Genomic DNA, 954,408 nt, shown 5'->3' with positions numbered 1-954,408 from the left:
CAATGGGAGTTTGTAGGCTGTATGGATGGCACTGTCACCATTGTAAGTGATAGAACTCACTGAAATTTTGTGGATTTACCACCTGATAAAAGGACAGAACCCCAAGGTCAGCATGATTGGCTGGACTTCAGGTAGTCATCTTAGCACTGGATGCCCTGGTCAGCAAATTGCCTCACAAGCAAATGTTCACACATTATTTGGTCATTGCCTAGGAGTTGTCCCTTCAGAATAAAGAACTCTGTGAATCCCTTGCTTCACAGATATCCAAAATATAATCAAAATCACACACATCTCTCTGTATACTAAGGCTGTAATATGAAGCTTCTCTAGGACACTCCTTTTTCCCCTTGGAGTTCCAGACATTAGTGGTAGTAATCAAAGCACACATTTCATTTCTCAGAATCACACCAGGCTCTCGAAGAAGGCATTCAATATAACTTTCATATCCCAAATATGTCCAAGAAAACTGGTTTAACTGTGAGGCCTAATGGGCTACTCAAAGAACTTGTATTTAAGTTGCAAAATAACCAATTAACCCCTAAATGGATATCTCAGTCCTGCCCCAGGCATTAATATCTCTCAACTCAAGGCCCTTCAGCCAACTCACACCCACTTTAAACAAACCTTCTTTTGGTGTTTTAGCCATGTAGCCTTTGCTCGTGCCTATGTCCTGAATGGTATTGCCTAGGTTTTCTTCTAGGGTTTTTATGGTTTTAGGTCTTATGTCTAAGTCTTTAATTCATCTTGAGTTAATTTTTATATAAGGTGTAAGGGAGGGGTCCAGTTTAAGTTTTCTACATATGGCTAGCCAGTTTTCCCAACACCATTTATTAAATAGGGAATCCTTTCCCCATTGCTTGTTTTTGTCAGGTTTTCAAAGATCAGATGCTTGTTAATGTGTGGTGTTATTTCTGAGGCCTCTTTCTGTTTCACTGGTCTATATATCTGTTTTGGTACCAGTACCATGCTGTTTAGGTTACTGTAGCATTGTAGTATAGTTTGAAGTCAGGTCGCATGATGCCTCCAGCTTTGTTCTTTTCGCTTAGGATTGTCTTGGCTATATGGGCTCTTTTGTGGTACCATATGAGATTTAGAGTAGTTTTTTTCTAATTCTGTGAAGAAAGTCAATGATAGCTTGATGGAGATAGCATTGAATCTATATATTACTTTGGGCAGTGTGGCCATTTTCATGATATTGATTCTTCCTATCCATGAGCATGGAATGTTTTTCCATTTGTTTGTGTCCTCTTTTATTTCCTTGAGCAGTGTTTTGTAGCTCTCCTTGAAGAGGTCCTTCACATCCCTTGTAAGTTGTCTTCCTAGGCATTTTATTCTCTTTGCAGCAATTGTCAATGGGAGTTCACTCATGATTTGGCTCTCTGTCTATTATTGGTATATAGGAACCTGGATCTAATTAAACTAAAGAACTTCTGCATAGCAAAAGAAGCTATCATCAGAGTGAATAGGCAACCTACAGAATGGGAGAAAATTTTTGCAATCTCTCCATCTGACAAAGGGCTAATATCCACAATCTATAAGGAACTTAAACAAATTTATAAGAAAAAGACAACCCCATCAAAAAGTGGGCAAAGGATATGAACAGACACTTCTCAAAAGGACGTTTATGTGGCCAAAAACATATGAGAAAAAGCTCATCATCACTGGTCATTAGAGAAATGCAAATCAAAACCACAATGAGATACCATCTTACACCAGCTACAATGCCAATCATTAAAAAGTCAGGAAACAACAGATGTTGGAGAGGATGCAGAGAAATAGGAATGCTTTTACACTGTTGGTGGGAGTGTAAATTAGTTCAACCATTGTGGAAGACAGTGTGGCAATTTCTCAAGGATCTAGAACCAGAAAAACCATTTGACCTAGCAATCCCATTACTGGGTATAAACCCAAAGGATTATAAATCATTCTACTATGAAGACACATGCACAGATACGTTTATTGCAGCACTGTTCACAATAGCAAAGACTTGCAACCAACCCAAATGCCCATCAATGATAGACTGGATAAAGAAAATATGGTACATATACACCATGGAATACTATGCAGCCATAAAAAAGGATGAGTTCATGTCCTTTGCAGGGACATCGATGAAGCTGGAAACCATCATTCTCAGCAAAATAACACAGGAACAGAAAACCAAACACTACATGTTCTCACTTATAAGTGGGAGTTGAACAATGAGAACACGTGGACATAGGGAGGGGAACTACACACTGGGGCCTGTCAGGGGATGGGGGCTAGGGGATGGATAACATTAGGAGAAATACCTAATGTAGATGACGGGTTGATGGGTGCAGCGAACCACCAAGGCACGTGTATACATTTGTAACAAGCCTGCATGTTCAGCACATGTATCCCAGAACTTAAAGTGTAATTAAAAGAATAAAAAAATAAAAAAAATTTCTTATCACCCTCTGCTATATGTAAAGAGAGGGAAATGTCTCATTTCCATTATTATGAAGACTCATTATATATGTGGCCCCTTATTAATGTCTCCTATCTTTTTAGATTTTCTATTTTGCTTCTACCCCATAAAGGCAATACGCCAGATCTAATCAAAAACTCCTTTGAAACCCATTAACCATGGATTGTTCCATAGGCCAGAACACTGCCCATGTGCTATAGGAAGCATTTGAGTCAAAATTTCCACCATCCAATTGACTTTCTTTAATATTTACATTGTACGGAGTGGATGATTACTTCAGGCTCTCCCTCTGATTCTCTCTAGAAAAATTAAAATTGGTTTTCCAGGGCCATTCCAATAGACAGTGTGGACTACCAAGAAAAGAGACAGAAAACCACACTTACTGAATAAAATAAAAGTAACTTTCAAAGATAATAGTGAAATCAATGTCATATCTCATAATGACAAAAGCAGACAACACCTCACTGGCAATAATATGTCCTGGTGGAAAATGAGTGTCAGACAACAAAGTCCTGTCAAGTGCAGCTACACACCATTCTGTTGACCATTGGTTTCCCTACTATAGGTCTGGATACTTCCATCGGTTTACAGCCCAGGGGCTCAAACTCTCCAAGTTAGCCATTGTTTGACCACAGCAAATGCTTAGGTCCACATTCCATTGAGTTTGGCAAGGCGAGTAGAAGCCCTACAAACAAAACACTCACCTGGTTTGCTCATCTGCAACCAAACCAGCAAATGAGGCAAAAGGCTCATTGGCTAAATTGGAGGGCCTGCCTACAGGCTGATGCTGATCCTCCAAGCTCAACCACAGTATTTTAATAGGCAAAATTGTGACACCCTATTAACCACATGCATGCAAATCTGGCCATATCATTTAAAACCTATTTGCAGCAAAACCCTCCCCATCACCCATCCAGACAAAACCTTGGACTATTGGGGGATTTTTGGTTCAGCCACTCTAAAGGCCTTAATTGTGCCAGCCAGGTTACAGGGCTTTGGTTTAATTACAACAACATCACAAATGCCAGTATCACCATTCTTAGCTATGTACTCATAAAACCTTGTCTTAAAACATATGTGTAAGTCAAATTTCCAGGTGCAACGTTGCCTTAAAATTTCTCAAGAGATTCAGTCTTACCATAATACTGGTGAACAAGACCCACAACAACTCAATAACTCGATAACTACTTATGGAAGTACCTACTATGAAACCCTAGTTTCATAGACCAGATCACATTGACCTGTCCCAGGAGTTCACCGCTGGGGATGACATCACCTCAGGCAATGTCAACCCAGCCTGAGACCACAGAATTGGCGATGGCTTCATCCCCTGTGCCAAAGACAACTTCATCTCAACTCCAAGACTACCACATCAACAACACTCCCAGGATACCTCCCCTGACGCTCTTTCAAATGGAACCCTGGACATTTATTACTATTTTTTTCTTTTGATATTAGGTTTTATACTGCATTTCCTGAGCTTACTGTTTGCTTAGCCCAGAATCCTGGCATGCTCCTTGCTCTTTATCTATACTCCCATTCCTAAAAGGAAACCTTGTGAGGTTGCTACTGTCTGTGCCATTCTAAAATTAATGTATGTTATTGCCTCATACTGGTCCATACTTGGACTGGACCTCTCACTCCTCAGAAAACTTCTCCTACCCTCCTGCACCCGCCAGGTTGCCACTGCAACTTCCTGCCTTGCTTATCTGACCATGACCACCACAACTACTCCTCCCCTCGGTTACAAATACTGCTAACCTTTACATATACCTTATTAAATTTTCAGTTCACATTCTCCAGCAACAAAACTGCTGCACCTGCCACCTTGATTTGAGAAATACACTGAGTTATTATTACCACAAAAACATAATAAAACTCATAATTTAAACATACTTTATTGGATGTCTCTGAGCCTACTCTGGCTTAAGAGGCTTTCAATATACAATAATAGTGAAGAGAAAACACAATAACTCCACCAAGATACTGTTAGAGACCCCAGAATTTCAGACTGTTTTTGCCATATGCATGGGAAACTTGGTAACAGGATGGCCTGCAAGGACTCCTTACATTTCTACTTGTTTGCTTCCTTTCTACTCTTATACTAAAATGTTTTTCTATACTGCTTAGGGGAGCTTATACCCTACTGTTTAAAAGTCTCCATTACTCTTTGGGCCACTGTAATACCCCTAATAATTGAGTTTATTACTAATGTCAAGACAACAAGGGGTCCAACTAGGTATCTTAACCTAGTTTTGAGTCTCTGGCTAGAGGCCAGTCAGTTCCTCTTCTGAGAAGTTAATGAAATCCACACTCCAACCCCAACTTATCAGGCTCTTATACTCTGGGACCAATATACACCCCCTTATGCCCAGAGCCTACAAACTTATTAACCAGCAAATTTGCAGGGGGCCCATGTAACTAGCTAAACCCATCCTACTTGCCCCTACAACTATAGATTGTCATTACCCTGTTCCTGCATACAATTTCCTATCTGGCCCTACCTGGCAGTCACACCTTGTTTTGAGCAGTAAATAGCAGAGTTCTGCCTTTATTTATCCTAGTATCAATGTGCTGTGTCCCACCATCAAAAAAGTATTTACATCTCATAAAACATGTAACTTATCTTCTTTTACTGTAAAGCAATTAGAGGAACGCCCTGCCCAAATCTGAAATTTTCTAAATGTTTAGAATCGTCCTCAGATTAAAAAAAGTCATGTCATTTAAACAGAAATTGATAATATGACATTTCCACCTTAATAAGGGCATGTAACCCAAATGTCAAAAGATTAAACTGATATTGATTCTTCATAAATATTCTTTTTTTGTCTTAGTGTTTATTTTTTTCCTTCTGTTCAAATCTATTGTGTCTGTTTCTTCTGGCCTCAAGTTTTTTTTATCATTGGTATTCTAACTTGCATTCCTCAATACAGTAGCTACTAGTCAAAATTAAATACAATTAAAGCATTTAAAATTTTAAATTAACCAAAAATTAATTTGTAAATAAAATTAAAAATTAATTTCCTAGTGACTAGCTGTATTTCAAAGGCTCAATAGGCACATATGACTAGTTGCTATGATATTAGCCAGTGCTGGAGAGCCTTTTTTTTCATAGCAGAAAGTATGATTGGAGATCTTTTCTCTAGAATATGTGTGCCTATTAATTCTTTCATTTACTACTGGCATTATTTGTTAGGAAGAGTTTTTATGGAGTATACCAGAGATATTTTATTTGAATATATGTTAACCTAAGTGTAAGATCAGATAGTCTGGGAGAAAAAGTTATGGGAAGTAAGACACAAAACACAGTTATCAGAAACTTTTTTTTCATTTTTTTAAGCTAAAGAAAACAGAGATAAAGTGTCTGTTATGATAGACCAGAAATAACACATTATCTTAGATTTGACCTCTAATCTTCTGGGTGGTAAAGGTTTTCCTTAACATGTTTGGAAAAAAAAAAAAAGAAAGAAAAACCAAGCATACGCTGTTTCACAAAGCCAAGAAGACTTCCTTGGATGACTCTGAAAATGTGTTCATCACAAGATGGTTAGCCCTCCAGACACGGCTTGTTCATAACGTAAATAGTCCATCCTCTGGGATTAGACTTTCTGGCAAGGCCTGCTGAATTGAAGGATGGTTACTTTCCCAATTATATATGCATTGCAGCCAGACATATTTACTTTGACTGAATAAATTACATGCCCATATATGTCTTATATAACCTATAAGAAACAGTGTTCAACACTGGTACTGGTTTTGAGGTAGCCTAGTTTTCATTGTCTGAAAACTAGGATGGTGCGTCGCATGCCATGTTTAAGATTAAGCTTTGTTACATTAACATCCTTATAAGATGCAAATGATCCGATCTGCTCTTTAGAGTAAATGAATGTGGCCCTTATTATCATTCAGTTTTATATATCCTGTATGTGTGTGTGTATGTGTGTATGTCTATAGCAGTGTTTCCCAACTTTGGCACTGTTGATATTTGAAGCATTTGAGACAGTATAATTCCTTGTTGTCAGGGTCATAATGTCCTATGTATTGCAAGATGTTTGGCAGCAACATGGCCTCTACCCACTAGATGCCAGCAGCACCCCTCCACCTCACCCATTTGTGACAATGAAAAATGTCTCTGGACATTGCAAATGTCTCCAGGAGGGCAAAATAGTCTGTATTTGGGAAGCACTGATCTATGGTAACCTTTTAAAAGTGAGACTGTAGAAGAAGTGATAATGACTAAATACAAATGATGCAAAAAAAGTACATTTTATTAGATGGTATAAGTATGTTTATGAATACGTTTCTATAAGTGAAAATATAATGTGCTATTAATAACAGGTATTTAGTGCTGCTTTTCGCCTTCAATACCTCCTTACTAACAATGTAGTAGAGCTACTGGGGATGGGAGGTATTTATTTAAGGTCTGGATCTCAACTTTCCATTCTTTCATGATAATTTTTTAAATTTGTTAAAAATATTATATAAATTACATAATATTCTTTACTACATGGTCAAATCTCTGTATTAGATCTTTTAATAACAAGGAATAACCATTTCACTCTCACTTTAAGCATAGTTGCATGAATTTGTAGTGAGGCTTCCTCCTCTGTTTTTAGTTATCTGGTATGAACTTGGAAATAGTGGGAAAAAACACAAAACACAAAACAAAAAACCTTCAATCCGTTGCTAGGCTCACAGAGGGATGTCTAGTAGGTCTTTTGGTTTGAGTGGAAGGAAAGCACACTCTGAGTTGAGAATCCTAGGTCAAGGTCTCTATTGCTATGCAAAAATCATTAACTCCTTGATGCCTCCTGTATTGCAATAGCAAATGTCTCTCTTGAGTATAGCCACACAAAGTTATACTGTTTAAAGCAGACATGGCTACACACTGTATGGCACAGTATTATAGAAGAGTAAAAAGTGATTTTTCTTTATGACTTCAGAGCTTTACTCATCTACTTTTTTTTAGTTACAATAATGTACTGACTTAGACATGGTTTAATCAGCCTTCTCTAATTCCATATGACATTGGGCTGGGCACATTGTAATAAGAACTTTGTTTTCTTGCGTATAAAATAAAAATCAGATACCTGTTTCTGAGATTGTTAGGATTTGAAAAGCTAGCCCTGGCCTAGTGGCATTCAGGGAAGGTCGAGTCCTTTTTCCTAATAAAGGAAAGATAGAGAAAGTAGTTCTTATATGTTATGCTCTAGAAGTCCCTTCTTAGACTCCGGTAATATAAGGAAGCAATCCTCCTGTCTGGCTGAAATAGACCTGGACTCAGATTTCATAGCAGTTGTAGGTAATGGCAGAGTAGCAATGGTTGCCAATGAACCTCATCTCTGGCTCAACTCTGTTGGAAACAGTTGCAACTTTCTGCTTCAGTGGCAGCCCCAACAAACATTAAGGTAGGAGGATCAGGCCTTATGAAATGTGAGAGACTGGCAGGGATTCAGGCTGTACTGGAGTGTCAGATCAACTAAGAAAGAGATGATGCTTAGCAGCCTAAATAGCCACACCATCTTCTGCCTCTTTTGTCTCAAATGGCTCACACTAAAACAGTCTGAGACTGTGTGGCATAAAATACATATTCAAAACATCATATGTCAAATCTGTGGCTTGTGAAAATTTCCTGTACAAAAAGAAAATTCTTTATTAACAGTATGGAATCAAAATCAGCTCTATGAAAACCTTTCTTAATAGAGCCCTTAGTAAACACATCAATTTTTTAATCATCTCGAAGATGGCCTTTTCAATGTAGACTATTATATATGATCATATCTAAGTCATTATTTTTGAAGTAAAATTACAAGGGTGACAAAGGAGCAATGCTACTTTTCAGAGTTCAACCAAAGAGAACAATAAATGAGGCGAATAGTTAATTGAAAGTAGTCACATTGCAATTCTCGTGTTTTATCTTCTACAAACTGAGAGTTTTAACACAAATCAAAAAATCTCTATGAAAATAATGTTACTTTGCCCAGAGAGCCTCTGATACCCCTTTATTTAATTATAATTAGTTAAAATTATCTTAGCAGATAAGGAATCGATGTCTGGCCAGATTCACACATTCATGAACGACATAATGGTCTTCTGAAAATGAGGCTGCACAAGCCATCAGAGATATGCCTCCAAGACTAGAACAGGGAGTAACTTTCTTCCAGATGTCATCATGGGACCAATATGACCAAAATCCATGATTGATACAGTTTGAATATTTGTTCCCACCTAAATTTCATGTTGAATTCTAATACCCGCTGTTGGAGGTGGGGCCTGGTGGGAGGTGTTGGATCATGAGGACGAATGCCTCATGAATGGCTTGTGCCATCCCCTTGGTGATAAGGGAGCTCTTACTCTGAGTTTACATGAGATCTGGTCGTTTAAAAGTGTGTGGCCCCTTCCTTCCCATACTCTCTCTCACTTGTTCCTGCTTTTGCCATGTGACGTGTCTGCACCCCCTTTACCTTCCGCCATGATTGTAAGCTTCCTGAGGCCTCCCCCAAAGCCAGGTAGATGTTGGCACCATGCTTCCTGTAAAGCCTGCAGAACCATGAGCCAATTAAGCCTCTTTTATTTATAAATTACCCAGTCAGGTATTTCTTTATAGCAATGAAATAATGGCCTAACACAATGGTTCATTATTAATTATTATTTCAAAAATAAATCTTACAACATTTGTCTGAGAAGTTCAATTATTTTGTATTATAGTTTAGTGTTAGAATGGTTTATAGAAAAATATTTAAATATTAAAAAAATTATAACACTTTTTTTTTCATTTTTGATATGATGGTGACCTAAAAATTGGAGTTTTCTATCTCTGACAGGCTCTGCGAATGTCATTCTTATTGTTTATTGTAATGGCAACCTGCATAGCACCAAGAGGTAATTGGACCACTAAATAACATCTGAAGTTTCAGTAACAGCCCTTTGTCATGAAAGATGATGACCGAAAGCATTTTGTCAATGTTCTGTAGGATAGAATCCAGAATTCTGGACTATCACCACTACTATATCACTCCTGGAGTCCAAAAAACATTAAAAAGGATTTAACAAAATAATTAAATTGAGCTCATAACTTGAGGAGATTTTGTATTTGGCAAAGGCACTTGAGAGCAAAATCTTCCTTAGCAACCGGTTAATTATGATCTCTTGGCTATGTTCACCAATACCCCCATCATCCATTCAGACACTGTTTTTGTCTGCATTTCACAGACACATATAGCCATCAATTCATCTAAAGTCCTGGGTGCTCTACTTAAGAAATCAATTTACCTGTAGTAGATTAAATAGTATACTTGATGGCATTTTGAAATGTAAAATACACTAGAAATCGGTGCTGTTATTTTTCTCAGATAAATCGCCGCACTGATTACCATGAAGTACATTGATGTCACTATCACTATGACAACATTGTGACAAGAACTAGTCACTCTAAGCTACCTAGTAAAAGGAAATGTCATCTATATTTCTGAATAAAATATAACACACAGAACCTCTGCTTTTGTACATAAATTAGTACCTTACTGGCTAGGGAATGTTGAATCACAGTGGGATGAAGAAACAATTCATGTTAATGTTTCTCTAAAGGTAAGATTTGAATATTTGGAAAATGTATACTTTAACTTTTTGATCAATTTAAAGGGAAGCATGGTTTTATCATTATAATATAAAGACCTATTTGATGGAATAAATGCCCTTCTCTTTATTTGCTTATATTTTGCAGTTAAAGTACAATTCAGTTATAGGAACAAATAGTCTAAATAGGTGAGTTTTGAGATATATTTGAAGATTATTATGTGAAGCAACATTTGAATCAGTCTTTATACTTTTAGGATATTGCATAATTTTTAATTTTCAGCTTTTAAAGATAGAAGTGAGTCATCTACTTGTACTATTCCTTTTTTAATTAAGCAAAGATTTTAAATCTTTGTTGTTGTTGTTAACTTTAAAAATAACCTGTCTCTCATGTGTTTTCTGCCCCCTTTCCCCAGGGGTGTCCTATAGAAAATAAACACAGTGCGTTATAACCATAGGAAGAAAATATTAGTCATCACAAACACCATTCATTTACAAATGCACAGCTGCCAGTATTTTTGGGTTATTTATGCTCAATTTTGTACTTGTTTTAGTTTGTACAGTATAGTGTCAGTATTCTGACATTTGGTGTTTAAAGAACTGTATTACCACATGATATGACATGGAACAGTTGACAAATGGCAATTTTCCCAGTAATGTTTGCCTTTTTATTTGATCTGAGCCAAATCCGAAACTCTTAAGAGGAATTCCTTCCTGGTAACACTTGTTTAATTTAAATAATATATTTTAAATAGTATGTTTTAATTTTATTTTAAATAATTTTAAATTTATATGTTTTAAATTTAAGTATTTATAAATTTAAATATCTTAAATTTATTATTATAAAATAATATATTTTAGATTTATTTTTATATGTAATTTATATATACACAACCTGTCTGAAATTTAAAATTTTACTATTTATTTTGGTCAATTAAGACAATGTGACTGTTATGCATCATATATAATACGGGCTGTAATCTCAGAGATGGTCACTTTGATGTCTTATAATTTCTTAGTTGCATAAACATGATTAAAAGGCTATTTTTTTTTCTAATGCATAATTTGGTGCTAGAGACACTGAAAGAAAAACAGAAATATCTTTGGTGAAGGGTGTGTTATTCTGAGTGTATTAACTAACACAAAAACTCAAGTATGTTTTTAGTATTACGCAAATATCTATTTAGAACAATTGAGAAAAAGAAAAATTGAGCATGGAAAATAAGTAGCTCCAGGTCTGTCTGAGAAATAGTATGATTCAGTCTATTTTCAATCCATATGTTATTGTATCAATTTCTGTTTTAGAGTCCAGATATACATATTTTGATTATATTAATTTTAACTAAACAGTATTTTCTAACTTATATTGACTGTGGCTATAATATACACAATATAGACGAGGAAGAAAATACATTTAATTTCAATTAAAAATGTTTTGAATATTCCTTAATAGTATTTTAAATAAAAATTAAATAGAGGTAAGCCTAGAGATAAGCAGAGAAGAAATATATTCAAAAGTCTATTGGATATGTAGAAACTCCGAGAAGGGAGGATTTCAGACTTGTATTTTTAGTGAAAAAACTTCAAAATTGATTGCCTTGTAAGAGATTTATTTTCAAGAGGCATACTTCCCCTACAAATTATAGTTTCTATTTTAAAATAAGCCTTTAGCAGAGCATATTGTATATCATTAAAAAAATCTGTTCCAAACCATCCATCTAACCTATTTTTAACATGTAATACAAGCATTAGTTGGATTTCCTAGACCCTATATAACATTAACCCACTTTCTGCAAGCTCCCACCTATATGTATATATACACACATATGCAAACACACATTCACATGCTTTGTGTTTAGAGTGGAAAGATAAGTATGTGCATATTCTTCTCTGTAATCCAAATGATATATTTCACTATAACTACATTTTAATCTCTCTGTTAAAAATTTTTAAAGAGGTAAACAAACTTAGAATCCAATTTCCTAAGAATAATTTTTTATTTGAAGATTTAAGAAACAGCAGATTTTGTCTGTTTTTTTTTTTTTAACAATCTTTGAGAGGACATCAGCAATCATCATCTTGTAAGAGGCATTCAAATCTTAAGAAATTGAATTCAGATCTAATGGAATACTAGTCATATCTTTAACTCATCACTTCAGTGTGATGATTACTCCTTCATCTAATGTTTTAAATTTATTTAAGTTCAGTGATTTTATAGCAAGTCAGAAAGAGAAGATAGCAAGTTATTTTTTTCTTTTCCTTTCCTGTGGATTTGAAAACAAATGTTTTAGTTAACTGATCTGGAAATGAATAAAAATTGTTGCTTATAAATTTAGGATAAAAGGAGAAGCACAATCTCTGTTAGTCCCAAAATGATTTAGTCCAGTTTGCCAGCAAAAGTTACATCAAAGAGCTTTTAGAGTACATAAGGAATTCCAAAATTTAGAAATATATTAAATCTAAAATGGATATTTTTACTAGTATTTATGTTATAGTATGATGATATATTAAGCTTTAGTTTATTTGCAATACATGGTGAAAGTGGCACTTGTGAATAAAATAGACATTCCAGACTCTAATTTCTTTCACACCTAGAATCTAATGTAAACTGGCCTGCCCTTATTTTCTGTAGCAATATAATCTTGAGTTTCTTTAAAAATGCCTTCAATAGGCCAGGCGTGGCAGCTCACACCTGTAATCCCAGCACTTTGGGAGGCCTAAGCAGGCAGATCACCTGAGGTCAGGAGTTCGAGGCCATTTTGGCCAACACGGTGAAACCCCATCTCTACTAAAAGTACAAAAAATTAGCCAGGCGTGGTGGTGCGTGCCTGTAATCACAGCTACACAGGAGGCTGAGTCAGGAGAATCACTTGAACCCTGGAGGCTGAGGCTACAGTGAGCCGAGATTGTGCCACTGCACTTCAGCCTGGGCAACAAGAGTGAAACTCCATCTCAAAAAAAAAAAAAAAAAAAATGCTTTCAATATCTTTTCGTAGGCAAGTTTAGGCATTGCTGTTACTTTTTGAAAAAAATAAAAATAAATTAAAGATTTTAATCTATCCAGGAATTTTTCCACAGTGTTGCATTTGATACGTTTAATTTTAATGCACTTATTCTTTCTTTTTTCATTCTTTTTCCTAAATAAGCCTAGTTGATTTCAGAAATGTTGCTTTAAATTCAATTGACTGTCTTGCCGTTAGAATATGAAAAATTGACTAGGAATTTTTACTCAGCTACAAATCTTGAACCAAATAATTCTTGTAAAAGTACTGTATTTAATGTTCATACAGTCAGCTATCTTGTGGCTAGAGTTTTCTGCCAAGAGTACACCAAAAGCTTTTTGTTAATATTATTCAGAAGTGGGAACGGAGGTAGGAAACTTGATTTCCTGCAATACGAATGAGATTTTTTCCTCTAATATCTCAGAGCTCAGTCAACATAGGGCACTTTGAAATATATTTATCTATGACTATTGTTCCTTTCATGAGCCCAAGAATTCTCCGGCTTCTGAAATACACGTCTTATTTACTTGCTATCACCATCTGTCAGAAAATATTTTGAGTTGAACAGAAGCAGCAGAAGAATAATCCCACCTGCAGATGCTGTTCAACTGAGAAATTAATCCCAACAATTGAAGTCATCACGAAGAGAGCTCTGACTTAGTTGTCTTTTCATTGTGACACAAAAGTTTACCTTATTTGACTCCTTGGGAAAATGAAAGTAAATGCTAATTATATTTCATTCAGATTTGCATTTGAAACTTTAGGGCTTTACAAAAAAGTGGTTCAAGAATTCTGTGACACCTTCCCTGCCACTTCCTGGCCTTATTTCCCTGGTATCTGTGCCATCCTAGTGTACGCTGTCCATCTGCACTCCAGCCTGCCATTCAGAAATGGTGTCCATGGCTGAGGAGGAGTTTGGGGTTAACATTTGAAAGAGAGATTCAAAGAATACTATGCAGTGTATTCTCAGCTTCAAGATTTACATCCCTGTTAAAGCAAGATAAAAGTATAGCCTTTGGGAGTCAGGGGGAGAATTACAGAAAGGCAGTCATTCACCTTTGGGGAAGGGATGTGAAAGCAAGAGGGCAATTTTCCCCGCTTTCACTTTGTGACTGATGACACGGGAGCATTTTGAGGATATGCTATGTGTTTTTTTCTCCTCTGGTTCATTTATTTATTTATTCCTTCATTCCTTTATTTCATTTTTCCTATGAGCAACTCATTTTTTTCATGTATTCAATCGACTAACATTCATTGAACATTACAGCTTTATAAATCTTTTTTTTTTTTTACTTTATTTGCCAAACCTGTTTCTGCCTCAAGGTTTTACAGTTTCACATTACCCTGTTTTATTTCTTCATAGCAGTTGTCACTTCTGGAAACCATACTATTTGTTTGCTATGTTGTCTGGTTCCCTCTTAGGAAGTGTTAAATTTCATGAGTAAAGAAACTCTATGTTGTTCAATGCTGAATTCCCCAGATGTAGGAGGATGCCTGGCATGTGATGCTGATAGTTAATCATCATCATCATCATCATCATCATCATTGGTAGCAGCCAATCTTTACAAAACTTTTATTTATTTTCAGTAAATGAAATAATGAATGATTGAAGTCATATCATATAATTTATTGGGATTAATTAAGCCCAACTCGTGTTACTGCACTTAATGATCTATTGATCCCATAAATTTTCACTTTCAAATACAGTCACATGCCATATAATGATGTTTCAGTCAAGGATGGACTGCATGTTCAAGGAGGTCCCATAAAATTCTAGTGAAAATGAAAATTTTCTATAGTCTAGCAATGCCTTAGACTTCATAATGTCATAATGTGTCAGTATAACACATTGCCTTTTCTATGTTTAGATACGTTTCAATACACAAGTACTTAACATTGTGTTATAATTGCCTACAGTGTTCAGTTTAGAAACGTGTTATACAGTTTTGCAGCCTAGGGGCAATAGGCTATAACATTTAGCTTAGTTGTATAGTAGACCAATAGTCCCAACCTTTTTGGCATGAGGGACCTGTTTCATGAAAGACAGCTTTTCCATGGGGGTTGGGGGATGCATGGTTTTGGGATCATCAGGCATCATCAGGCATTAGACCCTCCTAAGGAGCACACAACCTAGATCCCTCGCATGCTTAGTTTACTTACAATAGGGTTCATGCTCCTATGAGAATTTAATGCTGCTGCTGACCTGACAGAACGCAGAACTCAGGCAGTAATGCTCATTGGCCCACCACTCACCTTCTGCTGTGCAAACTGGTTCCTAACAAGCCACAGACTGATGCTGATCCCTGGCCTGGGGTTGGGGACCCCTGCAGTAGTCTGTGCCATCTAGGTTTGTGTGAGTACTGTTACAACGTTTATACAAAGAGGAAATCACCTAACAACAGGCTTCTCAGAAAGCATCCCCATTGTTCATTGAAGCCTGACTGTAACTCAGTTTCCTAAGCTGGAGGGTATCTGCAATCACCCTTCTTTAGTATCACCCAGGCATATTTGTGTTAGACAGGGATTAGCATCAGTATTTTGCAACATCTGAAAGTATGAAGTTGATATTCATTTAAATTTTTTGTGATACTAGAAGTCTTAAGAAAAACTGATAGACGGTAATATCAAGATTCTACCTACCTTTGGTTGTTCTCTGATATCACCATAATCTGTTGCTGCAATTGTTATGATTGTTTTTGTTAACTCTTTTACAAATAGCATAATGCTGGTCAAGACAATAAATCATCAAAATAAGTGACAGACTGGAAAACCAGTAAAATGAATTCTGCAAAATTGAATGGACTCTCTTATATTTAGTTTTAAATATCTAGCTGATAATACATAGTAAGAAAAAGCCCAAAATGACAGTATTAACTTTTAAACAAATACGTCACATTATTTGCATGATGCAAATGTATGGTCAGTATGCTAAAAACATTAAATTACCTGTGATTTAATAAATGTATATGCTCAAATAAAGAATGTCATGTACTACATTTCAAGAGAAATATCACATTTTACTTCCATTTTGACAGGGTCTGCTTTTCCAGAGCAAAGGGCCTGAATTTTGTCACTGGGAATTTTTGGGTAAAGAATGAGTAACTCTCTCCGGGTGGCCTTGTAGGGAGAATCCAAACAATGGCTAATAGAAACAGCTGGATGACACTCAGGTTCCTTCAAAGTCTGAGATTTGGTTATTAGGTAAATTACTCAAGGCAAAAAGGGAATCCCAGGAAAGTGAATGGAAAAAGACAGTTAGGATTTTTATATTTCCAATCATCAAAGAACTTATTAAATTTTTTTTCACAAAGAGCCCTCTTGAAATCTTATAATTTTGATTCCATCTATATTTAAAGAAGCCACAAATAGGTAATTTATTACCACAGATTTTTTTACTGTGAATACAATATTACATTTAGCTTGATTCAAGTAGTCATATACACAAACACAATAGATCAAAGATTATTCAAATAAAATGTTCTAAAGCCTCAAGGTAGAAACTAATTTAAAAAAATTGTTCACGTTCTAATTGTTACTTATCAACTAAAAGCAAGCTTAGTGTTCCTTCACTAATGTGAAAGTACGTCAATGGCAGTTTGTTTTTATAATCTCCATACTTTAATGTTTTGTTGAAAAAAAAAAAGAGACGAGAACAAAGATCAAACTTGTCTTGAGATAAAAAGATGTAAAGTGGATCATATAAATATTTATTACCTATTTGCAACCGGTAGCATTAAGCAGAAATGGACACAGGTATTTCAGTTTTGAATTTCTCTACTATATAGAGTGCGGCTGAATGAGCTGTCACTCCTTTTTCCTCACTATATGTTTGTCAGAAATAGAAATACTCATTGATCCTCAGCAATTATTAGAGTAGGTTATTGCTTTGCACTAACTTTAGGTTTCTTTCCCTCTCTCTCTCTTGATCTAATACATTTTGCTCTAATTATTTTATCTGACTAAAATTTTCCACTGCAATTCATTAGTCTTACGTAAGTTACTTACTTTTAGCATTTTAAACAATTCACCAGTAAAAATATTTCAAGTTTTTTAAGCTCTATAATTACATTTTTGCAGAAAAATAAGCATAAAATTAGGCCAAAAAATTAGTTTTGTTTTTAATTATGAAAGACTTTTTTTTTTTTAAAGAGTCAATCACATGCTTCTAAAGTCAGAAAACAGGGGCTGGGTGCAGTGGCTGGCACCTGTAATCCCAGCACTGTGGGAGGCCGAGGTGGGTGAATCACTTGAGGCCAGGAGCTCAAGACCAGCCTGGCCAACATGGTGAAACCTTGTCTCTACTAAAAGTACAAAAATTAGTCAGGCGTGGTGATGCATGCTTATAATCCCAGCTACTTGGAAGGCTGAGGCAGGAGAATTGCTTGAACTCAGCAGGCAGAAGTTCCAGTGAGCTGAGATAGTGCCATTGCACTCCAGCCTGGGCAACAGAGACTGCATTTCAAAAAAATAAAAATAAAAATAAAAATAAATCAAGTCATGAAACACTTATTCTTTAGGATGTGCTGTGAATGAAATAGTTTGTTTGCATTCTTATGTAGGAGTTTTGAAATCCTCCTAGATTTTCTCCAGCACATATGGATTAAGGTTTTCATTTAAAATTTTCCATCTTTCAAGTAAAAAATTCTGCAGCTAACCAGCTAAAGTTTCAGTCTAAAAATAAAAGTTAAAATCAATTCAGTAGTTTAAGTGAACCAATAACTACCATAAAGCATTTCACTAAATTGGTTCATTTCAAATAACTGGTTTATTGCAAAGGTTTGCATTATATATAAAATGAATAAAATACATCAAAATCTATTGTACAATGTACAATTCATGCATAATATTTCCTTAAGATGAAATTTGAAAGAGCTTTAGATATTAAGCATCTTGCATTATTTTACTTTTATTTAACATTTTGCAATGTAGATTTTATATGGTACGTAATGAAATCTCAGTAATTATATATAGCCCCTTCTCTGATTCTCAATTATTTATCTTTATAATATCTCTATATTTGAGCTGACAAAAAAAGGAAAGAAAATAAAAAATTAATTAGATTGCCTGAGGTTATTCCACGGAATGGGGCCAAAAATAAAAATCCAAACAAATCTCTCATCTGGTCAGTCTGTTCTAATGGAAGCAGCACAAGCTCAGGCAGTAAACAACTTTGATTGAACGTTCCCTTAAAGGCCAGGCATGGTGGCTCAAGCCTGTAATCTCAGCACTTTAGGATGCTGAAATGGGAGGATTGCTTGAGGCCAGGAGTTCGAGACCAGCAGCCTGGGCAACACGGTGAGACCCTGTTTCTATTAAAAAATAATAATGCACATATATACCCACACACATATGTATGTATTCCCTTGAAACTGCCACCATTTCTATCTAATTAGAATTTCCCCTTGAATAAGGAAAAGGATGGGAATCCATTCCAATAGTACCACCTTGAATCATCAAAAATTATTTAGTAAGTTTTTATTATGTCTTTCATGTTGTGCTATGTGAGATATAAAAAAGCCTCTTAAGACTTGGTTCATCAGTGTACTATATATCTAACTAGGGGGACAAATTTAAGAGTCAAATTATATTTTACTTTTTAGCCAGTAGAAAATAGGAGAAGGAAATTGTTAGCATGGACTGTTGTAATAAAATTTTATGGATGAAAAATCTTCAACCAATATTAAGATTTTATTTCAACCATTAAACAGAAAATTTTAGACATTTTAAGTTTAAGAAATTTTGAAATTGTTTTAGAATATTTATAAAATTATTGTCAATAAACCTATTCTTAAAGAAAAAAAAACTCCAACCAGGGTATCAGATTTGGGAGGATATAGTTTTTTTGACAGAAGTGTAGAGCCATATCATGATGCACAAAAATGTAATCAAAAGAGCAAAATGGAAATGGCTGTTTTAGAGTATGCCTATGTGTGAGTTGAAAAATGATTTTCATTATGTAGGACCAGTGCCAAATAAAAGAGAGCATTGAGGGGCCAAACATGTGATTTTTGAACTAATGAGACTTCTTTTTTAATAGTTTTATATTCTTTTGATGTCAGGCCAAAGTAAGTTTAACAAGGCATGAAGGGTGGTTTTGCTATATTATTATCACTCAGTTCTATTTCACTGGTATGTGTTAAACCAAATTATAATTTTACTTATGAATGTATGTGAGATTAGTAATCATTAATTGATAACCATGAATATACACTGCTACTAATCCATAATAAAAAAGTGTTTTGTTTTATTTAATGTTCTAAGACTTGGGGCACATTTTTCTTAGAAACCATGCTATAAATGGTGTTCAAGTTTCTATTAGCAATTTTCACAAGAACTTCTTAATAAATTCCATCTACTTGAGATAAGTTAGTTATTCATATAAAAATATGCTCTGAGTTCTACTTGGGGTATTAAAAACTATTCTCCTACTCATACTTGCATATTAGTTGCATACTAATTTTTATAACTCCTCTCATTCTTAACTATATACTTATGGCAATATATTTATTTTCAAAGTACAGTGTACACAACTGTCTCCCAAATCTATGTCTTTAAAATGACTTAACCCCATTCAAGTATAAATCAATATAATCTACTGCTTCTAGGATTTTTCTACTTGCATATCTAGAGTATATTCAATTCTACATATCAAAATAAAATGTATTCTCTTCCAACTAGCCCTATATCTTATATTCTTCTGATCCTCCCAAATGAAATTTGTGTTAACATCATAAAACCAATCCTGAAGAAGGAAATATTGTGAATCCATTCCCTCTACCTCTACTTTTTTCACTACTCAGATCTAGTCCATCCATATCCCTTATTTATTTTGTCTTCTTTGTGCTATTCAAATTGTAATCATAGTTAGGTTATGATCCAGTACTATCTGTTGCATAAGCCATTCTTAGTTGGGTTTCAGTCACTTGCAACTAATATAACCCTGAATACCATAAAAGCCTGTAATGTAAATCTTGAGTGTCATTGATTTGGTTCAAGAAATTATCCCTTTTGCATCTTATCTCATTTAATGACCAACAGTCAATTCCTCCTCAATATTTTTTCCTCAATCTTGCCAGCAAGATCTCTTAAAAATGAGAACTTGATCTTCTCACTTCCCCCTAACTAGCCCAACTCCTGTTTACAAACTTCCAATTATGACAGATTAAATTGTAGTGCCCTCTGCATAACCTGCAAGATCATTGATTTACTGGCCTTTACTAACCATCTAAATTCTGTCTGTAATACTCATGTGTTTTATTTTCCATTTATCTTATTTATTTATTTATTTATTTATTTTTGAGACAACATCTAGCTCTGTCACCTAGGCTGGAGTGCAATGGTGCGATCTTGGCTCGCTGCAGACTCTGCCTTCTGGGCTCATGTGATTCTCCCACCTCAGCTTCTCAAGTAGCTGGGACCACAGGTGCAATCTTCCCAGCTAATTTTTATATTTTTGTAGAGATGAGATTTTGCTATGTTGCCCAGGCTGATCTCAAACTCCTGAGCTCAAGCCATCTGCCTATCTGGCCTCCTAAAGTGCTGGGATTACAGGTGTGAGCCACTGGGCTGGGCAATCTTAAATATTTATAACTCTTCAAAATATGATGTCATTTTGTGACTCTATGCCTTAGCACATATTATGTGACTCTATTCCTTATTCTCATTCATAACTCAACTGATAAGGAGATTGATTCTTCTAAATGTTCACTGGGCATCACCTCCAAAGTAAAACCTCTCCCTATTCCCAAATTTCCACACTTTTTCTTATAAATAATTTTCCTACTGCAAATTTTTCTGAATATCTTTATTATAACAAATATCATACATCTGTGTATATATATGTATACATAATTTTATTTTTACCTTCGTGTCTTCCTAATTGTGCTATGTGCAGCTACAGAGCAAGATCTGTGTTATATTTATTCATATTTATTCATGTTTGCCAGTGCTTGACTGTAACATGGTAAATTTTATTAATATTGATCAAATTAGAGCGAATCTCCCACCTACTGCAAGGAAGACGAAAAAATCTCAATAAACGTTAGCTAAGAAATGGGAATTTATCACATATTTAAAACCAGGAGCGCTACAACAAACCTATCTGGCAATCAAATCTTTCTCCATCACTCCGTAGCATATCAAATGACTGTCCAACCATTGTCTGTGAATTTTAGTAAGTGAATTAATTCTCAACAGGCAGACCCACCATTCCTCCACTCCGATGTGAATTTACTTTCAAGGAAACACCTGATTAATTATTCATAAAAGGGTTAAACACTTTTTTGAATTCTCAAATATTTGTTCATCTTACCATTTACAAACTAAATAAATTGAATTCTAACTGTTCCACTGAACTTTTAGTTTGGCAAATTTGATTACTTCAATCAAATACTTAGTAGGAACTTCCACTGAAATAGATCAAAGGAACAAATGTGCACATCAACTGATTTTCCCTGGCTACCACACTTCCCATCTTTTGTTAGACAATGAAAAGTACATTTTGTGTATTTGTGTATTTATTTTGTCCTTCTGAAGCTCAGGGTTTCCAGAGCAACTATTTAGTTTTATATAAGGTTCTCCTTTTAGTAACCCCCCTCTTGGACACAGAAGAGAGCATCCACCAAGCAAAATAACAAAACGTTTCTGCTCATGTATTTTTAAAGCTGGGGTTATGGGATAAGGATCCTTTATTTTGGAATGGAAACCTAAGAGGGGAGAGCCTGAAAACCGTCTGGTCAATGTTTCTAGCTTTATAAAGACAGTTTGAGAGAATAAGACAAGCAGGGCAAGAGAAACTAATATGAGAAATGAAGAGAGAGAATGAAAGTGCTCAACTGAGCAAGTGGCTTATAGATTTTTGGCTCTGGTTGCTTTGAGATCTATAGTTTAATTAATGAGTCAATATAGTTTATATCTTGCCTAAGCTCATTTTTGTTGAGTTTCTGTCACTTGCAACTGGTAGAATCCTGAATCATATAATAGCTTATACATTAGTAGCTGTGACATTGTATGTTTAATGAAAATATTAAAATGGAAAAGGAAAAATTGTATCTCACTTGAAATCATTGTAAGAAATTTTATTAGCCTTGCCGATTTTACTAACATGTTTTCTAGTCATTTGCCTGTGTATGTGCATACACACACACACACACACACACACAGACAGCTATAGCTATTTACAAAGCACTCCATAAATATTAATCTCTTATGTGAAAGCACAAGTAGATATTTCATTACATTTTAAATGAGTAAAAAGAAAGAGACAAAATTTGACCTATCAGGATCATGATGAAAGGCGTCTATTTATAAATATGAACACATACTCTCTACCTCAGAATAAATTATTTCATTCAAAATCTAAAAATATTAATGCAATTTTGATCTTTAAAAAAGGCAACACAATGCTTATGTTGTTGCTGCTATTACTTTAATCACTACAGTAGGAAGGGTCGGATGTCTTAAAATTCTGTTGCTGAAGTAAAAAATGCAAATAGAAACAGCCATTCTCACACTGAAAATTACCTTATTCACTTCTGAAATTGAAGAAATGGTACTCAGAATATGGATATACAAGATTTTTCTCTATTTCGAATATCTGGAAATGCCTCATAAAATATGTAAACCATTTCATACATAATGAATTAAACCGATGATTGAGAATTATACACCTGTGTCAGATACTATTCAAAGTTACAATTATTTTTAAAATTCTAGACAAACGGTTTTGTGACTGGTGATAATGTAATTTTAAAGAATTCGTAAATATATCATCCCACTTAATATCAAGGCTGAGAGGACATGTTTTTACCCATTGGATAGATAGCATAGTTAATTAGTCTGCAATACTTTGGGCTGCATTACTAGTAGATCATTTCTGCATTGTGTGAAGCTTAGATCCTCTGCGCAGCAGAGGCTGAAACTGAAGTTTAGAGGGCTAGCAAAGTTTATTGGAGAGTAACCCCTATTAAAAAAAAAGGGCTGTGGGTGGGGTGAGAAAGAAGCAGGATTGTGTAGGAGGAACTTTCAGACCACATTTTGGATTTTATAAAATCTACCAGCCCAACAGGGAGGTCTGAAAGAAACATTGCTGGTTAGGAGAGTTCCGTGTGAAACAAAAATGGCCCAACATTTGTGTCATAGTTTGCTCAATTATCTGCTGTGGCCACTTCAAGAAGAGTGACCCCAGCTCAAAAGCTGTGATGAAACAGAAGGAGCTAATAGGTGGAAGCTGTTGCTCTCACCCACACTTTTCAGATCTGGGCAGGTGGTTCTCCCCTGCATCTCCATAGGCATGGCCCTGACTGCCACATTTCAGCCACGTGAGGCTAATAAAATGGAGTGCACTTTAATCATTTTACTAAACACAATTCATTGAGACAGAACCATTTAATAAAATCCTACATTACATGTGCTTAAATTAGAAAGGTTTTGTTACTAAAGAGTCTTGACATTATCACCAGGGTGTGTCTGAAGAGAAAATGGAGGAATATGGAAATAAAATCAATATTTTGTTCAAAAAACTTTATTATATGGAAAAAAAAAAGCTAAGCTGCATGCACACAAGTCTTCAAAACAAATACAATAAAATGCAAATATTTTCAAAATATGTTAAAAATTCAGGAAAAGCAGAAATAGAAAGCATTATAACTGAACATATGTCAAAGATGGATGGAATGGAAGGCTCCCCTGTATACACATTAAATAGATTTGTATGCTTTTTCTCCTTAGTCAGTCCACGTCATGTCAGTGATTTTTAGTGAGCCTTTAGGGAAAAGAGCCTATAGCCCTCACAATAACCTGTAATAAATCTTTAAATTGGGATGTCATGTTCTCTGATGTTTGTCCTAAGCCCTCTGCCCACGCCCGAGATCATGGGTAATAAAACATTTACTAATGGCTTATCTTTGGCTTAATTTGACAAGAGAAATATTTGTTAGTATAAATTATAACATCTGGGAGGAAGATAAGATAAATGTATTCACGGTACAAAGTATACAGTATTCACATTGATGTCAGAATGGGCAAAAAGATGATCTGTGATGTGAAATTGGTAATAATAACACAGATTGACCTTAGTTGGTATCATATAAAGTTTAGGGAAATTCCTCACTTTCATTGTCAGTTTCACTGTTTGACTGGATTTTCTCTAACTTCATTATACAAAATTATATTTGTATAATAAATTTTTCTCAAATTACAATATACAGGAGCTTATATTTATATTATTCCTATTCTTTTTTACCTTTACTACAGTATTATTTCTTTATTGATGATACCTTCAAAATATATTTTATTTAAAAATAATATAGTTCTTAGGTCCATCTTGTAAAACACAGTAAAAAATAAAGTCAGAAGATTACCTGTAGTTTTAGTATATAAATGTAAGCCCTGGTAATATTTTTGGTTCATTAAAAAACCTTTTTAGGTGAAAACTTCTTTTCTGTAATCAAGTAGTATAAAAAATTCAGATTTTGCTTTTTTAAATAGATCACAATTTTCCAAGCTGTTGTATATTCTTTAAGTACTGTTTTAAATGGCAGCAAAATATTCAAAGTGAACTAAACGCATTTGTCACACCTCACGCTTGATTCTTATGTTTCACAAATTGATCTTCAAAATATATAAATACATCCAAGTTAAGAGGCTGATCTTAGTTATCATATATCTGTAACTTCGCAGTTAAGTTAGTCTTCCAAAAGTCACACTGAGGTAAATTTCTAATTTGTATCTCATGCCTGTGTTCTTAAATGACTGATGATGAAGTTGTCTTCCCTGTAAAGATACAGCCAATGTGACCACTTTGTGTAAAAGTGATGAAAGAAAATGTTATGTTTTCCCTCATGATTGAATATTAGAATCATTTTGCTTAAGGAAAAGCATGAATAATTCTTATAAATAAGTATATGTGTACATATTTAGATATTTTTATGTATATAGACATTTTCATATGAAGTGGGATAAAATCTTTTAGGTAAATAGATTTAAAGCAAAGGATAAATACTATAGAAAACTGCCTTTTTTTTAATCTCAGTGATAAAATCTAATGTTATATAGCTTTTCACTCATTTCTCCCCACAGATATGATTGTGGAGGAAATACAATCACCTCTCCAGAAATGACATTCTTAAATTTTTACTGAGCTTTCCAGTTACTTCTTTCAGGCACACTGAAAGAGCACACTGGAGCAGTTACTTAGTAAGCATGGCAATATGTAATTTGGTGACAAACATGGTTACTAGGTTACAAATGAGTTATGTTGTCCTTAGTGAATCCAAGGGCTGTAAATACCCAAATTAGTTTCCTCCCCCAAATTTAAAAATATTAAATTCAAGAAACTGGATTATGATGTCAGATCGAAGGAACAAAGGCATATAACTCCCCTCCCATCTAAAATGCCCTGAGGATAAAACACACATTAAAAAAAAAACTCTCTATTTCACTGAAAAATGCAGGTATAAAATTAGTCAGCTAGGTATAAAATCGGTCTGTCAAAATCAATAGCTTTCGCATAAACCAGCTATAACCCATTAGCAAATGTAACTGAAAAAAAAACTATAAAGTACCTAGAAATAAACTTATCAATAAATGTACTAATTATGTGATGAAATGTATAATATTTTTTCTGAAGAATATAAAATAACTGAACAAATGGTAAAATATTCAATATTCCTAAATAAGAAGACACATTTTTAAAGATGTCACATTTTATCCACCTGTCCTCCTGTTGATCTATACAACAATAAAATCCCAAACAAAATATCATATAAAACACCACATCAATATCAGTGGTGATTCCTCAACCAAATGACAGAGGTAAATTCCAGAATAAAACTTTGGAATCATGTGGTTAGCTTTTTATTTGGATTCTGATATTCTGAATCCGGATTATTTATTCAGAAATAAACACAGTCATTTTCTCATATATAGGATTTTAATCCACCTAAAGGCTTGTTCTTAAGGGAGGCTCCCATGGAGGAGAGAGAGATTCCAGCATGCTATGTGGGGACAACATCCTCACAACATCCAGCTCTGTGCCCAGCAGGTGTCAGGAAACTTGCTTTATGAAAACAGTTACATTTACATCTGAGGAGGTGATAAAAACATGGCCAAGGATGTGTATAATACTCCTGCAGTCATATGCCACAAACAGGCTAAGGTTGAAAAGGCTTGAAGCAATGAAAATACTGGTTACTTTGCAGGGAGGGACAGCATTAGGAGATATACCTAATGCTAAATGATGAGTTAATGGGTGCAGCAAACCAACATGGCACATGGATACATATGTAACAAACCTGCACATTGTGCACATGTACCCTAAAACCTAAAGTATAATAATAAAAAAATAAAAAAGAAAAAAAAGAAAAGAAAAGGAAATGGCATTTTTGGGACATTTGGTCATAAAGCCAGTAATTAAAGGAAGAATATTGAAAGAGAAATTTCCCGAAGCTTAGGCTTCTTTTTTGTTTTTCTGACTTTATTAACATCTAGTGTAGGGTGTGTGTGTGTGTGTGTGTGTGTGTGTGTGTGTGTGTGTGTGTGTTGGGAGAGGTGCTGGTGTGGGGTTTGGGCTTAACAGGAAAACTCGTAACTGTGTAACACGTTCACTGCCTGACATCTACTCCCTTTATTTGTCTAAAATAAAACCATTGTGTTGTATGTAGGTTTCCCTCAAGGAATGAGCTCTTCCTCATGAGACCATTCAGGCCTCTCAGAAGCTTTCTTCATTCTATCCTGGAAAACTTTGCATCTCTAAGAAAAACTAACCTGTTAGATGTGTGAGTCTCCTCTATACAGTAATATGGACACTAGGATTGACTGGATGTTGACTTAATTTTTATAAACCGATGCTGCCAAAATTGTTTGAATAAGAACAATCTAAAATTTGTATAAGGGTTACAAATTAATGCATTTAAATTCTACATATATGATATAACAGATTCTACCCTAAACTGATTCTACATAAACACAATATTTATCAAGTAGTTATTTGTTAACAAGGTTTGTTTTCTATTAAAAAACATTTTAAAGAAATACTTTTAAAATTTATGATTTTATACTGCTATGAGTGTCAACTAAATTTTGAACTTTCACTATCTTTTTATTTGTATCATTCATTTAAGACTATAAATGAATCCATTTGCTTTATCGTCAAATAATTTCAGGTACACTATATGAAATACTTTGGGGCAAGTAAGAAAAAACCATGAAAAAAGTAATAAATACAAATGGTAATACAGAAAAAGTAATTACAGAAAAAGTAATAAATAGAAATAGGCATGGTTATATATTGTGGCAGTCTTATATGAAATAGAAACAGTTAACAAAGCAACATATAGTGTATAAATGGCAACATGTAACTTATAAAGAAGGAGTTTCAAGATCATTGTTAGGTGCACAAAAGCTAGCCTCAGGAAATATATTCATATATTCCTCCTGATTGTTTGAGGCACATTTCTATAGCCTTTCTTCAACTTCTTAGTTGAAATTATTCTCTCAACTTCTTATATTCTCATGCTCTTTTGTATATCAATTATCACATTCTACTTTGTATTATAGTTGGCTACATAAGAAACTGTCTCCAATGCTAGATCACATTATTTATTGTATCACTCCCATTGGTACCACACAATAAATAACTCTTCAAATAGACCAAAGCAGCATTCTAAGTCTTTCTTCTCGGTATATCACTAGAAAACTCCATAAGTAATGTAGTCTTTTTAAACAAAGGATTGTTAGAGATGTTCAAATTCTGTCTGGGGAACCCTCTTTTTAGTCATTGAATCAGGCTAAGCGTTTAAAAAAATTTTTTCACGCCCTTTGTTTTTTTAAAAACTGGGATATTCGATTTAATTAGATGCTAAACTTTGAAACAGAAAATTTTCAACCATGAAACTAGAAAGCTCAAAAGGTTCTCAAGTTCCTATTTGGGCATTTGATAGCCTTTGAAAAATGTTTGTGTATGACTGACAGGCTTTAAGTGAAAATTTCAATTCCTCTGCAATGGATATGTGAAGGTTGGGTTGGAGGGAGGAAGCCAGGAGGTAGCAGACAGGAAGAAAGGCTACAAGAATGTTTAACTTCGTGTTAACTGCTCATTTGCCTTAAAAAAAAAAAAATGAAATGACTTTTCCCTCTAGTAGAAGTATCACACTTCAGATACAAACAAAAATTCACCTTGATGCTGACACCTACTGATCCTTACGTACATCTGCTCTGTTGCACTCATGGGTATATTTATCTTCTTTTCTTCAAGTGCCTTTATATTTATATGCAACCACATTGGTCTTTGATGTTACAATAATATTTCTTGTATAGACAATGAAATTTTGCTGAAAGCTAAGAACTTCTAGAGGTTAAGAAGCTGTCTTATTCATGTAGCCTCTTTGATACTAATATAATGAGTATTAATTCTTGGTTAAAAGGAATTTTCACATCCCCTAAAGATATGAGCCCGTTAGTAAATTACTTACTACTTTTTAAAACCTTTTGATTTTTAACAAAGGCTTCCTAAAATCCTTACCAAATATTGACCAAAACTTTCATTTATTAAATTGCAGCACATAGTTCTGTGCTGGTAGTGAACTTTGCTGAGTAATAGAACTCAAACTTCCAACAAATTTATTGAGTCCTTTACTATGTGGACACAAGAGTCATTGTAGGGGGCAAGATTCATTCTGGTTTGGGGAGGATCCTACTACTCAAGTGCACTGCATTTGAAATTATCAAAATGTGTGAAATCTCCTTTATGCATAAATGGAAAAGGCAGTTAGTTAATTTCCTAATCTCTATTTGAAAAATTTTTACATCTATCAGTTATCATTTTTCTTAAAGTTACCCTGAGATGAGTCTTAGCATATTTTGAATTGCTATTTATTTGTTTTATATTTTGATATACCTTGTTATCATGAGTTTTGCCAATGTTATTTGTGTATCTGTCTTAGAAGGATCATATTTACTCCATGACAGGTGCTACCCTCATTCAGGCTATACACACCTCATGCCTACCTCTTCAATGTCATTCTAGTAGTTCTTGCAAAGTAGTTAATCTCCAATGGCCTAAAATCAAATTAGGTTATGAGGATCCTTCAAATACACCGTCTGTTTATATTATTTGTAACAAGAATTACTTACATGGTGATTACCTATATACTTATGATTACACACATCATCTGTGACGTTTTCTCTAAAGAGAGGAGCTACGTTTATCAGCAGCAGCATTGTTTCAGCCAGATATTTTAACTAGGTTTATCATTGCTTTCCTGTTTCTTTTGTGTGTTCAAGTTTTCAAGCATTTCTTTCTATTCTTTCAGCTACTTCCTTCTTTCCTTCCAGCATCTTGTTGGGCAGGGAGCTTTAGGCTTTACTTAAACTGAACGTTTACATCAGTGCTGTTAGTTATTTCCCTCTGAGATGACTACATTCTTCTGAGATGCCTCTGAGATATGTTTATCCTCAGTCACTTGAGGCTTCCAGAAGGAAGTTAGTTGAATATAAATAGCTCTGAGGACAAAGTTTTGCTTAAAGGAAAGTGTATAGTTCAGATAGCTTAGGAAAAGTGTATACAATAAGAGAAAAAAAGAGAGGAATCCTAACATTTTGGAAACTGAAAGAATGTGATTCTTATGAAGGAAATTAAGAAGCACTAATTTTGGCAAGAATTGTTCACTCACATTTTATTTCTTCTCTTATTCACTCTGAAACTGGAACAATGGTAACAAAAAATCTTGGTTCTGCCCTAAATTTTTCATTAGATTTGTTCTTGCAAATGAGTTTGGTTAAATTAAATGTCCACATTTATCTCCTAATTTTATTCAATTTCTCAGCAATTTTTTTATAGTGTTGGTCTCACCATTATTCCAGAAGCTTTATTTGCTTGCCTTTCACAACCCTACAGTCAGCTGGGAGCTCTTCCAGACTCCTTAGCTGATTCTCTTGTCTCCTCTATTGTACTCTTCCTCTTCCAAATCTCTTAATGTTGAAGTTTGTTCAGGCTCAGTTGTAGATCAGTGTATCTTTGTATGCTCTATCTATAGTTTGTCATTGATTTAGAAAAAATATATACATACAAAGTATATGATATGTAGACTCTCAAATTTGAACTTGAACCTAAACTTATCTTGAGCATTTCAGCTCTATGTAACCAACTATTTACTGGTTATCTTCACTTGGCGATCTAGTAGGTATCTACAATTTTATATATTTTATTACACATATGTCTTATTGTCCATATCTCCTTTTCTTTCACCTTATATCCAACACATAAATAATTATTTGTTCTTCCTGCAGAATGCATCTTAAATATGTTCACATTTGTATATCTTGCCACCATATTTGTAACCCCCCCAAAAAAATCACACTTGCCTGGATGTCTATAATAGCCTCCTAATCTTCTACCCTTCAAGTTTGGTTTCTTTTGAATTTATTCTCAATTCAGTGGCTGGAGTAATTTTTTAAAATGCAAATCGAGTCAAATCACAATACTGCTTAAATCATTAATGATTTGCTTTAACTTAGGATAAATTAGAGGCCTTGCAAGGCTTTGCATGATTTTGCTTTTTTTTCTTTTTAAAGTCTTATCCCATACCTCTCTGACACTTAATGTATTTCTCCCAGCTTTTTCATCTTCAGTGCTCACCTACCTGAAATGCTCTACATCCCCTCTACCAATAGACTGTTCTTTTACGGTCAGCACCATGGGCATCAGTCGCCAACTTGTTAGAAATGCAGAATCTCAGCACGGAATGAACAATTCAGTTTGAAGGTAGAGAAGACAGAGAGGATGTCAAGGTTATTGACTTAGGCAAACAGGCCCACACCTCCTTCACTTTCTACACCTATTGTAGGCCTCAGAACAGATAAAACATCTTCAAGAAAGCCTTGTTTGATCCCCTAATAAAGTGATTAGACCGGTATCAAAATCACCTGGAGGGCTTAGTAAAACACAAATTGCTGGGCCCCAGTCCCAGAATTTCTTCTTCAGTTGGGCTGGTGGGGAAGGCTCAGAATTTGCATTTCTAACAAGTTTCCCGGTGATGCTGATGCTGCAGGTCTGGGGGCCCATACATTAAGAACCAGTGGTGCTCTCATAAGCACTTCTTAGCCTTTGCTGTGCAGTAGAGTCAACTGGGGGAGGATTTTTATTTTAACCCTCACGTTTGGATTCTTTACAGTTCTTGTCTAGTATGAATAATGTTACTATGAACATTTGTGCACAAGTTTATGCATGAGCATATGTTCTCATTTTTCTTGGGTCTACACCTAAGAGCAGATTTGCTAGGTGAACTGGTAACTCAAGGTTTAACTCTGAGGATCTGCCAAAATGTTTTCCAGTGTGGCTGCACTGTTACATGTTCCCATCAGCAGTGTATGAATTTTCTAATGTCTCCATTTATGGCAACACCTGTTATTATCTGTCTTTATTATAGTCATCCTCGTGTGTGGGAAGTGATTATCTCATTGTGGATTTGATTTGCATTTTCCTGATGTCCAGATATTTTGAGCATTGTTTTATGTGCTTATCAGCCATTTGTATATATTATTTGGAGAAATGTCTGTTAAGAGCTTTCTCCCATTTAAAAATGATCAGTCTTTTATTATTGAGTTGTAAGGATTCTTTACATGATCTTTATAGAATTCCTTTATCAGGTAAATAATTTACGAATACTTTATCCATTCAGTAGTTTGTGCTTCAGTTTTTTTGATGATGTTCTTTGAAGCACAGAACTTTAAAATTTTGAAGTCCGGTTCACTTATATATTTTCTTTTTTTGCTTATGTTTTAGTAAAGTATCTAAGAAGCTATTGGCAAATCCAAAGTGAGAAATTTTACCCTGATACTTTCTGTAATAATTATATAGTTTTTATACTTACATGTAGGCCTATGGTATATTTTTAGAAAATTTTTATATTGGGTGTGAGGTAGGTAGGGGTCTAATTCTATACTTTTGCATGTTCAATTGCTAAAACACCATTTGTTGAAATGACCGTATTTCCCCCGATGAATTGTTTTGTCACTGTTGTTGAAACAAATTGTAAATGTGATGGTTTATTTCTAGATTTCCAATTATATTCCATTGATTTATATAATATCCGCATGCCAGAACCACTTTCTTAATTACTGTTGCTTTGTGCTAAGTTTTGAAATCAGGAACTATAGGTCCTCAGACTTTATTTTGTTTTATTTTTATTGTTTTTGAGACAGACTCTCGCTTTGTCACCCAGGCTGGAGTGCAGTGGCACGATCTCTTCTCACTGCTGCAACCTCTTCCTCCTAGGTTCAAGCAATTTTCATGTCTCAGCCTCCTGAGTAGCTGGCATTAGAGACGTGTGCCACCAAGCCTGGCTAATTTTTGTATTTTTAGAAGAGATGGGATTTCACCATGTTGCTCAGGCTGTATTTTTTTTTTTTTTTGAGGATTATTTCAACTCTTCCAGCTTCCTTGAATATTTATATGAATTTTAGAATCACTATATTAATTTCTTCAGAGAATTCAGCCAAACTTCTGAGTTCTTAGATGTCAGTGATTCTGTAGATCAATTGGCGAAGCATTGCTATATTAGCAATATTAAGTCATTCGATCCATGTACATGCGATGTTATGTCAGTTTGCTAGGACTGTCATATCAAAGTACCATAAATTGGGTGGCTTGGGCAACAGAGATTTATAGTCTTATAATTTTGGAGGCTAGAAGTCTAAGATTAAGGTATCATCGGGGTCTTGCTCCTCTGAAGGTGCTGAGGAAGAATCTGTTCCAGGTCTCTCTCCTGGTAGTTCCTTAAATTGTACCAGTATAACTCCATTCTTCACATAGCATTCCTCTCTGTATATGTTATGTGTCCAAATTTTCCATTTTTGTAAGGATAAAGTCATACTAGATTAACTGCAAGCAATTGTCTGACCTCATCTACACCAATAATATCCTTAAAAACCCTATTTCCAAATAGGTTCACCTATTAAAGTACTGAGAGTTAATACTTCAGCATATCAATGGGGTAGGGGGACACTGTAACCTATAGCATATCTTTCCTTTTATTTAGATCCTCTTTAATTTGTTTCAACAATGTTTTATGGTTTTCAGAGAATGGATTTTTTAACTTGTTTTGTTTTTATTTTTAATAGACTTTATTATTTGAGCACTTTAATGTTTATAGGAAAAATGAATAGAAAATAGAGTTCGATATACCCCCCTCAATGCCTCTTCTCCCCAGTTTTCTCTATTAATAACATCTTGCATTCATGTGGTAATTTTTTTATAATTGATGAGCTAACATTGATACATTATTATTAACTAAAGCACATAGTTTACATTGAGATTTGCTCTACATTGTACATTCTGTTGGTTTTGACAAATATATAATGATATGTATTCACCATTATTGTATTATATAGAATAATTTTACTGCTCTAACAACTTCCTGTGCCGCGATTGTTCATCTCTTTTTCCTCCATCTTATCCCCAAACCTCTGCAACCCACTGATGTTTTTACTGTCTTCATAGCCTTTTCCAGGATCTTATATAATTTGAATAATACAGTACGTAGTCTTTACAGATTGTCATCTTTCACTTAACTTACATTTAATATTCTTCCATGTCTTTATGTGGCTTTGTCCATTCCTATTGCCATTGTGTTTATCCATTCACCGTTAAAGGATATCTTGGTTGCTGCTAAGTTTTGGCAATTATGAACAAAGCTGCCGGAAACATTTCTGTGAAGGATTTTCTGTGGAGTAGAAGTGGCAACAGCAGCCACCCTTGTGTTGTTCTCAGGAAAAATTTAGTCTTACCACTATTAAGCGGGATGTTAGCTGTGGAATTTTTATAGATGCCCTTTATCAGACTGAGGAAGTTACCTTCTGTTCCTAGTTTTAGTGATTTTTCCACTAATCACGAATTTTGTCTAATGTTTTTACTGTGTCTATTGACATGATCATATAGTTTCTGTTTTTATTCTATTAATATGATATATTATATTAAATGATGTTTGGATGTAAACCAAGCTTACATACATGGAACAGATCCCACTTGAGCATGGGGTATAATCAACTTTCTGTTTTACTGGATTTGATTTGCTAGTATCTAGTTGAGGATATTTGTATTGATATTCACAAAATATATTGGGCTATAATATTTTTTCTTGTGATATCTTTGTCTAGTTTTGTTATCAATGCAATCCTGTCTTAATTGAATGAGTTAGAGAGTGTTTATTTCTCTTCTATTTTTCGGAAAGAATTAATATTTATTCGTTAATGTTTGGTAGAACCCACCAGTGAAGCAATGTATGCCTGGACTTTTCTTGGTAAGTAATTTTCTGTACTTGATTTAACCTTTTTCCTTATTGTAGGTCTATTTGGATTTTCTACTTAATTCTTGATTTTAGTAATTTGTGACTTTTTCCTTTTTTCTTGATCAATCCAACTAAAATTTTGTCAATACCTGATCATTATAAATAAAAAGGTTTATGGATTTATTAATTTTCTCTACAGCTTTTCTGTTCTCCATTTCATCAATTTCTGCTCTAATCTTTATAATTTTCTTTCTTCTGATTGGTGAAGCTTTAATTTTTCTCTTCTTTTTTCTGGTGACTAAGCTGAAAATTTAGGTTATTAATTTGAGCTATTACTTCTTTTTAACATAGGAGTTTACAGCTATAAATATCACTTTAGACATTGTATTAGCTGCATTTTATTGGGGTTTCCTTGTAAGAGATGAGTCATGTTTTTCTAACTGCTTTCAAGTTCTTCTGCAATCCCAGCATGTTGGATTTTCTCTTTGTCTTGGTCTTTCCAACATTTTTTTTCTTGTTTTTTTATTATTATACTTTTAAGTTCTAGGGTACATGTGCACAATATGCAGGTTTGATACATATGTATACATGTGCCATGTTGGTGTGCTGCACCCATTAACTCGTCGTTTACATTAGGTATATCTCCTAATGCTATCCCTCCCCACTCCCCCCACCCCACAACAGGCCCCAGTGTGTGATGTTTCCCTTCTTGTGTCCAAGTGTTCTCATTGTTCAATTCCCACCTATGAGTGAGAACATGCAGTATTTGGTTTTCTTTCCTTGCGATAGTTTGCTGAGAATGATGGTTTCCAGCTTCATCCATGTCCCTACGAAGGACATGAATTCATCCTTTTTTATGGCTGCATAGTATTCCATGGTGTATATGTGCCACATTTTCTTAATCCAGTCTATCATTTTTACTATAGTATGCCTGTGTTGATCTCTTTGTATTTATACTATTTGGAGTTTGTTGTACCTCTTAAATTTGTAGATCAATGTTTTTCATCAAATTTGGTAAGTGTTCAGGTATTATTACTTTGAATATTTTATTGCTTCTAAATCTCCTCCACTCTTATTACTTCTGTTATGCATATATTGATTTCCTTAGTGAGATACCACATTTCTCTGAGCATGTGTTAATATTTCTCCTCTTTTTCCTCTTTATTTTTTGACTATAATGTTTCTATATTATGTTTACAATTTTCTGTATGATGTGTGTAATTTTTCTGTTAAAGCATCTCTAAGATAAAACTTATTAAAAATACAATTAGAAGTGGTTTTCCAAAATACTCGTACCAATTTAATACAATCATATGCTACAATACAACCCTTTGCTATAAGTCATCTCCAACATGTGATACTGATATTTGCTTAAGCAATGAGTGTAAACTAGCATCTTATTGCTTACTTAATTTGCATTTCCCTATTATAAATGAGATTGAATATTTCTATATTGATTTTTTTATTAATGTTTCTTTTGTAAAATACCTGTTTTTTCATATTTTTAAAAAATATTGTTTGGCTTACAAAATTTCACTTTGTATACTGAATATAAATTCTGTGTTGCTCATATGAGTTGCAAATGTCTTTTCTCAATTCGTATTTTGTTTCTTCATTATTCCTTTTTGTATCTTAAATCTCTCATCTGGGTTCACTTTATTATATCTTGCAATATATCATTTAGTTGTTTCTTGTTTTTTGATTTTTTAAATGCAAATCTTTTGGCATATTTCTTTCTATTTCTTTATTTTTCTCTCTCTTTTTAAGGAGTTTGTTCTCTCTTTATTGAAGATATTACCCCCCTATCTTCTAGATTCTATTTTTGCTGTTGAGAAGTCTGATATTAACTTATTACGTTGTTAATGTTTTTGTTCTTATTCTTAGTAGTAATTTTTATTGTAGCTCATATTTTACTAAATGTAATAGAGAATACCACAATCTTAAATTGGTAGTAGATTGGAAATCTCTACTTCCTGACAGAATTTTAGTCTGTTTCTGATGATGACCAGAGATGCTACTGACAAGTTTGATCTTTTTCATGGTCTTTAGATTAATGTGAAAGATTTAGCTTCAACTTCTTCACATTCCTGGAAGATCTGTTTTTTAGTATACAGATCTCTGATTGCTTATATCTTATGGTGGACCATTTTATGTTTTATATTTTTCTTGCCGTGTATCACTGCTAAATTTGTTGCTGTTGTTTTAAGCTTCAGAAATTTCCTTAACATTCTAATGAAACCAGTAGTGCATGACACTTATTGTACGTTGTAGTTCATGCAGAGGCTTAGTTGTGTCTGACAAAATATGATTTAAATGTCATACTTCTAAATCTGAAATTTTACAAGGAAAATTCAGTGCAAAGACAAGGGCTAGGAGTTGTTAAACATTTTTATAATAAATAAAGTTAAAATAAATTATCCCTTAGTATAGATAAGGAAAAGAAATCTGGTAAGATTTGCTATTCTATTTCAGATGCTTTGTAACATTCTTGCTCCTGAATTTCATTCTCAGTGTGCCATAAAAATTATTTGCTTTTGTTGATACGGTCCCCTTCAGATAAGGAAAATAAAATTGCCAATATATTAACTTCAAATTTGTGAAAATGTAACCATTCTCTCTGAGCAACCATGTAAAGTGTTGCTTCAGGTGTGTTGGTTGAGCGAATGTCTGAAATCCGTTCCCTGAAGGGAGGGATTGTTTATATTTTTCCTTCCAATCATCACAATATTTTGGTTTGGTATGGAAGTCAATTAATTGGAAAGAATAAGAATAAGTAAGGGGAGAAGTTCTGCAATGAAAGTAGTAGATGAATGATAACGGGTATGTTGGAATTATGGAACGTGTTGCTCTGAGAAAGAATAACATGCTTGGACCAAAAAGGTTCTGGGGAACTGAGTATATACCACTCATCTAATGCAACTCTTTCCCCAACTTCTATTTGAACAGACATGTTAACACATATATGATATAAATTCAGATACTTACACACAGAGACACACATACAAACTTTCAGGTTTGTTTTTAAAGCTCTTCATATGTCTATATGAGGAAGAACATTTTTCTCCTATGAGTATCTTTAATATATCCTATTGTACGACCATATAATTACATTAAATTGACTCTTTTATGACTCTTTATTTTAACATAAATGCTTCAGTTAAAGATATGTATAATTTCTATATATGTTTCAAAAAATTAAGGGTTGAAGAATAAATCTTTTAAAGTAAAAGTTTACATGTCGACAATAATTCAACCAGAAACAAGTGGAATGCCAGAAACATAAATTAAAAGATCCTTAACAGAACAGTTTTGTTTTTCCATTTCTATATAAAGAAGTTTGTTTTACAAGCAAAGTAACAAATGGCTTAAAACAATCTTCTTGTTGCTAGGCTCTCAGATACCTAAACAGACCTTATACTTTTTAGGTTTAAACATAACAAACTGAAACATTATAAAGATACTTAGTAAAATAAGAAGGTGAATCATCTCAAAAATTAGAATTTTGCTTTCCTAGTAAATGTCCTTGATATCATATACAATAAATATTGATTTCTTTTTTTGATTTTCTCCCTTTTTAATTCTTCTCTTAAGTAAAACAAACTCTCTATTTTAATTAATTATTAATGCGAATTAATTATTAATGCTAATTAATCTTTTTAAAAATACAACACTTCTTAAAATATGTTCTTAGAGTATAACTTATTTCCTAATTGTTATAAATAAACTATTTCATTTTGAAGTGTTTTAAAATTATTTATATCAGGTAATAAATGTGAGTTTGATGATTTGTTGGATTATACAATGCCAAGTATAATATAAAAATAGATTGAAGAACTTGATTCAAATGTTAGAGGAATCTTACTAAATAGTACAGATACAGTGGTAAATAATATTGAGAAATGAGCTTAGAACTACACTTTCAGAAGACTCAAGAGGCTTTCCAGTTTCTATTCTTCAATGGCTAGGATATTTGGTACAAGTCACATTCCGTTTGAAAACTTCTTTGTTTCCCACTCATATAATGACAGATTCCTTTGTGGTGCAAGACATTTGGAAACATGAGGGCCTGATATCTGTGTGTATGTGTGTAGTTTGTAAGTGGGGACAAGGATGCTGTTATTGAACTATGTTATCTTAAAAGGTAGGATTAAATATCTTATTGTAGATTTTATTTTATTCTATATGCTGTGTGTATATATGTTGGATGAGGGGATTCAGTTTGAATAAAATAGTGCCATGATCACGATGCAAAGAAATATATTAAGAAGACAGTGTAAAAACAAATGGGAGTTTGGCTTGGATAGATATACTTAAGGAAATGGAGGGTCCATTCATTTTCTCTGCAAGCCTTGGTCTATGATTTCTTTTTTTCCTTAAAACTCTGTCAAAAGTCAAGATTAAATTCTACTGGAAATGTTAAGCAGATTATGAAAAACCAAAAGCACAAATGCTGTAGAACCTATATGGAATAAAACTACAAAATCAACTGGGAAAATTATGGAAAACTTAGCAAGAAACACTTAATACTAAACAGTATATAGATTTTCAACAAATCAAAATGAAAGAGATCTCAAGAATACCCATATATTAACAATATTTTATCTATTAATGTCAAAATAATACATTAGATGTTTAATATATATTCATTTTGATACATCTGATAGGAAAATATTTACGCAACGTCTCAGTAATATTAGTAATGAAATATTCTCCCCTTGAAATTCAAGATTTTTCTTTTAGATTACAGATGTAGAAAACTTCAGGAAAAAGTTGTGACTTGTCTACTATAAATAAAATTTGTTAATTTACCTAATGGAAATATATTACATATGATATTGATAAGTAATCAAAGAATAGGAATTTTACTAATTCTAAATAATAACAAAAGTACAATAAATAAACATAAATAGCTGGAATATTGATGTTTGATTCTACTTTGTTTTTTCATTTATCTTCATTTTAAAAAGTTGTATTTCTATTAATAGAATATTTTTAATAACATCTGTTAGTTGCCTCTGTTTAGTGGCATGTGTTCTGATTTAGTTGCTTCTGATATGTGTGGTCTTGTACTTCTGCGTGTGCCTGTGTGTGAATGTATAGGAGAACAATTACTACAGTTGCTAACAATAATGGATATTTATAAAAGATCTGATTATGTATGTTTATTTGTAACCAGATCAGTTTTTAACATTGTAAGTACATGTTTAATTTATAACATAAAATAAAGAAAGTGGGCAAATTGTAAGTGTACAGAGCAATACAATTTTACAAATGAAACGCACCCATGTAACCAGAACCACGTTCATGAACTAGAACAGGACAAATGTGCCTACTTCCTTCTGGTTACTACCGCCTCTCCAAAGACAAACACACCTCCACCTTCTAACTCTATAGATGAATTTTGCCTGCTTTTATGTTTCATGTAAACACAATTATATAATATATACATTATTATATCTTTCTCAGCATTATGCCTGTGAAGACTTATCCCTGTCAGTGCTTGTAGTTGTAGCTGATTACATTTTTGGTGTGTAGTATCCATTATGTGAATTATACCGCAATTGATTTTTCCATTCTTCTGATGTGAATATTTAGGTTATTCCCACTCTTATGTTATTATGAATATGCTGTTATAAGCACATGTATATGTCCTTTAGAGAACACATATAAATCATTCTGTTACATATCTACTTCAACGCTTGTTATTTTTCTACTAGATTATTTTCAGGTGATAATCATATGATTATGGTATGATTATCACCTGACAAAATTATTCTGATTCTAAGATTTATGCTTCTAATATTACCTTATGATATACTTATGGTATATACAAACCAAATAAAATGCAGATTTAATTCAGTTTTTTTCCATCAATTTTAGCATTATTGATATTTTTGATAGCATATCTATTGATTGTGGGGGTCTGTCCTGTACATTGTAGGCTAGTTAGCAGATCTCTGGCCTCTACCTTTGAGATGTCCCTATGAGTAGCAACTTCCTCACATGCACAGTCATGATCAAAATTGTCTCCAGAAATGCCAAATAACCTGGTCAAGGAGGGGAGAAATCACCATCCATTAGGAGTCACTGGGATAAAATTTCCAGAAAAATTAATAAGTAATAGTGATTTATGTATTACAGGAGAGAAATTATGTGATTTACTTCTCAAGAAAGTTCATAGACAAATTCTTTAAAAATTTTTTATTCTAAAGGCAAATGTGATTATGAACTTCTCATTTTCAAAAATAATTCCAAAAGAACAATGTTTAGTTACTCTAGATTTCAAAATCCTTTGTCATCAGCTGTTACTGCCTTCTGTTCTCTTCACAAATATCACAAATTCCTATTTCATTAGGTAATTTCAATACTGACAATTCTATTACTTGCTATTGGTGTTAAATGATACAAAATAAATTCGTATTCCTGGATCTATCGTTTACTAATTTTATGATCAAAAGTGAGCTGGTTAGTCTCTGCAGTTCTCAGTTCTTCCAGCTGCAGAACATTTTTGCCACTAGCATGTAGAATTACGACAGCTAAGTGTAATTCTGTATATAAGGTATTGGGATAAGCAAAACAACACTAATTAATTTATTAGGTAATAGAATGAAATATTATTGTAACAATAGCATCATGATGAGCTCTAATTCATTGTATCAGCTTGCAGAAAACTCCGCTGTGTTAACAAATTGGACTATAATGAATACACTTTTCAAGAGGGTGAGAAATAGCCTCGTAGGGTAGTGAGTTAAGAGTGATCCACTGCTAGAGAAAACAGATGAAACCTTAAAAGAAAATAACGAGTTGTGGGGGCCAGGTAAGGAGTTAATTGATTTAATAATAGTGAAATGTAGTAAAGAATTCAGAAGTAATAGATTTTTAATATTCATTCCATTTTATTTTTAATATAACAAATATAAGTTAATTTAATTTTAATGATAGTTGTGTTAGACAACTGCATCACAAAATTCTTGAAAATTTAATGATTGGCTCTTGTCTCTTCTGAGTAGTTACTGTGGAAACACATGAGATGTGTGTGTGTGTGTGTGTGTGTGTTTCACTTCAAAACTGGTTATTACAAATCAAAGTTCTTTATAACAAATGTCTGGCCAAAAAATATCTCTGGATTATCAAAACATCTAAAAACCCAAGTTTAATACTTATATTCATTATTCCAGAACAATAAAAATAATGAGGACGATTTCTTCTCAGAATTGTCTGTTTAAGCTTATCTACTGGAGTGGTCCATGAACACAAAATGTGTCTATTCAATAAGTGTCTAGAAGTAATCATTTTATCTATTGTACACTTCGTTTGATTTATTATGTCAATATGACTTTTAATTATAGAGGTTTTTTTCTTATGGCATATTGTGCATAATACTAGAATTGAGGAAAGAAATTAATTGATGTATACGAACATGATTTTTCTCATTATAAAACTGGGACTTCATTAACTTTAGTAATGTATAATATTTGTATCTAAGAACAATGTTATAACACAACAGATAGACAAGTTTAAATATATCTAAAGTGAAGGAATGCAAGCATGACATTTTAAAATCATCTTTCCATGTAGAATATAAAAAGAAAGAAAATAAAGCACATCATTATCAATAAGTCAATCAGTCATACAACTAATATTTAATGAACAATTACAACGTGGTCATTTAATTATTCTACGTATGTATGAAATAGACTACATCCCTGTACTCAAACAGATTTTATTCTAGGGATAAAAACAGACATTGAGCAAATGAAAAAAATCACATATAATGCTAGGTCAGGCTTTGAGACAAATTAAGTAAGTGCTATGAAAATAAAATAATTCGTGATATGAAGATTGCAAGTGAAATGCAAAAGGTATTTTAGGTAAAGGGATAAGGAGAAGACTTTTGAAAAAAATATTGACTTTGTATTAAGGACTAAATTAAATAAGGAATTGAGTCATGCAAATATCTGGGGAAAGAGAATTCCAGACAGACAAAAATGGAAAAGTCAAAGAACCTGAAAGGGAAGCATGTTTGGAGAGTTCAGGGAACAGAAAGAAGTGAGTAAAGCCAGAGCACTTTAAACTGGAGAAAGAGTGGTAGAGGGAAGAGATACCAGGTGCAAAATCACAGCCTGAAGCTGTAATTACTTCAGCACTGTTAGAATATATCCCACTATTAAGCCACAAATAAGGAGACTATGACCGTAATCATCCACTTGTAAAAACATAGAAACATAAAAGAACTTTAAAATAAGGTTAAGTGATTAATATTAATAATATAAATATAATGTAATAATGTAAATGAAGAGGAATGGAAATAATGTTATTACTGTTAAATTAAGTTGTATCCTGTTGCTGAATATATCATGTTTTAAACCAGCCTAAAAGAGAAGTAAATTATAATGCATGCCTTTCTCGCCCCTCTTTTTCTTTTGAAAAGGGATGAAGCCTTCTCTTCATTTCCAGTGGTAAATTAGTCATTAGCAATAGTCAGATTACCATTTAGGACAAATCTGATTCAGGATCCGGAATGAGGAAAAGAGGCTACCTTAATTAAACAAATTGTTTTGCCTAATTAAAAAAAAAATTTTTTAATCTGGGGTCTGCTAACAAGCAGGGATTGAACAAAATAGTGGTTGAGTGGACAAACAATAAATCTGCCATTTTATGTTACTTAATTTACTTAAATTGACAAGTCTTTCATTCAGTTGCAAAGATAGGTTTATGAACCAATCAGCAAAAATGAATGAGGCTCCAAATATATGATTACTTACTGAATTCTAAAATTAACTGTTACTAAAGGTTGAGTTGAAAGTAATGATTTAAAATGTTTTGAAATTATAACTTATTATGTCTATTTTGCTTCTAATCATCCCTTTTATTCATCTGTATCTAAATTATTTAGCACAATCTTTCAGTGTCTTTCCGTTATATTCAAATCTGAAATCTAGCATCATTAAAAAATTTTATGTAGTCTTATTATATGATTAGGAATTGACTCCTTTTGCTACCTGGCTTCTCAAAATGAGTAAATCAATTGGTTTTTACATTTAGTAGCATTCACCAATATTTAAATCACCCTCATTAATTGTTTGAGTGCCATTTCAAGAATTTTAGGTAAACTGTAAACCATCTCCACAAATAACTATATATGTTTAAAAATTATGCATACAGTTTTTGGAATGAACACTGACTTTGCATGAAACCCATTTAATTATGCTATAAGTCCATGGACCACAGGATAAGAATCTTCATGTAAATTAATATTTGAAAAACATATCTCTTTCCTATTCAATTCATTCGGCTAATTTTAATTAACTGGATCCCAAAATGATATAGTTCTATCCAAAAATCACATATCCAATACTTTTGTGGATAAGGCTGTTCGTAAGACCAGACTCCACACAATCTCAGATTAAGATCCTTTTTCATCACATAGAGCACTACTGTTTTAGTAATTTATTTTTTTGCAAGTACTTGAAAAGTGGTAATTTTTAATGACAAAATCAGTTCTATTTATATTCATTCCTGCTATCCCTTCCCTACTGAAGTTAGTTGGCTTTTGTTTTCAGCAAGAATAAGTAATTCACCTCATATATTTTTATGAAAAAATATAACTCTGTTTTCCTCACATCTAGTATTTAAATGATGGTCCTTACCATAACAAGAGGTATGATCTGTACACTTTGAAAATTCAATAATACATTTATGTTCTCCCCTATCAAAGTCTTATTTCAGACCTAAGCTATTTGAGAGAGACAGTCTAATAAATTTTTAAAAATCAGTAAATATCATGCTATGTCTTCATAAAATAAAATACTTGGAATCTCATCTCACTGTCCAAAGCTACATACCTAAACTGAAATAAAGTTTATCAATGTTAATAGTTTTTATAGAATAATAATACAAAAAATAAATAAAGGAAGAATAAAGAGGAAACAAAGCAAATTATAGTTGGTTTTGATATAAAAATTCACGTGTGCTAATATACATATTCTTATGCACGTAAATTATTATATTATCTGAGTATATACTCTTTCCAATTTGGCCTTATGGATCTATTTAACAAATAGAACAAAGGTTGGCAAACTACATGTGGCCTGTGGGCCAAAACTGGATCACCAGTTGTTTTTGTATGACCTCAAGCTGGATATGGTTATTAAAGGAAAATTTTTGCAGTCAATTTTGATGATGGGGCACATTAACTTTGAGCCCAATTAAGTGAAATGTTATCCCAGAAAAAAATAATTCTGTTCTTCTCTGCAGAATAGTATTACAAAAAAATTGTACTCAATTATTACATTTTGAATTTTGTCAATAAAAACTTGTGGAAATAAAAAAGAAAAAAGGCTTGAAGACCCTGGAGGTATCTGTCATCTTACAAAGGTCTTACCTGAAAGTACATTCCCTCTTTGAGAATAAAAAACTGTCACATGCCCTATTTGTATTCTTGTGAGAACAGAGCGACTTTGGCAACTTGTAACTACATATAAAGCCATTCATTAAATATTTGCTGAGTGTGTGTAAGGCACACAGTACTGAAATGAGCACATTTGAATTTTTGATTCAAATAAGACCATAATTTTTTAGCAGGTTGGGGCTTAGTGTGGAGACTGTGTATAAGAGAAAATTCAATCTAAAGGGAAATTTTACTCTGGCCTGGTGCAGAAGCCAAGTCACCACACAGTGTTCTTACATCCCTGTTCAGTGGTAAAACCATAAGAAAAAAGAAGTCAACATTCAAATTAAATACAGTTTTCCAATTTTATAAATATGTATTGGCTGGGCGCGGTGGCTCACGCCCGTAATCCCAGCACTTTGGGAGGCCGAGGCGGGTGGATCACAAGGTCAGGAGATCGAGACCATCCTGGCTCACACAGTGAAATCCCGTCTCTACTAAAAATACAAAAAAATTAGCTGGGAGTGGTGGTGGGTACCTATAATCCCAGTTACTCAGGAGGCTGAGGCAGGAGAATGGCATGAACCCAGGAGGCACAACTTGCAGTGCCACTGCACTCCAGCCTGGGCAGAAGGAGACTCCGTCTCAAAAAAAAAAAAAGTATTATATTTTCATGATAGCAGTTTCATTTACTTTGTGCTTTATTTCCTCAAGTATGTTTTAAACTTCTAAAAATGGCAGGGAACATGCTTTCAACTTCTCTGAGCCTCTGCTCTACCTGTCAGAGTGCTCAATTTCCAAGAGTTAGAATGCCAGGTCAAGATGCCACCTAAGTGATGGAGTTGGAGCCATCACAACAGGAGAGGGGATTTTGTCTACTCTCTAGTTCAACTTCACGGAGAAAGGGTATTTCTATTTGATAATGCAATAAGCACTACTTTTTTCCACACTCAACAAATATTTACTGAACATCTATTGTAGGCTTGGCATGCACTGGACTCTGGGCATGAGGTAAATTCTATATATCAAAATTTGAACTTATAAAACATATACATTAAGAAATTCATTTTTATGTATGCCAGTAGATATTTTTTGGACACGTACTATGTACAAAGTACTAATGCAAAGCCTAATTTAGGGTAATATAGGCAGAGGCACCACAGGTAACATGATATTAAAGATAAATAGAAAAAACAGTTTAAGAACAGAAAAAAATAAATCAGAGAAAGTCTTATGGTCTTTATAGGACAGCAATGTGTGTGAATCTGGTAGTTAAATGCCTTGCCTCCTTTTATTCTCATAGTAATGTGTTAGGTGGTCACTGTGATTAACCTCATTTCATAGAGAATTAAAGAGGTTAGATCACATGACCAAGGTCATGCAGGTATTAATTACATGGTAGGGCCAGGATTTGTTTAATGCTGACACCTATGCTTTTAATTTTTATGATACTATACTGGAAATTAAGAATAATTTTTTGAAAGGAATAAATATAAGCAAATAGTTACACATTACATTTCTCAGCAAGTACAGCACTAGTAACCTAATACATTGACTTTTAACTCACAATATGTTTTCAATTCTGTCTTCTGCGAACTATTTTTCCTTTGGAATACACCTTTACTTTTAAAATAAAAAGCAATCAGAAAACTAAAAAAAAAAAGAAAAGAAAAGAATAATAATACAAGAAATGTTAGATTTTGAATAGTGATTTTGGGTTCTTGATAAAATGTGGTCCCAGACAAATGTGCCTTACAGAAAATTCCAGAAATATGTTTGTCTTTCTCTCTACAGATTTGTTTATACATTTTATCAGGTAAGAAAAATAATGCAACTGAAAGTTTTCTTTATTTATATTAGTTCAGAAGGAAACTCAGTGCCTAATTGTGTGCTTATCTGTTGTCAGTCCATCTCAAACGCCTAAACATGTTTACCCTCCAGCTCTTCTTACTTGCTCTGTATTCTGTTTAATCTCTTAGATACCACCTTGAAAATTATATTTGGAGCCATTTCAGCATCAGTAGGCAACATATGCACATTTTTAAAGCACTTTGGTATTTTGTGTGTTCTGAGGACTAGGAGACCACATGCAGAATATCCATAGTTTTCTAGATTCCTCTTTGCATATGGGCACACACACAGATGTGTACCTGCTTAAATACTTGTGTATTTGTATGCACATATTCATATACAATTGACCCTTAAACAATGTATGGGTTAGGGGGTCCCATCCCCAGCACAACAAAAAATTTACATATAACTTTTGACTCCCCAAAACCTTAACTGTTGGCCGTAGCCTTAATAAACAGTCAAATAACACGTTTGTTGTATTACACACTGCATTTACGACAAAGTAAGCTAGAGAAGAGAAAATGTTATTAAGAAAATCCTTAAAGAAGAGGAAGTATATTTACTATTCATTAAGTGAAAGTGGATCATCATAAAGATCATCATCCTGTTGTCCTCACAATGAGTAGGCAGAAGAGGAGGAGGAAGTATATGGTTGTTTTTGCTGTCTCAGGGGTAGCAGAGGCAGAAGAAAATTGCATATGAGTGGACCCGCAAAGTTTAAACCTGTGTTGTTCAAGGGCCAACTGTATATTAGAGCAAGGAAGAAGGAGAAACCACAAAAACAGTAGGGAAAAGAAAAGTCAAGAAACACATACATATTTCTCATTGTGTGTCAGATGCTAAGATTACTTCCTTTAATATTAGCAATGATGCTTTGAAGCTGGTATTAATCATCTTCCTATTTTGCAAATTATACATATACACACAGACTATATATAGTAATGTTATTTTAAAAAATAAACTTGGAGTCTCCATTAATATGTACCTGTGAATGTGATAGTTCAGTGGTTGGAGCTGATTTGCCCATATTATGCTGAAAATATGCAATGTACCTGGATTCTTATAAATATAGATATACATGATTGTCTCCTTTCTTTGAAAGCAGAGTGTCTTTTTATAGGAGAGTCTTCATATAAACTTTATATTAAATCAGAATTTGAATACACTTAAAAAAACCAAGCTATATTTGGAAACATGAAAACTTATTTAAATTCTATTAGTAGATTAATTGATTAATACATTGATAGTATATACATTGGAAAAGCCATGAAGACATGTATTACATGGACAATAAAAATGTAAAAAATATAGCAAAATTATAAATTTAACAAAAGATGTGTGTGTGTGTGTGTGTGTGTGTGTGTGTAGTAAATGGACATAATCAGATCAATAGCTGGTTTTATAACCCTGAAGCAGAAAGTCATTACAAGGAGATATTTAATCATTTTCATCATGTGAGAAACAAAGACAGGGCAGGGACCACCGTGAAATAAATTAAAGCCTAGTCCCCTCCAAGTGTCACCACTGCAATGATTTAAGTATTCTCTGCCCTTTTGTAACACTGCTCAAGGTTCACATTCCTAGAAAGGTAAGTTTTATTGGCCTGGAAACTTGGAAGCCTGAGAAACAACGCAGGAGGATGACATGGGAATGGGAGAGTAATCATTTACCAAAGGAAAGTCTAAGTCTGCTGCCAAAAGAAGGTGGGGGTGGAGGATGCTGAGCCCGCAAACAGGCCTGCCCTGTGTTTCCCTGCAACCCTGAGCTATGACCACCTCCATTCCTAAGTTTTTTTCCTTCCTTTCCTGCTTCTTTTTGAAGACATATGAAAAATCATTATAGACAAGTCAAAGCAAGGCACTTGAGACATTTAAGGATTGGTAAAGAAATAGAAAGAGTACTTTAGAGGTATTTGTCTGCCACTTTATGAGTTCCTCCTACTGTACCCTTCAGAAGGTTCCAAGCCCTGTCTTTAATTACTCTCTAAAACTGGGGACAGTGTACAAGGAAATTATGAACCTCCCATGTTAGTTTGCAAAAAGTAATGACCTCATGCTCAATTTTAGCCTCCTTTTCATTTTGCTCCTGAAATAAGAGTTTCTCTTGATTCAAATGTAATACTTCTACGTGTGATTTTGATCCAATTTAGTCTATTTTTACAAAGATAAGTTCTTCATCGCTTTTCTACATTCTTGTTTGTACAGTCCAATCTCCATCTAGCGACCTCAGTTTCCTCTGAAAATATATTAGAGTTTACCGATATAAACCATGTTAAAAACCTAGAGGCTCCTTATCGCTCAAACTCAAGGCTCTGAAAAATCACGTGTCTTAATTTCTTCTTTCTGAGACTCATAGTCAACATCCTCTGATTAGCCACCCATTCATTACTTGCTGCCTGGATTAGCATTTCCCACACTGAGTTCTATAGTCTTGCTACTCAAAATGTAGTTGATGGACAACCAATGTGGGCATCACCAGACGAAGTTTTTGGAAATGTAAAATCCCTAAACATTTAGAATTAGAATCTACATTTCAACAAGGATCTAGGGTGACTTGTTTTGAGAAGTACTTTTCTACAAAATATTAGTTCCATGAGATTTTTGGGAGGAAATGGGGAGAAAGAGAGAGTGAGAAATGAGAGAAAGGGAGAGAAAAGAGAGGAGAGGAAAGGAGACGAGAAGAGGAGAAAAAGTTACTTGCTTCTTAGGTATCCACAATATAATTCGTCTGTAAAGTCTTACCATACAGAAGTAGTATTCTGCATGTATATACATTGAAGATCTTGTAAAGATCATCATATACATAGTAACTATTTTACATTCACTAATTTCCTCATTTTCTATAAAATTACTGCTGTTATTTATGATTACTATGACCTGACTGAAAATAACTAATGAAAACGTGTATTTGCATGCATTCAGTAGAAAATGCATGTAATAGTTTCATTTATTTTATATAAACTTCTTTTTTTGTCGAAAATTGTCTGATGGGATATTTTAATTAAAAAAAAAAAACATTTTGCTTGGCATTCTAATCACTGATGCCTGTTATTAAGCCTTGGTGAAACTCTTGTAATTCAATCAAAACCCAAAGAGTTCATCTTGCTGTTGCTATAAAAGAAATGTTTTTCTCCTTGATAAATAACTCAGTGTGACACACCTACCTCTTTTACAATAAATGCTCTCTTTTTTGTTAGTTATTCCCTTTAAAAACAGCTACAATTCACAGATCGATAAGCCTGCCAAAGCCACTTTAAATTGGAAAACCATTTGCAGTCTCATTAGAGCACATAAAGAGACAGGCCCCAGCACCACGATTTGTCAGCTGATATTCTCAGAAAGAAGCAGGCGCTTGAATGCTTTCCTGTATAATAATACTCAAATTAGCTCTAAGGCTTCTCTCAATGTTAGTACATAATGTGCTTTCAGAACCAGGAGCCTCTACATGTAACATTAGGCTGTAGGTAGAATTATGACTGCAAAGAAATTCAGTTATGTGGATTTACTTTCATTGGTTTCAGTCACTGATAAAAATGCTTTAAATTTAAAAAGTTGGACAGATGTCAAAGGACAGATCAATAACCACATGGAGTTTTAAATCAAGTTAGGGGATTGATTGAAATAGACATTCTTTATTATAATCATTTCACTTTGTTTCTCACCTGCTTCAGTATTAATTCTGAAATATACCCTTCTTTGCATTTTAATTTTAAATGATAAATTTTATTATGTCAGGTAGAATATTATTTTAGAGTTATAAACAAAACAAAGATTGGTAGAATGTATGTATAAAGATCACTTTTACTTGTTAAAATTAGTATCTGATGATTTCTTGTTGCTTGTCTCTTCTCTAGTTTGACGTCTACTTTGCACTTTCAGAAAGTAATAGCTTAACCGTAAAATGATTAAAAATAAATAAATGAAAACCAATTTTTTTTTATTATACTTTAGGTTTTAGGGTACATGTGCACAATGTGCAGGTTTGTTACATATGTATCCATGTGCCATGTTGATTTCCTGCACCCATTAACTCGTCATTTAGCATTAGGTATATCTCCTAATGCTGTCCCTCCCCTCTCCCCCCACCCCACAACAGTCCCTGGAATGTGATGTTCCCCTTCCTGTGTCCATGAGTTCTCATTGTTCAATTCCCACCTATGAGTGAGAACATGCGGTGTTTGGTTTTTTGTCCTTGCGATAGTTTACTGAGAATGATGTTTTCCAGTTTCATCCATGTCCCTACAAAGGACACGAACTCATCATTTTTTATGGCTGCATAGTATTCCATGGTGTATATGTGCCACATTTTCTTAATCCAGTCTATCGTTGTTGGACATTTGGGTTGGTTCCAACTCTTTGCTATTGTGAATAGTGCCGCAATAAACATACGTGTGCATGTGTCTTTATAGCAGCATGATTTATAGTCCTTTGGGTATATACCCAGTAACGGGATGGCTGGGTCAAATGGTATTTCTAGTTCTAGATCCCTGAGGAATCGCCACACTGACTTCCACAATGGTTGAACTAGTTTACAGTCCCACCAACAGTGTAAAAGTGTTCCTATTTCTCCACATCCTCTCCAGCACCTGTTGTTTCCTGTTTTTTTAATGATGGCCATTCTAACTGGTGTGAGATGGTATCTCACTGTGGTTTTGATTTGCATTTCTCTGATGGCCAGTGATGATGAGCATTTCTTCATGTGTTTTTTGGCTGCATAAATGTCTTCTTTTGAGAAGTGTCTGTTCATGTCCTTTGCCCACCTTTTGATGGGGTTGTTTGTTTTTTTCTTGTAAATTTGTTTGAGTTCATTGTAGATTCTGGATATTAGCCCTTTGTCAGATGAGTAGGTTGCAAAAATTTTCTCCCGTTCTGTAGGTTGCCTGTTCACTCTGATGGTAGTTTCTTTTGCTGTGCAGAAGCTCTTTAGTTTAATTAGATCCCATTTGTCAATTTTAGCTTTTGTTGCCATTGGTTTTGGTGTTTTAGACATGAAGTCCTTGCCCACGCCTATGTCCTGAATGGTATTGCCTAGGTCTTCTTGTAGGATTTTAATGGTTTTAGGTCTAACATTTAAGTCTTTAATCCATCTTGAATTAATTTTTGTATAAGGTGTAAGGAAGAATGAGATTATAGTATGCCAAGTACTCCGGCACTCACAGAATTGATAATCTAGCATATTTTCACATAATTGCTTGCTTTTCTCTATATTACACTTTTAATTCATATTACAAACACTTATTTAGAACATCAACACACAAATACATAATGTTTCTGTTGAAACTTTTTAAAAAGAGACATTTCTGTCCTGTGAGCAATTTATTACGTAAGTAATTTTGGATATTAGTGAAGTCAAGAGGGAAACATAATTCAAATTATTTCTCTGCTGATCAAATAAAAGGAAGTTGAAATTATTCATGGGGTTGAAGCACTGAAATCTTGTTAATTGAATCCAGAGCTGACAAGTCATTCAAATGCTCAGTTTTTCCTGAAGAAATTGATCTTCTGCAGAAATAAAACAACAAAAGGGTATTCAGGCCCATAGTATTTTGCTATGCTATGGAAAAAAATTTTTACTGACAGATCATCATTTTCCTACAGACTCAATGGGTGAATTTCAGAGAGGAACATATTGGGATATCATATAGTCAAGAGCACAAGCTTTCATAGTTCTTGGCTTATGTGCTGTAATTGATTAAAAAAAAACAATTTTTTGTAATTTTCAGATATCAACCAAACAGAGGAACTTCTAGGGCTGTTGAAAATTAGGTATTTTTAATATCTTAAATATTAATCATAATTGAAGAGCAGCAAAACATAAAAGAGACAAACTAGGAAATTTGTGTTCTGTAGAAGCTTGTTAAACTTTTCAGTTTCCTAAAATTTAAATTCATATATTAATAAGACCTTAGTTCCTTTTTTATCTTTGTATACATTAGTTTTGGAAATTGCATAGGTTAATAAACATTTAAATTCTGAGGACTGCAGAGAGGAGTAAGACATAATTTCTATCCTGAAGGAACTTTTGGAGTGATGCAATTAGCACAACAATAATTGTTTGAAGAAAGAGGCAGAAGAGAGATACAAATGTCAATGAAAAATGCATTCTATTCATTCAATACATAGAGTACACATATATGATATGCAAAGCACTATGCTAAGAGTAAGAATTTAACTGGGGGCACAGGGAGAATTTTTATAGGCCCATCAGATTTAAGAGAGGAACTGAAGGATTGATAGATCCAATTTGCAGTTATAGAGAAGGAATAGGACATGTCCTCCAGCGATACGAAATGGTTGTGATATAATGAGCATTATGGAAAAGTTTTAAAATGTTCTGTTGATAGAAAATAATTGAATAGAAAACAATTAGTGATGCTTTAGTAGTAGATTAACAGGGAAACAAAGATTTATTGTAAGGGAGGGAAATTCTGGTGGGTAGTGCCTCTCAATGCCAAGTTCATCATTTTTATAATATGCTCTGACAACAAAGGTGGGAGTTTGCAAACCCATCTCTAAGATTCTCTTACCATCCAAGAGGTAATAGTTTTGAGATTGAAAGGACAGAGGAGCAGATAGGAGACTATTCTTGCCCCCAAGTTATTTCAGCTTCAGCAGATAGTAGCAGCTTCAGTGCCATTTGGTATTACTGGACGGACCAAATAGCACTTTCCAAGGTGGCCCAAGACCACCCATAAAGTTCCTATCACTCACTGCCCCTTTTTACCCCCAGCCTCCCACTAGGTACCAACGCCAATTTCCTGGAAGCCCTTTGGTGGTCAACAGATTAACTTTGATAAACTCCTAGTTTCTGGCGACCCTTATGATACTTTGGTTCTCAAGCCTTAGGTGCTATAGCTGCTTCTTTTAGATCCTATATTGTTTTGCATTTTTAATACCTGAGGAACCAATTATTTACATTAAGTGACTTATGTTTGAAATTCCTAGCATGATGTCTATGTTTTGAATGTGCCTTACCTGATATGGAAAGCGTTGAGATATTTTGCCCGTAGGGGTGGCATAAAGTGATGTACTTTTAAAAGTGTAATTTTGTGGTTTGCAGTATTAACAGAATATACAATAATCTGGCTAATGATGCTCATTAGAAGGAACTATTAGTAGTTTAGGTAAAGATAAACAGTCTTTATTTTTTCCAAGATGGCTGAGTGGAAGCATTTCCATCATGCTTCATCTACCTAAAAGAACCAAAACAGTGTGTGGTCAATCACACTTTCAATACATTATCAAAGAGAAAACATGGGAATTCAACAGAAAAGCAAAGGGAAGATTTGAAATCTAGGAGGAAGAAGGAAAATAGGTAGCCTGAGTGTCTGGGACTGGCTGGGAATCAGGAGTAAATCCCCACCACAGGAGAGAGAGAGTGAGTGCCTTTCTGCAGCCCATCTTCCCACATGGGATTTGTACAGTCCAGAACATGGGAGAGCACCTTGACCCTCCCAAGCTATAAGCCATACTTGGGTAGCAGCTGGGAGACTGTGAGAAGAAACTCCTCCAATCTAGGCAGCTGTTCTGGAGTGTCATTTTCAATCCTAACTCTTAGCAGTCTGTCCATGGTCCTGGGAAAAAGCAGCATTGATTGCAGCTGTTGGAGAAACTCAGGTAGTACTTGAAAACCAGGGCTTGAGCAGGGGATGGACTCCTGCAGCCAGTTCTGAGAAGTGAGTGTGGAGTGGGCTCCAGAAGCTGGCAATGAAACCAGGTATCACCACCCTCCACCTACCCCGCTCCCTGGGACCTGAACAGGAGAAGAGTTGCTACTGAGGCTTAGTCTTGAGCCACGTGGTGTATCTTATAATCCAGGACTTAGAGGCAGAAGAGACACAAACTGCTAGAAGTGACTGGTTGGCAGATTTTCTGCCACAGCCATGGCCTGAGAGGAATCCATGCTGGGACTAGGTCATAAGAGGAATGCAAGTTCCACTCCCTCCAGCCAAAGCTGTGGCTATGGGGACTGTTCCACCATCCACATGCCCAGACCTCAGCACAGCAATAGTCACTTCACACCCAAGCATTTTCACCAAAGGTCTGAGGACTGCCCCACTCCCTCTATCTAGATACCAAAACCAGACAAGGACACAACAAAAAATAAAACCCTACAAACCAATATTTCAGATCAACATAGATACAAATATGCTTTAAAAATATTAGCAAACTGCTGGGCACGGTGGCTCACACCTGTAATCCCAGCACTTTGGGAGGCCGAGGCAGGTGGATCACGAGGTCAGGAGTTTGAGACCAGCCTGGCCAACATGGTGAAACTCCGTTTCTACTAAAAATACAAAAATTAGCTGGGTGTGGAGGCGTGCACCTGTAAACCCAGATACTTGGGAGGCTGAGGCAGGAGAATCACTTGAACTCAGGAGGCGGAGGTTGCAATGAGCTGAGATAGCACCATTGCACTCTAGCCTGGGCAACAGGACGAGACTCCATCTCAAAAAAAAAAAAAAAATACTGGCAAACTGAATCTAACAGCACATCAAAACGTTAATACACTATAACCGAGTAGGTTTAATACCAGTGATGCAAGATGGTTTAACATATATACAAATTAATAAATGTGATACAACACATAAACAGAATTAAGGACAGAATCATATGATCATCTCAACAGACAAAGAAAAAGCATTCCATAAAATTCAACACACCTTCATGGTAAAAATACTCAACAAACCAGACATAGAAGAAACATCCCTCAAAATACTGAACATCATGTACAACAAACCCACAACCAACATCATACTGAACAGGGAAAAGTTGAAATCATTCCCTCTAAGAACTGGAACAAGACGAGGATGCCTATTCTCACCACTCCTATTTAACATACTACTGGAAGTCCTAGGCAGAGCAATTAGGCAAGAGAAAGAAATACAAGGCATACAAATTGGAAAAGTGGAAGAGAAACTATCCCTGTTTACTGATGACATAACATTATATCTACAAGAACCTAAACACTCCACCAAAGAACTTTTATATTGATAAATGAATTCAGCAAAGTTTCAAAATAAAAATCAACTTACAAAAATCATTAGCATTTTTATATAATAATGACCTAGCTGAAAACAAATTCAAAAAGGCAATCCCATTTACAATAGCTATAAAAAATAAATACTTAGGAATATATTCAAACAAGGAATAAAAGGTCTCTACAAGAAAAACTACAAAACACTGATTAAAAGAATTATAGATTGCACAACCAAATAGGAAAACATTCCATGCTTATGAATTGGAAGAAATACTGTCATTGAAATGACCACTCTGTCTAAAGCAATGTACAGATTTAATGCAATCCCTATCAAAATGCAAATTTCATTTTTTATAGAATTAGAAAAAAAATCCTAAAATTCACATGGAACCAAAAAGGCCCGAAAGACCAAATCAATCCTGAGCAAAAAGAACAAAGCTGGAGGAATCACATGACCTGACCTCAAATTATGCTATAAGTCTATAGTAACAAAAACAGCATGGTACTGGTGTAAAAAATAGACACACAGATCAATGGAACAGAATAGAGAACCCAGAAATAAAGCCACATATTCTCAGCCAAGTGATCTTTGATGAAGCTGACAAGAACATATATTGGGGAAAGGACACAGTTTTCAATAAATGATGCTGGAAAAATTGGATTGCTGTAAGCAAAAGCATGAAACTGAACCCCTATCTCTCAACATATACAAAAATCAACTCAAAATGGACTAAAGACTTAAATGTAAGACCATAAACTGCAATAATACTAGAAGAAAACTTAGGGAAAATTCTTCTGGACATTAGTCTAGGCAAAGAATTCATGACTAAGACCTCAAAATTATAGGCAACAGCAATAAAAATAAATAAATGGGACTTAAGTAAATTAAACAGCTTCTACACAGCAAAGGAAATAATCAACAGAGTGAACAGACAGCCTGCAGAATGGAGGAAAATATGTGCTAACTGCATTCTGCAAGGGTCTAATATCCAGAATATACAAATAACTCAAATAACTCAACAACAACGAAACAAATAATCTTATTAAAAAGTGGGCAAATAAGATGAATAGACATTTTCCAAAAGAAGGCATACAAATGGCCAACAGGTATGTGAAAAAATGCTCAACATCACTAACCATCAGAGAAGTACAAATTAAAACCATAACCTTACTCCAATCAGAATGGCTACTATTAACACATCAAAAAATAACACACGTTGGTGAGGATGTGGAGATAATGGAACATTTATACACTGTTGATGGGAAAGTACTTTAGTACAACTTCTATGAAAACAGTGCAGAGATTTCTCAATCAACTAAAAATTGAACTCCCAATTTATTCGACAATCCCACTATTGGTTATCTACCCAAAGGAAATAATATCTTTGTACCAAAAAGATATGTGCACTCATATGTTTATGACAGCATTATTCACAAGACTAAAGCTACAGAATCAACCTAAGTGTTTATCAATGGATGACTGTATAAAGAAATGTGATGTATATACATAATGTAGTACTAGACTGTATAAAGAAAATGTGGTGTGTGTGTGTATACATAATGCAGTACTTTTCAGCCATAAAAAAGAATGGAATTATGTCTTTTGCAGGAACAAGCCATTATCTTGTCAGACTCAGAAAGATAAATATTGCATGTTCTCATTTGTAAGTTAGAGCTAGATAATATGTACACATGGATGTCGAGTGTGGAATAATAGGCAATGGAGACTCAGATGGATGAGGGAGTAGGAGGGGGATGGATGATGAGAAGTTACTTAATCAGTACAATATACATTATTCTGATGATGTATATCCTAAAAGCCCTAACTTCACCCCCATGCAATCTACACATGTAAAAAAGTATTGCATTTGTCCCCCATAAATCTGTGCAAATAAAAATATTAAAATAAAATACATAAAAAATGAACATACACTCAGAAAGAAACAGTGTGATTCTGTTTTGACAAGAGGTCACTGATAACATTCTTAAAAGCAATTTCGCTGACAAATTGAACACAGATTGCAGATAACAGTAGGATGAGGCACTGGAGAAGTTAATATAGCATGTGTATATCACTAATTAGAGAAAAAGTATTTATTTGTGAAAGAACAGAGAAATTCTATAACATAAACATATGTGTGATCAGAGATTATTTTTGAGTGAACAGAGGAAACAAGATACATATTTATTCATTATTTTAAGAAACTAACTCTTAAGTGAAATTCTGAGAAAATTTTAGTAAAATCAATGTATCAGTAGGATCACTAGGTATTTAGATGGTTAAAGTTTTTTGAATATTTGAAAATTCCTTGTGTCTCTCTGATTACAACTAAATAGATTTCTATAAACTCATGCACTAGGATGCAAGCTCTACAAGTTCAGGGCTGTATGTTCACATCTGCTCATTAAATATCTGTTGAAAGAATCTAAATTTTAGCATATTTATCTTAACTCTTATAAATATAATGTTTAATGTATTTTGTTTTCAAGTTGAAAAGACATATTTAATTAGATTTTTCAAATTCACAGACTATTTCATTAGTTACACTTGTCATATCATCTAGATGCAGCACTATGAAGGGTATATTTGTAGTAACTATCTTGCCTTTTTATAGACTTGCTCAGAATTTACCATAAATTGCCTCCAAGATACTAGCCAATAATGTAATTCTTGTAAATTGAATCTTTACTGAGATCTCAAAATTAGAAATTTTAGAGCAGATTTTACATATAAATATTTAGGAAAAAAGATGCAAAATGTAAGTCAGCTGCTACTTTATGTACAACTTGTTATCATGTTTTGAAATATTCTTTTGATGATCCTGAGTTTGTTTTCCATTCTCTGATATTTTTCTATGAACACAGATATTGTAGCTTATGGAGAAAATGGGGAAATGGTAATTGAAAAAGGTATATTTTTCTTCATAAAAAGCAGAAAACAATACACCTTTTTAAAAGTATATATAATTCAACCCTTATTTTAATATTCTTTGACCATGACTTCTGTGTTTAATACTGCCAGATTTGTGTAGGAGTTTGCTTTGATTTTTTTATAGTTTTAAAATGTTTCAATTAGAGAGCTGATACAAAGCAAAGCAAAACAAAACCTACCTAGCATCCTCATAGATCAGGATGGATATTTTTTAAAAGATAAGGATAATGTGTGGTAGAACAGATGTTTTGCCATACCCACTTTCAGAAAGCAAACAAACAAAAAAGTTAAATAAAATGTTTCAAACTTAAATCAATGAACTGGAAATAAAATTAATTCTTAGTGGTTCAAACTAAGGAAAGGGAGGAAGCTCAAACTAAGGAAAAGAAGGAAGTCATAGTTAAGGAGACCATTCTAATGAACTACTGTCCTTCTTATCCCTTAATAAAATCAAACCCCACAAATTCTAAATCATCATTTATATAGATAAGTAAAAATATCTACCAGCCAACCACTCCAACAAGAAACTCCGAGAAACATGGCCTGTCTTGAAAGTTGATGCTTGGTGTAGACAAATAATCATCATCATCATCATTCCAGTGAATCTGTAATAATAAACATGCTCCTTCAAGAGTCTGCAGGCCAAATTTTCACTAATCTGGTATTTCAAAACCGAAAGCTCAGAATTATATTCAAATGCAAGGGTCACCAGAACCCTTCCAACTGGATGGAAGCAAATGCAAATCTTCTGTAGGGAACCAATTCAGCAAAGCATCAAAGGATTTCCATGGTATATTTTAAAGGAAAATGAGCAGATTGCTGAAAATTACAAAACACAAAAAAAGAAAAGAAAGCAGGCATTACCAACAAGAGCCAGAAGAAATAATTAATACCAGATTCACCTTCAGAGATATTACATATTGGGTATATCAGAAATAAAATATAAAATACTTATGTTAAATATATTTAAAGAAATAAAAATTATTGTTGAGAATATGAGACAGCAGCACAAGTCATAAAAATTGACCAATTAAATTTGTAAAAACAAACCAAAAACATAAAAAAAAATCTTCAAATATGGGACTTCTGGTTCCATGACGATAGAGAAGCTTATGCTTCACAGATCCTCCCACTTACCACTAAAAAAAAAACACTAAACATAATGCAAAACAATGAGAAAAAAATAGGAAGATTCCGAAAGGTGGAAAAAAAGTAGGCGAGCTGTCTAGGAACTGCAGGACTTGAAAAATGAAATATTCAAATATTCAATCAAAAATGACTCATTATATATCAAGAGCAAGGGAAATCACAAATTAAATGAGAAAAGAAAGTCAACAGATGCCAATATGAAAATGAATCAAATGGTGTGGTTTTCTGACAAGAATTTCAAAGCAGCCATAATAATTTCTTTAAAAAGCAGTAATAAGGTCTCTTAAAACAAGTGAAAAAAATGTATGAAATGTAATCCATCCAGAAACAGTTTAAAGAAAAATCATGATTATATTAATAGATGCAAAAAAAGTTTTGAAAAAAATCTATTCATGATAAAAACTCCCTGCAAACTAGGATTATAGGATTTTTCTTTCAATTTGGTAAAGAAAATCTACAAAAATCTACAGTTAACTTCATACTCAATGGTGAAAAACCGAATGTTCAAGATCAGGCAAAGATTTCTGTTCTCTCTACTCTTATTCAACACAATATCAGAACTTTTCTACCCACTGTGATAAACCAAAGAAAAGAAATAAAGACATGCACATTGGAAGTGGGGGGGAACCCAATTACTCCTATTTGCAAATGACATGAAGGTCCACATAGAAAATCACATAGAAACTAAAAAACTAAACCAAACAAAACCTTGGAACAATAAGTGAATTTTGCAAGATTATAGGATGTAAGATCAAAATATAAAATAACTTGGATTTGTATATACTAATTATGAACATATGACAACTGAAATTAAAAACACAATACAATTTACAATTGCTCTAAAGAAGACGAAATATTCAGGTACAAATCTCACCAAAGATGTGTAGAATATATATGCTGAAACTTAAAAATTTTTGATGCAATAACTCAAAGAAGACCTAAATAAGACATTCCATATTTATGAATTAGACAACTCAACATAATAAAATCTATCAATACTCCATAAATTGGCCTATAAGTTTAATCCCTTTCCTATAAAAATTCAAGCAAAGCCTTGCATCTGGAATACATTTTAAAAATCTCCAAACTCAGCAGTAAAAATAAGGCAATCTGCCTAAAAATCTGTGCAAAATACATGAATAGATATTCATCAAAGAAGATATACTGATGACAACTGCCATGTGACTCAACAGTTTTACTCTTCAGCATCCCAGAGAAGTAAAGCATATGTTCACACAAAAACTTTTTCAATGATGGCCACAGTAGCTTTCTTTGTAATAGGCAAAAACTGGAAAAAACTTAGGTATCCTTCAGCGGACGAATAGTTGAGCAGACTTTGGGGCAACCATATCATCAGATACTACTGGGCAATCAAAATGAAAACATTATTAATACATACAAAAACTTGAGTGAATCTACAGAGAATTATGGTGAGTGAAAAAAGCCAATCATTATAAGTTACCTATTGTATGATTCTATTTGTATAACAAATTTAAAAAGACAACATTTGAGAATTAGAGAAACCGTTTATGGTTGCCAGGTTGGGGACAGGGGGAGGAGAAAAGCTGTGCAGCAGGGAGGTTGATGTGATTATCTAAAGGCAACCTGAGGAATCACTGTAAATCTATATAAATGTAATAAAATTGTAAAGTTTCCCATAAGAGGAACTGGGTAAAGGGTACTGTGGTGTTTCTGTATTATATCTTATAACTGTGTGGGACTCTACAATAACCATAATAGAAAGTTTAATTTCAAAAATATCATGCTGTGGCAAATTACACAAAAGTCAATGATTACTATTGAAACAAAACAATCTAGAAATAAAAAAAATTGGAAACCTTTGATGGATGAATTTTTATTAGATTAAACCTAGCTGAAGAGAGCACTAGTGCCAACTATAAGATAGATCTGACCAAGTCATCAACAGCGCAACCCGGAGAGGAAAAATATGAGAGTTTCAGGATTGTAGAATGAGAAAGAAAGAGTCTAATGGATATCTGATTAAAACTCCAAAAGGAGAGAAGAAAAAAAGTACCACAGGGGAAATCTCTGAAGATATAACACCTGAGAACTTTTTATAACTTTGGAAAGATTCAGGAACTCCGTAAGATAAAAAGAGAACTAAATTTCATAGTGAAATTAGAAAATACCAAAGAAAATAGAATTTGCCTTGTAGGAAATCACAATTTGACTGACAGCTGAATCAATAGCAATGTTAGAACCCATAGAACTGTGGAATAAAAGCTTCAAATTGCGTAGAGAAAATACCTGTTTAGAACTGCATACCCAGCAAAAATATTTTTAAGAAGTATGGAAAAATAAATACAATTCTATAACAAAAATAGAAATCCACAAAACCAAGAAACTAAACAGCTGGAATGAGGACAGTGTCGTTAGAGCTCAGTTACAATTAGTTGGTAACCAAGACAGACCTGCCTTCTGCCTTCAGGTCATATTCAGAAACTTTATTGTGAGAATAGGACAAAGCTTTTTTTTTTTTTTTTTTTTTTTTTGAGATGGAGTCTCACTGTGTTACCCAGGTTGGAGTGCAGTAGTGGCATGATCTCGGCTCACTGCAACTTCTGCCTCCCAGGTTCAAGAGACTCTCCTGCCTCAGCCTCCCAAGTAGCTGGGATTACAGGCATGCATCACCACACCCAGCTAATTTCTGTATTTTTAGTAGAGACGGGGTTTCCTCATGTTGGCCACGCTGGTCTCGAACTCCTGACCTCAGGTGATTCGCCCGCCTCGACCGCCAAAAGTGCTGGGATTACAGGCATGAGCCACCGTGCCCAGCCAGGACAAAGCTTTTATATAGAGGAGTTTAAAAAGATTTTGATGGTTGCTTCATGGAGAATGGATTGGAGAAATGCAAGAATGAATGCCAGATATCGAAAGGGATAAATACAATGTTTCAAGGAGGAAACAATGATGGTTTGAATCACAACACAGAAAAGGAAAAGGAAAATATATTTGAGATTATGAATTTCAAATAATTTTAGATAATTTGTCTTCTAACTTACATATATGACAAATAAGGAAACAGAGCTTTGAGTGGAAAAGTGACTTGTTTAAAAATCACAAAAGCATATAATCTCATTTATATGTGGAATCAACAAAAGACAATCTCATAAAAATAAATAGAAAGGGTCTCACAGATATCTGATTGGAGCTCCAAAAAGAGAAAAAGAACAAAACTACAACAGGGGAATAACTGAAGATATAGCACCTGAGAACTTTTTATAACTTTGGAAAGATTCAGAAAGTCCATAAACTAAAAGCAGGAATAAATATTATAGTGAAATTAGAAGACACCAAAGAAAATATAAATTGCCTTCTAAAAAATCACAATTTGACTGACAGCTGACTCAATAGCAATATCAGAACCCACAGGAGAGTGGAATAAAAGCTTCAAACTGTGTACTCAAAATACCTGTTTATAATTGGATACCCAGCAATTCTAGAAGAATGGTTACCAGAGGCTGTGGTGGAAAAGGAGGGATGGAGAAAAGGGAGATACTAATCCAAAGAATACAAAGTTTCAGTTAGACTGAAGGAATACATTTTAGTGCTCTATAGACTGCATAGTGTTCACAGTAATAATATGTTGTCTATTTCAAAATTGCTAAAATAATAGATTTTTTAATGTTCTCATCACAAAAAATGATGAGTTGGTGAAGTGACTGGTGTGGTTTTTAGCTTGACTCAATCTATCTTCAATTTACACATAGCTCAAAACAGAACATTGTATCTCATAAATATACTCAATTATTATTGGTCAATTTAATGAGTTTTAAAATCACACAACTATTTAGAAGCAGAGACAGGATAAAAATTCAGGCTAACAACTGAGGATGTTCTTGGCTACACCATGCTGAAATGAAGCAAGGATATATGCTTCTGCCTCTTGTCTTCTAAACCCTGCTGGTATTCTAAATCATTTCTGTAAAGAATTCCCCACCTTCTCTGTCTTTCTCTCTCTCTCCCCATACCCACCCTCTTTGAGTGACGGCAGTAGCTAGAACAATGTAGTATGACAATATTTATTTTTATGAAGAGCCATACTATTCCCCTAATAAGTCTGATACACACACACACACACGATGGATACACATATATATGTAGAAACACATACACACATAGTCTTCATGTTATACTAGAGACAGTGGGAGTATAGAGGTACATGGCACCCCATCCCTGGAATCTATTAAATTAATCACCTACTCTCCCTTCCTCTTGTAAATATCATTGCTTTGGTTTAGCCTTTTTAATTATCTGCTTTGGTCATAGAAACAGTTTGTAATTGCTCTTCCATCTTGCTTTTCTTTCCATTTTTTCTACATCAATATTTATGAACATAATTCTACCTCTACTAAACATCATGGTGCATATCATTCAGAAAAGACACTCTTTGTCGAAGTCACCATTTTAGCGTCTCTTCTGAAAAATGCACTTATTGTAGGGTTTTGGTAAGGATTTGCAAAGCTCTGATTGAATGATAAGTAACAAATAGTTTGCAACATACCTCCTAATCAGAACACAGTGGACTGGGAAGATGCTGAGGTTAAGAAAAGCTTTTCTATACTGCTACTGAAATGACTGTTATAAAATGGAAATTTAATCACATTGTATCTTGCTAAAATTCCTTTGAAAGACATCCACAGTATTTAGGGTAAGTTTCAAATTCCTTAGTATAGTTGTCAAAATAATCTATGGTTTAAGTCTTGCCTTCCATTCTTGGGCCCACAAAACACATTAGCCCAAGTTTTCTCAATTTCTGCCATGCGGATATTTTAGGCCGATTATTTTGAGGAGCTTTCCTGTGTATTATAGGATGGTTAACAGAATCCCTGGCCTTTACTTACTTTATGTCACTAGCACTGCCTGTGCCCTAGTCATGACAATCAAAAACATTTGCAGACATTGCAAATTTTTCCTGGGGAGCAAAATAACCCTTGGTGGAGAACCACTGTGATACACAAACAGCTTACATTTTTCACATAGGTTATGTTATTTTCTAATTATGTTCGGTTTGGTATAAATATCACCTTTTAAGAATTAATACCCTTTATTTTTTAGGACAATATTACCTTTGCAGAGAAATTAAGCAAATAGTTCAGAATTCGTATATACCCTTCTCCTTCCCCATTTTGCCAGTACACATCTTGCATTAGTGTCCTACATCTCTTATAATTAATGAACCAATATTGGTACAATGTTATTTCATTCATCCACAATTACAGTTTCATGTAGAATAGTTTTGACACCCTAAAAATCTCACCTACTCACCACTTCCCCTCTCCCTCCAAAACTTCTGGAAACCACTGATTATTTTACTATCTCTCTAGTTTTGCCTTTTCGAAAATGTCAGATGGGAGGAGGTGAGGATTGAAAAACTACTTATTGGCTACTGTGCTCATTACCCAGGTGACAAAATAATCTGTACACCAACTCTTCACAACACACAATTTACCTATGTAACAAATCTGCACATGTATCCCTGAACCTAAAGTGGGAATGGAAAATTTAAAGTGGGAATGAAAAAAAAATTAATTTAAAAAGAAAATGTGATTTAGTATGAGAGCCTTTTCAGGCTTACTCAGAAAAATACATGTAAGTTTATTTATGTCTTTCCTTGGCTTCACAGCTCATTTCCCTTTATCACCAAATAATATTTCATTTTAGAGACGTACCATAGTTTACTTATCTTTTCGTCTGTTGAAAAACATCTTGGTTGCTTTCAGTTTTTTGCAATTATGTATAAAGCTGCTATAAACATTCCTGTGAAGGGTTTTGTGTGGACATAAGTTTTCAACTCAGTTGGGTATATACTTAGGAGTGTGATTGCTGGATCATATGACAAGACTATGTTTAGCTTTGTAAGAAACTGCCAAACTGTCTTCCAAAGTCACATTTACATTTTGTATTCCCACTAGCAATGAATGAAGTTCTGGTTGTTCTACTTCCTTACCAGCATCGCGTATTGGAGAATTTTTTGGATTATAGACATTATAATAAGCGTATCATGGCACCTTATTGTTCTTATAATTTGCAATTACCTAATAACACATGATATTTTATATATTTTCATGTGTTTATTTGCCATCTGTATACCTTCTTTTATGAGGTGTCTTTTATATATTTTTCCCATTTTTTAAATTGTTTCCTTATGATTGAGTTTCAAGAATTCCTTGTATATTTTTAATAAAAGCGCTTTATCAGATATGTAATTTGCAAATACTGTCTTTGAGGCTGTAGCATGTCTTTTTATTCTCTTAACAGTATCTTTTGCACATATGTTTTAAATTTAATGTCCAAATTATCATTTTTCTTTTCTTGCATGGATTTCACCTTTGGCAGTGTATCTAAAATCTCATCAGGAAACACAAAGTTACCTAGATTTTCTGTGTTATCCTCTACATGTTTGTATTCATTAGTTTGTTTTGTGTTGCTATAAATGAATACCTGAGACAGGGTAATTTATATAGGAACGAGGTTTATTTTGGCTCATGGTTTGCAGACTGTATAAGAAGCATAGTGCCGGCATCTACTTCTGGTGAGGGCCTCAGGAAACTTACAGTCATGGTGGAGGGGGAGCAAGCATGTCACATGGAGAGGAAAGGAGCAAGAGAGAGGGGAGGAGGTGCCAGGCTCTTTTAAACAACCAGCTCACATGTGAACTAATGGAGTGAGAACTCACTCATCATGAAGGGGATGGCACCAAGCCATTCATGAGAGATACACCCCATGACCCTAACACTTTCCACTGTGCCCCACCTCCAACATTGGGGATCACGTTTCATAGCTCGTTTCCCTTTATCACCAAATAATATTTCATTTTAGAGACGTACCGTAGTTTACTTATTATCTTTTTGTCTGTTGAAAAACACCTTGGTTGCTTTCAGTTTTTTGCAATTAAAAACTTGCAATTGGAGGGGACAAATATCTAAGTAATATCAATGATTTATAATTTTGTGTCCTACATTTATTTCTATAATCTGTTCTGAATTATTTTTTGTGAAACATGTAAGGTCTCTGTGTAGGTTTCTACATGTATGTATGTATACATTTGCCTATGGATGTCTAATTTTTCCAGCAGCACTTGTTGAAAAGACTATTTTTTCTCCATTGAATTTCCTTCACTCTTTTCTCAAGTATCAGTTGACTATATTTCTGTGGGTGTATTTCTTGGCTCTCTGTTGTATTCCATATCTAATTTGGCTATTCTTTGTCAATAACGTGCTGCCCTGATTACAGTAGCTGTATAGTAAATATTGAAGTTGGGTGGTGTCAGTCCTCCGACTTTGTTTTTCTTCAGTATTGAGTCACCTATTTCTGGGTCTTTTTTGTCTTTCCATATAAACTGTGTGTGTGTGTGTGTGTGTGTGTGTGTGTGTGTGTGTGTGTGTGTGGTGGAGTCTCGCTCTGTCACCCAGGCTGGAGTGCAGTGGCATGATCTCAGCTCACTGGAACCTCTGCCTCCTGGGTTCAAACGATTCTCCTGCCTCAGCCTCCTGAGTAGCTGGGATAACAGGCACCCACCACCACACCAGGCTAATTTTTTGTATTTTCAGTAGAGGCGGGGTTTCACTGTGTTGGCCAGGCTGGTTTTGAACTCCTGACCTCGTGATCCACCCACCTTGGCCTCCCAAAGTGCTGGGATTACAGATGGGAGCCACCACGCCCAGCCCCATATAAACTTAAGAATCATTTTGTTAATATCTGAAAATAACTTGCTGAAATTTTTATTGGGATTGCATTGATTCTATAGACCAAGTTGGCATATAGATCAATATTGACATCAAAACAATATTGAATATTCCTACTATGGATATGAAACATCTTTCTATTTATTTAGCTCTCCTTTGATTCTTTTAGAATTTGTAGGTTTCATCATATAAATCCTGTATATATTTTGTTAAATTTATACTTAAGAATTTCACTTTACTATTTCACTAATTTTAGGGTAAATGGCATTATGTTTTAAAATTCAAATTCCAATTGTTCATTGTCAGTGTATAGAAAGGCAATTTAATTTTATATATTACCTTTGTATCCCACAACCTTACTACATTTGTTTATTAGTTTCAGGAAGCTTTTCCTTTGTTTCATTTTTGTTTTTTTTTTTTTTTTTGTACTTTTACACAACGATGTCTCCTATAAGAGTTTTGTTTTTCACTTCCCAGTATGAATGCCTTTTGTTTTCTTTTCTTATCTACGATGTTACCTAGAACTTTTAGTACAATGTTGAGTAAGAATGGTAAGAGGAGACATATTTTTATTGTTTGGGATTTTAGAAATAAGCACTTATTTTCTCATTGTTAAGTATGATGTTACCTGAAGATTTATTGTAGATATTCTTTATCAAATAGGGGAATTTCTCTCCTGTTAGCAATTGAGATTTTTCAGGAAGAATGGGTGTTGAATTCTGGCAAATGCTTTTTCTGCATCAATTAATATGATCGTATAATTTTTTCTCCTTTAGCTTGTTGATGGGATTGATTGTATTATTGATTTTCAAATGTTCAACTAGCCTTGCATTACTGGAATAAATCTCACTTGGTAGTGCTGTACAGTTCTTTCTATACATTTTTGTATTCAATTTGCTAATATGTGGTTGAGGATCATTTATGATATATAATTGTCTGTAGTTTTTCATTCTTGTAAAAGTCGGATTTGGATATGAGGGTAATTCTAGCTTCATAGAATGAGTTGGGAAGTGGTCTTTCTGCTTGTATTTTTTTGCAACGGATTTTAGAGAATTTGTATTATTTCTTCCTTAAATGTTAAACTGTCTGGGAATGGTGTTTCTGCTTTAAAAGGTTATTCATTGTTCATTTAATTTCTTTAGTAAAAATAAGCCTATTTGGATTATCTGTTCCTGCTTATGTGAGTTTTGATAGATCATATCTTTCAAGGAATCAGTCCGTTTTAATTAAACTATAAAATTTGTGAGAATAGAGTTGTGTATAGCATTTCTTTCTTTTTTTTTTTTTTGAGACGGAGTCTCGCTCTGTCGCCCAGGCTGGAGTGCAGTGGCGCAATCTCGGCTCACTGCAAGCTCCGCCTCCCGGGTTCACGCCATTCTCCTGCCTCAGCCTCTCCGAGTAGCTGGGACTACAGGCGCCCGCCACCATGCCTGGCTAATTTTTTTTTGTATTTTTAGTAGAGACGGGGTTTCACCGTGGTCTCGATCTCCTGACCTTGTGATCTGCCCGCCTCGGCCTCCCAAAGTGCTGGGATTACAAGCGTGAGCCACCGCGCCCGGCCAGCATTTCTTTATTATCTTTTTATTGTAGATGGGATCAGTGATGACCGCTATTTTGCTGCAGATGTTAGTAATTTGCATCTTCTCTTTCTTTCTCTTGTTAGTGGCCTGGCTAGAAGTTCACTAATTTTATTGCTCTGAGATCTAACTTTTGCTTTCATTGATTTTTTTTCTATTGATTTCATGTTTTCCATTCTGTTTACCTCTGCTCTAACTTTTATTTTTTTTGCTTCTGATTGTTTTACATTTATATAGCTTTACTGTCCCTAGTCCTAAGATGGAAGCCTCGATTGTTGATTTTAGATCTCTCTTCTTTTATAATATATCAATCAGTGCTACAAACTTCCCCTCTTAGCCTGCTTTTGTTGTGTTCCACATATTTTCACATAAATATTGTTTTCCTAGTCATTTGGTTTAAAATATTTTAAAATTTCTTCTGAGACATTTTATTGACTCCTGTTATTTAAAAATGCTGTTTAATTTCTAAATATTTTATTATTTTCTAGCTATCTTTCTGTTATTGATTTCTGTGTAGTTCCATTTGAGAGCATACTTTGCTTGACTTATAACCTCTTAAATTTGTTAACGTGTGTTTTATGGCCCAGAATGTAGTCTATCTTGGTGAGTGCCCCATGGGAATGTGAAAAGAATGTGTATTCTGTTGTTGTTGGACAAAATCTTTTATAAATGTCAATTAGATACAGTTGATTGATGGTGATATTCAGTTCAATTGTATCCTTACAGATTTTCTGCCTGTTGGAGCTGTCAATAGCAGTTATAGAGGTGTTGAACTCTCCGACTATAATAATGAATTTTCTATTTCTCTTTCTATTTCTATCATTTTTGCCTCATGTTCTTTAATGCTCTGTTTTTAGGTGCACACACATAAAGAACAGTTATGCCTTCTTAGGGAATTGTCAACTTTATCCTTATATAATGCCTCTTTTATCGCTTATAATTTTTCTTGCTCTAAAATAGACTTCGTCTGAAATTAACACAGTTAATCCAGCTTTACTTTGATTAGCATTAGCATGATTTATCTTTCTCCATCCCTTTAATATATTTGTTGAATCTTTTTTTACATGTCCTCTGACAAGTTTTTATTGTATGTATTTAGACCAATCATATTAAAAATGACTATATAATGGGACTGGTGTCTAGCTTGATTGTAACTGCTTTTTACACATTGCACTTGCTCTTTTTTAAAAAAAAAAAATCTTTCCCTCTTTCACTGCTTTCACTTCTTTTAATTGACTGTTTGATAAGATTATATTATTTTCTTCTATTTTATTATATTAATTATACTTCTTCAGAAATGTTAGGGGTTATCTCAGAGTTTGCAATATGTATTAGCAACTAATCTGTGTTCACTTTGAAGTATAGTATGCTGTTTCAAAGATGGTATATGCATGTACTGAATAACAGCATATATCCTATTTTTCACTTTTATTCCATATAACATTGTTGTCATCCATCTTACTTATCCATAAACTATTATCACTCCATACATTATTCTTATTATTATGTTGAATAGTTATCTATTAGATTAATTAAGAATAAGAAAAGCAAAACATTTTATTTTACCTTCATTCATGCCTTCTCTGATACTCTTTCTTTGATAAATTCAAACTTCTGAACTATGTATTTTTATTCTCTCTGAGGAACTTGTTTTAACATTTCCTGCAAGACAGTATTACAAGTAACAAATTCCCTGTTTCTCTTTTGTTTGTTGTTTGTTTTTTTCTGAGACAGTCTTTATTTCTTCTTCCCCTTTGAAGGATAATTTTACTGGATATAGAATCCTAGGTTGGTGGGTTTTTTTCTTTCCACACTTTAAATACTTGACTCCACTTTCTTCTTGCTTGCATTGTTTCTGATTAGAGGTCCAATGTAATTCGTATTCTTGTTCTTCTATAGGCAAAGCATTTATTTTCTCTGACGTTTGTCAAGATTTTCTCTTTGTCTTTGCTTTTCTGCAGCTTGAATATAATATGCCTGGGAATATATCCTGCTTAGTGTTCTCTGAGCTTCTTGGATCTGTGGTTTAGCGTCTGCCATTAATTTTGGAAGACATCAACAAATTTTTCTTGTTCTTTCTTCCTTTTTTTATGGTGATAGGGTCACATTCGGTGATTCAGGCCAGGCTGGAGTGCAGGGGCTTGATCATAGCTCACTGAAGCCTTGAATTCCTGGGCTCAAGTGATTCTCCCATTCCAGCCTCCCAAGTAGCTGGGTGGGACTAGAGGCATGTGTCACCAAGCCTGGCTAATTTTTATTTATTTTATTTTTTGTCAAGACAGGGTCTTGCTGTATTTCCCAGGCTGGTCTCAAACTCCTCAGCTCAAACAATTCTTTCAATGTGGCCTCCCCAAATTCTGGAATCACAGGTGTGAGCCACCATGCCTGGCCTCTTGTTGTTTCTTATTTCTTCTCTTTCAGATGATGCTTATGTTTGTAATTGTCCCATAATTCTTGGTTAGTCTGTTATACTTTTTAAATTATTTTCCTTCTTTGTATTTTATTTCAGAAAACCTTCTTTTCCTCCTATCTTCAAGCTCATTGATTCTCTCCTCAGTTCTGTCCAGTCTACTGATGAGGCCATCTTAAATCTTCTCCATTTCTATTACAGTGTTGGTATTGTTTTGTTTTGTTTTAATTTCTAGCATTTCCTTTTGATTCTTTGTTAGAGCAGTCTTCTCTCTGTTTACATTCATTGTCTGTTCTTGAATGTTGTCTACCTTTTCCCATTAGATCCTTTAACATATTAGTCCTAGTTATTTTAAATTCCCTATTTAATAATTTTAAAAATCTGTGTCATATCTGAGTCTAGTTCTGATGCTTGCTTTGTCTCTTCAGACTTTGTTTTTTTCTTGCTTCTAGTATGCTTTACAATTTTTTGTTGAAACCCAGACATGCTGTATTTGGTAACTGAGGTAACTTAGCCATTGGTGTGATCATTTATGTTAATGTGGCTAGGAGTGAGGGTTGTGCTTAATATTTGCTATATTGTATGTGCTAAAGGATTTAGTTTCTCCTAGTTTCATTTTCTTTCCTTTTGTTATTGGGTTTCCCAAAGAACTTCTTCTTAGTTAGAGTCTGAGTCTTGTAGCTCTTTCAGTGGTAAGCCCTGTTGATGAAGTTCTAAGTATTTGGGCGTGTAGTTTTCTATAATCTTATGATTAAATCTCAGTTTTCTTAGTGGATCTGAATCCTTTGGCAGAGACCTCAGATGGGTATATCAGCCTTTCTTTTCCTTCCCCTTATGTGAAACAAGAAGGGATGATGGAGCTGAGCTTTTTAACTGATGTTTTTCCAGGTCAGAGAAGGCTCTGGCAAAGTATTTCTCCTGAGAGCAATTCTTCATTATAAATACTCTGGACTTATTTCAAAATCATTAATTTCCCCTGTGATATTTTAAAACAATTACTTTTTCCCTTCCTCTCCCTAAAGCATGAGGGAAAGTAATTTTTCTCCAGTCTTCACCACGAGAACCTAGTAGGGCTACATTTAACTATTGATACCAGTTACTTGCTCAAGTGTTTTTTTCTAGATAGGCTGATCTCAGCTGTGATTCTCTGTGTTTGCTTGTCTCTTCGATTTTGTGGGTAGTATTTACTCTGTGAACTCCATTTGCTGATTAACCTAAGAAAAGTTATTGATTAGCTTATTTAGCTTTGTCTTGATGTGTGGATGAGAGTGATGACTTCCATGACCTTTATATGTTGGAGTGAGTTGAAACTATAAGTCAAAAGATTTTACCATTATTTTTTATCTAGCAAGTCATCCTTGAAAATTCTTCCCAAATGTCAACTACCCCAGGAAAAACTTCCATGTCATTTTCTTCCCATTTTAATTTAGTTTGCCTGCTTCTTTGCTCTTCCAGACCTACTTTTCCTATTGTTATCACTCTCCTCTGAAATATTAGAATTGTTCCTTGGGTTCCACGTAGTTAAAGGTCCTTAATGTCAGAGAAATATGTGGCATTTGTGTTTGTATTTACAGTGATTAGCACAATATCTAGTACGTAGGACACAATTTTCTTAATCAAAGGTAGGAAATATTATGATGATTAGGATACATAACCTCAAGAAGTTACGTGTTTTAGTGGGAGCAACAGGAGCATTCACAGAAATTTTCTAGAAAATGTACAAAGTGCCATAGTGGTGAAAACAGAATAACTGCTCAGTATGCATGTGCAAATGTAGTCAACAGAGGGTGAAATCGTATATTTTCCAGAGGAGAAGAGAACAGAGCTGAGTATGAAATAAGGAGTTACTGTGTGCCAAACAAAGCAAGGAAAGGTCACAGCACCATCAATCTTTCAGGGCAGAGAAGACATCTTGAGTAAGGGTATGATGGTGAATGACAGGACGGTAGTATGAAGACTCACTGATCCACAATGCTGGAACACTGTGAGTGAGGCTGGCAAAGCTAAGAAGAGTGCTAACCAGCACCACCTTTCTTGATGAAACTGAAGGAAATGACATCTTCTGAGAAAGAAGGTTGAACAAAGTGGGGCACTTGACGAGAACCACAAAATCAGAAAGAAATGGTGGAGAATAGTTACCTTTGACAAGTGAAATAAGGAACATTCATTTAAAATAATGAGGGACAACTTAAAAGGAACAGAGAAGTGCTTTCTGTACAAACCAATATGAAAGATGGTCTATCTGCAGGTAAGAGGTAGACATATGGGACACTCATATGTGTGGGAAACTCTGCACCCTACAAGAGAAATGGAGCCTGGAGCCACAATTAACATCATAAAATGACATAAGCGATAAAACCTATGATGATAGATTTCCACGACAATATTTAGCCTTGACACTGGCATCCACTTAGTCCTACTTTGTTGCAGCTAAGGAAAGAAATAATGATGAATTTTGTGGCTGAATCTACATAACACTAAATACTTCTTATTTTAACTCCATGAAAACAGTTCTGACTTCTCATGTAAGCTATTCAACAGCCTCCTATGTGGTCTTCCAGGTGCTTTTCTCATTTTGTTCCAGCACATTCTACCTATTGCTATCCGATGAATTGCCCCTACCAGTCCCGCAGTGAACTCATTCCTCTGAGGCACACTCTAAACGTTTCATTGTTGCTTGATCTAACTGCTAATGTTCTTACTGCAGGAAAATTGAATGAATTCTGCTTACTTGATGCAAAATTATAATATTCAACAAATATGAAGTAGTTGACTGACTAAAAGAAACCACCATAGGACTGGGCTTAGAAACATTAGGAAATAGGCCTATTTGGAGATCTAGATATGAAACATATGAGGATGTTTCTTGTGGAATTTATCACCTCCAACAGCTTTGCATACTTTGGAAAGCTTAAATTTCTAGAGAGAGAATCCGGTTCATCTAATATATGTCCACTTGGCCTTGGAAACAAAGTTGCCTCTATTTATATTCCAATAAAATTGTATTCAAAGAAAAATCAGAATTTGTTACCAGAAGAAGGGCGCAGGACACTGAGTAGAAGCAAACAAACGAAAACAAGTACAAAACAATCAGAACTCAGATGTGTTTTGAACATAGTCCAAACATTTTAGATATTAGCCAGACTTTCCTTTTTTCTGGCATCTGCATACTGTTTTATTGACATATAATATTCTAACATGTTATTATGTAAACAAAGTTAGAAACTCTATAACAGAGAATGGTCCATTAATTTTACTAATTGCCTTCATTTTTATTTTCATATCTTTCGTCTCCCACCTGAGGTTAAATGAAACAGCGTTGTTGCAGTTTTGCTGTCCTGGTTCATAGTACCCAGATGCTTTTCCTATAGCTAAGGTACTTGTGAAAACCCCAGGTGGACACATACATCTTTCTCAGGTGATATAGATTTGAAAAAGCCAGTCTGTTTTTTAAAGGGAAACACAGAAAAAGAAGAGATTTATCAACAGTTCCTGAATTTGTTAATTCAATTTACACTTGGGTAGTTAATAAATCATTAAACTTCAGTGACAAAGCACCAGGCATTGAGCTGAGTGTTGGAGCCCCAGTGGGAGGAAAAAAACTCTGAGAATCCTGGTACTTATAGAGCTTATAAGTTAATGACATTGAAAAATATTTAAAATAATAAATATACTGTATAATTAATTATCCTAAGTGCAATAAAAAAATGAAAATATAAATACTTATATTCCAACACCAGAATATGAAATAACTTAAGATCAATTATTTAAAATATTTTCAGCATTTGGACAGATCCTTACACAATTACATTTATTGATACAGTGATAATTTTGGTAGTGCTTCTAATTCCATTATTTTTTTCAAAGAACTAAAGATAAGCAAATAAAATATGGCCCTTCTGTCAATGAGCTCATACTGTAATTGGAAATCACTACAAAAAATTGATAACTATAATAGCATAACATGTTTTACTACATGTATACATCACAAGGTCAATATATATATATTAAGATTAATGAATTAATGGCTGTATACAGTTATTTCTTACTTTGGCATAAAGTATATGATACATACTATACATGGCAGTAAATATGCATATGCTTGAGATAGATTACAACATGAAAAAATGAAAGAAAGCTTGAATGTGGAGTTTAATTAGGTTATTAAATTATCACCCCCAGGTGATTTAAAGCTAATATAACATATCAATATTTCAAGCATAAGTGATATTCTATACTGATTAAACATAGATTAATCAACTAACTGTTGTGTTGCCCTCAGCATTCAAATTTCAAATCTTAAATAATATATGTCTCTTTAAACTGGAGAAGCAATGTAGCAGAGGTGTTAAGAATAGGAATTTTGGAGCCAGATTACAGAGATTCAGTGCTTTTGTCATTCTCACAGGTTGTATATCTTTGAATAAATTAGTTAAGTTCTTTGTACTTCTGTTTGTTCATCTGAAAATTGAAAGTAACAAGAGTATCTTCTTCATAAGATAGTTATAATAGTTAAATAATGTGTTATTTGTTGATCATATATCTTAGATTAAATCCTAACATAAAAGTATTTTTTCTCACTAAAATGAACAATTTTGGTGGACAAAAAAGAAAACCAAAAGTTTCCATAAAGGTGTATTTCTTCCAGTTTTTTTCTTTTAATATATTTTGGAAAAAATCTTTTCAATGCATAATAAATTACTTATCATAGGTGTGTTTTTTGTTTTGTTTTCTTTTTTGCCTTCTCCTAGTATATAGGGTTCTTTCTTTCTTTTTTTTTTTTTTTTTTTTTTTGATGGAGTCTCGCTCTGTCACCCAGTCTGGAGTGCAATGATCACTTGGATCACTGCAACCTCCACCTCCCGGGTTCAAGCAATTCTCCTGCCTCAGCCTCCCAAGTCGCTAGGGACTACATTAGTCACTAGTCCCAAGTAGTTGAGACTACAGGGATGAACCATCATGCCCGGCTAATTTTTTGTATTTTTAGTAGAGACAAGGTTTCACCATGTTAGCCAGGCTGGTCTCGAACTCCTGACCTCAAGTGATCCACCCACCTCGGCCTCTCAAAGTGCTGGGATTACAGGTGTGACCCACCGTGCCCAGCTAATACATGATTTTGATTATTTAAAGCATCATTAAATCACAGTGTCCCAAGATTATCCCAATGGAACATAATTTTCCCCTCTTAATTTTGATGTCAGTTTCTATTGATGTAAAAGTACACATTATGTGCTAATGTTTTATAAAAAAACTATTCAACCTCAAAAGCCATTTTTAGATAAATCACCCAAGACAAATATGGTTTCTGAATTCAGGTCATCCCAATTGAGGAATAAAGTGACTGATTTTTAAATATATATTTAATCATTGTTTTAATTATGCAATGTATTCTTATTTTGCAATCTGACATGTGATAAAGGCCATTTGCAGATTTAAATTTTTATACTAGCCAAGAAACCTCAGTTTTAAACATTGGGCTGGGTATAACTATTTTAAACATGTTAAATGAAAAACTTTTTTTTCAATTTCTACAAATTATTAAAGTGCTTCTTAACAACACTCTGCATAGACCTATGAAGCTAAATCCCAATAATATAGTGCATGCATAATATTGATATTCATAAGAATAAAGAGGCTATTAAAAGCATGTAAGAATGATTAGTAAAAGGCAACATTGCACAAAACACCCCCTCTTTCAGCATGTCTTTCTTTATGCTGAGTTTTTTTGAGAATCTGACATTTTAAAATATAGTTACAATATAAAGATAAGACATTATTCACCATAGGATGAAACAAATTGGCTTTAACAGACATAGCTGTGTGAGCTACACCGTACATACATGATTAAGTTTTTCTTCTTCAATTCTTCAAGTTGGTTGCAGGAAATGTACAATAGAAAGCCATCGCTAAAAACAAGAGTTCAATTTTAAGGACATTTAACTGAGGCTTAGAATGAGCCTTTCTATTTTACAAACACATTTTATTATTTTAATATCCATATTTATCTTCCAGCCAGTCATAGACTGAGAAGGTTAATTGAAGAAATGCATCCTTACTTTTTCAAACTAACTTCAAGGACAAATACCACACAGATGGCTGATTTACAACAGTGAAGATAATGATAATGAATTTTGTTATTAAATTTCCACAATTACATAGCATCTGTTTTTTCAACAAAGTGCTTTATTAAAGTCACCCCAAAACCAGTCTATATGTATATGCATTTTGATGCATACTGCATGAGGCTATCATTACTGTTACAAATTTTTCCACTCTTCCTTTCAAGTTATCTGTCTTTATAGAAGTTACAGAAATGTAAGATTTCATTTAATAAAAAATAGCTCTAAGGTTAAATCACATATAAGATATAATAGAAAGCTATTCAAGCCCTCCCCATCTCGGCCAAAAAAAATCTGCTTTTATCTTAAGGCATTCTTCTCTAAATTGTAAACAATATAAACAGATTTAATCATTTAGATGGCATAAAGCTAATGTATTTATTTGCAATTTATAGCATGGTGTTTTAAAGATTTAGCTATTAGATGGAGGTTTTCTGTTCTCTTTCAAAACTGACATTTAAAATGATTATTTGATACAAGTCCATATCAATGCAACTGAAAATCTTTTGAGTGCCTTCTGTGAGTAGGGCTCTGTGTAAATATGAATATAATTTGGCCTCTAAGTCTGTAGAGACACCTAAATGCCTCCAGCGTGTTAGGAAGAGTGCTGAGATATTGCTCAAGGGTTAGAGTGGGTATAGAAGAACTAGTTAAATTGGCCTATGTAGTTTCTCAGAAAAAATAAAATAAAATAAAAAGTCACAACAATATGTATGTCTTCTCTTTTTTTAAACAATTGGTCCAAAGAATAAAGGGAGGTCATGCAGTATAAAACATGGACATCTTCAGGAACACTGTGTGGATGACCATTGTTAAATCAATTATAGTTTACTCCACATCCATCACTGAGACAGCCAAATAAATGGCTGGGCTATATTACAGTCTGCTAATTTTCCACATAAAACTTCAGTTGGACAACTACAATTTCTCTGTCACAGAATTTCTATGCTGTGCTTTAAATCGTGTTTTGCTGCATTTTCTGTGGTTCCTTAATTATGTGTCCAGCTTAGGACTTCACACACTGTGGGTGGCTCAGAAAGTTTTACTGAATATCTTCTTCACTAATTCATATTATTTATCATTGCTCAGAGCACTTTATAATACCAGGTACCTTCATCGAAGCAGAGGAAGAATTGTCTTTCTGATTTAAAATTGCCTACTAGGCCAACAATAAGCTTGCTGCCCCTAAGAATCATTCAGATTCTGCCATCACCATTCAGTTACGTATTTATGTATAAAGAAATAAGAATAATTTGTAAGTCATATACTTAAATATTAACCTCAGAAATTGTGGTTTCAATGAAGACAGGGTACACAGTTATGAAAACCATTACCCCGTGCACATGTGTGTGTGTTCATGCACGTATACATGTAAGTGCACATGCAGAATGCTGCCAGGCACTGTGCTATGTGCTTCACACATGACACATTATTTGATTCTCTCAACCACTCTGTGGGGTAGGTGCTATAGGCATCCTCATCTCATAGGTGAGAAAACTAAGGTGTAGGAAAAAATTATTTTCCCAAGGTCATGGAGCCAGTAATTGACCTAATTGGGAATTGAAGCACATCTGTTTTGTGACAAAGCCAGGAAGTCCAGTGGAAAGACCTGTAAATGGCCTGCCCAGAAATAAGTGATGGTGATCTATTTTGTTAGTTTCCTCTCCTGTAAAAGAGGAGAATTGGACCCAAAGAGATCTGAAGGCCTATCAAATCCCATATTTTATGATCATTATTCTTTTCAAGGGGAGTGCAATAATATCATGTCTTTTCCGAATTTCTCCTAGTCTTTCAGCTTATGTCCCACTGATTCATTGATTTAAAACCAGTGGAAAAGTTCCCGTATGACACTTTGTTAAATTTAGGAAGTAGCTATCCTCTCATGATTAAAGCCAAAGTTGGTGAGGATTTAAATTATTGAGCAATTTAATTTTTTTTGAAAGATAAAATACTTATATAAAAAATTTAAAATGAGAATACCTTTATTTACGGGATTGTATATTCTTTAAAAGATAAAGCTATATTCTATTGAACTATGTTTCTTTTCCCAATGCTTTGCAGATAATAGATGTTTAATAAATGTTTGTTGAAAAACATTAACATGACAAAGTAATTTTTAAGCACCAGTTTACATACAGTGCTGTGATTAAAGATGGATTTCTGGAGGCCGGGTACTGTGGCTCACACCTGTAATCCCAGCACTTTGGGAGGCTGATGTGGGTGGATCATGAGGTCAGGAGTTCGAGACCAGCCTGACCAACATGGTGAAACCCTGTCTCCACTAAAATACAAAAATTAGCTGGGCATGGTGGCATGCGCCTGTAATCCCGGTTATTTGGGAGGCTGAGGCAGGAGAATCGCTAGAACCCGGGAGGCAGATGTTGCAGTGAGCCGAGATCGCATCATTGCACTCCAGCCTGGGCAATAGAGCGAGAATCCATCTCAAAAAAAAAAAAAAAAGAAAGAAAGAAAAAAGAAAAAAGATAGATTTCTATCTAATGTCAGTAACTTCTGATACTTCACAATTTAAGCTCTGTCTCTCATCATTTATTTTGTTTAAGAATTAATTTATTAAGAGTAATGAAAGGTAAATGAAAGTTGTCTTGTTGTAATCCTTGATATAAGGCTAACATTTTAGGAACAAGCACACATAAATGTGCAACAATCTTTTTTTTTTTTTTTTTTTTTTTTTTTTTTAAGGCTCTAGTCCAGTAATCACAAGACTAGGTAGGGATTTAGAAGTCAAAAGGGGAGTAGAGAGAGAGCTGTGAATTTCTTAGGGATTAAATAGGACCTTGAAAATGGTCAGGAAATTAGATTCTAGATAACTTTATTGATTGCATTTGCATAGTAGAAAATTCATTTTGGAGGAATCTTAAGGACAGGCATTATCGTGCAGTTTTGTGGAGCCTGTGAATGATAGATATGAAAGGACACTTAGAGACCCTGAGAAGTGAGTCACATCCTTAAAGTGCCAGTTATTTAGCAGCAGAAAAAAGACGAAAAGAATTCAAACACCCTTATTTCCAGCTCACTTATCTTCCCAATGCCCTGCACTCATAGATTAATTCATTCACTCACGTATTCAAAAGTTATTTTACTGTGCACATACCACTTTCTAAGCACTTTGGTAGCTGCTAGAGACACATGAATGAACTAAGCAAACATGGCTTGCTTCTGCTGTTGTACAGTTTGCAAACTTTTGGGTTCTCTTCAGTAAATGACTATCATTAAATTACAAAATTTAGTTTGGGAATACTTGTTTTGATGATGAAGGAGATGTAGATGAAAATTAATATGATTCATTTCTATATATTTTCACAAATTGATGATTATGTTGAGTAATGAGTATTTATAGAGCAAGTTCATTTTTCTCTTACTTATTTTTTAGATTGATGAATGATAAATAGATTCCCATGAAGTTTCTGAAAATCTAGTGATGGGAGCAGAGAAGCATCTTGGAGAAATGGGCACAGTGTTGTAAGGGAGTGATTTGTAAGTTTTACCACAAAATGGAAAATCTGGAGTTATGAGTCAGGAATAAGATTCAATCACCAATCCTTAACTGAAAATTTTCTTCATTACCAAACCTTGTAATTTTAAGAGAGTGGTTTTTTCTTAAAGTGAATCTTAGTAATGCTATAAGCTGTTAAAAAAAAAAAAAAAAAAACTAACAAGATGGACGTTAAATACTCATTACCAATTATTTTAACATCTTGTGGTTCTTCCAGCTCTACCCAGACCAGATGTTTAGACTCCTTCTTATTTATAATGAAGATAGCTAATAAATTACGTCTCTCAATAATGTCTAAAGTGTTAGTACTCTTCCTAAATATGATTTAATTTCAAAATAGGAGTAAAGGTAAAAACAAAAAACAATAACCAAAAAATCAAAAAGAAATCCCTGCTAAACTACAAATGGCAAGATCCTGGTAGTTATAGTAAGGGATGAATTTGTGGAGCAGGGTAGGTTTAAAATCGTACCATTTGTGGATAAAGTTGGCCTTTTGTATCAAAATATATTTCTATGTGCTAGAGACTTCTTTTGCCTACTTCCTTACACTGTAGTGTACACAAGAATAAAAAGGTACTCTTCAGACTGTTAATAATATTAATTGTGTGATATAATAATTATTTAGTGGACAGACAACAAATGAAGAGAAAAAATAGGTATTTGGCATCATGTTAATTAGAATTTTGACATTAAAAATTTCTGGATACTATTTGCATTTAAGGTATTATATGATTTTTAAAACAAAATATTAGCCTCTGATAAAATCTGTTAAAATTGAAGTTAGGCTGGCTTTGGCAAATTGATATTTGTTGGATAATTGATAAATGCTTTGCTCATTAACTGGTCTTTGTTTAGCTAAAGGCAGTAATTTTCTAATATAAACACATCAGGAAAAGATGTATTATTTAATCCTTTTGGGTTATTTTCTTCCTTCTGGGTCTTTTCTTATATTTTCTTTCTTCCGTGTTCCCCTCTGTTTAATTTAACCCTGATTAACCCTGATTACACAAGCCCTAACACCTGGGAAAAAATATGGCCAATAAGAAAGTACTCAGAGGCAGAAATAATTAAAGGCGTGCATTACAAATAAAATCAAAAGGAATTAAGTTTATTTTTAGCTCAGACAACTGGAGGCTGACAGTGGATTAAAAGTACTATTCAATTAAGTGGGGTGTGTGTGTGTGTGTGTGTGTCTTTAGGAGGGGTTTTTCATGATTACTCAATCTACAGAACAAGAAAGTGAAGACAGACTATTACTAGAGCAAATGTTACTAGTAATTAAGAAGTATTCTATTCTTTGGGGGATTTGAGAACGTCTTCCATTTCTAAGTTCTGCCAAATGTCATATTTTTTATGAGAATATGTTGGAGATTAAAGAGAGCAGCCAATAAGGACAGCAAATGAAAGTTAATAGAAGACAGAATCAAGTTGATTTTACCAGAGTCTGTAGCTTACGGAGAGATGTTAATGCATTGAAATCATTGAGAATATTATATAGATAAGTTAAGAGCAACCACGGGACTTCTATGTCAAGATACCCTGTGTATAAGCTATAAGTGGTAAGCACACTGCTTGATAACTGTCTGGTTTTGTACACAGTCCACAAAAATCTTGATTATTGACTTACTTACATTTTTCTTACCCTAATACACTATTTTACACACATGCCTCAAAATTGTTATTTTTATCTGTGCCCTGATTGGTTACACATGCATAGAGTTTCTCTCAATATTTAACTGCCTTTCTACTTCATCCATCCTCTAGTCACCTGTTCCGAGGTTACCAAGCCGGAATGCAGCAAGAGCGTCTGCAGCTGCTACAATTGGTAGAAGTGGGTTAGGCAGATGATTGCTGAACAATGACCCATCAAGGACTACAGTTGTAGAAGGGAGAGGGGAGACACGTATCATATTTCCTGCCTGAGATGTATAGTGAGTGGTAGTAATTGCAGTGAATCCAGCTCACTGTCTCAACAGACTCTCACCTGCACCGTCTCCTCCCCTGTCTTATAACTGGACCAGCAGTTAAACAGCTGTATAGCCTTGTCTCCCTGTCTCATTTTCCCCTGAGCTCCATCAGCAAGAGTAGCAACAGCAGCTGGAGAAGCGGCAGCCAGAGAGAGGCAGGGCTGGTGCTTGCAGCCGCGCAAATCGCCTCCTCCTCAACACACACACACACACACACACACACACACACACACACACACACACACACACACACACACCACAGAATTCCAATATCAACGCGTCTTGAAATAAATCAAGGACTAAGAGAGACTAAAGAAGAGCGTTAGTCATGGACAACAGGTATTTCATCTCTGACAAATTGTTTCCTTCAGCTGCTTACTGGTTTGGATGATAAAATAATCATTTGTGATAGCTAGCTTGAGTGGGAGACTGGAGGACTGGGGGTGGACGCGATAGAGGAGCGGGGATGAAGTGGGAGGAGTGAGAGGTGGGGAAGGGGGACGCCAAAGACGACTTTCAGGCTCCGGAAACCTACGTCTTTCAGCCTCCGCTGTTTTTGAGTTGCAAATGATCAGAGACGGGTGAACTGCAGGCAGCCTGTGTTGCTGCCTGGAAGTAGACTTCCATCTTTCAGACACTAGTTCCAATGGGCCGGGTGTTCTGGAAGGGGGTGGCAGTGGGGAGGAGGATGCTGTGAGCAGAGTTCTTGAAGCTCCACTCCTCTGGGGAAGCCGAGCTGTGTGGGAGCCTTCTTACTGTGCGGGGAGCGTGTGAATTGGAAAGGATCCTGAGAGCTGGCTAGTCCCAGTTCCTCTCCGGAAAAGCAGTGGCTCTCGCTTCAGAGATGTGCCCAGCTTTCGCCTGCATCACACTGCAGTAAGTTAAACTGGACATGGTTGGCAAATTGAGTGGCTTCTGGGTATGTGGTGCGGGGGAAGGGAAGCTGAGAAGAAATGGGGAGAAAGTTAGAGAAGCATAGCTTTGAATTCTCCATGAAATGTTAAATCGGTTCGTCTCCCTGACTCCTGTCCTAGTTATGCTATAGTAGGGGTGCTCTGTGATTTGCAGGCGGATGCCGCTTGTGTATTAGCTATGCAGAAAGTGCCCTGTTCATTGTGATTTTAGGCAACACAAGTGGTAAATGTTTTCTAAATTTAACTCCAAGAGTGGTCTCCTGAAACTTACCAATGAGATAGCAGCTTGCCTTTTCAAAAGGTAATTCATAAAGAGGCTGGCTTAGACTTTCAAATGCCCTAGTTAATTGCTACAAGTTCCAGTCCAGATTTATTCCTAATCTGTGAACTAAACAAGCAAGCAAGCAAACAAAAGTCTTTGATTTACCTTATTAAATTAAAATAAAATGTGAAGTAGGTCTCTAGATAACTGCTAGGCAACAGCCTAGGCCACACTGATGATACGATAAACATTCAAATACTCTTTAGTGGGTGCCACATGGAGGGTTCCCTCAGTTTCTTCCTGCTGCAACAATCTCCTCCACTTGCTGAACAGTCTCTTTCTTGTGATTTTAAAGTGGCGATTTTTACATAGATGGCTCTATACTTAGAAACCAAGCAGCATTGTGTTCACTGGCAGAAAATGAAGGCTTAAAACTTTTAAAAAACAACTTCAGCTGGTTGCTCAAATTGCAGATAACCAACTCTTTTAAAAACAGGTCAGCAAGGACCAGTCCATTGTAAAGCAAATGACCGAATAAACATGAATGCAAGCAGAATACTGAAGGTCTTTTCTCGAAAAGAAATCAGAAATAATCTAAAAATGTTGGGGTACCTAACCAGGTCCTCTTGCACTGACCAGATTTTTATAGTGGTGGTGGGGCAGCGGGGGGGAAATCCCTCAAGCAGAAAGGATATATTACACAAAAATGTTAGACTTAATTGGAGGATCATTGGAGAAAACACTGTATTAGTACATTTTTCTCCAAGAAAAATTATTGACAAAACAGAAATTAGCTAAAAGAGAATGTAGGATTTTAATCTGGATACGTCCATAGGCTAGCATATATTCCATAGGAGAAGCAGCTTCAAAATTTGTGAAATAACAATTGTGAAAAACAAAGTAATTCTGAAATCCTCTGTCTTTAGCAAATAGGTAACCAAGGTCTACTCTTATCCTATAATTTCAGTTTTAAATTGTGCTACCCTTTCTCTAATCCACCAAATCTTCATGCTTTTACCAAAAATAAAACATGTCAAGAATGTCATTGGAATTGTGTTGGCTAATTTTCTACTCATCATGGGCATCTCCAGGTGTAAAGGCTTACTTAATATTTTTTGGCATTGTTGGAGTACCCAATTTGTTATAGGCCATCCATCCCACACACATACATAGTATCCCTGTACATAAAGTCTACATGTGACTTTGTGAATCACTGAGTAAAATATAATGCAGGGAATATATTTGCTACAATAGTGCATACATGAGGGTGATTAAAAATTTTTGACAGCAATGAGAAAGAAAACGAAAAGTCTATATGAAGAATGGAAGAATATGGTTGGAGCAAATTTGCAAGCAGTTCCCTAATACTCTAGAGTCAACTGTTATTACCTGAAACCTGTATGTAGCTAAAGAGAAGGAAAATTAGGTTAAGAGCACTGATAAAAAATTGACAAAATTTTTTTTAAATATAGAAACTTAGGTAGTTGGAGTTGAGTGGTGGCAATGCCTTTGCTTCATACTTTCTTGTCCTACTGGTAAGCAAAGCTCATGTTATGACTGGGAAGAAGATTATCAAAATCATTTGTGTAATAAAACAATTATTTAAATTGTTTTAACGATTTAAGTTAAAACCATTGGTAAGTTTTGCTGGGATAGTGTCTGAACTAGTATCCTATGACTGATGTTTTTTCTTGCACACTATTGAAAGAAGGGAGAGTTGTAGTCCGACAAGCCAGATGAAGATAGCTGCTGATCGCGAAATCTATTTCTGCCTATTAATAACAACTGCGATGGATGGATAGGCTTGAAATGACATCTTAAGATGATCCTCTCCTGGATGCTTCTTCTGGCTGCCTTCAGGAACAGAGCTGTATTTATATATGCACAGTACTGTTGCAGTATTCTCTAAAGAGTAATACCTCTAGCCGAGGAGCACTTGCCCAGGGCAAACTCCAGGAAAAATAGTGAAGAAGCCTATTCCTATTGCCTCTCTCCCAGCAATAGCATTTTCTTTCTCTTGTAAAACACCAGTGCAAATTCTGACCAAGTGAGTCACATATGGTGTGTCCCAATACCATAGTCAATATCTTGGGTATTTACTATGAAGTAGGTTCAACTACTTGATAGCCCTGGATTATTTCCTCATGTGCTTTGTTTGTCACACAATGAATGAATAGTGGGCGGTTATTTTGAGTGCAGCAGTTGCACATACTGGGTCAAGAGCTTTACATAGGCTCTCTCATTTACATATGCCCCTCACAGGAGAGAGATGGCCTTTTCTCCTCTTTAGAAAAAACTCAGACTCAGAGGGAATAAACAAATTTCTGAAAGCAACATATTTAGTGAATGCTGGGTTAGAATTTACCACTAGGTGTGACTACCTCTAATTCTTAATTGCTTTGCTACTTTAAAAAAAATTAAAATGGCACTCTACTATGGATCGGGGTGGGGTTGAGCATATTATTTTGTGGATGCCATGGGTGGATAGTGCTTCAGAGATCTTCCTTCTCTGATGATATCCAAGATTGGATCCACCTAAACTGGAATCCACCTGCATTGACCCCAGATCCAAAGTTGGCACACTCACCATTCCAATTTCAGGCTTTGCTTTGGCTACACAAACTCTGAAAATGAACATGCGGACGTTGCCAGAATGGAAGATAATGCAGTTAATATGAGAGGAGGAAAGTTGGAAGATCTAAACACAGAGGGTATAAAAAGAAAATAAGGCAATCATATAGTGGAAGGCTGGTCCAAAAATATGTCCACATTCTTTGTCCTGAGGGACACTAAATAACAAACTCTTTGGAGAGTGTGTGCGGGGTAGAGAGCTTTAGTCACAGATAAAGTGCAAACTCAAAATATCTCTTTAAATAGTTGTAAGATCTTCTCACAAAAATTAGATTATTCTTGTCATCAGATAATCTCCTTTACATACTCTTTTTAAAAGTGGAAAAACAATGATTCAAAGAAAAGTGGGGGAGAAAGGCCAGATGCTGACTGAAGAGGTAAAAGAGTAATTGGAAATATCACTGGTTCTTGCACAATCACTTTCCGAAAATTTGCCAGGAAGCAAAAGGCCATCTTTAACTGGTGAGGATAAAAACAAAATGGTTCATTTAGGTAAAATGTGAAGTGTTACAGAGACTAACATGATTACTGTCACTTGTCTTCTTATCACAGAAGACAAACACTAACAAAGAATAAAGCGAAAATGTTATGGGCCTAGAGCCAAACAATATTTTAAGATTGGTCTTTCTCAGCATGCTAAATTTAAACAGCCGAAATTCTTTTTTAAGGATTTTCTGAGTCAACAATTTGAAATGAAGGATTTGCCTTTTAACAGGGAATTTGTATTGCATTGTAAATTTGAAACACAATGTCCTCAACTCAGTTATTTTTGACTGGCAATATGCCGATCACTATAGATGCAAGGAGCACAAAAGCTGTTACCTTCAAAATCAGAGAATAAATGGACACGCTCCATAAGGGAACCTGATGCTCCTGAGCTATTGTCAGATGTGTATGTGGAGACAGAGCTTTGCAAATACGTTCACGTTGTTGGCCCTGATTCATTCTCTTGTCATTTGTGACACTTCAGGTTAGGGTTGGGAATAGAGTTAGTTTTCAGGATTGATTTTTGAATGTGGTGCTAAAATCAGCTCTCTTGCCCATTGGCTCCCTTCATCTTCTAGTTTAAAAATAATGATAGTGACTTTCATTGAGTGCTTACTACATGGCATTTGCCTTTATAAATATCTTGCATATTTAATCTTGATCATACCCTTATGGGATAATTTTATTATTATCCTCATTCCTGTTTTATAAAAGAGCAAACTGAAGGACAACAGGGTAAAATGACTTGTCACAGTTACAAACTGGTAGGAATAGAGCCAGAGTTTGAACCCAGGCAGTCTAGCTCTGGAGACCACTCTTCTAACCAAAAGGTTCTAAATCCACTGTTAATGACCACTGGCTTATTATAACCCTCCACAGTTCCCACAATGTTGCACCTTCTTTGTCTCTGCTTACATTTGCCTCTCTGTAATTTACTTTTGGACACCCAAACTCCTCTGCCCTCTCTCCAGGCTAATGTTTTCATTTGATAATGTGTCTTTGTCCTTTAATCTCCTACTCTAGTATCATGCATGACACTTTGAGGTATCTAGTTGGATTCTACCACGGGCCCAACAGTCTTTCTATATGCTTCCACTGAAACTTGTGCTTGCCTTTATTATTGAATATGCCACAGAGAATTGAAATAATCTGTTTTCTACATTGAGGAAGGGGTTCAACCTTAATCTTTGGAAGTTTAGTGCTTAACACAGTGTCTAACATAATCTTGGAGCTTAATAAACACTTCTTTTAATAAACTGTATTACAGGCTCTAATTCTATCCACTGAAGGAATAGGTAGTCCCACTTCCACAATATTTAGCCTTTGCCCCCTGCCCACCAAAGACTAGAGAACTGGCTTTCAAATAAAAACTATGATGTCTGAGAGCAAGTGTGTATTTTAAAAAGTAGAAGTCATGATTAGTATAAAATTACTCAGAACACATTTATTACCTTCTATGGTGTTACATATTTAGAATACATGGGGCAATATTTTGGAATATGACAGATAAAATATTTATTTCCAGATCACAAAATTAAAATTTTTACTGATACCTATTTTCTAGTTTCAGGTTATTAATGTAGCTTTAGAGGGGAAAAAAACCCCAAACAGCAGAATAAGTGGTTCATCAAAGATGTTTTGCTCTTGTGGGACAATAGAGTGAAGTTGTGAAAAGGTAATTTTTAATTGTTTCTTAAACTCTTATTTCCCTTGAGAAAAAACACACTGATTTTAATTCAATCATAGCTCATAAATAGTGAATCATATCTGCAAGCAGACATTCAAGACTTCACTACCACTAGAGAAGAGAAAAGTGATGGCTGATGGTGGGAAATTCAATCCAGAAACCCTGTCCTACAAATTATCAGGTTATGTGATAATTCAAATTCTAATTTTAAATTCTATTTTTATACATTGATTTCATTTAGTATTCAAATATTGTATCTATGTGAGCTGTGTAACACCTAGGGCTTTCCAAATACGTTTTTTTTTAAAGTACCATCTTAGGTCAAACTATTCTATTTTAGTCTTCTTTCTAATCCACATGAATCAGTTATCAAATAATCAGGGGAAGGACAGATGGGATGAGGAATGCGTAGCTATTTAAAATGTCTTTAGAGTTCCATCAATAGAGTAATCTCAGAATGAGTTTCCCCCAGCGAGGCAGCTGGGCCATGCTTTATAATACACTTTCTTTTAGAATCCCAAGTTGTATATTTTGTTTTGATTGTTCATAATGAAATGGAATTGTGAATAAGGGTATGGAGAAGTCAACTCTATATATAATTTCACAATTTGAAAAGAAGCTTTATTGAGTTTCATCATTTTCTTAGGTTTGACGATATAGGACTTGAAACTTAGTTTCTGCGTTCAAACTGTCTGGATGTAAAATCCTTACTATTTGGATGAATTTAAGCAAGTAACTTAAATTCTATGCTTTAGACTTCTCCTTATAAAACAGGAATAATGAAAATGCAATCCATTTCATAGAATTAAATGATGTAATCATGGATGTAAGGGGCTTAAACAGAATACACATAATAAACATTTAAAAATATTAGCTATTATTTCCAACTCACTTGGAATATTGTCTCAGAGAAAAAGTATCAGTAGTAAAGAAAATGTTCTAAATAAAATCTAAATCTAAAAATATGTCTTAGTTTTATATTAATAAAATATTTATTGAGGCAACAAAAGTTATTAAATATTATAAACACTTTGTAAGATTTCATTACTTACTGTTGTGCTCCAAATATTCTTATTAAAATATAAAAAAAGGTAACTATTAACATAGATAAGTTAAACAACACACGTAAACTACCCAGAAGAACGTCTGGCATGCAATTAATCCTCAGAAATTTTAACTCCCTTTCCCTTACCTAAAATGATGAGGAAAGGTCTTTCATTCTTCCTCCTCTGATCTTCTTAAAACATAGTCATAGCTATCATCCTTTAATATACAATAGGATATTCTGTTTTGCTCTATATTGGCTACTCTGCTATTTATACCTAAGCATGTTGGGGAAACATGACCTCTGATGTGAGGAAACCTATTAGTTTCTAGATCAAACTCCCTTTGGGTTATATGAACTGGAAAGGAAGAAGAAACAGAGGTGCTATAGAAAAGCATGACAAGATCCTTGACCTGAAAACAAAACTTGAGGCAGAAAAGATGAGTTTGTAGTTTATTCAGTAACTTGTTTTGCTGAGACAGAAAATATAAGGAAGTGTTTCTTGTTTAGCTCTTGTTTGGCTCTCTGTTTGTTGGTTCCTTAATGAAAAGAAATAAGGACTGGGGAATTCTCACTTGTCTTGCCTTTCCTAGTGTGTATGATGGAGATTGTCAGTCATATTCAGCTAGTTCTGGGAAGTCTAAGATTCATGTAGAGATATGAAAACTATCCCTTAGGAGACAGAAGTACTTACTTATACTACGGCCCTGTATCCTATTCATCCTTTAGTCATTGATGGGCTACTCTGTGTCAAGCATTCTGTCAGGATCAGTGAAAGAAGAGGAATGGATGGAAAAGTTCCTACAGTACTAAAGGTTGCACTTTGGTGAAAGACAAATGTGAACAGACCTAAACAAGGAAACAAGTGCATGATTTGTTGTTGTAATAGTGCTGTGAAAGGAACAAAGAGCTGATGTTGAGATAAGCAGAAGATCCTATTTACATAATAGGAATAATATAATTAATAGGCAAACAAGCTGGTTTCAGGAGGCATAAGGACCACTCCTGCCCCACCTGCAAACCTCCATTATGCTTTTTTTCATTGTAGACCTGGTCTGTCTTGTTGACAGTGAGTATAAGATGTGACAGTGAGTAGAAGAGGCTTATATACACCTGAAGTAATTTTTAAGACTAAAACAGATGAACTCATAGTGAATCAGAATTTTAGAATTATTAAACAAAACATTTTCACTCAGTCAAAAACTTACCTCCCACATTGCTTTTCCTGTTACCTGTATATTATAGGATTATTCAGCTTTGGACAGCTTTTAAAGATTAGAAAAATGCAAGTACTTAAGGTTGCTTAGTAACTTCTCTTGCCTGTCATTTTGGGCTGCACACAAACAACCTGTAACTTCCTCACACTTGTCCCAAATAGAAAAAGAGCACAACAAGCTGATGAGTCGTTTTGCTATCATGTTGTTCTTAATGAGAATTCTGATTACTAGGAGGGGTGCTCTATTATTGTTATATAATGTTGTTTGTCATGATATATATTAGAAGTTTCTATTTGGCAAATAGAGATTTCTTCTTTGTTACACATTAAAGATAACATAGCATAAAAGCCATTTAGGGGAGGACTGTTGTTTTGGGTGTCTGGTTTTGAATATATTCTATCCAAACTACTAGACAACGTATTCTGAAAGTGAAGTGATAAGGCTTTTGAGCTTCAAGTGGAAATTTTGTTTTAGAGCTATTGATGCTTTTTTTGTCCAAGCTACTCGCCTAACTGCATGGTGGTACATTTGGTGCTTAGGCAACTATATTATCAAAAAGATAATATCAAAAGTGAAAGAGCACTTTCAGTAAACAAAACAAAACAATGGCTTGAATGTGGCTGTAATTATATTGCTATTCTTTATGGCTAGGCAATGTCCTGAATTAGTGACTTTGTAGAAAACAAAACACAAAAAGACTATGTTAGATTTGATGTTTTTATCAATATATAGCAATGCCATATTGATAAAAAATTTTTCTCCACTAAGAAGTTTCAAAGCTACATTAAAGGAATTAGCGCCTGTGTCTTATCATCATGGAGCATCCTGATCAAAGAGAAGATGACATCCTCTCTTGTTCTCTAATATGTGTTTTGCTCATCCTCATGAGTTAAAATTCAAACTATGTTAAGAGATAAAGAAAGGCTGTTTGAGGAATGCTAATACGTATGTTAAAAGAGGAAAAGAGGAAGACATCTTCCTTATTTAAATATTAAATAAAGTTGAACAGTTTTTTTATTTTAGGAACTTCTTATAGTCCTTCACATGAGAATCGGCATCTCTAAAACAGGATTTAGTATAAACTTCCCTGGCCTTATTTAACCACAGAATCCCTCCTTCTGGGAGCAGCTATTAATATATATTTGAAAACCCTGGAGCACATTTTAGGAAGTACTGGTCTACTGGCATTTAAATGTTCACTTAAAATTTTTGAGCACCTACCATACATCAGAGTAGCAGGTTCTGGAAAAAATATGTGAACAGAACCTGATTTTGACATTATGGAGATCCTATACTGGGATTTGGAGGAAGACATATGTATAAATTATAATACCATGGGCTATGTGCAGTTGTAGAAGTAGGCACATGTTGCTATAGGAGATGGGGAGAACAAGAGACTCAGGAATTAATCACAGATAATTTAGAATTTGAGTTAGATCTTGAGGGAAGAATAGAAATTTACTCAAGAGGGGAAAATAAAAGCAATTCTCAAGATATATCTAGAAATCATTATTCTTTTATCCTCCTGTAAAAATGAGTATTTCTTTCATTTATTCAAGCATAATTCTAGAGTGAACAGTTGGCTATATAATTAAAGAGATAACGGCAATGAACCAGGAAAGAGATATAAAAATTTGGTGGCATAGATGGGGAATGAAGTCTTGGCATCGCTACAAATCCCTGGGAAGAGAATGTAGAGTGAAAAAGGAGGTAATTTTAGGAACAAATCTTAACATATCCTAATACTTTTAAAGTAAATTGGAATAGATGAGTTTGCAAAGAATGAAAATGAATTGTCATAGAGGAAGAAAACAACAACAGAAACCTGGCACATTCTAAAGACCAGGAAAAAACGTCTTATAAGAATGGCAAAGTAATCATCACTGTTGGATGTTGCTGAGAGGTTAATTGAGATAAGAACTAAAACATACCCATTGGATTTGAACACTGGAAGATCACTGGTGATTATAGCTAAACATGTATTGCTGGAGTGATGAGGGGTGAAACCCAGGCAAAAACTTGTGAGTAGGAGTTCAGGAAATGGAGACAGAGTGACTCATTCAAAGAGTTAATCTATGATGGTTTAAAGAAAGGTAGAGCTGTTTCTGGAGAATAATAGAAGTTTGAAAGAGCTTTTACTTTTCTGAATTGGGAATTTTTGATTGTGTTTAAATATCTATGAAAAGTGTATATACACATATATACATATATACACACATATATGTATGTATATATATACACATATATATGTATGTATATATATATACATACATATATATGTGTATATATACACATACATATATGTATATATACACACATATATGTATATATACACACATATATGTATATATACGAACATATATATGTAGGGTATTAGTTGACTTTGACCAGAAGTTACACTGCCTATAAAGAAAAAGCAGAGAAAAGAAAGAATATAACAATTTGAACAGGTATTTAGGTTTTATAGTTGTAAGTTAGGGATATTTCTGGAATTTAAATTTTCTCTGTAGAGTTTGAACAAGGTAGAGAAAATTTGAAGTTTATGGATAAAATTAGACAGGTTTTGGACCACAGTCATGTACCATGATCTAGGTTGTATTGTGGGGGCAGGTGGGGGTGGATATTTGACAAGATGATCATGAATTTATAATGATAACAATTTACCTCAGTGTGTAACTTTATTCATATTTATATATAAATATTTATATATAAATATATGTATATGTTTTTCATTTTGCCTTGACTTACATTACCACCATCTACCCCTGAGTGTCATCTATTATCTTCCTTATTACTCTTTCTGATTTAGAGGTCTGTATGGCAATTTTCCTTTATTTATATCTCTTGTAATCTTTAGGACTGGTTAAAGTACATAGGTAAGGTAAGTCAATTATCCTTGGCAGAAATCCCTTAATCGCCTTACCTTTATTGACATTCCACTTCTTTCCATGTTATCCACTGGGCATTGCCTCCATTCTGGATCTTGGTATTACCTGTAACTTCTCCACTTTGAAATCATGAGATACACTAAATGTTCACATTGCTCTCTCTTCCTCCCACCAATATCCAGTAGCTTGACCCACCTCATTTTCTTCCATGACTTTTTTCTCATTCTCCCTCCCCTTACTGTCCAAACAAGACCTAGTATACAATATAAATATATAATATAATTTGTATACAAAATAAATTTAAATATAATTTGTATACAAATTAAATATAATTTGTATACAAAATAAATATAAATATAATTTGTGCTCGTTGCACAAATCTTTATTTCCCTTTATTACTCTTTTCCTTCCTTTTTCTGTCTGGCAAAATCCTTACCCTTTCTCAATTGAGTAATCTGGCTTTGCATTTTTCAACTGGGGTATTGAATGCTATTGAAAATCACAAAACTATGAAAACTGGTGTCATAATAAGTCTATGATCTCTCATCTCAGTCTGACCCTGGTAATTCTTCTAAATGTCCATGTTTTATTTTTCTTTTCACTGTCCACAGCAGTTTTCTTACAGAGCCCTGCCACCCAGTTACTTCATATTTTCTTATGAAAAGAGAGATAAGTATTTTGACTTCTTCTTTGTGTCATTTATTTTTATTTTGGGTACTAGCGTTTAGACATTTGAAATAAATTTGGATTTTAATTTAAAAAATCATTAATATCCACAACGACTTTAACCCTACTTCTCTCTACTCACCACCTTCTCTGTATCTCTTGCTTTTAGGCAAAGCTTCATAACATAGTCCCTCTTTATCTCTTCAACAATACCAATTGTCACTTTGTTCTCTTCCAATCTAATGTTCCTTTCACATTAAGCTGCTTAAAGTATTCATTCTTTCAGTGCTGCTTTTCCACTTTACTTGCACTCCTATTGTGTCTTTGGTTCTTTGTTTTTTTTCCAGTGGTTTGAACATGCCTGGCATAAAACAGGTACCTAAAAAGCACTGAATACATAGGTGAACTCTGATAATGCCCCTTTCTTGATTAGATATGATGAGTTATCTCATAAAGCATCTCTCTGGGTCAACAGTGTTTTTATCATTTTGTCTACTTTATTAAAGAGGTAAGTGACTATCTTCTTCATTCTCTGAAATGTACTATATTGTAGTATATATAGAGTTTGATACTATTAGCGGTTTCGGGCATCTACTTGGTGCTTTGGAACGTATTCCCTGTGGATAAGATGGGAGTACTGGTACCTCCTCTTGGCCCATTTATCAGTATGGTTTGTACTGATGCTGAACAACTACTTGTACATTACCATATTTTCCCCTCTTTTATATTTAACAGTAATATTTATATTTTCTTGTTCTGGAAATAATACTCAATAATGTTATTCTATTTTGAGATAATGAAATTATTTTTAATTCGACTAAGTGTAGTCATTGGAGCTTTCGTTAATCAATTTCAGAAGCATAAGTTAGATTTAGGGATTTTTTTTTCATTTGTGGCATTCTGTGAATTGGTCATTGGTATTCAGATTGTGAACCTGGATATAAAGAGGAGGGATGAACGTTATTTTCAGTGTCTGACAAGAACAAGCATGGAGTCTTCGAGGTTTTACAGGAAGTAAACAGAAGGCTAAGAGGTCACACACGTAAGGAGAATGGATGATTAGCCGGTGTATTTTCCCCAGTGCAATGTCACTTTCTCAGAGTCTCATTTAAATGATAATATGTCCATAGTAACAGAAAGAAAATATTTTTCTCAGACACATCCCATATTTACTATATGAAGTGTGGAGAAATGCTTATTAAAGATTTTTGTCGTCATTTCCAGGTTCAGTTCAGGAGTGGGTGGTCACTTGTGCTAGGACTTCGTTTCTTACAGCCCTATCCCCACATCATTCTTTCCATGAAAGTAAATATTATCTAATGAGATAAGTGAAGGCATGTTAGAGGAAAAGCATGATTTATAGCAAACTGTAGCTTCAAATGGATTTATCCATAGTAGTATACTAGTCTATTTTGCAAGTGTACATTTCTCATCTATCAAAAATCATGTTATTTAGCTTCAGAAATCATAAAATGAGATTGTCCCTGGAATAACTTTTAAATATCTGGCATTTCTTTCCTATGTAATTTTATGTAAGCTATATAAATAGGGTTAGCTGTGACCTAAAAAAAGTATACTCAGTCATTTTGTCTGAAACACAATATAGCATGTGCCCTCATTAATTCTATTTGTGGGATTTTTAATGGTATAACTTTGCAAGATAATGAAAACTGTATGGAATGAAAAGACTCTCAGAATGAGGAATATCATTAGATTTTATGATTAGGTAAATTCTGACAAGTTGATGCATTTTTTAATGCATACATGTTTTACTTTTCCTCTTTTTCATTGGTTTTAGACATCACCCAAAGGGGTTAACATATTTCTCTATTGTATTTATCCCAGGCCAATCAGGAAATAATTGAAAAACTTATTTTGACTTTGCAGAAATACTTCCTTGACAGGTCTGGGTTAAAAATTATGTCTACTTCTATCAAGTCAAAGTTGTCCCTATCTTATGCTGTTCAGATTCCAATTCCATACTTTTTGTTTTATCTGTTTGGAGTGGAATTTTATGTCTTTATTTTAGACCCTTTTCCTTTCCATTTCTACTTTAGATTGCTTAGAGATTGAGTATAAACTATTAATTAATCCCTATGAAACATGTTTTTTCTTTTACAATGAGAAAAACTTTGGTGGTCTGTTACTACTCAAGGATTATTTATTCTTAGCTAGCTGGATACACAACTTCAGTTTCCCAAACCAAGCACTGATTTGTGAGATGAGCTTCCTCTCCCATCTCCCATCTCCTTTTCAAGTGGGTTTTTCGGTGGGCCATAACTAGGCCTACTACACTGGAAGTTTAGATGGTCTAAGAAAGCACTAAGAAATAAAATGCAGAGGTGTTTATCTGAAATGTGACAAGAAGCTACCTTAAAGGGGCTAGCCCTTTAGTCCTGATACAACCTCCCATTCAGATGGTTATAAGAGATCAAATTCCCATATTCTGCACTTTGCTGACTGAGAGGATTGCTTCCTCTACATGGAATGCTGGTAGAGCTGAACTTTGAATATGCCCTTGTGTGGAATAAAATAAAGCCTCAGGGAGCATCTACTCACTTGCATTCTTAATCTTGTGTTTATTCTTCACAAGGATAATTTGCTCGTATGATAGTAAATCAAAGTGAATGCTAAACATAGCTGAGTCATGGTCCTCGTTCTTGCCAGTGCTAGAACCTGAACAGCCTTTTTATTCTGACCAGTTTAGAGTCTTTTGTGGACTGGCTCCTACACTTGTAGCTGCTTTTTTAAATAATGTAATTAACATTTCCTGGCTGCTACAATCCATAGTGCTACTCTTTTACCCAGAGTCAAACACCCAGATGCAAGCTACATAGTCTAGCTAAGAGTTTTCAAAATCATTAAACTTAGAAAATTATGACAGGCCAGGAAATATTACACTTACCAAATCCTTGTGTACTTATACTTCCCAATTTCAATATTTGAATAAGAAGCTTCAAACACTACCTAAATGTAGCCAACTTTGAAACTTAATTTCACAACAATGTTCTACCCTGACAATTTTCAGACGTACAAAACCTTCTTTACACAAAGATGAAAGTGAAGGAACAGAACCAAGGGAAATTTTGAAGAATTAACAAATATTCTCTTTTAGATTGCTCAGTCTTTTATTGGTATTCCAGTTTCACTTTGCTTTTAAATCTACCAGTGACATTTTATTTTCCTTACACTAACAAATAAGTAAGGGGGATATCATTTATATTTTCACTATAAAGTCTGAAATGCAGAATGCAATGTAATGTATTCTAAGCAATGATCAATCCTCACAACTTTCAGATGTATGGCTCCTTATTCACACAAAGAGGAAAATGAAGAGGGACAATCCTTTAGGATTTAAGATGCCCAGTAAGGAAGAGGACTTTTTAAGTATGGGTGAGAGGGGTATGGCTATGTTTGTGTGGGGAATTTCAACACTGGTGTATGGAATGAAAAGAACCCATGTGTTTAGAATAGTATATACCGTATCATGCCTACCTTTGGAGCCTGTGTCTCTGTGCCTCCTTAGCCAATTACCATCTGCTATCAGTATGCATCATACTTAAATTGGCCTTAAAATGATTTGATAACTCCATAATTAATAAATACTTTTTCCTTTTACCAGTTCTTGTCGTTCTCGCATTTCCTGTTTTTACTAGATTTACACCTTGTTGCAACTCTGTCCTCCTTTGTCATTGGTAAGATTGCACTACCCTGATATTATTTCTACTTATTCAAGCAGCTAAAAAGCATTTAATAATCTCCATTCAACAGGTGTTGGGAAAACAATGGTAATTAAACACTTAAGAAGTTTCTGTCTCCGTTGAGTTTTCAGTGTAGTGACAGTGATTGATATTATCTGTGATGTAATTTCACAAATATATTTTGAGCAGTTACTTGATGCCAGGTGCTGTTCTAGACACTGGAAATGCAGTTTTAAAGTAGCATATTTTAAAATTTGCATTTTGTTGGAGAAGATAGAGAGTAAAAATTAAATATATGATACAATTTTATATATATGGCATGAAGAAAATAAGTCAGGGCAAGAGGAAAAAGAGTGATGCAGAGTGGGTGCTATTTTAAATAATGTGCTATTTTAGATTTATTTTTAAAATGTGTTCCATTCTTCTATCGACATAATATATTAGAAATGTCTCTAAGATCTCCAAGTGATGATGTTAAGTAGACAGTGGATATATGAGGCTGAAATTAAGGGGAGTTGTTGGAGACAAAAATCTGGGGGTTGTTTGTAGACCTGTAACCAGAAGAGACCCCTTAGGGACTGAGTGTACATAGAGAAGAAGGTCCAATGCTAAGCTTTGGAGTAAACAAATTTTTTGCAATAGAGAAGAGGTAGAGAAATCTGCAAAGTAATTAAGAAGGAACAGGAAGAGAAAGCCAAGAGAACGCACTGCCCCTGGTGCCAAGAAAGGAAAGGTTTCAAGAAGAAAGAGCTGTGTCAATTGCTGCTGAGAAGATCAGCAAGATGATTGCAGATCAACTACAGGATTGGGAAAGATGGATCTTTGCTGGCCTTTTAAAGGGGAATTTCAGTGGTGTGGTGGAGCAAAAGCCTGATTGAGGCAGGTTAAGTGTGAATTGTTGGTGTTAAAGTTGAGAGAAAACATATATAATAACCACACAAATAAATAGGAAATCACACCAGAAATGTTCTAAATATGACAGTATTATCTGACCTAGTCAAGAGAATTTGAAAGGCTTTTTGAAGAAATAATTAAAAATTGCGATTTGAAGGATGAGTCGGTATTAACTAGATAATAAAGAGAATGCAGAAAAGCATGTAAAAAACTTTATTGCAAGGCTGACTTAAGAGCTAGAAGTCCATTTTGGCTGGAGTGGGTATGATAGGAGATTAAGCAGGAGTCATGGTACAAGGCTGTTTTATCTTTAACCTTAGAGCATTGGAAATAATTGAGGATTTAAGGGAGGTGAGGATATGTGGACAACATAATTTATGTTTCGATGGGATTACTCTAGCTGCAATGTGCTGGATGAACTGCAGGTCGGCCAGATGGAAGGTGGTAGCCAGCCAGCTATTGTAGTAATAAAGGTGAGTGATTATTTTAGCCCAGATTACTGCAGTAATGGTGTCAACGGTGAGAAAGAGAAATTGTAGTGATATTTATGAAGTGAAATTGACAGGGCTTGTGATAGTCTGAAATTAGTATATGAGGAAATGATGCAGAAAAGTCAAGAATGACCTTTAGCCTTCTGGTATTTGCAACAGGGGAGCCAGTGCCTTGTACCATTTGAGAGAGAGAGTTCGAGCAGGAGTCTGGTTTGCTGTTATTTTTGTGTCTCATGAATTCAGTTTAAACGTGTTGAATATGAAGGACTTTTGAGCCGTCCTCATCTGCCTACTAGATTTTTCTGTGTATATATCTTGCTGTCACCTCAAGAATAGTATCAAAACTGAGTTTATCTGCATCTTTCCAAACACTTCTTCCCATGTTCAGTTCTCCATCAGCTTGAAATGGTCCCTCTTTCTAGTAACCTCCCAGCTTCCATATTGGCTAATTGAAATTCTAACTTTCAATCTTTTCTGTCTCTGTTGCCTCTCACATTTGTCCTTTTCCTTCAATTTCTGCCCATACTAGACAGTTACAAACTCTTACATTTCACTCGACTGTATTCTTAACTTGCTATATGGTCTTTTCATTTTTAATCCATTCTTGCTTAATACTTGTATTCTATCCTCCTCACTATCAATTTTCTTGTATAGGGCTTTGATTTTCCCATGTTCTTGCACAAAATAATTCAGTAGATCCTCCCTTTATTTTTTCTAAATTAGCCATAGATTCACCTTGGCCTGGCATTCAAGCAAAAAGAAAAAAAAATTCTGTAGATTTAGCTTGCTACAATTGTTTAGCACAGTGATTAAGAACTACTTGGCTTAAATCCTGACTTTAGCACTTACTAGTTGTCTGATTTTTATTAAATCATTTAATCACAATGTTCACTTTTTCAAATGGGATTAATAACAGCAACTCATTTAAATGATTGTTTTAAGGCCTAAATCCATGGAATTATCTTAGCACAGTCCATGGTACAAAATTAGCATCAATTGATGCAACTCCTATTATTATTCTATTAATAATAGAATAATTTTTAACTGTGCCCCATCCATGTATGTAGGCACATTTAATCGCTTAATGAAGCACACCTTTTATTTTGTCTCTATGTGCCACTTTGTAGTCCTTGCATTCTCCTTCTTGTCTCATAGCAGTTGACCCTCCTCACAACAGTTTCTTCCTGTCTAATTTCTTCCATCTTTCCAGGAGCAGTTCTATTCTCACTGTCTCCAAGAAACATTGCTTTCTCTCCCAACCCTTTCTTCATCCACTACTCCAGGTTCTGTTATTCCACCTTTGTATGTATTTTGATGTTAATCTTGTTTGCCTCCTGTATGTCTGTAGCTTTCTTAGATCTTCTACTTGTCCTTGAGTGCGGGAAATTTATTTGTGTAGTGCCCATAGTTATAACAACATTTGAGAATAAGTGATTGCAGTGTTAGCAATCCCTTCAGTAACATGTAGATATTCTCTCCTTTCCTTCCTACACAGACTGTTTTTGGCTACACTCATCATTCAAGGAACATCAAGTTACCTCGCTCCGATGTTTCTTAAAAATAGGAGCTTTCAAGTCAGCAATCGTCTAAACCAATCAAGGCTAATGCATTTTTCTGTGCTCCCAGGAAGTCTAAGAGCATTTCAACTAAGCCCTTCTGTCAGTGATGGGCCTGCTTTTGCGTTCTAAGTCCTTAGTTTTTTGTTGTTTTTCATTTTCTCTGAGTTTTACGTAATTTAAGGAAAGCAGGCTTAGGAGAAATCATGAGGTTAATACTGTTTCACTCAGATATCTCTAATCATTGGCTTCTTAACAAAAAGTGGCATGAAAGAGAATATTTAGTATCTTTTCTGTTTCCTACCTAATTTTCTCTGGTCTAAATTCTGACAATGGCCTTTGGAGCATGAGTTGCCGTTTTGTGGGATGTTCTAAAACATGAATCAGGATTGATTCTTATTTTATTCATGGCTATACTTGGTGGTAATTTACAGAGCCTGAGACGAGGGTTTATTTTTCCCCTCTGAAGGTTTCAGGGATGTTTTTGTCAGGATTTGGAAAATGTGCTCAAGGAACAGAGTGATAAATTGAGTGCTGCCTCAGAAAAAGTCAGGCTGTCAGGGAACATATTTATCTCCACGTTTGGGAAGCAGAGCAGGAGAAGTACAGATATTTTAAAAAGCTGTGTGAAAACCTTCTAAGGTAAGGGACAAGGTCAATCTGCCATGGCTTTCTGTTCATTTTATTTATAACTAAAGGCTGCCTGGACATAAAGAATGAACTGAAATTCACAATCATTCAACGATGGACTTCTTTTTTCCTGTAATACTGAGGGAAAATGGATAGTTAAATGGTTCAGTTTCAGTAATGGATATAGTATGAGAAATGAATAATTATATTAAAAATTATCTCAGTGTTGCCTAGAACAAGGGTCTGATTGTATTTGTAAATAAAGTTTTATTGGAACATGGCTGAATTCTTTTGTTTACATATTTTTAGGGCTGCTTTTGCACTGCAACAACAGAGCTCACTAGTTGCAACAGAGACCTATTGGCCCACAAACTCTAAAATATTTTCTACCCGGTACTTTAAGAAAAAGTTAATTGACCACAGGCCTAGAAGGACACTTTAAGATTCACCGATGTTTATTCGTTTTGGTTCACTTTGTTTTCTATAATGACATTAATACAAAGTTGGCTCTCATTGTGATAAGTGACAGAATGGTGATGGAAGCAGCTATTTATTAATTGGTGGTCTTGTTCTACTAATCCACTTGTTTGTTGGGTATCATTGTGTTTAGAACAGGGATAAAAGTGTAAAGAAAATAAATTTATACGTGCTTCATTCACTACAGCATTTGTTATGACCTTAGTTAGATGTGGGACATAATTAGGTATTATCTGCAGAGCTCCTGAATCCACTTATGTGTGCAAAATGCCAATTAAACCTTTAGGTTCAGGTCTCTTCTTTTCATAAGAGGTTCTGAAAAAGGGACTCTCAAATTTGTTCAAAAGTATGAATAGTCACAGTGGTTAATATAAAACCACATGGCTCTGAGTGTACACGCCAAGGAAAAATCTCGCAACTATCTCAATCTCCATATAACTAACTCTATCATCTCTATATCTCTATCTCTATGTATATATGTGTGTATTCTCCCACTTTAATATTTATTTTAAAAAGCTAGAAATTTTGATTTCATTCAATATATTCTAGATCTACGTATTTTGTGTTATAGTATGCATTTGTTTGTGGTTCACTGGCATTCAGAGATACTCATTTAATCAAACATTACCACTGTGCTCCGTCCCAAAGGGGAGCAAAATGGCTTGCTTCCTAATTTTATTGAGGCTTCATACTTTAGGGGAAGATAGACTCTTAAAACTTTGCAAACAGATGTATAGGTATATATTGTATATGTGTATACATATATGTATATATGTAAAATTTATAAGTAAATTACAAATCTAAGTTAGGCAAAGACAAGAAAGGAGGAGGAGAAAATATATCCCAGAAAATATCTTTATACATTCATGATTACAACCAAGTACTCCACTGTAATAATGTTACATTTTTTCCGGAAAGCATGCTTTCATGTCATCAAAAATGACACAACTTTTCTATTCTTCTTAAATCTTCAGCCATTGTCTTTCACCCCACTCTCAGATAGCCATATTCCATATTTCATATAGAAATAGAAAATGAATAATATGTCAAAAGATACCTGCACTCCTGTGTTTATTGCAGCACTATTTAAAATAGCAAAGATAGGCTGGGTGCGGTGGCTCACGCCTGTAGTCCCAGCACTTTGGGAGGCCGTGGCAGGCGGATCACTAGGTCAGGAGATCGAGACCATCCTGGCTAACACGGTGAAACCCCATCTCTACTAAAAATACAAAAAATTAGCTGGGCGTGGTGGCAGGCGCCTATAGTTCCAGCTACTCAGGAGGCTGAGGCAGGAGAATGGTGTGAACCCGGGAGGCGGAGCTTGCAGTGAGCCAAGATCACGCTACTGCACTCCAGCCTGGGCGACAGAGCGAGACTCCGTCTCAAAAATAAAAATAAAAATAAAAATGAAATAGCAAAGATATCAACCTAAGTGTCCATCAGCAGATGATAAGATAAAGAAAATGTGGCATATATACACAATCAATTTATAGAGGTGACTCTAATGGCCAAATATGTGAAAAGATGCTCAACTTCAATAATAGTTATTGAACTGAAATAATGATCATAATACCAAAAACAACATTATAAGCCAAAGTTCTCTCATCAGATTGGCAAAATTTTAAAACATTTGGTAGCATCTATTCTGGCAATGGTGTAAGGAAATGGTTTCTTATAAATTGTCATAACTCTGTAAATTACTGTAAAATATTAGAAATATATTTTATCATAACATTAAAATTCAAATTTCCTATAATCTTTGGCCTAACAGCCTTATTGTTATTTATTTATTCAATAAAATGGACACTTGAATAGAAAGACATATGACAAGGAATTTTTATTGCAGCATTGTTTACTATAACATAAAACTGGAAACGAGCAAATAAACATAAATAGGAATATGGTTGAATTAGTAGCAAAACATTATTCCCTATATATTATGTAGTTGTATAAGCAAATATAAATCTATACACTAAGTTTTAATGGTGATTAAAGTTACGAGCTTGGTATGCAGCTCCTAGAGACATCGTTAGTTTTGATACTTAAGCATTTTGTTAAGAAGAGCATTAATTTCACAATTATAGCTATGGATAATTATAAGTTATTATACATTATTTATATCTCAGCTTCCCTGCTCAAAGTCTTTTGAGGGGCTTCTTATGGCATGAGGATGCAATCCAAACCTCTTCCATTTTGTAAGTTCCTTGCAATTCAACTAGATATTGTTCCAACTTGACCTTAAGTAACTCTAGCAATCCGTTGCTTCATCTAGAAGCAATATACAACTTTTATTTGCTTTATTTATTTATTTATTTGAGATGGAATCTCACTCTGTTGCCAAGGCTGGAGTGCAATGGCATGGTCTTGGCTCTCAGCAACCTATACCTCCCAGGTTCAAGCAATTCTTCTACCTCAGCCTCCTGAGTAGCTGGGACTACAGGTGTGTACCACGACACCCGGCTAATTTTTGTATTTTTAGTAGAGACAGGGTTTCACCTGTTGTCCAGGCTGGTCTTGAACTCCTGACCTCATGATCTGCCTGCCTCAGCCTCCCAAAATGCTGACCAACTTTTATTTTATTTTGAAAGAATGCAATTCTTTCTTACCTTAGAACCTGCCCTTCCCTGACTCACTCCCTCTGGCCAGATCCACTTTTTCCATATTCTACTACTTCCCTTTAAGTATCACTTTCCTGAAATTACCACTTTGATCCTTCAACTGAAATTATTTCCCCCAGTTATGAATTCTCATAAGGATTCTTAGGGACACAGTTTTTTAAATAGAAACCAAATTGGCATCTTGTGAGGCTGAGAAATGCTAAGTAATAGGAAGATTTTGAGTATGCTGGGCATGATGAACTAGAAATTAAATATAATTTTTTAAAACTAGATTCCTATTATGAGAGGAAACAAGAATCAGACATACAATTGTCATTTATTAGTGATTTTGCACAGTTTCGGGATTATTTCACTTTAAGAGAATTTTAACTTGTCATACAAAAGTGTTATGAGGAAAGATTCTTTCAGCATTGAGGTATTTTACCGTGGAGAAGAATGAATGGCTTGTTGATTATTCTTCCCAACTGAAGGGACTGTTACTATGAATGTTTTTGTTGGGTCAAAGAAAAGGGTTTTACAAGTTTGTGTACTAACAGAAATATTAAAGATCATAGGGAGATACTTGGGGCTTCATAGCCTTAGGTCATTTCAGATATTTTTAAAACTTTCTGCCACTCAGGTTAGTACCTTTTAAAGACATAAATATTTACATAGAAAGCAAGTTTTACTTTAAGAGAGCCTGACAAGATAACATATGAAATAGCCAAATAACCTGAAAGAAAAGCAAAGTGTTTTATATTTAAAGAGCAAACTCACATCTGAAGTGATAGAAACAGTCATTCGACTGATACAACTGATCCTGACCACATTCATTTACTGAATGCAAAGCATGGAAGTTTACCATATTAAATATTCTTTTAGATAGACTGAGCTCCCTAACATAGACAAATCAGGAATCTAAACAGAATATTCTATACCTCAGGTCATGAATATTTTGAAATACACTAAAGTAGATTATTTTTATTTGTCGTTATTTGAGAAGAGCTACTTTACCTTAATCTGTGAATCATTGTCTTGATATACATTAGTTCTTTGCTAAAACAAATATATCAAGGATCTGTGTGACATTTTGCTCTGTCTAGTAACAAGACCGTGAGTATTTAATTTAGTATAACATAAAAGCATGTGTTTTTGAGCACCAAAATATAATGATTTATAGAGCTATAAAATTTATTTTGGTAGTGATGTTTAAATAGATATTGATGACTTTCGCTATGAAGTAGAATGGCCGGCAGATCTTATAACCTATAGCCCATATGATAAAACATATGCAAGACTTGCAATGGATTCAATAGAAGGAAAGCAAAATTGGTTTGTGAGATGTTTTAATAAATCACATGACATAAATAATAAATATTTAAGTCTTTGATTTTTTTTTTTTTTTTTTTTTTTTGAGACAGAGTCTCACTCTGTTGCCCAGGCTGGAGTGCAGTGGCCCAATCTTGGCTCACTCACTGTAAGCTCCGCCTCCTGGGTTCACGCCATTTTCCTGCCTCAGTCTCCCGAGTAGCTGGGACTACAGGTGCCCACCACCACGCCCAGCTAATTTTGTTTTTGTATTCTTAGTAGAGACGGGGTTTCACTGTGTTAGCCAGGATGGTCTTGATCTCCTGACCTCGTGATCCACCTGCCTCAGCCTGCCAAAATGCTGGGATTACAGGCGTGAGCCACCATGCCGGGCCAACTCTTTGATATTTTTAATATCCAAATAAAATTATAGTTTATAAGTGATTCTTCACCTACTTTCGAATTATGGAGTGAAATGTATAGTCACATAAGTGCTCTGGCTGCTGACAATCTTTTAAAGCTATGGTGCAGAGACATTAGAGCAATTGCAAAAGAGAGAGATAAAGCAGTCAGTAAAAATTTTACTCTACATTTCCATTTATGAATGCAGGTAAAATCAAAAGGTGGATGTAAAAACTATTGTTAACTTGTGAATTATTATTGCCATGAAATTTTCTTGTCAACTTGGTTTGTAGATTTATATGTGCAAGGGTAATACACAAATAATTTTTGTGGACAGGCTCTATTTGTTTATGTACATATTTCACTGATAAAATGCTGTTGGCTTTTTTTTTTTTTCTGTTTTGGTGCAATCCTAAAGTCACCAGAAGTTCGATGAATTAAAAGTGTCTATATTTGTCCTTCTATAAGAATTATTGTCACAAATAGAGATTCTTTATTTGAACAAATACATACAAATCGGCACTAAAGATATAAAAATTCATAACATGATAATCAGCCCCTCAAAGCTGGGAGTTTGATTTAATTTTTCTATATATGATTTTTCCTGATAGCAAGTCAGTATATTTTCAAAAGCTTCAAGGATCTATTGTTTGTGGAACTTAGCATTGTGAAGAATTATTTATTTCTTGGTAAAAGGTTAAAATTTGAAGTCAACTTGGTAAATAAACATTCCTCAAGCATTTATCATAAGCTCAGTTTTCTGCAGAACATTTGAAAACAAAGGTTATAAGTTATAAACCATTTATTTACGCAAACCTCACAGGGTGATGGAAATGCAATGCCAGAGGGGTCACCCAAAATAAAATTTTTCTTTACTTTTCTTTCTTTTTTTTTGTTTTTTGAGACAGAGTTGCGCTATTTTTCCCCAGGCTGGAGTGCAATGGCTCTATCTCAGCTCACCGCAACCTCCGCCTCCTGGGTTCAAGCGATTCTCCTGCCTCAGCCTCCCAGGTAGCTGGGATTACAGGCATGCGCCACCACACCTGGCTAATTTTTATTTTCAGTAGAGACAGGGTTTCTCCATGTTGGTCAGGCTAGTCTCGAACTCCTGACCTCAGGTGATCCGCCAGCCTCAGCCTCCCAAAGTGCTGGGATTACAGGCATGAGCCACCACACCCAGCCATAAAATTTTTCAAAAGGATATTTAAGTAAGAATGAAACCAAAAATTTGGCCAGCTCTCAGCAATAATATAATAGAGGGTAAACCACATGTGAATTCTGAATTCTCTGAGATTAAAAAGAGTGACAACATGTGGTATATAGTTATAAAACTTCCCTAGCATCTCAGCATTGTTATATGAGAAAAAAGTTCTTGATTAACTGTGGTCATATGAGTTCTTTTATGTATTTTCCACATATTTAGTGCTTCTTTGTAGCACTAAACACAGTTTTAGCACATAAAATGTGCAAGATACTGAAATCACAGGCATGGTCTAATTTTTCTATTCTGTAAACAGAATTTGGAGGATATTACTAATCTTGTTTAGTAAACAACATATAAGAAAAGTAATTTGAAATATAGGTTTTTATTTATAATTTGATTCAACTGAATACAAATATTTACACGGAATGTATGATAATTTTGCTAGGCACAATGTACTTTTAACACATGTTGCCTAGTTAGTTGAGGAGGTATGTAGAATATTGAGTCTATGTCATTGATTGACAATATGTAGCATCACATGATTGAGTCTCAACATCAGTTGTACAGCTAACAAGTCCAGGAAAGCAACCAAGTTGTATGAGCTGAATTTGATGCTACTTGTAAAAACAACAATATAAAACTTACGCCGTAGAACTGATAGGAAATAAGCAACAAAATCTAAGAAACCTAAGAAGTTTAGGAAAGTTGATTGAGTGCTAGCTTGATCAGTAACCAAGGTGATGCTGCAAAGGCGAGCTCCAAAGTGAGGCTTAGCCCGCGAGTGTTCTTGGCCTTGCCCAGGAAAGGATTCAAAGGCAAGCCAGAGGCAGAAGAAAACAGCTTTACTGAACAGGCAGTGTTATGTTTCTGGCCTTGTTACAGCTCTGTCCCTGCTCCTGCAGAGCAGGGCTACCTACCCCTTAGGCAGAGAGTGGCAGTTCAGTGCAGTTTTGCAGTCATATTTATATCCTTTAATTACATGTAGATTAGAGGCCATTTATGCAGAAATTTTTTAAAAAGGGGTAGTAACTTTTGGGTCATTGTGTCATTGCCATAGAAAAAGGCAGTAACTCCCTGGTGTTGCCATGGCAATGGTAAACAGACATGGCACACTGGTGGGCATGTCTTACGGAAAGCTGCTTCCACTCCGCCCTGTTTTAGCTGGTCCTCAATTTGATATGGTGTCCAAACCCTGCCGCTGGAGTGGAGTCTTGCCTCCTACCTCAAAGGCAGAAATGTAGATATGATAGTTATAAAGGTCTTATTTTTTACCTGAATAATGCTTAACCGTGTAAGGAGATGATTTCCTTTTATCCCAAGGGTGTCCAATCTTTTGGCTCCCCTGGGCCACATTGGAAGAAGAATTGTCTTGGGCCACACATAAAATACAACTAACACTAACGATAGCTGATGAACAACAACAACAAAAACAATCACAAAAAAAACCTCATAATGTTTTAAGAAAGTTTACAAATTTGTGTTGGGTCACAATCAAAGCTGTCCTGGGCCACATGTGGCCCAAGGTGGGTTAGAAAAGCTTGTTTTATCCTAATCTGTTCACTGGGATTAAAATGTCACAGGCACACAAATATGCAATGTATTCAACATGTACACACTTACTAATTTTCATGAATTTCATAATGATCTTCACTGATAATTATTGAGCAACAAGATCAACAGCGGTCCTAACAGCTTTGCCTTATCTACTTTTACCAATAAATAAACAAAGGTGAAAGCAAAAGACATTATATTATGCTTGACACAGGCATTCTTATTTCACAATGTTGCAAATTGGTATATTTCAGATTATAGTGTTTAATCACCTATGTGGCTTAATTTTTTAAAAAAGCATGGTGACTCCTAAAAAGCAAACGATTAAAATACTCCCAGATTTTAAGTTATAAGCAGGTAGAAGCAGCAGAATTTTGTTTTTGAATTAAAGAAAATAGCATCCAGCAGTCAACGAGGATGTTAGAAACAGCCAGGTGGCAAATAAATATAGAGGTATGAAACTTATTTCGTTTGTAGTTTATAGAGACAGCTTCATTTCTTCATAATCATTTATCTTACTGTGATATTGATCAAACTGTTTGATCAGTTATTGTTATTGTTATTATTATTATTTTGATATCTTCCCTATGGCTTTCAGGGAAATTCATCTTAGCTCCATCACATCTATTTAATGGCACACCAAATTCCTCCCTGAACAATGGGTATTTTTTTCTAACAGAAGAAAAACCGCTTACCATGTAAAGGCCCTTGTGGAATTATATAAAATATCTAGCTGTTTAATTCTTTTTTATTTCCCCATTACGCTAGAAAAATAAAAAAGAGTTTGGGAAGGGAAGATACTGTAAAGCTGCTTTTTCCTACTTCTTTTGGAAAACCAACTTGAATATTTACATGCAGGGGACTGTGTGATCTAAAACTTGATATTGTATCTACTAATAAATCTGTGTGGGGGAATTGATTTTGAATAATGCCTAGAAGATCGGCATAAAATTTTGTTGCAGTTCTTGCTTTTTTCAGTTGTTACTGTAAAAAGCAGTATGTCAGATGGCTTTAATCTTTTATAGCAATATTCTCCCACATCTTTTATTATTGTTTTTCCATACAGAGGAAACATATTAACTACCCCATTTATATATAGATATGTGTGTGTATATATATCCTTCTATATATAGAAAAAGAGAGAGAGAGAAAATTATATGATATGTGCTTTGTAAAATATTGTAGTGGAGTTTCCTCACTATAATCTCATAAGATTTTGTAGATACAAAAATTGGAATTCTCATAGATTATGTTCATCTGATAATATTAATACAAATGAATGAAAACTATACATTAATATTAGTGGATTAATCTGAAATGTGGAAAATGCATGCTGTTTCCAATGCTAAGCTATCAACTAACTTGTCTCTCTAAAAATTGTATTTTTGTAAATGTATGTCTGCTTAAATTATCAATGAGTTCAAGTGTGGTTTAGTAACTCCTAATTAAAGAAAAGTGAGTAAGGCAGCCAAAGAGCCTGAGACATACCAGAGAATATCAGGCTCTGAATTTGTATGTATTTTAAAACAAGTTTCTCAAGGAAATGTTTGTGCTTGTGTATGTGTAAGTGGTGCTGCTGGATAACTGAGTACATCCCTTCTTCATCTTCAACTGGAGAAACTCAACCTTTGTTTGATACATAGGTGTACTGGTAGAATTTTATTTAAAGAGAGATTACTGTTACTAAAAATGTTTTAAAATTAGTATTGCATATTATTTGTTTCATTCTTAGTAATACAGCATTTTATTTTTGTTTTGATTAATAAGATTATTATTCCATATTTTATACCAACTACTTGTGTAATATTTTACAAAGAGGTTACCAACATAATACATAGAGCCGTTACTAAATTCTAACTATTATATTTATTTTTAGAAACTGAATAATTTTAAAATGATTTTCACTTAATTCAGACTTCTGGCAATCGTGAATCTATAATTTTGGAATGTAAGGGCAACTTTGCTAGAAACAGTGGACTCAAAGTTAACTATAAATTGTTGTGTATGTACATATTATTGAAAAACGTGCATACATATGTATGTGTGTATATATATAGTATATATAAACTTCTATAATAAGAAGTTAATGGAGATTAGGTTGGTAATATTTATCTTTATTCTTTTGATTTGAATCTTTTCCCACCAAAATTATAGATATATTGTTCAAAATAAAAATCTAATGTTCTTGAATTTCTATAGTTTGTTATACTTGAGTAAATTTCTAAACTTATAGCAGCCTTATTATCTTCCTGCCTTATATCTTTACTTTGTGATCAGAATATAGAAAAATTAAATTACATGTTTTAAGACATTTTCAGTTATGGTACTATTAAACAGGCTATTATCATGATTAAGAACAAAATATGAAAGTGCCTATTTGTCTTTTATACTTGAACAAGTAAAAATGGGCTAAACCAAGTGAGTATTTGAATGCAAGACCACAGGAAGTGTAATAGAAAAGGGTGTTAGCCCCATTGACCTTATGTCAGGAAAGTTATTACCAGACAAGAACTTCCCAAAGATAAAAAGTTATTCCTGAGAAGTTTAACAAACACTCATGAAAATTCTATTTCTCAGCCAGGATGCTTTCTGATAACAAAATCTTTTAGGGTAGTTTGAATTTCCCATTACCTGAGTCAATTATTGTAGATTATTTTCCTTTTTGGATACTTTTTAGAACTTACACTTTGGCATCAGAGGCAAGGGATTACATTTTAATGTGTTATGATTATCATTAAATATTTGTGTTCTTACTCTCTTGATTATCAAATAAAATGTTGAATTCTTAGCTCCTTTTGTATCAGCTCTGATTTTTAAATTGGAAAATCTTTTATATATTAAAGGTTTATTAAATATATTATGTAATATATATTATAAATATAAATTATATTATATAAATATATGTTACATAAACAATCAAATTTAGAATTTTAGGAAGCAGGTCCCCTTTCCCAGAATCCAAGAGTGAAGCTAGAAGAGTGTCCTTGAGTAAAGAAAACTTGAGGCTGCACAGTATCTAATGTCTGTGAAAAAAGCTTCGATTTCAGAATTTTTGCAGCAACTTAGTTTCCTTAAACAGTGAATGTAATGGTGTCACTGTGCTTCATAAACATTCACCAAAATACTACATTATTCATTTAACCAAAATTTATCCAGTATCTACCTTAAATAGGACCTATGTTAAGCATAGAGAGTGCATATAACATAAGGCAGAAACTTAGCTATGAAGTTACTTTCTGTAAATTCTGTAATTCTAGAGCAGGTGTTGACAAATAGTTTTCATCACATATGCCAACATCAGTCAACTGGTAGTAGTATTTGCCTATAGTGTGCTCTGTGGAGATCCTGAGTCTCCTGCTTCTGGAATCATCAGCAAAATGTTTTAATCATTTATTTATGATTGTCGCTAGTGGTAGCAGGTATAGCGTATGTTTGTTATTCCTGTTCTACCACTCTTATTTAGAAATAACATTTCATTGGAGAAATTGGTGTCATTTATAGGTTGCATATTTATGCAATGAGAAATATGAACAGATTAATATATGACAGGTTCTTATTATATTAAACCCTAGAGATGACTTATGATGCTTGATCCTTCATCTTGAAAAATTCATATTTATTTTTAGATCTAGTGAATCATCACTTTGCCCTTTGCTTCACAAAGAACTTGCAGAGGTTAATGTTCTTGAGAATCCCAGTCCTGTCTCGAAGATTGCTTTATTTAGGGCAAAGTGCCGTATAAATCATAGAAGTTTTAACAAAAACTTCAGAGAATACTTGTATTTCAAACTTCTAAAGGTTATTTAAAATAAAAGTATGAAAACTAAATGGGTAAAATTGAAAATTCATTTTAATTATAATCCACTAATGTCTGCATGATGCCATCCATGACGACACCTCCCCATATATAGCAATCTGCATAATAAATATGTTAATATTTTTGTAAAATAAAAACAGTGCTAGGCACTTAGAAAAAGCTCATAAAATGTTTATTAATGATTTGATAGATGAGTGAGCTGCGTGTTCCTAATATATTTTCTCAGCATTGTGTTATGCATGTTTTATAAGAAACAAAAGGCCTGATTCTTCTCAGTCAGTCTACATTCCAGGTGATCATAGCATACCAAGTATCTAGGCATATTAGCATCCCCATACCAGAGAACAGCAACAGCTTCATAAGTAAGTGATAAACTGTACAAGATTGAGGATAGTAAATTGGAGTAGGGTAGATCATGGTAACTAAAGACAATCTTTTTCAAAATGATTAGACTATTTACTCTTTGACCAGCATCTCCCCTTTCCCATCACATTTTGTCAACCCCCACCAACCTCTGGTAATAGGAGGAGTGAGTTCCGGTGATCTATTGCACAGCATGGCGACTACAGTTAATAAAAATGTATTATATACTTTGAAATTGCTAAAAGAATGGATTTTAAGTGCTCTCACTACGAAGAAATGATACATATATGAGGTGATGCATATGCTAATTAGCCTGATGTGATCATTCTACAGTGTATATATGTACCAAAACATCACATTTTACCCCATAAATATATAGTTATTATTTGTTAATTTTTTTTTTTAAGACAAAGTCTCGCTCTGTCACCCAGGCTGGAGTGCAGTGGTGCTGTCTTGGCTCACTGCATCCTCCCCTTCCTGGGTTCAAGCGATTCTTCTGCCTCAGCCTCCTGAGTAGCTGGGATTACAGGTACAAGCCACCATGCCCGGGTGTTTTTGTATTTTTAGTAGAGACGGAGTTTCACCATGTTTGTCAGGCTGATCTCAAACTCCTGATCTCACGATCTGCCCTCCTCAGCCTCCTAAAGTGCTGGGATTACAGGCATAAGCCATCACACCCGGCCAATTATTTGTTAATTTAAAGTAAAATATAATGTTAACAAAAGTTCGTACTTAAGTCTTTGTCAGGATTTCCATAATTAGAGAAAACAGGAAAATAATTTTTCAGAGATGGTTGGGAATTTTCTGAGCAGAAGGCAAAGGCATTTTCTAAAGAATTAACTCATTAATTATGCGTTTACTCATTTCATTTTACTCATTTATTCAATATCTATTGTTTGAGCACATAAAATGCAGATTACAGGAAGCTACGAGGTAGAAGAAACAGGAGAGTGGAGAGGGCACTTTATCTGAGGTATCTGTAGGCTACCTAGTTAAAGATCTCCAGTGAGTATATGGCTCTGTGGGCCTGGATGTTAGGTGAGAATGGTGGGCTGCAGTTAAGTTTAGAAAGGTTTTTCACACAGGTGGCAATGGAATCCATAGATGTGAATAAGACCACTCAGGGAATAGCATCTAGAACCAAGACACCCAAGATGCAACTCTGGGTCTCAATATTTAACATGTTGATAGAAAAAACTGCTAAAGAAAAATTTTAAAATAGAGAGGTTGGAGAAGTCAGGAGAGAGTGTAATAAAAAAATCATGGGTTATAAAACATTATTTAAATTGTCTTCCAAATCATAAACTAGATCTGGTATAGCATGAGCATTAGTGAGTTATCTCTTGTTTGTTTATTACTGTGTCATAACCAATCAATAATGACTGGATATGTGTAAATGTATGTAAATACATAGCAAAATTAATTTAAATATATGAATATACATTGTGTATATAACTGTTGAAAAACATTAGTAACTTAAGTATAGAATAGAGAAGTGCCCATGCATAGTAATTATGTATAATATATTCTTCCCTATTAATGATCTATTTTCACATAGTTCAGTGAGAATAAACTCACAGAAAAGCTTTTGTTGAAGTACCATTGATTGTATTTCATTTTAAAAGTAAAGCATGTAATTGCTTGATATGAATTAATTTATTTTTTCAAGAATGAGCATTAATAAAAAATACCATGGTAGCACATGACAGTTTAAACACTTTTCTAAAAATACAAAGAATGTTTCTTAATTGGAGGAGTGTATATTGATTGTAAAGTTGTAATACAATGTGTCAGGAAAAAAATAAAAGAAAACCTTTAAGCTTTAAAATATACAAGAAATTACGGACCCAATTAAACCTTAAGTGTATAATCCTGTCAAAATCTGACAGGATTTCAAAGTCTCCAAAGTAAACCCCAATGTGAAGTAAAAGGCAAGGCTAAAATCTAAATTGAATTTTGTTTTCTAAGAACTACAATAGGTTATTTTTAGTTTTCATTACTCATTTTGATGAAGAACAATTTTTTTAATGTAATATTCCCTTTGGCAAGTTGCCATTCCTTATCTGTATGGGCTTGGTTATTTTAGAGATTGCCATGCCAGGTCAGAAATGATAACATTTAGTCATGAAGAATTCTGACAATGTTTGGATTATAACACCTAGAAGGACTGTCCTTACAATTTGATAAAAATGTTCTATCTTTACCTCTAAGACAAACAGTGGTGAGGATTTCTTTCTCCAAGTGTCTTCATGGAGCTGTTTATGTCTTGATCTTCCCTGAGGAATTTAAAATTTGCATCCATGCAAGGAAGCAAAGAACTAACAGTTTGCTAACACTGATTTAGTGCTTAAATATGCAACAGAATCTGCTAGATTCTGAAGTATTGCCTTTAATTTCACCTCAGCTTTTGAGGTAGGCATCATTTTCCCACATTATATTTAAGAGGGAAAATTTACCTTCTCTTCCATTTCTAAAGAGGAAGAATGGAAAGTGGAAAATTGGAGAAATTGAGGAGAAGGGCAATTTCTCATTAAAGGTAAAATGATGGGGAGAGTTAAAGGGAAGAAGTGAGAAGAAATTGGGATGAGGGGCAGAGCTAGAGCTACCATTCCACATAGAAGGTCTGTGAAGTCCGAGGTCAGGAGTTCGAGACCAGCCTAGCCAACATGGTGAAACCCCATCTCCACTGAAGATACAAAAAATTAGCTGGGCATTGTGGCACATGCCTGTAATCCCAGCTACTCAGGAGGCTGGGGCAGGAGAATCGCTTGAACCCAGGAGGCGGACATTGCAGTGAGCCGAGATCCTCCACTGCACTCCAGCCTGGGTGACAGAGAGAGATGCCATCTTGAAAAAAAAAAAATAGAGAAAAGAAAAAAGAAAGTCTGTGAAGTCTGACTATATAAAAAAGTGGCAAGAGGCAAGCATAGGGGGCAGTGACAGAACGGGCATTTTGCTTTAAAAAATGTGTACCATAGCTGCTGCCTCTGTATTTTTCCACAAAAGCATCCACAAAATTCACACTATTGTCAGTGAAAGACTGACCCTAGGAGGGTTCTTGGTTACATTAAAGCCAGAAGAAGAAGGTCTAGTTACATGGACATATGTTGATGATGAAATGGAGACTCAGAGGTGTTAATTAGGATTAAAAATTAGGATTCAATCCACGCCGGTCTGACTTCAAATCTCAATTGTTTTGTTCCCATATCTCTTTTTGTGCAATTTGAAATCATCTATAAATCCAATGGGAAGCACCTCAAGAATGCTGCAGGATTCTTCGCTGAAGCTACCTTAATTAGTGCTAATGATGTTTGACTGGGACAGCTGATTTGGTTGTTTTGGCAGATACCTCAGTTAAAGTTAGACATAGGTTAAGGAATCCATGCTAATTGTTTTTACATGCATATGCTAAGGAACCGTATTTTCTCTGCTCAGCTAGTATATTTAGAAAGAGCGTTCTCAAAGGAGTAAACAGAAGCTTAAATTAGTTTTACGATCTATTAAAAGAAAATGAAAATATGATTCATTAGGGTTTTTATATGAGTTAATTACATTTATATTTTAATAATTTATACATATTTAGAGCTTTATAATTAGTTTTCACAAACAGTATGCAGCAAATGAGGTTGAAAAAAGTTGTGCTCCACTATCAGGAAACAAAAAATCAGTTTTTAAACGTAAGGAGTATACACTGGAGCAAAGATAGTCTTTCAACAAATGAACATCCACATTAAAAAAATGTGGAACAAGTGAACATCCACATTAAAAATAAAAAAAACAGAATCTAGACACAGACCTTACATTCTTCACAAAAAATTAACTTGAAATTAATTATAGACCTAAAAATCCAATGCAGTAGTACAGAAATCTCAGAAGATAAGACAATGCTTAGATGACCTTGAATATGGTAATGACTTTTTAGATACAACACCATAGGCAGAGTCCATGAAAAAAATTGATAAACTGAATTTCATTAAAATTAAAAGAAAAACTTCTGTGAAAGACAATTTTCAGTGATTGAGAAGACAAGGCACAGACTGAGAGAAAATATTTGCAAAACACACATCTCATAAAAGACTTTTATCCAAATTACAAAGAACTCTTACAACTCAACAATACGAAAACGAATAACTCAATTAAAAATGGGCCAAAGACTTCAGCAGACACTTAATCAAAGAAAACATACAGACGTTAAATAAGCATGTGAGAAGATGCTCTACCTCATATGTAATCAGGGAAATGCAAATTAAACAACCAGTGAGATATTACTACACACCTATTAAAATGGCCAAAGTCTGGAACACTGACAACATCAAATGCTAATGAGGATGTGGAGAAACTGGAACTCTCACTCATTGCTGGCGGGAAGCAAAATGGTATAGTCACTTTGAAAAACAGTTTGGTGGTTTCTAACGAAATGAAACATATTCTTTCTGTGTGATCCAATCATCAAGTGCCTTAGTATTTACCCAAAGGATTTGAAGAATTCTTTCCACAAAAATCTGCATGTGAATGTTTATAGCAGTTTCATTAATAATTGCCAAAACTTGAAAGCCACCAAAATGTCCTTCTAGGGTAACTAGATAAATAAATGATGATATATCCAGACAACGGAATATTATTCAGTGCTAAAAAGAAATTAGCTATCAAGCCATGAAAAGACATAGAGGAAACTTAAATGCAAATTACTAAGTGAACAGCTATATGCTGTTCACTTAGTAATGATTCCAAGTGTATATAACATTCTGAAAAAGGCAGAATTACAGAACAGTACAAAAGATTAGTGTTTGCGAGGGGTTGTGGGGAGGGAGGGGTAAATAAGTGGAACAATAAGCATTTTTAAGGCAATAAAACTACTCTATAAAATGAAGAACACAAGTCATTATACATTTGTCCAAACCCATAGAATGTGCAAGAGAGATCCTAATGTAAACTATGGACTTTGGGTGATTATGATGTCTCATTGTAAGCTCATCAGTTGCAACAAATGTACCACTCTGGTGGGGAATTTTAAAGAGAGTGGAAGCTAGGGATGTATATGGGCAGGGATATATGAAAAATTGCTGTACATTCCTCTTAGTTTTGCTATGAATCTAAAATTGCTCTTTAAAAAAAATTAAGTCTTTAAAAAATAAGTCTATGCTCCTCTTAGCCAGGACTCTTGTGTTGGAAGTAACCTTCCTCTATTACCACTTCTCATCTCCCTTCTATTATTATCTGTATTTTTGTATTCATCTCTGTGTCTTTGGTTATACAGTGAAATGCCTTATTTTCTACCTTAACTCATGAAAGTTATATTTTCAGTGGTCTCTTTAGGTTTTACTTTTTCTTGAGTACATTTCAAATTATTCTGAGCCATACAAAGTCCTCTATCCCTCAACTTTACCTCTATCATTTTAGCTTAACTCTATTCACGGTCTTCTTTTTACCTAGCACATGCTCTTGGAGTAATTCTGTCTCCTATGCACATGATGACTCCCAAATCTTTAAATTTGACCTCAACTCCACCCTGGATTACCACTCTGGCATTTACTCATTCTCACTGTATATGATGGCTTGAATATTCTACAGAGAATCTACCAAAGTTCAGCCAAGATAGAGGAACCATTTTAGGCATTTGGTAACAAAGACAATGGAAAAAAGAAGCCAAACAGAGAATAGCAACAGCGGGAAGCCACTACTACTTTAGAATTAAAGACAGTAAAGAGAAGTTTTAACAATAATCCAAATGTTAAAGCTGTCCTGGGGGAGCCTAGTCCACAGTGGGATGGCCAATAAGGTGAGGAGCTAGAATTATAAATGAGATGCAGCCAACTGACAGAAATAGAACTATCCACATGCAGGCAGGGCAAGAGAAAGAAATACCTTGAGTACTCCTACTTCTTTCATTCCTATGAGATAGTTTGGTAAACCCAGATGGCAAGGGCGCCCAGGAAATGTAGTAGGAGAAAAGGCAATGGACCTGAGCATAAGTAAGCAAGAACTGGGATTCACAGACAGAGAAATGAAACATAATTTTTATTCAGCTCATTTTTTCTTAACCCTAATACAAGTCTGTTGCTCCTCCAGAGTTCCATTAATGGAATTAACATTTACATGGGTCATCTTGATCACATTTTAGTTCACCAATAGGTCATCAATTCTTTACAGTTTTAACTCTGGAATTGCCTTTTCCTCTTTGTCCCTCATCTCTGTTGCTGTGGCTTTTGCGTCTACTCTTAATATGTCTCTTCTAGTACCCATGCAAGGCATTCTCATTAGCAGCTCCACCTCCAGTCTTTCCTTAAATGCTAGCAGAATTCTGTCTGGAAAATGAATGAAACCATGAAATTCTCCCACTTGTATTTTAAAAATAGTTACCCATCCCTAAAGGATTAAGTCTTAAGACCTGATTTGGCTTCTGGCCCCATTTTTTTTTTTTTTTTTGGTCATCATCTCTTATCCCTTTGTCCATAGCCTTTGCTCAGTCCTATTACATGGCTTGTAACACCCCGACTGTTGTACATTTCTCTGCCTTTAAGTATATTGTTCTTTCTGCCTGGCTAATCGCTACTGCTTCTAGAGGATTCTGCTCTGATATCGTATTTTCTGTGAAACCTCTTCTCTAAAGCCCGGAATCAATTGTTTCCTATCACTCAATATACCTGGGCATAACTCTATTTATATTTTTCTTTCTATATTTAAAATACATATATAACATTTATTTCCAATCAGACTGTATAATTTTCAAGGGCAAATATTGTGTTTCATTTACCTTTGTATCACTAGAATGTGGTAACATGCTAGATGTATTGTGGACGCTACAAAAAGGCATATTGATTGAAGGATGGTGCATTTCAAGTGCTCATATGATCCGTTAAGATAGCTGTACTCTGATTACATGGGTGTGTTTGTATGTGCATGTGTATGTTTGTTGTTACTGTTTTTTGGTGAATATTTGACATAGATTCTGCTATTTAAGTGATTTAAACACAGCTAGGAAAACACAGAAAGTTATCTGTACAAAACTATTATGTAAAATAAAAATCATATAATTATAAAATAACAAATACAGTTGGTTATACATTTTCAGATAGTTTCAATTTTCCAGTGTCAATGTTCTTTTTTTTTTTTTTTTTTTTGAGACAGAGTTTTGCTCCTGTTGCCCAGGCTGGAGTGCAATGGCATGATCTTGGCTGATTGCAACCTCTGCCTCCCGGGTTCAAGCGATTATCCTGCCTCAGCCTCCGCAGTAGCTGGGATTGCAGGCGTGTGCCACCACGCCTGGCTAATTTTGTATTTTTAGCAGTGATGGGATTTCTCCATGTTGGTCAGGCTGGTCTCGAACTCCCGACCTCACATGATCCACCCTCCTCGGCCTCCCAAAGTGCCAGGATTAGAGACATGAGCCACCACACCTGGCCTCCATTTTTAAGTTATTTTTTTTTTTAATTTAACATATACTGCCCCAGAGTCATTCTTACCACAAAAAAAGTGGAAAGTTAATGAGGTGATGGATGTGTTAATTAGCTTAACTGAATCTTTCTATAATGTATATGTAGATCAAAACATTTCATCGTACCCCATAAATATACACAATTATTATTTGTCAATTACAAATAAATTTAAAACTTTAAACTATACTTTAATTCATATTACAGCATTCTTATTTAGCTAGCACTATAAATATGTAGTATATGCCCATCTCTATTATGTTTACAGTGATTTTCCACTTTCTGCTGTATTAAAGTGATGTGGTTTGGAATTAATATAAAGATGAAATTTTCCAAATAGTGTATTGGGAAATTTTAGTTTTATAGTTAATTTAAATTATTTAATTTTTAATATAAATATTATTACCTTCTTGACCGTAGTTTAAAAATATGACTAATAATTTTTAAATCTAAATGAGAAAAATATTTATAAAACATAAAAGACACAGATGGTTAGTACCTAATATAAATATTATATTAAGAAAATTGGTAGAAAAAATTCAAAAATTTGAAGAGACAATTCACACACAAACTCACACACACACACACAATTACCAATGCTTAATAAATATGAAAAGTTTCACAACATCTCTAAAATTTAAGGGGATACAATTTAAATGATTTGGCATTTTAAACCACCACATGAAAATAAATTAAAAATAATATTATTAAAAATGATATCAAGCATTCAATTTCAGCCCTCCACCATGACCAAATCTACATTTCCTGACTTTTTATACAAGTGTTCCTATTGTGACCTCTTACAGTATCTAATGTAAAATGAGTTCTGTCGAAAGTCATTTAAAATAATCATTCAGAGGGAAAGCACAGAAAAAAATCAAAGGTTAGTATACTACATTTTGTGGCTGTATAATATGTTTAACATAGTAGAATTAAAGTGGCTGAGATAAAACACAAATATCCAAAATAATTCAACGTTGAATGAGGATGTAAAGTTGCATTATCTGTTAAAAAACAGTGAACAATTTGTACAGAGAAGTTATAAGTGTTCCTGATTCTTTTCTTTTGCCTTTTTTCTCTTTGAATTCTGTACTTTTAAATACAAGCAAAAAACATTTAGTCCGTATATAAGGGAGGCAACAGAGTATGGTGTAATTACAATTGGCTAAGAGTTGAGGCTTCTTTATTGAACTCCAAGAGTTTGAATTCTGGCTTCATTGCTTATTAACTGTGTGACTTTTGGCAAATAATTTAAACTCTTCATGTCAGTTTTCTTATCTGTAAAATGAAAATAAGATTATTATAATACCTCACCCAGAAAGTTGTTATAACCACTAAATAAACATAAATTCTAAAAAATGTACTTAGGTTATAGAGAACACTTAAAAATCATTAGTAGCTATTGTATTGTACAGCATGGTGATTATAGTTAAGAATACTGGATTATTTACTTGAAATTTGATAAGAGGGTAACATTAAGTGTCCCTATCATGTACATACACATACATACACACAGTGGTAACTATGTCTGGTGATGAATGTGTTAATTAATTTGATTGTGGTAATCATTTCACTATGTGTACACATATCAAATCATCTCCTTGTATGCCTTGAGTATACACAATTTTTATTTGTCAATTTTACCTCAGTGCAGCTGGGGGCGGGGGCAGAAAATAAGATTCTCAAGTTCATTAATAGTTAAGGAAGCAAAAATTTAAAATCACAGTATCATTTCATATGGATCATGTTGACTAAATATAAGAAGCCAGATATTATCAAGTATTGGTGATAATGTGGATCAGTGGTAAGTGCTGATGGTCATATAAATGAGAAACACTCTTTGGAAAATGGTGACTCATCACCTTACAGGTACAAGAATATTCCTAACAGCATTTCCATAAGAACAAATCTTGCAAGCAGCTCAAATGTCCTTCAACAGTAGAAAAGAATAATTAAGATGTATTCAGACAATGGAATTGTCACAGCAGTGAAAATGAAGGAATTCAGTTCTATGCCTCAATGTAGATGAATCTCAAAAAACATAATACTGAGGAAATGAAGCAAGCACAGACAAATAAATAGAGTATGATTTCATCACTGTAAAGTTCAAAACAGGCCAGGCCATAATAGGTGGTAAAACTATATAGATAATCATAAAAACATAATGAGAAACAGTGTGAAAGGGAGTGCTCTATGAGACAGGCAAACAGGCATCTAATGTGCTGGTAATGTTCTATTTCATAAACTGCGTAGCAAGTACAAGGGAGTGTATTTTATTATTTTTCTTTCAACTTTTTATATAATCCTATACATTTCCTGTATGTACAATATATTTCACAAGTGGAATGTTTAAATAATGAAAAAAAGATCAGCTATGTTTACTATATTTGAAAGCTTATTGCTAACAATTTTTTTTGGTTTTTATTTTTAGCTATATCAGAAACTTCTTAAATATGGATTATATTGAAAGTCAAATATTTTAATACATTTTTATGCTTAAAAAATCTATGTAGTAATGGTATTTTCTTTTTGAACATATAACTGAGCAGAAATAGTTTTGTACATCTTATTGGATGCCTCAAGGTTAGAGAATATGAAATATAAAATATAAAATACACAAACAGTGTGACATATACCAAGTATGGTGGTCAGAGAATTTCAGTGGTCTAGGATTTATTATACACATATGCCAGATACCTGGAAATACAAAGAGATTGTGTGAAAATCACTTAGGTTTTGCATTCTGAGTCTGAATTCTCACTATATTGATCTCTTACATCACTGCTAAGAAAGTGATTATTAATAGCAACTAATTGCCAGGGATATAGTGTGGCATGCAGTGTTTATGAAGGACATACATTGTGTCTTTTTTAATTCTCAGAAAAATCTATTATCTTAATATTTATAATTGTATTTTCCTAAGAAAATGTCGCAAAATCTATAAATTTTCTAGGTATGCATCCATATTCATAAAGTTTTGCACATAAAATCAGGTTGTTCAAAGACCCCCTGAAAATATACATGAACAACTTAATGCCCTAGGGAAAGACTCAAGCCAAGGAGGTTGTTATTGCAATCCTCTAAACATAGTATAACTGTGTGCTTTGCAACTCCAAAATCAATAAATAACTAACAGTAAAAATCATTTAATTAAAATTTTTCTCTAGATAAATGTTCGGCCGCTGAAATACTCATTTCTTGGGATTTACATATTATTCATTTATAAGAGGTGACAAAAAGAGAATGGAGCATATATCTTTGGAAAATTACAGTAAAATACCATTTTTAAAATCCTCTTTTCCTTACCTACTTATCTTGGGTTTTGTCTGCCCTTCATGAAATAATTTCCTGAATATTAATTTGTTAGGCATCAAGCACACATACAAAAGAAACAAACAATGGAAGACATATGTGAAGGTATGCAATTGTCATCAAAATTCAAATTTGATCTAAGAAACACTTATGTTACAGGGCAGGTGATGAATTAGAAAGAATGAAATAAATTTTTGTAAGAAAATGCTTACTTCTTTATAGATTTGAAATCTAAAATATTTTTAAGTAAGTGATTTATGCTCTGAAATTTCACAATTTCTAAAATGATAGATATTTTAAGTATATGTCATGCTGTCCTTTTTAGTCAAAGACAGTATTTAACAAGGAAAATACCTGGCATATTGTTGTTAGAGTGTGTCATGTAAGTATGAAAATACAGAGCTGCTTTTTCCATTATTTCAGTGCTTAAAGAAACTGTTTTCTTTTTGTCGTTTTGTTTTCAACAGTGAAAAATAAGTAAGTAGGTATCATCAAATTCCTTCTTATTTCTTAAGAAGAAAACTTTCTGGGTCATATTGCCTAACTTTTTATTTGTGGGCTTTGGGTACAACTTCGGTGAAAGTTGGTGCTGTGTCCAATCAACTGCCCATGTTGTGTATTATAAAGTGACATTATAACATAGACGGGGTCACTGGCTTCAACACAAGCTATTGTGAGATGCACAGTTATGCATTTCAGGTATTTGCATTTAGTCAGGAAAGAAGGTAAGGGGAGATAGGAAAATATTTATTAAACAACATGTAAATTTCATAATTAAAGTTCCAAAGTAAATGTTGCATCAAGATAATGAAGTTACTTTCAGAGGGCTGGATAGAGAATGGAAAAGAAAATTTGTGAATTCCAACAACGAGGAAAACGAAAAACCAGAAAATGTGTATTTTCTCCCATTCTCAGCTTTTTCTTTTATGCCATTACTTCTATATCTATTGTAACCCACTAGTTACCTCCTCTTTGTCACTCTTGCACATTCTAAAGATAGAGTGCAGTGTTCCCCTGTACTTGAGCTCTCTGCTTCACCTTTTGAAGTCATTTTCTTATCTTATTTCTGACTCACCTATATAGTCTGTTTCTGATTCTGAACAAATACATCTAATGAAGTAATAACATTTTGTGGCTTTCACATATAACTGGGAAATCAAATCTCGTTACTGAGACTGACAAAGGAGCCTCAGACTTTGACTCTGCCTCCCTTTTTACCTTCCTCTTTTCTTGATATTCAGGTCTTTTGTCCAGGTACAAACCACTTTTTTCCCAGACTTCAGTTTCTATTTCCAACATCCACCCACACCCCATACTCTCTGCCTCGATCATTTCTTGATTACTGATCATGACATTTCTGCTGCCTGGACTTTGCCTTCTCTCCTGTTCTCTCTTTTGCTCCTGGTGAACAACACATAATCCCAGGTCAAACTTTGATTCCACTTCCTCTTTGTTGGTTTCTCTAATCACTCCGGTTAGAATCACACTTTCACCTCTATGCTTCCCAAGCATTCTGTTATTTATCAAGCTGTCTCATATGAAGATGAATATGTTTGTCTGTTTTCCCTAATAGACTGAGATTACTGAAATCTGAGGCACTGCTTAATCATGTTTACTTTTCTCAGAACCTATGACAGTGACATGCACTTGTCACTCAATAAATGTTTGGTTAGAATATCCGTACTCTGTTTTGCTGGCTAGTCTTTATCAACTGCCTTGATGATTTACTTTGTCTCTGTCTTTTGGTCAATTACCTACAGCTCCTACTCATATCTCGGCTTTCTGCTGATCTGGTTGATCTTTCTCTTTTTCTTTACTCCTTGATGTCTTGCCATTTGACACTGTGACAACTTAATATCCCTCACGGTGCTCTGCCACCTAATGATAATCCACCTTCTGCAGGCCCAGTAATTACTAAATAACCCTTTGAAGCTGCCACCCCACTTAACAAATCTTGTTTGTTCCTGCTCCACAGGGCAATATCCTAATCAAATATGGAGCTTATTGTCCCCTTTTACAAAAGTCTTTCATTGCTTTTGCATATATTCATATTTTTCTGTACATATTTTCTATTTTATTTTCTCAGAATACATTCATATCCTAAAATAAGTAAGAGAAAAGTATATTCATATTTTTTCTTTGATGTGTATTACTATTTATTTTCAAAGTCCTACAGTTAAATTGTAGTCATTCTTGAACATAGGTATCTGCTGTAGACAATTTGGTTGTGGCAATTAGACCCAAGAACATAAACACGTTGAAATACTGGCTGTTTCCAGTCAAGCAGCATTGTGTTGTGGCAATTTAAAGCAAAACGGAAGCCCTAAAATTGGTTCCAGGGTATGTTTTTAAACTGCTGAGTGTTAATATTGGAAAACAACTTTACCATCACATACCCATTCCTCACTCCTGTCATGAATATCCATTTGCATTACAACGAAAAATGCTGTTATATGTGACTGAAATAAAAGCCTTAATTATGGCTGAGAACTACTATCATTTGAACATTAAAGGTTCACCAGTCAAGTAAATAATTATCCATATGGCCAAAGATACATTCACATTGGACACATATTTTCTAGACTTCATGTTTCTTAACTGAGATAGTTAAAACTGAATGTGGTATGAAAAAAGTGTATAATAAATTATAAAATATATATTGATACATTTAAATAAAGTAAAATTTAAAATCCTAACAAAAAAGGCACCAGCTAGTACCACCAACTGAAAAATGCTTTAAACAAAGAAGCTATGTATGAAAAACCCCTATATATAAAAAAGAAAAAGGAAAGCATCCCAATAGAAACATGGAAAAATGATATAAATAGGCAGTTTATTGAACAGAATATTTGATGTTTCAAAAAGCACACAAAAATATGTTCAGTGTTTTAGAATTTGAAATACGGAAATTAAAACAAAAAATAAGATGCCATCTCATAACCATTCTATTACTTTATGTTTTAACAAATTACCACAATTTTTGCAGCTTCGAACATCCTCTATTTATTATTGCAGTTTCTGTAGATCAGGAATCTGAGCCTGGTGTAGGTGAATTCTCTGCTTAACGTCTAACAAGGCTGAAATCAAAGTGTCTGTGGGCTGTATTCTCATCTGAAGGTTTGACTAGAGAAAGATCGACTTTGGAGGTCCTTCAGGTTGTTGACAGAATGTATTCCCTTGAACCTGTGGAATTTGTAGAAGCTTGCTCCTTCAGTGCCAGCAACACACACACACACAAACACACACACACAAACACACACAGCAGGGGGTTAGGTGGAAGAGAGAGAGAGAGAGAGAGAGAGAATCTTCCTTGCTGCTTCAATTCTCTGACCTCTAGACCTTATTTTTAAAAATTCATCTACTAGATGGAGTTCACCCAGAATAAGCTTCTTTTGATGAACTTAAAGTCAACTGAGTAGGAATTCTGATTGCACCCGAGCTTGGACATATAATGTCATCTAATGTAGGGAATGACATCCCATTCATGTTGCCATGTTCTATTGGTTAGGAACATGTTTCAGGTTTTACCCACATGTACGGGGAGCTGAGGTTAGGGGTGACTCATGGGTGCTTACCCTAAGGTGTGTTCCCCATACGCATTTATGGGCAAATACTTAAGAAGCTGACTAAAGTAAGTCCAGTTTGAGAGGAATTTGGCAGCCTATAATAAGGCATACCTTAAAACCCAGTAATACTATGCATAATAATGTGTCCAACAGAAGTGTGGTTAGGTTTATTGCATTATTGGTTTTAATAATGAAAAATTAAAAATAAAGCCTAAATCTTCATTAATAGAATGCTAGATGAATAAATTATATATATATATATACACACACACACACACAATGAATACTTTTACTCTACAGCAGTGACATCAGTGAGACAGAGCCACATGCGCTAATATGAATACATCTGAAAAACTTGAGTAAAAAATGCAAGTTGCATTAAAGGGCCATCTGATACAAGTTTTATAAAAGTTCAAACATGTAAAATGGTACTATAAAGTGTGGATACTATATATATTTCACATTCAGTAAAAGAATAAAGGAAGCATAGAAATAATAAACAGTGGTATTAACATCTGGAATTTAAAAGGTGTGAGTTTTCTGGGAATGTGGAATAAAATGTAGGCTCACCAATTGAAAAAACATCAATCATAGTTGTATACTTTTATTTTTGTATTTCAGTGAGAATCTTATTTCAAAGGATAGTTCAGGATCTTTGTGTTTTCTGTTCTACTGAGATAGTTTTCAAATTTTAATCTGGAATTTTACAACTCTTAGAAATAAGCCTCAGGAGACTAATAAGGAAACATTCATAAGTTGAAAGTGATTCACTTATGGGTTCCTTATAAAAAGTATTCTTAATGCCATTAGACTTATATCTGACTTTTAGATCTGATTTTTCTGTCATTAAACTTGACAGGCATATGTGCTTCCAAATTCAAGTGCACTGTAGAGGTTTAGGGGTATGTTAATTATTGGTGTATATATATATATATTTATACATTATCTAAATTAGTATGTTGTCACTAAATACTACCAGTGTTACTAGAAAAGTAACAACATTTTAATATAGTGTGTCCTACATACTTCATATTAAAGGTTTATGTTTCTATTATTTATGATATGTTAATCAGGATAAATATTTTTTAAAGATAGATATGAGTTGCTCTTTACAGAAATAGAATTGAAGTTATATCAAAAGTCCTATCTAATCTACATCAAATAAGGTGTTAATATTTAGGAATGAAAATGAGGACAAGAAATTAAATATGAAAAGAATCTGGGCTTTCCAAAAACATTATGATCAAAAGAATCTTTTGGTAAGTAAAGCAATAACTGAGGCTTTCCTTAAAGAGCTTACTCACCTATCACCTATGAAGGCAAAATGCTGAATCAGCATCTGACAAAATGTGTGCATATGCATGGGGGTATGTGTGTATTGTGTGTGGGTGTGTTTGTGCGTGCATGCATGTGTGCTTATTTGGGTTGGAGGTCAGCTATGTCTGTTGGTCAATGCAAATACAGATCTATGTAATCAAATTTTCAGTTCTATATCTTTTTTGTAGTATGTCCTACTATGTTATATATAGCACATATTTATAATAAATACCTCAAGATTAAAACTATATACCTAAGTAGAAGGGATATATATTTTGTCTCTGAAGGAACCTTGAAGAAGGAATCTGTTAGTTGAAAGTCAATGTCACGGTGTGATTTAGGCTCTCCCTGGATTTCCAAGTGTTGCTAAATTTAGTTCATTCTAACCAGGAGAGGCTGAGGCATGCTATTTCTCCGCTGATCTCCAAACAGCTGCTGCTGTGCACCAATCTTTTTTTGAGATAGACCTAATTTAAAATATTACAACCTCATTTCACACCTTGAATTTGTCTTAAAAAGGAGTAATTTATTTCTAGTTAGCTTTTTTTTAGAAACCTACATTAGAACCTTTATAATATGGTTCAGTTTTTAGAGTTTCTGTTCATTTGAAGGGTGTCTCTTGGGTTCTCTTGAATGCATTACATCTCATCACGCAATTATTCCAGTTCAGAATTTGTTCATTTTTTTAAATCATTCTTTGGTTTTAAGAGCTATTACATGTCTTTTTCCTTTCATATAGGCCACGTAACATAGAGTAGACCAATTTTATTAATCAATCAGTTATTTTGTAATTCTGTGGATAAACTTCTATAGATTAAAAAGAAAATCATAGCTTGTACTAACAACCCCTCTTTCAGTTCTGTCATCTACTACAGGGGTCCCCAACCCCCAGGCTGCATACCAGTACTGGTCTGTGGCCTGTTAGGAACTGGGCCGCACAGCAGGAGGTGAGCAGTGGGCCAGGAAGTATTACTGCCTGAGCTCTGCCTCCTGTTAGATCAGCAGTGCATTAGATTATCATAAGAGCACAAACCCTATTGTGAACTGTGTATGTGAAGGATCTAGGTTATGTACTCCTTATGAGAATCTAATGCCTGATGATCTGAGGTGGAACAGTTTCATCCCAAAACCATCTCCCCCACTCCATAACCACCTGCCTTCACCGCCCCGTCCATGGAAAAATTGTCTTTCACGAAACCAGTCCCTGGTTTCAAAAAGGTTGGGGACTGCTGATCTACTGTAATAAACATTATGGCAGGTATTAAGTGGCTTACACAACAGATTTAGTCCTCCTGAGATCATTTATATTATCCTTTTGTTCACCATGAGAATCAGGTATAAAGAATTTAAATATCAAACTGACAGTTTTAGGCAGATTAAGCTCCAGAGTTACCTTACTGAAATGTCACATGCTAATCAGTTCAGAGTGTATGGCTAAATTACATACATTTAACTTTGCAAATCGCATATAATCCTATAGGTAATATAAAACTATTAAAAGATACCAGATGAGGAAATCATATGCAGATGGACTTTTAGAAACAGTATTTGGATTCTACTGCAGATAATGAAATAAAGGGAGCTTACTGCTAATGAGTCAGGCAAGATGTGATAAAGGTGTGAAGTAATTCAATGACCAGAGGGATAAAAGCAAAATATATTTTACTAATAGAATGTCATGTGAAGTTTCTACCAATTACCATTTTATGATTTTTTTTTTTTTTTTTTTTTTTTTGAGATTGAGTCTCACTCTGTCACCCAGGCTGGAGTGCAGTGGCCCAATCTCTGCTCACTGCAAGCTCTGCCTCCCGGGTTCATGCCATTCTCCTGCCTCAGCCTCCCGAGTAGCTGGGACTACAGGTGCCCACCACCACGCCTGGCTAAATTTTTGTTGTTGTATTTTTAGTAGAGATGGGGTTTCGCCGTGTTAGCCAGGATGGTCTCGATGTCCTGACCACGTGATCCGCCCACCTCAGCCTCCCAAAGTGCTGGGATTACAGGCGTGAGCCACCGTGCCTGCCCTGATAAATTTTAAAGAATAATTATATTTCAAAAATTTCTTAAACGCACTTCTAAAAGTGTTCGCAATTTATGGTTTAAACATTCCTAGTCATGTATAATTTTTAAAAAAACAAAGCATGCTTAATATTCTATCAAGCAGAAAAAGGCAATATTATAGATTTTAGTACTAGCAACAATACAGAAAACCAGTGAGAAAATGATACTGTAAATGTTTCTTAGTGGTATATACGGTGAACCAGTATGTACATGAAAGGTATAAGGCAATGCTTTTAGAAGAAAATAAAACCATATACAGTCAAAATATGTATTTTTCTATTGGTGACATCTATGCTGTGTAAATTGAGTCCATTTCTCTGTTTCTATACTGTGAATTTACTACAAGCGTTATTTGTTTCTCAGTGCAGACATCAAATATCGTTTGGTGAAAAAGTCCCTCGCGTACTCCAGTAGTGATTTTCCTTAGGCAATTTTGTACTCTGTTTTGAGGTTGAATAACAGCATTAGAGTAGATTATTTTCCAGGGATTAAAGGTTTGAAAGATATTAGTTCCTTGCCAGCAATCATCAATTTCCAGGAAGTGCTCATTACTGAATTTATTATTTTTTAATTAATAGAAAAAATTGTATAATTGGTTAGCACATGAATTCCTAATTCAATACAAAGTCAGAATATGTATTATATCCTAGTTTCCTTGGGAAAGGAGTTTTTCACTGGAAAATTATTTTTAGTAAGTTTCTGTTTTCTTAAGCTGGGGATGGAAAATAGAGATAAATTTATCAACTTGCGATAATCAACATTCTAGGAAATATCTGTTTCTGTTGAAAAAGCCCCAGGTCAGACAGATTGAGAAAGCCATTCAACCGCATTCTTCCTTAATCGGTATTCTATCCTGGCGGGGAAGGAAAGAGTTATCCTTTATTCGTAGTCATTTTTCTCCTCTTCAGTTGGGCTCATATTTGAATTAGGAAAATTTTTATGAAAGACACAAACAAATATAACAAAAATAACAAAACATGTCCTACAAAATGGATCTTTTCTCTTTCTGGGTTTAGAACCTTTTTCTTTTTCCAGTGTACTATGCTTGATTTCTGTTTTTTATTTTTTGGCTTTCACTATTTTAGTTATTCCTCTCTGCAAAGTCCAAAGCAAGAAGAAAACTCAGATTAAATATTTATATTCAACTACCAAAGCCCTTCCTTATTCTTCACTTCAGAGGAAGATGAGAATTGATAAACAATATGCACCTGGCTATATAATGTAAGAATGGTAAATTCAATTAAACACACACGCACACACACACACACACACTTCTTTCAGCATACGCTAAAATGTAAAAATGCTAACAATAATAACTTAATACATTAAGAGTTAAACATACACACACATATACTTCTTTCAGCATATATTAAAATATAATAATAATAACTGGAATAGTAACAGTATTTTAATTTCATTTTATATGTGTCAAATGTTGCCTGAAGTAACTTGTTCTAGTTACTATTGCTTAACCAACTACCAATAATTAGTGCTGTAAAATAATCGTTTTACTGTGTTTATAGATTTGGTAGGCCAGGAATTCAGAATGGGCATAGTAGAATTGGCTTGTTTCTGTTCTATGGTATCCTGGTAGCTCAGCTGAGAAAACTTCAAGGTTGGAGAATGGGGCTACTAGGCAGACAGCTTGGGCTGCAATCATCTGAAGGCATCTTTACTCATGTTTGGGGGTGGAAGCTGGCTTGCTGACTGGGACTTCAGCTGGGCTGTTTCCTGGTACACTTATACATGGCTTCTTCGAGTGATCTCTTCACATGAGCTACTTTGAGCATTCTTAGGATATGTTGGCAAGCTTCCAAGAACAGGTATCCCAAGAAAGAAAGGCTGAAGTGTGTGACAATTTATGATGTACATACAGAGCATCACTTCTGCTATAAGTTATAGCTTCAGAAAGTCACAAAGGTATTAAGTGCAAGGGGAGAAGCCATAGACATCACCTGCTGAAGAAGTATAACAGTGTTCCTGAAGACCATGTGAGATGAAAGGTATTGTATCATCATTCTCGGAAAATAGGATCTATCATAGCATTTTACATTATTTCATATTGAGAAGATTCTATCCCTATGGATAGAATCTATCTTTATTTTCACCTAACCTGCCAGTCACAATACTAAAAGATATTTTAAAATCATATGTAAAAAGGAAGAGAATAGAAAATTCACTTGAAGTAACTTTCTTAACAAGAATAAAATAATAAACCAAATTCAAAATCTTAACTTTAAAAACATACACAGTACAAAGCTTGCTATATTTTCCTCTTTTGCATCACCAAAGATTTCCCTTGAATTTTTTATTTTAGATTTTTTGTGTCAGCAGAGTCCAAAAATAACACAATTATGAATTTTATATTAAGCCACCCACATACTCCTCTAAAAGTTTAGATTTCCAATCTTTTCCCCCATATATGTACTGTATATATGTCCAATTTCAATTCTACTAATAAAAGCAATTCTGCTTGTAAAAGCAAAGAGAAAATAACCATTATTGAGAATCTCTTATTTGTTATGTATTGTGCACATGCTATTTCTTTAAATGCTAGTGCTCTGTGAAGTGGGTGGTATTATCTACTTTTCATGAGAAATAAAATTGAGGCTCAGATCGATTTAATGATTCACTACACAGTGAAGACACATAGCTCAGAAATTGAATAAGGATGCAGGTCTATCTTACTCAAATGTGTAAGAATATGATTTTTTGTCCTTTAGATTCCTTAGTCTATAAATTAATCATTAAGAGCAAGCTGATTGTTATAGCTCTAAGTTAATGAATAGTAATATACAATTGGCTTTTAACTCTGCTGTTTTTACTATGTCTTTAGTGAGATCACTTCACCATGTTTTTATGTAATTTTTTCATATAGTCACACTGTTATTCCCTCTTCCCTCATCATTTCCTTCTAATTCAATCCTCAGTTCATCACTAAGACTTATATACATCATTGAGAAAACAGAAGTAATCAACCAGACATACTCCATTTCCTAAAGACTAAGTCCACAAAACTACTTGCATCTGTATCCATCCTTAAGATTAATTTTGGCCCTCACAGACTTTCTGGGACTTATCTCCCCCTCCTTTCTAAGGAGTTTAAAACACTACTCAGCTTCTCTCTCCTGAAGTTTGAACCAGTCTCACTAATAAACTCTTCTCATTAACTTTAAAATAGATTCCAGTAATTTCTACAGGAAAAAAAAGTTTCTTTATTTCACATTTTTTCTCTGGATAACTACTTCTGTCTCTCTGCTTCTCACAATCATACTCTCCAAGGGTTGATGAGTCAGTCTTCATTTCCTGTACTCAGTTTTACCATGCCACCTTTACTGTCTAACTTGCCCAGCTTCAAAGAAATTGCTATTGCTAAAGTCACCAGTGACCACCATTTTGCCAATGGATGCTTCAATTGTCATTTAATTGCTCAGAAACTTTTTTAAAGTGTCTTCTAGTCTCTCCTTGAGGGATTCTTTTCTTTCTCCTCTGTTGTCTTTTTTGACACCATATTCTTTCAGTTGTTTTTAGGGGATGAGGTGGGGTAGGATAAAGCGGGGGAGGCTTTTTTCACCTCTAATCTCTAAATATAACAATCATCTCCTCAGAGCTTTGTTCTGTGTCTCTCTCTTCCACTACACTTTTGCCCCATATGTTATAGATAGCATATATTTTTCCCCTTTAGGTCCTCCCTTTATCCTTGTCCTGAGGCTCTGTGCCTCATGAGATTGTTTGAAATTGGTGAGACTGATCAGTGGTGGTCTGTGTCCTCTGGCTTATGGTGAGGTTTGGTCAGCGTGAGGCACTGGAGGAAAATGGAGATTTGGAGAAGGATAACATTAGGGAATTTATTACTCCACCTCATGCCCAGCTAGGTCATCCAAAAAGAAATGTGTCCTGTTATCAAAGGAAATGACTCCTGTCTCAGTCCATTTTGTGCTGCTCTTAACAGAATTACTGATACTGGGTGATTTATAATAAACAGAAATTTATTTTATAACAGTTTTGGAGGCTGGGAAATCCAAGATCTAGGTGCCAGCATCTGGTGAGGGCCTTCTTGCTGCATCGTCACATGGTGGAATATGGAAGGGCAAAGGGGCAAAGGGGCAAAGGAGGCTGAACTTGCCCTTTTATAAAGGCATTAATCCCATCTAGAAGGGTGGAACCCTCCTGGCCTAAATACCCCTCAAAGGTCCCACTTGTTAATATTGTTACAATGGCAATTAAATTTCAACATCAGTGAAGGGGACAAATATTAAAATCATAGCTACTCCTATCAGATGACCCTCTATATGCAGCTACTCTGGGGTTTGTTAGCTAAAACATCCTTAGTCCCTTCAGGAGGTTCAATAAGTTTCCTACTATTGCTAGTTCAGGATACTGCATTAGTCTCCAATAGCTTTCCTTACCTGTCCACATTTCCTAAATAATCTTTTCATTAAACTCTTAATTATCAATTTTAAGTGTGCCATCTGTTTCCTACTGGGATCCTGACATGTGGGATTCTTCACTAGGAAACAAACACCAAGATGGAGATAGGGATGCAAACACATATCAGATAATTATTCCTATGAAACATAAAAAGGGGAAGAAAGCAAGCAGAGTTGGGCAAGGAAAACTTTCAGATTGTAATACAAAACTGATGCTTGTGAAAAGAGAAGGGGATATGCAGGGTTGGTCAGAAATAGCCTCAGACCACAGTGCAGACCTGATAAATTCTCAACCAGCCCATTGGGGAGCTCTGGAACAAATATGGACCATTTAGGGGGTCTCCATTGGACAAAAATATCATGGTCCTAGTACATCCATCATCTTTTTGTCATTGATTCTTGTCTGGGAAAAGTGTGACCTCAGTTCAAAACCTAAGTTGACTTCTGAAGACAAGAAAAAGTACAGGCTGTCAGAAGTACAGACTGCTAATTGCCATCTTTGCCCTGAATGACAAGTTCTATTTTGAAGCAGAGCTTAGGGGCATAGCTTCTTTGTCACCACATCAGGCAAACAGCCATTCCCAATTCTTGAAATATCATCCATACAGAAAACTCATAATATTATACCTCTTATCTCTTATCCTTAGCTCTAAGCTTAACTCAAAATCTACTAGTACATTCAATTCAGATATATGATAATCATCTCAAGTTTAATACATCCCAAAACAACATAGTGATTTTTCTGTTCTCATCAATCCTGGTTCTATTCTAGTATTTGGAAATTGTTTAAATTCTACCTTTCCATTTCCCGAACTCAAGCCAAAATACAGGAGTCACTCTTGATCCCCTCTTTCTGCACAGAGCTTATCCTATTCATTTTCAAGTCCTACTTCAAAAATATGTCTTGAGTTCAGTTTTTAACCTTGATCTTTATTGCCATTCCCTAAAGCCACCAGCTCTCACACAATATTGGAACAGCCTCTTAATTGGTCTTCCCTCTTCCATTCTTGTCCTATTCATATCCACTGATTAAAGTGGACTTCTTAAAATATAAATCAATCATGTTAATCTCCTGCACAAAAATATTTCAATGGTTTCATAATTTACTTATGACAAATTGTACTGTCCTTAACAGGGCCTCTAATAATCTCAATTATGTAGCTCTTTTTAATTTTTCCAGTCTAATCATGTGCTCCTTTACTTCTTGCTTACCAAGATCCAGTCATAACTGACTTCTTTTGAGATCTTATAATATTTGTAGTTTTTTTCTTTACTTCTAAGTTTCTGCTCAGAATGTTCTTAATCTTCATTCAAGTTTAAAATTATTTAACTTTTGTCAGTTAGTTTAAATAAACCTGGTTTTCTGAATTGCTCTCTGAATCTCTTAAATGAAATCAGGACTTCCTGTTGTAGTTTTATAGACTTTGTTGCCTTTTTTCATATAACTTATCACAGTTTGCATTTATTTATGGGTGTAGTTGGTTTAGTTATTGTAGCTCTTTCCCCCTGAACACAATTTAATAGCTCATGTATCATATCTGTTTAGCATAACACTACATCCCCAGTGTCTGGCATGATGCCTTGCATCTCATTCATTGAGTCTCAAATTTAGACTTCTTTTTATGGTTAAATGAACAAGCAATTATAAACCAACCTATAGAATTTATATTCCATGTAATTTCATCCTACTTTTTCTTCAGCAATTCTGTAGTTTTTATTTTGGCTCTGCATCCTTTCCCATCCCTAGGATTTTTTTCTGTTGGAAATCTTACAGTTTGGAGTTTATGACCCTTGAGACCCAGTATACATATATTCTTCAGTATGTCTTTTTTTTTTTTTTTTGAGACGGAGTCTCGCTCTGTCGCCCAGGCTGGAGTGCAGTGGCACCATCTCGGCTCAATGCAAGCTCTGCCTCCCGGGTTCATGCCATTCTCCTGCCTCAGCCTCCCTAGTAGCTGGGACTACAGGTGCCCACCACCACGCTTTGCTAATTTTTTTGTATTTTTAGTAGAGACGGGGTTTCACAGTGTTAGCCAGGATGGTCTTGATCTCCTGACCTCGTGATCCACCCGTCTCGGCCTCCCAAAGTGCTGGGACTACAGGCGTGAGCCACCGTGCCCAGCCCAGTCTGTCTTAATGTTTATTAACTTCTCTTCAATTATTGAAGTCATGAAATATTGACTTATAATAATTACTTATAAATCTACACTTAATGTGACTTACAGATAACACGTCCAACCCAACAGATTGATTCATCTAGATATTGCCGAATGGCTTCTTCATGAGGAGGTTGATTTCCCCCCTAATTATAGGGATTGTGCTTTAGCCCACGTACAATGGCCCAAAGAGCCTTCTTCAGCTCTTCCAACGTAATTATTTCCTGCTACAAACTAAGCAAAGTGGCACATCCACTGACTAGAAGAGAAAGCCAGAATTAGACTGCTTGCTAAAAGCCAGCAAAGTGGATCCCTCCTGACACTCATTTTATGTGCTTAAAGAAAGACTTCTGCAGGGGAACAGGAGATTTGTGAATGCACCGTAGGGAATCTCAGCTGAATATTGTCACATTCTTTCTACCCATTTGTGAAGAGGCGGAGACTATAAGAATGTGCTGCCATCAGTTTCATTACCTTCTGAGGCATGAGATATACCTGTGCCTCTGTATTTAAAATTATACGTGAAATATTTCTTTTTTCATAGGCTTGTGTATGCCAGTTCAACTAGTAAAAAGATTTGACTAAGAAAAAATTCCTCCCTTGTAACTCACCCTTATTTATACTATTTAGCTACATGTTATATCACATGATGAGAGTTAGAACTATGAGAATTATGAGAAACCAATGGCTTACGCTAGAAGAAAGGTGAGAAAGAGAGGATTTATTCAAAGCATTTTGGTATTGGAATAAACCAAATCCAACAGCCAAAGTAAATTTACTTTGAGCCCCTCAGAGATACCATTATTTTGTAAATACCACTTGTCAAAACGCAAATAGGGGTAGATCAATCCAGAGAAGCTGTTCTTGTTATAAAAAGTGAAGACCTAAGTTGACCAAGTCATGCTAAATCAAAGAAAGTTAAGTGGTGTTTTTGTTAGATATTGATAAATAATTTAAAAATATACTTGGTGGTCATGTGTAAGTGTTGTTATGGTAAATTGGTTAGCTGGCATCACAAGGCATCCCTTGGGAATGATGCTTATTTATATGGAGTTAGTTATACTTAAAAAATTCACAAAATATGTGAAATAATGCCATCCATTTTCAACTCTAAAAGCTTTGTACCTGAAAGTACACTTCTTTTTTTTTTTTTTTAATCCCCATTCAGTTGAAGAAAATGGATGTAGTCCCTAGGAAAACTGAAGCCCAGAGTGACTTCTGTTCTTGTCTCCTTTATGCACTATTTTCTCTTTCTCAACCTCAGGGCCTCCTTCTAATTAATTCTTCTACTCAACCTTTTCTTTATGAACAAAAAGGAAATAAGTGAATTCATTCAAATAATATTCATTGACCTGAGACTATATACCAAGCACTGTTCTAAGCACTGGGAAAACAGCAGTGAAAAAATGAACAAAAATTCCTGCCTTCCATGGGGCTTACATCATGGAGTGTAGCACAGGATGGTGATGCAGAATCTAATATATAGGTTGGATGAAAACCAAGGGCAAACCTAGTACTTTTAGCTGCTTTGTCCTTTTTGTGAAATTCCATCAGGGTGCAAAACAACTTACATTTCCCCTAATTGTAGTGTGTGGAGACAAATGTTAAATAATATAAATAAATGAAGTATTTGATGTTAAAATGTTATATTCAAAACGAAAAAAATGAATGAAGGGATGGTCTGTATGAGTGTGGAATTTTAAATTCAATAACTAGGTGAGCCTTGATACATGGTTAGCATTCCTCTACAGATCTAAGGATGGCAGTTCACCAGTCATTTTAAATTTGAATTTCTCATAATGAACTGGGGGATATTTTTCTTCCTTTCTTTCTTTCTTTTTTTTTTTTGGACACAGGGCCTTGCTCTGTCACTGAGGATGGAGTACAGTGGTGCAATCAAAGCTCACTGCAACCTCTACCTCCTGGGCCCCTGCAATCCTCCCACCTCAGCCTCCTGAGTAGCTAGGACTACAGGCACGTGCTACCATGCCCAGCTAATTTTTGTATTTTTGGTAGAGACAGGGTTTCTCCATGTTGCCCAGGCTGGTCTAGAACTCCTGGGCTCAAGTGATCCACCCACTTTGGCCTCCCAAAGTGCTGGGATTACAGGCTTGTGCCACCGTGCCCAGCTGGGGGATTTTAATTAATTTCAGAGCAGGTAGGCAGGTGGAAAGATATAATTAAGACAATTATTACAATTATAACTTATTAATTAACTTGTTGTTGGTAATTTGTCAGACAGGCCTTAGGAATCATCCTAGTTCATGACCATCCAAGGACACCAAGGGGGTTTGGGAAATGGCCATGTTAGGAAAGGGAGAGAGCTCAGGGAGTGAGTGAAGAAGCTTTCACAACAATGCAAGTAAGAGAGAAAGGAACTCAATGAAGATACTGACATTTCAGAAATGTAAGAGTGATCAGCTTCCTGGGTTTTTTTGTAGTCCTTTTGTTGTATCTTATTTCCCTGAGGATAATGCCCAGGCCTCTTTATTTCGTATTGAAATCCCTTCAAAAACAACCTAGTGCTGGTTTCTCTTATGGACGCGTGCTCCAATCACCTGTATTTACAAAAACAGGAGGTGGACCAATTTGTTCCCTGATTGGTTATTTGCTTACCCCTGTCTAGTTTATGTGGGCCTCCTATCCTTAACACATTGCTTCCATATTAAAGTTATCTATTTAGTACAAGAAACTTCTGGATTTGCAGCCAACATGTCACCATTTCAGGTAGTAAGGTAGAGGAAAAGAATAAATGGTTGAAAGGGCACTTGTCTGCAACTATTTCCTCTAATAGTACTTTTCTATATGCTTCACCAACATCTACTTACATCTCATTGGCCACTTCTTCATGTAAGGAACCTAGGGAATGCAGTCATTTAAACAGATTTCTTTTCACCGTCTTTCTTGTTACCAAGTAAGCAAAAGAGAATGGATACTGGGTGGGCTTGGAGCAGTCTGTTCTACACCTACCAGATTCAGTCACCAATGTCACTTTCTCCATTTGTCAAAAGGGGAGACTATTAGCACCTACCTCGCAGAGTTGCTTTCTGAAGATTGAATGACCTAATACAGTAATGTGATTAGGAGACTGCCTTTTGCTAACTGTAAGCTCTCAATAAGGCTGACACATTGTTGGAATAGCATTATTTTCATCTTTTTATGTTTTGATCTTTGCTCTATCTTCATTGCCTAGAAAGCTTTCTGGCAGACAGCAAGGCTCAACAAATATTTGAATAAACAAATAAACCGTTATTATTACCAGTTAAGATTTTTGCATTGTTGGCAATTAAAAACTTATTCTGGCTCACTTAATCCTTGACTTTAAAAAAAGTTATTAAAATTTAATTAACAAATAATAATTGTATATATTTATAGGGTACAGTGTGATGTCTTGGTATATGTATACATTTAATCCTTTTTTTTTTTTTTTAGACAGAGTCTTGCTCTGTTGCCCAGGCTGGAGTACAGCAGCATGATCACAGCTCACTGCAGCCTCAACCTCCTGGGCTCCAGTGATTCTCCCACCTCAGCTCCCCCACTATTCCCCCTGAGTAGCTGAGACCACAGATGTGCACCACTACATCCAACTAATTTTTTTTTAATTTTTTTTTTTTGTAGAGATGAGGTCTCATTATGTTGTCCAGGCTGGTCTCAAACACCTGGGCTCATTCCATCCTCTTGCCTCAGCCTCCCAGTGTGCTGGGATTATAGGCATTAGCCACCTGCCTGGCCTTAATCCTTTATTAAAAGAATATCACAAGCTTCTGGAAGTGACAAGATAGCTGGAGAGTCAGGTTTAGACAGGAATGAGTATCCAATTATTTCTGTTATGATTTAGGTACAGCTGTTTTCACCCTGTCATTGAATCACTCCACTCAACATTTAAAGCCCTAGGAGACAGGGTGTAATGTGCTAGTGTGACAGAATCATCTGTCTCCCTTCGATTAGAGGAGGACAGAACACATCATTTCACAGTCCCACCAAAACTGCCTGTAACCAGAGAGAGACAGACAGTTAGGATGAAATTAGTGTGAAGGATGAAATCAGCAGAAGGAAACTGGGTAGAAGATGTCCACAATTGTCATTGCATATTCCCATTCTCTTTCACTTGTGTCGCTTCCCCAAACCCATGGTTGCCTCTGGGAGAGAAAAGAGAAAAGATATCCAGCAGTTTGGTCTCTGTGAGCACATCAATACCATCATTTTCCCCATTGTATAGTAAACTACCATATTGTAAAACAGAGCACAGGGACGTGACCCCACGAGGCCAAAAAGAACAATTTTTAAAGACAAGGATGACAGGATTTGACAGTGAGGTCCTGGGGTTGATATTGGAAGACAGTAAATAGATGTTGAAGAAAGGCAAGGCACTAAGACCAAATGAGTCTTATCTGTAGAAGTAAGGTGACTTTAAGTAATGACATCTGTATAAATAAACCTTGCAATGATTACAATTTTACAAAAAAGTAACTCTTACTAAATACTTCATTTTCTATAAAGAATACAGTGCCAATCTGGCTGATTATTGAGCAATTGATTATAGTCTCTGATAAAAATGTTGAAACCAGATGGTTTTTCATTTTGTTTGCCTTTACAGATATAGCCAGTGAATGTAGGTCCATGACAACCTAGAGATTTATTTTAAAGCGTGATTCACAATAGAATCATCTACTGTCATTACACAAGTCTTTCAGACATTTGGAATTGCTTTAATTTGGCCAATATTTGAATTTTTTTAAATCATAAAACTAAAACTTAATCTTTATTTGATTGCGAGAAAAAATTATATGACTTCTCCAAAATTAATTCATATGATTGGAAATATATATACTAGTGCTGATGAACATTCCAAGCAATTATTGGCAGTCTATACTGTAAACTAGCAAATCATATGTATAGGGAGCTAGAGAGCTTATTTTAGCCTCCTTGGATAATTTAGGTCTAGATTTTATATGTAATGTTTACATATTAAAAAATTGGTACAGACTGATAAAAATGATACCAGTGTCAACTCTCGGAATGTGGAGTTCGTAAAACTGGACATAAAAATTTACGTTTATGAAAATGTATTTTATAAGATTCTTTTCACAATTTGTACTCTTTTATATGATTTAAAAAATATTTAACATTCAATACCTTGAATTTTTTTTCCTTTGTGCAATCATGTTAATCTTTTGATCTTGATCTGTTTTTTTTTTGCAGTTCTTTAACACATTATTGAAATTACAAGCATCCAAAGCAGTTTCATGTAGACAGATTGCATATTTTGAAAGCCTGAGGTATTTTATCATGAAACATGCCATGTGGAATCTTTGAAGCATAGACCTCTGCGCAACACCTGAATAAAGAATCTTTTACCTGGTATGTGACAGAGCTTCTCATCACCACCATGACAAACCAGGAAAAATGGGCCCACCTCAGCCCTTCGGAATTTTCCCAACTTCAGAAATATGCTGAGTGTAAGTATTCATATTGATATTATGAGATTATTTGACATTTGTGCTAGACAAAGTATCATTTATTTATAAGAATGGATCATAGATCCTGTTCATCATGGGGATAGATCCAGCTCTGCCTTTTGTGTTTACAAGTCAGGTTGACTTGAGACTACCTTTTTGACATGAGAGAAAGGAAAAGGTAAATTAAATCAAGTATTACCTCTTGAAGGAAAGGAACTAAAATGTTAGATGCAAAATTAGGCTTGGAAAACACTCTAGCTGTAATAGAAATAAAGCAGAGGATGAGACAGCCTGGCAAAATGGAGAGTGGTAATACTGTAACAGACAGGGAGAAGGACAAATGGACGCGGAGAGTGAGAAGGAAGGAAAAAGAGGAGAAAAAAGCAATGCTGTGCTTAAGACAGTATGGTCTGACTCGTAGATATCAAGAGGGAAGGAAAAGGGAGAGGTGTGTATGTGTGTGTGTGTGTGTGTGTGTGTGCGCGCGTGTTTGTTAAACGAGAGAGGAAGCAGGGAGTCATAGATACATTATGGAATTAGAATCAGAGGTTGTAAAAGAAAGAGGTGTCAGGACCTCAAGTTAGGACCGCACAACTTTTTTAGTGTGTGCATTGATACAAGTGATAGGCTATGATCATTCACTTCACTGTAAGTTTTTTTTAAAATATTGTTTCTTTGCATATGTAGAGTAAGATTTTATTTTTAAGAAATTTGTTTTTACTCTAGATTTTCAGGAATATGTCTATTTCATAAAGTGACTTTCAACTATAAATATGAACAGCAGTTGGGTCAGGTGTTGAAGAGAGAAAAAGAAACAACTAATTAATAGCAGGCACCAAAAGCTTGGAAAATGATGAGTACAGAAAAAGCAATATATAGAGAATGCAATAAGAATGGTAAGAATAGAAAGAATAACATGGTGACAGGGAGAATAAAATGCAAGAAGTGGAAAGGAGAAAAAGAACCAAACAGCACATGATAGTGAAAGAGGTAAAAATTAAGGCATCTGGGCGACTTATGCAGAAAGATGTTGTGGGATATAAGAGATGTGTATCAGGAATGAGTTGGATGATATTATAAAGTAGAAGCAGAGAAAAGGGTTAAACACATATAGGGACTTAGAACATGAAGATAGATGTGATGGTAATAGTGAATACTATCACTCACATTAATTACAGAGTACATATGAGCCAGGAACACTAATAAATGCTTCATGTATATTATCTGAAAAGACCAGTTTCAAAGGTATTCTAGAAGCTTCCTAATCTGTGGATTGAATGAGGGTATGAGAATGCTGCTGGGTATTTGTAAGGAAGTTCCAAATCTATAATTTCACAGGCATTTTAAAAAACTTTAAAAAAATGCCTATGATTATTGACTGAGTCAATAATAATAAAAATATGATTAGAAAATATATGATATTTGGAAATTTTGACATAACTTATGGTTCTCACACTCAAAACTGTTGAAAGCCTCTGAATGTACAATATATGCATTTATCATATTACGAATATTTACATTTAGGTTTTGGAAGCATAGACAGAAGGATTGTTTGAGCCCAGCAGTTCATGACTAGACCGGGCAAAACAGTGAGACCCTGTCTCTATGAAAAAAAAAAATTAGCCCAGCATGGTGGCACGCACATGTAGTCCCAGCTACTTGGCAGGCTGAGGTGAGAGGATTGCTGGAGCCCAGGAGGATGAGGCTGCAGTGAGCCATTGTGCCACTGCACTCTACCGTGGCTGGCAGCCAGACCCTGTCAAAAAAAAAAAAGAGGAAGAAGAAGACTAAAGAAAATTTAGTTCAGAATGGCCTAATTCTTCTTCTTCACTTGCAGTCTTATACTCAATACTTTCTAAGTTGGTTAAAAATTGATTTGCCTATGATTTCAAATTTCCACACGCTCTGCTCTTTGCTGCTGTGGTAACCCAATCATTAAGTAAATATTTCTGAGCATCTTCTTTAGAGTGAGTTTTCTGCTTGGTGCTGCAGGAGATGCAAATATGAAGGGATATGTGTCCTCCCTTCAAGGAATTTATAGTTTAAAGAAGGCTAGAAACTAATAGATAAATAATTCTATGTCTAGCCAGAATATTGTATGTGATACAAGCAGACTTTAAGGTTATATGGGGTTTTACAATTCCATTGGAGATAGGAAAGGAAAGGGAAGTCTTCATACAAGAGGGAGGATTAGAAACAAATCTTTAAAAATTCGGTTTAAGGTAAATGACAAAGGAAATGATATGGATAAAAAGGAAAATTTAGCATAAATTTGAGGAAGGGAGGTGAGGCACATTTAGCCCATCACAATTGAAGGGAGTGAGTGAAGTCTGTAAGAATGAAATGGTATCAAAATATGCCATACTTGAGTCAAACAATGAAGTCATTGTACAGTTATAAGTGGTAGAGTAACAGAAACAATGTTATGCTTCGAGAAGTTTACTTTGACGACTGAGAAGATGGTATATGGTGATGGAAAGATGCTAGAGACTAGAGACTAGTTAGCCGGGTATTGGCGTAGACTGCATGACGTAGATCATGAAAGACGGCTGGAAAAGTGGGGATGCAGATTTTATAATATTGAAATTCACAGAGGATATCTTGGAAAATAATAAAATACAACAACTGAGAGACACACAGAGAGAGAGAGAGAGAGGAAAAGAGAGAGTGATCTGAAATTTTCCTCCAGCTTTAAAAGAAGGGATTATGGTGATATCTGTCAAGTAAAGAAAGCACCGAGTTTGGCTTAGGTTATGTTGAATTTGGCTTGTTTATTAAAATATATTTTCCAGTGTTTGAGTACTTATAAGAAAAGTTCCTGTATTATATGAAACATTAATATAAAATATATAAATTATTGCTATGATAGCTAACATTCATAATTGCTATTAAATTGCTCAGATATAGAAATTCCATTTGAATTGATTAGCAGAAAGACATCTCTACTAAATTATTAAATGTATTATAGGCTGCTACTTATATTTCATTGGCTAATGAATATGGAGGTACATTTAATTATATCATAAGAATGCACAAATTAGTAATAAATTTGTGAAAATTCCTAAAACAAGTGGTAATAAAAATTATCATAAATGTAAAACTCATACTGAGACAAAGATCAATGGATGTTCAATAAATTGGTAATATGAAATGTCACACTGAGTGGAAGAGCATTATTAAAATGGATTCTATGAGAAGACAAATTAACAGATTAACTGTGACTTTTAAAAAAATAGTGCCAATTCCATGATTATTATGCTCTTTTTAAATAACGAAGACAACATGAAAAGTGCTAGATTTACTGCTCCAAAGACTTTCCTGAATTTTTAGGAAGCAAAGAATATCATGATTAGAACGTATTCTTGTGTAATAAATTGCCAGTGCCAAAATATAACAGGAAACAAACATCATCCTGAAGATTATAGAAGTCATTCATTTTTCATGCTGTTCAATATGCATGATCAGTTTATCGGGGCTTTAAAGATTAGATTTTTCATGTTGCAATGCAGTATTGGTAAGTGACGTTCCTCCATACTCTATTAGAAAAATGATACAATGCATTCACTTTCTTGAGTTTAGTTGATTTGTGTCTTTTCATAAGAATTTCTTTATGTGCATTAAAGAAGTATAAAAAATCAAGTTATTGATTTAAAGTTAAATTTGCAACATGCTAAGATTATATTTGGTATATATCAAATAAGTGTTTTATTTGCTTTCTTGGGATAAGGCGGGGCTGTGGAACTATTGGGCAAGATAAGTGAGCTCATGGGACCCCAATTCCAGCAAAACCAAATCATTCAATGTTGGACCTAGAGAATACCAAAAAGATAATTGTCTCAAATTATCTGATTTTACATTTTCTCCACAATTGCCAGAATGCACCCTGTAACTATGATTGTTCTCCTAAACGCTAGGCTTTTCTTAAAAATAATTAAGGATAAGTAGGGTGATACTGGCACAGCATTCCTGGATAGGTATCTAGCATACCAGACTGCTTGTGTTTAAATACTGATCCTACCATACTTCAGATATCTGACTTTGGGTAACTTAATATATCTGTGTTGTATATGGAAAAAAATATGTCCAGTGCTGTAAGTATTAAGTTGAATGAATTAGTATATATTAAGTATGAATTAGTATATATGAAGTAATGAGAGCTGTGCCTGGCAAACTGCTAGTAATATGACTGTTTACAATTATTATCTTACTAGAGAGGGAGTGTGTTCTTCTGGCTGTTTGAACATATTGTTGATGATCAAGTAGAAAAGAGCCGCAGTTTGGAGCATGAAGAGTCAGTGTCTGTTTTTCTGCCACTAGATTAGACTTTTCTCACAAGGTAGAAGCTTCTGGTGTAATTGGCAGCCTCTGCTCTGTGTTGTCCCTACAAATGCCGAAGGCAGCTGATATGGAGCCTGCTGTGGCTACCTACAGCATGCTGTGACCGCGCTGGTTTAAGGTTTCAGGCTGAGTCACTCCATGGGAAGCATTTCCCTTGATATGTGGGAGAGGAGGATAATTTTCTTCCTCACTCTTGATATAAAGTCATCCAAACTGTTGTTATAGGACAGAAAGCTCTCACTCCTGCCCTTTAGAGAATTAAGCTTATCACGTTATTGGTCTGTCAGTGCTTTCTGCTGTGGTTCCATGGCACAGCAAAGGGTTAAGAAACTCCTGGACTTTTCATGGATAACAATATTTTCTATGTGAAATCTACATGATATTTCCAAATGATTCATTATCTGCCCACATATTGTCACTTAGGGTTAGCTTTTTATTTGCTCTATATAATGTGTGTTATATAGCATGCAAATTATTTTTGAAAAATATTGTGTTATTATGGTGGGAACCTTTCCAAACTTTCATTAATTTCATACAGTTTATAGCAGCTGGCATTGTGAGGAGTTGCAAAATTACGGTGAATTTGTTCTTTTCAATAAGGACCAGTGTGCATAATGTTTGGACCTGGTGTGTAGTTTCTTCCACTGCAGTGAGGCATGTGGTGTGACTTAGTGGAAAGAGCTTTGGCTTTGCAGGCAAATATTTGACGGTGTGGAATCCCAGCCCTGTTTCCTACTTATTAGTGGTATGGCCTTCGTAATGTAACATAAACTACCTGAGCCTCAGCTTTCTCACTTGAAAAAGTAGAATCCCACCTCAAAATCTTGTTGTAGGATTTAATGAGACAATAATCAGCGTCATACTAAATAATGGATTTTTAGTGCCTTACTGTAAATAGTATACAAGTGTTAACTCATTTAATCATCGCAGTAAGCCTCAGAGGGAGACAAATTATTGCTGTTTATAGCAGAGTAGCTGGACCAGAACTGTGGCACAATAAGTGATAACAAAGGTCAAAACAGTAATAATTTGTTTATGTTTTTCATGAAGATTGATATGTTAATAAACAGGTTCTTAGTCATGTTTCTAAAGTAGAAAAAGCTAGAATCCAGGATTCAGATAATATGATATCTTGGTCATGAAAGGGGAGAGAGAGAGAGACTTGACCTCCTCACAGGTGTGTAGTTAATTTATTTTTAGGCAAATTTAGATCACACGCTAGTCCTCTTGCCCATTTGTCATGCTGAGATTAGCTTTTACTTCTGTCCTGAGCCCTGTGTTAGATTGGCTCTATTTTGGGAGGCCCAGCCACTTATTGATAATTACCCTCTTTGTATGAGACAGAAGGATAAATGGCACAGGGCCATTTCGCAGTGTCTGAGAACACATAATTTGATGTCAGACAAAACTGGGTTTGAAGGCTAGTGCTGTGATGTATACTTCAGTTTCCTCATGGAGTTGCCTTGCTGATTAAATATGGAAATGTATGTGAAGTGCTTAGAATTCAATATATTACTGTTATAATTAGGATTGTGATAGTGGTGGCTGAGGCAGTTGAATATGAAATGTGGACTTTTAAAATATTTAAGGCTTTTCAATTAAAACACTTATCTGAAATGTTTTGACTTACCAGAAATGTCTTGACTTTACCCTGACACTTGGTCTGAAACTTGAGTCTGCAACTGTTTCAGGTAGCGCATGTCTCTCATTTCTGACTCTTTCTTCGGATTCACACTGATTAACTCAGCAGTTCCTGGCTCTGACCCAGATTATATTTCTAGAATGTATGTTGGCTTCATACATTCTTTTGCCTCATCTCTGGCTCTGGTTCCTATTTGTTGTACTGCTTCAGACACAATTTCCTGTTGGTGGCTTCTCTGTGTCCATATGTCTTAAATCTTTCAATACCTAAATTTTGCAATAGTAAAAGAAAAAAGTAACTATGAATGTCTAAACTCCCATAATTTTTGTACCCTAAAGATGCAAAATGTTGGGTAAGCTCTTTTCGGACTTGACCCCCCGCCCAAAAAAAAATCCATTTCAGTCCAATTTATGGTCAAGCAAACATTGATATTGAAGTAATGGCATCTGTGGAATATTGGTCAAAGTGAGCCAAATCATGCCATGTCTGAAAAATTTACAAAGTCTCAGTGGGCTAACACAGCAGAAGTTTATTTTTTGCTCATATTACATTTCCAATCTGAGTCAGCAAGTGGTTTAATCTCACATTGTATACAATGAAGTCCCAGTCAGATGGGGCAGCCATGAGCTTTAAAAATTGGCAGTTGCTGTGACAGAGAGAGAAAGAGAGAGAGAGAGACAGCACTCGTGACTATGTGCTGACTCTGAGACCTTCTCCCTAGAAATGATACGCTAATATTTCTTTGGCCTAAGCAATTCACGTAACCATATTTAATTTTAAGGGAGTAGCATTTCTTCCATCTGCCCAGTGCCAGGGGAGAACTGAGATATTTGGTGAAAACTACTAATTTGGCCATTATCACAGGAGTAAAATAGAACCTACCATTTACCTTGGGACATTAGCCAAGTCATCACAATTTCTTTATACTTTCATTTCATCCCCTCAGTTTATACTGAAGATAATAATCCCTACCTATAAAATGATAGCTCTTATTTTTATTAGTCATATTATTATAACAATTTATAACAAAAATTATCACTAAGGCTTATGTATCTTAAGTTGATACTTTATCCTTAACTCAATTATGGTTTAAAGGTTGTGATTCACTAGAATTTTCCAAGTTTCCTTAGTTACCACTTTCTACATTATTATAGGAAGTGCCACAATAAATAATAAATAAATAGAGTACACAAGCTAGAGGAACTTAACTGTACTCATTATTCAGCAGCCTGTTCAGAGAAACAGATCCCAAGGCAAATGATGACAAAGCAATGAAATGCATTCTCTGAATGTTATGTATGCAAGATTCTTGGAGAGCTTTTAACTCTGTGCATATGGATAGAAGTTCAGAGTGGAATGGGGTTTTAATTTGAATAGAAAGTATTGAGTAGAGGTGGGGGAAGAAAAGAAACTCCAAGCAGTTATCAGAGCATGCGGAGAAGCAGGAATGAATGTTACATATCAGGGAAGAACTTGATGTGTGTGTTGGTGTATAGACATATTTGTGTATGAGCATGCATGTGATGCATGTGTGTACATGGGCATGAGTCTAAGCACTGAAGGTAAGGCTGAAGAATTTAGCAATAGTCACAAAAAGTGGGTCTTTAGATGCCATTGATAAAATATTGTCCATCAATATTGCCTAACAATGAAATGAGTACACTCGAGAAGAAGTCAAGCCCCTCTCCCCTTTCCTTATGGAGATGTTAAAATCCAAATCCTGGAGTCTAGTTTTTCCTATTCCTGAAACATGATTAAGAACCTATTTATTAACAAATCAATCTTCATAAAAACACAAACATAAATATAAAAACATAAACGTAAATCTTCATAAAGACATAAACAAACATAAATCAATCTCTTCAATATTAATTCTGGAGATAGTAAAATATCTGAAGATATTGAAGATTTTAATTCTGGAGATAGCAAAATTATAAGATTTAAATTTCAGAAAGAAGTAAATAAATTGTATCTTTGATGAAAAGGAGACTAAAAACCTATTAGGAGGTTATTTTACTAGGGCAGCCTATTGAATATGTGGGGTTCCATGAAGGTTAAGGCATTGTTAACAGAGAGAGAGATAAGCACATATTACAGGGAGTATCTAGAGGCAGAATGAACCAAATTCAATCACCAATTGAATATGGAGACTAAGGAAGAAGGATGGGGCATTTCAGCTTTTAGATGTAAGTCAGTGTGGTTCACCCAATCCAGGAAAGGAAAACAAAAAGAAATAATTTAGAGGGAAAGTAGAGTGGTTTGATTTTGGACATACTGAACCTTAAGTTCACAGGTTATCAGATTGAGATATAAATTAGAGACTTGGAAATACATATCTGAAGCTGAAGAAAGAAATCAGTGCCAGACATAGAGAATGGGTGTGCCTTTGCATTGTGAATAGTTATCAAATCATGGGCATAGATGAGATGGTTTAGTGGAAGCAGATTGAGCAAGGAGAGAAAGATGGAGATGAAACTCTAGAAAGATTTATTTATAAGACAGTTGGAAGATGAGATCTTCATGAAAACAACTGAGAAATTGTAACCAGAAGGAAAGAAGAGAATAAGTGAAAGTATTCCACAATCCAAAGAAGAAATGTGTTTTCAAAAAATGAGATTGAACTTGAGATAATAACCAAAATGCATCCAGAGTCTTTATCATTTAGAATGTCATTGGTGATTTTAATATGGATTTTTTTAAAAAACAATAATAGATGAAATGGATGGAAAACAGGAAAGACAGAGAGAACACACGTAAGCTACTCTTTATATAATTTCACCATGAAAACAAAGTGGAAGGATTATAACTAAAGTAAACAGTGTAAATAGAAGGATTTTGTTCTTCCACATAGGAGAGAAAGACATGTTCACAGGGGACAAGTGAAAGATTTAAAACAGAAAGGACATAATTTGTAACAAAAGATTGTGATCCTAGGACCAAATCTTGATTTTTCTTTTTTGGTTTTATTCAGTTTGCTTGAGTCTATATCAATTGTTTATTTCCTTAACTTATTAGTTTTGGCCATCAGCAAGTTATGTAACCTTTTCTAAACTTTAATTTTCTCAACTGTGTAATTAAGAAAATAAAAAAGACTATTTCAAAGGTTGTTATAAGACCCAAATAAAATAATGTGTGGAAATGCATTGTAAACTGCAAACCACCATATGTAAGTTAATTATTGCTTTTGTTGTTATTATTAGGATGTACTGAGTTATTGTTCTACTATCTTTTCCTTTTCTATAGTTCTATATCTTGGCTTCTCCGAGATATATTATTTATTGAATTTTGCAATTTGCTTTGATAAGACTATGTGAGAAATGTCTTTCTGCTTATAGTGGTCTGATTTTCTTCTCTTACCTCTTGGAACGTAAATAAACGTAGTTTATCTTCAAATCCATTATTTTCTGATACTCAAAAACGATTATTTTCTGATACTCAAAAAGATATTTTACAAGAAAGACCATTGCCCAGACTGTGGAAGGTCTGAGATATTTCTGTAATAACTGTGTAATAAGATAGCCTGCTGCAGATCCTCGGATGCTAGGAGAAGACATGAGACTCCTGGCTCTGAGACAAAGAACTGTATTAATTATGTCATAGCAAACAGCATGTGCCTCATGTTTTTTTCTATTCCCCTACTTTAGTTTTATTGGGAACATGAAAAGGGCCAGGTCACATCTGCACAAGCAGAGTTGTGTCAGGAGGAAATCCCCAAATTTAGGGAATCTGAGTATTTTATAAAGCACAATAAACACATCTTCTTTTTGCTCAAGGGAGAGTTATAATCTCTGTCTCCCAAGGTTGTCCACTACAGGAACATCCTTGAAATGACAGTCTGGAACATAGGCTGTAGATGCTTCTGCTTGTGAAATGTACAGAAACATGAAGGAAACATTGAGAATTATCTTTCAATAAATATTAGCATATAGTAGCCATTAGCATCATTATCAGTGTCCAGAAGGTAATCAAAATACATATTTCCCCATCAGGTTGCCTTTTGGTCCATGTAAATATATCCTCAGATTTGTGCACAGAAGTCTCCTTGTCTTGGTCTCTCACTGCTTTTTTTCTCCCTTTGCCCTATGACTAGGTTCTCAGATACATCTTATTTGTGCCCTACTTTTTCAAAGTAGAAGGAGATTTACTCACTTTTCTATATTTATCTAGGAAGGATGAAGGGGAATTCATGTAATTGCTGTGTTTAGTAGAACCTAGCCATGAAAAATAGTCTTAATTCTTCCATTTCATTTAAAAAAACTGAGTCTCTTAACACACAGATATTCACACACACGTGCATGTGTGTGCACACAGTTGTTCGTACAAATATTAGTTATCATTAAGTTATTTTCAGTACTTTATTATAAAATTAACATAGAAAAATAAAGAATTTGGGGCAAGAGGTCAAATGGCCCTAATCCAGCTGCAGTAACTCCTTTTGTAAGATGCCTTGAAAACTCTTGCAAGTGAAAGAATCTCCAGCATGCCATTGATATCCCACATGGTGTCGTAGTGTCTTTAGAGCAGGCTGTGTTGCTTTTTGAGTGACTGCAGCTGCCAAATGATGAAAAACTTCTAGAATATTTTTCAGGTTAGTTTCTTACTGAATTAAGACAATCCATTGTCTCTTGAAACATACCCCCAAAACTGAGGTCAGTGGAAAATGAAAGCTTTGGGGTAGGATATCAGGAAAGGAATAAAATGCTAGTAACTACAGCTTTGACTTTGAGAGGAGAGTTCCCCAGATATTTACAAAGTTCTGCTAAATATTTCTGGTTTACAGCCTCACTATGGATATTAGAGAATAGTCATGGTATTTTTTTTTGAAATTTCTGCCTAATAAAATTATTTCTCTAGAAATGGGCTCTTAAAAGCTCTGCCTTGGTCAGAAGGAATTCAGAGAGGAAGTATGTAATGAACAAACTCCCACAGCATCCATGGAACAGAGAGAATAGATTCTGATTATTCATAGGATATGATTTGGTATGACTGCCGTAAAACTCTGTTACTAATATCAGATCAGCTATTTCTAATGGGAAAAAAATCAACACATACAATTTTTTTAAAAAGTACTGGTCAGATGCATTTTAAATAAACCTTCCTGGAGGGCACATTTTACTTTCCACTCTCCTTCCCATACTCATCTTGCAGGTGCCAGAATTAAAGACAATGGTCCTTAAACATTTTGTATTTCCGGGGCCAGAAATACTGCCCAGTGATCTCTAGAGCCTTCTCTCTTCCTAGATATCAGATGATATCCAGTGCCTTCTCTCTCCCTTTGTTTCAAAGACATGAGGCATTGCTCTCAGCATCTCTGGGAAGTATTTCTGAAGTAGCAATAACTGCTGCCACAAGCCACTTATCAGGCACTACTACGTGATACCCCTCAATTAATAATATTTTTTGTCTTTTCCAAAGCTGCTTTCTAGTGAAGGCATATTGAAGGATTTTTTCTTCTTCTATTAGCTGCCATAATCATAGAGTTCTGTGTTAATATTCCTCTTGTTACCTTATCTACAGTATGATCAAAAAAGCATGGAGTTCAGAATTTAAAAATAACACCATTAACATAAGAATTGCTTCATGCAATCCCTCAAAGAATCCACCTTGGAGAAACAGACATTCCTAAAATGTTCACTGATAAAATTCCATGTGTCCTAGAATTGCATATTGCTCCACTGTTCCTGAGTCTACATTTCACAAAACATGACAGAGCTTTTCCTCCTGCCTTCTAGTTTCCCTGTCACAGATTCTTTCAAGTGCTTGGGTATCTAAAATCTTCCAGTGTCAAAAAAGCTTATACTTTGTGTGTGACTTCTTTTCCCGACAGCCTGTAGGCTGAGATATCTGAAAATTTTCTCATGGTACTTTCTGACTTCTATCTGATTATACAAGTAGGCACAAAGGCATTTAAGGGGAGCATGATAAGATGTCAGACACTTTCTTCCATAAGTGGTAATGAATAATGGGTCAATACCAAAAAGAAGTTAGAATTTGCAGACAGCACTGGTAGCAGAAGGTGGGGTGCCTTTTTGAGGAGAATGCCATGAGCTTGCCCATGATGCACCCCTACCCATGAAGGTAAAGATTGGAAATTCTCATTCCAACCGTCTAACACATCTACCAACCTGTCAGCTTTCAATAAGACACATCATCTGAGTTGATTTATGATCTTTGCCTCGTGAACCATTTCTATTTTTTTTCTAGGTTGTTGATAAACTTCCGACTTATATTCTTGCTTAGCAACATTAGTTAGCAACATTAGTCTGGTTGCAAGTTCTGGCTCCACATGTGTCACTTCTCTGATCTCCTCTGGCAACTTCAGGGGCTCTTCAGCACAGTTTGCCCAGGTGCAGATAATGTCCTACATTCGGACTACTGAGTGTTATGTCAATAATCACTGTGGGAAAATGTGGACACTGATGCCCAGAAATGGACTAAATAATAATGGTGACTTGAGAGTCTTTGTCCAGAATTTGTCTTCATCTGTTAATGCAGAAACTTTAGACTGCTTACACTTTTCTCAGAGTATTGCAAGATAGGAGCTCCTGTAGTATGCTATTGCCAGAATCCAAGTAAATCCAATACTGTGACATTTTGTCCGACTCTAGGAAATAATTTCTTAGAAGTATAATTTACTAGTATGTACTAAATGCTCTCTCAGATAGATAGTACTGGTAGCAGGAGGTGGGGTGTCGTTTTGAGGGGAATTCATGAGCTTGCCCATGTTGTTACACCCCTCCCCATGAAGGTGAGGATTGGAAATTCTTATTCCAACTGTCTAAGGCATCTACCAATATGTCAGCTTTCAGTAAGACACATCACATGAGTTGATTTATGATTTTTGCCTCTTCAACTGTTTCATTTTTTTTTCTTGGTTGTCAGTAACCTCTGACTTCTCATCTTGCTTCTGTCTGAATTAATGAAAATCACAGGGATGCTCAGACATCGTGGAGAGATTTATGTTGTTCGGCAGAGCTTGGCACTAGGCTATATATTACTCTCACCAGCTCTTAACTGAGTCTCATTTGGTTCTATTTTCCTAAGCCTTCCTCTCTAATGTCCTTTTTAAAAACTTTCTAGTGTATCACAAAATTGCATTTATTTTATCTGCTCTTGTCTAGGTTGTTAAGAACTTGCATATGTATCTTGGCATTTTCTAAACTACTGAAGATTTACTTTATAAACTACTGATTACACAGACCTCAGTAAAACAGTGGTGCTGCCACCTTCTCCAAGTTTCTCCAGATTTTCCTCCATAAGCCACCTTGAAGCTGACATTCCAGCCTCCCACATTTCACATTCATTTCAGAGTTCATATTTCTGTTGCGTATCTACTGCTTCTTCAAATTTTCCTTACCTATAACTTTCTCAATAGCCTGACAAATATTTAAAGTTTTCAGTGCCTACTGACATGTAGCAGAAGCTATGCTACTTATCCACCATTGTCCACAACACAGGGTCTGTGTGGAGATTACCCAGATATTATGTAGACCACCAAACTAAACCATACCCCCCATAAGTCTTTCTTCTCCATAAGGCGTCTGCACATTTTAAAAATAAACAATGCACAATAAGTAAGGGATAAGTTATTCTATAACAGGCTCCTTGACCCAACATTTCCTAGAAGAAATTTCTTTGAGGGATAAATCTGATAAACATACATAATATGGGTTAGTTATGACTTTGGAGTAGAAACAGCACTTTCAAAGAGTAGGTTCTTTCAGCAAGTCCACTGCTAGAGGCTGAGATTTCTCTGTGTAGTCTCTCTCTCTCTCTCTCTGTCTCTCTCTCGCTCTCCCTCTCCCTCTCTTTCTGCCCAGCAAATGCTCTAGGCCTCTCTATTATTCAGTTTAAATGCCACAGAAGAGGCTTCTGAAACTTTCAGTGGCATACTTGGATTCAGGTGTGACCATTCCACAGGTCAAAAATTCTGGGCAATGCCTTATCTAGTTGTTCTCATGCTATTTATTAGTTTACACAATGTTTTAAAGGTAGTCGCTGTACAGTCCACATTCCACAAATAATGTGATACTATGAGAAGCTAATCAAAAACACCCCTAGAATACACAGGATGGGTCAAAACACTTGCTTATTTGTCGTGTGGTCTTTCTTCTGTTTCCCTTCCTTCTTTCTTCTTGTAGACCATTCTTAGTATTTTGACTCCATCCTGCCTGAGTCCCACAATGTTAAAACTGGCAACGCCATTGTTTTGGCATCATGTACATTCAGGGCTAGCCATTATTCATGGATGTGCCCATAAGAGCAAAAGATGGCTCACTAGGCTATTTTAGAGTATTCACAGTAGTGCATTTTCAAGACAAGCTGAGTGTTTACATGCTGATATTTATTATCACTCAGAGCATATCTTAGATGGCAAATATAATATCTAACACTTATAAAGAGCTTATTATTATAGGTCACATTATGCCTAAATTTTAACTATGTTAATACATTTAGTCTCCATAGCAACTCTACCAAACCAGTACTTATTATTATTATTGCCATTTTTCAGATGAGGAAATTAAAGCCCAGAGAAGTTCAATAATTTCTCTGCCTAAGGTCAAAGGGATCTTAAACTATAGGGTCATGGTTCAAATCAGGTGGATTGTTTCCAGAATCCATGCTCTTAGTCACTCTGCTATACTGGCTTTTGATATATTATCTTTTAGGTGATCATTATAATAAAAACAAACCACAAACTAGCAAAACTGCTTTCCAACAGGAATGCAAATAGAAAGAAAGAAAATGAATATAGGGACCAGGAAGCCCTATTCTGCTTTAAGTTGAAATTATTCATAAAAGGTGAAAATGTTTGATATGACTAAGACAAAATATAAAGTATGGTAATTCCTGGAATCAACTGGGCCAAGAAAGGATAATTTTGAAAGTGTTTCCTTTAAGAGAGGTTTAAGATAGTTCTGATTGACAGGGAATATGGACTCATTTTGAAAGCGTCGAGAGTCCCACGAAATAATTAGAAGTTATAGGCAGAAGCTTCCATGAAGAAAAGGATCTATTTCTCCCAGGCAGAATCCATTTCCACGTGTTAGTAGGAAGAAGGATGATGAGGTCAGCCAAGTTGTTTGAGTAGGCACTTAAAGGCTTGGCTCACTTTCACTGCAAGTTTAACACTGCTACTTTGTGCAAGCCCCAGAGCAATGTAGGCAAAATCAAATAGGCTGCCTCAGGCAGCAGCAGTAAGGAGAAATGCTGAAGTTATAATCCAATAAGTGGGCAAAGGGAACTTTGGAGAGTTAATGCAATTGACAAAAATGACAAGAATTAGTCAGAAAGCCCAAGGGACCTCTGTGTTTGTGTTCCTTCAATCCTCCTCGTAATAGTGTATCATTTGTTGATATAATACAGAGGTAAGAGCTCACTTACAGTTTTGTTTTGCATAGAGAGTTAATTTTAAGGAAGGGAAAAATTGCCTGGATCATTTGTTTAAATTGTGAACTTTTTCTAATGTATTTATGGAGAGCTTAGTTGATCTAAATCAGGGGTCCTCAATACCCCTGCCACTGACCTGTACTGGTACCATGGCCTGTTAGGAACCAGGCTGCACAGCAAAAGCTGAGTGGCAGGTGAGCCAGTGAAATTTCCTCTGTATTTACAGCCACTCGCCATTGCTTGCATTACCACCTGAGCCTCGCCTCCTGTCAGATCAGGGGTGGCATTAGATGTCACAGGAGCACAAACCCTATTGTAAACTGCACATGCAAGGGACTAGGTTGTGTGCTCCTTATGAAAATATAATATCTGATGGTCTGTCATCGTCTCCCATCACCCCCAATGGGACCATCCAGTTGCAGGAAAACAAGCATAGGGCTCCCACTGATTCTATATTATGGTGAGTTGTATAGTTATTTCATTATATATTACAATGAAATAATAATAGAAATAAAGTGCACAATAAATGTAATGCACTTGAATTATCCCGAAACCATTTCCCCACTCCCTGGTCCATGGAAAAATTATCTTCCATGACACTGGTCCCTGGTGCCAAAAAGTCTGGGGACCAGTGATTTAGAAGACAGCCCTGCTCTGAAGGGCAGCTCCTCAATTCAAGCCAATTGCATGCCAGACATTTCACACCACTCAGGAACACATATAGAACAACAGTGTTGATAAATTAATGCTCTATATATCTCTGCTTACCTAGTACATGTTATATATATATATATATACACATACACACACACACATATATATACACATATATGAGATAAATATGTGTATATGGATTTATGTACATATTTGTTAGTTTGGCTTCAGTTTATGTGTCCAGCAAATCAGCTATTTTTCTTGGGACTGGTCAATATGGGATAGATTATATTATTACAATAATCAAAAAAATCTAAAATTATGTAACATTGTAATCAATAAAAATAGACCTCTAGATGACATTTTATATAACTTCATATGCTATGATCTTGAAAGACAAAGACTAGATCAATTTAATAATTTTCAAAAGGGTAAATGTACATAAACAATACATTTTCTAATTTCTCATGTAACTCACCTTGGATCAGAGCTCAGAAAATATGTTGTGACATGCTGTGACAAAGCAAATCTTTACCAATATTTCTTTAAGTCTAGGCTAATGAAAACATTTTTGAGGATCTTGATTATTTTTTCAACTATATTATGTAATGTAGCTTTCTGAATTCTGATTAGGAATAAAAATAACTTGGTAATTTCATTTCACAAAATATCTAAATTTGATCTATCTCCCACTCTCTCTTTTGCTCAGTCTGTCTTCTCACTTACTTCTATTTCTCTCCTATTTTTTCTCCCTTACACCTTCTATGTCCTTACTGAATTCTAAAGCCAGACAGAACAAAACAAGTATTCTAAAAGGCAAAAACAAAATTATTATATTTTTAACATGAAAACTTAATTTATCAATTACTGTTTAGAGAGAAAAAAATGAGGAGAACAAGGTTATGCAATGATATGATTTGTCTGTCTCCACCCAAATCTCATCTTGAATTGTAGTTGCCGTAATTACCATGCGTCCTGGGAGGGACCTGGTGAGAGGTAATTGAATCATGGGGGTGGGTCTTTCCCATGCGCTTCCCCATGCGCTTCCCCATGATAGTGAATAAGTCTCATGAGATCTGATGGTTTTATAAAGGGGAGTTCCCTTACACAAGCTCTCTTGCCTGCAGCCATGTAAGACTTGACTTTGACCCTCATTCACCTTCTGCCATGATTGTGAGGCCTCCCCAGCCATGTGGAACTATAAGTCAATTAAACCTCTTTCTTTTATAAATTACCCAGTCTCAGGTATGTCTTTATTAGCACCATGAGAACAGATGAATACATAGAGCTAAAAGAAAAGTCAATGGTGATACAGGTTATGTTAATTTAGTTTAGTAGGCAAGGGCAACTGATGAAATTACATTTTATTTTTAAAAGCTATATGAATTCCTTTTAGGTAACCTGCAGTATATGGAGAAGCAGGGAAAAATTTAATACCCTTAGCCTCACTTTCTTCTAAGATGTTTTCAATCACAGTTTTACTGCTGTGTTTTTTAATTGCTGTTATTTTGTTTGGGGTAACAAATTTTAGACATTGTTTTTTTCTTTTTCCCAGTGTCAAAAATAATGATGTCTTTAGTGCAGAGATAAATTTTAAAATCTGACATTTTAAAGCATGGATAGTCAACTCTTTCAATTATTTCTCTCAGTTTTCCCAAACAGTTCTCTCAGTAGAAATTAGCAAAAAAATCTGAAATTCTCTATGTCTTAGTGATTTTTACCTTGAATAATACGTTACAATAACTGTGTTTTCTCTCCAAAGGCTAATTTCTAACACAGCAAAAACATTCTATGTTTAGTTTTACTACAGAGATCAAATTTTTAAATTGAGAAAATATTTTTAATCTGCTGGTTTGAGAAATAAAAAGTAGTAATTAAGCAGAAGTAGGTCTTAAAATCAATTAATTATATGTTGTAGCTTATCTACATATTTCAATACTGTATCCATTAATTTGCCTAATTTTATACCCTACCTAATTTATTTTATATAGAAATCTCACTGTTTCTTTACAAATTTTGAATAGTTTTTTAACTTAATTTTCTTTTAACATACAAAGATATCTTAGACTCTTTGTAATTGTATGAGATAATTAGACATATATGTAATTCTTAAATTTTTTTTAAAAAGTACCGTTTACAATAGAATAAGTAAATTGGGTTAAATGCTTCGTAAATTCAGCTGAAAATGGATTGAATTATCCAATTATAATTAAGATATTAAGTAGAAAAATATTATTTGAAGACATCTCTGATTTCTGAGATGAAAGAACAAGGTAGGTAGAAATAGACTGTCATAATCAGAAGTTCAAGTCTTTAATTTGCAATTTTGAGTCTGTTAGAACAATTGTGGAAGAAACTAACACTTCGATCTGTTATTTGGTAGTTAATATTTAACCTTCTATCAACTCACTAGCTCTAAAGTTGATTGATTTCAAGGACTTCCTCTATTCTGTACACCCACACCTACAATTCTTATTTTCTCTATGATACTATCAACCTCTAAATACACTGTAGAATAGCCTGTGATATAACAGCTTGACCAAACATATCTACTCCCTGTTCTACTTATCTGTCTGGCTTCTGCTCTTAACAATCTCTAAAACTATTAAGGCTAAGGTTCTAATGGTCAATAGTTTTAACTTCATTACCTGAGCTCTTCAAATTATTTGACTTAGTAACCAATCATTTCTCCCCCAAACCCTCAACTGTCTCGCTTCTAGATCCATAATTTCTTCTTTCCTACTCTATATCTGATTATCCTTTTCATTCTCCTTTTTAGAGTCTTCCTTCTAAACCTGACCTCTAAATCTTGGCTGGTTCCTGGATTATGTTCCCTTTTAAAACCTAACTTTCATTTCCTCTGTGATCATCTGTTCCAAAGCTTTAAATATCACATGTGTGACAATGACTTCCAAATGTTTCTAACCCAAACCTCTCCTCTCAATTTCAGGTTTGAATAAGCAGCTGTCTAATTGACATCTTCAATTGGATAGCTCACTGGAATTATACATTTAACAGTTAAAAATGCATTATTTATTCCCTTTCTGCCTCATTAAAATAAACTGAAAATTAAATACATCTCTATCTCTCCCTTAGGCTGTTGCATTTTTAATTTGTGCTACCATCATTCCATAACTTTGGGGGAAAATAAAGTTACGACTCAACCTTAATGCATCCAAGATGACTTGTCATCACTCTCAACATACTAACTACCAGCAGGTCAACTCTCTAAAATAATTTCACCATTTCTCTTAATTTATGCTGTTCCCACTGTAAGCTCAGTCACCACTCTTTCCTGAACTGCCACAGGATCCTCCTTCTTGGTCTTCTTGCCTCTTCTCCATGTCTGTCTCCAATATGTCCTCCACACAGAAAGGCCAATAAAATCCTTGAAAAATATAAATCCAACTATGTCATTCCCCTGCCTAAAATCTTCATGTCCTGATGTATGTAAAGCAAGATTCAGAATCCCTATCATGTCCTGTAAGACGTATGTGGATGTTCTCTGGCCCACCTTTGAAACCCATCTGAAAACCACTCTCTTTTGCCTTCTACGATTAGCCACACTAGTCTTGTCGTATTCTGCTCCCTTTTTCTGAATATATTTTTATTTTTATTTTTCCCAAGCTTCCTTTTGACTTTTCAGTTTTCAGCTGAAGTGCCGGCCACTCTATGAGACCTCTCTTGGCCACTTGAAGTTCCTCCTCCCTGAAATTGTCTACATCTATGCCCTGTTCATTTTCTTCAACACAGTTAATGTGATTGTATTTATGTATTTCCTATTTAAATTATTTGTGTTCATCATCCTTAGTTTCTGAAGATAGTTTACGTATTCACAAATATATATCCCATGTATAAACATGGCATTTAATATATAATGGGCACTCAATAAGTATGGGTCAAATGAATCAATGACACCTAGGGTAAACAGAAAAAATAGCTCTAGTCTTCATACATAGAAAGAAACTTGTTAGGGGATAAAAGATGCTTTGATACAAAAATAAACTCTTCTAACTTTAAGATTTTACCCTTTTTAGTCAAAGGTATATTATTGACTTAAATGTGAATAGACTTTTTTTTTTTTTTTATCTCTAAGTAACTAAGTGATTATGGGGTAGGAGCAGAGACCTTTCTGGAATCTGGTGAAACATGTCCCTAGAGAGGACAGATAATTCAGTGTATTTACTATATATACCTAAGTTGTTTCTAAAAAGCCTGGTCTAAGATAATAACTAAAATTTGGCCTAAAAAGTCTTCTGTGGACCCAATGCAGTTCTCTGGATCCAGCTTGATTTAATTACCGAGTCACATTGTGCTCCAGAATTTTTCAAAGTTCTATCTCTGAGATAACACACTATGTTAATTTTAGGTTAACATAGTTAGAGTTTCTTTCCTTAAACCCAACAGAATGGTCATGTCAAGGAAGGAGCATTATCCTCCATAGAATTTCATATACAACATACTCACATGAAACATTCCCCAACTATCCATCCAATGATATTTAGACCATTTGCTGTTTTCTTGTACTTTTCTTGATTAAATTTGAAATAGTTTGAAGTTTGCAATAAGCTTAGCTAATGTAAAACTTTAATTAATTGGAAACCATAAATGGTAAAACACAATTTCCTGATTATATGTGCAGTTTAAAATGATTTGAAATGTTCTGAAATGCCCAACCTAAGAAAATTGTTGCATGCACTGTAATAAGAGGCACTGCAGAATAACATTGCCAGGGTTTGTATAGGATTTTAGCATTTGGCACACCATACTATAGCATTTAAACAATACACTACAGCACAAGCAATTTGGAAAATAATGAAAAAACATTACTAAATTCCAAGTTTATTTAACATGAGATTGCCTAGATATTATTATAATAATAAAGGAGTAGTATTTTCTAAAAGGTGTTTTTAAAAAACATGAATTTAAATTTGGTTTAGAAGGTTTTTTTTTATGGATCTAAGATCTATATTATTTATATAAAAGGTGACCAAGCATGGCTTAAAGCCATAAAGCATCATTAGATGATTGAGTGTTACTAGGTAATTCCTACTACAATGAGCTAGCATCAGACCAGTATTAAAAGAAAGAGAGAAAAAAATTGTAATTTCTACCTCTCTTTTCTTTACCTTCTCTTTTTTTCAAAAATCTGTCTCCCTAAAAGAACCCAAAACATGATATGGATTGTACGGTTGTTGGGGTGGAGGGTGGCTGTTAAAAAAACCTCTCTGAATATTTATACCTATTCTAATCTTGATCTCTGGAATTCATTGCATTTCTTGGCTATGCCATTTATTTGACCCTTCCATTAGTTTTAATATTTTACCTAGTGTATTTACTTCATATAATTTTTTGACTCTTAAAGATGTATGGTAAAGATATTAAGAACATGGGCTTGGAATTTAACTGCCTAGGTTTAAATTTTAACTCTACAAACCATACAACTTTGTTCAAGTTACTTCATCTCTGTGTGTCAGATTTTTCATCCGTAAAATGTGGGTAATTATAGTACCATATGTATGTCATAGGGATGTAGTACTAGCAATTATTATTATTATTTTATTTTTACATTTTTAAGACTGTGTCTCACTCTGTCACCCATGCTGGAATGCAGTGGTGCGATCTCAGCTCACTGCAACCTCTGCATCCCGGGCTCAAGTAATCCTCCCACCTTAGCCTCCTGAATAGCCGGGACCACAGGCATAGGCCACCATGACTGGCCAATTTGTTTTTTGTATTTTTTGTAAAGATGGGGTTTCCCTTTGTTGCCCAAGCTGGTCTTGAACTTCTGAGCTCAAGCGATCGCCCACCTCTGCCTCCCAAAGTGCTGGGATTACAGTCGTGAGCCACCGCACCCAGCCAGCAATTATTATTATCATTACTCACTATTGTTATACACTTAGGAAATTATTTATTTATCCAGAAAGAACACGTATAACTTAAATGCAGGGCCCCTATGTCCCACTTATCCAGCAGGGTTATACATACTGGGTACTCTGTATGTATTAGATGAATGGAAGAGAGTGGAAAAAAATAAATAGAATATGAAAACAGAATGAATCATTGGCATCTGGAAATGATGGGGCGTAGACTAAGAGAAAACCAGTAGGAAGTGGAAGGTGGACATAGGAGTTGTGCAGAGGAGACAGCAAATAGCCTAAAGATTTGATACACTCAGTTCCATAATCAGTAATTAAATATTTGCTGTCATATTCATTCTTAGATTGCAGAGCTATGCCTATTTGTGTAGTAGACAGTTAAATCTGACTTCAAGTCTTGGTGCTTCCACATAACACCATCCTCTCTATCGTTTTTTCTCTCTTCCTCAAATCCTACCACCCCTAATATATAGAATTTTGAGCATACAGTAGTCCAAATATAGATTCAACTGCAATTAACATATTATTGCCTTTATCCTCATTCCCTTCTCCTCACTAGAAAACTTGCATTTCACAACTAAAAGTTGAATTTAGAATCCTGACTGATAAACTAATCTGACTGGATTGTATTCTTCGGTTCTTTTTCTTTTCCAAACAGCCATTGCCTCTATTTCTGTTTCCATTATGTCGTAGCTGTTCTATAGTTCCTTTCTTCATGTCCTCTACTCACAGTTTTACCCAATTTTTGGATACTGTGGCAATAGGGCAGAAAGCAGAAGGGAAAGGGTACCTACAGAAGTATAGTAGGCTGTTTCTCCTTTCCACTGGGGAACACAGTGGGCCACACAGCCTGGCTATTTATCACTCACCCTTTATGTTTGCAGGCTGCCATTCCCATCAGAGCCTGCTGGTTCGAGATTCTAGAACTGCATGCATTAGAGGGGCAGAGTTACGTATCTGAATTAATAAAGAATAGAAATTCGGCCTCCCTTGACTTAGTCATTTTATTTATATTTCTGGAAAATACCTTTAAACTACTTTCAATAGTCACTTGTAGGAGGATTATTCAATGGCCCATGATGTTTTTGAAATAAATGTATCTTAGTTGTTAAGGGACCCCCTTCAATGAGCATATACAGGTATAAGGCTCTTAAGAATTCACGTTATAATCTTCTGGAATATTGTTATTATCATGGTTTCCTAGCAGAAGTCATAATTTGTGTACCCAAGAGAAAATCTGGAGTTTTTCCCAGTTGGTATCTGGGTTGCTCTCTCTTATATTAGCACCTAGTAGAGAAAGTCAGAATTAGGCTTGGCAGATACATGAAACGCCTACTGATTTTTTTTTTTTGTCACCAGAATTGATTCTTGCTGTCAGCATCATGCCATAATTTGTGTGCTGCTATATGTACATGTACATTTGCTTTATTACATTTCAATAGGAAGCGTTTAAAAATAGACTTCACTTTGCGCTATATCATTATTGTCAATATCTGTGGCAGGGATATGGAAATAGACACTAAGTAGACAATTGGTTTTGACAATATAATCTAAACATTGTGTCATTTGTGCTTATTTTAGATGAAAACATGCATTTCCCTGGCAAGAAGGAAAAATGTATGTTAATTAAAAGACCTAACTCTTATTCAAATTCTAAAAATGAGTAAATTAGTGTAGAAGCAGCATATATATGAAATGCCTCAATAAAGAGAAAAATTTTTAAAACCTTACAAATCAAAACCCAATGTTTGCTTCATTTTTAAATTACTTTGTTACCATTCTCTGATTGTTTTATCGTTGTTAATACCTTAGAAGCGTTTATGTTTTTATTTCTATTTGGTTTTGTTTGACTTTTTAAAAAATATAATAGCATCTGGCTAGATTTCATCTTTTTTGTTTGTTGTTTTCAAACTAAAACCAAATTTTGAGCCTAGACACTTGCCAATCAATTCTTATTCTGGTGTAACTATACATGTATTATAACTGACAAATTAAAACTTTACAACATTCATCAGACTATGAGATGCACTCTCAATGGAAGAAGTAACTAAAATATCTCAATAACATCTAGTCAGATATGTGCATGTGTTAGGGGCAACCATAAAGTAATATTATCAGAAGTGAAAGTCAAGATCTCTGAGGAAGATGATCTTCTAATCAAAATAACCTGGAGATGGACTTCAGGAAACTATTAGCCCTTAGCTATTTCCTGAAATCTCAAAAACTGGCACTGGATCTGAGCTTTAGAAGGGATTAGAAAGTAGGAAAATAAAAAGATAAAATATTAGTGCATATTATGAAAAGAAACATCTTACATACAGAAAACTGTGTTAATAATCTGCAAGTTTTTATATTAGTGTGTCCCACTAGCAGCAGAGAACACAAACTCACCAGCTTATCCCTGAATAACATTACATAAATATGTTGGGTACCTGGAGAAAGTCATTGTTATTATCAGCATATATTGGTTCACAGGTGGTTTTATTTTTGCTATTACAAAGTGTTGACAGAATGTAGATATCATCCTATTTGAATAATTAAATTCATGCATATTAAAAAACATGTTAAAACCTTTGCTCTCGTCATCTCATTTAATCATTACATCAAATCTATGAGATAGTATTGTTTTGCTATTTTTTTCAACCAAGAAAATTAAGGTTTAGAGAGGTGGCACAGTTATAACATGCAGTCAGAAGTGTAAATCTGGTCTGATTCCATAATCCATGCTCTTTATTCACTTGCTATTTTGATGAGGAGCCACAAATCCTTTTGCCTAACAACAACTAGAGACTAAAAGCAATGATCAAGGATTGTTTCAATAACTTCCAGGATTCAACATGGACAAGAGTTGAGAAAAACAAACAGCAAATTGGCAGTCTGGGTGGAGAATGAAAAGGAACATGAGGATTATTTCTTTTTCTTTTTAGATGGAGGTTCGCTCTTGTCACCCAGGCTGGAGTGCAGTGGCATGATCTCGGCTCACTGCAACCTCTGCCTCCCAGGTTCAAAGATTCAATCGATTCTCCTGCCTCGGCCTCCAGAGTAGCTGGGACTACAGAACAATGCCACCATGCCCAGCTAATTTTTGTATTTTTATTAGTAGAGACGGGGTTTCACCGTGTTAGCCAGGCTGGTCTCGCACTCCTGACCTCAAGTGATCTGCTCACCTTGGCCTCCCAAAGTGCTGGGATTACAGACGTGAGCCACTGCGCCCACCTGAGATAATTTTTAATAAAAGAGTAGGACTTTGTGGTTACTCTCTACAGAGATAAAATATAGCCCTGCCTAATATTATAACAGCTTGCAGCCTGAGCCATTCACATTTAAAAGCTGCATATTCTTCCTTTAGTTTCACCTGAGCAGTTCTATTTTATCCATCCCCTGGTGCCCAACAAATCTGGTCCAGGGAATGCTTTCCCCCAGTGCGTTCCCAGCAATGTGTTCTTATCACGATTGTACATAGTCTGTGACCTCCTCATGACCTCTTTTTGTGCTGCTGTTGAATAAGGAAATAATCAAAGGGAGGAAGAGGGAGTTCTGAACCTGCTTGGTGGGTGGTTCTGTGGTTTGAAGTTCTCTATCCCCAACACTAAACCCAGGGGATGGGGTCTCTAAGAGAGCCACTCCTAGAGATCAGGATGGCTAGAAGAGAAAAAGGCACGTAACTCTGTCAGATCTCCGGTTAGACTTAGGTAATGTGCCATAGCACCTACGTAAGCAAGAGAAAAAAATAATCATGTGGACTGAATAGCTGCAAAAAGAGAGGGCAGAAATGGGGCAACCTGTATCTCATCTTTTGGCATGGCAAGGATGTGTGAGTTCCCCATAGGTGAAATGGATTTGCCAAAAGATATCCAGACTTGAGCTATTTTGTGTGTGCCATAATCAACAGGGAGACCTGCTGTAAGGGGACCTGGGAGCAAGGACTCTACTAATTTAGGATGAGCAAGAGAGGATGAGCTGGAGACACATTTTCTGTATCAGGGTCTGTGAATGGGATGCCCTGAATGCAGACTTTACCTACAGAAGAGATTGCTGACATTTGATACCTGTCCCAGTGAATAGTGACAGCCAGCAGTCACAGTTAGATAAGCAGCCACTGTAAAGATGGAAACAAGGAGACTTCAATAAACATAAAAGCAAAGTGGAACATGTTTTCTTACTTTCTATATCAATCCATTTCCTGTTTATACCCCTCTGTATTCATTCATAATTCATAATATTTCATGTGTAATAATGTAGAATGACAGGAAAAGGATTAATATTCGAAAAAAGAAGAAATATGGAAGTTAGAGAAACTATAAAATGCTGTAATTAAAATGCCAGAATAAAAGAGCAAAAGGAATAGATCACAAATGTTAATTAGTTATGTATTAGAATAAAACTTTTCTGAGCTGAAGAAGAGCATAACTCTGTTGATCAAAAGGGTTAAATGAATAAAGTTACCTAGAGTATGTTCATAACACTTTAGAATTTGAAGGGTAAAGAAAACATTCACAAGCACCTTAAGCAAGTAATCTAAAGGAGGACTATTTGGTCAGATTTCATAATTTACCTCTTCAGAACCAATTTTCAGAGAAAAATAACGTTTGTCAGTTGAATGTTGAGTGGGAAATGACTCCAGAATTCTTAGCTCAATCACATTTCCATTAATAAATGCATGTAACAGACACCAATACCCAAACATTTATATAAGTCTTTTGATCTTGAAAATTACTCATTTTAATAAAAAATTAATTTAAAAAATTCTTATTGTAGAGAATGTTTCAGCCACAATAATAATCCTGACTCAAAGTGACTACAATACATATCTCTGTGTTTTTTCATACAACAAGAAGGGAGAGGTAATGTAGGCTTCAGGCTTGATAAAAATAGCTCAGTGTTATCATTTTAAAAATCCCATTTTTTTCTCTCACTTTACTTTGCTGTTCTTGGTACTGGTTTTACCTCACTCTGGTAATAAAGTGGTTGTGACAGTCATAGCCAATGTCCAGAGAAAGAAAAGAGCCAACTTTTCTTGTGGTTATATCTTAAGAGAGAAGACACTTTTTCTGGAAGCTCTCTGAAAGATATCCTTTTATATCCCATTAAATAGAATTGGGTCACTCACCATCCCTGAACCAGTCTCTAGTTGGCTTGGATTACCCATCTTGGGTGGAATAAATATTGAGGAATCAATTGTAATGTTCACTATGGTCTTCCAACAACTAGAAAATAAACTAAAATACAGAATTGAGAAAATGTATGGAATATAAAGATTAATAGCAGTTACTAAAATTGAATATAAATAGAATGAATTGTAAATATTTAAAATATGGTGATAGAATAGAAATTTTCCAAATTGTTCATCAAAAGCAAACACATAATACAAAAACACAAGTAATAATTTCGTTTCTTAGTTTTCAGATAACACCAATAAAAATGTGTAAATAGTATAACGAATGGGTCATAACTACTCAAGTTAATGAAGGATTTTAAAAAATCACTAGAGTAAAAGATTCAATGAAAGAAAACATTATATATCACAAAATATATAAGACAAAACAGCCTAAAAGCATAAAGCAAGATGACAGGAGTAAGTTATTACAATAAATATAAATAGATGTAATTTTTCTATTAAATGGCATAGTTTAATTTTCAGTTAAAAATAACATACTGCTATATACAGTCTATAAGAGACAAAGGTAATACAAGGTGAAGCAAAAAGGTTAGATAAGAAAGAGGAGAGAAATGTTCTTTGGGGAGAAAATATCTGGTGGCTGCTAAAGGGCTCCACAGCCATCAATTCTGGTGGCTCTCAGGCACACTCCGCCAGCCTGAGGTTGTGCTGCAGATTACTTTTTTTCCATGTTATCTCTCTCATTGCTACTCATTTATGTGGTTGCTTGACATTCCCAAGAGCAATCCTCATTGGGGAAAGTTGGAGAAATTTGTTTCATAGGTATACTAAATAGGAGAGTAGTTTGTTTATTGAACTTGAAGCAAAAATTAAATGTTGCATTATTTACAACTGCTTACTATATACTTTTTCCTTTTTTTCTAAGACTTGCAAATAAAAATAGCTTAAAGCAAGGAATGCAGAGAGTTAGAAATTCAGGCGGTGAAGGTCCTTTGAATAGTTCTGGTTATTAATAAAATTACTGAATGCTTCTCACACATCTTTGAACATTCCAAATATGGCAGTGAAAAAGTTAGAGAAAAGTCTACTTTTTCTCAGGATTTTATGAGCTTTGCTCTCCTATTTTTAGATCATATTTGTTGCTTCACTGTGTTTATTTTTTTTTTTCCTTGGTTTGGATCATGTGTTCTCAAAGTCGTATTTACTAGAGGGGAAGAAATCACAACGGAAAGTGAGTGGTGGATTGGGAATCAAAGGGAATTGGAGACAGGGGAAGCACTTAACTGATGCTGCAAAATTGCTAAGGTGCAGTTTCATAGGGCTAAATTTACCCTAATCAAGCACACATGGTATTTTAGTTGTTGAAATTGTATTGCTTTAAAAATGAGTTTTTAATACCAAGAATAGTTCACGTGTGGGAGCTAAGAGAAGAGATTAATAGAGTGAAGAGGGTTGAAAGATTGAAGCCTGGGATATTTGACAAGATAAATTCTGACAGAAAATGTGAAACTGGGATAATTTATCTGGGACCCTGGGAGCTGTAGCTTAGAATATTCTATAGACATTTTTAATTTTTGGAATTCAGTATGCTAATATTTCTACAGGTGAAATAGTTTAATATTAAAGAAGAATGACTTTAGAAAATATAGTGGAATCAGAACTAGAAAATAAGGGGCAGAAAAAATGTAAATATCCACGTGAGTGAATGTGTCTGTTCTATTAGGAAGAAGGACTATAAATACTATCAACACACACACACAAAATGGCTTTATTTTATTTCATTCTAAAGTGAAAGAAAACTTCAATACCATTTTAATGAGACAAAAGCATGAAAAATAACTGGGCCCCAAACTAAAGACAGGTAATAAAAGTGAAAGCCCATGACTCAAACAGATATTTGGAAATTATGTTCAAAGCAGCATTATTCATAATAACTAAAAGCTCCAAAAGCGACCCACGTGTCCATAGAAGCATGATTTGAAAATGTAGCTCATACATGTAAAGAAATATCAGCCTTAAAAAAGAAGGAAATTTTGACACATACTACAACATGAATGAAGCTTGATGACATTATGCTAAGTGAAACAAGCCAGTTCTCAAAAATACAAATGTATGATTCCACATACACAAGATACCTAGAGTAGTCAAATTCACAGAAACACAAGTAGAATGGTGGTGGCTAGGGCTGAGGAGTGGAAGAGAGGGAGTTAGTCTGATGAGTAAAGAGGTTCCTGCTGGGGAAAATTAAAAAGTTCTAAAGATACATAGTGCTGATGGTTGCACAATAATGTGAATATACTTAATGTCACATAACTGTACCCTTAAAATGGTTAAAATAATACAATTTTTATGTATGTGTATATATACATATATATATTTATGTTACATATATGTATTTACTTACCCCAAAATAAGTGATAGCCCAATTCTTAAAACTCTAGTGACAGGCTAAAAATGATCAACTCAGGGAATTCTGACAATAGAATATTGTTTTAATCAATTACATAAGTAATTCGAATTATCACCTTCACCTGAAGTTGATATGATATACTCATTTTTCCATTTCCATGATTATGTATTTGGAATAATTAAAAATCATATGAAAAGAATTTCACGTTGAATAATTTGAATAATTTCACATTTGAATAATAAGAATTTCATGAGAAGCATGGGTTTTCATCTAGAAAAGCCAATGTTTAAAAGCATGTAATCTTTCTTATTTTGTAATTCTGAGTAAATAATTTAAAACTGAGAGCAACTTAAGTATTATTAAAAATTTCTGTTACTAGGCCAGGTGTGGTGGAGTTCTTCTGTAGTGCCGGCCACTCAGGAAACTGAAGTGGGAGGATCACTTGATCCTGGAAGTTTGAAGCTGCAGTGAGCTATAATCACACCACTGCACTCCAGCCTGGGCGACAGAGCAAGACTACATCTCTAAAATAAATAAATAGATAATTTTTTACAGGGATTATGCTCATAAATATTGAGAAATCTAACGTATTTCAGTGAGATCTATTCTGAGCTTCCAGAATGCCACTTTTTAGTTATATCATCACAATCAAAGAGCATTTTAATAATCTTCAAGCTCATGGTGCTCTGCTTGGACTGTTTAAAACATTTGAAACTGTAACTTCATCGTCTCAAATGGTAGCCACTAGCCACACATGGCTATAGAGGTGAAAGGTGCCTACTCCAAATTGAGATGTCCCATAAATATAAAATGAACATCACATGTCAAAGACTTTGTAAGTAGGCCGGGCGCCGTGACTCACACTTGTAATCCCAGCACTTTGGGAGGCCAAGGCAGGCAGATCACTTGAGTCCAGGAGTTCGAAATCAGCCTGGCCAACATGGCGAAACAGCATCTCTACCAAAAATACAAATGATAGCCTGGCATGGTGGCGCATGCCTGTAGTCCCAGCTCCTTGAGAGGCTGGGACACAAGAATTGCTTGAGCCTGGGAGATGGAGGCCATAGTGAGCCAAGATCGTGCCAAGATTGTGCCGCTGCACTTCAGCAGGCTACATGACAGTGTGAGACTCTGTCTCAAGAAAAAAAAAAAAGGCTTAGTAAGAAAAATTTATTCCTTAGTATTTTAAAAATATAAGTGTCATTTTGAACTGTTAATATATGGGGTATGTTGAATAAAATAAATTATTAAAATTAATATTATCTGTTTTTATGTTTCTAATGTGGCTACTACAAAGCTTTAACTTGACATTTGCAGAACACAGCTGTGGTTTGCATTATATTTAAATGTCAGAGAGCTATCCCATAATGTTGTAGCCTAAACATGGCTGAGAATAACAATGAGAGTCAAGTTCAAACCAAGATCCAATCAGTCTGGATATAGATTAATTGCCATGAGTGACTAGGTTTCACTAGATTGGTAGAAACCAGACAATAGGTCACTTGTTTCCAAATCATTGTAGCATCTTGAGAATGGCACCATGGGTGCTTGTGTCATTGACCTCTGAGCCTAGTCTTTAAGGATCATATTTCCTAGTTTCAGGCCAATTCCCAAATATAAAAAGGAATTCGTGTTTGCAATGTGCACGAATTCTTTCAAGTCTCCAGGAAAAACTTAGATAAATTAAAGGACTCGATGAAGAAGAATCTGATTTGAAGGAGTTAGCGCAGAATCCGAACATGTTTAACAGTGCTTGTGCATCAGATTTAGTGGAAAACAGGGAAGTAAATGCAATCCTAAAAGTTTCAGATTGAAAATCAACAGAAATACATTTTTCTTGTAAAACACCCTGATATTCCTAAAATTTGCTAGGGGATGCTGAATAAAGGATCTATTGTTCACTTTTATACATGTAGTTTAGAGCAACAAGACTACAAGTTTTTTGAGGTAACAACTACATTCACCATTTTTAATGTTCCCCATTCCTTGCGTTTTTATGGTCGAAGCCACTGCTACATCATTGGCACTGAATTATTATACACATTTGATTGAGATGTTTGTCAGGCAGAGATTCAAGTTAATTATGCAAAAGATATTAAAACTTAAGAACAATACTTCCGGCAAAAAAAATTGTCCCAGTGTTATGCATTCTTTACTCATAAAAACTTAGTGGGGGACTCCAAATTTCTTACATGTCTCTTGGAAAAGCCTTACATTTCTTACATGGATGCTATTAAAATATGACCTCCACGTCCTTGGGGATGGTGGCGTCTCCTACGTAGTCCGTACACTCCTTGGTCCTAGCTTCACTTGAACTTGAAGTCTTTAACTTCATGACTTCCTCCCTCCTTCATGTTTCACTCCCATGTTTCATAACCTTGAAAACATGGCCTCTATTCATATTTGACCTGAAATGCTAGAGATTAAGGAGGACTAGGACTATAGCAGGAATCCAAGTGCTACCAGGTGAGTAGTTAAAACTATTGTAAATTAAATCACAGTCTGTACATATAAAATACTATTAAGTGCCTGATATAAATAATATAGTTAGAATTCTTAAATTTCGGGATAAAATTTCTTCTGAGATATTCTGATCACATGTTGCTTTTTTAAACTTGTTTTATAATGCAGTAGCTGCAAAGATAATACTAAGAGAAAACTCAACCTACATTAAAGTTATCACTTTCTCTTGATTTGTTTCTAGAGTTCTCTTTAACCTCTGTTAAAAATAAATGCTTTTATTTCTACAGTAGTTGCAAAATTCAAGCAGCTCCAAGTATAATGGAGGATGGCTGATGTGGCAAAGGTATTCTGGAATTAGCAGGAATTTAGAGCTGTACGTTAGTTGTCATCTATTTCATTCCTCTATTTTCAGTTGAGGAATAGATCTACTTCTTGAGTTACACAAGGCTACACAGCTGATTGCAGATCTAAGATAAGGACTCGGAGTACCTATACCCTAGTGTATTAATTCCACTGTTTCATGAAGAGCCTCTTGGCATTTGCTGGCCAAATGAAACCTATGAATTAAAAGCAAACATTCTATTCTCATCAGTTTTCACCCGGGTTACTGTAACAGCCTGTGTTTTACTTCTTTTTAGCAATCTCTTCTGCTGCATTCATTTTTTACGCAATTATTATTTCCATGAAGTCTTTATCTTGTGCAAAACTTCTTTACTAAAGACAGGTTCAAGTTCAGTGTCCTTATTCTATCCTTGAAACTCTTTACAGTGAAATCTCTCTTTTTTTTCTAGTTAATCTTATCTTATTACATTTCATTTGGACTCTTCGTAGTTATAGTGAAGGATGATGAACATTTAGGAAGTATTAATGTGTGATTTTTGAATAGTTTGGGATATTTTCTGCAACTACCTCAACACGCAAGTCTATTTACCCTTTTCATGTTTCTAAGTATTTATTAGTTTTGTATAGGATTTCCTACTGTAAAAACTTATTTGCTTCATAATACTATTTTCTGTGTAGCAAATATTTTCACTTTTGGGACTAGCATTTTGGGGAACATTAAGGAAATGATCATCTAATCTATTTGTTCATATAAACGTCACTTACAAAAGACTTGTTAGTCTATAATAAAACAACAATTTGCAGTACTTCTGTCTATCTAAAAGAGGAACCTCTAAAGAGCATGCTTATGACAATTGAAGGTATTAGAATATGGCTTGGATATTACATTGTAAATGATTGACAATTATTTTAGTCATTATTATGACATTGTAGCTTTGTAAGAGAACATCTCCATTCCTAGGAGTTACATATTAAAGAATTTATGATGAGACATCATGATATCTATTCCTGGCTTTAAAATAACACCAAAATATAAATGACCACAAATGAAACATAAACAAATATGGCAAAATATTAAAATTGTTAAAGCTATTTTGGGGACATGCTTTTCATAATATACAATTTTTTATAACAAAAACAAATTTTAAAAACCCCAAAAGGAGATGCTTTAAAGAGCAATAATACTCAAAATTATTCTACCATAAAATGTCTGGTTGATGACATCATCATCGAAAGCAAGAGGCCGGGCGCGGTGGCTCACGCTTTTAATCCCAGCACTTTGGGAGGCCGAGGCGGGCGGATCACGAGGTCAGGAGATCGAGACCACGGTGAAACCCCGTCTCTACTAAAAATACAAAAAATTACCCGGGCGTGGTGGCGGGCGCCTGCAGTCCCAGCTACTCAGAGAGGCTGAGGCGGGAGAATGGCGTGAACCCGGGAGGCGGAGCTTGCAGTGAGCCGAGATTGCGCCACTGCACTCCAGCCTGGGCGACAGAGCGAGACTTCGTCTCAAAAAAAAAAAAAAAAAAAAAAAAAGAAAGCAAGAGCTTCTGTGTCAGGGAAGAGAGGATGCATATTGAGCTGTTTCCGGGACTATATTTTCAAATCCAACCCTTTCTACATTATTTTATATCACTTGTGAAACACAACAATACTGATCTTAATTTAGTCAATATGATTTGACATCATAGTTGATAACTATTTTTCTAATTTGAATTCTAATTCTTCATAATGATTTCCCATGGGACAGAGTAGGAGAAAAATCATGTTTATTTTCTGCCAACTTAATATATTGAGCTGAGAATTATACAAAAAATTATCTAATGATAATTTTACTTAATAACTAGAGTAATGTATCTATGGAAATTAGTATATTTATTCATTTATTCTTTATTAAATACTTAAGTTGGTCATTAGGATAAGAACTGTGCATAAAACAGATAATAAGAAATCATCTCTGTTCTCAAGAAACATAAAATATAGTAGGTGAAACAGAGGAAAGACCAGACAATTATATGTGTGAGGTAGAACTCCTGCAGTTAGAGAGAAACAAAACTCTAATTGACTACTATAGAAAGAGACACGGAGGGAATTTATAGACTTAACTGAAAAATACCAGAACTGTTACAGCTTCAGGCATAGTTTCATGCCCTCAGGAATTTGTCTTCATCTCTCAGCTTTTTTTTTTTTTTTTCTCCAAGAGCTTCGTTGTCTCTCCTTCTGACAACAGGATTACTCCAGCAGTGATAGATGAATACCCTACTAGTTTGCAAACTTGGCAGAATGGGCTATCATGTTTTTAATTTTTCAGGGAAAGTCCTGAAATTGGCATCTCAGCACACTTGCTTATCCCTACAACAAATGCCCTGACTCTAATTTTCTGGGCCTAGGTTATATTTATCCCTGTTGCCCTGTAATAAAGGAGACTTCTGGAGCAAAATGATCTGCGAATAGGAGCATCAGGGATTCTTAAAGGAAATTTATATGTTGTCAGAAAAGGAGGGCAGCTTATGAATACTGAATAGGCAAATATAACAGATATTCATTGTCTAGAAAAAGAAGATGTGACTGTTACAAGGTACTACAGAAAAACATAAAAGACACACTATATATCCATAAAGGAGGTGCCACATGAGTTAAGAACATGAGTACAATGCCTTATTTTAAATATTTTCACGTTAAAATCTAAAACAATATCGATGCTGTTCACATTTTTACAAAATAGGGAATAATTGTTACTTGCCCATTTATGTTTACTATTTTCTCAATTTGAAATTAATATTTACATCACTAGTAGTAAAGAGTCAGGTATTAAATGTTATGAGCTTAACTAAATTTTAATTTATACATGTACAAGACCCAGATTATTTTTACGATTTTTAGTGCAGACTCTATAGCTATATAATATATACATAGTATAATGTGAGGTAATAATCCTAACATATATATGAAAGTGTTAATTAAAACCATTCAAATATCAATTGGATGAAGAATATATTTTGATCTTTATAAACAGCATAACATAGCACTTTGAGTTAAAGTTACTCATGAAGACTGCAAATTAAGCTAGAGTCATAACAAGAATAGAAACTAAGCTTCTCTGCAAACCTACGATGCAGGAAGCAAAGAATTTTATGCCATTTTGTAATGTAAATTTATAAAAAAATAGATTTCAACTACTTTCTGGGTAAAAGATGATGAACTGTAATCTTTATATCCTAGAATGTATATAAATATTGTGAAATTATTACATGAAAATTTTTAGAAAAAGAATGAAAGAATAATCAGAAACCATTTGAACTGGTATGAGATATTTTCTAAAATATTATTATAAATATAAAATATATTTAATTAAAGGATATAAATATACTTTAGATTCAAACTCTCTAAATTTTTGGTAAATTTACTCTATATGGAAGTTTCGGCTTAGAAAATCTGAGAACCAGAAAGAAGCATAAGGATAATTTCCTTGAGATTCTTGCCAAGATAGAATGGCAAGTTCATTTCATTTTATTACAAACATTTACTATGTTGATAAACTGGATACTTTAAAAATTAGAAAAAAATATATTTCTCTAAAGAATAAGATAGACATCTCCATGGACTAAAAATTGGGAGAAATAAAAAGTAATATATGTAACCAAATACGCACACATGTTGGACTTTGCTTTTTGTTCAAATAAAAGAGGCTGAAGCTTCAGTTGCTTTAAATCCATGGCAACTGAAAAAAAAAAAAAAAAACACACAAAAAGTGAGACACCAGAAGCAGGTTCAAAGGTCAGATCCAGGTACTATGATGAATTTAACCAGTTAATGAAAAGAACTTTAAAAATGAAGTGCCTGCTGCTTGGTACAGTATATACAGAGAAAAAGAAAGAAGCAGCTAGAATCGTGCACTAATCCACTCACAGGTTTATTCTCACTTTTACTGTTGGATGGTGTCCCCTAAGGCAGCAGCCTACAGTGTGTAGATGGCGTATTACACAATTCTCAGGGCTATCACTCACTTTGGAGTTTAATTAAATGGGTCCATTGGAGTTGTGTAGTGATAGCGCTATGCTGCAGTCCTGGAAATAGCAATTCACTAACATAAATTTTGTTTTTTGGCAGTTGGATTTAGGACTGAATGGAGGCAACTAAATATTTCTATAACGGAAGAAGTGAGAAAAATACAAGGAGAAGAATATCTTCTACTCAAAATGTGCCTAAAACATCAAAGCACAGTAACTAATAAAACCAATTGAATGAAAATCAGACAATAAAAATCAGCTCTAAGACCAGAATTAATAATTATATAATGACTAAACATTTTGAGAGGTAGGAAAGAAGACATATAAATAGATAACAGCAATAAGAAATAATGAATTAAACAGAAATGAAAAAATAACAGTTGTACTTGAAAAGAGACAAATCTAAGAAAATATAGTCATTGAGGTGCTATAACCTCATTAGATGGGAAAAATTGGAAACAATCAAAGAGATTAGTGGATTGAAAGAGGGTAGAGGATTATTCCCTAAAAGTAGCATAGGTGAAGTTAAAGTAACAAAGGAACAGTTAACAGATACCAACAATAGTTTGAAAATAGGCAAAATAAGACTGTTAGGAGTGCCAAGTAAAGAGAATGGAGGTTGAGAGTTGATATTTGAAAGATGATTTCCATGAATTGTCTAGAATTGAAAGAGGACACACGTTCTCTACCTAAAAGTGAACACCTAGTGCTGACCTGGAAAGATAGACATGAATGGACAAATGATGGATGGATGAATTAACAGAAATAGGTCGAAATAATAATACATACATACATAGGTATTCATGTTTGTGGAGTAATAGAAAGATAAAAATATAAGCGTAGAAAATATATACTTAGACTATCATGCTGAAACTGCAAAATATATAGGATAAGGAGAAAAATCTTAAAACTAGAGAAAAAAAGCATGTTACCTACGTTTTTTAAAGATAGAAGATATCCCCTGCAATAAGAGACATCAGAAGACAATGGAAAAATAATCCAAAATTGTCAAGCAAATTAACTGTAAAATAGAATTCTATAAATTGATAATAACTAGTCCAGGAATGGAGGGAAATAACGCATGCAGTCACAAAGTTCAGTACAACTAGGCTCTCAGTGAAAAAATTCCTAAACACACACGCACCCCCAAAAGGTGAAGTCAATGTGAAGAAATAACTGGCAAATGAAATGAATTATTGAGTGGTATAAATAATAACAATAAGTAATTTCTTTATGTTTCAAAAGAAAGTACTAAAATTCTGGATAATGATTCCACGGAAACTAAGGGAGACGTTCATTTGCGAATAAAACATGCTAAGTATCTTTTAGAACAGTAATAAAGATATTGAGCTACGTTAGACTTAGTTGAAAATTATATTGATTATTTGTATTAAGCACATAAGGGTAATTAACTTGAAAAGTGGTATACACAGTTTTCAAAGCCCATAGTAAATACTAAGAAAATACAAAAAGCTTTATCTATCCTCAGAAGCCAGAGAGGAAAAACAAATGAGCGAGGAAAGATCTCAGTAGACCAAAACACATGGATACACAACAGGTGGCAGAAATAAATTACATTAAAAAGCAATCATAATAAATTCAAACATACCTAACTCAGCCCGAAAGGGATAGTGTCTAACAGTGTTGAAGAAACAGAAAGCCATTTGATTCTTTAAAATCAACCAGAAATTAACAAATGAGAAATATACAATTAAAAATAAACAGGTAAAAATAAAATAATGATGAGAGATGTTTACATTGTAATCACTTTTTACACTTCTTACATCTTACACACAAACACACATAGAATTAACTGGCATAATAATATTAGTATTAGATACAAGGATTAAAACATAAAAGCATCAATAAGGAAAAAGAGGGTTTTATCCTTGTATTTGGAGACCCAGACCAATGTAATAATAGATGAGGAAAATAAATCACTTTCTCTCTTCTCTTTTAATTGTTTGCTCCAGCCTGGTGCTGTGACTCACACTTATAAGCTCAACTACTCCAGAAGTTGAGGCAGGAGGATCGCTTAAGGCCAGGAGTTCAAGACCAGCCTAGACAACATAATAAGATCCTGTCTCTAAAATAAATAAATGAGTAAATGGAAAAAAAAAAGTTTGTGCAAATGACACCAAGAGGCTTACATTCACATCTCTATTTAAACTGCAACATGTTCCCAGTTCACATACTCCAAATTTTCCTTATGTGCTTTGTTTATTACAGCACTATCATTTTCTAATTTTTTAAATTATTTTTTAATTGTATGAGTGAGATAAGTTTTTGAAAATTTTTATAACCATTTACGTAAATATTAGAAAAATAAGCATTCTCTATGTGAGCATAAAAATCTGCAGTAAACATATAAAAAATTAGCATGGCGAAGAGACACTTTACTTTCAGGAATGTAGCTATTTTCAGGGAAGGTGAGAGGAATGAATGTATGTGCAGATTTTAGTAAATCTGTGATTTTTATGTTGATATTTATAAATGAACTGAAGAAAATGAAACATTTAACATTTGTTAAATCTTTGTGGTAGGTTCACAACTATTCATGGTTTTATTCTCTAAACTTTTCTGTATATTTGAAATATTTCTAATAGGATGATAATTTCATCTACCATAATTTGGTAAGACTTCAATTCAGCATTGGTTTATAAATGTTATAAATGTAAAGAATGTCAACAAACTTTTTAAAATCTTCAGAGACATTGCAGAAATTAAAAATAATACTTACAAAATCTTCAAAAAATAGTCTGAAAGAAGCCAGAAAACATACTACTGACATTATTAAGCTGACTAGTTTTTAGTGGGTCTACTAATTTAAATGCTATAACACTCACTGTTGCCTACTGTTTGAAGTGGATATTTCCAGAAAAATGATTGCTTTTGTAAAATTAATAAGAAAAGAAAACATAAGAAAGCCAAAAATGAATTATAGACATAACTACTACTTAAAAAATTCGATTTCAGTATTAGTGGTGGCAGTAATTGGAATCATTGGAAATTAAATCAAGATTAGCAATGATTAAAATTATCTTTATAGTTTGTAATAAAAGTTAAAGTAAGCCAACTCTTACTTTAAAAGGACTATAAATAAGTGAGACAATTCCCAGACTTGGACAGCAATCGTAATATTACATATTAGCCAAGGATCTCTGGAAAACCTGAACCAATAGCATATATTTGTGTTTCTCTCCAGAAAAACAAAACCAGAAAGACATATGTGTATGTGTGTGTATGTATGGGGTGTATATGTGTGTATGTGTGTTTGTGTGTGTATATATATATACACACACACACATATATATACATACATATATACATATATACATATGTATGTATACATACGTATATATACATGTATATATAGATACACCCACGCACATAAACATATATGGGGGGAGAGAGAGAAACTAATTTATTATGAGTAATAGGCTAATAAGATTATGGAGGTTGTAAGTCCCTCAATATGCCTTCTACAAGCTGGTGATCCAGGAAAGATGGTGGTGTAATTAATTCAGACCCAGTTCAAAAGCCTGAGATGGGGGGAACTGATCGTGTAACTGTTAGTCCCAGGACTAGAGAAAATAAGAGACGATGTCCCAGCTCAATCAGGCAGGCAGAAAAAAAGGGGCAAATTCTTCCTTCCTACACCTTTTGTTCTATTAAAGCTCTGAGTAGACTGGATGATGTCCACTCACATTAGGGAGGGCAATCTATTTTACTAAGCTCACCAATTCAAATGCTAGTCTCATATGGAAACATCTTCACAGACACACTCAGAAACAATGTTTAATTTGGGAACCCCATGCCCAGTCAAATTGACACACAAAGCTAACCATCAGATGTCCACTTCTTGTCAGCTGAGCACCCATGCACACCCCTTAAACCATTCTTAATCTCCAAACAAAGACAGTAACAAGATCATAATTCTGCCTAACGTGATGCAACTATCGTGCATACAACCGAAAATGCACTGGCCTTTTCCCAGAAAACGAAGTAAAGTTCGTGGAGTGATGTCTACTCTTCTCCTCAGTATCCTGCAACTTAAGTCCTATGATGTAGAATTAATGCATCTTATGCCACATGATAAGGGAATAAAAAAGGGAAGGAATCAAATATACATATGCACATACACGTACACTTATTCATAACAAAGTAAGGAGGAAACACTTGTGACCATCACAGTCCTTGTTTCCTTGTTTCTATAGCTGATCACATGGTTTTAGGTGGTGTTTATAGATACCTTCTTCTACTACTCATGCTGTATTCTCTTTGCTTTCAATATGTACCTCAACTGGTCATGGCTCTTTTCCTGGTGGGGTGACTCACACTCCATTCCTGAAGGATTGGGGCCATTACTATTTCTGCCTGGATGGGATTGTTGTAGTTTTCCATTGATAGGACATGGTAATACTAAGCCACCATTGTAACTCAATTCTTTACCTGTTGACTCAAAGGCATGAAAAGTCCAAGTGGCCTGGCAGTCTTAACTTCCGGTTCAGTAGAAACATTGGGTCTCCTGGTAGAAGCGTTTCTCCCTCTAGAACCAAACCTCTAGACCAGCATAGCATAAAGTCAGGATAACAGAAAAACAATTTTTTTTTGCTAGTGGGTCTTACAAGTAAGAGTAAGTAATACCACCCACATTTCCACCCCTTGATTCATGGACTCAAGAATCCTGGCCATGAAAGAAAGGGCACCTTTATTGCACATTGATTCAGAGCATAAACAGCTTTCTGAAAAACTTTGCTCCAGCCCTGCAAAGTATTGTTACGCACCCGATGTCATAACTAAATCTTTAAAAGGCCTTTACACCAGTATATAAAGCCAGTTCCTTCAGGATGGTGGGGAACATGGTAAAACCAGTGAATTTCATGAGCATGGATGGGTTCATTGCCACACTTCCTTTGCTGTGGAGTTCCTTGATCAGAAGCAATGATGTTGTGGACTACTCTGATGGTGGAGAAGGCATTCTGAAAGTTCACAGATGGTAGTTCGGGCAAAAGCATGGTATGTAATGAAGGCAAATCCATATCAGAATAAGTGTTGATTCCAGTTAGAGCAAAATTCTATCCTCTCGACATGGAAGCAGTCAAATTTAGTCAACTCGCCACCAGGTAGCTGGCTGATTATCCAGGAGAAAGGTGCCATATTATGGATTCAGAGTTGATCTCTGCTACTAGTGGATTGGGCACTCAGTGGTGGCCACAGTCAAGCTGGTCTGAGCAAGTGGAAGTTCTTGTTGCGGAATCCGTACATAACCTCCATCCCTCCCACATGGCCACCTTGTTCATAGGCCTGTTGAGTGATGACAGGCGTGGCTGGGAAAAGAGGCTGACTAATATCCACAGAAATGGTCAGCCTATCCACTTTATTATTTAAATCTTCCTGTGCTGAGGTCACCCTTTGGTAAGCATTCATGTGGGACACAAATATCTTTATGTGTTTTGCCCATTCAAGGACTATCCACATACCTCTTCCCAAAAACTTCTTTGTCACTAATTTTCAAATCATATTCCTTCAAAGTTCCTGACCATCCAGCCAAATTACTGACCGCAACCCATGAGTTGGTATATAATCACAATACTGGCCATTTCTCCATCTAACAAAGTGAACATCCAGGTACACTGCTCCAAGTTCTGCCCCTGCGAAGATTTCCCTTCACTACTGCCATTCAGGAATATTCCAGCGATGGGCTGTAGTGCCGTATCTGTCCACTTTGGGGTGGTGATTGCATATCCTGCAGAACTATATGGAAATCAGGCTGGAGTCTTTTCTCCCTATGCCAGCTTATATTAGGGAACTCCCCATGCAGCCATAGATGCGGGCTTGGGAATAGAAAACAGTGTAGCAGGAATGGGGAACTTGGGCACTTGGGTCAAGAGCTGCTCAAACCTGATCATGTGATGAAGTGTTGCCGTAAATGCCAACTTTATAGCTTGATGAATCAGGTAACATCCAGTTCGTGCACATCTCAGGTTGCGTGGTAGCTTTGTGACACATGGTTAAGTATTTAGTCTCTACTCATTGTAAAAGGCAGGGTTCTCCAGAGGGACAGAACCAATAGAATATATATATATATCGTATATATATGTGTGTATATTTATATATGTATATACACACACATATATGTACACACACACACATATATATATAAAGGGAAGTTTACTAAGTATTAACTTATACAATCACAAGGTCCCACGGTAGGCTGTCTGCAAGCTGAAGAGCAAGGACAGCCAGCCTGAGTCCCAAATCTGAAGAACTTGGAGCCCAATGTCTGAGGGCAGGAAGCATCCAGCACAGGAGAAAGATGTAGGCTGGGAGGCTAGGCCAGTCTCTCCTTTTCACGTTTTTCTGCCTGCTTTTTGTTTGATGACAGCTGATTAGATTTTACCCACCAGATTAAGGGTGGATCCACCTTCCCCAGCACACTGACTCAAATGTTAATTTCTTTTGGCAACACCCTCACAGACACACCCAGGATTAATACTTTGGATCCTTCAATCCAATCAAGTTGACACTCAGTATTAACCATCACACTCGGGCCTAGTAGCAGGACCAGAGCTGTTTTTGAAAAGGAGACTAGACCGGGCCCGGCGGCTCACGCCTGCAATTCCAGCACTTTGGGAGGCCAAGGTGGGCGGATCATGAGGTCAGGAGATTGAGACCATCCTGGCTAAAACGGTGAAACCCCGTCTCTACTAAAAACACAAAAAGTTAGCCGGGCGTGGTGGTGTGCACCTGTAATCCCAGCTACTCGGAAGGCTGAGGCAGGAGAATCACTTGAACCCAGGAGGCGGAGGTCACAGTGAGCCAAGATGGCACCACTGCACTCTGGCCTGGGCAACAGAGTGAGACTCTGTCAAAAAAAAAAAAAAAAAAAATGAAAGAAAAGAAAAGGAGAATAATTATCTGCAGGCCATTGCATCAAAATACCAAAGGTCTGCACTGTGCTTCACCAGTAGAATTCTACCAGAGGCTCCTCACACCATCCCAATCTGCTGGTTCATATGGCCCAATTGTCATGGCAGCTCATGCAGCAGCCTGTACTTGCTGCAAAGCCTTCTCTTATTCTGGGCCCCATTTAAAACTAGCAGCTTTTCAGGTCATTCATTAAATGAGCTGAGGTAACACATCCAAATGAAGAATACGTTCCTTCTAAAATCCAAATAGGCCATTAGAGGTACTGCTTTCTTAGTTGTAGGGAGAGCCAAATGCAACAACTTTTTCTTCACCTTAGAAGGGGTATCTTGAACTTCCCCACACCACTGGAGCTCTAAAAATCCCATTGAGACAGAAGGATCTTGAATTTTAGTCAGATTTACTTTTTACCTTCTGAAATACAAGTGTTTTACTAATAAATCTAGAGTAGTTCCTAATTCTTGCCCCCTACATCCAGTTAGCATGATGTCATCAATGTAATGGAACGCTGTGGTATCTTGTAGAAGGGAAAGGTGATCAAGATCCCTGTGAACTAAATTATGAGGCAGAGTGGGGAATTTATCTATCCCTGAGGTAGGACAGTGAGAATGTATTTCTGGCCCAGCCAGCTAAATGCAAACAGCTTCTGATGGGCTTTATGGACAGGGATGGAGAAAAAGGCCTTTGTCAGATTAATAGCTCTATACCAGGTACCAGGAGATGTTTTAATTTGCTCAAGCATTAAAACCACATCTGGTACTGAAGTTTCAATTGGAGTAACCACCTGGTTAAGTTTATAATAATGCACTATCATTCTCCAAAGTTCATCTGTCTTCTGCATGAGCCAAATACACAAATTGAATGAGGATATGGTGGGAATTGCCACCCTTATATCTTGCAAGTTCTTGATGATGGCACTAATTTCTGTAATCCCTCAGGGATGCAGTATTGCTTTTGATTTACTATTTTCCTAGATATTGACAGTAGTATTGTCTTCCACTTGGCCTTTGCCACAATAGTAGTCCTCATTCCATAGGTCAGGGAACAAATGTGGGCAGCTGCTGACTGTATCTGTTACAATTATGCATTCTGGAACTGGGGAAATAACCACAGAATGGGTGTGGGGACCCACTGGACCTGCTGTGAGATGAACCTGAGCTAAAATTCCACTGAGAACCATAAGTCCTGTTATAACTGGTGGGCCCAAGTCATGTTTTGGGTGTCCTGGGATTAGTGTCAATCTAGAGTCAGTGTCTAGCAGTCCCCAAAAGTCTGATTATTTTCTTTTCCTCAGTGTACTGTAGGGACCAAGGGAAAACTTCCCCTTTGCTCCCTAATGATTCACTGAAAAATCAACTGACGAAAGTCAGCTTAACAGGATGGAAAGTGTACAAATTTATCAACATGCAAAGGAGGTTTACAAAATATAAGAACTCAAATAAAAGACCAGATGGTGGACACTTTTATACTCATCTTGTCGTTACAGCAGTAATGTGGAGCTTGAAGCATGGCAACACAGGTTATACGGGCAAAATAGGTTATGGGAGAGGGAGAAGATGCCTGACCAACAAAGGTAGTCTTATTGATAGCCATAGGAAACAGACAAATTCCTAGGCAGACAGGGACAAGTCCCTGGTAAAAACCCAGTCTTCAAGCCAAGGACAGTTTAAATCCTGAAAACACAACTGACAGTTCCAGATAGAGTCCAAGACCGGAGTGAGAACTTCCATCCCTGTCGTACCCATTCTCTCTCGATTGCTGCCTTCTGAATTATGGCTTTTAACTAATCAAATGATGCTTTTTCCAAGACCACCCATGGACCAATCAGCACACATTCCCCCATTCTAAGCCCATAAAACTGTGGACTCGGCCTCACAGACAGCAACCTGATTTCAGGTCCCCTCTCCCTGCTGAGAGCTTTCTTTCTGCTGCTCAAAAAAGTTCCACTTGCCTTACTCACTCTCTGGTGTCCGTGTACCTTATTCCACTTGGTCATGGGACAAGAACCCAGAACTTGCCAAGGTGCGGGCAGTGGGAGTGAAAGAGATGTAACCCTCCCTCCTGCTCTGTGAAAAACAGGAGAAGGAGCCACTGGGTGCCATTCCCTCCCACTCACCAAACAATGGGAGAGAAGAAGAAAAGCCACTGGATGCCACTCCCTCCCGCTCACTGAACTACAGGAGAGAACAAACCCCAACATTATTATGTAGATGAAACCTCACAGATGGCAGCCCTCAGAAAAAAAAAAAAATAGATGGTAAATATTCCTTTCAGAATTTTAAAGGTTTCAGACTCTCAGTTATAACTTTCTGAGATCCAGACAAGGAGAGCCTCTGAAAAAGCCTGATTTTATCCATGCAGATTTGGATATATATTTCATGGAATATATTTCATGGAAATATATTCCACGAAAGACAGCTTTTCAGTTATTCTTATATTTGTAGCACTTTTGGATAAGCATCTTGAAATATGTCTAAGAAGTATATTTGTGAGTGAATTATTTTGGTTTCCTTGTGTATAATTATCCTGATAAAATGCCATAGGTCCTTTGGGGAAAGGCTAGAAGAAATATTAACATTATAATATTTTGGAAATGCATTAAGGTCCTTCCTCAAGAGGACCTGGACTACCTTTCATTCAAGGAGTTCTAGGTTTGTAAACTGGCTCAAATATTGGAAATGATTGAGGGGCCATGACTCAGGTGAGACTTTTGTTCACTTGACCTAGAACTTTTCTGCTTTCACAAGAAGACTTCAAAAAGATCATGAAAAACATGAAAGTAAAAGGTAAACATTAAATACCTTGACTTTATTTTTCAACATAAACTCCACCAGTCAAGTTGCATTTGTAAGCAATGATACCAGCCATTTAGTCCATCCTTAAAAGACTGAGGGTTTTCAGAATTTAGCCATGTCAGTATAGTCTCTTTGCATTATTAGCTAAAGAAAAGTGAGTAATTTTGCCTTTAAAGATTTTTTTTAAGGTTTGGAAACAAAAAGATGTCAAAGGAGCCAAATCAAGACTATAAGGTGGATGATTAATGATTTCCCATCAAAATTCTTGCAAAATTGCCTTTATTTAATAAGAGGAATGACCGGGAACATTGTCATGGTGGAGAAGGACTCTCTGGTTAAGATTTTCTGGGAGATATTTTGCAAAAGCTTTGGCTAACTTTCTCAAAACTTTCTCATAATAAGAAAATACATTTTTTTTTTTACTTTCTAGAAAGTTTACCACTCAAATGCCTCAGCATTCCAAAGACTGTTACAATGATCTTTGCTTTTGAGCAGTTCACTTTTGCTTTGAGTGGACCACTTCCACCTCTTGGTATTCATTGCTTTAATTATGCTTTTGTCTTCAGAATTGTATGGGTAAAGCCATGTTTCATCTCCGATTACAATTTTTCAAAGAGATGCTTTAGTATCTCTATCCCACTTGTTTAAAATTTCCATTGAAAGCTTTGGTCTGGTCTGCAGCTGATCTGGGCACAACAGTTTTGGCACCAATCAAGTGGAAAGTGTGTTCACCTTTAATTTTTTGGGCAGAATTGTATAAGCTGAAACAATTGAGGTGTCTATGGTGTTGGCTACTGTCTTTGCTGTTAATTATTGATCTTCTTCAAGTAAAGAATGCAAAAGATAAATTTTTCCATCAAAAATTGATGTGTATGGTCCTCTGCTGTGGGCCTTGTTGTCAAAATTGTCTTGCTCCTTCTTAAAGCAAGTTACCTGTTTGTAAACTGCTGTTTTATTCTGGAAATTGCACCCATCACCTTTTTGTAAAGCATCAGTGATTTCACCATTCTTCCACCCAAGCTTTACCATAAATTTGGAGTTTGTTCTTACTTCCATTTTAGCAGAATTAATTTTGAGAGCAAAATTAATTCCTATTAAAGATAAGGGCTATTTTCAAACTGATGTCTTATCCTCCTTTCCTCGTTAGTGCCTCAAATTAGATCCTGTTAAGACATGTCATAACGTTAGTACAAGTTTATTTTGGTGCAAACATTTTTTAAATTCATGCATAATTTTTCATAATATGCTTTTAAATAAACTTTTACAAGACCCCTTGTACAGATTAAGTAACAATTTGACAGATTTTCTATTTCACGTCTAGAAATGCCATAATCAGTAAGCCTAGTCCATAGGACCATAGGTCAACATATCAGACTATTCTGATTGCTGCTTTAACTCTACTGTCCATTACAGTAGCCAGGTAACCAGCTCTACCTTGTATGTGGTGGCTGAGGGGCCCCTCCCTCTCCAGGATCCAATTACTCCAATTACCTTTAGGCTTCTCAATTCAGTGACTTCAGTTCCCACTCTGAGGTCTGGCCTACAGACAGTGATCACAGAGATCTTTAAGGATGACAAGGCTCCACTCACAAATTTATTATTCACAGTATTGGTGAAAGGTATGCCTTCTGGACTCTCCCACTATGGGTAAGTAGGCCTTAAATGACAAATCTACCCTAACATTACAATATATCCCTAAGCCTTTGTATTTCTTCTACATTACAATAAGGCATGCCAAGTATTTTCAACTTTCTCATGCCAGGCTACCTTTTGGTCCATATCTCAACAGTTAACCAACCAACCTGTTAGAACCAAACTCCACAAGCTGCAACATTTAATGCAAAACCTTTGCTTAATGAGTCCATGCCAAATTCAGCCTGATCCAACATTAAGTTCCTTCCACCATTATCCCACATCCTTAGTTATCAATTCCTGTACATGTTCTCCAGATTTCTGTCTGTATAAATTAAAAACTCAAGTAGTTTGTTTGAGTTTAACATACCTCCTCATGGGTCACACATTGTACCTCACCTTTAGGAGACTGATGAGATTTGAGTCTAATTATAGGCCTAGAAGCAAAGAGCTGGGATGAGGGTCGGTTCTGCAGAGAATCAGCATTGTCTTGTATGGCAACTGCCTGGGGGGAGGTCATTACAGTTTCCTTAGGCAATGTAAGGTCAATCTTTTATAACTATAGAGGCAGAGAGGCCAGTACCACTATGGGCAGGAATACTGCTGTCACTGTGGGTAGAGGAGGCCAATTCTGCTGGAGGTTGGGGAGATCTCTTTTCCTGGTAATGAAGACTCATCAGAATTTAGGGGCTCAATGTACACAGCTTCATCAGGATCTATCCCACATGTTCCCTTTCCAACTTAGAGGATCCCATTCTTTTTCAATTAAACGCCTTCATTTTAACTGTAGACCTCCTGCCAGACTGAAAGCTCAACTTGCTTTGTAATTCAGCCAGTTGCAAGATAATGCTCGGCTTTGGATTTTTGACAATTTCAGTCCTGCAGCTGTAGGAGAAAAGGCTATACTTCAGGGCACACACGGAAGCTCTTAAGTCATTTATGCGGCACTTGAGCTGGGAATTCAAATCCTTAGCTTATGTTTTTCTTTTACCACTTGATCAGCAACATCAGGAACAACCAACCAGTGTCATTTTATTAGTTATTTTTCTGAAAATCTTCAAAAGTATTTTATACAGAGGTATCTAGCTCTTTACTTCTTGTAAGTAGTTGATTAGGAGTATCCAATGCAGCTATTTTCTATAGCTCTATAAAAATTAGGCCATTTTACTCCTGAGAATAGAGTTATTCGTGTCTTGAAATATTATCATATACAGAATTGATTCTAGAAACTCCAGAACCAATTTTGAAAACTCATCTTTAAAATTATGTTCCTCTAGAACCACTCTTGGTTCCAAAATCTGTGTTAGTCAGTTAGTCAGTGTTCTTCAGAGAAACAGAACAGATTTATTATGAACAATGATTTACAAGATTATAGAGGCTGAGAAGTCTCACAATGTGCTTTCTGCAAGCTGTTGACCCAGGAAAGCTGATGGAGTAATTCAGTCCAAGTCTGAATGTCTAAGAACTAGTGGAGTAGTTGGTTAATTCCTATCTGAGGGCTGGAGAAAATAAGATGAGTTCAGTCAGGCAGACAGAAAGCAAAAAGAAGCAAGTTCTTTCTTCCTGCACCTTCTGTCTTACTCAGGCCCTCAGTGGATTGGGTAATGCTCACTTACAGTGGGGTGGCAATCTACTTTATTGAATCCACAGATTTAGATGCTAATCTCATACCAAAACTCCCGCACAGAGACACCCAAAAATAATGCTTAATCTGGGTATTCCATGGCCAGCCAAGTTGACATACAAAACTAACCATCACAGATGTAGTAGGATAATTTCTCATAGAGATAGTTAATTTTGTCACAATTTTTCTGTCAGCTTATGCATATACTCTTCATAAACACAGAGAGTTCTGTACATTCTTCTCCTCCTGGCAAGCAGTATTGATTATCATCATAAAAACTATTGAGTATTAATTACAGAAAATGTTTGAGTGATACTTTAAAAAGTATGTAGTCATCCCTGATTTCTAACAGCTGAAGATCCTGAGGCTCAGGAACCTAGGCATAGAATACAAAGCAGACAGAAGGCAAAGCATCTTCAATCCTTTCAGGAAATAGAAAGGAGCAATATGGTATTTAGAGTGTCCTAACTGAGATGTGTAGGGGAAAAGGCAGGAATATTTTCTTGGGGTAGCTGTGGTAGGAATGCACGTCCCAATCAGGCAGGATTGGCAGGGGAGCAATTCAACCATTGTCTTTTCTGAATCTAAACAATTTTACATGACATTTCTATCTTATAGAATGCATTTCTAATAGTCTTCTATGAGAATAATGCCAGTATTTTTCTTAAGTGTCATTATAGTATTTATGTAGAATTGTTATTAAACCCACTAAGCATTCTAAGAAGTCTGTGGCTCCTGTGTTTACCTTCTTTCCTCTAAAATGTGTATTACATACACATATGTTTGGTAGGGGCAGTCTTTTTGCAAAAATCTCACTTGGTGATTTTGCCTCAGATGACTTTTTTTGTCTATCTTCACATACCTGTGTTTTTCTTCTCTATTTAATTCAAATATTAGTCTTTCTGCCAAAAGAGCATTTTTATAGAGTTAATCTATATGTTCATTAATTGATGAATTCAAGGAATTTAAAGTAGCAGTAATTTCCTATAGAATTTCCTTTTATGGGACTAGTATTATGAGACACATTTCTTCAAGTGGATTGAAATGGAAGTATCTGAATAGAACAAAATGCCAGGGGATAATAATCAAACTGTAGATATGGTGTCTTTTCGTAAAAGATTATGCAAACAGATGAAGTGTAACTATATTAAGCAAGCAAAACATATTTTAACTTACGTTTGCAAAGTAATCTTCAAACTTTGCTCAACAGATATTTTTTTGTTTGGTTTAGTGTTCCTCTTTTCACTTGACTCTCTGCCAGCCTATTTTTACTGTAGGTATGAAGATATTTCAGGGAACTAGGGTTGTCATTTACAGAAAGATTAGAAAAAAAGATTCATGTTGCCCAAAACAGATGAGTACCTTTTCTTAGTTCTGCCTATCACTGTCCACCTACTTGAGTTGAGACTTTCCTAGTCCCAGGCCTTTCCTGAGTGACTTCCAAGAGATATATTATCTATTCCCTTTCTACTTCTATTACCTGAATTTAGGAATAAAGGATAAGAGTGCTGGTGATAATAATGGATATTTTAGAACACCAATAAAGCACGTAATATATACCAAATACCTTACATTCATTATTATATTTAACTTTCATTACATTCTTTTGAATTCAATAGCATAATTACTGCAAATAATATAGTTGAAGCTCACAGAGATGCTAAGTAACCTGTAGATGTCATGTAGCTAGAAAACACAAAAGGTAGATTTTAAATTCAGGGTTGTTTGATCTAGTGTCCAATCTTGTTCCAACTGCGATGTCAGTGATGCCTCCTAACCATTCATTTGAATGAAACAAAAATTAGTTATGGCAAGTCTCATTTCCATAGCAACAAGGGGGTTTCCCTATTCATCCCTTTCCTCACCTCTGCTTCTCTATTGGTAACTCTTTGTATTAGTTTCTTATTTACCATTCCAATATTTTGTCTTGAAAATACAAGCAAAATCTAAATATACATTATCATATTTCCCCCTTCTTAAACACAGCTTTTCTAAGCTAGATGTTCTCTTTCACTTTGCTTTTTTACTTAAACCCTGGAACTATTCTTATAGCAGTCTACAAAATCCGTTCTCATTTTTTTTCTTTATAGCCATATTGTATTCATTATTACTTAATGGAATTTTCTCTCTAACAGTCCTTTGCTTCGTATCCACAAAGCTATGTATATTTGTTTTATTAATTGGGCAGTATCCTTCTTTGACTTATGGCAGTTATGAAATTAATTTTACAGAGGAGGTAAATGAAAATCAAAGAGGCTATCTTCTTTGTAAAATGGGGGAAATAACATTTATCTTCGAATTTATCTTCATTAAATGAATTCATTTAATATGAATTCATTTGTTCATTATAAAGTTATTTAAAATAGATATCTCAAAGACTCAGCAAGGTTATTGAAAGAAGGTATAATTATTGAGAAGCAAAGAATTTAATTGATAAATTAGAAGATAGAAATACATAAAGGTAGGTATGGAATACCAACCATACCTACCTTAATCACACCTTGGTCTTTATCACACCTTGGTCTTAAAGAAACCTATATTTGAAGTCTGCTCTGCTACTTACTGGATCCACAAACATAGATAAGTTGTTTAGCCTCCTTCATTTTTCGTTTATCTCCTCTATAAAATGGGGAAAATAACATGTATCTTAGAGGACCATTATAAAGATGAATGAGATGATTAATATGATTCTAAACAATATGTGATATATAGTAGGTACAATAATTATGTTTTTTTCATTCTAGGTCATATTGTTCAAATTGATATTTTAATAATATGAGTATTATATATTTTTACATTTCCTCATATAATTTTATCAATGAATTGTTTAAGGCAAAAAATGTCTTTCTTGGAATACATCAATGTGGTTTCCTTTTCAGCTATTATGTAGTCTCTGTCCTTCTGTTGGATCTTTTTCTCTGCTAGGCTCCCAACGATTTTATAAGAGACATCATAAGTGATCAAGGCCACCCACTGTTTTTAATCAGAACTCCAGAACCGCTGAATGCTAATTGGATTTGGGGATTAGGGTGGCATGAATAAACAGCAGGGCTTCCTCATTCTTATATTTGGTGACTATTAGAACATTTTGCTCCGGGAAGGGAAAACAAATGATAGGTCTGAAACAAGGTGAGTGACTGTAAAACTATCAATCAGAATTCTGTCAAGGCTCCCTGACTTTTGTAAGCAAATCTATTTCTAGAACAGTAATAACAACCCCACCCACCTAGCTGGCTATTTTAAGGAACACACTACTGAAAACTTTGTCAGAATATTCTTTAGACAATTCCAACTGGCTAGATGCCCTTTGATCTGTGTTCCATCTTACTATCTGTTTTTGCCACAAAAAAAGTGATCACTTTGAAACATTTGACAAAAGAAGAGCCAATAAGAAGAATGACGTGCCCATATTTAATTTCCAGTAGAAAGTATTAGATGCTTTATATTAAAGCTGATAATAACCTCTGTGGACTATTCGGAAAACTAGATTGAAGACCTAATTTATAAGATGTGCCAAATAGATTTGTTTTAAAATTTATTTAAACTATACGTATACATATCAGCAAAATCAAGCTGATTATTCTGGCTTTATCATGCTTCTGTTATTTCTCTTCAAGGACTGGTTTGTGCCTTCATAGGCCTCTCCTTGTTAATATCTCACCCCATTGCTCCAGTGGCCTTCCCTGTAAAAGCCTTCTTTTACAAAATGTGGTTGGATTTGTTGACTTATAAGGAACACCCACTCTACTTCAGGTGTAAAGTTTTATTAAACATATACTAGCATAGTATAGCATACTAGTATAAATATTATAAGTGATCGATACATAGAAAACTTACAGATAAGCCTGTTCAATTGCAGCCTTACTGCATTTATTTCCTTTCCCACAATTATGAATAATGCTGCTTTGAACATTTGAATACAAGTCTTTGTATCCATAAATATGTTCATTTCCTTTGGCAAGTACATAAAGGTATGTAGAGTAAATATTTAAAACAATTATATTATTAACAAAGGCTGGTAAAGAGATGTAAGGGAAGGTATAGAACTGAACAGATAGCCAAGAAATAAACCCACACATTTACAGCCAACTGACTTTTGACAAAATCACAAGAACGCACAATAAGAAAATGAGTCTTTTCAATACATGGTGCTGAGAAAATTAGATATCCATATGCAAAAGAATGAAATTAGATATTTTTCTCACAACACATACAAAAGTCAATTCAAAGTGGGTTAAAGGCGTAAATGTAATACTTTAAACTGTAAAGCTACTAGAGGAAAACAGGGGAAAATCTCCATGACATTAATCTAGGCAATGGCTTTATGGATAAGACCCTGAAAGCACAAGCAACAAAAGCAAAACTAGGCAAAGGGGATTACATGAAACCAAAAGGACTCTCCCCAGTGAAGATAGGAATCAACAATATAAAGACACAATCTATAGAATGGGGGAAAATATTTATAAACTATGCATCCAATAAGTGGTTAATATCTACAATATAGAGAATGACAACTAAATAGGAAGAAAACAACCTGACTGAAAAATGGGCAAAGGAGCTGAATAGACACTTCTTAAAAAGAGACATGCAAATGGTCAAGAGGGATATGAAAAGAAAATGCTCAACATCACCAGTTACTAGGGAAATGCATGTTAAAACCACAATGAAATATATTTTCACACCTATTAGACAAAAGGTAACAAGTTTTTTGAGAATGTGGAGAAAAGAGAATATTTGTAAACTGCTGGTGGGGATAGAAATTATAATAGTATAGCCATTACAGAAAAGTGTATGGAGGTTTTTCAAAAAATTAAAAATAGAAATACCATATGATCCAGCAAACCCACTATTAGGTATATATAGAAAGGAAATGAAATCAATGTGTCTAAAAGCTATTTGTATTTCCATGTTTATTGCAGCTTTATTCACAATAACCAAGGTATGGAATCAACCTAAGTGTCCAACAAACGATGAATGTCTAAGAAAATATAGTATATATACAGAATGGGATACTGTTCAGCCATAAAAAGAAGGAAATTTTGTCATTTGCAACAACATGGATAAACCTGGAGGACATTAGGTTAAGTGATATAAGCCAGGCACAGAAAATCAAGCACCACATGATCTGACTCGTAGGTGGACTCTAAGAACATAAATGTCATAGAAGTAGAGAGTAGAATGATGGTTACCAGGGCTGGGGTGGTTGGAGTTAGTGATTGTAGAGATATTGGTCAAATGATACAATATTTCAGTTGTATAGGAGCAGTAAATTCAAGAAGTCTTTAATACAACATGGTGAATATAGTTAATAAGGTATTTTATTCCTGAGAAATGCAAAGAGAGTGAATGTGAAGTGTTCTCACCACAGAAATGGTAATGAGGTAATGCATATGGTGATTAGTTAGATTTAGTCGTTCCACAGTGTATATGTACTCCAAAAAATCATATTGTACATGGCAAATACATACAATTTTATCTGTCAATTTAAAAACATTTTTAAAATGTAAAGAAAAAACTGAGAGAACTGAAATTACAAACACGTACATGTTCCATTACAGTTGAAGAATTCAATACTCTTATCTCAACAATTGATAGAACATTATATAACAAAGAAACAAGGATATAAAAGAACTATCAACCAACAGGATCCAATCACTATTTATTGAATTGTCCGTGCAACAATAGCAGAATACACATTTGTTTCAAGTGGCCCTAGACCATATCAATAGACATATCCTGGGCCATAAAACAAACCTTAACAAAAGAATCGAAATAAACATTGTGTTTTCCTAACCACAATGGAATCAAACTAGAAATCAATAATGGCAATATAATAAGAAATCTTAAACAGATTGAAAACTTAACAAACACTTCCAAATACACAACTAGTCAAAGGGGAGCTCTCAAGGGAAATGACACATATTGAACTGAATTAAAATACAAATATATCAATATTTGTGGAAGACAGCTAATGAAGTATTGAGGGGCAAATTTATAGCACTAAATGGATATATTAAAAAAAAGAAAAAGAAAAATTCCAAATCAATACTCTAAGCTCTCACTGCAAGAACCTAGAAAAACAAGAGCTAAGTAACCTAAAAGTAAGGAGCAGGGGTGAAATAATAAAGGTAAGAACAGAAATCAATGAAATTAAAAACAGAAAGGCAGTAGGGAAATTAAATTTTTAAAAAAGATGATTCTTTGAATACATCAGTAAAATTCACAAACCTCTGGGCAGAGTGACAAAGTAAAAAGAGAGAAACAGAAATTATGTCAGAGATGATACAGCATATACTACTATGGATTCATTACACAGAAAAAGGATAAGGAAATATTATGAACAACGCTTCACACAGAAATTTGATGACATATAAAATAGACCAATTCTTGGAAAAAAAGAAACTACCATAACTTACCAAATATGACATGGGGAATTTGAATATTCCAACAACTATTAAGCAAACTAAATTGATAATTTAATATCTTCCAAAAAAGAAATCCCTAGGCACACATGGTTTCACTGAGGAATTTTATCAAAAATTTAAAGAAGAATTAATACAAAGTCTACACAGTCTCTACCAATAAATAGAAGGGAAGGGAATACTTAGCAATTCATATTATAAAGCTTGTATTACCCTGATACCAGAACCAAAGAGTAAAAATGTGGAAAACCACAGACCAACATCCCTCAGCAATACAATGAAAAAATGCGTAATAAAATCCCTAGTGTAGAATTCAGGAATACATAAAATGATATGTCATGTCCGATTATGGTTTAGTGCAGGGATATGAAGTTAGTTCAATATTAGAAAATCAATCAGTGTGATCTTTCATATCAACAGGATGAAAATAAAAATTTCATAGTTATATTAACAAGTACAGAAAATGTTTCTGACAAAATCCAACACCCATTTGTAAAATAACAAGAAACAAAACAAAACTTCTCTGATAAAACAGAAAAAGAAGGGAATTTCCTCAACTTGACAAAGAGCATCTATACAATACCCACAGCTAACATCTACATAATGGTAAAAGAAGGCTTTTCTCCAAACATTGGGAAGAAGAGAAAGATGTCCATTATCCCTTTTTTAATTCAACATAGTGCTTGAATTTCTAGCCAGTGCAATAAGACAAGTAAAGAAAATAAAAAAAAAAATCAGAAATAAAGAAATAAAACTACCACTGTTTACAGATGACATGATTATTTTGAAAATCTCCAGCAATCTCCAAAAATAGCTTCTTAGAATTACTGAGTTTAGAAAGTTTGCAGGATAGAAGATAAACATCTCAAAGCCAATTGTATTTCTATATATTGACAATGAAATTCAAAATACAATATCAATTATAATTCCCCCAAATACTTAGGTGTAAGTCTAACAAAATATGTACAAGACTTGTGTGGTGAAAACTAAAAAATTCTGCCAGGCACAGTGACTCACGCCTGTAATCCCAGCATTTAAGGCAGCAGAAGTAGAGGATCGCTTGAGCGTAGGAGTTCAAGACCAGCTTGGGCAACATAGTGAGACCCCGTTCTTTACAAAAAGAAAAAAATTTAAAAAAATCTGATGGAAGAAATCTAATAAAATCTAAATAAATGGATAGATATACAATTCATAGTTGGGATTCTAAACATAGCAAAGATGGCAATTCTCCCTAAAATAATATAAAGATTTTAATGTAACTGTAATCAAAATGCCAGGAATTTTTTTTGGTAGATATAGACAAGGTTATTCAAAGTGTATGCTAAAAAGGCAAAGAAACTAGAATGGCCAAAATTATTTAGAAAAATAAGAATAAAATGGGAGGAATTTGCCTACCCAATTTTAAGACCTTACTATGTACAAGCTATATTAATCAAGCCTGTGATATTTGCAGGATTAAAACATAGATCAAAAATGACAGAGAGAACCCTAAAATAAACCCATAAAAATATGCCCAACTAATTTCTGACAAAAGGACAAGAGCTCAATATTAGAAAGATACCCTTTTAAACAAATGTGCTTGAGTAATTGAACATCCATTAAATAAATAAACCAGCCAACAAAAAAAAATGAGCCTAAATTGTACACCTCAGAAAAATTAAACAAAATGGATGTGGCCTTATATTTAAAACATAAAACTGAACAGTTTTTGGGTGAAAAATGTAACATAAAAGAAAATCTTTGGGAACTAATGCTAGGCAAAGATTTCTTAGACTTGATATTGAAAGTGCAATCCATCAAAGGAAAAATAAATTAGACTTCATCAAAATAAAAAACTCGTGGTCTTCAATAGATTCTGTTAAGAGAAATGAAGAAAAAGGTAGACAATGGGAGAACATACTTGCAAAACACGTATAAATCACAGGACTAGCATGTAAAATATATAATGAACTTGCAAAATTCAGAAGTAAAAACAAAACAAACAATCTAATTAGAAAATGAGCCAAAGGCGTGAACAGATATTGTCCTGAAGAGAATATTCAGATGCTAAATAAGCACATGGAAAGCTATTGAACATCATTACCCGTTAGGGAAATGCAAATCAAAACCAAAAAGAGATATCATCATTCAGCTATTAGAATAGCTAAACAAAAAGTGGTAATGACATCAACTACTGGAAAGGGTGTGGAGACACTGTATGGGTCATCCTCTGCTGGTGGGAATTCAAAATGGAAAACATTTTGGCCGTTTCGTAACAAACTAAATATGGCACTACTATATAACTCAGTAAATGCATTCCTAGGCAAATGCACTCTGGGAGGAATGAAAATATGTTCATATAAAAGCCTGTATCAGACCCTAACTCTGCAAAAATTTTTAAAAATTAGCCAGATGTTGTAACATGCACCTGTAAGTCCCAGCTACTGGGGAGGCTGAGGTAGGAGGATCACTTGAGTCAGGAGGTCGAGGCTTCAGTGTGCAAAGATTGTGTCTTTTTTTATGAGACAGGATGAGGCTGTCTCATAAAAAGAGAAAAAGCCCTATACACAAATTTTTAAAAGCACTTCATTCATAATAGCCCAAAACTGAAAACAACCCAGATAGTCTTCAACTGGTGAATGCTTAAACACACTGTGGTGGCCCTATATCACAGAATAGTATTCAGTGATAAAAAATGGATGGATCAATAATAAATGCAACAACATGGATGCACATAGAATTTTTGAAATGACACAATTATAGAAATGAAGAACAGATGAATGTTTGCCAGAGGTTGAGGAGGAAGTGAGAGACAGAGGGAATTGTGTATGATTACTAAAGGGCAGCATGAAGGACCTTTGTGGTGACAGTGTTGATCTGTATATTGACCATATCAATGTCAATATTCTGCTTGTAATGTTGTACTATAATTTTGCAAGACATTACCATTTAGAGAAAATGGGGAAAGGACACACGAGATCTCTATGCCTTATATCTATAAGTGAATCTGCAGTTATCTCAAATTGCAACATTTAATTAAAAAAAAAAATTCCTCCAGTGGTAAGCTGCAGCTTTTTTGTGCTTAAGGTTGGATCTGGAGTACTGAGTTTTTCTGTGTTGCTGCTACACTGTTCTCTTTCGGCAGGCCTGGAGTGCCTGTGACACAGAGGGGGCTTTATCTGTGCTGCCTCCCACCTTTGGGGAGAAGACTGCTATTGGATTTTCCTGGGCATACGGTTTTTTAAAAAGCAGGTTTTATTATTTAGGCATCACAAGGCCAACAGATTAGGAGCTGACTGCCATTGGGAAGGTAGTTTGTTGTACTCACAAATCCCAAGAGAAAGGAACCCACTGTACCATGGGGCAGGCAGTACACAGCGAAGCATCAGGAGAGACGAGGGGGAGAGAGGGTGAGAAGAAAAGGTGGGAAAGAAACTTGATTGTGTTTTCCAGGGGAAGTAAGAGGCTCAACAGGCTTGGGATGGGCTAGTTTAAATAATTTCTGCAGGTTCCGAGTGATATGGGCTACCCATAGTTGTCTGGTACCCGGCCCTGAGGTGATTAGGGCAGGTGGATAGTGGCACAGAGTGTGAAAGCCCAGTTAAAAAAGGTGCTGGAGTGTAGACTGGATTCATTGGTTTGTGTTTGATAGGAACGCTCACAGGCAACTATTTTGCTGTCCCTAGGAATTAGCTAACCTGAGAGGAACACTTGCCCCAGCATTAGCAAGATCCCAAGATGTCAAAGCATGAAAACACAGAAATAAAGGGCATAGTTAATAGACAAGGCTTTGGTGGATTTTGAGGTGATGGTGGAAGCTTTCAGATCTGCTGCTGCATCCTCAGACTTAGAAAGATTCTGTACACCTGACCTTCAGGGATGGGGCTCTTTCTGTGTTCCTGACCCTTCTCCAGATGCAAACAGATCTGTTTTGTATCAGGGCAACGCCATGGGCATTAGAGCTATTTGTGCCCATCCTCCAATAGCAACAAGGTTTTGTCTGTGATGAAGGTACCAGAGGATACCCTTTCCCAACAGCCACCCTGCTGTGGCTTGTTACTCAATGCGATGCTGCAAGGGGCCTGGACCTTGTCTTTACTCTCCTGTCATAGCCTCAGTCTTAGCCAGGCCCTTAGCCAGGCCCTATGTGCCTCACCGTCAAAGGTAGTCAAATGCTGACCTGTAATGGTGGTGGATCTTGGGCGAGAGGGAGTTTCCTCCCCTTTGCCAGCAGCAGAAAACTGCTTTGTTTCATTGCAGGATGCAGGCAGGAGAGGTTTTCCTGTCCCTTCTCCAGCAACAGACAGTTTTTCCCTGTGTGAAGAATCTATGCAAAATTTGTATTTGATTCCTGGCAAAAACCAATCACTAGGGGTTTGCTCACGTCACCTGGAGGAGGGAGGCCCTCTCAACCACCTGCCTGCCCACATTATTTCTTGTCAGCACCTGCAGAGAGGGGTGGAGAAGAGCTGGTGAATCTTGGTTCTCCAGGCTAAACTGTTACCCCTGACCATAATTCGCCTTTAAGAATTTAAAAAAATATATCTGTTGTTTTCTTTTTATGCATCTCTATGTCTATCACTCTTTCTTCTTGGCCTCTTTCAGTGGTGAAACAATGCATGTTTCCTTCAAGGATCTTATCACTCTCTGGAATTAATTTCACCATATTGCTTTGAAGTCTCAGCTAACTTATGGCATTAACATAAAAGATATATAGTGTTTTAGATTAAAAGGCTTTTTATTCTGTTTGATAGGAGTGACATTCTCTTGCAGATTTCTGTGTAATAAGTAGAACTTTGAACTTAGCTTTATTTCTAAATAATTTCATTGCTGGTGAAATGCTAATTAATTTTTAATAAATTGCTAATGTATAAAAAATTAAAATGGTACATCTTCTGCCCCAACATTCCACTATAAAATTTTGTCCTACTGTTATTGCTTAAGCTGGTCCTGAGTTCTTGTCCCGCATCCAGGAAGAATGAGGTATGCAGACAACTGGAGGGTGAGTAAGGTGAAGAGGTGCTTTATTGAGTGACAGTACAGCTCTCAGGACACCCAAACGGGGTAGCTCCTATCTACTGGCAGGTTGTCCCAAAATCTGCTCCACTCTCAGCTAAGAAGAGACCTACAGTGGATAGCTCCTCTCCACAGTCAGGTCGTCCTGATGTCTGCAGCTCTCAGTGGAGAGGAGATCCACAGTGCGTAGCTCTTCTCCACAGGTAGTCACCCTGTCGTCTGCCTGAGTCTGACTGAGTCTCGGGTTTTTAGCTGTTCATGCAAAGGGGCACCTGCAGGCCTACGCCGAGCCATCCTCAGTGGCCCCTTGGCTTCCCTGCCATGCTCATCGGCACCCAAAGTCTGGAAGGGGCTGAGGTGGCAGGGGGCTGATGTGTCAGTGGCACCCCAAGTGCATGCACATCTGGCCAGGTTGTGACACAGGCTAAGCCACAACTTTGCTCTGAAATCAGAGTGGGTGCCAGGAGCGAGGAGAAGCCAGGCAGTGAGAGCAGGTACTTCTGAGCGCAGGATCTGCAGCTGCGCCTGGGAGTGCAGGGCTGCTGGCCCACCAACTCTTAAGGGGATGGGCCTTCGGTCTGTTCCTGGTTCCTGCCGGCTCCAGGGAATACACAGCCCTGGCCATGCCTCCCCCACTGCAGCCAGCTCTTTTGCAGCAGCCACTCCAGATGGGCCACAGCTGCCATCAATTTTACAGGAGTTGATCAGTCTGTTTTGGGAAGTAATTGACATGGTCTTTAGGTATTTTCAGTTTAAATATGGAGGAATGGCAAAAATGTTCCAAAGACATTACAACCTGATTGGTAAAATATAAACATACACACAAACATACACACATTCAACCAATTATAACCAGTTAGGATTAGTTGGAAATTAGTTATTTGTAGATATCCAAGTTCATAGGAAACTAGCCACTATATACTGGAATATAATATTGTAAGGCTGTGTGTGTGTGTGTGGTGTGTGTGTGTGTGTGTGTGTGTGTGTACATGTTCCTGGAAATTTTTCTAATCTTTGATTCCTATGAAGTTTGTGACACAGGAAATCGCTGTACAATTACTTGCTAATGTCATGAAGACCAAAAAAAGGAAAGATGGATGACTTTCAAAAAGGATTTTCTGTCAAGGAATATAAAAACTATTTTGTAAATAATTCTTTAAGCTTATGGAATAAAAACTTGAAAGATGACTTTCTTTATCCATAGCTCTTACAGCTCTTGCAAAAAAATAAAAGAAAAACTTCTTCCTTTAATGTCTGAAAATTGTACTTTCTAATAATATTCAGATAAATTTGATGTAGTCTACATTTGGGAGTGTAAAATAAATGGTTAATTTCATGTGGTGTTTCCGAAATAATAGCCCTCATGGCTTTTGAATGTACAATGGCTGTGTATTTCAAGGTTATGTTTCAATATTTAATTTTCTATTTTAGAATTTCAGCTTGGCAGAGCAGGCTTACATTTCTCTGTGACATGCTCTTCCAGTTATGTGCTTTCTCCCACATGTTTTTGATGCAGGTGGCCTTGAATTTTTAATTTGGTTCTAAGGAAACCTCTGTCTCTTTCAGTTCTGCAGACAAAAGTACAGCAGTGAATGGATTTAATTTAATTTAATTTAATCGTGATGTTTGAGGTTTATGCCATGTGTGCACATAATTATATACATATACATGTATGTACATACATGTATACATATGATTTTAATGAACTAATCTATGAGTGACTAGATATTAAGAGCCAAAATAAATCAAATGACAAGGCAAGATTATAAAATGACACTGAAACTATTTTAATGAGCTAGTGAGTTTGCCTGACATTTTGTACACTTTTTACAAAATACTTATAATAAGATACCTGAAAAGAATTTCAAAATGCCAATTTGTTATTTATAAACCTTTAAAGTGCCATATTTTATATAACATTACTTTTTCTTTATATTTTTTCTGAGACTTTCAAAGTCATGTGATAAAATAAGTGTAAAATGTCAAGGGGAAATGAAAAATATAGATAAAATCGTTCGTGATATTTAGTTGACTCTTTATTGCCCTTTCTTTATAGAAAGCACATTGTGACCTCCATCTCACAGTTAACAGAGATAATGGACATGTTACTGTGATACATACATAACCTTAGTTTATAATAGCTGTGCTGTCATAAAAGAATGAGAGACCGGTAGTGTGGCAGACTGGACATATTGAAAAGTATTTCAGCAACAAATATACATAGAAATATATTGTTGGGATCACAAGAAGTATAAAAAATTCCCAAAGGCCAAAAAACATTAAAAAAAAAAAAACAGCAGTTGACACAGGAGGTAAAATAATGAAGCCAGGTTGCCCTGGGGCAAACAAAATTAAACAGATCGTAAGTGCATAAGTAATTGTAATAATTTCTAACAATGACTAAAAAATAGATAACAAAAATCCTAATCAAAAATAGCATATAAACTGGGTGCGGTGGCTCACACCTGTAATCTCAGCACTTTGGGAGGCTGAGGTGGGCGGATTGCTTGAGGCCAAGAGGTTGAGACTAATCTGGCCAACATAACAAATAAAACCACATCTTTACTCAAAATACAGAATTAACCGGGCATGGTGGTGTGCACCTGTACCCAGCTACTGGGGAGGCTGAGGTGGGAGAATCGCTTGAACCTGGGAACCTGGGAGGCAGAGGCTGCATTGAGCCAAGATCAAACCACTGCATTCCAGCCTGGGCTACAGAGTGAGACTCCATCTCAAAAAAAAAAAAAAAAAAAAAAAAAAAAATAATTTGGAGGTGAACCTGGTCAAAAACGTTTTTATATTGTTCTGATATGATTAAAAATAGACTTTGATAATGTAAGAATGTATGTTGTTCTCTCCAGTATAACCAAAGAAAAGCTTAGAGGATAGAACATACAGAGCAGTAAAGTAAAAGAACAAAAAAGAGCTTCAGCTGAAAAGGATAAGTCAGTAGATTGTAGTAAAAAACAAAAATGCAATACATATCATAATCTAATTATATTTACTTCAAGAATGCAAGGGTGTTTTACCACTTAAAATACGACAACCACAATTTACATTAAAAGATTCATGTTTATCCTTGCAATAGTTTACTGAGAATGATGGTTTCCAGTTTCATCCATGTCCCTACAAAGGACATGAACTCATCATTTTTTATGGCTGCATAGTATTCCATGGTGTATATGTGCCACATTTTCTTAATTCAGTCTATCGTTGTTGGACATTTGGGTTGGTTCCAAGTCTTTGCTATTGTGAATAGTGCCGCAATAAACATACGTGTGCATGTGTCTTTATAGCAGCATGATTTATAGTCCTTTGGGTATATACCCAGTAATAGGATGGCTGGGTCAAATGGTATTTCTAGTTCTAGATCCCTGAGGAATTGCCACACTGACTTCCACAATGGTTGAACTAGTTTACAGTCCCACCAACAGTGTAAAAGTGTTCCTATTTCTCCACATCCTCTCCAGCACCTGTTGTTTCCTGACTTTTTAATGATGGCCATTCTAACTGGTGTGAGATGGTATCTCATTGTGGTTTTGATTTGCATTTCTCTGATGGCCAGTGATGATGGGCATTTTTTCATGTGTCTTTTGGCTGCATAAATGTCTTCTTTTGAGAAGTGTCTGTTCATGTCCTTCGCCCACTTTTTGATGGCGTTGTTTGTTTTTTTCTTGTAAATTTGTTGGAGTTCATTGTAGATTCTGGATATTAGCCCTTTGTCAGATGAGTAGGTTGCAAAAATTCTCTCCCATTCAGTAGGTTGCCTGTTCACTCTGATGGTAGTTTCTTTTGCTGTGCGGAAGCTCTTTAGTTTAATTAGATCCCATTTGTCAATTTTGGCTTTTGTTGCCATTGCTTTTGGTGTTTTAGACGTGAAGTCCTTGCCCATGCCTATGTCCTGAATGGTATTGCCTAGGTTTTCTTCTAGGGTTTTTATGGTTTTAGGTCTAACATTTAAGTCTTTAATCCATCTTGAATTAATTTTTGTATAAGGTGTAAGGAAGGGATCCAGTTTCAGCTTTCTACATATGGCTAGCCAGTTTTCCCAGCACCATTTATTAAATAGGGAATCCTTTCCCCATTGCTTGTTTTTGTCAGGTTTGTCAAAGATCAGATAGTTGTAGATATGCGGCATCATTTCTGAGGGCTCTGTTTTGATGCATTGATCTATGTCTCTGTTGTGGTACCAGTACCATGCTGTTTTGGTTACTGTAGCCTTGTAGTATAGTTTGAAGTCAGGTAGCATGATGCCTCCAGCTTTGTTCTTTTGGCTTAGGATTGACTTGGCGATGCGGGCTCTTTTTTGGTTCCATATGAACTTTAAAGTAGTTTTTTCCAATTCTGTGAAGAAAGTCATTGGTAGCTTGATGGGGATGGCATTAAATCTATAAATTACCTTGGGCAGTATGGCCATTTTCACGATATTGATTCTTCCTACCCATGAGCATGGAATGTTCTTCCATTTGTTTGTATCCTCTTTTATTTCATTGACCACTGGTTTGTAGTTCTCCTTGAAGAGGTCCCTCACGTCCCTTGTAAGTTGGATTCCTAGGTATTTTATTCTCTTTGAAGCAATTGTGAATGGGAGTTCACTCATGATTTGGCTCTCTGTTTGTCTGTGATTGGTGTACAAGAATGCTTGTGATTTTTGTACATTGATTTTGTATCCTGAGACTTTGCTAAAGTTGCTTATCAGCTTAAGGAGATTTTGGGCTGAGACAATGGGGTTTTCTAGATATACAATCATATCATCTGCAAACAGGGACAATTTGACTTCCTCTTTTCCTAATTGAATACCCTTTATTTCCTTCTCCTGCCTGATTGCCCTGGCCAGAACTTCCACCAAACACCTAATGTTCTCACTCATAGGTGGGAATTGAACAATGAAAACACATGGACACAGGAAGGGGAACATCACACTCTGGGGACTGTTGTGGGGTGGGGGGAGGGGGGAGGGACAGCATTAGGAGATATACCTTATGCTAAATGAGGAGTTAATGGGTGCAGCACACCAACATGGCACATGGATACATATGTAACAAACCTGCACATTGTGCACATGTACCCTAAAACTTAAAGTAAAATAATAATAATTAAAAAAAAGAAAAAAAAGATTCATGTTTAAAAAATTAAAAGCATTCAATAAAACAACATTATATTTATGATTCAAAATTCAATATTGAATACTTACGATTCTTGTAATTCTTTGTAAACCAGGAAAACAAGAAAATTTCCTCAAATCAATTTTAAGTATTTAACAGAAATTTAACAAGGGATCATTTTTATGCTTATTCTTTTATGTGTGTGAAATATTTTATAATAAAAATAATTACTTACTATGAAAAAGATCCAATCTCTTTCATTCTCTACTTTAGAAGCCATCAGGAAATCATTGAATCTATCAAGGCCTGTTTTCTCATCTGAAAAAAAATTGCACTAAACATCCTTGGTATTTGCTTTTTCCCTTTCTTTATATATGTACAGTCTGTGGAGAAAGGTAATTGCCAAATTTAATGATGACAAAAGGAAGGACAAAATATTTGCACTTGTCAATGTCAATAATAATTCTTGTATTGGAGTTTTATAATGAGCAGAATTTATTGAGATAGAAATGACCATATATAACCATTCCATTAATTGCCTAATGTCAAACAACAAAATCAGGCAGCTAAAGCAGGATGAATTGGCTTCAATAAGTGAGAGGAAATTCAGGTATAAGGGCAAGTTGCAGTGGGAAGGCAAATTAACTTTATTCCACATTCATACTTGCAAGTGTTTCAAAACCTTCAAAAATCTTTGAAATGTCTTGTGATCAGTAATTCAGGAGTACATATTTCTTCCTCTTTCATTTATGTGGTGTGACAAGTGAATCCGAGTTTTGAAATTCTTGCTTAATGTATTCTCTTTGGTATAAGAATGAGCCATATTTTGAATAACCATATCGTGTAGATGTGCCTAAAATTCACGTAATTTGATCAGGTCGACAATCAGCTCTTGTATTCATTATTTCAAGTAATATTTAATCCTGTTACTATATGTTTCTTAGTAGGGATGGTGAAAAGGATTGAAATGATCGAGCCTTCAAAAAACTTACGGAAGACTTACATAATAGCCAAATGGAAAGTTAAGAAAGGCAAAGTTCATAAACTCTTATAGAGAATAGTATAAAATAATATGTTCACATAACCAGACATTGTGGCTCACATCTGTAATCCCAGTGACTTGGGAGGCTGAGGCTGGGGGATTTCTTGAGCCCAGAATTTCGAGGAAGAAGGAAGCTATGATCATCACTGCACTCCTGCCTGGGCCGCAGAACAAGACGCCATCTGTCTTAAATATATATATATATATAATCATGTGAGCAAACTGAGGTACAATCACACCAGCCTCCTTACTTTGCCTTTATGCTAACCTACAATAGACTTTCTCATCTTCTGTGGGGCTTTCTCCTTTATATCTTTGCTGAATTGTCACTTCTTCAGAAGGACATTCTCCAATCCCCCTATTTAATTCACTCTCCACCATACATTCACTCTCTCCTTCATCACCTGTAATTCTTTATTACAATTTTATCACTATTGGTGTAATATTTGTCTTCTTTTCCTCCAATCCCTTCCCCATGAGTTTTTCCAAGAAGTTAGTATTTCTTTTGGTTTCTTATGCTTTTATTCCACATGCCTAGAGCAAAGGACAGAGTAGGCACTGAATAAATATTCTTGAAAAAAATAAAATTATCACAAACGAGATATACCCAGTTAGAGGGTGAAAGTTTTTTTTCCAAGGTTGAAGAAACAAAATATTAAAGTCTAAGTATGGTGCAATCATAGTATTCATTACTTAACTCATTCATTTAAAAATTCAGGCCGGGGGCACTGTGGCTCACACCTGTAATCCCAGCACTTTGAGAGGCTGAGGAGAGCACAGATCACTTGAGGCCAGAATTTCAAGACCAGCCTAGACAACAAGGCAAAACCCATTCTGTACTGAAAATACAAAAAATTGCCTGGATTTGGTGGCACAGGCCTATAGTCCCAGTTAGTCAGGAGACTGAGGCATGAGAATTGCTTGAGCCTGAGAGGCAGAGGTTGCAGTGAGCCGAGATCTCACCACTGCACTTCAGCCTGGGATACACAGCAAGATTCTGTCTCAAATGAAATAAAATATTTCCATCAATCATGTTTTTTTAAAAATGCTGTCTACTTTTGGCCAGATATTGTGCTAAATACTAGGGATTAAAGATGGCAAAACTCTGTGTCTTCCTGGAAGGAAGGAAAGAAGAAAAAGAAGGACAGAGAGAGGAAAGAAAACACCATTTTCTGATTTAGCTGGTTATGGCCTTACACAAAAACTGCATTATTCGAAAGGATTGTAAGGATATAAACTTGAGAAATATATTATCTTAGGGTATAGTAATGAGGACAAGCCAAGAGTTATATGTTATAATACAAATATTACATATAAGAATGGTGCTTAAAAATAACTACATACTTTTCAAGTAGAATGGTTTGTTTGAATAAAGACAGACGAGCTCAAGTTTCCTGATTAAAAACAAGTCTCTGAGTAATTTCTATTACAACTGCAAAATAAATGTGATTTAATTGACAGCCCAGAGCAAAGAAAGGAAAACCAAGGAAAAACTGTGATTAAGAGAAAATGAATATAGAAACCACTGGCTTTAGACAGAATGTTAGCAGGTGAGGAGAGCTGTGAGGAGGCAAGCAGAATAGTTCGTAGAAAGGATAATGGTGAGTGAGTTGCAGCAGTTTCCTCTCTTCTAGTATACTCAAAGATGTTGGATGTGGAGTATTTGCATTTAGCTGGTGTAAAGAATACTAATTTCTAATTTGAAAATCAAAGTGTACTTATGGAGGACCCAGAATGTGAATACTGAATGAAAGATAAGCAGGATAAAGCAAATCCCATGTATGAATGAAATATACAAAAGCACTTTATATCAGTATATTGCCTTCCATCCCTGTTATTTTTGAAGGCTGTGAGCTAGTCAGCCCCTGGCTCAACCACACATCTTAAGGGGAACGTACCTTTTGATAGAACCAGCCTTTTATGGTTAAATAGACTTACAAAACTGTGAAAGAAATCGACCATAGGTACTTATTGCCATCAAGTTGGAATGTTTAATCAAGAATCACAAAATATTTGAAGAAAATGAACAGCCAGGAAGAGAAACATCAAAATAAGAAGTGACACAAATGAATCTGAACAAACACATGACAACAAGGAAAAGAAACCACTGGGAAGCAAAATGCATTTCTATGTATTATTGTTAGAGCTACATCATAAAAAAAGGCAAGTAAGTGTATGCTGAGGTGGGGACAAAGATTAGCAAGACTTCTCAGAAATTACATTATGATGCCAGCATAAAGAATGTTAAATAATGCAACTTATATGGGTGAATAAGATCTTAATTATCTAAATATAAAACCCTGGATCTATTTTGCACATAGAACAGAATATGAGAAGTATGGAAGGTCTAGTGTTCATATAGTAAGCACCTCAGTAAGAATAAAGAAAGGCACATAAGCAGTGTGAAAAAAAAATCTGTAGAACATCATGCTCAAAATGCTATGCAAACTAAAATACAGCATGGGTTGAGCTACTGATTGAATATAAGAATAAGAAAATGGAATTTACCTGATGCTTGGAACATTCTCCAAGTGGCATAGAATTAACCTAGCATCACAACTGCTCTCTCAGGGGCCAGCCACACTATTTGGTTAAGAAATAAATAACACTATTATATGCCTATTGTTGTAAATGGTGCTAAGTGGTTTTGAAATTGTAGAATAAAAAAGTAGGCAAAATACGGAAATGTGTTTTTTAGGGTGGGCGAAGATGCTAAAGCAGAGAGACCAAAAATTCCGAGATTTAAAGAACAAAGACATTTATATCCTTCCTGCACAAAAGAGTCAGCTGGAGAATTTTCCAGATCTGTGGGTGGCTCTCCATCACAGGGTCATTTATAGACTCATGTTACTTTCATCATGTGCCTTAGGCTGGGCCTAGGTCCCGCTCATTTCCCAGCTGGCAAAAGCAGGGCAGAGAAAGCATGCAGAAGGCACATCACCTATTTAAGTGTCCCAACATAGAATCAGCATAGATCACTTCCATACTTTCCATGCCCCATTTCTACAGCTTAACTGGCCATGCACCCAGCAACAAAATTAAATATAGAAGAAGAGGAATCTCCATGGAGGAATACAAATGTAAAAATAAAGGTATAGTTAAGAAAAGGTGGAAAAAGAGTGGTGAGAGAAAGAAAAAGCTAGCTCAAACCATTTTTTGCAGAGTTGGTAGAGAACAGACAATAGATACTCTGGAGTTGAAGAATTAACAAATAAAGTTCTTAGTAAAATATTTACAGTTATAAAGTGCCAATCAGAAGACTAAAACCAGAAATATAACCAGTAAAATTTTGAATCTCTCTGTGTATGTTGGATGTATATTTCTCACCTTTTATAGCAGGAAATAAATAGATATTGTGACAAGAAACAGATGGTTAAACAGAACAGAAATGGATAAAATATTCAATTCTGGAATTTGTGGGAGCCTTTACTTTTTATTTTATACCTTTCGTTATTTTTGAATATTTTGATTATTTTGCTTAAACTGGCTGAATCTTAATTGATGGTTATAATCATATTCTTTTTTTTCTGTTGCCCAGGCTAGAATACAGTGGCACAATCTTGGCTCACTACAGCCTCAAACTCCTGGTCTCAAACCGTCCTCAGCCTCAACCTTCTGCGTAGTTGGGACTATAGGCATGTGCTACCAGACCCAGCTAATTTTTGTATTTTTTTATAGAGACCGGGTTTCACCATGTTTCCCAGACTGGTCTTGAACTCCTGGGCTCAAGCAATTGACCAGCCTTGGCCTCCCAAAGTTCTGGGATTACAGGCATGAACCCCACCCCTCTCCACCTGCTTTTACAATTAAAAATAGAATAATGTTAAAACAGGGCAACTATATGTCTTAAATAAAGATGACAAACTTTTCATATTTTATCTATTTATTTTTGAGATGGAGTCTCACTCTGTCTTCCAGGCTGGAGAGCAGTGGCACGATCTTGGCTCACTGCAACCTCTCCCTCCCATGTTCAAGCAATTCTCCTGACTCAACCTCCTGAGTTGCTTGGACTACAGGCATGTGCCACCACGCCTAGCTAATTTTTGTATTTTTAGTAGAGGTGGGGTTTCACCATGTTGGCCAGGTTGGTCTCGAACTCCTGACCTCAGGCATTCTGCCCACCTCAGCCTCCCAAAATGCTGGGATTACAGGTGTGAGCCACTGTGCCTGGCACATAATTTATTTTGATTAATTTAAGCAATTGGCATAAAAATAAAAAGAAATATTTTCTCTTTCTACTATGTAACTCATACTTAAAAGTCACAAAAATGTGCTAAAAACTACATTTAAAATACTTGGTTATCTATGAGAGTCAAGGTTACAAGTCAACTCCCTCTTCACCTCTCCCTTGTAACTGAATAAAACCAATCCTTTCTTAGTTTAGGCATATTTTTCTGTTAGTAAACTTTGCATGAGACCTCAATTAACTAGTTTATCTCTACCTTCTAGTTTCTCTTTACCTTCTAAAAAATCAAGCAACTGGAACAATGATTCCATCTGCCAAGGGCTACAGAGTAATTAATACTGGAAAATCAATTATCATTTTATTTTTACAATCCTATGAAATGAAATCTGATTAATAAGCAGCCTAGCATGCTCATTTAAAAATAGATTGTAATGTGGAGCGTGTAGCACATAAAAATGACTGTTTTGCAAGTTACTTTATGCACTAGGTTCTATGAAAAAAACTAAGAAAACAAGTCATGGGTATTAGCTTAATGGAGACTGCAATATAGCATACAGGGAATGTTTTAGAACTGGAAAGGCCTTGAAATTGCTCAATCTGTCATCTTTGAACTCCTGGGAGTTACAGATAAAATAGCAATAAGGTCCAAGGAATGTATTTGCCCCACTTGTACAGGTCTTTTAACTCTGAATCCTGTTCTCTTTCTGCTTCAAAGCAATTTTCTTCTTCAGTCTTTTATCTTTAAGAACATGTTGTTCAGTAATCACTCTACTACAATGCAAGTAAGTCAGAAAATTTACTAATACTGATGTATCCTTAATTAATTCATGGTGATATGAAATCTGAATTAATGTGACATTTTTACTTAAGCATGTGATTATTGTAGCTAGATTTAAATAGATTTGCTTCACATTAGAATTATTTCCAGATTCTATACACAACAGCCAACATTTCCCTCTAATACACTGCTATGACAAATTAAATTAGTTCAAACTTGCTGAAGGGCAAATTAAGCAGGATATTAAAAAAGAAAAAAACACCTTAAATTCTGTGAGCCTGTTGACCCATTCACACTACCTTTAGGAATTTATGGTAAGGTTCAGATGAAATATGTTCTAAATGTGTATGTATTAGTCCGTTGTCACACTAATAAAGACATACCTGAGACTGTAATTTATAAAGGAAAGAGATTTAATGGACTCACAGTTCAGCCTGGCTAGGGAAGCCTCAGGAAACTTACAATCATGGCAGAAGGAGAAGCAAACATGCCCTTCTTCACATGGCAGCAGCAAGGAGAAGTGCCGAGGAAAGAGGGAGAAAAGCCCCTTATTAAACCATCAGATCTTTTGAGAATTCACTATCATGAGAACAGCATGGAGTTAACTGCCATCATGATTCAGTTACCTCCCACCAGGTCCCTCCCATGACATGTGGGGATTATGGAAACTACAATTCATGATGAGATTTGGGTGGTGACATAGCCAAACCATGTCATTCTGCCCTGGGTCTCCCAAATCTCATATCCTCACATTTCAAAACATAACCATGCCTTCCCAACAGTCCCCAAAAGTCTTAACTCATTCCAGCATTAACTCAAAAGTCCAAGTCCAAAGTCTCATCTGAGACAAGGCAAGTCCCTTTTGCCTATGAGCCTATAAAATCAAAAGCAAGTGAGTCACTTCCTAGATACAATGGGGTTACAGGCGTTGGGTAAAAACACCTCTTCCAAATAGGAGAAATTGGCCAAAACAAAGGAGCTACAGGGCCCATGCAAGTTTGTAGTCCAATAGGGAAGTCATTAAACCTCAAAATTCAAAAATGATCTCCTTTGACTCCATGTCTCACATCCAGGTCATACTGATGCAAGAGGTGGACTCACACAGCCTTGGGAATCTCCACCGCTGTTGCTTGCAGAATACAGCTTCCCTCCTGGCTGATTTCACAGCTGGCATTGAGTGTCTGTGGCTTTTCCAGGCATGTGATGCAAGCTGTTGATGGACCTACCATTCTGGGGTCTGGAGGATGGTGGCACTCTTCTCACAGCTCCACTAGGTCATGCCACAGTAGGCACTCTGTGCTGTATAAGGGCTTCAACCCCACTTTTCCCTTCTCCACTGCCCTAGCAGAGGTTCTCCATGAGGGCTCTGGCTGTGCAGCAGACTTCTGCCTGGACATCCAGGCATTTCCATACATTCTCTGAAATTCAGGCAGAGGTTTCCAAATCTCAATTCTTGACTTCTGTGTACCCACAGGACCAACACCACATGGAAGCTGCCAAGGCTTGGGGCTTGCACCCTCTGAAGCCAAGTCCCGAGTCATACCTTGGCCCCTTTCAGCCATAGCTGGAGCAGCTGGAATGCAGGGCCCCAAGTCCCTAGGCTGCATACAGCAGGTGGGCCCTGGGCCCAGTCCAGGAAACCATTTTTTCCTCCAAGTCCTCCGGGCCTATGATGGTAGGGGCTGCCATAAAGGTCTATGACATGCCCTGGAGACATTTTCCCCATTGTCTTGGTGATGAACATTCAGCTCCTTGTTACTTATACAAATTTCTGCTGCTGGATTGTATTTCTCCGCAAAAAATGGATTTTTATTTTTTTATCACATCATCAGGCTGCAAATTTTTCAAACTTTTATTCTCTGCTTCCTGTTGAGTGCTTTGCTGCTTAGAAATTTCTTCCACCAGATACACTAAATCATTTCTCTCAAGTTCAAATTTCCACAGATCTCTACAGCAGGGGCAAAATGCTGCCAGTCCCTTTGGCTAGCAAAAGTAGTCTTTACTCCAGTTCCCAACAGTTCCTCATCTCCATCTGAGACCACCTCAGCTTGGACTTCATTGTCAATATCACTATTAGCAATTTGGTCAAAGCCATTCCACAAGTCTCTAGAAAGTTCCAGACTTTCCCACATTCTTCTGACTTCTCTGAGCCCTCCAAATTCTTCCAACCTCTTCCTGTTACCCAGTTCCAAAGTCACTTCCACATTTTCGGATACCTTTACAGCAGCACCCCACTCTTCCCATTACCAATTTACTGTTTTAGTCCATTCTCACACTACTAATAAAAACATACCTGAAAATGGGCAAATTATAAAGGAAAGAGGTTTAACTGACTCAAAATTCAGCAGGGCTGGGGAGGCCTCAGGAAACTTACAATCATGGCAGAAAAAGAATTAAACACATCCTTCTTCACATGGTGGCAGCAAGAAGTGCAGAGCAGAGTTGGGGAGAAGCTCCTTATAAAACCACCAGGTCTCATGAGAACTCACCCACTATCACAAAAACAGCATGGAGGTAACCATCCCCATGATTCAATTATCTCCCATTAGGTCCCTCCCACAACATGTGGAGATTATGGGAATTATTAGGTTGATGCACAACTAATTGCAGTTTTGGCCTTCACTTTCAATGGCAAAAACTGCAATTACTTTTGCACCAACCTAATACAATTCAAGATGAGATTTGGGTGGGGACACAGCCAAACCATATCAATGTATGTATATCACATTTATTTTACTGTTAATATGAATACAAATTTAACAGTTATTTAAATGCTCAAAATAAGAGGCTGGTTGATAAATGAAATTGTGGTACAGCTATAAAGGAATTACCATTCAAGCAATACTGTTGATAGTATGAATATATATATATTAACATGAAAATAAATTTAAATATATTAAATTAAAAAGTAGCTTCAAAATGCCATGTAATCCCTAATTCCATTTTAGTAATTTGGATCCCAATTTTCTAAATATGTATTTATGCTCACAAATTCAAAATATTCTAGAAGGATATCAATACAGTGACAATAGTAGTCATTTCCAGGTAGAGAAATCATGAAAGGTTATATATTCTTATATTTAAGTGCTTTTAGTTTTTATGAAATGGGCATTGTTAATTATACAATCATAAAAAATGCGATGATCTTGCCTTTAAACACAAAAGCCACTTCAGCTTAACAGCAAAGAAACACATGCCACTTAATACGATGTCAATCTGGACAATACAGCCAAGGCATGCAAAGAAATCTGTGATGGAAAGATTTAAGACAGGGAGGAAAGAAATTAGAGAATTCTAAAACAATAACAAATTGTTTTTTAAAAATCTCACAAATTGAGATAAATTTGCTGCCAATTTCACTTAGTTCACCATCTGTCTGTATTAACTTGGATTTCCTGAGAAAATCTAATAATTTGGAGAAGACTGTTGCATATGACTATATATATTCTAAGATTGAAAAAAGAATAATTGATATTCAATTATGATCTAAGTTTTAAATAACATTTTCAAAGCACCAGTGGTTTAAGTCATTAATCAGATAACCTCATTCATAGCAACATTCAAGTAAAATCATCAGTATGCTATAGCAAAATAATAGTGATAATAATATGTGAATAAGAGGAGACCTAAGATTTTTGACATTTTCCATTTCATACAGCCTCTTTTTGGCTTTTCTGTAACTTCAGATTTCAAGTGGAACAAATATCCAATCAAGTTAGAATCTTCTTTATACTTCTGTAGTGCTTGGACAATGTGCCTTAGGCAAAGTTTTTGCAAGGTAACAATCAAAGTTTATGTAATTTCTTGAAATACTCTCTATTTAGATGGCTTTTCTCCAGTTCGACTGTAACTTTGGAGGAGATACTTTCCAAGTGTTTTCTCGGCTCTTCCTATTAGAGAAACAACAATGCCTAAGACATTTCTCTGTGGCTTGAAAATCTTTTCTGCCCAGTCATTCAGACAGATTTTTAACTTGTCCTTCCACTCCTCCGAAGCCTATGAGTGAGAATAAATAACACTAATGGAGTGTCAGGGCGAAAACAAACAAACAATCAAACAAAAACCCAAGGCAGCTGGCTGTCACACATTCTAGTAATTTAAGTCCATTTGCAAAAGCCACACCCTCAGGAAAATGAGCTTATTGTGTAGGAGCTTTTTTTCCCCCTTTGCAGAGAGACTACAAAACACTTAAAAGGCAATGTGGGTTCATGAAAATGTAACTGTTTAGCACTAACAATACAGGATGCAATGTAAAAGAATTTCCCACAAAATGTAGGCCAAGTATATATATATTTTTATTTATGACCCATCTACATGTCCTGGTGATCTCAGCTTTTGCCCACAGCAAAAGCCATCCCATTCTTCTTTCTGGAACTTTTTCTAAGGTAGAGGGTTTTGATCATGTGTTTTTGTGCCTCTCATTGTTGATTATATTACTATATATATGAAGATAGAACCCCTTATTTAGAGCAGCTAACAAAGGGGACTACACTGTTCCAGTTTAGTCGGACTGTCCTATCTGCTTGGTTAACTTCCAATGCTATTTTTTGCTTTTCTCACTCTTGTGGTCTCTTCACTACCTTCTCTGTCATTCTTCATTTACTTTAAATTCACTGACTCTATACTTTCTAGCTCTACATAATAAGTGTAATGCATATAACCTTCATTATCTGAATCTAATACATTATTGTAAACATGTTAAACACTGATTTTTTTAATAGTAGGGGCCTGTATGCTGTTATTTTTAGTAGGGAAAATAAGAATGCATTCTCAACCTATGAAAACACCCAACCAAATTTTCCCAAGTAATAATAAATACTGAAACATGTATATAAAACTCAACAAAGACTTTTTCATAATATAAAGCTCTAAAGTATCAATTATTTAATCATTTAACACCTAATTATTTAGCACTTTATGTGCTTATTAGTACATATCCATGCAATGTACAATGATGCTGTCTTGTAAAGTATTAGATACAAATTACGTTTTTCTTCTAAGCAGAAGCTTGAAGAATAAATAATAAGTTAAAAACACAAGGAATAGAATTAACTCTTAACAAAGCAACATAGGAGACGAGGCATGTTTTGTTTCTTTTGAAAATTAAAGCACTGAAGATATCCCAATTGAGGTACAGTGGTGAAAAGAGAAAGCTGGAAGATTAGTCAGTGCTGCTGCTTGCTGAAGGGGAAGGATGAGCAGGAGGGAGCTGGTGAGGGGTGAGAAAGGCAGAAAGTAAATGCCTGAGGTCTGGCCATGTCCAAATACAAGGAAACAATGGATGACTTCCTCCTGGTTGTTTTGACTCTGGAAATGGATGGCTGTCCGTTATCAACTATGAGCCGATGCCCTAGACAACAACAATGGGAGGATTAAAGTTCACATTCCATGTCTCCTTCCATTCACTTTCCTGGTGTCAGTTTAACAGGTGACAGGGAGAGTGTGTGATGCATTCATGTCATAATCATATCCAATTGCTACATTATTTTATCTATATGATCAAAACTTTAAAGATTTTCATCAAATATGCGTGCTTTCTCTTCTAATTCACAAGAATTAAGTTTAGTAATTCTTTTCTGTAATTGTATTGCATAAAAATTCTTCAACATTTTTACTATCCAATGTGGTAAAACAGGCCTCCACACCAGATTAACGTATCTGTTTTGTGTAGTTCTCTTCAAAAAAATTTTGGAAGTTTAGCGACAAATCGTAGAACCATTTCTATTTTCCATACTTTATTTATTGTTAGGCATGAGATTCTTTTCACAGCCCAGTTGACCAATTTGAGTACCTACTTGCTGTCGATGAAAAGAGTCAAACTCTGTAAAATGTTTTAAGAGATTTATTCTGAGCCAAATGTGAATGACCATGACCCTTGACACAGCCCTCAGGAGGTTCTGAGAACATGTGCCTAAGGTGATTGGGGTACAGCTTGGTTTTATATATTTTTAGGGAGGCATGAGACATCAATCAAATACATTTAAGAAATACATTGGTTTGGTTCAGAAAGGCGGGACAGCTCAAAACCGGGGGCTTCTAGGCTCTTGGTAAATTCAAACATTTTCTGGTTGACAATTGGTTGAGTTGACCTGGAGACCTGGGATCAATGGAAAGGAATGTTCAGGTTAAGATAAAGAATTGTGGAGATCAAGTATTACTGTGCAGAGAAATCTCTCAGATATCAGACTTCAGGGAGAGAGCAGGTTGTGAAATATTTCTTATCAGACCTAAAAGGGTGCCTGGAACTTAGTTGATTATCTCCTGGATCTGGAAAGAAAGGAAAGAAAACAAAGGGGGAAGGGGATCCTCTATTGAATGTGGATTTTTCCCACAAGAGACTTTGCAGGGCAATTTCAAGGTATGGCAAGGAAATATATTTTGGGGAAAATATATTTTGATTTTTTCTCTTGTTATGCTAGAGTCAGATTGGAAAATAAGTCACAATATACAGGGTTAAATAAGACCCATCTGATGATGAGAATTTATGGTTTGTAGGGCCTGATTCCCTAGACCCAATAGAAAAGAATTTGGGCAAGACAAAAAAATCAGAGCTTAGTCCTCAGTGCTATCAAGACCATTTAATTAATCCTTCATCAAAGCAAATTCATCTATATAAGCACCCCCTTTAGATACTGCATCACCAACATTGGGTAATATTGTTCCCAGACTAAAGTGAGGGTCAGGCTGCTTATTCTTGCCGCCCAATAATGAGATGCAGACGAACTGGGAAAGAAGAGAGTTTATTTCTGTTACCAGGTACAGGGAGAATGCCGGGAAAATATCACCAGACCAACTCAAAATTAGAGTTTCCCAGAGCTTATATACCTTCTTAGCTATATGTCTACATGTAAGTTTGTATTTATCTAAAGACATATGTGATTAACTTCTAATCTATAACTAAGGTCTGAGAGTCCTGAAGACCTTCCTCTGGAGCCTCAGTAAATTTACTTTATCCAGATAGGTCTAGGTGCCAGGGGTGACTACCCTTATTTTGCTCATGCTAAATCAAGGAGATTTGGGGAGTTCATTTAGACCCCAATAAAACTTGTTTGTGGAGGTGTGAGGAGTTCCTTCAGATACCCCAATAAAACTTGTTTAATTCTAAACAGATCCTGTGAAGAATTCCTTCATTATCTCGTTATGCTTCAAGGCCCAGGAATGGTCTAGGCAAAACTCTTGGTGGGTTTTTGTTACATTCCACTCTTTGTATAAGAGCACTGGCTCTATCCACTTTTAATATTTAAATTAACAACTCAGTCAGTGCCAAAACAGTTGTCATGGAGGCCTGTCTGTTCAGCTGTTAGTGAAAACTGGCCTGCCACAATATGCCTTCAAGGTTGCCAATACCTCTTGGCTGTAATCATAACAGTGGCGCTAAGAGACATGAAGATCTCTTGGATATTGTCTCATAATCACCAATTCTAGAAGGAAGTCCTGGGATGTTCTAGAATTCCCTAGAGATATCAAAGGATCTAATCACCGATTCTAGAAGGAAGTCCTGGGATGTTCTAGAATTTCCTAGAGATATCAAAGGAACTATATTTGCAAAATTTTCCTTCTTCAATTTTTCTTGGAATTTTGATGAACGGTTACAGAAAACTTCTCTTATGAGCTTTGACTATCTATTCTTGATTTAGGCATGACACTTTAGATTTGCTACAGTTCTGACATGGAGGCATGCTCTCCCTGGACTGCTCCCAGGCAATGATCAAATGTAGTTGTGATGGTAAATCCAGGACATTTCTTTATAACAGAGAATCCCAACAATGGACGATGTTTGCTGGAGAACCCCTCACTGGCCTGGTGGAGACATTCTCAGAGCTAGACCACAGTATGAAGCCTAGCTACCCGATCCGCGACCTTCTTGTCCCCTCTCGCTGCTGTTAGACCAGCGTCACAGTCTGAAGGTGCTCCTTGCCTACTCCTGCTCCTCTTTATCCTTCACAGGTGTTTCTACCAGCTTCTTGCAACTTAAGGCTTCTCAGAGGCCCTAAATGAACATACCACATAACAATTTTACAAAATGCCATAGGATTTTAGGGCTATGCATCAGAGAAGGTTTGGTTGAACATCATCTTTCAAGTTTTGCCCACTGAGTTCAATTAGTTTCCCCTTTCAAAGAGATATGTCCAAATCCTAACCCCTGGATACTGTTAAGGTGACTTTATATTTGGGAAAAGTAATGTAAATTACTTTTGTAATTACATTTAATGTGATTCGTAAGTATAATCAAATTAAATATATCAAGATGAGATTATCCTGGATTTCTGATAGGCTCTAAGCCTAATGTGAAAGACAGAAAGGGAGAAGATCATGTGACGACAGGGCAGCCACTGGAGGGATGAGTTTGCAAGCCAAAGGTTGCCAGGGATTTCCAGCAGCCACCAGAAACTAGAGGAGAGGCGTGAAACAAATTCTCCATGAGAGCCTTCAGAAAAAACAACCCTGCTGACACCTTGATTTCAGACCTCTGGCCTCCAGAATTATGCAAAAGTTAATTTCTGCAGTTTTAAATCACCAGGTTTATGGTAACTTTTTATAGCAGCCCTAGGAAACAAATAAATAGCGTTCGCTTTCCTTTGGCAGATTTTATGTTTGATGTTCTTGGCAGTTTTTTTTTTTCATTACTGAATGAATTTATGAGATGGTGCTTGTTAAAAAAAATCCCAATATCAATATGACTGAGAATGTTCTTTGTAATATAAGCACATCGGTCAAAGGAATTCTACAATTCACTTTGAAGACTGCTGCAGCCTTACACAATGGAACTGCTCATCTTTGATTTTCAGATAGTGCAATGTTGCATGGACTATAAATCTCTAAAACCATCTCAAACTAGCTTTGTAACTGAACTCCTTTACAAAATCTTTCTTTCTTTCTTTCTTTTTCTTTCTTTCCTTCCTCTCTTTCTTTTCTTTCTTTCTTTTCTTTCTCTTTCCTTCCCTTCCTTCCTTCCTTTCTTTTCTTTCTCTTTCTTTTTTCTTTCTTTCTTTCTTTTTCTTTCTTTCTTTCTTTCCTTTCTTTCTTTCTTTATTTATCTTTCTTTCTTTCTTTTTCTTTCTTCTTTCTTTCTTTAAAAATGTTTAAATAATGTAGGGCTAGCTTTGTTTTTACCAGATGAATGTCTGAAATACAGCTAAGATACATCATAAATCACCTCGCTTACAATACCCTACACATTTAGCTAGTATTTGAACAGGTATTTTTTAATTTGATAGCAAATTATGACAAAGCTTGTTATAACAAATATTCCAGTGTAAGAACATAGATTGTGAAAGGTGCCATTTTGTACAAATCAAGATTATAGATTTCCCTTCTAAATACTATTTCACAGGGATTTTCAGAACTAAGAAACAATATGCATACCTGCAGTGTTTTGACTCTGGTCAGTTCTCCTCCCCTACATTTTTTAAAAAATATAAAGATTGATTGTCACATTGTAGGCAATGTTCACAGCTTAATACAGTCAATATAAGCTTTTAGAGAGCTTGATCAAATGATTATTTTTAGAGTAATAACTATAATTCTGAAGATATTCCTGAAATATAACACCAGTGCCAATATCACTGGAGGTACTGATACCATTGGGGAATTTGACGTGCTAGAAAATTATCTCTTTCTGAACTGAAATATTTTCTTTGCCTTCCTCATATTTTTCAGTTTACCTGGTGGTGGGATTAGAAATTGGCAAGTTCCTCAATGTAAACTTGCTCTTTAAAAGTGTGGTGGGGATTGAGAGGAGTGAAAATTAGAGAGGAATATTAGGAAGGGAATGTTTAGGAGATGTGGGGCTGCAAGTTCTAGTAAGTATCTGGAGATATGCACTATCATAGAATCAGAGAATGCTGTAGCTAGAAAAGTCCTTAAGTATTGTTTCTTTGAAGTATTCGAAAGAGAAAATGAAGGTCTACTTTGTGAGAAGACTATCCTATAGATCATCTAAGAGCCAAGATCTGGAAGCAAATTCTTCAACTACATTTAATTATTTGTCCAGTTAGTTATAGCCTCCTTCTCACATTAAAGCTTCATGTCTCCTGACATACCATAAAGATGAGTGGGTGCATAAAACCACAAGATAAATATGACACATTCCTGAGTTTTGTTCTCAATGTAAGATTTGGGGACAATATTTTGGAGTTTTATGTTCTTTAAAATATGTATGTGAGCAAATAATATTCCTTAAAATGTATATGCTCACAGGAGAAATATACTTTGTTTTCTCCACATTGCCTAATATTGTGTTTGTTGGTAAGTGTACAGAGAGCTGAATCTTTTTATGTTAAGAAACTAGCTGGAAACTTTAGTAATTTTGTATTGTCTTAAAACAGGATGCTATTAGTGCCATGACTGGAGAGTACAGAATTGTTGCCAGAATGTTTGGTTTCTCAGTAAGTGTTTTGCAACCCACATAAGAACTTAAAAAATAAAATAAAATGAAATTGTCATCTTCTGAATTAGCGTGGGTTTAAATATTTTTAATGTACACATTCAAAAATGTAACTCATACTTGCATTTCCTTAAACATTTTGATTTAAACACATAAAATGTCTGCATTTAATTCTATTGCCCGCAAAAGTGAATTTTCCAACACAAAAAATATACAATTTCTATTTTACATATAACTTTAAGACATCTTATATTGTATTCAAGTTGTTGGTTAAAGAGAGGAAGTTAAAAGCATCTAGTGAAAATGTAAAAGAAAATTAAGAAAATTGTGAATAATCTGAAATTAAGGTTATAGAAAAATGAAATCCCCAGAGCTTAGCTTAAGCCTGATGGCACAGATGATGATAAGGGCTGACTGTCAATGAATATATACTATGCACCAGCTACTAATCCCAGCCTACGGACAAAGAAAACATTATTATTATATCCACTTACCAGTAGCAATGATGTCACCACAAATAGTGAATGGTAGTTAAGCAGCACTTGTCAATCTGCCTTCCTACTTAGGTAAACTGTCCATGCCTCCACTCTAAGCCAGACCTTCTGCTGTGAAGAAGATTGCATTCTCTCTCACCCACTAAAGGACAACATTCTAGTGGGTGTTTTAAAACTTTTTTTAAATTTTTTTTATTTTTTTCACTCTCGACTGAATGATTTCTATTAGCTTGCTATTTTTTTTCTCTTTTCTTAAAAAATTTATCTTGTCTTCACTTCTTGCAGTCTAGCTACTGCCCAAATTCTTTCCTTCTATTGCAAAAAAAAATGTTTTTGAATGAGTTGCCTGTATTTGCTGCCTCCCATTCCTCTCATCATATTTTCTCTTAAACTCACTCTGGTGTTTTTTTGTTGTTGTTGTTTTGTTTTTTTTTTCCCAGCTACTGAATTGAAACAGCCATTGAAAGGGACACAAATGATTTCCTTCTGGCTAAACTTAAAAGTCTTGCTAAATCTGCTCCTCATTTAACTTGATATTACATGACACTTTGCTTTTAGGATACATTATTTTTCCTGGTATTCTTGCTATTTCACTAGGCATTCATTCTTAGTTTCCTTGCAGATTGCTTCTCTTTTCCTGGTACTTGAACTGCAGAGTGCTCCAAAACTCAGTCCTTGCTATCTTTTCTATCTACAATCACTATCCATGTGATGTCATCCAGTTAAATACGGTTTATATAGAAATTACATTCAAATTTAGTTCTTCAGCCCAGGCTTCTCTATTGGGTTCCACACTCATAAATAATTGCTTTCCTATTGGCTACACTTGGATATCTAATAGATTTATTAAATATAAAATGCCTAAAACTAAAATTGAAGACTCCCCATTCCAAACATGCTTCCTCTGCAGTGTTCCTCATTTTACTTATTGGCAAGTTTATCCCTCCAATTGCTCATTTCTACAACTTTGGGACTCCTGATACATTACTTTCACAACCCATATCCAATCAATAAGGAAATCCTTTTGGCTCTACTTTCAAAATAATTCCTCTTTCCTACTCCACCACTCCACCACTAACACTTTCATGCCATCACATCTCTATACTGCATTGATATAAGAATGTCTTAATAATGTACTATGTCTGTAATCTATCTTCTTGCACTAGAATACAAACTATAGGATTAGGCATATTTTCTGTTTTGTTCAATGATATATTCCAATAGTTAGAACAGTACTTGTTCTAAACTCAATAGGTGGCTTGAGAGTATTTGAAAGAATGATTAAGCAGTCATAGCTGCAGGCTTTTATTTCTGTTCTTTATCTCCAGATTTGTCTTTAAAGACCTATTTATTGTTTCTAAAGTACAAAAAAATCACATATAGATTGATTCATTAATTATTGCTTATCAGAGCTGAATGTTAGCATTCTTTCCCAACTCCACATTAATGATGTCATGTGGGAGGCTTGAAATTGTCATGGTGGAAATATTTACAAGACAGCAATTGGCAAACACTACAGTAAGCACCCTTCACATCCTGAACAGTTGTTAAACATTTACCAGCACGCTATTGGTCCACACCAGTCAATTCTGTCCCTAATAATATCTCTTAATTAGCAATTATGTTTTCAATAGAAATTTTTAGTTATAGTATAGATGAGTGGCTCGAAGGCAAGTATACTCTTTTTCTTAATGTATTTTCTACACAATAAAATATGTATAAAGGTGGAAATTATTTCACAGGTTCCTAGTGTCTGGATAGGGTTGCTGGCCAAATTAGCAGATATTTGTCTATCAGAAAAATCACTCTTACAAATATTTTGTGCAAGGCATTGGATTACAGTCATACATCAAAACATTAGATGTAGATAGATGGAGTAAAAATTACTAGCAAATACAAGAAAGAGTTAATAAAAACTGATGTTTAAGAGGATTAACAATAATAATAAATATGAAAAGGAGAAAGGAAATTTTCTTCATATTCTCATTTTGGAATTAACTAGTTTTTGTTTTTGGTAAGTAGAAATACTTATTGCTATATGTATAACAGTTTGCTCAAAGATATTATGCCCATTATCTTTTTAAGCTAACGATGATCCCAAGAGCTTAGCAGGAACAGGTAGAGAGTGACTTGCACTCAGAGCAGCTTAAAGGATTTTCCCAGAATCCTGTGGTGAGCCCGGAGCAAAGACCTGAACAGAGGGTTTGGTTTTTGTACAGCTTTTCCCAGTGTAGCAGTATCATTACAATATTATTTTTAAGATTTTTAAAAATCCAAGTGTATAGATTTCAAATAGCATATAAACTGCTACAATATGGCTGTTATTATTTTTAACAATAGTTCCATATTTCTTTTTCGATCTCTTTGTACTTTTATGAAAATTCTCACACAAGTAGATAAAAACTTCTGTTTCTTAGTGACTAGTTCTCTAAATCTCTTATTCTATAGTCCCGTAGGTATTTATTTTCTGCTGCTGGCTCTAAGTAGAACTTCTTTTGTATCATCTGGGGAATTTCATTTAATGACAATATTATTTTCTGGATCTCTCTGCTGGATTCCAAAATGCTATTTTTGCTATTGTGACCTAAGGTGAGAGTAAATAAATCTTTAAATAAAATGTTCTCATGAGGTTCTTTTTTTTCTTCCCTAAAAGAAGTTCCCCGTGTAGCAATCAGACAAAATATATATTCAGACATAGGAAAATTCAGCAGGACAAAAATTGCTGATTAACTCTCACTTTCTTTATGCATGTATTTAAGTATGAGAGCAGTGATTAATTCCGTCTCAGTTGCATATAAGACTCAACTGAGAGGCTTTTTTAAAGGTCCTCATGACTAGCCAGTCATGGAGATGTAGGCTAATTAAATCTGCCTCACTGTGTTTTGAGCGCAAACATCAGCGTATATTAAAAGCTCCCCGGATGATCCTGATATGGATCCAGGTTTGAGTATTACTGGGTTAGATGAAGATAAAGCACTATTTCACTACTTTTAAGTACTATATAGCTAAGGGAAACTTTATGAAATGTAACATTGGACTGAATGCTACTATGTTGTCTGCACAACAATTATACAATTTAACTGTACACTTATACAATTAAATTATATAAATTCATTATAACTTTAAATTTAACATTGACATAATTGATAAAGATTTTTCTAATTTAAATACATTAATGTGTCTGCACATTAATGCTAGCTAAGTATTTAAATTAGAAAAATCTTCTCTTTAAACAGTTGAAGTTGCAGAGCCCTCTCTACTACAGGGTTAATATAGTTCCTGAAAAAATGCTTTTTTGCTGAGCACAGGAAAAGTCTCCTAGACCATGAATATCTTTTGTGATAAGAGGAAAAAGCTATGTGGGGAGGCTTAGATTTTAAAGGAAACTTTTGAAAGCACTGAATTAAGAGACCCAAAAGATGACTTTTCCATGGTCCCATTGAGCCTCTCTCACTTTGTAAAAACTACCATATTGGCCTGAAAAACTGAACGTGGGAAACATGGCACTATTTTGGTTAAAAAAAAAACACCAGATAATGAACTTACAGTCAGTCCACTAAAAACACATTATTTACAAAAATGACAAATGCATTTTGTAAGTTGGGTCTTGGCTTTAACAGTAGAATATATGATAGTCTTCTCACAGCAGCTATGACTAGTATTTAGGTGGCAAAATTATTGGCCTTGACCTTTAAAATATATTTACTGTACAGAAGTTTGAATCACTACTGCACATTATTTTGGCTGTGTGATTTTAGCTGTGTAATAACAAGCTTCCTAAGCCAAATTATAAACTTGTATTTGTTCTTTTTCCAAAGTGACGAGAATGGGTTTGGGTCATATACAATAGCTTGAATCATTATGTCAAACTTTTTAGCTGTGTGATCCTAAGTAGGTAATAATTTCCTTAACTTTGATTTCTTCATGCGTTAAGTGGAGTGAATATTTGTTAACATTACTGTGAATTTTAAATGAGATAATAGAACACTTTGCAAACCCTAAAATGCTCATGCATTCAAGCTATAATTAATAGTGTTGCTAGTGCCCAATGCACAAATCAGATGTAGATTCTAAGAGAATTATTATGGGGTGTCCCATGGAGGATGAGTTACGACCTACTGTGTTTGAGGAGGTCCTGAGAGATTTTGTGGATAAGTTGACAGATAAACCATGCCATACATTATGTTGAACTTCACTCGACATTGGAGGGATTCCTGAGGAAAAAAAAAATCATCAGCAAAAGAAGAGCTCTAAAATCATGGGATGATGAGATGTCTTCAGAATTGGATGAATGGATATTGAATAGTAAATATGGAAGATACAGAAAATAACTGTTGGAAGATAGATTTGGATCATATTTTGACACACCTATGGTGCCAAGAGGAGGAGTTTGTGCTTCAATCCAAAGGCAACAGGAAACTGTTGAAGGGTGATGATTTGTTTAAAGTCACGTTTAGGATGAAACAAAGGAACAAGGATTTATTGGGCACCAGACACTTTGCTAGACACAGTATTGCCAGATCCCTATCATTATTCTCATTTTAAATATTAGAAAACTGAACCATAGGGAGGTTAAAAATATGCCCAGGGACATTCAGCCAAGAATTCCGGAGCCAAGATTCAAATCTAAATCTAGCTGGCTTTGAATCTCTCCATTACTTCATGGGTCCTTTGAGATTAATCTGACAAGTATGTGTTGAGTTTTTTGGAATAAAGAGACAAAGAGGCAGGAAAATCACAAAGGAGGCTCACTCAAGATGTAACAGATGCCTAAAGAGATGTGAGAGGAACTAAAACGGTTTCATTTTTCATGTAGTACTTTTTAGGATCCATTTGCATTTTCTAAATATTACTAAATGCTATTAGTCATTTATTTATTTTCAATTCAGACGAATGTAAAGGGTCTTTAATTTTTCTTGAAAATCGTGTAAAAATTCTGAATGTTGTAAAAGTAAATAAAAATTTAATGTTGGTCCCTAAAATGTAGCTCATTTAACTCTCATAATATTGTTTATTACATGACTCAGCCAAAATGAGAAGATTCACAGGGTGTGTGCATTTTGGGGGGCCCCTGCGATTACTCAAGTACCAGAGCAGGTGATAGAAAGGTAAAGTATAGGAGAAAGTCAACTCATCTCCCCATAAACATTTTCTTTGTTCTTTCCCAGCTCATTCCAAGAATGTTTGCTTAATAAAACACCTCCCACTTTCATGCTCAGTACCATTTTCAGCTCTAAGGTGATTCTGACAGTGATGAAAAAGACAGCCCATTGTCTCAGCTGTAGTTATTGGCATAGTATTAAATTACTTGCTGGGAAAATGGATATGTTAGTCAAAGGGCAGTAATTTGTATTCACTGTTGTTTTCCAAGTATCCTGCCCTGCTAGTCAAGCAAGCATAGGAACCTCTGAAATTAGCCCCATGTTTCAGAATTTCCCCAAGTCATACCCCTCCTTTGCTTTCCAGGAGACCCAATCTTTTGCATTGAGCATCTGTCCAGCTCCCTTATCCCAAGAACTAAACCTGCTCTTTTCAACCTGGCTGCTCAGCACTGGGATGCCTAGCACTTCACTGGCCAGTCTTCCAGGTTCTTTCTCCCATTACAGACATGTATTTACTAAACTGATCTCCAAGCTCACAGCTGCCTGCCTGGCTGGCTGCTTGCCTGGATTTCTCAGCATTGCTCAGCCTAGTATCTGTCACTGTGCTCTTTCCTGAAGCTCTATTATTAGCTGAATTATGGCTGAGGCCACGTCTTACTATCTGTTCATCCAGGTATAACTTCCTCTGTTTATTTTGTCCTAGAAGGCAGGTCAGGCCTAGTTATAGATCCTTTCCCCTCTCCACTGCCCCAATGTAATTTTGGACAGAATGTAACTCAGAGTTGGCACAATAAAAAAGATAGGAATGTTTATGGTGATAGGCCATAGGAAGAAATTTGGACAAGCAATTAAGTTACAAATAAGATAAATGTGTGTTCCCCCCCAAAAAAAGGTAAAACATAGCAGTAGGATTTTCACAACCTAGTGCAATTTGGGTGCCCAAGAAGACATGTAGATAATTCATGTAAAAACAATGCTGTTGGAAGGTTATGGATATCCTGAACTCTCTGGTGTTCCATACTCAAATCCTTATCTTTAGAAGATTGACCGGTCAAGTCAGGGCCTCAGCCTTAGAGAAACTGGGCCCAATAAATGTTATTGAGACAGGCATATAAGAACAAGATAATGCTCCAGTTTCCAAACTAGATTGTGAAGTGGAGATCAGGTCATAGTTAAACTTCAGATATTAAGATATTAGAACTGGAACTTGAGAATTGGAGAGGCAGTGAGTTGAATTGATAGTGATTCATCTGAATATCAACTAGAGCACCTTAAATTGTCTCAGACCAAGTCATTATTGAGCCCTAGTTCACGGAAAGGGCAGTCATATACCTAGAGGTTTTTGGCTGTTAATTTAGCTCATGATTTCTCTACTAAGAATATTCAGTATAAACTGTGACCAGTACACTAGTAAAATATTGTAGAAATAATTTTATGAGCTTTCCCCTTCTCTGAGTCATTTATAAATAATTATTGAATGTGTTTTTTACTCTCATAGAAACCTGAAACGAAAAGGCTATCTAAGCAGTGTCTCTAAAGTTGTGTGGCAGGCCTATGTGGGAGAAACCAAAATTGTTTTCTCTGCCTTCCATTTTATCATTGGCCTAAGATATGGTTAAAATAAACATAGTCTCTTGAGATATGATATTCCAGAATGTATGCATCTGTATATGTGTGTGTCTCTGTGGGTCTGCACAGTATGGGTTGCATCTATGATTATGGATAAAAAGAAGTAAAAGCAGTTCTGCTAACTTAGAATAGTGCCTTATTATCCACAAAGAAGGATTTGAGAATAAGGGGTCAGCTTCATGTCTCTTTTTAATATACAGTTTGGTCTCTCTCTGCAGTGTAAGTTTCTAACAAAGTCCATATAGAAGCAATTATTGTAATTTATTGCCATTTAGGAATAGCTCTGATTAATTTAATCTCAATATTTATTGCAATTCTATTGTTTCAACTTTGTGATAAAGTTGAAAGGTGTGCAAAAATGAAAACACACATTTTCTGCCCTAGAACAACCTCCAATCTAGCAAGGGACATGACATAAAAAATTAACTCTGATCACAACATGGAAAATGCCAGCAAATTATATGCCAAAAAAGAAATACATAGGAAGCTGTATGGGCATCAAGCAAATATGCGTGAGCACGCGTGCACGCGCGCGCACACACACACACACACACACTCCCCAGAGGATGTCTACAACAAAAAGACAAACCGTCCAATTAAAAAATGGTCAAAGAACTTGAATAGACATTTTGCCAAAGAATACACAAATGACCAATATGCATATAAAAAGATGCTCAACATTATTAGTCATTAGCGAATGACTAATCAGATGTGACTCAAATCATTTCACATCCACTAGGATGGCTATAATCGTTAGAAAATAACAAGTGGCTATAACGAAAAAATGGTTAGAAAATAACAAGTGTTGGCAAGGATATGGAGAGACTGGAACCATTATACCTTACTGGTGGGAATGTAAAATGGTATAGTTGTTGTGAAAATCAATTTGGCAGTTCCTCAAAACATTAAACATAGAGTTACTGTACGATCTGGCAATTTTACTGTCAGGTATATAGCCAAGAGAATTGAAATATATGTTTATACAAAAACTTGTATACTTGAATGTTCATAGCAGCATTCTTAACAGCCAAAACCTGGAAACAAGTCGAATGTATATCAGCTGATAAATAGATTTTTTAAATAGAATATATTCATTATAATGGAATATTATTCAGCTATAAAAAGGAGTGAAGTACTGATACATGTTATAACATGGAAAAACCTTGAAAACACTAAGCTAAATGGAAGAAGCCAGACACAAAGGAAACATATTATATGATTCAATTTACATGAAACATCCAGAATAGGCAAATCCATAGACACAGAAAATAGATTAATGATAGCCAGAGGTTAGAGGGGAGAAAATACAGGGAGTGACTGTTTAATGGGTATAAAGTTTCTTTACAGGGTGATGAAAATATTATGGGATTAATTAGTGGTAATAATTGCACAATATCATGAATATGCTAAAAATTACTGAATTGTACACTTTGAAATTGTTAATGTAGTCAATTTTATGTGACACGAATTTTATCTCACTTAAAAGTACTGTTTCACAGGCTGAGCATGGTGGCTCATGCCTGTAATCCCAGTTCTTTGGGTGGCCGAGGCGAGTGGATCACCTGAGGTCAGGGGTTCGAGACCAGCCTGGCCAATGTGGTGAAACCCTGTCTCTACTAAAATTATAAAAATTAGCCAGGCATGGTGGTGGGCCCCTGTAATCCCAGCTACTTGGGAGGCTGAGGCAGGAGAATCAGTTGAACCCAGGAGATGGAGGTTGCAGTGAGCCGAGACTATGCCATTGCACTCCAGCCTGGGCAACAAGAGCAAAACTCCTATCTATGTATCTATGTATCTATCTATCTATCTATCTATCTATCTATCTATCTATCTATCTATTGTTTCACACACATACACAAACCCACAGAACTTACAATATAAAGAAAGGAAATGGTACACTTCAAGTAAAAGTATAATTCACAAAATATAGGCATTATGTATTCAATGGGCATCTATGAGAGAGTTTTCTAGCAGGATGTTTCCAAAGCTAATTTGTGAATTAGTTTTCTGGAACTAGGAAATATTTTGTGGTAGTCCAAGTATCACTGACTCTTAGGGAAGGTCAATAAGAATTATATTCAAATGGTAGCCAATAATTTTCCATGCTCCGTTCCATAAAAGAAAACTGGGAAATCCACGTATTTCCTACATTTTAATTTTGAGGTTTTTTCATTATTATTCAAACTTGATTAAATATTTAGATGACTTACCCATATTTGTTAGCTATTATTTCCTTCTAACTTAAAAATGCATTGTATTTTTAGTAGAGACGGGGTTTCACCGTGTTAGCCAGGATGGTCTCGATTTCCTGACCTCGTGGATCCGCCCGCCGGGCGCAGTGGCGGGCGCCTGTAGTCCCAGCTACTCCGGAGGCTGAGGCAGAAGAATGGCGTGAACCCGGGAGGCGGAGCTTGCAGTGAGCCGAGATAGTGCCACTGCAGTCCGGCCTGGGCGAAAGAGCGAGACTCCATCTCAAAAAAAAAAAACAAAAAACAAAGCATTGTAATTCTGAGATTTCTAAATCAAAAATTATATTTCAATAAGTATAATGAGCATATTTTAGTAGACTGAATGAATATATCTATATCATATTGATGTATTTAACTTTAATTGTAATACTGATAATTCTTTTATGACATTATTTTATTAAAATTTGTTGTTACCAACTAATAAGATGAAAGGCTTAAAAATAATAGTACTTTTGAAGAAAATAATTTATAATTCTTTTGGTAATATGTCTAAACTTTGTTTCTTCATTGAATAGAGTAAGCTTTAATTTATACATAACAAAACTAAAATGTTATTCATAATGCATATATAAGGTAAAATATGTGACACAACTACATTAAAGCTTACTTACTAAAGCTTTAATTACTAAAGTAGGCTTTAGTTTAGTTGTGCTATGTATACAGAGAAAAGTCTCCTTAAAAATATCTACAAGATACTAAAATGTATAGCTTCCCTCTAAATGGATTCACCATTGAGGCTTAGCTACTCATTTTATTTTTCTTATCCAGCAGTATTGTTTTTATTTAACGCAGTGATCTTTTTGTTTCTTTGCAATTTCTTTTCCAATTAAATAGCCTTTCAAAAATGGCAAGAGACATTTTATATGTTGGTTTTTAAATTTAGTTTCTGCTGATGCTTATTTACATTTTAAGTGGTCTCTGTTTCTGGACTGGGCTACACAACCACAGTATGTGCATATAAACAATTTTTGTGTTTTCTGTTTTTTATAGATTCTACAAAGAAATTAAAGGATGTTCTTGAAGAATTCCATGGTAATGGTGTGCTTGCAAAGTATAATCCTGAAGGGGTAAAACTTCTTTTTCTTTATATCAGTTTCATATATATGCTTGGAAGAGGGTATTTCTTAATAAAAAATTCTTGGATAAATGTATGTGTGTGTGTGTGTGTATGTATATGTACACATATACATTATATATGTATGATACAGATGTATGTATATGTGTATGTGTGTATGCATATATATGCACACCATAAACCATTTACCATGTGTCATAACATAAACTAAATGAAGTTCATAATGCAATGCTATTCTAGAAGATATATTAAATGTTGTACATTTTTCATTCAAATAACTTTTCTATATTGTATGCTTGAAAGAATATGAATCATTTAAGTGTAGGGTTGGTTTTTTTCCTAGAAGTCAGGAAACAGCATTGGATAAAATAGACAAGGAGTGTGCTTGGCTCTCAGTCTATGACTCACAAATTTCAATCCAAAATGGATATTGGTGTAGGGGTAGGGAATTACCCCTTTCAGGCACTTCCTTCCTTGACCAAAGAAGGATTTTGTGTTGCTTATACCTGGTTTGTTACCTTAAGGAGCCAACTTGTACAAAAAGGGAGGAATTTTTTTAATCTTCTATTTTACCTTTTACCAGTAAGCTTAAGATTTCTTTAAGATTTTCTTGTGAAAACTTTGCATGTCTTGTCAATTGCTTTTGAACACCATGCTGGAATGAATGCCCTTTCCTTCCTAATTTGTTTGTTAAATAACCTATTTAGTATTAGTTGAGAGATGTTACATTTTAAATGTTTGATCATCATTACTGTTAGTTCATTTGCAGCTTCAGAAGGCAACATTTACGTTGCTTCAAACTTCTCTTTGCAAAAGACCCTTTTGTCAGGATGTATTAACTAGATAGATTTGTTTGCTGACTAAAATGTGACTTATTTTTTGCTATTATTGTTTTGTTTTTGTATGCTTGCAAGAACACACTTCTTAGTTATCTTTCAATATTGTACTTCCCCGGGATTTCTAGAACTTAATTTTAGTTACCATAACCCTCAAGATATTCAAATTGTTTTGAAATTTCCTGTCAGTATTTCTCATAGCTAGCTATTTTTCATGTCATATTTTCTTATTCTCTCTACATTCTGGTACATTACTGTAACTTTTAAAACTCTTTAGCCTGGAATTTATTTTCTTCTTAAAAAATAAAATTAATATTTGGTGCCTATAAATGATGGAGAAAATAAAGGCTATTTAAAGCCGTTCCCATTTTTCTGTATTAGAAAAAAAAATAGATGTTTGGCCTACATTTCCGTTGTATTTTTCTAGACACCATAGAGGAGGAGGAAAAAAAAAGTTAGCAGCTAAACTCACAAAACTGAGACTCTCAAAGCCTAAGAAAGCAGAGTGGGAAAAGTAAAGATGAATTATAGCACTGAATTGCTATAAGACACAAAAATTGTCATTAATATTCATATTCACAACAATATTTGAAAACTTATCTAATCTATATACAGAGATAAAACCTGTTTTTCTCCATAATGATAGCTGCTGGCAACAAACTCAGTTAAATGATCTTGTTTGCAAAGCAGCCTTTTTGCTTCAATTATTTTTTTATTTATAGGACTCTCAAGACTTAGTTTTACTGTAATTATGTATTTCATGAGAATTATCAGTCACCATATGCTGCATTTATTAAGGTAGTTATTAGATTCATTATTAGACTCACATATCACCCTTTTCAACAATGTAATATGTTTCATAAATGTACAGATCTATTGTTGAAACGTGTTATTAAAATAATGAACAGTTGAAAAACAAAAAGATCTCATTACAACCCAAGAACAATTCTAAATTAAGAGCAAAACCACTCTCTGATCTTAATGAATTTTCATAAAATTTTTCCTTCAGAAGAAAATTTTAAGGCTAATATAACCATTTAAAAAACTAGTATGTATCTTCTAAAAGCCAATTGAAAATAATTAAGAATATCTAATGATGAGAAATAAATCTTTATGCCCTTTAAGTTCTCTTCAATACATGACCTCATCCAATTTATAAAAAATTACTCTTACAATATGACAGAATTCCTAATGTCAATTCACATGTGAAGTTATCACTCTCCATTGGCTGGTCAATTTGACCCCCAAGTTGTTTGCACTGATGACTAATTAATGATGCTCGATTACACAAGAAAAAATGGACAATTGAGTAATGCAACCTGAATTTGGAATGAATAATTAATTCATTGTTTTCTAAAAGGAACACAGCTTGTATCATTTATATAAAATGTATTTGCAAAAATTAAATTGCTTATCCTCCTACAACATAAAGCTGTTTAAATCATAGATGTATTATTTTGCTTTTAATTCACTTGAATTACTGAAGTTTTAAAGTGCTGGGGATAAAAATTTAACCCAAAAAAGATATGACCTGTTGAAGTCTATTTTAATAGAGAAAAAATATTAAGTATAATATGTGAATAAATCATTTATTTTTAATTCCTATCTTTTAAAGATCATTTGATAATCATTCCTTGAAGAAATGAATAAGAGAAGTCTAAACAATAGCCTTAAAGATTCTGTAGGAATAAAAACCATTCAAAGGTCTTGAGATTCCCAAATTAATAAAATTACAAAGTTTTTAAATAAAGAAACTATTTTAAGAAAAGTGAAATGATTTGTCCAAGATTCACCAGCTAGCTTGTGACAGTAACCACAACAAAAACCTAATTGACTAGAATCCCAGTTTAAGGCTAATGCCCTGTGCTCTTCACTTCATTGACCAAGCCATAGGGGAGAGGAACGTCCTCTTAGATAGGAAGGAGAAAGGTTAGGGGAAGGCATGGGAAAACATTGCTTTTGTAGTGAGTGTGGCACTTCCCAGTACACATACATATTAATGACTCATGCCTGACTAGGGGAGAGGGTCTTATCAGCCTCCACCTACTCTTGTGTAAATAATATAATGTTAAGAACATTATTACAGCTAGTTTGTAGCAGAGATCCAGTCTCAGTGAGGTTATTCTCAGTAAAACATAGGCCATATAAATAGTCTCCTGAGAGCAGTAGAATTTGGTAGTATGAGGGGAAGCCAGTTTAGCATTCCACACATTTTTTTTTTCTTTTGATCTTGGACTTCAAGTTCAATTCCAAATTATTCCACTCACAGCTGAGATATGGGAAGAAAGTGGCAGATGTATATAGAAATATATTTTAATCTTTAAGAGTATGGAGAGATGCTAGGTGTGATGCTAATAGAAGGAAATCTTAGAAATGGGAAATACATATTCAAAATCTAATATACCTTTATATAGATGGTTATATTTCTATTAATCCTCTAAAATATTTTAATCACACTCTATGTGTTACATATTATATTTATCTAATGTCAGAACAGTTTGCTTATTATATACAAAGATTGATGTAGTCATTGATTCTGAAATTTTAGTGTATCTCAGAATCAGCCGGGGGTCTTGTTAAAACATGGATTGCTGCCTGCCTGCCCCCAACCCCACGCAGTTTTAGATTCAGTGTTTCTGAGGTGGGGGTCAAGAATTTGCATTTCTATCAGTTTTCTAACTTATGCTGATGCCGCTATGGATCTAGGGTATGTTTTAAAATCAACCTGTAAACTTGAACTTTTAGCTAAATAATCAGAGATATGAGATAATGAGTATAAATTATCTTACATTAACACATGTATTCTTTCTTTCCTTGCATGCACAGAAACAAGACATTCTTAACCAAGTAAGACATTTTCTTTTCTATTAAAGTCTGTCTTTTCTTTCTTTATTCTGATATGATCTATGAATTTCTCATCCATATCACTGAACTATACTTCTGTACCAATATGATTTCTATAGTATACAAGATTGCCTATAATACTCATAGGTTATAACTGAGTTGGATGTGACAATTTTTTTTTAATCCATCAGAGGATTTGGTGCCTTAATAGGAGCTGGTACCTTAATAGACAAAAAGGGTCTCAAGTGTGGCCTTCAGTTTTGTAGACTCTGGAATTTATTTTTCTAATTTCATGAAGATATATAAGGCTGTGCTATTATATTTTATTTAGTAAAAGTCTTAATTTATTAATTTACCATGGGAAATTTTAAAATTGCATTTAAAATGCAATGATAAGGTTTTGTTTTGTTTTGTTTTGTCTACAGTGCTGTGATAGAATCTGTGGGGGAAACATAAGCAAAGAGTTGCTGATTTTGCCCTCCTGGGAAGATTATTCCATCTGTTGCTTCAACCACTCTCCCTGAAAATCTGTTTTGTAAATTAAGTTTTAGATCAGTAGTTCAGTCGAGTGCACAGATTACAACACATTTTCAGGTGCTCTAAATGGATATTTTTAATCACACTAGAGTAGCTATATCAATTGTCTTCGCCACTGTAGAAATATTTCTTACTAAAATGCATGAGTTGTCTAAAACTGTAATATTATCTCCTTTGGGCAATCTTGGATATGTACTAGCTTCTTCTTATTCTTAAATTGTTTGATGGTTTTAATGACAACAGCCACTGTAATTTCATGTCCAACACGTAAAGTACAATTATAACATCAGAATGATACTGGTGGACTTAGATACAGATCCTACATCTTACAGTATTGTATAAAGAGGCATTGGTAATATGGCAACTCATTGACTGTGGCAAGATTTACTAGCCTCCGTTTCAGAGGATGGCCTTTTCCTGATTTCATCTGTGACTTTTCTGGAAACTTGTTTCCCCAAATATGGACTAAGTAGGCTTTATGACACTTAAGAGGCAATCCCTTGGAGTAAATGATTGTTTTCATTTACTCCAATGTAGTCATTCAAGAATGTCTACATTTTCAGGACTTGGCTATTAAATGACTTCCGTTGAGCACCCAACAAACACACCTTTCTGCACAACCTACATCCTTACTAGAGGCTGTCTGAAAACTCATGTCAAAATAAGCTCTAACTTTTTGGAGGGTCAGCAGAATGAGTGTCTTCCTTCCTTTTCCTTGCCCAGTCTTTTTTTCATGTGCAGTGGCTTAGCAGGCAAGAAATTGCAGTTACAGAATAGAAAGAATTGACAAAACTGAGGGTATTCAAGGGGAGAAGAATGAGAGCCTGCACATGTTACTGCTCTATGTGTGCTCTTTGTCTATCAGTGTTCTCTGAGTAGGATTTTCTCCGTACATGTTTCCTGTCAGTAGATGTTCCTTGGCCTGAGGCTGAGTTACGCTTGCATAACTCCACAGGGGCTTGCTTTATTTTTGCACTTTGTACTCTGTACTGTAGTTTCTCTTAATGTGTATACCCTTTACATTCAGACAATATGCTTTTACCCCTTAATAAGGAACCTGGGGATTCAAAACCTACCTTTTGTAGTGCTGCTGCCTAAAGTAATATTTTAAATGTCTTTAACAAGGATAATGACACTGATATAATTATTAACAATGATATAAAAACCTTTTTACTGTAATCTATAATTATCCTTCTAGAACCAAATTCAACCCTTTCCATTATGGAAAGCATAAAGAAAGTATAACAGAGAAAATATGGTCTGAGGAGTCTGACTGAACCGAATTCATCTTAACAGAACTTGGACAAGTTTTCTATCGTTAGTTTGTTCACTTATAAAAGGAAGAGAGCATCAGCCCTATTGGACTGTTAAAAGGGTTAGGTTCTAAAGTGTATGTATAATAAATAGCTCTGTGTCTTGCACATAACAGGTGTTCCACTAACGTTTAGAGACAGTGGCTGTGGTCATACTTTAATGACCAATGTGATTTCATAGAAAAGTTCTAGAGCACATGCCAAAGATGAGAGTGAGAATATTGGCGATATACCACCAACAAATTCTGTTTCCTTTATTTTCTCATTTTAAATTGAGGAACTATAACTCTGATGTCTTCTGCACACAAAAATAATTTCCTTCCACCATGTGGTAGGAGTGGGGAACATGACATGTAATTTGCTTCCCCTCCCAAACCTGGCCACAATCCTGAGTGCTGTCCTGATAGCAGAGCTATTGTCTGTTGTATTGCTTCACTTCCTCCAACTACATGGTGCTAGGACAGTTAGTTAGCAAGAACAGAAATAGTATGTTAACCAGTATTTCTGCTTCTCTTCACTATTACCATCAATATAGTTTCAGTGATGTTCCTCTTCTTATCAAGTCTACCTACAATTATAAAATACAATTATACCAATTGTGACCAATTGCTTTCTTTAGAAACAAGTTTTGAAATCAAGCATAAATACATTTGGGAAATAAATAGACAAGTAACTCTCCTTAGTTTAATGATAAATGCCAACTTTGAAAAGTGGTATTTAAATTCACATTGTAGAATGTTTGTTCTTTCATCTCTTTAATAACATTTATTAAACGATATAGAAGTTAAAAACTAATGCTGGGGTTTTTAGGTGATCTTTTTGTACTTTTCCAGTATAAGTTAAAACCAACATTACTCTGTCACATCTAAATTTTATTTTTAGGGTTTATCTGTTGTTTTTACTTGTGCTTTTTCATCGTTAGAAATGGCTTTTTTGGCCAGGTATGGTGGCTCACACCTGTAATCCCAGCACTTTGGGAGGCCAACGCGGGCCAATCATTTGGGGATCAGGAGTTCAAAACCAGCCTGCCAGCCTGGCCAACATGGTAAAATACCAACTCCACTAAAAATACAAAAATTAGCTGAGTGAGGAAGTGAGCGCTTGTAGTGTCAGATACTTGGGAGGCTGAGGCAGGAGAATCACTTGAAGCCAGGAGGTGGAGATTGCAATGAACGGAGATCGTGCCATTGCACTCTAGCCTGGGCAACAACAGAGTAAGACTCTGTCTCAAAAAGTAAAAAGAGATAGAAATAGCTTTTTCAAGCGAAAGAGCACTGCAGGGTACTAAATGAATATAAATCTAGACATTTTGGTAAAAAGGCTTATAATGTCTACGAATTTTAAGTTTTATAGGTGAAAGAAATTATAAATCATATTCTTAGGTGAACAAGTTAAATTCTCCATTTAGAAAAATACCTCCAGTAGCAATGTGGGGCATGGACTTGCGTAGAAGAGAAGACTAGATATGAGTTATGGAAGCAGCCCAATCAAATAAGAACACTAGATGACAATGGGCATCAGAACGGAGATGGGGGCGGGCAGATTTGAACACATTTCAGGTATATGACCCGAAGTAATAGGTTATACTTTGAACATCAAAGGGTACAAAAACAGTTACAGTCAACACAGCGTTTTCAAGAGTGGGAAACTGAATACTCGTACCATTACTTCTAATTGTTATACCTTATTTGTGTGTATCTTTTTTTTCTGAAATGGTAGACCAATTTGACGCAGCTGTAAATGCATCCAATACTGATAAACCAGTGGGAAATTACCTTGTACCATGTGTTAATATTGCAAAATCTGTTTAGAAAATTATACTTTAACTATAACATAATGCACATCGAAGTTAGAAATATTTATGTCTTCAGTGTCAATTAGAAGCTTTTGGTGTTGGGCAATTTAAGGAAGTTTTCTGAGCCTCAGTTTCTTTGTCCATAGGTATTGTGATGATTAAATGATAGCACACATATAACATATTTAATGCAGTTCCTGAAACATGGTAACATTTGGATAGTGTTACATAATGAGGACCTATAAGGTAAAAGACCGTGTCATACACTTAGTGTTGCAAAGTCGTGTTGGATCATATAGCCCTTCAGGAAAGAGAAGTTTTGCATGGAATCTGCCTGCTCATATGTGCATTATAAAACCCCCCTGTGGAGATTTTCTTTAAAAGTGAACATACAAGTAACGAATAATTAAAACCTAATCTTATTAATTGAAATTATATATACAAAGGTGTCCAAGACATTTTTATTGGGTTTTATTTTTCAAGGAGAAAATGTTAGAGGATTTATGTTTGTGTTTCAGTAACACTCACTCCTGTCCTAGTGACAACACCAAAAAATGTTTAGTGTGACAAGACAGTGTCACACCAGATTAAAATAGATTTCAGCTGAAGTATAAAACAGTTAGCTACAGATCCTTGATTAAAAGACATACTGAAATCATAGTAAAAATATTCTGCTTAAACTTTTTCCAATCCATTATTTGCTTTTTGCAATTAATAGAATGTAGTAGCATTATCTTTCTGCCATTTCCTATTTTTTACTAAAATAATATGTTTATAATTGTCTTTCTACTGAGTCTTCATAATTCTAGTCTTAGGTAAAGCTAGAGTTAATGGAGTATGTGACTCTGAAGTGCTAAAATAGTTTTCATTTGCCAAAACTAATATAAAAATTTAAATTCAAGGTTTTCACACTTTGTACTCTTTCTCTTCAAAGGAACTATCTATATGACAGCTTTAGGGGACTATCAAGGAACTCTCTGAAATTTGAAATAATGAATAGTCAATTGCAGTGCAAGATAAGCATAAGAAATGCAATATTTAAAATATAAATTTTTCTAAATGAATTTTAATATAAAAAATTGTATTTTGAAATCTCAGTAAGATAGCCATGCTGCATATTTAATCAATATACTTTTGCTCAGTGACCTTCATATCAATTTTTAAGTTTGATATATTTAGTTAATGATATAAATTAGAATGCAAAATAGAAATGGAAACTGTAAAAAAAACTCTTATTAATTTAAATTGTTATCTACTTAATTTCATCAGAGTTCTTTGCCTAGTAAACGCATAGTATTTTACACATATAGGTACTCGGTCAACATTTGTTGATAGATAAAGTGATTTATTTGTGGTTTCAAACAGTTACTTTATCTATAATAGTTGAGTGATTCATTTTGTGTTTTAGGGGTAATTTATTAATTAGTGGTGAATACAAGCTAGTTAGAAAAACATAACAACTGACGATAGGCTGTCTTTTGTCTGATACAAATAAGTGTTATTATGGTCACATGGTTCTGTTAAAATATGAGTCAGATCATGGAATTTCCTACCAAAAACTCACTCCACGTTAAAGCTATAACTCTCTTTTGATGATCTAATATCCTGTATGCTCTGCCCAGTCCACACATCGCCACAGCTTGAGTCTTTGACCTTGTATTCTACTACTCTAGTCCTCCCTCACTCCTGCTCCAATTTTCTGCTCCTCCTCACTGGCTCCAGTGAAAATTTCTCTAGAACAGGGGCATCCTTATACCTCAGGGCCATTGTACTAGCTAGCTGTCTTCTCTGCCTGAAATGTGCTTTCTCCAAATATGTGCAAGTGTGTGCCTCATCACCTTTAAATCTTTACTCAAAGAATAGCTTCTCATTTCCTGATAATTGGATTTAAAAAACTGCAAGCACATTCCCCCAAGAAATCTTTTTCTTCTTTATTTTTTTTTCTATAGCACTTAATACCATTAGACATTGTGGATTTAGCACATTAATGTTGCTGTTTTCTTATTCCCTTCATTAGAAGATAAGCTCCCTCATGGAAGGAATTTTATGTGTTCTAGTAACATTTTTACCCAAACACCTAGAACAGAGCCTGGCGCAGAGTGGGTGCTCAAAGAACACTTTCTGAATACGAGAAAATCTACAACCCAAAACTACCAAAAGAAATTAAGGATAGAGTGATGACATTTATTTTCATTCACTTTGAATCTGCGTGGATGAATACTAGTATCTTCTCTTTAGTATTAACAGGGATTTAAAAACAAAGGATCCAGATGGTCAGAAATAATAATGAAAGGCATATAGAAATGTGCCTTGAATCTGTGCCAATTTGGCAGCAACATCTGAGCAGCTCCCTCAGTCAGTATTCTTTACAAATTCTCTGTTATCTCCCTAAATAGTCTGTGGCTGCTCCTTAAGGAAAAAAAAAATGAAAAAGCAGTTTTTAAAATTTTGAACATTTGTGCGTGTGTGTGTGCGCACATGTGTTTGAGCCTACGGCAATTCAATTTTTGAATAGTCATTCAGTTAAGTCTGACCCAATTTTTATCACTAATGGCTTCATTGATATGCATATAAATGATCTCATTCTATTTAAAGGTCACAGTCTTCAAAAAGCAATTCTAATGCTGTTATGTGACAGCAGTAGAAACTCTGATGCCTAAATTTGGAAATTTTCTTGTAAGTCATGATCTAAGGAAAATGTACAGATGAGGATATCATCCATTTATCAGAAATGTTTAATAATGTGGACAACATAGAATTTTAGGAGATATTTGAAAAGATTTTACTAACAAGAGAAGAAAAGGGACGGGTTAACCAGGAAACACATTGAAGAAACATTTCTCAATGAATTGAAAACTCTGAGTTAGAAAATTAAAAAAAAAAAACTATTAGTCAGGCATAGTGGCACAATCCTGTGGTCCCAGATACTGGTGAGGCTGAGGTGGAAGGATTGCTTGAGTCTGGGAGATTGAGGCTGCAGTGAGCTATGATTGGGCCACAGTACTCCAATCTGAGCAACAGAGAGAGAGAGATCTTGTCTCAGGAAAAAAAAAAAAAAAAAAAGAGGTTTGTGTTTTCCCACATTGCAAGCCCTATCTAATGCCAGAAAATGTGAGATAAATTAATTTTGCTCCAAAGAACACAGTGAAGAAGTTTAAGAGAGAAACTTACATTGTCACTAACACCTCAGCAATAAATAATGTGATATCATCTTGTAGAAATAATTTAAGAATTGAGGAAATTTTTACTCCGTTCTTATATCTGTAATAGGCTTTTATTTTTCAAAGGAAGATTTTTTTTTTTTTAGAATTATTGCCTTATAAAAGTTGTTATTTGTCTCTGTTATCTGACACAGAAATGTTATAGCAAAGTATTTGAGACACACAAAACCTGAAGTTTTTATTCAGAAAGATGCAATGAACTTTACAGTTTTCTGTACCAATAAAAAGGCAAATTGGCTGGGCATGATGGCTCACACCTGTAATCCCAGTATTTTGGGAGGCCGAGGCAGATGGATCACCTGAGGCTAGGAGTTCATGACCAGCCTGGTCAACATGGTGAAACCCTATCTCTACTAAAAATACAAAAATTAGCTGGGCGTGGTGGTGGGCACCTATGATCCCAACTATTCGGGAGGCTGAGGCAGAAGAATCGCTTGAACCCAGGAGGCGGAAGTTGCAGTGAGCCAAGATCACGCCATTGAACCCCAGCATGGGGAAGAAGAGCAAGACTTTGTCTCAAAAAAATACAAAAGGCAAATTAAGATAACTTAAAAATGTATCTAAGCTGAGGACAGTTCTTCCTTTAACCTAATCCTTTTATTTATTTTATATATTATGTGCCCAAGTGTATGTTAAGTGCTTTACATCAATTTTTATTATATTGAGACAACTCTGAATGATTGATTCCTTTTTTTTGTATATGGAGTCTCACTCTGACACCCAGGCTAGAGTGCAGTGGTGCGATCTCAGCTCACTGCAACCTCTGCCTCTAAGGTTCAAGTGATTCTCCTGTCTCAGCCTCCCGAGTAGCTGTGACAATAGGCACATGCCACCATGCCTGGCTAATTTTTTTATTTTTAGTAGAGATGGGGTTTTGCCACGTTTGCCAGGCTGGTCTTGAACTCCTGACCTCAGGTGATCTGCCTGCCTCAGCCTCCCAAAGTGCCAGGCATGAGCCAGCACACCCAGCCTGAATGATTGATTTCATATACCACTTTATATGGAGGGAATTAAGGCTTAGAGCTGTCAGAAAATAAAACAGTATTTTGCTTGCTGAGCCAGAGAGAACTACACTTCAGAAATTTCAGAAAGTCTTCCTGAGTGCTGAAAAAAGAAGAGTCAAGAAGAAATGTATTGCCTATTAGGAGAAATGCCAGTGATGCAGGAATTTTTGCTCCTTAGTTCAGCTAAATCCAGGTTCTTGTCTCATGACCAGGAAAAATTAAGCATGCGGACACATTGAAGGCTGAGGAGGGCAGAATTTATTAAGTGAAAGGAAAGTGCTCAGAAAAGAGAGGGGTCCTGCACACAGGTTTTCACCTCACAAATTGAATACCAGGCCACCACACATGAGCTGAAGAGGTCAGGCTCCTCCCCTACATAAAGCACAAATTTTTGGTGGCTCTGCCCCATCATTCCAGTGCACATGTGGGCCCTGAGTCTGAGCCACTACACATTGATTTATTTCCCTACTGAGCATGTGTGAAGGGACAGAATTTTTCTCTGTGATCATGCTTAGGCAAGCCCCCCTGTGCACAATAACCTGAGTGGTTCAGAGGTTCTCTGCAGACCCTTCTTTATCTGCCTAGGCATTTGCCTCCTACCTCTATTATTCTCCCCTCTAAAGTGGTACACAAGAGGTATGCAGTTAGAATACGGACAAAGACTGATCTTAACTGCTTCCTGCTCTTAGGGGGTGCTGTTTTGGAAATATGGCAGTCATAACTCTCTCGAAAGCCTATTTAAGGGTCTCTGTTAAAAGGAGCCATTGTTTCGAGACTCTGGTTGCATGATCGCTTGGAGTTTGATGGCCTGAAGGTGAGAAGAGACAAACGGGATTATTAGAAGACGTATATTAAAACCAAATAAAGAGGGATGGGTAAGGGCAGCTGAAAAATCCCAAGGCTGCCAGCATGCCCAAATAACTGGTGGCTATAATTATGCATGCTAAGATTTGGTTGCATGGGGCTTGGCTTTGTTTAGTTCCTTTGGTCTTATTTTCCCAGAGGAACCTCTGGGTTATGATAATCCTATCATCTGTTGGGATTTGCAGGATAACTGCTCAGAATTAAAATATTGATCCAGATTATTACATTACCCATGCCTTTTGTTTCTTCTGAGTTGCAGCCAGAAATTGCTGGTTGGTTCACAAGAATAAGAGGGTTAATCTAAAATGTAGGCAAAAAAAAATTAAAAACAACTAATGAGAATAGAATTTAATGACAAATGTGTGATAAGTTTCGAAACATAATTTTTCTCTCCCCAGTCCTCATTTTTGTTAAAAACAATTCATGATAGGACTGAGTTGTTTGCAAAATAGACTTCAGTCTTATACTTGGCCTGACAGTTTGCATAAAGTGCAGCAAGAATAATTATTTTTACATACACTTTTAAAATTACTTTTGATGGAATTCTGTTCCATAAGGAATCTCAGACAGGACTTTGGAAAGCCCAGCCCAGCCATGGGTTAGCACCCTCAAATACCTATGAATTGGGTGAATTCCTCTCTTCTTGAGGTTCCTAGAATATGGAGTTCCTGGGCCCATTAGAAAGTGACATTTTTTACTCATCACAGATTAGGAACCCTGTATGAGGACGGTGTAGACAAGGTATGAGGCCAGTTTTCCAAAGGGGATTTTATTGGCTCTGCAAGTCGAGCTTGAGTCCTTAAAAGGAAGCACACCTCTCCAGTCAAAGCCTTGGTAAAACAACCAATTTCTCTAATTGTGTACTGTTGCCAAAGAAAATGAATTCCTATCGCACTGATACAAATAACCATATTGCTGTAAGTTAAGAATATTCACAGATAGTTTCCAAATTCTAGAGGAACCAGGCAAAGGGAAAGAAGTGTGCTCCAAATTTTATTCACATGAGTATACCTTACTCAATTATTAAAGACTGTAAATAGCTCAAAATAAAAGTTTTCTTGACTCTGAATAACAAAACAAGGATCAGCAATGTTTCAAGGAAAAAGTTTAAAAAAAAAGATTACTTCAGTTTTCTATTAGTTCAGCCCATTCAGTTAACTCATGCTCTGCTTGATATTCATGAATGTTTGAGCTCTTTCATGAGTCCTGTACGTTTTCCCTTTAGTCCAATGTTACAATCTCCAAAGTTATCAGAAACTTGTATTTAAGAACACCCATCAAAGTTTTATAGCTGATTATAAACCATCTTTTGAAGAGGATCAAAATAAGACAATTGTTTGTGAATAACAAAATGACCAGGGTAGTTACAGTCAGAAATGTGATTGACAAAATGTGTGGTTTACAATAACTTAATATAACAACCTTAATTGTGATTAATAGCATATACTCTAACATTAGAATTTTAGAAATCCCATAAAATTTTGGAACGTATGTTAGCATTATTCACTAAAATATAACCTGAAGAAAATTACACATCATTTTGGAGATCCCATGTACCTAACCATGTTAAATTATTCTGTTTACCTCTCTTCTTCTGGATGCTCTAGGGACCCTCTGTAGCATCCAAAAGCTAGGGGTCAGGAAAGACAACCTTGGAGCTGAAATTTGATTTGGGGAAGCCTGTTAAATATTAGAGGTTTAAAACGCTTGATAATTTGAAATAAAATCCCAGTTAGTTATTTTGTTAAAATGATGACTCAAAAATTTTAAAACAGGGAAAACCTTTAGTCATCAAGAGGAAAGACTTACCTTTCCAAACAGTTTGTCTCCTGTCTTCTCTTTCTTTTCCTTGGCAGTCTATTTACAAGGCAAATGAAAATCTTTCATTATTCATTAATATTACATAAAAATCTTGAACAAGGAAGAGAGAGAGCCAAATTTTACCCTTACATTAGTTTACTATTAATCCCAATTTTCTAATGAAACCTTATAGACAATTGTATCCAATCTAAGCCAGTTTGACCATGAGGTAAGATTCTTAAAAACCTTTTATAACCCTTTACACATTTTGCTAAAGAACAGATTAGTACCTTAAGAAAACTTTGTTGTGCTTTTATTTCATTGCTCAGTTTACAGAAAAAAAATATAATATCCTTTGAATTTAGTCAATGTTCATACACAGAATTTCTTTTGCAATATTAAATTTAGAAACCTTCCACAACTATTTAAACCTTTAGCTTGACCTTATCTAATTTAAAACAATCCTTTAACCCTATGCAAAAATTTACTTGCATTTCCATGCCTTCTTATAATCTTTTCCCGAAAACACATTTTACTCTTCTTACACACCTTGCATGTAAATCTGTTTTCAATGGTGGTCTCAATTACATGTTATAATGGTAACTCTTAGCAATTTTAAACTTTAATGTAATATCTTATAAGTTGTTTTAATTATGCACTAGGCACCAATAAAGTTTGATTCCTTCTAGCCTGTTCAAGGGCTTGGTTAATTCAGTATGTCCTCAGGCCTTACCAAGTTGTAAAGCAGGCAAATTGAACAGTTCTCAAAGGCCAAAGAATCAGTTTACAACCTTAAAACATTTAGCAAACCTAGTATCTGACTTCCATAATTTAGACCACCTATTTAAATTTTAATGACATTTGAATTTTACCAATAATCTTTAAGATTTTTTATTTCTCAAAGATTAAAGCTACATGAACTGAAAGTTACTACAGCTTGTATTTTCCTTGAAAAAAATTTGATCTAATGCTTATTTTTCTTTAGGCCAATTAATTAGAGTGCTTTTATATACAAATCACATATATAACTACATAGACAGAAGAAGATCCAGTAGTTGTAAGATTTTTCATTTCCCAATCTCCTAATTGGATAATTGGCCTGAGGGTGGAGCCCTTCAAGAAACAGAGGTAACAGTACCTAATAAGCAGACACAGGTGGAAGACAAAAACAGATTTTGAAAGGGATCTATCTGCCTCTAATTACTGGGGTTCCATGAGGAAAACAGGTTTCTCCAAAAATGGAATACATTATACCTTTTCCATTTTTCCCAAGTAGTCTCCGTTCATCAGAAATTATCTTAGGGTCTCTCATGGGTTCATTAAGAGTGGCAAGACAAAATGGAGGAAAACAATTTGGTTGACTGGGGTAAAAACCTTTCTCAGAAAAACAAGATCTACGAAGAAAAAAGCATAAAGGTCTTTTAAATATACCTATAGCTTGGATATCCACTTTTAATTAACTTGAGCGTTCTTTAAGAAAATCCTTTTAAATCCCTAGCTACCCAACTTTAGCCATGCCAGATGGCTCATATTTCTGGCTTTTGAAATTTACCAACAGTAACCTTTACAGGTGAAACCAACAAGCCCCAAAAAGTTATGATTTAACTGCGAGTGTATGAGGTATTTTCAAAGGGGTGGTAAGCAGTTTTTACAAAAACTAGAACCTTTAAGTGTAGCTCAGAGAAAGGAAGATTCACTAAAGAAAGCTAGAAATTGTTCATGGAGTGGGAGAGAATCAGCAAATGGTAGAAGTCACACAGGTATTTACCAGAAACTACTCATTCCCTAAGCCAGGATTGATCCCAGGCTGCCACCATAAAATAGCAGAGATGAAAACAATATACTGGGCAGTTTGCCAGGCTGACTTGAACAGTGGGCTATGGGGTCCTAGGTCCTTATCCCATCCTAAGGTACTCCTCTTTCTGACAGAACCATATAGAAAGACATGCAAAGCACAACAGATTGGCTACAGCTTGAGACCAACCTCATAAATACTTTTTGATTAATCAAAACTTTACAGAGAATATAACAGTGATCCTTACAATTCCTTTTTACTGGTTTGCACAGGGAGAGGGAGGCCAAAAGTCTGACTGTTAAAAAATATTTTGTCTCTTTGCCAGCATGTCAGCCTTCTGGGTTCCCCTCCCCTGAGCTCAATTCTAAGCCAACCAGTTTAAGGTTTGAGAAATAAACTTTTCACAGTTTGAAGGATGCATCCGAGAGGAGTGTCCTGTAGTATGGAGACACGATAACCACCTGTGAAGAGAGGACCAAGGGGGACAAAGAAGGCATTTTTTTCAAAGGAGCCCCCCGGCTCAGAATGAATCTGTAAGGGGCACAGACTAAAGACAAATGGCTACTCATCTAGAAAGAGAGGAGCAAGGTGTCCCTGGTTCCTTTCTCTTCATATCAAATGCCCAGGGTACATGAGAGAGAGAAGGAAAAAGCTTCCTCTTTCTTTCTTTCATCCTTATATCCCTGAGGCCTGGTGACCACAACAGGGTGCCACCCATGGGTGTAAATGCAGCTTTCACTCATGTTAACAGGTGGGCCTAGGGTGTGGGATTATCCGCACTTCCCCATGCACTCACTGCCTTTCCCCCTGCTATAAGTAGCCTTTCAGTTCCCTACACCTAATTTATGCCGTGGATGCTAGTATGACCTCTATCCATGATATGGGAGGCTTGGCTTAATCAGCAGGAATTAGTCATGCTCATCTGTGGTGTGTGCCTTTTAACTTCCATTGTTGTCTGCCTCCAGATCCCTAAGATCCAGTTTTCTTCCCTAGGGCTTCAACCCAAAGCTTGGAATTGAGTTTGGGACAAAAGAATTGCCTCCCTATCATAAGCCAAATGCTAAGGTGAAGCTCTAAAATTGGGTCCTCTCAAACAAGGGAGAGAAAAGGGTGTCCTGTGAATTGGAGCCCTGGCCTGATAAAACACTTTTCAAGAAAAATCCTCTGGCATTGAGAAGCCCCCTGTACTCACAGGGCTGTGTTATTAGGTGGGTGCAAAATCAACTGTGGTCCCTGCCAATCTAGGTAATAGCAAAAACTGTAACTACCTTCACACTAATCCATCAACTATTGACCTGGTGGAGAAAAGAAAAAAAAAAAAAAAAAAAGCTTAAGCATAGGGCAGGGAAATGCCTGGGGAAGAAACCTCTTGTTCTTATGCAAACAGAGAGAAACTTAATTGTTGTCCCCACCGAGCTGGACTCCTTGGAAAGGGGAGGGGAAGACTGTATGGATGTGTGGCAGGGAACACTGGCCAGCTGTCTGCATGGGGCCTCTAGCCCCCAAGATTACCCTGGGGCCCAGGAAGCAGCTGTGGCTCAGTCTTGCCCTGCATGGCTGTTGGATGCCAAAAGTACATACAGTAGACATGGCCATGTGCCCCGGCAGGGCGGGAATGCAGGGGAGGGCAGGGAGCCACCACTTCCGCATCTATCCTATGTGGCAGCCTTTGGGGTTGTGGTGGAACACCCCTGATATTGTAAAAGAAAAGATAGGTGCCATTACAGTCCTGAAAAAAAAAAGAAGAAAAATGGCATAGCAAAGACTAGGTTGGACCAAGGCTGACATTCCCAAATCGAAGAGTGACTCAGGGGGTTCAGTTTCCTCTGCCTTCAGAAAAAGTCTGAGGACTGGAAGGCCCGGAAACGAAAGTGAAAGGGATTCTTGGGTTCTCATTTTACTCACCCTTCCTCATATCCCCATATAGGCCATCAAATGGTGCAGGAATTTTTGCTTCTTAATTTAGCTAAATCTGGGTACTTGTCTCATGATCAGGAAAAATTAAGCATGCGGATACATTAAAGGGTAAAGAAGGTGGAATTTATTAAGAGAAAGGAAAGCTCTCAACAAAGAGAGGGTCCTGCATTCAGGTTTCCACCTCACAAATTGAATACCAGGCCACCACACATGAGCTGAAGAGGCCAAGATTCTCCCCTGCATAGAGCATGAATTTCTGGTAGCTCCACCCCATTTTTCCAGTGTACATGTGAGCCCTTAGTCTGAGCCACTCCACATTGATTTATTTCCCTTACTGAGCATGTGTTAAGGGAAATAATTCTTCACCATGGGCGTGTTTAGACAGGCCTCCTGTGCACAATGACCTGGGCAGGTTGCAGGTTCTGCAGGGACCCTCCCTTACCTGCCTAGACCTTTGTCTGTGTCCTGACTCTGTTGTTAGATAATAAAGTTCATTTTTCCTTTTGGTTGGTTATTTTTCTGGCTTTCTTCATTAAATTACAGGCAGCGATTTTAATGAGCATTGACATGGGTTCTGAAAGGCTCTGTAAAGACCATACACTTGGGATTTGGCATATTTTTCCTTCAAAAGAGCAGATAAATTCCTTGCCCCATATCAGTTAGGTGGTGAGTGGAAGTATTAGAATTTGAAACACAATTGCTTTATTCTGAACTCTTTGTTTTTGTTTGTTTTGTTTGTTTGTTATGTTACCAAGTTAAAATCTTGGCTTGAAAGAGCTGTTTTAAGGTACAATTATGGTCCAAAAGCAGATCCAGAGAAAAACTTTCACCAATTTCTAGTCCTTTACTACTTCTGGAAGTTCACATTTTATTACTAGCTTTTAAAGCAGCAACAAGGACAACAATGAACAATGCATGGTTTGTTAAATGCGTATGAAAACATGTGAAGAAATGTGGCTTGAGGCTTCTTCTTCAAATATTGTTTGGAATTATGAATTTTTAAAATGGAGATTCTTTACACAAAAATTTATTTAATTACATACAATGTTTACTATATGCCAGATGTCATTCAGATGCTTTAAAAATAGTAAATAATATGTTCCTCCTAACAAATCAAGAAGTAGGTGCTATTATTCTCATTTTATAGATGAAGAAATTGAGGCACAGAGAGCTTAAATTGTCCACAGTCACACAGCTTGTGTTGGATTCAAGAGTTGATCCAGGTAGTCTGACTTCAAAGACCATGCTCCTTATCATCTGTTATGTTGCTAAACAAAATACTGACTATGGAAGACCTAGGAACAGAAGGAAGTGCTACCATAAGTAACTTTGCTTCTAAACACAAATGCTTGTGAATATTTTCATCCCACAGACTTCCTGCAACTTTGCAATAAAATCAACTCCCGGTTCCTCATGGGCCTTCATACATGTTGAAGATTAGCTATCAATTTTGGTCACTCACCCAAATGAATGTGGAATACTTCTCTTTAATAGGCCATCTCTAAGGAGCTCTCTTAGTAAGAGTAGGTGCTCCTTTTCAAGGAAACTATTTGGATCCTGTGTCTGACTGTTGTCCTAATCGCCATGTTTTTAAGTGTTGGCTGAATTCATTGTAGCAAATTGCTTTTTTGGAAGTACTTCTCCTACCTGAGGCTATTCTTCACATTTTTTATATTATTCAGAGTTTTTAGTTATGTAGTTCACTCTACTACTAGAATTGACAATATTCTTTTTTTTTTTTTTTTTTTTTTTGAGACGGAGTCTTGCTCTATCGCCAGGCCGGAGTGTAGTGGCACAATCTCAGCTGACTGCAACCTCCACCTCCTGGGCTAGAATTGACAATATTCTATGGTGGTGGTGGTAATTTATGAAATACAGAAGAAAATGAAGTCTTTTTACTACCACCAAATAAATATCTGAAGTGTCCTTATGAGAATCAATAAGCAAAGTGAAACTAAATTAAAAAGTTAGATTAACGTATAGGCAGGATCTTGGGACTATTAATAAATAAAGTGTTTGGTTTCATTGTTTTATTGCCTGAGATTCTATTAGGTAAAAAGCAAACATCGTATGTAAACTTAATTGGCACATGATCAAATCTATAAAAATTTACTATGTCTAATGATATTCCTGAATGTCATGTTTAATATTAGGTTTGTCCCAAATAATACAATAATAAATTCGGTCATTCTCCATGTCTTTCCCCCAGTATTATTACATAGGAAAAACAAACTTTCTATTCCAAAGTTAATTTTATTCTTACCTGCCAGCAATGTGGACAAAACTAAGAGCATCAGCCAGCCAAATTTCCTCTTTGTCCTATTTTTAGTTGCATCTTAGCACATTAAACTGGGTAAAAAAAAAAAAAAAAAAAAAAATTGGCCTTCAAGGGCTCCCTATAAAGCCTATCCCTTGCACTCTCTTGATCTGGACATATGTGGCTTTATTCCAGCCTCTTCTCTGTAGGTCTTCCAGTCCTTTCAAATGCCCTACTGGATAGAAACCAAGACCACTCCACTGGCCTTCTCCTCCATGTGGTCTACATCTGTTTCCCAGAAAATACTCATACACCATTTTTCCTGCAGTCCAAAATGAGGAGTTTTGGCCAACTTAAAATAGTACCATTTTCCTGCCTTTGTCCCCAAAGCACCCATGTGCTTGTCCTCAATTTCCTAGGCAGAGTCAGATCCTGGTCCACTGCCTTCGTCTGCAAGGAGAAACCAAGCTCTTCACTATGGCTCCTGTGAAACGCTCTCATTAAGCTTGAGGTTGGAAGTTGTCTTCCATCACCATTTCCACTAATGGGCATGGTGATCCTCAACACCGTCACAATTCTCTCCAAATAAATGTCTAATCATTTATGTAGTTCTGCAATGAGTATCAGAGAGTAATATCTTAAAATATGTTTCTTTGGAAAGTCTGCATTTGAAGTTTTAGAAGGTTTATCAATAGAGCTTGGCATTTAGTTGAAACATTAAGATTAACCTCTTTTTACATTGTCAAAAGCAATAATCACCATTAGTGACATGCAAAAAATATGGAAAATTCCTTTCTCTCTGAGTGCCTGCTGTGTATATATGACTCTGTATTGGCTTGTTCACAGTGATATCCTGATTTAATCACTGCAACAGCTATGTGGGGTGGGATTATTATTCCCAATTTAGAGAGGAGGAAACTAAGTTTCAAACAGTACATTTTTCAAGGCATTACAGATACTGTGGAAATAGAAATATCTAACTAGAAACTTCTTCCTCTTCCTGCTATGCCATCACAGGTAAGACATACATATCCCATTGCCAATGTTAGCCCAGGACGGCCCACCCTGTTTCTCAAATAGGCACTTTCCTTTTGTTAAACTTAGATATAAAAATGGTTTGAGGTCGTTTCTACTTCTAATGATTTTGAACACAGCAAAAAATCTTAACATTTGGTTGGATCTTAAAATACATGTTTACATTTTTTTTTCCAGACAATAGATTTTGAAGGTTTCAAACTATTCATGAAGACATTCCTGGAAGCCGAGCTTCCTGATGATTTCACTGCACACCTTTTCATGTCATTTAGCAACAAGTTTCCTCATTCTAGTCCAATGGTAAAAAGTAAGCCTGCTCTCCTATCAGGCGGTAAGTTTACTTACTTTAAACATTTATGTAGTACAAATTTCAAAGGCTAAATAAATATCGAGTTATCATAAAAGATGAATGATGATTTGCATAAAAATTGTTTGTTACAGGGTTTAGACTTTCACAATAAGATTGTGTGACTCATTTAAAATGTTTCCAGTATAATTATAGCTAGAGAAAATATAATTTATCCTTATCTATCACTTGCTTTAGAATTCTATGTATAGGTAATAATTTGAAGACATATTTCCATCAAATTTGGAAAACTGCTCTTGTGAAATAACTAGATAAGTATAGATTGCTGAGTATTTGAAAATGTGGTCACAAAGCAACTATATCTAAAAAACGTATAAAATTTAATATCTATTTTGCTAATTGCCAATTCACATGTTTAGATTTGTAAGCTCAGAACAGAGATTTGATTTTTCTTTTAGATACCTTAAATTTGTGTCACCATAGAGATGGTGGTTCTTTCATTATGGGTAGCTTTTTAGAGATGCATAATTACATTAATACCTGTTGTATTAATCTCCCTCCAGTCAAGAAAACAGAAATTTCACTGTATTACCCAATGTAAAACAGTGTAATTGGTTAAGCTGTTTCAAAGGATTGAAAAAAAGCAAAAAGAGAAGACAGGTGATGTAGATAGACTCAAGGAAACATGTGCTGCCCTTAGATGGCAGTAAGCACAACCTAGAAGCCCTGAGGAAGGATTCCTTGGAGCTAGGATGCAATTCTGAGGTGAGGGGTTGCCTAGCTGACCTAGCCCTTGGACTTTTGCGGAAGTGATACTTCCTGGCTGCCTCTGGTAGCTGGGGAATTCAAGACTAGTCTATAGCCCAGGAACTCAGACCTCTGAGGAGGGTGCATCACCGTGGCCTGTCCCAGATTGCTTAGCAGGGAGCTCATTGTGCCTTTGTTGGTGTGGACATGAGCTAGAGACTAGAGCATACACTGGACAACCTGCTACCATGCTGAAACGCTGCAGAGATTCAACAGGAGCAGCAGGTTCTATTGCTGGGTCCAGCCCCTTCTCCCGCGACTCCCCACCCCATCGCCCCAACCCCTGTGCCTTCTCATCTCTCTCTAGTGCCCTCTATGGACGGAACAGGAACCATTGGCAATGAAGAAATGTCTGCAGCAGTGTTTCTCACTCTTTGAGTCTTTGAACTCTTTTTTTTTTTTTTTTTTTTTTTTGAGACGGAGTCTCGCTCTGTCGCCCAGGCTGGAGTGCAGTGGCGTGATCTTGGCTCACTGCAAGCTCCACCTCCCGGGTTCACGCCATTCTCCTGTCTCAGCCTCTGGAGTAGCTGGGACTACAGGCCACCGCCCCCGGCTAATTTCTTTTTTGTATTTTTAGTAGAGATGGGGTTTCACCGTGGTCTTGATCTCCTGACCTCGTGATCCACCCGCCTCGGCCTCCCAAAGTGCTAGGATTACAGGCATGAGCCACTGCGCCCAGCCATTGAACTCTTAAAAATTGCAGACCTGAAGGAACTTATGTTTATGTGGATGATATCTATTGATATTTACCATATTAAAGATGAGACATTCCAAAAATAACAAGAATCAAACCACTACCTGTTAACAAAAAATAACCCATTCTTATGAAAACTAACTATTTTCAAAAACAAACAAAAACTAGTGAGAAGGATAGCATTATTTTGCATAATTGCAAATCTCTTTGATGCCTGGCTTCATGGAAGACAGCTGGGTAAATTATATCTGGTGCTGTTTCTGTGGCTGGATCATATGTCATATAGCCTCTTGAAAACTTCACTGTACACTCAAAAGAGAATAAGAGTAAGAAAAGCAAATAATATCTTAACACCATTATGAAAATTATTTTGACCTTAAAAATCTGCAAGGAGCTCAGGGATCCCAGGACAGCCACAAGTCTAGAGAGTCCCAGCTCTAGTATCACAAAGTAGAATATAGAATTGTTGGTATAGAGGCCGGACACGGGTGGATCACACCTGTAATCCCAGCACTTTCGGAGGTTGAGGTGGGCAGATCACAAGGTCAGGAGTTTGAGACCAGCCTGGCCAACACGGTGAAAACCCATCTCTACTAAAAATACTAAAAAAAAAAATTAGCCAGGCATGGTGGCAGTCGCCTGTAGTCCCAGCTACTCGGGAGGCTGAGACAGGAGAATCACTTGAACCCAGGAAGCAGAGGTTGCAGTGAGCCGAGATTGCATCACTGCACTCCAGGCTGGCAACAGAGCGAGACTCCATTTCACACACTGCACACACACACACACACACATACACACACACACGTGTTGGTAAAGAGGTAAGTTCAATAATGGACATTCCGATAAATAAAAATGCAAGAACATGTAATTAAGAAATAGATGGTTGAGCCATAAATGAAACTTAGACAGTATGATGAAGAGTCCATAATATTAAGCCTTATGTTGTACTGCTTCCCTTTCTTCCTTCCTTCCTTCCCTCCTTTCTTCCTTCTTTCCTTCCTTTCTTCCCTCCCTCCCTCCTTCCCTCCCTCCCTCCTTTCTTTCTTTCTTTCTTTCTTTCTTTCTTTCTTTCTTTCCTTCCTTCCTTCCTTCCTTCCTTCCTTCCTTCCTTCCTTCCTTCTTTTTCTTTCTTTCCTTCTCTTTCTCTCTTTTGTTCTTTCATTCTTTTGTTCTTTCTTTCTTTCTGAGACAGGGTCTCAGGCTCGAGTGCAGTGGCGTGATCTTGGCTCACTGCAACCTCTGCCTTCTGGGTTCAAGGGATCCTCATGCCCCAACCTCCCAAGTAGCTGGGAACTACAGGATCATGCCAACATGCTCGGCCAATTTTTGTATTTTTAGTAGAGACAGGGTTTTACCATGTTGACCAGGCTGGTCTCGAACTCCTGGCCCTCAAGCAATCTGCCCACCTCAGCCTCCCAAAGTGCTGAGATTACAGGCATGAGCCATGGCATCTGGCCTTCCCATCTATTAATGATGTAACATTTTTCTTAAAGTAATCACATGTTGATAGAAGCTTTTTTAAAACAAGTGTACATATTCCACATGATAGCCCTTTAAGATGTATGGTGACTAATACATTTATCATCATTTTTCTCTTCTTATAAAATATTTTTAGATTCTTAAATAATTCTCTTTCAATCATGAATTGAGAGGCCTCACCACACTTGCTGTTTTTCTCGGAATGAGTTTCAGTGGATCTATTCCTAATGTGTAGTATTACAGTTTAATAGTGTTTTGGGTTGAACATTTTTAAATGATTCTAGAAATTAAAACTTCCTTGTTCTCTGCTGCATGCTATGAATGTATCACACATACCTTAAATTGAATTAAATGAGAAAGTTGTCCTGTATTTAATTCTACATGATACAATATTGTCCTTGAGTTTTGAGAAAGAAGAGAAAATATTTCTAGATAATGTTGTCTGTCTAAATAACTGTATCACATATGGAAGAAAGAGAACAATTCTGATAATTTAGGTGATTTTGTAAGAAATTCAAACCTAAAACTTCCTTTTCTTCTAATAGCCTATATTATCTACTGAATAGAAGATGCCAGATTTATTAGGGGTAAAAATCAAATCAGGTTTAAAATGGAAAAAAAAAAGGAAAAACAGATTGTACTTGAATTTGGGAAAATTACACATTCTACACAGGCTACATGAAAGGAATATGGGCTATGTAATCCTCATGCAGCAATGATTAATTAAACTCTGATTCCTTTTCAAAGCTTGGCCTCCACATTTTAGAACTAAGTACATAGTGTCTTGTCCAGGACTATTTCTTTTTTTTTTTTTTTTTTTTTGAGACGGAGTCTCGCTCTGTCGCCCAGGCTGGAGTGCAGTGGCGCAGTCTTGGCTCACTGCAAGCTCCGCCTCCCAGGTTCACGCCATTCTCCTGCCTCAGCCTCTCCGAGTAGCTGGGACTACAGGCGCCCGCCACCACGCCCGGCTAATTTTTTGTATTTTTAGTAGAGACGGGGTTTCACCGTGGTCTCGATCTCCTGACCTCGTGATCCACCCGCCTCAGCCTCCCAAAGTGCTGGGATTACAAGCGTGAGCCACTGCGCCCGGCCTGACTATTTCTAACTCTATTTTTTTTTCAGACCCACCTTTGATAGTTATTGTTTTTTTTTCCTAAGGAAGAAGGAACAATAGACAACAATAAAATTTTCAAGGCTGAGGTAGCCTTGACTCAGAAACTGACAAAAGAAATGCCTTTCCATTCATAGAATCTTGCTTTGCAATAATCTGTTATCTAATGTATAACAAGGTGCTTTGTGGCTGAAAAATAACAGACTTTTGAACAGAGAGGGGCTATAATCTGGTTTGGTTTATGCTGTTATAGTTCACCATATTTCATTACCACAGTTCCAGCAGGAATAGAGTAGGTAGTCTTTTACTCTATACAGCAACTAAAAAATAAGGGCTTCTCAAGAAAAAACAAAACTGAAAAGGAAAAATAATTATGCTCACTACTGAATGATAATCAATTACAAGATATATAGTAAAAGTAAAACATTTAGTTTTTATATAATAAAAATTTAAAAATAATTATAAATAGGCATAAAGATTGTATGTATTTATACATATGCATATGTATAGCTGGGTTTTGTTTGATTGTAATATGTAATGATCCATCTGGCATTTCATGAAGAAGATGACTTATTTTTGTAATATAATTTGTTGTAATATAAGTGCCTCTTATCACCTATTTAAAAATGATGTCACTACTACTCTTTCCATATTTGACTTTTGATTTTTGAAGATATCCCTAATGCATTATCTCTTCAGCATTTTCGTACACTTCTGCGTCATTGCAAATGTCAGGTCTCTAATCCCTCATCTCTGCCAGTTCAATGACCAATTTCTGATATTGCTTTCATCCTTGGGGTCCACCATTTGTTAATTTCCTACTTTATACACTTTTAAAATCAGCTGGAATCTTTCTTTTTCTACAACATGGTTGAGAAAGATGGTTGAGGTTCACAACCACAACCATCAATCAAAATTGTCATCTCCTATATCAGTCCCTACAACTTGAACGCTCAACATAACTTAAGGTAAATTTAATAAATATGCAGATTTCTGTCACTATAAATTCCTACTACCCGATATTTATATGACCTTAACACTTCTTCAGTTTTTTAAAAACAATGTAAAAATTATTTATTATTGGCACTGTATCCTAGATCAATTATGTTGATTTTTTAAACTTTTTAAAGTTTATCTAAATATGTCTTCTCATTTCAACACATGACTTTTTTTGCATCATATAACCAACTGGCACTGTCAGACGTAATGTGCCTCAGTTACTCCCCACACAACCCACACAGCTCACAAATAATATTTATTTACTGTATTTTAGATGGAACACTTTGTCTGAATGTCGAAATCTTTCAAACAGTTAGATACCAAATTAACTGTGTTTGAAAGTTCATTAATTAGATTCTACCCAAACCTGCTACCATTCCTACCTTCTATTTTGGTAAATAGCATCCAAGAATCTATCCACTTCCCAGTCCTAAAATATTGGAATCCTCCTACCTTCCACTGCGTCACTTCTCATATTTAGTTAATCACAAAATACTCTCTAGTACTCACTATAACTGCTTCTTCCCAAACGTTCTGCCAGTGTCATAGTTTAATTCATCATTGCATCATAAACTATCAATTAGCAGGCTCTCAGAGCAGGCCCTCACTTCCCATCTCCAAAGCATTCTTTCAAACGGAAGCCTGATTATATTACTCCTGGGTTTCTAAATTTCAGGCCTTCATTGTCAACTATCATAGCATATTTTAGTTAAACTTATTTTTCAAGCAAACTTAAATCCTCAATATGTAAAGCTAACTAAAGCAGAGTTGCTTTAGTGCAGGGCATGGGTGCAGGAGATACATGAGTACATGGAGTCGTAGTCATCCCCACCTTTTGAGACATTCATTCCCACCTGAAATTACCTTTATGAGACTCCAGGATCCAGAGTCTCAGTGAAGGTGATAAAATCAGAGTTCCATGGCCATGAAGCTCAATGTCACGTAGGTTATAGCATCTGCCTACAGCCCTATTCACTCCATCTCCCTGCCCTATGCACCCCATATCCAACTATTTGCTGTGACTTAAACCTGCTCTTCTCACTCAGGACTGAGTTTTCTTACATAATGTTTCTTTGCCCTTATCGCATGAAAACCCAATGCTTCCTTAAAGCCTCAGCTAAAGTGTCACTCTTAATTAAATAGCACGCAATGTGTTCCATACTAGGAATTCAATGATTAATAAGATGGCACACCTGGAGTGTGCAACTGGGAAGAAACTCTGGCACTCTGGTACTTTTACAAGACACCATTTGTCCCTTGTAGCATCCCTGTCCCTTCTCCATCCCCACCCATGACAACTCCAACCATTTAGTATTCATTAACTGAATTAACTGCCTTCAGAGAAATTATCTTTCTTTACCTATAAGATAGCAGTCAACAGCAATTATTAGTAACTGTTAGTTTTTTGAATAATATAGTAATTAAAATAGGACATAATATAGTATATTAACTCATTTAAAGACTCATACTGTTTGTTTCTGTTGGACTACACAATGTCCAAAATGTTGCATCTGTAATAGAAAATGTCTGGTACTTGTTGCAGGTCAGTGTAACAGTTTTTGTTGTTGTTTCTTCCTAATTGTTTTATAAGAAAGAAAGAGAAGATTTTCCTAGCCCCCTTTAAATAATAATAGGCACTCAATTGATAGGTGTGCCATTTAGTAATTTATTTTATTCATTCATTAATTCATGCATCCTATCTATTTATTTAAACTCATATGCTAGAACTTCCACAGGAAAGCTGAAGATCCTTTAAAGTCAAGCAGAAAGATGAAGAATTATGTGATCAATTATATTATAATACAGTAAATATTGTAACCCACTGTTGAACTGACTATGTGGAGAAAACAGTGAGGTGCCTACAGGATCCCAAATAAAACTAGAGGAAAGGAGGAGGTGAACCATTGCAGGAGTCATCTAGTGTAAATTGGAGTTATCCAGGTAAAGTTGGGGAGGGGAGTAGGTACGGGTGGGAAAGGATGCGAAAGGAGTTCCAAGGACAGAAATCAACATATACATTTCTATTCAATTTTTTTTAATGTCCCATCAAAGGGCAATGTATGAACTGTAAGACATTCAGTATTCATTGATTCAAATTTCATCACTTACAAATTGATATTTACTGTTCAAGTTGTTAGGGATACATCAGTGAGCAAAATGATGGCTCACGCCTGTAATCCCAGCACTTTGGGAGGCCGAGGCAGGTGGATCACGAGGTCAGGAGATCGAGACCATCCTGGCTAACACGGTGAAACCCGGTCTCTACTAAAAATACAAAAAATTAGCCAGATGTGGTGGCAGGCGCCCGTAGTCCCAGCTACTCCGCAGCCTGAGGCAGGACAATGGCGTGAACCCGGGAGGCAGAGCTTGCAGTGAGCCGAGATCATGCCACTGCACTCCAGCCTGGGTGACAGAGTGAGACTCCGTCAAAAAAAAAAAAAAAAAAAAAAAAAAAAGAAAATGAAACCCTTTTCCATAGTCATTTACATTCTAGTGGGGAGAGGCAGACATACAGAAAAGTAAATATGTGAACCATATCAGATGGTAGTAAGTAGTATTGGCAAAAATGTATACAAAAAGAGGCTGGAGGCCGGGCATAGTGGTTCATGCTTGTAATCCCAGCACTTTGGGAGGCCGAGGTGGGGGCATCACGAGGTCAGGAGTTTGAGACCAGCCTGGCCAACATAGTGAAACCCATCTCTACTGAAAATACAAAAATCAGCTGGGCGTGGTGGTACACACCTGTACTCCTAGTTACTCAGGAGTCTGAGGCAGGAGAATTGCTTGAACCTGCGAGGCAGAGTTGCAGTGAGCTGAGATGGCGCCACTGCACTCCAGCCTGGGCGACAGAGCGAGACTCCATCTCAGAGAAAAAAAAAAAAAAAAAAAAACCAAAAAAAAAACAAGGCTGGAAAGTGCAGTTTGAGGCTGAAGATGACTGGGAATCTGGGATTCTCATGATTCACTTGAACTAAGATATGAGTTCAAAAAGGTCATTTCTGTTCATCCCAGAGCAGATGATGCTCATGACCTTGTAAGTATTGGGCATGGCCTGGAGTGGAATGAGGAAAGAGGGCCTGGCAAGGTCAAAGCCCCAAGGACCTTAAGAGACTGGAGGAAGATAGACTTGTTAGGAGCACTGAGAGGTCTGGGTCTGGCCTGGACTCCAGTTGTGCTTCTGCAGAAGAGGCGAGAGGTAGCGAAGGCCAGGTGGGGAAGAGTTTTGCCTGTCATGCTAAGTTATGAATTTTATCCAGAAGAAATTGGAAAGCCATTATGAGATTTTAAGCCAGAAAATAATTACACTGCTAGTGATGTGGAAGCTATCAAGAAGGAGAATGAGGCTGACGGTATAAAAGGGTCCAGAAGATATTTCAGATTGAGAGTAGTAACAGCTATCTTTGAAAAAAATTAGATGCCTTATCATTGGTCCCAAACTCTCCCATTGCTTGTTTGATGAGGCAATGGTTAATTTGCACTGTGATGCTACACATATCAATAAGCTATAATATCAATAGGAGGGTTATGTCATTTTATGTTTTCTGTGCATTTGAGTCACACCCCAAGTACTTATTTTAGATAGAAAAGGAAAAACGATTCCTTTATGTCTGTCAAGAAGTTAATCAATTAAGAACAGAAAATTGTACAATGAGAATGAGACACTTGAACCTTGGGAGAAATGTTCTTTTACCAAATAGACTTACTGAATGTTCTTGCTGAAAGGTAGACTTTATTAATTGTGCTGAGAAGAAGATATTTCTCTTATTAGGACTCTCTTGAGGATATTAAATATATATGTGTGTATGTGTATTTTTTATTACTGTGCTCTACCTTAACAGGTCTTTTATTACTGATAAGTTATTTCAGTTTACACAATGCAAACAAGGAGAGACAGGGTCCCCAAAACACAAACTGAACAGACTACATAGCTTGTGTGACTATGAGATAGGGGATTTCCTGACACATAGTAGATATTTAAAATATATTGGTGTATTTCTTAATGTCGATCTACTTATTACTGTTGAGGTAATAAACTTGCTGACATAGAAATGCTTCAGGAATAAAGATGAAATAAATTCTGTCTACTGGCCAGTTCATATTTATTTATATCAACCTTTACATTTGATGTACCTCTGTAGTATTGAATTCATACTTCTAATTATTATCATTAGAAGTAATGATCCACAGATTATTTTACTTCAAAAAATATTTTATCCTGCCAACCTCTTCCTTGCAATAACTTTGTGATCCTGTTTTTAACACAATTACTGCCAGTAAGGGATGATTTCTCTTCAAGTCTCTCCTTAATCATTAAATGGTTTTTAATATATTAGACTTGAATAATCATGTTTCTTTTTTCTTCCATCTGAATATTCCAAGTAAAATTTGGTCCTCAAATTTTCCACCTTTACTTTATTATTAGATGTATTCACCCAACACACAGGGGTTTCCATATTTTCATTTTCGTCTGAATGATTGCATACTAAATGATAGTGTTGTCTTAACATTTTTGTACTTTCATGTTCAAAAATATTTATTTACAGTTTGTAATATTCTAGTAAAAGGAAATAAGAGATTTAATACCCTGCAGAGGCCCAAATCTATCATAACATTATTTCACTCATAAAAACACCTAGTCATAGCTAGAAAATATGCAAGGGTGTTGGACACTTGCTTTGATCCCCTGGAATGAAAGCTCTGTGGAAATGGGATTTTCCTGCTTTGTTCAATGCTTTATCCTCGGTACCTGGGATCTGGTTTTACATGACTAATCTTAAGGGTCCTGAATATTTATTGTGTTTATGATTATAATGGGCTAGTTGTATATCTATCAAAAACACAGATGAGCAATAAGAAAAATCATACATAAATATTTGGCAAATATATGTGCATGTTTACACATGCAAGCACACATATAAATACATGTTCACAAACATATTATGATGGATGGCCCAAGACATGGGCCAAATGGAAGATGAAAATTTAGAGTTCTTAGCTCTGGCTATGGTTTCTAATTTTCTTTCAAATGTTTATGATTTAATCAATGTATCCACCCTTAAGAGTCTAGAAAACCAGACTCTTAAAACAAAGGTCTTTTATTGAGAGGCAGAAGACAGTTTCTTCTGACTTATTTTTCTCTGTCCAGCCTCACAGAACCATGCTTAGAGAATAAAACTTCAATTCTGGCCAGGCACGGTGGCTGACGTCTGTAATCCCAGCACTTTGGGAGGCCAAGGTGGGTAGATCACCTGAGGTCAGGAGTTAGAAACCAGCCTGGCCAACATAGCAAAACCCCATCTCTACTAAGAATACAAAAATTAGCTGGGCATGATGGCAGGTGCCTATAATCCCAGCTACCTGGGAGGCCGAGGCAGGAGAATTGCTTGAACCTGGGAGGCAGAGGTTGCCGTGAGCCCAGATGGCACTACTGCACTCCAGCCTGGGTGACAGAGTGAGACTCCAACTCAAAAATAAATGAATAAATAAATATAAATAAATAAATAATAAAACTCCAATTCAGACTGCATTTTGAGTCATACCTGTGCAACTTGTTCTCACCTCTGTTTTCTTAAATGTAAAATGGGGATAATATATGTATGTATTTTATTAACTATTGTGAGACTGAAAAAAACCATGATGCATGTACATCATTTGAAATAGTATTGTGTACATTATAAATGCTTAATAAATGCCAGTCATTACCATTATTCATTAAATAAATCGTGTTTCAATGTTTTGGTGTGCATACATAGCATAAAGTTCAATTTCAACATATTGGTTGTGCATGGTTGCTCAAGCCTGTAATCCCAGCACTTTGGGAGGCCGAGGTGCATAGATCACTTGAGGTCAGAAGTTTGAGACCAGCCTGGCCAACATGGTGAAACTCCATCTCTACCAAAAAATACAAAAATTAGCTGGATGTGGTGGCTCACACCTGTAATTCCAGCTTCTTGGAGGCTGAGGTGGGAGAATCCCTTGAAACCTGGAGGTGGAGGTTGTAGTGAACACGCCACTGCACTCCAGCCTGGGCATCACAGAGTGAGACCCTATCTCAAAAAAAAAAAATCAACATATCCTTTTTGTTTTAAAGATATTATACATTCTGAACAATATCTGTACAGTAAAATTTAAAGAGATTATTGGAATTTCTTTTCATTTGATAAATACAGAAAATTTCGCATCATGGACTCTTTTAATATGTAGCGGTTTAATTATTTTTGTCCCATACTTATATATATTCAAATTACTGAGAATAATTTAAATAACTTTCAATTATCCACCTGCATACAGTGTATAGCCTACACAACCTGATACGGTAACCACTAGCTATCCATTGCTATTTAAATTTAAATTCATTAATAATTTTGGTCAAATAGCCATATGTAGTTAATTTTATTGTATTGAAGAGTGCAGAAAGGTTTTTTTTTGTTTTTTTTTTTTCAAGAGACAGAATCTTGCTCTGTTTGTTGCCCAGACTGCAGTGGTGTGATCATAGCTTACTGTAACTTTGAATTGCTGGACTCAAGTGATTCTCTTGCTCAGCCCCCCAGGTAGCTGGGACTACAAATGCATGCCCCCAATGGGTAATTTTAAATTTTTTTTATAGAGATGAAGTTTCCCTATTTTGCCCAGGTTGGGCTTGAACTCCTGGACTCAAGTGACCTTTTTGCCTTGGCCTCCCAAAACACTAGGATTACAGGTGTGAACCACTGAACTCAGCCTTCAGAAAATTTTATTGGATAACACTGGTGTAGACAGATCTCATTTTTACTGCTTCTAAAAAGAGCCCAAAGTTTGGAATGAGATGATTGTCTTCACCTTTTTGCTCCATTGACTGACTGGTATATGATCACGAATAGTTTACTTACTGACTTTTCACTTTCTCATCTTTAAAACAGAATTGTAGGGTCAAATAAGACCACTGTACAAAAGTATTGTTTGCACACAACCAGAGCTGTTATTAATGTTGTTCCTTCACAGAGGTTACTCTGCTCTTAAAACATTATCCCCAAACACCTACACTTTAAGTCCTTCTCCCTGTAATTGCTCATTTGGGGTTTTTGCCAATGTCCAAACAGATGAAAACCAGAGTATGTTCTCAGAGAGGTTTGTCTGATCCCAGTTTCATATCGGGGACTGTCTCTCACAGTCTGTCTTCTCTTTATAAGGAATCACCATCTCTATTACGTTTCTTATTCACTGGAAATGCCATCTACCTCATTTTGCTGCTGGTTTGGGTAAACATAAAGAATGAAAGATAATTATAATATACTACAACAAGCATTGTTGAAAGATTAAGTGTAAAAATCATGAAACATATGACAATACTAATATCAACTATTTTTATTCTGATTATCTATGCTACTCATTATAACCAATAGTATTGATGTTGGAAATATAATTATACTATGTGATAAATAAATCTGATACATTTCTGTAAGTTGAACCAATATTTTAAAAGAAAAAGCTAAATTGCCAGTGTTTTACTGCCTTATAAATTTAGAAATGTAATCCATGTTATTGTTTTTGACTATTTCCTTAAGAAATAGAGAAAATGTCACTGTTTACATTATATGAAATGCAAGTGTTTGAAAATAAAACAAACTGGACCAGAGGCACTAATTTAACAGGTACCCAAAACTTATCTGCTAATAATTGAACCTGAGGCTGGAATTGAAATTATCTATTAAATACAACTTTTGAGGTTATTGTTTCAAGAAGTGAAGTGTCTAGATTGGAGTATAATGAAAATCATGTGATTAGAAATATGATAATAGTAGGCAACATTCAATTTGACTAATGCTAACTACTTTTTATAACTAAAGCTTTGAAGAAAAGAATGTGTATGTGTGTATGTATGTGTATATATAACGAAATTATTTTAACAGAAATAAATGCTAAGTACAAGATAATTATTCCTAATAAGACTAATACATTCTGATTACAATGCTTATTTTTCACTTTATTTTGTACTATTGTAATATATACATACACACACACACACACACATATATATACACACACACACATTTGCTTCACTTTTGTGATGAAATATTTAAAGTAGTATAGCCTAGGGCAAGTAGAAGAATCTGCAGATTATACTACTTTAAGTGTCAATTGCAATATTTACCCTGAAGCAATATTTAGCTCTGATCACTTGAGGCCAAAAAACAAACAAACCCTTTTGTTTTGCCCAGCTTTATGTTTCATTTTAGTTATAAAGAGAGAATTTCACTGATGACTGGGTGTGTAAAATTGGCCTTTGTTAATTAAAAATAGAATTTTGAGCTTCCTCACAAGAGGCTATTGCTGCTAGAGAGGATCTCACTTACTATTTCATGTTATTATTTTACCATCTCAGCTGTAGTCAAGAAGTCAAGCTTGCAACTTCTTGGTTGCCGTACGTGTTGTCTCCTAAGCTTCTGAATAACCATTAGATTAGTGCAAACTTCTTAAAAGGAAAAAGGACTTTTCTTCAGGGTAGTGAACTGCAATCGAGGAAGATAAGTAGTGAGCTTCAGCCAGATTTAGGGAAAGGGCAAAAGAAAAAATAAATAAAAAAATAATAAAATAAATAAATAAATAAATAAAGGGTAGAATAGGGTGTAAAAATAACTCCTATGGAGACAGATTGAGGACCAGGGCCTGCTTTCAGAAAACGAAATGAAAACATAATATAAAGAAACATTAAAAAAAAAGTGGGCTGATCTTGGGGAGGTGGTGGGAGCAGGAATAAATCTGTGAGCTTTTTTATTTTTATTTTTTTATTTTTATGTATTTATTTTTTGAGACAGTCTCGCTCTGCCGCCCAGGCTGGAGTGCAGTGGCGTGATCTTGGCTCACTACAACCTCCGCCTCCTGGGTTCATGCGATTCTCCTGCCTCAACCTCCCAAGTATCTGTGACTACAAGCATGCACCACCACGCCCAGCTAAGTTTTGTATTTTTAGTAGAGACGAGGTTTCACCATGTTGGCCAGGATGTTCTCGATCTCCTCACCTTGTGATCCGCCCACCTCGGCCTCCCAAAATGCTGGGATTACAGGCATGAGTCCCTGTGCCTGGCCGAGCTTTTTTATTAGTTAAACACCTCAAAATTTAATCAAGTTGATGAATGCATAAACTGTAGTACATCCAGACAATGCAATGTTATTCAGTGATAAAAAGAAATGAGCTATCAGGCCATAAGAAGACATGGAGGAAATGTAAATGCATATTAATAACAGAAAAAAGCCAGTCTAAATAACCAGTCTGCATGATTTCAACTCTGTGACACTATGGGAAAGGCAAAATCAGGGAGAAAATAAAAGTTTCAGAGGTTTTTGGGAGGGCAGAGATAAATAAACAGAGTAGAAATATTTTAGGGCAGTGAAACTTCTCTGAAAGACACTATAATGGTGGACACATCATTATACACGTGTCCAAACTCATAGAATATACAACTAAAAGAGAACCCTAATGTATATTATAGAGATTGGACAGTAATGAGGAGTCATTAACGTACTACTCTGGTGGAGAATGTTGGTAGTGGGGAAGAATATACATGTGTACTGGGTAATAACTTTATAAACAGAAGCAGAATTAATGTGAAACACAGATATTTGAAATAAGCAAGACTTTAGTAAAGAAAATGAAGGAAAGATATAAAGCAATGTTCAATCTCTGTACAGTCTCAATTTTGTTGTGAGCCTCAAACTTTTTAAAAAAGAATAGAGTCTTTAAAAAATTAAGTCCTGTTCTACAATTTTCTTTTTATCAAGTAATAATAATAAAAGGTCTTTGACATTTTATCTTCTTCTTCAGTGCACTCTATAAATCATTCCAAAAGTATATATTTTACCTCTCAAATTTGGCTGCTATTGGACTTAAGGAAGAGTTGATTAGTTCTTCAATGTATAGATTGAATATATGCCCTTATTTCTGTTATATAAGCTTTAAGCTATTTAAATGTAAAACTGTGACACAAATACTTGATACAGCTTTTATATTCAGTTAATATTTCATGGAAATAAATACATGATACAGCTTTAAATATTCATTTAACCATATTTCATGTAATAAATACATGATGCAGCTTTAAATGTTCAGTTAACAATATTTCATGAAAAGAAAATGGAAAATATACTCATTTTTCCAAATAAAAATAATTTTAGTACAGTAGCATATTCCTTCAAAAACGTGATGCTAAATACAAATTATATGTGTACATTCATACTCAATTTATACATTACATACAGAAAAGACAAAATTATGTGGTCCTTACATTCTCAATTGTTTGTGTTCAGTATGATGAAAGCTGATAATTAAACACCATGTACCTTAGTTGTATAAGTACAAATGATCGTGCCATGTTCTAAATAAGTGAAGATCTATAATATATTTGGCTTTCTTTCAAATAAGTGTCAGAACATATTCTTTTCTTTCTTTTTTGTTTTGTTCTGAATTTTTCTATAAAAGAGTTAAATCAAGCTGATTAAATCATTTCAGTACCACAGGGGGAAACGGTGGAAAAGAGGATTAGCTCATCAGCAGGATGAGTTAGGTCATAGCTTATCCGACCATAATTCAAGTGCTGTGTTCTCCAAGTCTGAAAGTTATGGTCATGTCAAGGGTCAGCGCCAAAATGTTTTTTATCATGAGTTGGAACTGCTTATTCCTGCAGCTGGCTAAGCTTTAGTTGGCTAGTTTCATTTATTCCGGTTATTTTTTTTATTTTTTATTATTTATTTATTTTTTTTATTTTTATTTTTTTTAATTTTTTTATTATACTTTAGGTTTTAGGGTACATGTGCACAATGTGCAGGTTTGTTACATATGTATCCATGTGCCATGTTGATTTTCTGCACCCATTAACTCGTCATTTAGCATTAGGTATATCTCCTAATGCTGTCCCTCCCCACTCCCCCCACCCCACAACAGTCCCCGGAGTGTGACGTTCCCCTTCCTCTGTCCATGAGTTCTCATTGTTCAATTCCCACCTATGAGTGAGAACATGCGGTGTTTGGTTTTTTGTCCTTGCAATAGTCTACTAAGAATGATGTTTTCCAGTTTCATCCATGTCCCTACAAAGGACACGAACTCATCATTTTTTATGGCTGCATAGTATTCCATGGTGTATATGTGCCACATTTTCTTAATCCAGTCTATTGTTGTTGGACATTTGGGTTGGTTCCAATGCTTTGCTATTGTGAATAGTGCCACAATAAACATACGTGTGCATGTGTCTTTATAGCAGCATGGTTTATAGTCCTTTGGGTATATACCCAGTAATGGGATGGCTGGGTCAAATGGTATTTCTAGTTCTAGATCCTTGAGGAATCGCCACACTGACTTCCACAATGGTTGAACTAGTTTACAGTCCCACCAACAGTGTAAAAGTGTTCCTATTTCTCCACATCCTCTCCAGCACCTGTTGTTTCCTGCTTTTTTAATGATGGCCATTCTAACTGGTGTGAGATGGTATCTCACTGTGGTTTTGATTTGCATTTCTCTGATGGCCAGTGATGATGAGCATTTCTTCATGTGTTTTTTTGGCTGCATAAATGTCTTCTTTTGAGAAGTGTCTGTTCATGTCCTTTGCCCACTTTTTGATGGGGTTGTCTTCAATTCCCTGCCTTCTTTGGTTCATAAATAACTATTAGTTTGTATTAGATATACATTGATACTTCTATTAAGAAGGAAATTCCATTTACAATATATGTCTCTGTTGATAACTTTATAAACAGGAGTAGAATTAATGTAAAACATAAAGCCACATTTGAAATAAGTAAGACTTCATTTTAAAAAGAAAGGCATGGTGGCTCACACCTGTAATCCCAGCACTTTGGGAGGCCGAGGTGGATGGATCACGAGGTCAGGAATTCGAGACCAGCCTGACCAACATGGTGAAACACCATCTCTACTAAAAATACACACACAAAAAAAATCAACCAGGCGTGGTGGCCCGCACCGGTAATCCCAGCTACTCAGGAGGCTGAGGCAGGAGAATCACTTGAACCCAGGAGGCAGAGGTTGCAGTGAGCCAAGATCGCGCCATTGCACTCCAGTCCCTGGGTTACAGAGTGAGACTCCATCTCAAAAAAAAAAAAAAAAAAAAAAAAAAGGGTGGAAAGACCCAAAGCAGTGTTTTTTCAAACTGTGATTTTTGATCCATTGGTGGCTAATAAATTCAATTTAGATGGTCTTTGAAAAAAAATTTTAAGAATAGGATAGAATAGGAGTAGGTTAATATAGAAAAGAAAATATTTGGGCAATTATGAATCCCACTAATGTGTGTGTGTGTGTGTGCATGCGTGTGTGTGCGTGCATGCATGTGCGCAGTGTTAAGATGTAAATTATTTTTCTTACACTTTTATGATTGGCCTTGAACAAAAATAGTTTGTAAGCTGCCAGTGTAGAAAAAAGAAGATGGATTTGTCTTGCTGGTTATGAAACTCTGGGAAGTTAAAATCTGTAAGACAGTTCCTAATCTGTAAAATGGGGAAAATGCACTCTACCTCACAGGGTTCATGTAAGAATAATGTGAGATAATATGTGTTAAAGCTGCTGCCATGATTTCAGCCACATATTAGGCACTCAGTAAATAGTTCCCTTTATTAGTGACAACATCACCAATGATAAAACTAACTTGGGACATTTCACAACACATTGAATTATATGCCTGGGAATCTTGAGATGGCTTGACAAGATGATGGGTATTCATGGAAAGTTACAAATTGAAAAACTAAAGTAGAGTGAGAGACACGCAGTCAGGTAGATCTGTGCTAAGAACAGGGTTCTAGAACGGTGTTTGGTTCAAATTATTCCTTACAGTAGCTCCTGGTTCATTAGGAATCTAGTAGCCTCTCAATCCATTAGTTATTTCTCCCAAATACCTCTAAAAATGCCATATATCCCTCAAGGGATAATTGCGGTTTATCTTCAGGCCTTGTCAGATACACACAATCTGACTTCAGTGGCTTCTGGGTAAGATAGAACTAACAAGTTATTATGAACATATTTCAGTTAGATTATCACCAGACAGGTAATAAGCAACCTATATCCTTGTCATAGAAAAGACACAGATAATGGGTTTCAGAAATAAAGTGAGAACCGTTTAAAAACCAAACCACTCACGTGTTTTTACCTCTCTAATATCCATCATGTTTATCCAGCGTTTTGCTTATGTTCTCTTTATTCTTACTCATGGGCAAATCCCTTGATGGTAAAAAAGGATGTCTTCTTCATGGTATTGGCAAATATTTGAAACAAATACATGACTTTATGAATGGATGATTACTTATTATCAATAGAGAAATTATATTGTGAAAGACTGACATTTTTTTCTTCAGTATTTTGTGAAAAAGTCCATTTTAAATATCTTCCCGAATGATTTATAGCTGTCACTACCTAAAGCAGAGAAAAGTGGAATAGGGAAGTGGGTCTTCAAGCATTCAAATGTGTACCGACTCACCTGGGGTAATATTATTCTGACCCAAATACCATCCAGTGGGTGACAGGGCAGTGCCATGTCTGTGGATCCCTAAGAACTCTCTCCATCTACAACAGTCGTAGGCTATGTCTAGCTGCTGTACTGATATTACAGAGAATTTGGTTATTCTATGCCTAAAAAATATAAATTTCTATGTAGCCTGTGTGTTCTCTATTTTCTTAATTTGTTTTCTGTTTGAGATCACTGTAAATAATTAACAAAATATAAAGACAATTTTTTTTCCAGGTCTGAGAATGAATAAAGGTGCCATCACCCCTCCCCGGACTACTTCTCCTGCAAATACGTGTTCCCCAGAAGTAATCCACCTGAAGGACATTGTCTGTTACCTGTCTCTGCTTGAAAGAGGAAGACCTGAGGATAAGCTTGAGTGTATGTGTTTCTTCATTTTGTTTACTTATCATGCTTGGGGGCAGGAGAAAGGACTGGATATTGATTAAATTAAAATTGCATTAGTATAGTTGCATAATTTTTGTTGAATAAAGTGATCCTGTTTAATAGTAAAAATTTCCTCCTGCTGAGAATCAGACAAAAGATATTAAAATCTATTAATTTCAGATTCTTATTTATCAAGTTCCATTTATTACTGATTATTTCTTGATTATGTTTGTCATATGACTTTAAAAAGCTCTTCCTCAGTTCTCTGGAGTTAACAAGATGCTATTAGAAAATAGCCTTTGAGCTGTTTTCATAAAGCATTTATTTCTAGTGTGTGAAGAAACTTTCCCATTAGTGAGTGAGAAAATTGCCTATAAATATGCAACCTGCACCTTTTCCCCAGTGGAAATCTCCCTTGCAATCTTCAGCACTAACACTCTTGTTGGCAGAGACACATTATCTCTCAAATGCTAAACCTGAAAGTGTCATTTACAGTATTTGATTCTGGATATTATAAATCATTAAACAATAGCTTTGTTTCTTTTAGGATATGGCGGATAGAGAATTTCTATTCACTTGAAAGTAAATAATTACTGTCTTTAATAAAACATAGTGACTGAGCTCTCTCTGGTGGCTAACTACACTCATTGCAATATAAGAAAATATTTTTCAAGCATTTACTCTAAACCTGATCATTTGATCATCTATTCTATCTCTGAGGCTCTTTCTAAATATAGTCCTGGCAGCTTACTCAATAATCTGATAAATTTGATTATACAGGATATGGTAAATTTAATGAAAAATGCTTGCTACTAGAATGATAGTGAAGATAATAAATCTAAACTTTAGTACTTCTAAAGCAAATACAAATAATCATGATGTCTCAGAATTATTATTGGGAGGCATTTTTAGTTAAATTTAATAGTAATTTTTGATAATATTTCTCCTTCCAATAAAGGATTTACTCTAATGTGATTATTTAAGAGTCACACCTGCTTAGGTTATGAATAAACCATATGAATATCAACTTTAAATATATATTTATTATTCATAAATGTTGAATATTTGCATTTCAAGATTTATTTTGTATTCCTAAGAACTTACAGAAATCTGTCTCATTCCAAAGTAAATATTAATGTTCAGTGAATTTCTATTGAAGTGACAGCCAGAGAGAAAGTTTGCTCAGGTGTTATCAGGAGCACATTTGGGATGATTATAAACATATAAAGACAAACATTTTTTCCACATCTGAAAATGAATAAAGGCACCATCCATCCTCCCCAAGATAGTATTTGGTCTTGCTGCTTAACTATTTCCAGGTCAGCTGGATGTATATTGCTTTTAAGGTGGAATTCCGAAGAAGAATGCTTTTGAGTTTTCAGTGTGCATCCTTGAACCCACATAGATTTTGTCTACAGTTGCAGATAGAATGTTAACTCCCCACACTATTCAAAAAGATATGATGAATCTTGTCCAATTGACCTGCCATTTACTTTTCTTTAGTGTTCTCAACCCCCTTCTCTCCGTTTTTTTTTTTTTTTTTGAGTTTCCCAGCTTTTTTTCAAGCTTACACTGGATGCGTTGCCTTTTCCTTTTGTTTTAAACCATTTCTTCAGAATCTTCTTATAGGCAGTCTTGTTATGGCCCAGAATCACCACTATCATTTTCACCAAACTCTTCAAAATACATGAGGCTGTAGCTTTCTTTTCTCCTATCCTCTAATTTGGTGATTCTTACCCTGGCTATACATCAGAATCATCCTAAGTTTGGTTTTCTTTCTTTTTCTTTTCTAATGCCAATGCCTGGCCCTTTCCTGTGTCAATTAAATAACAATCAATCTTCCTCATCCACTTTTTTAACAATTTACCACATATGTTTACCCTTCTAAAATTGCATATGTAAAAGTTACTAACATGTATTCTTTTTCAGTTACAGTTTTTTAAAAACAAATTCTCAGTAAGACTTCAAAAATTTGTATTGATTGTTAGTTTAATAAATACTTACTCCAAAAGGATTACAATTTATTAAATACAATATAGACCAGAAGAATGAAAATAATAAAAAGCAATTATAATTAACACAGAAACAGACTTAATTTCAGACATTCAACTTATTTGCTCCTATACTATACTGAGTGGCAGAGACTTAGTGAAATAAAAATTTAATTCTTTGGGTTATAGCTCTACTCAAAACCTCAACTGGCCTTCAGTGCTCAGTGTTTCTCTTGTCTAGTTTTCTAGTTAAAAGTTAATCCAGATAATGTTTTTCTTTTCCAAACACCTACCTATTTAATCATCATCTTACTCATTAAGTATATGTTCTTGCAACTTCCTTTTATTTTACTTAAAACCTTATCAACTAATATACTTTTTTTTCTGTTTCTCTTCTGATTCAGAGTGAAAAATTCCCTTTGATAGTTCCTGATTTCATAATGTGTAAAATTGAAACCCTAAACTTGGCGTGCATACACTGATCTGATTCCACAGTTTGACCCCAACCTACTCTGCCAGGCTTGCTTTGGCTGTGACCTGCACACATATGCACAAACCATGTCCTAGTCACATGGGTCAACTTTTCTATCATCAGACAAACCCTGAACTTTTCCACTTTCATCCCTTTGATTACAATGTGCAATTGCTGGGTTTCAACCCCCTGCCTCCCCACAGTGTATATTTGATCGAGTCTAGTCCACATTTGAGGCTTACCCTGCATCATGAATCTTCTTGCCATCTCCTAATTGGATTTATTTTGCTCTGTTTTGTACCCTTGCACCCACATCAGTCTGTGTGTGTGTGTGTGTGTGTCAACAGGTAGATGCTCAATAAATGATAGTTAAATGGAAGTGTATTAAAGTCAATGGGTAAAAATAAAGTCAATGAGTGCTTGAAAAAATAAAAATAACATCAACTATTTAAGATATCGAATAATACTAACTTTATATTTTTGACTTTAAAATACATGATATTCACATTTGAATTTGTGCTTATCAAGTTATTAATGATTTAACAAGAATTTTTTATATTATCTTACATTTCCTTAAAATGTATCACTAAAGAGAAAATCAATAGGGAAATATCCAGAAAGTAGATAACTGACATACGGAGACTGAACAGTAACCTACATGTTAAAAGTTACTTCCCTGTGCAGTATTAACCTTAGAAACAATGAGATTTAATAATGAAGAGACCTTAAAGATCACCTAGTCAACTTTCCTATAGTTTGTCAATGAAAAAAAAAAAAAAAAAGACCAAGAGAGGGTGGTTATTAATTACACCACCAGTTTATCTAGCTATGACTAAAATCCATAATTTCTGAGCTACTTTATAGGGCTCTTTTTATTTTGAAAAGCCGTCTTTTGTTGTTTTTATTGTTTCTCTTATGAATAAAAGGTGAAAGTATCTCTCCATTATACTGGATGTCAAACACACCTAAGCAGCTGATTGTTTTCACCTCTGCTTTTAAAGTTTATTAAATCAGTATCAAAATATACAAGAGTGGAAAAAAGTGAACTAAAGAAATTCCAGTTTAAATGCCTTTTATAAATATATTTTACATTGTTTATATTAATAACATATCATATCATATAATGCTCACATCAACAACATATGATGGCAAGTGCAAAACACCAGAGTATATATAGTAGGATAGATCCATTATGAAAACAGATAGAAACTTGCAAATCTTTTGGAAGAGAAAAAAATTTGGATATAAAAAATTATCTTGCATAATATACCTTTGCTCTGATCTTTTAACTAAATACATGTGTGGGCATATAATTGTTTCTATATAAAGTGAAATTACATGAGCATAAAAATAGGAAAAACGGTGGGTTAAACTAGTTTATAACATTGAAGCAGGTACCCGTATTTGGAAGCTGTCGTGTTATCGGAATAATTTTAATATTGGGCTTTTTAAATTTTTGCAAACAAACAGCTATATATTTATTTTGTTTTTAAAAATATGATCCTTTTGTTCAGTGATTCCCTTGACCTTTGGGGCTGACTTTACTTTTAAATACTAAGAAATAGCCTTACTATATAATTTGAAAATTCAATATTAATAATGTCAATATTATTTTTAAATATAGTTTTAAAAGGGAAAGGTTTTATAGGCTCACCAGGCCAAACAACTTTTATTTTCTATGGAGTTAATAATTGCCTTTTTTCTAACTTAATTAATTATTTTTATATTTATTTATTTATTTATTTTGAAACACAGTCTCGCTCTGTTTCCCAGGCTGGAGTGCAGTGGCACAATCTTGGCTCACTGCACCCTCCGCTTCCTGGGTTCAAGTGATTCTCCTGCCCCAGCCTCCCTAGTAGCTGGGATTACAGGCACGTGCCACCATGCCTGGCTAATTTTTGTATTTTAGTAGAGAAAGAGTTTCACCATGTTGGTCAGGCTGGTGTTGAACTCCTGACCTCAAATATCTGCCTGCCTCATTTTCTCTATTTCTATAACTAATCAATTCCCAAATTCTCCACCATAAATTTGTGTTCATAAACTTGTGCTCTTCATTTGTTCTTGAATATTTTAATTGATAATCACTTTCACCCTTTAATTTAGTTGTTCTCTTTCTAGAACCAATATTATTTGGATGCTGAACATCCAAGACAGAACTCTGAGTTATTATTTTTTCTTGCTTTTTCTATTTTCCCCCTTCTTTTCTTTCTTCTTATGTATTTCACTCCATATCTGGGCCATCTTTAATACCTGGTGATGAGATTTTTCCCACTTTTTCTTACATTTAACTTCACAGAGAACCCGTTTTATTATCAGCTTGATCCTTGTATGTTCCTATTTGTATTTCATGGATTGAAACTTTCCTTTTAGTTATAAGGTTTCCCCTCCTCCCTGCTTTGTTGGTTTCTTCCAAACTACTTGTGTTGAAATAACTTTTTTGATGGTAGTAGTTATATAGGTGAGTACCCACACCGATGGTATTGACTTACTGGGGATAAAGAAAGGGACTTATTCTCTCAATATTCAGTATATTCGCTTTCACATAATTACCTTGTTTTGGTATTGTGTCCTTACACTCAGAATTCCTGAGTACCTTTAGCTCAGAATTCCTTCCATTTCACTTTTGCAGCACTCAAAGATCCAGTCTTCTGTTGGGGAAGAGAGCTTACATACTCCCCAGAGATCATCCTGTGAAGATTATCTGTTAATTTTCCAACTCACCACCCTTTCTAAGCAAATCTATGCTTCTTCTCCTCTACCAGCTTACATTTATATTTCTAAGATCTCTAAGTCAATATACATGTATACATATTTTCTCCAGCTCCTGAAAATTGTGTTAGTGTTTTCTCCTCTCATATTTTCTTTCTGCTTATAGATTTTTGCCTATTTCATCTCTTACTGTCATTATAGTGGTACTTCAATAGAAAACCAAGGTAAATATGTGTGTTCAATACTTCATGTTTTGCATTAGCTAGCTACAATTTTAAATTAGAAAAGTAGAATTGTCACTGAAAATTAAAGTCTTAGAATTTCTCTTTCTTATCCTGGATGAAAGAAAAGTTTTACCCTTGACCTTGACTTGGTAATATTTAGAGTATAGGGTACTTGGTACTCAATATATGTATGACATTTTTATTATTGTTATTATATTAACTAGAGCTTAAAACTCTCCAAACTTTCTTCCTTGATGAATTAGACAGAATTTATAGAGAGCATTACCTCTTGTTAATGTGTTTAGGAATAAATTATTTAAAATGTTAGATTCTTCTGGCACTAATGAAGTAGGGATTTTCAGACCAACCTTCCTACTGGAATCAACTGGAAAATTTGGAACAAATGTATATTTTTAAAACCTGTTCAAAATTTTCAGGAAAGTATCAAAGGAACTTGGATTTTTAGGGCAAATTTTTGGGAAAAGGAAGCATGGCTTTTTCCATTTAATTAAAGAAATTAAAGTACAAGTCACTCATATATTTTTCCAGATAACAAGCAGAAATGGAAGCAAGATATTAGCAATCAAGTACAGTTATATATGTAAAGTAGCTAAAATAACATGTCCAGGTTCAATTTGGGATTATTACAGGCATTTAAATTTGACTTAACTTTTGAAAACAAAACAATGTATTTTGCCAAATTAAGAGAATAAAGAAGAAAATCATAAAAGTATTTTATCACATTCTATGTGTATTCTATTCATGATTAAAAACAAAACAACTGTAATAGCAAAAATTCTTAGCTAACTGAAAGTAGTATAGAACTCCTTTAATCTAATAATGTGTATATGTAAGAAACTCCCATCAAACTTTATATTTAAGAGTGAAATATTGAAGTTTCTCTCGTTGATACTGGGAACAAGACAAGAATGGCCACTACTCTAAGTATAGTTCAACTTTGTGTTGGAGATCATTGCTCATGGCAATAAGGCAAGAAAAATCCATGAAGTTTATGAGGATGGGAAAGAAGAAACTGAAATTCATTGTTTTAGACTACCCAGTAATCTACAGATCGATCAAGTACTTGAATTAATAAGTGTGTTTAGCAAGATCTGTGCCTACAAGGTAGAAATAAAAATCACTTGTATTTCTGTATGACACCAACTAATAATAAGTAAATAAAATTTAAGAAATTTTACCATTCATCAAATCAAAATTATGAAATACCTGGGAATAAACCTTTGAAAACTATTTGAAAGGTCTCTATACAGAACAATATGAAACATTATTGAGAGAAATTAAAGCTCTAAATAAAGAAAAATATAACATGGTTGTAGATTTCAAGACTCAGCATTTTAAAGATTCTCCTCCACACAGATCTATAGGTTCAGTACAATTTCATTAGAAATCCAGCAGTGTTATTTTGGTTTGTTTTTTGTTTTGTTTTGTAATAGAAGAAAGAAAAGATTGGCAAACATTTTCTCAATGTTATATTCAATTCAATTCAAAAGAAGGGATGTAGAATTCAAAATAACAGGTGTCTTTCGAGAGGGAAGAAAAAATAATGATGGGGGAGGATGAAAGGGGTTTTGATTTGTTGGTAAGAGTTCTATTTCTCGATTTAGAGGTAAGAGTTACATTGGTGTGTACACTTTAATAAGGTATTAAATAATACATTTATCTGTAAGTGTAATATTTCAATAGTAAGTTCATTTTTAAAACCAATGTTAAGTACACACTATCTTTGGGAAAGACATAGAATCAGGTTTATTTTAACTGGTTGTTTTTAATAAAGCATGTTATTATTTTTAAGCAATATTTAGGAGCACACAGAATCACTGGGAGAGGTAGAGAACAAATTCTAGAGGCTGCCTCTTCAGGAACGATGACCAAATGAAGTATTAAACTGGGCTGGGATGGTTGCCTCGAAACACCCCTGACTCATCCAGAACCCTGGATATTCTCTCTCAAACCACTGCCACCTCCCATCACCAGAAGGGATTCTGTGCAAGCTTCTTTTGCTTAGGTCACTAGCATCTGATTGATAACCTGGGACTGTGCTTCTGTGTGGTGGAGCCTGGACCATATGCACAGTCTAGCTTCAAGTCAGGCTAGTAAAGAAAAGGTATCCAGAGTTTTCATTTTCTAATGGTCTTCATAAAGTGTGCTTTTCAGAAAATAGGAAGAAGTTTCAGACACTGTCAATAATGAATGCCCAATATCTATATATTGTACCCATGTGTGTTTCTTTGAGTTCACGTTCCCAGTAAGGTCAACAAATAGGAACAGGGTTTCCACAAATTTGAATGACATGAAATGGTCATTTTGCAGTCATTTACTCCATTAAGGGTTAACAGAGTTATAAACGTCCCTCAATCTAAAATATATTTAGGCTTTTCTAGATATTTGCCTTATTCTTGGTAGTTAATCCTTTCTCTGAGTAGTCGGTCAATTCTTGCCACTTACAAAGATATTTTTCACTATTTGAGGCCTGCACTGCAATGTCTTGAAATGCTTAGTATCCACAATGCAGTAAGTTGCTCTTTCCTTCTGCATTTTATTTCATTTATTGACTGTATGAGAAGGAATCATTACCATGATTTACAAATACAGATATATAAGTCTTTTAGCCAGCTTAGTATTATCGCCCTTATGTCAATAGACAGACATTTGTTTTCTTACACTTTAACATCTTTAACATTTGTTTGCCTCTTACAATAAATAGAATATTATAGTTATATGGCTAACATTTTTCTTTCTTTTTAGCAATATATAGACTAATTATGCATCCTATTAATAACCATATGATAGAATTGGTGAAATGCAGTAACCATTAAATAAAAAAAAATCACCTACAGATAGACTATCAGGGTCATTATATAATGATGCTGCTTAGTTATCAACGTCTTTGTTAATATTATAGACCTCAGACATCAAGATCATTCAGGAAATTATACAAACCCAAGACAAACCCTTACTTCCATTCTTCTATTTTTACAGCTGTGTCTGTCTTCTCTATTTATCTCAAAATGGCACCTGTGGCCTCTTCCACAGCCTCCTGGGGATGTGTGAATTATACAAGGGAATCCTCGGGCCCATCAGGGAGCTCTGTCATCTGCTTTCCTGAACCCTCTAACAGAGAGCCAATGTTCTCCTTTCCCTTACTTGATTAGTTCAAAGATCAGTTACCCTCTGAAGCTCCACCTCAGATTTAAACAAATAAACCATGAAAGCCATGATCATAATGCAGTTTTTCTGTGCTGGCTTCCTCCATCAGAAAGAATCCGTTATTTTGCACTCCTCATTCTTCACCCATATTGCTTGGGGATCAGTCCTAACAATGGCATCTATTTGTGTCATGATCTATGACTTTCATTCACTTTTGTGTCTATCACCTCCCTTAACTTTCACAGTAAATGTGTGTTACGGTAGAATGATTATTCTCACTTTACAGATAAAGAAAACAGTTTTTGACCAAGCTCTTGTCATTGTGAATGGTGGATTTCAAATTATAGTTGACTTCTAAAATTTCACATTAGTTGTTTTTCCTTATGCATTCTGCTCTTTAATATCCAGGCTTTGAATATTTCAACTTCTTCTCTTTCATTTTTGAGTTGACATTTAATGATCTTGTAATAAAGAGTTTAAACAAATAATAGTACTTTTTAGTGTCTTCTAGAAACAAACAAAATTTGATAGACTTTGTGCTATCCAGTATTTCTATTAACTAATTAATTCATTTTCAATTTAGTTTGAGAAATAATCCCACAAATTAATTGTTTGGAGCAGGGGAGGAATTTAGTACTTGTTTTCAATGCAAACTAAATTTTAATGAATATGCTTTAAACTAACATTGATCTTATTTGCCTATAATCTTGTTTTCAACACCTCTTTCATTCTAGTTATGTTTCGCCTTTATGACACGGATGGGAATGGCTTCCTGGACAGCTCGGTAATTTTTTTCTTCAAAGTTTCTGTGAAAACTTCAGAGTTTCTTCTGAAAAATGCAATGAATAAATTTATAGTTATTACCACAGAAGGCACACTTAATGTAATTTACATCCACTCATATGGCATTTTTATCTTTTGAGTTTTTGAAAGAGAGTGATCTGAGGAAACTGTTGGGATTACAATTGTTCTACTGAATAGTTTTGCTACCACTACATGACTTTTTTTATTTTTCCTGCACTGAAGTTAGGTAAAAAAGAGAAAAGCACCAGCCTTGTCTGAATAAAACATAAGATTAAGTTGAAACCATTGATCTAGAATGAGAGAAAAACTATCCGTAACATTTGGCATTAAGGAAACTTGAGACTATAAGTCGAATTTTAAGGATTTATAAAGTCAATTTAATTATCTCATTATTTTCCCAGCTTTACATGGTATCTTTAGTCCTATATGCTGCTGAAATAGGTAAATATACTTACAGATTGCTTTCACAAACTTTGCTTCTTAAATATCTCATCCAATTTAATATTCAATTTATATTCTATAGTTATAGTCATAAAAAATAAGAAAATACCATCTTTATATGATTAACTGAAAGGAATAATTAAACGTTTATTTGTAATATATGGAAATCATTGCTAGCTTTCAGAGAAATAGAAAGTAGTTTTTAGTCTTACTGCACAGATCAGTACCATGCATGAAAGTCCATCTCAGGTTCCATCCAAGAATCTACCTTATGTTTGGTAACATATTTTGCATATTATATTATTTCTTGTTCTATCAAGGAAATATAAGAATATTAATAGAATAAGTGTCATAGTATGGAAATTTTGAAGTGCACCATTTTTAATATATTTAATATTGTTAAAAACAAATGTTATGATATATTTAATAATGACTGAAATAGACATGATCTCTGAAAATGAGTGAGTTTTTCTCATCATCTGATAGACCACCCTATGGCAGCTAAAATAGACTTTTAAAAGCAAAGCAATGAGGTTGGAAGCCTATTTATGTAACTTTGAGTAGGATAATGGTATATTAGCTTCTCCAGAGAGAGATTAAAATATATAACTCCTACTCTAGGAAATGACCATCACTCTGAATTGATGCTGTGATTGTGGGATTTATTATGTTTAAGTCTCAGTAATTTTTCAAATGCTGGCCAGGTGCGGTGGCTCATGCCTGTAATCCCAGCATTTTGGGATGCCAAGGTGGGCGATCACCTGAGATCAGGAGTTTGAGACCAGCCTGGCCAACATGGTGAAACCCCGTCTCTACTAAAAGTACAAAAGTTAGCCTGGCATGGTAGTGGGCACCTGTAATCCTAGCCACTCGGGAAGCTCAGGCAGGAGAATCTCTTGAACCTGGGAGGTGGAGGTTGCAGTGAGCCGAGATTGCGCCACTGCACTCCAGCCTGGGCGAGAGAGCAAGACTCCTATCTCAAAAAAAAAAAAAAAAAAAATTTTTTTTTTTCAAATGCTATTATTTTTAAGTGCCTAGTGGTCTTCAGTTTCCCATTAGAAATACCAAGCTACATAATAAATTTGCTCATTTTATGGTGCCATTTCACGACTAGAAATTTTAATTTCTTCTAGATACTTTAATATGCTTGTTATAGCACTTGTGACTACACTAATGCAAATTATATTTTAATGGAGAGTTGTTTTATTTAATGTTTCTTTTTTAATTAAATTAAAATGATGATTCTTTACTAGGCTTTAGCCATGGGTTGGCAGTTGATTTGAAAATTCAGTCAAATAGTCCTTTTTTTTGTCTCTTTTATTTTTTGTTAGCATATACAGTAGACTACTAGCAATATTTAGAACTATAGTCCCAATATTAAACAATGAGTTGGGGATAAATATATTTAGTTTTGGTTAAACTAGTCTCCATTTTTTTGTAATTAAAGGCCTGGATTTCATTTCTAGGGTTTTCTCCACAATACCTACTGCTCCAATATTTTTCCTTCACTATCAAGTTTAAATTGTACCTTCTGACGTCGTGTGTCTTGGTACCTTTAAGGTGTGCCAGTTCACCTACTGGGGGCAAAACAGAAAGAAAATGATAATTTGAAAAATGTCCACTATTTCTAATAATAATAGTTAAGATTTTTTGGTCATTTGCAATATGGCAAACAACAAAATAAATGCATTTTGTATAATAACATGTTTAATCTTTGAAGCAATTCTATGAAGGAGGTAAAGTTAGAGTAGCTATTCTACCGACGAGAAAACTGAGTCTTAGGTGGGGTGGCTTACCTAATATCACATGCCTACGTAACAGTCCACCAAAAATAGTTTGTGTTCTTAAATCCGGGAACTTTAACACTTACAAACCATTAAGGCACGTGTAAGCAAAGATGGAGTAGGTGAGAGATTAGTAATGCGTGCATGCACACACATGCACACTCTTAACCTATAATTCAAGGGATTTATGTCTTAAAATTTGTTAATCTGTAATAAATATGTTTATATTTGTATTACTTCTGGGGCAGCCTGTCTTACTTAAGTAACGTATTCATAATTATACTTTTTTTTGTGTGTGTGTGTGTGGAGAGAGGGACTATAGCTTTCATTAGTTCCTCGGAGGGAACCACGGCTCCCCAAAACAGAATCTGTTTTATCATATTTCTTCTCCATTCCATGAACATCGACTACATATATTAGATGAGAGATTTGAGTAAAATAATCTTTAACTATTGTACTTTCAAGCTTTATTCTTTTATACTTCTTACATTTTAAATCATACCGTAAAACACCACTTTTCAAATTATGTCATGTTTTCATGTAAAATTACAAGCATTTCCCAAAGCCATGTTTAATCTTTTCTATAGGTGGAGAAAAATTAAAACATTAGATAAATAGGCAGGAAAATGTTTTAATTAATTTAGCCAGGTCGTATGTATTAATTTGCAATTCTTCAAAGAGTTGATAATTGAGCAGAATAATATGGAAATTCAAACTAAAATTTCATCCTCTCACAAAATAAATGCTACATATACTTGTCCTGCAAACCTTGACCCTGAACACTCTTCTTTCAAGAGCAAATTATTCAATACATGACTAAAACAGTCAATATACATTCTCAGTGCATCAGGATAAAAATAGACTTCTCACTTGTCCTCAAATGATTTTTCCACCCTTTCACATCTGTTTACAAGCCAAAGGTTCAGGGAATTCAGTGTCTTAAAAATCACATGTGACAATATGTATTTGGTCCTGCTTTCTTCACACTCTCTTTTAGTAGAAGAAAATGTATTTTTTGTAAAGTTGTGCCCTCTGCTGGTGAACATTTCTAGACAATGTACAAGATAAATTTATATTTAGGATTCTCTTTTCTTTATATAGTTAATTAGACCTTTAAAAAGGATTATGTACATATACATATTCCCATAGAACTCATGTTAACTTTTTTAGCTACACATTGAACAAAACAATTTCTGCAAGTGAAAGATTTAAAACTCACTAAGATCTTGTATTCATATTTTTTATCTTTCTCTTCCAGGAGCTAGAAAATATCATCAGCCAGATGATGCATGTTGCAGAATACCTTGAGTGGGATGTCACTGAACTTAATCCAGTAGGTATATGAATGATTTCACTATCGGCTAAATTCTGGAAGGCCTCTTTCTTTTTTTTTCTTTCTCTTTCTTTCTTTCTTTCTTTCTTTCTTTCTTTCTTTCTTCTTTCTTTCTTTCTTTCTTCTTTCTTTCTTTCTTTCTTTCTCTCTCTCTCTCTCTTTCTTTCTCTTTCTTTCTTTCTTTCTTTCTTCCTTCCTTCCTTCCTTCCTTCTTTCTTTCTTCTTTCTTTCTTTCTTATCTTTCATCTTCCTTCCTTTCTTCCTTCCTTTTCTTTTCTTTTCTTTCTTTTTCTTTTTTTTCTCTTGTCTGGGACCCTGATATATTCCTGTCATTTCATTTTGTCTTTTGATAACTAAGCTACTATTTCTAATCAGAAGTCAAAGTAGATTCTGAATAAGATAACAAGGTATATGTGGAGTTCTGAAGCTGTTAACAGTAACTTTTGCTTTCTTCCTCATGGAAGTTATTTTGAATGGTGTTCTTACATACATGTGGATAAGCAGAAGGTCCTGATAGACACTGCCAAGGCCATGCCATGCCATAAAAGAAGATGGTAGTTTTCCATGCACAGTGCATTGTGTTACCTTGTATATATGTTATATACTGCTTTCAACTCTCTGTGGTAGATACACTATTTTGTTTTTCATTTTGCAGAGGAGTAAATTGAGACCCAAATATGTTAAAATTACTTGCCCAAAGCTCTTCAGCTAGTCAGGAATTTTGAATTAAATTGTTTAGAGAAAGAGTATCTAAAAATGCTTATAAGAACATAGAATTCTTATTTTGAATAAACATCAAAATTTCAACATTATTCAAATACATATTAGAATATACTTGACTTGAAACCATAACTTTGGCCACAGAAAATATTTTGGGGAAAGTTGGTAAGAGATATTGAGTTTATATTATTTTTAAAACCTTTAGCAAAGTGTATATGAATAAAGCAAATGCAAATAAATTTTATTTAAATGATTTTACATTGTATGCAAATTCAAGAAGTGTATATTTAACCTCTGTTCACATCTATGCAGTAAACAACAGGATAATGGCATGAGTATATGCTGCAAGAACTCTGATAGCATTTTCCTGTCTTACTGGGATTAGGATTTTTCCAGTTTTAAATCAACTATTGGGAAATGCATATGCTGTGCTTATAGTGAGTGGCAGATGTCATTAACAGGCTGCCATTTGTATGTGGAATGATAAAGTAGATGGTAACATGTATTTAATTTATTGTTTGACTCACCTTAATATTTTCACCGAAAGCCAGGAATTTCTGATTTTTTCTGTTGCCCTTTTAATCGACAACAGCTTTCTCCTCTCCTACTCACCTTTCTACCTGTGCAGATTAGTCATCTGTCAATCAAGCCAGCTTGTTACTACATGGAGAGTGGGAGGGGGATTTGTTTTTCCATTCAGGTTTCTAAACAGCGGGCACTACCACTTCTCAACAAAAGCATTTTTGGTGTGTGGGTGGGTGGGGGGGGGTGTTTGTAGATTTGAGAAAAAGGAGATCAGGATGCTAGGAGGAAGGGGAAAGCTGGTGGCTGAGTAGTCTTTCTACAACAAATACCTAGTGTATTTGTCAGATTATTGACTGGAGAATACAAGTAATAAACTATAGCATTATTTGACATGTGTGTTACTGGTAAGTCTGCTACTATTCCAGGGAGCTGAAATGGTACAAAGTTGTACATTATGTGTGCTGTCATGGGAACTGCCTCGTCATCTTGCCTAAGGCTTCAGTAGTTCTCATTGTAAACAAATGTGCACATCAGCAGGCTTCTCATAGGTTTGCATATATAAATAAAGAGAAATGGGCCCGGCTTGGTGGCTCAAGCCTGTAATCCGAGCACTTTGGGAGGCCGAGGCAGGTGGATCATGAGGTCAGGAGATTGAGACCATCCTGGCTAACATGGTGAAACCCTGTCTCTACTAAAAATACACACACACAAAAATTAGCCGGGCGTGGTGGCAGGCGCCTGTAGTCTCAGCTACTCGGGAGGCTGAGGCAGGAGAATGACGTGAACCCGGGAGGCGGAGCTTGCAGTGAGCCGAGATTGCGCCACTGCACTCCAGCCTGGGCAACAGAGTGAGACTCTGTCTCAAAAAAAAAAAAAAAAGAGAGAGAGCGAGAGAAATGAACATTTGAGGTTGATTATAGTAGTAGGGAAGACTGGAGTGTCCCTAGAAGTTTTTATCAAATTAACTCAGGCTCTACACTCAGTTCAATCTTATTTTTTTATGAGGCCCATGGGATTTGAGACACGCTGAGAGGATGGCTTTAACATGAGATTTATTACGTACAAAAAGGAAAGCGTCACCCATCTGAAACAAATGTCATTGTTTTATTTCTCTTATGATTGATACATTTCTTCTAATTCATCAGCAAGCTCTTGAGAGGCAGGGGGAGAAAAATAATCTAATTTTCAAAAACAATACTTTCCGAGTAAAGACACCAAACACAAGAGTGTCTAGGCAGACAATACTTCTACCAACAAATCAAATATTTCATGCATTGCATCTTTTCCAATCTCTGTTCCAATGCTCTCTGCATTTCTCTTTTTTTCCAAATTGATTAACATTTTTGTATTATATAAAGACAGTGAGTTCCTTTCTTCATTAGAATTCTTACCATGTTTGCCATCTTGATGCCATTAGATGGGAAGTACTTTGCTTTCCCAGCAACCAAGGGTAATATATTTGGAACTTATATATAATTTCCATTAATAATAACACAAACAACACCATATGACACTGACTCTATATGCCAGGGGCTCATCTGCTTATAATACATTAGCTTATTTAATCCTCACAACAGCCCTTCTAGGTAAGTACTGATATTGCCACCATACCACAGAGAAGTAAATGTATTGCAAACAAACACTGCAGAGAACATTTTAAGACATTATGTGCAAGTCATCTTTAGAAACGAAGTTTAATTAAACTTGATTTGATCCTTTAACTTCTTGACTCTATTAAATTCTGATAGGCAATTAAAAGCAACTAAATTCCCTCGCCCCTTACTACTTAGCAAAGAATTATATGAGCTCTTTGCCATGAAGTTAATTTGTTCAGACATTTTCTGGCATATATATGAATCTAAAAAATAATCTGGAGAAAGTAATTAAAGACCACTTTCATACTTATTAAAGATTCTTCTTGTTTTAGCTGTGCTGTTCATTGGAAAAATATTGAAAAGTTAAGCACTTATTTCTAAAAAGTGATCAGTGTAAGTGGCCAGGTTTAGAAATGCTAACAAAGTCACTACTTCATCAGTAATAGAATTAATGTTGTACTGAGTTACCAAGACAGTTATCCCAACTCTCCACTTATTTGTTAGTCACAATTTCATATGTTGTAGCCTATGAAATTTATTTTATTGATTGACCACAAATTTTCCCTTATCTCCTCTACTCCAGATCCTCCATGAAATGATGGAAGAAATTGACTATGATCATGATGGAACCGTGTCTCTGCAGGAATGGATTCAAGGAGGAATGACAACGATTCCACTTCTTGTGCTCCTGGGCTTAGAAAATGTAAGCATTTCCACAGAGAAGGGTGGCCTGGTGGTAAGTCAGTGGGGCTCTCTATTACACATTTTGATTACAGATTGATCTGACCATTTTCTACCATTAAGCATGCAGTGAGTGCCTGGAACTTTTAATAAGTATGCCATGGTGCAATTTGACAGTAACTCCTTGTGTAGTAATACTTGCCACATACATATTGATTCACTTTAGGTATTACTTTAGGATTAAAAATATATTCTCTCTCTTTTGTTTTCCTCTATTTAAAGTGCAATGTAGTGTTTTTAAGTTACTGACTTCCTCATATTATCTAAAGCAAGAGACTCTCCAATATTATTGTATTTTGCAGTTCTTGTGGTGCTTCATTATTTCAATGTTCCTCCTACCTATAAAGGTAATCTATTTTATTGAAAACTGATACTTGGAGGAGGCAGTTAAATATCTCCAGTGGTTTAAAGATTAGGGGTGCAAAAAGCCATTGCGGTTTCTGCCATTAATGGCAGAAACCGCAATGGCTTTTTGCACCAACCTATGTAAACATAAGTTTTTCTTGTATCAGCAGCAGCCAGGTTCTCATTCTATGCCTGTCAAAAGTTTTCTTGGAGTACTCCCTCTAGTTGCAATTAAATACCCTTGTGAAGGAATAAAATAAATCAACCTAAGATGAGAATGTAATATAATAATGGCTTTGAAAGCAAATCTTGCTGACCCAGACTTGAAGCAGATTTCAGTTATTTTTATTCTAAAAATCTGCTGAAATCTATAGTGGATGCCAGATTTTTAAATTCAGCATTAATAGTTAATGCAATAATTAGATATACTATGTATAGAATAACATGTCTACTTAATTTCAAAGAACATTAGGGGTGGAAAGAACAATGAAATTGTAATATTTAGAGTTTTAAGGTGGAAGACCAGAGTATTCACCACTTTGCTGCCAAACCCAAAACTTTTCATACTTCTTATTACCAGCTAAAATAATTTTACAGATTCAAGACTGTATCATAGTTATTCAAGACACCAAATTTTTAAAAGTCATTTCTCATGATATCTTACTGTCTGTGTTTGCGAAACATATGAGTGTATATAAAAATATGTTGACACATATGGGTTTAGGAATATATAAATGGGCTTTAGGAACATACAAATGAGCTGAGGGTTAAGGAATATGTATAAGTTTAGGAATAAATAATGGGCTTCAAGAGATTACCATTTGTTTTCTTTTTTACCTGGGTCTTCAAATTTCTTCTAAACTCAGTTGAAGCTTACCTTTCATGAGGCCCATGAGATCTGAGACATGGTCAGAGGATGGAAAACAATAAAATACTAATAAGTGACATATGGAAAATTACCCTTAAACTAATTTATTTAAACAAAATATAATATATATGTTATTGTTAATAGGTATATAGTTCTACACTTAAAACTTTTGTGAAATGGTGTTTCCTTGTACCTGAAGTTCTTATACTATACATAACTGAGTATTTTTTATAATACCATGATATTTGTCTCTATATTATCAATATTTATTTAACTGTTCATGTACCTTCTGACAAAAAGCATTATGTAAATCAGACTACTGGGAGAAAAGAAAGGAAAATTGGCAAAATGTTGACATTTTAAGGTTTAATGTATACTTTATCCTGAAAAACTGTTGTCAGAAAGCTTTGGTCAGGAAATTCCAATAATAATGGTTCCCTAGAAGGACATTTTATGTTTGTAAAGCTGAAATTTGTATATTCTAAGCATTTATGGAAATTCTAGGATGAGAGAAGGAGGGAAGATGCAGGAATGAGCAAGTAAATCATCTGGTAGTCGAAGATGGGATAGAAAAGTGCAGAAAGGGACAGTCAGTTGCCTGTATTTTAAATGTCGCAAGAGATTTTTTGAAATGATGATGTTTTTCTTTGGAAACTACTGCTGATACATTATTTATCATTTAATTTATAAATGTAGATATTTGTGAAGTTATAAAAAATTATCACTGGTAATAGAGTCCACAAATCTATACGATTGAACTCAAAGTATTTTAAACCAATATAATACCTCATTAGTTTCTAGTGTAGTATTATTTCAATTGTAAGGCAATGCTATGCACTTAATGTGCATTCTATTAATCATACGTCATTTACTTTCTAATAGTATTTGTAAACTTATTTTTTATGTTTTTAGTAAAAAGGGAGTGTCTGGAGTTAAATAAGTCTAAGGTTTTATGGTAGCAATCAGAGCTGTGTTCCAGAGTTGTGTTTCCCAGTGATGGCCGCTAGATGGCAGAGGCACATTATTTAACCTTAAGAGACCGCCTTAAATCTGAGATTAGATTCAGCCCCCCACCCCATCTCTGTAAAGAACAACTTTAAAAGAAGAAATTTCCCTTTTCTTTCATTTTGTGAAAAAAATAAGCCACCTACATTTTAAGCTGTCTTTTAATAAAATGTATAAGCCATAGAATCATGTGTAATGATCACAAAATACAGCATCTATTTGTTAGAGCTGTTGAATTCTAAGGCATGGTAATTGTTTTAAAAAGCGGGAATGACACCAAGACAACTGAGTGATGAGAGCCTTTTTTAGTAATTGAGATTTACTTCCTTTCTGTAGGCAGTTAATGTGTTACATTATTACCTGTAGAGAATTTGATCCATGAATCTATCCCCTCACCTTTGCTTATTTAATTGAAAAATCTAGATACTGCAGTTTGAAGTTGGCCATTTATTGTGAAGCTTGTCTTGTTATGTTGTCCTTACATTATTGTCTATTGTCAATTATGAGCTCGGGGAGTAGGTTCTAATTGATAGTGCACGTAAAATACCACAGTGTATTTGAAAGTGACTGTGGTGTCCTAGCCAAATTACACAGAAAAGGAAGTAGTCCTAGGAGACTAATCTTCACTTCTAATGTAAGGCACAACAGTTACGATTTCAATGCAATACATTTTTCTCTACCAACAGCAGTTTAAAAACTAGTCTATTTTAAAGAATATCTGTTTTGGTACAAAAATCAGAAATGGAGTTGATGGGGACCAGACTGTATACCAAATAGTAGAGAGTAAGAGCCATTTCTTTTCTCTTAGAAGAGGCTCTACAAACTTTACAAAATACAAGATGAGTGGGTCAGAAATGGTATAGAGTGTTAGTGTCTCTTACATTTGAAGGAAAATTGAGAATTTGGATGGCTTTGTGATTCTGATTACCACAATAAAAATTTATACCTGAGACTTATTCATTCTTCCTTCAGAATTCACCTCATTGGAGAATTGTTTTTTAAAAAGAATCCCATGTAACTAAAACACTTTTTTTGTTGAATAACTTTATATAGAGGTAAACTCTGTTCCAGTGATTGGAAACTGTCTGCAGAGGGAGAGATATTAAGTAATTTTGGCTATGGGGCCATAAGGTCTCTACCATAACTGCTAAACTCTGCTGTTCCAGCACAAATGCAATCACAGAAATTACATAAATGAACCAGAAAAGCTATGTTTTAATAAAACTGTATGTGCAAAAACAGGTTGCTGGCCAGGTTTGACTCAGTGCCATAGTTTGCCAACTGCTCATCTATTCTATCACCAATTTCTCAGATTAAAAAACAGAAAAAGTTTTAATTTATTTTAATTCATTCGGAAGAAAGGAATCTAATACCTTTTACTTGGCACAATCAGAAAACCACAGCAAGACATAAGGACTAATAGAAAGCATAGGAGCAGTGAACATCATCAAACTGATCAAATAACAGACACTAGCTCTGTTATTAACTAACTAGGTCATTTTTATGCCAAGCAGTTGCTCTCTCTGGAAAAATGAGAAGTTAGTCAAGAAGAGAAGTTAGTGTTTCCTAATACTCTTTCAGTTCGAACATTCCTTTTCCTGCATGAACAAGATAATAATGCTTCAATTTCTGAAATCTCTAATTTTGGATCGTCATTTAATTTTTTCAAGGAAAATTCCTGAATTTATATTATAGGGAAAAGAGAAATGTACATTTAAGCAGTAGACTAGCTTGAAACAGCGATACCTTACCTTAACTTGTTATTGTGGATTGTTGTACCCAAATCTAGCCTGCATGGTTTCTGGATGGTTTATATTTTGGTCTCACTATATGTGTGCAAAAAATCCTGGTCTTCAATTCTTATAGGTCATTTAAACTTTGCCTTTGATTGAGATTGTTTAAGACACATTTTTTGCTTGGCTCTCAGTAAAGTAACATGTAATGTGTTCTCTGATGAAATTCCTGAGTGATGGAGAATAGAAGACAATGTATTATATTTTGGGAGCTGATGTTCAGCACATCAATTTTTAAAAGTTTTTAATTTGGTTAAGAGTTTTTGTTCTGTCTATACTTTGCTCAATGTAGAAAGCAGTTACAAAACTAGATGAATGCAAAAATTCTTGAGATTCCAGATTGTGTCATTTAAGAAAAATGACTACGTGGTGTAACCTGCTGTTGATTTTCCATTTGAGCCTCAGGAATGGCAGGTGACCTTACAATGTGTGGTCTGGAGATGAAGAGTTGATGACAGCTCCACTCAGAATTTTAAAACTTTTCTCTGCATTCTCTTTGCCCAGGCCTAATAGAGCTCATCTTTTTGTCTAAAAGAGAAATTCCGGCCGGGCGTGGTGGCTCACGCCTGTAATCCGAGCACTTTGGGAGGCCGAGGCGGGTGGATCACGAGGTCAGGAGATCGAGACCATCCTGGCTAACACAGTGAAACCCCGTCTCTACTAAAAATACAAAAAATTAGCTGGGCGCGGTGGCGGGAGCAGAGGCTGAGGCAGGAGAATGGCGCGAACCCGGGAGGCGGAGCTTGCAGTGAGCCAAGATCGCGCCATTGCACTTCAGCCTGGGCAAAAGAGCGAGACTCGTCTCAAAAAAAAAAAAAAAAAAAAAAAAAATTTCTTTCACATTGTGATAATTTTTTTTTGGACACCTTGGACAAAAAGTAAGGCAATTTGATGTTCTTTGTTATTTAATGAGTTGGAAGTAATTATTTGTAACATTAGCTCTTCTCTCTCTCTCTCTATATATATATATGTTAAGTCAGTTGAAACATAGGTGTGGGGAGAGAAGCATGTGGGTTAGGACATTAGTGAAATTTCTCCTTGAGGTCTTCTGAAAAAAAATTATTTATAGCAGCCCTTGTTCACTTGAACATTTTATGTGATCTTGGAAGTATTTATGGAAAAACTAAAGCTTTAGAATCACTAGGATAATGATTTTTATTTATGGAAAAACTAAAACTTTAGAATCACTAGGATAATAGGTTTTAAAAGTTCTGAAGAGCAATTATTTCCTTTGAAACATCCATTTGCCTTCTAGGCAACTAAGAGTTGGGGAAAAATATAAAGTTCCTTCTCAGCATGGAGTAGCCTAGGATTCATTAAACATTTCTCTGTCATAAACACAGACCTGAACAGCTTCATTACAATACACAATGTTATGTCTGGTGATGAAAAAAGAGCAATTTTAATGAAATAAAGTGAAATTTTAGGTATCTTTCTCAATTCTTTTGGCTGAAAATTGGGATGTTACACAACGCAACCCAATGAGGGTAATAATATTTGCTGTTTATGTAACACCCGTCTTCTGAGAAACCAAATTAACTTCACAGATATTGTATAATGAAACCTCACACCACGGCCTGGAAAAGGGAAGTGGGTACTTTCCTTTCATTAGAGAGGAAAATAGGAAGAAAGGTGAAATGGCTTATTCACATTTTCATAGTAGGCTAGGAATCAAGCCTTTCTGGATGCCCTGCTTATTTTTGTTTTATAAAAAATAAATTCCCTTTTTTGACAAAAAATATATATTTGCAATGGAAGTACTAATAGGAATGTGCTCTACTGGCTGATAGAATATAAGGGGCAGATTCTTCCCCTCCCCCATTAAGTTTACAATCTAAGTAAGATAAACAAGACAAGACATGAAATATAGAGTTGGAGTATAATTTGCACTGCTGAGAAGTAATTGGCTCCTGGTTTCAATTTCTTCTCTTAAAGAAGTCACATACATATTTCATCCCTTGCATATTTTGGCAATGTATCCAGCTAAGAGCTATAAAGCCATTTAATTTGTTTTTTGGTAAAGCATTTTATGCCTGGATAATGGATTTGTACATCAGTTGCAGCCTGTAACATGGCTAAGTGTTCTGATTGACAGAACACCCACGTTCAGACTTGTTTATTTTTTGATAAGGAAAATGCCAGCTAACTTACTCCATATGTGCTCTTCAAAGGATGAAGCTTATTCACATGTAATGCACAATCATTTAAAAATAAAATGACAAGAATTACAAGAACAGTAATACATACGAAAATTAGATTTTTGTCCTTTTTATTTAAAAATGTTTTTAAGTACTTAGCTACTACTTTTAATTTTTAAAATATTAAGTTTTTTAAAAATTTACAACCCCATATTTAACCTTTCCACATAAGGATGTTTAAATATTATTCGAGGGGATATAAATTTTAAAATATAGACAGTTTTGAAAATATAGCAAAGTTAAATATATAAAGTAGTCTATTCACGTGATAAAGCTACTAGAAATCTATGACTCACCCAAACCAAAACAGGAGATTAATACAAAGCCTATTTCTTAGGTTTGGAAAGAAAATTGAAACACCTGTGTTTTCTGAAATTTTCTGTATGACACCTGCGTAGCTGTAGTTGTTGAGACTTTGTTAGCCCCTTGTCAGAAAGGTAAATCTGAGCAATGTCAAGAATTGTAAAGGGTCCAGAATTTACCCTATTGGAAGTTAACATGTTATCTTGCCACAGTTTTATGGATGATGACAGAGGACATGAGACTCCTCAGTCAGAGACAAGGGACTTTGTTATTCACAACAAAGAAAGCAACAGGAGCTTCACGTTTGAGTTCACCTTGCCTCCAAAATCTCATGGGAACGACAGAGTGGGACCCAACTAATGATTGTGCACAGCATCAAGTTTTGGAAACCCTGACTTAGGAAAACTAAATGAATTATAATGTGTAGGAAACAAACCCATTTAACCTTTGCCTACAAGGGAATGATTACTTTTATTGTATTGTAAGTAGAGTAAGCAAACTGGCCCTCTCCTCAGGAGGGAGACATGTCTCTATTGTCCAAGGCTAGGCTGTTTGTTACTCAAACGTCTTTGAAAAGATAGTCTTAAGAAGAAAAAAAAAGAAAGAAAGAAAAGAAAGGACAGTGCTTCTGTTTCCAAAACATGAAGAAATTCAAGAGACCCACCGAGAATTATCACCCAGGAAGCATTTCATTAATGTTTCATGTTATGATGCAAATTTGACATTTCTGGTTCTAATGTAAGAATTAGTTACTATAGATTTTCTCTAGTATTACAAATCTGGTGGTTTATCCCTTGACTGGGAATAGGAAAGGTAGTTAGGAGCATTATTATTAATATTTTATTATCAAGAGAAACAAGATGATCTGAATATATTTATATTGTCTCACTACTACAGGAGTAATGTTAATGCCCAAGCACTTAAAAGATGCTCAGAAATTATTAGGTGAATGTGTTCCAAGAAATATGACAACTTGGCTAACCTGAAAAGTTATGGCAAATAATGTTTTCAATAGAATACCAATAAATGTTAACATGTTTGATATAATTTGGTGATTAGACTACAAAAAGTACATGTTAATGGAGAAAATGATGGTAGCAAAAGTAATAAGATATAAAAATTTCATTTAATATCTTGACCTTCTTGTAAGGAGTTCAAGAAATTCCTAAGCATCATATTATTTCATTTTATTTTAATCTTGAACAATGCAGCTGTGATTAAACACCTACAGGAGTAGCTATTATGATATAGAGAGTTTTACTGAGAAGAGAAAAAAATAAAGTGTTTTGCTAAAGTGGGAATTAATTTAAACCCAAGGTTGTATTGTGGCAAATAACCGTAGTGATTGTTATAAATATAAATATTAATACAGTTTTAATATTTTTATCATCTTTCTGTGAGATTTAAACTACTTATATTTTATAAGGGGGGTAAACAAAATGGTATCATAATTAAATCCTTTAAAAAGTTTATCTTTTAAAATATACTATTTGTGGCATACTCAATATATTAACATAAATTGGAATATAGTATAAGGACTCCTCGAATGAAGCCCTAGAATGTCACCAGTAACTAACCTTTTAGTATTGGTTTTCCATTCCATCCCATTTCTCTGCCACCTTACATGACCTGATCACCATCATGAATTTTGTGTATTACTACCAGTAAGCAAGGGTTAATGATGTCTTTGCAAGTTTTTGTTTATCAGGCTGTTCCACTGAAGGTTATTTTCTCTTTCTCTTCATTTATTTATTTGTTTATGGAATTGTGCTAAGGATAAAGTATTTAAAGGAGAGGCAATCACGTCCCTGATCCATTTGGCAGGTCATGATGATGGCTTGGGGTACGCTGTTGAGCTGTTAATATTAGACAAGAATTTGTGGGTTGCTATAGCATCAGTGATTTGTTAGCAGTATCTCATTTCACTGGAGCACATGTGTTTTTCTAAAGGCTCTGTGGTGATCTTGGAGAAAGTCAGGGATGAAATAACAGATTGTCTTCAGATGCTTCAGTCCAGCTCTGAATTTTATTGGCACTTACATCTTTCACTGTTTATTTCATTAAGTGAAATCTGTTTCTCTTACGTCCCATGCAGAACGTGAAGGATGATGGACAGCACGTGTGGCGACTGAAGCACTTTAACAAACCTGCCTATTGCAACCTTTGCTTGAACATGCTGATTGGCGTGGGGAAGCAGGGCCTCTGCTGTTCCTGTGAGTACATTTGCTCTGCCTGGACATCATCTCCTCAAGTGAGGAAAGGTCGATTTCATGGAATAGTCTTATTTGTAGATGGAGACCTAAAATTTGATCTGGACTGTGTCTGTACATGTAATTTATATTTTCCTGTAGTGTGTTTTTGAATGTTTAGGTTACTCTAATTTCTTCAGTTTTGGAAAAACTACCCTTGGAAAAAAATGAAGGACATTTTCCAAGTCTTCAGCAATTTTCTTTCCACTGTAGTTTAATTTATTCATGTTTCCCATTTCTTCAGGGATTATTTTGAATATTTCCACTAGTTTTTCATACTTACATCTTATTCATATTTGTCCCCCCCTCCCCACATGTTCGTCACTTTATTCACATGAACATCTTATAATGAGTTGATTCCTTTGGGTATTTTGTTTAAGTTACATTAATTGATTAAAAATAGATTTTCATTAAAATTAAGAAATCGCAAGATATACGAACTAATTTTACACCTCAAGCCTATTATTTTTAATGCTAACAGAAAGAAAGTCTTCATATATGGTTAATAGATATTGGAATGCAAAGCATTGATGATTAATGAGTTGTGGCCATTTTAAAAATTTCAGTTCACCCATCTTTGCAATTTTCATTTTATTCTGTTAACTCAGGTCTGCCAATTAGAATGTTCTTATAGTGTATATAACAGTTAGTTTATAAAATCACCTAAGTAATTTTAAATCTACAGCATATCTACCTGAGAAAATTTTACAATCCACAATAGTCCTGATAAAGAGGAGTAGATATTATACCCACTTCATTTAAGTTCTCCATTAATCCATCAATTTATATCTCCCCAACCTTTTCGGCTTGTGCAAAATTACTGAAACTGTCAAGTTCATTAGACACATTCCATTGTTGTGCCTTTAATTAAATCTAATTTCTTACCTGGCTTCCATACCATCCATGGTTTATAGGTTTTTTGTTTGTTTGTCGTTAGCTAGCAGCTTCTTTGGTAATATGTTTGAGAAGTTCCTTTCTCTCAGCTGTATTATATGAAATTTAATACCATGTTTTAGTGCCACATATGCATATGATTTCTGAACTATTTACAAATTTTAATAAAGTTATCTGAAATTTGCCATGTGTAACATAGTCTCTGACAGCTACGTTTGAAAGGTTAGTTACATGTTAGTTACACTAGAACATTCTCCATATACAAAGGAAGTACTTTGTTTTTAAAGTTCTATTATTTTTAAGAAAAGGAATTTTTGTGGTAGAGTCTGTTAATAAGAACACATAAACAAAATGATAGGTCTCAAATAAGATGAGTGATATTATATGAGGAATGAGAATTTTGCTCATAAGATTTTACTGATTAGTGTGGTGAATGCGATACTCAGTATTATTTTTAATATGGAGGAGAAGAGAAAGCATGTTTTCTCCCTCATGTTGTCAAAGAAAATCACAGATATGAATATTTTGGAAGAGTTTTACTATATAAATATTATGTGGATTTAGTGTTTTTCATTTTAATTTGAGGCAGTGGTTAGTTTTTTGTTTTTGTTTTTATTGAGGAGGCTATATGGTTATTTTTAAGTATTGTGTTATATATTTATGCATTTAGAACCCTTCATCTGGAACCAACATTTTATTAAAAGAACACATGTAATTGACCCTAAATCATATTCAGACTCAAACCATAAAGAATTTGAAGGTGCCTAAAATGTATGTCTTGGTTTTCTGACTCATATTATATGTATACATAGATACATATATTTGCTTATGTGTATGTATACATTTGCATAGTAACATAAATTTTTGCATATGTATACAATATGCTGCCTAGCAAAGGCTGTTGCTTTTGGACAAACGATGCCATGATAGCAAGTAAAGGATGAACTTTTACCAAAGGCCTGGCATGTATGATGAAATCTATTCTCTGGAAATAGACTAATCAGCCGTTTAAGATTTAGGTAAGAGACAAAATAGCATAAACACATGGGCTTTTATTCCCATACCCACCAGCTGCTCTCATGCCTATACTTTGTAAAATATAGATCTCTGCCTTCTAGCAAATGACACCAAGCCATTTGGCAGTCATCAATTTGTCTTTAATATTTTTGTCATCTGGGAATTATTGTGAAAAATTTGAGTGAGGACTGATTTAATTAAGCATTTCCTGCTATGCCATGATAAAGGAGCCTTGGTTTTTCACATGCATAATATTTCCTGTACTAATTGGCCTTTTATATTCCATGGTAAAAACAGTCGACTTGGACTTCTCCTTGATGTGCCTGATTGGATTGATTAGGGAGCAGTGGATATGAAATGAGGTTCTGTTAATATCATTCTTTCTCTATAAAATTACAACCAGGACCAGGATTAGCTCTGAATTTGTGTACCTGTTTCCCTTCAGTTTGCAAGTACACAGTCCATGAGCGCTGTGTGGCTCGAGCACCTCCCTCTTGCATCAAGACCTATGTGAAGTCCAAAAGGAACACTGATGTAAGTTTGTGTGCATGCTTGCTTTCTGAAGGTGGCCATTATGTGGTGTGTCTTCTTATCACAATGATGTCATTCTGTTCTAGGTCATGCACCATTACTGGGTTGAAGGTAACTGCCCAACCAAGTGTGATAAGTGCCACAAAACTGTTAAATGTTACCAGGGCCTGACAGGACTGCATTGTGTTTGGTGTCAGATCACAGTGAGTAACAAATGGAAAACAAATCCCAGCATTCACCCACACTGAAGACTGTGTATATTATACTCTCTGAAAGTCCTACCCTAGAAGGGCTTCCTGAAACTCAGTGTAAGCATAAAACCATGGAAACTTCTTATTTCAGCTTGTTTGCAAAGAGATAGGCTCAGGGTCAGATTTGTCCCCATAGAGTCCAGAATTTTAGAGCTGGTGACAATCTTAAGAGATGATACCATGGTATGGTTTTTAAACTGTGTTCCATGGAGTACTAAAGGTTCCCAGGAAGGTAATCAGAGGCCATGGCTAGGAGTAAGCAATGAGAATAGGATATTGTTTGGGTAGAACTCAGCTCTCCCTTTACTCCACAACCCTGTTTAATAAGGGTTTTCTGGTTTGCTTATTGTAAATTTATTTTAGTCATAAAACCTATGGGCTTAAAACGGTTAGAAAAATGAACAATGAGCTTCAATGATTTAAGTATATAGCGAAGACTCTAGGACCAAAAAAAGTTAAGCCAATTGTCCTTGACCACGTGACTAGATAGAAGTGCAAGTAGGCCGTGTTTTATTTACGACTTGATGCATCTAAAAATTCATCTTACCCTTCTTCCAACATATTGTTGCCTTCCTGTTTCAGTTAAATCGTACACTGGGGTATAAGAGAGACTGATGTAAATGCTAGTCTTGATGGTGTTCACAATTAAGTAAGAAGAGATAAATTGGTCTTTTCTGGGACACTGGAATTTCACCTGGTTTGAATGACTGTCAAATCTAGCTTGAAAAAATTTTTGGAATGAATGCAGTTGTTAGATGGTACTTCTACAGTTATATGTGTAATTTCTGGAAGTTAATTAGAATCACACATTTTCAATAGTAGCTATTTTTGATAATGTAGTACAAAATATTTATGGGGCTGAAGTTTTGTTTTCCAGCATAGAGTGAGTATTCGTGTTACAGGACTAAAGTTTTTACTTTTGTCAGAATAAAACAGTAGGAGGCACTGAATCAGTTAAGCAAATAACTGTCTCTACTGTGCCCCCAAGTGCCCCACCCTCAACCCAGGGCTTAAACAATTCTCTTAAATGCTCTCTCTTTCTCTCTCTCTCTCTCACACACACACATGCACACACGCACACACACACACACGCACACTTATACAGAATGATGAGAAAAACAACTGACTTACTTTTCAAAAATACAATTAAGTACTTTCCTTTAAATGAACACATTTTCTGCAATCATTTTCAGCTATTAGTTAAATTATGTTTACATTTGAAATTTTCTCAATTATGAAAGATAGTTTTTTAAAAGTGTTTGGTTAGTATAATAAAATGTCTAACGATGATTCAAATTTTACACATGAATTACTCGAACATCGAATTCTCAGTTTTAAGAAGATCATAACTACTTCATTTTTAAAAACATTCATGTACATTTTTAAAAATCAGGGTTTTTTTTGCTAAGCATTTACAAAAATACGTAGTTTTTGTTTCAGACCTTGTAGGTGGCTTTCTCTTATTTTTTTCATATAGTGAATATTTCACTGGTTATATCTTAACTTTAACATAAGCTGAGATGAGAGAATATTAGAAATAATTTCTTCTTTGTATCTCCAATTTTTTCCTATTCTTCATAAATTACAAACATATTGTCTTAGGTTTATTATTCATATTTTCTTTTTTATTTCTTAAAAAAATCAATATTTTTAAGTGTGTACTCAGTTTGAACCCTCTAAAAACATGCATTGCTGCATTTTCTAATGGAAAAGCTTTCAAAGCTGTTAGAATTTTCTGTATTTGAATCCTCTCATTCTTTCTCTTTTTAATCTCCACGAAGTCTGTCTTCTACCCTTTCTAGTCATGGGAACCACTGTCCTCAAAGTTACCATTGCTAGTGATGTCTTATTGGTACACAAAGCATCTTAAAATTCTTCCTTTCCTTGTTTTATATTCCATTTTGTTTTTCTCATTCTCTTCCTTTTTGTTTTAATAGTTCTTTTTATCTGCTACTCCAGAATCCACACCTAGCCCTACCACTCACAAGTTATGCATTTTTCTTTGGTCTTGATCCTGATCCTAGCCTTACAAGAAAAGAGGCACTTTCTTTTACAGGAAAAAGGATATCACTTTTCAATAAACTGTACTTTTAAAAATCTAAATATCCTATGTCCCAAATCAGGTGAGACAATATACCCTTAATATTTTGTTCCTACACTAAATACCATTGAATAGCTGAATGTGAGTTTGTTTTGTCATTATGGCAAAGCACAACATAAACAGCAAATGTCTTAAATCCCCAAGTTCAAAATTACTAATAAATCAATCAATTAATCAATCTCAAAGTTCTATTCAGGAAACAAGTCTAACCAGGAATCTCTGATGGAGTTAAGGCAGAGTCAGAAAGAAAAAAAAAAAAGCTACCCTCTTACTAAGCTCTCTCAGGTCCTGAGACTTCTAGCCTTCCTCAGCCTTATTTTCTATAAACCATGAGCTCCAGGGGTCTTACAGGTATTAAGTTCATAAAACACAACTTGTGCAAATTTTTGAAAAGTTATCATATATCCAGGAGACTATATCAGCTTCTCAAAAGTCACTTCAGCCTCTACCTAGTTCTGGATTTTTAATTTTAAGCAATTTTAGGGACACATTTACTTAATTATTGATTTTGTGCCTTGGTTAAACAGGATATATTTACCTCAGAACATTTATGTATTTAGTAGTATTTATAGTTTTCTACTGAGCCATTGCATGAAAATTTCAGCATAAAATTGATCTGCTCTTGACTGATGAGTATCTACTACTACTGCTTGCCTTTAAACAACTGAATGTACTTTCTTTTGCTCTTACACTTTCCAGAAAGTACTATGAACATAACAAAGAGCTTGCAGAAGTTATGGGAGTAATGGGATATGGCACTGCCAGTGCTGGCTTCAGAAAGGCCTATCTGAATGGGTTCCATGAAGAATATATTATAGAGAGGAACAGAAAGAATGAAGCTTGGCTTTCTTTCAGGGTTTGTCCAAAAGCCATTACTTCCTTTTATATATGACTTTTGGAAATGACTTGAGTGTTGTAAGTCAGACCAACCAGATTCTTAAGATCGTCTCCTCACTTACTAGTTGTGCCATCTTGGGCCATTTATGTAACCAGTTCAGACAAATCTCCTAATGTGTCAAATGGAGTTAATGATATCTAAGTTATTAGATTATTATGAGGATTAAAGGGGCAAAAAATCTGTGTAGATATGTTTAGGACAAGACCTCATACATATTAAGTGCTTAGTAAGTAACAATTATATTTGTGGGTATTATGAAATACATTTGGGTGCACATAACCAATCCCTGGTTTCCAGAGGGCACTCCATGAAGAACACTTACGTTATTTCTCTCTCACCTGTAGAAGGATGGCTAGTTGCCTGGTCTGAGTCAGAACAGCACCTGCATGCACTCAAAAAACCATCCAGAATCCTGTGGTCCCGAATCTCACTAAATCCTCAGCCCAACTGACTGATTTTCATTCCCAAAGACTATTACTACAACTCTCATTCTATCAGACCTGGTACTGTCATGCTTCCAGTCATTGGAAAAAAAAGTTAGAAATCAATTTTTTCACTCTTGTCTTTTACCTTTATCTCATGTACACAACCTGTCACTGAGTCTTGTCATTTCCTACTTAAAATATCTCTCTCAGATTTAAGGTTTTGTCTCCACATTTGCAGCCCTAGTGCAAGCTCTTAGCACCTCTTGACTAGATTAGAGTCAAAATCTCTTGGCTCATCTCCCTAACAGAAGGTACTTTTCCTATAATGCAGGCTGCATACCACCTCCAGAAAGATCTTCTGAAAATACTAGTTTGTTATATGCCTTCTTTAGCAATCTATAATAGTTCTGTGATAATAAATGCAGCCCTCAACACCCCTTGCATCAAGTTGGTTTTTAGTTCTTTAGAAATCAGAACCAAACCTAAACATAACTGTATATAATATTCCTCTTCTACACACACCCTCTGCCATAGCTGTGTATTTCTGTTGACAGTCCCTTGGGGAGGCCATGTTTCCCTCATGCCTACTATTTTGTTCATCCCCTTCCCTTGAATGCACCTATCTTAAATTCTAATCATACCTTAGGAAACAAGTTAGGTTACCTGTCTTCCTTGAAATTTTTCTTGACACTAATATATCTTGATTCTGAATAGTTTCTGTACTTATATTCCACATCCAAAGGAAAAACTCAAATGCTCTCCATTGGTTTCACACCACAGGCTAACATTGTTTGCACTGTTAACTATAGTCCACTCCTGTTGTTTGTTCATGTCACACATTTTTTCCTAATCACCTGAAGTTCTTGACAAAGTACTGAGTGTAGAAAAGTCTTCAGTAAGATCACTTTAATCTCTGATATGCTATTCTTACAGTAGAATATTAAATTTCAAACATATGTCCTATTTAAGTTTTGTTTTATAATATCATCCTGTAATACTCAAATCTCCATCAGATATGCAAGTAAGCTTAAACGAATACTTAAGAATCAATTTTCAAACCCATTTTTGAGTTCATACTTGTGGTTTCTTGATTTACTAGTTGGCCATCTTGAAGATATAAAGTTAGGCTCTTAGAATGAAATTTTCTGTTCATTTGTAAATCTAGCCACTTCAAAATTAAAAATGAGAAAAGCTTAGGAAAGGTCAGTGGAAAACTGCCTTCTGATATTTAGGCAACCAGTGGCTGTGTTTTATATTTCAAACCTCTGTGACAGGCAAAATACTTACCTCAGTTCTCTTTTCTGTCTTGATTACTAACATCCTTAATATCCTACTGCTTATACCTGTTCATTTCTTCTGAAAGTGCTTTTTCTTGACCTTCTTTGTATAACATGTTGTGAATCATTGCTGGTCAAGGTAAGCTCTCACTGGTCAGGCAGGACTCACCAGGATGGGAAGTTGAGGCATTTTATTTAGGCTTGAAAAAAGAACACCTATTTCATAGAAATGAATTACTAACTTTTGCTATGATATAGAGACAATAGTATTTATTAAGATACTAAATTCCTAACAGTAATGTTTAAAGGTTTCCAATGCCATGGAAACATTTCTGCTTCAGTACATGCCAGTCTTAGGAAGTACCCCAAACTGCAAAATATTAGGGGCCAGTGTAACGGGTAAACCAATAAATACATGCCTCCAAATCAGGCCTTCAAATTTTTCTTTAGAAGAATAGCTTATCTCTCTTCTTATTTTCCTCTAAATTCCTTTGAACACTTATTTTCTATTTTTCCTCCTTTTGACTTCTCAGATTCCATTTTCTTCTCTGACCAGCACAGCCACTCTTCTCAACTCCACCCATAGAACTATATGCCGGCACACATGCACACAGACATGCGTACACTCTCTTTTTCTTTCTATCTTGAGACAGCTTTTTCTAATAAACATAGATCTGGCTCTAAATTAGGTGCTACTGGAAGTTGTCATAAACTCTGAAATTATTTCCAAGTGTTTAATTCACTTCCAGGAAAAGCTGGTTGCTATTATATGATTTTCCTACATATGGCACTGAATCCCTTAACATGAATGGGAATTTCTGGATGTATATTTAAAAATGAGCTAAGGATTTCTATGCCTTAGCTTGAAAAAAATACAAAGATAACTGAACAAAAATGTTTTTTTAAATTTTAAATAGTAAACAGTTCATTTTCTCTGGTGCGCTATTGGTTATTTTACTCAAGAGGCAGCATCTTCAATGCTCTAGTTTATTTCTGTTCTTGATGAGGACCTCGGTATTTAGGATTTTGCTGATTTGGTTATAGGTTATCTTTAAAACAATTGTCAGCCTTCAGCATCTTATTTACACTGAGGAGGACTCAGCTGTGTCTTTTTCTTATATTCTTGTCCACGAAATATGATGACAAGTTTAAGCAACTTTTTATTGTTGATAATATTCACTTATTTAATTTTTTATTTTTAATTTTATGGGTACTTAGTAGGCATATACATTTATGAGGCACATGAGATGTTTTGATACAGGCATGCAATGTGAAATAAGCACATCATGGAGAATGGGGTATCCATCCTTTCAAGCATTTATCCTTTGAGTTACAAACAATCCAATTACCCTCTTTAAGTTGTTTTAACATGTACAATTAAATTATTACTGACCGTAGTCACCCTGTCGTGCTATCACATAGTAAGTCTTATTCATTCTTTCAAACTATAAAAAGCTTTTCATTGACAGAAAATGTGCATACAGAAAGGCATTTATATCCAAAGGGCAGAGCCCAGTGAATTTTCCCCACGTGAATATTCTGTAAGCAGTACCTGATCAGGAAACAAAATATTACCAGTATCTTAAAAAAATTTGTAGCTTTTGAATTCTATTGTATAATTTTGTTGATTTTTGCTTTTTAAAATAGACTTTATGATTTAGAGCAATTTTAAGTTCACAGCAAAAATGATATTCACTTTTACACTTTATAGGTGGTCCTGAAAATGATACGCATTTTTCATATTGGCTTTCACATTGTATATTTTTTCCTCAAGTATATCTCCAAGAAATATGATGCATAAACTAAACCTGTCATACAAATTTGATTCATGACTTGTAAAATGATCCGTACTCCTAACATGATGCCCTCGGTTTTAACGCTGTCGGCTACAAACAACGTCATAATGTCGATGGTTATGCAAATGTATTTATTAGCTGCCAGATTCTAGTCTTAATACAAGCATAAGGTATTTCTGCATATTATCGAATATAGACTTCTTGGTTAGGAGAATTTTCTTGCATTGTGTGACTCTGTTTAACAGATGATAATATGGTTACTAAACTTATAGATCCCACTATGTCTGGGGGAGTGCCTTACGACTGCCTGGACAAAACTCAGGGATCTGGACCACAGTGGCAATCAAACTGGGAAATCCCATACTAGCTTTATTTGGCTCTGCAAAGGCCAGAATTTCATGGGATCAATTGTCAGTACCTATGCTCTGAAACTCCCAAATCCCAATATAGAGTTGCCCCTTCACACACACTCTGGTAAGCTCATCTATTGCATGATTCTATCTGAGTCTTCCCTAAATGCCCCCAAACTATCATTAAATTAATTTTATTTTTGCCATCCTTTCTTACATCAGTAACCCTCAAACAACTATACAGAGAGCTTAGTCGTCCTTTACCATATCAGTTACAAATTGTTGGAAACACATGGATGGAGGCGTGGAGGAGGCTGAGGCCTCTGACTGCATCTGTAGTCAGTGTTGGCATAAGACTCAGTATGTCCTGCCCCTGTGGCCTTCAGAGTCACGTGTTCAGCTTTACACTGTAATCAAGAGTAATATTTCAACACTTTCTTGCTGTAAACACAAATAGATTTTTATCTTGGATCTGTTTTTTGTAGAGGGTTCTTAGAGTCTGTTTTCTCAGTTTTAAGGAAGTTGCCCAAGATTAAAGAGCCAAAGCTCTTTCTCTGTGGCATCCATAGTGCAGCAGAGTCTTAAGATCCATAATCTCTCTTTGGTTTTAGTGCAGTTTTCATAGTACTGGGTTTATTAGTTTCCTAGGGCTGCTATAACAAAATGTCATATAATAGGTGCCTAAAACAACAAGAATGTATTCACTCATAGCTCTGGAGGCTAGAATTCCAAATGTCAGCAGGTCATCCTCCCTCTGAAGGCTTTCTGGAAGAATCCTTTTCTGCTTCTTCCTAGCTTCTGGTGGTTGCCAGCAATCCCTGGAATTCTTTGTCTTGTAGTGCGTCACTCAGATCTCGACCTATGTTATCAGATGGACTTCTCTCTGTGCCATTGTCTGTCTGTCCAGATTCCCCTCTTCTTATAAGGACAGCAGTCATTGGATTAGGGTCCAACTAAACCAACATCTTAACTTAAATACATCTAGAAAGACCCTATTTCCAATTAAGTTTACATTCAAAGGTCCCAGAAGTTAGGACTTCAGCATATCTTTCGGGGGAAATTGATCCATCCCAACACTTACTAATCTGTTAACTCTAAATCCAAACATCCATGGCCATGGCACATTCTAAGAAAGTTAGTTACTAGGTCCAATAAATTAATAAGACATTTTAAACCAGTCACTAATTTTATTTTGAGGAAGCTATACATTTTAATTTGCTCTGAGTATGAGTTTATTTAGTTCTATTGTGCATTCAGCTGCTTCTCTATCTTCAACACTTCTTGCCTCTTGACAAAGACCAGTAGTGCCTAATACGATTAAATCACTTTTTTATAGAGAAGTTTATATGCCCCTGAGAAGCAGAGCTGCTAATTATGGATGAACATGTAAAGATGCTTTTATTTCATGTAATGTAACCTAATGGGCATTAATTATAGTACAAGTCACCTTAACTCCAATGCAGGGAGTTAGCATGACAACAGTGTTAGATTCTAGGACCGCAGAAATACCTCTTTGATACTGTTATATCACTAAAAATAAATCAACACTCATTAGACTCCTATGCTTAGTTGATAATTAACTGCTCACAAAGGTATGTATATTGTGGAAATTAATGCAGCCAAGGCTTAAATGAGGTGGCTTTTGATTCAAAATGGAAAAATAATGTGGCTCTTTTTTGTTTTGAACATGACATGTTATCTTATTGAAATGTATATTTTTTTCTAAAGTATGAAGAGTTCATATCAAATTAATGCATAGTGCAGGAGGGAGAAATCTCTAGATGCCCTCAAGCAAGTATTATTTTACCAAATCTGTGTAATTCTTTAAAAAACTACCATCTCAGTTTTAAAACATCACTTTTTAAAACACCATGTTATAACACCTTAATGTAAACTTATGACCAGGTTAATAAAAATATTCGTTTCGGCTCATACATATTAAAAAATAAATAAGACATTGTATGATTATATACTAACTTAACGTTGAGCTGATAAATACAATATACAGATAAATTTTTATAATCATAATCATCTTCTTTTATTTATATCCTGCTCCTACTGAGATGAATCTCTGGTTACATTTACATATTGAATTACAAAGTTAAAACTAATGATGGGATCAATTATGCCCCATACTGAGCTGTGCACTTTGGAATGACTTTGAGAAAACAGGAGGGTCAAAAAAAAAAAAAGCATACACAGGCACAGTGGTTTCAAGATTATGCTATCAGATAAGCAAAGGAAGAACTGTAATGGACAATAATTTGTGTTTGTCAAAGAAATCAGGGTTCTTTGTGCAAAACCTAAAGTACATTTTTAACATAAACATTTCTGAGAATTACAAAATGTATAGAATGGGTCACAGAAGCTGCTAGATGGTTTACTTAAGGTACATATATAAGGACAAATGTATTATAAATTCCTTTATGACTGTTTATTTGTTCTTATAATTTCTTTATTGTACTTTTAATGTGTTTGCTGTATCTCAATTGAAATATAATCTCCCCCATGTTAGGCGTTGTCATGTAGAATTTGATACTATCCCCCTTTCTGTTTTTCTAGCTGCATAATAAATGTGCTTCTCATCTAAAACCTGAATGTGACTGTGGCCCTTTGAAGGACCATATTTTACCACCCACAACAATCTGTCCAGTGGTACTGGTGAGTTTTTCCTTATCATTCTGCTATAACTCAGGGTGGCTGTGACTTATCAGTATCGTATACCATTAAAAGCTTCTAGAGATAATTTTTGATCAATTAAGGTAGAAGTATATAGATCTAAAATACGTCGTTACTCTGAAACAGAACACCTTTGTCCACTGTATTTCCTTTTTCCTTCTGTCAAAATACGCTTTCTAGAACGGTGTGCTTGAACTGACGCTGACTCAGGTTTTATCACTTAGTCATGCTGTACTTACCAGGAATTGTAAAGGCAGAACACTTCAACATTTTATATATTTTATAGATCTAGCTTCCCAGAATAATGAAGTTATTCTTATGGGCAATTTTGCTGGAGATGCACATTATATATCTGCAAGGTTGAGGGCTCTCATCTAGGTTAGAGGCTACCTAAAATGATGACACATCCATGAAGAAAGTTATGCACTGCTATTAGCTGTTTTTTTAAAAAAAATTTTATTGAATAATAAATTTAACTACCTGCAAAATAATTACTTAATTCAATAAATATAGAAGTGAAAATGCATGAGTAAAGTAACTATGAAAAGAACGAACCTTGGTAGGAAGAGAAGCAGATATTCAAATAATATTCATGTTCAAAACCCAAATTGCTTCGAAAATTAAAGTTATTTTAAAAAACAAACTATTTTATATCCATGATGCACTTCTCATTTTGAAAAACAACATGGAAATTAAATGGCTGGAACTTCCATTTGATATAATAAAATTATAACAACTAAGAAATGTTAGAAAAATACTTTTCTAAAGGTCAACCTAGAAATTAATCATATTACTCATTTTGTACCACTTATGATTCATTTTGTAATTATCTGTAAAATACTGGTTGTATTTTAAATGCCTTTATTTCACAAAATTATTAAAAATGCTTCATTTTCTCAAACTACAGAAATAGAGGAAAATAAAATACCTCCATATTGCTGAGTATAGCAATAACTAATTCTAAATTTCCTTTCGTCATGTAAGGTTTATTAGACATCGTATGGTAAATAAGATTAATTAAATAAAATGAGAGCCATATAAAAATACTTTACATTTTAGGTTAATTTAAATGTTGTTTTTATTCATTTAAGTGTCTTGAAGACTTCTAGAATTTTTGTATTATTTCTATTCTTATTTTAAAATACAGCAATTTGACTGGTTTAGATGCATTTTTGATCTCAGATTTTAACTCTAAGATGAGATCTGTGATTTCTTCCTACTATCCATCTGTCTGTGCAAGACCCCACTCAATTCAGTGAGCCTGGGGTCTGCCTCCTTGGCCCACTTACGTCAACCTCTAGTTATATAAATTCAAACATAAGGTGTATTCTTTTTATTATGCTATCACTTCTCTTTTTGAGAGAATCAAATGTAAAGAGCATGTGTTACGTGAATTTTCTTGTCTTTGAACAATCTTGAAAAACCTTTCATTGCTATTTTTAGACAATTTTTATTCTGAAGATTTATCTCTAATCATTAAGTATCCCCACAGTTTTAATAATGATTTGTATCTCGGCATTTGCTGTTTACCATTTTTGTGGTACTGTCTACTCTGAAGTGTGTGATGACTATTGAGCATTTCATCCTTCCAAAATGTCTACCTTTCATTGACTTCCATTATACCTCACTCCTGGTCCTTTCTCTGTTTCTCTGGATACTCGCTTTCAGTATCTTTCCTGGGTTCACAATGTCGACACGCCCATGTCGGTGCATCCCTGGATTCTACCCTCCTATGTCATGGCATTCCTCTCTTAGTATTCTTCTCGATAAGATCTTGTTTATTCAGTTGATTGCATTACCATGTTAATTTATATTCAGCTCATGCTCCTAAATTCCAAACCTAGAACTGCCACCTGCAGGAACCATATTATTTTAAGTGCAACATACCCAATATATTATTATTTACTACTACAATAATTATAGCCCTTTTGATTGAGCATATATACTATCCCAGAGACTATGCTAAAATATTATTTAATTTATTCAGTAAATATTCATTGCATGCTTAGTGTGTGCCAAACAGTATTATAGTTAGGAAAGAAAACATTAAAAGCAAAGACAAATCTTTGCTTTTATGGAGTTTGCATTCCAGTAGGGGTAATGTAGACAATAAACAATAAAAATAAATAAATTATTTAGTACCTGGTTGTACTAAAATACACAAACAGAGTAGAATGTTGATTCCTGAAGATATGAAGAGGGGAGGAGTGGGGAGATGTTGGTCAAAGAGTACAAAGTTGCAGTTATGTCAGGTGAATAAGTGTAGAAATCCAATGTACAGTATGATGACTATAGCTAATATTGTGTAACATGGCTGGGCATGGTGGCTCACGCCTGTAATCCCTGCATTTTGGGAAGTCGAGGTGGGTGGATCACTTGAGGTCAGGAGTTCAAGACCAGCCTGGCCAACATGGTGAAACCCCATCTCAGCTAAAAATACAAAAGATTAGCCGTACGTGGTGGCAGGCACCTGTAATCCCAGCTACTGAGGAGGCTGAGGCAAGGGAATCGCTTGAACCCAGGAGGCGAAGGTTGCAGTGAGCCAAGATTGCATCACTGCACTCCAGCCTGAGTGACAGAGTGAGACACTGTCTCAAAAAAAAAATATGTGTGTGTGTGTATGTATATATATATAGTATAACATACTGAAAATCTGCCAAGAGACTAGGTGCTCTTAACACACATACACACACACACACATGCACACACACAAGGGTAACTATATGAGGAGATGGATATGTTAATTTGCTTGACTATAATAATCATTTCACTATGAATATTTACGCTATTGAAAACAAAATAACAACAAATTTATTTATAGATCAAATCGGCATTTATTCATGAATTAGGACAGCCTCAATTCTGCAGAGTAGAAGGAGAGCTCCCACTAGACATAAAACAGTGGGTTTTGTAAGGTGGGAACAAGAAAACACAATAATACAAAACAAAAGCTGATTGTTTAACATCATGTTACTTCAGGTTACTCTTTGGGTAAAGAGTTAAAGCAGAGGTTACATCCTTATTATACCAAGTCAGGTAGACTTGAATTTCACATTTTTAGAAACAACTGATGTGTTCTGGGATCAGTTTGCTTCCTTAAAATTTCAGCTTGATTATGTGACACTTTAGTCCAAGTTGTTTGTACTAAAGTTTGGTTTACATTTTGGTTTGGTCTGGTCTGTTGGGGCCTCCCATAGGAGCTCAGTCCAAAACAATGGACTTTGATCATTTCTGTTTAACAATATCAAAACATTAATTGTACAGTAATCATATGCCTTAAATACATACAATAAATAAGTACTGGTTTTGTTTTCAATGTAAAGGGAAAAATTAAAGCAGAGAAAGAAGAAATGTTGGGGCTGCAGTGATAAAAGAGGCAGTCAAGATATTCACTGAAGAGACAGTTGAGTGGAGTTGAGTGATTTGAGGGAGTCACCCCTGTGGCTATCTGGGGACAGAACTTCACCAACAGATTCTGAGGCAGTAGACACTTGACAGATCTCAAAGGCATTGGGGGGATTAGTGGCTGAGTGTATAGGAGTGTATAGGAGGAAAAATACACTCCTGAGTGTATAGGAGGAAAAATAGAAGTTCAAAGATATAATACGATTTTTATATTGGGTGGGACAATTTAGGCCATTGTAAAATCCTTAGCCTTTACTCTGAATAAAATAGGAAGCCATTAGAGGATTCTGACCAGAACCAGAAATTATCTGACTTATATTTTAAAAGGAACAATCTGTGCTGTGTTGAGGGGGAAACAATGGCAAAAAGATATAATACTTCTATTTTCTCAAAGAAATAGAAACCTGGGTCATTAGCTAGAGCGAGGATGGTGCAAGATGTGTAAGAAGCCTGTGTCACCTAGGAAAGTGGGAACAAAATTGATCAAAGCAACAGTGTGATTTTCAAGGAGAAAACAGCAGCTACCTCTAGTTAATAATCATCCATTTAGTATATAATTCCAGTCAGCTTGGATGAATATATTTCTCTACTCACATTCAGTCATATTTATCTAGTTACATTCCAGCTTTATGAATGGAATAGGCATAGCCCAGTCTTCATGTGAGTGTGTCTTTTGGCAAATGTGATGTACAGAGAGGGCAGCCAGAGAGTTGGGAATATATGCGAAGGAGTAATTGTAAGGCGTAATCATGGAATTTAAGCTGGAAATGAGGGAAGTAAGGACATTAAATATGGGGTACAGTAATAGATTTTAGAAACAGTACATTGTAAATTACAGTGAAGTCAAAGGTTGATGGAATCAAGGTTAATGGTGTCAGGTTGAGAGTGAGTGAGGTAGGAATTGAGATTATGAAGGGGTATGGTTATAAGTAACACAGTATATGAATTCATTTTGTTTTCACAGTGACAGCATAAGATAAATATTATAATTGTTCCCATTTTACATATGAGGAAACTGAGAAACAAAGAGGTTAAGTAAATTTCCCAGTGTCCCATGAGTAGTACATGGCAATTTAGAAGTGGAGCCCGAGTGGTTATCACTCCAGAGCTGTGCCCTGAGATTTTCTCCAAATCCCAATAGAGAGATTTTATCTGTTGTATCTCAGCTACTGAAACCTTCACACCCCAACTTTCCCAAACTAGAAACCTAAGTAGCATTTTTGATTTCTCATCTGGAATATAAGATTACTCAATTCTATTCTAATGTTCTTAATCCTGTCTCTTTACTTCAGCCCAACTGTGACTGTCTTGTATACCAGCCTCACAAATTTTATTCTAGGATTGTCCCAGTAGCATTCTTGTGAACTACCTCCTTTCTGTACACCCTAACCTTCTTCCTGGGTCAACTTTCAAAAAATGCAAATATCGTAAGTCTCTCTCACTTATAAAATATTTTTGGTGATTCCCTATTTGAATCCCAAACACTCTATTACAGTAAACAGGGGTCTTTAACTGGATCAACCTACTCATTCTCTCATACAGTACCTTATGCACTACAAATCAAGGATAATTGAACTGCTTGTAATTCTTTAAGTACACCTGTTCTCTCAAGCCTTTGGGGTCTCGTATGTGTTAATAAATCAATCTAAATCACTTTGCTTTAAAATTTTGCCCACCTCGCTAAGTCAGAATTAAAAGGTTACTTTCTCGTCATGGAATAAAAATATTGACAATTGTGCGCATTAGCTATTTAAATGATCATACTTCAAACAAATTAATGAAACTGTTCTGCCCACAAAATTGCTTAATCTGCTCCAGCTGATAGGCTCTGAGCCTTTTCAGTCTGTGAACTTCCAGTAACTTTCCAGGAATAATTTCACACTGCATGACCTGTAGCTCTTCATTTAAAGCAAATCGTTAGTCCTCACATATATCATGTTGTTTTGTTTTTTATTATGTAATACCAGTTTCCTCTTTAAGAAATTGTATGCCCCAGTTTCTCGTGCTAATCTTCTCTAAGAGGAGCAGATGAGGTTCAGACTCAGTTAATACAAAGCGGATATTGATATTATCTCTATCACATTATAGAAAATATTAGAGAACTTAAGATGCCTAGTTTTATTTTTTCCTTAGTCTTTGACTCTGTAGTTAGGAATTGGTTATTGAATGACCTCTATAAATACAGCGTGGATCCTTAATTTCTGGTTGAAGCTCACATAGCCTTGTATCTTAATGACATACCACAAGGTCAAGATCCATAGCCATTGTCTTCTCATATTTTAGAACACCTTCTCCAGGGTCATTAAAAAAAAATTTGTACCACCCTTCTCAGCCTTCCCATTCCTCCCCAACAGTTGTTATAAGCTGTAGGTTAATGATTCAGTAGATATATGCTCACCATTTCCAGAGATTAGCAAGGTAAGCATCTCCTCTGCACTGATGAAATGCTTTTTATAAGCATGCACTGTAAATGGCTTTCACAGATAATTGGCCTTGATAATGGCTATTGCCATAAAAATGGGTTAAAATCAACTACTCTAAAATTAAAATCATTATCATATGATTTTTTCATTCAAATAAAAATTAAACAATGATTCCCTACATCAGATATAATTAGTTTTCTGAGGTTGCAATTGGCGTCTAGTATCTTTTGAAAGTACTATCAAAAACCTATATTACTTAAAATTTATTTAATGTGGGATTTAGTCAAGATTTTTCCATGACTGTGTTTAGGTACTTAGAATGCTTTTTTTAAAAAAAAAGTTCTGGTAACAATTATAGCTATAGTTCATTTACTGCCATATTGAAGAGAGGTCAGAAACTGTTTACAAAGGTAGATTTCCTTAAATCCTCCCCTTATTGTACTTCCAAAAAAATGTAGGATAAATCCCAACTCATTGAGACTCATGATAAGCTGCTTAATTTATAAAAGGCCATTAACCCTTCGCAATTGATTGTCAAAACAGATGTTCTGCCTGTAACAGAATCTATTAAAAAATGTATTCTTGGTTCTTGCTGCAGATAACACACTGAAATCTCAGCCGGCCAATCCAAAACAAAGTGACATTGCAAATAAATTTTAATAATCTCATATGGAATATGGCCTAATGAGGCCATATGCAAGCCACTCACGCTTCTATGTTCTAATTTACCCCTAACTCAAGACAGATGTAGTCTATGTTGTTTTAGCCCTTCGCAGTTTCGCTTAAATTAAATTGGGCTTCAACAATTATGTCATCAGCCTGCATTGAAAGGGATTTTTTAAAATTAATCATATAAAACTCCCTATTTTAACAAAAAAAGATATGTTGGAAATGTCCTTCATTACCTGACAAAAGTTCTTCTCAGTTCTGTTTATCATGATGTTATCTCTTAGACTTCATATGTCATTACCATCATGGTTTTTTTTTGTATTTAAGCTTAGAATTAAATTTATACTAACATTGAACTATGATGTTGGAATGCATGTTATTTATTTGTATGTGCTATTATATAACTTTATTCTATTCTTAAATTTCTCTTCTGTTTCTCTGTAATGGCTTAAGTTCATACTTCTGAAATTATTTTGGGTTGTACGTAAATTTGTGAGGTCACAGAAATCGATGAAATAGGCCTATAGAATCCCTTTGATTTTAGCGTAATCTCATATAGGAGGCTACAAATCTGATCAATTTCTCTAGAATTTTATTTTAGTTTTACATTCATTCTAAGTTTTATATAATTTTTATGATGAGGTAAAGTGGCTCTTTAAGAGTGCACATATTTATGTAATTATTTTTCAGTTTTGGAGGGGCTTTTATTCAATTAATTCTGCCACCATCAACAAAAGAAGACTTGAGATATCTCATAAGAAAATCACATTTTAAACTTTGAAGAGTAAAATTAGCAGATTATCACAAAAATCATTTCTGTTGTATTCACCTCCATAATTTAGTTTTGTTTTCTGTATGTACACATTTTGTGTTATAATTTAAAAACAATATTCTTTATTTTAATTTAACTTTTAGGTTCAAGGGTGCATGTACAGGTTTCCTATATAGGTAAACTTTTGTCATAGGGGCTTGTTGTACAGATTATTTCATCACCCGGGTACTAAGCCTACTACGCATTACTTATGTTTCCTCATCCTCTTCCTCCTCCCACCCTCCGCCCTCTGTCATTGTTGCCCTCTATCTGTCCATGTGTTCTCATCATCAAGCTCTCACTTATAAGTGAGAACATGTGGTATTTGGTTTTCTGTTCCTACATTGGTTTCCTAAGGAAAATGGCCTCTAGCTCCATCCATGTTCTTGCCAAGAACACGATCAATCTTGAAGAGCAAGGTTCTTAATTCTCTAATAAAGGGGTTAATTACCTAGCCATTTTTTACATGTCAATATCAATATTTTATGTTGATAAATTGGAATTATGAATGACATAGTGTTAATATGCTGATTATTTAAAGTTGAAGTTGTATGATACATAAGTAACCATTGTTTTATACGAATTGTTATTTTTATTTCTTAAAGGTACCTTTAAGATCATTGCATTATTTTTATACACAATATCTGCAGTGCTAGCTTCCTATTGTTTATTCTTCCTCTCTTTCCTCTTTTCTTCCTGCCTTCTTTTCTTCCTTCTTTCTTTTCTTCCTTTTTCTTCCCATTAATTTTTACTAAAGACACTGGAGCTAAAAATCCAGATAAGAGCAGTTCTCTTCTCTCCTGCAATTCAGAGTAAATTAGATGAAGCATCCAAAGAGGTTAAATATTATGGTGTGATAAATACTCACTTACAGGGGCTCTAGAGGTGGGAATCTTAATCCATCCCAAGGGTAAACAGTAAATTAAACTTTTTCTTAAAGAAAGATGCCTGAGCATAAATAGGTATTTTGAAGGAAAATGTAAAGTGATGTTTATATAAATAGTCTCAGTGACAAGAGAGTACATAGTATGATCATGAAACTCCAACATATTTTTCAAAGGGTATGTCTAAGGGTGAGGCTGGAGAGGGAGAAAATACAAGGTCCAAGCTAATGGCTTCCTGGCCTGTCTTGTCAAGGAGATTGGCTTTATCCAATATAAATATGAGCTTAAATGATTAACTTTGTGTTGTAGAAAGACAGCTTTGCTAGCAATGTGGTGTAAAGTAAATGTAAAGCAGGGAGCAGAAGAGATATGAGAGTATCACCGGGAGATTGCAATGTGAATAGTCAAGAGACACCAACAGAGAGAGAAAATCAGGCAACCGGGAGATAAGACTGTAGCAGAGAGTAGAATATTAGGATTTGATGTGATTTCAAAATAGATTATTTTCAGATGATAGTAAGATCCAATATGCAGCCATGAATCTGGGTGGCTCAACTGATGTTCAGGGGAAGTTCATTAGATGTTAGAAAGTAGGGAACTCTGAGAATGGTTTATTGGATATTATCCTTAAAACAACCCAGGATAGTTGCAGAGTCTTAAAAATAGTTATTACTTGACAGTAATGAATAAGGGTAGAGAGGAGAACTATTAGATTTCATGAACCTCAAGTGTAAAGAGATTCTACTTTGGAGCCGGACAAATGGTAATTTCGATGGAAGGCCAAGAGATTGCCCTTAAAACTATAGCACTTGTAAGGGTTGAGAGAGCGAGCTGCCTCTTTTCAGAAGTGTTATTAGCAAAAGTGGCAATCATTTAGAGAGGAAAAGGATAATTTGTTTTTTTGCACACTGGTTCCAGAGAGCCCAGTGAAAAGTTTTAGAAAAGAGGAGAAATGTGGAAGATTTATGAGAGAGAAAGGAAGGGAGGAAAGAAGGAAGGAAGGAAGGCAGCAAAGAAGGCAGGCAGGCAGGCAGGCAGGAAGGAAAGAAGGAAGGAAGGAAAGAAGGAAGGAAGGAAGGGAAAAGAAAAGAAAGAAGAGAAGGAAAGAAAAGAAAGAAGAGAGGCCGGGCGCGGTGGCTCACGCTTGTAATCCCAGCACTTTGGGAGGCCGAGGCGGGCGGATTGCGAGGTCAGGAGATCGAGACCACGGTGAAACCCCGTCTCTACTAAAAATACAAAAAATTAGCCGGGCGTGGTGGCGGGCGCCTGTAGTCCCAGCTACTCGGAGAGGCTGAGGCAGGAGAATGGCGTGAACCCAGGAGGCAGAGCTTGCAGTGAGCCGAGATTGCGCCACTGCACTCCAGCCTGGGCGACAGAGCGAGACTCCGTCTCAAAAAAAAAAAAAAAAAAGAAAAGAAAGAAGATAAAGAAAGAAGAGAGAATAATGATAGCCAGAAAGTGTAGAAGACTAGAGTCCAGAGTTCTACCATGAACTCCTGATCTGTGGGCAAGTCGTTTCCATCCAGTAGTTTCAAAATGGTGACAAATGACTTGTATGTGAAATATAAAAAGAATTGATATACATCAATAATAAACAATTCAGTTGAAAAGGGCAAGAGACCTAAACAGGCATTTGAACTAAGTCTATTTATAAACCACCTATAAACATATGAATATGCACTCATCATCATTACTTATCAAGAAAATTGATATTAAGTATCAGGAGATAACACTAGACACTGAAGAGAATGATACAAGCACATTAAAAAGCCTAAGCTTTTTTAAGATGCAGCCAAATTGTTCATCCATTGCAGGTGAGAGAGTAAATTGGTTCAGTCACCTTAGAACTCTGGCAGTATACCATTTGCATTTTAATCCTGGGTTTTTCACTAGTTTTGTGATATGAAGCAAGCTATTAATATTTTGTCCCTCTGTATTCCATTTGTAAATAAAATCAAATGGGTTAATTCATGAAAATTGCTTACAACTATGCATAGCTGATGATGAGTGCTAAGATAATATCATCTAATATTACTATTATAAGTGTTACGCTGTAATTTGAAAAGTGAATTTTAACATTTTATCATACCTTAACTATGTACTCATACAAAATTTTAAAACAATAAAGAAAAAGAATTTAAACATTTAAAAACCTGTGATACAGTTATATAAGAAGAATCATAATTAATATATAAATAGGAACACTATTAAAATTACCTTCCTGATTTTTAGGTTTTTTTCACCTTTTTAAAGTTAACCTGACATACCATGTGGCATTATATTTTAACACTTAACTTGATATCATTAAATGTTTATGTATTTCCATATACTATGGGACATCACTATTAATGCCTGCATAGTCTCATTAAGTAAAGATGTCATATTTTAGTTGAAACTGTTTTTGTCTAGCATCTTTTCAATTCCTCATTTTGTTATTATAAGTAACATGATAGTAAACATCTTTATGAAGAATGGTTTCTTCTGGCTGTTCTCTACTCAGAAGTGCAAAGGATCATTTTTCCCATACTGTGTTATTTTGTCCTACAAATGAGTCAGCTTTTACAGTTGTGTAATTCTTTCTGTACTATAACCCCATTCCTAATGAAGAAAATAATGATTAAATATTTCCTAAAACAGAACATTTGTCTTAGAATAGAAAATTATTTAAAATTTTAAAATCATATTTAGATGATTCTTTATCTCACTTTTGAACTTAACCATATTATTACTATCCATTAGCAGGAAATGATAGGATGTGAAACAATGAATATGTTCAGCACCATAGCCCTTTAGACCAGTTATGGTGTGTTCTTCCTGGAATACACTCTCTTGTTACAATATCTGATGAACCTTTAAGAATAGAGTTAATACAATGAGAACACATGGGCACAGGGAAGGGAACATCACACACCAGGGCCTGACGAGGGGTAGGGGGTTAGGGGAGGGAGAACATTAGGACAAATACCTAATGCATGTGGGGCTTGAAACCTAAGTGATGGGTTGATGGGTGCAGCAAACCACCATGGCACATGTATACCTGTGTAACAAACCTGCACATTCTGCGCATGTATCCCAGAACTTTAAAGTAAAATTTGAAAAACAAGAATAGAGTTAATAAAAATACCATCAAGATAAATTATGAAGCTTGTTAGTTCACAGAAAGGACAACAAAACTATTTGAAAAAATATATATTAGGCCGGGCGCGGTGGATCACGCTTGTCATCCCAGCACTTTAGGAGGCCGAGGCGGGCAATTCACGAGGCCAGGAGATCGAGACCACGGTGAAACCCCGTCTCTACTAAAAATACAAAAAATTAGCCGGGTGTGGTGGCGGGCGCCTGTAGTCCCAGCTACTCGGAGAGGCTGAGGCAGGAGAATGGCGTTGAACCCGGGAGGCGGAGCTTGCAGTGAGCCGAGATCGCCCCACTGCACTCCAGCCTGGGTGATAGAGCGAGATTCCGACTCAAAAGAAAAAAGAAAAAATGTATATTTAAAAAATATTCTTTAGTTTTAAAATTAATTAATCCTGTTTTACTCTTATAAACAATTTTTTAAATCATAAGTATTTATTAAAATTATAAATATAAAAAATTATAAATTTTATTCTTTATCGATACATAATATTTGTACATATTTATGGGGTGCATGTAATATTTTGTTACATGCATAAAATGTGTAATGATCAGGTCAGGGTATTTAGGGTATACATCACCTTGAGCATTTTATTATTTCTTTATGTTGGGAAGTCCTCTCTTCTAGCTATTTGGAAACATACAATGTGTGAAACTATTGTCATCCTACTCTACTATTGAACATTAAAATTTATTTCTTCTATCTAACCACGTGTTTGTATCCATTAACCAACCTCTCTTTATCCCCCTACTCCACAAACATGCAAACTCTTCCCATCCTCTGATAACCATCATTCTACTCTCTACCTGCATGTAATTAACTTTTTAACTCCCACATATGAATGAGAACATGTAATATTAATCTTTCTGTGCTTGGCTTATTTCACCTATCATAGTGACCTTCAGTTCCGTCCATGTTGCTGAAACTTAAAATGGTCCCAGTTCTGCATCTCTTTTTTCTTCACTGTAACTCTGAAAACTTGGCTAAGTTGTGATGTTGCTGAAGCAGCAATCTACGTATCTCTACCTATAACACCCTCAGAAAACCATATGTCATATTAACTTCTCCTCTTCTTCCGATCTTGCTTGCTCTTCCACAATTTTAAGAATTCTACTAAATTATGCATTGTAAATATGGTGATTAAGTCTTAAATAGCATAGAGTGTGTTAAATCTTTCCTTAGAGCATGTGTTTAACTAAGTCATTATTTCTCAGCAATGTCAGAAAGTTTGTTAGGAAGTAGGAGTATGGTTGGTGTGTGTCTCTTTCTCACAGCTTCAGTAGTGTGGAAACTTTCTGTATATTTTTTCATCTGACTTTTATCAGCAAGAGTTAATAATGACAATCCCAATACTACACATCACCTAATTCAAGGAGGGTGGGAGATATTCAAATCTTCTGTGATTCTGAAATTTGAATTTTGAATTCTCTGTAATATTATTCCTAGGCTAGTTATAAAACTTCCAGAAATGCAGAGTCTGGTTGGGAGGTGTGAACATATAACTAACTAAGGATGTATCTTACTGCACTGAGCTTCAGCTTTTATTTCACATCATTATGGCTGTTTCACCCTTCTTTTAAATTTACCTCTTTAACCTTTAAGCAAAGTTACTGAAGTCATCTATTTTCTTGAAATCCTATGTCATCTACCAAAGGTTTGTACCTATGCAACGTTCTTTTTTGTTGAAAGAGCAGGGATAAAGCACATTGTCAGCTCTCAATAAATGTTTCATCAGTGTCATTACTTAATATTCATTTAATTAATATTCATTATAGATCAATTCATAATTGTCATCATAGTAATGATAGGCAAAAAGAAACCTCATTTTTCCATATTTTGGAAATCTAACTCAGACTCAATTTCATGGTATTATTCATAAAGGATAGCTGCCTTTTATTTATTTAATTTTTTAAATGTGTAGGATTACATTCTCACTATTCAAATTCTGATGAGGAACACATTAAGAACTAGGGTGCTGTAATATTTATAAAATATGTCTACATCCATTTTGGTTTAAAATATTCTTCATGTACATGTATTTTAAAGAGACATAGCATGTACATGTATTTCTTCATGTACATATATTTTAAAGAATACATGTATTCTTCATGTACATACATTTTAAAGAGACATAGCATAAGAAAACTGGAAGGGACCCAGCCTCACTAAGTGATTTCATCATCTTACGCTTGGGAGGTTAACCAACCATTTATCTGTTACATTGTCTCAGATTGGCTTTGTTGCTTTCTGACAAACTATCTTTATATTGAACTAGTTTATATTATGTAGAATATGTTTAATTATAAACAGGGTCTAGTCTAAAGAAAAAGTTCAGTGTTACGGACAATTGTTTGTGTTTCTACCTAAATGCATAAGGTAGAGTTGTATACTTAAAGGGATTTTTTAAACAGGGATATGTATATATATCCTATATATATACCGTATATATAGGATATGTGTGTATATATATATATATATATATATATATATATCCTATATATATATATATATATATATACTGTATATATATATCCTGTATGTATGACTGTACCCAGGGTAAGCAATAATAATTTTTTTCAAAAAACAATCTTGTGCCACATTGGGTTTGCCATGATTTACGGAAAAGCCAAAACAAAAGCCCGATAAGACATGAATTGGAAGTTCAGCTAAGGAGAAATCTGATGAAAATCTTTTATTTTAATATATGAACAATTGGGAAGTTAATATATTCAGGATGCAGTGTCCTATGGATTGGCTCTTGACACACAAGAGTTCACAGTCATGAAGATTAATTAGGCCATGATGCCTATGATTAATTTAAAATGTCGATTTTCTTCGCTGACCTCAAACCTAGAAAAAAAACAAAATTTAAATATCCAAAAACCTATTATAGGTAGAAATGTTCTAAAACTTTAAGTTCAGATCATAGGTGTCTATATAAGATCTAGAAGGTACATTGAAATTGCTTTGAAATACATAGTCCCACAAATCAAAAATAATAATGAAGTCATAAAAATTCTTTAAAAATTGTATTTACATGATTTTGAATGCTTTTTTGCATTTTTTGTTTTCTTCACTTTATCTTTAGTTACCATAATAATTTTACATATTTATAGGGTGCAGAATGATATTTTTATGCATGTATGAAATATGCAGTGATTAAATCAGAGTAATTAGTATAACCATCACCTAAAACATCTATCATTTCTTTGTATTGGAAATATTCATAATTCTCCATTCTAGCTTTTTGAACATAATACAATAAATTATTGTTAGCTCTATTCACACTATAGTGCTATAGAACATAACTTATGTATTATATCTAGCTGTAATTTTGTATCAGTTAACCAACTTCTCTCTTTGCCTTTCTCATCCCTAACTTCTCAGCCTCTGAAAACCACAATTCTACTCTTTTCTTCCATGAGGTCAATTTTTTAGCTCCCGTATATAAGTGAGAATGTGGTATTGATATTTCTGTGCTTGACTAATTTAACATAATGCCCTTCAGGTTCATCCATGTTGCAAAAAACGACAACGTCCCATTTCTTTGTATGGTTGAATAGTATTCCATTGTGTATATATACCATAATTATTTTATCCACTCATCTATTGATGGACATTTAGGTTGATATCACATCTTGGCTATTGTGAATGGTGCTATTATAAACATGGGGGTGAAGATGTCACTTTGATACACAAATTTCCTTTCCTTTGGCTAAATACTCAGTAATAGGATTGCTGGATTATATGATATTTCTATTTTTAGTTTTTTGAGGAACCTCCATACTGTTTTTCATAATAGTTGTACTAACTAACATTCCTTCCAACAATGTATGAATTCCCTTTCCTCTGCATCCTAGCCAGTATTTCTTATTTTTTGTCTTTTTGATAATAGCCATTCTAACTGGGATGAGATGATATCTTATTGTGGTTTTGATTTGCATTTCCCTGATGATTAGTGACACTAAACATTTTTTATATACTTTTTGGCCATTTGTGTTTCTTCTTTTGAGAAATGTCTTTCAGATTCTTTCCACCTCTTAATGGGATTATTACTATTATTGTTATTGCTGTTAAGTTGTTTGAGATCCTTGTATATTCTAGGTAAAAGGCCCTTGTCAGATAAATAGTTTGTAGATATTTTCTCCCAATCTACAGATTGTCTCCTCACTCTGTGATTGTTTTCTTCACTGAGCAAAAGCTTTTTAAAAGTTTCATATAGTCTTGTTTGTCCGTTTTTCTTTAGGTACCTGTGCCTTTGTAACCTTATCCATAAAAATCTTTGCTCAGACCAGAGTCCCAAAGAAATCCCCCTCTGTTTTTTTCTAGTAGTTTTATAGTTTTGGGTCTTACATTTAAGTTGTTAATACATTTTGTGTCAATTTTTGGATCTGGTGAAAGATGGGAATCTGGTTTTATTCCTCTGCATATGAATATCCAGTTTTCTCAACACCATTTATTATAGAGGGTGTCTTTTCTCCAGTGTAAAATACATAGATTTGTTTCAGGGTTCTCTATTCTGGTCTATTTGTCTATGTGTCAGTTTTTATAGCCATGCTATGCTGTTTTGGTTACTATTGCTTTGTGATATACTTGGAAGTTACATAGTGTGATTCCTCCCTTTGTTCAGTATTACTTTGACTACTTGTATTTGTTTGTGGTTCAATACAAATTTTAGGATTTTTCCCTATTTATTTGAAGAAAAATGTAATTGCAATTTTTAATAGGGATTACATTGAATCTATAAATTGCTTTGGGTTGTATGGTCATTTTGACAATATTAACTCTTCTAATCCATGAGCATGGCATGTCTTTTGATTTTTTGTCCTCTTCAATTTTTTTCATCAGTGTTTTGCAGTTTTAATTGTCGAGATTATTCACCTCCTTGGTTAAATTTATTCCTAAGTATTTTATTATTTTATTTAAGCTATTATAAATGGGATTGCCTTCTCCAGTTCCTTTTCAGCTAGCTTGTTTTTGGCAAATAGGAATGCTACTGATTTTTTTGTATGTTAATTTTTATATCTTGCAACTTTATTAAACTCATTTATTAGTCATAAGAGTTTTTGGTGAAGTCTTTAGGTTTTTCTATATGTAAGATTATCTCCTGAAGGAAGCACTAAACATGGAAGGAACAACCGGTACCAGGCACTGCAAAAGCATGCCAAATTGTAAAGACCATCAAGGCTAGGAAGAAACTGCATCAACTAATGAGCAAAATAACCAACTAACATCATAATGACAGGATCAGATTCACACATAACAATATTAACGTTAAATGTAAATGGGCTAAATTCTCCAATTAAAAGACACAGACTGGCAAACTGGATAAGGAGTCAGGACCCATCAGCGTGCTGTATTCAGGAAACCCATCTCACATGCAGAGACACACATAGACTCAAAATAAAGGGATGGAGGAAGATCTATCAAGCAAATGGAAAACAAAAAAAGGCAGGGGTTGCAATTCTAGTCTCTGATAAAATAGACTTTAAACCAACAAAGATCAAAAGAGACAAAGAAGGCCATTACATAATGGTAAAGGGATCAATTCAACAAGAAGAGCTAACTATCCTAAATATATATGCACCCAACACAGGAGCACCCAGATTCATAAAGCAAGTCCTGAGTGACCTACAAAGGGACTTAAACTCCCCTCCCACACAATAATAATGGGAGATTTTAACACCCCACTGTCAACATTAGACAGATCAATGAGACAGAAAGTTAACAAGGATACCCAGGAATTGAAATCAGCTCTAAACAAAGTGGACCTAATAGACATCTACGGAACTCTCCACCCCAAATCAACAGAATATACATTTTTTTCAGCACCACACCATACCTATTCCAAAATTGACCACATAGTTGGAAGTAAAGCTCTCCTCAGCAAATGTAAAAGAACAGAAATTATAACAAACTGTCTCTCAGACCACAGTGCAATCAAACTAGAACTCAGGATTAAGAAACTCACTCAAAACCGCTCAACTACATGGAAACTGAACAACCTGCTCCTGAATGACTATTGGGTACATAATGAAATGAAGGCAGAAATAAAGATGTCCTTTGAAACTAACGAGAACAAAGACACAACATACCAGAATCTCTGGGACACATTCAAAGCAGTGTGTAGAGGGAAATTTATAGCACTAAATGCCCACAAGAGAAAGCAGGAAAGATCCAAAATTGATACCCTAACATCACAATTAAAAGAACTAGAAAAGCAAGAGCAAACACATTCAAAAGCTAGCAGAAGGCTAGAAATAACTAAAATCAGAGCAGAACTGAAGGAAATAGAGACACAAAAAACCCTTCAAAAAATTAATGAATCCAGGAGCTGGTTTTTTGAAAAGATCAACAAAATTGATTGACCGCTAGCAAGACTAATAAAGAAGAAAAGAGAGAAGAATCAAATAGATGCAATAAAAAATGAAAAAGGGGATATCACCACCGATCCCACAGAAATACAATCTACCATCAGAGAATACTACAAACACCTCTATGCAAATAAACTAGAAAATCTAGAAGAAATGGATAAATTCCTCGACAAATACACCCTCCCAAGACTAAACCAGGAAGAAGTTGAATCTCTGAATAGACCAATAACAGGCTCTGAAATTGTGGCAATAGTCAATAGCTTACCAACCAAAAAGAGTCCAGGACCTGATGGATTCACAGCCAAATTCTACCAGAGGTACAAGGAGGAACTGGTACCATTCCGTCTGAAACTATTCCAATCGATAGAAGAAGAGGGAATCCTCCCTAACACATTTTGTGAAACCAGCATCATCCTGATACCAAAGCCTGGCAGAGACATAACCAAAAAAGAGAATTTCAGACCAATATCCTTGATGAACATTGATGCAAAAATCCTCAATAAAATACTGGCAAACCGAATCCAGCAGCACATCAAAATGCTTATCCACCATGATCAAGTGGGCTTCATCCCTGGGATGCAAGGCTGGTTCAACATATGCAAATCAATAAATGTAATCCAGCATATAAACAGAACCAAAGACAAAAACCACATGATTATCTCAATAGATGCAGAAAAGGCCTTTGACAAAATTCAACAACCCTTCATGCTAAAAACTCTCAATAAATTGGGTATTGATGGGATGTATCTCAAAATAATAAGAGCTATCTATGACAAGCCCACAGCCAATATCATACTGAATGGGCAAAAACTGGAAGCATTCCCTTTGAAAACTGGCACAAGACAGGGATGCCCTCTCTCACCACTCCTATTCAACATAGTGCTGGAAGTTCTGGCCAGAGCAATCAGGTAGGAGAAAGAAATAAAGGGTATTCAATTAGGAAAAGAGGAAGTCAAATTGTCCCTGTTTGCAGATGACATGATTGTATATCTAGAAAACCCCATCGTCTCAGCCCAAAATCTCCTGAAGCTGATTAGCAACTTCAGCAAAGTCTCAGGATACAAAATCAATGTACAAAAATCAGAAGCATTCTTGTACACCAATAACAGACAAACAGAGAGCCAAATCATGAGTGAACTCCCATTCACAATTGCTTCAAAGAGAATAAAATACCTAAGAATCCAACTTACAAGGGACGTGAAGGACCTCTTCAAGGAGAACTACAAACCACTGCTCAATGAAATAAAAGAGGATACAAACAAATGGAAGAACATTCCATGCTCATGGGTAGGAAGAATCAATATCATGAAAATGGCCATACTACCCAAGGTAATTTATAGATTCAATGCCATCCCCATCAAGCTACCAATGACTTTCTTCACAGAATTGGAAAAAACTACTTTAAAGTTCATATGGAACCAAAAAAGAGCCCGTATTGCCAAGTCAATCCTAAGCCAAAAGAACAAAGCTGGAGGCATCACGCTACCTGACTTCAAACTATACTACAAGGCTACAGTAACCAAAACAGCATGGTACTGGTACCACAACAGAGACATAGATCAATGGAACAGAACAGAGCCCTCAGAAATGATGCCACATTTCTACAACTATCTGATCTTTGACAAACCTGACAATAACAAGCAATGGGGAAAGGATTCCCTATTTAATAAATGGTGCTGGAAAAACTGGCTAGCCATATGTAGAAAGCTGCAACTGGATCCCTTCCTTACACCTTATACAAAAATTAATTCAAGATGGATTAAAGACTTAAATGTTAGACCTAAAACCATTAAAATCCTACAAGAAAACCTAGGCAGTACTGTTCAGGACATAGGCATGGGCAACGACTTCATGTCTAAAACACCAAAAGCAATGGCAACAAAAGCCAAAATTGACAAATGGGATCTAATTAAACTAAAGAGCTTCTGCACAGCAAAAGAAACTACCATCAGAGTGAACAGGCAACCTACAGAATGGGAGAAAATTTTTGCAACCTACTCATCTGACAAAGGGCTAATATCCAGAGTCTACAATGAACTCAAACAAATTTACAAGAAAAAAACAAACAACCCCATCAAAAAGTAGGCGAAGGACATGAACAGACACTTCTCAAAAGAAGACATTTATGCAGCCAAAAAACACATGAAAAAATGCTCATCATCACTGGCCATCAGAGAAATGCAAATCAAAACCACAGTGAGATACCATCTCACACCAGTTAGAATGGCCATCATTCAAAAGTCAGGAAACAACAGGTGCTGGAGAGGATGTGGAGAAATAGGAACACTTTTACACTGTTGGTGGGACTGTAAACTAGTTCAACCATTGTGGAAGTCAGTGTGGCGATTCCTCAGGGATCTCAAACTAGAAATACCATTTGACCCAGCCATCCCATTACTGGGTATATACCCAAAGGACTATAAATCATGCTGCTATAAAGACACATGCATACGTATGTTTATTGCGGCACTATTCACAATAGCAAAGAGTTGGAACCAACCCAAATGTCCAACAACGATAGACTGGATTAAGAAAATGTGGCACATATACACTGTGGAATACTATGCAGCCATAAAAAATGATGAGTTCATGTCCTTTGTAGGGACATGGATGAAACTGGAAATCATCATTCTCAGTAAATTATCGCAAGGACAAAAAACCAAACACCACATGTTCTCACTCATAGGTGGGAATTGAACAATGAGAACTCATGGACACAGGAAGGGGAACATCACACTCCTGGACTGTTGTGGGGTGGGGGGAGGGGGGAGGGACAGCATTAGGAGATTTACCTAATGCTAAATGACGAGTTAATGGGTGCAGCAAACCAACATGGCACATGGATACATATGTAACAAACCTGCACATTGTGCACATGTACCCTAAAACCTAAAGTATAATAATAATAAAAAAAAAGAAAATCTCAAAAAAAAAAAGATTATCTCATTTACAAGGAGGGATAAGTTGACTTCCGCTTTTCCAATTTGGATGCCCTTTATTTCATCCTGTTGCCAAACTGCTCTGCCTAGGTCTTCTAGTAGTATGTTGAATAAGAGTGGTAAAGGTGGGCATACTTGTCCTATTCCAGTTCTTGTAGAAAATGCTTTAAGCTTTTCTCTGTTCAGTATACTCTTAGCTGTGGGTTTGTCGTAAATGGCCTTTATTGTGTAGGGGTATATCTAATTCTATGTCTAATTTTTGAGAGATTTTATGATGAAGAAATTTCAGGATGAAGTTTTATGAAATGCTTTATTTTGGTTTCTATTGTGATGATCATAAGACTTTTTCCTTTATTCTATTGATGTATTATATAACATTTATTGATTTGCATATACGAACCATCTTTGCAACCCTGGGATAAATCCCACTTGATCATGGTGAATTATCTTTTTAATGTGATGTTGGATTTGGTTTGCTAGTATTTGGTAGAGGATTTTTACACCCATATTCATCAGTGATATTGGCCTGTAGTTTGTTGTTGTTTTGTGTCTATGTTTCATTTTGGTATCAGGGTGATGCTGTACTCATAAAGTGAATTAGGAAGAATGGTCTACTTTTTTTTGTTTTTGGAATAATTTAAAAATAATTGGTTTAGTTTGTCTTTAAAAGTTTGGTTGAATTCAGCAGTAAAACTCTCTGTCCTGAGCCTTGTTGTTGTTGTTGTTTTCTTTTGGGGAGACTTTTTATTTCTGATTCAGTCTTGTTACTTATAATTGGTCTGTTCAGATTTTCTATTTCTTCTTGGTTCAATTTGGGCAGGTTGTAAGTTTTCCAGGAATTTATATGTTTCCTCTAGATTACCCACTGTGGTGGTGTATAGTTGTTCATTACAGTTTCTAACGATCCTTTGTATTTATGTGGTATCAGTTGTAAGGTCTCCTTTTTTTGTTTCTGGTTTTATTTATTGAGGTTTTCTTTATTTTTTCTTAGTCTAATTGTCGTTTTAGTTTATCTTTTCAGAAAACTAATCTTTCATTTTGTTGACTTTTTGTAATTTTTTAGTCTATTTTGTTTAGTTCTACTTTGATCTTTATTTTTTTCTTCTACAAATTTTGAATTTACTTTGTTCTTGCTTTTCTAGTTTCTTAAGGTGTATTGTTAGGTTGTTTATTTTAAATGTTTTAATTTTTTATATAGGTGTTTATTGGTATAATCTTCCCTCTTAGTACTTCTTTTGCTCTATCCCATAGGTATTTCTATTTTCATGTCTTCAAGAATTTTTTTTACTTTCTTCTTAATTTCCTTATTGACCCGTTTGTCATTCAGGAGCATGTTGTTGAATTTCCATGTATTTGTACAATTTCCAAAGTTCTTCTTGATATTGATTCTGATTTTATTTTATTGTGTTCTGAGAAGATACTTGAGAGAATTTTGATGTTTTAAAATGTTTGAGATTTATACTGAGGCCTAACATATAGTCTATCCTTGCAAGTGTCCCGTGTCCTGAGGAGAATAATGTGTGTTCTGCAGCTGTTGGATGAAATACTCTGTAAATATCTATTGGGTTCATTTGGTCTATAGTGCAGTTTAAGTCCAATATTTTACAATTTATTATCCGTTTAGATTATCTGTCTAATACTCAATGTGGGGCATTGAAGTTCCTAGCTATTATTGTATTATGGTTTCCAATGTTGAGTGTGTATATATATGTTTATTTACTTTTCTATAATTGTTTTATCCTCTTACTGAATTGACCACTTAATTTTTATCTAATGACCTTCTTTGTCTCTTTTTATGTTTTTTTGACTTAAAGTCTACTTCGTCTGATATAAATATAGATAATCCTGCCTACTTTTGGTTTCAGTTTGCATTGGAATATCTTTTTCTATTCTTTTGCTTTCAGTCTATGTGTGTCTTTGCAAGTGAAGTGAGATTTTTGTAGGCAGCATATAGTTGGATCTTGTTTTTTAATCCAGTCAGCCAAATCTCTATCTTTTAATTGGTGAATTAAACCTCTTCACAGTTGTTGATAGGTGAAGACTAACTACTGTCCCATTGGTGTTTGTTTTCTGATTGTTTTGTATTGTTTTGTTTCTCTCTTTCTCTCTTATTTAGTTTTGCAGTTTGCTTGTTTTCTGTAGAAATAACATTTCATTCCTTGTCTTTCTCATTTGTTATCATAATGGCAGATACCATCCTTTTGCTTTCAGATGTAGAACTCCCTTATGTATTTCTTGCATATCCAGTTTGGTGGTGATGAATTCCCTCAGTTTTTGCTTGCCTGAGAAAACTTTACTCTTTATTTCTTTTTTTTTTCTTTTTTTGAGACGGAGTCTTGCTCTGTCGCCCAGGCTGGAGTGCAGTGTCACGATCTCAGCTCACTGCAAGCTCCGCCTCCCGGGTTCACACCATTCTCCTGCCTCAGCCTCCCGAGTAGCTGGGACTACAGGTGCCCGCTACCACGCCCGGCTAATTTTTTTGTATTTTCAGTAGAGACAGGGTTTCACCGTGTTAGCCAGGATGGTCTCGATCTCCTGACCTCGTGATCCACCCATCTCAGCCTCCCAAAGTGCTGGGATTACAGGCATGAGCCACCGCGCCCGGCTCTTTATTTCTTAAAGATAGCTTTGCTGGGTATAGTATTCTTGGCTGACAGGTTTTTTTTTTTTTTATTTTAGCATTTTGAAAATATCATCTCATGCTCTTCTGACCTATATGGTTTCTTCTGAGAAGTGTGTTGTTAGTCTAATGGGAACTCCTTTGTATGTGACTTGATTCTTTTGTTATCATTGACTATTGACTGTTTGACTATAATGTGCCTCAGAAAGTGTTGTGGCTTGTTCACTTCCACAGTTCAGTGAGTGAGAGAAAGGGCACCCAGTGGCTTCTTTGCTCCCATTGTTCAGCAAGCAGGAGAAGGTGGCACCCAGTGCCTTTTTCTCTCCTGTTGTTCGGCAAGTGGCAGAGAATGTTACCACTCTTTCACTCTCACCACCTGCAGCTCAGCAAGCAGGAACATTACAGCTCTTTTGCTCCTGCAGTTCAAGGATTTCCAGTTTCTTGTCCGTGACCAAAAGGAACAAGGTATGCACACACCAGAAAGTGAGTAAGATGGAGTAGAATTGTATTGAGTCACTGAAGGAAAGCTCTCGGCAATGAGAGAGGACCCCAAAACAGGTAGCCATTTGTGAGTCTGAGTCTGGGGTTTTTATGGGCTTAGAATTGGGGAATGCATGCTGATGGGTCCATGGGTGGTCTTGAAAAAAACATCATTTGATTAGTTAAAAGGCATCATTCAGAAGGAACCAATCAAGAGTGAGTGGGTGAGATGGAGATAGAAGTTCTCATGCCAGTTGTGGACTCTATCTGGAACTGGCAGCTTGGTTTTCAGGCTTTAAACTGTCCTTTGCTTGAAGGTTGGGTTTCACTGGAGACCCATCCCTGTCTGCCTAGGAATTTGTCTGTCTCCTGTCACTATCAATAGGACCTTTTTAATTTAAGTCTATTTGAGGATTATTGAGTGTCCTGTGTCTGGATGTCTACTTATCTCCCAAGACATAGGATATTTTCAAGTATTATTTTATTCAATAGGTTTCCATGCCTTTCCCCATCTTTTGTTTCTGGAACTCCCAGAATTTAAAAATATGTTTGCTTAAAGTTCTCCTGTATGTCACATAGAGTTTCTTCACTCTTTTTAAAAATTCTTTTTCTCTTTTTTTTATGTGACTAGGATACTTCAAAAAATCTGTCTTTAAGCTCAGAAATTATTTCTTCTGTATGAGAAGTCTATTGTTGGAGCTCTCAACTGTATTTTTTATATTTTCATTGAATTCTTCAGTTCTGTAATTTCTGTTGGATATCTTTGTTGAATTTCTCATTCAGATCATGAATTCTTTTCTTGATATCATGGTATTGCCTATCTGTGTTCTCTTGTATTTCACTGAATTTTTGAAAGATAATTATTTTGAATTCCCTTTCAAGTATTTTATAGATTTTCTTTTATTTGTGGTCTGTTACTGCAGAATAATTATTTTCCTTTAGAGGTGTTATGTTTTATTGCTTTGTCATGTTTCTTGCCTCCCTACACTGATATCTACATCTCTGGCATAGCTGTCACTTCTTTCAATTTTATGAAGTAGCTTTCATAGGGTAAGACTTTTTTTCTTGCAGATGTGTCTATAGAGTCAGTTAGGTAGAGTGCTTTGGTTTTGGTTCTAGGTAGGTACAGTAATGTGTTCTCCATATGATTTTTTTTTTTTTTTGCCTGTAATCAAATCAGTAGCATATGTTATTTTTTCGGTAGTTTAGGCTGTAGTTGTTTGTGGAGGCTGTGTCATAACTTTCTTTGGGAAAGCCCAGGTAGGCCAGTCTTCAGGATCCTGGGGGATATTTGTAGGCCTGGGTGGGTGTTGGTGGCAATAGACCCTGGTTGGTCCACTCCTCTGGCTCCTAAATGGTGTGCAAAGGTGCATAGCAGCCACACTATTGGAGAGGTCAGTTTTTCGGTGTTGAAGTGGTAGCAGTTCCTGAGGAGGATGGCCTTGGGCTCCTGGATGGCACACATTGGGGCATTGGCAGTGGACCCCAGTTAAGCTGGTTTGCAGGTTATTGACATTGCACATGGACATGTGGTGGCCCCACTGCTAGAGGGGGAGAGGTCACTCTTCGTGGTGGCAGATAAGACAGACGGCTCTCAAGCTCTGGTGAGCACATGCTTCAGCTACCTATGTCCTGGAGGCAGCCTTCCTAAGGTTTTAGATCACCTATTTTCTGGAGTACAGGGAGCTACATGGGCTCAGATGCTGGGGACACAGTTGTACCACTGGTTCCAGTTGGTTTCATGAGACTGTAGCCTTCTCAGTGGATGTAGGGGTATATCAGTGGGATACTATGGATGTGGAGATACAGGGGCTATTTGGCCCAAGTCAGAATGTATTCTGGTGATGGTTCTTCTCTCAAAATAATGCCATGATACATCAGCTTTGGTCCCAGGAGTGTAGGGCACCCAGCTTGAATTTCCTCTCTGGAACAATACAGTCATGTGAACTCCAGGAAACTCTCTGCACTAGGCTCAGGGTCTGTGAGGGCAGAGGAGCTTTTCTCCTCCTAGGATCCCAGACATCTCTGATGGGAATGTAGATGGCTGGGGAATCTCCCACCTATCTTTTTCCTGCAGTGGAGAGTCTCTCCTGCCTCTATGCTGATCCTGGCTAGCTGCTTTGCTTTTATTTTTATGGTGCCATCAGGAGTTTCCATATCTTAGAAGGGCTTCGTCATTTTCTTGCTGAATTTGTGTTCTCCCTTAGATGCTCCATTTGATTTGTGGTTATTTATTTGCTATCGTGGCCCTTCTTTGTGTAAGAGGTGAGTGCTAGGTTCCTCTAGTCAGCCATATTGATGGTGTCTGGAAATCTTAAACATATAGCCATACGTGAGCATTATCCAAAGAGAGATTAAAATGTATTAAAAGCTAAATTTTAAAAATAGACTTAAAACAAAGAGTATTATATATGTATGATTCTAAAGTGAGGGTGGGAAATTATATATTCATGAATGATTTAAATTATTCTACAAGTTATTGCTAACAGTATTCAAAACAGCTTATATAATATACCATATGCAGCAAAATAAAATATAGTAAGTTTGTGCCAAAATTAAGTTAAAACTCAAATTTATTTCACAATACCATTCAAAGTTAACAGAGGTAATTTTTCAGAATTTCCCTGAGATTCTTGGTAGCCTTAGCAAAAATAAATATTATAGGCTCAATTGTATTCAATTAGAGAAAACATTTTTTATTATTTTGTGGTTACTGAGACCTTAGATTAATTTTTCTGTGTGAAGTTGTTTCTGTATTGGACAGTACCTAAACAATATTGCAATAATCAGTGTAGTTGTATTTGTTTCCTTTGACTTTTCTCTTTTATAACAACTGCCAATGCAGACTGATGGTTTATGACCCAAGTGCATTTTGGTATTAAAGAGTCTACCTGTTGCCAAATAAAATACTAATAGTTATACAACTCGAAAATAAAGGAAAAGGATGGCAGATAAATGTTAGATGAATGCCATACATAAAGTTTTATTGCATCAAACATAAGAAAACGTCAATAGCAATTGTTTTAGATGGTCAAGAATACTAAAGAAAACATTTCCTTTATAATGCACTGACTTGAAAGAAACAAAAGAATTAAGAAAGAGCATAGAAAAAAATAATGTCTTAGCAGAAACTAACTATATCTGTATTAGAATAAGGCAAAAATCAACACTGTGGACAACTAAATAAGTAATCTGGAGAAGAAGATTAAGAAAATCTCCTTTTACTACTGTAGAGAATGGCAACAAAGTGAAAAGAGATCATGCTATGCCTAAGCAAAACAGACAGACAAACAAAAAACTAAATTGTTCTCTTAAGTGTAAAGAAAATTAAACTGAATGAAAAAGAACCTACGTCACTTCAGATTAATTTATCTACTTGTTGCAATTTGCATGCAATTTTTTGGCTGGACAAAATGATTTCTAATTTTGCCTGGAAGAATAAATGTACACAAACATTATAAAATCTTAAAAAGGAAGAGTAATAAGAAAATGCTTATTCTAACAAAAAATCTTAAAAATATGTTTGTTAAATTTGCAGTGATCAAAATAATGTGGCTCTAAAAGTTGTAAAGATGTGATGGGAAGTCTAAAGACATATTCAACAGTATGTAATTATGTAGTCTATAATAAAAGTCACAAATGAAATCTGGTGGAGCATCAATGGTGTCAGGATTATTGTATAACCACGTGAAAATAAAGTAAGGTAAATTCTACATTACATCTATTACAAAAAAAATCAAACGTGAATTCAGGATTTAATTTTTGCCTAGGCGCGGCCTTTTCTTTTTTTTCCAAAATGAGAAAGATAAAATGTTGACTGCCTTGAGCAATGAAAATTTATTTTAAAGAAAATGCTAAATCCCAAAACTTACAAATCAGGTTAAAGATAAGGATCCTAACGACAACAATAACAACAGCAACAACAAATCTTTGTATTGTAAAATGCAATCCCTATATTGTAAACCAAATCCCTATATTGTAAAAAGTAATGAAGAAATATAAATTAAAACAATGAGATTTAATTTTTCTATCCATTTTGGCAAATATTTTTAAAATGATAATACCCAGTGTTGGCAAGAATGTGCAAAATTTGCTATTCTCATTAAACACTGGTGAAACTAAATTGCCACAAACTATGGCATAAAAGCTCCCAAATATGTGAACGTCTATGTTGATATTTCTGCTTTCACCTTTCAAAGAAATTTGGGGTTGGGGCAAGGCATATATCTAGATCTAATAGCATTACAGTAGAAACAAATGCTTTATATCATTTTTATCTTTTAATTTTTAAATTTTGAATGCAGTCAAAACCAGGCATTCTTAACCACCACTAGACATTGAAGGATAAGTTCCACCTTGCAAAGGTAATCTGTAGTTTTAATGATTCCTGCTGAAACAGTGGTGATCAGAAAGTATTTATATACATGACTTCCTCTGTTTTACTATTAAATATGGCTTGTTTATTCTCAACTTTTACTTGAAACCTGATGAAGAATTCAGTCACATATAACTTTTGGTCTACACATCAATTTTGTAAATAATACCATGATCTTTGTCTCATTGCCTGTCTTTGTTCCCTAGTTCAACCCGTGTTCCCCTTTATGTGGAATAAGGATAGTTCTCTTGAGCTTTCCATGACCACTCCTTGCTGTCCAGTCCAGTTGATAAAAGTCTATCAGTTGAAATTCTGTTGCTAATACTCTAAAGAGCTTTGGCTTATTCAGCCTCATTTGCCCAAGGAAACCCAAACCCTGGAAGATTACGGCTCTGTACCTAGTGATCTATTCTTCATTACATTACTCTCATTTTATCTTGACTACAAATGTTTTCAAATTACTTCCTTTGATTATCATTTCTTCAATATCCTTGAGTCACCCAATGCGTATATTCTTCAGATTTCGTTCATTCTAGTATTCTCTGCCTTCATTCTCCTGGAATTCCACATTTTTCTCCTCTCATGGCATTTGTTACAAATCTTTAATAAAATATCAATTTCCTAATTTACAATAGGAAAAACCCAGACAAGATGTAATCCAGCACACTTACGTAATTTAGTACTAAACAGCTTCATGATTTGAGTCCAATAGTTCAATATTGTTTTTACTGTTAGTGTGTTGTAGAACTCATTCCGGTGAAGGGGCTGTTTGTCCTTCTCCTGTGCAATTCTATTTCCTGTATTTGCATGCTAACTCTTGTCTGGCTATTCACATAACCATAAGTATGTTTGTGCAGGTGTGTAGATATATCCACTGTGTCACATTCCTGTCTTCCTTCTCAGCCCACATTAGTGTAACTTCTGACTGTAACATGGATATGAAATTGTTCTTGCTATCCTTACTAAATCGAATTGCACTCTTTTAGGTGGATTTCCAAGGAGTAGAGCATTAGGCCAAGATTTGGCTTTGTGTGATTTATGGAGGGAGAAAAAGTTCTTTAGAAAAATAAAACAAAACAAAACAAAACAAAAAACAACCCTTAATGAAGGGAGGGAGGCAGAAAAAGGAAGAGGCAAGCTCTAAGCGAGAATGTTGATCATAGTGACAGTTTAGCCTTGGCCTGTACCTTTAGGGCCTTGTAGCAAAAATCCTATCATAGGTTTGTTCCTAACTTAAGGCAAGAAGGCTGGCCTTTCCTCACTTATGTGTCAGTCATTATCTAGGGCCTCCTGGCACAGCCTATTTCTGTGGATAAAGGTTAATTCTTAGGGACGGCTGCACGCTTTCAGAAGTTAACACTCAGCAGCTAGTGATAGTTGCTCTGGGAAGGTAGCAAAGGATCTGCTTTGAGCTACCAACAGTATCTACTGGAAACCCTTTCTGAGTATAATCTTTTTTGAATGCTCTGCAGTGTTTGACACTGAAATGCTTACCTTTGATAGCCTCTAACACTCATCCAGTGCATTTCCACTAGGTTTTCTTTTACCTTTTAAGCCACACTTTGTCAATATTGCTAAATCCCTAGTCTTCCTTTCATCCTTTAATATGTATAAAACTTCAATTTTTTGTTCAATTCTCATCCTATTACACCCACACTTTCTAAATTATATTATCCAATTCCAAGGCTACAGCTACCATGTTTGAATGTGTCTGTATGTGCCCATTCTCCCCACATACATCTAGATCGAAATGCTCACTTCATGTTTTTTTTTTAACGTAATAAATAAATTTATTTATTTATTTCTGAGATGGAGTTTCACTCTTGTTGCCCAGGCTGCAGTGCAGTGGCATGATCTCAGCTCACTGCAACCTCCACCTCCCCAGTTCAAGCGATTCTCCTGGGTCAACCTCCTGAGTAGCCATGACTACAGGAGCACACCACCACGCCGGGATAATTTTTGTGTTTTTTTAGTGAAGATGGGTTTCGCCATGTTGGCCAGGCTGGTCTCAAACTCCTGACCTCAGATGATCTGCCCGCCTTGGCCTCCCTAAGTGCCAGGATTACAGGCATGAGCCACTGCACCCGGCCCTCTCTTCACGTTTTAATTCTCCTCTCAGATATATCCCACAGAAGCTTAAAAGTCAACTTAGCAGGAATTGAACTTGAAACATTTCTTGTGAAACTGTCCCTTATGCTCACTGACTAGCACCCCCATTTATTCTTATCACTCCCAGCAAGAGGGTGTATCTCTTTATGTCTAGTGCCTAATTTGATTTGGTCATAGACTAGATGCTTAACAAATATTTGTTGAGTGAATGAATAACATTCAGTCAGCTTTTGAAAATTCCCATCACTTATCACTCTTTTCCCTGAGTCAAGAAAAAATATATCAGACAGTAACATATATATCAAGTAAAAATTAAAACAAATATATAACAAGGAGGCTTAGTTTTAAAAAATCATTGATAACTCATAATTAAATCATTTTGTTACAAGCTAATAAAATTGAGTTTAAAGTGTGTGCCGATGAGGAAATGTTAGTGGATACCAAATTAGCATTGTATTTAGTTTCCGGAATGGCTCTTGCAGCTTCTTATAGTTACTACTAAATTTCGAAAAGCTTGTGATTGTTATGTGTTGTAGTTATATAAAATATCCAATAGATGGTACTGTAAAATGCCTCACATGTAAAATGAGGAGTTAGAACAGGTAGACAATATAAAGGGAACATTTTCAGAATTCTGAGGAGAATTGAGATGTTTTTCTCTGGATATTAAATTGTGTTTAAAAATCTGATTTTTAAATATAATTTAAGCCATATAGTTTTCCATGTAAAATATAATAAATATTCATTCTTTGTGTTCAGAAAATGAAAATTGATGTTTATTATAAAATGGAACTTCAAAAACATTCACATTCTCTTGTTTAGAAATTGTGGCTTTTTGGTAGTAATTACTCTTAGTTAATGTGGCATTTTAGTGAATGTTACTCCAATAGAATATTTTCAGCAGGCAACTATAGCTACATGTATTTATTACTGAAATTCCAAAAAAAATTTTTAAGTTAACAATAAAGCAAACCTTTGTGAGACAATCTTCATTTGCTTAGCAGAGTGGAGCCATTATTTCTCTTACTTTTGATCTCCACCAAGATGAGTTTAGTGTCTGAATAGAATATTATACCAGAATGTGATTACAACATGCATACATATATATGTATATATGTGTATATATGTATATAAAACATATTTTTGAATGTTGTAATCACAAGTATATACATGTAAACACACACATATATACACACACACAAATATATAATCTTATAGAGTTAAACATTCTTGTAAAAAAAGACTAATAATTTAAAACTGGTTGGAGTTTGCTCCTAAAGGGCATATAAAAAGTATAAATTTGTAGATAGCCTAGTTTATCTTAATACTCATGCAGAATTTCCATTACGAAGTGGTGTATGTCTACTTATAAAAGTGAATGCCAAATTTTTATTACCAGAAGTATGTTTTGTAAAACCTTTTTCTGGATCTAAAAATTTCTGAGGAATATATAATAACACTGAAAGCTTGAAAATGTATATATCTTACTTTATTACATGCAGCTCTGAAATTTCTATGTTAACAGTTCATGGCATTGTTTCTGACTAATGCTGAGTATTCCTTTGTACAAGGGTTACTTATTTATTTAACAAAGTTTGATTGAATATAACTATACGCCTGGAGAAATAAAGATGAATAGCTCGTATCATGTGTCCCTCAGCTTCTTTGTGCATTCACTATTTTAAAACATGTTTTATATAATCAGAATGTGTGGTATGATGTATTGTTTATTATTTTAAAAAGAAGATATTCTTAGCTGTATTTGAATGTGCTGCTTAAAGAAAATATGCTACTGTAATAACTTGAGCTAGCTTAAGGAATTCAGGTTATTTTATAAAGACAAAAATAATTAGTGTTTTCACAAATCCAGGCTTTTCCAATTGTTGTCTCCTAAGCCATTTTGGGACAAATATTTTCAGATTTGTAATCTAAGGTTGTGGGTTAAACCAATAATTGCTTAGGTAGTTTGAGTTAAAATGATTTTTGCCCGCCAGGTAGATTATATCTGATGATGACATATTTATGGAATAATGGGGCTCTTAGATTCCTACCCAATTCTTAAAGATTCTATAGTTATCATATCTTGTACTCTTTTCAAAAATGATGACACACACCGATTTATGTACTCAGATTTCCTAGTACACTGGATGTATATAACATTACATAGCAAAGTTTCTATTTCAGCTAAAAGGACTTAAATATAAACTGTGCATACAGATCTCAAGTGATAGTCTCTTAATAGATGTCAGATACTCTTTATTGCTACCCTCTTTTATTTCAGTAACATTTTAATTAATTCACACTGATTGAATAAATGTACATTGAGACTTGTTTCCTAATGAGGGCGCATTTAGAGGAAAGGTTCTGCATCATTCTGATATCCTGTGGGTAATTATATTCTAATTATATGGTCGGGGGAAAAGAGTCTATAACTCAGAACTGATATTGTTCGTTGGAACCAATTAATTACATGCACATAATGAAAGTTCATGATAAGGTTGACTGGCAGTCAGTGTAAAATTTTAACTCAATTGAATCTTAGCCTAACGTGAGTACAGAATTGGACTTTAACCTGGTTAGAAAATACTTTGGCATGAGATCAATGGATATTTAAAGGAGCAAAAGACAAGAGCAAGTTCCATTATAACCTCTTTGTTTTTTAATTCAAGATCTTTTCCAAGGATGGTGAAAAGGAGACCTAGGCTTTAATTCTAAATATTATTATCCATATACTTTCATTACCTATAATGCTATTTTTGTATTCTGGAAAGCAGCAATACGCTAACTGTACAATGATATATTTCTAGAACTGGCTAATGTTTTTATAGGGAGATAAAATAGGCATAACAGGAAATATTATAGATTAATTTTATGAACATAAAATTTGTATGTATCAGTCTATTATACTGAGTTATTTGAAGGGGGTGATTTTTTTCAAGGTACCAACTTCCCTCAGATCCCTGTCCCAAACATACACAAACATAATCACATATACATATACACACTCATAAATAGGTATCTATTAATGAATTATATGTAAATTAAGAGTTCTGAAGAATAATCTGAAAAAATAGTCAATAGGATGTGCATGTTTCATTTTGAAATGTGTTTTGAAGATGGTTGCTCTAAATATCAGCTCCCATCTTTCTCCTCCTCAATTTCATTGTTTTCTTTGCTCAGTCTTTGGAAAGAACAGTTTCTATAATTGAGGAAAACAACAGGGATAATTTTATTCTTTATTTCTTCTAAGAGCTTCCTCTGCCTCCATTTTTCTCTATTGCTATCTTTGATCTGTTCTCTACCCTCCTCCATCATTTCTTCTGTCTCTAATAGCCCCCAAATAGATGTTTTTATTTTAAAAAATTCTGTTCGTTCCCATCCACTTATTAGCAACAAAAAAAAATGTTCAGATGAAGAAAGTATAACCCATCATTTCTTGCTGAGTTCTTAAGCAGGCAGTGAAAACTAAGGGAATCATTTTGGTTCTAATGTTAATAAAACAGTTAACCATTTATCGAGAACTTAAATGTGTCCGACATTATCCTTTTAATCCTGCAGGTAGGTATAATCATGATGCCCAGTGAACATTTGAGGAATGTGAAGTTTAGGGAGATTAAGAAAATTACCTAAAACCACTCAATTTGCAAGTGGCAGAAGCAATAGTTGCTTTACTCAATACCCCATATTTTAAAGCTGTTTTTATGTTCATGCTGCAGTCCCCAACAATTAATAATGCTTGAAATAAATTTAAGGAACCTAGACCAGACTCTCAGAAAAGGAATGGAAGGAAAAACAATAGATTAGAGAGACTAGAGAAAAATAGACGTGAAGAGTAAAAAGAGTAGAATATACCAGAGAGTGGGGTCAAAAGAATGAGTAGTCATTGTAAAATTATGTTACAAGTGTGTAAATATTCAAATATTCTTACGGTGGGTCACGACTTAAATTGAAGAACACCTCTTTAACAATATTTACTTCTAAAGATTTTATGAGACCTAGCTAAGTAGAGGGTGTTACTCATTTCTAATGGCGTCTTTTGCTAGCTAATCAAGTAGGCAAGCCAAAAATGCTAAAATTTGTTTTAGTTGTTCTTGCTGATTGCTTTTAAATTTGAAATCCGTGTTTGAGATGATTTGGATATCTGTGTAAAGATAACTTCTTTACATTTTATTGAAAACATTTGGTGTCTTTTAAGTTTTTAAACATCCATTGCACTAGGTACCCTTTCCTGAAATTTCGATTGCATTTCCTTTCCAGACACACACATAGATACATATTGAGGGAGAGAGGATGGATAGAGCCTAAGCTCCCTTCTTGTCAATAGCCTCCAGACAAAACTCTACAAATAGACATAAACAATCATATTTACTAAGTAAGAATGGAATATTTTGTGAGTAATTATATTTGAAGGGTAGTGAAATAACCACAGTTAAAAATATATTTTACCATTACATTTCTGTTAATACAAACTTTAAAATTTGATTCAGGTGAGAAGCAGTCAAGGGACCCTGGAAAAGATTACAATATGTGTAGCTTTTAAAATGTTTTATTTTTATAGTTACATCTTAATTAGACATATCAGAGTTTATGTGGAAAAGAAAAATAATTTATGTTTCTTTTCAGTGTCTTGCTTGTATTATGACTGAAATAATCTCTTACTAAAGGTTTTAATAAAGACAACAATAGTATTAAAATCATTTTTATCTCACGTCCTTTTTAAAACTTGCATTGTATTCATATGTGTGAGTGTACACAATTAAGGACCTCAAGAATTATAAAGTTTAAACAAATTATATGAAACTGAAATATAAAAATAAAATTCATGGAAGCCAAAAGTATATGTAATTTTTATATCCTAGAGATAATACGTTTTATTATCTTGTTTGAGAGAACTTTACCTGTCCAGCTAAGACAAAGTGTCATTTTATGAAGACAATTTTTCTTTACCTTACCCTAGCTTTTTTCTCTGTCTCTTACTTCTTTTTTGATGCCAGAGATCTCCAATTGTATATGAAGGAAAAAAAGCTATTTAAAATAGTTTTGTTTGTAACACTTTAACTACTATGCTGGAAGTTATTGTGTTAAATTAATTTACATTATTCAAGCCAGTTTTTCAGGCAAAACAAGTGTGTGTGTGTGTGTGTGTGTCTGTATGTGTGTGTGTCTGTGTGTGTGTGTGTATGTGTGTGTGTATGTGTGTGTGTATGTGTGTATGTGTCTCTGTGTGTGTGTGTGTGTCTGTGTGTCTGTGTGTGTGTCTGTGTGTGTGTGTATCACTTTGTAGATATAGTGATATCTAAATATTTTTCATTCTTCACCAATATTTTAAAATAATTTTATTTCCAAACCACTTAAAAAATGAAGGCAAGGCTAAAAATAGTAATTAAAAAAAACCTCTTCTTGCAACTACTGTTATTTGAATAAATATAACCTGGGTTAGGGAAGCAATATTCTGTCACTAACTTAATTTTCCTGGGTTAGGCATCTAAGCTCTCTGATTTTCAGCTTCCCAACCTGAAAGATAAAGTATCTTGTTTTAGTGGGAGTATTAAATGAGGCACGACAGCAAACATGAAAAATACATAAATGTAATATATATATACAAAAATATAAATGTTCTTATGTAGGTATAAGGTATCATTTTTAAAATTTTCCTTTAGCATGAAATAACTAATGACCCTTTAATGTGAGTACTGTGCTCTCATTATATCTTAACTAAGTCAAACCTCCAATAATCTCCACCAAAGATTTTTCTTTGTCCTATGACAATTTGGATTAAATTGTCAATTTAAAATGATTACACATTAGAAAATATGAAGCCAAGAGATATCCTAATACTTAAGAATAATAGAATTTTAAAAAATTCTTTGATATTAAATTGAACTTAATAAGTGCCCTGAAGGCAAATGCATCTTTTAAACTAATTATCTGTACTGTGTATTCTATTTAATATGAAAAAGATACTGATTAAATAAAATCAATCACATTCCTCTGTAGTCACACCTCACATTGGATTAAATAAAAATATACAGTTTCTGTATTAATTCTGATTAAAAATATATTACATGTAGAATCATGCACTCATAATAATTTTCAAAAAAACTAAAACATTTTCTCTGCTCATCTTTGATATTTAAAAATTAAGTACAGGAGAGATAAAAGAAGTAACATGATAGCTAAATTTATTTTCTAATAAGTTTCTACTTTTCTTTTAGATCTAAGTACCATGTTTTGCTAATTGTAACAGGAATAAACTACTGATGGGCATGTACATTTAATATATAACTCTTTACACATTTTGATTGTAAATGAGGTTAGATATATGTTGGTTTTGTCACTCTTATTCTTGGAGTAAATTTCTAGTGTTGCTCTCAGAAGGCCGAGTATTGCACAAGAAAATTCTTAGGGCTAGTGGCTTTCTCTTACACATTTAAAACTTCTAGCTCCAGCTGGGTCATCAGTGTTAGTTGATCCTGCTACTCATCCTTAGCAAACTGCTTTTTTATTTTCAGAAAAGAAGTGACAAACCTCTGTTTCATTACCTTTTTCATTGTACCACCTCTCTGCCAACCTCACTTGCTCTCCATCAGTAGATATCTCATATCCCTGCTGCTCTGAGAAAGAGGAAGACTTTAAGTATGTTATCCATAAATTACCAATTAATTGCAAAGTGGTAGCTAGGTTTCAGTTTCATATCACAGTGTCTTTTCTTTTTCTTTTTCTGGATAACTTCAAATGGGAAGATTATTATTCAACATGGCATAGTCTTTCCCTTTGCAACGTCGGACCTGTTTTACCTATTTGTATAATCTTTTGGCCCCTGTGGGTTTCTGCATTTGAGACCCAAAAGGAACACATTTGGAAAAGTGCAATGCCTGTCAATAAGGGCTTCTGCTCGAACTGAAATGTTGCTTTTTCAAAAAACCCTTGTTTTTCATTTATCTTTAACAGTTCCCCCTCGCTCTCTGTTCTTCTTTCCCAGCAGCCTAGAAACTTACCTCTATTTACTCATCTTAAATGAGAACTCTGTTTCCATGAAAATAGTGCTCCTTATTTCTCTCCCACCCACTCCCATGACTTTTCTCCCAACCTTCTAGCAACTTCATAGTTTTCACTGAGATAATGTACATATTTTTATTTCATTGTAGAAACATTTTTACACACTTTTAGGCATTAAAGGATATAATGAAGAGGTAGAAAGAACATTTTTCTCTCAAATTTTATTAGAAAGTATTCACTAACAATACAAAAATCCAATATATTTCCCACATATATTCAATAATTGCCATATGTTGGCATAATTTCTATTTTGTTGCCATAATTTCTTTATATATGCTTCTTTATATATAAATACATATGTACGTGTATATATATGAAGCTGAAGCTTTTGAAAGTAAGCTGCACATAGTATAACACCACATCCCTAAATATTTCATCAAGCACCTTCTAAGACTAAGGACAATTTTCTACCTAGTGACATTATTATACTCTCACCTAAGAAAATTAACAATGATTCCATAATATCAGTCATTATCTTGTTCATATTCAAATGTCTACAGTTATCCCAAAAATGTCTTCTGTTGCTTTTATTTATTTACTTTTTGGGCATGGTAAAAGTGGCAGTGGACCAGGATCTGTTTGAAGCTCTTGAATTGCATTTGGTTGTTATTCTGAACCATTTAGACAGCCATAATCTTTTCACTTGGCTTTCCAGTGCCTGCTCTCTGCAAATGTGTGCATAGTAAGCATACACTCTTCTAAGGTAAAAGGCATCTCTGACTCATGCTCTGGAGGCTGCTCGAAGTCTCTTATTTTGGTTGCTTGAGAGTCTCTGAGAGTTTCCTGGGTCCATGGCACAGAATAGGATAAGGATCCATAGGATTACATTCCTGATCTGAATTTGAAGAAGAACAAACTTGTATATATTATGATATAGATGGAAGGACTATATCCATGTCTTGCAATGTTTATTCAGACCTTAAGCTTCAACCTGAAGCTAAGAAAGAATGATAATAAGATTGGCAAATATCTTGGAACTGACCCAGAGAGAAACTAGCACAAATATTCATTGTCCCTGGTGTTATGTAGACTGATTTGGACTCAGAAGTCAAGAATGTTACTGAAATCAGAAAGTTTTTGGTAAAGGCTCTACCAAACCTACTGTCAATTCATCTTCAAAACAACAGTAATTAATTCCATTAGATTCTCCTGTGGAATGGATAGTTGGCCAGAGCTCATACTCTTCCACTTCGTGGCTTCTTTTGACTAGAAATCTGCAGCTACAGTACTTTCTACTTATATTATGGAAATATCTTCCAAATAGAGCTGTATTCCTGAACACCTTAATTTTCTGTGGGGCTGTGCTAGACCTCTTCTCCTTGTGTCACTTTTGAGTGCACTGAATGCTTTTAGTCCATCTCTATTCTGCAAAGCTGTGAGGGTGTCAGGTTTTACCTATCTCGGATTCAGCTATTTTTTTTTGTTCTTGCTGCCTTTCTAAAGTTCTCCTGGGTAAGGGATATAATAATATCTGGACTCTCAGATTTTTCATACCCATCTTGGTGATCTAGCACTGCCCAGACCCTCCCTCAGATAGCTCGTATCTAGGGAGGAAAAGGGAATATTCTGACTACCTCCTTCTTTTCAGGGACACACAAATATCTAAGAACTCCTGGCATCCCATCCAACTTTTCTTCTCCCATTCCAGCATTGGGAAACTTTATCTGGTATTGTGTGTGTGATTTGTCAACTAATTATCCAAATTTGTATTTTATGTTTCCATTTCCACAGAATTCAGGCTTTTGGAATTCAGTGACTTTTCATCATTTCTTGTCAAAAAAAAAAAAAAAAAAGGCTTTCCAATATGAACTACAAAGTGGGTAGTAGTGGTAGATAATGGAAAATACAGTTGTGAAGACTAATGTCAATATATTTAACCCCATCTTAAAAAAATTACTCTCAAGTAAAATTCTTGCTACTTATTTAATTATAGTTTTTATTGTTTTACTGGTATTAATGGAATATTTTTTCTTATTTCCAGAGTATCACAAAACAAAATGAACATCATAAGCTATGTCTGTGTTCAAAAGACACAGTATTTTTAGGAAAGAATGAGAGTTGGACTTCAAAATGAAAATTGGGATGGGTAAAGGGGCAAGTTAAAAAAACAGTGGAAATTATTTATTAAAGAGAATGGAACTTGGAGCTAAAGCTGGCCAAAGATGTTGATCAGCATGCTTTGGGTAGATGAAGTTGTGTTTTGGATAAATAATTTCACAACCTAACCCACTCTGTGTTAGATAATTTCTTATTCAATGAAAAGATATTTAATTATTTAATTCAAGGAAGCAGTAAAATTATACCAAGGAAATGTATTTTTAATTTACTCATTTATTTCACAGGCATGTAATGATATGAGAAACTTCATTGATTTGTTTTGAGTTTGACTCTTTTTCAGCTTTCATATGAACTTCTCTTTTTCAGCAGACTCTGCCCACTTCAGGAGTTTCAGTTCCTGAGGTGCGTAAGCAAAAACAGGTTTTCACACTTACAATTATAGGTCATTATACATCTTGTATTGCTGTAAAGAACATTTTGTGCTGGCTCAGTGACATTCGAATACCAGCATTTTATATTTTATTTTTTTCATATTCTGCTAATTGGAAGTGGTGGTTTTCATATTTTCAATGATGGGATAGACTTGAAGAATTTTCTATCTATAGTTGTTATAAGCATTAAGAAAACAAGAAGTTATGTGACCTAGACTTCACAGAGAAAAATAAAGATAACTTTACAAAGAGTTTTTACTAGCATAGAAAAATATAGTGCCATTCCCATTTTTTTACATTAAAATGTAGATACATTGCTGGAAATCCAAAACAATTTATTCTTTGAGCCATCAAAATATAAGTTTCAATGGCAGTATGTTGAGAGACTCTTGCTTACTTTGAAGTGCCCATCACTTTCAAATGAATGCGACATTAATCACCTAGCCCATGCCATTGTATAGAAAAACATCAGAATAAAATATAGTCAGAATAAATGGCTTTTGTTTTGAAAATAAACGTAAGCATTGCCACAACAATTATTTTCAGTAACATTTTTGCTTTACCTTTGCATTGATGATGCAAAGCCTCCACATTGTTCTGTGACAATATCCAATTCAATTGTTATTATCTCTATAGGAAATGCCCAAATGGTATTGTTTTCCTCAAAATTATAATTAAAATCTGCTTATTTTGGAAAGTATTACTTATATGAATGCTACATAAGATTATGAATTTATTTAGAGGATAACATGTTTGCAAAAAAGTTTAATAACTGCTCTTTTCTCCCCACCAAAAATGACTTTTTAATCAGTGTACACCCCTTCGTTAAATTTTAAAAAAAGTTCTCATTTTTAACCAGAGACATACTCAAAAATACTTGGAGATACACTTAAATATAATGTTTCTAATCTAAGAAAATGTTAAACTGATTTTATATTCTTTAAGTGAGTTGATGACATTATTATCAAAATTATTATTATAAAATAGAGATGCTAAATTATACACTCAAGTGACAAAAGTATTAGGACAGTTTATTATTTCATTGGATTATTTAAGTGTGAGAGAATTAATTTTGCATCCTCAGGTTCTTGAGTTTGTTTCTGCCCCTATTACCAGCCCAATCAAGCGAATATAGGCATTGCATTTGAGGTCTAAAGTTTTCTCTTTAGATCTGTTAATCTCCAAAGCATCCCTGTGTATTCAGTTATATAATTTGTGTCATATAGATTGAGTAAATAGATCTGAATTTTTGTTTTTATATATTTTTTTAATTTTTAGGAAAAAAGTCCTTATTTTGATATGAAGTTTTTAAAAGTCTTCCTATACTTATTTTTTTCTGGCACTATATATTGGTTTACATTAAGTAAAACTTCCCAGTATCCCTCAAAGTCATTATATAAGATTTTTCAACTTTGTTGTTCCAAAAATTTCCTTAAGCCCATGCATGGATATATGCATGGCTGAGTGTGTGAATACACATATATACACACAGAAAGACAAGAAACCTTATGTTCTACCATCAGGAACAGTTGCTCCTTGGTTAACGGAAAATGTGGTTAAAGTATATGTGGGAGAACATATAGAAAGATATATACATACATTAAATGTTTAACTTAAAATATATACATTTATATTCATTGGCTATATTTTTGAAGATTAAGGGCTTTTCTATGAGGACAGATCTTCTAATTGGAAATGGTATCTTGCCTTTCTTGCATATATCACAAGCTTATCACTTATAATGGTTTCAATTCTTTTAAAGTATAACAAAAACTCAAGAACAACTGTGAAGAAATCTGAGTGTAAAAATACTCACTATTTCTATTATTAATACCCAGAGCTTGCACAGTTGTTTTCTCTAAACTTAATTTGACCACTCCTCATACACACCACACACACACACCACACAGGCACACACACACACACACACACAACTTGTGTTATTTTGTCTTTCTAAAGCTTACAGGTTATTTTTCATAAAGACGACTCTTTCATTTTGTATTCAAAATTCAATGATTTGAGTAATAATTAAATTACACCGTTACAATTACAAGGTGAGTTTTACTTAGAACTGGCATAAACAGATTGAGGGCTAATAAGTCACTATGTTGAGCATTTAGCTTAGGTGGTAGAAAGAGACAATGAGTGTGAGTATAAGAGAGCTGCCTCCTCGTACTTACTTTCAGTTTACTGTGGACGACAGTCAGTATGGTTTACAAAGGGATTGGAGAGTGAGGAATGTCGAGGTTGGTTACAAAGTCTGTTTTGTTTTGTTTTGTTTTGTTTGAGACAGAGTCTCACTCTGTCTCCCAGGCTGGAGTACAGTGGCACGATCTCAGCTCACTGCAGCCTCTGCCTCCTGGGTTCAAGCAATTCTCCTGCCTCAGCCGCCGGCGTAGCTGGGATCATAGGCACATGCCACCACGCCCGGCTAATTTTTTGTATTTTTAGTAGAGACGAGGTTTCACCATGTTGGCCAGGCTGGTCTCAAACTCCTGACCTCATGATCTGCCCACGTCAGCCTCCCAAAGTGCTGAGATTACAGGTGTGAGCCACCGCGCCCAGCCCAAAGTCTGCTTTTGTATATAAAGTATACACATACATATATGTGTATGTATACCACACACACACACACACACACAGACACACACAGACACACACAGACACACATTATTTTATAATGGTGCTGCCATATACTAGCACATGGCCAAAATTGAATTATTTTGGCATAGACCCTCTTATTCCTAAATTTCATTCCCTCCAATAAGAATTTCCTTAACAGAAATCTTGCAAGTGGTTTATACCCAGAATAAAATTATCCTAGGAGAAAATATGAACTTCATGTGTAATGTGTGAAAACCGAGACTTATGGATCAAGTCACCAAGTGTACCTTCAAGTGTAGGAAGTGACTAACACCCCCAGGTACTTTAAGGCCAGTTGTCATTTTTTCTGCTTTGTTGCCTCCCGTCTCCAAAAAAGATACCACCCAGATCACCACAGCAATTATTCTCAGCTATGGTGACTTAGTGGGCAAATAAAGTACAGTATGTTAAATAAATCATACTTCTTTACAACACTTACTTTTTACCGCTATGACCAAACAGTATACCTGTGATTAACTTAATAATAAAATATATAAAAATTTTTATCTATACTTTAAAATCATTGCCGTTTACTGAGTGGCTGTTTTATGTCAGTACTTTTATCTAAATTTTCTTACTTTTTTCTAACATAAACTTTCCAATTTATAGTTAAAATAAATGGTAACATAGCAATGGTAAATAACTTGCCCAAGCTTACACAGAAATAAAAGACAAAGCTGCAATTTGGCTTTTAAACTCATACTTTTGCATTTACAAAAAGTTGTTTTTGCTTTTTTTAAAAGTACTTACTTAACTAAGTTTAAAAGAAATAAAAATCTTTAGACCTTATATCGTTTATTATATTTATGTTTAAAACTTTATAATTTAAAAAAATCAAAACTGTTTTTTCTAGTCAGCAAATAGTTTTCCTGCAATTTCCAAAGATTACTAATAGATTTAGAGCCTTCATCATTTTTGAAATGAATTTGTTTCCTTCAACCACTAAAATGTTCAAATCCCACATTAAGTCCATATTGATTAAAGGTGCAGCTTTGCAGTTTGTTAGTAAGTTGGTGTTTCAGACCGAACCTTCGTAAGCCCCGCTGAATATGATAACATTTCTGCATCAGAGCGATCTTAACTGCTGTGAATCTATGTGATACCTTGGGTTAAAAACTCTAGGGTTTCTGGAAAATTCATGTGGCCTAGCTCCAGTGGCAGAAAGGACTAAATCTCCATTCAGGCAAGTTGTGCAGTAGTAGCAGGGAAAGTAAGTTCTACGATTCAAGTGATGGATGCTGTTGGCAGGAAAGCACTCGCCTTTGTGGCTTTGTACCAGTGGAGGTGCTTTGCTGCTGCCAGTTTCTCATGCTGAGATTGGACAAAAAGAAGAAAACCCTGTTCTTGAGGTAATCATCACTTGCTGCTTGCAGTTTGCCAGCGATCGATAACAGCAGGCTTAAGTATTGTGGTAAACAACCCTTTTGTGAAAGCAGTTTTCACCAGTGTACAAATACTCTACCTCTGAGAATCAGCATGATGTAGACAAAGATTTTTTTTTAGAGCACATATTTAAAGTGAGGTCTTTTTATTTTATTTATTTCATCTTTCTATTTTCTGTGAATGGTCTTTTTGGCTTTTCTTCTCTGTTTATTATGATGATTATTCTTTTGGAATTCTAATACAATATATTCCCCAGTTAAGATCTGTTGTGCTACTTGTGGAGTCTACGGATCACAAAACACTGAATTCTATGTTTAAAATGTCTACATAGCAAACACAAATGGTTGATATTTGAAAATGCTCAAATATCAATAACTGTATTTTATATTTTGTAGTTATATGTTCTGTTTTCTTTCATGACTTTTTTTTTTAGTTAGAGTAGCTCTTTTCAGTGTTTGAATAATTTCTATTGATTAAAGCAACAATTTTCCAACTCTTTGTATATCTAGGATGATTTATCTGGCAGAAGGAAATTTGCCTTAATTACAACAATGTAATTTATTTTGTGGTTTAGAGCCCCAAAACTTAAAGAAAGAAACTGAAGGTTAAGTGGCAAACACTGTCCCCTATTATCAGAGAGCAATTTTATCCTGAATGATTGTGCAACCTAAGATTGGTGAGCTCTTTCTGAAACTTTTCAGTAACTTCGACATTGGTAATTAACTCTCATAAATATCATAATAGAGGTCTGCCAGTCAGGGTCAATTTACCTCCCCAAAAAAGCTAGTGAAACCCGGTGGACAGGAAATTTTTCAAGGATACAATTTCCTCCCCCTTCCTGTCCCTCATATAAAAAGGAGAGACAATTTTCTCAATGGAAATAGAAGAAAAATTAAATAGTGATGAGGCTCTCCTGTTTTTAAGATTTTAGACTGGATTAATTCTACAAATTCCACACATTTGCATTTTTCCCCAAAGAAATCACTTGGTTTTCTTGATGCATGTGTCTGTGTGTTTGTGTTTAAAGAACGCTTACCATTTTAGTATTAGCTAGATACTATAATAAAATACACAGACAGATGGATACACTGAGGATTTAAAAATTAACTTGTTATATACCCCTTTCTCATAATTCTGGATTCCATAAATGAAATCTCATGAGTTGAAAACTCAATTTAGGGTTTTAAAATTTGTTTTTATTTATATATTTATTTATTTTTAGAGATAGAGTCTCACTCTGTCACTCAGGATGGAGTTCAGCGGTACAATCTTGGCTCACTGCAGCCTCCATCCCCAGACTCAAGTGATCCTCCCACTTCAGCTTCCAGAGTAACTGGGACCACAGGTGTCCACCACCATGCCCGACTGTATTTTTGCGTTTTTAGTAGCGACAGGGTCTCACCATGTTGCCCAGGCTGGTCTTGAACTCCTGGGCTCAAGCGATCTGCCTGCTTCAGCCTCCCAAAATGCTGGGATTACAGGTGTGAGCCACCACACGCAGCCCGTTTGTATTATTTAGTCTCCTGCCCAGCTTACTTAGGGGGTGCAATTGTTTAGTCTCCTGCCCAGCTTACTTAGGGGGGTGACTACTTGGAGGGACATGATGCCATTTAATCAACTACTATCTCTGCCAGTTAGAGGTTCTTAGAACACAAAAATTTCCCTAGCTATACGTGTGGCCAAGAGTAAAGTAATATTAATAGATGGTTTCGTAGCTCTTTAAAAACTTATACTTGCATGTCTTAAATTTCCATTAAAACACGAATATTTAATCTGGTGCAAATTCCCAGTTCCATTGTAACTAATCAAATTGAATTTTATTTAATTATTCAAGTGTAAGCATTTTATAAATCAAATGCCAAACAACAATTGTTGGATAATTAGGAAGAATAACTGTATTAAGGTATATCTTTCACATTGCAGATTTTTACAAAATATTGATGCCATGTTTTATATATGTGCATGCAAGAATGCTGGAGTAAATTATTTCCACACTCACCAACAGCATTAAGTTTTTGAACAGCTAACACAAGCTATGCATTTTCAAATATAAGCGTTGAACTTTTAAATTTTAAATATGTTCCTGATGTATCCACTGAATTTTTTTTCATACACACACACATTTGGAAATATAAAAACAATGTTGATGAGTACCCAAAAAGGCAACCACAACTATTTTACATCATTCATGGTAACTTTTATATTGAATACATACTTTAATGTAGTGACAATATTACAGACTATACATTTTCTATAAAACCTTACACAACTCTGAGAAATAGGTATCCCTATCTCCATTTTGCCAAAGCATAAACCCTTTAGCTTACATAATACTTAAGTAGTAGGGATGAGATTCAACTCAGGCGTTCTGATTCCAAACCTCATCTAATAATTCACTCCTATATCCATTATGCCATTTAACTATCTATGAATAAAATTATAATTTGCAAACTTAAAAAGAAGGAACTTTCTTTTAAAAATCAATATTTTTGCCAGAAATTATGCTTACATGAAAGCACATCATTTTCCAAACAACTTGAATTTCAGGAATCCTATTATGGCATCCATTTTCAGCCACACACAAAATATATTCAGTGTTTTTGCACCATGGAATTGCAAGGTAAATGGACTATGCGGATTAGCATTTGTTTTAGTCAGAGACAATTTCTGATCCATCTAGCCCTAATATATCTAAAAACAGCTTTACTTTCAAAGCTATTTAAAAATGTCTTTCTAGGAATAAATTCAGTGCTTGATAGCAGAGAAGGGTGATTATACTTAAAAAATGTATTGTACTTGGGCGATGATCACTCTAAATACCCTTACTTGATCACTACACATCATATACATGTAAAACATTTCTCAGTTACCCCATACATTTACACAAATAAAAACCTATCTTTCTAAATTACAGAAGTTGAAATGGTACTCTAACAAGCAAATATAGGAGCTAGGAAATATATATAGCTGAGTAAGTGATAGGAAATGTGTGGCACTAAAGCACTTAAGCACCCATGGCATGCATTGCCAATCAATTAGGACAATTTTTCACATCAAGCCTAAAATCTCCAAGAATCCTTCTCAACAGTTGCTTCAAGAACTTAGAAAACTTTTTGTAAAAAGTTTTCATTTATTTCTTCATTCATTTATCCTGACTTTTGTTAGTCACTGATTTAGGATCTGATATAGACCAGTGAAACAAAGAAAGTTCTTTTACTTATGGAACTTTGATTAAGATGAAAGAATGCAGACAATTAAACAAATCAAATAAATAATACTTTAGATTGTGATAATTGATGTTTTAAAAGGAGGCTGAAAGGACTAGAGAAACTTCTCTGACATTTGACCACATCCTGAAGTCAGGACCAAGGCCAACAAATGTGCAGTGGCAAGTTTTCCAGCAGACTGCAGAATGATTGCAAGAGCTCTGAATTTAAAGCATGATTGTTATGATCAAGGAACAATGAGGAGAGCAGTGCAGCTGGAGTAGGGTAAAAAAAGGGATGAGTTTGGCTTTTGTGTAGAGAACTGAGTGTAGGGAGACAAAAATGGAAGTAGAATGATTCATTAGGTGATAGTTACAATAATCCAAGCAAAAAAAGATAATGGCTGTTTAAACCATATAATGAGGCAGGTGGTGAGTAGTCATCCAGTTTGAGATTTATTTTCAAGGGACAGAGTAGGCAGGAAATTTTAAAACCAATCTTGGACATTTTACAATTTTGTGTTTTAGGCCCTCATGTGGACACATAGAAACAGTATCTGCATGTGGAAATTAAGGCTCAGGTAGAAATCAGAACAAGAATTATACATTTAGAAATCTTCAAAAAAATGAAATTGAAAGCTGTGGGGATGAATGAAGTTACCTAGGGAGTGAGGGTAGACAGAGAAGATGAGAGGTCCAAGGAAGAGGCTGAGTCTTACAGGTGGCAAAGCTGGAGAAGCAATGGGCGAAAGAGACTATGAGGGCGAAGTTGTGAAGGAAGAAGAGAGCTCAGAGAAAGAAGTGTCTTGGAAGCCACATGAGGCAAGTTTTCAAAGAGTAAGAAGAGAGCAGTTCTGTCAGATGCTGCTGAAAGGTTTGAGAAGATGAAGACTGACCATTAGATGTGAAACTGAGACGGTCATTGGTGATTTTAATAAAAGATAGTTTGGTAGAGTAATGGTGATACAGGTTGATTGGGTTGTGTTAAGAGAGAGTGAAAAGAGAGGAAATAGAAACAGGGAGCAGGCAACTCCTAAAAGAAATTTTTTTACTATGAGGAACAAAGTAATTAGCTGGGATGGAATGTCAGTTTTAAGATATATGCTATTTTTGATATAAATAGTAGCTTAAAAGTCCATCGTGCAATTAAAAATAATTTTCAATATTGCATGTATTTGTAAGCTTTTCTTAGTACTCAATACCACATTCTTTAAATTGTAATCCTATACCCTTTATCTGTATCATTGCATATGAAAATAATCAACTTTAGTAATCTTTAGTAACTTTCGATAAAGAGTCATAATTGGGCACATAGGGATAATACAATTTGGTATTCTTTCTCATTATTTCTCTAAATGGTGGTTCGATCATGAAGCTATCATATATATTGAGCCAGTTGAAAACAACAGCTTTCATATTATTCACTAGGAACTTCAAATTAGAAAGTTGAGCCTGTGTTTGTAACCATGAAACTCTTCTATTAGTAAAACAACTTAACATTTTATTATGTTATTTTCCTAATTTTTATTTTTATCAAAATTTTCTTTTTTACAGGAAAGACAATCAACAGTGAAAAAGGAAAAGAGTGGTCCCCAGCAGCCAAACAAAGTGATCGACAAGAATAAAATGCAAAGAGCCAACTCTGTTACTGTAGATGGACAAGGCCTGCAGGTATGATTTTTTAAATCAAAATTTTAGTAGGTTTCATATTTGATACTTCTAGGCTCTAAAGGGGCATATGTTCAGCTATCAACACATTTGTTTAATCTGCATATTAGCTTAGTAGACTCTTTCAGAAAGATCTTTATTAATTTATCAAGATGTCAGTCTTACAGTTGATTGACAGAGTAACATTCTGGTTAAATTAATCATTTATGATTTTATCTCCATTTACACTCAAATTGGCAAGAGATCTTTTGAAAGATTTGCAAATTTTTGCTAAATATACACACTTATTAAATACATATGTGTTATTTATTTACAGGTATGCTTTATATCTCTATATATTTATATTTAGTATGGGTATGATATGAAGAGTCACTTTGATAGCAAAAAAGTCTTTAGGAGAGAAGAAACTGAACTCTGAATGCATTTTTTTCTAAATAAATAATTTTTAATAATAAAGAATTTATTATAATATATTTCTAGCTTTCAAATTTTTAAGTCAAAATTTTAAGTCAAAATTTAAACCTCAAAGATATATCTAGGTTAAATAAACACAGGTAGTCATTTTTTAATACTTTTATATAAAAACGTGTAAGTTATCTTTATGGTCTGTGGCATCAAGAATAACATTTTAAGACATTGTATGGGGTGAATGTATAACATTTACTTACCTCTGTTTTTTACCTGTATTTCTTACTTCAACAGAAAAATGGTCAATAAAGTTGGCTTAATTTATGAAATTGTGGATTTAAGTATGTTTTTCTACTTATGTTTTTGTGTTCCATCTGCCTATACTTCAAGTTTCACATTCTCTGGGAATATTTACCAACAATTTAACATACAGACATTATGTCACACACTTGCATTCATTATATTTGATTTTCTATCATCTTTTTTTATTTCTTATTTTATTTCTGATACTATAGATTATGTCTTTTGTATTTTTCAATATGAAAACACAGTTCAGGGCACATAGTAGATGCCTAAATGCTTGCTTCTTTATCATCTTGAATATGTCATTAAAATTTAATGATAATTTATTAAATATTTATAACTAAGTTACTGTTTTTTATCTAAAAATCCATTGTGAATAGAAAATTTTTCATAAGTTATTAAACTCAAATATAAAAGGAGGGAATTCTGAATAATAAAATTATTATATATTAGAGAACAGAAAATTTAATTATAAAAAAGTAAATCAATATGTACATTTTGGAACTCATATCCATATGTTCAGAAATTTCATAGGAGCTGTCAAATATAAAATCTATCCACAATTTTATTAGCAAAAAATTCATTAATTAAATTATCCTATTAAATTTTTGTTGAAAAAAATCAGCATTTTAATTCAATACGTGGATGGCTAATGTTGATAAGTTTAAATCTTCAGCTATTCTGGGTTCCTGGAGTGAAATTAATGAAAGGGAAGCCTAATTCTGAAATCTAATTGTATTTCACATGACTAGGCACATACTTCTCATCACAGATGGGGAGCATATATCATTTGTTAAATAGGATAGCTTAAGCATTATGATGGTATTTTATATATATTAGCTTGTTTAATTCTCTCAATAAACATATGAGATCAATACTATTATTATTATCATTTTCAAAATCATGTTGATGCCCAGAAGTATGATAACTTCCCCAAGGACACAGTCAGTGGTAAAACCAAGGTTTGAATGAAGACCATCTGACTAGAGTTTATGTGTTTCACTCCCAAGACACCCTGTCTCTTTGCTTAAAATTTTTCAACATGTATGTAACTGCTAAACTTCTGAACATCTTGTTCTTCTATGTACTTTTATACTGCTGCAGGCTTTGAGATACAATTTATGTACGCAACAGAATTTTAACTCCTCTAATCTCAGTTTTCCAAGATTTTCATAATTGTGCCTCAATTTGCCCAGACATCAAAACCAAAATTAAATAGTACATGCAGTATTTTAAAGATTTTAAACCTACATAGTAATATGTTTGATTTTATTTTCTATTTATTTTTTATTATACTTTAGGTTCTAGGGTACATGTGCACAATGTGCAGGTTTGTTACATATGTATCCATGTGCCATGTTGATTTCCTGCACCCATTAACTCGTCATTTAGCATTAGGTATATCTCCTAATGCTGTCCCTCCCCCCTCCCCCCACCCCACAACAGTCCCTGGAATATGATGTTCCCCTTCCTGTGTCCATGAGTTCTCATTGTTCAATTCCCACCTATGAGTGAGAACATGCGGTGTTTGGTTTTTTGTCCTTGCCATTTAAAATAATCTGAAATATTTGACCTTATTACAACTAAATTAGTCACATTAAAAATCTTAGATGATTAACATTCTTTGTGGATGTGTTTCATCTCTCTAACCAGATAATAACTTTTTATAACTTTCTTTGACATATAAAAGTGTCAGCTAAAATTGTGAGTGGGACAAGTATAGAAATCAGCCCTAACAAAACACCAGTTAAAAAAATACCATATGTGTAGTAATAATTTTTTGAATTAAAAAAAGTTGGTATATAATCATGTGCAAAAGTCTGTTGTACCTCAGCAGAAAGGACCAAAATAGAATACACATATATAGCCACATAGTTTTGGAGAAAAAAAATAAAAGAATAAAGTTCTAGATAGCTGTTATATGCAAAATGAAAAAAATAGTAATTTTGTGTTGTATTTATCAATTTTAAAATACCAAAATGTTTGTTTATTATCAAGAAAGGTAAAAAGATCTGCCATAAAATTAATTTTTTCCATGAGCTTTAAAAAATATATATCATTAAAAAGCATTGAGTTGCAGCCCAGTTTGCATATAACTCAGTGACAGAAGAGATCTACACTGCTTAAAGAAGACTATTAATCATAGTTAAGCACATTCATCTTATTTCTTTCCAGCTAACCAGCATAATGATCAGGATTATTATTTCTAATTAGAGGAAGTAATAGATCATGTATCACCTTAGGATGAGTCTCATTAATTAACCCAAGTCCTAGGGGACTTCAAATAGAGGTGGTTAGGCACTCTGTCTTTGTCATCACTCACACCATAGGTTTACACTTAATACATATGATCAAATGTAATTGAAACTACGACTTCTTAACATGCAAGAGATATAAAATTACAGATGGCTCTCCTACATGTGAAGAAATAAGGAGAAAACAGAACAATTGTTTAAACTGTATTTATGTTGAAGTCACCTTGTTCCTAAATATTCTTTGAGAAACATTTCCAAATAAAAGGGTCACTTAAGAAGTAACAAATCTAGTTTGTAACACTTCTAGCACAAGAAAGAAAGGAGGACCCTTATGCTTAAATATCTAAAACTGAACCAGTGTCTTTCCTCACAAAACTGCCTCTTTATTTTATCTTCCTTATTTGTAATATCTTATTCTTGTAATCACCAAGACTATAAACCATGCACCCATGCACTAAATATAACTGTATAGTATATATGTATATTAAATTAATTATCTCTATATAATTAATTCACTTTCTTTGATGTATGTGTGTGTACGTGTGTGTGTATGTCCTTTGCTCATTTTAGAATTCTCAACCCTGTTGGCTGTTTCATAATTAGCACTTCATTGACATTCTAACTCTCTATGCAAATCCAGAATTATTACTCTATAGTTTTGAGCATTATAGCAACCTTTAAACTGAGTATCTCCATATACATAAAATGGTAGATAATAAATGATGTAAAAATAGAGCTGAGTAAGATAAGAAATATCCGGGCTAAGAGTCGAAATTGTCTATAATTTTAAGAACAATGGCTAGTTTAGGCCCCATTAATAAAGTGATATTTGGGTAAAGACTTGAAAGAGATGAAGCAGTTGGTCATTTGGATATATGCGGAATGGACAGCCCTAAGGTAAGTATATGCCTAGGGTCAATAAGAACTGTAGTTGGAGTAGGGTGGGCAAGATAGAAAGTGGTAGCAAGTAATTCAGAGAAGTAACAGGGGCTAGAATTTTTAAAGGCTTGAAGGCTTCAATAAAGACTGACTTTTGATCTGAGTGTGATGAGAAGATATTGGTGGGAGAGATAAGCAGAGGAGTGACATGATTGAATGATATCTTAAAAGGCTTACTCTTACAGAGATTAGATTGTTAGGGAGCCAAGAGTCCAGTACATTACTGTTGAAGTTATTCAGGGGTTATAGGATGTAGGCTTATTAGGATGGAGCAGTGGAGGTAGAGAGATGTGATGGGATTCTACATATATTTTGAGGAATGAGCAAAAGATATGCTGATGAATTGACTACAGGGTTTATGAGAAAAGCGAGGAATCAGGAACTTCTCCAAGATATTAATAGTCTGGACCATGCAACTGAAATGATGAAATTGCCATTGACTGAGATAGGGGAGCATCTGTATGAATGTTTAGAGGGAAATTTCTGTTGCTGTTAGGTATCCAAATAAAAATATCAAGCAGGTAGACCAATATGTAAACCTGGAAATTAGAAGAAAAGACAGACATGAATTTGGGAGTGAAAGGCATTGATGGCAGCCATCAGATAAGATGAGACCATTAAAGGACAGAGTGTGTATACAGAAAGAAGTGATTGAACTGGGATCCAAAACCAGTCTAACTCTAAAATCATGCTCTTTAAATGTGCTGTTTTTAACTGCCCCTTTATGTGATTTAAAAAGATTTTACATGATGAATTATATTCAGTATGGTGGAGAATCCAGTGTGAACAGTCTCCTGGAATGCCCTGCACATCAAATTTATAACAATTCTTCAAGATTTCAGCTACCACAGATGCTATAAAATCTTTCTAGACACTTTCTGTCTTCATCAGTATTTTTTTTTGTGTGTGAAACCATATTACTCTATCTCAATTATTGTTTAACTGTTTTGAAAAGACACAGGGTTCTGTAGAGAGCCTCAAGCACAATGGAAGAGTCATGGGAGATTGAGAGCAGGTTGAGGGTTCTTTCATCCTTTAAACAAATCAACTAGGATGTCATCTGTTCTATATGCTGTTCTACTTCAGATGATCTCAAATGCTGTATAAATATGTACTTCAAAGAAGGAATAGTTTTAAGCTGACAGAATTTTTGATATAGTTGTGTTTTTGTCTTTCACCTCCTACTCCACCAAAATCTATAACAAAAAGGACACAATATTTTAGGATGACAGCAAATGTATTTTCAGAATAACTGAGTTTTATATCTTATTTCACAATTGTTTTGTGAAAGTAAAAATCCTAAATTCATAGACAGATTGGATACAGTCCCAAAGAGAATTAGTAAGCTTGAGTATAACATTGGTACCTAACTACATTGGTACCTCAGATCCCATTTAGGTTTCATCAGTTGTCCCAATAATAGTTTTTTCTGCAAAACTAGTCCAGAATCATATTAATTTTCTGCTATTGATGGTTGTATTGTGTGTATATATATATATATATATATATATATGTATATATATGAGAATGTTTTCATATTTAGGAAATACTAATGTAAATGGGAGTAGTAGTGATGGAGCAGAATTTTGGCAACTTACTCTCAAGTGGTTGAGGGAAAAAGTTAATTGAGAGTCATTGCAACTTTTCTGTAAATTTGAGATTTTTTTCAAGAAAATAAAAATATTACTGTAAAATTTAAAAAATATTAATGTAAGATATTTCCATAAAACTTTATTCACCAAAATCAGATCCACTGAGTTTCAGAAACTAAGAAAACTATTTGTATTCATTTTGTCAGTAGACATGTTTTGCATTGCAATACTATGCAAAGATAGTTCTTATCTGATTGACTTCTCTGAAAACCAGAATCTGGAATCAAACAGATCAAATTAACTAATTGAAAGACTACATGTAATGATATCCACAATTTTACTTATCTCATACTTTATATGTTAGGACTGTCTGAAAATGAAATCGTACTCAATAATGAGAAAAGTATTATGTAAAATAATGGTTGCTAATTGATTGATATTATTCCTGTATATCCATATTAGATATTCAACATTTGCCACCTGTGGAATATCATCAATGTTCTAAATTCTTTAAACTGTCTGATTTTTCTAATACATTTAATCTGTTTCTCCATTTAACTACCCCTAAAAATTACATCAAGATTTTGTATTTTATTTTGAGATGCCTTACAGACTATAATCTATTCCAGTGGGATATTTATTTGTTCATAACAGTATATAACTTAAAACACAATTTTAATTCCCCTTTACTTGACAATTTATAGTGATGTCTATAAATATTCTAACAATTAAATGTCTCTGAAAGACATTTCAAAACATAGTTTGAAAATAATTCGATATATTGGACTCAGCATGAATTTTTGTATAATCTCATATAGTTATAAAATGAATGTTGACTTTAGGGAGAAAAGGAAATCTCATCCGAATGAGTATTTGGGTTCAGAGTTAATACTTTGCTCATGCTTAAAAGTCTATTTACTTTGAGATTCCCATTTCTACCTAAAAACAAGTAGAAACAATTCAGATCAACTAAAAAGTCAACTGAAATCTACATCTATTTATTATTGCGTATTTGCTTATGAAAACTTTAGGAGTTTCAGTTTTGTAATAGGATGAGAAATAAAGAAAATCGAACACAGGTTTTTAGATACAGTTGTTTTTTGGTGTTTTTTTCATTTTAGTTTTTAATGGGAGGAAGGGGTACCCATTGCAATCTGCAGCCACCATGGCTTAAAGATAATAGGCACTTTACGTACGTTAATTGATTGCACACATTTGGTTCAGGGGAGACCTGGGAAGTTAGTGCATAAGTTTTTCCTGCTCATCCTTCTCCCAGCTGAATTGGAGACAAATTAGGAAGAAAGAAACTTTGTCCTTTTTCCTATGGAAAGTAAAACAGAAACAGACACAGTAAATTATAATGAGAGCTAGTTGGATATGAATAGAACAATTACGAATATCTCAGTGAGTCTTCCCATTTCGGTAATGTGAAGATTTTAACATTTCCCCGTTGCCTATTCTCATTAGAAAAATGCCATTTTACTAAAGAAGTGGAGGAAAATATGTTAGAATATTTTAACTTATATTGTTAAACAGACAGGAAGGAAGGGCATGATATGATAAAATGAGTGTTTTTAATTGTCTCATTAAATATTTAAGAATGCTTTCTAGGGGAGAAATAACACTGCAGTAAAGATAATTTGAATCTACTTTCAAAAAAGCAGATTGATTCAAAACTGTTCAACTTAGTATTTAGAGGACACAATTAGCTGAATACTTTTGTTATTAAATTTTTTTCATCAAACTGTATTTAGATGGGAGTTACATAGGGTTACATTGAGTAGGAATACTTTTATTTTAAAAAGTCTATTATTTAACATTGGAATCAGGTAAGAGACAACACTTGTCCTTTTCCACCCTATGTAAAACAACTCTACCCACACAAATACGTACTATCACCTTACCTGCTTTATTTCCCATCGTGGCATGTTTCATTCCTAAATATGTATTTGTTTATTGTATATTTCTCCACTATAATATAAGCTCCATTAGGACAGAAACTTCGTCTTTCTTGTTCAACTGAGAGCTGAGTTGTGATGAAAGCGGTAGCACATGACATATAGTCGAGTCAATTCGTGTTACCTGAAAGAGAGATCAGTAGTTAATGGACTCTATTTAGCAAATAGACTTGATTAACTAGCAACCTATTCAGCAAGCAGGAAAAGAAAGCACTGAACAAATTGTGTAGATAAGGACTCTTAGGCCAAAAGGGACCTCAAAGGATCTTATTGAGTTTCTTTCTAGTTCACAAGTGGTTGGGAAGATGGATTCCACACATGCCTCAAAACTCTCAATTAGGACTCCTGCATAAAAGAAGGGCTCTCTATAAGTTGATCTCTTTCTTTGCTACTCATCCCTTTTTCCTCAAATTCTGCTTTATTCTGGCTCATTCACTTACTGTCTGAAAATCGTAACTTTTGTTTTTATCTTACAGGAATTACAAACATTATTCCCTCTTCCTGACTGCCTTCCCCTCTGCCCTCTACCTAGATAGGCATGCCTTTCTTTGTGGAGGAGGTTTTCCTGTTGAACACACCACACACACACACACACACACACATGCACACACACACACACACATTGTAGAAAGTAATATTGAAATTGCGTATTGGTATTTTATAATTTAGAAATAACAAGGAGTCTTCTTCATATATATGGGCCTAATAATTTTTCCATGTATATAACTTTTCTTATAGATTACTCCTGTGCCTGGTACTCACCCACTTTTAGTTTTTGTGAACCCCAAAAGCGGTGGAAAACAAGGAGAACGGTACGTTTTTTGATTAATTTTTGTGTCTATGTCACATATATGTAAAAAAATAGACAAAACTATGATATAAAAATGCTCAAAAACAATTATTCCTCTCTGCTAATTTTAATGCAAAATAAATGATGCTAGCATTTAATATGTTTATATGATCTTGTTTTTAGGATTGAAATTTTAATACAATGGCCTTTTGTAACTATTTTTACTATTATAGCTCAGGTGTTTGAATTCTCTCTACCCCACCTATCACCCCTATCCTGTAACAAAGAGTCTGGCTTCATAAATACTGTTGAATGAAAATTGGTTCTCTAAATGGTTAACAAGATGAATCCACATAAATCATAACTCAGTACTGAGGAACAGAATTTATACCCAACATCTAGGCAAAATATAATGATTTTCTGCATGTGCATTTTGGAGAACATGATGCTATATTTCCTGGAGAAGTACAATATATTTAATCTGAATATTAATGAGCTGCATTATCAGGTATTTCAGCATTCTGGCCGATAACATTTTATTTTGTAATGAATAAATGATTAAATCATATTATTTAATACAAATATGAAAATCACTACATTGAAGAGTAAATCTTATGTCTTACTAAAGATGACAGTCATAAACAAAAATGCAGTTGTACCTGCCTTAATGCTTTTCAGATACCTCTCCTAATCTCAACCAAAAATAAGCAAGCAGATAAAAGCCCTCATAACAAACATGACAACAGTATAACAAATTTCCCTTGTGGCTCACCAAATAGCAAAGTTGAAATGTTTTCATGAATAAAGTAATTTTTTTCTACCATTTAACTTTCCAGCTTTCTTTCCATGAAATGAAGAATGCTTTTCATTATTGAATCAACAAAGCATTTTTGCTTTAAGAGTATAAGATTATTATCCCAGCACTTTGGGAGGCTGAGGTGGGCAGACCATGAGGTCAGGAGTTTGAGACCAGCCTGGCCAACATAGTGAAACCCTGTCTCTAGTAAAAATACAAAAAAATTAGCCAGGCGTGGTCATGGACGCCTGTAATCCCAGCTACTTGGGAGGCTGAGGCAAGGAGAATCACTTGAACCTGGGAGGTTGCAGTGAGCCAAGATTGTGCCACTGCACTCCAGCCCGGGCGACCATGTGAAACTCTGTCTCAAAAAAAATAAAATAAAATAAAAAGAGTAAGATTTTTTTTCTTTTCATCAATATATAGTTATGTTTTACTCCTCTAAATATGATAGAAATTATTTTAAATAATGTTTTAATAATTAAAAATATTCCCAATGCTTTATTAAAGGGAATAATTTTACTCATAAAATAATAATTAAATAATAATGCTGAAATTACTTTCTTCTTTACTACTTACAGTCTGTTCGCTGTATATATTTAACAAAAAAAGAAAACTTGCCACAAAGAATTAGATGAGACTTAAATCCACATTGGAAATTACAGAGTATTGAAGTTTGAAGAGAAAAAAAAGTAGTATTTTCAAAGGAAAATAATTTTTTCTCCAATTAAGATAATATGAATCATGTAGAATGACCCTTAGTTGAATATTTGCCTTCCATTTCTACCAGTACATATAAATAATTTTCCCTAACTAAAAAAAAAAAAATATATATATATATATATATATAGTTACACTTAAAATCTTAAGGAAATTAAACTTACTGGGGGCTTCAACTTCGAGCTCTTCTATATACACATCCACTTGTGTTTTGTTCTTTATTCATTGACTGGGACCACGCAAAGTCAAATGAAATGTAAATATGTTTTAAAGGTGATCTGTTTTGAATGCAAACATAATTTTTCTGCCTGCGTAAGAGGCACCTTTCACAAGGTGATCCCATGCAGTGTTTTCCTTTCCAAATTTTTCGGCTTTTTTGACTTTGATATGTTAGGTAAGTTGCAAAAGGTCACAGAATCATAAATCCACATGAAGTTTTCCATATCCATCAATAAGACTGAAAATGTTCACATATGTGTTCAGGCAGCAACGCCTAGTTGAATCCAAACTCTACTAGTGACTGGGAATAAGAGGCATAATACACAGTCATGCAGAGAGGCAGGGACATAAATAGATCTATTGCAATACCATATACTACAGGTTAAAGTAGAAATGTTTAAAATAAAAGTGCTATCAAAGTTCAGAGAGGAGATAACTATCTCTGAAGACCAAGAAGTCTTTAGAGAAGAAGTAGCTTCTGTATTGGTTCTTATATGATAGATGTTTGCCCGATGAAAGAAGGAGAAAGACAGACTTGTGAAATGGCAGGGTGTCAACCAAGAGGAATTTACCGGGATAACAATGTAAGGAGAAAGAGGAGAAAGATGAGAGAGAAACTGTGGCTGAATTGTGAAGATGTCTTAATTTTATATTGTGAATAACTGGACACTGGCATAAACTTTGCATCATGGATAAGGCGTGACTGTACTTAGACAATAGTATAGAGGAGGGCTGGGTTGCCAAGAATTTTATAAAGCTGGTGAAAGAACTTGAAGACCTTAAGTAAGGCAGTGGGATAAAATAGCCAGGTTTGATAGGCATTTTTTTTAAGTTTGTTGCCAAGGACAACGTCAGATAGGGTATTTCCTAGGTTTTCTTTTAGGAAGGCACAGAGTTGTCCACTAGTAGGTTCAGGTGCCAGGGAAAAGAGGGTATTGAGAACAACTCTAGGTGATATGAGCAGATATTACATACTGAATTTGGAGAGGTTTATCAGTAAATATCATAAGAATTTGTTTATAAAATAATCATATTTTCACATGTATATAAAACCAATTTAGTAACCTAAATATATCCTTTAACTTAAAAAAAATCTTTTTAATTTCAACTTTTACTTTAGATACAGGAGGTACATGTGCAGGTTTGTTACATGAGTATATTATGCTCAGGTAGCAAGCGTAGTACCCAACAGGTAGTTTTTTCATATCTTCCTCCACTTCTTCCTTCCCCACTCTGGTAGTCCGCCATGTCTATTGTTCCCATGTTTATGTCTGTGTGTTCTCAAAGTTTAGCTCCTGCTTAACACTGCATGCAGTACATGCAATATTTGGTTTTCTGTTTCTGTGTTAATTCTCTTAGGGAAATGGCCTCCATCTCCATCCATATTGCTGCAAAAGACATGATTTCACTCTTTTGTAATGGCTGTGTAGTATTCCATGCTATATATGTAGTGCATTTTCTTTATCCAGCCCACCACTGATGGATACCTAGGTTGATTCCATGTCTTTGCTCTTGTGAATTGAGCAGGGATGCAAATAAAAGTGCATGTATCTTTTTGGTATATGGTATGTTTTCCTTCGAGTTTACACCCAATAATGGGATTGCTGGGTTGAATGGTAGATCTGTTTGAAGTTCTTAAAAAAAATATTCAAACCATTTTCTACAATGGCTGAACTAATTTACATTCACAACAACAGCATAGAGGCATTTCCTTTTCTTTGCAGCCTTGCCAGCATCCACTGGTTTTTGACTTTTTAATAATAGCCATTCTGATTGGTGTGAGATGGTGTTTTATTGTGGTTTTAATTTGCATTTCCGTGATGATTAGTGATGATGAGCATGTTTTCATATGTTTGTTTCCTGCTTGTATGTCTTTTAAGAAGTATCTGTTCATGTATTTTGCCCATTTTTAATGGGGTTGTTTGTTGTTGTTTTTTTCCCATTGATTTAAGTTCTTATAGATTCTGGATATTACACCTTTGTTGGGTAAATAGTTTGCAAATAATTTCTCCCATTCTGCAGATTGTCACTTTACTCTGTTGATGGTTTCTTTTGCTGTGCAGAAGCTCTGTAGCTTAATTGTCAATTTCTGTTTTTGTTGCAATTTGAGGACTTAATAAAAAATGTGTTGCCAAAGCCAGTGTTGAGCGGGGTATTTCCTAGGTTTTCTTTTAGAAATGTAGTTTGGGATCTTACATTTAGATTTTTAATCCGTGTTGAGTTAATTTTTGTATGTGGTGAAAGGTAAGAGTCCAGTTTCATTTTTCTGCATATGGCTAGCCAGCTATTCCAGTAACATGTATTGAATAGGAAGTCCTTTCCCTATTGTTTTGTATTTGTTGGCCTTGTTGAAGATCAGATGAAGGTTTGCAGCTTTATTTCTGAGTTTTCTACTCTGTTCCATTGGCCCGAGTGTCTGGTTTTGTACCAGTACCATGCTGTTTTTGTTATTGTAGCCTTATAGTGTGATCCTTCCATCTTTGTTCTTTTTAGCTTAGGCTTGCTTTGGCTATCCAGGCTCTTTTTTGGTTAAACATGAATTTTAGAAGAGTTTTCTTCTAAGTCTTTGAAGAACGACATTGGTAGTTTCATAGAAATAGTGTTAAATCTGTAAATTGCTTTGGGCAGAATAGCCATTTTAACTATAGTGATTCTTCCATGAGCATGGAATTTTTTTCATTTGTTTGTGTCATCTCTGATTTCTTTCAGCAGTGCTTTGTAGTTCTCCTTGTAGAGTGCTTTCACCTCCTTCCTTAGTTGTATTCCTAGGTATTTCATTTTTTTGTGTGTGACTATTGTAAATGATATTGTATTCTTGACTTGACTCTGGCTAGATGTTATTGAAATGCTATTGATTTTTATACATTTATTTTGTGTCCTGAAACCTTGCTAAAATTCTTCAGTTCTAGCAGCCTTTCGGTGGAATTTTGAGAGTTTTCTGAGTATAGAATCATTATCGGTGAAGAGAGAGAGCTTGACTTATTTTCTTATTTGGATACATTTTATTTCTTTCTCTTGTCTAATTGCTCTGACTAGAACTTCCAGAACTATGTTGAATAGGAGTGGTGAGAGTGGGCATGTTTTGTTCCAGTTTTGAAGAGAATTCTTCCAGCTTTTGCTCATTCAGTATGATGTTGGCTGTGGGTTTGTCATAGATGGCTTTTATTATTTTGAGGTATGTTCCTTTGATACAAAATCTGTTGAAGATTTTTTTTTATGACAGGATTTTGTATTTTATTAAATGCTTTTTCTGCATCTATTGAGATAATTACATGGATTTGGCTTTTAATTCTACTTATGTGGTGAATCACATTTATTGATTTATGTATGTTGAACCAACTTTTATCCCAGGAATAATGCCTGATTGTGGTAAATTAACTTTTTGATGTACTATTTATCTCTTTACTTTTAGTATTTGTCTAAGAATTCAAACCATGTGAGATACGTGCATGCATAGAAACATTTCTATTGTATTTATTTATAAAGATTGTTTTCTTTCAGAAAAAAAGAATTATTTGATATATGCTGCTAAGACAGTTTAGCAATTTTGTGAGATGACTGGTCAAGATCTTGTTTATATGAAATGATTAGGCCAGATGAGGCTACATTCTTTGCTTACAAGTACCCATACACAATGTACAGTCCCATTTCATATAGGGGATAGATAATTTTCAGATCTATTAGAGATCTATAGAGGACAAATTATTCACAAGGATTTATTGAGAGAAGATATTTAAGCAATTTTATACTGAAATATTAAAAATATATATATTTATTTGAAATCTAGCTAGCTAAATAATGTTCAAAAGAGGGTTAGAGAATATTCTAAATGTATGTGCATATTAAGGATCCAAGCAATATTTCTAACTTATGAACTATATTGCCTTAATAGTGGCTACTAAGTCTTTTAAAAAACCATTAATTCCTATTGAGCTGTTAGACTTCTGATATTGATTCAAAATTTATTAAATTGATAGAAATTTTTTATTAAATTATATAATTAATTGCAACTATATATATTTTATAACACTGAGAGACATTACTTATTTTAAAAGTATTGAATATTATTAAATTTTTTTCCCACATTTTCACCTTTATAGAATTTACAGAAAATTCCAGTATCTACTAAATCCTCGTCAGGTTTACAGTCTTTCTGGAAATGGACCAATGCCAGGGTAAGTCCAAGGATAATATTATTACCATAAACTCAATTAATGTTAATTAATTAAATAAGCTGCCTGACATATCTAGAAATAATGTTATTTGAACACAGCAGCATATTAGTACATAAAAATGAAATATCAACTACATAAGAGAAACCAGTGCAAATACTGGCTTTCCAAAATAGTCCATTTCTAGCAGATTTTTCTTCTTTCTAAATATTGTGAAGTAATGCTCCTTATTGTACTAATAATGATAATAATCACACACACATACACACGCGACAAACTAGCTGAATGCCTGAACACTGCCAAACAATGTATTTGAAGAACTATTCTCTTTTATTGTACTTCTTATATTTAAAATATCTGCTAAAAGTAAAGAGAAAGCTAGTTAGCCCATTTATGCCTAGTGTTCCATTATTGGAACACTAAGCATGTAGGAGTTATTTATATTCTACGACTCAAGGTCATCGCCAAGATCTTATTTTTAAATTCAAGTTAAATTTTAAAAATTGCAACCTCCAGTATAAATGGGTTAATGAAAAAATCATATGATTTTATTTACTACTTACCAAATCTAATCAATATCACCCTCTTATACTTCATTGTTAACAGGTAAGATCTAGTAAAATAAAATATATTTTTTAACATAAACTGTATACTTTTGAAGTCACTAATATGCATCTAAATAAATCACCATTAATTTGGTTTAGTTAAATAATTAATGTCATTTTATTTCATTGTCCTCTTTTCTATCAACATGAGGGTAAACATTAGACCACATGAAGTGGATGGAAGCTCTATAAGCTTTATGCATGCTTCATTTTTTTTTTAAAAAAAGCAGTTGATTTAAAATAAGTCTTACTTCTCACTCTCAGGAACCAGAAACCAAATATTTAAATTGTACTCCTTTAAAAACTCAGAATAAAATTTGTACCATAGTGTCTTATACAAAAAATACGTTCATAAAGTATAATTAATTAGCATAGTCTTTCAGCATTATATTCAGCTCTTTCTTCTACTGCCTTGCTGCCTGCTGTCTGGGATCAGTTTCCCAATGCTGAGCAGCGATCTGCAGAACCTCCTTCCTGTGGATGATAGGCTCACCACAGGAATTTAGTTCAGAACAATGTCTTTGTCAAGCTCCACACTCCAGAATCTAGATGATCAGGATCAGACTGTTGGCTAAGTGAGTTAGCTACACGCAGGAAGTCCCCAAGTAGATAAAGCCAAGCAAAAGTAAAGTATTGTAAACTCAGAAGCGCAGTCAGGATGGCTCTTTTTCTTGTCCTTTAATATTCTCTGGACTTCAAAAAGGTAGCTCTTCTGTAGAATTAGGATATTGTGCATTCAAAACTGTTGCCATTCTAAGACCCCTATAAGTTAACTCAAACCAAGTTAATCCAGGATTTTCCTGTATTTCATAGTTAAACAAGAGGTCAATTGGCTCTGCTAATTACAAGCCTTATAGTTTAACCTCTGTGTGGCTTCACTATCTTATGTGTAAAATGAGGATTTGTGCCTGCCTTATAGGGTAGTTGTGAAGTTAAATGGGATAATGCCTATGAAGCAAATAACAATGTACTCACTGCATAGCATGTCCTCAATGAATGTGGTTTATTATCCATATTATTTGTACAAATATGAATTAATAATTAATAAAAACATGACTGTTTTGTAGCAGTATGTAAATATATTGGAATAAATTTGATTTTAGCCCTGTTCTCTCATTTCACTTTTTTCCTACTACACTTTAAATATGTACTACATGTTTCCTTCTACTCTTTCAGTTCTAGGCATCCTGTTATCCTCTGCTCTATCTTAACATGTTTAAAAAATGAGAGTAATATACGTAACTGTAAAAAGTCTACACTACAATGAATATTATTTAGAAAAAAATTTAAAGGTCCCACTTTGAGCACTACTACTCCTCAGAAATTATTATTGTGGTTGTTTGGTGTAGCTTCCCAATCTAATACACACATATAAATGAGCATATTCCCCTCTATCTATAACGTATTCATACACACACACACACACACACACACATACATATATATATAGGTATATATATATGAAATATATATATGAAATATAGGTAGATAGTTTTCTACGTAACAGAATATAGATTTTATATTATCTTGCAACTTGCTTTCTGTACTCTAAAGCAGGGGATACACATTGTTCCATTTCAGTAGACATTGATCAGTTTCATTTTTCTAACTGCTGCATGATATTCCATAATCATGTGAGCCATCCCATTACTGATGAATATTTATATTGCCTGTGTTTTACAATTATTACCAAATATGCTGCATCAATATCTACCAATTTATCTGCATATTCTTCAAAGTATGTTCAAATATTTTTATGGAATCAGTGGCTATGGGTAGAATTGCCTGGCTGAAAATATTCAATGTCAAAAGTTTGTTTTAAAAAATGAATTTAAATATAATTGTGTTGAACTTTTAGCTTCATCTTGATCAATGTGAGAATGTCTTGTTTGCCTCTGATACCGATGCCCACGCTGCATCCCTAGTGTCAGACTCAGACTTCTGTTAGAGAGCTAGTCTTTGTTTATCCTAAAGGCAAATGCCACAGATAGTTGCTCAGAACGGGGACTCTGGCCAGGCTATGATGTTGCCCTTTCTCTGAACCCAATGACTGATCTGCTCACTTGTGAATCCTCCCAGCCCTCTTTCTAGGTGTATTGCCCCGATCATGCTAAGAGTGTCCTATTGCAGTGATTCCCTTTTAATGTGTGGCGTTAGAAGTTGCTCTGTTTCATAAGGTCTCCCTATTACTCTGATACCCTTGGTGATTTATACATTTTAGTTTTATCACCATTTCTAGTTTATTACTTTTCCAGTGCTAACAATAGATTTTTGAATGCATACTCTTGAAAGTATAGTATGCATTTTTTCTGCTACTTTAAACCTGCAGTTATTCATTCTTCCAAAATCTTTTTTAAAAAAATTTTCCTCTTTACCACACGAGATTGAGGTATTCTTTTGGTATACAACTCTTCTTTTATCCCAACTTTTTTTTTTTTTTTCAAAAACTTTGTTTATAAGAGGAAATAACTTTCTTGAACTGAAACTATTCCTAATCTAGATTATCTCGCAAATACTAAAACTCACTGGGCATTTCATTTTTTATCTTTGTTTTTAAAACAGAAATGGGTATGCATTCTGTGTTTCCATTCTATCTCTTTATATAAATCATCTCTCCCTGATCCTGATTATTCTGTTTCAAGGTGTCTGAAACAATAGTCTGTTTCAAATAAGTTGTTTCCTTCCTAATGGAACATGTTGTGATATAATTGAATAAATTATTTGGAGGTATAGGTTCGTTAAAAGAGATGAAATATAAAATATAAATTACTCTTGGGTTTTACATAAAAATATGTTTTCCTTCACTACATTAAAATAAGTATGTATAGCTCTAGCTGTACACCAACTTCACATGTTAATGTGACTTATGAAAAGTTCATATCAAGTTTTTTGTGTACTTGTGACATTACTTTTCCCCTTCTAAGTCTAATCTTCATGAAAATACAGATGGTTTATTCTCACATTATTTCTAAAATTTTAAGTGAGAAATAGGAAGCACTTAATGAATTGAAATAAAATACAAGATAACTTTAAAATATGTAAATTATTTTTCAGATTGATCAGGATGATTAAGAATAATTAATTGTTTGTGAGAAAGCTGCTCTTAGAAATCTTTGCTTTCATCTACCTGAACTAAATGCAAAAGACACATAATTTTTAAAATATAATGCAACAGTCAACCTACAGATTTACATATTTCAAATATCATGCATATTTCTATAGTGAAACTTTGGAGTATATTCTCCTATTAAAATAAATGTATAATTTAGAAAATGCATAACAGATTTCACAGATTTCATTACCTTCTTAATTTAAAATATCATTTTATATAACCAAATTTCTACCATATTTTATTTAAGGAGAATCTCTTGAATCAGAGCTTATGACCTTTTACATATGCCTCTTGTTATGAAATTATGACACAGAAATGAACAGAATCCTCAAAAGGCTAAGGAAATGTTCATCAAAATTTAATTGAGCTCTGTTGCAAATTTCAAATATAAAAAATTTTCTTTACTAATATGAAAGTGAAGCACTCAACTCTCTCCTCATGATTAATCATAAAATAAAATGCAGATGATTCTGCAAGCTCTTCCCCAATTAAATGTGTAAGCATAATTCTGATTCTGCCTTGGTCACTGGAGTGATGGAGTTTGAAAATTGATTCATGCTTCTAAATTAAAGATCTAAGGATTAATAAAAGTAACAAAAATATGTTACCACAATGAATAAGATCACATAATTGCTTGCCTTTTACACAAATTTCCCCCTTTGAGTCATTGTAGGCCTTTAGTCACCTTTTACATGCATCCACAAATGCACTATGATTTTAAAGATGTTGAAAAGTCTAGCTTTTATTATCTGTCTCACCAACGAAGGCCAAATAGCAATTAGACTAGAGATCTGTGTGTCACTGTTTAAAGATTATTGTCTATCAAAATTGCTGAAACACTCTAAAGAAACAAACACGTTCTGAATTGGCCATTTGAAATGACCGGTTCGTATTTGTGTATGAGCTTTAACTTGTGTTTTATTCTGTTCTGGCTGCTATAACAAAATCCCTTAGACTGGCTAATTACAAACAACATAAATTTATTTCTCACAGTTCTGGAAGCTGGGAAGTCCAAGGTCCAGGGACCGGGAGATTTGGTATCTGCTGATGGCTCACTTTTTGTTTCCAAGGTGGTGTCTTCTTGCTACATCCTCTGGAGGGAATGAATGCTGAGTCTCCACATGGCAGAAGAGCAGAAAAACAGCGGGCTAGTTTCCTCAAGCCCCTTTATGAATTCACTAATCCCATTCTTAAGCGTAGAGTCCTCATGACCTAATCACATCCTCAGTACCCCACCTCCTAATACTATTGCATTGGGCATTAATTTTAAGCATTAATTTTGGAGACACATGAAAGTTCAAACCATAGCATTCTGGATTGGGTCCCCCAAAATTCACGTTCTTCTTACATACGGATACATTACATTCATTCCATCCCAATAGCCGTCAAAGTCTTAATTTGTTTTAATACCAACTCAAAAATCTAAAATCTAGAGTCTCATCTAAATATCTTCTAAATCAGATATGGATGAGACTCAAGGTATGATCCATCCTGAGCTAAATTGCTCTTCTGCTGTACCCCGTGATATCAAACCATTTCTGTTGTTTATAAATTACCCTTTATAGACTTGTAGTCTTTACAGTCTAAAGTAGTTTGTTATAGCTGCCAGAATGGACTAAGAGAGAATTGGTACTAAGGAGTGAGGTGCTAATGCAACAAATTCCTAAAAATGTAGAAGGTGCTATGGACTGGGTAGAGGCTGCAATATGGAGGATGAGGAGGAGGAGAAAGAGGAGGAGGGAAAGGAGGAGGAAGAGGAGGTGGAGGAGGAGGAGAGGTGGGGGATAGAAGAAGAAAGAAAGAAGACCATAGAGAGAGGTTCAGTCTTAGAGATTATCTACATGGTTGTGAACAAAATGTTGCTAGAAATATGGATAAGAAAGGCCATTGTAATGAGGTTTCATACGAAAATGAGGAACAAGTTATTTGCAACCAGAGGAAAGGCAATCCTTGTTATGAAGTGGCAAAGAACTTTGTTGAATTGTATCCATGTCCTACTGTTTTGTGGGAGGTTGAACTTTAGAGTGCTGAAATACCATGGAGTGATACTTGGTAAAAGAAATCTCTAAGCAAAGTGTTGAGAGTGTGGCATAGCTTCCCTTGACTGCTTATAGTAAGATGTAATAAGAGAGAAATGAATTAATGACAGAATTTGTCATCAAAATGGAAGTAGAAATTAAGGATTTGACAAATTCTCAGACTGGCCAATTTGTAAAGAAAGAGAAATGTGTTCATGATAGAACACCAACGGTGTTACCAATGAAAGTTTGATGAGTAGATTAGTATGTCTAGAAGGAATCCAGAATGCTATTCATCAAGACAATGGAAGAGTGGCCCTGAAAACGTTTCAGAGATCTTCAAGGCTGCCACTCTCATCACAAGCCCACAGTGTGAGGGCCTTGAGGACAGAAAGGCTTCAAAGGAGGGATTCAGGGCACCTGTGGGATCTCAGGGCTCACTTCCCAGAGCTGCCTCAAGTTTCTGCTAAATGCATTCTAGTGCAGCACTCCTGGGCCACTCCATCTGTGGCTCCAGTGAGCCTCAGTGCAACCAGGGCCACCCTTCAGGAGACAGAAGTGGTAAAGGTTTGCAGCATCCAGCTGGTGCTAACTCTGCAGCCACAGAGTGCAAAAGCTGTGAAGGCATGCCTACCTCTGCCTAGATTTCAAAGGATGGAGAGGTCCTGGAGATCCCCAGACCCCAGACAGAGAACTGCTACATGGTTCAGGCCCCTGCAGAGAGCCTCCACTAGGACAATGCCTAGTGGAGCTATGGGGGCTGGGCCACCTCTGAGACTCCAGGCTAGTAAAGCCAGCCTGAGAGAGCTGTTGGCATTCAACTCTAACACGTGAGAAATGCAGTGTGGGCTGCACACAGCACGGCCATGGAAGGAATGGGGGTTTCGGGAGCCTTAGGGGCTTAAACTCTGCACAGTGTGTTCAGAAGGCAGGACATATTGTCAAAGAGGGTTTTTCGGTTTTTGTAATTCCCAGCTTTAAGAGTTAATGTTGTTTGCCTTGTTGGGTGTTGGACTTACTTGGGACTTGTTACTCCTTTCTTCTTTCCTATTTATCCCTTTTCAATGGTATTGTCCATTCTATGGTACACCATTGTATTTTGGAAGGACCTAACTTGCTTGATTTCACAGGCCCACAGCTGGTGGGGAATTTTCCTCAAAATAAATTGTACCTGGAGTGGTAACTCTGTATTATTTAGATGATGGTTAGAGGAGACTCTGGACTTTAAACTTTTTCGTTGATGCTGGAAATTGTTAAAACTTTTGGGGCTCCTGGGATAGAATGGATATATTTTACATATCAGAAGAACATAAATTTTGGGAGAGCAGAGGCAGAATGCTATGGTTTGAATACTTGTGTCTCTCCAAAATATATATTGAACCTTAATCACCAATGCAATCATATTAAGAGGTGGAGCAATGAGCAAATGATTAGGTTATGAGGGCTCCACCCTCATGAGTTGGATCAATGCCCTTATAAAATGGCTCAAGGGAACTAGCTCTCTCCTTTCCCCTTCTACTGCCGTGTGAAGATACAGCATTCATCCCTCTGCCATGAGTGGATGCATGAAGAACATGCCATCTTTGAAGCAGATAATAAGCCTTACCAGACAACAAATCTGTTGATGTCTTGATCTTGGACTTCCCAGCCTCCAGAAACGTGAGAAATAAATACCTGTCATTTATACATTATCGAATTTCAGTTATTTTCATATTGCAGCACAAAATGAACTAAAATAATGTTTCTGATTTTTTTCTATAGGAGTTTTTTTATTAAATAACATATTTTACTTAAATATCCTCCCATTTACTGTTATCTAAGTGTACATAGTAAAATTACTGGCTCAAATTTACCTCCAGCCCCAGGCAGTTAACTGATCATAGCTTACCAATAAGTAAAAATAAGAAAACCCATAGCAGATAAATTGGTTCAAAACATTTATTCAATGGCTACCAGATGCCAGGAACAATCTCGTCACTGCCAATCCACTCTGAACAAAACAGATAATAACTCTTGCCCTCACAGCCTTATATTTTAGTGATGGAAAACATATATTAAACTAATAAACCAGTGAAATATACATATATTAGCAGGGAATGTGAACAAGGAGTGTGCATTGTTGGTGAAGGTTTTGTGGTTGTTCTTTTAAATGAGGTGGACAGAGAAGAGCTGGCTGAGTATAGATGTGAAGATGAGGAGGTAGCTCATTGTCATCTTGTACAAGAGCTTTTAAGGCAGAGAGAGCAGCAAGCATAAAAGCATAATGATTGGAAAATATTGTATAAGTTTGGGAAACATTAGCAAGAAGGCCAGGGAGACTAGAACAGAGTGAAGGGCAGTCGGATGTCAGAAAGGTACTAAGGGCTAGTTCACACAGGGTTTTAGGATTACTGTGACCATAATAATTAGGTTTACCTAAGACTCTTCGGGTTATTTCTGGTGTCCTAGCATCTGGCCCAATTTAGCATTTGCCCAGGACTGTTGTATTTTAAGTACTGCTATTAATAAGTGCATTGCAATGAAGAATGATGATGATGTGTTTGGCAGCCCTCCAATTTCTAAATCCAGCTTTCGCTATGTTATCCTCTTGTAATGTGTAAGACACACGTCCAAGGAACAGAGATCTGATTTTAATAGTAATCATTACACCTAAAACGTGACCAAAAATAAACTATTTTCCATTGTTTTTTAAACACAAAAACAAGTGACAACTTTTGAGGAATTGGTATCCCTTTTATGCCATCCCATTATGCTGTGGCCTGGACCTCACAGCTCCCTGAGAGTTGCAAAGGGTCACAAATATACCAATCAGAAATGCCTGTGGAGATATTGACAAATCATAGGTTAGATGTTCATGAAATGTATGTGAGAAAAAGAGCATGAGCAGTTTTACCAAGAATGTATAGGGAATGGCTTGAATATACTTCCTCAATGTTTTATTTTTCATTAAATATATAGTTTATAAATATTTACTTTATAATAGATTTATATTTTGCAATAACACTTTTCAGCAAAAGATAGCTTAAAAATAAAATGTCTTTTAAATAAAAATAATCTGAATTTCAAAACAAAAAATAGTTCTGAATTTCTGTTTCTTAAAGAGTTGATGAATACATAATCTGTGTGAAATATTTATGAACATTTACCATCTGCAATGAGAGCTCCAGTGATACCATTGACTATGCAGAAATCAGTAAACACAACTATGCTGAAGAAACATCAGCATCTGCTTTAAAATTAATAGTTAATTCTCTGCCCCAAAGCAATCATTTAATATGCAGAAAGTTCCTTTGCATATCACCCTTTGAAGCATGACTTTTCGTTTAGATCAAATGACTTTTCAAAATTAGTGTTCATTTTCAATTCCAAGTTTCTTTATGTGTATTATTAATGAAGTTATAGCTGTTAATATCTTGACTCCATTAGCGGAATAACTTTTCCAAAAGATCAAGTAATGCCATTTCTATATCAGAGTGATCAGAATGTTTTAATGAAACATCTGTTTGTTGTAAGGATGATTTGAATTCATTCATTTCATGCACTCTAAATAAAGTTTTTTGGAAGTTCGTTTGGATGAAGGGGAGACATTAGATATTAGTAATAATGCTATCATAAAATCAGTATAAAAGTTTAGCACTACTGATACAATAATTTCCTCCTGTGGGAATAATTTGAATGTAGATTTTGGTGAAGCACACCATCATGGCAAAAACATGATTTCTAATACAGTAATGAATTGATTGATAAAAAATTGTGCTTTAAATTCGTTGCTCACATAAATTATAATCACATCCAAGGAAATTTTGATATTCTAATAATTAAAATAAAAGCCATAATTATATTGCTTGTACACATGCACACACACACACACACACACACATAAATTATTCAGTTATTCTCCTACTGATTCAGTAGTCACCCAGGAACCTTCTGGACCAAAATAATAATAATAATAAGACTCAAGTCTTAGGTGACTCAAGTAATAAAACCCTGTAAAAATCTCTCTGGACAACACTCCTTCAGCCAGTCTTTTCCTGATTATACATACCCTCCTCTTCTATTTAAAATCTGCAACTCAAGGAGCATGAACATTTAAGGTAATTTAATATAGAGGTTATCAGCATATAGAAATCTGCAACTTGAATTATATTATTGGGTAACAGTGTTGTTCGTAATCAAGACAAGTTTAGCCTAATAAACACAATCTGAAAAGCAGATAATTGGATTTGGAATATAATACATTTGATAAAATTGATACAAATTATATTTACAACTATTAAAATCATAAATATCTTGGTGTCTGATACTAATCTTCAATTATGTACATATCATTTCCTGAAAATGGCAGATGAGCTGGAGCTCTCTTTGTTGAATTCATAATGTTTTATTCTCCAATTACATTATTTACTTTTATTTATCTCTTCTTGATGAGTCATATATTTTTCATTTAGTTACCTTTATGCCTATAGTTAGAATTCTGTGTAATTAAATTATTCATGGGTTTTTTTTGAGATAGAGTCTTGCTCTGTCGCCCAGGCTGGAATGCAGTGGCAGGATCTCAGCTCACTGCAAGCTCCGCCTCCCGGGTTCACGCCATTCTCCTGCCTCAGCCTCCCGAGTAGCTGTCATATTTTAAACTATGGTCTCTGACCAGTATTATGCTATAGTAAGATGTGTGCACAGAAGCAGATGCTCTTGAAGGCAATGAATCTTCAACTTCAGTGTCTCTCACTTGCAAGGACTCCTTTCAAGACTATAGGAAGGATCTTAGCAATGTGATTGTATTGCCTTTCTCATTTGAGTTTTTGATATTTTAAAAAGAAGGTATTTTAACTATAAGAATTTTTATGAACAATGTTAGTTAAGCCAGCTCAGTAGTAATGCATAGAGAGGCAAATATATCAATGGAAGATAATTAAGAGCCCTCCCCCATGCCCTGTATATGTATTGGTATTAACCAGAAAAATTGGGCATCTATATGGAAAAATAAAACAGTAAAAAAAAAAAAAAAGACTTGTCTCCATTCCAACTCCTTTTTCATCACACTTTACCTAGTGACTAGTAGCACTGGAATGAGCATGAGCATTTTAGGATCTGACCAAAAGAGAATGAGGTCCAATTACATGATTGAATCCTGAGACTTATAATGTGTGGTTCATGGATATTTTTGTGTATGTTTGTTATTGCTAGTTCTCCTGGTGTAAAAATGACTTCCAGGCATATCCCCATTGCCCAGTGTGACTTTACACTGGTTTTCTGACATAAATTTAAAGAGCCAGAAGACATGTCTTGATAAAAATGGTCCAGAGCCTGCCTGGTAACAGAATATATGTATAGTAGGGGAGAAATGAGGTTTGAAATGTACAAAGTTCAAAGCTTATCTGCGGAAAATTCTTCTAATCATCCCATTCAGTTCTCTTTAATGCCTCATCAAAACAGAAGTGTTATTCTTCCAGTAATACAGTTAACAATGCAGTATAAACAATTTTAAATTTTTATTATTGAAGAAAGTTACATGATATTAAATGTATCATTATTCCTGTGCTTGTAGAGCACAGCCTATATCAGCTCTACAACAAGCAGGCATATTTATGTGTAAAGTACATGTTTTATAAATCTCTATGAAATATCGCCATCAATGAAGATACATAAAACTCACAATATGTCATGTTATTAACATAACAATGGTTAATGTATATCATTAATTCAAAGAGTACTTAAGGTTAGACATTGAACAAAAAATTGAAATGCCTGCAAGTCTTACAGCTTGGCTATGACTAAAAAACAAATATTGATTTTCACATATTTAACAATAATGCTAAAAATTTACTTTATCAATGATGACTTGTGAAGCTAAGTGGAACATTCCTGATAAATCATCAATTTAAATATATAAATAAATCATTCTAGAGGAAAAGAAAATCATCTTTTAACCTCAGTACAAATATTATTTTAAATTGTCATATAAAAATGTAAAAACGAAGCATTAGGCAGTTTATTAATTTATAAAACTATGTTATTATTCCAAATCCTACGATGTAATGTTTGTAAGCTATCTTAAATTTACAATCTAATGTGATTTTTATTATAGATAAGTATGTATTTATATATTTATATATCTACGTCACTTTTTTAAAAGTTTGTGCACATTTATTTTGCATATTTTTTCTTAAAGGGGGCCTCAATTTTTATAAACATCAGGCCCTACATAATCAGGATTCACTCTCCTGCTCCTTATTTATCAAAGAGAGATCATAAGGAGGAAATTAACTTCTTATATTCAATACTCCATGAACACAAGTTCCATGAGTATCTCAAATTCTATATGTCTATTACTAAACTAATTTTCTCCCCTTTTCCCAAATTTACACACTGTTTTTATTCTCTAATTTGATGAATAAAAAGACCATTCACTGAAGAACCGCTTTCTCATTCCCTCTGACAGTACGTCACTTCAGGCTTTCAAGATTTGTCATCTAACCACTCTCCTAGGATTTATATGTACCCTCCTTCGTACATAACAGCCCTTCACTCAGTTTCTCCTCACATCTGTCCCCAATTCATCAGCTAATTAACTTCACCCAGGCTTCAAGATTCAACTCATGTGTCTCCAAGTTTATTAAGCCACCCCTCATCCCTACCTAGTCCACATTAACTGCCCTCAAAGAACATCTTATAGTGACCTGAACTGTTTGTTTTCTTGTCTGCCTTCTCAGTTAAGCCAGTGAGATAATCAAAGACAAGAATTCTACCTTGCTTTTGAATCTCTGGAATCTAACTCAGTTCCTAGTACATAGTTGTAGTTACTACATTTATATTGAATAAGTGGATAGGTGCAGGTGCCATTTCATTTATAAAGTATTTATAGCTATTCTTTTGTATTTGAACCTAAGCAAAGTATTTTTTCTTCTGTAGAAGTCTAGATTTATTTCCTTTCAAAATACATTCTTACTTCACACTCTAAGCTAACTCAGTGGAATGATCTGATGTGTACAGAATAGAAACTCATTCTAATTATTAATATTAAAAACATTCACACGACAGAATGGATTTCAGTAAATTTGTCAAACAGTCTTGAGCAACCTAATCACTTGTGCTGCTACATTTTAGGGGTTAATTTTATAGACTATAAATTTGGACCATAAATGATATATATGTGCTTTCCAATTAGAAGCAATAAGAATGACTTATTCCATTTTAACTTCTTTCAAATATCAGGAAGAATGTGTAACTTCTGTTTTAATTGACACTCTTTGTCGTATTTTTCCCTTCATTTTCAACTCATTACATCAGAATTGTCTGTCAATTCTCTATGTTTAGTCATGTAACTTACAATAAATATTTTAAACTGCATTTCCAAACACATATATACATATCAGTACACACATAACATGCATATTCATTATACTTTTAGGGATGGACTTTCATGTAGCATGACCATAAATTTTACTGCATATTTGTAGCAGTAAATACAGTATGCAAATATGGAGTTCAATTAAATCGCTCCCTTTCTAATGTAGAAAACACTTACACTTACAGATGAGAGAAAATGGCTTTTTAAAAGGTGTTCTGTGTTCTTTGGTGTCAAAAAACAAATTTACAACAAATTTAGCTTAAAGATCTCATTGGCTTATATTTGCAATTCTAGAACTGGGTAACACCTAATTCTATAGAATAGAATGAGTGTTCAATGAACTGAGCACAGGAGTTTGGCTTTATAAGCAGAAGAGGGCTGAAGAAAGCAGAAATAAGGGATGAAAGGCAGATTGGTCATTTCAAAGTTACTTTTCTTACAGGGTCAAAACAGAGGGGACTTCCTTATCATGCTAGCTCTGGTGAACTGGGCCCCCTTCTGATTGGTTGCTGCAAATCTCTTGTTTTTTTTTTTTTTAACTGGACCATTTCAAAGTTCAATTTGATTACATGGCACTTAGCACAAGAGACTCCATTCTGGTTTGGTCTGGTCTGTTGGGGCCCAGTGCAGAAGCTCAGTCTAAAATAATGACCACTCATAATTTTTGTTTATCATCAGTTACTTGGTTTTTAAATATTAATTTATATTTTTTAAAAATATCCTTAAAGGGTTATAATTTTCCATGCAATAGAAAAAAATTATATTTTAACAAAATATATTTACAAAAGTGTTTTACTTACACTAATAAAATTATAAATGTTTTCTATATGAGGGCAAGAATATTTCAACTAAATATTAATGTTTCTATTCACTCAGAAATGACTCTAAAAATTTGATATTTCTGCCAATATTAATTTTTAAAGAAATACATACATTAGTGAGGAAAGGAAAAATATTTAGGCTACATCATAGAACCTGTCATTTACTGACCTTTCATTTCTAACTCATTTTATAGGAGGAGGAATATTAAAGAGATAACATTATAGGTTCCCCAGGAATAAATATTCTCTCATTTTCTGTGTCTCATGCTCTCTTTTGTCATTTCAGTCTGTGTTTTTCCCTTTCTCTGTCCCTCTCTCCTTCACTTTTAACACACTTAAGCATAAAAGATTTGTTTGAGATTTCCAGAAATAATGAAATAAATGTTTCAATTATTAATGGTCCACTGGAATATGTATATTTTTCAAATACTCTAAAACTTATTTCTGGTTATTATGGCAACAGAATTAAGTTACACTGCATTTATAAAGATTAATTCAAATTAATTTTTTATAACTATCCCACTTATCCACATGGAATGTCTTCTCAAAACAGTGTAAATTCAGCTTCCATACAATATCTCAAAACTCTAACCAAATTAGCTGGAACAGGTGCATTTCCTAGTTTAACTAAATTTTAAAGTGTATTGTTGAAACAAAGTACATAAGACATTAGATTGGAGGATATTATTATAATTAATTTTACTTTAAATTAAAATGTTGAGAGAGTTACATTAAATTCATGAAACATCGAAATCCACAGAGAAAAACATGAAATAACCTTTCCCCCATTTTGTAATATATATAATAGAATGAAACATTGGGGAGCATAAATAATTCATGCATGGATTTTTAAAAGATATTACACCAGCAATAATAATAATATCAATGATACCAAGGTATGTATAGATTCAGTTTGGGTATTAATAAATAAGCTGAAAGTTATTAAAAATTGGTTTTCTAGACCATAAATATTGTTTCAAAAACAATGGTAACATCACAAATCAGAAAATTCAGCCAGATTTTATTGAGGCAATTTTGAATCCATATAATCTTATAACTTTAAGAATAATATAGTATGTAACTGTATGCATGCAAGTATAAATATGAATTGAATAGAATAATCAGAGATACGTATGCTTCTTTCTGTCTCTAAATGCTTAAATCAGAATGCAGACCTTTCGTAAGGCAAGCTCTTGAAATTATTTTTTTCTAAACAAGAAGGAGGAAAAAGAATTGATGACATATGGTAAAGTCATTTTGGATCCTTCAGCCTTGTGTTTCTTGAAAACAAAGAGATATGAATATGTATAATTAAAGTGAGCATTCACCATGCATGGAAATGCTGAAAATATTTATGACTCTCACACTGATTTCCTCTAAGTATCAAAAATATTATTTTATAATTTATAATATATATACTACTTATAGCCATATATTTATTTTATATACTTAATCTGTTTCTAACCCATACAGCCACATTGCATATAAGTGATAGTATTTTGTAATAATAAAATATAAGATTGGAATAAAAAGTAATATTTACATATTGATGTTAAGAATTCTGATTTATGACACTTTCCAAGACTCTGGAATCAGTACTATAATTTTCTTTTCTTTTAAAAAAGGTTTTCCTGGTGTGCTTTGTACCTAATAACAATTAGGTACAAATGAAAATGTACTGCCTTTTCTGTATCAGTTTTATCTTAACACAAAGTAAGCCTCTGAATCTTAGATGAAATTTTCTGGATTTGTTTTTAGTAATATTAAGCATCACAATTTCACCACCTGCTCTTTTGTTGTGGTCGTGGTAAGAACAATTAACATAAGAGCTACATTCTTAAACTTTTTAAATGTACAAAACAGTATCGTTAACTATAGGAACAGTGTTTTGCAGTGGATATTAGAATTTATTCATCCTGTGTAACTGAAACTTTATGGAATGTTATAGTGGTGATTATAGAGCAAATATGATAAAAAAAGAAGCCTCTTTGACAGAAGGCTGCTAAACCCAAATAATAGGCTTGCTTTCAAATGTAGCTATTGCAGATACATAGGAAACTCTCTAGGTGAATCAGTGCTATAAAGGCCAACATTGGAAACTCATCATCATTCATTTTCTTCATAAATCATTTGAACTTTTAATTTCAAAAAAATTAATAAAATGGTGCAAATAAATTCAGGACCCAAGCATGATTTCATTGCAAAATGTTTATGCTTATTCATTCTTCACATGGAACATTGTGGAATTGATAGGTAAAAAGTACAATACACAGTACAAAAGTTTCCCCAGAGTGAAGTCCTTCCTGACACTCCCCATTTTCTCACTTCTCCACATTGGAAGGGTGACTCGTGATGTGGAAGCCTCCCAGCTGCTCCTCATCACAGCCTTCCTGGGTGAAAAGTCAGTGCCATGCAGGACCCTGCATTTTGGCTCCTGCTGAGCCTCTTCAATTTACTTGTCCTCTATCACAGCTGTTTTCCTCTGTACCTTGTGTCTCCAGTGCTGTAGGCAGGTCTCCCAATTGTCCACTAGTTACAGTTTCAGATTGGATGCAGAAAAACTCTCCTTACTGCTTGTTAGAAAATTGTGACTATTCTGCCAGAACAGTGCAGGTGGAGGAGGTGGGGAAATAGAGAAGTGGCACTCTGACCTAAAACACACCTAGACTACTTTTAATAAAGAAAAAATATATAATTAAATTAGTAATAACATGTGAATAGTAAGTTGTATTTACATACACATTTACTTTATGTGTATATAAAGAGCCCAACAAACCACGTGGTGTTAATTCCATTCTAAAGTTATGGAAACTGAGGGTCAGAATCACTAAATAAATCCCAAGGATATTAATGAATGAATGTAGTAAGGAATGAATGAGTTTCTAGGGAAAACTGCATGGATTGAATGGATCAAGAAATTGAGATAAAGAGAGGTCAAATTTTCCAATTAGCAATCAATTTACAGAGAGTAAGCTGGTCTGACAGTCACATGGGGTTTATGTTTGGGGGTAGGATGCTGCTGAAGAACCAATGATGACAATTTTTAAAGAAAACAAGAATGAATAACAGATGAAACATCATCATGGAATGGAAGAACAATGGTGAGTCAACTGGATGGTTAGGCTTTCACCAAAAACAATTAGCTCGGTGGGAAATGTTGCAGCTACTGCCGTGTTTTACAAAGTTTTCTTAAGCTCCAGTGCCAATGTTTGAAAATCTAGGAGGGAGAATCAAATTGCTACAGAAGTATAGCTGGAAAAAAAGCTGACTTAAGAAGAATTTAAAATCATAAATTTTTAAGAATAATTATTAAAGTAATTTAAACAATGATTTAAGACTTTTCTCTTAAAAAAAAACACCAGAAATTCAGGTTTGTTATGCAAGTGCTACCAGTTTTCAAGTAACTTCAATAATTATACAAATTCTTCCACAAAAATAGTAAAAGGAGGAATATTCTGCAACATATTCTTTAAGGCAGTATAATTTTAATTTTAAAAAGTAGACAAAAGTGGTATGAGGAAGAAAAACAGGTCAATTTGTTCATAAATATTGATGCAAAATTTCTAAACAAAATATTAGCAAAGAAATTCAATTATCTTAAAAATATTAATACACAAAAATCAATTTGGGTGCATGAAAGGACTGCAACAATGGTTTAATAATGCAGAAATATATAAATGTTTATTCTCACACTAACCAATTAAAGGACAGAGTCCTTGTCAAATCTCAAAAATGCAGAAAAACTTATTACTTATGTTAGTAAAAATTCTTATTAAAAAGAGTAGAAGGGAAACTTGTTAACCTCGTAAAAAATCTCCATCAAAAATAAAGGAAAGTAAAAAGAAAGAAAAATAAAATCTCAATAACAGATATCCTAAATGGGCAGATTCCAAAAGTAATTCTGATCTTCAGGAACAAGATATGGATATTCACTATGAATACTCCTATTCAACCGTATGTTGGAATTCTGTCAAGGAAAAAGACACAGGGAAAGAAAAAACAATTATAAGGACTGGAGATTACTAATAATACCGTTGCTAGTAGCAAATGCCACAATTACATACATAGAAATCCAAATGTATCCATAAACAAAATGTAAGCCATAGAAAAACAGTGGTAATATGATTATTTATAAAATCAATGTATAACAGTCAAATATGTTTATATATGCCAGCAACAAAAATATTAATGTTATTAATAAACATAATTTTTAAATATTTAAAATACCAACAAAAACTACAAAACAACCAAGAATAAATCTAACAAAATATATGCAAGACCTGTTAGCAGAAAATTTAAATCTTTGTTGAAGGATATTAAAGAATATCTAAATAAATCGAGCAATACTACATTCGTGAATAAGGAAACTTAATTCATATTATACATGTGTTATTTCTCCCAAAATTAATATATAGTTTTAATGCAACTTCAGTCAAAATCATGATTGATTTTTCTTACTATTATTTTAGTTTTGGTGAAATATGAGTTTAAATGTATATGAAAAAAAGAAGAAATAATTGGTAAGATTCTTCATGCCCTGAGATATGGACTTACTAGAAAGCTATAGTAATTGCGAGAGTGTGGTACTAGTGCAGAGATGGACAACGTCGTGAGTAAAACTCGATAGAGAATACAAGTAGAAATGTACCCATATGTGGAAATAATACCTATCATGGACTTTGCATAGTAGAAAGTTGAATTATTCAATAAATGAAAAGATGGATAAAAAATAAATAGAAAAAAGTGCTGCACTACAGCTAAAAGGAAGGGTGAAAGGGAGTAAGAAAGGAAGAGGGGGAGGGCCGGAGGCCAGGATAAAGGGGAGATGGGAGAAAGTGGGGAGAGAAGAAAAGAAAGTACTTCACACCACAAGAAACTAAGAATTTCTATGTCGAAAGCAAAACTGACATTTTAAGAGAGTATATGTGAATTCTGAGCTCTGAGTAAGGAAGTTTGTCTTACAGAAGACTAGTTAGGGTACTAACTACTTATCAAAGGGATGATGAAATTGAATATTAAAACTAAGTTCTTATTCATTAAAATACACATTAATGAAAGTAAAAGAAAAAACTTTAAATTTGTAGAAGATATTTGAAAAAAAAATTATTCAAAAAGGACTAAAATCAAAGACGTGTAAAATTTTTTTACAAACCAACAAGGTAAAAAGGAATACATAATAAAAACCAAAAGGATAAATAGGCATTTCACAAAAATAAGAAATAAATAAAATGAAAAAGTGTGACAAGTGTTGAAAGAGAATGGATTCAATAGAGCACATCCATTGTACATTGGTGCAACTTCTTTGTGAAAAACATTGATGTTATCTGGTAAAGTTGCATATTAATATGCATTACTCTAAAGTGGCCACTGCTCTTAAATGCTAGGAAGTATGTATAGGCATACCTTGGCTATATTGTGGGTTTGGTTCCACACCACCACAATAAAGTGAATATCACAATAAAGTGAGTCACACAAATTTTTTGGTTTCCCAGTACATATAAAAGTTATGTTTATACTGTTGTCTATTAAATGTGCAATAGCATTGTGGTTTAAAAAATGTATATACCTTAATTTAAAAATAATTCATTGCAAAAAAAATAGTAACAATCATCTGAGCCTCCAGGAAGTCATAATGTTTTTTCTGGTAGAGAGTTTAGCCTTGATTTTAATGGGAACCAAATGATCAGAGTGGTGGTTGCTGAAAGTGGAGGTGGCTCTAGTAGTTTCTTAAAATAAGACAACAATGAAGTTTGACCCATTGATGGACTCTTACTTTTATGAAAGATTTCTCTCTAGCATGTAATGCTGTTTGCTAGCATCTTATACACAGTAGAACTTCCCTCAGAATTTGAGTCAGTCTTCTCAAATCCTGCTGCTGCCTTATCAATTAAATTTATGTAATAATCTAAATCCTTTGTTACCATTTCAACAGTGTTCACAGCATCTTTACTAGGAGTAGATTCCATTTCAAGAAACCTCTTTTTTTGCTTATCTCTAAAAGTCAATTCCTCATCCTTTCAAATTCAATTCTCATCAAATATGATGAGATTGCAGCAATTCAGTCACATGCAGCCTCCACTTATAATTCTACTTCTTGCTGTTCTTATGACGTCTGCAGTGACTTCCTCCACTGAAGTCTTGAACCCTGTAAAGTCATCCATGAGACTTGGCATCAACTTCTTCCAAACTCTTGTTAATGCTGATATTTTGACCTCTGTCCATGAATTATGAATGTTCTTAGTGACACCTAGATTATTAAATCCTTTGCAGAGGTTGTCAATTTACTTTGCCCAGATCCCCAAAATGAATCGCTGTCTGTGGCACCTATAGCCATATGAAATGTATTTCTTAAATAAGACTTGAAAGTTGAATTACTCTTTGATCGATGAGTTGCAGAATGTATGCTGTGTTTGCCGGCATGAAAACAACATTCATCTTTCTGCACATCTCCATCAGAATCTTGGGTGACCAGGTACATTGTCAATGAAAATAATATTTTGAAAGGAATCTTTTTTTTTTTGAGAAGTATGTCTCAATCGTGGACTTAAAATACTCAGTAAACCATGCTGTAAAGAAATGTGATATCCCTCACGCTTTGTTCCACCATTTATAGCGCACAGGTAGAGTAGGTTTAGCATAATTCTTAGGGGCCCTAGGATTTTCAGAATGGCAAATGAGCATTGGCTTCAACTTAAAGTCATCAGCTTCATTAGCCCCTCACAGGAGAGTCAGCCTGTTCTTTGAAGCTTTGAGGCCAGGCATTGACTTCTCCTTTGTAGCTATCAAAGTCCTAGATGGCATCTTCTTCCATTAGAAGGCTATGTTGTCTACATTGAAAAATTGTTGTTTAGCATACCACCTTTATCAATAATTGTAGCTAGATCTTCTGGATTATTTGCTGCCACTTCTTCCTCAGCACTTGCTGTTTATACAGCTTCTTTCCTTAAGCTTCATGAACCAACATCTGCTTGCATCAAACTATTTTTCAGCTTCCTCACATCTCTCAGCCTTCATAGAATTGAATAGAGTTAGGGGTTTGCTCTGGATTTGGCTTTAGCTTAAGGGAATGTTGTGGCTCCTTCGATCTTCTGTCTAGACCACTAAAACATTCTCCATATCAGCAATAAGGCTGTTTCACCTTCTTGTTGTTTGTGTGTTCACTGGCATAGCACTTTTAATTTCCTTCAATAACTTTGCCTTTGCTTTTACAACTTGGCTTACTGGCACAAAAGGGCTAGCTTTTGGCCTGCCTGTGCTTTTGACATGCATTCCTCACTCAGCTTAATAATCTCTAGCTTTTGATTGAAAGAGAAATGCAACTCTTCCTTTCACTTGAACACTTAGAGGACATTGTAGGGTTGTTAATTTCCCTAATTTCAATACTGTTGTGTCTAAGGGAATTGAGAGGCCTGTGGACACGAAGAGAGACAGGAGGACGGCTGGTGGGTGGAGCAGTCAGAACACACACAACATTCGTGATTAAGTTCTCTGTCTTACATGGGCGTGGTTCATGGCACCTCAAAGCAATTACTATAATAACTGATCAGAGATCACCAGAACAGATATAATAATAATGAAAAAGCTTGAAATATTGCGATAATTACAAAAATGTGACACAGACACCAAGTGAGCATGTGTTGTTGGAAAACATGGCACTGATAGGCTTGCTAGAAGCAGAGTTGCCACAAACATTCAAGATGTAAAAATTGCAGTATCTGCTAAGCTCAATAAAGAGCAATACATGAGGTATGCCTTTACGAGAATGCACTTTTTGCAAGAATGTAAAGCAAACCAGTTGAAATGCCCATTGACATGGATTTTAAAAGACATATAAGTGGTATTTAACACAGCACTAGAAGTAAAAAGAACTTCAGCTACCCGTGGAAAAAGCTTCAGCTACAACGTGAATGAATCCGTGTACCAATGCTAAGTGGGAAAAGTAGAAAGACACATGTTGATTATGTCAGACACGTGGTAACTCAGTATTCAGAATAGCGCTCACCTTTGTAAATTAGAAAGGGCAGTGCTATAGGGAAAGAAAACAGAGAAATATGTAAGTTATTAGAAATGTTCTACCTCCTGGAATGGGCAACTGGTACATATGTGTTTATCCTATTGTATATGTATTAGTATAAGTAAAACAATGAGTATTAGAACCGAATATTTGCAACATGTCTCACAAAGGTTAAATATTCACAATATAATAAATGAGAAAAGGCATGAAAGTTTCCTGTTCTAAATATTCATGGGTATTACAATCAGATGATGGGTTTTAGTAATTTTTATATATATTTCATTATATTTATGCAGTGTTGGTATTACTCTGACAAAACTTTTTTAAATGATGCAAATTTAAATGCAAAGATTGCTGTAATATGCAAAGAGTTTGTAAAGTATTATTAAAAGACAACTCACCCGGCGCAGTGGCTCACACCTATAATCTCAGAAGTTTGGGAGGCCAAGGAGAATGGATCACCTGAGGTCAACAGTATGAGACCAGCCTGGCCAACATGGTGAAACGCTATCTCTACTAAAAATACAAAAATTAGCCAGGCGTGGTGGTGGGCACCTGTAATCCCAGCTTACTTGGGAGGCTGAGGCAGGAGAATCGCTTGAACCCAGGAGGAGGACGTTGCAGTGAGTCAAGATTGCACCATTGCACTCCATATTGGGCAACAAAAGTGAAACTCCATCTCAAAAAAAAAATAAAAATAAAAAATTAAAAGACAGTTCAATAGAAAGAAAGGCACATCTTTGAATGTTCTTTTCATAGGAGAACTTACACATCTTCAGGAAATGTATAAAAATATGCTCAACTCACTAGTAAACAGGGAAGTGTGATTTTACAACAAATTAAAAGACATTGGCTTTCACTCATTATTAAAGAAATATCATAAAGTTGTTCATATGTAGTGTTTTGTGGTTGCAAGGAAATGGATCCTTGCATATTTGACAGTGGGAGCCATTCAGAGGGATATAATAATGGAATGGAATATTTTTCTCTAGAGTAGCCTTCAAAACATATGTGCACGTTTACACAAATGTTCTTCAAATAATGTTAAATACAATACTTTTTTGTAATAATGAGACACTGGAAATAGCTTAAAAATTCATAAAAAGAAATCATTTTATCTTGTAGTACATGAACTTATAAAACATGATGCAGTGCTTAAAAATAATAATCTGACAGAATGCAACACATGACATATGCATATGTTATATACTGATACACAAAGTTCTCTTAGACATATTTGAAGTTAAAATAAAACCACACAAGTTAATGAACAGTATGTATAGCACAGTTTTATTCATGTTGAAAATATGTGTGTAGTAAAGACTTATGTACGAAAATTTGTATATGTAAGTACGTAGAAAAATTCCTTGGATAGTTGCATATTATATCGCTATCAGTTGTTATCTTTGGGACAAGGGAGGTGAAGAGACACATACCAAAATTTCTGTCCTGTTTCAATTTTTTTATTGCAATAAAATAGGCTATGACTGTATAGCTGGCTGCATTACCTGCCTTTGTGACTTTTCCCAAGGTAGGTTGCATTATTAAGCACGCTGCATGCAGTAACAGCAGAAGCAGTGGGTATTTATGGCAGCTGACCCAGCAATTAGGCTAGAGTGTTCCTGGGTGGAAAACACTGTCAACCAGGTCAAAATACAAGGTGAAGCCTGACTCCTATTTGCAGATTCTCAGTCAAAAGGAAAGTTGGCTAGAACCCCAGTTGCAGTCTGATCAATTTCTCCCAGTAATGGAGAAAGTAGAAAATTGTTAAAGACATATTTACTGACATAACTGTCACATTTATATATTCACTCAAAAGATAATTTTGGATTGATGAAATTTATTAAATGAAATAATGTAGTATATGTCATTCTGGGTTATGTGAACTGCAAATCACATCTGGGAGAATATCAATGAAAATTATTATAATTTACTAATTTTATTCTTAAAATTTTAGAGTTTATTAAAGAAAAATAGAGTATATTCATTATGGAATCTAGAATATATAATTACAAAATATTTTTAAGTTATAGAATCTTGAATATATAATTATAAAATAGGATTAAAGGATATGTAAGTTATCACTGAGATATTTTACAGTTTTTATAAAATAACGTATTTCATCAGGTAAAATGCTAATGATACAAAACTGAAAATATTTTTAAACTATTAATCATGTGCCATAACATGCTTATTTTTCAGGTTAAACTTTTTCCGTGATGTTCCTGACTTCAGAGTGTTAGCCTGTGGTGGAGATGGAACCGTGGGCTGGGTTTTGGATTGCATAGGTAATGCAGACACATACTTAATATGGCTGGGGAGAGAGCGATAGCTTTAAATCCTGTTTCATCTGTGTGTCTATTGCTTGTATCATTATCTTTGGAAGCAGTTATATAATTGGACATCTGGAAGGTTGCACACTGGTTTAACTTATTATTCTGTAGTTCAAAAATGTAACTGGCAAAATAGTTTACAAGTACATAGAAGTCCTTCCTTTCTAATCCACTTCTTACAGTGTTTACCAAATTTTCAGAGTAGTTTTCAAATGGGCTGTTTTCAAATGCGGCTTTAGGAAATCAGATTGTTTGCATGCCCCAGACAAGGAGCTGAAGGAGCAGTCTTAGTATTTGTGATAAAGTCTGTGCAAAATTGATGTGCTTACATTACTAAAACATGGACCCTCAAAACCTTACCCTCTCTACACATTCATATTGTTATCATCCATCATCATCATCATCATCATAGCTAATTTTTATTCATCATGTTATCTTGTTTATTCCTCACAACTCTATGACACAGATAGTATTAATAATCCCATGTAGAGATAGGGAACCTAAAATTTGGAAAAAAGTAAATAACTACAACAAAGTCTTATAGCTGTGAACTGAGAGAGCTGAGATTAGAATGCACAGTTAAGACTTATTCTATATTGCCTCTCTCTTTAAACTGAAAAAGCTCGATTTTTATGAGCAAATAATACAGGAACATCATTGAGGATATGAGGTAAGTATGCAGTACAAGAAAAACTATAAATTAAGGAAAATTATTTGGTTTTTTAGATCCAGTCAGTTGTTGGAACTGGTTGCTAGTTAGAAAAAGAGATCATGAATTGGCCTTTATGAGGAAATAAATCCAAAACAAATATTGACTCTTTTTGGTCTCATTTCAGTTACTGCACTGATCAATTCTTTGTTTAAAACAGGCACTTTCATGAAACGAATTGATTCAAAAGAAGTTTTACCTTCTGTATAAATTGAAACAGACACCTATTTAGTCAATGCAGAAAACATTTTGTCTTTGCATACACCAAAAATATTCAAATTAAAAAAAATACATGTTGGCAACACTTTTGATAAGGATCTAACAGCTTTAATCTACTAATATTTGATTTAAAAAGAAACTGAAAATTCTGATCTGGCCTTCCGTTAAACAATGTAAATCATATTTATATGTTTTATCTGAGAAGACAACCAGAATTCAAGAATTACAAAAGTTAATGAGTTAGTTGGAAAAGTATCTGAGGACTTGTAAGGGTTTTAGAGGAAAAATAGCAGGAATTCTTAGCTTGTTTTAGCCCTCAAAATCTTATTGTTGGCTATTTCATTGTGACATATCCCTACATTATCTATCCCCTCTATCCCTACACACACAGGTACACTGATTTTAAGGGGCTAAGGAGGAAGAAAAATAAAAGAAAGTGAAATACATTTGTGAGATTAATTCAAGGCATGCGATGATTCAAACCAAAGCATATGGGATGTCAGCGGCAGAGATCTTTACTGTTCTGAACCCAAAGTATTATGTGATGTAAAGATTAATCTCACGGAAAACCTGCTGATCTCGTTGTATTCCAGCTGTTAATGTTGTGTTCCGTTTGCTCTGACACAAAGCAACACCATGGGTGGGAAAAAGTCAAGGACATTGTTAGCAATTTACTCACTTTTATAATTCAACAGTTTTCAAATATTTTATTCCTTTAAGTAAAATGTACTTGGAATTGATGTTGCAAAAGGACTTTATGTAGGAACCTACCCATCCATCCTAGTTGTGTCTCTGTGTTGTAATCTTATGCTGTATATAATAATATCCCTGAGGATTGTAATGGAGATAAGACACACCACAATTTTTAGCTGAGTTAAGATATTTAAAAAGCTTTCCTCTTGCCTGAGTTTTGAAAATTCCATCATTCTGTGAATAATAGTATTTGTGTTTTATCAATTGCTACAAATGTGTACAAATTATCCATAATTCATTATTGTATATATCTAAAAATACAATTATGTTTTGTTTATGAGTACCTATTGGAATTCCTTCATTTAATGTCATCAGGCTATCTTTTTATTTCTGTTGTTTTATCTGAACTTAAAATTTTCTTTATTTGTATTTTTTTTATTCTGCAGAAAAGGCCAATGTAGGCAAGCATCCTCCAGTTGCAATTCTGCCTCTTGGGACTGGCAATGATCTAGCAAGATGCCTGCGATGGGGAGGAGGTAAAGCAGCTGCAACAACAAAAGCAGAAACAGTACACAACACCCCTTTCCCTTGCAAAACAAAAAGAAAAGAAACAAAAACCATATGATTTCAGTGAAGATAACTGATGTATATATAATATATGATTTTGAACAATAGTCTTGGATAGAAGAACAAATAGTGGGCAAAGAGACCATGGATATTGGGTTTTAATGTGATATTAAATAGAGACTTAAACTAAAGGAGGGCAAGTTTCCAAACATCTCTGGTTTTTGTTTTTGATTTTTTTGTTTAGAAAATAAGGTACACATGGATGCACTTCAAGGTAATTTTTATACTTTTAGTTTATAATTTGGGAGGTAAAATCACAAACAAAGGAAAAATGAAAGGCTAATGAATTAGTTTCCCAGGAGTGAATATGTTAAATAATACTCAGTTTTTGAGACTCACTCTATGCTAGCCAGCTGTGCTCTGCACTTTGGATACAGAGTTGACAAAAGAAAAACAAAAGTACCTTAATTTCTAGTGGCCCATAAAATCATATGTGAGACTTTACACTAACAAGTAAACAGATGAGCATTATAAGGAAAGACCTCACTGAGGATATGACATAGAAGATAAAACTACTAGCTAGATAATGACACAGCCATGTAAAGCTGGGTGTGAATTTTATAGGCAGAGGGAACATCGAGTTCAAAGGCCCAGCGGTGGCAAGGCACTTGACATATTCAAGGAACTGAAACTGAAATACTGTGGATGGGGTAGGGTAAGCAAAGAGAGAATATTTTGAGATGAGGTCTTAAAACATTTTGCAGAGTCACTAATAGGCTATATTTATCTGAAAATCACTGAACACCACTAGATAAGATCACTAAACACCATCAGACTTTGGTAAAGAAGCAGGACTTGAATGCTAAATATTTTTAGCATCAAAGCTCACTTAGAGAAGTTTGAAAAGTGTCTACTAAGACAAGGTGAACAGAGTCCCTGGGGAGCTTGTTAAAAATACAGTGGCCTGACCCCACCCCAGAAATGCTGAATGGAAATATCTGGAGTTGGGACCTGAGCAGATGATTTTTTTTTAAACAAACTCCCTAAGTAACTCTGATTTACAGCAAAGTTGGAGAATAATTCCGTGAATATCTGACCAACTAGCTCTAAGCTGTGTACGTGCTTGACTAAGTCAAGAACTTAGTATGTAATCTATTTGGGATGTTCAGTAAGAATATACTTTAGGAGTATTTTCATGAGTTGCATTAGAGTTCGTGAAATCTAAAGAAATGAATAAAGACATCACCAGTTCTGATAAGATACTTGTATTTGCCAGTGTTCATACAAGTGCATTGATTTAAAAGAAAGAAAATATGTGAGTCTTCTTGCCATGTTCTTCTGGAACATATATTTGATGTTTATGAAAATTAGTAATTTTGGCCGGGCGTGGTGGCTCACGCTTGTAATCCCAGCACTTTGGGAGGCCGAGGCGGGCGGATCACAAGGTCAGGAGATCGAGACCATGGTGAAACCCCGTCTCTACTAAAAATACAAAAACAGCCGGGCGTGGTGGCGGGCGCCTGTAGTCCCAGCTACTCGGAGAGGCTGAGGCAGGAGAATGGCGTGAACCCGGGAGGCGGAGCTTGCAGTGAGCCGAGACTGCGCCACTGCACTCCAGCCTGGGCGACAGAGCGAGACTCCGTCTCAAAAAAAAAAAAAAAAAAAAAAAGAAAATTAGTAATTTTATTTTTGCTTCCAAATTAACAAATGGCCTAAATCTCAAATTTGTTAAAGAAGTCCATATTTGGCATACTCTAATAATTCTTGTGAAACCACATACAAAGTACTAATAATGGACAAAGGCAAAGACTGTAGCATGTGTGAAAGTATCTGTTAGTGATGAATTCTCTGTGAGTGTCTGATATGTGTTGGCACTGTTCTAGGTGCTAAATATACAATGAGGAAATAAACAAATGGCTTCTATCCTTCTGGAGATTACATTTTCATTGAGTATAATTGAAAATAAATTGAACAATAATGAAATATGTAGTTATAAAATGATATCAAGGAATCAGAAGAATGAATAATAGAGATGAACTATCTAGCTAGATGGCCAAGAAGGTCTCACTGAGGAGGTAACATTAAAGCTGGACCTAAAATATAAGGAGGAGAAATAGCTCCCTGTGTTTCAAGGACTGAAGGAAGGAATGCAGGTGGGGTTGCTGAAGCAGCAATGCAGTGGTGGGCAATTAGGGATGGTGAGTACTATGACTTTGGAAAGATAATTGGGAGCCAGATAATGCAGGAAACTATTTGTCATTGTAAGAGTTTTATTTGATTGAATTTGTCATGCAAAGTGAAGCTTTGAAAGTCTCAGAAGCAGAGTAACACACTGACACATTTTCAAAAACAGATTAATTTGGGGGTAGAAAATAAACTGGTCAGAAAATGTGAAAACATGCAGAACTATAGTTTTCCAAGTGAGAACTCCTATTATAGTTGTCCTAATTACATAATAAAGTGAGTAGACTAGAGCTTACATGATGTAAATCAGGCAAGTAGACAAACTGGAGGTACATTTTCAGGCTTAGATTAATTGTACTTACCAGTGGATTGGTTAGGAATTTTAGGGAAAGCAAGGTATCAAGATGCCCAAGTTGAGCAATTAGGGAAATGGAGAAGCCATTTGCTAGAGATTATTAACAAAGAAATGTGCTTTACAGTGGGATTATTTCTTGACAGGTGTGTAACTTGAGTAAGTTACTTAAAAATTGTGTGCTGTAGATTCCTCATCAGAATTTGAAGAAAATAACAGTGCGTACCTTGTAGGTTCTTGTGCTAAACTGATAAATTGTTTGCACAGTGTTTGTATTAGTTTGTTCTCACAGTGCTATAAAGACATACCCAAGACTGGGTAATTTATAAAGAAAGGTTTAATTGACTCACACTTCCAAATGGCTGGGGAGGCCTCAGGAAACTTACCAACATGAAGGTGAAGGAGAAGCAAAGGCATGTTTTACATGGCAGCAGGTGAGAGAAGCAAATGAGCAAAGGGGAAATAGCCCCTTATAAAACAGCAGATCTCATGAGAACTCACTCACTACCACCAGAACTGCATGGAGGAAACCACCCTCATGATCTAATCACCTCCCACCAGGTCCCTCCCTTGACACATGGGGATTATGGAGATTACAACTAAAAATGAGATTTGAGTGGGGACACAGAGTCAAACCATATCAATGTTTGTGTTAAGTACTTTATGCAGTTGCAGTAATTATTATTATGCATAATATTTGTAGAAGAAAGTACTTCATTCAACCAATAATCATTTGGTTCACTTAAGATTCAGGGAATCTATTGACTTGAAGCCTCTTTTTTGTAGGAATATATTTTCATATTTTGGAAAAGTTGACACTGTAAGAATGTAGGATATCCTAGCTTAATTAGCATTCTTTTTGTAAATTTCTGGCAATCATTAGTCTCTCTTAACAAAAATTTAATTGCAAGGAAAATCTTGTTTGTGTAGACTAAGGAGGCAAGTAATAGTTGTAAATTGGACACACTTTTTTTTTTTTTTTTTTTTTTTTTGAGACGGAGTCTCGCTCTGTCGCCCAGGCTGGAGTGCAGTGGCGCAATCTCGGCTCACTGCAGGCTCCGCCCCCCGGGTTCACGCCATTCTCTTGCCTCAGCCTCCCGAGTAGCTGGGACTACAGGCACCCGCCACCTTGCCAGGCTGATTTTTTGTACTTTTAGTAGAGACGGGGTTTCACTGTGTTAGCCAGGATGGTCTCGATCTCCTGACCTCGTGATCCACCTGCCTTGGCCTCCCAAAGTGCTGGGATTACAGACGTGAGCCACTGCGCCTGGCCTGGACACACTTTTATACAGATTTGTTGTTGCGTTTCTTTATGTGATTTTCATTTGCAAAAATTTCTATGACTTTTTAGATTCAGTCATTATAACATAATATCATTAAATATAAAATAAATATTATTCATGTTTTCATTTTGTTTCTTAGCCTGGATTGATTACAGGCTTTAAATCAAAATAATGAAAGTAAAATAGCATTATTCTTTTCTGTAAAAATCTTTTGCTGGCATATTTAGTGGATTTGATTTATCTTTTTTAAAATCATGATCTTCTTGGGTACAAGAACACTATTAATAGTTACTTATCATTATTTAACAATGTCGGGCATAGATACATACGAGAAGTAGGGAAAAGATATTTATTAAATGGGGGACTACAGTTTAGAGTTTATCTATGTGAATCACTTCTGAATTGCAGATGTTGTAATTCTCAAGATTTATTTATTGCCTCTTTCTACTTTTGCTTGGCTAGAAGACAGATTTAAACCAGCTTTTTTTATGTTTAGTCATAAAAATCCCTATACACATATCCAGTGGTAAAGATTTTAAGCTGAGTGACCCTGCTACAATCTAGCTGTGGTAATTGATTTTCACTACATTCATTCCTATCATGTTCTCTCCCGGTTAGGTTGCTGTTCCTACATTGTTCCAGTGTTATATTGGACGGTGCTGCTATTAACCTGAGACATGACTGAGAACAAATTCAACCTTTTGGAAAGCATTATTATTTACTAGTATTTCTGCTAATTGTATATATGTATACACATACACGATACTCCTATATTATAATATATATTATATGCAAATTAATTTATGCCTAAAGACTATCAAGCTTATTCTAACATGAAAGCAGAATTTGGAAAACAGATGAATATATTTAAGTGTTTTTTACTTAATTCAGTAGGTAAAATAATATATATATGTATAAAATTTATTTGGGGAGCTATTACTTATACTTCTTAAAAGAAATTAACAATTAGAAATTAAACATTTAAAATAAGGTAGCACTATTAAGAAACATGAAACGTTAGTAAATATAATTATTGTAATCTTGCAGTTTAAGCCATTCAGTGTTCTGCCACTGAGTACAGTTATATGCATATTATTAACACAGCTTTAAATTATACTATAAGATATATGATAGCTTTTGAAATAATATTTAGTCTGTGGCCATACCACCCTGAATGTGCCCGATCTCCTCTGAAATAATATTTAATACTTTCAATGTTTATGTAATCATTACTTATTGTACCCTTTACTGTATGTATTAAATAGTGTGTAATTACTGTTTAAGCCTGTGTAAGGTAAGAAGTGATGATGAGCTCCAGAAGAGGTATTTCTAGTTTCTGGTGGCTTTCACCTTCTAATAGTTAATTGAACAGATACACCTTAAGTGTAATGTATTCCTCTTTAGGGAATTTTGGCATATGAGAGTGCCTGTTTTCTTTTAACCCAATGAGTTTATTCAATGATATGTATGCTAATAGCTCTAATGAGGACTCATAGCCTCTGGCATTTCCTTGTTCAACAATTAAATAATGAACAGAAAAAAACAAAAACTGAAAATGTTGTTCCGACTCAAAATAATCATTTTAGGACTATGTGTGTGCTTTTGTATGGGTGAAGAGAGAGATGATTTAACTTAGTACAATACTTCGGATTCTGATGGTATCATCATCAGTAGTAAAATATTATTGAGAACTTTTTATTCTCTGTTTTAGGACTCATGTACTGAGAACTTTTTAGGCATTATCTTGCTTAATCTTCACAAGAACCCTAAGGTTTTTACAGGGAAGGAAACTAATGTTGAGGAAGATTAAGAAACAAAAACAGTAACTGTGTCAGGGTTAGGCAGCAGTTATAACTATAATGTTATATACCTACAAATAAATTGAATATTGAGAATGTAATATTGGCAAGACTTTTATTTTCAGGTCACGTTAACCATCTATCATAGATACATTAAAAAACTGATTTGTTGAGCATTTACTCTATGGCAGGCCGGGTTAAGAGGAACCTGTAGGGAGAAAACCACAAGTAATGACAATGTGGCGTACTAGTTCTAAGATAGGGCTAGTTTTGAGAACTGCGTGTAGGGGACTGTGAGAGGGGCATCTGAGCCATTATTTTGAAAGGGTGCTTTCCAGAAAGAAGTGTTAGCAAATGTATTCATTTTATTTAATTTTATTGTTTTAAACATGGAATATTGCTGTCACCCAGGCTGGGATACAGTGGTGCAATGATAGCTCACTGCAGCCTGGAACTCTTGGCCTCAAGTAGTCCTCCTGCCTCAGCCTCCTGAGTAGCTCAGACTACAGGCATAAGCAGCAGCGCTGGGAAGAAGTATTAGCAAATATAAAACAATGCCAAGGAAATAGATACAAACCAGCCAAAAAGAAAAGGGGCACCCTGAGTAGATAGAATAAGAAACAAAATTTTTAAACTTACAAAGAGTAGGACCTTTTAATTAAATTGAAAGTTTTATATCACTATAGGGGAAAAGGTGAGGGTAAGAGAGTGATGGAAAGGGAAAAGACTAAAATGGCATCCATGTTTCTGACTTTAGCAACTGGGTAGAGGATGGTGTCTTTGTGAGGTCAGCTGCACAGGAGGAAGATATGGAAGCAGAGAATTCATTCAATTTTGAATCCATTGATATAAAGTTTTGTGGGGCATACAGTAGAAGTGTTCACTTGGCAGTTGTATATGCTGAGAATTTGCACCACAAAAGAGAAATACAGTACATGTTACAAATTAAAGTTAAGAATTAAATGTGGGTATGAGTATAATGTTATAATTAATTCTTCATTTGGTGGTAGAATGTGCTTCAAAATCATTATTTACCTTTAGAATATTACATATGCATAAGCACACTGAAACATAAAAATACAGCTTTTTTATTTGGTTAGAGTTCTTTTCTCAAGGTATTTTTTTTTTTCCCATTAGGTTATGAAGGTGAGAATCTGATGAAAATTCTAAAAGACATTGAAAACAGCACAGAAATCATGTTGGACAGGTGGAAGTTTGAAGTCATACCTAATGACAAAGATGAGAAGGGAGACCCAGTGCCTTACAGTATCATCAATAATTACTTTTCCATTGGCGTGGTAAGATTTTCCACTAAATTTTACCTTTTTACCTGTACTGGATAATCACAGTGAGAAAACTTTTACACCATGAAAATTTACTGATTATAAATAACTTATTTTACCTTTGTGCCATCAAAGCATCTCTTCTAATAGGCAATTATTATTGCTCTAATGACTATTATTTTTATCATCACTTACCAATTTAAAGTCAGAGTATCAGCAATTGATGTTTTTCATGTCTTAAGCAAAGGAAAAAAACTATATTCTTTGTAATTGGTTTATTTATGTTACTAAAATGAAGCTTAGAATGATTTAATATACTTACAAGTTTTAGAGTATAAGCTGAAACTCCATATTATTGAAAACGTGAAAATATTGCATTAAATTTTATCTTACTTTGAGATTCATTTTATAAAATCATTATAACTTACTAAAAATCTATGAAAAGTCTGCAAGAAATCCTGCTAGTGTTCTCAAGTGATTAGTAAGTCAGAGGGCTGACTTTTCACTTCATTTCTTTTAGAATCTTACACAGAGTAAAATATTATTTGGCAGTTGAAATAGTTATTAAAATTTTAATCCTAAAGGAATAATTTTAACAGTGATTATATATATTTTTAGCCAATGATTATGAAATCTAAAAATATAGAAAATAAAGCATTACATTCAATTTAATGTATGTCACGCCATGCTAATTTTATGTCATGTCACATCTCACACACACACACACGCACACACACAGATAGATTATAAAAAGGCTAGTAGAATATAGAAAGCATTGGTTGAGTCCATGAACTTAAGAGGTAAGCTACCTGGGTAAGAGTCTTTAAGCAAATTATTTAATCTCAGTATCTATTTATTTATCTGTGCCATGCTGGTTATTATTTCCTCTCTCATAGAGTTACAAATATGATCGTACATTTAAAGAATCTCATACAGTGGTACATAATAAAGGCTAAATATACAATGGTTACTAATACTGTAACGACTATTATTATTTGAAAGAAAAATGCAATGTGTCTTGATCCAGGGAAGCCCTCCTATTCACATTAGTATAAAAACAGTATTTTTAACAGCTTTCTTAGTGTATCACTTACATACAACCTAATTCATTCATTGTAAGTGTACTTTTTAATGATTTTAGTAAATTAATCAAATGTTAGAACATTTTTATTATGCAAATCAGAACGCTTATGCCCATTTTTATTCAATCTTGGCTCTTTTTCCGAGTTTCAGGAAGGAATTGATTGGCTTTCTGCCTCTACGATTTGTCTTTTATGGACATTCTGTATTTAAAAATATCCAAAATCTCACAAATTAAAGGACTTACTCATGTAACCAAATACCACCTGTACCCCAAAAGCTTATGGGAAAATAATTTTTAAAATCACACAATATAGGAGTTTTGCATCTGGAATCCTTCACCTAGGATGAAGTTTTTGAGTTCACTCATGTGAACTGTATAAATATTGTTTCCCTTTTTGTTGTTGAATAGGATTCTGTGGCATGGAGGTATCAAATATTGCTTATCCCTTCACCAATTGGTGGACATTTCAATTGTTTCCAATCTTTAGATATTAATGATGCCCATCTCTTAAGTCTCTTAGGATTATTTGTTTGCTTTGGTTACCAGACTTTTTAACTCCAGAATTTCACTTGGTTCTTTTGTTTATAATTTCGTATCTTTAATTAATATTTTCTATTTGGAGAGTCATTGTTACTATACTGTATTCTTTTTTTTTTTCTTTTTTTTTGAGACGGGGTCTCGCTCTGTCGCCCAGGCTGGAGTGCAGTGGCGCGATCTCGGCTCACTGCAAACTCCACCTCCTGGGTTCACGCCATTCTCCTGCCTCAGCCTCCCGAGTAGCTGGGACTACAGGCACCTGCCACCACGCCCGGCTAACTTTTTTTTGTATTTTTAGTAGATACAGGGTTTCACTGTGTTAGCCAGAATGGTCTCGATCTCCTGACCTCATGATCTGCCCGCCTTGGCCTCCCAAAGTGCTGGGATTACAGGCATGAGGCACCGCGCCCGGCCTATACTTTATTCTTTAAATGGTGTTTCTTTTCATTCTTTTGACATGTTTATAATATCTGTTTTGAAGTATTTGTGAAGTCAAATATCTGTGCCCCATCAGAGACCTTGTTTGTTTGCTTGTTATTTTCCTAAATGTGTGACACAGTTTCCTATTCCTTTGCATATCCCCTTGCTTTTTGTTGAATACTGAAAATGGTTTATATCTTTAATTCCCTGGATTTTTATCTGCCCACAGTGGTTATCATTGTTTCTGTGTTTGTCTATTTAGTGGCTTAACTGTGGAGCCTTTCTTTCTTATGGTGTATACTGCTTTCCTAGAGATCACCCCTGTGTCAAAATGGTTGTCTAGAGATTGTGCTCAAACACTTTGAGCCAGTAAGTCTTCTTTTCTTTGTCATCGCATCCATATGTTCACTGAAGAATACATTCAAAGTTCAGGCAATTAGAAATCACCTTCGGCTTTTAATATAATCTGGTCTTTCTTTTGTCTCTTCTGCTCATGTACAAAACCTCTCATTTAACCAAGGATGTGAAGATAACTAGGATCCTCTTTTGTCTCTTCTGAGCATTTGTGTAGCCTTGCAAATCCATACAGATTTTCAGACAGCCAGGAATATATAGAAGTTTATCACAGCCCATATGAAAGTTTGATTCCAAGATCTCTTGTTAAATTTCTGGCCAATCTGCTGGTTAGCTGCTGGCCCTAAAGTCAGTTTCACAAACTCAGGCTAGCTATGACACTGGCTCTCCCTGTTCATTTGCCACAGATATCACTACTGTAAGCGTAAGTTGTAAAACAATGTTCTAAGCCATAGAGATTTTCTGGCTTCCATTTCAAATCAAGTCAGTTCCACTGACAATGAATCTACTTGTTTTCTTAGCTTATTCCACTCTGATGGAATGACAGCATCCAGGGAGCTGAAGGCTAATGAAGCAACCCAAATCTGAAACATCACTAATTAGAGAGTTCTTATCTGAGGCTCAATAGTTTTTCCTAAATAAACATTTCTCATTTTTTTTATATGCTTTGGTCAATTTCCAGTGATTCTCAACAGAGGAGAATTTTGCCTCTTCCTGGAAGACATTTGGCAATGTCTGCTTGATTGTCATGACTAAAGCAGGGTTTTTTTGCTAACTAGTAGGTAAAGTTAGGAATGCTGCTAAATACCCTTACTGCACAGGACAACACCTCAAATACAAAGTAAAGAATTATACAGCTATACAGCTCAAAATGTCAATAGTGTCAAGGTTGTAAAACCCTTATATTTGGAAGCAGAAATACACTTGACCTTTGAACAACACAGGTTTGAACGGCACTGGTCAACTTATAGATTTTTTTTTTTCAATCAAAGTTATACCCAGAGTAATTTGCCTCTCCTTTCACCTTCTCCACCTATTTTGCCTCTGCAACCTCTAGGACAGCAAGGTCAACCCCTTCTCTTCTTCCTCCTCTTTAGCTTACTCAAGCTGAAGATGATGAAGATAAAGACCTTTATGATGATCAACTTCCACTTAATGAATAGTATATATATTTTCTCTTTCTTATAATTTTCTTAACATTTTCTTTACTTTAGCTGACTTTCTGGTAAGAATACAGTATATAATATGCATAACATACAAAATATATATTAATTGGCTTTATGTTATTGGTAAGGCTTCCAGTCAACAGTAGACTATTAGTTGTTAAGTTTCTGGGTAGTCAAATGTTATGCTCAAATTTTTTTTGTCTGCAAGAGTGGTCAGCGCTCCTAACTCCCATGTTGTTCAAGGGCCAATTGTATTTAAATACAAAAAGTCAAGGTGTTTGAAAAAGAGAAATGATACAAAACCAAAAAACTTGGAAAGGAAAGCTATAATAGAAATGAGGCAGAAAATGGCAGAGAGTAACAACAACAACAAAAATTCGTAATGTTAGCAAAACTGACAGCGGCATTACTGAGAAAAGTTAATCAGACCTATTGCAAAATTGACTTTGCAAAAGTACTCTAAAGAGAATTATAAGTAAACAATATATGGTGAAAAAGAAAAAATACAAAAAATAATACAAAAATAATAAATATATATTTATATATATTCCAATTGAAAAAAAATATATCTAATTGAAAATATATTATGACTAGTATGAAAGTATAGCAAATTTGCCAAATATAAAATCAACTTAAATATTCACTAGTATATTCTTATATTAGCAGTAATCAATGAATTTCCAGAAACAATAGCAAAAAAATTGAAAGTATCTAAGAATTAATAAAAAATACACGACCTATATAAAGAAAATGTTAAAACTCTCTGCAAGGGCACACAAGATCAGAATAAATGGAGACATTTTCTATTCTTATATGAGATTTCTTGAAATAATATTCAATTAATTTATACATTTAATGTATAACTACTCAAGATTGGAGCTGGATTTTATGACAAACTTATTTAAAATATGTGTGACAAAATAGCTAAGTCAATTTTAACAATAAGGACAGAAATAAATTTGTTTTACCAAATTATACATGCTACAATTGAATTGTATAATTATAACAGAATGGTCCTATGAAATAATAGATGAATGAATCAATGAGGAAGTACAGAGACACATATTGGAACTTAGTATAGGGATGGCACAAAAATTCACTGAGGAAATGACAGATTACTTAGTTGATAATGTTCAAAGCTAGCTTCCTAGAAACAAAAAACTTTTGTTAGAACTCTACCTCGTATTATATAAGTACATGACAGCCTTATTAAAGATCTAAATTTAAAAGATAACATTTAGAAACTAATAAAAACTATGTGATAGATGTTTATGATTTTAAGGCAGATCAGAACAAATTAAACAAATAAGGTGGCTTTGACTGAGTTTTCTTTTAAAGAGTCTTGTTTCCTTTGACTTGGACCTCCTTTAGCTGAGCATAATATGGGGATTAGGGGGATAAAGAGAGGAGGCATTCCTCCCTGAAAGATTTATTCCTGCCCCAGGAACACAAAATCTCAATGCTCAGGGACATAATCAGAGCAATAGATCTTCTACCTTGAATGTCATTCAACAAAGTCATCTACTCAGCAACTTGCATTCCTCTTCCTCAATCAATGAATCTAGAATATAATGAAATAAAATAAATTAACTGTCTCAAACCATTCCTGAATATATAATAAATAGTGGAGTTGAAGGATTTAAAACATATGGGATGCATCTCAACTTTATGCTATAACAGCATGAAAAAGCTTAAGATGAGCACACAATTTGTACTTGAAATTGTCTCTAGGAACCCTTCTGCTGTCTAGTTACAAAGTGATTTCCAAGTTTGATTCTAATCTCAGTATTGTTTTCATTATTTCAACTATTGTCCCTTATTTACTGACTGCTAGTGATGTACAATATACAAAGAACCTTGCCTCCAATTTTTAGAAAGCCTGAGGTCAGAAATATGTAGCTATATCACCTTCATATTCATTGTGATATACCCTTTGTATTATTCAGAATGGGTTGACTGCTGGTACAAACAAACCCAAATTATCGGTGGTCTGACAATGAATAAAAATCAGTTTTTCCTCACATGACAGGTCAGGATGGGTTAAAAACTGGGGAGCAGCTCTGCTCTATGTTGTCAATCAGTGACCCAGGCTCCTTCCATCTTGACAGATAACCTTCTCTATTCAACAACTGAATGGCTAAAGAAAGTGGGTTTTTTTTTAGTGGGCCCATACCTGGAAGATATAGCATCATTTCTACTCATAACTCACTGGCCAGATCTCAATCACTTGCCTGCACATAATTGTAAGGAAGCTGAGGAAATAAATTTTGTCTGCCTAGGAAGAAAAGGGAAATTGATCAATAACTAGACACTATGCCAATTCCTTCTTTTTAATGCTTTTCCAATTTAGCCAGAGCTATTGGAAATGATCCTGAAATCATAATTAACTCTAAAAATAGATATTCTTCCACAGTGATGGTCCATCAATAAAAGCATATTTATTTAGTACCTTCTATGTTTGAGGATTAGCAATGAACATGATAGAAGTCTGTGTAGTCACTAAGCTTACATGAGTGAGGTGAAAGAAGATTGTCATGAGATGCTAGACAGCTGGACAGGAGAAGCAAAAGCCAACTATAATCTTTTTGGCCAACTATATAATTTAAGATATATCTTTAAATATCCCAGGAATAAAACTTTCTACCCCATTAGTTTAATTTCCATAGTTGATTCTTCATTCACTTCTTTAATTAAACAAAAAAGCTAAGCACTTATTTTTTTCAGGCTCTAGGGTTATGGGAGTGAATTAAAGACACAGGTCATCTGGCTGGGCGCTGTGGCTCATGCCTGTAATCCCAGCACTTTGGGAGGCCAAGGAAGGCGGATCACCTGAAATCAGGAGTTCAAGGCCAGGCTGGTCAACATGGTAAAACCTCATCTCTACTAAAGATACAAAAATTAGCTGGGCACGGAGGCCCATGCCTGTAGTCCCAGCTACTTGGGAGGCTGAGGCAGGACAATTGCTTGAACCTGAGAGTCAGAGGTTGCAGTGAGCTGAAATTGCACCACTGCACTTCAGCCTGCACAACGGAGTAAGACTCCATCTCAAAAAAAAAAAAATATATATATATATATATATACAGGTCATCTCATTATTAGCACTTGGAGTTTAATTATGCAAGGAGATATTTTTAAAAGTAAAAAACCAATGCACAAATACAGCATTTTTGAAAATTATGATAAATGCTGTGAAAGAAAACAAAAGCTACCATGAAGGACATCAACTGTAGATCTGAGAGTCGGGAAAGGCTTATATAAAGAGGATGCATTTAAGAAGAGATCTGAAGAATATACGTAAGTGAGCTGGACACCAAAGAGATGTCATGAGCATACCAGGCAAGTATAACTGTATGTGAAAAACATGAGGTAAGAAAGAGCTTAGTGCCTTCAAAGCTCTGCTAGGCCAATGTGCCTGGAGCATGGAGAGGGATAGTAGGAGTGAGTAACATGAAAGGCTGCTGTTAACAAAGCTGCCACCATGTCTTGAAGTCTCCTGTAAGACTATGGTGTGATATTTGCCTTTTAAGTGGTAGGTCACTGAATAATTAAATAATTATAATTAGGGAATGAGGTAACCCAATCCATTTGCAGCAGAAATTCTTCTACTAAAGGTGATAGTTGGATATTAATTGAAAAATAAAACAATTGTCATAAAAATAACACAAACAACTTTAAATGTTTTCTTTCTACCTAAAATCTATAAATATAATTGAATTGGCCATCTTCTCTCATAAACCCAGCCAATGTCTTTTTTTTGAACGTGAGTAACTGAGATTCTATAAACTCTGCCTTGTGTAAACCACAGTCCATAATAAACCATCTATTATTTTCAGTTTCAGTTTATTTAGAGTAAAAACTCAGAAGACACTTGTGAAGCCATATGAGTAAAATCCTTCTAGATACTTACAATTGTTTTTAAAAATCTTTTATAATTATTACCCTTACATATAATTATACAGCAAAGTTTCAGCATTACGTTTATATTAAGTCTTCCTAAAGCATTTGACTTAGTTTCTATAAAATGATTCTTTTTAAACTTATACTTTCCAATTATATGTGATTAAATTATGTAAGTATAATGGAAAGCAGAACAGGCATAAACAGGTTTGGAAACAACACAAGGGACTTTTGGTCATCATAAACCTCAAAAACTAAAAAGAAAAATGTGCAGATTTACTAGACGGTAGTCTATTAACAATATTTAGATTCAATTTAATTTATGAGGAAAAAATATTAATCTGGCCACTCAAAGGAAGCTCAGTTTTTTAAAAAATTACTATAATAAAAATCATTCTGGTTGTCACATGGAGAACGACATGGAAGTTTTCAAGAATGGAAGCAAAGAGACTATCCTAGAATATCTTCTGGTAAAATGAGACAGATGAGTACACTAAGAGCCATGAATACTGAAAACAAACTGGAAAGACTTAAGAAATATTTTGAAAATAAAATCGACAGTTCCAGGGGTGGAAGGAAATAAAGTATCCTGAGGTTTTATGTTTAACAACTAGGTGGTCTCATTTACTGAGATGGGCTTAATTATTTATGAGTCAGGTTTGGTGGAGGATATAAAGACATGCTCAGCTTGAGGTGCATGTCAGTGGAAATTTCGGGGCTATAGTTGGATATTTAAGTTGGAAGCTTAGAAGACTATCTCAATTAGGGAGAATTTGGAGTCATTGACATATTTATTTCTATATGGCTGTATGAATCCCCTTCCTAAAATTCAGTGGCTTAATATGCTAACCATTTTATTATTCACAAGTCTGTGTGTCCACTGGGTGGTTGTGCCATTAGTGGAAGATTACCTGGATCTAGTCTATGCTGGTCTCCCTCATATATCTGGCAGTTGGTTCTAGATGTTAGTAGGCTGATGATGATCATGGGCCATATGACTCCCAGCATCCAACAGGTTAAGCCAGGCTTTGTTGCATAATGGTGGAAAAATTTTCAGTAGGAAAAGAGGGTAAAGCCCAATGCAAACCTCTTGATGCAAACCTGTTTGCATCCAGCTTGCTAATGTGTCATTAGCCAAAAATATCACATAACTAAGCTTATATTCAAGGAGAGAAGATATAGAATCTACCTCTTGATGGAAGACAGTTACATTGCAAGGGGACATTCAGGAATGGGAGAAAAGTTTATCCATTATTTTCCATCTACCTGAACATATACTTAAATCAGTGGACTGATGAGATTAATAGGGAGAGCTCAAAAAGAGAAGAAATGGAACTTTAGGGTAAAGTCTTGAGGTTTACTAATACCTAGAGTCTGCTAGAGGAATATGGCATGGGAAAGCATGCCCTGGAAAGCAATGACCAATGAAGGAGGAGGAAAATAAAAAGTATACAATGTTTAGGTAAGCAAAAAAGAAAAAAAAAAGATTAAGAAAAGAATGGCCAACTAAATAGAAAGCTGCTAAGAAGTCTGGTAAAAACAGGACAAAACTGAAGAAATTGGGCCAGTGAAGATGCATCTATAAAGACTATATAGTAACAGAGATGAGAAATTTTAAACAGGAATTTTTAAGTTCCATTTGATATTAAAATACAAATAATGAGAGGGATATCAGCAACATGGCAGACGAGGAAGACCTTCATCTTCTTCCCCTGACAAACATGTATCTTCAGAAATGTTTTACAGACTAATTCCCTTTGTGAGAAATCTGAAAATCTTTGAAATGCTACTGTACGCTGGGAGAATGCAAAACCAGACTCATTTAAGTTGGTAGGGAGAATTGGGTTACCCTCTCACTGGAGACCAGGCCCAGGCACAGCATCATATGTTCAGTAAGAAACCCCTCAACCCCTAGCTTTACTTAGAGGAAGGAAGGGGTTAGTTTGAATGTCCAGCGCTTCCACTATTCCAAGGTATCTCCCTGGAAGACTAGTTTCTGTCTTTCCAGGTTGGAACACTAATGGGTTTAGCAAAGCCAGCCACCTAGGAGAGAATACAGGCAGTGGCTTACACTAATGGATACCATTGATCCTTCCCCTTGCTCAGCACAGAGCAAGCAGACAAAAATTTTCAGCTCTCAGCTTCTGTCTGCTTAAATAAAAAGTAGCTCCATGAGTTCATCACCTAAATTTCTCCAAGGCTTCCCAAAGAGCTAGCATTTGTCTTATCAGTCTTGAAGCTCTGATAGGTCCAACACAGAGCTGCCTTTAGGAGAACAGAAATGGCGGCTTGTGCTAGTAGAAACCATAGCTTTTTCATTCCCCTGGCTGAGCACAGAGTGAGCAGAAAAACTACAGTGGCCTGCTTTTCCTTGGGGAAGGAAAAGTTGGTGAAGACCCCAGAATATTTCACCTGGCTAGTTGTTGGGGGTCTTTTCAATACAAGCCTAGTCTATGAAGACAGGGAGAGGTGAATCAACATAGAAAATCTAGAAAAATGAAAAAGTAGACAAGGATATTCCCAACAGAGGACCAAAGTAAACCACCAAAAACCAACTTAAAAAAAAAAAAAAAGAGTTGTATGATTTATCTGACAGATAATTTAAAATAACTGTTATAAAGATACTCACTGAGGTCAAGAAAATAATGCATAAACAAAGTGAGAATTTCAACAAAAAGATAGAAAATATTAAAAGATACCAAATAGAAATCATGGAATGGAAGAAAACAATAATTGAACTAAAAAATTCACTAAATTCTGTCAACTCATTAACAGACAAAATGACACTTACCAGTTTGAAGATTTCAAGAATTGTAGAAGTTTTATGTCAAGAAACAGAGGGAAAACCAAATATATATTTCATTACAATAGCTAATCTCCAAAGTATGTAAGTAATTTCCACAAGTAAATAGTGAAAAAACGAATAACCTAGTGAATTAGTCTGTTCTTATGCTGCTAATAAAGACAGACCCAAGACTGGGTAATTTATAAAGAAAAATAGGTTCAATGGACTCACAGTTTCACACGGCTGGGGAGGCCTCCCAATCATGGCAGAAGGCAGAAGAGGAGCAAAGGCATGCCTTCAGTGGTGGCAGGCAAGAGGCTGTGTGCAGCAGAATTCCCCTTCATAAAACCATCAGCTCTCCTGACACTTATTCACTATCACAAGAACAGCATGGGAAAGACCTGCCCCCATGATTCAATTACCTCTCACTGGGTCCCTCCCACAACACATGGCCATTATTACAATTTAAGGTGAGATTTGGGTGGGGACACAGCCAAACCATATCTTCCCACCCTTGGCCCCTCCCAAATCTCCTATCCTCACATTTCAAAACACAATCATGCCTTTTCAACAGTCCCCCAAAGTATTAACTCATTTCGGCATTAACTCAAAAGTCCATAGTCCAAAGTCTAATCTAAAACAAGGCAAGTCTTTTCTGCCTATGAGCATGTAAAATCAAAGGCAAGTTAATTGCTTCCTAGATACAATGGGGGTACAGATATTGGGTAAATATACTCATTCCAAATGGGAGAAATTGTCCAAAACAAAAGGGAAGTCCAAAATCAAATAGGGCAGTCATTAAACCTTCAAGTTCCAAAATGATCTCCTTTGACTCATGTCTCACATCCAGGTCACGCTGATGCAAAAGGTAGGCTTCCATGGCCTTGGACAGCTCCACCTCTGTGTCTTTGCAGGGTACATCCTCCCTCCTGGCTGCTTTCACAGGCTGGAATTGAGTGTCTGCAACTTTTCCAGCGCAAAGTGCAAGCTGCCAGTGGATCTGACATTCCGGGGTGTGGAGGACGGTGGCCCTCTTCTCACAGCTCCACCAGGCAGTGCCCCAGTGGGGACTCTGTGTAGGGGCTCTAACCCCACTCTTCCCTTTTGCACTTCTGCACACTAGCAGAGGTTCTATGTGAGGTCCCCCGCCCCTGTAGCAAACTTCTTCCTGGACATCCAGATGTTTCCATACATCCTCTGAAATCTAGGCAGAGGTTCCCAAACCTCAATTCTTGACTTCTGTGCATCCGCAGGCTCAATACCATGTGGAAGCTAACAAGGCTTGGAGCTTGCTGCCAAGGCTTGGGGCTTACACTCTCTGGAGCCACATTCTGAGCTGTACCTTGGTCCCTGTTAACCACAGCTGGAGTAGCTGAGACACGGGATACCCAGTCTATAGGCTGCACACATGAGGGGGGCCCTGGGCCCAGCCCACAAAACCATTTTTTCCTCCAAGGCCCCCAGGCCCGTGATGAGGGGGGTTGCCACAATGTCTCTCACATGCCCTGGAGACAGTTTCCCCATTTCTTGGTGAATAACATTAGGCTCCTTTTTACTTATGCAAATTTCTGCAGCAGGCTTGAATTTCTCCCCAGAAAATGGATTTTTATTTTCTATTGCATTGTCAGGCTGCAAATTTTCCAAACTTTTATGCTCTGCTTCCTCTTGAATGCTTTGCCACTTAGAAATTTCTGTCCTCAGATACGTAAATCATCTCTCTCAAGTTCAAAGCCCCAAAGATCTCTAGGGCAGGGGCAAAATGCCACCACTCTCTTTGTATAGCAAGAGTTACCATTGCTCCATTTCCCAAGTTTCTTATCTCCATCTGAGACCACCTCAGCCTGGACCTTATTGTCCATATCACTATCTTCTGAGCCCTCCAAGTCTCTAGGAAGTTCCCAACTTTGCAACATTTTTATATATTTTTCTGAGCTCTCCAAACTGTTCCATCTTCTGCCTGTTACTGTGTTCCAAAGTCATGTCTCCAAAAGCAGCACCCCACTCTTGGTACCAATTTACCGTATTCATCTGTTTCCATTATGCTAATAAAGACATACATGAGACTGTGTAATTTATAAAGAAAAATAGGGTTAATGAACTCACAGATTCACATGGCTGGAGAGGCCTCACAATCACGGCAGAAAGAAAAGGAGGAACAAAGGCACATCTTATGTGGTGGCAGGCAAGAGAGTGTGTGGAGGGGAACTCTCCATTATAAAACCATCAGATTTCCTGAGACTTATTCACTATCATGAGAACAGCACGGGAAAGACCTGCTCCCATAATTCAATTACCTTCCACTGGGTCCCTCCAATGGCATGTGGGGATTATTAAAATTCAAGGTGAGATTTGGATGGGGACACAGCCAAACCATATCACCTAGCTACAAAATGGGTAGAAAATTGAACAAACTTTTCTCCAAAGAAAAAGAAAAGTTGGTTTCTCCAAACAAACTTTTCTCCAAATGATGAACCAGTATATATTTCTAAATGCTCAATATTATTAATCATCAGGGAAATTCACATCAAAAGCACAATGAGATATCATCTCATACCTGCTAGAAGGGGTACTGTCAAAAACAACAGGTGATTGTGAGGATTTGGAGAAACTGGGACTCCTGCACAATGTTGGGATGCAAAATGGTATAGCCACTATGCAATACAATGTGGAGGTTTCTCAAAAAATGAAAAATAGAACTGTTGTATAGTTCAGCAATTCCACTCCTGACTATCTAAAAGGATTGAAATCAGGATCTTGAAGAGAGGTGTTCACACTCTCATGTATATTGCAGCACACTTTGCTATAGCCAAGATATAGAAGCAATGTAACTGCCCAACCACTGATGAATGGATAAAGAAAATGTGGTCTATACATACAACTGAATGTTATTCAATTTTTTAAAAAAGAAAGTTTTGCAATATGCAACTAAAAGGATGAACCTTGAGGACATTATGCTAGATGAAATAAACCCACCACAGAAAGACAACTACTTCATAATTGCATTTATATGAGGTATATAAAATGGTCAAATTCATAAAACTGAAGAGTGGAATGGTGGCTACGAGGGCTAGGAAGAGGGGGAAACGGGAATTATTAATCAATGCACATAAATAAAGTTTCAGTAAAGCTAGAGGAATAAACTCTTGTGATGTGTTGTAAAACATTGTACCTATACTCAACAACAATGTATTTTATACTTTGTTAAGAAGGTAGATCTCATGTTAAGTTCTGATGTTGTGTTCTTACAACAATAAAAAAAGGAGAAAGAAAAAGAGAAGAAAGACTAAATATAAATATTTCACTACATCACAAAGGGTAATCTCCAAAATATGTAAGTAATTAGCACAACTAAATAGTAAAAAAAAATCTAATAACCTAGTTACAAAATGGGCAAAAGATTGAATAAACGTTTCTCCACATTTAAATGGAAGAAAGAGAGAGAGAGGAAGGCAAGAAGGAAGGGAGGGAGAAAGGGAGGGAAGAAGGGAGGAAAGAAGGAAGGAAGGAAGGAAGGAAGACAAAGAAACAAAAGACAAGAGAAGAGAAAAGAAAGAAAAGAAAAGAAAAGAGAAGAAAAGAAGAAAGAAATAATTTGAAGATTCTTAAGTTAGAAATAGCCCAGTGCCCAGTGGGACCAAATGACAACCTGGACTTTCACTAAATAGCTGCTATCACAACTCTGTTCACAAATGTTTCAGATCCAAGGCTTTGACATCTCAGTGACTTTAGTACTGTGATTAGGCAACTGCTAAATATTTTGTTTTCAATGCATCAAGTTTTTGAAATAATTTAATAAATTCATGATGTAACAAAAAATTCAATTGACAAAAGTAGTTGAGTTTTCTAAAAATAAATTGTATAGTATAAACCCCATTACCTCTAAGGGGCATACGCTGTAGGTAATAGAAGGTTGCATAAGATTATTGCTTTTACCCCAGAACTAAGGCCCAACTTGAATGCATACTAAAGACACTGCCTGAATTTTAGGTCAGCTACCTTTACAGAGGGTTTTTTGAGGGATTTCAGTTCAGAATGAGCAGACCATTACCCTCTGTGCCGCCTTCCTCCAAAATGATATAGGAGGACTGCAGAGCAAAAAGTAACTGAGACTTTAGAGACATAACATGGTATAGTGTGTAGGGAGAGATTCTTCAATAAACTTGGTATATATAATTGATAAAGAAAACTGCAAGGAAAATATAATTGATTTTATGGGTTATTCTAGCCTAAAGTACTACAGAAATTTAGAGATAGAAAAAGTTTATGTGCTAAGAAAATTGATGTAATTACAGAGTATTTCTACATTCTTGAAAAAAATCACCATTACGTTGGAAATGGTGTTAGGTCATGTTGGTCACAGGGAACGCATAATAGCACATTTCACACACACCTGTGGGCTTTCCCAGGGGAATATTTGGAGGCGTCTAAGAAAATAGGGACATGCACCTGATCCCCTTTGTTCAATTGCTTCAACTCACCTGATTCAAATGGATGCTGGAGACCAGGGGCAGCTGGGAGCTAGTATGCTTTGGCTTTGTTGGAGCCTTAGCTGAGGTACTTTAGGCACGGATTTCTCCCCAAGAGGGTTGAGTAAGCAAATGGAGTCCTAGGTCTAAGGACTGGAAAGCAGCAGATCTGAGGAACACAAGAGCCAAACAGACTGAACCTACATGAGTGTTCTGGTCTCCAACAGCCATAAAACTGCTGAGCAGGTGAGTAAAGTTTCTTACTTAGACATCTGGATGCAGCCTCTTGGTTTTCCTCAGTGGCTTGGTGGATTTTCAAAAGATACCAAGAAATTTACGTCTTTAGGGAATATGTGTGTTTTCTGGAATATCCATGAACAATTTATTAAAAGAAATTACACATGTGGCCACAAAGAAAATCAGTTTTTTTTTTTAAAAAAAAAGCAGAAATCTTAAAGGCAAATTGATCTCATATAATTCAGTCATATTAGAAGTATGCAAAAAGTTGGTCTAAAAATCTTAACATTTGAAAATTGTGAAACATTTCTGGTTAATTATTGGAGCAAAGTTGAAATAAAAAGGAAAAATGGCAAACTATACAGGAAATATACAATTCTAATATAAAATTGTGAAAGGCATCCTCAGAGGAAGATTTATAAACTTTCATTTCTGGAACAAAAAAAGAATTTAATATTTATAGCAGAAATTTAGATACAAAGATAATATAAACTAAGAAAATTCATTACTAACAATGCTGTAATTATGATATAGTCATCCTCTATATATACAGAAGGTATACATATGTATATATATCTAAATTATATATTATATAGATATTTATCGTAAATATATAAATGGCAATTATATATAATAACCATATAGATATATATAAAGAGAGATAAAAATGTGGAAATGTGTTTCCAGATAAGACCAATAATGGATGCATCTAGAAAGAATTTCTTGAAAAAGAGCTATGGAAAAAGAACATCTTAGAAATTTGATTACAGCAAACAAGTAAAAGAACAAAATGGTAAACGTTAAGAATGATAAATGAGATAAAATAATCAACCAATGTTGCAGGAAAATAATTTTAAGAATTTTTGTATACCATAATAAAAAATATGTAAGAAGTCTAAATGATAATTTCCTTGATGACACTGAAATAAATTTGGAAATAAAAATAAACGAAGGGACACCAAAAAATTAAGAAATTTAAGAATTTCCATAAGCATCATTTAAATTTTTTTTTAGGTAAAATGGAAATAAAAATAGAAAAAGCATTATTTATAAGTTAACAAATATATGAAGATTTTCTATCAAAAGCCAGTATGCATATGGCCAAAACTGTATATGGAGGAAAAAATTATAGCCATAAAGATGTTATTTTTTAAAAAAGATAAAAATAAGCAATAGTCAAATTAAGACAACTAGGAAAAAGCTACAAGACAAATAGAAAGTTAAGATGTAATTGACAAACAGAAAACAACTTGGAAAAAAAGAGCAGAAGTATAATGATAGACAAAGCCCAAAGCTTTTTTCTCCCCTAAAAAAAATGGCAAATAGAATACAAATAGACCGGCACAAATATTTTTTTAACAGAAAGAAATAAATACACAGCATAATAAACTTAAAGACATAGCCACAGCTATGGAAAATATTTAAATAAGTATATCATCTGTGTTTATATAGCAATAATTTTTTTATATAGAAGAAATGGAACATTTTGCATCCAAATATAAATAACTAAAATTTGCTGAAGAGCAAAGCAGTAGCAAATCTAAGACAGTGGTTCTTAAATTTAAGCATGAATTAGAAACATCTAAAGGGCTTGTTAAAATGCAGATTACTGTTCTCTACACCTGGGTTTTCTGTTTGGTAGGCCTGAGATTGGGGGCGGGGGCTGAGAATTTGCATTTCTAACAAGTTTCCAGGTGATCCTAATGTTGCTTGTCCGGTATCCTATTTTGAGAACCACTGCTTTCAGTTAGCCAAATGCGGAAAATGTAGAAATGTAGTAAGAGAACTACTAAACTTAGTGTCAATTCCATTTACTCTTAAGAGCACAAATAGTTTTTATATTTTAACAAAATTTCAGAATGCAGATTAAAAGGGAAAGTTTCTCCAATTCATTTTACATAGATTGAAAACCTCAATATCAATACCTCATAACCATAGCTTCCAAAATAAAATTTACATGTGAATATAAATGCAACGATAGCAGACAAAAATAATAGGAAATAAATTCAAGTAGTATATCTAAGGACAAAAATCTATTGACCCAGTAGGGTTTATTTCAAGAAAGCCAAAACGGGTCAATATTACTACAATTATTTGATTTAAATAAAAACAAGAGTTGCTGTTTTTTGTGATTAAAAAGTAATTGAAAAAAATTTAAGCTTTTTTTAATAAATCAAAATATACTTATAGGGGCATAGTGGACACATTCCAAATAAAATGAGGAGGAAGACCATAATTCTTCTATCACTATTTCAGTCAACAATTTTTTAAAAGTGAACTAATTTAATAATGAAAAATTAAATGTTTATAAATATAGAGAAATCAGTCATTAATATTTGAAGGTGATTATATATGTAATAAATATTCATCAACTAGAAATGAAACTAGTAAAGCAATGTAATACTAAATATATATATTTTATTCCTTTTTAATATTCCTTTTTAATATTACCAGTTATTATGTTAATATGAATAAAGTTTTGTTAACAATACCAGCAAAACTAAAAATGTGCCAAGGTTTACATTTAGTTAAAAAACCACTCAGCATATATGAGGAAATCTAAATAATTTTATGCAAAGTTATAAAATAAGGCTTGAATATTAAGAATTTGTCTTATATTCCTGTTACCAGAAAAGGAGTACCAATCCAGACCCCAAGAGATCATTCTTGAATCTCCTGCAACAAATAATTAATTAGAAAAATTAATAATTTCACTACAAAGTGAAAGCAAGTTTATTAAGAAAGCAAAGGAATGAAAAAATGGCTATTCCATAGACAGCAGCCCCAAGGGTTGTTATTGTATGCTAAACAAGTGGTGGCTAATTCATGCCTTCCCTTTTTAGACCCTACAAAGTAACTTCCTGATGTTGCCATGGCATTTGTCAACTGTAATGGTGCTGGCGGGTGTGTAGCAGTGAGGATGACCAGAAATCACTCTTGTGACCATCTTGGTTTTGGTGGGTTTTGGCCGGCTTCTTTACTGCAACCTGTTTGTCAGCAAGGTCTTTATGACCTGTAAATTGTACCAACCTTGTATCTCATTCTGTGACTCAGAATGCCTTAACTGTCTGAGAATGCAGCCCAGTAGGTTTCAGCCTTATTTTACCTCGCTCCTATTCTAGATGGAGTTGCTCTGGTTCAAAGGCCTCTGATATTCCTTCATGGACAGATTCAATATTATTAAGAGATCAAGTCTCCCCAAATTAACTTATATATTAATTCCTTGATTCTGAGTATTCTGATAGGGTCACTGGGGATTGTTTTTTATTAATTGTAATTTGCAGTTGAACAAAAATGCCATTAAAATATTCTGAAATAATGTCCTACAATGGTCAATTTCCTTGCCGTGTACTGAATGCTACCAAATTTCTGTAACTAAAATACAGTGGCACAAAAATATATTAATAGAATTGAATATAAAGTTAGACAAAAACAAAGTGCAGAGATACAGAATATTTAATATTTGTTAGATGTTGAAATATCAGATCGTTGGAGAAGGATAAAATGCACAATACATAATAAATGAAGTGACAGAATTGGTTATTCATTTAAATAAAAACAAATTTTCATATTTCTACTTCAAAGCCATGTGAAGTATACATCAAATAGATTAAAAATACAAATGGAAGCAATACACTTATATTAGAAGAAAATATAGAAGCAAATTGCTATCATCCGAAACAGGAAAACTTGTCAGAGACCAGCAAGAAATCTAGAAATTACCAGCAAGGTAATTATGGTTGTGTTTTCTTGATCTTTCATTTTAAAAATATATATTGAAACTCATTAACTTTTAAATTTCAAAGAAATGTTTTCAACAAAAATTATAGTTAAACTTAAATATTGAATTCCAGTTTAAAACATAAGCATGTAATAGAAAAATACTAAATAGCCAGATGAAAAAAATTCCTAATATTTTTAGTTAACAATGAAAGATAAAATTATGCAATAGGTTACCATATTTTGCCTTTCAAATTGTTCAAAATTACAAAGACTGATGATATCTATCAGTCAATAAATCAGTAAGTATGACGCTGTCGTACTTATTGACATGATGATGTTAATAGAAAAGTCACCACATCCATATTGTGTGATGGACTTATAAATTAAAATATTTTATTATGTGATAGTATCTATTAAAATTTAAAAATGTGAATAATTTTTGAGCCATCCGTCTCATTTCTAAAAATCTATTCCACAGGGAAAAGAGTATAAAAGTGTAAGCTGGACAAAACATATTTAAAGACATAATAGTTGGGGGAACCTAAAAATTTATCAATTTGAAAATAATGTACAACCAGAAAAGAGGTCCCCAAAATTTAAATTACAAAAATAAATTGTCCATAAATAACATTATTTCTCATATCCTACTTTTGTGAAGGAAGACAATACAGAAACTATCTTGAGGAGTTGTTCCGAACTTCTAAAGTTCTTACAACACTTAACAGTAGTGCTCCAGAAATGTTAAGGAACAGTGGTGATCAAACATCAATGTCTTTACATAGCTGTCTCCTAAAACATGTAAAGGAAGGCCGGGTGTGGTGGCTCACACCTGTAATCCCAGCACTTTGGGAGGCCGAGGCGAGCAGATCACGAGGTCAGGAGATCGAGATCATCCTGGCTAACACAGTGAAACCCCGTCTCTACTAAAAATACAAAAATTAGCCTGGTGTGGTGACGGGCGCCTGTAGTCCCAGCTACTCCGGGGGCTGAGGCAGGAGAATGGCGTGAACCCAGGAGGCAGAGCCTGCAGTGAGCCAAGATGGCGCCACTGCACTCAAGCCTGGGCTACAGAGTGAGACTCGGTCTCAAAAAAAAAAAAAAAAAAAAAAAAAAAACATGTAAAGGAGCACACAAATATATATCAAAATATGTATGTAAAAACATAAATGAATCTGCAAATATATATACCTCCAGCATGTGAGGAGACAGAGAAAAATAAAACTAATTAATATAAATTTAAAATGTGGTGGGACTATGGGTAATCTTTAAAGTTTCATAGCATTATTCAATGTTATTAAACGTTTGTAAACCCGTACATACCATGATGCTAACATTCCCGTTCAAATATTCACTTTCAACCTGTTCTACAGTGCTGCCTTTTATTGAATTGTTTTAATAATGATTTGCGATTGGATGTGGTTTTTTTGCTTAGATCACATTTTAACTGGATAGATATAACTATAGCTGCTGTTCTACTGATTCTTTTACATTTCACACACTCTTTTGTCTTTTCCTTTCCTTCACTTACTTATATAGCAATTTTGTTTATTTATGTGACTAATCACTATGTGCTGGATACTCTTCAAAGCACTAGAAGATAAACGGAATTAGTATTGGAGAGAACACAAGAGGGAAAACCAGTTCTTATTTAGTCTACATTTTCTTAGGAATGGGACACAATGAACAAGTGAATTTCAAACAGCCCTCAGTATTTTGAAGGAAAAGATACAGGGTACTATGAAGGAAAGTGACAAAGCATGTGCATATTTTATGGAGTCTTTATTTCACTGTTAGATGGAAAATAATTTTTGTCTTGCAATACATTATTAGATTCATTTTGTAGAATGAATTCATCTGTGCTGAGCTGCTTGATGGCAACCATGACAAATTCTTCTGGTTCATGTATTGTTCTTCCCATTTGCTTCTTAACGTTTGACTTTCTCTTTGCTTTCCCCTTTGGGGATCAGGCCTTAAGCATCCCAAAGATCTCAAAGCCCTCACTATTAGCCTTAAGACCACTGGCTCCTTAATTTTATTTTCTAGGTTTCTGGTTTATTGATAGCTGTGGCTTTCCCAGTCCATAACAATGCTGACCCTGCCTTATCATGTTCTTGTCCTTGTGGCTTTGAGCTACAGGATCAATTTCTGGTTAAAATGTTGGTAGAAAGTCCACACATCTGAGAACTATAGAATCCATATTTTGTGATAGCTCCCTATTGAAAAACATTTAATTTTTCCTAGTGCGGAGGAAAGGAAAACAGCTTCCTTACTTAATGTGCTAAAAGTGTAGTCAAATTCATGGTAGCTGCCCCACAAAACAATTATTTTAAGTCTTTTTAAACCTGATAGCTTTTTGTGTTTAAAAACATAAAAAACATGGTGACATATTCCTTATCCAAGCAACATGTGCAACAATGAAATAGGGAGAGTATCATGAGACAGGGAGGGAGGAGGGTTAGCACACAATATTATTCCCAGTGGATAATCCAGTTAAACAGATTTGCAAAATGTACTCTTTATGGGTCACTTACTGGGCTTTACAAATGGCATTGTTGAATAAACATTTCTTAACTACTTCTGACAGTGTACTTACATTAGTATAAAAATCTAAAATATTGAGTTATCATGGGCATTTAGCATTTAGCTCCTTGGTATTTTAATCACAAAGGAGTTCATTTATTAGTTCATTCCACAAATGCGTATTGTCTAATTGCTGACATAAACATTATAGTGGATACAAAGATGAACATGGTGCCAGAAAGAAGTGTGAATTCTAGTATATTGGAGGTGAAACATTACACACAAGCATATTCCCTTGCATGTGGTTAGAGGAGATACAAATAAGTAAGGGCTCAGGGAATTGTTTATTACCTTTTAAACTGTTAGCATATTTATCCTGTTTAATATTAAATATAATATTATAAAGCATATTTAGCCCTCCAAAAAGAGATATAAAAGATTTTTAGGTCATATGTTAGCGACTACCTTATGGTTCTATAATTAGAACATTAGGGCATAATAAACCAAATCCACAAACACCTGTATTATCTTTCAATTTAATTTGTGAAGAAAAAAAATTTAAGACTCACTGTGAGACAGATTGCAGTAACAATAATAGTATGATTTAGTGTTTCAACCATAATAAATGTTAAAATAATGAAAGAGTTAAGCAAACCCATTTCTTACTAAGTATAACAGTGATCATCTTTGCAACTGAGAATATGCATAATTATGCATAATTAAGAACTATGAATTATCTTCTCCACCTCTTATGTCTCTGAGGCCGAGTCTGAAAAGCTCATGTATTATATCCATGGAAATGCTTCCACCAAGATAAATTATATTTGGCTTGCTGACATCAATAGATATTCAGCCACAAAATAGTGCTCATGTAAGACCATCTTAGCCCAATTCTGTTTTCCCTACATAGAGTATTGATTTTGTAGCAGCTGTTAATCATCCCAGTAAGTTCCAATTTGGACACTCTTCAACACAGAAGTCAGCATTGCGAGAAGAAACAAGCAAAGCAATAAGAATTGTAAAGGCTTCTGGAAAGGTCCTCCGGTTTTTGTAGAACATATCCAGAAACAAATTAGTATCACATGCTGTGTAAAAAGTGAAAGCCAACATGAAAATGAAAACCTTATCCATATTAGTTCTTCTGAAATCAGAATTGGGTCTATGTTAACTGTAGAAATCTTCTAAGTCTGGAAGAAATCTGACAAAGACAAGTGGACTTTTACTACACATATATATTACCACCCAAATGTCCTATCAAATAGTTATTTGCATGGTTATGATTTAATATCCTTCAGCCTTAGTCAGTCACTAAGAGCCTCTTATTCTGCCAGTGTAGGAAAAATATGACTACTTAATTCTCATAACCATAAATTTCAAGTTAGTGGAATAGTTAACAGAATTTCTCCAATTTTCAGCCCTTTGTAACACATTCTCCTATATCTTTACTGAAAACACAAAGGAAATATCTTAAACAAAGAAATTCAGCAATGCTCATAGACGGATTAAAAAGGAAGAATTTTTTGTCTAATCCTGAGATGAATATAATTGGGCCTTGAAAATGATCAAAGTCATTTTTTTAAATTTCATTTTCTTTTATTTCTACATTATCTACCTCTTTAGTAAAACTGTGATATAATTTTTAGAAGCTGTCATTTTCTATTACTTTGATTTATATTTGGTTTGATAAAATTCTGTTGGTCTGCAGATAATTCTGTCATCATGTTAATGACAATCATTGTTATTTGGTTCTTAAGTGAGATTGGAGTCTACATTAGAGAAATTGACAAGTTATGGATGATCATAGCAACCAAATGAAGACTATAAAGTGCATTAAAGAAAGACAGTGTCCTCAGTTGTATTTTTTATTGTTTTGTGACATAAAGAAATTTTTAATGATGTTAATGCTATACTGCTGTAATGTTTTTCTTGGAAAATCAACTACACACCCTTTTGGAAGATGCTTTCTAGTAGGACATTGGCTTCTGAAACAGGTTATTTATCTCCAGAATTACTTAGATTATTTGAGTAAATTACCAATCACAAAAAGATTCTTAATCTCAAATATTTGATAATTTTACCTCAGAGCAATTTATTTTACTCATAAAATTTCATTGCAAATGTAATTTCAGCTATTTTCTTTCAATTACATTTTGTTTCTGTTTTATTAAGTAGGTCACACTAAACTCCTTAGTAAATAAGTATTTTAGAAAAAAATTAACCTAATCTCTAATGAATGATAAATAAGTTGTATGTTAAGCAGCAAATTGAATATAATAGGATTTTTTTCAAAACAGATCCATAGTAACCAATAATGAATAATTTGTTTTTATCTGTAATACTTAAAACCCCAAACTAGAATTTTAAATGACAGAATAAAACAAAATTGCTGTTTTCGTTTTATTAATAAATTTTCAAAAATTGCTTGTTCATTAAGCAACTAATGGCTAGAGTTTTTTTTTTTTTTTTTTTTTTTTTTTTTTTTTTTTTTTTTTTAGACGGAGTCTAGCTCTGTCGGCAGGCTGGAGTGCAGTGGCGCGATCTTGGCTCACTGCAACCTCCACCTCCCGGGATTCAAGTGGTTCTTCTCCTGCAGCCTCCCGACCAGCTGGGACTACAAGCGCATGCCACCACGCCCAGCTAATTTTTATATTTTTTAGTAGAGACGGGGTTTCACTATGTTGGCCAGGATGGTCTCGATCTCTTGACCTTGTGATCCACCCACCTCGGCCTCCCAAAGTGCTGGGATTACAGGCGTGAGCCACCATGCCCAGCCAGCTAGAGATTTTAATTGTCTTTCCTTTCATCAGATAACTTTTCTGTGTTTTTAAATGTTCAGACTTAAATATAATTTTCAGTGTTATTGTTCCCTGCATTTTCTTTATCACTCAACAAAGTTTAAAATGGGTTTTGAATACTGAACCAGAATTTCTGATTTCTGAAGAATAGTAAATGTAGTATTTAATATAAATTATGCTAAAAAATACAAAGTATTAAATAGAATATTTAAAAATAACTATATAGGTTATTTGGTGAAAGAAGAAAACAGAAAATATATATCAATATTTTTTAAAAAATATTTATTCCTAGGTAATTTCTGGGGGTAAAACAACTTCTTTTATGTTACCACTTCACCATTTGTGCAACCAGTGCAAACTGTTTTCTCAGACTTACTTGTATCCCTATCACATGCCTAAAACTTCTTTGGCTGTGGTCACCCTTGACGTTACATTAACCAGTTCAGTAGTACCATCTTTCTGAGTGTTTTGCAGCACTCGACTCACTTTCTGTTTTTTGAAATGTTTTTCTTACTTCCTTGGGCATCCATGACCTTACACTCTCTCAAGTCTTATAATTCTCTGACCACCTTGCTGGTTTTATGTCACTTTCAAGAGATTTTCTAACTTTACTTGTCCTTTAATTGCTGATGATCACCAGGATTGTTTTTCTGTTCTACTCTTTCCTCTGCATTGCCCTGGGTTATTTCACTCCTCCTCATTGATTTCAACCACCATCTATGCAGACGACAGTATGCCCTAGATCACTCATCTAGAGCTCATCTCAGCATTTCACAAATCCCCACTACTGATCAAGAAATCCTGTCATTTTCTCATTCAATCTTCTCTAAATCTTTTCTGTTTTTATTTATATAGTCCCCTGGGTATCTGGGACTCTCATTACCTCTTACCATTGCGATCACCGTGCCTCCTCATTGCTCTCTGCTTCCAGTCTTGATTTCTCAAACCCATGCTCCCCATAGCTAGTCATGGCTCCAGTGGCCCTGCTGCTGCATACAGATGAATTCCAAGCTTCCTATCATGTTCTGGGCCTGCCTCAATCTCCAATCTCATCTCCAGAAACTGCCTGTAGTTTCCAAGATGCTTTTACTTTACTCTTTTCCTTTGCTCCTATCATCAAGTCTGTTTGGATGAAACTGACCATTCCCATCCCCTTCCTCCAATTTCCTCTTTACATCCACCTTTTCCTCATTCAGGAATTACAAGGCTAGCTCCTGTCCATTTTTGAATAATTAGTGGAAGCCTCTCTTCCCTCCAAAAGCCTTTTCTGACCTACCAAACTGGGTTTGCCACTCATTTGGGGCACTCCGTATTAATTGTTGCATATCTTTGTCTAACCTTAACCACATTTTACACATTGTTTCTCAGTTGCACCTGTTGGTCTATTTTCCCCTATAATCTGAGCTCCTCCAGGTGAAGGAATGTAAGTTGTTCAAGTGTGCCTACTCTGCACATACATTGACACATAGTTCTCAAACAAATGTTAAATGATCACTCACATGTAAATAAATATTCTACAGTATTCAAAGCTACAGACAGACTTATTTAGCTCTTTCTCATGTTCACAATTAAGAACATGGCCATTATTCGGTAAAAGCAAATGGTATAAATTTCCCATCATAATTTAAATAATACTTTCTAGATATAGATAAAGGTAACCATGTTATTCTTTTAAATACTTCCAACAATTATAGAAAATGGGAATAGTAAAAAGCTGTGTAATGTGTGCTGAGGAATTTATAATGTGACCAACGTTTTTCATACACATATTTCAAAGCAAGGGATCTTCTAAAAAATGCTCCAGGATGTAGATGAAGCCTCTGTCTGTCATGAATGATTTTAACAGAATTTTTATTTTCTTACAGTCATTTAATTTCTAGGACATGAACTTTCTTAATGTTCCATAGCTAATTTAATCTTACCTGCTTTTAGCTGTCAGGTGTTTTTAGTGACTAAACTTGCAAAATGTATCACAGCTAAGGAATTTTTTTTAACATTAAAAAAAAGTTCTACCCTCTTGCTAAGAGCTATAATGCTCCAAGTGACAATGATAAATGAGAGTGTATTCCTGAAGATGTAATTAATCTGCAACAGGGTCAGAACAGCTCCTTAGGTAAATGAAACTAAATCAGCTGTGTAGTCTATAATTAACTTACAAAACCATATTAGCCCAAGTGTAATATTATTCATTATATATGTAAGGTATTATTTTCTCCATATGAAAGTTGTAATTTGCTAAGTAATGATTAACAATTCATCTTAATACTTTAGTCATATTATCATAATATTATTGTCATACATTTTCATTTTATTCCATTTGCCGTTACTATTTGAAAGACAGAAGTAACTATATCCTTTATGTGGTATGTACAGAAATTAAAAATTTGAAAATAAAGCTGATTTCTTATGATTAGATTAGTTATCACTGGCACAGGATGTAGCAGGTTTATTTTGGCTTCTTGAGGATGTGGAGGTGTATGTAATCAATATTGAGCCAAAAGCAGAGGCATAGCACTGAGTAACATTAAGTATAAAAAAACTCAAAAGAAATAGAGAAAAGGATTTTGACCTTTAAAACACATATCAACAATTTAAATTTCATATCGCTCACTCTGTATTGAGCAGTGAATTTATGGTAAGCTTAATGATTCCTTTTAATATGAGTTAACTAAGAAAGAGCCTATTTTGTGCAAAGTATGGTGATTTTAGGCATATTCAAGAATAGTTTTGGAAAGTTGGGAAAAATATTAGACTAAGTACAGAAAGAAAACGTGTTTTGATCAGGATTCCTTGGGATTCAAATGGCCAGAATCCCACTTATGTAACTTTAAGCTGAAATGAGACTATATTCACTCATTTCACTGGTCCAGGAGTGTTTCTGGCATCAGGCTGGATTTAGAAACTTAATATCATTAATGCCATATCACTTGTTGCACCTTTCAGGTCAGTTGAGTCCATTCTTTTCTAGCTGGGTCCCAACAGTATGGTCTGGATTCAATTTCTCTTTCCACTTTTGGATCTGCTTGCCTCAGATGCTCCCGACCTAGTGGAAATTTGCTGCCTGAAATTCCAGATCCGTAGTGGAAAGACACAATCTTACCTTCCAGTTTCACCAGAAAACCCTAGGGTGATGTTTAAAATGCAGTAGTTGAGCATTAAATTGTGAGGAGGCCCTGCTGAAGGCTAAGACCTGCACTGCACCAGTTCCATGCCCATGAAGCCAGCCCTGCATGTACTCAAGTCTCAGTTGTTTCAGAAATGGCCTGAGTTACAGTCATGTGAAAGAAGAGGAGAGGTAATGTTGATGAGGATATTTCTACTTGAGCCACAGGGAATATGTTCTGCATAGTAAAGAGAGTTCTGTGTTGCTTGATAGGCAAAGTCAAGAAGTTCTTCACTAGAAGTTATTCAAAAACTTGGGCAGTCATTTGAGAAAAAAAATTAAAAAAGAAATTCAAATGAAATTAAATTGGGATTGGTTGGGTTCCATATTTATGCAAGGAATTTTCCTTGGTGATGTGAATCACATAAGTATCATAATAAATAATATTTCCTCCAAAGATGTTTGCAATGTAACTGAAAAGATTTGACAAATCATTAAAAGAAAAACCAGATTATTGGAGATTGGAGAACATGTCTAATGATTATCAGTCAGCTCCTTTGCTTAGAAAACATTCAGTTTAATCTCTACACAACAGCCAATACACTCATTCCCTTATCAAGATTGTTAACTTTAAAGTCCCTGTGAATTCTGTGCAGACTGGTGAAAGCCCAGATGCCCTGGCCTAATCATAATTGTCTCTTCTTCAAGAGGTGATAAAAATGGTCTACTTCAGTTCTTCATATGGCCTTTCTAGAGGTAGAGACCTAGAATCAAAAATAACAAGTTTCCTGCCCTCTTTCTCACCCAGTGTATGATGTCAGATCAGGAACAAGTTAACAAAAATAAACGTTCCCAGAAAGGGAAGAATGGGCATTGCCCAGCAGATCCCAGTGTAGCAATTCTTAAATCCTGCTGAGCAGCTATTGTGAGGATTCCAAGTGTGAGATTTGTGGCAGAAGCTGATTAAGCCTTTAATCTGGGCTCCATTGTCCCTTGTTCTTCATAGTTCCTTTGCTCTAGTCTGTTTTATTATCCTCTTTGGCCACATCTGAGGTAGACATCTCGTAATACATGCCATTTTTGAGAGATGTTTTCTCAGTATGCTTTCTGCTCACAGACTGTTGAGGCTCCATGGCTTATTGCAAGTCTGAAAGAGTCCCAATCTCTTTTCTTCCATGCTTTTGGCAATATATTTCACAAACTTCATTGGATTCTTACCTGTTTGATTTCAGTCAGGAACATGGTCTAATACTCATACTCATAGTTAATTGTATTTGAGGTTACTTTCATCATATAGACTTCAGTGGGAGTCTCTCACCCTTAATCATTTTTCCCCGGAGTCATCTTTTGCAACTGAAAAAATTGTACTGTGTATCATCTTATTAGCCTTTTTTTTAGTGTGCCTTAATTGTTATCACAGCGTAGATGCATAGAAATGAGTAGAAAAATAAAACAAAATTTTAGAAAAAAATTGACAAAGAGATAAAACATAAAGAGGGAGGCTGAAGTCACTGACAGAAAAGAGGATATAGTAGCAAGTATAAAGAAAATGGGAATGTTTAAAATCTGTTTTTTTAAAAAAAAAACATTTTGGCATCAACATGAAGAAGCATCTGACAGTAAAAATACAAGTGGGAGTGAATAAAGGGGAAAATTGACATTTGGGAGAAAGCCTAGAAAGCAGAGATAGAGGAAGAACTGACTTACAGGGGAAAAACACAGTGTGATGGGCCCGGAAAGCAAAGATGGATTTCTATAAAAGAGAAAAAAAGCACTCCTAAGGAATTTAACACCCTGTCCTAGAAGACTTTTCCTGTCAAAAAACAACATGCCAAGTTTTTATGATCATTACTATTATCCAGACTCCAATGTTTTTGACTATCCATGTAATTATAAATGTGACTAATATAATTTAGAATTTTTTCTTTGAAAAATAATAACCTAAATTGTTTTCCATTAGATACTGAAGTTTGACTTGTGTTATCAGCAATGTTAGAGACCCTGTGAAAATAAAAGGAGATGTCATTGACATTTTTATATACAAAAATGAGTGAATTTACAAATGCGTAACTTAATATGTAATTTAAGTTAAATGAGATTTAAATTTCTATAGCACAGGTTTTTCATTATTTGAATGAAACTGTATTTTACATTTATTCACTTTGTTCTACAAGCAGTGTGTCCTTTGATTAAAATGTCTTCAAGGCTAATACAAACCACTACTTTTCTACTAAGGATCTGCAAACAAAACGTCAGAGAAATTTACACTGTGTAATTCTTATTAGATGGCTTAGTCAGTTCATATTTCCAATAACTGCATTTACTTCATTTTTAAAGGCCTACAAAAGTGAGAACATTTTTCTTCCATTATCTTATAAACAGAACAATTACAACAGCTTTATTCTGATGTTCTGCTGAGGTTTTCTAAATATATGCGATTTTTACATATCAAATGATTGTCTTATATCTATAACTCAAGGAATATTTTCAGTTATCTCCTGATTTGGATTCTTAGAAATAATCCTTAATTCCAGGGAAATAAAAATCATATCCTAATAGCAATACAATTTATTTAATAAGACATGAAAATGAAATTTAGGCCGGGCGCGGTGGCTCACACTTGTAATCCCAGCACTTTGGGAGGCCGAGGCGGGTGGATCACGAGGTCAGGAGATCGAGACCATGGTGAAACCCCGTCTCTACTAAAAATACAAAAAATTAGCCGGGCGTGGTGGCGGGCGCCTGTAGTCCCAGCTACTCGGAGAGGCTGAGGCAGGAGAATGGCGTGAACCCGGGAGGCGGAGCTTGCAGTGAGCCGAGATTGCGCCACTGCACTCCAGCCTGGGTGACAGAGCAAGACTCCGTCTCAAAAAAAAAAAAAACAAAAAACACGAAAATGAAATTTTAGTGCACCTATTCATGTGTTATCACAAATTTATTCTTAAATGCACATTATATACTTCATTTTAAAAATACTCTACCTGTCCCTTGTAATATTATATTATCATTCTGCTCCTGTGGTGTGTGTATCAAATCCCTGTGGTGTATGTAGGTGTCTGGACAAGATTTTTGGAGCTTTCTCTGTAAGAATTATAACCAGTCAGTACCTTCTGAGCTAGCAATGTCTTGATTTTTTAATTTGTGGCCATAACAAAATTTCTGGCTTTTATTGAGTTTCTATGTGTGAGAGTAACATTGTGCTAGATTCTTTACAAATAGTTTTTAATTATCTGCACACCACTGTGAGCAAGTTACTATTATTGTCTTATTCCACTGAAGAGAAAAGTGAAGTTCAGGGAGATTAATTTTCTCAAGTTCGTGTAGCTGGTATTGAGAGGGCACTATCAAAATGCAAACAGTGTTTTATTTTCATTCTTTCAGATAGAACATCTGACTCTATTATATTTAGGTCTTTCTTTTTTTTTTTTTTTTTTTGAGATGGGGTGTCACTCTGTCATCCAGGCTGGAGTGCAGTGGCACAATTATGGCTTACCACAGCCTCGACCTTCCTAAGCTCAGGCGATCTTCCCACCTTAGCCTCGTGAGTAGCTGGGACCATAGGCGCATGCCACCATGCCTGGCTAATTTTTCTATTTTTTATAGAGATAGGGTCTTGCCATGTTGCCCAGGCTGGTCTCAATCTCCTAGCCTCAAGCCATCCTCCCACCTCCGAAAGTGCTGGGATTACAGGTGTGAGCCACTATGCCTGGCCATGGTCTTTCTTGACAAACATATCCTTTTCATATACTGTAGTATTAATAAAATGGACACTTGCTCATCATTGTGTATACATTATTTCAATTTCTAACAGTTCTGAGATAGAATGAAAAATGACATGGACAAGTAATATGTTACAACCCAGAGTGTAACACTAGCTCACACACTGACATATCCATATCTTTATCTTTATCTCAAAATCCTTAATTGGCCCAAATGAACCCATCTCTGTTTTTCAAAATCATCACAGCAAAGTCAGCTGAAACAACACTCCCTGGGATCTCTGTAAACACAGATTTGAGAGCAGTGTGGCTTTAGAGATAGGGCATTTTATTTGAGTAACAACAGATAAAATCTCCACAAGTCCTCTGGATGCAATTGGTAAGTGAGTGGCAATCTGCCGGGACAGGAGACACATGGTTAAAATCTCAGGCAGCTATTCCCACTTGAAACCCTTAGCATCAGAGACCCTTGAATTCTGTGCTTGGACCCCTGGAAAGCAGAAATATTATACTTATGTTTGAATGTCTGAATCTTTTGCCTCTGCTGGGGAGTGGCAGCTACAGGATGGTTCAGGTGACCAGGCAAAGCAGTGAAATGCAAAACTAGTGAAATTAGATAGAAAATCTTCTTCTCTAGGATCATGTAAGGGAGTGTAGGGATTAAATAGGAAAATATAGTGTGTGAGAGTTTTCTGGACAAGAAGAATGTTGTGAGTAAAGCTTTGAAGTAGAGAACACGGTTAGTACAAGTCATGTTTAGGGAAGGTGACCGTTGTGGCTTAACAGAAGATAAGTAGATGCAGAGGAGAAGGAGATGATCCTAAAAGTTAGGAAAAAGCAGCAGGGAGCACCTGGCTTGCACCAGCACTTTGGAAAGACGAGACAGGATGATGTGATCACTTGAGGCCAAGAGTTTGAGACCAGCCTGGGCAACTTAGCAAGACTCTGTTTCTACAAATAATAATACTAATGATAATAAATAGATATATTAATTTATTTAAAAAGAGCATGGAAGTTAAGAATGGCCCATGAGGAACCATTGTAGAATTTTGTAAAAGCAATTGATCACTTAAAAGGAATGGTGTTTTAAGAAGAGTACTCTGACTGCAGACAAAAAATCTATTTACATTTGACAAAAATGAAGGCAGGGAGGCCAGTAACAAGTGTGGAGGCTAGCACAGTCACAATACTATGAGATGATATGTAAGGAAATTGGGTAGGATAATTTGGATGGAAATACTAGAAATCTAAATAGGCTAAGAACAAAAGAGACTATTGATAGCATCTGGTAATGAATTTGGCATCGAAACTGAAATCTCTATTAAAATATTATTACAACATTGTCTGACTTACTGATGTCAAATTGAGAATGTAGATCTGGAACATGGAAGAAAGGGTTTCAGCAATAAAAATTAAGGAGTAGATTGATGTGGATGTGATTGCTCAGAAAAGCCTATAGAATGTACAACGACATAGTCTAGAACATAGCGAATTAGTCACGATACGCTTTGGGAAGGTTTTGGATTAGGTTGCTTCTATGTGGTTCTCTAAAAATAACTATCAGTCTCTTGTTTCTAAGTATGACCTATATATGTGACCTAATATAAACAGAGAAATTAACTTTTAGATGTGCTGTTCTATACATGTATTTGTGGTGGCATTTCAGTAATATTTTATCTGTTTATGACTTGCTCATTCTCAGTAGGCTCAGTTCATTCCTGTTCCATTCGCCGTGTTACGTGAGTGCAGGCTATATGGACTACAAAACCACTTTTTCTTTTTGGTTCTTTGGCATCGCCAACTATTTTCATGCAGTTTAGAAGCACTTCAGTGTGCTCACAAGTGAAGTGATATTGATAGCTGACCTAATGTTTGTAAATGATGTTTATTTTCATTTTTATTAGTGTAGCATCATTAGTATAACCATAATACTACAGCTGCCACTTGCTTGGGCTATTCTCTGCTCCCACTAGTGAAGGAATCCCACAGATCTTTGGACTTGGCATCACTTGTCATATGAATGTGTCTAGATAAAAAAAAAAAAGGAGACCAAGAGTATTCTTAAGACAGTGTTTCTCAAGGTGTCAACTACCTGCTACTAGTGGATTATTGTGGTCTATCAAAAATATCAAGAAGGAGTCTGGTGGCTTCAGATGCAGCCACAATGAAGTAGTTGCGTTCATATACATTGCATAAATTTGAAAAGGAAGATTACCATTTTCAGAGATATTCTACCATACTATAAATCATTGAATTCGAAAGGTTCTATCAAGGCTAAAAAGAAGACAGTGTTGATCAGTTTGTCTCAGAACATGTTCAGTTAACAGGCTACATTTCCCCTCAGCCAATATGTTCATATCATTTGCCTGTTACTGCTTATGTGTTTTAAATATGTAGTTGGCGTTGTTACTATTATGTTGAGTTCGTTCCACAATTTGTAGAAAATGAAACAAAAGCTTGAAATAAATCACTGCAATAGGAAAGTAATGATAAAATAAAACCACTCATAAATTTGTAACTCAAATAGTAAACTAAACTATATTACCAATGTAGAAGGTAAATCTGTATATTCTCAGATAAACGAATTAGCAACTGTGATGACTTTGCACAAGCAGTCAAAACAGAAAAGTATGATAGGAATTATGAAGATAAAAGTCTTTTAAAATGAGGTTTAATTGGATTGATGATTTTTTTAACTTACCCCAGAGCTTTTTAGGTTAGACATCCCTGCCAATTTGGGCCATGAACTTTTGTTTAATTTTCAAACAAAGCACAATAACCTCTCTGGTAAACCAATTGAGTTATGTCAGAACATACATAATACAATGTTTACAATATAAATTGTTATTATTTTTGCCAAAGGCAAGGCAAAGACCAGCGCTTCCAAGGCATCGTTATAATTGCATCTTTATAGTAAATATGTCACATGTTTGCTGATAGTATTATAGCAACAATTGCAAAGTTAATAACAAATATTATACCCCCCGAAATGATGTATGGGAATGTTCTTTTATTAAATGATACTATTGATTCTGGCATAATATCATTGGCTTCTTCCTTGGAAGACTAAGTACAGGGTCTGTGCATGTTAATAAATATTTTACTTAAGTGAAATATTAAGTAAATGATGTGGTAATTCCACAAATGGGTAGTATATAAATGAGAAAAACATGCTCAATGATGTTTTTCTGCATATCACTTAAATTCATGCTGCAGGAGATTAATTAAAATTATTTTTCAAATTATTATAGAGAATAAAAAAGGTATATTGTGATCAGTAATAAAACCCTGAGTATTATACCCTGAAGTGGTTACCCCTGGAAGTCAGTCCACATACTATGAATATTTAGTTTGTGATAAAATACACACCTCTAGATTTTGATTAAGAATTAAAGCAAATCAACAATGTGAAGGTGAACAAAGGTCATATACTAAGTGTAAACCTTTATAGTGTGCTGTCTGAGGAGCTGAGTAGCAGTTCTAGGACTGTGCTTTTCATTACTGAGTTAACATGGCTATCAAGAAGACTGCATGTTATGTAAGATTTGAAATTACAAATGAGATTTTTAAAAACCCTTGCTTAACTTTCATGTTTCAGCATTAAAACAGGGTTAGGAAATATAATTTGCATACCACATGATTAACCCATTCTAGGGGTGAAGTTTAATGATTTTTTAGTAAGTTTATAAAGTTATACAATCACTTTTATGAATGCTATTTTATTTTTGCCATATCGATTGAGCTTTATTCATCTTTACAATACTTCATGTATCTTATTTCATGTATTAGTGCAAGGAAAACATGACAGTGTGGGATTTGGTTCATTATTTTTCCCCAGCTTTGAGGAATAATTGGTATACAAAAAAATGAAACCACACGTAATTAATGAAATTTGGTGAGTTTAGACATATGTATACATTCTCACTACTATCACCATAATCAAGGTAACAAACATATACATTACATCCCAAAGTTCCCTTGTATCCCTTTGTTTTGTTTTTGTTTTGGAGTAAGAACACTTAATAGATATCTACTGTGATCAATTTTTAACTGTGAGTAATTTGTTATTAACTATGAGCACCATAGTGCTCAATTTTGTAATTGGTCCAATTACAAAATGGATTACTCATTTTGTATAACTAACTTTACACTCACTAAGCAACAACTCCCCATATCCCACCTCCACCATTGCTTGGTAACTACCATTTTACTGTCTATTTCTATACATGAGACTGTTTCAGATGCATCATGTAAGAGGAATCATGCAGTGTTTGTCCTTCTGTGACTGGCTTATTTCACTTAATATAATGTCCAGGTCCATCCATGTTGTCACAAATGCCAGGATTTCCATCTTTTTAAAGGCTGACAAACATTCCAATGCATAAAATGCCAAATTTTCTTTATCCATTCATCTGCTGATGAAGATTTGGGTTGTTTTCATGTCTTGGCTATTGTGAATAATGCTGCAATTAACATGGTGTTAAGATATGTCTTTGACATTCTGATTTCCATGATTTCAGATACATATTCAAAAGTGGGATCACTAGAACATATGGTAGTTCAATTTTTTTTTTAGGAATCTCTATACTATTTTATCATAGTGGCTGCAACCTTTTCATTCTTACCAAAAGTATACAAGCATTCCAATTTCTCTATAACGTTACCAATAGTTATTATCTTATGTTTTTTGATGATATCCATCCTGACAGGAATAAGGCGATGTCTCATTGTGGCTTTGATTTGCATTTCCTTGAGGGTTAGCAATATTGAGCATCTTTTTATACAACTGTTGAGCATCATTGTATCTTTTTTGGAAAAATGTCTGTTCAAGTCCTTTCCCCATTTTGTAACTGGGTTATTTTGTTGTTTTTTGTTTGTTTGTTTTGTTTTGTTTTGTTTTGCTATTGAGGTGTAGGAGTTCCTTATATATTTTGGAAATTAACCACTTTTCAAATACATGGTTTGCAAATGTTTTCTCCCACTCCATAGAGTACCATTTCATTTTGTTGCTTGTTTCTTTGTTGTGCAGAAGCTTTTTGGTTTGATGTCCCAATTTTTTTTGTTTTTTTTTTTGTTTGTTTTGTTTTGTTTTGTTTTGTGAGACAGAGATTTGCTCTTGTTGCCCAGGCTGGAGTGCAACAGCATGATCTCAGCTCACTGCAAACTCCGCCTTTCAGGTTCAAAGGATTCTCCTGCCTCAGCCTCCCGAGTAGCTGGGATTACAGGCATGTGCCGCCACGCCCTGCTAATTTTGTATTATTAGTAGAGATGGGGTTTCTCCATGTTGATCAGCCTGGTCTCAAACTTCCAACCTCAGGTGATCCACCTGCCTCGGCCTCCCAAAGTGCTGGGATTACAGGCCTGAGCCACCGTGCCCAGCCCATCCCACGTATTTATTTTTGTTTTTGTTGCCTGTGCTTTTGGTGCCACATCGAAGTAATCATTGTCAAGATCAATGTTAACAATGTTTTTACCTATGTTTTCTTCTGAAAGTTTTCTTTTGTTGTTGTTGTTGTTTCAAATTGTGCATTTAAGTCTTTAATCCGTTTTGAGTTGATTTTTGTCTATGGGATAAGTGTCTGATTTCATTCTTTTGGAGGGGGATATCTAATTTTACAAACACCATGTATTGAAGATACTCTCTTTACTCTGTTGTGTATTCTTGGCATCTTCATCAAATATCAGTTGACTGTATATTTGTGGATTCATTTCTGGGCTCTCTATTGTGTTCCATTGCTCTATAGATCTGTCTTTATGTCAGTACTAGACTATCGTGATTACTGTAGGAAGTGTGATTCCTTCAGCTTTGTTCAAAATTGCGCTGGCTATTTGTGGTCTTTTGTGGTTCTGTATGAATTTTAGAATTATTTTTCTATTTCTGTATAAAATATCTTTGATATTTTGATAGGGATTGCACTGAATATATAGATCAATTTTAGCTAGAATGAATATTTTAACAATATTAAATTTTCCAATCCATATTCAAGGATCACTATCCATTCGTTTGTGTCTTGTTTAATTTCTTTTATAAGGGTTTTACATTTTTCAACTTACCAGTCTTTCACCTTCTTGGTTATATTTATTCTTGGGTGTATTTTTCTTTTTGGTGATATTGTAAATGGGACTGTGTTTCTAATTTCATTTGGGGATAGTTCATAGTTCGTGGACAGAAATGCAACTGCTTTTTCTGTGTTTACTACCTATCTTGTAACTTTATTCATTTTGATTTTTAATTCCCTCGGTTTTGAGGTTTTTACAGTTTTCTTGATAGAATATAATGCCACCAGCAAACAGAGATTATTATATTTCTTATCTAATTTGGATGCCTTGTTGTTTTTTTTCCTTTCTTAATTGCTCTTGCTGGCACTTCTAGGACTCTGCTGAATAGAAGTGGTGAGAATGAGCATCCTTGCCTTCTTTCACATCTTAGAGGAAAAGCTTTCAGCATTTCTCTGTTGAGTATGATTTTAGTTGTAGGATATTCATATGTGACCATTATTGTGTTGAGACAGCTTCCTCCTATACCTAATATATACCTAATTTGTTGAGTTGTTTAGCATGAGAGAGTGTTGAATTTTATCAAATGCTTTTCCAACATCTTTTGAGATTATTGTGTGGTTATTCTTCTTCTTTTGTTTGCTAATGTCATGTATCCCATTGATTCATTTGCATGTGTTAAATTATCCTTGCATCCCAGGGATAAATATTACTTGGTCATGGTGCAAAATTGTTTTAATATGCTGTTGAACTTGATTTGCTAAATATTTTATTGATGATTTTTGCATCCAGGTTAATTAGGGATATTGCATTCATGTTCATCAGGGATATGATTTTCTTTTCTTGTAGTGTCATTACTTTGTTATCAAGGTGATGCTGACCTCATATGATGAGTTTGGAAGTATTCCTTATCCCTTCTTTTTTTTTTTTTTTTTTTTTTTTGAGACGGAGTCTTGCTCTGTCGCCCAGGCTGGAGTGCAATGGCGCAATCTCGGCTCACTGCAAGCTCCGCCTCCCGGGTTCACGCCATTCTCCTGCCTCAGCCTCTCCGAGTAGCTGGGACTACAGGCACCCACCACCACGCCCGGCTAATTTTTTGTATTTTCAGTAGAGACGGGGTTTCACCATGGTCTCGATCTCCTGACCTCGTGATCCGCCCGCCTCGGCCTCCCAAAGTGCTGGGATTACAAGCGTGAGCCACCGCGCCCGGCCCCTTATCCCTTCTATATTTTTGGAAGACTTTTAAAAGGATTGATATTAATTCTTTTTTAAATGTTTGGTAAAATTCACCTGTGAAGCCATCTGGTCCTGAGATTTTCTTCATTGATAGGTTTTTATTGCTAATTGGAACTCTTTATTCATTACTGATCTTTAAAGTGTTTCTATTTATTCTTTCTGTCTTAGTAGATTGTATATTCCTATGGATTTATTCATTTCTTGATTGTCCAATTTGTTAGCATATAATTGTTTATAATAATCCTTTTTGTTATTTTTATTTCTGTGACATTGGTTGTATTGACTCCTATTTCATTATTTGGGTCTTCTCTCTTTTTTTCTTAGTATGTCTATCGATAAGAATTCATCATTTTTGTTTATCTTTAAAAAACAGGCCAGGTGCAGTGGCTCATGCCTATAATCCCAGTACGATGGGAGGCCGAGGTGGGTGGATCACGAGGGCAAGAGTTCGAGACCATCCCGCCAACATGGTGAAACCCCTTCTCTACTAAAAATATTAAAATTAGCTGGGCGTGGTGGCAGGTGCCGGTAATCCCAGTTACTCAGGAGGCTGAGGCAGGAGAATTGCTTGAACATGGGAGGCGGAGGTTGCAGTAAGCTGAGATCACACCATTGCACTCCAGCCTGGGTGACAGAGCAAGGCTCCATCTCCAAATGAATTTAAAAAAATAAATAAAAAGCAACTCTTAGTTTTGTCGATCATTTTCTATTCTTTATTTCATCTTTTTCTGTTCTAATCCTTAGTATTTTCTTTCTTCTGCTAACTATGGCTTTAGCGTGTTCTTTTTCTAGTTACTTGAGGTATAAAGTTAGGTTGTTGATTTGAGATATTTCTTCTTTTTAATTCCTCTTTTTTCTTTCTTTCTTTCTTTTTTTTTGTTTTTAAGAGACAGGGCCTTACTCTGTCACCCAGGCCAGAGTTTTATGGCACATTCATAGCTTGCTACCGCCTTGAACTCCTAGGCTCAAGCAATCCTGCTGCCTCAGCCTCCTGAGTAGCTGGAACTACAGACTCACACCACCATGCCTGGCTAATGTTTTTTGTTGAGACAGTTCTCACTGTGTTGACAAGGCTAATCTTGAACACCTTGTCTTAACAATCCTTCTACTTTGGGCTTCCAAAATTTTGGGATTACGAGTGTGAGCCACTGTGCCTTACCATTTATTCTTTTTAAAAGAGATGTTTATTGCCATAAACTTCCCTCTTCATACTGCTTTTGCTGTATCCCATAAGCTTTGATATGTTGTTTTCATTTTTGTCTCATGATATTCTCTAATTTCCTTTTTGATTTATTTTTTCACCCAATGACTTTTCAAGAGTTTATTTTATTCACATGTAGTTGTGATTTTTCAGTTTTCTTTCTGCAATTGATTTCTATATTTATTCCTTTATGGTGAGGAAACATACTTGAAATAATCAGTCTTCTTAAATTTTAAGATTTGTTTTGTGACTAATATGTGCTTTATCCCAGAGAATATTCTGTGTGTGCTTTAAAAGAAAATGTATTCTACTTTTTGTCTCTTGTATTTTTTCTTTTTTTTACTTTGTCTATTTTTGTCTAAGTATAGTCATCCCAACTCTTTTGGTTTCCATTTCCAAGATTATCTTTCTTCTATTGATTCACTTTCAGCCTATGTGTGTCTTCAAATCTGAGGTGAGTCTCTTATAGAGACAATCTAGTTGGGTCATGTTTTGGGAGAAAGCATCTAGTTGGTTTTTTGTTTGTTTTTGTCCATTCATCTACTCTATGTCTTTTGATTAAACCATTTAATTCATTTACATTTAAAGTGAATATTGTTGGCTAAGGTTTTACTATTCCCACTTTGTCCGTTGTTTTTTGTCTGTTTTGTAGTTATATTGTTCCCCTCCTCTTCTCCTGACTTTCTTTGTGGTTTGGTAATTTTATTGTAGTGATATGCTTTGATTTTTTCCTCTTTGTCTTTTGCGTATCTACTACCTTTGTTTATTTTATAGTTACCATAAGCCTGCACTAACCTCTTATAACAGTCTACTTTTAGCTGATAACAACTTTTCTTTAACTGTTTATGAGCCTTCTATACTTTTATTCTCCTCCACATGTAGTTTATGTTATTGTTATCAGTTTACTTATTTTTCTATTGTTTATTTATTAAACAATTTGTGGTGATAGTTATAATTAATAATTTTGTCTCTTAATTTTTTACCAGTATTTAAAATGATTTATATAACATTTCAGTATTAGAACATTGTGTATTTGCTTACATATTTACCTTTACAAGTGAGATTTGTACTAACATATGCTTTCATGTTGCTGAATAGCCTGTATTCATTTGAACTTGAAGAACTTCCTTAGTACTTCTTGCAGGATATGTCTAGTGATAAGGATTTCCCTTAGTTATTGTTTATCTGGGAAATTATCTATCTTGGATTTTTGAAGGACAGCTTTGCTGCGTACTTTTGGTTGACATTTTTTTTCTTTCAGTACTTTGAATGTATCACTCCACCCTCTCCTGGACTGAAACATTTCTGCTGAGAAATCTGCTGATAGTTTATAGGTGTTGCCTTTTTTTGTGATGAGTTATTGCTTTCAAAATTCTCTGTTTGTCTTTGCCTTTTCACAATTTAATTATAATGTTTCTCATTGTAGACTTCTTTAGATTTAACACTATTTGGGTTACTTGTGGCTTCATGAATCTGGATGTCCATTTCCACTCCCAGAATTAGAAAGTTTTTAGCTATTATTTTTTTAAATAATAACTTTTAAAAATAATAACTTTTTTTTTTTTTTTTTTTTTTTTTTTTTGAGACGGAGTCTCGCTCTGTCGCCCAGGCTGGAGTACAGTGGCACAATCTCGGCTTACTGCAAGCTCCGCCTCCCGGGTTCATGCCATTCTCCTGCCTCAGCCTCTCCGAGTAGCTGGGACTATAGGCGCCTGCCACCATGCCCGGCTAATTTTTTTGTATTTTTAGTAGAGACGGGGTTTCACTGTGGTCTCGATCTCCTGACCTCGTGATCCGCCTGCCTCAGCCTCCCAAAGTGCTGGGATTACAAGCGTGAGTAAAAATAATAACTTTTAAGTAAGTTTTCTTCCTTTTTCTTATCTCTTCTCATTTTGGAACTTGTATAATGCATATATTGTTTCACATGGTGGTATTTCAAAAGTCTTGTAAGCTTTATTCAGTCTATTTATTCTTGTTCTTTTTGCTTTTATGATTGGATAATTTCAAATGACCTGTTTTCAAGTTCATTCATTCACCGGATTAATTTAATCTACTATTCTTTCTTCTGATTGAATCTACTATTGATTGAATCTACTATAGAGGCTCTCTGTTGAAAGTTTTAGTTGACTTATTGAAAGTTTTAGTTGACTTATTGTCTTCTTCGGCTGTAAGATTTCTATATTTTATGGCTTATGTTTATTTGCTGAACTTTCTGTTTGTATTCAGTTGTTTAGTTGTCTATCTGTGTTCTCTCTTGGTTCACTGAGTTTATTAAAGATAATTAGTTTGAATTCTTTGACAGGTACTTTGTAGACCTTCATTTCTTTAGAGTTGGTTATGGGAATTTTATTAGTTTCCTTTAGTAGTGTCATGTAACCCTTATTCTTTGTGATCCTTTTATTCTTGCAATGGTGTCTGCACATTTGCAGAATAGTTTACAGACTGACTTTGTCAGGGAAAGACTTTCACTTATAATTTTAATTGCCTAATATATTTTATTTCCTGGGTAATATTCTATGGACACTCTAAAAGAGTATGTAGCTCCTGTTGGTAGGTGGAGTTTTCTATGTCAGTCTAGTCTATTTGTTTGATAATGTTTAGGACTCCATGTCTTTACTGATTTTCTAACTGTCTTATCAAATATTAAGAGAACGGCATTTAAACATCTGCATGTAAGTGTTAAATTATCTATTTTTCATTTCAATTTTGTCACTTTTCACTTCATGCATTTTGGTGATTTATTGCTAAATGTATATACATTTATTATTATTATATGTTTCTTATATATTCACTGTTTTATCAATATGAAACATAACTGTGCATCTCTAACACTATTTTTACTTAAAGTTTATTTTCTCATATATTAATAAATCCACTCCAGCTCTCTTATTTTTACTATTTATGTGGTATAGCTGTTTTCCAGTCTTTTGCACTTAATCCATATATATATTTGGTTCTAAAGCATGATTCTTGTAGACAGTATGTATAGTTAGATCTTGTTTTGTATCCTAGCTGACAATCTCTGACATTTGATTCATGTGTTAGTCCATTCATATTTATGAAATTATTGATATGGTTGGTTTTCCATCTACCATTTCGTCTCTTTTATTTTGTAGATCTCATGACATTTTAGGTTTCTTGTTGCTCCTTGTGAAGTTTAATTTATTTTTCTGAACTATTCTTTAAGAACATTTTGCCTAACCCAGAGGTCATGAAGAATTTCTCCTATATTTTATTCTAAAAGTACTACAGTGTTAATCCATTTATTTGGATGTAGGATTCATTGCAATTTTTGTATATAGTTTAAAGGGAAGGCCTAACTTCATTTTTTTGCATATTGATATCTAATTATCTCACTAGCGTGATAAAAGTTCTATTCGTTCCTCTATTGAATTGTTTGATGCCCTTCTCAAAAAGCTATTGAACATAAATATGAGTATTTTTTCTTTAATTTTTCATTGATTTATATGCCTATTCTCATACCAATACTACAATCCTGATTCCTATAGCTTCTGTAGGAAGTTTCTAAATCAGATAGTGTAATTTTTCCAATTTTCTTCTTCCTTTTCAAAATCTTTTGGCTCTTCTGTGTTCTTTCTCTCCACATAGAATCATCTTATTGATTTCTCAAAAAAAAAAATCTGGTGCCATTTTGATAAGGATTTTATTACATTTATTTTTCACAATTACTATCTTGGCATATTTATTTTCCGATCTATGAACATAAACTGTCTCTTACTTCATTTAGTTCTTCTTCAATACTCACAGCAATGTCTCTTAGTTTTTATAATACAAGTTTCCATTCTTTGATTAAATGCATTTCTAAATATTTTAGTTTTAGAAACAACCATACATGGAATAATTTTTTGACTTTACTGTATGATTATTAATTGCTAGTATATAGAAATAGTTAATTTTTCTGTATTGATTTTGAATCTTGTGCCCTTGCCAAGCTTGTTTATAAATTCCAGTAATTTTTTTGTTGGGCTCTAAAATTGGAATATTCTACACACAAGATCATTTTGTCGTCAAAGAAAACATTTTTTTTTCTTCTCCTTCAATTTAGACACTTTCAGTTTATTTCCCTTTCTCTTTATTGCTTTAGTTATAGCATCCAATGAAATAGCCTCTACTGAAAGATTGATTATATGTGGTGAAAGTCAACATTCCCTTTGGTGTAGCAGATTTTTAAGGAATAGATAAGTATATTTGGAGAAACAAGCTGCACTTTATATGTATTTTCTAATACAGAAATGTGGAAGAAATTATAAAATGTATGTGACAATATTTGGCAATGATATTAACTGGTCTAAAGTTATCGTTGTATTTCATATTTTATAGATTTTTTTGGTTTAAATTTAGGTTATTTGATTACATTGTATATATTCTTATTTTGTAAAGAAAATAGCCTAGATAAAATGAACTGGGAAATAAACTTTGTATTCATTCATGACATTTTCTGCTAGCATCTTTGTCTTATAGAAAATGACATTCTATACGAGAACAATGAATTAGTGGGAGAAATGAGAGACAAAGGAAAGATTTAGTCTAATTGTAAGTTATATGAATTATTCTTGGTGAGATTGTCAAGAAGTCAGTTTGAACTACCTTGCTATATCTTGTATATGGCACATATCTCCTCAGGAATTCGATATAATGGGTAGCTTTATCTCATCTATATTTTCATGGGAATACCAATATCGTATGGTAAACTCATTTAAAACATTGTTTCATGTTTAATATATGTGATCCAATTTTCAAGTCTCACCTCTTTATAAAGGAGGTATAAATTTTAAATTGAAGGTTATATAGGTTAAGAAGCAATCAAGGGAGGCATGTAAAACTATTTATATATCAATCATACTTCCATAGAGGGGTTTTTCTGGAAAGGGATCAAGGGAGAAGGCAATTTGAGATGAGTTATTGTATATACAGAATGACAAGCCTTGTTAATCACTTATTAACTCCTTTTTTCAAGATGACCAAAGGCATAACTCAGAACATGACATTCCTTTCATTATTTTCCCTTTTTGTATGCCTTGTAAAACAGTGTACATAATATTTAAAAATGGACTGTAAATTTTATTTTTTGAAAAGCAATTGTAAATAATTTTAAGTTATTACTTTAAAAAGCATAGCCTTAATAAAATGGCATTTCAATTTTAGAAACATTATTGACATTTTGATATAAAGCAGAGACCTTTAATGAGCTCTCAATCAAAGGAAATACTTCAGTAATGATACATGAATTAATTGATCCTGATCAAATAAATCTACTCCAGTCCATTTTGATTTCACTTTATGAGTAGCTGCTCAGGTCGAAAGAGTAACAACTTTATAAGTTGCTACTAATAGCATTTCACTTGACTAAGTATTTGTATCTAACTAATTGGACAAGAGAATATTTGAGAGGATTTCATACTTTATTACAGTGTAGAATTCCAAAGAGAAGGAACATACCAGGCAAACAATGTAAATTGACAATCCAAAATAAACCATGCAACAATACTCAAAAGTGTATTTTGTTTCATGGACCTGTTGGAGAAAGTAGAAAATCACTAACAAATTATGATATTAAAACTATGTCAAATAAGCAGAATTTGAAAGTAACCAAGTTTAGTTTTTAGAGCATTATCATTTCTTTAGATGTGGTCAAATTATTCATATTCCTTAGGTAAGGGATTTATAACTATTGCTCCAATATATTTTTCATGTAGAGTGATATATTTTTCATGTAGAATCCATTTTTCATTTTAGAGTTCCATACCTTTTTATGTACAAAATATTATTATAATTACTTCACGATGGAATCAACATGATCTTTATTTCAGGGCTCATTAATGTTTTTAATCATATTACCAAGAAAAAAGTATTTATTTATTTAAATAGACTTTGAAGATTAAAGATTACTCATTTTTAGCATCATTGCTCAACAACATAGCTGATTTTCAACTTTTATAGCAAACACATGTTAAGCCATAGTTTCTCCAAACACTTCTCTTCTTGCCCATCTTCAAAACTCCACCATTTCTGTATTTCTTCAGGAAATTTCTACATTCATCCTACATCAAATAAATTTTTAGGAGAAACTTCTTTATTATTTGCTTTTCTAATTTAAAGTAGAAGCTTTTAAAATATTTTAGGTAAATATTTTTAGTGTGTTTCAGAATCATTGTAAATACTTATCCATATAGTTCTCATGTTACTTTATTATTTTAGGAAGAAAACGTTGAGGGTTTGTAAATGACTCCAACTTGGGTCCCAGTAATTGCTAATGAAGTTAAACTACCCTCTTGATTGGGTTTAGCCACTGAATCCCAGTGCAATGGACCAATTTCTGAACTCCATTTTTTTGACCTTCCTTTTATCTGTTCCTGCCCAAGTTATTTGCCATATCACAGCAGTTTTTTAAAAAGATATGCAAGGGAATTTTATAAGAAATATTAAAAGGTACAGTGGCACTTCTGTATTTTATAGACAAACCATAGAAATTCTAATTTAAAGTACCAATTACTCGTCTTGCAAAAGATATATCCCATTCATATATTTCTGTAATGAATCATGTAATATTTTGGTTAACATATTTATGCTCTATTAGCATAATGTCTTGATATTTTTTTTTCTGTTATCACTTCATAGAATGTGTATTACCATATAACTACTCTGCAATTACTGTTCAGGAGTACCACAATATAAATACATTTTCTACAGATTACTTCATAATTATACTTCAAGTTACTATGTAGTTCAATGACTAATCACCATGTTACTTGCATTTTTATATCTTGTAAGCCTACAGTTTAAAAGACAGAAATAATCAGATAATTAGTCTTTGATTACATAGTACTCACCCTGTTCTTAAATGTACTTAAATGGTCAATAATTACCATGTAATTACAGAGCAATTATTGTAGACATTCACACTACCATATGTAAGGCATCATGGGTGATTTCATCCCCTGTGTTTAGGGATTTATGACTCAGTCATAGAAAGGTCACTGCAGTCTGCATCAGGGCAAAAACTCCATGAGAGAATGGGCTATTTTATGAAGGTGAGAGCAGGTGTCAGTGCAGTGGAAAGGCCTGTTAAAGGGAGGTTGTGGTGACTGGCTTTTAAGATTTTTGACTTAGCAAATGAATACAAAATATGTATAAAAAGAGAAAATCCAGAGCTTACACTGACTGTTGAAATTTTATGAAATTCATCAACTTGTACTTTTCAGCAAGTTATTTTTCTCTAAGGTATTTATTTCACTTTACCCAAAGATGCTTTTTTGGATACTAACAAACCATTTAAAATTACATAGTATAGGGTTCACACACTAAAAATTTCCATCTTACTTCCATACAGCAGAAGTTTTTAGTGCCAGTACTCGGCACCTCCACCAAAGATCATAGTTAGCACGTTTTCTTTTTATTGAGTTGCTGCATGGCAAGAATTGATAGTTTTTTACTCTGGGAGTTAAATAAAAGTTGCTGCTTTAGAAATCATTTTTCTATGATTCTATTTTCCTACTAAAATATGTAATTTCATTCTACAATGTTGTATTTTATAAATATTATAATTATATTTCATTAAAAAATTGGAAGTATTCATGTTAACAGGGAAAAATAGATCTTAAGCCCAACAAAAATTATAGCTCTTCAGGATAATCTTATTCTACATTTCTTCTGAACCTTCCAAAAGTGATTTACATAGGGTCAAGTATGCATAAGGATCTAGAGAATATTTTCAGTTGAAATCCATTCTAACTCTAATGTTCTTGGTGCGTTCTTCAGTATAATAATTGCAGAATTGCTAATATGCCAGAAATTTGGATTTTTATTCCATTTTCTCCTTTTTTCACCAGTGAATGAGAAAAATAATACCCACAGCTTTTGATAGAGCTACTAAAATGACCACAAAACAGAGGAAAGCTCAATATAAGTTTTCAAATATTTATCTAAGTTTACTAAACAAATCACTAAATAAATTCCCAATTCTGTTCTGTATACAGTGGATAATGCTAACCAATGAATTGTGTCCAATAAAAGATTATCTCTCATTGGATTAATAATTGGATACATGTCCTTGGCAGATCATTTAAGTAACTTGCTTTAATGACTTTTCAATTATAGGCATAACACTTAATAGTAGGCAAGACCTGGCGACCCAACTGGACTAACTATGCAGTTGCAGAGATGAAAGAAAGCAACCAGAAATCAATGCTGAGATATGACAGTAAATTCAAAGTAGTGTTACACCACCATTGAATATAAATGCTGAGGATATTTAGCAATTAGTGTCATTTTTCCTACAAATATTTTAGTGTGTATGTATTTCAGTGATGGGGCTTTTTATTCATTATACATGATATATGACCATCTTTCATCATATCTCACAAAATTAACAGTAATTTTTTGGTATTTTCATGGCCTCATCAGGAAAGAGATTTCACATTTAAATTAGAGTCTTCTTTTTTTTTTTTTTTTCTTAGAGTCTTCACTCTTGTCATCCATGCTGGAGTGCAGTGGTGCAATCTCCACTCACTGCAACTTCTGCCTCCCAGGTTCAAGAGATTCTACCGCCTCAGCCTCCCGAATAGCTGGGACTGCAGGCATGTACCACCATGCCCAGCTAACTTTTCTATTTTTAGTAGGGACAGGTTTCACCATATTGTTCAGGCTGGTCTCAAACTCCTGACCTCAGGTGCTCCACCCACATTGGCCTCCCAAAGTCCTGGGTTTACAGGCCTAAACCACTGTGCCTGGCCTAAATTAGGATTATTCAAAGAATAGTTTAATGAACAGACTATTTCTCAAGGTGTAAGCAGGGTTTGAAGGTAGCCCAAGAGACAAGGGATAGTTCAGTAGCCTGGCAAGTATCTAGGAAAAGATATTCTTCTACCACTCTATTGATCTGAAGCAAGGAATGGTAGCAGTTACCTAATCCCAGAGAGAGAAAGAAGCTGAAACCAATTCCTTATGAATACTCTTTTCCAGGAGCAGCAGATTTTTTTTTTTCAAATTTAAACTCTTGGTGTATCATCTAAGAAATTTTTAGAATATGAAATATGTCTTATATTCTGAATATAACACAATAAATATAAAATATAAACATTAGACAATCAGTTTCTCAGTATTCGTTAAATATATGTTAAACAAACATTTCTAAAACATCAGTTGGAGAAGATACAAAATTATCAGCTGATTTGATATGCCCATGTGTCTCGATCCAGAGCTGGGAAATGCACAGCAATGAGCAGTGTTAGCGCTGGTCTATAGGTCAGATTGGTGTTCTCTATATAGTATAACCATTTAGTCATTGCAGAAACATAACACTGTAACCCTTCAATAAGATGACTAGTGTTTAGCAGAGACTAAATAACATTAAATCACATAGCTATTAAGTAATAGAGTTAGGATTCAAACACTGATATATCTGACTCTAAAACTTAAGCTCTTTCTACTACAACACACAATGTTCCCCATGAAACATACTCAGCAGCAATTTGATTCCATATACCTCATTATTGTTTACAGATAATATTTATAATAGAATTCATTGCATTATACACATTTGTATTGTACAACAGTTTCCAAACAAGATACTAATGACTATTTTATTGATATTATTCAGATTATGTTACAATATAAAAGCATTTATGTTTTATGTGTGGCCTTGATTGGAGTATAATTTTAGCACAAATATCCTGAGATCCTGAGCTTACTGTATGGAAGACTATATTGTAGGCTGTTTACTGAGCTATAAGAAGGAAACAGTTCTTCAGTATAGAGCACTGACCTATTTTTCAGCCAATTAAGAAGGCCGCACCTGAGGGAGCATGCATGGCTATGGCTCATACCAGCTACTGGAAATAATGTAGCCATTTCATTTTGAAACAACTTTCATGAACAAGGAAATGGTAGTCTCCTTTCGGAGGTGGTTTCCATGATGCCTTCTTCAAAGGAGATGGTGTCAAAATAAAGTGGTTTTTAGAGAAATTATGACTGCCAAGAAAAGTTTTCACTTTTAAATATGCTTTCAAAGAGAAGTCATTATTTAGGAAGGAAATCTACTTAAAACCATAGTTTAAAAATATATCTAACATCCATTTAATCTTGGTTCACAGCTTCCTGTTATTAATATTTACCTTTTATTTTATAACCAACAGCTATGAACTATGAAGTATATTTTTGAATCCTCTGGCCTCAGAAAAAATCAGGCCATAGATAATATGGGACTGTTAATCAAAAAGTTGGGTTTACATTCAACTTGATCATTAACTTTTAGTGAAGAACTAGGCCAATTCCATATGCTTTCTTGTCTCAGTTCTTTTATCTGTATAAGAATACCACATATTTCTCTATCTATACTTTTGTTATTTTTAAATAATTTTGTATAAATCAAGCAGTCAAAAGTCAATGGAAGGCATGACAAAGTGAGAAGTTGACACATTCTTTCCCCAAAAAACTGTAAAGATGGACAAACTTGTCAAAAACAAGTAATTCTTTGCTCCAGAATTCAACCAAAGGCATAATACCAACTAAGTGTTTATGAATGAAATGCATGAACTTCAGTTGTAAGTCCATGGCATTTTTTCCTGGGCATGCTCCCAACTACCCTCTTTCCAGTTGTGTCAATATGGTAGTTCAACCAGGACAGGGCAGGGCTTGCTGCCACTGCCGAAGGGACTTATTTGATTTGGAGTATCACCAGTTTAAGTGGCCATCTCAGTAGCAAGAGAACAGGAAGGATGGCAATTTTGTTAGTATGAGTGTGCACATTTATATGGTGCATTCAGTGCATCAGTGGACTAGCCAAGGATTTAATAGACATTTTTGGGAGGTTGGACAGTCAAAGTTGGCTTGATAAACACCCCATATATCTCAGGTTGACTGGAGTTTATTATGTGCCTGGACAACAGAGAACACAACAGGCCCAAGCTACCCACACCTCCTGGGCCTTTAAAGCCTATGCATGTGCAACAAAGATGTCAGAAAGCCTTATGTAAAGTAAAAGTCTGGAAAAACTTCAAATGTAATCTAAAATGTAAATGTTCTATTTAGGCCACATATATATCTATCAGCAAAAAATGAAACACTTAATAACCAAGGTGGTAAGCGCAACTCTGACCAATCTCTGGGTGAACGCTAAGCTATGTGTAACAGCAACACACTACTACACCCTTAGGATGCAAGGCTTAAAAATAAAGAACAAGAAAAAACAAAACTAGAAGAGGTCTGCATTGCAGGAGGTCATACACGGTGAAAAGGCAGACTTCACTGATTTAGTCCGGGCAAAATTACAAAATAAATAACAAGCCAAAAAAAAAAAATACATCTTAAGAAGAGAAAGTAAAAATCAAGGGTTGTTATGTTACATAAAAAGTTCAATATTCAACAGAAAATTATGAGATATGCAAAGAAATAAGAACATGTGACTCATGCTGAGGAAGAAAAGCAGTCAGTATAAATAGTTTCTGAATTTTCCCAGATGTTAAAACATAGACATTGTTACCAAAATAGTCATTATAAATGTGTTTTAAAAATAAAAGTTGTTCAAAGAATTAAAAGGATCCATGAAAACAATAACTCACTGAAGAGATAATTTCAAAAAAGAGATAACAGTTACTTTAAATTAAACAACTGGGAATTATGGAAATGAAAAGTACAATAACTGCAAAATATAAAAATTCACTAGAGTGGCTCAACAGCAGGTCTGTGGTGTCAGAAAAAAGAATATAATGTTTGAAAGTTTCTCAAACTTGATGAAATACATTAATCTACAGCACTCTAAAATCAGCCAATCACAAATAAGATAAATATCAAGTGACCTGCACCAGGATACACTTAGTCAAACTGTGGAAAGACAAAGAGAAAGTGAAAATGGCTAGCCAGTTATTCCAGCACCATTTTTTGAATAGTGAGTTCTTTCTCTATTGCTTGTTTTTGTCAATTTTTTTAAAGGTCGATTGGTTGTAGGTGTGCAGCCTTACTTCTGAGCTCTCTATTCTGTTCCATTGCTCTATGTTTCTATTTTTGTACCAGTACATTGTTTTAATGTGCATTTGGCAAATGTTTTTAAACAGAAGTATTACATACAACACACAAAGTTTGAAGGCAGCCAGATAAAAATAACTCTTTACATACAGGTAAAGGACAATACAAAAAAATTCCTGACATCTAGTCAGAAACAACAAAGGCCAATAGATAGTGGAATAACATATTCAAAGGGCTGAAAGAAAAAAACCCTCTCATATAGGAATAGTATGTTCAGCAATATTATGGTCTAATGATGATGAAATTTGATGAACGTAATAGTGTGGTCATCAATAGTGTCATTTAATAATGAAGATCTCTGAAGAGAGACCTTCCCAGATTAAAAAAAGACAAATATTCCATTGCTGGCATTTCCCGACTTATATTAAACACCCTACCAAATGAATGCAGAATGCACATTCTGTTCAAGCACTTGTGGAACATTTTCTATTAGGAACCATTTACTGTTTCACAAAACAAGTTTCAATGACTATAAAAAGACTGACATCCTACTAGGTGTTGCTCTGACCATGACAAAATTTTATTAAAAATTCACAGCAGAAAAAAATCTGGGAAAACAACAAAGAGTAAAAATTAAATATACTTTGAATCTCTCATGGATTAAAAAAAAAAAAAAAAAAAAAACAAAGAAAAATAAAACATACTTTTACCTGAATGAAAATTTAACTCTAACATACAAAACTTTATGCAAGGTAGCTAAAGCAGGGTTTAGAGGAACATTTACAGATGTAAATGCCTATAGTAGAAGAGAAAAAAAGGCCTTAGTAACCTAAGTTTATACCTTAAAAATCATAAAAGAAAAGCAAACTAAATCTAAAGCAGAAGGAAGAAAATAATAAACATTAGAACACAAATCAATGAAATATAAAGTTGAAAAATAGTAGAGAAAATGAATGAAACCAAAGATTAGTTTTTTTGTATAAGATAACAAAACTGACAAAATCCGGTTAGGCTGCCTCCTGCAAAAAAAAAAAAAAAAAAAAGGAAAAAAGATAAAAGTCACCAAAGTCAATAATACTAATAAGTTCTAAAAACTGTAACACTTATAGAAAAAATATGTGGAAATATTTTGTGACTTTGGGTTAGACATTATATTGAAAGACCCATAAATAAAAAATAAGATAAATTGGAATCTGATAAAATTAAAACTGCTTGTTCTTTAAAAGATACTGTTAAGAAAACGGAGAGATAAGCCAGAGTGGAAAAATATTTGTAAATCATATATCTGATAAAGGACTTGAACCCAGATTATATAAATATCTCTCTCCAATAATAATAATGACAAACAATCCAATTTAAAAAGTAGACCAATTACTTAAACAGACATTTCACAAAATATTTTTTATAAATGCTAATAAGAAAATGAAGATGTGATTAACATTATTAATAATTAAAGAAATACAAATTAAAATTACAAAGATATATCACTACATGCCCACTGAGAAGGCTGTAATCAAAAAACCACACAGTACCCAGTGTTGGTGAGTATGTCCAATACCTGGAACCTCCACTAGCTTCCAGTAGATGAAATGAAACAACTACTTTAGCAGTTTGGAAGTTTCTTAAGAAGTTAATTCTACACCTAGAAATATACCTCATAAAAATGAAAATTTATGCTCATGCAAATAGTTGTATGTAATATTCATATCAACATTATTCTTTATAGCCAAAAACTGGGAAAAGTCATATGCCCATAAACTGGTGAATGGACAAACAAAATGCAATTTATCTGTAAAATTTAGTTTGCAGTTAAAAGAAACAAAATATTGCTATGTGCTATAACATGGTAGAACCTCACAAGCATCATAGTAAGTGAAGGAAGCTGGATGGAAAGGTTGCATGTATGTTCCATTTATGTAAAATAATGCAGAACAGACCCATTTACACAGAAAAAAATTTGTATCAGAGATTGCCTGAGGCTGGTGGTCAGAGGAGAGATTGATTGCAAACAGATTTGGAAAAAAAAAAATTGTAGCTCTGAATTTTAGCTCCAAAATGGAATTTTGGTATAGTTACACAACTCTGTAAAATATTTACCAAAAATTATTGAGTTGTGTATTTACAATGAGTGAATTTTATGATACATACATTAACATCAATAAAATTGTTTAAAAAGTTAATAGTGGCTCATAATTTATTCCTTTTATTTAAATGAAAAAACTCCATGTGTAGGGTTTTCTCAAATTATGACCAAAGTGGGTCGGTGATTCTCAAAGTATGGCCCCTGGAACAGCAGCATCACAATCACCTGGGAACTTGGAAATGCAAATTCTCAGACCCTATCCCAAACTGACTGAATCCAAATGTCAAGGAAAGGACCCAAAGAATCTGTATTTTAACAAGCTCTGGGTGATTGTGGTATGTGCTAAAATTGAAGAGCCACATTCCTGTAAATTCCTATAGTAATAGAATTCTCTTTGTTCTTGGGAACAATTCTTGTCTCCTGAGTCCCCATGAGCCAAATGCCCTGGGTGATGGTGGTATATGCTAAAATTTAAGAGCCACATTCCTATAAATTCCTATAGTAGTAGAATTCTCTCTTTTCTTGGGAACAACTCTTATTTCCTGAGTCCTCACAAGCCAAAAACTTATTTTTTAATGTGAGATTGGTAAACATTTTTAAATAGAAGTATTATATATTACACACAAAGTTTTAAAGTTCACATATCTCTTGAAGAATCGCAAGATGTGGCAGTACTCCTCTCATCTTTTTTTTTAACTTTTAGGTTCAGGGGTACATGGGCAGGTTTGCTATGTAGGTAAATTATGTGTTTTGTGTCATGGGGGTTTGGTATACAGATTATTTTGTTACCTGGGTAATAAGCACAGTACCCAATAGGTAGTTTTGGGATCCTTACCCTCCTCTTCATCTTCACCCTCAAGGAGATCCCAGTGTCTGTTATTCTTTTCTCTGTGTTCATATGTACTTGATGTTTAGTCCCACTTACAAGTGAGAACATGCAGTATATTGTTTTCTGGTCATGTGTTAGTTTGCTGAGGATAATGGCCTCTAGTTCCATCCATGCTGCTGCAAAGGACATAATCTCATTCATTCTTTTTTATGGCTGCATAGTATTCCACAGTGTATATGTACCACATTTTGTTTACCCAGACTACCTTTGGTGGGCATTTAGGTTGATTCCATGTCTTTGCTATTGTGAATAGTGCTGTAATGAACATATGCATGCATGTGACTTTATGGCAGAATTATTAATATTCCTTTGGGTGTATACGCCAAAATGGAATTGCTGGGTCAAGTGATAATTCTGTGTTAAGTTCTTTTAGAAATTGCCAAACCACTTTCCACAATGGCTGAACTCATTTACATTCCCACCAGCAGTGTATAAGTGTTCCCTTTTCTCCACAACCTCGCCTGCATCTGTTAACTTTTTTTTTACTTTTTAATGATAGCCATTCTGACTGGTATGGGATGGTATCTCATTGTGATTTTGATTTTCATTTCTTTAATGATTATTGATGTTGAGCTTTTTTATATGCTTGTTGACTGTGTGTATGTCTTCTTTTGCAGTGTCCATTCATGTTTTTTGCCCACCTTTTAATGAGGTGTTTTGTTTTTTCCTTGTAAATTTGTTTAAATTTCTGGTAGATTCTGGAAATTAGACCTTTTTCAGATGCATAGTTTACAAAAGCTTTTTTCAATCTATTGCTTGTCTACTCTATTGATAGTTTCTTTTGCTGTGCAGAAGCTCTTTAGTTTGATTAGGTCACATTTGTTAATTTTCAGGTTTTTTTTTTTTTTTTTTTTTGCAATTGCTTTTGGTGTCTTCGTTGTGAAATCTTTGCCAAATCCTATGTCCAGAATGGTATTCCCTAGGCTGTCTTCCATGGTTTTTATAGTTTTAGGTTTTACATTTAAGTCTTTAATCTATCTTGAGTTGATTTTTTGTATGTGGTATAAGGAAAGGGTCCAGTTTCGATCTTCTGCATATGGCTAGTCAGTTATTCCAGCACCATTTATTGAATAGGGAATTCTTTCCCTATTGCTTGTTTTTGTCAGCTTTGTTGAAGATCAGATGGTCGTAGGTGCATGGCCTTATTTCTGAGATCTCTATTTTCATTCCATTACTATATGTGTTTGTTTTTGTAACAGTACCATGCTGATTGGGTTACTGTGGCTTTGTAGAATACTTTAAAGTTGGGTAATGTGACGCCTCTAGCTTTGTTCTTTTTGCTTAGGATCAACTTGACTATTAAGATTCTTTTTTGGTTCTGTAAGAATTTAAAATTTTTTTTTCTAATTCCGTGAAGAATTCATAGTTACTTTGATAGGAATAGTATTGAATCTGTAAGTTGCTTTGGGCAGTATGGCCATCTGAACAATATTGACTCTTCCTGTCCATGAGCATGGATGTGTTATCTCTGATTTCTTTGAGCAGTATTGTGTAATTTCCATTGCATAGTCTCTGCCTAAAAGCTCCTTGATCTGATATACTACTCTGGCAAAGTTTCAGGATACAAAATCAATGTATAAAAATTAGTAGCATTCCCATACACCAACAACATTCAAGCTGAAGCCAAATCAAGAATGCAATCCCATTCATAATAGCCACAAAAAGAATAAAATGCCTAGAAATATAACTTCCCTCACATCTTTCTTACATGGCAGTGTTGAACTGAAGCAGGGCACCAGATTTCCCTTGAGAGAGGTTGGGCTCTTCTTCAGTGTGCCTCTGAACCACACAGCTTTCTTCACTCATCTTCACTATGTGGATGGCTTATTCCAGATCAGATCTTCAACTTAATTCCAAACTATGAATGCAAATTACAGATTTTGGAAAGTATATTGAACCCTTCAACTAGGCAAGAAAGCGTTAACAGTATTGTTACAAATGGCACTGGGAGATAGTGGATATTTGATTTTCATAGACATTTTTTGTCTTCGTTCAATGACTTTGTTTAAATATGTACTTCTTTAAAGTTTACTTTTTTTGTTTCATTTGCTGAGAATTCCAACAACATATTACTCATAACTACAGTAATACATTGTTTATTTTACTTGAGATATGAAAAATTGTTTTTCTTTAAAAATATGGCTGAGCACAGTGGTTCATGCCTGTAATCCTAGCACTTTGAGAGGCCAAGGTGGGCGGATTGCTTGAGCTCAGGAGTATGAGACCAGCCTGGGCAACATGGCGAAACCCTATCCCCCCAAAAATAAAAAAATTAGCCAGGTGGTGGTGGTGGCACATACCTGTACTCCCAGCTACTGAAGAGGCTGAGGCAGGAGGGTCGCTTGAGCTTAGGAGGTCAAGGCTGCAGAGAGTCATGAGCTTGCCACTGCACTCCAGCCTAGGCAACCAGAGCAAGACCTTTCTCTCAAAAAATAAATAAAATCTAACTCTTCTAAAGTAGCAATTTGGAATGAGAAGTCCTCTTATAGTTCTGTAATAACTACATTATTTACATATAATCCAAGTAGCTTTAAGAAAAATAGTCAAGGTGATTATTCAAATAATTTAGTGATGAAGGTTATATTTCTAGATGACAAAGACAGAAGGTTGAGTTTGTCAGATTACAACAGTGCTGAATAAATACTTTGGTATTGAACACTTAAAATGTGAAATTTATTGATTTTTTTCTTTTCCTTGATTTATACATTTTTGGATGAGGTGCCTAAATCTCTTTTTGAAATCTGTTGATGTCCAAGTTTAGTACGTAAATGAAAACATAGTTTAATATATTTTAATTATTAAACATCTTAGATTGTTTGATTCAGTTTCTGACTTATTTGTAACAGCAGGGAAAAAGTGTTTGGTCTGCCTGTTAAGGGCATCAAAGATACAATCCATCTCAATGCAAACAACTTTTTTCCTTATTATGGGATCTCGAATACAGTTATCACTGATTTAATGTTTTCCTGGCAAATAATCACAGAATCTGCCATAATCAATTTCCTCAGAGATATTGTGTAATTTTTCTACAATTGCTAATTGAGAAAAAACAATGAAATAATATATTGATGTCATAATGTGTTTCTACTTTTTTTTATTTGATTTTGATATTTGTTAATCAACTCTTTCTAACCCTTTAAACCTAAGAATTGGTAGTTCAGAAATATGCATTATTCAGAGAATGTCCCAGCTCTGAGTTGGAGATCTTGAGGCCACTAACCCTTAGTTTCCTTTTCTTTTATTTGTTATTTGTTTTTGTTTTTGTTTTGAGACAGGTTCTCACTCTGTCATGCAGGCTCACTACAGCCTTGACCTCCTGGGTTCAAGTGATCCTCCCACCTCAGGCTCCTGAGTAACTAGGACTGCAGACCAATTCATTTTTTTTCCTAGAGTTGTGGTCTCCCCATGTTGCTCAGGCTGATCTTAAACTCCTGGGCTCAAGCAATCCTCCTGTCTCAGCCTCCCAACGTGTTGAGATTACAGGTGTGAGCCACTGTACCTGGCCTCCTTTTTTTAAAATGGGACACTAATGGTATCTTTCGCATAAGGTTGTTGAAACAATTAATTGAGAACATTCATTTTATTGCTATATTTGATACAAGATAAAAATAAAAATATCTTTGATACAAATAAGATCTCAATATATGTGATTCTGATGAGCATCTGCCTTAATAACAGAAATATTTAATTCCATGCTGGTTTTATAATTAAGTTACCCATCCATATTAAATTATATATTCAAATCTGTCAATAAACAATTATTTGCAGTTATAATAAAATTCTACTGAGTGCAAGTAAAAGCTGAAAATATCTTCATATTGTCCAAATAATGCGACTGATAGTTCTAGAGTTCTACATGTAAGCTTGAGAAAAGTCAAGTTAATATCCTATTTTTCAAAAGATTATTTCAAGGTGGAAAAATGATCCTCATATATATGCTTTCATTGTCAATTCTGAGCTAAATGTTTAATTTTAAAGACAGCAGTCTATTCAATTTTGTATATATTTTGGGGGGAAATGTATCATCATGGTTCAATAAGAAAATCAAATATTTTTAAAAATTTATATCACAGTTTAGAAAGAAATTATAAAAATAATTTCATTGGATAGAACTATAAAAGCCTTGTGGTTTAAGTGATACCCAAAATCAAATCAGCTCTCAAGTTAATTAGTAGGGTTTCCATTGGCATTTTATAGATGTTTAACATTTATCATTTATCTTATGGATTTTAAGATTTTAATTTACATTGATAAAAAAAGTAACATGTTAAAAAAGAATCAGATTGCTTTTGTGGTAATTAAATGCTAGAAATGTCAGTAGACCAAAAGCAATACCAGCAAATTTTGGTATAAAATAAAAGGTAGAACATTTATCTAGTTAGTAACTAGTAGAACATTATAACTAGATAAAACATTTTTATATTTAGAAAACCATCCATATGCTCATTATTTTAATTTAATTCTACACTTTTTAACTTTCTGCTTTAGCTAAACATTATTCTAGGTCCTAGGGAGTATACAAAGATGAACAACATATAGTTCCTACATATAAAGACATTCACAATCTAGTAATAAAAGATTGTGTTTTATTTATATTTTAATGTAAAATTTGACACTTCTCTTGTTTAAAAATGACCTTCAACTTTAGTGCCCAAAATGCAATAGATGTATTAAAAAATTTTGTTTTAATAAAATTGTTGTGTTGGCATCGTATGAAAATATAGGTAATAATTATCTTAGTGCTAATTGCTCCCAGAATGAGACAGTTTGACTATGTCTTAAAGTTGAATGAATAAACTCTCAAAGGTCTTATGTGATTGAACTCACATAACAAATTCATTTTAATTTGATGAGAAAGTGCAAAATACACAACAAATTTACACTCAGAAAAGGCAAGTTAAGCTGTTTACATAAATATGATAGCTTAAAACAGGCACAACCATCTACTGTGCCCCATATGGATTAAAAAAAGAGAACTTTTAGGTTTATTCTTAATTATATGTAATACACCTGAATGTGATCAAACCTACTTAATACATGTGGAAGATAGAATAATAAAGTATGGATTCTGTCTTAATCACTCTTCTCTATTAAATATTAAAAGGCTGTTATTAATAGCACTTTTATAATGGATGTCATTTTCTACCTTGAATGAAAACCTCATCTCCTTTTATGTATTCATTGCAGAAGTTATATAATCTTTTCAATTCTGAACCTTGTACCAAGGAGGAATTTTCTTTTGGCTACATGCCATATCTCCTTTGTATCTGCCCCAGTTCTTAACATGTAGTAAATTTTCAACAATTACCTGGTAAATGAATAAATGACCACATGATTGAAGGAAGGAAGGAATATAGAAGAGAGTAAAATGAATGATCATAAAGCAAAACCTCCTTATTTAGTTCAAATAAGCTCTTTCAGGTTTTGGTGTGTAAACTTTGGCTGAGGGAGATTTTATAATTTCTGGTGTTTCAAAACCTGCATAATAAGCTGTGTTATGATTGAGTTCTATAATATATAAGGGACAGGGAGCCTTTTAATCACATTTAGTAGAGAAAAAAAGATGTTGAAACAGTAAATTTTTATATGTACACCTTAATTATAATTTGAAGAAAACCATACACTACCATACTAGTTTCTTTGTTTTCTCAGTGACTGGAAGTCAGATTCTAAAACCTGAGATATCTATAGGAATGTTTTAAGAAAAATTTAAAAAGAAAATAAAAGATTGAGTTGTGAGGAAGAGATTTTAGAGCATTCTAGCAAGTTAATGGCATTTTAATCTATCTAATTTACAAGTTGAACTTTAAGAGTAAGGCTATCTCTTAACATGTTAATATATTACAAGAAAAACACAGTTCTGATAGAGAAAATTCTACTCTTTGGATAGTCATTGATTATGTATAACTTATTAAAATCCTTCTTGGTAATCAAATGAAGCCCAATAATTCCATCTTGTAAAGAAGGTAAAAATAACGTGGATTTCTCAAACATCAGTTTCTATGATTGCCTTTCATGTTTTGCAAACATAAGTATGCTGGTGTTGTTCTGAAGTACAAGCATACCTCATTTTATTGTGCTTTGCTTTATTGCACTTTACAGACACTGTGCTTTTTATAAATTGACGGTCTATGGCAACCCTATTTTGAGCAAATCTATCAGCACCATTTTTTTAAATGCGTGTGATCACTTTATGTTTCTGTCACTTTTTGGTAATTCTTGCAATATTTCAAATATTTTCATTATTATATCTGCTTTGGTGATTTGTGATAAGTAATCTTTGATGTTACTATTGTCATTGTTTGGGAATACCACAAATGCACCCATAAAAGAGAGTGAACTTCATCAATTCTGCATTCTGACTTCTTCACTGACTGCTGATGGAGAAGCTGCAGCCATTCCTCTGTTGTACCTTCTTCTCGGGCCTCCCTGTTCCCTGAGACACAATATTGAAATTAGGCCATTAATAACTCTACAGTGGCCTCTAAGTATTCAAGTAAAAGGAAGAGTTGCATATCTGTCACTTTCTATAAAAAGCTAAAAATGATTAAGCTGAGTGAGGAAGGCATTTTGAAAGCCAAGAGATACTGAAAGCTAAGCCACTTGAGCCAAACAGTTATTCAAGTTGTGAATGCAAAGGAAATGTTCTTCAAAGGAATTAAAAGGGTTACTCCCACGAACTATGAATGTGAAAGTGAAACAGCCTTATTGCTGATATGGAGCAAGTTTTAGTGGTCTGGACAGAAGATCAAACGAGCTACATTTCCTTAAGTCAAAGCCTAATTCAGAGCAAGACCCTAACTCTCTTCAGTTCAGTGAAGGCTAAGAGAGGTGAGGAAGCTGCAGAAGAAAAGTTAGAAGCTAGCATAGGTTGGTTCTTGAGTTTTAAGGAAAGAAGCTATCGCCAGAGCTTAAAAGTACAAGGTGACACAGCAAGCAAGTGCTGACAGAGAAGCTGCAGCAAGTTATCCAGAAGATTTAGTGATTTAGCTACATTGATGAAGGTGTACAGTAAACAACAGATTTTCAATGTAGACAAAACAGACTTTTACTGAAGAAGATGCTGTCTAGGACTTTCATGGCTAGAGAAAAGAGGCTAGTACGTGGCTTTAAAGCTTCATAGGACTGGCTAACTCTTGTTAGGAGCTAATGCAGCTGGTGACTTTAAGCTGAAGCCAGTGCTCATTGACTATTCTGAAGATCCTAGGACCCTTAATAATCATCTCAAAATCTACTCTAACTGTGCAATATAAATGGAATAACAAAGCCAGAATAGAAGCACGTTTGTTTACAGCATTGTTTACTGAATATTTTCATCCTACTGTTGAGACCTACTGCTCAGAAAATAAGATTCCTTTCAAAATATTATGATTCATTTGCAATGTACCTAGTTACCCAAGAGTTCTGATGGAGGTATACAAGGAGATTAATGTTTTTATGCCTGCTAACACAACATTCATTCTGCAAGCCATGGATCAAGGAGTAATTTTACTTTCACATCTTATTATTTAAGAAATACATTTTGTAAGGCTATAGCTGTCATAGATAGTGATTTATCAAATGGACCTGGGAAAAGTAAACCTTTCTGGAAAGGATTTGCCATTCTAGATGCTATTAAGGACATTTATGATTCTTGGGAGGAGGTCAAAATAGTGACAGTAACAGGAGTTTGTAAGAAATTGATGCCAACCCTCAAGTATGACTCTGAGGGGCTCAAAACTTCAGTGGAGGAAGTAACTGCACACGTGGTAGAAATAGCAAGAATAAGAAATGGAGCCTGAAGATGTGACTGAATAACTGCAATGTCATGAAAAAATGAATGAATGAGGAGTTGGTTCTTATGGATGAGCCAAAAAAAAGTGGTTTCTTGAGATGGAATGCACTCCTGGTAAAGATACTGTGAACATTGTTGAAATGACAACAAAGGATGTAGACTATTACAAAAACTTAGTTGGTAAAGCAGCAGCAAGATTTGAGAAGACTGACCCCAGTTTTGAAAGATCTCCTGTGGATAAAATGCTATCAAACAGCATCAAATGCTGCAGAGAAATAATTTTTGAAAGGAGGTGGCAATGGATGTGGCAAACTTGATTGTTGTCTTACTTTAAGAAATTGCCACAGCCACCCCAGCCTTCAGCAACCACCACCCTGATTGGTCAACAGCCTCAGCATTGAGACAAGACCCCCTACCAGTAAAAAGATTACAAGTAACCAAAGGCTTAGATGATTGTTAGCACTTATCATCAATTAAGTATTTTAAATTAAGGTATGTCTACTTTTTAGACATAATGCTATTGCACATTTAATAGGCTACAGTATAAAGTGATTATAACTTTTTTTTTTTTGAGACGGAGTCTCGCTTTGTTACCCAGGCTGGAGTACAGTGGTGTGATCACGGCTCACTGCAAGCTCCGCCTCCCAGGTTCAAGCCATTCTCCTGCCTCAGCCTCCGGAGTAGCTGGGACTACAAGCGCCCGCCACCATGCCGGGCCAATTTTTTCTATTTTTTAGTAGAGACAGGGTTTCACCGTGTCAGCCAGGATGGTCTCAATCTCTGACCTCATGACCCGCCCGCCTCGGCCTCCCAAAGTGCCGGGATTACAGGCGAGCCACCATGCCCGGCCAAGTGATTATAACTTTTATTTGCAGTGGGAAACAGAAAATTTTGTGTGACTCACTTTCTTGCTGGATTTGTTGGGGAAACCAGCCCCACACCACCCAGCAGGTACCCCGAGTGTCCGACGGAGACAAAGGAGTTAGAAAGAGACAGAATAAGCTTTTAAAAGGTGGGTCCAGGGGACTGGAGCGTCGGAGGCTTGCTCAGGGCCCAGAGCTCTCGGCCTCCGCACAATTTATTGGTTTACAAGCCCTTTGTTCTTAGGGCAGATGAGGGGGGAGGAAGCGATGAGGAAAAGGATTAATATGTGAAGGAAAACTCGTGAGTCATTCAATAAAATGTATAGCAGTGACGGTTTCTGTGAATTTCCTTGAGCAAAGGCGTGTGTCTATACTTAAGTTCTTTAACTTACAAGGACTGAAATGGGTGGGAGTGGGTTTCAGGAGGAGCCAAGATGTTTGATTATACTCCACTGCTTCAAGGCAGTGTTACCTCCCTGAGCAACCTGTGGAATGCCGCTGAGAGGTTATGCTCTCTGGGCATAAAGACATGAAGGCAATAAGGAGACTTTTCTCTTCAGAGGCCGCCCATGGCTCCCCATGGGGGTCTCACACAGGGGAGACTAACTCAACTGGCACCCCAGAAACTCTCTTTCCCACAGTATTAGCTTTATTGTGGTGTCCTAGAACTGAACCCTCAATATTTCTGAGGTGTTCCTATATGCCTTCAGTGTTTGGTATACAAGCTATACCTGTAGGCAATAGACATAAATTGACTAGGAATCAAAACATAAATGGCAGTATGGTGTCCAATCAAAAGAGAGACCAATGTCATGTGTACTAAATGCTATGGAATTTAAGTAATTTATGGAAATATGGCAGGATGTAAAGACTCACTTTTGAAAGGGCAAATTATTTTCTTCATGCTAGATTAAAATTCTAAATTTATATGACATTGTTCATAAAATCCTCATTTGAAGAGTGAATGTGATGTTCCTACATATACCTTAAGTTGAAAATGCTTACATAAATGAACCAATTCAACTCTGTAAAATGTCAGAATGATAGTATGTAACAAAAACACTAGATTTGGGATCAAGAGACATGACTGAATTATATGACTCATTGAGTAAATAGGTCATCTATACCCCAAATTAATTTTCAAAGTATTTTCAACCTTACCTCTAGAAGTTCAGTATCAACTTATCTAACATATGCTTTCCCTAAAACTGATTTAATAGGAATTATACTTATTAAAGCTTATAAGTAAGGTGTAGAGATTCTGGGAACCTTCTACACTAGTTGCTAAGGAGCATTTACTGCAATGATTAAACTTCATCCTACCTATATATTCAAAACCTAATTTTATTCTTTTCTCAATAAAATGTTTTCCTTCTAAAATCGACACCTTCAGGAGATACAATAGCTTAACCTAAGTGGCAATAATTTAAGACATTTCAGGCAAACTGCCAAAACAGCAGAAAATGGATTATTTAAATGAATGAGCCTTTTAAAGATCTTCAAATCAGGTACTATTCATTTTATGTGTTCACAGATCCAATCCTGATAATGAAGTTTACTAGTTTATAAAACACAATAAATTTTTTTGATCAAGCAGGCAGAAGAGGCCAAGGAAGAATATTTAATAGAGCCACAATTTGAGCCCTACTGTGCTAACAGTATTTAGTCTCAGTGTATAGTGTCTTAATATTTTTCTTGTGTTTTAATTATATAGTTTATATAAATAAAGACAAGACACATGTTTCTCCTTTATTCATATCTAATATAGGTGGAAATAATTGTTTAAATGTGCCACCTGATTTTCTATTGAGAAGTCATCTGGGTAAGGACAAAAGACTAAACACCAACCTTTGTTGAATCATTGCCTTGTTGTTACCCACAGTAGCCAAAAGTAGATTTAAAATATTTTAAATAATTTATCTAACTCAGTGCTAGATTATTGTTGACAAATCTGTGTCTCTGTAAGTATGTACTATAAGCTTAGGATGGACAAGTGTTTGGACCTGAATTTCTGGGAATTTTGCCATCAGTACCCACAGTTGACTCACATGTTTTTTTGGCTCTTTCCCCTCCTGCCATCTGCATGTTTGGCATTGTGCCTACTTGCAAGTTGGTCAGACCTGTGCCAACATAATGGAATTTCGATAGATAGTACATAGAATGCTGCAAGATGTAGCATACTAAAAAGGAAAGCCTGCTTCAGGGGGTATCACATTGGTTCAACATATGGCCCTCCCTGGATACCTGAAAAGAAAGGGTGAAAGAAGAAATGGAAACCACAGATACCTCCTAACAGCAGTAAAAAATGAGAACACTGTGAAATTTTCTGTGCAAAGTGTAATACAAAATGAAAATATCTTCATATACTTCATGGTTTGACATATTTAATTATTAACTAGTATGTGTATTTTCCATTATAATGTTGATTATAAGAGACCATTGAGACTTTCACATGGCACATTAAAAAATTTTTGGAGCATTTCTGACAGTATGCTCAGGGGAGTTAAGTATTTCATTAAAATTGGCAATATGCCCTATAGAAAATATCAGAATCTAAATACTAATTTTAATTTATGATGGCCAGTGAATAAGATACTAGATTCTGAATTGCCATAAAAAGCATCAAAAAAATACATTGCTCTTAATTTTAGATGTCATTGAGTGAGATTTAAAATAATATATAGTTATTCGAGTTAAGCACACTAGGCTAGGTTATGCTGCAACAACAAGCAGGCCTTCAAATCTCTATGGCTTAACACAATAGAAGTTATTGTGTTATATCTTGTCTATCAGTCAGGCTGCTCTCTTTTAAATAACCCAGACATCAGGCACTTGCAGCTAGTGCTCTGCCATATTTGTCCTCACAATGTGAATACAAATTTGTATGTCACCTTGGCATCATCCAGCCTGCAGATGGAATAGAAAAGAGCGCAAAAAATGGAACTCTTGATACATAACTACTCTGGGCCAGAATTGATATATATGACTTCTACTTACAATCCGTTGGCCAGAGCTAGTCAATGGTCAGCTTGCTGGAAAAGACAGCAAATTACAGGATATCAGGGAGTACCAGCAGCCTTAGCCATAGCAGAGAATATCAGCAGTCAGTGTTCTTTTTTGTGTGGAAAATTCCAAGGAATGATATCTCTATTCACCCACTTATAGTATCCTGGACTGGCAGGGACTCTAGGGATTCCAGGTATGCTGCCCTCAGAGGCTAGTGCATGGCTCTCCAATTATCCAGTGCCTTGCTCAATCTATGGCACATCTTTGTTTTGTGAATGAATGAATGAATGAACTCATGAAATCAAAACTCTTATGTTGCTTATCAGATCAAGAGAGATTAAATGACTTGCTTGAGTTCCCAGAGTTAGCTAGGCCTTCTAAATCCTGGTACAGCTCTCTGCCAATGTACAGAAACTTTATTTGCATATTGTCTACCTTTTTTTTAATAAATGTTTTATAGCTACATAGTCTATTTTTTTCTCTTTAAGAAGTTTAAAACATGATTAAGCAAAAGTTTTTATTTAACTGTAGGAATTTTCCATTTTGCCTTACAAAAACTTTTACATCATATGAAGGTCTGGACTTGCGCTAAGCTTGCTCTGTTGAGTCAAGACAACATCCTTTATGTGGGTGAGTTTACATCTATTGATTTGTGGGATGCATGAAATTTTATACTCTAATCAGAAAATTTTGCCAAAATCTTTATTCTGAGTTAACAGACAGTGTGGTTAGTCATCGTGTCTAGAGAAGTATTTTGTTGTATAGTCTTTGGCCATTTGCACTAGAAACGGCTGGAATATTTTTTGTGGTTCACATTGTGAGCTAGAGAGTATACATTTAACCATGAATGCCATAGGCCTGCTTTGTATTACTTACACTTGAAGATATTAGGCAGAATTATAAAAAAATCTGGGTATGAATAAAAATGAGAACATTTTTAATTGCACTACTGACAATGGAAGAATGTTGCTCTGCCTTTGGAATCTGCAGGAAAGAGACCTGGAAAGTAAGCAAGTGTCCTGTAGATCAAGGAAAGGGAAAGAGAATTTACACATGAGGACATGGTAAAGAAGCAAATTACTGGCATTTGAGTGTCATTCACATTTTATACTGCTCTAGCATTTTCTACTTCCATATCTTCTTGAGGAAGGTCTGCTAACTTTTTTTTCTAGTTCACAAAAAGCCTAAAGGTGTTATCATAGTCTAAGGCAGATAATTATACACACACACAGTCAGGAGGCAATTTTACATTGGTCTTTGGAGGCAAAAGATGGGTAGCATGGACCCAGTGTTTTCAAAACCTTCACAAGGCAGCAAAGTTGTGAAAGGTAGAAGTTAGTCTGTAATGACAATGAGTGGGGAAGTAAGTTTGAATTTAGTTTTTTTTTTTTTTTTTTTGGATACGGAGTCTCACTCTGTCTCCCAGACTGGACTGCAGTGGCACAATCTCTGCTCACTGCAACCTCTGCCTCCTGGGCTCAACCGATTCTCTGACCTCAGCCTCCTGAGTAGCTGGGATTAGCATGCGTGCCACCATGCCCAGCTAATTTTTGCATTTTTAGTAGAGACGGGGTTTCACTCTGTTGGCCAGGCTAGTCTCAAACTCCTGACCTCAATTGATCTGCCAGCCTTGGCCTACGAAAGTGGTAGGATTACAGGTGTAAGCCACTGCACCTGGCCAAGTTTAGTCTGTTCTTGAAACAAGACAAAACACGTTCTTAAGAACACAAACTGCATAGGATATGAGGACAAGGAATGGAACATTGTATCTGAGCTCTATGCCTTCAGTGTGGCCAGGGATTAAGAGATAGCACTGTAGAGCTTTATCAACATGCAGGCTTATTCTTCACTTCTGACCCAACAGGTGTTGATTTCTGGCTCTTGTTCCTTTGAGGATTTGGAAAAGTGTTAGCATGTTCAAGAGATGACTATTGAATTAACAAAATTACCACTGACTATTCTTATCTATCTAATTTGCTTGGTTGAAAGAAATCATCTAGTATTTAGTGGCATGTTGACTAGTGTAGATGCAGTCAACTCTTTTAGAAATTATCCAGTAAAATACCTATAAGAATATTTAAAATAAAAATCAACCACAAGTTATAAACTTTTTGTGGGAATCATACCTTCTTTTTATTTGTTTTAAAGAAAAATAGTACTTTCTGATTGTTCTTTGTGTTTTCATATACTGACAACTTCTTATTGATGCCTGTGACTACTTGCTTCAGAACATTCACTCACTTTGAAAATTATAAGCAGAAGAGTGCTTAAAATTTTACAGTGCATTAGTAATCACGCATCTCAAGCAGATGAATTACATTCTGTGAATCACAAAGCAAAAGCTATAGGGAAAAAATAGTCAACAGGTTCATTTCTACATGCCTCTTAGTTGTAAACCTCCAGCCACTATTTGTCAATATTAAACTTTAATGAGTCCGGATAAGAAGCTAGTCAATGGATATCCATTTAGCTAGTGACAATCTGAACTCCAGCTGATTGTCCTAGCAGCTGTGTGACTTCATTACCATTAGAAAGGCGCACAGCCAAGCCAGCTGGTATCCAAACCAGCTACTCCATACACAGAGCCTCTCTGTTTGTTGGTTTACACATCAGAATTACACAAGGCTCCATGAAAAGTTTGGAGTATAAAATAGAATCTGCATAAAGATTTAATTTAAAGGGCTTATCATTACTATGCCAAGTACAGCTAGTTTGTTTTGTTTCTACTATGATATAGTATATTGTGGTTGTTTTCAGTTCTTCCATAAATGCAGCCTACATGCAAAATTTGCATTTAGATACCAAACATAACTGCACATCATAATTTCCCAGTTAAGAAAACATCTTTTTGGTTGTGTTTGTTTTAGTGCTTACAACAGTACATTTTCATTTTCTAAGGCAGCTTTAATAGAAAACAGTTTCAGGAACTTGTTAATAGCTAGTTTAGCTTCCATCTGTCCCCTCCTTTCTATTCCTAATGCTTCTGTGTAGATCAGGCCTCTCCTGATACCTTCTTTGGACTTTTGCAAAGGTTTCTAACTGGACTCTGCCCTTTAGTCACTCACTGCCTTACATTACTATAGGAAATTATCTTAAATCACATCCCCATTGTCTAAAGCAGCATTTTGTTGTATAGTCTTTGGCCGTCTGCACCAGAAACAACTGGAGTCCTAAAGCAAGTGAAATGCAGATTCTTAGCCTCATCTCAGACCCATAGAATAAATCTCAGAGTTAATCTTATTTATACTACTTGTTGAAAACCACCTTTTTATTTATATAATTTTTTAAAACCACTTCCATAAAAAGATAAGAATCTATTCTTGCCTCAAGGGTACTCCCAATATAATTAAATGATTAACATTTTATATTAAGTAAAAATGAGTCAAAATATAGATCATGATATAAATTTAAAATAGGTAAAAAATAAGGTAGTAGAAGTAATTCATGCAGTGTTATAGAAGAGAGAAAGCAGTCTGTTCAAATAACCATCTCCTCTTTGGGAACATGTGATAGGCAGGGATTGACTGGTCCTTGGAGATGATAGACACACAAATGTGGAGTTAGTTTTTCAAAAGAGTTTTAAGAATCACATCTTACCAAACTGTCTCTAAAAACTTACAAGCTTAAAGCTTTATTGTCTCTATAAGAACAATTAATATCAGGTAGATTCAGCATTAGATCTTACACACATGTTGAAATAGGTAAGAAACATATTTTTTGAGCAATTGAGCAACAAAAAATGGTAGAAGCACAAGCATGCAGATATTTTACAGAAATTAGATTCTGGAGAGGCATAAATCACAGGGGAGAAAAACAGTTACTGGAGTGAAGGCAGAAAGTCAAAGAAAGAGCTAGTCCTCTCAAATGTTAAGCTGTCTAGTGATTCTTTTGTTGATTCCAGTTTTCTGTAAGTAAACTGATCCTTTAGGGGAAGATTGGAAAGTGTTGAAGATGAGAGGAGTAGGTGAATGGGAAAGGAATATTGAAAGCCAGAATCCTAGCTATGTTTTTTTTTCAAAGGAGATAGAAATTGTGATGGGATTTGAATGATCAGTGCATACAGCCAGAGTGCTTTTGCAGTTGGGGTGCTCTGTGAAGAGAATAGTGGTATATAGATTACATCATATTTTTAAGGATTATGCATATAGATACGTTATGTATAATCTAAATCAGGCCTCAAATTAAGTTTCCAATCTAATGTCAAAATTTGTGATCTCTATATTTCTATCAACTACATTTAAGGCTCCAACTTGTAAACGTAATATTTTCCCACCAGAAAACTAATTATTGCCAAAAGTACTTCAGAATCATAAATGAATCCTGAAATGATAGTATAGTTGTGTTTGGTTTACTTAAGAGTTATATATTGTATAACATGTGACTTCAAAGTGTAATGGCTTTAAACAACCATTTTATTTTACTCACACTTTTGTAGGGGGAGAATTTGGAAAGTGCATAGCTGGATGTTTTTTTCTTTGATTCGTGGGCATTAGCTCTGGCAGCTGGGGTTGGGGATAAAATTCTAAAATATTTTCTTAACTCACATGCCTAGTACCTTGGTTCTACTTGACTTCTCTCTCTCCAGGAGAAGGCTTCTTTCTCATCTCAAAACATGAAGGTAACAGATTAGTTGGACTTCTTATGTGAAAGCTGGTTTTTTCCAAAACAAGCTTTCCAAGAGAAACAGGTGAAAGCTGCTAGGCCTAGAATGTCACTTTCGTCACATTCTATTAGTCAAGCCCACATCCAAGACACAAAGATAAGTAGACTTCCCCTTTCACTGGGGTATGACACTTGTGAACAAGTAGGGAAAAAAATAATGGCAGCTGCTATTGAGACAAGCTACAATGTCCACCCTCTTAACCCAAAAATATATTGCAATCCCACATGCAAAATATACTCACCATCTTCCAAGACCCTCAAAAACCTCATCCCATTATGGCATTTGTTCAAAGTCCAGACCCATTATTTAAATCAGGTCAGGGTATAGATGGGGTTCCTGAGTGCACTTCCTCAGGTACAGCTCCTTGAATATAGTTCATCTTAAAATAAAAACCTAGTAACTAAAGAAACAAATTATCTGCACCCCATATATACATCCAACATAAAATGACATAGGATAACGGCAATAGACACTCCCATTCGAAAAGTAAGGAAACGCAAAATACATAGCAGTCTTTTGTTCATAGCAATTCTGAAATTCAGCAGAACACGTATTGCCAGTTTCTTGTTTATAACTCAGTTCAGCTTCCTGGAGATGATTCTCTGAGCTCTCTGCTGATTCTGCTGTTTGAGTCATTACCTCTTTTCCAGAGAGAGAAATTTTTGTTTTTCATTAAGCAAGTTTCTCCATCTGCTGCCTTCTCACAGTAGGTTGGAGGTTCCACAACCTCTTTTCATTTTTGTACTATATCTATCACTTTTAGCCAAACTATAAGCATTCCTTTAAAACCTTTGTATGCTTCTTATGTATTAAATTATAAGTCCACTCAATCAGACAAAAGCCATAACCACATACCTCCTCCTGATGATATTTCTCTAACTCGAGATGCTACTTTGGGACAGTGTCCTTAAGAAGATCCCTATTAATTGAATCTGTCTATAAAGCATTCTCTTAAGAGTTCTAGAAGCCCTGCTGGGAAAGCCCTTAAATATTTTTAAGATTTTAATAAAAATCATACAGTCACAACCTTGTGATTCCTATAAGCCTAAATTCCACCATATTATTGGTAGTACACTGGATTTGATTTTTTCCCTGAAGCCAATTCTTATCTTGAGAATATTTTTTCTGGGAGTGTCTCAGGATGAGAAATAGTTTTATCCTCATCATGCTTATTAATATTTTCTGTAAATTTTGCCTTAAAACTTGTAAATTCCTTTATTCTTGTCCTGTTTATTGTTATATGCAGCTAGAATATGTCTGAACACTTGTCTACATTTTGCCTAGAAATGTTTGCAGCCATTGTCATATTTATAGATATCTTTCATATTTTTCATGTAAAAAGAAGCAAGAATGTTGCTAAACATTTCACCACTCTACAACAGGAGTCCTGTTTCTTCTAGCCCTCAATAACACTTTTCTCACTGTCCTTCAAATCTTCACCAGTAGACTCCATAAGGTCCTTTGAGCTTCTATCCATCACCTAGTACCCAAACCAATTTCACACCCAACTACCAGGCATCATACTTAAAACACCACCAGATTGCTTACCTGTAGGAGTAAAGGTATTATTTACTTTTTATTTTTTTTATGGTTAACAATCATAGAGAAATTAAAAGCATGGAGGTAAAAAGATTTTTACCAAATATATGGAAATGCTACTTGAAATAAAACTTGTACTCTTAATTGTACTATTTTAGGAAAGATGATAGCAAAAAAAAAAAAGAAACTTTTTAGTTTTGTTCATTTTCTTACCTTAAACCCTTACTCCAGTACTAAACATAGAATAAGGGTTCAATGAATAAACAAATTCATAATAAAAAAGACCTATTTTTAAATGCTGATAAAGGTAAAATAATTTTATTTAAAAGGCTGATCAATAAAAATAATATGAAAACACTTTGTTTTTTTATCAAAAAGGTGAAGCTTAAGAAAACTTGTAGTCTGGATCAATACAGTTAAAGGGCAAAGATGTTAATAAAATTTAAACTGTAAGAAAAGGAGGATATTGTTTTATTTTTAAAAGTTAGCATGGATTTATAGCAAATAAAAATATTTAAAAGTTTTAAAATGTTGTGGAGCATATAAAATTAGGGAACATAAAAATAAGTGAAATATTGAAAAAGGCCAGAACGAAATTGTGAATATTAACTCCACAAGGGAAAATAACCTGTTTAGGTTATAGTAGTCCTGGTTCAACTTATTTGAATTTCTAACATTTGAAGTTGACCTGTGGGAAAGGAAATGTATTCTCTTCTCAAAGCCAATGCCTAAAAGAAAACGCTGGGATGAGCCACGGGTCTGATTCACTATGACAGTTCTTATGTTTTTTGTTTCCACATTTGGAAAATATTTAATCATTCTTTCCTTTATCTTACTACACTAGGCTATGCTTTGAGCAATTTCTGTCATTTACGTTTCAGAAGAATATTTGATTTCTCCACTACTTGACATTAAAGTTAGTTTATGTAGTATAAAGGTTATACACTAGGAATCATGAGCCATAGCTCTGCCAGCAGCTCATTATTTGTAAATCATTCCATTTAAGGTGTTGCTTCAGTTTCCTTGCTTGTAAAAAGAATTTTCAAACAAGATGATCTGTGAGGCTCCACCTTTGTGATTTTATGATTATGGTAATCCATCACTGATCTGCCATGTCTTCATTTTAACTTTTGGTATTCAAGAAGACTTAAGCCAGAAGGGAGAGAAATCAAACCAAAACTAATCTTTCGGGGATGATAGCCAATAATGTTTTCATGGATCATGGTAGCAAATACTCACCCATCTTTCTTTTGAAGAATTATTCTGAATGAGCAAAACATACTGCAAAATTAACCATATTTTTCAAATCAAATGAAGACTTGCTTCCTGCCAAAGCTATTAAGTCTCAGCCTTAAGCAATAATAATAAATGATATTAACTCCTAGATACCAACCCAGAACAAACTTAGTTATCTTTCTGGGCAAAAAGCAGTAAAAGAGACAGAAAATAATTTTAAACATATAGAGGTTTGGGGCTATTTGCTACATTTTACTACTCAAGCAACCAGTGCAAAATTTACCATTTATAAAATAATAATAATAACTCAAAAACAGAACCACAGAGTTATCTTTTTAGAATGATGCCCATCTCTAAGAAACACCTTTTCTCTACCTCTGTTCAAGAAGTTTTAATTCAGAGGACTAAACTTCCAATCAAATGAAATTAAAACTCTTTACCTTCATACTTTCAAAATCCTTCATGTTTACACACAGTGTCTTTTCTTCATCCTCAAAACCCAGTTTCCAGCCCATCTCCAAGTGATTCCTCTCTCTTGACCTTCCTTACCAAATATAATCTATTTCCCTTATGTGAGCAATTGGTAAACTTACTGCAAGTAAATAAACTATATTGCTGTATAAGGTAATTGGTAATTCTGACATTGTTATTCTGTTGGAATTAATATTTACTCATTGCAAAATACGAATTAGTTGGATTCTCTTTCCCTTGCTAACAAAAAGTGTACTACTACTACTGGATAAATTATAGCATGCATTGACAGAATGCTGTAAACTTCAAGGCAAAAAAATCAACTAAATTAGCAATTCCCCAAAATTACCTTCAATTGACTTTAATTCTGATAATTAATCATAAAATCGAAAAGGTTGCCTGCATTTTAATTCAGAACACTTTAGTTCTACTCCTGTTCAGCATTAACATTTAGACAGGTTATTTTATTCTCTGAATCTCTGGTCTTGACTTTCTATAGACCATTCAAGTTTTTAAAATTTGATGGCTTGTTACCTATTCCATTTTCCTTTTAAATTTGTATCATTATGATTGTATAATACTTTGTGTTAATTAAGTTGACTGTATTAATGTATCCTTAGCAGAGCAATTTTAAAAAATGGAGCACTTGTTTGTGAATATATTTTAATGAGATTTAAACACATTTGAGCAAGGTAAGCATCTTCAACAAATCAACAAATGCTATTAAGGAGAATGTGTAAGGTGGCAAATTTGCTTCACTAAGACAATTATTGTTTGCTTTAAAAGATTGTTTTCACGAATTAAGCAGAAATAGATATAAATTACATACCTTTTTAAGTGAAAAATATTTCTATACTTAAAACTCTCGGATATGATAAAGCATGGATATTCCCCATGTATTGTAACAGTTAAGAATCTGACTCAAAAATGGAACATAATTCATAAATAAGAATATATTAAATGCATCTTTGTGTCAATAAAGTTAAATGTACAACAAAACGTATGCTTTGAGTGCTAGAAGATCAGCTATCCTTCCATGAGTGTCACTTGCTTATGTGAAGCAATTTTTTCAATATTCAGTGGGTATTGTGGAAATAAGATAACGAGCCATCTCCTAGAACAGAAGGAAGCAACTAAACTGTGTTCAAATACCAGCCGAACCCACCTATTGGTTTTGCAGTATTGCGCAAATTGTCTAGCATTGTTGAATGTCAGTTTGTTCCCTCTCTGCATAGTAACATGCAGCATTCAATAGCTTAGTGAATTATTGTTATTCAGGGTGATGCAGCAAAGTTCGAATTCTTGTCTGCTAGCTCCAGGCCATTTGGTGCTCTGGATTATGCAGCAGAGGCTATTTATGGTCATTTATGCCTGGCTGAAAGTGCACTGAGAAATATAGTGACACGATTGTTAAATACCATTAGGAGAGCCTAGGAACATAGAGCTAAGGAAGGCATTTTATGATATGGGGGGATGGACTTCATAGTTCTTTGTAAAGTCATCCCAAAAGTATAATACAGTCTCAATATAGAGGGCTACTGTAGAAACTAAAGATGTTCACTTTTCTTTTTTTAAAACATTTCTTATGTTTTATTTTAAATTTTTTATTTTAATCGCTTTGGAAGTACAGGTAGTTTTTGGTTATGTGGGTGAATTGTATAGTGGTGAAGTCTAGAATTTTAGTGCACCCATCACCCTACTAGTGTACATTATATGCAATAGGTATTTTTTCATTCCTTGTCCCCCTTTCTTTCTCCCCACTTCTGAGTCTCCAATGTCCATTATACTACTCTGTATGCCTTTGTGTACCCATAGCTTACCTCCCACTTATAAATAAGAACATGCGTATTTGGTTTTCGATTTCTGAGTTACTTCACTTAGAATAGTGGCCTGCAGTTCCATCCAAGTTGCTGCAAAAGACATTATTTCATTTGTTTATGGCTGAGTAGTATTCCATTGTATATATTATACCACATTTTAAAGATGTGCACTTTTCTTACCACTCCCCCACCTCACCTCCTACGATATAGACCTTGAAGCACCCTCACATATTTTTAGAAATATATCCTTATTAGCTGTAGTGACTTTGGATACCGTACCTAGAAATAGAACTGCATAATCACCGACATAATTTTTTAGTAATTAAATTATTATAAATATCTGAAGCAGCTTGCTTTATCCTCTGTTTTCATCTTTGTAGCAAAAATTATTGCTTCTGTTTTCAAAAACTTTAGAATAATGTTTCTGCCTCTTTGTCACTGATGCATTCCCAGTAAGTTTCAAAGAAAAATGAGTAGTTAAGGGAAGAAGAGATTTACAAATATTATTTTCCTAACAGAAGTTCTATGTTTAATTTTTGTCTTTTCAGAATCTAGCACAGTGTTTGGCATACAATAGGTGCTCAATAAATATTCTGAAAATGACTTTGCAGGTTATTTTGATGAAAATGTTCCTTTTGTGCAAAATATTATATTGTACCCTTAATACCACTCATTTTTGCTTGATCACTCTGATATGAATAAAAGAACCCCAAAGGCACCATTTTTGTAAAGCATAGCCATTTGTAACTGAGAAACAAATATCCGTCCATCTATCTTACCACCTTTTATACTTTTATATTTTTAATATGCCACTGAGGTTTATCTTCATAAACACCCAAGAACAAATTGCTTCAGGCAATTATTATAAGTTTGACCATATGGGCATTACTTCTGCAATCTACATTTGAAATTCAAAAACAAATCTTATGCACATGTTTGATGCAACATAAACTATTTATTTGTTAAAGGTAAGGCAAAAGAAAAAGCTACTTCAGTAGATTTTTTTAAAATGCAAGTCAGTAGGTTAATTATTAATTTGAATGTCTACAATAATGGGTACCTCTGATATTTAAGGAAGTCATTATTCCACTGTGTAGTCAAAAAGTATATTGATTAGAATTAATTCACTACAAGAAGTCTCCAATAATTTTTAACATAAGTTTTTCCTCTTTAACAGTAGCCTGAAGCTTGTCTCTTTTTTTGTGTGGTCAATTTAGCAACAAATTTGCAATTAATCATTTACTGATTGCAATGAATGGTCTGTCAATAATACGCAACTCACATTGCTAAAAGGGTTATACTAAGCTTTATTGTTTTCTTTTTGTCTTGGGAAGCTTTGTCTAGCTAGGCTTCCTAGAATGGATTTTGAATAGTTGTTTTGAAGTAAACCATGCCAGTTTTAAAGAGACACTACAGGCTGCTCTGAGGGTATTAATCAAGATATGCCCTAACTTTCTTTTGGCATTACAATATTTGGACATCTGTTCTGACTCCTTATATGTGAAATAAAACTCATACCAGATAGGAGAATAAATGAAGGGTTTCATTATCTTAAATGTCATAACATTTGTTTGAATTATCATGTGTAGATTTTAAATGCTGAAATTGTCATCTTGGTTTTGTTTCGTCTATTTCGCTGTCCTTTCAAAAGACTATAAGCCTGAAAAATTCTTTTTTCAATTGCATTAATAATTTAAAAGAAATAATTTACAATTTTGTGTAATAACAGTGAAATTGTTGTGCATGGGCTATATAGTCTGGTAATTTCTAAAAGCATAAATATTTTACTGAGAAACATACCCTTTTAAAGCACAAAAGGTTTCTTGTTATAATGGCAGTGTATTTAGTGACAAATAATGCATTTTAAAAGAGCCATTTGTTGACCATTATTCTCTTTGTGCAATGGTATTATAGATTCTTATGTGTTCACTTATTAAAGTATTTTCCATTGTGAGTATCAGGAAGGATTTGTCTCTGAATTCAATGGTGCCACTGATTAGTGGGGACTACATCTAGAGAATCATGGGTCAACTTGAAATACAATAGGAATATATTTGTGCTTTTCATTTAAGCAACAGAAAATAAATAATTTGGTTCTGATGGATATCAACAATACTATCAAATTTAGCCTATTAAACCTTTGTCTTTCTTGAAGACATTTTAAAAATAGTATTACTAATCATGTGACGATAGTTTACTGTTTTATGGTGAAGCCATATAACATGCAGATCCACATGGATTGTATATATTAGTAGCACTAGATACTGGTCAAGTGTATGTATTTTTTTAATTTCATGTTAGAGTGAAACAAAGACATGCAATTTGAAATACATAAAATGATTTAACTAAATCATGGAAGCAAAGCAGTGTTTTACAAATGTGTAATTTTGAATACCTTTAAAAAGTCATAGGCGCTTTCAACCTTCTACTCACTTTGCATATTTGATGTCAGAGAATGAGTTATGTTTTGCCTGGCAAAACATTGCAATACAAGGTGTCCCCTGATATTTTGTTTGTGAGACTAATTTAAGGTGGTTATCATTCTTAATAAGTGAATGCCATATTAAGCCATAAGTGTGGTTAACCCATAAATATTGCTTATTTGAAAAGATGGAAAAGGGTAGGCTAAATTTGTATTCTTATATTTGCAAAGACTAATTTTTATTTCTTTTGGTGGGTAGGGTCACAAATTAAGATTAGCACAATACAGAGAAAAGTGTCCCGTTTGAATCACTAAATGTAGATTGTCTCAAGATGCTTATACATTTTGATAGGCATCTAAAATCTCATTTTATAAAATTCTAAAATTAAAATACTATATGAATATAAAAGATAAAATGCTAGATAAGAAATGAATGAATACTAATACTTGACTACTAAGTTAATATCATAGAAAATATACTCTTTTAAGGAATACTTCCATAAGACAATATATTTTGATTATGTATTTTCTGAACAAAGGGGCCTTTAAAATAATTTAATATGCAGAACATTTTCATATATTTTAAACCTTCAAAGAGCTTGAAACATTGAAGCTAATACATTGGTGCCAAAATAACGTGGAGCATTTTGTCCATACATGTAATTATAGATTTTATACTGGATATGGCATATGATTAACATCACATTTCAGTTTAATTGCTATGATGTATACATAGCCGTGTGTGTGTGTGTGTGTGTGTGTGTGTGTGTGTGCGTGTGTGTATGATACCATGATAGCCATGGTATTTTATGATGATGTTTTTATATGTGAGAAGTTTACATGCTGGATAAGTCCAGAAATGTAGAATGCTTAATATTACAGTAGTCCCCTTTATCTGCGGTTGTGCTTTCCACGGTTTCAGTTACTGCAGTCAACCATAGTCTGAAATATTCATCAAATATTCCAGAAATAAACAATTTATATGTTTTAAATTGCACACTGTTCTAGTAGCATGATGAAATCTTGGACCATCCCTGGACCTCCCACCCAGGTCTTGAATCATCCCTTTGTCTAGGGAATCCACGTTGAATATGCTACCTGCCACTTAGGTCACTCGTAGCCTAATGCTACATTCATGGTGCCTGTTCACTTCACTTTATCTCATTCTGTAAGCTTCATATCATCTTGTTTCATCGCAAGAAGTAGGGTGACTACAGTATAAGAAAATATTTTGGGAGAGATAAACACCACATTCACATAACTTTTATTACAGTATATTGTGATAATTGTTCTATTTTATTATTAGTTATTGTTACTATTTACTGTACCTAATTTCTAATTTAAACTTTATCATAGGTATGTACATATGTGTGGGAAAACCATATATATACTTATATACACGGTTCTGTACTATCTGCAGTTTCAGGCATCTACTGAAAGTCTTAGAATGTATACCCCGTAGATAAGGGGAAATATGGTTTTAGTATCCATTGTTATATCAAGCATCACCATCTCTTCCTTTTAGTCTTCCAATAGCAGAGTAGAACGTAAAACTCCATTTTCAATCCATAATTTATTCAAATAAATATAATTGACCACATATACGTGCCTAATTAGAGAACCATTTTGCTGGAAACTAACATAAAACTATTTTATCACAAATTCTAACACTAGGCAAATATGCCTCTGAAAGTTTGCATGTATTCAGCATTCAAAGTAGATGTATTGAAAAATGGTTATGTCTATGTAAGCATACAGGGATAGTTCCATGTTTGCAAAATTTGACTATAGCTATTACTATTTATTACAACTTACAAACAGTATAATTAAAATATTTCTTTCAATCCATTAAAGTTTAACCCTTTTTGTCATGTACTTCAAATGTGTAATTGTATTGAGTTGTTATTGCTATTGAATGTAAACCATCAAAAGGATTTAAATTTCTTGGCCCTTATTATTTTTGAGGTGAACCATGTCTTTTATTTTTAGAGGTGTTTGTTAAATTACTTTATCGTGGCATAATAGGTCAGACCTAGAAATACATCAGGTCTAGAACTGTAGAAACCCATCATGGGAGTGGGGGGCAGTTCATGATTTGCAGAAAACAGAGATTGAAGTAATATATCTAATACCCATTAATTCTGTGAATCCCTGTAAGCTGTACCACACTAACAAATGTGTCAATTATATTTTCTTTTCTTCAAACAATCCAAAATATAGATAATTTTCCTTGCATAAAGACTAGACCTTTGTTTTTAGGATGGAAAAACATGAGCAAATATTTTAAATGCCACCAAAGCAATATCTTATATATGTTCTTTTATTGATATTTTTAAATTTTCCCTCAGGGCTTTCAACTCCAGCCTTCACCCCCACCCTAGACAATAGCTTCCCCCTCACTCCCTCAACAAGATTTGATCTTCTGCAATACATAAAACCTGTTCACATTATTGTTCCTTTCTCTGCTGCCCATAGGAAAGTCTTCAATAGACTAGTTATAGCCCTGTTTTAGGGTAATAAAAGCAAAGATTAACAGGAGCAATTTCCTCTTATAGATTTTATGTCTAAAAGTTTTTTCTAGATACACAATAGATTTTAGTTTTTATATTACTTTATAAACAAAACACTTATCTCTGTAAACTTTTATGAATTAAATATTAATCATTTATAAGGATAATGCAATAGGCCTATATTCTCTTTCAAATACTAGTTTAGTATTGTGGGAGTTCTGCAGTCACTTTTTACAATGTTCTTTGTAGCATTGAGGTATGAGATATTTTTGCTGAGGGATGTTGGACTCAATTTTTCTAACTTAAGTTAGATAAATTAGGAGTCTCTCATTATGGTTTTAAGCTATTAATTTACTGATTTGATTCTCTTTAATTACTATGATTACAATAAAGGACATTTAAAATAATACTATTCTTGAGAACAAAGAACCAGGACAAATGTTATTTATCATTTAAAAAGAATCAATCAACATTATTTTGTTTTTTAACATCCTCCAGGAACTAAATCGTTAATTAAATAAAACCTACCATTAGGTTAAGAATAGAATTATGGACACAAGCAGCCTCCAAATTTCTAAATAATATGTGTTCTTTTAGGAAATATTGGGTGCTAATAGCATTAGCAACAATAAATGATGAAATACCTTAGAGAAAAGCAGGAGTGGTCCTCCATGAAAATTAACATCAAGTGAATTATCCAGTAATCCGTATTGCTTGGTGAGATGTGTATTAGTCCATTTCCATGCTGCAGATAAAGACATACCTGAGACTGGGTAATTTATAAAGAAAAAGAGATTTAATGAATTCACAGTTCTATGTGCCTGGGAAGATCTGGCAATCATGGCAGAAGGTAAAAGGCACATCTTACATGGCAGCAGACAAGAGAGAGAATATGAGAGCCAAGTGAAAAGAGTTTTCTCTTAAAAAACCACCAGATCTCATGAGACTTATTCACTACCATGAGAACAATATGGGGGAAAACGCCCCCATGATTAAATTTTCTCCCACCTACTCCCTCTCATAACACATGGGAATTATGGGAGCTAAAATTCCCAATGAGATTTGGGTGGGGACACAGCCAAACCATATCAATATGGAAGTAGCACCATGAGTCATGGATTGGGAGTTTAAAGACTAAACTCATTCTCACTTCTAGGGAGCTGCATAATCTCTAGAAAGCCCCTTAAACTCAAATCTATTCTTTCTAAAAGGCAAACATTAGCATCTCTCCTGTTTCTGCATTTAAAAAAAATTACCACAATTAATCAGGCCAAAATGTATAATTTACCAGAAAATCATTTGGAAATCACACAGCTCTATATAAATACAAAGTTTTGTAATTTTGTCTCTAAAGAAAAATAACTGAGTGAAATATTTTGTAGAAATCGCCATTACAGAATTTACTGACTCCCTAATTTTATGTTCTCACAGGAATGAGGTGCTGAATAAATGATTACCTTTGTTTCAGTTAGGATCATGATTGGCCTTATGGAACAATAGCAAAGTTCTAAGTCATAGGCTTCTTTTCCCAGCACAACTGGAAGAAGTTAGTTCAAAGCCAGTATGACAGCTTCAAGTTGTTTTAAAGGACTGGACTCCTTTTTGTCCCCTTTTTCACCTTTCAGGAATTAAGTCCACATTCCTGTGAGTAAGGTGGTAGTGATGAAGGGTGGAAGGGACCTCTATTTAGATAACCATTTCTAGTTACAAAAGAACCCAGGAAATTCAGAATTTATTTGTTTATTAGCTGGGCACGTGGCTGCCTAGATGAAATGAGATGCAAATAAATAAACTATGCTGCCACTTGGAGATATCTAATTGAAATTAACCAAATTATTAATATAATTCTCTTTCAGGTATAAAGAATATAATTATATTTTGGAAATTATTCTTATAATAAAGCTTGATTCTCTTTGGAATTCATAAGCTAAAGCCTTTTGAGAGAGTAGACTACGTAACTATGTGCTATTTACATATATGTGCATATATTCTGGTTTAAGTTTTGGCTACCTTAACTTGATTTTTGCTGAGTTATGTAAACCAATTAAGTTTCAGTTTTTTCTCTAAAACAATATTTACCTCATAGACTCACTAAGGAAATTAAATGGGATTAAAAACTCTGTAATTGCACTTTGCGCTCTGTTCTTGGTGCAGCATCGATACTATTGGCGTTGAGTTAATGAATGTTATAGAGAGCCTTACCTTCAGACTTTTGCCGTGAAAGTTGTATTATTTCTAGTTCTCGTTCCACCACATATCCAGCTCCCTTCTCTCTGTCCCAATATAATTCTCAAGGGACCCCTTAGCCTCAATTGCAGGCTTATTTCCTCCCTCACCTTTGAGATCTATTCTCATTCCTACTTGTAGATAGTAAACATGATTTTTCTTCTATCTCATTTCCCCTCCTCCTTTGTGTCCACCTCAGGCTCCACTGCTGCCTGTATCCCCACCTCTTACTCTCCCATCTCATCCCAAGTTACTGGTGACCACTCATACCACTTTGGTCATTCCCCACTTCAATTTAATGATTGCGAACGCACATGAGGTTTTGACTTGGATTTATTTTGCAAAATTAAGTATTACGCTGTCACATTTCAAACCCTTGGGCATTCAAAGATGATAAGTCTTTCTTTGCAGATTTACAGAAATTACATCAAAGCACTGAACACATTTGCAGCTTTTATCAGATTGAATGAACACTGCAAAGACCAATCAGCCTGAGACATATAAATGTAATTGATGGATACAACCTTTGTGCATTAACTGAAAAAGATATCTTGATTATTGAAAATAATATATATCAGCAAAAACACTTACGGTTCCCAGAAACTAAAACAGAGTTAAATATCTATTTACTGTGAAATGAAGTTTTAAGTATATTATATTGACTTGATTTCTCAATTCAAAATCTCAATCAAGTGATTATAGTAAATATTTTAGCTATATAAGTTTATATACCTGTCATTGTTTTCTAACTGGGAAAGAGGAATGGAAACTATGAAATAAGGATTCTATTAGAGGGAGACCAAAACACATTGGAACCCTACATTATTCAATAGATACAGGCAGAGTTTGTGAAATATTCTAGGCCTACGATCATCTTAGTAAAGATTTTTGTTAAGTATTTTCTTGGCAGGTGACACTTAGGGAAGTAGATTAATTCTATGTTAAGACACAGATGATTTGTTTCTTCCATGACATGTTGGGTTACACTTTTAATTCAGTTCTGATTGTATGCTCTGTACAATTTTCTTCATTTTAGATTTCTAGACCTAAATCTAGAAGGGTTTTTGTTGTTGTTGTTGTTGTTTTGTTGTTGTTGTTGTTGTTTTGGAGACAGAGTCTTGCTCTGTCACCCAGTTTGGATGGAGTGCAGTGGTACAATCTCAGCTCACTGCAATCTCCTCCTCCTGAGTTCAAGCGATTCTCCTGCCTCAGCCTCCCGAGTAGCTGGTACTACAGGTGCATGCCACCACACCAAGCTAATTTTATATATATACTTTTTTTTTTTTTTTGAGTAGAAATGGGGCTTTGCCATTTTGGTCTCAGACTCCTGAACTCAGGTGATATGCCCACCTCAGCCTCCCAAAGTGCTGGGTTAACAGGCATGAGCCACTGCACCTGGCCTAAATCTAGAGATTTAAAATAAATGCCTTAAGAGAAATTCCATCTCTTTAATCCATTAAAAATGAGTCTGGAATTTGCTTGGTAGAAGAAACTTTGTATTTAAGGGAGCATTTTCATCACATAAATGATCTATTTGTGGTTATAGTAAGTGTATAGTAAGTTTATTGTTTCTACAAGTTTGTTTCTGAAGCTTACAGTTAATTATGTGAAATGACCATTACAGACGTTTTCTGGCATTGCGAATGCTACGTATTGTATGCAGGAAAGAGCAAGAGTGGGATTTATAATTTATATTATCTTCTTGGAAGTTGTCTCTAGATTCTCTGAGGTCAATTTGTTTCATATTTTGAATTAGTCTGCCCAATTTCATGAACTCTTCTGTATGAAATATTTGTAACCTAGAGAAATTCTCAGTAAGATTATTAAAACTTAATTAAAATCTCCTCATCTGATTCGCTAGCTGTAGTCATGGGTTTCTGTTTTGGAATTGAGACGCATAGTAATCATTTGTACATTTGCTTTCAATCCTGTCATATTCTAATTTTCATAAGTTTTTATTTACAGCAGATGAGAAATATATTTTATTTCCAATAATAATTGATTTGTCAAAGGTAATTTTTGCCAGGCACATTGGCTCACACCTGTTAATTCCAACATTTTGGAGGCTGACGTAGGAGAATCACTTGAGGCCAGGAGTTTGAGAGTAGCCTGGACAACATAGCTTGACCTCATCTCTCATCTCTAAAGAAAAAAAGAAACGTTAGTCAGGCATGATGGCTCATGCCTATAATCCCGGCTTACTTGAGGGGTCAAGGCAAGAGGATCACTTAAGCCCAGGAGTTCAAGGCTGCAGTGAGCTATAATCACACCACTGAACTCCAGCCTTGGTGACAGGGAGAGATTCTATCTCAAAAAAAAAAAAAAAAAAAAAAAAGAATTTTCTTAAGAACTTTGACTTTTTGGAGTAAAATGGAAATCTAGGCAGTAGGCATAATTAAATATTTAGAAATAGTTACAATGATTAACTTAAAGTTCACATAGAAAATTACTAACATTCACTTATGGTAGAAGCCCACAGAGTTTTAATCCAGCTCCTTTTATGCTTATTGGTCCTATTCTAGATTCATCTTGGCTTTTTTAAAACCACCTTACTAGTCTAACCTATGAGCATTATTTAAGGTCAATTCTAAATTTAAAATTCTAAGGTTTCATTTCTTTTCAATACATGACAATTAAAATCAAGCAAACAGGAGGAAACTGCTAGCGACAGACATGTTGTTTGCAGCAGGATGTGAATGTTAAACAGTCTAATATGATGGAAGAGGAAATAAGTTAAAAATACTGAAAAGATTAGAAGGCACAACTACCACTCTGCAGTCTGGAGTCATTTCATGGAAAGTGAGTAGCCCTACACGCTCTGCCCACCACAGTACGTGGCGTGTGTTACTTAACAAGATGACTCTGGCCATTATGAAAAGGTTAAAGGTAATGCTATGTATCAATTTTAATAAGACAAAGATTAATCTTTTACTTCAATTAAATCTATAGATTTAATGAAATACTTTTAATCTAAATTATTGAAGTTTAAATGTAAATGTTTAATGCATAATGTATAGAGGAAAATATAAAACAATTTATATTGATACTCCGGTGCTCACCTTAATTAATAATTGTCAATACTTTACCATAGATTTGGTACTGGTGCTTTTTAGACTTCTGTGCACACACAGCTCTCCATTCTACCACAAGCATTGAATCTCAAGGACTGTGGTCCCTGTGTTCTGGGTGCTTCTGTTTGCCTCTCTAGATATTCTCTCTGCCCTTGTCCATTCTGCTGTCTCCCTGAGAAATGTCCTGTGTAGAAGACAGCAAAGTTCCCTTGCCCTCTTTCTTCTAGTGGAGTTGGCCAGTTGAGATCCCCACAGTAGATGAGAGGAAATAAAGCAGGGTTCGGGTTCTTATGTTCCTGGATACCTGGGTGAAAAAGTCACCTGGGGCTAGATGTCTTTTCCTCCCAAGGCCGTTTTCTCTATATAACTCTTTCCCTCTGGGTCTGGTAACTAGCTCCTCACATTGTCCCTTTGGACATATGAGTGTTTTACCTACCCCAGTATTCTGCATGATCCTATGTGGTTTTCCACAGACTTTTTGGTAGTCATTTTAAAACAGTAAACTTTCCTCCAATTACAACAGTGCACTTCTTCAGGTTAGAGGCCACCATCTGTTTTTGACAGAATAATGATGCTGCCCCTTCTCCCAGTGTATAGCTACTACTTTCCCTAGGGGCCCTTCCTGAATGGGAGGGACAATGGGAAGATACTGAAGTAAGGCAGGCCTTATCTCATAGATAACCTGGGTATCACTGCCCTCTGCAACACAATCACAAGAGTGATATGACTGTGTCCAACTTTATGGAATAATTATTTTTTTTAAAAAAGACTAAAATGGATTGTAAAGTTTGAGATTAATAACTTAAACTGAATTCTAATTATAAATTTTGCCATCACCTAATATCAAATACCCAAGAAATTAAATAATTCACTTGGAACCTGCTCACAGGTGCAGCCACCTTCATCCAAAGTGTCCCTATTTTTTTTTTTTTTTGAGTTGGAGTTTTATTCTTGTTACCCAGGCCAGAGTGCAATGGCGCAGTCTTGGCTCACTGCAACCTCCGCCTCCTGGGTTCAAGTGATTCTCCTGCCTCAGCCTCCCAGTAGCTGGGATTACAGGTGCCTGCCACCATGCCCAGCTATTTTTTTTTTTCTGTATTTTTAGTAGAGACGGGTTTTCACCATGTTGACCAGGCTGGTCTCAAGTCATCTGCCTGTCTCAGTCTCCCAAAGTGCTGGGATTACAGGCGTGAGCCACTGCACCCGGCCAGGTGTCCCTATTTAAAATCTGCTTTTGAATTTTCATGTACCATTCAGCAAATCCTATATCCTACTCTAGGGATTTGCTTTATTCTAAATCCCATTAACTTGCTCTCAATCATGTATTTCTCCAAGTCTCTAAGTTATTTCATTCTAGAAAAATGCCCTGGTTGTTCCAGCAGTGTAATCCAAAAGTAAGTAACAGAAATCTACAATGGGTTCCATCTGATGTATTCACAGCAGGCGAAGTTGCAGATGTGCAACATAATGCATCTGAGTTCCTGTGGAATCACACACACACACACACAGACACACACCCCTCATGAGCATTAGTTCTAAAAGACAAAAAATGCAGTCTAACAGAGAAAAGTCCAGGTGCTCCTACCTATGCTCACATTTAGAACAGCTTGTATCATTCCTCAGATACTGTAACATCAACTCCCTAAATCTTTGTAACTCAGGATAGTGTGTTACACACAATCTCCACTGATTGTGTGTGTGTGTGTTTGTGTGTGTGTCTTTCAGTAATTATCATTTTTCCCCATAGGACTCAGATTAGCAGACTTTTTACCTATATATTTATAATTACTTTTGCCATTGTAAATGGTATTTTTTCTGTTACTTTGTTTTAATGTTGTCAATTCCACTAATTGTTATATACTATTCCTATATCTGGGAAACTTTAAACTCTTCTCTCAATTTATGTGGATTTCAGTTTATTTCTTTGAATTTGCTGTATATAACATTATATCATGTACAAATAATGATAGCTTTTCTTTTTCTTTATGATACATGTAACTTTTATTGTTTAATTCTTCTGTTATATTTCTAAAGACCGCACATACAATGTTAAATAGATACTCAGCAGTGCTATCTGGGGTGTGTTAGGCCGTTCTTGCTTGCTATAAAGAAACACCTGAGGCTGGGTAATTTCTAAGAAAAGAGATTTAATTGGCTTAAGGTTCTGCAGACTGTACAGGAAGCATAGCACCAGCATAAGCTTCTGTTGAAGCCTGAGGAAGCTTACGATCGTGGCAGAAAGCAAAGGGGCAACAGGTGCCTCACATGGCAATATCAGGAGCAAGAGGTGTGGGGAGATGCCACACACTTTAGGAAGCCAGATCTCATGAGAACTCACCCATTGTGGCAACACCAAGGAGATGGTGCTGAAGCACTCATAAGAAATCTGCCCCCATGATCTAATTTCCTCCCACGAGGCTCCACGTCCAACACTGGGTACCACAATTCAACATGATATTCAGAGGGGAAAACAGCCACGCTATATCGTCGTGTTAAAATAAGTCTTTCTTTTCAAAACGACAGTTTTTACCTCTAGAGTTTTACTGTTTGGTTGTTGTATGTCGACTTTGTGGAGTTGACGTATATATAGACTTTGCTATGCCTATTCTAATGTGCTCATATGCCTTTTTGCTAAGTTATAGATTCTAAACTGCGTGTTAAATAAAAAATAATGCAAATTCAAATTAAGAGGATAAAAATAACCATGGATTCAAGAAAGACTTAAAATATTATAGAATAATGTTTTTCTCAAAAAAAAAAAAAAAAACCCTACATGAACAGATGAAGTATAAGTTTCCCATGCCTGCTGTAACAAATTACCACAAACCTGTTGGCTTATAACAACAGAAACGTATTGTCTCACAGTTCAAGAGATGATAAATCCAAATTTAATATCCCTGGACTAAAATCAAGGTGCTCCCAGGTCTATGCTCCCTCCAGAGGCGATGGGGAAGAAAACATTTCTTGCCGCTCTCGGCTTCTGGTGGCTTTCAGCATTCTTTAAGCTGTGGCTGCACCACTCCAATGTCTGCCTTTATAGTCGCATCGTCTCCTCCTGTCTAATCTCTGTTTCTCTCTCATAAGGAAATTGTGAAGGGAATTAGGTCCCACCTGGATAATCTTCTCATCACCAAATTATTAATCATATTTTCAAAAACCTTTACCATCGAAGGTAACATTTCAAGGTTCTAGAGATTAGGACCTGATATGTTTAGGGATCACAGTCATCCCACTGCTAACTGTCCTCTTGCCCCCAAAGATTCATGTCTGTGTGCAAAATACATTTACCTCATTTTGATATCCCCAAATGGCTCAGTCCTTTATATCATCAACTTAAGTAGAAAATCTGATCTAAATATCTTCAGCTCCAAGTCCCAAAACTCATCATGTAAATAACCTAAATCAGATATAGATGACACTTGGTATGATCCAACTTCAGGTAAAATATCTCTCCATTTGTGGACATGTGAAAGTAGAGAACAAGTTATGTGCTTTCAAAATACAGTGGCAAAAAAAGCATAGTATGACAGTTGTACACATTCCTATTCCCACAAAAAGAAAGTGCAATGTAGAGAGGAGTCACTGGTTCCAGTCGATATCAATCATGAAGTTGATCACTTCTGTAAAAAAAAGTTACCAGGTTCCAGCTATTAGCATTTGATAACTTTTTGGGGGGCACCACTGAGCCCACTACAGATGATGTAATAAAACACATAATTTATGAAGAGATAGAAAAACTAATATATCAGAGAAATCAAGAAAACCAAAATGTTAGCTCTAAAAAAAATGCCAGGCCAACATTTCACAGATGATTAAAGAACAAATAATTCCCATGCATTATTAACTATTCTGCAGCATAAAGAAGAAAACCTTCTGGCTCTGTTTATCAACCCAGCACTACAGATATCAATATCTGATACAATCTGCCTGGGAAATAATCCCACTTGTGGCTATTATTGTAATTTTCTTTAAAGATATTAACAGGTAAAAATAGTGCCTTATATAAATATCATATTCAGGTAATGATTGTCAGGAGAGCATAGTACATTCAGGTAAAGACTGTCAGGAGAGCAAACGTTGTTTTATTCCAGATGGGAAATACAGAACCACAATCTCTTATCTAAAAGCTCAATCTAACAAAGCTTTGTAAACCCAAATTTTTATAGTTTCTTAGTGAGAACTATAACCTGAACTAAGCTGCTCTTTGTGGTATTACAAAGTGTAGTGTTTCTAGTGTAACTGTAATTACAGTTAGCTCTATCTCACATTGTTAATTTATCTTTCCTTGAGTCAATATTCATATGTACTAGTGCAGAAATATTTATGTGAAGTTTAAGTATAGTGTGATACTCCTCACCCTTTTGAGTTTGTTAGATAATTTATCATATACGAATGCATAGCCCACAAAATTCTGAATACCAAAGCAAAAATTTCCTCATATACTTCATCTTAAAGATTATGCAATTTATTTAATTAACCATCTCAATAAACCAAAGGAGAAGGTATTATGAATCTCAAAATCATGAATATATTTCAATAGTAATAGCTAACATTTATTTTCTTGCTTTCTATACACCAGGCACAGTTCTCGTTATCTTCCAGGTATTAGAACACCAGATCTTCAAAGCAAGGCAGGCATTATTAAAATTATTCTTATTTTAATATAGGAAAATGACAATAATGGAAATCTAAGCAAACTTTTCAAGGTAAAATATTCAGTAAAATTTAGAGCTGGGTCTTGAACCCAGTCAATTTAATATACAGAGATAAATGGACACAGACTTCAATATGTAGTCCACGTAAGAAGAAATATGAATGAACAAAAGCTTAGGAAAAGATTGTTGTTATTGTATACCTTTGACAAAACTTATTGAAGTGTACACTTAAAATTGGCAATTTTCTTGTATGCAATAACACTTCGAAAATATTACTGGAAATCTTTAACAAAATATTCAACAAATACAGCACCGAAAACCAGCTTTTGAAACTTTTTAGTAAATTACAATTTTTGAGAAAAAGAAAAGTTTGCACACAGGGAGAGACTGGAATTTATTCCTCCAAAAACAAGGAAGAACTAAATTATTTCAATAATAAAAACCCATATAGTATGCAAGATATTTTTAATTCTAAAATTAGATTTTGGAATAACTCTTTTGATGACACTCATTTCTAACTGGCTAAATTTATATTCGATTCTAAAATGGAATAAAATTGAAAACATATTTAATGTGGTGCAATGGTCAAATCATCAAAAACGAACAATTTACTTGACAAATTTTAGAAACTATTTGTGAGAGAAAGATTCTTTAAACAGAATAAAAGATAATATTGATGACAATATTTGGGTACATATATTTTACCTTTTATAAAGACAACATTCTCCTCAGCAGAATTTGCTATAGGCTCTGGGATCTCAATACATATAGAATATTCTCTCAATTGAAAATGCTATGATCCATAGAAAATAATCAGCTTTTCAAATTAATCATAAAATGCAAATTTGGAGATTTAGGGCAATTTTACTTAAAACATAAATAAGTCTATACAGAAAAAGGAAAAATACGTTTCAGAAAAATTCTAGTGACCAAGTATTGGAGACAGATATGGCTAATAAGCTGATTATTTGATATACATATATTTGTATATACTTATATATGTAAATATAGCAAGAAAAGTTGCTAATTATTTTTTTACTGTTTGAATAACACAATGAGGCTTAAATTTGTTTTGCTTTAATAAAATTGATTTATTTTCATTTCTTCGATTTTTTTAATTAATTAAAAATAAAGCTATATAGGTTAAGGAAATAATAAGCAATTTGAGTCTTTAAAAATATATTTCAAAAATATGTCATTTAACCATATTTAGCATTCTCATTTAACTTTAAGAAAATACTGGTTTGTATATAAGATGTATGAAAATATGAGCTATAAATAATACTGTTCCAATTGCTATAGAGAATGATATTAAATCTCCACCAAGGTGCTTTGAAGGGATGTCAGTATCCTCTTTTAAAGATAAGGAAGCTGTGATTCTCAATGAATAAATAATTTGTTTGAAGTCACAAGGCTTGGAAGTAGAAAGTCTGAATTCAGAGTTTCTGCCTTCTAGGAAGCGGAAGTAATGCTGATTTATTTCTGTTGTCTAAAAACTGTAATGCATTCAGACAGAAATGGTAAAATTTATTTTAAAATTGCATTTTAGCTTTTTCTTATTTGGCCTGTCTTTAGAGAACCTTTAGTGTCTCTTGAAAAATGGCTGCTGGATAATGTTGCAGATTTTGGCAGTACTCTATCAAGCCCTTTGGAGTTATGCCAAAGGGACAGGGTCCCATGTGAATTGGATCTGAATTCTCATCCAAATGAACACCTGCTGTCATTGTTCCTTATCAATCCTGTAGTTGGCAATGCCAGCTCTCTTTTTATGGTGGAACCTATTCAACACAAGGAAAAGACCTGCTAGTGTTTGACACTAAGTTTTATTTTTTCCCCTCTTAACTAAATGATCCATTGCCCAAGTATCTTGAAGATAGATAAGCTAATATCAGTTTTATCTTTGGCTATGCAGTCCTGTGTTTCTAGGAGTTTACCCAATTATAGTCTAGTCTACTTAAATGGTCTTTTGCTGTCTCTCCCCTCTCTTCTCCCTCCTCTCTTCTTGCCTCTCTCCCTTTCTCTATTCTGTTTATGTTGCTTTGTAAAGGAAGAAATTTGTTATTACAAAAATATACACTTGTAAAAAAAATTGTACTACACAATCTATTTTTAAAAGTCTCAGTCTCCCCGACTTAGCAGAAACAATTCAAGCAAAAGTAAATTCAATGATACTCTCCTTTTGGGAAGCAATATTGATCATTCATTTTTAGTGTTTGATTCATATTCCTTTGCTTTTGTTTAACTAGTCTGCTGAATGTATGCCTTTAATTGGAAGGTGTTCCAAATTGATTTTGTACCAGATTAGGGATAAAGTAAAAGTAAGTGCATTTCAAAATTAATTAATTGATCATGCTACATATACCATAAATAGCCCAGTTCAGATGTTTTTCCTGTAATCTCATACCACAGTAAGACAACTTCATATTATAAAGTATAATATGTTTATGACTTAATAGAATTAAATTTATAAAAAGGAACTCTGCGACTAGATTAGAGAGTGATCGTTGGATGAATAAAAGTGAACCATCTTGATATTTGTACTTCCTAGCAAACCAGGAAGTTGGCCATGTATATATAACAAAATAACATCTTAAATATTAAACCGTAGAAGGGGATTTTTGTAACCTTTATTATAAGCATTGTTTCTATACACCTCTATCTATATGTCTGGGTGATTTTCATTCATGGATTAATTCAATTACTTGACAAATTTTAGGGTATCAAATGTTTATACAGAAAAAAATTACAGTTAGCTCTATCCTGCAACTCTCTGCCATCTGCAGTGGGCATTGGTCCCTCTCTTTTTGTGCTTCGTGCTTTGTTATGCATGAGTAAGCACATTAGCCTTTCATTTCATTCATTAGACTTTTAATCCTTGATTAGTGTTTTCAAGATTCTCTCAAATACACAACTTCTTTATTTCCTTGAGTTTGGTTTTCTTTTTCTTTTATCTCCACTTTGAAACAAAATTAACAGTGAATGTCAACAATAGCCCTTTTCTGTTGAGATGACTGGTAAATATATTAGTTCCTCATTTGAGTGATTAATCATGTGTGGATGAAGAATGGGAAAATATCTCCACACTTGGAATAACAGAGATAATTGTTTAGAGTCAGTTGGAGCAGTCCGTGCTTGAAAAGCTTGGATAGCAGTATTTCACCAGTCTCACACATTGAGTATGATTTCTATCTCATGGAAAAATTCTGTATTTGCTAAAAGTAAAAAACATCCATTAGGGTCAGAACTGATGCACTTGGGGTCTCAGAAACAAATTGTATTTGTCACCAATTCCCCCAAAATTAATGTTTCTCTTTGTTGTTTTTTTTTTTCTATTCAACGAGATATGCCAGAAAGTTGCTTGTGGTCCAAACAGTTATTAATTACACATCAGGACAACCTGAGCAAATTCTGAAGTCAAGTATTGCACTTATCTTTACTAGACATGCACCCTCAAACTATCCTTTTACCCATAATTAATCTCAAATAATTAGGAGCTTCTGTACTGATCATTTCTCCACTTAGGCCATCCTTCTAACTGTTGCTTAACAATATTTTCCATTACTATTTGACATTTACATTCATATGTGCTATCTTCAACATACGTTGAACATGAGGCCAAAGCCAGTCATTAAAGGAGATATAGAAATTAAATAGCAATAAAGTCTTGGATGTAAATGTAACAAATAATCAATTGTGAAATTATTACATAAATCACTTCTGCATAGAATTTATATGGATCACACATTTTTGCCTAATTTCACATAATATTGTTGGCAATAATATTGTAAAGAAAAGTTCATTTTAAAATATTATTTTTTTATTTTAGCCTACATTTTCATAAGATAATAGGATCATAAACCGTCCTGTTTTTGTTTTCTATTTTCTTCCCTTAGGATGCCTCCATTGCACACAGATTCCACATCATGAGAGAAAAACACCCAGAGAAATTCAACAGTAGGTAAGATGACAAAAGAGATGAAATTATAGATATAGTTACTGAATTTTGCCATAAAAAGATCACTAGATGGTATAGAATATTTTATAATATAGTGGCTTAATGAGGCTTTGTGTGCGTGTGTGTGTGTGTGTGTGTGTGTGTGTGTGTGTAAATATTAAGATGATAGATAAATGAATTAATTTTTTCTTAGGTTGTGATGAAACTATGATGAAGAATGCAATGAGTCATCTCTATTTCATTCTCGTGCTATAAAGAAAGATTTCAAGTAAAATATGAAAATAATAGTTTTGAGACACACTGGAAGTTTGCATGACTTATATTAACAGCAATCAACCTTAATCCCAAGGAAAAACACAGGGTTCTGATTTGATAATGCTAAGTGTATATTACATAGGGATTATATATCTTTGGACTATAAGCTTCAAATTGACCTAAACTAAATGCAAAAGAAATTATAGTAATATCAATGCCAATATAAATTATTTTTAGAGACATTTCTTCAAGGAGAAAAGCCTTGACAAACAAAATTTCTTTCCTCATAAGAGCAATAGGCAAACATTTTTTCTTCAAAAAGGTAGACATTGACCTTCACAGTTACTCAGGGAAATAGGAAAGCCTTGGTTCTGTGTCTTCCCCATTTCTAGAAGGAAATATGGCTCTCTCCACCTCACTCCCCTAGAAGAGTGGGGTAGAAGAAGTGAATTATCTTTTGCTTCAATTATACTCATTTCCACTCTATTCAGCTCACAAAGCTACTAAACCATAACTAGCATTTCTGTATAGATATTTAAGTTACTTTATCTATTAATATTCAAAGCCAAGGGCTTTATTGTCTCTGCATTTGGCTTACATCTTGCCATAAATGTTACAGACCATTTATTAGATACCTGCCCCGGACATTCTTACATTTATTTCAATTTTGTCACTCATGAGTACATTGATGTAATCTTCTCCCATGTAGGTTCATAATAAATACTGTTAAAAACTATTTCAAAATTGTTTTATAGTTTTCTAAATATTAAAATTGAGTGCACTACTTTATGCATAAATCATCACAGCAAATGTTTCATGAGTTTGTATCAATTTTTCATTAAATTTACCAATTGAGATCTTTTTAGTAGGCCGGGCACGGTGGCTCATGCCTGTAATCCCAGCACTTTGGGAGGCCAAGGTGGGCAGATCATGAGGTCAGGAGTTCGAGACCAGCCCGACTAACATGAAGAAACTCTGTCTCTACTAAAAATACAAAAATGAGGGCGTGGTGGTGGGTGCCTGTAACCTAAGCTACTCAAGATGCTGAGGCAGGAGAATCATTTGAACCCAGGAGGTGGAGGTTGCAGTGAGCCAAGATTGCACCATTGCACTCCAGCCTGGGCAACAGAGCGAGATTCCATCTCAAAAAATATATATATATTTTTAGTAACTAAAAACATAATCTAATACCTATGTTGGGTATTGCCTTGATTTGTTTTTTACCCTACAAATCAATCATGACCTTATGATTTGCTTTTTTCCTCATAGCTCAGAAAACTATACTTTTTATTGTAAAGAAAATGAAATAAATGCATATATGGATATATATGTGTACATATATTTTCAGAATAATTCACACAAATTTTATAACTCTGGTTGCTTCTGGAGAGGGGAACAAAGTGGTTGTGGTGACAACTGTATTTTTCTTTATTGTACTGTTTGAATTTTGCTCCAGGTGCATTTCAAAATTAAATCAAAGTAATCTAATTAAAATTTTGCACCTATGAGTTGTCTTTGTACCTAGAATAGACATTTTTATTTTACAAGATTTAGTTTTAGTTCATGAAACACATGTGAAAATAAATTGACATAACAGTGAAAGTATATGTACTGTATAGATTTCAGCACTTGATTATACACCTCAAATATCCTGGAAATGAATATAGCCATTAATGTATACAAAACATATTATATAAGATAGAGTAGTCTATGCTCTTCCACATGTCATTCTATGAAGCATTCATATTTATATTCATATATATTATTTATGTTATATTCATAAAGAAGTTTATATTCATATATTAAAATAGGTTTCAAGCAAAAAAACAAAAGCGTGTTTGGATAATACCTTTTGGAGTGTACCTCTTAGAGAGTTAAAGGCTTTAAGAAATATACCAAGAAAACAAATGTTTACAATTTATAAGGCATTACTCTCCTAAACTTATTGAGGAGAGAGAGAAAGAGAGAGAAAAAGAGAGCCATAGCAACAGAAAAAGGAGAGAATTGTGGCAGCAGGGTGAGAGGGCAGGGGAGAATTGAATGTATAGAGAGGTATATCAATATATTTATGTGCTAATCATATTTGACAACCTATGTGTAAGAATGCCAATATTTATTACCCTCTCTCAAGCATCAGAGGCTAATGAATTTATTTCTGCAAAATAATTTTTAAGTCTTCTTACTCATAAAGACTTCTATTATTCACATATCTATTTAATTTTTTATTACTAATAGCTCTACTAATTTGTGACATTTCTCACTGCTCAATATGTGATTAGATGCCATTTACAACAATGTGTTCGTAAACTGCAATGTTTTTTACAATATGTAAAACTAACTATTAAAACTTCTTTGCAAATTTGAGTTTTGCAAAGAAAATGAATGAATCTGGCTTATAAATAGCTTATAGGGACTCTTTGCTAGAGATAATAACATAGAAAATACTCTCTAAAATGACACAAAGTCACAGGTTTCTATTGCAAGTTCAAGAACCAGGTATAGAGTAGATGTTCAATGTATTATTGGCCAAATGTTTTTTAAGATAATGATCAGCCACAGAATTCCATATATTACCAAGTCAATTAGGCATGTATGTTTCAATCTATACATTTGCAGATTAAGTCTACAGTTATCATTTCAAGCATTTAGGCAATTCCCTAAACCATAATGTGATATATTCATGATATGAACATTTTCTGATGAATTTCTGTGAGGAAGACATATTGTACCCAAGCAATTTTGTACTTACAATGGCAGATAGTTCAGATTTCAACATTGCGACAGGCTCAGCCATAGCACACTTTCATATTTTCAGGAATTTGCAAATGGATTTTTTTAAGTACTCCTAATAATGGTATTTCAGATCAGATCTCTTGTCACAATAAATCACATGTCATTAATATTATCCTCCAGCATGCTCACCTTGAAATTCATTTATATTTTAAAGAACATGATGTTTCTAACATTATCTTAAGGAAATTAATTACCAAAATATATAGTTCTGTTCTCTATGCTTCTTATGACAGAAATTGAAAGAACTGGGAAAGGTAATGATTTTTCCGGTGCTTAAGAGAGTGCTAGTTGAAAGGTTTATATCATATTCTTTCCAAATTTCTATATAAATCTAAGTTAACTGTTAAAAGAAAGCATGCTATTTAACTTTCTAAACTTTAAGATATTCTTCCAACAAACTGAATTTGAATAAAAACTTCCAGTCCTTTAGACTCAAGAAAAAAAAAAACTTTAAATATTTATGCTACTAGAATTTTAAACTATTTATTACATAATATTGATATTCAAAATATTTATATAAATTGGCAATTAGTATTTATAAACATATTTACATTCATAATTCACATACATAATACTTCTCATGGTGCTATTTAGATAGATGACTTTAAATACTTCCTTTTTGGAAAAAAAGGATATTAATACTTATTTATTACCACACTAAAACAAGCAACATTAAAAAGGGCAATTATAAAGGCGTATAATGATTTTAGAAAAACATGCAAAGCAGTGTGAAATTCCTTGTGTAAAACTATGTAACATTGAAAAGGACTTCCAAGTAACATGCAAAATGGAACCAGTTATAGGAAAAGTATCGGCAGTGTATTAGTCTGTTTTCACACTGCTGATAAAGACATACCTGAGACTGGACAATTTACAAAAGAAAGGTTTATTGGACTTGCAGTTCCACATGGCTGAGAAGGCCTCACAATCACGGAAGGGCAGAAGGCAAGGAGGAGCAAGTCACATCTTATGTGGATGGCAGCAGGCAAAGAGAGAGAGGGCTTATGCAGGGAAACTCCCCCATATAGAACCGTCAGATCTCATGAGACTTATTCACTATCATAAGAACAGCATGGGAAAAACTTACCCCCATGATTCAGTTACCACCCACCAGGTCCCTCCCACAACACATGGAAACTCAAGATGATATTTGAGTGGGAATATAGCCAAACCATATCATTCTGCCCATGGCCCCTCCCAAATCTCATGTCCTCGTATTTCAAAACAAATCATGCCTTCCCAACAGTCCCCCAAAGTCTTAATTCATTTCAGCATTAACTCAAAAGTCCACAGTCCAAAGTCTCATTTGAGACAAGGCAAGTCCCTTTTGCCTATGAACCTACAAAATCAAAAGCAAGTTAGTTACTTCCTAGATACAATGGGAGCACAGACATTGAGTAAATACAGCCATTCCAAATGGGAGACATTGGCCAAAACAAAGGGGCTACCTGCCCCCACACAACTGCAAAATCCAGTGGGACAGTCAAATCTTAAAGCCCTAAAATGATCTCCTTTTGACTCTATGTCTCACATCCAGGTCAAGCTGATGCCAAGAGGTAGGCTTCCATGACCTTGAGCAGCTCTGCCCCTGTGGCTTTGCAGGGTATAGTCTCCCATCCTGGCTGCTTTCACAGTCTGGCATTGAGTGTCTGGGGCTTTTCCAGGTACATGGTGCAAGCTGTCGGTGGATCTATCATTCTGGGGTCTGGAGGATGGTGGCCCTCTTCTCACAGCTCCACTAGGTGGTGCCCCAGTAGGGATGCTTTGTGGGGGTTCTTACCCCACATTTCCCTTCCTCACTGCCCTAGCAGAGGTTCTCTGTGAGAGTCCTGCCCCTGCAGCAAACTGCTTCCTGGGCATCCAGGCGTTTCCATACATACTTTGAAATCTAGGCAGAGGTTCTCAAACCCCAGTTCTTTACTTCTGTGCACTCTCAGGCTCAACACCATGTGGGAGCTGCTGAGGCTTGAGGCTTGCACCCTCTGAAGCTATGGTTTGAGCTCTATGTTGGCCCCTTTCAGCCATGGATGGTGCAGCTGGGACACCGGACACCAAGTCCCTTGGCTGCATGCAGCATGGGGACCCTTGGCTTAGCCCACAAGACCATTTTTTCCTCTTATGCCTCTGGGCCTATCATGGGAGGGCCTACTGCAAAGGTCTCTGACATGCCCTGGAGACATTTTCCCATATTGTCTTGGGGATTAACATTTGACTCCTCATTACTTATGCAAATTTCTGCAGCCTATTGAATTTCTCCACAGAAAATGCGATTTTCTTTTCTATAGCATTGTCAGGCTGCAAATTTTCCAAACTTTTATGTTCTACTTCCTTTATAAAACCGAATGCCTTTAACAGCACCCAAGTCACTTCTTGAATGGTTTGCTGCTTAGAAATTTCTTCCACCAGATACCCTAAATCATCTCTCTTGAGTTCAAAGTTCCACAAATCTCTAGGGCAGGGACAAAATGCCACAAGTCTCTTTGCTAAAACATAACAAGTCACCTTTGCTCCAGTTCCCAACCAGTTCCTCATCTCCATCTGAGACCACCTCAGCCTGGATATCATTGTCCATATCATTATCAGCATTTTGGACAAAGCCATTCAACAAATCTCTAGATAGCTCCAAACTTTCCCTCATTTTCCTGCCTTCTTTTGAGTCCTCCAAAGTGTTCCAACCTCTGCCTGTTACCCAGTTCCAAAGTTGCTCTCACATTTTTGGGTATCTTTTCAGCAGTGCCCCATTCTACTGGTATCAATTTATTGCATTAGTCTGTTTTCATGCTGCTGATAGACATTAATTAGAGATTGGACAATTTACAAAAGAAAGGTTTATTGGACTTACAGTTCCACATGGCTGAGAAGGCCTCACAATCATGGTGGAAGGCAAGGAGGAACAAGTCACATCGTACATGGATGGTGGCAGACAATGAGAGAGCTAGCTTGTGCAGGGAAACTCCTCCTTACAGAACTATCCAATCTTGTGAGACTTATTCATTATCATGAGAACAGCATGGGAAAGACCTGCCTCCAGGATTCAATTACTTCCCACTGGGTCCCTCACACAACATGTGGAAATTCAAGATGAGATTTGGTGGGGAAACAGCCAAACCATATCAGGTGGTCTTACAAAGATTTCTTAAAAATGTAGTCATAGCATGGTTTCAATGATTCATTTTACTAGAATAAACTAAAAGAAATTAGCTAGTAAGCACTTATGGCTAGTGATCACAATAATACTGTTTAAATCCACTCAGCTTATTTTAAAGTATCTGGTCTCTAATTTTTGGAATGAAGCAAAGATAGTTTCGCAGCCCCCTGGTCAGAAATATGTGATTTATTTCTATACTACTTTCTGCTTTTTCTTTCTTGGGCTTTAGTAACTACAGAGTTTGTGGAACATACTGTGTACTCAATAGATATTTATTCTTTAAGTTATTTACTATTTCATGGTATATTTATCTTCTCTATATTTTTCTATATATCTTACTACCTTTATAGTTTACACTTTTATAGTGCAAAAAATGCAATAAAGATTGAACTGTGATATGTAGAGTGAGTCTTGATTCTACATAACTATTATTTAAGGTATTGATACCTTTTAGTTTTCTCAGCCTTTATGTAACAACCTTCAAGAACCAGCAATGCAAAACAAACAAAAATTCTTCAACATAAATCCCTGAGTATTGTGTTCTACAAATAAATAATATGAGATTACTTGTAGATTAGTTTGTGCTTCTTATTATCAATTTATATGTCAGCAGTATACAATTTTCAACTTATTATTCTTTATGTGTTGATGGTATTGAACTGAAGACTAAATATAAAATATCACTCTCCTTATATGTATGCTTATATATGTGTGTGTGTATATATACATACATATACATATATATACATACATATACATATATACACATACATATACATATATATACACACACACACACACCATTATATATGGAAAATTATCATTTCTAAGAATAGAAAAATCAGACCTGTGTATTTTTTTTCTGTTTTGCTATAGAGACAAAGAAAAACCCACAGACTAGAGTAATAGAACACAAAATTGCCATGTTATCTAGAGATAAAAAATTCCATTAAAGTTCTAGAACATAATGAGAAGTTAAAAATAAAATATTTCAGTAGTGACAGAAAAATGCTATATCAAAGCCAAATATTTTTACTTACCATGTAAAGTACCATTGAGAAATTATTTCTGTGAATTCAACAAAATACTTTTGAAGTTCCAGAGCAATTCAAATTGTCTTACATCATGATGATATATTCTGTTGATGTATTCATATTTATAATTTTCTTGATCTTCTGTAAGAATCTTTAATGTACAAATGATAAAAGCCAATTGAAAATTGGCATCCAGTGAATTTCATGACATATTCTCTTATATGTATATCTTACATATATTTTTGAGTCAGGTATGACATAGCAAATAGAATATAGAAGATATTTGTATTTATTTTCCTCTGAAGGCTTTTAACATGTATCTTTGTAGAATCACATTTGTAGGAATTCATGTTTTCTTTCACTTTAAACTTTTAGGAATTAAACTGTTATTTCAGGAGTACAATTGATTTTTAAATTACTGACATTCACAATCTATTAAAAACAGTGAAAGTAAAGAAAGGATGAAGTACATCACAATGTCATCATTCAGGTATTTGACCTCACTTTTGCCTCGGTCAAGACAACTTCATTATTGTAGACTGAATTTTTTTCATTTAAAAATGTAAATTATTATCATGTTTTAAGGCACACTTCTACCTTGTGTATATGTCACTATCTTTTATAAGCCAACTAGGTAAACAGTACTACTGAAATTAAAAGTTAAATGTTTGTCATTTTTAGTGTTTTGAATAAAATCACTTTTATTATAAATAGTGGTGTTGTGCAGGGACCTTTTGAAGAGAATCATATCTTCATGAGAGTTTCATGTCCTAAAGCACTTTTATGTCTTTAGTTTCTGTGTACTAGAATGAATTGATGTGTTTTTAAAGAAGAAACATACTCATTTTTCATTCTAACTTAGAATACTTTGCTATATCATTTAAATGAAATTTTTGAAATTTGTGTGTGTAAGCATTATCATGAGGCCAGTTTTTCCATATGACTAAATTATGGTTTGCCTATAAACCATATAGTGTACAGATAAATAAATAGGTAAATATATAGATGTATATATGTGTATACATATATGTATTTGTGATGCACAGATTTATATATTTGTATACATATATATTTGCTAAGAGTTTTCATTTTATCATATTTATGTAAATCTCTTATAATTATGTGTGCTCTTCTGTGTATTTCTAATGTAAAACTTTCAAAATTATTTACTATGCTCCTCAATTCATGTATTTTTATTTGTATGTTGAGACTTGTTTAAATACTTTGTTGGATCTGAGCAGGTGGAAATGAGAATGGTTAAATGAGTCAGGACTGTGTGTGTTCTCATGCAGGGGGTTTCAATTCACCTGAACCTTCCTGCATCATTTCTTGGCACCATTAATAACACCAGAACACTTACTTCTGTATCCAGGCTGTTTAAAATCATGTTTGTAAGATGGCTGTTTGGATTAGAGTGAGTGAGGACTGGAGGATGAATAAAGAAGAGAGTAACTTTTCTCCCTTCCCTTTTTGCCCCCACTCTCTTTCTTCTTTCACGCCAAATTTTTTATTCTCCTGTTCATTTTTTACTTTTGCCACTGCAGTGAAGTAACAAAAAATATTAATAAAGTTTCTGAAGCTTGGATAAAATACTGCTTATCTGCTATTGATTTGGTTATTTTTTCTGCAAACATTTACTAAAATGTTTATGTGATGGACATTCAGCTAAAGGCTAGATTTTTAGAATCTAAGGCAAATGAAGAAATGGAACTTGGGATTACAGAGAGCTTAGATAATCATAATTTCTGCAGAAGAATATAAACCAGAGAAAAATTCTACTTTGTAACTGTACAGAGGGAAGATATTTCCTGGGGCTCCCAAATTGAGGTGACCATTGAGCTCTAACAGATATATGCTGAAGTAAGGGTTGATTGTATATGCTCTAATTTAAATAAAACAGAAATATTTATTTCTAGTTTCTGTTTGCAAGGCACTTACATTTTATTATTATCATTTCCATGCAAATATTTTAAATATTTTCCCCTTGATTTTGCCTTTCTATTCCTAGCGTTCGTATTATTACTTTACATGAATTTGCATGTGGTCTATGCAAAAATTTTATATACACACACATACAAATACTTCCAGGATAACAAATAAAGAAACAAGATTTGTAAAGTAACAGTAATTAATTCAGAGATGTCCACAAGATTACAAGAATAATTCAAGTTTAAGTATTTTCTTATAGGGAAGAGTATTAAACAGTAAAAAACCACTTTTAGAAAAAATTTCTACTCATTGTTGTAGCTTGTGTGCCAACATGGAAACTTTCAGGAAGTATTTGTTAAATTAAAACGCAAAGAAAATTACTTATTGTTCCTTATAAGCTGACAACAATATATATATGTAACAGATATATTACATAGATAATATTATATATATAATTTTAATTAGTCCATAATAAGTAAACTATCAATTTAGTTTAAAGGGAAGAAGCTACAGATAAGCTTGGACAACAGTTAAATCTATTATTTCCAAAAACCCTATCCTCAATTTATCTAGTGTTTATGGTGAAAATACTGAAGCTTCTGTTCCCTTGTGTTCAGCCCTGCCACCTAGGTTAGCATCAGCCTCTCCAGCTGCAACAAAATTCAGTTGTGTTCTGGAGACAGAAGGGATCCTCTAAACTAATTAGACAACGGACAGTCTACTTTTGGAAATAAGCCTGTGACCTTAACCAATATCAATGATAGAATTTTCTTCCCCTTTGATGTTCATAGATAGCCGATAGATCTGTATTTGGAATTGACTAGAGTTCAACTGCTGTTTTGTTAGTATAAATAAAATCCGTGCCATATAATTTAGTTAATTTGATATGAAATTTAAATACTTAATTTCTAATATATGGATGTGTTAGGATTCATTCTATCAATAATATAATAAAAATGCTTTTTGATTCTTCTGGAATAGAATCAATTGATTCTTGGTGGAAATTATCCCAGGGAACAATTTTGAGGACCCTCTTTTTAACACTTCTTTACAGGACATATTAAGTAGAAAGTCAAGCCTGGCTTGAACTTTTTCCAAAGAGGTTAATCACCTCATTATAAGGTAATCTTACCTAGAAAGTATTGCCCTGGCATGGCTAATTGGAACTAATTAGACCCTCTGCGTTGCTTCTACCTCCACATAAGCATTAGTTACTCATGCATTTCTTTTGGAATGCATGTAGTTATGTGAAAATGTTCAACATTATTTTCTGACTGAACAAAGTTAATTCTAAAATATTAACCTTGAATGATTTATTTTTAAAAAAATGATTCACTCATAAACATTGCTCTTTGAAGAGAAAAAAATATTCTCACATATGCAGCATTTTGAAATTTGTATTTTCTGCATTAACAGTGTTTTCATATTGGGATATGTAAAGCCATGGTTCCCAAACTTCAGTCAGCATAATAATTACATCATATAGAATTAAAAATATATGTTATGTTTTATATAAGTATATATATAATATACATACATATATTTGTCACTTATATTTTATATTTTATTTTTATTAAAAATATAAGTTGTATTTATTTATGATGTACAATAAGATTCTTTGATATTTGTATACATTGTGGAATAGCTAAATCAAGATATTTCACACTTGCATTAACTCATATACTTTTGTGGAATTAACACTTAAAATCTCTTAGAAAATTTCTAGCAATTTTATATAAATAATATAGTTAATAGTTATATAAATAAGTATGTAATAAAATATTTAAAAACAGTAAGTAATAAAATAATTATATAAATAAATATATGACAATTAGCTTATATAAACATATAATAATTATATACATAACATACAAAAACTCATAAAGTATAAATATGGTATATGTATATACAACTTTCTGTCCTTTTATGCTTTGATTTCATTGGTTCAAGGCATAGTCCAGAAATTTTCATTTTTGACCATGTCCTCCAGAAACTCTGATGGACATAGTCCAAGAACTGTGCTTTGACGAGCACAGCTCCACATCACTCTCTAGATAGGAACTTTAGTAGCTTGACTGGTCAAAATAAGAGACTGACTACAAGTCATCAGGCTGAATCCATCCAGCCTCTCTATATACATGCCATCCTTATTAATGTTGCTATTAATTTATTTTGAGACGAGTCTCGCTCTGTCGCCAGGCTGGAGTGCAGTGGCGCGATCTCAGTGCACTGCAGCCTCCGCCTCCCAGGTTCAAGTGATTCTACTGCCTCAGCCTCTTAAGTAGCTGGGACTACAGTTGCGCACCACCACGCCCAGCTAATTTTAGTGTGTTTTTTTTGTTTGTTTGTTTATTCATTCAACAAATATTTATTGAATGTATTTATGGAGCACTGAGGATACAGTGGTAAACAAGAAACCCTCCTTGTGATTAGTAAATTGCATTCTAGTGAATCATGGTCCAAGGTTCTTGCCCCTATTTTACAGTGTTGACTGACTGCAGCTGTTTAGGCCTGTCACTGTATTTAAAAAACATTTCTAAGGTGTTTACTGGTCTTGCTGGTACTAAAATCGACTTTAACTTTCTTTGGTACATTTTTAAGAAAGACAGGGTTTCACCATGTTAGCCAGGATTGTCTCAATCTCTTGACTTCGTGATCCACCTGCCTTGGCCTCCCAAAGTGCTGGGATTACAGGTGTGAGCCACCATGCCTGGCCTTAATGTTGCTATTTTAAGTATGGTCCAAAGCTCTGTTGATCAAAGCTTGTTGAGTGCTCCTAGGCACTCAATGAGAGCTTGTTCATATTTTTCAATGAAAGATAAGACCAGTTTGATTACCTCATTCCTGTTTCATAGTCACCGAACCACTGACAACTCCTGCCTTATTTAACTCTTTTTATGTTTATGATCCCTGGAAGTAGATGTGCAACTGAAATGTTTACGATTTAAATGATAATTCCCCCTCCCAGTTGATAGCTCATTTCTGTTCTTAGGCCAGCTTGTGTGCACATGCAAACGTCTACTTCCAACTCATGCAAATCCGATGGATAATGCATCACAGAAAGTCTCAATAATTGTGGTGTACACCAGCAGCTAGGAGTAAGGCTCACACTACATATATCATATGTGAGCAAGTGTGACCTATGGGCCATACTTCACTATGAAGAATTAAGACAACAATAATAAGCAGAGGATCTTATTGGGGGGTCATGCTGGGGTCTCCTCAATTTACCTCTTCTTTCCCCCAGATATTTATAACGTGGTAGTTAGGGCTCCCTGGCTTCAAATAGTGGCTCTTCCACCTCCAAGCTGTGTGACTTTAGGAAAATTTCTCCTCTCTCCATGCCCCAGTTTTCTAATCAGTGTAATGAGGATTGATACTAATGGCATCAACCTGGGGGGTGTGTTGCAAAAATAAATTAACACTGGATGAAGAACATTTTAACAGTGTCTAGTAAATACTGTGTTCCCTCAAATACTAGCAATTATGATTGATCATTTTATCACTTATTGCCTCCAAGTCTCACCATCTGGCATTTCCTTGGATTCATTCTATACCTATTCCCAGGACATTCTGACTCTCTTCCAAGCCTTCCTCATTTTGCCTTGATTGTTCTTTCAAAGTCAGAATTCATCATCAGGATCATACCTGCAGACTCTTATGTTTTCTTTTCATTATTTTGTATAGCTTGAGAAATATTTATTATAGTTCTATAATGTGAAAGTACTTGGAGAATGAGTAATGTTAATATGAAATGTCCTCTCTGCTCTTGAAAAGCCTTTGGGCCTACAGGGAAGACAAAAGCCAAACATGTAATCACAATAAAATATGGTAAAGACTATCAGTGAGGTAAATGCAAAATGGAGTACAATATGCTACCAGGAGGAAGTGCCTCTTTCTGTCTGAGGACTGGAGAAGACATCTCCAAAAAGTATTCTTCTCATACCCATGCCCAATGCCCACAGCATCTTCACCAAGTTTTTCCCCTGGGAGTCGCCCCTGTGGCTGCTACTCATATCATGACTTAGTGATCCAGCCACCCTTAAAGGCAAGAGCTCAGGAAAATGTGATCTCTGGCGGGGGGGTGGTGGTGTCATGTGCTCACATAAAGTCTGAGAGGTTCTTGTGTACACAGAAAGAAAAATGAATAAGAGGGGTCAAAAAGCACTCTCTGCCAAAATCTTCATATATTTTAAAAATGAGTTGGGCTTTGCAAAGACTTTGGGTTTTGCAGTTCATTTCTCAGCTTTAAGGAGGTCACTTAAATCTGAATTTCTATGATCCTCATCTTCTACTGAAACTTTTTAATGATGTGATAAAAATACTAACAAGTACACGGAGAAATCCTGATGCAACAAAACCATTTGCTGTGCAAGCAAGCATCTCTACATTTATATGCTTTTAAAGAATAAATCTTTACATGTACATTTATGTCTATGCAGAGCACATGCAACTTATGCATTCTTCTTACTTACTGATAAGTTTATTAGTCACTGTGATGGCATAATTTGTTTGGCTTTTAATATGTAGACACAGTTTGTTCTTTATACATATTCTTTTAGTATTTTGTTTACTTATTTTTCATCTTTTACTAACTTTGTCTTATTTAATTCATTTTGCTTTAATCTTTAAGGCATACTTAAATTACAAAAGTCATTTGGAATTTTGGCAATAACTTCTAAAATACCAGAAAGTTTCATGTACTGTGATTCATGTCATTTGCAAATTTATGAATATAAAATTCATTTATGTTTAAATTCAATTACTTTAATTATTTTGGCTGTTTTACATTTCAACCTGGATGCTTTAGCCTGTTTTCTACTCACCTAATGATAAAAATTATTTTCAAATATAACTAAAGTAATTTAAAGTATCATATGACATATAGAAAAGAACACAAAGTTAAAAAAAATTCTATTGCTTTTTCTAGATCTATACATCTTACTAGGGAAAAAAAAGCTTGGTTACCATGAAAACTTAAGCTAATATCACTAATCATTAGTCCCAATCTTAATTTGATTCTCAATTATTATACCCTAATAAACAGTTGTAAACCTAATGTGTAAGTTGTGTGTCCTTGTGCCAATAGACTACAATAAAAATCATAATTTATATTTCTTTAAGGCTGGGCTGTGTTCAAGATACTCTACTAAATGATTTTTCTGGATTATTTTATTTAATCCACACACAATCTTAGGAGATAGTTACAATTATTATTTTTACTTCACATATTAGAAAACAAATTCAGAAGTATAACTTGCTCTAATTTACATATTTAGCAATTTACTAAACATTCTGTCTAGATAAATACTCATTTGATGCAAGGCTAATATGTTGCAGAAAAGACTTCTTTTGCTCAGAGTAGAAGATGAGTTTGACACCATTCCAACCACTTAGAGTTTATAGCTTAGTGGGGAAAAGATACATGGAAACACATATATAATACTGTAAGGTGAGTGTAATAGTTGGAATACCATACACAGAGGATACAAAGGAGAAAATACTTCTTATGCAGTGATGGGACAGTGTTGATTAGGAAGGTTTTGCATAAAACGTAATACATTATTTTAAAAGATAAAGAGAAGTTTTACAAATGACTTTGGAGCTGTATAACATCAATGAGTAGTGGTGACCACAAATAGTTCAAATAAATACAGAAATAAGTAAATAAATAAATGTGAGAAACAGAAGATTCAAAGGAATATGTAGATCATAGTCAGATCACAAAGAACTTGGGCAGTCCTACTGGAACATGCCCTTTATCCTTGACACAATATGAAACTATAGATTTTAAACAAAGACTGGATAAGACCAAGGAAATTGATTTGTAGAAGAGAAAAGAGGTTACCAACACCAAGTTTGGTAATTGATGTCGCTATGAATGTGAAAAAGAATGGAATGATGAGTGAAAATATGTGAATGAAGGCAGAACACTGGCAATACCAACCAAGAGGTGAATGTAGAAGAAGAGGTGTTGTGTGGGATCAAGATTATGCATTTGATTCTGTGTCTGCTGAATGTGAGGTATTGGAGCAATATCTAGGTCAATTACATGGACAATGAATTTTACTGGCCTGGGATATTTATGATGGAGTTGAATAGTCCTTGCAATAAAGGAGCCATTATCGTTTTATTATCTGCAAACTGTAGTATCAGTAAAATCCAGGGTAGTGGTAACTCAATGAGTTGGCAAAGTTTTGTTATTTTGAACCATACTCATTGTAATCTGATTTTTTTAAAAGATTGAAAAAATCATTGGCAAATTATACTTCATATATAATGAAAAAAATTACTAGGCACACAAAATTATTATTATTATTATTATTTTTTTTTTTTTTTTTGAGACGGAGTCTCGCTCTGTCGCCCAGGCTGGAGTGCAGTGGCGCAATCTCGGCTCACTGCAAGCTCCGCCTCCCGGGTTCACGCCATTCTCCTGCCTCAGCCTCTCCGAGTAGCTGGGACTACAGGCGCCCGCCACCACGCCCAGCTAATTTTTTGTATTTTTAGTAGAGACGGGGTTTCACCGTGGTCTTGATCTCCTGACCTCGTGATCCGCCCGCCTCGGCCTCCCAAAGTGCTGGGATTACAAGCATGAGCCACCACGCCCGGCCTAAATTATTATTTTTTATTATACTTCTGGGATACATGTGCAGAATGTGCAGTTTTCTTACATAGGTATACATGTGCCACGGTGGTTTACTGCACCCATCAACCTGTCATCTACATTAGATATTTCTCCCAATGCTATCCCTCCCCTAGTCCCCCACCTCCCGACAGGTCCTGGTGTGTGATGTTCCCCTCCCCGAGTCCATGTGTTCTCATTGTTCAACTCCCACTTATGAGTGAGAACATGCAGTGTTTGGTTTTCTGTTCCAGTGTTAGTTTGCTGAGAATGATGGTTTCCAGCTTCATCCATGTTCCTGCAAAGGACATGAACCCATCCTTTTTTATGGCTGCCTAGTATTCCATGGTGTATATGTGCCACATTTTCTTTATCCAGTCTATCATTGATGGGAATTTTGGTTGGTTCTAAGTCTTTGCTATTGTGAATAGTTCTGAAATAAATATACATGTGCATGTGTCTTTATAGTAGAATGATTTATAATCTTTTGGGTATGTACCCAGTCATGGGATCACTTGGTCAAATGGTATTTCTGGTTCTAGATCCTTGAGGAATCACCACACTGACTTCCACAATGGTTGAACTAATTTACACTCCCACCAGCAGTGTAAAAGTGTTCCTATTTCTCCACATCCTCTCCAGAATCTGTTGTTTCCTGACTTTTTAATGATCGCCATTCTAACTGGCATGAGATGTTATCTCATTGTGGTTTTGATTTGCATTTCTCTAATGACCAGTGATGATGAGCTTTTTCTCATATGTTTGTTGGCTGCATAAATGTCTTCTTTTGGAAGTGTCTGTTCCTATCCTTTGCCCACTTATTGATGGGGTTGTTTGTTTTTTTCTTGTAAATATGTTTAAGTTCCTTGTAGATTCTGGATATTAGCCCTTTGTCAGATGGATAGATCGCAAAAATTTTCTCCCATTCTATAGGTTGCCTTTCGCACTGATGATAGTTTCTTTTGCTGTGCAAAATCTCTTTCATTTAATTAGATCACCTTTGTCAATTTTGGCTTTTGTTGCCATTGCTTTTGGTGTTTTAGTTATGAAGTCTTTGTCCATGCCTATGTTCTGAATGGTATTGCCTAGGTTTTCTTCTAGGGTTTTTATGGTTTTAGGTCTTACATTTAAGTCTTTAATCCATTTTTCTTCTTATTTTTATACTTTACATTCTGGGGCGCATGTGCAGAACATGTAGTTTTGTCACATAGGTATACATGTGCCACGGTAGTTTGCTGCACCCATCGATCTGTCACCTACATTAGGTATTATGCCCAGTGCTATCCCTTCCCTAGCCCCCCACCCCCCAACAGGCCCTGGTGTGTGATATTCCCCTCCCTGTTTCCATGTCTTCTCATTGTTCAACTCCCACTTATGAGTGAGAATATGCAGTGTTTAGTTTTCTGTTCTTGTATTAGTTTGCTGAGAATGATACTTTCCAGCTTTAATCCATCTTGAGTTAATTTTTGTATAAAGTGTAAGGAAGGGGTCCAGTTTCAGTTTTCTGCATATGGCTAGCCAGTTTTCCCAACACCTTTTTTTAAATAGGGAATCCTTTCCCTATTGCTTGTTTTTGTCAAGTTTGTCAAAGATTAGATAGTTGTAAATGTGTGGCATTATTCCCGAGGCCTATGTTCTGTTCCATTTGTTTATATATCTGTTTTAGTACCAGTAACATGCTATTTTGGTTACTGTAGCCTTGTAATATAGTTAGAAGTCAGGTAGCGTGATGCCTCCAGCTTTGTTCTTTTTGCTTAGGATTGTCTTGGCTATACAGGCTCCTTTTTGGCTCCATATGAAATTTAAAGTAGTTTTTTCTAATTCTGTGAGAAAAGTCAATGGTTGCTTGATGGGGATAGCATTGAATCTATAAATTACTTTGGGCAGTATGGCCATTTTCACAATATTGATTCTTCCTATCCAAGAGCATGAAATGTTTTTCCATTTGTTGGTGTCCTCTCTTATTTCCTTGAGCCGTTCTCCTTGAAGAGGTCCTTCACATCCCTTGTAAGTTGTATTCCTAGGTATTTTATTCTTTTTGTAGCAATTGTGAATGGGAGTTCATTCATGATTTGGCTCTCGGTCTATTATTGGTGTATAGGAGTGCTTGTGATTTTTGCACATTGATTTTGTCTCCTGAGACTGTTGAAGTTGCTTATCAGCTTAAGGAGATTTGGGGCTGAGATGATGGCGTTTTCTAAATATACAATCACGTCATCTGCAAACAGAGACAATTTGACTTCCTCTCTTCCTATTTGAATACACTATATTTCTTTCTCTTGCCTGATTGCCCTGGCCAGAACTTCTAATACTACATTGAATAGGAGTGGTGAGAGAGGGCATCCTCGTGCCAGTTTTCAGAGGGAATAGTTCCAGCTTTCGCCCATTCCGTAGGATATCGGCTGTGGGTTTGTCATAAATAGCTCTTATTATTTTGAGATATGTTCCATCAATACCCAGTTTATTGAGTTTTTAGCATGAAGGGCTGTTGAATTTTATCGAAGGCCTTTTCTGTATCTATTGAGATAATCATGTGGTTTTTGTCATTGGTTCTGTTTATGTGATAGATTATGTTTATTGATTTGCATATGTTGAACCAGCCTTGCATCCCAGGGATGAGGTCAAGTTGAGCGTTGCAGGTAAGCTTTTTGATATCCTGCTGGATTTGGTTTGACAGTATTTTATTGAGGATTTTTGCATCAGTGTTCATCAGGGATATTGGCCTGAAATTTTCTTTTTTTGTTGTGTCTCTGCCAGGTTTTGGTAGCAGAATGATGCTGGCCTTATAAAATGAGTTAGGGAGGAGTCCCTCTTTTTCTATCACCTGGAATAGTTTCGGAAGGCGTGGTACCAATGCCTCTTCATACCTCTGGTAGAATTCGGCTGTGAATCTGTCTGGTCCTAGGCTTTTTTTGGTTTGTAGGCTCTTAATTACAGCCTCAACTTCAGAACTTGTTATTGGTCTATTCAGGGATTCGACTTCTTCCTGGTTTAGTCTTGGGAGGGTGTATGTGTCCAGGAATTTATCCGTTTCTTCTAGATTTTCTAGTTTATTTACATAGCGGTATTTATAGTATTTTCTGATGGTAGTTTGTATTTCTGTGGGATCAGTGGTGATATACCCTTTATCATTTTTTACTGTGTCTTTTTGATTCTTCTCTCTTTTCTGTACTAATCTGGCTAGTGGTCTATCTGTTTTGTTTATCTTTTAAAAAAAAACAGCTCCTGGATTCATTGATTTTTTGAAGGTTTTTGTGTCTGTGTGTCTCTCCTTCAGTTCTGTTCTCATCTTAGCTATTTCTTGTCTTCGGCTAGCTTTTGAATGTGTTTGCTCTTGCTTCTCCAGTGCTTTTAATTGTGATGTTAGGATGTTGCTTTTAGACCTTTCCTGCTCTTTCCTGTGGGCATTTAGTGCTGTAAGTTTCCCTGTAAACAATGCTTTAGCTGTGTCCCACAAATTCTGGTACATTGTGTCTTTGTTCTAATTGGTTTCAAAGAAATTATTTATTTCTGCCTTAATTTCTTATTTACCCAGTAGTCATTCAGGATCAGGTTGCTCAATTTCCCTGTAGTTGCGTAGTTTTGAGTGAGTTTCTTAATCCTGAGTTTTAATTTGATTGCACTGTGGTCTGAGAGACTGTTATGATTTCCATTCTTTTGCATTTGCTGAGGAATGTTTTACTTCCAATTATGTGTTCAATTTTAGAATAATTGTGATGTGGTGCTGAGAAGAATGTAGATGAGAAGAATTCTGTAGATGTCTATTAGGTCCACTTGGTCTGGAGCTGAGTTCAAGTCCTGAATACTCTTGTTAATTTACTGTCTTGTTGATCTGTCGAATATTGACAGTGGGGTGTTCGATCTCCCATTATTGTGTGGGAGTCTAAGTCTCTTTGTAGGTCTCTAAGACATTACTTTATGAATCTGTGTGCTCCTGTATTGGGTGCATATATATGTAGGAGAGTTAGTTCTTCTTGTTGGATTGATTCCTTTACCATTACGTCATACCCTTCTTTGTCTTTTTTTATCTTTGTTGATTTAAAGTCTGTTTTATCAGAGACTAGGATTGCAATCCCTGTTTGTTTTTTTTTTCTTTGCTTTCCATTTGCTTGGTAAATCTTCCTCCATCCCTTTATTTTGAGCCTATGTGTGTCTTTGCACGTGAGGTGGGTCTCCTGAATACACCACACCAATGGGTCTTGACTCTTTATCCAATTTGCCAGCCTGTGTCTTTTAATTGGGGCATTTCACCCATTTACATTTAAAGTTAATATTGTTATGTGTGAATTTGATCCTGTCATTATAATGCTAACTGGATATTTTGCCCGTTAGTTGATGCAGTTTCTTCATGGCATTGATGGTCTTTACAATTTGGTATGCTTTTGCATTGGCTGGTACCAGTTTTTCCTTTCCATATTTAGTGCTTTCTTCAGGAGCTCTTGTAAGGCAGGCCTGTTGGTGACAAAATCTCTTAGCATTTGCTTGTCTGTAAAGTATTTTATTTCTCCTTCACTTATGAAGCTTAGTTTGCCTGGATATGAAATTCTGGGTTGAAAATTCATTTCTTTAAGAATGTTGGATATTGGCCCCCCTCTCTCTTCTGGCTTGTTGGGTTTCTGCAGAGAGATCTGCTGTTAGTCTGATGGGATTCCCTTTGTGGATAACCCGACCTGTCTCTCTGGCTGCCCTTAACATTTTTTCCTTCATTTCAACCTTGGTGAATCTGAAGATTATGTGTCTTGGGGTTGCTCTTCTCAACGAGTATCTTTGTGGTGTTCTCCGTATTTCCTGAATTTGAATGTTGGCCTGTCTTGCTAGGTTGGTGAAGTTCTTCTGGATAATATCCTGAGGAGTGTTTTTCAACTTGGTCTCCCTGTCACTTTCATGTACACCATTCAAACGTAGGTTTGGTCTTTTTACATAGTCCCACATTTCTTGGAGGCTTTGTTCATTCCTTTTCATTCTTTTTTCTCTAGTCTTGTCTTCATGCTTTCTTTCATTAAGTTGATCTTCAGTCTCTGATATCCTTTCTTCCACTTGATCGGTTCAACTACTGATACTTGTGTATGCTTCACAAAGTTCTTGTGCTGTGTTTTTCAGCTCCATCAGGTCATTTATGTTCTTCTCTAAAATGGTTATTTTAGTAGCAATTCATCTAACCTTTTTTCAAGGTTCTTTGCTTCCTTGCATTGGGTTAGAACATGCTCTTTTAGCTCAGAGGAATTTGTTATTATCCACCTTCTGAAGCCTACTTCTGTCAATTCGTCAAACTCGTTCTCCATCCAGTTTTGTTCCCTTGGTAGCGAGGAGTTGTGATCCATTGGGGGAGAAGAGGCGTTCTGGTTTTTGGAATTTTTAGGTTTTTTGCACTGGTTTCTCCCTATCTTTGTGGATTTATCTACCTTTGGTCTTTGATGTTGGTGACCTTCAGATGGGGTTTCTGTGTGGACATCCTTTTTGTTGATGTTGATGCTGTTCCTTTCTGTCTGTGACTTTTCCTTCCAACAGTCAGGCCCCTCTGCTGCAGGTCTGCGTAGTTTGCTGGGGTCCACTTCAGACCCTGTTTGCCTGAGTATCACCAGAGGATGCTGCAGAATAGCAAAGATTGCTGTCTGTTCCTTCCTCTGGAAGCTTTGTCCCAGATGGGCAACCACCAGATGCCAGCCAGAGCTCTCCTGTATGAGGTGTCTGTCGACCCCTGCTGGGAGGTGTCTCCCAGTCAGGAGGCACAGGGGTCAGGGACCCACCTGAGGAGGCAGTCTGTGCCTTAGCAGAGCTCAAGTGCTGTGCTGGGAGATCTGCTGCTCTCTTCAGAGCCAGCAAGCAGGAAGGTTTAAGTTGCTGAAGCTGCACCCACAGCTACCCCTTCCCCCAGGTGCTCTGCTCCAGGGAGATTGGAGTTTTATCTACAAGCCTCTGACTAGGGCTGCTGCCTTTCTTTCAGACATGCCTTGCCCAGAGAGGAGGAATTGAGAGAGGCAGTCTGGCTGCAGTGGCTTTGCCGAGCTGCGGTAGGCTCTGTCCAGTTTGAACTTTCCAGTGGCTTTGTTTACACTGTGAGGGTAAAACCGCCTACTGAAGCTTCAGTAATGGCAGACACCCCTCCTCCCACCAAGCTGGAGCATCCCAGGTTGACTTCAGACTGTTGTGCTGACAGCGAGAATTTCAAGCCAGTGGATCTTAGCTTGCTGGGCTCTGTGGGGATGGGATCCCCTGAGCTAAACCACTTGGCTTCCTGGCTTCAGCTCCCTTTCCAGGAGAGTGAACAGTTCTGTCTCGCTGGTATTCCAGGCGCCACCGGGGTATGGAAAAAAAATCCTGCAGCTAGCTCGTTGTCTGCCCAAACAAATGGCAGCCCAATTTTGTACTTGAAACCCATGGCCCTGGTGGTGTAGTCACTGGAGTGAATCTCTTGGTGTGCGGGTTGCAAAGACTGTGGGATAAGCTTAGTATCTGGGCTGGAATGCACCATCCCTCATGGCACAGTCCCTCATGGCTTCCCTTGGCTATGGGAGGAGTTCTCTGACCCCTTGTGCTTCCCAGGTGAGGCGACGCCCTACCCTGCTTCGGCTCACCCTCCATGGGCTGCACCCACTGTCTAACCAGTCCAAATGAGATGAGCTGGGTGCCTCAGTTGGAAATGCAGAAATCACCCACCTTCTGCATTGATCTCGCTGGGAGCTGCAGACAGGAGCTGTTCCTACTCAGCCATCTTGCCAGCCACCGCTGGGCACACTATATCATTAACGATTAGTTTTATCAGAGGTATTTATTCAGAATTTATTTAAATTTAAATTATTTAACTTATTTTATTTATTGTTACACTATTTTTTGAGATGGTTCACTTATTTATTATGCAGTCATAAGAATTTATTAAATTTTTAATTTAATTTTTATAAGAAATTTGGGAATCTAATTTTATTGTGATCCTCACATAAATATTCAGGTGGTTAGAATACCTGAAATTGAATTCAAATTTAAATTTTTAAAAGGCTTCCCATAGATTCCTAATTCCAGAAAGGAAAGAATCTTTAGAGCATTGTTTTTGTAATCAAGGCTTGAAGATTCTTGATTTAAAGACGTTGAAGAATCCAACCAGCAGAGGGCGCTAGCTCACATGCACTCAGCCTTGCCGCGCTTCCCGCAATCCAGAGAACACTGGATGAGTCCTTCCCTATTAAGCATATTGGCAAAGTCATTGTTTTGACTTGTGTTGCGTTGCTAGGACTTAGATTTTTTACACCAGTAGTCCTTCTCATATAGATGTATACAATTCTTTTAGCCAAGTGTAATTTGAGTTATATTTGAATGTCAGCTGGCATACTTGAGAGTCTGTTATAAATGCTAAAATGTTAGCAATCTGTCATAGGAGGTCAAAGGGCTTCTGTGTACCTTAGTCCAGCCTACTAATTAAGGAGCTTTTGACCCCATTTGATGAACAAGACCAGTTTTAATCTCACGTGAAAGGGACTTTGCTTCAGACCAACTAAAAGTCAAAGTGTTGATGCTCTTTCTTAACTGCAGCACTGCAAATTAAATAAATTCAAAATGTCTGAAATAATTTGCTAGTTGGAACTGAGATCAGTCTTTTAAAAATTCTTTTTTATTTATAAGTAATTCAGTTTAGAAATAATAACTTTAATATAGCAATTAATAGCAAGAATATTATTTTTTAAAGTTTCCAAAATGCAAGCAATACTATATTTACTTTAAGAGCATTTTAACAAATCTTGTGTATTTTAGGTGCATTTATTACTGTAATTTTAATCACTTTTCCCATTTGGATAAGCAAATAAGGAAAACAGTTTTAACATGTACCAGCTCTTTATTGTACAGAAATTAATGGCAGGTGTCCATTTTAGATAATTACTTATTATCAACTAATTGTTAATAATGCAGTCCTTTTTACATACCCTCTTTACTAGTGCACCATGATATCATATTATTATAACATGTGGCATACTTTTTAACTTGTGCACAATTAAATATATGATGTATCTGTGTGGTGACTAAAGTCTGTTTATTTTACAAAGCTGATATGAAATATATTTGCTTCTTATCTCTTGAAAAGCAGTTAATGCTGTCTTTCTACTTTATGATTCAGCACAGTGAAAGTGTAGGAAACTGTTTAAAAACCTGTGGGAAGTTAATTTTAATGTGTAATAGTATGAGGGGGGTCCCATCTCTTTTCTTCATTCTGTAAAGCTTATAACAAAGATGATGATTATTTAAGCAAGTGACAAACTGTCCCACTGATAGGATACATTACTTTGCCTGCAAAGCTGTTCCTTGCCCTCTATAAGAAGGTGATAATTAGGTTTTCAGGTTAGAAAAAAAATCATGTCATTTACGTAGATGCTTGTTAAAATATATTTAATTCTTTATATAAACTTGAAACAATTACAAATTGTAAAATATTTTCTGTGTAAACTTTTAAGTGAATACAGCTAATATATCAAATTAATATTAAGTTAGCACAACTCTTGGGAAGACTAACAATTGGAAAAATAATGTAAGAAGTGATTAACTTCTCAGGTAAAGCATTAGGTTTTTCTAGAACATCTACCTAAGAAAACATCACTTATTCATCGCATGATTTAATTTCTTCATTTGACCATACTGAGTGAAATTTCATCTTTGAAACGTCACATAGAATTGTTTTGTGCAGGTATATTAACATCCTCAAATTCTAATGATGTTGAAAGCTTGAATTACCACTAGGTACTGCCAATGATTATGTTTTTTAGCTTATATTATACAGAATTAACTTCACTCTACATCTGAGTGCCTGAAAGAGTACTACAGGTTCAGTAGCTCTTATGTGAAATGCTTGGGATCGTAAGTATTTCAGATTTCAGACGTTTTCACATTTTGGGATACTTCCATACACATAATGAGGTATTTTGGTGATATGACCCAAGTCTATCACAAAACACAAAACTCATTTATGTTTCATATATACCTTATACACATAACCCGAAAACAATTTCGTGCAATATTTTTACTAATATTGTGCATGGAACAAAGTTTGAGTTAAGTACTTATGTGTTGAATTTTCCACATGTGGCATCACGTTGGCCCTCAAAAAGTTTTCGATTTTGTAACATTTCGGATTTTGGATTTTTGGATTAGAAATGCTAAACCTGAATATGGTGTATACATTTTAAACAGTGAAGGCACAATTTATAAACACAAAACACTAGTGACTTTTTAAAGGAAGACCCTTTCATTGCCTTGGAGTTGATTTTAGCACATTGTCTTAAAGTTCTTAAACCCAATCTTTTCTAGCTTTAAATAACCAAAGGTAATTTCCTCTTCTTAAAAATTTCAGGGTATTAAAAACTTTCCTATATCTATTTCCTGAACCAAGTTGAAGAATGTTCAGTGCACATTCATTTAAAATACCTTTAAATGTTCCGACTCAATTACTTTTAATAGAGTGGAGAATGTTTGCTGTTTCTCAGAGTGCACAGCCAGAAAGTTTGGGTTTTAGTTAGAAAACACAGAAAATTACTTCCTGTGCAAAGGTACTCTCTAGAGAAATATAAGTAACCAGAAAACCCTACTGAAGACCAGTATATGTACTGGAAATGTCATGTAATTTCTTTGCACTTGTTGTGAACAGAATAATGGATAAATAATGTTATGGTAAGACATTGACAAGATAAAATAAAAAGATTTTTCTTGATAATATGCAAAAATGCCACATCTGTTTTTATTCATTCTGCACTTATTTCTTTGAGGGAGCATTTCTACAGCTGTGAAAACCTAGGGAGTTTTTTACAAAACAGTTTTAACAAATGTTCATGATTCCACACCAATGAAATGCATTTTAATTCCATTCAGAATGTTCCAAGCTCTCTAGCAGATAACCAGTAATAAAACTCATATTGAAGTTATGTCTGTGATTTTTAACTTCACTGCTCAAATGATATAAGCAAGTTTTCCTGGTTGTCATAAAGAAATACAGAGAATTCTATACAGAGTTTATAGAAAATTAAAAAGTATATTGATGGTTGGGAAGTTTGAACCTGATATTGGGTTCCATAGATAACCAGGAGACACTTCTGATGTCATACAGAAAAGACAAACTTTCGGTTCTGTCTGTGTCTGAATTCTGCTTCTGCCTCTTACCAGTTCTTAAGCCTAGGGTAAATTATTTAGAATTTAGTCGCATCCATTTCATCACCTATGAGAATAGAATAGTGATTCTCAGTTCTCAGGATTGTTATACTATTAAGTTAAATTGAATAATACACGTCATGTAGCTAAAGTAATACCATTTCTTTTGTTTTTATTCCCATCAGAATTTACTATCAAAACTATCATGTGACTCAAGTGTATGCAGGATATTGATGCTATAATGCAGGGGTCCAATAACTCTCTGGGATTTAGAAAGATGTGTCAGAAATATTAGGTGATTCATGGAAAGTGAAAAATGGAGTTGAAAGTTCATTGAAAGCTTTATTATTTAAAAGTTAACATGCATCCGATAGTAATCATATATGATTTCTATATAATGCAAAGATCATGTCACATAATCACAAGAGCACAAAATTTAGATTAAAAAGCCATATTATAATTCCTGAATGTGGAAGCTACCTTTGTAAATTGGAATGGTTTTCTTAAGACAATCTCACAGAGTTACTGCAACTATTGAACATGAATGTTTGTAAAAATATAGGCTACTAAATAATTGCCTTAAAATGTGTTTGCAGTCAAAATCATAGTCAATAAAAGAATATAGGTTTGCTAGAGACATACAGGAAATACCATAGAATTAAGTGATTTTTTAAAATAGGGAAGTATTTTCAAATTAGAAGTGGATTAATGGGTACAAAAATATACTTAGATAGATGGAATAAGTTGTAGTATTCAGTAGTACAGTAGGAAAAGTATAGTTAACAATAATGTATGGTATATTTCAAAATAGGTAGAAGAGAAGAAGTGTAATGTTCTAACACTAGAAAAGTTGAATGTTTGAGGTGATGGATATTCCAATTACACTGACTTGATCATTACACATTATATACATGTTTCGAAATAGCACATGTATCTGCAATGTGTGTAACTACGATATATCAATAAGATATAATACAAAAATAATATTAATGAAACACTTCCAAGAAAACCCTTAATTGTACTCCCTTCAAAAAAGACAAAGCAAGATATAAACACTTCCCACTGTTGAGTAATAAGACAGATCAGGGGTCAGCAAACTATGGCCCATATGCCAGTTCTGGCCCTCTGCTTACTTTATAAAAGAAATGTTTTGTGGAACACAGTCAAGCTCACTTGTTTTTCTGCTATCTATGGCTGCATTTGAACTACAAGGGCAGAGCTGAGTTGTGACAGAGACCGTATGATCCATATAGCCTAAATTATTTACTATCTGGGCCTTTACAAAGAAAGTTTACTACTCCTGTGATAGATGAAAAACTGTAGCTCTGAGAGAAAGTGTTCAAAAAATTACAGATAAATTTCAGAACAGATAAGAGGAGTAAAAACTTCATGTTCTGTCAGATAGAGAACTATACAATGGAGATGGTTAGAAATGCAGTGAATGGGGAACTGAAGGAGACTTCTTATCTTAAGTAACCTGGGAAATTTGAGCCAAGGTGGAGAAACTGAGATTCTCTGCAAAGTGTAATGCTTTCTAGTCCAGATCCATATGTGCTACACAAAATGCATGGAATAGAGACTCTGTAGTAAACTAGTCCCTTATCTGTGTTGATTTTGCTGATTTGTTTATTAGAAAAGGCAATACCTACCGGAACCACATAACTGGATGCTTGAAATGGCTGTGGTGGTGACAAGAAATGACCGTGGTGGCTCTGGAACCTGACAACCCCTGTCCAAATCCAGGCTCCTCCACTTATTAACTGGGTGACCCTGAACAAGCAGCTTAACACTTTCTGTGCCTCACTTTCCTCCTCTGTAAAATGACACAATAGTAGTTCTTACTCCATAGAGTGCAAAAGAGTAAATGAGTTAATGCATCTAAAGCACTAAAAACAGTGCCTAGAGCGCAGTAATCACGATATGTGTAAGCCATTGCTATTTCCATTTCCATGCACATATATACAATCATGGGCCACGTTACAATGTTTAAGCCAGTGATGGAACGCATATGTTCTGTAAGATTTAATGGAGCCTTTATAGAAACTTAATATAGGGCATGTGATACTGGTTTTGCAAATCAAGTAGAGGAAATGATTGATATTCAGTAATGGTGCTAGGAAATTTGGTTTTCCATATAATATATATAAATAAAAATATCTAGTTTTGTGTAAGTACACTCTATGATATTTGCGCAATAACAAAATTTCCAAACAATGCATTTCTCAGAATGTATTTCTGTAAAGTGACACAGATTGTAAATTAGCTTATATTAGTTGTTTCCTTTTTGCATTCTACCTATGATTTTTATTACATAATATAAATTCAGTCAGTTTCACTTGACCCACTTTTGTCTTTATAGTCTTCTGAGTTAAATTCACATTCAGGTGACTCTTATTAAAAATTTCAGTAAGAAATGCCCTTATCAAGTTGCACTATGAAATGATTTGCCAAGAGTAGTTATCCAAATGTTAGCTGCTATCCACATATTTCTTTAGAGACTTAATAGAAGAAATGAAGCATAAATATTTCATTCTAAATGATACAATTTGCAATTCTAGGACCTCAGATATTTTTCTCAATTTCAAAGTAAATATTATTTTAAAATATATTGTCAAATAATTTGGAATTTATATGAGAATAAGGTTGTTAATAGATTCTAGGTAATTACCCTGGTTGTTTTACATTCTGAGAAACCTATTGATCCTTATTATTATCGCCTCAGTAATAAAATAACATATGCTTACTGATTTATAGTTTTAAATGATTGCTTTTGTATAAATTATTTTATTTGCTCTTGAGAGATTTAAGCCCACATATGTATGTCATGCATGCTCTTTTCTATTTGGCAGGAAATATTGCAAGCATATTGATGGTGATAATTAATATTTTCCAAACAGTCAAAAACAGGTGTACCTTTCAAAATTCAAAACAAACTTGTTGAATGACTTCAGAAAAGAGTCAAAAATTTTCTTGATGGGCTTCAGATTAGGAATATGTTAGCAATAACTACTTTAATACAAACAGTAAAATATTAAACAATCATAAGCCTGACTGTGCAAAAGAGTGAGTTCCATTAATTTCTATAATTGATCCCATTTTGTTTTTGAGTCACCACTCTTACTGATGAAGTAAGAGTTTGGGGCATCTCACTGATTAAATAAATAGCTGATCTTGTTCATTAAAAGCACTTCAGTATTCTCTGGTTTAACACATTTTCTCATTGATGTAACTACCCAGTTTTTCTGGGTATCTTTCTCGACCCACTGGCTTTGACTTTACTTTCCTCTTTCTCAGAACAATGTTTAAGTACAAAGGGCGTAGCACAGTTTCTCATAACATAGGAGTATTTTGGCGTATTCCAGAGAAACAGAACTAATTGGAGATTAGATGGAGAGAGAGAGAGAGAGATTTATTGTAAGGAATTGGCTCACATGATTGTGGAGGCTAAGAAGCTCCAAGATCCACAGTCAGCAAGCTGGAGATCAAGGAGAGCTGATGCTATAGTACCAGTCTGAATCCAATAGCCTGAGAAGTAGGAGAGGGTAACGGTTTTAGTGGAGTCCAAACCTGAAGGCAGAAAACCAATCTCCCAGCTTAAATGTATCAGTCAAAGAGAAAAAATTCTCTTCTACCCAGGCTTTTTGCTCTATTTAGACATTCAACACATTAGATGAGGCCTACCCATATTGTGAAGGGCAATCTGTTTACTCCGTCTACCAATTCAAATGGTGATCTCATTCATAGACACCTTCACAGGCACACACAGAGCAATGTTTAACCAAATATCTGGGCACCTCATGGCTCAGCCAAGTTGACATATAATATTAATAGTCACAACAGGGGAAGATTCTGTCTCCCAGATGGCAGATGGTCTCTACTTCCGCTGAAGTGTAGCAGAAGCCACCTGGTCTCTGGGCATCTTACACTGGTATCTGCTGTGGAGACCCATCTGATATTTTGGGCATCTGACTGATAGCTATTCCTGATGGTTGTAGACTGTGTAATTACCTTCATTCTCAACATCCCACCAACTACTTGTCCTGACCTCTGCTTCTTCCTAGTTCATTCTCTCAGCATTTTTGAGTCCACATTGTTCAAGAGTCTTGTCATTCTAAGGTGCTTTTTTCCTCCAACATAATAAGGTCTATGTGACTTGGTGAGGACTTTACTCAGAACCACTTGATAGGACACCTCCTTCTGCTCTTTGCTACTTTCTACATGCAATCCATGTACTACATGCAATCCATGGCACAGAGTTATGAAAATGGGCATCATTCTTCTCAGTCACAGAAAGGGTCTCCCAAGACTACTGCTAGGATTCTTTGATTGCCATATTTTACTTAGGAATTTTTTTTTCCACTCTTAGGTGTTGACCTGAAGAATAAGGGGACCAATCCTGACATCCAATCTCTTGTCTCTCTAATCCCATGATTTGGGCTTTGCCACCTCCACTCGGCCACTGTAGGGCTTTGCCCTCTTAGTTTGGCAGAAATCTCCCACTGTGCCTTCTTATTATATGACTTTGGCATATTAATTATTTTGTCCTCAGTCCTCTGGGACTCATCTCTTGATCTGAAATCTCTGCTGTGGAAATACAAAGAAAATCGCTTTATCATTCAGCAAGGCCTAACACTTGCAAGAGTAAAAGATACATGTCTTTAGATTATTACCTGGACAGTGGCATCCCTATGAAGATATGCATGTTGTTGACATAATTCGTAGGAGATTCACAGGCATTCAGGAATTTGGTGTTAACCAGCATGGCAATATATGGACTTACAATTTCAAAAATTAAAAAGAAATTGTCTCCATTTCATCTATTTTGCATATTGGTAAAATGTGGTGTTGTCATAGCTTATGTTTTTTAATCCCAGGGAACAATTTATCCAAAATATCATAAAATCAAAATTAGTTCCTGTCGCCTAGCAAGTAATACATAATGAACTTTGAGAAGCAAAGTACACTAATTTAAAAACAATTCACTACTTTGTTTACTTTCCACACTATCATATGTTCATAAAGAACTAATTAGATAGTGTCACTCAACATTCTCCATGAGAGTTTGGCATTAAATCCTAATCAGAACACCTAACTGGGTTGGCTGAACATTTTGATACAAGAGACAATGTTAATGCTCTTATTCTTTTAAAGCTGATATTTCTTTAATCCGTCATGGCAGAAATATTTGCAAGAATATACTACTACCCTAAAGGAATGTAGATGTTGGAGAGGAGGTTACATATCTCTGCAAGATATTTAGAAATTATCTTGTCTTATGGATTTTATAATGGTAAAAGATGTAAGCAGTGTTCAGGAAAGTGAATGCAGATATTATAGGCAATTGAAAGTAGTAGGTGGTTATTGTAGCTGGAATGCCTCCCAGAGCAGATGGTTTTTTAGGAGTTTTTGAAGGAGAAGAGCAAGGTGGCCTGCATGGCGTATATTAATTGGGTGCCTGTTCCAAGTGTAGGGGGTGTTTGGAAGAATGTGTGATGTCTTGAGTGGGCGAATGATACAAACAGGCATAACTTCAAAATAACCTGGAATTTATATCCCAGAAGGCTTACAGACAATTCTCAAAGACACGGTTTCGTCTGTAGGGAATCAGTAAAATGGAAAGGTACACAAACAGAAAGTTAACACCACATAAAACAGAACATGCCAAACCATAGTCAATGTTTTCCACATTTAACACTTGGCTATTGCTCATCAACAAAAAAATAATTCCCTAATTAGGAAAAATTACTAAAATTACTCGCTGAGTTTGTATGTAAAAAGATCAGATCTTATTAAGCATTAAAATATGTGATTATTAAGTTCTAATATTTTCTATGTATATTTGGTAGACATAGATTCTTTGAGAAATGACATGGTTTAACTTACTCTGTAGTTTTTACATGTAGTTGTGAGTTCCTAAGGATACTTGTATCCATTGCATCCATCCGTTTCCTACAGCCGCCACTCTGGTTTAAATAACATTATCTCATGCTCATACTGCTGAAAATTCTTCTTATTGAATTCTGTTCTTAGTCTTTCCAGTTCTTTGAACACACCCATATTTGCACTCAAATTAATCTTAAAATCTGACTTTGTTCCCTCACTTTGATAGTGTAATAGTTAATAACACAGAATTTGAAACAGACTTGTCTGGATTTGAATCCCAGCTCTACCACTTCCTAATTGTGACCTTAAGCAACTTACTTAATGTATCCATTTTTTAGTTCTCCAAGTATGAAACACATGGATAATAAAACTAACCATCTTAGAAAGTTGTTATGAAAAGTAAATTACTTGTTTTTTGCAAAAGTATTTTAAACAATGTACATCACAAGTGCATTTGTAAGTGTTTAACTTACAATGTCATGGTCATACTCAGGAACATTTAGGATTCCCTGTTGTGTAACACAGCATTCAGAATTCTTCGCCAGACATTCAAGGTCTTTACTACCATCTGCCTTCCACTTTCCAGTCTTATCAAAACTACAGGAAGACATTCTAAGCAGTGTTCAGTGTATGTTGCGTTTTCTTCCTTGTGTCTTTTAACCTGTAGTTTTCCTCAAACTAGGATGCTGATTATCATTCCAACACCACACCCATCTCTACCCCCAAATTACACGAGATCAACCACAACTTTCAGCATCCTCCTTTAACTCCACTTTCTGCATAATGCCTTCTTTCCCCACCCTATTTTCCTAAGTATCTTTCTCTTCCAAATGCTCCCAGTATTCATAGAGGAGGTCATAACAGCATTATGTGGCTCTTCAATTATTTTTGTAATTCATAATCTCTCTCCCACTATATTGTTAAATTCCTAGAAAACATCACACCAGCACTCAGCATACTGTCTTGCACACAAAAGTGCTCAATAAATTTATGGAGAATGAGAAAATTAATGAGCAGATTAGTGAATGCATGCATAAACTGGAGTATTCAACAAAGAGATTTATTGTGTTTTAAAGAGATTGAAATGTCTAAGTTTCTTGGCATTTAAATGTCACTCTGTGAGTTTTTAGATAGTTTTATTTTAACCAAGCACCCTCTAAAAAGCAGATTAAATCATCTAAAATTCCCAGTGAACTGCAGAAATTAGGATTTCCTGACACCGTCAAAGTCAAGAAAAAGCTTTTTGATACACAAAAAGAGCTTAGAAAAAGTCAGTGGTTATAACCAGTAAGTGTTCTGTGGCAACTTGGCTGTGATACATTGTATGATTATTAACACAGGTTTTTTGGTATCTAGAAGTGTTTTGAATATTTTCATGTGTGAGATCCGGACATGTTGCTAGCTCTACTTTTAGGACACAATGACGGAGAAAATTTTAAAAATGATAAAACAATGCAAACTAAACATGAATATACCAATGTTTTAAATTAAATTTATCTTATAATCTAACTTAAAAATAAATATCTTCACAAATTATCAGTGTATATCAACACAAAGCTATTTCTATAGATAAGTAACTCTGCATATGTGAATTTTCAGACCCATATCAATAAATTATGTACCCTATTCCTGATCCATGTGTGGAAGCTATTGTTGCTGTCTCCTTATTCTTTAGTTTAGTGAGGTCCAAGTTATTGTCCTATGACCAAGAAGAATAAGGCACATGGACGCCAGAAAATGAGTAAGGCAGAGTAGGATTTATTAAGCAAAAGAAAAGCTCTCAGCAGTGAGAGGGGCCCCAAAAGAGGGTTGCCAGGAATGGGGCTGAGTTCTGTTTCTTTTATGTGGCAAAAACAAGGAAGTCTTCTGTGGGTCCCACCCTGATGGGGGAGGTAAAGTTACCCACTAGGGGTGATGCATCTGTGTATACCTGGGGTTGGCCATAGTGACTCCACCTTGGTTACTACCCTAAGTGAAACCCACGGGGGTTGCCAAAACCACAATGATAATGATATTACAATTAGCAGTGGGTCAAGTTAAGGACATTTAGTTAATTTATTGTGCCTGTGCCTAAGTTGGGCAGTCCCTTCTGAGCAGACATCCTGGTATAAGAGGAAGTTCTTAACCACATTTCCACCTGCTAGTTACACCACAGGGGTGATACAGGTGCATTCCCATAGGCACTGTCTCTCTCTTGAAACTCTCCCTCTATCTGCCTAGCCAGCCTCTAACTGCCTCCTCTCTCACTATTGGATTAGATCATGGCATTAATGAGGCCAAATTTATGAATTTGTTTTTATATGAGACTCTATGTGTCCCCAGAAAAAAGTCTTTTTGACAGAACCCTGTACCAGGTACTTTAAACACATCTTTACATACAGATTGAGCAAATATTGAGCTAAGTAAGAGGAAAACTTAGAGAAAGCTCAGAAAATATGGCTTATAAATTTGTGTTTTATCATATTTTGTTGAATACATTACCATTCAAAAATTTGATCATAAGTCAAGGTTTAGTTGAATTGTTTTTTCAGTTGCCATTAATGATCCGACTCAGTGTCTGTCTGCATGTCATGTGCTAAAGTAATATATGAAAGGTGGTAAAAATTAACAAGGTGAATTTCTATTTAACTGTTCTTTACCCTATTGTATCACTCTTAAAGAGTAAATAGAGCAATTGATGAAAGACTAAGTAAATCAATTTACCTAAGTTCTCAGGAAAATTTGATAAGGATCTCAGAAGAGATTTTAAGGATGTGCAAATAACTATCCAAGAAAAGAACCCCTTTTGATTAACTGAAATATTGGTTAAGTAGCTGCTTTTTAAAACACAGTAAGTTTGTCTGGCTCTTGGGTCTACTATTGCCTGGATTTTCTCTAAGTCTTTTAAAGGACAAATTGACTTCAAAGGGAATTCCCTTCATGAGGTACCTAATACATTGACTAAACAAGAGATTGCAAGAAGTATTTGGAGAAAGTTTTAGTTGAGATATGTGTGAAAGGGGAACTAGATATTTAATTAAGTCAACAAAGCACGGGTTTTCCTTATGTTATCAATTAGAGTGATTTAAATTTAATGTAAAAGTAGAAAATATCCGTGAGCCCTTCAGTGTGGATATTCACTTTTGGTAGAACTTCTAGTTAATTCCTACAGCATAAACAAGTAGACTTTCATGGAAGGCAACTTTAAGACTATATTTCAGAATATTAAAATTATTTAAAAAGGATATGGCATTTTCATAACATGCTGATGGTTTATAAAAAACATGAAACTTATACCTGTGTTTAAATAGGGACACTATTTTTTAATATACAGACTTCGCTTTATGATCCTTGGGAAAAATTTCTACCTGTTAAGGTCAGAAACTGTAATCATTATTGAGCAGTTCCTTCAATTTATCTTATAATCGCTGTTAATTAAAGGCAAATTGTGACCAATGTACACAGAACTTCAGATTATGCATTTTACCTTCATGTTATTACCCCTTCATTATCTCCTTTCTGCTGGTTCTTCTTCTTTAAATACATTTCTGAATTTTATATCCTAGTAAAAAATTTTGAAATAATTTAGGAAAATAAAAAGAAACATGGCTGACAAAGAAAAAGACTACTGCATACTTTGGGGGATAGTTCCATTTGGATTTTTTCCTCAATATCAATTGACTTTTGCTTGATAATAATTACAAGTTTCCTCTTCCACATAATAAATCAAAGCAATGTAGCAGCTCTTGGATCATATATTTAAAATATATAGTGGGAAAAGGGAAATCAAGAAATTAGAAACTTCACTCTTCCATTTCCTTCAGTGTTTGTCATCCTAGAAGACTTGAAAGTTTTTACTCTATACATTATAGTGAGGAGCTACAAAGAAAAGAAAGAGCAAGAATAAAGGAACAAGAGAGAGAAAAGATTAAAAGTCTTTACAACTATTTTCTCAAAGGAAGAATGAGAATATATAAGTGACAGAGGCGGGAACAATAGTGGTACAGGTAGAGAATCTGAAATACTTTAAGAATTAATGCCATATTTCTATTACTTGGCAACTGAAAAAAATGGCACTTTGAACTAATAACTAAATAGTTACAATATTTCTCAAATATACTTATTGCAAGGCATTAACAGAAATATTTATTAGTGGCCCAGTGAATCTTAGTTGTGACAGTATATTATTTATATTTTATGCTTTTTTATACCACTCTTAATAATACAATATTCATGAGTTCAGAAATTGAAGGGTTGTAAACATAATAATAACTATTATTTGTTGGAGAATTTATAATGTAATAGGCAATGTGCTAAAAGCTTTACACGCATTACATATATTTGTAAAGTCGGGATAGTAATAGGACTGCCATCATATTCTCCTTTGAGGATAAAAATGTCTGACTGATATCAAAGGCTTAGTGTAATTTTCAACAAACATCAGATGTTATTTATATTGTAACTATTTTATATTTTAGTATTTAATGCTACCAATTTACTATCCAAATTTTCTAGATTAGGAAACTGAAGTTTAGAGAAATCAAATAAGTTACAAAACTCGTAATTGTTGGAGACTGCATATGAATTCCTATTCATCCACCTGAAAAGTCCGTACACTTGTCAACTATTATATAATGTTGCTAATGAACACATAGCTTATCGTTTTATCATATGGGATATTGCTATAATATTAAGTGAAAATTTACTAAGAAAAATTAACTCATATATACAATTATCAATAAGATATAATAATGCATGTACATACCAAATGAATAAAACTAAGATAATAGCTATCATATACAATGTGAAAATTGTACACAAAAATGTTAGAATTTTTAAGGAAGGAAAATAAAAATGTTGCAGTTGTAGATATAAAGAGGACTTATAAAACTCAGGTGATATTATACCAATATTTTTTACAAGGTCTCACTATTGTTTACAAAACCAATTTATTTGAAAAACAAGCCAAATTCAATGTTTATAAATGTAAAATATGAATATTTAAATTAGAAAAAATCCATAGTAGAGGATTGATAAATATTAAACACAGCTAAAAGGAGTATTAATGAAATAGAAGATAGAATAAAACATGAGGGAAAGAGCTTTAAAAAATGAAAGGAAATTAAATATTAAGTAGAGAAGCATGAGATTAGAATCCAGAAGTAAATGATAAATAGAAGGTGAGAGAGCTAATATTTAAAGTGATAGTGCATAAAAAATGTTGCTGAATTTACAAAGAACACAAATTTCGAATCCAGGGATCATAAATCCTATGCAGAATCACACCACCTCAAAAACTACAACAACAACAAACACTCAAACAAGCCAACAAAATTTTCAAATTTGTCTTAGTAAAGCTTCAAAGTGGAGAGAAAAAGAAAGAGAGAATGAGAGAACCTTTAAAGTTCCAGAGAGAAAGGACAAATTATCTTCCAAAGAACACAACTAAAGTGACAACTGATTATTCAACGTCAACAACAGAAGTCAGAGTACAGGAGAATAATATTTTTAAAGTTCTGAAACAAATAATTGTCAACCCATGATTAGAAAAAAAAGCTAACCTATCATTTGGAGGCCAAATAGGAAATGAAAATATGTTTCTACACAAAGCAAGAGAGCTTATTTCTAATTAATTTTCACTTAAGGAAGTGCTAAAATTTATTTCTTCCCAGAATAGAAGGTTTTGCTTATGAGAAGAAAAGCAGCTTGTATAAAAGTAGGTAAATCAAAATAAATTGGCTGAATAAATTAATGGTGTCTGACTGAGAAGTCAACATCAAAGTAAAATTCGAACATGTAACTTTGGAGAGAAATGATGGGATCTAATTGTTCTAAGGTTACTCTATTCTTCCAAACCAGTAAAGGGAAAACAGGAAGCAAATCTCAAGTAATGCAAAAGAAATAAGAAAATATTTGTAAAAATGCTTAGAAAAGGCAATAAAAATAGAGAAGACAAAATAAGTACACATCCAACATATTATTATGGAGTAAACTAGACAGTTATAAAACAAGACTGGCAGTTTGGATTTATACAATTTATGTAAGTGATGCTATGTTTCAAGAATTATTATCAGGTAAACCACATTTTTGCATGAAAGGTAATCAATGTCAAGGTGAATTTTTATCAACTACAGAAAGAAAATATGTAAAAAGATTTTTACTTAGAAATTCATAATCATATGTACGTTATAGATTTAAAACATCATATGGCATAGAGTGGGGCACAGTGGCACATACCTGAAATCCCAGACACATGGGAGGCAGAGGCAGGAGGGTGATTTCAGCCTGGGCACCATAGCATGATCCTATCCCAAAAAACAAAGAATCATATTGGACATTAGAAAAAAGTTAGAAATAATATGTGGTAAAATATTACATATTAAAACTGTTATGACAGAATTATTGTAGAAATTTACAGGAAATTTATGTCTGCAAACAATTAATTTTGTGAGAGGAAGACCAAAAAATTAATGACCCAATTATCAACTTTAAAGCTAGGATGAACTCCAAAAATTTGAGGAGAGTTAAACACATTTGTAAGAGATGATATTAAAGTCATAGAATAAAAACCTAGAGAGAGTAAATAAAATTAGATATTTGTTTATTGAAAAGACAAATATTCTACCAATACAGGTTGAAACAACAGAAGTGATCATGAAGAATTTTAAGAATCGATATTAAGAATATTAAGAATTAAAATATAGAAACCCAAGTAACAATAAAAGAATGTTATAAAGAAATGTATTTCAGTGTACTTGAAAACTGAACTATAACAAATAGAAAAATGCTATTTACAAAACTGATAACAAAAGAAATGAAAACCTTAAATGAAAAAACCCATGAAGGAAATTCAGTCAGTAATTAAGAATCAATTCACCCCTTCATTCATTGATATTTTCAAAGGCAATTTTAACAAATATTCTGAAGCATACTTACAAATTTAGAGTGTATGAAGAAGGGAACCCTTTCCCACTCATTTTATGACATTTGAATCTAAGACAGAATGAGGAAGGAAATTAAAAGCTAATATGAAGTACCAGCATAGATGTGAAATTATAAGCAAATACTAGGAAATCATATCCTGATATGTATATGTATCTACTGCATTATGACAAAGTTGTATGATATCTCAAATATACAAGTATGACTCAATATCAGGATATTTATAATAGAATAAATCTATCAAAGGAGAACATATATAAAAATAATTTGTTAAATGTGTCATTAAAAGCAAAAAATAAAGGCAGTTGATAAGAGCAAAACACATATGATTGTACAAAAAAACTTTAACAAGCCAGACACATAATGATGAAAATTAGAACCAGTCCTTTGATTCAGGAATGATCCAAAATGCCTATTATTTCTGTAAATTACACAAAATAATTTGTACTGCCCTGAAGATCTAAATGTAATAAACAAAATTTTAACACTTTTACAAAAATATATAGGAGAACAATTTATGAGACCGGAGTAAAAAATAATGTCTTAAGCAAGACAAAATCATAAATGTTTTTATAGTTAAAAAATTTTTTGACTTTATCAGAATTGAAAATTGTGCATTAAATAAACACAAAATGAAAGGCTAAAGATAAACTTTATTGAGAAAGTTCTAGGTCTATAATTGACAAATGATTATTATTTGAAATATGAAAAGAACTTCTGTGAATATGAAGAGGAAGACAAACCAATCTGCAGTTTGATAGGCAAAAGATATGGGTCGGGTGCGGTGGCTCATGCCTGTAATCCCAGCACTTCGGGAGGCTGAGATGGGCAGATCAGTTGAGTTCAGGAGTTCGAGATCAGCCTGGCCAACGTGGTGAAACCCCGCCTCTACTAAAAATACAAAAAATTAGCTGGGTGTGTTTGTGCACACCTGTAATCCCAGCCGCTAGAGAGTCTGAGGTAGGAGAATCACTTGAACTCTGGAGGTGGAGGTTGCAGGATCATGCCACTGCACTCCAGCCTGGGCGACAGAGCAAGACTCTGTCAAAAAAAAAAAGAAAAGTAAAGAAAGAAAGAAAAAAAGAATTCTAAAAGAAGAAAAATGAATGCTCAATAAACAGAAGAAAAACTATTCAACTGGTTTCAATTAGGAAAAATCAAATAAAAATAAGAGCTGATACTTCACAGCTATCAGAATACTAAAAATGGTATCTTACCATACCAAGTGTTGGCATGAATCAGGTAGCAAAAGCAAATGTTAAACAATGCTCATTTGTATATACATTGATGTAAACACTTTGAAGAGCAACTTGTCAGTAGACATAAATTTAAAGACATGCTCATGCTAACACTCAGCAATTTCCTTCCTAGATATGTATAAGGATAATTGTTTAAGAGTGTTAAACATTATTTGCATTACTTACATAAAATTCATTGGAGTCAACCTACTGTACTATCAACAGTGGATGAGTAAGTAGACTGTGTTAGCAAATTCAAGCAATAGAATATCAGTCAGCAGTGACAATGAAGGAATTTTAGTTACCTTTATCAATCTGAATGTATCTCATAGACCCACATTTTGGCTTTTAAAAGAACAGACTACAAAATAAATACATACCTTCATTTGTTGAAGGCCGAAAGAATGAGGGTCATGATCAACTCAGTATATCACTGGAGGCTACATGAGTGAGGGTCGTGATCAACTCAGTAAATCACTGGAGGCTACATGAATAAACAGCAAACTGTTCTCATGAAAGCAGGATGTTGGCAAACTGACAAACAGCACCTGCTGCCAAGAAGGAATGCTGAGGGCAGTCAGAACCCAGGCACAAGTATTTCTTGTGATTAGGCAAATCTGAAGCCTGTTAGCGATAATGTGAACCTGTGATCAATCAAGCAGCTGACCAATTGTTACCTCTTCCTCCCTGCTCTTTCTACCCAATAAATATGAAGGGCTGTAGAAGCTCAGGGCTGCTGCCTTTGCTCACTAGAAGCAGGGAGCTCTCTTCTTCTTCCCCGGACCCTTTCTTGAAAACAGTTTCTTTTGTTTTTTGTTAGCATCTCTGCATTCCTCCTCCTTCCTTCAGTCTTGTAATGATGGTCTCAAGTAGTAACAGTAGTAACTGCTGTAGTGACAATCTCAAGTAGTAACTGTGGCAGTCTGCCACATTTATTCATTACTTTGTGTGTGTGTGTGTGTGTGGAAACAGAGTCTCACTCTGTCGCCTAGGCTGGAGTGCAGTGGCGTGATCTCAGCTCACTGAAACTTCTGCCTCCCAGGCTCAAGCAATTCTCCTGCCTCAGCCTCCCAAGTAGCTGCGACTACAGGCACCTGCCACCATGCCTGGCTATTTTTTGCACTTTTAGTAGGATGGGGTTTCATCATGTTGGCAAGTCTGGTCTCAAACTCCTGACCTCAAATGATCCATCCACTTCGGGCCTCCCAAAGTGCTGGAATTACAGGCATGAGCCACTGTGCCTCTAATGTTTATGTTTTAGAGACCCATACATACATAAAGAATGCATAAATTCATGGAAATGATGAATGCCAGACTGAAGAAAGTGGTTGTCTATGATGACAGAGGATGGGAGAGGAAGTAAGGAGGCCAATACAGGGAGTTTCACTTGTTACTTGTGGCATTTCATTTCATCAAGGGGTGAAGAGAACACAGGTCTTTTTGTGTATTATTTCTATTCATCATTATTCAGGCAAAGATTTTAGATACTTTAGAAATATTTCTATTTCCTTTACTGTATATTGAAAATTTGCTTAAACAAACATTTAGAAGTATCATGAGAAGACACATTTTCTTCTCTACTGAAATAGAAGTAACACTGATGACATTAGCTAATACCAGGAATGAGGCCACTGTCAAATGTAAAGGGGAGAGTTTGGGGATTAGTACGTGTAATGAAAGTAACTTCTCCTTTAAAAATCCAAACCCCCTTAATGTATTTTTGTTTGTTTGTTTTGTAAAGACACTTTAGTTGGAGACATTTCATCTGGCTATGTTGTTTCCAATGAAATACAAGAAACTTGGAAAAAACTTGAACTAAAAGAAAAAAAAAGAGAGCCTTCCCCCATTATAATATAATTTTCCCACATACAGGATTTGAAATATTAAAAAAAAAAGTCTTAGAAATTTAAAGGTTAGGGAGTATATTCAGGTCACTACATTTTCATTTTTCCCCTTATTACTTAGATTTTAAAACATGAAAGTGTTAACCTTTCAAAAGATATAGGGAAGATAATTAGGTGATACTTAATTATCTGCTTCTTTTAGAAATGTATTGTTGGATGGAAACCTATTCTTGCTGCCAACACTTACTAAGATTGCTAGAAGGACATCTTGCTTCACAATGTCTGGGTCTAATTTGAGATAAAATAATGCATCTAACTATGCTGTTATCTATAATTCCTGGCCACTCATAAATGTAGTTCATTGAAATCTCACCCACGCTCCAACCTCTGTCACTCCAGGAAGCAAGATTCATAGCACTTTTCTTTCTGTTTTTATCTAAATTATTGTGTTAACTGTATAGGGGCTTTGGGCAGTAAATTTTTCTCAGTTAACACATAATCAAAGTCAGGCTTGACAATATCTCTTTAATGAGAGGGTCTGCGTTTGATCCTTTTTAAATAATGTTTAGAACATGAGTACAAAATTAACAAAATGTTTTCAGTGGATTCTGTGCTGAGTCCTCCAAATGTGACGTGCTTGGTAGCACTGTTAAAAAACTGACTAGCTTTGCTCTCTTGACCTACTAATTCGACTCCATCAGCCTCACTAAGAAGCAGTGACAATATAGAACCTGATAATGAGGCAGAGAGCTTGAGCCCCATTTCCTTCGTCCTAACTATTCTAGTGTTACACTGACAACTTGGGTCAGAAATCTGTCAGGTTTGAATTAATTTCTCCTAGTATCTCTGAGTTTTTATTTGATTTAGATAGATACTCGTTTTGGGGGTTGTGGTGTGGGGAGACTTGCTTGGAAACTTCAGAATTTCTCAAACTTCAGCATAGCAGTATAGATAATAAGGCTTTGTCATTTATGTACTGTAACATTATTTTTGTCATTCTGTAATGCAACAATGAAGGAATTTTTGTAATTTTATCTATCCTATGCTAAAGAAAAAAATATTGAACTCTGAGCTTCTAATTCTTTGACGTGTTTTTCAGTTATGTAAAGACCAATAAGTCCTGTCTTTGAAAAGCTTTCTCTAGAATTCTCTAAGGCACAATCTTATAGTCATTTCCTAAGAAGGGCTTACAAGATAACCCTAGGGAAAACTTCGGGGGTTATAGAGTAAGTGGGGAATTAACGTTTAAAAATTATATCATAAATTATTGAAAAAATATATTTTTAATTCACCAGAGATTACCTTGAAGACAATTCTCTGTCTTGAAAGATTCCCTTTCAAGATGCAAATTAACACAATTATCTTAGTTGAAAACATATTTAGGAGGTATGCAATCAAAATATTAAATCAGTTAAATAAAGCCAACATGTGCAATCACATTTGGTAAGTAAATAATTTTTAATTAGAAACTTTAAAGAACATATTTAGCATACTTTTAAGAGTGGAGCATATTTTCTGCACAGTCAGTACTGCTCCTCAGTTGGTGTTTAACTTTATTTTTCTAATCCAGAAACCAATGAGCTAGTAAGTGTGTAGAAAACTAAAATACAAAAGCATGGATAGTTTTAGAATTATCAAAGTAATTTAATGTTAATTCTGCATTACTGAATAAAGAAAAAGTTATTCTCTATTCTTATGGATTTGCTTACTAAATTAATAAACTCTAGCTTAATTTTTAATTAGAACCACTTTTTCTGAGACTGATATAAAGTTTTTTCTTATTGTTGTTGTTCTTTCAGATCCTCTGTATATTTAAAAATAAAATACCTCTACATAAATCATTAAGTCGTGGCTCCCAGGAAAATATTTTGTGTTCCAAAAATAAAATTTATAGTTTGCTGAGGTTGCAGTTCTTTGCTGCTAAAACACATAAATAAGCAGAAAGAAACCCAAGAAAGAGGAAAAAATGCCAAATGCCAATGGAGTTATGTTCATTAAGAAAGGTGAAATTAATTGTGTTAATTAATGGATACTAGGAAAGCATTTTAACTATAATATGGTTTTTAATAATTCACCTGCCTAATTTTACTCTGGGGTTCATTGAAATATTTTTGAGGATGATTCTCACTTTTTTTTATTCCAGTACTTTTAATAATTTAATATTGCCACTTCATTAATTAAAACAAAGGTCAAACTCTTAAAATTTGAGCTAAGGCTAGACTATCTTTAATGAGTTTTGTGGTAGAAATATGTGTACCTCTTGCAAATGAATCACTGGAAAATCACTAAGAGTGAAATAAAAAATCAAAGTAATATACTTACATCTAATAGCATTTAAATATCTAATTACTGAATTTAGGTTAAAAACAAAATGCTGCATTTTGGAAAGAAGGGTGGTGATCTGCTTTTTCTAGGGAAAGAGGCCAGAAAGTGGTCACAGCTATAGCAACTTGTCCCCAAGTGGACAGCATACCAAAATAAATGTCCAGGGGGTCAGAAATGCTTATGAAGAGAGAGGGCAGGAATTCTCAGTCTCAGCCATGGCCCAGAGGAAAAACAAAACCCATAGTGCTGGCAAATCAATCAAACTCTTGTTAAATATTACTTTGATGAAGTTAGTATTCGCCTGTATTTATTTAATAATGCTATTTGGTCAAAGAGCTAAACAAATAAATAGACAATAATCTGGTATAGGAAATTAATTTTTAAAGTTCTCTGATTTATTTTCTTTTACTGCAGTGTAACACTTAACATGAGATCCACCGTATTAACAAAATTTTAAAGGTATACTACAGTATTTTTAATTATAGAGACAATGTTATGCAGCAGATCTCTCAAATTTTTTTATCTAGCATAATCAAGACTTTATGCCAACTGTAAAGGTCCATAGTATCTAAGTTAATATGCCAACACATACAATGGGAAAAATTAGGCATTAGATTCCATTTGAAATATTTTGTGCCAAAAAGACTGATAATTTCTATTGAATTTCCCTTTGATATTATTCTAAGTCATAGTCTATTAGAATATCTACATGCCATAGACATCCAGGAAAGAATATTACAATAATAGGTGCCAAAATTCAAATTATACACAGTTGTTGGAAGTTCAGAACATATTTCCAAAAATAGGTTTATAAATAATAAACTTGCTTTCTAACATAATTTATAATAGAAATTTAAATATAATTTTCAAAACCAAGTTTCAAGTTGATAAAACCAACTATTCAATTTCACTTTTTTCTTGATTATTGTTGCATGAAGAATAGACCATAAATTAGAAGAGTATGTGGACATGGGCACAAAAGCCATCAAAGATAACATGGCATTGAATATAATGTTGGGAGCTTTATCAGGACAATATTTATTAATGTCAATGGTTCTTGTAGTAAAAATAATAACATTTATTTAAAGTTTATTATCTATTATCTTGTTAGAGTACTTTATGTTCATTTACTATACTCACATAACTCTGTTGGGTCAGTATAGCCCATCTTTCATAGGGGATAAACTGTGATTTAGACATTTGAATAATTTCCTTGACATGAGATACTGACCAATTGGAGGAGCAGGAACTGAACTGGAGCCTGTGTGATTTTAATTAGTCCTCTACATACTGCATTCTTCTCCTGAACTCTGTATTTTGTTCAAATCACATAAAAACTCAGGGATTCCCTTTCTTCTATTTTGATGAATCAATGGATGTTTAGTTGTGTTATAGTCTTTCCTCGTGATATAAATAAACTATGACAACAAAACAAGTGAAAGCAATGCTTATTTCTGGAGAAATATGAAGAAAAAAGTTAATTTAGGTAGAGGTTGAGAGATAAAAATCTAGATCAAGAGCTAGTTTGAATTAACAGGGTGTTAATATTAAGCAAAATAAGGTGAGCAATAGGCAAAAATAAGGAAAGAAAGTTTTCAGATATTTCTCAATGTGATGGGAAATATAACTTTTCTGGTTATGGATGCAATTGAAAGGAAATGGGGAAGAGAAGGTGCATCTTAGAAGGTCAAGAGATGGAACTGGAAAAACAAGCTTAGTGTGAAAGAAACATATTGTAAATGTACAATCAACCATTGCTATATGCCAAATATATTTTATTCCAATGATTAATGTCATACACTTACTGGTTTCCCATCTTGTTCCCTTTTTTTCCACGTGGTTGAGGCTCTTTGGTCCCTAGACACGGCCTACTTATTGGTAACTTTTCCATGAGTTATGAAACGTGTACTCATTTTATATTTCTGCTGTAATAAATCAATTCAAATTTAGTAGCTTAAAACAACATACACATTTGTTAAATGTATTATCTTATGGTTCTATAGGTCAGATATTCAACACAGGTCTCACTGAACAAGAATCAAAGTGTCCAGTGAGCTGCTTTCCTTTCTGGGGCTCTATGGGAGGAGCTACTTTTGTATCTTTTCCAGCATGGCTCCTTTTCTTCTATCTGCAAAGCCAGCAGTGCCAGGCTGAACTCATCTCACATTGCCTAACTCTAACCTCTTTTGTAGTCATATGTCCCTCTAATTCTCTTCTGCCTCTCATTTTTGAGGACCCTTGTGATTACATTTGGCTCACCTAGAAAATTCAGAATAATCTCTCCCTCCCAAAATTCTAAAATTTCATCACATCTTCAAAGCCCACTTTACTATATAGAGAAACACATTTATAGATTGTAGAGATTGAGATGTGGACATATTTGGGACAGGGAAGGACTTTCTGCCTAACACAAAGGGTTTAATAGGTTCAAGTCAAAATAAAGATAACTCAGCAGTGGCAAACTGTTTGCTTGTCCATCTTAATTTGTCTTCATCCAATTAAAGTAACTGAAAAATCTCTTTGATTCTAAGATAACTATCTTATACTCCAAAAATGAAAGAGGTTGACCATCCCTAATCTTAAACTCTGAAATGCAAAATGTTCCAAAATCCAAAATTTTCTGAGCACTGATATAACTCCATAAGTGGAAATTTTCACACCTAACCTCATGTGACAAGTCATAGTTAAAATACAGTCAAGACTTTGTTGCATGAACAAAATCTTTAAAATATTTTATAAAATTATCTTCGGGCTATGAGTGTAAGGTGTGTATGAGACATAAATTAATTTCATGTTTAGACTTGGGTCCCATCCCCAAGATATCTCATTGTGTATATGCAAATATTCCAAAGGCAGAAAAAATGTGAAATCCAAAACACTTCCAGTCCCAAACATTTTAGATAAGGAATACTCTACCCTTAATTAGATTCTTAATTAACTATTTTGCTTGGTTACCTTCTTATTTTCCTCAATCTGTCCAAAGTTAAAAGTGGGGAACAAAAAATGTATTAAGTGGCTACTCTGCAAAACCGTAACTGCTTTAAATATATGATTTAATCTTTCACTTATGTAGCGGTTTTTTTTTTTCAGGGAATTACGTTGTACAACTTCAAGGATGTCACCACCATAGAATACTTCTGCCTTCTTATTACCCGTTTTTGCCTATAGAGAAAATAAACCCCAAAGTAACACAGCTAGCAAGTAAAAGTGCAGTTGAATTCAAACCCAGATCTCTCTGACCCCCAAAGCCTATTATTTCAGGTCAAGTTTACTGGATAAAAGATTCTGATATGGAAATTTGCATGCAAGAATTTTATTGAGATCAATACCTGCAAAGCAGTGGAGGAAATTGGATTGAGAAGAGTTGAATTGCAATGAAGTCCCAAAAAAAGGCATCAGCTAATCTCATGGGGAGCTCTAGAATTGGAATGACTCTTGACAGTAATCCTTGAAGCAAAGGAACCAAGTCTTTTATCTTCGTGCTAGCCAGTCAATAGATGTGACATGCTCCCAGGGAGAGTCTGTGACCTCAGACAAGGAGGCTCCCCTTGCCCAGCTGTTGTCTGTTGTCAGCATTTGCAGCAGCTGGGAAGAATGAGTACTTTAGTCTTTAGGGGAGGGGATCTGGGAATATCACCAAAGCATCCACTCCACCATGCTCTTGCCATGTGTGTTTATTACAATTCCTTCCATTCATTGCATTTGATTTTCTTCCCTAGGTTTCTAGGCCTTCATATTTCCTCATTCCTCCCAGGTGATACTTTTGGAGCGTGTTACTTGCCATTAAAATAAAAAGGTTCTGGAGCACTTAAATAGCAGAAAGAAAGACAAGGGAAAGAGAGAGAAGCATGAAATGAGGGAAATAGAGGAGATAAAATAAAAACTGAAATAAAGCTAAAGAAATCTAAACTAAGGCACAGGATGAAGGCCAACATGGAAACCACATCTCAAATTGTTCTCCTTTTGGGATTATGGTTGATGGATCCACTCTTAGAGATCAATTTCTGTCTATAAATTTTAAAAAGTAGTTGCAAGCCAGAAAATCTTGTAGATACAATTCAAGCCAGAGGCCATGAAGAGTAACTGACAGTCACTATTTAGAGAGGGGAGAACTAAATCTGAGGAAGTAGAAGTAGGATAATAAATGAGAAACAGAGTTGAAGAGCTAAAAGTAGTTTGAGCTAGAATTAATTTAGGAGTATATCCTGAAAGAATAAAGACATGTGGAAAAGTGCTACAGACATGGATGGTGTTTACAGCCTATTGTTTTGCATGGAGGGAGTGATGATGGGGCTTGAGTACATGGCTCTTAGAAGGGTTATGTCTACTCCTCATTATTGCCTGTTTTGCAAATTGCTCAATTCTTACTCAAGGTAAAAAATCCCTTTATAGGGATGGTAGGGCAACAGCAAGTACAGAAAGTTACAAAGGGAAATATTTCTGATTTGACAGTAACAACTTCTATACTTTGCAGTGAGAAACCAATAATTGTTTGCAGGAAATTTTGTAAATCAGGATTTTTTTCTGTATAGATGCTACCACACTGAAGTCTATTTTATCAACAGAAATAAAAATGTAAATATTAGGAGAAGAGACATCATTGTTTTTATATTTCTGGGCAAGCACTTTCATTTTCCACTGAAACATACCTGGCATAGTCTTTCACAGCTAACAAATGTCAAGACATTGCAAAATGTACATTTATAAAAAGCACATGTAAACATAGATGTGAAGATTATAATAAGGACATGATCTCTTATACCATAACTACAATATAAATCCATGTGGCTTTCCCATTATTGCATATGGGGGGCTATTTTTCTTTAATATGATTTTTACGAGAAATCTCATATGAATCAATATATACATCTTTCTCAAGAATGTATCAGTTCTATAGTAACATAGATAAAACTTAATTTGATTATTGGATTAAGTGCAAAACTAGTTAAAATATTGTCAGAAAATTTGCTACTTAATGACTTACCACAATAAAATATAATTTTAAAAGTACTTTTTATAGATAAAATGTATTCATTAAGGCACCTAGAGTATTGCCTTTAGAAAGTAAACAGTGTTGTTTGATACTGTTGATACTTAGTCTATTATGTAAGAGCTACTAAATTGTTTCTTTGGTTCGTGACATGGTGTCAGAGCTTTGAAGTAGAGGAGTTTGAATTTCTGAACATTTTCAGCGGCACAGTTTGTGTTTACACTTAATATTAGGTTGATCCAATTAAATGGCTAATATTCTACTTTTCACTTAAAAAAGCAGAAAAAATATCTGTTGTAAATGAATATTACAAGCTTTAATATTATAGTTTAAAGTTATATGACAGTCTCAGTAGATAAAAATGTGAGGTTTAAGGAACCCTAAACAGTGTTAAAAGTTACACTGCAGAACGAGTGATGGTTCAGCGGTCAGGTAAGTGGTCATGATGATCCAGCTTCCAAAACAGGAGACCAGGGAAGAAAGTCAATCAATCATGCAGAAGGAAGGCTTACACACATAACAATGAAAGAGAAAACCAGGAGGCAACACAAGGGAGAAGAGGCCTTTTCATGTTGGGAGCTGGTCAGAGACTCAGGAGAGCAACCATAGCCAGGAAAGTCACATTGCCTGAAAGATCAAAACAAGAAGGCAAGAAAACAGGCCACAGGAAAATGATACTTCAGAGGGAAATTCCTCTCTGAGGTAGACTCTTCTAGGTAGATATGTCTATGCAGAACAGAACAAATCTAGAGGTAGACTTGTTGGCAGGATGGTTATAATTAGATAATAAAGGTAGATTCTTAGATAGCTATGGTAGGGTATGAATATTAAAGTAAATATTACTTTCACCAAATCATAAAGCGCTTCTGTGACACATAAAAATGTGCCAGTGAAATTACTCAGAAATGTGAAAGTAGTAATATACATAAAATGTGGATATCTGAATAAAGTCACTTGGACAGTTTGCCCAAATATACAACAAATATTCAACTAATAAATCAATTTATATTGTATTCATCTAAAATGAAACTTTATTGGCATCTTAGCACTGAACATAATTTAATACACATTTACTGAATCGATGTGTTAGAGACTTGGCGTGGGCGAGTCTGTAGTTTATTAGTCATAGAAATTTGAAATTTTAAATCTTAAAACTATGTATGTAGCTTCCAATAACTTTTTCCTGGGTAAAATTAATGGACCAACTTCACATGTGAACCAATCATGATTTTGGATCCAGGTGTCATTGAAAAGAATGACAAATTGGCAGACTGTGACTTATATCTCAATAGTGAAATATTTTAATGATATGAAAATATAGATATAAGTCATATGGATCTCAAAAATTAACAATCTAACAAGCATTGTTAGTCTTTCAAGACAAAGAACTTTGATGAAATATTTTTAAAAGACCATTTCATAGCATCAACTAAAGGCGTATATCTTGGTCCAAGTCTGACTTCATTTTTTTTTTTAATGTTGCCATCAGTGTGTGAAAGTGCAAGGAAGCCATCAGCCACTTGCTAGGACCCAAAACAGGCCACAGAGAAACACTATATACTTTAAGAACAACAAGCCAAACATATTTCCTGTGAAAGAATGTAACTAAAAAGTCTAGAAAGAGCAAACAATCAGTAAAAAGCAATCATTTCCCAAGTGAAACCACACCAATACTTGCTAAGACTAGTATGCTTGCAGGAATTTCCCCAAAATACATTTTGCCTTTTTTTTTTTGAAACAGAGTCTCGCTCTGTAGCCCAGGCTGGAGTGCAGTGGCGTGATCTCAGCTCACTACAACCTCCGCCTTCCGGGTCCCTGTTCAAGCAATTCTCCTGCCTCAGGCTCCCGAGTAGCTGGGACTACAGGCACACGCCACTATGCCCAGCTAATTTTTGTATTTTTAGTAGAGACAGGGTTTCGCCATGTTGGCCAGGCTGGTCTTGAACTCCTGACCTCGTGATCTGCCAGCCTTGGCCTCTCAAAGTGCTGGGATTACAGGCGAGAACCACCGTGCCTGGCCCCCAAAATACATTTTCATGTGCATCCACTATAAAGTGGAAAGGGCGCAGAAGAGGAGATCAGACTCTTCAGATACATCTTCCATATGACTACCAGAACTAAAGGCACCTAAAAGTGATCGTAAATGTCTTAGCTCAGAGTGCTGTATTAAATTTCCATAGATTGAGTGGCTTAAACAACAAACATTTATTACTCACAGTTCTGGAGGCTTGGAAGTTCAGGATCACGATGTCTGCACATTTGGTTCTGGTGAGGACCCTTTTTCTGATTCACAGATGTACATCTTCTCCTTGTATCCTCACATGGTAGAAAAAAAGAGAAAGAGAGAGCAAGTTATCTCCTCTCTTCTTATGGCACCACTAATCCCATTCATGAGGGCTCCATCCTCAAGACCTAATTATCTCCTAAAGGCCACATTTCCTAACACCATCACATGGGAGATTAGGATTTTAACATTTTGGGGGGACTCAAACATTCAGTCTATGAAAATAAATAGTATTTTCTCAGTAACAAAAATATGTCTAATCCTTCTGTCAAAATAGAATTTTCTGTTTTCAATATGCCTTCTCTGTTTAGTAATCTCTGAGGGCCTTTGGCTACAGAATTTAATTTCTATGAAAATTAAATATCTACATTATTCTAGTCCTGTATTATTAAACCATCAACTTTTATATAGAAATATAAAATGGTCATTTGTTCAGATAAAAAATTTGTATTTTTTATATTACAAAGAGTCTTTAGTAAAATAGGGGCTTGGGGAATGTTCTCGGCTCTTTTCAGCCTGTTTTGCTAGCATCTGAACGGGCATGGGATTTTTGTTCTCAGATCTTGCCATTAGCTGAATCAGTGAGTGGCAAAATTAAAGGGAGAGGGGTATACAATGTAATGCAAAAACATACACACTTACACAATCACATGTGCACCTATTTTTAATCCTAAGAAACTTCCCATTAATTAGAGGAAACCTCTGATACTCTGCACTTAGCAGTCTCAATTTTTGTTGTACTCACTTCATTTAAGAGCAATAATGAAGAAAATGAACAAGTATAGGCTCTATACAATGATGTGGGAAAACAAAAAGAGAAAAAGAAAGGGAGGAAGGAGCAGGCTGAGAAAAGCAACAAGAAAACTATTGGTATGAGCAGAAAGAAATCACACTTTTATTTTATGAACCTCTCACTTCCTCATACCCCCAAACAACCTCGATGCAAAACAACAAATCAATATTTCAATATCTCAGAATGTATAGTGACACAAAGATAAAACCCAAACCAGGAGAGACTAAGGAATATGTTAATGGTAAATATAAAGCAGTTACAGAAGTGAAAGTCAAAATAGAAGCAGTAAAAAGTCACTGATGAGAGTAATAAGGGGCTCAGAGAACAGAATCGATAAAGTAAGCAAAATGAGTCAAAAATGAAAGAATATTGGAAGACGATTGTAAAGAAAATTATATATATATATATATTGCAGAAAAAGTTATGAAGCAAAGTATAGAATACTGTCTAGCATACAATAGGCATTAAATAATTGCCTATTATTTCTGATTGCCAGTTGAAAAATAAATGAACCATCAGTACAAAATTGATGTGCTGGTAGAAACAAACTGTATAAACAGGAAAATTTAAAACAGAGAGAGATATAATTTAAGAAAACTTTTGAGAAATTATTGTAGACTTGAATCTACAGTTTTATAGGGCCAAATGTATTCTAAAACATTGATGTGGTATGGCTGTGTCCCCACCCAAATCTCACCTTGAATTCCCACATGTTGTGGGAGAGACCTGGTGGGAGGTAACTGAATCATGGGGGCAGTTCTTTCCTGTGCTGTTCTCATGATAGTGAATAAGTCTCACAAGATCTGATGGTTTTAAAAAGGGAAATTTCCCTGCACAAGCTCTCTTCTCTTGTCTGCCACCATGTGAGATGTGTCTTTCACCTTCCGCCATGATTGTGAGGCCTCCCCAGCCATGTGGAACTGTAAAGAAACCTCCTTCTGGCCGGGTGCGGTGGCTCACGCTTGTAATCCAAGCACTTTGGGAGGCCAAGGCGGGCGGATCACGAGGTCAGGAGATCGAAACCACGGTGAAACCCCGTCTCTACTAAAAATACAAAAAAATTAGCCGGGCGTGGTGGCGGGCGCCTGTAGTCCCAGCTACTCAGCGAGGCTGAGGCAGGAGAATGGCGGGAACCCGGGAGGCGGAGCTTGCAGTGAGCTGAGATCGCGCCACTGCACTCCAGCCTGGGCAACAGAGCGAGACTCCGTCTCAAAAAAAAAAAAAAAAAAAGAAACCTCCTTCTTTTGTAAATCACCCTGTCTCAGATATGTCTGTATCAGCAGTATGAAAATGGACTAATACAGTAAATTAGTACCAGTAGAGTGGGTCACTGCTGAAAAGATACCAAAAAATGTGGAAGCAACTTTGGAACTGGGTAACAGGCAGAGGTTGGAACAGTTTGGAGGGCTCAGAAGAAGACAGGAAAATGTGAGACAATTTGGAACTCCCTAGAGACTTGTTGAATGGCTTTGACCAAACTGCTGATAGTGATATGGGCAATGAAATTGAGGCTGAGGTGGTCTCAGATGGAGATGAAGAACTTGTTGGGAAGTGAAGCATAGGTGACCCTTGTTACGTTTTAGCAAAATGACTGGTGGCATTTTGCCCCTGTTCAGGACGTACAGGTTTGTTACATAGGTAAATATGTGCCGTGGTGGTTTGCTGCTCCTATCAACCTATTACCTAGGTATTAAGCCCCATATGCATTAGCTATTTATCCTGATGCTCTCCCACCCCCCACTCCCTGACAGGCCCCAGTGTGTGTTCCCCCTTGCGTTTTTTGAGAGTGTTTCACTCTGTCACCCAGGCTGGAGTACAGTGACACTATCTTGGCTCACTGTAACCTCTGTCTCCTGGGTTCAGGTGATTCTCATGCCTCAGCCTCTTAAGTAGCTGGGATTACAGGCACACTCCACCATGCCTGGTTAATTTTTGTATTTTTTTTTAGTAGAGATGGGGTTTCCTCATGTTGGCCAGGCTGGTCTCAAACTCCTGACCTCAAGTGATCCACCTGCCTTGGCCTCCCAAAGTGCTTGGATTACAGGCATGAGCCACCACGCTTGGCCCATAGTGGAATTTCTTAATAATACAGGGTTAGTGGAACTAAGTACACAAATTCAACAAATTTTAAATTGAAGGCCCCACAATAGCTTTCATCAGTATATCTAGCCTGTTAAATAGTTCGCCTTTTCTGAACTCATAATTTTAGCATGGTTGCCTAGGATACTTCATTCTCAACAAATCACTCAGATCCCAGTAGGCAAATAGGTAGTAGTGGGGTAGCATTAAAGCTGTTTTAGTCTGGTCACTTTATAAAGACTTGTTATTTCTAGCTGTACCCCCTAACTATTGTGGTACATGACTTTATCGTGCGATGAAGCCACTCCATCCATTCATGCGTCCATTCAGCAAACATTTGCTGATCCCCCTTGGTGGGCCAAGTACACATGAATGCTACTTCCTCACAAATAAAGCTTAAGGGTTTGATTCTTGTGTCTCACATGTACGCTGCATGGCTTTAAATCACTTAGCTTAATTTACAGATTTCTAAGTCCAATCTTATCCTTTATACATAAATAGCAAATTTTCAGTGCAATGAGCCAGCATCTCCAATAGTAGACAGAGCCACTGTCTTCCAGGCCTGTAGGTAATCTGAGTCCAATAATTCATAAAACTTTGAATTGACTACACATGAAACTAGCTTGTGTTATGTTTCTCTTAGAAGTAAATCTTTCATTTTCTGTTAATTCATATATAGCTATTAGTGGTAGCCACAATAGTGGTTTAAATCTGGATTCAAAAAATACAGGAGTTTCAGGTTAATTAGATAAAATTTGAATTTCAACAATCTAAATACCTGTGGCATTTTCTTTCAAACTGTTACCAACAAAAATTGAATGAAGATATTGTTATTTTGTTTGAGATGGCTTTGAGGGAAAAGCAACATAACGATTTTACTGCTGTAATACTGACTTAAAGTGATCTAAAATACTCAGTTTTGTATATGCTGTGAGACTGCACTGATTAGGCACCAAAGAAGATACTATTAATCATCTTTAATGCAAGTCTAATTATAAGATAATGTCAATGACATACTGCAGGATGTTGTCACAAGATAACTTGTCTTCTCTCTCCTGCTGTTACATAAATGCTGAGACAAAACTGAAATGTTTATTCTCAAAGCAGGAGACATTGCTCTTGTAATCAAGCTCTATTTCAGTCACTTTATGTCTAATACTGACTATCAGATTATTGCTTGTATTGATTGTTTCTGTATGTTGGATATAGGTGTTCCAGTAGTAGCTTGATGTATCTTTGCATAAATTTGTAAATTTATGACCTTTATGTCAGGATTATGTTTGATTTCAGTATGAAAATGGCATTTTTTTCACCTGTGACAATGAGTAAATTCAATTAAATATGTTCAGGCTGACTTCTGTATAAGGCAACTACATGGTTCAATTGATCTTATTCTTTTACCAAGTATACAGACAAGTGAGAATTTTTATTATGGCCATAGTATAATGGTACATTGCAAAGATTCTAAATGAATATGTTTTATATTATGGATAAATATATTTGAGATATGTCCTACTTACTATTTTAGAGGGATTTTAATTCAATGATCAAGCATGGACATTGAACAAAGCAAAGTTTAGCAGTATGTTGTTGAGAGGATAGAATATTAGCAAATAAAAGAAGAAAAAATCAGTGAAAATCATATAAATTTCAATTCTTAATTATATAATTTCTGGGATAATGTCAATATTGTTAATGTTCTATATCATATGTGCACTTTTCTTATATTTCTACATCAACCAAGTTATAGATCTAAGATGGGTATGTATTTATGTGAGACTTGGGTAAGTAAGCAAAAATAAAGCCCAGAAGAATGGAGACTGAACTCATCTTATCTATCTTTGGCTGGCAATTGGCAATAAGGATATCACCTTGTCCACAGGAAGGCAGTGTGGTGCAGGGGAGTAATCATCAGATTTGATCAACCTACATTTGAATTCCTGTTCTACTACTTACTCGCTGTGTGATCTGGGCAATTATCTCAAACCCTTGAGCCTCACATTCTCCATTTGTTAAATTGGGAGAGTTAAAGCATAAATGAAAGATTATGCAGTTGATAGAGAACAAGGACTGAGGAATCCGGAGACCCGGTTTGAACTTTAGCCATATCTTTAGTGTTTTATTTAAATTTTATTCAGTTATTTAAGAGAAATAATAAAACCTACCTCTCAGTAGTGTCTTGAAGATTATGAAATAGCAGATATAATACATTTAGCAGAATGCCTAGAATATAAGGGACGGTTATTATTAATATAAAAAAGCTTCCAGAGAGCGATAGACCTAACTCTTTTATATAGGGTGGTCAGAGAAGGCTTTTTGCTAAATGATATTTGAGCACAGACTTTAAAAAAAGAGAGATGAAGAAAATGTGACAGGTGGAAATCTGGAGGAAGAATATTTTGAACAGGAAGGAAAATAGTCATGAAGCATCAAGGACAGATCCAGATTAGGTGTACTCAAGGAAAGACCAGTGTAGCAGGAGCTGAGTGATTGAAACAAACAAAGAAACAAACAAACAAAACTGGGCAGGGAGAATGAGGACAGAAAAAGAGCAGAGGTTGAGGCCACACATGACCCCAGAGATAGTGATGACGATTTGGTTTTACTGAATGGTAGGATTTGGCTAGATGAACAGAGACCAATCCTGGTTTTTGCATGGAAGACGTAGAGAGTAAGGATTTAAATGGTGAAACCAGTTAGGAACCTATTGCCCAAGACCAGGCAGGGAGTAATACTGGTTGAACTAAGGTGATGGTGTTGAAAGTGATGAAATATGGCTGGATTCTGGATATATTTTGAAGTTGACATTAATGAGTTTTACTGGTTGATTTAAATGGCATGTAGAAGACAACTAAATGATAAAGATTTGGGCCTGAGCAACTACAAGAATAGAGTTACCATTTACAAAGAGGAAAAGACCAGGGGAGAAACAGATTGATGAGAAAGCAATTAAGAGTTTTAGATTCAGCCGGGCGCGGTGGCTCACGCTTGTAATCCCAGCACTTTGGGAGGCCGAGGCAGGCGGATCACGAGGTCAGGAAATCGAGACCACGGTGAAACCTTGTCTCTACTAAAAAAAAAAAAAAAAATACAAAAAATTAGCCGGGCGTGGTGGCGGGCGCCTGTAGTCCCAGCTACTCGGAGAGGCTGAGGCAGGAGAATGGCGTGAACCCGGGAGGCGGAGCTTGCAGTGAGCCGAGATTGTGCCACTGCACTCCAGCCTGGGCGACAGAGCGAGACTCCGTCTCAAAAAAAAAAAAAAGAGTTTTAGATTCAATATATTGCCATATACCAAATTCAAGGGTTAGAGCAGTTATGAATGAATGTTAAATGTGTGTCAATGATTTTAATGCAGTCAGCATTGAGTGAAATATCAATTATCTCTATTAACTTTGTAAAAGAAATTCTGTTCTGAATTTTAGTCCAACTTTATACTGAATCACTTTTGCATGAGTTAAAAGTTGCAAAGTTATTGTAAAGGCTCTCAAAATATATCAAAACCAATTTTATGAACTACTAATCAGTAATTACACAGTTAAATAAAAATGTATGTGCACTTAGATTCACTGGCTTTTATGTATTAATTATAAACCAGATGATATTTGAACACTCATTTTGTAAAATCTAAAAGTATAATAGTTAGGAGACCATTTATATCCTCTTAAATGTCAGACAATTTTACTAATTTTCACGTAATTAGTATTGCTAACTTCAAAGATAAATAACACTATTCTTTTTGACATTTATTTTAAAGAAGAGCCATTTTTTAAATCTTACATTTTGCAATTGAATAGCAAAGTATATAGTAAGTTTAAAGACTAGTTCCTAGGATGGCAAAAATATTTATGAATTTTTAATAATAGTGATATTATTCTGACTATTGTCTAGCAATCCAGCTATCTTACCATACAGTTTTCCTTCTATAATTTGGGTCAGCTATTTCCTTCTTGTTAGAGCATCTAATTTAACCAAATCATACTGATTTTCTTCTAAAGTAGAAAGAGAGGGAGAACTTGATCATTAAACACAGGCTTCATCTTCAGAATGTAACTTGGGTCCCAGCACTGCCAATAGTTAGCTATATAATACTGCATTAGTGATTTCATTCCTTACAGCCTAGTTTCCCTAGCAAAACAGGCACTGATCTCCTAGATTTAATTGGGGAATAATGTATGTAAAGAACTTAATCGCATACCAGTGAAGTGGAAAGTACTCAGAAAGAATGTTTGCTGTTAGTATTCTTTATATTGTTGTTATTTCTTATTACTACTACTATTATTATTATCATACTCATTATATTGTGAAAAATCTATTCACTATTCTACCTTCCACCTTGTTAATGAACCAGTCTCATGCATGACAACCATAGGATTAAGTACTAAAATGTTTTAATCGGGAAACTTTTTAGCTAACTGCTAAAACAAACAAAAAACCTATGAGAGAAATAGAACTTTAAGACTTCACTATCAAATAAAATAATATAAAGGTATTTTCTTCTCAAGACAGTTTTGGATATTTGAAATTAATAAAGCCTGGAATGATTTTGTGTCCTCTGCTGCGGTATGTGAGTAATTGTGGAAAAATTACACGATCTTCTGGCAAAATAAAATGTACATGGGTTTAAGTCTTTCTGATTCTAAAGAAATAATCAAAAAATATAAGCGTCTGTTTCTTTACTAGCAGAGTTTTTGACTGTACAAAATGTTTGCAACAGAAAAATGTCAACAATAACAACAAAAAAGTTAACTTCAGAAAAATAAACATGTATTTACTCCATTAAAAGTTACTCTCCCTTCCTTGACTTTTTAGAGGTCAGCAAGCAAATTCTGAAGTACAGTGATACTTTGTTGACACCAGATTAATCATATTTAGAAACAACTGAAAGGAGACTAAATTTAATTGTATTTTTCCTTTTAGGTTAATGGAACTGAAGAAGGTAATATGATTCAGCAAATTGATAAAGGAGATTAGTTGTCACAAGTGCATTTTTAAAAATAGGTAAACATAAAATCAATATTTTTATATATACCTTCTATAAATATGCTTATTATTTTCCCAGAAGGCTGTAATAGCTTTTTTGGATACTCAGGAGTGCCTGAAGTGAATTTTTATGGCCCAGTTATAAACTCCTAAAAGAAGAGTTTATAATGGAAACATGGTGAGATATTTAATATTGGCACTGAAATAGATACTTTTGAGCCCCATATTTGTTTGAAAATAGTAACAGCAGTTACATTTTCTCCCAGAGGTATATTTTCTTTAGCTACATGTCTAAGTATCTCTAATTACATCAGTGCTCTTTGTGCCTATTCAATGTTGATACTAAATATTGCTTTCCATTATCATCACTTTCTTATTTTAGAGCTTTTAAAAAGTACTCTACCCAATAAAATATCTGTGGAAATTGCATTTTGAGACTGAGTGAAATGTTTTCCATTGATAAAGATTGAAAGGCAAAACATTTCCTTTTCTTAAAATCAAAACTTCTAGAGGCAATTGACATTTGAATAAGACAAAGGGCAAAAGACATTTGAATAACTTATTTTAGAACAGATATTATCTACTTTGATTAGAAAAAGATAAGGATAACAACAATAACTCATTTATTACATACTAGTTTACAGTTTATTATGCACTTTATAAACACACATTATTTTATTCAAAAAGTTATTTTAAAAATTAAAATCAGCATATATGTTTGTAAAGTGTTACTAGATAAAGAGTTCTGATCGTGAGTCATCTAGGCTCTTGATGTATTGAACAAAGAATTGAACAGCATGCATGAACAAGCAACAAAAACATAGATTTATTGACGCAAAACACAACAGAAACATAGATTTATTAAGGTGAAAATACACTCTACAGAATTGGACTGGGCTCAAGCAAGCAGCTCAGGAGCCCTGGTTACAAAATGTTCTGGGGTTTAAGTACCCTTTAAAGATTTCCCATTGCTTATATGCTATGTAATAAAGGATGGAAGTGGAGGTTTGACTCTGGCCAATCAGAGGCTGAAATGGATTGGCACCTTATGCAAATCAAGGATTGGCCCAGGCTTGGCCCACGTCCAATCAGAGGTACTTTCCATCTTCCATTTTTGACGCAGTGGAAGGGGTGGGAGTTGTGGAAGGAGTAGCATTTGATCTTTGTCACTTGAGCATGGAGAGGTGGGGTTTTCCTTTTGATCCAGTTCTAGGAAGTCAGCATGAATTGACCTTAGCTTCCCTGCCTCCAGATCCTATTCTCCTGCTTCATATGGGCAACTCTTTCTTTCTCATCAGCCAGATAAGGATTTAGTTAGTTAATATTTGAATTGAACTGAATCAGCATCTCAGCCACATATAGGTGAAACTTGAATTAGAAGTTTAAGGTAAATGAAACTTCATGCAGTAGTCCATGTCTATAATAATTTCCAAAGAAACTGAAGCTTCTGAGTTCATATCACAAATGGGATAGATTTAGGACAACAGCAGCCACTTTCACTTTTAAGTCTACTGTGATGATTTATTTTTCACTTCAGAAGTACAGAGAAAAAATAGATTCTGAAATATGTTTATTAATATAAATAGGATAGTTACTGCTCCCCACCCAAATCTGCTCAGTTTGTAATAAGGTAGATATTTTACCAAAACTTACTCTAAACGTGATTTTCTAGCAGTTATATTGGCAAATGAATTAAAACTGAAATCTGAAAACCCTCTTGCAGATTAGCTTTAGGAGCCTAAGGATCAATGAGACAAGAGAACCTCACAAAATGTAAACATATTTTTGAGCCATATCACAATGAAAATATTACCACTTGAATTCATCTTTAATACATAGTAGATGTATTATAATATAAAACATAAACAAAATACATATATAAACAAAAAATTTTGTTTATATAAAATATAAACAATGTATATATATTGTTTAGAATAAGACTATTTCTTTTAAACACCAGTTTTCTATGCCCAGGGCTGCATTTTAGTTAGAACTTCTAAAAAAATGTTAAAATAATCAATAATACTGATGTTTGTTCTTGAAGTTTCAGTTTGGATGTATTTAAAGCCTCATACATATCTGTCCAATAAAAGCACAGCAGTATAAGTTGACATTATTTAAGAAATTAGATGTCGCTCTTCCATGTCCCAAATACCAGCCAGACACAATGTCCGTTTTGCTTTTTGATCTGGCCAAGCATATTTCTCTTTGGAAATCCATGGACCATATGGAACACAAGGACTTTAAGACTGTTCTTATCTTCATGAAACGAAGCCAATGCTTTGGTATTTTACACTCATTTGTCACATAGTTTATATCTTGATTGTAAAGGCCATTCAGAGCTAACTGAGAGCCTATATGTCTCTAGGTCTAATAAGATTGTTCACTGTTCCCTGCTCATGATTTCTTTCAACTTTCCTGGAACACTATCAGTTCCAGTCCAACATTTTTTTTTCAAATTAAGCACATTTATCTTCAATCATTTCAACACAACTTTAAGGATAATGTGGAGGCTGGTAATGATCACCAAACCCCCACTAAATGACATTTTTCATATTGTCTTTTGCCACATAGCAAATATAAACAAATAGATAATCATAATTTCCTTAATTGTAACTAAAAGCCCAAAAGGAGTAATGATCTGAGTTTTGCAAAGTTTATAGCTCCAAAACTCAGCAGTTTTACAGTTGACTGAGAATTGGACAAAGAAATATTTGGAAGTATATTTACATGTGTATTTCCTAGTACAATTTTGATTACAACATAGCTTTATAGTTTCTATTCTAAATTTTAAAATGTGTTATATATCATAGTAAGAGTTGAATTTACTCAATTACTTTCTCACTCTTTTTCTTTTCTTTTTTTTTTTTTTTTTTTTTTTTTTTGAGACGGAGTCTCACTCTCTCACCCAGGCTGGAGTGCAGTGGCGCGATCTCGGCTCGCTGCAAACTCCGCCTCCCGGGTTCACACCATTCTTCTGCCTCAGCCTCTCCCAGTAGCTGGGACTACAGGCGCCCGCCACCACGCCCGGCTAATTTTTTTGTACTTTTGGTAGAGATGGGGTTTCACCGTGGTCTCGATCTCCTGACCTCGTGATCCACCCACCTCGGCCTCCCAAAGTGCTGGGATTACAAGCGTGAGCCACTGCGCCCGGCCTCTTTTTCTTTTCTTTTTCCCATAGTATAGGTAATTTTGCAGAGGTTTATTTTCTTCATACATTATTATAGTGAATTTATTTTTTGAATAAAGTAAGTTATAATTGTGTAAATAATTTTTTTAACAGTACAAACATTCTGCTGTCCCAGAGTAAGGATTCTATTATTCTCCTTTCTCTGCTCTCTCAATCACAATAATCATATTCAATGATGGGTTTCTTAATAGAAGTGGGTCTTGTCTCCCTAATGTGCCATGCAGAACATATGGCCTGGAATATTGTGAATGTTTATAAATGTTTATATTTTAGAAGCAACCTTATTTCCTGATTTCAGGTTCAGTTAACCCTTACTGAATGCCTTCTGTGTGATAGTTTTGTGACAGTGAATTTCTCACCTTTTTGTCTTATTTATTTTTAATTTGCTACTCATAATGAATCTGCAAGATCACCATTATTGTCCTGCTTTTAAAACCTAAGACAACAAGCCTAAGGGTAACGATGCTAATGAAATTAACCTAGATATGAAGCAACATATCCAGGATTAAACCTAGATGTTTTGACTGCAAGCCTAACCCATTTTTCTACGTAGTCCAAGATTGTTTGTTATTTATGTTTGCATCAGAATGATAGCCTATTAAAAAGAAATAAATGGATTGATACAAACCATCAGGGTTTCTATAGCTATTTAATAGCACCAATGATAGCTAACATTTGTAGAGTGGTTACTTTGTAGGAGACACTATGGGTTCACTTTGTATTGTATGCTTTATTATTATAATTAGAAGGAATTGCTATTTTACACTCTGCCATAAAGGAAATACGTATACTCACATAAAGGAAATATGTATACACATATATATATAAAATATATATATAATATTATATATATTATTATACAATATTATATATTATATAATATATATTATATATTTTATATTTTATATAATATATATTATATATTTTTATATTTATATATAATATATATTTTATAAAATATAAAATATATAAATATAAATTTATATATAAATATATATATATTTTAAAAACTCTAACTCTAGAAGCATTATAATCAGAGGCTGTGTAATGCAGCAATATGGAGACATACAGAGTCCTACAAACACCAGTGTGATACAGAAAGCTGCATTTATTAATAAGCAAATGATGACCAGGCATCAGCAAACCAGAGTTTACTTACGTTTATAACTCTCTGACGTTTTTTGAAAGAAGCAAATTAGTGTATAATGAATTCCAGAAGGTTTCCATCCAAACTAGGTAAAAGTTTTTTGTTTTATTTTGTCTCCTTTTTTACTGCAAGGTATAAACCCTCAAATATCCTGAAGATGTTGCTGTTCAAACTATCCTTCTCACCCAAAATGTTACAGCAGAAAGCTTTACAGAGGTTTATACTTAATTATTTACTAGCAGTCATAGTTAAATAAATATATACTGTACAAGTTAAAAAAAAGTAAAAAATCACCAGAAGCAATTTATTTTACTTTCCAATTTTCACATGTCCATGCAGAAACTTAACCAAAATTGAGCTGCAGATTATTATTTAGGGAGTTTCTTAAATTGGGTGAATGATTTTTAATCATTTTAAATGTCATTTATCAAACTTCTCTGTTGAGGTTCAAGAATAATTTTTCCCAGCTGAGATAAAAAAGAAAATTATTCATAAAGTATATCTCAAATTTAATATTCTGAATTAGTGGATACCTCATAATTCTAACAGCTCTTACCATTCAAAAATTTTATAGCTTAGTTCACTGAGCCAGGATAACTCCACTTTTTGTTATATTTCTTGAAGTCTTTTATGTGAACATTAAAGTTGCTAGTTATTTCACAGTTTTTATTTTGTTCTAATACAGCATCTGCATATAACAATCTCAAAACAAGTTTACACTACATCTTTGAAATTGTGAAATTAATCATAATTATAATATATTCAAAAATGTAGAAGCCTAAAACTTTAGAGGAAATGTAATCTTGGAAAACACCTAATCATTATGGAAACCAGCAGGGTGCAGAGAATTTAAGTGTCGTTCTGAAGGTCACAAGTTAATTTATTAGAAATAAAAAAATACCAAATCTGTTCCTATGGTCCTAGTTCTTTCCATTAAATATGTGTATCTTTATAATCAAGAACATGTACAGTAACTGTGAGAATATTTCATTGTTGGATTGCTTACACTAAGGAAGAAATTGCCCAGTCAGTGATGCCTGGGGAGCAGACGACAATCTTGTTCATTGAAGGCAATGGTTACAATTCGAAAAAGTTTTTGAGTGGATTGCCAAAGGGAGCGTTGAGTAAAATTACATGTACATGTAGAAACTAACTAATTTAAACCCAGTAAAAAGGGACTTGTATTAGTCCATTTTCACACTGTGATAAAGACATACCTGAGACTTGGTAATTTATAAAGAAAAAGAGGTTTAATGGACTCACAGTTCCACAGGGCTGGGAAGGCCTTTCAATCATGGTGGAAAGCAAAAGGCTTGTCTTACATGGCAGCACACAAGAAAGAATGAGAGTCAAGTGAAAGGTGTTTCCCCTTAAAAAACAATCAGATCTCGTGAGACTTATTTACTACCATGAGAACAGTATGGGGCAAACCACCCCCATGATTCAATTACCTCCCACCGGGTCCCTCCCACACCACATGGGAATTATGGGAGCTACAATTCAAGATGAGATTTGGGTGGGGATGCAGCCAAACCATATCAGGACTTGAGGCCAAAGGTAATATTTTGGTCATAATCCATAATGTAAATCAATTTGAAGGGTATATATCTTTTTAAACAGCATACATTTTACAAAGTTCTTAGCAATGAGTAAGAGGGGGAGGGACATCCTCTTACCTTCCAAAATTTCAGAAGTTATCCTGATTCTATGAAACGTAACTGAAAAAAACATAGAAATTTTTCTTAAATGTATTGACATCAAAAGCTAAACCCTATATAAAAATATATGCAACCTACAGAATGGGAGAAAATTTTTGCAACCTACTCATCTGACAAAGGGCTAATATCCAGAATCTACAATGAACTCAAACAAATTTACAAGAAAAAAACAACCCCATCAAAAAGTGGGCGAAGGATATGAACAGACACTTCCCAAAAGAAGACATTTATGCAGCCAAAAAACACATGAAAAAATCCTCATCATCACTGGCCATCAGAGAAATGCAAATCAAAACCACAATGAGATGCTATCTCACACCAGTTAGAATGGCGATCATTAAAAAGTCAGGAAACAACAGGTGCTGGAGAGGATGTGGAGAAATAGGAACACTGTTACACTGTTGGTGGGACTGTAAACTAGTTCAACCATTGTGGAAGTCAGTGTGGCGATTCCTCAGGGATCTAGAACTAGAAATACCATTTGACCCAGCCATCCCATTACTGGGTATATACCCAAAGGATTATAAATCATGCTTCCATAAAGACACATGCACATGTATGTTTATTGTGGCACCATTCACAATAGCAAAGACTTGGAACCAACCCAAATGTCCAACAATGATAGACTGGATTAAGAAAATGTGGCACATATACACCATGGAATACTATGCAGCCATAAAATAGGATGAGTTCATGTCCTTCGTAGGGACATGGATGAACCTGGAAACCATCATTCTCAGCAAACTATCGCAAGGACAATAAACCAAACACCGCATGTTCTCACTCATAGGTGGGAATTGAACAATGAGAACACATGGACACAGGAAGGGGAACATCACACACCGGGGCCTGTTGTGGGGTGGGGGGAGTGGGGAGGGACAGCATTAGGAGATATACCTAATGCTAAATGACGAGTTAATGGGTGCAGCTCACCAACATGGCACATGTATACATATGTAACAAACCTGAACGTTGTGCACATGTACCCTAAAACTTAAAGTATAATAATAACAAAATTAAAAATATATATATGAATGTCATTTGACTCAATGTTAATCATTAATTTGATACATAAAACCAAGCTAATATTAATATTCACCAGAAAATAGTCAAATTCCAAAAAGGAATAAAAATATATTTATATGTAATCACTTTATATAATATGTATTATATATTCATTATTTCATATGCGTGTATAATGCATTTACTTTTAGAAATACATATTTTAACTTTTAAACCTGTACTCTGTTGAGACTCTATAGGAGGGTATTTTTTTATTGTCTGTTTGTTTCAACATAGATCACATCAGAAAGTCTTGAAATGACTAGGTGCTTTCTTCAGAGTATTTAAATTTTATGTAGTTGTTAAAAATTATGTGCACAACAGATAAAATTTTAATGGATAAGTTACACAGGGAATAATGTCAAATGACTCAGCTTGTCAGAAATGTTAAGTGCCCTTCACACATCCCCAAGACTGGAAAATGTCATTTCACACCCCTGTCAACCTATTTAGAATGAAGTCAAGGACTGTGTGGAGCTTTTATTCTCACTTACACAGGACCTACAAAAAAAGTTTGATAATGTTATGCTCTAGAGATACTTAAGTTTACCTTAATGTACATATTTTTTTCTTACAGCATACCTATTCTCTTAGTTATAGAGGCAAAGAATTTTAGTGCTGTAAGAAACTTACAGAAAATGTAGAGAAATTCTTTAAATACACAGGTTAAGAAACTAAAGCTCTGATTAATTAAATAACTTCTCCAAGCTACTGCCTTTTATTATTGACACAGACAAAACCAAACCCGGTGTCTGGCTTCTAGGGAAGGGCTGTTTCACAGCTGTACCACACTATGCCGTCTCCAAAACAATTTGTATGTCATATAATATTGAAATAACCTTCTTACTATCACAGGAGACTTTTCAACTCTCTCATTTTCAGTTGCTCGTGTAAGTTTTAAAATCTTCCCAGAGCCTGCTCTGTTTTACTTTTGGAGGGTAAATTTTCCTGACCCCTCTAGATTCTTTATACTCACTTATCTCTAACTTGTTCTATCCCAGTCTCTTACAATGATTGTTCACCTTCTAAGCTCCAGACATTTGTAAAGGGTATGTATACAGATCCCTCTAATTCATCTACTTTATATTTTTATTGATATATTTTGAAACTTTACATCTTTTGCTGTAATCTATTTAATATTTCTTTTCTTGAATTATCTGTGAAATATCACAACTTGTAAACTTAAAAAATGTACAACAATTTGTTAAAACCATATAAATATTGAATAAAAGGACTTAGTGTGGATTTAGCCTTTATCTTCCAAGAGCAAATCTCTACTCTTAATGTGCTCAAATCCCTCCCATTAAGAAGCAAATTCTACACTAGTTTGCCTTGCGCATGTCTTTCTGGTGAATATCGTTTGTTGTTCCTCCTCTTTATAGCCAAAATACTGAAGATATTTTACATATTTTCTATTTTCACAGCTCAAGTCTGATCCAATACTCTCTACACATTCATCACTCTTGCTCTGCGTGCCAATGACTTCCATCTCTCTTTCTTCAGGGAGGTTTCTTTTATCTACATCTTAAATGAGTTCTCAGCAAGATTTATTACAGTTAGATACCTGAAACCCTTTTTTCCCTTGGTTTCTGTGGCATTATATCTCCTACTCTATCCTGCTTCAGGCTTCTTCTCCTTACCTGGAATACCTCAAGACTTGTTACTGGGCCCTTTCGCCTTTAGCTTTATTGACCACATACGTAACCTCGTAAGTTTTATATACAACCCAGACCTCTCCTCTGAGATCCAGGCTCATTTTCCCAACTACCACATTGGCATCTCCTCTTGAATATTTTGAAAATAATTTAAATTTTTACATGTAAAACTGAATTTATGACTGTCTCCCTCAAAATTAATACTGTTCCCTATCTCCCATCTCCATGAATGGCAATGCTATCCATTTTGTTATGCAAGTAAAGGTTCTATAAGTCACCTTCATCAACTGCGTCTCACTCAACATCAGTCCCTTTCTGTGCCTGGCCCCATGTGGGATGCTGAAATGGCATATTGTTTTTTTCATTCTCATATCCTTGTGTGGTAGATATTATTATTTTCTCCAGGTTGCACTCTCCATATCCAATCCATTGCTATATCATTTTAGTTTTGCCCTGTAAGTAGTTTCTAGATCCATCACTTCATTCCATTTCATTCCATCCTAGTCCAGGCTGCTGTCATCTCTCACTTGCATTACTCAAATGACTTCACAGTACTCCTCACCTCACTGACTTTTTTTTTTTTTTTTTTTTTTGAAATGGAGCCTTGCTCTGTCACCCAGGCTGGAGTGCAATGGCGTGATCTCAGCTCACTGCAACCTCTGCCTCCTGGGTTCAAGCGATTCTCCTGTCTCAGCCTCTTGAGTAGCTGGGATTACAGGCACGCACCACCACGCCTTCTAAATTTTGTACTTTGAGTAGAGATGGGGTTTTGCCATGTTGGCCAGGCTGGTCTCGAACTCCTGACCTCAGGTGATCCACCTCCCTCAGCTTCCCAAAGTTCTGGGATTATAGGCGTGAGCCACGGTGCCTGGCCTTCCTTGCTGACTTTTGCTCTCCTTCAGTCTATAGTTAAAGTGATGTTTTCCTAACAGATCTCTGATCATTTATCTTATATGATCACCTCCTCAACTCTCCTTAACAATGTATTTTAAACCCAGTTTGATCTGTCACCTGCCTTTCCAGACTCCCTGAGCCCCGGGCTCATCTATTAAAGCCACACCAAATTCCTTTGCTCCTTTCCCCGGGCTCTCTTTCCTCCCCTTTTTACTCCGTATGTCTTGTACTTTTTGCAGATTTCAGTTCAACTGGGTCTTGAGCAGGGAATTCTGACCTGCTTTCAAAAGTCAATGTGCCTGTTACATTCTTCTGCATACATTGTCCCTTTGTAGCATTATCCCAATCAGAATTTGAAATCTATTTTAGAGATTATTCTAACAACATCTAGCTTCCCAAGATATTGTTTGCTGTACAAATTTGTGTTTGTCTTTTCTTACTTTATCACCAGAAGTTAGTATGGTATCTGCTTTATAGCAGCAATTCAGCAAATTTTTTCTGAATAGGTGAATGTTTTATAGACTTCTGGTCTTTCTCTGTGCCTATGCATACACATACACAGTCACACATGCCTATACATCATATGCTCATGCATGACCCATACACAGAAATACCTGCCCTTTATAAGGGCATAACCATACATGTAAACAAAATTGTGATAATAAAACACATATTACTTATACAACTTGATTTTCTGGTATATCAATATCACTTGAGTATTTTACTAAATAATCTCATTAATTTTTCTATAATATGGTTTAAATGGTCACATATTATTCTACTATAATAATATGACATAATGTATTAAACCAATGCCCGCATATTTTACTGTTAGAGATGATACTTTGGTTAACATCTTTGTATACAGAGCTTTCTTTGTATCTATAATTATTTCCACAAAAAAAGAAAGAGGTAGGGGAGAATGATGAGAAACTATTAGAATAGAAGTTTTTGTCTGAAGAACAGTTATCATTGTCAGAAAATGTGTTAAGATGTGTGTATTATACTGTTTATCTTACAGCCACCTTGAAAGATGGTTGTTATGATCCTATTATGCAGAAATTTAAGCTAAAACTCATGGAGTAAAATAAATTACTGAGATTACATAGCAATCAAGTGGTAGACCAACAATTTGAACCCAGAACTCTGATTAACATAAGACTTGTTAAATAATACACTTTAAATATTTCAATGTTTGTTGTCATTCTCCAGAGATTTTATATTAATTTATAGTTCTTTACTCCCGTATCTGAACCATTACCAACTTATTAAAGAAAAATATTTTGGCCGTTTGAAGATACAAATGCTTCTTGACTTACAATGGGTTTATGTCCTGACAAATCCATTGTAACTTGAAAGCTACAACAAAATGTCAAATAAATAAACAATGCACTTAACACATCTAACTTACTGAACATTATAGGTTAGTCTAGCCTAACTTAGACGCACTCAACATTTACATTAACAGTTGGGAAAATCATCGAACACAAAGCTTATTTTATAATGGTGTTGAATATCTCATGCAATATATTGAATACAGTACACTGTAGACTACAGTATTGGTTGTTTACCCTCCTGATGGTGTGGCTGACTGGGAGCTACAGAAACCTGCCACTGCACAGCATCTCAGGGGTATTGCATATCACTAACCCGGGAGAAGAGCAAAATTCAAGACTTCAAGTAAGGTTTCTATTGAATGTGTATCACCTTCACACCATTGTGAAGTCAAAATCATTTTAAGTCAAACGAGCGTAGGTTGGGGACCATCTGTATAGGCATTCACTTTAATAAAATTTTATATATTTATATTTCAATAGAAATTCAACACATTTTCATTTTTCTGTGGGTTATCTAGTCTTCTATTTTATCATTTTAATTTGATATAATTTTTTAAATATCATTGATTCCTCAGAGCTCTTTTTATATTAAAGATATTTACATAGCTCAGATATGGTAACTATTTACTCATTTTGTCAAATTTCTTTTAATTTTATTTGCGGGATACGTATGTGCATGTATATGTGTACTTCTAGTGTTACCATCATTTTAACCTTTTTATGTAGCCAGATTTATTCAGTCATAACTTTTGTCATATACAAAATTTGACATTTGAAAACATATTAACAATGGATAAATGTTAAATAATTCTTGAAAGAAATGTGCTTGGAAATATAAATATGTTTGGTTATATAAGTGAATGCAGATAAAATCTATTTTAGATGTGTCTTGCTGAATAAAAATGTCTTAGAGATAGGAATAGCAAAAGGTTTAGAAATAGAATGAATGTACACATGAGATGAATTTGGAGAAAAATGAATAGAACGTTATACAGAACCAGACTTTATAAAAATATACAACTATATTAAAATTTTAAAATGTGTTAAGCTTATCTGAAGGAAGATTATAAAGAGTATATATATACATGTGTGCATGTATATGTATATATATGTGTATATAGATATATATATATATATTTAGTGTAATTAAAAGGTCAGAAAAATTGATGGAAGAATACCTGAGACATTCGAGTGTGAATACAGATTTTGTTAGTTGCGGTATCAGAGTGTTTTGGCTTATAGTTGACCCTTCAACATTGCAAGGGTTAGGGATACCAATTTCCTACACAGTCAAAAATCTATGTTTAACTTTTGACTCCCTCCCAAATTTAACTATTAATAGCGTGTTGTTAAGTAGAAGCCTTACTGATAACATAAACAGTCGATTTACACATATTTTGTATGTTGTGTGTACTATTACACTGTTTTCTTACAACAAGGTAAGCTAGGGAAAAGACAGTGTTATTAAGAAAATCATAAGGAGGAGAAAATACATTTACAGTACTTGTCTGTTTATAAGATGAATCGTTTTTGTCTGAAATGGGGACAAACACAACTGCAGACTTCAATCTACAGTACATATCAAACAATTCAACTTTTTCTTTAATGTGACGACTTTTTTCTGCTCCTCAGGAGCACATCAAGCATCGTTAGTAGCACTTCATGTGGGTCTCATGATATTATTCAAGGTTTATGGTATTGCCCTAAACACGATGAAAAGTACACAAGGACTGAGAATGATGGCTTTTTACTGTGCTACGGAATTTACTAGAGAAAGGAACTGCTCCCTCGGGATGATTAGCATCACAAGAAGTTTTAAGTAGATACTCACAACACTTGAGCCCACCACAATGGCCATAAGAGATAGCGACAAAATTATTTCAGTAGTACCTTATGTACTACAGTTAATTTTATGCAAGTCTGATTTGCTACTGGATCTTTATGTTTGTTTACATTTCTCTCAGTTGCAAATGGTGCCATGTATTGTTTGCAAGTGTTCGTGTGTGTACGTTTCAATACATTTTCACTTTTAATAATAAATTTATGTATACTTTATGGTAGTAAATGATAAACTAAACTAGTATCTTTTAGCGTTCATGGCATATCTAACTTTTTCTTCATGTTTTTCCATATTTCTAGGTTATAGGGTTCATCTGTGAGTTTTTTCAAATTGTCCCAAATCTTCAATAAGTTTTCCAATATATTTGTTGAAAAAAATCCACGTACAAGTAGACCCATGCAGTTCAACCTCACGTTGTTCAAGGGCCAACTGTATTTACTCATTTTTTAGCTTGTTTTTAATGCTTGGATTCATTATCGAATAACGAACCAAAAATATGAAATTTAAAATACTATATTTGAAATTTAGAAGAATCAGTGAGCTAGAAGAATAGGATTATAACATAACTTAGAGATGGCAGTTGTTCTATGTATTTGGAAGGTTGTTAAATGTATCCTCCAATGGTATTTTGCCTGCACCTCAATATATAAATTATTCAGACTTTTCCAGTTCAGCCTACAATCAGGTAGCATTAATATTGTGGTTAATTTTACCCTGTGAAAATGATTGCTTTGTCTTACAAGGCTTCTATATTCCCCATATTGCTAGAACCATACCAGTCACATAAACAATTGCTTATTGATTTCAGAAATGTCCTTATTCTGTTCTTACTCCCTCCAAGACAAAAATCCTAAGTACTTCCATGATAATTAACCAGGTTATGGGCGTTTTTCCTGCCTCCAACACCTAGGGTTTACTAATGACAAGTTCTATAAAATCCCAATCAATCACACTTACTCTGATATCCTCAGAGACCAAAACTTCAACTGAGTAATTGATCATTAAACTCTGAAAGAGGGATGTGCCTACTTTGTCAGGAACCACCATGTTTTATCTTCGTTAAGTGTGTTTGATAAAATACGTTTTGTCTTCTTACAGCGTGTGTTCCACAAGTTAGCTTCTAATGACTAATAATTATCAGTATGCCCCCACAACCTGCTATTTATGGTTTGTGAGGACTGGGGGAGGGTAGTTTCTATTTTTCACTGCATTACACCCTATCCAGACTGTTACTCTTCTATGTTCTTGTAGGGGCATGGAGAGGATCATGATTTTTTTTTAACATTAGTCCCTAATTCTGTCTATTCTATCTCTCTTGTTGCTGGTCTCTGTTGACTTCCATTCACTTGCCAATAGTCTCAAAGTCTACTGAAGCACATGATTTATAGCATTTGTCTTCATTCTTATTGCATCTCATTTGAAATATTTACTCTGCCTTTAACCAAAGATTTTGCCATATAATTTTATAATACAACTCATTAGAAAAGAAAAACCTCTTATTAATTTCAGTTTTCAATTTATTTTAATAAAATGTGAATTGTTTTGGCCAATGAAATTTTAACAGATATGAAGTGAGTTGAGGCTTTAATTTGCTTGTGTGGTTAGGCTTTTTCCTCCTGTACTCATGTCACTCACAATGAGAAGAGCATACCCAGGTAGATTCTTCTCCATCAGCCTGCCCTTTAAAATGAACACGCGTAGAAAAGACTGAAATCCTGGAGCGAAGTTCTCCAGACTCACACTGTGGAGCAGAATGGTCCAGCCTAGATCAACTGGCTTATCAAACCACAGCCTGATAAGCATGAGACACAATGTTATTGTGAGCTGATAAGATTTTTGAGGTTGTTTGTTACTCAGCAAAGTTGACCAATAGACATAATAGCACTTACTACCTTTGATGAATAAATTAAGGACAAATTTCAAATCCATGTGGGCAACTTTCTAACTCCCTAACATGGTAGTTCCTGGAACTCCTGAATTAGAACTATCATTTCCATTCTCTTCAGCCACTCCCTGTCACATTCATGCACTAGAATACTTCATTGCCCTCGCTTTCTGACTTCTACTTTACCTCCTTTAGCTCTCACACTTCTTCACTCCTTCTTAACTACTGTTTAACCTTCTGTAGACCTCATGTACTTGATCCTGCATTTTCTTTCGTAACTATAAGCATCTTCTTGGACTAAATTATCTGCTCAATACAGAACCCATAATCACTTGATTATATTCTCAACCAATCTGTTCTTCTTTCATTTCCTATGTCTTCTCTGAAAACCCCAAACATAGATCAAGCCCTCAATTTATTCTCTTCACTCCTACATCCAGACTAGCAATAGCACTTGAGAAAATTGTATATAACTCGAGTAATTCCGTAAGATGAGATGCAATATGGTCATATCTCATATTGTACAAATAAATTGTTCAACATGCTAGTTAGCTTAAAAGCAGAGAGTTTAGCATCTTCTAAAGGTTTCTGTCATTCTCTGCATTTTACAAGAACCCTAGGGATAGAGAGTCCTAAAGTGGGTCAGTCTACTTGAACCTAAGAGCATGTTTTTTTTAAATAGAAACAAGGATCACCATTGATTGTTATATGGTTTTCCATATAACAGCCACTTTTCTGGAAGTTAACCATTTAGAGCCTGTAAGTGCTGTCATGATCAGTAGTACGTGGACATGTACAGCCAACACTTTTTTCTGATATCCTCATTTCTTTATATCAGGGTCAGGCAGGATTTTTCTTTATATACCTAAAATATGACATTTTAAAATTGATCCTCTTTCCCTGCATAGTGGGATTATTTTCCCAAAGTATTAAAGTAGTTGGCCCTTAATGACTTTAAGGGTCTACTGTTCTGAGCCAACTTGCTCTCAGGTCAATTTCTTACCCTTTGCTCTTTCTACTGGGTGTGTTGGAGATTGAATTCTTAGACTGCATTTGCTAGGCTATTGTGTCATCTGGCATCTAATTTGGTTCAGTCACTGGAAGTCATTTGTGGTATAGTGAATGGAGGGATTAAGGGAAATTTTCAAGGTATCTCTCCTTCTCCATCTGGGGCAGCATCTCTAATAATGGCTGTATCTCTTCTTTGGATCCAACTTCTCTTGAATATACCAACTAAGATTCTATGTTATGCTGGGTCACTCCACCCCTGGGCTCTGGTAATACAACCTCCTCCTTTTTCTCCTGCAAGCTAAGGATAGTAGCAACTCCCTGCTGTTGCTAATCTTGTGTTGCTTCATTAGCCCAAGATTGGATTCGCATCTATTCCTAAAAGACACCAAGCTCTTTCCTGCCTCAGTTCCTTTGTGCTTCCTGATGTCTCTCGCTTAGAATGGGCTTTTCTTATATTTTTTCGTGGAGAGCTCCTTCTTCTTTAGGTCTCATTCTAGACATCATCTCTTACAAAGCTGTGCCTGGTTTCCATTACTCTCTCACATACAAAGTCCTTTTGTTTTATGAGGCACAGCCTATATAGCTTGAATGATTATTGTTTACTTGCATGCTGACTTTTTTCTCCAACTTGATTATAGCTCAAGGGTGGCTAAAACCTTGTCTGTCTTGATTGTTTCTGTATCCTCAGCACCTAGAATGAAACATGTTAGATTTATGATACAGATTTCTTAAATGAGTAAAAGAAAAAATGAATGAATAAAATCTGATTATGTCCTTTAAGAAGCCTATCTCATTTAATTCTTACTACAAGCGGATTTCATAATTGTTATTATTATCCAAACTTAACAGTTGAGGGAACTGACATTTATGGAGATTAAGTAGCTTGTCATGAATTATTTCAGAAGTCATAAGATTAAGTAACTTATCGAAAAGCTAATAACATGGTAGATTCTGTATTTAAAAAGCAGGTTTTTGTGATTCCCCAGCTGATACTCTTTACTGTAATTTATTTTTTTTAAAAATCATTAGAATGATACTGACAAGGTCACGTAGAAGAACATTACCCATTCTTCTGTTGACTAGATTATGTCTCAGTTATCCACAGATGCAACACTGTACACAATTTCTAGTCTTGAGAAACTTGAGGTAGAATAGATTTGAAATGTGGAAATCAAGAATTTCCATTTAGATATATTAAATATGAGCTCTAAATGGTGGAATCTAGTATCCTATTGGAGTTTGAAATTTTAGATATAAATCTGGAAATGATCAAGTTCTATGTGATGCTTTCAGCAGTAGCACTATATGAGATTACACAGAGATTAACCAGGGAGAGGATGGGGACACAGCACTGGCCTGAAGCTTGGGTTTCATTAATGTTTAATGGCTGAGGTGAGAAGTGGAAGTGACTAAGGAAGTAGAAGAGGAGCAGCCAATGAAAGACAAGGAAAAGCAGAGAGTGTAGGTTCCCAGACACGAGCAGGAGGAGCAATTCAAGAAGACGTAGTGGTGAAGGCCCAGTAAGACAAGCAGAGCAGAAAAGAACACTTCTGGTATAGAGGAGGGGACTGAAGGGAGGGATTGAGTAAGAAGCAACACGGGGTGATGGAGAAAGTGACTAGAGAACATGGCCTTGAGAAATTTTGTTTCAAAACGAGCCTGCAGCTCTATTTCCATAATTAGGCTTAGATTCTGGCACAGAGTGGCTACTCGGTAAATGTTAATTTCATGCAACTGGATTAAATGGGATGCTGAGTTATAATTTGTTTTAAGGAACAATGTATAGCAGGGTAGGCAGTTGAGTGTGCATGCTAATTTGCTGTTGGGTAGAATGGACAATGAGAAAAAGTCCACTTGTAGATTTGTTCTTCTAAGCATTTGACTCCCACGAGAGTTGGAAAGGTGTGTATGTAACAGCATAATATTCAATAAAAAGAAGGTCATGATAACATTTCTTGTTTCAGAGGTTGAAAGAAAAAAAAACGGCATTGCATCTAAATTGAATAGTAGGTTAAATGGGGATATCCGAGACATATGTATGATTCATCTCAAAATAACAGCATCCAAGTTTCTCACATATTCTGTTACTTTTCATCTAGTATCCATCTATGTTTGATTATTAGAAGAAAGTAGATATCCAACCTCGCTAAATAAGTAAGCTTAATTTTGCACCTTACACTAAGCATGCCTTTGGCCTGAAAGTGACCCACTTCTCTTTGATGTGATAAAATGCCTTGACTTTTTGAAGACTGCTTTCCTCAAAGTACTTTTTACTTCTGTTTTGGTAAGAGGTTTTATTCTGGTGCCTCAGGAATTATAATAATTATTTAAGTGGGGTATCATTATAATCTTACTTTTACGTAAGAGAAAAGTGAGGGACATCATCATTAGGTGAATTAACAAAGCTTAGATGAGTATCACAGATTCTGATTTTAGGTGTCTTTGTCTAGCCAGATTCCATGACTCATGTAGGGTTTAGTGGTTTCAATAACAGTCGTCATCAAAGGATATTTGAAAAAAGCAAGCTAGTGTGGTGGTTGATAAATGGCAAAGCAGTCATATGTAAATAGTTTCCGAGGTTTTTACATAAGAAGTTTACTTCCTTATTGAAAACTAATGGATACAATGGGACACTAATTAGGGTTCCCTAAGAGTTCTCCAAGAGGAGTTGCACTGGAGTTGATGCGAATTGGCAGAAAGCAGCATGAATTGATTTGATCACTAAAAGGCCTTGCATTTGGGGTTTTTTTTTTAAATGGAAAATGGTTCCCCAAAGAAAACATATATCATAGGAGAATGAGAGGAAGAGAAGATAAAGAAAATTGAATGTTCATTGCTGATCAATTATTCAGAATCAATTATGGTTTGCTAGGGAAAGCATACTGTGCCAAAGCCAAACCAAACTCCAATAAGCATGAGGATTAATTACTCTCATGCCTGTATAAGCTAGAGGAAGGAGGGGCTGGTATCTACTGGCAGAACTTGACTGCTGTCTAGGAGCAGAAACTGATTCTGATACAGAGAGAACATCCTGTTCCAGAATATCAGGCTTTTGTTTTTTTTAATTAAAAGAGGGAGTCTGCGTTCAATTTATGGGAGGGGTATGTAAATATATATAATTTCATCTAACAAACACTGTATTAGTATTCTCCAGAGAAGCAGAACCAATAGAATGTGTGTGTATCTATGTATGTATATACATACACAGATAGATGGGGTTGAGAATGATACATAGAGAGAGAAAGAAGACAAGGTTTATTTTAAGGAATTGGATCATGCTATTGTGAAGCAGAAATGTCCGAAAACTGCAGGGCAAGACAGCTGGCTAGAAATTCCTCCAAGAATTGATGTTGCGGTGCATAGTCCAAAAGGCTAGAAACTCAGACAGAATTTTCAGGTTGCAATATGGAGCCTTTGATCTCTTTTCTTAAGGCTTTCACCTGATTAGATGAAGGCCCACCTATGTTAGGGAGGATTATCTGCTTTATTCAAAACCTACTGATTTACATGTTAATCATATCTATAAAACATCTTCACAGCAACATCTAGACTGGTATGTGGCCAAACTGGGTATCATACCCTAACCAAATTGACACATAAAATTAACGATCACTCTTACAGTACCTACTTATGGTTCAGGTCAGTGCTATAGATAATAACTTTTCACATTTTGATAGCTATTTTTACATACTGTCATTCTCATAAATTTCATCTTGTCATAACAGTATTGCAGGTTAAACAGAGTACCAAATTTGACTCTAATGACATAAGTGAGGAAACTGAGTCATTTAAAATATACAATTCCTAAATTGTAGACTAGAGCCCACACCCAGTGTCATAAAGAATTTTATTAGCAGTCAATAAGGAAAAAAAAGCAAAAGCAATGTTAGTAAGAAACTATGTTCCTGGAATTAAAATTAGGCATTGATAGGGGTAGGAGTATCCTCTTTATCATTAAATTAGAATTATTCTGTGAATTTGAAATTGCAAGCAACTTTCATTTAGCTTGAAATATTTTCACTTACAGAAATAGCTAAGCTGTGATAAGACAATTTAATGGTAAGAATGATGCAATCTTCCTTCTTTCTTTTAAAAAATAAGGATTGAGTGTCATATATGAAATGAAATAGATCTATCTTATATAATCTATTTTTATATATAGAAATAAATAATTAAAAAGAGAATGGTAATTATTAGTCCCTGCCCAATAATCTGTAGTACCCCACAGCCCACTCATTGAGAAAGATTTAAAAGGGAGAGGGCAATGATTCATCATAGCTGAATAGAGTGTGTGTGTGTGTGTGTGTGTATGTACAAATTATTGTGTTTTATTTTTTTCTATATTTTTCTATATTTTCTATATTTTGACATAGACTTCCTCCTCTGTGGAGGCTCTCTTTATTCACATGTATCATACATAAAGGAATAAAACATTCTATCAGTATTAAAAAGTCTTCCCCAATGAGACAGTATTTTCCTTTCATATTTGACTGCCATTGAGTTGTCTTTTGAGTTGAGAGAGATTGAGGGATCTCTCTCATTTTTAGAGGGTGAATTGGTTAACTATAATGCTGGAAAGGGACTATTATATCAATTATTTGAAACATTTAAAAACTGGGCCTATTGCAAGCAATTATGTTTGGAGTTAATGAAGCACTGATACCCCTAACATATTAAAGGGAAGAAAGATCTTTTGCCAGTAAAATCTCATCAGGTGATGGCCTTGACAGAACATCCCACTATTCCTGTCAGCCAGAGCTGTCATAAACAAAACATTGATGAGACAATGACAATAATTAACACAGTGTTAAAGGGATATGGAGCCTCACAGTTATTTTTTTCAGCTACAGTGAACTTAATGCATGCCAAGCAGTGCACTGGCTTAACATCATAACATGTTTCTCTTTTATTTACTGTGGTTATGTTGGCTCTCTTGTGTTACAAATCACAGATATGCTTTCTCAGGCTTATGAGATGGTAGATAAGGGAACAAGATGCTAGAAATCCAACAGCTATGTTCACATTACTATTAAAGGTTGAGAGTTAAGAAATTGGCTTGATCTGAACAGTTTAGATAAGACTATGGCAATTTGGCCGTGCACAATGGAAGACATTTTAGATTATGATTGTAAATCTAGTAGGTAATATTCTTTTAAAAGTGGAAACTTGAGCCAAAAGTTAAAATAATCAGAGACACTGGATTTTATTAGAGATGTTGTCACTGGCAGAATCAGGTTAATAAGTTCATGCAAGGTGTTGGCTGCTGCTACTATAAGCAGATATATTTGGTGGTGATTCTGTAGTCAACAAGACAGCATATCTAGTACAGGACAGCAAATTGAGTGGGGAAGCAGTCAAGGATAGCTCGGTAGGTTCCCCGAATATAAATCTCTGGACCCCCCACTGAGTGTGACCTGCTTAAACTTGACTATCTTTTTAAGGGTATATCTAAGAGGTCTCTCCCTTTTGGCATTTATGTTTTTCAATAAGATACTTATAAAACATGTAAATATGTCCTTAAGCCACATTTCAGGATTAATAAATTTCATCTCACACAAGGAACAAACATGATACGTCTAGACAGAATTTTTTTTTTTCATTTTAGCCTTTCTGCCTGAACTCAAATCAAAGGAAATAGCTGCATTACATAAAACGCATTCACTTGTGGAAATGGTAATGTTTTGATCTCCATTAAATACTGGAAATAAAAAAAAAAGTTTGAATGTACGCTGAAAAGCAGGATTATTTTTACCATCCTGAATGACAAATCTTTCTGAACAGGCTTTCCAGCAATTAGTCTTGCTCTAATGCTATTTCTACACTGGCAAGATGAAGTCTGTTACTTGCCAGATCTCTGGAGAATATGGTGCTTTCTGTAGAGGCACAAGTATATGTCCAAATGCCAGAGTATATACTTGTACTTGGCTAGTGTAGAAACAGCAGAAGAGACCTGAAATACTCGAATTTTTATTGGATTAGCTCAGTGATTTCTCTGAGGAATCACTGCTTAACTTCTCTAGGAGTCACAAATTATTAAACATAATGTAAGGAAGTCTGTGGGTTATTCTGTCTATTTACTGAACATGCATTATGTTTGGCATTACTGAGAGTCACAAGGAAATGAAATCATGGTCCTTACTCTAAAGGATACCGTAAAGGGTGTTTTCCTTTTTGGTTTGCAATTTAATTGAAAAGATTTATATGATGCTTCAAAATGGATTTTTAGTAACTATTTTTACAAGCACTTCAGCATACAAATGCTTTTTTATGGATAGTCTGTTAAATACTTTAGAAATTCTTTTAAAATAATTTGAAAATATTCTTATTGTCAAAATTTATGGTGTTTTTGTAATATTCTAAATTTCTTGTTAATATTGTCCTTCGTGTATCTCTTCTATCAAAAGAGAAAAATCTGGCAGTCTATGAAGATTGTTTAAAAAAAACTTTCATTTTGTCATTTTGTTAGATTCAAAGGCTTCAGAATAGTCTGTTCCCTATTCTGTCTCTTTTTGAGAACTTCAAGAGGAATGACTTTTTCAAAGAACACCCTGTTGAAGTAGATTTTCATTGCCATTCTAGAAACACATAATTTGGATGTCATCCCATAGTCTGTCTCAATTAAAGTACTATCAACTCTAAGTTTTCTTTTATCTCAGGCTAAAATCAAAGCTTGCTTTTTTATACAAGTAAATATATAGGACAGTCACTATACATGGTAATCAATTCACATTTTTTTCCTTAAATCTTAGCACTTAGTCATAAAATTAGTTAAGGGTTATTTGTATTATAGGTAATATTGTTTCAGGATGAAAGGCACTATAAGTATTGTTATTAATAAAATATAATTTTTCTAAATTTAGCTAATATCAAACAAGTTACATACTTCTGTCTCACTAATATTTAGGTTTTAGGGCATTAACTGGAGCTATTCATTATAAAATAACTGAAAACTCAAATATGATAAGTTATTTTTTCTCACATAAATAGCTCCATATACAAAAAGTTGTGGATATTTAACCATTATTATATATTTATAATAATGAATACTAACATGTTGTTTTCTGTACCAAATGCTTTCAAATATATTTTTGATATATTCTCAATAGCTTTAGACCTCTTTTATTCTAGGAGTAGTAATGGTGGTGGTAATAGTGGTATTGCCATTTTGCCAATCAGAAAATGAGCCTTGGAGAAGTTAAAAAATCAACGCGGATACATATGTTTTATAAGTTGCAGAGGAAACTCCTGAACTCATATCTCTTGAGTCCAAATCTCTTACTAATTTCACTATACTTTCTCTTCATGTCTACGGGTTGTAAATGTGAGATATTCAGATCTGCAAATTTTACAGGCATATAACTTGTTGGGGTTGCATTCGTGCAGCCCCTAGATCTTTTCCTAAGCATTAGTCTGGGCCCACAACCAACCTGAAAACCTTAATGAATTTCAAAATCGTAACCTTCTGCAAGTCAATATCTTGCCTCCCTCTTGTTTCTGCAACTTTTTTTTTAGTCATAGACCATGTGTTAGCATCCTGAGCTCACATTACTTCATAGATGACTCCAGATAACAAATGCCAACAACTGTTCACTCTGATTCCATCCCCTTGATGATTTTCTAATCTCTATTCTGGCTCTACTCTCATTCTAGCTCATCAGAATAAAGTTACTACTAAATCTTTTACTTCTGTAGATGATTTGCTCATTTTGGAAGAGCAAAATGATAATAAAAACAGAGTCCAAGATTTTGCCTTCACACATCCCAGTAAGTTTTCTTTTTTATAAAAGAATTTTATAGCTTTGCCTCACTATTTCTTTTGAAAATGATAGTGTGAATTTGTCAAAATCATAATGTGAATTTGTGCTCAAAGCATTGATTGTCAGTTGCTCAGCCTTTTGAATGAATTATGCCTTTAGTACCATATACAGATCCTCCTGGTGTTCATTATAAAGTGTCTGTTTTTCTAATTTTCATTTTGTATTCACAAGGACAGTCTCAAGGCCTCAGCTCAAGGAAACATAGAAGACCATTTATTTATTGGTAAATGTGGTTTAACATAATGTTTCACAATGGCTACTGTAAAACTTGGCATTTCTTCATTTTTCCTATCTTTAATCTCTTCACCCAGTCATTACCATTGATCAAAATCATTCAAGAGGATGAGATCAAAGTAGATATTTAGATAGTTGCAGTAGGTGAGCATTTATCTATCTTGCATTTCTCCAATGCATAAAACATCCTTTGAAGTGATTCCAATGTTTATATTGATGCTGAGTGTTCAGATATTTCAGTAAAATTGTGGCCCTCTGAAATCAGATTTTTTGCACCACTATTTTTTGCACTACTATTTTGTACCACTATTCATTTTGAAATAACAAACAAAAGAGAAGACTCCCAGTTCCTTGAAAATAAAGCCGAATTCTTGAGCACCCGGGAACAATTAATTTATCTAAAAGGAGAAAACCCAAATATTACACTTGATATAAGAAAGCATTCATAATGAAAAATGCTCAAATTACCTAACAAGCACAATCCACTTTTTTTTTGCATGAAAGCTAAGAAGTACAAGAGAAGCAACATGAAACAAAACGTAACCAAACAAAAGTGAAAAATAAGTAATCAAAAGGAGAAATATACGGCAAAGAAGGGTCCATTGGACCCTGGTGGTGAACATGCAGGTCACACGTAGTGATAGAAGTGGTAAACAGACTCTGTAAGGCTAAAGAAAATGAGCAATGAAGAAACGCAATGAGCAAAGCAACTTTTTGACTAGAAGGACCCAGCAGTTCTAGACTCTCAGAGAGGTGATCTTTACTATCTTAAAAGGAGTAAAGAAGAAAAGAACCAACTTTCCACAGTAGAATCTGAGAATATACTTACAGAATATTTCTAACAACTGGACTATGGAAAAAGGGAAAGGTGCAAATATGCACTAGTACTTCTATTCTCCTAAAATAGTCCACATGTTAACAGTAGGCCAACCACTACACTTAAACAGAGAATAGCAAACTCCCATAGGTCAGTGCACTCACAATTCTTATCCCCTGCCCAGTCTTGTACTAATGAAACTGGTATTTGTAACTTTAGCTCTTCATATAGTACAACACAATTATTCATACTAATAATCTAATTTTCTATCATCAAGAACGTTTAGATCATGTCCTGTCTACCTATGTAAAATTGCGAGAAAACATGTAACCCTTAATAGAGATTTTCATGCCCCTCAATTTCTTCTGTACGTAAATTTCTCTCTCTCTCTCTCTCTCTCTCCCAGAAAGCTCGGAAAACTTATTGACTGGAATAATTTAATCTCTTCAATATTTCCATATAACATAATTTTTGTAATAAAAGTCATGGAAGTGAAATCGTAGCCATCTTCTCAACCTTGTTCAAAGTTAGGAATTCTTCTTCCTCTGAATTAGTAAGATACAGAGACTACAGCAACTACTCTGCCTCTTTTATTCAGAGATCTGGCTTCAGTCTTCAGAGTTTTATTACTCTATAAACTCAGTAGATAGTTACATAGCATGGCAGCTTTAGCTAAAAGAGAGCTTGGTGTGGATTGAAGCATATTGTCACCCTGGTGTGAAATGTGGCCAGAGCACTTTAAAACGTACTGCTTATAGCAATTTTAAAAATAAATACTGGTTCTGTTTAAATATGCCATCTGCTTTAACCTACATGTCATTAAGGTTGTTGAATACCATGCTTTTTGAAGAAGCCCATCAACAAATCCAAGCTCAAAACAGCCTTTTGGTCCATGGTCACACAGACGTGGGGCTTTCAGCTTTGGGGTAAACTTGAGTATCATCTTTGCATTAAATCTCAGTATGTAAGGTCTAACAAAGACTGATATGAATCTAAAATTAATGGAGTCCCTGATGGTAAGCCAACATAGCTTTCTTTATGTAGAAAATATAATCTGTTAGTAATTAAATGAATGACCCAAACTATTTATTCCATGTAAGTTTTGATAATTTAGTCACTATGCAAGGCTAGGCTACTTTGCCTCTTGTTTCTTACAAGATATGCTACTTTATTTCACCTTGAAATTAATTGTTTTATCAAATAAACAAATCTCCAGTAAAATTTAGAAAAAAATGTGAAATTTTTCAGGTAACAGACTTTGCATCTATTCACAGCTAATATATTTAAAATATATTAATTCCTAACCTATAAATATACCCTTTCATAACAGAAGAAAATCTCATCCTAACCAACGTGTAAGGTTAACCTGCCCTACCGTTCTTCAGTGACATAGCCATGTAATTACAGTCTAGAAAACTAAGCAATTCACATATTGATGACTCATAATGAGAAAAGTTATACTGAAAGCAGTCCTTCAAATGTATAATTTATAACCAAGAAATTTTACCTTAATGAAGTGAGATATAAAATAACTTGCAATGCATGTAATTAGATCATTTTAGGGAAATAAAACATTAACCCTTTTTCTTAGAGAAACTAGTAATCCAATAGGTTATATATAAATGTTCAAGAATTTTTTTCTTAAATTCACTGTTTATTATCATGAAATAATTTATATCCTAATTTCCTTCAGATAAAATAATGTGAATAATAAATTAATGGAACCTAAAAATGGCTTTAACAGATTTAATATGTCAGAATACAGAATATTACGTTTGGTATTTGCACATATTTTTACATATAGTAATATATCTTTTAAACATGGTAGTTCTCTGAAATTTTTTTACTTATCTGGATTTTAGAATGCTAAAATTCTTGTTTAAATCTCATCACTATATGGTGTTTGAACATCAACTTATAATAAGCAACTTTAAAATGTTTACCCATATCTTTAAACATAAAATGAAATTTTTCCTTTTTGTTACATTTGTTCTGGAAAAATATCAAAATATTGTGTAACAGGTTTATCTATTTAAAAAGTATATTTACTAAATTATAAAAATTATTTTGTTCCAAAAATGGCTTTGAAGAGATTATTTTAAGTATTTCTAATGTGTGAGCAAGAAAAGCAGCAAAAGGTAGGGTGAGAGTAAGAGAGTAAGAGATGAAATAGTCAAAATATTTCATCATTGTATTCATTACCATAAATCAAAGGCACTATAAGATTTGCCTTTATGTTTGGAAGAACAAGCTTTTTATTGACTGTCTTTCATAATTAATAGCATTTACTCTTTAAATCAAATTAGTCTACTTTTCCTATTAAAGCCTTGCTGTAGGATCATTTTTTAAAGCACAAAATAACCTTGACAAAAATGAAGGATCGATAATATGTTGATTAGGAGTCTATTTGCTCTAATAGCAAATGTTTCCTTGTTGTTAGTTCCTGTTGCAACACTCTCAGAGGTCGTAGTTCATTACTATCTCCTGGCAGTGGTATTTTCTACATACAGAAAAGTTGACCCAACTGAGCAAGACACTGATGGATTGACTTAGTCATATACATGGATTTTCTTAATACTTCTTTAATCAGCTCATTTTTGGATTCAAGATTGTGTTACAGGATATCCATCAATTGGGCAGGAAGAAGAGAACAATATGCTGTTGAGCCTAGCATCCTTAGAATATCTTGAGTTAGACTTAATCAATGAGGGGTCTGGGAGCCATGTTTTATGGCAGAAAAAGAAAAGCTTAATGTGATTGAGGTTTCAGAAAATAAAAAAAATGGTCATTGATGGGGAAATGAATAGCAGGAAGAAAGGCGAAGATATAACAACAACTTATACGGCATTCATGTTGGATGGGTTGAAGCTAGAAAAGGTTATACATAGCCACTGGAGCCCTTGATGAATTTAAGAGAATTTCCTATGAAATATTGTTATTTTTAATACAAAGTGGCCTCCTTTCCACTGTGGTTTCTGAGCAAAAGAAGAAAAATATTGAAGCAACAATTCATATAATGAACAGAAACAATTAGTGATATATTCTTTGTCAATAATACATGGGGATGAGCTGGTCTAAAATAAATCTATTCAAAGAAAAACAAAGTTTGCTTTGAGTAGCCAAGAGGAATAAAGGAAAAATGAGATGCAATTAAGCAGAGAACAATTTAGTATAACTCTAATAGCAAAGTCTTTAATGATGCTTTGGTACAGATAAATTTGATTTAGAAATATCTCCCAAGTTGTAGAAACCCATCTCTTTAGTCACTTAAATTTGGACAGGCCAAAGTTAATATGCTGAAAGAGAAAATTGGAACCTTGGAAAGGAGCTAAATGACCTAATTGATCTTTTCCATCACTGATTTCTAGATACCACTGTGAATTAAATGACATAAGGATAATTTTGTGCTATTTAAGATAAAAAGAACTGAACTGAACTAAGTGCTTACTTTTTTTTTCTTTTTAAAAATTCACCATACAGCCATGTCCAGCTAGCTCCCCTCAGATTGGATCTGTGTCATCAGACTCACGTTGTTCTTAGTTGCATTCCTCTAAGGTGGTATACACAATCTTCATGTTATATGTAACATCAGTTCAGAGAGGTTGCTTATGGTTTTTCTAGACCAAATAGTAGACACAGAGTTTCTCATTCAGATTTAGAACAAAGAAATCGTTAGACACTATAAAAACATTGTCCTTGAGGGTTCCCTAACCAAGATGGATTAATAAGAGAGTTAAATAGATGGTGAGATGAAGGGAGAGAAGATAAAGGCCTAAAGATGTTGTATCAGCTAAATTAGCAATGTAAATATTTCATGATCCTTAGAGACCAGTGTGATACACTGGCACTGGGATTGGCAAACTTTTCTTAATGAGTTCTTAAACTTTGCAGTCCAAGATGCAAAATTAAAGATATTTATGTAGATTATTACATAAAAAGAAAGAATAAATTTCTACATAGTGTGCATTAATAGCATTAAAAATATAATATTAATTGAGTGGTTTTTTAAATGATATGGTATACTAATGAGAAAGATGGTTATTTGTTTTGGGGAAATAACATTTTGCTTAATAGTGGTTCAAAATTGGTGTTCCTTATCATCAAATCAGTTACACATACACAAGCTGTATAAAAACAGGTCTGTTTTGGCCATCAGGTTATAATTGGCTGAGCCCTTCCCTAAAATGCTTTTGATGTAGCACAGAGCTATTTCTGTAGAAGTTTTATCTTCTATGTGAAAGAATATTAGGGAAATTCTTATTCCAAAGCTATCTTGGTATATAGAATAAATGTCTTCTAGTCAGTTGAATGTGACTGATCAAATTCTTATTTTATTCATCGTAATTGCTTGTTATAGCCACTTTTTGCGAATGGGATTTGGAATTTCCAATAGGATTTGACCAAACTCTCTTATTGTCAACTACTCTCCACTTTCTGAGTTTAGACAACAGCACCAAAACAGCTTCACTCAGTTAATTCATTCTGTCAATGCCACTGCATGCCCTGGTAAGACCCTAGGGACACACATTAATAAATTGTCTAAGCTTCTGCTGCAGAAACAAAATAGTAGTCTTAATTTATAGTCATATATATTCATTATACATATTCATTTATTCATATGTTCTTTTAATAATCATGTGTTGAATAAATAGTATGTTCCATTCACTGATAATTATGAGGATGCAGAAATAACTTATGAGTGTTCCTTAGAAAAGTGATTATATCATGTTAATGCAATAAAAAACAAAATAAACAACTAGATTCTCACTACCTTTTTGTGTTGGCACCCTTATCTAGTACTGACAACTCCCAGATAAAGGCTATAACCTTATAATCTTGAAAGGTTTTGACTAGCAAATTAAACCTTATTGATATAATAATATTTCTCTATATATGTTAGTGTTTCTCAAACATCAGAATAAAAATGAAGCTAATACAGAGAAAATTTACATGCATTCATACTTCCAAATCAGTTGGTAGTAAATGTTTCCTGACAAGTAAGAAATAGATACATTTCGGTATTGTCAGATTATGCAGACATAACCTGATTTCCAAATTGTTTTGGAAAACACATGAAATGTATATTATAAATGTACTAGGAGTTATAGTTCTTATGTAAATTTTCACACAATTTAAGTAAAACTTTAATAGGGATGTTCAAGTATAATCAAAGATGAAAAATCAACTCAATTTTGGAAATAAATTCCATCATTTCTATCTGATTCTCATTTCATATGATTAGTAAAGTCTCTCAATATTGTATCATACCAACCCAATTTTAGAATGAGAATACAGTGAGCATTTTGCATTTATTTTAACTTTAAGCATGTGAACACTACTGAAGAATTAAAAGTATGAAAATCAAGTGTCAATATATCTAAAAGACAGAGAAGAGCCCTTTGTCTTTACCATTCTTTCTTTTTTTTTTTTTTTTTTTTTTTCCGACACAGGGTCTCATTCTGTTGCCCAGGCTAGAGTTCAGTGGTGTGATTACTGCAGCCTCAACTTGCCAGGCTCAAGTGATCCTCTCACTTCAGCTTCCTGAGTAGCTGGGACTATGGGACTACAGGCATCTGCCACCACACCGGGATAATTTTTCCTTTTTTTTTTTTTTTTTTTTGTAGACCAGCCATGTTGCCTAGGCTGGTCTTGCCTGGGCTCAAGCGATCCACCTTCCTCAGCCTCCCAACATCTGGGATTACAGGCATGAGCCACCATGCCTGGCCTCCATTATCATTCAAGTCACCTTTTTATCTCCTCCTGGGAAGAACATCAGCCATCAAATAAGATGGAGAATATGAAAGGTGATAGTGAGAAAGCTGACTTGGCTTATGAGGAGCAAAATCTGTCACAGTAAGATTCTCAGCATAGACTTCTTCAAAATACAGCAAAAAACAAAATAGATAAAATTCTACATTTCCATGCAAAAATAATTGTTAACCAAATTCTTAAAAGTGAATTTAATGTGGCATTAATAATTAGTAAAGTTATTATTTAATCACAAAATACCTCTAGCAAGTGTAGTTAACGAATGTATCAAATTGAATACAAACTTTTAGGTTGATTTTTACTGAATTTAATTTTTCCCCATAACATATTTCCAAATAATTAAGTATTCTCTCAAAACAAACTTTCTGGAAATTGAAGAGGTGAGTCCTTGAAGAAGGCAGCAGCAAAAATCTCTGCAGAACAAGTCAGCTTCATATGCTAGCTCAATATTAGTCATTAATATAATAACTTTCATTCCTAAATGAGTATATGTTGCATGCATATTCTACCTTCTAAATTCTGTTGTGACTGTTTTATCTAAATAATTATATTTCCCTTTATTAATTCTGTTGTGATAATTTTACTTAAAAAAATTGTGAAAACAATCTCTAAATGAAATACATGCCAAGACGTAATAAGAGACACCTGGGACCTTTGGAAACACTATTGTTTTTTGTTTTGTTAAAGAAATGTCTTGGATACCATAAATACCTACATTTGAAAGTTTCAAGTAATCATAATTCATTTTTGTCTTCGTGACTCTTATTAAGAAATCAACAAAATAACATAAAAATTAAGTGTATAAAATAGTTCAAAATAAATTATTCCTGTATTATCACTTCTTCATGTGAAGCCAGAATACATGGATGGAATTTAAAGGAGAATTTTAGTTTATCAAGTTGAAAGGCAAGGGGAAATTAATTTCTTTAAGGAATGGTCTTTTATCCAGGATTCTTATCTTCTAAAACCCTCACAAACCATATTGCCAAGCTGTTAGTACAGTCATTTTTAAATTATTAAAGTAAAATTAGTAAAAGTATGGGATTCTCCATTTGCTGACATGGAGAGGTGGAAGCATGTTGGTTTGCTACATCAGGAAAGTTCTGAATAGCTTTTACTGTCCAGAATCACAGGAGTATTTAAATAAAAACATTCAAGAAGGACTAGTAGGAATAATGAGAGACTCTCTAGCAAATAGCCTTATGTATGTATCATAGTATACTCAGAAATGGGCAAGTAGCATTTCCTAGCTTGAAACAGCAGTATGATATGCCTCCTCATACTCAAATTACTGCCTCACCCCCACTTAGGGTTTTTAGGCCATTTGCCAACTAGTAGAACTTTGAATTATAATTTCCCCCTCACTGTGTTGGAAGCGTTTTACTCTAAAGGGGGTTGAATGGGATGCCCTCACCCTTTAACTTTAACAAGGGCTGCTGATGGATGTAGTCCATTTAAATGTACAACAGAGAGCTGAACTAGATAACGAACTTATTATTCCTCTCAGAGGATTATAGGCTAGTCCCGAAGGAGTTCAGTAAGCCAGAGAAATCCATATCTACTGGCTAAACAATAGCCAGAAGGCTGACTAGAAATATTGATTTACTTTCTAGGCCATTTAGGCCTTAATGGCAGAGAAAAGCTGAAGTGCTGTTTACTTTTCTGCCAGAATCGACCAAACAACCAGTCCATTTTTTACAGGTTTTTGATTGATTTCGCTTAGAGGAATTAGAGGTGATTTATTTTTAAGCTGAAAGCAACTTGTAAATATCTTCAACGGCACAGGTTCCCTGAGAGGAAATGTTAAGTGGAAATACTTATTGAGAAAGACTTTGTTGCAAATCAATGGGAACAGGTACCACGGCTCGCTGTGAGCCGTCAGGTGTCAGACACCCTTTCCAGAGCCCTGTCAGGACTATAATCTCATCCCTTCAGCTACTCTCCTTTTGAAAGCTCTCAAGTTCACCAAGCTTGAATAAATTTAATCGCCTGACTGAATTTCAGCCAGATGCACCCTGCTGACTTTCAAAGAGTCCTAGATGGGACAACATAATGGTGTGCAAGGCTCACATGGAGTATTTTCTATGTTTGATGGGTGAAAACAGTAATTTATCACACAAGTGGCAATTTTCCATGATTCCTCGGTCCCACACAAAGAAAATGTGGAACTGCAACAAAGGAATAAAGCAGACACACAAAAGAGGCCTCATCCGAAATGCTGCCATATTAGTCTGACTTTTCAAAATACATCAACTCTTAAATCAGTGATAATATTGAAAGCTATACCTCAGCAATAGCAGCAAAAAAATGATTTGTAATTTATTGTTCAAGCTGGCAAGGTCTGAGAAGGCTATCATGAAAGGGCAATGAGTGTTTTAAATGATCATTCCAAGAGTGCTTGTCTTCATGCTTAGAATGAGTTAACAAAGGGGTAAAGGACAGCACTTGAAATTCTATATAAAAGCTCTCTGTTCCAGGTTGGCAGGAGAGAGAGAAGGAGTTCAACAAGCTTCTGATTTTGTCTCTGAGCTCTTTCCTCAGTTGTCACCACCACACACTATCTTGTAAATGTTTTTTGAAATGGTGCTGCTTGGGAGAGTTGTCAGTGTTCTTTTTTCTCCATCTTCCTGAAAGAATTTTTAAAACTCTATTATCAATAGAAGTTAATGTTTGAACTTTGGAATTTACTAATTTACTTATTCTTACAATTTTAAAAGATATACTGTCAATCATTTTTCATAAGAATTTCTCTTCCTGCCAATAAAAGTATAGTTACCTACTATAGAAAATTTAGACAATACATAAAATTTTAAGCATTGAAAAGATGACATATTATCTCCTCAGACAAGAATCAGCACTATTGTCTTTTTAGTATTTTTAATTTGTCGTTTTTACTTAGATATATATATTTTATATATAATATATATACACATATACAAACACACACACCTATATACATACATATTTAAATACGTATATACACTTAAATAAATATATGTATATATTAAAATATGTATATATATTTAAATGAATATATGTATATATTTGCTTAATATTTTTAAAAATGGAACAACTGCATACGCACATTTTTTTTTTGGCTTAACATTATTTCAGGACCATTTTACCAAATCTGCAGAAGATTTTTTTTTTTTCCAAATTATGGCACCACCATTTTCTAGCAGTGAGAGATTGAAAAGGACGTCTCATGTCTATAATCCTAGCACTCTGGGAGGCCAAGGCGAGTGGATCACAAGGTCAGGAGTTCAAAACCAGCCTGGCCAAGATGGTGAAACCCCATCTACTATTTTTAGTCTCTACTAAAAATACAAAAATTAGCGGGGCACAATGGCAGGCTCCTGTAATCCCAGCTACTTGGGAGGCTGAGGCAGGAGAATCACTTTAACCCCGGGGGTGGAGGTTGCAGTGAGCCAAGATGGCACCACTGCACTCTAGCCTGGGTGACAGAGTGAAACTGTGTCAAAAAAAAAAAAAAAAAAAAAGAAAAGGACACTTCAACTGATGATACCTGTACTAACCTATAAAATGGGAATAATAGTAGAGTCCATACCTTATAAGATTATTGAGATAATAAAAATGTAAAAAAAGGAAAAAAGTAATAAGAATGATGACCCATCATTTAAGTTTATAGTTCTAAACTTACATGAGGCTAGTCATGGTGGCTCACAACTGTAATCTCAGCACTTTGGGAGGCTGAGGCAGGAAGATCACTTGAGGCAGGAAGATCGCTTAAGCCCGCTAGTTCAAGACCAGGCTGGGCAACATAGTGAGACCCTGTCTCTACAGAAAACAAACAAAACAATTAGCTGAGCATGTTGGCACAGACCTATAGTCCCAGCTACTCTGAAGGCTTAGGTGGGAGGATTGCTTTAGCCCAGGAAATTGAGGCTTCAGTGAACCGAGATTATGCCACTGCACTCCAGCCTGGGCAACAGAATGAGACCCTGTCTTATTTTTTTTTTTTTTGAGACGGAGTCTCACTCTGTCACCAGGGTGGAGTGCAATGGCGCCGTCTAAGCTCACTGCAGCCTCCGACTCCCTGGTTCAAGCAATTCTCCTGCTTCAGCCTCCTGAGTAGGTGGGATTACAGGCATATGCCACCTCACCCAGCTAATTTTTGTATTTTTAGCAGAGACGGAGTTTCACCATGTTGGCCAGGCTTGTCTCGATCTCCTGACCTCGTGATCCACGCACCTTGGCCTCCCAAAGTGCTGGGATTACAGGCGTGAGCCACCGCGCCCGGCCAAGACACTGTCTTTAAATAAATAAATAAATAAATAAATAATCAAAACAAACAAAACTGTTTTACATGAATCTCATATATATTTTTACTTTCACAATATAATAATTAGCTCCCTGCCTGTTTTTGACATCTATTAATAAAAATAGCAAGTACCATTTAATACTTAATATTTTAATGACATTTTAATAGTCATTAAAATAGCAAGTATCATTTAAAGAAATCATAACTGAGAAGGCTTCTACTAGATAATTTTAAAAGAATAAACTTAAAAATTACTTTAATTGATGTAAATAATGTTTCTCTTTCCTTTTTCTTCATCTTTTGTCCTTCTGCAACCCACCCTCAGAATACTTGATCATTTAGAACAGGCCAATCCTCCTGAGAGAGTTGTACCTGAATATGCTGATAAACTTAAAAGACCATTTTGCTAGAGTTCATCAGAGGGACAGTTATCTACAGCTTTGCTGTAATTACTGTAGACTGAGGGCAGCGGTAATTTATGGGCTGACAATTTTCACTTTCTTACTCACTTATCTCTTGCATTTCACTAAAATCTGTGCAACTGTTTCAGCAACTGGCACGTGGTAGTGTCATATTCCTGTGGCAAAAATTACCTTATCGCCGCAGGTCTTTCTTGATGAATGAGGTTGCTTAATTAGAAGGGAGTTATACATACATGATACAGGAGTCACATGTTAGGGCAAAGGGCCACAGGCAGCCTAGATTTTCTAAGTGTGGAGGTGTGAGACAACTCATTTTTATTTTCATTCTGAGAATTTAAATGGAGATACTTGCTAAGAAAAAGTATGAAGTTCAAAGAAATTTTTAAAAAATCATATCTGAAAGTGAAATACATCAGTAAAGAAAACAACAGCTGTTATCATGGAGCTGAACTGGATTTGAAAACGCTAGCTTAAAACAATGATTATAAATGCAATACTGCATCATTACATTAGAAGCTTCCAGGCATACAGCACTAGCTCAAGGCAACATTTCCCACATGGCATGTGAAATTATCTTTTCAAAATATATTAAAGTTTCTATATTCAAATAAGTTCAAACAAGTCCCACAACCCTTACTTTTGGAAACTCACAAGTAACATAACATTTTAAAGGCTCTATGATGGTTTAAACCTTAGTTTTCACTTCACTGAAATTTAGCATTTTCTTCCATTTGAATGAAGACAACAAGCTACAGTAATATTAGCAGTCCTTGTGACTTTGTCCCCAACAAAAATGACAGATGTTTTCATATCACATCACAGTTATTGCAGCTGTCTTGAAATATTATTTATACTCACTACTAGTTTAAAAGTATGGTAGTTAGTAGACCTACTGCTAGATCTTATTATTTAATGTGATAATAAAGAGATGCTTACATTCATATATCACCAATTTATTTTTGTTTTGTTAATTACACTTCAATGCAATTTATTTCCTTTGATACCCTATACATTTTGCTTTATGTATTTAATCACATTAATTTGAGAAGGTATCTGCAACTGCCAATGGGGTTTATCACACACAGAAAAAGAGGGTTAAAATCCCTTGCTATAATTAAACTTGTTAAACTCTGTAAAAGGTAGTAATCTCCAAATTCATTTACTTAGGAATTCTTTTATTTTTCACTCTGAGGACCATGTTTGAGGACCATGTATGAATAAGTCACCCATGAAACACTGTTTAGAAGATTCTGCCATGATATCTTCTCCTCTGACCTAGTACATCTTCCCTGGAACTAGTCTACAAATAGCAGCCTCATCAGGTTTTACATCTCTACAGTTCCTAGGTTTCTTCACCACCAGTCTTCTGAGTGCCATTAATATCCTGGAGGTAAACAGTGAACCTCTCAGATGATGATATGATGAGTGTTCTTCCTCTAGTACTTTTGGCCAGAGAATTTTTCTCTCTCAGAACAAATTTTTCTCTCTCAGAACAAAACGCAGGAGTTAGCATACAGCTTGCGTGACATTGTGTGTGAAACACTGTGTCAGTCCATTTGAAGTGATTAATGGAAAACTTTGAGCTACTAATTCAGATAAAAATGGTGTTTTCATTTGGAGAATAAGAACAAGGAAGGAATACAGCAAAACCTCCACCACCAAGAAAGAATGCCACAATTATTTTTACCTTTAAGGAAGGTAATTTCTCCTTTTTGTTATTGACAACTACCTATTCAGTCCTAGGGAGTTCTCACTTACCATGGAGTTTCTCAGTCTTAGCACTAGTGACTTTTGTGCCAGATAGTTCCTTGTGTTGAGTGGCAGTCCTGTGCATTGTAGGACGTTTAGCAGCATCCCTGGCCTCTGCCTATCAAATGCCAGTGGCAGCCACCTCCTAACTCCAACTTGTGACAACTAAAAAGGTCTCTACATATTACCAGATGTCTCTGGCAGACACAATTGACCCCAGTTGAGAACCACTGAGGTAAAGGTTTAGTTTGTGTTAGGAAGGAATTTGCCATTCTTCAGGAACATCAGAATCAAGTTAAAAACTGATTAATCTGCTATATAATTAAATAACTATTAAGCAACTTTTCAGGTGAGTTCTGTGGGCCCTAACTTCTAAATATGAGGGAAATTCATTGTGTCCTGTATTTTGTTTTGCCTATGCCAAGGATCAGCAAACATTGTCTGTATGAATCCAGATAGTAAACACGTTGGCTTCAGTGGTGGGGGTATCTAATACAATTACTCGGTTCTGCCGATATAGAGTGAAAGCAGCCACTGACAATATGTAAACATATGAGAGTAATTGTGTTTCAAAAAACTTTATTTACAAAAAAGGAAGTCAAGACAATCTTGGCCTGTAAGCTGTATTTTGCTAATCCTTGCCCTAAATATTATGTAATAATTTTAGGTCCAGAATTTTAAAAATGCTAAGGTAGAAAAAGTTATTTACTTGATATATGTTTAACTAACCAATCATTAAACCAAACTGATTTTCAGATTTATCATTGTCTTATCTAAAAATGTACTTACATAAATTAAATTAGTTTGGACTGTTTCTCAAATATGTTAACATTTTGGTATCGTGCACCTAAAATTAAGGTAGGAATGACTAAGTGGGTTGTTACTGAATGCTAGGCAGTACATACCTCATCTTTAAAAGCCTTTCAGTCCATGATTGATGATGACCAAAGTATAGTCAATCTTGGTCCTCATAAGCACACTACATGCTTTATTAAAACATCAGTATGAATGCCAATTAACATGTCCTCTGTTGACAGGCTGTGCCAAATGACACCACTTAATAACCAAGCTGTCTTTCTCCCTTACTATTAGAACCCAGATTTTAATTCCAGGATGATAATGCATCCAGCTAAAAGACAACACCTTCCAGCCTCTTCTGAAATTTTGTGTGGCCACATAACTAAGTTTTGACCTATGAGAAATATGCAAAAATATTGTGTGGGACCTTCAGGACAAATGCTTAAAGAAAGTTGACTCCGTTAGGAAGGAGCCTCCTTTTGCTCTCCTTAGTTTCTTCATTCTACTGGCCTGGTACATTGATATGTGGGCTGGAGCAAAAGAAGCCACTTTGGATCATGAGGTTAGAAACCACACATTGGAGATGGCAGAGCAGAAAGACAGGAATCTGGGCCCCTAATGAAACTGGAAAGCCAACACATAAGACTACACACCTCCTGACTTATTCTAAGTGAAGAAATAATAGACCTCTGTTTTCTTTAAGCTAAAATGATTTGGACTTTATGATATATGCTGCAAAATATGATCATAATTGATTGAAATACTCCACAAGTTTAAAACTGACTCTAAGTATCATTTGATGAAAGTCAAGTTTACCTAGGAAACCTTGACTTTCTTAGGTACTGCTTTAGGAAATGGTGTACCGCAGATATAACCAGGCATCAGTCCCCCCAAAAAAAGGTGTGGAGAGACAAGAACTGATATTTAGAGACCCTGTGATCTCCTCATATATTCTTCCCTGAGATTAAAACAATCCATTATAAACAGGAGATATTCTTGAAAATAGAAAAATAAAAAGCTGTATTCCAGTTGTACCTTGCTTTTTACCACAGGTCTTTCACTACGATGTACTCCAAAAGAAAAGGAGAAGGAAGTTCTTGTTCAAAACTGTCAAAATATTACCAAATTGTCAGTCAGAACAGGGATGAGGTTATTCTGTTTCTTGCCTGGACACCACATTTTTATCATATTTTTATCCTTTTCTTAATTTCCTAATGGATCCCTTCTGGCCCCTTTCTCACCCTCTGTTCCACTGTTGCTGCCCACTGGGCACCATTGCTGCTACACAGTTCACTCTGGCTGGGGGTCACCACCATGGGCCATTCAGAGATTCAGAGATATTGTCCTAGCCGCATCTATTCTTCAAGCACTTTGTTATTTCTTCCCAATCTAGAATTACAAAAGAAAACCAAAGGGAGTAAAAACAAAACTTTTATGTTCCTTCATATCATAAATACTTCTCTCTTAAAAGTTATCTGTTGGGTTCTCCAAATGTTCAATTTCCTGTGAGTTGCTATTCTGACCCTTAATAAAGCAGTAAATTTTCTAAGCCGGTTATACCTATGAATAGAGATGTCTAAAAATTACCCCTGTGAATAGGATCAAGTGTTTTCCTTCCATAAGGCAAACTATAGTTTTACAAACTTTAGGATATGTGTGTGTATGTGTCTGTGTGTGTGTGTGTGTACAGGCACGCACATATGTAAGCACCGAAAAGATTATTAGCAATAGATAACTGGAAATGCAAAAAAAAAAGAAAATTATGTATTTGAGTGAATAGAGAGGCATCTTCCTCTCTATAGGTTGTATGTGCCTTGTTGAATAATCCTTTGGTGGACAAAAAAAAAAAAAATGCCACTGTTTGTATATCTGTGCACAAGGGCTCGGCTCTACTGATTATGGATAAGAAATTCATGGTAGGCACATCCCCAGTCTCCTCTTCTAATTGTGCTCTTTCTTACTGCATCTACATGCAGCTCCTTGATCCTTCTTGACGGGACTATCCAGACAGCTGCTACCAGCCTATCAGAGGTGAAACCTGAGACAAAAACTATTTGCAGTTTAGACTTAATTGTTCTGTGTGAATACAAAAGAGACGAATGATAACTGAACTTGAATTCATGTCAAATGCATACCTCAGACTCCACAAAGAAGTCATACTGACAAAATTATAACAAAAACTTTGCAGAATCAAGAACCAGAGCCCTGGGTTGCTTGCTGAGTTTGGGTGCTATTGCTCCTTAAGTACAGATGAAAACTGAAACTGTAGCAAATATCATCACTATTCCTCTGGGACCAATATAATTTAAGAAAACTTTTGTGGCTTGTGATTACAGTGTGGCTAGGAGGAAGCTGGGCACAGTGGCCTGCACCTGTAGTTCCAGCTACTGGAGAAGCTGAGGCAGGTAGACGCACTTGAGCCCAGGAGTGCAAGGCTGCAGTTCAGTATGATCACGCCTGTGGATAGGCACTGCACTCCAGCCTGGGCATCTCTAAAGAAAATAAACAAAACAAGAGGAAACTGGGGAAGACAACTATTTCTACCCTCCCTTTGGTCACACAGATTTCACAGGAATGCTTTTCTTTGGTAAGATTCGTTAGTAAGATCACTCTACTCCTGTAATGTCATTTACTCATCTCTAAAATGTGTATACACATTATTCCTACCTCAAAGAATTGTTATCTGAACTTAAAAAAATAGTACATGCCAAGCAGTCTGCATGATATCCAACACACAGAGGACATTCAGTAAGCCTTCAATAAGTTCATTATTCAAATTATCATCTCAGGCCTACGCCTGAAATTGTCAGGACCTGGAGCAAAAATACAAATGGAGACCCACATAGCACATTCCTATGTATTTAAAAAGTTTTAAATCCCCCTGACCTACTTGCTTATTGGCATTAAATAAAAGAGGCTCTACCTTATTGATTACCTGGGCATGACAACATTGAAGGCCAGGTTCCAACACTGGAGTTTCTCACCTAGAGATGGCAGCACAGAGAGAAGGAGCCCCTGAGCTCTCAGCCAATGGCCTTCTCTCTTGTTTTCCCACCCACAGCTCCATCAAGCACTGTGAGGAGCCTTCCTTCCAACTACAAGGTGCCCCAGTCAGCACATACCTTCTGCATGTAGTAGGTCTTTACTTTGAAGAACTTGTTGGATTTAATCTTCCTATTTTAAAGTTCTTAACCTTAATTACATCTGCATAGTTCCTTTTGCCATGTATCAAAACATAATCACAGGGAGGCCAAGGCGGGCGGATCACGAGGTCAGGAGATCGAGACCACGGTGAAACCCCGTCTCTACTAAAAAATACAAAAAATTAGCCGGGCGTGGTGGCGGGCGCCTGTAGTCCCAGCTACTCGGAGAGGCTGAGGCAGGAGAATGGCGTGAACCCGTGAGGCGGAGCTTGCAGTGAGCCGAGATTGCGCCACTGCACTCCAGCCTGGGCAACAGAGCGAGACTCCATCTCAAAAAAAAAAAAAAAAAAAAAAAAACATAATCACAAATTTCAGGGATTGGGTGTTGGTAGCTGTTCTGCCTAACGCAATCGTCTGTAGAATTAAAAAATAGTCCATATGCTTTGATTGCTAAGGAAATAAGAAATCAACAGTTAGAAAGAAAAATTGGAAAAAATATATACTATTACAGCATAATTCTTTGCAATCAACAGACCCTCAGAAAAACATATTTAATCAACGTGTGATGAAAGCAATGAATACTCCTTATTTTTAAATTTGTTTTCAAATAATCACAAAATAAAATATTTAAAGTTAATAAGAATAACACTATGTTGTGATAATTAACCACATAATTATATATTTGGATGATGTGTAGAGCTGGTATATATCCTATTTGAACACATAAAGCAAAATGAAAACAATATGAGTGATATTTATTTTCTATGCTAAATGGAACTTTTGCCAAAACAGTAAAACAGTGTGATTATTTAACTGTATTTTTAAAGCACTCTGGTATTGTTTATATGATTTACATTGAGAAGAATTTTATTTTCTTTAGAATAACCGCTGATTATCAGACTTTTCATCCCCTTTTCTTCACCTAACTTCCAAATGATTTTATTCCTTTTTCAATTAGGCATAATTAAAAACATGCTGCCATTGTTTATTTTTATTTTTATTTTTTATTTATTTATGTATTTATTTTTAGATTGACAAGCGGTTTCTAAATGTATACAGTGCTTATAAATCTTTTAAGACTGGGCAGTGATAACTGTTTTAATCACTGAAGACAAATTTCTGCCAGTTTTGGATATAGCTAAGTATGCAACATGTATTGGATCACTTCAATGGGGACATAACTATAATTGCCAAGCACTTATTAGTCTAGAGTTTCCACCAGCACTTCAGCTGGACTTTACAATTACGAAAACCAATTCCTGACTGCAGCCTCACAGTGAATTTAGAAGAGGAATTATTGTATTAAAAGCAATTGCTTAAGGCCGGGCCCGGTCGCTTACGCCTGTAATCCCAGCACTTTGGGAGGCCGAGGCGGGCAGATCACGAGGTCAGGAGATCGAGACCATCCTGGCTAACACAGTGAAACCCCGTCTCTACTAAAAATACAAAAAATTAGCTGGCGTGGTGACACGTGCCTGTAATCCCAGCTACTCAGGAGGCTGAGACAGGAGAATTGCTTGAACCCGGGAGGCGGAGCTTGCAGTGAGCCGAGATCACGCCACTGCACTCCAGCCTGGGTGACAGAGTAAGACTCCATCTCAAAAAAAAAAAAAAAAAAGAAAAAGCAATTGCTTAAAGCCAGCTGAAGTCATCCACTAGGGGGTTACTAGACACTAGTCAGTGCGCTCCCTACTCTCTTTCCTTATTCTCTGAATCACCAAATTTCTCAATAACTGGCAAGAAACAGGAAGTGGAAAAAAAAACACTCCATAATTTCTTCGAGTCGCCTAATGATGGATTTCATCCTAGAATTTCTAGTAGCAGTGGTGCGTGAACTGGAAAGTTGGTTCAACAAAAATGATTTTGTACATGGTTAAGAACTTACAGATGATGAAAAGAAATGGGAGCTCTTATTTAAAGAGGGTTTCAAAACAAACACTCGCTGAATTCAGCATAATGAGACAAGAAAATGAAGCCAGAGAAATGAATTCCATTTACAAATAACAAATTTAGAAAATGAAGAAGTCTAGTGTAATGGGAAAAAGTCTTAAAAATGTGTATGTGACATAATTGTCTGCAGTACTCTCAAAAAAGGATGTTGGTAAAAACTGAAAAAAAAAAAAAACCGAGATTTTTTTCCTCAGATGACATTTTCCCCAATCTCATTATGCTTTACTTTATTTTTAATCAAAATTTCCTCCTATCCATCCAAATCAGTTTTGCTAACAACCACTTTCCTGCTTCACCAAAATGCATAAATATTTATAATGGACAAGAGCAAAAACATAGATTGTTTTTTTCCCTTTTAAATTCTATTTGCATAATCATCTAGTATAAAGGAAGCCTGAAGAAAATGAGTAGGTAAATATTTTTAAGTACACTGTTGATTTAAAATAAGGGACTTTCTGCACATTTTGAATTTTAAGTTTTCAGTATATGTCCTGCTGCAGACCTCCTTCTAATTCTGAGTGTTTTACACAGAAACATATATAGGTTAAGGCATTTGATGTCAGTCTCTAATGCAAATTAATTATCAATGTATCTAGGAGAGGTGTTAGATCATTTTCTATCCTCTACAAATATTGATTGTATCATTCTCTGGGATTTAAGTGACTTTTTGAATCACTGGGGTCCCCTTTTATCATCCACAAATTTTTTAAATACATTTTTTATTTTGGAATAACTTTAGATTTACAGAAAGTTTACGAAGATGTTACATAGATAAACTGAATCCATTTTATCTACTTTTCCCTAAAGTTAGCATCTTACATAATCATGATACACTTTTCAAACTAAGAAATGAATATTCAAAACCAAGAAATTAATGTTATTGTGCTTTTTGACTCCGTTTATGTGGGCAAATGGATTAGAATATCATCTTCTCTTCCCCTTGAAATGACTGAATCTCAGAAGAGAATCAATGCTCATAAAGAGGTCAACTTCAAAATTAGTAGCAGAAAAAAGGGACCCCGTGAGCCTAGAATCAAATGCATTTGTCTTCCAATATGTCCTGCTTTCAGTGGAAGTCTTTCATTTTCATGGTTACGAAATGTAACAATTTTGGCTCAGTCACCCCCGGTAAAGTCTAATCTATTTCAAGAATGTCTGACTAAGTAACTCTGATGTTTCTACTATACTCCAGAATCACAGGGGAATTTAGTAGGCTAGCAGATCCAGAAAATTCTGAACCTAGGAAAAATCCTTTGTGGATTAGAAAGAAGTTTTAGGACATTATCAAAGGAGCTCTCTGAGAAAGGGAGAATATTATATTGTCCACAAAGAGTCTTTGGTGGGACAATCCCAAACCATGGCTGTGAAGAACTGTGCAAAAGGAGTATAACCTACCCTGGGAACTGGAAACTGGATTTGGCAAGAATCCCAGGAAGATCCCAGGGACCCAGGAAAGTGATCTAGCCGAAGTAAGCTACATGGTGAGCAATGGGGATCAGTCAGCGTATTTCATTGTTCCCACAGGCATCTTGGGGGCCAAGCTAGGTATATGGTTTGGATATACACTGTTTCAATATGCAACCTTTTTGGCTGCATTTGTTACCAAGTTACAAGTACACAGTATATGTTTTTATTAAAATCACTTATCAAGTGTTTTCATACCTGTCCTAGAAGACAAGAATGATTATTTAGAAGTTTTAAAATAGAAGACAGAAGCATGGCCCTCAAGAAAAGAAAGTCCATACTTTAAATCATAAAGCAAATCAAAAAAGTTTAACAAGACTACCATCAATGCAATTTTTCATTTTAAATTAAATCACAGGAATAAAACAATTTTCTTTTTTCTTCCTCTCTTAAGAGCTTAGTACATTATAATAGATATGACATTGAGTGATTGTTAAATTAATGAAACCATTGTTAGAGTTCTCTACAAGTTTAGAGATAGATTTATAAAAGGCACATTCGGCTGGCTGGCTGCTCAGCCCTATTTTTGTCCCTTTTAGCTTTGAAACAGCCTAATCAGGAAACAATTCTGCACTATGGGTCAGAGGATAAAATCCCTTGAGACAGAGCTCAGAATATCCTCACACAAAACGGTCTCAAATTTGGGGGTTCTCATGGTTCAGAACCCCCCATCCTATAACCCAGATGCTGTCACATCATATCACTTAAACATGTAAAATGCAGAGACAATTATACTCACATTTCCAAGAAATTAGCTGAAGTTACATAGTCCACAATGTGGCCTTGCACTATGGGTCTCTTGAAAAACTTGCCCCTGGCCTTAGGGACTGAAACTCAAACTCTCACTGTCAGCAAAATTTCCCTTTCAAGTTCAGTCCTTTATAGAAAGCTTACTTCTGCTTCGAGGAACAAGATTACAATTTGAATGTCACTAATCTGCCTCTGTGGAAATATCTAGGCACGCTTATTCATCCTAGAAAAGTTATTTAGCACAAAGTGTTCATAAAATGGCTTCTCACACGTTTAGTATTCAAACAGGCAACACATGTGCTGCTGAAGGGGCTGGGGGGAGCCATGGTTTTATAAGGATTTTATAATTCTAGTTCCTAAAATTTAAAGCACTGTAACAATGGTTTCATTAATTTGTGAATCATTCAATGTCATCTCTGCTATAAAGTACTGGACTTTTAATGGATTTAGGGAGATAGGAAAATTATTCCTATGATTTAATATAAAATGAAAAATTGCATAGTTAGTAACTTTGTTAATTTTGGGGGCATGACCTGCTAAAATTTTCATCTGATGTAAGGTTATTTTTGTGATGAGAGTATACATCTGTTTCTATAATTTTTGAGACAAGAAGGATAGAAAATGTATTTTAAAAACATCATGATGGATTTAGGTTACTTATATAAATGAAGGCGAGTTTTGAGAAATATAAAACGTTACCAGGGTAGATTATCACAGCAGGTGATTTTGGTGCACCATGAAAAATTCTCTTGGCCCAGTCTGATTTTGGCCACAGCTGCTGCGGGTGCTCCGGGCCAGGTCAAACTCAACCCTGGCTGACAGGTGGCCAACACAAATGCAAGCTGGTTGTCTACTTGCTTTCTGCCTCAGGGCCCTCCTCTCTAGAAATTAACTATGGAGGCAGGAGAGAGTCACTTCTAGTCTCTTTTACCCCGGATTATCTGTATGTACCCTGGATTACCTGTATACAATTTGCACGGTCAGTATTCTTGTTTCTAGAAAACTAAAATGAAAGCATTCTTGAAACAAGTTTGAACCAACATTTCACCCCAAGACTGTATGCCTAGTTCAAATACTAAGACCTTCATGTTGAGGATTGAAATTTACTCATCATTTATTCAACAAACGTTTATGGTGAACTCACCAAGTGTGAAGCATGTTTCAGGTACTGAGGATTTAGCCTTGCAAGAAAATCATTGCCCTCGAAGAACTTCCAGTCTTTCAGAGGAGAGAGGCAATCAAACAGCAGCATTTCAGATGGCAGGAAGTGCAATGGAAGAAAGCAAAGCAAGAAATGCCAGCGTGGGGCATCTATTTATAACTTTAAATAGAGCACTCAAGAAATCCTACCTGAGAAGGTGACATTTGAAGAGAGACCTGGAAGGTGAGGAGGAAAGGCATGTGGTTAATTGGGGGAAGAAACTTCCCAACAGAGGGAACAGCAGTTATGAAGAATAAAGGCAGATCTATGAAGCCAATACCTGATCTGAAATGAATACTTTATTCTGAGTTGTGATTTTGTCTTTTGTAAGATGAAGCTAGCTAGTGCTAATTCATTGTGAGGACTGAATGTGTTATTTTACGTAAAGCACATAGTACATGTTCAATACATGTTAGCTCTTATTATTATCTCTCACTCAGTTTCATCCATTCTACTCACAAAAGAAACATCAGCGAAGGCTTTTGATTCAGCCGATGACATATCTAAAAGAGAAAAGAGAAAACTGAAACTGTTACACTGCCTGGAAGGTTCTCCAATGAGGTCTGGGTGTTTCCTCAGCCTTCAGTTGCATTATAAAGGCCTCATCCTGTTGTAGTGGCCTGGGTATGTGGCATATGCCATAAACCAATGCTCCAAAAGTATCTCTGTGGGAGGCGGAGAGAGGGAGGGTTCTAAAGCACCTGTGTAGCTACAAAGGAAAAGTAATGTTGAGATGCTTTATCACCAGAAGAACTGACTTAGTTTTGGGAACTCATTCAGGGATAAAGATGAGTAGGAATTTTTTAGGTAGAGAATGAGCAAGATAGACTTTGAGACAGAGGGAATATCACATATGAAGTTTCTAAGGCAACAGACGGACAATCTGTGCCCTCCTCAGGAGACACTCGGGAATATCTGGAGGCATTTTTGATTGTCACGACAAGGTTGGGGGTAGTAATCACATATAGTTGATAGAGGCCAGGGATACTGCTAAACATCCTACAATGCACAGGGCAGTGCCTTATAACAAAGAGGTATCTGCCCAATCAGTGTAAATAGTATTGAGATTGAGAAACCCTGCTCTACGGCAAGAGAGTTCTTTCATAAGAGAAATAGAAGACTCATGCGACTAGCTCTTATTATCATACCAAAGGGTTGTTAAGACAGGCAGAATTTAGATCATGTAGGATTTAATTAGATTTTAATCCTAAATTCAAATGAAGTCTCTGAAGGCTTTTTATCAGAATGCGTGCGGGGGCTGGTGGTGAGGGTATAGGAGACAGGTGGAGTTGGCAAGACTTGATTTCTGTTTGCAAATGAGTCTAATGGAAATTTCAGCTGAGGCACATTGCAAAGAGAGATGCTAATGCAGAACCAGTTTGAGGGCTGTTAAAGCACTCTCTGAAACCAAAAGTATGGAAGAGCGCCCATGGGGAGAGGGAAAAGGTTTTTAAGAGGTGTCTCTGGAGGGAGATATGCTGTCAGGTCCACTTCATTGCTCCCAGTGGGGTAACCCCTCCTAACCCAAAGTCAAAAGAGGAGGTTTAATGTCTCACTTGGAGGTCTTAGTATCCACTGCTTTGTAGGTCATCAAGTATGAGCCACATATGAGCAAGTAAAGGTTAGGGAGCTATTGATAGTAGAGTAGGGGATTGCAGTTTGGGAAGTGTTGTGGACCCTGAGTTTGCCAGGGTGAAATTCAGCATGTGGGCTAGAGAGAGAGATTGGAAGAGAAGACAAGAGGACAGCATGAGCTGCTTTGTGACTGTCTTAGATCTTTCAGGAAGGGCAAGGGGACCTCAGCAGAGGAAATGAGAATTAAATTGGCAGATGCCCAGGGGATAAGGATAAACTCAAAACATGCACTTGACTATGTCAGGGGACTGGCTGGGTGTAAAGGATAGGGAGAAATCTCAGAAAAATGAAACAATGAAAAATGAAAAAATGAAAGCACGGGCCCATGCAAAATGAATTTTAAAATATGGAAAAAGTAGAAAATACTAGTGGGAGTCGTCTACCATGGTACCACTCAAGGAAGAACTATCCCTGCTCTCCTTACATCTTCTACTGCTTGTTCTAAATTGGAGGAGTCAGAGAATATGGATAGCCAAGATAGAGCAGGAGAAAAGAAGTCCTAGGTGAGAAATGAGTGAAGAAGTTGTCCCTTCCCTTTGTTTTTCATGGGCTTTATTCTCGCATCAGCCAATAGCTAAGGCAGGGAAGTAACCTCAACTTTAAATTAGATTCAGAGCTTTGATGAGACTAGCATTTTAATTACTGAACTCAGATTTTATTTTTGGCAAAGAACTCACTCTACGGAATAAATGTAAGACAAATTTTACAATTTTATTTACTTTATGATGGCATCTTTCTGTCATTTTTATTCAATATAACAGTTACTGTTTCACAAATAGAAACAAACAAAAATGTGGTTCCTTTCTGAAGAATAATTTGGAAGTGGAACAACTATATTTGAAAAGACACATTAGTGCATGTTTTAAACATGTTAGGAAGCATTACACCAAGGTAACAAAGAGCCCCAAAATAACAATGACTTAAATCCACAAAGAATTATTCTCTATCATGTTCCAAATTCTTAGCAGGGGTTGCGGAGCTCTGTTTCTGTATTTATTCAAGAGTCCAAGATGACACAGTGGCCGTTAACTCGAATTTTGTCATTCAATGGGCAAGAAGGAAAGAGAATTCCAGCGAATCTCACGTGGGCAATTAAATATTCCAGACTTGAAATTACCCACACCATGTTTCCTAACACCTTATTGATCAAACGTAGACTTGTGGCCTTATCCCCTCCATAAAATGGCCAAGAGATATATTCCCACCTTGCTCCCAAAAGGGGGAAAGTGGAAATATTTGTCAGATTGCATTGATTCAATAATCAAGGTAATAATTAATTGGATAATTAGTAGGACTAAAGAAGTAAAACAGATATGGATGGGCAGATTCAATGGATAAACTTGAATAAATCCTTCTAGAGCTAAAATGTTTGAAAAAATAGCCATTTATACTACTTATGTGTTTTCCGAGAACTTATATGAGCCCCTAAAACAAGGTGAGTAGATAACAGTATAGATTAATAAATATAAATATTTTATGTTTAGTACCTACTAATTACTTTAAGAAATCATCATCTGTAATTCTTTCTGTTATACACATCTCTCATAATGATAAAGATATCAAAAAGCAAATAGCAGCCAAGTCAAAGGATGTAAAGATATTTGTCAAGGTGGTACTTTGCCATGTGTTTCTTTCACTTGTCAGCTACTTGTTGTCACAAGTGATGTACATGTGCTCCTCAACTTATGATGAGGTTAAGTTCACCATAAACCCACTATAAATTAAAAATATAGTTCCCCCGTCTACCCACTCCCAAGATGGCAGATTAGAGGTAGCGTGCCTCAGCCACTTGGAAGTAGCTGGATAGTACATAAAGATCAACTATGTGAACTTTAATTCAAGAAGGAAAAAGGGAATCAGCCAGAACCATGAAGGACACCCCACGTCCCGGGGTTGTTGGCAAACAGCTCCCGTGGTAGCATCTGGCTGATAAACGTGACTGAAGCCCGGGTAGGTGAGAGGGGCAGAGAGTCTCCCTCTGTGACTCACATTTCCACTAGAGATCTGAGCAATCTAGACCGAGGAAGAGCATTTTGTTTCTCCTGAGCACTGGAACTGCCTTGGAGAGAGGCTTGGAGGTGCTGAAACAGAAAGACACTGGGAAAAGCTGCAGAAATTTTCCCAGACCTGGGACCAAGAGCAGGATGCCATTTTTAATCCAGGTGCATACAAAGTCAGTCATTCTTTGGAGACCCGGCAGCATGGCCATGGAGACATTTTAGTCTCATGCCAGAGATTGGCGTGCCTGCTCTGGAGTGAAGTAGGAGCCTCCACAGCCAGAACTGTGGAAAATACCTCAGCTGTAGGTGCTGGAATTGTGCTCTCTCTTATCACTAAGTAATTTCAATGTAAAATTTCAAACTATAAGAACCCCAGAAGGAAATCTAGAAAACATCAGCCTTGGGAAATAATTTATGACTCAGTCCTCAAATGTGATGGCAACAAAAGCAAAAATTATCAAGTGGAACCTAATTAAACTAAAGAGCTTCTGCCTAGCAAAAGAAAATATCAACCTACAGGATGGGAGTAAATAGACAAACTACAGGATGTGAGAAAATATTTACAAACTATGCGTCTGACAAAGGTCTAATATTTTGAATATATAAGGAAACAAAACAATTTAACAAGTAAAAAACAAAACAAGCAAAAGACATGAATAAACAATTCTCAAAAGAAAACATATAAGCTGCCAACAAACGTGAAAAAATACTCAAAATCACTAATCATCAGAGAAATGCAAATCAAGACCACAGTGAGATACTATTTCACACCAATCAGAATGGCTATAATTAAAAAGTCAAAAAGCAACAGATGCTGGTGAGGCTGCAGAGAAAAGGGAATGCTTGCTTACACACTGCTGGTGGGAATGTAAATTAGTTCATCCACTGTGGAAAGCAGCTTGGAGATTTCTCAAAGAACTTGAAACAGAATACCATTCAACCCAGCAATCTCATTACTGGGTGTATATCCAAAAGAAAATAAGTGATTCTACCAAAAAGACAACTGCACTCATATGTTCATTGTAGCACTATTCACACTAACCAAGACATGGAATCAACCTAGGTGCCCATCTGTGGTGGATTGGATCAAGAAAATGTATTATATATATGCCAAGGAATACTATGCAGTGATAAAAAGAATGAAATCATGTCATTTGCAGCAATACATATGCAGCTGGAGGTCATTATCCTAACTAAATTAACTCAGGAACAGAAAACCAAATACCACATGTTGTCACTTATAAGTAAGAGCTAAATATTGGGTACCCATGGACAAACATGGCAACAATAGACATTGGAGACTACTAGAACATGGAGAGAAGATCAAAGACAAGAGTTGAAGAACTATTGAGTACTATGCTTGTTACCTGAGTGACAGCATCATTTTTATCTCAAACTTCAGCTTCATGCAATATACCCATGTAACAAACATGCACGTGCCCTCCCTGAATCTAAAATAAAAGTTGAAATTAGGTTTTAACAATCACTTACAAGGGAAGTGAAGGACCTCTTCAAGGAGAATTACAAACTACTGCTCAAGAAAATAAGAGAAGACACAAACAAATGGAAAAACATTCCATGCTCATGGATAGTAAGAATCAATATCATCAAAGTGGCCATACTGCCCAAAGTAATTTATAGATTCAGTGCTATCTCCATCAAGCTACCATTGACTTTCTTCACCAAATTAGAAAAAACTAAATTTCATATGGAACCAAAAAGAGCCCCTATAGCCAAGACAATTCTAAGCAAAAAGAACAAAGCTGGAGGCATCACACTACCTGACTTCAAACTATACTACAAAGCCACAGTAACCAAAACAGCATATATAGACCAATGGAACAGAACAGAGGCCTCAGAAATAACGTCACACATCTACAACCATCTGATCTTTGACAAACCTGACAAAAACAAGCAATGGGGAAAGGACTCCCTATTTAATATACGGTGTTGGGAAAGCTGGCTAGTCATATGCAGAAAACTGAAACTGGACCCCTTCCTTACACTTTATACAAAAATTAACTCAAGATGGATTAAAGCTGGAAACCATCACTCTTAGCAAACTAACACAAAAACAGAAAACTAAACACCGCATGTTCTCATTCATAAGTGGCAGCTGAACAATGAGAAGACATGGAAACAGGGAAGGGAACATCACATATTGGGGCCTGTCGGGGGGTGGGGGGCTAGGGAAGGGATAGCATTGGGCGTAATACCTAATGTAGGTGACGGATTGATGGGTGCAGCAAACTACCGTGGCACGTGTATACCTATGTGACAAAACTACATGTTCTGCACATGTACCCCAGAACTTAAAGTATAATAATAAGAAGAAAAGATGGATTAAAGACTTAAATGTAAGACCTAAAACCATAAAAACCCTAGAAGAAAACCTAGGCAATACCATTCAGGACATAGGCATGGACAAAGACTTCATAACTAAAACACAAAAAGCAATGGCAACAAAAGCCAAAATTGACAAAGGGGATCTAATTAAACAAAAGAGCTTTTGCGCAGCAAAAGGAACTATCATCAGAGTGAACAGGCAACCTAGAGAATGGGAGAAAATTTTTGCAATCTATCCATCTGACAAAGGGCTAATATCCAGAATCTACAAGGAACTTAAACAAATTTGCAAGAAAAAAACAACCCCATCAATAAGTGGGCAAAGGATAGGAACAGACACTTCCAAAAGAAGATATTTATGCAGCCAACAAACATATGTAAAAAAGCTCATCATCACTGGTCGTTAGAGAAATGCAAATCGAAACCACAATGAGATAACATCTCATGCCAGTTAGAATGGCGATCATTAAAAAGTCAGGAAACAACAGATTCTGGAGAGGATGCGGAGAAACAGGAACACTTTTACACTGTTGGTGGGAGTGTAAATTAGTTCAACCATTGTGGAAGACAGTGTGGTGTTTCCTCAAGGATCTAGAACCAGAAATACCATTTGACCCAGCAATCCCACTACTGGGTATATACTCAAAGGATTATAAATCATTCTACTATAAACACACATGCACACATATGTTTATTGCAGCACTGTTCACAATAGCAAAGACTTGAAACCAACCCAAATGCCCATCAATGATAGACTGGATAAAGAAAATATGGCCCATATACACCATGGAATGCTATGCAGCCATGAAAAAGGATGAGTTCATGTCCTTTGCAGGGACATGGATGAAGCTGGAAACCATCATTCTCAGCAAACTAACACAGGAACAGAAAATCAAACACCGCATGTTCTCACTCATAATTGGGAGTTGAACAATGAGAATTCATGGACACAGGGAGGGAAACATCACACACCGGGGTCTGTCAGGGGGGTGGGGGGCTAGGGGAGGGATAGCATTAGGAGAAATACCAAATGTAGATGAGGGGTTGATGAGTGCAGCAAACCACCATGACACGTGTGTACCTATGTAACAAACCTGCACCTTCTGCACATGTATCCTAGAACTTGAAAAACAACAACAACAACAACAGCAAAACACAGCACCACTGTCCAGAACTTCTTTCTCTTTCTCTTTCACAGAAATCGGATCTGCATGATGGTCTGAGGGCTCTCCCAGGCTCTTCCTGTGCCTGCCTACTTTTCCCTCACAAGCATTTTCCCTAATAAATTATCTTGCATGTCTAATCACATTTGGGCTGCATCTCATTGAGTAAAAACTAACATACAAGGCTTGATTCTTTGTACTTAGCTTTTTTTCTCTCTCTCCCCCTGTATTCAGTAACTTTTTCCTAGTGTTTTCTGTGTTACCTCTTTTTCTTTATATCTGTGTGTGTATTTACATACACTACCTCTTTCATACACACTCACAGAGAAAATACCGTCTGCATCTGTTTCTTTATTTCTGTTGCAACCATTTACTTTTAGCCCTCACCAGTCAGCTCAAGCTAATAATTAATGTTAATGTTGGCTATTGTTAGTGGGCACTTTCTATGTGCCAGGCCTTGTGCTAAATACTTTACCTATATCTCATTTGATTCATAAAATAACCCTAAAAAAATCTGGATGTGTTGGTGGAGCACAGAGGATTTTTAAAGCAGTTAAATTATTCTGTATGATACTATAAAGGTGAATGCCTGTCATTATACAGTTATCAAAACCCACAGAATGTATAAAACCAAGAGTGAACTCTAATGAAAACTCTGGATTTGGGGTGATAATTATGTGTCAGTGTAGGTCCATCAATTATAATAAATGTACCAATCTAGTATAAGGTTTTGATGGTGGGGGGACTGTGCATATGTAGGGGTAGGAAATATATGGGAACTCTATGCATGTTCTGCACAATTTTGCTGTGAACCTAGAACTGCTCCAAATAAAATGAATTCTATTTAAAAATAAAAATAAAAAAAAGAAAGTATCACGTCAAAAATGCGTTTAATATATGATATGGTTTGGCTCTGTGTCCCCACCCAAATCTCATCTCAAATTGTAATCCCCATAATCCCCATGTATCAAGTAGGAACCTGGTGGGTGGTGAATGGATCATGCTGGTGGTTTCTCCCCTGCTGTTCTCATGATAGAGAGCCCTCATGAGATCTGAAGATTTAACAGTGTTTGGCAGTTTCCCCTGTTCTGTCTCCCCTGCCACCCTGTGACAAAGGTGTTTGCGTCCCCTTCGCCTTTCCACCATGATTGTAAGTTTCTTCCAAGCCATGTGGAACTGTGAGTCCATTAAACCTCTTTCCTTTATAAATTACCCAGTCTTGGGTATTTCTTAAGAGCAGTGTGAAAACAGACTAATACAATATACCTAACATCATATCAGCATCATAGCTTAGCCTAGTGTATTAGTCCATTCTCATACCGCTAATAAAGACATACCTGAGACTGGGTAATTTACAAAGGAAAGAGGTTTAATGGACTCACAGTTCCATATGGCTGGGGAGGCCTCACCACCATGGCAGAAAGTGAAGGAAGAGCAAAGGAACATCTTACATGGCATCAGGCAAGAGTGTGTGCAGGGGAACTCCCCTTTATAAAACCATCAGATCTTGTGAGACTTATTCATTAACAGGAGAACAGCATGGGAAAAAACCCACCCTCATGATTCAATTACCTCTCACTGGGTCCCTCCCATGACACATGGGAATTATGGGAGCTACAATTCAAGATGAGATTTGGGTGAGGACACAGCCAAAACATATCACCTAGCCTACCTTAAACGTGCTCAGAACACTTACATTAGCCTACAGTTGGGCAAAATTATCTGGAAACACAGTACACTATAGACTATCATTTGTTTACCCCTCAAGATAGCATGGCTGGGAGCTGAGGTTCACTGCTGCTGCCTGGCATCACAAGACAGTATTGCACCACATGTCTCTAGCCTGGGAAAGGATCAAAATTCAAAACCTGAAGTGTAGTTTTTGTTGAATGTGCACTGCTTTCACACCATTGTAAACTATGAAAATCGTAAGTTGAGCCACGTAAATTGGAAACCATTGTCCTTACACTACAGGCTATAACGCAAGTTATAGGTTTCTTCACATTTTGTTATTAATTAATTTTCTGCAATTTTGACACAATAAAGTATATAATTATGAACATATGTTCCTTTGCAGAGAAAATCTTTGAAGAAAATTGAAGTTCAAATCTGATACTTAGCTTTTACTAGCATCTATATTTAATATTAATTTTTCTTTAAAAATATGCCTAATTATAATATTAGATGCCATAAAATCCCTTCTCAGTTCATCTTTTGTGTTGAATTGAGAATAGATTGGATTTGGCTTCAGGTACAATAATTTGCATTATGAAACAAAGGTTTGTCAATTTTTTTGTCATGTATTAAGATAAATGAAAGAGAAGAAAGCAGTAAATGTGAAAATAATGTGTTGTAGGATGCGCATACAGATGTTCCTCTCACTAACAGCAAGTTAGCTTCACATAGGTCAAATGCCAACACATTCGGGATCCAGCAATGTCAGTTTGCCTGGGGCAGGGCTATGCATTAACTAGCTTCTGAGGGTTAAAACCCACTCATCAGATGTAAGCAACTCTAATTTTGTGAATGCTTATTAGTACTGCATAACATTACCTGAATACAACTCTATATATCATGTCCAGAAAATATACACTGAATGGTAAAATTTGTCTTCTCAGTTTTAAATGAAAAGATTCATTATTTTGTTTCATATGGATTTCATGTGGATATATGAAAACACAGTTTCAAATTGTAATAAAGCATGATAAATTCTGGTATTGATTAACTTTTTGGATAAGAAATAAAAAACAATCTACATCTAAAGTCTGTTATGTATGATGAATTCCACCTAAGATCTTTGTTAATTTCTCAGTTTGCAAATACAACTATAGTCAGAAATTCTGACCTGGACTTACACAGTTCTGGGCACTATTAATAGATTTCAAGACTGTAAAACTCCTGAAATTTTAGCCATAATTCTGCACATATATATCATGTGTTTATATCAGGGCAGACGGTTCACACCTGTCATCAAATTCTTCAAGTATCTGTGATCCACAGAAAATTAAAAACCACTGCTCTAAGTATTAATATTTACCTAAGACAGTTTATAAAGCTATTTACAGACTAATTGGCTCTAGCAACCAGATTTCTTTTTTGTGCTAATTATATTTTTTTACAGAAAACAAATGAAAATAAAAGGCTTATTAACACTTGACTAAGATTTCTGCATTCATGGAAACAAGTAAAGAATAATGAGGCTAAGTGAAGTGTGGGATGGTATAGAACTTAGGTTGGTTCAAGAGTTGATAGAGATATCATACCTCTTCTTTACCAGGTCTTTGCTTTGATATTATTTGCCAGTGGCTAAAAAATATAATGATTAATAATTACAAGGTAGATATGATCTATGTATTATACTACCATATAGAAAAAGGAAATTATTTTGTCAAGTCCTAGACTTGCATCATTTTGTGACAGGATTTGAATTTATACTGTCGGTTCTGGGCTGTCCCTTCTCCTTCTAACTCTGTTCTGATTCTTTTACATATATCACTCCAACAATGAGTGAGCAAGATGTGAAGTTAAGGATTATAATTACTGAGAGACAAAAACTCTTAGAAGATATAGGTACATTTATTGACTCTCAGAAGACAAATTCTGGTACAAATTCTACTGCATTAAGACTTGGCTTCCTCCTCCGCTGGAGAAAAAAATTCTGCAAAACTTTCCTGCCCTAAAAGTAGGATTCCACAATTAATAAATTTGTTCTTATTATTCATTCTCCAAATATCAAGTACTTATAAGGACAAACCACCAAGGAGGCGATAAAAATTAAACTGGAATGAGGAGCCCCTACCCTCAAGATGTTGACTATCTAGGAGGACATAAAAAACCATAAGTGATCATAATATTTGAAAGTGGTAAGTTTCAAAAGAAAAGTAGAGATTCGATGTTTACAGCCAGTGTCACAACGTGGTATTAGGCCTACCAAATATATTTTCACTTATGTGACACGTTTGCAGATGGTGACCTTCTATATGATAATTTTGGTGCATTTCCTTAGAAAATTCTGTTTTTCTGAGGTCTGTTGCTCCACGACTTTTGGTTCTTGAGATTTATGCTCCTGTGCAGTCTGGGCCTGAGCTTCATTAGCACCTGATTTACCATGAGTGCAGATGGTTATTGGAAATAAAAAGTCAGCCATTTCCTATGATTAAATCTCTCATGGGCGGCATCTCCCTCTTAGCTATTTCCTTACTATTGCATATGATTCATTCGCAAGCAGAACAGTGATTATTATATGATTGTTAAATCTAAAGTGGAAAGGAAAGTAGAATATTAGAAAAAGCCTAGTAGCTTATTAATATATATTATGTGCTACAATGAAAATGATTTTACCTAAGTATTAGCAAGATGATAGATTTATGGATGATGAGAGAAAATTACTCTATTGTGACGATTGAATGTAACAAAAAGAATACAGATTTTTCTCTTCTTTTCCCTTCCTTCCTTCCTTCCTTCCTTCCTTCCTTCCTTCCTTCCTTCCTTCCTTCCTTCCATCCTTCCTTCCTTCCATCCTTCCTTCCTTCCTTCCTTGCCTTTTTTTTTTCCTTTGATTGCCCTGTTTGAAGGAGTTATTGTTTAAACCAGTAATCCCCAAAAATGCCTCCTCATTTTGGTCACTTGCCAGCACTTCTGGGCAATAATTTTATTGTGAGTCTTGCAGGCAAAGGAAGGGAATTTCAGGGTTGTTAATTGCTATGTCTATATTTTTGGAGCTTAGAGGAAAACAAATCTTGTTTTTAACAGAACTATGCACTAGTTTTTTTATTGGAAATAATTGTTATTTTTTCACTTGGCACATTTATGAGAATAATAGTAGTGTCAGAAAAATTTCATCACTTTCAAAATTTTGCATATTCTTTGTATTATACTGAGTCAATAAAGTCGGTGGTCACACAATACAGAGCTGACCTGTACTATAGAAACTTGTTGATTTGCCTGGTTATATACAGTGTTTAATTGCCCTATCATATTTCTTTTCTTCTATGTTAAAGCCTAATTGTTCAATTGAAAGACAATCACAATTACCAAAGCTCATTTCTCTCTAATTCATTTTCATTATTAGATTTATTTAGGTTACTTAGTTTCCACTCTTAAGAGTGTAGATATGAAAGAAGCCTTAGTAATGAAATTTAAGCACTGCCTCTGCTGATATTTTGGAGCATGTTTTGCTTTATTTCCTGAATGCTCTTGTAGCAAGTAATTGCTCAAAAAGATAAAATGCACATACACAAAGAAACCCAAATTTTCTTTTTCTTTTTTTAATACAAGAGCTGCTACTAACTGTATCCTCCACATATCAAATATGCTACACAGCTAAATACCTGGCCGTAACCCACTAGCACAATCTTATGCTAACCCTCTATCGCAGGCTCAAATGCCTTCTTTCTATTGGTTTCTGGAATCTGCTCCTTTCCCCGACAGGGACTTTGTACTTAAAGTCACCTGTACCAGAAATGTGCTTCCCTCTAGGAATCACAACCTCTCATAAAATATTTTTACTTTTCTTTCTTTTGTTTGCTACCATAGCAATTTCACAATATTTGTGTGAATACTTGTAGAGTTCGTGTCTTCTCCACTATGCAATATGATAGAGACTATAGGCGAAGATTACGAAAGCTTTTGCTGAATTTTGCATATGTTGTATTTAGCACAGTGTCGGGATATACGTTTTTGTGTCTTTTATCTATTTGTTCTTAGCACACCAGACTAACACTTAGTGGCTTTAATCAGCAATAAGTTACTGTTTCTCATATTTCTGTCAATTAGCCTGGCAGTTTTTTAGCGATAGTAATCAGGTGGATGAGCTGGAGGCGAAGCCCAGCCAGGATACTGTGTCTCCCTCTCCTAGTGGTTTTCCATCCTGGGCTTATTAACACGGAGGTCTCATGACAATGTTCCAAAAGGGGGAAGGTGGCATTTATGAACCCCACGAAGCCTAGGATCCAGAGCTTACGCATCACTTCCGTAACGTTCCATTAGTCAAAATAAGTCACAAGGTTGGTCCTGATTCAAGAGGGCCTAGAAAGAGATTCACGTCTAGAAGGGAGAAGCAGCAGCACAGTCTCACTGCATAGAAGGAAGCTGACAGGAATGGGAAGAACTCGTGCCCGTTAAACAATCTACCACTATATTAAACAGTACATTGTAATACATTAATATGCATGTAATACAATACAAAATAATATAATAATATGAATGTAATTGTCATTTAATTATAAAACCTAGTCCAGAAATTGACTAGATTAACTGTTTTATGTTTTGTTACATTTTGTTTTGGGTTTTTATTGTATATACACTCTAAGAATGAGAAGACGTGGAGAGAGTGGTACATTAATTCTAAGTTATATAAGCAATCTAATCTCACATTTAGATAAATAAAAATTATAAGCAATATGAGGGCAGAAACTTTATATATTTTAATCATTGATGAATTTCTGGCAACTAGAATAGTGCTTCATGCGTAACAGGTATTCAATAAATACTTGTTGAATGAATGAATTAATGAGCAAAAATAATAGGCATTATTTTCTGTGGTCTTCCCTTTTATGTTCATTGGGAAGTTGTCATTTTTTCTCATCTGTCTCAAATGATTAAATTCCAGATTTTTAGAGAAATGGCTAAATAAGAAATAGAGGTCCTGCTCACATATGTTGTTCAATGAATTCTTGATAATCAACTGCCAAAATGTAGGGACACTAAAACTTATAAATAAGAATAATCTTTATGATTTATTTTATGAATATTTGATCACCCACTAAAAGGAGCCTCCAGGAGAATTTGCTTTCTTATTGATTGGTACAAAATGACAGTAATGTATTTTCCCTAATCTCTGTAATCTGTTCAGTATAGAAAGCGTATGTAAATGAGTCACTAACCTAAATGAGTGACCGTAAATATCCAATAATATTCAGAATTTGATTTCAATACTGTATCTAGATTCAGACTGCAGTACTATTTCTCTGGACAAGAGTCTCACTTTTTTTCTGACTCATGTAAAAATACAGGTCTTTTTAAAATTTAAATCTGGTAAATGAATGCTACATGTTGCTAGTATTTTAATATAGGAAAAAAGGGTGATTTGGCTATTTGTTGATGGTAATGCAAATTGAAACTAGTTTTATCTTATAAAACTATTCCCAATTGGAATTCATCTCCATTTATTATCTGTTTATATGGACATAATTTTAAATAGGAGAAAATGGTATAAGGGTAGGCATATTTTAAAAATAAAACAGTAGACAATATTGGAGAGAAAAAGAGAGGGGATGTTTCCTTTACGTACATCTTAGAATTATCTAACATGTACTTGAATGTACTGGCAAAATGATTAATCCCCAAATGACAATTCCTACATCTGTCAATTAGTTTATGTACAAGTCAGCTTGAATATTTTATATAAATTATAGCATCATGACTGGCAACAAAAACAGATCATGATATTTCAGGCAGTCATCTGAGTCCCTCAAGATGTAAATCAATGACAAAAAATGCAATCTAAATAATAATGGATTTACTGATTTATGTGTTAGACTATAGAATTATTCAATTTGATTAAAAATATCAATATTTTCAATATAATTCAAGTAGCCTGATTCTTATTTCTTATCATTTTTATACCAGATAATTAATGTGTATGTAAAACCACTCTTCCATAGCATTAGAAAAAGGAGAACTGTTGTTTTTTCTGTTTCTAGCATGAGAGAAGTTTTAAGGTGACTGGCATTTTCAAAATGCAAAGTTATGCTTCTTGTTACAGAATTGGAAAAAGACTGCTGATGTGTGAAGAAAAACAAAAGGTAAAAAACACTTAACTAATTTTCAGAGAACAGAAACAAGTTTTATTAGAAGTATTTTTTTTAAGTTGTGAAGCTGTGGTAGTCTTCACAGAATATAGTAAGGGAAATAATGTGTGAAGGAGCTAGAGAGGTGTAATTTTTTCTCGATTTTTGCAAGTTTTACAAAATATAGCATCTAAAAATTGGTTAGGAAAAATATATGTAGCAGACATAATATGTTCTAATGTTACATAATTAGTGATTTAAAATTCTTCTATACCACTGAAGACAATTGAGAAGTATTAACTGGTCTTTCAGTGATGAAAGTAAATGTGTTTTTCCAAAATATATGTATACTCCTTTTTTCTCACATGTTGAACTCCCTATGTTGCATTTTGAGATTGCTTTGCCTAGTGATTTGGGGTGTCATTAATATTTGAATATGCCAAGAAAATGTTATTAAACAAGGTTATCTAGTTTAATAATCTGAGTCCCCTTCAGATATTTGTTAGATGCCCAAAGTTACCAATTAATGTCTCTTCTAGTTGTAAAAAGTTGCCCATGATTCAGGATGGGAAATCTCAGCTGTCTTTGAAGTCTACTGAAACAGCTACATTAAATTAACTTCCCTGAAACTTAGTAGGTGCTCCTTAAATATCTGTTGAACTCTATTAAAACTAATGAACTTTATATTTTATATATATATATATATATATATATATGTATATACTGTAAGTTCTAGGGTACATGTGAGCAACATATTACATAGGTATACATGTGCCATGTTAGTTTGCTGCACCCATTAACTCGTCATTTACATTCGGTATTTCTCCTAAAGCTATCCCTCCCCCAGCCCCCAACCCCATGACAGGCCCCAGTGTGTGATGTTCCCCTCCCTGTGTCCAAGTGTTCTTATTGTTCAATTCCCACCTATGAATGAGAACATGTGGTGTTTGGTTTTCTGTCCTTGTGATAGTTTGCTGAGAATGATGGTTTCCAGCTTCATCCATGACCCTGCAAAGGACATGAACTCATCCTTTTTATGGCTGTATAGTATTCCATGGTGTATATGTGCCACATTTTCTTAATCCAGTCTATCATTGAAGGACATTTGGGTTGGTTCCAAGTCTTTGCTATTGTGAATAGTGCTGCAATAAACATACGAGTGCATGCGTCTTTATAGTAGCATGATTTATAATCCTTTGGGTATGTATCCAGTAATGGGATCACTGCATCAAATGGTATTTCTAGTGCTAGATCCCTGAGGAATCGCCACACTGTCTTCCACAATGGTTGAACTAATTTACACTCCCACCAACAGTGTAAAAGTGTTCCTATTTCTCCACATCCTCTCCAGCATCTGTTGTTTCCTGACTATTTAATGATCACCATTCTAACGGTGTGAGATGGTATCTCATTGTGGTTTTGATTTGCATTTCTCTGATGGTCAGTGATGATGAGCATTTTTTCATGTGTCTGTTGGCTGTATAAGTGTCTTCTTTTTAGAAGTGTCTGTTCATATCCTTTGCCCACTTTTTGATGGAGTTGTTTGCTTTTTTTCTTGAAAATTTTTAAGTTCTTTGTAGATTCTGAATATTAGCCCTTTTTCAGATGGGTAGATTGCAAAACTTTTCCCCCATTCTGTAGGTTGCCTGTTCACTCTGATGGTAGTTTCTTTTGCTGTGCAGAAGCTCTTTAGTTTAATTAGATCCCACTTTCAATTTTGGCTTTTGTTGCCATTGCTTTGGTGGTTTAATCATGAAGTCCTTGCATATGCCTATGTCCAGAATGGTATTGCCTAGGTTTTCTTCTAGGGTTTTTATGGTTTCAGGTCTAACATTTAAATCTTTAATCCATCTTGAATTAATTTTTGTATAAGGTGTAAGGAAAGGATCCAGTTTCAGCTTTCTCCATATGGCTAGCCAGTTTTCCCAGCACCATTTATTAAATAGGGAATTCCTTCACCACTGCTTGTTTTTGTCAGGTTTGTCAAAGATCAGTTGGTTGTAGATGTGTGGTGTTATTTCTGAGGCCTCTGTTCTGTTCCATTTATATATATATATGTGTGTGTGTGTGTGTGTGTGTGTGTGTGTGTGTGTGTGTATGTGTTTTGGTACCAGTACCATGCTGTTTTGGTTACTGTAGCCTTGTAGTATAGTTTGAAGTCAGGTAGTGTGATGCTTCCAGCTTTGTTTTTTTTGCTCAGGATTGTCTTGGCAAGGTGGGCTCTTTTTTGGTCCCATATGAACTTTAAAGTAGTTTTTTTCCAATTCTGTGAAGAAAGTCATTGGTAGCTTGATGGGGATGGCATTGAATCTATAAATTACCTTGGGAAGTATGGTCATTTTCATGATTCTTCTTATCCATGAGCATGGAATGTTCTTCCATTTGTTTGTGTCCTCTTTTATTTCATTGAACAGTAGTTTGTAGTTCTCCTTGAAGAGGTCCTTCCCATCCCTTGTAAGTTGGATTCCTAGGCATTTTATTCTCTTTGTAGCAATTGTTAATGGGAGTTCACTCATGATTTAGCTCTGCTTGTCTGTTATTGGTGTATAGGAATGCTTGTGATTTTTGTGCATTGATTTTGTATCCTGAGACTTTGCTGAAGTTGCTTATCAGCTTAAGAAGATTTTGGGTGAGATGATGGGGTTTTCTAAATACACAATCATGTCATCTGCAAACAGGGACAATTTGACTTCTTTTCCTTATTGAATATGGCTAACTAGAATAAACAATGTAGAGAAGACTTTAAATGACCTGATGGAGCTGAAAACCATGGCACGAGAACTACATGAGGCATGCACAAGCTTCAATAACTGATTTGATCAAGTGGAAGAAAGGGTATCAGTGATTGAAGATAAAATTAATGAAATAAAGCAGGAAGTTTAGACAAAAAAAGGGTAAAAAGAAATGAACAAAGCCTCCAAGAAATATGGGACTATGTGAATAGACCAAATCTACATTTGACTGGTGTACCTGAAAGTGATGGGGAGAATGAAACCAAGTTGGAAAACATTCTTCAGGATATTATCCAGGAGAACTTCCCCAACCCATCAAGACAGGCCAACATTCAAATTCGGGAAATACAGAGAATGCCACAAAGATACTCCTTGAGAAGACCAACCCCAAGACACATAATTGTCAGATTCACCAAAGTTGAAATGAAGGAAAAAACGTTAAAGGCAGCCAGAGAGAAAGGTTGGGTTACCCACAAAGGGAAGCCCATCAGACTAACAGCAGATCTCTCTGCAGAAACTCTACAAGCAAGAGTGTGGGGCAATATTCAATATTCTTAAAGAAAAGAATTATCAACCCAGAATTTCATATCCAGCCAAACTAAGCTTCATAAGTGAAGGAGAAATAAAATCCTTTACAGACAAGCAAATGCTGAGAGATTTTTTCACCACCAAGCCTGCCTTACAAGAGCTCCTGAAGGAAGCACTAAACATGGAAAGGAACAACCAGTACCAGCCACTGCAAAAACATGCCAAATTATAAAGACCATCAATGCTATGAAGAAACTGCATCAACTAATGGGCAAAATAACCAGTTAATATCATAATGACAGGATCAAATTCACACATAACAATATTAACCTTAAATTTAAATGTGTTAAATGCCCCAATTAAAAGACACAGACTGGAAAATTGGATAAAGAGTCAAGACCCATTGGTATGCTGTATTCAGGAGACTCATCTCACGTGCAAAGACACACATAGGCTCAAAATAAAGGGATGGAGGAAATCTACCAAGCAAATGGAAAGCAAAATAAAGCAGGGGTTGCAATCCTAGTCTCTGATAAAACAGACTTTAAACCAACAAAGATCAAAAGAGACAAAGAAGGCCATTACATAATGGTAAAGTGATCAATTCAACAAGAAGAGCTAACTATCCTAAATATATATGCACCCAATACAGGAGCACCCAGATTCATAAAGCAAGTCCTTAGAGACCCACAAAGGGACTCAGACTCCCACACAATAATAATGGGAGACTTTAACACCCCACTGTCAATATTAGATCAATGAGACAGAAGGTTAACAAGGATATCCAGGACATGAACTCAGTTCTGCAACAAGCAGACCTAATAGACATCCGCAGAACTCTGCACCCCAAATCAACAGAATATACATTCTTTTCAGCACCATATCGCACTTATTCCAAAATTGACCACATATTTGGAAGTAAAGCACTCCTCAGCAAATGTAAAAGAACAGAAATAACAGCAAACTGTCTCTCAGACCACAGTGCAATCAAATTAGAACTCAGGATTAAGAAACTTACTCAAAACCACACAACTACATGGAAACTGAACAACCTGCTCCTGAATGACTACTGGGTAAATAATAAAATGAAGGCAGAAATAAAGATGTTCTTTGAAACCAATAAGAACAAAGACACAATGTACCAGAATCTCTGCGACACATTTAAAGCAGTGTGTAGACAGAAATTTATAGCACTAAATTCCCACAAGAGAAAGCAGGAAAGATCTAAAATCCACACCCTAACATCATAATTAAAAGAACTAGAGAAGGAAGGCCGGGCGCGGTGGCTCACGCCTCTAATCCCAGCACTTTGGGAGGCCAAGGTGGGCAGATCACGAGGTCAGGAGATCGAGACCATCCTGGCTAACACAATGAAACCCATCTCTACTAAAAATACAAAAAATTAGCTGGGCGTGGTTGCAGGCGCCTGTAGTCCCTGCTACTCGGGAGGCTGAGGCAAGAGAATGGCGTGAACCTGGAAGGTGGAGCTTGCAGTGAGCCAAGATCGTGCCACTGCACTCCAGCCTGGGCAATAGAACGAGACTCTGTCTCAAAAAAAAAAAAAAAAAAAAAAAAAAAGAACTAGAGAAGCAAGAACAAACAAATTGAAAAGCTAACAGAAGGCAAGAAATAACTAAGATCAGAGCAGAACTGAAGGAGTTAGAGACACAAAAAACCCCTCAAAAAATAAATGAATCCAGGAACTGGATTTTGAAAAGATCAACAACATTGATAGACAGCTAGAAAGACTAATAAAGAAGAAAAGAGGAAAGAATCAAATAGATGCGATAAAAAATGATAAAGGGGATATCACCACTGATCCCACTGAAATACAAACTACGATCAGAGAATACTATAAATAACTCTATGCAAATAAACTAGAAAATCTAGAAGAAATGGATAAATTCCTGGACACATACACCCTCCCAAGACTAAACCAGGAAGAAGTGGAATCTTTGAATAGACCAATAACAGGCTCTGAAATTGAGGCAATAATTAATATCCTACCAACCAAAAAAAGTCCAGGACCAGATGGATTCACAGCCGAATTCTACCAGAGGTACAAACTGGAGCTGCTACCATTCCTTCTGAAACAATCCAATCAATAGAGAAAGAGGAAATCTTCCCTAACTCATTTTATGAGGCCAGCATCATCCTGATACCAAAGCCTGGCGGAGACACAACAACAAAAAAGAGAATTTTAGACCAATATCCCTGATGAAGATCGATGCAAAAATCCTCAATAAAATACTGGCAAACCAAATCCAGCAGCACATCACAAAGCTTATCCACCATGATCAATTCGGCTTCATCCCTGGGATGCAAGGCTGGTTCAACATACACAAATCAATAAATTTAATCCATCACATAAACAGAACCAACAACAAAAACCACATGATTATCTCAATAGATGCAGAAAGGGCCTTTAACAAAATTCAAGAGCCCTTCATGCTAAAAATTCTCAATAAACTAGGTATTGATGGAACGTATCTCAAAATAATAGGAGCAATTTATGACAAATCCACAGCCAATATAGTACTGAATGAGCAAAAACTGGAAGCATTCCCTTTGAAAACCAGCACAAAACACGGATGCCCTCTCTCACCACTCCTATTCAACATAGTGTTGGAAGTTCTGGCCAGGGCAATCAGGCAAGAGAAAGAAATGAACTTTATATTCTTATATTCTCACACATTTATATGCTTATATTCTCACACATTGTTTAATTGTGCTTAAACAATTGATTGACTTAATGCATTCAATAAAGACCACTAAATAGGATGGGGGTGGTGTAGAAAGAGAGAGAGGGAGGGAGGGGGAGAGAGGGAGAGAGCCAAGAAAGCCAACTGGTGAATGGCAGAAAGGGGATGCGGGAACAAGCAATTCTTCCACTATTTGCTGTCTAGCTCAACACAGTCAACTAGTATAATCCAGCTAGTTGTTTCTGCTGCCTAGGAAGGTTATTTGGGTTTTCCAGTGGGCACTATCTTGATTATGTGATCATCCATAGTCCAGAGTCTCACTCTCATCTTGGTAAATGTGGAAACATAATTGAATCATGACACCCAGAAATGGTCAGGCTCCTATTCACTTGCTCAACTTTATCTACTATAAAATTTATATACCACTTAATATATAGGGGAGGTGATGATAATTCCTTTCCAAGGATTCAGATACACAATTCCATAATTTAAGACATCCCATTAATTATATCAAAATCCATAGAAAGCCAGATTAACTTCCAGATTGCTTGGTAACTGTGGAATTTCAGCAAAAGAACCTTTGGAAGGCCTGGCCAATTTCTTTTTAAGGAAGACTCTCAAATTGGAGAGTCTCAAAAAGGAGTGGTAAGAGAGGGCATCCGTGTTTTGTGCTGGTTTTCAAAGGGAATGCTTCCAGTTTTTGCTCATTCAGTATTATATTGGCTGTGGATTTGTCATAAATTGCTCCTATTATTTTGAGATACGTTCCATCAATACCTAGTTTATTGAGAATTTTTAGCATTTATTGTATACACACATACTGTCTTGTGTATCTTCTTTATAGCACTTGATCTCAATTTATATTAAAAAATTTAATTTAATGTATTTTTTCTAATACAAAGTAAGTGTTATGCAGAGATCTCTTCTTATATAAACATAATTCCAATTCTTATCACAGTACTGGACCTATAGTAAATGCTCAGATTGTTGAATAAATGAATTTCTATTCTACCAGAGAGAGGGTTATGCTAACCTCCCCTGATATCCAAAGTCAGGAGTGGAAACATGCTAATATCTGCATTTGTAGTGCCCTCTTATTTTTTAAAACTTATTGAAAACAATTTTTGTTTCTTGGACACTTTTTACTTATGAATGTAATTCAGTTAAATAAACTACAGCTTTTTGTGTATATAAGAACACATACCTTATTACATTTTACTATCAATTTTCACTAGGCTGTACATGTTCCTATTTATATTATAGAGAAATATCATATCTTAAATATTTTTACAGATAATCTCAGACATCAAGGTATATTTTATTAATTCAAACACCACAAGATGACTCTATTTGTAAGTTACTGGACGTGGGATGGAGGAAGATGAAAAGTGTCAACTTACCACTCACTGGTCTATATAGACTTCATTGACAATGAAAAAATATCAGATGCAAATTGGGAGCACTCCAAAAAAGCGGAGTATTTTATGTTTTTTAAAAAAATTATTTCACGCATATAAGTGTGAAAGTGACTCTTAGAAAATTTAGGGGGACAGCAAGTCAGATGAGGAAAGCATATTCAGTGATATTTGCATGTCTTGGCACAAGATAAAAACAAGGAATTATGCTGAACAGAAATTCTCTACTTTACCTCCTTTATTTCAGCCACTACCAAGTTTCACATTTAGAAAAATAGTATTGTATGAAAAATATATCACTTCATTTAGGTTTTCTAATATCTCAATAATATATGTGAAAATTCTCTTATAAAACATAATGAGTTATGTTTTGAGTGTGCTTCGGCTGCAAGTGACAGCATATGCAAAATAAATAATGATTCTATTTATGTATCTCTCATGAGTAAAAATTCAGAGACTATTTCAAGGTTGCTGATGAGCCAGTTCAGCTCTGTCCAGAATCTGGATCATCTCTGGATTTCCCTTGTCTTTTCCTTCATAGGGGCAAGATGGCTGCCTTCATCTCCACTTATTTTTCCTTGACAACATGCAAAAACAGGAAAAGAGGGGCACAGCTTTTACTTTGTATGTGTCTTGATCAGAGAAAAAAATCTTTCCTAGATGCCCATGGTATACTTCCCTCAGGTTCCATTAGTCAGCTCTAGGTTACATTGTCTTCTTTAGTTGGCTTATTTCAGAAGAGGGAAATAAAAGCACTTAAACAGAAATATGAACAAAGGTGTCATCTAATGATGACCTTTCTGGCCTATAACATTTTCCTTATGGCTCAGGAAAAAAAGGTTCAAGTGATGCTGCATTCATTATTGTATATAATGAGAGACATTTGGGAAAAAAGCTAGGGTTTCTTGAGTTAGATTTTGCTACTTCCCATAAAATGTTGGAAGCATCACTTCTAAGCTCATTTGAGACAGTGCTATGATCCGTAACAACAGCAATTACTACTATCATACATTTCATTAAATCTTTCTAACAAATTTCTTAGGGACACTTTTATTATTAAGAAACATTTATTTGTTTTTTGTGTGTGTGTTCGTTTTTGTTTGTTTGTTTTTGAGACAGAGTTTTGCTCTTTTTGCCCAGGCTGGAGTGCAATGGCACGATCTCAGCTCACTGCAGCCTCCGCCTCCCGGGTTCAGACGATTCTCCTGCCTCAGCCTCCCGAGTAGCTGGGATTACAGGCACGCGCCACTATGCTGGGCTAATTTTTGTATTTTTAGTAGAGACTGGGTTTCACCATGTTGGTCAGGCTGGTCTCAAACTACTGACCTCGTGATCCGCCTACCTCTGCCTCCCAAAGTGCTGGGATTACAGGTGTGAGCCACTAATAGTAAAGATTTAATTATTATTGAAATGTATTCAATTCTCAACATGATTGGTTATTGTTTAAACATTTTACAGGTTTCAGTTTACATTTCAAATAATTATGAACTTATCACTGCTCTTAGGGACTTTGTGTGCCTTTTTGGTATGACTCTGCAATGTGGGATCACTACTGCTTATATACTTTTTCCATTTTTGCTCTGTTAATTAGTTCTAATATACAATACAAATAGAGAACTAGAGAACATTTAGGTAAGAAATAATTAGTATTATGATAGAAAATTCTTACACATCAAAACACTTAAATAACCACTTTTTTTTCCATAGGGAATTGTTGAAATAATTAAAAACTAAAATATTTGATCTTTGGGTGCATCCTTTTCTTACACTTACATATAAAAAAAGTTTCTTTACTCCTGTAAAAGTAATTCAGGTTAAAAATTATAGTTTTAGAATATCCATCTTTTCTTTTACAAACTAAGATGGAGTAGCATATGATTCTGTCTGAAGTTTCTATAGCTTGTTTCATTGTCTCCCTGGGACTTAACAAGCACATCTTACGAATGAGCATGAGATAGAAGCATTTTTATCTTTCATTTGAATAAATTTATATCTCTACCTGTTGTCTAGAAATCTGAAAAATGTTTGCCTTCTTCAATGTGAATATTAAATGTCTCCACTGCAGTGATCATAGCTGTTTTTCTTCCTTATAAAATAACATTGTCAACATTATTCTCTTACTCCAAAAAAAGTACACATTTCTGTGAACAAAAAGCCTAGGTTTAGGAGTTTAAATAAAATGGAGTTCTTTCTATAACATGTGTAGAATTTAGGGTCACTTCCACCACTAATGTGTTCATCTGAATAGTAATTGCCATAAAATTGTAGTTTCAAGTTTCTACATGCAAATGCATAACTTTTTATATACTTAAATTTGATACTATAATTTTTACAAATTTGAGTAAAAGTTCCCATTCATGCCACTATTACATACTTTGAGCAACCTTTTTCGTAACTCTTTATTGGTGAATTTATAGTTGCCAATCAAAAAAATTACATTGCTGATTTTATTCAACTGGGCCAGGACTTAGTTCTTAACAAATACCTATGGCCATAGTTCATACAGATGACATTTAATTTCCCAGGGGACTTCAAGAAGTGATGAAAAACAAACTACAAATGTATCCTCCCTTTCCCTCTGCACTGACCTAGGGCTCATTTGCCGGCCAGGCTCCCTGTGCCCTGCCAACATTCTGTCTGCTGCAGCTACTCTGGGAGTGCTTTTCCCTCCCTGAACTGCAGCTTTCAGACACTGCTCATTCACTGGTGAATCAGGTCCCACTGGGGCCCTTCCATTTGACTTGTGGTATATTTTTTAAAGTAATACCTCACTACATTTAGGAATAAATGAGTAACCCTATAACCCATGTTTAGTGTAATGTTTCTTGGCAATGAAAAAGTGAATAAAACTGAATTGATTCTATGACATAAATGTACCCACTTTAAACACTTACTCTGCAGTATTACTATAAGTCAACCTTTCCCATTAACCAGCTTAGTTAAGCAAGTCCAAATTCCTGCTGTGCTTCAAGGGTATGCCATAGAATTATGAGACTGTTTTAGTATTAAAATAAAGTTATCGAATAACATAGTTAAAGACTATGTTCTCCACAAGAAAATTATTTTAAAACCAGATTTGAAATGACACATAAAATATTTTAATAACAGGACAAAAGTGAAAACAACTAATAAAAAAGATAGGATTTCTGAAACATCCTTAGTAATTAAATATTTAATTTCATTTTAACTAAGCTACTTAGAATATTATGATTTTGTTTTTATTTGAAAAGCAAAGATCAAAAGAGATTTATTTTCTCCTCGGTTGAGCATGTTATCCACACAGTATAGGTCAAATTACTTAGTTAACGATGCTTGAAAATGGGTTCAGTATCTAGTAGAAGTCTTTCTGTTTTATACATAATAAATTATCTTCCTATGCCACCTAAATCCCCACTAAATACATGAAAAATAATAAAACAAATGCACCTGTAAAATAAAAATATGACCTCTCAGAGTAATTTCACTAAGTTAAAACTTTTTTTGTTGCTTATGACTTTTGAGCCTTCTACAGTAAGACAAATGAGATAATTTCATCGTCCTCTGTATGTTGCATCTTTGTTAGAAATGGGTTTCATGTCTAATTAGGATACTTTGTATTCTTTTTGGAAAATGCACAGGTACTTTACAGTTTCGTTTGTTTGTTTTGTTTTATGTTTGCTGTATTAATGTTACTAAGCCGATGAAAGCCAAAATAAAAGATCTGTAAGGCAGGAAGAAAAACTCCAAGGAAAATATATTGCTGGAAATTAAATTACCCATTTGAAAGTTAAAAACTTGAAGAACTGAATATTAACTAAATTTCATAGCAACAAGAAGGATTTTGCTTGAACAAAGTCTCTGATAGTTCACATTTCTCAGGATATGTAAAAGAAGCAAAATTACAGTTAGTATGAAAATGCCAGGTAAATGGGAGCAAATTTCTTCGTCTTTACCTGACTATCTGGTAGCCAAGCACTTTGAGCATGAAATAGAAACTTGTAGATTTACAATTACATTCATTGGCATAGGGTTTGCTATGTTAATTCAAATAATAATTATATGAATAACTTTTGTGAGGTTTATAGGACCTTTGTTACTTTCCTTGGAGTCACACAATCTGTCCAGGAATACGATAAATTTGACTTTGCTGTGACCATTTCACAATAGGTTAAATGTCGAGTTACCATATTCTTAAAGTCCAAAGCTATGTTTTCACTGACAAATTTGAGTTTGAATTATTTGGATCATTTTCTAATGTGAACCATAAAAGTAGATAGCATAAATGCTTAAATGTGCTTTTTTGCATTTCTACAACCTAAAACCAGTTTGGTTGAAAAAAATAAAATTTAACAGCCTTTAATTTGTCATGTGGAATCTGATACCATGTGCATTTTATTACCTCCATATATTTATCTAAGTGAAACATAAAATGGTTGTAATAATGGAGAATTTAAAGTAGCTTTTGCACATGAGCAGTAATGCTAACTAATATGGTGAATAAGGGCTGAATGTAAATTCTCAGAATTTCTGTTTCTTGTGATATGTTTGCTAAAGTGAGTATATCTTGGATAACTGATAGAAACACACATAATCCTAATTACGCTGTGAAGAACTTTGATGGACATAATGGAAATACAGGGAATAATCATTTCTATACAAGCCAAAGCCTCATATATATATTTGTAAAATTTTCAAACTACAATACAGTGTACATTAGATCACAGAACCTGCCAAAATATAAACCCATATCTCTTTTTATGCTGGATTTAGACTCTGGTATTCTCGTCTATGCATTCAGAGATAATCTAGGTATGGCATAAATCAGTAAAATCAAATATCACCAGTTCCTATTGATTCTACCTCATTTATAGCTCTTGATTTGAGCCCCTCTTTTCCATTTCTGTTGCCATTTAGTTAGGCCTTCAATTATATTTTATATGAATTATTCCAATAACTACAGTTCTCTTAATGACACCAGCATTTCAACACTCCAGCCCATTTTTATGTTTCTGCCAGATTTGTTTGCCCATAAAACAAAGTTCACCATGTCACCCCTCTGCTAATAAACTTCTGTCAGCTTCTTCTTAATCATAACATCAAGTCTAAAACCATTAACTTGGTTTACATGTTCTGAAACAGACCCTACCACACTTGTTAGTTGGTATTTAGCCTACTCTTAAATCATACAGCACTCCCAAAGGTGCACAGAACTTCTCTCTTCTTCTTTCTCTGCTTGCCTTCTACTACTTATTCATTCACGTGCTACCTTTTATTCTAAAGCTTGCAGGACTCTTGAGATAAAATTAGTTGAATCATTGAAGTATGTTCCTACAATACTTGGCTCATATTTCACTTAGAAATTCAATTTATTATTTTTCATAATAGACCAATGTTTTTATGTTCAGCTTTATTGGGGTACAAATCACATGAAAATTATATATATTCAAGATTATTTTTACTTTTTTTTTTAGTCATTCTGTTAAGTGTGGGGTGATATCTCATTGTGGTTTTAACTTATATTTCTCTAAAAGCTAATGTTGTTGAGCATCTTTCCATTTTTTTTTTCATCTGTATATCTATTTTGGTGAAATGTCTGTTTATGTCTTTTCTTGCTTTCTAATTAAATTGTTTGGGTTGTTTTTACTGCCGAATCATCGGAGTTCTTTATATATTCTAAATACTAGTCCTTTGCTATGATGCATTCATACCATGTACTACTACTCAGTGATAAAAGGAAGAAACTGTTGATACGTGAAACAACCTGGATGAATCTAAGTGAGAAATTCAAATGCCAAAATTTGCTTATTATATGAGTCCATTTATATCCATTCTTGAAATAACAAAATTATAGAACTAGAGAACAGATTAGTGGTGATCGAAGGAAAGGAGGGAGTGGGGGCAGGTGGAAGTGGATGTGGTTATAAAAGAGCAACATGAGGGAACCTCGTGGTGATGAGAATGTTCTGCATCTTGACTGTATCAGTGTCAGCATTGTGGTTGTCCTGTTGTACTACAGTTTGCAAGATATTTTCATTGGGGGAAACTGTAATGGGCACATTGGACTCCTCTGTGTTACTTTTTACAACTGCACGTGAATCTAAATTTGTCTCAAAATAATGTCTATTTATTATTCTCCAGCTTTATTAAGGTATAATTTACAAATTTTTAAAAATTATATATATATTCAAGATGTACATTATGTTTTCATATATTGTGAAATAATTATCACAATGAAGCTAATTACATATCCATGACTTCACATAGAAACTTATAATCTACTACTCTAGTTAATTTCAAATATATAATACATTATTTTCCCCCTTGCTACCATACATTATTATTAACTATAGCCACCATACTGTACATTAGGTCTCCAAAACTTACTTATCTTATAACTGTAAGTTTACATCCTTTGACCAACATTTCCTTATTTCCCCCAATCCTTGACCCCTGATAACCACAGTTGTACTCTTTGCTTCTATATATTTGCCTTTTTTTGATTCTGCATATAAGTGAGATCATGCAAGATTTGTCTTTCTGTTCTGGCTTCCTTCACTTAGCATAAGGTCCAACAATACCTCTTTGAGGTATTGATTTCATTTCTTTGGGGTATATATACAGAAGAGAGATTGCTGGATCATATGGTTGTTCTATTTTTTAATTTTTTGAGGAAACAGTACTGTTTTCCATAATGGCTGTACAAATTTGTTTTCTCATTAACAGTATACAAATGTTCCCTTTTGTCCACACCCTTGCCAGTACTTGTTATCTGAGGTGTTTTTGAAAATAGCCATCCTAACAAAAAAGAGGTGATATCTAATTGTGGTTTTGAGACAGTGTAGGGAAGAGACTCAGTCCTAGCACATAAGGTCCATAATAACTAAGATCCCAGTGGGCCTCACATGTCCAGGCATACTCCCTCCATTACCTTCCTGCCTCCCTTAACAAACTGATATGCCCATAAGTTTATAACATTCTGAGCTCCTTGGGGACAAAGGTAATTGCATTTATATTTGTGTCTATAGTACTTAACACAGTGAATGTTCTCATTAAACTTTTGTTGAATGAATGAATGAATCCTGGAAGGTCTGGAGAAAAGAATAACACAGAAATGTTATTAGAAAGTTGCTGAATATGGAAAGACTATTCCAATAGTCATAAAATATTCATTAAGAATGTCTTCAGACCTCTTTGTATAAACCAATATTTTTCTCTCCATCTATAGAATGATATGTTTTTCATCAGAATGATAAATCTCAATAGTAAAATATTTTAATTTTACATGACTTCAGTGTGTAAATTTATGAAAGCATATCCATTCTGTAAAATAGACATTTACATTATTTTAATATAGACGCATATGTAGATACAGGCCCACAAATCTTGTCATTAAATATTTACCTCTAACCTATCTCACTAGCTATCATCTGTTTATATCTGCTCACATATATGAAATAAGGCCATAAACTAAGTCAAATATTCTCTGGAAAAGAATTAAGATTCATGGTGCTAGAATCCTATGAAACTTATACTGACCTTCAGATTACTGGCCTGAATATGACTGATTCATGAAGGGATTGTGAATTTTGTAAGCAAATAAAACCTTGTGAGAGCCTAAACATTATTGACTATGTTTAGATAGATAATATAACATTACTTTGTATTTTATAATTTTATATCAGAGAACTCTGCATAATAATAAGCACTCTATTGGATTTAACATAGCATAATAATAAGCACTCTATTAGGTAGGTTTAATGTCATTTTTCAAACCAATAATAGGCTTGAATTAAGTAGTAAGGCCCTTGCCAAATGTCTTTTTAATTGTCAAAATGTTTTACATTCTAATGTAAGAAGCAGATATCAATATTTTTAAGTCAAACAGAATACTTTGATTTGATATGAGAGACATACTCAAATACCATAACAAAAACTTCTTTGTTTCATTTCTATGTGTGAAAATGTCTGTCACTTACATGTATTGTCTTCTAATGGAGGGCATGATCACTGTTAGAATTATGTATAATCAAATACTGCATTTTTTTCACAAGAATAAAATTTCAAATCCAATACTAGATAATATAAAAATCTATTTGACCTTTGTCAAATTACATTAAGTGATAATAAATTTAATTACCTGGTACAAAAAGCCAAAAATATCATCAAGTCATAGAAGAAAATAAATTTTGAGTCTTTTACTTTCAGATTAAATACTGAAATTATTTTAATTATATTTCTTTGCAACTTTTATTGATATAATATTGTTATTACTTTCTTAGTTATTTTATTCTATATTATTAGTTAATTCTTGAAAGAACTAAAAAACTTCATGCTGTATCATAATTTCCCACTATTGTGCATTCTTCACTTGTTGCCTAAGAACAAGCTAAGAATCATGAGCATTAAAACCATTTTTTAAAATGTGATGAACCCACAAAAAGTTAAAGGTCTGCTTGAGTCTGCTAGACCAACACATTCTTATAATCCCCTCAAGGTCATCATACAGTTTGGCACCAACATTTAAGCTTTGAAAATTATATGACCATCTATTAAATTTTAGATGTCACATGTCCTCAGACCTTTTCTATTATAATACAAGACAGAGTTAGACCATTTTTTAAAAGATCCCTGTGTTATTGATAATTGCCTAAGGTGCTTCTTCCTTTTCTTTTTCAGAATGAAGAACAAATTTTGGTATTTTGAGTTTGGCACATCTGAAACTTTCTCAGCCACCTGCAAGAAGCTACATGAATCTGTAGAAATAGAAGTAAGAAAAAAATGAATTCTCTCTTGTAATACGATGAAATGGCTTGAGCTTTGCTGTTAGTATATTTGCATTGAAGCCCATGGAATGAAATATATATTAGCAATCCACAGAGACTTACTCAAGATTTTAAATTGTAATTCCTTTCACTCATCTGGAATACAGCACTATCTGACATACTAAAGTTAAGTGTAGATATGGGTTGTTTTATTATAGTACAGAGGAATGAGAAGTGGAACACAACTTTGGAAACCGATGCAGTTGTTACTGGGCACAGTGCAGATAGAAAGGTGTAAGATAAAAGTAGTTGGAAAGAAAAAAGTTGCAGATTACATAAAAAATATTATTTTCGGGTCTCAATATCTTGTAACCTTTAAAACACACTTTGCTAAAATTGTACTTACTTTTATGAATAAAGGTTAAAAAGTATACTTTTCCATTCCATTCCCATTCATTAACTAGGTTTTCTCGGTTCCCAAGGTTGCCATTTCCCCATTACATTTATAGAAAGTGGAAATGCCAAGAAAGAGAGCAAAGATAGCAGAAAAGACACATTTTAAAAAGACTTGGAGCAAATAGGTCTATAAAAAAAAAAAAGACACTGTAGGACTCAAAATTTTGGAGAAATATTATAAAAGAAAATGACTTCGTTATATTGAGAGATTTTTAGGGGTTAAAGAAAAAAGAAAAGTTGTATTTTGACAAATGATAAAGACAAAACCAGAGGAACAGAATTATGAAACATGAACATTTAATGACTAGTTGACACGAATTAAGAAACATTGGCTTCAACAATTTTCATCTTAAAAATAAATGCAAAAAGTTGCTACTGATATCTAAATCATTAGTTCCTTATATTCAGGTAATAAGTTTGGTAAACAGAAGTAGTTATGGACCACACAATGGCCTGGCTAGGTTCTTCATTATCCTAAATTTCTAATTTGCTGTTATTAATAATACCAAAAAATGATACTACTCTCAGTGCAACCTTTTAGTACTTTTATCTCATCATGATTGGTAAATATAATTAAGTATTAGAATTGATGGTCATGGAATGGGAAAAAACCCTTCATAACGGGGTCAGACCATAACCTTTGAAAGGAACATAATTACAGAGGTGAAGGATTTGGGTTCAACATGGACTTTCTGTTACTACTATTTAGGATGATATATCTGTGTATATGTATGATATATGTACATATATAACTGTATATAAAATGATATATATAACACGTATATAACTATATACATGTATATCTATATAACTATATATGTACTATAGTTATATTTAGTTATGTATTATTATATATAATAATATATGACATATATAACTACATTTAGTTATATATTTAGTTACATATTATTATATATGATAATATATGACATATATAACTGCATATATAGTTAAATATATAGTATTTATAGTTATATATGTGTCATATGTATTGTTATATACATATACATATTTATGTGTATATATATTCAATAAAACATATACATTCCCCTTTACTCTTAGAATCATTATTTTTTAAAAAAACTGCTTTATATACTAGATTTTGAATATTTCTTATCCTCAAAAATTATGCTCAAATACAATTTGCAGCAGAAGCTGAAAAGTTTTAGAAAAATTAGAAGTATGGTTTTAGTTGAATGTAGGTGGAGATCCTGAATCCTCCTGCGCCTCCCTTTACTTTATCCTACCCTTGAGCACAGATTGAAAAGCCGTTGATCTATAGAATAAGATTCTATGTGTCACGAAGTACAAAAAAAAATCTTTAAGAAAAGTGTTGTGTTTACAGCAAAAGAATTTTAATGAAAATACATTTGAAAACGGTGATTTGTAATGTGCTAAATAATGATAAAATTAAGTGGTTTTGATCCACAGAGCTTGAGATCTTATAGAAAAACTATTTAGAATGTTCTCCAAGAAATCTGGGCCACTAGAACTAAGTTATGTTGCTCGGAGTGCTGTTTCTACTTACTCTCTCAGCCTGGCCTTCTAGCTCTGCATCCCTGGCTTCTTTTGGGTGCTATTACAATAATATTTATAAATCACAGCCAGCACTGTGTGCATGCCCCCTTGTGTTTTTGCGTATCTTGTTGTGTGTGTGTGTGTGTGTGTGTGTGTGTGTGGATAGCTAGGCAAAATCTGCTTCTCTGCTCACTTTTTAATGAATCCTGTCTATCATATTAGCAGAATATGCCTTTCTACCCTCAAGGTTATTTTATAATTAAATATAACAAAAACAGCAATTCGAAAATTTGATTGTTTTTTGTTGTTTCCTATTTGTCCTAAAATTATACCTACTATGGTTTGAAAAATATATAACAGAATAAACTACTTCAGTAAAAACAGAACCTCCAGCAATAGATAAATGTTTTATTGGCAGCTTTTTCAAAATCAAACTATCTTTTGTGTGTCTCTTTATTTAATATTCCTCTTTCACATGGTGTGCTCCTTCCAAAGAGGGCAAATATTTGGGTTGATATGAATATCATGGAATAATAGTTAAGATTTACCTATTATTAACTATCTCACAGGTGATGCTACACAATGCACATATATTATTTGATTTAGTCTTCATCAAAACCTTATGATACTATTATATCTCCATTGCAGAGATAAGCATTTTCTTCAATAATTTAAGAGAAATAAGAACTATGTTGCTGCCACAATGTTTAAATCTAATGAGCAAATTGATTGAAAATATATGTATTTACACATACATGTAAAGATTTAATGATACACGAAGTAGAATTTTTTAAAGATATTTATCTTCTACCTTTATTACAAAAGATAAAAATAAATTCTTTAAAATTACAAGAAAATATTTTAAAACCAATGTTTATATTAAAGTATTTGGAGGGGTGCAATGTGTGCCTAAGAAACTCAGGTCAGCATTTGGAATTGAAGATACAGAGTTCATGAATGTTTAGTTTGCTCAGAGTACCAGGTAAAGTTAATGAGAGAATAAGAAAGCCTATTCTATAGAAATTTCAGTCTTTTGGTTGACAGGGATATTGGGAAAGATGGTAAATTTTAAAGCCAAGAATTTCCATCCCAAAGTACTGATTTATTGTAATTATTAAATACCCCTAGAAACCTAAATGATCCCAAGAATTAATAAATGGCATGAGTAGCATCAAAAACACAAAATAAATTAGCAGGATTCAAAAGACAATATTCTTATTGCTCAGTAACCTGGCAAACAGAGATCTTAAAGGCAATAGCCAGAGTTCCCAAGCATAGTCTCTGCCCCATGTGTCCTAATACTGAAATTACCCATAAAGCAATGTTTTAGGTTTCACTGAGTAAAGATAGAAATAATTTTTATCTGATATAGACATAGAATCAGACCTACTATGGAAAAAAATTACAGTTTATCATTAATTGTATCTCATCACATTTACCATCCACACTTAGAGCTCTCCAAAGGTCTTCACGTTTTGTATAGTCCTATCAACTGACATGTTAAGTGGATCTGAAACACTAAAGTCACATATAAAGCTTGTTGTTAACACCTCCGTACAGTGTGACCCAGGACGCACTTATTTATGAAGATTAAAACACACTGGCAGAAAAATTGAAACCGTCTTCTTTTCTTTTAATTAAATTTGTCTCTGGAATAAGATCTTCTATTTTAAAACTGAAGAGTGGACAATGGCATCACAGCCTTGCACTCTATAAATAGCTCCCACAGTACTATATGTTAACGACCTTTTTTCTACCTAATAAAAATATTCAGGATTTATTGACTAACTGAGGCTGTTAGCTTTTAAGCTTTTATATTCTTTTCCTCTGTAGCTACCTTTTTAAAAGTCATAAATCTCAAAGGGAATGAAAATATTATCTGACACAGTACTATAACTTGTTTATATTTCATAGCCTTCACCTCAGCTTTTACTTTCATGCACTCAACTGGTGTGCTACAATTACTGGTCTCCATCAGAACCAGCACTGAAATTTTCCAGACTAATGAACATAACGTTAAAGTAAACAGAGGAAGGTAGCCTGGGGTCAAGAACAAGTGGAAACAAATCATTAATAAATAGCAATTTATTTAAGTACATTGTCCTGCACTCAAAAGAACATCAATGTTCTTCATCAGTCCTTGTTCTTTGAGACTCTTTCAGAATTTTTTTTTCACTTCTCAGAGAGCTACTTACTCTGTTTCCCTAAAACTACACATGACAAGACTCTGAAGAGTGAAAACATGAATAATAGCATACACTCATGTTTTTCAGTTGTCACATGTAACTCAGCTGGTTCAATACTTTTTTTTAAAAAAAGAAGCCTCTTTGCAACATGTTCTCCTTTTCTGCAGATGAACAAAGGAATCCTCCTTCACTAATTCTGAAAGTAACTTGTCACAGTGGGGTTCTAAGGCCTAGTCAAATAATTGTCTTAGTGTACTACCTGCTGTGTTCAATATTGAGTGAAAATGGAAGCCAGGCCCTGACTCCAGCTTATTTCATGATTCTTCTGTTATTTAAATGATTTTAGTCAGTTTGGGGGAAGCCAGACCTTTATAAATTAACAGCAGGGAAATACCAAAGGTGTCAGATTGCATATTTATCATCTTTTTCGTGTAATACTTAAATATGTATTAAGAAGTGACTGACATAAATTAGGCAGATTTCAGAAGCCACAGGCCGTGGCTTGTAGAGGACCCCCTTCTGCTTGACATTTCATCCTTGTCAAAGATCAAATTATTTTAATTTAGGCTGCAAATTATAAGGAATGAAGACTTCTTTGTGGGAATTCCCTGTGGTAATCTGACTTTTGTTGTTACTGCTGCTTGTCAGTGTGCAAAAGATATAATATGCATGCAAATAAGGTTAAAAAATATGTACTATCTAATTATCCAGCCAGTACATTCCACTTGAAGACAGTGGGAGGCCTGACACACAGTATGTGTTTGATTCATTGAGGCCTGCAGGGTATTTACACAAGATTACTTTTAATTATGAAATTAATATCTGTTTATCTAGAATATATAGCGGTAAGTGAGTATACACATGACCAGAATTCTTTAGTAAAAAGAAATCATCTTAATTTAGCACAAGAAAAGGAGGAAAAAAGCACTGCTTTCTGGAAAAAAAAAAAAAAAAAAAAAAAAAAAAAAAAAAAGCAAGCATCATCCAGATCTTGGTTTCGCCCTCATTGAAACAAATTAAATGAAAACTTGGCACTTTCTCTAGAATTTGTTTCTATCCCTGCCAAGTAGTCTCAAGATGTGTTTCTTTATTTCACAGTTTTTATTTTTCAGTGAACAAGATGCAATCCTAGCTTCAGTAGGATGAGGCGAATGTGGAAAAAGAGAGGGCTTTTTTTTGTTTTGTTTTGTTTGTTTTTCATCATTTTCATGGAACGCTGTGTCTTCTGAGTTCAAAAATCATGACTGCCATGAGAAATGATGAAGTTAGTGTCAATAATTTTTTCTGTACTAAGACATGGCAAATGAAACAACTCCACTGTAAATATATTTCAATTTAGGAAATGCATATCCCTCACAAAATTCTTTAAAAAACAAAGTGCTTATATCTCTTTTCATATTCACTTATAATTGAAAATGGGATAATAATTTCTAGAATGTATATTAATAACTAGCATTTTAGAGAAGGCAAATGAATAAATAGTAATTTTAAAAATACGGAATAGTCTTATCACTGTCCACATATGTCCATTAGTGGAAATGAACGGAAAACTCAAAAAACTAAGAAGTGACCACTCTGAATATAACAAAACATTCTTTGTTAGTGAATTTTATATTTTTCATAATCATCAGGGTGTTTTGTCACCAGGAAAATAAGAAAAATTGGGCTGATTAACCTTGTTTTTTTTTTTTTTTTTAACCATTTTTGCAGCAGCTATAAAATCATGCTGGATTGAAGATCTTTTAACTGCTACTCCTATTTCCCTCACTCAATCTGCCCGGCCCTCCATATTCATTTGGACAACTGTGCCTCTCATGGCCTTTGACATCTCCTTAGGACTTCATCTAGTCCAAGAAACCATCCTTGGTAAATTCAGTGTGATTGAAATCTCTTAGAATCACTGTTTTGAATTTTACTTTTTTTTTTTAAACGAAAGTCTTTTAAGCTACTTCTTTCTCTGCCCCAAAGGTGTGAGACCATGAGGCATCAATTCTGTTTCTTTATTTTCCCCAATAGTACCTTGCAGTGTGTATTAAATAGGGGCAATCATCAGAATTTCTTCCTAAAATTTGACCACAGTTTCCAGAATTAACCTTTTTGTAACACACTAGAAATTTGCAGCTGGTTAAATATATATGCAGATGCTAACAAGTCTCTCCCAAAGGTTTTCTACAAACAAAGATATACTGGTGATTTAATTTGATCAATTTTAAGGACTACTAGAGATAACTGGTAAATGTTAGGGGCTGTTTTATCTTTTATATTGACTCAGGGTAAGTGTTTAAGTGTTCTTGAAAGGCTTGTTTGGAAATGACAACATTATGGATTTCAACCCACTTATTAAAAGATAAGGAAATGAAAAAGAAGAAATCAGGGAAATAAAATATTCTGTTTCTGTTTCTTTCTTTTTACCGATCAGTGTGATGGAGTACAGATAGATTTAATAAACATCTCTCTGGAAGGAATTGCTATTTTGAATATACCAAGCATGCATGGAGGATCCAATCTTTGGGGAGAGTCTAAGAAAAGACGAAGCCATCGACGAATAGAGAAAAAAGGGTCTGACAAAAGGACCACCGTCACAGATGCCAAGGAGTTGAAGTTTGCAAGTCAAGGTCAGTTTTCTAACAATCAGTTGTTAAATTGCTTGTTAACCTGCTTTCAAAGGCTTCTTTAAAAAGTAAAAAGTTTTCCGTTGCACTATAATAATGTATATATTTTTACAGTTGTATTTTTCATATTATGAGATACCCATGTGTGATTAACTTATATCACAATAGATTATAACTCAAGTATAAATTGGCTACATTTTTCATTATTCTTCTTTGTATATAGCTCTTTCCACAGAAAATAAAATACATTTGGGGTATTTCGTGGATAATAAAATAGAAGATATTGTATATTAAGCTCTTCTGAAACGTGATTGTCTTAAATAGGACATTTGAGTTGCTGGAATAAGGACCTAGTTAAGGCTTTTCTAAGGTTGTGTTATAAGAGATTTTGTTCTTTTTCTGCTTTGGTCAGGCTGTGAGATTGAAGCTATTTTACAGAGCTGTTGTTCTAAGTACCATATATAACAGAATGTTTAAATATCCCATGATAAATTTTGATTGTCTGCTGAATTTTTCCAGAAAGTTAGTAACAACAAGTAGGAGACCTGGGAAACAGAGAGCAGAGACCTAAAAAAAGTAGACTAGACTAACTATGGGTCAGAATTCTCAACTCTATTGTAATATAGTTCTCATTGGGACGTGATACCTAATTCTTAGAGATTTTATAAACTAAGATATCAATGTGATATTCTGATAACTATCATGTCCCAAAAGTTTATGTATGTAATTCTATAATATCATTTTTACCTTCTAGAATTTACCTAATACTATTGATGACATTGAGAAATCAAAACATGTTGTCTCAGCTCAGTGTAGCGAGGACAAAATATGAAGAGATTTCAGTGTTAATGGACTAATATAAATAAATTACTAAAAAATGAAATAGAATAAAGTGAGAAGATGGTTGGTGGGCTTTATGGTGGTGGGCAATAGCTTTATGTTTTGGTGTCTTTGAGTACCTGATTCAAGTTTCAGTAACAAGCAGTGACTTCTTTTATATAAAATTTGGTACCATGAAAGTGGAAAAGATTGATGGAGAAAGTGTTAGGTATTCTCTTGAAAGAAATGCTTATCACAACCTGCCAATGACAGGTGGTTTTGATGCCCTTAAAATGTATGTGTAAGTGATCTTGGAGAACTGTATTAGTACAAGCAAGTTCATAACAAATCAATTAAAAAATTATATACTCAGAATATAACTGTATGAAAATATGGAGGAAAATAATATTTTGAAGGAGAAATATATAGAAAAAATGAGGTTTGTGCTATGTGAATTAGAGGAGGAAAATAAATATAATTATTAGTTTCTAGAAGTTATTGAAATTAATTTACATTTGTATTTAAATATACATTTAAATGTAAAATTAGTAGATTTCTAAAGAGGGTAGTGAAAAATTCTAAGTATTGGAATTAGCTTAAGGACCATACTAAAACCAAGCTTAAAAAACTCTTTGGTAATTGTATAGCCTGTATTATTAGGTACTACGTATGTACTTCTTGCTTCCTTCCTTAAAAATATTTTCACTAAATAATATATACAAAATAATTTCCAGGTTAAGTTTTCTGTTTGGTCACTACATCTCATACTTGATATGTCGTCTGCATCTACACATTCCCAATACTTATACAAGTTGATTCTCAATGGCTCAGCTGCCAACTACATTTACCCACTGAGTTGTTGAACATTTCTTAGATACACCACTGTGCTCCACCGAAACACACATCTGTACACTCTCTCTGGAGCTGCTGCATACATGTCATTTACCTGGGCTCACTCACCCTCCTTCGTATGATTTTTTTTCAGGAACACACATTTGGAATAAACTACAGACAAACTAGACTCAAATATTGTCATAGGCTGTCAGTGCCTATAACTATTGGAAAAGCGCTCTCTTCTCTTTCTGTCTTCTTGCTTTCTACTGTGGAACTATTAGAACCAATTTCCCATAAATTCTGGGAAATGAGGAAGTGGGAATATATAGGCCTTGTGACTCAGTAATACATTTTTCTCAGTACACAGATGGGAAAAAGTTAAAAAACAGTAGAGCTCAGAGAGGTTTCAAAGGTCATTCTATGAGCAAAAACAGAAGTATGTTAGGCTCAATTTTATTCCCTGACTTAACTGACTAGCTTATAGTTTTGATTTAGTATTATTTCAGGATAAATATAATCTCAGAACCAAGAATGACCTTTTGAGCTGAATATTTTTTAAAAACCTGTTATATATTAGTCTTTTCTTTTTAGTGATTTCAGTATTTTTTTCACTTTGAGATATTTTGCAATAGAATACCAAAAGTATCTCAAAATGCTTCTAAGTTTTGATTTCATATTTATTCTGCTAATTCTTCAATGTTATTCTTAATAGCCAAAAACAAAATTTGCTGCTGAGATAGTTGCATTTACCCCTTTCCCAAATAGTAATATTTCTATTACTCGATTTTGTTTTCAATTTCTTGACATAAAAACAGCAATAGGGCAGGCATAGTGGCTCACACATGCAATCCTCACCCTTTGGGAGGCCAAGGCGGGAGGATCATTTGAAGCAGGGAGTTCAAGCCCAGCCTAGGCAACATACTGGGAAAGGACGAAGTGGGAATAGCACCTGGTGGGTGGCACAGGCCTACAGTCCCAAGTACTCAGAAGGCTGAGGAGGGACAATCCCTCGACCTCAGGAGTTCAAGACTACAGTGAGCTATGATTGCGCCACTGCACTTCAGCCTGGACAATGGAGCAAGGACTCTGTCTCTTAAAAAAAAACAAAAAACAAAACACAACAAAGCAGCAATAGTATTAAATGTGAGGATCATCAAAAACACACAACAAAGCAGCAATAGTATTAAATGTGAGGATCAATCAGTATTTCAAATTTAAATATATTTCAAATTCACACAATATTATAAGCACTGAATTTAGAATGAATATGGCGAATATGGCTCTAGTCCAACACATTTTTAACCTACAATGAAATTAATAACTTTCACTGTTAGAAAATACATGAAATGAAATGAAAAACTTAATGTAATTTTCTTCTTGTTCTTTCTTAAAATATTAACTAACACTGTTTCTCATATGCCTCTGTAAAAAATTATCAGAAGTTTCAACGAAATTTTTACACTGTTGAAATAGATACTTGCTTTCATAAACTTTAGATAGTTTCCTTTGGAGGGGGAGAAAATGGGGGACGCATATAACTAAATTCATGTAATAAAGGTAATTATTTTATTTAATAAAAGGATTTAAGTTTACCCTTTTATTTTAATTTAAAGAAATATCATAGCACGAAGGTATGAGATCAGATTTGGAGTATTATGTCCTTATTTATGTTAAGCTGTACATAATCTGGGACTTCTGCATAATTTATTTGCTTGCAATCTTTGAAGACACTCAATAAAATCAGAATGTCTTCAATAAGTTCATTGGTTGGAAATTTTACTGTTGACTTACTTTAGAGTTGACGAAATTGTAAGTAATTCATGTAATTACATTATTCCAGCAAAATATTCTAAAATAGTTGGATGCAATTCTGAAACATAATCACACTCACACTCAACTAATGCAGTAGACATTTTCTTTGTGTGCATATGTGTTTATAAATACAAATAAATGCATTATATATAGATGGCATAGTCTTGAAGCAAAACTGTAAACTAGGCCAAATTAGTCTTCAGTCCTCCTAGCGTTAATATTCGATCTTTCCCATGTCTTTCAGTAGCTGAGTTCATCTTTTCCTCCCCCTCTTCTGAATTAAACTCAGGAAGATGTCTAATAAATTCGTTCACATTAATGTACAAATGACTGATTGCAGATTAAAGTAGAGGTATTTGCATTTTAAAAGATATAAAGGCCTTCAGCTAAAACGTTATTTTTCAAACTGTGTTCCATTGAGTTATAACTGCAATTCCTCAGCAGTTCTGTAATAAATGTAAAAAAAAATTCATTGCCAGATTTGGGGACAATAAAAAAATCTATAATGAAAATATATTTGTCATATTAACAGTTCTCAAATCATTAACTTGTGTTACCAGACAAAAACAACTTCTCCTCCTTCTCTTCCTCCTCTTTTTCCTCTCTATATAGGTAGATGCATATACAGATAGTTATACATACCCAAATACACACACACACACACACACACACACACACACACGTATATACATATAAAGAAATAAATAACTGTGGCATTGACTGGAAAGTCTATAGATCTGCAATGGACATTTAAAAATATATCTTTGCGTATTTCATGAGAAATATTGTGCAAGTGGGCACATTACCACCACAGTGCATGAGAACCACATGCAATTAAAAGGCCAGCAAATTCAGGTACTTTTGCATGGCACAAGCACCAAACAACATATGGCAATCAGTGGACATGAAAACAAAGTGACAATACCTAAATGAAACTGCAGACCACCATAAGATGTATTTTTCCTCATAAAGAAATTGTATCAGTTAACTAACTCCCCCAAATATTAATAATAATTTTGTACTGGCTTATATATCAAGCACACTTTTATCAGAGAAGATTTTAAACATGCTCACAACTGTGTGTAAGCAGCCAGCAATGAAACTGGAGCATTTCAGGTATGTACGCGGAATAAAATAAATTTGACTAATTGAAGCTTTGCAATTCAATTCAATTCAATGATACAGCAAGTATCATTATGCCATGAATTTGTTTTGTCGAAAGTGAAAAATTCTGTTAAAAAGACACTTTTGAAAAGTATTTTTTAACCAAGAGTGAGGACCTCTCAAGGAATATGAACCATTTTAGTTATTCTAATTGATTTAGCTTTGAAGATCCAAGTCTAACTATTCCAGTTTTTGGTAGTGGAGACAGAAGGGTTCAACATGGCTGAGAAGCAACACATTCATACTATTTAAGTATATATATGTCTGTATCAGGATATTGCCAGTACCACAAAACCAAAACAAAATGCAGAAATCTATGAAAAATAAGATACTATCGCATTGCAATTGTCTTCATCAAAATAGATCCATTATTCTCACAGATTGATTTTTTTTTTTTTTTTTTTTTGAGACAGAGTCTCACTCTGTTGCCCAGGCTGGAGTGCAGTGGTGCGATCTCGGCTCACTGCAAGCTCCACCTCCCAGGTTCACACCATTCTCCCGCTTCAGCCTCCAGAGCAGCTGGGACTACAGGCGCCCGCCACCATGCCCGGCCAATTTTGTTTTTGTACTTTTAGTAGAGGGGGATTTCACCGTGTCAGCCAGGATGGTCTCGACTCCTGACCTCATCATTCGTCATCCTTAGCCTCCCAAAGTGCTGAGATTACAGGTGTGAGCCACTGCCCCCGGCCTCTCACTGATTGATTGTATTGAGAGTGTTAGCAATTAGAACTTCTAAAATGGATTTGCACAAATAAAATTTCAATTTTCTCTTTTACTTACTGGTTTATAAAATGTTGCTTTGTTTAAAATGAAGTTGTTGACTGCTTTAAAAAGTTTGATAACCACTGAGCGAAAGTAATTATATTCAAATTATAGAGTTTCAAACATTTGCCAGAAGCTAAGGGAGCAGCTGGACTTTCTGCTTGAAACCTCATTAATAGGTGACTGTCTACCCTGCATATGGATACAACTGTCCAGGTACCCATCATGCAAAAGTTTATTTAAAAACTAATTAACATATTATATTGTCCAGACAATTTTCAGTGATTTCATTCACATTTAACAATGCTACTCTTTTCTTTGGGCAGAATTTCCCAAAACCCAGCAAGAACTCCACTGATGGAAAATGAGATGGGTTAGTGGGTACATGGATAAATGTTTTAAAAGTTTAATGGTTTTATATTTACTATTACAGTTGTCTTCTCTTTGTGGTAAGAAATGCTGAAATTTTTACTATCATTTATAATATTAATCAAAATTTTCTTTTAAAAATTAATTCATTTAAGTAAAAATAGAGTAAAACAACCTACCTAAGTGATAATTTAGAAGGTACTTAGATGTTGCCAAAACTGTGAAGGTGAAGCCAGAAAGACTAAAGTTTAGAAAACTACACTCAGCTGCTGCAGTTTTCACCACCTGGATAGTGTTTGCATAGCCCCATGTGGAAATACTTAGTTTAATCACTCCTACACATTTCACGAAGGCGGCATAGTGTTCGTGGTTCTTGGTGCAGGCACCAGATTCCAGCTGGCTGGGCTGAAACTCCAACTCTGCTGCTTATCTGGACAACTTTGGGCAAGTAACTTCATCTCCTTGTACTTTAATCTCCTTATCTCTAAAATGGGCACAAAGAATTGTGCCTTCCTCATATGGTGACTGTGAGAATGAGAAAAGATAGCCCAGATTAGAAGCTTAGAATAGGGGCCAGTACGTAGCAAATGCCTAGTTAATGCTAGCTACTATCTCTCATGAAAAAATTCAGGCGAAAAAAACAAAAAACAAACAAAAAAAACTCAGATAAGTAGCCCCATGTGGAAATACTTTACTGTAAACATTGTTTTTATTCTTCATCATCTTGGGTAAAATTTACTATGTATTATTTCCCCCAGAATAAGCTTTTCCACATACTTTGCACCAAACATATCCTCATCCCACCCTATTTGATCTCTCTGTGCACTGTTGGGAGAGACTGTGTATCTGACTGGCTGTCAAGGAGTCTCTCTACTCAAGTGAATTTATTACTATTAATTTTTTAACTCCCAGAAATTATGAAGAAAAGCAAAACAAAGCAATACAAACCAAATTGATCACAGAGAATAAATGAGCTGATGTGGGTGAAAGCTTGGCAAAACTTAAATTTCTTTTGCTTCTGAAGATAAATATGATTTCTAGCTCCGATATCTTCATCTTTAAAGATGAGTTTTGGAAGAGCTCACTGGTGGTGAGTGCTGGAAGAAGTAAGATTAATCTATGTGTGCTTTACATTATATTACCCAGATAATTGTACACTTTGTATACCTTGTAAAAGTTATTCTTATTTGAAAGTTGATGGCAATGGACATTTGTCATCCACTATTATCAATTTTTCTAGGCATTTCTATGGGTTATTTAGGGTAATTTAGAAAGCAGTGTTTTAAGTTGTCTAAATATAAATGCAATATTCATTTTAGAACTGTAGATGATGTATTTGGCGTTCAAACACCGGCAAGCAGAAGAATTTCCAAGCATTTAATTTCAGTGATTAAATCAATTAAATTTAGAAACAAGAAAAGGATTTCATGCAGCATTATTATACCTGGTTGTTAAAATTGTTGAAAAATAGTATGGCATTTGAGATGTTGCATTTCACAAAAATATAGGCATACACTAATACCGTGATATTTTCATTGGTTGAAAATAGATAGATCCAAACATTTGCTATCTAGTAACCTTTAAGTAGATGTCTCAAAATGAGTTCCTAACTATGTTTTTAAACTGCCTCTTTTGAAATTTTTTAGCAATGTTAATGCAAATAATAGCATATGCTTAATAAGACTAAATATCAAAATTGCTGTTAAATTTAAGATTACATCATATACCTGGGTATCGTAATGTGATGGCACTAAGATTTTTTTAAAGTTACAATTTTAAAGTTTGTAGAAAGTAATAAAAAGTTCGAGAATATAAGGCATATTTCTAAAATGTAAAAATAAAAATATTTTCAATATATAAAACCAGGTACTCTTATCCTTTGTTTGGCTATCCTATAAAAGCATATGCATTATCGAGAAGCATTAATGAAATTTCTATTTGTCATAGTACTGTAAAAACTGCAGGCACTGGTAGCTCCTAGAAATTTAAAAAGCACAAACTAGAAATATGAATAATATTTTAGAGGAACTGAGCCACTAGATGACAATATTTAGAATATTCTCATATCTCTTCTGAAGGTACACAAATTACCTTTTCATGACCATCATTATTGCCCCCTTTCCCCTTGTTCAACAGTAAAATTTTAAAAATCTGATGTGCAGTATAATTTTAAAAACAAAATCTGACAAGAAATACAATGCTATAACTTTTTATGGTAGAATTGGTAAGACTGCAAAGCCATTTTAAATTGAATATAACAGATAAGTAATCATTTAAACAGAAAAGTGGTATTTTCTAGTACATAAATGAAATCATCACCATTGATCATCAATTTGTTCATTCCTGAAAAGAAGTTGAAATTAGGAAAATGGACAAAATCCAAAACGGTACACAGGAATGGCAGAATAATGAGCAACTCTCTATCACCTAATGAATGTAGGGAAACAAGAAAAATGAGTTTTGACTACCAGTCGCATTTTGAAAAATATATGGTTTATTAATCAATTTAATAGTTGCAAGGGAAAAAGGAAATGAATGTGTTTACTCAGGATTTTTAATTAAGGCTCAGATTGTTAATCTTATATGACTTCTGAGGAAGAATACCTTGTTTATTTTCAAAATTCTACATGCTATTCTAAAACCCTTCTATATTTCTAGCTATTGATTTTTGCAACTGCAGAGAAGATTAGAAAATACAAATGCTTTAATGGGTATGTTCTGTAGACCCTGATATCTTATATCAGTGGTAAAATTATCATCTTATTTGTTTCTGTGGCACAGTTGTCCAGTCCTCTGTCTATTGAAAATAGTGGCAGATCACCTACCTAGAGTAAGGCTGCATCTTAACTTTAAGTCAATTTAACGTATGCAGTGGTAGACATATAAAACAGATTTCCAAACTAAATAAATATTGCCTGATAATATAACACTCAAGTAATTAAATAACACATGTAGAGTATACCTTCTAATAGTAGACATATAAAGTTTCCAAATATGAGGCTATCCATACAAATTTCCTAAATATAAAGCCTGATAGCAATCTTGCCTTTGAGGGTAATGATTTGAAGGTAAGGTGGTAGATAGCTCCCCAGGAAATTACAATAATTTTTTTCTATCATCAGGATATCTGACAATAAGTTGGGGAGGATTTTAAAAAATTATAAGCATGAAAGAACTATTAAAAAGACATGAAATAAACTACAGAAAGTATGAAACATAAGTCATAGTTATTTATTGATATTAAAAACCATTTTCCTTGTTCCTCCAGATACAGAATAATAACTGAGAAAAACTATAACCTAATTGAGAATAAAACTTCAATTGTACCATTTTGTGAAATGATATCTCACTAGCAATTTAAAGTTATACCAGAAGAGATATCAGACTTTTATTTTACCTTCTTTATTTATATTTTGTTTTCTAATAACTTTAATGGATGTGATATAATGGCCACACTCTAGCACTTGATCCTGCTTGCACACATTTATCTAAGAAGGGTGCTAGGAGGGTCCAGTGAACTGCAAAGAAACTTGTTTCTTGAAAAATCAAATCTCATCATGTACTCGTATTTGAGCTGTATGAATTTGAATTAAACAAAGCAACTAGCCATTGGAGTTCCATTGCCATGAGTTTAGTTTCCATGAATATAGTCTTTTATTATATAGAGCTAATTAGCATGTGAATAGTAGCTCCTTGGAAGTGTGCAGCCACTCTGTTTTGTGGAAATACATAGAATCTCATATAGTTCATGAGTCCCACCACAGTGAGAGTAATCATTCTCCTGGCTTAATGAAAATATTTCCATTGTTCTGCTTTTAATAAATTTGAGTTTATCAACTCGGGTTATTATTTTAATGTCTGCTTTAGGCAAGTTTTGTTAGCTGTTGTACGGTATCAGATATTAATCAGATTAAGTATTGAGGTCTGAATATTATAAGGTGACAGACATTTGCAGTAAGATTACAAATCTACATGGATAAACATGACTAGTTTAAAAGAGCCCTGGGGAGCATTTTTTAGAAAGTTCAAATACCTGATGGACGCTGCACTGTTATTTTAATTATCCCATAATATGGCACAAAATAACAATCTCATTTCATCCTTTTATTTACAAAGCTGTTCCCATTATCATTATATTTTACCTGCTCAAGCTCTGAAAGATTGCTCCTCGTTGAGAGATTCATTAAAAGAGAATAATTATATTATATTTCACAGATTGGCAGAAAGAAAATGTATCTTTGAACAATTCCATTTCCTTGAGCAGTGTTCATTTCAGAGTTGAAGACAGGTCTATTAAGTACTATCTACCCTTTTTAAACATGTCAAAGCTAACTATTAATACTGAAATTAGTAATTTGGCTCTGGTTTAATAAAAAATCAGCTGCTATTTGTAAAACTGAATTTCTGTGAATAAAACACAAACATAACAATATTTTCAAAAATATTGAATAACGAAGAACATTAAATAATTTTATTTTACAGAATGTATAAATGTATGTCTCTTCGAATAATTAAAGTCCTTAGCACACTGACTTGTTTTCCTACTAATGCTTCTTAACCCAAAAAGCTACATAAAACATATTTTCTTACTAAGTCTATGATATTCAAATTTTCAGAGTATCCTGTTAGAAGAATAGTAAGAGATGGGAAGTCAACTAGTATCACAGAACATTCCATTTTTAGATTTACTGAAAGAAAGTTTCATGGAATTTGTGATAAAAGGTCTTTTCAAAATTAAAAAGTCATGTGCACAAAAATGTGACTAACATATAAAATAGGTTTGAGAAGTCATTTCATATTTTAACATGTTTTTGCCATGAAGTAAGCTAACCATGGTCACTTGCAAGGAACTGAAGATGCTACTTATACATTTCTCTAGTAAGTAATTGAGCAAAAATGAAATAATGTGTTAATCAGTGATGGCTTTACAAAAATTTTTATACTTGGTGATAAATACTTTTTTCCCCAAATGTCCTCGATATTGTTGTCTTCTTTTTCACAACCTCACTCTGGCCGGCTCACCACGAGTGCACTATCAGAATAGCTAGTGAGTCTAGTGGGAAGCAAGGAGTCAAAGCATCTTTTACTCAGTCTAAAAGTATGAAAATGCTCTTTTGATTTTAAAAAGACAGTAATTGTATCAAATTTAACAATTTAAAATGTGTGTAGGATTTGAGGAGCTCTCAGAGATATGCAATGAAGTAATCCGTGTGTCTCATTTTAAAAGTATGTTAACTAAAATATACTGACATATTAATGTGCTATTTTGAGTTGGATATTTTATACATTTGTGTAGTTAGATATTATTTTCAATTATTTGTTAATATATTTTCTGTTTCTTTTTTTTTTATTAGTACATGATCTTTATATATTTCAGTGATCTCATGGGGAAAAATCTTGGCTGGCCAATCAAGATCCTTTCTTTTTTATTATCATTATTCTTATTTTACTTTAAGTTTTAGGGTACATGTGCACAATGTGCAGGTTTGTTACATATGTATCCATGTGCCATGTTGGTGTGCTGCACCCATTAACTCGTCATTTAGCATTAGGTATATCTCCTAATGCTATCCCTCCCTCCCCCCACCCCACAACAGTCCCCGGAGTGTGATGTTCCCCTTCCTGTGTCCATGTGTTCTCATTGTTCAATTCCCACCTATGAGTGAGAACATGCGGTGTTTGGTTTTTTGTCCTTGTGATAGTTTACTGAGAATGATGTTTTCCAGTTTCATCCATGTCCCTACAAAGGACATGAACTCATCATTTTTTATGGCTGCACAGTATTCCATGGTGTATATGTGCCACATTTTCTTAATCCAGTCTGTTGTTGTTGGACATTTGGGTTGGTTCTAAGTCTCTGCTATTGTGAATAGTGCCGCAATAAACATACGTGTGCATGTGTCTTGATAGCAGCATGATTTATAGTCCTTTGGGTATATACCCAGTAATGGGATGGCTGGGTCAAATGGTATTTCTAGTTCTAGATCCCTGAGGAATCGCCACACTGACTTCCACAATGGTTGAACTAGTTTACAGTCCCACCAACAGTGTAAAAGTGTTCCTATTTCTCCACATCCTCTCCAGCACCTGTTGTTTCCTGACTTTTTAATGATTGCCATTCTAACTGGTGTGAGATGGTATCTCATTGTGGTTTTGATTTGCATTTCTCTGATGGCCAGTGATGATGAGCATTTTTGCATGTGTTTTTTGGCTGCATAAATGTCTTCTTTTGAGAAGCGTCTGTTCATGTCCTTCGCCCACTTTTTGATGGGGTTGTTTGTTTTTTTCTTGTAAATTTGTTTGAGTTCATTGTAGATTCTGGATATTAGCCCTTTGTCAGATGAGTAGGTTGCGAAAATTTTCTCCCATTTCGTGGGTTGCCTGTTCACTCTGATGGTAGTTTCTTTTGCTGTGCAGAAGCTCTTGAGTTTAATTAGATCCCATTTGTCAATTTTGGCTTTTGTTGCCATTGCTTTTGGTGTTTTAGACATGAAGTCCTTGCCCACGCCTATGTCCTGAATGGTATTGCCTAGGTTTTCTTCCAGGGTTTTTATGGTTTTAGGTCTAACATGTAAGTCTTTAATCCATCTTGAATTAATTTTTGTATAAGATGTAAGGAAGGGATCCAGTTTCAGCTTTCTACATATGGCTAGCCAGTTTTCCCAGCACCATTTATTAAATAGGGAATTCTGTTTCTTTTTAAATTACTGGAAACAGTTTCTTCCAAAGGTTTTTAATAAATTCTTTATTGTAATTGTTTTAAGACAAACTATTTTAAATTTCTGTTTGCTTTTTTTTGTTTCTCATTTCTGCTGTTTGTCTTCTGAATACTTTATATATAAGTTATCTTTGTAAACATTACTTTTCATCCAAATGTTCATAAAAAAGTCAGCAATGGAAAAGGAACTGTAACAGGTGTTTTCATTCTTGAGGAATGAAATGAATGTGCTGTTTATGGTAGATACTGAAATTTAACTTCCTTTGCAATTCAAGAGCCATTCTGTTATCCAAAACATTTAAAAGAATCAAAAATGAAATAAATGAATTACTATAGGTATAAAAGTTGAATTAAACTAAAAAACACAACTGACATTTGAAACCCCTGTGGTAGACTTTAGTACACATGAGTATTTACTAGTAAGTACTCAGATATGTCTTGGGTATATGTGTTGTAATAGAGTGTGTGTGTGTGTGTGTGTGTGTGTGTGTGTGTGTGTGTGTGTTTGCATGTGTACTTATTTGGTTAATGGGGACGGGCTAATAATGGACATGTAGATATCAAAATGAAGCCTGGAATAAAAACATACTTGAACACAAATTATTTTGGAAGCCCTAATCAGAAAATCAGGGAACCAAAGTATTACTTCAAGAGGAAGGCGGGTTCAGGAGTGTTTTTGTTTTGCAGAGGAAGCTGATAGGGAATAACAAAACAAGGTTCTCTAAGAAACAAAACATTATGCCATTACCGCAAAGGAAAAGAGGATGAAAATGTATAGACAAGAGAAGGGAATTCCTTCTTTTCTGTCTTAATTTTCTTTCCTTCCACTACATATTATCTCTTGAGAATCATGTTTTCTTCAGATTTCATTACAAGTCCTCCTCCAGGTGAGAATGTCCATTCTATGGTGATTCCTGCCACAGTAGTTGAACAACCCACTCTCTTGGTTGACCCTTGTAGCACCGCTCCACCTGACTCATGCACCAGAACACAGTAGCTTGGGTGGGAAGACATTAGTTCTAATACTGTATTGACTTTTCTTTCGTTTTTTTGGTTTTCAATCTTCCCAAAGGTGCACGATAAAAATGAGTTATCATATTCCTTCGGCAAGGAAAAAAAAAAGCAAATTAGTATCATACCAATTGGTTTATTAGAATTCTCAACTTACCCAGGCTGCTTTCCTTCAACTTTCTTTTCCACTTAGCAGCTGCTTATAGGGGAGACTTTTGACATGGACATTGAAGGCTACTGAGTTTCTTACACACAGGTTTTAGTTTTTAGTTTCCTAGACGATAAGCACATGAATACAATAAGTTGTATGGTTAAAAAAAAAAAAAGAAATCTGTGACCTAATTATCTTTACCAGGTCTGTCTCATAACCTATATAAGTGGACATAAACATTTCTGACTTCTACCTCCTTGTGTGATTTTTACAGCTCAATACATTTTAAACAATGATTAAATAGAAATGTAAGATGATATTATTATTCTATAAAAATTTAAAATATGCACAAAGCTACCCATCTAGAATATTTGAAGCACATCCAAACATATAGCCCACATTTACCACAGAGGTGAAGGGGCCATTTTCTAACTATGGACCAGTAGCCCTTCTAGAAATGAGTCCTGGCCCAACAGAAGGATAAAAATAAATGTGATCCATATTTTAGTTTATGGAAAATTTTAATTTTTCTAAAACATATTATGATTAAAGTAGTAGAGTCCTCATGACTAGACATCTTTAAACCTGTTCTAATGAAGAATTAGATTCTGACTGCTTTTCTGGTCCAGCTTTGATTGATGATGTTTTTTAATCATCCTTTCTGAAGAAAGGGGCAATTCCTATTACAATAAAAGTTGACTAGAGTACAGTTCACTCTTTTCAGGTATTGGGATGATTAGAACGCCTTCTTTATGCAGGTAATTTCTTGCTGTCTCGTCTAACCATTTGTTGCTTTCTTCTTCATGGTGAATCGTGGAATATCGTATTTTCTTGCTGCTTTCCCTTCAGTTGCACATCTACCATCGCTCACTTTCTTAAGATTGTGTTGGCCAACAGCACTGATTCCCTCAGAACCATATAACCAAATCACCATGACGACCCCCACTGATCTGGCAGCAGAGACCACGTCACCTCAGCAGCCAGTTCAGGTTGTACCTGCTGCTCTTAAATTTCTGATTTCCTTCTAGAGGTGCAATGCATTTCAGGTGATGCACAGAGCTGTTTATAAGAGCACTCTCTAAGTGGCTGTAAGGGAAAGTGCAGGCTGACTAAGAAATTAATGACATTGTGAGGTGCTGCCTGCTGGGGTGAAAATAAATAGTAAGAGAAGACAGAGAACAGGTAATGGGCCCAACCTATGCTGCAAAACTCTTTTCAAACAGATGCTGACTGTGTGCCAATAGATGTGGCAATAACTGTCAACAAGATTTATGGCACTTTAACATAGACTCAATACGAGAGGAAAGGTTGAAAGAGTTCTATGATTTTGTTTAAAGTTTAGTGTCTCCTGCTTCTGCAGCAACTCTTTCTAGGCAGAAGCATCATTGTCTTATTGCAGGACACTCGCAACTCTCCAGGAAACTGTGAGGTCTCAGGACTTTGAATATGTATCTTGTTCTCGCGTGCGTTATTGTTTTATTCTTGGTGGTGATTGTTGATGCTGCTATTTTTAAATTAAAAAGGAAAACATCATAGGGTTAAAGTGTAGTATGTCTAGGTTCTTATAAAATGTAGAAAGTATAATTATTGTTTTTTTGACACCTGGTAATGAGCTTCCATCACCTCAAATGACATTGCTCATTCTTCATGGACAACCCTAGGTAATTATGTCTTTAAGAGAAGTACGTCCTTGAAAGAATGATTTTCTATTGTTCGGTTTCCATTGCTGCTGGTGTCGTGTCTTAAATCTGACTCTCTTTCTTTCTTTCTTTCTTTCTTCCACCACGCCTGGCTAATTTTTGTATTTTTAGTAGAGACGATTTCACCATGTTGGCCAGACTGGTCTTAAACTCCTGACCTCAAGTGATCTGTCGGCCTTGACCTCCCAAAGTGCTGGGATTACAGGCATGAGCCACTGTGCCCGCCAAAACTTTCATATGCATATATAAAATTTGCGTATAGCTCTTTTCCCATAAATGATCAGTAAATGAGGAGATTATGCTTTTATTAACATATTTTCCCTCAGCTTAACTAATGTCTTGATTAACTGCTGGTTTCTGTCTTTTTCCTTCATTAGGAATTGTGTAGGATGGACAAAACATTTTGTCTAGACTTTGAAAATTTAGTGAAATGGAATTTAGTTCTTGAACTGAGTAAAGTGATTACCCTGGTATTAAATCTGTTGTTTTCTAAGGCTAATAGACAGGTTTTTTGAAACCCATTTTACAATGTTTCATGTATATTTAATGGACAGATAACAAGAAATAATCATGCCAAGGCCAGAAATGTCAATCTTCATATAAGTCATTTACTCGATAGTTTAATATGTGTCAGCCAATCTAATTTATGACAACTCTTCTCACTCTACTCAAGCCCAAGTAGCCTTTTGGATACTCTTCAAACACATCAAGCATGATATCATCTCAAAGCCTTTGCACTGATATTCTCTCTGCCTGGAATATTCTTATCTCAGATCTTAATATGACTTTCCATGGCTTCACATGGCTTCTCACTTGCTTCTTTCAGGTCACTGTAAACAGGTCATTGTTAAAATATGCTCTGTTAGGAGAAGCTTTCTCTGATTCCCTGTCTAAAATATCACCCCATCTCCTCCGATTCCCTACTCCCTCTCTATGTGTTATCCTTTTAATGAACCTGTACACTGTCATAAACTATAACATATATGCAGAAAAGTGTACGTGTCTTATGTGTACAGTCAATGAATTTTGATAGTCAATATACCTATGTAACTACTCTCTCTGATCAATAAATAGAACATTGCCAACACCACAGAAACCCTTAGTTCACTTGCCCTACTCAATATGCTGACTTTTTTCACTATGAATAAATGTTTCTGGTTTTCATATTTTATAGTAGAATTATATAGCATATATTCATTTGCATCTGGCCTTTTAAATTCCATTATTTTCATTATTTTATAGTATTCATTTTATGAGTATGCAGCTTTTTTCAGTGGGAAGCTATTACTAATTATACTGATATGAACGTTATCATTGAACATTATATATTTTTCTGGGTATAAATTGAGTAATAAAAATTGCTGGGTCATAAGGTATGTGCATGTTCAGCTATAGTAGATGCTACTAAAAGTGATTGTACTGATTTGCACTACGATCAGCAGTGCACAAGGGCTATCACTGCTCTACATCCTCTCCAACGCTTTGAATGATGAGTCTTTTTAATTTAGGCATCCTAATTTATTGTTCTGTAAATATGCATTTTACTGATGACTAATGATGTGAAACATCACTTTATGTGACCAGATCATTTGGAAATTTTCTTTTGTGAAATATCTGCCCAAGTCTTTTGCCTATTTTTAACTGGTATTATATATTATTTATATTTGAAGGAACTAGAATCTGTTGTTGTCTCTGTGGGTTGCAAATACACTCTTTCACTGTGTGCCTTGCCTATAGTTTACAACGTCTTAAACATCAGAACATCTTAATTTTATTAAAGTCCAATGTATCAATTTATTGCTTTTTCTTGTTGCTTTTTATCTGTAGTTTTAAAAAATAATTTTGAACATCTGCTGTATTATTTTTGAGAAGCTTTATCTGCTTAACTTTAACATTAAGATGGAATTGATTTTTGTGCATGGTTTAAATTTAGATCAAGAATAATTTCTTTTTTCATATCATTATCCAACTGACCCAGCAGTATTTATTGAAAAGACTCCTACACCCACTACTCAGTGGCAACATAATCTTAATCCCAAGTTTCTATTTATGAGTTTATTTATTTCTGAACTCTGTATTCCACAGTAGGGGTCAGAAAGCTTTTTCTGTAGTGTCAGATAGTAGATATTTTAAGATTTGGGTCATATACTCTCTGTCATACCTACTCATCCCTGCCACTATACCACAAAAACAGCCAAAAACAATACCTAAATAAATGGGCATGGCTCTGCTCCAACAAAAACAGGCAGCAGGCCAGATCTGGCACAAAAACACAGTTAGCTGACACCTGTTCTACCCTATGGGTCTATTCATCAGTCCTTATGCCAATACTACAGTTTCCTAATTAATGTTTTGTTAATCAGTTTGTTAATGTCTCCCCTCTAGAATGAATAAATAAATAAATAAATAAATAAATACCACAGGGATTTTAAATAGAATTACATTGATCAATTTAGGGACAATTGGCATTTTTAAAATCTGAGTCTTCTAAATGGTGAACATGGTATAGCTTTCCATTATTTTCATTTTAGTTTCTCATAATGGTTTATAACTTTCTATGTAGCTGTCTTATGCCCAGATATTTGGTGTTTAACAATGCTATTCTAAAAAATATGTTTTCTAACTTTTACTCTCTAATTGTTTTTGTCGTACCGAAATACACAGCTTTCTAAAATCACTTATCGATTCTAATACTGTATCTATAGACTGTTGGACTTTAAATAAATATCATGCCATCAATAAATGATGACAGTTCATTCCTTCTTTTTTTACCCTTAATCCTTTTCATTTTTTTTTTCTTATTTCTCTGGTTAAAGTCTCCAGTGCAAGGCTGAATACATGGGGTGATAATGTACGTTGGTGTCCTGTTCTTGATATTGGAGGCTGTGAGGGAGATTTCAGTATTTCACCATTTCTCTAATGTTCCTTGTATACTTTTATGGATACACCTTTTCAGGTTAAAGATTTCTTCTTTATTTCAAATTTACTATGTTTTGTTATAAATACATGTTGATTTTTATAAAATTATTGTTTTTCATCTATTGAGAGAATCATACTTTTTGTTTTTTATCCTGTGAATGTGGAGAATTACATTGCTTAATTTTTTTTTTTTTGAGACAGGGTATCACTCTGTTGCCCAGGCTGAAGTGCAGTGATGTGATACTGGCTTACTGCAGCCTCTGCCTCCTGGGCTCAAGAGATTCTCCCACCTCAGCTTCCCGAGCGGCTAGGACCACTGGCGTGTGCCATCATATCTGGCTAAGTTTTGTATTTTTTGTAGGGACAGAGATTTGCCATGTTTTCCAGGATGGTCTCAAACTCCTGGGCTCAAGTCATCCGCCCACCTCATCCTCCCAAAGTGCTGTGATTACTGGCATGAGCCACCTTTCCCGGCTGCTTAATTTTTAAATTTTGAAGCAACCGTGTATTCCTTAAATAAATCTAACTTGGAATGATGTATTATCTTGTTATACAACACTGGATTTTATTTATTAATATTACATTTAAAATTTTGCATCTGTGTTCATGAGAATGATCATGAATTATTTTTCCTGTCATGTCATCATTAGGTTTATTTAATAAGGTTATACAAACAAAAAGGGCAAAGTTGGTAGGCAGTATGACCTGCACTTGTGAGTATGGCTCTAACTACTTTATCTAATAACAGAGGCTTATAGCTTTGTGTCAGATGCAGACCATAAAATGATTCTATTATAGGTCAAACTGAAATGCAAGCAGCCCTGTAACTTAAGTTATAGGACAGACCCTACAGTAATATACATACATATATATATATATATATACAGTACATATATATACACAGTATGTGTGTGTGTGTGTGTGTATATATATATATGGAAAAGATGCTTTGTGGAGTTGATGATACACTTCAGTAAGAGAATCACAATGTAGTCTAAGGCTGTGGAGCAAGGCTATGGCATTGGCAGCAGAAAACTATACGTCAACTGAGAACAAGCTCTGGACATGCTACTTGGACTCTATAAATATGGAACATCTGACCGTAGCAAGTGACCATAATGAAATCACAGGGCCCACCATATGCTGAGTTTTGTTAGACCAAGCAAGTCATAAGCTCAGAATTCATTGTAAGATAGAACACCTGGATCAGACATGTGTAGGGCCAGAGAGCAAGGAAAGCTGCATGAGTGTCTGTTGTTCCCACCACTGCTGGACCCCCACCTCTCCCTCAGCTCCCGCCTATGACTCTTAGGACCAAATGTCAGAGAAGGAAAAACTTTAATGAGGGTTCATGAATAGTTTATCTTGCTTTGTTAGTGTGTGCTTCTAAAAAAGGGCTGCAATTCTAGCAGTGCTGCTTTTGGGGTAGCAGAAAGGAGAAATTCCCAATGAGCAGAGCTCTGGGAAGCCTGCCCAGTTATCCTTTGTATAGAGAGTAGCCCAAGGTGAGAATACACATGGACCTGTAGATCTTAACAAAGTGTTCCAAAGAAGATGCTTATGGATGAACTTATAGGCATGGGGACAAGGTACCAACATTGCACTTTTTCTTAGTGCTGATAAATATAAAATACAATACTTTATCTTTCATTTTGGAGAACATGTCCTGACATACTAGAGACCACTGGATGCATAATACAAAGATGAATCCCTGACTCTTTAAAGAATTTATCTTTCACACTCTGGCAAGTCATTATCTTACAAGATCTACAGCCTACATATCATTTATTGCTCATCTAGCCCAATTAGCAAAAGAGTACACTGGTTCTCAAACTTTTAGTCTCAGGATCCCTTCATACTCTTAAAAATTATTGAAAATCCTAAAGAACTTTTGCTTATGTGAGGTACATCTATTGTTACCATATAAAACATTAAGGCTGAGAAATTATTAAAATATGTATTCATTTAAAAGTCTTAATAAACCTATTACATGTTACTATAAATAATATATATTTTTAAATAACTATATTTAAAAAACAAAAATTTAGTAAGAAGAGTGGCACTGTATTACTTTTTATAAATCTCTGTAATGTCTGGTCTAATAGAAGACAGCTGGATTCTCATATCTGCTTCTACATTCCATTTATTCCAATATGTTGTTTTAATTGAAGTCTATGAGAAAATCAAGCCTCACACAGATATGTAGTTGGAAAAAAGAGTGATATGTTAATAGTCTGTTCAAATACTTTTGGATATTATTCTTTGGCATTATATCAAAATTCAACAAGTAGTAGTTTCTTAAAGGTTACTTGCAATGTGAAATATAAAAACAGATCAATCAATTTTTTTGTACTCTTTTGCATTAAAATCTACAGGTATGTCTTGAACTTTGAATGGACTTCTTAACTATGAGTGATTTTTAACACCATGAATTAATCATTTGAAAGTAATATCAGTTCTGTTATGCAGGCTTTCAAATATTGACACAGTTTATTATACAATATCAAAAATCATACTTGTTGATTTCAAGCTAAGACTAGTAAATACAAAAAGTTTCTAAATTCCTAATTTTCACTTGAAACATTGAATTTTATTATTGGGAACAAACACTGTCAGTTGTTTTCCATCAAACTGAAAAACTCCTTCCATCTTTAAGAAAATATCTGCCAACTACTCCAAGATACCCAAGTCTGAATAACCATAATTTTACCATCAGTACCTTTGAAGGTGTTCCATGAACAAAGTGGCTGATTTTGTTCTCAATCACACAAGTGTTTTTCTTTAAACAAGTATCACGGTTTGTTATGCAGCACAATTGCTTTATGCATATTCCCCATTTCACCACAAACAATACTAAAAAATTGTACTCAAGAGTAAATATTTAATAAAATTTTCACGCTTCCTCAAGGACATTTTAAAGCTTTGTTTAAAAACTGTAATTCATAGCAATGAACAAGGCATTAATAACAAGTATAGTTAGGTGCTACTTGTTTCATGCTAGAGATCCAGCGATTTTATACAACATTGTTTTGCCTCATCAGTGCAAATGTTAACACAATGCATATAAAAATAATTTTGACCTCATTAATCTCTTGAAAGTGTTTCAGGGACCTTCAAGATTCAAAGACCACATTTGCAGAACTGCTGATATAATGGACCAATGTGGCGTTCCACATACTGTGTCAATGTTTCAGGTCTCTATACTGCATTATAATAGGGGTCAAGAGAGTTAACAGAACTCAAGTTAAAACGCTATAAGTGTATTCTTTTTGTTCCATGTGGATCTAAAGTGATTCTGATTTTTCTTTTTGAAATGGCTGGAAATAAATGCATTTTCATTTTGATGGCTTTATGTCTCACACTGAAGGCTGTGTTAATCTGCTTCAGAAAAAAAATAACGTATCTGGTGCAGCAACAGCAATTGGTGTTACTGTCTGGATAAGTTTACAGTTATCCATTGTCAAATACCATTATCTATCCATATTTTTATAGTTGCTAGACTGGTGTCATAAATGGGAGTGTTCCAGAGACCACCTCCCCCGTCTTCTTTAAGAAGAAAATGGCTTAACCCAAATGATTTACTATAGAAGTATTTTGATATTATACCAAAAATATGGAAACATTGTAAAAAATTGTTTCTGACAATAAAAATGTTAGGAAAATCAATAAAGTTTAAAAAAATGACCAGGCATGGAGGCTCATGACTTTAATTCTATCACTTTAGAAGGCCAAGGTGGGCACATCACTTGAGCCCAGGAGTTTGAGACCAGCCTGGGCAATGTGGCAAAACTCTGTCTCTACAAAAAAAGTTAGCCAGGCATGGTGGCATGCACCGGTCATCCCAGCTACTCAGGAGACTGAGGTGGGAGGATCACCTGAGCCCAGGGAGGTGGAGGCTGCAGTGGGCCACGAACATGTCATTGTACTCCAACCTGGGAGACAGAGTGAAACCTTGTCTTAAAAAAAAAAATGATGAAAAATGAATAAAGTTGTGGGTGAAGTGATAGTTGATGGCTGTTACATATAGAACAAAAAACCAGTGTGGGGGATCCACCAACTACCAAGGATGTATAATCCAGTAATACCTTGGAAGATCTTGGAAAACACCATCTGGTTGGTCTGTGGACCCAGTGATTACACTGTGAGCCAAATGCCAGCCAAAACTCTACTTACTATCTGGCTCCCATATGCCTTCATTTCTATTAGGAGGACTATGCAATCAGTTTGGATATCAAAGTATTAATTTCAGTATTTTTGTTTTGTTTCATTCCGTTTGGAGATAGGGTCTTGCTCTGTTCCCCAGGCTGGAGTGCAGTGGCGTGACCTTGGCTCATTGCAGCCTCAACCTCCTGGGCTTAAGTGATCCTCCCACCTTAACCTCCTAAGTAGCTGGAACTGCAGGCGCACACCACCACACCTGGCAATTTTTGTATTTTTGTGGAGACGAGGTCTCACTATGTTCCCCAGGCTAGTCTCAAACTCCTGGTCTCAAAGCATCCTCCCACCTTCCCCAAAGTGCTGGGATTTCAGGCATCAGCCACCATACCTGGCCTAATTTGAGTTTGGATTCTGAATCAAGCAAACCTCAGAAGTTCTGGATGTTCCTCGTTACCTAGTACATAGTCACTTGAGTAAAGCGTCTCAGGTCCCATTGGAAAAGGACTGGAAAAATTACAACTTCATATGTTCATGGTATCATTAGGTTCTTTCTCTGAAAGATCTGCCATCTACTTTATCAGTCATCTTCAATTAAAAGTCTGAGAATCAATGCAGGTCTAGAAACTGGGCAAAAGAGAGAGAGTTGTGGAGGAAGAAGAAGGGTGCCTGCCCTTAACCTCCTGATTATCCATTCTTGATTGGTTTTGGTTGTATAAATTAATCAAAATCCTTGGTGGCTGTCCTGCGCCTACAGATCCTTCAGCAACTTCAATGATAGCCCTTTTTCTCTTAGAAATCCCATAGCATCTTTGTCCAGTTGTGCTGGTATTTACATTCAGTATTTGTCTGTTTCAGAGGAGTGATGAGAGTAATCCTGAAAAAAAGAATTATCTATAAAAATCTACCTTTGTCAGCCTCTGTATGACTTCAAGTGGGTAGAAGATACTATCTTGTGAAAAGAGTCTTGCCTATAGGGACTCCATACTCTATTTATTATTCTACTGTTTTCTAAATTTTAGACTCCATGTTTGCCACTGCTGTCTTCCTTCTCATTGCCAAATCTACATCTGTGTTTCTTCTGTCAATGAAATATCACCTCTTGGTATCTATTATTTAGAGATTCTATCATTCCCATTTTTATTCAAGAATCCCTGTTCTATAATGTGATCTCCTACCAGCTGGCCTTCAGAAGACAGTTACCACTGAGCTTCTCAACAATACTGATGTCCTTCTCCACAACACACTCTTTATATTTTGGTAAATGAAGTGTCCAGTGGTCCATCCTCTGGATTACATTTATCTTGCAGGATTTTCTAGGCTTCCATATATATTTTCTTAGGCATGCTCAATACACTGAGTCCTTTGATCCCTTCTTCCTTCATCTTCCATGGCAGTTCTGGAATTTCTACCTCACTTAATGTGAGCCATAAATTTTCCAAGTACCATCCTAGCAGCTGTAAACATCATGTAGAGTATGTGCCAGGGTTTTAAATCTTAATATCATAGTAGAGTGCTTCCATATCCATTAGCTACTGTATCCAAATGTACATTCTTTCACCTTTTGTCAGAGCCCTGTAGGCTGCATGCTCTGTGTACTCTTCCTGCGCCTGCAGATCCTTCAGCAACTTCAATGATAGCCCTTCTTCTCTCTTAGAAATCCCATAGCATCTTTGTCCCAGTTGTGCTGGTATTTGACATTCAGTATTTGTCTGGTTGTCAGAGGGAGTGATGAGAGTAATCCCTGAAAAACAAGAATTATCCTATAAGAAATCTACCCTTTGTCAGCCTCTGTATGACTTCAAGTGGGTAGAAGATACTATCTTGTGAAAAGAGGAAGTGAACACCTTCTGCAGGCCCAGAGAAAATCTAGAAATCTAGAAGTTCAAACTTTTAAATTGCATCGCTCCATATATTCATGTATCTTTATAACAACTATCAGGGTTCTGATCATGGAATAGACCAGAATTCTTTGAAGTCTGCTGCTTTTATGATTAGATTCTGAGCCTGGTCCTCTGCTGTCCTTGCTCTTTGGCTGCAGAATCTTGTATAAGAGGACTTTTGGCTTTTGCTTTTTGCTTTTAATTAGTGATTAATCAGTGTGGTGTTTGCTTTTACATAGAACCATTCACATAAATGTATTGAAGATCTACTATGTGCTAACCCCTGCTGATATATGGTGCAAAGACAGATAGGGCTCTGCTTGCAAAGAAAACAGTATTTTCCTTTTTTTTTTTTTCTTTTGAGACAGGGTCTCACTCTGTCACCCAGACTGGAGTGCAGTGGCACAATAATGGCTCACTTCAACCTGGACCTCCTGGGCTCAAGCAATTCTCCCACCTCAGCCTCTCAAGTAGCTGGGACCACAGGCAAGCACCATGACACTGGCTAAATTTTTTGTATTTTTTTGTAAGATGAGGCCTCACCATGTTGCCGAGGCTGGTCTGGAACTCCTGGGCTCAAGCGATCCTTCTTCCTCAGCCTTCCAAAGTGCTGGGATTACAGGTGTGAGCCACCATGCACAGCCTATTTTAACATTTTCAAAGCTGAAGAAACTCAGATCATTCAACTCAAATGCTGTAACAAAAGAACATCGAGATTGTTAGAAACCTACTTGTGAAACTGAAAAAAAATGTGTCCCATTGTTTCACTTATTTTACAAAGGAGACCTCATTCTATCCTGGCATAATCTCTAAGGGCTTTCTTCACTTAAGCTTCCCATCAGGTTTAATAGTGCCTAGTCCTTCTTTCAGGTCCTCAATATAGCCCACACATTTCCCTTTTATTTACCTTCATATTGACAAATTTACACTTGTTTTTAGGTTTAGCTGATAACTTTCTGTTGTTTAATGTTTGTAGTCTTGTAACTAATTGCATATCCCCATTCACTCATACAATATTAAACAAGATAATTATGCCTAGATATTACTTTCTCTATTATACAATATGGCAAAGATATTTCTGATAAAAGAAAAATTTCATTTGTAATTTGGATATTCTTTTAAACATGTTTTTATACCATTCAATAGTATCTAATTATTAGAAATATCCTATTAGAGGTATATGTGTTTTAATTTCATAATCATTATAGAAAACACCTATTACAAATTGCTAAGTATAGAAAACAAATTATATACAAATATCTTCATTGCATAAGGATAAATAATAAAAATATCCAAATTTAGGGGTATTATTAAATTACTCATGGCATAGCCATTAAAAATCTGATGTTAAATAATTTTAATAACATTTGAAAATGTTTATGACATGAAATTACATGAGGAAATCCTGGTATAAAACTATACGGGGTATCTTTATGATTTTCTTTTTAAAATATATACATTCTTGAAGTATATAAAAAAGAAAAGCAATTATCTCTAAAACAGGATAATATAATTTTTACATTATTTTAATTTTCTCAGATTTTCTGATATTAGTTTGCATTACTTTTAAAATCAGGAAAATGTGTTATTTCAAAATTTTTTATTTAAAAAGATTCTTACTGACATTTGTTGTTAAAGTCCTAAGCCAGTAAGATCTTTAGATAAATTCATTGACAAATATGAGCTGGGGAGAAGGAAATTTCCACATAATTTAAGGAAGTCAGTGTCGGAATATTTGAATGACAGAAAAAGCTAGAGCTTATATGAGATTTTGACTAAGACATTATGATTCTAAAAGAAAAAGAAAAGCTCTATGTGATACAATTCTGTGATCAGGGAAAAGCACACTATTTGCTTAGCAATGTATAAGTGAAACAAATTACCTGCTTTAAATTGTCTAACATTACTTTTATTCATATTAACTACAAATGTTATATTTTCTCCACAGATTAGTCCATTTGCAAATTGACATTTAATACAATATGTGGTAAAGATCTGTATTTTATTTGTACAGTTTTCATCACATTTCTTTATCCTAAGAGAAGTTCCCGGCTGTTCTTTTCCTATATGCATATACAGCAGCGAACTGCTCATCTTTCATTTAGAACATCATCTAATCTTTAACCTTTACTGTTATTTAACTCTATTCAATTAATATGCCTAGTCATACATTAGAAATATGTTAAAACTTGAATTAAATGTCTCGGATGAAAGCTTATAACACCACATCATTTTCTATGAAAGACTTTACTTAATTGAAGTCAGAAAATATTAAATGACTATCAGCATTTTCTATACTATTAAAAGTCTTTTGTTTTAGAAATTAGAAAGAGGTATAGTTTGAGATAGTGATCGTAGTTATTAGGCATTGGATTCTTACTATAGTCCAGACACAATTAAATGTAACCCTCAATTATTTATCCATTTTCTACTAATATTATTGTGCTAATATTATATGCCAAGAAATGTGGTAGATTCAAACAGAAATAAGGTGGAAAAGAAAATCAAGTTGGTAATTATAATAAAGTATGATAAGTGCTATAATGAGAAAGTACTGATGATAAAGGCACACTAAGGGCATCAAATCTTGTTGAAAAGATTAGGGAAGTAATAGAATACATGATATTAAACTGAGACCTGAAGAACAGGAACAAATTAAGTAAGCTAAGGGGAAGACGAATGCTCATGTTATTCCATGTTCCTGGTAGGGCAAGAGGACACATTTGAAGACCCAAAAGCATCGTAGCATGAAATCACAATGGAATTAGCTACTTATTGGCCCCTGCAGCTTTTGTTTCTTTCTTTCCTAATAAACTTTAAGCACCATGAGGGCTCATAAAGTTGGTGTATAGTGAAGTGAAAATAAGAACTCAATTGTCAAAGCTGATGTGGTTTCCAACACAACATTATGCCTCTTAAAAGAAAACCCATGGCCCAGTTCTGAAGCACAGAGCCAAAGGATGCAGGGAACACTTTATTTCAATTATCTACTGTACTGACTGGACTATCCACAGATTCTCAGAAAAAAAAAAAAAAATTTCAGTGACTTTGTGAAAGCCCAAATATGAACACGGAATAACCATTTAATGGCTAATATCCTATTAGGCATTGATTTTATTGTTATTAATGTTGACCAGAAAAAAAGAGTGAGCATTTAAAACCCCAGCTGGCTCTTGTGAAATCAATTAGCACCTCTTTCTTAACAAGGAAATGTAGAATCATTTATCCCTCTCCTAACTTACCTGCTTTTCCCCTAATGTTTTTTTATTTTATTCCTTTCTTACTTTCTTTTGGTGTTATGCATTATTAAGCTGATTGATTCCAGTCTATTTAACTTCTAAAATCTTGCTTTATTGAAAATATTAATTCATATATTTAAGTATATGTGTATATATGTATATATTTAATATCACTGGGATAAAATTAAATTAGTCCAAATAAGGAGATAACTACTCAAGAATTTTAGCTGCTTTAGAATGAACTTAAAAAACTTATTTGGGAATATTATCTCTGAGGAAAAAAAGAAAAAAAAATCACTTAGATTTCAGGCCAACTAGATGAATAAATCTAATCTTCAAAGTTCTAGAATTAACCCTAGGTCGCATGAATTCTTTTTATTCCTTGAAAGTTCATCTGCTTTCACTGTCTTCTATTCTCATGCTAACCAACATTAATTTTTTGGAAAAAAGCTTAAATATAGACCTCTGAGAAAACAAATTCAAATAGACTGGTAGTTTACTCATCCTGTCTGTTAAGACCTGGTCAAGCTATGATATTAGTGTGAACCTGCTTTCTAATGTCAGTCTTATAAAATGAGAAAGCTAAAGAGAATATAGGGATCACTACCATGATAAGATCACTGGCAAATCAAGGCCTTGAAATTACACTGGTGCAATCTGTGGGACCACTGCCAGGAAGACCGTAGGGTCTACCCTGAGGCCAGTAGCAATTGTGCCATTTGATGGATCGCAAGCCACTAGAACTATAAATAAATGCTGTTGTTAACATGTTTAGAATGCTTTGATTTCCAGCTCTGAATAGGAATCCCAAATGTATATCCATGTACATGAGAGAGTTCATTGTCTTTAAAATCATTTCAGCCTAAATATGACTGTCTTATTCTCCTCCATGTCAACCTCAAACTTGACCACTAGGTGTTAGACCTTTATTTCATATTATCAAAAATGAAGCAAGAAGGCACAGAAAGACATATATCACGTTCCCACTCATATGTAGAAGCAAAAAAAATTGATCTCATGGAGGTAGTAAGTAGCATGGTGGTTACCAAAGGCTGAGAAGTGTATCAGAGAGAAGGGGTCAAAAAGAGGTTGGTTAATGGGTACAAAAATACAGTAAGAAGGAATAAGTTCTAGTGTTCAATAGCACAGTAGGGTGACTAGAGTTAACAATAATTTATCATATATTTCAAAATCACTAGGAGAGAAGATTTTTAATGTTCCCCACACAAAGGAACAATAAATGTTTGAGGTGACAGATATCCCAATTACCCTGATTAAATCATTACACATTGTATGCATATGTGAAAATACCACATGTACCTCATAAATGTGAACAACTATTATTTATTAATTTTTTAAATGGTGGCAATCTCAAATGGTGTCTTTATGAGATATGTATGTACTTTGAGTGAGTGAAAGTCATAGATAATACAGTAATAATCTGTGTAAACTCCAAAGCTAAAACTGCTTGTCGAAATGGTTTATAATACTATATTGTCAAAAATAGTCAATGTCAAGAATATAAACTCCTTAATAGTTTTCATTAGGATTAAAATGGGCCTGCTGAACAAATTTTTGCTTCATTGAACAATTGAGAAATTCCACAAAATTTCCATTAAAATTTACAGAATATTGAAAGAAACATTTTATTTCTCAGGTTAAAAACTGAAAATCAAATGACATTTATGAACTGTAAACATACTACTGGACACTAAATTGGCAATGCTTACCTACCAGGGGAAATATCTGTGAACTGAGCATTGGCTAGTTATCGAAAAGAAAACAATCGGTTTGGGCTGTAATGTAAAAAAACTAAACCAGCAATTTCTCTTTCTGAAGCTCAGCTCATTACCTAGCCTTCTGAGGCAGAAAAGTAGATGTAAGTGAATGCTATGAGATTTGGCACAAAGTGGGACTGTGGGATGTTGTGCATTATGACAAGAAAATCTGGGAATATTGCAGAAATCAAAATGCTCTTAATGGTGCAATAAAAAAATCTATAAAACACGGCAATATAAAAATAAGCTGTCTTACATTAACTGGGTGTAATGATGCCAAATGTGGAACTCTGACAGCCTAGGTGGATCTCAAAAAAAATAAATAAATAAAAATAAAAAGATAATCCATCTGAAAGGTAGTAATTTTAACTTGAAGCAAACACATAAACCTTACCGTTAGTGTGAAGAATTACTGGTTGATTTGTTATTTTTGAGAAAAAGAGTTGCAACCTCCTTTGCTTGAGGTAGGGGTGTGTGTGTGTGTGTGTGTGTGTGTGTGTGTGTGTGTGTGTGTGTGTTCTATAAGAACAAACAGTGTATAACAGCAGACAGGTAACATTAAAAAATTAAATAAAAGAGAGAAGAAGTGCATTATCTAATCCAGGGTTTCATTAAAACACTAAATTATCTGCATCTGTGAACCTGTTAGCTTTCTCTCCTCTATACTTGATAGACTTTTCAATCCTTGGGTAATTTTCATTTCATGGTGGTGATAAATGCAAGCAAAGTGCATGAAAACTCTGCAGCAAGTGCTAGGCCACCTTCAGTGAAAGGCTCCTGGGCCACATCACTGTTCACAACTAAAGAGATGACTAAGTGTTTACTTGGAGTCAGTGTTGCAGCACAGGTGGCAGGGACCTTTGGAATTTCTATCCCTGTTCTGGCTGATTTACTTTGATGCCTGTAAGGTGTTAGAGAGTACTGCCATGATTCACTAGATGCATTTGAACTTCAATGCAAGCACATTGCAGCTAGATCAAGACTAGGTTTGGTCTGAGCAAAGAAACACCAAAGAGTAAAGAAAAAAATTAAATGGGAAAATAAATTAGTATTCAAATAATAAATATGGCAGGTAAGTTATTTAATTTTAATGAAATAGAAAGAGATACAGTATCAAAAGGACCAATAATAACAAAAACATAGTTTATTAATTTAAGGCTAAATATTCATTTTTTACTCTGGAAAGGTGAATATGGTTTTAGGTGAAGCATTCTTTCTTGAAAACTAACTACGGAGGGAAATATAGTCATGCACATCGAAGTAAAGTTTCTAAAACGGCATATGTAATTCCTCAAGTAAAAATGAAATGCAATAACTTTAGCATTACGAATAACTTTTATCATTGCGAAAATTTTGTCATTACTACCTGAAGTAAAACATTTACTTTCCTTTGTGTATAATGTCCCTGAAAGAAATACTTCACTTAGGTGTTGCCATAAAAAGATGTCATTTCGAAAACTGGCACTGGATGCATAGGAAAATTTGTCTAAGATAATTTTACATATCTGGACTAAATAAATATTTGTATTGCTTAGCAGCATAGCTAGGATAACCAAATTATATTATGAGATCCTAAGCTTCTCCTACCACCCATGGTACAATAGACTAATTTTTAGGAATTGCACAGTCTTTTCTCAAAATAATTTTCGTTGGCCTATGATTCATTTAGTGCTGAGAATAAAAACCAAAAGTATACCTCCCATCATAGACTTTACATTACAGCAGATATTTTACATTGGATAAAAGATATATTAATTACAAATTGAATGTCATCATCTGCTTTCTGATATGAAGGAAATAAATAAGCTGATATGGAGCATTTGTTGGGTTTTCAGTTGTCAATTTGGAATGAGTGGCCAAGGAACACATCTTTAAGAAGGCTACAATTAATAGGGGGCTGAAGGATTGGGGAACAATTATGGATCAAGTTAATAAAAGTGTATTGCAGGAAAAGAAGAAAGTTCAAGTCCAAAGACTAAAATGGGCAAGATTTTTGTCCTTTTGAACAAGAGCAAGGAATTCCATGTACCTAGAGTAAAACGAGCAATGCGGCCGGGGGCAGGCTGTTTCCAGATGAAAACAGGGAGGTAGACAATCACAGGTAACTGGGATATTTTCAGTACAGAGTAATACGATCTAACTTACAATTTAACATTCTTAGTATAAATACAGCACACAGGTACACAAATTTCAAAATAAAGCATACACTTGCTGATTTATCACAAAGTGATCACATGTGTCCACATCCCTCCAAAATAGAGGAAGATTGGCAGTAACACAGAAGATTTTCTTATGTTCTCTCTCCTCTGTACACCAGAGGAACCATTATCTTGACTTTTATTATAAATACTTTCTTGATTTTTCATATGACCTTAACACCTAAGAATATATTCCTAAACATTATATTTTAATTTGTGTGTTGAAATAAATAAAATAGCTTAGTATCTATTCTTTTGTGTCTAGATTCATTTATTCCATGCTATGTTTGTGAAATTTGCTTTTTGTTGACTTTGGCTTTGGTTTGTTCATCGTCCTTGCTCTGTAGGATTACAGAGATGGAGAGAATCAAAGCACAGCTCTGGTCCTTGTGAGAGTACATGATTCTGATTTTCTTTTATTGCTAAAGCACTGCCATTTGGGGTCCCAACCCAAGACCAGGGACATTTGCCAAGCCCCATACTTTGGTAGACCCTGGACTCAGTCCCATGAGTCTGACAAAAGTACTGTACACTTTATCAACCATCCCTCCTGAAATGAGTGAAAGCCCGTAGGGCAAGAGTAGCCCATCTCTCCAGATCTCCATCTTTAGCCAGATGGCGACACCATTTTTTTACTCTCTTATTAGTCTTCTAAGCCTTCAAGTGTGTGTGTGTGTGTGTGTGTGTACACACCTATTCATGTATATATATACACAGAGATGCATCTGGAGATGTATATGTATACAGCAGCACAAGTTGTCCACATTGGTAGGATTGGCCCAAATTACCAAGTTCTTATTACAATAAGTAACATTCCCTAATCTATCTTTTTAGAAGATTACTGACTGCTTTTATGAGGATTAATTTAAATAGTCAGATTTGAAGATGGGATGCAAATTAGATCAGTATTGCTGTTGTCTCTGCAGTACATGAAGATGTCTTGACTGGGTATGGTATTTGTGAAAATAGAACGTTTTTTCTTCTAAGTAGAAATCTCATGACTTGCCAATTGTTAGGGTGTGTAGAATATAGAAAATAGAAAAGAGAGAGAGACCAATGCCCAAGAAAAGTTGCATTGAGGATCAACTATTCTATCCCACTGTTACTATGTAGCCTAGTCAAATGAGATTTTCTTCTTTGGTGTTATTAACATTTTAATTTAAAAATATATCCCAAGATTTTAGGCTTTGGAAATATATTTATAAAATGATGCATGTTTTAAAACCAATAAAATATCAAATACTGCAAACAGATAAACTACAGAAAAAGTGTAATCTTTTATTTTTAAAACCATGGCTATTAAAATCCTGTCAAATATATACAAATATATTACAGGCTGTGTGTGCCATATGAAACAGTGATGTCTAATAGTGTAGGAAAGCTAAAATCCAATCTAATCTGCATCCAGTTAGAGGATTTCCTCAAGAAAACCCATCTGGCTCAAAACAAATGTCATCTTTGACTGATAAACCAATGTCTAATGAATTTCTGTGCTGAGTGAGTCATTGAATTCAACAGCCATTTGCTCTAGTTGAAATGAGGTACCTTAAAGTTCATTGTTGATGACAGAAATAAGACTATTCAAAACCAGGAAATGGAAAAAGAGTACAGCCATATAGGAGACATTTGTATGAATGATAACACTTGTTAAAACTGGATTCTTCATGTCCTTAAGTAAGTCAATATGCTTAATATTAAAATCAAAAGTGGCATGTCTTTAAAAAACCAACAAAAAGATCTAATGTAGAGATGAAATATAAAATTAAGAGAATATTTAAATTTGACTGCAGGTATTCAGAGATTTATAAGAATACATAACTCCATTAAATGGCTTTATAATGATTAATTACTAATAAAAATAAGAGTGATTTTCACACAGGGCTTTTAAATGTCGAGTAAGTGATACATTGGGTGATTTTAACAATATCATTGTATGTATCAATGTATGAGTCATATCATTAACCATTTAAGAAAAGTCTGGTTGTGCCAGTTGCACAGTTGATTAGTAAATGGTATTTATGATGCAAAGGTTGTAAGTTCATGCCTCACCTAGAGCACTCCCTACAAAAACAAAGTCAGATTGATGAGGAAAAAGAATGAAATAGGAAAAATGAAGTACACTTTGCTATTATATGTTAACATTTAAAATCATAGTGACATCTAAAATAGGAAACATTTGTCAAGTCAATTTTTAAAGAAAGTTTTTATGTAACGTAGGATTTGAAAATATTGGTGGACTTTGGAAACTACACTGGAGCTCTTTTATAGTATTTTATACTATTTTTTGGTAGATGTCTTTCAGAACTCATCAAAGTATAATAACATATTCTTCCGTGTATGTCTGGAAGTAGTTGCTATACAAATATAGTGGCCATATATCCTGTATTATAGAGGATCATGCCATTTTAAAATATTTTTGTATGGTGCTAAATACAAGGTTTTTGCTTTTTTGTATTTTTTTGTGTTTTGCTTTACTTTGACGGTTTTTTTGGCTGAATAACTTTTAGAGAAATAATACATTGATTAATATAGCTCACTGGCTAGTGCTTCTCAGAAATGAGGAGTGAAGGGCATGCCTTACGGGGATGCGTAACAAAGGGGGAGGGAAGCGGCAGGTGTGAAAGCATTCCTCATGAGTTGATGCACTGTGGCTTCTTTCCCTTTCTTCCAAAACCTCTTCCCCTCATTCTCTTTCCTTTTCATTCAGTCAAATGATGTGATTCAATTTTTTAAGAAAATGTAATCACTATGGGTATACATTGTGGGTGACGGGCGGCTAAAACACAGATACAGGTTTTCAACTGTTAACTATTGTTCTTGTTGGTCTGCATGAAGCATCTTTGTAGTGTTAAGTTTATTTAGCTTTCTGGATTGCAACAAAACTACCTTTTCTTCAAAACCTTTCACTAATCTGTAATTTATCCATTCATTTGAGATTGAGTCTTTAAAATTAATCAAAAGCTGTTCTAGAAGATTGTGATACATTGGGGAGAGGATTCTTGTTACAGAAATGTAATTCTACATATTAAACAGGCTTTTCTATCTAGGCATTTTTATGTTTACTTTTCCTCTGAAAACTATACATTATAGACAACCTGAAATGATTATGAAATGCCTCTTTTTCTATCTGCTACTACTTACCTTTCCTCCAATACTCTCCTTCTACTGCCATGCCTCACTATAATTTGATAGATTTGGAATAAAGTTATGAGGATTGGTTACTATTAAATAAAATAACATTAAAGTCTTGGAACAAATTTACAATCCCACCAACAGTGTAAAAGCGTTCCTATTTCTCAACATCCTCTTCAGCATCTGTTGTTTTCTGACTTTTTAATGACACCATTCTAACTGGTATGAGATGGTATCTCATTGTGGTTTTTGATTTGCATCTCTCTAGTGACTAGTGATGATGAGCTTTTTTTCATATGTTTGCTGGTTGCATAAATGTCTTCTTTTGAGAATTGTCTGTTCATATCCTTCACCCACTTTTTGATGGGGTTGTCTGTTTTTCTCTTGTAAATTTGTTTAAGTTCTTTGTAGATTCTGGATATTAGCCCTTTGTCAGATGGATAGATTGCAAAAGTTTTCTGCCATTCGGTAGGTTGCCTGTTTACTCTGATGATAGTTTCTTTTGCTGTGCAGAAGCTCTTTAGTTTAATTAGATCCCATTTGTTAATTTTGGCTTTTGCTGTCATTGCTTTTGGTGTTTTAGTCATGAAGTCTTTGCCCAGGCCTATGCCCTGAGTGGTATTGCCTGGGTTTTATGGCTTTAGGTCTTACATTTAAGTCTTTAATCTATCTTGAGTTAGTTTTTGTATAATGTGTAAAGAAGGGGTCCAGTTTTAGTTTTCTGCATATGGCTAGCCAGTTTTCCCAACATCATATATTAAATAGGAAATCCTTTCCCTATTGCTTGTTTTTGTCAGGTTTGTCAAAGATCAGATGGTTATAGATGTGTGGTGTTATTTCTGAGGCCTCTGTTCTGTTCCATTGGTCTATATATCTGTTTTGGTACCAGTACCATGCTGTTTTGGTTACTGTAGCCTTGTAGTATAGTTTGAAGTCAGGCAGCGTGATGCTTCCAGCTTTGTTCTTTTTGCTAAGGACTGTCTTGGCTATACAGGCTCTTTTTTGGTTCTATATGAAATTTAAAGTAGTTTTTTCTAATTCTGTGAAGAAAGTCAATGGTAGCTTGATGGGAATCACATTGAATCCATAAATTACTTTGGGCAGTATGGCCATTTTCAGGATATTAATTCTTCCTATCCATGAGCATGGAATGTTTTTCCATCTGTTTGTATCCTTTCTTCTTTCCTTGAGCAGTTGTTTGCAGTTCTCCTTGAATAGTTCCTTCAAATCCCTTGTAAGTTGTATTCCTAGGTATTTTATTCCCTTTGTAGCAATTATGAATGGGAGTTAACTCATGATTTGGCTCTCTGTTTGTCTATTATTGGTGTATAGGAAAGCTTGTGATTTTTGCACATTGATTTTGTATCCTGAGACTTTGCTGAAGTTGTTTATCAGCTTAAGAAGATTTGGGGCTGAGGTGATGGGGCTTTCTAAATAAACAATCATGTCATCTGCAGCCAGAGACAATTTGATTTCCTCTCTTCCTATCTGAATACCCTTTATTTCTTCCTCTTGCCTGATTGCCCTGGCCAAACTTCCAATACTATGTTGAATAGGAGTGGTGACAGAGGGCATTCTTGTCTTGCACCAGTTTTCAAAGGGAATGCTTCCAGCTTTTGCCCATTCAGTATGATATTTGCTGTGGGTTTGTCATAAACAGCTCTTATTATTTTGAGATACGTTTCATCAATATCTAGTTTATTGAGTGTTTTTAGCATGAAGGTGAGTTGAATTTTATTGAAGGCCTTTTCTGCATCTATTGAGATAATCATGTGGTTTTTGTCATTGGTTCTGTTTATGTGATGGTTTACGTTTATTGATTTACATATGTTGAACCAGTCTTGCATCCCAGGGATGCAACTGGCTTGATCGTGGTGAATAAGCTTTTTGAAGTGCTGCTGGATTGGGTTTGCCAGTATTTTACTGAGGATTTTGGCATCCATGTTCATCAGAGATACTGGCCTGAAATTTTCCTTTTTGTTGCGTCTCTGCCAGGTTTTGGTATCAGGATGATGCTGGCCTCAAAATGAGCTAGGGAGGAGTCCCTCTTTTGCTATTGTTAGGAATAGCTTCAGAAGGAATGGTACCAGCTCTCTTTGTACTTCTGGTAGAATTCAGCTGTGAATCCGTCTGGTCCTGGGCTTTTTTTGGTTTGTGGGCTATTAATTACTGCCTCAATTTCAGAACTTGTTATTGATCTATTCAGGGATTCGACTTCTTCCTGGTTTAGTCTTGGGAGGGTGTATGTGTCCAGGAATTTATCCGTTTCTTCTAGTTTTTCTAGTTTATTTGCGTAGATGTGTTTATAGTATTTTCTGATGGTAGTTTGTATTTCTGTGGGATCAGTAATGATATCCCCTTTATCATTTTCTATTGTGTCTATTTGATTCTTCTCTCTTTTCTTCTTTAGTAGCCTGGCTAGTGGTCTATCTATATCGTTAATCTTTTTTTTTTTTTAAAAAAAAAAAAAAACAGTCCCTGGATTCACTGATTTTTTAAGGGTTTTTTGTATCTCTATCTCCTTCAGTTCTGCTCTGATCTTAGTTATTTCTTGTCTTCTGCTAGCTTTTGAATTTGTTTGCTCTTGCTTCTGTAGTTCTTTTAATTGTGAAGTTAGGGTGTCCATTTTAGATTTTTCCCACTTTCTCATGTTTGGCAATTCCTCAAGGATCTAGAACCAGAAATACCATTTGACCCAGCCATCCCATTACTGGGTATATACCCAAAGGATTATAAATCATTCTACTATAAAGACAGATGCACACGTATGTTTATTCCAACACTATTCACAATAGCAAAGATTTGGAACCAACCCAAATGCCCATCAATGATAGACTTCATAAAGATAATGTGGCACAAATATACCATGGAATACTATGCAGCCATAAAAAAGAATGAGTTTAGCCAGGCATGGTGGCTCATGCCTGTAATCCCAGCACTTTGGGAGGCTGAGGTGGGTGGGCCACAAGGTCAGGAGATCGAGACCATCCTAGCCAACATGGTGAAACCCCGTCTCTATTAAAAATACAGAAATTAGCTGGGCATGGTTGTGCACACCTGTAGTCTCAGCTGCTCAGGAGTCTGAGGCAGGAGAATTGCTTGAACCTGGGAGGTGGAGGTTGCAGTGTGCCGAGATTGTGCCATTGCACTCAAGCCTGGTGACAGAGTAAGACTCTGTCTGAAAAAAAAAAAATGAGTTCATGACCTTTGCAGGGACATGAATGAAGCTGGAAACCATCATTCTCAGTAAACTAACACAGGAATAGAAAACCAAACACCGCATGTTCTCACTCATAAGTAGGAGTTGAACAATAAAAACATATGGTCACAGGGAGGGGAACATCACACACTGGAGCCTGTCTGGGGTGGGGGCCTAGGGGAGGGATAGCATCAGAAGAAATACTTAATGTAGATGACGGGTTAATGGGTGCAGCAAACCACCATGGGACATGTATACCTATGTAGCAAACCTGCATGTTCTGCACATGTATCCGAGAACTTAGAGCATAATAATAATAATTTTTTAAAAAGTCTTGGAACCAGGTAGATGGAGGATTGAAGGTTGGCATATTTATTTCCTGGGAAGCAAGAGGATGCTCAAAATTTTGAGATAGTTGTATTGAAATAAACTATCACAGAAAACCTGTCTATAAAAAAAAAAAATAGGTGAGCCTCCAGGATCCATAGCTCCAAGCTCAGGCAGGAAACAGATACAAGGAAAGATTTAAAGTACAAAGGACTTTGAATAGACTCTTGTTAAACAAATGCAGATTTTAGGCTTTGGAGAATTATAATTCAAACACACTTTTGGCCCCCGAAGCTCCTTTAAGAACTGAAGGAAACAATGTTTATTCTTCCATAATTATAAATAAAGAAATCTAACATAGAAAGCTCTGATTGAATAAACATTTATTTGAGATTGAATTTCTGTCAAAATGGTTATCAGACAATGATGGTTACATATTGCTAACTAAAAGCAAACATGTTACCAAATAGGCCATTTTGTATGATTTCCTTTCTATAAAGTAAAATTGAATATTTTGTATACATATAGTATTCTCATATTCAGTAAATATCAATAGAGAACCTACTATGTGCCAGAAACCCGTCTACATGCTGGGGAAACGGATGAGATGAGAGAAGTAAGAGCCTTTCATAAAGCTGCTTCTAGGGGAAGGAAAAATACAACTAAGAAAGAAGTTTGATACTTGTTGATGGATGCCCTTCCTCAATTGTTGGTTCATCTCCATTTGGAAAAATTTCGGGAACCTTTCTAATTTAGACTGCATTAGGTCACTCTTTCTGCTTAGCCTCTTTTGAACTCCAACGAGACTCTCCAAAACCCAGGCTAAATCCTATGTAGTCTATATTTTAAATGGTCATTTATCTGATTATCTCATTAAACTAGTGAGTCACTTGAAAGGCAGTTCTAGTCTCATTCAAAACTATATCCCCAGGGCCATTCCATATAATATATTCAATAATCTTTGAGTGGTTAGATAATAGGTTGCAACAAAATGTATTACCTGTTTTTGAGGAAGTTCTATAAAAAGAAAAGAAAGCTAAAGTCTATATTTGGTTAATTACAATAAACTGATGTCAGGACAATGAAACAAGTATTTTTATTAGCCCTAGAAACTTTAGCTGAATAAACTTGCACTTCCTCCCAATGTTTCTCTCACCTTATACTGTTTGCAATATTCCAACAGTTCTGACTTCTCAATTTATTCATTTGGCCAAGTATGGTAATCTTTATATCACAGTGGCTATCACTGGGCTAATGCAGGATCTCCATGCTTGGTGAAGTTAGGGATAATGGATAGCCATCTTTGACTCTTTAAGGAATTCTTCAGAGTGTGATAGAATATGGCCCCTCTCCAAAGACGACTGCATCCTAATCTTCAGAATCTATGAATACATTATGTTACATAGTAAGGGAGAATTGAGGTTGCAGATGGATAAGGTGGCTAACCAAAAGATTATCCTGTAATATTTGGGTGAGCCCAATATAATCCCAAGGGTCTTTATAAGTGGAAGACACTCAGAAGGAGGACCAGACAGATGACAGGGTGACACTGAGCCAAACATTGCTGCCTTTGAAGGGGGCCATGAGCCATGCAATACAGATGGTTTCTAGAAGCTGGAAAAGGCAAAGGAATGGATTCTTCCATTGAGCCTCCAGAAAGAAATGGAGCTTGTCAACACTTTGATTTTAGCCCAGAGAGATCTATTGTTGACTTTTGAACTCCAGAACAAAAAGATAAGAAATCCGTGTTGCTTTAAGCCACTAAATGAGTAGCAATTTATTTCAGCAATAGAAAGCAGACAAAAATGAGGAGAGCAAGAAAATCAGACTGTACAAAGTCAGAGAGGAAGGTTGTAAAAGACTCAGCAAGAAGAACATAAGGACTTTGAAATGTATTCCAAGTGCAGCAGGAAGCCATTGGAGGGTTTCAAACTGGAGAGTTTTTAAAAGTAAACTCCATCTAGCCTGTGAAGGATGGATTATAGGCATGCCTAGAGGATATCACCTAGAAAAAGAATGCAGATAGAAAAGAGAAGGCGGCCAAGGAAGAGATGAGGCACAGACGTAGAAAAATTACCGGAAGGGCAAACCATATGTTACCATTAGTTATTTTTAGTGATGACATGACAGATGATTTATGTGTTTTTTATTTATTTATTTCTGTCTTACAAGTTTCTTTATTGAGTACATTTTACATTGTGTTTTTTTTAAATAACAATAAATGGCATAACATATGGAGAATAAATCAGACACAGGTATGTTAGTTCCTATTTTGTAAAGAAAGAAGACAAAGAATAACCCAGCAATGCAATAGAAAACAGAAATCATTGGAAGATCTTAGTTGCATTTGTTTACCTTCATCTAGGCAGGTACAAATAGAAGCTGGGCACTGGGATATTTTTATCATGCACCTGCAAATTCAGGTAAACTGTTCTTGACATGATTTCTGCAGAGCTTTCCTGCTTTTATGTGAGTGAATTTATAAAAGAAACTTTATTCCCAAATTATTCAATAATTGAAATTTTGTTAGCATAATGCATGTATTAAACTGACCATGTGCATATTTAACAAATAGCAATATCTGTAAGTAAAATATAAAGAATATAATTTTTATACATGTACTCAAAGGACATGTCAATATGTATCCAGTGAATCTTTCTTTTCCCTCTTTCTTCTCTCTCATCCTAAGAATGATTTACAGGCAGTAATTTTAGTTTCCTCAGTCTCTGAATTGGCCATCCAGAGAAGCCCAGAATACTGAATGACTCATTTATGACCTGGCATTTTGTATCATGTAGAAATGGCCAATATGGAACAGGTAGTGGTCAAACCTCTGTTTATTTGTCTTGTTCTTTCTTTAATAAAGAGTAGCCACTGTCAAAACCAGCACCTCTGAAAAACTGATTTCAAAAACAGAAGCCTCTCATTTCATGGCTTGAAATCAGACAGCAGGTACACAGAGGCACTCTGTAAGTGCAGATAGGTTAAATGGTTTTCTTGGGGTAGCAGCACAATTCATCCATAAGTAAGACCACCCCAGGATCTGAATTAGAATGAGCCATTTAACAAAATGTAGTCTCACCTGCTGGTTTAAGGATTGATACTCCCAAAGACGGAATGGTATAGATTTGTATAAAAATTGGTTTCCTATTTGGGGGCTCAAAAACACTGCTAAAATATGCCTTTTATTTTGTGACAATTGATAAAGAAACAAATAACCAGGTTTGAATTGTAGTCAATCCGAGATATGAGTATGAGCAGATACAGTTCAGCTGACACAGAATGGGAGTATTGCTGTGACACTTTTCACAGCTTGAATACACATAAAATACTGTGAGAAAGGCAGCCTCACCATGTTCCGCATTCTGAGTCAGTGCTGACAGTGCAGCGCCATTTTGCAAGGGAAGACCCTGTAGGAAGGAGAAAAGATGACATAAATAATCATGTCATATCCACCATAGATGAAAACGCATAAATGAGAAAAGTTCTTACAGAAAGGGACTCTTGAATTTAAACCTTAAAATTTGTATTTTCCCAAAAGACATTCACAATTATTTCTTTAAACCCAAAAATAAAATCACTTTTCACGAACAGAGCAAATAAATTGTCATATTTTCTGCTGCTTTCCATACCAGTGCTAAAAATAACATTCACACTTTAAAAGGAAGCATGTGTCCTTCAGATATTGTGCCTTTTTTGTGAAAAAAAATTGAAAAGGAGGTAAACAGTAGAAGCTACTAACAACTCCAGAAGTTACCCCATCTGCAACTCCTGATATTACCTCCTGCTTCTCTATGCCAATGTTTGCCTTGTTGTCTAAAATGACAACCAGAGCTGCTGATTAGAGAAGCAAAATGTTCAGGGCAACAAGATCTTTGCCCCATAGGGTTCATGATGTCTCAACCATAATGGTGGTATTTTCTGCTTTCATTGAATAATTCTATTGGATGCATTCCTGGTATTCACTGTAAAAATCTATAAAAATTTCCTGAGAATAAAATTTTAAATTTGGGACTTTTGTCTGGGTCCTATAAAAGTGATTACATTGAAAAATTTTCCCATCAAAACAAAAATGTCAGGGAGAAAGAGTTCAAGCTTCTATTAGAGATCAGGTCCTCAGAACCTCAAAAACTATAGATTCCCTATAATAAAGATAGGAGAATTCACTGATTTCTGAACCAAACCAATTTTGAGATTACCAAGGAAAGAGCCAAAATCTGAGAAGATATTTTAGACCTCATTTTACTTCAAGCAGTGCAGTCTCATGGCTACTTAAAGCATAAATAAAATTCTTTCCTATATCTGGGTCAAAAATGAAGAAATCCCTTGAATTTGCAAGAAAGGAAGTTGCTTAATATTTCATCTCCCTATACTTAACATTGAATAGCATCTGCCTGTTTTTAGATAGCATGATACTTTGCCAATTCCTCCCTAATAAATACTTTAATGGTAGCACCATGGATCTGCTGTTCATGGCCATTGTACTTGGCCTTACTTAAGTCATAGCTCATCCAAGTATCTATCAGTCTAACATTCTCTTTTTTTTTTTTTTGAGATGGAATTTCGCTTTTGTTGCCCAGGCTGGAGTGCAGTGGCATGACCTCGGCTCACTGCAACCTCTGCCTCCCGGGATCAGGTGATTCTCCTGCCTCAGCCTCCCAAGTAGCTGGGATTACAGGCGTGTGCCACCACACCTGGCTAATTTTTGTGTTTTTAGTAGAGACAGGGTTTCACCAGGTTGGCCAGGCTTATCTCGAACTCCTGACCTCAGGTGATACACCCACCTCAACCTCCCAAGTGCTGGGATTACAGGCATGTGCAACCATGCCTGGCCAACATTCTCTACTTAAGTCCGTAGTAGCAGGCCATTCCTCTACCTAACTCTCAGAATATATGGTTCCTGTTGCTACCTGTGGTAAACTATATTATTGTCCACAGAGATGTTTTCTTGATAGGAGATAGTTATATTTGCTTGTATGACCTGTTGACATTCACCATGGCATAAGACTCTTCACCCAATAGCATGTGAAGAGTAGTTAGTGTCTCCTCTGGGAAGAAGCTTTAAGAGCTAACATGTGGTTGGTATGTCATTTCCCTCTACATCACAACCACCAACAATAATCAGGTAGAGGGTACTCAGGCAGCCTGAGTCTGAGGGAAGGAAAGATGCAGCCAGTTGACAACTCAGCTTTGATGGACATGAGCACCAGTGAAAAATAAAACTCCATGGTTGTAAACCACAAACACATTGAGGTTCTTTGTGTGCAGGATAACCTAGCTTTTTGTGAGTGGTATTATATCTCTCTCTCTCATAATTTATAGGCTTTCAGGCTATAAATGAAGTCTACACTAGATAAGCAAATTGGAAAAAACCAAATAATTAAATTTCAATCATCAGTCATTCTCTGGAATTCAATTATATGTCTTTCATCAAGAGGGATAAGAAATGTTATTTTTACTCTTTTATTTTCCAGATCTCTTTCTAGGTCTTAAATCCATTGAAACTCTGAGGTTGCTTGGAATGAGGCACACAGCTTTTCCTCCAGAGCCTGGTTGGGCTTTGAGGTCAGGTTCTTGCAGTTTGTCTGTGAACACAGAGGAGAAGTTGGTTGCAACCCTTTAAACTGGTGGTTGCATGTTGCCCATGTTGTATGACAAATCTGTAGACTTGCTACGTACATTTTGGGTTGGAATATAGCATTTGATTTTCCCTACATCTTGAGTGTCAAGTAATGAGTTTGTAGTTCAGGTTAACCACCTGAAGTAACAAGCATGAAAGGCAGAAAAGTGCCACTGTTTTTTCCTCTCACTAATGATGATATTTGATTTGCAAAGTCCTGTTTGCCTTTATCAAGGTGTTGGTTTAGAATAGGCTAAGGCCATGTTTCTCAAACCACATTTACCCCCATAGAATTGCTTTCATTAGGGTTTTTTTTTTTTTTTTGGTCCATTTCTGATTTATGTTTGCCTTATTTATTTTAAAACAATAGTGATAAGTAAAGAAAGAGACTTAAAAAATGAAACCAAGATGGTTATTTTTTAATAGTATGATCTTTATTATGGCATAGTGCTATGAATTAAATAGAAATTTATAACACATTATTCTTTCAAATCACTGATAAAAATATGTACTGATTTAATGTGTGTTATTAGACAATATATATCATCTTCCAAGTAGAATGTATAAATGTTATGCTTAGTTTTTAAACAAGATTTTAGTGTAGTGTATAACATGAATGTATACTCATGCAAATATGTTATTATTGTTCAGAAACTGCCAATATTATATTTGTGAAATGTCTTTAAATATATTTGTTTTAGGTTTTAAGCATTTTACTTTTATTGATAAATTTTCACTGTATTTCTCTAATTAGAGTCAAGGATCACTCTATTTGTCTCATTACTAATGTTGCCCTTTTCACATCCTGGAGAAATATTTAAAATTAGGTTGTTTTTTCAAGCACGAGTCACCGATGCAACATTTCAAAATAAATTTCCAAGATATGTACACTAAATATTGAGTTTAATATTAAGTTGATCAATTGCCTTCAAATCTATAGTCATTTTTAAAGCCTGATTCTATAATAAACAATATGTCTTGGGAAAATTAGGAGAAATCTGTTCTTACATTCTGAAAAAGTATGCCAAAGAACAGCATGCTACAAACAGTATTCCAAAACTCTGTCGTTGTCACATCATTCTGTATTGCTGTATGTGCTAAAGGCTAAGTTTTGGCTGAGGCCCAGTCCATGTGGATGCTATCACAAGCCTTCCACTCAAGAGCAACAGTGCATATGGGTGTGGGCTGTTCTTTCTGATAGCAGAACCAGACTGACCCACCACAACACGTCAAGGAACCTCCTGTTTGGATGCGTCTGTCTGTGGGGAGGTTTCCAGCTGGTCTATTTGCTATACATTTGGATGCTTTCATGTAAACAATGAAAACATTGAGGGAATTGCCCATGGAGTCTGACTAACAATCAAAGGCTGACTTGAGCTACTCTACAAGGACAAAATGATGAAGGCAAAGAGTAGGAATAAGGGGTGTAAGGTGGGTGGCCAAGAGGAAAACAAAGAAAATCAGAAAAACTTTGCAAGGGAGGAAAAGGAGAGAGTAATGAATGATTAAAAGTGAAAGAAGCACTTTATTCCTGGGACTATTAAATTGGCCAGAAGTAAATGACAGCAATTGTCAATTAGGCAAAACTACTAGAAATACATCTTTGCAATCAATACCTGAGTTCTTTTTAAATTGAGGAATTTGAATTCAGTATATGAAATATAACACAGAAATGACATTAAAATTTATTTAAAAATAAACACTGTGATCCTTCTCTCCCAGGTCGTGGCAGTATAGAGCTACACCAGTAAAAAAAAAAAAAAAAAACCTCAGGATAGTTTGTTTTTTTGTTTTTTTTTTTTTTTTACAAAAAATAAAACAGATTATCAAGAATTCTAGAAACCCTGAAATTCTGCCTGATCAGTTCAGGTAGTTCAAAGTATAATAATTTCTTATATACAAGCAAACATGGTCTTTCTGGCTCCAATATGATACTACTTGCCATTGCTTCTATTTCTAATTTTAACAATATAAGAACCATAAGAATCTTAAGAAGCTATTTGCAGAAAAACCTTGTACTATTCCTGAAGCATCATAGCCTTGGCTGGTTCTGTCATTCCTCTCCATTATATGGTCCAGTGTATTCCAACAGGACTAATGTGGAAATGAGGCAGTATTTTTTATTATTATTATTATTATTATACTTTAAGTTTTAGGGTACATGTGCACAATGTGCAGGTTTGTTACATATGTATCCATGTGCCATGTTGGTGTGCTGCACCCATTAACTCGTCATTTAGCATTAGGTATATCTCCAAATGCTGTCCCTCCCCCCACCCCACAACAGCCCCAGGAGTGTGATGTTCCCCTTCCTGTGTCCATGTGTTCTCATTGTTCAATTCCCACCTATGAGTGAGAACATGAGGTGTTTGGTTTTTTGTCCTTGCGATAGTTTACTGAGAATGATGGTTTCCAGTTTCATCTATGTCCCTACAAAGGACATGAACTCATCATTTTTTATGGCTGCATAGTATTCCATGGTGTATATGTACCACATTTTCTTAATCCAGTCTATCGTTGTTGGACATTTGTGTTGGTTCCAAGTCTTTGCTATTGTGAATAGTGCCGCAATAAACATATGTGTGCATGTGTCTTTATAGCAGCATGATTTATAGTCCTTTGGGTATATACCCAGTATTAAGAGAATAATTATGTTTAAAAATCTCACCTTTTAGATATACTTCACAATGACTTCTATGAGGTCAGGCTGTCCTTCTATTAATTAAAATTGTTAAAATGTCTTAGATCTAAACATGTTCATGAAATATTAAGTGGTAATTGGACACCAACTTCTGGAAAGCTCCATTTCAGGACCCATGTGATCAAAGATACTTTTCTATTTTCCATCTTCATGACTCCTCACCTACTTTAAGAACATGCTTAACTTTAAAGCTTTGATTGAAGTCTATCAGTTGTCTGTGTATTCCTGTTGAGGGTCTAATATCACGTTAACCACAGATACTACTCTTGTATTTATAGTGACGCAGTTTCATTATCAGCCATGTAGACCATGCAGTAGAGATAAGTAAAAGACAACTATAGGAAAATAAGCTGATATTAATTCAACAAATCTTCATTGTGTATTTACCAAATGCCAACCATGGTGAAAATCATTTAGAACAACTTAGAAATTCCTAGAAATTTTCTATTAAAAATTCTAGATATAAGAAAAAGTGGCATCACAAACCCGATTTCATTGAGATAAAGCTAATCTTAACAGAAGAGATACACTGAAATGTAGAACCCGAGAACCCATTAAAATGTTTTAAAAGGACAGATGGTAAAGGGATCAATAAAATCTTAAACCTTCTAGTTTCATTATTTTTAAATCAGATGTATTCAACATGCTCAAAAACCTAAATTTTATTCTGTCATGTTTGAATTCTAGAGTCTTTAGGGTCTGATTAATAATTCTGTAATAATAAGTTCATAAATCTGCTTTTCTAATGGACAAAAATACCATATTTTACATCACAGTCACAGAATTTTAACGCTGAAAGAAACGGTTGAGATCACATGGGCCTGCTTTTCCCCCACCCCCACATGCACCAAAAATAACACGTTTTGTTGTAAAAGTTCATATGTGTATATATATCACCTTATATAGGAAGATGTGACCAATAGGAAAGGTAATGTAAGTGGCGAATGTGTTGGTTGCAGGTGAAAAAATGTCATATTGTTCATGCCTTTTTGTCCATTGAAACATTTTTCTAAAATCATCTTGGGTTGTTGGCACATATTTTATAATTCTAATAATAACCAAAATATGTTAAGTTATAATATGCTTATGTATTTATAACTACAGTTATTGAAACACAGTCTGGAATCTCAGAAATTATCCAGACATTTAATGTTCAATAAACTTAGGAAAGTTTCCTATCCAGAAAGACTTGAAAAACATGTATTTTATAGCATATTTAAAGGACTGCAAAAATGAAAATTTAGGGCAAAGAAAAGTATTGAGTATAAGTAACAAAGTCAGCTGTAAGTTCACAAGCAAACTTTTCCATTATGTGACTACTTACCCAATTCCTAATTCAGACGTATTTCCCATTTTAAAATAGTAATAGTTAACCATAAGAGATTCTAACATCCAATTCCAAATCTTGGTTTATCTTATATCCTTTAGAGCAGACTTTAGTACCCAAGTAATACATTCTCTGTATTCTTTCACTGTTCAAAGTTTAGATGCCAAAAAGTTGATATCGTCACCATGCTAACATGTGAAGCTATATTGCATGTCTTCAGTTATAAATACTCTGCCCTTCCAAAGTATTATGCCCTCTCAGTGAGGCACATTTTTCAGATGGATAGGAAGTGAAATGACATAGCACTGGGCAAGGCTGACTCACAGGTGTTGTGTGAAATCTGTAAGATAGATTTCATGTAGGGCTTCCCTAAAATTTCTTTATGGTTACAGACAGCCTCTGGTTGAGGAGAATGCTTGGTTGTACACTGGCATTAATTGTAAATAATGATTTCTGACATTGCAAACTTTGTGAGTCAATAGGCAAGGAGATCTCCAGCTTTTAATTTCTGTCACCTTCTGAAGGGAGTTAGAAAACAACTACAACACAAACCTATACTGATCCAATGATGCATACAATTTCTAGTAATACAGAAAAGGCAGATCCAAACACAGGGTTTTCTTTTTATTTTTTTAAGCACAAAGAAGATGTGATATTTAAGTACTTGAACCTACTCCAAAAATGCTGACTGCCATTAGGGATTTTAAGGTCAAGGATTTCTCAAATATGCTAAATATGGATTTGTCTCATAAATGTGTTCTTTGTTTCTCTAAATCATTTATATAACATCTTCCTACATACATAGATGTACCTTCCAAAAATGTATTTCATAATTGTTTTCAAATATAAAAAGCATTTCATATCTATCCTTTGGCACATATTAGTGTCCAATTAATATACAATGTGAATTATCAGGTGCAGTTTAGTACAACCTTTAGTGAGCCCAGCCCAACTGATACTTCATCCATGAAGTAGTCCGTGAGACTTTCAGCTGAAAATAATATTTTATTGGCTTTTGCTAAATCAGTGTATATTTAATTTTAGGCTTTTTTGTCTTCACGCAGACTTCTGCACTTGTAATGCCTTGAGAAAGATGAATAGGATGAGCAGCTGAAACACCAGTGAAAAGGGCATTTCTGTATGAGACATGTACTTACTACATCCTCCCACCTCTTTGCTCCAATAGCAATTTGTAGCCCCTCTATTAGAGCAGTAATTGTGGTGGACTCAATCAGTGACTTGCCTCTGCACAAGCTAGTAAGTTGTACGTCTTTTTCAACTTTGTAGCACCCACCAAATGGCAGTATATTTTAGGAGCCCTCTTAGGGCAGAGTATACCTATACAGTCAAATTAATAAGATACATATATTAGAAAATAGGAGTAAATCATGTTATTTTTGATTCAATGTAAAGAAATAATGGTCTCTAAGGATGCAGAGTGACAAAGTATCACTCACTAAGTAAGGTTTAGAAGTAGAATTTTCCAATTCATTTCTTAACATAATAAACATTTTACCCACTGTTAATTGGGTTATTTTCTTCCTATTGAGTTGTTTGTGTTCCTTATATTATTATTCTCATTATTATTATTTTGCTTATTAACTCCCTATCAGATGTATAATTTGCAAGTATTTTCTTCCATTGTGTAGGCTGTCCTTTCCCTCTGTTATTCCATTTCCCATGCAGAACATTTTTAGTTTGATACAATCCCATTTCTCTACTTTTTGTTGACTGTGCTTTTGGGGTCATATCCCCAAAAATCATTTGCCAGACCAATGCCATGAACATTTTCCCCATGTTTTATTCTAGTAGTTGTATAGTTTTAGGTCTTGTATTTAAGTGTTTAGTCCATTTGAGTTGATGTTTGAACATGGTATGAGATAGGGTTCAAGTTTCATTCCTCTGCATGTGGATATCCAGGTTTCCCAATACCATGTATTAAAGATACTGTCCTTTCCCCATTGTGTGTTTTTGGCATCTTTGCCTAAAATCAATTGACCATAAATATATGGGTTTATTTCTAGTTTTTCTATCCCATTCCATTGGTCTGTGTGCCTGTTTTTATGCCAGTGCTATGCTGTTTTTGATAGCAATTGCTTCATAATATTTTTTTAACTCAGGGCATGTGATGCCCCAGTTTTGATCTTTTTACTGAAGATTGATGTGGTTACTCAGGGTCTTTTGTGGGTTCATGAGAATTTAAAGAGTGTTTTTTCTGTTTCCAAAATGGCATTGGGATTTTTATAGGAATTGCATTGAATCTGTAGACATTTCTGAAAAGAAGACATACGAATGACCAACAAATTCACAAAGAACATTCTCAGCATTACCCATCATTAGGGAAATGCAAATTAAGACCACAGTGAGATACCTCACAGCTGTTAAAATGGTGTTTATAAAAAAGATGAAAGATAACAAAGGTTAGTGTGGATGTGGAGAAAACAGAACCGTTGTATACTGTTGGTGGGAAATGAAAATTAGTGCAGCCCTTAATGGAAAAATGGTATAGAGATTCCTCAAAAAAATAAAAATAGAACTACTATATGATCCAGCAATCCTACCTCAGGGTATATATCCAAAGAAATTGAAAACTGAAATCAATATGTCGAAAGGATATCTGCATTCTCATGTTCATTGTAGCACTATACACAGTGGTTAAGATATGGAATCAGCCTAAATGTTCAACAGATGAATGGATAAAGAAAATGTGGTAAATGTACACAATAAAATACTATTCAGCCTTAAAGAGGGAAACACTGACATTAGTAACAACATGAATGAAGCTGGAAGACATTATGATAAGTGAAATAAGCCAGACAAAGAAAGACAAATACTGCATTATTTCACATATATGTGGAATCTAAAAAAGTTGAACTCTTGCCAGGCACAGTGATTCATGCCTGTAATCCCAGCACTTTGGGAGGCCAAGGTGGGTGGATGGCTTGTGGCCAGGCGTTCAAGACCGGCCTGGCCAATATGGCAAAGACCGTCTCTACAAAAAAAGAAAAAAAAAATTACCTGGGCATGGTGGCATGTACCTGTAATTCCAGCTACTTGGGAGGCTGAGGCACAAGAATCGCTTGAACCCAGGAGGTGGAGGTTGCAGTGAGCCGGGATCACGTCATTGCACTCTAGCCCAGGCAACAGAATGAGATTCTGTCTTAAAAAAATAAAATAAAGTAAGAAAATTTAAAAGTTGAACTCATGGAAGTATAGGAAACGAATAATGAGTTGTTGGTCAAAGGGTATAAAATTTCAGTTAGATACTTTTTAGAAATAAACTTTGAGATCTACTGCACAGTAGAGTGACTATAGTCAATAATAATGTATCTTATATTTTAAAATAACTAAGAAAGCAAATTTCAAACATCTCACCACAAAAAAGATATGTTAACTAGCTTGATTTAATCATTCCACATTGTAGACTTATGTCAAATCACCACATTGTACCCATATATATATACAATTATAATTTTTCTTTAAAAAGAATATTAAAAGATGTAAAATTATAAAGCAATAATAATTTAAAAATATAAATGTTTTCTTCCTTTATCTGTAAATTAAAGGTCATGATAATATCTACATCATGTGGTTATTGTGTTAAGTGAGATAATCCATATAAAATATCTTAGCAAAGTGGCTCACATATTCGCTAAAGATCAACAGCTACTATTTTTATAATACTTAAAAGCATCAAAAAATTAGAAACCATTCATAGTAATGCAATTTAGGCATGATTGCTCTAATAATTTACTATATATATATTCCAGTAATTTTTCTAACATGTATATGATGTATAGTCCACAAAAATGTAGAATAGTAATATATATATAATATTGCAGAACAAAAATTTTCACTTATGTAGTCTGGGTATTTCCTTTATGTCAGAAATGTTTTTAAAAATATGATGGCAATGGCATTATAGTATTCTATCATGTAGACATACTGTAATTGACTTAATTCATATTTTCTCATGTCTTTATTGGTTGAGAAAATACTTTTTGAAAGAAGTACAATAGCAAGAAATATTAAACTATTAAAAGATGTTGGCTTGCATGGTGTCGATACAATGTAAGAAAATATATAGTTCTGCAATGAGAATGATGCATAGATTTACTTGCCTTTATTTTAGGGAATGGAGATCTGTGTGGTATCATTGGAAATTTTTCTGTTACTAAATACTGAGGCTGAATTCTTAGCAGAGCAGATTACATGGAACTGTGCTAAGTTAAGAATAAAGCTTCAGTGATTTACCTCATAGTGATAGGAACTTTGTACCATCTAATTTTTGAATATAAAAAGCCCCCAAATATTCCCTGTATACAAATAGGTCTATCACTATAGTATGTGAGGCTAGCAACTAAAAGCATGAACAGGATTTCAGAAATTTGTGTTTATGTTAGTAAAGAGTAATTTCTTTACTCCATGAATTAGATAAGAATTAATTAAACACTCACCTAATGTACAAAGGCAAGACTAAGCGACAGCTTATTCTGTTATTTAAAATTTGCGTTGTGCCAAAATTTGGCCTCATCATCATATCATGGCAATTATGAATTAGTTTTAGAGACGTTTCCAAACTTGGAATTATTCTAATCTGTTACTGGTGGGACATCACTGACATTATGTAATTGTTAAACCTACCACTATTAAGAATTGCTAGTTGATTTTTTTAAAGACAGTATTTGTTTCAGTTGTTGCTTGTCTTCTGTCAAATATCTGAGGCAGAGGAAGCATGGCCTTTCTAGCGGGCAGAGACCCTATGTGAATTGGCGCTATTAAAAGTTCCACACATGGACACTATTTGACTCATTCCCACATGTTGCAATTAAGTGCTTGTTAAATGTTGCTTTCCTCTGTCTGTATGAAAAGCTATTAGAAGGAAAAAAATGTGGAAAAATTTAAATGTAAGCCTGGATTAGTTGAAGAAGTAGACTCATGTCAAATTGTGACCAAGGACTTTGTGTTTCATTCTTGGTGAAAAGAATGCTCATAATCCAATATTATTTCAAGAAATATTCATACAAAAACTTTTTATTGTGTGTCAACCCTCTACCAGCGCCTCTGTTAGGAGTTGGGACTATAAAGATGTATGAAATATGGTAACTGCCTCAAGATATGCACATTTAAAAGCAAAACAATACAAAGCAAAACAAATCTATAATGTCATGAGAATAAACATAGAACTTAAGTATATTCAAGGCAATGGTAACATAAAAACTGAATTATTTCTGCCCAGAGGTGACAGAGAGATGCTTCAGAGAAAGTGATGTTTAATCTGAATTTTAAAGAAGGAAAATGCTTTCATCTAGGCCAACAGAGAAGGCCATTTCAAACAGAAGAAACCACATTTATAACACACACACACACACACACAGCTATGGACTGAATGTGCGCCCCCCCAAAAAATGCATATTTGACCTTCTAATCCTCAATGTGATAGTATTTAGAGGTGGGGCCTTTTAGAGGTAATGAAGTGTAGATGAGGTAATGAAGGTGGAGCCTCTATGATGGGATTAGTGCCTTTATAAGAAAAATAAAAGCAGACCAGAGCCCTCTCCCTCTTTCTGCCATTTGAGAATACAACGAGAAGAAAGTGTACACAAACCAACAAGAGAGCCCTCACCAGATACCAAATACCAGATACCAAATTCACTGTCACCTTGATCTTGGACTTCCCAGCCTTCTAAATTGTAAGAGATGAATATTTTATTGTTATGTCATTCAGTCTACGGCATTTTTTAATAGCAGCACAAACTAAGACACACATAAAGTTAGAAACAATACAGAGTGAGAAACTATAAGTCTGATGTCAATGAGGAAAGGTATCAAGTGATAAAGATAATATGAAAGCAGGCAGGGAGGGCCTTTTATGCCATGCCAACAATTTTGAGTTTGGGGTAACTAGGATTCACTGAAGAGTTTAGTAGAAAGTGACTTGAGGAGGTCTGCATTTTAGTAAGAAAACTCTGGCCAGGTGGATTAACGTAGGATTAGTCGTTGCCAAGAGAAAAAAATAAAATAAAATTTGGAGGCTGTTGCCAAACAAAGAAACTATCACTGCATATCACCTTCAAGGAATCTCCTGAGCACAGTGCCAAGAGCAGAGGAACATGTGGATCATGGGGCTGTCACATTCTTTTGAGGAGCTATTCAGGAGCTAACAGCCATTCATTGACCAAACTGGCAATCACCTGCTACTGTAAATCCTGGAACCGTCTTGCACTTGAGCAAAGCAAATAATGTACTCCTATTAGCCAAAGCCCCTCAAGTGTATCAAAAAGGGACATTGGTCATGAGGTCTAGGATAATCTTCCACAAAACAATGAAATACAACTATGTTTCTAATAATTTAAAATCCTCTAAAGAGTAATTCCTGAAGTAAAGTTTGTAAATAATCTTAGATATTGTCATCTTGATTATCTGTTAGTACAATGAGAAATTATGAACTTAAAGCTACTTACTAGTAACAACTGAGTGGTATCATGTCTGTATAGTTTTATTTTATTTTTTGGGGGGGATCTTTTTTTTATTATTACACTTTAAGTTTTAGGGTACATGTGCACAATGTGCAGGTTTGTTACATATGTATCCATGTACCATGTTGGTGTGATGCACCCATTAACTCGTCATTTAGCATTAGGTATATCTCCTAATGCTGTCCCTCCCCGCTCCCCCCACCCCACAACAGTCCCCGGAGTGTGATGTTCCCCTTCCTGTGTCCATGTGTTCTCATTGTTCAATTCCCACCTATGAGTGAGAACATGCAGTGTTTGGTTTTTTGTCCTTGTGATAGTTTACTGAGAATGATGGCTTCCAGTTTCATCCATGTCCCTACAAAGGACATGAACTCATCATTTTTTATGGCTGCATAGTATTCCATGGTGTATATGTGCCACATTTTCTTAATCCAGTCTATTGTTGTTGGACATTTGGGTTGGTTCTAAGTCTCTGCTATTGTGAATAGTGCCGCAATAAACATACGTGTGCATGTGTCTTTATAGCAGCATGATTTATAGTCCTTTGGGTATATACCCAGTAATGGGATGGCTGGGTCAAATGGTATTTCTAGTTCTAGATCCCTGAGGAATCGCCACACTGACTTCCACAATGGTTGCACTAGTTTACAGTCCCACCAACAGTGTAAAAGTGTTCCTATTTCTCCACATCCTCTCCAGCACCTGTTGCTTCCTGACTTTTTAATGATGGCCATTCTAACTGGTGTGAGATGGTATCTCATTGTGGTTTTGATTTGCATTTCTCTGATGGCCAGTGATGATGAGCATTTTTTCATGTGTTTTCTGGCTGCATAAATGTCTTCTTTTGAGAAGTGTCTGTTCATGTCCTTCACCTACTTTTTGATGGGGCTGTTTGTTTTTTTCTTGAAAATTTGTTTGAGTTCATTGTAGATTCTGGATATTAGTCCTTTGTCAGATGAGTAGGTTGCGAAAATTTTCTCCCATTTTGTGGGTTGCCTGTTCACTCTGATGGTAGTTTCTTTTGCTGTGCAGAAGCTCTTTAGTTTAATTAGATCCCATTTGTCAATTTTGGCTTTTGTTGCCATTGCTTTTGGTGTTTTAGACATGAAGTCCTTGCCCATGCCTATGTCCTGAATGGTATTGCCTAGACATCTTCCAGGGTTTTTATGGTTTTAGGTCTAACATGTTAGTCTTTAATACATCTTGAATTAATTTTTGTATAAGGTGTAAGGAAGGGATCAAGTTTCAGCTTTCTACATATGGCTAGCCAGTTTTCCCAGCACCATTTATTAAATAGGGAATCCTTTTCCCATTGCTTGTTTTTGTCAGGTTTGTCAAAGATCAGATAGTTATAGATATGCGGCATTATTTCTGAGGGCTCTGTTCTGTTCCATTGATCTATGTCTCTGTTGTGGTACCAGTACCATGCTGTTTTGGTTACTGTAGCCTTGTAGTATAGTTTGAAGTCAGGTAGCGTGATGCCTCCAGCTTTGTTCTTTTGGCTTAGGATTGACTTGGTGATGCGAGCTCTTTTTTGGTTCCATATGAACTTTAAAGTAGTTTTTTTCCAATTCTGTGAAGAAAGTCATTGGTAGCTTGATGGGGATGGCATTGAATCTATAAATTACCTTGGGCAGTATGGCCATTTTCACGATATTGATTCTTCCAACCCATGAGCATGGAATGTTCTTCCATTTGTTTGTAACCTCTTTTATTTCATTGAGCAGTGGTTTGTAGTTCTCCTTGAAGAGGTCCTTCACATCCCTTGTAAGTAGACTACCTAGGAGTCTGTATAGTTTTAGAAGACACCTTTTCAAAAGAAAAATGAGCTTAGCCAGTGGAGATACAGCCAGTATTTGTAGAGTTGTCGTTCAGTTAAAATCTATTTTCTGAACCTTATCATGTGAAAATTCACCATTCAACTAATATCCCAAATTATTCTCAAAACTAGCACTTCTGCCTTGTGTCAATACAACAGTGTAATAAATCAGAAAGCCCACAGTACTTGATATAAATATCTTAGCTATGACTATAGAACAATGACCCTGAATCCATAAACTACATGTGCACATCATTTCATTTCTTTACTGTTACATCTGAAATGAGATTGCCAAACATATTATCATGTATCCTGTTACAGATCATTCTTTTCTTTCTTTATTGTTATGTATTTTTTATTTTTTATAAGATAGGGTCTAGCTCTGTCACCCAAGCTGCAGTGCAGTGGCACGATCATTGCTCACTACAACCTCCACCTCCTGGGCTTAAGCAATCCTCCCACCTCAGCCTCATGAGTAGCTGGGACTATGAGATTGCCCCACCATGCCCAGCTAATTTTTTGTATTTTTTGTAGAATTGGAGTTTCACCATATTGCCCAGGCTGGTTTCAAACTCCTGAACTCAAGCCATCCACCTGCCTCCACCTCCCAAAGTGCTGGAATTACAGGCATGAGCCACCATGTTAGACCCCATTGTGATCTTTCTAATGAATTCAGAACTAATAGTGTAACAAACATATTTGGTCACATTGTCTCCATTTCCTGGTCCTGGTATATCAGATATTATCAGGTGCATCCCTTCACTCAACTATTCCATGTATTCCCCCAACTAGATTCTCTAGTCTCAATATGCAAATCTACACATTTTATATCTTTTTTTTTTTGCTTTCAAACTCATTATTCAGAAAGAATTTGCAATTGGAACTTATCTTTCACTTAAGGATGGTAGGGCAACAGCCATTTCTGCAAGATAAGTGAAATTGCTAAATAGTTAAAAACCAACAATATGCATTAGGATCATCTCCTAGTTCTTACGGGATTCACTTTTTTATGTATGTCTCATAGACACTAATGGGTCTATGAGAAAATGTTTTCAGTCATGTAGGACATCTGCTTTAAGCAACAAAAGTAGAGTGACCATAGATATAGTTAAGGAGGTGCTAACAGTATGGCAGATAAAGATAACTACTGTGCAATGAATCTTGAAGTCATTATGTGCATAGCTTCTTCAAAGACATAAATCTCAATAGAAAAACGGTTGGAAAATAGGTTTTTCTGAACTAAATCTTCAATTTTTTATAGTTTATGCCACCTATAAAGATTTATAAAATGCATTTCTTTTTTATCATATGAGATTTTTCTTCAAACCTATAATTTTACATATATGTATTGCTAATAATGATGCCTGGCATTTGTGTAGAATTTTTCAAAAAGAGTGTTAGTACTGAGAATCTATGAACAAACACCTTGCCTACCTGACTGGGGATGCTAAAAGATTTTACATGTTTTATATTGTCTTAAATTGAGACACCATTAACTTACCAAGTTCTTCAAATAAATACACTGTCATCTTGCATTGTTTATGAAAAATAGTATATAGATAACAATTGGTTAGCATGAAGTGTTCAGTTTTTAATCTCATTTTGCCTTGCACATCAGATTATTAAGTTGTATATGCATATATGGTACTGTATGGTTATCTACTGGTTTTAAATCAAAATATCAAGGAAAGGAGATAACAGAAGATGTGCAAATATAGTGCTAACATGGTATAATTATTGTATGAGTGATCTTTCAATACCCAAGTTAGTAAGAGCACAGGAATATCAGTTTTGCTGTCTTTATCCTCATTAGCAAAATGTTGGGTTTTGTTCTAAAGAAGAAACATAATTCAGCTAGGTTTTGGAAAATCACGCTTTGCCTGTACCCTCGCCCCCTTGGCACCAGCACACACAAAAGGATACTGGTAAAACCAATTTATTAGGAGCTATTTTCTTTTTCCCTTCTAAGTCCCAACTAAAAGCTTTTGTGTTTGGGGCATTTAAGCTGAGAATACCTTTTTTGTAGTGCTCTCTTTCAGAGCACTCAGTTCATGTGCTTTGCCATTATTTTAGAATGGTAATGCTTTCCTTTTAAATGATGCTTCCCTTGCCCCTCAAAGGCTCCATTGTCTGCCTGGGATCCTAAGTTTGGTTGCTTTTAGCCCCTGATAAATTAGTAATGGAACAGAATCAGGAGGCTTTGCGGCCTCTGTGCCCTGTTATTAAATTGTGGTTTGGTGCTAAAATGTATGTGTACACCGCAGCCTCTGTAATGACAGGTAACTGACTAATTGGCTCAGGCTCAATAGAATCACAGGGCTACAAGGACCTTTAAGATGCTTTGGTCTAATCATCTCATATTTTTAAGGAAGACTGAGGTCTTGGATGTTCAAAGATACGCACATGATCATAAAAATAGTGAGCAACACAGTTTGGACCACTATATATTCTGCTTCTCATGTTATCTCTCTTTGAATGGAAGTTCAGATTTCTGTTAAAATACAAGGGAAAGTGAACTTAAATTTGGCCACATTTTATTGAAAAAGATATGAGTCATAAAAAATATGTTATGTAATTCAAGTCAGTTTAAAAAAATTGCCCTGTAAACGATTTCTGTTATTATTTACTCATAAGACAGCTTGTATTTCTGTAGAACTCTGTTCTCCCCAAAATCATCCTTCTAGGCTTGTACCTGTATTGTAACAGTTAACATGTTAGTAGTTCTGTAAGATGGGAAAGAAGATATTATTATCTCTGATTTACTTAGTTTTAATCTGGACTCCAGTAACCATATGTTTAAGTTTTCTCTCTTCTTGAAAAATCACTTTCTACATCATATTTTACTTGTTTGCTTGAATACCTAACCCTTCTACCCCACCCGCTCTACAGAAAGCTTTCAAAGGTGGGAAATCTTCTTAAGCAACTTTCAAGACCCACAAATTCCAGCACAGGGCTTCACAGGCGATAGACCTTCAGGACATCTATTTAGTAAATGAGCAAATGAATTTCTGTTTGACAGATGAGAAAATATTTCTTATGTATATGTCTTCTTAAGATCATCAATTAGAAAAGAGAACCAAAATATAGTTTCTAACTTATGCACCTATTTATTTATCATTGCACCACATGGACAAAGACTCAGATTGTCTGTACTACCAATAACTCACATTTGAAAGGAATGAATGTGACCACAGCCCTTCCTGAAAAGGAAGTGCTTTGTAAACCCTGTGCCCCTGTCTACCCCATCTAGAGCTGATTGGTTGATAGGATAAGAGGGACCCTGACCCATATTACACACTACAGACCATAGGCTGACTAGTGACTTAGAAGCTAACAACAAGGTATAAAGAGAGGCAAAAGAGGCTAGGAAGGTTCATATGCCAGCTAACATTGTGACGGAGCAGAAACTATGAGTAAGCAGAGGAAATTGGTTAGAAAGGAGAAAGAAAAGAGAATGCAGCATATGTGCACTAAAAATGGAGATGCCTTGAGAAATGGAGAGCATAGCCTATGAGAGAGAAACTGAGTAACCTAAGGCTAGAACTGCATCACTTTTGACAATTTTACTTTTCTGTTTCTACTACCATCTTACATGCACCTTATATATAACACTCCCTTATCGTGAAGTGCATTCAGGAATCTCTCTCTCTCTCTCTATTTTTTGCAAAAAAAGCCTTATAATAAACTTACTGAATGGCATAGGAATCAATGACCCTCAACTGAGAAAGGTCAGTACATTTTAATCTTGCCAAGGTACCTACTTATTAATTCCTTGTCTTAATTTTATGAAGTGTTACAGGCTTTTAATACAGATAATTGAATATTTGCCACATATTTAAAGAAACTGTTTTTATTATTATTATTATACTTTAGGTTTTAGGGTACATGTGCACAATGTGCAGGTTTGTTACATATGTATCCATGTGCCATGCTGGTGTGCTGCACCCATTAACTCGTCATTTAGCATTAGGTGTATCTCCTAATGCTATCCCTCCCCCTCCCCCCACCCCACAACAGTCCCCGGAGTGTGATGTTCCCCTTCCTGTGTCCATGTGTTCTCATTGTTCAATTCCCACCTATGAGTGAGAACATGCGGTGTTTGGTTTTTTGTCCTTGCGATAGTTTGCTGAGAATGATGGTTTCCAGTTTCATCCATGTCCCTACAAAGGACATGAACTCATCATTTTTTATGGCTGCATAGTATTCCATGGTGTATATGTGCCACATTTTCTTAATCCAGTCTATCGTTGTTGGACGTTTGGATTGGTTTCAAGTCTCTGCTATTGTGAATAGTGCCGCAATAAACATACGTGTGCATGTGCCTTTATAGCAGCATGATTTATAGTCCTTTGGGTATATACCCAGTAATGGGATGGCTGGGTCAAATGGTATTTCTAGTTCTAGATCCCTGAGGAATCGCCACACTGACTTCCACAATGGTTGCACTAGTTTACAGTCCCACCAACAGTGTAAAAGTGTTCCTATTTCTCCACATCCTCTCCAGCACCTGTTGCTTCCTGACTTTTTAATAATGGCCATTCTAACTGGTGTGAGATGGTATCTCACTGTGGTTTTGATTTGCATTTCTCTGATGGCCAGTGATGATGAGCATTTTTTCATGTGTTTTTTGGCTGCATAAATATCTTCTTTTGAGAAGTGTCTGTTCATGTCCTTCACCTACTTTTTGATGGGGTTGTTTTTTTCTTGTAAATTTGTTTGAGTTCATTGTAGATTCTGGATATTAGTCCTTTGTCAGATGAGTAGGTTGCGAAAATTTTCTCCCATTTTGTGGGTTGCCTGTTCACTCTGATGGTAGTTTCTTTTGCTGTGCAGAAGCTCTTTAGTTTAATTAGATCCCATTTGTCAATTTTGGCTTTTGTTGCCATTGCTTTTGGTGTTTTAGACATGAAGTCCTTGCCCATGCCTATGTCCTGAATGGTATTGCCTAGAACTCTTCCAGGGTTTTTATGGTTTTAGGTCTAACATGTAAGTCTTTAATCCATCTTGAATTAATTTTTGTATAAGGTGTAAGGAAGGGATCCAGTTTCAGCTTTCTACATATGGCTAGCCAGTTTTCCCAGCACCATTTATTAAATAGGGAATCAATTTCCAATTGCTGGTTTTTGTCAGGTTTGTCAAAGATCAGATAGTTGTAGATATGTGGCATTATTTCTGAGGGCTCTGTTCTGTTCCATTGATCTATGTCTCTGTTGTGGTACCAGTACCATGCTGTTTTGGTTACTGTAGCCTTGTAATATAGTTTGAAGTCAGGTAGCATGATGCCTCCAGCTTTGTTCTTTTGGCTTAGGATTGACTTGGCAATGAGGGCTCTTTTTGGTTCCATATGAACTTTAAAGTAGTTTTATTCCAATTCTGTGAAGAAAGTCATTTGTAGCTTGATGGGGATGGCATTGAATCTATAAATTACCTTGGGCAGTATGGCCATTTTCACAATATTGATTCTTCCAACCCATGAGCATGGAATGTTCTTCCATTTGTTTGTATCCTCTTTTATTTCATTGAGCAGTGGTTTGTAGTTCTCCTTGAAGAGGTCCTTCACGTCCCTTGTAAGTGGGATTCCTAGGTATTTTATTCTCTTTGAAGCAATTGTGAATGGGAGTTCACTCATGATTTGGCTCTCTGTTTGTCTGTGATTGGTGTACAAGAATGCTTCTGATTTTTGTACATTGATTTTGTATCCTGAGACTTTGCTGAAGTTGCTTATCAGCTTAAGGAGATTTTGGGCTGAGACAATGGGGTTTTCTAGATATACAATCATGCCATCTGCAAACAGGGACAATTTGACTTCCTGTTTTCCTAATTGAATACCCTTTATTTCCTTCTCCTGCCTGATTGCTCTGGCCAGAAGTTCCAGCACTATGTTGAATAGGAGTGGTGAGAGAGGGCATCCCTGTCTTGTGCCAGTTTTCAAAGGGAATGCTTCCAGTTTTTGCCCATTCAGTATGATATTGTTTTAAAGTCTTCTCTGTGTAGTTGATTTTAAGATTTATTTTGGACTAAAATCATATTACAATATTCCTCAGGAGTGAAAATAAAATTTCCCTAACAAATAAAATAAAGAAGATATATAGATTGAATTGAAATAGGAAGTTTCTAAATCCATGAACTGCAATTCCGTTCTAGTTGTTTTCAGCCTTGCACTATTTCTCCTGATCTAGCTATCATCTTGACCTATAATGGTCCCGCTCTGCCAGAATATAAGGTTGCATTCTGAGAAGATATATTTGATTCTTGTAAGACTCAGAGGTGGAGTCAGGGAAATAGTGAATTCAGATAAATATAAGAATATAGCCTTCAAAATATATACTAACTGTGGCTCGTAGCAGCAAAATGTTCACTAGTTACACTGTCACCTCTAATTCAGAACCAAACAGACCATTTAAGTTGATTCTTGGCAAGTCTTTAAACCTACTTGTGGTGGTTCTAAAATTTGTCCAGAGATTCTTTGATGCTGCTTCCATTAAGTGGTGGAGCTTAATTTCCCTCTCCTGGAGTGTGGGATGGACTCAGTGGCTCACTGCTAATGAGCAGAATAAAGCACAAGTGTTAGTGTGTGATTGCAGAAACTAGGTCGTAAAAATCACTGCAGCTTCCTCCTTTCTTCCTAACTGTGCACTCTGGGTAAAGCCAGCTGCCATGTCATAAGGAGATCAAGCAGCTCTACAGAAAAGTCAGCATGGCAAGGAGCTAAGGCTTTCTGCCGATAGCCTCTGAGGGACTGAGGCCTCCAGCCAACAGCCACGCAAATGAGCCATCATGGAATCAGATCAGCCCAAGTTAAACCTTCAGCTTCTTGGTGATGGCTTACCTGAATCATCATGACAGACTCAGTCAAAGTCACCTGGCCCTGAATCCTTGACCCACAGAAACTGTGAGCTAATAAATGTGTATTGTTTTGAGCTGCTAAACAAAAAGGTAATTTATTATTCACAATAGATAACCAATACACTGCTCTTACATATTACAGAGACACTATCAAAGCCAAAATTAATGTTCTGATATTCAAATTAATTTTAATAACTCTTAATCAGAAGTGATACATAAAATGTCCAGTATATGTTCTAAATAAGTTATGCTTTGTAGGAGTTAAATAGATTAAATTGCTAAACCAACATAAGATGTACCTGCTTCATTAAAGGAAAGGCAAAATTTCCCCAAAACTGAATGCTAGGAATCCCCAAAGAATCTACATCTTCTAACATATTTCTTTTATTCATTTCTTAAATTGCACTAATCTCATTTTTAAATCTTAGAAAAAAACAAATGAAAGAAGAATTTCTCATGTGCTTTTACATTGTTATTCTGAGAACTCTTTGGGTACCTCTTCCTGCTGAATTCTAAATCAATAACCTTGCATATGCTCGAAGTATCTCCGTGTATTTATATATGTATATCTGAATGCTAAAATACGTGTGTTGTTTTTCATTCCATGTTTTATTTATTTATTTATTTATTTCTGTTGTAGATTAATTCCTCTTCAGAGCAGCTGCCTGTGGGTGGTGGCTGAATCTCACAGCATCCTTAGAAAATGTCCTATAATCTGGTGATGTGAGAAATATTTGAAGAGAGGCAGTCTGTGTGTGTGTGTGTGTGGTACAGTGACTATGGTTGTGTGTGATTTTAATGTGTAAGATAAAGGTTTTTAAATCTAGAGGTCATGTAGTTCTGTATAGTGGTTAGATCAGTGAGCTAGATAGTAAGCTAGCAGACTTGACTCATCTCCAAAACGAATATGGAAACTGGATAATACTTGGCTGGCAAAATCCTGATTTTTTTATTAACCCTGGAATTACAGACTTAATAGTTTCAATATTTCTGTGTACCCTTGTGAGTAATTTTCTGGTATTTAGATATTTATCTTGTTGTAACCTAGTTAGAATTGTTCTAAAATAGTTTGATGAGAAAGAATCATAAAATGGGGTGTCAGCTCAGATAATCACACCATTTACCCTATGTTCTAGTTATCTATATTTATATAACAAATGCCTTGAAATTTAGTGACTTAAAACAATAGGCCAGGCATGGTGGCTCACACCTGTAATCCCAGCACTTTGGGAGGCCGAGGTGGGTGGATCACGAGGTCAGGAGATCGAGACCATCCTGGCTAACACGGTGAAACCCCGTCTCTGCTAAAAAATGCAAAAAATTAGCTGGGCATGGTGGCACGTGCCTGTAGTCCCAGCTGCTCGGGAGGCTGAGGCAGGAGAATGGCATGAACCCAGGAGGCGGAGCTTGCAGTGAGCTGAGATGGCACCACTGCACTCCAGCCTGGGCAACAGAGCGAGACTCCATCTCAAAAAAGTAAATAATAAAAAAAAAAGAAAAAAATAAGCACTTATTACAACTCATGGTTTTCTGGGCCAGCAATTGGGCTAGTCATCTTTCTGCTCCATGTGGCATGACAAGATCACTTGGCATTTCAGTATGCGTCTGAAAGGCTGAGTTCATCTAGGTCCACCTTCTTCTCCATGTAGATTCAGGGCCTCTTCACATGATTTTTGTAGCTGAATAGCTAGTTGAATTTCTTACACAGTTTCTCAGGGCTCCAAGACCAAGTGTTGAGACAGGAGGTGGAGGCCGCCACTCTCCTAAGATCTGGCCCAGAAATTGGCAGTTGTCTTCTGTTATTTTCTTTTGGTCAAAGCAGTCATAGAATCTTCTAAGACTTGATAGGAAAAACATCAAAAAACTTGTGGCATTTTAATCTGTCACACCATAGAATACACACAAAGACATGTACTCATTCACAAACATGTTTCACATATCATAGACATCTCTAGGGGGAAACCAACTTGTTCATTATCTATATTACAAAATAAATTGGCTTTAAAATATAAGGTAATGTTTAGATGACAAAGAAATTAAAACAAAAAACCTTCAGTTACAGTTATGTACATCAGTCTGTTTAAGTACTAATGTATTTTAACATAGTGATGATCATTAATATCAAAGAAATTGGTTACAGAATGATCACCTTATGAGGTTACATTAAAATAAACAGTATTGTCCATTTAGTTAAACAATTGTATATTCCTTTGTGTATTAAAAGCAACTGAACCATTAAAGCAATCAAAGGGTTAAAGCGACATAAACTGATAGAGTGGAATGACAAAATGTTGTCATTTTATTTAGAGTGTTGTTGGATAAATAATGGTAGATGTATTTTGGTGCATTGGTATTTAGAATCTCAACAGAAATACTTAAAAGGTCAAAAACACAGATGCCTCTTTACCTGTAGCAGCAAAAATGACATCATCTCTAGCCTTTATAACTATAAACATTTTTCAAAGACAGCAATTTATGGATGCTCTTCTAAGAATTAGTCAATATATTAGCTTTCTTTAAAACATCCAGCTGCAGCAGTAAGCCACATATATTTTATTTGGCCTTGCAAATTTTCTGTTGAGTTCTAGGAGCTATGGATTTTTGAGATATTTGGCTGAAACTCAAAATGAAAAAATCATTTTAAAAAATAGAAATGCATTTCATTCTTTAAAAATGCTAAAAATATATGATGCAAAATGTCATAGTTTGGCTGTAATAGCAAAATTCTTAGAATCAATCAGTCAAAAATAACTGTGTTATTTAGGCGCAATTTGAAGGCATACAAACTAAAAACAGTATTTTAAAACCAGCTATAAGAGCTTGATGGCTTCTCTACACACTGATAGCTATTTGCCTTATAAAAATAACAATTGAATGAGCACAGAGAACAGGCCGCCACAGAAAAGGTTGCCTTTTATGTAGCACTAACATGCACTCAGTAGCATTTACCTACTTAGTCTGGGGCAGGGGCAAGAGGATGCTTCAAAAACAAAATAGGCTACCCTCTTTTGCCACTGTTCTTACTATATAATCCCCTTGCAGTAAAGATAAGAAACAAACTAAAATTCAGATAAACACCCCAATTTGGAAATTGTTTTATATATGTTTACTTTGCCAGAATGAGCATGGTATTTGGAAAAAAGTACACAAGTACTTGGCCTAATCATCTATTCATTTTTTATTCATTCATTTAAAATATATTGATAAAGAACCTCCTATGTGCCAGATACTGTTGTCAACCATGAGGATATATCGAAAAACAGACACAGTTCTTGCCTTCAATATTCTGAGAATCTAAGGGAAAGGCAGATACGAACAGCTAGTTATACCATAGCTTAAAAAATGTAATTATTAGAGCAAGGATGAGATATTATGGAATATATGAAGAAGTCATCTAACTCAGTCTTAGAGAAGTGGCTAAAGGTTTTCCAAAAGAAGTACCAGAAGGGCATGTGGGAATTAGCCTGGCCAAGGAAGGGATGTAGAAGACACAATAGAAAGAGGATAATACGAAACTGTCACAGGATTAGGGGGGAAATGTGCTAGCTGGAGCAATTAGCACAGTATGGGAGAGTAGCAGAAAAGCATGGCTAGTTAATGTTAAGATGGGTAATGTCTGAATGAGACTAAGCAAAAAAAAAAAAAAAAAAAAATGCAAGAGAAAAGACAGCATTCCAAATTGAGAAAGTGTATGCTAACCAGTAGGATCAGAGAAGTAAGCCCAAGCCAAACCATGAAGCCCTCTGTATGAAACTGAAAAATATGGTTTAGTGTTTAGTGAGTGTCTCTGAATGTTTTAGACTTGTTTTTAGGTGAAAAAAAAAAAAATGATCTCCGGATTGGAGACAGGAAGATTAAGATGCTGTTGCATAAATTTGGGTGTGGTGGGGATAGAAACCTGAAAAAAGAAGTCCCTCCAGCTTTTACTGACAGTCTCCTTAAAGTCCTTACAGATTCTGCCAGTGTCCATCACGAAGCAAATGCCATATATTTTTTATTTATGTTACAGCAAGGCCCTACTTCTGGTAAAGTCTTTGTTTCAGTAATTTATTACTGTATGACAACCCTTCACACATTTTAGTAGTTTAAAACAACAACCCCCATTTTTCTCATGATTTTGTGCATTTACTGGGCCAAATTTGGCAGCTTTTCTGCTTCTAGTGATGTTGGCTGTGGCTGTGGTTATCTGGGTGCACAAATGGGCTGAAATATCCAAGATGTCTCATTTACACAGCTGCCACCTATACTGGGATGCTTGCACACCTTGACCTCTCTTTCTTTCTATGTTGTCTCAGGGACTATCAATCATTCTCCACATGGCTTCTCTAAAAGTCACTGTGTAGAACTGTGTAGAACAGCCAGACTTCTTATATGGCAACTCATAGTTCTAAAAATTGCGAAAATAGAAGTTGCTTGCATTTCTTAAGGTTTAGGCCCTGTTCATTAATAATCTCTAGTACTTGTGAGTTGAGCCTCTACTGTGGGTGAGATATTTAATTATGGTCAGGACTTACCAGTATTCTCTTAGGACCTCTACCTAAAAAACAAAGCAACAGAGGCATGCGTATGTGTGTCACAATCAGGCTACTGAGGTCCCCAGAAGCAGCTGTTTTCATTTGTCTTTAGGGCCTATTTAATATAGAAATCAGGGCCAACCTGAAAGTGTGTGGTTTGGCTATTTCAGATAAATTTCTGATAAAAATGCATTAATCCTAGGAAGAGGTGCGAATTATCTTTTCCTGTTTCTCTGCTTCACCTGGATATATCATCATACAATAAAGAACAGAACATATAACAGTCAATCCACTGTCATCTACCAATGTCTATTTCATACCATTAAGTCCCTCATCTTGCTACTGGCAATTCATGATGAATCTGCTTTGATCACATGGAGCTCTGTGACTCTACCTATTGGAAGCCCTGGATACATTTCAAAAACAGAACTGCACTCCCTCTACAAACTTCAAACCATAGATGCTCTCCCTATTACAAAAATCGTGATATTTCCGCAAAAGATTTTTTTCTAGATGTCAGGACTCTGCTCATACAGAAGCCTTGCTATGCATTAAGAATAAATAATCAGCATTACTTGGAGATTTAACTCTCGTGTTTCAATGTTAACCTCCAGTGTGTGAAGTGGCATATAACATAAAGGATTCCTTTGGCCAAAACAACAAATACAATAAAAAATGATTGCCTAAGGGATAAAGAAACCTCAAGTAGCAATTCCTAGGACAGTGGAGTTCTCAGGTTAGGAAGATCTTGCCTTTAACTTCATGAATCTACAATGTTCTCAAAAATGATCATTTCTCAACCTTGGTTCTGAGGAGTCCTCAAAAGCAAGAAAGAATGTTGCTCTTCTGAAGGTGGCCAACATAAATTAGGAAGATTTTTGGAAAAGATAATGTCTGAACTGATTCCTAATAGATATGCAGGATTTAGCCATGCATAGCATGTAAGGAGAGCATGTCATGTACAGAAACCCAGAGGCAAAAGAGAAAATGGCATGCTTCAGGAATAGCAATCTAAAAGTTGGCTGGAAAATGAGCTGTGGGTTGGGGCAAAATGGCAATAGATGAGTTTAGGGAGATAAATAGGTTTTAAAAAGCAAAGGTTCATCTCATCATTATGTATCCACCAAAATATTTTAAAGAGAGCTACAGCTATAGTGTATTAGAAATACTAGTCTGAAAGGAAACTGTAAGACAATACAATGAAAAAGGTGATGACAATCGTAGTAATACTACCTGCTGTTGTAGGGTTGCAAACTCACAGTTTGCTCGGGCACATAGAAAACAGTTTATGTTATCAATAATTAATCTAGTTGAATTTACCTCCATTTGCTGAGTAGTGAGGAAGAAAAACAAGGTATAGTCCTACCTACTTTAAAACATGCTTATTCTGATTCTTAATGAATCCCTTTACATAATGCCTAGTATTTCTAAGATAGAATGTGCAGCCCTTCAGGATGTTAGCTACCCATCTTAGTCCTCAGATTCCTTCCAAGACATCATCTTGATGTGTGATGGGAAAATTGTGGCCCAAGCTACCTCTTGCTGGGAATGATTTGTTTAATAAAACGTCTTCTGATTTTCTTGGTTCCCTGGGCAATGACCCTTGTTCAGTTTGCTGCTGCTGGTCCAGTTAGTGTTCTAAGCTGCAGTCTGATTCTACTTTAAAGTGGTCTGATTAGTTGGAGCTGGTTTGGCCCTAATTCTGAGTTTATCATTCCACATGCACTCCCTATCTTGCCCCTTCATCCTCTTGGACTGGCCTTTGCAATAGCCCTGAGAAAGATGCCTGGCTCTGAGCCCGGAAATCTTCCAAGCTATTCTTCTAGGAACAGTAACTACATTTGGGTCCCATCTGTGTTAGTTTCTTTAGGCTGCTGTAACAAAATATCACACACTGGGTGGCTTTTAAACAACATAATTTATTTCTCACAGTTCTGGAGGCTGGAAAGTCTGAGAACAAGGCCCAGGCAGATTCAATGTCTGAAGAGGACCTGTGCTCTCACTCTCACTCATACACAGCTTCTTTTCATTGTGTCCTCACAAAGTAGAAGGGGCAAGCAAGGTCCCTTCGGTGTCTCTTATAAAAAAATTAATCTCATTTATGAAAGTCCTGCCTTCATGACCTAATATTACCTCCTAAAGGCACCACCTCTTAATGCTATCACATTTAACATATGAATTTTGAGGGGACACAAACATTCAAACCACAGTACCATCCATTCTACAAGGTAAATTCTACAGGGTTCAATTATGCTAAACTCTTTCTACCCAAGACCATTGGACTACTGGGTTTCCTTTTTTAGGCTGCAAATTCAAGTGATACGTCATTATCTTGGGAGCTCCTATATTCCAGAGGACCCCTCTGCCCTCACTTATACTTTCTCCTAACCTAAGACAAGATAGGATAAATACATCTTGATTATTCGCCACACAACCCAGGATTCATTCAAAGTTTTCTGTAGTGTGTAAGGCACCTTTCACTATGCATAATCTTATTATCATGGCTTGCTGTCAAGGTATTTAATTAAGGAGCTTTACAGGGAAGAATTTATTTCAGCTTTGTGTTCTTAATGACATTTAATGCCAATTGCTTTCCAAGAAAAATATGGAATGTAAGCTTTTGGAATATTGTGTCTAGTTGTAAAAGAATCAGGCTGACAGATTAAAATATTGAATTCTACAATATAAAATTCAAAAATATCACTAGATTATTTTACCTCTATTAAAACGTCACAAATTATATCTATATAAACTATGTTTTTATTTCTTTCCTATATCCATTTTAAGGAAGAAAGTGCTGTTCAATCTTATTTTATATTTAGTCATGTATATACTATATATTGAATTGATTATGGATTAATTGAATCCAAATATAATATCTAGTTTTTTCCCCTAATTGAGGATATCAAGTCAATCACTGGAAAGGCAAAAATATCAACCTTAGGTGTTCTTGTTGAATAGATGTGTCTAAAACTTCTGTTCCTCACTCATCCTTCACCATATGGTATATGATATCTAAAGTTTACAGACGGAGAATACTGTATTTGCTTGGAATGATCTATGCCAACACTTAGGTATTTCTGCACAAAAATATGAAGAGGCCACCTATACATTATTAAAATCATTGATTTAAAAGCAACAAATTCAGCCTAAAACACTAGTTATTTTATTTCTTGATACAAAACATTTATAGTTTGGCTTTTCTTTTTCACTGAAATGACAGATTTTTCCCACTGTAATATTTGTCTAAATTATTTTGGCAGTGGGCAACCCAACATGTTGAAAAAGAGACTGAAAACAATTGCCTGCATAATTTAGAACAGTTAAAATATCATTAAGAAAATCTAGCAATTGCCCAATTAATTTTTTTATATTTTCTTATATTCTCCATATTGTAAATACTACCATTCTGGATAGGGTTTGTCATTTATTTAGCTAATTTGATCAAGTGAACTACTAGACACACTTAGTGAATAAAATCTCAGGCTTGTTTTGGTTTTAAGTGATTTTCATGACTCTGATTTCATTAAATGTATAACCAATCATAATCCACTTTACTTTGTACTGTGTAGACAAAATCTTCATGAGCAATGAATTAACTTTTTGTAGACGTAAAACAAGTTTTAATTATATCCTTACCTGATATAAATGTTAACGTTTTGGTGAGTAGCAATAACATTTACTAAAAATAAAATGTTACTATTATCCCATGGTATTAAGTAGCTCTACTTAAGCCAAAAGGGTTGCTAAAATTAACTAAAAGTGCCTTGTTGCCTGAACTTTAATAAGTTGAGGTCTCACCCCTAATTATACTGATTGATAGAAAGTTCCTAACCTAACTGATGTAATAGGAAGTGAAAGCTAAAGAAACTGCCTTATTTTATTAGTTGCAATAATGCCCATTGTTTTAAGGATTAAAAATGCCCAAGACTTCTTATAAAATGATGATCATCATGAGAACAACAGCCTTACTGAGGTCTGAGTTTATTGGCATGTGCTTGCTGCTGGATGATCGGCAGCAGGGTTTGATTTTAAACTTGCTAACACAAAATAGTAACTGGAAAGTAATTTGTTTCACTTTTTCTTAGTAAAATTATGATGGAAAACTGTTCACCTGGGAAAATCCAAATTCATACCATAAACATAATGCTGCTTATAAGGAGTCCTAATGATATACTTTATGAATTTTAATTTCTGTTTGGAAGTCAGCAAGTGTGCATTCTATAAATGTAAACCATCTGTTGGCACCTCCTAAAAGACTAGATTTCAGTCCATCCCAACATGAATTATTTATTTTGATGGATTTCTTTCCTAAGCAAATTCAACTGTGTGTGTGTGTGCGTGTGCATGTGTACACATATGTAGGGATGTATATGTGTTTTAATTTGTTTTTAATCTGCAATAAAGTTTCAAAGTCAGGACATGAATAATTTCAAACCCAGAAGATAAAAGCGCTCAACAATTTGAAATGTGTTTATTTTACATAACATGCTTGTGAAATTGAGGAACACCATTTAATATTGGATCAAAGGTAAAAAGAGAAATGGCAGCAAACAATAAAACATTCCTATAATTTTAACGTTTCAATGACAATGTCAGACATTCCTATTACGAACCAGAAAAAAGAACCCCATAACTACCCACTGGGCACCACCTGTGATCTATAGTTACAAGGCAAATGCAATGACAATGAACACTTGAAATACATTGACTTTGGCTGGGCACAGTGGCTCATGCCTGTAATCTCAGCACCTTGGGAGGCTGAGGTGGGTGGATCACCTGAGGTCAGGAGTTCAAGACCTTCCTGGCCAACATGGCAAAACCTGTCTCTACTAAAAATACAAAAATTAGCAGGATGTGGTGGCTCACGCCTGTAATCCCAGCTATGTGGGAGGCTGAGGCAGGAGAATCACATGAACCTGGGAGGCAGAAGTTGCAGTGAGCCGAGATCACGCCACTGCACTCCAGCCTGCGTGACAGAGCAAGACTCCGTCTTAAAACAAAACCATATATATATATATATATATAGAGAGAGAGAGAGAGAGAGGAGAGAGAGAGAGAGAGAGAAACTTTACTAGATGAGAATTTACTGTATTTTGAATGAACGCAAAAGATTTAATTGAGGTTACCTTAATAGACCTTGTTAATTTGCCAGTATTGCATTTTTACATAATTTTTGCTCATAAATATATAAAATAGGCTTTTATATGACAACAATTTCTACACATAATTGCGCTATCGTCTTTGAGTTGTATTCACCTTTTGCCTTTCTATGAAGAAATTCATTAGGTAGGACAGAGACAGTCAATGCCCATTTGTGAATCTGTTCTCTATACTAGGAGAGACAGAGATGAGTGTTCAAGGGTTTTTTTTAAACCATGTTCAACAAGGAAAGTTACACTGTATAGAATGGTTGCTTTGAATCTATTGACCAAATTTCATAGACAAAGCCATCTAAAATCTACATTACAAATTAGAGCAGGACTTAAATCAGGCTTTAAGGGTCAAAATTTTCTTGGTTTTAAAAAAAGTGCCCCCCAATAATAATTCAAAAGCTGCAGATTTTCTTAGGAAGAATCACATGTTTTTGAGGGATAGGCACAGTTGAAGCCACACACGTACCCTAGGGCTATGGATTCTTTTTATTCCTTTATATGATTACTATTCCATTTATAACATAGACAAATTAAATCAACTGTGAAAAGTCTGTTCCTTTTTGCACCAAAGACCGAGTTCCTGCTGTACATAGACTTGATTGTGCTTATGTGTATTTCCATAACACTTGTTGCCATTGGAGAGCTGCAGCTGCATTTGCCTTCTCTGGGGTTGTTCCCTCCCATTCCTTTCACCCTCCAGCAATTCTTGTTCTCTTCCATTCAGGCAAATTTGAACTGATTAAATGTTCTTGGATTATGCAAGGAAGCTATAGGACAAAGTGGCAGAGAATATCCTATTGCATTTCCCCGTAATTTCAGCTGTTTATAAATTTCATCTGTAGTCTTTGAAAACATATCTTTAATTATTCTCCTAGTCAACAAATCTAAAAAGTGTTTAATCCAGACTATTTACTGACTCTTAACTTTAAAAAGTTATAATGTACAAACAAAACTAATCTATATTCTTCTTCTCATCCAGAATACCTTCTCCAAGCATGATTACCTCTATTCTTAACACACAGTCTTCTTATTCTGGTATTCTTTTAAAAATTAAATTCAACCATATTTTAATACATGGTATCACAAAGTCCTACTGGTCTACGAAAATGTGAATGTTGAATAAAACTTATATTAATCCCTTTCACAGTTAGAAGAAATTTTTCTGTTAAATATGTCAACTTTTACTCATTTTATTAGTCCATTCTCACACTGCTATGAAGAAATACCTGAGACTGGGTAACTTACAAAGAAAAAGGGTTTAGGCCAGATGCGGTGGCTCACACCTGCAATCTCAGCACTTTGGGAGGCCGAGGCAAGTGGATTACCTGAGGTCAGGAGTTCAGGACCAGCCTAGCCATCACGGCGAAACCCAATCTCTATTAAAAAATACAAAAATTAGCCGAGCATGGTGGTGGGCACCTGTAATCCCAGCTACTCAGGAGGCTGAGACAGGAGAATTGCTTGAACCCGGGAGGCGGAGGTTGCAGTCAGCTGAAATCGTGCCATTGCACTCCAGCCTGGGCAACAAGAGCCAAACTCCATCTCAAAAAATAAATAAATAAATGGTTTAATTTTTAAAAAAAAATTAGAATAAAATTTTATTCTAATAACAGAATAATTGTTTTATTTTATTCTAATAAGTGACAGAATAAATTCTGTCTAATAAATGACAGAATAAAAAATCTGTCACCCAGGCTAGAGTCCACTGGCAAGATCATAGCTCACTGTAACCTTGAATTCCTGTGTTCAATTAATCCTCCCAACTCAGCCACCCCAATAGCTAGAACTGCAGGAGTATGCCACCATTCCTGGCGATTTTGTTTGTTTTCAGAGATAGGATCTCACTATGTTGCCCATGCTGGTCTCAAACTTCTGATCTCCAGCGATTCTCCCACCTCAACCTCCCAAAGTACCAGGATTACAGATGTAAACCACTGTGCCCAGCTGAGTTATTCTCATAATTTAATTAGAAGAGATACATATAGAAAAACCAAGGAGAAGCTTCTTGGCCCTGGCCTTTGCGCACCCTTTCCTCACTTTTCTCTTTAATGTTATTTTTGATGCTACTACTTATTTTGTCCATTATACCTTCAGTGCATATTTGAATCTGTCTACATCTCTTCTGCCTTTACTGAGTATCCTAATAAAACTACCATCTTCTCTCAAACTATGCAATAACCTCCAATTTATTTTCAAAATATCCACCCTGGCTGTATTCCATTAACTATCATAACAACCTGAGTAATCTTTTAAAACATGTAAAACAGATCATTTCATTTTCCCACTTAAAATATTTTTTATAAAATACAAAAAATAGCACTTCAAGTATTCATACATTTGGAAATTCTAAACTATCAAAATGAAATAAATAAATAAAATATTTATTTTAGAATGGAAATAAAAATAAAATACTGTAGATTAAGAGAGGCTTTCAAGTGGTATTTAAAGGGAAAATTATATAAGTACTACAAAAAAGATTAAAAATTAATGAGCTAAGAAATCAATATGACTATAATACAAGTACTAGAAAAGAAGAAAGTACTAAGAAAGAAATCCCAGGAAAGAAGAAAGCATAAAAATAAATGAGCTAAGAGATCAACTCAGAAATTTAGGAAAATGGCAGTTAATGCAGAAAATGTGGAAGAGGAAGATAATATGAGAGATAAAAGAAGTAAAAACTGATTCAGTAAAAAGCAAAGATTCCATAGATAAGCAAATAAACAAGCTAGTTCTTTGAAAGTCTAATGAAATGGACAAAACTCTGCCAGTATTTAGACAGAATGATTAATAAAGAATGAGGAGAATCATAAGAGAACACTATTTTAAAAAGCTAGAAATGAGGGTTTCTGGCACATAGAATTATTTCATGAGCTTCAGAAAGGTCAAGAATATAGGGACAGAAATATGTGCACTGTGTCTCACACTTAATAGTACCTCAGTGATCTTTGCTGCGACAGGTTCGTTGGGGTTGGAGCACATGCTCAAAGCCTGATTGCAGTTTACAGAACAGGGAAATGGAAGGTGAGAAAGTGAAGAAAAAAGTACAAATGACCATGCTAAAAGCTTAGCTGCAAGGAGAAGAGGAGAAAAAAAAAAAGAGATGAGAAGACAGTGTAATAAAGATGAAGGGCTTTTTTTTTTTTTTTTTTTTACAAACTATGGTGAATGAATCAATAGAGAGAATTAACGTTAAGTTCAGGAGCTAGGAGTAGGTACACATTATATTATTTTTTATACGTGAAAGTCTTTAGCAAGGGCATTATTTTAACCTTGTTATTTATTCTTACTTTTGCAACAACATACGGGTCACCAGTTATCTCTGGATGTGCTTCGTGTTTCACAGTGCTCTGAAAAGATTTCAAGAATTCTTATTATTTTTTTCTTTCTTCCCACTTAATTAGGGGCCAAGGGAGATGCTGCAAGTAGAGTGAAATGTCTTTAATTGAATTCTATGTCTTGATCTTTATCATCATAAGAGTACACACATATTGACTCTGCTGATTGCATTATGTGTAGTAGCAATAGGAGGGTGATTAATATTAAAATATTTAATCACTAAAACACCTCTAATTAAATTATTTTATTTTTTCCAAGGCTTAAATGGGAATGTTTTCATTTTTGTTTCAAGTTTACATCTTCTTTCAAAAGGAGTTTTCAAGCTGGTTGATTACAAATAATTCTTACCCAGGCAATGGAGAACAGTTTTAAGAAAGTTACTTTGTTCTGACACCATATTCAGACTTCTTCACATTGTCGTGCCCATTTGTCTTTTTTTTCATAACTTATTATTTATTTTAAAATTTTGTGAATTTTTCATGTTGTTACTATAATGAATTGAATGTGGGACTTCCTCCAACTTCTACTGGTGCCTTGCCACGTTTAAAAGAAAAACCCAGTTGTTTACACTACCCAGTGCTAGGGACATTGTTAACTCTAAGGAATGAATCCGAATTTGTGAATACTCACAGTAAGAAAATTCCTTACGAGGTATTATGGAAGGGCTGAAAATGGGGTAAAGAAGGAGAAATCTCAGATGGGTTCTATTTTTTATTTCTTATTTTACTTTCAGAATATACTTGGTCACACACTGCTGCATTTGCTATGGAGGAAAACAAACAAAGAGACACAATTTTGCACAGAAAAATAGGTTTTTAGGTATCTAGAAGTAGCTAAAAATAATAATTGAAATATATAAAGTACTCTACATATGGATATGTAGGGTTGATAAAATATATAGAGAAGTACTTTCCAATATATATTACAACAGTTTAAAATAGATCAATGCTAATTAACATGCATATGGTTAAACTGAGTAAGATTCAGGGTTGTTGGGTGATGTAACTAACATTTTATCTAGTGTATATCTGAGTTGAAACTCAAATGCAATCATCTGATTCTATATTCTGTGGTCCATTTTAAATAGCACCCTTCCTCATTAATGAGGATAAATTCTATGTTCTATCATGTGATATCAAGATCAGAGAAATAGATTCATTTTGTCCAATAATTCACTAGCTGTGTATATCTTCCTGCACCCTCAACAAATGGCTGAATACTTTCATTGAGGTTGGATTGAGGATGTGAAGAAAGCATGATAAAAATAATCTGAAATCTCTTCTGGATGTAGCAAGAGAGTATAAGGCAGGTACAATGCTTTCAACTCAAATCTTGGTCCTTTCTCTTGGTTCTATAGCCTCAGAAAAGCTACTTGTTCCTCTAGATCGCAAATTTTCATCTATAGAATATAGTCCCCTCCTACTTCTTCTTTTGTACCTCTCACTCCTTCTTTCTCTTTGTCTTCACAAGTTTGTATCAACGAAAGTGAGACCCACATAATATTGAGTCTAAACAGCTTAATGTCAGGGAAATGTTTATCAGTTGCATTGGACAGTTATAAATAACACATAACCTTTATAACCTAGGCATACCTTGTTTTCTGAGCATGAACTATCATTCATTTTAATATGATCTTATTAACCTAGTCATAACTGATACTGGCAAGTATTAGTACCTAAACTAAAGGCACATACTATATATTTGGGAGACAAATGGACACATGCAAGAGAAGCCCCGTGGATACAGTCTGACAGAAGTCTAACACAGAGGAGATGCATATTTTTGAGAGGATAATAAAAAGTAAAGAGGTCATTTTAGTTTTCAACTTCAAGTATAAAAATATTTAATTGAATGTATTTTAAAATTGCATTTATATCACAGTATTCAAAAATCTAATCCCACTGAGGGTAAGATAAACTTGATGCCAGAGAGATTTCAGACATAATAGCAATAAGGATAGAGGGATAGGAAGCTGTAGTTATTTCAGATGTTAATAATCAATTATTAAGATTAGGCAATAGGGCCCTTAATGAATTGTTAGACAATCTAGTGCTAAGAGCCTGGGCCAGACAGCTGGAGATGTAGAGGAGATCACGTATAGGAAAATCAGGGGACTCCTCAAGTGACAGCAAGACGGCAGAATAGGAGTTGGCAGCACTCTTGCCCTCACATACAAATCAATTTAAGTGGCCGAGTGTGGTGGCTCATGCCTGTAATCCCAGCATTTAGGGAGGCTGAGGCAGGCGGACCATGAGGTCAGGAGTTCGAGATCAGCCTGGCCAATATGGTGAAACCCTATCTCTACTAAAAATACAAAAATCAGTGGAGCATGGTGGCGCATGCTTGTAGTCCCAGCTACTTGGGAGGCTGAGACAGGAGAATCGCTTGAACCCGGGAGGCAAAGGTTGTAGTGAGCCAAGAGTGCACCACTGCACTCCAGCCTGGGTGACACAGCAAGACTCCACCTCTAAAAAAAAAAAAAAAAAAAAAAAAAAATGAATTTAAGCAATCATTTGCATGCAAAGATATCTTCACAAGAGCTAAGGAATCTGGATGACAGATTATAGCACCTGAGCGGAACACAGAAAGAAGAAAACAAACATACATTAAAGATGGCAGAAAGAACATTTTCACCTTACACACAACACCAGTTTGTCCAAGCCCATATAGCACAACGTAGAGAGAGATATCCTCCACATGGAAAAGAAGAGTGAAACGAGTACTCCACTTTCTGTCAACCCCAGAACCATGCCCATCCCAGTGGACTCTAGCCCCAGACTTGCTCCTGTGTACCCAAGCTCCAGTTAAACCCCATGGACCTAAGTTCTAAGCCCATTCCAGAGGCATACCTGCCCCCACAGCCCAAGGCTTCAGGCCTTGGGACAAGGCCTAGGGACAAGGCCCGTTTCTGTGGAGCCTGGCGCCTGGTTGAGCCCTGTGGACCCAGGTGCCAGCAATGCTTACCCACTGACCCAGGTGCCAAGCCAGACTGTCGGAGTATTCTGACATCAAGCCTGCCCCTGGACCTCATCCAGAATCTCTGGATAGGTTGACTTGTGAAGAGTTTTCCCTTCCTGAGTAGTCTATGAGGACTGAAAGAGTTGCCATGTCTTTAAATAAGCAGACATCAAGCAAAGCCATAAAATCATGAATAATCAGGAAAACATGATAGTATCAAAGTATCAAAGTAAAGCACCAGTAACCAACCCTAAGGAAATTGGTAACTACAAGCTGCCTGACAAAAGAATTTTAAATATTCATCTTAAAGAAGCTCAATGAGCCACAATGGTTCAACAGCAGACTTGATCTGGGTGAAATTTCAACAGCAGACTTGATATGGGTAAGAAGAATAAAAAAGCCTAAAAGAAGCCTACAGGACTTCTGGGACACTATCAAGAAAGCCAAATATGCATTATACAAGATTCAGAATGAGTAGAGCAAGAGAACGGGCAAAAAGCTTATTTAAAGAAATGATGACAGAAAACTTCTCAACCTGGAGAGGAAAATGAACATCCCAATCCGTGAAGCCCAAATAATCCAAATAGATTAAACATAAAGATCTTCATGGAGATACATTATAATCAAGTTTTCAAAAGTCAAAGACAATTAATTGTGAAGGTAACAAGAGAAGAGTGAATTGTTACACGAAGGGAATCTCTGTAAGACATTCAGTGGTTTTTTCAAAAGAAATCTTGCAGGCCAGGAAAGGAGATGTGACATATCAAATGAGATAAAAACAAAAGATAAAAGAAAGCAGACTAACCAGAAGTATAATACCTAACAAGGCTGTTCTTCAGTAATAAAGGAAAAATACTTTCCCAGACAAACAAAAGCTAGGAAATTGATCACCATCAGATCTAACTTAAAAGAAAAGCTAGAGTTCTTAAGTTGAAACAAAAGAAGGCTAATTAACACAAAAGCATATGAAAGTAAAAAGTCAAACTCCCTATAAAGGTAAAAATATCATCAAATTCAGCATACTCTAATACTGTAGTGATAGTATATAAATTATTTTTAATCTGGTCTAAAAGTTAATAGACAAACAAAACTTTAAAAACCCATAGCTACAGTAATTTGTGAATGGATACATAATATAAAAAATGTAAATAGTGACATCAATAACATAAAATGTGGGAGAAGTGAAAGTGTAGAATTATTATCTATAGTCAAAGTTATCAGCTTTAAAAAAGACTTTTATAATTATAAGATGTTTTAAATCATCCCCAGATAACCACAAAACAAAATCTGTAGTAGATACACAAAAGAGAAATGAATCACAGTATAGCACCACAAAAAGCCATCAATTCAGAAGAAATAGAGTCAGAGGAAAAAAAGAAAGAAAGAAATGCAAAGCAGTCAGAAAACAACAAAATAACAGTGGGAAGTCCTGTCCTAGTAACAATTACATTAAATTCGAGTAGATTAAGGTCTCCAGTCAAAAGACCCAGAGGGGCTGAATGGATAAAAATACAGTATCCAGCTACATACCTCCTAAAAGAGACTCACTGTAGCTTCAAGGACACACATAGATTGAAAGTTTACAGAAATCAAGAGATACTTCCTGCGAATAATAATAAAAAAGAGCAGGGTGGCTCTGCTTACATAAGATGAAATGGATTTTAAGTCAAAACCTGTCACAAGAGACAAAGAAGGTTATTACATTATGATAAAGGAGTCAATTCATCAAGAAGATATAAAAATTGTATGCATATACGCACCAAATATTGGCACACCTAAATATATAAAGCAAATATTTACTGAACTGAAAGGAGAAATAAACCACAATGCAGTAACAATAGGGGACTTCAATACCCCATTATCTTCACACAGACAGAAAATCAATAAGGAAACAGTGGGCTTCTACAACACTACTGACCAAATGAACGTAAGAAACATATACAGAACATTCCATCCAACACAGCAGAATGTACATTCTGTTCAAGGGCACACAGAATATTCTCCAGGATATATATGTTAGTTCACACATTTTAACACATTTAAGAAGATTGACATAATATTAAATATGTTTTCTGACCGAAATGGTATGAAACTAGAAATCAGTAACAGGAAGAAAATTGGAAAATTAAAAATATGAGGAAACTAAACAACATACTCCTGAACAACCATTAGATAAAAGCCAAAATTAAAATGTAAATTAAAGAATATACTGAGACAAATAAAAATAGAAACAAAACCTACTGAAACCCATGTGATACAGCAAAAGCAGTTCTAAGATGGAAATTTAATAATAAATGTTTACATTAAGAAAAGAAACCAGGCGTGGTGGCTCATGTCTGTAATCCCAGCACTTTGGGAGGCTAAGGCAGGCAGATTGCTTGAGCCCAGGAATTCAAGACCAGCCTAGGCAACACGGTGAAACCCCATTTCTACCAAAAAAAAAAAAAAAAATAGCCAAGTGTGGTAGCCCACACCTGTAGTCCCAGCTACTTGGGAGGCTGAGGCAGGAGGATCCATTGAATGCAGGAGGTTGAGGCTGTAGTGACCCATGATTGCACCACTGCACTCCAGCCTGGGTAACGTAACAAGACTGTGTCTCAACAAAATAAAATAGAAAAAGAAAAGAAAGGAAAAAGATTTTGAATAAACAACCTGATGTTCTACTTCAAGAAGCTAAAAAATGAGGAGCAAATTAAACCCAAAATTAGCAGAAGGAAGGAAATAATAAATGTCAGAGCAAAAATAAATGAAATAAACATGAGAAAATGATAAAAAAAAAAAGTGATGAAATTATGAGTTGGTGTTGTGGAAAGATAAAAAAAATTACAAACCTTTAATTAGACTAGGATAAAAAAGAGAAGATCCAATTAAAACCAGAAATGAATGCGAAGACAGTACAATTGTTACCACAGAAATTCAAAGGATCATAAGAGGCTATAATGAACAATTATATGTTGACAAATTAGATAACCTTGAGAAAATTGTTAAATTTCTAAGAACACACACTCTACCAAAACTAAATTATAAAGTAATAGAAAATTTGAACAGACCAATAATGAGTAAGGAGATTGAATCAGTAATGAAAACCTCCCAACAAAGAAAAGTCTAGGAACTGATGGCTTCACTGGTGAATTCTACTAAACATTTAAAAAGAATGCCAATGCTTCCTAAACTCTTCAAAAAATGGAAGAAGAAGAAGAAGGAATACTTCCAAACTAATTTTGCAAGGCCAGGATTACACTGACAACAAAGCCAGATAAAAACACTACAAGAAAAGAAAATTAGAGGCCCATATTCCTGATGAACATAGATGCAAAAACTCCACAATATACTAGCAAACCAAATTCAACAGCACATTAAAAGGGTCATACACTATGATTAAGTGGGATTTATTCCAAGGATGTAAGGATGCTTCATCATACACAAATCAATAAATGTGATATACCACATTTCCAGAATGATGTAGAAAAACCATGTGATCCCCTAAATAGATGCTGAAAAAACATGTGAAAAAGAATTAACATAGTTTTGTAATAAAGACGCTCACCAAATTAGGTATAGAAGGAATGTACATTCATTAACATGATAAATGCCACATAAGAGAGACCCAAAGCCAACACACTCAACAGTGAAAAGTTGAAAGCTTTTCTCCTAAAATCAGGAATGAGTCAAGACTGCTCTCTCTTACCACTTGTTTTCAATATGGTACATACAGGAACTCCTAATCAGAACAATTAGCTAAGAACAAAATAAAAGTCATTCACATTGAAAAGAAAGAAGTAAAATGGTATCTTTGCAGATGACATGATCTTATATACAGAAAACTCCAGACTATTCCCAAAACTGTTAGAATTAAAAATGAATTGAATAGTATTGCAGTATACATAATGAACACACAAAAATTAGTTGCATTTCTATAAACTGAAAAGGAACTATCAGAAAAAGAATTTAAAAAAACAATTCCATTTAAAATAGCATCAAAAAATAAAATAGGAACAAAGTCAAAAGTGATAAAATATTTATACACTGAAAACTACAAAGCAGTGATGAAAGAAATTCAAGAAGACATGAATAAATGGAAAAATATCCATGTTCTTGAATTGTAAGAATTAATATTGTTAAAATGTCCATACTATATACAAAGCTATCTACAGATTCAGTGTAATTCCTACCAAAATTCCAATGGCATTTTTCAACAGAAATAGAAAACACAATCCTAAAACTTATATGGAACAACAAAAGACCCCAAATAGCCAAAGCAATCTTGTACAAGCAGAAGATTGAGGCATTGATGCATCACACGACTGGATTTCAAAATATACCACAAAGGTACAGTAATCAAAACAGTATAGTAATGGCATAAAAACAGACACGTCAACCAATGAAACAAAATAGCCCAGAAATCAATCCATTCATTTATGGTCAATTGATCTTTGACAAAGGTGCCAAGAACACATAATCAGGAAATCATAGTCTCCTCAACAAATGGTGTTGGGAAACCTGGATATACACATCCTGAAGAATAGAATCAAACTCCTATTTCACAACATATAAAAAAAATCAACCTAAAATGGATTAAAATTTTAAACATAAAACCTTTAACTAGAAAACGCTAGAAGAAAACATCATGAAAAGCTACTCGACATTAGTCTACGCAATGATTTGTTTTTTGGCTATAATCCCAAAAGTACGGGCGACAAAAACAAAAATAGACAAGTGATATTGCATCAAACTAAAAATCTCTGCACAGCAAAGGAAATAATCAAAGGCATAAAGAGACAACCTACAAAATGGAAGAAAATATTCGTAAATTATATGTCTGATAAAGAGTTAATAGTAAAAATATATCAGGAACCTAACAACTAAGTAGCAAGAAAACAAATAACCAGATTAAAAAATTTGCAAAGACCTGAATAGACATTTTGCAAAAGGAGACATACAAATGGCCAAAAGATATGCGAAGAAATGCTCAACATCACTTATTATCAGGAAAATGCAAATCAAAATCACAATATCACCTCACACCTCTTAGAATGGCTATGATCAAAAAGACTAAAGATAAATGTTGAAGAAGATACGGAGAAAGGGGAACACTTGTACCCTGCTCCTGGGAATGTAAATTGGCACAGCCATTATGGAAAAATGTATGGAAGTTTCTCACAAAATTAAAAACAGAACTACCATATGATCCAGCAATCTAAATGCTGGGTATATATAAAAAAATGAGATCAATGTGTTGAAGAAATATCTGTACTCTCATGTTCATTGCCGCATTATTCAGAATAGCCAAAATATGAAACCAACCTTAGTGTTTGTGTGTTCATGGATAGATAAAGAAATGTGCTACATGCACACATTAACACATATATACACACACAGTTGAATATTCTTCAGCCTTAAAAAGAAGGAAATTTTGTCATTTGTGACCATACGCATGTACCTAGAGGACATTATGCTAAGTTAATAAGCTAGACACAGAAAGACAAATACTGCATGATCTCACTTACATGTGTAATCTTAAAAAACAGCAACAACAGCAGACTTCTAGAAATAGAAAATAGAAAGATCATTGCCAGTAACTAGCAGTTGGGGAAATGAGGAGATTATGTTTTAAAAAGGGTACAAAGCTTTAGTTACGCAGGATGAATATATTCTGAAGATCTAATATAAAGTATGTATTGCAGTGTCATTAATAACATACAGCAGTATAGTTAATAATAGTGTTTTGTAAACTTCAAATTTTCTGAGAATAGATCTTGCAACACACACACACACAAAAGGTAACAATGTGAGATGATATGTTAATTAGATTGTGGTAATCATTTCACAATTTGCATGTATATCAAAACATCATGTTGTACACCTCCAATATATACACTATTTAATTATACCTCAATAAAGCTGGAAGGGTGATAATAAATCAGGGGACTAATCTCTGAGCCACATTTGCTAAAGTTACCCCAAGTTTCTTAGCCAACAACAACAACAAAATTGAGTATGATTTCAAAACTTAGAGTATATTCTTTATAATTTTTTACTTAGTTTATAGCGAATCATATATGGCATTCTCAGCAGGGAAGATGGATTTAAGCATTGTCAGCCCAATCTGACAAGCCGTTTGCCACAGGGGTTAAGAATGTGGGTTCAGAAGCTAGATTATCTTCTTCTGAATTTGGGCTCCTTCACTTACCAGCTGTGTGGTATTAGGCAAAGTACTTAACATTTCTGTTCCTCAGTCCTTTTGGCTATAAAATTACATTAATTTTAAAACAGATAACATAAAGTCCTGTTACAGATTAGATGTGAAGCACGTCAAGCAACATCTGTCAAACAATCGCCACTCAAAAGTTATGAGCCAATATATATAGGTTTTATTTTATATAATATACTGATAAGGTATATTATTCAAGCAGTAATATATAGAGAAGCCTAGGCTAATTGAAGCTTTCATGAACATTGCAGACAAACCAGTACAGAAATGTCCCCTAATAAGGCTCCTTTCTACAAAGAAAGCTAATTTGTAACCAGAATGCCAATTCCTATGTGCAACTTGAAATAACTGTCAAATAATTCTATTTTCAGTCCAATCTAGCCAGCACATTCTCGTCATGAAAGCATGTTTTCTGTTGTTTTGCTTTTGTTTTTGTTTTTTGAGACAGGATCTCACTTTTTGCCCAGCCTGGAGTGTAGTGGCGTGATCTTGGCTCACTGCAACCTCCGCCTCACGGGTTCAAGCAATTCTCCTGCCTCAGCCTCTCAAGTAGCTGGCACTACAGGCGCACACCACCATGCCCAGCTAATTTTTGTATTTTTAGCAGAGACGGGGTTTCACCATGTTGGCCAGGCTGATCTCGCACTCCTGACCTCAGGTGATCCACTCACCTCGGCCTCCCAAAGTGCTAGGATTATAGGCATCAGCCGTCTCGCCTGGCAGAAATCATGTTAAATGGGGGAAAAAATTATTATAATTTTTCTTGGTAAACTTGTCCTTTAATTAAAATAGCCTGAAGCAATCTTACTCATTATACCATTAGTCTTGCCAAGGAACCCACAATATGGGAATGCTGGAGGCTGCTTGGTGACAGGCTTCATACCTCTTGGCCAGAATCTACCTCTGTGATATCCCTTTTCCGATGCTTACCTGGCTTATTCAGCTCCATTCTTTTAGTTTTTGAGTACTTTTCCCAACAGGGTATATTTAATTAAAAATGCTTTCTATATTTTTGTTTAATCAATTACATTCAAATGTACATCATCCTTACCTGATATCACTGTTAAATAATCATAATATGGGATTTTAGTTAACTTTTGAGTAGGACATTTATTTTAGCCAGTAGTCTTTTCTCTTATTATTCTTAAAGTTTAGCACAGCATGTGTTTTGTGCGTGTGTGTGTGTGTATGTGTACATATGCATATTTCCCTAATATAAATACAGTAAATCTGAAGGCTAAATTAGTTTCAGATTTGGGGAGATTTACTCATGACATCTTCATGAATCTCAATTTTCCTTCCATTCAAAAAGTACTGCATACATGACTCTCCCGCATATGTGATATGAAGAACAGAATTAATGCGAGTCATGGGGTAAAAAGAGTTGCCCGAACTTCATTACTGTCTTAGTCTATTTGGGCTGTTATAACAAAAATACTATAGACTGGGTGGCTTACAGATAACAGAAATTTACTTCTCACAGTTCTGGAGGCTGAAAGTCCAATATCAAAGTAATGGCAAATATTTGGTGTCTAGTGAGGGACCACTTTTCATAGAGGAGAGAGCTGTCTTTTCTCTGTGCCCTCACATGTGAGACGGCCAAGGAAACTCTCTGGAAAGGGACCAGTCATACTAACGAGGGCTTTACCCTCATGACCTAATCAACTCCCAAAGGCACCCCTTTTTTTTTTTTTTTTTTTTTTGAGACAGAGTCTCACTCTGTTACCCAGGCTGGATTGCAGTGGCGTAATCTCAGCTCACTGCAACCTCCGCCTCCCGGGTTCAAGCTATTCCCCTGCCTCAGCCTCCCCCAGTAGCTGAGATTACAGGCACGTGCCACCCACCACACCCTGCTGTTTTTCTTTTTTTTCTTTTTGTACTTTTAGTAGAGACGGGGTTTCACCGTGTTAGCTGGGATGATCTCGATCTCCTGACCTCATGATCCACCCACCTCAGCCTCCCAAAGTGCTGGAATTACAGGCGTGAGCCACCGTGCCTGGCCAGCACCCTCTTCTAATATCACGTTGAGGATCAGGTTTAACAGATGAATGTGGGAAGAACACAAGCATTCAGACTATAACAGTGTCATTGTGCTAAAAGCTCTTATGAAAGAATAAATTTTGAGAAAACGTTTGACAAGAGCAACGGTGGTTTAATCTTACTGCCCTTTCCTCTGACTTGTTAATATTCTGCACCTTATTCAAGGCCTCGTCCACATTCGATCTCATTTTTACGTCTTCCCTAATCACTCTGTCAGAAGCCACCTTATTCCCCTTATGTGATAATAAGCACCTGGAAGGTAAATTGATCTCTCCTCTCTCTGTCTCTCTCTCTCTCAGAATCTCTCATAACACTTTATTTTATAGAAGGAAAATATCAATAAGAGAAATTTAGATTTAGATTTAGAGGTCTTCCACTCCTTCATTTTAATCAAGTTAGGTGATTTGACCAACATCAAATAGCAAAGATTGTACAATAAATCAGTTATCATGGATCCCAGTTTAGTTTCAAGTTATGACAATGGCTGTAGAAATAGAAAAAACAAAGCTGGGGTCATTTTGAAGCAAGATCTGACAATATTGTAGATGAATTGGAAAGAGAAGTCGCAGTCAAAGAAGATTGAGTTATCATCAGTCTTACTGAGAGAATAGAGGTAATATTAAGAGGAGAGATTTTTATTTATTGGATGCAATGGGTTAAGGAGATAATCCAAACATCATATTTTATCCCTGAATGAAACATTTAAAAAGAGACAGTCTCAAATATTTGCTTTGGAAAGTGAAATGCCATGCCAAGGTATAAAAGTATAGTTCCTATATTTCTAATAGTGTCTTAGGTGGATGCAACACATGACTTTGATTTTTAAAAATAATCAGGATATTTGAATTAGTTATTATTAAAATCTAATATGTTAGCATCCATGTGGTTCTAGGAATTTTTTAATGTCTCTGCATTGCTTGATTCTCACCACAAGTTTCTATCACTTATTGACTGTCTTTGATTGGCCTTTCCCTTAAAGGAAATGAGTTCAGTTCCATTCACACTAGCGACAGGCTTCTAGACTCCAGAGTCACCACTCCACAATTCTTTAAGTGTCAACTCTGTTTCCCACACTGAAGTAGGCATTGGGCATAGTTTTGGCAACATTTATACAACCTCAAAGCAATAAGCAAGTTTTCACTTCAGTCTCCCCTTTTCTATTTTTTTTTTCTTTTCCTACCTCTCTTTTTGTATAGGAAAGGTAAATTACCTAAAAATAGGCTTACAGCATTTCCTCATAGACTTTTCCATTTATTTACATTTAATGTCTGAACTTGCTTTCTTAAAAGATTATTCTCTCCCTCTATCTTACCCTTTTCCAATCTCCAATCTTCATACTGTCGCCTCTGTTAACAAATGTGCATATGCTTCCTATTTACATAAAGTCCAAATTCCAAACATTTGCAGTATTTCAGAGACACTCAGAAAGCTTCACATACTTTAAAAAAAAAAAAAAAAAAAACAGCCTTCATATATTTGGATGGGTTTCTTGTACATTAACTGCTGCCGACACTTTCATCAAATTTAGTGGCACTAACATCATCTTCAGTTATTATTATTGACTTGGAGGTTATGAAGGGTATAGGTGAATTTAAGAACTATGACCTTGCTCTGAGGACACCAATTAAATTTTATGACTTATCTTATGAGAAGCTGTAGTCAAAAAGGGACAGAATAACTTTTTCTCCCTTCAGGTTGTAATATAATTTATGAACAACCGTCAGGATTTGCTCAAAGTATTTCTACAATGTAAGATATTGCTTTGAAGGGCCTGGGTGGCATTACTGAATGAATTCTGACCTAGATTCCTAAGAAAAGCAGGTCTCACAGCTCTCTGCTCCTTCTCAGACACACAGTAATCTGAGTCTCAAGCACAGAAAGCTGTCAGGATTTGTGACCTTTACTGTGAGTGACATAAGCTAAGCCAAAGTAGAGGCAGAATGACCTCTTACCTCGCAGAAAGTCACACTAGAGGTCACTTTCAGGACAATGTAAGGACAGGTGCCCTACTGCTTCTTTGCCCTGCAGGGCCTTTCGGTTTGGCTGATTTATCCATCCTCGCATCCACCCTGCTCCAGTAATTCAAAGAGAACTCATTCTACACTGGAAGATCAAGATTGGTAACCACTGGAGACTGGTTTCTGTGAAGGAAAATTATGTCAGCCTGTAGGCAGGTCAGGGACTGAAAGAATCAAATCAAAATGGCTAAGGTTTCTGCATTCTTCAGGCATCATCTGCCTAATAAATATAAATTAAATAAAGTTGATTTGCTCCATATTGGCCTTTCAATATAAACGTGTTGAAATGTATAAATTAGGTCACTTTTGTGTGTATATATATATATATATATATATATATGTGTGTGTGTGTGTGTGTGTGTATATCTTGATGCAATTTGTCTTATCCCAATTGTCTGTTTCTAAAAATAATTTATTGTGAGATATTTTCTTAATTATTTAATCACTAATTTGCAATCATGTTATAATGTTAGTAAAACTGTTTTTTTAATATTTTCTCCCATAATTTGCATATTGTATCTCTAATGTTCTCCTTTTCTGTTATTGTGTCTGCATAAATGTTCTCATGATATATTTATAAACTCCCTGGGGTTTAGGGAAATAAATTTTACTTGTTCATTTTACTTTGCTTTCCTACTTTCAGGTAAAATCAAACCAGTTATAAAAAAAATTTCCAATTCAACTTAAAAAAGCTTTTCATTTGCAATATATTTTTATTTGATATTTATAAGCTACTTAAAGTCAGTCAGCTGATTTCTTTTTTTTTTGTTTTTTTGGTTTTTTTTTTTTTGAGACGGAGTCTCGCTGTCACCCAAGCTGGAGTGCAGTGGCGCGATCTCAGCTCACGGCAGGCTCCCCCCTCCGGGGTTCACGCCATTCTCCCGCCTCAGCCTCCCGAGTAGCTGGGAGTACAGGCGCCCGCCACCTCGCCCGGCTAATTTTTTGTATTTTTAGTAGAGACAGGGTTTCACCGTGTTAGCCAGGATGGTCTCGATCTCCTCACCTCGTGATCCGCCCGCCTCGGCCTCCCAAAGTGCTGGGATTACAGGCGTGAGCCACCGCGCCCGGCCAAGTCAGCTGATTTCTTAAGGACAATTTCCTGATGTATGTATGCTATAGGTTATTACTTATATGTCGTTTTTTATATTAAGCTATATAACTTGGGTTTAGGAACATAACATTTATATATTTAATTATAGTATATTAGGATTTATGTTTAACCCTTCTTTGCCTTGTCAAAATAGCTCAGTATTTTGCTGACCTTTATAGAATTACAGATAGCCATGAAAGAAAATGCCAAGGTGAAAATTTTAGGTGGGAGAAATTGTATGTTTGGACTACTCCATGTAAATTAGGCTGCGGGTTGTTTTTTCTATTGTGATTTTGTCTTATATACATTATATATTATAATTCGTAACAATAACAATGAGCACTTACTTTCATTAAATACCCACGGGGCTAGGTTAGATGAAAGCGCTGTACATTTATAGTTGCTCTGAAAGGCTTAATCTAGGCCAGAACACAATTTAAGTCACTTTCAGACCATTTCTTGATGATGCTTGAGTTTCCAACCTCTAGTTGGCATTTATGACTGAGAGTCAACAAAAGGACAGAGCTGACTTGATATTAAAGCCATATCTATCGAAGGAAACTTGGAGAGACCCTATCTAAAGGGTTAGTGATTACCGAAACAGATTCTACAAATTCAATAAGGAGAATATATAAACATTTTCAGATACCTCTGTGCTTATTAAATATGTATATTTTAATAGCAACTTTTATTAATCCTCCTAAACTGTAACCATTTACTGTCACTCAGCTTATTAAGAGTTGATTACTCAACAACTGAAAGATAGCAACAGAGAGCAAGATGTCAGAGTAGAAAGGTAGCTTCTCGCCACTATAAGTAAATAAAGAGACCCACGTGGCAGAAACCAAGTTTTTTCACCAAAGATCTTTCTCTTGGGGAGGTAAGAAAAGGTAAGGGAGCACTTTCTGACATTTTTGATTGAGGAGATAGAGAGACATAGTTCATTTTTCCTTAGGAGTCATCTTACACCATGGTGACAGGGACAGCTCTGATAATGATCTGGAAGTATGAACTAAGTTTTCTTAGGAGAGTCCAGGATGGCACAGGCCAAAATAATGTTGCTATTCATCACTTAATGATAGCTTTAGCACTCCAAAGATGATAACTTTAAAAGTAATTATGCAAATATTGAAACATTGACACTTCTTGGTTGTTTTGGGTGCAAATCAAATGCTTTGTTAAAATTCTATGACTTTTCACAAGTACTACATAATGATCGTACAAAATTTATTTTACATGGAACCTAGGCTTTGAGGGATTACTGGGTTGTTCTTTTGCAACAGTGGGATGTAGAATGTAGAAATTATTTAACAGAGAGACAAAAGTGAAATCTCTTTGGCAGAAAAGTTTTCTGCTTATTGGGCATGTATATATTGGTAATATGTAATTGATAAGGGAAGATACAGAACATATGTGTGCCTCTATGGTGTTATCTTCTCCACTTTGTCACATCTTTCTTTCCATTATTTTCTAAAAAAAACGTATATGCAGTGGCTGGTAAGGTAGCCGTATCAAATTATTTTTAATTTTATCTTCATGTCAAAAATAAGACCTAAAGTATATTCCTTTAAGGATTTATAAAGGTAATATGGTAAAATAGATACGTACTAGTCCCCTTTCCCAACTAAACTTCAATCCCCTGATAATAGAGTCTTAATAAGTTTGGAGACACAATAATGATTTAAAATCACACATAAAACTATGCTAACATAATCTAAAATCCCCAAACCTTATTTTACCACTTAGGCTTGCAGGAAGTCTGGAGCAACTTTATACTGTGAGGATTCTCCTGACCCACACCAGGCTGGGTAGGTATCAAGTTAATGTAGATTCCAGGCACAGAGATCTATTGACCTTTTGACCTTAGCATGTCATTTAACAAAGTTATTACTCCTTTTTTCCTATCCTAAAATGAAGATGCTAATTATCTACCTAGAAAGATTAGAGGACATAATGAATGAGTAATCACACAATAAAATTATGAAGTGCTATATAAATGTAAGGAATTACTATGACTTCATTGCTTGAAACTTAGGTATTAAAATGTACAGTAAACAGAAAATTGCACAAGGCAGACTGCCATGTGAAGATCAAACAATAGTGAGCTGTTTTGGAAACATTTTTTAAATTTCATTTTCTCAAATTTTCAAATTTATCATACCTATGAGCTTTAAACTTTGCTGAATACATTTTAACATTTAAAAAAACTTTTTGAAATCAGCAATAATGTTCTTAGAGCTGTAAAAACATGATGTTCCAACTGCACTTTTTTATAAGCTTTGTACCCTTTTCTTGGTTTTATTGCCAAAACAACCCATGGAAACAAAAGATGCAGAAAAGATATGAAAGGAAGTAACGACTGCTGAGCAGTTATCCTGTAGATGAATAATAGACAAGTAACATAAACAGATGCAAGCCTAACACGAATGCAAAATGAATGAGAGGAAACAAACAGCAAAAGCAGTTACAAAGTTAGGCACTGGGAGTGGGCGTTCATCTATCTCCCTTGGAAAATGCTCCATTGCTGACAAAACAAAGTCCTTCTTCACTGTAACATAATCATTGTTTTAGATGTCTCTATCTTTTTTTGACCTAGTGAAAACAACAAATAAAAAAATTATTTTTTAAAAATGTAAGACCCAATATAAAGCATGCTAACATCCTTAGTTTGTATTCATGATATTTCAATAAGCATCTAAAAATTAATTACTAAGTACACATAGATATAATATGAAATTCAACCATTTGTAACCATTCAGCAATTCAACCACCCAGACATCCCACATAGAGAGGATTGCTTGTAACTACCCTGCCTAGATTCAACTTCACGTCCACCTCTCTTCTCTCTACAGAAGACAACAACTTTAACCCTCTGTCCTGTACCATTTTCAGAATGATTTGCTATGATCATTGCCAAGTTTTATTTTTATTAAATCAGGAAATGTACTCTAAGGAAAGTTATTCTTGTTAAGCCCAAAATGTAGCCTGGAAATTCCTGGAAACTAAGTAAAAAATCAAAAGTATTAGTCTGTTTTTGCACTGCTATAAAGAACTACCCAAGACTGGATAATTTATAAAGAAAAGAAAGTTAATTAACTCACCATTCCACATGGCTGAGGAGGCCTCAGGAAACTTATAGTTAGGGCAGAAGAAGAAGCAAGGCACAGTCTTCACATGTCAGAGCAGGAAAGAGAGAGAATGAAGAGGGAAACTGCCAAGCACTATTAAACCGTCAGTTCTTAATGAAAACTGACTATCATGAGAAAGCATGGGGCAAATCTTCCCCATGATCCAATCACCTTCCACCAGGTTCCTCCCTCAGTACATGGGAATTACAATTCGACATGAAATTTGGGTGGGGACAAAGAGCCAAACCATATCAAACAGTTTTCATTAATTCTTATTTCTGATAAAAGAGTTATGAGTTTCAGAGAAATTTTTCTTTCACCAATCCCTGAGAGATATTTGTCATATGGTTGTATATATAGGAAACACCAATCTAATAGACGTATTCAAAATGTGTTGTGTTAATACTAAAATACTATTGTTAAGTTTTAGTGATATATGTAGTAATATAAATGGCCTTTAATAATTATCACCTCTACTAGGGACAAGATTCTTGATTACTTTTTGTGTTTACATTAATATTGAATGAATGAATAATTAACATTCCTTAAACACTACAAAGTTTATCAAGAAAAATAAAAAACAAATATCTTGTTTTTTATGTTATCTTAAACAAGGCAAATTAAAAAAGATGATCTATTTTTTGGTGCCAAGATAACAATGCATTTTAGCATCTTGTTGCATATCTTAGGTAATCATATTATTGATTCCACTATATAAACTATTTTGTTGCTCTCAGGCCTGTTTCTCATTCATATTCAAAATAAATGCATGAATTATATATGAATGAAAATTCAAATGGCATTTTTAAAATTACCTTGAGTAACTGTAAAATATATATTATCTATACTTACTCAAGACTGTGTTCTCACATTAATGCCTATTTGGTGGCTAGGCAGGCATGTTAGTGGGTTGAACACACTACATTAAAGACTAAATTCCTCATATATTAGCACTTTCACAGCCTGCCTCTTGAAGGAATAAAGGACAATACACAAACCAGAGGGAAGTCAAAAGTAATGGAAGGATAGAGGGAGAAAGGGAGGAATGGAGGAAGGGAAGAATGAAACATGAATACATTGAGCATACCATTTGCAGCCCATGTTGCTTGTTTCAGTGAAGGAGTCAATTTCACCTTCACATTTATACATAAATAATATATATGCATATAAATACTTATATATGTGGGTGTATATATTTTAAACAAAGTAGTGGCATATCACAAATGATTCATGTAGAAATGTGTTAGGCGAGTGTAATGTGGGACTATGGAACTTTACCTGTGGTTTATAAAATGAACCTCATTTACAAGAAGAGCACGAATTTAAGCAATAACAGAAAGAAGTTTATCCACATTCCAAACTGATTACTAGGGTTAATATGCCAAATTGATTTATTGATCCTTTACCACATTGCCAAGAAATTAAGAAGTGGAGGATAAATATCACATTACAACTTAGGAAAGGGAAAAAGAAAAGTGACCACGAGAAAAAAAAAAAGTGCTGAAAGTTAAACTCTGAAAATGTTTAGGGGTCTACATGACTGTTTTCACTACATATTTTTCTATTTATTTTCAATTTTTGTGAGATGTGTGCTGGTGTGAGAATTAAAATGGCTTTCGTGTGTTAAGTTATTGGTTTGTAAGTCTTTTAACTATCACAGGAAAGAGAAAGTTGGAATTGAATTACTTGTTTCTAATATATAATTCATAAGGGGAAAAAATTTCATGACTGATTTTTAGAAAATTTTATGAACTTTTCGTTTCCTTTAGCTGAGATTTCCCAGCATTTCTAAAATTATTTCACAAAAATTACAGGACTATATTACATCTATTAGCTGTAAAAAATTTGATTCTCGTTGAACAGAAAAATTGTTCTTTTATCAATGTATATGTTGTTTCAAGTTTTTTTCCTTTAGTGTTATTATAATAACTTTATGTTCTAGAAGACAATATTGAAAGGGTCTCTGGTTCATCCTACCTTTGCTCTTAATTTTCCTTTTTTTGGCCGAAATAGCTCGTTTCTTTTTATTAATTGGAATGAATACTCTCCATTTTTCTATGAAAATTGTTCTGCCTTCCCTGCTTATTTTGAAAGTGATAAGCTGTCTTTCATATTGGGAGTTTACCTGTTCTGAAGCTTGGTTAATTTGTAATAATTATAATTTTTTAAAATAATGATTTTGAAGTATTATTGGTTCTTTCAAGTACTATCTGTAATTTGAAAAGCCTATAACTGCAAGACAGGTACATCACTCTCAATTTTTTTCTTAATTTGCAATAAAATACATATTTTACAGTTATTTTTGACAGAAAGGAAAATAAGTGAACCAGCTTATTTCTTATTTATTTCAAAACTCTGAATTATTAGTAGCATGAATTGTTTTTGTGTATCTGCACGTACGTCTTATGCATCCATGTGTGTGTGTTGTGCAGTGTGTGTGTCCATATATGTGCACACGTGCACTAGGTAAGCATTCCAGAAATGTGGTCCATTATTTATGCCTATCACATATGTTGCCACTAAGTTTTATAGCCTCACATAACAGCTAAATTAGTTTCAAGGAGCTAAACATTAATACATTGTCTTTTAAGTATGCAAGGATAGATTAGCTTTTTAGGAGAGAAGTTGAAACAGAATTCAAGAAAGAAAAACAATTAAGGGTATTGGGAAAAGTTGCCATTTTCCAGTGCCCTTAACTGTTTAGTAGTGCTTTAGTTCAGGTTTCCACATTATACTCTTAGCAAATATTATAAACAATATGCTGCAATAACTTTGAGTTGCACATTTTTATTTACAAAACTACATGAGCCACTGATTTTCAAAACAGTAATGGTCAAATACTGGCATTCTACTTCACGGATGAAACCTCTGATAAAATTGATATCCACTCTTGTATTCTGAAATAAGGTCCCATTTCTGAAGCCCTTCTCTGTTGTATAGAATGAGTTTTGTTTCTTAATATCAAATTCTTTTGCCTGTTCCAAGCAAAACAGATGGTTAAGATAATTATAATAGAAATGGCATGCTGAGAAAACTGTAGAGAGGCCATTCCATTCTTGTATTTTTCCTTTTCCTCTTTCAAAATGCAGTGTAGAACAGTGTGGGACAATGAAAAAACATGCAGGTTAAATAAAAGTGATTTCTAGGCTTGGCTCCGCAGATGTGACCTGTGGTACTCAGATCAAGTCAGCTAACCTCTGTGGTCTCAGCTTCTTCTGTAAGATCAAGAGGAGGGGTTTGTTTACCAGGTGACCCTGTTAGTACTCAGGTCTAATACCTGAGAAAGGCTTCTTGAAAGAAGAGAAGTCAGTCTGAGAGGGAGAAGAAGAGAAGGTTCCCGCAAAATTAAATCCAAGTTACTTTTTTGTTGACCAAAAGAATTTTTATGCAAAAGGCATTTAAAATGAGTTTCAAACAGAGAGCAGAAATGAATGTGAAATGCCTACCGTATGCTTTTTCAGCACTTTCTAGCAATTATGACAATTTAGGTGGTTATGTAAATTACACAATTCTTGTAAAATGATATAATTATGAAATGTTGGGGCAGAAACAGAAAAGGACTACATTGCTTTAAAGTGAATACTGCAACGATATAAGACTGAGAATACGCCCCCTACATCACCTTTTCTAAGTCCCTTGAGATTTTACTGTTGCCAATAGAAAAGCATCAAAATAAAGTAACTTTCTGAGGGCATAAAGGTTAGTAAAAACTGGATAGGGTGGTAAAATATTTTGGAATGGTTTTTGGTTATTTGGATTCAGATTATTGAATCTATGTTTGCATAAACAATTCATTCGCATAAAACTATTTTCAAAAATATTATTCATTCCTTGCAATGTATTTGGCATTTGGAGTGTTTAAACCACTGGAAAAATATTTGTAACAAATATTTCACTTAGCATTGTGTGGTTCATGTTTTCAAGAAGGAGAGGAATATTTCATTGGGGGATATTTTACTGCTAAGATACATTCAAGTAGTTTAAGAACCATAAATATACACGTAGCATATGTGTTTGTAAATTTCAGAAATCTTACACTTACTTTTGGAGAATAGTGTATGAAATTATTTTTCCTTTTAAATCTGTAGTTGCTATCTTCTACTTCATCCCTTGGTCAATTGGCAAGGACAAAGGTTCGTGCCACTGTGTTTGTGAGACGGAGGAGAGGATTCTTTTGTCTTTACTATTTAGGTATTATGTTGAATTTCAAAGTCCATCACAAGGTTCCTTACTTTTTCTCCATAGTTGACAGTTTCATCCCAAGGAGACAAAGAAGAAAGAACTCATAGCCAGAGGTTTGTAGCTCACAAGGGCTTGTACTTGCCTGGCAAGGGGGACCACAAAGATACCGTGCCTTCCAGGCATTTGGGGCTATTTTGTCGAATCTAAAACAGGTGCACTTCTCACTCTGAGGTTTAGGGTTAAAACTGCCTTTGCCAGGCCTTTGTTTAGTTAAGTGGAATTGTGATGTGAGGAGTGACAAACAGAAGCTTTATTTCCGGCTTTCTCTCACTCTCTCAGCGGTAGGTGTGGAGTGGGAGGGGGATTGAGAAGTGCGTGGCTCTTCTCTTCATCGACCTATGGTTGCGACCTCGACACACTCCCTGGACTCTGGTTTCTCTGCTTTGACAGTTGGTTCTTAATGATGCAGATAATTTTCCTCTTGGACTACCTGTCCACTTTTTCTCCCCTCCTCCACGCAACGTATACTTCATATTCTCAGATGATAATGATCATCTTTAGGCAATTTATAGAAGTGTGTAGAAAAATCATTTGAAAACATTGCTGCTTTATCAACCTTCCTTCAATGATTCAGTTCACAGCACGTCTGACTAAGGGAAGAGTCATCAGTGTGGAGTGTGGACTGCCAATGGGGGATATTAGCCCCAATCACACCCACTTTACGCTTGCAAGATAGCAAAAAGGAAATTCTGGGACTCAATTTATAGGCAAGAACAAAGGACACTGGCATGAAATATTACTTTACAAAATAGCAAATACGAACATCCTCCCCTGGCAAAGAAAAAGAGAGACAGAGAGACTTTGACATTGCTCTTCAGTCAGAGTTGCTTCAGACAGTCCCATTTGTCTTTGGATCACCAGACTAGGGTGGGGAATTGTCTGAAAATTGTTTCCCCCCCACTTCCTTTCTATGTCCCTTTTTTCTTTCTTTGCCTGTGCATAGCTTAAGGCAAGTCCCTTCTTACACATAAGCTTGCATTGTCTTGAGGGATCTTCAGTGTGTTCCCCTCTGTCTTCCAACTCAAGCCAAGACACCTCAAGAAATTACTCTTTCTTTTTGCAACCATTAAGGCAAAATAACAAGCATGAATAATAAGCTTGAATAGTCTTTGTGTAGCAAACACAAAATGCTATTTCAGAGTGACCAGCAGATTCTTCCTGTTGCTCTGGATGTAGTCAAGAACTTAAAATTGTTGGAGATTGGAAATTGACACATTAGAGCTTGTAAAGTTTTGCTTGTAGAATAGAGCCTAGAATTTGTCACTAAAACAGATTCATCATTCGGGGAGTTGCTACTTTAGTGAGTATTTTTTTGTCTTATAAGTACCTCTTCATTATTTTGAGAGCAATGAAACCCTAAGCTAGTAAAATGATAAAACACTTTACACTAAATATTGTTTTCTAATTAGTAACACGTTTGGGGTGTTTCTAATCAGGCTGTGCCCTTTAAAAAGTTAGTTTTTTTGCTTTCTGAATTAGGAATTTGAATTAGTCCTGACTGCACGCTATACGCTAGGTAGTTTAAGATGGAATCACACAAATTTTGAGATGCATTTGGTTCACTCTTATGATTCTCTTGCTTTTGTCTCCAGGGTCTGGATATAGTGCCATGAGATTCTTCCCCTAAAGCAAATGCATGGTCATATGGCCAATCATCCTAAATTCAAAACAAATAATAATAATAAGAAGCCAAGTTTAACCCCTGAAGAGATTAAATTCTTTTTTTTTTTTCACTAAATTACTCTAGATTTTGAGGGCAAGGAATTTTGAGCAGGACAGACTTTTGCCTAAAAAGACATATGGATTCTAAAACACCAAAATATTGAAGGATTGAGTACAAAATGGGCCAGTATGTAGGGGTCTCTGAGAAAATAAGACAGATGGATTCTAGGGAGCTCGAATATCTAATCTCCTTAAGCCTTTTACAGTTCTTCATTTAATCCTCTTATATTACTCTTAGATCTTCACTTCATTTTATCACATATAGGAGAGGAAAAGGGGGAGGCAAAAGGATATGAGAGGATAAAAGCAACCTGAAGTGGTCCTTAGCAAACCGGGATGGGCCCATAGAAAAATTTGGCTAGTGGTCTGCAGAGCACAACCACCTGGCATATCTTTGGGTCTTGAAAGCATTGCTAAGAATTCTCAGAAAGACTAAGAGGAAAATCCAATAAACACATCAACTTCTCTCAAACCCACCGAATGAGGCTTAAGCTAAGTTAAACATTACAAGGAAGACTTGATTACTTTGGGATATTTGAATAATGTTACTGACATACTTCAAGCACAAGGTATTTTTTCCTTAGAAATGTCAAAACTTCACATCAACTCGACTTATTTTTCCTCCCTTTTTCTTTGAAAATCAATAAAGATGATCATCTTTAATCAGAATCACATTAAAGTGAACCTTCAGACACTATTAGGGAATAGAACACAGTATGAGTTTTATTTTTTTTTTCTGTATAGCAGAAAATTACCATCCATTTCATACCAAAAGACTATATATAAATATATATACACACACACACATTCACACACACATATGTGCAATTACACTTATGCATAATAATAAACATATACACACATAAAATATACATAATTTTATAATATGAAAATTATTTTCCTGCAGAAATCTTTTCATGATTTTCTGATATCGCTCTTTCAAATGCTAATAAATTATTTTTATTAAATAGTTTTTTACAGAATGTTATCAGAAAATATAACATGAACTGGACAGTCATTAAAAAGCATATTTTGGGGGAGGCCAAGGCAGGAGGATGGCTTGAGACCAGGAGTTCCAGAGCAGCCTGGGCAACATAGTAAGACCTGGTCTCTAGAAAAGATTTTAAAAATTGGCTGAGCATGGTGGTGATGCAGGCCTGTAGCCCCAGCTACTCTAGGGGCACAAGTGAGAAGATTGCTTAAGCCCAGAAGTTCAAGGCTGTAGTGAGCTATGATTGTACTCCAGCCGAGCAACACAGTGAGACTTTACTGAAATAAAGAAAGAGAAAGAAGGAAGGAAGGAAGGAAAGAAGGAAGGAAGGAAAGAAAAAGAAAGAAAGAAAGGAAAGAAAGAAAGAAAGAAAGAAAGAAAGAAAGAAAGAAAGAAAGAAAGAAAGAAAGAATTTTTAGAAAGAAAGAGAAAGAAAAAGAAAGAAAGAAAAAGAAACAGAAAGAAAGAAAGAATTTTTAACCTTGCTTAATACAATTCATCAGCCAACAATGAACAACAGAGACTTAGGGACTTAGCCCTTGTCCTCCTGGAAGATCACAGCATAATAGTAGTCAAGACACAAATTGTAACATACTAATTATTTAATTGTTGTGAAAATATTTATCATAGTCTTACATGTTAAGAACACATCTCATCTGGTAGGAGAGGAAGAAAGACTTCCCTGAGGTATTTTGACTTAGTAGTAAATATGGAGAGGGTAGCTTTACACACAGAGGTAGTAATGTATATAAATATTACTCTGAATAGAGAATGGTTCTTTATAGAAAGTGAAATGAGCAAAGTAAACAAGGAGAATGAAAAGAAATAAGACTAGTAAGAAAGATCGGTTGATCTCAGAAGCTTATTCTAAAGTTTAAACTAAGGTTTTAAAGTATGTTTGAATCTATAGAGTCATAATAAAATGTGGCAATGTTACAATAATTCTCTTATTATATGCGTTTTTCACTTGAAAGAGTTTAGTTATTGCTCTGTCTTATTTGATGGCATTGATTTCTACTCCTGTTTTTAATTTGTGGAGTATTTTTGACTTTACAGTTTAGTTTTTAATTTGTGGAGTATTTTTGACTTTACAGTTTACCTCACGTAATAACTCTTTAATTAATGAAATTTTACCATAACAGCTTTTGAAAACATACACCATTTTTCAGGTAAAAGAAATTTTTCCTTCAGTATAATGACATTTACCCCAAAAACACATTAAGTGACTAGGCCATGATAAGTATTATTTTGACATCATGGTTTCAGGCAAAAAAAGCGTTCATCAATTTATGTGAAGTTACATTTTCTAGAAAGAAAATCATATGGAATAAATTTGAATTGTGTGTATTTGCCAAGTAAAAGAATGAAGACAAAGTACTTCAGTTTATTGCACATGAACTCTACTCTTGTTGTTTTGAGGCACTCTTTTGTTAAATATTTGTTTTGCCCTAAAAATGTTAAGTTCAGGTTTAGTACAAGATAAGTATTAGCCCATAGGAGGTAACAATAGTAGAAAAAAATGATGCAACAAGACTTTTCCAAAGACCAACTCTTTTTCACACCTCCTCCACCACACATCTTTCACTATAAAGCAGTTTTGCCTTTTGGCAAAGATAGTAAAATTTCATTACATTTCATTTATGTACAAACTACATTGACTTTTGCATTATTATTATTAATACATATAAAATTTGTCTAATATTTATTTTTACATTTTTTTCTATCAGTTAAAACTATTTGGTTATCTTGGCATGGATGGAATATATCATAATTTATCCTGTTACACTTAACAAAATGTTTTATTTAACAACTTTATACTTAGAGACAGATTTCTTGGGAATGAAGGATGGTCATTGATCATAAGTGTATTTTGTAATTGTTGAAAAAACAATATCCCTGAAGATTAACCCAAGTAATTTTCTCCTCGGATAGCTTAATTTTCTGGCATTTCTATAGAGGTATAAATTTCATAGAAACAAATAAATAATGCTACAGACATAAATATACATACACATGTTCATATATATCCATATCTATTCACATATGCAGTGCATAATGACATTTCAGTCAATGACAACTGCATATACAACTCTAGACCCATATGATTATAATACCATATTCTTACTGTAGTTTTTCTATGTTTAGATATGTTTAGATACACAAATGATTACCATTATGCAAATAATTACCATTATGTTACAATTGCCTACAGTATTCAGTAAAGTTACATGCTATACAGGTTTGTAGTAAACTATACCACCTATATTTGTGTAAGTACACTCTTGACGCTCTCACAATGACAAAATCTTCTCACAACACACTTATCAGAATGTATCCCTATTGTTGAGCAATGCATTACTGTATATGAGTGTATATATGTATGGGTAGTACTAACCACATATTATAAACAAGTAAAACAATATAGAAAGTTTAAAATTGGAAAACTTCTCTAACAAAGAAATAATCAGATCTGCTGGATTTTATATATAAGTAAATTAATTTGGGATAATGCAAAATTTGTTCTGCCCTTCTTTTGTAGAATAGATTTCCTCATACATATACTTTGGTTTTGTGTATAATTTCAGCACAGCCTGCTCATTTTCTTAATGAAATTTATATGTTCAAATTTACTGTGAGTACTTCTAAATGCTATTCTTCTTAATTCATTATCACCATTCACAGCAAATTATTTTTGAACACACACGCAAAAAAAAACTGATGGTAGGTAGTTGAAGCTTTACTCTTCTTTGGTGATGACAGAAGCAATGAGTTTTGAGACAGAAAAGAATATATTTTTTGAAAGTGTTTTAATATGTCCAGAGCAATGGCAGAGGTTGAGTATTCATCTGACCCTGAAAATCTTAGTGTTAATTTCTCTCATGATTGATTTTACTGATCGCTACAAAATTCAAAATCATCTACCAGCTTCACTTTTGCTCACATCCATTAGTTTTGGGCAAAGCCAGTGTGCTTTGTGGGTAGTCCTGTCCGAGTGGCATTATGAAGCAGCCAGTGTAGCACTGTACTGTGTGTGCGAGTGTGTGTGTGGGTGCGAGTGTGTGTATACTATAAACAACTCTAAAATTGTTTTCAGATTACTCATATTAAATTTAGTGTCTCTTCAAGTTAGAGTCTTAGGTTTTACAAAACAATAATGAGTTGAAACTCCCATTCACAATAGATAGGACACTTCAGAAAGTTACAGCAATTAAAATAACAATAATTAATTTAGAACTTGTTGCAGTGGGAGGTGGCCTATGTGCCAGAGCATGTCCAGCAACAACTTTGTCTTTGTCCTTCACTGTTGTCAGCCTCTTATTTCCTTCAAAGTGAAAAATAACACTAACTCCAGCTGTTGCTACCCTGTGTTCTACAAACCTAACATGCACCAGTTGCAAAAATAAAATAAAAATAAATGATGAAAAATCTTGTCATCACTGGAATTAGTGAGACACAGAAGCTGATGATATAATAACCTTCATCTTCAAAGCCAGAAATTCTCTATGATTCTGAAATTGAGTTCTCTGAGCCTATAGGATAAGATGGGTTAAACTACTCTATACTGTAGCTAGTTCAGCATAGACAAGGGCTTAACAAATGCCATCTTAATTGATATTCTTGTCAGACACAGCTGACAACAATAACAAAAAGCTTGCTAAACTATTTTATATTTTCTTGTGGCATACGTAGTCATTCAGAATTCTGAACATAGATATGATTTTATATGCAAGAGATAAAAGAGAATAGATAAAATTTTAATATAATTTCACAACTTAAGTGCCCTCTCATTTTGCCTGCTGCTTTTTGTTTTAATGAAATTATGGATAAATGTTATCACATAGGTAGGTGTGAAATATATATGCCATTATATGCCCTTGTTCCATGCTTTTAGTATTTGCATTTTTAATATACTCCAGCACAAAGGACTAGGCCAATAAACAAGATTGTTGCCTCCTCCTCCTTTCTGCCTCCCTCCTTCCTTCTTCTATTTTCTGTGTAATTTTGTCAAGATAAAACCATAAAAGTTTTAGTTATACCATATATAAAATAGAAATTTAGATCACTTGTATGTCTGGTAGATTGACCTTAGCAGATCCTTTTTGAATACTTTCATATGATCTATTCTTTTCATTTGCATTGCCTGGTTTGTTGGCTGTTTCTCATAGATTTCTCTGGTAGTTTGCATATTTAGGAAATGTTTTGAAATTCAAACATTAGCCACTATAATCATTTGAGTAAGAATGTAGGAAAAGATTACTTTCCAAAGTGTGAATCTGGTTCAATTTACAGTGTGGTGTGCATGAAGTTTGGGCAACTATATATATTCTCAGACCCTCCAAAGTGAAATTTTTTGAACAAAAGTTCATCAGGATTGTGAAGGAAACACAGTAGTGTACAAAGTAGAATGGACCAAGGCTTGGACCACCTGCAGTCTAACCCTGGACTTCTCATCGAATAGCTGTGGGCCTTGAGCTAAGTCACATATCCTTTCTGGATGGCAGCTTTCTCTTAAAACAAACAAACAAAAAAAATGAGATTCTTGCCTGGTGCGGTGGGGGCACCTGTAGTCCCAGTTATTTAGAAGGTTGAGGTGAGAAGATCGCTTGAGCCCAGAAGTTTGAGTGCAGCCTGGGCAACATAGTGAGACCCCCATTAAATAGATATATGAGATTCTTTTTTAACCACATGACTTATAAACTACTGGCTTTAAAATTTTGTAATTTAAAGTAAATGTTAAAAACAGCAAAAATTCTTAATTTTCAAAAGTAACCACAAACATGAATTGCAATCTTATGTGTTATATAATTGATTCATTTCATGTATTATAAGTTAAATAAAACTGGATATTGATAAATATTTGATAATTATCTGAAAAATTTGGCCAACATAGATTTAGTGAGCTATGAGATTCAGTTTGACATGTGTATAAATCATAAGATAATTATGAAAATCCTTATCATTTCCTCTAGGGAATCTTAATTTATAATCTTCGAGGAAAATAGTCATGATGTTAAAATTTAAAAGAGATATTGCAGAATGCCAATTAAAATACTTCATTGTTAAAGCAATGTATAATTGCTTTAATTTTAAAAAATATATTACTAGAAACTGTCTTTTCTCTTTACCAGTTTAATTTTCACATTTCAAACCTAAATAATCTACACGCCTTTAAAAAGTCTTAGAGTCAGAAGGAGAAAAAAACATATCTATTTTGCTTACATATAATCCTCTTAGCACGCACATGCCAGATGGTGTTTCATATCAGGTCAGAAATAATGAAGGAATCTGGCTTTAAATCTAAGAATCAAGAAAAAAAATGAGTAACTAGGGATTATATGTTTGTAATAGCATTTTTCCCTGAAATTCAACCATTTATAATAATTTCTGATACGCTTCTGTCTCTGTGTGTGGATTTATTTTTACTTATTTCATTTCTATTATACCTTCTTGGGATTCTTAAAGGTTATTTATTATGTGATTGGACATTTTCTCAATCCTTGGATATCTATAGCCAAATAATAATTTGACCTTCAGATATTTCAAATGGAAACTTACTAACTAGTTTAGAAACTAGGAGATCAGTGACTTATGGGGGAGGCAAAAATAAATAGAAATTCTACTAAGTATAGAGGACAGTAATATTTTTAAATTCATTTTAGAGAAATTAATTATAAGATTAAATGGTCTAAATTTTTAAGTAATAAATAATAATTCCCTTTAATAATAGCACATTTTATTATCATAAATTTGACTGACTATATTTAAAGACTAAATTTAGGCCTTTGTGTGGTAGACAAAGTAGAAAATTATGCTCTGAATTACTCCACTAATTGTTATTATTTTCTCAATCTCTGTCACTTTTTAAAAATATATCATGTGATTGTCTATATCATTAACCTGATCAAAAGTAATCCATCACAATATTCTGATCACTCTTATTTATATCTATATATAAGAATTACTTGCTTATGTGGCCTTAGCCACATTCAAGCTATAAAAAAGGACAAACATTTCATTAATACAAGTAGCTAGATTTTTTTAAAAGTAAAAGTTTCTCTTTCAACATAGGGAGCTCTGTGGACCCACTCCTCGGTGAAACTGATAAAAACCGCTTTAAGAAAGTGTTTAAGTCTCTCTACATGGTCTTAGGGGCAACAAATCTCTGGAAATGTTCCTTAAAAAGGCACACATGGATCATATAATGAATAAATAAATATGTAGTCAAGAAAATCTATTAAAACTCTTGAGTCTCCCATATTCAGCAACTAAAGTTAGAGTGTCAGGCAGAAAGACTGTACTACTGTCCCCATGCCAGTTTGAAAGCTGTCAGAGGTTCTGCAAAGGGAAGAAACAGACTGCCAAACAGAAAGCTCCATATCTCTTCCCACAAGAACTGACTTAATTTGTCACAGAGTGTGAATGAGTTCAAACCTAAGGGTGCTTTCAAAAACAGTGAAGGTAATGATGAAAGGCAATTGGGAGGAGATTGGTGGATTCTTTGGAAATACAGGCTGCACTGGAGGCTGGCTACTTTGCTGGAGTGAACTATGAATAGAGGCAACTAGGAAGTGTCCTCCTAACTTCAAAACATGTCTCAAACACTGACCTCAGGAACTATCTCTTCAAATAATCCTGAATTTGATTGGATCTGTTGGTCAAGCAATCTATGCACCAGGGCATTGTTAAAAACAAGAGCATAAGAGGCTGGCAATTAGTGAAACTGAATATGGTCAAAGAAAGAGACAGTCAAAGAGTGTCCTGAAAAAGTCACCATCATTGCAGGGCATATAGCCAAGGCTGTATTCCCTTAGGGGCATTATTAGAAACTTCACACCACAAGAGGGAAAAATGGGGCATTTGGTGGTGGTGGTGGACTAGAATTCGCAGAGATAAGCCAGACAGTCACAAAACAAACAAGCAAACAAGTCCCAATATAAGTACCCAGAATGGCTAAACTACATTACCTAAAGTGTCAAGTTTCTAATACAAAAGTATGATACCTGAAGAGAAACGAAAATCTGACCCATACACAAGGGAGAAAAAACAGGCAACAGAAACTACCTGTGATTGCAAACAGATGTTGAGTTAAACAGACAAAGCCTTCAAATTAGCCATTATAAGTACATTCAAAGAAGTAAGAAATCATGATTAAAGTACAGAATAATAACAACACAGCAAATAAATGCTATCAATACATTATAAATAAAAATAGAAACTATTTCAAAGGAAACATATTTCAATTCAAGGGTTGAAAAATAACTGAAGTGAAAATTCCCCTGAATTGAACTGGCAAAGAAATAATTAATGACTCGAAAATGGATCAGTAAAGATTACATATTCCAAACAATTTTTAACAATGAAGAAAAATGCCACTCAGAGAACTATTAACATATGCATGATGGAGTACTAGAAGGGAAATAAAGATAGGAGGAAGCAGGAGAAATATTTTTTAAAAAGGCTAAAAACTACCCAGCTTTATTGAAAAATATTAATATACATATCTAGTAAGGCTAACAAACTCCAAATAGGATAAACATGAAGAAATCCACACATACACACATAGTAAAAATTTTGGAGACCTAAGACATGGAAAAAAATTTAGAAACAGCAAGAAGTAACCCCCACTCGATAAATTACAAGTGAATTTCAAGAAAACTAACAGATGGCTTCCCACCTAAAACAATGGAGGTCAGTATGCAATGAGATACTGTATTTAAAGGGCTGAAAGAAAAAAAATCAACCATGAATTCTATATTGATCAAAAGTCTCTCATAAATGAAAGCAAAATAAACATATTCCCAAATAAACCAAAACTGAGAAAATTTGTTGCCAGCAAACTCACGTTAAGTAACAAAGGCAAGTCTGCAGGTTGAAAGCAGCTGACCCCAGATATTATAATAACTTGAATCCACATTATAATACAAAAGGCACTGATAAAGATAGTTACTTAATTATAAAAGATAGTACATATACATATTCATTGCCCTCTTTTAACTTATCTAATACATGATAGTATAAGAAATTATGCATATAGTATATTATTCAACCCATAGCTCGGAAATGTAATATATTTGACAGTAATAGCAGAAAGGAAATGGGTGAAAGTAAAGCTCTATTGGCTAAGAAATTGGCTCCAGATTGTAACTTGATCCACAGGAACAAATGAAGAGATCCAGAAATGATAATAAGAAAGTTAATTAGCAAAAGCTATAAATATTTCCTTGCTATTCTTTCTTCTTTCAGCTTCAGTAAAAGATACAAGATTATATAATGTAATAATGTAGGAAAGTAATGTGTTTGTAACATTTATAGATGTAATAGGTATAAACATATAAAAATTCAGAAAGGAAATTGCATTATGTAGGAGTAGCAGTTCTGTATTTCACTGGAATTATGTTAGTATAAATATGAAGCTGATTCTGATAAGATGTAGATGGTAAGCCCTAGAGCCACCACTAAGGTTGCTTAAGAAGAGATAGTAAAAAGATCATTAAAGTAAGATAAATTCTGCATTTGGAAATACTAAATGCAAAAGAAAGCAATAGATGTACAACAAAGACATCAGACTTATAGAAAACAAAAATTAAGATGGCAGACATGAATCCAGCCATATCAACAATGGTAGTAAGTGTGAATGGATTAAATAACCTAATCAAAGGTAGAGATTGTCAGAATGGGGAGGAAAAACAAGATCTATTTATATGCTGCCTTCAGGGGACACACTTTAGATTACAAGATAAAAATAGATTGAAAATAAATGACTGGGAAGGATAGATCATGCAGACAGCAATCACAAGAAAGTTGGAGTGGTTATACTAATAGAGTTTAAAACAAAGAATGATACTAGAGATAAAGAAGGACATTTAATAATGATCGTCAATCCTTCAGTAGGATATAAGAATTGTAAACATACATGCCCTAACAACAGAAAATCAAAATAAAGCAAAAAATGACAGAAGTGGAAGGAGAAATAGATGATTCAGTAATAACTGGAGACTTCTATATCCCACTTTCAAAGTGGTAGAATAATTAGGTAGAAATCAACAAGGAAATAGAACATTGGAACTCTGTGAACCACTGTATATGTATCAGCATCTGTACAAACACCAATATAATAAATATATAACATTTATATAAAACTCCAGCCAACAACTGTAGACTATGCTTTTCTTTTCAAGTGTACATCAAACATTCTCCAGGGTAGACCATATGCTAGCCCATAAAGTAAAGCTCAAAGATGAAAAGTAATACAAAACATGTTTGGCAACAATGGAATAAAATTAGAAATCAATAACAAAAGAAATTTGGGGAATTTACTAACATTAGACATTCAAAAACATACTCTAAAATAACCAATGAATCAATGAAGAAATCAAAAGGGAAATTAGAAAGCACCTTAAGATGAATGAAGACATAACATACCAAATTTTGGGGATGCAGTGTTTAGAGAGAAATTTGAAGCACTAAATGTATGCATTAAAAAAATAAATAGCTTAAATAAATAGCCTATACTTCAATCTATCTTCAGACACTGCCAAACAAAAAAAGAAGAGCACACTAAGCCTGAACCAAGCAGAAGGAAGGAAAAAACAAAGATTAAGGCAGAAATTAGTGAAACAGAAAAGTGAAAAAAATATAAAAAGTAGGTGAAGCCAAAAACAGGTTTTTTTGAAAGATCAACGAAATTAACAAACCTTTTGCTAGATTGACCAAGAAAAAGAAGAGATTCAAACTAGTAGAATCAGAAATGAAACAGAAAGTATTAATATCAGCCTTTAAAAAAGAAAAGACTATAACAATACTATAAAAATTTTAATGCCAATAAATCAGATAACTTACATAAAATGAACATACTCTTAGACACAAACTACTGAAACTGACTCAAGAAGAAATGGACTCTATCTGAACTGATAAGTGTAGAAATCAAAGTAGTAACCAAAATCTACCCATAAAGAAAAGCAAAGACCCAGATGGCTTCACTGGCAAATTCTACCAAATATGTAAAACAAAAAATTAATATCCACTATTCACAAACCCTTCCGAAAAATAAGAGGGGAAATACTCCCTAATTCTATGAGGCCAGTACTATCATGACACCAAAATCACATAAAGATATAACAAGAAAAGAATATGACAGACCAATATTCTTATGAATATAGATGCAAAAATTCTTAGCAAAATACTAACAAACTGAATTCACAACATATAAAATGAATTATACAACATGAACAAATGATATTTATCCCAGGAATGAGAGTTGGTTTAACACCTGGAAATCAATCAATGTAATGCACTATAGCAATAGAATAAAAACCAAAAATCACATGATCAACTCAGTACACACAGAGAAAGTACTCAACAAAATTTAATAATTTTTATAATAAAAAACATTCAACAAACTAGAAATAGAGGGTACTCAACCTGATAAAGGGCTTCTACGTAAAACCCACAGCTAATATCATACTTAATGGTGAAATACTAGATGCTTTCTCAGATCAGAAATAAGACATGGATATCCATTTACATCACTTTTATTCAACACCGTGCTGGAAGCTCCAGCTAGGGCAATTAGGCAAGAAAAATAAATAAAAGGCATCAGATTGAAAAGGAAGAAGGAAAACTATTTCTATGTGCACATAACATGTTCTTATATATATATACGAGATCTTAAGGAATTCACCAAAATAATATTAGAACTAATCAGTGAGTTCCGCATGCTTATAAGTCACAAGATCAATAGGTAGAAATCAATTGTACTTCTAGACCCTTGCAACACAACAAAAAATGAAATCAAAAAAAATTTTTGTTATAGTCTCAGAAAAGAATAAAATGCTAAAAGTAAATTTAGCAAATGAAATTCAAAACTGCAAAATATCATTGAAACAATTTTTTAAAAAATTTAAAAAAATTAAAAGTAATTGAAAGAAAACATTTGAAAACTGCAAAACATTGTCGAAAGAGATCAAAGAAAATGTAAATAAATAGATAAACATCTTGTGTTCATGGGTTGGAAAACTTAATATTGTTAACACAGCAATGCTCCCCAACTTCATCTACAGATTCAGTGCAATCACTATCAGAATCCTAGCTGGCTTCTTTACAGAAATCAACAAGCTGATTCTAAAATTCATTTGGAATTGAAAGAGATTCAGGCCAAAATAATATTTCAAAAATATTAACAAAGTTGGAGTATCCACATTTTCTGATTTCGAAAAAAGAGTACAAACCATGAGTAATCAAGACAGTGTGGTAGTAACATAAGGATAGACATATATATAGCATAGAATTGGGAGTCCATAAATAAATGCATGTATCTGTGGTCAACTAATTTTAGATAAGAGCGCCAAGACGATTTAATGGAGACAATAGTCTTCAACAAAAAATGCTTAGACAACTGGACATCCACATACAAAGAATGCAGTTGGACTCTTATTTCATACTATACAGTCATTCCCCACATTAACAATGCTTTAGTCAATGATGGACTGCATATATAATGGTGGTCCCATAAGATTATAATAACTTAATTTTACGGTGCCTCTTCTATGTTTTGACATGCTTACATACAGAGATACCTACAATTGTGTTACAGTTAGTTGTCTACAGTATTCAGTACAGGAAACATGCTGTATGGTTTTGTAGCCGGGGAGCAATAGGCTATCCCATTTAGCCTAGACGTGTAGTAGACTATATCATCTATATTTGTGTAAGTGCACTCTATAATGTTCTCATAATGACAAAATCACCTAATGATGCATTTCTCAGAATGTAGTCCAGTCATTAAGTGACACGTGACTGTATAGAAAAATTAACTAAAAAATAATCAAGGACGTAAGTGTAAGATCTAAAACTATAAAATTTTTAGAAGAAAACAAGGGTAAATCTTCATAACCTTGATTCAGCAATGGATTCTTATATATGACGCCAACAGCATGAACAACAAAAGAAAAAATATGTAAATTGGACTTCATCAAAATTTAAAACTTGCATTTCAAAGGACTCTATCAAGAAAGTGAAAAGACAACACAAGTGAGAGAAAATAATTGGAATCATACATCTCATAGAGACTTATTTCTATAATATGTAATGATACAACTCAATAAAAAAATAAATAGCCCAATTCAAGAATGGCAGATGTCCTTAATAGACATTTATCCAAAGAACACATAGAAATGGTATATATACGTATAGAAGAGATACTAATCAGCACATGCAAAGGTGCTCAACATCCTTAGTCATTAGGAAAATACAAATCAAAACCCTAAAGAAATACCACTGCACACCCATTAGAATAAAAATTCAGATAACACTAAGTGTTGACAAGAATGTGGAGAAATCATAACCATTATACCCTGCTGGTCACATTGTAAAATAGTGCTGCCAATTTAGAGAACATTCTTTTAAGTTTATCAAATGGCTAAACATAGATTTAGAACATTGACTCAGCAATTCCAATCTTAGGTCAGAGTCCATGAAAACTGAAAGCTTATGTCTACAGAAAGCCTGTACATTAATGTTTAAAGCAACATTATTCATAATAGCCAAAGGTCAAAACAATCAAAATGCCAATCGGGGATAAGTGGATAAAGAAAATATGGTATATTCATACAAATAAATATTATTCACTTATAAAAATGAATTGAGTACTGATGCAAACTAGAACATGGAGTAACTTTAAAAACATGCTAAGTGAAAGAAGCAAAGCACAAAATACTACATATTCTATGATTCCATTTGTATGAAATATTCAGAATACGAAAATCTACAGAGGCAGAAAGTAGATCATTAGTTGCTGGGAGAATAGTGGACTGAGGGTGGGAGGTGGGGGACTGGAGAATAGAGCAGCAACATCTAAAAGATACAAGGTTTCTTCCTGAAGTGATGAAAATGTTCTAAAATTTACTGTGATGATGGTTGCACATATCTTTGAATATACTAAAAAAAACTGAATTTCACACTTTAAATGGGTGAATGATATGTGGATTACATTTCAATAAAGCTATAAAAAAAACTCTGTCCCGGGAATGGTGGTTCAGCTTCTTTCTCAAAGGATATAATGTAATATTTTAGTTTAGAAAGTCCATAAATGGACAAAAGTATGATCAGCTTCCCCTTATCTTCCTTCAAGCCATCTCTTATTCATTGTAGGCAGGATTCACTTTCAAAGCAGATCAGGTGTTCATTTCCATTAGCATTTGGCCTTTGGTCAATTCAAAGCACAAAAAGAGCTTCTGTTGGCAGACATCTTAGACCACCAACAAATTCACCTATGAGGTTAAGCAAATATCATTGTGGTTTTCACTAGTTTTTCATTAGAATGATATTTTTATTTAACTATTGAGTGCTTTTGCAAGGTGGTTTCAGTGTAGAGACAAATAGAGTAATCTTGATAAAGATTTATCTCCTTTTAAAACTATGACCTTGTAAATATGACTTCAAGTATCATAGCTAAGTTAAGCTAGAGGTCGAGTGTATGATCTGTTTGGAAAATATTTCAAATTCCTTCTCCATTTCTTTTCCTCTTCTCTATTTTGAACACATTAATACTGGAATACCTCATATTGAAAATGATTATTCTTTTCTCTCAAATTTTACATAATCTGAACACTTTGAAGGCTTAAGTGTTATGAACACAAAGTTTCATATGGGACATGTGTCTGTTTTCATATGAATCCACCCTTCCAAATAAAGCTTAGTTTATTTTAAAGCCAAATGAAAGCTAATATTTGCATATTAGTAATGATCCTACTAGGAAACAAACAAGTTAGGATGTCCTCAGAACGGTTTATTTACAAAGGTATTTATTATTATAAAAGTATGGACAGGACCATGGATTCAGATGCAATAGAGAGACACCACCTAGACTTCAATGGACAAAGAAAGAAAAAGACAAAAAGTGAGAAAGATGGAGAGTCAACTGTCTTGAGGAGAACCTAACTTTCTATCAAGCACTGGTACATTCGTTAAGCCCATGGTGACCACACAGGGAAAGCGTAAGGGACTAGATAGTTTGAGCTCCATGTGGAAAATATTCATACAGGTCTATATGTGGAAGAATGATTTTTTTTTCACTTGCATCTCACTTTTAGCTTGTTTTGAGGCCTGTTCTTCTCCTTCTCATGTATGTTCTAGTTCTTTTTTTAATTTCCCATGTCACTGGTCAGCATACGACTTTTATATAAACCTGGTGTAATTACTCATTTCAAAAGTTCACAGTGGTCTTAGAGCTTTGGAATAGTTGAGAACACTCGTCCAGATAAACAACCAATAATATTTGTGATGATTTTTTTTCTTTAATGTTACTAAAAATGGAAAAAGTGAAATTATAGAGATCGCAACTGGAATAAGGTACTGGCTTCAGAGATTTGAAGTCTAGGAAAAAAACCCATGTCCTGAGGAAGCAAACAAAAATCCAAACATTAAATTCAAATAAAGGTATAGGAAAGTAGTGAACAATTGTTCACAATTATAAAAAGTATTACTGAAAAAATATTACTTATAGATAAAACTGAATTATTCTCACTTTAAAATTTTAATAAATAAATAGGACTTTACAATACTTAGGCATCTGCTTTAGATACACTCTGGTTCTCTAGGGGTTCCTTAGAGACCAGACTGTCTGGCCCTTCTTCTTGTCATTTGATGTGAAGGCCGGGGAATGAAGTGGCTTTCTCAATTCATAAGTTTTCATTCAGTGTGTGAGATGAAATAAGATACTAGCTTAGAGGTTCAGAAAATCTTTTAAAACTATATATTTGTACATTTTTCTTGTTCAGTGTACTACATAAAAACTGATAAGCTGTATAGAAAATAGATTGTTGGAAAGAAACAAAAAATCATTCATAATTCCATCTACCAAAGACAGTAATTACCAACACATTGGTATAAATCCTTTAAAAGACCTGTAAGTTATTTTAAGAACACACACACCTCCCTCCCCACCCACACATACACATACACATACACATACACATTGACAAAAGAGGGAACTTGCTATGTGGTTCTTTTTTTTTTTTTTTTTTTTTTTTTTTTTTTTTTTGAGACGGAGTCTTGCTCTGTCACCCAGGCTGGAGTGTAATGTTGCAATCTCGGCTCACTGCAACCTCCATCTCCCGGGTTCAAGCGATTCTCCTGCCTCAGCCTCCCAGGTAGCTGGGATTACAGGCACCCACCATTGCGCCTGGCTAATTTTTGTATTTTTGGTAGAAATGGGGTTTCACCATGTTGGCCAGGCTGGTTTCAAACTCCTGACCTCAGGTGATCCACCCACCTCGGCCTCCCAAAGTGCTGGGATTACAGGCATGAGCCACAGTGCCCGGCCTGCTATATGCATTTTCATAGTCATCTTTTTATTCTATAATTTGGGTTCATAATAATATTTAAACCAAATTTATTACTCATGACATATAACAGTACACCAGTGTGACCTTGAAAGTCCAAAAACATCTTAGACATGGCTGAGAGTTGAGTAATATTTACTGATATTTACCAGTGTCATTTTATTTCTTCTCTAACCACATTCCTTATCTCCACTTCTGTCCAGATTAAAAAGTTAAAGTAGAAAAAATTTAAATTATTTCTTCTTATTGTTCTATTTCATAACGTGTTCATATTATTTCCTTAATGGCATTTGTTATATTTTACAATTATATATCTTCGTTTTTGTTTTAAATGTGTTATACTCATTAGACCATAAATTCCAGGAAGGCAAGAATGTTATCTGCTTGTTTCAACTCTAAAGTTCTAACATAAAACTTGATATATAGTAAGAGCTTTGTAACTGTTTGTGAATGAATCTGAAAATTAATCAGCTTAAAGAAATAATATGCAGGCCATATATACAAAGAGGCAAACATACAGAGAGAAACATGCTTAACATTGTATAAATTTTTTTAAATGCTTGACTTTTGTGAATAAAATGCATACCTTTCAAATCTTGTTTTTTCCATTTACATATAATTTCATTGCACAGAGAAGTAACACTGGTTACTAATTACACTTCTAGTTACTGTTATTATCTTGGAGCTCCAATCCTAAATCAGAATGGCTGATTGCAAATCCTACCTCAACCATGAATTAATTTAATTAGGCCAGTTACTAAACTCTGTGTCTCAGTTTCCTCATTGGCGAAATGAAGGTAATACCAGTAGCCACCTTATGAGAGTAATTGAAGATTAAATGAGATAAAATGTGTAAAACATTTGTATACTAATTGTACTTATTATATATTAGTGGTTATTTTTACTATTATTACCATCTTTATTATTATTTGGAATACATCTACATGACATAGACTTTTATGAAATTTGAAAGGGAGTGTGCATGCAAGAGATGGAAGAGGAAGAATGAATAATATTTCTGCTTACTGTGGGGACCTGCATTTTGTGGGGCACTTTATAAATACATTACCTCTATTTTACCCTTGAGAATAATGTGGCTCGAAAACCTTAATTTTTTCCCAGGTTCATCATTAATCACCTTGACGCACATGCATGCCTATACTACAGGTTCCTTTCTTATGGGATTGTTTATATCTGCCCTAGATTGCCATATTCTTCCTGTTTATTCTGTATGAGAAATCTCACTACATCTCTCAGCCACCAGGCAAGAGTCCATGCTTTTCTCAAGACCACTCAACTGCTGCCTCCGATCATAATCATTGCGTTCATGCTTTTGTCTGTTCATTTGCCATCAGGATGAGTGTAGGTACTTACAGATCAACTCCTCTGTTTCAGCATGAACTTCTTGGACTTTCACTTCACTGCACATAGACAGTGCTTATTAAATGTTGAGTGGGAGGAGAAGCAAAGGAGCGGGATAAGGAGGGAGGAGCAAATGGATGTCAGGACAGTACTGTGTGACTCTGACTCTAAAACTGGTGAGGCAGGCAATGGACTTTCCTCTCAATTCAGTACTGCATTCCCTTAGTCTTATTCATTTGAAATTAGCTTAGGTGATGACAAAGAAGCTGTTTGGGCATTTAGTTTTCGTTTGGTATTTTTGAAATTGTGCTACATTTTGTGGGTAAAATTATATATTTTCTTCCTAAACTTTTTCTTTTGAAACTTCATTACTTGCTTTGTTGTAATTATGTAATAGAAGAGAGCAGGATAGAGGCCAAAAAAGAAGTTTTTTAAGATTATTTTTTCTAATTAATAGCGGAAAATTTGTTTGTTGGAGAAAGAAAGAATAGAGAAAATTAAAATAACTAAAATAAGAAAATGCATTTATCACCTTATCCAGAAATAAGTACCATATAATATTTATATATATTTTCTTCCGAAACTTTTTCTTTTCCTTTCATTGCAATTTACAGCCAAAGCATATTTTTTCTCCTTATTTCCTAAACATTAACATTTTCTTTATTAAAAAACATTAATTTGAAATAGCACATGGGATTTTTTTTCTAAATGAATGAAATCCCCAAAAGAAGAAAGAGTGTGCCAAATCCAAGAAAGTGAAAAGCTAAATGTAAGTTGAAAATGAAGACAAGAATGTCAACAAATAGAGCTAGAGACAAGATTATCCCAAGCATGTAGGCCCTGTCAAGGGTTTCAAGTTTCATCCTAAAGACAATTGGAAAGACCAAGTGTTTTTAAGGAAGGAAGCCATGTGATCAGATCTGTGTTTGAGGGAGGCTGAGTAGACTTGGGGAGATCAGTTAGGAAATAATTGCAGCTACTTTGAACTAGGATGGTGGCATCAGAGATGAACAAAAGTGAAAGTGTAAGGAGTACTTGGGAAGAGATAAATGGCAAGAGAGAAAAAGAGGAAGAAGGAAAGAGAGAATGCAACATGTAAAACCTCACTATACTAATAACTAGGGAAATGCGAACTCAAATAAGATACTTTTTTCTTTTATTTGGAAAAAAAGAAACATTTATTACTATCAATCATTGGCTGTAATGTGGAGAAGCTGATATTGTTCAGACTTGTATGATGAGAGGGTAAACTGTATCACCATCATCACAGCTCTGTGAAAGCTGGTGGAAGGCACAAGAATCCTGGGCCAGAGATAAATTTAGTTTATTATTCAGAGCAATAATAGCAACCAGAATAATCAGCATTTTTGCACTAGTTCCTGAAGTCCCAGTTCCCACAGGATGACACTAAGGGGGCCAGGTAACACCTGCTTCTGCAATGGTTTGCATCATAGGAGAAGAACTCCAAGCTTAGGGGAAATGCTATTATACTGAAGAGTTAGCATGCCTTCCTGTTGCTCTAGATGGAGACGTGTTACCTTCCAAGGCTGTTCACTCTACATCTTTTTAAAAGGTATTATGGAATCAATGACAGACAATGCTTTGCTTCCCAGACATACAGAAAAGTGACAAATCCATGGAGAATTTTCTCCCAATACCACTTGGGAATGTAATCTGTCAATATCTTTTCAATCTCTATTTCTCTATCTTGAGAATCATTCATATAAGGAGCCATGCTTGAATATATTCATTGCAGCATTGTAACAGAAAAAATGAGAAAGCTCAACTTTAAATAGAAGAAACTCTAACAGAGGGATATATATACTGTGGTATTTTGGGCATTAATTAAAATGAATCAAATTGATATATATACAAAAATAGCTTTCCAGGACATGTTTTTGTCTGAATAAATCAAATTTTAGAATGTGTTACCATTTTTTTATAAAAATTGATATACAAAACTGATATATTTCAAATTGAACTGGTACATATATAAGAATAGACAAAAATTTGAATGAATATATTTCATAATTAGTATTACCTCTGTGTAAAGAAAGATGCCCAAGGTTTAGGAGTGATGATGAAAGGACATTATTGCCATTTTTTATAAAGAACATAGTCATGTATAATGTTTACTTTTTTAAAAGTTAATTGGTGATACTTACTAATTGATCGATTTGGAAAAGGAACGAGACAGAGATGTCAAAAATGGTGAATTATCTAGCTTAATCAGTTAGATGGATGGTGGTGAAATTTGGAAGGCATAGGTACTTTAGAAAAAAAAGTATTTTGGTGGCAAAGAGAACGATGAGTTAGATTCGGAAGTATTAAATTCAGATGTTGAATGAATGATTTGATGCTAGGGCTTGAAGTTTAGAAAACAGATTTACTCTAAGCTGGGGATTAAAATGTGTAGCTCATCTGCAAGATGATGGCAATTGAAGCCGTTTTGGTGAATGAGAATTTCTAAGGAAAAAGTACAGTGAAGAGATGACTCAGGACAAATCCCTGCATAATTCCATCCATTAATTGTTAGCTGCAGTGAAAAGGGAGGCCAAAGAAGACTAGGAATAAGTGTCCAGAGATGTAGAGGAACACAAAACATGAGAGTAAATATCACAAAACATGAGAGTAAATATCACATAGTAGAGGCTAAGGAAAGAGACTTCATGAGGAAGTAATGGTCACACATTTCAAATACTGCAGGAATAGCTATTAGGATGATGAAGCCCTTTGATTTTAGCAGTGTGAAGAGATGGGACCTATAAAATTTATATGATACAGTCTCATGAAATGTTGAGGAAAGGAGCCAGATTTGAACACTTTGAGAGGTGAGTAGGAGGAGAACACAGTGAAGAAACCTATAAAGATGTTTGATTGTGAAAGAATACCTTCACCCTGGGGAAGGTGATAGTTGTACGGGAACATAACATCTACAGAGGTTTTCTTTGAAGAGGATTGCAAGTGGATTAATATATTCAGATGGCAAGGATACAGTGGAGAGGAGGAGTGCATGCAAAATTCAGGGAAATGTGGGTATATAAAGCAGGAAGAGATGGGTTTGCTTTATAAAGTCAAAGACAGAGGTGTCACACATCTATGGTAACAGGAAGCAGAGAGGAAAGGTAGGTGCTGGTTTATGTAGATTCTTAGATGGCGGACTGCTAAAGCAATGCCCATTGATTTTCTCTGCATTAGGTGACACACTCATCTCTTGAGGTGAGAAAGATTTGAAGACTTGAAGAGAGGGACATAATCTTTGTGTTGTTGGACACGTGAGATCTGATGTTGTGAAGACTAATGGATTGATGATCTCCACCATTCTCACCCGACCACACTGATTCATTCTGAAAATCAGATGTATGTTGAGACTTTGGATTGAGCCAAGTCACATTAAAGCTCTGTTGTAATTCTGGCAACATATTAAAACCCTGTTATTTTCCTGCAAATGATATTTAGAAATAGGATTTTAAAATGAAAAGTTAAATGTCTCCAGATTATGCACATGGATATGTAAGTAACTAAACTGAAAGGACAAAGCAGCCATCACACTGGAGTGCTATCTGCTAATTAGTCTTGAAGAGTTGGCTGGCTGCCTGTAGGCCTGAAATGAATTCCTGTTTGCCTTTGTACTGAGTTAAAGAGTCAGGCATTTGCCCCCAGTAACGGAGGCATTGCTACTTCTTGCTTGGCCATTGCACCACCAGATGTATCATATAAATACTCTAATGGATAGTGGTGGCCTAGGAACATAGGAGATAATCTGATGCAGGCAGATGCTAGCAGTCAAGATTACTCAAGCTGTATTGAAATTTCCTTTGCACCTGGCACTGGAGGTGTTAGCCATGCCAGTTCAATCCCCCCAACACAGATGTTCTTGTTGTACCACTTTGTATGTATAACATTTAGGTTTCTGTTCAGCTTTGCCACAGTACACATAAATACCGTAATCCAAAGACCACCCATTTATTAGTGCACCTGCATATTCAACCAGATTTCTTTCATTCTTTTCAATGAATGCTCAATATTAAAAAAAAAAGACAGCCATAGGGTGAATAACCTTTTCAATTTGCCAGATAGCTTAACAAAATGATAATATAATGATAAAATAACAATATCAGAGCCCCCCCCAGTGCAAATCCACTAAAACAATGTTGCCAAAACATGAAAATAAGGTGAACTCTGTTTAATAAAAAGGATATTTTATTAACTTACGTCTTAAGCTTTTCTTTATTTCTTATTAGGGAAGATAGATTATTTAAGTAGGTTATTTTTTCCAAAGATAAATGCTTCTTTTTTCTTCGAATGGGAGATTGGTAAAGCTTACCTCTTAAGGGGCAGATTTTGCTGAATGTGAACCTCTGGAGCCCCCATTTTAAATTAATAGGAGTGGAGCTCTGTGCAGCTGAAGACTGCATATGACCTCCTGAATATAGCATAAAAAAGCCTTTGGAGGGAGACAAGATCATTACTCCAGAGAATAGCCTTGTGTAGTTGCTGTCCTACTGAAGTGGAGAAAGGGCATCCAAATGTTTTGATCTTGTTTTTATAGTTGCAAGCAGTGTCTGTATCTTTCCAAATACCCAATTTTGTCATATATATCTCTCTATGAAAAGGAATTTCAATGCTACTTAATCTTAGTTTAGGGGGAGATGGGACTGACTTTAATTATTCATTTGAAGCAAATAAATGTTTAAACATGAAATACAATTTTAAAATTGAAGAAAGGTGATGGTTTTTTAAATTTGTTTGGCATTTTTTTTTCTGTCAGTAGTAATAGTTACTCAGGCTTATACTCATGTCCTCAATATATAAGGACTGCTTGTTTCCCACCCAGCATCTAGCTATAATTGTATTCTGGTTGAGACATGTGCCCCACAGAAAAAAAGAGAAACGATGTATGCAAGTATGTCGATATTGCTCCAGTAATTTAGTAAGTCATTGTATAGAATATATAGGCTACCAAGAAGCAAGCCAACTAAGAGATGGAGTGGAAAGAAGAGGAGAATCCAAAAGGAAGAAAGTAAAAAGGATAAATGAAAAAAAAAAACTAGCTATTTCCAGGAGGCTATGAATATTCTTTTGTTTATTTCTAACAACTCTTGGAGCACTCATATAGGACTGAAAAAACACTAGCTGTGTTTTCAGTGAATAAAGAATCAAGCTAGCTGCAGAGGCTACCTAGTACTTCTATATTTCAAAACCAAAGAAAGAAGGCTAGAATGCAGAAAAATAAAGAATGGAACCAATAAAGCCGGTTCCTTTAACTATTGTAAAATTAATGCAACTATTCTCATTTTGAATTCTTTTATTCAATACAGAAATACTGGTATATGTGTACACACAAACATAAAGAAATATCAATGCATAACAGAAGAAAGAGGGAAGAAGAAGATGTATAACGAGGGAGAAATTGAGGCTGTTTACAATCCCTTGCAACCAGCAAAAGGGAGGGAAACTGTTTGAAGTAGAAGTTGAACCCACATTAATCCTTCCTGCCTCCTACTTCAAACATGAAGATTAAGTAGAATATACTTCTTTATCCTAGACTGGTCTTTGTTTTCTTCAAGTTTTTAAGGCCTTCTAATATTGCACTTCCACCAGCAGTTTAAAAACCCGAATACTAGTCCCCACTATTCCTGTTCCACCCTTGAAATATTTTTTCAAGCTCAAATGTTTCATTTTAATTGTTAGCAGTACTAGCAACTATTAAAGGTCTGTCTTGGGCCAAGCATAGCACTAAATGTGTTGGATATACTCACTCACTGGATATTTTGTTTTAATTTACTGGAGAGACAGGTGCTTATACAGATTAAATACTTTTTTCAAAGTCACACAATTAATAACTTAAGGAGCAACAATCTGGACCCAGAACTCATATAAAAGCTTGCATGTTTAATCACTATAAAACTTTACTGAGAATATCATAGAGTAGAGCTTTACAAACAAACTTCTATAGAAGTTCATCTACAAAGTTCTGTAGATGCTGGTTCAAGGATCAAATGAGAAATTGTGCTGACAAGTCATATATAATTTTGGGGGTTATTCATTTTAAATTTTTTTAGTTCACTTTGAAGATAGAATATTGGAATCCATTTCTTTCCCCTCTTTTGTTCCACATTTATACACTCATCCTCATGGTTTTCATGCCCTGGTTCCCAAGTACAATAAAGGAATAAAAAAAGGTTGCCACCTTAAGATGAAAAAATACTTTTATTTTGACATATATATCAGTTAGGATTTTTACTTGTAAACAACAGAATCCGCTCTCATTTGTGGAAGGAGAAAAGGAACATATTTACTGATATTAGTTACCCCCAAAATATCTCCAAAGGACAGATAATTAGGCTTAAAAGCCATACAGCCAGGAACCACTCACAGAGTACATAGCCTGGCATTCCCACAGGTAACCTTAATGTCTCTGCTTCTGTGCATGAGTCCAACACCTCACCATAGAGAAGCTGGGCACAGGATGTTTATGTTACCCCTAGGACTTCGGACTCCATGCCCTCAGAGAACAGAATGTCTCCATGCCATCCTGGCCAGAACTGTTTCTGCCTGTTATCTCCCTCTTCAAGCCACTGCATTCCAAACATCTCACACCAATGCACCCGATTGGCAAAGCTTAGGTCATATGTTGGCAGATTACACTTTGAAAGATCCCACACTCGACAACTCACACTCTGATAGATTACAGTCTGAGGGATCAGGTGCTATCAGATCATATGTTGATGGATCACATACTGATGGATCACATGTTAACCTCAAAGGAGGCGGAGGGAGAGAGCTTCTGTAGCCGTCTAAAGGCAGGGTTCCTATTCCTGAAACACAGAAGTTGCTTAAAAAGTGTTGGGCAGCAAGAAACTATGACCAATCTCTTCAACTCCCAGTAAGAAAAACCGTATAATAAAAGATTAATTAAAAGTTATTGCCAATATTTATAAATTCCATCTCATACATTTTTATCCTAATACTTAGGTTTTCTTCACGTTTCTTAATTGAATGTTTGCTAATAACTGATATGAGTTGTGCTTTACTACTCATTGTCATGTAATACAATCTATTTGCCTATCAGAGATTGGCTCACACACTTTCTACAAAAAATAGTTGCAACATTAAATAAATTTTATGCAATATAATATTACTTGCATATTAGAATTTGCTGAATTTTAGCATATATTATTTGATTTCATCTTTGCCTCCAATGAGGCAACCAGGATATACGACACTATTCCTATTTTATGGATATAGAAACTAAATTTCAGCACGTTCATGTGATTTCTCAATATCAAAAATCTGATTGTTGTTTACTGTAAAAAATATTTCAATGGGGACCCATAGTCTCTTATATAAGTTCAAACATTTTTTTTTTTTGAGACAGAGTCTCGCTCTGTCGCCCAGGCTGGAGTGCAGTGGCACGATCTCGGCTCACTGCAAGCTCCGCCTTCTGGATTCACACCATTCTCCTGCCTCAGCCTCCGGAGTAGCTGGGACTACAGGCGCCTGCCACCACGCCCGGCTAATTTTTTGTATTTTTTAGTAGAGACGGGGTTTCACTGTGTTGGCCAGGACGGTCTCGATCTCCTGACCTCGTGATCCACCCACCTCAGCCTCCCAAAGTGCTGGGATTACAGGCGTGAGCCACCGTGCCCGGCCAAGTTCAAACTCTTTAACATGATTTATAAGGTCATATGCCCAGGTATTGCTTGCCTTATTGAGCCTAATATGCCTTTTCTCCCACGTGCCCTGAAATTCTGTGCTGCAACCATATTGAATGGTTTCTAGGTAGATTTAAGCACTAGATTTCATCTCACCTTTTGCAGTACTTTTGCACTTGCTGTTTCTCCTCCTGAAACCACCATCACCTCCTTCTTCACCTGGATATGAGTCTCACATGCTTCCAGTTGTTGCTTACACATGAATTCCTCAGGCAAATCTTCCCTTAAGGTTGTTTAATTTTTTCTTCCTACAAACTATCACCTAGGACTTAGCCCTGTCATAACCCCTATTATGTTTTTCAACTGGTGTTTTAATTACACATTTTCCTATGTGGATTCCACATCTCTTTACAGTCTTTCTTAGTATAGACTGTAATCTCTACAAGGACACATATTATGTCTGTGTAGCTCATTTCAGTAAAGCCAAGTTTTAAGAAAATTTACATTTTGTAGTTAATATGCAAGTTTTTATTTTGAATGTGCATTATTAAATTAATTATCAACTAGTTGGTATTGTATACCAGAAACGATCTTATCCAAAGTCTATAGTTTTTCTTGCCTCTATCTACCTGTCAATCAATTGATCTATCTTCTATAACATACATACATATATCATATTATTTGGCTTATCTGCCTGTATTTTGCCATCTTATTTTAGTAAGCTGCAGTAAGACTCTACTTCCCATATGTAGTAAGGTTCATTCCCTCATTCTGGCCATGTGATTTTTTTGCAGAGTACAAGATAGAAGCAGTTGAGAATGAAAGATCAGAAGACAAATCACAAATGCTTTGTGGGACCAGAAATGAAGCACACTGGGCAGGGACTTGGGTGATTGGAAAGAGCATGTCCTGTCTAAAGGTGAAAAGGTTTATAAGAAGGATAAGTTGGCCCAATGTTTTCTGATCCTCCAATCTTTGAAAATAGTCTCAGAATCACATGTTTATGTAGAATCCACTTATTTTTTAAAACCTTTAGCAAATGTTGAAAATTTAGAATATAATATGGTATGAGCCAAATAATTCTGTGAACCAGATTCAACCCTCTGGCCAACAATTTATAACTTCTGCTCCCAGAAGAGATGATATGAGGTGTCCCCAAGAAAGAGAAGCTTTAAAACATAATAAAAGAGATAGGAGAGATTCTGATGGTTCAAGCAGAGAAGATGGTTACTGTGGGTGGGTCTCAAGAACAATGTAGAACCATAGCTGCTCCCTGGAAGAGTTTTGAGGAGGTGGAAAGACATTATCAGTTGAAAGAGATGTGAGTGCATCTGGGAAGGCAGATGTCAGGATGAATCTCCGCAAGTTTCCTCAGACCCACATGGACATGGCATCAGAATGCAAGCTTGTGTCACATGAATACACAGTGACAGTGTGACACACTAAGATAAGAGGCTATTTTCACATTTTCCTAGCTATTATACAATCTTTAGAGAGGAAATGAGCCTGTAAGATATCTGAGAGTAGATTTACTGATAGGTTGGAGCAATGGGAACATGAAGGCAGAATAAAGTTGATTAAGAGGATAAAAACATATGATATTTCTTGAATAGCTAAAGTTGTGGCCACATACACACACAACGAAAGCTTATACAAGTGCTTAAAGTGTTTCCAAATAAAAATACATTCCCTGATATCAAAGAATTGCTAGAAAATAACTACCAACAATTCATAGTAATACATTTCTTTTTCCCCTAGAATTGATCTACGTGAACATACGTTCTCTTCCCCATACTCGTGGCCCTGTTTTTAAAATCCCTTTTTCAATGTGGAGAATTTTTGCTGCCCTGTTGTGACAACACAGGTCTTGGCTATTTTGTAATTTCCAGAAACATGCTAAACTTCCTTTTAGCCAGTTGACTAGGCACTTGAACCTTTTAGTTCTCATGGGCAAATGGCCAATGAAGAGTTTACCAAGACAATTTAGGCTATATTAGCTCATCAAAAAACATAAGCCCTATATTTTCTCAGCAGTTGTATGTTTCCCAATTTAAAATGTAAGTAGAGAGGTGGTCTCATCTAATGGATTAAAGTATGGTTAGTGATTTAACCAGAGACTTCAGGCTAATCATTTTCTTGCTCAGATTAATCCATATAGACACAGAAATGTGTCAGCTCACCAAGCTACTTGTAGAACTGTGTAGAAGAGCTGCAATAAATTAGAACAGTTGAAGCCTTGGGCCACATCAGGATTAAACATGGGTACATATATAAGGCCCCTCAAGTTTTCATGTATTCAGATTTCATCTAGGATAGCAAAGCATGTTGAAATTTGTAAACAAAAGCACAGTCCTCATTTTAAAGTGCAGTATGTAATTTACTATAACATAGATCAATGTTTTCATAAATGTTAATCATGTTGAAAAACATTAATGGACAATATTTTTAAGTAAAATTATACCAATTCATTTTCTCCCTATCTAAGAATGTGCTTGTCAGTGAGTGCCATTTTCACTTCTTATTTTCTCAAATAGATGTCACTGGGAAGCTCAGTTAAAATAATAAAGGAAGAAATATCCTGTAATTAATTCACTGGGGTAGGAGAGAATAGGGATGAGATTTGAGTAGTTTTTATCCATGTTATCAGACCAGAAGCTTTAGATTGTCTAAATATTACAGACGGTCAATTGGCATCAAGGTTTTCTTTGCCCCACATCTACTACTGAAGTAGGTGAAAACTGGACATCCTTCCGATGGTCACCAAAATATATCTCATGGAACAGAGATGAGGTTTTAAGAAGCACTTTGATCTCAGTTATCCTATCTGAACAAACTCTTTACATTTCCATCATACTCATGTCTTCCATGGCCCCAGTACATTATAATTGTGCAGGATGTGCTCTATAAAATTCAAGAAGATGCCATTCATTTAGACCACAATGGTGAATGGTGACCCCTTCAGTTATGTATTATACAGCCTGCAAAACTGCATGCATGCACTGGCTTGCAGATTTATTCACCTCTAGGATCAGAAGCTTTTTTGTCTTTTGTTGTTATATCCTAGCTAGCTATCTTTTAAATACATTAGTGCTAAATATTCTGGTTTTACAAATGTACTCTTCTCTGAACAGAGGTGAATCATTGCTGCTTTGGAATATATTCATCATCAGAATAGAAGAGTATAAGAATCAGAAGAAAACAAAATATATATCCATCTTTAAGTTCTACTGTGAATATTGTAGTTTATTATTTGTTCCTCAACCGAATTTATTATTGACTAATCCAATTATCATCATAAGGAAATGTCTTATGACTGTTTTATGTGTGTGTCCTTTAACTTAGGTATAGAAAACCTTAGAGGATAGACAAAAAATAAATGCTGAAACTTTTAACTTTTTTTTTTTTTTTTTTTTTTGGCTACTGTTCTTTTTGATACTGGCCCCGAAGTAGAGATTATTCGCACATCTGTTGATTTTTTTTCACGTTGCACACATTTGCACCTTTTTTTGAAATGTTGACTGAATCGCTTAATTGTAGACGAGCATTCATTTTAATGTAAATCTTACAGTATTACATGAGTGAATGTATGAAAATAGCTTGGAACAGTTTAAATTGGGCAGAATTCTGCTTTGATCATAATGTGCCTCTTCAGCATTAAAATAAACTTGCAACATATGCTGAAAAACATGTGTAATAAGTGCCTCTTGCATGGTGACTTATCTGGAAAAAAAATAAATCACCATTTAATAGAATTCAAAATTCATAAAATACTTTAGCAACTAGAAATGTGATAATATGATTGGCATCTTACAGTAACAGATCAGTACCTGGCTACTTCTGTTTCAAAGATGGAATTTTAAATTTTAATAATACTATCAAATTATAATCATTTTTAGAAATATTTGAAAACACAAAGAAAGAATTTTTAAATTTTAATAATACTATCAAATTGTAATCATTTTTAGAAATATTTGAAAACACAAAACATTTAATAGGCAGTTCTGTATAATATTTTATTGTTACAGATTTGGTTCTAATTAATTTATACTATTTAAAAGACACCAAAAATGTAGCAAATTGATTTCAATCTTTAGTGAAGTCAGTATAAAAATAATGAAGTTACCAGTTTTCTTGAATCACTGTCAGGATTGACAAGAGTTAGTCATGACAAAGGAGTTTTCAACAGTGTGGCTAAGTAACAACAGCTTTTGCCCCTGAAAAATACCTTGATATTAGTAATTAATGACAGATACCTAAAGGCACTTTCCATCAGTAGCCTCATGATGTTGAGAGGAATTATGATATCATGGGAAGAACCCTAGACCCTGCTGAATTACTGTGAGCAAACAATTCATCTTCTCTGACTTCTTTCCTCCATCTGTAAAATTGTATCAGTAAGAAATGCTATTGGTTACCAGAAAAAAAATCCAGTTAACAATAGTTTAAGCATATAAATACTATGAGTACATTAAATCATAAAAATGAATGGGAAACTAAACAGAGCTAGATAAATATAAGAATTATCACATTAAAGATAATCCATTAATGGTTACCTTTATCAAAAGAAATACATTTGTCACTTCAAGAAGTGTTCTCTGAAATCATGAGCAATTATTTTGTTCCTAGCTAGTACTCATTGTAAGCCAAATTTAAAGGTGAGTCTATCCTTTATTGGAGCCTCTTACAGAAGACTATCAGGAAAGCTTCAAGTGTACTTAATATAATACATTATTACTAATTCAACGTATGCTTATTGATTGTCTGCTCTGTGCCAGGTTATGCATTTGGACATCTAAAAACAAAACAACAAACTCCAAAGCAACATGATATATGATTCTTATTTTTTTAATTTGTAATTAATTTGGAAATAATGTTCACATCTACAGATATATATTCACCAGGCCGTCCTCTCTATAGAGAGCTCCATATGGATGTTCCAGAGTCCACAATACCAGCACATCCAAAATCAAACTTACCATGTTTGCTACTTTCCCACTTGCTTTTCCCCCAGCATTTTGCATCTTAGTTGGTGACATCATCATCAGCTTGTCTACCAACCCTGAACCCCGGTGGCCACTGCGATGCCTTCCGACACTCCCCAGGTGGCTATTCATAATGCTGTCAGTTCTACCTCCTAAGCAACCGTCACTCTCATGCACCTGGTCACAGCTTACTTTAACTCCCTATCATCTCTCATCAGCATTATTTCAATGCTTCTCTAATTGATCACCCTGCTGTTTCTTACCTCATTGCCTTTGAATCCATCTGCAATGGTCTGAATGTTTGTGTCTGCCCAAAATTCATATGTTGAAATCCTAACCCCTAGGTGATGTTACTAGGGGTGAGACCTTTGGGAGTTGATTAGGTTATGAGGGTGGTGCCATCATAATTGGGATTAATGCCTTTATAAAAAGGGACCACACAAGGATCCCTCAAGCCTTCCATCCTGTGAGGTTACAGTGAAAAGACAGCTATCTAGGAAACAGGCCCTCACCAGACGCTGCCAGTGCCTTGATGTTGGATTTCCAGCCTCCAGAACTGTGAGAAATACATTGTTGTTTATAAGTGATCCAGTTTATGGTATTTTTGTATAGCAGCCTAAATGAATGAAGAAACCATCTTCCACAACTCCCTAAATGTCCTTTATAAAATGTGATCTAACTGCTTCTCTACTTAGCTTAGAATTCTTAACTACACCCTAGACAAATGTAAGGAAAATCCAAGCTCTCAGGCCCTTCATGACTGAATCTTCATTACCTAATTTCTCACAACTTTTTAGGCTTTCTCTAAGCTTCTACAATCCCAACTCTCTCCCCACCACCAACCATCCTCCATAGAGTTGAACACTCTCCCTTTTTGACAATGCTACGTTACATTTTTTTTTTTACATGTTAGTGCTCTTAAGGAGACTAATAGCTTTTTACATTTATCTCAGTCACATTCCAGAGTACCTGGCATACATTGATCTACTAAGCATCTATTGGTGCTCAATGTAACTTTGTTGGATGAGGTAAATGGATAAATGGGCAAAGAAATCATACGTAGTATTATGAAACAATGTGTATAAGAAAATAAACATCGAGATAAAATGTAAGCCAGGAAAATAAAAATTCTTGCCAAATTCGTAATCAAGAAGAAACAAAAAGAGACAACTAGAAATTCATAACAGCTATGTAAAAATGGGGATGGCTTTTGTGGGTAATGTGGGGAATAAATGAGTTGCACTAAAATATTCCTAGTGATTATGCTCAACAATGAGGAGGTGTCTCACTAGGTAATGAGGTAGCCAAAGTGCAGAGTGATATGTATCATTTTTTAACTGCTAGGTCTTGCACTCTGGGGGCCACACTATGTAAATTTTTGATTCTCTCATTGCTGCCTCCTAGTATAGGTTGAGTACCAAAGAGTCGTAAACATATTGTGTTTTTATAACATTTAGCAAAGGGCTGGCAACATAAGAGAAAGTATTAAAGAAGAATTGTTACTAAACAAGTTTAAAGAACTAGATTCAGGAATGGGCGAATCCTTGTGCTCAATTTATTAACCAGAATGACCTCCATGCAGTGGCACGTTGGCCTCCAGAAGTTCTAGACTTATGGCCAGCTCTGAACCTGGAGTGAAATCTGAACATCTCCTTGTCAATTATTGTAGTAAAGGTCTCTTTTTATGCCCTGTACACCACTATATACTCAGGAGCTAGATTTTGTTTTTGTTTGTTTGTTTTGATCCTTGTTTTCATAATTTCTGACATTGTAATAAGTATTTGCTAAATAACAAATATCTTGCTTTGCAATATTGTTATCCAGAAAGATAAGAAATTGTATACTTTGTTATCACTACTGCTTTTATTTCAGAATCTTAAAGCAATAACATAGTAACATAATTATATTAAATTATTAGGCTAATTAAGAGCTTCATTATAGTGCACTGCCACTTGCCCAGTTATAGTGAAGCTTTGTTCTACTTACTAATTGAATCCCACTGAACTTTTTGCTCTACAATGCCTAATGTCTAAAACACTTGGGCATCATCTATTTGTTCCATTCCTTGTGGAAATGTGACCATGTGGATTTTATTTCTGCTTCTAGGTTCACAGTGGGCCCAGTCCTGTCCTAGGCAGCCTGCAGAGTGCTGACCTAGTTACTCTATCTTACTTTGATTTCATGGTGGAAATGCTCATATTTTCGCCCTTTCCTGAGGTGTCCAGCCTAATTACATTTCCCATTCATCTGATCCAAATGCTTTCTTAGATCAGACATTTTTATTTGTTGTTCTTTTGTTTTTCTATTCCTTTTTCCTATTCATTCTGCATTCCCCCCACCACTTTAATATTTGTAGCCAAATGTCTTTCATCTGAGACCCATCACGCTCAATTACTTCACTTCCAGTATTTTTCAAGCTATTCTCGTGGAAATTTTTGTCTATCAAAACTGGAATAGCCACAGAATTTATAATTTTACTACTTATACATAAAGTTTATTTAGTCTAGGGGTGAAAGCGAATGAGCAAAAAAATTACTATGTGACTGATTGGAACAATATATTTAATCACAATGTAAGGTCAGTACCATTTCTCTTTTAGAGATGGGGTAACTGAGTCCCAGAAACATTAAATGACTTACCTGAAGTTGCCCTTTAGCTAAATCAAAATTTAGGACTAGAAATCAGAACTTCTGAGACATATTTCAGTTTAGTACCTTCCACTTGGACCTTCAGCATAGCTGTACCAAATGTTAAATTATTTAAATATTTCTGTACAGTTTGCCCTGTCCTTCCAGGTTCCCCCTATCCCTCCTCATGACCTCCCAGACTTTTCCAGATCCAACACTTAAAGTGTCAATGCCAGGTACCTTAGAGACCTCTGGGACCCTATTTTCTTACAATATCTAGGATACACTGTGGCCAGTACTCTTGCTGATTGTGAAATATTTTGATATCTCCTCTATTTTAATACCATCATGGTAGCAATTCACATATGACCATAAAAATGTCAATAAGAGCTTCATTTTTTAGCCAGTTTGGCAGCTGGGAAGAGACCAGGCAGGCTTATTTTCTATTATGAAAGATCAAGGTATCCTAAGCCATGGGTTTCTCTTCTATAATGCAGCCCATTATGCGTGCAGGTATCTCCCAGACCTCTTTGTTTCACCCAACGGAAGTTGGGGTTTGGGGGACTGATTTAGATGTTAAGACTGGCTACTGCTGTTGCTATAGGTAGTGAAGTCTTGGGTCTCTGATGCAGGGGACTCATGTCTTCTGCCAGCCTCAACAAAGCTATGGCAGGCTAACATGTTAGCTCTCAAGAAAGGTGAAATCTCAGATGTTCCCATACCTTGACAACTGGTGTATATTTCCCTAATGAAATTTTCTCTTCTCACCTTAGTGTTCCCTAGACCTCTGCTTTCTAATTTTTTCTTACTATTTTCAATACCTGGAATCAAAATTCCTTTTTATTGATGATTTATGCAAAGCAGATCCTTTTTAGTTACAACTCAGATTAGGACTCCTACTGGAATCTGTTTAGTCCCAAATGCTAATTTCAATCCTTTGTTGAGGCAAAGGAAAGAACTGAAGAGATGTGAAGGTCAACTCTGAAACATCACTGACTGAATAACTCAATTCTTTCACCCTTTCCCCACACACTTTAAGTCCAAAATGAGTCCCCAGACTCATTTTCCTTGGGCAGATCAATCTATTTCACACCTCGTGACCTTAGTTAGGAGGCCTATATCAGAAAGAAGTTATGATTCCATTTGTAGCATTTGCTCAATCATACCTTTTCACCCGATGAATGCCTGTGAGCTTGTCAAACAGAAACCACTAGTAGGTATCCTTTGAAATGTGTATCTCAGCTGTACAATTGTTATTTGAGAAACAGACCTTTCTAATAATATTTTTCCAATGAAGTTGATATTCATTTTGCATTTTTACCTAAAAGAAAAAATAATAGGAAGGTTCTATATGGAAGCTTTAAACTATCTGGTAAAAGTGGCAATCAGTCCAAACACATTAAAATTCTATTTTCCTTTACAAGTGTTTGCTGCAGATGACCCCCACTGATCTTAAATATATTTCTGTATCTGTAACTGAATAGAGGTTTTCCGTACAGCATGTTCTAATGGCACTCTGGCCTTTAGCCAACAAGGCACTGAATAAGGCTATTTTTAAAATACAGAAACTGGGAACAGCTGCAGCAATCAAATTTGATAAAAACAGAGAGGAACTTTGCTTTTTTTTTTACGGTTTGTTCAAGTTTAGTCTTCTTTCATAGAACTGCTTTTGTTCTGTTGTATGAAGGGCTGCAAGACCAATACAGTGAAGCCCTTTTAAACAAATAACTTTTAAAAGAATACGACGAAATAGAATAATTTTCCTTTGTACCAAGAGTTTCACTGCAATAGTATTTTTAAACTATTAAAAAGGGGGTATATCTCTTCTAAGAGGAGGTAGAAAAAGAATCAGATATATTGGCAAAGTTTGTACTACAAAAGAGGTTTTGGTTTCCCCCGCCCCACAAAGCAACTCCTTGAAAGGGAAGATGAAGTCCTTAGTTTTTCAGTGTCGAAAATCTGAAAGTTTGCATTTGAACCTCTCTTAGGGTTTCAAGTGTTGCTAGAGGTGATGATACTTTTCATGTCCATTTCTACTTTTCACACTACTATTAGTCATGAATGTTGCTGTATTTTCCAAAAGCTAGATTAGTATTAGTGCAGTTCCTTTGTAAAGATAAAATAACATGCTTTTTAAAACATCAATGAAAACTTTTTCACAGAGATTTTTTGTACTTATCTAAGTCCTTCAACATGTCTATATACAAGGGCTTATTTTTTTTTAATTCAAGTTCTTTGGAAACTTGTCAGTACATGATTAATATGAGTCATAAGGTGACTAGATACTGAAAATCTTTTATACTGTCGTAAGTTGCAAGTTCTCTCTTCTAAGTGATTTTATGTGTGGAATAGATTTCTCTGCTACTTTGTGATCGAAATGACAAAGGAGATTGTATTTCTTGTGGTTATTTACAAATGGAATTAATTTTAAAATTCCATCCAAATAAAACTATTTATGTCAACATTAATTCAATTTAGTAATCCAAGACAGTAATATAATTCTTTTTCTGTAGACATAAGGTCATGAAATGAAATTACTTCAAAAGAAAGGGAGTGTGGGGGGGGGAGGAGAAAAATATAGAAAATAGAAGTATTCAGGTGTATACTAAACTGTACTAACTTGTTAACAGTTAGCTTATTAGATATGATGGTCCGTCTGCCCACAGTCTGTTTATAAGCTTTAAAAAAGAAAACTTTAGCAGTCTTTTCTGACTAGAATAATTCTTTCTTTGAGGCGTGAGTCAAAAACTGCTCATCTTTAAATGGTGAGGCAATGAGGAAAGTGTGTTTAGTTCTTTTGACAATAACAGTCCCTGTCTCGGTTCATGAGTGAGGGGTCCTCAGTCCTGCATTAACAGCAAAACTCCTTAAATACACACACTGTTCTAAGCAGAAACTATGACATTCCTGTTGTGCAGAGCCTTGAACTCAGCAGGTTTTCAAGGGTTCTCTGGCAAGTCACCAGACTTCATGATATAATCCGATATTTTTCGGCACCAAGCAGTTCTACGTGAAGGTTGCTGAGATTTAATTCTATTTAGTCATGTAGCCTATTCTCTGAAGACAAACTGCCAAGACAGTAAGATTTACTTCTGACCAGCAATGGTTTTATGCACAATAACCTCAAATATTATAAAGTCTTTCAATCTCTTGCTAAGCATGTAAGACTCATATGTAACCAGGGTAAATTGGATACCAGAAACAGTTCTGTTTTACAAGGAAATGTTTACTGTAAATCAATTTTCCTCATCATCATGTTCTGTCCTTATTTTAATTTTCAGCATTATTAAGTTTATAAGTGAATTCAAATGTACTACCATGTTTCTAAAATTTTATTTTTATGTGTTTTTCATGTTTCACTGAAACTAAAATAAAGGGACCATAGAAACATCTCATTACAGTTTATAATATATTTCAAGAAAATAACTGATTTTCACAGTACTTCTGGATATTTAGTGTAAAGACCGTGTAGTCATATGTAAAGTAATATTGGCACTGCCCTGTATTACACTGCATTTTAATTTGAATATTTGTTTGTTTGCTATGTATTGCTTTTCATTGCTGGAACTGCTCAATTCTTAGGAGAATAAGAGTGGGTGATCTCCCTGGTGACTTCATCCCCTTAGCTGGCATCAGTGTTAGGGTGCAGGATGCCCCTCCAGAAGCTATTCAGAATTTGCTGACATCAGCCTTCATTCATGAGCGCTTGCTTTGTTTAGTGATGGCACTAATATGAGGAGACACGTGAAGTAGCTCAGTTTATAGAAAAGGGCAGAAGAGGCATGGTGCTGTGAAAACATTCCCACACACACTAACGGCTCATTCACACAGAAAACAAGTGAAAGCCTTCAGTCCCTTCACAAAGCTTAAAGAGAACAAACTGCTTCAAGAACCCAGAAGCAGCAGTGTTCATATTCACCACTAGTTTATCCTCATAAACTCCATTTACATTTACTGATAATACACATGGCCAGTGGCAACAATGGATTGCTGTGGGAAGTCTTTAAACTCTTTCTCTATGGGTTTTGTCAGTGAAATACTTATGATTTATTTGGTTGTGTTCCTGTGGTGTACATGACTTTTCAAGTACACTATAACACAGTGACTTGCAGGCCCTGAGCTCCTTTGGTCACTATAGAGAGGTTGTTGACAATATGCTGTACTGTGATTTCTGGTCTTTCCTTATTTTAGACTCATTTAAAGGAGTTCAAAATTTTAGCATAAAAACAAAGTTATGGTCAGCTCTGGCTGGTTGTTTTCAAAAACTAGATGGCTTTAAAAGAGATGATCAAATCCATCTTTAAAAGTTCTTTTTAAGGTCAGGCTTCCACTATGAATATATATGTATTTCTGTATACATATATAACAGAATATATATATTCTGTATACATATATAACGTAATATAACATATATTAACCCCTCATTTTTTAGATTTCAACAAGGAATGCGACATTTCACACTGCTAGATTTTTTAAATGACTCTTGTTAATCCATTTATGTACCAGATTCTAGTCTTCTTGTTATATTTAAAAATTATTTTTACTATTCCACATCTAAAAATGAGTGAGATAACGTGGTATTTATCATTCTGTGTCTGGCTTATTTCGGTTAACATGGTGTCCTCCAGGTGCATCCATGTTGTCACAAATGACAGGATTTTATTCTTTTTACGGCTGAATAATATTCTACGGTGTATATTTGCCACATTTTTTATCCATTCATCCACTGTTGGACACTTAGGTTGATTCCATATATTGGCTATTATAAATAGTGACACAGAAGTTGAGAGTACAGATATCTCTTTTGACGTGCTGATTCCATTTCCTTTGGCTATACATCCAGTAGTGGAATTGCTAGATCATATGTTAATTCTATTTTGACTATTTTTGGGGAACCTCCGTACTGTTTTCCATAATGGTTGTCCTAGTATATATTGCTACCAACAGCATGGAAGTGTTCCCATTTCTCCACAACCTTACCAGCACTTGATTTCTTTTGTCTTTCTGATAACCACCAGTCTAACTGGAATGAAGCAATATCTCACTGTGGTTTTCATTTACATTTCCTTATGATTAGTGATATTGAGCATTTTTTTCATATAACTAATGGCCACTTGTATGTCTTCTTTTGAGAATGTCTATTAAAGTCTTTTGCCCATTTTTAAAATGAGTTATTTGGGTTTTTTTTTCCCACTGAGTTGTTTATGTTCCTTTATATATTCTATATATTAACTCCTTGTTAGAAGTATAGTCTACATATATTTTCTCCCATTTTCTAGGTTATCTCTTTACTCTGTGAATAGTTTCCTCTTCAAAGCTCTTTAGTTCAGTATAACTCCATTTGTCTCTTTTTGCTTTCGTTGTCTGTGCTTTTGAGATCTTATTTAAAAAGTCCTTGCCCACCCTAACATCATAAAGCATTTTCTCTGTGATTTCTTCTAGTTGTTTCATAGTTTCAAATTTTACATTTAAATCTTTAATCCATTTTGAGTTAATTTTTGTACATAACATGAGTCAGGGTCTAATCTCATTCTTTTGCATGTGATTATTGAATTTTCCTAGCACCATTTATTGAAGACACTACTTTTTCCCCAATGTGTGTTTTTGGCATCTTTGTCAAAAATCAGTTGGCTGTAGGTGTTGAATGTATTTCTGGCCTCTCCATTCTATTCTATTAGTCTATGTGTCTGTTTCTGTGCCAGCACCATGTTGTTTTGGTTACTATATCTTTGTATAATAGTGTATTTTGAAGTCAGGTAGTGTGATCCCTTCCACTTTGTTCTTTTTGCTCAGTATGTCTTTGACTATTTAGGGTATTTTGTAGTTCTACAGAATTTTATAGTTGTTTTTTTCTTCTATTTCTCTGAAGCAGGGGTCCCTGACCCCCAGGCCACAAACAGGCATATGGGTCTGTGGCCTATTAGGAAATGGGTCGTGTAGCAGGAGGTGAGCAACAGGTGAGAGTGAAGCTTCATCTGTATTTTATAGCTGCTCCCCATCACTCGCATTACTGCCTGAGCTCAGACTCCTGCCAAATCAGCATCTGCATTAGATTCTCATAGGAGTGCAAACCCTATTGTGAACTGCACATGCAAGGGATCTAGGTTGAGCACTCTGTATGTGAATCTAACACCTGATGATCTGTCAGTGTTTCCCATCACCCCCAGATGGTATCATCTAGTTGCAGGAAAACAAGCTTAGGGGTCCCACTGACTCAACATTACAGTCAGTTGTATTATTACATTGTAATACATAATGAAATAATATATAACTATATATTACAATGTAAAAATATAAAGTGCTAATAATATAAAGTGCACAATAAATGTAATAAATGTAATGCACTTGGATCATCTCAAAAGCACCTCCCAACCCTGTGGCTGGTCTGTGGAAAAATTGTCATCCATGAACCAGTCCCTGGTGCCAAAAACATTGAGGACCGCTGCTCTGAAGAATATTATAGTTATTTCGACAGGAATTGCACTAAATCTGTAGATCACTTTGGGTAGTACGGCCATTTAAAAAAAATTCTTCCAATTCATGAATATAATATGTCTTTCCATTTATTTGTGTCCTCCATTTATTTCATCAAAGTTTTACAGTTTTATTGTTGAGATCCTTCACCTCCCTGGTTAAATATATTCCTAGGTATCTAGTTTTTTTGTAGCTATGGTAAAAGAAAGTTTTAAAATTTCTGTTTCAGCGAGTTCACTATTACCATATGGACATGCTACTGATTTTTGTATGTTGATTTTGTATCCTGCAATTTTAGTGAATTTGTTTTTCAGTCTGACTAGTTTTTGGTGGAGTCTTTAGAGTTTTCTTTATGTAAAATATTATACCATCTACAAATGGGACAATTTGACTACCTTCTTCCCAGTTTGGATGCCTTTTATTTCTTCCTCACCAACTCTGGTGACCTTTCCACCATCAGCAGCCTTCCTGTCCACTGCTTTGATGACACCCACAGTGACTATCTGTCTCATAGAACAAATAGCAAAATGACTCAGAGGATAGTCAGAAAAGCTCTCAACACAGGAGCTTGCCAGGAACCATATCAACAATGGAAGCGTCACCAGACTTCAAGTATTTAGGGCCATCTTCCAGCTTTTTACCAGAATGGCAATCAATCTTTTCCTTCAGCTCAGCAAACTGGCAAGCAATGTGAACTGTGTGACAGTCCAGTACAGGGACATAGCCATCACTGATTTAGCCTGTTTGGTGCAGAATAGTCACCTGTGTAGGAAAGCCATTTGTTTCCATTGGTGGGTCATTTTTGCTGTCATCAGCAATGTTGGCACAGTGAACATCTTTGACACGCACATCCTTGACATTGAAGTCCCCTTTGTCCCCCAGAAGAGTTTCGCTCAAAGCCTCATGGTGCATTTCAACAGACTTTTCTTCAGTTGTAACACTGACTGGAGCAAAGGTGACCCAGTCACCACTCAGAACACAGTAACAGTATCAAAATCACCAATTCTGTAGAAATCCTGGAGAGGCAGACCACACATAAGGGCTTGTCAGTTGGATGAATTGGTGATAGGATGCATTGCAGAGTTTCAAGCAACATAGTTCCACTGGCATTGCCATCTTTACAGGTGATTTTCCATCCCTTGAACCAATGCATGTTAGCACATGGCTCTAGCATATTGTCACAATTCCAACCAGAAATTGGCACAGATGTTACTGTGTTGGCATTGTAGCCAATTTTCTTAAGTTTCGGCTTTCTTAATGATTCTTTGTACCTTTTCTGGCTGTAGAGTGGCTCAGTGGAATCCATTTTGTTAACAATAACTGTTTCACACCCAGTGTGTAAACCAGAAAGGCATGCCCATAGGTCTGTTCATTCCTGGAGATACCAGTTCAAATTTACCAACACCAGCAGCAACAATCAGGACAGCATAGTCAGCCTGAGATGTGACTGTATTCACGTTTTTCAGAAAGCATCTGTGTCTCAGACTATCAATAATAATCAAGTAGTACTTGCTAGTCTCAAATTTCCACACGGTATCAAGGGTGATACCATGTTCAGGTTCGGCTTTCAGTTTATCCAAGACACAGGCATACTTGAAGTAACTCTTTCTTATTCTCAACAGCCTCTTTCTCAAAATGTTAGATAGTTCTTTGGTCAATCCCACCACATTTGTAGATCAAATGACCAGTAGTGGTGGAGTTGCCTGAATCAATGTGTCCGGTTTTGACAATGTTGATGGGAGTCTTTTTCTTTTCTTTCCCATTTGACTTCAGGAATGGTCTTCATGACACTGGTGTTCTAGCTGCAAACCTATTGCAAAACAAAGTTGGTATCAGCTTTAATATCTCCTACTTCATCCTCGACGTGATTTGAGTCTTCTTTTTTTTTTAGTTAGCCTAGCTCATGGTTTATTGATTTTCCTTTATCATTTCAAGAAAACAAACTCTTCATTTTATTGATCTTCTGAATTTTTGTTCTTAGTATCAATTTTGTTTACTTCTGCTCTGAGTTTCATTATTTCCTTCCTTCTGCTAATTTTGGCTTCAGTTTATTATTAAATCAATGACAAATTGTAGGTCTTTGAGATGCATTCTTAGATTGTTTCTTAGAAATCTTCTTTTGTGATGTAGACAATTATTACTATAAGTTTCCCTTTTAGTACTGGTTTTATTGTGTTCCATGGGTTTTGGTAAGATGTGTCCCATTCTCATTTGTCTCAAGAAAGTTTTAATTTTCCTTTTAACTTACTCACTGACCCATTGGTTATCTAAAAGGATGTTGTTTAACTTCCATGTATTTGTAACATTTCCAAAATTTTATTTTATTAATTTCTAGCTTAGACCATTATGGCCTGAAAAGATAGCTGATATGATCTCTCTTCTTACATTTGTTGAGATTTATTTTGTGGCCTAATATGTGATTCATCCTGGAGAATGTTCCATGTGCAACTGAAAAGAATATATATTCTACAGCTGTTGGATGAAATGTTCTATAAATGTCTGTTAGATCCATTTGGTCTATGGTGAAGTTTAAGTCCAATATTTCTATGTTGATTTTTTGTCATTAGCTTCCTATTGTTGAAAGTGGGTGTAGTCCCCTACTATTATGTGTTGTGGTCTATCTCTCCCTTTAGATCTAATAACATTTGCTCTATATATTTGAGTGCTTTTGTGTTGGTTGCATATATATTTACAATTGTTATATCCTCTTGTTGAATTGATCCCTTTCTCATTATATATAATAACCTTCTCTGCCTCTTTTAACAGTTTTTGACTTAAAATATCTTTTATCTGATATCATTATGGCTTATTCTGTTCAATTTTTGTTTTTGTTTGCATGGAATATCTTTTTCTATCCCTTTGCTTTCAGCCTGCCTTTTTTGGTGAGGTGAGTCTTTTTTAGGTAGTATATAGTTGAGTCTTATTTTATTTTATTTTGCCTATTCAGCCACTCTATCTCTTAATGGGAAAATTTAATCCATTTACATTCAAGGTTATTATTGTTAGATAAGAAATTACTTCTGCCATTTTGTTAATTATTTTTTCCTTATCTTGTAGATTCCTTATTTCTTTCTTCTTCTTTTGCTATTTACCTCTGTGGTTTGGTGGTTTTCTGTGGTGCTAAGCTTTATTTTCTCATTCTTGTTTGATTGTCTGCTGTACATTATTTGTTTGTGATTACCACAGGCTAACATAAAGAGTCTTGTAGTTAGAATTGACTATTTTAAGATGATGGCAACTTAACTTTGGTCACATAAAATTACTCTAGACAATTTTCCTTCCCCCCAAAATTTATACTTTTGTTCACTTATTTCTTTATCTGTGGTGTGTTCCTTTGCCATTAATTGTAATTCTTGGTTTTGACCATTTGACATTAAACGTTCATACTAGAGGATTGAAAGATGTATCATATCACTGGAAATATTATGAATTTGATTTATTAACTTACTCTACTGATGAGTTTTATACTTTCACTTGTTTTCCTGTTAGTAATTATGGTCCTTTTGTTTTCATTTGTAGCACTCTCAAGCGTTTCTTGTAACACCAACTTTATGGTAATGAATTCCCTTAGCTTTTTCTTATCTGTGAAAATTTTTATTTCTTCTTCATTTCTGGAAAAATATCTTTGCTTTATATAATATTCTCAACTAACAGCTTTTCTTTCTTTCAGCACTTTGAATATATCATCCCATTCTGTCCCAGCTTTAAGGTTTCTGCTGAGAAATCTGCTAATAGTGTAATGCAGATTCCCTTATATGAGACTTGATACCTTTCTTTTGTAGATTTTAGAATTATTTCATTGTCTTTGACTTTTGACAGTTTGATTATAATATGCCTCAGAGAGAAGTTTTTGGATTGAATATAATTGGGGATCTTTTAACTTCCTGAATCTGGATGTTCATAACTCTACCAATACTTGGGAATTTTTCAGCTATTATTTTGTTAAATAAATTTTCTGTGCTTTTCTCCATCTCTTTCCCTCTAACACTCCTATTATGAGAAAATTTATTCACTTGATGGTGTCCCATAAGTCCTGTAGGCTTTCTTCGTTCTCTATTATTCTTATTTCTACTTACTCCCCCCCCCGCCCGGCCCCCGGCTGGGCTATTTCAAAAGACCTGTCTTCAAGTTCATAAATTCTTTCTTCTCCTTCATCTTGTCTGTTGTCGAAGCTGTCAGTTATATATTTTTTTCATTTTGTTCGTTGAATATTTCTGCTCCAATTCTGCTTGGTTCTTTTTTTTTATTTTATATATATCTTTGTTGAATTTCTCATTCAGATCATGAATTGTTTTCCTGATTTTATTGAATTGTTTCTCTGTGTTCTCTTATATCTTGCACAGTTTCCTTAAAATCATAATTTTGAATGTATTTTTCAGATATTATATGAATGTCCTTTTTGGGAGTCTGTTACTGGAGACATTTTGTGGGTGCCATGTTTATTTGCTTTTTTATGTTTCTTGTGTCCCTACATTTATATCTGTGGATCTAATTGTATAGTCACTTTTTTCCAACATTATGGAGTAGCTTTTGTAGGGATAAATGTTTTCCTGTAAACAAGTCCTAGGGTTAAATGTGGTGCATTGGCTTTAGCTCTAGGTCGACTCAGTACTGTAGTCTTCGTGCAGTTTCTTCAGCTGTAATCCTCATCAGTGATATATATTGCCTCAGTGCTCTAGGCTGCAGGAGTTTGTGATGGCAGCAGTGTAGTTTTGCTGAGGACAGGAGCGCTAGGCTGGTTGTTGGACCCTGTGGCAATCTGTCTGGGAAAGCGGAATTATCACTGGACCAACTGTTGGACCAAGCATGAGAGCAATGGTGCCAGGCATTCCTGCAACGGTATTTGCAGGGAAATGGGGCCACCCAGACTGGCTGTCAGGCTGGGCTCAGGTGTGTGCAGGTGTGGTGATGCCAAGCAGGCCTGTGGCTATCTGTCCAGGGAGGTAAGGCTGCTGCTGAACCAGCTGTTGGGCCAGGCACAGGTGCATGTGAGTACAGCAGGGCCAGGCTCTTAGCCTTCTTACTGAGATTCTTCAGAGTATTCTTCATACATTACCCCACGTGGCATTATATATGGGAGCTTTGTACCTTATTTTAATTTTGTGATTACATTTGAAATAATTTAGTGGTAGGATTGTTTGCTGGACTATTTTAAGGTGTTATATGTATTCCTTTGTAGCACTTTTTTCTCTTCCATCACTGATAACATTTATTTTCCATAAGTTATTGGGATACAGGTGATATTTGGTTACATGAGTAAGTTTTTTAGTGGTTATTTGTGACATTTTGGTGCACCCATCACCTGAGCAGTATACACTCACCATATTTGTAGTCTTTTATCCCTCGCCCCTCTCCAACGCTTCCCCTCCAAGTCCCCAAAGTCCACTGTATCATTCTTATGCCTTTGCTTCCTCATAGCTTGTCTCCCACATATCCATGAGAACATACGATGTTTGGTTTTCCATTCCTGAGTTATTTCACTTAGAATAATAGTCTCCAATCTCATCCAGGGCACTGCAAATGCTCTTAATTCATTCTTTTCTATGGCTGTGTAGTCTTACATTGAATATATATACCACAGTTTCTTTATCCACTCGTTGATTGATGGGCATTTGGGTTGGTTCCACAATCTTACAATTGTGAATTATGCTGCTATAAACATGCGTGTGCAGGTATCTTTTCTGAATAATGACTTCTTTTCCTTTGTGTAGACACCCAGTAGAGGGACTGCTGGATCTACTTTTAGTTCTTTAAGGAATCTCCACACTGTTTTTCTATAGTGGCTGTGCTAGCTTACATTCCCACTAACAGTGTAGAAGTGTTCTCTATTCACTACATACACAGCAACATCTATTGTTTTTTGATTTTTTGATTATGGTCATTCTTGCAGGAGTAAGGTGGTATAGCATTGTAGTTTTGATTTGCATTTCCTGATCATTAGTAATGTTGAGCATTTTTCACATGTTTGTTGGCCATTTGTATATCTTCTTTTGGGATTGTCTATTCATGTCCTTAGCCCACTTTTTGATGGGATTGGTTTTTTCTTACCGATTTGTTTGAGTTTGTTGTAGATTCTGGTTATTAGTCCTTTGTCAGATGTATGGATTGTGAAGATTATCTCCCACTTTGTGGGTTGTCTGTTTACTCTGATGACGGTTCCTTTTGCCATGCAAAAGCTCTTTAGTTTAATTAGGTCCCAGCTACTTATCTTTGTTTTTATTGCATTTGCTTTTGGATTCTTGGTCATGAAATCCTTGCCTAAGCCAATGTCTAGGATAGTTTTTCCAACGTTATTCTTCTAGAATTTTTATAGTTTCAGGTCTTAGGTTTAAGCCCTTAATCCATCTTGAATTGATTTTTGTACAAGGTGAGAGATAAGGATCCAGTTTTATTCTTCTGGATGTGGCTAGCCAATTATCCCAGCACCATTTGTTAAAAAGGGTGTCCTTTCCCCACTTTATGTTTTTGTTTGTTTTGTCAAAGATCAGTTGGCTGTAGTATTTGGGTTTATTTCTGGGTTCTCTATTCTGTTCCATTGGCCTATGTGCCTGTTTTTGTACAAGTATCATGCTGTTTTGGTGACTATGGCCTTACAGTATAGTTTAAAATCAGGTAATACGATGCTTCCAGATTTGTTTTTTGCTTAGTCTTGCTTTGTCCATGTGGACTCTTTTTTGGTTCCATATGATTTTTAGAGTTGTTTTTTTCTAATTCTGTGAAGAATGATGGTGTGGTATTTTGATGGGAATTGCATTGAATTGTAGATTGCTTTTGACAGTATGGTCATTTTCACAATATTGATTCTACCCATCCATGAGCATGGAATGTGTTTCCATTTGTTCATGTCATCTATGATTTTTTTCAATAGTGTTTTGCAGTTTTTGTTGTAGAGGTCTTTCGACTCCTTGGTTAGGTATATTCCTAAGATGTTTGTTTTGCAGCTATTGTAAAAGTGGTTGAGTTCTTGGTTTGATTCTCCACTTGTTTGCTGTTATTGTATATAAGAGCTACTGATTTGTGTACATTAATCCTGCATCTGGAAACTGAATTCTTTTATCAGTTCTAGGAGCTTTCTGGAGGAGTCCTTAGGGTTTTCAAGGTAAAAGATCATATCATCAGCAAACAGTGACAGTTTTACTTCCTCTTTACCAATTTGGATGCCCTTTATTTCTTTCTCTAGTCTGATTGGACTTCCAGTACTATGTTGAAGAGTAATGGTGAGAGTGGGCATCCTTGTCTTGTTCCAGTTCTCAGAGGGAATGCTTTCAACTTTTCCCCATTCAGTATTATGTTGGCTGTGAGTTTGTAATAGATGGCTTTTATTACGTTAAGGTATGTCCCTTGTATACCGATTTTGCTGAGAGTTTTAATCATAAAGAGATGCTGGATTTAATCAAATGCTTTTTTTGCACCTCCTGCCAGGAGGTGGTGCTTTCCAGAGAGGAATTGGCGGTGGGCGAGGCCCTAGAACTCCCAAGATTATATGCCCTTTGTCTTCCACTATCAGGGTGAGTAGGGAAGGACAGTCAGGAGGAGGGCAGGGTTAGGCATTTCTGAGCTCAGACTCTCCTTGGGTGGGTCTTGCTGCAGCTGCAGCATGGGGGATGGGGGTGAGATTCCCAGGTCCCCGGACTTGTGTACCTAGGAGGATTATGGCTGCCTCTGCTGAGTCATGCAGGTTGTCAGGGAAGTGGGGGAAAGCCCATAGTCACAGGCCTCACACAGCTCCCATGCAAACTGAAGGCCCGTTCTAACTCCCACCGTGCCCCCACTAGCAGCCCCGAGTTAGTTTCCAGGCAGAAGGTGAGACCGGCTTGAGAACCCACCTCCCAGCTGCGAAAGAAAAGGTCTTCGTTCTTCCCCTGCCTATGGAGTTTGCACACCAGATGTGCGCCCTCTCCTGAGTTCTAGCCAGGTGGCTTCTCACCCTGTTCAAATTGTTACAAAGTTTAGCTAGAGATTTCCTTCTCCCTGTGGAGTTTTACCCCCTGCTCCTCTGGTCACCCTCCTGTTGGATCCCTGTGGTGTGGTGCCAGGCAGGAATGGCCAGTTAGGGACTCCAGGAGCTCCCAGGGCCTTTCTGCTGCTTCCTCTACTCCTGTGCTTGGCTTGGCTCTCCAAATTGACTCAGCTCCAGGTAAAGCCAGAAACTTCTCCTGCAAATGGACTGTCAGCTTCTCTAGTGGGGGCGTGTGTTGGGGAGAGGAGGGTCTCCCTTTCCCACTTCCTCAGTTGGGCACTCACAGTATTTGGGGGGTCTCCCAGGTTCCGCAGGAGCAGTCCACTTCCTTCAGAGGGTCTGTATGTCCTCTCGAGATTGCTGGTTTGTTCTTGCAGTCTATCAAGCTAAAATTTACAACGCGAGCTGCTCTGTCTGGAGCTGCAATCTAGTCCTGCCTCCTGTCCACCATGATGATCCAAGAGAACTGTTAACATTTAATTGGTTAGTTCTTACTCTTGTCACAGTAAGTAACATGGAATTTAGAGTCAAGCATACCTATTTAGAAAACCAGATTTTCAATTCTATGTAAAGACTTGAACAAGTGGCATAGTTTCCCTGTCAATAAAATGAGGAGAATAATACCTATCTCAAAGAACTGTTGAGAGTCTTAAATGGAAAAATCCCTGTAAATCCCTTAGCAGGGAGCCTGCTCATAGCAGGCATATAGTAGATATATTAGCCCTCCCCACACAGTTCCCCTTTATGAATAGACCTACAATTGGATTATATGTTCCTTCAGGTGTGAAAAGCCTGCCTTTATGTTTTACATACTTGTACTCTGAAACACAGTTTATATTAATAAATTTTTGCTAAAACTCTTTCTACTCACCCCTTTTTAAAATTTATGTCTTCTGGGTTATGTAGGTCAGGAAAAACAGGTATTTATCCTTGTGAGAAGTATATCTAAATTAAGAATCAATTAGAAATAGATGCACATTTTGAAGACGAATCATTGAATTATTCACTTTAGTGAATGGATTTCATAGGTTCCTTGGCTTTTTAAAAGTTTATTCTTGGTCCTCAGACATGTTTCATAATGTTGCTGGATAAATGAAACATCACTGGAAGGCATACAATCTACAAACACTCAAAAGGTACAACTCCATAGCCAACCTGGTCTTACTATGGCCAAATAATGACTCAATAAGTGTCAATATAATTAGCAATTTATGTTGATTTCAAAATGCTCCTGCTGAGTCAATGAGTACCTCCACATGGCCTCCGACAGTGGTGCAGAATGTTGCTGGACACTCTGCACAAAGGGGTTTATCCTACTCTGCTCCAGCCTTTCTCCCCCTTTCTTCAGTACCCACTATATTCTGCGAAATGCTACAACCCACATTCATTCTGTGTTTGTAATGCATTCTCTTCTGTTCCTTCACATATGGCAGTCTGAAACAATTACATAATGAGATATATTATCAGGGCATAACTGTCAAAAACGAAGACTAAGCTATGAATAAATATTACCCACTTATTAGCTGAGCTGCTCATGTGTCCTCTAATCTATACGTGCCCCTGACTTTCAGATTTACATTCATATCTCGATTACCTGTGTAACAAATGAATGCAGCACTAATTATTTTCACAAACAGATTTATAAAATTTATAAAGATTTATAAACTTTAAAATGACAAATTCCATTCTAAAGTAGGGTTCCTTACCATTTTTGTGCTGTAGTCTTTTTTGCCTGTCTGGTGAAATCTACGGACTCTTCTCAGACATAATGTTTTAAAATTTATAAAATAAAATATGTAGGCTAAAAAAGGGAGTCAGTTATATTAAAATACTGTTAAAATTTTGATTGAGATATATATGCTTTTCTATGAAAAATTGGATTAAAATACTGTTAGAAATTTTGATTTAAGGCCGGGCGCAGTGGCTCACGCTTGTAATCCCAGCACTTTGGGAGGCCAAGGCGGGCGGATCACGAGGTCAGGAGATCGAGACCACGGTGAAACCCCGTCTCTACTAAAAATACAAAAAATTAGCTGGGCATGGTGGCGGGCGCCTGTAGTCCCAGCTACTCAGAGAGGCTGAGGCAGGAGAATGGTGTGAACCCAGGAGGCGGAGCTTGCAGTGAGCTGAGATTGCACCACTGCACTCCAGCCTGGGCGACAGAGCAAGACTCCGTCTCAAAAAAAAAAAAGAAGAAATTTTGATTTAGAGATATATATGCTTTCTTATTAACAAATTAAAATCTAGAAGTACAATAATTATTAAAATTTGACATAATGAATATAAATATCATTTTGAAAAATTACATAAGATAAAAATAAAAAATTTAAATAAAATTTAATGTATTATTTTATTTTATAGAGACTTGTAGATATTTTGGTATTGTGGATAATTAAAATGTATTACCTTTTCTTAAAGTAAGAGATATTGTAACAACTATAACATGATATTTATCAGTGACAAAGTCACAGGTATTCCTGACTACATTTATATTTGAAAGAAATGCTTAATTTCAGTTACATGTTAGTGAAAATAAAGTTGCATTTTTCCTATTCACAGACCATATGTTAAGAATCTTGATCCAATATGACCCAATTTTGATGATTTTATTAAGTTTCTTCCCTCTGAAATACCTTTTATAGATGTTCTGTTTTAAATGTGAAAATACCTAATTTGAAAGCTTGTCTTGTCTCTGTTTACCCCCATGGAGGTATTTAAAAAGACATGTAAACTCTTTCAAAAACTTGCTTTGTTTTCCTTCAAAAGTATACTTTATAACATTAAATTGAACAAAAGCAACATCTTCCTCTAGATAGACACAAATGCATCTCAGTATCATGGTGTCAGGATTTCACAGTTCTTGACTGAATACTTTAGAAGGTAGAGCTGTTTCCCACCTGAATCTCCAGGTCTGGTTGCAACTTCTGCCTTCCTATCTATAATTCTTCTTTTTCTCACACTCAAGAAAGCCAACCAGAGGCAATGATTGAGCACACTAATGAATGTTAAACTGTTCTACTTTCTTTTGTAATAAAATTATTTGGAAACTTTTGGTGTTCTGTGATAAATAATCAATGGATTGTGGCAATGCTCGTAGTACACAAGTGTGGTGAGACTCCCTGGTAGAGATGAGCTGTTCTGTGCATGGTTACATACACTGTAGAATTAATGCTGGAACATTACGTCTTTCAGGCACTAAAAAATAAATTGCCATTTAGCATTTAGCAGCAGTACTAAAGTGACAACCTTAGTGACCTGAAAGTGTTCATGTTTCTCTAAAGCATAGGTTGGCAAACTTATCTAAAGGTCCACATAGGAAATATTTTCAGCTTTGTCAACCATATGGTCTCTACTGTGCCTCTGTAGTACAAAAAGAGACATAGACAAGACCTAAACCAGTAAACGTGGCTGTGTTCCAATGAAGACTAATTTGTGGGCACTGAAATTTGAATTTTATATAATTTTCACATGTTATAGTACTTTATTTTTTATATTTTTAAATATATAAAACCATTCTTCATTGTCGTGAGCCATACAAAAATGGCAAGAGGCCAGATTTGGTCCATAGGTCATCTTTTGCTGCTCGCACTCTTAAATATGAAGCCAATAGCCAGGTAGCAAACCAATTAAATAGGTTGATCTAGCTGGTTAGGCCATCCCAAGGAGAACTGTTCTTAAAATAACTCTTAGCTAGAATGTGAGGTGAGGAAGTCTGATGTTCCAAAGGATACCACATATAGAAACAGAATTCAAAATTGCATAGATAGAAACTCTCTCTGTCTGAAATCAATCAGGACCCTGATCTCAGAGATAACATGCAGGGGGCATCAATTGTATACAGACAGATTGCAGATTGTGCTGTATCAAAAAATGTGGAAGTGTTATGGGGGAAAATTTGTGCAACACAAATTTAGAGTTTCATTTTGTTTTTGTTTCCTCTCCCTGAATGCCTAATTAAAAGGAGTATGGTATTTATTTGCCTTTGCTAGAGTCAATAAACATGGCACTATTCCTATAAAATTATTTGTGTTAGCAAGAACATGAAAGTTTAAAAGTCTGGGTGTTCTAAATCTATGAGAAATATCTTCATTACTGATTATTAACAGCAGAATTGATTTTCAAGGCATTTTTGCAAGCAGAAAAACAAAGACAAATTAAAAGAAAGAAAAAAATCAGAAGGAGGGTGGTAGACAGTAGCAATATGGTGTGGGTGTAGACAGATCCCTGTGATTCATGAAAAAGTTAGGGCTCACAGATTAACTCTGTCTTGAGAAAGTGTTTCATTTCTTATAGAATGGTTCCCATCAACCAGTTTCAGATCATTGCAGAAATTAACACAGAATTCTACCTATTTAGGAATCAGGCCGTGCAAAATCTACAATACTAAATGCGAACTCCAATCCTGTGGTGGTGATCATCGTGGTGGTGGTTGTTGTTTTATAAATATCAGCAGGCACACATCTGGGACTTTAGTGCTTGCCACAATGTCGTTTTCTGGTTGACATATATCTAAGAAATGCGTATATTAACACCCAGGCTATAGAGCCAAGCACATTTTAGTGCCGGCTACAGCTGAAAGAATATGTTTCCATTCCTTGTCCATCTGTTCTTGGCAACATGAATTTAAACTAGAAACACAGAATAAGTTTCATGAGAAATAAGTCTAAATGGGGTTTAGAACAGCAAGGTGGAAGCTCTAAGTTAACATTTGATTTTGTAGCTAAAATATTGTTTTTACTTGGAGTAATCTCATGCTACAGCTACAGCTTAAAGTTACAAATAATAGATTTTTATTATTTACTTAAAAGTTTGGTGGCTTGGTTGCATATTCTTTTTAAAGTGCTTTTATTAAATTTACCTACGATCTTGGGCTTAACGAACTTTGAGACTGCAAAGCACTATTTGCTGCCACACAGTTGAACTACACTGAAAATAAATCATTAGCATCTCTAAACGCTATGCTAAAATGGAGTCATTAGTGAGGAGTGAGCACTTTCTGTACAAAGTGGATTCCATACAAAACACATTTGCTTGTTTTTCTATGAGTCCGACCTCAAATATGACCAACTATTACATGGCTATCTTGTATAATAATCATGCCTCCCACTGTATTCCACTCCTCTAGTTTTTCTGCTACTAAACAATATACAATTATGTATTTACATTTGAAAATACACAAAAACACATAAGAATATTAAAATGGAAAAGAACCATATATATGCACCTAGACTTTGGCCTCCAAATCAAGGGTCTCAGCACTCTGAGTTAAATAGGTGAGCAGATGGGCTGTCACTGAGTCTTGGGACAGGACTGTATGGGATTCTATTGATGTGAGTTCAACTTCTGCTTTCTGGCTGAATGCAAATATTCAGATTGGAAAGGAACCTTGAAGCTCACGCAGTCCAACCTCCACCTTTATGTTAAGATGATTTCTAAAATTTTGTAAATTCTGTCCTTTTCATATGATTGATTTATCAAATGTAGCATAGTGCATCAAAGCAATTAGGTTCACCTTTTGGCTCTGTCACTTTCTAGGTATGTGAATATGAATAATTATTAACATCTCCAATGTTTAGCTTCTCTATCTGTAAATAAGGAGAATCACATTTATCTTAAATTGGTCTGGAGCAGGAGCAAATGAGATAATATAAAGTAATTAGTCCTAGTAAATACTCAACAAGCGACAACTCTTACTATTAGCCCCTTTCTAATGTCTTCTGCTTAAAAAAAATTAATAATAATGATTGCATGGGACTAAGTATCTAGTATACTACCAAACAGTATTTTGTAGAATATTCCTTAACATCGGAAAAACATTTCACAAAATTACTATTGTTTCTTGAACTTCTGTACAGTTACCTATTACTGTAGACAAGTTACCCAAAGATTTAGGGACTCCCATCTTCTAATGTATAAAATGAGAGGCTCCAACTCCATGATCTCCAAGGTCTCTTGTTCGAGTTAATTTAGCAAAATCATGTTTGACAGCATATCCTCATGTTTTATTTATAGTGTTGAAATGTGTATTTGCTGCCAAATGTCTGATGTGGGATGTATAAATGGTCCTTATATACATGTGGAATAACATTAAGTTTGTTGATGTTAAAAACTACTGGTATTTTTTTTTTTTTTTTGGTATTATTTGGCTCAGAATCTGTGCTTCCCATTTTGTTTTAGAATAAGCTGACAGCAAATCATTTTCCACAGAACCTCAAGGTTTAGTTAAACTGAGAGTTATAAAAGTAGGCCATCTTTTTATTACTTTAAGTTTCTAAGACAAGCTTTCTTTGTGAAGTGGCTGTTATTTTTTTTAATCTCCATAATATCAAATGGCATTAAATTTTGGACATATGTATACACATTGCAACTTAAAAGGCATCTACTTTCTTTCAGATCTCAGTGACCAGCTGCTGGAGGTGGTCGGCTTAGAAGGAGCCATGGAGATGGGGCAAATATACACAGGCCTGAAAAGTGCTGGCCGGCGGCTGGCTCAATGCTCCTGCGTGCTCATCAGGTAGTTCCCTTTCTGTAATTGACAAAAGCATTTGATATGGCATAGCCTCAAACTAATTAAAAGTATGCAGAACTCTGATAGTAACATTGTCTTCTTTGGGCTCCAAATAATCAGTGATTAATACTAATATATTTCAAAATAATGGACATTGGCAGATTGTATAAAATATTGGTTAGCTATTACTAATCTGGTTTGTTGGAATCTGATTCTCTCTTGTTGACTACAATAGACATATTGATGCACGAATTCAAACATACAAATTTTATGATTTATACTCATATTAGTCTGCTGAAGCACCAAAGTATTTACTGGGCAGATTATCTAATGAAAACAATGATGAGACACCATTGACTTAAATCATTTCATGGACTAAAGTGACACATTAAGATTTTATATATGTTTTAAATTTTAACTTTTTCAAGCATTTTTTTTCCCCAAAATTTCACCTGCAGAAAAAAAAAAAAAAGGTGTTTTTTTTTTGTTTTCGTTTTTGTGTTTTTTTTCTTTTCGTTTTTGTGTTTTTTTTCTTTTTTTCGTTTTTTTTTTTTTTGAGACGGAGTTTCACTCTTGTTGCCCAGGCTGGAGTGCAGTGACATGATCTTGGCTCACTGCAACCCCACCTTCCGGTTTCAAGGATCCTTCTGCCTCATCCTCCTGAGTAGCTGGGATTACAGGCACCCGCCACCACACCTGGCTAATTTTTGTATTTTTAGTAGAGATGGGGTTTCACCACGTTGGTCAGGCTGGTTTCAAGCTACTGACCTCATGATCTGCCCAGGTGAAACCACAGACTGTAGCACAGGCATAATTGATGTTATTTATCTGAAAGTGTTTGTGCTGGAAAAACTGGGAGAAACATCTTTCTCCCAGTTTGTAATGTAGGGTTATAAAAACAAGGAATCTCTTTTGGCTGTAGAAATTCTGATCGTGTCATTAAACATAAACCTTGAAATTTTTCTTTTGGCATCCAGAATTTTTTTTAATATCACTACATTTACCAAGAAGCTCATAATATTCCTGTGACTAAGGTACTTTTTCAGGGTATTTATTAATAGTGGAGAGTTGAAGCTCCTTTCATAGGAAATAAATTTACAGCCCAACTATTACCATATTTGCCTTCTCTGGTCTCATCATCTTATATCTCACATATAGTCTGTAATATAAAGTATTTCCTTGCAATACTTAAAATGAAATATTTTCCCCCAGGACAAGCAAGTCTCTGCCAATGCAAATTGATGGGGAGCCATGGATGCAGACCCCATGCACAGTGAGTACAGAGTAGTTGATATGCTATGTCAGTCTCAGTTTTGCTTTCCTCTTTGACTAAATAACCACAATAACTGATTTTTTTCATGTCTTTTCAACCTATCAGCAAATAGTCTTTTTGTTGTTGTTGTTATTTGTGTGTCAGAGCCACTACATTTAGGCTTTAGACATTATATACCCTTGGCAATGATTTAGCTCTTGAATGTTTGTGTTAGCCTAAGTATAAATAGATCTTTTAAATAGATCAATTATAAACCATAGATCAATTATAAACTACAGAGCTAAACAAAATATTAATAAAAGTTTATCTTAAGCTTTTTTGTGTTTATTTCAGAGCACACTTTGAGAATATTATTTACGAGACATGCAGACTATGTGAATTTATTTCTCAGCTTTTCTGTTGCCTCCATTTGGGGATTTGAGGGCTTTCTTCGCCATAAGAAAAAAATTTCTCTCCAGTTTCTACCATAATTGTGTTTTCCAGAATGAGATATTATTTAAGTCAGACACTTTGCCCCTCTCAAAAAAAAAATCAGTTTTCATTTGCATAGTGAATATTTGATTGCATTTCAAAAACATGCTAGGAACTGCTTTTGGCATGGGGAGTAGAAACATGAACAAGACCAACAATGTAATTTCCTTCAAGTTACTTACATTCCTATAATAGAGGACCAAATAAATAAACAAATATATGATAAATATAACTTCAGACTGCAAGAGTTATTAAAAACTAAGGTGAAATGATGATGAGAAACTGGATTAGGTGTGGAGAATACTACTTGAGATAAGGGAGACCTCTTTGAAAGGACACAGCCAAAAGCTTAGTATAAAATACAAAAAAAATTAGCTGGGCTTGGTGGCACACACCTGTAGTCCCAGCTACTCAGGAGGCTAGGCAGGAGAATCACTTGAACCTGGGAGGCGGAAGTTGCAGTGAGCTGAGATTGTGCCACCGCACTTCAGCCTGGGTAACAGTGAAATTCCATCAAAAAAAAAAAAAAAAAAAAAAAAGACACTAAGGAGGGTGGTGTGACCAAAGCTTCTAGAATTAGGGGAGAATGGTGAGAGGTTAATAGAAAAGGTAGACAGAGAACAAATCATGTAGAAAAAATGATGGTAAAGAGCTAAATTTTGATTCTAAGTACAATAGGAAACTACTGAAAACTTTAAGCATCATCTGATTTACCTTTTTTTAAGTTCACATTGGCTGCTCTGTGGAGGATTGATTGTATTGAGCAGCAACTGCGAGATTGGTCTATCCTAGTACTCTGGGCTTGGGCAAAGACGGCAGCAGGGAAGTAAAATGAAAGTGGATGAATTTAAGCTATATTCCAGAGGTAGAACAGGAAACATTTATTAATGAGTTCCTGGGGGTGCAGGAGGTGGAGGAGAGAAAGGGCTGAATTGAAGTTAACTCTTACCTAAGAATGATAGGGTCATTTACTGAGTAGTTAAAATTCGGAGAGAAACTGGTTAGAGGGCAACAGGGGAAGGTCTTAATCTTGCACAAGCATTGTGCTAAATGCTTATATGTGAGTATTTATTAAATATTCACACAAATTCTAAATAATGGAGCCACCATTTTTTAGATGGAGAAAATACAAAGTTCTGGGAGGTTAAATAGCATGCTCAAGGTCAGGTATGAAGTAGATATGGAACGAAAATCCAAGACTCTTTAATTAAAGCCCATTCTCTCAACCACTAGTGTAAACAACTTTAGCTACAGATTTCAAACAGCACAGATTAGCATGTAAGAAGGAATTTTTCATTTTACCTTTGTAATGGTTTTACTCTGAAGCTACTGGCTCAAACTTCGTGTACAACACATAAACATAACTTCTTGTTTGTTTCTGGTGTATTCCTTTAGCTGCCTGAACACTACATCTTTTTCCTCCCTTCACCAGTATGTATACACATACATCTTTTCTGTAATCCTTCACTCTCCAAGTGACACTTCTAAATTCACATTATTCTAATCACATGGATGTTAAAAATGTTGTTTTTAATGATGGTGATGGTGATAGTGATGGTGGTGATGGTATTGCAGGGGTGGTGATGGTTATGATGGTGGTGGGGGTAATAGTGGCTACTGTGATGGTGGAAATAGTGGTAAAACTTGTGATGATGGTGGTGATGGTAGTTGCAATGGTGGTGGTTGTGATGCAAGATAGTAGTGGTTGGTAGTGGTGTTGTTTTTAATGAAAAGTCACTTTTCATCAGCCTTAGTAACAAAAGAATAAGTAAATTGAAGACAATAAAACCAACTAGCTTCCACGAATACTCTTTGTGTTATTTTGGACTCTTCTCAGGAGAAGAGGCATTTAGCCCTTATTCCATGTTTTGACTCAAAAAGCGGTCACAGCTATGATAATATCTAAAAAAAAGTTCTTAGAATGTCCTGTACATACAGTTGGAGACACTTGACCCATGTTGATGCATTTAATTCTCACAAAATTTCTATGGTTAGCCTTATTTTATGAAGGAAATAACTGAGGAAGACAAAGGTTAAATAGTTCATCTGATTCTACACAGCTAATAAATAGCAGAGTAGAAATGGAAACCCAGGTAGTCTGGCTCCAGCATCTGCACACTTCATCTCTGCTCCTTATTGTGAAGCTCAACACAAAATGGCCCTGGTGCATGCTGTAAATCTCCCTCCAGAGTGTGTGACCTTTGGTAAATGACAGACTACCTTTCTCCCTGACTACCTTTCAAGCTTCTCCAGCTTGAAAATGTCTGCCTACTGAAATTTAATTAATGTGTTAGAAGAATTTAAGCTTGTTTAACACAAGCACTTTTAACACTACTTTTGTTAATTTTTATTTCAATAATAAGACATTCATTTCACCTGTTAACTATCATGATTTACAATTGTTAAATAATAATTTTATGTAACTTATATTAATTTTCTTCCCTTGTAAACTCACTTATTCATTTAAAACATTTATTGCAGCTTACAGTAGGCCAAGAATCATAGTAGACTGTGGCTCATTATTGTGATTTTACATTCTGGCATACTCTACTTTTCCTAGAGCCACATGGGGTTCTGAACTTTAAATTTCACTGTAATTGAAGAGAATATTTAGTATTCATAGCATTGGTATGGTTAACTATGGAGCGTTTTTTGCTTCAGTTGAATAACCCAATATTTTTCTTACAGAAAATAAGAATGCTACAATGTTAAAATTCTCTGCTGAATTTAAATACCTGTAAGCTGATATTCAATTTATGAAAGAATTGCTCTAGACATAATTTTAGAGGAGAGTAGAAGTTCTGTTTTTTCTGTAAGTAGAATATATGAAATAGAAATATCAATTAATGCTTAAATATCAAGATAATACAAGTTTTGGAGCTGGTGGGTAGTGATGGTGACACAACAATGCAATTGCGGCACAACAATGCAATTGCGGTTGGTGCCATTGAACTGCACACTTAAAAATGTAAGTTAAAATGGTGAATTTTATGTTATGTATATTTTACCACAATAAAAAAGTCACTGAGAAAAAAATTAATGTAAGATTTATTTATAAATTTCACCAATATTGAGTTCAAAGATCAGGAAAAGAAAAAACCGAAGAGCTTAGTACTAACTCTTCAAATACGTACTTGGTAATTATTTTTAGGACCGTCTAGATTCTGTCACTGTAAAGCCATCAACATAAATTTTTTAAGTGCTCCTGTATTCATTGTTTTGTAATAGTCACTGAGTTAACACAATTATTTTAGCCATATAACTATTGCTTGTGATAATAAGCATATCAAACTCAAGACAATATTAATTCTAGAAGAGTGTATATTGAAAATCGTTTTAGAAGAGCTGTCTTTAGGCTAGACTCCAGAGTCTATTGTATTCTTTCTTCTTCCTCCCCCCATCCTTCCTCCTGAGCATGTAGAACATATGATTCTGTAGTCAATATGTTCTTATAATGGGAAGAAGAAAGAGCAGCTTGGGGTGCAGGGTAGAGAGAATAGAGTGGTAGGATAGGAGAGGACACAGACTAGGTAACATTTTATTTTGTATCTGTACAACCAGCACCCCTTTACTACCCATTTATTTTAAGTGATACATGACCAGTAAAGTTTAAATGAGAAGTGACTATTCAAAGCCTCAGGAACCTCAAGTTTATTACAAATAAAATGGACTCATCGTTTGCCTCCCCACATCTCTCCTTCCCCAGATGAGGTCTTCTCACATCCTAGATCTGCGATTCTTCCCTATATCATACTGAGATAGTGAAACCATTGAAACAACTGGTGTTTCCTAAGCTAGAAATCTGAAAGTCATCCTGTACTTCTCTCTATACCCTCAAATCCAATTTACGTGTCCATATAATGATATGACCTATTTCTGGAATCTTTTCCTTTCTTTCTCTCCCTATTAACCACTGTTTTAGATTTGGCCCAATTCATTTCTCTCTCATTCCTGGCAAAACCACATCAACACTTCCCCATCTCAATTTTTGTTCCAATTAAGTCCATGCTTCACATTTCTATCAGAATAGTCACTATAAAATATGAATCTCACCATGGCACTCTTCTACTTAAAATATCGTTTAGTTACTTTCTGTCTGATAAAATGTAGTTTGAGTGAGGCTTCCTGTTTTACCAACATAATCTCTTACTTTTTAAAAAGTCTTTTCATGCACTTCCCTCTTGTCCAAACAAATTTTTCCTCTTCTTTAGTTTGGTAACACAACTCATCTTTTGAGACTCATTCCTTGCTGTCCCTCCTCCATAAATCTTTCCCTGAACACAACCCCTCCTTCCACTTCTCCACTCCTTTTTCTCCAAATAGCCTAAAAGCTCAGCCTGTGTTTCACAGTTTTATCAAAACAATAACAATATTACGTTGGAATTCTCAGTTATATGTCCAGCTCCTTTTAGACACAGGCTTACTGAGGTCATGGACCACAATTTGGATCATCGTGGTAGCCCCAGAGCATAGCACTGTGCCTCACACATAATTAGATTGCCAATACCAAACGCACTTTGAATTTGCAAATTTCTGAAATACTTCTTAGGGTAGTATAACATTTTTAAAAAGTGTTTTTCTACTAAATCTTCTTTCACTGAACATAATGTAGGTTGGCTAGCAATTCATTCACATATTTTTATATATAAATACATGTAAAAGTTATTTTGAGTTATCTTTATTCATTATATTCTCAAAGCAAAGAATTTGAATGTATCAGAGAAGAAATTCTTTCTCAATCTCAAAAGATTTAATCCTTCTATTTCCTGTATGGTATGATTAAACTTCTTTGGGCCACTTCCCTCTGGATTATCAATTGTATATTGCTTTTTCACATTAAAAAAGCTGCATTCTGTTAATTATTTGAAATATTAATAGGCATGTATTATTACTCATGACACATTTATGAAAAGTAATGTCAATAAGATTTTAATGCAAAATTACTCTGGGCATTTTGTTTATGATAAAGACAGAAAAAAAACTCCTGAAACTTCCTTCCATGTGGTAGAGAACAGAAAGGAAATCATGAACAGATTATACATTAAATAGTGAAATGATCACAGGTAGACTAAGAAGACTCTACAAAGTGATAGCTGAGGCCACAGCAACTTCTAGAAAACATTTACGTATGTTTTAACCCCTCTTTGCCTTTTTTCTTTACCTTCCCTGGCATAATACCTCTTAAGATCTTAAACCTGTTTACCCAATCTTAGCTTACAAATACCTTCAATGTGCAATTGAGCCCTGTCCTGGTGTGGGACCAATCCCCACCAAGCCTGGTAGTCTTGCTGTCTTAGGTATGATCCTTTAAAATCCTGGGTACCCTATGAGCACCTGTCTCCTACTGCCCAGACTTCTACTGTGTGACCCATTCCATGAGATGCTATTTTCTGACTTGACTGCCAGTTCCCCTCCCTGACACTAGCACCTCCTTGACTTGGACACTGACTATTTGCTTTGCCTTTGTTTGTGTCCTCTACTAGGAAGACTTGGTCTTTTCTCTATTGCCCTAGCCACTGCAGTTATCTGGAGTTCATTTTGACACTTCTTTTCACACATCCCACCATAACTTTAAAATACAAACTATTTAAAAAGAAAAACAGTATTCTGGAGCTTATTACATTTTTTGTTTATGTATTTGTTTTTTCAAATCGTTACAATGATCATAACATTAAAGTGTTAGTTACTCTTTAATCACTTGCTAAATACACGATAATCTCAGGCCATTAAGATATAAAGTAAAAGGTTGTATAAATTTAAGTTTTTCAAGACCCCACAAGTTAATATCAACTAGACAAAGGTCGCTGGATTTTTCAAGACATAAGAAAAGCCTGAAGATATTTGGAGGAAACCCTGGTGACAATGCCTAGATATAAAATTTACCTTGCTTACCATGTACCAGTTTCTGTTGTATGTGTACATGTTTACTTATTTAATCCCCACAGCAACCCTAGGATGTCAGTAAAGTTATTATAATCCCCATATTATAAATTTAAGAAAAAACCTGAAGCCAGAGAAGTCAAGTAACTTGCCCAAGGCCACACAGCAAAAGGCAGAAATAGGCCACTGGGTTTTAATCTCTTAATTATGATGCTTTGCTGCCTCACTCAGTCACTCTTCAGAGGCTTAATGTCTTTTTTTTTTTTTTTTTTTTTTTTTTTTTGAGATGGCGTTTCTCTCTTGTTGCCCAGGCTGGAGTGCAATGGCGTGATCTCGGCTCACTGCAACCTCTACCTCCTGAGTTCAAGCAATTCTCCTGCCTCAGCCTCCCAAGTAGCTGGGATTACAGGCATGTGCCGCCACACCTGGCTAATTTTGTGTTTTTAGTAGAGACAGGGTTTCTCCATGTTGGTCAGGCTGGTCTTGAACTCCCAACCTCAGGTGATCCACCCACCTTGGCTGCCCAAATTGCTGGGATTACAGGTGTGAGCCATGGCACCCGGCTGCCTTAATGTATTCCTAATACTAATAATTGATTACAACTCTATCATTTAAAACAGAAAATCCCTTTTCATCTTATTTATATTATTTATTTTTATTTAATACATATTTTGCTTCCCAATGCAGCCAAAGCTATCCATCATATAGTTGCCAGAATTACTACTGACTAACACAGCTATGATGATCTTACTCCTTGATCTCAAAGTTCAATGCCTCCTCATTTTACATAGAAAAAAGTTCGGAATCTTTGTCATGACATTAAATTATTCTCCCAAGGCCAGGACCAGACTGCTATGCCTCATAGGAACCACTTCCCAGAGGTTTACCATACATAGTACCTCGTTTTTTGCCTCAAATCCTTACCCTCTATTTTGTGCCTTAGAAATAGATTCATTCTTCTGGTCTCCAGGCAGGCTACCTCCAAATCTGTGGCTTCTTCCAGTAGTTATCTAGGACCCACGGTTTGCATGTCTTTCTTTTTTTTTTTTTTTCTTTTTTTTTTTCAGACGGAGTCTCGCTCTGTTGTCCAGGCTGGAGTGCAGTGGCACCATCTCGGCTCACTGCAATCTCCACCTCCTGGGTTCACGCCATTCTCCTGCCTCAGCCTCCCGAGTAGCTGGGACTACAGGTGCCTGCCACCACGCCCGGCTAAGTTTCTTTTTATATATTTTTAGTAGAGACTGGGTTTCACTGGGTTAGCCAGGGTGGTCTTGATTTCCTGACCTCGTGATCCGCCCACCTCGGCCTCCCAAAGTGCTGGGACTACAGGCATGAGCCACTGCACCCGGCGCATGGTTTGCATTTCTTTCATCTAGTCTTACCTATGGTTTATTAATTTCATACACTTAATTTTCCCTTTTTACTCAGATTGCCTGAATTAATTATTCTGTCCTATTGGGATATATGTATTTTTATAAGTTACTTCAAAATCTTTCTGGAAGGCAATGAGATATAAATACATACATACTAAAAATAAAATAAAATCTCTTCCTTCAATGCCAAGCTTAGAAGCAATTTCCTCATGAAGCCTTTTTAACTTCCCATCTGTCAGAAATATTTGCCTGGTCCTTTGTACTCCTGTGGCTCTGTTGATATCTTCTTAACAGCATTCCAATTCACAGACTTGTATTTCGGCTACGCATGCCTGCGTCCAGCTCTTCTGACTTAATTGTAAGCATTTTTAAATTTCATCTTTAATTCCCCTTCATACTTTGCAAATGTCTTTTTACATAGTGCAATTTCTGATAAGAAATTCATAGTCGTTTGAATCATTGCTTCACAATATGTAATACGTCATTTTTCTTAGGCTGCTTTCAAGATTTTTTTCTTTGCCTTTAGTTTTCAGCAGTTTGACTTTGATGAGTCTGGACATGGGTTTCTTTGAGCCTATCTTGTTTTAGTTTCACTGAGCTTCATGAATCTGTAGCTGTATGTTTTGCCAAATCAGCACATCTCCAGCTACTATTTCTTCAAATATTGACTTCTACACCACGCACTCTCTCCTCTCCTTCTAAAACTCTGATGACATGTGTTAAGCACTTTATGTATTGTCTCATAGATCTTTGAGTCTGTTCACTTTTTATTTCCTTCTATATTTTCTATTGTTTACATTGGATATCTATTCACCTGTGTTTGAATTCACTGACATTTTTCTCTTTTCTCTCCATTCTGATGTTGAGTCCTTTCAGTTATTTTTTATGTTGTCATTGTATTTTTCAGTTTTAAAATTTCCAATGATTCATTTTTTAACTGTCTTCTATTTGTCAGTTCAGGCTCTCTGTGTTTCATTTCATTTCAAGAGTATCTGCCATTACTTCTTAGAGCATGGTTATAATACTTCTTAAGTCTTTTTTTGTTAATTCCAACAATTGTATCATCTCAGGGTTTGCATCATTGGCTATATTTCCCCTTGTGTGTTTTTGAGATTTTTCTGTGATTCATATCTTGAGAAACTTTTTATTATATTCTGAACATTTTTAATATTGTGTTATGAGACTCTAGGTACTTTCAATTCTCACAGGAAATGTTAATTTATTGTTGTTGCTGTTATTATTTTAGCAGGTAGTTGACTCTGTTAGGTTCAGGTTACAAAAGCTGATCTATCTTCTGTGAGTTGTGGTTCCAATATGTTTGGTTTCCAAAGTGTTTGCAATGTTATTCAGATGTAACTTACTTGTAAAAGATCCATATGCCTATCTGAAAACTTGGTGATGATATACCCCCAAATGCAGTTCTCAAAGTCATCAGTATGTTTGCTAAGGTCAAATCTATGCATACACAGCTCAGGGATAAACTCAGGTAATCAAATGCAACTTCATAGGATAGCTTTCTCAAGCCACCTCCTCTCCATGATCTCTCTGATATCTATCTATCTATCTATCTAGATAGATAGATAGATAGATAGATAGATAGATATATTTTTTTTTACTCCCAGGGCTCTCATATTGTTTTTCTGACTAAGAATCCAAGGTTTTTGTTTCCTTGCTTTGTCATATATTTCTTGAAGTAGCATCTGCCTCCAGGGCTCTGTGATAAAGGAATAGAGAGAGAAAAAAGGAGTAGGAATCCCCCATGCTTTGGGAACATAGTTTCTCTAGTCAGAGAAAAGCTGTCTCCTCCATTGGAGTTTTAATTACCTTCCACTGCCACTGAATTGCCAGAGGACTGGGATGGAAATGATTAACAGAATTTTTTTTTTTTTTTTTTTTTTTTTTTTTTTTGAGATAGAGTTTCATTCTGTTACCCAGGCTGGAGTGCAGTGGCATGAAGTTGGCTCACTGCAACCTCCGCCTCCCACGTTCAGGCGATTCTCATGCCTCAGCCTCCCTAGTAGCTGGGACTACAGGCATGCACCACTATGCTCAGCTAATTTTTTGTATTTTTAGTACAGATGGGTTTTCACCGTGTTAGCCAGGATGGTCTTAGACTCCTGAGCTCAGGCAATCCACTTGCCTTGGCCTCCCAAAGTGCTAGGATTACCTGCGCAAACCACCCACCGTGTCTGGCCTGATTAACAGAATATTTTTCCCATTCACTCTGATCTGTAGGGCCCTTCTTTCCTATTTTTGTACCAGTAGGACAGGGTTTTTCTTGGCGCTTTCTATCTGTACCTGGTATACAATTCCAGTTTTTGGTCTGCTTTTAAGTCCAGGCCAGGAGATGCAAAAGTAGAGAAAAAAACTGAAAACTAAAAAGTCATCACTGGTTTGATGGCACTTCATGTTCTGGTTTTCTTCCCCAATTTGCCTTTTATTATTTTCTTTTCAGCAACTTCAGATATCTGCTGCGTGTGTTCTGCCCAGGGTTTATGGTTGCATTCAGTGGGAAAGATAGAGTGAAGAGTGCTTATTCCTTCTTAACTGAAATTGGAACCCACACCCCCACCCCATTAGATTTTCTTGTTTATGACTATTTTGAGATCTAGCTAAATTCTCTCCATCAGATTGGCATATTATTAGCTAGAACTACTTACGTGCTGACTTGGAGATTTCATAGATTATTCCCCATTTTCATATTCCTTACAAAAATGCTAAATAAGTCTAATAAATGCCCTAAACCTTGAATCTTAAAACATACCCAATTTGAGAAAACATCACTGATATTTTTTCTACTCTTGTGCCCCACATTTAAGCAGTTTGAGACAGCATTTACCATGGTGAGAGAAAATAATTGACAAAAAAAGCTTAGTTGTTTTTACCCACTTATAAGATTAAGGTTTTAGGTATTTCTATAGGCGAGTAATGATGTGGATGACCACATGAGATTTTCTTTTTTAAATTACATTGTAGGCAAACACATTTTAGGACTATCCCAAGTAAATTATCTGTTAGTATGAGAGACTTTTAGACTACACGGATGAGGTTAGGTGAATGTCCAAGGTCATGAAGCAAAGAGTTATACAAGCGGGACTGTTCCTACATTTTCTTATTCCTGAAATTGTCATCAGTTCGTTAAGCTTGTTTGCCTAAGGATAAAAGGTTCAGAAAGGAAGAAATACCATGCTTCTGAGGCTTTCTGAAATGTGCAGTGATGAATAAAGGAGGACAGGTGTAAAACAGACAGTAGTCCAATGAGACTCCTTTATATTTTGGCTTTAGCAGTTCCACACTTAGCAAACACAGCCTAGGGCATCTAAGTGAAGAAGCAACATAAACCATTGTAAGAAGAGATTGTTTTAATGGTCCTTTCAAAGGCCTATTCAAAGTTGAATATCATGAAAATCCTTTCTATTTCAAATACCATTTAAATGAGCACTTCACATAATATATATTGGAAAATATAATGGAATCTGTTGATCACTTTTTTCCCAGAGTCTATGTGCTTCTATCTTAATTTTTAGTTCAAGAAACAATAGGTATTTTTTAATTTAACTTGGGGATAGAACTATGTTTCTTGACTAGAAGCTACTAAAGCCTAAATATAAACAGTACATGAGAAAAGATAGGAGGAATAGGGCAAATTTGAGAAATTAAAAAATAGCTAGAATTCGCAGTTTTTTGTGATAGGTGGATCTCCTTTTACCTCCTACGTAAATTAACTAATCACAGAACAGAGGACTGGAAACAAATGAGTAAGTTATACAACCTTACCACTCTTTTATTACAGAATCCCAGCCATTTTATTAAAACTTCTGTTTACCAGATTTGTATTTAAAACCCATTCTAGGTTCTACTATTTTAAAAGTTATTTTGAGAAAGTTGGCATCTGCAACTGAAATAGTCAACTTTGCTAGCACTTTAACAGAAATTCAATGTAGTCTGAGGTTAAAAATATTTTTCACTCCTTGAAAATAATGTTTTCTGGGATATCTGTAAGGAAGGAAGGGAAAAACTGCTTAGGAAGATTACTATCCAAAGGGGTAGAAAATAGAAATGAGGGCTGGAATCCACGTTCCTGTCTTTGCTTTTTCGGTGACTTCTGGACTTTGGAGAGTTATTTAATATTTTTCTTGGAACTATTTTCCTAGTCCTAAAACCTGCTACCTACAAGTCACAAAGAAATATTGAATGGTTGTTGAAAATTACCATGTATCACATTTAGTGATATTAAGAAAGCATTAATTAATTTCTGGTATATATTAAGTATCGTTATATTTAATAATACATCTGAATTTTCTTCTTTTTCAAAATTTAGACTGAATTCCCTGTAATCTCCAATTATACCCCCCCAAAAAGTTAAACCCATGGTAGTCTACAGTGGGACAATATTTGACATCTTTGAAATTCGACCAAAGTGTTACAGAAAATGTAGCAACATCATTATTGTTTCCTCATTATCATTTACAGTTAAACTGATATTAAGGGACATTGTTTTATCATAATATTTAACTTTCATAATTACATAAAAAGAAAATTATGTTAAAACTCATCTAGAATAGATGCACTGAAAATAGTGCTCTGAAATAGTGCAATGAAGGTTATCCACATAGGTACATAACTCTCAAATCTCCCAAGACCCTTGCATTAAATTGTTAAACTTTAAATATCACTAAATAATTCTTAATGTACCAGTTTCATTATCTGGATAGTAGCCTTGTTTTGAAAATGTGAAAAGAATATTATTTTCTAGTTAAAATTTGCACAGCAATTGTAACTGAACACTCGCTGACTTGGTAGATACACCATTTTTAAAGAATCTTAAGTTGCTCTAATGGCTTATTTTGCCAGGGTGGGAGACAAAATCAATAGAAGAACATATGTATTTTTAGTGATGAAAGAAAAAGAGTAACCCATATGTAAACAGTAAGAAAATGCTTTAACAGGTAGGTGTAGATAATTAGTATTTTCCTGATGTGCCTAGAAATTGCATTTTGCCTAATATTTAAATACTATAGCTATCTGTTAAAGAAATAAATACTAGTTTGTTTTGTTGTTGTTGTTGTGGTGAGGTTTTTTTGTTTTGTTTTGTTTTGAGATGGAGTTTCTCTCTTGTTGCCCAGGCTGGTGTGCAATGGCATGATCTCGGCTCGCTGCAACCTCTGCCTCCTAGGTTCAAGCGATTCTCCTGCCTCAGCCTCCTGGGTAGCTGAGATTACAGGCGCCTGCCACCACACCCACCTAATCTTTGTATTTTTAGTAGAGACAGGGCTTCACCATATTGGTCAGGCTGGTTTCAAATTCCTGACCTCAGGTGATTTGCCTGCCTCAGCCTCCCACAAAGTGCTGGGATTACAGGCGTGAGTCACTGCGCCTGGCCAGTTTGTTATTTAATAAGCCTAAATGTTGATATTTTGAAGAGATAGAAAATTAATAGTCTTCTGCCCCCTTGAAACATACTGGCATGAGCAGACTGCTGTTCTTGTGAGTATATGTTTTAAGGTGTGAGTGGTAGTGAGACTCCAAAAGCAATTAAATAAAACATAAACTAAAAGCACCTTTTTACCTAAATCTTCATTAGTAAAGGCTTTTGCATAAATTTACATTTTTAAACATTTATTTTTCCAAAGACTGGCACATTAGTGTTTAGTTGGACATTATTTTGTGCGTTCCTCTGTTACTTATGCATTAATTAGTTTTGTTTACCTGTGCATAATTTTTCCTAATTTTATAACAGTTGTTGTTTTTTTGTAATTGACAACACAATTTACTGCATGTATGCTTTCTGGCCCTCAAACAACAATGTTAAGGTGTAAAGCACCAATCTTTTCATTTCAGATTGGTTAAAAAAAAGGATTGATTGTGACTAATTTCCAATTAATTTGCAGTAGTTACAGGGGAACAAAACCATTGCACCTACTAATTAAAATTTAAAATATTCCAAGGTGTCATCTTTAGGTGTCTCTGGAATATATAATTTCCATTTTGGTTCATTGCTGGATCTGTAACACCCGTGAGCTTGACAGCTCTATTAATTTAAAGGCTCAGTAATACCTATTAGTACAAAACATGAAAAAAATACCATTAATCATTTATTTTAATTTTGCAGCTCTGTCATTTTCTCCGTATGTTTTAAAATTATGATGACACCATAATGTGCACAAATCGACCTGGATAAAGGGGAAATGGATCACACTACTTTGGAAAGATACTGAAGTACATTATTAGAGCTTAATTAATGCCAAGCTGATTAGATATGATTGCTTTTTGTATAAAAATATTTTAAAGATTTTTTTCTTGTCATAGCATATTTTAAATGTTATCCATCCCAAATGTTATGTTTACAATTAAACTTACATTTTTGTCATTCTTCACTTTAATGCATTCAATTTAAATATTGTTCAATGAATGTAAGTTTTTCTTTTATTCTTTATTTTGAAACCTGAATTAATCTAGTCATTAGTTTCCAATTCAAGAAATTAATTTCATTTTGGCTAGCAGATAGTAATATCTCTCATAATCATATTCTCATGTAGGAACTCCAAACCTATGTTGGACACAATATCTAAAAACATGAAAGGTTAAAAATTAAATGAGAAATATGCCAGATATGTAATACCTTATGTATTTATATTGATGTGACCCAAGCCTGTAAATATGATAAAAATGATAAAACTGTATGTACTTATCAGAATTTTGTCATTAGTTTGCAAGAGGACCAATATTCACATCCAGTTTGAAACTGAATATCTTCCTCTGGAATGTGCAAAATTGGAAATGATCTCCCAGTTGATGGTTATCATCAGAATAATAATGCACAGATTTGATTGCTTTCAGCAGTTAGAAATCTTTCTGCTGGTGGATACAGACTATAGACTCACAAGGTCTGGGCCTGACTATCCTCTCACATTTGCCTTCTGACCTTGCCTTTTCTAACTATTAATTTTCTCTGATCTCTGATTTTGTGTATTAAAATTAGAAAACAAGGCTACCATATTCTAAGCTCTTCATTAAAAGGCAATAATCTGTATTGTTGAAAATTTTAAAGAGTGAGCCTGCTTATCACTAATACAGAACTAGTCCAGTGTTTCACAGGGATCTTCCTGGGATAGAATACTAATTTTAAATAAAAATTTGAACTTAAAAGTGCTTAATAAAAATGAACTGACTAGAATATCATAGTTTATTATTTTTATTTCCTTGAATATTCAGAAGACAGTTGCACATATTTCTTTGGAGGAGACTTAAAAAACTCAAAGACTTTTTTTTTCTTTTAATTATACTTTAAGTTCCAGGATACATGTGCAGAATGTACAGGTTTGTTACATAGGTATACATGTGTCATGGTGGTTTGCTATACCCATCAACTCGTCATCTACCTTAGGTATTTCTCCTAATGCTATCCCTCCCCTTGCCCCCCACCCCCCAGCAGGCCCTGGTGTGTGATGTTCCACTCCCTGTGTCTATATGTTCTCATTGTTCGATTCCCAGTTATGAGTGAGAACATGTGCTGTTTGATTTTCTGTTCCTGTGTTAGTTTGCTGATAATGATAGTTTCCAGCTTCATCCACGTCCCTGCAAAGACATGAACTCATCCATTTTTATGGCTACGTAGTATTACATGGTATATATGTGCCACATTTTCTTTATCCAGTCTATCATTGATGGACATGTGTGTTGGTTCCAAGTCTTTGCTATTGTGAATAGTGCTGCAATAAACATACATGTACATCTGTCTTTATAGTAGAATGATTTATAATTCTTTGGGTATATACACCCAGTAATGGGATTGCTAGGTCAAATGGTATTTCTGGTTCTAGATCCTTGAGGAATCGCCACACTGCCTTCCACAATGGTTGAACTAATTTACACTCCCACCAGCAGTGTAAAAGTGTTCCTATTTCTCCACATCCTCTCCAGCATCTGTCATTTCCTGACTTTTTAATGATCACCTTTCTAACTGTCGTGAGATATTAGCTCATTGTAGTTTTTGATTTGCATTTCTCTAATGACCAGTGATGATAAGCTTTTTTTCATATGTGTGTTGGCTGCATAAATGTCTTGAGAAGTGTCTGTTCATATCCTTTGCCCACTTTTTGATGGGTTTTTTTTTTTCTTGTAGATTTGTTTAAGTTCCTTGTTCCATTGGTCTATATATCTGTTTTGGTACCAGTACCATGCTGTTTTGGTTATTGTAGCCTTGTAGTATTGTGTGAAGTCAGGCAGCGTGATGCCTCCAGCTTTGTTCTTTTTGCTTAGGATTGTCTTGGCTATATGGGCTTTTTGGATCCATATGAAATTTACAGTAGTTTTTTCTAATTCTGTGAAGAAAGTCAATGGTAGCTTGATGGGACTAGCATCGAATCTATAAATTACTTTAGGCAGTATGGCCATTTTCATATTGATTCTTCCTATCCATGAGCATGGAATATTTTTCTATTTGTGTCCTCTCTTATTTCCTTGAGCAGTTGAGCAGTGGTTTGTAGTTCTCCTTGAAGAGGTCCTTCGCATCCCTTGTAAGTTGTATTCCTAGATATTTTATTCTCTTTGCAGCAATTGTGAATAGGAGTTGGCTCTCTGTTTGTCTATTATTGGTGTATAGGAATGCTTGTGATTCTTGCACATTGATTTTTTATCCTGAGACTTTGCTGAAGTTGTTTATCAGCTTAAGGAGTTTTCGGGCTGAGATAATGGGGTTTTCTAAATATACAATCATATCATCTGCAAACAGAGACAATTTGACTTCCTCTCTTCCTATCTGAATACCTTTTATTTCTTTCTCTTGCCTGATTCTCCTGGCCAGAACTTCCAATACTATGTTGAATAGGAGTGGTGAGAGAGGATATCTTTGACTTGTGCCAGTTTTCAAAGGGAATGCTTCCAGTTTTTGCCCATTCAGTATATTGGCTGTGGGTTTGTCATAAATAGCTCTTATTATTTTGAAAAACTCAAAGACTTTTAATATATTATATCATATCATTCTCATGACAAATCTGTGAGGTGAACAAAATGGCTATTATTAAACATGATTTTTAAATCCATAAATATAATTTACAACTCTTTTATCCAAGCCAAGTCAAGAATATCAGTGATTGGCCAGGCGCAGTGGCTCCTGCATGTAATTCCAGCACTCTGAGAGGCCGAGGCAGGTAGATCACACAAGATCAGGAGTTCAAGAACAGCCTGGCCCACATGTGAAACCCCATCTCTACTAAAAATACAAAAAATTAGCTGGGTGTGGTGGTGGGTGCCTGTAATTCCAGCTACTCAGGAGGCTAAGGCAGAAGAATCACTGGAACCCAGGAGACGGAGGTTGCAATGAGCCAAGATGGCGCCACTGCACTCCATCCTGGGTAGCAAGAGCAAGACTCCGTCTCAAAAGAAAAATGAGTATCAGTGATTCATTTATTCATTCTTTCAACAAACATTTATTGAATTCCATCTCTATGAAGCTGCTGACATTTTGTCCTAGTGTTACAATGGAGAGAAAACAATACAAAGTGAACCGAAAAAAGACATGATCTCTGAACTCAGTGCAGGTACACATAACTCAAATAGTCCCACAAATATAAAATTTCAATAATGATATAAGGTCTGTGAAGGAAAGTTCATGATCCTTTGAACTGTGATACTACGGTACTGTGGTACTATTGTACTGTGACAGGGTATAATAGAGGTGTTTGATCTCGTTGTAGGAGGTCCAGGAAAGCTTTCAAAGAAACTCAAAATTGACCTGAAAACTAAAAGAGGAGGAGGATATAACTAGGCCCCAAAGAGAGGGAAGAGTGTGAGTAGATGTGCACAGTGACAAGATGATTCTAGGTGGGGAATTAATTGGCGGGAGAGGCAATGACCATTTAGAAGAATTATATAATTGTTCAGGCCTTAGAACATGGTAGTAAAAAGGAAAAAAATTTCAAGATATACAAAAAATATTTGAGGGATGAAAATGATTAGATTCAATAATAGATGATTGATTATAGGAGGTAAGGAAAAGAAGGTGTCAAGGATGATCTGGATTTCTGGATCATTTTGAACAACTGAATGAATGATGAAACGATACCTTGAACCAGGAGGACCTGGAAAAACAATCAGTTTCCTCTCTAGTCCAGTACTATTTCAACTGAATTATTCTCCCTATTCAATACCTTAAGCACATTGTTAGGAATATCAATTATCATAACACCAAGCGATGGCAATTTTTTGTGGATAAGTTATCAAAATTGAACATCTGTATCCAATTGTATTACCATGATGTAGTTTTAACGTTGAGGAGAAAGTCTTTCAGATCAGTGCTGTGATGCTCCAAATAGCCAAGGTTACGGCAGAGTCTAGAAATTGGGCCATTAAAGAAGTTTCTTCTTCTACTAAGACAGTGTGAGCTTATTGGACTCCCTTGGTTAAACAAACAAACAAACAAAAATAATTGTGCTCTCTGATGGTTAGTAAATGCCCCATATTAATTTTTTTCTAATCTTTCTTTTGGGTAAAATTGGTGTCTGGCATGTGGCAGGATTGCTGCCAGGTGCCACAGGGAGAAGGCAGATGGCCATAATATGCCATTTCCCAATGCCACCCAAGGAACACAGAAAGCTGTGTTGTCTCAGATAGAAGAGGGGTTAGCAAAATGTGTTTCCACGGGCCTAAATATAGTAACACTAAAAATAATAACACTTATTAAGCATGTATATGACATGCATAGCCTTATTCGGTATTTGTAGTGGTCTTTCAAAGTAGATGCTGTTGTTATATTACCTTAGCAAACAGAGACTGAAGGTCAAAACTGAGATTCTTTGGTCACGGTTTTATAGCTGCCAGTGACTAATCTGGGAAATAAATCCTTGCCTCATGTCCTGGGTCTATGTCCTTAACACCATTACTACATGAAAAAGGCCATATAGAAAATTTTAGTTGAAATATTACTCAGTAAGAAAAGTCAAGTCACAAGCTGTAAATATTCTCTAGTTAGGAAAAGAAGTGTTTTTGTATTGTTTTGTTATGTTTTTGACTTCTATTTTCCATGTGACCAAAGATTTGGAGATACTCTGAGAAAAGATAAACAGTTACTGCTTTAATATTGTGAGGATCATTTCTCTGTAGAGACATGGAAATAATAAAAATGCTTTTAAAATGTCCTTGACCTTCCTTGGCAACTAACTTAGAGCCACAAAAATATTTTGGAATGAAGAATACAATTTATATGTTAAAAGAGATTTCAAATCCAGGTATGAATATTTCCCATGCAATGTGGCCAAACAGTCCATCACTTTCAGGAATTTTCCATACATATTTAAACTTCCTGTGAATTTCATTGGCAAGTAAACCTCCCAACCCTATTTTTTAAGGATTTTAAGTTTTCACAATGATTTCTCTGAATTTGATGTTAGATCAAAGACTTTAACGTTAAACTTGGAAATTATCATTCCAGAAAATAATGGCTAGAATCATAAAAAAAAACTGGCAAAAGGATTTTAGAAAATTGTTATGTTTCATTGCTTTGCTTTTTTGGCAGTTATGGACCTGAAAAATTTAGCATGTACTTTATTCCCGCTGTCATATGGCTCAGCTACACACATGAATTCAAAATGGTTTCCATTATTAGAAGGAGACAATCTTATTCCAGAATCAAGCTAAGTAACTTATAATGTTCCAGATAATTGCTAAATTAAGCTCTACTCACAGATATTTTATGGCATTTATTTTGCTCTGAAAACCCCATTCATTTTTAAGGTAGCTGAATAAATTCAGTGATAATAAACTCTTAAAGAGATGAAGCACAGAGAAAATTTTTGGCTAGATACAGGGTGAATATTTAACAGGAAAAAATGCTACCTGCTGAGGTATGTTTGAAGAACCATAATATTATTAAGCCCACTCTGGTGCAAAGCACTGAGAATTAATTAAAAAGAGAATGCATTTAAGCCAAATTTGATCAGTTGGTATATTATCAAAATTGAGGAATGTTAGTATACATTCTAATTCAGAATTTTCACAGAGCGATTTCTGAAGGGTGGCACTTAGTATAATAAAGATACGCCAAAGAAAATTGTTTCCACTTTTATCCATCTTTTAGCTATTGACCCAATAAATCATGATTTTAAATTAAAATTATTTCTATCACCTTATGCCTCATAATTCTAAATTTAATTTTCAGTGTTTGACTTAATTATATCAAGGGTCAGCAAATTATGGCCTGTGAGCCAAATCTGACCAGCTGCCTGTTTTTGTGTAGCCAAAGAGTTAAGAATAGTTTTCATATTTTTAAATGGCTGAAAAAATTCAGAGAGGAGTAATATTTCCTAATGTGAAAATTATATGGAATTAAAATTATAGTTTTTAGACATAGAGTTTATTGGAACATGGCAACATTAATTTATTTACATATAGCCCAAAACTGCCTTTGCTGTATAAGGGCAGTGTTGAGTAGTTCAGAGACCACAAAGCCTAAATCATTTATTATCTAATCCTTTACAGAACATGTTTGCCAACCCCTGAAGCAATATGAATGACTACTTAAATATCATTCAATAGATCACTCTCTAATATAATAATTCTATATTTAGAATTAAGTTAAATAATTTAACAGCTTATATGACGGACATATAGACCATTGTACCAAACCGAGGCATGCCTCACCTTATTTCATGTAGTTTGAAGGTTTCACCCTAATTAATGGAAGACTGCCTAATTAATAGGCACTCTGAGGACTGATTGGAAATGTTTATATGATAGCACTTCTTTCAGTTTTTCTCCTACCTCTCTGTTTGTATTCTCCTGCTGCACTCTTAAATGGCAGCATTCCCCAGTTACAAAGTCTAACATCTGCTCTTCATATTTGCCCCACTGGTCTTCAGTAATTTCTTCTCAATTGCTGACATTGTTATAAGATGATCAAACCCAAATCTATCTCAAGACCTGTTCTCCCTTCTGAACACCACATCCACGGACCCAAAAGATACTGAGCATCTCCTTCAGAATGTCACCCTCAACAGTGGGTTCACCAACTTCCTGGTTTTTACCCCTACCAAAAATGCTTCTCTTTCTATAAAAAGCATCACTACACACATTACGAAGAGCAAAAGCATGGAAATTGCAGTAAAATCTTCCTCTTTTTCCAGTGCCCCACACATCCACTTACCTATCATATCCTGTACTTCTGCCTCCTCAATATCTCTTAAATCTACCTCCACTCTGTTCCCATTGGCACTGCCCTGACTAAAGTCTATTTCACTTCTTTTCTGGATTACTACATTAACCTTCCATTTGATCTCCATGCCTCTGGTATGGCACCAGCCCCTAATCTCTGCTGTCAGAGTGATGTGACTAAAACTCAGTTTTAATTCTGCCACCGTCCTTCCGCCATGATCTAAATGGCATATTTTTTTAATCTTATTGTACCCTGAGAATATCCCTAGCTCAAAGCATATTACAATCTACCATCACATATCTTCTATCATCATTATACTACAAGCACCTCAGTTAGGTTTAAAATATATATTTAACTTGCAATCCTCCACACTAAAATAAAGTAGGCTGGTACCTAGTACATTAACAATAAAGGTAATTAAAGTTGAGTAAGTTAGGACATTTGTTTTCATGTGTTTTGGGGGTGTAGAAAAGGGGACTTTCATTCATTCATTTATTCAGTTGGTCAGTCAGTCAACAGATTCTTGTTGGTCTTGCCACTTAAGAAGAGAAGTAAAATGACAAATAGGCTAGGGCTTCTGAAATTTAAAAGCACAGAGGAATCACTTGGCATTCTTGTTAGAAAGCAGAATCTGAATCAGAAGATCTGGTGATGGGACCGGGGAGTCTGCATTTCTAACAATGATGTCAGTGTTCCTAGCCTGTGGACCACATTTGGAGAACTAAAACACTAGAGTGCAGGAGAATCACCTGCAGAGGGATTTTTGAAAAGTATTTAGAAGTTGGTACCAAAATAGTATATGCACATGTAACAAAAAAAAGCAGAATGTATAGACTTGCAAGAAAAATAGCCATCCTGTGTCCTTTTTTCTGTGTCAACAGATCTTCTCATCAGATGCTACCACTTTGATTCTTGGACTATTTCTTCTGATTATTTACTCCATATCTGGAAATATGCTGTGTTGTTTTTTTTTTATGGATTAGTTTTAGGTATACTCTACTTACTTAGTGCTATAGAAAGGTGGTTTCTAACACTCTTGCATTACTGTATTTACCTCTATTACTAATAGTTAACATTTACTGAGTGCTTTTTTTTGGACCAGGTAACAGTCTAAGCATTTCGTGTACATTGATTCATTTAGTCCTTACAAGAAACCAATGAGACACTATATGAAAAGCTCTACAGTATTGACGAGAGAAATGAATCGTAGTAACTTGCTCAAAGTCCCTAGATAGGAAATGGTGGGCCCAGGCAGCCATTAAGCTGTTCTGCTTCTGAGAAGTATATAATAATTTTATTTAAATCAATAAAAAATATATAATCATTGAGACTATAAAAATATTGTCAACTGCAGAACCAAGTACTGACCCACAATCACATTTTCTTTCCTGTAAAGCTTTAGAATTTCTTTCTTCTCTCTGCAAAGTGATCCTTATAATAGTTCTCATTTTTCTTAAAAAAAAAAAAAAAAAGACAAAACTCTACCATATCAATTTATCTATCATCCACACTCCTTTTGTTTATATGCCAGAAGCCCTTCCCTTTAGGTTTCTGTCTCGCTGTCTTGCAAATCTGTCATCCTGAATCTGAGTTGAATCCTTTGTTTTTTGACTCGTCTTCTTAGCTCACTCATTTACTTTGCTAGAGAACACCCCAAATATGTTATAAAGGGTATGTAAGAGGCAAATTCTCTAGATACTTTTGTGACTGAAAATGTCTTCATTCTACCCTTGCAGTTAATCAATACATTGACTAAGTATAGAGTTCTCAGATAAAATTAACTTTTCCTCTGGGGTTTGAAGGTGTTTCTTCATTGTCTTCTAGCACTAATGTTTTTGAAAAGCCTGATGCCATGCTGATTTTTATTTTTCTGTAAGTGACCTATTTTTTTTTCTCTCTGAGGACATTTAGAATCTTCTTTTTATCCCTTCACTTTGAAATTTTACAATAATGTGTGATTTAAGCTAGGCAGGACAGGGATAGAAATTTGATTGGCAAAAAAGAGAGGGAATGCTCTCTAGGGCAATAACTAGCACAAAGGTGCAGAGGTGGGAATTACCAAGGAGGGCCCAGGAGATTAGAGAGTCAACTATCAAACCCAGCTCTTGCATTTACCCACTTGAGTGATGTTATGCAGGTAGCAGAACCCTTTTAAGTCTCTTTGTCCTTCAGTGTAAAATAAGGATGTTGACAGCTACCTCCCAGAGTTGTTAGGAGGCCAAAATTAGATATTATAAAAGTAAAATTATTTTTAAAATAATTTCAATAGCAGGTACAAGAATTCCTGAAAGAAAATAGATCCACCTCTGTTCTAAACTTATCAGAATGCTTCAATAAATGCTTATGGAAAGGATGTTGAGCAGTTGTTCAGATAACAAAAGAAAGAGAAATGCTACTTTTCATAATAAAGGGTTTGGAAATATTTGATGCTGGAAGACAGGGAAGCAAGAAAGAAATCACCAATGAGCTGAACCAAATACTGTCTGGAAAACTACTCAGGGAAGACCCGTCTCTCTTCCCTCTGATTTTAGTTGGGCTGAAGAAAGTCTTTGAAGAGAACACAAATATCTGGGGAATAAACATTATTTGCTATGTGCTGTGAGCTATAAATACCCTCTTCTATCCCTTTTATGAAATTCTACTTCAGTTTTGCACTCTTCTCTAATAATATTTTTTATGGGAGTGGACTTTGAGGGCAACTCAAAGAGGTGGGTGAAATAGGTGGCAACTGAATAACATGTGTAAACCACTTAGCAAAAAGCTTAGCACACAGTAAGAGCCAGATCAATATTATTTTTATTTGGGCTGTTATTCTTAACATTACAACTGTGAGGTGGAACTATCACAACTATCAAACTATGCAGCCTTACAAATGTAATAGAAATAAGAAGATGAAGACTATGCTTTGTAATCTTTGATTCTGTTACTGGTTTCTATATGTGCATTCTTATTTCATATTGAATAATTATAAAAGTGAAACTGAACCCACATTTTTTACATTTATCGTTTTGGAAGTGGCCAGTCTTAATTTAAAATAGGAAGACAGAAGTAGAAATAGTCATGGGCAGCGGAAGAACGTTTCTCTGCCACTGTTGCTTTTCTAGAAGGGTACATGATAAGGAGAAGGAAGAGTTTTATAGGAGGACACCATTCTGTATCTGATAGAATTTGCCTTCCATGTTGTAAGCAATGCTCTTCTACCTTCATGGAACCATTCCAGTTTCTAGGAGCCCCATCACCACTGTTTATGAGTGCCCAGTATCCTCTTTCAAATAATAATGTCAGAGTCTCTTAGAAACTAAACAACCAAAATCGTGTTGCAAAATGCCTTGTTCACAGCCAGTGCCCCCAAAATATTTGATGTATCAAGGAATAACTGAGAAGTAATTACCTGATTCTTAATAGATTAAGGAGGCACTCAAAGGCCATTTGGTTCATGTCCTCAGATTGCTGAAACTTAATATATTCTACAGTCTTTGAGGATAAAATTTTACTCATTGTTATTTCTCTAGTGGATAGAAAATTAAGAATAATAAAAAAAGGAATGTTCAATGTATACAAAACAGGCATCAGAGTCATAATTACAGGCCCTGTTAACCCCCCCCGTAACCAGGATTTTCCCACATGAGCAACCTGAGTCTGAGGGTTCACTTGAGTGTCTGCAGCTTCCTAGAGCCTACACCTGGAATTTCTGTAACTGTGACACCAACAATCCACGTGGCTTGGAATTATTGTCATAGAATTTTGCTTCTGCCCAAATATACCAAGACATGTAAATATCCAATGAAATAAGGCAGGTGAAGAGTCAGGATTCATAATAGGCATTTATTGAATGCTAGTTTCCTCCATGTGGTCTCCCCTAACAAAGAAGAAAATACAACCAATTGGTTCTCGTTTCCATAAACAACAGACAAAAAGGATGTGGATTTCATTTTTTGCAGAAATAAAGTTAGATTAAAGAAACAGTTGTGTACTTTGACTATAGAAATGATTAAACAAGAAGACAGGTTACATCTAATTTTTAAAATAGTACTGGCCATTATTCTGATTAGTGACTGAAAACTTGAACTTGTGTTTTAATTAGTCACATAGATTAAAGGTCCCATTGTGTCAAGAGCACTGAATGAGATACTGTGCTATTTTTTCAAAGGCATAAAATCGTGTAATTTTTTTTTTAAAAAAAGTTTTTAATATAAGAATAGTCATAATCAAACAAAATTTATATGACCTCCCCCCCAAAAAAAAACACAGAGAAGAAGCTAAGTCTTATAGATAATAATTATGTGACATTTTGGCTATGCTTTGTCATAAATTGATACTAACATATATATATATATATAAATGGCTAGGAAGATATACTTCTTTCATAGTCTTAACAACTATTTGGAAATAATGATCTAATTTCCCAAAATGCCCTAATATTATTATACTCTGTAAAGCATTTAGTCCAGAAATCATGAACCAGAAATCTCAACCTTCTTACTTTAGCTCTTAATGTTCTATTTGAATCTAAGGTCATCATGTAAGTAATATGTGATAACTGCTTTCCCAGTACTCATTTAAAAATGACATTTGTGCATAAAATGATTCATTTTCATTTTCAATGTTAAAAAACAGTGCCTTTCTGCTTAGCCTCCCATTTCAGCTTCTGTAACACTATTCAATGTGCTTGTTCAATTTATCTTTCCTGCTAGACTATAATTTCGTGGGGGCAGAGCTTGTATATTGTCTATTTATTCAAAGTTCCTGATACAGTGTCTGAAGCATAGTATGGGGCTGAACAAATTTTGTGAAATGATGAATGATGCAGTATTAGATCCTGTCTACAGCTAGAATTTCGGAGGAGTTTAAAACTCAATGACATAAGGTACAGTATAATCTAATGCTGACTTATTGAGAGAAAATCTGGTATAGATCATTTTCAGTCTACATAGTTAAGTGCATTCTGGTGTCTTAACTATCTAACTACCAATTCCCTAGTTCACAAGATAACAAAAATAAGATGAAGTCAGATATCCATAGAGTTTGAGGCTGGGTTAGCCTTAGTGGCCTTTTACAGGTGCAATTTATTTTTGCAGGAAAGAGAACACTGAATCCCTCCAGAATAGCCTGATTCCAGCAGACTTAAATAAAGTTGTTCATTCTTTCAAGGTTTTTCACATACTTCTGTCTTTCTAGACTGTGAAGTAAATTTCCATTTCCCAAAAGCCCCACTGCAGATTTTAATGATCCTGTCCACGTGATATACATTTTTTGTTTCATTGCTATTAGTGAATGACAAGTGAAGGATATTCATTTTAACTTGAAAATGTCAGGTATGCACTTTAAGAGATATATTTTTTGCAGCTTTTAATGAGGTGGTGTTTCTTTTTGAAAGAAATACTCATCTCTGATGCGAATGCTGTGCAGGTGACAACTGATATTTAATAAGCGATGGTTCTTGTATTAGTCGCAGTTCGCTAAAGAAAATGTCTCAGATTGCTTTTGAAAAACTCTTAGCGTCACTAGCCCAAAGGCAAGATGTGACCTTTTTATTACATAATGAGAATCATTTATTATCTTACAATGTATCTTAAAGTCACAGACAAAATGCCACTTTGATAATTGCTTTCAATTAGCTTTGAGCATAGCATATATTCATAAAATGTCTTCTCTAATTTAGAGTTGAATTAGAGAAAATTGCAGACATAATCTACTTTAAGGTTGTCTCATTTAAGGTGATTCGTAGTTTTATATCAAAGAAATCAAAACGAGTAGCTTTAGAACAGTCTCTCAAAGTGTTTTAAGCAGGCTTTTCAATATTTGATTCTATTATATTACCAATTAATTAACAAATTAGAAAGCTAGTTCATCATTTCTGACCTTTTATGCATGTTAACTTTTAACTTTCATTTCTAATGACTGTTTTGAAATTAAGCCTGCAGTTCATGTTGAAAGAGAGAAACAATCTGATTAGCAAGATAAATAAGGCTTGCCTTGATACCAAGTACATCTTGATATTGGGCTATAACTAGGACTCTGGAAACTACAGTGGTGCATTCTTTCCTGACTTCAATAAATAATACGTAACTAATGGTCAAGAAATAATACTGAATAATCATGTAACCTAAGCAAGCAGTTCTGGAATATTACTACAAGTGAGGTTAGAGGTAACATACTATTTAAAATGCGACTTCAGATAATTTTTAAAATTATTATCCTGAGTATTGGGATATTATTTAAGTACATATCCCTATCTCCCTTAAAAACATTTTTGAAATAATAGAAACTCTGAAATTACATTTTACACTTGTGGTGTTTCAGTCACTCATGAAATATTATTAACCTTAACAGAGAGTTTCACAAATTGGTATTGTATCTGGAGATTACTCTACTCTCTCTCTCTCTCTTTCTCTCTCTTTTTTTCTAGATAAAAATTACACACAAGAACCAAGCCCCAATGCTGATGGGCCCTCCTCCAAAAACCGGTTTATTCTGCTCCCTCGTCAAAAGGACAAGAAACCGAAGCAAGGAATAATCCTGTATTGTTTCATTCTTAGAAATTGAATTAGCATAATTGGGCCATGGAACACATGCTGGAAATCTTTCTTTGAACCATTTCAAGTCTCCTGCTCATGCAAAATCATGGAAGTGGTTTAACAGTTTTTGTTACTAAGCTAATGTAAAATTCAGCTATTAGAAAATTTATTGTCTCCGTTTTTATAGGCATCTTTGCATGAAGAAAGCAGAAGTTTACCCGAAGTGATACTGCATATTTTTGTTGCATGCATTCCCATAGATTTTTAAATCTCCCACCCATCTCTTCCTCAATTTCCATTTACTAACCTGTGAGAAAAACCTGTGAAACATGAAAAAGGAAATACCATGGGAAACGTAATTCTCAGTGTGATTCCAATTATTACGAAGCACTAATCAGTAACGCTACAATGATCATAATTGCAGATTGCTATACGTTTCCCTTTTAGAATCAGTGTATCAATGACCTATGACTTGAGGAGAAACTTTTAATTCAAAGATTTTATTAAATAGTTGACTACAATACCTTGCTATATATACATAGTTTCTCTTCAACATCTTAACTCTTCTGAGCGGAAACAAAAATATCAGGTATAAGGTTTTCTCTTGCTGAAAAATAGAACCCGGTTTTTATTTTGTTTAGTTTTCTGTTTAATTCCAGAAATAAGTGAAAACATGTTACTTGACAGTCAAGTGTGGTAATATGGCAAGCCTTGTTCCTTTCTGCATGAGAATCTAGGAGAGAATTCATAACCACACCAATAACGAAATAGATGTTTTAAACTATGTGCCTAATCAATGTGTTTCCCACCAAAGATTCAGAAAAAGATGCTTGAGAGAAATGGGTTAATGCATAATTAATTAAGCATTGTGGAGCAAATTTATGGTTCCTGTGATTAATTTTGTGATAACTAAAATGCTGGAGAGTGAGTTACCCATTAATTATGATTAAAATTCTCACCTTTCACAGACAATAAGCCAGACAACACAATCAAAGTTCAATAGATGATTTCTTGCTTTTTTTAGTCATTTATAAATATAGGTGTAATTTTTCATGGATCAGTTAAGTACACTTGAAGGAAGTAAATTATTCTATCAGTTTCTTTCTAGTATAAATGGGTACCTGTAATAATACTGAGCTCTTGGAAGTGAATCATGCATGCAATTAGCTCCCTCCTCCTCACCTACTCCACTCCCATCTTTATGACATTTCAAATGTTTATTTGGAAACAACAGCCTAGATCACTGTTGAAGGTGTTCATGGCATAGTTGGAGTCTCTGATTGTTTAAAGAAATCATGGAACAGTACTTTTCTTTTAGTGTTTCATTAAGCCTATGATGTAAAATGAAATGCTTCTGAGCAGTCTTGTAATATTGTTCATTCATATTGACCTGCATCTCATCATTGCATGTTTTATGTTTTCAAACATGCCATAAGGAAAACGAGTGCTTGAACTGCATGATTTATTAGTTTCTCTCCACTCTGCATTAAAGTGCTAATGATTTATCAGTTCTATTTTGTTATTGATTCATTCATCTTTGAATAACAAATAGCTTTTAGTGATTCTGTTGAACACAGTCCTGTGCATGGATTTATGGATTTCAAGTGAAATTGCTATAATTTTAGTTCTTTGGTTTGAAAACTCAACTGAATGCCGTTATATCAAATAGCTGCTCTCAAGCAATGTGCTATAATGGAAGATTACGTATAAAGTGTATTCTTTTAGTGTTCCTGGAACACTGGACGGTAAATATCAATCAACAATAAGCTTAATTACTTTAAAAATAAAAGCTTTTGAATGAAATTAAGACATAATTTAGCATCCCCAGGAAAATTATGATTACAATTGCAAATTTAGTACAGCAATCGCTTGCCCTGGTATAATAAAAAATAAAAAAAGTTGTTTGGCAGAACAGTAATCTAGACCAAAAGAAATCTCAAAACAGTAACAAGTACATTACTGACATAATGTTACATAACACACACATTGATTTTTTTGTATCTATGGTTACAGGTAATAAATATTTTCACATGAATTGACAAAATTTTCTACAATGGGCAGGCAGGCTTTGTGTCAAAAACGTATTTTGAAGCCACAAATTATTTTATGTTCGCTACAACATGCAATTACGTCTTGGCTACCTTTTATAGTATATAGTTTGAAGGCAGCAACAGTTTGTGAATCATTCTTAACAATCTGTGCAGTAGAAAGCTGTTGGATAGACAGTGGGATGAGACAAATTAAACAACCTGCTTGTAAGATTTCAATAATTGAAATAATGGGACGCAGCTTCACTTCAATGTAGCTGTATAACTACAATTAGTGCTAATAGTGGTTACATTTTCAGTCAGATGGATTCTTTGGTACCAATAATAAATGTTCAAATATGAATCCAATTTGACTTTTCTCAACTCATTTTCTAAATACACTGATGTACTTGCCCCTTCAAGTATACTGCCCCTGGGGTTTGGAAAGTAGTTTTTAAAAACGTAACTTGATGGGTTTGAAATCAGGGAAGATATTCTCATCAGTTTTATGACAGCTTCATATGAAAAATATATAGTTTAAGGAAAATTCTATAGTATATTAAAATATTGAATGATGAATGTTAGCTTTACAAGATGGAAACTTCTATGTGTGCAGATAAATTTTCAGCTATTGAGTCGCCCTCTTTTAATATAGGAAACAAAGTTTTAAGTGGATGAAATTCTTAAATGTAAATTAATGCTGGACTTAACAGCAGTCAGAAACAAAGAGGGAAAACAGACATGCACTCTGCTAAACATTGCTAGGCACTGAGTTGATGAGATTCCAGAGAGAGATTTCGGAGTAAACCTCGATATCCACACTTCTAAGAAATAGGAAGGGAGGTATCTACATAGAACCAGAAAGTTTAAAAGACATAAATTTATTTTTTCCACTTCCATGTGTACACCATGTATTTCATGTGAAAATGCTGGTCAATTTATTGTGGTGGAAGGAGATATCTTGTAGGAAGTTTAAAAATTAACATTTTAAAACAGTTTTTATTTTATTTAAAACAGGTTCATGTGATCATAGCCAGAATAAAACAAAAGGCTCAGATGTTTAGCGTAGTCTACTGCAGATGGAAATTTAAATCCACTGAGGGCTAATGAATCACATACGTGTCTCCACATTTTATTTTGTTTTCGTTTTTTAGATGTATGGGAAGTAGTTGCAATTTTTCAGGGAAGAATATGTTTTGAATCTCACACTGTATTCTCCTTGAATCTCACACTGTATTCTCCTTGAATGAGACAAGATTTTGAGATCATTCTTTTCCTTTTTGTGTCAATGTTAGTTTGTTGTTCATTGGTTATAAAAAGGAAAATGTGGCCAGGCGCAATGGCTCATGCCTGTAATCCCAGCACTTTGGGAGACCGAGGCAGGCAGATCACAAGGTCAGGAGTTCGAGATTAGCCTGGCCAATATGGTGAAACCGTGTCTCTACTAAAAATACAAAAATTAGCCAGGCATGGTGGCGCATGCCTGTAATCCCAGCTACTCGGGAGGCTGAGGCAGAAGAATTGCTTGAAACCGGGAGGCTGTGGTTGCAGTGAGCCGAGATTGCACCACTGCACTCCAGCCTGGGTGACAGAGCCAGAATCTGTCTCAAAAAAAAAAAAAAAAGGAAAATGTACTTTTCATGTCACATATAACCCCCAAAGGATTATTCAATACCGAATAATTAAATAATAATTGAATAATATTGAATCATATTCTCCGTTATTATTCAAATAACTGAATAATATCTCTATTAAAAGATTAAACCCTTGTAACATATATTAAAGCTGTAAACTTTAAGAAAATAAATAAAACCCTGTAAAAGAGCTTTTATTTTGTGAGAGGCAGAAATCACCACTTAAAACTCCCAATTAAATTCTGCTGTATTTAAATAAAGTTTGAGTAAACTCACATTTGAGAGATTCTGTATAACCTTATTGTGTTTAAAAACATGGAACTCATTTAATTATAGTACCTTAATTATTTTCTCAGAAATGATATATACAATATCCTGCTTTTTGAAATAAAAATGTTAACCACTCAGTTCAGTGTCATTTCTTACTGCCATTTTGGACAGATTTTGTCTCTTACATGAACTCCTCCAGCAGCTCAACAATCCATCTACCCCACTGAATATATCCACTAGGGATATGAGGCCAGACACCTTACCTTTTGTCAGGGAGTAATTAGGGACTGAATTATAGGCAATTAAGAACCAAATTATTCCAATCTGTGGTGCTTTGGGCCCCAAGTTGCTGCTGTGCATATTATTCCAGCAATTTTAGATTCCAAGTAAGCCAACAACCTGAATGATGTAACTGTGGGAACTCAAGTTGAATTTTCTGGATGAAACCAATTTCTTATTTTATTTTGTGTAACAGACTTCAACAAATATCTCTTGGGCATTGACTAGGTTAAACATATTATGCAAAGGGGCTGCAGCAATTAAAAGATGTTTAAGGAAACAATTTCTTCTCTAAACACCTTTGAATCTTTTAGAAGAATTAAGTAAACAGATGACCATATTACACAATTGGATAAGGGAAGAATGAAGGTAAGTAAAATATGATACGACATATTCAAAGGAGGAAAAGATGATTTGGTGAATAAATTTGAAAAGGCCTTTAGAGAAAGTAAATCTGCAAGTGACTTTTTGAAAAGCTAAAACTTTACATGAGGAAAGAAGTCAAATTAAGGAAATTCATAATAAGAGAAGGCGAATGGGAGCAGGGAAACAGAAAACAAGTCCTAAATTCTACACTGACTCATCTCATAAAAAAGGGAATTTACAGATGAATGATTTGGATAATGCTTATACTTAAAACTATTAGCTCAACAAGGAACAAGAGAAGAAGAAAGTACAAGAAAGAGGCAAGGAAGCAAGTAAGAGAGGGAAGGAGAAAGAATAACACAAACCCCTCAAATTAGAAAATTAATTTTACATTCTGGAAGAGAAAAAAATGAAAAAATAAATAAATAATTCCCAGGTGTTTTGGCTTGAACTCTGAAAGGAATATCTGCCCATTCTCCATTTCCAGGGAGTTTGATTAGATTATATTCTGTGAATGTAAGTGACTTCATAAACTCTGAAGCTCATGAAACTAACTAGAGAACACTAATTGTAAAATGTTGATGCTAAGTTTTTTAAAAAAATTAAGTATTAAAAATACATATAAAATAATATGTTAAAAATGTATAATAGAATATTAAATCTTTCCAACAAATTGCAACTGGTGGCAGAGTCACTAGCTGGTCCAAAAAGCTCTCTCTCTTTTACTCCATATTTGTATCCAAACATTCATTCCTTGAAGTCAGTTGATCTCAGAAAAACATTTCTGTTTAAAATAGTATTGGTAATAATAATCCTTAAATTACCAAGGACTTGATAATATATTGGTTGAAAAATTAGAAACCATGTTTGAGCTGAAAGACTGCCCAGTGTTGGCCAGGCGCAGTGGCTCACGCCTGTAATCCCAGCACTTTGAGAGGCCGAGGCGGGCGGATCACAAGGTCGGGAGTTTGAGACCAGCCTGGCCAACGTGGTGAAACCCTGTCTCTACTAAAAATACAAAAAATCAGCCAGGTGTGGTGGCACGTGCCTATAGTCCCAGCTACTCAGGAGGCTGAGGCACAAGAATCGTTTGAACTTGGGACGCAGAGGTTGCAGTGAGCCAAGATCATACCACTGCACTCCAGCCTGAGTGACAGAGTGAGACTCTGCTCAAAAAAAAAAAAAAAAAAAAAAAAAAGATTGCCTAGTGTGTATATTTTTTCTACTGTAGCTGCATTTTTAAGATCTTCCACCTTCAAGTAGCATGTAGTGCTTCTACATCTTTTTTGCCACTCAACTCAAAAAAAGATGGGACTTTACAGTCTCACAAAAGTTTCTTTCAACATTTTGTGAAAAGGTCGAAGACCACCCCATGGTGCGTCTCCCAATGCCTTCTCAGCTTCGCAGTTGAGGGCAGCATACTGACATGTTTCAGCATGAGGGCTCTGGTGCCAGACCTGAGTACAACTCTTGGATCTGCTGCTCACTTGCTGTGTGACCTCGGGCCAGTCATTTATGATCCCTGAGCCTCAGTTTTCTCAACTGTGAAGTTGCAATATGTATTGAAAATTAAATAAATTAATACATCAAATAATTTAGAGCAGTTCTGGCATGTAGACATTAATATGCCAGGCCTGGGTGTGTGGTATAGCAGGACAATAAAAATCCATTGCACAGAAGATCTTATTCTGTTCTGTAAAAACAGTTGACAAATGGTTGGTGTCTATCTGTTAGAAAGCTAGTAGTCATCTTCAGTTTCAAAAACTTGTCGTTGTATGTTCAGGTTAGGTATGTAGCATTAGACTCTCCCTAAACTAATTGCCTCACAAAATTATCTGGACATAGACATATATGTCAGAATAACCTCCTACAATCTCTAAATCTGAGCAAATGTTATTAGACCACGAAGAGAATTCTACAGTTGTACAACTTCATAGCATTTTGAGAATTTAAGTAATATAATGTCATCATGAGACACATCACCAGAATCCATGGCCACTGTCCAAAGGCATGCCTTTCTTGAAGTCTCCATTAAATTTGTATTCATATTCTTCTCTGTGCTTCTCCCTCCACCCCACACATCATCCTTCAAGCCCAAATTAGTTTTATCCAAATTTCATTGTCAACACTCAAAGTCTGCAATGAGTGCGCATCTTAACCTCTGACATTCCTGAGACTCACCTCTCTATGGAAAACACCAGGACCTATAATAGTTGATTGGTGCTCAGGCCTGTCAGATCTCAGAAGCCCCACATCATTGGTATTGCTTTTGCCAGTCTTTCCTCCCACTAACCCACCCAGCAGGGATCCAGAAAGCTCCCCTTGTTCCTGCTATACCACACACCCAGGCCTGGAAGGCCCTGTCTATAGCCCATTACACCTCCATGGCTCCCACACACTGGTGTCTTTCTTATTTGCCCCTGGTCAGACACCAGCAAGGGCATCAGTAGGCTTCACCCTGCCAGCCAGCATTTCTCCATAGCTGCCCTCTCAAGGGCTCTGGTAGAAATTGCAGAATCCATGGACTTCATGGACTTTAGACTGTGCAAAAACAGAGGAGAGGCTGGAAAAGTAGGAGGGCGGGCAGTAAGGAGAGGCCACTGTGGCATAAGCAGGGCCATTGAGCTACAAAAAGGAGGCTGCAGTGGATAGAGAAGGCCAGTGGAGCACTATGGAATCAGGGGTGGGCCCCTCATAGGTATCCTATATTGCGCTATCCTGACAAATTACCCCTCCACTTCAGTGGACAAGTTTGTTGAAACCCACCAAAACCTCACTCATCACAGGCATTGACAATGTTAATTTTAGTAATAAAAGTAGAAGCCGATGTTTATATAGTGCTTGCTTTGTTCCAGGCATGATTCTACACATAAATGAACTCACTGGAGTTCTATAATTATCAACACCATTTGCATTTCACACATTAGAAAATTGAGGTCCACAGACATCACTTAGAACTTCTGGTTAATCTGATAGAAGTAAAAAGTAGAACAGAGGATACTAGATATGCTGAGAAGGGAGCGATAGGGGGAGAGATTTGTTAAAGGATACAAAATTACAGCTAGATAAAGGGAATAAGTTCCAGTGTTCTATACCACTGTAGGATGACTATAGCTAACAATGATATATTATGTACATTCAGATAGCTCGACAGAGGATATTAAATATTTCCTACACAAATAATGTTTGAGATGATGGATATGCTAATTACACTGATCTGATCACTATACATTATATGTATCAAAACATCACTATGTACCCCATGAATATGTACAATTATTCTTGGTCAATTAAAAAATTAAAACTAAAAAAAGAAAAACCCTTCTCTGACAGAGTCAGTAATGGAGCCCGGAAAAGCAACAATGGATCTTCTTTTCATAATCACCATGATACACTCATCTTTCACCTGGCCTGAAAGATTAGGTTAAATGTAACATGATAATAAACTATATTTATTACTTAACTCGTAATAGAAATATTAAACAATAAAATTCTCATCTCATAGTATGAGTAGAAAAAATTGATTCAATTGTTACTAATACGGCAATTGCCACAAGAAGATTCAAAACCATGAACAATATCACTGATGTTAAAAGGACATTATTGAAACTCGGAATAACCTAATGACTATCAATTTAATAGAGAAGTTGCTGGTGATGTTTTTTAATGTCAAAACACAGCTCAGAGGCAAGTGGTACTCATCTGGCAATAACCACATCAAATAAAAGATCACATCAGCAACTTCTGTATTTTAACAAGTAATTTTAAAATCATTACAATGATTTGATGGATTACTTGCACTCAAATGATAAAATGTATATCATTTGAGAAACAGATCAATGGATAGAAGGCTAGATGAATAGATAATTTTCTTTTGAGAATTAAAAAAATAAAAACACTTTTGATTCATAAATTCATTCATATTGTTATGTAGGCCAGGGGTCCCCAACCCTGGGGCCATGGATCGGTATCAGTCCATGGCCTATTAGGATCCAAGCTGAACAGCAGGAGGTGAGCAGCGGGCAAGCAAGCATTACTGCCTGAGCTCCACCTCCTGTCAGATCAGTGGTGGCATTAGATTCTCACAGGAGCGCAAACCCTATTGTGAACTGCACATAGGAGGGATGTAGGTTGCACATTCCTTATAAGAATCTAATGTCTGATGATCTGAGGCAGAATAGTTTCATTCAGAAACTACACACTGCTCCCACCCCCCATTCACGGAGAAAATTGTCTTCCACAAAAGCTGTCCCTGGTGCTAAAAAGGTTGGGGACCACTAATGTAGGCTATTGAATACTTCAGATTTTAGCCCTGGCTCATTGACCTATCAGTTTAGTAATGCTTTTTTCAACCATCTCTCTTTTTTAAAAATTATATATACATTTCCTTATCCATGGATTTGAATATACCTATATGCCTAGGACTTCCAAATTTATATCTCCAATCCAACCTTTTCTGAACTCAGCTGATAATTTTACTGGCTATTCCTACAGCTTTACTTAAATATCTCACAGGCATATTAGATTAAAATCTTCCAAATGAAATTCATCTCACCTCCCAACATTAACCTGTTCTACCACCTGTGTAACTTTTCCAGTGAATTTCACCAGTCAGTACCTACCTAGTTTTTTAAGTTAGAATCCCAGGAAAATCCTCAACCACTCGTTCTTCTAGATTGCCATTCCTATGAGTCCCATCCACTCTACCTGTCACCCTAATATTTGTCAAGTCCATTCCTTTTCACCACCTCCATTGGTGGACACCTTTGTTCAGACCTTCATCATTTCCTGCATAAATTATAGCTGTAGGCAGGGGTGGATCCAATTTTTGTGGGTCCTGAAGCTCCCACATTTAGGGAGATCTCACTAAGAAAAGGAATATAAAATTACAAGGCAAAATAGATATTTAGAAAGAAAACTAATACCTGACCCATTTCCATAATTTTTCCTGTATTTTTGGCTGCATCTTTGATCCTCTCTTTGTAGACAACAATTTTATAATATTCTTCTACCGAGAAGATATAAATATAACTCAATCTTTTCTCTAGAATGGCTAAAAAGATTTTAAATTGATAGTTTAGAAATTTATTTTGGCTTCCTAATTTCTGTTGGTAATGTCACAACAGTAATTCCTTTACAGTGTCTTGCCCAGGTGATGCCTATGAGAATTCTGGACCTTTGACCTTGCTGGTCATGGTCCAGCTCATTCAGGTTTTCACAGGGCCAGGAGAACAGGTGGCTGGGGTCAAAATGCCCAGTAAGCACGGGTTATAGTACCATCTCTTTGTGATCTTCCTTGTTGGAGTCAAGACTGGTGGAGATGCTCATCTAGGATATTCAGAGTATTGTCTGGCGGATATAGTGGCTGGTGGATATGGTGGATATTGTCTGGTGGATATGGTCCTGGCGGATATGGTGGCCCCCATAGTGGGGCAGCAGTCTGTGACTCTGCCATGTGACTGACTGGGTTCTTGCTCCCTACTTGAATTCATCAAGTTTGGGAAAGGACCTATGCAAATGAGGGAACTGGTAGCTTCAGCCTGAGGACTTCAAGGTAAGTCAGCCTGTGGGGGCTGTAAGAGGGTCCTGGGGACAGCGGTGTAAACCTGTACCCCAGCTGCTCATTTTTACAGAATGTGTGTCCGGGGAAAGTTACTAAATCTCTCTCAACTATAGTTTTCTCATCTGTTCAAATAAGGATAAGTATAGCACCTGTTTGAGAGTTGTTGTGAGGATTAAATGGATATAATTTTCAAAATTATTTTCTGCTGGCAAGCATTCAAGTCATATCTTTAGTGACAGTAGTCATAGTCATAGTCATTCTAGTTCTATCAACAGCATAAAGTCTTCTTTATCCCTACTATCATTCTTCTTCTACAATGCCAATTGTATTTTTTTACAAATAGGTAATCTCCCTTATTAGATCACCATTTTTTATATGATAAAAGTCCAGGGTCCTCAAGTAAGCAAGGATGTTCGTGAGCTGGACCTTGTCAACCTTTCCTGTGCCCGCTCCCCTTTTATCCCCATGTACTTAGCTACAGTGATGCTGTTGCACTTGCATTTCACCCATGTTCTTTCATGATTGTGCACTTTTGCAAGTTTTATACTCACTGCCACATCCCCTTCCTCAAAGACTGGTTCACTTTCTTTGGAAGAATATCTGGAACTACTGTGACCCAGCAGAGATTATGTTGACTCTTTCTAGTGAGTCTCTTTTGCACTCCCTTAAGACCTCCTGACACCCATACTAAAGTTCTTCTTCTTCTGTATTTTAAATGATTACTTGTTTTATCCTTTTATTGAACTGGTGAGTCACTTGAAAGCCAGCCCTGGGTCCCATTCACTATTATTCCCCTCAGGCAATCTCATATTACATATCCAATCATTTTTGAATGAATAACTGACAGCTGCCAAAAAATACTTCTGGGTTGCAATAAAATATATTATTTGTTTCAGATATAAAAAGAAAAAACAAACCATCTATACTGAGGAAAGCATAATAAATTTATGTCAGCATTATAAAAGTATTTTTATTATTCTTTATAAACTTTGGCCGAAGAAACATACACTTCATCCTGATGTCCTTTTTACCTCATGCCACTTTCCTGATGCAACAGCTAAACATTTCTAACTTTTCAGCTGATTCAATAACCAGTATGGCACACTGTAACTCACAGTGGCAATCACTGGGCCAGTTTAGGATCTGCATGCTAGTGGGGTGGAGAGTCATGGACAGCTGTCTTTGATTCTCCAAGGAATGCTGAAAGGTGGTAGGCAGAATAATGGACCCCAAAAGAAGTCCACATCCCAATCTTCAGAATCTGTGAATATGCCATGGTACATGGCAATAGGTAATTTACGTTGCAATGGATTAAGGATGCAAATCTTGTGACTTCAAAATAAAGAGATTATCCTGGATTATCCATGCCAAGGATCCTTTAAAGTGAAAGAGGGAAGCAGAAAGGAAGCTCAGTGTCAGAGAGAGATTCGAAGATGCTACACTGCTGGCTTTGAAGATGGTGAAAGAGACCACAAACCAAGGAATGCAGTAGGCCTTTAGAAGCTGCAAATGATAAAGAATCAGATTTTCCCCTAGAACCTAAAAAAGAAATGCTGCCTTGTCAATACTTTGATTTTAACTCAATGACACCCATTTTGGACTTCTGACCAGAAATGCTATAAAATAATAAATTTGTATTATTTAAGCTATAAAATTAGTGGTAATTTGTTACAGTAGCAATTGGAAACTACGATATGGAGATATTAAAGTAAGATCTCCTGTTCAGAACTGCTGCTCTAGGCAAGCAGACTACACACTGATGCTCTTTAAAATAAATATCATCTCACTTAATCCTTAAAATGTTTGGATAGTTTAATCCTCACTTACTGCATTTGGATTGCTAGAACCCAGTACATATATGTTCTTATCTTTGATTCTAACATAGATAAATTGGTGAGAGAGAGAGAGAAAGATTTATTTTATTGTTTGGTTCATAGCTTTTTATTGATGTCATTCTAACAGGGAAAAAAATGAAAAAGTAAAAGCATCTGTTGTAATGAGACCTACTTCACTGAAGACAGCTATCTCAATTTATTTTTCCAGGTGATTTATTTAATTCTGGGTTTAAGTATTGGAAAATTTGCAATATAATGTGTATTCCCCCATTCTCAGGACAATTAAGGCACTTTCTTTTGTTTGTAGGTATAACAAAATAATATAGATGGCTGTAAATGAGAGGGTTAGAGTGCTCCTCTTAAGTTAAATTGTTTATGTTATGTCTGCTCCACATTTTCTGGTACATTCATTTCACAGGTTCAGCTTCAGTGGGAGCAATAACTGAACAGAGTTGCTAATGAAGGTGCCGTTGCAAGCTGGGTCAGAGCCCTACTTTTGCATTTGGATTGATATTCCAGTTTGAAGCTTCAGAAGTAAAGTGTACTGACAAATGCTAATGAATGTAAACTAGTTTATGTGTAAATTACTAGGTGTTTAGAGGGAAAAATTAAAGTTCTTTGCAAATATTTTACAGTATAAAAACTTTCTAGATTTCTTGTCTTGTTCATACATCAGAATTTCTACAGTCATAGAAAGGTTGCCAGCAAAATGAAAGCTTGGCATGTTCTTGAGATTTTTCCTATTCCAAGACCTTCACTCTTGTAACTGAGTTAGTTCTAACTATTAGATATTCTATTGCTATCCATATATATGGAAGAAATTAATTGATCTATTTAATGGTCTTCTGAGTACAGCTTTTGCTTTGTTACAATGGAAGATTGGCATAAAGTTTGTATATTATCAGAGCCTAAGGAATGTTCCAGAATTGCAGTTATGTAAAATAATGTTCCCAGGCTGGGCACGGTGGCTCATATCTGTAATCCCAGCACTTTGGGAGGCCTAGGTGGGTGGATCACTTGAGCTCAGGAAGGCTGAGGAGCAAGAATCATTTGAACCCAGGAGGCGGAGATTGCCATGAGCCAAGATCGCACCACAGCACTCCAGCCTGGGCAACAGAGTGAGACTCTGCCTCAATAAATAAATTAATTAATTAGTTAACATTTCCTTAAGGGCATTATTCACCCTACATTCCAATTCAAGTAGATTTACAATAATCGAAAAAATAAATTTTAAATTAGAAAGTAGAAATAATTGTTTTTGCCCATGCAAAGCTTTGAAAAATTGATGATTTGCAATTCCATGACATGAACAGTTGTCAGAGGGCCATAACTCTCAGACCCCAGCTGAGTTTACCTGCGGCTGTGGAAAGTTCCCTACTCACTGACCACTTCTGTGCCTGAGAACACTCTCCTACAAGGAAGCAAGCAGGCTAAGGCATACCTAGGCTCAACTCAGAAGTGCAGCAAAGTAATATCCCCTGGCTCAACCCCCAACCAACTGGAGATGGGAATCCCTGAGAAATGTCCCAGCCTCCCTATTCTTTTAGGTCTGACAATTCAAAGGTATGATCCACCCAGGGAGACTGAGCCCAAATTGTCCACATTAGTAACTCACTCATTAATGTACCCTTTATTGGCTTGTTTTTCCTCTCTGTCTCACTTTTCTCTATTTCTTACATTAGCTTCCTAGTTTTATCTTCCAAATAAATTAGCAGTTCCCAAGTCCTTGTCTCAGGCTCTACTTTTGAGGGAACACAGACAAAGACAGTATAAATGTCTGGCCTAAGCTTGTTCTTTTAAAGAGACCTAAATATCAAAGGTTAAAGGAAAAGTTGCGTATCAAATGCCTCAAGAGGCCAAAAGAGTAACATAAAGAGTGAAATCCACTGGGTAAAACTGCATAAGTGGGCAGTGGATGATGGTGAGGACTGTACTGCAATTGGAGAATGCATACTTTGTTTATAGCTGGCCATAGGTACTCACGATAAGCAAATTGTTGCTATATGAAAAAGTTAGACTGCCATTGCCATTTATCCTATTACTCAAGGAAAGTGACAAATTAATATTTTTATATGACACCTCTTAATTTTAAAATGCTCTGACAAATAGACAAAAATACCTCTGTAAATTTCATTTAACCCATGAAATCTAAGTTCTCATCACCTTTTATTTGAAAACATTTTTCCTTGGAAAATATCAGATCTAAAGTCAGTAGTTGAACTATGTGTTTATCTGACAATGGTAAGACTCACTACTGTCTTACCAGCTCCAATTTATTTGCAAAATTGGATCATATTCAGAATCACAATTGCCATGACTTGTTTCAGCTGAAATACTGAAATTAAACGTGCTGAAACACTGATGTACCAAAGTGTGTATCTCTTGAATCCTTTAATAAATTTACGGCATGTTTATTGAATGCCTATGAGCTAAACAAGCATCCATGAATAAAACAGCCAAAGTCCATTGGCCTCATGTGGATTATATTCTAACTGGTATGACTATTGGGCCATTTCTGTAAACCATTACCTAATCTAAGAATTATAATTTGTAACTTTCATAACCTGTACTAATACTTGGGATGCTTACATGCAAGTATTTTTATACCAGAAGCAATGGCTTTCATGTTATATTTTTTGTTTATTAGGTTTGCAGTGTTTGTTTCATCCTTTGCTCTTTCCTTATTTTACTCAGGTATTCTAATCAGCTTAATTGACTCTTATTTTACTCAGGGCTTTTACCACTACTCCCACATAATAAAATGAAAGGGATTAAAAAGTCAATGTCGTAGGTGATTTATTTACATTATATAATGTTGCTATTTTTTATTATTGGAGCTAATGATAATCTTCTCATGATCACACAGCTCAAAGTAGGAAGTGAATACAGCTCTGACTCCCTCGAATACTTTTCACTACCCTGCGTGAATGCCTCTCAAGGTAGGGTAGGTAACAATATGCCAGAAGGGAAAGTTAGTTTCTTCTGGAATCTAAGATTTACCTAACATTTGGGAAAAAAATAAATTTATGCAAAAACTAACAAATCCATATATGTGTAAGATGGAAAAAATAAAGTAAAACAAATTAAAGCAAAACTTCATGTTTATAGTAGGTCACTTAAATTATTCCCCCAAGCTCCCTAGTTTATGCAGTCAGAACTTTGGAAGGTGCTTTGGGAAACCACTGACCCACACTCAAATCTTTACCAACAGCTGGGATCTCATTAGTAAGTTACAGACCAGTAACCTACTTGTATTTCTACTTGGATGTTCCAGAGGCATCACAGACTCAACATCTTCAAAATGTGACTCAACCACATTCTCACATGACAATTTGCTTTCCTCTTTGTATTTGACTTTCTACCTTAGCAGAAGCATGACCCACTCCTTTATATCTAGTCATCAAGTCTTTCCATTCAATTTATTGCACACCTTTTCATTCATCTTCTACTTCTATTCCTACTGCTATTGTCTAATTTTTAGTCCTTATCTTTCATTTGAACTTTTTAAAAAATTACCTAACCTCCCTGCAATAATTTCTGCTTTCAATTGATTCTATCACATGACGCAACAAATTTTTCTCAAAAATATTTTCATGCCATTTACCTGTTCAAAACCTTTCACTGGTTCCCATAAGCTACTATAAAATCTAAATGTATTAACCCAGTGAACAAGGCCTTTAGTGATCAACTCCATGGCTTCCTATACCGTTTGATCTCCTGCTACTCCAACCTTCTAATATTCTATACTCAAACTATTCTCTAATATAATTCTCAAGAGACTTCATCTTACAAGACACTTCTATCTTTGCTAGTTAACCATACTGATCACGGTGTAAATTTCCATTTCTCTTTTACTGATCAGCTTAATGATCATACTGAAGACCTTTCCCAATCTAGAATCTATTAATTTCACCATGTAAACTCTCTGCTTTATTGCAGTAATGCAATAATTTACATAGATACCTAATTCTTAAATAGATTTGAACTTTCTCAAGGATAACAACAGATCCTTGTTCATCTTTACATTCCCAGCATTTATAATATTTTGTACACACACAAGCACACCAGCCTTCTCCTCAAAAGAATCCCCCTTGTTTTCAATGTCAACTCCCTATTTATTCATCTCAGGTATTAGTATTCCAATATCTTCTTATCGTCCCCTAAATCTGAGGAGTCTTTAAGCAGCTGCAATTTCCCCCTTGTTTCTTCCTCTGAATTAAATGTGGATGGAAACTCACGTTGATAAGTTAATAAGATAAAGGTCTGTACTTCTAGAGTTTGAAGCTATGATCACCAAAGTGTGACTTTAGATATGATTCAGGCCAAAATTATACCCTGGGAAGCTAAAGATAGCATAGTAGAAATTAATATACTATTAACAATAAGTAGATCTCTCAGGCCACTGAAATAGCAGGAATTCTTCTGAAATAAAGGCAAAAACAGAAGAGATCTTGCAAGTGCAGTAGGTTCCAGGATCCAGTTTTACAGCCTCAACCACAGAGTGATTCTAGAACAGAGTACCAGCAGTTGTACTTAGAATGGACATTCCCAAAGAAGGTACAGAACACTCTAAATCAACTACAGCTGGCCTGTCTTCTAGTGGCCAAGGTAGTTAACATTAGGTCATATTTTTAAAAAAACAAATCTCAGTGATAACACGAACAAAAAAGAAAAGTCTATTTCTCACTCACATTATAATCTCTCATGAATTGGATGATATGATGCTGTTAAATTAAGCATAAGGCCTCTGAGGTCACTACAGAAAGAAAGGAGAGTGGGGATAAACACAGAGATCCTTTACAAACAGGCATGTAAGTGGCTTGCATCGTATCTGCTCACATTCTATTAGCAGAACAAGTCACACCAGACCCCATCCACATGGCCCTAACCTAACTGCAAGTAAGTGAAACATCTAGATTTTCTGTGTGCCAAAATTAAGAAAATTAAAAGAGAATTTGGTTAGTATGGTATTGTAGCCATCACAGTAACCTTATGTGTATCATACTTTTAGTTGTGCAAAGACAATGCCCCCTCTTTTTTAATCCACTTATCCCACATTTAACCATGTATACAGATGAAATTCAGGATTAAGTATCTTGAAAACACTATATAACTGAGAGAGGAAAAAGAAAAATTTATTTTTAGTCAAAATATCAACGATGAGAAACATTTGTTCCTCTTTTTTTTTTTTTTTTTTTTTTTTTTTTTTTTGAGACAGAGTCTCGCTCTGTCGCCCAGGCTGGAGTGCAGTGGCGCAATCTCGGTTCACAGCAAGCTCCGCCTCCCGGGTTCACGCCATTCTCCTGCCTCAGCCTCTCCGAGTAGCTGGGACTACAGGCGCCCGCCACCGCGCCCGGCTAATTTTTTTTTTTTGTAATTTTTAGTAGAGACGGGGTTTCACCGTGGTCTCGATCTCCTGACCTCGTGATCCGCCCGCCTCGGCCTCCCAAAGTGCTGAGATTACAAGCGTGAGCCACCGCACCCGGCCTTTGTTCCTCTTTTTTAAGAAGGTAGTTAGAAAGCAGAAAAGTACAAGGCTAAAATTATAGGGAATGGGACAGTATTATACCATATTAGCAATTTGACTTCTTGAGAGTTAATAATACTTAAAGTTCAGTTTCTTCTTTATAAAGTGAAAACAAATTAGACTTTTCCACCAAGGTTAATTCTGTTAGAATTATCACATACATGTGAAATGCTTGTAACAGTATCTGCTACAGGGAAAGTGCTCAAAAACAGGGGCTCTTATGCACAGTATTATGACCATTGTTTCTGTTGCTATCACGGCTATTACTATGTAGATCAAATGGACAAACAAAATCCTGTTATGTCCCAAAGAATGAGAACTCCATTTCAAGTAATCTAGAACAAAACTTCCCATATATTACGTGGCAATCTTTTAATGGCAAAGTTCAAAGTTAACATTTTGAAATGAAAAACTGAAAATATGTTATGTTTCAAATCCTTTTATGGCTTCTCTGTACTATCAGAAGGTACTTAGAATTCTCTGCATATTCATTCACCTACCTTCTTCTCCAGCCTTTTCTCTTACTACTCCTTCCCCTTGCTTTCTGGTCTTCAGCCATATAGACGTTCATTTAGTCCCTAAAATATACCTCCATAGAGGGCTTCTTTGCATAGCCTATTTGCTTTGATAACAAAGGAAGAAAAAAGTATCTTGCAGGCAGAGCCAAGCAGCCTGTACTTTCTGATAGCTAAAACAGCCCTTTCTAATAAAAGCTTTCCCTGGGCTTGCTGTTGTTCAACTAACTATGAGAGGTGCCGCCAGTGCAACTGCAGCTGTTGGAATCACAACGTCACCATTTAGCAGAAACTTAGGAACCCAGATTTTCACTGGTGTTAAATCTCTCCTGATGCTGCTGGGATGAACTTGGAGTCTCATATGGTCACCATGTCTGCTGATATTGCCACACCGGCAGCCACAAACTGGCAGCAGGAAAAACAAAGTCTTAATGCCTTCTTTTTTGCTTTGAGCCTCCTGAGAGTACCTCCTATTAGTAAAGAAGCCAAATGGCAAAGTTTTCTAAGAAATGTAGTTTGCAGATTTCCAACCCTGGAGGTACAAAAGACAACATGTTTGGAGTTATAACCAACAGAAAATCTGCAAAAAATCCTACTATATATTCTCATAGTATTATATATCTCAACTTCAAAAAATCCTGCTATATATTCTCATAGTATTGTATACCCCAACTTCAAGGCATCTAGCACTTTTCCAACTCACTTATGTATTTTTTAAATTAATCTCTCTCTCAGAGAAAAGTAATCTTCATAAAGATAGTGAAAACTGTCTTATATTTACATTTTATTTTACTCAATAATTAGCATAAAACCTGGTTCACAGAGGGCATGCAACAAAATTAAGGAAATGAATAAATGATATGACAATTAATTTTAAGGTATCACAAATCATTTGATGAAAGAATTACTAATATTCTACCAAAACGTACTGAAGAATTACTTTTTATTCATTACTGACTAAAGTGAATTTTTTATTTTTCACCTATTTGTGAATTAGCTTCAAAGTTCCTATAAGATAATGTGTCTTTAACCCTTTGTATTAGTATAATCTACTTTGAATGAGTTAGGAAAGGACAAGATTATTAGAAACACATACCAGCAACACCTTATCAAAATCATAGTCCAGAGTTCAGTTAGGTGGGTGGTAGTGAAGAATGGACCACACATTGGTAGAAAACGTTGTTGGATAATAGCTGACCTGGAAGACCCTTCTAGCATAATCAGAATTCTCCAAGGAATTCCAAGGCTTCTGCCCTCATATTTTTTTTACTACCCTCTTCTATCCTTACTATGTTAGAAAATGCATGTCTTTTAATGTGTACTTGTTCACTAGAGAACTTGTTAATGCATTCAAAGCTTGTTTCACTGTATCCAGTCATAAAACAAATTTGTGACTTATAATGGATTGGTGTAAGGAATAATGGATAAAATAGGAGTTTAAAGCACTTAGAATCTATAAAAAGCTGCAGATGGGCTAAATAATATTTTCAAAATGTTTATATATATTTGCAACTTTCTCTGTGCTCTCTAGAAACTACGTGCCATGAGCTCTATTTGCATATCCATGAAGAATTAGTTGGGTTTTGGCTTGTAATATTTTGGATTACCTTAACAGATGTAGTTCTAAATATCTGGCATTTCTTTTAACGTTGTTATATCATAGATATGGTTTTTTTCTCTTGTTCTCAATCTGTGGTGTCTACCTTTTAGAGGCTTTTTTAGAGCAAGACAAGTTTGTCTAACACTCATTTCTTCACACACATACACAGGCCACCTCACACAATTTGGCAAAGTAAACTTAATTGAGAAATGGAAGAGATTGCAGTCATGTACAACATATTTTCATTATAAGGCATTAAAATTTATATTAATGAATGGAATTTAAAAGTATTATTGATAAATGTTCATTTGGTTGTTACTTTATATCTTTTGTCTTTTTATAGAATAAGAAAATACACTGGCCAAAAGAGATGTTCCCTTTTGTTCATGCAACTAAAAGGTCAGTGGTGACCCTTTGATCAAAATGGTTTGTTGCTTAATAAATGCATAAATGAAGCTTTCTAAATAATCCATTGATTTCAAATTACTTATTTTTGCTGCCAAATACATACTATTAACACTTTAGAACAAGAAAATGTATAAATTTAAGAACAGTTATTTTTATCTTATTCTGAGTGTTAGTCATTCTCCTAGTTTATCAATGCTCTTAAATTTAAAACTCCTGTCAACTTAAGAGAAATGAAAATAAAATTTAAAAATAGAAAACAATAACATCAAATCTATACTTCTTTCTAGACCTCAGTCTTCTACTGGTTTCTAGTTAACATATTTTTTGCAAAGCATAATAGCAACTAATTTTGTAGCTATAGTGAAATTCCTGGGAATTTGTTTTACTTTAGAATTATGCTGGAATTTTATTTTTGAAATTTGAAAATATTTTAAATACATTAACATTTTAAAGTATATAACTTCATTTTAATTTTTTAAATTATTATTTTTCTAAATCTTAAAGGAAGTGTATTTCAAATACTGAATAGCATGCTCACTCTCTGGTATCTTAATCTGAACGAAAGTATTATTTTTTTCTATTATATGTTTAATTTCTATCATAATTCTAATTTGCACATTTTAGAGTCAAAAAATGTTTAGAGCTGGAAGAACTCATTACTAAACACTTTTTAAAATTATGCCTGTATCAACTTAAGTCTTTGGCCACATTCTTAGAGTTAACTAATGGTAAAGCTAGAAATACAGTACCCATTTACTCCAGAACTTCTCCTATCTCCAGAAATAGCTCAAATTGGCAAAGAAAAAGAAAAAAAAAACCCTGAGACTTTTTAAACAAAAGAAGTATAGTCAAATCTGAGTGAGAGAATGGTTATTTCCAAAATATTTGGTTTTAGATAACAGTATGAATAATTTTAGAGGCAATTTACATAATTATGTTTTATTAAGCAAGTATTAGAATTACTTTGCTTCCCCTGAATAAACAATGTCTGATGATGATGAGGATAATTGAGGAGTGGGGTTGACAGTAGTTGGCAATTTTTTAAGATAATTTTAATATATGTCTTAGGTAAAATGCAAAACCCCAAATCATTTTAGTTAATTGAAAGCTGTAATGGAAATAACTGAAAAATAGCAGTAACACCAGAAGAAAACGTAATCATGTGAGAACACATAGACACATGATGGGGAACAGCACACACTACGGTCTGTTGGGGGTGAGCAGGGGAAGAGAGAGTATCAGGCAAAGAAGCTAATGGATGCTGGGTGATGGGTTGGAACCTAGGTGATGGGTTGATCTGTGCAGCAGACCACCATGGCACACGTTTACCTATGTCACAAACCTCCCCACCCTGCACATGACCCTGGAGCTTAAAATAAAAGTTGGAGGAAAAAAAAACCATTAAAGGAAAAATAGACAACCTCTCTATATATATACTTATTAGAAACAGGAAATCTGAACAATACATTTTGTGCTGGTTTAGCTAAGTAGCCTAGTGGGGTCTTTCATGAGCAATATTATACTTTAACCCAAAAAGTTAATATGATACTTGGATATTTTTAAGTTATTGGGTTATTTGCAAGAGCCAAGGAATGCTGCTTCCAATTAATTCACTATTAGGCCCTTATTAACATATGGTGACCAATTTTAACTTTTGTATTTTCAGGGTAATTTCTTTTACCCAGAGAATTTAAGGAAGAGCAGTAGAATTGATTAAAATGATATTAATTGGAAGATTAAATGTGATTGAGTTATCTCTCCTGAGGAGAAACTAAGATGGTTATTTATTACTTTTTTAGGTGTATTAGCTATTATAGTGGCCAATAAGAGTAATTTCCATTAGTCACCTCAATTTTATTTAGAACAGAGGTACTCAAAACATGGGCCCCATACTAGCAGCATTAGCATCACCTGGGAATTTGCAAGAAATGCATATTCTTAGGGCCCATGGCCAACCTACACATCAGATCATATCTGCAGATAGGGCCCAGCACTTGCTTTTAACAAGCCATACTGGTGATTGTGATAAATAATAATAATAATAATAATAATTGAGAACTAATGTTTTAGAAGTCGGCTGGGGAAAAGAACCTAGTAGTGATACTAGGCCAGGCACCGTGCCTCACGCCTGTAATCCCAGCACATCGGGATGCAGAGGCAGGTGGATCACGAGGTCAGAAGATTGAGACCATCCTGGCCAAAACGATGAAACCCAGTCTCTACTAAAATACAAAAAAATTAGCCGGGCATGGTGGCGTGCGCCTGTAGTCCCAGCTACTCAGGAGGCTGAGGCAGGGGAATCTCTTGAACCCAGGAGGCGGAGGTTGCAGTGAGCCGAGATCACACAGCTGAACTCAAGCCTGGTGACAGAGCAAGACTGCATCTCAAAAAAACAAAAACAAAAAACAAACAACAACTGATACTAAGAGATAGATTTTGTTAAGAAGAAAGAAAAAAGAAAACTTAATCATGCACACACATATATTAACTATTAGGATATTATTTGTTAATTTAAATGTTAGGCTCCTGATTCTTTCAAGATTTTTTGGTTTAGAAACACCATGGCCAGGTAACAAAAGTGTTGTCTAGCCACAATCATCTGAAAAAGTAAGATTAGTATTATAATATCACTTGATTTTAGATAGAGAAGGGCATACTTTTCTTACTTTATGGTAACAAAAAATGTATTTATTAAAAGCTGATTTGAAGCCATTTTACCAATAAAATAGAGATGCTTAGTTCAACACTTAAAAGAGTAAATGCCTTATGTATATTTTGTAATGTGCTAACTCACTTTTAGCTTTTCTTTACCAACTTAATATGGATTTTAAACTAGAGTCAAAAGCCACCTCCAAGGCTCATCTTCAGCCTTTGGTTTTGCCTGGAAATGGCCAGGAAGGGCGCTTCCCTCTTACACCACTGCCTGTGCTTGTTCAGCCACTCCCCATCTACTTCTGTTCTGCAGTGGTGTCTGGGCCACTTGTTAGTGTGTTTTCAGTGGATTTACAGGGTCTTTTTTCTGGTCACTTATGTAAGCTGGAGGCAGAGAGAGAAGAAAATGGGTATATGTTTAAGTCTTTGACCTCCACCAACCCAGCATTTAAATATAATCACATATTTTTTTGTTACCATTGATGGCTCACTTTATCACATTTCCTAACAGCACAGAAACCAATCAATATCTCCTATTGGCGGGGGAATCATCAGGACCCTGTAATATGTGAGGGAATGTACGATGACACAGAGTAAGGCCAAGATGAGTTGTGAAATACAATTGTGTTGTCGCACCCACTAGGTGACAGGGTTGAAGATTGTCTTGCAAGCTTGACAATCTGCTTGCGCTGATGTCTGTGCTGGTGTAAGTGCCTGACAGTCCTGCAGGAGCCACAACACCCCAAGTGTAAGCTCTGAAGCTGCATTTCTCTTCCTTACTCATGCCTGACCATTATTACCCCCAAATATGACACCATGCAATGTTTGCTCTGTGGAATTTGGCTTTCTCCTTCACGTAAACATTGCACACATACCAGCTCTCCTTCATTACCACTAGACCTTTGTCACAAACAAAAACACCAGCTTAAATTCTACTTTTCCTCAATATTTTATTTTAGGAGATGGTTTCTTTTTCCTACTAGTAGGGCTTTTGGAAAATACCCTGTTCCATTCTTGCTTCTTTACCTTTAAATCTCAGGGAGGGGCAAAGGGTTGAGATTTCTGTACAATGTCTCACAATCATCTCATTATTTCCTTCTCATTTCCTGTAACCAGTGAAGAAAAGCAAGAACCTCAAGAACTCATAGTCGTGATGGATTCACAGGAAGTTTTATTATATCCTTTTATAGGTCTCTCACCTTCCTCAGCTCCTCTCCTTCACAATCCATAATTTAGATGTCTACTTACCTGCAGCTTCTCCTGGGAGACATAAGTAACTAAATTCTGCCTGCTCAAGCACCCTTTTTTATACCAGTGTGTGTACCCTTGTCTGGCCTAGGTAAAAACTGTTAGTTTAGCAAAACTTACCCTCCTTCAGTGTTTCTTCCCCTCTTTTAGAATCCCCTTGCCAGTGCCAACTATAGATTATTGCATTCTATCAAAATTAATATTTCCCACTGAAACTGATATTACTGATTCAGTGACCAAGCAATTGATCATGTTACCCACATTAGTGTGGAATATTTATTACCAGGTCTTTGATATGCAGGGGTTTCGTTTTTACAAAATCTTTCCTTTAAGAAACAATCTAGAATAGCAGAAAGCTCACTGGGTTTGCAGTCAGCCAGACATAATTCCAAAATCCTGAAACAATGAAAATAAAAAGAGAAGGAAAAGAAGGCACAGAAGAAGTGTGCAATGATTAATGAGAAAAGAAGTAAAAGCTGCTCTTGTACTAATCGTTATTACTGCATTTGAACTGTGCCACTAGGAAACAGAAATGAATGATGCAGTGTTTATATTTCAAGGGAGTTTGCCATGAACTTGAGAAGTATAAATAATGAATACTGAATTTTTTAAAAAGGTATGCAGAGTGAAACTTAAAAGGAAATTCCAGGGGGAAAAAATAGTATTCTGATTTCAGCCATTATAAAAAGTAAATCTGTTCATAACAAAAAATTCAGATGTCATCAGAAGCAGATGGCAATGAAAGATTTTACTACTGAATTCAATAGAAAGAAGCATCGTCTATGACCATTTCCTTCTGTAAAAAAGGAGGCCAGCCAGATCCTTGGGATACAAGCCCATGGTGTCTGAAGTGAAATTCACTAGTAAAACCAATTCAAATGAAGAATAAAGAAACTCTTGAGAAGTTCTAAAAGAAAATGCTTAAAAGTACAGGATAGTTATTTGCATATCACAGAGGAGATTGAAATGCATTAAATGAAAGAGAATTCATGAGTTCAACATTTTTGTAACTCTAATTTGGTTTAGAATAGGTAGACTTTAATTCATGGTATTTTGCACAGTGTTTTTTTCTGATTTCGTTTTTTAAGAGTCAGTAGCTCTCTCAAACTTTTGATATATATGCATACATACACATACATATTTATTTACTTACACATATGTAACAATTTATACATACACCTAGCTTTCAACTTTCCTATCTTTGCTTATTTAATACCCTAGCAGTGACGTATTACATTTCATAGATAGATGTTGTCCTTAATTTATACCGAAATAAGACTAGCTATTTATAAAATACTCATCAGTTCTAAGAAAAAATACTTTCAGATTCATTGCAGCTTTATAAAAATTTGCTTTAACATCAAATAAAAATTATTATTTTCTTTTTCCAAATTATGTTTTCTTAGTCGTTTGCTAATGGTCTAATTTATTTTTTCGTTCAGAAATAAAGCTATTCTTTGGTAAGTAATTCAGGGAGAATAAATTATCACCAGACATGGGTTTTGGTAACCTAAGTGTTAAAGTTAGCAAATACCACAATCTGCATTTGATTTCTGTGCTTTTCCTGTTATTTACCAAGTGTCTCCTTCTGTGCCATAAATAATTTAGAGTTCAAAGTGAACCATGCCTCTAAGTGCTAGAAGGCCCAAATCACGTTTATTTCATTTGCTAATGTTTCCCTCATATAACCAGAATCTGAAACCATTCCACTTGCCCCTAATTTTAAATAAAAGTCTTTTATAATGCCAACTTTAAGAATTCTTCTGGAAAATGGTAGAAGAGTAAATTTAATATGCAATATTAATTGATTACAGAACACTTTTTATATGTTTTATTACTAGTGGCACTATAATTTTACATGTCATTCATATAGGAAAATATACAGTTAGTATAACCAAAAGATCAGAATATGAAAGCAATTAATATGGATTGATTTGGAAAGGGTTTTACTGATATCTGTTATTCAACGATGGCATTTACAATGTAAGATAATTTAAATTTAGATGTAATTTGAGTCAACATATACATAACCAACCTGCAACCCTTGAAAGAATAAAATTACAAATCTAATTGAATATTTCTTGTGAGAATGTCTTGTGAATAATTTCAAATATTCACTTCACCATGTTGTGAAAATGAGACAGCTGATTCTTCCCAGTATGAAGAAAGAAACATTTTGCTACTTTACTGTGGTGATAACCTTACACTGAAAAGCAGTCACTCCAAATTTTTTTTGTTAGTTTTTTTATGTGACCTTGAAACAATCTTTAGAATGAGAAAAGACATAACAGAAAATCTAGCCCACACTCTCATTTTCATGATTGGGAAAAGAAAGGTCCAAAAAGTTTTACTTTCTCAAAGTTACAAAGTTAGATTGCAGTAGGTTTGGAATTAAAACCCCAGGATCCCCATGAAAGGTTAGTGAAATTCTAAAACTCTCAGAAATATATACCACAGGCAAGTTTAAGGTATTATTATTATGGTGTCATTATTTAAAACAAACAGTACTTCAAAACAGTATCCAACTTCCTCTCAGTAATTTAAATGTCTTACTTGAAACCAAAATATGGAAAATTCTTACATTCCTCTTCTGTTTTAGGTCAAATTAGAAAATAACAGTTTTAAGAAAATTAGCCAGAACTTGCCTATTTATGTACATGTGTTGCATCTGCTTTTTATCTTATATATGTAATGAGAGCAATATTTAGCATTAACCAAAAAAAATAGCACAGCACTAAATCTCTCTAGGCTTGTTTGCTCATTTTTAAGATGTAGGTAATCACTGTCATAGGGCTTTTGTGAGGACTGGCTGTGACGATGTATGTAAAGAACTTAAAACAGTGTCAGGCATGTAATAAGAGTTCAATAAACTAGTTTTCAATTACTGTTTGGCTTTACTTAATTATTTTCTCCTAATACCATCTGATTCAATTACTATATTTTATATAAAACTTCTTTTCTTATTTATATTCATCAACTTTTTAGCTACCTCATCCCCCTGGTTTAACATAATACCTCCTGTTATTAAATGGAAGGAGATTAACATAGCATGTCTCAAGCACCTACGATAAGGCACACGCCTAGGTATTTCATACATCACTCAATTTGATTTTCACAATAATCATATAAGTATTAAAATCCATCATTGTCTCAACATGGACATTCAGTTCCAAGAAATTGACTAGACTAAAAACTCCCTAGCCATATGAAATGCTGAATTCAAACCTAACTGTGACAGCTTTGAAAGTCCATCAATTATCTAGTCTATCAGGAGACCTCAGAATCTGACAGGACGTACAACTTTAAAAATTAAAAAATATATATGTTATTTTACCTACTCTTCTGGTACAAAAACAAATTTTGTTTAACTCACATACAGTTCCATCCTTCTATGTCATCCAACACCAATGAACAATAGAGAGTGACAAATAAGGTTACTTCCAAATTCTACCTTATAATGCTTACATTGGAGAAGCAAATTAATGAGTTGGTCAGACTTCAGCCTAAGACCATTGCCTTGAGGAATCTCCACCAGAAACAAAGAAAATATTTCCTCCAAGCTTTTCAAACAAGAAAATAGGGAATCAGGTATTTAAAACTGCGTGCATTGAAAATAATAGCCTGTGACAGGATATGATCATCTCCTTAAGAATATTAAGTTAAGACAGTCTTACTAGCCAACATCTCTCTAAGCAGTACAGATACTTCGGTTCACGAAAGTGACTGTGTTGTTTTCCTTCTCATTTATTAAATGTGCTCTCTTCTGAAACCATAGTGTTTATGTAAAACAAAAAAAAAAAAGATCTCCACAAAGTTTGCACTCTAAAATTTACTATGCATGCTGTCAGAAACTTTCCAACTTATGATATAAAAACCTTTTGAAAGTTTAGTTATGATGCATGTTGTTTAGAAAATTTTGGACTTGTTCTCTTAGTGCTCAGATGGCTGTAATAAAGACAGCTGCTGGGGAGATTTGGCAGGTGTACAAATGAAGTTAGAAACGTACATGTTTATCACTTAGAAGCTGCATACACCTACTGTTCTTCTTTGCCAAAAGATAACAATTCCACATTTTATAGGCAATTGTCTTTCCTTTTTTGTCCCAGAGGCTCACCAAAATTCAATAAGTTTATTTTAGTGAAAACCACCTTGCTTCACTCAGCACCTTGCCGAAGCAAAATTCCTTAAAATAAAATGAGCAGGAGCCATTACTGCAAAGTGAACAAAGCCAAAATGATCACGAGCCCATTTCTTTCTAAATGAGCTCATTACTATTAATTTCTCCTGTCCTTAGAGAATATTTGAAGAAGCAAGTTCATCAGGAGAGTAAAATAAATGTTAAAAACGGAGTTGGTAAAAAATATCTCTTCCTCTCTAAACTGCATCCTAAGTAAGGACATCCCTTAGGACACTAACTCTCAATGGCACAGGCTCTGAATAGATAATTTTAGATGATTAGCTATGCACGATTCTGTGAGCACACGTGGATGTTTTGACATTGGTATTAAACAGAAGCTAAATGTTTGTAGAACCACCTCTGTAAATGCATATAATTCAACACATTCCATTCTCAAGAAACCTATGACTTTCCCTCCTTGGAAGTCTATGGAAGTCTATAATAGGAAAGAATGTAATCATAGAGGCAAAAAATTAAAAATAAATAGTAATATTTAAACACCTTCTCTGCAGACCAAATTCTCTGACTGTCCCTACAATACCCTAAATAGGAGGACTTCAGTGTGCATAATGGAGCCATATGGCTAGAGAGCAAGGCTTTAGGTGGGAAGAGTGAGGTGAATAAAGCATTTCATTTATGTGACACTGTCTCAAAATTCCCCATTGAACCATGGCTCCTCCTCTAGCTTTTTGACATTGGCCTTCTACTAAACTCTTAATTGCCCCCAGTTTTTAATCTACACCATGGCATGAGTAATAGTTCTTACATTCTACGAAATAAGATACTATATATAAAGAGCTTACATGTACTCTGGCACAGAAGAGCCAAAAAATTGCATATTATATTAATGAATTTGGACAGCATTTTCATTCTTCTGTATATTCCCTCCCAAATGGAGAATATAGAGAGACAAGCACAGACCTGCTTCTCCTCCTTTGAAAAGACTAGCAGGTCCAGCTGAGGTTTGAGACCACGGAGAACACTTTTATGGAGATAGGCATTCTTTTTCTGTGAGTTACATTTCCTATGCTTCCTAAACATATGAGGGTAGTAAATCTGCAGGTCTAAGACCAGGAAAAAGAGCAAGGTATACTATTTGGCTGGACTTAGTCTCAGTCTTAAGTTAAAGAAGCAAAAGGAATCTTGACTCACACAAGGTCCTGCCTATTTTGGTATGATGAAAGAGTAAACAGGGATTTGGGGTTATTGGCACCATCCTATATTGTAACTTTTCTTGTAATCGTGCAATATCAGAAGGCCATCAAAAATTGATAGTTTGAGATTCTTGTAATTGCCATCAAGATAACACCTCAATTCTGTCTTTCCCTCTCTCTCAGTCTGTCATTCTAAGTATCCATCTATCTATATTCAAATGATTTTTTTCAAGGAGAGATCATTTTCATCATTATCCAAACTTCTTCTGGTCCCTTTCCCAGGTGAGTTCATTTAATGATATCTGAATTCAAAAAACCACACATAAAAACTAAAATGCTACTGATTAGCCTGCAAATCTTTATTAGGATTCAAGCTACTAAAGGTAATAAAAAATGGAAAGGAAGAAAGTATTATCTCATTTAAAAGCTAGAAATGCCCAAGTATTAAATAAGAAAGTGTCACAGTGATGACAAATGAGTGTCCAAATCCGAAGCTGAAAAATCGACAATTTCTTATTTGACTTCTGTTGCTTACAATTATATTTCAAATGCTTATAAACCTATATATCACTAATATTTTCAAAGCAAAGCAAATGTTCTAAGCCAAACAAAGGTGGATTGATCCTTGAAATGTATATACATTTTTATTTAAAAAATGTATAACATTGAAAAATGTTAAAATCACAATCTTTCCTTAGTCTATCTGAAAGTGTTTACATTACTAATACTACCAAATAAGTTAAACATGAAATAAAACCTTCCATGCTATGCTACTCACACCTTCCAGGCCATGCTAACCTCTACAACATTTCTCTGAAGAAAGTCAGGTAGAACATCTTGGAGAAAAAGGCTTTGCCCCTGATCAACCAAAATATATAGAGGGCTTTGAATAATTTATCTAAAGCTGTCAATTCATATGCCCTAATGTACTCTTTCAACATGAATGCCATAGAAGGTGAAAGATCCAACTCATTGTTTTTCCTTCAGGCTCTAACGTTTTACCACTGTTTGGAAAATATCCCAGTGGTAGCTAAAAAACACTTGTATAAAGAAGGAAATCAGAAAAGATCATCAAATAATCAAAACTCAGAAGTTGTGAAAAGGAGGTTGTACCTTATCTGTAGGCCTCTGAATATTATTTTGTATGTTTTTCTTCTTGGGCATCAAGCAAGTGATTAAAATGGGATTTAGTTTATAATAATGGCATTCAAACTCCAGGAGTTTCCTTCTTTTTTGATTCTATTCATTGCCCACATTTTTGGTTTGATTTTCTCAAAGGTGTATTCTGAGTTATGTGAACAAAGTATAATGTAGAGCTTTTGCCTAATTTTCTGGGTAAACCACACTCCAGCCCAAATGCTATTTGCACTTGGTCCAAAATAGTCAAACTACAAAGACTCAGATATAAATTGTAAAGGAAAGATGAACAGTGTTGAGGAACTGCTTTTCATTATTCTGTTTATTTGAGAGGGTTCAAGATAAAATTATCACAGAGAAACTAAAAAAAAAAGCCAATCTGGGCTATAGAGACAAAAATTAAGGTAGAGTCATTATGTGCAAGAGTTGAAGAGCATGGCACAAGTGCCTTTCAAACTTTTACACACAGAATAGAACAAGAAATATGTCCAACTTCATCATCCAGTAACATATACACATATGCCCATACACCATCACAAACACACATACACACACATGAGAAGAGAAAGAGCTAAAACACAATTTTCATGAAATAGCACTTATCATTATGTGGGACATATTCTAGTATTTTCCAACCTATCCATCTCATTGTCTTAGTCCATTTTCATGATGCTATGAAGAAATACCTGCTACCGGGTAATTTGTAAAGGAAAGAGGTTTAATTGACTCACAGTTCCACATTGCTAGGGAGACCTCAGGAAACTTAAAATCATGATGTAAGGGGAAGCAAACATGTCCTTCCTCACATGGCAACAGGAGAGTGAATGCAGGGCAAAGCGGGGAACAGCCCCTTATAAAATCACCAGATCTCATGAGAACTCACTCACTATCAAGAGAACAGTATGTGGGAATTGCCGCCTGATCCAATCACCTCCCACGAGATCCCTCCCATGACACATGAAGATTATGAAAACTACAATTTCCATGTTATCTCATCTCATCCTATCCTATTCTATTCTGTTTCACCTGTGTTGGGGCAACTTTTGTGCTCCAGATATTTGTTATTGCCGTTACGCATCCAGATGGTAGATGTGCCCTAGCTGCATCATGTTATTTCTTGCTTTCTGCCCTGAGGCTTCTTAACCATTCCTGCTCAGGACTAGATAAGAATGCCATCAACCATTCTGATAGATGCATAAAACTACAAGTGTGGGATAAATAATATATTTTGGAATAATCCTTAACTGTTAGGGGACTGGAGTCAGTGAAAAAAAAATATTCTTCCCTTCTTCTGAAGCACATGAATGACAATTTTTCAGTTACGGCAGTGGGGTTTCATGCACATAATGACAGAATAACACACCTGTGGATTGTTTCTTCCTTCTTGCCAGCTTCACTACTCTCAGTCCCCAACTGCGATTCCTTAGGATCAAACTCCATATAAACGATTTGCACAGGTACTCTAGGCTCAATAACTCTTTTTAGGAGAAACCCAGACTAAGATATCGCTTGATTTTTTTAATGTTGATTGTGAATTGATTTCATGATGCATTAATATTAATTTGCAATACTGCAATCTAGGCTTGGGAAGAAAAAAATCTCAAATAAAAAAAATGACACCGGGTGATGGCAGAGATGAAGAATATTTATACCAATTCTCATACCAATTGGCTTGTAAACTACCCATTGATGAGTGTTACTTAAGATGCCTAGTGTAACATGGCTATAAGGAAAGTGTTCTTTATCAACCTCACTCACTTCTGGCTGCTTTTATGATTTCATGTAAAGACAAAAATGCAAATTCTGCATTTCAATTCAATCTAACAAATATTTATTGAGTTTCTACAATGCTGAAGGCTAGGATGTTTCTAGAAGAGAACTGAAACATATCTTACATCTTTTTGTGATAAGAAATTGGAAGTCATGTGGGTACCGTTGATGGTTTCAAACTCTTCGTTACAGGAAATTAGGAGTTTGGAAGGGAAATAAAAAATATAGAAATGAAAACGTTTCTGTATCTATTTATCTATCTATCTATTGGATTAAAGAAGAGATTTAAAGGAAATTTGAAGGCTGGAGCTTAAAAATCTCAGAAAAATAAATACATAGAAAAAAGAATTTTAAAAAATAACAATTAGAGTAACCAACATAACTGAAACAACTGAAAACAGTGTCAGGAACATAATTTTGGCATCAGATTCTTATATGTGAATATCCAGGGAATGATAAGATAAACATGAAATTTTATCATAAGTAGCTACATATGTCCACATAATTATTACAGGGCTTCCCTGATCACTAAGGAGGTTTATTGGTTGTGCAAATTTCCTCTTCTGTGTATTTGTAGTCTTATCTTTGCCCATCAATCTGCTGGTTCGTTCTTTTCCATGGATCTCTAGAAACTTTTTTTTTTTTTTTTTACATATTCTGAATAGTAATCTTCTGTCAGTTATATGTGTTACAGATGAAGGAGTCTTACTTCATTAGTATTCCAAAAGAGTCCCGGTAGCATCTGACAAACTCTTCACTTGCCAGGCTGAATTTAGTCAAAAATAGATGAGGACTCTGAAAGAGGGCACTGACTGTTTTAAGAAGTTTTATCTGTAGTCCAGAAACATGATATCCCAGGATTCCAAAGAGTCCCTATCATTATATTTGAAGCTCTGTGAAGATCAATGGAGAGGTCAAAAGGTGAGAATTGTGCAGAGACAGTCCTGGTAGATCAAAGGCTTAACAGCCATTCCTACCTAAATTTCAGAATATTTAAAATGATCTGTAAACACTTTTAAGGGAAAAGAAAAGAAAAAGTGCCACCTGTACTTGTGCTGTTAAGCACAGTGCTGACTAGGGTCTTGCCCAGTGCAGTGACATGCAGTAAGTGCTAAATAAATATTTACTAAACAATATGGTGGTACTGTGGGCATTGCATCTTAAGAGGGATGTCAACAACTGAGAGCACATCTAGTGATGGATGCTGAAGGTAACAAGCAGTCTGTTAACAGAAAAAAAAAATCTCTGTAAAGAGTTTTAAAGAGATTTATTCTAAATGGCCAGTATGAGTGACCATAGCCCCGGGAAACAGTCTCAAGAGGTCCCAAGTAAGTGCGCCTGAGGCAGTTGAATTAGTTTGGTTTCATACATTTTAGGGAGCCAAGAGTTACAGGCAAAGATATAAATCAATGTATGGAAGGTATACATTGGTTTGGCCCAAAAAGGTGAGATATATTGAAACAGCGGTTCACAGGTAATAAGTGGATTCAGAGATTCTTTAACTGGTAATTGGTTAAAGGAGTAAGGCTCTGTCTAAAACTTGGAGTCAGCAGAAAGGAATGTTTTAAGATACGGATGCTATGAAGCAAGATTGATGGCCTGCTGGCATAACTTAACACTTGCCTGGCATAGCCTTATGTCTTGTTTATAATTTGATATCTTATTGCCACAAAGAGTCTGTTTTGTCAGTTTTCTAATGTCTATTTTAACATCAGTGCTGATCAGTTGTGCCTAAACTCCAAAAGGAAAGGGGTATAATGAGGCATGCCTGAACCCCCTTCCCATCTAGGACAAGAACTCAGATTTTCAGGCTTTTCTGGGGGTCAGTCCCCTTGACCAAGAGGGGTTCTGTTCAGTTAGTTGGAGGGATTAGGATTTTTAGTTTACAAATCTAAGGACCATGTCAGGTGAGAATCATTTAAAGAACTGAATTTATTAAGCCTGAGGGAAAAGATGAATTTAGTGGCATGACACCTTTCTGTAAAAATTCATGTGACTTTGATATGGAAGTGATATTAGAATCAGTCTCCCCACGGCAGGACAGGCCCATGGAAGGAAGTTCAAGAGGGAAAGATAAGGAACCTTCTCATTTAATCCAGCAAAACAAAAAACATTTCTTAAGCATATGTTCTATGTTGCAACACTGTGCTAGATGCTGGGGTACAAAAATACATAGGACATGATAGCAGTTCTCAAAGTGTTTTAAATGAGACAGAATAGAAAAGGCCAATAGCTACAAAATTAAAAGCAACAAGGTGTGATAAAGTAATGTAAATTGTGTGCTAAGGGAACACAGAGATGTGGTGATTAATACATTTAAATGTGGTTAATCAGTTCATGGGTTACCTGAAAAGCTACTGCAATCCCCAACACAGGAGGTATTGAAGTCAAATCTCAATTGGACCCAAGTGCATTTGGAAGTGTACAATAAACACACTTGGGTAAAAGCTGATTGCATTTTGAAAAAACAGGAAGTAAGGTGACTGTATTTCCAAGAATGTTTTTGCTTAATGTGCTTCATTCTAAAAGAACGTGTAAACAATAAACAAAACTAATACCCTGACCATATATAAAGTCTGGGTTGTCAGTGTATGATCCATGATGTAGATTGGAGGTTGGCAAACTATGGCCCATGGGTCAAATCCAGCTTGCTCCCTGTTTTTGCAAGTAAAGTTGTATGTGACACAGCCATGTCCATTAGCTTGTGAATTACTTGACTGTTTTCACACAACAAGTACAAATTTAGTAGTTTGCAGAAGACCTTGTAGTAGTCTGAAAATCTAAAATATTCACTATCTAGTTGTTCACAGAAAAAGTTAGCTGACTGCTGGTCAAGATGCTCACCTGTTAGCCATGTTGAAAAAGGGGTTATTGGGTTAACTATTGGATGAGATTATTTTAAATTTTATGTGACACTTTAAAATTATAATTACTGTGTATTTTTATTGTTTGATTTGGAGCAAATTGTTTTGCTAATGTAGATAACATGTTCTTATCTGTTAACAAATAAAGAACAATACTAAATCCCTAAGAGTGATTAAATTCTCAGTGCAATCAATCCCATTCAATTGGATCATGTTTGTTTTTACCTCCAATCTAAAAATTACATTGTAAATCTACACATTACTTGGGTTTCACCACCATCTCCACTAAAAGGTACATTTAAATTGATTAGAAAATAGTTGAACCGATAGTGCTGTATCAACAGGACCTATATGATGAGATAATGCTTGCTGGATATTTAATGTTAAATTAATGAGGATTATGCAACCATTACTACTCTTAGAGTGCCAGTAATAGATGTTTTATTATTATGTGAGTAGAGAGATTCCGTCTTCTCACTATTTTGCTTGTACACTAATTGATGTGGCAAAGCTTCCTGAAGAATTAAATGCTGAGGTGTATTTTGAATGCAGGCAAGGAAGTATGAATTGGAAACTACTTTTCTGAGTTAAAGTAACTAATATTATAACATTAGAAAAGTTCATTTATCTATGTCTCATCATTCATACCCATCCTCTCATAAATATAATGCTCTTGATAGAAATGTGGGAACAAGTTCTCTTGTGGGCAGCTGTGGCAGTCAGCCTTCAAAATGACCCCGATGATGCTCACCTCCTTGTATTCATACCCTTGTGTTGTGTCTTCTCATATCAAATAGAGCTGTCTTGTATAATCAATAGAATACTGCAAAAATGATGACATGTGATGTCTTCGGCTAGTTCATAAAAGACATTAAGACTTCCACTTTGCTATCTTGGACCACTTATCACAGGGAAGCCAGCTGTTATTACATAAGGATAGTCAAGGAGCCTTAGGGCAAAGTGTTATGTCAAGGAAATGAAGCCTTTTGCCAAGAGCCAACATCAACACTCCAGATACACAAGTGATCAACCTTAAAAGTAGATTCTCTAGTCCCAATCAAGCCTTCAGGTGATTGCAGATATCTTAACTATAACTTCATGACAGACCCTAAGCCAGAATCAAACAATTATTCTACTCACAAATCCATAATCTACAGAAGCTGAAAGATAATAAATGTTTATTATTGTTTTAAGCCACTAAGTTTTGGGATAAATTGTTATGCATATTAGGTGACTAATATAGCAGCAGTACCCCTTGTTGAATAATTATGGAGTGCTGCTTCACTGAAAGGATTTGTCCACATGAAATAGCCCATGGCATCTTGGAACAGAAGGCCCCAGCCCAAAGGCCATACAGCAACTTCATGCAAAATAGATGAAGGCCATCTCTCTGTGTACATTCAAGCCTATCAGGGTTCCCAGATTAATGTCTGAATGTTGCAAAGGGAAATGCTTGGACTAAGAGACTGGCAAATACACTAGCTCTACTCATTTGAAGACATGTGACATGGAGCATGGCACATAACTACTAAACATCATTTCAGTAAAACTGAAATTAGTCTTTTCCTTGTTCCAAGTGTTATGATCAAGTAAGTGAATTCATGCAAAAACATCTTTGAAATCAGTAAAGGGTAAGAGAGTAAGAGTCCATATTAATAATTGCTACTCCTCAGCACCTACTTTAAAAGGTGTAAGCTGGCTCCTCCTTGTCTATTTTTATTTGCCTATAAGACTGTCCATTTTTGTTGGTCTGAATTACTGGACATATGTGTAGCTCATAAAATTGTCTTCCATGCCTTGATGTGTGCATATGTACTATATTTATTTGCTCTGTTTTAGCTCTGAACCCACAGAAAAAAAAACAGGCCTTCCTTACCTATACTAATTGTCCTCATGTTTCCCCTCTTAACCATGTTCAAGCTGGCTTGCCATATCTATCCAATATAAGAAGAATCCTGATCTTCCACTCTTGTTCATCTCTGGACCTGTGCTAGGAACCACCTGATGTTAAATAAAATAAAAAATTAAAAGCAACACACTTTCTAGTACATGTTGTTCATATCATCATGGATGTAAAATACAACATTGTATAAAGTTAATTCAGCCCATATTTATTACTCAATTTATTCCTTTATGTAATATCACTAATAATATAAATCCCACTAATATTTGTACTTTGTATCAGGGACTATTCTAGGTGCTAGAAATAGAGTAGCAAAAAGAGCAAAAGCTCTATCTTCACAAGACTTTTAATTTAATGAGTGGGTACAGGCAATAGATAAACTGTATCAAACACCATAATAGACAGTGTTATCAAGAAAACAGAAGAAGGGAAGGATTGTAGGGAGTACATGGAAGTGCAATTTTAAACAGAGTTGACAAAAAGTCTTCATGGAGAAAGTGACATTCAAGCAAAGATCTGGTGGAAGTAAAAAATGCCACATGAATACCAACGGAAATGCAAGAGTCAGGAGAGGAAACATCCAATGCAAAGGCTCTGACATGAGAGCATGTCTGATTTGTTTAAAGAAGAGTAAGGAAGCCAATGTGGTTTAAACAAAGTGAGCAAGGTGGAATTGTAGCAGATGAGGCCAGAGGTTTTAACAGGAGTCTAGATCATTTCCAATAACTTGGCTTTTTTTTTGTTTTTTTTTTTTTTGAGACAGAGTCTCACTCTGTCGCCCAGGCTGGAGTGCAGTGGCGCGATCTCGGCTCACTGCAAGCTCCGCCTCCCGGGTTCACGCCATTCTCCTGCCTCAGCCTCCCGAATAGCTGGGACCACAGGCGCCCGCCACCACGCCCAGCTAATTTTTTGTATTTTTAGTAGAGACGGGGTTTCACCGTGTTAACCAGGATGGTCTTGATCTCCTGACCTCGTGATCTGCCCGCCTCGGCCTCCCAAAGTGCTGGGATTACAGGCGTGAGCTACCGCGCCCGGCCATAATTTAGCTTTTACTTGAGATGAGATGGAAAGCCTTTTGAAGAATGATGAGCAGAGAGTTGATCTGATCCAATTTATGTTTATAAAAAGCTATGGACAGTTGTGATAAGAACAAACTGAAGGGGTTCATGGCAGATGCTGGTGACTGGTGGAGAGGCTTGAGAATGATGGTAGTGGATTGGACAGGGGTGGTAAAAGAAGATATGGTGAGAAATGATGATATTCTGGATATATTTTGAAGACAAAGCCAAAACAATTTGCTGACAGACTGATTTATGGTATTAGAGAAAGAGGATGATTCAAGGAATTTTGGCATGAGCAACTGGAAGGATGGAATTGTCTTTAAGTGATGAGAAAGACTGAAGAAAAATCAGCTTTTAGAATGAAGAATATAAGGAATTTATTTCTGAATATGTTAATATTGAGATGTCCATTAGACCATTAGACGTCCAGGTGAAAATGTCAAATAGGCAGTTAATTATGCAAGTTGGAAATTCAAGGATGAGTTCTTGGTTCATTTAGGATTAGTCAAGATTTGATTATCTTAAAGTTGATATTTTATTAAACCTAAAGCTCAAGTGTGAATTAAAAACAAGAGATGGAACCCTGGAACACTTTAATCTTAGATAGGCAAGCAGAGGAGGTATCAGCAAACGAGCTTGAGAATGAGCAACTTATAACTCAGGAGGAAAACCATGACAGTGGAGTATCTTGAAAGCCAAGTGAAGACAGCATTTTCAGGACAAGAAGCCCTTCAACTCTGTCCAATGCTGTTGATAGACCAAAGATGGGACTAAGAATAGGCACAATGCAGAGGTCATTGGTAACTTTGACAAGAGTGATTTCAATGGAGTTGTAAGCATGAAAGCCTGACTATGGTGAATGCAAGGAAATCAGAGAGTGCTGGTGACAACTGTTTCGAGAAGTTTTAAGTAATGGAAAAATCTAGTGTGGTAACCAGGGAGAGGTGAAAGATCCAAGGAGAATTATTTTAAGGTGGGAGATACATAGAAAATTTGATTTATGAGAACAATTTCAGTAGAGAGAAAAGAATGACACAGCAAAGAGAGAAGATTTTCTTAAGCAATATACTTGAGTGGGCACACAGAGACTGGCACATAGATGGAAGAATTGGCCAGTGCTTGCAGTAAAGATAGGCTTCAGCAACAGACACAGTTCACAGGCTCTGGTAATGATAGGCAAATGTGTTTCCTGAGGCTTTCTGTAATTCTCTTTTGAGTGCTCCAATATTCTCAGAAAAATAGCATGTTGCGTCATGGACTGAGAATGAGCATAAAGGAGTACGTGTTGAAGATGTGAAGACAGGAAAGACAATTTGAAATAGTCATCAAGGAAAATGGGAGAGTGACTAGATTAGGAAGCCACAATGTGAATTCTAGGCATCATTAAAAGCTCACTTTAAATTTGTGGTCATGTTTAAAGTGATGTGGTGTGCTTTCCTCCAGCCAGCTTTCTACTGGGCAAAAGTAGAAAGGAGACAAGTTAGATGTATATGTGACACACGCTGGCTTTGCCAAGAGAGTACAACAAAGACAAAAGCTTATGTTTCATAGCCTAGTCAGATGGGAAGGAAAACAATGGTATACAATTTTGACAATAAGATAGTGACTCTGGTAACAAATGTAAATTTGGCAAGCTGATAAAAATATTTTCAAAATAAGAAGCAACATGATAAAGTGGAATGGACACTCTACTAGACTTGCATTCTAGTATTATTCCCCCAACTATTTTCTCAACTTATTTGGGCTTTAATTTTTCATTGACATAAACTGAGAAGGTCATACCAGATAAATTTGAAGGCTTTGACTCCAAAATTCCAATATACTAGCCTACTGACAAGGTAAATAATCAAATTATTTTGTATACATTAACTTTCTTTTCTACTTACTCTACTTCCGGGTATTTGAAAATCATATTTGTTTATGTAGTTACAAATTGGAGCTCTAAATAAATAATATAAATAAACATTGCTTTTATATTAGAATGCATTTGAAAGAATGAAACAAAATAAATGCTTATACCTGTTGCGGGAAGTCAGGGACCCCGAATGGAGGGACCGGCTGAAGCCATGGCAGAAGAACATGGATTGTGAAAATTTCATGGACATTTATTAGTTCCCCAAATTAATACTTTTATAATTTCTTATGCCTGTCTTTACTGCAGTCTCTAAACATAAATTGTGAAGATTTCATGGACACTTATCCCTTCCCCAATCAATACCCTTGTGATTTCCTATGCCTGTCTTTACTTTAATCTCTTAATCCTGTCATCTCATAAACTGAGGAGGATGTATGTCACCTCAGGACCCTGTGATAATTGCATTAACTGCACAAATTGTAGAGCATGTGTGTTTGAACAATATGAAATCTGGGCACCTTGAAAAAAGAACAGGATAACAGCAATGTTCAGGGAACAAGAGAGATAACCTTAAACTCTGACCACCGGTGAGCCAAGTGGAACAGAGCCATATTTCTCTTCTTTCAAAAGCAAATGGGAGAAATATTGCTGAATTCTTTTTCTCAGCAAGGAGTATCCCTGAGAAAGAGAATGCGTCCCTGAGGGTGGGCCTCTAAAATGGCCCCCTTGGGTGTGGCCGTCTTTTATGGTTGAGCTGTAGGGGTGAAATAAGCCCCAGTCTCTCATAGTGCTCCCAGGCTTATTAGGATGAGGAAATTCCCGCCTAATAAATTTTTGGTCAGACTGGTTGTCTGCTCTCAAACCCTGTCTCCTGATAAGATGTTATCAATGACAGTGCATGACCGAAACTTCATTAGCAATTTTAATTTCGCCCCATCCTATGGTCCTGTGATCTCGCCCTGCCTCCATTTGCCTTGTGATATTCTATTACCTTGTGAAGCATGTGATCTGTGTGACCCACACCCTATTCATACACTCCCTCCCCTTTGAAAATCACTAATAAAACTTGCTGGTTTTGTGGCTTGTGGGGCATCACAGAACCCACCAACATGTGATGTCTCCCCCGGACGCCCAGCTTTAAAATTTCTCTCTTTTGTACTCTGTCCCTTTATTTCTCAACCCAGCCGATGCTTAGGGAAAATAGAAAAGAACCTACATGACCATTGGGGGCACGTTCCCAGATATATACCAAACAAAAAGGATAGAAAATATATATATTCCCCCATTCCAAAAGAACAGCATTTTCCTATCTTTCAACCATTACTGAGAAATTTACTGGTCAGCATTATAACTGATTTCTTATTAATATATCATTAATATAGACCATAGAAAAGAATGATGAAAGGAAAAATGCATAGTATACAGAAAAGGTGGTATGACATTAAATAAAATGAAAAAACAATGTAAACCATTTCTGGAAAAACTTTGGTTATAAGATTTTATCCTCTATCCATCAAAAGTGTCAGTTCCGAAATAAGTGCTATTCTTGAGAGTGCTTACAGCATCATAGCTAAAAACTCATCTTTAATACTAACCTTTATGTTTGTTTCTGTTAAACATTTTTTAATTTTGCAATTGAAGTGGAGAAATATAAGGACCAAGTTGGTAGTAGATGATGTATAAAATAATAGACATTTCTCTAACTCAAAGAGTAGATAGTAAATAAAATATTAATATTTTGACTAAATATTAATTATCCATTGCTATGTAGCTACTGCTATTACCCCAAAGCTTTAATATCTAAAAACAGCGGTAAGCATTTGTTATTTCTCAGTTTCCATGGGTCGTAAATTCAGGAGTAGTTTGGAGGAGCAGTTCTGGCTTTGGATTTCCTGTGATGTTGCAGCCAGGTGTTGGTTAAGCCTGCAGTCAGCTGAATACCTGACTAAGGAAGAAGGATCCAGTTCCAAGTTGGCTCACTTATATGACTGGTAAATTGACACTGGCTGTTGTAAGGCCTTGCTTCTTCTCCATATAAACCCTTTTCAAGGAAGTTGAGTGTCCTCGCGATATGGCAACTGGTCTCCTTCAAAAGTGATACAATAGAACCACAGCCAAGCAAAAGCTATCCCTTTTATAACCTATTATGCCTTTTATAATCACATAGCAAGGTTTCCAGCATATTCTAGCTGTTAAAAGTGGGTCATAAGTCCAGCCCACATTCAAGAATAGAGAAATTATGCTTCTTTTTTTAAAGGAAGAAATAGTAGTGAGTTTGCAGAAATATTTTCAAATTATCGAAGAGTACATGGTAGATTGATTTCCACATTTTTTAAATTAAGTGATAATTCTTTTAGTCTTATGTCTAAGAAATTCTTTTAAAAATATTTGGTATTTTCAGAAAATTGATTTTCCTTCCATTTTTCTTTCTCATTTTTCTCTTTATCTTCCTCCTCCTCCTTCTTCTAAAATCAGTTACTCAATCGATCACCTCAGCTCTCTATTTTGGAATCTAATAGATATAGCCTAAATGTTTCTTCCAAGGTCACCAAACCAAATGTGGGATCCAGTTTAAGTTTTCCAAGTGACAGATTTGCTCATATTATTTTTAGTTATTTTGAAATAACCTATCGATGACAATAAAAGCTTGGCTTTTATTCCTAGGCTCTGTGATTGTAAATATAAGATTCAGGGAAGTGAGTTTCTTGTGAATATGAGATAGATACTCGGGTGAGGGGGAGAATTTATGAAAACTTAAAGTGACAAGGTCATAGAGGGAATTTTGGCACCCACATAGTATAAACATGGTGCATGATGTGGTAAAAGAAATTGAACTGATGACTAGATAATGCACTACAGACCTTTCAAATAGCAAGAGCAAAAGTCATTTTTTCTTTTATTTCTTATTTATTTTAATTAATAATGTATGATGGTGATCTCAGCAGTTTAGCACAGCAAGTTCCCATTCTCTCATTTTATATCTGCAGTACAGAGATGTGACTCTGCTGTCAATATAGGTTGTGGCATTTGTTATATAAGAAAAACCAAAACCATATTTAGTGTGGCTAACTTTTTGAACCTCTCTACATCAAAAGAATAAATTGTTGTCTGTGCTAAGAGATGATGTCACCTCATGGCTTGTTTAAAATAAGAGGTAAAGTTATATAGTGAGCAGAGGCAAGGGGTAAAAGAGTCATTCTCTGCATATAACAAAACATAGAAAGCAAAGAAAAAATATTGCAGATTTTCATGTATATCATATATGTAAAATAGCCTATTAAAGAAGTATAAAATATATTCAGCCCTGCAAAACTACAATGTGTACTATTATTATATTTCACATTTAACTTCCAGTAAATTATTTTTTGAAAGCTTAAATGTTTAGCCAAGACCGGCAAACTTTTTCAAATATATAAATATCTTTGCTACTCTCAAGCTAGATTTATGCTATACTTTCCATCTGAATTACAATGCACACGGATCAAAGACTGGCATCAAAAGAACTTTCACTGGCAGTGAAGGTCAGAAACTTCAAAAATAGCGCTAATAGAATAAGAAAGTAACAGAAAAGTGCTATCCAAGGATGACTGTGTTTAGTGTACATCCAGGCAGCTGAGGAATTTTTCTATAGTTTAGTTATAAAGTACATATTCTTACTCCAACTTGTATTTGAAGAATTTTTAAGTGATTTTTTTCCAAAAAAACTCCAGTCCCAATTATTAAAAAGTAATATGATTCTCGGTGTTTATTCTGTTATTTACAAAACTAATGCCCTGTGAACATAAAAGCCATAACTTTTTATTTTAGAAAAGTACATTTTAAACTAAGAACTTAATGTAATTGACTTTGTGACTTATGGAAAATAAATTACCAACTGATTATTGATTTTTAGGCTTATCTTCCCGTATAAGGCTCTGGATGTTAAGAGAATTCTGGAAATTGAAAGGATTCATTTAAGTATTTCTAAATAAAACAATAGTAACCTTTTTTAGCAGAGGGCTAAACCAGACCAGTATTTTCCAGAAGGTGGGTTTTAGAAACTGCAACATTTTGTGGAAGAAGAAAATACCTGAATTAAATGAAAATTTTATCACCCAGAAAATTGTTCTAGAACAAAAATGAAAATTTCAAAGTTTTAGATTGTTCCCAAAACCCCAGAGGTAAATCTCATTGCTTTTTTATCCCCCCCTCAATCTTTTCTAACACGAAACAATGAAAGAGCTAAGATGTTTAAAAGAGACAACAGAAGCGAAGCCCATCTGAGTTTTGTCAGACTAGGTAAGAGCTGAGTCAGTTGCTACAAAGGAGACACTGCCAAACAAAGCTAGCCGATAAAAGGAAAGCTTTCCTTTTTGAGTGTGAGTATCTAAATAAAATCTTTTCACGATTTGGCTGAGTATGGAAGTTCGCTAGAATCTCTGTAGCCCACAGGGAACTGGACAGGAAACAGTTACCTCGTGAAGTTCTGTATCATTGCAAGTGGATTGGAGAATGGAGGTGCTATTTTAGATTGCAATTCAAGAAGTATCATAGAAGCTATAGGGTCAAAATCAACCTAAAATTTTTCTTTCAGAGAAGGGGTTTTTGAGGAAATTAGTGTAGCTCTTCAGTAATGACATACTGAATGGTGACATATACAGCCACTGTTTGTCTTCAGCAGGCCTGAGGGGAAGTGGAAAAAGGACACCTATCAAGCCTGGCTCTGAAACACAGCACGTGAGAGCAGGAACAAGTTTCTTTGCGGCTAAGTCTGCTCTGAGTGACATTCAATAGGAGGAGGTTGTCACTGGTTGTGCAGCAGAAGTGCAGCAGGAGAATAGGGTCTGGAGACAGGGAACCTAAGGCCAGTTCAAGCTGACTTCCTAGAACTGGATCAAACGGAAAACCCCACCTCTCCATGCCTAAGTAACAAAAGGATCAGAGGCAACTGCTTTTGCAACCCCTCACCTTTCTGCATCACAGATGAAAAATGGAAAGTACCTCTGACTGGTCACCTCCTGCAACCAATCAGATTGGTCACCTCCTGCAACCAATCAGGTTGGTCACCTCCTGCAACCAATCAGATTGGTCACCTCCTGCAACCAATCAGGTTGGTCACCTCCTGCAACCAATCAGATTGGTCACGAGCCAACTCTATAGAGGCAGTACCTTTGTAATTTCACTTCAGCCTCTGATTGGTTGCCTCCCACAACCAATCAGACTGGCCACATGCCAGGTCTTCATTTACACAGAATGTAACCAAGTAACCAATGGGAAACCTCCAGAGGGTATTTAAACCCCAGAAAATTCTATAACCAGGGCTGGTAAGCCACTTGCTGAAGCTGGCTCCCACTCTATGGAGTGTACTTTTGTTTTAATAAATCTATGCTTTTGTTGGTTCGTTCTTTCATTGCTTTGTTAGTGCATTTTGTCCAATTCTTTATTCAAAATGCCAAGAACCTGGAGGACTCATCGTCAAGACCCTCCTTTACCAGTAACAGAAGGAGAAAAAATAACAATGGAATTTACCACAGCTTAAGGACCAAATCTTCACCTGAGTTTCAAGAACCTTGTAAGCCTCAAAGATTCTCATTATTGGACATCAGAGTAAAACTCGTTTTTAAATAATAATAATATAGTACTTCTTGCTCCCAAGTTTTGGGGAGCAAATACTTGTCCATTAAATACATAAATTATGCTCAGTACACTGTAAAAAGCTTTCTGTCTGAGTATGGCATGGGTTTTATCTGTACATGAAAACAACCTTACAACTTTAGAGATGTGAAATGGACAAACTGAAGTGTTTTGTGATCAAAAAAAAAAAAAAAGAGTAAAATGGCAACAATATGGTGTATATCAGAAATAAAGATTTCTGTCAACTTGTATAGAATAAATTATATAATAAAATAAAGAAATGGCAGTCTGTGATTCTCTGTCCCTCAGATCTCTGAGAAGAAAGCAAAGACAATGAAGTTCTTAGTAGAAGACAATATACCCAAGGAAGTTGGACAGCCCTCAGCAACCTTCGTGTGATGCAGCTTCCTTGTCTCTTTCTAATGTTTTTTTCTTTTTTTTTCTTTTTTTTCCTTCTCTTCTGTCAACCCTTAATTTCATTTCTTTAAAATGTTTATTAAGTCTTTATCTTTTTGGTATTAGATTTATTGCAACTTTATCACTTTTTTAAAAAATCTCCCTAACTTTTACTTTTCTTAAGTATTACTTCATTCTAAAATATGAAATCTTTAGCCTCATAATTTTCCATATTTTAGCCTCTTGTTTTAATTTTAATTTTCTCTTTCTCACTTAAACCAACTGTTTGGTTTACAATGTTGCTTCTGTTTTGATTTACAACTGTCCCTTTTTTTGTAACCATATTTCTCTCCTCATAAATTTATCTGCTCTTTATTTTTATGATTTCTCTTGATGACTGAACAGTGAAGACAGTGGCTGCCATGTATAAGAGGATAGCAAGTCTTCCTGTTCTGATGTGTGCCACCTTTATTTTCAAAGCCTTGTTGTTTATTTTTGTTTAAAGGGTGTTTTCGTATGAATGGTGTGATATAGACATCCAATTTAGTTTTGTTCCATACACAGAATTAATTGTCCCAGTGCTATTTACGCAATAGTTTTGCCCCAACGATGTCTAGTACCACCTCTGTTATATGTCATATTTTCACATCAATGTCAGTTTCATGACTATATTTTTATTAATTTTTCTGAAATTATAAATATATGTATTTCTATATATGTTCTATCTATATCTATATGTCTACATATATATGGGGAGAGTCATATAACATTATCTTTAGCTACCTGCCTACCGATACACACACACAGTTATATAGATGTCTACATATATATGGAAAAACTATAAGGAAAATCAAGAGAAGTCAAGATTGTGATTCAAGGAGGGAGTTGGGAAAGGGACACATCTGAGGGGAGCACACAGGTGATCTCAAAGGCCGCTAATATTGGGCCTATTTCTTAAACTCAGTAGGAAGCACAGGTTGAGCATCCCTAATCTGGAAATCTAAAATCCAAAATGCTCCAAAATCTGACACTTTTTGAGCACCAACATGACACCACAAGTGGAAAATTTCACACCTGACCTCATGTGATGGGTCTCAGCCAAAAGGCAGTCAAAATTTTATTTCATGCACAAAATCATTAAAAATGTTATATAAAATTACCTTCAGGCTATGTGTGTAAAGTGTATATAAAACATAAGTAAATTTGTGTTTAGACTTGGTTTCATCCTCAAGATATCTCATTATGTATATGAGAATATTCTAAAACCTGAAAAAGTTCAAAATCCAAAACACTTCTTGTTCCAAGCATTTCGAATAAGGGATACTCAAACTGTATTAATAACCATTACATTGTACATATATATTATATTTACATACCTTTCACACATATGCTTTATTTGTCAACAGTAAATACGTGAACACAAATATAATTTATTATTCATATTTACTAAAGTGAAGAATTCATGTGGAATCCAAGGTAGAGTTTAAGAGGGGAAAGTAAAATCCTACTGTGTTCAGGTAAGTTTCAGCTGGTTGTGAAATATCTAAGTTGAGATAGGTATTCACTTCTGGAGCTCAAAGGAGCAGTCTGCTGTAAACATGAGTTTGGGAATCTTTAGCTTGCAATCGGTATTTCGCCAATGAATGAGTGTGGAGAAAAAGAAGATGGCTTAAGGTTGAACGCTGAAGAAAACTTTTCTTCAGAATTAAGAAAGAAAACTCTAACCAAGAGACAGCAAAAATTTCTGGCAATGAAGTAGGAGAAGGCTGTTTCAGGGAAGCTCGAGGGGCGGGGGGTCATCTTTCAAAAGAAAGACAATGAACAATTGTGGTAAACTATGTTGAGATATCTAGGAAGACAATTTCAAAGAAAGAGGTCACTGCACCTTTGAAAGGAGCAGAGAAGGTGCAGGGCTTCTCTAAGAAATTCTTCACAAAATTTATGTCTTCTTTCCTCGAATACAATAAAACCTAGGATAAAATTTAAAAATAGTAGCCAAACAAGTGGTAATAACAACCTAAATCAGTAAAGATGGAAAAGAAGAAGTCTGAGATTTTATAGAGAGTGGGAAAAGAGAGCATGGAATAGATCCTACCCCCCAGGTCCCAGAATCATGCTGGCGTTTGCACAGAGTCCCGAGCAATATCTCAAATTCTTAAATGAAACAACCAAAGGTAGTACATTCATTTTCTCTTCTTCTCACCATGAAGCAAAGGAAACAACATCTGGAAAGATTGCTGTAAAGCAGAAACAGAGAACAAAGAGGATGACCTCTTTAGAAGAAAAGACTTCTGGACTACACATTCCATAAGAAAAGTAATTTAAAGCCACATGGGTACAGAGTGGAAGTTAAGGAAGATTTACCGAAGGCTGAGGAAGCTTAAGCTTCAGGCTTCCCTCACTGACATGAGTCTCAGAATTCTAAGACTTTAAACCTAATTTTTATATTCAGAATTTTGCATTATTTTCCTTAATGAAGGCACTTACATTTGTATAAACTCACTAAACCTCAATTCACCATTGTCTGTAACCAGGAAAAGTAAACTTTTGTATGGTACACACACACAAACACACACACACACAAAATTCATGAAGGGAAAAGCAGAGATCCTGCTGCAAATGACATTGCCACCACCTTCACTCCCATTTTGTTCCCTATCCCACAAAATTGGATAAAGGCAATATCTCCAGACTTTACACCACATATCTTAGAGAAAAATAAAACAAAGCTGGGCTCAATACTGTGGGAAGACAGCCTAATTACTAACCCAATTATCAAAACAAATAGAGTGTTTAGGCAGAGACAACAGGGTATAAATGAGACAGATACAAGGAACTGGCATGACAATTAAGCAAGCATACTAAAGCAAAACTATTAAAGAAAGAAAGTATGGAAACAAAAGAAAAAGAGCACATCCAATAAGGAAACATAGCTTGAGATACAGAAGGAAATTCTTTAAAATTGCTTCACATAGCAGAACAAATTAGGAAAAATATGATTTCTATAAAATAGAAGCTCCAAGGTAAAATAAAAGAAAAAAACAATTTCACTATAATTGCAAATGTAAGGGGAAAATGATTGCAAATGTAAGGGAAAAAAATTAGATTGTTGTGATAGAATTAATACATTAGAAAACACACAAAAAAAACAAAAATTACTCAGCTAAAAATAAAATTGCTAACATGGTAGAAGGGTTTGAGATCATCACAGTATACACAAAAAAGATTAAAGAAATTAGAAAGAGAAATTGGACAGAAAGGATAGAGCAAGATAAGCCAACATAAGTATAATTTGTGCTCTTGAAGTAAAAAACAAAACAAAAGATAGAATAGAAGATTATTATAAAATTTAATGCAAGAGAATTTCTCTGATAAAGAAATAACTGAATCTGCAGATTGAAGGAAAACACTGTTCCAGGGTAACTTGATATAGAAATCTCAATATCAAACTATAAGCTAAGTTAGATATTTAAGTATTATTTCTTAAAAGGCTTTTTTGGGAATCTTAAATTAAAAAACAAATCATGTATAATAGGAGAAAATCAGTGACCTGCCAAAGTTCTCTTCGGCAACCTTCAAAGCCAGAATACAATGAAGTGATTTCTACAGAGTTCTTAGAATAGTGTGTGACCCAAAAGATTACACCCAGCCAAAGTATCAGTCAAGTATAATGGCCACAGACATATCAGATTTGAAAAATACCAAAGAATATACAACCTACAAACCCTTCTGGACAAAAATTTGGACAAAGCAATTTAGCAAATTAAGAGAAAGCTCAAATAGAAAACTCAACATAAGCACAAAGTGGTTGATGGTAAACATTAACCAAATAAAATAGAAAAACAAATCAGAACAATGTTAAAAGTAATCATTTCCATAGAAGAAATAAGTAATAAATATACAGTGTATATAACAATATAGACACACAAATTAAAGGTAATAAAATTCAATTAAAATGAAAATATTTTATATAAAAGAACTCAGTATAATTTTATTTTTAAAAATATTTTATCAGTCATTTGTTTATGTATAGAATGACATATATATTTGCTTTGTGTACATGAAGGTAAATTTGAGGAGTGACACTCAGATTTTTTTTAAACTTTCATTTTTATAATTTCTGTGCATAATTTGAAAACTATATAATTAGTATTTATCACTTTTGCAGAAACAAGTGATTTATAAAAAATAATAAAACACAAAAGCAAAAACCTCACAATGTTAAATATCATTAATTACAAATGGTAGAAATGTAAATTATTATTTTCTTCTTTATGTTTTTCTACAATCTTCTGTTTCCCTCACCCCATCCTACCATCAAAAAATTATAAAACCAATGCATGGAAGTAAGGTGAGTAAATGTAAGAAAGAGGATAAATGTAGAAAAGTATTTGAAAAGGTTTGGTGATGAATAAGACAGAGAAAAGGCCATAATGGAAAGGACATGTGGGCTTAAAATAGGGTTTTTATTAAAATAGAGGAAACTAGAGAATGTTTCTATTCTGATGTGAAGGATCCTATATATCTAGAACATTGATACTGAAGGTGATAATGGAGATAACAAAGTGAAGGAAAACAGTTTTCTAAAGAGGTTATAAAGGATGGGACCCAGAGCACTAGCAGTGATTGTCCTTGAAAATAAGGAGTGCCAGTTATTCTGTGACAAAACAAAGGAAGAGAAAAACAGGCACAAATACAAGCAGGTTGCAAGTTTAGGGATGGAAAATATAGAGAATCTAATTTTGGTGGTTTCAGTTTTCTTGATGAATTAAGTAACCACTTCATTGTCTGAGAATACAGTAGGAAGAGAGGATATTGGATTAGCTGGAATAAATAATAGCAGTTATTTTTAAAATTAAAAAATGCACAAAATGTTTAATGTGCCGCTTTTCCAGGTTAAAGAAACAAAAATGTATTTATTGTGCACACAAAATTCAATGAGTATTCCTAATGGTCAAGTTATCTTCCTCATGGTCACTTAAGACCCAGTTCTTTCCAGCCTGCGACTTCACCATCTTTCAGTTCTTCAGAATCTTCTCTATTCAGTCAGCAGATAAAGAAAGAGAATTGTGTGTAGAAGATATTTTTACGGGTCAGATCTGAAAGTGATGGATATAACATTTGCCTACATTTCACTGGATGGAACTCAGGAAAATGGCTACATCTAACTGCAAAAGACGCTGGAAAATGTAGTCAGTTTGTGAGTCCAGGAGAAAGAGGAAATTGGAGAGAAGCTAACTAGTTTCTGCTTCTGATGAATAATTAAATGTTTGATAACCAAGAAAGTAGTGTGAAACAATTTCAGATAGTAAGGAAATCAGCCAACTTGACATATGATCGCTGGGCCATGATGACTATAAGTCAAAAATGTATTAAGTCAATAAGCTTAAATATGTAATCAAATGTATAAGAGAACCCCTTGGCTCAGTTGGGTAATTTCCTCCAAGCTTTGCAGCTCACATTAGACACAGAAAAGAGAGGTGGTGGGGTTCACCCAGAGCTAGTTTTTTTCCAAGGTGAGTAAAACAGAGGGAGAAACAGACAACAAACTGAAAATATTTGCAGAAAAAGAAAACTGTTTATGGACCATAGAAGCAAGGCAGATCTAAGAAGCTGATGGATATTTTAAAAGTGATGAAGTCAATGCATTGGGAAGATTAGTGAAGCCAGATATTTGTGGCCATAGAAATATCTGATAGAAGAGCTATGGAAATAAAGTTCTCTGCCTCAGAGTGGATTACTTTGGGTCTCATTTTTTAGTCTGTTGATAACAGGGCTTGTGAATATTATCATAAAAGGGAAAGGTGGCAATAGAATAAATGTAAAGGTCACTGGAAGACAGGATGTCAGGGAGCTGAGAGGCCAGGGGATAAGATTTGTACATATTAAAGTTATCAAGAAAAGTGACTTGAGTTAAAATGAAAATCAAGTTTGAGTCTTTCATGAACAAACTTGGTGAAAAGTCAGTTGTTAGATGACAGCAGAAATGAAATGGATAAGGTATTTTATCCAGAGTAATGAATCTCAAAAAAATGAATTCAAGGAAGTAATGGATTATAAGTAACAATGGAAAGTAAGAAATTCTAAGAAATATACCTAGATCCTGCGGTAAGTAAGAAGTAAAACAACCTCAATTTATGAAAAAGAAGAAGAATTGAACCTAGTAAATGTCTAGATTTCACTTAAAGGAAGAATGAAAGAAAACTATTCTAAGAGGAGGCTAAAGATACAAGGGAGCTTTCTGATTACAGAGAGGGTGACCTAGACGTTGTTGTTGGAAAGATTTGTGGGTGCTTAGGCCTGCTTAGTGGATATCAAAGGAGGTACAGAGACAAGACTAGAATAATATAAACTGCAGAGCTCCAACATCTGGTGGTAATTGGTGACTGGAGTGAATAGAGGTAAAAAGTATGCACAGTTTGTAAGATGGTATGGAGGCAATACTCTTAGTATTATTCTAAATTATTCCCTAAAGAAGCTTCTCCTAGCATGATGGAAGAACAGAGAGGAAGTGAAAGAAATGGGACAAATGATAGAATATTTGAATGGTAGAATATGTAGATATTGGTGATTGATTATGAGATAAGAGAGAAAGAAGAGAAAAGAATGATTCCTTATTTGTGGCTTAAGCCATGGAATGGCTTTTGGTGTCATTACCAAATACAATCAAGAACCCCATGACGGCCAGGCGCGGTGGCTCACGCTTGTAATCCCAGCATTTTGGGAGGCCGAGGCGGGCGGATCACGAGGTCAGGAGATCAAGACCACAGTGAAACCCCGTCTCTACTAAAAATACAAAAAAATTAGCCGGGCGTGGTGGCGGGCGCCTGTAGTCCCAGCTACTCGGAGAGGCTGAGGCAGGAGAATGGCGTGAACCCGGGAGGCAGAGCTTGCAGTGAGCCGAGATTGCGCCACTGCACTCCAGCCTGGGTGACAGAGCAAGACTCCGTCTCAAAAAAAAAAAAAAGAACCCCATGACAAACTCTCAGTCAATGATGAACTACATGTGCGGTGGTGGTCTTGTTACATTATAATGGACTTGAAAAATTCCTATCACCTAGTGACACTGTAGATGTCATAACATCATAACATAAGGCATTACCCATGCATTTGTGGTGATACTGGTATAAACAAACGTAATGTGCTGCCAGCCATGTAAAAGATAGCACGTACAAGTACGAACGGACAATGATAATGATGATAAACGACAGTGTTCCTATTTTCCAGTGTATTTCTTCTACTTACATTTTTTAAAAGGTAACTGTAAAGCAGCCCTTCAAGAGGTATTCCTGAAGAAAGCATTACTATTATAGGAGATCATGTTATTATTATAGGAGATGCATGCATGTTATTGCCTCTGAAGACCTTCCACAGGGACAAGGTGGGGAAGTGGAAGACAGTGAAATTGATGATCCTGAACTTGTGTAGGCCTAAGGTAATGTGTGTGCTGTGTCTTAGTATTAATTTTTAAAAGAGCTTAAAAAGTAGAAAAAAGTTTAAAAGTAGAAAAAAAGTTTATAGAATAAGGATATAAAGAAAATATTTTTGTGTAGTTATATGTACCCTGTGTTGGGTTTTAAGCTAAATGTTATTACAAAAGAGTCCAGAAGTTAAAAAAATAAACAAGTTATAAAGTAAAAGCGTTACAGTAAGCTAACGTTAACTTATTATTGAAGAAATTTTTAAAATAAAGTTAGTGTAGACTAAGTGTAATGTTTTTGAAGTCTGTAGTAGTGGACAGCAATGTCCTAGGCCTTCACATTCAGTCACCACTCATTTACCCACTAAGCACAGCAACTAACAGTACTATAAGCTCCGTTCATGGTAGGTGTCCTACACAGATGTATCTTTTTTTATCTTTTTATTTTATTTATTTTTAAGGCAGGTTCTCACTCTATTACCCAGGCTGAAGTACAGTGGCACCATCATGATTCACTGCAGCCTCAACCTCCTGGGTTCAAACGATCATCCCACCTCAGACTCCTTAGTAGCTGAGACTACAGGCTCACGCCACTACATCTGGCTAAATTTTTGCAGAGATAGGGTTTCATCATGTTGCCCTGGCTGGTCTCAAACTCCTGACCTCAAGCAATATGCCCACCTCAGCCTCCCAAAGTGCTGGGTTTACAGGCATAAGCCACCATGCCCAGTCCATTTTTAATCTTTCTTGCCACATTTTTACATTTTTTTTATGTTTAGATACATAAATGCTTACCATTATGATACAATTGCCTACAGTATTAGGACAGTAACATGCTGCACAGGTTTGTAGCCTAGGAACAGTAGGGAATACCACGTAGCCTAGATGTGTGGTAGACTATACCATCTAGGTTTGTGTAAGTACACTTTATGCTGTTCACACAATGACAAAACCATCTAATGATGCATTTCTCAGAATGTATCCCTCTCATTAAGCTATGACTATACGGGGAACATTGCCCAAGGACATAGATATTGTAGCCTGTTTCATTGAAACATTATTGAAGGAGAAAAAAGATAAATTAATGATTCAAATGGAGACGTTGAATTGAGTATCTGCCAGAGGAAAAAGCTGTCTGGGATATGGAAATAGTGGCATATCAACATTTATGGATTGGGTAGAGGTTGAAGAATCGGCAAAACAGACTAAAAAGAAGCAGCCAGACAGGTCAGAGAAAAACCTTCGGAAGCCTGTGTTATTACAAGAGCCATACAACAGGAAGGAGAGATAAATCAATAGTCAGAAAGATGCCAGATGCCAACAGGTAAATAAGCAAGAAGATTTTAAAATGTCAGTTGATTTTTACGACATGGAACACCCATAGTTTCTATTTGCGTAGCTGCCCAGAATTTTCTGGAATGAGACCCTACTAAGTATTCAGATTTCTTGAACATTGAAAATTATTCCATTATTTTCAATGCACTGGGAAGTTTAGATTATTATAAGATATTATACTCAGTGGAGAATTGAGTATAATTATACTCAATGGAATATTGAGTATACTCAATGAACTTGAGTATAATATCTTATAATAATTTCACTGCTCTATTCATAGTCTGCAATTTAAAATATTTATTTCAGGCATAGTGATTTAAATAGCATTATTGTTAGACAATGTATTTAGCAGTTTAAAAACTAATAAATCAGCCTCTGCAAATGCCATTTTCAGTACAGACATTAGTTCAGTTTTGTTAGAGTATACTCTAAATATGTATCAATAGTGGCGAAATAATTTGTAGAGAAAAGTAATTTATCACAGATGACTATTGTGCAGTAAATCTCTATACTAAATACAGTATCTATTGAACTTGAGTAAACAACTTTTAAGTTAACAATATCAACTTCAATTTCCAAATTAAAAAATTATTATATGTAGAGTGCCTTAAGTGACTTTATTTTTTCTTAAGCAAAACAAAGTTTAGCACTCAATGTAATGAAAATGTAATTTATTCACTAAAAGGAATTTAACTTATAACTACTATAAATCCTGTCAAGTCCTGAAGTCAAGTCCTGAGATACTAATTTACAGTAGTTAAGGCTTACAAAGAGGAAGCTGAAGTTGAAGAAATAAGAAATCCTTCCACAATTTAGGATATGCCCCTTAAGTCTGACAGCTTTATTAACACTTTTTTGAGTTAAAAAAATATATATATATATACCACATAATATATATTCATAATTTGCTCAATATTGTAATAACTTCTGGACCTAGAAAATTCAAAATGTTTTACAGTAAAGGCCAAATGCATGTTTACTTTTGGCTTTTTTTCTCCTTTTCTTCCATTCCTTTAGGCAACCTTAGATTAACAATACATTCCCCTCAATGCTGAAATACAATGTAGCGATCTGCTTGTTAGAGTTACAGGGAGTCCCAGTTATTAGCTCTTCTTAATTGTCCAAATTATTTTCAATATCTGGACCATCGAAATCCATATTGTCATACTTTCACTGTTCTTGTGTTGACAAGGATCATTAGGCAGCCAACATAGTATAGGGAGGTCAGTGAGGCAATTTGGAAAACAAAAATCATGAGTGGCTAGCCATGCGACAATTTTCAAAGCTTCCTTGAATTGCTCATTGATTCTACAACTTAGTTACAATAACTGTGTGGCAGGGCTGAAGAGTAGTACACTTTCTCGGATTTGCAAACCAAAGTCAAAGGCAAAAGATTGTTTAAGAAACCAGTTCTCTTTCTAATTAGAACAATCCTTTGCATTTATTCTAGAGAGCTAATTATTTTTAAATAATATAAACAACCTCAAATGAAATATATTAACTGGTATAACTAAGGATTCCTCTGAATAACGTATTACAATCTTAATTATTTGTCAGCTTTATTAATTCTAAAAGTATGGTTCCATCTGGCTGATGACAGCATAGTTCCAACGAACCAGAACATAATGGTTAAGAACATGAATGCTGAAACAAGACTGCATGCCTTGGAATCCTGAGTCTACCAATTTCTGTGTGGCACTGATAAAAGTTATTTAGCCTGTTGGTGTGTGTTTCCTTATCTATAAAGTGGGAATCATAATGCTATCTTTCACATATGTTTGAGTAAGGACTAAATTAGTTAATACATATGAAGAATTTGGGACATAGCCTGGCATAAATTAGGCTCTATATGAATATTTGCTATAATAAACATTAGCTAGAATAGTTTTCTCTCATTTTCAGAAAAACCACCTCAATGTCTCTTAAATTCTGACAATTAGTTTGTTGGGCAAAGCGCCACCATCACCTATTGAAGATCCGTAAAAGAAATTCCGGAGAGTACAACCAGAATTTGGGAAGCATGGCCCATACATTTATTCAACTTTCATTTATTAAGTACCTAATATGTGCTAGATTAGAAAAAAGTGAGCAAGTCTGTCCTCAAAAACTGCTCCATTGTATTTGTAAGCATGTAAGTCGATAGATTTCATTTAATAGTGATGGTGCTGCAGTGAACGTATCCAAAATGGACTGTGGAACAGGGAACAGGGGGAAATGAGCAACTACATCTGCTCAGCAGCAACAGCCCAGATTCACAAATGTGGTCAGACCTGAATGGATCCTTGAAGCCTGACTGAAAAACCCATTCTATTTTAGTGATTAAACATCTTAGCTATCAAGAAGCATTATAAAAGTTTCTGCCCTTTAAAATTAAATGTATCATAAAACTTTATCTTGACATCTGTCTTGGGACTTTAGGCGAAGGCATGGGGTTGACACGAGCTCTAGATTTCTTGCTCTTCTTTAATTCTCTCTAACAAAAGTCACAGATGAATATAGAGCATAAGTGGTTTGTATTATGAAACCCATTACTTCCTCCTCTTTACATGTCTTCAAAGATCAAAGAAAATGCCACAAACATTATTCTTAAGGATAAAAGGATGAGGGGGGAAAGCTACAGAAATATTTGAATACCAAAATGTATTAAAATGACAGAATCCCATCAATGAATACTTAGTTGAAGGGTAGATGGAACTGTAGGCAGTTGTAATAGCATTTAACTTTTTCTGTATTTTAGGCTAATGTTCAAATACACAGTTTCATCAAGTTTGGCTTGGCAGTCACATCCCACTCATTCTGAGGGCGTATGGCAGAGAGGAGAGAAGCCAGTCTGCTCGCAGAGTAGATGGATCTCAATCTCTTACTCATCTCATGGCAGAAAAGCTTTTTTTAGTTGTAGTGCTGCCAACATGCAAAGTGAGGAGCAGCTGAAGTGGCTTATAATCATCTGCACACACTTTGGGACATTGATAACTTCTTTTGTGTACAAAGAACATCAAAGGAAGCATAGCAACTTAGAATGAGAAGGGTTATATCTACCTTTACTACTTCACTCCCTACAGTTAAAAGAGAAAGGGTAGAAATCAGGGAAACATCAAATGGGCTGAACTAAATTACACATCTAGCCCATAGTAAAATCAAGCCTAGAATCCAGATTTCCTGGATTCCAATCATGTTTTATTTATACTACATTATGAATTCTTCCTGATAATGGTAAGTGAATATAGAACACCCTCCAAATTCTGGTAAAGTGCTTTCTGAAACCTTCTCAAATTCAAGAAGCATGAATTTTATTTTTTCAAATGCAATGGAATATAACTGAAAGATGTCAATGATACCTTCAGACTTTAAATGCATCTGTAATATGGGACCACAGTGTATTTACACAGCTATTAAAATAAATGTCTCCAAAAGCACATTTTCTTCTAAAGTTACATGTTTCATATTACAAGTTAATTGCTTTTTCAGATTTTTACTAAAGTTTTATCTTTCACAACAAGAACAAATTTTGTACTATTTGGAACATTTGCTGAATCAGGTTCACAATCAGTTTTTCTTGTTTTCATATAGAACTTATGGTAGGATTGATAACTTCAAATTTTCATGTTGCCATATAATTTGACACTCATTTTTAACTTATTGAAACTGTTAATTTCTGGATACAGCCATTAATACTTTTAATAAAGCTCCACTACTGGCACCTGGATTTGATTCGAGTCATTTTTATAAAGAAACAGTTTTTTTTTTAGCACTCTACTGGAATTTTGTATGCTGTACATTTGAGAACGTAAAGCCACAATGAAATGTGGGTGTTAAGTGGTCACCTCACTCACTACCTGGAGCTCATTTCTACACTCTAGCCTTTTGCTTTTAGTTGCTCAAGCTCATAATTAGCTAAATTACAAATTACTATATAATATAGATGTCTATCATTTGAGTGCCCCCTTCAAAACTCATGTTGAAATTTAATTGACAGAATAACAGTATTGGGATGTGGAACATTTAAGAGATGATTAGAGGGTGAGGGCTCTACCCTCAAGAATGGATTGATGCTGCTATCAAGGAATGGGTTAGTTATCTTGGGACTGGGCTCTTGATAAAAAGAACAGGTTTGACCCAATTTCTCCTCTCTCTACCTTGCATGTTCATTTACCCTTCTTCCATGAAATAAAGCAACAAGAAGGCCTCACAAGATGCCAGTACCAGGTTCTTGGACTTCTCAGCCTCGACAGCAATGAACTGAATAAATCTTTCTTCTATATAAATTACCCAGTCTGCGGTAATCTATACAGCAGCAGAAATGGATTAATACACAGACCTACAGAATCTCTCAACAATCATCTTAAGCAGTGTGTTAAATCTATCATGTCAAGAGTATCCTACATTCTAGTATATCTATCTTCTAGCCTGCACCTCAGAATGCACTTTTTTCCTCACTTGAATTAGCATTGTTTGGTTACATAGAGTGTGTCCCTGTGTACCATTTTTTTGCATGTATATATATATATATATACACAATAGATATTCAATACCTGCAAAGTTTTCCAAAGCAAGCATAGCACATTACATAATAAAACCTTTTCTTCTCTCTCTTTCAACCAAAGAACTTTTGGCTGTTAGATAGAGTCTCTGAAGAAACCCTTCAATGATGTATTTAAAGCATTTTTGAATGGTACAACAAAATTTCAGCAAGTTCATTTCAAGAGGAGAAAGCTTATTTCTATGATCTCCTCCAGCAATTTGCTCTTTGCAGTTTTTCTCTCATCAGCACTTTGATCCTTTTCTGAAATAGGCTTTTTATCTCTAGGTTAGAGCTCTTCTCCTTATGCAATTGTCCCAGGTTCATGCTGATCTCCACAGTTCTTTCTTCAACTTCTCACTAGTTGGTAGCAATCTCTTTGTACTGAAAATATTTCCCTTTCCAATAAGCTAGTCCTCCTATCCTAAATCAATACAACTTAATCTACAACTCTACTGATGTTTCAAACTTTGAATAATTTATAGATTTGATAGTAAATGGATTAGATTATACCAAATAACCATTCTTTTAAGTCATAAGTTATATATGATCTTTTCAAGTTTATGGAACTCAAACTAAACCCTATAATAAATGTGAACTTATGAACCAATTATAGTAAAAAGAATAATGATTTCTTATAGTTTTCAGTCTGTATTTTATTCTAGTAGTCCAAGTAGGTTCAGGAATAAACGCTCAAATATAGAAGATGTAAATAAGTGGTAACATTTTACATTTTCACAGGGTTTCACCCTTTCATCTGTGTTCTATGAAGAGAACTGTCTAGTATCTTGGCATTTATTCTAATGGAAAAAAAACTCATTTGTGATATCATAATATATCAAAAGGCAGAATTTTAAAGCCTGAGTTACATGGAAAAGAGTGACAGCAATTTGAAAAAGAAACATTTACTTTTTAAATCTCATTGGAAAAAATGATTGATTTCTATAACCCAAGATTTTGAAAAAATCTATCTCATAGTTTGAAATAAGAGTGGGAGGACTATTTTTGAAAAGAATATTATGTTTGATTTAGGATTGAAATGTGTTATACTTAACATGTATTTTCTTGGTAATTCTTTTATAATGAACTTATGGTATGTGATCTAAATCAGGCTGAACAGATTATTTTCTGGAATATTTGCTGAAGTTGTCAAAAGCAAAGCTAGTGTTTCGGTGTTGTTAGATGGTATTATACCAGCCTGGAATTGGCAGAGGCCATCTCTACTACTACGAGATTGCTGTCTGAAAATAAAAAGAACCTATAAGAAAACAGAGATTTGAAATGGAAGAGAGAGATCTTGTTTCAGCATGCTTCATCACTCCTAGGGATTCCATTTATAAAAGTCAAAAATACTCCTTATGGCTTAAGCAAAACCTAGCAGATGATTAAGTTTTATCTGTCATTATGGAAAAGAGAAGGACTGAGAAAAACAAACAGAACAAATAAGCATATAGAAAAGGAATATAACTTAGGAAACAGACACAAATTTAAAAATTATAATTTTTTGAAGTTATTGGGGAAGTTACTGTTAACACCATAAGACTAATAAGAGAAGATGAGATTATGGAAAAGAATCAGTATGAGAAGAAAATAAATAAATATTATTGCCAAAGTTAAACATTTACTAAAAAGCCAAACAATAGAATAAATGGATGAAGAATAAATCAGTACTGTGAAAATTTAAATCAAATACATTTCTAGAATATAGAGGCAAAACGCAAAGAGATGAAAATGGTTAATGTCAAGTTTGAAAGACATAAAGTATGTATTTAGGAACTCCAACATCAAGTCCCCAGAAAATTATTAGAAGGAAAGAATGAAAGGAAGAAATTTAAAAGTGAGAAAGAAATACTAGAGAATATTTTATTTTCAAGCTGAAGACTCAAGTCTTCAGATGGAAAGAGAATATCAGAAACAAAATTGGAATATATTATAGAACAAAAGACTTATATAAAGATACCTTCCATTAAAGTTAAGAATAAAAATAATAAAGGTAATAAGCTAAGGACAAGAAGAAAATTTTAAAGTCTTCCAAAAGGAATGGTATATGATCCCTTAAAAAAAACAATAAAATTGACATTAGAATTCTCATCACAAATAGGAAGTCAGACCAAAACATTTTACATTTTAGAGTAAAAATACTTTGAATTTATAAGTCTATACATAAAAATTATAATTTGAATGAATAGGCCAATAATTTTTAGACATATAAGAAATCTCTATTATAACCACCTTTTTAAAACATGATTCTAGGCCAGTCATGGTGGCTCACATCCGTAATCCCAGCACTTTGGGAGACTGAGGTGGGCGGATCACCTGAGGTCAGGAGTTCAAGACCAGCTTGACCAACATGGTGAAACCCTGTCTCTACTAAAAATACAAAAATTAGCCAGGCATGGTGACAGGCGCCTATAATCCCAGCTACTTGGGAGGCTGAGGCAGGAGAATCACTTGAACCCAGGAGGCAGAGGTTGGAGGGAGCTGAGATCACACCACTGCCAGCCTGAATGACAGAGCAAGACTCCATCTCAAAAAAAAAAAAAAAAAAAAACATGTTTCTAGAGCTCCCAGTCAATGTAATAAGGACAGGCAAATAGTGGTGAGTGGTGTCTTAGCTTAGATTTCCAAAGAAGCAGACCTTGAGGCAAAAATTTGTGTGCTACTATTTTTTCAGAAATACAGGTGGTTGACTGTAAAAAACTTTAGCAACCTCGGATTTTGCTATCCTTGAAGGTCCTAGAACCAATCACCAGTATATGTGAGACGCAGCAGGAGTGAGCCAGGAAACAAGAACGGCAAAACAAACAATACGAGGTTGCATTACTGAGTTGGCCACTATTTGGAGTCAAGCACAACTGGTTGCTCTGTCTCAGTGCTGTCTTCAAAAAGTCTAGTCTTGGAGAAAAAAATGGAGTTAAGATTCATCCATTAACACCTATGCTCTATTGGTTTCTCATTGAGAGTTAATACTACCAAACTTTTGGTTTTCAAGTGCTTGAAAATGTATAGTATCTTATACCTTATTATCAAGAGGGAAGCCATGAAGTTTGAGGTAAGGAGTGAACAGTGGGTGACATTATGCAAGACTGGGGACAGGTGAGCCACAGAGGACCTAAAGTGGCACATAGGACAAGTCTAACACATTGGAAAAGAAGAGATACAACTACCTTGTTTGCAGAATGTGCGATTGCCTGGTTAGAAATGTAAGGCACACCAGAATTTGATAAGTAGTTACCTCTGAGAAGATAGCAACCGGGGGGACTGAAGGATGATTTTTATATTTTGTTCCAAATATGAGTTTCTTTCCTATAATGAAAAATCTCACTGTATAATTATCATTAAATGTGAAAAAAGTTAATATATATTTTAAAAGTAAGAAAAGGTACTTCTTCACAACCTTCACTGATCATTTCACTAGAAAATGGATTGTCTCTCAAAAGGACTTAGCTTAAACTCCATTACCATCTAGCTGTTACCTGATCTTCTGTATAAGAAAGAAAACATACAGATGATCACTTAGCAATCAGAATAGCATTGGAATACTTCTTAAGCATTTGCTTAATTCCCTCACTGTGATTTATAAGTATTTTCACAAATATTGTTTGAATGAATGGAACATAATAAAACACATTTCCTAAATTTGTTACCACAGCCACAGAAAATAATTTAGTACAAAGAACCTCACATAAAAATTGCATTTCTAGATTTACTAACTTAAAGGTCACAGAAAATTCAAGGATTTGGCACTAAAACCAGTTGGTAAATGTTATAGATGACATTTTTAAAATAATCCAAAATTATTTATACTTTATGTTTATTTTGGAAAGCAACAAAAACTAGCAATAATTTTATAAATTTAAGTCTCATATGTAACCTGACTTTAGATATACTAATTGCAACTGTTACCATAGAACTATTGTAGAAGTGTAAACCAGCCACCTACATTTGATATTTATTTGCTTAACATATATATTGTTAATATGAAGCTCTTTTTACAAAATAATTGTTGTTTAAACAAAGGGGATTCAAAATACCATAGAAGAGGAACAATCAAATGCATTCAAGATTTCAGAGTCTAATACTGGGTTCTTTTAACCAATGGTCTCCAAACTGAAGTATGTGAACCAAAATGGATACACAAGATGATACAGCAGAATGCAAAATAAGATAGTAAAACTTGTATATGTGCTTATTTCAACCTCCTCCTTTTTAATAATCATTTTTTCTCATTTTTAGCTTTATGATTTTACATTTTTATGCTATTATATTAGTCATTAGCCTAACATTCTCAATATGCATCTTTAAATTATTACAATATATTTTAAACTAGAAATTTTCCATGTCCTATAAAATGTCTTATATGCAAACACAGACACAAACAAGCAGGAAGTTTTAAAAATATAATTTTATTTTCCATTTGCCCACATCTGTAAACTTTATAATACCCTTTACTTTTATTTCACCTATAGTTCCATACTTCTGACTTAGGATCTTTTTTCCTTTATCCATTTTTTATTTCTTAGTCTGCAATTGCTGGTAACAGAATATTTTTTGTTTGTTTGTTTTTGAGACAGAGTCTCACTGTCGTCCAGGCTGGAGTGCAGTGGCGCGATCTCGGCTCACTGCAGGCTCCGCCCCCCAGGGTTCACGCCATTCTCCTGCCTCAGCCTCCCGAGTAACTGGGACTACAGGCGCCCGCCACCTCGCCCGGCTAATTTTTTTGTATTTTTTTAGTAGAGACAGGGTTTCACTGTGTTAGCCAGGATGGTCTCGATCTCCTGACCTCATCATCCGCCCGCCTCAGCCACCCAAAGTGCTGGGATTACAGGCGTGAGCCACCGCGCCCGGCCTGGTAACAGAATTACAACAAGAAATGCCTTCATTGTTGTATAAATATATTTTTGCTGGTTATAGAATTTTGAGTTGATATTTACTTTTTCTTTCAGTATTTTACATGTTATTCCACTGTCTTCTGGCTTCCATAGTTTCTGTTGAAAAATCATCCATAAGTCTTCAGTATTAGCTATGATATTTAATTAGCTTAAAAGTCATCATTTCTATGCTCACAATGAGAAAAAAAGCTGAACAAACTGAAAATCAGCAGCTATTCTTAGAGCTTTCAGAGAACTGGGATGACAGAACAACCCCAAACCCTGAAAATTACAGAGACAAACAAACAAATAGAACATCAGAGCTGAGTTCAGCTTACTAGAAGAATAAGGTGCTGGAGCTAATAACTTATAAGAACTCTGAAATCATAGTTAACAAATTGCCAGAGGCTGAGCATAACTAGTTTGAGGGTTAAAATTCCTGGCAGGACAATTTTTGGAAGGTTCCTCACATTTTTATGAGTTTTACCTCCAGAAGTCCCAACTGATTCTCCTGATAAAGAACAGAGAAAAGATTCTCTGTGCTTCTGGAAGGGAGAAGGAAAAGTAACCACTTTGGAAAACACACAAAGAAAAAGTAAACACTTCGAAATATGCCTGGAACATTCAATTCTCCATATCAAAGGCCTACCTTGAAGGCAAACTACTTTACCAGAGCCTTATCTGACCTAGAAGGTCAATGAAACAACTCCACCCCATGCTATTTTTCCTGTTTCAAATAAAGAGAGGAAAAAACGAAGACTAAGAAACTCTTCTGAAAGTCACATCCCAGGGATTCAGGCCTACTAAAAAAAATCTGAGATTTAAATAAAACACACACTGTAGAAAAGCTTCACCTCCCCTATGCCTACTACCACATCAACAGAGCCCAGTGTAATAATGAATTATAACTGAGAGAGGTAAAAGATATACTTTCTATGGAAATCCAGTAATAGATTTATAACAGAGAGGTGAAAAATAGTTTCTATGTAAACTCAAACAGAACAAGGAAGACAAAGGAATTAAGTCTAGAGGAAACTTCTGACACCTACACCAAACGTTAATCACAGCCTAACTCCTAGCTAGATAAACATAAACTTCACACCAAAGTCCTATTTAGTGTGGACTTAGTTCTTATTACCTGATACATTATGTATAGCTTTCAAGAAAAAAAAATGCAAGGCATGCTAAAACATAGTCTGGAGAGGCAAAGCAAGTTTCAGAACCAGACATAGGTATGGATTGCAGAGATTTTGGAATTCTCGGGCTTGGAATCAAAAATAACTATGATTAATATACTAAAAGCCCTAATGAAAAAACATACACAATAGGCAAGAACAGATTGGTAACATAAGCAGAGAGATAGAAACACTAAGGGGGAATTAAAATAAAATGCTAGAAATAAACACTGTGAACAGAAATGAAGAATGCTTTTAATGCCCTGATCAGAAGACTGAACAAAGCCAACCAAACACAAAAAGGAACAATAGCAGCAAAAAATAGAAGATCCAAAAACTTCAGGATGATTACAAGAGATGTAACATTCACATACCAAGCCGGGCGCGGTGGCTCACGCTTGTAATCCCAGCACTTTGGGAGGCCGAGGCGGGCGGATCATGAGGTCAGGAGATGAGACCACGGCGAAACTCCGTCTCTACTAAAAATACAAAAAAATTAGCCAGGCGTGGTGGCGGGCGCCTGTAGTCCCAGCTACTCGGAGAGGCTGAGGCAGGAGAATGGCGTGAACCCGGGAGGCGGAGCTTGCAGTGAGCCGAGACTGCGCCACTGCACTCCAGCCTGGGCGACAGAGCGAGACTCCGTCTCAAAAAAAAAAAAAAAAAAAAATTCACATACCAGAAGGAAAACCAGAAGGAGACATGAGAAAGAGGAACACAAAAATGTGAAGAAATAATGGCTCGAAATTTTCCAAACTTAATCACACACCAAATCACAGATTAGCATAGTTCAGAGAACAGTAAACAAGATAAACACTAAAAGGTCTACATCTAGGCATATCATATTCAAGTTTCAAAAGGCCAACGACAAACAGAAAATATTGACAGAAGCCAGAAGAGAAAATAATTGCTTACCTATCTCGGCACAGAATAAAAATCACATCAGATTTCTCTTCAGAAACTACCAGCAAGAAGACAGTGGAATCAATTATTTAAAGCGATGAAAGAAAAAGAAATGGTAGTCTAGGTGAATTTGGGTTTTAATTAGGTCTTCATCTAAGTTTTGATTGAGTGCCTAGCTAATCTCTGCTTCCTTGGCTGTGAAACATTGTAGGAGACTCATTTCCCCCATTAACAGGTTTTGAGCTTGGCTTTTTAGGCTTTCGGGCCATGGAGGTTCAAAATCCAACATGTATCTTGAGGCAAAGATAAGCAAGCAGTTCCTCCAGGAGGAGGTTTCAAAATACAGAATATTTCAGTCTCTTTTAAAGATGCCTCCAACTCAGTCTCCAGTCTCCCATACCACTCCACAAGCCTGCAAATATATCAGGGTGAATGCCGGCCATATATTTGGGATTCCTCAAGCGTCAATCTAAATTTAGAACTATGCAACTGTTAAAAGCTCTGCTGGCTTCTCTTTCCCACAGCAGAGTTCCCCTATCTAAACCAAACTATTCTCACCTCACACCAGTATTTTCTAAATGCTGCCAGGAAAGAAAACAGCTGGAGGTCTAGAGATTGTAGCTCTCCTAGGAAAGTCTCTTTCATTTCTGGAATTTTATTTCACCTAGTCTTCACTCACATAGAGTACTCTGATATTCTCAGAATTCTGATTTTAGAAATTATCTATTATTTTCGTCTGCTGTGGCAGACGTCTTCTGTCCCAGAAGCCACCTTTTTCATTTTAAGTGATATTTTAAAATATATTTTACAATGTAGTTCGAACCCTAGAGTAGAAGTACAAGTTTATTCTTTATTGCCAAAATCAATACACTATACTGGAGGAACATACTTTAAAAATTGCTTTACGGATATGGGTATAACAGTGTTTGGTCATCACAATTCATGAAAATTATACTCTTACACTTCTCCAAAGGCCACCCATATTTGATTTCTTAGCATGTTCACAAATCGACTTCAGATGAATTCAAGTCCTTCAATATTTGCTGAGAAATATTTATACATATGAAGAAACTGATTTTTATAGAAAATATATACACACAGATACTTGCAACTGTCCTTAAAGATAAAGCAATATTCTTCATTGGTGGAATTCTCTGGAAGAATGATGAACTAAAGGAGCATTTTTAAATAAATTTCAACTTTTATTTTAGATACAGGGGGTACATGTGCAAGTTTGTTACATGGAGACAAACTTGATGTGGAGGTTTGGGGTATGAATCCCATCACCCAGGTAGTGAGCATAATACTGAATAGGTAGCTTTTCCACCCACACACACATTTCTACCTCCCCACTGTACAAGTCCACAGTGTCTATTGTTCCCATTTTTATGTCCATGTGGTTAGGAGCACTTTTTTAAACAGCTAAGAACCATATACTTTTTGCAGAGAATCATTTTACTTATTTAAACATGTACCTATATATTAAATTAGTTTTCTTCTTGAATTCTTGATATTCATATTAAAGGCCTAATAAAAGAAAGATATTGTATATTTTACTATACAAATTAAACCAATTATGATGAGTTTTATCTTCCATACATGAACCTAAACTACTAGTGGTTTTATTTCCTGCTGCATCTTCTTCTACATATCTTCCAGATGTTCCCATCAATAAGATTTTTTTGGATATTCAGTCCTTTATGGTAGTTTTATATTTCTCAAACTTTAGTATTTTTTTGATCTCTTGTCTTTTTTTACTTTCTTAGAACTATTCTGCCAAGCTTTCCATGCTGTCTGAAAAGCATTCAGCTATCTGAACATCTGGAAATAAAACCTTGCAATTAACAGTCACATTTTCATCACTGGAAGTCTGTTAGTTTGTGAACATCTTGCTCTTGCTTTTCTACTAGGTATGTTGAGAAACTGCACCATCTGGGTCTAATGAAACAAAAATTAAACTGAGCATCAGAATACTCATGACATGGTTGCCCAAAGCATCTCTGTACCTTATTTCCTCTAGACATTTGTTTTACCTTTTCTGGGCTGAGTGCTTTTTTTACTCCATGATGCTGAATTGCCATTGACACAAAATGAGAGTATACCAATGTCCTCTCGACAATGATTCAAAATTTAAATGTTCTGATGGAGCTAGAGTTCTTAAGACAAGTTCTGAATTTTAATAACACAACACATTTATTTCGTGCATCCAGTCTTGTTTTGACTTGAATTAAATAACTTAGGAATCTTATACTTTCTCTTGGCTATCACACACAGAAAAGAATCTAATTTATGAGGCTATAAGCTACTGTATCTCAAATTCTGGCTCCCTTAGAACAGAAATATGAAACTACATAGTGTTGTATTGTTATGTTACTTTGTCCTGAAGCCTTGCAGGAACAAAATATAAATAACATTTTATTTAATTACTGTAAATTATTAATTAGAAATGTGCTAAAATATTGGACTGGTTTTCAGGTGAATCATTAAAATGTAAACTAAGTTTTGTACTTAGAACTTTAGGTCAGTAAATGAAGCTGGAAATAGTTAAATTCACAGGTTTTCGAATTCAACTAAGTGGATTTCTAATAATTTTGAAGAATCCTTTTGGGTGGGGATTTGATGGAAACAAGGGCATGAGAAATGTGGGTAATGTAAAGAAGTAGGGTTCTTAGATGCTTTCACATCCTCATCAGAGAAGTTTGATTTTCATCTGGTTTACATGTTAAGATTCTTCATACACTTGAATAAACTTTTCCATCACTTAAAAAAGAAAAAAACAATGTAATTGATGCTATCAGTGCTTTACTCTAGTTTTTTGTTTTTTTTTTTTTTTTTTTTTTTTAACAAAAGGAGGTCTAGAGGTCTTTTTCAGAAGCTAATTTATGAGAGAATTAGGATGCTTCCCCTACCTTTAAGTTTGATGGTCTTTGAAATGGACCAATTAGAGAAATGAAAAAAATACAAGAAAAAAATATTAAGAAATTCAAAAAAGCACCAAATTTATAACATCATTCAAATTAATAAAGACTTTGTAGAGGCTTTTGTAAATGTATCATTTTTGAAGAAAAGATTGGTTGATGACTATTGATAATTGTAGCTTCAGTTTTTACACAGACACATACACATAAGGGATCTTCCCAAAAGTTCATAAACAATGCATATTATTTAAAAAACAAGCATGAATTTCAAGGTTTTTGCATTTAAAAAATGGTACTAACTTGTTAAACATGTCTGAACAGGATCCGAGTTTGAGTCACTGAAAAGGACAAGATATCAGTTTGAAGAGTCCAGAGCAACTTGTATTCTGCTAAAATTGAAGCAAGAACAAATATCAAATTTATGGTGAAGCTTAGGTGGAAGAACGGTAAAATTGTTGGTGCTTTATGAAAAGTTTTTTGGGACAATGCCCCAAAGAAAGCAGCAGTTTACAAATGGGTAACTCATTTTACGAAGGGACAAGGGGATCTGGAGGATAAAGCCTGCAGCAGCGGATCATCCACATCAGTTTGTGAGGAAAAAATTAATCTTGTTTATGACTTAACTTGAGAGGACAGATTAACGGCACAGATAAAACAGATAAAATGATTAACACAGATAAACACAGCACAGATAAAATGATTAACAGCACAGATAAAAACCAGCACCATACTCATCTCAATTGGTTCAGCTTCACAATTCTGACTGAAGAATTAAAGTTGAGCAAACGTTCCACTGAATGCATGCCACAATCATTGCACCCAGATCAGCTGCAGACAAGAGCAGAGCTTTCAATGGAAATTTTAAGCAAGTAGAATCGGCCAGGTGCAGTGGCTTATGCCTGTAATCCCAGCACTTTCAGAGGCCACGGCAGGAGGATTGCCTGAGCTCAGGAGTTCACGACTAGCCTGGGCAACACAGTGAAACTCTACTAAAAATAGAAAAAAAATCCAGGTGTAGTGGCATGCACCTGTAGTCCCAGCTACTCAGGAGGCTGAGGCAGGAGAACTCCAGGAGCCGGGGGTTGCAGTGAGCCAAAATTGCACCACTGCACTCCAGTTTGGGCAACAGAGCAAGACTCCATCTAAAAAAAAAAAAGTGAAATCATGATTCTGAAGCATTTCTCTGAAGAATTGTAATAGGAAATGAAACATGACCTTTCCAGTACAATTCTGAAGACAAAGCACAATCAATGACTAGCAAGGGCAAGAGATAGAAGTGGTCCAGTCAAAGCAAAAGCAGACCAACCAAGAGCAACAATCACGGCAACAATTGTTTGGGATGCTGAAGGCATTTTGCTTGTTGACTTTCTAGAGGGCCAAAGAACAGTAACATCTGCCTATCATGAGAGTGTTTTGAGAAAATTAGCCGAAGCTTTAGCAGAAAACACCTGGGGAAGCTTCACCGGAGAGTCTTTCTCCACCACGACGATGCTCCTGCTCATTCCCCTCATCAAACATTAATAATTTTGCAACAGTTTTGATGGGAAACCATTAGGCATTCACCTTACAGTCCTGATTTGGTTCCTTCTGACTTCCTTTTGTTTCCCAATCATAAAACATCTTTAAAAGGCATCCATTTTTTTTAATTAATAATGTAAAAAAGGCTGTATTGACATAGTTAAATTTCCAGGACCCTCAGTTTTTTTAGGAATGGACTAAATGGCTGGTATCATTACTTACAAAAGCATCTTGACCTTGATGGAGTTTATGTTGAGAAACAAAGTTTATAATTTTTATTTTTATCTTAATTCCGTGTTTGTTTGGTTTTTTTTGAGACAGAGTCTCACTCTGCCGCCCAGGCTGGAGTGCGGTGGCACGATCTTGGCTCACTGCAACCTCCGCCTCCCGGGTTCAAGCAACCTGCCTCAGCCTCCTAAGTAGCTGGGACAACAGGTGTGTGACACCATGCCTGGCTGATTTTTTTGTATTTTTAGTAGATATGGGGTTTCACCATGTTCGCCAGGATTGTCTCGATCTCCTGACCTCAGGTGATCTGCCGGCCTCAGTCTCCCAAAGTGCTGGAATTATAAGCATGAGCTACTGTGCCCAGCCCAATTCCATTTTTCTGCAAACTTTTTGAAGTCCCCTCATGTCTGTGTATATACATATGTGTATTATGTGTGTGTATATATAGATAAATGAGGCATTATATTTATATATCTCTATATTCATAGATTATATAGCTTTAGGGAAGCATATTAGGAAATGCATATATAATATGCATTAGGAAAGCTATATATATGAATATACATAGCTAATGTATATTATGTGTATATATATATAGTTAATGCATTTTATATATATGCATACGTATATATAGATGGCTGGATAATTAGATATGCATTAGGAAAGCTGGTAGAAATATTTAGAGCACTTTTTACCTGACACTTCTCTTTTACTCAAAACTATTCTGAAAATCCTATCCCCAATCTGCTCCATAAGAATCTCACCAAAAAAATTTCAAATACACATTATAGTCAATATTAATAATCCAGCATGTTATTAACTATTCTAACTAGGGATGAAAGTCTCAAAACTATGAAGGCAGCTGAAAAGTCAAGTTCTTTAGTGGAACTGTATGAAAGGCAATAATAATTACTGTAATTGTATCATTGATTTAAAAAAATTTATAAGTGGGAAAAAGTCTCAGATTTTTTAATAATTATCACAGCAGTTTTGGTCATTTAAAGAAATGGACTTTTCACCTCTATTTCTTGAAATCTAACCAATTTTTGGTAAATCTATCAGCATTCGCTGTCTCAAATGAAACAATAGAGCTCTAAAGTAGAAATCTTTTTTGTATAGGAAGTTGGGCTAGTAAACGACATTTACCCCTGATTATTTGTCATTTCAAAAAACTTACTATTTGAAATGACAGAGTGCTCGTGTTCCCCCAAAATTCGTAAGTTGAAATCCTAATCTCAATGTGATGGCATTTGGAGGTGGGACCTTTGGGAGTTCATTAAGTCATGAAAGTAGAGCCCTTATGAATGGGATTAGTGCCCTAATAACAAGCATACAGAGAGGCTGCCATCTGAGCTGCAATGAGAAGTTGGCAGTCTGCAAGTGAAGGAGGGCTCTCTTCAGAACCCAATCACGCTGGTACCCTGATCTTGGAATTCCTGCCTTCAACACTATGAGACATTTCTGCTGTTTAAGCCTGGTGGCTTAATTCTTTGTAGTTGCCCAAACTTATTAGTACATTAGTATTGGAAACAAAGAATGTAATCTGGACTCAAATGCGCATTTATTATGGTGAAATAACAGATTCGGGGGTGGTAGTGATTCTATTAGTCATTAACTACTCACTAGTCTGATAGCATTGCATAATCAAATAGATAGGCCTGTCACACCTGTAATCCCAGCACTTTGGGAAGCCAAGGCAGGTGGATCACCTGAGGTCGAGAGTTCAAAATCAGCCTGGCCAACATGGTGAAACCGTCTCTACTAAAAATACAAAAATTAGCCAGGGGTGTGGCGCGTGCCTGTAATCCCAACTACTCGGGAGGCTGAGGCACGAGAATCGTTTGAATCCAGGAGGCAGAGGTTGCAGTGAGCAGAGAGTGTGCCACTTCACTCCAGCCTGGGCAACAGAGTGAGACTCTATCTCAAAAAAAAAAGAAAAAAGATAGCAAAAATCCACCTGCAGGTTACATTTGTACTTTTGTAATAGCCTGCTAAAGGTTTGTATGTGTTGAAATAGATAGCTAGACTAGCCATCAATATCAGCACAAACTTTCTTGTTATTTTTATATTAACCTTACAAGTCCTTTGCCTCTCTAATTTTCAGCTATCTGTATTTTATAGTATACATCTGCTAAATCAAGTCTGAATCCTCTTCAGGTCAATTCTCCTCCATAGGCATAATTATCTGAGAAGTTTTTTATTTACTCTGCTAATGCGTTTGACATCACATCAACATTAGGCTATTTTTTAAATTTTTTAACTGTGATGAAAAAGATGTAATAAAGAGAGTAAAAATAAAGTAAACAATTATTTGTATATAAGATAGTGTAACAGATGGGACATACAGCAGGAAATCTTCTATGATCATATGCCAGCTCCTTTTTTTAATCTTCATCATCACAATTAATGGCCACACAATTGTTCATTCAGATTACTATGAATCTGTGTTCTTCAGATTTCATTTGATAAATATTCTCAGTAAGTTGTTTCCTTCCATGGGTCTTTGTTAATAGACATATCTTGAGAAACAAGAATCAAAATACATGGCCATATTAATATTGTTTCATGTAGTCATAGTCAGAGCTTTTATCAGTTTATCCATTTTGAGGACATACATCACTCCTTCATGTGTGTTTGTTAGTATGCCTGTTAGCCAGCTCAGTTTAGTCCTTCTCTTCCTTTGGAAGAGAAAGAGATTCCAGCAGAGTGCTTGCCCCAGGGCATCTGAGTAAACGCTAAAAGAGCTAGTATTCTTTTGCTCCAAGTCTCTCACAAGGAGAGACAAAATTATATTAGCATTTCCTTTTTTTAACTGCCATTAATTAACTCTCTTTCCCTCATTTACAATCTCACTTTTCTTCCTTCTGTCATTAATTTTTATCTAAAGCTTTTCCACTGAGATGGGTCTCTCTGGTCCAGCCAATGGTCTAGTCCATATTGCTGGTAACAAGATGACACATGCTAAGGCTTCCTCTTTTATTCTATTCCCAGTCATAGTGAGTTAGATGGGAAAAGTACAAAGAAATAGAACCATTGCACAAAATATTTGCCACAAGGTTGTCAGGCCAAACTTGGAAAAGTTTGGAGAAGAAATAATTTATCCCATCAATCGCTTTGGGATTCTTTCAGTTATATTCGGATTAATAGACATAATTTCTTTTTTGGGATATTACCAGCCTCTGGAACAGTAACTCTAACCTAGGAATAATTGGGTATAGCACTGAAAAGAAATTGTTTACATACAAGGGAAGATTTGAATGTAAGCTCCTGCATCGTTTCTTCTCCCGTCTTTTCCAATTTTACTTCAAATGCACAATAATTTATCTAACAAAGACGCATAATAATCCTCTTGGTAAAATAAAATTAATAAAGATAAAGCTGGAAGTTGTAGGGCAGCCCTTCAATCCTTTGTTACCTGCATCTTTTTAAATAGGTGTTTTAATTGCACATGTCAGTTTTCATTAACCCAGCACTTTGGGAATATATTTTAAAAGTCTATTGAATGTGATATTTCTGTTTCTTTACCCATCATTTCTCTAGAAGTTAATAACAATCTGATGAAATGTAATTAAGAGGACCAAAATGATACAGTATTTTTTTGTCACGGTTCTTTGATAACATAAGCAGCTTTGGCTTCAGTTAGTGAGTATGGGAATCCAAACCCAGAATGTGTATCAAGTTCTGTCAATATCCTTTTAAGTACCCTCCCCTGGAGCAATAGGTTAAAAGCCAATGTAATCTACTTGCCAACTATATGCTGGCAAGGGTGAACTGCAGATTTTGCCTTTTCCATTGGCATACAGAAAAAATTATATTGGTAGAGGCCACCAGAGTGTGTCGTAATATGGCACATCATTGCATGGTTTGAATTTGTCTGTGTTCACCCATGTCATGGACCGAGGTTACCACTTCAAGAAATCCAATTAGGACATCAACTTCTTGAGTTCAGTCATCTCAGATCCTGACACAGGGTTGCTGTGTTGAGCATCAGTGTGCCTTTGATTTTTTTTCTCAGAATTTCCATAGAGATTTACAAAGAGCAGTACACAATGTGGAGGCCCCTCTGTGGTCCATCTGATCCATTTTCCAGAACAAATTGAAAGCCTAAAAGTCAATATAGTCATTCTAAAAAGCCAAAGAGTAGAGCCTTTTTTATTTTTTGAAGTTCTTCTATCATTATGAAGAACACAGCCTGTAATGCAGGCTCTGTACTTTTCTATGAGTATTTTACTATTTGCTGAATGCAGAACAGCTGATTTATTTTGCTTTAGAGACAGGGTCTTGCTATGTTGACAAGGCTGGTATCAAACTCCTGGCCTGAAGCAATCCTTCGCCTCAGCCTACCAAAGTGCTGGGATTGCAGGTGTGAGCCATTGCACCCAGCCCTGATTTCCACGCCAAGTCTTGGCATTTGCTTCTGGAACTGTCCTTTGTGAACCAGGGAAATTGCCTTACATTCTAAGACAATTGCTCAAAAATATGCCCATTCAACAACAGTACCAAACAAGTCCGTAAGCAGCTTTACAGTAGGTCATAGGAAGAAAAAGGCTACTTGCTTACTAATGTAAGGAGTCTTTCCTATAAATTATCTGGTAGGATGCTCTTATATGTGCCCTTTTTATTCCGTCTTATGTGGAAACTTCTTTTGGCATCTCCCTCTTTTTTTTGCAATGCTTTACTGGGGCTTTAATATGGCCTCAAACCATTTACTTATTTGGGCTGTCTGTGTAGGTGCCCAATAATAAGCCAGTAACTATCTTTTAAAAGGAGTATACCAGAGAGGAGCATCTGGTCATTTTATAATTCAAATGACAAGAGATAACTGTTGAGTAGCAGTGGTTATGGGGTTTTATGAAAGACTCCAGTTGGCTAAATATGAGTGGCCAACACTTCTAGTATCATTTCAACATTAGGACCATGTTATCCAAAAGAATAACTAGCATTACAGCCCTCAATTAAATATGGCCTTATTTAAATGATTTTAAGGATCAGATCCAACAGTATTCCAAAGTGAGGGATGTGATTTCTCTAAAAGTCAAGAAAGACCAATAAACATTGTTCAGGTTAAGAAACAGGCAGTAAAAAATAATTCATTTTTAGTGGTCTGCAATAAGTCATAGGTTGCTCAAGTCCATGCAATGCTCAAAAGATTCACTGTCTATGTGGGGCTCTGAATTTTTGTGAGGTTAATCAACCATTCCTGATTATCATGCAATTTATGACTACAGTAAATTTGATTTGGGCTTGATTCTTAGGTTCTAAAATAATAATAATATCATCAATAGAAAACTGCCAGTTGTGTTAACCCATGTTATCATATCACAACATTATAGGAGAGAATTCAAGGGTTTTTAATCATACCTTACAAATGCTATCCAGACTTTAAGTTTTTACCCTACTACAATAGCATCCCCACATCCCTGTAAATTGATTTTGTTAGCCCTAAAAGACTCATGAGCAGGACTAGGCAGCCCTATACACTGTGCTTCTTTATCTAATAGACCTCAAATAGTTTCCATTCCACCTCTAGGCCATTTCAACCACACAATGTATTACTGGAGACTGGATCTAAAGGCATTGACCTTCATGTCAATTTTATTCTTATATTACAAAATAAATGTTAAAAGAGAGCATTTTGGCATCTAATACTGGAAGCTCATTAGAACTTTTCTTTGCTTGTATTTTATCTAGGTGCAAATAAGCTGAGTATATCTTTCTTGATGTTTTTAACATCAGGGAGTATTTGAGGAGAGATGGTTATGAATCCCACAATTTCCTATGAAATTCCACCAAGCTTCAGGTGATCACACTATCAATTTCCTCCTTTTGCATACCAATTTTAATCAGCCATCCCAGGACTTCTCTTCGATGTAATTAGACTCTGAATAGTTGCCTCTTTTATTATCTTGAAGTTTCATATGAGGAAGTGGAAGGAAAAAAAGTTATTGCCTGCCTCCCATGAGAGAGCTTGTTTCCACGGAGGTGAAGGGTTACAGTCAGGGAGTATCCCACTACATCAAATGCCAGGAAAGGAAGGCCTCTTTGTCCCTCTAGACCTGAGACTTTCTTCTCACATTGAGCAACACCAGGCAGCCCAGCCTGGCTAACCCCCTCTCACTTCCATCCCTTCAAGCAGTATGAACAGGGAGCAGTGGGAGCCTCGGTAGTCCCAGATAAACCAAAGGCCAAAATAAAAACCATAAAGACCCAAAAAAAAGTATAAAATTAAACTGTTATTAGAACAGCAGCCCACAAAAGTAGGCTAAGATGTGCATGCTAAAGCTTAACAGCGTGACTGACTGCTAAAATAAAAGATTTAAATAGGACCCAGAATCTCCTAACACAATAGATAACAGTTCCAGAATACAATAAAAAAATCACCCATCTTACTAAGAATTAGGAAAATAAAAATTTGAATGAAAAAAGACTATCAACTAATGCCAACACTGAGATAAAGCAGCTGTTGGAATTATCTGACATAAAACTTTAACACAGTCATCAAAAAACACTTCAACATCAATTATAGATTTTCTTGAAATAAATAAAAACAGAAAACTCAGAAAAGAAATAGAATTTATAAAAAGAACCAGTGGAAACAAATGGAAAATATAGAACTGCTGGCTTGGTTCAATGTAAGACTGGAGATGACAGAGGATAAAATCAGTGAACTTGACGACAATCAATAGAATTTACCAAATCTGAATAAAAGGCAGAAAAATACACAAAATATATGTGAACAGAGCCTCAGGAGCCTGTGATATACAGCAGTCATATCATTAGAGTCCCATAAGAAGGGAGAAAAAGAATGGGACTGAAATAGTATTTAAAGAAATCATTACTGAAAACTCTCCAAACTTGACAAAACACACAAACCTTCAATCTAAGGAGTCCTGCGAACCCCAAACAGAATAAACCCAAGCAAATCTACACTAAAGCACAAAATCATTAACTTCTGAAAATAGCCAGAGAGACAGCACATTATCTACAGGGGAATACCAATTCAGATGATGTCTTTTCTGTAACCATGAAGGCCAGAGCACATGGCACAATATTTTTCAAATGCTGAAAGAAAGAAACTGTTAACTTTCTTCTTCAGGAATTAAGGGGTAATTTGCCAGGAACTTCAAATCTCTCCTTTTGGCAATTAATGGTACAACTAGACAGAAAATAAGCAAGGCTACAGATGAATTGAACAAAAAAATTATGAAAAACTTACATAGAACACTCTACCCAACAATAGCATAATGTACATTTTTTTAAATTACCCATGGAAAATTTACCAAGTTATACCCTGACCAGAAAATAAACCTTAAGAAAATTTAAGGAATTGAAATCATAGAGTGTGTTCTCTGACTATAATGAGTCTAGTTAGAAATCAATAACAGAAATACAACAGGAAAATGTCTAAATACATGGAAAGCAAACAACAAACCACCAAAAAGCCCATAAAAAAGATGGAAGGAAGAAAATCATAAAGGGCAGAAGTCAATAAAATTTAAAAATTGGAGAATAATAGGGACAATCAACTAAACAAAAGCCGTTTCTTCCAAAAAAATCAACAAAATTGACAAACCTCTGCAAGACTGACAAGAATAAAACAAACACAAATCATCAATATCAGGAATTAAACAGGGGATATCATTACAGATTCTATAGCCATTGGAAGAATAATGAGGCCAGGCACGGTGGCTCACGCCTGTAATCCCAGCACTTTGGGAGGCCGAGACGGGCAGATCACGAGGTCAGGAGATCGAGACCATCCTGGCTAACATGGTGAAACTCCATCTCTACTAAAATTACAAAAAAATTAGCCAGGTGTGGTGGCGGGCACCTGTAGTCCCAGCTACTCAGGAGGCTGAGGCAGGAGAACGGTGTGAACCTGCCATTGCACTCCAGCCTGGGCAACAAGCAAGACTCCGTCTCAAAAAAATAATAAAATAATGAGAAAGTATAACAGACAATTTTACATACATAAATTTGATAACTTAATGTAACAAATTCCTCAAAAGCTGCAAACTACCTAAACTGACCCAAGGTGAAATAAATGTTATAAATATTCCTATAGCTATTAAAGAAATTTGATTCATATTTTAAAAGGACATAAAAAGGAAATCTCTAGCTCTAGCTGGTTTTATTGGTGAATTCAACCAAACATTTAAAGAAGAATTAACATCACTTTTGCAAATTTTACACTACTTATTTCAGAATTAGAAGAAGGGACACTTTCTAATTTATTTTACCAAAGCCAAAGACAGAACAAAAAAAAAAATTACCGGCCAGTATCTCTCAAGAATTTACATGACTCTTTCCCATCTTGCAAGATGGCAGATGAAAAAGCTGATAAGCCAGATACTAAAGAGAAGAAACTCAAAGCCAAGAAGGCTGATGGTGACAGGGTGAAAAAGGGTGACCTCAAAGCTAAAAAGCCCATGAAAGGGAAGCCTCATTGCAGCTAAAATCCTGTCCTTGTCTGAGGAACTGGCAGATATTCCCAATCTGCTACATATTGCAGGAGCGCCATGTACAGGTGGAAGTACTTATCCGCTAAATCCAAATTGAAAAAAAAAAAAAATGAAAGAAAGCTGTGTGGTGACAAGTAGGGTGGTTACCAGGTAGTTAAACTTTACAAAATCCCTAGATATTATTCTACTTCAGATGTGCCTCGAAAGCTGTTGAGCCACAGCCAAAAACCCTTCAGTCAGCACTTGAGAAAACTACCAGCCAGAGTCGCCCCCGGGACGATTCTGATCATTCTCACTGAGTGCTACAGAGGCAAGAGGGTGGTTTTCCTGAAGCAGGTGGCTAGTGGCTTGTTACTTGTGACTGGATCTCTGGTCCTTAATTGAGTTCCTCTACAAAGAACACGCCAGAAATTCGTCATTGCCATCTCAACCAAAATTAATATCAGTAATGTAAAAATCCCAAAATATCTTACTGACATTTCAAGAAGCGGCGGCTATGGAAGCCCACACACCAGGACGGTGAGATCTTCAACACAGAAAAAACAAATACGAGATTACAGGGCAGCACAAGATTGATCAGAAAACTGTGGACTCACAAATTTTCCCCAAAATCAAAGCTATTCCTCAGCTCCAGGACCACCTGCATCTGTGTTTGCACTGACAAATGGAACTTATCCTCACAAATTAGTGTTCTAAATTTCTTAAGAACCAAATTACATAATTGATAACAAAAAAGAATTTACATGAAAAACCATCAACAAAAATATTAGTAAACCCAATCTAACAATATGCATAAAAAGAACTTTCCTGCATTACCAAATAACATTAATTCCAAGTATGTAAGACTGATTAAGCATTTGAATATCATTCAGTGTAATCCATTGAATGAAGAAACACCTGAGACTGGTATTTCAGGTGTTTTAAAAGACTGGTGTTTCAGGTGTTTATAAAAAAAGACTTTATAAGAAAAGACTGGTGTTTTAGGTGTTTATAAAGGAAAAACGTTTAATTGACTCACAGTTCCGCAGAGTTGGGGAGGCCTCAGGAAACTTACAATCACAGTGTGTCTGGAATTGGTGGGTTCTTGGTCTCACTGACTTCAAGAATGAAGCTGCGGACCCTCGCGGTGAGTGTTACAGTTCTAAAGGCAGCATGTCCGGAGTTTGTTCCTTGTGATGTTCGGATGTGCTCGGAGTTTCTTCCTTCTGGTGGGTTCGTGGTCTTGCTGGCTCAGGAGTGAAGCTGCAGACCTTCGCGGTGTTACGGTTCTTAAAGCGGTGCGTCTGGAGTTGTTCGTTCCTCCCCATGGGCTCGTGGGCTCGCTGGCTTCAGGAGTGAAGCTGCAGACCTTCGTGGTGAATGTTACAGCTCATAAAAAAGCAGTGTGGACCCAAAAAGCGAAAGAACAAAGCTTCCGCAGCGTGGAAGGGGACCCGGCCGGGCTGCAGCTGCTGGCTGGGGAAAGCCTGCTTTTATTCTCTTATCTGGCCCCACCCACGTCCTGCTGATTGGTAGAGCCGAGTGGTCTGTTCTGACAGGGCACTGACTGGTGCGTTTACCATCCCTGAGCTGGACATAAAGGTTCTCCACCTCCCCATCAGATCAGTTAGATACAGAATATCCACACAAAGGTTCTCCAAGGCCCCAGCAGAGCAGCTAGATGCAGAGTGTCGATTGGTGCATTCACAGACCCTGAGCTAGACACAGGGTGCTGATCGGTGTGTTCACAATCCCCGAGCTAGACATAAAGGTTCTCCACATCTCCACCAGACTCAGGAGCCCAGGTGGCTTCACCCAGTGGATCCTGCACTGGGGCTGCAGGTGGAGGAGCTGCCTGCCAGTCCCGCGCCGTGCGCTCGCACTCCTCAGCCCTTGGGTGGTCGATGGGACTGGGCACCGTGGGGCAGGGGGTGACGCTCGTCGGGGAGGCTGGGGCTGCACAGGAACCCATGGAGGGGGTGGGAGGCTCAGGCATGGCGGGCTGCAGGTCCCCAGCTCTGCCCCATGGGAAGGCAGCTACGGCCCAGTGAGAAATCGAGCACAGCACCGGTGGGCTGGCACTGCTGGGGGACCCAGTACATCCTCCACAGCCGCTGGCCTGGGTGCTAAGCCCCTCATTGCCCGGGGCCGGCAGGGCCGGCCGGCTGCTCTGAATGAGGGGCCCGCCAAGCCCACGCCCACCCGGAACTCCAGCTGGCCCGCAAGCGGCGCGCGCAGCCCAGTTCCCGCCCGTGCCTCTCCCTCCACACCTCCCTGCAAGCTGAGGGAGCTGGCTCCTGCCTTGGCCAGCCCAGAAAGGGGCTCCCACAGTGCAGCAGTGGGCTGAAGGGCTCCTCAAGTGCCACCAAAGTGGGAGCCCAGGCAGAGGAGGCGCCGAGAGCGAGCGAGGGCTGTGAGGACTGCCAGCATGCTGTCACCTCTCAATAGCAGAAGGGGAAGCAAACACATCCCTCTTCACAGGGCAGCAGGAGAGAGAGGAGTGCCTCTTATAAAACGATCAGATCTCGTGAGAACTCACCCACTATCACAAGAACAACATGGGGGTAATTGTCCCCATGATTCAATTGCCTCCCACTGGTTCCCTCCCACAACACGTGGAGATAATGGAAACTACAATTTAAGATGATATTTGGGTGGGGACACAGTCAAATCATATCATAATCATGTCAATAAGCTAAAAAAAATCATATGACCATTTTAAGGGGCCCACAAAAATAACAAAATCCAACACTGATTCATGATTTATAAAAAAAAAGGAACTTTCAGCAAATGAGGGATAGAGAAGAAGTACCACAGTTTGCTGAAGAGCAACTGTAAAAACCCTACAGTCAACATTTTACTTAATGGTTGAAGACTATACACTTTCTCTTTAAGATCAGGAAGAAGATAAGAATATCCACTCTCGTTACTCTTATTGAACATATTACTGGAAACTTTAATTACTGCGATAGTGCAAGATAAAGAAATAAAAGGGATACAGCTTATAAAGAAACTGCTCCTAAAGTTCAACAATGTGGTACAATAAAAGATCAAGTCACAAAAATGAATCATGTATTTATACACTAATGATGAACATTCTGAAACTGAAATTAAAAACACAGTATCATTTATGATCACTCCAAAGAAAATGAAATACTTGGGTCTATGCTTAACCAAATATATACAGAATCCACATGCTATAATTTTTTTTTTTAGACGGAGTCTTGCTCTGTTGCCAGGTTGGAGTGCAGTGGCGCAATCTTGGCTCACTGCAACCTTTGACTCCCCAGTTCAAGCGGTTCTCCTGCCCTAGCCTCCCGAGTAGCTGGGATTACAGGCACTCACCACAACGCTCAGCTAATTTTTGTATTTAGGGTAGAGACGGGGTTTCACCATGTTGGCTAGATGGTCTCGATCTCCTGACCTCGTGATCTGCCTGCCTCGGCCCCCCAAAGTGCTGGGATTACAGGCATGAGCCACCGCGCCCGGCCTACATGCTGTAAATTTTAAGATATTGACAAAAGAAATGAATGAATATCTAAGTAAATGGAGAATCATACCTTGCATGAATTGGGTTGGAATTTTCTTCAAATTGGTTTATAGACTTAATGTAATTCCGAAAGACCTACAATAGCTTATGCAATTTTGACAAAGAAGGAAAGAAAGAAAAACAGAAGAAAAGAGAATAATGCAAGAGGAGTCAGTCTACTCAACATTAAGGCTTACTCTATAACCGTAACTATAATTTTATATATTTTTATATATATAATTTTATATATATAACTTTATATATATAATGTTATATATATATAACTTTATATATAGTATATATAATGTTATATATATAACATTATATATACGTATATATAATGTTATATATATATAACATTATATATAGTATATATAATGTTATATATATATAACATTATATATACGTATATATAAAGATTTTTACAGTCCAGGAATAGGCAATGAATTATTATTAGACTTGACACCAAAAGCCCAATCCATAAAGAAAAAAATGTATAAATTCAACCTCATTAAAATTAAAAATTTTGCTCTGCAAAATACTATTAAGAGGGTGAAAAAACAAACCAAAGCCTGAAAAAGAATATTTTCAAAACACATATCTGTCAAAAGACTAGTATCTAGACTAGATAAATTACTCCCAAAACTTAACAGTTAAAGAAACAAACAATCCAATTAGAAAATGGGCAAAATACAAAGAGATACATCACCCATGAAGATATAAAAATCCTTCAGTAATAAGCATACGAAAATATGTTCAATATCATTAGACATTAGGAAAACATAAACTCAAACCACAATGTAATGTCACTAATCTTTTTTCTATTTTTAAAATTTTTCATCTTAAAAGGTTATATAGGCGGGGTTCGGTGGCTCACGCCTGTAATCCCAGCACTTTGGGAGGCTGGGGCAGGAGGATCACAAGGTCAAGAGATGGAGACTATCCTGGCTAACACAGTAAAACCCCATCTCTACAAAAATACAAAAAACTAGCTGGGCATGGTGGTGGGCAACTGTGGTCCCAGCTACTTGGGAGGCTGAGGCAGGAGAATTGCTTGAACCCAGGAGACGGAGCTTGCAGTGAGCCGAGATGGCGCCACTGCACTCCAGCCTGGGCAACAGAGTGAGACTCCATCTCAAAAAAAAAAAAAAGTTATATACATGGTACAAAGAAAATAATACAAAAATAAATAAATAAAATGTTATCTAAATGGAGTAATATAATATATAACCTTTTAAGATGGACTTCTTTTTTAAGTTCAATAATTCCCTGGAGATGTATCCAAGTTGGTATGTATCAATAGTTCCTTCCTTTTTGTTGCTAAGAAGCATTCCATAGTATGGATGTGCCATAGTTTGTTAAACATGGAAGAGAGATTAGTGGTCAGCAAGGGATAGAGATGGAAAACTTTCGTGGGGAGGGAGGTGAATGTGATTATAAAAGAGCAATAGAAAGAATCCTAGTGGTGATGGAAGTGTTCTTTCTCTTAGCTGTGGTGGATACATGAAACCACTATGTAATAAAATTGTACAGACTGAATACACACACATACACCTACCGATGAGTATACGCAAAAACAGGTAAATCTGTTTAAGACAGGTAGATTATATCAGTGCCAACATCTTGAATTTGATATTGTAATAGTGGCTTTGTAAATGTTATTGTTACAGAGCAGTGGATGGGGGGGTGGGTCCTTGCTCCCAGAGCTCCCAAGATGGTGGCGGGCAGCTTCCAAAATGGCGGCAGGCTGCTTCCAATACGGTGGCAAGCCTCGTGTTCTCTGACTTGGGGTTCTTGGCCTCACAGATTCCAAGGAATGGAATCTTGGGCCATGCAGTGAGTGTTACAGCTCTATTAGAAGCCGTTGGTCACGGAAGAGAACCGTGCATCCCAGTGACTAGTGTTCAGCATGATGAGGATGAACCTGAGCACTTAGCCGTGCAGGAACAATGGCAAGCCTTTAGCCCGATGGAGCGGCAATGGGCCCTCGCTGGACCAGGAGCACAGCGGACACCCTGCCAGATCCGGAGGGATGGAAGTCAGAGGCAGGTCTGTGATGGCAGCAAACAGCAGTGGTGGACGGCTAGCGAAAGCTCAGCTCGAGCCGTAACAAACACAGACCAAAAGAGAAGGCAGTTGCAAGATTTAATAGAGTGAAGACAGAGCTCCCATACAAAGGGAGGAGACCCAAAGAGGGTAGCCATTGCCAACTGGAATGCCTGGGTTTATATCCCGATCATTGTTCCTCTGGCTGTGCTCTCAGGCAATAGATAATTGGCTATTTCTTTACCTCCTGTTTTTGCCTAATTAGCATTTTATTGAGCTCTCTTTACTACCTGATTAGTCGGGTGTGAGCTAAGTTGCAAGCCCCGTGTTTAAAGGTGGAAGCAGTCACCTTCCCAGCTAGGGTTAGGGATTCTTAGTCGGCCTAGGAAATCCAGCTAGTCCTGTCTCTCGTTATCATCTCTCTTATAAACACATACGAATCCATAATTGTCTTAATAAAATTTTTCATTGAACAGTGGATTAAAAATCAAGGAGTTCATTGTTTCTTATGACAGAACTTCCATAGGAATGTGGCCTTCAAAATAGGTTTGATCAAAGTTGGGATTCTGTTTTCTGGGAATCCCCTGGCTCTATCCTCCTTAACATTTCAGCTTCTACCTCAAGCTAATTGCCCTTGGAGCAGCAAAATGGCTGTAGCAATTCCAGATTTCGTAAGCATATACCACACTCTCCAGAACAACTCTGATTTATACAATTGTGGTTAGGGGCATCTACTGCATGGAAGGACTTAGCCCTGGGTTACTGCCTTTTACTGAACCATTTAATTTGCCAAGGGTGGAGAAATTATTCTGATGAGTTTGTTCCAATCGGGTCCCACCTTATAGCTGGGAATGTATCGGTGCCAAGTAACCACATCACTATTGTCAAAGGATGCTGCAGGGTGGAGGACAATGCAACTCTCCACTTCACTAGCAAATCCATCTCTGGAAAGATACTTTCAGATAATAGTAAAATGCTATAAAGACTAATCAACAGCTATTATGATAGATACTGACTGTGGGTAGCTTTTAGAGAGGATGGCCAAAAAAAGCATCTTGTAGAAGTTGATGTTGGAGCTGAGATCCAAATGATGAGAAGGAACTGGCCTTGTGAAGAGTTTAGGGAAGAACAATCTAGGCAGATCGATTATGGCCTAGTTGCTTATTTCATTGTTCACCTCAAAGTCTGTAAGATTAACAAGGTCAGGGACCATGCCCACTGACTCTCTGCTATACCTACCTGAGTCTTGCAATGATTTGGTACTTAATAAATATTACTGATTAAAAAATGAAGAGGGGCTGGGCGCCGTGGCTCACGCCTGTAATCCCAGCACTTTGGGAGGCTGAGGCGGGTGGATCACGAGGTCAGGAGTTTGAGACCAGGCTGACCAACATGGTGAAACCCCGTCTCTACTAAAAATACAAAAATTAGCCTGGCATGGTGGCGCATGCCTATAATCCCAGCTACAAAGGAGGCTGAAGCAGGAGAATTGCTTGAACCTGGAGGTGGAGGTTGCAGTGAGTGGAGATCGTGCCACTGCACTCTAGCCTGGGGGACAGAGAGAGAGACTCTGTCTCCAGAAAAAAAAAAAAAAAAAAAAAGGAATGAAGAGGAAGGCAACTCCAGCACAAAAATAGCTTGATGAAATATTTTGTAATTGTCTCTGAAAGACTGGAAAGGAGAAACACCGTTTTAGGCCGGCAGGATAGATGAACAAAGGCAAAGGCATGGCACGTTAAGAAAGAGTGGGAAATCTAAAGTGCAACAAATGGGCTATCATGCTGGATAAACAGGAAAGGTACTTAAATAAGTAAGATTGGTTTCGATTATGGAGAGTTTTAAAATCCAGATGTAACTTACCTCTGATGGCTTGGGCACTGGGGAATCATTAGAAGTTCTTGAGCAATGAAGTAGCATTAAAAAAAAGAGTTTAAATGAGACTATTCTGGAAGCAATGAGTAGTCTCATATATAAAATTAACAATTATATTCTTCAGTGATAACTGTCATGTATATATAAAAACAAATACTGTTGAAAAGACACTAAATAACCAGATTATGTTATAATATTATTGAGTGGTTATTATGGATTCAATATTATTCTAAATACTTTATATGTACTTATGTAATCCTCATGCAACTCTATGAGGTTAAGTACTATTTTTTTCTATTACAGATGGAAACTGAGGCACAGAGAGCTAAGAAAATTGTCCAAGTTCACCTCAGGTAATAAGATATGGAGCTGAGTGGCACTGTATATCAATACTTGATCTTATCATTCCATAATCCTATGGAGATAACAGGATTTTAAAGTTTTTTAAAAACAGTAGGAATAGACAACATGTGGACTCACCTATAAAATATTTCAAATTTTGGCTCAGCATTTCTAAGGAATAGTTGAAATCTTTTCATCAAATGTCACCTATCAGCTCTTGAACTATATTCACCAGACATTCAATTATCTTTTTAAAAAGGCATGAGAACTTTACTTTTCTGTATATGTTTTCATTGTGTTCTTTTCATGAATTCCTTTTATGTAGGGCCTGAGTTAGTTATTAAATATTTTCTCCTGGAATCTTTTCTTTTTCACATTTAAGTATTTTCACTAACAATCTATAATACTTCATTTTGAGGGTGTTTTCTTACAATCTTTTCACTTCAATTTTATTAAATACTTTTAAAATATCTGAACACTTCTGACTTATACTCTAAGTAGATAATTCTACTTGTAAATAAAATGTTTAAGTTAAGGAGAATACCCACAAAATATTGCATAAAAGCATGTTCTTTAGAATACAGATATTTGCTTTAGAAATTCATTACTCTCTATAAATAGTTAAATACTATTTATTTACTTAATTCAGAAGAAAGCACTCCTGTGGTATCGAAATTGGTTCTTCACCTCTCCTCACCAAAAACACTCACGCCTTTATTATTTTCTTTTTCTTTTTCTTTTTCTTTTTCTTTCTTATTTTTTTGCCACAGAGTTTCACTCTTGTCGCCCAGGCTGAAGTGCAATGGTGTGATCTCGGCTCACTGCAACCTCCGCCTCCCAGGTTCAAGTGATTTTCCTGCTTCAGCCTCCCGAGTAGCTGGGATTACAGGGGCCCACCACCATGCCCAGCTAATTTTTGTATGTTTAGTAGAGACAGAGTTTCACCATGTTGGCCAGGCTGGTCTCGAACTCCTGACTTCAGGTGATCTGCCTACCTTGGCCTCCCAAAGTGCTGAGATTACAGGCGTGAGCCACTGCGGCTGGCAGCCTTTATTATTTTCAACTCCAGGTAGTAGAAACATAGATTTCAGTTGAGTGCTATTTCAAAAATATATTTTAAAGCATTTTAAAAGCTTTTCCCAAACATTTGATTTGCTATTTTAATCTAATTTTATACTTTTCAACTATAAAAGAGTAAATTATTAAGACAGACATTTTTTAATGTCTCCTTTCAATGTCACTCTCTAATATGGCATGATCTAGCCATAATTTTCTTTGAGGAAGTTAATATTTAGGTACTAATTTTTGATATTCTGCAAATACGATATTGATCACACACTATAATGTTTAATCAGCTTTTCTAAGCAGAGATGCTCTTCATTTCTTCAAATTCTATAAGATCTTTTAGCTGTAATTAAAGAGTCAGCTGTACTGGAAGCCATTGTACTTTGCTTTTTCCAGTATTATCGCATAATTATTGATTGCCAGACTACTTTTAATTCTCTCTTGTTGGTATATATCATTTTAAAATACGTATTATATTTAAAAATCCCATAAATTACCATGTTATATCCTTTAACATGGTAATCCTTTTTCCTAATTCTATTCTATACTTTTGTATCAATGTTTACCAAAAATAATTGTACAGCAAATTTTTAGCCTATTAGCTATGTAATTAATGACTAAGCACATTCACATGGAGAAAAGCTTCACTTCTACTCTCCATTTTGTAAAGTTTTCCATGCCACAGTGGACGAATATCTATGAATCTAATTCTGCAGAAATTTTTGGGGCACTCATCCTAGAGAAACCAATCATTGAATAACCACTGAAGATATTTTGAGATTTTTTTTTTTTAATGAAAGAAATTTTTTTTTTTTTTTTTTTTTTTTTGGCTGGGAAGGCCTCAGAAACTTACAATCATGGCAGAAGGAGAAACAAACACATCTTTCTTCACATGGAGGCAGGAAGGAGAAGTGCCAAGCAAAAGGGGGAAAAGCCCCTTATAAAACCATCAGATCCTTGCGATAGTTTGCTCAGAATGATGATTTCCAGCTTCAGCCTGTCGTAGGGTGGGGGGAGAGGGGAGGGATAGCATTAGGAGATATACCTAATGTAAATGATGAGTTAACGGGTACAGCACACCAACATGGCACATGTATGCATATGTAACAAACCTGGATGTTGTGCACAGGTACCCTAGAACTTAAAGTATTTAAAAAAAAAAAACCATCAGATCTCGTGAGAGCTCACTCACTATCACTAGAATAGCATGAGGGTAAACACCCCGATGATTCAATTGCCTCCCACTGGGTGTCTTTCACGACATGTGGGGATTACGGAAACTACAAATCAAGATGAGATTTGGGTGGGGACACAACCAAACCATATCAGTCCTATTGTACTCCTTTCTGCCCTTAGATGGAGTACAAGTTGTCATTTTTTTATTATTATTATACTTTAAGTTCTGGGATACACATGCAGAGCACGTAGGTTTGTTACCTAGGTATACACGCGCCATGGTGGTTTGCTGCACCCATCAACCCATCGTCTACATTAGATATTTCTCAGAATGCTATCCCTCCCCTAGCCCCCCACCCCCCAACAGGCCCCAATGTGTGATGTTACCTTCCCTGTGTCCATGTGTTGACTTACAGCCCCAGAGCATATGGGTATGTCAGCAAAATTACATGCTTTCTCAAAGGATAAATTAACCTGCATGGCTAACAATTCATTAAGGAAACTCAAGCAAATCCTGTTTAGATATTTACTCTTTTTACATATCTTTGCTTTAGCTCATTGATTCATGAGACTGAACAAATTAAAATAGAAATAGGGACACATTAAGCCTCTCTTATTCAATTACTCCACATATATTTAACCTTAATTATATTGGTTTGCCCTTCTCCTGTGGCTGTTAAATATTATAGTATGCAAAACTATTCCTGGTACTATTGACAAATATATCAAGCCTTGCGTTCATCAAATCTAAGTGTTCTGCATTTTGTCATGTGCAGTTAGTTGTAGGCACTGAGGTCAGTTTCATAAAATTCTGTGAGAGTCAAAGGACAAGGACAAGAATCTCAAACAGAGGAAAATCAGTTGTGTCCTGCCTATTTGTAGCCCGCTCTTGTGATCACAAGAAACAGACATTCATTCAAATTAGTCCAAGAGAAATGGAATTTATTATAAAGAGGATATATCCATCTAAATTCAATCAGGAAAAAGAAATCACAGTAATTTGAACAGGAACTTTTTAATGTAAAGAATTATTAAATATGGCAGGGAAGTAAATATAAGGATGTAAAGAGAACTCTGCTGGTTAGCCTAGGTCTCAGGGAAAGGATGCAATGAAGGACAAGGTTGAAGTGGGGATTCCAAGGTGGGGTTCAGGCCCACCTTGTTGGAAAAGGTATAGTTGCAACCTCCAGAGAAGTTTCCTAGGACACTCAGATCAGAGCTGGTCCATTGTCACTGGGCAAGCAGGAAATGAGGTGGCAGAGAGCCACAGTTCATAAGTGAATGTATAAAGGGAGTGAGGATGGGGCTTTTGCATGAGAATTAGAACATGTGGTCTTCAGATAGAGAGGGTCATGGGAAGCAGCCTTTCTAGGCAGGCAGCTGAGGTGGGACTGTGGCAGGTGTACAGAATTAGAAGAATCCTTCATCCTCTCTCAATGTCTCTCCTGCATCCTCTACTGACAGTACTTAACATGTGTTCACCATAACAGAGAAATGCTTGGAGATCAATCCATTATTGCAGTGCAGGTACTACAGGGTGAATTTAAAGCTGAGGGACAATAAAGTGATAATTATTGCACAGATGAGAATGGAATAACTGACACTAGAAAATCATAAGGAATGAAGTCTGTACTTAGAAACCAGTTTTTTGGTTTGTTTCTCTCTCTGGACTGAAAATTTTTTCTCAATATAATTCTCAGTCTATGCTTCTGGCCCCATTGTTGGCTTCCTTCTGTATTATTTTATTTTATTTTTTGAAATGGAGTTTTGCTGTTGTTGCCCAGGCTGGAGTGAAGTGGTGCTATCTTGGCTCACCGCAACCTTCACCTCCCGGGTTCAAGCGATTCTTATGCTTCAGCCTCCCGAGTAGCTGGGATTACAGGCATGCGCCACTACGCCCGGCTAATTTTGTATTTTTAGTAGAGACAGGGTTTCTCCATGTTGGTCAGGCTGGTCTCGAACTCCCAAACTTCGGTGATCCACCAACCTCAGCCTCCCAAAGTGCTGGGATTACGGATGTGAGCCACCGCACCTAGGCTCTATATAATTTTACCTTGTACATGACCATCATGAGCTCTCTAACTGTTCTCTGTATGAGACATTTCAGTTCAACTTCCATTTCTAAATGATGCTTTCTATCAGTAGTTAATATCCTAAGTTCTTGAAAGAGAGAGCCTATTTAACAAACTTTATTGTTTTGTGCCAGCCTCATTAAGCATATACATGAACTGTTCTGTGGCCCATTCCTAGTCTAATTGGTTCTGTACCTGGAGCTGAGTCACATAATAAAAAACATGCTCCCAGGAAACCCTCTACAGCAGAAGTCATAGATGGATAGTTCCTCATTGCAAGAGGCCATGGCCTGAGAGAGTGATTGGAGTATATATATATATATATATGTATATATATATATATATATATACATATATATATATATATTTAATATATATTAAATACGTATTATATTATATTATATTTGGTTGCCCATTCCAAAAATCCTGAGACAGGATTCTGAACAACCAGACTTAAGTCCAAGGCCCACCTTTGGATTGAGAAACTATGAGAAGAGGCACAGAGAGATGCTCTGCCAAACTTCTCCTGCCTCCCTATAACCATATGCCTGAGAATAGGAGTTAATTTTCAAAAGAAGGAATCACAGGTCATCAATTTCTTAGGTGCTCTGCATAATCATGTGGAGGGAAATCAAATGTCTAGAAAAATTACACATATGCTTCCCATTCTCATATGTTATCACCCGATTAAAAAAATATTTGGTTGTCTTAGGTAAAAATACTTCCCGAAAACCTCTGATAACTACCCTCCTCAGTGCATCACTTCTTTTCTGCCATCTCCTTCTATCCACAAAAGAATTAAGTAGTCCAAAAAAAATCCTGTGAATTGAAATTGATTGAAGAAAGCCTACTCAAACTACCATACAACCTGAATATTTGACTGTTTTTAAAAGATATTTTTTTACATTCAACAAGCATAACCAAAAAACTTACATATTTTACCTTACTGGGTAGAAAATAATTAAAATTAGTTTGGCAAAATACCAATATGAGCTGAACAGTACCTGTCAAAGACTAAAATTATGTGGTTTATAGTGAAGATATAATTTAGATTCATGGAAAATTCATCAAATTTGAAAGCATCTGCTTTTCTTAAGAGAATATTTTCCTCAGTAACATAATGCATAATGTTCACTTGTTTGGCAAGTCCCTTTGTTTCCCTTGGAGAATAAACAGAAAATTCTATCCAACCGTACTTATCCAACATATCACAAATCCTGAAACAGAACTTCATTAGCAACTGTAGAAGAACCTTAACCATGGCTTCTCAGTATAGACTGTATAGTGGTATAAGCTTGGGTGCCACATGAAAAAATAATAAACAACATGGCAAAAACTACCCCAGCTATGTCAATTTCACATATAAAGAAGAAGAAATGTCTCAGACAAGTATTGTGTTCTATATACATTAATTGACATAGCCATCTATTAAGCAAAATAACATTCATGGCCTGATGAAATTACTGAAGATTAAATATTTCAAGATTTATCATTATCTTGATGATTACCTTAATGATAATTTTTAATCATTATCATATCATTTCATTAAAAAGGAAAAAGGCCTCAAACCTAAATCTCATGCCTGTTTTATATAATGATAAATTTAAAAGTCAACTCAGTGGAGTTCACAAGGTACAATGTAGGCTGAGTGAGTGAATAAGTTGGGCAGGGAAGAGAGACAATCATCTTTAAAAGCTATTGATAATTTCTCAAAAATTGACTTAGAAAGTAGAAATAGGATACTTATTGCCTAAAGGATCCTTACTTCTAGACTAGTCTGGGGGCTCAAATCCTTCCAAATTGATACAACTTTGTCCATCTGGATTTCTTGATATGACAATGCTGCCAGGGAAAGTCTTCATTTATATTTGAAGATGTGTTTATTATACTTAATTTTTAAGTATGTGCAAATAAATAGCTATTGAGTCATAGTTTAAAATACAAAATAAATGATAAACTGTATAACTTTATATATAACTGACATATTATTATTTTGGAGCAGATTTAATTTTTTAAACTAAGGAGCTTAATTTGAAAGAGGTATTATACTTAGTATATTATTTTGAATGGGCCTAACAATTTTTAAATTCTGCAAGGACATAATATCATTTATTTTCTTTTTGCAAGAAAGATTTGTTTCCTTTATTATACAAAATAAAATTTTTAAAACTGAAAAATTACAGGTACATAAATATTTATACATATCTTTCTACCATTAGTTTAAGAAACCGTCCTACCCTCATAAGACTCCTGTTCCGTCCATATGGTTGGAGTGAGGTGGACATAGAGGTATTCAATGTTTGTGGCTTGGGTGAAGTGGACACCATGTAATTTAGCTCATAGGGTCGAGATTCAGTGGAAGCAGTGCCATTCAGGCTATGCAGTTGCAGGGAAGTGGATACCTGCTCTCTGTGCTTCCTGGGGAGACTCGTGAGTCAGGCCTAGTCAGAGTATTCTGTTCAGCCAGTTACAGCAAATGACTGAAGGGTGGGTATGGGACACAGCCAAGACACTTCAAGTCTTACTTAGACCTTCTTAAAAGTGATTAGGAGCAAAGCTCAATCTTTATGCCATTGCCATCATAGTAGGATCTGAGTTTGAGCTGCTGATTGCCATCTTTTTTTCTGTGTAGGGAGGGCCTGAATAAGAAAGAAGTCAATATAAAGAAAGAACTAATAAGTAAAGTAAGAGTCATTTTGAACTCATTTCAGTCCATAGAACCAACGACACCTGAAATGTCTGTTAGACTTTTATTTTATTCTAAATGGAAATAAATTACCCTCTGTTTCTTAAGCTATTTCCATTTGAACTTCCGTCACATGCAGCCAGAGTGTTATCAAGTACAACAACAATTATCAACTAAGATGATCAAAACTTAGACTTCCCTAAAGCCTATTCAGTGTTCTGTATTGAATTGTTTAATGCATGGCTAAAAGCAACTTAGGGGGAATGGAAATATTTTTCCACTGTGTGAACTTCATGATACATTCACTCTCACAACAAATATTTATTGGATGCCTACTATGTTGCTGACTTTGTGTTGTTGTTGGAGACACAACAATTAGCATAATTTTTTTTTTGAGATGGAGTCTCACTCTGTCGCCCAGGCTAGAGTGCAGTGGCATGATCTCGGCTCACTGCAAACTCCGCCTCCTTGGTTCAACCGATTCACCTGCCTCAGCCTCCCGAGTAGCTGGGATTATAGGCGCCCACCACCATGCCCAGCTAATTTTCTATTTTTAGTAGAGATGGGGTTTCACCATGTTGGCCAGGCTGGTCTCGAATTCCTGACCTCGTGATCCACCCGCCTTGGCCTCCCAAAGTGCTGGGATTACAGGTGTGAGCCACTGCACCCGGCCAGCATAATTTTCTAATCTTACTTTGCAAAGTCATCATAGCAACCTGTGTGCTACCAGATGCTCTTCAGGAAGATTATTCCTCACCCGCCAAAAGTTTTAGTCACTGAAGGCCCAGACCTCAGTCCCTCACTAGGAACTACTTTGGTCTAAGGAGGTTGCCTGTTTAAAGTTATAGTCCATACAATTTTTATAAGAAAATATAATTTTTGTAAACTTGAAGTATTAATAAAAAGGATTTTTAACAAGACCCCAAAATCACGAACACTAAAGTAATTTATTCTTTTGATTGAATTAAAATTAAGAATTTCTCTTTATCAAGTAAGACCATAAAAGAAAAACAGGAGCTACAAGTCAGATGAAAATATTTCAAACCATGTAAATAATAAAGGATTACTATTGACAACATTAATACCTGCATATTAAGGCTTTTTAAAAATCAAGCCATAAAAAAGCCAAACATGGGACATCAGTCATTTTACAGAAGTGAGAGAGTTAAATGACTATCATACGAAAACGTGTTCAACCTCACTAGTGCTCAGAAAAAATACGTTTTAAAACCAAGACTTGATATTGTTTTACTAACTACATGGGCGACATTTAATAAGTCTGAAAATTCTTAATTTGATAAGGATGTGCTGTAATTTGAATTCTAATGAACTGCTAGTAAAAATGTTAATTGGTATAAGTACTCTGGAAAACAATTTGGCATTACGTTGCAAAGTTGAACATGGCAGTAATCTGTGACCTAGCAATTCCAATCCTTGGTTCACCCTGTAGAAACTTTTGTACAAATTATAGGAGACATATTGTTCATAAAATTTTTTCATAGTGGAAAAAGCTAGAAACAAACAAAATAACCTGTTTACAAACAGAACAGGTAAGTAAACAATGATAGTCACTCTTTGAAAGATTATACAGCCACAGAAATTAACTATAGCTACACAAAACAATTTAGATGAACTTTAGAAGCATTATGTTGAATGAAAAAAAAGCAAATCACAGTATATTATATTTTTCTAAAGCTTAAAACAAGCAAAACTAAACAACATATTGTTTAAGAACACATACATATGTGGTAAAACTTTTTTTAAAAAAAGAAGAAAAGAGAGCAAGGGAATAATAAATATAAAAGTCAGGAGAGAGCTGTGAAAAGAAAAATCTTAGACAAAATAAATTTAACAGACTTTAATTGACCAATGAACAACTTGCGAATGAGGCAGCCCCTCGACCAGAATAGGTTCAGAGAGACTCCCATGTAGCCACATTATGTACAGAAAAAGGAAAGTGAAGTACAAAAAGCAGAAGTGAGGTACAGAAGTAGTCAGATTGGTTACAGCTCCACGTTTGCCTTATTTGAACCCAGTTGGAACAGTTGGCTGTCTTTGATAGGTCAAAACTTGATGATTGGCATAAGAATGAGCCCCAGTCTGCTTCCTCATCCAGTTAGGTTAGTTTACTATGTTCAGAGAAACATTTGGCTGTACTTAAAATATGTGAGGCAGCTCTAGGTGAAATTTACATTAACAGTGCTAGCTAATGTTTGATACAATGGTACAACATTTGGATAGTGGAGGGAAAAACAGGTAGATTTATCAGCATTGATAAATTCTAGTGTTTGAGTTGGGATTTGGGATTCAGAATATTTGTTTTATTATTATACTTCATATCTTACATATAAGTTATATGTTTACTATTTTGTGAGTGTTAAAATTACATATTTTTTTAAAAGAGAATTGTCCACATAACTTGAATACTAATTCAAACAAACCAACAAAAAAATTATGAAAATATCGGGGAATTTGGAGTCTGGCCAAACATTAAATGACATTAAGGAATAATGTCAATTTTTAAGATGTGTATGATATTATGGGGTTTTTTTTAGAGTTCTCTTTTAGAGACACATATAAAATATTTACAGATTAAATGATACGATGACTGGAATTCACTTCAAGGTAATAGGGAGATTGACATGAAGTAGGTGGGGCAATGGTGAAACAACACTCGGCATGTGTTGATCATTGTTGAAGTGGATATTAGAAATGCAAAGACTGGCCGGGCGCGGTGGCTCACGCCTGTAATCCCAGCAATTTGGGAGGCCGAGGCGGGTGGATCATGAGGTCAGGAGATCGAGACCATCCTGGCTAACATGGTGAAACCCCGTCTCTACTAAAAAATACAAAAAATTAGCCGGGCGTGGTGGCACGCGGCTGTAATCCCAGCTACTCGGAAGGCTGAGGCAGGAGAATGGCGTGAACCCGGGAGGCGGAGCTCACTGCAGTGAGCCGAGATGGCGCCACTGCACTCCAGCCTGGGCGACAGAGCGAGACTCCGTCTCAAAAAAAAACACACACACACAAAGACTTATTTATTGTTCTCTCTACTTTGGTATTTGTTTGAAATGTTGTTAATGATGAGAGCAACAAAGCAAACCAAATTCTTTCCAAATAAAATTTTTATTAAATGACTTAATTTTTGACCATTATACTATATTTAAAAATGTCACAGAGCACAGTGGCTTGCACCTGTAGTTCAAGCTACTCGGTTGGCCGATGGAAGATTGTGTGAGGCCAGGAGTTCAAGATCAGGCTGAGCTAGATAGCCAAACCCTGTCTCTAAAAAATAACTTAAAAAAAAAATTAGCTTGAACCCAAGAGTTCGGGGCTGCAGTGAATTATGATAATGCCACTGTAAGCCGGCCTGGGTGACACAGTGAGACCCCATCGTTTTAAAAAAATTAAGTCACCTCTACAGAAAAGGCAGTATCAGTTTCCTCTTCTCTTCCCTTTTTATCAATAATAATATCCTATTCTTAATCAGTTCAACTTAAAACTGTGAAAATCATCTATTTTATGTCAATACTTAAGGTCATCAAAGCCTACTACACGTCTTCCATCAAAATGCCTTTTGCTTATCTCACCTTATTTTCTCAATGGCCTGCCCCACTCATAACCAACACAGTAACCTCTAGTGACTCTGATTGCTTACTTAAAAAGTCCAGACTTCCTTGGCTGCCTCTCACGGCCACCTGCAACTGATCATCTTTGCCTTGCTGTTTCTTTTACACTCTCTTTTTCACACTACTCCATCCACAAAGATCCCACATGCATTAGCCCTTCTACTTTCACATTCACACTCATCTGGCTACCTTCAATAAGCAGCTAAACAATTGTTCCTTTCTAATCCAACATATATTCACCTGTCAAGGCCCCTTTACTTTCTTTTTTTTTTTCTTTTGGTGGGGGGAAGTTGATTATTTTTATTTATCTCTTCCCACAACAAGTAAAAAAAAAAAACAAAAGAAATTACAATCAATGCAAGTACAAGGATTCAATTTTTAAAAATCATTGGCATACAAAGATGGCCACAGCTCCTGCCCTGGTTTAACCCACATATTTAAAGACTGTGTCGGGGCAGGCGTGGCCACAGAGATAGTACTACAAAATATACAAAGTGTTTTTTTTCCCCTCACATTTCATAGAACCCTGCCTCAGTTCCAAATGAGAGCACTAGAAACACAAATCACTCAGACCATTTACTATATAACTTATGAAAAATGCTGTACAGGTGTGTGACTATAAATATAGAGTAAAAATGGCTCTGTTTGGGAATTGGTATCTACAAGGGGGAAGGTCAGGGGAGGGCTGTCTGATATTTTGACCTGCTGGGATGATGGGGAAGCTGGGATAAGGGAAGACCCAGTCTTGCAGTATGACTGCACCCCACTCTCCCTTTCCTAGATGAGGCTGAAGCTCACTGGCAAAGGAAAACTGGGATGGCTGAGCATGATGGGGGCAGTGGCATAATAAGACAGGGGGCTGTGAAAGGCATGGAGAAGGCATCTAGGATGAGAAGGAGCACACCCCTTTGATCCATGATCCATGAGCACTTGATTGTACTCAATGATCCCAGTTCACTGGGCAGTCCAGTCAGGTCCAGGCTTCCTCTCCCTGAGAAAAGTTTGGAGCTTTACAGGCCTGGAGAGGGGGCAGAAAATCAAAGCCCATCTACAAGAAAATGGAAAAGTGCTTGGAAAAAGATTCCAGTGGGTGGGTGGATGGAAAAAAGGAAGTTAACCCAGGAAATCGTCTTGCACAGAAAGTGAGGAGGAGGCAGAGAGGTGGAGAACTATTCCATGCACAGATGCTCTCTGGAATTCAAGGTGACGGCATGCAGGCTACGCAGCCTAGAGAGCTTGCATGTTTTATTTCAAAAGATTCAACAGGAAGGGTTTTCTATGTGACCAAGAGAGTAGCAGTAGACTTTAGCCATAATGCTCTTTAATTTGGTTTCTAAATTAGCTAAATTAAGAACCTGGGGCCCTTTTGGCAGATAAACCATCTCCCCTGAATACTACGCTACCCATTCCCTACACTCCTCCTCCATCTGCAAAGGCCTCTTTTCTTCAGCGAAACCTTCCTTAACCCATCTAGCCTTCAATGACCTCCCTTTGAAACAGCCAAGTATGAAGAGGTCCCCGGAGAGCCTTGACTGGCCTGCACACTGGGAGGAGTGGACACCGGGGTGGAGCCTGGGGAAGTTCGTGTGTTTGCAGGGGTGTGGAGAGGGTCCCTCATCTTCCTGGGTCAAACCTGGGATTCAGTCTGCCAGGTGAGAAGCCTATACTAGCAGGACTCTCACTCTGCTGAGTCCCTGTTTCCCCTTTTTTTTTTCCCTTTTCACCCAATAAGTTTTATTTTTCTCACCCTTCAAAGTGTCTGCGTGCCTAATATTTCACGGCCGTGTGACAAGAACCCATCTCTTAGCTGAACTAAGGAGAAAGGCCTACAACACCTTCTTGCTGAAATACTTTCTTCTTTTGGCATTTATAATACCATGTCCACCTGAATTTCCTTCTGATTCACTGACCTCTCCTGTTTGGTATTCTTTTCTGACTTGTCTTTTATTTGACTTCAAAAGGTTTATATTCCCTGGATTCCCCTCTGCCCCATTTCTCCTTCTCATTTGTTTGTTTGTTTGTTTTGTTTGTTTGTTTGTTTGTTTTTGAGATGGAGTCTCACTCTGTCGCCCAGGCTGGAGTGCAGTGGCGCAATCTCGGGTCACTACAGCCTCTCTCTCCTGGGTTCCAGCTATTCTCCTGCCTAAACTACTGGGTAGCTGGGATTACAGGCACGTGCCACCATTCCCAGCTAAATTTTTTTTTGTATTTTAGTAGAGATGGGGTTTCACCATGTTGACCAGGCTGGTCTCGAACTCCTGACCTCAGGTGATCCACCCTCCTGGCTTCGGCCTCCCAAGGTGCTGGGATTACAGGAGTGAGCCACCACGCCCTGAGCCACCGTGCCCGGCACCCATTCCATTTCTCTTATCTGTAAAGAAAGCTCAGTTAGTCCCATGTTTATTATATAAACACCAGTGACTCCAAAATCCTTATCTCCAGCTCACACCTCTCCCTCTAGAAGTCCAGAAAGCAGAACTATTGATTATTCTCTCAATATCAGTCAGTTTGTTGAGGAGAATATTAACCATGCTAAGCATTTTATACAAGAAATGACTTAACTCAGAGAACTAAAGAATTATTCAGTATTCCTCCCTTATCCATGGTTTCACATTCCTTAGTTCAGTTACTTTATGTTTAACCACAGTCCAAAAATATTACATGCAGTAAGATATTTTGAGAGAGACCACATTCACATAATTTTATTACAGTATATTGTTATCATTGTTTTATTTTATCTATTTTGTTATCGTTGTTAATCTCTTATTGTGCCTAATTTGTAAATTAAAATTTATCTTAGATATGTATGTATAGAAAAAAAAATAGTATGTACAGGATTTGGTACTATCCACAGTTTCAGGCATCCACTGGAAGCTGTGGAGCATATCCCCTGTGTATAATGGGGGGACTGTTGTACAACCATTGGCAAGACTGGGGAAGCCACAGCAAGGGACAGGAAATCAGGATATGCAGAAAACACAGAAACCACTGTTAATAGTCTCAGCTACTTGCGGCACTCAAGGAGGTGATTATCAGGAGGACATCTTGAAGCCACTGGGGAAAATTCCATACCTGCCATCTCCAATGCCCATATAGCTGCCTGCAGCTCCCACTGAAGAACAATGGCTTCTTCTTCTTGTTCACCTTCCAAGTCTCACACATGAGTTTCTCATTGGCAAAACCTAAACCAGTAATTGCTGGTAAGTGAATCTAAGAAAGGTAGATTCCAGGTTTTCTGTCACTGCAATACAGAGGACAATTTAAGAGTAAAATTTCTGAGAATCGATAAGCAATATCTAGACACAACCAAACTTCATACTTTTCAGCCTTTCTAACTCAATAAATAATATTACAACACATTCAGTTCTTCAAACCAGTTATTTTGAGTTCAGGGATAAGTGTGCAAGATGTGCTGGTTTGTTACTTAGGTAAACATATGCCTTGGTGGTTTGCTGCACAGATCATCCCATCATCCAGGTATTCAGCCCAGCATCCACTAACTATTCTTCCTGATCCTCTCTGTCTTCCCATGCCCCACCCTCAAACAAGCCCCAGTGTGTGTTGTTCCCTACTATGTGTCCATGTCCTTTTTTTTTACATATAACTCACATACAGCACATCAGGCAAGTCCTATCAACTCAACTTCTAAAACAATCCTAGGTCCTTTCCTTTTGCTATCTCCACTAACACCCCCTAGTCTAGGCCACTCTCATTTCTCACTTGGATGGTTACAGCTTGAAGATTCTCACTTCAGAATGTCTCTTTGGTCTCATGGCATATTAGTCACCATCTCAACCAGTATGCCCCAACCAAAATTTTATCAATTATCTTTGAACTTACCGAATGTATTCCACTGGCCTGCAATGTTATCCCCTCAATACTCACCTGGCTGATAACATTTTATCATGCACATCTCAGCTTAATACTCATCTCAGAGGGATGTTCTTTCCTACTCTAAAATAGTACCTGATACCTTAATTCTCTACATAACATTTATTGCTTTCAGAACTTCTTTAATTTACTTGTTTATTGTCCATCTTGTCCTTCAGCATTAAGTGTCACAAACAAGGAACTTGTTTGTTTGCCACCATGGTATAGTGCCTAGAACAGTATATGGAGATTAAAAATGCTCACTTAATGTGCTCAGCAACTGACCAATCAAGCATATCAAACATTTAATATTTGTTGACTGTGTAATTGACCAAAAAAAAAAAGAAAGGCAGTAGCTATGCAGTAGAGGCCCAACACTAGTCACTACTGTGTTGAGTAGGTTGATTATTTACAGTCTTTAAGATTCAGTTTTTTGGCCAGGCGCACTGGCTCATGCCTATAATCCCAGCACTTTGGGAGGCCAAGGTGGGTGGATCACCTGAGGTCAGGAGTTCGAAACCAGCCTGGCCAACATGGTGAAACCACGTCTCTACTAAAAAATACAAAAATTACCTGGGTGTGGTGGCATGCACCTGTAATCCCAGCTGCTCGGGAGGCTGAGGCAGGAGAATCATTGAACCTGGGAGGCGAAGGTTGCAGTGAGCCAAGATTGTGCCACTGCACTCCAGCCTGGGTGACAGTGTAACTCCATTTCAAAAAAAAAAAGATTCAGTTTTTCTCATTAATAAAATTTGGCTCATAATAGCTACTTTATATTAGTCCATTCTCACATTGCTATAAAGAACTACCTAAGACTGGGTAATTTAGGAAGAAATGAGGTTTAGTTGACTCACAGTTCCACATGGCTGGGGAGGCCTCAGGAAACTTAAAATAATGGCAAAAGGCAAAGGGGAAGCAAGGCTTGTCTTACATGGTGGCAGGAGAGAGAGAGAGAGCAAAAGGGGCAATCCCACATCCTTTTAAACAACCATATCTCCTGAGAACTCACTATCACAAAAATAGCAAAGGGGAAGTTTGTCCCCATGATCCAATCACCTCCCACCAGATCCCTCCTCTGACACGTGGGTATTACAATTCTAGATTTCGGTGAGGACACAGAGCCAAACCATATCATACTTGGTATAGGGAAAAAAGTACTATTGACAGCATTTGCAGCAAAGTAATTAGAAAATGATGACTCTTGAGTGCTTAGTTCTTCTGTTTTAAATATAATTTATGTAATTAGAAGTTTATATAATTTAATTTTTAATATTATCAAAATTATTAACTTTAATTAATTTTATTAAGATTATTGTTACTTTTAATAAAATTTAACAATCAGCTTTCAGTAAAGATAAATTGGCTCCAAGACATAACTATACCTACTCCTGCCCTCTAGTAAGGGTTGGATAAAATAATAAGGGAGAGCTTAGGCCGGGCTCAGTGGCTCACGCCTGTAGTCCCAGCTCTTTGGGAGGCTGAGGCAGGCAGACCACGAGGTCAGGAGTTGGAGACCAGCCTGACCAATGTGGTGAAACCCCGTCTCTACTAAAAATACAAAATTTAGCCAAGCATAGTGGCTTGTGCCTGTAGTCCCAGCTACTCAGGAGGCTGAGGCAGGAGAATCGCTTGAACCTGGGAGGTGGAGGTTGCTGTGAGCCAAGATCGCACCACTGCACTCCAGCCTGGGTGACAGAGTGAGAATCCATCTCAATAATAATAATAATAATAGCTTAAATTTGTTCAAAACCTATATAAATATAAAGTGTTATTTTGAGATGTTATAGCAGAAATAAGAAAAGCAAAAGATATAGTACCGCCTTATTTTTGTTGGAATTTATCATGTATCCTCAAACAGAATAATTAAAAATTAATGAACAAGTTAAGTTTCTCACTTAACTTAGGTGAGATAGAAAAAAAGCTTCTTACCATAAATATGGAAGAAGATTTTAACCTTTTCTTACTCAATGTCTACAGAGTTGATCAATTTACTCTTTTTGGTTTATTATTTTACTGTTTAGACATGCATCTCTCTATACATAGAAGGGCCAACTATACAACTTCTAAGAGATTTAAGTTATGAGCTAGTTATCTTTGGAATTTTGAGTACCATTTGATATTAAGAATCCTTTCCATCTGATAATAAGAGACACAAATGATGAAGAAGCTTAAGTAACACCTTTTTCACAGTGCATAGACAGTGAGCTATGTATTAATTCTGGTGAACTCTCTGCATATTTTATTGTAAGCTTGTGGATTGTATGTTGTTTATCAAAGTGCAGAAATAAATATAAACTAGATAGTTATTAATACATGTGGCTTTAGTTTCATAATATCTAAATATATTTACCTTTTTTTGAAAGGCATATTTATTTTTAGTTTAACCTCTCATAAAATGCACCTTCAAAAAATCTCTAAGTAGAGATTAAAAGGTATCATAATATCTACCTTAGTATATATATTGTGATTAGAGAGAAATGGTATCTACCACACTGTAACCTTTTCAAGCAAAATTAAAGGGAACTTTTAAAATATTTCATTATCCCTTTTCTCTTCCTCATTCCTTCACCCCACTCCATAAGTTTAAGAAAGATAAATACAGAGAAAAACTTGGAAGACCTTAAGACACATTCATGTACAAATCATAACTAATATGCAAATGATGTAATAGAAACAGAGTATGGCTTTTCTACAGTAAATAATATGTATTTACTCTATTTTTAAGCCCACTAGTTTTTAAAAATAGTTTAGTAATTCCTCGACCTATCAGTCTCTTTTGCTATTCATGTTGGGGCTTATTGTGTTTTGTCAACATGTTTCCCTCACATCTTCAGAACCAATCTGGTGATTTTTCACTGCTCTATACACATTTATTTAATATAATGGTTAACATACAACTCATTCACCTCTAATTAAAAAAAGAAAAAAATAGAACTCAAAGAAAGAAACAATACCTCAATAATTCCTCAGAAATTAAAATAAAAAGAATTCAGTTATATCCTTCTAGAAACAGAGATGGATGTCTGCAAAGTACAGATTGATATACATTGTATTTGCAGTGCCTCAAATCCAATGTTACATTTCAAAATTTCATTTTTTAGATTTCTAAATAAACAAAACCTGTTTTTTATTATGTTTTCATCAGAAAAACAATATTGTCTAGGAAATTTCTTAACAAAAATTTGCAAATAATAGAAGAGTTAATGTTAAATATATCAAGAAATCTAATCATCCTTAAGTGATTTATACATGTGTAACTTTAAAGGCAGTATAAAGACAATGGAAAGTCTTGCTATCTGTTCTCTGGCAGGCCATATGCATGCTATCGACATGCTCCGACCGGTCATAAAGCTTTCCTTTTTGCCACAGAGTCAATGTTCAGGATTATTTGGATACTCCTTATTGGAAGATAGTTACCTTCCCATTTATTTTATTATTTTATAATATGTAATTTATAAGTTTAATCTATACGCTTTTCAATAATGATTTCTTGTATTGAACTCATTACAATATCAGTTTCAAAATTTTTAAGAAATCCTTTTCCCCTAATTCTTAGTATTATTTTGACCTTTAAATTTGTTTAAGACTCAGTGCGGTGGCTCAGCCTATAACCTCAGCACTTTGGGAGGCCAAGGCAAGCAGATTGCTTGAGTCCAAGAGTTAGAGACCGGACTGGGCAATAAAACCCAACTCTACAAAAAATATAACAATTGGGCTTGTGGCATAAGCCTGTAGTGCCAGCTGCTTGGTAGGCTGAGAAGGGAAAATCACTTGAGCATGGCAGGTTGAGGCTGCAGTGAGCCAAGATCATGCCACTGCAGTCCAACCTGGGCTACAGAGCAAGACCTTATCTCAAAAAAAATTTTTTGTGTGTAAAAAACATGTCTTGTAAATTTGTTTGAGTTCATTGTAGATTCTGGATATCAGCCCTTTGTCAGATGAGTAGGTTGCAAAAAATTTCTCCCATTCTGTAGGTTGCCTGTTCACTCTGATGGTGGTTTCTTTTGCTGTGCAGAAGCTCTTTAGTTTAATGAGATCCCATTTGTCAATTTTGGCTTTTGTTGCCATTGCTTTTGGTGTTTTAGACATGAAGTCCTTGCCCATGCCTATGTCCTGAATGGTATTGCCTAGGTTTTCTTCTAGGGTTTTTATGGTTTTAGGTCTAACATTTAAGTCTTTAATCCATCTTGAATTAATTTTTGTATAAGGTGTAAGGAAGGGATCCAGTTTCAGCTTTCTACATATGGCTAGCCAGTTTTCCCAGCACCATTTATCAAATAGGGAATCCTTTCCCCATTTCTTGTTTTTGTCAGGTTTCTCAAAGATCAGATGGTTGTAGATAAGCGGCATTATTTCTGAGAGCTCTGTTCTGTTCCATTGATCTATATCTCTGTTTTGGTACCAGTACCATGCTGTTTTGGTTACTGTAGCCTTGTAGTATAGTTTGAAGTCAGGTAACATGATGCCTCCAGCTTTGTTCTTTTGGCTTAGGATTGACTTGGCAATGCGGGCTCTTTTTTGGTTCCACATGAACTTTAAAGTAGTTTTTTCCAATTCTGTGAAGAAAGTCATCAGTAGCTTGATGGGGATGGCATTGAATCTATAAATTACCTTGGGCAGTATGGCCATTTTCACGATATTGATTCTTCCTACCCATGAGCATTTACAAGAAAAAAACAAACAACCCCATCAAAAAGTGGGCGAAGGATATGAACAGACACTTCTCAAAAGAAGACATTTATGCAGCCAAAAGACACATGAAAAAATGCTCATCGTCACTGACCATCAGAGAAATGCAAATCAAAACCACAATGAGGTACCATCTCACACCAGTTAGAACGGCGATCATTAAAAAGTCAGGAAACAACAGGTGCTGGAGAGGATGTGAAGAAATAGGAACACTTTTACCCTGTTGGTGGGACTGTAAACCAGTTCAACCATTGTGGAAGTCAGTGTGGCGATTCCTCAGGGATCTAGAACTAGAAATACCATTTGACCCAGCCATCCCATTACTGAGTATATACCCAAAGGATTATAAATCATGCTGCTATAAAGACACATGCACACGTATGTTTATAGTGGCACTATTCACAATAGCAAAGACTTGGAACCAAGCCAAATGTCCAACAACGATAGACTGGATTAAGAAAATGTGGCACATATACACCATGGAATACTATGCAGCCATAAAAAATGATGAGTTCATGTCCTTTGTAGGGACATGGATGCAGCTGGAAACCATCATTCTCAGCAAACTATCGCAAGGACAAAAAACCAAACACCACATGTTCTCACTCATAGATGGGAATTGAACAATGAGAACACATGGACACAGGAAGGTGAACATCACACACTGGGGCCTGTTGTGCGGTGGGGGGAGGGGGGAAGGATAGCATGAAGAGATACACTTAATGTTAAATGATGAGTTAATGGGTGCAGCACACCAACATGGCACGTGTATACATATGTAACTAACCTGCACGTTGTGCACATGTACCCTAAAACTTAAAGTATAATAAAAAAAAAAGTCTTAGCCGAATATATAATTCATTACAAAATACCAAACTATCAGAGATTCTTAACCTTTTTTTGTTCCATGGCCCTTTTTGGTAGTCTATTGAAGCCTAAGTTATCAGAAAAACATTTTGGAATGCATAAACAAAATATGTGGAATTATAAAGGAAACCTACTATATTGAAATACTGATATTCAAATATTTTTTCAATTGTGTAATTCTATTAACACATCAAATAACAAGATCTAGCAATATGCAAAATAACTACCAAAGCAATGATGATCATAAACAATAATTTGTGATACCGCCAAGAACTGTAATGTGACTTAAATATATCTCTAATGTCTATTCATGATAAAATTATAAGTACTGCTACTTCCATTGCTGCCTACATTCATAATTGAAGGAAATGCTAAATTTCTTTTGGCGGCTAATGAGAATAAAGATGTAATTTTTCCCCATCCAACTTCACACAGCCCTTGAAATCAATTTATGGACCATGGGGTTGGTGAACCTGATGTTATGAACCTCTGACATAAAATTTTAAATTTTACAAAAGTGCCTTCCTTATAATACCTACAATTTAAAATGTCTTCCACGAAGTTGTTTAGTTTTTTTAATTCCTTTCACAGTGAACACAGATTTGATTCCTTCTTTGTCTTTTTCCCCATCCCTTTAGCTTGTATTGTGTTTGACTTAAATGGAAAATTCTCTAAACGCTAGTTATTTGGGTGAATCTGAGAGAAGGCAAAAATGTCCCATTTTTTTGTTTTAGTTTGCATGGTATGATCAAAATGTAAAGTTTAAGTGAGAAAACCAAAGGCTGGATTCCCTACTGTGTGCTAGTTATATGTCTACTTAACTTTTCATTTTAGGAAGTGCTACAACTTCCCAGGACTGTCTGTGCCATGTATTTTTGCTTTTAAAGAAAAGGCTGAACCCTCACATGCAAGTATGAATAAGACTTTGTTCAAAGAAGAGATGAATAATGCTCTCTTTTTCATTTATCTTGATAAGATGCTTTGAAGATAATATATAAGAAAGCTGAGATGCTAAGAGTTTAAGTCATTTGGTTCTAAATCACAATTATTTTGCAGTTAAACCTCAATCTGATTTTCTGAAATTTAGTTCAGGGTCTCCTATTGCTCACCCATATTAGGTAAAAAACTTTCCAGAATATTTCCCAAAAGTATAATCATTTTAGTGAAGTTATGCATTTTCTTTCTTCTCTGATAAGTGATCACTATTTGTCATCTATATGGTATCAAAAACCTAGTTTGTTATGTTTTTCATTTGTCCATAAAGAACAAAGTTATGGTTTATGAAAATTATTCAGTAAAAGGTTATTCCATTTCTTAATTATTTATAATGTATCTACTATAACTGTGTCTGAAACATATCGCAATTCTTGTCAGTACGAGAGGTGTCCCAGCTAGAAGACCCTGCTCCATTACAAATGTGCTCATTCATTTAGATATGTTATACAATTAATATTATAGCATGTTGAAAACTGAATACACAATAAGAAAAATAAGATATGAAAGTGAAATAAAATAACTTGATGGCAGAAAAAGTAAGAAGTAAATTCAAAATCAAAAATTCAAGGTCAAGACCCTTTTCTGATATCTAACAGAATAGTGATCTAAAGTTTCAAACAGAACCTATTTTGGAGCTCCTCCCCCTCATGAAATGGGAACCTCATAGGAATGTAGCTTCAACAAATTGTTTTTGAAAACCTGCTGTATTGAGGACAGGGTGCCAGGTGATTGGTAACATAAAAATGGAACATGAAATGATGCCTGTCATTGAAAAGCTTGAGAATATTGATTGGCTCATTCACTCAGCATACCTACCATGGGTCTCTTCCCATGCTGAGAATACAGCAATAAGTATAATAGACAATGACCCTTCTGTCTCAGAGCCTACATTGTAGTAGCAGAAGCCTATATTGCCTATAAATAGGCGATAAACCTGTAATCTTCGATATTAAGTGCTATGAAGAGCAACATAAGTAGAGCAGAATACAGGATGGGAAGTAAAGTGTGTTGCTATTTTAGATAATGTTGTCAGTAAAGCCCTCCTCCAAGAGGATGGCATTTGAATGGAGGCTTTAATGAGAACAAGCCTTAGGAATATATGGGGGAAACAATTTCACAGATGTCCTAAAATCTATGCATTAATAGAATCAAGCCTTATGGCACAGCAGATCAAAAATCCTGGAATGGGCCGGGCGCGGTGGCTTACGTCTGTAATCCCAGCACTTTGAGATGCCGAGGTGGGTGGATCATGAGGTCAGGAGATCGAGACCATCCTGGCTAACACAGTGAAACACTGTCTCTACTAAAAGTACAAAAAATTAGCCGAGCGCAGTGGCGGGCGCCTGTAGTCCCAGCTACTCGGGAGGCTGAGGCAGGAGAATGGCGTGAACCCAGGAGGCGGAGCTTGCAGTGAGCCGAGATAGCGCCACTGCACTCCGGCCTGGGCCAAAGAGTGAGACTCCGTCTCAAAAAATAAAAATTAAAATTAAAATTAAAAAAAAAATCCTGGAATGAGAAGGTGTGTAGTATGTCAAGAAACAGCCAAAAGACAATTTTAACTTGAGCTAAGTGAGAGAGCAAATGATAGTAATTGAGGTCAGGACTTGATGACTATGCCAAGGACTTTGGCTGTTATTCTAAGTGTGACAAACACAATTGGAGGCTTTTGAGCAGACAGTTGATTCAATCTTTCTTCCATACATATATGTATAAGGCACCATGCTAGATAAAATAAGTAAGACATAAATTTTTCTCATCACTTAGGGAAACAGGAGAGTGTAGACAGACACATTAAGCAAGACAGACACATTAAGCTAAGCTAAGACACATTAAGCTATGAAAGCTGACGCTTTTGTACCACAATGAAAACATCTGACTGCACCAGATACAGGCTGCAATCCTGGTACTTGAGAAAGTGCTGACTGAAGAGGGAGACAGGATGACAACTGACACTGATTGTCCAATAAAAAATGTCAGAAGGAAAAAAATAGACTGTGAAAATGTCCACATAAAGAGGAAGAAGATGACATGAATCTAGAAGACATCAAGAGTGTGAACAGAGATGGAAGAACTCAGGGTACCATGTCACGGAAACAAAGCGAAAGATAGTTTGAGGTAGGAGGATTGTTCAACCACTCAAGTCATATAAGCCTAGAATAAAGGCTGGGAAGAACCAAAGGGGCATTACACTTAGGGCCATGTATTCATTCATCCATTTGGTCAATTTTTTGAATACTGTTTCCATACGAGACACTGAATTAGTTTCTTACCAGGGACAGTGTTGAGTAAAAAAAGGTAGAAGTTGTCATGTGTTCATGACATTTACAGAAAAGTGGATCATGTCAATGGTAAAAATGAAAAAATAATCACACAAATACAGTTTTAAAAACTAATAGTAATAACTGCTATAAAAGGATAGTGCATGGTACTATTAAAATACATAATGTGGAGCTTGATCTAGAGTGGGAAGCCGAGAAAAGTTTTCTGAGAAAACAATGAAAGAGCTGAGATCTGAGGTGCTGGGTAACCCAACAGGACAGCTTTAGTTCAAAGTTGGGAATGAAAGGGAGTGAGGGTCGTCCCAGTGGTTTTTAAGAGAGTCTTATTTTGTTCCAGAAATTAGAAAAATAGTTAATGTCTGTATCATTTATTTTCTGAAAATCTGTTTATGAAATTTTAAATCTCTATAGTATTGAAAAAGTAGTAATTTCATTTCATCCAGCCTAAACTACAATAACAGCCAGAAGATTAAGTAAAGTGAAAGAAGGCAAGAGAGAGAGAGAGAAAGAGACAGAGAGAGAGAGATGAAGATAGAAGTATTACTAATACAATAATTATAATAACCTCTTAGAATAACAAAGATAGAAACTTCGAGTTGCAGCCCCTGAAAAAGTGTAAGAGCATCATTTTGGGTGACTCAGAGCATGAGTGGGATTCTAGAATGCTTAACAGTTGCAAAATTAGAAAAGATTTACAAAATAACAATCACATTGTCTTCAAGACTTTTACTTTGGAGATCCTTAAAATTATGTTTAATCTTCCTCTCCCGTCAACCGTGGGAACTTTGAGAATGTACTTCCTAAACTTCTCTTTCAGCAACAGTTTCATCTTCTTTAAATAGGTTAATAGCTCTTTAACATGGGTCTTGTGTAGATTACATGGTATAATGTATGAAAGGCACCTTGTTTAACCCTATAATAATAAATAAACAGTAGCTGTATTAATGGTGTATTAATGGTAATGATGGTAATGATTATGATAGTGATGATGTTTATGCTGTTGATGATGACAATGACAACATGATGTACATGAATTTATTCACCGTGCTGGGCAGTGGAGAGCTAAAAGCCATAGATCCCGACCTCAAAAAACTTACCATCTAGTTGTTGACACATACAAATTGTTAAAACACATACAAATTGCATTGTGCTTTTAAAAACTGAAAAGTGCAAATAAAGACTAGAGGAGATCAGAGGAGGGTCTTCTTACACAAAATGTGGGATCTCAATGAAAAACTAAGACTGCCATGAACCTTAACCCCTTTTTTATATGCTGTACTAGGTTCTTAGAACTTCTGCAACAAGTGACAGTTACCACAAACTGGGAAGCTTAATACAAACTGAATTTATTGTCTCGCAGTTCTGGAAGCTACAAATTTGAAATCCACATGCCGGCATGTCCTTGCTTCCTCTGAAATCTGTAGGGGGATCCTTTCTTGCCTTTTCCTAGCTTCTGGTAGTCTGCCAACTATCACTGGCATTATCTGGCTTGTAGATGCATCACTCCAGTCTTTGCCTCCATTGTTACATAGCATTCTGCCTTTGTATCTCTGCATCTTCACATGGCTGTCTTATTATAACGACACCAGTCTTACTTGATTAGAGGCTCACGGGACTCCAGTGTGAGCTCATTTTAATTAAATATAACTGCAAAAACCCTATTTCCAAATAAGGTCACATTCTAAGGAACTGGGGGGTTAGGATTTCAACATATCTTTTTGGATGGGGAGAAGAACATACAACTCAACCCGTAATGTATCAACTCTGTTGATGCAAGGATTGGTTTTTCTCATGGAACTGTATGTTCAGTTTTATAACAAAAGTGAAAAGAGTAGTAGGGATTTCTTTTAGCTAAAAATGACAATAAGCCAACTTAAAAAGAAAATCTTTTGGAGGGAAGTTCACAAAATTAAAGAAAGTTGTTGAAACTAAGGGTAGCTCTGGGACTCTCCCTCTTTATTTTTCACCTTTTCTTCTCTTTGAGTACCTGCCATTTCCTCTCAGGCTTATCTTTGTATCACTGAGTATATGTTCCAGGACCACAATTTTAAGTAAAGAATTCGAGAATAACCCCGTGTCCTTCAACAGAAAAAGCCTAGAAAAGGACTCTGACTAACCTGGTTTTGGGCCTGGGCAAATGACTGTGGTTGCTATAGTTATTATGATCATGGCCTAGCATAGTCATAGTAGGCCCAACACTTTTGTCCGATGCAATAAGTCTTATCCAAAAACTGGAGAAGAAAGTTGTCCTGGGTAGACATATTTGTTTGCTAGGGCTTCCGTAACAAAATGCAGTCATCCGTTGGTATCCATGAAGGATTTGTTCCAGGACACCCCTGTGGATATCAACATCTACAGATGCTCAAGTCCCTTATATAAAATGGCATAGCATTTGCATATAACCTACACACATCCTACCCTATTATTTAAATGATCTCTAGATTACTTAGATTTACTCATCATACCTAATATAATGTAATTACTCTGTAAATAGTTGTTCGACATTCGTTTTTTAATTTTATTATTTTTTATTGTTATTTTTATTTTTATTGACTATTTTCCCCCAAATATTTTTGGTCCATGGTAGGTTGAATCCATAGATGGGGAACCCAGGGATATGGAGGACAGACTGTACCATAGACTAACTGGCTGAAACAATAGAAATTGATTTTTCACAGTTCTGGAGGTCAGAAGTCCAACATCAAGTTGTTGGTGGGGTTGACTTCTCCTGAGGCCCCTCTCCTTGACCTACAGATGGCTATCTTCTTGCTGTGTTCTCACATGGACTTCCCTCTGTGCATGCTCATGTCTGTGTCTTTATTGTCTCTTCTTATACAGACACCCATTGTATTGAATTAGGGCCCACCCATACGACCTCATTTTACCTTAATTGCTTCTTTAAAGGCTTTATCTCCAAATACAGCTACAATCTGAGGTACTGGGGTTAGGGCATCCACCTGTGAATCTTGCAGGAACGCAATTCAACCCATAACAGTACACAAAGGTGAGAGCCATCAAGCATTTGTCTTACTAATCACTATATCCTGAGTGGGCTGGGTGCTCTGCTAGGCAGAGTATATCACACAATCTTTATAAGAATCTTGTAAGTCTAACTCAGTCATTGCCTGGAATGTTACATATGAAGTTGAAGCTGAGAAAAGTTCATATTTTGTCCAAGGCAATACAGGAAAGTGAAATTCAAACCCAAATTGTTTATCTGATTCCAAATTCTCCATCCTCAACACCCACATTGTACTTACAGAATTTTTTTGCAGCTGGGGAGTAGTTCATTTTTTGTTTTGTTTTAGATGTGTTATGTCTTTCTCTAAAGATGAAGAATGATGCTAAAAAAAAAAGAACAAGTTTAAATCCTATAGCCTTTTGTATTATAGACTTTGGGCAGCCTTAGAGAAAATGTGGAGGGTTTCCATATGTCTCTTACCAATTTCTATTCATAGGCAAGAAGAAGACAGACCATTTTGGGGGGAAATTGATAAATTTTTTTAAGAAAACATCAAAAATTTAAAGAACAGATATACTTCATAGTGTGGAGAAAATTTATTTTAAATAGAAGCTTGTGTTAGTCTGTATGTTTTTACTTGGAAAGCTGCATTAATTAGCAAAATATAAGTCTTATCTTTTGATCAGTGAATAATTAAAGACCATTTCAGGTCAGTGGCATCTATACAATTGCCTTATACCCCAAAGACCAAAAATTCAGCACAATTTATTTTAGTTGAAGCATCTCTTAATGTTTATGCTTGTATTTCCTAAACACAGAACTACAGCTAACCTTTAAAAAACAGTAATTTTAGAATCTTATCACAAACATAAACTACACATTAATAATATACAATAATAAAAAACACATTAATCATTGCTTTTTGTAGCGTATGTGCACTAATCGTTTTGGGGGCAGAGTAAAGTTTGTGGTTGGCTATAATATCAGACTAATTCTTTATAGAAAATAAAGGGGGGAAAGAGGGCCACAATTCACTTATTTGCTTGTTGATGATATGCTCAAGATCAATAACTGAAACCTCACATAACGCAAGAATACTAAGCAATTTTATTTCATAATAGGTTGTGGAAAGTGACCACACTTTGCATTTCCTGACTTTGTGGTAGTTTGGGGCTTTCAGTGGCTCCATCAACATAAAGAAAATGAGAGTCTAGTGATCTTCACCTTCATAGTACTGCAAAAATACATGAAAAAACTAACAATCAGGAGGAAGCAGACAGATCTATACAGCAGTTCAAATTTCAGCCCAAACTCCATCTCCACATATACTTTCACATTATTTTGAAGTGCTTAAAACTTCTAAATGTGATGCAGGCCAAACTATTAGCACTTGGAACCTATTAGGTCTCTATAATGATGTTGCATTGCCTTTGAGCAGAGATAATATTCTTTTGAATTCAGTTTGTTAAACTGACTTCAATGGAGCTCATTATTTAATTGATGGCTATTATTTAATATTATTAAACTAGCTTTACTTATTGAGAAAAATTAAGTTCAGAATTAAGAACTTTATCATGGTCTCAGCTAACCTTTTGAAAGAATGAAATTGAGATAGTCAAAATATGTCTGATCATTCTTTACATAGGAATTATCTAAGACTGAATAAACTAAAAAAGCTGTCAGGATGGCATTATAGAATATATATTTAATAATTAGAATTTGAAGTTGGAAAATTAGTAAGATATTAGTAAAAGAGCAAAACACATGATGTTTAATATTAAGAATGTTACTATGTTAATGTTTATTACAAAGTAATGTAAGGTAACTAGTATTTGATTTCTGTTTTACTGATATAATGGCTAAGACAGCAGAAGAAATTCTAAGATACCTCTGGCTGTACAGAAATTAAAGAAGTGAATGAAATGCAGCACACTGTATAGAAATGCACAAAGTATAACCATTTCAAGGCCCTTGAGATGATTATATTTGATAATGCTTATGTCTGAACGCTTACCAGAGATATAGACTTCTAAGCACACAAAAGAAAGTAAAACTCTCCTCTTGGCCTCTTTTATTTGGTCTCTGGCTAAACAAGAGACCGTCTATCTCCAGTTGTCAAAACCTTCTGGCTACATTGTTATCCTGACTTAAAATCAACATACTGGCACTGCCACTAGTGAGAAAAATGGAAGAGATTTGGGTCATCATTGATCAAACTTGACTAGTGACAAAAACTTCAAGGCCTACTTAACCAACGTGATACCTAGTTCTTATACCTCCTGGTGCCACATGTTAGTATAGTGACAAAATATTTAGACATGTATTACTCCAAGTAAACTTTAGACTCTATTAAAATTTAATAGAGCCTTTGCTGAACTTTATATATGACTTTTGGTCTAAATAGAAAATAGGCAATAAAGGACCCTATTTCAATCTGTTTTATTTCATGATTCCATCTCAGAAAGGTTTAAAACATATTTAAATGCCTTATGTATAAAATCCTACATTATTTTGATTAAAATGTTGGCAATTTTACAAAATGTTAGTTTTTAATTACCAAAAGGAACCAATCCATATTAAAAATTAAATGGTTGCATTTTTTAAAAAAACTCTGGCTGCTTATTAAGCTTGAGTTAGCCATAAAAACATTTTTGGCTCCCCTACAACAAAAGAAAGATTTATCTAAGCTACACTATTTAAGAACATCCATTTAGGCTGTCAACAAGTATGTCAAATATCAACCCAATGTGATTTAAAGTTTCAAAGCGATAAAAGAGAAATATTCCTTGGACTCTTACAGAATCTGCATGGCTTCATAGAATCAGAGAAGATTGAAAGGCTGGCACAAATACAAGGGGAAGATTGACAGCTGCCTGGGGTAGCAGAGTTTAAGAGATGATCAAGTCCTCCAGTGTGTGCCTGTGTTCTGGGCCAGCCTAGATATGACCTCTACTTTTCCAATTCTCCCCCTTCTGTGTGCACATTCCTGTTCAGTCTCTATGCCAGTTCACGTTTACAATTACAGTTTTATTAGTCTCATTTTAAGTATATTTTGTATTGTAATTCCATTTATCTTTTTCCCACATGACCACTATCCTTCTATCATATGCACAGTCATTGAACATTTGCCACAGTTTTTAGGAATAATAAGTGACAAGAACTTGGTTGTTGTCCTTAGGGAATTCACAAGCTAAAAATTATCTGGTAAAGGTATTCAGGAAAAAGTACACCATGAATAAACTTTACAATGTCATCTTTTCAACTTTTATTTTATTCCTAAATACCTCTAAGGTTACTATTTAATTCTTACAATCTCTCCTTTCATAGGTCAAAATTATTAGTCTCTGTTGATAGCTGAGTAAAGTAACATTCCCTGATTTTCAGTCACTATTCTATCCATTAAATGAATAGCAATGCAATGACAAGCATAAATTCATTATCTTAGAAATTATATTTTTACCTCCTAGTGAAATTAATATTGCTTACTTCTTTTACTGTTAGATTCCAATATCTATTTAAAGAACTGCACTTACATTTTGTTGACCTGACAAGCACAGGCAACAAAAGCAAAAATAGACAAATGGGATTTCATAAAACTAAAAAGCAAAGGAAACAATTAACTGGGTGAAGAGGCAACCCATGGATTAGGAGAAAATACTTACACATCATGAATCTGATAAAGTGTTAATATCCAAAATGTATAAGAAACTAAAACATCTCAACAGCAAAAAAAAAAAAAAAAAAAAAAAAAAAAACTAATAACTCACTGGGTGCGGTGGCTCACGCCTGTAATCCCAGCACTTTGGGAGGCCAAGGAGGGTGGATCACGAGGTCAGGAGATCGAGACCATCCTGGCTAACACGGTGAAGCCCCATCTCTGCTAAAAATACAAAAAAATTAGCGGGGCATGGTGGCGGGAGCCTGTAGTCCCAGCTACCCAGGAGGCTGAGGCAGGAGAATGGCGTGAACCCGGGAGGCGGAGCTTGCAGTGAGCTGAGATTGAGCCACTGTACTCCAGCCTGGGGGACAGAGCAAGACTCTGTCTCAAAACAACAACAACAACAAAAAAAAACTAATAACTCAGTTTAAAAAATAGGCAAAGAACTGCCTAGGTATGTCTCAAAAAAGAACATATAAATAAACAACAGGTATACAAAAATGCTCAATATCACTAATCATCAGGGAAATGCAAAGTTAAACTAAGAGCTATTATTTCATGACTGTTAAAAGGACTCTCATCAAAAAAAAAGATAAGTGTGGCAAAGATGTGGAGAAAAAGGCACTCTTTACACTGTTGGTGGAAATTTAAATTAGTATAGCCGTTATGAAAAACAGTATGAAGGTTCCTCAAAAAATTTAAAATTGAACTACCATATGATCTAGCAATCCCACTACTGGGTATATAGTCAAAGGAAACTTTGTATATAAAATCCACATGTAGAAGAGCTATCTGAACTTCCATGTTCATTGCAGAATTATTCACAATGGCCAAAATATGCAATCAACTTAAGTGTCCCTCAAGACACTTGAAGACAAAGATATATGGATAAAGAAAATGTGTATATACATAATGGAATGCTAGTCAGCCTTTAAAAAGAAGAAAATCCTCTCATTTGTGACAACATAGATGAACCTGGAGGACATAAGTGAAATAAGTAAGGCACAGAAAGACAAGTACTCATGATATCACTCATGAAATCTAAACAAGTTGAACTCATAGAAGCAGAGAGTAAAATGGTGGTTACCAGGAGCTGGGGTGGTAGTGAAGAAGATTGAGGAGATATTGGTCAAAGAGTACAAGGTTTCAGTTAGACAGAAGGAGTAAAGTTTTGAAACCCATGGCACAGCATGGTGACTACAGTTAATGATAATGTAACATATATTTCAAAATTGTGAAGAGAGCAGATTTTAATTATTTGCACTATTAAAAAATGTATGTGAGGTGAGGGCTATGTTAATTAACTTGATTTAATCATTCTATAATTTTTGCATATCTCAAAACCTCACTTAATATATGCAATTAATATAATAAATATATACCATTATTATTTGTCAATTGAAAATTACATTAAATTAAATTTTAAAATTCACATTTTGGCAGTAATGTCATCCAAAACATGAAAGTGGTAAATTCGAAAAGTCAAGAATTTTGTGTATGTAAAAACAAAACATTGCATATGTAATGTTTATCATTGAATTGTCTTTATGAAATTGATGTATTTACTTCATGATGATCAATACATTCTCCCCTAACGTACTACAAAAAGTAGAATATGCCTAGTATACATTATACTCAGAGTACCCTTCATATTGGATAAATAAACATCTCTCAGTTGAGCTGCCAATGTCATAACAATGGTGTCTCCTTTTCAGAAAACTTTAATTCAATGTCGAGTGCTCCAGCAAGGAGAGCTATTCTACAGATGTTTCCACCTTTGACCTTGGATGATTGCTCTAGAAATGACTGGAAACCAAAGTGGAACCAATCACGTACTTCATCCTAATAATATATTTTTTGGAATCCAGAGACATGAGAAGGGGACCTTTAGACAGTTGAATCATACTCACTGACTCTAGCATTATGTAAAGAAGATAATGGATAATTACCAAGTGAGGCTACCCCAGGAGTAAAAGAGTATCAGCACAGGACAATTTATAAACTTCATTTATTAACAGTTTAAAGGAGGAAGTAGAAAAAAAACAGACAAGGTAATCTTATACTGTTGCAGAAAACTGCTAGAACATTCAGAAACCATGATGAAAACTAGTAGCAAACTTGAAATGGAAGAGAACTCTCTCACCTTTCAAGGGTATCTATTTAAAAAACAAAACTTACAGCAAACATCTGATTCAATAATAAAAGCTTGGGAACTATTAAGTAGACTAGCGTGCCTACAATCTAGTGGCCTGAAGGACCCTGATCATACAGAATCAAGTCGGTAGTGTCAGTCCTGGCTATGGAAAAAACAGTACCATATATTGGATGCTGATTCAGAGCATATACAGCCTTCTGGAGAATTTTTCCCCAGCCCTGCAAAGTATTGTTACCTACCTGGCAATATAACTGTGTTTTTAAAAGGCCATTTCACCATTCTATCAAGCCAGCTGCTTCAAGTTAATGGGGAAGATGGTAAGACCATTGACTTCCCCAAGCAAAAGCCTATTGTAGCACATCTTTGACCATGGTAGAAGTATTTGCATTATGGAAATTGGCAATACTAAAAATTAGGGATTGGGAGAGTAAGGAGGTGAGTAGAAGGGCACTGGTTTGTCAACACAACATTGAGTAAGGGCCAAGTTAGAACAATTAGATAAGAAAAATAACTGGAATAGTAATTGGGATGGAAGAAATAGAAGTCATTACTTGGTAAAGTTATGATTGTCCACATAGAAAAATACAACCAAATACATGGACAATTTATTATAATTAATAATAGGTTTAAGCCGGGTGCGGTGGCTCACGCTTGTAATCCCAGCACTTTGGGAGGCCGAGGCAGGCGGATCACGAGATCAGGAGATCGAGACCACAGCAAAACTCCATCTCTACTAAAAATACAAAAAAATTAGCCGGGCGTGGTGGTGGGCGCCTGTAGTCCCAGCTACTCGGAGAGGCTGAGGCAGGAGAATGGCGTGAACCCAGGAGGCAGAGCTTGCAGTGAGCCGAGATTGCGCCACTGCACTCCAGCCTGGGCGACAGAGCGAGACTCCGTCTCAAAATAAATAAATAAATAAATAAATAATAGGTTTTAGCAACTTTTTTTGAACATGACTAATCAGTGAAAAGAAATGAACTACAGCTACAAATACCAACATGAATTATATTTCAGAAATATACTATTGAGTGAAAAAAGCAAAGTACACAAGAATAAAAACAGTAGAAATTCATTTTTGTAGAGTTCAAAAACAAGCAAAATTTAGCACCATATTGCTTCTAAATGTGTACATAATTTAGAGATATAAATATATATTTTTATATAGAATGTATATATAATATATATAAATATATATGGTAAAATTATGTGTGTGTGTGTGTATATATATATATATATATATATATATATATATATATATATTTTTTTTTTTTTTTTTTAAGACAGGGTTTGTCTCCGTCACCCAGGCTGGAGTGCAGTGGTGCTATCTCCCCTCACTGCAACCTCCTCCTCTCGGGCTTAGGTGCTTCTCCCACCTCAGCCTCCCGAGTAGCTGGGACCAGAGGTGCACACTACCATATCCTGCTAGATTTTTGTATTTTTGGTAGAGACGGAGTTTCATCATGTTGCCCAGACTGGTCTCAAACTCCTAGGTTCAAACGATCCATGCACCTTGGCCTCCTAAAGGGCTGAGATTACAGGTGAGAACCACTGTGCCTGGCCAACTCAAGCCTTAAAGTCATCGCTGCTGAGTGTTTAATGTTTACAGCATTTCCAACTCCCTCCACCTTGTTCTTTTGTTCTCCTCATTATCTGGCATTATGCCACACATTTTGATTTTTGATAACTTCATATAATTGACATTGTTCTGGATCAATAAAAATGGTCCTATCCCATTATTTTTAATAGCTGAAGAATATTCCTGTATTTTATTTAATGATTTCTTTATTAATAATCATGTAAGATGCATTTCTGGTTTTCTCTGTTGCAATATTGCAGAGAAAATTCATGTATATACAAACAGAGGGACAAAGAGACTATTTTTTACTATGAAGCATAATTCCGGAAGTGGAATTGTTGAGTAATTTTTAAAAATTACCTGCCAATAAAAAGTTGTATCAATTTGTACTCTCACAAACAGTTCTTGAGAATATCTTTTCTCCAATAATCCATGTCAAAGTATTTTTAAAGTTTAGAGCTTTAATAGGCAAAAAACCACTTCAGTTGGTAATTACTGAATGTTTAGTGGAAGTAATCATTGTCACATATTTATTTGTCATTTACTAGTTTTGTAATTTGACTGTTTATATCCTCTGCCCACTTTTGTATTGGGTTGTTTGTCTTTTTTGCACTTACCACGCCACTGCACTCCAGCCTGGGTGACAGAGTGAAACTCTGTCTCAAAAAGAAAAAAAAGACTTGAGTTTAGTAAAAGAGTAGAGAATTTTCACTTCTTACTTGATATATTTTCCTCAAATTTGTTGTAAATATGGGTTGTTTTTTACCAGTAATAACACATAAAACATGGACCAGCAAAAATAGTAACTACTGACATCTCAGGTAAGTGAGGGATGTTCCTCCTGAATCTGAAGAATGTGCAATAACTATTTGAAGCACGGATTGCTTAAGTGTTAGAAAAAGATACACAAATTAGGTGCTGGAGTTATTGAAATGTGATCATTTTACTTCAAACTGTTTTCTATTTTGTGGGTATAAATAAAGTGCTGGGTATTCTGACTGTTGGAAAGTGAGGACAAAAACCAAGGCTCACAGGAATCAGGAAGGAAACACTGCGTAAAGGATCCTAAAAGACCTGTTTTGATTATTCAAATCTTCCTAAGATATACGGGAAAAAACTGAAATAATTATATATATATGTATATGTGTATGTGTTTGTGTGTGTGTGTGTGTGTATATATATCTCCAAATTAGAAGTTAGAAGTTTGTTTAGAAAGCTGAGGGAACAAGGACACTACATGGGTTACCTTGCTGCAAAATATTGCCGTCACTAGTATCTAGAACTTAGAAGGGAGAATGTGAATTCTTTAGACAGTGTAATTATAGAACATAGGGAAATATTAGTAATGGATGTATTAGAAGAGACATCTGCATTAACAGAAATTCCTCAAGGAAATAAATGTCAATTATGCCAGTCAGGGCATTTCCAGATAGGAAAACAGGCAGGCAGGCATACCTGTGCATTGTTAGGTCACAGTCGAGCAAAGCCTAAGGAATACGTGAGACCAAGCCACGCCATCTTCCCAAGCACCAGAAATGCCTTCCTCCTCACTTAACAAAATGACACACCCACATTCAAAAGCTATGCAATTCTAAATTCGACTGTGGAGGAAACCTCACTCAGAGCCTTGCTTGCTCGTAGTTTGTCCTGCTTATACTACAAGTATCTCTTTTAGATTGACCTGATTTACGTGCAGCATGCATTTTCCATTTGAAATTTTTTAAATAATCTTTTATGGACAGTTTTGTTTTTATTCTTCTGTGGTCTTCCATCAGCTAAATTTACAACACAAAAGTCTTGTTGCCATATGAGTAAGGAGGGATTCATAAAAGTGTGGATGTCTCTTTATCAATAACTTTCACCATTATCATACTGGAATCAGTCCCAGGTAAAAGTTAAATCAAGAAGTAGCAGATACAAGAGTCTCCAGGAAATTGTCTACCTTGCTTACTGGACCTAGAGTTTGTCTTTATCCTGCCACTAATGTACAATTGGATTAGGTAATGCAACTTTCTCCTGGTTGTTCAGTCATATTTCTCTCTGAAGAGCTTGAATATAAACTCAGTTAAAAATGCAGGAGGTTGGGAGGTAACCATAGATTTTTAAACCCACAGCTGTAGTAATTTATCCTCCTAGGAAAGATATACTAGTTAGGATGCTATAATAAATGGAAAACTCTGAGGGGAGGGAGCCATTTGAGCCTGAATAACTCTGAAACCAAGTAATAACTTCACAAATAGGAATTTCAGATGAAAAAGATTTATGTATCAGAGAGGAATAAGATGAAAAAGATATTCTGAATGCAGTACAAAATTTCACCTGAGGAGATAAATGCTGAGGTGACATACTATGTTAAATCAGTCGTACTGATTTGTTTTTTCTTTCCCATGCTTCTTCTTCGGCATTGCTTCTTCTTCCTCCCTGGAGTCTCAGTATCTCCCAAGGTTCTGTTCCTCTTCCCTTTTGTTCTTCTCCCTGTTCATAAACTCACAACTGAGGTGAGTCATTTATTCACAGATCATTCCCAAACATAATATCTAGTCTTGACCACCAACTTATGCTCCCTACAAATTGCAAAGACTCATAGGGATCCAGCACTGGAAGAAAGATTAAAAGTCATCTAGCCTAGCGTCCTTCTAAAGCAAATCTCTCTGCCATATTCTAAACCAGGGCTGTCCAATCTTTTGGCTTCCCTGTGCCACAATGGAAGAAGAATGGTTTTCAGCAATGCATAAAATACACTATAGCTGATGAATTTTTAAAAATCACTAAAAATCTCATGTTTTAAGAAAGTTTATAAATTGTGTGAGCCACATTCAAAGCCATCATAGGCCTCACGCAGCCCGCGGTCTGTGGGTTGGACCAACATATACCCAAAGCCTTCCTGTGATACAACATTTCACAATTTTTAAAGAGCTGTTGTTTACATTAGGCAGAAATTGGCTTTCTCAAACTTTCATCCACATCTTTGATCTGACCTTTAGGGTTTGTAAGAAAAAGAATATCCCTTTCACATTACAACACTTCAAATGTCCAAAATAGTTACCATAGCTCCTATACTATACTGTAGGCTAATCAGGCCTAATTTTTTTTGTTGTTTTTAAGATGGAGTCTCCCTCTGTCACCCAGGCTGGAGTGCAGTGGCGTGATCTGAGCTCACTGCAAGCTCCACCTCCCAGGTTCATGCCATTCTCCTGCCTCAGCCCCCCGAGTAGCTGGGACTACAGGCGCCCACCACCATGCCCGGCTAATTTTTTGTATTTTTAGTAGAGACGGGGTTTCACCATGTTAGCCAGGATGGTCTCGATTTCCTGACCTCATGATCTGCCTGCCTTGGCCTCCCAAAGTGCTGGGATTACAGGCGTGAGCCACCGCACCCGGCTGGCCTAATTTTTTTTTTAACTATTCTTCATGTGATGTGGTTTTGAGTAAATACAGTCGATTGCAAAATAATAGTCACAAATTCTTTCCATCCCTGAATGCACATGCAGCTTGTCCCAAGAAGTGGGGGATATACGTGCTCTAGAACTTTGAATCTGGGTTGGTCTTGTGGCCTGCTTTGAGCATCACAGCAGAAGTGATATTAGAGGAATTTCAAGCAGAAACCTTGAGAAGACTTATCACTTCCACTCTTGCTTTCTTGGAACCTGAGACATCCTTGTGAAGAAGCCTGAACTAGCCTCCTTGTGGAGAGACCAGCTCTGCTGTCAGCCCTCAGCAACCTTCAGCCACTTATAGGAGGGATTCAGCCCCAGTTGAACAACCAGATGACTACAGTTGCATGAATGACCCCAGATAAGACTAGCAGAAGAGCCACTCAGCTGAGCCAAGCTCAAATTGCTGACCACCGGAAGCATGAACAGATAAAATGATTGTTGTTCGAAGCCACAAAGTTTTGGTGTGCTTCATTACCCAGCAATAAATAATAAATACAGCAAACTGCCCATTCCCCTTACCCAATCT

The 954,408-nt window shown here is 35.2% G+C and overlaps 1 protein-coding gene and 1 pseudogene across 15 annotated transcripts; one reads left to right on the top strand and one right to left on the bottom strand.

Annotated features, from left to right (window-relative positions):
* The first annotated feature begins 34,264 nt into the window (after positions 1-34,264).
* DGKB (diacylglycerol kinase beta) lies at positions 34,265-833,865 on the top strand. Of its 15 annotated transcripts, none has more exons than XM_030822166.1 (26): positions 34,265-34,319; positions 143,166-143,422; positions 236,030-236,106; positions 239,777-239,797; positions 257,510-257,663; positions 276,445-276,588; positions 285,893-285,942; positions 289,446-289,520; positions 292,944-293,063; positions 301,709-301,826; positions 304,219-304,307; positions 304,391-304,507; positions 313,965-314,063; positions 353,787-353,822; positions 362,637-362,753; positions 370,944-371,017; positions 376,831-376,905; positions 401,029-401,114; positions 403,227-403,316; positions 410,103-410,263; positions 504,592-504,656; positions 640,995-641,085; positions 647,660-647,855; positions 801,018-801,138; positions 802,345-802,405; positions 829,689-829,796. In XM_030822166.1, exons 2-26 carry the CDS (start codon positions 143,353-143,355, stop codon positions 829,794-829,796), a joined length of 2,415 nt encoding a protein of 804 aa, XP_030678026.1. In that variant the 5' UTR covers positions 34,265-34,319; positions 143,166-143,352. The 15 variants fall into 15 exon arrangements, with proteins under 15 accessions (XP_030678026.1, XP_030678027.1, XP_012365680.1 ...); XM_030822167.1 differs by lacking the exon at positions 34,265-34,319 and adding an exon at positions 82,700-83,243 and having other exon boundaries at positions 353,790-353,822; positions 829,689-833,865; XM_012510226.2 differs by lacking the exon at positions 34,265-34,319 and adding an exon at positions 82,700-83,243 and having other exon boundaries at positions 829,689-833,865.
* LOC115837349 lies at positions 781,495-791,493 on the bottom strand (annotated as a pseudogene).
* Positions 833,866-954,408: the final 120,543 nt, after the last annotated feature.

Source organism: Nomascus leucogenys, chromosome 11, assembly GCF_006542625.1.
Source record: "Nomascus leucogenys isolate Asia chromosome 11, Asia_NLE_v1, whole genome shotgun sequence".
Lineage (NCBI taxonomy): Eukaryota > Metazoa > Chordata > Mammalia > Primates > Hylobatidae > Nomascus > Nomascus leucogenys.
This window is presented reverse-complemented; position numbering and strand designations above follow the sequence as displayed.

Coding starts and splice junctions, on each gene's coding strand:
- DGKB (XM_012510226.2), top strand. CDS start 143,353: ATGACAAACCAGGAAAAATGGGCCCACCTCAGCCCTTCGGAATTTTCC. Junction 236,107..239,776: donor CAAAGTATAATCCTGAAGGG/GTAAAACTTCTT, acceptor TTGCATGCACAG/AAACAAGACATTCTTAACCA. Junction 239,798..257,509: donor AACAAGACATTCTTAACCAA/GTAAGACATTTT, acceptor TTTTTTTTCCAG/ACAATAGATTTTGAAGGTTT.